General features: G+C 40.7%; 1 protein-coding gene across 17 annotated transcripts; it reads left to right on the forward strand.

Moving 5' to 3' along the window:
- Nucleotides 1–314,180: 314,180 nt before the first annotated feature.
- PCDH15 (protocadherin related 15) lies at nucleotides 314,181–964,069 on the forward strand. 17 transcript variants are annotated; one of them, XM_081861749.1, is made up of 42 exons: nucleotides 314,181–314,881; nucleotides 380,309–380,533; nucleotides 473,906–473,984; nucleotides 502,765–502,901; nucleotides 528,800–528,833; nucleotides 540,038–540,102; nucleotides 646,577–646,695; nucleotides 674,989–675,003; nucleotides 675,993–676,058; nucleotides 703,432–703,592; nucleotides 706,883–707,038; nucleotides 726,914–727,033; nucleotides 730,503–730,613; nucleotides 733,907–734,077; nucleotides 751,244–751,352; nucleotides 766,828–766,940; nucleotides 782,539–782,745; nucleotides 790,509–790,643; nucleotides 792,230–792,379; nucleotides 803,471–803,664; nucleotides 806,836–806,968; nucleotides 808,896–808,975; nucleotides 813,582–813,675; nucleotides 817,948–818,076; nucleotides 829,073–829,378; nucleotides 830,829–831,053; nucleotides 844,729–844,845; nucleotides 857,001–857,141; nucleotides 859,688–859,800; nucleotides 868,902–869,011; nucleotides 869,124–869,264; nucleotides 883,033–883,160; nucleotides 903,103–903,318; nucleotides 911,149–911,237; nucleotides 921,645–921,821; nucleotides 928,883–929,101; nucleotides 935,084–935,194; nucleotides 950,624–950,645; nucleotides 952,159–952,197; nucleotides 955,125–955,198; nucleotides 956,814–956,949; nucleotides 963,249–964,069. In XM_081861749.1, exons 7-42 carry the CDS (start codon nucleotides 646,605–646,607, stop codon nucleotides 963,798–963,800), a joined length of 5,151 nt encoding a protein of 1,716 aa, XP_081717875.1. In that variant the 5' UTR covers nucleotides 314,181–314,881; nucleotides 380,309–380,533; nucleotides 473,906–473,984; nucleotides 502,765–502,901; nucleotides 528,800–528,833; nucleotides 540,038–540,102; nucleotides 646,577–646,604; the 3' UTR covers nucleotides 963,801–964,069. The 17 variants fall into 17 exon arrangements, with proteins under 17 accessions (XP_081717875.1, XP_081717882.1, XP_081717880.1 ...); XM_081861756.1 differs by having other exon boundaries at nucleotides 956,838–956,949; XM_081861754.1 differs by having other exon boundaries at nucleotides 952,165–952,197.
- The last annotated feature ends 18,476 nt before the right edge of the window (nucleotides 964,070–982,545 follow it).

The following is a 982,545-nucleotide window of genomic DNA, read 5'->3' on the forward strand; positions in this document are numbered from 1 at the left end:
TGTTTAAACTTAAATAAAATATTTAAAGTACCTAATAATAATACTCCCCACCGCCAAGTTTAAAGAGCCTTTCTAGCTGCCATGGTAAACCACAGGGCTATTGTGGAAGTACACTCTCAGCCACCTCAGCCAGAATGCCTTGTTTTTACAAAGAAACTCTTTTGCCCTTCCAAGAACAAGGCAGGAAGGAGGCAGAGGTGGAGGAAAGCTGGCACTGCTAATGTGGTGGCAAAAGACAAAAAGTGGGCAATGAGGTAGAGCCAGAGGAGGACGAAGAGGATGTGTAGAGTTGATGGTGATTCAGGTGGTGCATTCTCCTGTGCTGGCGCTGATGTTAACTTCCCCCCAGTTTAAGAAATTCACCATTACAAAATGCCAGTATTTTGGGGACTGGAATTTGAATTTGGGAATGGATTGGAATTAGTTGGAATTAGCAAGCACTCCCTTCCTGCATCTCTGCTGCAGAACATGGAAGCAGGGTGTGCAATGCTCAGCACAGAAAGGCTTCTGTTTCGTCTGGCAAGACTTGTTGGATTATGCAGTAGGGGAGCAGATTTTTGCAGGAGGGAGGTGCAAGAGGGTAGAGGCTTAACAGCCTGCTTGTTGTTTACCCACAACAAACTGATGGGCCCATGGCATTGTTTTGCATCTGGCATTTTGCAGGAATTCCAACTGTATGAAGTCGTTGGTTGAACTACTTCTTGCCAAATGCCATCTTCAGGCATTTTATATCAGGCAGGTCACAATTGGATTTAACATCCTCAAAGGATGTCTGAGAAATTAGCCAAATTAACATTCATGTACAAACAAAGGGCAGTGTTCTAGCACCCTGAAGTTGGCCTTGAAACTAGCTTCTCATCTTACATGTGCCACAACTCGTGATAAATTAGTGAGTGAATTTGGCTCTTCAAAAAATGAATGTTTTATTTGTAATTTAAAACATAGTGTACATTTTTCTGACCTTCCTGCTAGCAAATATCTTACTTGACCATTAGCTAGTACAGCTAGTTCGCTTGGCCAACTCTTTAGTTATTCAAAGTACCAATCTCTCAACAAAAGAATGGGACTCTGCAAAAATTCCCTCCTTAATAAAAGAAGCTGGTTTAATCATGTTTTGCCATAGACCAGCAAAATCCTACTTTTGCATTAAGCACAAGACAAAGAGGACAAATATTTTGACTACATGTAGGACGGTAAGTAGACCCCAACTGTTTCAGATCAATAAAGTACTTCATTTTTTTTTTAAAAAAAATATCCATCCTTTTCATTAATAGAATTATGAGGATATGTACATAATTCTGTACACATGGATCTGTACACTTGTAAAATCAACCCAAGTGTTTTGATTTCTTCTCATCCTTTCTTAATGCCTCCCTCCAATGGAGCCAAGAAAGTTGGAACAAGGAACAACCCTTCTATTATCCTTCTGGTTCTGACACTGGGTAGCCATACAGCTTGCTTGAGAATCTAATTGAGGGCCATCAAACAAACTCTGTTCTTCAGAGGAAACACTTCCCATCACCCTTTGAGCTGCTGTTTACATGGATATTTATGCATATCCAAGATAAGGTGTGAATAATGAACTCCTGCTTTCACTGGAGATTTGAGTGTTTTCAGTTTGAAGTATAAATGTGAATATTAACTCTGGCCTTGAGTTTATTTCCGGGTCTTCCCTGTGTTCCCAGGCTCCTTGGCTGTTTGAGCCATGTGCCTGCTTGCTCGCTGATGCATTCCTCATGCCCTGAGGTAGTCTTGCACTTGGCTTCCATAATAACAATCGGTCGGAATCATTTCCTTCTCTCGATGTAAGAAGTAACAAATGAATCTGGGCACTCCATGTCTCCCCCCCTCCACTACTGCAGGCTGAGAAAATAAGTAGCTCATGCAGTAAATTTGAAAATATTTGCAATGATCAGTTAGCATAGTTTCAGAGAAAGAATTTATACTTGGAGAGCTTTTACAGAAACAAATAATCCTCTGCAGTCTTTGGTGCTGTTTGACTTGGATAAAGTCCATGTTCTGTTTCTTTTGGTTTTTTAAATCTTTTCTAATATGTACCGTACATAGGATTTTAAAAGCCTTTCCTTTTCAGTCTTATGGTATCTTTCCAGTTTACAGGTTATCTCCCATTTTGATGCATTCTCTTTTAGCCACTTTTGGGTATAAAGTAGTCTACCTAAAATGTTGGTGGGCCCTCATGTCAAATTTATTGTTTACCTCATAAAACAGTCTCTACAGAGGCTGAAAGCAATAACATTTGAGCTTAAGCTCGTGACAGCTATAGGTAGTAAGTATAGCCTCCTTCCTTAGCATTTTTCTCTGTACGATCAATATTACCTATATTGACTTCCAGGAATTCTCTTCTTCCCTCCTCCACCCCAAGTGTTCTTTATTTATCATCTCTGATTCATTAGGTACATAAAATCCCCCTTCTCTTCTCTCTCTGATTCTTTGATGCTCGCATTCTCAGCAGGTACCCATCTGAATGGTTTTCAGACCAGTAGGTTGTATCATTATCTTGAGCAGAATGGGATTTTAGCTCTGTGCAAGAATAGATGCTCTCCCTCAGCTGCCAGGTTTAAGCTAGTGAGGCATAAGGCTCAGCACTTCCTCCTGAGCTCAGCCAGTAGGTCTAACAGACAGCACAGCAACAGCTTTGAATGCATAACCCCAAAGGGCCTTGCACTCTGCATTCCCTTTCAAGTGCAGCAATCTTTTGTAACACAAATTATAAGGTCACACCAGCTTTACCTCTAATGTTGTCATTTCAGGCTAGCTTTGCTAGGATTTATTTTTTCTTCTTCAACACCGTATGCTTGTTCCAGCCTAGAAGTAGTTAACAAATAAGCCATTTGTACCTGAAGCAGAAAAACAGGCACAATGCCAGGCATTCATTTGACTTTGGAGGCATATTTTTCTCTTGCAAGGGGTGCAACAGTTTCAAAGATAGCTCAGAACCCTTCCAGGTGGAAAGCAGGGGGTCCGCTTGTTCAGCGCCATGCAATAACGTGGCTGGTGATTGGCTAACAGCATGCAGTGCAGGCTGTGATGTCAGTGGCCATAGTGGCCAATCAGGAGCTGTGTCTTTGCATCAGGCTGACCTAGCAGCCCCTGCATCCTTGCTTCCACTTCAGAATATCTAACAGAAAATGTTGTGATTCTCCCTTAGTTGATGCTCAGGGGTGGCAGCCTCACAGTTCTCAGTTCACCACCTCACCGCCCAATGCAGAGCAGTCATTGCTAATCACTTAAAGCAAATGAAAGGAGGCAACATGTTAGAAGGGTATAAAATGAAACACGGCAAGGAGAAAGTGCAGAGAGGAAAGTTTCGTAACATTAAAACTCATGGACCTCTAGTGAAGCTGAATGTTGGAGAATTTAGGACAGACAAAAGAAAGTACTCCTTCATGAAGTGCATAGTTCAACTATGGGAGTCCCTCCTACATGAGACAGTGCTGGCCATCAACTGGGGTGGTTTTGAAAGAGGATTAGACAAATTCATGGAGCTAAATGCTACTAGTGGCTACTAGTCACAGTGACAATGTTCTGTCTCCCTGACCAGAGGAAATATGTGTCTGTATATCAGTTGATGGAAACCATAAGAGGGGATAGTGCTCTTGTGCTTGGGTCTTGCTTGCAGGTTGCCCATGTGGTTGCCCATTGTGTGAATAGGATGCAGGACTGAATGGACCAAATATATTTGCAAAGTGCTGTTTTTCTAGAAAAAGAAGAGCCAGAACTCACCATGAACGCCTCCTTTGTTCTCTTATAATGGCAATGGTGCCCACCTGAGAGGTGCCAGAAGTGGGTTCCGGATAGCTCCAGCTGAAAAAGAAAAAGAAAAAAGCCCTGTATTTCCACTGGAAAATACAGAATGAGAATAAATTGAGGGAAAATCCTCTGTACCTTTAACCTTAACACTTATTTCTGTTTCTTATTTGTCTGTTCCTTATTTATGCTCTTTTTAAACCATGGTTTATGCTGTGGATCATTTTAATTACTTCTTTTTGGTCATTTTACTATTTTAAATTGTATTTGTATGTTACCTCGGAGGCTATTTCTTAGCAGAAATGTGGCACAGAAGTATTTCAAATAAATAAATACCTTGCATTGTATTAAAAAAGAGAGAGAATTCCTACGCATTTAAAAAAATAGCATGTCAGGAAGAACATTTTGCTGGAACATTCTCTATGCCATGGCAAGTTTTCTAGTTGTCGGAACCTTTTACTGTGGGCAAAAATTCAATCATACAGTTCCCTACCCAAAGTCTGAAATGGTCTGAACTCTGTCTCATGAATTGTCTCCAATGAAGCCAATGTATAACTGGAATGAGTTTTGCTCATGCAATAGCATTTTCCCTCCCTCTCACCCCCCCAGGCCCTGCACAAGTCTGCTTTTTTGGGGGGGGGGAGTCCCCCAATTCTCCAGAGAAATTGCGGTTGTGGGGGATGTGTAGGGAGAAGGAGGAGGGAAAGTTGAGTTGTATGAATTGGAAGTTGTTTCACTCGCATAGTGACTTCATTGGGTTCATCTCCATGTGATTTAACTGCATGTGTAAATTGGCTTCTGGTCTCAATTTGTGTATTTAACTACACCATGCTGACTCAATTCCCAGCTCAATTTCAGGATCAAGTGAAATGTCTATGGAACATGGAATGAATATATCATACAATTTTTCTTCTTCTTCTTCAGAAAAGGGCACTTCTGTGCTCTGTAATGAATTGGCAATAATGTGTGATTTTGGGGTAGTAGGTTTCAAAGATGTGAAGGTTAATGTAGTTCACAAAACATCCGAAGCACATTTTCCTCCTGGCAAACTGCGGGATCATTTAGGGGATTGTTTGTATTTGAGGCCGCGGACTTTCGGAATCATGCTCCTTAAGCTCTGTCCTCTGCAAGAGACAGGATAGGCAGCTAAAGCTGTTGGGGCTTTACCAACTGCTCACTGAAAAGCTCCAGAGCTTGAAAAACATATTCTTCACCTAATTTATTTAACACCTTGGGAAATAGATATGTACGTTTTGGCTTAGCAGAAATGTATTCCTGAACTCTTTGATTAGGTACAAAATTGCAGGTTGGTTTCTAAAATAAACAGGATGCTGGAAGGTTGAGGACGGTTGTTTTTTTCTGTGCATGGTGGAATTCTTCATTAGTCAGGAACTTGGCTGGTGTAGCTCTAGCTGGCCACTTGCTGTGTTAATGAGAAGGTTTGGATTGTATATATTCCCGTGTGCAACTGCTCTCTTTCCAACTTCCTCTTCGAAACAGAACAACGAGCCTGTTTCTGCTTTACTTTTGAGAAATCAAAAGGCATTAATAAAGGCAGTTTATTGAGGTATAGTGATACACTGCCCCCCTCAACCCCAACTCCCCAAACTGGCTATTTTGAAAGGGAATTATATAGATGGAAGAGAGGCAGAAGGGATCTGTTAGCTGAACTTGGGGTCATTTGCTATAGATTGGCAAGGTTTCTGACTCAAGGTAACAGCTTGAGATTGGTAAATAAATTCCAGACACACACACACACACACACACACACACACACATGCCTTGGGTGGCCTTGTGCTAATTACTAATATCTCAGTCTGAACTTCCCACACCTGTAAAGTATGAGTATTAATTGGTTGCCTCTGGTTGCCCTAACATCTTTGCGTGGATCACTGATCACATAGCGTTTAACTCTGTGCACAGATTGTCAAATATTTGACGTAATGCCCGAAATAGCTTTGCATAAATCAGGGGCATTGCTAGGTACATAAAAGACTTGGAGGACAGGCTCATGACACAGATGTGAGAAAACTTGCATATGCTAATTTATATATACAGATGCAGACTTAGGACTCTGAACAAATTAAGGTGGTGGGTAGCTAGAATCTCACTGGCAACTGTTATTTGCAGCATGTTCAGCAGTCAGGTATGCAAAGTATTAATTTATTATTTAATTAAAATGGGGGGAAAGGGAGGAGGCTTGGACTACCCCCTAACAGTGCCCTAGTGTACATTTTTGGTTGTGTCCTTGTGGTTTTTAATAAACAGCTTCAACAGTTGTTAGAAGCAGAACTGAAAGATAGTGGTTGAATGACATTTAAAAAGTATGTCATGTGTGAGAATCCCCTTTTTAATCTTGCTTTCCTCAGATGATGCTCTGCTGGCAGAGACAAAGCCCTAGTGACATTGCCTCCATAGTGAGTGCCCCCTTCATCATTTTTAGAATGAGCTTTTGTACCCTTTTGTATCCATGAAGAAGAATCCCTGGAAAAGAACAATATATTTTTTACCTTTTTCTTTTTCTATTATCACTACTACTACTACTACTATACTTTTTCAAGCAGTTTCCCTATATGTAAGTGCAAATTTCAAAAGATGGCTTTGTTTCAGTTCACATATTGTTTGGGGAAGCGCAAATTAGGTAGGTTTGTGAACTAAACTGAATTTATCTCTCATCCCTAATAACAACACTATCTACGGCCTACCAGTACATGTCATAGTGAGATGGCATAATCCTTGAGTGTGGATTGTTGTCTTGAGAGGCAGTGGAGTGAAAACTAAAATACTGTCAAGAATGTATAACTTGCTGTTAAAATGGAATACACAGGATGAAACGGTCAAATCAGCTATGATTAAATGGGCGCAGGACATTGGTCATAACATTATGTTTGCTGACTGGGAACAGTTGTGGACCACCAGTATGAAATTTACGGCATGTAATGCCCTAAGAGAGAATATTATGAAAATGATTTATAGGTGGTACGTGACCCCGGTCAAGCTTGCAAAAATTTATCATTTGCCTGATAATAAATGTTGGAAATGTAAAGAAACTGAGGGAACATTCTTTCACCTTTGGTGGACGTGCCCAAAGGTTAAGGCTTTCTGAGAAATGATCTATAATGAACTGAAAAAGGTATTTAAATATACCTTCCTTAAGAAACCAGAGGCCTTTCTCCTGGGCATTGTCGGCCAACTGGTGCCAAAGAAAGACAGAACATTCTTTATGTATGCAACAACTGCAGCAAGAATACTCATCGCAAAATATTGGAAGACACAAGATTTGCCCACCCTGGAAGAATGGCAGATGCAAGTGATAGACTACATGGAGATGGCAGAAATGACTGGCAGAATCCGAGACCTGGGAGAAGAGTCGGTGGAAGAGGACTGGAAGAAGTTTAAAGACTATTTGCACAAATATTGTAAAACGTTTGAATGTTAAAAAGATGTTGGATATAAAGACAATATGGCATTAGTGACATAGTCAAAAGGAGTATGCAAAAAAGTGTGAAAAAGAAAGGGGGATAAGACCAGAGTAATGTTATGTCAAATGTATATTAAGTGGTATAAGGGACTAAGTTACAAAGATTAGGTAAAAAATGATGTGGAAAGAGAAGAAAAACTGGAGACATAATAGGTTGAAACATATAATTATAAACGAGGTTTGAAAGAGGGTCAGAATTTGCTGAACTTGATTGTGTAAAGGGGAACACATAAAAGGGAGATGTGAGGAAGTCAAGAAAGAGGGTTATAGAACTATGAAGTTAAAAATTGGATTTCTTCTTTGTTTCTTTTAAATGTTTTTATTGTCTTTTTTTCTTTTTCTTTTTTGATATATCTGTTTTTGTTGTATGTCTGTCTTACTTATGTTTCTGTTTTGTAAAATCTCAATAAATATCTATTTAAAAAAAAATTGAGAGGCAGTGGAGTGATAGAACAATTAGAGACAGTGCTGTGTTGTGACAGTGTTAGAAAAGCTATGCATATTATTCCACTCATGAGAAATAGTTGTGCCTTATCATGGGACAGGGAAAAGAAGGAACTTCTGTTGCAGCAAGAAATATTAGTTTCAGGACATTTTAGAACAACCTTTCTTTGGGGAAACATTTTGCATAGCTGTTTCTTTCAAGTGCCCAAACTTATTTAGTAAGTCCTATGGCTTTCCTTCTTCCCCCCACCAGTTGTGCTTTTCCTGGCTTTGAGGTATTTTGTCTTCCTCATTGTGGGATTAGAAAAAGGGGTGACAGGGTTGTGGTTGTGGCTTGAAGCCACCTGTCAGTGGATGAGAAGTACTTAATGATAAACAATCAGCACAAGGGATTTAGATCACGGCCACAGCATCTGAGTGCCTCCTGTTACAAATGTTCCCTTCCCATATAGTTTGGCAATGCCTTCTGGTGATTCCTGCTGGTAGAGTGCCTTTGAGTGGAATGTAGCAAAATATTTCTTTCAGCACAAGGACAGCACCACCGCCGTGGAGTGCAATTCAAAGCAAATATGTAAAATGCAACCCGAACCCTGCAGGAAATAACCAAATAGAAAATAGAAAACCCAAGAAAGAACAGGGATTCTCCCCACACACACCACTGTGTGGTACACGGGGTTACTTAGTTTGTTTCTTCAAGAGGATATTTGAAGCAGTGGGCCTTATCCAATTTTCTACATTTGGCACAACAGGTAAGAAATAAACATTGAGGGCTATTAACACTATAGGCAATTTCCATTAGGATAGATGGGGAATTAGCCATATAACTCTCATTAATTTGAAAATGGAGTTGCACTGATGATCTTCATGTATTTAGCACAGGTGTTTATGTAATTGTCTTCTGCTCAAAGACAAAATTAGGCTGCTACATGCAGGAGGGGGGAATGGGAGAAGCCAGCAGTAAGGGCACTCCGTGAAAACTTTAGGAAGTTCATCTCAGGTTTGCTAGCAACAAAACAAATACCAAAGTTTTCGGTGAGGCTGATTTCTTTCGGCTGTGAACAATGAGCTAAAGTGGACCTTAAGCTTAGGCTTTTCGTGAATATCATAGTCCTGTTCAAAAGACTCAGGGCACAACACAAATTCCCTTTGCACTGGGGTGCTTGAATTGGGCAGAGATGGTCCTCCAGCTTCTGCCAGTCTCTACTTACACAGGTAGAGGTAAAACTAGATTGGCAGGAGCTGGGACAGAGCAACAGGCACTCACCCCATCGCGGGGATTCGAACCGCCAACCTTCCGACCGGTAAGCCCAAGAGCCCCAGTGGTTTAGACCACAGCCCCACCCGCATCCCTATTACACAAAATTACACAGGGATGCCAGCATCACTCCACTTGGAGCTCCCATTTCCACTGACCAAGCATGTGAGTAGAAATGGGAAGACTTGCCAGTCGCAGCCAATGGAAAGTTCTGGAACAGGTTGTCCTGTGGGTGGGGAGGGGCTGAGCTGGCTCAGGGTCCTGTGGGTTTTGATTCAGCCCCACTTCCATTACATGACAGCATCAGGCCCTGATGTCTGCCTTGGCTGGCATGTGAGCAAGGCTGCGTATGTAGTGGTACCCCTACCACTTCATTAAACCCCACAAGGCAGTAGCCAGAATTTGGATTGTGGCCATATCTGCTTTCAGTAAGACGTAGTGTGAGAAGGCTCAACCTCCACAGGTTCAGAGAAGCCTGCGTACGGCTCCCTCCATGCAGTCTGATGTCTGGAATCTCCAAGGCCCAGAACACATAAAGAGAGCCTCACCGTGCAATTCATATTAGGCTCTGCATTCAGATTCAATTAACCACGTTGAGGCTGAAGAACAAGCGCATAGGTCATGTGTAAGTTCACTGATTGTAAAAATATCTCCTGAGCAGGGTTTTCGCTATTACATTTAATGGTTTAGTTTTCACTTAGGTCATCAAAAAAATGTTTGCACTTAGAAAATGCCCATTCTTTAAGAACATTGTCTTAAATAGAGATAAGTATGATATAGCTACACATATAAAATTGTGTATAGAGAAGTAATTCCAATAGGATGCTTCCATTATAACAAGGGAGATTATTCATTTCAAATGAGCAACCCTGAACTGTATTTCTCTGTTGCAATAGTTTTTAAAGGGCCCCCTTTCTTGCTAAAACCTGCTAATTCAGTGCCTCCCTTGTTTCACCACAAAGCCCAGGTTATTTTAATGTTGCCAAATCCTGAAGTTTCACAGACTTTTGCCTAAGGAATTGTCTTTTGCTTCTAATATTTAGGCTATTTTGTTTTTAGGCAACCAGACCTTTTAGGTTGAAAAACAAATTTTTGGATTGAGGGGTATTCTGATTTGCAATCTTTCATTGATTGATTCAGCAATTAAATTCCAATAATACTTAGCTTTCAGGCAAACTGTACATAGTTTTCTAAAGAAGATGGGGTGTGAGGGGGAGAGAATTAAGCCTGAAGTGATTATCTATTTTTGCATATTTCAATGCCAGAAAATCAGCTTTGGGACCTGTAATGTTTTGCCTCTAAATCTACTCTGCTGAAGCTCTGTTGAGCTGTTTCTTTTCATTGCTTACTGAAGCTTGGTGTTATTGGACTCCCATCAGCCACAACCAACAAGGCTAGCATTCAGGGATGATAGGACTTGGAGTCAAAAAACATCTGGAGGCCCACAGTCTCCTCACTCATGGGCTAGAGGCACAGTGTTCAATGCTTCCACTTATCTGAAGAATGAGAAGTCATGAGGCATAGCCAAGAGAATACTTGAGACATATATATATATATATATATATATATATATATATATATATATATGGAATATTTTATCTACAGATATGCAGGCAGATTTTACTGGAATCAAGCAAATGTCTTTAAAAAGGCAGCAAACCTGCTGATCTTACATCAGATTCCAGAGTGTTACTGTTTTGGTCTCCCAATCTCCAGCCTAGCTTTCCTTAAATTCAGCCCTCTGCCAGCTAAATCTAGATTGCACCATTGGCTACACACTACGTGTCTGGGCCCTTTTGATATAATGCTACACCTTGATTTGGCATTGTGTGTATGAGCTTGCACAACCTTTTGGCTCCCTCTTTCCCCCTGCTCTCTTCATGTCTGGCACAGATGTAAGAAGGAAGCATCCACTCCCACTTTTTCACTAGGCCTAAACCTAAGTTAACTCTGGTAAGTTAATCAGCTATTTCAAATCACATTTTATTGTCCTGGTTTGTTCACTATCCATAGTTTAAAATAGCCACAGTTTACTGATTTCAAATGGTAGTGCTTCTTTGTAATATTGATTGCATTCCTAATTAAAAACTGAAAATGAATTTATTTATTAGGGGTATGCATTGGCTGTGTGTACTTTTCAAGTTAATGTTTTCACACACATATAATGAATACAGAGAAGTATGGAAAATTATGCCTTCTTACTTCCCTACTTACTGGATACCCATTCATAGTATTCAAGTATTCTCATGACAAGTGTTATTTCAGGGAGCTGAAGGCAGCCTTACAGAGCTATTCTTGCCCATTGTGTGCAAACTCCTCTCATTATCATCTCAGGACTAAGAGCCTTGGCAGTTCTTTGCAGTGCTTCAAGAAACTACTTCACCAGAGATGGCAGCCCTGTTTAAGGAAGCTTTTAATGTTTGACGCATTACTGTATTTTAATATTTTGGTGGAAGCTGCCCAGAGTGGCTGGGTAAGCCCAGCCAGATGGGTGGGGTATAAATAATAAATTATTATTACTATATATTATTATTATTATTATTATTATTATTATTATTATTATTATTATTATTACAGAAGAATGTATACATCACAGGCAACAATTCCTTTATCACCAACTTTACATTTCTTAAAAATACTGTCCGGCACAAGTGACAAAAGCTTTTTGTGAAATGCTAGCATGCACACAAACAGCTGTGGTGCTTTATAACTGAGATCTGGGGTCTGGATGTAAAATATTGTGTATTATTACTATTTTTCCTGGAAAATTTTCTCCCATGCTAGTTGAAGCAAATGGTGTAGTTATCTACCTCCTCACTAAAGTGGTACCCCTTCCCCAAAGTACCCAAATCTATTGATCCATGAATACTTTTTACGTACTAATTATACAATATATTTTCTTGGCTGTTGCATAGATTAACCATGTTAAATTCATCTACAGTTTATGTTCAGCACAGATAAATTGCAATAAAAGCCAGTGCATGTGGGACCTCTATACACTATCAGGATAAATTAGAAACAAAATTGTTCATATCCACCTACAGAGATTGGGTTTATAGTTTGTTCTAGGAGATATCCAAGTTGAACTGAGCAAATGGAAGTTTGCTAGCACATGTTGCTATTGGCTGCCTGAGATATGCAAAATTAAACATAAAATATACAAATTCAAAACTACCCCATTTTATTTTGTTGTCAAAGCAGAGGAAACTGACCAGCATGTCTTTAAATTGCAAAACAACTGCGTAGCACATTGCCCACAGCTTTAAATCTGCTCAACAGAAGTAATGGCCAAATAAAAACCTTTATACTGCCTTGCGCCATACAGAGCATTTGGCATTACTCGGTAATAAAGTTCTGGAAAGGTAGCGTAAACTGCCTAATAGGTGACAGCTGGTACCACCCATTGGGATTAAGAGAACAGCCATAACGGAAACAGACATAACAGGCAATGGAAATGAAGGCTTGCCTTATATAGCCCTCTCATAACAATAGATTGCTGCTGATAAGGTGACTTCTGGTCCAAGTGAGTTTCTAGAGTCAAAAAAGTGGGCAGCACCCAAAACCCATTAAGTCCAACCTCCTGTCTTGATGCAGAGCCATATATGTATTAGCCCCTCCATGATCTGCCCCCTGCAGTCAGTGATGCTGTGGCTGTCAGGAATGAGCCAGCTCTGAGTGAAGGTTTGCAGCAAACTGCAGAAAACAGCCTCTCTGTTCCTGGCTGCTCTGATCTTAGTCAGACAGAGGAAAGCTGGCAGCTGCATAGTTTGGCTCTTCCTGAACTTGAAGTACAAGCTGATAAGATAGTGGAGCACAGGCTAGAATGCAGTCAAAGCTCGCTGGAAGCACAAACAGGCGGGAAAGAGTTTAGAGACAGCTTCTCTGAGAATGGGGAAGAGGTGTGAGCTGACCCCCTCAGTCCGAGGCACCGGTGAATGGGAGGACTTCAAGATAGGAAGGAAACCCAACAATGTAAGATTCGTAGGTTCAATTACTTCTGGTCATGCCCGAAGTAGGCATCAGAAAAGTCTTCTTGATTAATGGAGCTGGAGGCTGTGTTAGGCCCGTCCGGAGCTATCTGTTTGTTTTTGCAATAAATCCAGCTTTTTAATTAGCTACGCTTACTCTGTTATCAAGCTGGGAACCTGGACTCTTGACAGTGGCCCAGAGAGCAGATGCATCACAGAAGGGCACCTTCTGTAAGAAAACTTCAAGAGTTTCAAGTGATTAAGGTAAGACAAGCCACCAGTCGCAGGCAAAAGTAATGCAGAATAAAATATCCATTGGCATCAATTAAAACGTAGCAGCTGCTCAGAGCCATAAGAGAGCCACATAAATTGCTACAATTGGGAAATTTCTTAGTCCGCCCCCCCCTTCAGGGTTTAACCATGTACATGTTGAAATCTGAAATGAACTCCCATCCTCAGCTCATTTTGGACAATAGTATAACCAACCAATTTATTGTGCAATTTATTTATTATACACATAACCAAACAATTTATTTGCTTTGAAGAGGTCAATGAGTACAGGTGTATTCAAACAGGTTTAAATACAATGGATTATTATTATTATTTATTATTACCGTATTTTTCGCCCTATAGGACGCACCGTCCTATGAGGCGCACCTAGTTTTTTTGGGGGGGGGAATAAAGGGGAAAAAAATATTTCCCCCCCAGGCGCGGGGCTGGGGCGGGGGAAGCCTGAGCTTCCCCCGACCCCAGCCCCCAGAACAGGCAACTCTCTGCAAGCCGTGGGAGCCCAGCGCCGGGCTCCCGCACCTTGCAGAGAGCTGCGCGAAGTCTGGGCGTGCTGAGCTCAGCGCGCCCAGGCTTCAGCATGCAGGCAACTCTGTGCACTGACCCCTCTCGCTCTCCAGGCTTCAGCGAAAGCCTGCATTCGCCCCATAGGACACACACATATTTCCCCTTCATTTTTGGAGGGGAAAAAGTGCGTCCTATAGGGCGAAAAATACGGTATTATTATTATTATAATTATTATTATTATTATTATTAAAAAGCAGTTCTTCTACAGAATTCTTGACAGAAGACAAACAAAATGTTCCTAAATGGAGAGCAAAAGAGAACAGCCCAACTTTAGCAATGCCTCCTGAGGTGGGTCTCTATTTTCATTCTTCAAGCATTCTTTTCCCCTTTTCTTTGTGAGCTTATTTATCATTCTAGATTATAAAAAAAATTTCGGGGGGGGGGGTTAAGTACATTCTATGTTTTAGTATCCTGAGGTGGGTTTTTTAAGGTGCTTAAGAAATAATCAATATTGTTATTTATGCCCTTAAATTGCAGGCTCTTATATATTTTCCTGCACATGCTGCATTTGCACTAACAGAGAATTCACATTAATCTTTTAACAAAGACCTCAGTTAAGACCCATTTGGGATTGCAGTACCTTCTGCCTAATAGCAACCTGTACAAGTCAGATCCATCTGTGGGGATTACCAGACCGATGCACTTGGGAAGTATTCTAAAAATGGCTTCATTGTGCACACAGTTTTGACCACAAATCTTAAGAGTTATGCATTTTTTAAAAAATGAATTTGGTTTTGCAGAAATGTTTGAGAGGGTCAGACATTTGGACTGAATTGGACTGAACATGCAATTTGAACTAGGCTCTCTGAAATTCCCCAAATGTGTCTCTGCAGACAGAGGGCTGTACTTTTATCCAAAGATGTCTCTCCAATCCATCAGGGTGTAGGAGATCGTTTTTGACAATTCTGCTTCTCTCTGAAGCCCTGCCCCATGCCTACCTCTCATGTTGTTATGTTGGGTTCCAAAACCATCTGAAGCAGATTTGTGGTGGTGTGAAGTAAAACTGATGAAAATCGGCCTCCTTCCTTTTCTTCTGATGAAAGCCTCTGGTGATCAAAGTGCTCTTGAATCAATGGAAGGGCACCACTGTATATTTGATCATTGTTTAGGACTGACCAGGTCAGTTTTCCTTTTTTTCAGGAAGACTTGCCTTAGATCCAGGACAAAGCGCTGTTGAAATCCTGGAAAACCCAGACATATGGCAGCCCTAGAGCTAGTGAAAGATCAGGAACGATAGCTGTTTCCTCCATTTTCATTTGTTTGCCTGGGCTTTTTGATTCTCACTCAGATCGAACTTGACAGTTCTGCTTAATGCTTAATGCTGAGCAATAGCTCTACTTGCCTCCTGGCTTTGCCCCATTGTTCTGTCCTTTGTTCATTGATTCTCCATCTCGCCTTCTCCATTGCTATTTGCCTTCTCCTCCCCCTGTTCTGACTTTATGAATTCTGCTGCCTGTTGTAAACCTCTTTTATTCATCTATGAGTGACATGCCAGTGGAAAATCCACCCACGTGGGCTGTTTCACCCACCTCCTTCCCCTTTTACCTTGAGTGGGAGTTTCTCTACTAAACCAGAAACTGAATATTGCGAAATGTATCTGTACACTTGTTGGATTAGAATAGTTTTGACTGCAGCATAGGTTTTATTCAGTAGCAACCACTGGTAAGCACATTCCGCTGCTTTGCTGTGACATATCCTCTATTTTCATAGGCCAAACTGAGCCTAGGAAATCGAGTGAGGTTACATCAACAAATATAAAGTGACATTTTCCCAGACATATTGAATTTTCTGTGTTTCGGCTCTCCACTTGTTTGTATTCTCCACTGAGGGCTCACATTTCTTGTGAATGTTTTGTTTTTACTTCAGCAGATGCCCCCTGGAAATGTTTAATCTAAAAAGAGCAAGCGGGTGTCCCATTTAATTTCCCTTTAATTAAAAATTATGTAAAATTAGTTTGGCCTACAGAATTCTTGTGCCTAAGGAATGCTTTAATGATTTGCCCCAATAGTGAAGCTAACATGGACTATGGGAATGTTTTCGCTTTAGAGCCCCTAGCCACTGTAATTACAGTTAACACCACTTAATAACCTCACAGTGCAATCATCTACATCACTACATAGCAGAAAGTTCTATGGGGCTTTTCCCCAGCTAAGTGGATATAAAATAGCTGTGTGTGTGTGTGTGTGTGTGTGTGTGTGTGTGTAATATTGTTATCATATATCTCATGAACACTCATTCTGCCTCTTGTCAGGCAGTTCTACAACAACCAAAGCTTACCTGGAAAAGTGATAAGCCTTGGCAATCACAAAACTGTTTGATTACAAGGGGCTTTCAAAGAGCCCTGCACTCTGTACTGAAGTCCTGACAACTGGGGCTTCAAAGCACAGCATCACCTGACATGACTATGTCAGGTTGAGATTCCTGCATTGCAGGGGGTTGAATTTGATTACCCTTGAGGTCTCTTCCAACTCTACAATTCCGTTATTCTATTACTATTGCACCATGTGATTGACAGGTGAGCAGCACCACTAACCTATCAAATTTGGTCTACCAGGGGTGGAAGAGATAAAGATTTGGCCCTCCAGCCAGAAAATGTTCCCCACCCATGATTAAATATTTTGTAGCTGACTTGATTACATGAACTAATTTGCATAGATTTTGGTAAGATGAGGTAGAAATGCTTTCTGAAATCCCCTTTCCCTCAGTACGTTGTTCCTCATTGTAAATTGCATTCCACATCTCATAGTTTTTTTCTTTAAAAAGAAAAAAGAAAATAAACTTGCTCTGAATCTCTTCACTGGCTTTGTAAAGTTCCACCGCCTTGTATCTCTTGTTGCTGAGGGCTGATTCAGACATGCATATTCATCATTCAGATAGTTCATCTTCAAGTGATGATTTGCATGCAAATTTGCTGCAGCTTCTACTTTTCTGACACCACACAATGCTTTGCAACGGAAATATTTCACACATTCAGGGCTGGTCTGCAAAGTACATTGTTTGCACCCTGGTCACTTAGTTGTGGGGATGACCGTCCACTTCCCCTTCTGTTATGTCTAGTAACAGTCACCATGTGATGGCTCTCCATCATGTGGACATTCTCTGCCACTGGAATTTTCCAACACTAGATACCCAAGGGATACCTAAGGGAAAGAGTGGAATTGGTGAGGAACGTCTCCTTGCAATAGGAAATTGTTATGTATTTACTGATATAGCAAGGATCACCATAAGGAAAAGACAGGCCTATTTAGAGGTACCCAGGTGTCAAACAAGTCAGGTAGGCAGCCATGGACCACTACAGCTGAAATCTGATAGCCCTGGCTGTCAGGGGCATGGGGCATCCAGAAGCTAGGAGAGTCAGGGATCAGGTGGAAAACCCCATGAAAAGACTGAAATCTGACATACATCCTAATTAAGCATGAGCCTGTCCCTTGAACTAATTCAAGACTGGTTCCAGAGCCAAATGAGTGGTCCTCAGGTTGGCTCAGAGTCGTTTAACCTGATTGGGGACTTCTGGATTGGAGCCACAAGGTAGCCCTAATCATAATTCATCATAATGATGTGGTCTGAGAATGGAAAAATGGAACATGTCACCCAGCTGTTGGCAATGTATCATGACGTAATAAGTGAAACATCCATGTTTGAGCAGGGGTTGTCAACACAGTGTCCTCCAGATGTTATGTACTAGAACTCCCGTCCACCCCAGCCAGCATGGCCAATGACAAGGGACAATGAGAGTTACAGTCCATAACATCTGAAGTGTGTTTTGTTGGCTACCCCCCTTTTTGTAGAATAGGTAGATTGGTCTATAGTTTATATCCTTTAAACTGCAAGCTGCAGTTTAATGCTTCTTTCCCCCCAGAAATGGGAGATGTAACCAAAGTTTAGAAAAGGATGCTCATAATAACAAACTCAAGGTCTTGTCTCCTGACCTCATTATGAAGCAAGCTATCATTATTGCAAGAGATCTTCTGTTAAGTGTTTTGCCTTTTGATGCTGGATTGGGCTTTCCCTACCTTTGGACTTAAATGTCTGGGGAAACAGTTGAAATTTTCAACTCTTGTTCATGATCAACAGAGAAAGCATAACCAATGAAAAGAAAGTAATCCATTCTAGACCAGAGGATGCCCTCCTGATTGTGTCCTCATGTTTCATTGCCCTCAACTCATCTGATGTAACTTATATTACAATACTGATAGTTTGAAATTTGATGATGTGAAGGTTTCAAAGGTGGTGATAAGTTTGTTATGCCATTCTGAATACTGCAACAAGTCCTTTAAAACCTGCATTCAGAGCCAATGTAGTTGTTGCTACAATGACTAGCAAGTGGATGGTTTCCATTGTTGGTTTTCCCTACTCTCCGTTTACCTTTATTATGGAGTTCTTCTCTTCAGTAGATTCAGGTAGGTAGCCATGTTGGTCTGACGCAGTAGAAATCTATATATATCCAGTAGCACCTTAGAGGCCAACTAAGTTTGTTCTTGGTATGAGCTTTCGTGTGCATGCACACTTATTCTGGACATTTTTTTAAATTATTATTTCTCTTCAGTAGGATACTGACCAAGGGCAAATCCTGATATGCCCTCTGTGCATGTAGACAGCCTAAAAGTTATATATATATTATATATTGACTTTCCATAAGTGATAACTTTGTCCTGCAGCCACTAACTGTGCTATTTTACAGATATGGACATAAGCAACTTCCTATTAAAGAAAGAATATTTACTCTTGTGTTAGATGTTTTTTATATAGGACAGTCTTCTAATATAAAATCAGGGACAGTGATGTCTCATGGCAATCAGCCTCTCATAAATGTGTATAATATTTAGCATTTTAGGGAAGGAAGGTTGTGAGTTGATTCTAACAGGAAACATCTAAGAGTCACCTGTATACTTTGTGGCTTTAAGTTCACACAGCTTTGTATATTTTACTCTTAGCAGACTCTCAGTTGTATAATTTGCATAATGATAGTTTATTCACAAAACAAATACCAAAAGCATAATGCCACTAAGTATTGAAGGCACTTCCTGAAAACATCTGGCCCTACAATTACAAGTACAACTAATGAGAGATCCAACATCACTGCAGGAAAATTATTGACGTATAATTATGAGAAGGCACTCATGGTGCCAGATGGCATTACTTAGAAGGTGTTCTCTTAGTGGCATGGAGCTACAGACAGAAGCCATTAAATGTGATTAAATGCATATAGGTGTCAGCAAGTTTTGCAGAGTGGCATGGGTCTTTTGGCTGGTGGTTTTACTCAACAGGGTCCCTTGCATTTGTGATAGAAGCTAGCACAATGGACAAGGTGCAACAGAGGTCCAGGCAATAAGGTGGTGGTGGTGTTTTTTCCCCAATGGAAACTAAGATGGTTTGGGGGTCAAGGACATTTAGGAAGTACATATGAAGAACATCCATGTGCAGATTCCACCCAGCTCTGTCTTTCTGCTTCATTTGCACTGGGAGAGGTTGCTGAGGTGTAAGAGCAATGCTTAGAGGTGGTGATAGGCTGGATGTGGGCCAATAAATTGAGGTTGAATTCTGAAATGACAGGGGTATTGTGTGTCCTGAGTTCTCAGTCCAGGAAATGGGGTGACATCCTGTCCTGGATGGGGTGAATACACTCCCCTATAAGGAGCGTGGAGGTGCTCCTTGGTGTAAAACTGTCACTGGAGAGTCATGGCCATGGTGACTAGGATTGCCTTTTTCCAGCTCCAGCCAGTTCGCCAACTAAAGTTCATCTAAAGTTATATATGCCTGGAATGTATTTCTAAGGAAGCTGCCTACAGTCAGGTGATCTTGTGAGCACACCATTCTGAAGTGGTACAGTTTAGAAAGAGGACTATCTCCTCAATGAGAATTTGTCAAGATTGTCATAATTAACTGTATGACAGCTTCTCCCAGGAATGCAATGTGAAAATAAGAAATAGGAGAAGAGTACTGGGAGAAAAACGTGGTCTGGGCCCACACCATACCTTTAAACAGTGCTTTTTCTGGGGGTATGCATACCCCTAAACATTTTTTGAATCTCAATTTGGCCTCATTGTGGGGCAGTAGGAAAATGAGAGTACCCCATAAGGCACATTCAAAGCACACACACACACACACTCACAAAGAGAGAGAGAGAGAGAGAATTCTGAGAACTGTGGTTTGCCTAGGGTGCTGGGAATTGTAGTTCTGTGAGGCATAAGTTGCAGTTCTTGGTGGGTGTGCTTTGTAGGTGCTTTAAACGTATGGTGTGTACACAGCTGTGGTTGATAACTGGGCCATTCACATTGATGGTGCCTGTACTTCTTGGCCTGTTGTTTAGATCCTCATAAGAACATAAGAAGAGCCTGCTGGATCAGGATCAGGCCAATGGGCCATCCCTAGATGTGGCCACTGCCTGTGGGAAACCCACAACCAGGACCCCCAAGCACAAGAGCGCTCTCCTCTCCTGTTTTCGCCCCAGCAACTGGTAGCACTGCTGAAGAATCAGCCTGGAGATTAGCATTATCCTTGTGTGTTAGACACTATGCCCAACATCCCAGAAACTCTGTCATGAAGCCTGTAAAGTCAAACTACATTAAGAATGCTTCAGGAAGTTGATCTTTGTGAATTCCGATGTGAAGCTACGTGAGCTGCACCTCCCAGAGCAATGTACAGATCAGTTATCCACTGACACCTGCAATTTCAAAATGTTCCAGTTCTGTTCTCAGCTGGAAAATGTATATCAGAATCTATTTGAATAGGCATATTTTGAGAGAACATATATTTAACGTGGTATCCGGTTAGTATCGGTAGGCATCTGTCAGTAGAACAGAGTGGGAGGTATTTTTCAGTGAATGCTTTCCTTCCTCTGCACTTCGACCCCCAAACTCTGACCTTGAGGATACCCATATCCTTTGAAGCAGATTTCAGAGGGCAGGGCTGCAAGGGGAGATGAAATAGCTGGAAGCTGCCTCCTTCCTTGTTCCACTGATGCATCCTTTCCATCAACAGAGGGACACAAATGGGCTCTATATATAGACACATGTGTTTTGAGAGGAAACAAATTTGTCTTTTCAGAGAAAACAATTTTAAAAAAAATATTTGGATGTGAATTTTAATTATGTCTTTTAAAATAATGATTTCAGATTAATGTGGAGGTGGAACAGAACAGGCTTATGAGTGAACATATGCAAAAGTGAGATAGACTCCAAATAGGGTGAGTTTTGCATCTCCAAGATACCCACACAGTCAACACATAAGCTGTGAACTAGAGTTGCTGCTGCATCTTAGAATTTGTTCAGTTCAAATGGACTGCCTTGATCCGTTCCATAAATGAAGCAAATATAACTTCTACCAGAGTCACCAGTGCGCTTCTTTTCTAGGTGCACCTGAAACAGTAATTCTTCACATATTCCTTTAGAGATACTTTTAAATATCCTGTGGTTCCAGCAGCTTTGTATATGAACAGCAGCCCCCAGGGATAAGCTCTGTCAGTTCAGAGGCTGGACTGATCAAGAGACTGATCCAAAATGCATTAGTTTCTGGGTGGGCTTGACCTGTGGAACAAAACACCACAGCTTGAATTCGCCACGGCATCAAACACTACCCCATGTTTAGAACATTTGGACGTATAATTTATCATATTGATTATGGCTGTTCTAATGTAGAAGAGCGTAAATAACTGAAAAGTCAAGAGAGAAGTGTTGAGCAATTTCTCATGTGTTTCACAGAGCGGCGACAGCTGAATTTAGAATGAAGTGTTGGCTGCTTATTATACTGATAGATATGGAGATAACCTCTGTTGGTGGCTCAGAAAAAGGTGTTTTAGACATGCATCCTTTACTGCATCATGGGAAAATCCCTAGGAGGATATGTACAATAGGACAGTCCCTTTCGGTGAGGCAGAAATGTGAACTGTATTGCAGCAGAAAATATACTTGGATATTTTTTTGCAAGCCATTTTCTCTGATATAATACATGTTCCTTTCACTAGTATATGCACTTGTATGTTTACATTACCTTAATACATGTATCTTGTACACATCACCTAGCTGGAGAACAACACTAGAGAATCTGTTTTCTGTGTTGGACAAATAATTTTATTTTCCTGCTCAATGTTACTAGATCACAGAATTGCAGTATGAATAGTTCACCAACTTGTTGCTCTTTGCTTTATATGCTCCTTTTAAAAATGCAATTGAATGAATATTTCCCTTCTGATTCGGAAGACATAGTGCGATTGTTGAAAATTCTGAGCCCATCAAAGTTTTTAAATCCCACAATTAAAATGAAAAGGTTCAAATCCAAAGTAAAATATGTAAGCTTGGGTGCATATTGCTGTGTGTGTGTGCGTCCCTTCATGTTAAAGTGGCAAAATCCATTATACGTACTTGGGTTTTTAGAGCTTAAAGGTCTTAATATAGACTACAGAAGAAAGAGCTTAGTGAAAATCCTCTCTAAGTTTATGAGCATAGCGAGAACATAATTAAAGTTAACCATGAGAATAAAAGGTAGGAGAAACCAGTACAAAAATACTATACAATCCACCACTGAGTTATCTTGAGATAAATCCAAATGAAGATTGGCTTTTAACATTATTTTATTTAGAGCTGCATCTGCACCATATTATTAAACATCACCAATGATCCTTCCAAACTTCAATTGTTTTTAATGTTAACCCCATAAAATATTTAAATGGTGAGCAACTTCCAGCATGAGTTGTCCCCCCAGTTTGAGCCAGCGGTGCTCCTCAGTAATGCCTCAGAAATTCCAACCAGTTTTGTCACACACAATCTAATACTCTTTAAAGAAACATCAGAAGCTGCCTTATATTGAGCCAGACCCTTAGTCAGTCTTGGTAAAGGTAAAGGAACCCTGGACAATTAAGTCCTGTCAAAGGCGACTATGGAGTTGCCACGCTCATCTCGCTTTCAGGCCGAGGGAGCTGGTGTTTGTCCACAGACAGCTGTGGACAGGATAACTGTTGCCAGGATAACTAAACTGCTTCTGGTGCAACAGGACACCGTGACGAGTGCCAGAGCACACGGAAACTCCATTTACCTTTCCACCGCAGTGGTACCTATTTATCTATTTGCACTGGCATGCTTTTGAACTGCTAGGTTAGCAGGAGCTGGAATGGAGCAACGGAAGCTCACCCCGTGGCGGGGATTCAAACCACTGACCTTCTGATTGGCAAGCCCAAGAGGCTCAGTGGTTTAGACCACATAGCCACCCACGTCCGTAGCTCAATACTGCAGGCTGACTGGCAGAAACTCTCCAGGATTTCTTCCATTATTTAGCTGTGTTTCTAGGGGAGCCAGGCCACAGAGGAGTCATAAAGACACCTGGGCGTAATGTCTAGTTTGGACCCAAGAAGCTGACCTTAGGCTTATGGATAGGACAACAATCTGTATTACAATCAAGTCAAATGACAACTGTTATTTGCCACACTCCCACCTTAAGACTCCTCTTTTACACAATATTTTATAGTTCATTACATTTGCTTATATAGCTAGGTTTAGTAATATGCACATTTATTGGCGGTATTAAAAGCCATGTTTAACAACTAACTCCCCCCCCCCCATCTTAAAATAATTTGATAGAACCACAAACTCCATATGCTAATAGCAGCCAAAGGAAGGGTTTTCCTTGCTGGAGTTGTCTTGTAAAGTTTGCAGATGATACTAGCACTACTCCTGAGTTCCTTTGATGCTAAAAATGGCTAGGTAATTTACTTTTCCTGTTGTCAACTCTGAAGAAATTAGATTAGGCATTCCCAGAATGAATGATGTGCATTTAAGACTTGCACAGCCAAGTCTTGGTGGCGTAAAATATGCTATGCCCAATATCTTTCTTAAAAAGCTTCCCAAACCTCAAGATTTCACATTGCACATCTGCACTCAGTAATGTAGTGAAGCTAAAGACCATGCATAATGTATCAATCTCATGGGGCTAGATGAGCAATGATATCTATTTGAACAAGTGTATGTACTCCAGAAGCATCCTTCAACACATTGGCTGGGTATGAGAAGATCTGAAAGTTATTGTGGGGGAATGTCTCATTGCCTGGAGGCTAATATTTATCTGCATTGAAAAAAGAAGAGGAATGCTCCTGTGTTCTATCAGAGGAATAGAATATTAGAAGGAAGCAACAATGTGTCGGCACAGCAGAGAATTCAGCCACCAGAAGCAAACCGAATGGGGAGGCAGTCCATATAAAAGCAGTGTTGTTGTTTTAAGAAGCTGAAGCTGTCTGATACTTTTGTCTCTGTCTAACGCAATTGCCAATTAAAACCCAGAGTTAATATGAAACTCAGAGTTAATATGTGGCACTGAAGAGGCTTAGACTGTGAAGGGGGGGGGGGGGAGATAAGAAAAGGCATTCATTACATTACATTACATTACATTAGAAACAAAACAACATCTAAGCAGATGTTGCTGTTATTATCATTACCATCATTGCCATTTATTTCATTTATTAATCGCATCCTACAAAGTACCTCAAAGCGATTTTACAACAGAGTACAATCATACAGTGGGTTTGCTTGCTTGGTTGGTTTTGTGGTTAAAAATTAGGTAGCACAAAAGGGAGAGAGGTGACGGTACAAATATATATAGAAGCATAGAATTATAGAGTTGGAAGGGACCACGTGGGTCATCTAGTCCAACCCCCGAAAATGCAGGAATCTTTTTGCCCAAAATGGGGCTTGAACCCACAACCCTGAGATTAAGAGTCATGCTCTGCCAGCTGAGCCATTCCTTATAAGTAATCTCATGTATGTACATTGGTACACTTATTAAATCACATTGACTTCGGTGGAATTTGCATTAAAATACTGTATCCATTTACCTGGGGGCATGTTCTATTTCACTCAATGGAACTAACTTCTTTCAGCAGACATGTCTAGGGATTGCATTCCCAGGCTCCCTGTGTTCAGGACTGTAGTCTTTGCAACTCTCTTGCAATTGCATTGATTGAGAGCAGGCATGTCCAACTTTCAAGAGACTGAGATCTACTCCCACTGTTAAAAATAAATGGCAGTGATCTACTGCCCGTGATCTACCACAGTTGTTGAGCTTTTTTTAGGAAGCCAAAGGGGGTGGTCCTGAGATCTACCGCGATCTACCACGGGGACACACACACTCCCATGATCTACCAGTAGATCGTGCTTTGTTTTCACTTGGTGCATGCCCCATTGTTACCAGTAGATCGCAATCTACCTGTTAGACATCCCTGGTCTAGAGAAGGTAGTTACTCATGATCCAACTTTTAGTACTGATTGTGCCTGCAGAGGTTTTGGGGTGATCGTGCTTTGTTTTCACTTGGTGCATGCCCCATTGTTTCCTGCCGAAATCTTGTGATTTTTTATATCACAAATGTTCTGGATGGGCATCAAACTTGTTATCCCTTATTTATTATATGAGAAATATGGAGCTTGAGATACTTAACCTGCTACATGTCCTCACCTGCTTCTTTTAACATGAACAACAAAGGTGATGCTGTTGATTTTCCAGCTTAGTTTATCGTGTATTCTTCACTTTGTTTGAAAATCACACGGGGATTGTTTCTGTGCCAGCTTGGACTTTGCTTTTCCTATCTCAGGGACAATATTTGGCAAGGCTCAGTCTGAAACATCTGGGTCATTCAGCTGACCAGAATTTATCCTTCTTTTGAGTATATTGAAAAGATCATTATATATGCATGCACTCTTTATTTTATCAGGTACGAATTGACGTATTCAGCACCTCTTAGGCCAATGTTCATGTTGCAACAAAGCTATCCTTTGGCTTTCCAGCACTTACTAAAGACTTATTATTATTCCTACAGGCATTTTAACTGAATTATGTTATTATAGTTTTAACTGATTTTCCTTTCGTTTATTTACTGTACACAGTTGTGATTAAGTGGTATCTAAGTTCTCAAAATAAATACAATAAAATTCACACAAGTTCATACTTTGTGCATCAAAAATGTACCCAAAATATGTCTAAAAATACATATAGAAATGCATACTTTCTGAGAAAATGGTTGATAGCCAATGTAAGTCATTATCAGGGTACTTTCAGCAGATGTTCTCTGAGTATTATTTGGTTGTATATCACTCAATATAGGTTTTAAAACATGTATTTAAAGGCATATCTAAATATTTCGTGGCAGGTTTTTTTTTAAAAAAAGAACGCATCCAAAACCAACATGGACCAGAAAGAAACAGATCCTTACATCTCTATGCAGATTCTTTTAATGTGTTGGAGGCAGCATTGCACCAGCAACTGGAGTCACTATGAGGTGTTTCCAATGCTAGTCCTACTCAGAGTAGACCTATTGAGGTTAATATACACAACTAAATTAAATTCATTAATTTCCATGGGCTTACTTTGCACAGAGCTCAGCTGGATACAACTTTAATGGGAATTTACACTTTTTTTCTTCTAGAAGGAATATGGAAAATATTCTTTGAACATTAGTTCATTTGGCAACTTCTCTAGGTTTAAAGTTGTTCTTTATGTGCCAAATTAGCAGACCTTAAAATACTGTCATTTAAAAAATGATTGAATGTGTCATTTAGATAATGTATTATTCAGCTTTTCCTCCCCACACAATTTATATATATATATATATAAAACTTTATAAAGTTGAAAATGTTTAAAGAAGGATTTTGGTTTTGTTTGTGATTCTGCCAGGCTGGACCATCTGTCATTCTTCTCAGCTATCTCTCCATAGGGATAAGCAGATGAAAATGTCTACAGTGTTGGAAAAATTAGATTTTTTAAAAAAAGTTTGTCAATTTCCAAACAAATTGATAGGGCTGGGTGATGCAAATATATTCTAACACCATTAACATATTGCATTTTTCTTCTTTAATGTGTAAGGGATCAGTGGAGATTGGATGTGCATGCACCTTTAAAATGTTTATTTACCTAAAAATGTATCTCCTGCTTTTTGACAAGCTCTGGAGAATACTAGGAGAACTGCCTAGAAGTATAGTATAGTCCCTAAGCCTAGACCAGGCTTCCTCAACCTTGGCCCTCCAGATGTTTTTGGCCTACAACTCCCATGATCCCTAGCTAGCAGGACCAGTGGTCAGGGATGATGGGAATAGTAGTCTCAAAACATCTGGAGGGCCGAGGTTGAGGAAGTCTGGCCTAGACTAACTAATCAAGAGAGGACGAACATTAAGAAGCAATACTTATGGTAGTCTTCCTCAGATACTCCTTCTGATGCCTGATTGTTCTGGGGAAAGATACAAAGACATAGGTGCATATATCAGAATAGAGTGAATTGCGCCTCTGGATAAAAAATATAATTGAGTCATGGGTACCAAGGTCTGGGAAATACAGGCTGAGAATATTTTAGTCTATGTTAAAACAACTAGGACACTGTTTGTGCCAAATAAATATTAAAGAGCAAAAGAGAGCCTAGTCTGACTATTAGATGCTGCAAAATCACTCAGAGTTATCCAACCTTTACCTGACAGCACATAAGCCTCATGGCTTAGTAAGTTTATGGAACTGGGTTGATTAATGCATTAATGCAGGAATGTCATATAATATTTAGGAAACTTCTCCTCCTCCTTTGTAAACTGTGAGTATCAATGTTTTCAGACTCACTATGGTGCCTGAAAATATAATAATGAAACAAAAATTATTCAACACTCAGAGGCCGCGGAAGCTGGAAATACATATTGTATAAAGTGACATAATTTTCGATATGTTATAATGCAGAAAGTGATTTGTATTAGGATTAAAGAACAGAATTGCTCATTGATGAATGCTAAGTACCATCTTTTTCTCCTCATTTCCTCCCTGCATTTTTCTTATAATCTCCCCATGCAGTCTGAACTATCAATTCAAATGGCACTTTAAAAGACATTACAACCCAGATGTAAACACAGAAATAAATTAGTTGTAGGGCTGTGCTTTGGTTAATCATTTATTCACAAAGTTGTACCTAGAGTGATTGACGGGCGAGGTATGCATTATAAATTTATCTGGAGGAGACTGAGGGGGAAAGTGCCCATTTTCTGTGACCTCAATACTCATTTGCAACTGTAAATCCCTAATTTATAATTTCTTCTGAAGCAAATGAAAATCCATCTGTTTTTCCCTTCTGCCTGCCAACACTGATGGGCAGTTCAGATGCTATCTGGTGCGACTTTGAGCAGATGCAGCAGGTGCAAAGCTTCATTTCTGCCAGAGTTTACCAGAGTTTCATCCGGGAATGTATGCTCAATAGAAGGCTGGTCCCTGGAATTAAAGAATGTATGGTTTTTAATAGCCTCTGGATACAAGATAATGCCATTCCCACATATTTAGGTTTCCGGTGAAGAAATTCCAGGCATACTATCCAAACAGTCTCTCCTTGGAAATCATACACTGAAGGCTCAGCCCTTCAATATCCCTGTGGTACCTCTGTGCACTTTGGGAAAGTCGGAGGTCAGAGAAATTACCATGGCAAAGCTATAGTTAACATGTTAGACATGGCAGCCCAAAATATTTGGAGGAGTGAAAAAGGACAAAGTAGGTTGGGGAGGCAAAAGATAGTGAAGAACGCACCTTCGTTGGTTAATGAACTCCTGGTTCTTAAACTGTATTCACAGTATGTGAACATTTTTTACAACCAGCCTTTTTCTCCTCTGAAACAGAATGACGTGGCTTAAGGCACAGAATGGATATAGCAGGGTGTTATCAGATATGCAGCAAACACTGCCGTTAGTCTGTCTTTATGCTCCTGAACATGACAGGCATTAGCAGAAAACCACTTGCAGCAGTCCAGATCAGATCACTTGGGAATAATTAAGCAGGAGCAGTATTGCAAGCTTCAATGCTGTATCCAATTAGGTGGAAGGTAACTCCATTGAATGCAATAGGATTTACTTCTGAGTAGACATCAAAGGGTTTGTACAGGCTCTAGGGATGGGCAAATTTGTCAGTTTGGTTGCTCTTGATTTCTCATTTTTCAAGCCGTAAGTGCATTTCTCCACATTTCTGCAGCAGTTTGCATTTTTAAAAAAAGACTTCATGAAAATTCATCAGTATTTTAGTGCAAATATTTCCTAATATTCACATACTTTTGTGCAATTTTGATTGATGTGTACATTTTTGCAAGCAAACATCCTTAACATGTTTGGTTGGGAAACTGCATCACAACATCCACATATGTCCAAATTTCAAAACAGAACTGTGAAATCAGTGAACTCAAGTTACTTAGAATCATAAAATTGTAGAGTTACTTGTGTAAATGGATTTCAGTGGGTCTACGCTGAGTATGACTAAGCTGGATACCACCCTTCATCAATTAATCTGCAATTCTAACTGCAGTTACCAGAGGTTGTAAGCTCCACTGAATACAATATCACGCACTTCTGAGCACACATGACTGGGCTTGTAATGTAAGACACTCATACGTTCTGTGGCAGGTGTCACTGAGATGGTTGGGATGCCGCCATATGCAACTGTTGAGTCACCATTTTTGATACTATAAAATCCAGCAGTTATATAGACATCTCCATCCTTAAGCAAAACAAACAGGTTCCTTGTGGTGGAGAGGAGCAAGTTTAAGTCTGCCCTGTCTGAAAGTGACTTATCCCCCTTCCTTGTATTTGACCAACATTTAAAATCTCTAGAGAATCCCCTGGCATTCTGAATGCCTTTACTGCCATGTGCTGCTAGGCTAGCTTTGTATTAGCACTGCTTGACTGAGGGGATGCAGCTTTAAATGTTTTTAGAGTGTCTGTCATGTTGAGAGGTAGGGTGTAGCAGAAGTGGAGCACCGTAAAATGCTAAACCTTTCAAAGACTTCTCATTTCCAGGTACCACATGTGGAGCCTTTGTCCTTCAAGGATGAAAACGGCACCCCTGGGGACCGAAAAGCTGCTAGCGTGTGAGAAAAGAAAAAGTGTGCAACCAAGGTGAGAGGATACCAGAAAGATGACGATATATGAAAAGGGAAAGGGAAACAAGTCACATTTAGAAGAAGGGAAAACGCCACAGGTTGGTGGAAAAGTATGTGGAAATGTTCTCAGTCTTCAAATGCTGAAAAGTAAAGAGGCTATTCAAGTTGTGCTTCTGAGCAGAATATATCCTAAGATGAGATTAGTTCAGCTTGCCTGGTTCCTCACGGTTTTCTCACCCCACTCCACTTCAGAACAAAGGGGATTTATTGAAAAGGAAGGTCCTCCTTATGGTTGAACATAGTTTCAACCCTGTTGATTTGAACTGTCCACTTCCCTCAGGGGAGCAAAGCCTGTCATTCAAATACAGCCATTTATCCCTTTAGGGCAAGGCAGCTGTACCAGGCAACCTTCATTGTTAACATAGGGAACATGTGAGAAATGTCTCATCTCTCACACAGGCTGTAAAGTTGCCATCCTAGCCATGTCTTCTCAGAAGTAAGTCCTGTTAACTTCAGTGGGACTTACTCTCACATAGGGATGGAGGGTTGTTATTAGGTTGTTCTTATTTTTATTTAGATTATATTCTGTGTTTTTATATTGTGATTTTATCCTGTGAAATGCCCTGAGACCAGCAGGAACATGGCGGTATACAAATTTTAATAATAATAATAATAATAATAATAATAGGCAAATCTGTAATGAATTTCTGCCCCAATGCCTACTCCCAGGTAAGTGGGGTTAGGGTTGCAATTTAACATATGTTTTTAGTGATATTGTTCAATTGAACCATCCAGGTGTATTTCTAAGCTGGGGCTTTGATAACTGTAAAAGTTCCCCCATGCACATAGGAAAGGATGATTGTGCTTTACTCATTTATTTATTAAAAGAGAACTCTTGAGTTGAGGACACTGCTGCTTTTTAGCTGATAAGTTTGGTCCTATGGGAGATGGGGTGTTTGTAAGCTGCCCTCCAGCATGAGCAAAGGGAGCAAACTCTGCTGGAATAAAATAGGTATCAAACATTGAAATTTAGCCCAGGAGACTCACAGGTGCGGCATATGCAGGCACCTTCCTCAATATATTGGGGTAACTTCAAAGACTGGTGGCTAAAGTGTGGCTTGTATTGTCAAAATCCCTGTGAAATACGATTAGATTATCCACTAAGTATTTCAGCCTGAACTTTGGTCCTGCTTTGAGAAAGCCCTTTAGCAACAGAAGGAACCTCTGTTTCAAGGGGAAATGTAAACATTTACAAGTTTTTTTTGTTAAAAAAGAATGCAAAATAGAAACTGTTAACTGCCTGAAGAAAATCACATTAAGGTGTGCCTGTGCATGTATATGCCTGAAAATATATTTACAGGAACAATAACAGCACCCTCCTTTTCCTTGGTCGCACTCATGTGAATTGTGTTTTTGTAATTTGTTTCTGCTACCACAGAGATGGCATGAGCTATACATCAGCAAGGGGTGGACTCTTTGCAGATGGTTTACCCCAATACATCATCCCAGCGGTGGCATGTTGATAATATAGGACGTGATCTCTCACATCAGCAGAGCACTATAGCACTAAAGAGATGCCACCTTTAATTATTTATCACCCCCGTTTATCATCCCTGTGTGTTGTCACCTGATTTGTGCAAACATGGCCCACTTGGACACAAGGCATTGCACAGTACTTTGTACAGAACAGTGATGTGGACCTGCATGCTCATTATATACCTGGTGGCATGACACGCCACAGCTCCATAGTCCAGTCTCTCTTCTGGTGGTGAGCATGCAGGCTGTTAGGGATTAATCAGGATATATTGCCCTTACTCTAAACTGGGGGTGCTAGCCTTTGACTTTTCAGGTGTTGCTGAGCTACAACTCCCTTCATCCCTGATGGTCAGGGACTCTGAGCCTTGGCCATACTGCCTGGGACTGATGAGAGATATTGTTCAACAACATCTGGAGGGCTGCAGGTTGAACATCCCTGGCTCTATAAAATATAGCTATGGCTGTTAATACTATGTTCTCTAGCAGGCACATCCAACTTCCAAGAGACTGCGGTCTACTCCCACGATAAATAAACTGGCAGTGATCTAACCATTGGATTGACCAGAGTTGTTGACCTTTTTGCGGGGAGGATGAGCCATGGTTGTTCAGCTTTTTTTTTGTTCTTCAGGATACTGCGATTGACCATGATCGACCACAGACATGCCTGGTCTATATGAATACATTCTTTCTATGTATTGTCTCTTGGGCACTTGGGACAGATTGGGAATTTTACTGGTGTACCACCCACATCAGTGTCTATCCGTTTTCCCTGCTAAGCTAATGAAGATAGGCTACATATGGTGTTGATGACTCTCAGGATTATTGCCCAAGGCTAGTTATGATGTCCTATATAAGTGGCTCAGCACTGTAGTGGACTGCATGAGGACCAATAAACCCCAAGAAGATGAAGGTACTGTAAGCTGGTGGTTCTTTTGCCTAGCTGAATGGTGTCCAGTCTATTCTGGAAGGGTCGTATTTGCCTTAAGGATTCATAGTGTGGACAATGGTTTTGGAGCTAGCATTGTCACTGGAGCCGCAGGCACCTTTTACCATTTATACATATGGCCCTACCAGGACAGAGATAGTCTACCTACCATTATCCAGACTCTTACAATCTCCCATCTAGATTGCTGCAGTGCATTCTATATAGGGCTGCCTTTGAAAACGGTCCAGACACTTTATCTGATCCCAAAATAGAGCACCAAGACTGTTAACTGCAATTGGCCAATATGATAATATCACAACATAACGTTGCCATCTGCACTACCTGTCAGCCCATGTCTTTAAAATCCTAAATGTCTTTCACATGTATGGGTTATTTTATATTTGCGATTTTAGAATGTTTATTGTACACTGCCCAGAAGACTTACACTATTAAGTGATATAGAAATGCAAGGAATACACACATACAGCTGCTAACATGCAACTAAAATAAGGCTATAGCCTTCTGTCTCTAAATATCTAGATGTGATGGTCTCTGCACATACAAGGTATACTGAGTCAGATCATTGGTTCATCTAGGCTTTCTTGTTGTTTAGTCGTTTAGTTGTGTCCAACTCTTCGTGACCCCAGAGCACGCCAGGCACCCCTGTCTTCCATTGCTTCCCGCAGTTTGGTCAAACTCATGCTGGTAGCTTCGAGAACACTGTCCAACCATCTTGTCCTCTGTCGTCCCCTTCTCCTTGTGCCCTCCATCTTTCCCAACATCAGGGTCTTTTCCAGGGAGTCTTTTCTTCTCATGAGGTGGCCTCATCTAGGCTAGTACTAGGTAATTGGCAGAAGGCAGAGGCCTTACCTAGCCTTGGTAACTGAGATCTTCTGAGCAAGATATCAGGGAATGACCCTACTTTGTACCTCTAGTGCTATATATTTCAGAGAATACATCCCTGGCAAATGCTATTCAGTATCTCTGAACATTAATATTATTTATTTAGGTTGTGAAACATCCCCCTCATTATATGTAAGCAGCACAGAACACAGTGCTGCACTGGAGGTCCCTGTTCAAACAGTGATCTACTCTAGCGTCTTTGATAAAGTGACAAATTGTGATCTATTTGCATTTGTATTTCCCTCTGAATTTATTTCCGTTTCAGTCTTCATAAATCCGAACAATGCCTTCTAAAGTCTTGTTTCTCAGCAGGCATGATTGACACTTATTTAGTGCAGACTTCTAAAACAAGCATGACTCAGAGCCCCTGGGCGCATAGCGCATGGAGACATTGTTCTTTGCACAGTTGAAATACAGAAGAAGGAGGATGGCGTAGAATAAACAAAGCCATTTCTCAATTTGTTTGGGTTAAGCCTAATGGATTGGTTTAAAGTACATTCAAATGCAGTGAGGCACAGTCAAAACAAAAGAAAAACCCACCAGAAGCCAATTAGAGCTGTTTCATGCCATCACTGGAAATGTGCTACCAGAAGTAAATTCTAGCTAAAGAGCTGCCACCCACATTTTCACTAAAGTGATACCCAGTGCCAAATTTGAGGTTTTCCCTTTGAGGAAAGCTTCAAGAATTTTAATAAGACTGGTGGAAATTCTGGCTATAAGCACGATATTTTGGCCCATGCAGAATTCAAAACCAAGGTGGAGGTTCTCTTTTGCTTCTTCATTGCTGTCTAACAAATGAGATTAGTACATGCAGAAACCCAGAAGTGAACTCAAGGAGCAGCAAATTGCATGTGTGCGATTGCAGTTAAGTGCAACCCTCATGTCTTCCTTGTGAAACATTTTCAGAATTTCAAGGTTTTTGCTTTTCCAATAACGCTAGCATGTTTTCTGGGAACCCTATTTGTTTACATAAATGTAGACCCACTGAATCAGGGATGGATAGACCCATCGATTCAGGTCCATCCGGGACTGGGACTGATGGATAGAGTAGTTCAAAACATGCAAGTCCCCTACAGTGGACAAATTCAAAGAGTCCAAAAGACTTGGATGTCACCATGGGAGTTAGCAGTAGTTCTGCTTGTCATTTTTAAAGCTCTTAACTCTCACACCCCCAGAGTAATCTGGTTGCCTATGTGAGCCAAACTGGAGTTGTGCAGCAAGAGACTCAAACCCACAAAGTAGACAACCATTCTTAAACACACACACACACACACACACACACACACACACCAGAAAAGCAAACTGAACCAAGCTCAGCCCACCAAATCAAACACAACCCACCAAGCAACCACAACAATAGCCCATCTCCTTCTTTTCTCTTTCTCTTTCTTACCAAAATTAGAGGGACACACCAAAGGGGTTGTCTGAGGGTGGCACAGTGCCCACAGGCAGCATGTTGGGGACCCCAGCTCTAAGTACAGACTTACACATGAAAACGATTGTGCCCCACCAATTTGAGGACAATGGGCCACATGGCAAGTAATTCCAACAAGTCAAAGCTCTCCCAGTGGCAGCAGGGAGATTCCTTGAAATCTTTAGTAAAGTTTGCTAAAAATCCAGCTACCTTAGGACATCGAATAGATTCACTGGAAAATGGATATGAGATATTATACATATTTATGCCATAACAGAATGCACTCTCCTGGCTGATTTGCAGATGATGTGACCTCCATTCTGTTTTGTTGTGTTCCCTTTTAAACATTTCTCTACTGAGATTTTTCAGCGCTCATGACACTGAATTGCTTGCCAGGTGTGGATAATTACTGGCACCCTGATGAGATGAGGGAGCACCAGCTGTTCAGTGTTAAGAGCTCCAGCATCTTCTCCGAGAACAGTGGCTGAGCCCTCTAATAGTTTTCAGTGTTTACTCATCTTTCAGTTTCTTAAGACAGAGAGCCAACAATTGATTAACTCAGTTACTGATACTGTTGTAGAGGCACCAGGCAATGTTTGCTTGACTAAGTAAGCAGTAATGTACAACAGCAAGAGCAAAAACACTTCATAGTCTGTCTTTGACCTTGTAATTTCCATTTGATGGCTGCAGTGACACATCAGTTTGTTCCATTTTCCTGACGTTTCCCCTAACTGTTAATTTCTGCATTGTATTTGAGGCTTCTCACAAAGTAAAAGACACTTCTGGGAAACTAATGGACTATAGTGCATGTTTAGAACTCATTTCCCTGTTATTTGATTCCAGAAAAAAATCCATTTGCAGCCCCCTTAACTTGGAAAATTGTGGTATATAGTGACAAAATCCGGGGCAGTATTCTGGCAAGAGATGCCATCTTCAGAAGCACATTGAGGGGGCCCAACACAACATCCTGATGTTGCTCCATGTTGAGCTCCAACAATAAGAGGGCGGCTCCCTCAAAAAATTAAAACTGACAGATTCATCCATCCTTTCTACTCATGATAGATCCTCCAACTCTTACCCCAAAAAGCCCCTTCATTGTTCCAGAAATTACTACAGTGTCATTGTGCACAAGGCAGATTTAGGGCATCGTGATTGGTTCTGCTGCACTGGGCACTGAGCCTCAAGGATGCTGCAAGGTGTCAAAACTATGACATAGTGAATTGAGCAGAACAGAAGGCAAGAGGGAAGGGGCAATGAATTTTGGCCTCACACAGGGTGCTGCTGAAATTTGAAATTCCAAAGTCCACTCCAGTTGTGCATGTGTGGGGGATGTAAGAGCAATGCACAGCCACCTGGGACTTGCTTCTACCTTGGAGCTAAGGTCCTACCCTACTCTACACAGTGGATGGCACCATGTATCCCACCCCACATTAAGCAATTATGCAGCTTCAACTCTCAGTCCCTATGGATTTGTACATCTAAATGCTTGCTGGTCCATTAGGGTAAAGAGGGGCACTGCCCCTACCCACCTTGATTCCTCCAAGCCACCAGCTTTCTTACTTCTGACCAGTCCAGGGGGTGGCCCTGGCTTTCAGCTTCCTTCTTCTTAATCTCAGCTTTGTCATTAGAGAACTCAGCAGGCAGGAGGATGAGGACCAAAAGCAGAACCACATGGTTCCACTTGTCATTGGCTGAAGCTCCATCTATTCTTGGTCTGCCCACCTGATGCCTTAATGAGCACCAAACACCACTCATTTCTTATATTTGGGCACAGGGCTGAACAGAAGTGTATTTAGAGGAGCACAACCAGTTCAGTTGCACTGGATGCAGAGCCTCAGGGCACTGCAAGGGGCATCACAACTATGAAGTAGACTAGAAGATAAGATGTGGCAGGGCAATGAATGTTGGCATCACACAGAGAGTCACTGAAATTTGAGACCCCAAGGTCTGCCACTGGCTTCAGCCCTTAAGCCAACACACATACAAAGACGCCAATGGCTACACTTGATTTATATTCATTACTTCCTCTCTTTACATAAAGAATGCAATGTCAGAAAGCAGGGTGGGATGTCTAATGTATTTTGCATTTTCACAGTCCAACAGCTGCCCAGCTATTTGAGTTCATCTTCACCTGCCCCCAGAGTTAAATAGCTTTTGTTAGATTATTAGCTTTACAGAGTCACAAAGCCCCAGGTGTAATTATGCTACAGGTAAGGTGTTAAAGCTGATTTTTAAAAAAGCACACTGCCCATGTGGCATTCCTCTCCCCAGAATTTTATAGAACAAATACAGCATTCGTCACAATTCATTTGTAATATTTTTATTGCACTGTACAGGGGTTTGTTTTCTCCCCTTTAAATACCTATTACTGTCACTCCATGGCTGTTGATGGTTCCGTTTTACATCTTGCTGCTTTGTTAATGGTGATGATTGGGGAACATTTGCAGCCCTTTATATTTCATTGCATTGTTAATCGATTCTGCTCAGATGGTTAACAGCTCTGTCACAGTAAAATGATGATATTCCTAAAATCCGATCTGGGACTAAATAGGATTGATCACAGACATAACAAAATGTAAATTCCTATTTGCATTCTGTAACAGGGAGTGCTGGGCTTGACCACAATGAATGGAACTAAGGCTTCCTTTAAAAACTTCCCTATTTTTAGGCAGTGTACCCCAAATTAGCCTCTTCTAAACATGGACGTGCCAGCTGTCCTGAAACCATTCTGATACAGACTGGGATAGGCAGCTTTTGTTGTCTTTGTTAACTATGCAACAAGCGGACGATCGAGTGGCTAAGTTTTGTTTTGTTTTTGTTTGTTTTTTTGCAGCATTGTGCTGTGGGGAGAAGCATCATCTGTTGTGTTTCTGTTTGTGGTAAAAACTTTGGCTACTCTAGCTATTTTCCTGACCATCTCTAGATAGCAATTTAGGCTGTAGTCCTTTACAAGGAAGTGATTCGAAACAGGCATACATAGGATTGCACAGTTCAAAGAGGCTGTCATCCTAGGCGTCTCTGTATAAAAATAGAAGAAGTAGGAGCAGCCCAGGTTTTACAAAGATTGGCAGCTGTAGCTGTTTAAAGACTTGCTTCTGCTTTCAGTGTGCACTGCAAGTATGTGTGGATGTAGAAAATAGATCTGGTGTCATATTTTTTCTCTCAAAGCTATTGTCCTTTTATTTGTTATTCAGAGGGAGGTTGCCTGTTATTTTAGCAAAGATGGCCTTTTTATTCTTTTCAGTGGGAATTTCTGCAGCTTTATTCTTACCAAGGAGCCTAAAGAAATCTTCTTATCCCCAGTGGAGCGCATAGGTTGTGGGCTTCAAGGTATCTTTTTATATTTTGGGGGCACTTTCCTACTCACAATATATGGTTAAAAGCCCTCTTCCCCTCAAGCCTACTTCAGATGCTTTGAAGAAGGTGGAATTGGATTTGACTTAAGCGTCTAATGCTGTGTTTAATAAGCAGTGACAGTCAATTGACCCTGAGCCAGGAATTGTGAGAGAGCTTATTATTTTGGTAATTTTCCAATAATGCAGGAGGAACATTAGGCGTGACTTGGTGATCAGTATTTCCAATGAGAACCTTTCAGTGGTGGAGTGCTATAATTTTTCTTTTTATCCTAACAGAGTGTGAGGAGTGGATTAATCTCCTCTACCAAGGTCTTCACTTAGTGAGCAGGTATGTGGCCAGAATTTCTTCTGGGTGAAGCAACAAGATGATTGTGAAAATATGGCTTCTTGCCTCTTAATAAGGATCCTACGCAATATGTGCTAATTGTTTTGAGATTAATTCTGGTCACCCAGATATGGAAACATTTTAATTTAAAAACACATTGTGAAAGCGATGCTCTGTTGGGGGATGCGTTATAAGGTGCTTGGGGAGAAATTACTTATTTAAGAGTTGGTTGGGGACTAAGAGAACTGGCTGATTATAGTGACTGTAGCTGAAATCCTATCCTCAATACTTGGGTTAAGTTTCATTGTGCTTAATGGAACTTACTTCTTGAATAGGATTGAGTTATAAATCAGGAACGGGGAACCTGTGGCCCTCCAGATGTTGTTCGGTTCCAACTCTCATCAGCTCCAGCTAGCCTGGTCAATGGATAAGGATGAAGGATGCTGAAGGACAGCAATGACTGTAAGGCCATAGGTCCCGTCTCCCTCCTTGGTAAGAGTGGTTTGTCATGATCTCAGCCCTAAACATAGCTACCCATGAGGAGGGATAGACAAAGCTGTTAATCTCTCGGTTTTACATTTTGCCTTCAGTTTGTCACATTTCTGCTGCAATATGTGGATTTTTTAATAAAAGCGCCTTACGAAAATTCACCAGCATTTTAGCATTTAGTGAAAATTTCTCCTAATGTGCACATCTGCAAAAAGAATCAGGGAAAGTTTACTGAATGGCTGGGTCAATAGTTTGATCCCATTTGTTTCCAGGATAGATGAATCTGCCCATTTCTGATCTGCATCACTTCTACTCATCTTCACCAACATGTGTGTTCTGCACCATTTCTGTATGAATCTGAAGTAGTAGTAGCAGCAGTAGTTGTTGTTGTTTGTTGTTTTAAAGAAAAACCAACCCCATAATTCACAATTATATACCTATTTAAGTATTTGAAACATATTTCTATCCCACCTTTCATTGCCAAAAAGGAATCTGAGAGCCCCTTACAGTCATAAAACATTCAGACTTGGTAAAAACTGAACAAAATAAGCAGCCAGAAGAACAATAAAGCCTTTCAAAGGACAAGATGGAGAGCCTGTGCACCGCCCATCACCTCTGGCCAATGGAGGTAACTACACAGAATACTCTTAGAAGAATACACCAATCAGATCAGGTGGTATTACCTGGCCTGTTCACTGGTATGAGCAACCTGAAAACCTGTTCTCGCTCACCTCAGATCACTTTTGTTTCCCTCCCTCTCAACTCTGATTCACTACCTTCCACTGCAGAGAAGCCATGTTTTATAGTTGTCCATGCTCCACAATCTTCTCTGTAAGTCTTCCTTTGTATTGGAAAACTAGTTTCCATAGAATCAAAAGGAGAGGGTGTACATGTGGAAACAAACAGCTGCACCATGCCACTAGGACTGTTTCCAAGATCATGTGACTTCATCATCCTGCTCCCCAATGTTTAAGATGCAGCTCCAATGGAAGCCTATACTCATATAGGCCTATGTGCACAGACTTCTGCCTCTCAGATCTTCAAGCTTATTGTGTGGATGTTGGGAGTGAGACTAGTAGCAGCACAAGTCCACTGACTACATATGGGGCCCCATTCATGTGATGAATAGGGCTGATGTCTCAGTTCCATAGCAAGCTTTCATTCTGAGAGATCTTAAGACAATGTGCAGCTATGGCCATCCGCTCAGATTAACTCCAACCGTATACAAGAGTTGCTACAGTATTATGTAGACAAATGATGACGCATACAGGATCACATACTGAACATAGTTCACTCTATATAGGCAGGGATTTCAGTTCAGGTGCTGCTTATCACTATTGCCTGTAGAGGGAAACCAAACCCTATGGTCAATTTCTCTAGGAAAAAATACTTTGCTAATGTGGTTTAAAATATTTAGACAGGTTAAGCCCATGCTAGGTATTAGTATACAATGATAGATCCCAAGGGCTTGTGGAGATTAAAGGTTTGTTTCATGTAGAAGAGTCAGAATACTAATGCAACACAATGAAAACACACTCAGCTCTCCAAAGGATTACAGAGACTTTCAAAAGATTTCAATCTACAATGGGTTCCTAATTATTATTATAATGACTTTCTAGAAATACATCTTTCAAGTTCAGTGAGCTTTCTCCCCCTTTTAAAGCAAATATCTTTTGTTCAGAAAAATAAGATAAAGTGTCAAGAATTGTATCTTAAGATAATGATTTTAATTAACCTATGACTGATCTCATGGCCTGTAATTCACCTGAGGCACAATAGGGGTGACATTAGCTACATTAGTGATTGTTGTAAAAGCAGTTTTGTGCGTTGATAAGCAGGCAGGGGGCGGGTATCACTTTGCTTGCGATGGAAAGATTTTAAGCAAAGGAGGGACTTTTAGCTACCCCACTCCACATTGCTGTACTTGTTTTTGCTCCTATTCAGTAGAGGACGCCTGAAGTTTAACTGTGGTGCACCCCTACTGATTATGTTAATTACAACTAAAAAGTGAAATTTGAGGAAACACAAAAACTATTTTGCTCTCACTTAAAATCCAATATAATGTAACTGTATCCAAAGAAAGAGATTTCAGTACAGACTGGTGAAAAAAGAAATAAACAACTTTCTCACTTACTTTTTAGCATCTTTAATGCAGAGGAACCCTCATGCATGCCACATGGAGAGCTTAGGGGGTGCTGCATGATCATAAAGTAAGCCATGCTTCTTTTCTCTTAGTTCTTTCTTTAAAATCATTTTGGTTATAGGTCTGGGCAGGCTGGGACTTTAGAAGTATCCCTGAATCACTTGAACCCCAAATATTTATAATCTGAAGTAGAAATTCCTAAGCCCCCACCCCATGTGACAAGGGAAAAAAATGTAATTAGTTGCCTTGAGGTACATTTTCTTATTTTTCTGTCCCTTGCTAGCAGATACATCTTAGAACACATCTGTATGCTTCTGCAGCATTGGACAATTAATTATCTGCTTCTTATGCGGCCTGGCAAACTTTTGTTTGGCCACAAATGAAATCTGAGTATATAACAGATCATGAGATGGTTTGTACTTTCGTTCATCCTTCTGATGTAAATTTTTTTTTTTTAAAAAAATATTTATTAAGATTTTAAATACAAATGCAAAAACAATGAACAATGTAACATGTATCATAACATAGTTTCATAACTTCTTTGGACTCCCTCACGTCTCCCGTTCCCACTTACATCATTATAGATTTTTACCAGCAATTTATCATCTTGTTTGCATTCTTATATCCCGCTCATTTAAATATAATCTAATAATTCTCCAAAAAAATTATATTTTCCTCAATCTCACTTGTCATCCTAATTCCATCTAATTTAGTGGTGCTCAATTATTTATGATCTGGCATCCTTCTTAACATTCAACCAAATTACAGTATTTTTGTAAATAAATCTTGAATTTCTTCCAGTCTTCTTCAACCTTCTCCTCTCCCAGGTCTCGGATTCTGCCGGTCATCTCAGCCAGTTCCATATAGTCTATCAGTTGCATCTGCCATTCTTCCAGTGTGGGTAGATCTTGAGTTTTCCAATGCTTGGCGATGAGTATCCTTGCTGCCGTTGTTGCATACAGGAAAAGAGTTCTGTCCTTCTTTATCACCCTCTGGTCGACAATACCCAGGAGGAAGGCCTCTGGTTTCTTAGGGAAGGTATACTTAAATACCTTTTTCAACTCATTATATATCATTTCCCAGAAAGCCTTCACTCTAGGGCACGTCCACCAGAGGTGAAAGAATGTTCCTTCATTTCCTTTACATTTCCAGCATTTGTTGTCAGACAAATGGTATATTTTAGCAAGTTTAACTGGGGTCATGTACCATCTACATATCATTTTCATTACATTTTCCTTCAAGGCATTACATGCAGTGAAGTTCAACCCAGTGGTCCACAACCTTTCCCAGTCCTCAAACATGATATTATACCCAATATCCTGTGCCCACTTTATCATAGCCGATTTAACCATTTCATCTTGTGTATTCCATTTTAACAGCAAGTTATACATTCTTGAAAGTACCTTAGTCTTAGGTTCTAACAGTTCTGTTTCCAATTTCGATTTCTCCACCTGGAACCCTAACTTTCTATCATTTTTAAAAACTTCTTTAATCTGAGCGTAGTGTAACCAGTCTCGCACTTTATCCTTCATTTTCTCCAAACTCTGCAATTTCCAATTGTCTCCATCTTTTTCTAGTATTTCCCAATATTTTGGCCATTTGGCCTCCATATTGGGTCTTTTTCGGGCCTTAGCTTCCAGAGGTGAAAGCCACCTTGGAGTTTTGTTTTCCAATAAGTCTTTATATTTTGTCCAGACATTAAACACTGCTTTTCTGACAATATGGTTCTTAAAGGCCTTATTGATCTTAACCTTGTCATACCATAAGTATGCATGCCAACCAAAAGCATTGTTAAAGCCTTCCAGATCCAGTACATCAGTGTCTTCGAGAAGTAGCCAATCTTTTAGCCAGCAGAAAGCTGCGGCCTCATAGTACAACTTTAGGTCTGGCAGGGCAAAGTCCCCTCTTGCTTTCGCATCAGTTAATATCTTAGATTTAAGTCTGGGCTTTTTGCCCTGCCAGACAAATTTAGAGATGTCTCTCTGCCACTTCCGGAAGCACTCCATCTTGTCCACAATCTGTAGTGTTTGAAACAAAAACAACATGTAAATTTAAAAACAAATAATTGTACATTTGTTTGTTTTCTTAGAATCTTCCTAAAGTCTGAAATAGATTTTAAGTATGTATGACTATTTGTGTTGTTTTGGGGAGCACTGGATTTCTTGTTACTGCTTCTTTGCCTGCTTTTATATATACCAGGTGTTTTTATTTTTGTATCCTTGCTCATTTGGAAAATGCTGAGCGTTCCAAATGTTTTCCCAGCGTGGTTGGTGGAAGTTGTCCAGGAACATCTGGAGGGAAGCAGGTTGGAGGGAAACCTGTCCAACTACTTCTGTCCCTTGAAACTCACTTCTTTGCATCAAGAAGGCATATTCTGAATTCATATATAAAGTGGAACCTGAAGCATAGAATTTGTTTCATAGATCATGAAGAAAGGTTGTACATCACACTTACAAGTCTGTAGCATGTGCAGTTCAGCTTCATGTATCCTCTAAATCAAGTATGTGTAATAATCAGGGTGGGGTTTTTTGTAGCTGAAATTCTCCGGAATTTATTCTGGCACCTTTCAGGTGGGTTCCAGCACCTCTTTTTCTAGAAAAATAGCACTGGTAATAATAGAAGTAACAACAACAACAGCAACAACATTGGTAAGAAACCTAACATTGTTTCAACATAACTGCTGGCAGATGCATTATTCTGCATATGATCTATTTGTAAGTGGTTATCCATTCTGCAGAGATGCAGACTTATTGATTCTGATGCTTTGTTCACAGGTATGGAAATCATTTTTTTTTAAAGGCACAGTAAAAGCTCTAGCACAAACTTATGGCCTTGGCATAAGTAAACACTTTTCAATTTGAAACATGCTTTTTGGGAAAGACTCTAATGTACTTTATTAATTTGCATGTCATTAACAGCCTTGTTTTTCGTTTGGAAATTAGTGCTGCTTATTCAGAATTACAATATGTCATTATTGCTATATTTTAAGCACACACAGGAAGCTTCTCTAACAACCTCCAGCAGAACAAGTCATAATATCCAGTAAGTGGCAACTGCCACGAATGCAAAGAATGCACAAGTGTTAATGGCTTGTTAATGTCAAGGCTAAAACATATCAGGAGCAATTATGATGCAAATTTCTATGTGCAGCTGAAACCCATTTTGCGCATCTTTCTAAAAGACAAGCTCGCCATTTGATCTCTTAATGTATCTCTTCACAACCTGCTCAGACAAATCAGTAATTCCTAATAGACTTTTGTAACACTACTATTTATGATTCAGCAGTAGCTGGTTCTTTATACAGATGTAGTTAAGCATAATACTGAACACTTTGCTGATAATGCTTAGTCCCAGAAACTCCCAACCCACAAAAGGGAAGGAATTAGGAGTGCCATCATCCTGAATATTTGAATGTATACACTTTGATTTTAATGACACTTTCCTTGTGCTTTTGAGATATTTTCCCCTGCCTTGTGCTTTGAGCTCAGAGCTCTGCCTGTGTTCTGAAGAGTTTACAACTTATTAACTCCTGCTATTGACATTTTAAGTATTCTTAAGGTATACAAAACTACCTGTTCTGCAGTTCTCAGATAAATGTATGAATTGGAAGCCCCGTTCCATGCCCAATAAACACAGGGTGACTTTGTCTAGCGGCACTCTGGCACATAGATTGCAGCAAAATACTGGGCAAGGTTTTGCCCACTATCTTCTCTGTGTAATGGGCTCATGTGAAAAGGCTGTCCCATGAGCCCTTGCTGAAGAGGGAAGGGAAAAGCCTATATAACGGAGCTCACAGCCATTTTGCTTTGAGAGCTTTTCTCTCTCAACCTGATTGGAACTTGGTTGGGATTTTATTCGCCTTTCCCTCAGTGAAATTATGGCTTTCCTTTGTTCGGCGGAAGAACATTGTTTGTATGAAGGTGGAAATGGCATTGGGGAGCATCAAAATAGTATAAGGGGCCCCCAAAAGGGGCCTGAGGGGAGGATTTACCGCAGCAAACCCAAGCGGGGGTTCAGTATCTGCCTGGCTAGAATCTGCACCCTGGTCCCCCAGTGAGACTTTGCTTGCTTGACTTGCACCACAGCACTGTTTGACACTGGCCAACTTCCGTCATACAGATTTGGAGCAATCCAAACCCAGTGGATCCATTCCATCAACATGGCGTTGTGGAATGATGAACTGATTTTGGGACCCAATGCCATGCCAATCCTTGCCCCCACCTGCTGCTGTCAATAAAGATTTGGCCTGGTTTTATCCCATCGCCATTGTACAGTCTGGTTATTGTGCTGCTATAATAGGTCACATAATTGCCTGGGCAGCTTCCAAGATTTCACACTTTGATTTAAGTTATTTATCTAACAGGATTTATACACCATTTACAGGCACAATAACTCCCCAACAGTTTGATTTCATCCCCAAAGGCACAGTCTTCCATTGTTTCCCAAGAAAGACAGATGCCAACCAATGTATGTGGTTTACATAACATATTAAATATGCTGTAAAATTATTTTTTAAAATAGGTGTGAAGAAGTCAGGCAAAAACACAAACAAATAACCCCCCTCCCATCCATGTCCCCTCCTTTTGATCTTGTTTTTATTATGTATTTTGTGTTTTTACCTTGTATTTTTATGTTGTGAACTGCCCTGAGATCTACAGATGAAGGGCGATATATAAATTTAATAAATAATAATAGTAATGATAAATAAATAATAAAGTTACATATTAAAACAAACAAACAAACAAACAAGAACATTTCCAGCAGTACAGGGATGGTGCCTGTCTAAAATCAATGGTCAGGGAGTTCCGAAGTGTATGTTCCTTGCAAGGGCAGAATGAAGGATATGTAGTCGGGGGAAAACATTATGTATAAAAGTGCCAGTTCTGCAGATTGAAGAGGTCAAGTGGGCCTGTATGTCATAAGGGGGCATATGTTTCAGCACAGTTCTTGGCAGCTTATAACATGTCAAAGCACATGTTAAAATGTTTATTTTTCTGGGGAAACAAATGCATTCAGATACATATTTTGAGGGGGAAATGCACTATGGCAGAGCAACCCCATGGGAGTGGGAGAGGAAGAAGCTGTAGTGCTAGACTCTGCCTCATCTTGAGCCCTGTTGGGGGTAAGGTGGTGTGTGGCTCATCAGGTGAGCAGGAACTGGGTCACTACTGTGTATCAAGAGAGCTAAAATAGTCTTTACGAAACCTAAGATGTGAGAGGAAAAATAAAATCCAAAACAACCTTGGAGGGCAGGGGGACAGCTTCTTGTAAGATCCCACCTAATTTGCAAACATGTATGAGTAAAGGGGAAATGCCTTTGTCATTTTGATGACTATTTATGTTACGCTAATGCTTCTTGTTTTTTTTTAAAGGCACACTATTAATTGAGGATGATGCTTTAGTCAATGCAGCTAATAAATTGATCAAATGCTGCAGGCAGCCCTAGAAACAATATGCTCAATTTACTATCCTATTCTTTCTCATTCCTTGCCACCTAAAAAAGCCCCTGGGTGGGAGAGGGACTCCCAGACTCCCAGGCCCCACCTGTGGCATATCTCTTAGGGGTTCCAAAGTTGCAGGACAATTGTGTTCTGCTTGTCCTGGCAGCCTCAACTTGCTGTGTCCACCTCTGGGCTTCACAAGATCTCAGAGAAAGAGGAGACTCTGTTGTTGTCCCTAGCAGTTTTGAGGTTTTAAGTCCAGGCTAATAAACCCTCAGAGACTTCTACACAGGAAGAGGCCTTATTTTAAAGGGGCTGAAGTGTGGAAGAATGGTTACATCCTGGCAGGTCTCATTTCCCTTTTTCAGACTCACCAAGCTCACCCCCAGGACCATGAATGGAAATGCAGAAGCTGGCAGACATCCTGAAGAAAACACTCCCTGAGCCCTAGTCATGAGGAAGTTTCCCTATTCTATGTGCTCAAATTCAACTGCAACACATGGCTAAGGGACCCCTGACTACGGATAGGTAGCCGTGTTGGTCTGCCATAGTCAAAACAAAACAAATTCCTTCCAGTAGCACCTGGTATCTGAAGAAGTGTGCATGCACACGAAAGCTCATACCAAGAACTGACTTAGTTGGTCTTTAAGGTGCTACTGGAAGGACCCCTGACTGTTAGGTCCAGTCGCAGAAGACTCTGGGGTTGCGGCACTCATCTCGCTTTACTGGGTGAGGGAGCTGGCGTACAGCTTCCAGGTCATGTGGCCAGCATGACTAAGCCACTTCTGGCGAACCAGAGCAGCACACAGAAATGCCGTTTACCTTCCCACCAGAGCGATACCTATTTATATACTTGCACTTTTTGTGTTTTTGTGCTTTTGAACTAGCAGTTGGCAGGAGCTGGGACCAAGCAATGGGAGCTCACCCCGTCACGGGGATTCAAACTGCCGACCTTCTGATCGGCAAGCCCAAGAGACTCGGTGGTTTAGACCACAGCACCAACCGCATCCCAAAACACATGGCTAGTAAGTATTATTAATGTATTATTAATGATTAGATCATAATCCAAAATTTACAAATCATAAACATCCACCTATAATGTATGTATAAGTCTATAAACAAGAAACAGCAAACATAATAAATTGCTATCAGGGAAACTCCACAATGAAGGCAGGATGCCTTTCAATAGATAATGTCCAACAATATTGTAGTGGTGGGTGCTCTATTCTGTAAGTGGTCTGGGCTGAGGGCCCGGACGATAAGCTAGGCAGAGATGGAGCAGTAACACTAACTTTGAAGCTCCTCAACTGAAGCCTGGCCAGTGCCGAAACAACATCTAATCTAACAGTGCTCCCTGCTGGATGGCTTCCCCGCTATCCCAGGCTCCTGGTTTTTACTTGGGAGATAGCTTCTGGTAAGGCCGGTTATGTTGAGCTGCATGGCAGCAACACACGGATGAGACACAGACACTTGAGGAGATGCACTCACATTAACAACATGATGTGTGCCTTGGTGTATCCATAGATACTGCTGCAGCCTCCTAGCAGTGAATCCAGCAATTGTGTCAGCATATTTTGAAACCACTGTGATCATTGGAATTGCCTCCAGGTAGCTGTGGTTGTATCCATGGATACACTGGGTTGCACATTATTTTTCTCCATGGGAATGTGTTCCTAGGGATAGCTGTGAGTGTCATATGGAGAAGATATTTAGCCCCAAGATACTGACAGTAGCTGTGAAAGTATGTTATTAAAGGATGGTTGGATGAATAAATCACTCAAATGAATGAATGTGGGGAAATGCCTTCTTTTGTCCAGGCGCAGGGCATCTGTGCTCTGCTTTCCTCATTCATCTAAAGTGTATGTCAAGTTTTTTTATTTATTACAAAAATCTTATTCTCTTCTGTATTAGCATTTTTTTTTCTTTTTTAAAACTTAAAGGCCTCACCATTTTAATGAAAAGGCTCCCAGCAGAATTCTCCCATGCCCTAAATTCATTGTTTTGAAAAGATTTTACCATGTAGTTGACAAGCCAATTAAACCCAATAAATTTCCAAAGTCTGCTGAAATCCATGATGCTTTTTTCTTATCCTGCAGATCTTCAGAATTGTATTGCAGCTCAGACTCCCCGACAGTTATGAGTCGGCATTCTATGGCATTGTCATTTCAGAATCACCACTTTATTCTCCTGCACATCATTTCTTCAATTCCCTACATACTTCAATAGGCTGACTCACTTCCAGTTGTCACTTAAATGACGTCTCGACTGGCATTTCACTAAGCCCCTAATAAACTCTCCGCATTCCTGCTTCTGCCAAAGCCACATTCTCCCTTTGCAGTAAGACTCTGCTTGGACAGTTATTAAATTTGCTTCTTTGTGTTGTTTTATACTCCTCCTCTAGCTTGTTGCTTTTGGGTGTTCATCAAGAACTGGCCAGCAAAATAGTCTTGATGATGTTTCTTAAAAGGTAAAGGTAAAGGACCCCTGACAGTTAAGTCCAGTCGCGAACGACTCTGGGGTTGCGGCGCTTATCTCGCTTTGCAGGCCGAGGGAGCCGGTGTTTATCCGCAGACAGTTTTTCTGAGTCATGTGGCCAGCATGACTAAGCCACTTATGGCAAACCAGAGCAGTGCATGGAAATGCTGTTTGCCTTCCCCCGGAGTGGTACCTATTTATCTACTTGCACTTGATGTGCTTTCAAACTACTAGATTGGCAGGAGCTGGGACCGAGCAACGGGAACTCACCCTGTCACGGGGATTTGAACTGCCAACCTTCTGATCGGCAAGCCCTAGGCTCAGTAGTTTAGACCACAGCGCCCCCCATTGTAGCACCCTGCTTGTGGTTATCGCTTAGCTGGAATGAAATATTCAACGCAGCAATAGAGAAATTAAAATAATAATTTATTTCTCAGATAAATAAATGATAGGCACAGTGGTATATGGTTACCAAAGCTCTGCCTGCCCTCCAGCCCTGATAGCCAGCACTTATATTTCCTCAACCCAGCCCCCTTGCTCCTCCTTTGGCTGCCTCTGTCCAATCAGCCTGGTTGAAATTCCTATTGGCTGTTTGCTAGAACCAATCATAAAAGATACACCCATTTCCTATTACCTTTTATGGGAGACAAAGAGCTATATTTCCTTCTATCCATAAATGGCAGATAAGTAGCCATATATCTTACATTTGCCTCGACAAGGCACCTTGATTACCAGATCACCTTTTGCCCCTGTTGCCCCTGCATTCCAAAACAAATGGCTAAAACAAATGGCTCGTGGTATTAAGTTCTATCTAAACAGAGATCTTACTATTTACCAACTCTTAATTAGTGTTTTTGCAGCTTGATTGTATTCTGTAATATGTAGGGTCAGTGTAACCTTTGCTCCCAGCCTGTATTTCCCTTTTTACAACTTTGAGAAACTTGTCTCCTGCTTCTGCTATAAATCAGGGGGGCCCTTGTCCAGGAGGATAAACAACTGCCAAAGTACTTAGCCAGCTGCTTTTCTGCCTGGCATGAAACATTTGCAAATCTTTAATCTCATTTTAAAATACAGGCCTTGATCAGATGCCTCACCATATCCCTGATATTTCTTACCGAGCAAGAATTCAGAGGAATGTGGGGTGGGAGCTGTTGATTTACAGAGCAATCCTGTAGATTTGGAAGTCACTCCCACTGAGTTCAAATGAGACCTACTCCCAAGGAAGTAGATATAGGAATGCAGCATTGATAAGCCTGGTAATTCACGTTGTTCATGGTATATGCTTTGAGATTTTAATACTTCACTCACATTTTAACATTTATTTTAACAGTTGTATCATCAGCTGCCTGTGGAGCTACTAGTCATACAGCAGCATGTAACTGTAGGTTATGAATAAAACAAAATGGTGTGGCTTGACAATGGAGGGCAGCACAGTGCACGAACATGGCAGGAGAACTAGATTGGCTCTGCTGGTGCACTGCACCACACTGACTTCCCTGCCACCTTGCCCCTCTGTCTCTCGGTAGGCAATAGTGATCTACTTACCTGGAAGCTAGCATAATGGCTTCACCCTAGACAGTGAGCCGCTTATGGACCAACAGCCAAAGATGTTGGGAGTTGTGGTTCAATCAACACCTAGAAGATGCCACATTGCAATAGGCTGACACAGGGGTAGCCAATCTGCAGTTTTCTGAGTAAAACTCCATTATATTCCAAGATCCGAGATGTGGCAAAAAATAAAGCTCTAATCAAACTAGTTGGGGAAGTTGGGATTAATTCTGCCACCTGCCCGAGGGGGGAGGGGGAGGACAGAATGCTGTGCCAGGTTATGACTGCTCATATTTTACATATTTGTTAAGGAAAGCTATTTCCCACACAGTTTACTCATGTCAAGTAATCATGGTGCTCAGAAAGACTTACAGGAAGCTAAAAATCATTACAGAAAAAGTAGTACAGTTTATTGTATGTACTGTAGAATAAAATGACAGACAACTGCAGCAGACGAAAATAACTTTTAGAAACATGGATCAGTTCACTAATCCCCCCCCCCAAAAAAAACAAACAAAAGTCCTCATCAGTCCAGAGGTCAAATGCCTCCTGAAACAAAAATGTCTTAGCCAGGCGACAGACAGGCCATTACAGAGGGGAACAAATGAACTTCTCTTGGCAGGGAGCACAAGCCACAGAGAAGACTTTTCTCCCTTGCATCCCAATGAATTGTGCATCTCCTACTGCTGAGATGTGAAGAAGATCCTCCCGTCCAGATCTTAAAAGAGCTGTCAGGCATCTATGGAGGGAGATGGTCCTTTCCATTGAAATTAGTGGGTGTAACGCTTAAGCATGTTGAAGTCCCTCCACAAAATTGCATTGAATGTCTTCAATGCAGTCATTCAAGAGCAGCATCAGCACCTGAATCCCAGTTCTCAGGCGCCTGCCCTGAGCCGGCCTATTCTGACTTGGCACAGGGATGGGGAACCTCAGGACTGGGAACTAAATAAAGCATTTTGTCTGGCCTTTGGGACTCTACATAGGTCACACCCTGCACAGGTGCATTGCCTGCCTGCAATGTCTTTCAGTCGTGAGAGTTACACACACTTGCCAGGACAGAGGATGGAGAGATGGGTTCTTGTGCAGAAATGTGTCACTGTGTGTGACCAGAATCTAACCTACTGTACAAATGCCTGAGAAAATCCCTATTTCAACTCAGGTGCATTGTGGGAAAGTAAAAGAGTGGCTAGACTGAGCTGCCCGTTGTTGGTTGCTATGCTGCTGCTACTGTTCCCTGCCATTGCCAGGTGTGATGAAGGCTGGCATTAAACCTATACAGTGGTACCTCAGGTTACATATGCTTCAGGTTACATATGCTTCAGGTTGCAGACTCCACTAACCCAGAAATAATACCTTGGGTTAAGAACTTTTCTTCAGGATGAGAACAGAAATCACGTGGCAGCAGCGCAGCAGCAGCAGGAGGCCCCATTAGCTAAAGTGGTGCTTCAGGTTAAGAACAGTTTCAGGTTAAGAATGGACCTCCAGAATAAATTAAGTACGTAACCAGAGGTACTACTGTAGCTAAAGAATGGTAAATCCGGGGTTGGCTTAAGACAGACATGGCCAAACTTGGCCCTCCAGATGTTTTGGGACTACAACTCCCATCATCCCTAGCTAACAGGACCAGTGGTCAGGGATGATGGGAATTGTAGTCTCAAAACATCTGGAGGGCCAAGTTTAGCCATGCCTGGCTTAAGACCTCTAGTGTCCACCTCTTCCCTCTCCTCCTTTCTATTTTTGAGCATTCTTTCTCTAGGTAACATTACAAAAAGTTTGCTTGCCCTTCTGCCACGTGTTAGCTCTTCTGATTTAAGAAGTTTGCTTTAAACAATTCAACAATTTTGCAGGTTAAAGTAAGTGAATCTAAGAGTATCCAATTAATTACTTTGAGTGTAAGTTAATCTTTAAGAACAGTTTATGCAAATTGTTTCTACAACTTTCATTATATAACGGCAGATCATTGAAGCAGAAGTCATTTTATTCACAAGTTACATTTACATAAGTGTCCAATCCCTCAGCTGTTAATGCTTGGCTTGCAATCAATATGTTGAAATTCTTTCTACATGTAATCCATTAATTTTTAACTTCACCACCTCAGGCTACCGTTGCCTTGAGGTGCCATTGCTACTTTGCCTATAATTGCAAAAACTTTTCTTTTCTTTTCTTGATGGCAAATCCTAAAGCTGCAGGATGCCTAGATCTGCTACAGCAAACTTCCGATAATTAAATACAGTGAAATATTAATGATTTTAGTTTTGCATTCACCCCTACTGCATCAAATGAAAGCATAATAAATTTTAATTGTTCAATAAACAATCCTGTTAAGCACATAAAAACCACAAAACAAACAATACCTTTTGGCATATTTGCTAAATTTTTGCATCTGGATATCATCTCATGTATTAATTACACATCTCACTATGAAATGTGTGATCGTTATTTCCAGTAATGCTATTAATTGTTAACTATACTTCCAGGGCTTGCTTGATTCGGCATGATTTCATTCTTCCATTTCTAAACAGGTTTGTCCTGTAGCACAGTTTTGATTTTGACACAGCAATCCATGCAGCTTCTCCTGACCTGCCTGGGCCTCTTTTCTTTCGTTGCTAAGCTACATCTCTGGTCCCCAAATGAGTCATAACTCATCAGAGGAACATAAGAGTCAAGGGTGGTTTAAGAGATGACATCAGTCAACACTGGAGTACAGCCAGGGCAGCATGAAAGGCTAACCAGATACATAAGAGTAAAATAAGGCAGGCAGCTAATAGTTTTGCACAGAACTAGAGTTTATTCATTGACTACAGGACTGGCGCTGGCAGGGATAGGGGACAACCAAGTGGCACACTGTCCCATGGCCCAAATTGTCAGAGGCACTCAATGGCCACCCTCTTCTCCATTACCACAACCAACTTCTTTGGGCAGGCAAACAAGTGCTGCTGCTGCTGCAGTGGCAAAGCCCAGCAATTCGGAAGGAAGTGATACAGCTGTCTGGTTGACTGCAGTGGGGTAATGCAGTTGCCTGATTAGATGCACTTAGGATAAGGGCCTCTTCACCCTTCTCCGTGTTGGTGCAGTGGTGAGGTGACTGTTCTCTCTTCACTGAAGCAATAAAAGAGGAGCTTCACAGTTCAGCTGAGGAAATCTGGTGGAATCTGCTCTTCTCTCCCCCACTCCATGGTGGGTTCAATTTCTCCCATCCTAAGACAGTCCCCCCCCCCCCTCTCTCTCTCTCTCTCTCTCTCTCTCTCACACACACACACACACACACACACACACACACACACTATATATATATAATGATGCTAACTGGAAGAAAGTGTGATTCCTGGCTGTTCTCTCAAAGGATGGACCAACATTTTAGATTTTAAAAATCCAAAATGTTCCTGTTATAAAAATACTTTCTGTCTCGTCAAAAGTTGTGCGCCTAACCTTTATATGATGATTTAGCCTTTTCAGACACAATCCAGTTTTGTCTCTTCCCATCTTTCTCCCCCAAGAACTTTATTCTGTTGTGTGTTTTTTTGAAAACTATTTAGTACTGTTCCAGTTATAAAAATATTTGCTGTCTTGCTGAAAGTAGTGCGCCTAACCTTTATATGATGATTTAGCCTTTTCAGACACAATCCAGTTTTGTCTCTTCCCATCCCCCGCCACCGCCACCCAAGAATCGTAAAAAGTTCACTGGAGCTTACCTTTCTTTTCTGTTCAGTCAATGAATGAACTTTACAAATTCCAGAAAGACCCTTCTAATGATACCAAGTGCTTGGAAAACTGCAGTACATGGTTCCTGTTGTTGCTCTCGCAATCAACACAATGTGCAGTGTCACTGCACAAATCTCTGGAACTGATTCTCTGTTGATTCCTGGATCAGTGCAGGTCATGCTGGTAAAAAGAGAAGACTGTTGTAGTCTTTAGAAATGTTGCAATACTCAAAAACGAAACAGATTAGGGTTTATTTATTTATTTTAATGGGTGGGATACATACATAATGTAAGAACATAACATGAGCTTGCTAGATCAGTGGCCAATGAGATGCCTGTAGGAAACTCACAAGAAGGACAACAACATGTCCTCCTATGATTCCCATTAACTGATATTCAGAGGCATACTGCCTCTTGACAGTGGAGGTAGAAATAGCCACCATGACTAGTAGTCATTGATAGCCTCATCACCCATGAATTTGTCCAATTCTCTTTTAAAGCAATTCAAGTTGGTAGCCATCACTGCCTCCTTTGGGTTGGGGGGAGTTCCATTATTTAAATATGTGTTGAATGAAGAAGCTCTTTATTTTATCTGGCTTATTAATTGCTTTTGCAAAACAAGGCTAAATAATCAGTCACCCTGATTTAGTGGCTCCTTGAAGGTGCAGGAGATCTGATGTGCACGTGGTGCTCCCCTGTTCACAACACCTTCCCCATTTACTTCAGAGATGGGTATCTATCAATATGTGCAGATTCTTAGAACAGTGTTTCCCAACTTTGGGCCTCCAGCTGTTTTTGAACTACAATTCCCATCATCCCTGACCACTGGTCTTGCTAGCTAGGGATGATGGGAGTTGTAGGCCAAAAACATCTGGAGGCCGAAGGTTGGGAAACACTGTCTTAGAAGAAGAAAATGCATTGCCTGTGATCTTTAATCAGGCCATTGAATTCATATATATGCTCCTTTAAAGATAGCCAGCTCTCTATAGGCCAAATCACCAACTTCAGCTTATTATAACAGGTAAACAACACACATCTATCATCTTTTTTTGGCAGAACTGTCCTAGTATGTGCAAAACCAGTCATAGTGGAAGGAACACTTTTTGTCAGTATTTCTTCATTATTATTATAGATCACCTGTCACTTAGATCTTGTGCTCAATAACACTGTGATTGCTGAACTTGACACCAGAGAAAAATCTGCCTGCGCAGTGGACTTCATAATAGGAAATGAACTCCTTTTTCTATTCTGAGATCATGCTCCTGATCTTTCCCGTTATTTACCCTGACATTTTATAAGCTAGTAGATACAAGATTCTGGCTGAAACCAGCCCTTTAAGAATAAACTCACCAACTGTATCCTTACTCCTCTTGGTGGTAAAAGGTAAACGGACCCCTGACCATTAGGTCCAGTCGTGACTCTGGGGTTGCGGCGCTCATCTCGCTTTATTGGCCGAGGGAGCCGGCGTACAGCTTCCGGGTCATGTGGCCAGCATGACTAAGCAGCTTCTGGCAAACCAGAGCAGTGCACGGAAACACTGTTTACCTTCCCGCCAGAGCAGTACCTATTTATCTACTTGCATTTTGACATGCTTTCGAACTGCTAGGTTGGCAGGAGCAGGGACCGAGCAACGGGAGCTCACCCTGTCACGGGCATTTGAACTGCCGACCTTCTGATCGGCAAGTCCTAGGCTCTGTGGTTTAACCCACAGCGCCACTCACGTCCCCCTCTTGGTGGTAGTGCTAGGAAAAGTTGCTTGGAACAGGGCTGAGGACCTATGAGCTCTCTGGATGTTTTTGGACTTCCACACCTATCATCCACATTCAGCACAGGGACAATGGGAGTGTAATAAAACAATATATCTGGAGGACCAAAGGTTTTCTACCACTTTCTTTCTACGATTTGTCTGAATGTGTTGAACTGAAAAAAGAAAAAAGTACAAGTGACACCAAAGGGATATTCCTACTAAGTAAACATATTAGAGAATGGGGTGATAGGAACATGATAAGCTCATACCATCTCTGAATTAAACAACTGGCATTTAATAACATAAGTTGCATGGAAGAAAGTCAGCGCTGGCTCTATGCAGGGATTTTTATACATTTGACATTCTGCAGTTACCCCTGATTGTGGCATGCCCAATTTGAGAGATTTGCATGTTGCCTTATTATCTACACTGGCAGAAGAACTTTGGTCATTTGCATCATTTGCATTTTGGCATTCCAAGCACTGTCAAATCCTGTACTTGGATTCAGCCAGTGCCTGTACCGCAGCCGTGCTCTCATTACACTTGACAGCACGAAAGACTTTTGACAGATGCACAAACGCTGTGAAAAATATGTCCCCGGGTCAATAGTGTATAGATATCAGTCCCCTTCCATTTCTCTAACAGTATTCAATTTTGGCAAAGAAAGGAAGTCAAAGTAATTTCTGCTAATAATCTCCATAGTTACAAAGCTACTAGAGGCCTCAATTTGCTTCCTCCAACATAGTGGTGAACTTCCTTCAGTGAGGGACTCAGCCTTATTGGAGAACTGAAGATGAAGATCACAACCCTCTCAACTCTTAACTAGTTGGATTTCCCTTGCTTCGTGCCTAAGAAAAATCTGATGCCTCAGCCTGGGTAGTACTACCGTATAGTTAAGAACATAAGAAAAGTCCTGGTGGATCAGACCAAATGCCCTTCTAGTGCCACAACCCATTTTCCACAGTGGCCAATCACATGCCTCTGGGAAACCCAGAAGCAGGACATGAGGATATTAGCTGTCTCCTACTCATGTACTCCCACAACTGGTAAATTCAGGAGCATGCAGTCTCTGAACCTGGAGGTAGGAAATGCCCTCTGAGCAGGGGTGGATATCACAGATACAACCCATTGGATTTTGAGGATAGCTCAGTAATGTTCAGTTGGACAGAGTCCTGTGTGATAAACAACAGAATGCTTATGGGTCTACTTTGACCCATACTAACATTAGTATTAAACTGTTTACTGGCTCATTCATAAAACCATTGCTGAGGTTGAAAAAACATGTAGGGTGGTATTCAGCTAATGTATCTCATTAGCACAAGGATTTACATTTGTGCAATGGGATTTCTCCCTTTCTTACCGCCATGTATGGTCTAACCCCCCCCCCACCCCATTGGAATCTAGAAGGTAGGGAGAACAGAACAAATTTAGAGGGTGGGGGTGAAGGGAAGTACAAATCCATGCATTGACAGGATGCGTTCCTTTACATTACATTGGATACAACCCATATTCTTAATACAAGTTTCTTTACCTTTTTTCTGAAAGCAAGTGTTTTCCTAGGAGAAGACAGCATTTTAAAGAGAAATGCTTCCCACAGCAGCATCCCATCTTCACCGTCTCTAGAGCAGAAACCAAAATACCACAGAAGTGAAATCTGCAAAGAGCTCTGCGTCCAGCATCGGTCCCTTGCTTTCCTAGGACCTTAGAGTGTACACACACTTCCCAGGTGTTTGCCCAGCCACACAAATGAAGAAAGGCAAACTTTTGCAAAGGTTAAAGTAAATGCCTTGCGTGCATTCCACATTTCACTGAAACCAATGGCAAGCCCTTCTTTGATTTGAATGGTTCCGGATTACACCTATTGGATTTAATATGCATCAACAATAGCAGAGTTGATAGGATTAGAGTTATTCAATAAAAGGGGATCAACAGGAGCGGGTCTGAAAGGATTAAAGCGGTTCAGTTATTATTATTATTTTTTAAAAAACCATACACACACAACCCACAAACATTTACAGCAGAGCCTCTGCTAATTGGCAGGCTTGATGAAGCCAATAACTTGTCAGGCAACAGGCTTTCAAATGAACAGGTGTTTAGTACTGAAAGGCGATTAGTTCTGACCATATTAAGTAGCAGAACTTACCCCAAAGAGCTAATTTGAACAGCTGATTCACACTGTGTCCTATTAAGTGCCAGACCATCTGATTTGCACCGAGCAGCTGAATGAGGGCAGCATGTATCTCCAGGTGATTATTCAGGCTGCAATCCTATGCACACCTACCTGGCAGTAAGTCCCATAGAACTTAATAGGGCTTAATTTTTGCGTAGGATTGCACTGTCAGTTTCATTCTCCTAAACCAGGGTTCTGCAACGTATATTTTATTACATTTCCCAATAAACTACTAAAGTTAGCGGAGCAGGTACGTTAATATTTATATTCCATGCCACTTTGTTGTCTAATAATTTTGCTGCATCAAATTAGATTATAGTTCTGCCTCCATGACTCCCAGTGGGAAAAGGAATTGTCAGTGCCACTGTGAAAGAAGCATCTTTGCCAGTCCTACTCCCATCTATGAATGATGTCTTAGGTGATACCCTACCCCTGGTAGGCAAGGTAAATTTTGACTATTTCAGATATCAGATGCAACAAAGGGGCAAAATCAAGCAGATGGCCCACTGCAACCAGCGCTAATTCAGCCTCAATAATTCAAGCAGGGATGTTCATCTAGGTTCCTGCACAACTGGGATGGAGTTAGAATTGGAGACAGCCAGTGCTTTTTTTTTCTGGGGGGACACAAGGGTACACATAACCCTAAACATTTTGTGAATCTAAGTTTGGCCTCATTGAGGGGCAGTATTTCAATATTAGTAGGAAAATGAGAGTACCCCTAAACATTTGGGGGGGGGCACTGGAGACAGCTATTTGCTATTGTGCATCTAACAAGTAAATGAAGAACTCTCCAGTCACTGGTTTTGCGCATCTAACAAGTAAATGAAGAACTCTCCAGTCACTGGTTTTTTTAAATAAATAGATAGATAGATGATAGATAGATGATAGATAGATGATAGATGATAGATAGATGATAGATAGGTGATAGATAGATAGATAGATAGATAGATAGATAGATAGATATAGATAGGCAATGCCTTCAATAGGGGACATTGGGCATCATTCCTTACAGTGTTAGTTCCATAATTGAATGGTTAGCATTATCCCATTATTCCATTCAATTTTATTCCATGAGCACTTGGCTTTTATGGACCCACTGAACTGAAGCTGTGTCCTGCTACACATGTTGGCACGTTGGTTCATTGTGATATGATTGTGTGTGGTATGGTGCTACATATTTCCACCTGATGTGTAAGTGAGCAAGAGAGAGAAATGAGCTGCTATGAATTTGCTTGTTCTCCACTTGGCTTCCTTCCACTCAGAGGCAGAGATAGCTGCTCCGGCTCCAGGAGCGGCACACATGCTGTGCACCCCGGGGCAGGGCCATGGGGGCGGGGTGAGTGTCCCAGGAAGGTTCTGCCTGCAGCAAGCGTCCCAGAGGGTGAGCCGCCCGGGGGGTGGAGTGAGCAGCCCATGGCGGGCTGCTTCCTGGGGGGGGGAGGGGGGAGGGAGCAGCACTTCTTTGCCATCAGCCTTCCTCCCTTCCCTCTTCCTTTTGACAGCTTGAGGGAGGCTTCCCCCTCCCCCAGGAAGCAGCCCGGGAGTAGGGGGCAATGGCGCACTGCCCACACGCGACTCCCAAGCCTCCCCAGTGCTGTCAAAACTAAGGGGGAAGGGGGGAAGACAGCTTCACCCCTTCCCCCTGATGGCTCCGGGTAGGCTTGGGAGTCATGGGTGGGTGGCGTGCCAAATGTCACTCCCTCAGTATTGACACCTGGGGCAACCCACCCCCACTGCCCCCTTCCTCTGCTCCAGCTTCCACTCATGAGCAGCTCACCATATCTTTTGATATCTTGGCTATGCTCACTTGATTTGCAGATGGTGATAACAATGACGGCATTCCAGGGTCACTGTAAGCCTCTCTGTTTGAATGTGGTGGGCATATGCAACTACCGACACTTGTGTAACACTCATATAACACCATAACTTATTTCTTGTGCACCATTCAGACAATTATATCATCAACACTTTCTTAAAGCAACTTCACATGGTGTGAGGTTTTGTTTTTGTTTTTAAACCCAACCTGAGACTTTGTCAGCTGTGATGTCTCATTATACACTATAAAGAATCAATAAAACTGTCATGCTCTGAAGTTTCCCTACTGTTATTGTTAATAAAGACTATCAGAAACAATGACAGCTACTTGCGTCCTTTTCCATCTCAAGTGTGAAGACAATGGTGACAAGCCTGGCAAGGAAGCAGGGCAATAACATTCATTTTGGGTGCCACCCTCATTCTTTCCTTCTTTATTGCCCTAAGCTGAAGCGTGTGGGGAGGGGGAAATGAGTGACTGCTAAAGTTATTGTGCAAGGGAGAATGGAACCTTCAATTTCGAATTGCTGAACTTTCTCATGCAGTTATTGAAACATGTAATGCAACTGAATGAAATATATACCATCTTGTGTTCAGAAAGCTGGAGGAGTTGCCTAAAATATCTAAGCTTTGGGTGATGCTATGAAAGGTTCCAAACACTTGGGATGATTCAGAATATGGTAGAAAAGGAGACGTGTTAGCTAATAGCTCTTCTCATTCTGTCAATCAGAATAAATGGAAGCAATATACCGTACTTCATAAAATGCTTTAATGGTGCATAGCTACTCAAAAGAAAATCACATTGATTTCAATTATCTTTACTCTCAGATAGGAGTAGGTGAAGCTGTCGATTTTTTGTGTTTCAGTTTCTCACATTTCCACTCTCAATTTCAGCTCTCTACATTTCCTCATCTTTTGTTTTTTTTAATCAAATGGTCTTCATGAAAATTACATTTTGGTATGCTTCCCCCCCCATATATGTACATTTTTGCCATTGCCCTTTTGCCGCAGATGATCTGACAGCAGAGGAAGAACAAATGCAGCATGGGATGCGGATACTGCAGATCAGAGGAGGCTTTGAACCTGCTAGATCCAAGGCGATCATTCTATAAACATCAACAGGGTCAGAGGGTAGCAAAATGCACCCAATTCTGGGGTTGGCAAATGTCCTTTCCTTCTAACCAGCCCTCCCCTTCTGGCCTAGTGAGTGTGTAGGGATTTGGATCTGGTGACTCTACCACCACCGATTTTCTCTGCCACCCTACCGCCGTGGGATTGTTCTCTTAGCCTTTTGGGCACACAGTCAACCGTTTTAGAAAGACGTGTGGAAATTTGTAAAACTGTGACCTAGCCATTCATCCATCAGCTCGAGTTAAATCAGAATAAGAAATTTAATTAAATCTGCTTGCAGTGACACTTGTAATTAAATAGATGGAATTCTGCATGTAGTCAACCCCCAAGAGCTTTTGCCACACATTTCTTAAGACCTATTCAATGGATTTTAACCCAAAGAGAGAGCAGCGTTGCCCACACCCCTCCTCCCATGTCTCTCCTCACCTGCTAACAGTTGACTACTCACATAAAGAATGTTAGCTAAATGTGAGTTGTTATCGCCACAAATAATAAGAGTTGGAATAGACACTCCTTGATGTATGCTACCAAGGCTTTATGATACACTTTTCACATCCCTCTTTTGAAATAGCCCTAATGCTTTGTAGCTGAGAGATTTAAAAATGAAAATTGTTGTTGTGGCATTGTGAAGATCAGCTTGCATCAGGCAAAGGGAGAGAGGGCTGGTGGGAGATGTAGGAGGTGCCATCAGACATCTTATTTCCCTTACCCTCACCCCCGCTGGGCCCATAAGATGTTTGCAAACATACATGACTGGACATGAATGTGAACAATCTTCACTGCCTATAGCCAAATGCCACAGTAGTCCAGAATTAAAATAATTCTCAGTGTCAACGGTGCCCACCACTTGGGGACATGGAAACATGATTTTACATGTTATGATGTAAGAACTTACTGTGAGAATGCAGATTCCTGTAGCGAATATAAAGCCCTCCCCACAGCTTCAATGAATTGCTTTGAAAACAATACAATTTTACAAGGCCACATTTCCTTTCTGAGTTTAAGAAATTGCATCTAATTAGCTCTACCAACATCTAATAAGGAGGTAGAGCTTTGTGTTAAATTATATAGAAAAACGCTGTTCCTAAGTCATTCTGACTTCTTTATAGTGTAAACTCATTAATATTAAACTCCCAATGTTCTCACAATTTTGGAGTGAATAATCACTGTCTTAATGACGTTCCCGCTTGCTTCCCAGCAGTATATTCCATTATTTCAAACTGATGGTAAAATTAACTCTCCCCCCACCCATTTGATCAAAAGAATGAAAACATTATTGAACCCTAGTGATGGAGCATTACAGGACTGTAAAACACACACAAGTCTACAAGAGCTCTGAAAACATTTGTAATTTTCAATGAAAAATCATAGTGGTGCTGATGAGCATTGTAGGCTGCAAACCAAAATGTAGGCTGCAAACCAAAACTCTTTGCATATGAAAAAATGAAGAGAGAAAAATAGTAAACAATCTGAACTATGCCCAAACTGAAATGGCTGACCCAAGTCACCATCCCTATTCACCAGTAGTGAATTGGAGGCAGCTGTTTCATTAAAACACAGATCTTCTTCCACCCCTGGTTGAATTACTGGGTCTACTTTTGAAGAGTGTTTGGAAACATCACTTGGTTCAGAATGTAGCAGCAAGGATGCTAGTAGACGTTTGCCTACTAACATGAAGCAGGGGTGAGGACCCCTTTTGACTCCACCAGCCAGGTCTTTTTCAAGTTCTGCCTCATGGACCAAATTTGATGGAGGGTGGTGCTGGTGGCACTAAGATTCTTTTCTTCAAATACAACCTTTTCCACCCCTGCCCATGGAAAAGATGTCTGAGGTAAACGTTTCCAAGAAATCACCTCTGTTCATGCTCATTGCATGAGAGTTACGTATCACCTCATTTCCAGAGACTATCAATAACACTTTAATCTGTGTTTTTTTGGGGGGGGGTTGCATTGCTTAAGCAGGATGCTTTGACTCAAGTAGTTCCCCTCTGGAACACCTCTTAAGTAAAAGAAATCAATATGTTCATTAAAACAAAACAGGTTGAAATACTGCTTTGTTGTTTCCCATTCAGACTCTTCTCTTCAAGATAAGTCAACACCCAGAATTCTGAGACATTTCTGGTGAAATGTTCCACAGACTATTTCCTACTTTCATTCAAAGCACAACTTCTTGCTGAAATATTTCCTTTTTATGGTTCAGTTCGCTTCTCACGCACCTGCTGGCACAAGGGCAGGGCAGGTATTTTTAAGATTTGAACCACTAAGACTGCACTAACAGTAGCTGATGGTTCAAGGCCCACAACAAAATGTTGCAGTGTATCTTCCTGGTGTCCCCCCCCACAACATTCCCCCGCCCCAAACTGGCACTCAAACAGTCTGTGGCAACTGAGCATGCTCAATCTTCTTGAGCTGTGGAAGACGATAGTGGTTGGGAGGGGGCTGCTGCCTTTTAATTTTTCTGGAAAGTCGACAAACCTTGGCATTTCCCTCAGGATGCTGACACCTCCCCCTTTGTTTCTCAGCAGTTCCATTTCTATCAGCGCTCGACACCTGTGTTTGCTGTTAGCAGGAATGGCAATAGCTATGCGCAAGAAGTGCTGAATTTTCTGCATTAATCCTTAAACTGCCCTCTTCCCACTTCTTCCTTGGAACATCATCCTCTCCATGTCCTTGAGAGCCCTTGTCCCTTGTAACCTGTATCATGGTAGGTTCTGAAAAGAATGCAACATTTTCCATGGCCTTTTCCTATTTCCATGACCTTTAAAGGATTTACTGTCCTTTAACCTTATGAAAGTGTGAGGATATCAGGCAGTTAAAATGTTTGTGTTGCCGTATATGTTTAAAGGGCTTATGTCTTCTTCTTTTTCGGCATTTGAGACGGATAAAGTGCTTAGGCTGCCTTCAGGCATTTGATTTTAACAAATAGAGGCTTCAGTCTTGAAAGGAAGCTCAACATTGCCACAGGGGGCTGCCTGTTTACAGTTTATTACAGGATCACAGGGTAGGAATTGAAATGCAAAGCCCATGTTAATGCAGTATTAAAAAATGAAACCATAAGGAACTGCCAACAATTTCATTCAGGAAACGCAAAAGAAAAAAGTATTGTAGCTACCGTCCTAATTTTGTAAGATTGCCCATTGCTAAGACACTGGGAAGATTTTATATTCACCGTTAAAACATCTTAAAATGTGAAGCCGTAATTGAATGCTGTGCAGAAAATGGAGTTTGCTGTAGAAAGTGAACTTCAGTTGTGCTCTAAGTCATCCCAGAGGACTCAGCAGTTAGTTTTGCTTCCTCATATATTCTTTTCTTACTAAGGGTTCTGAGAATTAAGCATAGATGGGGTTAAGGGACGAAGAGTTAGAAATATAGGGCCTGCTTCAACTAATGAGTTCCGAAGAGGAAGGGGAAGTGCCTGGCACTCACTAAAGAGATCTCGTTTCCTCCCTGGCAGTTTTCTTATAAGGAAAGCTTGGGGAGAAATGTTTCCATTTTCCCCCAGACACTGTCTGCAGCATTTCTTCAACACCTGAACCCCTGGGGGCCCAAAGCCCTTTGGAGGTTTCCACATTAATTCGGGGTGCAAATGCTGAATTTATCCAAAACAACTTTGGGGTTATTGATGTAGGATTCATCAAAATATTTGCTTATCCCCGGCCATAAATAATTGAAAAACATATTAGCTGTCCTTCATTGACCCTCATGATGTCTGTCCAGACATGCTGAGGGGCATCCCTTTAAAGCTTCAGCGCCTGCAATCACATATACCTGTTTTTAAATCTAGCTGGGAGGGAATGAAGTCACTTTTTAATGGACAAGCTAGAGCCTCTTCCTGAAACGACATTTACACCCGAATCCAATGCATGCTAATTATCTATCTATCTATCTACTGCTATTGATAAAAAACCCAAAGCAGTTTACAATCATACATATATACAGTGGTACCTCAGGTTAAGTACTTAATTTGTTCCGGAGGTCTGTTCTTAACCTGAAACTGTTCTTAACCTGAAGCACCACTTTAGCTAATGGGGCCTCCTGCTGTCGCCGTGCTGCCGGAGCATGATTTCTGTTCTCATCCTGAAGCAAAGTTCTTAACCTGAAGCACTATTTCTGGGTTAGCGGAGTCTGTAACCTGAAGCGTATGTAACCTGAGGTACCACTGTCAAATGAAAGCTTACATATATACAATGAAACAACAGTTAGCTTTTCCACTAACTATTACAGAAGTATATTTTCTTAAGTGCCTGCATAAGATTGGCAGTATATAAAAGTTTTCAGCAGACATTTAAAGGGTCTTTTTTAAAAAGGCACCACCTGAATTTCTGTTGGCACAACATTCCACACTACTGGGCTGATGGCTTGGTTTCTTGTTTCTGTCCAAGGAGCCTTGCCAAGTTGGAGGATAACCAGTGATTTTCCTGCAGATGATCTCAGTGACGGAGCTAGGATATACAGGTTCAGGTGGACCAATGAGAAAATAAATCCTGTTAGATTCAATAGGAGTCATTTTCAAATAGGTCTGACTAGGACTGAAGTGTTTGGTACTTGTGTCCAGTTGACTGCAGATCCAGCTTGCCAAGGCCAGCGGTGGATTACAGTATCTGAGGGCATTCATTTGTAACCAGGAGTCCTAGCTGGACATTTGAACTAGCATATTTGACTCTCATTGTTCCTCTGTGATCTGTGCATATGTTTCCACAAACCTGACAAAAGCATCCAGAGACAAACTGAAGCAAAGCAAAAAGGAATGAACTTTGCTGAACAATGCTGAGTACACCGGTGGAAAATCATTCTGCACTAACAAAATGAGTCCAGATTTGGGTCTATTGAAGAGCAACAAATGAGCCCAGCACAAGCTATCTGTACCAAGAATTTGAAAAGAATACAAAGGCCTGCTGCTGAAGTGTTGTCAGGAGTTTTTTGTTTGTTTGTTTGTTTTACAGACGCCGTGTTTTGCAGACAGATGTGCAAACAGTTTAGATTACATTAACATGGTGCTCTGCTAGGTTTCTGCATTTGATTTATGACGTTCAGGCCTTTGGACTAGATTGGAGTTGCTCTGTGCATTCGCAGGGCCCAAAGTAATCTTAAAACAGATTCACTTCTGGGAAATGTAAAGGATCCAGTAAGAAGGAACCCCAAAATATCTGTGGGAAGGTTCAGGTCACATGCTATTCTTACAGCTGATTCAGCAACACATCGCAAAGCATAAGAACGAAGAAGAGAATCAATACACAAACCTTTGAATATAACATATGGAAATGTAGTGAAGTAAATAAATCAATAATGCAACTAATCTGAATAAACTGATTTTTTTCAAAGAGAGTCCTTGATATAGCTGATCACATGCTGCTGTGTGTATAAGTTAATGGGGCAAATGGTTGAATAGCGTGCTTTACGCTGGTTGCAATTTGACATTGTGCTGCCTTGTAATGCTCTCTGGCTTTATATTGATATTATGTTTATGGATATGGATAGTTTGTTTATGTATTTGTGGGTTGTTTGTTTTGTACGTCAATCCTTTCACGTTGTTTTTATTGCACTTATTGTGTTTCTGTATTTATGCATTTTTATGTATCACAGGCTGCTTTGAGATCTCCAGATCTCAGTAGCCTGTAAATGAAATCTATAAAGTTCAATGGGGCTTTGTTGTTGTATAGTCATGTCCGACTCTTCGTGACCCCATGGACCAGAGCACGCCAGGCACTCCTGTCTTCCACTGCCTCCCGCAGTTTGGTCAGACTCATGTTTGTAGATTCGAGCACACTGTCCAACCATCTGTCCACTGTCCAACTGTCCTCTGTCGTCCCCTTCTCCTTGTGCCCTCCATCTTTCCCAACATCAGGGTCTTTTCCAGGGAGTCAATGGGGCTTACTTTCAGGGAAATGAGTAAAGGAGTGCAGACTTAGGATGGATTAAGAATTTAAGAACATAAAGCTGGTACTGGAGGGATCAGGCCAAGGGCTCTTCTCATCTAGCATCCTGTTCTCACAGGGCTGGTCAGATGTCTGTGGGAAGCTTGAAAGGACCTTCACACACCATCATTCTTCCTACTTGTGATTCCTAGCAACTGGAATTCCGAGGGATGATGCCTCTGATTCATCTGGATGCGTTCGGAAAGGGTGGAATGTAGTACAGAAACTCTTCCCTCCAAGTGGTTGAAATCAATTGTTTTCCCTCTTTGCCTGGATGACTACTGTCTCACGTTTCACAGAATGGTTACATGTGACCATTATTACTGTTGTTTTGTGGTTTGTATTCTGTTTCCTGGCTTTTGCTATGTGCTACAGCTTTTGTTTTTCAAATTTCAGTAAACCGTTGGGTGCCTTGCCAGTGACACAAAACAAGGACATGGTATTGGAAAGTATGAGCTTTTCCCCCTCCCCAGTTCCTTACTGTTTTTTGTGGCTGCAGCCACCTGGCCTGGAGGTTCTATTCCCAGTGCTGGGTTGTTGATGGTTTATTTTTTATTTTTTTAAGGAAGGCTGGAATCAAGCACAGTAGACTCTCTGGAACACATGGAATCCGGCATTTCCTCCTCTAAGGCTGGATGCTTACATGGGCCCTGTGTTAACAGAAAGGTGATCCTGACAATATGGTGGCATGTGTCCCATTCCTTGGTTGACTGAAAATACAAAGATTCTTCTGCATTATAAGCTGATAATTGAGAATTAATTTTTTTGGCTAAGAAGACAAACAAATGAAAAATCTCAGCAATCACATTCATGGACCCAGGAGAGAGAAAATTGTTAAAATATTCAAATCAGTGTTCACAGAAACCATTTTTGAAAATGTATGTTGCTTTGTTTGCATTCCCTCAAGTACATGCTTATTGCGCAAATTACATTTTCCTCTCCCCGCTATGTTTGTACCAAATAACAATTCAGCATCTTCCTACTGTGAAAAATCAGGTTGATTTAATACAAAACAATAGCACGTCTTTGTACATTAAGGCCTGTGGTTTCATTTCTGAAGATATAATTATCAGGCACCTTTTTGGGACATACTGTTGCTCGTGAGGGGGGGGACCCTCTTTCAAGTAGGCATTTGTCAAATCAAACAGTTACCACTGACAAAACAAGACTCAATCCTTTAGGTGCAGAATCCAGGATTTGTCTTTCATTAACACATCCATGGTACATGTGTTACTTTGTTGAACAAATCAATTGCATGACATGGAAATTTGATCCTGTGGGTCTCTATCAACTCCAGCAGCATAAGGAAGAGGTTACAAAATATTTAAAGGCAGTGTAAGTAAAACTGCATTATAAGCTCATTAGCACAATAAGACATTCACCCCACAACATGTGCAATTCTTTGAAAAGTACACAAAGCACCCTACCCCCAATGCACCAGTAGAAAAATTAGGCAGAGAGCACCATTGTGGTCCATCAAAAAGCTAGGGGGAAAGGTAGGTTTTTACTTGGCACTGAAAGGTTATCCACAAAAAAATCTGTTTCCCAGTTCCAGAATTCAAGAAATCATTTTGTCCTTAATATGGCAGTAACACTTAGTAACACCAGTTATGTTAAGGTTAGGTCTTTACACTATCAAGGCTTATGGTTTACCAAGGTGCTGCTGCTGATGGTGCTGCTGCTTATTTAAAGTTTTTGGACTTTTCCTTAATGTTTCCTGAATGTTCATGCTAGCTGTGATCTACTAAGCATAATACAAAATCCCAAGGTAATAGTAGACGAGGTGGCACCTTCCATATGTTGTTGGACTACATCTCTTATCATCAGCTATGCACAAGATTTTGGTCCCACTGCTCATCCATTAGAAAAAAACCCCACCTGGAATGTAAACATAGTTAGGCAGTTCCAAGGGGGGGGGTGTTAGCATTTCAAAATTCAACACTTGAATTCAATTGTTTGATATATTGGTCAGAGTTATGTTGTAGCCTCAAACCTGTTGGCCAAGTTAGACTGAGGCCAAGAGTGTTTTCCCAATGGGAGCTCTGATGTGATGAAAGAAATCCACAATGAAGAGATTACCTCCAAGATACTAAAGATGCTGTGTGATATCCAACTTTACTCATACCCATTGAAATCAATGGACTTCAGTAAATTGTCTGATTTCAATGGAACTACAGTGGTGCCTCGCAAGACGAAATTAATCCGTTCCGTGAGGCTCTTCGTATAGCAGTTTTTTCGTCTTGCGAAGCAAGCCCATTGACAGCTTAGCGGATTAGCGCTATTAGCGGTTTAGCGGCTTTTAGCAGATCAGCTGATAAGCAGCTTATCAACGGATCAGCTGATAAGCGGCTTAGGGCTTAGGAAAAGGGGGGGGGGAAACCCCGCAGGAACTCGCAAGACATTTTCGTCTTGCGAAGCAAGCCCATAGGGAAATTCATTTTGCGAAGCGCCTCCAAAACGGAAAACCCTTTCGTCTAGCGGGTTTTCCGTCTTGCGAGGCGTTCGTCTTGCGGGGCACCACTGTATTCTGATGTGACTTTGTTGAACATCATGACTTATGTCTGAGGAATTGTTAGTATTAGGCTAAATAAAAACATATGCTTAGTGGCTTTTTGTTTATTAGAGTTAAAGAAGAAGGTTATAATTCTTCCCATTTAACTTACCCAACAGCAGTTCTGGTGTATTTTTTAAAGTCTAAAAATAATAATTGCTGCATGTATCCCCCCCCCCATGGTCATTTTTCCTGTTTCATTTACCCTATTCTGTATTTGCCCAAATATCTTCCAATTACGAGTTGGTTCGTATACAGAAAGTAACTAATGGCCTGTTCCTACCACTAAAATATACTGCCACTTATGTGGCCACACAATTAAAATAAAAGCTATAGCTCAGGCTTAAAATCTATGCAAATCTTTATGAACCTATTAAAGGAGAACTACATCATGGGACAAGCCAGAAGACTTAATAGGGAACAGTTTTTGGATGATAAAGCAGTTCAACATCCTTTAAAAATTACACTGGGTCCTTAAAGGGGAAGGGAAAGAGAAGCTTCCACTAGTGCGGTGTATGATAATAGGGAGAAGAGTGGGGGTTTGTTGTTGTTCTGTTTTTCATTTATTTTAAAAATGCATAGACTACTTAATCAGCAAAATAGCTAAGTGGTGTACATATTAAAATAATTATCAATAAAACACAGAATAAATCAGCAACTTATTAGAAATAAATATACAGAAAATAAATTAAAACATCAGTTCAGCAAAACATTTAAAATTTATCAATATACCACAGATACAATCAGCAAAATGTTTTAAATGAATATACAGAATCTGTTGAGGCCTGCTGAAATAAATAAAAAAGATTTGTGTGTGAGAGAGTTCTCAGAAACAAGTGCTATTTTCAGCAAGCATGTTATGTTTATTCCTCTTTTTCAGGCTGTATCTCTATTTGCATATGATTTAATAGGACTCTTGTTAAAATACACACACAGCTCATGAATGGATAAGGGATTTCTTTGCACAGAGGAGGATAAACTCGTGAAGGAGCTGTCTTTCTCCAGCCAAGAACTACCATTTTGATAAATGGACAACATTAATTTAATGTTTGCCCTTTATTTGTACTAGCACATTGCAACTTCCAGAATTAATTGTGGCCTCTCCACCAAGTAGCAGCGACCAGACCATTACTGCAGTTTCTTGGACTACAAGGAGTGAGAGTAAAGAGTCACACAAACAGCCCTTACCAACTGGTTTGGTGTTTTTGAGCATTGCCATCACAAGATAGCAAGAGGCCATGGTGAAGCAGTGGTGGTAATGGTCTGTGAGAGCCGCTTTTAACTGGGATATGATATTCACCTCAGTGAATTCCCCAAACAAGCTGAGCAGAAGTTAAGCTACTCAGGGGCAAGCAACAAGCTAAGTGTTACCTTGAAGAAGATAGCTGAGGAAAAATTTGCATTATGATATATTCCGCATCGGATGTCTTGTTTGTTTACAATGCTTGCAAAAATTGATGTTACAAAATCAACAGAGGGAAAGCGTGCCAAACTGCCTGTAAATAATTCAAGCAGCTGGCAGAGTGCAGTTACATGGGGACTGTGAGCACTTAACATTTTGTTCCATTTTCTGTCATCTGCTTTAATATGGTTGTAGAGTCTCGGCGCCTTTTAAAATATGGATCTCCCAGGGTTGCCAATTCGTATTCTTCTTTATCACACATTTTATTTATCCTACAGTGAGGGAAGAGCTGGAGGGTCATTTCAAAGCAGGTTCTCACGTAGGACAAATAATGGTAGGGGTGTGAGTGTGGGTGTGTAGAACTGCGCAGCCAAACTTTATCCATGTTTTCAGTGGGAACTAGCACCCACAGGCTTTCTGCCAATTTGGCTTGCAGGCCTAAAGGCACATATGGGATAAAAAGAAAGGAAGGCACATGAGGTCATTATCCAAGAAGTCCACAAGGGACCAATGTGTCCTGTAGAACATCTGACTGCTCTTGGCTATTTCCATCATATGGGTTGGGCAGAGGCGATACGAGCTCGGTGACAAATTGTTTTAGCTGGTTTCACTTGGCTTCTTCTCAGGTGGCTTCAGGATGCTCATCAAATCGTCCAGACAGTTCCAGTTCTGGAAACAGGACGTCTGACTCAAGTTGTGCTCCAAGCAACACTTCCATTAATGAAAGGAAGCCAAAACTTGAAGTTGTGCCCATAAATCAATGGCTGAATTTGCTGCTGTTGCTTCTGCTGCTGCTCAGGATAATTTACCAAATTGATAGATAAAGTGATCAGGTGTGTTGTGCTAGCCCATTCATTTTTCAACATTTCATTTCTCTTGCTGAAGTCCAGGTTCTGTGCCATGGTAGCTTAGGCATCCCAAAGCAGTTGCGGACAAGTGATTGTGCCCAAACCCACCAAGCAGATTTGTTAGATGAAACATTGGGATAAGGGTTATATTTCTTAATATAACCAAATTGGAGGATCTGCAAACTTAACTAACCAAATTGACCAAATTCAACAATCAAGGGTAGGTGAGGATTTTGACTAATCCTGCTAGGAAGGAACCCCTCCAGACCCCTGGGCATCTGATACAGCTTTGTTTTAAACAGAAAAGCAGAGGACTAAAAATAGTGAAGTAGAGAGAACACAGAGCAACTCAGAAACAGAATCGTAAAAGGCACACAGATGCAAGTACAGTATAAGGCAAATACTGTGTGCCATGCACACCCCTATATGTACACAAACATGCACACATACCTATATCTAGTATACTGTATATCTTATTGATGCAATCTATTTCACATGTAACTTGATCTATTTCTCCACACTAACGATATTGATGATATGCTTCATAGCATCAAAGGAAGACTTAAGAAAATAGCACTTCCTTAAAAAAGCAACATTTGCTTACAATCACTTTGCTCCCTTACAGCTTTAATGTTTAATTATAAACCCTTAAATGCAGTATCTTCATTTTTATGTGCATTTCCATTAAGAGACTCAAAATCAGAAAGACTCATGAAGGTGAAATTCCAAAAATGCAGTAGACACACACATCAAGAAGTTTTAGCCAGCCACAGTTTCCTGGGGCAAGTTCCCACATTTAAGAATTTGTTTGCCCTTAACACTTATACATTTTTACTGAGAGAACCACTGGTGTAAAAGCAGCAAATGTGAAAGGGCTGTAGTTTAGTGTTGGAGCACATGCTTTGTATGCAGAAGTTCCCAGGTACCTCTAGCAAGAGCTGGGGAAGATTCCTGTCTGAGATCCCTTACCAGTCAGTGTGTCCCAGGCATGGGGAATCCATTGTCCTCCAATGCTTTCAGACTCCAGATCCCATCAGCCTCATCCAACATGTCCACAGGTCAGATTCCTCATCCTTCATGTAGGCAGTTGCTGAGAAAGATGGAACTATAGTTTGATTCATTATACAGCAGTTCCATATGCTCAACTGCAGTATAAAGTGTGACAAAGCTATTAGGACAGCCCCACATTTCACACAATAATTGTGTTTGGTGTCAGTACTGGAACACCAGGAAATACTGGTCTAACAGTGGCATACCTGCGACAGCCAAGTAGCTAAATAGGTACCACAGCAGCTGTAGGATAACAGCATTTCCATGTGCTCTGGCTTTGGTCACGATGTTCCGTTGTGCCAGAAGCAGTTTAGTCATGCTGGCCACATGACCCGGAACGTTGTCTGTGGACAGACACCAGCTCCCTCAGCCTGAAAGCGAGATGAGTGCAGCAACCCCATAATCATCTTTAACTAGACTTAATCATCCAGGGTCCTTTACATATTTTTTTTACATTACACCTGCGGCATCCACAATTGTCACAGAGTGGAGCCACTCTGAGTTGAGAACCTAGCATCTTGAGTTACAGTGTGCGTAAGAGAGTTTCCAACCTGAGATCAAACTCCCTTGACGTGCTAAGGGCTTGTTGACAACACATTATCTACCTGACGTGATGGAAACATTTGCCTTGTAAATGAACCTGTCTGCCATGTAAGCTTAGCTTTAAGCTACTTTAATTCACTGAACCTTTCATTTTCCCCCACCTTATTTCTGCCTGAAGAAAAGACCAAGAGCTTTGCATTCTATTTCATCAGCTGGCAGTTCCAGTCTTCCAAGGTAGTTATTATTATAAGCTTACTAATGACAAAATGAGGGATTTGCAAACATATTGACAGATCTGTGGAAAACAGAAGCGGTGGCAAGCAGCACCATGTGGTGGAGATAGCACAGGTGAATGTTTACCAGATTGATATTCATATGGCAGGGACTTGCAAAAGGGCCTTCTATTTATTGCTGCTGTTGCATTTCAATCATACCAATTTCAAGTTTTTTTCTTTGTAGAAAGACAGCTTATAGAGGCAAGAATGTTATCTTCATCGTGGAGATGCAGAGCCATCCAGCAAAACATTTTTCATCATTGCTAGAGCTCTACGAACAGTTGAGGCTTTTCACAAAATGTTTCTTTCTTGGGAAGGGAAACACAATTTCCACATGGGGGATTCACAAATATACCCAAGCTTTAATTTCTCTTCCCCTTGCATCTCTCCTCTCCCATAAATCTCTTCAGATGTTTTTGTCATCTTCTCCTTTTCCTTCTGAAACCTTGACATAATTTTTTTGGGGGAAAGTCTGCAACAATCAAAGCAGGATGTTTATAGATTCCATGTTTTCTTTATGGTACAAATCAATCATATTGATATGTTTGCATATACAGCTTCCACCTTGAATAAATTAATCCACATACCCTGCAATAAGAAGCAACAACATGCAAATGTGCATTGCGATTCATATTTTCATGAGAAAATTGTTACCATGGCAAATGCTTTGTGTGTGAAATGCTGCAAATTCAACAGAGATGCCCAGAGAAGCATAATGTTGTCGAATGTCTGATTCTCAAATATAGGGTTTCCTATTGAATTTATTGCTATAGCTTTCAGGATGAAATGTAAATGGCATTTTAAATTCTGAAAAGAATTATTATGCAAGCAGTCACTTTAAAAAAAGAGAAGAAGTTTCCAATCATTCTAGGCTTAGGCTGGAAAAAGTGAGATTTTTGTCATGTTAAAATGAGCAATTTTATGGTGTGTAAAGATTAAAAAGTAATAAGATTGGTTTTAATTCTGAGGGTTTTGGTTTCTGATTTGTTTAAATGAGGTCTATTCATTCTTTCCCACTCCACTTTTCCAGTTCATGTGACAACTTAGGCCCATCTCCATATCTGACCTTACAAGTATACAGATTGTCATACTTAAAGTAGACCCATTGAAATTAAGTTAATCGTGTCCACTTATTTCAATGGGTCTACATGAGTATGACTCATATTAGATCTAACCCAGACACTCTGGCATGAGACTCTTCATCTCAAGGTTGTGGATTTGAGCCTCATGTTGCGTGAAAGATTCCTGCATTGCAGAGAGTTGGGCTAGATGACCCTCATGGTCCCTTCCAACTCTACCATTTTATTATTCTCTGATTTTATGTGTTTCCATGCATATAGACATGCAATTCTATATAGATGATCTTGTATGGTGATGAATGCAAATTTGTATGTTCTCCAAACACTTGCCCCTAAATCCACTTGAATAGCTTTGCTATACCCAATCCTAGGGCTTGCCAAACAGAAGGTTGGTGGTTCGAATCCCCACGATGGGGTGAGCTCCCGTTGCTCGGTCCCAGCTCCTGCCCACCTAGCAGTTCGAAAGCACGTCAAAGTGCAAGCAGATAAATAGGTACCACTCCAGAGGGAAGGTAAACCGCGTTTCTGCGTGCTGCTCTGGTTCGCCAGAAAGCAGCTTAGTCATGCTGGCCACATGACCCGGAAGCAGTACGCTGGCTCCCTCGGCCAGTAAAGTGAGATGAGCGCCACAACCCCAGAGTCGTCCGCGACTGGACATAATGGTCAGGGGTCCCTTTACCTTTACCTTTACCCAGTCTTAGAAGTGAAAAGTCCTGATTGCTTCCTTGCACTTCAGTGCTATAAACTCACACAATTCAGACCAAACTTGATTAAAAATCCACACACTTTCTTAGCATAATGATGACTTTTTTGGGACTTCACCAGCCAAAACCTCTGGGAATGAAAAGTTGCTGATCCTCCAAGATACATTGAAGTTGCATCTTGTCTTTTAACTAGGAGAGAGAAAGCAGAGGAAGAAACTACAAACACAGATCAAAAGGTTGATATCAGCATTTTTTAATGACCTAGTTCCTGTACCATAGCCAATAGTTTTATATGAGGAATGATCAGCTGAAACAGTTCCGCTGGAAACAAAAATGGATTCCATCATTTTATTCTGCCTGAAGCATTATGAATACAAGTGTTGGGTACTGTGTTGCACAACAGGAGTTGTGTAAACTGGTGCATAGTCCTTTGGTCTAGTCATTTGTTCATAAATGTGATTTGGGGCTATATTTTTTTAAATTAAGTTACCTGTAGATATTGGCCGGGGTGTGGGTGTATCAACACCTTTCAGATTTTGGTCCAATATGTGCTATTATTCTTTTAGCCTTCAGATCTGATTTGAATAACTTTGAATTATTTTTTTAAAAATGTTAAGAACATTTTAAAAAACAAAAGAACTCCATCAGATTAAGTCCACACCGCTTTTAATCCCCGGGAAGTGGGGTGGGTTACACTATTAAAATTCACTGATTGTAAACAAAGGATTGTGTCCCCCCCTCCTGATCTTCTGTTTGCAATCAGATTATGATAGACCCATTATTGTTTATGCACATTTTCTTTTGCAGCATGTGTGCAAACATAAATGAATTGCTACGTGAGCTATGTGCTATGTTTAATTGGATCTGTAGCAGCCATTACACAGAAAAGTGTCTGGGAGAATGTGTGATGCAAAAGGGTTAAACTATCACAAGAATGTAGATATGAGAAGAGAATGGGAAAACAGAACATCTGTTGATTACAGTACATCAATGGATGTAAAACATGAAAACATTTTCCTCGTTTCTTCGTGGATAAATATCAGGCAAATTTACAAAAAGTTTAGTGGCTTCAGTAAACTTTCCATATTTATTTCTGGCCAATACTGGAAACTAGCGGGATGGTAACATTCAAGTCAGAATTGTGCTTTTGGCAAATTTCTGTCAAACAGCTAATACAATTCATTTTACAGATAAACTCATAGTCTTACTATAGTAAATATGTGGGCTTTTTTAACACCAAGTGCTCTCAGATACTCACTTTTACATCAAGTGAGTTGCAGCCCAGCATGGCAAAGCGCAAAGACGGTGTCAGGTAGACATCTAATATAATAATAATAATAATAATAATAATAATAATAATAATAATAATAATAATTTATTATTTATACCCCGCCCATCTGGCTGGGTTTCCCCAGCCACTCTGGGCGGCTTCCAACAAAATGTTAAAATACAGTGGTCTGTTAAACATTAAAAGCTTCCCTAAACAGGGCTGCCTTCAGATGTCTTCTAAAAGTCTGGTAGTTGTTCTTCTCTTTGACATCTGTATTGGACTGTGTATGCACCATACATTTAAATCACTTTTAAAGAACATTGCTGCCCCAAAGGAATCATGAGAAGTGCCATTTGTTAAATGTGCTAGGAATTGGTCTCTGTGATGGGTAAACTACAGTTCCCAGGATTCTTGCGGGGGGGGGAGAGAGTAATGTGCTCAAAATGTATGTGGTGTGTAGAGCCTTACTCTATTTTATCCTATTGGTCATAGTTGACATAGATCCCCCCCCCCCCCCCCGTGCAGGAATAGCTAGAAAGACAGTATGATTCTCCATATTTTCAGAGTCTTTTTTGGTCTTCAGAGAGGCGAGGATTTCACTGAAGGGGTAAGTCTTTGAGCTTGGAGTTTCTGACAGCCAATATCTGAGTAGTGAATTAGAGTGATGCGTGGCAAAACAGCATTATCATAGCTGCATTTTCAAAAATAGCAAGTCACTTAGCATTCTATCAAGGGGGATGATTTTGGGTTTTCCCCCTCCTAACTGCAGCTTTCTGTATCACCAAGGCTGTCTTCTTGACATTATCCTGGAGAAAGATGTCATTGCAGAAATATCATCTTTTATTGGTTTAGCATCAGATTACAAACAAGGTCTTTATTCTTCTGAAGGTATCATTGGCTGACATCTGTCTGAAAGGCAAATTAGGCACAGGCTTGTGACAGAGGGAGACTCATTAATTGTAGCAGCCATTTTAGCCATGATTCATGGCATTAATGAGGGGGTGATAGCGGCTGCTCTAGAAAAGTTTATGAAGGGGCTGTGTCTCCCTTCATCTTCCTATCAATAGGGGCTTTCCTCTCCACATTCATTCACTTCAGTTAACACATACATAATGGGGAGAAAAAGCAGGAGGGCTCCTAGAGACAAATGTTATTTTTAGAGCTTAGTACTGGGGGGGGGGGGGGGAGAGAGAATCAAACTGAAGAGCAAATCAGTCTACATTATGCAAAGCTTTGAACTATTCATTTTAGAGCCAGCAGCCTTCTCCTCCATTACAATAATTCAACATGTAAACAAATCTAGCACACTTTTTAAAATCTTTTTTTAACCCAATATCATTTTTACATACGGTGCACTAAGTAGCTATTACTTAATTAATCTTGAATGTTATTAGCAAGTAGTTTACATTTGTTTTCAACCAACTTGTATTATTATTATTAACCCAACAGGAAGAAGAGCTTGAATGTCCAAATTTGCATTTTATACCATACCATCATTTAGGATCCTGTTCATTGTGTCTGAAGCAAGGCAATTGATGAAAGTGTGTGGAAAGGGGAATATACATGTGAGGGGCTAGCCAGCTTCTGTTTTACTTTTATTTTGATCAAGAAATGGTGGCATGCAATAAACATGAGTTGCCTAATGTGTACACATTAAATGGTGGTTCTGCCTGTTCACCAAAGTACAATATTGCTGATTCATCCAATGTTAGTTGACTAGATTGATTACTAAACCAGACCAACATGTCAAACATTAATGCATAAAAATTTATTCACAGCTGACCTAGTTGTCTTTTTCAATAAATTCTAAATGTTCTGTATAGCAGACACATTCTCCCCACCTCAGAAAGTTAAGGAACACAGTTAATGGGTTAATTCCATTCGTGAGGAAAGACCTACCTCATTCCTGAGATACATCTGTCTGAATCTGGTGACTTCCTCATCAGGTTACTGGGTAGATTACTAGGCACACAACTTTGTGTTATAAAAGGGCTCAGATTACATGGGCCATGAGTTGTGATCAGGAAGGAGTGGGTTGCTGCTGGACTGTGGAGTTATCAGAACACTTTGAGGGGAGCTCGACTGAAAAGAAGACTTGGAGAAGTGACAGAAAACAGAGAACTATAAGCTGCTGCACAACTCTGTGCAAATTGACTTAGAAGTTGTGTGTGGCCTTTGTTCAGCAAGGTCTTGGAGTACAGAAACCCCCTCTGGGACCAGAGGGAGAAAAGCCTTTATGTAACCAGTATATGGTGTGTAAATATAGTGGTTTTTTTGCGTGTGCTAAGTAAAACAACTCGGCTGAAAACAACAACTGTTTCTTGTTAGTGAGCTTAACTGCTTTCCTAAAGCTTCCACATTGCACACATAGAGATAAAAATTTATAGGTTGAGGATAAACACAAACCCCAACAAATAATAACAATTTTAAGGCTACAATCCTATACATGCTTGCTTGAGAGTATGTCCAACCGAACTCCGTAGAGCTTACTTCTGATTGGACATGTATCAGATTGCACTATTCTAACCAAATCCATTTACAGTGGTACCTCAGGTTACAGGTGCTTCAGGTTACAGACTCCCCTAACCCAGAAATAGTACCTCGGGTTAAGAACTTTACTTCAGGATGAGAACAGAAATCGCGCAGCAGTGGCAGCGGGAGGCCCCATTAGCTAAAGTGGTACCTCAGGTTAAGAACAGTTTCAGGTTAAGAAGGGACTCCAGAACGAATTAAGTTCTTAACCTGAGGTACCACTGCTCCTCCAATGAAGTATCCTTAGGAATGCAGTCTGTTCTTATTTACTGGTTCCTGTTAAAAAGTCTCCTATTTCTTAAAATACGAATGCAATGAATACGAATGCAATGAAAAATTCCAAGTGACAGCACATTTCCAAATACATTTATACATTAACTTATTGCCAAAGATCACAAAAAGATGTGATGCCAACGTATGATAACTGGAACTGTTGTTATTTGCTAATCCTCCAAAACAACCTTCATATTTTATAGGCTTTAAAAGGCCTTTATTGCAGTCATACAATTTAAAGATAATAATAATCAGTGATGTTTGTTTCCTGGACCATTAGTTTTGTTTCTTGGACTGTTGACTGTTGGTTTAGCTCATGGTATATAATAGAGTCTGTATAGTTAAAGCTATGGTTTTCCCAGTAGTGATGTATGGAAGTGAGAGCTGGACCATAAAAAAGGCTGATCGCCGAAGAATTGATGCTTTTGAATTATGGTGCTGGAGGAGACTCTTGAAAGTCCCATGGACTGCAAGAAGATCAAACCTCTCCATTCTTAAGGAAATCAGCCCTGAGTGCTCACTGGAAGGACAGATCGTGAAGCTGAGGCTCCAATACTTTGGCCACCTCATGATAAGAGAAGACTCCCTGGAAAAGACCCTGATGTTGGGAAAGATGGAGGGCACAAGGAGAAAGGGACGACAGAGGACAAGATGGTTGGACAGTGTTCTCGAAGCTACCAGCATGAGTTTGACCAAACTGCGGGAGGCAGTGGAGGACAGGAGTGCCTAGTGTGCTCTGGTCCATGGGCTCACGAAGAGTCGTACACGACTAAACGACTAAACAACAACAATATAATAGAGTCTACACGCAAACTGGTACAGTGTTTATCTTTCCTCAGTATTTTCTAGACATGTATGTGTCTACATTTATCATAACCCCATCTCCGTATTGCTAAGGCTTTAAGTGGCTTTGTAGCAGTTTCCCTGGCATCATTTTCTTTTCATATAAATGTCATGTTCATCATTTGTTATCTCTGTGAAAAACCTCTGCACTCCTCAAGGAAAGGGAATGGACAGCAGCTGAAGAGGGACTCGAAGGACAATGTGAACCATTTGCCCTGTCAGAAATTTTGAGTCTTGAGCATAAGCTATTCACTGTCACTTCCATATCTACTCCTCCCTAATCTTTCTGTCTTAGAAACCCTCTTGCTCTCTCCATAATTTGTAAGCATCGCCAGTCACAAATGCCCTGCAGCAAACTCTTTCCCCTCACCCATTTCTTAAGTCTGAAGTGTGCCCCCAAGAAACAGGCAAGAGTTGAGCTAACAAGTGCAACTTCTCAACATGCCATTGACCTTCCTAATCAACTCTATTATAGCCAAGATTTGACAGAATCATTTAACTTCCTGGGAACTGGCCTGATTCCATGCGGATGTCCTGCTGCTCTCCCTCAAGCAGGAATCAATATGAGAAAGACACATTAATAATGAAAAATATTATTGGCATGGTGTTGTTTTGAGAAACTAACCTCCAGGCTGAACTCAGGTCATATATTAGTTAGAATATGCAAGAAATTTCTGAAACTCAGAGGGGCAGGAGGAAGAAATGGGGATTGTTGATGGTTTCTTTCAGGCATGGAGGTCATCCTGCACACATGTCACAAGTTAATTGAAATTTCTTGCTGAAGTGACGACTGCTCGCTTCTGTATTGCTGCAGGCATGAGTTTCAGTCAGTAGAGGAAGACTGCACAATTCTGGTGTAATGAAAGGTTCTGGTGAGGTAGAAGAGTCCAGCTATTGGCTCCCTGGAGAGAAAACCCTATTAAGAGGAGCCTTAACAGACCGTGGTGCCTTTGACTCCCCCTTCAGCTATTGCCCTTAAGTCCTGCTTTGTGAACCAAATGAGTAAAGCGGGCAAGGAAACTTCATTTCATCTGCCTCTCTCTCTCACTCACTCACCCTTCAGTACTCATGTATTCATTCCTGCAGTACATTCTCTTTTAAAAAAAATTATTGGACAACAGAACAAAAATAAAAATAAAACATTGAACAACAAAAATTTATTGAACAACGGAAACAGACAATACGTACAAAGAGAAAAACAAACAATCACAGCCAAATAATACAAGCTCAGCACAAGCAGTTATCTCTTTCACTGTACAAGTTGTCTTTTCATACCCCCCTTTGTAATTTTATAATTGCATTCATTGCACTCACTCTTAATTCTTGATTTTCCTTTTGACCTAATTATCAAAAGCTCCAACATATATTCTGACTGTTAATCATTGTTGCTATCCTACTTGGATTGCTTCTCTAGAGTTTTCTAGCTGCTACACCAGTGTCTTATTCCCTGCCCCCCACCCTTTCTCCTGCCTCCACCCTGCAGATATGCAATGGATGGTATTAAACTAAGTTGTCCTCAGTGTAGACCCACTCAGATCATTGACCATTACCAAGTTAGGGCCATTCATTCCAATAGGTCTACTCTGAGTAAAACTTAGTTAACTACCACCCTAAATGTAGCAGCCTTCATTCCTTTTAGAATTATCCTTCCTTTCTTCTGATCTCTTTTTATGATCCCCCTCCCCCCGTTCTTCCCTATGAACTATTATAGATCATATTTAAGGGCTCAGGGGACAACCATACTATGCCCCAGGAAACAATATTTCATGATATCATAGGAGCATATTCAGGGACATCCTTCTGGTTCCCCATCTTTAGGATGGGTTTCACACGCACACACAAGTTTGGAAAACACCAAACATTCCACAGGAGGGATGTTCGGATGAGCCCTAGTTCTAATATTGTCCAAATATCCTAGCCATCATGTCCATTTCTTTGCATGTCCTCATGTTTTCCTTTCTCTGTTCCCAATACTGCCAACTTCATCTATCACAGAGTGCAGTCAAACTTTATCTATTGTCTATTTTATTCTTGTAAGCTGCTTTGAGACCTACGTGGTAAAAAAAAGAGTGATATTAAAGAAAAAAATTAGAATAACAAAATAGCAAGCAAGGATAAGGAATAACTGTTCTGGGTGGTGTGGCTTGACAGTGCCTATTCATATTCTGCAGTACTTTCTCAGTTCCTCTCTCCCCACTTTTCCACCCTGCCTCTGCTGCTTTCCTTATGTCAAAACCAAATATGGGTTTTAGTAGACATTTGGGGCTTAAAGCTTGAAACTTCAGAAACATCTCTTCATACATGTTACCCCAATGGGACAGTGTTCCAGGTAACCAGGATGTTCTACCCAGAGCTTCAGAACTTAACATTTGACTGTAAGGGTAGTTTTATGTAGCATAAATAAGAGGATTAAGATATAGTTTCAAATAACCACTGTCCATGTCTCTGGCTACAGACATTCTTTTAGGATAGGCCCTACCTACCGTCATGGTTGGGTCACCTCAGGAAACCATTTTGTCACATTTCTCCACTTTATGAGTGGTGAAGTCCTCTTCCTTCTAGTTACCTCGGTTGACAGACCAGGCTATGTTGACTCTATGTTGATTTTGGACCCATTGCTAAAGCTAATTGGATGTGTGGATTCATTCTGATTTATTTCATTGGTTGAACATTAGTAGACATGTTGGATCAGACAAGGACCTAACAAATTCAGCGTTCTGTTCTTACATGACTAACCAAATTGATGCCTGTAGGAAGCAAGACCTGTGCACAACAACACCATCTTGCTTGGGATTCTCAGCAACTTTAGTATTCAGATGGTGCCTCAGAAGTAATACAACCATCAGTGAACTTTAGTAACATTTAACTCTCAATAGTATCGTTTTTTTGAATGTGAGTAAAGCTTTTGTCCTGAAAATGAGCGTAAATGCCGGTAAATGGCTTTAAGCTTGTATTATATTTCTGTAATTGGTCTCAGTTTAAATGCTTGTTTTCTCCCAGAAATGTGTTCATTGTTCTCATAATGATGTGGTCATCTCCATTTTATTCAACATAAGCGGGTTATTCCCCAGCCCCATCTTTCCACTGATTGTAAATCCACTGGTAAAGACAGCTAATTCCCAGGAGAAGGGAAAGCCCTGGTGGTAGCAATGAAATGCTTATCATGTTCATTACTACCTGTGGTTTCACTGCTTAGACAAGAAAATATATCTAATCCTATAGGGATCTGGTTAAATTCCCATCCAGCTGCCACATCTGAAAGTGTGAAAATGCCTTTGCTGGCAGAAAAAAAATAACAGCAGGAAGACTAAGAATTCATCTCCCTAGACATATAAAAATATTGCCAGTTATCTGATTGGTCAAATGGGTGTTCTCTTGATGGAGAGTAAATTATATTATTTCTTGATTAAACATTGCATTTATTCTCCATTTATTCCCTCTTTGTAAGGCCTGAAGACTGCAGTGAGTCCAGAAGCTGAGATTTCAGAGAAGTTGGGCAGGAAACCGTCCAGATCAGGAAGTCTGTTAATAACATTTGGCCTGATGGGTCAAGTGGCATTCTGGGAAGTGTGGTAGGACTGCTCTGTTTTAACCCTGTGATGTAAGTTAGGCAGAAAAGGATAGGCTGCCCACAGTTATTCCAACTAGGCATGGTTCAAATGCTTTCATATTGCTTTGTGATTTGTTATCATACTTAACTAGCAAAGTTCTACATTAGGGGAACCTGTAGCCCTCTAGCTGTTACTGGTCTCTATCTTCCATCATCCCTGTCCATTGGTCATGCTTGCTGGGACTTATGGGAATCAGAATCTAACAACATCCAGAGGGCCACAAGTTCCCTACTGTCCTGTGCTGGTCTGGAGGGCAAACTCTGTGGTGATCCCTAAGCTGTAGAACTATCTTCTCACAGAAGGGAGTCTGGAAACTTCATTGTACTGCAGCTTTTACTGAATGCTGAAGACACACTTACTTTTTTGACACAGTTTCATGACCCATCTTATTTCTCTAATTTTAAGTTGTTTTAAACTGTTTTTAATATTGTGTTTTAATTGTTGCAACCAGCCCTTGGACCCTGAGGTAAATTTACCTTGGGGCAAATTGCAGGGGTGACTACTTGAATAAAAATATTGTGGGGGCCCAGGTAAGTCCCCCCCCTGCATAATTGATCACATGACACAGTGCAATCACGCTATTTGAATGGGAATGCCTATCAACTTTGTGGGGGCCCGGCCCCCTCAAATATTTTATTGTGGGGGTCGAAGCCCCCACGGCCCCTAGGAGTTGGCTCCTATGGTAAACAGTAAGAATTGTAGTAAGAATAATGGTGGTGTTGGTGGTCAATCATCCTGTAATAAATAAACTAGCACACACAAGACTTTTTCTTTTTGTTATGAAAATACCAATAAGACATGAAAAATGATCAGGTTTTTCTTTGAACTAAGGTGGGGGAATCAATTTCATGTTCCTCCTTCTTGAATGTGCCACACTGAGCTTCTCGGTTGTTTGCATGAGGAAAGGGAGGAATTGATTTGATTTTGAAGAAACCTTGACATTCCTTTCATACTGAGATGGATGTCTAAGGGACTCATCTTGCCTCACAGAACTTACCCAGCTAGGTGCAGATAGAATGTTACAGTTCAAGTGTAAATTGAGAAGCATTTTGTGGATTTTATGGAAACAGTAACAGCATCATTGCTAGTGACCGTTGTAATGGAAAAGCTGCCTTGCTGCTTGAGAGAGACTTTCGTGTGTTTAATTTTTTCCAATTTTCAAAGGTGATCATATTGTTAATTCCAACACAATATAAAAAGTCACACTGAATCTGAGACAGAAAAGCATTCAGCCCAGTTTAAGAAATCATATTTGGTTCCACTTCAATTTCTGGAGGGAAACTAGAAGGTGACATCGAGATTGCAGGATACCACAAAATGGGAGAGAGCAATTGTGGAATCCTATTCCTCTGGAGTGCCATTCTGCAGTTTGACTGCATTCCGCACAGAGAGAATATATGATAAGGGGAATGTAAATTGAACATTTAATATGCATCAGAACTGACCATTGTGCATATTCAACATGCCTCATGGAGAATATGAAAATAATCCTTCAATGTAGAGAAATTTGAACACATTTCCCAGTTAATACACATAACCTCAAACAGGCTTTGGGGAATGTCTATACATCAACTGAAAACAGTCTTTCAGGAATGTGTGTGAATTTTTGTTGAATTTTGTACATTATCTGGCTATTATGCAGTTCCCAACAGACCTTGGGGAATGTGCATATCTTGACGACATTTTGTATATCCTTTGCACATATGCGCATTCTCTGGTCAGTATGCACAGTATCCATGAAATATATCCCTTTAAAAAAACAAATACTGTTCCGAAGTGTGCAATCTCCACTACCTAGATTGATATTGGTGCGTAACATACCTTCCTACTGATCAGCCAAGGAGGAAATTGGGGTGCTTCAGATAAAAACTATGCAGTCCCCTTTGTTGTTGTTGTTTTTAGGAGGGTACATTCAGACACTCATGCTTCTCACTTATATCCCAGATATCACCTTGATTCTGCTGATTTGTAAAACTGGTCCTCAGCACTACTGAGTGGTGGTAGGGAAGTTATTGAAGTGGGACAACAGGCCTTCAACAAATATCATTTGTATATATCCAGAAATGGAATATTTGGCTAGGATTTTCATTGAAAATTGAGGTTGGATGTCTCCCAGTCCCCAGCCTTAGCCAGCTTGGTTTATTAGCCCTTTCTTTCAAACATGGAGGCAGTCATCAAAATGTATACAAAGAAAGATCTCCATTGTGAGAGAATAGCCACAGGGAAACAGGTGTGGGCTTTCATTCCAAGGAGATTGACTTGCCTTTTTATGTTTAAGACAAGTTTCAGCTGCTTTATCCTTTAACAGCCTTGCCTGCCTCATACACAACAGCAGATTCCCTATTTTGTTTTCATCACACTCTCTGACAACAGACAAGTTTCTTTAGGGTCACTAGATAAAAGCTTCCAATCTCCTGCTGTTTCTTGGAAATAGAAGTGCCTCCCCCATACCTGATCATTGAAGCAGCTCTGCAGGAGCATCTCTGGGCAAAATATACCAGACCTCTCTTTCAGTTTACCACTGTAACCTTGAGGAGACAACTTAACAATGAAGTACTCAAATAAGGGCTGAGTCCTACAGCCTCCACTGATAGGTTAACTGCTGGGCACATGTGGCAGGAGCTGATGCAGTTATGTGCCTGTCAGTGCCATTGATGGTGAATGGAGATGGCTGCATAGATTGCCTTTCTGTTTCTGTAAACAACTGCAAGGGCTTAGAAAGCTATTCATGATGGTCAAAGCCAAGAATTTGTATACAATATTTCTTGCAATGTAGAACACATTCCTCTTACACTGTGATGAACTGCAATAACTGCATGCACTTCTGTTGAAAGTGTTTTGCATATATAATCTCAGTAACCCTTCAAAACAATCTATTCAACACATGGATGAGTGTTACTACATATCAGGGTTGGGGGATGAGGAGGTCGAAAAGACTCAGAGGATGCAGAATGATGTAAAATATCATTCATGTGCTGATTTACAGGTATTGATGCAAATTTAGGGGAAAACGACTATAATTTAAATAAAAACACAATACAGCTCTGCATAGTGGGGAAGACTGATGTTTTATAGATAATAATAGTTTTATTTATTATATAAAACAAGGGCCTTGAAGTTGCCCATCAACAGTTAGCACCTGATGGAAGACAGACCAGGCACACAGATTATGAAGCCCAGTTTTCAAATTACACCAGAGGGAGTTCACTCATAAATAATTTTAGGAGGCTGTTGTGGTGCTAGTTTATTAAAACATATGCTAGAGTTAAGATGGGCACCAACACAGATATTGTCACATTGCATTGAACATGTTTTCCTTCCACAAAACTGTACCAGCTTCCATGTAGGAAAAAAGTAATGACCATTGGCTTGAAACGCAAGGCTAGTCTAAGGTCATCTCCAACATTCCTTTATTTGCTTACACATGGGTATATTCAGGATTGCTTCAGCTGACACATTTCACTTGCATCTCAGCTCTCGGATAATAATTGGAGAAAAACCTATTGACAAGCTGGGCAAGTTCATCAGATCCAAACAAGAACCAATTGGGTTGAACTTGGATTGTCACCAGTCAAATAATGGAATATTTCAAAAAATGCATGGATTTTGCTACCAAACATGCACTAACACACACACACACAATTGTGCCTGCACAAGTTGAACACGAACAGGTTAATGCAAAATTAATTGTATGATTTAAAGGCATTAATTGCAAACAAGATGTTCAAACAACATTGGCCAAACATCTGCATTTATTTTTTTTATCTAGTTTAAAAATACACAGAACAATAACTTGGTAAAATCCTGTCACTTAAAGTTTCCCCGTCAAACTTAGGAATTTGCATTAGATCAATGAATCTTTGAAAAAAGAGACCTGCCATCTGGTACATTTGCTAAAAGAGAGAAGGATAATTAAAACTCATCCTTACCAAATGTGACATGGGCCCCTAAACTCCTATTTTCATACAAATTTGCAAAACAGATGAGGAAAAATGTTGAGTCTTTTGATACATAGGTGCTGCCGAATGCAACTTCAAAGCAAGTTTTTCTGACAAGAAGGTGTTGGGGAAAAAATCATACACAGAAAATGGCTCTAAGTTGATTCTCCTTGTAGAATAAACCAAAGGCTCATTATCTTACAAACTCTTGTGCATACAATGTTCCAATCTGAAATATGGTAATTAGATCAAAACCATTTTTAAAAGGACTAGCACCAATTAGTTTTATTACTGGTATCAGTGAATCAAAACATAGCCCTATTCTCTCTGACAGCTCAGTAGAGTTGTCTGGGGATGCATAATAGGGGAAGCTCTTCCACAAAGGTTTTTCAGCATCCCACTATTATGACCATACCTGCACTTTATATTTAACTCTGTATCATACCAGTTTAAATAGCTAAAAGTAGAAAATTGCCCAGCTTTACTCTGTTGTGGTCCCCTTCAGGACAGACATGTGCGTCTGAGACAAATGATGCCAAGAGACAGGGAACAGCAGTGATGTGGAGTAGAGGAGCAAAGCTGTATGTGCAGTGTGCTCTGCCCTCTCCTAAACTAGCCTGCAGACCTCAGGTACAAGTGTATGCTTTCCCATCCTCAGTGTTTAAGTAAGATTCCAGTCTGGCTGGCTTTTGTACACAGAAAGGAAAGAGAGACCATATTGCCCTTTGCTCGGCCAGCAAAATGTTTTTGAACAAATAGAAAGAAAACATGCCAGGGAGAAGGGTGGTATTAGATCTTTGCCCTGACTTCTAGTTTTCTGTGCAAGCATTTTGTGTGTGGAATGAGAAATATAATTTACCATAGATTTCCCTCACAAGGTAGAAGAAATCTGCTCTCACCAAGAGAAGATGCATTCAAACATATTATTCACCTTGTGAAATTAACATAGTGGGAAAATTGCTTCCATACATCATCTTGAAAATCAGTCCATAGCAAGCATGTGTGTGTGTGTGTGTGTGTGGAAGTGAGAAGAGTTATTCTATTTTTCTTCTTTTTTATTATAAAGGAAAAAAACCCAGCCAATCATATTGATTCACTATTTCAAAAAGTGTTCAATTGCACAGTTTAGAACACACACATTACTTTACTTCTTGTTCCATGCACCAGATGAAATAAGGTGTCGTTTTCTTAAAGAAACATAGAAAATTAATAGGGAGAACTGTTCTAAATACTATCGAAATAACATTAAATTGACACAATGGAAAAGAAAACAAAACACAAATATTCCCCCTGAGCAGATGGCATTTAAGAAGTGGGTGTAGGGTCAGGAAGAATTTTTTTAAATGTGTGGGATGTTGGGAAGTTAATATATTGTTCTTCACAAGTATATCTCCCAAATTTTTAATCTATTGACTTTTTATGTGAAATACTATTGATGTAATTCAGTCCCACTTCCCAAGCCTCCCCACCAAAAGAGCTGATGGGCAGGATTTAAATGCTGGGAATTTAAACCGTCCCCACACCCCTTTTGTTTTGTGTGAAGTCTTGCCTGAAGAAGGGTTCTAGAGCACTCAAAAGCTTGCCACTCTTTTGTTCCATTTTGGTTGGTCCGTAGAAAGGTATTGCCCGATTGCCAATTTTGGGGCCCCCCCCACCCTTTGTGGACCAACACAGCTATCTTTGTTTTTGTAACATCCTAATATTGCTTCGAATCCCCGTGATGGGGTGAGCTCCCGTTGCTCAGTCCCTGCTTCTGCCAACCTAGCAGCTCGAAAGCATGAAGTACAAATAGATAAATAGGTACCGCTCCAGCGGGAAAGTAAACAGTGTTTCCGTGCGCTGCTCTGGTTCATTAGAAGTGGCTTAGTCATGCTGGCCACATGACCCAGAAGCTGTACGCTGGCTCCCTCGGCCAATAAAGCGAGATGAGCGCCGCAACCCCAGAGTCGGCCACGACTGGACCTAATGGTCAGGGGTCCTTTTACCTTTAATATTGCTTCAGATATCCCAGACAAATTTCTTTCTCCATTTCTCAGCTTACCGTTAGTTACTAAAAGCTTAACAGCTTTAAAAAAACAAAACACCTTTCAGTAGTTTTCAAAGATATTTAGGCTTTGATGTGTCTTTGAGGGAGAGAATTCTGTAGGAGCATCTCCTGAAAAGGCCACATGCCATTTAGAGGGGTTGCACATTATTGGTAAGAAGGCATTCTCTGGCAATCTTCACAGGTGCAATAGTTCAGAGAGAAGGAAGTGAACTCTTGTCAGGGGCGAAACTGTCTGACTGTCAATTTACTGCTGGGTATGGGAGAGGCACAACAAAAGGCTTGTGGGGTTGTGAAGTTGACTGTACTGAAAAATGCTATTGGCCCATTTAGCCTAGTACTGTCTCCTCTGAGTGACAACAATTTTCCACATTCTCTCACAGAGTTCTTTACCAGCTCTGCTTACCCAGTTCAGGGAGGGGAAATATCAGGCCAGTGGGGAGACTGTATACCCCTCAACCATCCCGTTTTAAGCGGGACATCCCAGAATTACAGAAGCCATCCTGGCTTCTGATTGGATCCTGAAATCTCTCTCTCTTTTTTGTTCCTGCATTCTGGCACATGTCAGCTGGCTCGCGCCAGAGCACCAGACTAAAAGGCGCTCTTTTTTGATCTCATGATCAACTGGCTCACACGAGAGCTCGGGACCAAAAAATGAACATCCTGATTTTGATCCATGGGATGTTGGAGGGTATGAGAATGAAGCGCTCTAGGTCTGTCTGCCAGGCCCTCAAGATTTTCCCTAGGCCACAATCCCTCCCCATGTCACTCCCTTTATAGAACTTCTTCACACCCTACTTGAGTATTTTTGCCTTGAACTGTAAGGGTGCCTCTTGACTTCCTGGCCAGAGGACAGGGGGGGGGGGTGGGCTGTAGAAATTAGCCAGCTAGACAAAGGTAAAGCTCATAATATGCACTGCCCCCACCAACTTCTTCCTGTGGTCTCTCCTATCGGCATATGGCTCCCTCGTCCACAATGGGAATACAGTTCATTGGCTGAGAAAGGTTCTCTAGCCTTGTGTCAGGGGCTGAAATACACACGTTCTTCATGCAAAGCCTATGTTCTAATGGTTCACCACCATCTGTATTTTAAAGCTATTTTGAATGTAGAATATGCATGACATAACAGCCGAATTGCTCAGCTGTACCAAGTACATATTGAGACATTTCTTGCCAATTCCCTAATTTTTCTTTAAATTAATCTGAGCAATTATCTGAGCAATTGTCTATTTTTTCTTTGAATTGCATATGAACTTTCCTCTATTGGTGACATCAATTAACTAGATTATCTGGATTTCTAAAATGCAATTTCTCTTTATGAATCAGTGATTACATATTTGATGATATTCCATTGTTCGTTTAAACTTCAACATCTGTAGTAGAAAGATTCTACTTCAAAGGCATTCTTCCACTGAGTTTTGTCTTAATTCTGACTGACTCGTTTTCCTGTACTCAGGCTACTGATACTTTGTCTTATCAAGTTGGAGTTAATTGTACTTTGTGTTACCAAAGTCACTTAAATATATCAAATGAAGTCCAGTGAGAAAAGTCCTAATAACAGTTTACTGAGCAAACTGAAGAAAAACTGTGCATCATTTGAAGGGAATGGAACAGAGAACGTTTGTCATTCTTAGTTCAATATATGACAGGGAGACATTTATCCAAACATACAAAGAAAGTTCTCACAAAACAACAGAACCAATCAGAGCACATGTGCAGCTCATACCACTTTTCCTGGTTGCCAAGCAACCCCCCCCCCCCCGCTCTTGGCTACTTGTCTTTAACACTAACAGAATTAACCCTTAACTTAAAACCTGCATGATCTTGCCTGTTGCAATTCCAGCACTTTGTACTCCACGCTTACTCCAACGAATTCGGTACAGTCACTTGTAGACTGCAGAGCCATCCTAAATATGCTTACTCAAGAGTGGACCTCTCTAGTTCAGTGGGACTAGCTCCCTAATAAGTGGTGCAACCTTACCCTTACAGCAACTACAGAAGTTGGTTCAAACAGAATAATTTGTCTATGGCTGAGCTTCATGGGAATTTGAACCAGGATTTCCTACTTACAAACTTAACACTAAGTACATCACCACTATCCAATAATCAGAGCCCTAACCTGAGACTGGGGAAGGGTTTACAAATGGGAAAACACTCTGTGAAACTTTGACTGTGGCTGTTTGGCCTCAGTCCAAAGCTTTTATCATCCCCACAGTCTTATTCTTGAAATGCATTGATAAAACAAAGAGCAAGAGGTCCAGGAGGTTGAAAAATCACCCAGATTAAATATGAGACTAAGCCTCTGTTTATTACTGCCCCACTTCTCGGAATTTCATGGAACTTCAGGATCCCTAACCTGTATGAGAGTTAATAAAGAAATGAGATAATGACAGCTACAATTGTTGAGGACCAGAATTAAATATGTGATGATCCAAGTCTCCGTCGTAAATGTTAATATGTCCCTTGAAAGCAATGTTGACAGCTAGATGCATTCAGAGTATTCTGTAGCCTATGATACTTCCCAATGTAGCACAGAGGTCTTCTACCTGCCCTGACTCCAATTACGCATTTCAGAAACAATAAAGGATGTTTCTGTGTTTCTAGGCAACCATCCACCTGGTTCTCCACATTTCCTTCTGTCCCTTTCATGTGACAAGCTTCATGGTCACATAAAGCCAATCGTAATGTTACAACAGCAATGGTAGAATCAGCAGGAGTTCAAGGAAATAGCTTGGGCTTTGACGCAACCAAACTTCAAGTTCACCAAGGCAGGTGACATTCCTCAGAGCTATGGGGAGAACACGTGGAAAGGGGGAACAAAGACCTCCACCTCCTCCCTCATTTATGTCTCTGCAGAGAATATAAAACCTGAAAAATAAATGTGGAGAAGGCTGAAATAAAATACTATATGATTCCTTTAGGGACAAACATGGATGGTGAGATGTCCAGTCATTGTTAAATCATAGAATCATAGAATCATAGAGTTGGAAGAGACCACAAGGGCCATCGAGTCCAACCCCCTGCCAAGCAGGAAACACCATCAGAGCACTCCTGACATATGGTTGTCAAGCCTCTGCTTAAAGACCTCCAAAGAAGGAGACTCCACCACACTCCTTGGCAGCAAATTCCACTGTCGAACAGCTCTTACTGTCAGGAAGTTCTTCCTAATGTTTAGGTGGAATCTTCTTTCTTGTAGTTTGGAACCATTGCTCCGTGTCCGCTTCTCTGGAGCAGCAGAAAACAACCTTTCTCCCTCCTCTATGTGACATCCTTTTATATATTTGAACATGGCTATCATATCACCCCTTAACCTCCTCTTCTCTAGGCTAAACATGCCCAGCTGCCTTAGCCGTTCTTCATAAGGCATCGTTTCCAGGCCTTTGACCATTTTGGTTGCCCTCCTCTGGACACGTTCCAGTTTGTCTGTGTCCTTCTTGAACTGTGCTGCCCAGAACTGGACACAGTACTCCAGGTGGGGTCTGACCAGAGCAGAATACAGTGGCACTATTACTTCCCTTGATCTAGATGCAATACTCCTATTGATGCAGCCCAGAATTGCATTGGCTTTTTTAGCTGCCGCGTCATTATATAGCTTCTGCAGCATGCAGAAACAGCTAAATATGCTCCCTTGATCTGGATTTAGGGGCAAGAGTGAAGATTGTTGCCCACTGTTTTGGAGCATGAGTTTATAATAGGTACTAATACTGGGATCTGAAGCTGGAGCTTTTGGGACACTTGGACAGTTGTATATTTGGCTTTCTTTGATAAACATGTAGCTGGATAATTGAGCAGTGATCCTTCAGAATAAGAATACTTCCTGCCCCCAAGCCCAGCAAGTGAGGTTGGGGGAGCAATTCCAGCCATTCCTGGATAGAGGAAAAACTGCACAGTAATGTGTATGTGATGCTGGTTAGTGGGGACAGAACTAGCAGGACTGAAAAAGCCTGAGTGGTTGGCTGGTTCTTGTCTCAGCCCGATTGGCCCTGGTTGGTAGAGTCACCTACTCTACACTGCTCCTGAAGGGCAATGAGTGGTGGTATAACTAACTAAATCAGCCTCACAAGTGCAGAACAATGCAGTGAGGCACCTTTACAAGGAAGGGAGACTCCTGAATGGACTGTGAGACCCAGGAGTGGGGAAAGGATCCATTTTGAGGCTCACCTGGAACACACATCCAAAGTCATGGGGCTTGGGTGTGGATAGTGAATTGGAAGGAGCTCCATCAACCAAGAGGTGAAACCCAGGCAGGTTGTGCCCAGGCTTTCCAAACTTAAACATACAGAGGAGGCGGAGGAGGAGGAGGAGGTAGCAGCTGATTCTCACACAAATGGTCAGTTTTTTGCCCTGCAGATCTTTGCTCACTTAATAAAGGTATGACCCTCATTTATCTTGGGATTTGCCTCTTAATTCTGAATAGTGAGCACAATTAAAATGATTCCATAACAGGCCTTCCAGGAAAGGTATCAACGGTTTGCCTGTTTCTCTATTTTTGTCACCCTAATACCAGATTAGAGGTAAATGTGTTTTCTGGTCTTTCAGAGGCAAATCAAAGTGAGCAATTTATAGGTTTTGGTGAGGTTTTGGTTTGAAGTGTTTTGGAAAAACATTCCGAAGGGTTTCTACACCCCTGCCAATCATACATCATAAGTTGTTTCAAGTTGTCAACTAGAATGCAAACATCACTACTGCAATCAAGAGCACTTTAAGAGATGGCCATTGTAAAACCCCATTATGGGATTTCCCCTCAGTCATTATCTTTTTTTTAAAGGCTTCTGGGCTACCATGTTTCTTTGAGGGATAATTTCCATCAGTCAGCCACATAATACAAAGCATACCAGCAAAAATGTCAGACCGAATGAAGCTGGATAGAAGTTGGCTGAGAAGATTGCATACATTGTGAAGATAGAAGAGACTTCATATTGTGACAAACTAAGTTATATATAAAAACAAATTCCTTCCAGTAGCACCTTAAAGACCAACTAAGTCAGTTCTTGGTATGAGCTTTTGTGTGCATGCACACTTCTTCAGATACACAGTGTGTATCTGAAGAAGTGTGCATGCACACGAAAGCTCATACCAAGAACTGACTTAGTTGGTCTTTAAGGTGCTACTGGAAGGAATTTGTTTTGTTTTGACTATGGCAGACCAACACGGCTCCATATCTGTAAGTTATATATGCTATGGCTGACAGGGGACCATGACAGATATCTGTCCTAGCACTGCAGCTTGTTGATATCTCTCAAAGACAGTGTGGGATAGTGAATGGAGTGTCCCTTACAGGCAGGTTTAAATCCTTACTCAGCTCACGGCAATATTACACAGAACTGCTGTGAAGCCATAATGGAGTAATCCCATCTATGCCTCTTGGGAGGTCCTTGATAATAGGTGGGATGTGCATATGACAGACAGATAAATCACAGTTGCTGGGTATTTAATACATTATAAAGTATTATCAAAATTCCATTCACATGCCCCATGGCAGTTTAAAATACTAAAACTGACCAACGGTCCAAAATTAGAAACAGCAAAACACTCTCAGGCTGATGACTGCTCCCTGGCTTGGGCTTCTTCACTTCTGCCTTTTCTCAGGGCACCGCTGGTTGCAGGGGACTGGCCACAGGGAAGGGATGGGCCAATCAGGGTTCTAACTGCAGTGCTCTAATATTGCTTCAGTCTTAGGCAGAGCCTTATACAGGAGCAGTGCTTCTATCTCAGTTGTCTATTTCTTCAGTTAAAGGAGCCAAAAGAGTGTAGGAATATCTGGTTGTACTGGGGCTTTTGTAATGGAGTCCTCCAAGCCAGAGGATGGCAGTGCAATGTTCTCAGGCTGGAGGGGGCCTTTTTCAGGCATGTTTCTGGGTGTGGCCCCTGTGTGTAATTCCCCTTCTGATTCAGAGTCCTTGATCTCACCCCTAAAGAAGGGGATTCTGATCCCAGGGTGACAGCACTTATGCCACCTACACCCTAGCCTCCACCCCTCTTGTTTCATCACTTGGTGCTCACCTATGTACCAGGGGACCATGAGAGAGAGGAGCAACTATGCCTAAGGTCTCTCTTATCTCACTGTTCCACGGTAAGACTAGGGCTTCAACAGGAGAGCCAGAGCATTTGAGAATCCTTCAGGTTGCACAAGTCTCTTGGGAGGCAGACCTTCTTAATCACCCGCCCCACTCCCAAGCCTACAGCGAGCTGAGGGAAGAGCGAGAGCTGCAGCAGCTGCTTTGCTGTGGCTCGTCTGAGACCCAGCCAGAGAGGGAAGGGGGAGAGGAGCTGCCAATTGGTGCAGCAGCACCATCTGCCCACCTGCCGGGGCTGCCAATTGGCATGGCCGCCCGCCCATTGGGAGTGCCGATTGCAAGGGGGTGGGGGTGTCGGTGCTTGCCGGTGCTTTGCCGCTCGGCTTGCAAGTCATTAGTTTGGGAATCACGGGGGGGGGGGCTGAGAAGAGAGGAGTGGGCTGCCCCAGAGCGGGGAAGGGAGCGTGCCCTAATTCTCCTTCCCAGACACTCAGGCTGTGGTACCCTCCAAAATCTGGGGCCCTGGTGCCCCACCTAACGTCTACGGCTAAGACATAGTGAGAGTTAGGCCGGGCGTTGGATGTGACAGACCAACTTCCTTCAGTTCTCTTCGCTCACCACACCTTATAATATCAGCCTCCCTTAAACACTGCTTGTTTGGGCCATTACATCTATAAAGTCCAGTTGAAGCACTATAGAGGGATATTACTACTACTACTACTACAGAACAGAATCAAAAGAATTCCTTTTGTCCTTCCTGAATCCAGGGGTGCTTCTACACTCCTACCCAATCCTTGCCATGTTCTTCAGAAGGCCAAGGCGGTTGCTTTAATTTTAATCTTCAATCACTTTTCAAGCAGCGTGTGCAATACTTGAAATGCGAACATCATTCTAAGCTGTTCTGATAGATTCTTGGCAAGCAGATGTGTGGGGAGAAAAAGATCAAAACAGAATTCATAATGTGTTAAATTAACAGCATTGTTTGCTCCATTGTTTAGCACTGGTGGGGAACTTGGGAGGCCCTAGGAAGAACACCACAAGTCAGTCATGCAGATTGGCTCCCCTCCCCTCCATGTAGCAGCCTTTCCCAATTTGCTGCTTTCCAGATGATTTGGACTATATCTCACATGAAACCCAGCAAGCGGAGGTGCAATGGCTGAGACTGGTGGGAACTGTAGTCAAAAACATTTGGAGGGTACCAAGTTAGGGAACACACACACACACACACACACACACAACACAAACACAATACAGTCATACCTCTTATTACGTTCGGTTCAGGTTACGTCTTTTCAGGTTGCGTCCTGCGGTGACCCGGAAGTACTGGAAAGGGTTACTTCTGGGTTTCGCCGCTCACACATGCGCAGATGCTCAAAATGACATCATGTGCATGCGCAGAAGCGGCAAATCGTGACCCGTGCATGTGCAGACGTGCAGGCGTGGGTTGCCTTCTGCTCATGTTGCGAATGGGGCTTGGGAACTGATCCCATTCACAACCAGAGGTACATTGTACACACACACACACACACACACACACACACACACACACACTATTACATTTATTGAGACCTGCATATACCAGGGTAGGTAATATGATAACATTCCAAATGTCATGGGACTCCAGTTCCCATCACCCTCAACCAGCATGGCCATTGGCCAATGGTTGGGGGTGATGTGAGGAACAGCTAAAGGACACCACATTGCCCATCCCTGCCATATGATATGAAACAAACTTTCCATAATAACACTCTTAGGCCTGCAGTTCAGTCACTTGGAGACCTCTTTGTATAAAGCGATTGACAAATGCAATACAAATAAATGGTGTGGAGTTTATAAATATATATAGAATTATTTCTAAATTTGCATCTGTACATATCAGTTAGGCTATGCCATTAAAAAAAATAACCACCTGTTTTGATTATGCATTTTTTCTCTTTTTTGGGTGTGGGTGTGGGTGGGTGTGCGCGCGCGCACAAGTAGCCACCCTACAAAGCCTCCATTTCTTCGCTTACTAACTTTGCTTACTAGCTGAACAGAACTATAAGGAAGAGATGAGCAGGGCGACTTAACGATACAGATTAGGCAAGAAACAGAGCTGAGCTTTCCAAGGATTTTGAGAGGGAAAGCAAAGTAGAGCAAAGCAAGTTGGGAAGGGATTTGCACATGTATCCCCCTGATATTTGCCACTAGCAGCCCATGGCTGCTCAGGGACCTCAATCTAAAATATTTTGGACTCGATTGATTGAAAGATCTACCCAACTATAAACCCCTCAAGTTTCAACTAGATATTTATATGTATAGGAAGATGTTGGCTTTGGATGCTTTATTCCCCAAATGTCTTTTTTTGTTGCGGCTGCTGCTGCTGAAAGATATTCAGTTGCTAGATGGAAACAAAATAAAACAGACCTCATGGAGCTTCTGTTGAGGAAAAGTTACTAGAAGATTTTAGTCTCCTGCTGCTTCTAAGGAGTTGTAGCTTCCTTCCTATATATGGCCACTGATTGAGGATGCTCTTGCAGAATGCAGAACTTTAAAAGCAGCTTGTGGTCTTTGAAGGGAGCTTTCTTTAGGCTCATTACATATCCTTTAAATGAATGCATAACCAGTGAACATGGTAAAGAAGCAAACGGATACGGTGACGTCGACTTAGGAAACAAAACTCCTAGACTTTCCTTGTGTTCTTGTTTTTTGCTTTCCTTCCTGTTACAAGCCACCAGATTACTTCAGTTGTGCTTTGCTGAATAGCTACTTTCACCTGTAATTTAGCTCTCAGTAAAATTACCTGTGAATATGTTGCCCCATTGAAATCAATGCAGCACAAGCAGCAGTGCAATCCAGTTTGGTTAAACTGAGAAGCAAGCCCCACTGAGCTCAATGGGATTTACTCCCAGAATAAGTGTGTATAGGATTGCACTCTGTGTTTAGCCATAGTCACTATCAAAGGAGAATATATACTACCAAAAACCAAAAGCAGTTATATCTTTAATAAGGGCAGTAGTAAAGTTTGTGTCAAGCAGCCCTTCTACTCAGAGATGAATTAATTAAATATCTTAGAGGCCTATCCTGAATCATATTCTAGAGCCTCAATTCCTTCCCGTCTATAAACCACTTTTTCTTCTCTGCCACTTCTCTTTTCCTAAGATGCATTACTAATTGCATCTTCCTCCATCATGCAAGCCCAAAGTACCTTTCACACACCTATCTGCCTCATTCCATTTTATCTTTAAGATACTCTGCTGCCATCAGCATTTAATTCACCAATGTATCCATTAAATTAGACACCAAATTTCTCATTCCCGGGGCTTACTCTGTGTTTTAAAATGCATCACAGTAATACCAGTTAAAATTCCCAATAAAGAAATTAAATCTAAAGACTGATTAAATTGTGTCCTATCTGCTTTAACCTAGCCAAATTAAAAAATGGCATTGCAGTGTTTCCAAAAACATACCAGCTCAAAGGCTAGTTTTGGATCAACTGACCAATTAAAAGAATGCAATCTGGTCATTTATCAAGGACATTTGGTTAATCTTGAATGTTACCAGTAAATGTCAGAATCCTTAGAATTGAGAGAAATAGCAAAATCCACTGTCAGTCATTTCCTGTATTATCTTTCTTGCTATGACTAGTGGCTAATGCAAACAAAGTATGTATGTATGTAGGCATGCATGTATTATCTCTCTGTGTACATAGTGTTACATACTTCTCAGCATTCTTAAGCCAGAGAAGCCAGTAAGTTAGTCACAAGACAGCTGTGAGTTTTTTTAGGTAACAATGTTCTTGTTGCTTTCAGTGACAGCTTTCCCCCCAACAAACATCAAGAAACATGCAAAGCTTTCCTTTGCATAAACTCAGCCAAGTTCACTTGGAATGGGTTCCCTCATGCAAAGGATGTGAAGGTTTTTTCTTTCTATGGAAAGGAAGAGAAAAATATTATTTTCTCTACAGTAGGAAAATACAGAGGAAAATCTTCATAAACCGACATACTGAAATCCTCCACTACCCTGTATTTCTAGTCCATATCCCTTCCAAATATAGAACACATAATCAAGCACCTCAGTGTTTTCTCACATGTGTGTCTAAATTTCCTTTCTTAAACACACCAACTATTTTTTAATAAAGACTAGTTAGAAGGAGCCATAAATTTAATTCAGTGTTGAGAGACAGAGAGAGTCTGAATGCAATGGCTTGATGTGTAGGGTAGACCACTCATTTTTCAACAATCTTGTCATCAGAAGGGGCCTTAAAAAAATAATCTCATATTTTTGCCCATGTGTATGTCTTACTCTTCAAACAGCATCTACCCTGTCAAGAAAGAGTATACTTACAAAATGGGAATTTTAGAGTTTGATGCCACTTCTGTGGACCAGTAGGGGGAGATCACAGTCTGCTATTACATTTAATTGCTCCCAACTCTGGTGGGCTAATTTTCTATCACTGGTGGTAGTATGGTAGCTATAAAATCTAAATATACACTTAATATATCTCTTAACCAATCTACAGTTTGTCTCAGTGCCAGAATTATTGTATTAAAGATCACTTAAAATGGATTTATCTATCTCGCTTGGAAGGAAGGTTATATGTTGTCCAACCCAATTTTCTCACTTGGCACAGATCGTTTTTGGCTATGCTGATCTCAGGGAATAAGAGATACATTGACTATCCCCTTCTGTTGAAGAAAAATATGCACCAGCTTCGTAGAAGTAGAGCAAACCTTTGGCATATTCAGGCTATAAAAGCCATATGGTTCCAAGCCATCCACAAATTGTATCTCTCTACATCACAATGAAACGTGTGGTGTGTAGGCCTGTGACATCAAGGCCTCCTTGGGCAGCATGACTTCACAAGTATACAGGTTCTCAGTACTAAGAAAGATATGTTCTCATTGGTAAAGGTCACAGCCAGCTCAAGGTTTTTGTGGGCCCTGGACAACAAGTTTATCAGCAAACCCACTTTGGTACATTTTAACAGCTACCCCTTCTTCCTCTAACCACACTACATCCTTCTTTGACACTCCTACCATTTGATTCCTCCTCTTTATTGAACCACGGTCCTTCCCTCTTTAGCCCTGCCCATTTGGCCTTTCTCCTTTTCAGATACAAATCTTGAATAAAATGACCCTGCTTTAAAAATTAATATGGTACAAACTTCTGAACTTCACTGGCTGACCATTCTTTCGTAAAAGCAACAACCGCGAAACTTCGCCCCATAAGACGCACCAGACCACAAGACGCACCTAGTTTTTGAAGGAGGAAAACAAGAAAAAAATATTCTGAATCCCAGAAGCCAGAACAGCAAAAGCGATCACTGCACAGTGAAAGCAGCAATCCCTCTTGCTGTTCTGGCTTCTGGGATAGCTGCGCAGCCTGCATTCGCTCCATAACACACACACACATTTTCCCTTACTTTTTAGGAGGAAAAAAGTGAGTCTTATAGAGCAAAAAATACAGTAGATATTTACCTATAAGCAGAAAACATAACATCAATAACACAAAGCCAGAATAAATTAAATCTCTCTCTCTCTCTCTCTCTCTCTCTCTCTCTCTCCACACACACAAACACACACACACACAAATACACTTAGAACTCCAGTTTCATATCACTGCACTGCAACAAACCTCCCTCCTGCAATCCTGTGCCCATTTACTCAGAGTAAGCCCCACTGAACTCAATCAATTATGCAATTCTATTCTCACTTTTGTAGGCATATGCACAATCGAACACAAAAGTATTTGCTTCTAAGTAGAAATGCATAAGGTTACATTGTCAGGATTCCATACCGACATTTCTCAAATGAAAATAGGCAAGTCCCATTCTATAATGATAATTTTACTATTTATACCCCACACATTTTAGTACTAGGTTGCCCCAGCCACTCTGGGCAGCTTCCAACAAATATAAAAACATAATAAAACATTAAACATTAAAAAAAACTTATTTATACACAATTGCCTCCAGACAGCTCAGGAATCGAATAACTCGAATAACTCCTAAGGAAAAGCGGGACACTGTGGGATCAAATCGGAAACTGGGATGGCTTCTCTAAATCAGGAACATCCCTGGCAAATAAGGACACTTGGAGGGGCTGGGATTCAGCTAGGCCTCCTTTCTGACATGCTATACTTCTAAGTGTGAGGAAGTTGCTCCTTTTTATTTGTATTGGAACTTCAAGGTAAAGTTGGAGTAGAGACTTTTGGAAAGCAGATTGGAAATAATAAAGGTGTTTTCTGTGAGCCCCAAACAACTCCACCCCACCTCTTGGTAACTTTAAACTTTCTACAAAGCTGGGTTGATAGGATCAAAAGTCATCAAACTTTCACAAAAATGAAAGATCACAGCAACTGGATAATTTTAATGAGAAAAGCCATATGAGCATAATCTTCATCTTATTGCCACTCCAAAACTTTCAAATTATAACAATTTTTTAAATGTTCCACTGGAGCCAGACTTTAAATTTTATTCTTACTATTGTATGATGAAGGAATCAATAAAACCATGGAAGAACAAGCTATATGTCATTCAGCTTTCTACATCATTAAAACAACTGGTAGTTAATGTCTTGATCAATAAACTGTAATGATGTGGTGGTCAATGGTTTTTCAGATAATAGGGGCTTACTTGGAAGTGAATGCCATTGAACAAAGTGGGACATCCTTCTGAATAAATAGGCATAGGATTCTGCTACATGTTTAATTTACTGTGCCATTCATTTTAATAATGAAATAAGAAGAAGAAGAAGAAGAAGAAGAAGCAGCAGCAGCAGCAGCAGCAGCAGCAGCAGCAGCAGCAGCAAATTGGTGTTACAAGGATAGAGTGGGTAAACACTCTTATTAGTCAGCAAACAGGAAAAGGTAGTCCATACTGATTAAATATAACATTATTTCTCAATGTATGTAACCCATGTATGCTGAGCTTCTTAAAATACAACACTTTACCACAACGTAAAGCTACAACAGTGACCATGATATTGCTGATCAGGTGCCAAAAGGAGGTCAAAGGCTAAGAAAGGCCACATTCACTGCACACATTTAAAGCAGAATCATACCATTTTCAACAGCCATGGCTTCACCCAGAGAATTTTGGGAGCTGTGGTTTGTTAAGGGTGCTCAGAGACAGTGTGGTGTAGTGGTTAAGAGCTGTAGACTCATAATAAGGTGAACCGGGTTCGCGTCTCCGCTCCTCCACATGCAGCTGCTTGGTGACCTTGGGCCAGTCACACTTCTCTGAAGTCTCTCAGCCTCACTCACCTCACAGAGTGTTTGTCGTGGGGGAGGAAGGGAAAGGAGAATGTGAGCCGCTTTGAGATTCCTTCGGGTAGTGATAAAGCGGGATATCAAATCCAAACTCTTATTCGCTTCTTAGGAGACCCCTATTTCCCTTGCCAGAGCTATAATTCTCAGAGCAGTTCAACAATCAATCCTTCTTCACATGAAATTTTGGGAATTGCAGCTATGTGGGAGAAATTGGGGGGGGGCTCTTCTAACAGCTCTCAACACCCTTAATAAACTGCAGACTTGCCAGGACTGTTTGAAATGGTGTCATAGTGCTTTAAACAAATTGTGTGAACATGGCTTGAGAGATAAAACATTAAGAGCAGAAAAGCAATGCAGGTCTTTGTTGTTGTTTTTCACCAGATGTTTGCAACTTAGCGACAGAGAGAGGGAACTGGGTTTTTTTTTATTACTGCTATTTAAAGTGGTCTCTGTTGCCTTTTCAAGAGCAAGAAGCGTTGTGGCAGCGGAAGACGAAGAGCTTCTTTGAAACCCAAAAGTTATGGCTTACCAAATACTAACATTCCCTTAACAGCTCCTCCGCTTGCCATCTTCAGAGCTTTCAGGAATAAGCCAGGGAAAAACACTGGGGAAACACATTGTTGTTTTGCTGCATTGGGGCACACTGCGAAAGGTATGCACAGCTGGCCCACTGGCTTGAACAGACATAGCTGCAGCAGTCGAAAACTTCCATGAGGTTCAGAGCTAACAGCTGGAAGATAAAAATTGATAACTGAAATTAAGATGGGGGTGAGGTGAGAAACTAACAACAACAACAACAACAACAACAACAACAACAACAACAACAACAACAACTCATACCTGACCTTTACCATAAGTGCCCAGAGGAAGTTAAAACAATGTAGAACTACAATACTAAATTTGTTTAAAACAATTTATGGTCAGAAGAATAGGGTTAGTCCTAAAATGCGCCTCTCTCTCTCTCTCTCTCTCTCTCTCTCTCTCTCTCTGTGTGTGTGTGTGTGTATAACACACATACATATATCAGGTGAGGGTAAAGAGGTGCATCTTCAGTTTCAACTTTGTGTAGCTTCTACCTGTTTTGGAGAGGAAATTCCACAGCTTAAGGGCTGCCACAGAGAATGCCCTCTCTCCAAGGCTACCATCCCCTAAACATCCAAAGGCAGTAAATTTAGCAACTGAGACCCACCCCACCACAGATCTTAAAAACCCAGAAAAGGTCTTTAGGAAAGGAAGTAGTGTTCCAGACATTTTGGGTGAAAGTATTTTACAGTTTGGACAGAACTGACAGATCCATTCCTAGACTGCGTTAGAGAAATGAACAGGTAAGAGAAAACTCAAGTGCCTCAAATTTCCTGCTTCTGCACATCTCCACAACATCTAAATATCAGACTTGAATTAGGTCTGAATAATTATCCATATGTTTCAGATGAAGAACTGAGAGGAGAATGCCTTGCCTAAGGCTGCCTACTAAGTTTATGGATAGAGTGGAATTTGAAACACGGTCTTTCTTGGCTCATAGCTCATAGCTTTAGCCACTCCTCAAGTTTTGTCAAATAAGGAAAGAGGGTAAATGGTGAGGTTTTGCAGAAGAGGTTTCTGGTGCTTCTCTGTGTTTTTTTCAACCTCGGTGAATAGTGTGAAGGTATGAAAATGGTGAGAGAACTTTGGTTTACATCCAACAAAATTGTTGCAGCTGTGGCACTCCTTTTGCTTATGCAATGGAACTTCCCGCTGTGCTCCACCCCTGATTGCCACAAAATGTTCTGGAACATTTGAGAAGCCACCACCCACCACAAACCCAAGCAGATTTAGGAGACTGCAGAAATTGGGGAAGTTCCATTGTGTGAGTGGAAGTCATTCCGCAAGCACAATGACTTTATTGGATATGACACATAATCTCTGTTATGGGACACATATTTTTTAAAAAGTTGAAAGAGCTTACCCAAAGTTGGATTTTTATACACTAGGAGGGGAGTGGGTACAAAAGAATAAAATAAAAGTCAATAGATAAATATAAGGCATTACACATAGGCAAGCACAAGCAAGAACTAGACGAGATTGTGTTTTTTAAAGAATCTATTGCAAAAGGATAAATAGCTTTAGTGCCAATATTTTTGTGTGAGGCAAACACGGGAAAACTGCAAGTTCTACTTCTAAGCTAATAAAGACAGGATTTTGCTAGTCTCTGAGGCAGCTAGGCAGGAGATTGCAGACAAATACAGAAAGAAAGAAGCCTGCCAGAGTCAGACTTAAGACATCTGTCTTTTAAAATGCTGTTGTTAAAGCATTTAACTACAGTTCATTTTATGTGCTAGCTAAGCATAACTGTCGAAAACTCTGGTTCTCTCCGCCTGCTGCTTTCCCTTTCAAAAGGCCAGGAGAATGTTTGAAACACTAACTCTTCAGAACAGCCTCAGTAGCTACTGTTACCGCAAAATCCTGCTTATTCTGTTGATTTATAACAAACGACGAAAAATACAGGGCAGGATTTGCCTAACAAACCCTGGTAGTGGAAGCTCTGCACAAGAGCTTCTGCTTGTGCAACAGAACTCCCCTCCCTCTTTCCTCTGCCCCCCTGAAATTGGTTCAGGGGGAATCAAGAGAACCTCAAGAACGGTGTGCATGGGAGGCTGGGGGGCGGGTAGTTCAAGCAGATATGACTCTACATTCACCCACATGCTGAATCAAAGGGCCAAACATACATCCAACTATCTATCAGTGTGTGGAGGGGGACAGTTTTGGGAGTCACAGCACAGAGGAAGGAGAGCTTTATTCCTTCTCTTCCCAACCGCCACTTCTGAAAACCCCTACCATGTGGGCAAGAGGTTTAAACTGGGGGCAGGCGGGGGGGGGGAACACTCCCATTAGAATCAGTAGGGGCCCTTTTGAATTCTTCTGTAGACTGTTTGAAAATTTCATGTATTAAGTGACCTATAAGTAAGTCACATAAATAATAAACACAATCTTTTAGCTGTGCACAAGAAGGGGGTAATTTTCCTGGGGAACCTGGAGAGAGAAGGGATATATCTCCCCTTTCTGTGTGCTGGGATCCTAATAAAAATCTTCCCCCCACTCCGCGCTGCACTTGAAATCAAAGAAAGTTTGCAATAAGCATAACTCAGTTATGTTTTGCTCTTCAGACTCCAGAGACAGACAGACAGACAGACAGACAGACAGACAGACAAATAAATAAATAAATAAATAAATAAATAAATAAATAAATAAATAAATAAATAAATAAATAAAATTTTTATTTATGTCCTGCCCTTCCCAGTTCAGAAAACCAGGCTCAGGGCAGCTAACAACAAATTTAAAACCCTTAATTGTAGAAGCAGCATAAAATACAGTATAAAAACATAAATAAAAATAAAATTCAAAGTTCAGAAATCAATTTGGGGGAAATTCATCCAATAAACATTAGATAGTCACCAGGGCTAGCTGGCTGAATTAGTCCTACTTGGGCCAGTGAGGAGGCCAGGGGAGAATTAGCTGTGGGGTCTCAGAGTAGGTAATCATCATAATAGGGGAGGGGGAGGGAAGGGAAGGGAAATAAAAGATTAGGCTTGTTTTAATAGGCCTTGGTTTAATCATTCAAGGCAGTTCTTGTGTTCTTATGAAAAGCTATGGTGTGATAGAGGCTCTACCCAGGATTAGGTAAGGCGAATCCCTTGCATTAGGCCACACCTGCCATCCCAGCTTCCTCTCTGAGCCCTAGTTATTCGCCATCTCCTGAGAAAACCTCTGTTTTTCTCTTGCTGCTGGAGATGTCTGGCAAGAGAAATCATGGAAGCTTTTGCATATTAAAGAAACGGTTCTTGCCTAAGGGCTTCTCAGTCTCATTGGATTGGGTAGAGAGAGTGCGGAGCTCTGTGTTTGAACAGGCTATTGGACTAGCATAAAGCCTGTCATTTAATGGTATATGGTTGGGTATGAAATGCTAATGGTCAGCCATCCTGAGACTATGAATATGCATTCGAACTTTCCAAGGTTATTTGCACTGATCATCCAGTGGAGATGAAAAAGCACAGCAAGGGCTCCTTGCTGTTGCTGGTAGCTTTCTTTCTCCTCCTCTCTTTTGCCACAGTCACACCCTACGTTGAAACTACTACAATACCATTTTAAACACTTCTGGCATCCCACAAAGGATTCTGGGAGCTGCAGAGTTAGGAAACCTTTATCCCCCTCCCGGAGTTACAGTTCCCAGAGTTCCCTGTGAAAGGGGATTGACCGTTAAACCACTCAGAGAATTGTAACACTGTGAAGTTGTCTCCCTGTCCCCCACCCCTGCCCCCTGCCAGCTGTGGTATTCAAGAAAGATTTAAAAACCCACTCATTCCAATGGCTTTTAGTGAGGGTTTTTTTTTTTACTAGACATGTCACTATTTTTATTACTGTTTCATAATGATGGCTTTGGAAATGGCTTTCTACAATGTAATTTATAAATTACATCGAGGTGGGGTTCTTTTTTCTTTCTTTTTGAATTTGCACAGTTTTTATTATAATGTTGCATTGTTGTATTTATGTTGTTTGCTTATAAATATTTGAAAAAGACAAAGAAATATTTCGAGGTGAAACACATAGGGCAAATCTCATTCAGATCTTATTGAACCTAATTGATGGGTCTCTTGATGAGGTCAGAAGTGCACATCTCTGCCTTGAAGCACTAATCCTTTTTAACAGGCAAGACCAAAACTGGATCTGGGCTAGAGACATTAACTTTGTGTACTTTAATATTTTCTTATCTTATTTCATTATTCAGAACTTGTGGTTCATCATAAATCAGTGAGCCCTGAAACTTTATACTCCTTGATAAGAATGATATGTAGAACCTCTCTGGTTTCTTAGTGGGATCTGTTATCATGGATTGCAATGGAGATGTGAGTACAATACTGTTACGCATTTGTGAAGTGGGTCCCCTTAAACATGTCATGGGTTTGTGCCAGATCCTCCCCATAATTCTTGGATTTAGTAAAAGTTAGAATTATGCAAAGTTTAAACTTTGCCAAACACAGAAACCCCTGGATTTAGTTGTGCTAATGAGCCAAGTCAGCTCGGCAGAACTAACCGAATGGGCCATTAGCAGGAGACAAAGGCTGTCTTTTGAATCCAATGCTGTCCTTAAGTGGGAAGCCAGACCCTCATAGGATGTGAATGTTCTACAATCCCTGCATCTAAGTTGTATATACAGTGGTATCTCGGGTTACATACGCTTCAGGTTACAGACTCTGCTAACCCAGAAATAGTACCTCGGGTTAAGAACTTCAGGATGAGAACAGAAATCGTGCTCCGGCGGCATGATGGCAGCTGGAGGCCCCATTAGCTAAAGTGGTGCTTCAGGTTAAGAACAGTTTCAGGTTAAGAACAGACCTCCAGAACAAATTAAGTACTTAACCCGAGGTACCACTGTATGTGTAAATAAAAGCATATATCATAAAGACAGCACAGTCTCTTTTGTGCCTCATTTTCCCAAAAGGGAATGTGTGCCTGTGGCCCCTTGAATCTTGCACTACTCATGGAGACTGGGGTGGCACCTAATACTACACTGGCAGAAGGTAATGCGCTTCTATTATTTGCTACCTTGCTAATCTGCTCTGGAGGAACAGCCACCACTTTCCCCTGCCTCGATGGCTCCAAAACTCAGAGCCTTCTCCCACAACCAGTACTATGATTAAGCATGAGTGGCTCACCCAGTGGGGTGCTGCCGCCTCCATGGTGTCTTGGCAGTAGAGTGCCTGCCACTTACCTAGAGAGAGAGAGAGAAGGGTGGGGGTGGGACAAGGTGGTAGTGAGGTCGAGGCTGCATGGATGCACCTTCAGAGCCAATTTGGCACTTCCATCGGCTCCCTCCTCCCCACTCTCTCACAGTAAGATGTTGCAACCAAGGGGCTATTGCTGTGACTGCACTGCTCTTGGCAAGCCAGTGTAATGAGTGTGAGGCATTCACATCAGGTGGTAGATGCTGGGGGTGGGGGTGATGAGCAGCAGAACGACGTTGAAAGGAAAGAGTTCTGTGGAACACACAGCTGGCCATTTGGCCTCCTAAGCCAGCCTGTTATCTTCAAAGCCGTAGAAGTTGCTGTCCCTCTTCCAGTGCTGAAAAACAATTCAGTCTGGTTAGTTTCTATAGATCAGGGATGTCCAACAGGTTGATCGTATTCAACTGGTCAATCCCCACAAGGTTCTGGTCGATCGCGGGCTCCTTTTCCTTTGTGATGGCATAATAGCATCCGGTGGCGCACCCTCACCCTGTCCTCCATTTTTGCATGATCGCTGAAATGGAAGATGGAGTTTTCACTGTGAGGCAGATAGTTTCCTTAGCGATCCGTTGTTGAGTTCCCTTTCCTCAATTTTGACATTTACCTCTCCATAATGGGACATTCCTCCCTAAAAAAAGCTCCACAACTTTGACCTGAACAGCCCCCCCCCCCAGGACTTTCCTCCCTAAAAAAAGCTCAACACCTTTGGTCTGAACCCACCTTCCTGCTCCCCAAAAAAGAGGGTTAGATCACTGCTAGGTTTTTTTCTGTGAGTAGATTGCTGTCTCTTGGGAGTTGGACGTCCCTGCTATAGATAATGTGGTAGCTAATGTGGAATGGGGGGGGCACCACTTTAACCTGCACCAATGTCTTGGATACGATGCAGGATGAATCCATTTCCCACAAGGGTTTATGGAACATAGGAACCTGCCTTATACTGAATCAGTTCATTGATCCACCTTGCTCAGTATTGTCAATTTTGACTTGCGATGGCTCTCCAGAGTTTCAGACAGAGATCTTTCCCTGCCCAATCTGCAGATGCTGCCAACTGAACTTGGGATCTTTTTTATGTCAGGCAGACGCTCTACCCTGAGCTGATCTTCATCCCATTCCTAGACTCTGTCAGGGACTGGATGTGCCGACAACAGTATCTACTACCTCAGCAAGTTGGAAAAAAGCAAAACCTCAATATAAGCACTAATGCAGCCAGATCTAAGAACTGGAAAGCAGAGTTGTGGGGAAGTGTGGCACGCAAACAAAGTGATTTGCACAATTTAAGAGAAATGCCCAGTGGCACAGCTAAGATTGCCAAGCACAGAAGGCTTGCCTGAGACACACCACACACCCAGTGTGCAAATTTTATCAGTATTTAACACTGAGAACTGCCCTCTTCTCCCAGATAGAAAAGGTCATTGACTACATTGCATATATTAATTCATTACAAATTTGAAAATGTTAATTGTCCCACTCATTAAGGAAAAGTGTAAGGGTGGAAATCCAAATGTCAATGAAAAAGCATTCAGGCCCATTCTAAATCTAGTGGAAATTCTCAATTCTATGAAAACTCTCTAACTCTCTCTTTTCCAAACTCCAGGACACATTTCACTTTCCAGCTTCCCCCAAGCTTTTGTTCTTGGACAAATGTTGGAAATACAATGGAAAGCATACAAAAGGTTATAGCACTCACCAATCAACCAGATACTGTCCATTTAGCTGGACACCCACAGAAGCCATTTTCCCTTTCATACCTTTCAGATGTCATAAAAAAATCCACAATACCCCATTTGCCACTAAAGTGCACTTTACTGTCGTTTTGAATTAGCCACGTTAGCAGCAAAGTAGGGAGTGGGGGGGGGAATAGAAAGATTTAAAAGTGATGTTCAGAAGCAGCACCTCTGGATAATTGGCCAAGGCACTTAAGGCACACTGGTGAAATTGGTGTCCTAAAGAGCTTGTTAAACTACCTTCTACCAATAAGTCAGAGCAATGTCAGAATATTCATTGCCATTGTGTCACTCTGCCGTTTTCATCCAGCAAACTAAATAGCCCCACAGCTTTGCCCTGCAGTTTCTTTGACAGGACTTTGTTTGCCAAGGTACATGGGGAGCATCACATTTCAGGCAACTGGTCCTGTAAAGAACAAGTTCCTTTGCTTAGATGGAGTGGGTGCCCCAGTCCTGAATTCACATGTCCCTTTTATGCATGCAAGACTAAGTGTATCAGGCCTTCGCTACAGCCAACTGAGCACTTTGCAGGATCTTTTCCATGTATCAGAAGCTGAGGACAGATTATTTGTGGCTCAATAATTTGAACATGTGGAGTGCACATCACCCTGACCAGAGTGTTATCTTGTCTCCCTAGTTTTGCTCATGGAAGACATCAGAGACAGCCAGCTCTATAGTACTACAGTCCCTCCATGGATTAGCTTCAGACTAACTGGAATGACCCAGGAAGCTGTCATAAGTCATAGGCAGGGCTTTTTTCAATCTGGAACTCACTGGAACTCAGTTCTGGTACCCTTCGGGTGGGTGCCATTGTCATTATAAGAGAACAAGGGAGGTGTTCATGGTGAGTTCTGGCACCTCTTCTTCTAGATAAATAGCACTAGTCATAAGAGTATTACTAGTGAAGAGGAGGAGGAGGAGGAGGAGGAGGAGGAGGAGGAGGAGGAGGAGGAGGCAGCTATAAGTGTGGAATCAAGAAGGGTGCAGTCAAAATAGCTCAGTCAGTAGAGCATGAGAGACTTAATCTCAGAGTCATGGGTTTGAGTCCCATGCTGGGCAAAAGATTCCTGCATTGCAGGGGATTGCACTAAATGACCCTCATGATAGAGAAAGCATTGACCCCCTGCTGGTGAGGCTTGCTGACCTCCCGGTAAAGCAAAAATTCAATCTTTTGTTAGGCAAAGACCACAAAACGACCCGGATTATCACCAGATTCTGCGCACAGACCTGTAGGCGCAGACTATCCCCCAATTAAATCTAGTTTGTTAAGAAAATTCCCAGTGAGAGATTTTACTTTCTTGGGCTCCATGATCACTGCAGATGGTGACAGCAGTCACGAAATTAAAAGGTGCCTGCTTCTTGGGAGAAAAGCAATGACAAACCTAGACAGCATCTTAAAAAGCAGAGACATCACCTTACCAACAAAGGTCCGTATAGTTAAAGTTATGGTTTTCCCAGTAGTGATGTATGGAAGTGAGAGCTGGACCATAAAGAAGGCTGACTGCCGAAGAATTGATGCTTTTGAATTATGGTGCTGGAGGAGACTCTTGAGAGTCCCATGGACTGCAAAAAGATCAAATCAATCCATTCTTAAGGAAATCAGCCCTGAGTGCTCACTGGAAGGACAGATCGTGAAGCTGAGGCTCCAGTACTTTGGCCACCTCATGAGAAGAGAAGACTCCCTGGAAAAGACCCTGATGTTGGGAAAGATGGAGGGCACAAGGAGAAGGGGACAACAGAGGACAAGATGGTTGGACAGTGTTCTTGAAGCTACCAGCATGAGTTTGATCAAACTGTGGGAGGCAGTGGAAGACAGGAGTGCCTGGCAGGCTCTGGTCCATGGAGTCACAAAGAGTCAGACACAACTAAATGACTAAACAACAAAAAGTCTATCTTAAAGTTTTTATGTGTTTATATGCTTATCACATTTTAAATCTTAAAATCCATTGTTGTATATTGTTTTAAATGTTTGTTTTGCTATTGGGATTGTGGTTCCATTTGTGTTTCTCAAGCTGGTCTCTGACCATAATAAATTTCATGCCATGACCCTCATGGACCTTCAAACTCCATATTCTAGGATTCTATGAAAACACACACACACTCTAAATCAATGATTCAATTAGGCCATCCCTAGATTTAACAGTTTTTGTAAGGGGGTGATCTCTCTAGATCAGGCATCCCCAAACTCGACCCTCCAGATGTTTTGGGACTACAATTCCCATCATCCCTGACCACTGGTCCTGTTAGCTAGGGATGATGGGAGTTGTAGTCCCAAAACAGCTGGATGACCAAGTTGGGGGTGTCTGCTCTAGATGGTGTATATTGCTTCAAAATGTGCAAGTCTGTACTGCTGCACTTGTGAGCCTTCTTGCCTCTTCTGCTGAGTTGGGGCCCTGAATTTCTTTCCCCAAAGTCCTGCCTGGTGGTACCATTCCATTATGATGCTGATGCGAACACACTCTTTAAATATTTCAAACTGTGAATGGTTTTAACAAAAAGAGGATTTTTGCTTGTCCAAATCAAACCTATGAAATATAAATTATATATATATATATGATTTACTTTGAAAATGCTTAGTTCTTCCTGCTGTCTGTATAAGAGGAGAGATGCTTTTGAGAGGCAGCTCATCCTGAATGTCATTACAATACATCCTGCCTTGCTGCAATGCATCAAAAACTGAGAAACATCTTTAATAAAAATTGCTACTTTTGGACAGCAGGATGAAGAACATCTAGGAGTTGTTTATTCTTTGAATCTGTGTTCATGAAACATGAAAGAAGAGGTTGATTAACAAAACAGAATTTCAGATGAAGTAATTAACACCTTTCTTTGCAAAGTCTAAATAAGAATAGGGATGGGGGGAAGATCCTTGAGGACTACAATATGAAGAACAGGGAAATAAGTTAAGGGAGTACAATGAGTACAAGTACCAACTGCAATCCTCATCAAATAAATGTTTGATCAATTTGAGGATCAAAGCTTATGTTAAAATAAAAAGAAAATAATAATATTGTCCCATTTTTTAAAAAAAAAATATGATTGACATCCTTAAGAATCCAGCCTTTTTGTTGTTGTTTAATGTCATTTTACCTTGGGGAAGGATTTTTAGCTCTGAGAACAAATTGATGCACTTTTCCCCTTTAATGCTGCTGTATTTATTTGCTGCATATAAACTATTTTAGGGAAGTGCTACATCAATGAAAAATGTGTCTTCATGACCACAAACTAGGTTCTGCAGATAGATCTTGCGTTTGCTTTGGTATATCCTGAAGTATACAAACTCCGCACCTGGTTCAGCTGTACCAGGTTCTGAACGTTTATTACAAATATTTCGGGGGGCGGGGGCAGGGAAAGCAAAACTGCATTGATTTCAGTGGATATAGGACCCTCAGGTATATATGCTGTCTAACTGTACCTATTTGGCATGACACATTAGTGTCCCTTGTGTGAGACTAGTGGCACAGCAGCAGTAACATGGAGTTGCCATTATCAGTACCTGCTGCCCTCCAGATATTTTGGATTACAACTCTAATAATAATAATTTATTACTTATACCCCACCCATCTGAGCAGCTTCCAACAGAATATAAGAAACAAAATGAACCATCAGACATAAAAACTACCCTAAACAGCCTTCAGATGTCTTCTAAGATAGTGGTTTATATCCTTGACATCTGATGGGAGGGCGTTCCACAGGGTGGGCGCCACAACTGAGAAGGCCCTCTGCCTGGTTCCCTGTAACTTCTTGCAATGAGGGAACCACTAGAAGGTTCTTGGATGGACCTCAGTGTCCGGGCTGAACAATGAGGGTGGAGACGCTCCTTCAGGTATACAGGACCAAAGCCATTTAGGGCTATAAAGCTCAGCACCACTAGTCACTGATCATGCAAGACATCTGGGTGGCACTATGTTAGGGAAGCCTGATTTACATTATTTCCTAATTCATTCGCTTAAATATTTATATGCCACCTATCTTTGGTCTAATGCAAAGCAGCTCACTAGTCAAGCAATATATAAAAACACAACACTGGAAGAAACGTTCATGAAAGCCTGCCTTCTCATAAAATCAAAACTAACAACAGAAGTTGGTAGTAGCTTTAACATAGAGAAAAACAACTCAGACAGCTGGCATCAATGTGACACGCTATCCATTAACAGTCCTGGGGAATAAAAAGGCTTACACTTGTCACCTAAATGAAGCAAATGCTGACACCTCCCTACTTGTCAGAGATGTGATCACAGGTGGCTCTTTTTCAAGCTGTTGCAATCAGTGATAACTCAAATTGCGGTGGCTGCATCAACAGCCTCTGTGTTGCAGTTCCATTTACTCACAAACAGTCCCTTTCCAGAACTGTAGCAAATCGGAACTGAGCCGAAGTCTGCGGCATCAGAATTCTTAACCTTACCTGTCTCTTTGACAGCCTCTCACGGCTTAAGGGCCCATACATTATGTGCATATTGATGGGCTAGTTCCTATTATTTAAAATACTCTGTGCAGAAAGCCCCTATGGACACAGCCACAGAGAGGAAGCAACATCTGTTTTGGCGTGATCAGAATTACGATCAGCAACAGTGCTAGGAAGCTCCAGTGGTCAACATGTTTGCACTGATTTGAATGTCATGTGGCTGTGTTCATAGACACCCTGTGTGCAAGGTTGCAGAGCCTCTGAATTGGTTCAGTCTCTTTTAGGTACCTAATTCTGTTACTGCACACACTAAAAGTCAATTTTTCACCTTTATGCATTATACTTTTACAGACCCTCTAAGTGTCCCTATTTTCCAGGGATGTCCCTGATTTAGAGAAGCCATCCTGGATTCTGATTTGATCCTGGAATGTCCCACTTTTCCTTAGGATGTCCCTATTTCTATTGGAAAAATGTTGGAGGATATGGCTGTTCACTCTGCTTCTACTATATGTGACAATATAAATAAATAAGAAATTAGGGAAATAGTGTTCATAAACACCAGAGAGCACTTGCATAGCAGTTTATAGGGAAGGGAAGTTGATGAAATTTTCCATGATGCTGAAGAGAACAGAGGATGGAACCTGCTTGAAGAAAAGTCATTCCTTGAACAACAAAAATTGGGATCAGTTTCTCACCTTACTCTGTTGGCAGAAGGAAGGAAGGAAGGAAGGAAGGAAGGAAGGAAGGAAGGAAGCCAAGATCCATGTTTGGGGCAAGTACTGTTCAGTGAGAGAACCCCAGCAGAGATTTAAAGTCACAAAATATGCTGTAAAGTAAAGTGTGTAAATATAGGCTGTTAGACATCTAAAATATGCTCCTCCAAGTAAGTTCCAAAATGTACCCTTCAAAAGTTTCTTTCCAAAGTTTCACTTTTCCCATAGCATAGAAAAAGACCATATGTTGGGTAAGTTAAAAAAATTGTTTCCTTACAAACTCTTAATAGGTCAGGTTTCTGTGCTTCAGAATTAAGCATGGCTTAATTACAAAGTGGTGAAGTTCCTAGATTATTAATATAGGAACTCAAGAGAGGCTGGTGAAAGCCATGTGGTCTGAGCTGGAGCCTGAAATTCTCAGGTAGACTGAAGGAGAACAAGGTCTTGATTACCAAGGTGAGTGGAAATGGATATAAGTAAGCCCTTATGTATGAATTAGACTTAAGCATGTTGGTTATATGAAGCTGTTTATCCCATACACTTTACAAGGTGGAACTGTGTTCTCCTCTCTCCACCTTAGTTACACATAGTGCGTGCATCAGCTTTCCTGCTATTAAGTGCCAATCTAGCAGCCACAATACTCTCTATTGAGACATGTGGGGATAAATAAATGAATGGTGATCATTCCAACTCCAGCATGATTAACACAGCATAGCTTGGTTTTCCTGTGTCTAAGGGAATGAGTCATGTTTTTAAGACAGGGATGGCAAACTATAAAATATCTGAAATCCATTCTCTTCTCCAGGCAAAGTATATTTTACCAAACAATCTGACCCGCCTCAGAATAAAGAGATGAGGCACTTGACACTGGGGTAACTAGGCCACAGCCTTAGTCATAGTGGAGTTTCTGAGGTAAAACATCACTGGATTATGAGGAGAATCCAAAGGAAAGATGCAAGAAGACTAGTATAAATTCTCCAATGTGGCAGGTAGAAAGGAACCCTAATTTTAATACTTTGCCTGCCCTTTTCTAAGCCTAACTCTCCATATTCGTGTGCCCTGAACAAAACATCTTGTCACACTCTACAAATAGCCTGGCATTCAACACATCCCAGTCATTTTTGTTGTTGCTTCAATCGGCTCTTTGTTACATCTCTCTAATACTGAATAATGCAGCAGTCTCATGAGAAGAGCTCAGTGCACAGGTGATTTTCTTGAAAACGCTGTACTTCCTAGTTTTGAAATACACAATACCTCTGTTACCATAGTTATTTCATGCTGACTGTCTCTCAGTCAAGTTGCTCCTGGTACATGACATTGCAGGAGTTCATCCTGGAAATGAAATCATTAGGTGTTCCGGTTTCTCTCCCCAACTATCCATAGGCCATCCATTTTCATCACTGTTTTTGTACTGAGAACTGATTGATTCACACTGTGCCATACTCTGTTCTTGTTAAAATCCTTGGAACAAGAGCGACACACAAGCGTGCACTCACGCACACACACATCCATCCGTGCTTTGTATAGTGGGAGAGAGACAATAGCCAGGTAGATCATTTTGAATTGTAACCATCCATATATTCTTTTTGCTGGCCATTCCTATCTTTCTTCCCTATGCTGCCGAGATTACAAAAGGAAGAATAAAAATGACCATTCTGTGAAATTATAGAACATTGAAAAGATTAAAGTAGCACAGTTTACTGTTATCTTTCAAAGAATATAGGAGGCTATAAAATCCTGCAACTTCATTCCAGCAAGAAAGATTGTAACAAGGACAGAAAAATAGCACAGCATAAATCCAATCTTGCAGCTATGATTGTAACAAGAGCGAGATATGGACGGGACAAATGTAATCCACTTTTGTGGCAGCTTGGAGATTGTAATCGTATGGTTAACATCTATAAAATTTTGGGTGGGATTCGTTTTTTCCAAGTCCATACACAGGGCATAAACATGGAGGTGTGGAATAGAAGGGCTTATACTGCATGACTGAAGGCAACAGTGTGCAAGAGCACTGAATTTGTTTTCAGGTGTCTATACCTTGTGTTGCAGCAGTCAGAAATTCTAGGAAGTCTTTGGCACTACTGTTTCAGCCTCCTATCTGCAAAATGGGGATAATGACATTCGATTGATATGTCTTTCATTTATTTATAATATTTACATGCCGATGCTAGCCTTAATCAAAATAGATTGCAGCACACTTTGCAAATACACACAAACACAAAGTAAATAAGTCACAAGTATAAGATGAGCCAGCAAAAAAGAAAAGAACAGTTCAGCAAAACAAGTACATGAAGAGATCCGGAACACAGGCAACCTGATATTTTCTACCAGCACTGTCATAGGCAGTATGCCTCAGAATACCAGTTGCTAGGAATTACAAAGTGCTGTTGCACCTCTGTCCAGCTTGCAGGCTTGCCACAAGCATCTTGTTAGCCACTGTGAAGCATATCTGGGTCCCAAGCCATTTTGGGCTTCGACGGTAAACACCAGTCCTTTGAATTGGCATATTGATGCTTAGCATTGTTGTCTGCCAGTCCCTGTGTCCTTCCATTCCCTTTCTCATTCTTTGTTCATATATTAATTGTACAAAGTCTTGCAAGTTCAACAGTCCTAAATCTGGAGAACACCACATTGGCTACCCATAGTCTACTGCAAGAGTCAATTACATGCATGCACACCAATTCTTAGTTAAAGACTCTTAATACCGCTGGTCATGAAGAAGGATAGGAGAAGGAGATTCCAAACAGTTGATCAGTGTTGGTCTGTAACTGGACTGTAAGCTGTACATATGTACAGCCCTAAGTGGTAGATCAGGTTAGAGAACTTCCCTCTAAGGAGATTTTTGCATGCAAAATTCCTTATCACTTATCATCAAGGAAAACATGTATGGGATTTGCTTCCATGCATCTATCGTCTCCGGTTGGATCAAGATGAACAGATCTTCTGTCCAAGCGTTTGATAACCTGTTGAGATTTAGATTGGTCATGTGTCCTACTTTACAGAGGGCAGTCCGTTATTTGAGGGCTATCAGAGGGAAGTTCTCTATGTGAACGTCTCCATTACTCAAAGCGCTGTCTGGTTCAAGTCTGGTTTAATGATTAATAACCATAAGAAGTTAGAGCAAAGGCCTTGAAGGCACCTGTCAACAGTAAGCACCTACATAGCAGGCTGAGCAGGCACACATCACCTGATCACAGGCTTCTCTATTGTGGCCAGACATATGCTATTTCTATTTAAATTAAAGTAATAATTTATAAATATGCATCTGCACATATCAATTAGTTTATGCGACTTTCATGCAGATCTGTGTGCAAGATTACTCACTGCCTTCCCTCTGGTACAAGAGTTTTGTTTAGGCTCAGCATTCCCTCAGAGCCCCAGAAACCTCTGTCTTTTACTGAGGGGTCCAAGATTCTTCTCCTCATAGGGCACCCACATGTAGCAAGTGCTGTGTTTGTCTGCCCCATTCTCATTACAGAGCCCTTCTCAGAATTCTGCCCTGTATTTATGGTGCTAACTTCACACTTCATATCAGTAACTTTCTGGCCTAGATTCTAATCAGTTCTCTATTCAAAGTTAATTTATGGGTCTGGTATTCTACAGCATCCCCCTGCTTTTTGCCTTCTAAGTCAGTTGCTCTCAGTCTAGGTTGAGCCTAGGTTTCTCCATCCTTCCCCCAGCCTCACCCTTCCCTTATATATTGACAGGTGATTACAGGGCATGTGCACATAATCTGTCCTTTTCTTCTTCTTTTCTTTTTGAAATGCCTCAGCAGCCACACTCAATAGCCATTAAAGTCACAATCCAGAAAATGAACATGAATGAGAACTTTAGAGATTTACTTCTGGGAGATTATGTAAAGGAGACAATATTAAAATAGGGTATTCACTCAGTCAGCACATGAAAAGTCTTTGCTGAATCGGCCCTATTAAAATGGAATGATATGTAAGTAAAGCTTACAGGATTTTAACATATAACTTTATTAAAAGTATACTATCTTTTAAAAAAATGTATGTAGACAATAACCCAGGAAAATATTTTTACTGTTGCAAGACAAAAATAGTTTATTTCTCTCATTTATAATTTGTTTTCAGAAATAAAACTACATTAGGTTAGATTCAGAATATAATAAAGGATACTTTGTCATATGCTTAGCTGTGTATAATTATATTAGCAACTTCACTCTGTATGCTTGATTCAACAGTTTTCAAGAGCTTGTTAACCTTTCTGATTAGATTTGTGCTATCAATTATACTTAACAAGGAACTTTTTATCCCTCCTTTTTATTTTCCTTTCATTAATTCTATAATTTATTTTAGGTGCACTTGTAATGTTATGACCCTGGGCATGTATATAACACCCTGGAGGGATTTCAGCATGGCTGGTTTTGTTCTTGTAAAGAAAGCATTTTGGTTCTTCTATAACAACAATGAATTTCATGGACAATGCTACCATTTGTGATGTTCACGTTTAAATAATTCATTTGTTTTTAAAATTATGATGCATTGGATAGTATCCAGCAACATCATACTCAAAGCAGACCCATTGAAATGAATGGATTTCAAGGGGTCTACTCTCAGAATAACAATCATCCATTGTTATAATGGGTAAGTGTGTGTGGAAGGAAGGCTTTTAAATTGCAAAGTTTGCTGAGCAAGGGCTTTTATCACCTCTCTGCATGATCCCTGTAGGTGACCACCATTACAGTTTAATTTTTGAAAACAAAAAACAAATCAGCAATACGTTTGTGGGGGTTTTTTTGGCCAAGAGCAGGTTTTTCATCTACAGTGGTACCTCAGGTTACATACGCTTCAGGTTACACACTCCGCTAACCCAGAAATGGTGCTTCAGGTTAAGAACTTTGCTTCAGGATAAGAACAGAAATCAGGCTCCGGCGGCACGGCAGCAGCAGGAGGCCCCATTAGCTAAAGTGCTTCAGGTTAAGAACAGTTTCAGGTTAAGAACGGACCTCCGGAACAAATTAAGTACTTAACCCGAGGTACCACTGTACTACAATGGTGCTGAAGTGCAGCAATGTTAACAATACTTCTGCAGAGCTTTTTCAAGTGTCCATGTGAAATGATTTGTTGTAAATCTTATAACAGCCAGATAAGGTAAGTCAGTAACATCAGCCCCCATATTGTAGGGGGAGGGCAGTGATGAGAGATCATGGCATGCCTAAAGCCTGGGTACATCTCAATCACTGTTCACTGTACCTTTTGCTGGAACAATGCTTGCAATATGATATATCAGTAAACAGCAATACAACTGTATCATTTTAATTTCTCACGCATGTGTGAATTTTACATATTAGGTCTGATCTTAACTAAACTCCCTGCAGCTATAAGCTAATAAACTGGAACAAAGCTCGTTTTCAAATATTCCTGGTGTAAGAAATCCAGATAATCATATGCACTAGGATATCTGTAGCACAAAAAGAGCTGCATTATCCAGTCTGAGTACAAACAGATTTCCTCTGCCGTAGTTAGATAACCAGTCAAAGGAGAGATTGGAAGAAGATTGCTATGCTGCCGGCAGGCTGCTCTTTAGCAACAGCTGCTGCTTAGAAATTTGTGCAAAGAACTGCCCCACAGCAACTCTGAGTAAACTGACAGAGTTACTCAGAGCAATTCTGAGTAAACGTGGTACACAGGGTGGTTTAAAAGGCGAGGTCTTTGTTCTAATGCTTGTGAAAAGTGTTGGGAACAGGACAAGCATTAACTGTGCATGATGTGCTATAATAATACTTTGCAAAGATCCACCCCCCCAATGCAACAAAACTTCTATTATGGATAAAGTCACACATATGCAGTAGCTCTGATACATACATAGTTAGGATAAACACACAGTTCTGGTTAGAGCTAGGTATTGTCCTAGCTCTAGGGATTGTCCGCTGAGTTTGGATTACTTCTGGACTCCCTTGCTCACCTCCCCCAGCCAAAGTTCATTGACCCCAAGTCAAGGCCCAGACCACCAATATTTGCTGATAAATGATATCATCAACCCACATCAGTGCACCCAGCAAGGAATGGAACTGCTAAGTTTTACTGCTAAGCTCTTGATTGAAAATTATTACGAGTTTTGAACCTGAAGGCAGATCCTTACCTGTGCTCCATCCTGGTATATTGGATGTCTGACTGACACCACCACAATGAACTTAATTCATTCTGGAGGTGCGTTCTTAACCTGAAACTGTTCTTAACCTGAGGTACCACTTTAGCTAATAGGGCTCCCTGCTTCTGCCATCGCTGCACGATTTCTGTTCTCATCCTGAAGCAAAGTTCTGAACCCAAGATACTATTTCTGGGCTAGCAGAGTCTGTAACCTGAAGCATCTGTAACCCGAGGTACCACTGTACCTTGAAGACTGCAGGTTCCTCATCTCTTCTCAACATGTTATTTATTATTTCACCTCAGTGCTACTATTTAACGATCCCTGTGATTTCTCCCCTTTATTTTTCTTAGACATGCAAATTGTTATTGGATATAGGATTTGAGAGTGAATGAATAAATATGGGGGGGGGGAGATGGGGGGGGAAAGCCCAGATATCTCCAAATTTCAGTCCTTTGTCCAACCTAAGTTCAGATCAAATATGTTTTAGAACAAATCTTCAGGTCATGGAGTGTTTCCCTCCCCAAAGTCTTCTGCTTGCCTCCATAAGTATTGACTTTATGTTAGGAACTATGACTCATGTCTCCCTTATCTGCTCCTTCTCTGGCCAAGGCCAACTGCTCTCATGGAAGTGGATCATGAAAATGAATAGTGGGATCTAAATGAAGGACATGCATTTAGATAAATGGGCAAATTAGATAAAAGCTTTTAAAATGGGCTTCAACAGTTGCAAAATTAAACTACTATTATTCACTTCTAGCACTATCCCACCATAAACCTTTAAACCCTTTGCCTAAGCCTGGAATGAAATCTGCATTTTGTGATGAAGAGGCCCTGATGCAAAAATCAACGGCTTAGCCATTGATTATGTTCTTTTCTGAGCTGAAGTTCGTTTCCCAGCATCTATTTCTAGAAAAGTCATGGATCTTTCCTTTTGCCAGTCAGCTATCTTGATATTCCAGTAAACCTCTTCAGACATTCTGATTTATCTCCTGAATATATTATTTTTTGTTAATTAAGTGCCAGCTCCTCTAGGAAATCATGCCCCCTTTGCAGTACATGCTCTTTTCACAAGCAAAGATTTTGGATAGAAATATGTTAAAAAGAATCAAAAGAACACTGGCATTAATAATAACAAAATTTGTGTGTGTGTATGTTTATCTCCTAAGGATGGGGCAGATGCAAATCAGTTCACATTTAAAGATGGACCAAACTAACAATTTTGGAACAATATGCTACGTAAAGCACAAGCACTCTTCCAAATTCACACTTCTCCAGATTTTGCAGTGCTGTTTTCTGACCAAGTAAAGACAACAACAGTGCATATACTGCATAATTTCTGCATAATATACTGCATAATTTCATAATAATGTAGCAAAACAAAAATATAAATACAAAACCCCCATATTTCATGCCTATAAATATATCAAGATTACTTAAACAACAATAGCAAAAATAACAAGGGAGCTTCACAGTTGCACTTTCATCCTCGAAACTGCCCTTCCATGATGGTGATCACCTGAAGTGGGAAGTCTACATGTCAAAAGCCCTAATTTTAAACACAAATGCCCCCTTTGGTTCTAAACCATAGCCAACAATCTCTTCTCCCTTGAGCTCCCTCATAACCCGCCTCAGCTGTCGAATTCTCTGAACCAGCTCCCCCCCCAACAGGACTCCAAAAGGGTTTTTCCTCACTTAGATCAGAGGAAATTCCCCTGTCAATCATGGAAGATTCAGAATGACCTCAAACAACACATCAGTAGAGTCAATCATGCCACAATGCACAATCCCACAACACACAGATCATCTACATAACAGTAATATAATACTGCCTCCCAATATACAAATTTAAAATCCAATCCCATATAATTTTGCCACAATACTGAACCAAGCAATTATAAGCTTCAGTGGCATAACTAATATGGTATCTGATAGCAAAGCTTAAACAGCGTGGTTTGAATTTTCAGCTGGGCTGTCAAAAAGAGATGAGTGGTTTCCTGGCAAACAGAAATATCACATTCCCCATATAGTTGGATATCTGAACCGCTTTTTAAAAAATGAAGCAAAAAAATAATAGTGGCTAGAACTGGGGGGGGGGAATTAATTCTCATTTGAACCCTTCACTTTTACTCAGTCTAAACTAACCAAACATGACAGTGGCCACAAAATGAATAGGGAGAAAAGGCTGGTGACATTCCATGAGTAACTTCCTTTATTATTAATGGCTGTGATTGTAGGATTTATCAAGAGATAATTGACCTTGTCAGTGTTAAGTCATTTCTGTTTTGCTTCAGGATGCTCTGACTCCTAAGATGATCAATTATTTCCCAGTTAAGCCAAAAAGACAGGCTTTTGGCTCAGTCGTAGAATGCTAAACACAAATAATCAAAACTCCGTGTGTGTCTCAGGTGGAAAGTCATTTTGAATAGCAAGTTGACTCTAGCAATGTAACTTCTGGATCTTTGACATAATCTCTTGTGTCACGGCAGCCCAGCAACAGCGGCTTCAAAATAGCTGTGTTGTAAGCGACCTCAACAGCTCTTAAATTCTTAGTTGGTGTGGGGGAAGAGGGATTGTTGTTTAGGATTATTTGGAATCCCACTGCAAAACATTGCTAGGCTTTCTCAGAATGCCTTATGCTTCTTTTGAATTTTATCAGCTACAGTGGTACCTCGAGTTAAGAACTTAATTCATTCTGGAGGTCCGTCCTTAACCTGAAACTGTTCTTAACCTGAGGTACCACTTTAGCTAATGGGGCCTCCTGCTGCCGCCACACCGCCGCCACACAATTTCTGTTCTCATCCTGAAGCAAAGTTCTTAACCCGAGGTACTATTTCTGGGTTAGCGGAGTCTGTAACCTGAAGCATCTGTAACCTGAAGCGTCTGTAACCCGAAGTACCACTGTATTTCTTCTAAGCATTTCTTCTTGAAATTTCAACAAAAGTGAACTTTGTTGGCAACTCTATCCCTGAGGTTTCAGCAACTTTGTTGAAATAATGAAAGGAAAAGATAGCTTGACCATAATGAAGCCTACAAGCTTCTCTCTCTCTCATTCTCTCTCTCTCTCTCTCTCTCTCTCTCTCTCTCTCTCACACACACACACACACAATTAATTATCCATTGGGAAGTCTTTCAGGTAATTTGGTCCCAAGTTGTTCAGGGCTTTATATGTTCGTAACAATACCTTGAACATGGCCCAGTAGCTGGTCCACAGCCAATGCAGTTCCCTCAGGACAGGTGTAATATATGCTCCACTCAACAACCTGCCTGCAGCATTCTGCACCAGCTGCAGTTTATGGACCAATCCCAAGGAATGCCTCACAGGGAACACATTGCAGTAGTCCAGCTGCAAGGTTACTATAGCATTAATCACAGTGCCCAAGCAATGGGGGAGGGAGGTAAGCCCACGTTCCTATGAAATATAAACGCAATTAACAACTTACTCTCCAGTCCTGAATTCCAAACCCAACAGCCAGTTCTGCTGAGGGGCAATGACAGCAGAGCTTGACCAGCAATCTGCATTAATATTTTCTGTGGGGCCTGATATAGATCAGTATATATAGGTATGCCTTGGATGGGAGAGGCCTTATACTTACTTTTTTTTTTTTTTACTGCAGTTCATATTAAACAAGCAGGTTTATATCCATGCATCCATTACCAGATCAGAAATTGCATAAGCAAAAGTGTGTTCTGCATGCGGCTTTAATGGCTGATTCATTGCGCCAGACACTGAAAGATGCACAGTTCCAAAACTGAACTGTGTTTCCTTTCGCTTCATTACGAGAAGAATCTGGAGTTTTCTAGCCTCCGAGCATGTGATCAGTGTTGCCAATGCTGATAGTGCCATCTGTTGGATGGCTAGACAGTTATAGATGAATGTACTCAGCAGTGCATAGGAAGCACATTGCCACTTACATGTATCTCAGGATTTGGGTCTCTACATTCTCATTGCTGAAAACCAAGCACTGCTCTGACAGCAAACATATACCACATAAAATACGCCTTAAATTATGCACAGATGTCAGATTCAGCTAGGAAGAGTGTAGGCTGGAGAGAGAGAGAGAAAGAGAGGATAATATCCAGGTTTACAGATGTGTAAAATGTACTAGGGATTAAAATGCTCATCATGTGTTCCTGCAACCAGTGACTGTTGACATTAAGCACTGAGTGTGTGTTTTTAAAAAATTAACTTTTGGACACTGCTATGAGAGAACTACCATCTTTTCAGTGATCGGAATGCAAACAAGTTCCCTCCCTCCCATCCTTGCGACAGAGCATGGATTTTTCATTTTGATTGAGCTCTGGCAGATATGCAGAAGTTTCAGAGCTGGGTGGGAGAATTATATCAAGTGACAAATGCCAGTGTCAAAAAAATCTAACAAGCTGAGCCATGAAATAGACATTGATTGAATCTTTATCCTCTTCTTCCTAATATAAAAACGTAACATAAACAGAGATTACAATTCTGAATCTTTTACAGATTAAAGCAATTTGGGTGGTATGTTCTGCAATATCCAACACCCTGAATGTGAAATCAGAGGAGCTGGTGATATTTACATTCTAAAGACACCATCAACCTGAGGGAACCTGATTTCCAATATGCATGAGCCAGTGACAAGAGACCATGATGAAAATATTGTTTTCCCAGTTAGCATAGTGATAATCGATGACACAGTCCATGAAAGCTGTAAGGAAGAGAGAGAACATGCACAAAGTACTCTTCCTTTGCTCTTCCCTTCTTTTAATCTGTAAATTGTTGACATGCAGAACTTAACCTATTTAAAATGAAAATTTATACGATCCATGCTAGAATAATAGTTAGCATTTGTATAGTGTTTAAAGTAATTCACATACTATTTTTTTGTAATCTTCACAACAGAATTGTAAGATAGGTCAGCGCTATGATTATTATCATGTTGGACATGGAGAGATGGTGCTGAGGGGAGAGTGTTTTGCCCCTCTTGAGCTCATAAACTGATATCCTGGTTTGTTTTTGATTCATAGGTTGCTCTCTTAGCTGCTACAGCACACCAGCTCTCAGCATATCTATCCTGAATTAACCTGGATTTCTGTGCTACTTAACGCTGTGATATTTTGCCAGAAGGACATAAGGGTGTTAAAACTCTAATTAATGTTCTCTGCTATTGCTCTCCCTAATGAAGCTTCCCTCTTAACTAAAATATGTAATATATCATGATAGTTGCATATTCTGTGTTTGTTTAGGAGTATCAAAGCACAAATCAGTTCACTGCTAGATTAGAGGAAGGATCCACACGGACTTAATTTCAGACAAGAGGAAGGAAAACTAGGCAGGTGTAATGAGGGGCAGAGATCAGAGGTGCTAATAGTTTCCCAGGGGAAAATTACGAGTGGGAAACTTCCCAGTGAAGTAGGCTTATGTATCAGTGGTTGAGTCATAGGATTCTGCAGGACCAGGAAGAAATTTAAGAAGCCTTATAGTGGCAGTTGAGTCTTTCTTGAGCAACAAGGGCTTCTAGGTGTGCTTCTGTATCCTTGATGGTGGCTTGGTCCCAACTACTAGTTTGCTCCTCACTCCTGTCCCCTGGTTTGCATTTAGGTTATTTCCAGAGCTAAATGTACCAAAAAGTATAATTTATCCCCAGGCTTCATCATGAAGCCAACTAGAAAAAGTGATGTTTCCTGTCTTCTCTCTCAGAACCATAAGAAAATAGTGTCTTTCTCTAATCCATTGCTTTGCGTTCCATTCTGTGATCATCACATACAGCACTGTTTCTCTTCCACCACAGTTCATCTTCTGCCAAAACTGATGTTATTTGTCCCACTGTCGGCTGTGGCAAAATCATGTAACTTAACATAATTTACACAATTAATTGAATAAATTACATTGCCATAGCAATTCCACCCGATACTTTACAGTACAAAGAAAACACAGTGGTGGTAGTGGGGACATAAGCAATCATGTATCATTGTGGACTGAAAAGAACAGCAGCAGCAAAGACTGATCAAGTTCACTAGATGGGTTTACACGGGATGAATAAGCAAAGAGGGACAATTTCCACTCCCGTTTCCATTTTTGTCTGGATTCTCTGACATCCCTACCTGCCAGCTATTGGGACTTTTGGTCATTCCATGATTGACAGTTGTATCCTCACACCCACCCTGTATCTGCACCAAAACACCACCCTCAACTTCAGAGCATCTGGAAAGGACAGGAAAACTGAGGAAGACAACTTGAGTTACCCCGATGCTAGACATTGAATAAACTGGGATTCACCCCAGCTTGCATTCTGGGTTACCCCCTCCATCCCACACAACTCTTATCTGAATCATAGAATCATAGAATCATAGAATCATAGAATCATAGAATCATAGAATCATAGAATCATAGAATCATAGAATCATAGAGTTGGAAGAGACCACAAGGGCCATCGAGTCCAAACCCCTGCCAAGCAGGAAACACCATCAGAGCACTCCTGACATATGGTTGTCAAGCCTCTGCTTAAAGACCTCCAAAGAAGGAGACTCCATCACACTCCTTGGCAGCAAATTCCACTGTCGAACAGCTCTTACTGTCAGGAAGTTCTTCCTAATGTTTAGGTGGAATCTTCTTTCTTGTAGTTTGGAACCATTGCTCCGTGTCCGCTTCTCTGGAGCAGCAGAAAACAACCTTTCTCCCTCCTCTATGTGACATCCTTTTATATATTTGAACATGGCTATCATATCATATTATATATTTGAACATGGCTATCATATCATATCATATGAATGTAGAAGTGGACATAAATTTAATAGCTCTCCATTGGGTTTTCAAGTGTACAGTAGTTAGAATCCATTCAATAGCTGTGTTTTAAACATGCAGAGATTGATGCTCTGTTGTCTGTAACCTATGGTGTGTGGTGACACAGACATGCATGGGCTCTGTAGCCAAGGATGACTGTTCTACAAAAGAGCTTTAGGTCACGAGCAGTGAATGCATTGTTCAGCCATCAAAGCTTAACAAAAAGTACCCTACAGGCTTTTCAGTGCTCAGTGGCCCTTCTGACAGCTGATCCTTTTGGTCCTCACATTTTGCCACCACATGACATAATTTTTCCTGCAATCCAGCCTGCCATGATGTTACTAATTAATGGGAGTCGGACTTCCCTAATAAGCAGTGAAGAATCTTCACATTTTAAAGTTATTTCTGCAATGACTAATTGCTAGGTTTTGCCAAAAGAAGGGGGGGAAACATGTAAACCTAGTATTTATTAGTGTCAGGTTAAGGGTTAGCTGTGACCACAATGCATCAGCTTCCAACGATACGCAAGTAGCTATCAAATACACACACACACACACACACACACACACACAGAAGCCACCCTTTGGTCTGTGGGACAAACTAGATGTGACATTAAGTTCATGGATGTATATAACATTTCTGGATCTGGACCACAGTGGATGAAGTAAGGGGATTTAACCACAGTCCCTGTAGAAACCACCTCTTCAAAGATGCTGTTCACTCTGGGAGGTGAACTGGCACTGATACCAAAGGGAGCACCTCCTCCACCACCACCACCACCCAGTGAATACATGACATTTTTTCCAGGGTTTCTGTGCAGAGGAAAGGGTTAACCTCCCCTTTCCACGTGCCACAATTGTAGCCCATTGAGACCCACTTTTCCACCATGTGAACCACCCTGTTCACTGAGATCTACCCCAGAGGCCTTTAGTGAAGCTGGGTCTTTTTCCAGGCTTTGGAACTTCCTCCAAACATCACTTGAACCATTTTATTTCAAAAAAAAGTGTATTTGGAGGCTTCTGAGCTGTTGCTTTGAGATCTTGAGATTTTCTAAACTGGTCTGGATCCTGTGATGTGTATTTATTTATTCATTTAATGTCTTAAACATTTTTGCTACCTGACTGTGAACACGATGAGGTGTTTCAATATGAGATGGTAGGATTGAGAGGGCTTACACAAAGGAATCCATGTGAAGGTTAGTACTGTAAAAGAAATCATCACAAACTCTACAGTGAATAATTCTGAAGAAAACACGTACTCACACGGGTGCTAGGAAGATGGATTAATCCAAATATAGCATGCAGTAAGGTGCTGAATAACAGGATTGAATACAACAGCCATGAATCAGGGGGTGGGGGTGGGGGTGGGGGAAAATGCCTTTTAAAATTAAAATAAAAAGCTCTGCTAGATACATGTGCACAAGTTGTTGTTCTATTTTATTTTTATTTTGAAAGCAAGCCAAGTCAGAAAGCACCACATTTCTCAAAGATTCAGGTTTCAGGTAGTCTTAATTTTTGCATTTTCCAGAGTAGTAGAGCATGTCATAAAGGTGAGCCAGTAGGATTTTGAGTGGTGCACCTCAATTCTGGTTTCTGCTGGCTTCACCAATCTGCCGACTGCCAACTTCAGAGATGCCCATATGCCTTGATGCCTCAGCAAGATAGTTTATCAAGGCATCAGAGAGCGGCACAAGCTGAGATAAGAGATGGCATGGCAGAGGAACAGTAGAAACGAAACATTCAACGTGGAAAGCAAATATTAAACAAGGGTGTTTCATTGTTCGTTCATTTAATGTATTTGTACCGCTCTCTTCTGGCAAAAATAAATCCCAGAGCACCTTAAAGAGTAGACTAGGGTGAGGGGAAGGAATGACTACCTGGCTTCAGGGTTACAATCTAAAAAGACAAGGCACAGCAGGGAAATGGATTGGGGGGCAGGAGGGGAATCAACACCCCCAGGTGCAATTTCTTAGTTACAAGTTCTTACAATTTCTTGTGGGCTTCCTGGAGGCAACTGATTAGCCACTGTGGTAAACAGGACTAGATTGGCCTTTGGTGTGATCCAGTAGTAAGGCTTTCCTTACAAACGTATGAAGAAGAAGAAGAGGAGTTTGGATTTGATATCCCGCTTTATCACTACCCTAAGGAGTCTCAAAGTGGCTAACAATCTCCTTTCCCTTCCTCCCCCACAACAAACATTCTGTGAGGTGAGTGGGGCTGAGAGACTTCAGAGAAGTGTGACTAGCCTAAGGTCACCCAGCAGCTGCATGTGGAGGAGCGGGGAATCTATATATATATAAATGAGAGAAACCAATGTATAGTGCAGGTGTGGCCTTGGTTATGGTAAATGCTGTTTCAGAGTCTTATATTGTAAAACAACAACAATTGTCTCCTAGTCAAAAATTACAATTTCTGTTAAATTTTTCACCTAGAACTTCCTCCTTGACAAACCTGCTTCTTAGTTTGCAAGTTTCCCCATCTCACATAATAAGCTTTGTACTGTGTGTCTTCTTCTCTATAACTGATTCATTGTCCATAGTTACATCAATATAAAGAACAAGGATGGCAGTTCAATTCATATTTGAAGCATTTACTCAAGTTCAGGTTTGCTTTTTGAAAGAAGTGGCACTGAGAATTTTCTCATAGAGAAACATCCTCCAGCATTCATGTACAGTGTACAGAGGTCATGGCTAAGTATGGAGAGAATTAGATGCTGAACTACTTAATTGAGGTGCTACACAGAAGGTCAACTAATCGTATTTTTACAGGTAGCAATTACTCCTTTTCTTTACAATGCAAGGAAACTGTAATTGCCAATTCCTTTCATAGATGCGTGGTAATGAAAGCTGAAATCCTACACATTCTGCCACTTTGTAAATCTCCTTGAACCCAGCGGGACTTACTTCTGAGTAGACATACATAGGATTGTCCTGTGAAACAGCTCTCTTTTCAAGCACATGCTTAGAATTAAACTGTGGTTTCAAATTTCATAAAATAAACTGGCCTTGTTGCTTTAGTCCAGAGTTCAGTAGATCAACTTCATGAGCTGACTAACAACAACAACAACAACAACAACAACAACAACAACAACAATTTATTATTTATACCCCGCACATCTGGCTGGGTTTCCCCAGCCACTCTGCGTGGCTCCCAACAGAATATTAAAAACACGATAAAACATAAAACATTAAAAACTTCCCTAAACAGGGCTGCCTTCAGATGTCTTCTAAAAGTCAGATAGTTGTTTATTTCCTTGACATCTGATGGGAGGGCCTTCCACACGGCAGACGCCACTACCAAGAAGGCCCTCTGCCTGGTTCCCCGTAACCTCATTTCTCACAGTGAAGGAACCTCCAGAAGGCCCTCAGAGCTGGACCTCAGTGTCCATGCTGAATGATAGGAGTATCCTTCAGGTATACTGGGCCAAGGCAGTTTAAGACTGTAAAGGTCAGCACCAACACTTTGAATTGTGCTTGGAAACATACTGGGAGCCAATGTACTGAGTGCAGCACTTACCTTGCATATATCTTGGGGAGCTTCCATGTAGATAGGAAAGCCATTACAGAGAGCAGAGCCCTATATTGATATATGGAAACTTAGGGTTTCCCTAGTACCTCAGACCCAGTTTAACCACTTCCATTGCTTGGGAGCTGCAGAGTCATGGAAGTCTTCCTGTTGTCATCTGCTGCCACCCCCCCCCCATGGACCCCACCTGAAAATTGCTAAGTGGACAACATGATGATTCCTCTGCCTGTTGTAGCAATTGTCATGCACTGTGCTAGATGCTGTATGATTTTTATTTTTACAAACACACTGTGGGCCACCTGAATGAAGTTCACAAACCACCGGTGGTCCACAAATCACAGTTTGGAGACACCAGACCTATTTCAAGCATTGCACCAGAGCTCTTCAATTCACAAAGGGGGGAAAGTAGTTCTCTGTCCCTCTGAGCCTCTCCCTGACCAGATCTGTGACCCCTGCTCTTCAGAGGCTGTTTATATTTTGAGCAATCCTTACTGAGGGTAGTGGGCTAACAAGAAGGCTCAGGTGTCCTAAGCACCCTTTTGTTCTTTAACTTATTTCAACACAGAGCACAACTCAACCCAGCATGCAAACGAGTGTAGCATACTGGATTCAGATTTTGTCTGTACTTCCTGCCCGCCCCCCAAACCTGGTGGAGCATATTTGTTGCTCTGTAGCTTTACTCAGTACCAGCTGTTGGATCACAGAAAGAAATACACAGGTCCCATGTGTTGATATAGTTTATCATCCAGCTAGAGAAACAAATGCAGAAGCTTACTTCTATGTAGGTCTAGCCATTTGCTGGATTAGATTTTTATTATTATTTTTTACTTACAGTGGTACCTTGGATTACATACGCTTCAGGTTACATACGCTTCAGGTTACATACACTTCAGGTTACAGACTCCGCTAAAGAAATAGTGCTTCAGGGTGAGAAGAGAAATCATGCTCCGGCGGCGTGGCAGCAGCAGGAGGCCCCATTAGATAAAATGGTGCTTCAGGTTAAGAACAGTTTCAGGTTAAGTATGGACCTCTGGAATGAATTTAGTACTTAACCTGAGGTACCACTGTACTAGCATACCACAATAATACAAATATAAATAATCTCTAATTTCTGAAATTACAAAAAGAGAGAGAGAGAGAGAGAGAGAGAGAGAAGAGAGCAATGCAAATGTAATAATTAAGAACAAAGATAAGGGTATCAAAAGCTACAAAAACCAAGAAACAGTGTACAAAAGTGCTTAAGCTGTAAAACATGATAAAAAAGCAACCCTGAAATAAATAAATAAATAAATAAATAAATAAATAAGAAATAAATAAATAAATAAATAAATAAATAGAAAATAAGATAAAATGTTCTGCATGTGTTCCATCGTAATAAAATTTCAGTAGGTAGAAAATAGCAATGGTTTAATGAGAAAGAACCAATGCACATATAACCTGTTGACTGCTACACATAACTGGTCACACAAATTGTCACTCACACAGGCGGTGAAACAGTGAATTCATGTGAACTCACCCTTTCCCATTAAATTACAAGCTAAGTCTCACTAGTTCAGGCATAGGCAAACTCAGCCCTCCAGATGTTTTGGGACTACAACTCCCATCATCCCTAGCTAACAGGACCAGTGGTCAGGGATGATGGGAACTGTAGTCCCAAAACATCTGGAGGGCTGAGTTTGCCTATGCCTGCATTAGTTCATACTTGAGACTTAGCGTCAGTGCTTTTTTTCTATTAAAAAAAAAAAGTTTAGGGGCACTCTCATTTTGACTCAATAAAATCACCATTTTATAGTTCAAATTGGGGGAAATAAATACAGTAAATGGACAAAAGTACAAAGATTCACAAAATGTTTAGGGGTATGCGTACTCCTGTGTACCCCCCAGAAAAAAGCACTGCTTAACATACCTTAAAATGTTCTGCAAACTTTCACAAGGGCTGGAAATTTCTAAAATAAAATAGTGTATCATCCTAATATATACTGATATACAGGACCTTACATCCTCCTTAGCACTTCTTTTTCTTCATCTTATCTACCTCTAGAGAAAGGAGCACATACATTAGCCTTTAATATTCTCCTCCACAATGCATGTGTAAGAAGCGTCATTCATGCTGTCACATTCAGTGGCCCAGCATAAAGATTTTTCAATGACCTGACACTAATGTATCAGCCTGCAGTAGCCCACAGTAAAGAGAAGTCGTGTTTACCTTAGAGCATATTTCCAAAGGTTTGACTCGGTGAATGTGTTTAAATCCGTAAAGGAACAAAATGTCCTCCAGTGAGTTTCCTCGTCTTTCTTGGCATATATAACAACCCTCACAGACACACACAAAAGCAAGCAACACAAATGATGTCTGTCTAGAAAATATTTCTTTTCGTCTTGAAAGTAGACTCCCCTAGGAATGTGGAAATGAGTGACAAAGCACAACTATGACTTTAGGATGCTTCTTATTGTATGTATAATAATAAGCCTAAACAAATAGCTTTAAAATACTCCTTTTAAATCACATATGATGTTTACATTTTACAAGGTTTTATATGATCCACCCTGTTATCAGATGGTGATAGATAGATACTGCCTTGGGACCAGATGGTCAAGAGCAGATTTCACCAAATGTATTTGCCAAAACAAGTGTTCATCGGAGGGGGGAATCAAGTTCAGAGCTGCATTTTAACATAGATGATCCCCAGCGTAGTGGACACTTATTTGTCTGATCTGTTGGGTTGCTAGAGCAAACATAAGAACTGTTTATGTGATATATTAATCCCCTTCAACCAGTAAATAACAAATTTTCCTTTTACTATTTAGAAAAGGAAACTGTCTAAAGAATCTTTTTCAAAACCTATCCCTAGGGGACTTATAGAAGACAGAATATAATACACAGTGAACAATATCTTCCGCCTCTCTCTGGCCACAGATGCATAAACAGCAATTTACAGGTATTCCATCATTTCTCCCTTCTAAATACTCTGTGGGCATAGTTTGGGATCTCAGGCAGTTAACACTTTCTTCATCATACCAGCAGATAATTCAAAAACATAATCTGGAAGACCATGATAAGATTTAACATAATAATGAAATGATGAAAACAACATAGCTTGAAGATGTCATCTAATTAACAAAAGGCTTATTCCTGAATTTTGTTTTCAATACACTGTTTTGAAGCTATACAAGTAGCAACCTCAAAGATGTCAGGCTTCTATTCATACCGAACTATAAGAGTTTCACATTTATTCACCCAGCTTTGTACAGGCCTATTAGAAATTTGCTCCAACTGTATTTTTGGAGCAACCTTGTACCTGGTATATGCTGTAATTTAAACAAGTACAGTGCTACCTCTGGTTATGAACTTAATTCGTTCTGGAGGTCTGTTCTTAACCTGAAACTGTTCTTAACCTGAAGCACCACTTTAGCTAATGGGGCCTCCCACTGCCGCAAAATTTCTGTTCTCATCCTGAAGCAAAGTTCTGAACCTGAGGTACTACTTCTGGGTTAGCAGAGTCTGTAACCTGAAGAGTCTGTAACCTGAAACATCTGTAACCAGAGGTACCACTGTACAAAAGCAAGACAGTATGGACTCTGAACAATATTGAAGAAAACCCAACCTCAAATGTCATTATGGCATGGGTGCCATGTGGTAGGCTCAAGAATGACCTCAGAAAGTTTCCAATTTGGCAACATTTGCCCAGCCCAGCAGTTCTGCACCACATACCACTTGATGGGTTTATTTTCCAAAAAAGATATTAAGTGCAGAGGGTACTAAATTCCTGCCTTGAGTGTGAGCAAAATTTATTATGCCCATAGTTAACTTACAGTTCCACGTCTTGTTGTTGCTTAGTTGTTTAGTCGTGTCCGACTCTTTGTGACCCCATGGACCAGAGCACACCAGGCACTCCTGTCTTCCACTGCCTCCCGCAGTTTGGTCAAACTCATGCTGGTAGCTTCGAGAACAGTATCCAACCATCTCGTCCTCTGTTGTCTTTTTGAGGGAGTCTTCTCCTCTCATGAGGTGGCCAAAGTATTGGAGCCTCAGCTTCACGATCTGTCCTTCCAGTGAGCACTCAGGGCTGATTTCTTTCAGAATGGATAAGTTTGATCTTCTTGCAGTCCATGGGACTCTCAAGAGTCTCCTCCAGCACCGTAATTCAAAAGCATCAATTCTTCGGTGATCAGCCTTCTTTATGGTCCAGCTCTCACTTCCATATATCACTACTGGGAAAACCATAGCTTTTACTATACGGACCTTTGTTGGCAAGGTGATGTCTCTACTTTTTAAGATGCTGTCTAGGTTTGTCATTGCTTTTCTCCCAAGAAGCAGACGTCTTTTAATTTCATGGCTGCTGTCACCATCTGCAGTGATCATGACAGATTCCAAATATGATTTTTATTTAACTGAAATCCCAGGTACTTAAAATCATCAACTTGTTCTATATCAATATTATCTACTTGTGCATTTATGTGACCTGGCAAACAAGTAAACTGAGTTTTGGCATAGTTCAGAGTAAGAAATTCATTTTTACAAAGTGATCCAAGGTCTCTAAGAATATGCTTCATACCTATAACAGTACAGGATACAAGGACTATGTCATCTGTATGAAGCAGCGCACACATGTCTCTCTGCATTCACCCACATGCAGGCAAGCTACCCTTGTCCCTTCAGCATCAGAATTAAGACACAACAGTAAATGACTTGAATGAAGGGGTGCAACTTTATTAATAATTTACATCTGATATGCAACATTCTGAACTAACTTAGGTCAACCTCTCCAAGCAGATCTGTTAACCTTAGAACATATACACCTGATAACAAGGTGAGAGCTGAAAGCATCTCATTCCTGTGTGTCTTGTTTTTTTTTATTGGAAAGAAAACCCCAGGACAAATGAAACTAGTTCTTCAGCCCAACCCATGTCACAGTGCAGGATGAGGGGAAAGAAAAGTCACATTTCAGCAGACAATTTAGGAACTGGTACTCAAAAATTTCCTTACTGTTTCAGTCAGAATAAGAATAGCAGGTTTACAGAGTGATCCTATGTATGTCACCTCAGAAGGAAGTCCCACTGAGTTCAAGGGGGCTTGCCCCAAATATGGTTGTATGCGATTGAAACCTAAGAATAGCAAATTCTCTGCAGCTGGCTGGGCTGAAATTCTTTGGAGAAGAGATGTGCCTCATTGACTGAGGCTTTGCCTTTTAAGGATGGAAATGTTGTTGAGATTTGGAAACCGTAGCTTATAGACTGGGAAGAAAAGAGATTACAAAGACTTTAATGGCCTTTAAAAAAAAGTTGAGTAAACACCATATGCAATTACTCTGTGGGGAAATGCAGCTTAATTAAAATAGAAAGTAATTCTATTAGCATATACACCTGCTGCTCATATGGTTCATTTCTTCCAAAAATAACTGAATTACTGAATAGAGATTGTTCTGTAGTTCACCTACTTAGAATGGCTGCTTCAGCATTTTGTCCTCTCCTCCCAGAGGTGATGCATTGTTCACTTAAAAATAGTTATACAACATGCAGATAGAGATCTGTTCTGACTTGGCCATCAACTGAGAGGCCACAGTTTATCTTTACTGTTTAAGACCAAAGCCCAAAATCCACAGCTTCATCGGTGGAAAAAAGCAATGCATACAAATTGCACTTTATATTCAGCACTGAAGCTAAACCACTAGACTCCTAGGCTCTTCCATCAGCAGATTCACAATGTGTGTGGTGTGGGGAGGGTCTGGGATCACAGCATCTTGGGAGTAGTTATCAAAAGGAACCTCTCTAAAAACCAAAGGTAATTAAAAGCCTTTTAAGAGACTGAGCTAAATTAATGACTGAATACCCATAAACACTCTCAGCTCTTTGCCCACAGGGATTGGCATATTCTTCTAAGACTTTCCTGTTGAGTGCTACACCATGGATTCTCTACAACAGCCTCTCCAACCTGCCACTCTCCAGATGTTTGGGGCTACATCAGTCCTAACTAGCATGACTAGGGCTCAACATTAATGGGAGTTGTAGCAACTTCTGGAAGCACCAGTTTGAGGATGGCTACAATACATGTTTCCAGATCTATGTAAAAAGAAGATGCTTCCACAGGGTGACTCTTCTTGCTTTGTTTCAATGTGTTGTTTGAGTTGCTCTTCCCACCAAGGTAAGGAATTTCCACATCAAGTGAAAGTTACCTCTGATAATATCTAGTGCAAATATGATATGTGATTGAGAGGATCCACATGGCACCTTGTGATAGATTACAGCTTGCTTATCTGTTGATGGATGGTGTTTATTACATGCCCTTCAGCTGTTGGTTCCAAAGCAGGTCACAAAAGCCAATGCAGTGGTACCTCAGGTTACATACGCTTCAGGTTACATACGCTTCAGGTTACAGACTCCGCTAACCCAGAAATAGTGCTTCAGGTTAAGAACTTTGCTTCAGGATATGAACAGAAATCGGGCTCCGGTGGCGCTGCAGCAGCAGGAGGCCCCATTAGCTAAAGTGGTGCTTCAGGTTAAGAACAGCTTCAGGTTAAGTACGGACCTCTGGAACATATTAAGTACTTAACCCGAGGTACCACTGTACATAACTATGGTTATTTATATTTTAATGTTTTAATGAAAATCTTGATGTGTGTTTTATTTACTGTGTATTTTAACAATGTGTAATTAGGTTTTATATTGCATAAACCACTTAAAACCATCATCATCACAGTTTGAAGCACCAGACTCATCAATCCAGTAGGAAGAAGTGATGACACTTCTATCTAAACATCACCTTCCAAAGGCCTACGAAAAAGGTCATGTCTCGACCTGCTGACAAAAGGCACACAGTTTTAGGGAGAGCATCCCACAGATTTGAGAAGATCATAGCAAAGGTCCACTCACCTACCCCCACCACCCTGGAATACACTGGATAGTGACACAATGATCAGGGCCTTCCCACCTGATCATAACACTTAGGCCAATCTGGAAGGAAGCAATCTTTCAGATATTTGGAGCCCAAGTCCCTCAGGACTTTATACATCAGCGAAAACACCTTAAATTGGGCCTGGGTGAAGTTGGCAACCGGTGCAGATTGACCCCGCCAAGTGGGAACAGTGGAAGTCCATGGAAATGGCCTCCTGCATAGACATCAGATAAACAAATTCTAAATTACATCAAAACTATAAGGATTGTTTTGCCTCAGTATTTATGCTGTGGAGTAATCAATTTTTAAAAATTGAGGTCCTAAGGAAAAGCGGGGCATTCTAGGATCAAATCAGAAACCAGGACAGCTTCTGTAAATCTGGGACTGTCCCTGGAAAATAGGGACCTCTGAAGAGTCAAACTACAATAAACGTATATCCATCTACTGGGTTGCATCTGTGTGGTAATCCGAAGTTTTTTTTCCTTTTTCTGAGGAGTGGCCTAAACATTGTTTAAATAAGTATGTATATAAATGAGGGCTAGAAAACAGGATGCTACACTTCCTTGCAGTCACAAAATACTTTCAGCTTCATACTAGCACAGAAAGCATCAAATTACAGTTAATCAAACTGAGACAGCTACATAGAGACTGCGTGCAGCCAATGCATTGTACTCCAAGAGCCTTTGCCAACCATGCTGGCTGGGGCTGATAGGAATTGTAGTCCAAAAATGTCTGGAGGACACCAGGTTACCAAAGGCTATGTACTGCAGGAATACATAACAAGACTGCATTTGAGAAGCACTCTGAGGAACGGAATATGGAATTTGGTAGGAAGTATGAAAAAGCTGTTCAGCCTGCCCTTTCTTCCTACGGAGTGTAATTTAGGCCACATCTGGTGGCCTGATTAGTGGCACAGCATTGAAAGCACCCGGGATGTATCTACACTGTGCTCTCACATTATTGATGAGTCTCATCACAAACTCGGAGGCCTCCCGTTGTTCAGCAAGAGTGAAGAACAGATGTACGTAAGTGTCTCTTTCCCTTGCTAGCACCTCATTGTTGAAGCTGCCACGTGTAGATAATGCCGGCATTAAGCACATTGGCGCGTTGCCCACTGCTGCCAACAAATCTGAACATGTCTGGATGGCAGTCATTGTGGCATCTGTGCCATTGCTAAGTAGCCCAGATCACTGTTTTTGCAGTCGGGGAGGGGAGGCAGAGGAATTGAGTGTTTAAAATGTTGAATACTGTACCTATCTCCCCCCCCCCTTCATAATATAATAGGGAGATTCTTTTTGCATTTTCCCTAAATATAGAATCATACAATTCCCACAAGCAGGGTCCTTGTCATCAGGTGCACACTAAAAATGCTTGGTTTTTCATGGATGACCTCCAAACAGCAGACAGAATGTTTTGGTGCTTATACAGTGGTATAAGCTTATACAAGTTAAGAACTTAATTCGTTCTGGAGGTCCGTTCTTAACCTGAAACTGTTCTTAACCTGAGGTACCACTTTAGCTAATGGGGCCTCCCGCTGCCACTGCGCCGCTGCCGCACAATTTCTGTTCTCATCCTGAAGCAAAGTTCTTAACCTGAGGTACTATTTCTGGGTTAGCAGAGTATGTAACTGAAGCGTCTGTAACCTGAAGCTTCTTTAACCTGAGGTACCACTGTCCCGTATAATAACAAATAATATCACAAATATATTTTTCCCCTCGGGTGTCATCCTTGAACCCCATATTCTAAAACTCCATTCATCCATCCGTTAGATATATCACTACCAGGTTTCACTGAGATCTTTCATCACAGTGCCATCACAGCCACCGCTTGTTCCAGCAGTGAGTTCAACTTAGAATGTAAAAAGCACAGGGATTGTGATGTGATTTCTTAATATTCCACAGGAGGCTCCACTTATTTGCGTACCTGTGTTGAAGATCATATATTATATTAAGTATCCTGACAAGATACTTGCATGCCTGTAAGGTGCTCTGTGCCTTTTGGTTGTAATTTGGGAAGCGGCTCTGGCTTTTACAAGCATACAAACCTAACCTGCAGATCTACAACATGCTTTTGTAAAGTGGGCTGAGAATTTTTTTGCAGTACTTTACCATTTACAAAGCAATCAAAAAGTAATCACAACTCTCTTCCACCCCCATAAAGAATTATTAGCAACATGTGCTGGATGCAGAAATAAGGGGTATGAGAGAGGGACTGGGGAGAAATTCACATAGAATATAGGAGCCAAATGTACCGGTAGCTATCTTTGAAACCTGCACTTCTCTGAATTCTGTTGTGCAATATTCGAACCTCTCCAAACAATAAAGAAAAAGAAAAAAACTGCATAGAAAAATGTGTATATTAGGGGAAAGTGTGCATATATGAGTGAAAATAATGTAAAAATGCATTAATGGTGATAAATTTATTGCAAAAATACATGTATAAGGCAAAAGTGTATACAAAAAGTGGCATTATTTGGACAAATGTTCCCCCCAAAACATACAAGTTTTTGTGTGGACTTTCTCGTGTATTTATCTATATAGATATAAATAGATATAGATATTAGATACTGATGTAGAAATGGTGTGAACTGAACTTAAAAATAATAAATTAATATGGACATATTCAGACAATCTAGGAGAACTATAATAATAATAATAATAATAATAATTTATTATTTATACCCCGCCCATCTGGCTGGGCCTCCCCAGCCACTCTGGGCGGCTTCCAAAAGAATATTAAAATACTATGATACATCAAACATTAAAAGCATCCCTAAACAGGGCTGCCTTCAGATGTCTTCTAAAAGTCTGGTAGTTGTTGTTCTCTTTGACATCTGGTGGGAGGGCATTCCACAGGGAGGGCGCCACTACCGAGAAGGCCCTCTGCCTGGTTCCCTGTAACTTGACTTCTCGCAGTGAGGGAACCGCCAGAAGGCCCTCGGTGCTGGACCTCAGTGTCCGGGTAGAATGATGGGGGTGGAGACGCTCCTTCAGGTATACTGGACCGAGGCCGTTTAGGGCTTTAAAGGTCAGCACCAACACTTTGAATTGTGCTCGGAAACGTACTGGGAGCCAATGTAGGTCTTTCAAGACCGGTGTTATATGGTCTCGGCGGCCGCTCCCTGTCACCAGTCTGGCTGCTGCGTTCTGGATTAGTTGTAGTTTCCGGGTCACCTTCAAAGGTAGCCCCACGTAGAGTGCATTGCAGTAGTCCAAGCGGGAGATAACCAGAGCATGCACCACTCTGGCGAGGCAGTCCACAGGCAGATAGGGTCTCAGCCTGCGTACCAGATGGAGCTGGTACACAGCTGCCCTGGACACGGATTTAACTTGTGCCTCCATGGACAGCTGTGAGTCCAAAATGACTCCCAGGCTGCACACCTGGTCCTTCAGGGGCACAGGTACCCCATTCAGGACCAGGGAGTCCTCCACACCTGCCCGCCTCCTGTCCCCCAGAAACAGTACTTCTGTCTTGTCAGGATTCAATCTCAATCTATCTTCACAAAAACTTGGATGCATATGATTCAGTACAAACAGTTCTAAGACATTCTGAACGGTGGTTCCCCCAGCTCTTCAGGTGATTATTTATCAACCACATGATTGTTTATCAAGAGCTCGTGCTATTTTTTTACTATTGTTACAAACATTTAAAATGCCCATCTTATGCATGTTCCCTCAGAAGTAAATCACATGGTAAGTATGCATACAATTAGAGGTTGAATATATTTTATACTAGATATGGATGACAAGCACACCAGTAAGAAGAACAAATATTCTTAAAATGTCCTTTGCTTGCTTGTTTGTTTACTATTTATTCTTAAACTGGCCTTTAAATCTTACCAATAATCTTCCACACTCCTGAAGTCTGAATTAGCATTATAGCACTCTATGGTGGCTGAGGGCAGAAGGGCTGGCTTTTATATATCCTGTGTTTCAGAGCTATACTTAAGGTCACTAACACCTTTTAAGAGATTATTTTACTTGGAAATGACAAATAACAGGTAACAAATAACATATTATGGCCTTAAGGAAACAGCAAAAAATAGTGTCAGATAATTTCCATATAACCTAGATGAGCACAAGCGGTGTCCTACTGGACACCTTCTAGAACATTCTTCTGTTTTGCACAACTGTATAACTGTTAGTTATACAGTTTGTATAACCAACAAGCAAGCCACAAATTGCTTATGTGAGAAAGAACATAGGCCAGTGTTTTTCCTTTTTCGTTCCCACCTCCTGTACACACAAAGGTTAATTATATCTTTGGTTGTAATGCAGTTGCTTTGCACAAAGGCAGTCCTGCACAAAATAGCTGTTAAAATAAAAATAAAGGTACTGTGAACATCCCTTCAGCAACAACTGGCGGAAAAGGGAATGCGGCAACTTTTCCTTTGAGCTGACGGAAACAAAAGGTCCTTTAGCTGTGCTCAGGCGATGATGAGATGGAAGTGGAGCAATGGATGGTACCCAGGAAAAGATCACCCCAAAAAATACCTGCCACTGCAAAAAACAAAAAACCACTTGTGAACACAAGGTGCTTCAGACTTGGTTAACAAGCCATCTCATGTTAGATAATTTCTTTTTACTGCATTAGCCATGGCTCAAATACGTCTATATTAAATTGTGGCAGGTAAATGTTTCCTATTGTCCTGGCATTCCAGAATGGAGAAGCAGGCAGCAAAGGCCAGCAAGCATTTGCAGAGGGATGGCAATATGAGAATAGAATATATTGTCATCCCTCGTAGCACTCCCAGGTGAGAGCTACAAGACCAGATAGGTTTATCTTGGTGGGACAGGCAAGCCCGTTTGAAATACGTGTTGCCCATCCAAGTCCTATTGAAATAAATGAAACTTGCACCAGCGGAGTGCTTGACAATATCATCCGCAGGAATCTTTGTCCCTATCACAGATTACAGGCATCTGTCTATTGATATTCCTTCCCATGTGCTGTTATGTGTACTCTTGGCAATATAAATGATGCACGGAGCTCAGACTAGTGAGACAGATTACCACCCTGGGCTGGCTAGCTCCAGTCTGAATGCTTCTGGAGAGCAGGAGAGCATCCCAGCAAGTCTTTGCTTCCTAAAATGCTCATCCAGATTTTTTAATACTTTCTGTTGCTGTTGCCAGACACGAAGCAGGTGGTACATTATAATCCTTTATGTACAGAACAGAATACAGCACACACACACACACACACACACAAACACAAACACAAACACAAACACAAACAGCACATAGAAATACTTGCTGTATTTTTAGTGTACAATGGTGGCAAACTGCTCTTACTATATTTGGATTTAATTCCTGGTGGCACAAAAAGAAAGAAGTGAATTCCACTCTAGCTTTGGCATTCTGACAGCTGGGAGATACTATGCCAGCGTGTCCCCTTGTGGCTTCCCATGTAGAAAGAAATTACTGGTGGAGTTTTGCATTGAAGAAGAGGGATGGCATTTGTTGCATCCAACAATGGCAAGAAAGCTCACCTGGAAGAATTGTTTTAGCGGCAGAGGCAATTTTTGTTTTATTTATTTTGCCAAAGTAATAAATGAGTGTGAGTTTTGTTTGTTTGTTGTAATTTATTTTTATTGGATAGGCATTATTTTGTACTATTTTTAAAATTGTATTTTTAGCATTTATTTATTTTTTTGAGCTATTCAGAGAACTCTGTTGTTGGGTGGCCAATATAAATCCTGGGGATTGTATCAAACATTCTCTGTCCTCTAGTGCAAGGTCTCTTTTAATGTTGCACAGCAAAGGAATCCAGTGCAACAGTTTTTTTAAAAATTGTTATTTATTAAATTTCTTTACTGCCCTTCATCAGAGGATCACAGGGCGGTTTACAACAGAAAAGCACAAAAAACCATACCATAGTAACACACAAAAACAGTGACCTACCCACCCACCAAATTAATATTTGGGAATTGTTTTATATATGGTGCTACAAAGTTACCAGCAAACTGCTTATGCATTCTCTTGCCCAACACATTCTGCTGAAGCAAAACATTTCACCAGCAGAATAATTAAATGATGTTAGCTTAGTGCTATACTGGATACAACCTTGTAATAATTATTCTCTTCTACTATTTGAAGAGATGCAACAGCTCATTCATTTATGTGTTAGGTTCTTTGTACAGTACAAGTAGCCTTTTAAAATACAGTGGTGCCCCGCAAGACGAATGCCTCGCAAGACGGAAAACCCGCAAGACGAAAGGGTTTTCCATTTTTCGAGGCGCTTCGCAAGACGAATTTCCCTATGGGCTTGCTTCGCAAGAAGAAAGCCCATAGGGAAATCTCCGGGGACCTCTTTTAAATGCTGGTGGTGGGGAGCAAAGCCTTCCCCCCCCCTCCGGCCTTCAGAAGAGGTCCAGGAAGGCCGGCGGGGGCCGAAAGGCTTTGCTCCCCACCGCCAGCATTTTAAAAGCGGTCCGGGATAGCAGGGAAGCGCTTCCCGCTATCCCGGACGGCTTTTGAAGGCAGGCGGGGGGGGGAGCAAAGACTTTCGCCCCCCGCCAGCCTTCAGAAGAGGTCTGCCTTCCCGGGGGCTTTAAAATCGCCCCGGGACAGCGGAGAAGTCCGCTGTCCGGGGCGATCTTAAAATGCTGGCGGGCGGCAGCGAAGCCTTCGCTGCCGCCCGCCAGCATTTTTAAAAACCCCGGGACAGCGGAGAAGTCCTCTGCTGTCCCGGGGTTTTTTAAAATGCTGGGGGTGGGAAGAAAAGCCCTTGTCCCCCCCCAGCCTTCAGAAGAGGTCGGGGGACAGACTGTCCCCGGACCTGGTCTGAAGGCGGTTTCCATAGGAACGCATTGATTGATTTTCAATGCATTCCTATGGGAAACCGTGCTTCGCAAGACGAAAAACTCGCAAGACGAAAAAACTTGCAGAACGAATTAATTTCGTCTTGCGAGGCACCACTGTAATTGGTGGCTAGTCTCAAGCAACAAGGTTCCAATTCCCCCCATGTTTATTGGTGCCATTGCCATATCATGTATGATTGCCCAAACTCAACTAAGGGATACTTGAAGAATTTAGTCTTTGTGAATCCTAATATAAACTGGCCTTTCAGACTAATATGTGGACCAGAGCTTACTGAACCATAGGGTTTCACACTTCCCAAAAGTTGTGGCACAGTTCTTGGTTCAAAAAAACACATACCGAAGATGAAAATTTTGAGGGGGAAAATATTTTGAAACTACATATTAAGACAATGTATTTAAATGCAACATTTCATGTAGATTTTAAATTGCAGATTGATGCAGAAAGAGGATGGAATAGATTTAAGTTTAGGCACATGAAAATGGCATGGAATGAGCACAAATACACTCAGTTGTCCATTCCTACCAAGCTGTGGTCATGCCTTCAGGCTTACCCTTTTCTTCTGGGCTATAGACCAGTGATAGGGAACCGGTGACTGGACCACATCTCCCATCATGCCTTGCCATTGGTTATGCTGGTTGAGGCTGATGGGAGCTGGAAACCAACAACACCTCAAAGGGCACAGTTCTCCCAATCCTGCTCCAGTCCATTTTCTTACAATACTCCTCCTCACAAGAACTCCAAGTGTAGCAGGCAAACACCCACAAAAACTAAAACCATATTTCTTGCTTCCTTCATACTCTTTCATGGAAGATATATTTAAAAAGCAATCATTTTACAGAATAATAAGCAATTACTCTGTCATACCTTGATTATAATTTGTTATGATGTCCAGAGGTCACATAAAATTGTTTAAGAGGCTGGATTTTGTCCTGACTACAGGCCGCCACCACTTAGCTGTCTACAATATAAGTGAATTTAACCTCATTGCTTCAGCGCAATAGTACTTAGAAATGAAAGAAATGAAATGTGAGGTCGCCAAAGAGGCACTTTAAATTATATCCTGTTATGGTCACCTCTGTGGACTGGGCCATATATCTGCAATTACTCTGTCTGTAGGTAAAAACACACACTCCCTCCTTGACACCCAAAGCTGACTGTTGTTGAAACTTTAGGGATTTGTTGCTGATTAGTAATCAGGGGGACAAATTAGCAGCTACACACAATGGGGGGAAAGCATAGGGACTAGGGAGAAAGGAAATGCTTCTTGCTTTAGCACACAATACAAAGTAGAAGGGTTATCGTCCTGTCTTTCTTGATCAGCTGTTTATTATTGTTGGGCTAGTGCATGTGGAAAAAATTGCTACAAAATGCTAATTTGTGTTTAAAGAAGTCAGACATCCTAAAGGCTTGATTTTTAGTAGCTTCATGAAGCTGCATTACTGGCTGTCACTAACCTGTGTGCTGACAGGATGTTTCTCCGTGAGGCAGGCAGCCACAACAGGGGGCCATCGAATGTGGCCTTCATGTCATGCCTGAGTTTTGTGTCTTGGCCCACAGTTTATGCTTTGCTATTTTCCAGTCAACACACAGTTATCTCAACGAAGTTACATTATTAGTTCAAACTATCCTTAAATGGTCACGACAGTCTAAATATTGTGGGTTCTGCTACAGGTATGTTATCCCCTGCACCCAAGGATTTCCTAGGATCTCTTCAAATTAAAAGGAACCCCAAAATAAAATATTTTGCAATTTTAATGTTTGTTATTGTGCAAATTGGTACATACCATGCACAAATTCTCTTTCTTTGTGTTTAATAATAATAATAATAATAATAATAATAATATCACACTAGAGCAAACAATGCCTAAACATCTGATGAAGGCCTGATCCCATCAAACCTTCAGCTTGTACTGTGAAGAATTTGATCAGACTGTGGCCTTGGGCATACTGACTCCTCTAAAGTAATTTTAAAGCTCTAGAGTGTGAGGAAACTTTTTCAGCCTGACAGCCACATTGTGTTCTGAGCAACCCTCTATGGACCATCTGTTAGTGGAGCCAGATGTAAAAGTTGGTAGAACAATTAATGTAAAATTTACTTTTGCCCAATGGGTTAGCTTTTACGCACCCTGTCTATCCTCCATTTAGGGAATAAAGAGGTATTATCAGTGTTCAAGGGCATACTCCAGCCCAGCAAAAATACTCAAGGAGGATGGGAAACAAGGTCTGACCCTGGTGGAACTTGAAGGCTGGCAGGTTTGGCTCCCAGGCTTGAGGTTTCCCACCCCTGCTTTAAATGCTGTGATATATATTTAACGATAAAATTGTTTATTTTATTCATCCTTCTTTATGTGACATACTATTATTCTAATGTATGATGGATCAAATTCCTTAGCCACGGTTCCGTAGCCACGGTTTCAAAAAAGAACACAAAACCACCCCATTTCATTAGAAGATTACCTTGTTAGTTTCTTTCTTGGAAGGGTCTGCACGTTCTGAAATGCAGTTTTGTATATGCTAGCAAAGGACTTAATGGTGCAAATGCTGCAGCTGAAACAACAAACCAAATGTCATTGATCTACCTTTATGGTAGCACCATAGGTTATGCATAACCCTCGGTGTCTGCTAATAGACATCCATTTTTGACAGCATAAACCTTAAAAGCAGATTTTATCATACAAGCTGCCAACTTCCTGCACTATGCGAAGCACAGCCTGACATAATATAAATAACACTGTGTGGTGACCCTATGATAAAAATAACATTTGTAAAGGAAGAGGCATGCATTCAGCCCCTGGATTTCACCAGCAACAAAACGTTGCAACGCCCATAGCTTTCTTACTGGCAGAATATAATACAGACCACAGTGAATCCTTTCCGTGTGGCAAATTAAATGCAGTCTGGTATAAATTATTTACATTTAAATCAGTTTTTAAATATTAAATGTCAGAAGACTCATAATATTTTCTCTGGAGAGCTAACAGTTTTTAGAGCTTGACAGAGGCAAATAGTCCCAAAAAACTGGCAATCCAATTTTTTTGCATTTAAGCTGATTTTAATACTGAGTTCAGGATGGAGTTTAGCTTCCATTCAGGTGATCTTAGGGCTTTTCCTATTCATCAGAGCCATCGTTGTGAAATAGACCTTTCAAGTCCTGCTTCAAAGGAAATAGCCCAATCATCCACAATGCATACATTAAAGGAGGAAGTCATATTCCTCCTCTGCTTTTAAGCAACCTGCCTTTAAATCTAGAAGCACCTCCAAATACCTATGTTCCTTCCAGGTGAGAATAAAGTAAATAAAGAATAAAGTAAAAGGCAGTTATTTTCATTCTGAACTGTATTCATCACAATCAGGACTGTTTCTGACCTGCTGCAGCTCAGTTTCCATCAAATACTGGTTTGTTTGTTTTTTTGTCTCACTGTCAGCTATTTAATGTAGGTTACGTAACTTCAGTGACTAGTTACATAACTCACATAACTCAGACTCATTTCAAGGCAAAGCAAATGCCATAACACTATTTTAAGGAGCCATTAGTTACATATAATTTGTGGACTTAAAATAACAAAAATTGATAGTATTCAATTGACAGATTTCCATTCCTGAGTGCAGACAACCATGTGAACGGCAGCAATTTTATAGATTTCCTCTACTTTCCAGGGAAGCGTATCCTCAACCAGAACAGGTTACCTTCCCACCTCTTGGACTTGAGACCTCAGAATGTAGAACACAACTGTGTTTTCAATATCAGCTTCAGCTTCAATTTATTGATCAATATGCAGCCCATTACCACAGGGTGATGGAGGTTGGTAAGGGGATGGAGATCAATGCACAAGAACTAGAGCAGCAGGACCCATCAGAGCCAGAGGGTCCAATCCCCACAAACAAAGTGAGCTCTGGTGCATAGGGAACAGTGGGAGAGGCACTTTAGGAGGCTGAGGCAGGCAAGGCCTCACAGCCTAGCTCGTTAGCTAGCCAGATGGGTCTCATTAGCTCTGGCAGCAGGTGAGAGATTTCTCAGTTGGAGTAGGCTTGGAACAGGTGAGGGTCACTTGCCTCGTCAAGCCCAGATGCAAAGTCCAAAGGGAAGCAGAGCTGAGGTGCTGTGTCTGCTCCACTGCCCATGTTGCTGGACTTTGGCTTAGATGCTCTTTGACGTCTACAGGACTGTTCTTCAGGCTTGACTCTGGACTGTATTCTGACTGCTGGGCTTCAGACATGTCTACTTGGATTAACCCTGGACTACATTTCCTGTCCTTTGGCCTTTGGACTTCGTTTGTGTGGCTTGACCCTGGACTTCAGACATTGGCATACTGACTCACTGCAAGGTAGGCCAGAGGTTCAGGAGAAAGCCTGACCGAAATCGCATGTTGTTCTCTATCCTTTCAAATCACTGTCCCATGCTAAATGGGGAAGCTGTGAACCTCTTGGTGTGTTGTTGCACTGCAATTCCCACCAGCCCCAGCCAGCACAACTTATTACTAGGGGTGACAAGAGATGTACAGTGGTATCTCAGGTTAAGAACTTAATTCGTTCCGGAGGCCCGTACTTAACCTGAAACTGTTCTTAACCTGAAGCACCACTTTAGCTAATGGGGCCTCCTGCTGCCGCTGCGCCGCCGGAGCACAATTTCTGTTCTCATCCTGAAGCAAAGTTCTTAACCTGAAGCACTATTTCTGGGTTAGCGGAGTCTGTAACCTGAAGCGTATGTAACCTGAAGCGTATGTAACCTGAGGTACCACTGTACTTCAAAGACATCTGGAGGTCAGGGGTTCCCCATGCCTTTCTTATACAATCTGCTGGAAAAGACACCGCCTTCTGTTTGCATAGGTTGTATTATGAAGCAGAAACTGATGTTAGAGGGGCAAAAGTCTATCCACCTGCAGTAGACCTTCATACCTCAAGGTTGAGCTCTGGAGGGTGGAGTGTTAAGCTTAGCCATAGTTTACCCACCAGCCCTCCTTCACCATTCTTGCTGTGTCCTGATTTGCACATTGACAATGTTTGTGGGTTTGCTGTATCAAACATACCTGGAACCTGACATTTATTTGTAAGTGGTTCTGGGATAGATGTACTATTTGATCAAGATAATATAGTATCCCTTTTATTCCCTAGCAGCAAGAAAATGAAGCATAGATTTTTAACAATCTGAGCCATAATCCCTTTCCCGAAGCAATGCTTTTCTTTTATAAATATTTAATAATTGCAATGTATATTACTCTAAACATTACACCACTGTAAGGGTAAGCTTGCAATACAAAAACATCTTATTTGCCTGTAACAAGCCATTTATTTATCTTGGCTTTGCTGTTTTGCTCTTCTCCAACTCTCTTCTCAGTCTTAGGAAAAATCTTGTGATTACTGTTTCACAGTGAGAAATATCAGGAGCTCCAACTGAGCAGCTCTTGGTTTTTTCCCAGGCAGCCAGTAAAATCCCTGCATTATGCAAAATGTCTGCGGCAGGTAAGCTTACAATTACACAAGAATTCATGAGGTAAAATCTAGCCTTCCCAGGAACCACCACCAGCAGTAGAAACTTTTCCACAAAAGGGCCACTTCACTTGCTGAGTTCAATCCAGAAAAAGTTCAGTGTGCATTAAGCCACACCAAGGAAAATGGAATGGGAGCAATCCTAACTTACACACACAGCCCAGCTGGGTTTACCAAAGCCCTACTGCACACCGGGGGGTGAAGGTGGGGATAGATGGAGAGACAAGCAGATGGCTGCACCAGCTTCGAGCTCGTTCCACGATTAGGCCAACACTGGGCCTGGTACTATCACACAGTGGCAGCAGGGCCAGAGCAGGATTCAGTGGGTTGAAGGCCAGCTTTCTCTCTCATACACACTACCCAGAAAGCCCCATTTTGGGACTTGTTTTCTGTCTGCCTCTATCAGGGATCTCGCCAAAGATACTCCCACCCACCTGCATGTTCAGCAGCTAGCAGGGGGCTGGTAGAGGCCAGCAGGATTGGTTACATAGGTCTCTGCCAACCAGCTCAGCACAAAAGGGGGTTGTACTGCTCTACCCATCAGTACATTCAGTTTAGAGAATCAGGTTTTTATTGTTTGTAGCCAGTGGCAATTGCTGCGATTTGATTTAGTTTGTGGCCATTGAAGTTGTTGGATAGCAGTCTAGAAATGTAAAATGTGAATGTGACAAACATGTATGCGGATCTGTATCTAAGCTCACTTGTTGGGGAACCACAATTGGCCACAGCAGCCCCTTGTGCTATGTGATGGCATACAGCACCAGAGGCGGTAGACATGATTCATCACAGGATGCAGGACAACATTTCTGCTCAAAGTGGTACAGCTGTGCCATGCTATATGCAGATAAAGTTGCCCTCATCTCCTTTATCCAGGTAAGGCTCCAACTCCTATTAAAAATATGTGAGCCTCCCGCAAGGAGGAAAATCTAAAAGTAAATTATAAGAAAACCAAAGTTATAGGTTTTGGCAAGAGGACATAGATCAAGTCCACAGTTTCTAATATTCAAAGATCCATTTAAATAAATGTCTGTGTGGGAAAGGGCACAAATTAGCAATAAAACTTGCTACCTTTCAGTTAGTCCAGGTTGTTCCAAATTTCTCTAAGGGCAGGGGAGAAAGCTACACGACTTTAATATTCAGATCTGTGTTGGCAAGCTTATTGCTAGAAGTCTGTGTGGTGCAGAACTGTGGAGTTTGGATGATGTTAGCACTTTGGAGATAATACCAAATCAGTTGCTTAAGGTTCTTCTGGGTCTTCCAAATGGTTTGCCAGCATGGGCATCTGGAGACAGCAGCAACCAGAAAGTAATGCCACTCCAGGTCTGTGGTACCACCCCGCCTTGTATCTGCAAGGTCACAGGTTACCCAGCACTGCTCTAACCTTCTTTTTATCTACTGTTAGTTCTGCTTTCCTAAATGTTGTGCATTGCTATGCCTTCATGTGTTGTCTTTAAAACACTGAAAGGCGTAAGGAGGACAGTTTCGCACAAAACAAATGAGCAGAATTGTGCCTGCCCATTTTGCCTCATTTCATGGGTTCTACAAAGGCCAGAGCTCTAATGAAAAAGAAAAAAAAGAAAAACTATGGATAAAAGATCTGACTCTGGAGCTTATTATGGTTTATCTGGGGGACATAACTGCCTCCCCTCCCACATAGGCATCCATATATGCTGGCAGCTGCATTGTTACAGACAACAGTAGAAACGGACCTTTCTTCCACCAAGGCATAAAGAGTTCATTCTGCGTTCTAGGCCACAAACAAATGAGGCAAACCACTACCACCTTCTTGTTAGTTTTTATTAAATATTTTTTTGTGCTACAAAACAAATAAATAAGCAAGGAAAAGTACATATAGGATCTCTATTTTCAAGCCAGAGTGTTTTTCACAGTTTGCTTCCCTTTGGTATGAGACGCTATTATTATAGACATTGACTGGGAGAGAGGAGAGGGGAGAGAGATGGAGGGATAATGATCTTTTCTTTGTGCAGGGATTTTTGTGTCAGTGTTGTGTGGGTGGGTCCTTTATTTATATGGGTTTTTATTTATTTATTTTGATTGGCAGTGTGAGAGACTGGAAAGCCCAGAGTTTGGTTGGTTGCAGTATGGTTTGTTATATGTGGGGAGGGGGGGGTGCAGTTGTTGGGTCAGATTAGCCATATTGATTTGTATGCTGTTGGGAGGGGTGTGTGAAGTCTAATCCTTTTGGATATCAGTACTGCAGGAAATTGTTGTTAGCCGCCCTGAGCCCGGCTTCGGCTGGGGAGGGCGGGATATAAATAAAATTTATTATTATTATTATTATTATTAAATCTCCAAAATATCAAAACAGGTAGTGGAAGCAACTCCAGAACTAGCCCTATTAAATATCTTCCAGGGCAGCAACGGAGCAATGTCAAGGAATTTATAAATCATTTAATCTCAGCAGCTAGAAATATCATAACTAGACGCTGGAAGGATCTATCAGGAGTGTACATAGACCACTAGTACCAATATGTATGGGAAACAGCCCTAATGGAAATATTAAGAAAGTTAAACTAGCACAGGGACAAATGGCTAGTGAAACAGGTTTTTGCCATGAAGAACCCGGCTCAGCAGTGTAAAAGCCTGGTGCTAAAATAGTCTATCTGCAAATGTGTCAGACTCCAGGATAGCGAAAGGGTGTACTCTGAAAGAGAGTACAGGGTAGACCCCATAAATGGAATGATGGAAATCATTCAACGTATTGTTGCTTCTTGTGCTGGCTCTGCTTTATCAAGATGGAGCATGTACAACAAAGGTTATTTCAGGAATTTATTTACACCTTGCTTATTGAGGAAAGCTTCTTATACTCAATGAAATGAATCTGTTAGTGCCATCTGTTGAAAGGAATAGACCGCAGTGCAAATGTTTCATTTGCCATAGTCTTTGAAGTGTAATTTGTTACAGTTTTTAATAAAAAATATTTTTTGCAAATGCCATACAAATGATAAATGGGAAGTTGTTTTCTTTCCCCTATATAGAAACCTTTTAGAAATTTTGTTAGGTCTGTGCCCTTGTTCTCTGCATTCCAATTAATAAAAAGAGAAACGTCTCTTATTACGCTCCATGCCCCATGCCTTAGGTCTTGGGGCGTTCTAATTCCCTAGGAAAGGTATGAGAAATATTGCTTCAGATTGTATCAGGTGCACAAGCAAATGAGACACTTTAGATTCAACCTGGCTAGTGTTTCCAGCACTCATATATACACTTGCTGCAAGTCAAAGGTACTCAGCCATGTCTTTTATTTGGAATGTGGTGAATTTATCAGCAGTCAGCACACTATTCTTCACAGGGTTCCCCCCGCCCTCCCCCAGGAATAAGTACAGCAGTTAGGGAAGGAGAAGCACAATGAAAGCCCAACCAGATAGAATGACACTATTAGATAATGCTCCACAATTGTACCTAGGCGCAGACTGTTCAGTCTGTGGAATTGTACAAATAATAATAACCAAGGACCTTTATCATTATATAACTGTCATAAATATAAAATACACCCAGGAAATTGACGCCGGTCACTCAAGGGCCAATCAAATGATTGGACTGAGGTTAAAATCAAACGTAATGTCTCATAGTTACTAACACATGGATGGTACAAACAAGTGCTGTTAAGAACCATCTCACCCTATTCTGCCCATCCCCTGCAGTCCATTGGTAAGCAGCCTCTGCATTTCCCACTTCCTGCTCATGTCTAGATAGTGGAAACCATCTGGGTTCTCTGAAATGGAATTCTGAGTCCCATGTAAGTTGCCTTAGATTCCACAGCTGATTGCATACTTTTTGTTTGCCTTGCCTTATTTTTGGTATCTTCCAGTTATACTGGTTTTGCTCCATTGTGCTTTCATTTTATTAATATTTCATAATGAGATGTTGTTGTTTTTGGTACCGACTCTGCTTTGAGTGCTCTGTGAGTGCTAAGGCGGGGAAACCACTGAAAATATTATTACTATTAATATTGACTGGTAATGAATCCCACAACATCTTAAATCCAAACTGAGTCACTCTTTGAATATATCTGATCTGCAGACATAAACGAGTTGGATTCATAAGTGAATGCCCCTCTCCAGTTCTATGAGAGGCTAGAAAACCCAGGAGGTGTGGGGAGATAGACATATATAAAAAGAGAACTCCCAGTGGAACCATCAGCCACAGTGATTGCTCAGGAGTTGCCATCCCTCCTGGCCTTGCAATTAATAGGACATATGTGCATATCGCAAACCTGAATGCTAGTTCAGCCAGCCTTAGAAAAGCCCATCAGGCCAAAACCTATGTAGTTCAGTATCCTCTTCACACAGTGACTTACCAGATGCCTCTGGGAAGCCTGCAAGCAAGACCTGAGGGTAACTACTCACATGTGATACCAAGCAACTGATTAGCAGAAGAATACAGTCTCTTACGGTGGAGACTGAACACAGGCATCATCGCTAGTAGCTACTGATAACTTTCTCCTCCATGACTGTGTCTCATCCTTCTTTAAAGCTATCCAAGTTTGTGCACATCATGACACCTTGGGGGAGCTGTTTTATCCATTTCCCCCCCCCTTTTTTAAAGTAAACACTAGAAATATTTGAGTTAATACAATAGGAGTAAGTCCCATTAAGTTCATTGAGGCTTACTTCTGAGTAAATATGCTTAGGATTGTGTAGCAAGGGTGTCTCAGCCATAAAAAAAGAGGCCAAAATATGAAGAGATGCAAGCATATTGTAAAGACAATCGATAGGATGAATTATATATACAGGAGCTGGGCAGAATGGCACTCTAGTTAGAATGCAGCTCCCAAAGTACTATAAAACATGTATCAGTCTAAGATCATTGGACATGTTCCAGCCAAAGTTATTCCCTTTAAAGTGCCATTGACTTCAAACTGGAGAGTTTTACGCATTAGTTTAAGAAAACTGCTTAACTTTGGCCATGCCATGCCAATTATTTAGAAAAGTTGAGATGTTTCAGAACTCATTAATATCCGTTCTTAAGCCTCTTCAACCAGGCATCCCACTGAGTTCAGTGGATCCTCAGTTTGCACAGGGACTCCGTCTTAGTAATTTAATATCATTGCATTTGAAGAAAAAAAAAAATGGCAAATGTCTTAAAAGTCTGATCTGACCCAAAATGACCCAGACACTAAAATAGCCCAGTGAAATTGATCTATATTGCCCACATGGGTTTTGTTTTGTTTGTTTTAATGACACCCTTTATTTGTGTAAACATTTGGTGTTTAAGTTTGCTGTGCTATAGCAAGGCCTATCACGGTACAAGGATACAGACACAATCACAGCTATTCTGTGTATCTCCCACTACCCTAGTGTCTGAGATGCAGTGGACATAACGGGACCTTATCTGTAATGGAACTCCCTAACAGCATAAGAAATGTCATGCTGGATTAGTCCAAAGGCCCATCTAATCTATTATTGTCTTCTCATAGAGGCCAGTCAAATGCCTATGGGAAGTCTACATGCAGGACCTGAGTGCAACAGCACTCAATGGCCTCCTAAGGGGACCTGGCTGACTTCATAGAATCACAGAATTGTAGAGTTGGGAGGGATCCCAAGGGTCATCTAGCCCAACCCCATGCAATGCAGAAATTTCAGTTGCATGTTCAGACCCAGAGACCTCCCCCCTAAATACACACACACACACACACACACACACACACACACTTGACTCGAATTTTAGTTTGGTTTTTGGCAGAATTTAAGCCACAACTTTATTGATTACAGAAGGTAAGTGGTTGCCTAGGCTCTGGATCGACTAGTTCCCTTGCAGGCAGCGCTGACCCAGGGCACCAGCATAGGTCATCCAAGGGTGAACACCTGGGGAGGTGAAAAGCCAGGAACAGACTATGTTCACCACCCAGATGCGCCCCTGGACTCAGGTACAGGCACAACCCCCTCTCAGGGGTTGACCAAACCACTTGAGTCCCTGGATTCTTTAATAGAATACACTTCACATAGGGATGGCAAGAGTGTTCTCCCATGACTATCACCTGAACCAGAGCCTGTCCACAACCTTACAAGTTGTGACGATTTGCTACGCAGCAGGCGAAACCCAAATGGCAACAGCCAATCAGCCAAGTGGGGAAACTCCTGCCGTGCCCCTGTCCCAACGACAGACAACACATGATGGCATAACAAGGTCAAGCGCACAGCCCTAAATATAGGGATAGGTGGGCGGGTGTTCCAAATGAACAAGCCAAAATAGGAAGCTCTGGGTCACGTGCATGGGTATAAATAGATCCTTCGATCTGTTTGGACTGCGCCCCATTGGTCAGATTGAACCCAACATCGAGGGACCTACCAGTCGAGTGTTGTGGCTAACAAATCAAACCCACCCACAACACAGGGGTTCAGTCTCCAGGTCTCACCGCAACACGTGCCCTCTTTTAGGGAGGACACAATCTACAGCTTCATTATTGCTCTCTTTACTTCCCAATGCTCCAGCACTGTTCAGGAAAGAGCTGTTTCTCAGTGGTAGAGCATCTGCCGTGCATTCAGAAGATCCCAGATTCAATCCCCAGCATCTCCAAGTGGAACTGGAACTGTCCCCTGTCTAAAACCACTAAGAGCCTCTGCCAGCCAGTGTAAACAAAACTGAGCTAGATGAATCAATGCTCTGGTTCAGAGTAATGCAGCTGCCTATATTCCTCAACTTCTGGCAGGCAGCAAAATCTTGATTACTTCAGAAGACTTTTGATGAAAACACTGGCTGAGTGATTTATTGTTGCCCATACAACTCTGTTCTCCTATTCATTTGTTTTACTTTGTGTGTTTTTGTTTTGTTTGGCAGCTGCTTTTTGAGGGTTTTAGGTAGGATATGTCCGTGTATATAACACTGAATATTAAAACCTTGTGATTTCAGATCCTAATTAGGTTTGTAGTTTATAATTTACTTTTGTTATTAAAAATATCCACCAAGCCATGCCTTAGTCATCGTTGGCCCTGCATTTGCTTTGTTGATATTGATATTATTGTCTGTGCTGTAGATTTAGTTTCCTTCTGATTTTAAGTATAGGTATACTTCCTTTTTAGGGACGCGGGCGGCGCTGTGTGGGTTAAACCACAGATAGGGCTAGGGCCTGCCGATCGGAAGGTCGGTGGTTTGAATCCCCGCGACGGAGTGAGCTCCCGTTGCTCGGTCTCTGCTCCTGCCCACCTAGCAGTTTGAAAGCACGTCATAGTGCAAGTAGATAAATAGGTACAGCTCTGGCGGGGAAGTAAACGGTGTTTCCGTGTGCTGCTCTGGTTCGCCAGAAGCAGCTTAGTCATGCTGGCCACATGACCCGGAAGCTGTACGCTGGTTCCCTTGGCCAATAAAGCGAGATGAGTGCCATAACCCCAGAGTTGGTCACGACTGGACCTAATGGTCAGGGGTCCCTTTACCTTTAACCTTATACTTCCTTTTACCGATACTACTGTCCACGTTTATGCTCTGTTATTTGTCCAGTGGTGGGAATTGTTTTCAAAAATTATTTACAAATGAAAAGCTTAAAACTAAACAAACAAAAAAATATAGAAATTTTTGAGAGTTCATCACACAATGTTGGCTAAAAACACTCAGAGGGGTCTTTCTGTAGCAGCCATTTTTAGTGACTTGTCAGTCCCTTTTCTTTATACCAGGACTGGGCAACTCTTTTGCATCTAATGGCTGCATTCAACAATTGATGGGTGGTCAGAGATTGCATGCCAGTGGGCATGACTAAAGCTGCCCTCCCCTCTCTCATGTCTAAGCTTGGGAGGGGAATTAAAATCAGTTCAAATTTAAAAGCAAACTTATGTAATTCAGTTTCTGAAACTGAAACAAATTTTGCAATGGAGTTCTCCAGCCAGTTAGTGTGTTCAAAAATGCATATACTGGGGCAAAGTGTGCACGTCAATGAATATATTAGTGGAATTAACATACAAAAATCTTTATATTAGAGGAAATTATTTTGCAAAATATGTATACAGGGGGAAATTGCATCCAAAAATGTGTATAGTAGGAGAAATTTTAACAAAGGGGCCAATGAATTTTCAGAAGGAATACACAAACACACACACACACACCCTGATCAAGAAATGTGAATAATTCAAGATTGGAAAAATGAACAAATGAAATAAACCAAAATTGGCATGCTTACCCATCCCTGTTCTTGTGTAATTTAAATGGGGAGGGTGGCACATGAGAGTATCCCTCCCTGTGTGACACCTTCCATATCAGAATCACCCATGTGTGGCCTATTTTGCCACCCTTACGCCATATTTTGCATTTAAGGTGGATATATAATACTAATCCAGATTCATGTATGACATCATGTACTTTCAGTTCGTTCAGAAATGTACACACGACTCCACGGAGTGGTATAACCACTCCGTGGAAACAGATATGAGAAGCTGATTACATGAATAAAGAATTTGCTTGGTGTGACCCTAGATACAGCCATGTCCTACAAATTATTCACTTGAGTACAATGACACATTTTTCATCCACCACATTTACATTAATCACAGCTGATAAATGCTGCTGGTATCGAGGGATGCACCACATCAGATGTTGCTTCCTCCACATCGGTTCAACCTTGGAGATGGCTGGGCCGCTCAGCATGGAGCAATTTGTAAATGTCTAAGCTAGCTGCATGTTTCCAAACAGTTACAGTGTGTGTGTGTGTGTGTGTGTGTTCTTTGGTTAGTGGAGATGGATTGCTAAATCAGAGCTCCAGCAAGCACACAGGAATTTCTTGAATTAAGACATAAACAGCCACAGTTTTGAAATACAGATAAATGCACTCATCTTATTCTTTGAATAATTTCCCTCAAGGTTACCAGCTAGCACTCTGCAATTTTCATGATTCTGGTTTGCAAGCTGTTCATGTGGATGATTTATTTGTGTTTTTTTATTATTAAAAAATAGTTTATTCTTTGAGACTTGCCCCCAGGGGCTAGGAGTTGAATAAACACAGACACACAGAATATTAGAGCAAATATATATATATCTAAATCTGTGAAGTTCCATGTGGTCTTTTTGATCTAAAGTTTGGTTACAGTCTCAATAATCAGTATGTCCCTCATGGCCGAAGAACCAGAAACCTCACTACACCGTAACCCAGGACCTGTTGTATTAAGGGTTGGCTAGACAATAGGATGGAGAGATAATAATAAATGAGATATAAAGTCATTTTGGAGATGTCTAACAGAAACTCCTAACTTAGAAGTAATTGAAAGTAAATCACTAGAAGTTACATTACTAGATAGTAAGAATGGTCTTATTCAATGGATTAAGGTCCATCTACCCCAGCTTTCTATTTGACTGTCAGGCCAGTGTGCAACCTTTGGTTGTCAAGATGTTGTTGAACCACTTGCGTCAGCCCCAGCAAGCATGGCCAATGGCCAGAGATGATGGGAGTTGTAGTTTAGCAGCATTTGGGGAGCCAAAGGTCCCTCATACATACTCTTGGACCAAAAATATTACGTGTGAAAGTGCCATTCAATGTTACTTACTCACAGAATTAAGGGAGGGTGTCTTCTTCTGTAGCACACAGTTTGGTTGACTTGCTTGAGTAATTTGGAGCTGTTTCCATTATGAGCATCTTCCCACAATCTACAGAAAGTGTACCTTAAAATGTGAGCAGCAGATGAATGGATTGTCTTCCCTTTTTGATGGATGGTGGGGCCTTTCCATTCTTTCTAGATCTCTGCCCATGGGAAACACAAGGGAACATATTTCTTAGTATATGTGCATAGGACTGGAATATTCCTCCCTCTGTTTCACACATAATATACGGGCAAAGCTGCGTTTTCAATTGAGTGCATTCTCAAAAAGGAACTGAAGTCAAAAGCTGTTGTAATGCTATGCCAAAGACTTAGCTCCATTGGTTGCTTCCTAGCAAATATGTTATATGTATTTAAATTGACATCCTAGAAGGCCTCTCAAGAAACATCTGAGTTTAGGCCTGCGTGTGTCCTTAAGTTGATCTTGATATGGTTCACCTCAAAAGTTTATGGTTTCAAATTTCAAATTACCCAAAGTGACTGTGTGGTCCATGAATCGCTGCCTGCAAAAGCTTTAATATGCATTCACTGTTTGTAAATTGAAAACCCTTGAAGTTGATCTTTTCGCCATCAAATGCAGGGAATGAAGCATTCAGTGAAACAATGGCAATTTTAAAATGTGGAGCCCTTTGAAGGTTTAAACCTGATAATATTTACATAAATAGCTATGCAAATACAACACTGCAGAGATTGCAGCTCTTACATTATTCAGATTATCAGCTCTCAAAAGGCATTATCTCTGCAAATCCCTGCAATCAGAAAGAATACAAATGACATCCCAAGCAAAGAGCCTGAGAGTGGTCAGGGGATCGTGGCAGAGGATTGCAATATTTACAAGATCTTTCCCACAAACATTAAGATAGCACTAGACATTATCCCAAGTACTGGGTTGCTAATGAAATCAGTGGCCCCATGTCTACTTTCTCCATTGTCTTCCATACTGTGCAGTGTTGCCATGTGTGACATATCGAGGCCTTTTTGTGCATTTTTCCATCTCTGCCGCCTATATATGAGGGCAGGGAAACACAAAGTGGGTGGTATAATATTATCACGCTTGCTTGGAATATGTCTCTCTATACATTCAATATTACTTTTTGCATGATCATGAATAGTTCGTGGGAGGGACAGAGATTTAGGTTGAATGTGCCAGAGAAATTATTTCCTACTGTGACCCTGGTTCTGTTATTTTCCTTTGGAGGACAGGCTGCTGTCTCTCTGGTAGAGCTGACCCAGAAATGAGCTCATTCATGAAAATCCAAAGGGGTGCAGCATGTACCCTTGTAAGATATTTAGGAAGCCAGAGAGGAGTGAACAGAGGTTTTCTAGAAACTGAGTTTAATCAAGAAAATATAGCGAAAAGGCAACTTAGCAATTAGCTACTTAAGGCTGGCCCAGAAATGAGAGGGTGAAGGGTTAGGATTGCCAAGGAAGCTGTAAGGCAATTGCTTTGGCTTCTGGGGGGAAAGGCAAAGGCTGACAAAATAGATATAGGGCGATGCCATTCTTTCATTATGGTCTGTCCTGGGGTAAAAACAACAACTTGGGAATGGGGCCAAATGTAGTCCTCCAAGCTTCTCTGTCTGATCCCCTGCTCTTTCCTCAGATGACAACCTCTTCCCAGCCACACCCAAATTCCCCAGGTTACGCCCCTCACCAGGCCTGCTTTGCATCTTCCTTGAGTGTTCTTGACTGGGTGGAACGTGTCCTTGGAAACTCACAATGTACCTCACCTGCCTGGATGTTTATCACAGAGACTGTATAAGCAAGTGCATGCCACATTTGTTGCTCTACCCACTTTCACCTCTGGCCCCACCCACTGCTGACACATGGGCCACATTCAGAAAGGAAGGTGCATGTGGAATGTGGCTTTTAAAAAAGATGCTCATCACTCCTGATCAGCCCAATACACAATTGGGGGAGCAGGGGTCCTTAGCATTAACAGAAATCCCTCCTCCACCAAAGGACAAAAGGTATTTCCTCTGGTTGCAGAAAGACTGTATGGGGCAGCGTCCAGTGGAATTGCAGCACTCAAAGCAAGGATTTCACACCAAGCCAGACTGTTTTTTTTGGGGGGTTTTTTTTTAATAAATATTTTTTATTAAATTTTCAAATACATAATACAATACACCAAAAAATCAAAACAAGTACACGAAGAAATCATATAGAAAGAAAGAAATAAAAAATAAAATAAAAAAAAGAAAAATATAACCAACCATTCAGTGTAACTTTTCTTATATAACTAACTGGACTTCCTCACATCTCCTTACCCTGCATTATTTATAATCAGAATGTCAGCAAATTATTACCTTGTTTCATACCTTATTTTGTACTTTCCAAATGTTATACTTCTAAATTTAAAATATTTTTTATCGATTGCTCATACCTTAAAATTAAACATAGTGTTGCCTTAAATTTCGACCTTTTCTTACTTATAACTTAATTTTCTATTTTACAAAGCCTATTTGTTGGAGCTGGTATTTTCTAAATCGTGCAAATACTTAACATTCATACAACTTATAATATTTTTGTAGAAAGCCAGACTGTTTTTCTTGAATCGCCTGGCATTCCGCAACTCAAAGATGCAAGGATGAGTTCCCAGACAGGAACTCCGAAAGCAGAATGTCTTCTGGCATCACATTCAGAGCGGCAGACTAACTCCATCCAAGGATCCAAAGCCATTTATGAATTTGGCTGAAAAAGAACACACACAAAAGTAGAGTGATACAAAAGTATGGGATAAGACACACAGACCTTTCTGCATTTGTCATTGTTTAGTCATTTAGTCGTGCCCGATTCTTCATGACCCCATGGACCAGAGCATGCCAGGCACTCCTGTCTTCCACTGCCTCCCACAGTTTCGTCAAACTCATGCTGGTAGCTTCGAGAACACTGTCCAGCCATCTCATCCTCTGTCGTCCCCTTCTCCTTGTGCCCTCCATCTTTCCCAACATCAGGGTCTTTTCCAGGGAGTCTTCTCTTCTCATGAGGTGGCCAAAGTATTGGAGCCTCAGCTTCACGATCTGTCCTTCCAGTGAGCACCCAGGGCTGATTTCCTTAAGACTGGATAGGTTTGATCTTCTTGCAGTCCATAGGATTCTCAAGAGTCTCCTCTAGCACCATAATTCAAAACCTTTCTGCATACAAAACCCAATCAGATTGGCATTCGACTCTTACTTCAGCACTGACAAAAGGACAGCGTCCTCCAACACACTGAAGGTAGGGAGGGAAGTGCAGGGAAAACGGTGGAGAATTTGCTTCCACCCCACTGCATAACATTCACTGCCTGGGATAGCTGCCTTACTCTCCCTAGTGGTAGCGCTGACCTGAAAAAAAAGTGAAAATTAATGAGAAGTACTTGAAAGTCCTATAGAAATGTCGCAGATGATGTGTAAACACATGAAATGGACTGGATGGAAAGAGAGCAGAGGTGGGGAACAGCCATGAATTCTCCAAAACTAGCATATTTTGAATAAATCAGTCATGGCCCCAGTAGTCTTGGATACGTAAAGCTTCAGCACTGATGTATCAATGCTGTTATATGTGATAAACTAGATTAAGACAAACATCCTTTATGATGAACAGTGAGTCACTGGCCCAGTGGTCCATTGCTCTCAAGTGGGGAGAGCTATATTGAGCTTTGAGCCTTTAGCAATTTAATGTAATGGAAATACTTGCTCAGCCTCTTGCGATCGACGCTCCCTTGGCATTTTAAGACTCCTAACTACTTCATTTGTGCACTCCAACACTGTTTGCAAAGCAGAGGTTTGGATAGTTCGGCCTTAAATTCTTCAGTTAGTAAAACCCACAGAGGACTGCGGAAGGCACTAGTTGAATTTTAAAATTTTGGCAGCTGCAATTCAACTGGCATCAATTTAACGGTCATGCAGATTGGCAAGAACAATCTAAATCTCTCATGTGCCGCAGGGCTTTGAACTTGAATGATACTTTAAGGGGGGAAAATGTTCAACCAAGCTTAGGAATAACTCAAAGCACAGAACAGGTTTGTATTTGTTTTTTTAAAAAGCAAATCAGCTGTGATTTTTTTTGTGTGTGTTAGAGAAAATTCAAGATCAAAGCACAGATGTTGTGCCAAATGCACTGCAGAACCCATATGATATTTGTAATGCTTGCTCATGACTGGTCACCTTGCTATGAGAAACGGGTGGTATTAGAAGCTGTGCTGCGGTTTACATATAAATTGAGCAGGTCAGTGGAACCTGTGGCCCTCCAAATATTGTTGGATGATGACACCCATCATCCCTGGCAATTGACCATGCCATCTGGGGATGATGAGAGTGGGACTCCAACCGTATCTGGAAAGCCCAGGTCACCTGTCCCTAACAAGGTAGGGAGCTAGAAGGAACTGAGAATTCCAAAGAAAAGTTCAGTATCAAGAAAGGCAGTTGTAAGCAGAACACTCTTGCACTGCCATTTTGTGTGTCCCATCATGTGCACGTAAACTCAAAAGGCTAACTTTTCTTGGGGAGGGTGAGCTGGTAAAGATCTATCAGACTAGGGTCCTAAAATGTACAAGGAACTTCTATGAATAAATGAGATTCAAATCTCTGCTCTCAAATTTGTGTTGAGCTGTAAACTGGATTACAATGTTGCACCAGAAGGAGTAGGGCTTGGCAGCACACCCCTGATTCCTCTAACTTGTTTGCTTTCATGTGAATATTATATGCACCCAAATAGGTGGTATACCTCTGAATTTGGATGCTGGGAATCGCGAGCAAGAAGGGTGCTTTTGCCCTTGGGTCCTGCATGCAGACTTCTGTATGTAGTTGGTTGGCCACTGTAAGAACAGGATGCTGGACTAGATGGGCCTTGGGCTGGTTACATTAGGACTCATTATAAATACATGAAAACCACCCTTCCAGGACTACCCTATTCTTTTTTGAGTCTTTGTAATTAAAGGCTATCAGTGCCTTGGAATCCCTCAACTGGATGAGTCACACGAGTTCTTCACCAACTTCTTGTGTGTACTTCATGAGTTTTTCCGGCAGACACTCCTGCCTTGGGGATGGCCTCCTGCTGTTAACCTCTAAATTTCCATTTCTGCTTTCTCTCTTAATAAAATTTTGTTTATGGAAGTTGTGCGATTTTGTCTCTGTCATAATAGGACAACTCAGTACCTTGACTAAACAAACTGAAGTTTCTCATGCTGTACTTCTTTGTAATTCAGTAAGCATGCTAGTAACTGGCCCTCTCTACTAGGGAGAGACCTGCCTGCCCACTTGAAGAACAGTTCCCGGGTCCCGAGGGGAAATGTTTCCCTAGCACACGAGCTAAATCTCACCTTCACCAGTAATTTATTCCTTGTCTATGCAGGTGTATATAGAGACACGTGTCCTAAGCAATTGTGCTAACACACACGATAGGATCTAAATAATGATTTCTAGTTATATTGGGTCTGGCTATTCAACTTGAACTTAACGCACATTTATATAAAAATACAGGAGTGAAATTTAATTAAATATTGTAGCTTTGATTGCTCTTTGAAACATGTTTCTCATGAGGTTCTCTACATTTCTGATATGTAATACAATTTATTAATATATTTCATTGTGTTTCATTAGAGTCTAAATTGTATGAAGCCATAACTATTATGCAAATGCACATTTTAAAACTTTGTTCTCTTTGTATGATTTTCCCTTGGAAAGGATGTATTATCTTTATAGTGCCAATAAATTCAGCAAACCATTACATACTGTAGTACTACAAAGAAATATGTCCTTTTGTTTAACTAAATGTCAGTTTCTTACTAGAAATCTTTTAAAGAGGAGACTGAGCAATGTATAAAGGAATGGCAACATGGAAAAGGGATAGTTGGAGTTGTAATGTTCTAAGAAAGTAAATTAAGCATCATATTTTCAGTTCATAAAAGAATTCTATGCACCTTAGCTATTCAAGTACATTGAGCATTAATGGGCCATTAATTTGCTCTGAAGAGTTTCCATCAAAACATATGGAGTAAATTTTCATTCACCTTAACTTCCAGCATCCACACCTCTTGGTGTACTCCATATTTTAATCTCCCTGCTTTTTAAGAACAATATTGCTTGTGTCTGCCCTATGGAATTGGATTGGGAACAGATGTTGAATGGCTTTAAAAGAGCCTGTATAAAAACAAATATATGAGTATGGATTAATAGATCTATTAGATAAAAGACAGATGTGTCTGATTATTGTTTAGATTGACCATTCTCTTTCTAAAAGTGTAGGTATGTTTTCCAGGCTTTAATGTGTTTATTTGTACTTTCCAGCTACTTCACTTGGACTGTGTATCTTATGAGTAAGAATTGGGAAGAAATTTCATTCATTTCTCACTGAAAGGTGAACTTACCTAATTTGCTGTTCCTCCAAACTATAGGTGTCCTTCAAAATCCACACATCTCTGAATCAATGTGTGCAAAAAATGTATACATGAAGGGTTTTTTTTTTAAAATGAAACAAACAAACCAAATTAATATGGTGAACTTAAGATGGGGGAAATGAGAAACTGAGTGAAACCCAGCCCATCCTTGGTACCGTGACTCTGAGCCCTATTTTACACTCAGTTTTACAAATATTTTTAGCTTGCAGCAGCACTAACAATCCTTAATCATCTAGGTTACATTTACCTGACAAGTTCAGCAAGAGATTCATTACAAAATACATCAGTTTTGATTGTCTGGCTTTCAGAAGCTGTAGGCTATGTCACCTTGTATGTTGAGCTAACTCTTTGCAGCATCAGTAAAGAGTCAATCAGCTCTTCCACATGCTTGCATATTGTGCATTCAATGTGAGCTTTCAGAGTTCAGAATTTGCTAATTTTTCTATAGCCCTATTTTTTTCCAACACATACATCAATTTTCATGTTAGAATAAGTCTCAAACCAGCAGCTCTCTGTGGTTCACAGTTCAGAATTTGCTAATTTTTCTATAGCCTTATTTTTTTTCCAACACATACATCAATTTTCATGTTAGAATAAGTCTCAAACCAGCAGCTCTCTGTGGTTCACAGTTCAGAATTTGCTAATTTTTCTATAGCCTTATTTTTTTTCCAACACATGCATCAATTTTCATGTTAGAATAAGTCTCAAACCAGCAGCGCTCTGTGGTTCAATTGCATAAGGATGGTGGTGTGTGTGCACCCTGGGCTTTCCCACACAATCGGCAGCCTTATACCCACCTAGTCCAGCATCCTGTTTGCATAGTGGTCCACCAGATCCTGTGAGAAACCCATAAACAGCACCTGAGCTCAGGAGCATTCTCCCCTCCTGTGGTTTCCAGGAACTCATATTCAGAAGTATTACTGCTTGCAGCTGTAGAGGTAAAATTCACATTCATTGCTTTCTCCACTTATGCCTCTTGCCCAACCTCCAATGACATGTGGCTTCCAGAAAGTTGCTCAGAAGAGAATGTGGTCCTCAGGTTCAAAAATTTTGTCCAATCTTGCATTAGAATATATGCTGTAACAAGAGCTCTTCCCCCAGCCTTTATTTATTTTGCATATTGTATTTTAGATGCAAATCTACTCCAGACTTTATTAAGGACACAGGAAATATAGATTTCCCACACCCATAAGATTTAATGGTAATGTGGTCATTTCAAGACTTTGGACAAGCATTTCCATCACAGTTGGGCAGGATGAGAGGGCTCAGTGTACTTCAGAAGCCACATGTGAGTGACAGAATGCCATTAAAATAAAATGATACATTTTTCACTACCACCATTTCCGATCAAGAGCTCTCTATTCTGTTTATGGATTCGTATAAAAGGATGATGAAAGAAATGTGGAAAAATCACTTGGCATCTGCCATAGATGCTGTGCTGTTTCGGCCCACTAAGCATTGGGAGCATTTAACAATCTGGTGACTGCAGTATACCTGTACTCTGAGGTGGAGCAATCTGTCAAATTGTGCAGGAAAATTTGGGGGGGGGGGAATTGACACAGCTGTGTTTGGGATCCATGCCACAATTTCAGTCAGCATCAAGACAACATAAGGTTAAAGCCTCGTTTCCTATAGATAAAATTGTCCATCACAATCTGTTTATGTGCTCAACTTTGTACTCCACAGCTCTACTTTAGACAAAGAAAAAGAACACAGCTTTATTTACACCCAGGGAACCATACCAATAGCTCATTTACTCATTTACACACAGATATAATCTGATCGCAGTCATTCCAAGGAAGAACATTTATGTCCTCAGCTTGTTGGGAAATGTGGGCATGGTCCTGCCAGTACCTAGAACGGTTGCTTTTGCTTTCTTTTCATTTCCATGACAAATTGGTCATTATCCTCTCAGTTGTGGGGACGCCTGGCAGTCTGCCTGAGCCATCCTTTCTACACCATGGCAGAATTCAGGCACAGCATTAGTAGCCCATGTGTTTAATGTTGAATATTTGCCTAAGTATTTGGCATAAATAGCTGTGCAGCTCCTATAATGTGATTCCGTCCACAGCTGCCTAGGCAAAGCTGGTCTCCCTTATTCTCCCTGGACATTCTAACATCATTTATAGGAGCTATTCCAATAGTAATATTTAACATTTCCATTCATAAAGGATGCTTACATGGTCAAATATTCTTTTCTTACCAAGGATATCCTTGCTCCTCATCTAACAAGATTGCCTTAATTTTAGCCTTGTAAATGTGTACTGTCAGAATGCATTTCATCTCCCTGGGATGCTGCTGCTAGCTCTGTTTCTATCTTCTCCTGCACCTGCATAAATCCTTCTTCTTCTTTGATCTGTGCCCTCCTAAGTAAAAATTGCTCAGAGGCCAGCTCACAAAATCTGGTGTCAGATTAAATGTTAAGGTCACAGCATTCTATTTGAAAGCCATTTGTATTGATTTTATTGTTCTGTTGCTCAGTTTTAAGACACCGCATGACCTTTCCTCCTGTCGCCTTGGCTTCTATCTGTGTGAGCTTCATGTCCATGCCATCCCATTTGAAACAAATGATACCTGCTGTTCAGATGCCATCCCTTTTGTACCTCAGCTCCCATTTTTAAAAAAATGAAATTGCTCTCTTTAATGTCATCTATATTTCCCAATGGTTGTTGTACTATATTCTCCCAGCGGATTCACATGAATTGATCACAATTATCACTTTAGAACGGGGCAGGGAACCTCTTCCAGCCCAAAGTTGAATTCCATCGTTGACAGTGTGCTAGGCTGGGTGGCAACATATACAAAAGTATAGTAGGTGGCATTCTAGCTGTGCTATATATAAAAACATGTACATGAATGAGCACACACGCAAACTCAGGCATAGGCATAGGCAAACTTGGCCCTCCAGATGTTTTGGGACAACAGTTCCCACCATTCCTGACCACTGCTCCTGTTAGCTGGGGATGATGGGAGTTGTAGTCCCAAAACATCTGGAGGGCCGAGTTTACCTATGCCTGCAGAAACCCAACAACAACAGGGAGGAATTTAACTTCCTGCTAAGATTATCATTCTATCAGGGAAAGCAAGATGGAACAATTTCCTATCTCCTCCCATGTTGCCATTCTACATCTCCAACACATGCAGTCCCTCCTGCCACAGAAGAAAGAGGTCTTTCAAGTTTAGAATTTATAGGCACCTGGGGCATGAACTGGAGCGAGACGTGTATGTGAAAGAGTGATGTGCGCAACTAGTAGGGCATGGCAGTAAAGCTCATACAATGGTCAGCGAGTCACAGACACCAAATTCAAATTCACATTGTCATGCACGCATGCATCTAGAGCGGCTGGAAAGCGGCTCTCCAAAGCCACCCTAAAACCTTCACACATGGCTACTTTTTCAGTGAAAAATACTTATCCCAGGAAATGAGAAAATAACGAGGAAAGAAATCAAAACTGACAAATGTTCAGCTCAGATCTAATTTATACTAATTTATATTCTACGGTGGGAGTTAACAGCATTTTTTTAAAACTAGCACATAAAAATATACCATACAAAGCAGATACAAACCAAGTCGTGGTTGCTTATCTCAACTAGCATTTTCTCGGAAATGCATCAATTCCTATTCTATAGCTTCCATCACTTTATCTGTTCTTCCTTCCATATATGCATGTGGACTTGGTTGCCATACATATAAAGTACCGGGAGCCTTAACCAGGTACTCTGAAAGCATGACCCAGGCACCTTATATTCTGTGCCACAGAGCTAGTCTGCTGAAGAAAGGCAGTTGCTGACCTAGTCTCTGCTCTGTCTCAGCATCAGAGTAGACCAGAGGTTGGTAGTGTATCTACCAGATCAGCTGAGGGAAGGACCCAAAGTGTCAACAGTGCTCCACCCAGCAGAGGTGGATTTAGGGGAGCATGACTGGTTCGCCCGCATTGTGTGCCGAGCCAAGAGAATGCCACAGAGGGAACTGCAAAAATGACAAGGCAAGAGGCAGGAAGGCACTGAACGTTGGCATGACATAAGGCACCAATGAAATTTAACAGCCCAGAGTCCGATACTGCACCCAGTCCTATGAGACCTATGACTCTGACCCAGCTTTGCAATCTGAGCTGTTTTCAGACTCTCTGTCCCTGTTTATCCATATGCTTGTGTACTTCCCAACTCAACAACTTGCCAAGTAGGTACTTGCTAGCCAACAGATTGCTGAACCAGGCGATCTCGGAAAGAACCACAGCAGCCAGAATTAGGTTTCTCATCCAGGGGTCAGCAAACTTTTCCAGCAGGGGGCTGGTCCACTGCCCCTCAGACCTTGTGGGGGACCAAACTATATTTTTTTGGGGGGGGGAATGAATGAATTCATATGCCCCACAAATAACCCAAAGGTGCATTTTAAATAAAAGGACACATTCTACTCATGTAAAAGCATGATGATTCCCGGACCATCCGCGGGCCAGATTTAGAAGGTGATTGGGCCGTATCCGGCCCCCGGTCCTTAGTTTGCCTACCCATGTCATAGTCCCTAGGTACACAGGGGTGTGGGGAAGGGGCCAGTACTGGTATTGCAAGCCATCAAAATAGGTCCTATTCTGTTAGGGATGGGCAAATCTGTCCATTTTGATTTCTTTCCATTTCTCATTTGTTCCAACCTTACCTTCAATTCACCACATTTCTGCATTTTCCTCCCTTAGAGGTCTGATGTAAAATTGGCAACATTTTAGTGTGTAATTCTAATATACACATGTTGGTATGCAATTATATTTAATTTAAAAAAAACAACAACTCTCCCTAATATAATGTAGTTCCCTATGACATTTTCACCAATGCATGCAGTTGTGTACACATTTTTGCTGTGCAAAATTTGGAAAAGTGTGAATTTCAAAGGATAGGTATAATAAGTTCGTTATTACTAATAATAATTAGTTTGTTTATTGTTTCAGGAAGTGTGAATCGGGTAGGTTTACAGTAAAAGTGAACTAAACTGAATTTCTGTCACATCATATCCTATCATGATTTCTCTCATAGTAAATATTCTGATAATAACAAAGGATATATTTCTGCAGTGTGGCCATTATTTTATTGCTCAGTACAATCCACCATCAAACTAATTAAGTCCCCCACCCTCTTGTCGGCTTTCATAATAAGTTGCCTAAACTTCACTTCTTATTTTCTATTAATGCATATATTTAGAAGGCCCAAAAATAAAATAAAGGTCAATGACTGATGTCAGATTCTGGAATAAAAATAATACTGCACCACCCATTATCATGGGGACTATTGAGGACTTTGTAATTCATGGAGCAAAATCAAAGGCAAATTAATCAGACCCATTCATAATGAAGTAGTAATTAGAGCTTGAGACATTTCATACTGATACAATGAATAAAGAAAGAACAACATGCATTCGTTTCCGTGTTCAGAACAGTGCTTGTTTAAGGGTGCCAGAACTCTGGCAGCAAGACCCAGGGGGTAGAGATGGGTGAGAAGCAGACTTCTTTTCTGGAAAATCAGCTTGGCACCCTGAGCAGGCACTTTTCAGCCCTTGAAAACCCCCGAGGGATTTCCAAGCATTGAAAGTGCCCACTCAAATGTGCCCAATTCCCTATGCTGACTTCTTAGTTGACTCTCACTTCTGCGAGAATAAATGCTGAGCAAAGCAGAGGGCTTCTTCAAAGAGGGGGTATTTAAACTTCTGTAAAAGATGTTGCCTGCATCCTTTTTGACTGGGTTTAATCCCCATGATCCCCAGCAGAAAACAACAACATCTGGAGGTACTATTATGCAGGCAGCATCTTCACAACTTTCAAGAGGGGAGGTCCAAGACGTCTCCCCGGTCATCAAGGGAGCCTTCAAGAAGTGGCTCACCAGGGTGGAACTATGATGTTAGCTTCTTGGTATATGGGTCCCTGTTGCTTACTGAAAAGGAGACAGGGAGGGGTGAAGCCATGGGAGGTCATCATGGTGCAAACACGTCAAAGGAGCCAATCTGGCCCTCCTGCCAGTGCATTTGCACTGCACCAACTTCCCTGCCTTGTGGGAAGCAGTTAATGTCCCAGTAACAATATACTGGGATTGATCAGAACTGAGATGTCTGCTGAAGGTGGAATTTGTTCACCTAGATTATGCCCATTAACATTTGAACAATGGTGCTCACCTAGTCAGATGTCCCTACTTTGAACGTTTGCCCCATCCCTGATGCCGTTCTATCTCTCTCTCCTGAAAAATGGGAGAGCTCATCAGAAGTTAACAGTATAGTCATCATCAGAGGTAGATAGTACTGCAGCCACCAATTTAGCATGGAATCAGGTACAAAAGGGCTTTTGCCTTACACTACCAAGCCGTTAATTCTGACTTGGCTTCGAAGTGTGAGTTTTCAGATAGGTCATCCTGGCCACCCAGCTTGCTGCTGCACTTCTAGCCTTACAGTCTGTAACATAAACACTTTGTTTTTATGTATATAGGTCAGTCTCCAACTAGCTTAAGGGTATCCTGTATTTTGAAAAAACAAAAATAAAAAACAGATGCCTTGGCTTTTAAAATGGAATCTAACAGTTTCACAATACTCATGCTCAAATTAATTTCCTCCCCCCACCACCCCTGCCTCCATCTTCCAGCTTATTAGGGCTGGTGAGGAAAATCACTATTTAACTGCATTTAAAATGTTGACAATTAAATCACTTCTCATTCATAAAAAGCACATCTTGACCCAGAAACATTTTTTTACAGTCTTTCCCTTTCATACCAATATAACTCATTATGCATTTCATCTTTCCCAGAGAGGATAAAACATTCTTATGGGCAGTATTGTTTATATGGGGAAATAAAATTTTCAAATATATTTTTTATCAAGGGTAGTGTCAGCAATGAGAAAAATATCTCCTTCACTCACACACGAAGACTTATTTTGAATCTATGGTGTTTGTTTTAATGGAGTCTTTAGTTGCGGCTCTCTGGTTTTATGTATACTTCAGGGCCTGTTTTCTGTAGAGAGGATTTACCATTTTCTCAGACAGCAGATGTGACGTACTTTAGGGCTGATCTATTCAGTTATAGGAATTGTATGACGCAGCCTTACTGGGGCAGCACCACTTAGAATACAACTGGGAAATTATGTGTTTGAACATTTCCCTTTGTAAACATCTCCTGGCATGCAGAGATGTAGCTTGTCAAGAAGGCTATGAACAAACCCTTCTCCCAGATATTACTTTCTTTCATGTCATAAGTTTTCTAAAGAGGGGAGCACTCAGATATTTGTTGTTGTTTAGTGGTGTCTGATTCTTCATGACCCCATGGACCAGAGCACGCCAGGCACTTCTGTCCTCCACTGCCTCCCGCAGTTTGGTCAAACTCATGCTGGTAGCTTCGAGAACACTGTCCAACCATCTCGTCCTCTGTCGTCCCCTTCTCCTTGTGCCCTCCATCTTTCCCAACATCAGGGTCTTTTCCAGGGAGTACTGGAGCCTCAGCTTCACAATCTGTCCTTCCAGTGAGCACTCAGGGCTGATTTCCTTAAGACTGGATAGGTTTGATCTTCTTGCAGTCCATGGGACTTTCAAGAGTCTCCTCCAGCACCATAATTCAAAAGCATCAATTCTTCGGCGATCAGCCTTCTTTATAGTCCAGCTCTCACTTCCATGCATCACTACTGGAAAAACCATAGCTTCAACTATACAGACCTTTGTTGGCAAGGTGATGTCTCTATTTCTTAAGATGCTGTCTAGGTTTCTCATTGCTTTTCTCCCAAGAAGCAGGCGTCTTTTAATTTTATGATTGCTGTCACCATCTGCAGTGATCATGGAGCCTCCATTTCTTCCCCTTCTATTTGCCAGGAGGTGATGGGCCCAGTGGCCATGATCTTAGTTTTTTTTATGTTGCTGTCTGAAAGTACTATGTGGTTGCATTAAATACATTAATTGGTGTAAATATATGGCAATATTTTGGCGTTTCCATGTGCTGCTCTGGTTCACCAGAAGCGGCTTTGTCATGCTGGCCACATGACCTGGAAGCTGTACGCCGGCTCCCTTGGCCAGTAAAGCGAGATGAGCACCGCAACCCCAGAGTCGTCCACGACTGGACCTAATTGTCAGGGGTCCCTTTACCTTTACCTTTATGGCAATGTTTACTTTTACAAAACATATAAGATTGCAAAAAGAAGCTGCAATCAGCAACACAGAAAGGGCATCTAGTGTAGGGGTACTTAGGCCTTTCTCTCCCAGCAATTTTCCCCTGTCAAAATCCTTTGTCCAATAAAATTTTCTCCCTGCAATTGAAAAGATATAGGGACATGATTCTCTTAGCCCAGAAATCAAGAAACACGCAAACAGCTGTGATCTACATAGGGTGCTTAACAGGAGCACTCTGAAGAATGCTCTGTAGCCACAGCTTTGGACATGAGAGGGAGGGACTGAATAGTAACATGACAACACATCTTGCTATTCCTAAAATATGGGGGCAAATACGTTGATGCGTTGAATCCGTTGTTGACAGAGTGAATGTGGCTGCCAAATCAGGGCTCACGAGATTCATAATATCGCCCCTATTTAAAATTAGTTACTTACAATCGAAATATTCATGGAAATATTTTCATAATGTTCCTCTTTTGAAGATAAATATTATAGTAAAAAGGTGATACTTTCAATTCAATTTTACTGCAATTCTAAGGGCTAAAATAGATGTTACACCAAGCAAGATCCAGCCTGCTGGGCTTTTTATGAAAAGTAGCCATGGAAAGCTCTTCGCAGAGTTGTAGAATGACAGAGGCTGCTTGATCCTTTCCCTTCTGGTTATTTTCCTACTCCCCATATCTTTTTCCCCCCATATATTCTACCCTGTTCTTCCATCAGACATAGTCTTCTGTGATTCAGGTACACTTCTAAATCAATGGTTTATTCGTTCATAATTATTCACACAATCAGAAGGTTTCTCCCTCTTGCTTTTGAACCAACAAGGCCATAACATTGCATCTAATAATGCTTACTTTGGAGTGCCAAGTGCCAAGTTCTGAATGGCTTTTTATGCAAATTTGCACCACATCCTTTTTTTTTATTAAGGGAAGATAACTGGATTTACCTTTTCCATTTATCCTCCCATTCTGGGGTTTTTAAAAATTTATTTATTTACAACAGAGGGAACAGAAATGGAAATGCATTGTGAAACTTTCAAAGGAGAAGACATTTGTATGCGGTATGCCTAATACAATTTCATGTGATGACCTTCACAAAGAAAAGGAAACTGACGGGAGCCAGTAAACATGGAAATTCAGTGTTGCAGAAGCACTTTGATCAGTAGAATAAAGAGACTTCCTCCCCCCTCCCTTTTAAGCTCCCCAGAATAATTTTAGGAACATGCTATAAATAGGGTGTTGCATAGCATAATGGCAAAGTTTGTAATTTGTTGACACTTCCTTGGTGTTAAGGTCTTGGCAATATGAAGACTTACCATGGAGTCACATGACCTGGACAGCTCCTTAAGCAGACATAGGCAAACTCAGTCCTCCAGATGTTTTGGGACTACAACTCCCATGATCCCTAGCTAACAGGACCAGTGGTCAGGGATGATGGGAGTTGTAGTCCCAAAACATCTGGAGGGCCGAGTTTGCTTATGCCTGTCCTTAAGCATTTAGTTTCAGTTCTAGCAGAAGGTCTTAGACTTGGAGGTTCCTGTGACTAAAGGTCTTTCTCTTAAACTATTCCTCATTTCTCCAGAGTTGCCTGCATGTCCATAGGGGATAATTTGCCAATTGTCTCTTGTAAAGTATGCCATCATATGCACCCTTCTCCCAACTAAGAGGTTGTCTGCCCATCACAAAAAAAGGATAATGATACAATCCCTTCTCGCTGTTACAAAGAAAATATTATCACGTTTGACTGTAGCCACGACATGATGTTTGAGTTTCATCAGAACAAATATTATGGTGGATTATTATATTTGACCTTTTAACTTCTCATTCAACTTCCTCTTCTTTTGTAACCCATGAAAATTCAAAGCTGACAAATTACTGCTCGGTTTTAATAACAATTCACTTAAATGCCTATCACTCCTTCTATACTGGCTTTCAAGGGGGAAATATATAATTTGTGTGCACTGCCATGAATTTAGAATGTAGAAGTGTGAATGTTCAGAAAGCAAATATTTAAGTGCTCGTGCAAGTGAGCTGTTTCCAGTGGAAAAAGTGAGACAAATTTAGCTGCTGTGGTACATGACCCTCTAATTAATTATACTTTCCTTATACAAGGATCTGTTTCCCAGAATTCAGGTGAGGTTTCAAGCTGAATATTTCATTTCCAAGGGTGTGCATACAGCAGAGTGAAGGATTGCTCTTCCTTCAGAAGGACTAATATCCTGGGGAACATATAGCCTGTGCAATGGAGAGGTGAAAAATGACTCTTTCCTTTCTTAGAAGAATTCAGTAGCTAGAATTCTGTGGTGGGTTCTGCTGCCCAAGGAGACACTTTGAGCTTATGCTTATTGAACAGCAGCTGAGCCTCACCGAAACCCATGGTCAAAGGTCAAATCACACTTTTTTAAAGTGTTGCCAGGATTCATCCTGGAACCTTTGTTCATTTATTTGGGTCAGATATTGCTGCCATGGTACCTCCTGCATCATTTTCCTGGGTCCTATTTCTCATCTTCCTCTGTTGATGAAAGAAGCTGTTTCATTTGGCCTTTCAGTAGATGGTGAAGAAGAAGCTGAGGACCAGAAAGAATGGGATGGAGGATGCAATTGTGGTCACCTATCCACATTCCATATGCATTGTTGAAGGTAAAGATGAGGTCTCTGGGTTGCAACCTGACAATTTATTGGTATATGAATATCAGGTTTCTACTGAGATAGGGAGATTCATTGTTGAGGGATTCTTTTGTAAAACTACATTTTAAAAATGCCATCCATTATCATTAGGACCAAAATCACAGCTGAGGAACGAACCATGCCAATCTGTATACATGCATGTTTAATTTATTTTCTGACTCGGAGTATAGTGGAAGATAGATGAAGCCTCCTTCCTCTCTTACACCCTGCTAGATAAGAGTGGTCTTGCTGCCTTTAGCTTTAAGGAATCACACTAAAGGTATTTCTCTATTTTCTGTCAGACTAGTCTGTTGTAATTGCTATGCCTCTTGCAATTATTTCATGAATTTGCATGAATTATGAAACCCCTGTTAGCAGAAACTCCCCATCACTGGTTTTCACATCCCCTGCCTCTTTGCAATATTGAATGGTACTGCTCCCTGGGTTCAGCAAAAATCCTTTGTCAATTGTGATACTTTTCACTATTAAACAGTGGCTGTTGTTCCAGGAAGTTATTTGTTCTCACTTCCTATTGGCTACCAAAAGGGTATTTGTGGCTGCAGCTGTATCCCTGCAGAGCTAGCCATCCAAAGAAATACGTGCTCAGTAATATAGGATTCAATGAACTGGTGTGCCTAGTTTTCAAAAATATTTTGGCTGAAGATGAAGGACAGATTACAAATTTATAAAATAATAGGTTTAATCCCTCTTAGCTTCTTGTCTGTAAATTCCTTATAACCTAATGAAGCTATTTGCCACTTCTTTCTTCTAAGGAATTCTTCTAAAACATCTTGGATTTTGGCCTATTGGTCAAATGGTATCTTTTCAATGTACTTCATGGGTGAACTGGGCATTGAATCTGGGTATCTCATGCTCAAACCCTAACCCTAATCACTCTACCACCCTAGGCCTCCACCGATATTGTCATAACCTTTCTTTTCCTCTTTTTCCCCTTATGGTTAAGCTACATTATTAATTGTAGTGTTGTAAAGTTGATAAAGTCAGTTCCCTTCTCGGTGCATTTGCGTCCTGTTTAGCTTGCTCAGTAAACGGTCAATTAATGATCCATCGCTTTCCTGAAAGAATGGATTGAAGAAGGATGCTCAATATTGCAATCTCGGCAGACTACCTATTGCTGTTGCATTATGCACTCTATCAGAACCTTGTCTTCAATCCCTTAGTCTTAAACCATGGAAATGGGCAGAAAAGTGCTATATATTCACGTCTTTGGAATCGTCTCAGACTTGAAATTGAGGTCCGTAGATGGCAGGAAAAAAATAGCCTTGTTTTGAGAGATGATGATGATATAATAATAATAATAATAATAATAATAATAATAATAATACCCCATCCATCTGGCTGGGTTTCCCCAGCCACTCTGGGCAGCTTCCAACAGAATATTAAAAACATGATAAAACATCAAACATTAGAAACTTCCCTAAACAGAGTTGCCTTCAGATGTCTTCTAAAAGTCAGCTAGTTGTTTATTTCCTTGACATCTGATGGGAGGGCCTTCTACAGGGCGGGTTCCACTACCGAGAAGGCCCTCTTCTCAAGGTACATCATGTGGAGAACTAGACTGGACAAATGGCCACAGTTCAGTGGGTGGGTATAGCCAATGGAGGCTGGGCCATTAGAGCAAGTGTGCCACTGTCAGGCTGCTTTCGGTCAACCCCTACAACCAAGGGGTGGAACTGCCTGTCAGTTTCTTTCCCCCTAGTTCAGCATTGCCTTGTAGACCTCAACGGGGAGGAGGGTGGGCATAAAGCTATAATTAATTGTCTGTGTCTATCATTGGTTCTGTTGCTGCCTATCTGGCTCTCCTTATTGTCTGGTTCCCTGCCTTCTATCTATCATTCCACACATGATTGCATGCAAAAGGTCTCTCTTGCAATCTAGAAATGCTTCATTATGAGGCATCTCACATTTAGAATGTCATATACCAAGGCAAGCCTGTGTTTCATGCTAAAAGCTAAGAGATGATCCAAGGACAACGGGACCAGTAGCTGCAGAGAGTGCCAGTTTGCAGCCTTAAATAGCATGCTGGTTTGCCCCCTCTCCTTGGACCCTCAGACCCACATGGCTTCAGACCCCCTTTGAGAGGAAGAGATTGCCTTGAGCCTCTTTCTGTGGAAGGAGGGCTTTTGAGGCAAATCAGCCCCTGCCGAAAGCAGGGATGTAATTTTTTAGAACAAGCATTTTTCTTTTTCAAAATTAAGTGCAGACTTATTTGAAATGAAATCAATAAGAAGAGGTGAACAATAGATTTTTAAGTGAGTTAAATAAAGTAAAGATACAACCTTTGAAGACAATGCAGAAGAGTGATTGGAAGGGGAAAGCATGCAGCATTGTGGCTGTGCTGGTATTTTTTCAACTCTCTAAAGAGTTGCTGCTATTCTTACACTTGGTTTAGTAACTAATGCTGCAGCAGAACAGTCTAGTGTTAATGTAGAGCAGCCTTCTCCAACATGGTACTTTCCAGATGTTTTGGACTCCCATTATCCCTGACCATTGCCCATGCTGACTAGGAATGATGGGAGTTTCAGTCCAAAACATCAGGGCATCCGGCTGGGGAAAGGCTATGTATAGGATAGCTGACAGAGCCCAAAGCTTTGCTTTAACTCACTGCTAGAAATCTCTGCTTTCATTTCAAGCAGGCTTACAGCAAGAACTACTTTGGCCACAAACCTGTGTACACTTTCTTGGGAGTAAGTCACACTAAACACAGTGGGGCTATGCGTAGACATGCATAGGATTGCACTATTAACATACATTGCTTTTAAAATGTGGCTCCATTAACTCATTTTAGTGCCTGGGATTACCTGGTGGTTTGAGACGCTTGCCACAGGGCCTAGCCAGAAACTCTGATTGTGTCTAACAACACATGTAAGCTTGTAGTTCATCATACATCCATTCAGACAACAAGTTCTCTCTGGGTAAAGTCACACTCTTTTGATAGAAAAATGCAGCTGGGCTTGAAAAAGCTCATCACAACTAATACATGTGAATTGGCTGGATTTTCTAACATTATTACAGGGGAATGATCAGTAATGAAATTAAAACAGAAGGGGTGGAATTTGACTATGTTTTACTCAGAGAAGACCCAATGATGGTCCTGATTTAGTCATGTTCACTAATTTTAATGGGTCTGCGCTGGGTAAAGCTTTGTTACATACCACCTCATGATTAGTGTCAGGGACGGGTGCCAGAAGCAGGTCAGTAATAACTTACACAGTGTCAATGTGAAGTCAACCCTTTATTCAAAAAACAAACAAACAGCTCAGGTAGATCTTGCCCCAACGAGGCAGTTGTTAGGACTGAAGGTCTCTGCCTTCTCATAGTTGCCTAAGCTTCCTCCTCTCCAGAGTCCTTCCCAAGCAATCGTAAACTGCATTGTCTTACCTTTCTTTGTTCTGCCTTCTTCATACCTCTTCTGGTCCTGTGAGACCAGGGTGGAGGGGAGCTGGTCACAACAGGAGAGGGAGACCTCTCCCCCCCTGGCTTCTTCAGCTGCCTGCCTGATCTCTGTTTTTTGGCCACCTCCTCCCCAGGCTCTGAGTCTGAACTGCCCTCTGCCATACCCTCTTCCTGCTCACTAAACCCTGTTATACCTCTTCCAACACCACCTCCTCCCAGTCCGCTCCCTCTGACCACTCATCATCATTTCATGACCAATCCCCTGGCTGTGAGCCTTCTTTCCATGGGAGTCCCCCAACCGGTGCCTTACACCGCTCCTCTGCACCCAACCAGTGTGTGACAACTAGCAAGAACTGTAAAAAGAAGGTCACTGAAATATACTCGGAGTCGAGTGTGAATTTCATACTCTTTATTCAGCTCATAGTAGCAATGAATGAAACTTTCCCCAAAACTTCTAGCTATATATACATTATTTACACAATGGGCCATGCGTGATTGGCTAATTCCGGGCTGCTCCTGCAGGCCAATTAGGTCACTGATTCACTTCCACCTGGAGCTGGATTGGATGGCTCCTGCGGACCAATCAGACTGCTGCATTCTGGATCCTATTGTTCTAGGATTCAGCTCAGTACATAAGTCACATTCATAATACTGGAAGTGCCTGATTTCCAAGACCAGACCCATCCTTTTATTTCCAGGGCTGAGTCACAATCTCCTCAATGTTTGAAAGATAGGCATCTTCTCTTCACACTGCATATATCTGTTGCAGCAAGCATCAATGAATACCACAGTACATGTTGATAGATTCTTCTTGGGTTGTTCACATCTAAAGCTCTTTCAGAACAAGGAATTTGTACCATGCTGCTTTGTAGCTTGGAACCTGCTGCATCCAGTTAAAACAGTATGGAAATGCTGTTTGCAGAATAGGAATGTTAGCCTGGAAAAAGGCTTAGTGACAGCACCTAGCCCATTTAAAAATAAAGAAACAGTTTCACACAATAGGGAAGGCAAGATGTTCTTTCTAGTATAGCGTCAGAAATGGTGGAAGAGAGAGTGCATACATTAGTGGGAATCTATGAAATTAAATTAGACACTGAAGTAATGGTGTCAACAGTCAGGTCAACTGTGGCGCATAATTTCTGAAAGACGGTGCGTGGGGATGAAAGGTCTTCCCACAATAGTATTACAAAACATACTTCAGTGCATGCATTTGTCTACAAGAACTGCAAGTCGAGAGACAACCAAGCCTTTACTGCTGTGTGATAGTTAACTTACACAATATATACAGACATGGGGCTCTTTTAAGTACCACACAAAGTAAGTGATCCTTATATCTATCAAAATATATAAACTCTCTCCAAGAAACTGATATGGCCTACCTCGAAATAGAGGTTAAAAGTGTTGCTTTTCATGCTTTCCCATCTCATTTACAAGAGAAGGTTGAAAGGAAAGGAAAGAGATGTCAATGCAACAAACCACCTTATCAGGGAAAATGTGTGTAGCTAAAGACTGAATTATCGGAGTAAAAGATCTGGCCATTGTGACACATACCTTTGTTACCTCTTGGTTAGATTACCATAACATGCTCCACATGGGGCTGCCTTTGAAAAGTGTTACGAAACCACAGCTGATTCACAATGCTTCAGCAGGGCTATGGAGCAGGACTAGGTCTTCAGAGAATCCGCAACTCCCTTACTACGACTCAACTACATTAGTAAAAACAAAACTTTATAAATGTCTTGTAATACTGAGACCCCAGATGCCGCTGTAGAGCTGAAATCAGAACTCCGTGAAATTTTTCATTGTGAGCTTTAAAACAGGTTTTTCCCAGGGCATTTTCAGAGTGTTTTTATAACTGTGTAGAAGCTGCCCAGCTTCACTGACTTCCCCTGCTGGGCACAAATCAAAGTGGTGGTTATCACCTTTAAAGCCCTAAACAGCTTGGGACTTGGGCATTAAGGTATTTGGGCTTGGTCAGCTTCTATATTGCAAATATATCAGAGGTACATCTTGCGCATATGTGACAGATACTTCTCTGGCTGCACCCAGGCTCTGAAAGTTGCTTCCTAGGAAGGCCCCTCTTGATACAGCTTTGATGCTCTTCCACTAATCTCAGAAAATGTTTTTCTGGTTTTGTTTGTTTTTAGGTTAGCCATATTTATCCATTCATGCCTTTATCTGCTCATCTGACATGTTCTGATGTGCTGTGCAGAAAAGTGGGTCATAACCCACTGAACGAAGTAGGACTTGCTTCAAAATAAGCATGCATTGGGTTGGGCTGCACAGCTCACAGAGATGATAGATTGAATAAAAGTGTATTATCAAGTAAGACTGGAAAGCTCTGTAGACCAAACAGACTAGAAAAAGAAGCTGACACTGAAAAGTGTTGTCCATTACATTTTTAGTGCTGTAACCTAGAGGACACTTTTGTATTTTTACAAAATGGCTGTGTCCTGCACCAACGATCTATAAGATTATAAATCTCCCAAAGGAAGGATGCCCTTGCCTTCTGAGGTTAGGTGAGTGTCTAACAAAGAAGGAACTTTTCCTGTGGTTGTACTCTGTCTAACTCCTTCTCGAGGGAGATGTGCCTGGCATCTTCTTTCCTAGCTTCTAGACACAAGGAACTATTCACCCAGGATTTTGGAGCAAAATTGCCTGGGTTTTGTTCCTCACTATAGCCAACAGCTTGCCATGGTGCATCAGCAGCTGGACTTACTTAGTGGCATATTTTTTTTGAATTATTTATTTGAAATATTTATTCTATATACAGTCTCCTTTTTCATATCTTTTTATTATATTTTATTAGAATCATGGGGAACATGTAGGCAATCATTTGATGTGGGATAGATTAGTTGTCCAATGTTTGCTTGAAGTCCTGTGTCTTCACAGGACTTCACAAGTCCACCATCCCTTTAGGCAACTAGGTCCAGTCTTGTTATAAAAAGACATTGTGTTCATAAGGCTGAGAAGCCTGTGGTCCTAGATGTATTATTAGGCTCTGACACCCATCAGTCTCAACCAGAATTGCCAATAGTCAGGAATTATAGAATTATAGTCCAGAAACATCAGGGGGGGGGTATGAGGGGGAGGCTGCAGGTTCCCAGCCTTAGTATACATAGTGTTCCCTCTCTTACTGTTCAGAAAACCCGCTGTGTATGAAGCAACTCACAGAAGTAAACCAACAAATTCAATATTCCATACAGTTGTACCTCAGTTTAAGAACTTAATTTGTTCTGGAGGTCCGTTCTTAACCTAAAACTGTTCTTAACCTGAGATACCACTTTAGCTAATGGAGCCTCCCGCTGCCGCTGCTGCGCAATTTCTGTTCTCATCCTGAAGCAAAGTTCTTAACCCAAGGTACTATTTCTGGGTTAGCGGAGTCTGTAACCTGAAGCGTATGTAACCCGAGGTACCACTGTATCTGTGACTGTCATATTTCCTGCATGTTACCTAAATATACTCAAATTCGTAAGCATTCCCAAATGCAACTAATTTCAGACACGATATTTGACATTTTGTCATTTCATTGCTGGAGGGCAGGATGACCAAACGCCTTGAAGATCCTCTGGACGTTTTCATTAGTGCCACTTGTAGCATGTGCATTGGCGCAAAGGCTTGCTGCTTTTGTTTGTTGTGGGAGTCATAAAGCCAAGGCAGAGGCTTGTAAAAACTGCAGGGTGCCCCCTGACATTCCTCTGGGCAATGATTACCTTATATGGTAAAGGGGCCATAAAAGCTTGACCGGCTGAGGTAACATGAGATTGGCAAACGGCCATGCGGCTGGACAGAACAAAGGACAATAAAAAGTGACCGGAGAGGAGAAGAAGTCTGAACGAGCTGCTCTCTCTTATTATGGAAATATTACTGGCTTTCTGCGTCTTTATTTTACCCTAAAGAAGTGCCACTTGTAACGGCAGGCTCCGACAGTTTGTTGCCTGTTTCATTTTCCTTGTCATGTGTGACTATTGCTGATTCAGGAGAGAATTCAGAAGAAAGAAAATTAAATATTCACTGCTCAAGCCAGTGCATATGTTACATATGCATTTGGAACCCACTGACGGCAGAGTAGATGTAAACTTCTGGATCCTGACAGCAGTCTGTTAGCACAAGTGAAGAAGGTTAAGGCCAATCTCAGTGGAGGTGCCATGGCCCCACAATGCTATCAAAATACCTCATACCTCAGCCTGAAGAGACAACTGCTGTGAGAAGTGTGAATCAGTGCTGTTTAACAGCACAATGTCAATGTGTGCAGCTGAGTACACTTTCCCCTTCTGGGCACTCTAAAGTGGGTGAACTGGCCACAGTTTCCTGAATATATTTACAAAGCTCCAAACCCTTAGCCTCAAAGAATGCCTCTAGGCGCTCCCCACCAAAAAGCACAGAAAGTGGAGATATGTGACATGTGTGTCTGCTTCTCTTGTTTGCGCAAAGTGAGATTCACAGATCTCACCCTGCCGGGGTCCTCTGAAGCTTGCAGTTTTTGCCATGGGTGAGAAGCATGAACCTCATTCTGAACATTTAGAGCACAACTGGAAGAGCAAGTCAACAGGTGAATTGCTGCTGACTCTGCCACAGCTATGCAAGCAAAGACTAATAGTGATTATGCACTCTGCATGATTCCTGGGAATTCCTCTAAGAGGGTGTCAGGAAAGGAGGCGGGAGATGACCAGGTAGGAACGTTTGTTTCCTGTTATTAAATCCATATTCTGGACATAAAAATTAATCCTGTTACAGCAGATCAGCCCCTTTGAGGAGGACATGTTCATGCTGACTGTTCTCTCCAGTGAAAACAGATGGCTCCTTCACAAATAGATTTTTTTGTTTTATTTAAGTCAATTGCCGTATAATTTGGGTAGCTTATTAGCATTTTCCCACACAGTGGGAATTCTCCCCGCCCAGAATTTGCTACACAACAAGTACAATTCATTGTTCCTCATTTGTTACACATTGTCCTCACCTATTTCCTCAGTGTTTCATTTACACCACATGGGTATCAAATTATCTGAGCTCCAAAAATATATATGGCACAATGCATCCCCGGTGCAGCATGTTGAAGTCCCATTGATTTCTCTTGGGAGATTTAAGTGCTGTAATGGCAGTGGCGTAGCGTGGGTTGTCAGCACCCGGGGCAAGGCAAGTAATTTGCGCCCCCTAACCCATGGATTTGCGCCCCCTAACCAGTGGATTTGCGCCCCCTAACCCTAACCCCCAGATGTTGCGCCCGGTGCGGCCGGCCCCCCCTGCGCCCCCATGCTACGCCACTGTGTAATGGTCTCCCATTGAAATCAATGTAGGCATAAACATGCTTAAGCTTTTGCTGGAACCTGTTTATAATGGTCTATGTCATCTAAAAGGTGGCACTTTTTCATAAAGAGCATCCACTGGCATTGTAACTTTAGAAAGTTATAGGTATTGGTTATTGGTACTTATTGATTGCTTTTTTAAAAATAAAAGGAAAACAAAACAACATCCTTCCCCTCCTCCCCAACAATTTTCTGAGTCTGCTTCATTTTGAATATTTTAGTTATTAATTTAGAAACTGGGCTCTGACACATTTTACTGTTGAATGGTTTCTTTAAATGTAAAGGTTCATCATTGTTTCACCCGATGTTTATGTCTTTAAGGGGCCAGAGCAAAATAACGAGACCCAGCTTTACAGCTGTGAAACATAGCAGGTGCTGCTGAGTTGTATTGATTAAGCTGTGTCAGCAATTGGGTGTAGTATATAAGGAGCAGCACCTAGCTCTCCCATTACCCTGGGGGATGGGTTGGTGGTTGGGTCTGGTTTGTTGTTGATGTATTTAGTGTATAAGGAGTTTTTGTTTTTCTTATTAAAACCTTGTTTAAGTTATTTTTGAGTCCCTTTTTAATGCATAGTCTCCCCAGCAAGCTCCCTGCAGCACTACCATACTGCAAATAGCCAACATCTTTAGCTAATGCCAAGAATAGTGATCTGTTGCTTGATAACAAAAAACACAACAAGAAAACTTAAGCAAAATGTAAGGATTTGGGAGTTTCACTGATTTCAAAGGCAACTTCCATTGAGGTCAATGAGGTTTTAAGTTGCTGGATTTCAGCTGGATTCAGGCGTTTTTGCTTCATTTTTCTTGTTCCAGTTTTGGTACAAGCAGATAAGCATCCAGATTTCTTTTTTTTAATGGGAGGGGATTCAGACTATTACACCAATGTTCCTCAAACTCTGGGCCCGATTTCAAACTAACTATGCCCTCTGGGTTCCTTCCACAAGCATCACCAACGATTTCTTTTTTGGGGGAGGGGGATAACAGATGAAAACATGTTTTCACTTATGTGCAGTGATATCCCCACCTTACAATTTTCTTACAAAGACACACAGCTCTTAGCCCCTCTCCTGTTCTCCCACAACTTCAGCTAAAGATTGAACTGCAAACAGCATTTAATGTGCATATGCATTTCACATTGTTGTTTCTTAACTGACTGTGTAAAAAGTAAGGGGAATGGGGAACACTATGTGTGAGGGCACGGCTTTCCCCCCATGCACCATAGTCCTGCCAAAAATCACTCCCTCTATGAAATGGCTTTTGATCCCAGGAGGGGCACTCAAGCTAATAGTATTAGGCGGGGGAAAGAGCAGCATGCAACTAAAGGCATAACTACCTGCTGGCTGTAGATTACGATCCTGATCATGTTCAGCCCTTCCCCTCTGGCTGCTATGGAAGGGACAAAAACTGTTCTTGTTATAATCTCACACCCATTTAACAAGCAGACTTGATGCAGCATGTATGTAAGACCAGAAGCAATGTCTCTCTCTGTGTGTGTACACAAATATCTGCCAGTGTTTAAGGGTGTGCACATGAAAACTGCAGGAAGCACAGCTGTACCCACAGCATACACAAATGCCATGCAAAGTGTGGAGCTGCACTTATTCATTGCTGAAGTGATGCATTTTGCAGAAATTTATTGAATCTGCGGCAAGACCTGTGCGACTAGGAGCAGCAGCAAGTGGGATGTAATTGATTCTCTAAACTCTTGACTCTCACAGCTGATCCATCAGAGTCAAGAATTACAGTAAGATTAAGTGTTTGGTGGGAGAACAAGACTCCATCCTGAGATAACCGAAGCTCATTAAATATTATAGCAAACAGATGTGGAGTCGTTGATTTCACAGAGAGTTAAGAAAAGAGATAATCATTTTTATGTTCTTGAGTATTCCTCAGGAGTGTTTTGCCTCTCGTAATTTAGGAAACTATCTGGTGTGCTTTGCTGATTTCCTTCCTTTCCTGCTCCTTTTATCGCTCTGAGAACTTAAATGAAACTAACTAGGTCAAATCTAGCCTCATCTCTTTTAGCCTCACTTTTCCAGCATTTAATTGGCCAGCGAGTATTATTTTCAGTGTGTTGGGGAAAGTAGAATCTACTGTCTGCAGAAGATTCTGCTTCTCTCCACTTCACACAGCTTTAAAAGCATAGAAGTTGACGCGCTTTTAACTGTCAACATTTGCTTTTCGCGCAGTCCATAATGTGTTCTGCTACCATCCCAATTCTTGGCATAGGGCCTCTGAAGCCGTTATTTTAAGAATCTCTCCGTGGACTTGGAATTAAATAATTGAGACATGAGGCTGAGTTACTCAATGGACTCAATGTTCAAAGAGCATAAAATCTGGCTTTGCAAAATTATCTAGCTTAACCTAGAAAAGAAGATGCAAGATTCGTCAGTTTTACTTAGCACTTTTTAAAGTGCATGTCACATTTTTGTAAAGGATGAAACAGTACAGATTTATTTTTGGTCATTGGAAGAAATATAAACCAGCAAGGGCAAAAATATGCCCAGAAACCCAACTCCTTATGAAAATTTTGTCAAATATAACGCATTATCAACATAGGTGAATACACATCAGTTCTGGTTTCGTCTTGACTCCCTAGCAAAACATCACAATCACATTTAGAACACAGAATTGGGATAGATTAGATCCAAACAACGTGTTGCGTTAGTCACACTTATTTTAGAAGCTTTGTCAAAGCTGGCTTCTTTTGTTTTGAAGGAAAATAAGCTGTATGGACCTTCCAACTGGAATGTGCTTCAGTCTGGATCAGGGGCCTTAGCCAGCTTCCCACTGAGAGGAAGTCCTGGTCCTGGTCCACAGCTATTATTTGCCCCCTGCAAGGGCTGCTTACTGCAAATAGCAACAACTCTGCCAATCAAATTCCAAACATCCTTTTGTCTCATGCACACCTATTATTATTAAAGTTTGAAAGAGAATGTAATTTAAGATCCAGTATCTTTTTATCAAAGATAATAAAACTAATCTAAATTAAAAACAGAAACCAAAAGGGAGAAAAAAAGAGAGAAGAGAGAAAGGAAGAAAAAATAAAAAGAAAGAACTTCTGATTCTTCATCTGTCTGCTATATATAGAAAATTATTCAAAACACGCCCTGATATTATTATCAAAGGACACATATAGTTTTTTAAAAACAAATACATAAAGACATTTTGAATATTACTTTATCCCCAGTGTGTGATATCTTTACAGAATAACTTTCTAGGATTTCTCCATCCCGATGGCTTTCAAAAGCTCCAAGCACCACACTTGTATTATTTCCTAGCAATGCAATAGCGTGGCGACAGGAGTCATGCTGAGATTGCTCTGATACTGAACAGTTCACATTGCTTGAAGCTAGGAAAGAAGACTTTGGCTCTGCCTTTTTCACACTTCCCATGGGTTTCTTAACTGGCTCTTTATGCCTGATTCCTGGCCAGACAGAAAGGGCTGGAGCTTTAGCTACTACACAGAGGCAATGTTGCCTTTGTTCCTTCTAACAAGGTATTTTCAGGTCCTTATAGGTGGTTAACGAAAAGGAGCCTTTGTTTCTCGCTTGTTATTTTAAGCACTGGGGCTATCTCCTTTTTTGTATTCAAAAGAAGAAAAATACAATTGACATAATGTCAGTGAAGGTACTGTGTATGCACATTTAGAGTGTGACAGCTCATCTATTCAACTCAAATTAGATTTCTCCTCTGATTGTTTCAGTAAAGACAAAATGTAAAGCAATTCTGCTGGTTAAAATGGAGAGTGCTATTTTTAAAAGGTCAGATTAACTTTATTTTAGTGTTTGGAGCAGCCAAAACCATTTCTTATTCCACTCACAGTAAGATCATATTCATAAGTCCTTTTTTTAAGGGGAATAGTTCATAAGTGAATTGTGGTTAGAAAAGGGTAAGTTACAACTTCAGGAAATCTTGTTTAGAGGTCAGTGTTTCGAAAGAGTGATCGTGTGAACTCACTATGTTGTAATGAGGTTTATGCCATGAACATTGAAATGCAGAACTCAAAAATGGTAGCAAAATTGAGTTCTGGGTTCTGACTGTATTGTGCTTACACAAGCAATGGCGTAAATAGAAACATGAAGTTATTTCTCTTCTTAATACCATAGAATTGGGTTCAAAGCTTCTGCTACTGAATAGGTAAAAACAAAAAAACTTGATAGGGGCTGGGGATGGGAGGGGAGGTTGATTCAGTTTGCATTTAAACATGAATTTGCCAAAATCACACTTTTAAAAACAATATATGAACGAAAATATAGCCTTACCAAAAAAACAAAAAACAAACGTACTTCTCTGAATTTTGCAATGCAGTTCTCCAGCCAAGTAATGTGTACAGAAGCATGTGTATTTGGGTAAATGCATGCATAAAATACAAAATACCTAATGTACAAATTGCATTATTTTAGTGAAAATTGCTTACAAAATGTGCATATTAGTGAAAATTGCATACAAAAATATGTTTATTGGGATAAATTCATACTGTAATGCTGATGAAATTCTAGGGAATGGAAAAATAAGAAATTTGTAGAACCAAAATTAAGAGATTTGTCCATTCCAGGTTGAAACTCACTACTTAGCACCATATGTGTAATATTAGTAAGGTTCCTGAATGGCTCTCATGATGTGGTGATATTTTGGAAGAAGCAGGATTTGAGGTGGCCTAAGTTGGCACAGTCACTGAATTTATTTTACTGGTTGAGGGAGTATGAAGAAGTGGTATTACTTTGAAATAAACAAAGAAACCTGTACAGTGGTACCTCGGGTTACATACATTTCAGGTTACAGACGCTTCAGGTTACAGACACCGCTAACCCAGAAATAGTACCTTGAGTTAAGAACTTTGCTTCAGGATGAGAACAGAAATCGTGTTCTGGCAGCGCGGTGGTAGTGGGAGGCCCCATTAGCTAAAGTGGTGCTTCAGGTTAAGAACAGTTTCAGGTTAAGAACGGACCTCCGGAATGAATTAAGCACTTAACCCGAGGTACCACTGTATATCGTTTGGTTTGGCAATTATGTGGTTAATTTGCTTCCTGGAGCCAACCTTGTCTGTCAGGTAAACACTTCAGGAGATGAAGGTAAAATATGGATTGAGGGTGGTCTGGTCAGTAGAGTGGATTAAGGCAAAAGTGAACCTTTTGTTGTCTGGTATGTTCATGGATTGAAGTGTAGCTCAGGGAGATAGATAGGGAGCTGCTTGCAGGAGATCAGAAGGACACACAGGAAGATCAGAAGAACTCAAGCTTGGTGCAGGAGGAAGGAAAGTGGGCTGCTAACTGACATAATATCATAAGAACTCTAACTGAGAGAATCTTGCTTAGCAGAATTTCACCAAGTAAGAAACAGTTAGATGGGAAGAGCCGTGTTTAATTTGCTTTTTCCCATCAGTATTTTGCTCTTGGGGATTGATTGGTGTGCAGGTAACAATTCAGATGCTAAACCTGTTTTCCTAAGAATAATCTCTCTCTCTTTTTAAAGTAAACTTTTATATTAGGTTCACAAAGCCTATGGTCTCTTTTTTGGTGGTTTTGCCTACCTGCTGCTTAAGAGCCAAACTTCAATGTGGTCTTGAGGAGAGCTAGAGGGGAGCTTAGGTTGTTTGGAGGAGCCAGCCAGGGAGAATAAAAAATTCCATTTGGTGGCAACAAAGAGGTCAAGGGGAAGAGAAGCACAAAGGAGAGTGGGCACCCATAGGAAGGTAAAAGGAAAGGATTCAATGGTGTCAATTGTGCTTAGGATAGGGCACAAAATGGAAGAATGAAGGAGGTAAGATATTCTACTTTACTTAAAGCTCTGGTTTTCCTAATTAAGGAGGAACCCCACCCAGGAAGAGATGGAAGGTGAACTCAGAACATTTTATACCTTTTTGAAAGTCTGACAGTTACTAGAACAGCTCTCTGACTTTCAATGTGTCATTGAAAAGCAAAAGCAAAAAGCATTGGGAATACAAATGTCAAAATGTCAATGAAAATGTTGTTCTCTTTCAGTTCCTTTTCCTTGAGAACAAGGGAAGTTTATATCGAAGCATCCTGTCTTAGGATAATCTTCCACTAAGGCCTTTCATTAACAGATCTGTTATGGAAGATAGGTTTGAAGCCTTTGCAAAATTTCTGGTAGTTGTCATATCCTCACAGTACACAAGGTTCCCCACAGAGTGTGATTCAGCCCCAATGGGGATTGCCCTGGAAAATGTGGCGTAGTTGCTTCTGAAGCTACACAGGTTCTTCAGTGTTATCAACCTATCACATCATTTATGATGTTTTCTGCTGAAATTAATCAAAAGAACTCGTGGGGAGTCTCAGTCTGTTTGCAAGGGTTTGTGTTGAAACTGTCTTGATGTGTAGAAGTTGGCGGGAAGAGGGAAGAATGTCAAGTAATATCTTAGTGGATGATTACCCACAGAAGAGAAAACAAATTATAAGAAATGCTGAATGGTTGAACTACATCACACAGTCAGGCCACCATCCTTTACTAGGGACTTGTCTCCAAAGGAACTCAGTAGGACACCTTTCCAAGTAAATATATATGAGAGCAGAATGTAAAAATTCAAAAATCACCATCATCATTAGCATGTGTATACATGTGTACACCTATGACTTGTTTGGTGTATCTTCTATATATACAACTTGGTTTAAATAGCATCCTTACTCTTTTGTTGTGTGTGTTGTGTTTAATGCTATCCATGTTTAATTGTTTTATGACTTCCCCCCTATGCTTTCAGCTTCTCTTATTTTTATATGTAAGCCACCTTGGGGGGGGGGGGCAAAATGGGACATAAATAAAAATAGAATAAAAATAATTATGATTATGATTTTTATATTCTAAGAAAGCATAATTTGGGGAGTATATACTTCTGATGAAATACTATTTCACTTATTAGATACTATCATTTAGATATATTAATTTTAAAGTGCTAATCACCCTACTTGTCTGGAATCAGTAAGGAATATTAATTGATAATATTAATCAACCACACAGGGTACTTGTTGGTTAGCAAAATACCTTTAGACACCATATTGTTCAGTATGGGGACTTAACGTTTTGCTTTAGGGTATGGGTAGCCCAGTTCCCATGATCAGCAGGAGCTTCAGGGAAAACCACAAACAACTTACATCCCATCACCACAGCTGGACAGTACAAGCCCCTCAGGGTAATGTTCTCATTTCCAGGATGTCCTCACCTCTCATGAATGAATGAGGATAGCCCTCCCTGACCTGGTGTTCTCCTGAGGTTTTGGACACCAATTCACATCAGTCCCAGCCAGGGCAGCCAATAGTCAGGGATGTAGGGAGCAATACTACAAAATATCTGGAGAGCACCAGATGAAAGCAGAGCTACCATATCTCATGGTTCAAGAGGCCTTGCTTCAGAAAAGCATAGCTGAATATCTGCCCCAACTCAGTCTTACAATTGCAGAACACTGTCATCTATTTACAATATTCTTTCTTTTCTTTTACTAACATCGCCTTTTGCCCTTCCTTGTTCAAAGAATTCTATAGTCTTGTGCAAAAATGCTTCTTACATAATTAGAAACCATGTGAGAGGAGAACTTGGGTGGCTCCACCTCCTCTCAGTTGCCCAGTCCCATGGTGAACTGCATGTTGGAGGGCATAGGTCTATAGTGGCAGGTGGGGAGACAGTTTCCTTGACCCATGGTGGCTCACCAGACAGTTTAGAACTCTGTGGAGGGTCCTGAATTTTGGGCACCTCCACAACTACAGCAGAACTACTGTGGACATTTCTCCTCCAAAATGTGGAGGAATGCAGGGCCGGTCTTGGGAATGCAACTGATGAGCAGTGCAGACTAAGATGTCCCTTGCCTGTGGACTTAACACATGAGGAGGAGGAGAACTGAACAGAGCTTTTTCACACAGCACAAAGTTAAAATGTGGGATTTGCTATCAGAAGAAGTAGTGATAGTCGGCGACATGGCTCGGCGAAGAGAACTGGACTAATTCATTCTGGATAACTCTATCAGCTGCTATGAACTCTAGTGGCTGTGTTTTCCACCTCCACAGTTGGAGGCAGCATGCTTCTGAATAGCAACCACTGGAAGCTGCAGGAAGGCCAAGTGTTGCTTGTACTCAGGTCCTGCTTGCAGAGTTTGCCACAGGCAGCTTGTTGGCCATTGCAAGAACAGCATCCTGGACCAGAAGAGCCACTGGCCTGAACCAGCAAGCTCTCTTTATGTACTTACATGCTTCTGAAATGTGCATAAGATGGCACTCAAGAAAGTCAGAATGACAAATCTACTGTTGCTATTCTTCTCTGCCCTGCAGGAAATGCAGGTGGTGGCCACTGACTGTTCTGCTGCCAGCATGAGGATCTGAAGTGGGAAGGTAAGAGGAGGGTTATATTTAGAATTATTGTTTTCTTTCTTCTCCCCATTGTTTCTTTTAAAGGCAAAAGTAGGAAATTGCTGACTAGACTATTTAAAAGTATTCATATGTATATTTGTATGTGAGTACAGAAGTGTGTTTTTAAAAAACTAGGTATGTCTTAAGTAAAGTTCTTTTTTCAAATATTGATAAAACAGCTTCTCTCAGCACAGCTTTTCATTCAGTTGACAGGCCTCTGCCAGGCACCTGAGATTTCCAGAATATCCATAATGAGATAACAGAAAAGGAAGAAATATCTACAAACCAGGTCTTCTTAGAACAGGAAGCCACTTGTATTGGCAAACTGACAGGCAACTCTATTCAGTTTACCTTCAAGTTTCCGGAGTGTGGTTTTTTTTTTTTTTTTAAAAAAAAAAAAAAAACTCCTGCTATTTTCTTTTCAGTGTGAAATCTCTAGTATTTTCAGGGTATGTAACAGGGTTGTGTGTTCCCATTTGCACCAGGCCTGAACAGTCCTTAAAAGGGGCCATATAAACTTTACATGCCAAGATTATATCATGACATACCAATTAAATTGGGATTTTGTTTTTTTAAAACCTTTTTCCTTTTTTGTAGCATTTTACATCTTTAAATAAAAAGGGGGGAAAGGAAAAATATTAAATCATGGCATACCAAATATTTTGAACACCTGGAACTGGGCTGGAAACTTTTTCTTAATATGCTGCTCAATCTATTATTTCAGCTGTAGCCATGCTATAGAGCCTCATTCCAATTTCCAGTCCTCCAGTTGTTAGACTCCATCAGGGGTGTGTGGTCACACAATATCTAGAAGGCCTCAGGTTTGCACCCCCTATATTACAGCCACCAAACACATTCTATTTCTGTATGCCATGGAATAGGGTTTCTCATAACATGAGATGGATGGCAACATTGTTTCTGTGGTAGACACACTGCAAATGGTGCTTGATCCATGTATTGCGATTCTTGGTCATATTATGCTCCTTACTCTCATATAACTCTTCTTCCCTAGTCCTAAGACAGTAAGTTTAATAAGTAGTATAGTGGCCCTCCTAGCTTCCCATATCAGGAACTACCTGAGTACACACTATAACTTTAAAGCACATTTCCCCCTCAAATATTTCTGGACACTCTGGTTTGCTCCTCACGGAGCACAATCCCAGCAGTTCTTAACAAACTACAGCACCCAGAATTCTTTGATGGTGGCAGGGTGTGTGTGCTTTGAATGTGCTTTACAAGCACACAGCCACATGTGTTTTTTTTCACTTCAGTCCTGCATTTTTCCATGTAGCAGCCTTAATTATAAGGGACACAGGTGGCGCTGTGGTCTAAACCACAGAGCCTAGGGCTTGCCGATCAGAAGGCCGGCTGTTCGAATCCCCGCAACGGGGTGAGCTCCCATTGCTCAATCCCAGCTCCTGCCAACCTAGCAGTTCGTAAGCACATCAAAGTGCAAGTAGATAAATAGGTACCACTCCAGCGGGAAGGTAAATGGTGTTTCTGTGTGCTGCTCTGGTTCGCCAGAAGCAGCTTAGTCATCCTGGCCACATGACCCGGAAGCTGTATGCTGGCTCCCTCAGCCAATAAAGCGAGATGAGCGCCGCAACCCCAGAGTCGGCCACGACTGGACCTAATGGTCAGAGGTCTCTTTACCTTTACCTAAATGACATATAAATGGTTGAAATGAAATACTGAAATAAAATACCAGAGAACTGGTTCTGGTAAGCTGCACAGGTATACTTTTCCTTGGGGAAGTGGAAGTGGAAACATACCTGAGGAGTGAACTAAAATACAAGTACTATTCTCAGTATGCTAAAGACTATAGTTATAGTGTGTGCATGGGTGGGTGGGTGGAGAGATACAGATACAGAGCAAAGCATCCTTTGAAAAACAATTACACAGCTGAAAGCAAAAAAATGTAAGTTTTAGAACACTTAAATCCAATCCGTTCACCTTCACTATATCTCAACGTTTAAAAGGACTGTATCATTCTTTTTATAACAGCCTTTTATTTCTTTGTGAAAGTAAGCCCCAAATTACTTTGTGAGTATTGATCTTACGGTACATAGAAGGGAGCATTTAATTTTATATTTAATTTGTTTCTTCATTGTAACCAACACAGTCTACTTCCATTGGATGATTGATTTAAACACTCAGGCTAAAAGGCTGTGTTCCATAATACTACTTATTTTATTGCAAAGAAAACATGTCTTTAGCTGTGTATTATCGTAGTATAACACGTCTCTTTCCTTGTATTTAAGAACAGCTTTGCACACACACAAAAGTGCAGAGAAACATGCTTAAAAACAGACTTGTGCTGTAATGACAGGACCCAAGGCATGCTTCATTAGAATCAATTCCCACTGGTTTCAGCGGCCTTACTTCTCGCAAAGTGTGCATAGAATTGCAGTCTAGCAGTACATTCTTTACATGTTGACTCAGAAAGAAATTTCACTGCATTCAGTGGAATTTACTCCCTACCACAACCCCAGAGTTGTTCATGACTGGACCTAACAGTCAGGGGTCCCTTTACCTTTACCATTAAGAATGTTTAAGGTGTGGGGAAAGTCACTGGCTTGGTAGCCCCCAAACTCGTGGCGCAGGGCTGCCCACAACAGAAGAGCATGCCACAGCGCTCCAACCGATGGGCAGCCTCTTCCCCGGACTCAACTCTCAGGCCCCAGACTCCCGGCCTGGCGCCCCTGAGAGCCTGGCGTCCAGGTGCCCCGCACACCTAGAGTCTATGGGTGAGATGGTCCTGGGGACTGGCATGGTTCTGAGGAAGAGAACTGGCATTCACAAGTACACAAAATTGTCCCCCTTTCACCTAAAATGTTAGATGGCATGTGTATAATTTGTGTTACTGTCCAGGTCCACAACACTATTTTCAAATCTTAGAAATTAGAAACATTTTTATTTTCTTGTGGGAAGAGCAGGCTATGCTATGGTAGATCCCATCAGGAAAGAATCTGGAATTTTGCTGGACACGTATCTCATTCATCTGGAAGTTTGAGGCCTGGGCAACTTCCTCATTCTCCTTGCCTGGTTCAGATCTAGGTTTGGTGTTCCACATGGTTCAGAACTATTGTTTATCTACATTTCTGTACCATGCTTCAGAGGTGTAGGTGCTCTGAGGCCTGTTACCACCACCTCCACTGCTTCCACACAAGGAAGATAGTAAAGCAAATCCTTTCCTCCTCTATTTGATCAGGGGTAAGCAGTGATCAGGGCCAGTGCAGCCATTAGATGGGGTGAGGCCTCTGCCACAGGCAGTGGAAGGCCCTAAGGGGGCACCTCTGTGGGTTCCTTTCCTGCCCTGAGGCACCAGCATCGGTGCCAATTCCAGGTGAGATCTTGCTGAAATTGCTCAAAATCCTTGCAGAGCATTTGGGATATCACCTGAAATCAGCACTGATACCGTCAGTGGAGGCAGTGGGGCAGGTGGTACAGTTGGTGGCAGCGGTGGCAGGGCAAGGCAGCATTTCCCATTTTGCCGCAAGCGGCAAAATAGGATGTGTTGCCCCTTGGTGGTGATAGCAACAGTGCACTGTGTCTTACCAAGCCTGGTGAAGTCCTGCTTGTCAACAAGTGACTTTACTGTACTAAACCCAAGCTTAGCAAGGAGCATCTGTTGACACCATAGCCACTCTGAGGTAAGGCTGCCATATGTCTGGAGTTTCCTGGACATTACCAGGATTTCAAAGGTGGAATCGACGTCTGGGGGGGGTGTGTGGATTTTTGAACAGTGGTGCTTTGTCCTGGATCTTTGACAAGCCATTAGGAAAACTGCAGGGCTTTGGGTGTTTTTGAAGGGCCAGCGGGAGCTCAACAACTATCAAGGTATGGCAACTCTACTCTGAGGAGAAGAATAGTGCAACAGGAGTGATAGCACAACAGCTATTGTTAAGTAGAGGCCCAGACCTGGAATTCAGATGCAGTTTGATTATTATTATCATTATTAGCCTATGTGTGCCAGACTTCAGTGCAAGTATATAGTAAAGAGCAATTGCAAAATAGGACCCTCTGAAAAATTCAGTAAATAAGACAGGGCAAGTGCAAACAAAAGTATTGCCCAGAGTTGTGTGCCTATTACTGAGCAGTTCTTTTTAAAACAGAAAAAGGCCCACAGCATATTCAAGTGAGCTCTTTCCAGTCCCCAAATCTAGGTCCTTCTAGAACCCACTAAAACTAGCAGAGATGCCAAATGCAAATTTTGGTTTCCTTTGCTCTGCCTGCAGCATCAGTAGTGCTGGTGAGTAGGTCTGTATTTTGGAAAAAAGAACAGCTTGCTAGTAGGAAGTTGGCTTGGCACCAGAAGACTCTCTTCCTGATTCTTTTCTCTCAGAAAATATTATTGAAAGGGGAGAAATCAATGGTAGTGTTAAGGAAAAATTTAAAGTGTTGTTTTCTCAAGCTTAAAGCAAAAAATTAAAAAAAAATATTTCTTATATTTTTCCCAGGTTCCCCCTGCATCTGTAAATTGGTGACTGCCATTTGCTGTGGGCTCTATTAAATGGGGAAAGACCCTCTACTATGGTATTTTTCTCTGCTCTGCCCCAATTTTTGCCTTCTGCAGAGACATTAGGTAGGGTTGCCATGTTTCAAAATGTAACATTCATGAGTTGTTGAGCTTTCTTTAGGAACACCTCAAAATTGTTGAGCTTTCTTACAGAAACCTCCCCCCAAAATAGTGATTTTAAGCTTCTGGAGCTGTTTCCGCTGCTTTTTCCAGCGTGTTGCCAACACCTTTTTTTCACCCCAAAACCAGGACATCTAGAGGCCTACATTAGGTCTCTAATAGTTAAAGCTGCAGTCCTAGATGTATTTACATGGGGGTTAACTTCTGAGTAGGCATTATTGGATTGCACTTTAAATATTTGGTTTCAGAGCAGTCCACATAGCTATACATGCACACACATGCCATTGCTCTTCTGCTTTTGTAACCACCCCAGCACAATTCACTGTTTTGACTAATCCTGTCCCAGCATTTAATGAATATGTATTGCAGAAGCAGGGAGATGATCAGAGTTGCACCCTTCCCATCCTCAGCTTCCATGCACACTCAGCAGCCTTAAACGTATGGAAGTCAGTGATAGGGCCAGCAGGAGTGATCTACATGCTCATAATGGACTAGATGAATGAATAGGGCTGTAGGAAATAGGATAGCTCCGCTAGACTTCTAATGCTAATATGATATACACTACATTGCCCCACAAATCCCTAATATGCAGCAGCAGCAGAATGTGTGGACACAGAATTGCATGCAAGAATCTTTGCATACTGCAGAAGAGCGGCACTGAACTGAGGAACCCCAGAAGGCATCATAAATTTAGAGAGGGTGGGATTCAGAAGATTGGAACTGTTGCTTTAACAAACAGTGGGAACCCTCAAGGAAACAAAGAGCAACTGCTGCAGAGAAACAGAGTCAAAACCCAATCTTTTGGATGAGATTTCTGTTGTAATCTCAAGCCTTGTCAGAGGAATTTGCCACTCTCCAGGCACCCGGCTTGGATTACTTGTTGACCTCCCTGTCTGCGACTCCCGGCAGGAGACAGGCGAGGTCTCTATCGGCGATCCTCCTCAAACGTGAGAAGAACACACCACTCTTCCCTCCTCCCTGTCTTCCCCAGGAGGGGGAAAGAGACAGACAGAAATGTATTTACATGCCTTTATTTCTGTCTATGCAGCAGTACAGAGAAACACATCTGCACTCTCCAAACACCAACAGCAGAGAGAGAGACTCCACCCCTGTACTTCCAGTACAGATCAGATGACACTCTGAGCTAACATCCGGTGCTCAGTACAGTGAATAGACTGTCCCTTCATTCCCACGGTACAGTCCCAAACATCAACATCCTGTTTGGCTTTCCAGCCAGCTGCAGCTCGCTGCTGCATTGCTCCTTTTTCGTAACAATTTCCAGGGTAATCTATGCATCAGAAGTAGGTTTCACAAGGCATCCCAGATATATGCAGCTTTGAACTTCGGTGCCTACCACTGTCACTTGCCCTCCCTATTTGGAACTGATGCAAACAACAACAACCTTAACTATCACTTCCTGTGCTGCTAATCTAGATCCTTGCATATTTTAACCAGGTGATTTATCTGGCCCAGCCTGGAGATAATCCAAGTATAGATGGCCAGCCTCTCTTGATTTGGAAGGCTAACTTCTTCTTTACACAGTAGTCTGTGGCCTAGCTGGGGGTCAGCTTTGTAGTACGTTTGGCACCGTTGGAGATCAGAAAGAGATTCAATATTTGCACTCAGGCATGCCATGACATATGGTGGACTGGGCAGGAAACTACAAAGCACATCTGCCTGGTGAGCACTTCCCTTTGCTGCCACTGCCATTGAGGAGAAATAGAGCCAAGAGCCATGGCAATTGGACATTAGCCCAGGTTTATCTGACACCATGTACTGCACCTGACATTCAGATGATAGATAGCTTAGAGAAGAGGCTTGCTTCTCTTGCCTGAGGAATACTCTCAGACCAAATTGATAACATTATTCAGAAATAATTTTTTCCCTGTGCCAGGTTGTTCTTTACAGGATCTGTCAGTGTGAGGCCCATATCATCAACTTATAAATCTGATTTATTTGTTTATTATGAGCCACTTTGAGAACAATTATGGTTGAGAAGAGGTATATAAATTTTGTAATAAATATAAATATGCACATTGACATTTACATTCACTCACAGAGAGCTTCCCTGGATCCCACCCCTCCTCCTGACGAAATTACACTGGAAATAAGTCATTCTGTCATAGTCAGTGTAATCGTTTGTGGACCATGCTTGGTTGTGGTGAGTGTGCAGTGTCCGTGACAGTTTCCCGTTAGCAAACATGCCCATGCACTCAAAAATCAGGTTAGGGGGTGCCTGATTTGCATCCTAGTTTCAAGTGGAAAACACAGGTGCAGCATTCTAGGATGGGATATATGTTTCTTACATCATGAATGCAATTTTCATAGGACCATCCAGGAGAAGAAAAATGTGCGTAGGGACATCTGGCTAATAATTAAACCCTTAGAGGTTTAATTCTTTCCCCGCCCCCACCCAATGCAGATAATCTTCTTGATAAAGGATTCATTCCTTAGGGGAATGAATTATTCTTTCTTTTTATTTAGTTCATTTGGCTAGCATTCACAGAAACAGCTCTGTCTTCTATTGCGTGTGTTGTTCCATCTCTTCAGTGATATTCATTGAAATCTCATTTCACCAGAACCACCAGTGTTCTGTTCAGACCAAAAAGCTAAATTGATAGTAAACAATGTGGTGACGGAGGAACTCAATATTGAAAAAGGGACACGACAAGGGTGCCCTCTATCCCCATTATTGTTTATCTCGGTCCTGGAGGTGCTTTTGAATATGATTAGAAGGGACCGGTCAGTTCGGGGCATTGAGGTCGGAGTGAAACAATATAAACTGAAAGCATTTGCAGATGATTTGGTACTAACATTACAGGAGCCAGTTTCTAGCACAAAAAGAGTTTTGGATTTAATATCTGAATATGGTCGGGTGGCGGGATTTAAGTTGAACAAGCAAAAGACTAAGGTCTTAGCTAAGAACCTAACGTCTACAGAAACAGATGAGTTTTTGAAAGAGACAGGATTAAATGTGGTTAAAAAGGTAAAATATTTAGGGGTGTTCTTGACTTCTAAAAACTTGAATTTGTTTAAGGACAACTATGAGAAATGTTGGTCAGAAATCAAAAGGGATTTGGAAACTTGGACAAGACTAAAACTTTCCTTGTTAGGCCGAATAGCAGCTATAAAGATGAATGTTTTGCCGAAAATGTTATTTTTGTTTCAGACCCTGCAGATTGTGGACAAAGTGGTATGCTTCGAAAAGTGGCAGAGGGATATTTCTAAGTTTGTTTGGCAGGGCAAAAAGCCCCGAATTAAGTTTAAAATACTAACAGATGCGAAAGAAAGGGGGGGATTTGCCCTGCCAGACTTGAGGTTATATTATGAATCTGCAGCCTTCTGCTGGTTGAAAGACTGGTTTTTGTTAGAGAACACCGATGTCCTAGATCTGGAAGGGTTTGATAACGCTTTTGGGTGGCATGCGTATTTGTGGTATGACAAGGTTAAAGTTCATAAAATGTTCAAAAACCATATTGTTAGAAGAGCAATTTTTATGGTCTGGACAAAATATAAAGACTCATTGGAGAGTAAAACACCAAGGTGGCTTTCACCGGCGGAGGCCAAGGCACGTAAGAGACTTAACATGGAGGCCTACTGGCCAAAATATTGGGAACTAATTGAAAAAGATGGTGACAATTGGAAGCTGCAGAGTTTTGAAAATGTAAAAAGTAAGGTGCGAGACTGGTTGCATTATGCTCAAATTCGGGAAATTTTCAAAACAGACAAAAAGGTTGGGTTCCAGGTGGAAAAATCGAAATTAGAGACAGAATTGTTAGAACCTAAAGACAAATTACTTTCAAGAATGTATAACTTGCTGCTTAAATGGAATACACAGGATGAGACAGTCAAATCCGCCATGATAAAGTGGGCACAGGATATTGGACATAACATTATGTTTGAGGACTGGGAAAGGTTATGGACCACCGGATTGAAATTCACGGCATGTAGTGCCCTGAAAGAGAAAATATTATGAAAATGATATACCGGTGGTACATGACCCCAGTCAAGCTTGCTAAGATATATCACCTGTCTGATAATAAATGCTGGAAGTGTAAAGAGGCGGAAGGGACGTTCTTTCATCTCTGGTGGACATGTCCGAAAGTGAAGGCCTTTTGGGAAATGATCTATAATGAGTTAAAAAAGGTATTTAGATATACCTTGCCTAAGAAACCGGAGGCCTTCCTTCTGGGCATTGTAGACCAGAATGTGTTAAAGAAGGATAGAACTTTTTTTATGTATGCTACAACAGCAGCAAGAATTCTCATCGCAAAGTGCTGGAAGACACAAGATTTACCCACACTGGAGGAATGGCAGACGCAGTTGATGGACTATATGGAACTGGCGGAAATGACTGGCAGAATCCGAGACTTGGGAGAAGAAAAAATGGAAGAGGACTGGAAAAAATTTAAGGACTATTTACAAAAATATTATAAGCTGTATGAATGTTAAGAAAATGCACTTTTTAGGAAATATTAGCCCCAGCAATGGTAATTAGGTGAAATTAAAATTAAGGCACAAGAAAAGAGAGGTGAAATTAAGAAAAATCTTTATTGCATTACGTTTTAATCACAATATATAAGATCATGGTCACAATAACTTTGACTTTGGTAACATGAAATTGAAAGATACAATAATGATCTGAAAGATACAATAAGTAATGAAATAAGATAATAAATAGCTGAAGATTTTGTATTATGAACATTGGGTTATAAATATATTGAAAAGGGTAACATGACAAAATGAAAGATACAATAAGTGATGAAATAAGATAACAAAATGCTGAAATTGGTATTATAAATAATGCAGATTCGGGAAGATGTGGGGAAGTCCAAAAGATTCTGTAAAAGAAATATGATTTATGAAACTTTTGTATTTTATTCTTTGTTCTTTTTTATTCTGTAAAATTAATAAAAATATTTAAAAAAAAAAAAATAAAGTGATGGTGTGTGTGTGTGTGTGTGTGTGTGTGTGTGTGTGTGTGTGTTGTAAGGAACCAAGTCCTTAAAAAAAAGCGCGTGCGCACACACCCACACACCCACACACCCACACACACCTTTCTCTGTTGTGCTAGCAACAGAGTTTAAATCAAGCAATTTATTCTTCTCTTCCTAACACCAGCCATATTTTTAACAATGACAATAATTTCTTGGATGGCTAGGAGGAAATGATCAAAGGTTCAGCAGCTCTTTTAAAAGTATCAAACCCACAGTTGGTGATGCAGTTGTACCCCCCAGCCCCCAATTTGGGTTACCAGTATGGACCAATGCCAGGAATGAGCCATGAAGAAAGCAGTGGGTGGCCTTAAGCAAGTCACTCTTTCTCAAACTAACCTACCTAAAAATGAGATAAAATGGGAAGCACAGCCCTATTGGGCTTTAAACTGTTGCCTGTTCTTCCCAAGCCACTTAATTGAAAGGGAAAGCTGCAGCTCATCAATGACTTAGAAGTGATGGTGCCCTTTGAAAAATGTTTCCTTTTGTTTAGTATCCAATCTGAGTCCTGTGCAAATCACAAGTCTGGAGTTGGTACCACATGGTGAATCTCAGTTGGTTTCTAATAAAGGTAAAAAGCTTCAAAAGCAATCACTCAGTTCTTATCTATCTTTCCCCACAAACCATTTTGAACTTCTGCAATGTACAGCTATGGACCTTAACCTTTCCCAGGGACCGATCTGTTATATAGTCTTGAACACACCTAATGATACTTGGAATATTTCATCAGATTACTCAAAGGCTATTTTCCCCTGCACAATTTATCATGTTTACTATGAAATGTGTATTGTGCCAGATACACCATTACACAATCTCTCTGGTGTAATATACGCACTATTCCAGTCAACATCACTCATGAAAAGCAGTTTTATTTTTATTTATTTTTTCCTCTGGTAGCTCTTAACAGCTTTAGGAACAGAGAAACTTAAAGCAGCTTCTCAGCAGGGATGTCTATATGAATGAAGAAGAAGAAAAATCTCCAGGGAAATGATGGCGAAGGCTTCATTGACTGAATAATGTAATACTAGGCAAAACACCAGAAAATATGCTGCACAAATTGGAAACTACCCCAGGTAATCAAATGATAAGAGGAAAGCCTGCATCCCATCATTCATTCTGGTTAATAAGATATATTCCCCGCCCCCTGCACAAGATGATAGCATTTAAAATCCAGCTTAAAAATAGAACTTCCAGAGCAATTATGTCATTAGTTTAATGAAATTACTGTAGCTATTTCTCACTGTTGAGCAACCACAAGCAGAGCAGGTTAGCATTGTGAAGTCCTGATTAGTCTATTTTTTCATCTTTGGAGAGAATTCCATTGATTTCCATGGGCAACTCTCACTTCCATCCCTGGTGGCATTTAAAAATAGCTTCTCAGCATGAACCGCAGAAGTGACCTAACCAGAAAGTAAGATGGTTGAACTGTTTTACACGTTTTTAGATGCCCTCAATGTTTTTAAACACCTGTAGAGGTTTTTACTTGTTTCTCAAATGTTAACAATAAGTTTTGTTTTTCATAGTGTGGCTTTGTTTTTAATAGTATTGTCTTATCGCTTTAGTGCTTGCCACTCTGAGATAGAAATTTAATAAATATATAAAATAAAATTATATCCTGCAGCTCCAGTCCCTCTATTCTATTTCCCCTCCCACCCAATTGTCAGAATACTTTCTCAGTATTCCATTTCTCCCTCCCTTCCAGTCAACGAAGACTCCACCCCTTCTCAGTCATTCAACACCACTGAGATGATGCTATTTTTTGTGTTCTTCCTAAGTTCTCCCCCCCCCCCCGATTTTTTATTGTTTCCATTTGTGCATACATTGGAGTTAACTCCTGGTCTAGCAATACATGCCTCTTGTTTAGTTTTGGCTTCACAAAATTGTATGACTATATAGATTATGGTGGGGATGAATCTAAAACAGCACATCTTAAAGTGTAGGGCACAGCATTGCATCAGATGGGCTGTTCTGTCCCTGGCCACCTTTATGTCCCTCAATTCACAGTGTCTTGACACATGCTGGCTAGTTTCTCCTCATTTTTCATGGAGTGAGGTGCGGGGAGAAAACGAAGAGACTGAGCTTTAAGGGGGAAGAACAAACATAGGAAGTTGCCTTATATCAGATCACTGGTCCATCTAGCTCAGTAATCTCGATACTGAGTTGCAGTGTTTGTTCAGGGTTTCAGTCAGGGACCATTTCAAGTTCTACCTAGAGATCCTAGGGATTAAATCTGGGATGTTTCTGCTTGTAATACAGCAACTCTGCCACTCAGCCACCCCGTTTCCTGCCATTTTATACATGTCTTCATCTCACACAACTTGTTTGTGTGGGAATGTTCTGGGGTGCAGGAGAGGATATATTGACTAATTATATCCTTATCCAACTTGTGCTAACAAGTTCCCAAAATATCAGCAGAGTTTATAGACATTCCCCTTTAAGTTCGCAATGGTAACGCTTGCACAGGTTCGCTAGAACCTCTATAATAATTACTCTGGTAATTTCCCCTTTGTTCCCTCTTAAAATACAAGACACGACACAGTCTTTATAAAAGTATAAAAGAGTTTACTCACGTTCTGTTCACAATATGATCCCAGAAGGTAGGCAGGCTTAAAAAGGTTACATGCAGTTAGAATCTATCTTGTAGCAAGATAGTACTGTCCTCTCTTGGCTGGGAGCCAAGAGGGCATGTTGCTCCTTCAGAAGATGAAGATGGCAGAGAGGCAAGAGGCAAGAGAGAGAGTGGCTGCCTGCCCTGTGCTTTTATCATTACCTGCACAGGTGAGGCCACACCCACCTCTGGTCACATGCGGAGGAAGTCCGTCCCCAGGAAGTTTACCTGCTTGCTGGACAGACATCCCTCCCCATGTTCTAACATGTACACTCTAGGAATGTTGTCATTGACTGCTCCTGTGTTTACATCCCACATACCCCTTCTCAGGCAATACAACATTATACAAAACATAAACAACTTTATTCAACCACCCAGAGTCCCAGCTTGACACGTAGATTCTGGAAACTCTCTCTTGGTAGGGGTTTCGTCAGGATGTCAGCAGTCATCTCTTGGGTGCTGCAGTAGGGTAGTTCCACAAGTCCATCCTGGATCATCTGGCGTATGTAGTGGTATTTAACCCCAATGTGTTTTGTTCTGGCCAGGAACTTCTCACTCTGCGTCAGCTTCAGGCAACTTTGATTGTCCTCTAGCAAGCTGACAGGCCCTTTTCTCACCAACCCAAAGTCCTTTATGAGTTGATCAAGCCAGGCGATCTCTCTGCAGGCTTCTGTTGCTGCAACGTATTCTGATTCTGTGGAAGATAATGCTACACAGCTCTGTTTATAACTGCCCCATGAAACAGGTCCATCACCAAACATGAAAACATGACCACTTGTTGATTTATAATCAGCATTATCCCCAGCCCAATCCGCATCAGTATACCCAACCAACTTAGGGTCTCTGACGGCTGGTAACCTTAATTTACAATTCATGGTACCCTTCAAATATCGCACCACCCTCTTTACACCTGCCCAATCATGCTCAGTGGGAGAATTCACTTTTCTGCTAAGAATCCCCACAGCATTTGCTAAGTCAGGTCTACATGTGGTAACTAAATACAAAAGTTTACCAATCGCCGACCTGTAGTCATTGTTGTCTGGCAACTGCTTCGAATCCTGCTGATTCTTCAGGAAGTCAGTAGCCATCGGTGTAGCAACTGGATGTGCGTCTTGCATCTGCATGTGCTCAATCAGCTCGTGGATCTTCTGTCTTTGGCTGAGAAGAAATGAGCCGTCCTCTTCTCTTTCCACCTGGATCCCGAGGTAGTACTGGACATCTCCTAGCTCCTTGACCTCCACCTCTTTGCTAAGGTGTTTTACTATCTGTGTATAGTCTTTCTCACTTGCTGTGGCAATAATCAGGTCATCAACAAAAGCTAAGATATATGAGAATTGTCCATTATTTGACTTACTGTACAAGCACTTATCAGCGTCGCCTTGCTTGTACCCAAGTTGCATCAGCATTTTATGCAACTTCTGGTTCCAGGCTCTAGCAGCCTGTTTAAGTCCGTAAAGTCCTTTCTGGAGTTTGCACACTAAATGTGCCTCATGTGGTTTTACAAAACCTTTGGGCTGTTTCATATAAATTTCTTCAGAAATCTGCCCATGTAGAAAAGCGGTAGCAATGTCTATGTGTTTCACTCTCATTTTCTTGGAGGCTGCAATGCTTAGAAGCATTCTTACGCTGCTGTACCTCACAGTTGGTGCAAAAACTTCATCATAGTCTTCACCAAAACGCTGTGAAAATCCCTGTGCTACAAGTCTAGCTTTGTAGCGCTGCACTTCTCCTTCTGACCCCTTCTTAACCTTGAAAACCCATTTACTGCCAATGGCCTTCTTACCGGGAGGCAGCTCAGTGAGTGTCCAGGTCTTGTTCTGATGCAGTGCATCCATCTCCTCCTGCGCGGCCTTCCTCCAGAGACTGGCTTCTGCAGCTGGCATCTCCTGTATCTCTTCCCAAGTGGAAGGTTCTTGTGGAAACGCCGACCCTGCAAAGTAGGACAACCGTAATGGTGGGACACCTTTGTTGGTTCTGGACGAGCGCCTGACCTCTGGTTCTGCGACCGCATCAGCTTCCTCATCCTCCTCCAACGCAGGCATGTCCCCATCTGAGTCCTCATCTTCGTCTCTGGTGCCGCCAGGGTTCTGGTCCTCTGCGTCTTCTGGTGTGTCGCCTGTAGGGGGCGCTGTAACACTTGAAGGCAGATTATTACTTTGTGGGGTCTCAAAAGGGAAATATACAAATTCTTGAGTCCTTTCTGACTCATCTGAAGAATCCACAACAGTGTTCTTAGTGTCTACCTTTCCATATTCATCAACATAAACCGCATGGTATGCATTTGTCTTACCAGTTTGTAAGTCCATAATTCTGTATCCTTTGCCTCCAGAGGCGTATCCCACAAGGATACCTGCTTTTGCCCTGGAGTCAAGCTTGTGTCTGTGTTCCTTGGGCACGTGGAAGTAACACGGACTTCCAAACACACGTATGTGTGACAGATTGGGAGCTTTCCCATGCCAAAGTTCAAATGGTGTGCGCTCTGCACCTTTAGTTGGCAGTCTATTCTGCAAATAGACCGACGTGTACACTCCTTCGGCCCACAGCTTCTGTGGCAAACATGCATCCTTTAGCATGCACCTTGTCATGTCCATAATGGACCTAAACTTTCTCTCAGCTATGGCATTCTGCTGTGGTGTGTAAGGAATTGTGGTTACATGTGCAATTCCTTCCTTGGCCAGGAGAGCCTGCATTTCATTTGAGCAGTACTCACCTCCATTGTCGCTCATTAGCACAGCTGGAGCTCTTTGGAATTTATTCTTGACCATGGCAATGTATTCCTGGAGCTTGTCCACTGTCTCACTCTTCTCTTTGAGGAAATACACAACACAAAATCTTGAAAAGTCATCCAGAAATATTAAAATATATCTATTCTTTCCCAGTGAGGGAACACTGATGGGTCCACATATGTCAGTGTGCACTATGTCAAGCACTTTGTTGCTTCTTTGTTCTGCACAACGTGGAAATGAAGGTTTTACAGCCTTCTCAGTAATACAGCTTATGCACTTTGCTGGAGCTTTGTTGCTCTGCTTTACCTGCAAACCTCTTACAAGATCTCTTTTCTGTAGATCCAGAATGACGTTGGTGTCTCTATGTCCAAGCCTTCTGTGCCACAGGTCCAGATCTGCTTCATCCTTCTGGCTGGAATGTGCCACTTTTGCAGACTGATTCTCTGAAAGATCAAGCTCATATACACCATTGATTAGCTCTGCTTGAGCAAACACTTTGCCATTTCTAGTCACCTTGCATTCTCCATTTCCAAATGTGATCTGGAAACCTTTCTTGTCCAGTGTGGACACGCTGATTAAATTGCAGCTCAGCTCTGGTACATACAAAACTCTAGAGATTGTGTTCTCAATGCATTCATTGTTTATATTGCATTTCAGACTCATGGAACCTGCACCTTTTGCTTTAACAATGTTCCCATCTGCAATTTCAATTTCAGATCCTTCTTCATCATTTATCTCATTAAAATAGTCCTTTTTATATGAAAAATGCGAGCTGGCACCTGAATCAATTATCCATTTATTACGTCTATTTTCACGATTCTGGACAGTTAAATTCCTTTCTTGCAGTAGCCATGTGCATTCACATTTCCCTTTCTTTTCTCCTTTTGGCTGAAAGGGGTGGGGTTTCTTGGCTTTAGGAGCCCTGCAATTCTTTGCAATGTGTCCTTCTTTGTTACAGTTGAAACAAATCACTTTCTTAGGCATCTCTTTGGACTTTGTACATTGCCTAGATGCATAACTGCTGTCCTTGCTTCTAGCATTTCTCACTGGAGATTCAGCTCTATCTTTGCATTCTTCTTTTAAATAACCAATCAAGTCTTTAAAAGTCAGACCTTGTCTATGATCCATCAAACTTACAAATGCGCTAAAGCGTGGTCCAAGTGATGACAACAAAAATGCTATCTTTGTATCTTCATCAAAAGCTTTGGGAGTCAAATCAATTCTCTGAATAATCTCAGTGAACTTGTTGATGTGCTCTGTGAATTCCTCTTTTGAATTCATCCTCACTCTGGTTAATTTACAAACCAAGTTTCTGAAGCAGTTTATGCTAGATTCTCCATACACGCGCTCAATATCTCTTAAGATTTGAGATGCATCATCTGTACTATTTATTAATGATAGCTGCTCATCACGAAGTCCACTCAAAATTATGTGTCTAGCTTCGCTGTTCATGCGTTTCCAAGCACTTATCTTGGCTAAAGCTTCCTCAGACGATCCCGTAGGTTGAGGGTTTAAAGCTTCCAAAATGTGCTTATAATCTAAACATGCTATCAAGCGCTGCTTCCAGTGTATGAAATTGTGTTCATTCAGCACAGGCATTCCTAGCTTTGCATCACTATCAAAAGCTGCTCTAGCCATCTTAAAATCCAAAAATTTGAAAATTCTTCAAAATTTCAAAATTTCTCAAAATTTTAAAATCAAAATCTCAAAAATCTCAAAATACAAAACAATTCTTCACTGCCTTGGGTCACTGTGAACTCTGAGGGAAGGGGGGGGTTGCTTAATCCCCACTGCACAATGGAACAAAGGACCATGTGCTTACCAGGAAGTTAACTCAGAAAAATACTACTCAACTCAAAATCACAATCCAATGCAATCCTTCAAAAATACGCAGAAATATGCAATACTGGGCCCATAACCCTTTGTGGGAATGTTCTGGGGTGCAGGAGAGGATATATTGACTAATTATATCCTTATCCAACTTGTGCTAACAAGTTCCCAAAATATCAGCAGAGTTTATAGACATTCCCCTTTAAGTTCGCAATGGTAACGCTTGCACAGGTTCGCTAGAACCTCTATAATAATTACTCTGGTAATTTCCCCTTTGTTCCCTCTTAAAATACAAGACACGACACAGTCTTTATAAAAGTATAAAAGAGTTTACTCACGTTCTGTTCACAATATGATCCCAGAAGGTAGGCAGGCTTAAAAAGGTTACATGCAGTTAGAATCTATCTTGTAGCAAGATAGTACTGTCCTCTCTTGGCTGGGAGCCAAGAGGGCATGTTGCTCCTTCAGAAGATGAAGATGGCAGAGAGGCAAGAGGCAAGAGAGAGAGTGGCTGCCTGCCCTGTGCTTTTATCATTACCTGCACAGGTGAGGCCACACCCACCTCTGGTCACATGCGGAGGAAGTCCGTCCCCAGGAAGTTTACCTGCTTGCTGGACAGACATCCCTCCCCATGTACTAACATGTACACTCTAGGAATGTTGTCATTGACTGCTCCTGTGTTTACATCCCACAGTTTGTGGCTGTCCTTGCCTGTCCTGGTGCCATTGCGACTTTGTGACTGGTTCTACCCCGTCCCACCACTATTTTGTGACCTGCTTTGCCCCTTGCCTCTGTTTTTAGTCATTTTTAGCCCTGTCAGGAAGGCTACTTGAGAACTTCTGGGCTAAAAGCTTCCTACAATGCAATTCTGCACAACAGGATTGATGTAGGTCTGCCACTGCTTTCTTTACGGAGGGTTTTCTCATTGAAAAGCTGCACAACAGGCAAATAATTCAACATTTGTTTAAAATAAGGACTTGTTACATTACTGTGGACCATCTGGATTTTTTGGAGCAGGCCATCTTTGTCAGGAAAATGTTGGCAATGCTAACCATAAAGAAGAGAGTCATAGTCTCATGCAACATCTCTTAAATGCACTTTGAAGTGTAACATATATTATGGTTTGCATGCTTTGTTCAAGTTAATTCAAAGTTGACCCAAGAGGACTTAAGTTTCCCTCAGGCAGTAGAGAAAAATACACACACACAAACAAAATCATGTACCCCTCATAAGAATTCACTTTCTGTAAACTCATACTTTTATTTAACTTGTTTTCCTCTGGTTTTTTCCACTGCCCCAGGGGCTATGTTTTGGGTTGTTTTGAAAGCCGTCAGATAATCTTTTCTTTCCCCCTCAGAGTATTCTGAACTGCATGCTTCTCTCCAGGTCTTCTTACCATTGCTTGGTGATTTGAGGACAGGTTTTTGTATAAACAGTGGGGCTGGCTGGTGTCCAGTCATTCCATTTCTAAGTTTTCACTGTGAAGTAGATGTAGACATAAGCAGGTAAACATTCAATTCCTTACTGATATTGTCATTTACTGTCTCCTCATGACTGAATGTTGCCAACTCCACCTGGTATGCAGGCTGAGACCCTACCTGCCCGCGGACTGTCTCGCCAGAGTGGTGCATGCTCTAGTTATCTCCCGCTTGGACTACTGCAATGCGCTCTACGTGGGGCTACCTTTGAAGGTGACTCGGAAACTACAACTATTTTTTTTTTTTTTATAAATATTTATTAAGGTTTTTTTTTTTAAAATATAAATGCACACATAAAACAATCTTACTTTTATAACAACAAATTCTTCACTTCTTTGGACTCCCTCACGTCCCCCTCTCCCATTTACATCATTAAAAAAAAAAAAAATTTTTCCAAACAAATTATCAACTTGTTTACAATCTCATGTCCACACATTCCAATATGATTTAACACTTTTTCCAATAAAATTTTTATATTTTCTTTAGTCTCACTTATCATCAAATTTAAATCTAGTTTAGTGGTGGCCAGTTTTTTATAATCTAGCATCCTTCTTAACATTCAAACAAATTACAATGTTTTTGTAGATACATCTTGAATTTCTCCCAGTCTTCCTCCATCTTTTCTTCTCCCAGGTCTCGGATTCTGTCAGTCATCTCGGCCAGTTGCATATAGTCCATCAGCTGCATCTGCCACTCTTCCAGTGTGGGTAAATCTTGAGTTTTCCAATTTTTTGCGATGAGAATCCTTGCTGCCGTTGTTGCATACATGAAAAATGTTCGATCCTTCTTTAACACCTTCTGGCCGACAATACCCAGAAGGAAGGCCTCTGGTTTCTTAGTGAAGGTATACTTAAATACCTTTTTCAGCTCATTGTATATCATTTCCCAGAAGGCCTTCACCTTAGGGCATGTCCACCAGAGGTGGAAGAATGTTCCTTCATTTTCTTTACATTTCCAACATTTATTGTCAGACGAATGGTATATTTTGGCAAGTTTAACTGGGGTCATGTACCATCTATATATCATTTTCATAACATTTTCCTTCAGAGCATTACATGCAGTGAAGTTCAACCCATTGGTCCACAACCTTTCCCAGTCCTCGAACATAATGTTATGCCCAATATCCTGTGCCCATTTTATCATAGCCGATTTAACCATTTCGTCTTGTGTGTTCCATTTTAGCAGCAAGTTATACATTCTAGATAGTACCTTGGTTTTGGGTTCTAACAATTCTGTTTCTAACTTCGATTTCTCCACCTGGAACCCTAACTTTTTGTCATTTTTAAAAACTTCTTTAATCTGAGCATAATGTAACCAGTCTCGCACCTTATCCTTCATTTTCTCCAAACTCTGCAATTTCCAATTGTCTCCATCTTTTTCTAATAATTCCCAATATTTTGGCCATTTGGCCTCCATATTGGGTCTTTTTCGGGCCTTAGCCTCCAGAGGTGAGAGCCACCTTGGAGTTTTGTTTTCCAATAAGTCTTTATATTTCGTCCAGACATTGAACAGTGCTTTCCTGACAATATGGTTCTTAAAGGCCTTATTGATCTTAACTTTGTCATACCATAAGTATGCATGCCAACCAAAAGCATTGTTAAAACCTTCCAAGTCCAGCACGTCAGTGTCTTCGAGAAGTAGCCAATCTTTTAGCCAGCAGAAAGCTGCGGCTTCATAGTACAACTTTAAGTCTGGCAGGGCAAAGCCACCTCTTTCTTTCGCATCTGTTAATATCTTAAACTTAATTCTGGGCTTTTTGCCCTGCCAGACAAATTTAGATATATCTTTCTGCCACTTCCGGAAGCACTCCGTTTTGTCCACAATCTGTAATGTTTGAAACAAAAACAACATTTTTGGCAATACATTCATCTTAATAGCAGCAATTCGGCCTAACAAAGAAAGCTTCAATTTTGTCCAACTATCCAAGTCTCTCTTAATTTCAGACCAACATTTTTCATAATTGTCCTTAAATAGACTCAGGTTTTTTGCTGTTATGTTTACCCCTAGGTATTTTACTTTTTTAACCATAGTTAGTTCTGTTTCTCTCTGAAACCTTTCCGACTCTGTATCTGTCAAATTTTTTCCCAACACTTTAGTTTTCTGTTTATTTAATTTAAATCCTGCCACCCGACCAAAATCCTGTATCAGTTGTAATACTCTTTTCGTACTAGATTCTGGCTCCTGCAGAGTCAAAACTAGGTCATCTGCAAAAGCTTTCAATTTGTATTGTTTCGCTCCGACCTGAATCCCTTCCACCAACCGGTCCCCTCTGATCAAGTTCAAGAGCACCTCCAGAACCGAAATGAATAACAAAGGGGAAATCGGGCAGCCTTGTCGTGTTCCTTTTTCAATTTTGAACTCTTCTGTAACCACATTGTTAACTATCAGTTTGGCCTTTTGTTCTGAATATATTGCGTCAATCCCATTCTCAAACCCCCGTCCCACTCCCATTTCATTCAAATTTCCCTTCATAAATTTCCAAGAAATATTGTCAAAGGCCTTCTCCGCATCTATGAAAATTAACACTGCTTTTGTATTTATGTCTGTTTGCAAAAGTTCCAAAACGTCAATAATGTTCCTAGTATTTGCAAACATATGTCTACCTGGGAGAAAGCCTGCCTGGTCTTTATGAATTACTTCATTAAGCACTCTTTTGAATCTACTTGCCAAAATGTCTGCAAATATTTTGTAATCCACATTCAAAAGGGAGATGGGACGATAGTTTTTGAGTTGTGTCTTTTCAGCTTCAGATTTTGGTATCAATGTGATAAAGGCTTCCTTCCACGATTCCGGCGCCTTCTTCCCTTCCATAATTTCATTACAGACCTCCATCATTGGTTGGGTCAGATAGTCTTTTAATGTCTTGTAATACTTGGAGGTCAAACCGTCTGGCCCTGGAGATTTGCCCAGTTGCATGTTCTGAATAGCTTGTTCAATCTCTTGTTGTGTTATTTTGTTGTTCAGGATTAATCTGTTTTTTTGTGACAACTTTGTTAATCCATTTCTTTCCAGAAATTGTTTAATCTCAACCTCATCTTGCGGCCCTTGAGTGTATAATTTTTTAAAGTATCTCTGGAAGCACTTTCTAATTTCCATGGGGTTCTGGATATTTCTTCCTTCAATTTCTAGGTTTGTAACTATATTTAATTTCTGTCTCTTCTTCAACTGCCAAGCTAGCAGTTTTCCACATTTATTTGCCGATTCAAAAGTTTTTTGTTTCATTAATTTAATCTTCCATTCTATTTCTTGGTTTATCAATTTAGAATATTGGGCTTGATATAGTTTGATTTCTCTCAGAATCGGCTGTGACTTCGGGTTTGATCTTAATTTCTTCTCCAATTCTTTAATTTTCTGCAAAATCTTATCTTTCCTTTCATTTTGTGTTCTTTTCTTTACAGTGTTCTGTTGTATCAAGAACCCCCTCATCACAGCTTTGCTTGCGTCCCAGATAGTTCTTTTTTCCACCGTAGTGTTCATATTTATTTCAAAATAATCCTTCAAGGTTTTTTGGGCCTTCTTGACAATCTCCTGATCTCTAAACAAGCTATCATTCATCTTCCATCTAAAGGAACCGGTTGGCAATAGTGTCATATCCATCTTCAGCGCATTATGGTCGGAGCAGGTCTTTGGGCAGATTTCCACTTTTCTGACCTTGGGTGCCAGACCTCTAGATATCCATATTTGGTCGATTCTTGTCCAAGTCAGTTGGGCTTCAGAGAAGAATGTTCCCTCTCTTCCCAGGGGGTTCTTAGTTCTCCAAATATCAATCCAGTCCATATTGTCAGCCATTTCAAAAAAGGTCTTTGGTAGTCTGCCGTCTTTTGTAACGTTTTGATTTTGTGACTTATCCATGTTTATCGATACGACCCCATTCATATCTCCCATCATAATGATGTTGTTGTAGTCCAGATAGTCCAGCATAGTCTCATGCAACTTCTTGTAAAATTCCGATTTCCCGTCATTTGGTGCATAAATTCCTAATATCAGAATCTTTTCTCCTTGGTGTTGTATCTCAATTCCTAATATTCTTCCATGTTCATCTTTGAATAAGAATTTAGGTGACAGGCTCTCTTTTGCATATATCACCACTCCTCGCTTCTTTACTCTATCCGAAGATATAAATTCTTGGCCAAGTCTTTTGTTTATTAACACCTTTCTATGGAGCCTAGTCACGTGTGTTTCTTGTAAGCAGATAATATCCAATTGTTCTTTTTTTAGTATATGAAAAATTTTCCTCCTTTTTTCCGGGATATTGCAGCCATTAATGTTCCAACTCAAAAGTTGCAGAGACATCCTGAATAAATCTGGTTATTTTTCAAGGGGTGGTATCTTGTTCAGAGAATCTTCAGAGTCCAAGGGTGCAGATGCCTCTGGTGTTTCAGGCCCTGGAAGTTGATCAATTCCTTTGTGAAGGTCCTCTCCGTATACGTTCAGAAATTTATCTCTGTCTTCCGATGTTCTGATTTTGATCTTCTTCCCTCTAAAGGTAAAAGATAGTCCTTGAGGAAATTCCCACCTAAAGATGATTGAATTCTTCCTTAGTAGTCTTGTCAACTCCAAATAGTCAGATCTAAGATCTAGCAGTTGTTTAGGAATATCCTTGTAGATCTCAATTCTTTTGTCCAAAATGTCCAGTGACTTTCCGTAGTGTAGGCCCAAAATCTTATCCCTTTCCTCCTTTGACCTCAATATTATCAAACAGTCTCTGGGCTTCTCTTTCTTTAGAAGTCTTCCGAGCCTAAAAGCTGAAACAATTTTAAAGTCCTTTTCCTCTAAACTCCAAAATTTGGAGAATTCTTTAGTCAGAAACTCAGCTGGGTTGCCTTCTTCCACTTCTGGTATTGCTCTTATCCTTAAATTGCTCTCCCTGTTCCGCAGTTCAAGCATGGACAAATAGGTCTGATGTTCGCCTACTTGCTTGCAGAGTGGTCTTACCTCTTGTTCTAAATTTTCAAGTTTTTGGCTGGTATCTTCAGCCAATTTCCGATTTTCCCCTGCAGCCTCCTTCAATTCTCCGATTGCTTGAGTATTCTGTGCGACTTGTCCAGATAATTTATTTAAACATTCTATGTTCTGCTCAATTTTATATGTTTGCTCATCAGCTTTCTTGTCCAAAGATTCTACTTTCTTATCCAAAGATTCTAATTTTTCAAAAATTTTCTCTAAAATAGTAGTGCTTGCCCCTGAGGCCATATCTTCCAGTTGTAATTCCTCAGTTTCTCCCTCCCCTGCCCGTGGCAGAGAAACAGTTTCGACCTCAGAGGGCAAAGTAGGCACAGATGATCTACGTGCCTGTGAGGCTGCGGTTAAAGTTGTCAAAGTTGTTTGTTTAGTTCTTCCTCTCCTTCTTGTACCACTCATTCCAAAGTTATCTAAAATTCAAGGTCAAGCTGAGTTGTTCCCATGAGAAAGCCCCGGCACAGATGGTCACAGTCAATAAGGGGCCGGGAAAAAGAAAGTAAAGTAAAAGTCACTGTTATAAGTCCCAAATCCTCTAGGGGGAGTTTAAAATATTTCAGGGAAGAAATCAATTTCAGTTAAAATAAAGTCAAATTTCTAAGTCCAAGAACCTTCAATAAAAAGATTTTTCAGCAGAGTTAAGGTTTAGTGCAACAACAGTATTTCTGATGGTGTAAGCTGGTAATCCAAATGCTTCAAAGTAACAAGTTCAGACTCTCTCAGATTGTTTCAAAGTTCAGATTCAAAGTATCCAAGCTGCAAACTGCAAGCTGACAGCTCAGTTTCTCAGGCAGTTCCAGCGCCTGGGGTTTTTAGTTAAAATGTAGCTCCAAAGGGAGAAAGATTAAAATATAACTAAAATTCATAAGAGTCCAGCACATGAGGTTATTTATTCCACTTAAAATAAAGTTCAATGGGTGCTCAGATCAAATAGTTTAAAAGGTCTCTCTTTGCCTCCACTCTTCCACGCTCTTTGCGTTCAAGTTCAATGGGAGCGGAAGACGGACTTCCTGTTTTTCGTCAATCCGCTTTCAGCCAAATTTAATATTTTAAAGTCCCGAATTACATACAGTCCGTTGTTTACTCACGGGTTGTTGTTTTTAAAGCATAAATTTCAGGAAGAAAGGTCAGCGCTCACTGGCAACAGCTACGCGGCTTCACTCCGCCGATTGCGGAACGACCCACAGCGCCGCAGCCTCCTCCGCGATCCGGAGCCCCTTACGAGGCTCCCTCAACGTTTCGGTGGCCGCTTCTGGCGCCCGCCGGGTCCCGGGACCGCAGGCTTCTGCTACCTGCGGTTTTCCGTTTTTGGGTCTCCGCTGCGCCGTAGCGGACGACCCTTTCTCGTGCGGAGCTTCCCTTCCCGTTAGGAAAGGGCAGCCATTACCCTTCGCGCCGCCTCCGGAAGTCCCGGAAACTACAACTAATCCAGAATGCGGCAGCTAGACTGGTGACTGGGGGCGGCCGCCGAGACCACATAACACCGGTCTTGAAAGACCTACATTGGCTCCCAGTACGTTTCCGAGCACAATTCAAAGTGCTGGTGTTGACCTTTAAAGCCCTAAACGGCCTCGGCCCAGTATACCTGAAGGAGCGTCTCCACCCCCATCGTTCTGCCCGGACACTGAGGTCCAGCGCCGAGGGCCTTCTGGCGGTTCCCTCATTACGAGAAGCAAAGCTACAGGGAACCAGGCAGAGGGCCTTCTCGGTAGTGGCACCCGCCCTGTGGAACGCCCTCCCATCAGATGTCAAAGTGATAAATAACTACCTGACATTCAGAAGACATCTTAAGGCAGCCCTGTTCAGGGAAGTTTTAAATCTGTGATATTTTGGTGTATTTCTGGTTTTTATGGAAGCCGCCCAGAGTGGCTGGGGAAACCCAGCCAGATGGGCGGGGTACAAATTATAATTATTATTATTATTATTATTATTATTATTACTTTTGACAGTCATGGAGAATCCTGGGAAATGCAGTTTGTTAAGAGTGCTGGGAATCATGGTTCTGTGGGGATCCTTAACAAACCATGGTTTCCAGGACCCTTTAGCGGAAGCCATGACTACTGAAGTGGTATAAGAGTGCTTTAAATGTATGACGTGGATGTGCCCTCAGAATTCATCATCTGGTTAGTGAATTTGAATAACATTTTTTTGCAGAGATGGTGTGGTGAAGGACTATCGTTGGATTATTCATATTAAATCAGTCAGTTAATCAGTCATTCAAGTGCTTGTTGAAATGTGAGGGTGGAGGTGAATCCAGGAATGTTACAGAATTTTAATTACACGGCCAAACTACCATAGTCAGACCAGTTGAGTTTCAGTGTTCAGGAAGGAAGGAAGGAAAGAAGGAAGGAAGGAAGGAAGGAAAAGGATCCTGGGCTGCATCATCACTCCTTCTAATAGTGAACTCAAACAATGAGTTCCAATAGCTGTGTTGGCAATGCAGGTCCATTGGAAAGCAATGAAGAGGATGAGGAACTTGAAGAATTGCAAAATAGCAGCAAACATTTAAAAACAATCCTAAGTAGGGGGATCTTTCAGAGTGATCATGCGCAGTAGCTATAGGATATTGACTATCAACAAGGAAATGGAGAACAGGGAGTTGGCTGGTCTTCTTGGAGGAACAGTTGATTAGAACCCTGTACAGGAGACAGGGCATATTGCAACATTGTGCTTCAGGTCCCACTTGCTCAGTGATACAGGAGTAAATGGAAACTCTCAGCTGCACTTAGTCACCAGAAAGCTTTCACCATTCCTTTAGCTGCACTGAAGAAGATCCAACTACCGCCCCATAGCTCACACTATGCTGCTTAAGTGAATTGCAAATATTGTAGAGAGACTCTATCTTTCCATATGTCTGTTGAAGGTTCATAGCACTACTAGCACAAAGACAAAGAAGATAAACGGGCTCTGAATGAATGCACACCTAGAGTTTCATCAAAAATCAGTTAATAATTATGCATTATGAGAATGGAGATAAAGAGGTGTAAATTAAATTGAAATGAAGAAGTCTCGCTTGAGATCTCACCTAATACGCAAAGCTTGCAGAACCTCTGGCCTACTTTACCAGTTCTTTTTCAAAAGTAGCAGTCTTAATACACTGTGTTTTGGTTGTTAGCAAGTATCTGTGTTTATAGTACTGGAATTATTTGTCAGCAATATTGGTTTGAGTGGCACCAAGACTGTTCTGGCAACTCTTATCTCAACATTTTCATACCACAGTACATTCTAAATACAGTATATATATATAATATTTCAGAACTTGAAGAATGGGATGTGATACGAAGATGGGGGGAAATGTGCAGATGTGTGACACCTAAATGTGAAAAGTACTTTCCAAGAGATAGGAAAATATATATTGTGACATTCAGGTTTTCAGAAATCATTTTATCAGCTCTGACATCAAACTCCATTGAAGTGGCTAATTCATTTGGGTTCCTCATTGTTATACCATGCTGAATGCTTTGTTCATTTAATATCAACATGTGTACAGCATTTTACTATCAGATGATGTAGGATATGAGTATTCAGGATCTTTAAAAAAACCAGATTTCTGTTTCTTCACATTGGCCTTTTTGAAACAATATGTTTCCTCACTTATTTATTTATTTATTTAATCTCTATACCGCCCTTCACTCAAGGATCACAAGGCAGTTTATAATATAAAAACACAAAAATGCATAGCATAGTAACAAACAAAAACAATACCCTCAACCCCCCTTTTTTTAATTAACCAAAAGCCTGAAACACAAAGATATGTAATGAAGGAGCCAGGTGAGCTTCCCTGGGGAGAGCATTCCACAAACGGGGAGCCATGGCAGAGAAGGCCTGTTCTCATGTTGCTTCCCTCTGGACCTCTCATGGAGGAGGCACATGAATAAGGGCATCAAATGATGATTGCAGAGTCTGAGTCAGTTCATATGTGGAGACATGGTCCTTGAGGTAGCTTTGCTTGATCTCTGGAGCTTTTCTTTCATATTTTTGATGGCTCCCACTTTTGGAGGAGGAGGAGGAGGAGGAGGAGGAGGAGGAGGAGGAGGAGGAGGAAGAAGAAGAGAAGAAGAAGAAGAAGAAGAAGAAGAAGAAGAAGAAGAAGAAGAAGCAGCAGAAGAAGCAGCAGAAGAAGAAGAAGAAGAAGAAATAATTGTGTTTATTTAACCTACAGTCATTCCTTTAAGTGATTTGCACCAAAAGGCAACAGCAAGTTACCAAACAAAAACAAAAAACAAAAGTCAGATCATAATAATTGGAGGCCAGATTAACCCTGCACTGACCAGAAAGCAGAGAGAGTATCTGTTTCCTGTGCAACCAGAAGTTCTTGGCATTATTTTTGATCATTCTCCAGTGGTTGGCTGGTCTATATGACACAGGGGCAGGGACAATAATATAGGCTATTTCCACCCCTCTGAGGTCAGAAAAGGCCATGATTCACCAGTCCCCTTCCTTTCACATTCAGAAGATCTCTCCACCTAGGAGCAAGGAACTGTTAATGACACTGGGATAGGCACATTTTTTACTCTGGCATCTCAGGAGAAAAAGATGGTGTGAAAGAGTCCCATCCTTCCAATATAAACAAATTAACTGCCAGCTGTATGGGGGGGGTAGCCCACAGTTCCAGCCATGGCTTCCCTTTTTTCTCTGACCAGTTGGCCATCAACCCCACACAGCCAGACTGCTCACTGTAACTCACAAAAAGCATCTTTTGCTAGATGCAAAAGAGTATAGGGGTCCTACACCTTTAATAATTGTGCAAAATAGAGAATGTCTATAGATGTAGCTTGTCGTGCAACTATTCAAGGTGCAGGAGCCCTGACTTCCTTTCTTCTGACCACCCTGCTTCTCACATGCCGTTAAAAGCCCATCTGCAAAAGCCCATATTTATCATAAAATATAGCTTATTTCCTACAGAACTTACCAGTGCTTGCAGGTGGCTGAATTTCTCTTAATATTTTATTTAGCAGTTCAAACTTTTTCAACACATGCTCTTTAAATATGTGAAGGTAAGGACCCAGCTGCATATACAAAAATGCTTTAATTCCACTGTGTTTTCTATAAGCAGGCCAACTGGTCTGAGCCTTGTATATCATCAACCACCTGGTATGAGCCATGTATCTGATTTCTTTAATTGCACTGAAATCATTTATACCAACTAATGCCACATTATAGCAGTGTAATTTAATTTGGAGCTGCTCATTATACTTCTATTACCTTCCAGAATTGGGCCTCTTCCAGAGAGTGACCCAGGAGTAGCTGGTTACACATTTCCTGGAGTGATAAATATGCACCTCCACACAGTGTAATGCCAGCTTTTTTGAAGAAGAGACCTCTGGCATAATTATATTTCTTGGCTACTGCCTGTGTTGGGTTCAAAATAATAATTGTTTCTTCTTAGGCTTTTCAACCCTAGATCCTAACTTCTGCTTTAATCTTAATTAATAACACAGCACTGATTATGTTATGTTCTTCCAACAGGAAGAATATTTAAGTGGAAGCCCATCCAAATTTATAAAGTACAAATACTACAAGCAAAAAGAAAAAAGAAAGTCAAGGTGATTTATAAACATTCCCCTGTGACAGTAATTTTTTTAAAAAACAGCACAGTCCTTTATTTTTGCAAAATGGCGTGCTTCCCCCCACCCCAAACAATATTTTGTTTGTTCTTGCAAAAATCCATTCTGTCATTGCCCTAGAACTATTTATTGCAAGGTTTTGCAATTAATCAACAGTAGGCATTGTAAAAAAAATAAATAAAAGTATTTATAGCTGAAATTATAAATGTCAAGCATTCTGTTATGCAAACTTTGTCTAGGCTTCTTTCCCAGGAACATTAAAGTGATTAGGGTAAAGGATGTTTATTAAAAACTCAGCAGGTTGTCTTTGCCTTTTAATGTTATTTATAGAAATCATTAGGTCATGTATGATGCCAGGAGGTGCAGACAACATAATTAGGAACAAGGAATGGCCACAATCCAGTGAACATCCAGCACTTCGAAGTCAATAGAACATTAAGCACATACAGAATTCTTCTACTGAAAGCGGCGTGTGTGACTTAAAACTGTTTCACTTTGGCAAGATCGTGCCCATTTCCTATAGAATTCATCCTGGTAGTCCTCAACCTTTTATTACTTTATTTATAACATTTTTAGCCCACCTCATATAATGCAGTTTTCTGGGGAACTTATGGTAATATATCTGTAGAGTGGAAATTATGCTTCTGCTTGGCTCCTTTTCAACCTGCCTCTGTAGCTGTGCCTTTAGCAGAAGGTCGATGAGCAACTTACTGGAAAATTCCACTTGTTCATTTATACACAGTGCCTTGTTATTAAGGCAGAAGGGTGGGGCAATTTTGGCCATTTTGGCAACCCTAGGCTTTTAATTTTCTAACACACATCAGTCTGTCTATCTATCACCACGGTCTCTCATGAGAAGATGCAAATGAGGGCACATATCCTGCACCTCTAATAAGTGTGCAGAAGTACAGTTGGTTGTGCAGGCTTGAGATAAGCTTAAACTCCTAGGAGTCTCTGTTCCACACAGCCCATGAAGAAAAAGAGCTTCATCCTCCTTTATTAGTAGATCACTGTCTGCCTTGGTTCAGCCATGACTTGGTACTACAGTGTTTCCTGGGTTTAAGAACAGCTTGGATTAAGAATGCTGCAAACCCAGAAGAATGTGTTTTGGTTTGTGAACTTTGCCTTGGAAGCAGAACATGTTCCGCTTCCTGTTGAGCATAAATTGAGGTCCCCACTGCTATGGGAAAGCACGCCTTGCTTTAAGAACACTTTGGTTTGTATGATCAGGTTGCAGGACATTAGATATCTCCTAGAAGACAACTTTATCTGGGGTAAAAAAAGGAAGCTTTTTATCCCTCCTATTCAAATTATCCTTATGACTCTCCATCCCTCTCTGTTGCCTCCACCCCATTCTTGCCATACACATTGCCTGTGCTGGCAGTTGGTTGGGATGGGTGGGAATATGAGGCCCCCTGGTTTAAGGGGATCAAGTTCTTCAGAGGATGCTGATTCTGGAGGTCCCAATTCAGGGTCTGTGGTTCAAGAGGCTGCTGGTTCTGCTTCAGGCTCATGAGACCCGGACCTGGGTTCAGCATAATTAGCCTTCCACATTAGCTGGCTATTTGTCCCCTTTTGTTCCACCAGGGTTACATGATCCTGTGCTGCTGCTGCTTCTCTTCTCCCTCCTGCCTTCATTAAGCTCTCTTTTAAATTAAATAACTTCTCCTTAGCAGAAAACATAGATTGCTGCTGCATAAAAACTGGAAATCAATGGTTTGTGCTTATCTTCCAAACTGTGGCTGCAAACCACAGTTTGAAGCTGGTGTGCAATCCTGATTGGGAAGAAGCACAACAATTACTGTGGTTTAATGGCTCTGATATAACAGCAAATTACTGCTTGCATTAAGGATGAAGTAACTAATCAAAGCGTGAAAGGAGTAGGGGATGCAACTGAGCACAATACTTGTTTGCAGTTCACCATTGGTGTGACGCAACTCTCTGTCTTTCATTGAAAGATGTGGTCATGATCTCACTACTGGAACACACTTTAGTTCAGAATATGAATCACTTTGGGTTGCTGAAACTCCCCACCAGGATCACACTTCTGTTGTGATAAATGGTATGCACTTAAGACCCATTCATTTCCTTTCAATGGAACAATCATATACTGGATTGGCTTACTGGATCTCTTTTTTCAGCATTATTAAATAATATTTAAATTTTAAAAGATAATCCTCTTAACAATAGAGATTATTCTTTTTTTTAAAAAAAAAGATATTTATTTATTACATTTCTTTTGCATCTGATGAACTAGAATTTGCCTATCAGAGATCACCCCACTGTAAATTCTAAGATACCATACCCGCTAGAGCCTTACTTGCCTACCCTTTTGGAATAGGTTTCATTTGAAAAGGGGATAAGATAGTTGGGTGCTAAGCACTCTTGAGATAGAGTGCCTAAAGTCGGTCAGGTAGTTTGAAAATGTGGAACTTTAATTTACAGATTTTGTTACAGTTAGTTTGCTCCTACAATCTGTTCTCAGTTCCCAGGAGGTTGTCTAGACATAACCTTCCTAAGCTTTCTATTCTGGTAAACTGACGCACGCAGTGGGTTGCCACTGTTGGAAGCAGGATAGATACCAAGAGTGAGCTCTCTCAATATGTTTATGGTAACTGGACGTGATGGAAGCTGGTGCTCTATCATTAAATGACTCAGCAGTCCTTACAAGTGCCTTAGCAGGATGTGGCAAAAATAATAATAAACTGCAAAAAAGCAGTACCCTACCAAAAGCACTCGGCATGCACTAACAATTTCAGTCATTGAGATCTGAATGCCATTTATGTTGCTCTTTCGCCATAATCTGTGATAGCCACTCAAGCATATGCAATCATATCCTGTGCTGCCAAAAAATTAGATAACTCCTCCCAAGTGCCCACTATTATCTAAATTGCTCCAGAGTGCTCTAGGAGGAATCTGTATTCACAGAAGGGGGCAGCTGAAGTGTTGATAAGTGCTCAGTAGGATGAATGCTTTCACACCTTCTGCTGTGAGAAGCTGCACCAACAAGAGTAACATTTTTACCAGGTTCAGTTTCTGGTTCTTGGAGGCTGTACTTTAGACCTATGCACACACAAACATGGCAATAAGACCCACAGAACTCAGTGGTCTTGGGACTGCACGAAAGGAAAATTGTTTCTGTCTCAAGTTGGTCAAATTATTTTCACGGCACTTTTTTGCTTGTTTTTTAGAAGGCGCAACATCCACATTGCCAGGTAGGAATTTAACAGGGCATTACAAGATCTATGACATTTCTTGTGAAAAGAGGCACATTTTTATAAGGCAAATGATGCAATGACTTGAATGCGTGCCAGGAGGAAAAGCCACTTTTAAAAGCTGGTGAAAAGCGCTGTTAACAAATGCATCTGGGTGGCCTACTCAACTTTTGGTTTTTCAAGAGTCTCAGGTCCTTGAGTCTTTATGCAAGGTTTCTTCTAAGGGAAGTGATATCATGTCTTCTTACAACATCCACATTATATGGGTTAAAAGGTAACAATGCTACTGAGATTCCTTGCTACTTTGAAACCATCATGAACAACTATTTGATTGCTAGAAGACTATCTACATGTGATTTTCTTTGTTTCAGCAGAAAATCACAGCAGTTTATTCACACACTACTACTAGTAGTGATTTTGTTGTTGTTGTTTAGTTGTTTAGTCGTGTCCGACTCTTTGTGACCCCATGGACCAGAGCACGCCAGGCACTCCTGTCTTCCACTGCCTCCCGCATTTTGGTCAAACACATGTTGGTAGCTTTGAGAACACTGTCCAACCATCTCGTCCTCTGCCGTCCCCTTCTCCTTGTGCCCTCAATCTTTCCCAACATCAGGGTCTATTCCAGGGAATCTTCCCTTCCCATGAGGTGGTCAAAGTATTAATAATAACTACTAGTAATAATAATAATAATTTTATTATTTGTACCCCAACCACACTCTGGGTGGCTTCCAATGTATATAAAAACATAATAAAACACTATACATTAAAAAGGTTCCCTAAATAATAATAGTGTTTTTATTATTATAGCATATTTAACTCTGTGGGTGGTATTTAACCAACTCCAGAATTTTTATTGATTGAAAAAGTAATGAATACTTTAGCTTCCTGAAAATAAATCTTGAAAGCTTCACTGATTACATGCTTCCTACTTTAATTGCTTTTATCTCTGAAGCTAAGAATACTGTAAGTTAAATATGCTGAAACTTATTGACCAACCAAGTCTCCCCAAAAGCTATCAATTGGGTGACCAGTTTTGTTTATGTAATGCTAATCTCTGGTTACACTTCAAATATGACTTATTCTGACAATGCCCATGAGGATGGTAACATACAGAAAATCAATCAATATTCACACAATTAACAATGCAATGAACCATAATGGGCAATTTAAAATTGGCCATTTTCCTTATCACATTCAGGTAAAGTAACCCCTTCATGGTGGCTTAAATCTGCCAACTTTCAGGCAGAGCCATACATAGGCTTTTGTCTTCGGAACCTTTAATGTAATGTAACTATGGCTGTTATATTTCCTGCCAGAACTGAATACAAACTGCAGGCCTAGTCACTCTTTCAGAGGGGATGAAGCCTGCAAAATTTCAGAACAGGACAAAATTTCAGAAAGGACAGACTTTACTATTCTGGGTTTGGAAAATAGGAATAATGTTCCCTCCCCTAGTTTTTTTGTGGTTCGGAAATAGAAAAGGGGCCCCTGAGTAATAAACAAATAGGTTGGGTGGCTATCACACTAGGGGATTTTAACTTGGTTATATAAACTGGGGGAATCACAGCTTTTCTTACTTTGTGGAAGTATCTTCCATGAAGCAGAGAGGAAGAGAGCTATGATTTTTAATTGTTTGTCAAGGTATCAAGAGATCAATTGCAAAAGAAGCAGGCCACCACAATAGTCAGTAGTCTATCTCCACCTTTTGCATGCTTTCACAGCCAAAACCTGGGGAATGACAACCCATGTGAAGAACAGCTCTGTTTATTTACGTCAACATCACTGCCACACATCATCCTGATTGAAGTGGCCTTTAAAAATAATTCACTGGGTTTAAGAGTAATCACTGTGATTGGAGTGGCCTCAGGAAATAATTCCCCTGTTCACCATCCCATCACCTCCCCTTCTGAGCTGAGGGTGTTTCCCTGAGTCAACTAAGTTTTGTTTCTCAGAAAATAAAAGGGGAAGAAGGATTTAACATTTTGGAAAAAGTGAAGCCACAGAGTGGCTGAGGTGCAAAGGAGGTCCTTGATACACAACGGGGTGCTTTGTTTAACAGTGCGATCCCAGTTGGGAACATGAGTTTATGAATTACCGTATATTTCGCCCTATAGGACGCACCGGCCCATAGGACGCACCTAGTTTTTTGGGGTGGAAATAAAGAAAAAAAATATTATCCCCCCCCCCAGCCGCGGGGCTGGGGTGGGGGAAGCCCAAGCTTTTAAAAACACACCTACCGTAGTTTTTAGAGGAGAAAAACAAGTAAAAAATATTCTGAATCAAATGTTGTATAAACTACTGCATTTAATAAACAACCAGTATATCAGAATCATATTACAGCCATGTAAAGTGAACAGCAGTCAACAGTGGCATTAAGAACCATCATCACTGTCATTAACAAATGAAGAGAGACTTTAAGGTTTGAGTACTCTTCTAGTCTTCTGTGAACCCCAAGAACTCATCACTGCTAGAGTCAGAATTTAGGAAGCTCAGTTGCTCACAATCACTGACATCACTTTCTTCGCTATCTTCATGTAAAATATCATCTTCGTTTCCATCCAAAGCATTGCTAATGCCATATTTTTTGAATGACCGGACAACGATTTCCTCCTTCACCGAGTGCCATGATGTTTTCACCCATTCACAAACTTGAGTGATAGTGGGCCTCTTCATTCGTCCAGTGGGTGTTAGATCATGATTACCAGCAGCCATCCATTTGTTCCACTCTTCTCGCATAAAGATCTTAAATGGCTTGTTGATGGAAACGTCAAGAGGTTGCAACTGGCTGGTAAGACCTCCAGGAATTACACCTAGATGAGTCTTCACTTCTTTAAAGCGCTTTTTTGTAGTTTTGCTAATATGTGCTCTAAACTGGTCAAGTACTAATAAGGCAGGTTTTTTCAAAAGCCCTCCAGGACGTTTGGACCACACTTTTTCAACCCATACTCTCGTTCCATTTTCGTCCATCCATCCTTTCTCATGAACATGTACAACAACTCCTCGTGGAATCACTTCTTTTGGAAATGTTTTCCTTTTGAAAATTAACATGGGTGGCAATTTGGTGCCATCTGCACAGCAAGACAACACAACAGTGTAATGGGTTTTCTCATGTCCGGAGGTTTTCACGGCGATAGTTTTGGCACCTTTCCGATCAACAGTCCTATTTGATGGCACATCAAAGGTTAGAGGGACTTCATCCATATTCCCAATCTGGCCAATTTCAAATCCATTTCTCTTCCTAGCATCAATTACAAAGTTATGAAAAGACATAATCTTAGATTCATATTCTTCTGGCATTTTTTGTGCGGTTCTAGTTTTGGTGCGCATAGCAAGGCCACATCGCTTCATAAATCTGTAGCACCATGATGGTGAGCCAGTAAAATCATGAATGCCTTTCTCTAAAGCAATCTGTTTGGCTTCATATATTATCATTTTTGTAGAGACTGCGAAGCCATTTTTCCGGTGACTTGTGATCCATTCTTTCATGGCAATGTCCATCTGTGGCCACTTTGCAGCACATCCACGAAAAGTGTGTTTACTTTTATCTGCTTTTTGCAGCTGATCCTCCTGTTTCCTCCACTCTCTTATCATTTTTTAAGTTGGAGGTGACCCAAAATGTCTCTCTGCTGCTCTATTTCCATGCTCCCTAGCATATTTTACTACTTCTAGTTTAAAAGGAATCTTATATGCTAGTCTTTTCTGCTTTATCATCCTTATCAGAATGGGGGAGGTTTTCTGCAAGAAATTACAGTGGTAAGGAACTGTCAGTAATGTACAGGACAGTATCTCCAACGTTTATCATTGAGCGCTTAACTGCCCCCCCCCCCCAATATTTTTAAGTTGGAAGAGGGAGGGAGGGAGGGAAGGAAGGGAAAGGGAGAGGTCAACCTGTGGGTTCCCAGATGTTGTTGGGCTATAACTCCTATCATTCCTCAACACCCATCTTCCCTGAGCTCTGGCCTTGCTACCTGGAGCGATGGGAGTTGTAGTTCAGCAACATCTAGGGACCCACAGTTTGAGAAAGGCTGAATTGTCTGTGAGGTGGTGCTTAACTGCCCCCCCCCCCCATATTTTTAAGTTGGAAGAGGGAGGGAGGGAAAGAAGAGCGAGGGAGATCTTACATTTCTGGGTGTCTGTGGAGGGCAGCTGCCTTGCATCCTGCAACCAGAGCAAAAGGAGGAAGTGGCGGGAGTTTCCCGGCACAATAAGCTGGGGGAGGGGCGGAAGGGGCAGTCCCGATCCTTCCGGCACACTGTTAATCTAGCAGAGTGTAAGCAGCTTTCAATTTGCTTGAATTACAGCCCCGGGAAGCAGCCAGCCCCGGCTGAGCTTGTCGGCCAGTGTCAGGGCTGAAGGGGGAAGCCAGGGGTTTCCCCATAAAGCCCCAGCAAGTGGCTCAGGAAACAGCCTAGACAGCCCTGCGGGACCTCCTGCGGGGCTGCCCAGGCTGCGGATGCGCTCCCGAAGTGCCGGGCGCTCTGCTTTCAGGACGCCCGACGCTCCGGGAAGCAGGCTGCTATCCGCAGCCTAGGCAGCCCTGCCGGACCTCCTGCAGGGCTGCCTAGGCTGCGGATGTCTTCCTGAAGCCTGGAGAGCGAGAGGGGTCGGTGCGCACCGACCCCTCTCGCTCTCCAAGCTTCAGAGAAAGCCTGCATTCACCCCATAGGACACACCCAGATTTCCCCTTCATTTTTGGAGGGGAAAAAGTGCGTCCTATGGGGCGAAAAATACGGTACTCCAATTCACCTTGTTATTTGGAGTATACATAGTGCTGATGCATACCCATAGCCTATAAGCCACCACAAATATCTAGGAATTCCCACCAATGCACTCTTCATTTGTTATTTGCATGAAAGCGCATCATGCAGTTATTGGAGAGCTGGGCCCCACTCCTGCCCCTTGCATCAAGCATGTTGTCTACCTTTGCTTCTAGCTAGCTACACAATTCTAGTTCTCCCTCCTAATTATATGCACTAACTGCATTGAAGAAAGCATACTTACAGCAAACATTTTAAAGGCAAATTTACATATTTCCACAGCAAGTTTACCTTCAATAAATCAGCTAATTAATTGAATTTTTCAGTTATCACAAATGACAATAGACTGACATGAATTGTTGATTTAGTCAAGGTTGTAAAAATTAACTACAAGAATCTTGGTTAGTCATGTATTCACAGGTTACAGTGAGAAGTTAATAAGTGCACAGATATATAATCAATTCTTTATTTTTAATCATCATAAAATGTTTAAAATGTGAAATATTACCTAGTCTAAAGCCTTCCTAATGAGACTTTGCAATCAACAGTGGATTGACAGTGGCCTGATCTATGAGATCTTCCATAAATAGTGTTAGCTCTATGGAATCCCTAGTTAAAACTTCTCAGGTTAGTATAGCAGGGAAGAAGGACCTCTGTTGGAGAGCTTTGAGAGAAGTTTAGACTGATGGCTTCAGTTGAATCCAAAACTGAATCCTAACCTTCACAGAGATGCAGAAAAGTTAGGTTAACACAGAGACCCTATAAGTCAAGGCTGTTCGGATTTTTCTTTTCATGAAATTTATGGGACTCTTACTTTCTTCACATGTGTTTTTGCCCCATTATTATTAAAGGAACTCACACTGAGCCTCTCACATTTTATTTATTGATCCTGATGTCTAATGCATAAAGTAAGTCACCTCTGGGCACACACTGCCTTTTTCATCAATTAAAAATGCCACGTGTGTTGCCCAAAGCTGCCAAACCATCTCTGCTGAGAGCACCCACTCTATTATTCTATGAAGACAGAGATTTCCATCTCTTTAGAATTAGGCCATCCATATTTCAATTTAAATTCATCTAAGTTTGTTTTTAGGTTTCCAAGCCACATTTTCCTGATAGTTTAATTCTTTTACCCTATCATCACCATCATCATCATCATCAGGTGCAGTTTATACAGGGAAATGTCTCTGAACTATGAAAAAACATTTAGGAACCAATTTACACAGTGTCCCCCACATTGTTTGTTCTATATGTAGAAGGGTGTCTAAAACTTGTGTTACACTACATGTTTGTACAATTAGTTGTTAAATGTGTCTGTTTTTGCACTAAGCAGTATATGTAGCAGCAGCAGCAACAAAAACAACACATGCCCAATTTATAGGTCATCCACTCCTGTAATACATGACCCAATGGCCCATTCATAACAGAAGGTATGATAATGATTCAGAAAGCAATTTCTTCAAGGCACTTTTAAAACACATGAGAATCTTTCTGCAGGACAGCTAGATCAACCAAAAATAGCTAATTGTACAAGCCAATTAGGTTGGATTTGGCTTATATTCTTACCTTTCCTTTGTGTATTTGTGATGTGTGCGTTTTTATCATAATAGAATAGGTGGAACAGAAACTGAAATACCTTTATTTTTAAACTATATGAATTCATTCTGATCATTCAGTGATCCTTGCCACAGCTCTGATGCCTAAGGTCACCTGGACTAATCCTTGCTCCTCTTCTGTTGCTGAGTTTGCCCTGTCAGTCGGCTGGAATGAAGCTTGGCTTCTTAACTCGCAAGAAAGAGCCCCTGTCATTCTTCCTGGGTAGGAGCAGCACAAAAATCCCGTCCATTGCTGCTTCTCATGGCCACCAACATAGGGCAGACCACCCGCCTCCATCCCTAATGCACAGAGGGACCATTGACCCAGCAGGAGATGAAATCCAACTTGTGCCATTTTCTTTTCTCTCTGGTGCTCTCTTTATTTTCCTGCTGCTTGGCTCGCCCTGCCTGTTCACTTTGACAGTATGCAATCACCAGCTGAAGCACAGCAGGGGCCAAACTCCACTGAATGAATCACTCAGGGATCAGAGGCTTTCAGCAGCAGCACCATCCTGCTTTGAGATCTCTCTCTCTCCCTTCATCACTTCCTGAGTTTTTAGTAGGAAATGATAGGGTGGAGAAGCTGAAACTGTTGGTACATCAGGAGAAAGAACAGCAAAAGAGGATAAGAGGGACAGAGCAGGCAACCCAATTGCTGAGGTCAACTTTCTACAAAGAGCACTGATTGGCTGTTGTCACACAGTTCAGGTTTTAATTCCTGCAGCACACCTTGTTTGGGGCTGCTCAGAAACTGCAGCTTATGCAGAATGCCACAGCAAAAGTACTGGTCCAAGCTCTCCCCCTTGCATGCAATTAATCTGAGGGATTTCAACCGGCCAGTTTTCAACTGTGTAAGGTTGAAATAGGTAAAGGTAAAGGGACCCCTGACCATTAGGTCCAGTCGTGACCGACTCTGGGGTTGCGGCACTCATCTCGCTTTATTGGCCGAGGGAGCCAGCCTACAGCTTCCGGGTCATGTGGCCAGCATGACTAAGCCGCTTTTGGCGAACCAGAGCAGCACATGGAAATGCCGTTTACCTTCCCGCTGGAGTGGTACCTATTTATCTACTTGCACTTTCACGTGCTTTCAAACTGCTAGGTGGGCAGGAGCTGGGTCCAAGCAACGGGAGCTCACCCCGTCGTGGGAATTCAAACTGCCGACCTTCTGACTGGCAAGTCCTAGACTCTGTGGTTTAACCCACAGCAGTTGAAATAGCACAAGTTACCGGTAATTGTGTGCAGGATGCAGTCCTACTGTTCAACACTTCCCTCTTGCGCCTCTGACTGCCTCCATGCTGCACACACTTCTCTTTGTGAGATGTTAAATGAGAGATGTGTACATGTTGCATCCCAGTATACATGTGATTTCCTTGTTTCTTGGCATTATTTTCCTACCAGGGCTGTCCCTTCTGTTAAAAACCTACTCCTGTTGTATCCAAGATTCCTGGGGCTTTTGTCTTGACTAATGGTATCAATGGAAAGATCTGCCATTTTTCTAAGACTTTTACTTCTAGCCTCTGTTGCAGCAGCAGCTTATGCAGTCCCGACAGCCTTTTCTAGAGTAAGATCACAGTCTTCCAGGAGCCTTTTTAAAAGTCTGCCATGAACCATCTCTAACACCCAACACTATCTGATCTCTAATTAATTACCAGTGTGGTGTAGTGGTTAAGAGCCGTAGTCTCGTAATCTGGGGAACCGGGTTCGCGTCTCCGCTCCTCCACATGCAGCTGCTGGGTGACCTTGGGCCAGCCACACTTTTTGAAGTCTCTCAGCCCAACTCACCTCACAGAGTGTTTGTTGTGGGGGAGGAAGGGAAAGGAGAATGTTAGCCGCTTTGAGACTCCTTAAAGGGAGTGAAAGGTGGGATATCAAATCCAAACTCCTCTTCTTCTTCTACCCCAAAGGTGCATGTCTGATTTGCCAGTTTAAGGTCAATAAGGAATTCTTCTGCTGATTTCACTTCACTCTGAGGTGAAACTAATAACTTTCGTGTCATTGATCTTGGGTATGCAATACTCTTCAAATAACTACTGTTCTTGTATGGCATGGAAGATGTCTACTGCCTCATGCTATATGCAAAGATGGCTACATTTTGAGGACCTTCTTTTTCATCCAGTCCTGTCAAAGATGATGAAGTCTTGTTTAAACCCGTTCCAAGATTCTGCTGCATTGCCACTGAGTTTTGAATCCCTTGAGGCCTTGAGCTATTCCATCTTTTAGTATCGATTTTCTGCCCCTTACTTTTCTTGTTGATCCCACTCCTGGTACCATGTAATGTTCTCTGTTTGATGATGAGCAGATCAAAGGAGCAGAACAAGAAATAGTTTTATTAAAGAGCTAGGTATAGCAAGTCTTCTCTTCTTCAACTACTTTCCAGCTCTGCCGCTAGCTTGGGACTAACCTCCTAAACTAGTTATGGTAGGTGCCCTTAAAGCTATAGTCACATTTATCCTAACACACCCTTTTTGAGAAGAAAAGTGGCATGTAAATTTTAATATGAATATAAATAAAAAGTGGGTACATGAATAGACTCACATTGTATCTTCCTGATCAAAAGAAACAAAAACCATGAAGGGTAGCTGAATAAAATGGGAGACAGAACAAGCCTAGTAACGTTAGGCTTGTTCGCACATTATACTAAAAACCGATTAAAGTCCATTCGGCACATGTACAAGTGTTTGTGTGAAAGACCATACACTTGTTGATTTGTTCAGCTCAACTGTGGTATACATAGGTACACAGACTGCATGCCTGTTGAACATTACAGCTCAACTATTTGTATTTATTAATTAAATTTGCATACCGCCCTCCATCTGAAGATTGTGGTGGTTTACAAAATACATAACAGAAATGCAAACCAGTAACTCACAAACTCATTTAAAAGGCCATGGTGTTATATCTTTATTAAACTTGTATACAGACTGTACACTCATTGAGAGTAACATGTGAACACACTTCTCATTGGATCTAATCGTTAAAATCTTTTTGTATGAGTGGGACAAGATATATGAAACTCATTGATTTCTGACTACCATGGTTGAACCTCTAATTGTTAATATTAGGTGAATGGAGGGAAGCTTAGGGAAGCTTTGCCATCACATCACATGCTTAAGTCCCATTGAGTACAATAGAATTTACTTATGAGTAAAAATGCATAGCATTGTGCTGCATGGTTATTACTTTAAGCATGCTGCTGCTTTGTAACCGAGTCTGACACACCACTGCACAGATTTGCATATTACGTGTATTTTGTCCAAACACTAGTACCGAAACGTGTCGTAAGCCATTTGCAGTCTTTTCCGATGGATTCTGAGGATGCATTTTGTTCATATGCCTGCTCCAGGAAGCTTCCTGCTGTTATGAATAAGCTGTCAACACATGGTCTGAACAAGTCACTAGGTCTACAGAATGAGTGTGGTTTAAATTAGGTAGCATTGTAATTGCACATCTCTTCGTTTTTGATATTGTGATAAAGTATGATGATCAAGCTTTGAGATGGTATTTGCCTAGAGGAAAAAAGTGAGTGTGTTGGCTTTCATTTTGTAAATAATTTGTATTTGGAAGGCTCTGTTTGTTTGTACATAAATATGTTAATGTTGGCTAAATTATCATTTTTATGATATTTCCTCTGCCAATTAGTCTTAAGGAGGGGAGCTTAATTTTGTAAAAGTTATATAATTATTCAAGTATGGGTTATCGTTGCCTTATATTAGGAAAAGTGATTTGTATATATTACCTGGAACGTTATCTAAATAGAGAAAATACTGTTGCTTTTTTTGGAAATATCATTGTTTATGCTTCAAGTTCTGTCATGCAGGCCTGGCATCAGCACCCGGGAAACCGCACCAGGCAGCTGAATCTAGCCTCCATATTAATTTCCCACAGTGTTGAAGGGGTAGAGAACCTTTCAAAATGTCAATGCTGAACATATTGGGATGGCAAGGAGAGAAAGAGGTCATCACCACTAATCCTGACCTCCACAGCTACTATGCATTCACAGAATTGTAGGGCTCTGTCGAGATTGCCTGCTGAAAGTGCAAATATTGCAAGTGGGGACAACAGACCGAATCCACCGGTCCCTCAACACCCTCCAAAGCCTAGGCATTGGAGTGCAGAGAACATGTGTTCAAATTATTTCCACCTACTTTAGAAAAGCAGATCAGTATTCACTAAACCCAAGTCCCTTGCTCAGGCAAGCTGCATCCCTTCCCATAGATATAAGAGAGGTGATGACTGAGGAGCTACTTAGCTCAGTGGGTTAGCGCACACAACTTAACCCTTTCTCAGAAGGATTAATTCCTGCTAAGTGATGCCATATGTATCTAAGGCTGTCTGCCAGGGTTTTTCCAGAAACTTCATGAATATTGTAGAAGCGCCTTTAACCTCCGTGATTAAAGGCCAAAACGGGGAGGGGTGGGTACCAAGTTATAGCACAGGCAGTGCAAATGGAGGCTGAAAAGAGCAAGAATCCAGTACTGCATTCTAATCTTCCCAACAGAGAAGCTTCTTGTTCCTCCATCATTTGCTTCAAGTTTCTTCTCAAATGTTTAACATTACTTAATTAGTGTTTTTCTTCCCCTGTCCACTGGGTCATGCTAATATCAAGAACGTGTTATATTATAACATCGCTTTTGTGTTTTGTACAGTACTACTATATTTTCACAGCTTTATTAGGTTATTCCTATTTCATCTTCAATCTTGCACATGTTAATTAACTCTCAGCCCAGTCTCAAGCTGAAGTGTAAGGATATACTTCAAATCCTGTAGCTAGGAAATGCTTTAATCAGTAGGTTAATCAACTAATGCTTTAGCTGCTCAAGTGGCGGGGCCAATTCTTCTTTCTTTCTTTACAAAGTTGTTATTGTACTTCACCAAATCTTAACGTATTACAGTATTTGTAGGAATGGATTCCAAATATCATTGAATTTGTCCATGGCAAGTCTGCATATATATGCAAATTGTTCATATGTTTCAAGTTTGTATAAGTCTTCAATCCAATCGTAGAAGGGAGCTGCATTTTTATTTTTCAAATTCATCAGTATCAGTCTTTTTGCTGTGATAGGGGCACGGAGAGTCCACTCGTACTGTCCTTTTGTAAGGTTCCATGTGCTGGGCATATAATTCAAAAGGATATTTTGCTCTGTAAATGTAAAGTTCCTCCATACAGTTTTGTTGATAATTTCAATTACCTTCTGTCAAAGATCTTTCAATATAGGACAATGGAAAAACATATGTTTTAGAGAAGCATTATCCCTATTGCATCTCCAACAGTTAGATACCTCAAATAGTCCTTTTTTAAACAAACGTAATGGGGTCCAATATATTCTAAATATTATTTTTTGTTGTATGAGCCAAAATTTAAGGTCCAGAGACATCCTTGTTATAGCACTTAAAACAGTTTCCCACTGTGTGGTCAAAATTGAGATCTCCAATTCTTTATACCAATCCTCCCTCAGTACTTGTATATAAAATTGCTTTGCTAGTAACAAAGATTTATATATGCTGATTGCCGGGTTTTTTGTTGCGTAAGAATCAGTCAACTGCTTCAATATCTCTGGGGTCTCTGAGGCTGTAAAAGTTGCTGGTCTGTAGATGGTAGTTAGCAAGTGTTTTATCTGGAGATATTGCCACTGAGCATTTGTAGGTAATTTGTAGTTGTCTCTTCAAATGGAATATGTATAAAATTCATCCTCTTCATTTATCAGCTGTTCTAATGTTAATAGACTCAAATTGATGGGGCCAATTTTAATCAGTTTGTTCGGTTAGCTAACTTACTTACTTCTTTCTTCTGGGTGCATAGAAGTGCACTGTGCAATTTTTGTGTTGGTAGTTTCAACAGTCATGATTTGAAGTAAAGAATCATAGAAGGGCCTCCATGTTGACTGAATAAGATGAATATAATCATAATCATAATCATTTATTATTTATACCCTGTCCATCTGACTGAGTTTCCCCAGCCACTCTGGGCGGCTTCCAATAAAGCATTAAAATACAATAATTCATCAGATATTAAAAGCTTCCCTAAAAAAGGCTGCCTTCAGATGTCTTTTAAAAGTAGGATAGTTGCTTATTTCCTTGACATCTGATGGGAGGGTGTTCCACAGGGCAAGCGCCACTACTGAGGAGGCCCTCTGCCTGGTTCCCTGCAACCTCACTTCAGTCAGTGAGGGAACCACTAGAAGGCCCCCGGAGCTGGACCTCAGTGTCCAGGCTGAACGATGGGGGTAGAGACGCTTCTTCAGGTATATGAAAGCCTCCTTATGGATCCAAACATGGCATATAAATCAGATATTAGGAATGAATGCTTACTGCTGAAGGAGAGCAGCTGTTGCAATCTGGCATGGCTGCAGCAGTGGGGTGGTCTTTGGTGCAGCTGGGGGGGGGTCACTTCCTCCTCCACTGGCCACATTGGCTGCCGGGGCTCACCTGCAGTTGCAGCTAATTGTGGGCGAACTAGGGGGCATGGTTTAGGAAGTGGACCAGAAGAGAAACGTCTTCCTCTGGTCTGCTCCTTGGCTATAAAAGCGACCCACCCTGGGTGACATCTGTAATGACCGCTCCCCGCTTAAAACGGGGGCACCCTTTGCGTGGACGCGCGCAGCCCTAGATCTGGAGCGGCCCCATCAGCATAGGCTTGGATTTGCCTTCCCTCAGGTGGGATACCTGGAGGTCCCCGCCTACCTCAGTCAGTTGTCCAATTCCACCTGGGGGAAGCGTTGCCAAGGAGACCAGGCCAGGTAGGGGGAGGGATTACCTGCCCACACAATAGAGGGAGGATCTTACCTGGGAATCCTCACTTGGCTCCAGAGCTTCTCCCACCCTACCCACCCTCAGTTAATGTCTTCCTTTGCAGGTTAACTTTTCTTCACAGGTATGCGGGCGCTGCTACGTTAAGGTCGCTGTTAAAGGGCTGGAAAGGAATTTCCCTGCATTGGCAGGTTTCGCCTTTCCCGTAGCAAAACATCACAACTTTGGCGGTATCAGGCCTTGGGCAGAATCCTTTAGTCCATCTTCCTCTTTGCGGCGGCAATACCAGGGTTCCCCGTTAAAGGGGTTTCTGAAGGGAGGCCTTGACCGTACGCCGAAAGGTCATCATTGCACTCCCCTGTGGCGGTGGCGTAACAGGGGCGGCTATCTCTGCTTGAACATATGTTCTACAGAGCCAGCCCATCCCCCCCACACACACTGGATAACCCTGAAGCTCCCTAGGTCCCCGGCTGGGGACTGGGGAGGGAGAACGCCCAATGCCTGAGCCAAGGTCTACCCACATTTGAAATTTAATAAAGTTGTGGCCAATTTAATTCCTTAGCACGTTGTCTTGAGTCGTTATTCCACATGACGGGGGGGACCGCTCGGGATCTGGGGACTCCGCCTGTCCACGCAATCAAGAAAGTTGTGGCCTGTTTAAATCCCAAATGGTTATCCTACTTCACCATGCCTTGGCCCATGGCTTCACTGCTTCTGCTTCTGCAACCTACAAACTCCAACTCCATGATCTCTCACCATTGGCCATGTTTACTGGGTTGGCGCTGTTGGTTGGTGCAGCATATGACATTCCACAGGTTCCCCACACCTGATAGTGAACTTTAGCTAGCTCACTTTGCTGTCTGGGATGAAGCAGCAAATGTACATCCCTGTAAGTCAAAATGTATACTTAAGGGCCAGTCAAATTGTTTTGGCACATAAGGCAGAAAATCTCACAAGCGCCTCTCTCCCTCCCTGTCAGTAAAACTACAATAATAATACATTAGATAACGAACAATTTTCCATCCTTTTATTACACCCCAAATCAGTTGCCTTAGGCAGCCAAATCACTCTGACTAACGCTAGAGGAGGCTCTGTAAGGTTTTAATAAGCTCCCTTTATCACCTACAGATAACACTAAATTTGTTGTACTTTTGCAGGGGAGTGGACTGTACAAAACTCTTCCTTTTGAAGCAATTGCACAAGGAGGAGGAGAACAGAGTGAGAGCTGGTAAAGACATATAAAATATTATAAATCCAGTGAATGGCAAAGTAACTTTGCTAACCCATAACCTTATTTCCTTTCTGTTGGGCATAAAAATAAGGAAGAGTTCTCATTTCATTTTCGGTTGTCTGAAAGTGAAACAAATTCTGTTTCTCTCCCCCCCCCATCCCCTCTCTACCTCCCCTCCAGTCAGATTTAGCTCTGCATTTCTATAATATATTTCCACAGTAGTCCCTGAGGTTTATTTTATTAAATAGAATTTCCCCAATGTTTGACCTTGAATTCAGGACTTGCGTTTTCAAAATAGCATTGGTCTGGTAATCCTATTCCATACAAAATGCAGTCAAAATAAATCCACAATCTCTCTGAATGACAAAATAAAGGAAGAAATGCACACCACAGGAGGCATGACTTAAGAACCAAAATACACTTTAGACATTTTGCATGCATAACAAGATGTAGTGCCCAAATCAAGCTGCTAGCTGTCAAATTATTATTAATCCATTATACACAGACAGCACATTTGATTCTATGTGAAAAAGAAAGGAAAGGAAAGTCTCCATCCCAAGGTGTTTACAAGTTAAGTCTGTCAATAGAAGTCTATTTAGGGTTCTGTGCTGCCATACTACTTAGCCCTTGGGGAACACTGCTTACATGCCTCCGAAGGGCAAGGTGGATATTGCATTTATATCAATGCAAGTGGAATTTTCAGCAAAATATTGGCGTGTGTCCTAACCTGCTTATAGGAGTCTCCTGTTCATGATTCTTCAAGCAGGACATTCTACTGCCCTCCCCCCTCACAGTTTTCTGTTTTTCTTTTCCGATGGACACCCATCATTTCATTGCTACTGAGCATGTTCAGTCCTCATTGGGCTATATTTTCAGGGGATGATTTTTTAAAGGTTTACAGAGCCTAGGGCTTGCTGATCAGAAGGTCGGCGGTTTGAATCCCCATGACAGGGTGATCTCCTGTTGCTCGGTCCCTGCGCCTGCCAACCTAGCAGTTCGAAAGCACATCACATCAAAGTGCAAGTAGATAAATAGGTACCGCTCCGGAGGAAGCTAAACAGCATTTCCGTGCATTGCTCTGGTTTGCCAGAAGTGGCTTAGTCATGCTGGCCACATGACCCTCAGCCAGTAAAGCGAGATGAGTGCCGCAACCCCAGAGTCGTCCGCAACTGGACCTAATGGTCAGGGGTCCCTTTACCCTTTATTACTATTACTGTTATTGCTGTTGCTATTATTACTTCTGCATCCCTTGAGGTTCCCCTACACACACTGGTAAATCCCCATTGTTTCTCAGTGTGTCTGTCCTGCTGGCACTCACAACCTTATAGAGGGAAGAGGTTAAAGATTGATTGACTAGACAGAGACCCCAGGACTAGTTAAATCATCTCTGTGGAGTATTCTTCCCAATGGAACTATGGCCCTCTTAAAGATATTCAAGCTGTTTTTCTGAGACGTATTATTCCATCATTAGACTCACAGCTTGTGGGTTGTTTGGAGGCTTCAAGCAGTGAAAGCAGAGGATTCTCGCAAGCATCCTCTGGATGTGCCAAATTACCTTTACTCTGGGCTTTCACATGGAACATTAGATGAAGGTGCTGTCCAAATAGCTTTTGAAGTAGCTACTCACTACTTCCACCTCGCCTGTATACATAGAGGCAGATGGAAAGAGGTAGGTGGTTCTGAATGTGGCCAGAAAGAGCAGAGAGATGTTTTGTAGCAGGGTGGAAATAAAAGGCCTTGGGTGGAGAGGAGGGATTAATGCTGCTCTGAAAACTAATACTACCAGTAAGGAATGCTTGAGAAATTTGATACCTGTGTATTCTGACGCAAGCAAACAGATCTACAGCTCCTACCCTGATGTGCAGATTAAAATGTATTATCATTTGGATTTTGTACTTCTCTGAATTTTATGATATAGTTTTCAGCTTTAAAATGCATTGCACATATATTTTAGGATCAAATGTATTATTTATTATTGGGCTATTAATTTTATTTTTTACCCATCCTTCACCAGAAGATAGATCCCAAGATGGGCTGCAACAATATAAAAATACAATATTAAAATCTCTCTAAAGCACACAGAGAGAGGGACACTGCTGTCATTATCTCTCTCCATACCCTATTTATATGTATTTAAATGTGAATTTTCATGCATTTTTTAAATTTAAAAAAAAATCACAGATTTTTGTGGACAGGACAGAAAGGACATATGAATGAGTACATGTAGACATGCATCAGAAATAGATGGGTTGGTTAATCCATAGTATCAATCTCGGTGATTGGTTCCCCTCACCCCTACATTTATTAACCATAACAGAGCAATACTAACTACAGGAAGCCAGCATAACTTGCACTGACATAATGTAGGTTGGTGTAATTTATCCCTGTTCCAGACTCCATTCAGGTGCCTCTTGGCGGGGCTTTCGATGGCTGAGTCAGCAGGTGAAAATAGACCTGAGTTTTAAGGATTAGGCCCTAGGTCACATGACCAAGCTAACAGGTTTTAGAATAGGTGTAAGTTTCTCCAAGTCCCATCCTACCCCCACCACTGCCTCAGAACAACAATTTTTAAAGATTTTTAAGGTAGCTTAAGGTCTACCAGGCTGAGCCAAAACAAATTCAGTCTGACAGATCATGGGTTGGATTGTGCTGCAAGTCTTTCCTTAAAATTTACTCCCTCTTGTGAATGGCTGACCTTCTGGAAATGTCTGGAAGCAAGAAACAATATCCTTAGTCAGGGATTCCAGAGGAGAGAAGATTTTGTCTTGACCGCTGCAACTCTGGTTATGACTTTTTGACTTTTTGACCTTCATGAAGCCAGCTACACAAGTTCTCTCCTTGGTATTTAATAGCAGCCTGTTTTTAAATTCAAATGATAGAGTTACATATCAGACCTACCTTCCCATCATGCACAGAATGGCATTGTACAAATTTATAACATCAGGGGAAAGAATGGTATGCACATTTCTTTTTTATGACAGAGTGAAAATATTTGTTTATAACTAAATTTTCATTAGCATACTTAAATATATATATATCATCAGAGAGGCAAGAGTTGAAATGAAAAATCCACCTTAAAGTTTTCCTGCACATGGGCCACTGAAATAGGTTTAAAGTAGATAGTGTGTACACAGGTCTCCATAGTGGAAGAATTTTGATACAGATAAACCTCAAGCATCAATCAAAACTTTCTCTCTTACACACACAGGCTGCATTGGCCTATTGTTCTCCCTTCTGGGATGATGCAGAACCCAGCCAGTTGAAGTGAGAAAAGGTCCATCCATCTGTCTCTATGGCAACAGGGCACCTAGACAAGTACATGGCTAACTAAGGTGATTATCTTCCAATGAAAGTGGTCTGACAGATCTCATACATACTCTAACTTCACATACAATGGGTCTGAAGGGGACCCATTGGAATCATCCAGATTGACTCCCAAACCTATAGTAAAATAGGTCATTTGAGCTCATCTGACAAGCCTAATAGTTTTGTCTGCTTCTAGTAGATTACATCCATTCTAGACTGGAGCTCTTTCTTAGTGCTCTACCAAAGAAAGTGCTCTTTCTTAGGTAGACCCACCAGAACTTGCATTTTAACAGCCATCATCTGTGATCCCGGTTGGTTGACAAGATGTCGCCAGTGTGAATTTAACCTTAGGGGTTCTCTTCATACACTGCCAATTTTATACTACAGTGATATTATAATTTTATATTCACTATGGCTATTGTGCTGCTGTTGTACTGAAACTGTTTATTTTTCTGTTAACTGCTTTGAGCACAGTGTTTTTGTGGTATATAAATAAACTGACTATGACTAAATAAAGGTGCCAAGCAGAAAGCTACCAATCCTGGGGGATGAAATACATTTTACCATCCAAGGAATGGAATGTTATAAGAGCATCATAGGGCAGGCATTCTCAAACCGAGGTTCATGAGCTGGACTCAGCTGGTGTGTCTGCGAAGAACAGTGGGAGCAGTGGCTGTGAATTTTCCACCATTCTAGCCCACCAGGGAGGGGAGCTCAGGGAAGACCAAAAGTGACAGGGGAGGAGGCACTTGAAAGAAGTGGAGAGGATAAGGAGTCAGAAAGACATACCGAGAGGCACGTCCATTGCATTAAACATTTGCACTGATTTCTAACTGTTACTGCTTCTTTTGCTTCATAGATATGGTACCTATGGAATTCAGACTGTAATACCATAAAATACATACAAAGTGTAAGAAATAAAAGAAGCACAAAAGATAAAATTTAAAAGCATACAGCATCTAGCACAGCACATTTCAATTGCTACAACAGACAGAAAAATCATTGTCATCCATGAAGACCTTCAGCAAGTTTCAAGTGGTTGGGGGGAGGGGATACAGGAACCATTGGCATAGAGCATTTTTTGTTGGTTGTGCCCTCACAGGATATATATTTTCTTTTCGCAGGGGTGGGAGGTAAACACAGAGAAGAAGGTGTGCAGGGAGGAAGAGTATTCAGAGCAATGTCTTAATCACAGCAATGGCAATAATACCTGGAATTGACTTCTGGACATTTGAATCCAATATACATAATAAAAATATATTCCAAAGGTCATAGGATGTCATTTATTATATAAGACTGTCCTGTGGGCATTTAAAATAATCTGTTTTCTTCGATTTCTATCTTAAACGTTAATGGCCATTGCATTTTTGTTTCGATAATGTCATCATTATACCATGGCCAGTAAGTGCTCCACGCTTCAGTATCTCAGCTCCCTTACAGTTTAAGCCAGAATGATTATCCCCATATTGCTGATGGGAAATTGAGGCTGTGAAAAATCTTGCTAGGGAATTCAAAGCACCCATGCTTAGCCTGTGTTCTGTCCTAGCTCTACATATCCATCTTGCAAAAGCATGTTGTAGCTTGGCATGCGAAGAATAAAGGGCCTGTGTTCCTTTTAAGATCAAATAAAATATTATGATACTAGTATTCCTTAATAAGCTGTCCAAATATGAGCCCAGAAATTAATCTCAAGAGAGCAAAAAAAGAAACAACTCTGGCCTCTGCTTCCATGTCAAAGTAGTTACTGTTGTGTGCTTTGTAGTTCTTTAATTCCCACAAAAGATGACAAAACTACAGGCTTGTTAACATGTAACATTCTGGAGGTGACAGCAGCTCCCGGCCCCCTCAAACAGAATCACAGCTTGCCCTAGGCTTAGGAATGGCAGCAGCTCCAGCCCGTCTTGCCGTAATGGACTCTTGGGGCTGGCTAGAGAGCTATGAAGTTTCTCATTTTGGAGGAGAAATCTGTTATATAATAGCACCACTGGCCAGATGTAACAAAAGTGATAAGTTCTGACTGAGTTGTTTATATCTAAGGGCTATTCACAAGACGAAGCTGAGATGTGGACTCAGTGGCTCAGCTGAGCACTGAAACTCTTTATTTTACAATGTGGTCACATGCCCTCCTCCTTGAAGCCTATCCCATAAGGAATTGTACTACTACAAAGCTTTGAAGACTGGTGAGCAATGGATGAAGCGCGAGTTCAGTTGTGAGTCCAACACAGGCCAAAACGGTTGTGCAACTGCTCAAGCATATATGCTATTAAAACATACACACATTTTGCCCTCTGACACTGGTCAGTCGGTTTGCTAATTTTGTCTCTCAGAAAGAGCTTATACTACAGTTGTCAGTTTTTACGGTTCCATAAACAGCATCAGAATTTAAGTACTCTTCCCAGGATCCAAAGGAATGAAGTAAAATCTCAGCATGTGGAGCCAGAATCATGGCAAAAACTATTGTTTTCTTTACTTGAGAGTATTTCTTATGTGCTCAACTCTTAGCATGTTTAGCATGCTCCAGAATTTAAGTACTGGAGAAAACTTACTTCTTCCACTGATCTGCCATACTCTGAGCCTCAGAAAACCTGGCAAATGAATGCTTGAACTGGCTATGAGTATAGATGTATCCCACATGTCTGCTGATCATAGGGCTGCTTTTGTGGCGTGAATGGGCTATACTGTACATGTGTGGATATAGTGGATTTCTATTAGAACCCACTTGAAAATAATATTTCAGTGTTGGCAACAGCATAGCTACATACAGCAGGTTCAAAATGATCACACCATATGATCCACATTATCTTTGTAGGTACTGAAAGCTGGCAATGCACATGTCTCTCTACGCAGGACTGCTGCCACCAACACATGGCGCCAGCATCTTCCTTTCACATAAAACTGAATCTCACTTGACCATTAGTATTGGCTAGCACTGGTACTTAAAAACAACAACAACCCGCCTTAAAAGAAAACTCATTATCCAGCAATTTATGAGAAAAGGCATTTGAAAATTATGAATGGGGTAAATGGGATCCAGGATTTTGTTGTACAGTGGTACCTCGGGTTAAGTACCTAATTCGTTCCGGAGGTCCGTTCTTAACCTGAAACTGTTCGTAACCTGAAGCACCACTTTAGCTAATGGGGCCTCCTGCTGCTGCCGCGCCACCGGAGCCCGATTTCTGTTCTTATCCTGAAGCAAAGTTCTTAACCCAGAAGCACTATTTCTGGGTTAGCGGAGTCTGTAACCTGAAGCGTATGTAACCCGAGGTACCACTGTACATACCTTACTTTGAAGATAACCAAAGGAGTGTTTTTGAGTGTCCTTTCTTTCATTCTACAAATCATCTCTCGAATCATCTGCACTCTGAAGCCTTCCTAGGTGCTTCTTTCCTGAAACCCCCACGATGTCCCCAACTGAGTTTTATAGTAAGCATGGGGAGATGGCAGGCCTACTGCTGCAACTTGACAACTGTTTATTGGCTTTTTGCGAGTAAAAAAGGGGCTAGACTTCTTTTTAAAAACCAGTACAAAAGGTTTTTCTTAAGATATGAATAAGAACCTAACTTTGAAACAAAATTAGTAGCTGCAACAAATCTCATACATTCAGTAGCCTTCCCCTCTAGCTTCCCATGTTTCAGTTAAAAGTTCAGGCAAAGATGTCATGAGGTAACTACTTCCATAAGGCTTTCTCAGGTCAGAAAGTACAGGCACCTGAGGAGACTACAGAGCACTGGAGAAAAGGTTAATGAGGGGGAAAAACCATACACAACACCCACAGGCACCTCACAATGATAAAGTATGTGTTAAAAACCTCCACCCACCAACATTATAAAGAAATTCTTAAGTACCCTGAAAAAGCAACAGAAAAAAAATGGAAGCCCCTTTCACAGGGAAAGTAAACATTTAAGATGGGAGGAGAGTTTTTGGCACAGCAGTTAACAGCACACATTTTTGAATAACCAGTGAGAAAATGTGATATTTCTATCACTTTTGTTGCAGCTGGCTTACCACCATTTCATGGCAAGTCTTATGTTGTGCTCTGGGTGTGGCACTCAGGAGGAGCAATCTGATCCATCCATTGGGCATCATTTTTGTGCCAGAGCTTGATCTAGCTTGTGTCCTAAGAGCCAATCAGTGGGCTTGGCAGTCTCCCAGGGGGTGGGCTTCCCTGTAGCAAGAGTGCAGGTTTGATTCAAGTTAGGTTTTAGAACGGACACAACATCTTGGTTGGACAAGATCCATGGCTTGTGAGGGGAATCTCATAGGAGTGGTGGCAGTTGAAGGCTTCAGCCCTAGCTTGGGGGGGCAGGACCTGTCACTATGATCCTAAGTTTCAGGCTGGACCCACAGAAGGGGCTGGGATCCACTCCTGGTTGCCCAGCATGTGGACTGGGAGCAGGGCATCAGAAAACAGATGGGCTTCCCCATCATTGGATCCTTGCACTGTGCCACACCAAAACATTGACACAGTGTGACACATGAAGTTGTGGCCGTGTTTAGCCCACACTCCTGCTGTGATGTGGCTTCACTGCTCCCAGAGGACATGCTTGATTGACACAATGCTGAGGCACCATGTTGAGAGAGTGGCTACTAGATTCATACCACTTGCAGAAAGCCTGTCTTGCTGCAATGGACTTGGCGTCGGAAGCTCTTGCACTAGCTGTGGCTGGTTCCTGTGCTGCAAAACTTAAAATAAAGTACCTATGTGAGAGTCTAGTGAAAGCTCATTGTTCCTGCTGGGGCATGTGGGGGGTTTCCACTTTGTCAAAGATGACCTCCAGGAATTAATTTAAAGGTCCAATGCTTCACAGTTAACTCACTGCCAGGGATGGAGTTGGGATCTGACTCATAATTCAGACGAAGAAGGGGTTTAAGTAGAATAATTCTGAAATAAAATTTCCTCATAAGCCCCAAACTGTGATGCTCTCATTATTAAGAATTTTGGAGGGGGGGAGTCTACAGTCAACAAATTGGATTAAGGCTATGTAGTCCTTGCCTGCATAGGTGAGGTAAATGAAAAAGAATCAAAGCAGCAGACTATAAATTTCTGGAGTGATAGTAATAAGAGTTCTTCAGACTTCGGAGGGATCCTGGAAGAGTGCACTTAAAGAGGAATTAAGCACTTCAGGAAGTGAGCAGATACATAAGAATTTTTTAAGAGGAAGCATTCCCCCACCCCGCTCTCCAAGACTTGCTGCTCTCATGTCACATAGAAGCCCCATATAAGTGGGATGCACTCAGTCTAGAATAAAGTTTTGCATTTTCCATAGGTGTGTGTTAAAGTAGGTTTCAGAGTTTATTATGGGAGAAATCTTGAGTTCCTCTGAATCTGACAAGAGACTCTTCAGTGAGAAGATCAGTGATGAAAGACATGCTTTCCTGATCTAAAACACAGATGAATAGGCCTGCAGTGTGTAGTCAGGGGTGAATGTTGAGTGTGTTCTGCAGCACATCCTTGGCACACACAGAGATTTGTTAAGGCAATCCAACAGGTCAGGCCTATGTGACCTGGTGTTGTATCATAGAATATGAACCCAGCAGACACTTCAGCATGGGAAAGTGAGTCGTCAAATTGGAAAAATCTGCAAAACATTGATCTCATATGTGTGGCTGGATGGCACCTCCTTCTGGCAAGTCCCGCACCAAGCTGGTCCAAACGTATTGCTCTGCTTTCCTTTGGACCACGTCAACAAGCGTGGGGGAAATGGCTTGTAGTCTGGGCAGCCCAGTATCTCCATATAAACTTCCCAGGCTTGCTCCCCAACAAGGTCACTTTGAGTTACAGATAGGTAGCCATGTTGGTCTGCCATGGTCAAAACAAAATAAAAAAATTCCTTCCAGTAGCACCTTAAAGACCAACTGAGTTAGTTCTAGGTATGAGCTTTCGTGTGCATGCACACTTCTTCAGATACACTGAAACAGAAGTCACCGGACCTTTCTATATAGTGAGAAGGTGGGGAGGGGTATTACTCAGAAGGGTGGTGGGAATGGGTGATTGGCAGATAGCTGCGATGAGCTGCGAAGGTCACTTTGGTGCTGCTCCCCTAGTGGTTTGACTTCACCCCCAGAGGGGCACTCCATTGACAGATGCAACAACATTCTATGCCTAAGAGCCTCATGTTCTCACAGTTGACGCCACATTAGTGACTTGCTGGGCATATGTAAGATTTTCCTTTTAAAGTGTTCTTGCATTGGAATTTTGGCCCACCACGCTGCTGCTGTTGTGTCTCTCTGTGCAGAAAGATCATCCAGTTTACTGGCAACTTTCTTAAGTTCAGAAAATGAGGTTGGCTTAATGGACTGCCAGCTAGACCCTAAGTCAGAGTGGTCCAATGTGCGGCCCTCGAATGTCCTTGTTGAAGTTTTGAAAAGCATCTAGCAGGGGTTCAAATATTTAAAAGGAGCACTGGAAGACCTAATTTACCCTTGCACTCTGCTGTGGTCCTAACATTCCCCTTTCCACACGACCAACCACCCCGCCTCACCTTGGGAGAGGAGGGTGCCCTTAGGGAAGTGGTGTTGACTGTCTCTCCTAGGTGTAAATATAACTTCACATCATTTATTGACTGTTTTTGCTCATTCACATCTTGTGCTGTAAATGTTACGCCTGAGCAGTTGTAGCTTTTTAAAGAGAAAATTAACACATATCAAGTCCCATCAAGTTCTCCAAACATTCACTCTGATAACGTCTTATCAAAATAATCATAATTGGAATAGGAATTTTGTTACAGAACCCCCTTAAACTCCTGCTGTGCTTCAGCGCTTGCTATTTCTGCACTGTTACAAATGCAAGGAAATATACTGTTATATAAGAATACGAAGACACACACACGCACACATACAACCTGATGAAGGAGTTCACAGCATTAACACTCTAAGAAGGTTTTGCTTCTCCCATAGCCACAGCCTTGGATCACAGCAGAGATCAGGTATGGCTCTGTCTCCTAGCTGCCCAGCCTGATTCTTTTCTTTTCTCTTCCATCTCCCTTAATGTCACTCTCAACTCTGGCCTTTTATTTTTGTCTTTCCAACTAACAGACAGTTGAGGGAAGAGGGCCACCCATTTGCCCTCTGGCACAAAGCCACTCCTTTTGTTACCTTAACAATCCATATTTAGTGGCCCATTACCAGCCTGGCTATTCCAAAAATTTGAATGGGAACCTACAGCTTCTCTCTCCCCCCCCCCCAAACTCATAACAATATCATGGTTGCTGCTGCTATTGTTGTTGTTGTTGTCATTCCTTTGCAATACAATATACTTTTGATTAATAGACCATGGTATATGCAAACTGTATAGAAAGTTAAAATGACGAATCAGAATTTGGAAGGTTGGAGCTATTACAAATCTGCACAGTGAATGACTTGGAACTATTTTCTGAATTGGCAATGAGATTGCATTGTTATTCCCTCTCCAGTGTGTTACAATCAAGAAGAAAAAAATCCTTGTTTCACCAGCCCAGTCCTTAAAGTGCTGCACACTGAGAATTTGTTCATGTGAGAAGACAATAGTTCTTTTCTGACCACTTTGAAGGACCTCTTATGGAAATGTTCACTTATTTTGTGGTTTTAGTTATATTTTAAAGTTATGTGGTTTATTTATTATTGTTGCTGTTCACTACTCTGTGCTCCAGATTGGATAATAGACAGGATATAAAAATATGAGAGAGAGAGAGATATTAAATTGCTCTTTCCTTCCCTCAGAAAGGAGTGTGTGTATAGTGTTATGAATTGGGGGGAGGGGTATGCTGTATGCCTGAGACCTTTCCAATTCCTGGATCCAAGATGGATTCAATTCCTGGAATAGCCAGGCTATCATGCTGGTGAGGTAATGTCCCTCTAAATATGGGCCATTATGGTAAGAAAGGAAGTGGTTGTGTGCCAATGCCAAGCGGGTGGGCCCCTTTCCCTCAACTCACTGGTAGTTAGAAAGACAAAGGCCAGAGCTGAGAGTTGAGTTTTGTGAGGTACTGTAGAAGCAAGCCTGAAGGCTGGGCAGCTGGGAGACAGAACCGTGCCAGTTTTCTGCTGGAATCCAAGGCTATGGGAGAAGCAAGATGCTCTTGGAGTGCTGATGCTGTGAGCTGCTTCACTGTAGGCTCAGGTTGTATATATGTGTATATAAACCATATACAGTGGTGCCTCGCAAGACAAAATTAATTCGTTCCGCGAGTCTCTTCGTCTTGCGGTTTTTTCGTCTTGCGAAGCACGGCTATTAGCGGATTAGCGGATTAGCGCTATTAGCGGTTTAGCGGCTTAGCGGCTATTAGCGGCTTAGCGGCTTAGAAAAAGGGGGGGGAGGGAAAAAACTCGCAAGAACTCGCCCGACGTTTCGTCTTGCAAAGCAAGCCCATAGGGAAATTCGTCTTGCGAAGCACCTCAAAAGACGGAAAACTCTTTCGTCTAGCGAGTTTTTTCTCTTGCGAGGCATTCGTCTTGCGGGGCACCACTGTATCCTAGAGACACCATAGTCTCCGCTGCCCCTCATAACAAGGAAACACAAATCCTGGGTAAGTGCCTGGATCCCCTGGAATCTGACCCTGCTTGGAGATTGGGATGGCATGCAACTATCTCTCTCTCAGTGTGTGTGTGTCATGCCCAACACATTTTGATGAAGACTTTCCTTAGGGGCAGGAGAATTCAGTTTCATCACTTTGCATCGGTATTGTGTCCTCTTTTTTTTTACTTGTTCAAGGACTTCACTCCCTTCATTGTTCAATTGGATACAACTTCCCAAACTGCTGGCAACTGATGTCGAATGGTGATAACAAGTGAGGGCATTCCTCTTTCCTACTTGTACTGTGGCATCTGGTGTTCTATTCTGTTCCTTCTGTGACTATAGCAGAAATTGTGATGGTATCATTCTTTAAAACAAGGAAAGTGACTTAACATTGTTCAGGACTAAGAGCTACATTGCCGGATATTGGTGTGATTGACTTAAACACCTAATGTAGAAAAGCTTTGCCACTCATGAATTACATCCAATACGTATTAATACTTCATTGCAATTAAGATGGCAAACTGCAGCCGCTAATATAACTGAAGCAAAAGACTAAGAGCATTTCGATCTTCTAAAGTAGCATTACAACTGACATTGTGAATTTTCAAGATTTATACAGTGGACGAAAAAGCCACATACATCAGAATGCACATTTGAATTAAAAATGTTCTGTTCTACTATCTAGAATCTAGAGGCATGTTGACACTATGAACCTGAATCAGTTTAACTTTTAAATATCCTGGGAATTTTAGTTCAGTGAGGGCACAGAGAATGGTCCATCAGAGATTCCTATGGCCACAGTGAGTTTTTCCTCATGGAGAGATGTAAGGAAAAAATGAGTTTAAATGTTCTTCCAACCCCCTTAACAGTCCCATTTTTCTGCTTCTGATCAAAGATATCAACTTGACCTCAGAATCTTTCTCTGCATGCACAGAGTGAACCAGGATAAATAAGTCTTAGTCTAAATAGGGATTCCTCCCCCTCCCTAATAGTCAAATTTCAATATCAGACACATGATTACATTCAATAACATGCTGAACAGTGAAACAAGAAGCATTGCTTTAACAGCAGTGCTCAAAAGGCACTGCTGTTTTGAAGTTTGATCTTGAATACATCCAATCCAACTGTACTCTGTGCATCTGGCTCCTCATCCCCTCTCTCCTAAAACTGAAATGTGTAAATGGCAGTCCTCCAATCTTTCTGTCCATAAACAGGTTGGAAAACTGTGAGGTGTCTTGTTTTGCATGCGGCTCTAATAAAATGTTCACATGTTGATGATATGTCTCTCATCTGATAAAATAAGGTAATAAAATGTACTTGTTTAGGAATTAATTGTTGGTATGGCTTTAATAGGGATATTGGAGAATTCCAACACAAACAGCTACGGGATTGGATATAGCTACTGTTTGCTTATTCATCCCATGTCCAGAATTGAAATCATTCCAGCAAATACAATTGATTATTTGTTGCTTCAGCTGTTGTTGTCACTTCAAAAATGGTACATATTATCCACCTCACTTCCATTTTCATTGCAATGCATGGAATAATGGAATGACAATGTAATTTCCATAATTTAAGAAATGTACGTAATTGATCACATACATTACATACGTTACATGGTTTCTCTACAGTGAATAGCAAAACAAATAGAACTGCAGCTGAACAGAAACACTGCTGCATTTAATAAATACAGGGCACAATGGGAAATGAAACACGAATCACCATTTAATTATTTAGAATGTTTCATAGAACAGCTGAATGAAACAATCATTTCAATCAGTGGCATGTATAATCCATGGGCATTTCTACCTTACACAAAATTGGTTTCACATATGCTTTTCATTGCTAGTGATGTTACTGTTCTGCCATTGGGCATAATTATGTGGAAAAACCTGAATCTACTTAAAACCACTTAAATAATCAGAGCTGCACAATGCATTTGTGCCCTGGCTTATTAAACAGACTCTCTTACTGCAATTCTTCAAAAGCTCTATATTCAAAATTCCTCTCAGAAAAGCACTTTGTTCTCATGTAGCATCACAAGTGGACAGAGACTGAATTAATCATTTACAGAATGCATATATTTATTTTAGGTAAATAACCATTATTAATGTTACACAATTGCTCTTATCCATGATTTATTTTCTTATGTAGCAGGATCCCTTTGGCTCAGAATAGCTAAATATGATGGCCACAGTACTATTATTATTATTATTTATTTCTGACACTTTTCTGACTTAGTACAGGACTAATGAATGCAGTACAAGCAAATTGAACGCAGACAGGATAATGCATATATTGTAATTTTGTAAAGAAAATCTGCGCAGTTAGTGGGAAGAGATATATATTGCATACTGTCAGTATAGATTGCCCAAATGTGAAATAGAAACAAACTACATGATTTTTTTTTTTTTAAAAAAAGAAAGCATTTCAGTTTGTAACAGATGTCAAGCTTCTAGGCCACACATCATATTCTTTAGGCCTTGTGGAAACCATTTTTCCTAATCATAGGATTTATTTTCCACCTTTAGGATTAACAATGCCTCACTCTTGCAGAAACACATGATGATGATGATGATGATGATGATGATGATGATGATAGTTTTTAACTCTTCTTTTATCCACTGGACTACAGAGTGGATAAAGGCACCTAAAAACATTGCAAAGACAAAACAAAATTTGCTGCTCAAACTCTATTCCTCATTTCTAATGACAGGCATTTCATATTCTGAAATATTGCTTATTATTTCATTTGAAATCTTGGAAACAAGGAACTTACCCATATGGTGACTTAAAATATTAATAGTGAAGAAGATCTGTAAGTCTGCCAATTCTCTCTTTGAGTATCAATTTTCTTCTTGACATGTGAAGGCTGCAGGTCTTCTGTAGCTGTCTAATATTGCTACAAAGACTTTCTGTCCTACATATCAATAAATTAGTATTTCCTCCATTCCCAAGAAAGAGTCATCTTTTTGGACAAAGTCCACGGGATGGATCATGCATCCTTTTCTGCTTCCAGTCAGCGGTAGCCATTTTAAGTCTGTAGCAGCAAAAACAAGAAAGAGACTTGTGGTCCCTAAAAGATTATGCACACACAGACGTCATATTTACTTCGATTGGACTTACTTCCAGGTAAGTGTGTATAGGACTACAACCTTATTGTGACATAAGCATTCATGGACCACAGCGGGGGTGGGGAACCTCTTGGCCCATGGGCCAATCTTCACTCACCAGGAATTACAGTTTGGCCTACAAGACCCTTTCCCCTCCAAAAAACCACACCCATCCATCAATCAGCTAACATCACCCCAATGCATTAAAGACCAAGGGATTTGGTTTTATCTCATCAGGCACATGAGTTGTTATTCCATACCCTTCAACGTGTTCACTTCCCATATTGATGCACATGTTTTCCCGGCCGTGCTCCTGCACAAGTCAAGTGACCTACATGAGATCATGGAATCCCAAAAGAAGTGTTTTGGGGAGGATGAGATCTTGACACAAAATTTTGCAAGATCACAGCATCCAAAATGGCCTACGTGTTCTCACGGGGGGAAAAGGGATGTCCCAGTTTTTCCAGGACACGTGCATGATACATTATCCTAATCCTAATCAGGAAATTAATTTGTTATGCTTATTTGGATGAGGATCTGTCTTCTTTCCCATGGTTTGCCTTGGACTTAAATAGCAGAATATATTTGCTAGTTGCTTCTCCAGTCGACTTGCTGTTTGACCTGATCCAACCGCATGTGCTTTGTTATGTTCTTACCTTGTGCCTGTAGACCATAATCTTGAAATGAAATGTTAATGAACCCCATTGTGCATCACCATGTGGTTTAGGCCCTGTGTTTTAGGAGGCATCTTGACACTTTTCTCACCATGCCGGTTGCAGAAATAGCTATACAAAGGGCAGCGGATAAATTATGGTTGTTTGGAACCTTCGCACGATTACAGGTGCTGCCTGCTTCTGAAAATGCATTCTTGACACTTTCAACTTTCACTGACAGGTTTATCAAAATGATGTTATGGGAGATTATAGAGAATCCATTTTGTGGGTAGTAATTAATTAAAAAGACTCTCTGGTAGCTTTTACTTTTTGTATTTAGCAGTACAAAAGCATTGCATGCCTTTAATAAATGCTTTCCTTAACAGATGTTCTTAGTACCACAATAGGTTGCTTAAATATTCTCTGTCATCAAGCAAATAACTTTTGTATAGATGTCTTCCATTAACAGATGCATTAGCATATCAAACACTTACATTCTGGAATTTGTTGTAAACGAGTCTACACTAAACAACTCATTAGTTACACAGACACTTAATTGTGCTGGGTATTTAAAAAAGTATAAGTTTGCAATCCTTCATGAGTAGGTGGGCAAACAGACGCTAAGGGCATCTAATTATACTTTGAGTATGAGGAGAGTGATTGTGTAATTTTATACAAATATACAGTCTCATCTTGTCATGGAAATTTTGGAGAACACACTGGTCAGGAAGCTAGAAAAGAACTTTATTGTGCCAGTTAAGAGAAGATCAGAGCAGCAACATCAAACTCTCATCTCTACCAAGATTTAGGATCAGTTACAGATAGGTAGCCGTGTTGGTCTGCCATGGTCAAAACAAAATAAAAAAATTCCTTCCAGTAGCACCTTAAAGACCAACTGAGTTAGTTCTAGGTATGAGCTTTCGTGTGCATGCACACTTCTTCAGATACACTGTGTATCTGAAGAAGTGTGCATGCACACGAAAGCTCATACCTAGAACTAACTCAGTTGGTCTTTAAGGTGCTACTGGAAGGAAGATTTAGGATGACAAGATCCAAAAACGGACAAGTTGCTGGCGTTTTAGCAGGTGAAACTTGGCCACCTTAACCCAGATACAAATAAGTGCCACCAAGTGTTTTAACTACAGGTAACTCACAACTTAAGCACATTTAACTTGTGTGCATTAAGCTATACACAATTGGCAAAAATAAAAAGAACAATAACAATTAAAAGGGAGCAAAAAGGTGGTGGGTATCCAGGAAAATAGAATCTGGCAGTCCCACCAGCTACTGAACCCAATGTGTTTTGATTATACTTTATTTTGGTTTTACATGCTATCCCTGAAATGTAATCCCCTCTTAAACTGAGAACTACCTATATAATATTATCCACAGATGGCACAGTCTAGCAAGAGAGATCTGTGTATGGATGAAAGGCTCCAGACATGTTGCTGACATGGATGGAGAAGCTCATCTTGATACAAATCACACACACATTGTTCATCCAGACCCAGATGGTTAGATACAACTTTTGAAGCAGGTAGGGCTTTGTTTCCACAACTTTGTTGTTAGCATCTTTCTGTCTCAAGAGACAATGGAGTGCACCTCTAGGGGTGAAGTCAAACCACTGCATTAGCAGCACTGAAGTGAACTCCCCAGGGCAGTGTGTATGGGGGTCCTGGGCTGCCCAGATGACAAGACCTCCCCCCTGGCTCAGTGATATGGTCAAAGGAAAATCAGGGCAATATGTTGGGCACTGGCTTGGCTGCAGGAGTTGCTGGAAGGAGGCATACAAAATGCCATCCAACCATATTAGGGACTCCACTTTATGGAGGGCTTACTTAGCTTTTTTTCTCCCAAATATATTTTGCAAGGCAGGAGAGATTCAGGACCAGAGTTCTCCTAGATGGGCTACCTTCCCAGGTTGACAAGCCCCATCTGCCCCTTGCTTCCCTCTATAACATGTTCAGAAACAGCTTTCTTGACTCCATAAAGTGAGCCAAGGTGGTCTTCTTCTTCTTCTTCTTCTTCTTCTTCTTCTTCTTCTTCTTCTTCTTCTTCTTCCTGAAGTACAAGTTCTGAAATGAATTGTTTTTGCCTGAATGAGAGTGGAAGGGGAGGATGTGCACTGGAGAGGATGTTTTCCCCATTCACATTTTTCACTGCTGCCACTGCGTGTTCAGTTCTCACTGCCGCTGCTGTCTGTCATATGTTCTTCTTTCAATTCCTTCCTCAATAGACAAGAAGCATTTATTCTAACCCTCACTTCCAATGGTGTATGTCCTGATGTCGTCAGAGTGAGGACATGAGTGGGAATAAATGCTTTCCATCACTACTCTCCCTTACATTCAGCGTCAGGATGGAACCCATTGGAGCGGGGGAAGAAGAAGGAGGAACATTTTTAGTCTGGTGATGAATGAAAGACAGTTGGGGTGGGAGGGGGGGACAGAGTTCAGCATTAGTGGAGAGAGTGAACGATGCTAGAACAATCTTCACCCCTGTTCACCCTTTCACCCTCCCCCCATAAAACACTAAAATAGCTCCCCAGCTTCACAGTCTGCATATTAGGTGGCAAACCTGGGGAGGGGAATGCTGTGGACTGTCACCTAAGGTCTATTTTCCTAAGGGGAAAAAAATATTAAGCATGTTTAGCACTACAGAATCCACTGATATTCTCGTTCTTCTGCTAGAGAACCATATCCTCCTTGAAGTGTTTACAATTTATAGCAAACAGAGCATTGATCTGCAAAAGCCAATTACAGTTCCTGAATTAGCAAAAGTGCACATATCAAAGGAGCGCATATTCTGTTTAGTGACTTTCCATTGTTCATCTGTGGACCTTGCTCTTACTTCCGTTACAGGCTGTTAGTACCAAACATTCATTACAGTCGCAGAGTCCTTTGGCAGCTAATTCCTAGCTCCGTCGAAAGGCACTAAGTTCACATCAGGTCTGCTTCTGTATACCTCAGTGAAGCAGAGAATGAACTCAAAATTAATTGCTACCCGAGCCATCAAATTTTATGATATCTATACTTGAACACAGAGGTGAGACTGCTTCAGGCTCCAAAGCTCTATTTTAGGCCATTACAGAAATTGAGGTGTATACACATATAATTTTTAAAAATGGCTCTATGAAAGGTTTATTTCTTTATAAACATATGATTTTTATACATCACAAAGGTCTTAAGATAACTGGGTGCTTCATAAGCAGAAAGCAATTGAGGCAATCCCTGGTCCATTTTTTTAAGAATTCTAAATTAAAATATTGGGCAAGCCAATTCAAAGACTTCTGATTTCTGCCTATTTCTGCCCCTTCCATATCTAGGAGTCAGAAGTCTTTGAATGCACTTGCATCACAGCATTTTAATTTAGAATTTCTCCATTAAAATTCATTTAGGATTTGGGCCAGGGATCTCTATGAGTACTTTCATTCTATTAAGAATCCAGTTCTTAATTTGCATCATGTTTTGGCTGCATTTAGGCTCTGAGCAGATGAGGGAATCCTTCATTGCAGTTTGAGAGCAGTTTCAGTATAACACTGCATCATAGGGAAAATAATTCTTTACCTTTAGGAATAAATCTTGGAAACTGCTTTCTGCAAGTTTTATTAATTTCTCTGCTTGGGATGCAGCGGAAAGCATGTATTTAGGCTGCTTGCCTATTCCATTTGACTCATTCGCCTTGTGTCAAATTTGTATTGACTTTTTCTGTATTGACTGTTTAGCGGTGGTGGTGGTGAGAACCAAACACAAATTGCTGCATCGTTATCATCAGAGAAGAGAGCTGAACTGAAATGTTATTAGCAAGGTAACCAATCCTGTCTGGGTAAAATGCCCCCTTTGACACCTATCCAATAATAAACATTATCTAATAGCTGCACTTGCAGGAAATACAGACCCTGTGTACACAGAAGAAAAGGTGCAGCAGAATGTCATTCTAGTTGGTGCAGAAAACAGTTTCATAAGAAATAACCCATAGATCTGAAGGCTCTCCCTTAGATATTCCCACAGAATATCTCAAAGCAATTTCACAGTAATAAAATCAACAATAAAAAGGATTCAAAACAAGTTATTTCATACAAACAGTTAAAAATCTGGAGCAGGAACAATCCCAGAAGATGGCTGACCAGCCTCTGCTTGGAGACCTCCAGAAAAGGAGAGACCACCACTTCTTCAGGAAATTGGCTTCGTTCTCAAACTGCTCACACTGTCAAAACATTTCACCTAACGTTCAACTGAAGTGATGCCTTCTTGTAACTTAAACCCATCTCTTCTAGTCCTGTCCACTGTGTCATGTGGCCATAAGGGTGCTTCCAGATGTGGGACGAGTGCTCTTCAGGTGCGCAAGGCATCTGCATGACTTTGCTGTCATCAAAATGCCAGCCCATATTTCCCAACCAATTTACTGTAATCTGGAAGGGACACCGAGGATCATCTACTCCAGCCCCCTGCAATGCAGGAATATGCAGCTGTCCCATATGGGGACTGAACCTGCAACCTTGGCTTTATCAGCACCACCCTCTAACCAACTGAGCTATCATGTCCCACCCCACCCCCTTCTCTAAACATATCCTGTTCTTTCAACCTTTCCTCATGGAACTGAGACCTGCGGGTATAGGGAGGTGTATGTGTGTGTGTGTGTGTGTGTGTGTGTGTGTGTGTATTCAATTAATAATAATAATTAATTAATTAATTTACTCAGCACTGACCACCTTTATCATCCCCTACACACACACACACACACACACACACACACACACACACACACCAGGCTGTATTTCCTAAGTCCTGCACCCTGCCTTAAACTCCTTGGTTGAAAGGCTAGTTAAAAGAGAACTATACTCTCAGCAGAAGTGCTATATATATTCATATCTATATGTGTGAAGAGCTGCATTTTTAAAAGCAGCATTTGACCCAGTCAGCTTTGACCAGAAGTTCTCCATACAACTGATTGGTGCTGTCTCCAATTGACAGGGAAGAAGCATGAATTCTCTATTTCTTTTTAAACACAAACTGCAAGTGCTCGTTTACCAAGATCAGTTCTTAAAAGACTATTTGTATTTTTTTTAGAATCAACTGAAAATATTCTGGTCCTAGATAACGTTTCATTTGATCTATACACATTACAGAATTAGTTCGGATTCGGGGGGTGTGCAGATATTCTGAACTGTACATTTTAGAGGAAAAACTGCCTTAAAAATTCACCAGTAGCAGCAGAGAGAAGAAAAGAAAGTCAGCGCTCTGTGCAATGGCTTTTCTCCTGTCACAATCCTTTGAAAAGCTCAACAATAATTAGTAGTTTGTCCAATTGCAGCTGCTTTGGAACCTTCTCTTGGTTTGTCAGATCTGTTATTTGGGCACCATCCAAACTGCTGGATTGTGGGGATTGCTTGACAGATGAATTTTCCCCCCTGTCAAAGAATAGCATGCAAGCCAAGTTTTGAAACAAAAACAAAACAAAACAAGAAACAAAAACCCACACCCAATAATTGACAAGAAAATAATCATAGTGTGCAGACATTGCGATTGCAAAGACTTGTCACTCTGGATAACCTATTCTGGTTAAGGAAGCCTTAGGAGAGGTACAACAAGGGCAAAACCTTTGGAATTCAAATAATAACTCTATGGGATTGTTGTCATTTTTGCTCTAGACTTCTGAAATTTCTCATATAAATTGTACATCCTGTGTTTAGCACAATTTGGAAAGTATGTGCAGCTGTCGTATGCCACTTAAGCAGTCTAATATTATGCAGTGAAATTCAGAGATGGTTAGGCAGGACCAGAATGCAATGCAATTCCTTGGAGTACATGGTTGCATCCTTAAATCCCACCGATTACAAAGGGGCTTATGTTTCATCTGAATTTTGCCATTTTGTTGCTAAAGGAATTGTATGGAGAGTGATCTTGTTAGAATGTCCTTATTCGTAATTCCCTGTCTGTTGGGAATAGCTTAATTACCTGTTTATCATACGATACCCCTAGCTTAGTGAACACTGCGAGAAGCGAAGTTACAGGGAACCAGGCAGAAAGCCTTCTCGGTAGTGGCGCCCTCCCTGTGGAATACCCTCCCATTAGATGTCAAGGAAATAAACAACTATCTGACTTTTAGAAGACATCTGAAGGCAGCCCTGTTTAGGGAAGTTTTTAATGTCTGATGTTTTATTGTATTTTTAATATTCTGTTGGAAGCCAGATGGGCAGGGTGTGTGTGTGTGTGTGATTACTGACCCACTAACAAGCAGCAGAGGGTGGGGGGAAACCAAGCACAACCCAGTCTCAAGGCCAGTTTTCAATAAAGATTAACATTCTTGCTCGGTCCTGAAGCAAACAGCTGGTCTTGCCCTGCAGAATGGAGGCTATGATTTTAGGCTTCTGGTCCTAGCTATTATAGCCTACTTTCTCACTGACCATCTGACATCAGGAATCACAAGACAGAGAAACCAGTAGGAGAACACTTCAATCTCCCAGGACATTCTATACAAGATCTCAAAGTAGCTGTCATATTACAAAAGAATTTCAGAAATAGACCAGAAAGAAAAGTTGCTGTTTTACTACCAAACTTAAAACCATGGAGAGACCTGCTCTGAATAGAGACAATGGATTCTTATCTCATTATACATGATAAAGCTATTTTTGGCCATCTCATCCCTTGCTTTTTCCTGTAAGACCAATTGCAGTCATTAACAGTCGTCAACAGGTCTACCATACCTATCAGCCAATCACCCATTCCCACCACCCTTCTAGGGAATACCCCTCCCCACCCTCTTCTGAAGAATACCCCTCTCCACCCTCTCACTATATATATATATATAGGTCTGGTGACTTCTGTTTCAGTGTATCTGAAGAAGTGTGCATGCACACGAAACCTCATACCAAGAACAAACTTAGTTGGTCTCTAAGATGCTACTGGACATTTTTTAAAAAAAATCTCACTGACCAGGGAGCAAAAGGCTTCTGTAGCCAGCTGTTGATACTGCTCTTGTCTTCTCCCTCCTCAATACAAGCATGATCTATGAAAATGCCAGTGCTAACTGCTAATAACAAGGCCAGTGGAAGTGATGATATTCCAGCTGAACTATTTAAAATTTTAAACAATGATGCTGTTAAGGTGCTACACTCAATATGCCAGCAAATTTGGAAAACTCAGCAGTGGCCAGAGGATTGGAGAAGATCAGTCTACATCCCAATCCCAAAGAAGGGCAGTGCCAAAGAATGCTCCAACTACCGCACAATTGCACTCATTTCACACGCTAGCAAGGTTATGCTTAAAATTCTACAAAGCAGGCTTAAGCAGTATGTGGACTGAGAACTCCCAAAAGTGCAAGCTGGATTTCAAAGGGGCAGAGGAACCAAAGACCAAATTACAAACATGCGCTGGATTATAGAGAAAGCTAGAGAGTTCCAGAAACACATCTACTTCTGCTTCATTGACTATGCAAAAGCCTTTGACTGTGTCAACCACAGCAAACTATGGCAAGTTCTTAAAGAAATGGGAGTGCCTGATCACCTCATCTGTCTCCTGAGAAATCTCTATGTGGGACAAGAAGCTACAGTTATAACTGGATATGGAACAACTGATTGGTTCAAAATTGGGAAAGGCTGTATATTGTCTCCCTGCTTATTTAACTTATATGCAGAATTCATCATGCAAAAGGCTGGGCTGGATGAATCCCAAGCCGGAATTAAGATCGCCGGAAGAAACATCAACAACCTCAGATATGCAGATGACACAACCTTGATGGCAGAAAGTGAGGAGGAATTAAAGAACCTTTTAATGAGGGTGAAAGAGGAGAGCGCAAAATATGGTCTGAAGCTCAACATCAAAAAAACGAAGATCATGGTCACTGGGCCCATCACCTCCTGGCAAATAGAAGGGGAAGAAATGGAGGCAGTGAGAGATTTTACTTTCTTGGGCTCCATGATTACTGCAGATGGTGACAGTAGTCACGAAATTAAAAGACTCCTGCTCCTTGGGAGAAAGGCGATGGCAAACCTAGACAGCATCTTAAAAAGCAGAGACATCACCTTGCCAACAAAGGTCCGTATAGTTAAAGCCATGGTTTCCCCCGTAGTGATGTATGGAAGTGAGAGCTGGACCATAAAGAAGGCTGATCGCCGAAGAATTGATGCTTTTGAATTATGGTGCTGGAGGAGACTCTTGAGAGTCCCATGGACTGCAAGAAGATCAAACGCATCCATTCTTAAGGAAATTAGCCCTGAGTGCTCACTGGAAGGACAGATCGTGAAGCTGAGGCTCCAATACTTTGGCCACCTCATGAGAAGAGAAGACTCCCTGGAAAAGACCCTGATGTTGGGAAAGATAGAGGGCACAAGGAGAAGGGGACAACAGAGGACAAGATGGTTGGACAGTGTCATCGAAGCTACAAACATGAATCTGACAAAACTGCGGGAGGCAGTAGAAGACAGGAGTGCCTGGCGTGCTCTGGTCCATGGGGTCGCGAAGAGTCGGACACGACTAAACGACTAAACAACAACAACAAAACTGAGGACCAGCAAAAATAAGGTGGAGGCATTGCCTTGGAGGACCAGAGGGGTGCCATATTAACAATGCAATTCTATGCACGTCTATTCAGAAGGAAATCTGATTGAATAAGGTGTGCATAGTAACAACAGTTTCGTTGATGTGCAGTTCTCTTTATTACAAAAACATGTAGTTGTGCGCAAGGCCACAAAGTATATTGCAAAATGTCTATTAGCAGAAATGCCAGATTTTGTTAAAAAATAAAAATACATGCTTGAAATAGGTATTATTTATATTATTACTAATATTATGAATATTAGTATTAATTAATCTGCTTCCACGCATATGTCTCAAGGCAATATGCAACCAGCTAAAAACACAGTTTAGAACAACACAGAAAACAGCAGATATATTTAAAGAATACTAAGTGGACACCCACGGCAGTGACCCATCAGAGCAAGAATGTCTTCTTTTATATATATATATATATATATATATATATATATATATATATATATATGCTTTCGTAGATTTTCACGGGTACAGGAATGCAGGTTTTGGTGTCCTCGGGTGTCTTCCCGTGTAAAAGTTGGGGTGTCTAGGCGACGTTTCGACGAGGTCTCACTCGTCATCTTCAGGCTGGTGCTTTCGGCTTCTTGTTACTGGAACAGAGCAGGATCTCAGTGTTTGAGTTCCTATAAATACTGTAGAGGGGGTGTGGTGTATAGCCTCCAATGTTCTGGGCAGAGAGGAAGTTCCCAGGCTAGTGTGCCTTTTCTTCTTTTGTTCCTTAATTACTTGAGAGATATCTTGAGTGATTTCTTGAGTGATATCCTGAGTACCACTTAGGTGGGTCATTAGGTGTGGATTAGTTGTTAAAGTCTTTGTGTCTTGACCTCTTGAACTTTGTGAAGAGTTTTCCTGAGAAGATGGCTGTACTGTACTTAGTTGTGCTCTGGCTTGGCTTCGTGTATAGGGGCGAGCTGTGGTTTTGTGGCTTGTGTCAGCCAGATCTGTGTAGGGATTGCAGGGTGGTGCAGCATCCGGAGGTGCCACCATGGATTGGCTACTGGATGGTGTCTGTAATTCATCTGTGGAGAGGGTCTGGGTTTGGGTCTGGTGTGGTTGATTGGTGTTGGCGTTCTGTGTGCCTCTGGATCTGGTGTCAGTTTTTGTGGGGAGGGCTAATTTCCAGATGTCTGGCAAGCGGGATGTGTCGTCACGCTTGTTCATGTTGTGAGGGTGTTTCTCTATCTCGATGGCTTCCATGATTATTCTCTTGTGGTGATGTTCCGTGTTAAAGAGCAATTTGGAATCTGCAAAATTAATTTCGTGTCCTGTTTCTTTCATGTGTTGGAAAAGAGAGGAAGTTTTTTCTTCTTTTTTGACGGCATTCTTGTGTTCTGCGATACGTGCATTTATTCGTCTGTTTGTTTGTCCAATGTACGTGGCTGGGCAGACTTTGCAGGGTATTTCATAGATCCCTTGGTTTTCCAACTGGATTTTATCCTTGGGGTTTCTGAGGATATTGGCTATTTTTTGGTTGGTGCAAAAGGCTGTTTTGATATTGTGTTTATGGAGGATTTTGCTAATTTTATCTGTAGTGCCCTTGATATAAGGAAGGAGGGCCATGCCATTGTTTTCTTCTGTGTCTTGGTTTTTGGGGGGTGTTTCCTTTTGGATTAGTTTGAATCTCTCAAACGTGTTAATTGCCAATGGATACCAGCAAAACAGGATTACGAAGCTAATCCAAAAGGAAACACCCCCCAAAAACCAAGACATATATATATATAAATATATATATATATATATATATATTTTTATATATATATAAAATTTTACAAAAAAAAAGAAAGAATTTCAAAACCACAAAGCCAATCACAAACATACATCAGAACAAAAAAAAAACAAATTAAAAATAAAAATTTCAATTTTTAAATTCATGTTTACATAGCAATCTTTCTTGACTTCCTCCCGCCTCCCTTTTCTGTGTTCCTCTTTGTCCCATCAGATACAGCAAATCCTTACCCTCTTTCAAAACTCATTTCTAATTATTAAAATCACATCTATTATGTCTCCGATCTTTCCTCCTTATGTTTGAACACCTTTAACATATTGTTTACTTTTGACATAATATAACTTTAATCTTTCACCCTTTTTCTATTACATTTTTGCATACTTTTTAACACTGTACCACCAATGCCATATTATTTTTATATCCAACATCATTTTAGCATTCATAAACTTTGCAATATTTCTGAAAATAAGTCTTAAACTTCTTCCAGTCCTCCTCCACCACTTCTTCTCCCAGGTCTCGGATTCTGCCAGTCATTTCTGCCAATTCCATATAGTCCATTACTTGCATCTGCCATTCTTCCAAGGCGGGCAAATCTTGTGTCTTCCAGTACTTTGCGATAAGTATTCTTGCTGCTGTTGTTGCATACATAAAAAACATTCTATCTTTCTTTAGCACCAATTGGCCGACTATGCCCAAGAGAAAGGCCTCTGGTTTCTTAGGGAAGGTATATTTAAATACCTTTTTCAGTTCATTATATATCATCTCCCAGAAAGCCTTGATCTTCGGGCACATCCACCAAAGGTGAAAGAATGTACCTTCAGTTTCTTTACATTTCCAACATTTGTTATCAGGCAAATGGTAAATTTTAGCAAGCTTGACTGGGGTCATGTACCACCTATAGATCATTTTCATAATATTCTCTCTTAAGGCATTACATGCCGTAAATTTCATACCGGTGGTCCACAACTTTTCCCAGTCAGCAAACATAATGTTATGACCTATGTCCTGTGCCCATTTAATCATAGCTGATTTAACTGTTTCATCCTGAGTATTCCATTTCAACAGCAAGTTATACATTCTTGAAAGAATCTTAGTTTTAGGTTCTAACAGTTCTGTTTCCAATTTCGATATTTCCACCTGGAAGCCCAATTTTTTGTCCAAATTATAGGCCTCTCTTATTTGATAATAATGAAGCCAATCTCGCACTTTATCTTTTAGTTTCTTGAAACTCTGCAATTTCAATGTATATCCTTCTTGTTCTAGTATCTCCCAATATTTCGGCCACTTGGCCTCCATATTGAGTCTTTTCAGAGCCTTAGCTTCCAAAGGTGACAACCACCTTGGGGTCTTACTTTCCAATACAGAGCAAGAATGTTTTCAATTGTTTCCAGAAAGTGCAGTTTGTGGGCACCTGCCATAACTCAGTAGGAATGCCATGCTGATAGTCCTGCTCCGAGTTACTGTGGAGCAGGTTGTTGAGATTTTTGGAACTTGCCAGAGAAACTGTCCCAAAGCCTGCAGTGACCTCCTGGTTATATAAGGGATAAAGTAGTTGCTCAAGTAAGGTATGGCTGAGTTTTAAATCTCTTCCAAGAAGCATAGCTGCAGGATTCAAGCCAGCTGTGATTAAGAGTTTAAGAATGTAAACTGCTGTGAGTGTGAAAAACAGCTGTGACTAAATGTCAAAAGATCTTAGTCTAATCCTGATGTGAAGACAGCCCATCTATCCATTTTGGCTCTCCCGTAATCATGGGAGAGCTCATCTCCAGCGGTTAGCAGCTGAACAGCCAAGTGATAAAATATAGCTTGCATAATTAGCTGACATACATCAGTTTCATCAACTGAGTGGCAGTGATAAAACATGTTTGGTTTTAAAGTGATCCTTATGTCAGCCACACAGTTTGAGTACCATGTAGATATGGCAAAATTATTATTTTAAAAATGGTGCAAATTGGCAATAAATGTACCTTTTAAATTTAATTTATACCATTTTTTATTTTGTTTAATAAAACATTGTTTTAGGAAAATCAAAATCCTTGGTTTGTTTAATTCCATGTGGTTAGTTTGCACATAGTGACTGGGTTAATGTGCCCATTTAATTTTTTTAAATGCAGTATGCAATCTTATTTATTTTCAATAATGAGCACTCTTGCTGAGTTTCATAGACCTCCAAACATGAGGGATGGTGTTAGAGAAACATAAATATCCTCTGTGCCATTTCCTGCCATGCTGTGCATTCCTAACAGCCACTCTTTCTCTCAGTACTTTTCAGAAATAAGTTAGATGTGGGAAAGATTTATATTCACCACAGCTGACATCTGGAAAGTACAACTTGGGAATATCTAGTCAAATATGATATGTTGCTATTGACATTATACTAGCACTCCAAAGTTCTAATTAGGGCTAAGCTCCAGAAAAGCTTGTTCTTGCCCAGAAGCTTTCATTTTAACAATAGGTGATATCCAACTGAGGTGTCCCAATTGGGCAGCAGACTTCCACTTCTGCAAATGGGACTTGCCCTTCTTTCTCTCTATCCTGCAGCCCCCATACACCCAAAATCTTCTATAGAGGGTTGTGAGACCCTCAAGAGCAGATTGAGGGGCATGGGGGAGTGGAGAGACTGCTGGAGGAAGGGGAATCCTGGAACAACTGCAGGCAGGATGTTGTTGTTGTTGTTTAGCCGTTTAGTCGTGTCCGACTCTTCATGAACCCATGGACCAGAGAACGCCAGGCACTCCTGTCTTCCACTTCCTCCCACAGTTTAGTCAAACTCATGCTGGTAGCTTTGAGAACACTATCCAACCATCTCATCCTCTGTCGTCCCCTTCTCCTTGTGCCCTCCATCTTTCCCTTCTCCTTGTGCCCTCCATCTTTCCCAACATCAGGGTCTTTTCCAGGGAGCCTTCTCTTCTCATGAGGTGGCCAAAGTATTGGAGTCTCAGCTTCAGGATCTGTCCTTCCAGTGAGCACTCAGGGCTGATTTCCTTAAGAATGGATAGGTTTGTTCTTCTTGCAGTCCATGGGACTCTCAAGAGTCTCCTCCAGCACCATAATTCAAAAGCATCACTTCTTTGGCGATCAGCCTTCTTTATGGTCCAGCTCTCAATTCCATACATTCCATAGAAGGGGAAGAAATGGAGGCAGTGAGAGATTTTACTTTCTTGGGCTCCATGATCACTGCAGATGGTGACAGCAGCCACAAAATTAAAAGACGCCTGCTTCTTGGGAGAAAAGCAATGACAAACCTAGACAGCATCTTAAAAAGTAGAGACATCACCTTGCCAACAAAGGTCCGTATAGTTAAAGCCATGGTTTTCCCTGTAGTGATGTATGGAATGTATGTATGCAGACAGGATGTTAGCTATTGCCAAAATAAATTTATCTACTTTGACTAAAACTATGGGGTTGTTTTTTTAAAAAAAGAGTGTGCATCATTTCATAAAGTACACAGTTGAGGGGAGGGGGGGAACTAATGGACATTTTGTCATTTTATTTTCAAAAAAGTAAAGTAAACCTCCTTGAAATCTACGCTGGCCTTTCTGTACCATTCAGGAGGAAACTGGAAATGATTCCTTTTGTTACACCATCCAAGTGTAACCATTAGATTACAATCCAAAGATTCTAAGACAATGTTGTTTTCTCTTTATTGACTTTTCCTGAACGAATTCACTTGTCTGCCATTTACAATTCTCTCTTTTTTTCAGCATTTGTAACAGGGGCTTATTATTAAAACATTTCTGTCATGGTACACCCCCCTCTCCTGCAAATATATTGGTTCTAGCTATTTTTGTCTTGGGACATTTACCCCTCCGCCCATGAAATATATTGTTTCCAGCTATTTTAATATTATATGCTTCAACTGGACAGTCTAAAGCACACCCACAGCTCACTGAGGCTGCAAATGGGAAAGCCAAGTCCATTACTAGGAGGGTGAGGCCTTCAAAATGCAAAATATCTGAAAAGGTCAGAATAATTCTATGCATCACTGTAATTCAGCAAGCACTGGGGACATTAGTATTCTACCACCTTACACCAAGGTAAAATTCAAAGGAAGCGAGAATCCAGTGCTACTTTCTCAAACTTTAAAATAGAATAAAGAAGATGGGGGGGGGAGCAGTAATTTTATCTTATCTATAGCTAGCAGAAGAACACAGGAAGCTGAGCTTTATTTGACATAGTATTACGTCAGTAAGTAAATGTATTTGTTTGATGTATTGGGCATATAGTAAAGATCACAGTCAAATGACCAACACTGAACAAAAACATGGTGGGGGGGGGGATACAATTACAATTCCAGGGCAAGATGTGTCCTCACATGAGATGCACCACCTTTGGGTAGAGGGATCTCCATAAGGCAAAATAACACCCTGTTTTACCTTCTCCTACCTTGGCAAGCTCAGAGGTAGCATGTGGAATCATAGGGCATCATAGGGAATGTGAGGTCTCTGCATCCCTCACATAAGTCCTTCCCCCCACTCTCTTCCTGCATCTTGTTACAAGAATTCTGGAATAGACATACGGAAACCAGGCATAAATATTTTTGTTGTAATCATGTCCTCGCATGTACACTGAAGTGTGGAGAGAAATACGCCCGCATTGACCCCTCTGTAGATCCTTCCACACAGAGCTACTGCAGCCTCATATGGGGAAAGATTATGCCATCCTGTTTCAACTGAAAACTTAATATTGAAAGTAAAACAAACTAATAAAGCCATTTTGATTTGAAAAGATTAGCCATTGCTATAGCTGCCAAGTCAGGAGCATCCCAGACCCTGAAATTCCAGGCTTCGCCTTGGGGAGTGGGGGTCAGGGATGTCACTAAGCAAGACACATGAAGCATTAGCCACAGTCTCTGAGAGCATGCCATTCAAATGAAAAACACAAAGTCTAAAAATGAGAATACCTGGAGACTACAGGCCGGCCCTGTGGGGTTGGCAACCCTAGTCAGTACTGATCATCTTAGAACATCCTGTTCAGGAATAAATAAGATTTGCAAAGCTGATAATAACTAAAGACAGACTGAGGTGACAGGACCACTGCCTAGGCCAGGCATAGGCAAACTCTGGCTCTCCAGATGTTTGGGACTACAATTCCCATCATCCCTAGCTAACAGGACCAGTGGTCAGGAATGGTGGGAATTGTAGTCCCAAACATCTGGAGGGCCAGAGTTTGCCTATGCCTGGCCTAGGCCAATGGGAAAGTATTAATGTGAAAACCTACCACCACCACCGAAAATTCTTTCACCGTTGGATATAAATGGCCTACTTCCACTAAGGAAGGGACTTAGGAAAGAGCCTTGATCAAAGATCTTAAGAGGGTTAGGGAAAGGCTTCAGAGGTGTGGATGAAAAACTATGGAAAGAAAGAACAAATTATTCCTTATAAGATAGGAATAATAATTTAATAAAAGAGTTCAAGCATTGCTCACAAAGTTTTTCCTTGACAAATTAGAGGCACTGCAGTAGACTTTGGAAGGTACCTCTTGCAGTTGACTGCTCCTATAATTATCAGCAAGGCAGGGCACTTATGCTCAGAAGATATGCCTCTAGCGAGGAGGGTTTGAAAAGCAAGGCTGTTTATTGGTCCCATTCATTTTCAATTTCTACATTAATAGTACTGTAGAACAATTAAATGATCCAGCTTTATTCCATCATGAAGCATAAAACATCTGGGGGTTTTTTTGAGAGGAGGCTGATCTTTTTGGTTGCCGGAGTGGGGCATGCTAGCCTAGGTTTGAAACTTTAGGTATTTTGGTTAATGGCCAACTATGCTTGAAAAATCATATATCGAACGTAAAGTTAATAGATGCCTGAGTGACATAGACTGTGGAGACTGTCTTAAAGCAGCAAAGTATGGCCCATGGACTAGAGGTTCTTAACCTCTGATCTACACTGACTGCCAGTAGCTCTCCAAATTTTCAGAGAAAGGTCTTTCCTTGTCTTACCTGAAGATGCCAGGGACTGAATCTGGGACCTTCTGAATACCACTGAGTTACGGCCTATTTCCATTTTAATTATTCACATCCCTTGAGATCTTACCAAACCAATTTCTTAAAACTCTGGTTTGTCTCCTGTATTGTACACCAGTTGCAATATATGAGGTACATGTTCCTTCCTTGAAGGAAATAATTAAAAATGTTAATTCTTTATGGTGACAACTGCAAAATCATCTGTGGAATCAATATAATGTACTTTTTCCCCCCCAGAACAGCTACTCATGACTGGGCCTTGTAGTCCAAGAAGTTAATGTTGCGGTATAATTTATCACCAGGTCTTGCTAGATCAATAGACAAGAGCCAGAGCAAAAAAAGAGAATCAAAGATAAGATCTTTAAGATCTTTAAATTTGCTGCCATTTAGATCTGGCAAAAATTCAAAATACAGGTTTCTTGTGATGGTACTATCATTACAAGATTGATCGTTTCCCACAATGGTATTAATTTGAACTCACGCGCATCCATCCTTGAGAAAATCTTTCACCAGATTAAGTTTCCAAACTGTGCCCTCAGCATTCTTAAATTGGATATATAGGAACACAGCCAATGAGTTTATTTGTATCTCTAGAGAAAATGATGTAGTAGAGCTTGCTCATCATCCATTTCACTGCCCACTGTGCCGACGACAGAGAGGAAGAAGTGTGTGATTTCACTACCAAATTAGAAGAGTTGGACAACAGTCTCGTCGTTTCTCAAGCACAGAGGGGGTAGGCAAAATGCAAGATTTTGTGTATTATAGTTGCCAATTCCCATGAGACTGAAGAGCTGAAGGACAGAACACTCTGGTCCTTGCAATCAACCATGGGACCTAGGGCTACTGGGAAGCTCCTCTCAGTGACGCCTAGAATGAACCTGATGGCAAGGGGGTATGGGCGGATCAAGGCATGTGGACGCCAAAAGCAATGCTAAGTTTAAGAGGCCCCCTGTAGCATTGCCAAAATACATGTCTTTTTCTAGCAGAAAAGACAGTGAAAATAGAAAAGCTAAAGTTTCACATAGGGGAAGATGAAACTAAAATCCACCAATCTAACCGAAGCATGTACATTGCAGTAAACCTATGTGTTTATTTTTAACCAATTATGTAAAACTTGTAATTTGTTTTGTTGTTGCTGCTGTTGTTCAGGGGCCCCTCACAATCTGAGGCCCCAAACTGTAGCTTACTTAGCTTGTGCATGAATTCAGCACTGCAAGGGGGAGACCAATCTGGCTCCAATCATTGTCTAAAGAAGGAGCAGCTGAAGGGCAAGTTATTCCCCACCTTGCTGGAAGGAACACTCTGCTCCAGTTGCCAGAAGCCTGGGGACTACAGAAGCAAGGGAAAGCATTTCTCTGGCTCATTCCATCAGCCAAAGCAAGGAACAAGAGCTACCAACTGACATTCAAGCAAGAACACCAGCAAGAGAAGATCAGCAAGGACCAATTGGAATATAAATGCTTATGGCTCAGCACTTTGTTCTGGCCTTAAAGAGCTGATCTCCCTTCTCTTTCTCTTCCTTCCACTCTCATTCCCTTCTTTTGTGTTTTCCTGCCTTTTTTAGTTGTAAGCTCAGTGGCATAGATTATTATTATTAATAATAATAATAATAATATGAGAAGTAACTGTCTGTAAAGCAAGATAAAATTATAGTAAACAACCAATTACCTGGTCTTCTATAACTTACTTATTTTGCTTATCTGCTCATGGAAGGAAACATGTATTTCATTTGCAGGAGGGTGCCTAAGGCAGCTGAGAATCTTAGAACCAAAATGGTGGGAGAGATGGTTGTTTCCTGCTTCGGTGATAAATGCACATAACTGGTAGTTTTAAAAGTATTTTACTTCTGTGCATAAGCATCTCATCCCAGAATGAATTGTGATGCAATAGACTGGCAAAACATCTTTGTATCCATTTTCAACAGAACAGACAGCTGTAAGTGAAATGAGTGCTTAGAACAGATTCTTTGGTCCCGACAACAACAAGAGTTCCCAGTGGATAGTAAGCAGTGTATTTAAGTTGGATGGTTTAAATTGTTTATTTTTAACATATTGTATGAGAGGCTTGGGAAAGAGGAATTAGGAAGATGCCTGGCAGATGTAAAGAAGGAAAAAAGAAGACTGCCTTCTCTTATATCTGCTTCAATATTTTAATCTGGGAAGCTAATTCCTGTAAACCAGAGTCTGAAATGGCTAGTTATGGTATGTAACTGTTTGTGGCATGCATAGTAGGTTTCTAAAGCATTTGCACAGGCTGGTATCTTGTGTGGCATGCCTAATTTCTTTGACAAGACAGGTCTCGGCTCACACATTTTTCTCTACTGAGATTGGAGAGGTATTTTCATAGCACTCATGTAATTCTAAGTGCAAAGGTCTTCTGCTACCATTTTGTGAACACTGCTGTAACGTTATAGTTGTACCATTCCCCAGAGCTGAAGCATATAGTGGTATATTCTATATTTTTGAAAGAGCAGCCAATGGAATCCCCCTGCAACAAATCTATCCCTCCCCTTTCAAGTAAGGACTATAGCTCACTGTCAAATCATCGGCTCTGCATGCAATTGCAGATTCAATTCCTGGCATTTCCATAGGGATAGGACAGGGAATGCCAGTTTCTGGGAATCACAAATGGGAAGATTGCTGTTGCTCAGGTTCTGTTTTCAGGTTTGCCACAGGTGTCTTGTTGGCCATTGTGAGAACAGGATGCTGGACTGGACTGGACTTTCTTTTGTTCCTCCCTCTACAACCTTGGAGCTTCTGACAGTCAGTGCAGACAATACTGAGCTAGTTGGACCAATGGTCTATCTTGGTATAAGGCACTTTCCTTTGTTTCGAAATACAATTACCTCACTCCTTCCCTGTTAATTGCAGACAAATATAGTGTTGTTCTCTGTGGGACTCTGAAGAATTATCTCACAATAATCTCTGTGGGACTCTGAAGAATTATCTCACAAGAACAATGGTTGGTTCTTGCTTCTAGGTTAGACTCGTGGAGGGCTACACTTTAATTTTGTCGTTAAAACTTTTCTATCTTTGCTGTATCTCATTGAAACAATACAGGAACTCTCAGTTGATTGTATGGGACTGATAGCATGAAATATATTACTGACTGTGTTTGGCTTGTTTTAATTAAAGATTTAGTATGGTGGTAGCTCACAGTTTTCACAATATAGGACATAACTAGTATGAATGAATTTTTTTTCTTGTCTTGTCTTGTTAACATGAAAATGTTATTTTAGAAAATGCAGACCCTCCAAGTGTCCCTATTTTCCAGGGATGTCCCTGATTTAGAGAAGCTGTCCTGGTTTCTGATTTAATCCCAGAATGCCCCACTTTTCCTTAGGATGTCCCCTATTTTCATTAGAGAAATATTGAAATGTATGGAGTTATCCAACCCCCAAGTTATCTGAAGGCAATCTTGTATAGGGATTTTAAAAAGATATATTTAATGTTATATTATTATATATGTTGGAAGCTGCCCAGAGTGGCTGGGGCAACCCAGTAAGATGTGTGGGGTATAAATAGTAAAAGTGTCATTATGGAATGGGGCATCCCTATTTTCATCGGAGAAACGTTGGAGGGTATGAAAACATTATTAAGGTGCCTTCTTTTTTAGATAATTGAAAAATAAATGCCTTCATTTAATGGCAACAAAATGCTCCTTTCACTAGAATTCCTCAATATTTCCATAGTACTGTAACAAAGAATGTTTAAATAATTTAATTCTTAGCTTACTCACTGCGCTGATACGTGATGAGGAGCAGTTAAGGTGGCTTATCCGAAGGAACAGAGTTAACAGGATTTGTCCTGCAAATTGCATCGTGTTTTTAGTTCAAAGAGACAAGTCACATATATTTACTTCGATAATGTTTCTAGGAAGGTTTAAACAACATTAACTTTATAGGAAATCTATAAAAGTCAGTCATTTGTTTTTATTTATTTATTGCATGGGCCTCCCAGGTCATCTTCCGTCCAAGCTGTGAGCCAGGTAAAAACCTGCTTAGCTTTAACAAACATCCTCAAAGATGCTGGGTTCATCTGGCTATTTTCTGGAGCCAAAGCAAACAAAACATAGCTGATATTTAGGACGGAATGGATTCCGTCTATGGCAATGCACTGTGAGACCTGCATTTCCCCAGTCTGAAAAGGCTTATCAAGGAACCGGGCATGTGAACCCACATTCATACTGACAGCAACTGTGTTGGTAAATTGTACAGGAGAGGGAACATTTGCCTGTACATGAGTGGAAAGTGAAGGGTGGATTTACATATCCCTTCATGTCAAGGTTTTCCCCCACTGTAACATTATCCTCAAGGAAATAGATTTACCTTTCCCTGTCTAAGATCTGGCAGAAAAGCATATGGGTGGAAACACAGTTGGCTGTGAAGAGCGAGGACTTCTTGCATGCAAATTTCTGCAGTTCATTCTTATTCTAAATAATAAATAAGAAGAAACTGCAGTCATTCACATATATGAATGAAAACAAAGTGATGCACTGATTTGAGAGCACTATTGGGATGGGACTGCGTCTTCCCCTGGTGACATCTGCCCTTGCAAATGAAACCTTCTTCACTCCCTGTAGCCTCCACCTCAGCCCTGTTATTGGTCTTGCTCCTATGTGGCAGGATATTGTGGCTAGGACTGATTCTGCATGTGACCCTCCACTGCATCATGTGTCATTCACTTCATATCAAGAAGAAGGGCAGTTCTGGACAGATGCCTGGAAGCTATTTGGGGATTGGCTAAAAAAGCCAATGCAATTCTGGGCTGCATCAATAGGAGTATAGCATCTAGATCAAGGGAAGTAATAGTGCCACTGTATTCTGCTCTGCTCTGGTCAGACCTCACCTGGAGTACTGTGTCCAGTTCTGGGCAGCACAGTTCAAGAAGGACACTGACAAACTGGAACGTGTCCAGAGGAGGGCAACCAAAATGGTCAAAGGCCTGGAAACGATGCCTTATGAGGAACGGCTAAGGGAGCTGGGCATGTTTAGCCTGGAGAAGAGGAGGTTAAGGGGTGATATGATAGCCATGTTCAAATATATAAAAGGATGTCACATAGAAGAGGGAGAAAGGTTGTTTTCTGCTGCTCCAGAGAAGCGGACACGGAGCAATGGTTCCAAACTACAAGAAAGAAGATTCCACCTAAACATTAGGAAGAACTTCCTGACAGTAAGAGCTGTTTGACAGTGGAATTTGCTGCCAAGGAGTGTGGTGGAGTCTCCTTCTTTGGATGTCTTTAAGCAGAGGCTTGACAACCATATGTCAGGAGTGCTCTGATGGTGTTTCCTGCTTGGCAGGGGGTTGGACTCGATGGCCCTTGTGGTCTCTTCCAACTCTATGATTCTATGATTCTATGAATGAAGGAAAACCAGTTGAAGTCAATGTCTGTTACAATGGAAGATCTATGCACCAGGAAATCCATTCATTCAAGGCCATCTTGCTCTGGAGGGCATTGCACTCCCCTGGAAGAGTCAAGAACATAGTCTTGGAGTCCACCTGGGCTCAATGCTGTTGATGGATGTGTGGGTGGCATCAGCGGCCAGGAGTGTTCTTTACAAGTTTCAGTAGTTTGTCAGCTGCATCCCTATACCTATACCCTGACTAAAGTAGTGTAATACACTCTGTGTGGGGCTGCCTGTGTGGGGGTTCAGAAATTTTCATTGGTGATGAATACAACAGGAAGAATGTAGGAGCCCAAATGCTAAAAAGGTATTACATCTAGCCTGCACTGCTGGCTGCTGATTTGTTTCTGAGCTCTATTTCAAGTGCTTGGCTTGGAGTTTGAAGCCCTAAGCGCTTTGGGATGCAGTTAGCTGAAGGACTACCTGCATTTGTATGAGCCTATCTGAGTGATAATATCAGCACTACCCTTGCTGGTACCTTTCCCAGGAAAATCAGAGGCTCACTATGTCAGGTTCCTACTGGAAGACCGGACAAATGCTAGAACATTAGTAGTGGCAAAGTTTTATCGGTGGTTGCAAGAACAAATGATCCCTATATTCTGAACAAAATGCTTGTTTAACCTGGAGGTAGGTTGTATGAATTGTGTATTGCTTTGTAATGATTTGTTGGGTCTCTGGACCGTAATAAAGATTGATGATGATGATGATGATGATGATGATGATATCAGCTTGTTGTCCATTGTTAAGAACGGCTAAGCTGATGGGTACCGGGGGCAAGTTCTTTTCAGTGGTGGCTCCATATTTATGGAACTTGATCCCTATGAAGTATGCATGGTTCCGTCATTAGTGACTTTTAAAAGAACCCTTAAGATTTTTTAAACACTTTTTATTAATTACTGCTCAATTCAAAGGAATGCAATTGTGCATTTTAAACGGTTGTATTTATATGTTTTATTACTATTTTCTATCAGCCACTTTGTGAGGGTGCTTATCCTGCACCTTTTAGTACAGAAAATGACTGGATAGCTTAGTGCTGATGTTTCAACTGGCAAAGCCTATGTCTGTAGACCTTGACTACAGGAGATGGGAAACTGCCAAACCAGAATTAATTTCTTAGCTGTGTGTTCACATTGTGGGGACAAGTGTGTGGTGATCCAGATTAGAGGAGGGGTCAGGTAACCATGTGACCTCAGGGACATGACCCTACTGCCCATTTAATCATGTGAAGTCTATTCACACATTTAGGTGCCATATCAGGTGTGGCTAATATTTTCTTATCTGAGAGCCACATTCACCTTTGGCCAACCCCTTGGGGGCCACATGCTAGTGGTGATGAGTGCAGCCAACTATAATTGTGGCCACCTTCACTCTTGCACACACATCCAGGACACACATGTAGGCACGTAGCCCCACCATCTCAAGCTGATCTGTGCAGAAAGCTGAGAAAAAATATTGTCTCTGCACAGTGGATGATAAACCTGGGAAGGGGAAAAATTGTAGGCCCATCAGGTTGCTGTGTTAGATGGAGAGATTTAAGCCTTTCCATGTGCCCCAGTGCTGTGGCAACTTTCTTTTTTATTTCTTTTTGCCAGCCACCGAAACGGAATTGGGCTTGGAATGCTGGGAAAAGTGCACTTGAGGGGACTGGATGTTAACCAACCATGTATGTTTTAAATCAGTAGCATAGATATGATAAAAGCAGTTCTCAGAACATAAGCATTCTTGTGATAATGTATTTAAAAGGAACAAGTCTCACCCACCCCACATAAAGGATAAGCACACCAAATGCCACTGACATATCTAATTACCCTCCCAATTAAAATCCATAAGCCTGGGTGAATAGGAATGTTTTTGCCTGGTGCCTAAAATTGTACAGTGGTGACACCAGAACATGTAAAAGCTCCATTCTTTTTTTCACTCACCCAGCAAAATTTCACATCAATGCTTTCATTACAGTGTTTCTTTAGGAATGGTACGTAAGGTTCTAAATTTATTAGGTCGATACTGATTACCTTGTTCCTGCCTTTGATTTCTGAGAAGTGAAATGTGTGAAAAACTGGATTAGCCAGGTTATCCTCCCTCCTTTCTTTGAAAATTGGTTCATTTTGCCTCTTCATCTGCAACTGAATCAAGATGAAAAGTTCATTTCCTTAAATGGGACATAGTCTCAGAATACAAAATTCTGAGACCATTCAGTCAATAGACATGTTCCCATTCACAATTTTCTTCTTGTGTGCTGAAGCAATTTATTTTCCTTTCATAAGTTTTAGCTGTTTCATACATTATGTGGAGCTGCAGATGGGCATGGCTTGAAAAGGCTTCATTATTTTATGCAAATACAATTGTCATAATGGCTCGATACTAAACAACATACAAAAGATAAGTTAGAACTCTAAAGATTTGTGCTCTTTGAGACATTCTTTTAACAGTGACATTTGTTGTACTGGAGATGATCTTAGAAGCAGGGGTGGAAGCTGCCTTATTATTCAAGCAAAGTACTCTAGGAAGGAACAGTCTAAACAAAACACTTGAAGGAAGCTAACCTGCAATCATTAAAATGTGCTTCTGCATTAATACAAATAAAATACATTATTATTAAAAGTAGTTCTATCATGCTCTCCAGACAAAGGCTTTCAGAGCGGCTTACAGATCATTAAAAGGGAGGGGAGGAGACAATTTCCAAGTTCAAGCTTAAAGACATGACACAAAAGGCAAATGGATTGAGAGGGAAGAAGAGAAAAACTCAGGTATAGGTCTTTAGTTCCCTTGTCACTATGTAACTTGGATTTTTGTTTTGGGTTTTTTGGATAGTGGTATTTTTTTTCTATCATAAGTTCTATGCCCATTAAGAACTGCACAATTGTCAGAGAAAGCAGCAGTAAGAGTCATGCCAAAGGGGTTAAAAATGAAGAAAGCAGATTGGCTATGAATGCTGATTCTCACTCAGACCCAAGAGAAGGTGAACTGGGAGTAAGAAATATTGAGCTTTTTTTTCTGGCAGTGTTGCCAGCTGCACTACATGACATGTGTGTGCCTGTGTGAACATAATATTTTTACTACTGTGTCTGCATTGTTCCAAACGTTTATGTAAAAAAACATATTTACTTTGCTAACTCCCCACTGCAATCTCATTAACAACACACACACAAACACTACATAAAAAGCTTCTAATTGTCTTCTGGGGTGTTTCCTCTTGTGCCACTTCAAACCTGCAGTTTCTGCTGAAGGGGGGAAATTGAGCTGGGATCAACATTTATGATGGAAATTGGACTGAACGGCTGTATGTTGTCTCTCTGGCCCAGCTCTGCCTGAAGCTACTGTTCTTCACATCCACTGTTCACTAATTGCATAACACCTGGGCCTTGTTAATAATATTAAGAGGTTGATTCTATAGACTCTTCAAAGAGTATAGGACTCCGCATTACCATCGCTAGCATTGTCTCAGGAGACAATGGAAGAGTGCCCCATCGGTGATAAAGTCAAACCACTGGAGAGTTGCCAGTTGTGGCTGTAGAGGCCAATAGGGGAGAGTCATGCGTTATTGCAGGTAGGGCAGTTGAAGGCATCCAGTTTAGATGCTACAGGTGCATCATGGTGTTTCTTTTCTCAGTGCTCCTCCCAGCGGTCATATCTCCTGTGGTCACTGCTGTGGATACAAGACCTGACTGTCTGTCTCCAGGCACTGTGATAGTCTGCAAGAGATCCCCATCTTGCCATCCTTCATGTCACATTTGCAGACATCGTCATGACGCTGAGTTGGTTTGCCAACAGGCCTAGTGTCTAAAGCCAGTTCCCTATAGAGCACGTCCTTGGAGACCCTGCCTTCTTCCATTCTGTGGACATGGCTAAACCAGCGTAGATGCCACAATTATCTCCATGCCATGAAAAGAGAGTGTTGCAGTTGTTTGCCACAGCTGCAATAACCTTTTTTAAAAAGGTGGGGAGAGGAGGACAAGCTTCTGAAACACAAGTCCCTTGAGCCTGACATACATGATTATTTTCTCCTGCCCTTGAAAAGTATTATTTTTCTTCCCCTCCAGCTCCCAAATGTCTCCAAAAAAGTTTCGAATTGGGGTTTTCAGCACAGCTCCAAGTCATACCTTCCAAAATAAAAGTGACAGTTCTCCAAGAAAAGGGGACTGCTTTTAAAATTCTCAGAACCTTCCAAATCAGCAAATTCTGTGGGTCAATACACTTCCAAACATAGAGTCACTAGTTACTGTAGTTGTTCGGCTCTCCTGCTTATACATTTTAACAAGATTAGCAGTGGAAGCGAATTCTTTTGAAAGAGATGAAAGATAGCAGATAGACAAAGTATCTGGGAGAAGTCACCTACCATATGAAATCGGTGTTCACACAGCTTTTACTAGCTGATCAAAGGCTTGATTTCCATTATGACCTACAGCTCATCTCAGCCTCAAGGGTCTTTCAGACTTCATCTGCCTTTAAGGCAAAACCCAAAAACGTCAGAGATTTGGTGGCCTGATTCGTACCTGCCAGCAGATACATATTTAGCAAAGAGCTGCTCTACATTTCCCCCACTTGAGCACTGCAGACAAATGCTTTGAAATCCCTGAAAAGTGCAACATTTTCATTGTCAAATATTTATGAAGAGATTAAGGTTTACATGCATCTTTCCCTAAAACGTTTCTTATTAACATAATATCCGGTTTCTTTCAGCAAACCAACAGCAGCTGTTCTTGTAAATTTACGCTCTAACAGTCCAAATGTTGTTCTTAGATCCATTTCACTCTCAGACACCATCAAGTGTAGAAAGTCGAAGTCAGGTTCGAAGGTCTTCTCCATTCTTTCCTGGGATCTAAATCTTGCTGAATGTGGATTTGCTAATCGCAGTACATGTGTTTCAGTTCTCGGTTCTCAGTGCTCTTAAACCTTCATAAAACACAGCTATCATAAAACATAAGATTTCAGATGCTTTCAGATTACAAGTTGTTTTGTATCTGAGATGCAGGCAGATCATTTTTGCCCTTGTACACAACAGCCTTAACTCTTAAACATGACCCTATCTTTACCCTTGTTAACAAGCCTCTATCAATGCAATTTCAATGCAATTTGTGAGTGTTTTGGAGTGAGCAGCCACAGTCGTTGCAATGCAAGCTCAAGTGTTTGGTTGCCACTCTTTTTGTTTGGGGCTTGCAACTGTTGTTGTGGGAATTAAAAATGGGACAAAGGATAATTCTGGCAAAAAGGTGGAGCTCTTGGCATGGAAGAGGCAGATGCAGCCCCCAGAGCATATAGAGGCGAAATAAAAAAATTAACACTCAAAAAGGTTTATTTTTCTCCTCCCCTCAAAAAAAGGTTTTGTCACCCCTAGCCCCCCCCCCCAAAATCTGTCATTTTCAATAATAATAATAATAATAACTTTTCTTTCTTTCTTTTTTTAAAGATCACTTCAGGGAGTACCCCACAATGATCCCATGATGTTGAAAGTCTTTTATCTGTCCCCTAAGCAACATCCCATTTTTTTCTCTTATTTAAACTAACAGTCTGCTCCTGTATGGGATTTTGTGCCCCCACTCCACCCAAGACAGAGGAGGCCCTATTTTAATATATATATAGTTCATATTTTAAAAATGAAATTACAGGACCCACTTTTTGCACTTTGGCCACACACAGGCTTTGAACTCTTGGTTCAAAAAACGTTAGCCACCCCAGTTTATGGATGGATTAAGCCATATTCTACACATACTTTACATCTGAAAGCAGGGGGGTTTAGGGGATTGGTGGTTGGTGGAGATAGCTTAGTATTAAGTCTTTTGATATGAGCACACAGTATTCTGATCAAAGAGAAAAAGAATATTTCCGATGTTTGGGTAATTCAGTTGGTCATTAGATTTGTCTCGGGAAACAAGGTAGGTCTAGCTGTTGAATTTTGATCCACAAAGCATAGGAACTTGAATAATAGTCAATCAACTTTTACTCAGAACAGACCCACTGAAATGAATAGATCTAAATTAGTCATGGTCATAAATTTCAATGTGTCTGCTCCAAGTAAAGGTTAGTTGAATACAACCTCGGGATGTAGAATCCATCTTGACAAGAACTATCAATACCGAATTTCAGAGCATGAGATGATCAGCAAGGACTTGATGGTTGCTGAGGCCACTAAATGTTTGTTTCTGAAGGATGGGATAACTGGGCTGGAAATGAGGTCCAGTTGTATACAGTGGTACCTCGGGTTACATACGCTTCAGGTTACAGACTCCGCTAACCCAGAAATAGTATCTCGGGTTAAGAACTTTGCTTCAGGACGAGAACAGAAATTGTGCTCCAGCGGTGTGGCAGCAGCAGGAGGCCCCATTAGCTAAAGTGGTGCTTCAGGTTAAGAACAGTTTCAGGTTAAGTACGGATCTCCGGAACGAATTAAGTACTTAACCCGAGGTACCACTGTATTGGATGTGGTTGTGAGACCCTGCAAGTAGAAGAAGAAGAAGAGTTTGGATTTGATATCCCACCTTTCACTCCCCTTCAGGAGTCTCAAAGCGGCTAACATTCTCCTTTCCCTTCCTCCCCCACAACAAACACTCTGTGAGTGAGTGGGGCTGAGAGACTTCAAAGAAGTGTGACTGGCCCAAGGTCACCCAGCAGCTGCATGTGGAGGAGCGGAGACGCGAACCTGGTTCCCCAGATTACGAGGCTATCACTCTTGGATCAAACCATCAGCAGGGTTATTGTTAATCAGCTGGGCACAGTAAGAGTTTTTATGAAGTACTATCTAGAGCAGTGTTTCCCAACCTTTGGTCTCCAGCTGTTTTTGGACTACAATTCCCATCATCCCTGACCACTGGTCTTGCTAGCTAGGGATGATGGGAGTTGTAGTCCAAAAACAGCTGGAGACCAAAGGTTGGGAAACACTGATCTAGAGCACAGCTTTCCAAACTATGTGTTGCGACATGCTCATGTGTAGGTGTGTCGTGCGAACATTCCCTGTGCTCCTCCTAGGGCTGAAACGGATTAGTTTAACCTCCGGTTTGCTAGTAAAACCAAATTATTGTGTCATGAAATGCTGCATGTCTATAAATTGTGTCACCCAAAGGAAAAGTTTAGAAAGCTCTGATCAATGAAGCACTATTTGTTTAGGTATAAATATATTCCTTTATACAAGGAATATGGTAGCTGGGATGTGGTCAGGAAGAATTCAGTTAGGCTTGGCTGATACCTTCCTATAGCAGAAGGACCGGTGTGGGCATGGAAAAAAACATGTACAGTGGTACCTCTGGTTACGTACTTAATTTGTTCTGGAGGTCCGTTCTTCACCCAAAACTGTTCTTAACCTGAAGCACCACTTCAGCTAATGGGGCTTCCCGCCGCTGCCATGTGATTTCTGTTCTCATCCTGAAGAACAGAAGTCTGTAACCTGAAGCGTCTGTAACCTGAAGCGTATGTAACCCGAGGTACCACTGTAGTTGTTAAGAATATTGGAATATCCAATAGACAAGCTACCTCACACTTCCAAGTGGAATAGATGCCTTTATCAAGTTTGCTTTCAAAATTTGCTAAATTATGCTGGTGCAACATTACAGCTCACTGCCCATGCTAATCTTCCTTATCATCTCAGTATGAAAGCCTACAACCAACCTCATCCACACAGGTATTAAGAGCTAGCATCTTCTGCTGTGTTCCTTTAATGAAGTCCTGCCCTATTTTAATCCCAGCTATTAGTGACTGTCTCTAATAGAGTTCCTTTCCTTTGAGAAGGTTACATTTACACTTCTAAGAACATGAGAAGAGCCCTGCTAGATCAAACCTAAGGCCTATCTAATCCAGCTTTCTGTTCCCACAGTGGCCAGCCAGAAGCCTATGCAAAACTTGCAAGCAGGACATATAGCCTTCTATCACTCATGCCCCTAGGAACTGGAATTCAGAGGCGTGCTGCCTGTGATTCTGGAGTTCTGTTTTTATTAATAGTATAGGCTTTTGTAGACAGACAAGGGCTTGGAAATTCAGATTTATATCTTCACCTACCAGTATGCAACATCATTCTGGGGGCATAAAAAGGCACTTTTGACAATATTTTGATAACTGCCTGTCAAGTTAAGGGTCTTTGGAGAGAAAGGACTCAGAAAAGCAACAGAGACCAAACTCTGTGTTTCCAAATAAAAGATACAAGCACTTTGCAGCCTTATCTGTGGGAGGCCTGGAAAGACCTCAGGGTTGTTATACAAAAGTGTGGTTGTTTTGTTTATTTATATGCAGCCCTTTCGGGGCTATTCCCCCAAACATAATAATATATAATCAAAAACAATAAATGCAGTTTGAAAGCAATCCTAAATTAGCAAAGGTGGCAGCGGTAATAGTTAGAAAGGTCGTGAAAAACAATGAAAGAAGAGCTATATTTTGCAACATTATAAACTCTTCTTTAGCAGAAGAGTTAAAGGAGAGCTGCATTTTGCAACATAGTTCTTTATTGAAAATCTGCATTACAGAGGTCATGCACATCTCTGAGGAGAGAGAGTTCCCCTGTCAGGCAGTTATACATGCTGCTCAGTGAATAGCTATACCATAAAGGGCTGCTTGTCTCTTTTGACTTCATACTTAGTATTTTATTAAACTTAGCAGAACTAATGCCATAACCATAATCATAACTCAGTCCTAGGGCAGGATGCTGATAGAGACAGGGAAGAGGAGAGAGAGAACTATGAAAAGACTCCAATCTCATGAAAAATTACTTGGGAGAAAGTTCCGCATCTTAAATGAATATCATGGTCTTGGAGCAATTATGCATAAGATCAAGTTGTGTGACAAAAAGGTATTTATTTGTCCACTACCAAGCTAAGTATTGAGTCAGATATACCGTATTTTTTGCTCTATAAGACTCACTTTCCCCCTCCTAAAAAGTAAGGGGAAATGTGTGTGCGTCTTATGGAACGAATGCAGGCTGCGCAGCTATCCCAGAAACCAGAACAGCAAGAGGGATTGCTGCTTTCACTGCGCAACGATTCCTCTTACTGTTCTGGCTTCTGAGATTCAGAATATTTTTTTTCTTGTTTTCCTCCTCCAAAAACTAGGTGCGTCTTGTGGTCTGGTGTGTCTTATAGAACGAAAAATACGTAACTAATTTCCATGGTCTACTGCAAAACATATTTTTTTTAAGTGTAAGCCCGAACAATATGCTAAAACCCCTCTGGGGATTTTAAGGTGTTTGACAGGAATGTTCAAATTGCCCCTCTATTTCCAGGGAAGGAGACGTAACTCTCTTGAATACCCGTTACTGGAAACTGCAGGAGGGGAGAGTGTTCTTATGCTTGGGTCCTGCTTGTGCCCAGCCAGTTTTCTAGACTGGAAATCAACCAGCTCAATTATATTAGCCCTAACATTTTGACCACCTGCACCTTTTTTAAAAAAGGGCATTTAAAATGTTACGCTCATGACAATTAAAATTAGATACAGCAATAAAAAAAGACCCAAAGAACATAAACACATACCTCCTTGTGGATTAAATCAAACTGGATTGTGCCTTCCATTTTGCAAACACATAACTGCAGTCCCCATTTTGACAGAAAACATTGCCACATATACACACACGACTATGGAGTTAGGTATTCTGCATAGCATTTTGAAGGAGCTAGAATGGAACAATCTGTTGTTTGAGGTTAAGGGTTTATTAAGGCCCCCAATGCACTCTTCATACCATGCAAAAGAAAGATGTGTTTCTTGTTGCTTTTAGGGTTATGTGTATGCAGCCCTAGATGCTGCAATTGTGCATTGTTGGATCAGGGCTGATTGTGTGTGTGTGTGTGTGTGTGTGTGTGTGTGTGTGTGTGATGGGAGGACATTCAACATACCGTTGGATAGTAAACAGCAAACACATATTTGGTACAAGGAAAAATGCAGGGCTGGTCTCAGGGAAATTCTATCCAGGCATTTCACATTTTTTAAAATCAAGGTATGGTAAAAGTTTGCCAACAATTCCATTCCTATAGGCAGGGGATAGTCTCCAAGCTGTAAGAAATAGGGACATTCCATACTTCAATATAACATCTCTATTATTAATTTTAAGCCCATTGTGGGTTACTATATAAAGCATCTCAAAGTCAGATGCTTGCTGCCTGCTAGATTCAGAACTTGGATTCAGCTCAAGCTGTCAGGCTTCTAGTGATCAGGAGAGAGTGTGTTATGTAGAGAGGCCGCCAAATTCTTATCCCCCCCCCCAATAGCTGTGCCTCTTGCATGTTTTTATACCCCACTCCTAAGCAAATTTATCTGGACCTTTTTATTTATTTTATATTATAAAAACACCATTGAAATCAGTAGAATTACTTTCAGGTAAACCTGTGTGAGATGTTCATAAGGCTAGAACAAAAAATAAAAATAGTGCATTCAGTGATTCTGTTGAGTCAGAGTGATTGGAACAATCTTCCACGCTCTGCTTCAGATAGGAGATAGTACAAGAATACTTGGCTAGTCTAGATGTATTCAAGTCTCCAGGGCCAGATGAACTGCATCCAAGAGTATTAAAAGAACTGGCAGATGTGATCTCAGAACCACTGGCAGTCATCTTTGAGAATTCCTGGAGAACAGGCGAAGTCCCGGCAGACTGGAGGAGGGCAAATGTTGTCCCTATTTTCAAAAAGGGGAAAAGAGAGGACCCAAATAATTACCGCCCAGTCAGTCTGACATCAATACCAGGGAAGATTCTGGAGCAGATCATTAAGCAAACAGTCTGTGAGCACCTAGAAAGGAATACTGTGATCACCAATAGTCAGCATGGATTTCTGAAAAATAAGTCATGTCAGACTAACCTGATCTCATTTTTTGACAGAATTACAAGCCTGGTAGATGAAGGGAACGCAGTGGATGTAGCCTACCTTGATTTCAGCAAGGCATTTGACAAGGTGCCCCATGATATTCTTGTAAAGAAGCTGGTAAAATGCGGACTTGACTATGCTACCACTCAGTGGATTGGTAACTGGCTGACTGACCGAACCCAAAGGGTGCTCATCAATGGTTCCTCTTCATCCTGGAGAAGAGTGACTAGTGGGGTGCCACAGGGTTCTATCTCGGGCCCGGTCTTATTCAACATCTTTATCAACGACTTGGATGATGGACTCAAGGGCATCCTGATCAAATTTGCAGATGACACCAAACCGGGAGGGGTGGCTAACACCCCAGAGGACAGGATCACACTTCAAAACGACCTTGACAGATTAGAGAACTGGGCCCAAACAAACAAGATGAATTTTAACAGGGAGAAATGTAAAGTATTGCACTTGGGCAAAAAAAATGAGAGGCACAAATACAAGATGGGTGACACTTGGCTTGAGAGCAGTACATGTGAAAAGGATCTAGGAGTCCTGGTTGACCACAAACTTGACATGAGCCAGCAGTGTGATGCGGCAGCTAAAAAAGCCAATGCAATTCTGGGCTGCATCAATAGGAGTATAGCATCTAGATCAAGGGAAGTAATAGTGCCACTGTATTCTGCTCTGGTCAGACCCCACCTGGAGTACTGTGTCCAGTTCTGGGCACCACAGTTCAAGAAGGACACAGACAAACTGGAACGTGTCCAGAGGAGGGCAACCAAAATGGTCAAAGGCCTGGAAACGATGCCTTATGAAGAACGGCTAAGGCAGCTGGGCATGTTTAGCCTGGAGAAGAGGAGGTTAAGGGGTGATATGATAGCCATGTTCAAATATATAAAAGGATGTCACATAGAGGAGGGAGAAAGGTTGTTTTCTGCTGCTCCAGAGAAGTGGACACGGAGCAATGGTCCCAAACTACAAGAAAGAAGATTCCACCTAAACATTAGGAAGAACTTCCTGACAGTAAGAGCTGTTCGACAGTGGAATTTGCTGCCAAGGAGTGTGGTGGAGTCTCCTTCTTTGGAGGTCTTTAAGCAGAGGCTTGACAACCATATGTCAGGAGTGCTCTGATGGTGTTTCCTGCTTGGCAGGGGGTTGGACTCGATGGCCCTTGTGGTCTCTTCCAATTCTATGATTCTATGCTTCAACCTGCATGCCGCCTGGAGGCTGGTAGTGTATATCTTTGTACAGTCCCCCTGTTTCTACAACTACAGTGGTACCTCGGGTTACATACTCTTCAGCTTACATACGCTTCAGCTTACATACGCTTCAGGCTACAGACTCTGCTAACCCAGAAATAGTACCTCGGGTTAAGAACTTTGCTTCAGGATGAGAACAGAAATCGTGCTCCAGCGGCGTGGCGGCAGCAGGAGGCCCCATTAGCTAAAGTGATGCTTCAGGTTAAGAACAGTTTCAGGTTAAGTACGGACCTCCGGAACGAATTAAGTACTTAACCTGAGGTACCACTGTATATTGTTTTGAATGGAGACTGTGTGCTAGATATGCATGCCAAAAGCTTCATAAAAAGGCACAACCCTACACAGGTCTGCTCAGAAATAAGCTCCATTTTGTACCTATACCCCAAGTAGGTGAGTTTAGGGTTGCAGCATCATTTATTCACATTGGCTGATATTCAACTAGGTTTTCTAAAGATTTGACCAACTGAAATTAATGGACTTTACAATAAAAAATAACATTTGGAGAAAAAATGTCTTCTTAAGTTTTATAGTAGTACCACATCCACAGCTAAGGAAAAGTTCCTAAATTTGGCAAAATGTTTAGTTGATACTTTTGCACGTCTAGTTATACTGGGTCCCCTCATTACCAACTTCAAATAAAAAGGTAAAGGGGACCCCTGGCCATTAGGTCCAGTCGTGGCCGACTCTGGGGTTGCAGCACTCATCTCGCTTTATTGGCCAAGGGAGCCGGCGTATAGCTTCCGGGTCATGTGGCCAGCATGACTAAGCCGCTTCTGGCAAACCAGAGCAGCACACGGAAACGCCGTTTATCTTCCCGCCGGAGCGGTACCTATTTATCTACTTGCACTTTGACGTGCTTTCGAACTGCTAGGTTGGCAGGAGCAGGGACTGAGCAACGGGAGCTCACCCCGTTGCGGGGATTCGAACCACCAACCTTCTGATCGGCAAGTCCTAGGCTCTGTGGTTTAACCCACAGCGCCACTACAAAAATGAACATTCCATATCTTTCCAACACTTCAGTATCTCAGAATGTATTCAATATGGATAAATTGCATTCCCAAAGCATACTTCAGGTCATATCAACTTTTTGCAAAAGAAAAAAAAAGAAAGAAAAAGAAAGAAAAAGAAAAGGGAGGGGAAAAAAGAAAAGAATAATTAAAACATCTGTGCTCCTTGAAACCAGAAAGCCTGACATGCATTTGGATTACCATTATGAGAGGCATTTTCCCCAAGGTCTTCCTTTATAGTCAAGTTCAGCTCAGCTCCATGTGAGCCAAATGATTTCATTTGGGCTTTCAGCACCCAGTTCAACTATCCTCACATCCAAATAAGAAAAAATGAGAGGAACAGTGTAAGTGTACATAAGGCTTTTATATGATTACTGTTGCTAAGGAAACTAGTCCCTTGTCATCCATGTGGTAAATGCAGCTATCATTTTAGCATGAAAAAAAGACAGAGAAGCTGTGTTATTGGTGACAACTGTAACAATGTTGAAAAATATATTTGAGCAGATCATGAAACTCATCAGCAGATGCTCTCTCTTTTTAATTTGGAGCATACACAGTCTCAGCTTACTCTGAAGTGTGTCTCTCTAGAACCATTTAAAACCCAATTAAAATGTTTCAAGGAGGCATGTGCAGCACTTTGTACAGGACTGTACCACCTAGGGACAGATGTAGGGAATAACATATTTGAAGGGGAAACCTTGGCTAGACCAGAGGACGATTGCCACAGCTGATTCCTGTATGCTGAAGGAAAGAAGCTGTCGGGGAACGGAATGACTGCTCATTGCAGAAGAGCTTGTAACCCTATCTGAACCTGATAGTGGTAGAAACAAAGAAGGACATTAGGAGGGGGTGCAGGAAAAGTGAGGGAAGAGGGTGGTCTAATAGAGCGCCAGAAAAAGTGTGTTAATCTAGGAAGTGGGGTGCGAATAAAATCTCATTCAGGGGCATCCATCACTCCACAGACAGAATTCATTGAGGAAGAATTAAAAAATACATATTTTCCTTGAAAAGTTTAAGGTCTTTACTTGATCTTTACCAGATCATTGCCATTCAAAAGTGGGCAAATTTTTGTGATTTCTACACCTGACACATATTTACCCAAAGGAAACAACTTCTCAAATGGGATGAAAGTGGATGCTAACCAAATGTTTTAAAATGCAGGAGCCAACTCCTGGGGGCTGAGGTCCCTTTGCCCCCCCCCCATAAAAATATTTGAAGGTTCACCCACCCAAAGTTAATAGGCATTGCCATTCAAGTGCTGTGCATGTGCCGCATCTTGTGGTCGATTATACAGGGCAGGGCTTACCTGTCCCACCCCCATACAGTGGTACCTCTGGTTAAGTACTTAATTCATTCTGGAGGTCTGTTCTTAACCTGAAACTGTTCTTAACCTGAAGCACCACTTTAGCTAATGGGGCCTCCTGCTGCCGCCGTGCCGCCGGAGCATGATTTCTGTTCTCATCCTGAATCAAAATTTTTAACCTGAAGCAATATTTCTGGGTTAGCAGAGTCTGTAACCTGAAGCATATGTAACCTGAGGTACCACTGTATTTTATTCAGGTTGATACCCCAGTGCAGGGCATATCAATTGGCTCTCAGGAAGAAGCAAAGAGGTGGAAAGTATGAAACTATAATGAGAATTTTATGAATTCTGAAAGTCCCCAAACACTAGTGTAATTTCTCCCGAAGAAGAGGACTATTGAAGGCTGCTAGGAAGGATGTCAATGCTCTGCCTCCACCACTGGAAGCAATATTGCTCCTGAATACCAGTTGCTGAAAACCACTGGGTGGGCCATGCTCTGGTGCACCAATAATTATTGCAGGTTTCTCGCAGACATCTGATTGACCACTGTGAGAACAAAATGCTGGATTAGATGGGCCATTGGCCTGATCCAACTGGCTTTTCTTATATGTGTGAATGGAAACTGAGAGCCCCCAATATTTCACAAAGCAAAAACTGGCAATGCAAAGATGAAACATTTTGTTGAAGCACTACTAGCATGGATGGTATTTTCTACAGTCGACTTCATGTACTGTTTGTTACCTGTGGGTAAGCCCCATTGCATTTAATGGGGCTTACATCTGAGCAGAAAAGCATAGGAATGTGCTGGTAATGTATCAGTCTATAACCTTCATATCTTATTCTTCTTTCATTGAGTCTTATACCATGAAGCTTGAAGTGGAAAGCAATTCAATCTTTGGTCTTGGTTAATATTTTGTGCTTTTGATATATATATATATTAAAAGAGGGAAAGGATTTCCTGAAATAGATAATAGACCTAGAATACAAAAAAGGGAGGTGTGAGGAGGTCAAGGAAATAAGCTAATGAAAGAATGGTAATGAGGAGATCTGATGCATTTTCTTTTTTGCGTTTTTGTTTTTGTTTAATGGGTTTTATTTTTCTGTTTTGTTTTTCCCCCCTCTTTTTTATATTGTGGTGTGTTGTTTTGTTTTTGTTTAATGTGATATGTTTATTTTTTCTTTCTGTAATTGTTGAAACTTTAATAAATATTATTATTTTTTTTTAAAAAAAAAGAACTTTGCTTCAGGATGAGAACAGAAATCGTGCTCCAGCGGCGTGGCGGCAGCAGGAGGCCCCATTAGCTAAAGTGGTGCTTCAGGTTAAGAACAGTTTCAGGTTAAGTACGGACCTCCGGAATGAATTAAGTACTTAACCTGAGGTACCACTGTATATTGTTTTGAATGGAGACTGTGTGCTAGATATGCATGCCAAAAGCTTCATAAAAAGGCACAACCCTATACAGGTCTGCTCAGAAATAAGCTCCATTTTGTACCTATACCCCAAGTAGGTGAGTTTAGGGTTGCAGCATCATTTATTCACATTGGCTGATATTCAACTAGGTTTTATAGATAGTTGTAGATAGTTCAGGTCAGAAATATAGATAGTTCAGGTCAGAAATAAAATATGAAATATATGTTTGCTGCTTCTTTCGACAACCCCTTGAATGTCTTCATTGATTAGTTGCAAGACAAAGAATTGTGATGTCACACAAGAATCTGAATGATGCAATAATTTAAGTTAGGGCATTGGACAGTTACCATATTTACTGGAGAACCTGGAGGCTCAGATCTCACCTATTCTGTAAGTGCACTCCCTCTGCACATACCCTCTTGTGTCTGAGGTGACCAGGAGGGGATCAGATGAAATGTATTTTGCTCTATAGCTGCCACTTGCTGAGTGAAAAAAACACACCTAGAGAATGTATTCCCTGACCATTCAATAGAGATGAAAGTATAAATCAAGTCAAGGTACTAAATGAGCATTGATTTGACAGTATACACAGTGTCTGTTTTTCAGTGTTGTGAGGTCACATATGACTATTTGGTTATTATTGTATATTCTATAGGCAACAAATTAAACTTTGTAAGGTTTTAAAACACTTTAATATCTATGCTATAAAAATATGTGTTCATTTAGTACTTTGACTTTATTTTTTGCCATTTGCTGAGTCCAGCTTAATCTGCAATAAATGTATTAGTTGAATTTGCCACAAGATTCTTGGTTTTTTCTAGTTATTTAGCTTGTTGCTTGTTTAGTCTATAGAATTATGAATAAAAAAATTCCCTTATTTATTAAAGGTTGCTGAGATGATCACCAGCACAAAGTTTAAGCTAGCAACAGTTGAGGCATAAGTTGTTAAAGAATAATTATAAATAATTTATTGCAGATCAAAATAGAAATACAATTTGCTAAGCTACATATCTTTCAGTTCTAGAGAGGTTACTTGGTGGAATTCATCCAGAGCAGAGAGATGCTAACATTACCTGTACAGAAGCACACACTTTTAAATAGTTTTGAAACCAGCATCAGGGCTAATGTGACTTTTCAAAAGTATCCCATGGTGAGTTAGGTGTAAATATAACAATGGAATGTTCCTGAATGTGCTTAAAAATGAGCTCCTGCTAGTGACCTGCTGTTATTGATTTGTCAAATGGAAAAGAGGGGAGTGGAAAGATATATTTTTCTGTGTCAATCTGCTCTGAAAGTTCTTATAGTCTAAACAGCTGCTAAATATGTACTGTCATCTTCAAATACACCTTCCTATCAAAGCCAGGTGAAGCCACACTACATGGCATACAGATTGGCATAAAGTTCTCAAGATTGAACGAAATTGATAAATGTTCCAGAAATGATAGGCACATCCAGCACTCTAAAACGCACAACCTTAACAAAAGGAATTGAAATTTTACAGGGCACAATCTGCCATGGCCTTTTTCTGTGTGAAGACTTTTTAAAGGAATTGGGAAAGTGTCAGATGGGTTGTTTACCACCCTAGATCTTAGTAACTGTCAGCTGTAAAATCCTTGAGCCTTGCTGGCAGTTTTCTCTACCTTACCCTCAACCTTTCAGAATAGTATGTGTGAAAATCTTCATTCTCGTCAATGCAGGAAGGAAGAAATAGGTGGTTTGTGCCTTTAGAAGGCTTCTACAGAGGGTAATTTGAGGGACAGCTAGTGCTTATGGCAAGATGCTCAGTAATACAGTAATACAGTATCATGGCAGATGAAGAGTTCCAAGAACCGTATTGACATACGGTAATAACAAGATTGTGGGATTAAGCCCCAAGACATCAAAAGGGCCATAGCTCATCAGCAGAGTGTAAGCTTTGTAGAAGTTACAAAGTTCTATCCCTGGCATCTCAGATAACAGAACTGGGGAAATACTTTTGCTGGATACCTTGAAGAGATATTGCAAGTTAGAACAGACAGTGCAGAGCAAGACACAGAATAAGGCTGCTTCATAATTCTGACAAAGAATAAACCTGCTCCATATGTTTATCATAGGAGCATACTCCTCAAGGCATCAATACAGCCTTTTATCAAGAATTAGCCTGCCATCCTAAGGTAGGGGTGGCAAGGGAGGAACCAAAGGCAGTTCAACAACCTTAACCTATGCCCTGCCAGGCTCTGACCAGCAGGTTGTAAGGGAGTGTTCTCTGGCCTTTTGGAGTGGGGAGGGTTGGGGAATCCCTTGTTGAAAACAAGGGGGAAATGATACAAGGAAGAGATCTGCACCAGATTTGGAACTAACATAAACTTCTCCCATGTTTAGGGGCATGTAGGTGGCACTGTGGGTTAAACCACAGAGCCTAGGACTTGCCGATTAGAAGGTCAGTGGTTCGAATCCCCATGACGGGGTGAGCTCCCGTTGCTTGGTCCAGCTCCTGCCAACCTAGCAGTTGGAAAGCACCTCAAAGTGCAAGTGGATAAATAGGTACCACTCCGGCGGGAAGATAAACGGCGTTTCCGTGCACTGCTCTGGTTCGCCAGAAGTGGCTTAGTCATGCCGGCCACATGACCCGGAAACTGTACGCCGGCTCCCTCGGCCAATAAAGCTAGATAAGCGCCGCAACCCCAGAGTTGGTCACGACTGGACCTAATGGTCAGGGGTCCCTTTACCTTTACTAAGAGATGAATAAAGCATGGATCCTTCAGATCCAAGCTCTCACCCATTTCATCCCAGCATGACACCAACATGTCTCATTTTTGCCCAACCAGTGTCCGATCTCTTTCAGATGCTTTTGTGGTACAGAGAAGGCATCCAGCCTCTGGTCCTTCTCTCTGGTGTCAAGAGTGCTCTCTTTGAGTTTGGAGGGGGAAATCTGACTAATCCCATGGCCCTTGGGATACCTTTCCCAGGGCCAAACAACTGCAGTCTTAGAATGGCTTTTTCCAGTTAGCATATTATTTTTCCAAAAACAAAACTTTCTATACATATAGTTGTTTTAAATAAACTTTGTGTTGGTCCTTGCATGCGTGCACATGCAGCCACACACACAGAGAGAGAACTGGGCTTTTATTTATTTTGTTTAAGTGTTGTGTTTTCCCACAGCTAATATGTAACACATGCCATGGTAAAGCTGCAATCCACAAACTACCTTGTAATTATTTGTAACAAACATGCTTATTAGGGAAATAAAACTGCATGTCAAAGACTACGGTGACTGTTGTAAACACTGGAGATGTGGGAAAAAAATATCCATTTAAAATATATCATAGTTAGGAAGAAAAGCTGCTATATCATGCTAAGTTAAATCACGTATCCAAAACAGATAAAAACTAGCTTGAATATATAATTGGTAAGTGCTAGAGAGAACATGAATTAAAGTATAGCAATCTAAATTCCCATCTAAAATGATAACAGTTTGTGATTAATATCTTGTTTCCTTAAGGTCAAACAGAGAATAAATATCTGTTCTTGGGATAAAACATGTACCACTTACAAAAGAAGTCTAAATCCATAGTTCTGTCTAATCTGATTTATTAGGTAAAGCTGAGCTCTTTAACGAACTTTTAAAACAGTAATTTAACAAAGTGCTTATGGGCAAGGTTAAAGCGGCATGTTGTTTTATGAATACCAGCTTCCCATATTTGGATTTTACTCATGTTTACTTAAACAGACCTTTCAGTTTTTAAAATATATTTTTCAAAAATCACCCAGCTCAAAGGTCTAAACAAACAGTGCAGCATATAGCAGATCAGAGTATTTAGTCTCAGAAAATGAAAGAAATATTAGAAGAAGAGGAGGAGGAGGAGGAGGAGGAGGAGGAGGAGGAGGAGTTTGGATTTGATATCCCACTTTATCACTACCTGAAGGAGTCTCAAAGATTTATTTCAGCTCCACATCAAATCCCCCCACCACACAATCATCATATCACCACTAACTCATTAAGAAGACTCACATACACAACCTATTGAGTGGTGGCCGTTTTGTATTTTCACCTAGCAAGACTTTCTCAAAAAATTAGGAGAATTGCCATGGCCTAACAATGATCACAAAACAGATGCCAGACTTTTGTCCCTCAAAACATTTTGATGAAATCCTGTTACTTTGCCTCTACTAATGGCTTGCCTGAGGATATCTGGCAGGGAGGAGTGTTGCAGAATAATTGGGGCCCCCCAGCACCAGTTTTGCTGCTACTTACCAATAAGATGTAGAGGTGAGGCAGTGCAGGTGTAGAGGTGAGTGGGAGCACTGGATTGGTTCTGCCAGTGCACCTGCACCATCCTGACCTTGCTGCTGCCTTGCCCTGCCCCGCCCCACCCCAACCCAGTATGCAACAGTGGCAGTGACCTCTCCTCGATGGTCACTCCTGTTATCTAGTGAGCTTGTGGTTGACAACTGAGGACTTTCCCGCATATACCTGTTGCTACTATTGCAGGGATAAAGAACCTCAGGACCTCCAGATGTTGTTAGACCACAGCTCCCATCAGTTTAGCATGGTCAATAGTTAGGCATAATTAGAAATGTAGTTCAACAACAACTGGAAGGCCACATGTTTCCCATCCCTCTAACCATACTTTGCACAAAAAAGTTCAGACATGTTCTTGGAAAGATAATATCTTTATTTCACATAACAGCAGATTTTGTTTTGCTACATTTTTGCTGTTTTTCTTTCATTTTTAATCTTAAAAGAGTCTTTACAATTCAAATGGAAGTGGAGAACGGAACAGGCCTTACTTAAATGTTATGTGCAACTAATTTCTGAAAGGGTTTGTATCCATGAGCTTAAAAGCTTTACAGTCTGTAACTAAATCAATGCTGCTCATTCACAATCTAGATGTTGATAACACATTTTTTCCTAATGTGGATTGCTAGCAACATATGACTCTACCAGTCTGTTAGAGATTCTTGTAACATACAAAAGCTTATGAAATTTCCAAAGCTATCAGTCAGTCCAATATCAGGTGTTGTTTCTTCTGTGCTTAACATTAATCCATAAAACATCCTTTTCACTCTATGGGTTTCAGTGTCTGGGAAGTGATGTAGCTTCTCTGCCTGCTCTGCAAAAGTCTCCTGAACTCTGACCTTTTGGCTGTATCCTCATAAAACGTTCTCAAAGCCATGATTGACCTGCAGCTGAAAATGCGAAAAACAATATTCTGTAAAAGCTGCTTCCCTGGCACATTTTTGCGGCCATCTCTTAAAACCAGGCACCAATAAATGTAGGCTGGAGTTTACAGGCTCATTAAGGAGTCAGCAATGGAGCGAGTGCTTTTATATCAACCTATATTTTTATGCCTGGAGCCATGGTATAATTGTGAAGGTTTTCTTTTGGCTACAAGAAATTTTCATGAGAACACATCCCTTAGAATTCACCAGGGGTCATCATACACCAGGCAAAAGTACTCTCAGGACATTGCAGCCTACTCTTACTAACATAGGATTGCCAAAATGTGACCTTTATTTCATTGTACTCATTCATTAGCATGGCACTTGACACCATTACATTATTGTACAGAGTTTATATTCAAATAGAACAGCATTTGTATTGGTGGTTTTTTTTTCTTGTCAGCAGTATTTCTAGTGTGTCTACTCAGAGGTTTTTTTACAAAAAATGTTCAGATGAACTATAGGTTTTTTGGGTGGGTGGGTGCAAATAGACCTCTTCTATGCTTTAATCAACAACTGTAGTATCTGCCCTAAATGGCTCCTGTGTACAATTAACTGAATTTGGAAGGAGAATATAGAAAGCCTGCCTCCAAATCATGGTACGTTTTCCTTGGTTTTCTACTATCCATGGTGCTGAAGCTTTAATTCTGAAACCTCCCAATTACTCTGTATTACAGAATGTTAATGGAAACACAGAATGCAATTTGATATTGTGAAATACAGCAGCATATAAGAATTAGCTTTGTTATTTTCAGAATAATAACAGTCTTTTGTGAAGTTTTTGTGTATTTTCAGAATAATAAAATGCATTTTATAAAAGTCAAGCTAGATTCCACTTCTAAAAGAAGCTAGTCTACATTAACTACATTCTTCATCCAAGTTCCGAATAACTTCTTTAGCAATGAAATTATATATAATTTTTTTACACGTAGGTGTTACAGCAGTTAGGAACTACAGCTATTTCATTATGATGTTTCAACTTCAAAGGCTTTCGCTACCATTGACCATGGTATCCTTTTCGAGCAGCTGTACTCTGGTAACCTCTAGGTTAGATTACTGCAACACATTATACATCAGACTGCTTCTGAAGACACTTTGGAAACTTCAGCTAGCGCAGAATTCAGTGGCCAGGTTGCTCACCAGGGCAAAACAGTTTAAGTATATTACATTGATCCTGGTCTGACTGCATTGGCTATCAATTAGTTTTCGGGCCCAATTCAAAATGCTGGTTTTGACCTATACGCCTTAAACAGCTCAGGACCACAATACCTCAAGAACTGCCTCCCTCCATTTGAACACACCCAGACCCTGAGATCATTCTCTGGGGGCCTTCTGTGTGTGATTCCTCGACAAGAGGTTTGGAGTGTGGCAACATGAGAACGGGTCTTTTCTACAGTGGCTCCCCATTTGTGGAATGCTCTCCCCAGGGAAGCTAACCTGGCACATTTCTTACGAATCTTTAGACACTAGGTGAAAACATTGCTCTTTAACCAGGCCTTTCGCTGATTGACATCTAATGACCTTTTAAATGTGTTGTGGAAGAGAGGACTATTGTGTTGTCTTTGTTGTTATTTTTATTATGTATTTTGTAATTTCATGTTGTGAACCACCCTGAGATCTATGGGTGTAAGGTAAAGGTAAAGGGACCCCTGACCATTAGGTCCAGTCGTGGCCGACTCTGGGGTTGTGGCGCTCATCTCGCTTTATTGGCCAAGGGAGCCGGCGTACAGCTTCCGGGTCATGTGGCCAGCATGACTAAGCTGCTTCTGGTGAACCAGAGTAGTGCACGGAAACGCCATTTACCTTCCCGCCGGAGTGGTACCTATTTATCTACTTGCACTTTGATGTGTTTTTGAACTGCTAGGTTGGCAGGAGCTAGGGCCGAGCAACGGGAGCTGACCCTGTTACAGGGATTTGAACCGCCGACCTTCTGATTGGCAAGTCCTAGGCTCTGTGGTTTAACCCACAACACCACCCGGTCCCCAGTTCTATGGGTGTAGGGCAGCATATAAATAACAACAACAATGAATCCAGTCACATCATCATTATTATTATTATTATTATTATTATTATTATTATTATCAGGCCCCTTATCATTTCATTGAAATCCATTGGCACATTTTATGTGAGCTTGTGTTTGAGTCTCACATTGTATGTGTGGGGTGGAGTGGGGGCTTTGACACAGATTAGCTGAGCAGGTGTGATAGCTCAGAATGTTCAGTGGCTCAGAGAACATTGCAGTTTGCATTCAAGCTTCTGTGAGGGAAGGAAAAGTTGCCAGCTGGCTGAGATTGAATGTTGATACACACAGGGATTGGTGGAAGACTAGCAAGGAGTGTAAGGCAGATGGGAAAATAATGGAGGACACCAGAGGATGAAATCTGAAGGAAAGATCGGTAGATCATGGGGAGGGGGAGGGATGAGACTGGCAAATTTACAATCAGAGAAATTTAGAGTGCTTAAGCTCAGAGGGCTATAGATGGGGAAGTAGAAGCAAAATAAAAGGTCCAGGGAGGCTGGACAAAAGATGGAAAAGTTAAAGGCAGTGGAAGGAATTAAGTTGTGGCCTGTTTATGCCAAAGATATGTTACCCTACAAAGGGGATCTGGAAATACATCGGTCCTCTTTAGCTAAATAAAGACAGCAACGCCATGGAAGGAGTTCACATGTATTTCAGACTGCAGTAAGAATAAATGACCCGGAGGAATTCTCCAAATTCTGGACCCCGAATACAAAATTCAAGACACTTTTATAACATTTTCTTTACATGCTTAGCTCGTGAACAATCCCTTTCAGCAACATGATTGGATAATAGAACATGTGGACAGCTTGTGGTCTCCTCAAGTTCACTTCTAATTGGTTTACAAAAAAGCACGCTCCTGTCCACTGGCTGTACCATGGAAATAGATATAGTTCTGAACAAAGTTTATAAATTCACTCCTCTTCTGTCTTGTTCAAAATGTTGCATTTTTGGTCGTCTGTTACATGAAGTGATCATTTTGGAGCTTCTAGTCTCTTCAAGGCCACTTCACATTTCTGGCATGTGAAGCTGATAAGCGAGCCCCTGCTTATTAGCAAAAAGACAGGTTGAGGTGCATGAAAAATCTCTGCTTAGCTAGTTATATACTTTTATGCAGGACAATGGCACAGATACATTGTGGTTGTGACTGGGAACATGTTTATGCAGGCGCAACACTTAGCAGGCTGTATGCTCAGAAATGCCTGCCTGCTGTGTTGACCCCAGTGGCTCTCAGGTCATGACATTCACCTGTGTCCCAGGTAATGACACTCAGGTATCAGATATGGGAAGGGAAAAGGCAGTTTGCAATCAGACAGGGAAATAAGGAGGCAGCCATTTATTTGTCAATGATTTTAATGTTCTCAGGTTTCTATAACACTTTTGAGAGCTTCCTTCCCATAAAAGGTAAGCCTAGTATTGAAATATTTCCAATGCAGGCTTTCACTTTAGTTTTTTTGTTACACACTATAAATCACAATTATGGAAAATGCATGCTATTATTTTCCCACAGATAAGGGGTGGGGTTCGTTGGAATGCAAGCAACAGGTGTGAGTTTGGTTTGTTGTGGGCCAGTTTTTGGGGAAAAACCAAATGAAACAAAATTTTGTGCAGAAGGTTTTTGGGATAACTTAGCAGGCTATTGTGTGGTATACTGCAAAGTAATATTTTATGCATGGTCTTTGAAGCTGAAAACACAGGCTTTCATTGCACAAAGTTATTGTAGAAAATCCTGCCCAATGTTGCTGCATTGCCACTGTCTGTTCAATGTGTGTCGACCAAAAGAATGGGGTTTCTATTGATACTGCACTGTTGCTAAGCATGATCACTATACAATAATTTACTATTACCATTTGCACTTTGGTTGTCATTGTTGTTGCTGTATTCATGCCAGGATACCTGTACTTGAATAATTGCATAAAAGACAGATATTCCAATAGGCAATATGATTTTAGCACCCTTTACATATCTGGTGTGTACATATAAAAACAAGTTTTCTAACAGAAGACATGTCATGAAGTGCTCTTGTTATCTGATGATCTTGTAATTACTTTCATCATATAATAATAAAATACTAAACAGAGCTTTAAGACATTAACTAAATAAATTGCAGCATTCAAAAACCAAAAGTAATAATTTACCCTAAATTTTATGACATAAGACAGTAATTTAAATATTTCAGTGCATTCAAATGTTCAATTAATAATGCTCTTCAGCTTTATTTTGCAGTTCTACTCGCTGAGCTGATTTAATATCACCGAACAATCTGTTGCAGGAGGAAATTAATATTTGAGCAATTAAACCATTACCTTTCAGATAGCAATGAGTGCTAAAAAATAATAATAATTCTATGTTAGTGGTGAAGTTTTCTGAATTCTTAATACATGAAGAGCTATGATAAGTCATTCTAATGGTTCACAGAAACTCAACAAACTCCAGTTTTTTGGATTTTTTTAGAATGAGGTCTATTTGGGATATTCTTCAAACATAGCTGAGTCACTGCCACATAAGAGCCATTTTGTGTGTGAGATGTGATGCCACAGACAATGCAGTGAATTGGACAACCAGCCCTCTCCTTTCAAGCAGGGAACACCAAGTGCAAGAGCACTCTTCTTCTTTTCTGTGATTTCCAGCAACGGGTAGTCAGAAGCATACAGCCTCTGACCACAAAGAGCATCAAGGCTAGTAATTACCAATAGCCTTTACCAACCCAGCGGCATCACAGCTTGACACAAGAAAGCCATCTGCTTAATTGATTTTGCAGTTTATAAACACAAATTTTCAACAAACCCATGATCATGGTTTATGATTTATTAAATTCCTATATCACCCTTCATCCAAAGATCACAGGGCAGTTTACAATATAAAAATGCATACAATAATAACAAACAAAACCAATATCCCCACCACAGGTTAAAAGACCATAGATTGTTTAATGAGCCAAATACCTGAAAGAAGAAGAATGTTTCTGCTCAGTGCCTAAAGATATGTAACAAAGATGCCAAGCAAGCCTCCCTATTGAACTATGTGCAAAAGGTGCATACAACTCATTACTGGACCATCAGCTATCTAGGTCCACCTTAACCCATTGATTTTTTCTTTATCCTTTTGCAGTGTCTCACATCCATCTTTGGAGACACATCTCTTCAACCTCTCTCCATCACTCTCCCTTGTTTGCTCCTTATATCCACATAAGCCCGACTGTTAGTTTTAGATTGTCTACCCATCGCATAGGTGGTTGTCTTTTAAAAATAAAGCATACTGACATTTCTTTGTTTCATTGCCCTGAATCCCTTCTTGCCACATGTCCTGCATGTGTCCATTTTAACTTCATAGCCCTTTCCAGTACATCCATAACTTTCAATCTCTGTCATATTCAATTATTAGTTTTTCTGCATCTTAATGATATTCCCAACATTGTGCATTCCATGACTTCTTGTTATTCTTAAGCTGCTTGGGTTTTTCTGTGTCATGCTCTCTGCTCCATATCACAAATAATATGCACATATTGAACACTGTAACATTCAAGCCTATGGAAATATTTTTATTTTTCATTATAGAGTTTTCCAAAGGCTGCCCACAGTTGTTTTATTCTCTTCTTCATTTCCGTTCTTTGATTTTCTATTCCTAGCATGATTTTTTTTGGTCATAAATATTTGTCTACTTATTTTATTGCTTTATTTTCTAATTGTATTTAATTCTTTTCTTTAAAAACTACCTTTGTCTTGGCTATATTCATCTTCAGTCCTACCAACATTTCTTGTAGTTCTTATTGACTTCTGACTTTTACTATATCATCTGCATTTCATTGATTTAGATATCTTCTGTTGACATTGATTCCTTTTTCTGACCATTCCAGCTTTTTATACACATTTTCCAAGGTAAGTATAAGTAGCTTAGGTGATAAGCGATCTCCTTGCTGTATGCCTCTAAGGGTTTTAGATTTGTCTTTACATGGAGATATGTTGCTGTTGCCTCATTTGCCATTCTTGCAGTAGATGGTTGTATCAGCTGTCAATTCTACAGTTTTGTAATGCCCATTGTACAGCCCAAGTTTCAATACTGTCAAAGGTTTCTTTCATAATTGAGTAATCCAGTGTATATAGGAATTTTATGTTCATTACATTTTTCTATCAGTATTTTCATAGGTAAAGGATCTCCTATGGAATATCCTTTTCTAAACCCTGCCTGTTCGCTAGCTTGATATTCTATCCAGTTTCTTAGTTAAGCACTTAGTAAATATTTTGGTTAGGAGTTTGTACATATGCAACAAGAGGTTTATTGGTCATTAATTCTCATGGGGTTTTTTTTCTTATCACCTTCTTTGAATAATAGTACCATCCATTGGTTTGCTGACTGCAAATTCAGGTGCTTGGGGTGGAGTGTAGGGTGGGATGAATACTTAGGAAAAGATGGTCAGAGCTGTCTCTGTGTCATTGGTAAGGTTGAAGGGCAATTCCAACAAGCCCTTGTTGTGAGGACTCTCTAAGTTCAAGTCAGCAGTCTATAAGAACTTTGTGGTAGAGGAGATGTGATCTTCTGACCCAGATCATTAGCTACTCTGATCTGGATCAGTTTGTGCAGGGGGCAGGGGGTGCTGGCTGCCCTACTGTTGGTGCCAAGAGAGCAAGAACCTGAGCAGACATCAATTATGGAATGACAGAATATGTTCCTTTGTTTCAAAGTAAAAAAATTATAACATAAGAGGAAGCCTGCTGAATCAGATCAAAGGCCCATTTAGCCCAGCATCCTATTTTCATAGGTGCCTATGGAAAGCTGCGCTAGCAGGGAATGAGTGTACTGGCCTCACTTCTTAGTAGACATGCATAGGGCTGTGTTGTTATTCCTTTAAAATATTGTTCCAGAAATAGTTACAATGACACTTGAAAAGAACAGGCAGAGATCCAAAGAGATGTTCTAAAAGTGGTCAAGTACTTGTGCATGCCTTGTGGGACTTTAGAACTTTCCCCCCCTTTAACTACAGATCCCCTGTGCCCATTCAAACTGCTTCTGAAACTCATCCCATTTTCAAAAACAGACCACCATATGGCATATAGCACCACTGTTTGGGAAACAAACCCAAAGCCGGCTGGCTTTTGGATCTTGGCCACAATGTCTATTAGATTTTGATGTGTGCTACAGAGGTTCATTTTTATTTGTAGGATAGGGTTGTCAACTTTAATCAGCTCCTGATTCGTTAAAAGTTGAACAGCAGTTTGATCTGCAGGTTCTAACAGGTGAAATTGTTTATCTCTATACCATGAATAAGCTTAATTTTCTGATTTCTGTAGATCAAACTGCTGCTAAAGGCACCAGAGCACACTTTTTTCCTGGTCAGTTGTCAACCCGATTTGTAAATATTCATCTTAAGCTTTACCAAAACATTCAAACTACAGGAGCACCTTGAATCTCATAGGAAATAATTACAACAGGGTATATACAATGTTATTGATGTATTCAATATGCCCCCCCCACTGCTGCATAATATATTCTACAGCACAGGATTTCTTCCTCATGTTTCCCAAAGAAAAAAACCAAAACCCACCAATTTATTGCAAATAAATCACAGAGCATGTGCAAAGTAATTTCAGTGTATTGGTTTCTATCAATTAAACTTAATGCTTAAATCTATTACAGTATAGATTCTGTTAAGAATTCTCATTACTGCACTGAATCTGATAGAAATTAAACAATTCGCTCATTACCTTGACAGTGGCTTATGATATAATTACTGCATTAAGGAGAAAATTGTGAATAATTCAACAAGGAAAGAGCAGGTAATTTATTTGCTAGGGAAACTTTTTATGCTTCTTGTCTTGTGAGCTTGGCCCCCAAGGAACATCTGCTTAATTCAATTCATGTGTGCAACAATTGGGAGAGGTGTCATGCAGATAAAGCGGCTACCAAGAACGGAAGAAGGGGCCTATCAGAATTGGCAGCTGTTTTGTAAATATACTTTCATACACCACAATCACAATGATCCTGGCTCAGACAAAGATTGAAAGTGATTTTAAACCAGGTAGTGAGGGTAGCAGGGCTAACATGAATGCATCCATATATCCACTCTAATTTCAAATCATAGCCCACATGAAAGCTAAATGGGGAAGGTCTTTATAATTACCGTACTTTTCTGTCTATAAAATGACCCCATGTATAGGATGACCCCTATTTGGGGAGACTCAAATTTAAGAAAATGGGGGGAGATGGTTGAGCTTTTTTGGGGGGGGGGATTGCCCAGAGTTATTGAGCTTTTTTTAGGGGGATTGCCAAAAATCACACACCCACACGCATCGCTAAATCCAGCTCCCGTCTGTTCCATCACCGGCAGAAGCTGCCAATCGCCTGCCCAACTGCCAGAGCATCAGCCAATCAACACCACCCATTGACACAGCAACCAATAACATGCACAATAGCCATTGACAGCCTTGACAGCAACCAATCAAATGTCCAACCTATGCACTACCCATGTATAAGACGACTCCAACTTTTTAGCATGACTTTGAAGGGATAAAACATAGTCTTATACATGGAAAAGTACGATAGTGTATTTTTGGTTGTTTTTTTTAAAAGTCAGGCTTAACCAAGATTATGGGCAGCTCCTCTGGAGTCCAATGGGACTATCTCTAAGCTAAGTAGGATTTTTGTTGCCGACAAGCCTGCTATTTCAGTTTAATATATTTTAGCATATTAATGCATAGATAAGCATGCCTTTGACAAGCAAATTACTCAATTGAATATTATATATATATAGCAGTAACACTTCTAAGTACCAGTTGGGCTCTACCTTTTGCTTGTCAAAATCCTGGATCTTTAAGAAAAGTACATTAGGTCAAGAAATCGGGGGTGGGGACTTCCCCTGGTAATTGTAGGTGTGCAAATGCTCAACCTGTTGGATTCCACCCTATTTTGCAGCTTCTGGGGGGGGGGGAGGCCTGCCAGAAAAAAAGACAGCACCTAAAATACAATATGCCGGTACTGAAGGAATGTATGAAAATATCCATGTGCACATTTGATTTTCAACACGCAAGCAAACAGCTGAGAGAACCTGGAACATCAGAGAGGCAGAAACCACCCAGGATAGTGATTTTAATGAAAGCAGCAACAAAAAGTCTTATCAAGGTGTTAAAAGTGCAGGTTGGTTTTTGTTGGCTGGTTTGTTTGGCTAAAGGTGAAGGCTAATATATAAAACAGAGCTATCGCTTTCTCCGTGTGGTCTTTTGAAAAGCTTCATTCTGTTAATGGCTTTTATAAGTGGGAATAAGAGCTGGAAGCAGACTCTCCGGTTTCAGCTGCAGTACAACAAACATCCAAACAGAGAAGGGGGCACAATCTCCCTGCACTTGACAACATAGATTTTATTTCATATAGCTGGCAGCTGCAAACCAAAAGGAACTAGGCAGGGACTGTAAAAAAAAATCCTCTATCCCACCTCCAGTTCTCTCCTTTCCAAATTGGTAATTGGGTGTGGAATAGTGAGTTACTGGATATTACAGTAGTAGAATATGTTGTGAAAGGACAATTAATGTAAAAGACAAGTGGCTGTAGGAATTGGGCAAGTTCCTGCATTTTGTTACTGAGCACATTCTTTGTGATTATGTACAAGTTGAATGGATATGTGGAGGCAGCTCCTGTGTGATCAGGCACATATAAAGTATTGAAGAAGAAAAAAAGTTTTTTAAAACAACAACAACAACAATGAAACCAAGAGAACTGGGTAGACATATACTTAATACTGGAGATGTTGCTCCTTTGCCTTCAACTGCAGCCTGAAACATAACAATTCAGGAGGCTAGAATTTCCCTTTCCCTTATTTTTATTTATTTAAAAGCCTGCCCTTCATCACTGCAGTTACCACGTGCAGTTACACAGCTGCAAATAAATGTGTTATAAAGTGCAATATACAAATGTGACACTAGATGGCAACAGCGAGCTATGCAAAATTCAATGTATTTTTCAAAACTTTTTTTTAAAAAAAGCATTTTCATAGTGTTTTTAATATGTGTGTAGATTCCACCCTAGTTAACAATGAAGTATAAACTGAATAACTAATGCTACTCATTGTAGGGGACATACCCAAACATTTATGTTACCTGTTCCAGAAATATTAAGGCTATAACCCTCTGCTCTTTCATTTGGAAGTAACTCTGACTGGATGTAGAAGAACTTAATTCTGAATAAATATATTTATTGTCAGGTTATATAGATAAAATGGGTATTGAAGCCATAGCTTCGAAGGCTGATTAGTAACTCATCCAAGTAAGTCTCAGGACTGGTTCAGAAGCTGGCAACCAGAAACATGGATACAATCCTGCAAACCTACTTGAAAATAAAGCTGCTTCCTCTTGGCCTTTCAAATGTGTGTGGGGGGGTATTGCTTTTTATTATTAGGTTATACATGTTGTGTTTTTTGTTGTAAATTACCCTGTCATCTTCAGATAAAGGATGGTTCATAAATTTAATAAATAATAAGAACTTGGTGATAAAGATTTTCATATGCCTATGTTTACTTTTTCTGTAAATATGCATAGGAACAAGATACACAGAAAGGAAGTTACAACCATCTAGAAATAATATGAAGGCAAGGAGAAAATATGCACGTCTAACAGCCACTACGCCATCTCCAGGATCACTTTGTAATTGCTGGACAAACTACTGCCATGGAGAAGACTTACCCACAGCATTATTTATGAAGGCAAGTCCTAACAGAAACTTAGCCAAGAGAGAAGACTCATGCAGACAAACTGGAGGTAAGTCAGGCATCATCAATTGTTCAGTTCCATTATCTACTTAATATGCACTTCTGCACTCCTGCTTGACCGGTTGGTGTTTTGCTGAACAATTTTGTATTATTCTGTTGCTTTTTGGAATGTAATAGCTCACTACTGCTTTTGAATAAATGCAGATGTCTTTTAGTTTTTATGTATGTGACCATGTTGCTTAATAGTGGAACATGGGGATTGAATCTGAGACATTCTGGATGCAAAAGAGGTGCTTTTCCATTCTGCTGTAGGTCTTTCCTCGGTATTGTTGTGTTGTGTTGTTTGTTTTTGAAGAACGAATGGCATATAATATAAATAAATAAACAAACTGCAGCTGACTGAAACTTAGTCTCTAATTCCCAAGGTAACCTAACAGGATATGATGTTAGAAATACATTCATGAGAAAGGCAGATTGATGTGTAAAAACGAAATAATCAAAGGTGGTAGTGCATGCTAATACAAATGGGAAAAATGAACCCAGAAAGACAAGTATGCAGGGGGAGAGAGAGAGAGAGAGAGAGAGAGAAGTGTCCTTGGGAGAGAACAAATCTAATCAAGGGAGATGGTGAAAGAATTCAAAAACAGGGAACAAAGTGATCAATCACACTGACATGCAGGGAAGCTGACTTTAAGTACTCAAAGAAATATATTTAAAAATAAAGCTAATGTTTGTAAGCAATTCCATTGGGCATGCATTTTAATAGCATTCCTTCAAAACAGAGTCTTTTGAGATTGGCATGTACCCAGGATATGCTATCCTTTCCAATGCCAAGCTTGGATTCTAGTGGTAAGTGACAGCAACACAGATGGTAATAAGTCATGCAAACTTTTCACAGTAAATCTATTTCTAATGCCTGGCCAGTGGCTATGATAGATGGTGGGGTTTTTGCTAGATGCTTTCCCTTCAGACACCCCACCTTGTATTTTACAATCAAACAAGGGCAGGGGTAGGGGACCTGCCACCCTCCAGATGTTGTGGCTACAACTCCCATCATCTCTGACAATAGGCTAGGCAGGCTGGGGCTGATTGGAATTGGAAGGATCGCAGGTTGCCCACCCCTGGACAAATGTGACCAGGTGCAAAGAAGAACAGAGTTCCTGTGTCCCTAGCCTCCATTGCATGTGGTTAGCCTAAATACAGCTGTATAAAACAGGTGAAGAAGAGGTGGGATGAAAGGGCTAGACCTGATATTTGTTTTATTTCATAAAAATTTATACACCACTTGACTGTAAAAAAACAAAAAAACAAACAAACTCAGGGTGGTTTAAAAGCCTCAAAGCAGTTATGGAGAAAATGGGCATGGGTTTAGTGCAATTCCATGTTTATTCATTCATGCTATTTCTGGGCACTCTGTAACAGACATTTTCTTGGTAAGCAGATAGGTTAGCAGGTTAAGAACTCTACCTTTTTGTGTAAAATGTTTACTGTACTTCTCCAGTATCTTCAGTTTCTCAGTTTAGCAGGTGAACTTTCCCCCAGAACCTGGCATAAAGATATGATTCTACCAGGTAAATTCTTTGTTCCAGGTACATGCATTGCAACTTTTTTTTCATAGACACCATTGAAGACACAAGCTGGTGCCTTAATGGCAAACATAGTATGAGATGAGGTTCTCCAAAATTTTCAATATAAGCCCAGGGTGCTTGAAAGGTACTGCTAGCCAATACACTATGTGTATTATATAATGCATCTAAAGCTAAAATGTGTGGGACAACTTGCAATGTGACAAACTTAGGTTTAATCCTACTGGCTGCTTAACCTGTATAGCAAATTTCTATCTATCTATCTATCTATCTATCTATCTATCTATCTGTCAGGGAAGTGCCATCAGGTCAGAGGCGAGAGGGGGAAGGGCAGTTGTGTTATAGGGAACCACGGTCCTCCTCTGGAGAGGAGGAAAGCCCCAACTCCAGTGGAGAGGAGGTGGTGGGAACAGGGGGTGCAAGGGAGAGCCTCAACACCGAGGCGGAGCAAGCCGGAGAGGAGGGAAGGACCCCTTTGCCAGCGCCCAGTCTGCGCAGTAGGTTTCGGCGCAAGGAAGGGAGAAGGCTGGGGGTCACGCGACTGTTATGCTAGGGGAGGTACAAGGACCGCCCACTCTCAGATTCTACGAGCGAGTGAGCCAGACATGAACTTGCGACGCTCTTCACTGTAAATAGTTTGCACTAATAATAAAGCCTGGAAAAGACAGGTTGGAGTCTTGCCTGTTTGCTCTCGAGCAACCACACCACACCTGACATTATCGATCTATCTACCTATCTGTAAAACTTCTTAGTACCAGTTGCCAAAAACCACAGGAGGGAAAAGTGCTCTTGTGCTTGAATCCTATTGTGGGTTTCCCACAGGCCTTTGGTTGACCATTGTGGTAGCAGAATGCCAGACCAGATTGGCCATTGGCCTGATCCAGTAGGCTCTTCTTATGTCACTATGTTCCAAATAATCTAAATTTGAAGTGAAGTAGAAAGGTAACGGTCAGAGTAAAGGAAAGGGTAGCAGAAGGAGATGTTCAAAATGCAGAAAGGGAATCTAGAGATGTAATCCTTTCTCAGTTCTGGGCAAGTATCCACTAATAGGATGGAGACTAAATTGAAAGTGGTGTGATAGTGTTCTTTAGCAAGGACATTCATCCCACTGTCATATCTGGACAAGCAGGCTTTGTACAAATTGAAAGTGCTAAAAGCAAAACAAAACAAAACAAGAGACAACTGTGGACAAAAATAAATGAACATCATCCTTCACAACCTAGTGCTCTTCAGCTATTTTGGATTACAACTCCCATCAGTCCCAACCAGTATGGCTAAAGGTCAGGGATGATGGGTGTTGCAGCCCAAAGCATCTGGAAGGTGCCAGGTTGGGGAAGACAGATGCATACCATGGAAAACAATGGGTCTATCGTGCTACCTCCAGATCTTAAACTATATGTAGTCTCTATAAGTACCCGTCTGCCTAGCTGGGACAATTACTTTCACAAGTGAGGACCTGAAGGGTGCTATGACCCTTCTGACAGCTTGGCTGTGAAATATCTTTGGTATTTCAGCTTTTCAGTCTCCTTCCCTTTGGGCTTTCTATTTTGGAAGGATGAAAAAGTGGGGAACACTGGGAAGAAGTATCAGTTGTCCACTCCATGTGAAGCCAGAGTTTCCAAGATGGAGGAAAGGCTGAGCCTGGGCCAACCACTTCACTCCAGAGCACTCTTCTCTTGACTACTCCTCTTCCTCTAGTAACTTCTGGTGATGCTACAAACTGAAAAACTCTTGGAATGCCCAGGAGCAGCACCCTTCCTATAGCACCTGCCATAGGTTCACTTCCCTGAGCAGCCATTCTTTGGAAACTTCCTGGTTTCTGAGGTCCATTTCATGGAGCCATCGCCTGGGACTAGAATCTCCGAAGAGGATATCATATGAGCCGATGACAGCTCTCTCCCTTCGCTGTTCTTGGCATGAGGTCGGCGTACTCGCGAGCCAGTTTTTTTTTTGGGGGGGGGGAGTGCCATCAGCAGCCCACGCCAAAGCAAGAGCCCCATACCAAGCGAGGCACCCCTGCGCCCTTGCATCAGAGCACGTGTGCGAGGCGTACGCGTGCGAGAGAATCTGAAAAAGAGCCCGCCTTGCCGCTCGTGGCCACACTGCCGCTTGGCCAAGGCTTCGCCTCTCCTTCCGAGGCAGCGCCGGCCACGTCCGTCGCACTCCGGGGAGCGTGAAACAGCCGAGGAGGACGGCGTGTCCAAAGCCCTCTTGACAGCGCGCCATGAATCTTCTCCGAGCTTCCCTGCCCACCTGATCTGAAGCCGACCGGCCATCCCTCACTCCCGAGGAACGACGCGGCCGTCGTCTTGCCGCCTTCCTCCTCCGCCTGCGCCAGCGAGAGGGAGCCAGCCCAGAGCCCTGCCGCCGCCGCCGCCGCGCGTTCGGCTGAAGAAGGGCTGCTGCAACCTGCTGCCTCCTCGCGGCTTTCTCCAGTTCTCCCTCCCTCCGCGCTCTTCTCTTTCCTCTGCTGCTGCTGCTGCTGCAGGAGGAGAGCGAAAACTGACCCCCAGCCACCCCCTCGATTTCCCGTGTCGAGGCGACCCCACGCTTCCCTCAGGATTTGGCAGGCGCCTCCTTCGTCGCTCGTCCTCGCTCCTCGCTCCGCGAAGCTCCCTTTGCCCTGGATGGTGGGAGGGGACACCTTTCCCCTCGCCGGGAGGCTCGGCCAAGAAGCGCCTCTGCGCGCGGAGCACTCGCGGCGCTTCCTCGAGCGCGCCGGGCGCGTGCTCAGTCTCTCCCCCGACATCCCGCCCTCTCTGCCTTAAACGTTACGTCCTCACCCCCCCTTTTTTTTACCTCAAAGTTTTTATTATTATTATTATTATTATTACCTCCCGCTACTCTTCTTCCCCCACCTCGCTCTCCCTTCTCAAAGACTCCTGTTTCCGGGCAGAAGCAGAGCGAGCCTGCAGCCCGGGCGAAGCGTCGTCGTCGTCGCCCTCTTTCTGTGGAGAGATGCCCGCGGACTGACTGAGGGAAGGAGCGCGGGGGGCAAAGCGGCTTCCCTCAGCCCAGGTGCGCCCAAGCCAGGCGGGCGGGCGGGCGGAGGGAGAAGCGCGAGGACGGAGGGCGTCGCGGAAGAAGACGTCGCTTCGCCTCGCCTTGGCAGCGAGAGGAGCAGCTTCTGAGGGGAAGCGCCGCCGCCGCCGGCCGCCCGCGCGGGCAGGGGATTATCCGCCGGCTGTGCTGAGGTGGCTTCTGCTGAGGTAAGAACAACCCCGCTCCGCGCGTCCAGGTGGAGGCAGAAGACGGCCGCGTCTCCTTGAAGCGCTCCTTTGGGGCTTGCTCTCGCGTTGCTGCAGTGTCCGTTGGCGATGCCGGAAAGTTGCCGTCGGTGGGCTTCGGTGAGGATGGGATGGGAGGGTGGGCGGGGGGGGGTAGGATCCAAGTTGCCTTTCCCTCTCGCTTCCCTCGCGTGCCGAAGAAGCCGAGCCAGGCCCGGCGCTGCCAAGGCAACTGTTGTCACTGAGCCGAGAAAGGGGGGGGTGCCTGAAGGTCATCCAGCCCAACCCCTCGACGAAGCCACGCAGGCAGAAATCGCCCCGTGTCGTGCAATGAAATGAGGACAGCATTTTTCAGGATGGGTAGTGTGTGACGTGAGGCGCAGGGTGCCAGATATGGGTGCGAAAGGGTTGGTAGCTGGAATGCTCTCCCTCCCCTCCCCCCCTCCCCCCATTTCAAGCTGTTGCAACAGCATCTTCTGCTAGGAAAAGTTTTCCCTTCCTTTCTGCATGCAGCACGGCGACGTGTCTCCTTCGGCGAGAAGATGGGAGCTTTGCCCGTGGCGAGAGCTTTTTGCCCACCATGCCTTCCATTCCTCACGCCAACATTTAACCTTTTAACATGTAAGATGTGAGATACGTAGCTCAGTCGGTAGGGCGTGAGACTCTTCATCTCAGGGTGGTGGGCTGGAGAGATTCCTGCGTTGCAGGGGGTTGGGCTAGATGACCCTGGTGATCCCCTTCCAGCTCATGATTCCCTGATTCCTTAGTGGAGGAGGGAGCAAAATGTAATGAAAGGCAAATCTCACTCCCCCCCTCCCCCAGTTTATTCTGAGGCGATCGTCCTCAAATAAAAACCCTTAAAGTTACTCAAGATGCTTACTAGGCATCTTCAGTGGAGTGGAGTAAGTTCTGAGTAGGTAAAGAAGCAAAGAGCCCTGATGAAATTAGAGAGAGGCGTGACTTTCCCTCTTTCTGGGGTTGATGGGCATTGAGAGTTGAGGGAGAGCGAGCACCGTTCTCGCGCTGTTCTTCCTGAATCTGTGACGAAACACCATTTCTGCTAAAGCAAATACTAGGGGAGAGAAAGAAGCATTGCCCTGGCGTGGGGATCGTCGCCTGTTTCCCAAGCAAAAAGTTGCGCCGGGTAGGATGTGAAGGCGAAGGGAGCTGCTCCTGCTGCGCCTGTGTGCTTTGCTTATCTGCATATGGTAATAATCGGTCAGAGAGAGAGAGAAATGAACCCGTTAGTATTCTGTTCTTGTAAGACTTGGCGCGGGAGACATAGGCTGCTGTTACATTTCATTTCCGATCTCGTTGGTGGGAGTGGAATAATGCTGGCCGCCTTCTCTGCTGTCTCCCCCTCAGATTCGGTGTAAAGGCAGAGACAGAGAGAGAGAGAGAGAGAGAGAGAGCGCACCCCACCCCGTTTTGGCTCCGCTCCTGTTTGCCTATGGACCAGTAAGCAGTGAATGGAAGCAAGCCTTTCTCGGGGATGGGAGGCAGCATGTATTCTGCCAGAACTACAGAAGCACCAGCAGCCTGCTTGTTCTGTAGCTGGAAGTCCCGGCAGATGACCCCACACTCTCCAGGATATTTGCAGAACGCACACTGTTTACTCCCCCCCCCCTTCCCCTGTTAGAACTGTGTGGTTTTGGCACTACAGGTGATGTTTCTAGCTGGCGAGATCCATCATTTAGATTTTCCCAGAGCAGCAGAGCTTTTTTGTCTTGGTGGATGTTTAATAGCAAAGCGGAGGGATTGAGCGCAGCACTTTAAAGATGGGGTGGATCAGCACATAATATATCAGTAAAGCAATTTTGCTCTGAAATGGGAGACGGCTCCTCAACTGGGTCAGAGGTTTAATGAGATCTGTTGCGTTAACTATAGCAAAGGGTTTCATATTTATGCAGCCCAACTGTGTGCATGTTTACTCAGAAGTAAGTCCCAGTGAAATCTATGGGACTAGTACCCAAATAAGTGTGCATAAGGTTACTGCTGCTAGTGTTTGAATGCTGGAGATTCATTATTTGTTTTATTTTGTAACATTTCCACTCCACTCTTCTACTAGGAAGCTCAGTGCCATGTTGCTAATGAACAAAGTTTATTGATTTTTAAAGTGCAAAACTCAGGCCAGGAACTCAAATAGATGTTGATTTATTAAAAATGTCATTTAATAATTGGAGGTATATGAAGAAATCCATTCCTTATTATTCTGCTGAGGTGCTCATTTCCACTTGGAATAAAAACATAATCTGACAGTTTTTATTCTGCATTTTGATATTTCCATGGAGGACATGCCATGTTGAATAACAACTTTGACAAAAACATGGCCAGTCTGATGGGACAGATGATTAATGTTTCTTTTAACTCAGACAAGAAGATTGTAACAAAATTATCATGTTATAAAGATCTAGTATCAAATTTTGTATTGGTTAATCAAGCAACTTGACTAGATATTTAGTTAACTCAGCCTCTTCTGTCAACAAATGTACTGAAAGAGGAAAATGCTGTGAGAATGGTTCTCTTAAATTTGCATACTGTGTAGCTTTCCTAGCTGCAGCAATAGCTTGCAGTATATTAGAAAGAAGAATCACTGGCAACAACAGAGTAAAATAGGATGGAATGGCAAGTCTCCCAACAATGCTTGGTTGGTGTTCACACTGTCAGGGTCTGTGATTTGTGCATGTAATTCCACATGTTGAATGCAGTTTTTAAACTTTCTTTATATTTTGAACTTATAGATAAAATTCTCCACAATGTGAGATTCCAAAATAGAAACAAACAAATGAATGAATGGGGGAGAATGTGGTTTAAAAGATTGCATGGTGTATTATATAAATACGGAAACTGGACTTTAGTTAGCAGATATTATCGCTTGTATCTTATGTTTGTGTTGGAAGCCCCACTTATGCCACCCTCTGGAAGACATGGTGACTAACTCCCAATTTATTTGAATAAAGTACCTAACCTTGCAAGTACTTAAAATATTGAAATGGCATGATATCTGAAGTGGTTCCTGCAAATGTGATTTTTTTTGCATAGCACAAATTACTTCTCCCTCTCTTTTTGCTTAGGGTTATGCCATTGTCAGTAAGGTTTTCCGTTCTACTTTAATGTACTTTCAAGTGGCACATCTTTCCTAGTAGTAACAGTATTCAAGGAGGGTGGGGAGTCTCTTGACAGTGCAAATAATTATATGTGCAATGAGATTCAAAAGCATGTTTGCAGCTGTTTGTAGTATATGAGTACTTACAAGTAATGCATTTGCTTTCTTTAATAGAAATAGCTCCTCAGAGCTATTTATCTTCTCATGCTCTTACTTTCCCTTTCCCAACATTGTTAACTGCTATAAAAAGAAATGGAGTTGTGTCACTTAAAGCATTATTGATATGGAAAGTTAACAGGTACATCATGGCAGTACAACATAATCTAGTGTTCCACTTGTCTTTTTTGCTGATAGCGCTGCTTTAGTTCTGTTTTGCTTCCTGTGTGGATCAAGGGGAAGCATCTTGCTAGTTTCTCTGAGTGTGGTAGGAAGAATGCCTGTCTGTGGAGAGAGAAGGGATGTGTGCTATTGGTTTTCAGCAGCAGTAGATGGCCTTGTTTCTTCCCTGCCTTTGCTTACACTGGGTGTTTGCTTGCCATATTATTCTCCTTAAGTTGTTTATTTTCAGGACTGTCTTGATGGAAGAGGTAATGGTTGCAGAAATGCTATACACTTCCAAGAGAGATGGTTGTTTATGAATCTGTCTTCATTCCATGTTTGATCTTGCTCTCTAGCTGTGTCCCTGCATAAAAATGAGAACTGAACCAACAATGCTAATGACTGACCAAAGGTACTTGTACCTGTGCTTCTCATTCTTTACCCCAGTGCTTGACTGCACTGAGTTACTAACTTACAAGTTAGCTCCTTGTTGAAGCCTTTGTCACCCTACTGAAATGGCAGTAAGTTTGTGGGCTGCCAGGTTAGAAGCATTTATTGGTTGAAGAAATGGCTGGTGGTAACTCCGGGGTGTAAGCTTCTCCTTCTCTAGACTTTCATTGATGGTCCCTTAGTCCATTGTGCTAGAGCATTGAGCACAATATAACAAGGTTATGAAAGATAATGCCAAGGTTGCAGGTTCGATCCCCATATGCGACAGGTGCGTATTCCTGCTTTGCATGGGTTTGAGCTAGATGATCCTCAGAGTCCCTTCCAACCCTGAAATTCTATAGGTCTATGCAGGATCATAGTCTATTTAGGCTGAGAGACCTAGTCTGAATTTTTTGATAATGGCGTGTATGTGCTTATTCCACACTTTTTTCATGCAGATAAATTTGCTTGGCAGGTGTTAAGGGCACCTGGACCTCTAGCCAGCAGGGTGCTTCATCATATGCAGGCCCCTTTGCTTAAGTTCTCTTTTACATTGAAATACATGTCTGCCCAAAAACTTGGAGTGAGCAGCATCTTATCTAATTTTCCCTCGGATACCACATCTCTCCAAGAGCATTTTTCACATGCCAGATGACTTGGGGAACTGCAGTAGGTTGGTGGCTGGCAGCAACAAATCAAGGGATGGCTAAGACAGCACTTAGAATGTGGCAGTTGAAACATCTGAATGAAGACATGTTGGGGTGGGGCAAATGAACACTCTTGCTCGCTGGTGCCTCTTGTTTCTGGCACCAGAGGTTGAGAAAGATGATTAGCTACAGCCCAGTAAGGAGCTCCTAGTTTATGAGGGACATGTGTCTGTGTGCTGCTACAGCCATTTCCAGTCTGGGATTTATTTCCTCTGGGATCCACCATGGTCCAGTGATTCAGCAGTTCAAACAACTGAAAACAGCGGAAACCGGTATACATTTTTGCTCTTCCCAAGTAACTCTTGTCTGTTTTATTATATTATATAACTATTATAAGGCTGTCTTGAGAACTTGTGTTAGTAGTCAGTGTTAAAATGCCCTCGTTGACAAACAAACAAGTGGATCCCTACATTCACATATCTGTTTTGGGTGTATTGATAAGCTTGCCTACTTCTTAAATGCTTATTATTCAAAGACTTGTAATCAAAATTTCCTAATCAGATGCTCAAAAGCCAATTTAAAACCATTCCTCAAAGGTGTACATAACTTGCTAGCATTGCAGTTTTATATGTGATATGTTAATCTGCCGGGGGCGGAGGGAGCCCTGAATGGTACAGAGCTTCTAAGATGACAACACAGTTGAGTTTAGAGAAATTTCTTTCTGTATTTCAGATAAGTGTAAGTGAATAATGTAGCACAATTTCCTTCTCACATTGTGGTCTGTGCTGCTACATTGGTGTGTAGCAGCTGGTGGGTGTCATCGGAATCGGAAGCACATGCTGGCACAAGTAGTAAAATAGGTCTGAAAGACTACAATCTTCTAATCCAAGTGCTCTATTGAATGTTAATATGCCTTCATGAACTCTCCACTATAGTAGCAATAAGTTGGTGGTGATATAATTAAAAGTTTGTCAAACTGGAACAGGAATGTGATGTGCAGGTTTGTTTGAAGCTGTTTATCACAGACTGACCATTCATATATTTCAATATGCTCTAAAATTCTCCGTACTTGGCAGTAAGCCAATATGATGGACAAATCTATAAAATGCTTTGGCAATGGCATGAGAACTACAGGTGAAACTCAGAAAATTAGAATATCGTGGAAAAGTTCATTTATTTCAGTAATTCAACTTGAAAGGTGAAACTAATATATGAGATAGACTCATGACATGCAACGTGAGATATGTCAAGCCTTTATTTGTTATAATTGTGATGATCATGGCATACAGCTGATGAAAACCCCAAATTAACAATCTCAGAAAATTAGAATATTAAATAAAATCAGCAAAACAAGGACTGCAAACAGAGCAACATTGGACCTCTGAGAAGTAGAAGCATGCATATGTACTCAGTACTTGACACTGCTGTGGTATTATGGTACTTGGCACTGCTAAGGTGTTATGGAAGACCAGGAAGCTTCAATAGCAGCCTTCAGCTCTTCTGCATTGCTCAGTCTCGTGTCTCTCACCTTTCTCTTGGCAATGCCCCATAGATTCTCTATGGGATTCAGGTCAGGCAAGTTTGCTGGCCAATCAAGCACATTAATCCCATGGGCATTGAACCAGGTTTTGGTACTTTTGGCAGTGTGGGCAGGTGCCAAAGTCCTGCTGGAAAATGAAGTCAGCATCCCCATAAAGCTCGTCTGTGGAAGGAAGCATGAAGTGCTCCAAAAATTCCTGGTAGATGGCTGCGTTGACCCTGGAGTTAATGAAGCACAGTGGACCAACATCAGCTGATGACATGGCTCCCCAAATCAACACAGACTGTGGAAACGTCACACTGGACTTAAAGCATCTGACATTGTGTGCCTCCCCATTCTTCCTCCAGACTCTGGGTCCTTGGTTTCCAAATGAGATGCAAAAGCTACTCTCATCAGAAAAGAGATTTGGGGAGCCATATCTCATATATTAGTTTCACCTTTTAAGTTGAATTACTGAAATAAATGAACGTGTCCACGATATTCTAATTTTCCGAGTTTCACCTGTAGTCCTGCAAAACCACAACACTCAACACATAGAATGATGTGAATCAGCCCTGATTGAAACTTGGGAAAGCATATAAAAATGCTTTCTTAGCAAGAAAAGAGGTGGGCTCTCTACTGATACTGTATCAATCATGTTGCTATGTTGATCTTTAAAAGAAAAAAACAACAACACACTGAACAGTTTATTATTTGTGAGGAAGCTCATGGTTATAGATGAAGGAAGGTGACTATCAAGTTTGGACTGTACTAAGCAATAAGAGTATTTTTAGCACCCTTTACCACCAGTATGACACACATCTGGAATTTAGAGGCAGGGCTTCCTACTGAGAAGGTATAGTCTTAACATGAAGGCATTGCCTCTATTTTATTCAGAGCCAGGCTATATGGTAGAAACACTGTCACCCTGAAAAAGCCGTTGAGCATTCTGGTGGCTATACTGACTGAGTTGTGGTCTAGACTAGAACATCCAGAGGGCACTAAGTTGAGGGATGCTGCTGTAAGCAGAAGCTACTATGGAACATGTTCCGTAACTCCTATGGAAAATTAGCAAGAGAGAGAAAAGCAGAGATAAACAACAGGTGCAGAAAGACAGTTTGTTCCCTTCAGGCATGATCCCCTTCAGTTTCCTCTGGCAGTAGGGGCTGTAATTGTCAACAAAGAGAGCCAGGTTGCACTTGCATCTTGGATATAATGTAACTTGGCCTCCGGAGAGCATTGATGATGGGCGAGCAGTGCTGGAATAATAGAGTCTTTGCCTAACATAATATGAAGATGCACAGATCTTTTACTGTAACTTTATAGTTGGCTAGCTTTTTCTCAAGCAACACAGGTATGGTTTGTATTTGGTAAAGCATGAAAGCATTTCAGAATGCAGTGACTCAAGAAGGAATAAGGGCCTTTCAAAGATCAGGTCATATCTCACCTATCTATAGATATCCCAAAGAAAGGCCATCAAAATTCACAAATAAAAACATTCAATAAAAAGGGATTTTATGCATAAATCATACTTTCCCCTCATTAGTTGTGGTGTATGTGTATCAAGAGAGGGTAATTTTTTTATTAACAGACAAAAATTAATTGCATAGCATAAGTTTTTATTTTTTAATAAAAAGCCCTGAACTCATCAGATGTTTCATTATTGAGTTTTAATGGGAAAGAAAGTCCATAATGATTTTGTTCTTTCTCTGAACACTGGGACCTTTAGAAATAAGACACTATGGCTTGAAGCATTACAATGTAAAATTTGCCCATCTTCTAGCCATAAGGCTTTTTTTTTTTTTTAAGTGATGCTCAAACAGATTTTGCATTTCCCACATCTATAATTTAGATTGCTGTTGTCTAGAATACACATCTGGTTTGAGAATGTCTATCTTCCTCTTTCTATTCTGCATTGCCATGCATGTATAACAGGTGTCAGATCTCAAAATAAAAGGAATTTTTAGTGTCACCTGAAAATGACCCAAGTTTTGATCATGAAAACATCTTGCATGCATGTGCACACTCAGTCACTTGAGTTAAATGCAAGTATTCATTCTGTCTGCCTCAAGCAGATAACATTTCAGTATCTCTTGCTGCCAGCTCAGAAAATGCTTTCAGATTAACATGTTTTGGGGGTTGGTGGGAAGTCTATTCTACTGCAGTAGTTTGAACTCAGACACTACAGTGCTGCAGTGGCACATGATCCAATTGGATGGATAGGAAATAGTCTGAGAAAACTCAGAAAACTTCTTCAGAAGTTGCTGCCCACTTGCACTTGGTTGCCTGTATCATTTGACTCTGAGGGCAGATGAGTGCATTTAGTAAATTTTCTCCAAGTGATTCCATAGGAGAAGCCTGGGAGAGAAAGCATTAGTTGAGCCCTTAAACTTGTGACAAAAGCCCCAGCATTCTATATTTTATGGGAATTAAAGTCAGATGTACCAGAATTTTATAAATATACTATAACACACCCTTCTTCTGGGCACTGCTTGTCTTCATATTTCATTTTATCTCTTTGCAGTTGGAAAGCATGTTGTATCAGAAGATACATGTTTAAGAAAAGATCCACCTACCAATAATAAAGCCACGAAATAAATGTAATTGAATATATCTGACTCAGGTTTATTTACTGGCACATCTAAAAATGTGAATAAACATACTATGCTAGACATCAAACCTAAGTACAGGAAAATTATATTATGACAGCTTAAGTGTCATCTGCCTGACAAGGAAAAGCAAAATGCTTTACTGTGTTCATTGTGCACAAGGAGAGAAAAGCACTGTGTTTATAAACTAAAATTTTTAAAAACAAATACAGTATTTTTTCTAGAAGAGTTTGCAGCTGTGTTGGAGACAATGTATTCTAAAAGTAATACACCATGGATTTGCAAATGTAGACCTCTGTCTGTCTGTCTGTCTGTCTCTCTCTCACACACACACCCACACCCACACCAACCTGAGTACATTAAATGCATGGTGATTAGTACTCTCCTTGCCTTGTTCCTCCACAAACTCATCACAATAGTGATATGTTATGATTTATTGATGCACACATGGGTTTCATCATATCTGAATTGTGTGAGCTTTAGCTTTCAAGATCAAATAGTAAAGGTCACAAATAAAAAAAGTTAGCATTTACGCTTACTTCTGTAACATGTAGGTTTTGTGATAACAAAACCATTGCAATGGCATGATTTTGGCAAGAAAAGATATGTGGATGACCCAAGGCTGCATAAATTAGCAAAGCTTCATCTACATCAATATACTAATAGGAAAGTTGCCCGGGTTAGTAATTTACTTGGGAGGGATATTTTTCATATGGGCAAATCTGAGTTCCCCGCTAACTTTGCAATCATCAGCCCCCTGACAACTATCTATATATGATACATGTTGCTGCATCCTAGCTAAGCAGAAGTTAAACAGATCAGTGCCTGAATAGAATACAACCTGGAAACAATGTATCTTTCAGAATATTGTTCTACAGTTGCGAAAGTGATACAACTGAGCAAATAAACACATGCTACTGTGTGGCTTTCTAAAATATTTAAACATTTCTTTCCCTTTTTTGGTACAGTATACTGTTTTGCTCTACTGTGACACCATAGCAGTAGCAATTAAATGTGGAGCATTTTAAACTAGAGCAAGAAGTTATACAACAGCTCAAACTTTTCTGGGGACTATTATACCACGAGACATGTGCAAACAAATCTAACATAGGACTGTGCACAGTAGTAATTGCTGCAGTAACTACAGCAATAATAGCCTGTGCAAATGCATTATGACTTCCATACAGATCAAAATTGGTATGGCAAACTTCTTGTGTATCAGTAAACAAGAATTGTTTTCAGGCCACTTATATAGAAGCTTAACTTTATTTTCTTTCAGTATAAGTGCTTTGAGGGGAAGAGGTAGAAGCAAGAATAGAATCATAGAATTGTAGAGCTGAGATTTAAGAAACCACTTCTAGTTCTAAGCACTGCCAAGAATCCTTGGGCCCCATTCTGTTTCCCCAAGTTTTTTAACATCTACATAAAATGTACATTTACATAAAATGGGAGAGATGTTCTGGGATTTGGAGTACAATTTCACCAGTATGTAAAAAACACCCCACATTATGTTTCCTTTCTGTCATATTTTGGGAAAGCTGTTGAGGTTCTGAGCCCGTGCTTGAGGTTAGTAATGGATTGACAACCCAACAGGAGTCCATGTTGGGTGTAATAGCACATCCATTAATCATTCAGGTTGGCAGTCTGGGTGTGCTTCCTGTGACAAGGAACTGTTTTGTCCAGCTTAGGTGGGTATGCCATCTGTTTCCATTCCTAAAGAAGTCAGATTTGGCTGTTGTGTTACATGCCTTTAGTTATATTGTGGTTAGACTACTGCAGTCCTCTCAACACTTTTGAAAAGTGTCTGAAAGCTCCAGCTTGCCCAGGATCCAGTCAGTGGTCAGATAGATGACTGGTGCTGATGATCAGGTGCATATAACTCTTATATCAACAGCTTTATTGGTTTCAGATTCATTTTCAGGACCAATTCATAGTTCTTGCTATGATCTTTAAAGCCCTAAATGGTTTGGGGTGAGGTTTCCTTAAGAACCATCCTCTCATATGAGCCTGTCTGCTCATCTGAGATACCATCCACCACATTCCTCCAACATCCAAGTTGTATTTGCTTGGAGTATAATAGGGCCTTCTCTGTTACTGTGTCTTAGCTTTATAATTCCATATCTAGGGAGGAATGTGTCACCCCTCTTTGATACCCTTCTGCTGCTGTTCAAGAAATCTGAACAGCTGGTCTTCAGTTTTTATTCTCCCTGGCATATTATTCTGAATCAAGTTTATTTAGCATTTTCATCTTTGTTGGTATTTTTTTAATCTCATGTTGATGTTGTACGATATATTGATTATTTCTAATACGAAAGCATGCTAAAATACATCCAGGAATGTGATTTATGTTGCTGCAAGATTATGATTAAATGTTTCCAGTAGAAAACTTGCATACAGAAAGCTCTGCACTTGTCTCTAAAACAGCTATACTGGAATTGCAGAAAACTTTGAGACAAGTGCAAAGGACTAGATTCTTTTTTGATTTTAATTTCCTACTGCTACCTCTCAGTGAGGAGCCCCGTTGCTTTGGTCTAATGAGGAATAAACCTAATTCCCTGTGCTATAATATTGATTTATTGATTTTTTTTTTGCCTTAGTGTTGCTTTCATTACACTTTCCTTCACCTCTTGTTTCAAGTGGTGTGTTTGCTGCCAATGCATCAAAATGGACTAAACAAGAGATACTGGAAATGTAATGGGTTATCCTCTCAGGAGCTGTTATTCAAGATGATGTGCTTCCCCTTTGTTTCTCTCATGTATACCAAATCTTGGTACCATGTGTCTTCAGAGAGCTGCTGCAGTCATCCTGGCAACAAGCATATTTGAGGCAAGTTCATTACCCCACAACTCAAAGATGTACAAGCTCGCCCCATGTCATACAGAGATGGAGAAATAATTATGTTATTATTCTTGCACACATGCATTATGCCACACACACACACACACACACACACACACACACACACTGCAGTGGAAAAATTGGTGGTTTTAAGCACTGATAAACAATATGAATTTCAAAATATGTATATATCTATGTAAGTGAAAGAGTGACTGTCTATCCCCTTGTGCTCAGACTGAGTATTTAATAGCCCCCCTATTGCTTCTACAAAATGTGCATTTGCACTTGATACTCTCTACGTTGCATTTTGTATTTATGGAGCTAGAATTTCTTATGTGAAGGCCCAGCTAGTTTCATTTAGGAGTTTGTAGTGTTGTCATTCAGTTGTTAAACTCCAGATGATGTTGGACTACATCATTGTGCATTTGTCAGGGTTGATGGTAATTGTAGTCCAAAAACATCTAGAGGGCACTAGATTGATAAAGGCCATGATATATTATCAGTAGACTTTACTGGCTGCTTTGAATGCATCCTTGTTGCCTAACATGCATATATCTTCTGTGCTTATTGTATTCTCATAATATATACATTGCTTTGCATATAATTATTATTCTTAATTAAAAAGCTCTTGGGCACCTTTCTGGAATATTAAGTCAAAGAGAGAGTGACATTCTGAAGGCAGAAGTACCGGAAAAGAATTCAGATCAGAAAAATGCAGCACAGTGACAAAGAATTTAAGCACAGTTTCAAGACGTCAAATATCTTGTTAGGTCTGGCTGATAATCAATAAGCACTTTCAGAAATGGTGCTATAGACTGCTCTCTTTCAAGAAATTTGCTGTCTTAAAAATAAATTACTCTCACAGAGTGGAAATTAATTTTATACCGACTCTTCAAGGTATACAAAGTAGAAGTCAAATTTGCCTTTTTAACTTTCTCATTAACTGCAGTGGGGCTTGCTTGGGGGGGATTGGCCCTTAGAGAGTATCCATGGCTGACCGTAGATTACAGAAGCTGCCACTGTAATTGATCTGTGCTTAGGTTACATTTGATAAGTGCTTGCTTCTGAAGTGCTCAATCAGGTAACTGGAGACTTAAAAAACACACACAACTTTTTAGAACAGGAAAGTCAGCAAATAGTGCAGGCTACTTTTTGCTAACCTGCTGTTCTTCTGCTGAAATATGTCTGGTTCCAGTAGCATTGTCTTTCCCTTGGATGTATTAATTGCTTTTCTATTATGCATAGTCTTTCTGTCTTTACAGGGCTGTGGTATAGAAACATTATTACCTAAATGAGGTGGAAACTTGAAGACTTGATGCTTACAGCATTTCAGGACTGTCATAGACTCACATGAATCCATAAATGATTAGGAGGCCCTCTCATCTACAGAGACGGGCATTCCCTTGTCACTCAGGGCTATCTTATCTATTAGCGACCAGAGGACATGGGGTTGCTTGGCTAGCACATAAAATGGTTTCAATAGGTGACCTCAGCAATTCAGAACTCATTGCCTGTTCTTATACCTACAAACCCAGGTGTGCTCCAACCATGTGATGTTATCTTCATTTCCTGGAGTTTAGTGTCAAATGAGTTACATTAATTTTAATTTTTAAAAAGATTTTGTATTATATTGTATCATATTCTTATGAGAACAAGATGTTGGACTAAGAAAGATGTGCCTTTCCCTTACATTCTGAATTTCAGGGTAGATGTGTGGTAGCTGACTTTTTTTTTCTTCTCAGAGCACTTCTCTGCAACAATGGAAAAGCCTTCCATTGTGGGAAACTGCTACACGCATTCACCCCCTATGCCAGTCCACCCCACATATGATCCCCAATACATTTTTTCAATGAATAATGAAACCTTTTGCATGGAGACAAGTGCATGCTGTCCTAAGTGTACACCTTATCAAAGCTGTACACCCAAGAAACACTCTCACAAGAAACACTCCCACTACTGGCTGCTGCTTTTTAGGATCTGCTAACTGTTGGAGAAACGTGGGTTGAAATGTGGAAGAGAATATGAAAATAAATAAAAAAGTTTTATTTTATTCTTCCACTAATGAGAATATGCTGCAGTTCAACACACCATGGATGGTTATTTCCCCAGTACCAACCTCAGATTTTCAGTCCTCGCTTTCACAAAGGCCCAGATTGTGCTTAGAACTTTGCAGCATTGGAAGTGAATATATTTTGAATTGTTTTGGGATTGTGTGAAACTGCCTTAGTAATGTGGCTGAGTATACTTTGTGTCGTTATTCAATATCCTCAGAACACTGAAAAGAGAATATTTGTCACAAGAATTACAGAGGTTAATAAAATAAACATGGATATTAATTATGTAGTCATGCATTGAAGATTTGTGCTACAAATCTCCATAAAATCGGATATGAGAAAGGGAGACATGAGTTAAAAATACACTTGATTTTCTGTCTCCAGAGTTATTGCAATGGAAATCATGTACTGCAAGGCTGCTTTAGTGCTGCTGACATGATCTTCATTTGGATAGATTTGTATCCCATTTAAGTGTTTTTCTCATGGGAAATGGTGATCTAAAATGTCAAGAGTTTGTTTGAGCAGTATATTTTTATAGTGTGTTGAGTATGTCTTCTGCATATATTCCAGGTATCAGAAATACATATTGAGGTTAGTAACAAGACAAGCTGTTTCCTTATCATATTACTGCTATCAGGGAACTATATTGATTTTCCTAATTTGTAATTATCTTCCTTAAAATATATAATGTCTCCACTGAACTGAATTTGCTGTTTGAATAAGAAAATATAATAATGGTGCTGTAGTTTTGGCTTGATAAAGCTGGTTAAAATTGAAGGCAGATTGTATAAAAGTCTGCAAGTAAAAGTTGTGAATGATAGCCTGCAAATACACGAATGGCCTTTGCACAGGCTTATGTTAGTAAGGTTCGTGTTAGTTAGGTAAATATTAATGTTTTAGAGTTTGAAAGCCTAGCCCAAAGCACCTTTAATTTCCAACCTCAGTTTGGACCAGCTCAGACCTGTAAATATGCATTTACCTGATCACCTGTGGTGCCTAAAAAAATATTCCATGCAACTGGGCACAGAATCTTAGTCTCTTGTCTCTTTTGGGGCACTGCTAATGTGACACATCTAATGAACACTGGTACGTGTTGGCTTTCAGCCATTTATGTTGAGTTTTTGGTTGTAAAACTGTAGCTTTTTGTTTTAAAGGCTTTCAGGCATAGGCAGATCAAAAGTTCACAGGAAGGTTAAAAGTACAAGGGGATGTTTTGCTCAGGATATCGTGTGCAGAACAGACAAACATACATCTTGGGAACCTAGCAACTGAAGGGAAATGGAAACTTAACCAAGACTCTCCTTTCCTCCTGACTGGCTTAAAAGTTGGGAGGAGAAGTGAAAATATTGAATATGAGTCCAGCTAGAAAATGGGTTAGGTCGTTAGAAATTTGTGATGTCAATAAACATGAAGAGCTGTGTGTAGAATTGCCTCCCCTTATATGTGGATAATCAAGCTTCCATTTACCACTGCTGATTCACCAAGTGTATGTGTGTGTTCCTGTTTAACTTCCATTCCAACCATCATACTAATAATTCAAAATACTCTAACTGATGGGATCATATATCCATACAATGTTGTTTACCAACACTTTAAATGATATCCTAGCTGCTGTGGAAATTTAGAAGTGATATAGAGCCAGTCACAAACACTTTATAAATTTATTAACTATAAAGCTTTTCTTATATGCAACACACTCATCTTATTTTTATGATGGATCTTGCTATATATATGTGTGTTTGTTTGTGTGTGTGTACTATAACTGTAATTAAAGGTTCTCCCCTTAGACACACCAAAATAATACATATTGCATTATGTAACTGTTCTTGTGATTCTAAAAAAAACTATATTTATAACATGCAAAAAAGGTAAAATTTAAAGTTGAGTTGAAAGCATTCCCTCAAATAGCCACATGTAATATACTGACCCAAAAGCATCTTTGCAGAAATATTATGGAAAACTGCAGCACATTTTTGTAGGAAAACAGTTCTACAGGCTTCTACAGCACTCACTCCTATGCAGCCCCAAGATACTGGTTTTCTTGTTGCTGCCACTATTTGTTTTAAGCTGCTTTTATTAAAATGCGCAAATATGTGTGGGGAGACAGTCCAAAAGCACTTAACAAAATCTTAAGAACCTTGGAATGCTAGTTTGCCTAATTGGACTGAAATGTAATGAGAATTCATTTGGGAATTTTGGTTAATTCCATGACAAGAATACCTCTTGATACTTCATAATTTTTAATTAGGGCAACAGGGGATTTCAAAAAGAATGTTTTGAATTTCACACACTGGGTAAAATATATTGTGTGTCAAATGTAAAATACTTCTGAAAGCAAGATATTTCGTCAAGTTTATTGTTTCTGTTCATTGCTGTTTTACTCTTTTAAAAAAGAGTACCAGTTAATAATATATGCAGGGTTATGATATGTAAGTCAATGAGAATACTTATGAATTATTTGGATACATCTGTTTCCCTACATTTTTAAGGTCTTACTAAAGCCAATTTACAAAACAGTACAGTATTGCTATTTTCATCTGTAATGTAAAATTATCCATTTGTTTATGGAAGTTTCCTAGGCAATTATATTTGCAAATAGAGTAAAAGGGTTCTGAAATATGTTACCTGTTCCAAAAGCAGAGCTGTTTGGCAAATCTCTTATCCTTGGCAGCAAATTTAATTCACATAAATTAAATAGTTTTTTTAAAAAATTGCAACTTGTTAGAACTTGCACACAGAGCAGAACGAAAGGGTTTTATAACTTTAAGGCAAAATGTATATTCATTAAAAAAAAAAAAACTTCTAACACACAGGAACATGATCTGATTGTATCAACTTTTTAAACTTAACCTACTTTGTGGGAGCAGCTCTCAGAGTGAGTCAGGGTGTGGAGACTCTTCCACTTCCTGCATTTTGTAACATTTCCAGATATAACTATAATGCTCACTGTTGGGAAGCCTGTTAACTAGTGCAGGCATAGGTAAACTCGGCCCTCCAGATGTTTTGGGACTACAACTCCCATGATCCCTAGCTAACAAGACCAGTGGTCAGGGATGACCACTAGTGTAATTGTGGATTGTTTTGTTGGGTTCAGGCTAGCGAAAAACAATTAATGTATGCTTGTGCTGTAGGGTGGATACCTGCCAGCTATTTAAAATAAAAATGAAAAAGATATGGATTCCTTTTTCTGACCTAGCTTAAAAGCCTCTGTTACTACTTCTTGACCTCTTGTGAAAGCAGCAGGGTGGATTGATTTACCGTACATCTCATTTCCCTCTTGTATTTCTTAAACAATGGTGCAAATTGGATCATGAAGCATGTCACTTCCAGCAAAACAGAGTATTATTTACATGGTGGGGAACCTGCAGCCCGCCTGATGTTTTTGAGCTTCAACTCCCGTCAGGCACCAGCATGGACATTGGCCAGGATTTATGAGAGTTGTAGTCCAGTGATACATGGAAGGACCACAGGTTCACCATCCGTGATGTACACACACAAACACACACACACACAACCCTTTAGAACACATTCAGAACACATTCTTTCTCTTAAAGAAGTCTCTGACATCGCAGTTCACCCCTCACAGAATTATAATTCCCAGCAACTCATAACAAACTACAGAGCCCAGAATTTTTTGAGAGAAAGAATGTGTTTTTAATGTGATTCAAAGCTATAGTGTATACAACAACCTATGTTTCATTCTTGCAGCCGCCCCGACACTGAGGTCCAGCTCTGAGGGCCTTCTGGTGGTTCCCTCACTGTGGGAAGAGAGATTACAGGGAACCAGGCAGAGGGCCTTCTCTGCAGTGGTGCCTGCCCTGTGGAACGCCCTCCCATCAGATGTCAAGGAAATAAACAACTATCTGACTTTTAGAAGACATCTAAAGGCAGCCCTGTTTAGAGTAGTTTTCAGTGTTTGATGTTTTATCATGTTTTTAATATTCTGTTGGGAGCCGCCCAGAGTTGGCTGGGGAATCCCAGCCAGATGGGCGGGGTAATCTTCATCATCATCATCATCATCATCATCATCATCATCTTGAATCTCTTTGCTGCACTGTATACATTTTACATTTCTTTCCCTTTTATTTAACCTACAAGGGGAATTTATTTAAAATATTTCCAAATAGGTTCTTTGTTAGGACTAAGCACCCATAACAATTTGTTAGGTCAACATCTAAATCTAGTTTCGAGTTGGAAGACTCTTATTAACTTCTATGCAGCTTACTCCCTGTCAAGTGGGTGTAGGATTTCAGCCCAGATAAGGGAACATGGGAATAGGCATAATGGACAACTGTTGCATTCTCTTCTTCCTAGGGTTGCTTCTTCATGCTTCACACTTTCCCTGAACCAGTCCTCCCCACACAAAAACAGCAAACAAATGTAGAAAGGCTATGGTTTAAAGTTTTTTACATCCTTTTTAAAACAAAAACATCTGGGTGTATTATTTTTGTAAGAAATAATCATGTTTTATCTACTCTGAAAAGTGGATACAAAAAAAAGCAAGCAAACAGATGTCTGACTATTAGTCTTAATTCAAGTTTCATTTTGATTGATGGAGCAGAAGCATTTAAGGGGTTTCATATTGCTTTGAAGAGTGGATTCGATAGGAAACATACAGTACTGGGTATCTGTTGTTTATTCAACTGTTAAGTAGCAAATTGAAAAGTTTAAACCTAGGGGGTTTTAAATTCTGCTTGTGAGACCTTAGAAAAGAGCTGTCTATCACCTTGTGTGTGTTTCTTTTTTAATTTGCAGGCCAGCTGTGAAACTTACAGAAATTGCAGTGTAGCTGACCAAAACAAAACAAAAAACACAACACATTGTGCAATATACCTTAAGTTACACATACAGAGACCCTGTATTCACCAATGTGGGTGCATTGTAGATGTAAGATTGGTGATAGTTCTGAGTTTTGAGCAGACTAGTGACTGTTGCAGTACCACTGGGTATGATATATTTTTGTTTGTTTCTGTCATTGTTGCTAGGTAAAGATTTGACATTAGTCTCTGTATACTGCTTTGAATTAGACTTGGACTATTATGCATTCACTTGATGTTTTACTTTCTGCCATTAAATAGATGGATTTATAAAGGCAAAGTTAGAATGAAATGGTATTTTCTTCTTCAAAACCTTAGCACTAGAGAGAGAGAGAGAGCAATCCCAGTGAAAGACAATCTGTTTCTCAGTCGAGGCACCTATCTCCTCTCTCCCCCTCTTTTTATGCCTTTTTGTAATTCAGCTCTGGTTTTTCTGCTTTGCTACGCTCAAGGAGGAAAAAACAGAGACAAGAGGAAACGTGCATTGGTCAGGTACCGAAATTAGGTTTGGTAGAATGGATGAGGATAAAAGAGATTTCAAATCTACAGTTAGAGGGCAGAATGTAAAAACTAGCAGTTGTGATAACATGCAGGTTGCACGTCTATAAATTTTAATAGTCTGATTTTATTATTAGTTGTAGCTATAAATTATTTATACAACTATTTTTTCTGATTGATTATTTAAGAAATCAAGATGATATTTTAAAATATTAGTCTACCTAAGCAACTTAAGGTAGCAAGAAGGAATAAAATCCTAAAGTCATATAGCCATAGCAGCAATTTATATTTATTGCTCTATAATAAATGTTGAGTTTTCAATCAATTATGATACTCATTTTTGAAGTGAATATCTCATTTAAATACTTTTTTTTTAAAAAACGGTGCCTGATTCCCAGAGTTCACTAATACAGACCATAGTTTACAATGTAAAGAACTTTCACTTCTATTCCATCCCCTTCTTTTTTCTTTATTTCGTGTCAAATCCAACCCGCCACCTTTTTTTGGCTTCTACTGTGTAACAGTAACAGTGTACTGGAAACCCTAAAATAAACCTGAATGTAGAATGTGATTAATCAAGTAAATTCAACAGAGCAGTCTTGACTCCCTCTTTTGGATATGATCGGAAACAAAGCTCTATTAGATTTCTCATGTCCACATGTCACCTTCCTGTGCAAAAAGTACCATATCTACATAGGCTGCAGTTCTTTGCATGGTAGCATGGGTGCTACAAGCTTTAATTGTATCTTATTTTGCAGGAACCTAGAAGACATGCCATGATCCCCCAGATATACGTAGTTTTTAAGTGTGCGAGGAACATTACATAGTTTCTAAAAAGAGAGGTGCTGGGACTAAAGATTCCCAGTAACATTTTGCTGGTTAGAATATCCCATCTTGCCAATCAAACGTGTAGGAGCAGCTTCTAAAAACAAAGTAGTGAGGAAGATGCACTCTGTGCATGCTTAGATACACTCCAATTTACTAAATGACTTGCACTTAGGGGTGCATTCATGTGGAAAACCAATCTGGGCCCTGATGAGCCTTTGTTCATATTGATGAGTGGGAAGAAGCAAGCAGAAAGGACTCAAAAGTGTAAACATCTGGGTTACCCTTGTCAGGGGAGCTAGGCTAGGATTAGAGTTGGCTTGGGTTAGAACTCCCTGACCACTGTAACTATATGTGGAGAGAGCAACTAGGAATGCAAAAATGCCAATCTGATCTCTTTTTTTAATGTGTATTAGGTCTGGGTAACCTTTGGCCTTCCAGATGTTACTGAACTATAACTCCCATCAATCCCAGCAAGCACAGCCAATGGCTAGGAAGGATGGGAGCTGTAGTTCACCAGCATATGGTGGGCCAAAGGTTCCCCACACCAGGTAGACATGCATTGTTTTGCATCAAATAATAATGTAAGGTTTATTGATTGGCATATTACAACTGTGAAAGTATGAGGTATGCTGGGAAACCACAATTCAATGCTGACAATTCAAGATATGAATGCAGGAAAATCGATTTATTTTTTCCCCCCATTTCCTGAGCACTGCTAAGTGCAGACATATAGGTGTTCATGTGTTTTGGTGTGTTTGGACTTTCATAATATTTGAATGAGACCTGCAGCATTGCTATGCGACTGCTGAAGTAAATTGCAGGCGTTCACTGTAACATGCTCACTTAGTGGGTTTCTATTTAATCAGGGGATAGTAATTAAAATGGTAGGGGAATAAAGCACCCACTATCTTAAGGGTAGTGTACTTCATTTTGTCTATCCTTTGTACATGTTGTGAATTCTAACTGAACATTTATTGATTTCTGTTTTGTTTAGGGTACTTGCTGCAATGAAAATAACTTCTATCGGTATAGCTAACTGTTCTGCAGGAGTCTGAATGTTGGAAGAAATGTGTTTTCTTCACATTCTGTAAGTTTGGTGCTTCACCCCCTTCTTCTTTGAACAGTAATGTACAATCACCTTTCACAATAGGAATCAAAACAATCTACAAACGTTATTATTATTATTATTAGTCTCAACACTTTCAACTGAAATAATAATAATAAAGAAGTTTGCAGGTTATTTTGATTCCTGTCGTGCAAGGTGATTGTGCATTACTGTTCATTTTGTTTAAAGCTGTTTTTTATAACTGTTCTATTACACAGGCTCAAAGTGCCCTGCTTATTTGTCACCATAGCTTCAAATGAATTGGACTGCTTTTGACTGTTTATAAAGTGACTATGAGAAAATTTAATAGGGTGGATGATTGAATTCTGAAATACGTGAATTATGTTATAATAATCTACAACATTTAGTCTAGATTAGCTACAGAGAATCTTGTCGAAATGACTGGGAAAAAATGATTTTTGTGCAGTAGCTCTGTCAGATAGTCTGTTTTAAATAGTCTTAATAAAACAACGCCAAACAGGTTTTGAATGCTATTTTTCTGATTCAAAATATTTTGTGGCTTAACTTTCCATTTCAGATTTTACATCTCAAGATGCTGTTTCTCTTGTATCCATTCTTCCACAGATTATTTGGAGTTGTGTTTTTCGCTTACATTTCAATCTTTGGGGCTACTTTTATTCCAGTTTCTATGGGATTTATTTTTATGGCAACATCAATTGTTTGCATGGTGATCAGCACCAGGGGTGAGGAAAAACGCAGTTGATGATTGCTCCAAAGAGTTTACAAATGTAAAATTCAAAATGGGAGGAGGGAGGCAATGGATGATGACGAAGCCAGTGTAGGTTTTAAGTAGTGTGACACAACATTTGTATGTTGAGAGTAGACAGAGCTGAGAGGACTGAAGCCAGGGAGGGGAAGGTTGTTGTAGTCCAGGTGGGGCATGACCAAACGATGAGAGGAAAGGGCATATTTTTACAGTGTTTTATCAGAAGACACAACAGTGGCTTAGTTATGAGCTGATTATGTAGTGTAAAAGAGAGTGAGAAAACTAATTCAAAGCCAGGGTTTCTTACCTGATCCTAGTGGGGATAGTGACCTTTCAATGGATATGAAGAGAGTACAAGTGAGCGGAAGACTTGGGGTGAAATATAAGAAGTTCCATTTTGAAGAAGAGAACATTGTAAATGGGAATGTTCTTAACAGAAGTATCTGATAGGCAGCTGGAGACCAATGCTTGCACAAGGAGAAACAGAGCTTCATGCTATCAGCATATAGGTGGTTCTGAAAATGATTTGATTTGATGTCACCTAGGACCAGCGTAGAGAGAGTATGGCAGAGGACTGGGTACAGATTCCTTGGGAAACCTCAACAAAGAGAAGGAAAGTAGGGGAAGTGCTCCCCATTGGAAAATGTTAAATTAGTTATTTCAACAGTGAAAGTCCCAAAAGATTGTCTCACCCGGTTCATATACCCAGTTGATCCCTGAGCTCTGCAAGTGAGGGCATTCTGCATAGACTACCTTATCAGAAGGTCCATTCTGTACATTATAGGAAATGGGCCTTTAGGGTTGTGGCACCTACCCTTTGAAATTCCTTCCCCTTATATATTAGGCAGGTGTCATCTTAGTTCTCTTTTCAGCACATACTGATGACTTTCCTCTTCCAACAAGGCTTTTGGAATTGTACTGGCATTATTTCAAAGTTTTTTTAAAGATACTTAAAATATATTTTATTGTTTTATCAGTTGACATCAGCTGCCCTGGGCTCCTTTAGGAGGGTGGGTGTTGTATAGCATGCATGCATAGATGAATAAATAAATAAATAAATAAATAAATAAATAAATAGCAGTGGCAAGTCGCAAGATATTGATGAAGGAGCTAAGTACAATCACTCTGAGGAATATTTTTCTTGTTTACCTGCATGTACATTGTTCAGGTACTATATCAGTAATGTAAAATGCACCAATATCTTCAGTGGAATTATAAACCTTTTGGAGATGGTCCTCAAGTCACACAGGATGCCTTCATGTGAGAATTAAAAGACCTGTGGTTTACTCAGTGTCATCTTTACGGGAAAAGATATTTGCTTTAGGTGTTTCTTCTTCTTCTTCTCCCCCCCCCCCTTTTTGTATCTCTGGTTCAAAAAGAGAATTGAAGATTAATTCCTTCTGCTACTTCAGAAGAATATATTAAGAGTATTATTGATAGCATCTTTGATTTATAAAGCATAGTGAGATGGTTCATCTTATACACATGGAGAGAAGATACGAATTAATAAATAGATGGCATACACACATATATCAGCTTGTAATGGCACTTCAGATTAATTTCAACCTGAATTAATATTTCAGATTTATCTCCAGTTCTTTGATGGCATTGCCTAAGTTTATTGGACACTAACATGTTGCATTCATTGGTATCAAAAATAAGAGGTATGTATCACTTATTTAATGTAATGTATTTAGCATGGCACAGAATGAGAGATCTATTCTTCCTATGGCAGTATCCCAGGCACTAGGGGTGCTGGGAAATGTCATTTATCTGAGTACCCCTAGTACTAGGGAGCGAGAGTTCAAGGCGGAGGAGGACTTTTTCTTCTAGAGTAGCAGTAGACATTATAGAAGATATATGGACCTTGTCCCAATTATTTTGTGTTCCACCCAGTAATGTTGGATAGTCATGGAAACACTGCGGAGTGTTTCAGATACAGAGTTTCCAAGTTCCTTATACTCCACACCAGGCTTCCTCAAACTCTGCCCTACAGATGTTTTTGGCCTACAACTCCCATCATCCCTACCTAGCAGGACCAGTGGTCAGGGATGATGGGAACTGTAGTCTCAAAACATCTGGAGGGTCGAGTTAGAGGAAGCCTGCTCCACACCATACACTCTTCCCACATTTTTTATGTTCTCTTTTTATTACTTATTCCCAGCTAAATCGGGGGCATCCTACTAGTGTAGATCAAAATAATGTGAAACAATGTGTTGTACATGGAATACCTGCATGTACATTTCAGCATACATGAAGGTTTTTACATCAATTGGGGGGAGGGGATAGGTTTTATTTTATGGTTTAGAATTGCTGGGGGGAAAACATATGGGGGGGCACCAGAATCTTTTCAGTGCTTAGACCTCTAAAGGACTTATCTGGCCCTGTGTGAAATGGATATGATGGAACAAATGGCACATCAACTGAGTGATAAACTCATTGAGTAATGCACATGCATGTACTATTTTGCTAATGGTCAATTGACTAACTTTTGTAACTACTCTTTAGTTTACTTTTTTAGTTCATGTCTTCATTTGCTCGAGACTGGTTGTTTTCGGAAGTCAAACCTATCACAACTATAGTACTTGCACACTAGATTTTACTTCTCTTGTAGGCTCTGTCAGCTTCTACTATTGCTGAGTTGTTCTGTTTCATGAAGTGCACTGCTTGGCTTTCAGCTTAATTCTGTGACTTGCAATGCAGGAATTATTGCTTTTCCATGTACAAACAAAACTGCAAAGCATTCTAAATAGCCTGCTACTGCTCAGACTTTATAGTAGACATTTGCTTGTGGTTTAGAGGTGGACTGTAAAATGTGGACAGGTCAGTGCAGGTTTTTGTCCAATGGGATCCTGATGCTTGCATTTCTGGTGCCAGTTTTGATTGTTTTTGTTATATCGTTTTTAAAACCTGTGGATTGTTAGTTGCCACAGATTGACTTTTACAGAAATGGTGGAATAGACTGTTTAAGATAACAGCTTCTTTCCAGGAAAAAAATACTCCTGAATCTAAGACATAGAAATCTGTTCAAAAACTTCTCCAAGTCACACTTTTTCTTTTTTTCAGAAATGCTTGATGGTTAGTTGACATTTGTGTCCCCCCCCCCCCTCTCTATTGTTTGGTTTGTTTTCAACAACCACTCCTCAGTTATATAGTCAAATGCACCAATCCTTGGGTCCCAACTAACTGGGAATTCCCATTTGTACCATTGCTTGGAAGCACACAGAGGGAGGGAGCCCAGTCTTGTACAGCACACAGTTGGTGGCTTTCTGGGCCCAGGTGCTGTCCAGCTGTGCTGGGGTCAGATTTTATACTGTGAGCCAGGCAGTTGCAGTTAGGACAAGAGAATAAACCCAAGAAAGAAATTTCTACACCTGGATTGTTGGGAGCTGGAGTCAGGAGTAGGTCAGCAATAAAAAATATATACTGATGTCAGTGAAGTTAACTCTTTATTCAAAGAAACCAAAACAGTGCAGGCCTAGTGATCACAGCAACTCTTTCCAGTAGTTCTTGCCCCAGTGAGGCAGTTGTGAGGACTCCCTGGATTCTTCAGCAGCATTCCTCATCTTTGTCTCCTCCCCACCATCCTCTCCAACCTCTGATTCTAGACTGCTCTCTGCCCCAGCCTCTTCCTGCTCACTAAACGCTGTTGCCTCTTCAGCTTCTGACACTTCCTCCCAGTCTGCTTCCTCTTCTCCCTCTGACAACTCATCATCATCCCATCACCAATCCCAGGCTCTGACCCTTCTTCCCTTTGGGGTTCCCCAGCTGGTGCCTTCCACCACTCCTATGCGTCTAGCCAGTCCATTACTGTGAATGGGAGGACCTACCTGTGGCTTCAGCACTGCTGTTACTGACTTCATCACACACCCTCTATCCTTTATCATGTGGTAACATTGCTATGGACAAAGGATAGCTGCTGGTTGACAGGGCTGTGGAATTCACTCCCCTGGAAGTCAAATTACTACAATGCTTGTGAGTTTCTGTTGCCTCATCAAAACATATCTGTTCTTCCATGCCTTTGCATGAGCTGGTTTTGCTTAGTTTTAGCGGGTAGGTTTTGCTGTGATTTACTGCTCTCTTTTTTTAATTGAGAAGGTTTAACTTTGTTTTATTATATTAGTATTTTATTTATGACATGCATACTGTATTTGTATTTAGATATTCTTTGGGTAAATGCCCTGGGATTGCAATATGATGAGGACAATTTAGAAATCTGATAAATAAATATTTTTTCAAACATCCTAGTAGGCTATTTCCCCCACTCAACTCAGCCCCCCCCCCCAAATACCCCATATAGCTGAAGATTCACACTTTGGTTTGTGTGTCCATTCTGGTCTTAATAATTAAAAATTGTGAAAGAAGCCAACAGGCTTAGTCTTCCCTTATATAGTAATTGTCCATATTATTCAATGGGAATTGCTTTATAAATAAGTAGTATAGCAAGGATCAAAGAAGTGTTTTTGCTTTGTGCTTAGAAAGAAATTACTTCTGACAAGCAAAATGACACATTCTCATCTTCCTATGCTGCTGAGTAAAATCTAAAGATATCCTCAAGTGTGCTGGAGAGCTCTTTTAAAGAGAAAAAAAGAATTGCAATTTTGCCTACCCCTGAATCCTTGTTTCCCTGTAAAAGGTAATGTTACTGTCAGCTTGTTAGACTCCCTGGATTCCAGACAAATGTGCTCCACAGTTTGTGTATGTCAGCATGTTGTCAGCCAGCAGCTGTGAATTGAATTTACACAGCCTCGCTTGCATATCACCTTTCAGTGTGAATTCATGCAAGAATAGACATTTAAAAGTCCTTCCTCCATTGTAACGTTATGGCTTTCCTTTGTCAGGAGAGCCAGCTTGCTTAGAGTTTGGCAGGTAACACAAAGCTTTTGTGTGCTTTGTTTTGTTGGTGTTGTGAAGCAAGATGCTACTGATAAAGCACACTAACAAGATCAGAAGAAATTTTCAGATCTTACTGTTAACTTTAATAAACACTTTTTTCCTCCAGCTGTGATTTCTGTACTGTAGATAACTCTCTGATGGAATTAATCTATCAACTTCGTGAATAGCTTGGAGAAAGGGACTGAGGAACTTTGTGTGGTTCACTTAAACCTTACATGATGCCTAACACATTTGAAACAAATATGCAAACACATTCTTAAAGAACATTGTCTATATAGGTCCACATCAAGCATTTGCAATAATGACTGGAGTTTAAGAGTTTGTAACATTATGCACGGCATGGGAAAGTGGATAAAGAAACATTTTGCTCTCCCTCTCAGAACCCTAGTACCAGTGGATTCCCAATGAAGCTGAATGCTGAAGGATTTAGATGAAAGAAAGTGCTTCTTCATGAAGTGCCCAAACTGTGGAACTTGCACCCACAGGAGGCCATGGTGAACATCAACCTAAATGGCTTTAAAAGAGGATTGGACAAATTCATGGCAGAGAGGGATGTCAATAGCTATTGCTGGCTACTAGCCATGATAGCTACACTCTGCCTTCTGAATACCAGTTGTTGGAAACCAAAGGATGGGAGAGGGCTCTTGCACTTGAATCCTACTTGTGGGTTTCCCACAGGCATCTGGTTGGACACTGTGAGAATAGGATGCTGGACTAGTTATGCTATTGGCCTCATCCAGCAGGATCTTCTTATATTCTGTACCCCCCCCCCTTAAAAACAAAACAAAACACACACATATTGAGGAAAAAGGCAAAAGTTTTTCTGTTTCATTTTCTCCCCAAGGTATTCACATCTCTTAATTATCCTCTCCCAAACCACTCTCTTTTCTTTGTGTTCAGAACATGAAGTGTACAGAGGGACAGTAGTAGCATGAATGGTTTATTACACTCTCAGACCAATAGTAGTGGTAATTTTCAACTTCCAGTGGTACTGTTTAGAAAAGTGAAGAACCGCAGCCTTCGAAAATTGGATGAACCAGAGTAGCTAAAGCATGTGTTTATTTTACAAGATTGTTTAAACTCAGTAGAGCAGGGATTCGGTTGTTTTGTTTAGCATCATTCTCCATGAACAAAGCAAAGTTACATTTGTCTCAGGTGTTGGAATCATTTGGCAGCCTCCTTGGACATGACAATAGTCCTTTCCTCCCAAAAGGTGGGGGCAGCAGACACAAGGATTATTTTGGTTATTCATATGTCGCTGTACTTACCGAGGTGTTTTTGTGTTTGTTTGTTTTTGCAACATTGCCCTTTTGTGAACTTCAGATTACTTTGTAATACACATAGGTGTCTCCACCCCCAGTTTCTTTAAGGGGTCATCCACACTTCCACTTGTCCTGTGCCTAAAAAACATGGGTCTGTGTAGTTTTCCATTTGCAGCACTGCTTTTCCCAGGAAGGTCTGCTCTTTACTGGAACAAACATCAATCCAAAACCCACTGATGTTTGCTCTGATTCAGTGGTAAATATCGGGTTTCCCCAAGGGGGAAGCAGCAAGACAAGCTGAAGTGTGGACAAACCTGAAGTCTGTAAAATGACTATAGTTTTCAGGAAAATTGTGATCATGCCTTAACAGTTATTGCATTCTGAGAACATACCTTGAGTAGAATCTGATACATCATTCATCCCAATAATTCATATTCAAACTTAGAACGATCTATGTTCTGCCTTAAGGATGAAGTGCTTGTCAAATCACAACCAAGATACAAAGGCTCTGCAATCTCTGCTGTTCTTGTAGGAAGTTTCCCAAGGACTCGGGAAAAAGGATCAGCTTCCTTTCAGGCTGTGAGTACCATTGTGTACTTCAGAGCTCCCTCCACAACAACATTAGAGGCTCCACATGCAAACTTGGGCTTCAGAGTGGAATGATTATGTTTTTCAAATCATCTCATACTAGATAATTTCTTAAGCATAGGTTAGACAACTTCATTTCAAACTATATTTTGCTGTAAAACTGACATGTTCCATAATTAGCCAAGCGGGAACTGATTGCTTCAGTGACTATTTATACCCCAACAGAAAAGAAAAGTAAGGCCCTTTTTTATTGACATGATTGAGAAGCCAACGAAGTGGAGCAAGGGGGAAAATGGGTGGGGAAGATGGCCATATTATGCTATCCTGTGTCGTTTAAGCTGTAATAGAACAAGTATGTCAGTGTGTCAGTTTGAAATAGCAAATAAACTATAATAATGGGTTTGTTGTGGACATGTAACATAGGATAGATGTGGCCTTTCTGTGTTGTAATTAACCATATGATGGCTTCATATTATAAAGCACCCATCAAAATAGACCTTGAACAAACTGACCATTAGTTTGAGAAGTGTAAGAAGTCCCATTGGCTGAATGTGACACTAAACTGCAGTACCTTCTTACCTCAAACGTGTGTACTTTCTCATACTTCTGGTTTTAATTTAACTATAGTTTCCCACTGTTTCCTGACTTGAAGTCACAGAGAAAAGGCCACATGGAGGAAATAAACAGCAAGTCCTTTAGTATAAAATAGTTTATTAAGGGAACAAAGCAAACAGCAGGTTGCCATTATAATGCAGCACTGAACCTAAACTGCTCACTTCATGAGACCTGATTCAGCAGTTCCTGGTATGGCAAGCCAGAAGAGACAACACACTACACCGTGTTTAGTTTAAGCTATGGTTGATGAAAAATCCAGGATCATAAATCGTTGGTTGATCCTAGCTTCTTTTAGCTAAACATAATTTGACCTAACCAGAGTTTTACAAGCTAGGGCACAACTGGGAAATATAGTTTAAAAGCAGAAACAAAATATCAGCTTTCACAGTGACACACACTACAGACTTTCTCTTGGATTTTGGTTGGAGAGAAGTAAATAATGAGAACAACTTTGCTTTTTCCTGGTCCAACAAATGGAGGAATGTGGCAGGTGTAATTTGAGCAGCATGTGGCAGCATTCTGCTCATTAGTGGTAAGCCATAGCTTCCACCCTCCCTAACTATGGCTTACTGTGATGCGCTAACCAGGTTACTATATGTATCATTGATATCATTTCAAATGTTGCATTTTCAGCTATATTTAATATTTAATATGGTCAATTGGATTTTTTAAAGCCACCTACAGGCTTTTGTCAAGTATAAAATCCTATTTCTTATGCACCACATAAATGTATCATTGGCTGTTTGATCTGAAACTACTTACATTCTAATCCTGAATTCATTATGTAGAACAATGTTTTGTTAGTCAATGGGTGTTACTTCCTAGCCTCCATATGAACATGGTGTCAGTGCCTTAATAACTGAGCTATTTTTATTCTGTAATAATCAGTCGTTGATAATGAAAAGCCAAGCAGTTCTCACATTTGAATAATTAACTTTTAATGAAATTATGTGATAAGCTTTTAAAATAAAACTGTTGGTCTTAGACTTTGATAGAGAATTAATCAGTTGACAAAATAAATCCCTCAATTAATTTTTTTTTGGTAATTGCTGGCCATTAGTTATCCTGAAACATTACCTAATTTGTACTACTGATAAAGTAGTGTTGTTACACCATTTCCTTGTTCTTGCTTAGGCAGTCTTCGTCTTGCTGATCTCTTTGGTAGGGGAGTAGAATATTGTGAGGAAACGAAATAGCTAACAAAAGATGAATCCAAATTGCAATTGCATATCAGCATACCATTTTCTTCCCCATTATTCTAAGAATGGCATATCTATGGTGCAAATTTAAATCTGTTTGGTACTGCATTAAGAAGCTTAATTCATTTTCTTATCAAGTTCTGAGCCAATTTCATGCCAAAGCACAAATTTAGAGATTAACCTCAGTGGTGCCTGGAGTTCTCTTGATAAGAGTACTGATTTCAGTGTTTGACTCTTAACTTAGTGTGGGATAAAGCCACCTTACCTAGTGAGGCTTAGGTTAGTATCTCAAAGTTCAGTTCATAGGATAGAACTTAGTGCACACACTAGCATGGGTCTCAAAGTGACTTAAATGTTTTTGTCTTATAGTAGCTTCAATCCAACCTGTATGGTATTTTTATTTTTATTTTAAGAAGCTATCAATGGTTTTGGTCCAGATTTTAAAACATTTATTAACTTGTTTGAGCTGTGGAAAGGCAGCTTAGAATACCCATTAAAACAGATTCAATATCAACTGTTCACCTTCATCCAGACCAATGTTGCTTCCAGGCATTGATTCAGAAGTTAAATGGCCTCCTTGGTATGAGAAGATGGAACAGAGAGATAGAGCTGAGTATATTCGACATGCAATACTTATGACACTTCAACACAAATCTCTGGGTTATTTCTGCCAGTGGTTTAATGAAGATATTAAGAAGAACATAACCCTGTTGAAACACATAGGCCAGGCATAGGCAAACTCGGCCCTCCAGATGTTTTGGAACTACAAGTCCCACCATCCCTGACCATTGGGCCTGTTAGCTAGGGATGATGGGAGTTGTAGTCCCAAAACATCTGGAGGGCCGAGTTTGCCTATGCCTGACATAGGCCATTCACCAAGATGCTCAGAACATTTCGAGACCAATTATCAAGAAAATGGAGCCATTGCCATTCCATGCCTCTTAAGCTCAGTCCACACAACTGATTCAAAAGAATACCATACTTGATATGAGATTCAGAATGCTTCCTTTTAATTAAAGTCCAATAGAATAAACCCATTCTTATATTCTTCCTTGAACTTCATTGTAGATGTTAAAAAAGATCAAGATGCAGACATAACTTTTTAAAAAAGCAACTTTGGGACTGTCTCAAACCCTACAGAAGTTACCTGAATTCTGTTTGTGTTTTGTCTTTTTTTCCATAATTTGATAACAGCTCTTGCCAGTACCATCACATAAACACATTTTACAGAATGATCTATGACTGCTTGCTATGAAGTTTATCTTAGCTAAATGATTGCTGGCATATACTGACGACTAATCCTTTAAAATTTTGATAGCTTCCTGAACCCATCTCAGCTTAATTACGGTAGGTAGCTTGACTCTACTGTGCTTCAAACACAGCCATGATAACTTCAGTAACATTGAAGTGCTTGTTCAAAATATGTCTTGTAATGAATGTTCTGTTATGTATCTAAGTATACAAGAGAAGCAATTTATTGCCTTGATTTCCTTCACTGCGCATGTAATGAGCATTTGCTTTTTTTTTTTTATTTTTTTAGTTAGGGCAAGGTTTAAGTGAGTTCTATTTGAATCAATTTCAGATATTGCAGATTATCATAAACACTTGAAGTTGCCTTAGTATATTAACAATGATAAATACCTCATAAAAATCAGCTACAGACCATCTTGGTAACTCTAATTGCCACAGCCCAGTTTAATGTCTTTGTTCATTTACACATAATTGTGATTGGGTAGGAGGATTCTTAGTATGACTTACATGAGATTTAAAGCAAATGCAAAAGTTGTTGTCAGCATCATATATGATGGTTGAATCTGGCGATTCCTTCATGTTGAAAACATGAGGCTCCAGGAGCTTAATGACTTTGTTATATGTTGATAATGGGCTTGGGGTGGATCTGCATGCAGGAAAAAAGCACTATCAATAAGTCAGAAACTAAATCATTGTAACAAAAGAAAAGAAAAAGCGCTATGGAAAATCGCTTAGAATTTTTTCTTACTCTCTGGTATTGTATTGCATGTTTATAGCACATTCAAAATGGTGTTTCCTTACTAATGGTACTGAGTCCATCGTCTGGATTACCATCTAATCACCTTTACTGAGTGTTAAATTTATCTTAAAGTTAGGCCTGGTTTCCAGTGGTGTCTTAAAAAAAGAAACATAGATATTTTCAATAACAGTTACACATTCTCCTAAGGGAGGGGGGAGTCAAATTCAATTAATTCATTTAAGGTTCTAGAATACAGAATTACAAAAAAATAATAATTGACTTTTTAGTTGTTCTCTCTAACAGAAGAGCCGTATCATTCATCTAAAGCATATCCATGAAAGCAAATGGATTCCTCCAAGAAACCCTGGGAACTGTAGTTCCTCACTTATTGAGCTACAGTCTTCACCACCTTTAACAAACAACAGTTGCCAGGATTCTTTGCAGGGAGGCATGCACTTTCAATGTATGGTGTGGTTCGGCCCTCAGTATGGAAGTTCTGTTTGATCCACATACTGAAAAATTGGGCCCATACTATGGCATAGTATGTTTCAGGCTTCACATGGGCCAAAACAATCTACACTTGATGGACAGTTTTACCCATTAATAAATTAATGGTCCCGATGCTGCCTACACCAATGGTTCAAGAAAATTTTGTTAGGATGGTGGCCTATAGATCCATAAAAATAAAAAAGGCTTGAGATTAAGCCTAATAATAATATAATAATAATATAATAATAATAATTTATTTATACCCCGCCCCTCTGGCTGGGTTTAAAAGTATTAAAAGCTTCCCTAAACAGGGCTGCCTTCTGATGTCTTCTAAAAGTCAGATAGTTGTTTATTTCATTGACATCTGAGGGGAGTGCGTTCCACAGGGCGGACACCAAGAAGGCCCTTTGCCTGGTTCCCTGTAACTTCTCTTCTCACAGTGAGGGAACCGCCAGAAGGCCTTTGGCACTGGACCTCAGTGTCCGGGCAGAATGATGGGGGTGGAGGCACTCCTTCAGGTATACTGGGCCGATATTGCCATTACCACTGAAAAGGCTTTATGTGGGATAGACTTAAGATCTTTTGGGGAAATGTCTAGAATCTAAAGTATTGGGGTTTGAGGAATAGTCATAATGTTACTTTTTGAAAAGATGTTGCTTTCGTAGAGGCATTTTGAGATAACAACCTTGAAATGTTTACCGAATGCAACATTTATTTGAGGCTGTACTCAAAACCTTTTGTGACTTGACTGGAATTAAGTGATAGTACAAAAGAACTATAAGTTAGAATCCATCATTTTCTCATGGAATTTGGGGGGGGGGGGGCAAACCCACTTATCCCAAAGGAACTTATCCACTGACATTCCTAACTCCACTTATTTCATTACACTTTATTTCATTTATGAATCTCCTTCTGTGAAACATCTTGAAGTGATTAACAACAAAAACAGAAATCCAATAAAGATAAGACTCTCTACTAAAAGGGCTAGCTGAAAAAGAAATGTCTTGCAAAGGTTCTGAAAAGATAATGGAAATGGTGCTTATATAATACATAATAGTAGACAGTTCCAGGGAGTAGGTGCCTTCACACTAAAGACTTGATTCCTACATCATATGGAATGGACCTCTTCATGAGATTGCATCTACAGGAGATCCTCTTCTGAAGAGTTCAGTGATTGGTTGGCTATACAATGGCTAAGATTATCTTTTAGGGGGCATCTAAGAGAAACCGGGGGGAGGGCATATTGTCAGGAAAGCACTGTTTAATGTTTGGATAAGGTATAAGGACTTGCTTGAAAGCAAAACGCCAAGGTGGTTGTCACCAATGGAAGCTAAGGCTCTGAAAAAACTCAATATGGAGGCAAATTGACCGAAATATTGGGAAATTTTGGAGCAAGAAGGAGACAGATTAAAACTGCAGAGTTTTGACAAACTAAAAAATAAAGTACGAGATTTGCTTCATTATTATCAAATAATGGAGGCTTATAATTTGGACAAGAAAATTGGCTTTCAGGTGGAAAAATCAAAATTGGAAACAGAATTGTTAGATCCTAAAACTAAGAATTTGTCAAGAATGTATAACTTGCTGCTGAAATGGAATACTCAGGATGAAACGGTGAAATCTGCTATGATTAAATGGCCACAAGATGTTGGACATAACATTATGATGGCTGACTGGGAACAGTTATGGACCACAGGTATGAAGTTTACGGCATGTAATGCCTTAAGAGAGAATATAATGAAAATGATATACAGGTGGTACATGACACTAGTCAAGCTTGCAAAAATCTATCATTTGCCCGATAATAAATGTTGGAAATGTAAAGAGACCGAAGGCACTTTCTTTCACCTTTGGTGGACATGCCCAAAGATTAAGACCTTTTGGGAGATGATCTATAATGAAATGAAAAAGGTATTTAAATATACCTTCCAGAAGAAACCAGAGGCCTTTCTCTTGGGCATGGTCGGCCAATTGGTGCGAAAGGAGGATAGAATTTTTTTTATGTATGCCACAACAGCAGCAAGAATACTCATCGCAAAGTATTGGAAAACACAAGATCTACCCACCCGGGAAGAATGGCAGATGAAGGTGATGGAGTGCATGGAACTGGCTGAGATGACTGGCAGAATCCGGGACCAAGGAGAAGAGTCGGTGGAAGAAGATTGGAAAAAATTTAAAGTTTATCTTCAAAAATATTGTAAAATTAAGGATTGCTAGAAAGATGTTGGGAAAAGGAAATTATGTGGTTTTAGTGGAAATGACATAAAGGATTAAGTAAAAATGAGTTGGTGAAAGAGAGAATGTAAAATTATAGTATATTAAGATAAATTATTAAGATAAAAATAAGGTTGGAAGGATATGCTGAAATAACAAATTGAATTAGAATACAAAAATGGGAGGTGTGAGGAGGTCAAGGAAATAAGTGAATGTAAGCAAGTGATGTTTGATTTGTTTTTTGTTTCTCTTTTTCTGTTTTCTGGTTTTTGATGATGGTTTTTTTTAAAGTATTGTTTTTTCGTTTTTTCTTTGATTGTTATTATTTTCTCTTTTTTTCTGTAATCTTTAAAATCTTAATAAAAATTTATTTTTTTTTAAAAAAAGAAACCGGGGGGGGGGGGCACATTAGACCCCCAGCTCTGAGGCTTCCCGTTCTTGCAGTAGATGTATAAAATTATTTTCTTGGGTGGCTGAACTTTACAAAACACAAGGAATCTATACCCACCTCAGTTCAGGAATGTTCTGGACTTCTATGCATGGCCTATGCATATGATATAAATTTGTTCACATATGCTACAGATAACATATATAACCAGTCAAGTACTTTCATTGTTCAAAGTGAAGTATCACCTTATCTGGTTTTTGTGATGTGAAACTTGTGACTATCTTGCCAAAATAACTGAGCAAATGTATCATTTGAAGCCTTTCTATAAACTAATTTGTTCCATACTATTAATTAGAATAGAAAGGAATGCCATGTGCAGAAAAACAGATTGTGATTAATGTGATTGCTTATGCTTCATTTTCAAATGCTAGTTTGAGTGGCAGGTTTTACTCTTCTCATTCTGCAAGCAATGCAAACATAGGTTTCAGAAAACTGGTTCAAGAGAGGGTAAAAAATTAATATTACCCTTGACTGGATTTTAGTGTGTCAAAACTTTGTTATGCATATGATTTATAGTAAGTGGATTTACACAGAACGCAAAAGGGGGAAAAAGATGTTGCCAATCTACTACTTTCATATTAATAAGTTTCTAGTAAGATCTTTGAGAAGAACAATGTGACATTTTCATTCAGAAATATGAATAAATTACTTCCTTTTTTATTTCCTATGTAGGCATTTTCCAGTGCCATAAATGGATATTTTTCAAGGTAGTTTTATTGATGTTTCAGTATGTGGCTTGTATAATCTTCTGAAAAGGGTTCTGTTTGAGCATATGTCTAAAGGACAGCATGAATGTTAAGTTTTGGATATCATCTTCCAGAAATACCATATCACTATACCATATAATTAATCATTTCTCAGCCCACAACATGGCGCCTTCAGATGTTGTTGGACTACAACTCCCATCAGCCCCAACAAAGATGGCTAATGGGCAGGGATAATAGGAATTATGGCACAACAACATCTGGAGCATACATTGGTACCTCAGGTTACATACGCTTCAGGTTACAGACGCTTCAGGTTACAGACTCTGCTAACCCAGAAATATTACCTCGGGTTAAGAACTTTGCTTCAGGATGAGAACAGAAATCGTGCAGCAGTGGCGCAGCGGCAGTGGGAGGCCCCATTAGCTAAAGTGGTGCTTCAGGTTAAGAACAGTTTCAGGTTAATAACAGACCTCAAGAACGAATTAAGTTCTTAACCCGAGGTACCTCTGTACTATGTTGGCTACCTGTGACCTAAGGGGAATTTATTTATTTGTTTTCATTATTTTAAAAGCTTATATCCTCTCAAGGCAGCCAGCAAGTCATAGTACCAAAACAATACTTTCATTGTGAGATCTTTTGAAATATAAATCAAATAAATAAATGAAAATTTGAAACAATTCACATTCTAAACCTAGTAATAAAACTCGCAAATATTAAACAACAACAACAACAACAAAGACCCAAAATAATCATTCTAAGGTCTTTTTGAGAATTGGCACATACAGTACATTAATTCTCGAAGTTTGCTCAGAAACTTGTATGCCAAACAGAATATATTAGAACTTGTCGGGATAACTGCTTTGAAAAACATTTTTAAAAGTATGTAGGTAGGTAGGGTGGGTGGTGGCAAATTAAGCTAGTTGTTCTTCTGATTGTTCATTTTTCTTTAATCTGTTGAAGGAACCTTTTTAAAAGAAGCATTCCAGATTCTTTACAATACAAAAGTATTAATAAATATGCAGCATATAAAAATAAAAGAATACTAACTTGCAATAATTTCCCAGAGGCATATTCAGGAATCCATGCAAACATTTAATGAATATAATAAAGATTTAGCATCCTTCTGCATACTTCAGCATCTTTAAAGCTACATAAAGCCAATACTAATCCAATCTACTTCATCATCTCCATCCTAGAAATGTGATACTCCCCGAGTCAAAGTCTTGAAATAGTAATTTGTCCTGCAACAGCTGAAGTATGAAATAAGAAATCCTGAACAAGTTAGACCACAGAACCATTTGGCTTTTAGAGCTGCATGCATAGTCACCAGCATATTTGCATATAATCTTTTTCACATTCATCAGCTAATTACTGAATTTGTGCACTGACATATAGATAATCTAATGAAGGTTCCAATTCACACAGATCCAGCCCAGCCTGGCTCAATGTCTCACTGTCAATCTCTGGAGCTCCCTGGCTCTGTGGGTGCTCCTGGCTTGCTCTTACCTGCCCTCTCTGAGCATGTGAGCATGGACAAGAATTTGGGCACAGAGGGCAATTCAATTGGGCAATGGTGAGGAATGAGGAAGAGGCAGAACAAGTCACTATGTGGGTCAGGGGCGCGTCCCTTTGAAGGTGTCTTGCCCAGCTTCTGCCTCCCCCATGAAACCACCACTAAATGATGGTATTGCATACTCAGGAACAGATGACTCTTCACACTCTTGCAACTCAGTTGTAAGAATGCCATTTAACAGTATGAAAACACAGGATAATCCGTGCCTCCAGTGAGCAATTCAGTTGCTGTATAATTTTGCAAAATAGGATAAAGCATTTAATTTTTAAAGAAAATTCAGTGTCAGTAACTGCAGCTTCTAATAAAATTGTTATTAGCTATAGCTTTACTGCAACAAAGGCTAGGATATGCAGCTAAATCCCAGTTCAGTGTAATACAGATTAATGGGTTAGATTTGAGGATGACATTTTACAAAGCAAAGAAATCAAGGCACAATTATAGTTCATCAAATAGTCTTCTATGCTCTTCAATGAAGGCCTAATCCTATGGGCATTTGTGTGTGTGTGTGTGTGTGTGTGTGTGTGTGTGTGTAAAAACAGTTGCTCCAAGTAGATATTTTGTAATTTAAATAGTCATGAAAGTTATTTCAATAAGGTTGACAAGCCACTGATTAGTAATATTAAACACATAACTGTAGGGTTTTTTAAAAGTAGTATCATATTTCACTATTGATCATAGTCCATAGCATTTGTCATTTTAAACTCATTCACAATAGTGCAGGCAGAAATGCCAAATAATAACCTTTTTTATCACACATATTTAATGTATGGCCTTTCAGTAATGTCAAGAAATGGCAGCTTATAGTTTCCTGCATTTTGTGGAAACACTAGAGGTAATTGATATTACTTTGAGCAACGGGGAAAAGTATAATTCAGGACTCAGCTACATTAGTAAAGAAACAATGATTTGAATGCACTATAAACATGCAACTCCAGATGGCCCAGAGAGCAGGAAAAATTTATACACATTGTTCCATAGTTGTTGTTTTTTTTATAACGATCTAATTTCTGACTTATTTATAGTGGGGTCTCTCCCCCCCCCCCGTGTGTAGATCCACCCTTAGTTTACCAGGTGAACAATGTCACTGTAACTGTCTAGTAAGTTGGTGGGTATTGGTTCTAAACATACAGTAAATGTTAAATAATGTTACAATGATACCAACTGGTAAAGTATCATAACAATAATTTAAGTGTGCAGAGTATAGCAACCATGCTAATTAGCCATTCTTCCTACTTTGAATGGTCTTCTTGAATGGTGTTATGGGTCATAGAGTCATAGAATTGTAGAGGTTTTTTAAAGAAAATTCCCAAAGTTATTGAAAAGTTGGGGAAAAAATGAAATGATTTTCTGGATATTTTGCTGACTAAATCTAGGACAAACTGCTGCTTTTCAGAAATCCCCCCTGGACATCTCTTTTTCCATTGAAATAATGTCCAAGAAAACCCGGATGTATAGCAACCCTACCCTGAGGATCATCTAGTCCAACCCCCTGCAATGCAGGAATATGCAACTGCCCATACAGGGATTGAACCTGCAACCTTGGCATTAGCAGCACCATGCTGTAACCAACTGAGTTATCAATCTTATTTCACTGGACCATTCCCAGATCCTTGCCAATATTAAATAATGTCCTGTGTAACAGCAGGATATTCCATGCCAGGTTGAATGATGAAATGGAATGACAGGGCAGTTTGGGATGAAGAATTTGGAAGTTGTTTGGATAGGATGGCATCTGCAGCTTTTCCTTTACTGTATTAGTGTGCTTTCAAATTCATTTGCTTGGCTTCTTGAGAAACACATTCCTTAATTGTAGATTTAATTCCAGACACCTGTCTGTATTCTTTCATCAGCTGATACACTGCTAAGGCAAGTAAGTAATCTATAATATATTAGGTACTATCACATAAGGCTCCATACAGCTTAGGGCCAGGTTACTTGAGAGACTGCCTTATCGCTTATATATCCATTAGGGAACTGTGATCAACAGGAGAGCTTTTCACACAAGTTCCAAAGATTGCTCCACAGTAGCTTGCAGAAGAGCTTTTAGTGTGGTCAACATTTGCTCCATCAATAGATATAGAAAAAGCTTCTAGCTGCTATAATTTTCCTTTTTAAGTAGTAGTTTAAAGTTTGCAGTCCTAAAGAGGCCTGGAAATACCCTCTTTTCAGCCCACATGATTACGACATCATGCTTTTCCTTCCCCAGCTACTACTGACATGGGCTGCATCTTTTTCATTTTATACAATCCCATTTCTAGAGCCCCTGGAAGTACCAGGAGGGTGGGCGTCGAATGGTGGCAGGGAACAATATCCAAGAACTACTAGATATGACAAAAGCAGATAACATGGTATCACCTGCCTGATGATACCTCTCCACAGTTTTTAAACAGATCAATTGCTCTATTCCAAGATCCCATCTTCTTTGTTCCCAAACCCAGAGGGTCCACCCCATGCATCCCGCACATTGACTGAGACATCAGAGTACATACCTTCAGTGGCGCTTCAGCTGCAGTGCTCCTTGCAACACACATGTTTTTGTAGCATGGGTGACCCATATAGAAAGTCTGTCTATTCCTATCAGTTGATGGTGACTTCAAGCCTGCTGGGATCTGCTACAGGGCTTAAAGTAAGCAATGATTAGCTAAGCCAATGGCCTTCCAGTACAAATCCTGCTCTACATTTACTGTGCAAACTATAATGATGATCATTTTGCTAGCATAATAAAAGTGAGCACGCTTAGCTGGAATACTGTGTATTGTATCGTGTATTGTGTTGGGAAGACAAATATTATCCACGAGGCTTGAAGGTGCATGGATACAAAAAAGGAACCTTTAGTTTTTGTGAGAGTGAAGACAATAGTGGAAAATGGCAATAGATCCCATTGTGTTACAGAGCATAATGATTTGCCAGGTTCCTGAAGTCTGCCCTTGTCACTAATGGAACAAAAAAAGCTGAACCTGTTGAAAGGAATAATTCTCACACCATCTCTGGAACATCTGAGCTGTGTGGGATAAAAAGATGAGAAGGGATGACTGCCTGCTAACCTGAGCAATCTTCTGTTGCCTATGAAAACTGTTGCCAGCACAAACACGAACAAAGCATTTTGGCTGGCAACGCACATGGAGACTGATTTTATTTTTCTGCCAGATGCCAGTGACTGAGACAGTGTGAACGGTGCTTTGATTTCCACAATGAATAGTAGGGTGTATTTGGGGTTGGCAAGTACAAATCTGAGGGAAATCTGCCCAAAAGAGAAAGCACTTGCACTTGGAACCATGAATTTTGTAAAAAAAAAATAATGAAAGAAAGAGGAAAAAAATAAGGTGACAGTCATGTGAAGATTGCAGACAGTTGATGCTTATTTTTGCCAAACCCTTTATACTAAAAAGCACTGCAAATGCATGCTATATTTAAGTGGCGTCCGCCCCCGCCACTTAATGGATCCAATTGGCTTCCAGAGAGTGGTAGGGGATGCTTTATCCCAAGTTGATGGCCTTTCAGCTGATTCCCTGGTGGCCCGCTGGAATGCGGAGTTAACCAGGGCTATTGACTTTTTGGCTCCGAAGCGCCCTCTCCGATTGCATGGAGCCCGGACAGCCCCGTGGTTTTCCCCGGAGCTGAGGGTGATGAAACAATCGTTGAGACGGCTAGAGCGCCAGTGGCGGAAAACTCATTCTGAATCAGACCGGACACGGGTTAGAGCTCAACGTCAAGCCTACCAAGTGGCAATGGCGACGGCGAAGAGGGCCTTCTTCACCGCCTCCATTGCATCTGCAGAAAACAGCAGCAGGAGACTTTTTCAGGTGGTTCGCAATCTATCAGAACCACCTGTACCACCGGGGCCTGGTAGGGACCCCAAGATCTCCTGCAATGATTTTGCAAAGTTTTTTGCAGATAAAATCGCTCAGATTCAGAAGGAGGTAGACTCCACCGTGGGAGCAGGGCCAGGGCGGGAGAGTGCTAGAGTTCTGTCTGGTCCTGTTACATGGGATCAATTCCAATCTGTTACCTCCGAGGATGTGGACAGGCTGCTTGGACGAGTGAAACCGACCACCTGTCTCTTTGATCCTTGCCCATCCTGGCTGATAAAAGCGAGCCGGGAAGGGCTGGGCGATGGGATCTGCAGGGTGGTGAATGCTTCCCTCTGTGAGGGAGCCTTCCCAGACCCGCTGAAAGAGGCGGTCATTAAACCGCTTCTTAAAAAAACATCTTTAGACCCGGCCAATTTGGCCAACTATCGCCCAGTCTCAAATCTGCCATTCTTGGGCAAGGTGATTGAGCGGGTGGTTGCTGAACAACTCCAAGCACGCCTGGAGGAAACGGACCATTTGGATCCCTTCCAATCGGGATTCAGGCCTCACCATGGGACTGAAACTGCCTTGGTCGCGCTGGTTGATGATCTCCGGCGGGCTAGGGACAAAGGTGAGAGCTGTTTCCTAGTTCTGCTGGATCTCTCAGCGGCCTTTGACACCATCGACCATAACATCCTTCTGGACCGTCTAGAGGGGCTGGGAGCTGGGGGCACTGTTATACAGTGGTTCCGCTCCTTCCTCCTGGGCCGTGTCCAGAAGGTGGTGGTGGGGGGTGAGTGTTCAGACCCCTGGGCTCTCACTTGTGGGGTGCCTCAGGGTTCTGTCCTCTCCCCCATGCTTTTTAATATCTATATGAAGCCGCTGGGAGAGATCATCAGGGGGTTTGGACTGGGTGTTCATCAGTATGCAGATGACACCCAGCTCTACCTCTCCTTTAAATCAGAACCAGTGAAGGCGGTGAAGGTCCTGTGTGAGTGCCTGGAGGCGGTTGGAGGTTGGATGGCGGCTAACAGATTGAGGTTGAATCCTGACAAGACAGAAGTACTGTTTTTGGGGGACAGGAGGCGGGCAGGTGTGGAGGATTCCCTGGTCCTGAATGGGGTAACTGTGCCCCTGAAGGACCAGGTGCGCAGCCTGGGAGTCATTTTGGACTCACAGCTGTCCATGGAGGCGCAGATTAACTCTGTGTCCAGGGCAGCTGTCTACCAGCTCCACCTGGTACGCAGGCTAAGACCCTACCTCCCCGCGGACTGTCTCGCCAGAGTGGTGCATGCTCTAGTTATCTCACGCTTGGACTACTGCAATGCGCTCTACGTGGGGCTACCTTTGAAGGTGACCCGGAAACTGCAATTAATCCAGAATGCGGCAGCTAGACTGGTGACTGGGAGTGGCCGCCGGGACCACATAACACCGGTTCTGAGAGATCTGCATTGGCTCCCAGTACGTTTCTGAGCACGATTCAAAGTGTTGGTGCTGACCTTTAAAGCCCTAAATGGCCTCGGTCCAGTATACCTGAAGGAGCGTCTCCACCCCCATCGTTCAGCCCGGACACTGAGATCCAGCGCCGAGGGCCTTCTGGCGGTTCCCTCATTGCGAGAAGTGAGGCTACAGGGAACCAGACAGAGGGCCTTCTCGGTAGTGGCGCCCGCCCTGTGGAACGCCCTCCCAGCCAGATGTCAAAGAGATAAAGAATTACCTGACGTTCAGAAGACATCTTAAGGCAGCCCTGTTCAGGGATGTTTTTAATATGTAATGCTGTATTGTTTTTAATACTGATTGGGAGCCGCCCAGAGTGGCTGGGGAAACTCAGCCAGATGGGCGGGGTATAAATAATAAATTATTATTATTATTATTATTATTATTATTATTATTATTATTATTATTATTATATTTTACATAGGACAAGCCTAAATTCTTTCAACAGGATGGCGCTGAAAATGCCCATAGGGTAGTATGTAAGACTTGAAGGGGAAAGATATCCACCTCTCCACCTGCTGTATGCCCTCTGGAGACATACCCCAACGAGCAGGAGAGAAGGTAGGCTCAATTCTGAAAGAATGAGTCCCTAACCCAGCTAAAACCCTCCAGTTTACCACCTCAAATTGATACGTAGTCAGCGGTGACCCACTTGCATGAAAAATTCTTCCGGCCAGAACCCCTAAGTGCCACATGGGCTCTTAATGCAGGAACTGGGCATATTTCAGAAGAAACCATTCACCTAACCATCTTTCCTTTCCTTCTCTGATCTGTATTGGACCAACAAAATAGTAATAACCACCCTTCTTCCACAAAAGAAAGGTCCTCCTTCCTCCACCATCTTCAAGCAGAAGTGGCTTTTTAACCCACTTCCGCTTCTTCCCCAAATGTGCTTTTGCCTGGACCGCTTTGGCTGCAGGATGGTAGGAGGAATATTTTGCTCAGAGACCTCTCAAACCTGGAACTAGCTCTTGCCATTAAATGGCCCGACTCTGTACATCTTCATATTATACAATATGCTTTTAAATTGGTTATTTTAACATGCATTATCTGTTGCTGAAGTCTAAGTATTTAAGGAATACTGAAATAAGCAGCTATTTAGTAACAGTAATAATAATAATATTCCTTATGATTTTGGCAGTATATATATTGTGTTATAATTTCACTAATTTAAATAGTAATGATGAAATCATGTTTCATTAGCTTGAGGTTTTACCTCCCTCTACTGGTTAATATCAGCAGCTCTAGACAGTGTTAGGTAAAATAAATAAGGATGGCATATGCATAAAAAGGAGATATCTAGGTTTGCAGTTACTTTTAGACAATCTCAGTTCTCTCTCTCTCTCTCTCTCTCTCTCTCACACACACACGGATGAGATGGAAGGAGGAACCTCTTAAGCTATTCAGAAAGTGTCCCTTAACATTCACAATTGGTCCATAGGATACATTGTGAAGGAAAAGAGAAAAAGTATACCTTTGCAAGTACATGGCATGAGTGTGTGCTGCTGAATTGTACCACCAGGCACTGCCAGCTACCAAAATATTCAATACTCAGAACTGTGCGTTTAGATGCTTTTAAAACTACATAAATAAAACCATCTCGTTCCTGATCTTACATTGATTTTAGTTCAAAGAAAGGTGTAAAGAGATAAAAATCGCTTCATATTGACCAGTCACCTTGCCAAGCTTGTATTTACACCCACAACAGCTACACATTCTTCAAGCTGAAATTACCATACAATTATCATCTGTCCTGAGGCCAATCACAATTGCCTCAAGGCTTAAGTATGTTGCACATTTTGTCTAGCAGCTGAACTGATCTTCATGCAGGCTTTCAAAATTGCACAGTTGTCACTGTGACAGCAGATATCCTAGCACAGATATTTGCATGCAGGCAGAGCAGTGCAGATCAGCTCACGTTCTTTACAAGTGCTTTAAATTGGCACTAATCTATGGTAAAAGCCTAATGCATATAAGCCAAGGACTCGCTGTTATGCTTAAGAAAACAGTTGTACCTCCTTTTAGCAATATTTCTCCCCATATAGAGTAAATATTGTTGGCTAAAAGCATACTCTGGATATTTAGCTTGAAAGTACAATTTCTCATGTTTTAGCTGGAGGTGATTACATTTCAAGTGAGTGAAAATTTCTTAACTGGAGCCCTACAAACAGGAATTGGAAAGACAGAATGTGAAATAATTTGGCAACTGTTGCTTTCTCTTATTTACAGGTATATATATCAGACACTGGGTAGTAATTAGCCTTAGATTGAAATCCTAGGCATGTCTACTCAGAAGTAAGGCCTTTGGCTTACTCCCAAGTAACTGGGTATTAGATTATAGCCTTATGTTTTAAAAGTAAATTGTTGCTTGGGGGACATATATTTGGTTCAAAATTTTGTTGGCTTTTTAACATCCTTGCTGCTTCATAATTGTCATATATTTAATTCTTCACTGATGAGAAAACCCACCTGCTTGCTTTCAAAGGCAATTTAAAAAATTGGAACGATTGGAGGGGGAAACCATTTTAAGAAGGCACTGATGATCAGAAGTCATGTCAAAGCCTTTTACAATTTAAATAGTCCTTTCTAAAAACTCAAGAGTAGGTGCAAAAATCAAACAATGCAAGGCAAGAGCAACAAAAATGAAATGAACAGTGCATTTCACTAAGACGTCAAGATAATTTAACTATGTTCTAATTTAAGTCTGGGAAATCTGTGGCCCCTCAGATGTTGGGGTCCAGCTCTTATCAGGCCCATCCAGCTAATGGTCAGGGTGTTGTGATTTGTGTAGTCCAGAAACTTCTGGAGGGTAACAGATTTCCTACACCTACTATAGTATGTCTAAAGGTCTGCAGGTATGATTTGGTTGGTTATTTCAAAGCATCACTGGTGATCTTAGGGAATTTAAAAATTTCTAGACTTCATAGTTTTTTGCATCACATTTATTACTTATTTCAGAATGTGGTAAGCACCAGCAGTGCAAATCACTTCAGCCTTCCATGCAAGTGTACCTCCTGACCATGTCTACACCTCTCTCAGCAAATTATCTCCTGGGTTTTTCTTTCCCTACACGATACATCCTTCTGGCTGGCTTTTCATCACCTGCTTTCTCCTCCTCCATTCCATTTTCCAGTTCTCCTTTCCCAAGCCCAGCTTTTTAAAAATTATTTGTTGGCATCCATCTGTCTCGGGAGACGATGGAGGAGAGTGCCTTTGGGGATGAGGTCAAACTGTTGGAATGTTGCAGCACCTGCTGTGGCTGTAGAGACTGATGTGAGAGAGATATGTTTTGTTGCAGCTAGGGCAGATGAATGTGCTGCTGCAGCAGATGCACCATGGGGTTTCTTCCCTCTGTGCTCCACCCAGTGATCATTTCTCTTCTGGTCACTGCTATAGATACACGACATGACTGTTTCCAGGCACTGCAGTCATCCGTAGATGTCAGGGTCGTTAACAGCACAAAAATACAAGCTAAAAACACAAAATACATAATAAAAACAAGAACGAGAGCAAACCAAACCAATACCCCCCGCTCACAAACAAATGTTTTCAGATTGATTTCATCATCATGAGTTCTTCCCCACCCCTGCTGCTCCATAAGATGCAAGCAATAGTAAACAGATTATTCAAATTGAAATGATGTGAATCATGCACAAGCTTCTGAGAAAAGAGGAAGCTTTCAACCACTTCTCGATTGAAAGTTGGATTGACAATTGGAGTCAGTGACTCATGCATCCGCTTCAGATTCTTACCAATCAGTGCACAAGTAGCCTGGGGCCAGTGCTCGAATTAAAGGACACCTGGATTCCTTCCAAGAAATCATGACCCATTTCTACCGTACTATTCTTAAGAGAGGCTCATCAATCTCCCTCTCCATAATTCACAAACTGAGTATTCCCACCCTCTGTGTATACCCCTCTGGCATAAAGAGCTTTCCAGAGAGTGGTATGTCATTCTATAGGAAGCAGATACTAGGTGTCTTCGATGAGTATTTAGTGCAAAGCAGCAGTAATATGCGTTAAAAACTCTAAATAATCAAAGGGACATTACTCTCAGCATTGGTTTAGCTTAGCCAATCTTACATCATAGAATCAATAAGAATACTCTGCCACAACCAGGCAGCATTAATTTCATGAAATCTGGTGATTTCAATCTTACAGCCTTTAGTTCTGTCCACAAGTATTGTTCTTATGTAACTTTCCCTGGAATTATTTGGGATTCTGGAGAACTAGAATTCTGTATCCATTTACAGTTGAATAATAACTCCTGTCTTTATATTTTATTTTAACTTTACAACTGGAATGGGAGACCAGGAGCTGAAAATGGCAAGCTTGAAAAGTGCATTGCCCAAATCTTGTTTACTTCCAAGAGAGAAGGAACCATAGAAGCAACTTCTGAAACTTCTGATCAGATTAAAATTATGCCACTGTTCACACCAGCTGGATAAAAATAGATGCAACCTGTTTTTTATTATTATTATTCCGTTATTGCACTTATATTGGATCTGGAGTTTCAATGTGTCAGCCCCTGAGCCTTTTCAAACCTCAGAAAAAGATTTATGTGACATTTCTTTCCACCTGCTGTGTGCAACTACTTGGTTTATAATCTGATTGTTTAAAAAAGAAAAGAAAAGAAAAAGAAAACCTGTTTCCTCCCTCCCTTTAAAGGGGAACAAGAAATTTCACTGCAGCCCCCCCCCATATAATACCTGACATAACAATGACAACAACTTCATTCAGTTTAAATATCTTTGAAGAGGGTCAAGGGTGGTGAAATGTGATACTTGCCACGCTTCTTAAGAGCAGGTTCTAAGCTGGAAAGAAGTACAGGGCTGAATATTCCTCCTGCAACTTTTGCACTTTATGTAATTGAACACAAAAATATTATTCCACTTTCAAGGAGTGAACTAAATCCTCTGAAAGTCTATTTTGCGAGGTTGGCTTATCTCAGTTTAGACAAGGTATTCAAGGTATTTTTTGCATTAAAAACTTTTTGCCTCCACTCCACTGGCTTTGGTGTATTGTGGCCTGGTCATAGCTGTCAACTTTTCCCTTTTCTTGTGAGGAATCCTATTCGGAATAAGGGAATTTCCCTTAAAAAAAGGAAAACGTTGACAGCTATGGGGCTGGTATCCTTGAGATTAGATTACTGCAATGTGTTGAATGTTGGGCTGCCTCTGAAGACAGTTCAGAAACTGCAGCTAGAACAAAATGTGACAGGACTTACTAATCTGAACATTCAACCTACACTTGCTGCCATTTTGTTTCTTAGCCAATTCAAATTGCTGGTTTGACTGTTAAAACCTTATATATCTTAGAACTCCAATACCTTATGTGATGTCTCTCCCCATACCAACCTACCTGGTCTGTGAGATCAACAACTGAGCCCTTCTCTGTCTGCCCCATCTGAGATATTCAGAGGATAGTTACAAGAGAACAGGCCTCTTTAGTGGTAGCCCCTTCAGGGAAGCTCACTGGGCACTAATTTGCCATCTTTCTGATGCTAGATGAAAACTTTTTTTATTCTCCTGGGCATTTGTACAGCGTTGGTGGTTGGGATTTAAATGACTAGAGGTGTCTGTCCTGTGTGTAGGGAGACACAGTTTTGTGCTATTTTATATTACCCTTTCCTCCTTTGGATGAAGACCTAGCAATGTATATTGTAAAACACTTTAGGATGCCTCCAGATATGTAAAGCAATAAACCAGTTAACTTAATAAGGAGATAAATTGCATGCTTTTGGTATTTTTAGAACCTATTGTGCCAGTGTTTAGGGCCCCCACTCTGTTTATGAGCCCCTTAACTTTTTAAAAACTAGTGAAGTGCTTTTGTTTATTAAAAAACAGAAGGAATAAGTTTCCATAAAGCTAGTGAGTCAATAAAAATACTCCTTTAACACTGCAAAAATGAACAGTGATGGAAGGTTTCTAGTATAGTTGGAGATTGTATACTAATAAAAAATATTTGTAAGATAAAATATACCTAGATGGTTTATGTGCCAGTAATTTCAGAAACAAAAGAGCCATACAATCAGATACTTGTAATAGAACAATTTATAGAAAACAGAGTATGAACTGGCATGTGGGTATTTGCCCACTTACTTTCCCACTTCTGGAAATTAAGGTGCTTGCTCAACTCAAGGTGGTTAACTTACAAATTCTGGTTTTCCCAATTTTTTATTAACCGACCAATCACATCAAATCAAACCAAATTACATAAATTCCAAATTACACAGCCAAATTTTAAATTTTTGTTGGGGGTACCCATATTTCAAGTTCTGAAGGGGATCCAATCAACTTCTTGCTTCTTACTGCTGTTTTAATGTCCACAAATCTAACCTTATGATGTTCACAGTACTATCCAGTCCTTTCTTCTTGTTTTTCCACATCTCTTGTTATTTTCATATATTTTTCCTTTCTCTTTGTGACCTCTGATAGTCTCCACAAGCTGGTTAGACAGTTTGTAATCCTGCGTGGATATTTTTTTTTTATCCAGTAGCCATATCCAGACGTTTTCCATGTAACATCACTTCCATACATCCAAACAGTCTTAGCGTCATTAATCTTCACCCATCTGCCTCCTTTCTCAAAACCTCTGAGGAGATTCACCAGGAATGCAGTCTGAAAACAAGTCCGTTCCTTCTCTTGGCTATAAATCCTTTGGCAAGATGGCGACTCCGAATTAATTGCTGCGCCATTCCAAAAGCTCTTATTGCTTCTCGATCTCCATAAAGCATACTTTTGGTTAAAGTTTATCTCCACACAGACCTTAATCATCCTGCTTGGGTCAGTTCAACCGACGATTCTAATGAGGAGGGGTTCTTGTAAATCACATAGAAGGAAAGTAAAAAAGGTTCCCCCCCCCATTAAGTCCCGTTGTCAACATACCCAGTCTTTGGTGTATCTTCATTGTAAAATATTCCTGTTTCTCCAACCCGTCGTCTTCTTTCGCAGAGGTCACTTAAATTAGCAGACTTCACTCCCCTTCTTTACTTGAAATATGTGCATTTGCTTCTTTTGTAATTAATTATTCCAAATTGCTGCAACTAGTGCGCGATCAGAGACAGTGTCCAGAAGAGCCGAGGTCCACATGGGGGCATTCTGCCTAGGGCCCTCACCCCCTTCTTTCGAATTAGGGGGTGATTTATGGGCACAGCAGGCAAGGGCAGTGTTCCCCATTTCCTTGGGGCAACAAGGGAGGCTGCCTACTCCCATAACAGCCTCTTAATTACCCCGTGTGGGTCGGAGAGATGGTATTGTTGGCCATCTTCCAATGCGCCCCCTAGTGGCCCCCCTCCACTAGGAGTGGAGGAGTGTGGGGGGAGCGCACTGCCCCGGCAGCGTGATCCCAGTGGGGTGCCATCATGGCTGTCCCGTCCCCCCCGCACTGGGCGCCACACCCCTGGGACGCGTGCCAGCCCTGCCCCCGCCTGCTCTCTGCCCCCCCCCCCCGGTGCTGGAGCATGAAGCTCCGCCACTGCAAATGCTGACTGTATTCTATTGGTTCGTTACACTTCTGTGGTAGACTTTGCTAGTGGCATGAATGAATGTTCCCACTTTGTTTTATCCCTTTACTCTTGATTAGCACCTTCCTTCCTATACATTATGTGGGTACTTCGGTATGCGCCCTAGGATAAAAGCTTTAAAAAGTGTGTCTCCTTTGGAGGTAGCTTTTTAAAAAATAAAATAAAATGGAGAATTGCATTTTATACAAACATTCAAGGTACAGTCAACATTCAGAAAATGCCATCCTCCATAATAGAGCTCCGTGCTGACAGTGTTGTTCATCATAACCAGTGATAGTAACTCAGTTTACGCCATACAGAGGAGCAAATTTTGGTCACATGAAAATGTCAGGGGGCAAAATACTTCGACAAGCTGCTGTCCATTCAGTCATGGGTTATGAAGACTGCACATGAGATGTAAAATTAATGCAATGGAGATAAAAGGCTATTGATAGTATTTCTAATTAAATGGTTAATGCATGCTATTTCTCTGTCAGTTTTATATTGCAATATTATCTTTTTTGATTTGTCCTTAATTAGGGTTGTGAAACAAAGGGAGACGTTCAATAAACCATTTGACTGCCTTTCTAAAACAATTATTGGATAGATAGAGATGGGATTTCAGCGTTCACACAATACATTTAAAATTATACAGTGTAAAAGAGTGAAAGAGAAACAGCTCTGTTGGTTTTAGCTGTGGTTGACTACCATTGTCTATTGTCTGTTATCCTTGGGGAAAATGCTGCTGTGTAGTACCTTACCACTGCTGAAAGCATGCTGGTACAAAGGGCTAAAATTGTGACTTCTTTGCTCTTACCCTGCTACTTCTGGTTCTGTGCTATGTTGAGCTAAGCCTTAGAACATTCCGGTTTCAGTAAACTATACAACTGACTAAGTTACTCAAGGAAAGCCTGGCCCTCTCTGTAACTCCTCTAAAGAGGTAAAGAAACTGTTTACCTCACCTCAGTCATATCAACTGCTTGTTGTGTGTCTATGTGCTCTAGCAGTAAGCTTTTCCTCAGCAAGCATTTAATTGAAGTTGTACCCATATTTAGCCCCAGGTTCGCTCACTTTTAATCTCTGAATGCTGCAAAGTTTGTCAGACAGTCTGCCAAAATCATGGCAGTCATGCCTTGGCAGTCCCTGGAAATGCCATAACAATGAAATTGCCCCATTGTTCCCTGTCCTATGAAGAGTAATAATATTATTTTGTAACTGAATAAAATGCCATTTTTCATCTAGATGCCAATAGAGTTTGTCCTGCTTTGATGTGCTCTTATTGGTCTAGTGCTATGGTGGAATTTCATTGTTACGCAAGACGAGTTTCTCAGCTTTTGAAATATATGTTCCATTTTGATACGTTAAACTGTGTAGCTACCACCTTTCAATTGTAATGGAAATCAGTTCCCAATGTGTGTTAGTGTTGCTGAGTAGCCTGAACTCTCTGGTATAAATGTGCTATGAAATCTGCCTTCTTAGGGCAGTGCAGGCAGTCCCCACCCCCACCCCTGACAGGGCGCTGAGCCAAGGGAGTGCAAAATAGTGCACTTGAGAGCATGTGCAGAATGGTAGATGATGCGGGGAAGGTACTATAACAAGCTGTGTTCCAAAAGGAATAGTAAAATAAGGAAATAAATATTTTGGGGTCAATTTTGTCCTCACTCAGGGCACCATATTCCCAAAGTCTGCCCCCGGTGTTTATTCACATATTATTTTCTGGTTTGCTAGACTTCTGTAAAATATATCTTATTCACCATTACAGTGGTGCCTCGCAAGACGAAATTAATTCGTTCCGCGAGTTTTTTCGTCTAGCGAATTTTTCGTCTTGCGAAGCAAGCCCATAGGGAAATTCGTCTTGCGAAGCAACTCGAAAATGGAAAACTCTTTCATCTAGCGAGTTTTTTTGTCTTGCAAGGCATTCGTCTTGCGGGGCACCACTGTACTATTTAGTATTGACTGTTTATATACCTGGCTTTTGCATGCATGTCCTAATAAAGTACTTGTAATATAACTGCTACAGATTTACAGAATTTTTGCAACAGCGCCCTCAAAAAGACAATAAAAGGGGAAAAAAGAGTTTTTTAAAAACTCTTCTTTGGTAATAATTTAGTTTCTTTGCGTTGTAAAGCCACCACAAATCTTTTAAAACAGAGAGAAATAACAAACTTTAAGTGACCCCTGGAACATTCCATAGTACAGTTGACTACCTATAGCTTATGCCCCACATCATTCCGGTATGTTCATTATCTCCCACCAATATTTGTCTTTTGGTATCAGTATAATGCAAAAAGTAGGATAGTATTAAGGTTGCCTCTTATAACTTCTGCTTGTGAACCATGGCATGACTCTATTGCTTTCCTTGTTTTCCCTGAAAATCCATGGCTCTTATTTGTGTTGATAAAATGCCCCTGCTGTGAACAAAGCTGGCGATAGCATTTCATGGTCTTGTGTCTCTACAGCAGCTTCCTGGGCTTCAAACACTGAAAACAAACAGTAGAATTATTGCTGCCTAGTGTCCCACGGTTTTATTTATTACAGCCTGTTGTTCCTTGTGAATAGAACCTACAATATTACCACAGGATCTCTTTGCAGTGGTTGGGGGTAGTTCAATATTTTCTTGCACTGTGTATTTTAAGTTTTTAAAAACAACATCTAAAGCTCTTGCCCAAAATAAGTAGTTGAGCACCAGCTATAAATTGATCTCTTATATATTTAAAAATATTTAAAATATATAAAATATATAAAATATATAAAATATATAAATATATATTTTTATATAAAAATATATAAAATATAAAAATATATTTAAAAATATATTTAAAAAGCAGAACCATTGCCTGGGAAGGGTTCTTTAAACCCACATCTTTGATCAATTCATACTTCTGGTGTTTACAGCTTTGCTGATGGCTAAGAGAATATTTTTTTTTTAAGGCCATGGAATGTGAGTAATTACTGTGTGTGTTTTTAGGTACAGTGCTTGGATTAATACTATCTAGAACAAATAGATCATATATACAAATCACACACACACGAGGCTAAGATAGAAAATGCTCCCAAGTAAAAATAGGTATCAAAATCTACAATTCTGACCCCCATGCTTTTGGGAGTAAGCCCCATTGAATTCAGTAGGACTTTTGAGTAGACATGGGTCTCAGTCACCCTTCCACTTGTACCATGCCTAGAAAGAACAGTTTTCCACTTGACCCAATCTTTCCTTCACTCCACTCCTTTCCCAGGGAAAACACATTCTTTAGGTTTAAATCGGAACAAATAGTAATCCATAGAAAACCTGAATGTGCTCCAGTTGAGTGATAAAAAACGTGTTGGTTTTTTTTCTGGGGGAAAAGCAGCAGTAAAAGAGGAAGTGTGGGTAAGCCCCATGATTTGTGTATCCTTAATGTATCATTTACTGTCTCCTTTAAATCTGCAACCTGGATAGCAGACCCATTGCTGTGTGGCCCTTGCCCTGGGGTTGAAGCATACAAGCACTTGTCATACATCACTACTTTGAGAGTTCCCACAAACAGTTATAGTTGCAACTAGGCTCTATGGTGTACTGAGCTGAGAGAATCATGCCCTCACAGCTGCTCAGATAACTGAAGAAGAGTGGGGTGTGTATTAACACTGGTAATGCTGGAAAGCTGCGACCATGTGTAGTGAGTATTTATAGCATTTTATATTATCTCCCTTTTCTTCCAAGTAATTTAACACAAGATATTATCTGATTTTTATCTCTCTTCTATCCCTAGAGGGATTGCACTGTTGACTGATGGTGACATTTACCCCCTTTAACATATCAAGATCCTTAGTTGTTAAGAGTGCAAGAGAGATAGACTGCCTGTGTAGGGGGGGGGGGAATGTTGATAAGAGAAATAGTTTTTTGTACTTGATACTGCTGCACTCAACTTAGTTCCTCTTTCCTTCTGCATCATCGGTTCCTTTCAGGGGCAGGCAGATCTGTCAATTTTGATTTCTCATATATTTCTAAACTTAAATTCATTTCCCCACATTTCTACATCTGTTTGTATTGGGTTTTTTAAAAGTTTCCCTGTTTCAGCCCAGGTTTGTGTGCAGTGGTACCTTGGGTTACAGATGCTTCACGTTACAGATGCTTCAGATTACAGACTCCCCTAACCCAGAAATAGTACCTCGGGTTAAGAACTTTGCTTCAGGATGAGAACAGGAATCGTGCGGCGGCAGCGGGAGGCCCCATTAGCTAAAGTGGTACCTCAGGTTAAGAACAGTTTTGAGTTAAGAACAGACCTCCAGAACCAATTAAGTTCTTAACCCAAGGTACCACTGTACTGAGACTGTTGACTCCTGATCAAAACTGTAAAGCCAAAACAGCAAGCCCAACAGCCTGTATCCTCCATAATAATTGGCACCTTCTCTGTCATGTGAAAGGTTTCAGTGGTTGTAACGCGGGTGAGAATATAAACTCAGCTCAACTCTCATTGTGCAGTGACCAAGTTTGCCAGTTGGTGGTATCTGGAAAAGAACTAAATATATTGCAAGGACAACATTTCCCAATGTTTAGTCCACTGACTCCCCCTCCCCACTTGATTTCTGTGCAATCATTTTTTCACAAGCAGTTAACTACCAGGAAAGCACTTGCTGATTCTGACCCCTCTCTCCCATCTGCTTCTTCCACTTTTGGAAGGGAAGGGAATCTGGACACCTGAGCCCACGAGAAAGAGGGGCAACCTTCCTTTGCTGAACTGTTTTGGACTTTCCTTTCCATTTTGCCCTCCATGTGTTACAAATCAAAAAACATTACCGGTGAGAGGGCAAGCCATGATACGACATTTTAGTAAAGGCTCCGTGTTTCCTATAAAATCTAACTCTGTCAATTGGCTCTAAAAGGTTGAGTGAAGTGACCTTAGCAATTTATTTTAAATAACAAAATTCTATTATGTGAAATCAGATCTGTTTTTGTTCTTTTTGTAAGTGAACAAGTGTGAGTAATTTAAAAACCAATCTGCTCAGTACAGTACATGCTGTTTAATAGTCTTTCCTCCTTGTCAGCTGTTTTTGTATTAATGATTCACATCTGTTCTTTGTAAATTAGTTATTATGTGAATGCCTCAGTGTCTGCCTTGGTTATTTTAACAGAGTAAAATGCATAGATTAAAATGATGGGGCAGATTTATTAAAATTTTAACAGACCAAACTGGTGTGTCTTATGAAAAGCAAGTAATAGTATTGGCACCTTAATTTCTGTAGGCTAAAAATAACCTCTGAGTTAGATTACTGGAATACATTATAGCTGGCACTGCCTTTGAAGACAGTTTGGAAACTGCAGTTGGTGTAGCAGTGGTAATATGATCAGAACACATCCAATTTTGGCACAGTTGCATTGGCTACTGATTAGGGTTGCTATACGTCCAGATTTCCCCAGACATTACTGGGATTTCAAAGGCGGAATTGATGCCTGAGGGGAATTTCCAAAAGGCAGTGCTTTGTCCTGGATCTTAGGCAGTCAACTGAAAAATTGTGGCTTAAGACACAATACCTCAAAGACCGTCTCTTTCACATGAACTAACCTGGACACCAGCTGAGGCTCTTCTCTACATGCCCCCTCTAAGGGAGATGAAGAAGGTGGTGACACAAGAACTGGCCTTCACAGTGGTGGCACTCCGTTTGTGGAATTCTCTCCTTAGGTCCCCATTTGTAGAATTCTCTCCATAGGCAGTAGCAGACTTTGGGCTCTCAAATTTCAGTGCCAACCTGTGCAATGGCAAAATTCAGCTAGCCCCTCCTTTTGCACTCTGTTCTACAGCATTATTGTGGGGGCCCCTGCAGCCCGGTACCCAGTGTAGCCACCCTGGTCGTGTTGCCCTAAAACCACCTCTGCCTTAGGAAGGCACGGCTGGTGCCATCACTATCTGTTTTGCAGGCCAGTTAAAAACATTTCTGTTCAACCAGGCCGTTGGAGCTTAGCTGTCTGCGTATTTTTGGTGAAGTGGGGTCCAGTTGGACTTGCTGCTTTATGCATATTGTTGTATTTTAGGTTGTTTTCTTAGCCTTGTTTTTATATCTGTTTTTAGTATTCATAAGTTGCTTTGAGTTCTTTTTTTTCTTTTTCTTTTCCTTTTCCTTTTCTTTTTCTTTTGCCAGGGTGGGTAGCAAATAATAATAATAACTGAATTGTAAATACAGAGAAGCACCATGTATAATATTGTTCTGAATTATTTTTCATAAAGGATATATGTTCTGTAACTGGAAAAAAAGACACTTTTCTTGCTCTGATGCTCAATCCTTAGATACCTTTTCTCTAGGTCTGATGATTTATGAAGAATACTAGGGCCAAGCTATAGCCTCACTATGGGTAATTTCCTTAAATGTCTCCTTGTTGCTACTACAGTTCTTCTTCATTTTGATCCACATAGGATTGAGTTTTCTCATTAGCTGTTTTTAGCTATTTCCATTTCTGAGTCTTCCATCATGCTATGCTGCCAAGTCTTTCCCAGACTAACTTCAATATATCATTGCACAAATGCTTTCATGAAAACAACCCATGCATACTCTCTCTCTCTCTCTGTGTGTGTGTGTGTGTGTGTGTGTGTGGCCTCAATTATGTCCCATGAAATAGAATGTGGTTTTTTTATGTTTTATGCTTATATTTCAACAAGCAACACTATCAGTGTTTTTCTGTTCTGAGTTTTCTTTTAACCTGACCTGACATTAGGATTTGAAAAATTCAGTTGCTGTTTCTCAGTTTCCTTTGAGACCAGTCCCTGGAATCCCATCTGAAGCATAGTGATGTTTTCCACAAGAATAGCAGATATTATAAACCCACTGGATGTTTTGTGGGTCCTCCTTAGTAAAAAATATTTGCAAATGGAGACCTCAGCAACATGCTGTCAGTTGTTTCTTTATTGAAACTGTACAAGCCTGATTGTACAGTTTGTTTGTTTTACAGGTTTTTTTAATAAACTAAGATTATTTTTGCATTTTAAAATTTATATCCAGTTGCACTCTGCACCAGTATAGGGGTTCCCCAAACAATGTGTGTATTTTCAGCAGCCAAGTACAGTGGTACCTCAGGTTAGATAGATAGATAGATAGATTCTTTATTGTCATTACACAAGTGCAACATTGCACAAGTGCAACGAAATTGGATGCCATCCCTTAAAAACAACAAAAGCAAAACAACAACAACAACCAAACAAACCACATTCCAGCCACACCCACACCCACACCCATCAAACTCCCAGGTCACACTATCGAGTTACTGCATTTAAGAAGGCCACAGCTCTTGGATAGAAACTATTTTTCAGTCTATTTGTCCTTGACTTGATGTTTCTGTATCTCCTGCCAGAAGGCAGTAGTACAAACAGACCGTGTCCTGGGTGAGATGCATCCTGCAGGATATTGTTTGCTTTCCTAAGACAACGGGAACCGTACAGTTCTTCCAAAGATGGGAGGGGATGACCAATAATCCTTTGGGCTGTGGTTATGACCTTCTGGAGCACCTTCCTCTTCCTAGCTGTACAGCTGGAGAACCAGGCACAAATACAGTATGTGAGAATGCTCTCTATGGAGCCTCGGTAGAAGGACACCAGCAGTCTCTCACTCAGATTGTTCTTCTTTAAAAGTCTGAGGAAATAAATTCTCTGCTGGGCCTTCTTCACCAGAGCAGTGGTATTTGCGCTCCAAGTCATGCCCTGATCGATAGTCACTCCCAAAAACCTGAATTCCGCCACCCTCTCCACCCGTTCCCCGTTGATATACAAGGGCTGAATGTCCGCCTTTTTTTTCCTGTAATCCACCACCAATTCCTTGGTCTTAGCCGTATTAAGAGCCAGATTGTTCTCTCCACACCAAGCACAAAGCTGCTCCACCTCGTCCCGATAGGCGGACTCATCCCCTCCTGAAATGAGCCCCACCACCGTAGTGTCATCAGCAAACTTGATGATTTTGTTGCTGGAATAAATGGCTGTACAATCATACGTATAGAGAGTATAGAGCAGGGGACTCAACACACAACCCTGTGGTGAGCCGGTGTTAAGGCTAAGGGCTGTGGACATATGTGACCCTACTCTAACCCTCTGAGAACGTTCTGACAAAAAGTCCAAAACCCAGAGACAGGTGGAGTTGGAGAGTCCAATCGCCTCTAGCTTGGACACCATTCTATGGGGGAGGATAGTGTTAAAAGCAGAGCTAAAATCCACAAACAGCAGCCTCACATAACTCCCCGGCTGCTCCAGATGGAACAGAGCAGCATGGAGAGTGGTAGTGATAGCGTCTTCCGTGGATCTATTTGCCCTGTATGCAAACTGGTAGTTGTCAAAAGTTGATGGAAGACAGGAAATAATGTGACGGCGCACCAGTTTCTCAAAACACTTCATGATGATTGGAGTCAGTGCAACTGGTCTGTAGTCGTTCAGACTACTGATTGTGGATTTTTTAGGCAGAGGAACAATAGTTGACGACTTCAGGCAGGGTGGGACAATAGACTGGTGTAAGGACTTGTTGAAGATCTTAGTAAAGACCCTCGCCAGCTGATCCGCACAGCCCTTCAACACCTTTCCCGTGATGCCATCAGGTCCAGCAGCCTTCCTCGGATTCACCATCCTCAATACCTGTCTCACCTCATGCTCCTCTACAGTGAATGAGGGGCCCCTATGGGCTGGTGGCTGTAATACCGGCGTCTCAGGTGGCTCCTTCTCGAAGCGAGCAAAGAAGAAGTTAAGCTCCTCCGCCAGCAAAGGGTCACCGTCGACAGCACCAAGGTTAGGTTTGTAGTTGGTAATATGCTGAATCCCCTGCCACATCTGTCTTGTGTTGTTACTCCTTAAATTATCCTCAATCCTCTGCCTATAGACCAGTTTTGCCAGGTTAAGAACTTAATTCGTTATGGAGGTCCGTTCTTAATCTGAAACTGTTCTTAACCTGAGGTACCACTTTAGCTAATGGGGCCTTCCACTGCCGCTGTGCCGCCAGAGCACAATTTCTGAAGCAAAGTTCTTAACCCGAGGTACTATTTCTGGGTCAGTGGAGTCTGTAACCTGAAGCGTCTGTAACCCAAGGTGCCACTGTAATGTATTTAAGCCAATTATCTGCCATATCATTGACAGAAATATTTTGGAGTTTATTCACAGTATAATATCTTTGGAGACAGAGAAACATTTAAGTGTCATCTGGTAGTTCCTAAAGTTGAAGAGGGAAGATGGTGTTTCTTAGCGTGTTTTCTGTTGAGGTCAGGAAAGGTATACAGAGGTTACACATTTAACCAATGTTCCTGCCTCACATCAATCAAGTTCCTTTTTATAAAATTATGATTGCTGTAGTAACTTAGACTTTTGAAGTGCTGCAGCGAAAAACACACATGTTTGTCCTCAAGTGCTAAAACATAAGCTCATAAGTAGATCCATACATGCAACTGGCTGGGATGACACTGATAAGCTGGAAGTTTTCATGATCTATTATTTTTCTCTCACCTATAGCTCCTGTTTCTTAAACAATATTGTGATTCGACCCTGTGTAACACATTGTGTATGAATGAGCATACATTTTTATACATAATAAATCATACATAACAAATACACTTTTAATATTCACTGTAATACTAAATCCATCTCCAGTTAGATTCTCAGAACCCTTGTGTTTATATATGTCTATCAAATGCACAATGACAAATGGAAATGAGTGCAGAAACAGTGGATCTCCAGTAATTTTACATTTTTAGACTGCTTCTATGCCAATGCTGTTAAAGCATTTCATAATCTAAATTGCATACAATCTAACAGAAACAATACAGAAGGAAAGGAGGATATTGATGGAGGAGGAAAACAAGGAACTGCATCAGGTGCCTGTTCTTACATAAGTTGCATAATGATTATAACGGCCAGGTGGGTTGTATAGACAGGATGAGAGTCTTAGAAGGAGAGAAGCCCAGTGGTACTTGGTCTTTTCTGTGCCAATGCTGTATCAGCTTTCAACATTGTCCCATCATTAAAGAAGTATGCAATATGGAAAGTAAAATGTAAATATGAAGATTGTTGGTTTTGTTCTTTTAAAAAAACCCATTAATATCAAACATATGGAATTGTTTGATTTATAGTTATGTGGTTCAGTAGAAGCCTTGGAGTTACATGTGTGTTGGGGGAATGTTTCATTTTTAAAACAGGTGTTCATATATTGGCACAATGCACACATGTAGGCTAAAAAGTGCGGAACGGGTCTGTTGTCAAGAAAGAGAAGGGTAAGTGATGTTGTCAACATTAGTTTCAAGCTGCTGTGTCAAGCTTAATGGTCAGATGGGATGTTCTTGCAAGGCTCAGCTGATTTTGGTATCTCAACCATGTCCAGCTTAGTTGTTTCCCTTTTCTCTTTTTGGCAGCCCCACTCTGCTTTGCTAATGCTTGTGTTACAAAAATAGAATACAATATTGGGAGCAAAGTCGGGGAAAATATTTTAAATCCTTGTCTTGATTTTTGGCTTTCGTTTTTCAAAGTCAATTATTACTGATGAATATAGAAGGGCATTGCTTAATGCCCTTAATATATATATACATCTTTGCATTTGGCTATTCCTGGTAGCAGGAGAGGTTACCAGATGGTCCATGCCTTTTAAAAACAGGGAAATTTTGACATGAGGATATTTTGCCAATATTATTCTTAACTCTCTATAAACCATTTGTGATTGGCAATAAGGAGAAGAACAATGTTCCTGTATAATGGAGACAACTTTATTTAAATCTACAGATGGTACTAACTTGGCTTTCCATGCCAAAATTGCCCTCCGGTCACCAGTTCATTCGTGAGCACCCTGACTAATAAAAAGCCATGTGCAAGTCCCCATGATTCTCCAAAGGCAGGCCCTAACCTTGCAATTGCTCCAGTTTTGCTGGGTGAACCCAGCCTAGGTGACCCTGTTTTCAACTGCCTCCCCTTCTTTGGGTAGACCCTGCCCTAATGCCCCATGTTACGCACCTTAGGGCAGGCACTTCCTTTCATCCAGTATGGATGGTAACATTTCCACCTCCCACACAATTCTACCTGCCATATAATTGCAGCAAGTTATCTGTGCAGAGCATAGGTGACCACTTTATCCTGCTAAGACTGATACCATGCAGGTCCCTCCCAAACTAATCTGGATGATACAAAAGATATCATTCCTGGACCTAAAAGAGCAACCCATTGTATCCTTGAGTGACCCTAAATAGAAGGGATGGGTGAGTTGCACTGTCCATCTGGCCGAACAGAACTGAAGCCAATCCTTGTGTTCAGGACATTATATAGGGCCCTCCAAAATCTCACCACCAAATCCTGTGAAATCTAAAAATCCTGGATCTCACCCTATTTTGGTTCAGTGGGCTCTCACAATGATGCAGAGCCCTCCAACCATTTTGAGAGACCTTTTGGGTGCATCATCTATGGGCAGCACATAACCCTATTGCAGTGGTACCTCTGGTTACGTACTTAATTCATTCTGGAGGTCTGTTCTTAACCTGAAACTGTTCTTAACTTGAAGCACCACTTTAGCTAATGGGGCCTCCAACTGCTGCTGCACCGCTGCACGATTTCTGTTCTCTTCCTGAAGCAAAGTTCTTAACCCGAGGTACTATTTCTGGGTTAGTGGAGTCTGTAACCTGAAGCGTATGTAACCTGAAGTGTATGTAACCCGAGGTACCACTGTATATGAAATCAACGATTGAAAGCTGCAGACTTAAGAACCTTGCCGGGCTTGTGTAAAAGCCAGGGTTTAGTCCCACAGTTGTAAAGGTAACTTCATCTCCTGACAACTAAGACTAGGTTTTTGCACGGCTTGCTTAATGTTCTGAATTGTTATGCAAGTTGCTATTTATGGATGCATAAATAAATTATATTTATTATAATTATTTATTATAATTATGCATATATGTGCAAATGTGAGGAGGGCATTTCTTTTGTATTGTTGTGATGATTATTCAGGTTTGAGAAACAGACGTTTTAAGAGGCAAATAACCCCCAAGTTGCAGTTGTTTAAACAGTATTTTCCTCATAGCTATGTTCACTTGCTACACTGAGATTTGCCATCTTGACAAGCCTGCTTTTGGAAGAAATCGTAAAAGAAAAATACACAAATGCCGCTCAATTTACACACACAAATCTGAGGAAAAAATGGCAAAATGCTAAGTTACAGATCCCAAACATTTACAACTGTTCTTTCAGTTACCAGGATTTTTCAATTTGTACTATGGCCTGCTTGTGACAATTATTTTTTTCTGATTTTTAATAGACACTTCAGATTTAAGCTGTATATATTGAATTTCTAGTCAGCTACTGCGTCAGGTTGCCATTAATATTGGAACGATCCACCTCTAGATATCAAAATCCTGTCATCTGTACAATGGTACATCTTTGATCGTTGTGACAACTGTCTGGGACTGCGTGAGGCAAGACTGCCTGGTATGTGTACACGTGTACTGGTGGCTGCTTCTGTGGGTGTGGCCACAGGCCTTACAGGACTTGGTTCCCGTGTTTCAGTGTATTCTGTTGATGAAGGCTGGTGTGGTAAGGCAGCTACAACTTATAAAACAGCTATCAGGTTACCTTCCTTATTCATCCTAACAACAATGCTTCTGTCAAGAAGTTTATCAACCTGCCTTTGCTCTGCCAGAATAGCACTGCTATCTGTCGTACATTCTTTAAGTGGAAATGGTTCAATAGCTGAACCTGCTGCTTCTTTAGGATGACTTTTCACTTCTCAGGTAATTGGATTCACTTAGAAACATTTTGATGTTCAGCTGATATGTTCTTCTGATCAATTTTAGACCATAATTGGAGAGACACATCTTTCAACAGCACTAATAATTCCTGGGGCTGAGTTTTTCTAGCTAGTTTTTTAAAATTATTATTATATCTTAAGAGTGGAGTTCTGATGTACAAGCACATTGTAGATATACTTGAAATGTACTGGGTGTGCCAGCTATTAGTGGAGTTTGCTTATTGGTTAATCTTAAATTTGTTTACATAGGCACTATACTTATTTCTTTAATCATGTTTTACGACTGTGCTATCCTGTATGACATCAAAGCAATTCAGTATGTCTGGCTGTGCACACTCGGAGTATACTCTATAAGAAACATCATCATCATCATCATTATTATTCCTATTTTTATTATGGCTATCTACATGTGTAAGTTGCACATCCTTTGCTTTTCCTCGGGGGTGTTGGTATAAAGTTGGAAACTCCTGAATAAAAACCACAGTCAAAGTAAAGCTTACAAACATCAGAAAAGCATGGATCCAAGATTTATGGGCCTTCATGATTCCCCCCCCCATAGTTTTAAAACAGGATGGCCATAAAAAATCAACCAACATATCACATAACATATCTATGGGCATAAATGTTAACTGCCCTGTAGTTTTCAGGGGGGTCTCCCTGAAAAATTATGAGAATGTATGCCTTGGATCCATGTTTCTGCACTACGGCAGCACTGAAAAGTAGCAGATGGCAATGGTGACAGTAAATATGTGTGAAGTGGTAGGAGACTTAGAGATGTCATGGGCACTGGGAGGAGCTTTCAAGGGTAGCATTGCACTTATAAAGTTCCATGTTCTGAACTCTGGGAGAAGTTTTCAATATAGTTCTTTAACCTTGTTGGTCACTCCCCCCCCCCCTCAAAGGTTTACACAATTTTAAACATTTCTCTGCAAATGTGAAAGTTTTCAAATATCTGTTTTGTCTCATAATTTGAGAGCAGCAGTGATTTTGAGAAATTCTTCTTTGCATCTTGTTGCCCTCACTTTTTTTTTGTTTTCTTGTTAGAGGACCACTTGGAAAGGGCAGTCCAGCAACTCATCTGTGTTAGGAGATAAATTCAATGATTACTCTTTTTCATTTAATAATAATAATAATAATAATAATAATAATAATAATAATAATAATAATTTTATTTATATCCCGCCCTTCCGCGGCTAACAACAGTAAAATAATAGATACTACTTTCTTCCTTGTATAGCCTCTTTCTTTCTTTCTTTCTTTTACACTACGATGTAACTGTAATATTTATTCTTGTTCACCTTTGCCTTTCTTGGTCATATTTATGGAATGGTGCCAGAGTACTTGGAAGAAGGTTATTTCAATGGCAATGTAGCTAGGAATTAGTTTTTAAAACATTTTTATAGTTTTAAAAGCATTTTTAAAATAGCTTTAGACTTTCTTTTTTGCCACTGCTATATCTGTAAGACCTCTGAAGGTTGTGTGTAATCACAATCCATTTTGTTTCCACTTATCTCACATTTGCAATACAGCTTTCCTAACACTTAACTATGTGGACCATCCTAGGTAATGGGAATGCTCTGATTACACTGTTTTATACACATGTACTTGTTAACAGAAAGCCTGGGAATGTTCTTCACAAGAATGACATTTTTTTTATTTTAAAAAATGAAGAATTGCATGCATTTAGGGATGTAATAGACCCCAGAGAATACTAGTACTAGTACCAAAATTGGATGCTTCTGTGGATGGTGTCAGTATATTGTTTAGTTTAGCTGGCCATTACACACACACACACACACACACACACACACACACACACCCAAAAAGGGCAAATGCAATGCATACAAATAAAATAAATAAATATAGCCACAAAGTAGCACAGGACTTAGTTGTATCGGGATGGAGTCAGAAAATTCTTTCAGCTGTCTTGTTTAAAACTCCAATTTTTGGACATAGAGAGACAGAAGACTGTCCAATATTTTATAGTGTGGTGTAATTACCACATCTGAGTGATGTATGAAAATTGTGTGATGTGCAAAGGAAGACTGTGGATATCTATTGGAGGTGTATCTCCTAAATGAACCAAAACCTCCCGATTCCTAACTTTGAGAGGTGGGGGTGGGAATTAGTCTGCTGCAATTGTAGAATCTGAAATAGGAGGCAAAATGTGCAGGTACCTATTCTTTTCTTTGTGTGAGAGAAGCTAGCCTGCACCACTCCCCCCCTCCACTCCCCAGCCCCATGTAAAGAATATTGCAAGACAAGTATGGTTATAGTACTGGCCCAAATTAGGCATCTTCCTGACTTGAAGCAATCACCAGCTGATACGCTGCTTAAAATCTTGCATTAGTAAAGCAATCTCATCTTATGCATTGAGGTTTCCTTTATCCTGTTGCTTTTTGGCTGAAATGGATTCTTCTTTTCACAGGCACTATCCTTTGTTGGTTTGCTCTAAATGTGTTTGCTGCTGTCAAGTGACAGGAGATATGCTATGAAGACGGGGCTCTAAGAAGCAAGCAGAAGTCTTTTTAGTAGTTCACATATACGAAGGTGATAAAATAAAGAATTAGCAACCCAGGATACAACATATTTTCCTCATAGGAAACTCTTGTACAAAGAAGGAAATATAGCTGTCACCACCTAAGAGTAAAACGTGAGTTTTTGGATTTTTAGTTGCCTTTTAAGCATTGATTAATTGCAGTTTTATATGTATGAAATATATCTGGGGGTTTCTACTTGCTGAAATTTTAATGAATGTGTGAATCTTCTTTACCTTCCTACTTTTGCCAAATCTCTTTCTCTCTCTCTCTCTTTCTCTTTTGGTACAAATAATATAAGGTTATTTGTAATGCTTTACAATCGGGGTCCACAATTCTTGGCTGGTCTGGCTGCAGGAATGGGGGTTGGCAGGGCAGGCCCAAGACTTTTTGCACCTCAGGCACACCACAAAATGGTGCAGGCCTCCCCACCAGGGAAGAAGCGGTCCGTGAAAATCTACACCAGGAACACAAGTGGGAAGACAAAAGCAGTGCCTCCTATTGGCCAAGAGGGCACATTAGAGGCAGCATTGGGGGTAGGGCTCCAATCAGGTCTCCAAGGAATGCATCACAGCTGTTGCTTCCAACTCTGCAGTGGGCACTGCATTCCATAGAAGCCAGATCTGCTGCCTCTGTGGATCCTGCTGTCTGAGGCAGTTGCTTCATCTTGCCTCATGGATGGGCCAGCCCTGGGGGTTGCGGTACTTGCTGATTTAGCTACTCAATAGCTAAGGTGTTCTGGGTACTTCTCAATGCAGTGGCTATGTGTACCTGCTTAGATAATCCCTACCCACCTCTGTGGTTCCAAACATGGGTTGCAAGGCTCATGTCTTGTCACTTTTGCCAAAGTGGATGCTATGATGCCTGTTTTAAAACTCATGTAACTCTCATGTGCATATCTGCAAGCAGAGCTATAACCTAAAGCACTTGCTGGTGTGTGTAAAATAGACACCGTACATCAAACCCTTATAGAAATGATAATAATTTCATATTGGTTCACATGTTCAGCTGCAAATTTTTGAGCACCGGATGATCAGCTTTTGGGACAATGGGCTGAATCAAGGGTGGGGAACCTTCCTCAGTCTGAGGGAAGAATTCCCTTCTGGGTAATCTGGGGTTACATGTCAGTGGTGGTGGTGGGTGCAAAATTAGGCAGAGAAGTCATGTGACTCTTACCATTGTACGAAAGGCTACATTCCAGCCATGCAGAAGTCAGACTGGTATGCAAGAGGCTTGGTCACAGCTCCATGAGCACAGCGAAATGCAAAAGCAGTCTGGGAGGGGGTGGAGCAGGGCCTGTCAGAGGTTTGTCATCTGGAGGCAGTCCGAAGAGTTAGATAGGGAGTCCTGAAGTTCCCCACCTCAGACAGGCACCTAATGATGAGGAACATCCATCTCAAATATGTTTCCAGTCCTTGTTCAATGATAACATGGAAATAATGAGCTTTGAGGTGTATTGCTGTGATAATATGTGCCCTGGTGCAAGGCAACTGAGAGTAGTTTTGTTCCCAGCTCCATTCAGCTACAAACAGCTTTATTCCGCAGTACCTAGAAATTTGCTCAATTGCAATCAAATATAAGACAGGGCACTTCCAGGAAAGCAGGAGAAATATGCAGAATCTGAAGAATAAATAACTGAGGTATGAACATTGTTTACTAGCTTCTAGCTTTAAGAATGATAGTAAAAAGAGTGGAGCATATCAAAAGCACAGATTGAAGAGAAATGAGTGGTCCAGCACAGGATCTCTGTGAAAAGGAATTATTACCTTTCTTCCTCACTTCTCATCCACACAACATTTTCTTGCTCTTCAAAACACTATATGTGTATTAATGTGTTTAATTGCAGTGAGCAAACTCGGGTGGAATCTACACACATATAAACACTGTTCTGAAAGTGCTTTTTTAAAAAAGTGTTTTTAAAAATGCGTTGAATTTTCCATAGGGTTCACCATCTCCATCTAGTGTCACATTGTATATTGAACTTAAAACACACTTAAATATAGCTGAATCCTAGCTTCCTGTGGATTAAATATGAACTATAGTTGATGGTCATAGAAGCTTTCCAGAATCTGAGACAGTTTGATGTAGATGTATGAATTTTAATTTGGTAAAAGAATTAAATTAAGTAATTGTCCCTTTGGTTTTCTCAGTAGTACCTAGTATTGAACTTTTAATGCTACCATAAAACTTAGTGCAATTATTTTTAACACAGCAGATTGCCATATTGACATGAATTTTCCTTTTCGTTCTGACCTCATGTACATTCTGACCTGTCTGCTTTTCACCTTCTTTGGCAAGAGCTAATATGTAATGGAGACCATAAAAAGAATTCAGATTGGCAATTTCTTGTCACAGAATAAATTGATAAAATTAATTTTAAGAAAGCCAATTTTTGAATATATTTCTTATTCTAGTTAGTCTTTGCAATTGCGTCTTCTCTCTGTCATAGAAAAGAAGCATGAGGAGATTAGAGAATGGGCAAAGCACTTTTTAAAATGTGCTGTATGCTTTAATAAAATCATAGCAAACTGAATGTTGACTTTAATGACAATGGTATGGTAGCACTCTTTCACTGCTCCCCTTGCCCTTGGTATTTAAATATAAAATTATGAAGCGGTTTACAATGAGTAGTTTGGTCATGAATTTGATTAGTATTATTCAGCTACAGACTGTTGAGAAAACTTAAGTATGCTTATGGTAGTATTCAACTCAGGCATGCCTCTGCTATATTAGCCCACGGATCTGTGAACAATAGAGCTGAAATCATGAAGCCCAGTTAGTTCTAATCACTGGTATGTGGACAAGAAGCTTATCACTGCCCTTGGTGTTGTGAATTGATGGGTTTGTGGCATGTTTTCAAGGTAAGGATGAACAATAATAATAATAGGGAATGAGTCACCTCTCTGAAGTGAGTCCAAAGGGACGTTTCTCATCTCTAGATACTACTTTTACTTTAGTGTTTTCAAATGAATGTTTTTTTCATTTGGAGTCTAGGTAGGCAACTGCATTCATGATCCTACATGACATCTTCAAAGCAGATAGACATGAACAATTAATTACAGGATTGCCATTCTTACGTAAATGGCAATTCCTTTGGGTATTGGTAGGACAGGCACATTAAGCTGCTCTAGATACAAAGGTCAGGGAGGCATAAGACCAAAAGACGTGTGTGGGTTAAAACAGCAAGGTAGGCAGGGCTGGCTTGGCACTGTGGCATGGATCTGTTTTCCACTTTGAACTTCCAGTGTCCTGTTCAAACAAAACCCGTCCTAGAATGTTTGATGAGGAATGCCCATGGGAGTTCGACCGCTTTTCACTGAGAGAAAGACAAAAACCCTCACAACCACAACCAATAAGTCATTGAGAGTAAAATTTATTTCTGGCCCTAAAAACCAGAAGCCACCTAAAGCTGAGGGAGGATGGGGTGAGGAAGCTGGATGAGGGAAAGTCTGATTTTGGCGTATGGCAAAGGCTTTCAAATGGCTTTTGCTTCACCCCTCTCCCTCTGATCTTGCAAGGCCTCATGAAAGCAGGTGAGGTATTGCAAGATTCAAGGGAAGATCGGGTCTCCCTCCATGTTGTAGCGCCTCAACACAAATTGGTCCCCGGTATGCAGGAGTGCACAGAACCATAAGTGGTTGGGATTTTTCTGCCTTTAACCTGTTACAACATAGATTTGCTTTTAGTATTATTGGATAGAGCTCTTTTGATAGCTGATTAAAAGGAATTACTTGCCATTTACATAAGTGGCAGGACTATCTTGGCTGACCATTCAATATTATGTAGGCTTTCCCTTGCAGACTGTCATTGGACAAATCTTATTTTTAAGTTGTGACAAATATAAGAAGTGACAACTGTGGTTTTACATTCAAACAGGATAAATATAATAAAGTTGAATCATACAGATTTCTCTTCTTAAATTGCCTTGATTATCTGAATATTTCAGATGTCTCATAAGATCATGTGACTTATTAAGGTCATTCTTCATTGGATAGGAATATATATATATCTTGTATTTTCTATGGGCATATTAACACTCACAAACTAGTACCGTAGTTATGAAATAAAAGTAGTCATTTTTGTTTTTGTTTAGAGATTCATATCCTGCCATTCAACATGTTGCTAGTAGCACCAGAAAGAACTAGAGTAATCTTACAAAACAATATTAGATCCAAGAAGAATTTGGGGAATTATTTATTTATTTGTTCCCCAACACCTGCCTGATGAAAGGATCTGGGCAACTTGGAAGAGTGTCACAATTTGTCTCTTTTTTTAATTGGTCCTAAATAGGGCATATATATTTGGATAGGAAACAGGGTTTGAATTGTTTTTTAATTTTAAATCCTATTCTCATAAGAAAAGGAATAACTATGTCTTCTCACAATGATCATTTTATATTATTTATTGGTAAAATTAGTGTATCTGGAAATTGAATAATACTTCCTTGCCTTCTGTTATTTCCTCTCTCTGTTGAGAAGTAAGCTGTTATACCTTTCTTCTATGGAAGTTTACTGTATGTGGAACAAGATGTCAGGCATAATTAGACAAAATGACATTGTGCAGCCCAGTAGAGAATATCCATCTTTCAGAAACTTCAGAACTGGTCTTCTCTTTTAGACAGCTCAACATTATCACTTGTTCTCCAGACCACAGCTGACAGACTTTGCTCATATCACAGAAAGTTCAGACCTCATTGGCTCGCTGTCTTTGTGCTGCAAGAACAAGAGTTTTATATCACATGAGCAACGACATTTTGGCTTCTGTGGATTTTTTCTCTCCCACCCACTCATTTTTAATATATCTTTTTATTGTAAGCATATGAATGAGTCAATCTGATGGCAATCTCATCTCGTCCAAGTAAATTTATCGTAATCAAAAGGGAATATTTTAAATCTTTATGTGGTTATTTTAGTAATGAATTTAATTGCCACGTTGCATATAAATTTGTGAATTTAGAACACTCTAAATTAATCTCTATTGCATAAATCATCAAATGTAATTTCTAATTGTTACAGTAATGCTCCTGCATTAATTTGTTTTCTTGCATTGAAAACATTATGTGGTTCTCCTAGCATTGAGAAATAAGGATGGTGTTCAGTATGCCGGTTGTGATAACTTTTTCTTTCTTGTGACAATCACTGTAATGCGGATTGTAAGTAGGTTTCCCCCTTCACAGGAAACACAGTAATCAAAGAAGGAAAGATGGGGGAATGTAAAAGCATCAGGAGCAGGGGGCGTTTTCAGTTGGAACTCACCAAACACTGCTGAATTAAAACCAGGGTTCCTTTTCAATCAGGAATATTACAATGGAGGATTGGGGGGGGGAGTCAATATGGCATGCATTCTTTCACATAGGTGTCACATGAGGTTATGAGTCAAGCATTAGCTTGATTACACAGCCCACATTCTGATGTTTGGGGGAAGGGGCTGTTTTTTAAAAAGTCTCAGTGCGAGACTCACGCTTCTACTTCTATGGAACCCATAGGTGTTACTTTATACACAATATGCCTGCATTGTGCCTTCATTACTTTTAACATTTTTGTCTGAAGAGATTTAACAGGTATCAGCATGTGGGACTGACTGAGAAATAAGCAAATGAATAACTTTTAATTTATTTATTTTTTGTTAAATGCATTCATAATCCACCTTTTAGGATAAAACTTCCCAAGGTGGCTTTGAACACTATATGGATAATATATAATACATACTAGACTGTAAACCAACAATGAACACTAAAACACTCTGATCAGTAATTAATTGTGCTCAGTTGCTATTGCAAGACACCCATGCAGGTAAGCGGTGATTAAGCTGTTTTGAAACCACAAACAAAAGGTGATATAGAGAGAACTACACAGGACGAGCTGTTGCTTACCTTCAAGTTATGTTCTGTCTCTTCTGTTACTTATATCTCTTATACAAGAAGATGCTATTAGTGCTGTCATGTGGATCATACTGGAGAGGATATCTTACCTGTGTCCCCCCCCCCCCCCCGCTTATAGTCTTGCATACACCCATTACTGAGAAAATCATGTTGTAATTCAAACAGCAAAGTAATCTTAAATTAGTTCTCTATTTTGTTTCTTCCTTGGCGTTGTTGTTATCCACCATTATCCATCAACATACCTACTTTTCTGTTATGTCAGTTATACTTCTTATACAAGGAAGTGCCATTAGCTCTGCTGCATGCATCATCCTGTATACAATGTGTCTCAATGTTTTCCCACTCTTTGTATTGCACAAGCCTATTACCAAGGAAGGTAAGATATACTTCAAAGGAGCAAAGTAGTCCTAGCAATGTCAGGGAATAATGAAATACACAGCTTATTTTATTATCTGTCATCAAGAGGGCTGCAAGATATATCCGTACACCATAACCATAGCGTTGTCCCCCCTCTCCAAAAAAGCCCTTAGTTTAGTACACACATCACTCAGTTGTGGGAATTCATTTACAATTCCTTTGCATTGATTTTCGCCTTAGTATTGACATTGGACTCTTAAGTTTATGGTGTTATCCTCTGTGGGCCACATATAACTCTGACAGCTCAAACACACACACACAGAGATACAACTAGAGTTGGCTGGAAGCTATTTGGTGTCTGTTATATATTCTTACATATGTGTGTGTGCTTGTGTTTAGTAACTTTCGGTTTGAGGTCTTTGATTTCCTTCTTCTGTAGACATGTCCGCAGAGCCAGAATGAGATGTTTTATAAAGGCTTGAAAAGCATATTATTTACCAGCTATTATTTGCCTATCCATGCACTACTTCTGTCTAGAACCAGACAGAAAGCATTCATTATTTACAGGAAGAGAAAACCAAAAAGTAGAAAATTAAACCTTTAAAGGAAGGGGGTTGTAGCTTAAGCTCAAATGTGAGATATGCTGAGAAGCAAAATGATGTGTGTGTGTTTAGTGTGTACACATACACATGCCTGTCTTCCCCATGCTATTGCCAGAGTTCAAACTCATACATTTCAGATACCTACATTGCTATGTAGCACATTAAATCCCCGAGATTATTCTCACCCACTCTTCCTTTCTCCTATGAAGCAATATTCACTCAGTGGGTTAAATTTGTGATTTGTAGTTACTGAAAACCCTAGTTAATGAAAAGCATTCACAACATCGGCTTTTGGAGTGCTGAGGATAATGTGTCCCCTGGAAGGCAGCTTTTTAAAGCCTTTCAATAAAGAATTAAAATTTGGCCAATGGTACAGTATGGGGAAGCAAACACCACAACATATTGACCAGCTGTTTGAATGGGAAACTATAAGGGAATGGGAAAACTAGAGCATGTGGGGCAGTCATATATGTTAAGCGTGTATTTGCATCAGTCATATGTACAAAGGCTTACTCTTACACAGAATGGAACGTATTGACCGACCTTTCCTTGCTCGGTTGCCTTAAGCAGTAACCCTCCCCCCACTCTAGCTCCAGTACTGGAAATGAGCTGTGGTAGAAACAAACTGCTATAGAATGCAGTTATGTTTCAGGTGAAGGATGCAGGTTTCCCCTCCCCGCAAAACACACAAAACCATGCACTTTTTGTTTGTTTGTTCAGAGAGTACAGTCCATTACTGCGTTATATGTGGAGGGGACAAACTGATGGCATATATTAAGCACTTATTAAATATACAGAAAGTCGGACCATTCACCATTTAGAACAGTACAGTGGTACCTTGGGTTACATACGCTTCAGGTTATATATGCTTCAGGTTACAGACTATGCTAACCCAGGGTGCTTCAGGTTAAGAACTTTGCTTCAGGATAAGAACAGAATTCGTGCTCTGACAGCGCGTGGCGGCAGCAGGAGGCCCCATTAGCTAAAGTGGTGCTTCAGCTTAAGAACAGTTTCAGGTTAAGAACGGACCTCCGGAAAGAATTAAGTACTTAACCCGAGGTACCACTGTATTGTCTACTCTTCTTGGCAGGGACTCTAAACTGGCCAACCCCCCTGCAATAGGTTACCTTGCCTCAGGTGACCTTGCCCCTTCCCTGTGGGAAATTCCTATCAGAGTCTCTTTCAGGTCATGGAGGGTTAGAGCAAGCTCACCCCTGCTAATGGCAGAAGTGCTACTTGACACATCCACGCCCCAGTAAATTTCCCTGATAGAAGCTTTGACATAGGCAATGTGAAGTTTTCATTTTTCCATGCTCTGCTTCAACTGATTTGGTTTCATTATCCTGTTCTTAGGTAATCAAAATTTTATATCCATTCTGATGATTGTATCTTCTGAAGTGATTTTCCAGATTTTCTCATCAGGATGAAGTAGTGCCTGTCCTGTCTTATGATAGCCTTTATAGCCTGTCAAGTGTTCTACAAGGCATGCTAGTGGAGATGTACATATGTAGTGGTGATGGTATGCATGACTATGCAAGCCACTGTTTGAAGTCAAACCATTGCACTGGGTTGTTATGCATCTTGCACAATGTGATAACAAACTAAATTAATCAAATCTGTTGCAAATCTTACTTTTTTATTTTTCTTTTAAAAAGGATCCACAGTGATTAGGGCACAGGTGACATACAGCTTTTAATTCCTCTCTGAAACTGTAGGTGAAAGGTGAAGGAAAGCTGGAAAGTTAAACCATCTGATGATAACTTTAAGTGCTGAATTATTGTATTATTTGTTACAAAGCATTGATTACTGTAGTATGTTTGTAGATCCAATGGCCAAGATCTGAAGCACTATTTAAGGCTCAGCAAAGCTATTATTTTATTTTTGTTTATTTGAAGAGGTGGCACAATTCCAGATCACAATCCATTTTTGAAACTTGCCAAAGAGCGTTTTGACATATGCCATGCCTGCTGATGCTGCCTATAGGAAATTGAAGTTGTGCAGTTCATTGGATCCTAACTAATGCATTAATTGCTGCAGCATGTTCTCTGTATATTCAAGTGGAAGTTCTGTTGTTATTTTGCAGGGAGGGCTTTCTTGTAATTTGAATCCATTTGGTTTGTGTCCCATCCTTTGGCGCATCAGAAAGCAAGCTTGCTCTGCCTTCTGTGTGAGAGTCCTTCAGATATTTGAAGATAGCTATCATACCACCTTTCAGTCTTCTCTTTGCCAGGCTAAAATACCCAATTCCCAGCTTATATTGTATTAGTCATATTTGTTCATGTTTGTGATTCTTATGATAAACTTGCAATATGATGTGTTTCTGATGTGGTGTTTTCTTTTTGCAATGTTCTTCTTAACATTAGTGTTATAGACCATGAGGTGATAATGAAAAACCTATAGTCATCAATTATATTGGGATAATTTATTGTAAAGAAAGTAAGATCCATAGACTTGGATCTGAATATCTACTTGAATGATCAGAAGCACTTTTACTTGTACACAGGGTAGTCTAGCACCAATTTCCCTCTTGACTACTTGCTACCTGGAAAGCACAGGAGATGCAGCCTGTGGAGAATTGGTGATAATCGCCCTGCAGCAGGAATGTCACTTCTACTGGGTTTGTTAATAGATGAATAACTTACTGATAATGTTGATCCGCACTTCTCTCCACCCCCCCCCAATGCTGCAAGTAGGTCTCCTAAAGCTTGTGGGAGCTTGTGAAAATAAAATATGTTTTGAATAATAATTTCAAAATACTGTACACAAGCATCAAACATGATGCATTTCCTGCCTCAAAGCTCCACCCGCAAGAGCTCCTTCAATTGTAATAACATCTCTAAAGGAGCTTGAAATGTAAGTTGCCTAGCGACAGATTTCACAAAAGAACAGTTTGCAGTTTTGTTTGTAAGGAAAAACAGTAAACAAATCTTCAAGACCCACAATTTGTTCAAAAATTATTATAGTGAAAGTCCAGAATCGAGGAAGAGAAGATAACCTCTAAAGATTTCACCTGCCTGGAAATACTCCATATCTACTGGGGTTGGGTGGGTGAGACATCATATTTTATTTCTCCTAAAGCTGTCCTGCTTCAGCTGGATTAATAGCCATTATTTCCAAAGCCCTATCATCCAACCCTCCTGGTTTTAAAATAGTGTATGCATTTTGTTTTTGTTTCTTGCATTCTATGTAGGTGCATTGGTAGCTGACTTATCCCAATTAGACCATTGACCATTTAGCTAAGTATTCGCTATCATTTCTGGTTGTTGTTGTTTAGTCATTTAGTTGTGTCCGACTCTTCGTGACCCCATGGACCAGAGCACGCCAAGCACTCCTGTCTTCCACAGCCTCCCGCAGTTTGGTCAGACTCATGTTTGTAGCTTTGAGAACACTGTCCAACCATCGCGTCCTCTGTCGTCCCCTTCTCCTTGTGCCCTCCATCTTTCCCAACATTAGGGTCTTTTCCAGGGAGTCTTCTCTTCTCATGAGGTGGCCAAAGTATTGGAGCCTCAGCTTCACGATCTGTCCTTCCAGTGAGCACTCATGGCTGATTTCCTTCAGAATGGATAGGTTTCATCTTCTTGCAGTCCATGGGAGTCTCAAGAGTCTCATCCAGCACCATAATTCAAAAGCATCAATTCTTCGGCGATCAGCCTTCTTGATGGTCCAGCTCTCACTTCCATACATCACTACTGGGAAAACCATACAATTTCTGGTAGTGGTTCTCTAAAGTTTTAGACTTCCAGTCCTGCCTAGAGAAGCTATGATTGAATCTGAGGTCTTAAGCATCCAAAGCATGCGCTCTGTCACTGAGTTGCAGCTCTCTGCTTATGCCAGCTAAAGCTCAAGTCCAGAGTGCAGGTATCTGGAAGGAATACCAAAGATTCACAATATTAACATACATATTTTATAGGGTTGCCATAATTTTTTTTCTTTTGCTCAAAGTTGTTGTTCAGCAACGTTGTGGTTCAAGGAAATTTGCCAAAATCTACACTTTTGACATAAGTTGCCATTTCCCCGGACATTACAGCAATTTCCACCCAGACACTGTTTCCAACAGCCTAATCCTGTCTATGTCCAGGAAATTTCGGACGTATGGCAACCCTAATATACAGTGGTACCTTGGGTAACATACGCTTCAGGTTACAGACTCCGCTAACCCAGAAATATTACCTCAGGTTAAGAACTTTGCTTCAGGATGAGAACAGAAATCGTGCAGTGGCGGTGTGGTAGCAGCAGGAGGTCCCATTAGCTAAAGTGGTGCTTCAGGTTAAGAACAGTTTCAGGTTAAGTACGGACTTCTGGAATGAATTAAGTACTTAACCTGAGGTACCACTGTACTTTATCTTATGGCGATTCCAAAATTTACCTTAGTTTATCACATAAGGCAAACACAGAAATGGGCATAGTTTATTCTTTCAGGTATAATAACGACAGGAAGGCAATACTCAGTTTAATTTGATACAAAATGCTTTACAAGTCCTAGATTCTTACCTATATGGATCATTTCATGTTCCAGCCCTAGTAATAGATAAAGAAGTTAAAAGAGTCACCTTGGTGACAACCTCTCTGCTAACCAATTCTATGATAAATCTCTAGAATGGCTATGTAGCTTTACAGGTACAGACAACTGGAGTTCCTCATTTATGTAGGGATTTTGTTCTGAGGCACCATGCGCATCAGCCCTCCCTACCCCCTTCCATAGCCGAAAACAGGGTTTGCATCAGTCGTTGCATGGCACTCAAACACGTGCAAATGGGGAGTTGCGTGTACATAACAGACTCAGCACATGCTGAAGTCATTTGCAGGCAGATGGGATGAAGGAGCTGCCATCTGTGAGGTTCAGTGGTAAATGTAACTTTAGGTCTGGCCTGGCTCCAGCTAAGGCCCGCACGGCGACAAGTCTATTATGGGGTTGCAGAGCAACTATTCACAGAGAAATTGGATGTTGAACTATACAGACACTTCAGAAAAGTTGAGAGTTACCATTCAGAACATTGTATGCAGCATATAATAGCTCTCAGATTTAACTAGCTCTAATGGCTTTAATGATGAACAGCCTTTTTTCAACAAGCCATGATGTGTTGGCCAAAAAGATCAGTGAAGATGTACTAAGATGAAGCTGTTGCTGCTGCTTAAATGTACTCTAATGAACATCTTATGAGGTGGAAGCTCATCAGTAAACCAGACCTGGAGACTACTATGACATCTGTGACCTTACCTAATTATGCTTTTAATGCTGCAAGGTAATCTCAATGGAATTTATATGTAAAGGCTAATATAGGGAGAAATAATTACAGTTCTTAAGCTGTGGCTATTAAAGTGAACAACTGTAAATAATGCAGCCCAGATAGCAGGCCTCAGATTTATGTTTTAACCTGCTTTTGAAGTTTATAGTATTCTGCAAAAAATTTTTTTTAAAAAAAATCTTTATATATATATAAAGCAGAGAGATAAAATTATGGCACATTATTCCTATTTAGTAATTTTCACATGAATGGTACATCCTTTGCTGCACTGGGTATGGAAGATCTGTCAAGCTAGTTCTCAGTCCGGAATAAAACAAAAAGAAAGGATTGCACTTAGGTCCTGTCCTACCCTACCCTACCCTACCCTACCCTACCCTACCCTACCCTAACCTACCAGGTATCTTATTTATTATAAGAAATATTAGATAGCAATCCCAATCAGGATAGAGACAATGACATTTGGCAGTGGCTGGGATAGGGGGAGATTTTAGCTTTTTATCTCTAAGCTGTGGTCCCATTGAAATCCATTCTGCAAAGCATCCACTTGGGTTTACAGAGGGATATCTGTACCATAGTGGGGTGGGGAGTTTACCGCTTTCACACACACACAGTCCCATTTCTGGCCCCCCCCAGTCCACAATGCTTTTTTAAAAAAAAAAAAATGTGAAGAACCAAACTACAAATTTAACATGATGTGTAGCTTGGCCTTAGTTGCTTCAGCTAAGTGCTGTATTGCAAAACTCTGATAAAATATCAGTTTGCTTCACCTTTTAGTAAGAGTACTATGCTTTGAAAATCAACCTAATGCTGTAAAATCTGTTGCATTCCTTTACAAAGCGTTTGCATAAAATATCAGTACATCATTTTAATGTCTACAAGCTGTAAGGTGAAATACATATTTTCCCTATAATGCACTTGCTTCAGTTTTTTTGTGTTCATGTGAAAAGATTGGGGTGGTGGGGGTGGGATTCTATACCCCATAGTGCTGTGAAGTGCAAAAACAGATGTGGCGGGGGGTGGGGGTGGGATTAGCCTTGGCATCTCTTGGTACATCACTTTCTTCTTTGAATCTTCACCAAGAATGCTTAGTCACCAAGCACCTTAACAATTAAAAGAGCAAATTAAGAAACTGCGTAAAAGCCAAAAATCTAACTATATCTATATTCTGTCCCCAGACCTCTCTAGAAAATGATCTTTGAGTACTAAGTACCTAATCAAAACACTCTGAATGCAAGATGCCATCGTTTACAGAACATCCTCAGACTGAGCTTTGATAGTTAGTGAACTGAGCATATCTCATCTAAATATTTGATTCAGGCAGTGAAATTGCATCCATGGTCACTTTTTAAATTGTTGTAATCATTAACTTAGTTTCATTGTGCCTGTGGACTTGATTTCATCGTTCTGTTTCACAGCTGCAGCGCATTACTCCGATGTGTTATTTCCATCTAAAAACTCAGCAAAGGATGGTGTCCTTGAGGAGCTACTTGATTTCCACGGAGGATAAGTTGTGGTATGTGCTGAATAAATACTATCCCAAATTTAATTGGAAATGTTTGTGATTTTGTTCCACATCTGAGCCATATTGTGCTATTTTGGGAGTTAGTGCACTGTTTAGATTCCCTATGACAATGTGCTTGGTTGGGATTCAAATGACTGTGCATTTGAAAAGCATGGTGGCTTTTCCTGCTGACTTACTGCTGCAGTCTCCATTACCCTCCCCACAAAGAAACCCCAGACCCACTTCTGAAGGTAAGAGTACTCTTTAGAATGGTGTGTAATGCAGCTGGGAGGGTGTGTTGTCCATAAAGTGTCTTCTACTTGTACACTGGGCTGTTTTGATCCTGGCCAATAATCTTTGAAGGTACTTTTTGCATCATTTTAATAGCTACCATTTTTAAAACTTGTTCAACAACTGGAGATTTAACTTATTGAAGTGTACTTTTAAATACATTTTCTCAATCAAAGCAGTAACTGAAATGTATTTGAGAAATCTCTTGCTTCACAAATTGACGAGAACTAATATATCAGTGGGTTTCAAATTATTTTAAAGGGATATTTCACTAGTAATCTGGCCATCAACTATATTGAATCATGCCTAGTACACAGTTAAGGATGTTGATCAGTTTCTAGTATGTAACTGAGGATCAGTGAGATAGTTTTTATATGTCTGCAGAACTGTAGTATTGCAGACCTTTCAGTCTACTTTTCTGGTCTGCCAAAATTTTTAATATGAATTTGAAAGTAGTCTTGAATTCTTGACTCTGTTGGGCATTGCACTATAAAATTCTGCATGGATACGCTCTTTTTTAGCTGAAGCATAAAAATCAGAAGTATAGTACTTTTCAAAACTAAAGTTTAAGGTCTCTTTCTGCAAGAGTTTGATCAAGTACTGGCATAATAGTTTGAGACATTTTATGATGGGCTAGAATCTAATTTTAGATCTTTTGTGTATAACAATTTCAGTCCCCGTCTTGTGTGCTTCAAGGCTCATTCTAGCTAAACTAGCTGAGAAAAACCTGTGCAAAAATCCAGTAATTGTAGGGTATTTCCTGGTCTATATAAAACAACAATACTGCAGGAATAGCCCTCTGCACTGTGAAACTAATCTTGCTTCATTATTCAGCATAAAGTGCAGCACCGGGGCATAAGCCAGAGGGGACAATGCCCCAAATCTTTTCTGCACTTTGCTGGATGTCTGATGGATGCCTCCTGCTGCTGCCACCCATCAACTGCTGTCTATCCTGCTGCTGAACCTGTGAGAGTGGAAAGTGATTCACTGTCATAGTCAGCTGCTGAGTAGAGCCAGGCAAAAGTACTTAAAGACACCTATCAGCTGTGCAGTGGCTGGGAAGCCAGGAAGCTTGGAGCCACCTGCCAGCCCAGCACGTTGTACTGAGAAATGTCTATTCAATGGGCAGCCATTTCTTCTATACCACTCATGCCCCTTGAAACAGAAATTTGTTTTCAAGGGGTGGGGCATTTGATGTTTCAATTTGCAGCATGCATTAGCTTGTGTCACCTATAAAGAAGAAACAAATAGGCCACCACTTGCCAGTCGCCTTGTTTCATAGTAAGGATGTGTCAGTAGCATACATTTCCTTTGCCAGTATAATTCTGGGGTGTATATTTCTCTGTATCTCATTCTGTGTCCCTGCGTTAGTTAGGTGTGTGTGTTGTTGGGGGATCGGTTTGCATGGTCCTGCATAAGGGTTAATAGATATCAATAGGTTGATAGAGGAATCTCTGCAGGGAGGTGGGACCAATTCGGATGGTCCGCCCCCGCCACTTAATGGATCCAAATGGTTTCCAGAGAGTGGTAGGGGATGCTTTATCCCATGTTGATGGCCTTTCAGCCGATTCCCTGGTGGCCCGCTGGAATGCGGAGTTAACCAGGGCTATTGACTTTTTGGCTCCGAAGCGCCCTCTCCGATTGCATGGACCCCGGACAGCCCCGTGGTTTTCCACGGATCTGAGGGCAATGAAACAATCGTTGAGACGGCTAGAGCGCCAGTGGCGGATAACTCATTCCGAATCTGACTGGACACAGGTTAGAGCTCAACGTCAAGCCTACCAAGTGGCAATAGCGACGGCGAAGAAGAATTTCTTCACCGCCTCTATTGCATCTGCAGAAAACAGCAGCAGGAGACTTTTTCAGGTGGTTCACAATTTAGCGGAACCACCTGCAACATCAGGGCCCAGTACGGGCCACATGTTCTCCTGCAATGATTTTGCAAAGTTTTTTGCAGATAAAATCGCTCAGATTCGGGAAGAAGTAGACTCCACCGTGGGAGCAGGGCCGGGGCGGGAGAGTGCTAGAGTTCTGTCTAGTCAAGTTGAGTGGGATCAATTCCAATCTGTTACCTCCGAGGATGTGGACAGGCTGCTTGGACGAGTGAAACCAACCACCTGTCTCCTGGATCCTTGCCCATCCTGGCTTATAAAAGCTAGCCGGGAAGGACTGGGCGATGGGCTTCGTGGGGTGGTGAATGCTTCCCTCCGTGAGGGAGCCTTCCCAGACCCGCTGAAAGAGGCGGTTATTAAACCGCTTCTTAAAAAACCATCTTTAGATGCGGCCACAATGGCCAACTATCGCCCAGTCTCAAATCTTCCATTCTTAGGCAAGGTGATTGAGCGAGTGGTTGCCGAACAACTCCAGGCACGCCTGGAAGAAGCGGACCATTTGGATCCCTTCCAGTCGGGATTCAGGCCTCATCATGGGACTGAAACTGCCTTGGTCGCACTGGTTGATGATCTCCGGCGGGCTAGGGACAAAGGTGAGAGCTGTTTCCTAGTTCTGCTGGATCTCTCAGCGGCGTTTGATACCATCGACCATAACATCCTTCTGGACCGTCTTGAGGGGCTGGGAGCTGGGGGCACTGTCATACAGTGGTTCCGCTCCTTCCTCCTGGGCCGTGTTCAGAAAGTGGTGGTGGGGGATGAGTGTTCAGACCCCTGGGCTCTCACTTGTGGGGTGCCTCAGGGTTCTGTCCTCTCCCCCATGCTTTTCAACATTTACATGCAGCCGCTGGGAGAGATCATCAGGAGATTTGGGCTGGGTGTTCATCAGTATGTGGATGATACCCAGCTCTACCTCTCTTTTAAATCAGAACCAGTGAAGGCGGTGAAGGTCCTGTGTGAGTGTCTGGAGGCGGTTGGGGGATGGATGGCGGCCAACAGATTGAGGTTGAATCCTGACAAGACAGAAGTACTGTTTTTGGGGGACAGGAGGCGGGCAGGTGTGGAGGATTCCCTGGTCCTGAATGGGGTAACTGTGCCCCTGAAGGACCAGGTGCGCAGCCTGGGAGTCATTTTGGACTCACAGCTGTCCATGGAGGCACAGGTCAAATCTGTGTCCAGGGCAGCTGTTTACCAGCTCCATCTGGTACGTAGGCTGAGACCCTATCTGCCTGCGGACTGTCTCGCCAGAGTGGTGCATGCTCTGGTTATCTCCCGCTTGGACTACTGCAATGCACTCTACCTGGGGCTACCTTTGAAGGTGACTCGGAAACTACAACTAATCCAGAACGCGGCAGCTAGACTGGTGACTGGGAGCGGCCACCGAGACCACATAACACCGGTCTTGAAAAACCTACATTGGCTCCCAGTACGTTTCCGAGCACAATTCAAAGTGTTGGTGCTGACCTAAACGGCCTCGGTCCAGTATACCTGAAGGAGCGTCTCCACCCCCATCATTCTGCCCGGACGCTGAGGTCCAGCGCCGAGGGCCTTCTGGCGGTTCCCTCATTGCGAGAAGCAAAGCTACAGGGAACCAGGCAGAGGGCCTTCTCGGTAGTGGCGCCCGCCCTGTGGAACGTCCTTCCAGCAGATGTCAAAGCGATAAACAACTACCTGACATTCAGAAGACATCTTAAGGCAGCCCTGTTTAGGGAAGTTTTTAACGTGTGATATTTTACTGTATTTTTGGTTTTTATGGAAGCCACCCAGAGTGGCTGGGGAGGCCCAGCCAGATGGGCAGGGTATAAATAAATAAATAAATAAATTATTATTATTATTATTATTATTATTATTATTATTATTATTATTATTATCTCTTGCTGAACTATGCATAGCTTTCGCTGGGCACCTTCATTAGCAATAACCAAAGAAGTTGCCCTGTGCCATAGATCAGATGGGTGGGCCTTTCCCGCTTTTCTCTTTCTATGCTCTCTCCATCTCTTCCACACTGCCCAGTCCTTGTTCCAAACATCCCCTCCCTCCTGATTTCCAACCCCCAAACCTTTGTCTTTCTCCATGCCCTTTCGCCTTCCTCCTTCATAATCTTCCTCTACTTAATCTTCTTCCTTGTCCCCTTCCCTCTACCTCCTCTATTACACTCTCAGCCCTCCCATCTCCTGCCCAGCATTTTGACACTCCTCCCAAACAGAATTATGCACCATTTTTAAAATGTAATTTATGATGGGTGATTGATGGGTGTAATTAACTGAATAGCAGCTGATTCAATTTTGGAGCAGAATCCAGGTGGGAATTTAATTGAGGGTTGTTTCCTGAGACAATACTGGCTTGCTTTTGGATTAGTGTCCTTTCCATTTTTGTGCATTTTTCACACCTCTTCACAGCTATAGTAAATTAATTGTAACAGAAGTAGAACTATTGGTCTTGGGTGACCCAAGAGTGGGAGGCAAATGCATTGACAAATTTTATTTGGGATAAATTAGATGGAGAAATTAATTGGCTAGCCTTGCCATGTGCGAAATGGGTGTGATTTTTAAAGTCACTAGTAATGCTCATGGGAAGTACTGTGCGCCAGCATACTTTGTAGTATGTCCCAAGAAACTGTAGATTAGAACAATGTGCATTGGAGCTAAAAACTGCATCTTAATTGATTCCAGAAGAGTAGCTTTGTGTTTAGTCTACTGCAAGGAGAACAACAAATAGTCCTGTTACAATGAACTTCTAAACATTTATTGTAACACGAGCTTTTGTAGGAAATGCAATATTTGCAAGTTGACCTGGTTCATCTAGGACACATGGCCCAGTTGAGAGCTATGTTCCGTCACAGCTAAAAAGGCACAGGGTACTTGCTGGAATTGGGTGAAGCCATTCAACATTTCTCCAATGAAAACAGGGGTGTCCTATTTCATTATTATTATTATTATTATTATTATTATTATTATTATTATTATCACTATTCTTAATAATACCCCACCCATCTGACTGGGTTGCCCCAGCCACTCTGGGTGGCTTCCAGCATATATAAAAACACAACAAAACATTACACATTAAGACAAACCTTGCCTTGAGATGTCTTCTAATGGTTGCAGAGTTACTTCTCTCCTTGGCTCAGGGGATTGCATAACTCCATATGCTCCAACATTTCTCTGATGAAAATAGGGACGTCCTACAGAAAAGTGGGACATTCTGGGATCAAATCAGAAGCTGGAATGGTTTCTGTAAATCCAGAACTGTCGCTGGAAAATGGGGACACTTGGAGAATCTGAGCTTATAGTAAACAGAATCAAAGACCATCCTGATTCAGTTCTTACCTGGCTACCTAGGTTTAAGCAAGTCTGCTCAAAAAAAGATGCACTAGGTTTTTTTGGTTTATTTATATGCTGCTTTTCCAGACAAAAACTGTACAAAGTGGCTTACAAACAATAAAAAAACCTGCAAGGATAAGGAAATAAATATTATTAAAAATGAAAATAAAACAGAATCATGAAGTTAAAAACAAAATTGAAATGCCAGTAGCATAATAGAATTCCAGCTTCCATCCACCAAGAGGGACAAAAAATTACTCTAGGGAACGGCATTCAAAACTAGTAAGAGATTTGGGCCTTCGGAAAAGCTTGGAGTGGACACATCAAGAGGGTTGAGATCTCAGTGTGCAGTGAAGATTGTATGAGTTCAGACAGTCTAGATTTGATGGAGTTAGGCTAATAAGTATTAATGTGGGCAATAGTATGCAGAGGTTTGTTTATGTATTCTTAGTACAATAGACCAATACAGGTGCTATTCTGGAAAGCAAGAGGAAGTAATTTCTTTCTGACTTTTAAGTGTACTGTATACTCACAGGGACACGGGTGGCACTGTGGGTTAAACCACAGAGCCTAGGACTTGCCAATCAGAAGGTTAGCGGTTCGAATCCCGGCGACGCAGTGAGCTCTCATTGCTCGGTCCCTGCTCCTGCCCACCTAGCAGTTCAAAAGCACGTCAAAGTGCAAGTAGATAAATAGGTATCGCTCTGGCGGGAAGGTAAACGGCGTTTCCGTGCACTGCTCTGGTTCACCAGAAGTGGGTTGGTCATGCTGGCCACATGACCTGGAAGCTGTACGCCGGCTCCCTGGGCCAATAAAGCGAGATGAGCACCACAACCCCAAAGTCGGCCATGACTGGGCCTAATGGTCAGGGGTCACTTTACCTTTTTATACTCATAGGAGAAGCCTACCAATTTGTTCTGTGTCAGCTGTGGAGAAAAATACCCAGGATAAAAGTGCTGTTTTAGAAAAAATATTTTTTATCAAGTAAAGAGTTGTCACTTCTGCTTGTTTTGAAACTGCATAGAAAGAGGGAGGGAAGCACCTTCAAAAGCAAGAAAGAAAATAAGGATGAATGAACAGAAAGAAATGAACCCTGATAAGATTGGGAAATCAGGTGGCTTCAGTAAGCATTGCTGTGAGTGCACAAAATGAGGTTGGAGATCACAGGATGCACACCTGTAGACTTTTTCTTGTGGCACATTTTTAATCTGGATTGTGTTGCCAGTACCTTCTGACCACTGGGTTCTGCCTCTCTGTTTCTGGACCCCCCCCAACCAGTTGCAGATTTACAGCAGAGCCCCTATTCTTATCTGTTAAAATGTTGGGCAACATGTTATTCTAATATATTCACAATATTTTGTATGCAGTGGGTTCCCCGCCCCCCCCTTCAACAAAGGCTTTAGCTTTTTGTTTGTCTTTTATCTATTGTGATCACTGGGGGAAATAAGAGTTTTCATTTTGTATTGGGGTTAATGAAGGGTGTTGTGATGAAATATGCATTCTTTTGTACTTTGGTTTATTTACATTTGTTCTGTGGGCATTACACTATTTATGATCATCTTCATTATAGACTTCCTTCCCCCAGGTTTTTGTGAAATGGCTTCATAGGGAAGTACATTGATAGCATCCCTTTAGTCATTTTTTCCCCTGTTCTGCTTGCTTTTGGAATATCTAATGCAGTATGAAAAACATACTTATAGGGAAGATAAATGAGTTAAAGGAAGAGGAGGTGAGATAGCCAAAGGTTCATAATAAATTCATTTATCATACATCTGTCATCTTTGTGTAATGGCATAGCCAAAGGTTGGCAATGTTCTGTTTTCTTTGGGGTCACTCTGTTTTCCAGATAGTAGTTTGAAGTCCAGAACAGTGTGTTACCACACACAATTTCGCCTCCTCACAAGTTGTCAGTCATAATCTTACAATAAAAGCTTCACATTTATGGAACACGTTTCTTTAGGCATAGCCTTAACCCCACATACAGAATAAATAGCAGAGATGTAACATTCAACATCTCCTTTATGAAAACATGTATTATTAATTTATTTCAAGTATTTCTAATGCTGGCAGGTACATAGTGGCAGAGCTTTTTCAGTGGTGGCTCCACATCATCATCTGTGCAGGTCCATCCTACTGCAGGGCATTAAGAATAAGGACCCAGATTATGAACTGTGTTGTTGGAAATGGGGAATTAGCCAGTGGATCTCTTATGCACTGTGTCAAGTATTGGTATGGCTGGACTACTCACACGGGAAAACACTTAATCTTATCTTTGTATAAATGAACAGCTGTGGGCAAGCCCAGAATGAGAGGTCAGCATTTTTAAACATAACTGAAAGCACCTAAACGAAGTGTGAACAAATCAGTGCTTCTCTTCTCACATTCTCTGTGAGGCTATGCACTGCAGAGTGCTTTCTTGCAAAGCAAAGTTTCATGGACATGAATAAGAATAAGAATGTGGATAAACACAAAAGGGTCAACCACCATCACCCTTTGTAAGTTGAGGCATAAAATAAGCTATTTTATACACACACTGTAAGAGACTTCCCTATTCTCTATGATTGGAGTATAGTTTTGAACATCTTCTTTGTGCTTCTTTCTGTAAGTGAACTCATTTTCAAGGACTCCTGCAGCCCTATTAGATGTTTAGAACAGATGATCCACAAGTTGAAAAGCAATAGGGAAGTCCCTGATAAAAATACTGAATTGACCAAAACTCAATAGGCAGCCTTCTCCAAGCCACTATTATTTAAGTTTGACCACTGCAGGCAATTGCACACAAGAACACAAACACAATATATGGTAGTAATAGTGCTAATCCACTTTACAGGTAAATTTTAAATGCTCCTGAAAACATATATGTGAAGAGCTTTAATAACTTTTTAAATGTGCCATTTGAAACACTACTCCCCCCCCCTTTTCAGTTACTAATGCTGTTCTCTAAAGTGTGTTCATTTGAATAATCCAGTGAATACTCCTCCATAACTCTGCACATCAAAACATATTGCTTTGTCAACAGATATATAATTATTATAATTATAATTATAATATAATAATAACGCCTTTGATATTGGGGTCTACAGTAGTGTTTTCAGGGTGGAGGGGCAAGTAGTATCTTGAAAACTGCTAAATTGCATGAAGAAGGAGGAGGAGGAGGAGGAGGAGAGTTTGGACTTGATATCCCACCTTTCACTCCCCTTAAGGAGTCTCAAAGTGGCTAACAATCTCCTTTCCCTTCCTCTCCCTCAACAAACGCTGTGTGAGGTGAGTGAGGCTGAGAGACTTCAGAGAAGTGTGACTAGCCCAAGGTCACCCAGCAGCTGCACATGGAGGAGCGGGGCATCAAACCCGGTTCACCAGATTGCGAGTCCACTGCTCTTAACCACTACACCATGCTGGCATGATACTGCTGGATGCAATTGTTTTCTGATGCTGTTGCTTCCGCAGCATTCCCCCCCCCCTTATAATTACTGTCACTTTTCTCATGAAAGAGTTATGTTGAGTGATCTCAGTCAAGTGAACTAGGATGCATATCACAACACTATGCCACTAAGCAGGTCTGGTCACATGACAGTGCCACATTAGTTAGGGTTCCTCAAGGCAATTCAGAATGAAGGCAGTGGTTTCTAGATTGGTTAACCCTTTTACAGCAGTCTTAAGAGTGGGGTGGGGGGAAACAACAAGGGAAGTGTTTTTCAACAGCTTTGAAATTGCTCACTAATGCCACCCCAGATTTAGCTCAGCTCTGCTTTAACATTGCTTTAAATTCTTTGCTGCTGAAACATCAAGTGTTGTCTGAAGATGGTTTATCCCCTTATATTTCAGTATACACAGCTTGGAAAGCTTTGTTGGGGGAAAAAGTTCACAATCTCACATTGCTTTTTGAATTATGTCTCATAAGAGCCATTACTGCCAGAGATAAAATGAAAGGAATATGTTGGGGAGTGGGGGGGGGGGGTCTGCAGCATACCAGAGGCATGAGAAAGATGACTGAACACCTATTATTAAGTGTCTCCACCTGAGACAGGCATTACAAAAGTTGTTAAAACAGGGTTGCCATATTTCAAAAACTGAAATTCCAGACAGAAAAGTTGTTGAGGTTTCTTTTGCAAAATCACATGGAAATTAGCAACCCACTATGCAATCAACTTTCATAAAGTTACCACAGGATATTTTATTTTAGCTTCTTCACTATCCCCTACCTGTTTTTCGTTCATATCTGTGCTTTCTAACCCTAATGGAATGGCAGGAAAAGGCTAAACGATAAGGCTCTTTAATCAGCATCTTATGCCTGTATTATACTTCAAATAGTGTTCGAGAACAACATACTGATCTAAACTGCTAAAATTGGGAAAATAATTTGAATGAAATAACTGAAACAACCCATCCAGATAACAGTTTTGCCACTTTATCTTTAATACGGAAAAACAGCAACATTGTTTTATTGACTTTGGATGCACAAAGTGAATGTGCTCATTGTGAACACAGATTTCTCTGCCTGAAGATCCTGGTAGAGTAGGTCTTTTTTGTATACAACTCTATTGAGTCTCATAAAATCCAATGTTTTGTTTCTTTTCCCGTCTCCTATCATCGGCTGTAACCCTGAAAGAGGCTGTAATAGAGTTATTCTTTCTCCAAAGGCATGGGTAAAATAATCCTGTATGACAAGACTAAATGCATGTTTATAGTATGTTTAATGAAACAGAGTTGCCTTAAGTAGAACTTTGGGCCTAACTCATATATGCACACTTAGAATACCATATTTTGTTATAAATATAAAGCTAGCCATGCAGAGCACCGCTGAGAAAATTCACCTTGCAGTGATTTCTCTCTCTTTTTGCTACTTTTAACTGTATGTATTAAAGGGATTTATTAGGTGTTTCTGAGGGATATCCCAAAGCAATATTTTTGTTTACTTGGCACAAACTAGGAACAAATAGAAATAAACTTTGTACAAGTCTCGGAAATATGGCTATTACCCAAAGGGGACAAATGTCAAGGCAGGTAGTTGTTTATACTTGTTCAAAATTGTAAACATGCTTGGCTTACACTTAAGTTGGTATGACCTAAAATAACAAATGCATACTTGATGTAGAGCAGGCGTAGCAGGGTGGGCAGCACTACGACTAGGCCCACAACAACTTTATAATATTGGCCAAAGGCTTTGAGGAACTGTATCCTATTATGAGAAGCTCAAAGGCTTCCCTTCAGAGATCACTTGCAGGCTGAAACTTGTAAGAAACCAGAGTTTGCCAGAGATGGCTTTTTTCTCCAGTTCTTGCTGCAAAAGTATGAAAAGCCACTTAGCAAAGGTAAAGGGGCCCCTGACTGTTAAGTCCAGTCGTGGCTGACTCTGGGGTTGCAGTACTCATCTCACTTTATTGGCCGAGGGAGCCAGCGTATAGCTTCCAGGTCATGTGGCCAGCATGACTAAGCCGCTTCTGGTGAACCAGAGCAGCGCACGGAAATGCCATTTAGCTTCCCGCTGGAGCGGTACCTATTTATCTACTTGCACTTTGATGTGCTTTCGAACTGCTAGGTTGGCAGGAGCAGGGACCGAGCAACAGGAGCTCACCCTGTCACACGGATTCGAACCGCTGACCTTCTGATTGGCAAGCCCTAGGCTCTCTGGTTTAACCTACAGCACCACTCGTGTCCCAACTCCACTTAGCAAACAAAGATGTAAAACGTACAGAGAGGTGAGATGTGTGCGGGTGTTCATGCCATCAGGTGATACTTTCATGCAGTTTCACTGCCCACTGTTGGAGACAGTATGCCTCTGAATGCCAGTTGCTCAGAGAGTTGTTATACTCCTGCTTTTGGGCTTCTGATAAACATCTGGTTGGTTACTGTGAGAACAGGAAGCTGGAACTGATGGGCAATTGGCCTGATCCAGCAGGTTCTTCTTACATTTTTATGTATCATGCACGGTGTAGATCAGGCTTCCTCAACCTCAGCCCTCCAGATGTTTTGAGACTACAATTCCCAGCATCCCTGACCACTGGTCCTGCTAGCTAGGGATCATGGGAGTTGTAAGCCAAAAAACATCTGGAGGGCCGAGGTTGAAGAAGCCTGGTGTAGATTTACTCCCATGAGTATGAACTAAGTAATAATACTTAAAAAACAAAACACATTGCTTTTTGAAGTTTCATAATAATGACCGCTCCCCGCCTAAAACGGGGGGCGCCCTTTGCGTGGACGCGTGCAGCCCCTAGATCTGGAGCGGCTCCAACAGCAAAGGCTTGGCTTTGCCTTCCCTTAGGTGGGATACCTGGAGGTCTCCGCCTACCTCAGTCAGTTGTCCAATCCCACCTGGGGGAAGCGTTGCCAAGGAGACCAGGCCAGGTAGGGGATGGATTACCTGCCCACACAATAGAGGGAGGATCTTACCTGGGAATTCTCACTTGGTTTCCCCAGGAAGGCACCATTGGCCCACTCCATCTTAGGAACACTACCCAAACTTGGATTGGAAACCATATCCACAAAAAAGAAGTGCGCAACGGAATGTTGCATGCACAGTTCCCTCAATGGCAGGCTTTGTAAAACAAAGATAATATTTTAGTGATCGGTCTTCCAGGAAGGAAAATGGTGGGTTGGCTACCCCTTTCCCAGCATGGCAGGTAATTGGTGGGATCTAAAAATATTAAGTAAGAGGTTTTTGTGAGTGTAACTACATACACACACACACACACACACACACACACTGCATACTCCATTGGACTGTACTGTAATTTGTCTTGAATGTGGCGTTGTCTTTTTAAAATAAAAACCAGCCACAGCATCCCACAGAAAATAATAAACCATTTCAATTTTCTCTAGCAGATGCAACGAATTCAGAAACAGAGGTGCACATTGAAATTTTGTCTTTTTTATCTACTTCTTAATTTAACACACTCAAATGATCTTAAAGAGACTTGCTTCTAAAATTGAATGCATTATAGCATCCATCTCTACCTTAATTAAGGTTAGAGTGAGCTGGTTTCATAATACCTGGGTTGCAACTCTTTTATTTTTCACCAGTGGAGTAGTTAATAGAGCTATTCAGGGTCCATAGCCTTACAGACATAACAGACTAATATACTGTATCTGAGAAATTCTAGGATGTTGGTGCAGTGCGAGTAAGCTTACATGCAGGAACACCTCATAAAAACCATGTACTTAATTGTAAGTTCAAATATATACTGTGACTTTATACATTCAGAAAAGCTGTCTTAAAAAAAAATAATTGCAGTCTTTTTAAAATGAAGAAAGATTAAAAAACTTTAGGATTAAAATAAAACGGGGGTTCATTTTTTCATTTTCAGACAGCAGGCAAAAAACCCCTATGATTTCTTTCTGTATAATGGATTTTCTGTGTAAAACTCTGTTATGCAGATGATATGCTGCCAAATTTTCATAAAGCAAAGATAATTGGGTTTGGATGGATAGTTTCATGATTAATTTAATTCCTTTGTAGTAGGATGTGAGGACTGTGTGGCCAGCATGATGACATGAGATGTAAGGGCTTAGTTTTGCTCCCCAAATAAAGGAAACTCATTTTGATAGCTTCTTCATCTATTAATCCAAAATGGAAATAGGTAGTTTATAAGTAAATTCTTCTAAAGTTTAAGTGAAGAATTGCCATCAACTTCCTTTATGTTTTATATTTAATACTGGTGCTTTTATAAACAGGATTTGCTTTAGCAGGAAATTTGGCACATTCAGCATGTTTGTCTACTGATTGCTCTGCTAATAAATGCAAATTCCTTTAATCAAAAAAACCAAGTGGCCAGTGCCAATTTGCCAAATGGAAAAAACTCCTACCAGGCCCCCTAGGCAACCAGGGCGACCAACCATAGGTCCATAGCAAGGTCAGGTGCAGAAAGCATGACTAAAGGGAGGGTGGGAGGGTGACCCGATGGAGATCCTGGCAGCGCATTGAGGGAAGGGGCTGCCGCGGCCGTGTTTAAACAGCTAAAACCCCTCCCCCAAGCCAGCCGCCGATAGGCAGGCTTACTGGGGCGTGTCGTGTCAGCGGTGACGTGGAGCAGGGGCCGGAACACCCCCTGCTCGGCGTGGGAACGGTTCCTGATCACAACGTCTCTCCTCCGTGAGGAGGAGAGGATTATTTAGCTAAAAAAATTCCATATATTTTTATAGAGGTGTAAATTAATTTTTTTAACAACTTCCTCAGATCATTATAAATATGAACCTATATATAGGAAACATTTCACTTCTGTATCAACAAAATATTGTTATAAAATATAATAACATCAGTATACTTAAACCATTTAAAACAAACAAACCACCCCCTGTTTGGAATGTAGAAGAAACAAGATGTATCTCATGACCTTACAAGCAGAAATGTGTTGGAGGAAGTGAGGAGTTTGCTCTCAAGGAAGGTGAATCTTAGAGAACACCAATAGACAATTCACATAAGAGTCTCTCACCCGTTGGGCCATCCCCATTGTGTAAGATACAATTAAGCTTCTTACAGTATAAGAAACAGCAAAGGTCTCTGAGTGGGTGGAAATGTTTCAAGCACCTCTCTTTGAAAGCAGGAAAATATAAAGTTCCAGTTAAAGTCACCTAGAGAATAACCTTGTTCAGAGAATGAGTCCCATCAAGTCTTGGGCTCTCATGCTTTTCCTTCCTCCTCAAGTGTCGTGGGAAGAAGAACTCTGAAAGCTTTCGCTTTTTAGATTAATCACAAACTTCTTGTGTTGTCCAAACCAAGAAGACTCTGGTTAATTTGAAGTGCAGTGTCAGCTTCAAATAGGGACATTGGAGAATTCTGCCAAAAACGGAAGTGGGAGCAAATGATGTTTGCTTATTTGCCCCATGCCAGAATGAAAATCAATCCAGCAAATACTATCAGTGTTGTTTTCAGTCTACAAATGATATGTACGGTGTGGGTAAAGGACTCCTGGATGGTTAAATCCAGTCAAAGGTGACTATGGGGTGTGGCGCTTATCTCACTTTTCAGGCCGAGGGAGCTGGTATTTGTCCACAGAAAGCTTTCCGGGTCATGCGGGCAGCATGACTAAACCACTTCTGGTGCAACGGGACACCGTGATGAGCACCAGAGCACATGGAAATGCCATTTACCTTCCCACCATAGCGGCACCTATTATCTACTTGCTCTGGTATGCTTTCAAACTACTAGGCAGAAGCTGGGACAGAGCAACGGGAGCTCACCCCATCGCAAGGATTCGAACCACCAACCTTCCAGTTGGCAAGCCCAAGAGGCTCAGTGGTTTAGACCCCAGTGCCGCCCACTGTGATATGTAACAATGCACAATTGATGTTGGTAGTTTTCCCCCAATTTGCATTGTGCTATGTTTAGATTGTGATGAAAAGCATAACAATAACATAAATAACTATGTAATTAATTACATAACATTTTGCCACAGTGGGCAGTGAGACAAATAACACAGTTTTGGTTGGACGCTGAACTGCAGCAGAGTGGAAACAGAAAGAGTAGAATGGAAATGGATGCCTTCTTACATATTTAGCTTCAAACCATAGCTTATGAAGCTGCTATAGCAATTTTTGATTAAGCTGGCATGCTAAAATGTGGCCAATCTAAAACAGAAGTAAAAGTTTTGATCTCCTTGATGCTGGACTGGAGGAAGAGCTGGGAAGAGAAGAACATGAGTCCAAGGCTCAGGTTAAGAATGCTGATAAACCATAATTTAGCATTAGATCTGAATACAGCTACTTAGTGTCTTGTTTGGTATATGGAATGAAGAGAGAATGGCATTCTTTTTTGAATATAGAGAAGTAGGCTGAATGGGAGCGTAGTGTAAAGCAAAACCTTTATTTTTCCATGTCATACTTGCTACAGCCAGTCAAGCTTTTGTTTGAAGAATATATGGAACAGAATTTGGCACCTTGTTCAAATATTTCAGTACTCAGAATAACGGGGCACAAATCAAGAGCAGACCATCATTGTTCGTGTTCTAATTATGAATATCATGATTTGTTGTCATATGATGGACACCAGACAACATATAGCAGACAGTTTGTTCTTACAAGGTGACAATCATGCAGTTCTAAAGCTATGACCAGATGGCAGCTTCTTCTTTCTGTAGTATTAAATTAGAAGCAAGGGAGAAGGGTTACCTCAAGGAGATGCCCCGACTGCTGAACATATCTTGAGCTATAGTCATTTTCCAGGATTCCATCATCAAGAAGCAAATGGGCACAATCCATGTCTGGTTTGTGAGTGTTATGTGTATTGATTCAGTTTGATTGACGCCCACAAAACTCTTAAAATATTTTGCACATAATAAAATCTACAAAGGTAAAAAAAAAAAAGGACCCCTGGACAGGTGACTATGGGGTTGCAGCGCTCATCTCGCTTTCAGGCCTATACAATCTACCACTGAATTAAGCTGAGATAAATCCAAATAAAGACTGGCTTTTAACATTCTTTTATTTAGAGGTGCATCTACACCATATTACCAGTGATCCTTCCAAACTTCAATTGCTTTTAATGTTAACCCCATAAAATATTTAAATGGTGAGCAACTTCCAGCATGAGTTTGAACCAGCGGAGCTCATCAGTAATGCCTCAGTAACTCCAACCAGTTTTGTCATACACAATCTGATACTCTTTAAAGAAACATCAGAAGCTGCCTTATATTGAGCCAGACCCTTAGTCAGTTTCAGTAAAGGTAAAGGTAAAGGAACCCTGGACAGTTAGGTTAAAGGCGACCACACTCATCTCGATTTCAGGCTGAGGGAGCTGGTGTTTGTCCACAGACAGCTTTCCTGTGGCCAGGATAACTAAACTGCGTCTGGTGCAACGGAACACCATGACGCGTGCCAGAGCGCACAGAAATTCTGTTTACCTTCCCACCGCAGCGCTACCTATTTATCTACTTGCACTGGCATGCTTTCAAACTGCTAGTCTGGCAGAAGCTGAGACAGAGCAACAGAAGCTCACTCCATCGTGGGGATTTGAACCGCCAACCTTCCGATTGGCAAGCCCAAGAGGCTCAGCAGTTTAGAGAATACAAAAATAAAATCCAAGCAACAGCATAAAATTGTACATCTTTTCCAAAACTAAATGTTTCCCAGTAACAACCTCTAAATAAGACCATCGCCATCCCAGACTAGACAGGATGGGCCACAGAAGCAGGGACCCAATTCATGCAGGTCACCCCACCCCCATGTTCTGTGCTTTGTATCCTATCAGTATCTGAGGTTCTGTTGCATTTTATGCCACTGACTGAGATGTGCTGAACATGTCCAAGAAAATCATGATGCCAACAATCTGGAATGCCTTATTTAGGGAAGCTTGCCCAGCCCAATGATTTTTCACTGTGTGATAAAGTTCTTCTGGGAAGCTTTAGTGGTGGCTGATTCTGGGTAGGATATTTTGCAGCTGCACATATGAAGTTCTGCAGATTGAACCCCCCCCTTATTTTGTTTTTTGGTTTTGCTGCTTTTCTGATTGATGTACCCTGAGGCATAGTTCAGTTGGTAGAGCATGAAACTCTTAATCTCAAGGTTGTCCCACCTTGGGTGAAATATTCCTGCATTGCAGGGGGGTTGGACTAAATCAGGCATAGACAAACTCCGGCCTCCAGATGTTTAGGACTACAATTCCCATCATCCCTGACCACTGGTCCTGTTAGCTAGGGATGATGGGAATTGTAGTCCCAAACATCTGGAGGGCTTGAGTTTTCCAATGCCTGGACTAGATGATCGTCATAGTCCCTTCCAACTCTGATGATCCAAGCTTCAAGCTTCAGTATTGGTAGCCTATCAAGAAGGTGAAAGAGAGTCATGATTTCTCAAAAAGTAAATAAATGGCCCCGTCCTGTGCAATGATTTCATATTTTGAGGCATGATACTGAAATGTGCAATGAATTGATACTGCAAGGAATCTAGCTGCTCCCTCTCAGGTATTGCTTGCTTGTCTAATCTCGCTCTACTTCTCCAGTACATTATTACATACCAGCAACTGGTATTCAGTGTGCTCTGAAATCCAATTACCTGGACCACAAGCAGAAGAGTGCTTACACACTTGTCCTGCTTGTAGTCTTCTCATATGATCTGTTTGGCTCTTATGTTCTTATATACAGTTGATTGTATAGCTGCTGCAACAATAGAATACTAGGAGTGATGCTGCTGTTGCTGTGAAACAAAAAAAGATGATAATGGAAGATGTTGCAGCCTAAACCTGTATTCTTCTTATGAAGGGGCACTGAAACAGTAGAAAATGATTATTTGTAAGCCTAGTTTAGTATTGTGAATAGTAAATAATGGGGTGCGGGTGTGAGTGTCAAATAGTTCACCTACCTGTATGAATATTCAAGGTTAAGATGCGAGCATGCAAAATAATACACATAATTCATTCACATGTCAGCGCCAGAAGCTGATAAAGTTTGAATGTCAGTTGATGGTAGTGTCACTGGTATTTTCCCAATATAATGCTATGGCAGCAATGAAAATGTACAAGTAATGAGGCTATATTTTTCTGTTAATAGAGCCTGCTACTGGTCAATGTGATGTCAAATTAAGTAAGGGACATCAGACAGACCCACGCCATACATTTAAAGCATATTCAGTACACATTTAAGCCACATGACTTCCCCCAAAGAATCATGGGCATTGTGGTTTGATAAGGGTGTTTGAAATTTTAACTCTGTGATGGGTAAAGCCCGGTTTCCACGATTCTTCGGCGAAAGTAATGTGCTTTAAATGTACAGTGTGTATGTAGCCTTACTTTGTTAGAGCCCACTGGCCATAGCTGGCATTGATTTTATTTTGCAGGGACAGCCAGAAAGACAGTATTATTTTCCATATTTTCAGAGTCTCTCTTGGTCTTCAGAAAACTGAGGAGAGGATTTCACTGAAGGGCTAAGTCTTTGAGCTAGGAGTTTCTGCCAGCCAAAATCTGAGCAGTGAGTTAAAGTACTGTAATGCCTGGCACAGCAGCATTATCATAGCTGCATTTTCAAAAATAGCAGGTCACTTAGCATTCCATGTAAGTGGATGGTTTCAGGGTGTTGTTTCCAAAAAGGAGAAAACTACAGTTCCCATAATTCTTTGAGGAAGTCATGGGCTTTAACTATGTGCTGAATGTGCTTTTAAAAAAACATGATCTCTGAGAATAACGTGTTCAATATGTTTACATTATAGTTTTTTTGTTTCCTCAATGGTGAATGGAGAAAGAGCTGGATGGGTACTGGAAAGCTACCCATGGATCTCGCAGTCCCTATATTGGCCTCTTGCACTATATTCTCTTATGCCCACATGCCCATGCAGGCTGAGGGAAGGGAGAAAAAGGAATTCACTGTGTGTGTTCAGTGCATCCCTGTTTGGGAACTTAGAGGAGTTTTGTGACTTCTCTTTCTTCCCCAGCTAAGTTGTTTTGCTTTTTTAAAAGCATAGAGAAAGGATGGTTGAGTACGTGAGAAGGAAACAGAGAAAAGATGCAGAACAGTTCTTGCCAAAACAGCAGTGGGACAGCTGGTGGTTGATGAGAGCAGAGCCAGGCTGTTCAGTGTGGAGAGGAAGGAGTTTATTTCTGAATGTGCATTGTGAACTAGGCATTGATTTCTGAACATTGTCCCATACACTGTTGCTGCCTCAATGCAACACTCATACATTGCCTCAAGGCCATGCCAGCAACAGGGACTGGGGCAAAGTATGCCACATCCACTCTGTTTGTCTTGCTGTATTTTTCAGTGCAAGGTTGGAGCCATAGCAGGTTAGTGCTGGAGGGTGGATGAAATTAGCCTGTGAGGCAGGGGTTCCCCATTCCAACTTTAGGTTCATTCAAAGACAAATAAATGTGTGACAGTGGGTGGATGTGGTCTTTGAAGACTTTCCATGTGGTAACCCAAGAATTTCAGTGTGAAGGTTCCTTTACCATGAGAGTAATGCCTCTGGTTGTTAGTGATCCGTTAATGGTGTACAGATGCATTCCTACTGAATGGGAGGGCTGTACCTGGCTTGAGAGCAGTACATGTGAAAAGGATCTAGGAGTCTTGGTTGACCACAAACTTGACATGAGCCAACAGTGTGACGCGGCAGCTAAAAAAGCCAATGCAATTCTGGGCTGCATCAATAGGAGTATTGCATCTAGATCAAGGGAAGTAATAGTGCCACTGTATTCTGCTCTGGTCAGACCTCACCTGGAGTACTGTGTCCAGTTCTGGGCACCACAGTTCAAGAAGGACACTGACAAACTGGAACGTGTCCAGAGGAGGGCAACCAAAATGGTCAAAGGCCTGGAAACGATGCCTTATGAAGAACGGCTAAGGGAGCTGGGCATGTTTAGCCTGGAGAAGAGGAGGTTAAGGGGTGATATGATAGCCATGTTCAAATATATAAAAGGATGTCACATAGAGGAGGGAGAAAGGTTGTTTTCTGCTGCTCCAGAGAAGCGGACACGGAGCAATGGATCCAAACTACAAGAAAGAAGATTCCACCTAAACATTAGGAAGAACTTCCTGACAGTAAGAGCTGTTCGACAGTGGAATTTGCTGCCAAGGAGTGTGGTGGAGTCTCCTTCTTTGGAGGTCTTTAAGCAGAGGCTTGACAACCATATGTCAGGAGTGCTCTGATGGTGTTTCCTGCTTGGCAGGGGGTTGGACTCGATGGCCCTTGTGGTCTCTTCCAACTCTATGATTCTATGATTCTATACTGCTAGCTTTTTACAGAGTGTGTCACACAGAGTGACCACGTAGCCTCTGCAGAGGAGAGGGGAAGGGGGCAACAAGGACAGGGGAAGGGGGACACACAATAAAACCCATTAGACATTGTTTCTAATTGAGATAATAAAAATCATTTGAGTAATTGTGGGAGCAATTCATGAAATAACAAGCAACTCTTTTTAGGGAGACAACACTTTCCCCTCTCCTCAAGCTGACCTAAGATAACATTCTCTCTCCCCTCCCAATACATATACCCCTACTATTTTTCTTCTAAAACCCATTTATAATCTCATTCTTCGTCCTTGTAACTCCTCACTGGTCTCAAAGTGATAATGAAGTCTTTTCTCAGCTTAGAATTACAGTAACTAACAAAGAAAATATGATTCATCATCTCCATCCATTATTTAATGGCATGTCAGGATGTATTTGCTAGCAAAATCACACAAGAGGTCATCTAGAATGATAACCAAAAACCCAGATTCTTAGCATCTGCCCACTGCAGCTGCTAGTGTGTGATATAGTTTGTGAGCACAGCAATTTTCTATGAATACTTAAAATCTAGGAGGAAAGCAGTGAAGGCAGTTTCATTAACCATGACTATGGAGTGAAAATCTGATGCCAAACTTGCTGTCAAAATGATGTAAATGAGCCAATTTATTTTTCATTACCTAATTACAGTACTCTGGCCAAAGAAAAAGGAGAGATTTGGAGTTAAAGTATAACGAGCAAGAAGGGAATGAGAAGCAACCAGGCTGGGATGTTTTTGTTTAGTTTCTTACCATGCAGTAAGTGTTGGTTGATGTATAATCTATAATTTCAAAATATGTGGTTTTCAATTACTAGATTGGGTTCTTGGACAAAGCACTACAATGCACATGCTAATTATAAAAAAAACAGGTGTTCTCTTTTTTTTGTGAGGCACTAGTGAGTCCCCCCATTAATATGAGACTTCAACATGTAATGCAAATTATATATTTCACTGTTGTGCTTTAAAGTTAGTTGAAGCAGGTAAAATGCTGTTGTCCCTTTGCCAACATAGAGATTATTGTTTAAGCTGAACTGCCACAAATCAAACGTAACTGCAGTACTCACTAAATACAAATTAAGGACTAGTGGGTGGAGGACAGTAGAAAAACTGCCATTAGTCACAGCTCATATTTTGAAACATTATGCCTAGTGTAATCATGCACTTTTCTCCCCAAAGTGTGCCTTGAATTGCTGCACAATTCGGAAATCAGAGGTGGAGCAAGGCATTCTGGGGCCTGAGGCAGAAAGCTAAATTGCCCCCCATGTTGTTTCTGTGTGTGTTCACACACGCATGCATACAGTACATACCGTATAATTGATAAAATGCTGCTCTTTCAAGGTACTCCAGACGTCCTCATTTCTCTGTCGGCAGGGACATGGCTGATGGAAATTAATAAGTGGATGTCATAGGACGTACACCGTTCTGCTGAATGCTGCAGAGCAACAAATGGTTCAGTCTTCTCTGGGAAACCATTGGAAGACATCACCCAGGACAAAGAGGCAAAATCTTGCTATCTTAATTAAACTTTTGGCAGTTGCTGAACTGCTTTGCCAGGCTACCCAAAAAGATAGCTTCAGGCATTCATGGCTTAAGCCATACATGGGAAGCACTGGTGTGCTAAAGCTCAGGCATATAAAGGTACAAAAATTCTGGAAAACATTACCCCATTTTTTTCTTGTACAAAATGTAATTTAAGCTGATGTAAAAATATGGCAAAATTGCAGTGCAGCTCTAGTTTTAATACAGCAAATTATTTTTGGCATGCAATGCTTGTGTGGTTTATTTTGAGTTCCCATAATGCTGCAGCTATTTTTTGATGTATATTGTTTGTCCAGAATTTGGTAACAACAAATGTCAAGAGAAGATGATCTGTTGCAGGAGGTGGAACAATATAAAACACTTCTGAATAGTTTTCCTTAAATAATTGATGGTTTGTTTCTATCTATTTTGATGAAATTGGACTGGATGTATGAAATAATCAGGAATTTTAAAAATGTTGAATGTGCTATAAAGAGTGCAAGTCCCTTCCCTCTGTAAAACAAATGAAGAAACAAAAAACCAACCCTCTTTAATACAAAGAAAACAACTGCAGTTTTCTTGGTACATATTAAAAGTTGTTTTTCCTGTTTCAGATACGTTAATCACCTACTAATAGCAAACATGTGATTGAATGTCTCGCAGTTAGAATCCGGAAAAGGGCCATAAAAATAATGTACTGGTTTCTACATATTTGCAGGTGTGTGTGTGTGTGTACACAAATAGACTGACATGTGCATGCAAACCTCCAAGATCTGTGGAATTTTGATGTCAATTCAGCACCACAGAGAGATAAAATTGTCACCACATTGGATATGGAATTTCTAAGCTCACATTAAACACAGGAACTCCTGTCATTACTGCTGTTTGGGTCCAGATGATCTGCTCCCTTCGAGTTTGCCTGAAATTAGAACGCCAACACTCTCTCAAACACCTTGCTCAAAAGGGGGCTATTGGTGCCTTGGCAATAGTTCATCACTTCTTGCTCCAGGGAAGTCCTCTTGAGAAAGAGATGCACTTTCCTTAAGTACCAGTAGCAACTCCTCCCCCACAACAAGGCAACCACCATACCCATGACTCAGTATGGTATAGGGTGCAGGGAACTGCTGGAGGGGGGAGGGAGAGAGAGGCTGTGAAACTTTCTTTCCAAAATCTTTCTTAAATTATTTCGGTCTGATTATATACTTCTTTCAGTAGATGCCATGCACTAAGTGGATGAGATATCACTGATGTTTCAATGCAGTTGTAGTGTTATGTTGGCTTTGGCAGACTGTGTTACTTAACTCTTCCACATTAGATATTCGGGGAAGGTATGTGTATCTTTTGAAGTACCGCCCTGAGCATTGGGAACAGGGAGACTAAGGGACAGCCCTTGGCAAGTCTGTGTGCAGTGTTCTTCAGCCTAGAGCAAGTTGCCCATGTGCACCTTTAACATGATTCAGCATAGTAGGAAGTACTGGGTGTGCATTAAAATGAATCTTGCTGCCCGTGCTGGCAGCCAGTGTTCAGCTTTTCATTGACTGGGAGATGCCATGCCATTTCTCCTGTGGTTGCCACTTAATTGGAAGTCTGTGTAACTAGGTCCAAATGCTTCAGGTGCTGAATAGTTCTTAAAATGAGCCCTGTCATATTTGTGTGCGTTCCTTTTATTTTGAATTAGAGGACATATATATTCCATTGCTGCTGTGCTTAAATTTTAAACTCTGCTATAATCCAGGATGTTCATTGGAGGACTGACAATTTCTTTTCTTTTTAAACTGTGTCAAACTATTGAGCTCTTTCCTTACTTTCTCATCCTTCTGCCAATTATTACTGGAGAGATTATGCATTAAGTTAATAAAATAATAATAATAATAATAATAATAATAATAATAATAATATATTATTTATACCCCGCCCATCTGGCTGGGCCTCCCCAGCCACTCTGGGTGGCTTCCAAAAAAATATTAAAATACTGTAATACATCAAACATTAAAAGCTTCCCTAAACAGGGCTGCCTTCAGATGTCTTCTAAAAGTCTGGTAGTTGTTGTTCTCTTTGACATCTGGTGGGAGAAGAAGAAGAAGAAGAAGAAGAAGAAGAAGAAGAAGAAGAAGAAGAAGAAATTAAGACAGTAGAATTGGACAGAAAATCCATCAGAATATATGCAGCATATCTTGGTGATTTATGTCTTGCTAAACAAACCTTGAATAGCAGGTGGTCAAACAAGAACAGGGAAGGAAGTAGTTTATTTCAACCATAGGCAAAGTTGTACATGTCAGTGCTTTAAAGAAACTGGGAAATTGGGGCAGGGATATTGCCTTTCTAATATGATAGATTGGCAAATTAGTAGTCTCCTCATTAAACTACCACAGTGGCTACTCAATTGGTCTTGTGTGATTTTAAAAAATGTGACAATAGTACTCCAGACTGATTCCTCTTAGCTGAGAGCAGCTTGTATTTGATGAATCAGTAAATACTGCTTGTTTTCTGATGCTGCAACATGAAAGAAAATAATGTAGTGGCCAGTAGCAGAATAAAAAAAGATTAAAAGCACCAAATTAGGGTCTGAAATAGGTTTGGGTTTGTTTTTTTAAAAAAATGGGGGAAAAATTCTCTGTAAAAGCTCTACGTAGTGCTTTAGTCAGTGTAGCTATATTCTACAGTTGTAAGTTTTCAAGGGAGATATCTGTGCTAGGAACTAGGAGCAATGCTTGTGGACATGTTTGTGGATGTGTATACTTAGATGTATGCAGAACTGCATGTACAGCTAGGTTCTGCTCTCTGATGTTTCATCCTATAACCAGGGCTGCATTCACAAGCCCATTCCGTCAAAAAGCAAAACAGCCCTGCAGTTGTCTGCTTGGTTCTAGAACCAAGGGCCTGAAGGAATAGTTCTAAATCATGCATTTTTAATGAAGACACCCCCATCCCTACTGGGACATTTAGACTAATAATAATAATAATAATAATAATAATAATAATAATAATAATAATTTATTTATACCCCGCCCATCTGACTGGGTTTCCTGAGTCACTCTGGGCAGCTTCCAACAAAATATTAAAATATAATAGTCTATTAAACATTAAAAGCTTCCCTAAACAGGGCTGCCTTCAGATGTCTTCTAGAAGTCTGGTAGTTGTTTTTCTCTTTGACATCTGATAGGAGGGCATTCCACAGGGTGGGTGCCACTATCAAGAAGGCCCTCTGCCTGGTTCCCTGTAACTTGGCTTCTCGCAGTGAGGGAGCCACCAGAAGGCCCTCGGCAGTGGACCTCAGTGTCCGGGTAGAACGATGGGCATGGAGACGCTCCTTCAGGTATACTGGACCAAGGCCGTTTAGGGCTTTAAAGGTCAGCACCAACACTTTGAATTGTGCTCAGAAGTGTACTGGGAGCCAATGTAGGTCTTTCAAGACCAGTGTTATGTGGTTTTGGTGGCCGCTCCCAGTCACCAGTCTAGATGCCGCGTTCTGGATTAGTTGTAGTTTCTGGGTCACCTTCAAAGGTAGCCCCACGTAGAGCGCATTGCATTAGTCCAAGCGAGAGATAAGCAGAGCACGCACCACTCTGGTGAGACAGTCTGCAGGCAGATAGGGTCTCAGCCTGCGTACCAGATGGAGTTGATAAAATCTGCCCTGGACACAGAATTGACCTGTGCCTCCATGGACAGCTGTGAGTCCAAAATGACTTCCAGGCTGCACACCTGGTGTGCAGGGGCACAGTTACCCCATTCAGGACCAGGGAGACTTCCACACCTGCCCACCTCCTGTGCCCCAAAACCAGTACTTCTGTCTTGTCAGGATTCACCCTCGATCTGTTAGCCACCATCCATCCTCCAACCGCCTCCAAACACATGCCTCCAGTATAGAGTAGGCATCTGGCTAGTTGTAGAGAATAATGCTAAAATGTGCATTTTGAATAGCTGCTTATAAACGTTCCAGAGCAATTGTTTTCCAGAAAGCTTGATTTCTGTAGTTTTTCAGTCATCTGTGTCTTTGCAAACAGATAGCATGGATGTACTTTGGTCTTGAGATGTCCCAGAATTAAGATTCAGTTCAGCACCTGTCCACTTACTTCCCCAGGTGCCTTTCCATTCAAAATGCCTTTTTTATCAATAGGTACTAAATATATTAGTTGTGAATAACCTTTTTTAAAAAAATTGAAAGATCCATCCTTCATTATCATCTGGGACTTCAATTTATGGCATTATTAGTCTAAACTTAAATTAAATTTCCTCATCCACTTCTGGAAAAAAATTAGTGCAGGTCAGAGCAATTCCCTTGAAAGACACACTGTGATAAAGCATCCATATTTTAACAAGTTTCCTAGTTAGCTTGATGCTTTACATCTAAAAATTCACAAAATATATGCTTTTTGAAATCATTAACACTAAACTCTAAATATTTTAAACAAGACATAATACTTTTCTCTAGTAATTACATCGTGCTTCATGAAGAAATATATAGTCAAATGGATGGATGACAATCTACCACATTTCAGCTTCCTTCAATAACTGCATTGAAGATTTTCCTGTTTTCAGGTAGCAGTATTAAAGGGATCCTAAGAGACATTTGATTGATGTTTCAGGGTCAAGCAATAATAAGCAGGGATGTTGCCCAATTTTGCGAGTACCTGTTTCAGAATATGGATTTCTGTAACTTGCAATATAAACTGCTGTTTTCCCCAGAAGTCACTGTGCTGCTCAGAAAATAAAACTTTTAAGTGTTGCGAAGGTGCAGACTGTAAATCCTGGACACTAAGTGCAGTTCAGGCAGAGCTAATTAAATGCAGATTTGCATCTGACAATATGGAGGGTCTTGAGAGAAAACGTGTCTCTTGGTCACACCATAATCAGAAATAGTTAATAAAATATACACTAGAGATAATGCATAAGGAACCTTGCAGGGGGAACTATACACGATGTGTAGCCCTTGTAGTCCAACTCAGACGCTGTTGGACTCTAGAACCCATCATCCCCGGCCAGAATGGCCAATAGTCAGGGATGTTGGGTGCTGTACTATCTGGAAGATACCACATTGGCTATTCTTGCATAGGTTGTTTTTAGATTGAAACATTTCCAAATGTTTAGGCAAGCAAGTGAAGAAACCAAACAGTTCCTTTGTCACAAGGCATCATTGCTTCTTGGTTGTTCTCACAGTTCCCTGGAGTCTTTTAAAGTTCCCTTTGTAGCTCAGCACTCTCTGAGCTGTAATTAGCATCCATGTCTTGAACAACAACAACAAAAAGTAGATTAAAGTTTAAGGCAATATGCTACACTGAAACCAGGCATTAGAATTGGTGCAGAACATTGTGTGTGGTGGGGATTATTATTCAACAAAAGGTGTATGGACATAAGAAAAGCCTGCTGGATCAGTCCAGTGTGGAGCCAGTGTGGTGTAGTGGTTAAGAGCGGTGGACTCGTAATCTGGTGAACTGGGTTCACTTCCCTGCTACTCCACATGCAGCTGCTGGGTGACCTTGGGCTAGTCACACTTCTCTGAAGTCTCTCAGCCCCACTCACCTCACAGAGTGTTTGTTGTGGGGGAGGAAGGGAAAGGAGACTGTTAGCCGCTTTGAGACTCCTTAGGGTAGTGATAAAGTGGGATATCAAATCCAAACGCCACTGCTGCTGCTGCTGCTGCTTCTTCTTCTTCTTCTTCTTCTTCTTCTTCTTCTTCTTCTTCTTCTTCTTCTTCTTCTTCTGTGACTGATCTAGTCCAGCATCCTGTTCTCACAACCAGATGCCAGTGGAAGATGTAGGATCAAAGCACAAGAGCACTCTCCCCTGTGGTTTCCATCTGCTTACTGCCTCCAGCTGTTGCCTCTCCTCTATTAATTAACCCTCTTTTAATTCTCTTTAAATCATTAGCTATCACTGCCTCCTGTGGGAGCAAGTTCCATAGTTTAACGATGTGCAGTGTGAAGTACTTTATTTGATATGTCCTGAATGGCTGCTTACCCTTTTTCGGAGTGGTGGTGGTGGCCACTTGTGAGACTGCTGCCATCCCCTGGAGCACAGGTCTCATGAGGTCAGCTGTCTATTAAAATCCAACCTGGCTGGCCACATTGCAAGGTGGGATTGTCCACCAAAAGCACCAGCCAATCAGGAGTCCCCCTAGCAGGCAGAGTCTTGCTGGCGGACCTTGAGTTGGAAGTTTCCACTCCTCCCCACTGGTATGCTACCCTTTCTATATGGCTCCAATGCCCCAGCTGCAACAATACATGTCTTTCCTGCAGCAGTCTCTACAGCCACAGTAGGCGCTGCAACCTTCCAGCAGTTTGACCTCACCCCCAAAGGTATACCCCTTTATTGTCTCCCGAGACAGACAGATGCCAAGACACAAAGCCATTGAGAGTAGTCATTGGGCATTTGGAGTAAAGTGTATTTAATATGCTGGTGACACACAGCTCTGTAACATCTGAATCAGGAGTGTTTCTGGACCTTGGCAAGATGGAGACCCTGTGGGTGAGTGGTTCCTGTGCATATAAGATAAACCAGTTACCTTTTCTGGATGGGGTTGCACTCCCTCTGAAGGAACAGGTACATGATCCATGGATGCTCATAGATGCTCATAGATCCAGGTTTGTCACTTTGTCAGTGGCTAGGAGTGCCTTTTACCTGCTTGCATTGATGTCACCATTCTTGTACTGAAACAGCTTGGCCACTGTGGTCCTGGCATTGATTACTGCAATACACTCTATGTGGGTTTCCCTTGGGCTTAACCTGGAAACTTCAGCTAGTGTAGATTGTAGCAGCTAGATTGTGGGTGGAGGGATTCCAATGACACCATGTAATACTTCTGCTGAGGAAGCTGCACTGGCTGTGCAGCTACTGGAAGCAATTCAAGGTTTTCCTTTTAGCATTAAAAGTCCTAAGCAACTTTGGAACAGGTTGCCCAAGGAACTGCCTTGCCAAATATACCCCTACCCTACCCAGCAACTGCGTTCGTCAGATGGGTACCGCATTCCACAGAGGTGCATTTAGTTCATAGTAGAAACCAGGATTTCAGTGTTGCTGAAATCAGTTGGCACTGAAATTAGATAGGAGCCTAGCATCTTGATGTTTAGAGGGCTAATGAAGACATTATTGTGGCTTTCCCTGAGGTATGTGTGACCCAGGCATTTCATACAATATTAAACACACAGTTGTTTCCAGAATTTGAATTTTATCTTGCTGCTAACCTCTGCAATAGATTTGGTTGTGAAGCACTTTATAAATCTGTAAAATAAACAGGCATAACAAACAGCAGTGGGAAACAGACGTATGTTGACAGGTTGGAATAATTTATTCCAGCCAATAGCAACAAAACCTCTGGCATCCATAGCAAGCCAAAAAAGTTTATTAGGACAGAAAAGAACAGTTGGTTAGGATAATGGTATACAGCAAAGTAGCACAACAAATTAAATATAATTGCAGTTTCTTGCCAAACTATATTTTAAGGATCTGGTGATTACTTGCGAGTATTCATAATTCCTTATTGTGTTAGTATTAATTTTAAAAGACTAAATTATGATTTCCCCTGCCTTTCATAAGCTGGTTTCTAGCCTAACTGGACTGGTGGGACAGCTTACCAGCCAGGAAAAAAGACTAATCTAGTCATCTGAGAAATAGATTAATTCCTGGCTTATTGATTAGTGGACATAATTTGAGAGCCTAAATTACAACACTATCACAATTTATTTCACCTGTTATTCCATCACTACAAGTAATTACAGGTTATGTCAGAAATCTGAAGCAAGGGACATTCAAGTCAAGTTTAATTTTATTGCGGCAAAAGCCAGTGACACAGAACACCACAAGATCATACAAAAGGAAATCAACAACAGCATCAAGAAGAAGAAGAAAAAAAAAAATTATTACGCAAGGGAGCTTCGCAGTGTGCCGTTCAACAAAAGAGATTTACGCTTCCTGATTGCTAAAGTGCAAAATTTGGCCACCTCATATGATATTGAGCTTGAGGAATCTTCCAGAAGGTATTTTCGTAGAATTTCGGGGGAGGATTCCAAATAATGTTGAAGGGGTATAAATTTTGATAGAAGCGGCAAAATAAGTTGAGCTCGTTCTTCACTATAGAATTCGCAAAATAGAAGGATGTGAGTGACAGATTCTACCTTATTAGACATACAGGGGCAGAGACGCGCATGCATTGGTACCCCCGTAAATTTGCCGTACAGCACTGCTGAGGGCATTGTCTCAAAGCGGGCTCTGGAGAAAGCCCATCTATAAGCTTTGTTAGTGATGTTAGTTAAGTAAGGGGCAGCTGAAAAATTAGACCAAGCTTTTAAAGATCTATACGTCTCCGGGAGTAGGGCGTCTTCTTGTTGTAATTCGACATCGTAGAGTCTCTGAGTGATAATTACTTTAGCCAGCAAGGGACATTATAGAAAGCCATTTCCCTTTCCCATAACCTTGCCCCATGCACAGGGGACATGGCTAGCCCCCCGTGTCATAGGTAGACCCCTGCCGTGTCACTCCTTAGGCCAACCAACCCGGTTGGCCAGGGGGTGTGGCTTGCTCCATTTAAGCAGCCCACAGTCAGGAACTCTCCCCTTTTCTGGTTCCCAGCCAATACCACTCACATTCTGTAACCAATAAAGTTGTGGCCTTTTTTAGCCCATTAACCTAAATACTGGTGTTGGGTGTCTTTATTCCAACAATGGGGGAGGGTTCGGGACCTTACCACGTGACAGCAACATAAACAACAGCACAGTTGACATTAAAACTGTCAGAAACCACACAGCACATTTGGCAGAAGGAGGAGGAGGAGAAAACTTAACAGGTCACCCAATTCATCCAAACATAGCCATCCTAACCCGTTGGTTACTATTTATTCAGTAACTGGATAAGACTGATTCAGAAGAGAGTAGAATAATTCACAGTGATTCACTGAGATAAGTTACAGATAGGTAGCCGTGTTGGTCTGTCATGGTCAAAACAAAATAAAAAAATTCCTTCCAGTAGCACCTTAAAGACCAACTGAGTTAGTTCTAGGTATGAGCTTTCGTGTGCATGCACACTTCTTCAGATACATCTGAAGAATCTGAAGTATACACAGATACATCTGTGTATCTGAAGAAGTGTGCATGCACACGAAAGCTCATACCTAGAACTAACTCAGTTGGTCTTTAAGGTGCTACTGGAAGGAATTTTTTTATTTTGTTTTCACTGAGATAAGCCATACTGTATATCATCATTATTTTTCTATCAGTAACACAGGGACATTCATGGGTGACCTCTTTCAGATTATCTTGCATTCAGTCTTTAAAAAGAGGGGCTAATGGTTAATTTTGATGAAACTGTTCTCATGAATAAGTGAAAATAATCAAAGAGTAAAGGTCATAGGATAGGTTACAGTAGATTAACTATAGATTGCTGTGTACAAGATTGGACTGGAGTAGATTGTGATGATACTGGGGCATACTGGGGCCAGGGGAAGCAAGTTTTTAAAACTGTATTAAAAACCTAGAGCCAACTAAAACTAACATTTGTTCCTCCATGTGTACATATGATGTCCACATCTACACAGCAGTTTTCTATAAATTTTTACTGTTTAAAGTACTGCCTTGATAGAAACAGCAAAGCAGATTGCATAATCAGTAATCTTTCATCTGTGATCTTTTTGGTTGCAATTTTTCCTGATACTCTCCCCCTGCAACAAGATACAGTAAGGGACAAATGTCATGTGAATGGAATGGATAAAGCAACCTTGTTTGGTAACATACATTTCACCAAACCATTAAGTAAGAAACTGGTACATTCTTCTGATATACTGTATATCTTAAGACTCAACAATACAATCTGTGTATGAATTGTAAGTGACTCACAGGAATCAGCTGTAAAATCAGCATGGAAATCATGAACTCAGCCCAAAGGTCTTTGGAATATAAAGGTCAATTTTAGCTAGCCTCTTAAATGATAAGATCAGACAGGCTTAGTGGACATCTATAATTTTTATTATTAAAGTTGCTTCAAGTATTTCAGAGTGTCTAAAGTATATTTTAGCCTATCTTGTCTTTGACAGTGGCTTCAGTTTAACATAGCAAAAATAACCCTGTGAGTTTGTTCTGAACGTTTCCCTCTCTTGGTCAATCTGTCTTCTCTACTACTGCATAAAAATAGCCAAGTGCTTGGAATATTTGCTCCAGAGTCATAGAAAACACCATTTATTTGTATAGGGTAGCCACATTTCAACCTAGAAATTTGCTGTCCTAAAACCTCAGAGAAAGTGGAAGATGAAGCAGCTCCAGTTTTGCCTGCCTTTTCCTTCTCCAGTCCTTTTGACTGTCCCATTCCCTGGGCTGTTTTTCAAGGCACCTAGGGAAATATGGGACATAGTGAACAGCGAAAGCATTGCTTTCCACTTCTGTAGTTTTCAAAGGGAAGGGTGGATCCTAGGTAACAGAACTGTAGAGTTGGAAAGGACCACAAGGGTCAACCCCAGTCCAACCCCCTGCGATGCAATAATTTTTGGCCCAACATGGGGCTCAAACCCACGACCAGCAGCTATTCATGCAGGTTACAATCTACTAATGCTGTGTGAAGCCATGTTTATTATTACTGGAAGTTGAAGAAGACTTTTGACTCTCTCTCTTTTTAGCAGCCATCTTTATTTTTTATTTTTTTAATGCTATGTAATCATAACATCATAGTGATCAAAAATAATACTTGTTTCTTTCTCCTAAATGTGGAGCTTTGTGTAGTTCGTGTACTGTGAAGTCAACTTTCTGTAAAATTAGAGGAAATTCAGATAATTCTAAAACGTATAAAGAGAATGCTTTATCTTTTCATTTCGGCAATAAATATAACGTGGAACATTTTATTCAGCATGGAATACAGGAGACATATTAACTGAAGACTGTTCAGTCATAATCAGGAAATTAAAAGATCCCTTGTAAAGATTTGACATCCCCTTTCACTTGTTCTTATTTTTATAAAGAGAAACTGATACATGAAGGATGAGGGGGGGGGGACTTAATATCAAATATGAATCTTATCTCAGCCGCAGCTATTTATGTAGCCAAATTGTGCCCGAATAAAGTTTCATGGCTTGTAGTAATTTTGTTGCTATGATATTTCTTTTTGAAGTTCACACTGAGTAATACAACTGAATAGAATTTAAATTATTTCTTTCTAAAGTTTTCTGCTCTGCAGACTTTTGCTTGGTTGTGTGTTTGTGTAAATGAACTATGAACCAACATAGTAAATTATGTTTCAAACAGGGCTAAAGAGTTGAAAGTAAATGATCAGCTCAGTTGACCAGAGCGTGGTGCTGATAACACCAAGGTTGCGGGTTCGATCCCTGCATGGGACAGCTGCATATTCCTGCATTGCAGGGGGTTGGACTAGGTGATCCTCAGAGTCCCTTCCAACTCTACAATTCTATGATTCATTGTCACTTAGAAGTAGGAAAGAATTTTGAAGTCAAATAACATTTAAAGAGACAAATACAAAAGAGATGAGTGTCTTTCAAAAATAATATTAATTTTTTTTTAATGCGATACAAAAAGAAGCCAGCCAAATATATAAAGAAAGAAATAGCTGCATGGGAGACAAGAAATGGAACAAAGAGTGTGCATTTAAAAAGAGAGTGTTTGCTGAACAAAGAGACCCACAAATAGAATAGAGTGGTAAATAAATAAATAAATAAATAAATAAAAGAAGTTTAAACTTAATTCTAAGCAATATTAAGGAAGCATAAAAGAGGGGTAGCATGGGTAAAATGTAATACAGTGGTACCTCAGTTTACAAACTTAATCCATTCCGGAAGTCTGTTCTTAAACCGAAACTGTTCTTAAACCAAGGCACACTTTCCATAATGAGACCTCCCGCCACCGGTGCCCTTCCACTGTTTGGATTCCGTTCTTAGACCAAGGTAAAGTTCACAAATTGGGACACTACTTCCAAATCCTTTGTAAACAAATCCTTCGTAAACAGGGTTGTTCTTAAATCAAGGTTCCACTGTAATAGAAAAATAAAAAATGAAATGAATGGAGGGTTGAGAATAGACTCACACATTTAAGCTGGGAGACAGAAAGGCTGGTGAAGAAAATAGTCAAAGTAAAAGAGAATGAAAGCAGTCAGTAGATAACAGACTATTTTTTTCCTGTGCTCAATTAGTGTACAGATGAATAGGTGAGGTGGGGAGTTGGGCTCATGCTTACTGGCCCTGTTCTTGTCATTAATGTGTTTCAGGCCCCATCTGGTTTTGCTCTCACCTTTAGTTTTTGTCCTTGCCACCTCTTTAAATTCTCCTATTCAGTATCATAAAATGTTGCTCCATTAGATTGAGTACGGGCAGATTGAAACAGGCTGCAGAATGGGCATAAAGGTGGCGCACTCCATCCATCACAGAAGACCCTTGTGCTCCAAGTGACATTTTTGGAGGTAGTCTTCCTTCTTCCCACAAGCAGTTTTGCCCCTGCAGCCTGTTTCTCTGATACTTCCCCTGCTCCTCACTTAACAGCCAGTGATCTGGAAGGCTTGCAAGCAGTCTCTGATTGTCAAATGCAGGCTAGGTTTGTCTAAATTCAGTTTTGCTTAGAAATAAACTGAGCAATTTGCTGATTGTTGGAGCTGGGGGGGGGGGGTGTTGAAGAGAGAAATGAAAGATCAGCTTATTTCTGAGTTATCTGATTCAAGCTACACGTAATTCTCTCTAAGATTGGAGCCCTCCCCTTCCTCTGGTATAAGTGTTCTCAACAAAAAGAGAGGAGAGAGAACTTGATGCAATAGAGATTTCAGATAACTTTAGAGACCTAGATAGATAGTATAGTTGGAACTTGAGTGGGCGCCCAAAGTTACAAAACTCTGAGATATGTTTATGTGGCTGTCACATATTGGCCCAAAGTCTAAAGTGATTCTTGAGGGGGGAAAGTTGCAGCTGATCATACTCAAGGTCTGTGTGCTTTGGGAATGGCCCAAGATAGATGTCAGACTAAAAAGTTGTGTACCAGACACCAACAAACAAAATGTGTTGTTGTTCATCCTACTTGTGTAGCATTGTTTTGTCGTTCTTTAGTTGTCTTAGTCATGTTCCACTCTCCGTGACCTCATGAACCAGAGCATGCCTTGGAAACTCTCACTTTCTTCTCAAAGCTTCTCCTTTTTTATGTCCATGGAGTTTTCTTGGCAAAATACTGGAGTGGTTTACCAGTTCCTTTTCCAGGTGGATCACATTTAGTCTAAACCTTCGGCTATGACCTGTCCGTCTTAGGTGGCCCTTCACGGCAGTGCTCATAGCTTCTTGGAGTTATTCAAGTCCCTTCGCCATGACAAGGTAGTCATCCATGAAGGGGTTGTGTAGCATGCATACCTTATAAAAACAATATATCCAGAAGAGGAAATCTTAATACTGCCTTTTGTAAATATTTCAGAAGTGTTATACAGAATTTCGCACTGTGCAAGTCTTTTAAGAATTGGGAGTGGGGTGTAGAACACAGTTTAAACAATTGCATCTGTGATGGCTGTGACTGCATGAAGTGGTACTTTGAAAATGCCTGCTCTTGAATAATGCTCAATGTGATTTGATGAAGCTATCATTATGTGCCTTCATAGGGAATGTTCAGCAGCTAGCTTTTACAATGACTTGTAAGAAGAACTTGTTAAAACAAAATTTATCTCCCCCCCTCTTTTCACACAGTGTCAAATTACATGAAATAATACTTCTGAATATAAATATTGATGTACAGTACAATTGCTACTACAGAATTATTATATCTTCAAATCCATGTGCCCATGATGATGTTCTGATTGTTTGCTTATGCTTTGTTTAATGTATGGGATTAGGCACATCCTAAGGAAAAGTGGAACACCTTGTGGGACTTAGTCATTTAGTGTTCCTGCTTTTTTATCATGTCCCTGTGATTTAAATCCTTCTTGTTTCTTCCACCCACAGTCCTTTGGTTCTGGAGCAGACAAGTCCAGTCCGTTTCTCTAGCTCCTAAATGAGTTTTCTTTAGCTTTCTTTTGTATATCACCTAACTTAGTCCTGTGCCTTTGTATCTGTAGTTTGGCTGACAGCTCATCCCAAGGTGCTAAGACTTTTGCTGCTGTCTGCCTCTCTCCCTCTCTGTCAGTTTAAAGCTGGGGTTTTTTAAAGCCCATTCCTTACAGGGAGAAAAAATTGTTGTCCTATTTCTCCATTCTTCAGTTCATCTTCATCTTGATTACAGTGAGCTGCTGTTTCCCCTCTATTTCAGGACCTCTGAGAACTCTCTGTTCAACTTTGTTTTGTGCTGACAAGAGTTTGCTCTGCATTCTGCTGTCTGTGGAGCAAAAACAGTCTTTGATCCTGTCTCTAGGATTGAACAGGACAGTGGCAATCTATGCAGGGGTTAACTAAGGAGTTTCTTATTTATTTAGTGTTCATTTTTGCTATTAAGGAGGCCTTTTCATGTGTGCTCAGGAAAAACTGCAGCCGCTATTTTTTGTAGCTCTTATGCTGTTAATCATACATTGTGGGTTGTGTGTCCTTTTCTGCATGCTGAGTATCTTCATGGAGCAAAGCCACCATAGCTTTAATCTATTGCTAAAATTTCTGTGATTCTTCAAAGACTGAAGGCCTTTCCAGTTTGGACCTATTTGTATAGAGACAACGTTGATTCAACAAATGCTCTCAATACAGTGCAGCTCCTATAATGCATTAGAGGAGACAGAATCCTGGTTTTCATTCTTTTCTTCCTGGCAACATTTTGTTGTGGAAGATTGCTGTACACAGCAGCAATGTGATGCCAGTAGAATGGATTTCCTGCATAATAAGGCATGATAGACATGGGGAAACAGTTTTGCGAATAAAGACTTTAAAAAAACACCAAAAACCAAGAAACCAGGATTGAAAAGGCAACGAAGATAAAATCCTCTGAGTGGGAAATAATACTTGTTTATCATCTTCCCAGGGGTAACTGTTCATTACAGGCTAATGGGATTAAATGTCACAAGTACTGCTGCATTTGTCATCTACAGCGTAAGATGTTCTTTGGCATATCTGACAGACACATAGCAGGTTTTAGGACACCCTAGCACAGGTGGGCTGCTATTACTGCCATAAAGAGACTGTCAGGAGCAGAAGCATAAACAGATGAAGACATATTTCCTAAGCTCAGTGATTTCATTTCGTGTGACTTTTATCGACACCAGCCAACAATGGCTAGAGCAGATAGTGCTATTTCGGTTTCTATAGTCCAGGGGTGGCCAACTCTCAAGAGACTGCGAACTACTTTCAGAATTAAAAACTGGCAATGATCTACCTCCATTTGGGGGGGGGGGGTTGAGCTTTTTTTTAGGGAGGAGAAAGGCCCCACTTTTTGGGGGGTTACAAAAAAGGCTTTGGGGGGAAGTTACATTTTTTGGGGGGGGGTTAAATGCAAGGGACAAAGGGGTAAAGTCACTCACAAAAAGATCGCTATGGATCAAAACAGCAGCACAGAGAAAGCTCAATCTTCCAGAGATCATACAACAATGAAAGGAGGGGCGAGGGGGCGGGGCAGGAGTCAGGGATCGACCGTGATCTACCAAAACCTCACAATGATCTACCAGTAGATTGTGAATGACCTGTTGGACATCCCTGCTATAGTCCTTTTAAGTTGGATAGTTATGTTTCAAATTGTCTTGGACATTTGGTAAATGAAAAAATGAAAAGGTGAGGTAAAATGATTGGTATAGATTCCCCCCCCCCCCAGTTTAAATGTATAGTGGGATTATATGTATATATGTGTCACATTTTGAATGTAATAATAATAATACAATATGGTTTTTCCTGTCCGCTTTAATGTGTCAGTGTTAGCTGCTTCTCCCCAGACTTTGGTAAGACTGTCAAAGTATGTGGCTTCAGATAAAACACAGGGCAAGCTATTTTGGCAAAAGGTGGACATATTGGTAGCTGTCCAATAATAATAATAAAAATAAAGAACTGGACAAGCCAGGAAGCAGATGGTGTAAGGAGGCCAGCAGCGCAGCCTAGTAGATGAAGAGAATTCAATAATGAACAGCAGCAGACTGGAAATTCTTTTAATTCTAAGTGTGCCTCTTTTGCAATGGATTCCATTTGTTGGATCTCAGGGTTCCGGTTCCTTCCCTGATCTACTTTGATTTAGAAGACATCTGAAGGCAGCCCTGTTTAGGGAAGTTTTAAATGTTTGATGTTTTATCGCGTTTTTAATATTCTGTTGGGAACTACCCAGAGTGGCTGGGGAAACCCAGCCAGATGAGCAGGGTATAAATAATAAGTTGTTGTTGTTGTTGTTGTTGTTGTTGTTGTTGTGACTCTTCAGGATATCAGAGAGCGTTCTTTCCTATTATCTCTAGAGATGCTGGGTACTAAAGCCTCATGCAAACCATGTGCTCTAACATTAAGCTGCTGACAGGTAAGCTTGCCAGGGGATATGTTGCCTTTATACTGACTGCCCATTGCCAAATGCGCCTTAGCAAGAGGGAATTATTTGGGGAGGCTGATAATCACCTTAGGATTCAGCATTGAAGCTTGTCAACTCCTGTGTTCATGTGCAATACTGTTCATTGGGGCAGAGAAACATGGCATTTCCCGACTTGGTTAAATGCAACACTTTGTATGTAAGTGAAAGGAAAATAGGTCTCCTGGTGGAATTATACAGCGCTTTTTTCATGGGGTACTCAAGGGTATGCAGTACCTACACCTCTTTTTTGTTGTTGTTAAAAAGTGTAGAACTCACTTCATGGTGAATACCAGCACCTATTTTTCTAGAAGAAAAAAGCACTGTTTATACATATGTTTGAATGTATTCCTGACTTCCTACGCATCCAGAAATTGCCATCCACCTGAAACATAAAACACTCGTTTGTTTTATTGGGTTATAACAAACATTAAATGTGCTTTCTGCTTGCATACTAAGCTATATTTCAATTGCCTTATTTGTGTGGAATTTGCAAGTTTGCTATTGGTAATATAAGCAAATGATACAACCCAGGATTGTGTTTGGAGTTCTCCCACCTGCTGGTTTACGAACATGGAGGCTGTTACATGAAGTGTATATGAGGCTATGGTGTGAATTGTTAGTTATAAATCACCTCAGTACTCCTTGTGAATTGCTCCAGTGAATGAATGTAAGTTTTACCCTTCCAGACTTACTATAATTAATCTCAAATATGGGTTTGTTCTGAAAGAAAATTAAACGCATCCACACTGCACTTGAAGTAAGGACCTTGATGTACTGTTAATCAATAACAGTGCCTCTTCCATGACGATGGGGGCGTAATTCACCAGATGATACAGTAAAAGCAGCTTGTCACTTTAGTGACTGACAAAGAGAAGGCGATAAATAGGGTAAGTTTCACTGGTTGGAAGAATGCCTCTTGTGAAGAATCCTCCTTTTTAAGTGTTACAAATAATTATTTATTTTGAGGTTACTTACAAAAAATGGGTAGTGTCTTGCATGAACACTAGATCCTAACGTGGTGACTAAATTTTAAGTGAAGCTGTATCTTCAACTGAATAAGGGCTGAGCGGGCAATAATAATTGGGCACACCCACAAGCCAAGATGTAGGGACTTTTTCACCAGCTGCATTGCCTGAGAAGCTTTGGGAGAGCTTTGTCTTTCAATACCACACAGTTGCTTACTAACATTTCACTGGCTGTGTGTGTGCATGCAGAGTGAGAAGCTGAAGAGAAAGTAGCTAAGGACAAGATCAGGAAATGGAGGATAAATAGGCCTGTATCTCAGCTTGGGAGAAAGTGACTGAGAAGCATAATAAAGTATGTCATAAAGCTTACCTTTTGGATTGGGTGGGTGGGTGAAGTCGCATGTGGATGTGGATGATTTGGCACCTGGACTCCCAGTTGCCTATCCAAGTGCCTTTATATGGAACCTGCAGTTCAGGGTATGTCATACATGACAGAAGAAAAATAAGAGAGTGAAATAATGAAGTATTGGGTTTTTAAAAATAGATGTCAATCTCCCAGAGATGAAAAATGCCAACAGTGTTTCTCCTCTCATACATTTACAACTATCCATGGTTCTTCTCTCCAGGTGAGATTTATTATTCTTCATTGATTGCCTCATTCTGTTGAAGGACATTTCTGGCAATAAAGTAGTAGATCTGCTGCACCTATCATGATGTGTCAAAGATCTGTCAGGTTGATGACTTTTTGAACTTTGCTGTTTCAGAAAACCTTTCTGACCATTACAAGCAGAATTCGACATTTTCAAGATGAAAATCAATCTTTATAACATGAAGTTTCAGAAACCAGTCTTTTATAGTGATTTCAAAAACCACACATATAGAGTTAAGTTTGGAAAGGGATGTGAAATGAAAACCTTTTGAGTATTTTTTTTGTGTTTTTAAGCTTAGAAAATTAAAGTTTACTGCTGCTATGACTACAAAGATTATTCTTATCCCTGTATTGTCTGAAAACCTAGTACATTTTTATACTGTACTGTCTCCAGCATAATTTTAGAGTTGCATTTCTGCTCCTCCTTTTCAGCATACTTTTAAGGCAAATAGCACTGTGTTAATGTTTAAGCTTGGAAGTCTGAAGGACTGAGTCCTCCCTTTTTCAACCTGACCTTATGCGGTGCTTGTCATGGAAGTCTTTGTCAATGGAGATACTAGTGTGGGTAACTAAGTGCCTAAGATCAAGTCCACAACTGATGGAAAATACATATTTCAGAACTTAAGGAAAGGTATCATACACTGCATTTGTACTGAATGTGCAATCTCAAAAGTCTGAATGAAGCCTAAAATAAATATCCAGATAGAGCTTTGTTTCTTAACTTCAGTGTCAAGTTGTGAACAATAGTAAGCATTAACTCTTTTTTAAAAATGGTTTGCTTCTACATATGCTAACAGAAATGAAATAGCATATTTGTGGACAAGCTTGCATTGGGTTATTGATAATGAGAGATTTGAGCTCTATTTCTTACATTTTGGACTCAGCTATACAGCTGCAAATATAACGTTTTAAGTGCGTTTTAAATGTGTTTTAAGTGCATTATACAAATGTGACATTAGATGGCTATGGTGAACTAATGGCAAATTCCACATATTCTTCAAAACATTTTAAAAAGCATTTTCACAGCGTTATTTTATATTTGTGTAGATTCCACCTATATTGATAAAGCCCCACATAGCCTGAACCCAACATTGTATACGGAATGTTTTATTTCATAGTAATGTTGCTCCCATGCTGATACAGATTCCATTTCACCCAGTAGCAAATCAGCAACCAGTATAGGTCTTTGAGCCAGGTGTTAGATGCAGGCTGTAGTCCTAAGCAGTCTGGAAAAGGCTGATCTAGAACATACCAATGGGCTTACCCACACTGGAATAAAAAGTTAGTGTCATTCTGTGGCTGTCAGTTAAATCTATGTATCTTCTGTGGTTCTTAAAAAAAGAAGGAGATAATATTACCTTGAAGTACTGTCTCCAATGAGGGACACGGGTGGCGCTGTGGGTTAAACCACAGAGCCTAGGGCTTGCCGATCAGAAGGTCGGCGGTTCAAATCCCCGCGACGGGGTGAGCTCCCGTTGCTCAGTCCCTGCTCCTGCCAACCTAGCAGTTTGAAAGCACGTCAAAGTGCAAGTAGAGAAATAGGTACCACTCTGGCGGGAAGGTAAACGGCGTTTCCGTGCACTGCTCTGGTTCACCAGAAGCAGCTTAGTCATGCTGGCCACATGACCTGGAAGCTGTACGCCGGCTCCCTCGGCCGAAAAAGTGAGATGAGCGCCGCAACCCCAGAGTCGGTCACGACTGGACCTAATGGTCAGGGGTCCCTTTACCTTTTTACTGTCTCCAGTCTATCTTTTGGAGTTGAAGGGAAGATGTTTCGATGAAGTAAACAATTTAGGAACATTACTTGTATTGTTTTAACCTGTGTAGAGAGAAGTAAGTAAAGAGCACTCCATTTGCACATTTGTTGTTTGCACTTGTCTCAGCATGTAGTGGCATTACTAATGTTAGCAAAACAAAGAAACCATCTGAAGCTGCAAGAACAAAGGTCTTAACAGAGAACGGTTCCACGTAAAGATCAGCGTTTTCTGCATGATGGGACAAACAAAATTAAGATCAAGAATAATATTATTTTGCCGCAGAAAATACGGTGTTCAAACAGAACTCATTTTATAATTCCACTCCAGTTTTCAAGCACATCTTTTAAAAACAAATATTTGTTTTGGAATGTCACAGTGGCAGTGCTTAATGGGCTGAACACAATATGTGTTAATGGAGTGTACCTTGAAATGGATTTCTTGATTGAGGTGTCTTGAGAATGGAAAGAGTTAGGCTGCATTTGCTGCGGCATGCTTTATTTTATTGTGGCAAAGGAAGTTGTCGGTCCCACTTAAATGGAAATGTAGGGCTTTTAGCAAAGGGTAGGGACAGGACAGTTCTTTGTTTTGTTCAAATCTTTATGATGGCACAATTAGTTTATGGCTGATTTCTTTCAAATTTCATATATGGAAAGCTGCCACATTTAGTTCCTTTCTCCCAGGTCAAAACTGCAGCGTATATATTTGGCACAGTGGCAAATGGTAGCCGTCATGAATCCCATGGAGGTGTCAGGAGTTCAGCCTACACTCGAGTAGGACCCTGGCAGAGACACATGCCCAACTGGCATGTTCTCTCCCTCCTGGTCGTTCGGGAGCTTAAAAAAGCTTTCTTCTGCCCAAACATCACAGCGACTGATGCCAACTGACACCGGCACACTTAGGGATCCGCAGAGTCTTTGCAACTTTGACAGACCTCAGCATCTCAGCATTTTGGCTAATCTACTATACTTACATATAAACACACACGGAGCACTGCAACATGGCTCACACAGACATGCCAGATTGGCTAGAGCTGGCCAGCCTTCCTGGCACTTCGGACCATTGGGGGACATATATTCAAACTTGCCAATCCACGGCATTGCTGGGGGCAGGGCCTGGTGAGCGGACCGAGGAGGAGTAGAAAACATTCACTCTAAACTGCTGATGAATTATCCAAATCACCTACTTCTTAGGAGGAGTGGCCAGAGAAAGTATTGGACGTTGCATTGTCAGAACACCTGACATATAAATGGAGATTCCTTAATGGTTCATCGGAAATGGACCCTTTTTACTTTCTATGGTATACATTTCTCTCCTATGCTAACTCAACTGAACAGCCCACCAAACCCCTTGATCTACAGACAAGTATGTGGAGAGGTTTTACTGAGAACTGAATTGACCCATCTTTTTATTCTCATATGCAACAATTAAACGTGGCACTATATTTTCAGTAGTTTATTGGAGGTTTTTAACCCCTCCTCTGTATCTGTGTTTTATTTTTCTACTTTTACATCTATTTTTATTTGCCATATCCATCATTTTTATTGTATTCTGTATGTGTTTATGCCAATAAGCTTTTAATTAATTTTAAAATGAATTAACCTAATAACTTTTTAAAAAAGAAACTGGTGTGAAGAACTGAACCTAAGACTCGAAAAATGAGAATCTGTGAAATCCGAACTGACAGATTTACCTATCCCTAACTTGCTCCGTATTTAAGGTGAAAGTGTCAAGTGGCCAAGGCTTCTTCTCTTTAGAACCAAGGAATTATGAGCTTTGGCAAGATGACTCAGAATTCATTATTGCTGTTATACTAAAAACCAAGCATGCCCTAGGGCATAAAACCATCCAGGGTGGGGACCCGCATACATATATCCCCATCAACAGGCAAGTGAAACTATCAGCTTTTGCTTTACAGCAGCCCTTGATTTATGACTTGCAGAATTAAAGTCGCTATAGTGCCCACTCTAAATAGAAGCACAGCTAATAACCCTAAGGATAATTGCATACTTCTGTAACAGCCAAAAATACTGATTTGAAAGAAAGAGCAGTAACATGTAGGCTAAAAGAAACACCACAATCTAGAAAAGCACAAGGAAAATTGCAAAACGTTCTTGGTGACTGCATTTTCAATGAAGGAAATAATCCATTTTATTACTATGTATTATGCCCATTGAAATAAAAGAATAAAGACACCTGCAAGCAAATGCAACTTTTTTAACCCCCCCCCCCTGCAAGGGCAAGGGAAATCGGGGAATGGTTAACTAAATAATGTTAATGGGAGGGAAGTTTTCCACTAGCTGCGCCCTCCAAAGCCTCTACAGAAGGTTAAGGATTGTCCTGCATCTTGAACAATTTGAGGTGGTGCACAGGTGACTGCTGAGTGTCATGGTGGGAATCATCCCAAATTGGGCATGGATCCTAAGCAGTTATCTTAAGAAAGTTCACTGAATGAAAGTTTCCCATCCCTTCCTCCTCCACATTGTGCCCCTATCCGACATTGTTTAACAGGGTCTCCTGATCTTCCCATAGGCTTTTTAGTGGCTGTATTGCATGTGACTTCAAGGGAGGTAACCTACCTTAAATTCAAAGTCTGTATTTGTATTAATGGGGTAGTTCTAAATTAATCAGTTGGGTTTATGTATATTATACAGGCTTTTTATTTCCGTATAGAGCATATGCTTGGGGTTGCCCTTCCTTTCACGCTGAAAAGCACACTCTCCTGGTGTTTGCACATACTACCTAAACATCTTTAGGGAGCAGTCATCCATACAGTTATGCAGTGGTACTTTGGTTTATGAACTAAGCTGTTCTTAAACCAAGGTTTTTGTTTAGTTGTCTTAGTCGTGTTCGACTCTCCATGACCCCATGAACCAGAGCATGCCTTGGAAACTCTCACTTTCTTCTCAGAGCTTCTCCTTTTTTATGTCCATGGAGTTTTCATGGCAAAATACTGGAGTGGTTTGCCAGTTCCTTCTCCAGGTGGATCACATTTAGTCTAAACTCTTGGCTATGACCTGTCCGTCTTAGGTGGCCCTTCACGGCATAGCTCATAGCTTCTCTGAGTTATTCAAGCCCCTTCTCCATGACAAGGCAGTGATCCATGAAGGGGTAAACCAAGGTACCACTGTACATAAAAAGGATTCCACAAGAGTTGGAAACCTGCAAGATTGGGGGTCCCATGGAAGCCTTTGCACATACAGCTGTATGTCTGAAGAACCCTTCCAACAGATGTGTACATCATGCTAGTAGAGGGACTTTGATTGTATGGGGCTACTCAGCATGGTTTTGCTCTCATATGGCTCTGCCCAGGAACTAAAATGCTCAGTTAGTGCTCTAGCTGTTTATGAATGATTGTTGCAGTCTGTTGAGATATTCTAACTGGTTTCACTAAGGCAGGTAATTCATATAATGTTTAGTTTATCTTTGTGTCTGTATCTGTGTTTTTTGTTTTATATACATTTCTTGTTATTGGTAGTGATGAGTCTTGACTATCTGTAATAAAACCTGCTATTTTTAAAATTTGTGCTTCTAAATTGACCTCCTTTGCGCTATTTTACTGATAAGGCTACAGCCACATTCCTTCTTCAGTCTTTCTTCATTTTCCCCATGTAGGGTTTTGGATTTCCATCTTTCAGTTATTCCTTTTATCAGTGCTGAGACTGGTTGGCATAATTCTTCACTGATCAGCCTTGATCACTGCTTGGAGAATTGGATAGTCCATTGTCCTGAAGTAGTTTCAGCATTCTGCTAGCAGATTTTTGGAAAGTTCACATATGCATGTGTATTGTCTACTTCCTTCAGAGCTTTAGATGTATAGCCCTTCCAATATGGCATTTGGATGATGCATTCTGAACTTTGTCATGATTGTGCAGGTTAATCCATCAAGCACATTGAAACCAGCATCAGACCACTTAATTAAATCCACTGAGTGTAATCCACAGGACTGCCTAGGTGTAAAATGCATTAATTTTATTCTTGGCTGTAAGCTCAGCTTTCAGTACTATAAGGAGTCTCTGACTGTGCATACTTGGCATTCTATTCTAAAATCAGTGGAGACTGAGTACTTGTTCTTTTCTCAGTTGTCTATGCAGAGGGTGAGATTCACCTAAGGAGTCATGTCAGCTGAGCTCTATGCAAGGACTTCCACTTCCACAGTGGGGGTTTCCTCACCTCTCCTCACCAGACACACATGGTTGACTTTAATGAGCAGAGGCGTATCTAGGACCCCTTGGACCCATGGCAAGCAGTTGTATCAGCATCCCCTCATAGGAAAAAAACACTTTACCACATACCTTTGTTTCAAAGTGCAGGAAGGATGATAAATGTTTTAGATACTGAACAATACTTCTAGGTTTTGTGTGTACTTTTTAAAAAAACATTTCTACTAGCAATACTGAATTTTATCCCTTCCATCTGCTTTCTTATTTTGTGCCTTTTGATTGACGTACTGATGTCTTCTGATATATCTTTTATTACAATTTCACTGATACTACTACTTCTAGTGGCTATGATAGAAAGCTATGCAGTATTTTCATTAAGCCTTTAGACCAGATCTCTCTCTTGTAGGGTTTTATTTCTTCTTCTTTTCTTGTGGATTCTTTGGTTGTATATTTGTTACTTTCTTCACATATATACACAAGGTATCACCTTTATGTTAGCAAACTTGAATTCATTGACAATACTAAAGGATTACAGCAATCATAAATGATTTTCTGAAATATTCAGAGATGTTTTGGAGTGGGGGACAGGATGTTGACACACTGGAGTAAAACTCTCCACGGTTTCACTTTTATTTGCTGGATTTCCATTCCAGAGTGGCCAGTGACATTTGTAGGGCATCATATTCACTACTGATGCCAACCAGACATACAAGAGGTCCAAAGAGTAGTCTCCCAAAGCTATCTTCTGGTACCAACCCTATATATAGGAGTGAAACTATTATTGTGCTCCTGATACACAGTTTGAATCAACTTAATCAAAGATACAAACACTGCAAACTTTATGTTATGAGATGCCAAAATGGAGTCCCACCTTATTCTTTCTAAGAAAACAAATAGTTTTAGTCCTTTCCCCCCAGTATTCCCAATTGTTATATTTCCAGTGGTGCACTTTTTCTGCTATGCCTTTTGTAGCTACTTTTTAATGATTGCAAAATTTTCAGTCTGTTGCAGTCTCATACTATTTACCTAACAATGATAAAATGCATAGATATATATTTAAAACATTGCTGCAAACTTGACTGCAGCTTCTATTCCACTTTCATATCCATGTGATGCACAAAACCATCTGCTGGGATTTTCCAGATCAATATTTACTTTTTGAGGAGGTGACTTGTAGTCCAGGAAACATTTTGTGCAGCCATACAATCCTTCATATTATTGCCAGCAGAGTTAAAAAGTGTAAAAATGTCAATGTTACACTTCATTTGGGGCTTCTGAAACTAGATTTACTTACTTACTTACTTACTTACTTACTTACTTACAGTATTTGTATACTCCCCACTAACTGATGTTCTCTGAAATTCTAAATGCTGGTTTTTGCACTCCCAACCCAGTGGGTGTTACTAGATTATTAAATGTAATTTAGTATGAGGAAAAGCAATAGCTGTTTTACAGTCTGGATCTTTAATGTGTAATTCATATTTTTAAATTCCTACTTTTAATCAGCTGCTCACTTAAGAAAAAAAAATCTCTGAAATTTGGAAAGCCTGTACACTTGTAGTCAAACTGAGCAATCTGCAAATCTTTACATATATGTTCATCTTGCAATATGAATTTTGATTAGTTCCATGATTAGTTTCATGACTTCAATCAACTTCATGCACATTAAAATGAAAATTGTATCTTACCAAACTATTAAGTCTTTTGCGCAACATTTTGTTTATATAAATGCCGAGTTCTATTTTAATAGCACATAATCAAAATTCAGTTTTTAAATCTGTTATGAATTCACTGTGTGTAAGTTTTCATTAATTTGTGATGGGGAGAAAACCCTAAATTACTCTCATAGAAAGTGTTTAAAGGACAAAATTATATTTGAATATTTTTTCATGCATCTGATTAAGGTTATGATTCTAATTTTGTAATATTATAAGGTTAAAGAAAAACTTTTACAGGTCATTGCTTCTCTGGCATTGTTATCATGGAATGCAAAAACCTATTTCCTCATGCAGTGCTGAAATAGATAGTGTTTATAATATTTCTAATGAAATAAAATGGTTAGCCAATTTAATCCTTGGTTTCCCTCCCCCGCTACCCCCAACACCATTGATTGAAAATGCTATTACTCCATTATGGAAATCTAGCTCAGCATCCTCAAAATAGCATTTCAGTGTGTGGATAAACTTGTAAATTATTCATACTCTTTCTTTAGGCCAGATTCCATGGCCTTTAATTGATTAAAATGTACTCTGCCTTCAAATAAATAAATAAGAAATACCCGATGCTATTCAAATTTCACAAAACAATTTGCATTTGTGTGACTTATTGATTCATCATTTTATAAATTGCAAGCATCATTGATTCTACCCTTGGGCTTAATGGAGAGCAATGTGGAAGGGAAATAGCTCCTCTCTACAACTTTGTTCAGCAATTGAGGTATCTGGTCTCATACCACAAGATTTTTAACTTCCTGTTCTTGGATCACCATTGTTTTTTGCTTAAATGTACCGGTACTTTAGTTGACCAGACATATAGTGCTAGCAGTGATATGGAGACAATCAAAGGCATTTCACATACCTCACATGAACTTGAGAGAATTTTACAGCTAACTCACATCAGAGCATCAGGGAATTTGTGGGAACTGTAGCACCATTCACCAGTAAAATCAATGGGAGTTTAGAATACGCACCTGATGTTAAAATATTTTAACCTGATGTTAAAATATGGCGTTGATTCCCATACGAATTAATTGGAAGGGGGGAAAGTCTATTACCTGCAGTATGAATCTTGGTTATATTATTTATAATTTAATTGTATGTTCTTAAGACAGTGGTAAAGGGATGCCGGTGGATCTGTGGTCTAAACCACAGAGCCTAAGGCTTGCCAATCAGAAGGTTGGCAGTTCGAATCCCCACGACGGGGTGAGCTCCCATTGTTCAGTCCCAGCTCCTGCCCACCTAGCAGTTCAAAAGCATGTCAAGTGCAAGTAGATAAATAGGTACCACTCTGGAGGGAAGGTAAATGGTGTTTTCGTGCACTGCTCTGGTTCACCAGAAGTGGCTTAGTCATGCTGGCCACATGACCCGGAAGCTGTCTGCAGACAAACGCCGGCTCCCTTGGCCTATAGAGCAAGATGAGCACACAACCCCAGAGTCGTCCGCAACTGGACCTAACACTCAGGGGTACCTTTACCTTTACCATTAAGAAAGTGGTAGACTAGATTTAATCTTCAACAGATTTTGTAAGCACATTTCAGGAGGTTTATTAATGCCAACAGTAAACTAATGCATTTTGTTTGATCCAGTCCCTAATTAGGTTTTGTTTCTACCTGAGCAGCTCAGATTATATTTTTAAGCTAAGTGTCAAACAGAATGGCACTTAATTTTATTTTGTGATGCTATGTTTACATTCAATTACTTCTATACAATACGTTTCAAACACAGTTATTGTTTCAAAAAAATAACAAAATGTTTTGCCCTTATATATAATTTCCAAATGAGTGCAATTGAGCAAACATCCCAGTAAGAATCTACTTTCCATTCAATTGCTTAAAACAAGAAAGAAGGAAAGTTATTCTACTCTTAGTCAGAGTTACTACAATACTGCACCTTTCAGTGGTTATTTTCAGAGCTGAAGAAGCAGAAACAGTTTTATTCCACTCTTCAGAGCATGGACAACTGATACTGGACTATCCTGGTTCAGTAATGGCTATAGCTAGCCTAAACAGGGCAAAAGACACCTGTGTTGTAAGGAAGTAGTCTGAGGATTCACTTTTAACCCTTTTTTAACACAGTGAAGACTTGCATACTCACCAGAACTTCATCATTGCCCTGAATACTGAGTGCCAAGTTGCAATATATGAAATTAATCCTGCTCTGTACCTAACAGCAAGCTTTTTGTTAGGCTCCATTAAAATGCAGATCTCAAAAACCATACTTAATAATAATAGCAAAGAGGCACTTATCAATACATACTTGTAAAATCATAGCCAGCATGAACGTAATAGTACAAGACATTTTCAGAACATAGAAATACAAACCTATAATGTTAGAATGGATCAATCATGCAAGATTTAGCTCTGCAATAATTTAATTTAAAGCCAGTATGGTTTTTATTAACTTGTGCCTAAAAACCAAGGACAAAATAGAAAATATTCCCTAAGTAATAATGAGAGTTCTGTAGCTTTAACATTTTGAAGGATGTACCTCAGCATGTTATCAGTCAAGACCTCTGCTAAAAAGTCAGCACTTTTCACAGAAAGGGTGAAGTGTGTGTGTAGAAGCAGCAAATAGATAAAATTTACTGTTCCTACTCTTCCTAGAGTGGTGGAGAGATCAAGATAGCAACAGTGGCATATACCAGAGTCATCTTACCAAACTGCCACAATTTTCTCAACTTTTCTCATCTCCAACTAATCATTATCTTGTGGCTTCCAGTTCTTTTACTCTTGGGTGAACTGTTGGAGGGAGACGGAATAAGTAGCAAGGAGAGGAGATAGCTTCTATCAATATAACCAAATGCCTAAAAAGTGTGGCAGTACAAAGACATGGGCGGCGCTGTGGGTTAAACCACAGAGCCTAAGACTTTCCGATCAGAAGGTCAGCGGTTTGAATCCCCGCAACGGGGTGAGCTCCCGTTGCTCAGTCCCTGCTCCTGCCAACCTAGCAGTTTGAAAGCACGTCAAAGTGTAAGTAGATAAATAGGTACCACTCCGGCGGGAAGGTAAACGGTGTTTCCGTGCACTGCTCTTGTGGCTTAGTCATGCTGGCCACATGACCTGGAAGCTGTACACCGGCTCCCTCGGCCAATAAAGCGAGATGAGCGCTGCAACTCCAGAGTCGGCCATGACTGGACCTAATGGTCAGGGGTCCCTTTACCTTTTACAAAGACAAGGCGAAAGGTCAATGTGTGCAGGATCAAAGAGTGCAGTGGAACTGAAACTCAGCATCTGAAAGGAATCCCTCCCACTGCCATCTCTATCTCAGCTGTGCTTTCCTTGGTTCTTGTTCATCCTTCCACCCAGCACAAGCACATCTCTTTTTTGAAAAGCCAAGATAGAAAAAAGATTTGTGCATGGACTTTTCTTGTTATAATTTTTGTCAATAATGGGGAAATAGTGTCCTCCTTGCAAACCTGATGGCATTCTAGAACTACTAAAACACAAGTAGGCTTCCGTTTATTGTACATTGTACCACAAAGCAGAATGCACCCTAAATATCTATCATCTGAACACATTTTGCCCTCCAAAGTAAACTCATTTTAATGCCCCTACACTGAATGACCTTTTTGTAGCATAAATGAAGTCATAAAAGTAATGTGACCTTTTGGAAGTTATTAGATTATAATGAAGCACTTGTGTTATAGAAATGTCCCTGGGCTGCTGCTTCATTTTGCAATAAAAATATGGTATAGAAGTAATATAATCTGCATTCTTAGTGCACTTCAATTTGTTGCATTTTTTTACAGCATTGTTTATTTTATTAGACTATAAACAGCCCATTTTCTGTTGTGAGGTTAAAAACTTTGGGTGCAATTTTATGGATATATTCATTTAGTCATTTACCATCAGAGGTCAATTTGGCAACAGTTCCAACTCTATAAAATGAAAGGATTTTTATTTTATTTTTTTACAAGCATTTTTGAGGGCAGAAATCTGGAAGAAGCTTAGTGGTTTGTCCACGAGTTGAAGATAAGGTCAGTTATATATGCATAGGACATGGTCATTTGTACAGACAATTCTTTATAGATGGTCTTCTAAATACCGATAGTTGCTCATCCGTGACAAGTAAGAATTTCTTCCATGTTACCAAGTAAATAAACGTTTTATAGAGAAAGCTAGATTCCTCCCCAAACACATACATCACTCATTTAAGGCTGTCAGGATGGAACTGACATAAATACAAGAGAGTTTTCTGTATGGGGTGTTTAAATCTATTTGCACAGATATAGACACATACAACAGAAGAGGTGACATACATGGTGCAGATTAAAAATATAAGAACACAACAAAAGGCTGCTGGATCTGACCAATGTTCCATATAGTTCAGCACCTTGCTCTTGTAGTGGGCAACCAGATACAACCAGATTCAGGTGGGAAACCTGCAAGCAGGACTTGAACAAAAGAGGACTCTCCCCTCCTGTGGTTTCCAGCAACTGGTATTCAGAAACATTACTGCTTCCGACCTCCTTTGACATTCTAAAAAAAATTTCACACCATGAACGCCTCTGCAGCCAGATTCTGGTGGCTGGTCCAGAAACTCCTCAGAGTTAGAGTTAAGATTAGGAGAACACTGAGGAGGAACTTCTTACCACTGGGAGTTCTGTTGCCATGAAGGAGCCCTTTAACTGGCCAGGAGGCAGACCTCAGGGTGTGGGGCCTCCAGTGGCTAGCCAGCCCTGTCGTAAAACTCAGGCAGTCGCTCCAAGACCTTGAGGAGACAACTTGGATGGTTGACCTCAGCAGCTATCTATGGTATTAAACCCACACCTGGGTTTTCTTCCAAGGTGCCTGCCCTGACTGGGAAACTAGGAACTTCTATACTTCCCTTGCTTGAGCCATCTCTTCTCCTCACTGGCAAGAATTCCCACGGAACATGACATAATCCTTGCTGTTCTTCTAAATATTGGGAGGAGAGCATGAAGGATGGGTTAAGTTTTGCATTGGATCTGGGGTTCAGTTCAATGGTTTCTTCAAATGCTATCTGGGGTACTGGTGGTGGAAGAGGAGTGCACCACCCCCGGCAGCACGATCCCGGTGGGGTGCCACCGTGGCTGCCCCCCGCCCGCACTGGGCGTCAGGTCCCCCCAGGCAGTGCACCACGCCCCTGGGACACACACCAGCCACACCCCCACCTGCTCTCCTCCCCCCGGTGCTGCAGCGTGAAGCTCCGCCACTGATCTGGGGTCTTTGGCCATTGTCTGATCTTTTCATGTGGCAAAGTCTTTCCTAGCCACTACTAAAGTGGAACAATGACTTCACTGACTTTCTGGAGAAATTATTGGATTATGAAATAGAACTCATTTGGTCAGGTTTCCCCCCCCCTCCAAACTTAACTTTAATTTTCATGTAATGATTGCTTTCAGTTTTGTTAATAGTTAGCAATGTTAAAACTTAAATAAAATTTTAAAATAAAACTTATTCAATGAAAAATAAAAATGGAGAAAGCCTCATGTGGATTGTTAATAGTTAATAGTAACACTTCTAAGTGTTTTTCCATTTTATGCAAATGTTTCTAAGCTGAAGACAAAATAATGTTTTTGTTTGTTATTGTTGCAATATCAGAACCACTAGGGAAAACAAAAACTCGTGAGGAATGTAAATATTTCACCCTTTCTAAATGACACTACATTATAAATACGTAATTGTCAAACATAATATCTTCATGGTGTAGTTTTAGAAGCTGATTACGTGCTCGCGCGCGCACACACACTCTATATTATATAGACAAGTTAGAAAAACTAGGACAGAATTTTATCTCAGCTGAGACCAGGAAGAAGAAAGGGACACTTAAATCATCGTTGTCAATTATTTGAAAAGCGAGATGAAGCAGATTGGGTAATGGAAAATGTCTTAAGACATAAGAGACATTCAATCTCTAGTGGCTAATTTCTTATAATCTGTGATTTTATAAGGTGATTTTCCAAAGTATGAGTGTCTTTGAGAAAACTGAATGTTAATCATTTTAGCTTAGAATTTTACTGTGCTCCCACTCACAGGGCTTCAAGACATCCATATTAAAGTGCTTGACATTCAGCAAAGCTTTTCGACGTAAAGGTCTAAACTGTGTTTGTGTTCAGTGTTGCAAGAGCTTGCTGAGTTAAAGAATGCATAAGTTAAAAGAATTCATTCTTTCACCTTCATTGGCAGGGAGACCTTCTAAATTCAAGATAGGAAAGGATGTTGGGCTAAAATCTATCTTGCCCCCCAGTTTCCCAAAAATACTATTGCTCTGCAAAACCCTGCACACTGGTTTTTTGTGGCTTTCTTAGAGGTGGGAGAGAAATTTGTTGCATTTTTTTTAGAGGAGGTTGCCACTTATGTTAGTGGGTTACACCAAGAAGTGTGGCAGTGCAAAGTTGTTCAAAGAGCAACATTTCACTTTTACTGGCAATGCTATCCAGAATGCTTACTCCATTGTTTCCCGAAACAGATAGATGCAAACAACATTTGTGTTGTACCCACCCAATGAATAGCTGAAATAAGGGGGGGGCATAGTTGGAGCCATGATTACCATTTCATGTAAGTCATGTGCCCCTCTGGCCCAAATCAGGATTTCTTTCATCACCACATATTATATTCCATGGCTGAGAGCTGCTCAATTTAAGCCATGCTGTGATAACTGCATATCAGCTAGCTGTGGGAGTCCTTCCATCCTCTTTAACCAGACATACCTGCCCCAGGAGGCACCACCTAACTTGCTTGATGGGTTCCAAACACTAGGAGAAAGAGCAAAAATGTAATCAGAACCCTAGAGTCTGTGGCACAATCCGTTTTGAGTTAAATGACTGTAAAAGTTCACATATTCTTTAATGCTTGAGAGAGCTGCTTAGATGATATTATTAAAACACAAAGCAGTTTCCTCAAGAGGTCAGCCTTGTCAGCCCTTGCTGTTTACTCACATGACTAGAAATGGCCAGCAAGTAAAGAAATGTCACATGAGTCAAGCCCTTAATCACTGGAGAAACTGAAAGAGCAGATTATGTATTCACTGAAGTGCTTTCATTTTAATGGAGTGTTAGAGTTATTTGTGGATTTGTTTGCCCTAAGTTACTAGATGTCAATTTTAGAAGCAAGGAGGTGGAATCTATCCTGAAGGATATTTTTGGTGGTTTTTGCAATGAATCTAGGCAGTGGTGTTTTGGTAGAAAATATTATGCCAGTTCTCATATCTTTATAAAATTGTCATGTGTGATAGTACAAAATGGCTGCCATGGGCAGCAAAGAAAAAGGGTAACAACAGTCTGCACCGTTAAGTTCTCTCTCTCTCTCTCTCTCTCTCTCTCTCTCTCTCTCACACACACACACACACACACACAGAGAGAGAGAGAGAGAGAGAGAGCACACTGAGTCTGTGGCTGTTGGGAATTGTAGTTCAAAACTTCTGTAGGGTACCAAGTTGGGGAGGGGGACATAGAGAAACAAGAAGATAACCATTTGAATCTGTTCTCTGAACCAAAAGTAATACATAGATAGATAGATAGATAGAGAGAGAGAGAGAGAGAGTGTATACATATATACATATACGTCTGTGTGTGTGTGTGTGTGTGTGCGCGCGCGCGCAAAGATGCAAAGCCCTGTGCCCTGCAACTTTTCTGTTTCAATTGTTAAGAACAGCTGAGTAAAAACAAAATGAGAGAACAGCTTAGCATACTACAGAATTGCTAGCCTCAGTTTAGAAGAAATTATTTTCTTGAAGTACAAGTACAAGTTCTCATTCTTATCTAATGAGATTTTGCACTGTTGCTTGTCTAATATAACTTTTCACCTATGCATCTTAGTACAAAATATGGGAATCCATGTTTTAAGCAGCATATTTGGAAGCAAAGTGGGGGGGGGGAATTAATTGTTATATAACACACAAATGTTACATAAGAATATATCAGGAATAGCTTTCACTTTTTGTAGGATTCAAAAGTGTTTCAAGAATCTTCCAGTCTAATGTGAAAATTTCACCCTCAGCTTTAATGATAGCTCTCATGATTAGGAGACACTTGCTAGAGCTGTGATAAGGATATTCCTAAATTAAAGAGGTTATTTGAAAATTGTGGTGTCACTGTGATGAGACAGTCTCTTTGTGTAGCTTTATGAGCTACATCTTATCTATTTTAAGAAGGACTGAAGACAACACCACTAAGCTGTGTTTCCCCTATCCTGATACTTCCTGTGTTGCAGCAGAGCACATCTGTCTCCCAAAGATAAATATTTTCTGTTATATTTGCTTTTTTATTTTTCCTGATGATTTGTGAATGCAAGGCATGTGTCCCAAAATGCTGGTTTGGTCTGTTTAAGATTTCACAGTATCTCAGCACAGTTAGTGGTAGCTTTTAGAACTGCTCCATATGAATCTGTACTGAATATTCTCCAATTTTGAATTTGGGATAGAAACTCTTATTTTGGTGAGATAGATTTCTCTCTCTCTCTCTCTCTCTCTCTCTCTCTCTCTCTCTCCTGCCCGCCTTTTAAAAGATAGCTTGGTTTTACTGTCTCCCTGCCCCAGCCGCTGCCTTTCACCTGCTTCTTCAGTTCCTCCCATACCAACCATCTTACCTGCTACTTCCACCCTTCTGCATGGATAAAATGCCTTGTGTGGTGTTGGGGGTGAAGTAGTGAGCTCTCTTGACCCGCCTGGTGTTTCTAAAGGAAGATGAGGAGGTTCCTCTTAGTGGCAAAGTGGAGCACAGCCCTGCCAAGATTCTGAACCTCCCCCAAACCTCCAAAGCCATGATCCAGTCTTTGCCCTGAAACCCACAATAATATTAATTTCCAGTGACTAGGAGACTTCTGTCTAGCTTTATGCTGCATTTAAATCACAACATATTTCTGTGTCCAAAATACATAGAGCATGGGCCAAGTAGTCTGATAATTTTCCACTGTGTAAGAGGTTGGGGAGGTTCACATTTTTTTAAAAAAAACACCCTGTTCCTTATTTATTCAACCCTGTTAACTCTAATGAACCATGCAGCCCAGATTCCTTGTTAATGTTCTGCATCCTCCTTCTACTGCGGTTTAAAATTATGAATGATAATATACAAAAGTCAATACTCATAGTTTCGTTCTTTACTCAGGGTGATAATTGATAAATTTCTCAGGTAGGCTCTATGCAATTGAAGTTTTGATTTTCTGTAGTTTCTGGAAGTGATTACAGACTCAGATAGTAAAAACTGGGCTTGTGGCCAGATTTTTTAAAAAGTTCTTATTAAGTGTTAACTGCTTCCTGTTTGTTTATGTCTGAGAAGTACAAAGAGGGAATTTACCTTTGTACTTTCAGTAGAAGCTTTTGGTTGAAAAGAGCAGTAGCTTCCTTCTCTTTTTCAACAGCCGTGTGAAATTTCATTTTGAATTTCAGTTTACAGACATTTCTCAAGTGTTGACTATACAAATACATATCACGCAAATTTTTATTTTTTAAAAATTTTGTTTACATAATTACACCTGCTTAGACCAAAGAGAGTATTGTGAAATTTGTGGGTTACTGTTGTACAAGGACACTGGAAATAGATTCACCCCTCCTGTATCTTTATTTATTTTACACATTAAGTATGCAGTGTTTTGATTCCAAAATCCCCCAGAATGGTTTACAACAAGTTAAAGAAGAAAAACAATGCAATAGTGCTAAGGCCAGAGCAGAGAATGATCACAGCATTAAAACTGCCAATATTATAATGTCATTGCAGGCTTAGTCGCAGTGCTGCCCAACCTGAGCCAGTGTGGTGTAGTGGTTAAGAGCGGTAGTCTCATAATCTGGGGAACCGGGTTCGCGTCTCCGCTCCTCCACATGCAGCTGCTGGGTGACCTTGGGCCAGTCACACTTCTTTGAAGTCTCTCAGCCCCACTCACCTCACAGAGTGTTTGTTGTGGGGGAGGAAGGGAAAGGAGAATGTTAGCCGCTTTGAGACTCCTTAAAGGGAGTGAAAGGCGGGATATCAAATCCAAACTCTTCTTCTTCTTCTATGTGTAATGTATGATTAATTAACTCAGGCAGACATCGATCTGGATTTAAAATGGCCACAACTTTATTGCTTACAGATGCAGGTGGAATTTTGGCTCAGGCATATCCATTCCAGCTTCCTGCTGGAGGACTGGAATCGCTGCGGGAATGTGCCAGGATTATGGCCTCCCCAAGACATCAGTCTACTGAGTTGCGCTCCAAGGCCCCGAAGCCCATCCCCAAGTAAATAACTTCACACTGACACATAATTTTAGTTTAAGTTTTTGGGCAAAATTTAGGCCAGAACTTTATTGATTACAGCAAAGCAAGTGGTATTGGTTTAGGCATTGGCAACCGACTATAACTGACTCCTGCCTCTCTGGCAGGTAGTCTGGAAGGGTAAACACCAAATGAGGGAGCAACATAGATGAAAACCAACCAAAACTCACCTTGGGGTTCCTGTAGTCCTGGCATGGCCCTAGCCCCTCAGATGGACTTCGGACGAGATCCAGGGCCCACAGATTCCTTTAGCGGAATACCCTTATTTATGGAGGGGCATGATGGCCACAGCTCCCCTCCCACAACCTCACTAAGCCAATGCCTAACCGCCAAACCTTACAAAGTTGTGACGATTGCTAAGGGGGTAGGTGAAAACCAAGTGGCCAGTGCCAATTTGCCAAATGGGAAACATTCCTACACTGCCCCTGTTCCAAAACAGGCGACCAACCAATATCTGAAGCAAGGCCACAGTAGCAACACCAACAAATAGGGACAGGAGGGTGGGTGTTTGGCAGTGTGAAGCAAGTGCCTCAGCCATGTCGCGCTGCCGCTTTAAAGGGCCCCCCAATCATGCCACCTGCATCGGATTGGCTCAAACGGCCTGGTGTGATTGTGGGGCCCCACAGACAAGGCCTGGGGCACGCCCTACCCCTACAACCCAGTGGGGGGGTGTCTCAGGGGCCCATGCACAACCAGGACCCTCATTAAGGAGAATCCCATTTAGCTGTCGTAAGGCCGCTGCTGAAAGCCCTATGGCCTGACTGCACTGAGGCGTGACAGTGCCACCAGCTTTTATGCCTCACTGGCTACGAGGAGAAGCATGCAGCCAATGCCCTTTTAGCCTGTGAGGCACACCCTGCAGGGGTGACTGTTGATTGGCCCATTTGAGATGCAGCAGGTGGCAGGAACTCGAGCCAGATGTCCAGGCAGCCTGGGGGAATTCCTCTAACAACTGCTTGACAGTGTGTACTCTGCTCTCACTTCCCAGGAATGGCAGCCGAGCATGAGAGGCCGCAACAGGTGCCCACCCAGGAAGGGGTAAGCGTTCATTATACAACTCTGTGGTGTGACCACACTTTGAATATTGTGTACAATTCTGGTCTCAAAAAACAGGCATTGTAGACTTGTGAAAGGTTCAGAAAAGGACAAACAAAATTATGAAGGGTATGGTGGCTTTTTAGTTAGTAAATGTGAGTAAGAAGAGGTGACTTGATAGAAGTGTATACATTTATGCATAGCATGGAGAAAATGCATAGAGAATGGTTTTCTCTCATGCACATAACACTAAAACCTGTGGACAGCCAATGAAGTTGGACGTTGTGGGATTCAGGACAAACAAAAAAAAGCATTTCTTCACCCGGCACAGTTCCACCAGAGGCATTGATGGCTGCCAACTTGAATGGCTTTAGAAAAAGATTATACAGATTCATTGAGGTAAAAGCTATTAATGGCTACTCACCCTGACGACTGTTGCTCTTCATTCACGGTCATTGGCTGTATTCTTCAGGATGCTGGTGGCTGGAAGCTGCAGGGCTTGGGCTCTGCATGAAGGCTTCCCATATTCATATGTTTGGCCAGTGTGAGAAACAGATGTTGGACTAGATGGGCCACTGGCCTGACACAGCATGCTTTTACATTGCTAGGAACATTGTTTGCATTAATTTTCATAGACATGAAGTTTTGTGGTGTGTGCGTAATCAGGTGTCTTCAGTAATAGAGGTTCAAATAATGGGTTATGAAGATGATATAGTAAGTAGATAATGCTGTTCAGTTGTTGATGGTAATCCACTAGGTCATCAAAATAAGTGTATTAATGAAATGCATCACTTTCTGTGAGTTGAATCAGTGAAACAGCATGAACATTTTGATTCGGTTAAGCATGAATTATAACTCATTTTCCATTATGTATGTGGAAATAACCTAGAATAACTGTTGGGTTACATGATCAACATGTTCATATGGCATAATGGGTGTGACGATTTAATGTTCAAATGCACTACTCAGTTTTTTAATAAAACAACTACAAAAATAGAGAGATGGTTCTAGCCTAACTTATTTCTGATATACAAAGAAATTATGTATTTCCGTGTAGTGTTTATTTCATAGGGGAGCATTCAAATATTCAATACTACCTCTACCAAATTACCAAACGCATCTAGTATGTCAGCAGTGTTGCTAAAAGTGGAACTCATTTAGCAATTATTAGCAAAAGATGAAGTCTCTTGCTATGAGGCACTGCTTTTCATACAAAAATCAAAAGCATCAGACAACTCCACTGGGATGCTTACACATTTCTCTTTAAAGAACCCGACATTTTAAAAATAAGAAATAAGAAATGCCACTGATTGTCTTTCTGTTGCTATTTTTTTTTTTTTATTGGTACTATTGGGTCCTTTCGACGCTTTGAGAGAAATGAAACAAAATCCAATTGAATGGCAATTTTTAACAGATTTCCTAAGAGACCCACACAATAAGCATACTGGCTGTAGTCAAATTATTTGTAATTAGGTTACCCTAGGGAAGGAGACAATTGTAGCTTTCTTACAGCTCCCTGAGCAACTTGAAAAGATATTGAAGCATTTAATGGTTTATTAGTCATAAAGAAAGGAAACTTGTTTTACTTTTGACTACTGAGTGTTTTTTTCTATAAAGGTTATTAAAGTTGTCTTAATGCATTATTGCAAAAAGAAGCAAGGACAAAATCCAGCTGGAACACTAGAATAAGAATGGCTTTATGAATGACTGAATTGCAGGCGCTGATCTTTCACATTTTTCAATAATGCTGTCTCTGGACACTTCTGTCATTAAGCCTGCTATAAAAGGAGCTGGTAAACAAGTTGTGCTTGTTAACCTCAAGTTGATGAGATTTCTATTGCCAAGTGCCCCAGACTCACGCCCATTAAAAAGTGCAAGAGGTATGTCTTTGACCACTTGCCCTTTTCTACCCTGAATATAGGCACTACTTAGATATCTGCAAGCAGCTTGGGTTAATTAGAAGTGCTAACTACAAAAGCCATCAGGATTGAGAACGGACCTCTGTTCCTCTCTGCTTCTCTTCTCTTCTCTTCTTTTCATTTTATCTTTACATTGTGTTTTTCTTATTTCTCTTTTTCTATTTCTCCAGGCTTGCCCCTTTACTTCCTGTTAATTTTTCCACTCAGCTTTACTTCCTATTAATTTTTTCCACTCGTAAGTCCAGTTGAACTCAGTGGAGCTTGTATCTGAGTAGACACTCACAGAATTCTGTTGTCAGTCAACCAAACACACTGGACAACAAATTGGGAGAGAGATGTAATCAAAAAATAAGGCGGTTGTATTATGAAAACTTAGGAACGCAGCTACTTTCAAAAGACATCATTAAAAATATGTACTGATTTATATGAAAATTTACAAATGTTGAGCTACAGTTTAAAATTCAGTGCTGAAAAAGAAGTGCCAAATTCTGTGCATCATGATGTTGACAACTCGACATAATAATTTCCACTCTCCTGTAACAATGGAAAGCATACATCAAAGTGATTTGTCTTTCTGTGCCAGGTAGTAGGTGTCTTGTATTTATTTATTTATGTAGAGTTGTCTGTGGTTGTTGTTACTTTTTTTTCCAACAGCTTGATTTACATCAAAGATACTAAAAGAATACAGTGCAGATGCTGAGTATAATGTGCTTCTGGCACTCATCAGAAGGCAGACTATTGCCTTTGTTTTGTGGGACCCACCTCTTTTCTCAAACTTGGGTCTCTAGCTGTTGTTGGACTACAACTCTCATCATCCCTGACTAATGGTCCTGCTTGCTAGGGAAGATGGGAGCTGTAGTCCAACAACTGGCAACCCATGTTTGAGAAACACTGCCTTCTCCTTTAAGGCTCTTGGCTCCTCAGCTGGTGAGCATGTGTAGTCAGAAGTTGAGACTCTGTTGGAACAAGTGATCAACTTCAGCTGACCTATCCAGGGTCTTGAAAGCTCTGCATCTGACTACTCTTGCTTGTTAATTATTTTCTGGCCTTTCTGACTCTGGCATTTTGGGCATTCATGCACTGTGTCTTGGATCTGTATCACACATTGGAGCTTACCAGTTCCTGCTTGACTCATCTGCTGAAGAGTGCTAGCTTTACCATCTGTGTGTTCCAGTATTTTGGAACATAGCAGCTTGGGCTTGTTTGGGAGAAAACATGACTGACTTGAAGTTTTGTGCAGGCAATAAACGTAAGTATGACAAAGTGCATCTCTGGCATTCCATCAGTAAAAAGACAACAACAACACATATGTATATTTCTTGATTAAGATTCTCTGCATTGTCAAGATTTTGATAGTTATTTCTTTTCATAGAAGCAGTTTTTCCATCTTTGCTTTCCGTAATATAGTCTCTTTGTGTAGATTTGCAGTCATCTTCCCTCCACACCCCGTATTGACCCCAGCCACTCAAGTAAGAGCCAAGAAAGAAGGCAATGCTTTCCCCAGCAAGCAAGTGTCCCCTTGCTCACAACCCAACTTAGCAAAGCAAAGATGTACCACTGCATAAATGGACTGGTCCACGCCAGAAAAAAACAATGGTTTTATCTTCTTGCTTCCTCAACCAAGGGACCATTTGAAGAGTTCCTCCCCTGTTCTCTGCCTCACTGTTAAACATCAAAATAAAATGAATGTTTCACTCCCTCTGCCTCCACATCTCTGCAAACTGGGGAGGAAATTGCCTTCACAGTCCCTGAAAGAGCTGCACTCCTATGAAGAATGCATGGTTCTGATTTGCTTAGGGTGGGTGATCATAGTGATTTTTATGACTGGCAAAAGAGATGAGATGGAAATGTATCAATATGGCTATGGGTTACAGAACTGGACAATGGCTTTGGAAGTTTTGAGGGCGCGTGTCAGAATCTTGGCAGGGCTATGCCACACTTTCCCTATAAGAGGGGCCTCCCCTGCCATACCGTAGTTCAACTGTGTGCTGTATGAAGAAGTCTGTCTTTTTGTCTGTCCTGAATGTTACAACATTCAGTTTCTTTGGATGGCCCTCAGTTCTAAGCACTTTGAGAAGCGGAGATAATCGTCTCTCTAAAGTCTTGCATTTTCAACTTGTACCAGCCACTGTTAGCTGAATTTGGAAGAGAAAGGTGAAGACAAGTCGCCTTGCATTTTCTCACTGCATAGTACAGTAGCTAGCATCCTAATCTTTTCATCTGACAAGTATAAAACAACAAACTGGAGAAAAGCTTTATACAGAACAGAAAAAAACATGGCTAAGTTTATACAAATATTTGACAAGTCATTTTGCGCTATCTCAATAGGGTTATATGCTGGAAATCTTTTAAATTGGTAAGAATCAGAAAATTGTTTACTGGCACTGATACTTTGTGGCTGTCAGAATTTGGAAAGCATGAGCCCAATAAAATATAATAAAAAGCCCCAAGAAAATATATTATGAAAGCATGCCAGGCATTCCTGTGTTTATTCATAGCTTCTTCTCTTGTATCTTTGAGCTTTTGGGGGGCACTATTCTTGTGCTGTTCTTCAGGAATAGAATTAATTTCAATATTGGCAGAGATTATTCAATTCTCGAGTCTAATTTTATTCTTCTTAAATTTGTAGGCAACAGTTTAAACATACTTCAGTGCTTCATAAATTCAGTTCCATATATCATTAGTCTGGAAAAACACAGGGCATTTTCATTTTGAAATTTCAGGAATGTTGTCATCAGGAGGCAAATGAGTTTATGTAGTAAACAAGTCTATAGTGTGTATGCCTATCAAAACCTTAAGACCTTCTTCTGGTGCCCTGGTATGAGTGTCCCTGCCAAATGAAGTGATGTGGGTGGATACTAGGGAGAGGGTCTTCTTGGCAGTGTAACATTCGCTTCTCCAGAGGGAATAGCTTCTGCAGAGAAGCTCATTTGGCACCTTCTCTGATTTCTTGATTTTTTAAAATGCTGTAATTGACCCCACCTGAATAATTTTTTATTCACTCAGATTTTTAATTATAATTTAAATCCAAGCTGGTTTGTGCTATTTTTTTTCCTACGCCAAATATATTTTGAGTTTTGTGTGTGGGTGTGTGGGTGTGGGTGGGTGTGTCTTGTATTGTTCTTTGTATATTTTAATTATATTTTGTAGAAATATTTATTGGTTTGTAAGCCACTCGGGGAATAATTATCCGTTGATGGCTATATAAATATGTTCTTGTGGTTGTTTACCTGTGTCCCTGTTTGGATATTAGTTTCCCCACCACTTTAGGAATCTCTCCACAAATTACTAGAAGAGCCACTGAGCGGGAGAAGAGCCACTGAGTGGGGAGGAGAGAGGGGCAGAGAGCCTGCTTCTTTAAAGGAGCAAAGCGGGAGAGGAGAGGAGCCGCTTACACAAGTGTAAGCGGTTCCTGTCCGGTTGGTTCCTTTAAAGCAAGCAGGCTCTCTGTCCCTCTCTCCTCCCCACTCAGCTTGCTACATAGCAGCAAAGTTTTTCAGCTCACTAAGCCGGGGATGAGTGGGGAGGAGGGAGAAAAGCAGAGCCTGCTTGCTTTAAAGGAGCAAAGCGGGAGAGGAGAGGAGCCTTCTCCCCTTATACCCCTCTTCTTCATTATTAGCAGCATCCTTCTCCACCCACCCCACGTATGCTCCTTGTCCCTTGAGTGCTTTTCCTTCCCTCCCCACTTAAAACGTGGTTACAAAGGATCCTCGGGATTTTTGCATTGGGCTACTCCAAACTCACTGTCAGATCACATGTCTGTGGCCACAGCATGAACCACAAAAATCATACATCCACTGTTTCATTTAGAATATTTTTTTTCTTGTTTTCCTCCTCTAAAAACTATGTGCATGTTATGGTCAGGTGCATGTCATAAAGCGAAAAATACAGTAGATCCTATCAATTGTTAAATGACCATAATGTCAAATAACATAGCTCAACAATTCACCTCTCTGTTAGCCTGGAGAGAAAAGAAAGGTGTATGTGTACTGGTGCAAACCCAAAAAAATTGCTACTGATCTCTGCTTGGTAAAAATCCTGAAGCAGGAAGAACAGAAGGAGAAACAGTAGCAGTAAGAGCCATTAACATTTTGTCACAGTGAGCTTTTCTGTTACTAAAACAAAACGAAGATTCTCAGTTTATAAAAGAGAGAGAGAACGTATGTCACAAAGGAAGAGGCAAAGGGGGGAGGGATATAAATAGATTGGCAGAAGGTGCACCGTAATTAGAATTATAAAATCGTAGAGTTTGAAGGGACCAAAAGAGTAATCTGGTTCAACCCCCTGCAGTGTATGGATCTTTTGCCCAACTTGGGCAACATCTGTAAATCTGCCACCTGATATAATCAATGAATATGCAAGGTGGACTGTGCAAGAAGTATATGATTAGAGAGAGAACATATGCCATTGTAGAACCTGCCAATTACACAGCCAAATAGGATTTATGGAGTATAATTACTATGCCATCCTGTTTACAATACCATCACTGATTGACTAGGATCACAAAGTGACTATCCTCGGTCTCAGATGCCTTAATTTGCCCTCAGTCACCAGTAAAGTTAGCAAAAATGTATCAAGTGAGTAATAAATGTTGGAAATGTAAAGAAAAAGAGGGAACATTTTATCATATGTGGTGGGAGTGTAAAAAGGTGAAAGGCTACTGGGAGATGATATATAATGAATTGAAAAAAAATGTTGAAATATACATTTGTAAAGAAACCAGAAGCATTTCTGCTAGGTATTGTGGGAAATGAAATAAATAAAAAGGAATGTAAGCTCTTTTTATATGCGGTAACAGCAGCAAGGATATTATTGGCCCAAAAATGGAAACAGGAAGAATTACCAACGATGGAAGAATGGAGAATGAAATTAATGGACTATGGGGAATTTGATAAATTAACAGGAAGAATCCGAAACCGGTGGGACCAAAAGTTCACCAAGGACTGGAGTAAATTTGTAGATTATCTGAAAAGTATATGCGATGATCAAACAACGTTTGTTGGTTTGCAAGAAGCTCTGTGAAGAATTAATATTAGAAATATTGTGGAAAAGGAGAGAGGAGAGGTTAACATAAGGCAATATAAAATTAAGAAATGCGTAAGAAATGATCAAAACGGAGGATTATCAGAAGAGCTGGGGGAAGTCCAAAAAAGAATGTATCTGTGAGAAAGTGTGTGTTATGTTCTTATAAATTTGTATTGTAAAATTTAATAAAAATATTTATAAAAAAATAATAATTTGCCCTCAGTCACACTGATCATAGCAAAACATGGTAACATAGCACCATGATATCATCTTATTCACTAGGTGATTTTATTCAGGGCAATTAAAGTAAAGCATTGTCCTTACTGTATGAGGCCAAGTGCTCTTGATTCTTTTTAAAGCAGTAAGTGAAAAGGGAGTAGTGCTTTTTACTGTGAATACCTTTTCACTTTGGCTGTAGCATTGGGGTGTATTTGACCTAGTTTTCTGTGTGTGGTTTAACATGTTGTGGACTATAAAACATAAAGCACCTGCTGTGACAAGCACTTCCAAACTTATTGCAGTAGAGTTGAAGGTTTGTCAGGTTTCAAGTGCCAATGGGAGAAACTTGTGTCATGTACTGTAGGTATACTACCTCTGGTTGTCATTTCAAGGTATTTAGAATATGGTTTGAAATGCCAGAATTAGGTCTAGGTAAAAGGGATTCATTGATTCTTTGAGTTACAGTTGCCAACATGCATGATTTATAATTGCTTGATTATAACTTTATTTGAGGGCCATGACTACCAGGTATGTCAGTTTGGAAGGGCAGTTTATTCATACTGCAATACATTATCCCATAGTAGCCTGCTTTTTGGGTGGCCCATCTGGGGTTGCCGTTATCAAGCTGAACAGGGTAATTTGCTTCCAAACCTTCCTAACAGTGTACACCTTACCAGAAGTAGCTCCCACTAAGTTCAATGAGACTTACTGTCAGGTAAGGAAGCATAAGATGGCCACTTAAGTGTTCAGAAACTGCAGTTCTCCATAATAGAATGCCAGGGAGCAGTCCTTTTTCTGTGAGGAAAGCAATTATTTGGTCTTTGGAGTTAAAGTCCTGTTGTAAAGGGGGAAGGGTGTCTCATAGTTGAAGGCAAAATGAACTGTTGGTTGTGGAGAACAATGCACAGGACCAAAGAACAGGAGAGACTGTGTGCTATAGGCACAAAGCAGAGATGGAGTCGGGAGACAAGGGCCAGTTGGCCAAGAGTCGGGTGATACAGAATAGGCAGAGAGATGCAGAGCAGGACGTCGAGAAACAATGGGTGGTATTTGGAAGGAAATGATAAAAGAAGGGATCAAGGAGAAAGAGGCTGTTAGAAACCCTGTGCTGTTTATTTTATTTTTATTTCACTTAGCAAAATGTGTATACCGCTTATGTGTAAACGAAACCTATAACAAATAATATAAAAGGGGGGGGGGGAGTCAATCGAATTAATGTTAAAAGCAAGTTTTTTCCATAAGTAAAATGAATAAAGCAAACCATTGCAATTCTAAGCTAAAATTACAGATTAAAATATGCACCAGCTTTACATGCCTGGGTAGGCTTTCCTAAACAGAAAAGATTTATGCATCTGCCAAAAAATAATACAGCAAAGCTGCCTTCCTAATGAGCAAGGAGTTCTAGAGTGAAGGAGTTTTACAAGTGAGAAATGAACATTATGTGGCCCTTGTATAAGGGCCAGTACCACAGACCAAAATACATGGTCCTTCCATTGCTGGGGAGAGCAGAGACTGTAAGACAGTGTGATGGGGATGCAAGGAGACATAGGTTTGTCAAGTTTATGCCCCCAAAAGGTTTTTATGCCTTTAAGAGTCTAATAAATGGAAGAGCTATTCCAGGTGCCAGCAAAGAGACCCACTAACCCTAAATTTGTAGTAAAGACCAATATATGCAGCCAGGGCATATATTGATCTGAAGCAGCCAGGGAATATTTGGCTGCAAGCTTCTAGTTCATATTCTAATGCTATAAAAGATGCATATTTAAAGCTAACCCACTTAGCATCATGGATCTGTTGCACTTGGACACTCAGGGGGATGAAAATCCTGTGGCTTAAACCTTCCAATTAATGTTGGCTCTTCTTTTCACATTATGCATTGTTTATGTTTTGGGTTTGCATAGAAACAGTATCTCAGCAGCAAGTGCTGAGAATGACGATAGAATTATTAAATATCAATATGTTGCTCTTCCTCTGCAGAACAGTATTGAAACCGCACATTGAGAAGGAGGACTTAACTGGATGAAGTCAAAATCCTTTGATACTTAAAAATAAATAAATCCATAGATGCTGAGAGAGTTTCTTTCCACTGACTGTTCGGAGTGGACATTAGCACTGTCAGATACTGCTCTTAACAAATAACAAGCACTGAGCCTGCAGAATGAAGTTTTAACTTTAATGAAATCTGGCATCTCATTCTAGAGCATATAGAATCAGCAAAAAAAGTGTTAATTAAGAATAGATGTGAATAACCTAGTGCCCTCCAAATGTTGATCTACAACACCCATCAGCCCCAACCAGCATGACCAACAGTGATGGATGATGGGAAGTGTAGTCCAGTAACATCTGGAGGATGACAGATTCCCCATCCCTAATTTAGAAGGGATGTATACATGGAAAGTATACATGGCATCCTGTATACATAGAAAGGACCTGAGTGGTTATCATCCCTGCCTGTTTCATTTCCTACCTTATTAATGTAAAAATGTAAATGTGAAAATCTCTGGAGTTTTGTCCCGTCTCCCCAATAGATTTTTAACTGTAATAGATTAATACAAGCAAAAATACAACCACAAGTACAAAAAGGAAATTAATAATAAAAATGGCAGTTTTAAGTAAAATGATTATACTTCTCAGGGCAACTTATTAGTACTACTACTATATTAGTATCCCGCCTTGTTCTCAGACTGGGACTCAAGGGAGTTCATGTAGATTCAACAACAAGCATACAATATGGAAGGCTAAAAGCATATAATATTTTAAAAAGTAATTAAGCTTTGCCAGACATTTCTTCCTAAGCAAGCAAGTGAAACATAAACCTTCTTGCCCCCCAAGCCATGAGAGGGTATCACTAGTGGTGGTGACATGCTCACTAGGGCTTTGTTTCCAGTAAAAGCCTGAAAGCAAGTCTTTTCACTACCTCCTCCTCATCCGTAGTGGTGGAGCAACTCCCCGGGGAGGAAAGTTGCAACATTTCAGAGCTTTTTATTTGGGAAAAATTGTGAGAAAGGTGTATGTGGTAGAAGTATATGGAATTGTGCATGGTGTGAAGAAAGTGGATAGGATTTTTTTTTATCCCTCAGCCTTCTTTAAGTAAATAAAAATGAGCAATGCAGGCACTGTTCTTGTAAGCATATGAAAGTGATACATTTCTGACTTCAGTGTGCTCTCCATTCTGAACAAATACATGGCAGAAGCCTACATTTGGACTCAGGTTGCTGGGGGGGGGAGAGAAGAGTGGCTAAAAGTTTTAAGAACCCATCACTTTTTAATTTTTTTCCCAAATAAAGTATAAAGGTAAAGGGACCCCACACCATTAGGTCCAGTTGTGGACGACTCTGGTGTTGCGGCGCTCATCTCGCTTTATTGGCTGACGGAGCCGGTGTACAGCTTCCAGGTCATGTGGGCAGCATGACTAAGCCACTTCTGGCAAACCAGAGCAGAGCATTGAAACGCCGTTTACCTTCCCACCGGAATGGTACCTATTTATCTACTTGCACTTTGACATGCTTTTGAACTGCTAGGTTGGCAGGAGCAGGGACCAAGCAATGGGAGCTCACCCCATCGCGGGGATTTGAACCGCCGACCTTCTGATCAGCAAGCCCTAGGCTCTGTGGTTTAACCCAGTATATTCCCTTCCTATTGTTCAATCTAATACTACATAAGGGGGACAGGGACACGAAAGAAGTGAACCAGGAGGAAGGAACTCTGATGGGATGGGGAAATGGGGAGAGTTTTGGGAAATATTGGTGACTGCATAAAATGAGGTTGTAGCCCATGGGCTGCAGGATGTCCACCTGTGCATTTTAAGTTTGTTCTAGAACAAAGGAAATCAGACAGGGTAGTGACAGATCATCTTAGTGTACAATATTCCTAGCTGTAAGGTGCCACTCTGAAGCAGTTTCAAGTTGCCTCCATATGGTTAAAGTATCACATCCTTTGGTGTCCCTTAGCAAGATTTCTAGTCTGTTTCTTTGAAAGGCTGGACACTACATACATTCTTTGTCTGTTGTTGCTGTTGTTGTTGCTGCTGCTGCTGCTGCTACTGTTAAGTAGTATATTTTGCCTGCACATACCTGGAGTGAAGGACGCGGGTGGCGCTGTGGGTTAAACCACAGAGCCTAGGACTTGCCAATCAGAAGGTCGGCAGTTCGAATCCCTGCGACAGGGTGAGCTCCCGTTGCTCGGTCCCAGCTCCTGCCCACCTAGCAGTTCGAAAGCATGCCAAAGTGCAAGTAGATAAATAGGTATCGCTCTGGCGGGAAGGTAAACAGCGTTTCTGTGCTCTGCTCTGGTTCGCCAGAAGCGGCTTAGTCATGCTGGCCACATGACCCAGAAGCTGTACGCCGGCTCCCTCGGCCAATAAAGCGAGATGAGCGCCGCAACCCCAGAGTCGGCCATGACTGAACCTAATGGTCAGGGGTCCCTTTACCTTTACCTTTTACCTGGAGTGAAGATTCACAAGGTGTGTACTTTGTGTAATGTCCACAACTTTAATAAAGAAGGTTCAGGATCTGCATAAAGTCATAACAAATGACTGTGAGTTTGGAATTTGCACAGATAATTCTATTTGTGTTTACAGTTTATAAATAGTATGTCACACTAATGCAGCACTGCAAACGTATACAACCCAAATGTGTTCTGTGGTGCAAAATGCTATAGTTTACTAGTTTACATACTGTATTAGATGAGAGAATTTAACAGGAGGTGCTGCAGTGAAAATGTAGTGCCCCCTAGTGGACAAGCACTGCATCTGTAGTAATCCTGTTCTCTTGTAACATTTCTGTGTCAAGATTTGTGCCCCATCTGTAAGCGGAACTGATTTCAGAATAACTATGTTCTGTAATTAAAAATATGTATATCTAAAAAAAAAAAATGCATTCCAGTATTAGATCTTGACATTTTACTTTATGCAAACTAAGCCATTTATATACATAAATAGCAGAAATAAAATAGTTTTTTTTCTTTGGAATATGGAGTTTAGCTTCAAGTATGTATTTTATTTAATCGTTTAAGCTCTGCAAAGCTTGAACTATGCAGAATAATAAAGGCTTGATTTCACAAGATTAGATTCTTTAGCAAACATAAGCCACAGAACATTGCTCTAAATTGTGTTAACTTGCATCTTTCTCATTGAATTGAAAGCCCACTGCAGTGTGTTTTTTTATCCACAGAGGACCAACTTAACGAACTGACGAATGCATATGGTTAAAACAAAAGAAGAATCACAAGTGTTTCCAGACAGGAGTTTATTGTGGATTCAGTGCTGTTAATGCACACATTTCTTTTTTTGCCACATCCATAATGTTGTCATCAACATGCCAGTCTGGACCTTTTTCCATTTTTCATTTAATCTGAATTTCCCCTTATCAAGGAAAATTGAATAAGTAAATATAACGTGTTGTACATCTACCTGAATTGCTTTAAATGTGCATCTAAGCCTTGGCTCCCATTTGTCTGAGGCAGGCTTCCACAAACTCGGCCCTCCAGAGGTTTTTGGCCTTTAGCTCCCATGATCCCCAGCTAGCAGGACCAGTGGTTAGGGATGGTGGGAACTGTAGTCTCAAAACATCTGGAGGGCCGAGTCTGGGAAAGCCTGGTCTGAGGCTTCATTTGTCTGTTTAAGAAATATATATTCTTGATAAGGATTCTGCCAAGCACAGAATATATTAATAGCTGCTGCAGCCCCTTGAAGAGCTAATTAAGACATCAAACTGGACTATTTGTAAAAATTGGTTTTTTTCTGTTTGGCTATAATAATTTTTTCTGTGAATAAGATGGCAATCCTTTTTTTTTTACAACTGCAAAGAAATACTACATCCCAACATTGTGGGATATCCTCATGGCTGCATCTAAAATATGGCTTTCAGAGCATTTGACCTTTCTTAATCTCAGGGTAATACTTCACATTACTGAAGACATGCTGTGCCTACCAAAAATGCCATCCTTGTCAAGGTCTCCAAACTCTCATTCAGTAGCAGTGACAGATTCACAGAACATTATCCTATTGTGCACACCTCACCAGTGGTAGCTAGTGATCTGAAGCTTAGGAGGAAGGAGGCACATGATGGTACCCTGTCACAGAGTTAAATGGTTTACTACACCATGGAGATAAAAGGAAGAATCAACAGAGAAATGCTCTTTTTGATGACAGCTCTCTGTTTCTTACAGTGGGCAATTCTTGCTTCAGTAGACTTCAGACTTTGTTTGTGCAGTGTCACCAGCAAGATGATTAAGTTTGCTCTTTGGCTTTACTTTTTGCTTATGATCCCTTTTATGTTCCATTCCTAGTTAGATTGTAATAATACTTGAAAGGGGGGGGGATCAGAAGAAGGATACTAAAGTAATGTGCAGCAGTAATTGGAATATTAGTTTGTAAGTAATCTCAGGAAATCATGTAGAATCTGAATTAAGTGTGCTGTTGAGCAGGATAATCCTTTCTTAATCAGCACTCAAGAGGAATACATCGTTTCTAAACCTGTAAAATAAATTCCAGTAAGAACATTTTTTTTAAAAAAACACATGATTCTGGCTGAAGGCAGCCTATGGGATGAAATGAGTTATGATGAATACTATATCAAAGTAACATGAGGAAAATGTTAGGTGTCTTTCTAACCCCTACCCATTGCCCATGCAAACTTGGGGTGCCATCCAGTGATAGTCGCCCACTTACGCAATGGCATATTAGGTTTATCTTCCTCCTTCTCCAACCTCTGTACATACCTCAAATTTGTTCTGTTAGGGTTGGATTACCAGACTGGTAGCAAAAGAAGCAGGAAGCTGTGGGAAGAGGAAATGATGCAGATAAAAACGCTGTGTCCTCAAAAAACCACTATGGTCGTGGTGGGAACATTCACCCCTTAGAAGACAGCCTTGCCCTATGGGTTTTCTGCAGGGAAATATTTTACCACTGCCAGGGCTTTTTTGCAGAGCAGACTCTACATGGTGCCCTTGCAGCCATAATTGGGATTTTAAAAGAAGGGAAAGAGGAGGTTGGGGTAGGAGGCCATCTAGGGGCAATAGAATGGCTCCCGCAGATCTGGCTGAAGAAGATGAATCCTTTGAATTCATGCCAAAAACACAAAGCTACAAAAAGAATCTTAGGTTTTTGAAATCTTTATTGGTCCTGGCCAATCTCAGCAATGAGAAAACAATACAGAAAATAAGAGTGATATGAGTAGAAAATGCATACTTGTACCTGTAAATAGCTTTGCCTTGCTGTGATAGTAGTCTTTAATGTCCCTTTTTATTTCTGCACTGTGTTAAAAAATATATTTGTATGTGTTCAGGAATCTGTGCTGTAACCCTCTGCTTGCAGATTTGATCTACTGCTCTTTATTCACCTTCAGGCATGCCTCAAGGGTTCTTGTGCCATATGTATGTATTAAAACAATCAGACTTTAGTGGCTGACAAAATCTGGGTTGTTGAAATGTTGTCAGGTCATGTTTTAAACCCAAGCCCTTTCAAAGTCTCCTGGGGAAATAGGCATCATTTGCTCTTCCTCTCTTCCTCTCTCTCTCTTTAAACTGCTTTGGCTTCCCTCCCAGCCACTGTCAGTGGAAGAACCAACCAAATAAGCTTCATGCCTGCATGCTTCAGTAAAGTCAGATTAATGTTCTTCTAGATAGCATGGTCAAACCAACTGACCTTTGCCAGCTTGTTTGCATCAAGGTGAATTATTAATTACAAAGCTTGTTGAGGGATTTTCTATATGAACCTTTTGCTGTTGTTTGAGACAATCTATTCAAGCGGATAAATAGGTTGGTATGAAAATATTGAAATAAAGGGATGGCATGGAAATAGGTATCATCATCATTTTCTATTTCAAACAGATGCAAAACTTAAGATGTCACAACTGTAATATTTTTGTGGGTTGCTTGCCCTTCCATTCACTTCAACTTCCGGCCATTTTCCATTCACTTCAACTTCCGGCATTTTCATATTTGTGTGTCTATCTTAGCAAGTTCTCAAGACTCTTAGTTTCTGTCATTCTATAACACACTATAAACTGTTCCGCAGTAGTTTGCTGTTGAAACTCATTGGCACAGTTTAGCAATTTTAGGTTCTGCACCATCTTTAGATAGTATAGGGCATTACTTCACGTATTTGAAAATGTGGAAAGTCAGCCATACTACCTTGGTGGTCTTCTTACTCTGCTGAGTGGGACTTTGGACTTCTGTCCCATAGTGTTGCCCTGACTGTGAGAGATTTGCATTCAAGCCTAAGAATGCTATTTAGTATATGAAGGAGTTAAGGACAACAGAGTTCTAATTAGTAGAGTAGGATCAGTGAGGTCATGTCCTGTCTTCTCATAGGAGGAAGGAAGTAACACTTGCTTCCTGTCTCCCCCCCTCTCTTTCTCACTCATGCTACACGCAAAGGAGGCGGACATGCCTCAATTTAGCCTTTGCTGAACTTCAGCTAAGTATTTTACTTGCATTATCTTATTGCTGTTGCCATAAGGAAAATGCATGACTGTGAACTCAAGTAAGTAAGTAAATCATTTTTAAACTTACTTCAGAGTGTGGTCTGTTTCGCTGCATGAGGGTTGATGGGTTCAGCTGAAGAGGGGATGGGTTCAGCTGCTCCATGCAGCTGAATGGAAATACAAGAAGGTTTAATACCCTATTCCTATGCTTCATTAATCTGACTCAATGATCTGCTACTGGGACTCTTTGTGTGCTAGCCACATGACTTTTTTTATTAAAAACAAAAAACAAAACAGGTACCAGCCATTTTTTTGCTTTGTTCATTAACCCACACATGTAGGTCTGTGGAGGATTAAATATAATTAATATATCTTCCTACTAATTCACATCAAAAACTATAACTGGCTATTGTACCACTATATGCATTTTTTAAGTTACCTAGAAGACAATGTGTCAGTTTTCTGCTGCTGTTCCTATGAATCTGAAAAGAAAGGGAGTCTTAAGCAGTATGAGTTATTATGCCCTCTTGCAGAAGAAAGACCCTTTTGAAAGAAAGGGAGGATCCATCTGTTTTCATTTCTGTTTCAATATTAAGAAAAATTATGGCAGAAACCTTTATGCTCCCTTGCTTCTCATATGCGGTTATGGCACAGCCACTACATCTTATGTGCATGCACAAATACTGTGGGTTACCTGCTGGAGAAGGACTAACAACTCAGTTTCGTGATGAGGTAGAAGGTTCTGCCTCCCCTATATTGTTTATTAATAATTTTATTTTATTTCCCAAATGAATGAATGGCAAAGTATGGAAGAAAGTACCGGTAAATGGGTGCATTTGAGAACAAAAGTTCACTATCTGCCCATTTTTCTCTCTTCTCCCCTAGCTGCATAATGTCTCTGAAAACAGTGTCTCGTAGCGAATGCAAACAAACTGTGAAAAAAAGACTATGAATGGAGGTGGGGATCAGCATTTACTGTCAGAAAGTCTAATCAGAATCTACTTTCCTGTTACCTGAATCCAATGGTTTGGGTCCTGAAGAAGCAAAAAACAAGCTTGTTCCATCTTCCATGTGACAGCCTTTTAGATGACTATCATACCACCTTTCGGTCTTTTCTTTTCCAGGCTAAACATACTCAACTCCCTCAATTGTTCCTTGTAAACCTTGTTTCCAGATATCTTGGTCACCCTAATATGAACACCTTCCAGCTTTTCAATATCCTTCATAAACTGTGGCACCCAGAACTAGACCAATTGGTCTAACCAAGGCAGATTGGGACACTATACTTTTGTTAATGCAGCCTATAATTGCATTAGCTTTTTTTGCTGCTGCATCATACCATTGACTCATGTTCAGCTTGTGGTCTACTAACACCCCCCTAGATTGTACATGACTTTTCTATGGCCAACTATAAGTTAAGTGAAAAATGTGTCACTTCAATCATTTCAATAGAAATTAAGGGAAATACTGTCATGGAATAATCATGTGCTCAGCCTAATATTGGTTTTATGGATCTGAAGTATAAGCAATAAAGAATATTCATCAAAAGGAAAGGAGAATGGTTGCAGTCCTGTACCTACTGACTTGGGGCTAAGTCCCATTGAATTCAGTGAAACTTGCTTCTGAATAGATATGTGTAGGATTGTGCTATTAATTGCCTTAAGAGTGACAACTTTTGAGAAGTATTAAATATATTCAGAGAAGATAAGTTGACAAGTTAAGGCTATCCCTTGCCTATTCAATTCCTGAATGCATTTTTCAACCTTTGTGAAGTGAACCATCTTTTAGCATAATTATTTTTTCATCTACTATATAAAATAGCAAAGGCTTCCAATGCAAAGTGGGAAAGGTGATAGCTGTTGAATTACTGGAAAAAAACTTCAATTTTAAGCATTTGAAAAATACTAGATTTTTTTATTGTCAGATAGAGGCCTTGATATGGAAAGGGATTTCAGTGAATTAAGTACTGTAGAGGTTTTTAATCTGTTACAGTGAAATGTCACTTTTGCATAGCATGTACCCTACCTTTTATTTTATTTTATTTTATTTTATTTTATTTATTTTTTTAAAAATCCTTTGGTACTATATCATGATCACCTAGACGACTTCCAATCTGAAGAAACCTGGATTAATAGGATAGTTTGTATGAGGGGCTCATTTGTTTTGCTGTAGATAGTAATCAATAATGAGAACCCTGGGAGTATTTCTGGAATCATTTTATTGTAAGTGAAGCTGTGTTGAAAATTAATGAATGTAGGACACCTTGTTACTTTGGAATGCCCTGTTAAACTGGCTTTGCAACCAAGTGCTTACTGAGTCATGTTATTAACTCGTATAATTCCAGTTAAAATTGAGTTTTGTTGCATTTTGATTTTTTGAAGGATAAAAAAAGAAAATCTTCATAAAAATTATATTTACAAGTGGAGAATTATATTTGCATTTGTAAAAATTCCCTTCCCTCTTCCATCACCCAACCTTCTATGTTTTCCCATGCAACCATCTGTCTATATCACATATGCATACTCTCAGATATACCTTCTCTGAAGAACACAGGATCCCTCTCCTCCCTCCATTCTCCTAATCCCAATCCTTTCCTCAGCTCTCCCCTTTCACCTCCCCTTTCCCTTTTATCATTTGTGGACATTCAGCAGCAGGTAAGCAATCCACTGTGGGATCCCCAAGTGGCAAAACAATTGAGCCATGAATTCTCCTTATCTAGTGTCCATCTCTCCCAACAACACATATTTAAGTTCTGCCCTGGGGATATGGCTGAGCACTCAGCTAACACTTTGGTCCCTGGACCAATAACAGAGGTTGTGTTGGGCTAGCAGCAACAAGCACAGGCTGCATGACCACCCTCATGTCAGTTCTGGGTATAATCTCCTTCTGTGCACTTTGGGGGCAGAAATCACCTTAACACCCAGTGACAGGAGAGGGCTTGGCTCACTTGAGAAAAAAGTACTTTGGATGTTGTTTTTGGCAAGTATTTGGGTAATGGCAGCTAACAATAGCAGATAGCCTTCTGCCCTGTCTCTCTGAGTTTGGCGTAGTAGGTGTCCACAAAATCTGTATTCTATATCTCTTCAAGGCTTATTGTAGGAGAGATAAACCTTTGGAGTGATTCACTGACCAATACCGCTGATGATGCTTCATTGTATTCTGACTGTGCTGTGAGTTCCCTGCTCACTTTAATCCTCTAACTTGAACAGCTGTGGATTTTTTCAGATTTGTGGTGTTATTGTTGTTTTTTAATGGAGATGAAACCTGCAACACTGCTTTTTGCCTCAAGGCACTTCCTTGAAACTTACATAGTTGTATACCTGTAGTGTTTTGTCTATTTGTGCACCTAAGGGCCTTAAAATATTTCCTTTTCTATTATTCCTCTGTTCTTTTGCCCAACTATGGGAAAGTCCATGGGAAAGACTTAATTCTGTTTTGCTGGAGTTGGTACAGCCTCTTTTTATCTTGCTTAGAGCGCATTCAAGATTTTTCAGCCAGTGCCTTTTCCTCCTTCTGCATGAATGATGCACAAATACACCCTACTACTAATAAACCTCTGTGAAGAAACCAACCTTGGAGACCGTACGTCCATACATAAAGTTAACCTTTTAATGTCCTTCAGGGTGGGGTACAGAAGCCAAAGCTACATATTGACAGAAGTGAGTTAAAATGTTTCAGTTCACAAGATTTGACCCAGCACAGAGCAAAGATCTAGACACCAGACAGTCAAGTTGTATTGCCACCCAGCCTGCATGTGGGAAGAACATTACAAGCAGATTGAGGGCCCCTCGTAATGGGGTGGGGACATGGAGTTTATGAATCACAGTTTCGCTAGTGCTATAGACAGACAGACAGGAGAAGCTAATGGGGTGATTCACAGAGAGGTTTTTCAAGATGATATTGCTCAGTAATTGCCCATTCTGAGTCAATAAGAACAAATGTCATGGGCTGAACCTGTAGGTAATAAACTTTCATTTTAAGTTGCCAAGGACATATGTTGATCTTTATTTCTGAATCAGCATAACAGAATGAATCTTGAGCATTGGAAAGAACACTGCTTGTTAATACATCACTAAATTAAATTACCATGTGTGGAATCTCTATGTTAATTCCACAATGAACTGATTTCAGAGATGCAGCTCCTTAGGGTTATGTTATGTTGTTATGTTATAATTTCATTCTTCGTAATTAATTATATCCTACTTTTCAAATACTTTTTTCAGAGCATGTGGAAAGTAGTATATTTTAGTGGTATGGTTACAGAACCATTTCCTTCTCTTTTTTTAAATATTCTTCATTAGGTCTTAATATATTTAACTGACATTAAGGCTGGATGAATGCAACATTTTCTTATAGGATTGTGGAGACTGAGCATATATTTTTGCCCCTAAAAAGCACTTCTTGAGAAAGTGGTTTCATTCTGAAAATAAACACTCATTGCAGATATAACCTTAGTATTTGTGAGCTGCTTGGGTCTTCATTGGATAAATTTATTCAATAGCTGGTGGCACTGAATTTTAAGAAGAGCTCCTTAGAAGCACAAGTGCTCTTACCACACAAAAAGGAAAGTGTATTTGGCACATTTCACAGCTGATTAGCAGATTCTGCAGCAGACCTTGCTACGTGGTCTGAACCGCAGGTACACATAAGCACATTTCTCTTGTGGGGACATTTGACTTTAGATTCTTATATTGCTGAAATTATTGTCTGTAAATTTAAAATAAATGTTTTCAAGCAAATAATATTTTAGATACTGTGACCTGGTGTTTGGGTCTGCTAAATATTGAGCACATGTGCAGAATCTTGATTTACTTCTGGGGGAAATGAATTATTTGTGTTACATATGAGCTCCTTGTGTTTATGAATTATGGCAACATCACCGCTTGCAATATATAATGAAACAGGTCCTTTTATATTGGTGAAGAAAATCAGAATAGAGCTCTGCCTTGAGAGGCAACCACGTAAAGGCATCTTGCCACCCACTCAATAAGACAGTATGTGCAATTGGGCTATATACTGGCTAATTTGCGTGGACCCTAATGGACAAAATATGAATGACATTTGAACAATACCAAGGATGTTTAGGGCATATATCAAGTATTCCTATTTTACAAGTGCAAGAATCTGGACTTTACAGGGTTTTGTACAATATTCATGTAAATATTAACATTAAATATTAAATATTACTATAGTTTTATAAATAGCTTGGGGAGGGAAAGAAATCCACTTTTGGGTAGTCACTGAAGAATACTTAGCTGCTTCACATTTATCTTGGTGATCTTTTTTATTATATATATATTTTAAAGAACTAGAATAAAATACTGTTCCTACAGCTTCTTGGTTCAGTGTCTTACTTGAATAAAAAATCCAGAAAGGCTCCTATCAAAATTTTATTGTAATTACTTTAAATACTGGACACAAATATACATATGTTGTGGATAAAAGCACCATATTGTAACAGTAAAGTGAAATAAAGATATTAAATAACTCAACCATAAGAAAGAAGTGTTGTTGCTTTTGCGCCAGTCTCCAGTATGTAGACTCGGATTAGAAGGAGGCCCTCTTTTTATTACAGTTGGCAAGTGCCACAAAAATTATATACGATCAAATAAATTATCGTTAAGACTGTTCTGTGTTTGCTACTGCATGCATTTATAACATAACACCATTTTGCCACCATTTTTTTTTTTAATGATTTTTTTATCTACAGGTTTGCAACAATGGTGGACAAACTACAGAATGCCATATTGCAGTGAAGCTCAACCCAACATCATGACTCCAGAGTCTTGGTGAGGAAATGTTTCAGAAACTTGAATCTTTTTGTTTATTTAACGTCAGAGAGCATATGTTACATTTTGCACAAAGAGTTAAGTGAATATGTTTTTATTTATATTCATAATCCTTGCACTTACTGAGATGCAAATGGGATGTAATGTGGCAGCCACAGGTTATACACACATCTGTCCACTTCTTAAAATGGAAGGGTAGTTAGGGTTTTTTAAAAAACTTCTATATGGGTGACTTGAGACAAACCTTTCCACCCCTCTGTCTTACTCATTGCTCAAATGATGAACCACGTTTGTTTTCAGGCTGACTGATTTCTCGTAACTGAGCCAGGTTGGCAGAAACATGCTAAGTCACAGCATAAAACATATCATAAGTCAAAGGGAGCTCAGTTTCCTTCCCTCCAAGTCCATATGGATATATCAGTGTTAAATATTATTATAGTGGTCTCACCTGACCACTTCGATAGGAATTAGCAGGTACACTGGAACATGAGCAGCCAGTATGGCTGGTCCTTCTTGTGTCCAGTTTGTTCCTTGTCCCAGTCTATTATCAAACATTTTTTTTAAAAAAAGCGCCAAACAAACCCTGTCGATTAATCTTCTGGTGCTTAAACTGAGTGAACCTGCATACAGTGGTACCTCAGGTTACAGACACTTCAGGTTACAGACGCTTCAGGTTACAGACTCCGCTAACTCAGAAATAGTACCTCGGGTTAAGAACTTTGCTTCAGGATGAGAACAGAAATTGTGTAGTGGCAGCGGGAGGCCCCATTAGCTAAAGTGGTATCTCACGTTAAGAACGGACCTCCAGAATGAATTAAATTCTTAACCCGAGGTACCGCTGTATTTCCAAAACTTTAATATAGGCATAGAGAAAGGGATGACAGTGTTCTTTTTAATCTCAGCTGCTCTGAAGGCTGCTTCAAATGTTAAAAGTAAATGGGAAGAGGAGGCTCAAATTTTAGTCACACTTGTGCTAGCGGCTCAGAGGCAAAGGGGGAAATGATCATCATCATATCCCACTGTGTTTCATCAAGGAATCCAAAGCCATCACCCATCCAAGCATTGAGCAGCAGACCTAGAAGTGCTTAGCTTCAGCAAGGTAGTGCCTTCAGACCATGCCATGGGAGAACATGAATATTCCTCCAAGAGGAGATACACACTTGGTTCTTGTACTGGAAAATGCAAATCCTTCCCCTCCCTTTCCTTTGGCTTCAGATTAGACCCAGATGTAATTGATAGAAGACTCTCCTTCCTTGAAGCTTTGTAATCAGAGGTTAGATGGCCACCTGTCATGTATGATCTTTTTGAGATTTCTGCATTGCAAGGGCTTGTACTAGATGACTTTCGGGGTCCCTTCTAACTCTACAGTTCTATGATGCTATGATAAATATGAGTTACAATTGCTACCTCTATCGCTGATTCCTTTTGAACTAAACTGAATAGCTTCTATTGGGCTTTTGCTGCTTCTTGTGATTGCCTGTAGTGATTGAGATGAATGAAGGAACAGTTTTTCTTATCTTCCATTAAAGCTTTAGTTGATGGTATCCAAAATAGAATACTAAATTAATGGTAAAAACTCTCACACACCTCACCCGATATACACCAATCCAGTGTTTGTGGCTGGAGACAGGATCGTTTATTTGGTCCATGAAGATTTCTCAGCAGATATTTAATTATTCTCTAAAATGTAAAACAGTGCCAGAGCTTTGCTTGGCAAAATTATGCTATCAGGAACAATGAACATTTAGTCCATTGATGGATAAATCCTGGTATCAAAATATGACATATTTATTTCAGAAATTTGACAACCTACACAATTATTTTTCCCCCAAGGGGATATTGCTTCAAATCGTGTAGAAATTATGTGTTTATGCAGGAATATTTTGCATCTCTTTATACCTCCGGTATAAATATAAACCAGACCCAGGGGATTGCTTATTTAAAATTAGTACACTTTTGATGAAGGAACTCACTCTTGCTTGGTTGCAATTAATGCCTTCTACATTTCTTGATATTAGCAAAGATACCATACAGTCTAAGTTTCTACCACTGGTCAATAGGTCACAAAATAGGTTTCCTGTAAGGATATTAATACAGGCATCCTCACACTTACATATTTTTGGAGACAGTATTTTTTGCATGGATTGAAGAGAGAGCGGCAGAGAGGGTGTTTAAGGGGCATTTACAGAGTGCTCCCACTTTACATGATTTTTACAGGGTGCTCCCCACTTTATGCGTTTAGGGGTCCAGAACATAACTGTTATGTACTGAAGTTCTCACCCTGGGCCAGCAGGGGGATACTGTAGATAGTTATGCAAATGAAGGATCGAAAGTGACGTTCAGTGATTGGATAGTTTTAGAAAATGGCAACAGTTACATTGTTCTGGAGCTCTATATAAGCAGGCTGACTGAGCTCCCCAGTCATTTCTGTTCCAGCTTACAAATAAAGAGCTGCTTTGGAAGAATCGCTGTGTCGTCTGATATGTTCGCCCACAACTTAACAATAACACTCCATAAGTGGGAGCATATGTATATTTTGTATATTTAATTATGGACAGCAGTTACCTACAAAACTACAGCTAGAAACCAGTATGATGGAAATTTAAATCTAGTTAAATGACTGGCAGAACTAATTATGACATTTGAAGGGTCAGCTACCAGGTTTTAATTAGTTTGTTTTTATTTCTGCTTCATTTATTTATTTAAGCTTTGTTTTTCATACTATTTGCTGCATTGTGTCTATCCCTCTGTTTTATTGTTTTATATTGGGATTGTTACGGTTTTAAGCAATGCATATGAATTATTATTATTATTATATATATATATATATATATATATATGAGAAACGATTATGCATTGTAGCCCTAGCTTATATTTTAAAACGAGCTTTTTAGTTACACGTAAAATCTGCTTTGTACATTTTTGGAAGAAAACTGTCACATGTTAGAAAAAGGAATGTTTTGTTTGTTGTTAAGAAGGCTGCCGGAGGGCAATCTGGTAATCCTATAGGCACAACTGACAAGTGTGCTCAGTTGCTGGAAATTTGCACAGGAACTTTTCTTATTTGCCTAAATTACATTTTAGAGGGCAATTTATTACGTCTAGACCACTTGAATGCGTATTGATAAGTTCTGCTTAATATTGCACACTTGAGAGCCTTACTCTACCGGTAAGATGCAGGTCTACGTCATAAGTTACTTCCTGCTGTTACACTTAACTTAAGTCAAAGTTTTACTTAAGGATGAGGGTTGGGTGGCTGTTAGATTCTCTTGCTTTTAATAGCAGCTGACTATCATTTGAAACAACAACTCTATCCTTCATAGCTGATCTGTGCTAGATGTTTTACCCACCAAGTTGGCAAGTAATGGTTATAGTTTATCAAGAGACCATTTCCACCAGTTCATTCCACACTCCCAACATTTCATTGCACCCTGAGGTGGCCAAAAAACCAGAGCAAGCCCAGGTTGGAGTATTTATGAATTTTGCTGATTTTCTTAAGGGACAAATTAAATGGATTAACTGTGAGAGGACGCAAAAGGCTTGGCCCCTAACTTAATGGTGCCCCAAATACATATTTGGCTTTCTCCCACACAAGTGAATAGTTGCCATTCATTCTTATAAGGGACATAGTGTTGCAGTTGGGGACACAAAGCATAATTTAATCCAACCCTCTACGATGTAGGAATCTTTTGCCCAATTTAGGGCTTGAACCCAGGACCCAGAGATTAAGAGTATCACGCTGTACTGAGTGAGCTATCCACAATGCATATCCAGCGTATCCCTATGCGTGTGTGTTCATTCATTTGTGTACTTGTGCACATGCATGCACACCTACATGCAGACACACATGGCACCAGTGGTGGAGCTTCATGCTCTGCCATGGGGGGTGGAAAGCAGGTGGGGGCAGGGCTGGCACACATCGTGGGGGTGGGGGCAGCCGCGATGGCACCCTGCCGGGATCGCACTGCTGGGGGCGGTGCACTCCCCCTGCACTCCTCTTCCTCCGCCAGTGCATGACACACCAAAGCAGGTTGAATTAAGCACAATTGCAACAAACATTTCAGGAAGTGGAAGGAGTGTTTATTTCAACCTCTCTAGGGGCCATTATTTGCTTTGGAGGAATGTGGGGTGAGTGACAGGTTTGGCCCCTTCCTAAACTGATGGTGGATGGCAGGAGAAAAAGGAAAACACAATGGACCAAGGTTTTGCCCAGTTATCTTCTCTGTGTGATGGAATCATGGGAAAAAGCTGTCCCATGAGCCTTTGCTGCAAAGAGTAGGGGAAAGCCTATATAAGGCTGCTTTCCATGGAGCTCACAGCCATTTTGCTTTGAGAGCTTATCAGGTTAGAGCCTTCACTGAGCAATTTTGGGTCGCTGGGTGACAGGGCCGGAAAAGATTTTTTCCTCTCTCAACCTGATGGGCACTTGGTTGGGTCCCCCCCCCCCAACCTTTCCCTCAGTAAAATTATGGCTTTCCTTTGTTAGGTGGAAGAACATCGTATGAGGGTGGAAATGGCAGGATCAACATAGTATAGGGGGTCGCCATAAGGGGCCTGAGGGGAGGATTGAGAAACCCAAGCATGGGTTTGGTATCTGCCTAGTTGGAATCTGCACCCTGGTCCCCCAGTGAGACCTTGCTTGCTTGACTTGCACCACAGCACGGTTCGACACTGGCCAACTCCTGCTGTTCAGGTTTGGAGTGATCCAAACCCAGCGGATCCATTCCATCAACATGGGGAACTGATTTTGGGACCCAATGCCTTTCCAACCCTTGCCCCGCCTGCTGCTGTCAGTAAAGATTTGGCCTGATTTTATCCCATCACCGTTGTACAGTCTGGTTATTTTGCTGCTCTCATGGGTCACATAATGCGCTTGCCTGGGCAAGTGAATTCTTATTATATCTGTATACTTAGTGATACTAAATGAGTGACCTTCAAATATTAACACCAAAGTAAGCCTGTATCATAAATATCTGTAACAAAGATCAGTGTTGTCACTCTTTTCAAAAGCAGATAGTAGCTAGGTGCCAGTACCCTTTGTTTAAAATTCATCCCAGCATTTTGTTACATGGGTTTACTTCGTTGGGAGTCAACATAGCTCTGTTGAACTTTTAACATCTTAAAGTCAGGAAGTGTGTTCTTAATACTGGCAGTTTGTTTGATCAATGCCATGATATATAATGGGAGTTCTGTTTTTGTCACTTTAACAGAAAAATGTTTTAGGAGCTCCATCACTGGGTGCCAATTTAACACCAGGTTTCAGTAGTGCTCTAAAAGTGCCAATGTAATTTATAAGGTGACCTGCCTGTGTGGAAAGCAGTACTTAGACAAAGCTTCAAGCAGTTTGAGAAAATGTTTTAATCTTGTGCTTGTTCAACCGGAACAAAAGAAGTTTGAATGCCTGCCTGTTTCTGCACTGTATCTAACAACCTGGTCCTGTAGATTGGCTTTAGCTGAAATGATGCAAATAGTAGCTTGCTCTGTTGCAGCTGAAGTACAATCCCATGCACAGAATATCTGGATATTTTCTGATGTTTTCTTGATTAAATGTGAACAGGTTCGCACTACCTTCTGTGGTTCCTATGGGTTGCAGAAGACCTACAAGATAGAGCAGAATGAGATGATGATGATGGAAAGGGAAAGGGGACAGAAGGAACTCCCAACGGAACTAAAGTAGTCACGGTTGCTTGTGAAACAGAATCAGAAAAAACACATGATTTTACGTTAGCAGTGCTTCTGAGGTTAGATTCCAGAATCAAGCCAAGCTGTCGGTTGTACTTCAGCAGGTTTTCAAACAAAATAATATTCTTGTGCCCCCAAGGAAGATTTCATCTGCACTTTATTGGGCAATTAACATGTTTATTAACATTCCTTATTCCTTATTTCTGGCACTGTTTGTGTGACTAGCCTCTGTTTTTGTTACTGCACTGGCTGTGGTGCTTCCCTCTTCTCTCTCCTGCTTCAACAAACCATAGTTTGCTGGGCTGGGGGTGTTATATCTGAAACCCCTATTGATTCCCCCGCCTCTGCCCAGTGTTAGAGTCATGACACCTTTAGTATTAACAAACACATTACAGTGGTACCTCCGGTTGCGGACGGGATCCTACCAACGTGTTACTAATAAACTTTTCTCCTTCTTGTTGCATTTTATTTAAAAACAAGAAGCCTTGTTAGCGATTTTTAAAAGAGAAATACTTCCATACAGCTTAAGTTAAATTTCACACCTGAAAATTTCAACACAGAATCACAAATTTTAAGCCAATAAACTACTCATAAAATCAATAGTGAATCTTCCCAAACAGGGTTTTATTGGTATCAGGCAATAAATTAGTACCAGCAGTCAGGATTTTGGAGAATACTGGTAAAAATGGGAGCAGAAATTGCTGGTGTTCACTGCTTCACTGGATGTCAGAAAAATCCAGTGCATATGATTGGCATTAATTATGCAAATCATGTAACCTACATAATTATGTAACTTACATAATTTTGCCATTGAGACAAATAAAGCTTTTGGTGGAGGATGAACTGCTATGGAAAGAAAACCACACTGCATGAAACAAATATAGGATGGAATGGGAAGCAATGTTTTCTTACATCCCTAATCAGCATTCCTGGGAGTGACACATCCATTGGATACAGATATGTGTTGCAAAACCAGAAAAGTACATCCACTTGTACAACATACCCACTGAATTCCTCTGTTTTTCCTGCCCTGTAGTACCCTGTGCCGTAACCCATGCTTGTTCCAAAGGATTTGTTGACCCTTAATTATAATCTCGGGACACGGATGGCGCTGTGGGTTAAGCCACAGAGCCTAGGACTTGCCGATCAGAAGGTTGGCGGTTTGAATCCCCGCGACGGAGTGAGCTCCTGTTGCTCGGTCCCAGCTCCTGCCAACCTAGCAGTTCAAAAGGACAAAGTGCAAGTAGATAAATAGGGACCGCTCCAACGGGAAGGTAAACGGCGTTTCCGTGTGCTGCTCTGGTTCGCCAGAAGCGGCTTAGTCATGCTGGCCACATGACCCAGAAGCTATCTGTGGACAAACGCCGGCTCCCTCGGCCAATAAAGCGAGATGAGCGCTGCAACCCCAGAGCCGGTCACGACTGGACCTAATGGTCAGGGGTCCTTTACCTTTTTAATTATAAACTCAGATAGGCATGACCTGTAAAGTCAATCTCTGTGGCACAGAGCTATAGATTCCACAGGCAGTAACAACACTCTCCAACATGCTAAAGAGGAAAATCAGGATTCACATCTTTTGGTGCTGTGCTCCCATGGAAACTAGGTGACTCACAAGAGAGCACAGCCACCCAAAATGGGTGTCTTTTAAGGCCGCACTCTTGTGGGAGCCAGAACAGCACATCCTGGGATCCAATCAGAAACCAGGTTGGCTTTTGTAATTCTGGGATGTCCTACACAATTTGGGGCAGTTGATGGGTATACAGTAAGTGGCTGTGGCACACTTGACCAGGGAAGCAAGTGTTCATCTCCCGCTTGGACTACTGCAGTGCACTCTATGTGGGGCTACCTTTGAAGGTGACCTGGAAACTGCAACTAATCCAGAATGCGGCAGCTAGACTGGTGACTGGGAGTGGCCGCCGGGACCACATAACACTGGTCTTGAGAGATCTGCATTGTTCCCAGTATGTTTCCGAGCACAATTCAAAGTGTTGTTGCTGACCTTTAAAGCCCTAAACGGCCTCGGTCCTGTATACCTGAAGGAGCGTCTCCACCCCCATCATTCAGCCGGGACACTGAGATCCAGCGCCAAGGGCCTTCTTGCGGTTCCCTCATTGCAAGAAGTGAGGTTACAGGGAACCAGACAGAGGGCCTTCTCGGTAGTGGTGCCCGTCCTGTGGAACGCCCTCCCAGCAGATGTGAAGGAAATAAACAGCTATTTTAGCTTTAAAAGACATCTGAAGGCAGCCCTGTTTAGGTGGGGTATAAATAAATTATTATTATTATTATTATTATTATTATTATTATTATTCATGGGCATGACAGTGGCAGGGTCATTCCCATTGGGAATGGAGACTCAAAGTTCCATAATGAAAAATGATTGTATTCATCACAATTTATGAGGTTTGGGCTTGTGGTCCCAGGCCTTCCTTACAGGGATGGATTATCAAATGGGAGTCTTCATGGCCTTCCCTGCCACCACAGGAGAGCACGTGTTGCGGTGGGGTCTGCTGAGCCACCCCTCTGTTACCAGGCAGGGTCTCTAAAGATGGCCTGGGGCAGTGATTGGTTCACTGGGTTGCTGGGGTAAAAGTTATGTTGCAATTTTGGTGGGAGGGGTAAAATGTTTAAATACTCTGCACGCAGCCTGGAGCTTTCTCTTTGCTGCATGCAACGGATCACCCGCCCACCCGCCCTTGAGTAAGGAGTTGTTGCATTGACCTTGCTATGCCTGTCATGGGGTCGTCTGCCATTGGGGCAGGGGCTTGGTAGGAATTTTGTCCATCTGGCTGATTGGCTGGGCCATTTGGATTTTGCCTACTGCGTAGCAAATCGTCACAACTTGTAAGGTTGCGGTTAGGCATTGGTTATAAATTGGTGGAGGAGGGGTTAGGATAGGCTGGGCCTGCCCCTCCATGGTTGCTGCGGAAAGGGAATTCCGTTAAAGGAATCCTGGGGCTTGCCATCTTTTCGTCCAATCCCTGGAATGGGACTAGGGCCGGCAAGCCTTCAGGGAGCATGCGGATGAGAATTGAGGGTCTGTGACTCAGCTCCATTTCTCCCCAACTTGCTTTCCCCCGCACTGTCTTTCGGTGGTGCCCGGAAGTCAGTTCTGTCCCCAGGCAGGGGGACAGATAGTCTTAACCAATGCCTAAACAACCACTCACGGTTTTGTATTGAAATAAAGTTGTGGCCAAAATTATGCCAAAAACCTTAAACAAAAATTAAGTGTGCGTTGTGAGTTATTTGGGGGGTGGCTTGGGGACCTCGCCACGCAAGGGAAGGAGGTAGCAGAATAGACACTATGGTGGCAGTTTATTGAGACTGTTCAGTGTATCCACAGAGTATTGAACAGAGTAGCCTGTAAAAGCAAACCCAAAGTTTCTTGCAGCATTCCTAAAACTTACATCAATTGGTAATTTTCATTGTAATAGTCCACTTCCTTGCTTTCTCTTCTGTATTAACATTGTACATTCAAATCAATGATGCAAGAGAGGTTCAAAAGACAATTTAAACCTCACTATGAAAATATCATTATTAAGTAGTTTCTACCTAGTCAATTAAATACACATCTGTTAATGTGAATATGGTCTTGGACACAATTGCCTGGATCAGCTTCTGGAAGGTTTTGCTCAAGCGTGCCTTGAAATTAAACAGCTGTCAGTCTACAGATCTGCACATTTTTCAACTTATTTGAAAGAAAGTAGTGTGAGAATCAATTTTTGCTGTGCTCACTCTCTTGAAGAATTTCCCCCTTCATTTTTCAGTACATTTCACAGGTACAAATATATATGCTTCCATAAATTGCTTCCTTACATTGGTTCAGGCAGTACACCCAGTAAGTAGCTATCTTTGAAAACACACAACACCTCCCCTCCCACCCCAAATTATGGAATTCAGGAGTGCTTCTACATTTCAGCCTTGCAAAAATAACTCTTCAAAATCCTAAAATGATATATTTCCATGGGATGGAGTAGTCCACCCAGTTTATTGTGTACGGTGACAGCATTGCAACCATATATTTGAAAGTGCTGTGCGGTTTCGATTTTTCAAGGAAACAAATATCAGTTCCTCTGACATGTTTTCATTGGAAAGCTGAGTCAGTTACTTCTTAAGATTTGCCCTATCTGTCTTACTACTGATAATGTTGTATCATGTTACATTGAGTTTACTCAAGATATTACACAGAGACAAAAAAATCAAACAGGAGAATGGTTGTCCTTGAAAGATGATTTCTAACTGTTTAAGAACTCTCATCTGAAAAGCTTGAAAAGTTGCATGATCCAGTTAAGGATAAGGTACAGGCCCTTTGCTTCTTCCTTAAGATGTTTTATAGACTATTATAACTGTACAGGATTCAATCTTTATTGCTAAGCTAAGCATTAGCAACACACCAGAAATAAATAGCAGTGAAATAATGTGATTTGAAAACCTAGGTTTTCTAGGTATTTGGTGGTTTTGCTTTTTAAAGAAACAACCATGGTTGGTTTTTTGCTTTAACAGCTGATAGCCTTAACTGTTGCTATTTCAGCCACTTTGGCAAATGTTGCATTAATACCTGGCAACATGGATTTTACCTGTTTCCTGACACTGAAGCTCAAAAGTTGACATTTTAGGTGTGTGGCAAGCACATGTTTTGCTTAAAGGTAAAGGTAAAGGGACCCCTGACCATTAGGTCCAGTCATGGCTGACTCTGGGATTGCGGCGCTCATCTCGCTTTATTGGCCGAGGGAGCCAGCGTACAGCTTTCGGGTCATGTATGCAGCATGACTAAGCCGCTTCTGGCGAACCAGAGCAGCGCACCGAAACACCGTTTACCTTCCCGCTGGAGCGGTACCTTTTTATCTACTTGTACTTTGACGGGCTTTCGAACTGCTAGGTGGGCAGGAGCTGGTACCGAGCAATGGGAGCTCTGTCTGTTGCGGGGATTTGAACCACCAACCTTCTGATCAGTAAACCCTGAGCTCTGTGGTTTAGACCACAGCACCACCTGTGTCCCTTATTCAACAAATTTACATAAATTTAATTTAATATTTATATATTTTTTGGTGTGGGGGATGTTTGTCATTTCAATGAACAAGTTTAGATACTTGTCACCATTTTCATCTGCCCATTTTCTAGCCAGCTCTGGCTGCTGAGCACTTGTTTCCCTGTTCTCTTCCTTTCACAGAGATAATGACTTCTGCACTTCTGCTCCTTTCTACCACCTCTTCTCTTGTTCACTAACCTGTTTGCTTTCAAGATAAGCAAGTAGGCGGTAGCAACTGGAATGGCTATAGACTCACTCTAGAGAAGACCCAATGAGAGCACCTTGTCCAAGCCCCTTCTTCTCAAACAGTGAATCAGTTTGAAAATAAGCAGACCTGCAATTTATTGTGTAGGCTACTTCATTTCAAGACATAAATAGCCTCTTGTTTTCTAGTCAGACATGGCTGATGTTATTTTTTTCACCCTTCTCTTTTAGGATTTAGTTTACATCAATGAGATTTCCATTTGATCTTATTTTTTTCTTCTGTCCCAGAGGCTAATCAGTTAATATTTTATTGTGACTCAGTCCACTCGGAATAAATTTAGCTGTCCTTTGCTGTACTTCTAAGAATTGTTGTAACATTGTTTTGATCTTTGCAGTTTTATCCAGTAGACAGTTTCATTATTTAACTGATCACATTCTCATCTGAAAGAAGATATCAGCAGTTCAGATGGTAGTTCAAATGGTTTGGGAAATCTTGAGTAATATGCATCTTAAATATGGAATAGGTATTTTATTTTAGTTTTAGTTTTTCCTCTACTTTCTCAGGGGGAGGGTGTGGAATTAGTTTCCTTCCCAGATGCCTGTGAGCAGCAATAACACAGACTCTTACTAGTTTTGAAGCAAAGATAAAAATTAGAGCAAAGCTAAGATGTCAGCTGTTTGGCTTCCCTGTTACTACAGTGGTGCCTCGGGTTACATGCGCTTCAGGTAACATACACTTCAGATTACAGACTCCGCTAACCCAGAAATAGTACTTTGGGTTAAGAACTTTACTTCAGGATGAGAACACAAATCGTGCTCCGGCGGTGCGGTGGCAGGAGGAGGCCCCATTAGCTAATGTGGTGCTTCAGGTTAAGAACAGTTTCAGGTTAAGAACGGACCTCTGGAACGAATTAAGTACTTAACCCGAGGTACCATTGTATATGCCAAGAGGTGGGCATTTCGATGACTAGGGAAGATTTTTTTTTTTTTTAAGGAGTGAACTTATCTTTTTCGTTTCCCCAAATGTCCCAGAATTATGTTGTGCTCTAATGTGAGAAATGGTCATTTCCCACCTCCATGGCTTGCCTAAAACAGCCTGGAAGGCCAAACAGGGAGGATTGATGGGACAGATTAGGTCAATGGCCAGACTGTTCCCACCAATTCTTTGGAGCAATACAACACCTGGGGCACTCTGGGAAGAAAAGGGTGGCTGTCAGCCACTGGCATCAAAGAGTTCTGCCACCCTGACAGTTCAAGAGGCAGCAAGGGCAAAAGAGAGGGAGAGAGAAGCAGTTTCCTGGCACCTATCAGGAAGTCCCCTTGACTTTGTTCCAGTTTTGCCCCACCTTCTAGTTTTGTCTTCTTCAACTAGGACATGTCTGAAACCCTTCAGAGCATCTGTCAGCCATGATACACAGTATTGAGCTAAGTGGACCAATTGCTTGTCTCAGTATAAGGTAACTTCATAGTGATTCACATTACACAAAGTTCGTTGTAAAGGTGGCTTTTTCTTTTCTTTTTAGCCTCTTGGAATTAAAATTACCGTATATTGTTCTGACAAATCCATCCAAGCCACTCTGAGCCCCTATCCATCAGAGAGTCTTGGCTATTTAAAACTGTCTATTTATGTTTTCATTGTGTTAATAAAACCGATAGCTCTAGTAGCATTAATATACGATGAAAACATTTAAAAATCCAAGAAAATTATTTCAGCCTGAGGGATCAGAACAATTTATGTCGAACTTGTCAGGCTACTGGAGCAAACTAAATGAGTCATCAGGAAATAATTTAGGTTTGTTTCATATAGCACTGAAGTATTTTTATGAACATTTAATCATGTATTCCAAGAAGCAGTGGCAAAGGCCTTTCCTTTATAATAATTAATTGAGGGTGGTGTAACACACATATCCAAATGATCTGTTGTGTATTCATTCTGGACTAGGTAGCATAAGTAGATATATCTTCCAATAGATCAGAGGAGGGAAACTTCTGGCCCAAGGGACAGATTAGACCCGGGAGGAGTAATTTGATACTCAAGACCGTTCTCTCCAGAACATGCTCACTAGCCACTCACATGATATTATATGCGATAACAGATGTGGGGCAGTTAAATTTATAGCTAGAAAGCAACAATAAGGAGCATTAAAGGTGCACTCCCAATTGCATTCCTTCCAATGTGACATGATCCAAATCCAAGACACCATTTTCCAGGTTTGAAATCCCACGCAAGATCACAGACCTGGGGAAAGTGTTTTTTTTTTAATAATATTTTTATTTATAGAATTTTCAAAAACAAAAAGAAAAATATTCCATCTGAGATTTACATCCAAATCTAGTCTCTATACTTTTTAGACTTCCCTCAGCTTGTCTGGCAATTTTTCATATTATCACTATTATTCACATTTCTTCAATCTATATTGCACTTTAACAAACTTATTCATATCAAATTTTATCAAACAATATTTCTATCAATTATTATCACAGAACTTCTTGAAAACCTACAAACGTTAATTGTTCTTCACATATATTTTTAATATACTCTGTAAATTTGTTCCAGTCCTCGGTAAATCTCTGGTCTCGTCGGTTCCGAATTCTCCCAGTTAATTTGTCCATTTCTGCGTATCCCATCAACTTCATTCTCCATTCTTCTTTCGTCGGGATTTCTTCCTGTTTCCATTTCTGGGCCACCCAAATTCTAGCTGCTGTTACTGCATATAAAAATAACTTCTCATCCTTCTTCTTAATATCATTCCTTGGCATTCCTAACAAGAAAGTTTCTGGCTTCTTAACAAAAGTATATTTCAACATTTTTTTCAATTCATTATAAATCATTCCCAGAAACATTTCATTTTTTTACATTCCCACCACATATGGTAAAATGTTCTTTCTTTCTCTTGGCATTTCCAACATTTATTACTAACTTTATACATCTTCCCAAGTTTTACTGGTGTTACATACCATCTATATATCATTTTCATAACATTTTCTTTTATTGTAGTACATGCAGTAAATTTCATTCCTTCTTTCCACAATCTTATCCAATCATCAAATTGTATATTATAACCAAAATCTTTGGCCCACTGAATCATAGCAACTTTAACTTCTTCATCCTTTGTATGCCTGGGAAAAGTGGTTTTTCAGACATGGTGCCCAAAAACCTGGAGAACCCAAAAACACTTTATTGGGGGTGAGATCTTGGCACAAAACTTTGTGAGAACAAGTAGTCGCTGTACTCTCACAGAACCCCCCCCCCCCAGGATATCCTTTTCAAAGCCGTTGACAGGTATGCAATTGCTCCTTATCAAGCGAGGCTTGCTGTTGGTGCAGATAAACTGATCCACAGCGAGCATTGATGAGAACAAGCCTTGCAAAGGATTGGCTGCACTAGAGAGTTCCCAGTTTAGAACAGTGCAGCCAATTCCTTCCCGGTGTAGAGCTTGCTGTAAGCTCAAATCAGCAGCCCAGTGTTTACAAAAGGCCACATGAGGAAATGCTTGTGCCAGCATAGGTAACAGCATTTGCATTTCTTTTCAAAATGAAATATGATATATACATTCTTTTCATTCAATAATAATAAAAAGCCACCTCATTACGTGGGATGGGCAGATGGCAGCACCTAAGCCATTACACAATAACTTTGTTGTTCACCTCCCAGGAGTCCCAGTACTAGAATAGGAAGGCACAATCATGTTTTCCAGCAATATTGGAGACAGCCATCTCATTCGCAATATGGCAGGAAGCTTCCACTGCATTTTAGATGGGCACCTGGGGAGCTGTTGTTGGAATCTGGATATTGGACTATGTGGACCCTTCATTTGATTTTGTATTCATATGAGCCTTGAAGCTCAAACCCATTTTCAGAAAATAAACCGTCATATGACATTTGATCAAAACATTGATCAAAGATGGGGGGGGTATCACTTTATCATTGTCAGGTTTGAATAAACAAACTATTAAAACAAATTCCTCTTTTCTGTTCTTTTAAGAAAATAATAAACTAAGATTACAATCGTTTGAATAAAAAAAGTTTGATCCAGGCAAACTTTAGTATGTTCAAGGCTTATTGAATTCAATAGGTTAGTGGGCTGTAAAGTTTTTCCAAGTAAAGATAATTCTAAAATTATATTTGAAATGGCATTTGAAATTGCTTAACTTTGGGTGCATTTTGCGGAAAGGATCCAGCTATTGGTTGAGACTATCCAAATAAAGACTGATATGAAACCATGCAACACGTGTGGTCTTAACAATCATGCCCATTTAGGAGCTACTAATGATATATGTTTTTATGTACATGTTTAAAATATTAAAATGCATCACCTTTTTATTTTATCTAGTCACATGCTAGGATATTATAAAGAATAAAGAGAAAAAAGGCATATACAGAACTGTTCTAAATACTGTACCTTTGGATTATGGACAAGAACATCCCACCCAAAGGCTTGGGGCAGGTAGCAGTATTTAAAAGTACTGTATTCTGAATTAAGAATATAAATCACAGCTACCGCTCCCGTTAAAAAGAGGAAATGTGTACAGTTGGGGTGAACTGTAAAGAACCATCTAGGTAGTGTGAATTCCAAAAGTTTTTAATACAATTATTAACACTTCCAGTCACGTTCTCCTTTGGGAATACTCTCAAGGAAACAGGTTGTGGGGGAACCCATGTTTAAAGGAGAATGAAACACTCAAGAAGATATCTCAGTAGCCAAGGCCAAGCTAGAAGAGTTTGAAATCAAGCTGTTGCAGTCTATAAGGATTGTTTGAACTGATGACTTCTCAAGCACATGGCACCTTAATGGCAAATGCTATGAAATAAATATTTACTGGAATGTAAAGGACAATATATTATGTGGGCAAATAAAGTAGTTTGTTAACAAAAGTGGATTTATCAAAACTAGATTCTGCACCAGAAAAGAAATTATTTCTTAGTTAAAATGATATATAGCCACCTGCTACCTTTCAGAGGATTTACTCTTTGGTTATGAACAAAACTGTTTTGTGTCCTATTGCTAAATATATTTTCTCTCTTTGCAAACGAATATTTAAGAAAATAGTATCAGTCTGAGTCTAAAGTTTTAAAGCCTGTAAATCAATATATGTGGCAAATTGGAGATCCAAGAAAAGCCCTGGGCCTAAATAAATCCATCATATATTGTGGGAGATTATATTTTAGTGTACACACATATACTGTGTCCTGGAATACCCAGACTGACCAAGAAAAAAAAGCTTTGGAAGGGTTAGTCAGTCACATCTTGATTTATTGGGCAACAAAATTGGCCATAAAACTACCTTTTACAGTGCTCAAGAGACCAAAGCATATAGATGTCATATTGAGTAATAACATCAGGATAATACCAAGGTCTTCAGTTGGTTTGCAGTTTTCATATGGATAAAACCAGATACAAGACACTTAATACCAAAAAACCCCAGGACATATTCTTCAAGTATTAAAGCACCTTGAAAGATTAATGTTCTTCCAAATAAGGCCCCAGTTATATGATACAGCGGATTTGAGAGCAACCAAAATACCATTTACCCATATTTTTCACTCTATAAGACGCACCAGACCACAAGACGCACCTAGTTTTTGGAGGAGGAAAACAAACAAAAAAATATTCTGAATCTCAGAAGCCAGAACAGCAAGAGGGATCGCTGCGCAGTGAAAGCAGCAATCCCTCTTGCTGTTCTGGCTTCTGTGATAGCTGTGTAGCCTGCATTCGCTCCATAAGACGCACACACATTTCCCCTTACTTTTCAGGAGGGAAAAAGTGAGTCTTATAGAGCAAAAAATACGGTATTTTTTTCTTTTCCAATGCAGCAATGTGCATTTGTTTCATCATGCAAATATTGTCAGGAAACTTAATTCAGGAGTATTTCTGTCATGTTCCTGTTTGTATGATGGATGATACCTAACAATTCCCAAGAAGGAAATTCTATTGTTAACTCTCACGTGTGCCAGAAACCCAGGGCTGCCCATCTGACAACTGCAGAGAGGGCTACAAGTTTCATAAGAAGCGAGATTCTTAAACTGGCTTTAAACCATGAGCTACTTCCACCTACCTTGCACCATCCTCCTGATCACATGCCATGGCAAGCCAGAGTATGGCTTACTAGCATCCTGGATGACAGCTGTCAGGTTGGCTCAGCATGTCCTCCAAACACGGGATCAAAGTTAAGGTCTCTTTTCCTCAACCATGAGCTGTAGCTATGGGATAAAGCTTCACTAGCAACCCTGGTTAAGCTAGAGAACCATATCCCCAGTTCAGGCATACTGAGCCAAAACATTAGCTTAGTGTTGTGGCTTGGTCCTGGCCAGGACTCCCGATTGTAGCCTGCCTGCACATTGGCCAGTTGCAGGCAGGCTCCTGTGCAGTGCCAAACCTTTCACATTTGTAACCAACACAGTTGTGGCCTAATTGACACAATGTATATACTCTTTGTCCTGTCTGGTTATTTCATTGCAATGAAGTCACAGGGCCATGGCATGCAATGGGATGTTCTATGGTATATTTGATGGGTTGCATGCATAGCTTGCTTGATACTGAAGAATGGGAGTGGGTATATATATATATATATATGCAGGTTTTGGTGTCCTCGGGTGTCTTCCCGTGTAAAAGTTGGGGTGTCTAGGCGACGTTTCGACGAGGTCTCACTCGTCATCTTCAGGCTGGTGCTTTCGGCTTCTTGTTACTGGAACAGAGCAGGATCTCAGTGTTTGAGTTCCTATAAATACTGTAGAGGGGGTGTGGTGTATAGCCTCCAATGTTCTGGGCAGAGAGGAAGTTCCCAGGCTAGTGTGCCTTTTCTTCTTTTGTTCCTTAATTACTTGAGAGATATCTTGAGTGATTTCTTGAGTGATATCCTGAGTACCACTTAGGTGGGTCATTAGGTGTGGATTAGTTGCTAAAGTCTTTGTGTCTTGACCTCTTGAACTTTGTGAAGAGTTTTCATGAGAAGATGGCTGTACTGTACTTAGTTGTGCTCTGGCTTGGCTTCGTGTATGGGGGCGAGCTGTGGTTTTGTGGCTTGTGTCAGCCAGATCTGTGTAGGGATTGCAGGGGGGTGCAGCATCCGGAGGTGCCACCATGGATTGGCTACTGGATGGTGTCTGTAATTCATCTGTGGAGAGGGTCTGGGTTTGGGTCTGGTGTGGTTGATTGGTGTTGGCGTTCTGTGTGCCTCTGGATCTGGTGTCAGTTTTTGTGGGGAGGGCTAATTTCCAGATGTCTGGCAAGCGGGATGTGTCGTCACGCTTGTTCATGTTGTGAGGGTGTTTCTCTATCTCGATGGCTTCCATGATTATTCTCTTGTGGTGATGTTCCGTGTTAAAGAGCAATTTGGAATCTGCAAAATTAATTTCGTGTCCTGTTTCTTTCATGTGTTGGAAAAGAGAGGAAGTTTTTTCTTCTTTTTTGACGGCATTCTTGTGTTCTGCGATACGTGCATTTATTCGTCTGTTTGTTTGTCCAATGTACGTGGCTGGGCAGACTTTGCAGGGTATTTCATAGATCCCTTGGTTTTCCAACTGGATTTTATCCTTGGGGTTTCTGAGGATATTGGCTATTTTTTGGTTGGTGCAAAAGGCTGTTTTGATATTGTGTTTATGGAGGATTTTGCTAATTTTATCTGTAGTGCCCTTGATATAAGGAAGGAGGGCCATGCCATTGTTTTCTTCTGTGTCTTGGTTTTTGGGGGGTGTTTCCTTTTGGATTAGCTTCGTAATCCTGTTTTGCTGGTATCCATTGGCAATTAACATGTTTGAGAGATTCTGTAACTCAGTTGTCAAGTGGTCTTTGTCAGCCAGGCGTTTGGTTCTGGAGATGAGAGTCTTGGCTACGGAGTTTATTTGTGCAGGGTGGTGGTGTGATTGTGCATGTAAGTAGCGGTTGGTGTGTGTTTTTTTTCCGGTAGATAGTGTGTCCTAGGGAGCCATCAGGTTTTTTGTAGATTAGGACGTCAAGGAAGGGAAGTTGGTTGTTGGCTTCTATTTCCATAGTGAATTGTATTTTGGGGTGTAAGTTGTTGAGATGTGTGAGGAAGCTATCCAGTTTTTCCTTCCCGTGTGGCCAAATTACAAAGGTGTCGTCAACATATCTGAGCCAAAGTTTGGGTTTGTGTTCTGACTTGTCTAAAGCATTGGTTTCAAAGTGTTCCATGTACAGGTTTGCGATGACCGGTGAGAGGGGTGAAGCCAAGCCAGAGCACAACTAAGTACAGTACAGCCATCTTCTCATGAAAACTCTTCACAAAGTTCAAGAGGTCAAGACACAAAGACTTTAGCAACTAATCCACACCTAATGACCCACCTAAGTGGTACTCAGGATATCACTCAAGAAATCACTCAAGATATCTCTCAAGTAATTAAGGAACAAAAGAAGAAAAGGCACACTAGCCTGGGAACTTCCTCTCTGCCCAGAACATTGGAGGCTATACACCACACCCCCTCTACAGTATTTATAGGAACTCAAACACTGAGATCCTGCTCTGTTCCAGTAACAAGAAGCCGAAAGCACCAGCCTGAAGATGACGAGTGAGACCTCGTCGAAACGTCGCCTAGACACCCCAACTTTTACACGGGAAGACACCCGAGGACACCAAAACCTGCATTCCTGTACCCGTGAAAATCTACGAAAGCATATATATATATATATATATATATATATATATATATATATATATATATATGCACCAAAAGCCATGCTAGCAAAATCAGTAAGTAAAATCCTCCTTCAGATTAAATATAATATTGAATCAGGTATTATTCCTGGTTACCACTAGCAAAAAAGTCCATCCTATTTAATTGACTTTGCACTGTTGTATAAATAATACACCACAGCAGTTTTAGGAATGCTTTGGGGCATTTTGTGGTGCTTTCTGTTGATAATGTGTATAGCTGTAAATCAAGTTCCTCTTCCGAAGCAAGAAACTCATTTACAAATATTTAGTGTTTATTTTTCTACTGCTTAGTTGAATAGTAATTACTTGCGACTTGTATAATAGAAACATTTAATTTGTATACTCTGACTTATGGCACATACTTATTAAGGTGAGAGACAGCTTGGAGGATAACATCTTGTGACTTGGCTCTTATATTTCATATTCAATTGACAGTTCTTTCCACATTTATGTGTCTGCAATAAATAAATCATAACAATTTTTTTCTCAGTGGAATCTTGGTGCAAAGTCAATCATCCAAAGAGAAGTGGAAAAACAAGTGCATCATCCACAGAGACGACCATCAATGGAAGCGCTAATAGAATTGCATGGCTTTTGATAGAATTCCAGCCTGATATTGACAGGTGATCCCGTACATGGGGGCATATATAGCTCCAGGCTTCTGTTATCATTATGTAAAGTTCTTGTTCTTTACACTCTTTGTGCTATTTCCTTGGAGACATGGTTTCAGATACAAAGTATTTTGTCAGAGTCTTATAATTATGAATTGAGCAGACTGAATCTCCCAGCTGTTGCAACTAACAGCAGCATTTAATTTGACAGTGAAGTCAGGGGTATTTTCTGCTTCTTGAATCTCAGCCAGCATTCATTATTAATTAGTATGAAATTTGAGAAGCATGTTGTTAATACACTCCTGCAACCGGTACAGTTTTAAGGGTACAGTCTGGGTGTGACACTGACTTGTTTAAGTAGTTTAAGTACTTCATCTCTCTGTGTCCCTGAAAGTTCACTTGCACAGGGTGCCCTGGCCCAATGTTCTGCAGATCCTTCTGTTATCCTGTTCCACTGCAGCCCTGTGCACCACATTCAACATTGTTTAAACCCTCTGATTTTTATTTTTATTTTGGTGGAAGGGATGTAGGGGGTTAAGTGGATGGAGTTCAGCAATTGCCAAGAAATGATAAAACAATATATATCCCCAAAAAACTTTAATATATTTATGTTCCTTAGTAATACCAATGGATGATGCAAACTTTCTTGTTTCAAGACTATTATTCGTGATTGCACAAAGTACATAGGCCACTCAGATAGACATGGGGACGTTACAACATATAATCACTCCCTATGCTTATCTGTTTCCATATACTATACCTGTTGTAGAATACATCAATGTGTGTTGAGAGTTGTACCCTTCATGGAAAAATGAATGCCTCTGCTTTGGATTGCACACACTGTAGTCCAGTATAAAGGCTGCAACCATCAAGTGGAAATTCGGAAGCTCTCATTAGCTGGGCAGGGTTCCATTCACGCTATTCTGGTTCCAGGCATGAGTGTTCAAACACACAGAGACATTATTCTGCAGCATCAGGTGGCGGGTTGCATGTGTGAATGAGCTATAACAGGACATGAGAAACTAACATCACTTCAAAACCACCCCATTAAAAAAAATAAAAAAAAAATGGAAGAGATTAAAAGAATGAGTTCTACACTGCAAGCTATTTTAGGAAAATTTTAAAACAATGTGAAGACTATAACATTGGCTGCTTTTGTTGAGCTATTTCTTTTCTTCCTTTTCAATCTGATATGGAGTACTGTGATATCTCACTCTCTTTTTGCTGGGTAGAGGTGCACATTTTTCCTTTTTCTCTTTTACAAAAATGGATAAGAGAACATTTACTATATCATATGAACATCTCTGAATTTTTAAGAAAGTTCAAGTGAGTGGCTATATTGCTGCATGTCCTGCACATGGATGTCCTTGAGCTTATCCTTATTTCAACCTAAATCAGACTTGTTAACATTTTCAGCAGTTACTAGGGGTGTGAATTGGCTCTGTGTAAGGGTTGGATAAAGAGGCAAACTGAGGTGATTTGGGGATCTGCCCCTCTCTAAATGTTGAAGCATGATGTCAGTTACACACACCTAAGACAGGGACCTCCAGAAAGCCTTGTTTTACTTTGCTTCTATGTTCTATGTGCCATATAGCTCAACCTTACGTTTTCCTATATATATGTTTTCCTATGTTTCTCTATGTCCAAAGTGAGGCTGTGCAAAATGTCACCTGCAGAGCATTGAAGAAATATGGATGATTCTTTGTTAAGGTGCAGCAATGGATTACTTTTTTAAAGAAGTTAAAAGCTTCAATTGGCTTTTTAAAAACCCCGTGTTTTTCTGCTTTAACCAAAGCAACAACAATCAGAGCACTTCAGAACTCAATAGACAGCCATTCTAGACAGCTTCACATTGTACACTTGGTTGGATACCTTTAATGGTGTATCAGGAAGCCTGTAAATGTGTAAATGCCTAGATCTGTAAGGGCTAACAGAGGAAACAAACAGCTACCAAAAGGAAACTCCACATCTTACTTAATATTTGCTTTGTTTACAGATATGCAGACAGGAAGTCTTGCAGTAGGTATTGAATTCTCAAAGAGCATTTTGCAAAGCCTTCTACCTTTCTGTTTTTGGACTGTTTGGTTCATCCAACAAAACAGACAAAGAGACATTGTAGAGCACTGATCTGATATGTTCCCTTGCCAGTCAATTGCCATTGGTTAAAAAGCCACAACTGTTAAAGGATCTACAGATCCCCTGATCTCTAGATCCAATTGTGTGCCACAGGCAAAACCACAATGATAAACCTAGTCACAGTAATAAGATGGTCAAACTTTCAACAGCATAATCGGCCACAGGCTGTCTTCTCTTATATTAACATTTAATTAAATATGTCTGTAATATGGATGAAACTGAAATTGGAAACCAGGAAAAGTGTAGTTTCTTATTACCTGTTCCTTTTCATCCTGCACTTTGCTTTCCTGATGTTGTCTGGCAGGGTATCACATTTACACTCACTTTCCCCTTCTGAATGGGATTTATTCTCTGTATATTTGTATGAAGCATCTCACAAATACACAGAACTGTTACCTCTTTTTATTATTAAGAGAATGTTGTTTAGAGGGCAGAGCACAATGACCAGTTGGGTATGCAAGACGTAAGACAATCTTTTAGGCATCCTGGCCCCAAGCTGTATAAGGTTTCGGAAACCAGGACCAGCATCTTGACCTTAGCTTAGTAGCTAATTGGAGGCCAGGGCAAGTCTTACATTTTCTGCACAAAAAAAAGTTGGTTTATGCTAGTGGAACAGGGGAATAATGAAAAACCTCATAAAGTGAGGTTAAAACAGAGCAAATGGATCTGCACAAGTATATGTGACTGGTAGCTTCAACATCAGCTTCCTTAGGCAAGCACACTGAAGTATCACTGAAGAAAGGCAAAATTTAACACAATTATTTCTGTCCATCTTGCCTCCCTGTCCTCCATTATCACTTATCTGATTTCATTGGTTTTATAATCAGTGTTCTTGAAGCTACAAACATGAGTCTGACCAAACTGCGGGAGGCAGTGGAAGACAGAAGTGCCTGGCGTGCTCTGGTCCATGGGGTCACGAAGAGTCGGACACGACTAAATGACTAAACAACAACATAATCTAATCCTGGTTCCTGTGCAAAAGAGAGAAAAGGAGAGTGGAAATCGTAAAGAGACTCCCAACTCCTCTGTTGCACCGAGTATAATTTTCCCCCTTATATTGCCCTGCTTGCAACTTGAGAATTCATAAAAGCAGAGTGACTCAACTGAAGAAGAAAGGATAGCAGGAAAATCTAGGAACAGTGCATAGTAAAGATACATTAATGCAATAAAATACATTAAGGGCCACCATCTTTGTCATTCTTTGTCCTCATCACAGCCATTTTATGCATTTCTGGCTCCCTAGCAGTTTGTCATTTTCATAAGTTATCCATTTAAGTATCATTAAGTGATTATTAGAGATTTCACTGAATTTTGCAATGACTTGGCTTAGAGCCCAACCCCCAATAACTCATAATGGTAAGCTTTAAATGGAGGCAAACATTAAAGGCACCAAAATTCTTCTCCAGGTTAAAATTGACTCTGAGTTGAAGAATTCTTCCTTTTCTCCCATGCACACACTTAGGTCACTGATAAATTGGTAGAAGTGTCTCCTTCCCATCTTTCTCAGGTTTTCTGGCACTTGGCCCATTATTGCAGCTATATTCTAGTAACTAGAGGATATATTCTAGTAACATGCTGTCACCACAAAAAGCAGCAACTGATATGTAAGGGTGCTTGAGAGCTCGTGAAGGTTGGAAATTCACAGGGAGCTGCAGGTGCAAGATCACATCTCCATTGTGAATGAGTGACATGCTTCAAAACATCAACTTCAGACAGCAGAAACAAAGAAATATCTGAAATTAATAAATATTTTGTAACATTAATTGCCCAACACAAAAGGCATCGTAAAAAAACCAAACACCTTGAAGCCCACAAAACTGCAAGCCAGCAAAAAAATCATTTTAACTATATGACATTTGGAATAGAAGAAGGCCAGAACTGATGAATCCAGCTGCAACTCTTTTGGAAGGGAATTCCATTTAAGGAATTTGGTTTGGATCGTAACTGTACTCAGTAATTATCAAGCTGTGTCCTGACTATTTAAGGAGGATATTGGATTTACAGAATCTAGTTCAAATCTCTCCCCCTCCCGACTCATCACTACTTAGTATACCTTATCATACTTGTATGATAATTTGAAATTTACCAATAGACATTTGTTCTTGCACAGTTCCTCTGAGATCCTGTTAACTGGGGTCCACTTTGCCCAAAACATACTTGGCTTATTGCTTTGAGAAAATTTGTTTTAAGACTTTGCTTCTTTCTGTAGAAATGAAAGTTGAAAATACCATCTGACCATTTGTGTATTTCATTCTAGACACTAATAACTTTTTGACAGAAACAAAACAAAATAAAAAAAATTAAAGAATTCCTTCCAGTAGCACCTTAGAGACCAACTAAGTTAGTTATTGGTATGAGCTTTTGTGTGCATGCACACTTCTTCAAATACACTAAAACAGAAGTCACCAGACCCTTCTATATAGTGAGAGAGGCTGGGGAGGGGTATTACTCAGAAGGGTGGTGGGAATGGGTGATTGGCTGATAGGTGTGGTAAACCTGTTGACGACTGTTAATGACTGCAATTGGTTTTACAGGAAAAAGCAAGGGGTGAGATGGCTAAAAATAGCTTTATCATGTTTAATGAGATAAGAATCCAATGTCTCTATTCAGACCAGGTCTCTCCATGGTTTTAAGTTTGATAATAAGTTGCAATTCAGCAACTTCTCTTTCCAGTCTATTTCTGAAGTTCTTTTGTAATAAGACAGCTACTTTGAGATCTTGTATAGAATGTCCTGGGAGACTGAAGTGTTCTCCTACTGGTTTCTCTGTCTTGTGATTCCTGATATCAGATTTATGTCCATTTATCCTTTGGCATAGGATTTGGCCTGTTTGTCCAATATAGAGAGCTGAAGGGCACTGTTGGCATTTGATGGCATACACAATGTTAGAAGATGAGCAATTAAATAGTCCTGAGATGGTATGTTTGGTGTTGTTGGGGCCAGTAATGGTGTTGTCTGGGTGTATGTGGCAGCAAAGTTGGCATCTGGGTTTATTGCAGGCTCTGGTACCGGTGTCCATGTTAAGTCTGTTTGTTGTATTATTGTGGGTGAGGAGTTGTTTAAGATTGGGTGGCTGTCTGTAGGCAATGAAAGGTCTTCCTCTCAAAGCTTGAGAAAGAGAACTGTCATTGTCTAGGAGAGGTTGTAGATCTCTGATGATGTGTTGAACTGTTTTAACTTGGGAGCTGTATGTGATTACTAGTGGTGTTCTGTTATTTTCTTTTTGGGGTGTGTCTTGCAGCAATTTTTTGGACAGAAGTTGAAGAGACAATGTGTGTGGAATCCTTACGGAATAACACATTCTCTGAATTTCTAAAGATAGCTGTGGCAAGTCCGACTTGTCAAGACTGGCATATTCAGACACTTACGGAGGCATTCCTAAAAGCTCGTGAAGAACCCAGTTCACTTAAGCCTGCTGCCTGCCTGTGAGAGTAACAACAGCTACCTGCACGTCTGAGGGACAGATAGATCATCACATTGAAGGCATGCTAAGGAAGACTAGCAAAGTTTTGTACCATCCCCTTCATGGATGATTAATAATCCTTGTATTGCAGGATGTGAGCAGGCATGGGATAAAATGAGGTGTTCTATTGGTGTTTTCTTAGTTTTGGCAGGGGTTCCGCGTTTGTTTTTTTTAGAGGAGGAGGAAGATGGTGCCCTATTTCTATGAGAACGAAGAGAACTCTATTTGGCTCTTATTTTGCATATGTGAGGGACATATGTGAGCCCAGAAGATGGAATAGTAATGCCCAGTTTAACTAGAAATGAGAGGAGGCAGTCTCATTTGGTTCCATCCACTTGTACCCTTGTTTCTGATAATTCTTTATAGGTTATCATATCAAAAGCTCAGCCGGTTAGAGCATTGCACTGATAACATCAAGGATTGCATGTTTGATCTCTGTATGGGACAGCTGCATATTCCTGCATTGTAGGGGGTTGGATCAGACGATCCTCAGGGTACCTTCTATCGGACCAGTGGTGGACTTTGAGCTCTCAAATTTCAGCGGTGCTAAAATTTGGCACCCTCCCACATCTCTCTCGTTACATTGTCCACAGAATTTTCATGGTGCAGCTGTACCAGTCAGCAACCTTAAAACCTTCTATGACAGGACATCCATTTATACTTTATATATAGGGGGCACTACATCTGCATATGTATTTCAAAATAAAGTTTGTAGCACCTACTTTTGTTCTTGCAAATTATAACCACAGGGTATTATGCTTTAAATGGATAAGTTATCTCCTAATTACACATTATTACCAACATCTTATCCTAAATCATGATAATCTACATCATTAACATTGTTAAATAATAACCCCATTAATGGTCTTAGGAGACTAATTGCATCCAGTTGTTGGTGATGATGCCTTTATGCTTAAGTATGAATACTTTTAGATATAAGATACTCATTAGCGTTGATTAAACAATGCTGATGCAAATAACTGCCAGAACTATATAAGCCCCAAAGCAGCATTTGTTGTTTTCAAACAGTGTTCAGCAAGACCTAACTAAAATGTTAATGAAAGCAGATTACATCTTAAGGGGAAGGGGGGAAACTTGTATGAATGAGTTGTTTTTTCCTTATCTTTTCCCAGCATATGGTTTACCTTCTGTACTGGAGAGGCGGCTAATTTATAAATGGGAGTCAAATGGGTCTGGTGGGCTACCATTGTACTTGGAGGGTAGTAGTTCTGGGACCGAAATTAATAGGGATGATACAGGAGTTGTACTGGACCATAAATACATTAATAAATATACATTTTTATTGTCACATCAATTAACATTGTAATTACAAGCCAAATGTCCATATAATTTAGTTTCCCATCTGAGCATCACATCCTTTTGGTGACATGCTAGCACTGCAAGAGGAACCATTATATTTAGCTGTGATCGTCAACATCTTTGCACATTTCCTGTATGTTGAGAATGCCATATAATTTTGTAAAGATTTGGAGTGGGGACATTTTTCTACAAATTGTGAGGGAAAGTTTGTAAAAGAGACCTTTCCAAATGTTAGCAGAAGAGAAAAGTGTCTTTTGTTTAGTCTCCAAAAGGCAACCATCTGACTTAGCCTGGGACTCGAGACCCAGAAAAATATAGGAAAACAGATGATAGTGTAGGACTGGTTTGTGACTGCTTTCCTGCCTTTGGAGTGATGGCCAGCAAACTCAGGTTGATGAGCTGCTTGTGTGAGGAGGCCAAAGAAAACTACACCAGGAACACTCATTCTGCATTTTCTGATGGCATATATGAGTCATCATTTGATGCCGTAGTCACTGAATGAGCATACATGTGAAAACCCTTAGTGTGGAATAGTCTAGTATTAAAAGAGTGCAGTTTTTAACTTCAATGAAATGTTTCAGTGAAAGATGCTCTGAAATGCTATGTGTATGAGAGAGGGAGAAGGAAGGAAGGAAGGAAGGAATCATTGCTAGTATAAAAACAGTTGCCCCCACCATTCCTCAAAACAGTATTTTTCGTTAATCCAAACATAGCTATTCTCTGCCTCCATAGTCAGAGGCAGTGATGCTTCTGAATACCAGTAGCTAATAATCACAGGTCCTCCTTATGGATTTCCCACAAAAATATGATTGGCCACAGTGCGAACAGGATGCTGGACCACGTGGGCCATTGGCTTGATCCAGCAGAGTCTTCTTATGTTCTCAGATTTTTTATATCTGCATTTTCCCAATAACTATTTTTTAATAAACCATGTAGCATACTTTTCTTTCAGTCCATGTTTTTCACAAGCAGGGCTTTTTTCAGCCATAACTCTCCCTAACTCAGTTCTGGCACCTTTCAGTGGGCGCCATTACCATTATAAGAGAACAAGGGAGGCATTCATGGTGAGTTCCGGCACCTCTTTTTTCTATAAAAATAGCACTGTTCATTAGATTTCTGCATTGCAAGATGTTGAACTATGTGGCTCTCAGGTTCTTTGCAACTCTACAGTTCTATGATTCCGTGATAACATTCTGTTCCTTCATGTGTCCACATGTGTCAGTGATTGCATGCTTACAGGAGAAGCACATGTTTTCTTCTTGAATCAAGAGGACAGCTAGAATGAGAGAGTGGGAAATCCCACTGGACTTTAGATGTGTCTTTCTTTAATTTCCATTTACTGTAGTTCTCTGTAGTGATATTATTTGTTGTTATCTGTATCTGTATCTTCTTCAGTTGTTCCCAAATTTATTTCCCCTTCAATTTGCAGTTGTACCCAAGCCCATGTACTTATGAACTATCTTTTAAAGTCCCTTAAATGATCTTCATGAGATTTTTAGTTTGTATGGCTTGCAATTTGTTGCGCAAAGGTCTTCTGTTGTCAGAATAATGAACTTCATGTAGGGCAAGCTCAGTACTTTTTCAGACAACACTTCGTGTTATTGTTCCATTACTTTATTCCATCAACCAGTTTCTCTACGAATAATACAGTGTTTTATCATTCCAGGAACTGTGCCTTCAGAGGATTAAGCAGCTTTTGGGCCTCTTCAACAGAAATGGACCTAAGGCTTATTCACGATCTCACCAAGTTATCTTCTTATATTGACAACTGCACCAACATTGAAAAATGGGCGTGAACTAAGGGTAATTTTAATTGTCATTTTTAATGCCTTAGTTGTAAGGCTGCATGCTGTTTCCAAAGTGAACTAATGCAATGACACATGTCACAAATGCTATATATATATGTGTGTGTGTGTGTGTGTGTGTGTGTGTGTGTATATATATATATATATATATATGTGTGTGTGTGTGTGTGTGTGTGTGTGTATATATATATATATATATATATATATATATATATATATATGGCCTTGGTGGCTAAGAGTACCTCTTTCCCGCTATGGTTGGTTCAAATCACCAACTGGGATGTCCAAATCACTAAGGTGATTTGGAAACTTCAGTTGGCAATCGCCTGATTACTGAGTGGGAATCCATTTCGATTATACACAACTTTTTCATTTCATTTCACTTTTAATATGTATACTGTCTTTCTATAATACTATACACAAGGCACAAAATATACAACAAAGAACACACACCATATAAGAATCTTACCCACCCAATACAAAACATAACTTTAAAATAGAATGACATATCAAATAAAGTAATATTCAGTAATCTATTAGAATATAAGAGTACAATACAATTAACACTCAAATAATAAATAAACAAATTCAATCTTCACAATTACAATAAATAATTGCTAAACTATGATCCATAAAGGTAACTGCAAGTCACAACACAAATCACAATGAATAAAATACCACAATACATACAAAAACATGTAAAAGGATCAAATTGAGAAACAAAGACCAACAATTTATATAATTAAAAAAAAAATGAAAATCCCTGAATTCCACTTCTCCCTTCTAAATGAACAACAATGACAAAAAGCACTTCCCACCACCCTGGTGAAGTTTATTCTATTTTCTCATGTCCAGAAATAATTTCATGGAGAATAAGACTATGAGTATCTAGTGTCCAGTCTCCACTGCCGGAAGTACTGTGCCTCTGAAGACCATTTGCTGGGAATCACAAGTGGGGATTGTACTGTTGCCCTCATGTTCTGGTTGCAGACATAGGGCTGGCTTCTGTGAGAACAGGATGCTGGACTAGATGAGCATATGGTTTGATCCAGCAGAGCCCTTTTTATGATTTTACAATAGTATACAAATATGTTATATTAAATGTTATTGTTTGTGCAGTAGAGATGCATGATTCTACATATTCTTTCTTAGAAAGTTGTGAACATAAGATTCTGTTATCTTTCATTCCCCTGTGTGTCCCACCCATTTTTTTTCTAGTCTAAACTTTGCAAGAACGTTTTCACTTGTCCTCATATATTACTTTAATGATACTTCCCTCTTGATTGCAGGATTTGTCAATGACAAAACATTGACTGACAAATAGTTTTGTATATTTATGCAGACATAGTAAGGCAGTATCTAATAACAGCAAACATCTATACATGTAGTGCTTATCAAAGATGTGATTTAGGATATTGATTGGATGGAAATTTCATTTCCCTCTAATGATTATGATTTATTAGTTAAAGGCATCAGGTTTTTTCCTAGCCCTAAAACATTTGCTATTTAAAGAGAAATTGCTCTTTAAGGTTTTGTAAAGCTCTCAAATGGGTTGTGTCCACTGAGTCCAATGGAACAATGAATTTTTTATAGTTACTACTTACTGCCTTAGTGGCTGGCAGGTAATTACATATCATCAAGGAGGAGGTTGCTCAAGGTTCATGTATCCTATAATTCTTCACTATCTTTCCCATGCAGACATTTGCCCTAGAGGATATCAAAAATTTTATGGTGTTTCCTCTGTAAAGATTCAACCACTGCAAGTGAGTTATGTGCTCATTTCTGCAAAGCAGAATGAACAACACTAATGTGATTTTAGACGGCAGATTCATTTTCAGAATGATGATGATGTGTCCTTATCTTTTAGAAGTTCCTTCTGTGCAAATCTGAGGCAGATGAGAAATCATTCAAATTGCATTTCAGAATTTAACTTTGAAACAAATGTCATCTGTAGTATATCTGCGTTTTAAAGAAGACTGCAATGGGCATCTCTTATTACAGCTTAGATGCTCCACAGTTTCATGGCATGCGGTGCTGAGTATAGCTTGGAGTGTAGAAGTGGCCTCCTTGTAGACCCCACCTTGCTTCAAGGCATGCAAAACTTTAACTTGACTGAATCAACCTACATCACAGTTGATGTTCAGGTTGTCTTTGCAACATCCCCAGGGGAAGATATAACTGAGGTTAAAAAAGGTAAAGGTACCCCTGACCGTAAGGTCCAGTCGCGGATGACTCTGGGGTGTGTGCTCATCTTGTTCTATAGGCCGAGAGAGCCAGCGTCTGTCCGTAGACAGCTTCTGGGTCATGTGGCCAGCATGACCAAGCTGCTTCTGGCGAACCAGAGCAGTGCACAGAAACACAGTTTACATTCCTGCCGGAGCGGTACCTATTTATCTACTTGCACTTTGACATGCTTTTGAGCTGCTAGGTGGGCAGGAGCAGGGACCGAGCAACGGGAGCTCACCCCGTCGCGGGGATTTGAACCACGAACCTTCTGATCGGCAAGCCCTAGGCTCTGTGGTTTAGACCACAATGCCACCTGCATCCCCCTATAACTGAGGTTAGTGAAGCCATATTTATGAAGCAAGGGCAAGGTCTTAGATACAGCAAAACTTTCCATCTAGCAGGTCTGGAAAAGGGTACAAGGACAATAATTGAAAAGCTGGATTTGTTTTTCTCATTGACGGGGGTCCTTCCTTACCCAAATTTTTAGAAAGCTATGAAAATAAGTAACAATAGCATCCAAGAAGGGTTCTTATTAAGAATGGTAGTCACTGTTAGCTCAGTTTGAGTTGAACTGTCCTCATTCCTGTCACTGGGAAAGCCACAATAACTCTCTTAGATGCAGTGTTGTGCAGTTGGCAGGAGATGACCTGCTCATGTGCTTCCAGTAGGCATCTTGTTGGTTCTTCTGTGAGCAGAACACTGGATTAGATTTTCATATCTCCTGGGGGGGGGCAGGATTTACCTAGTTCTTGTAGATAGATGATAGATAGATAGATGATAGATAGATAGATAGATAGATAGATAACAAGCATCATGTACTTTGCTGGTACAGTATAGTCATTTTAACAATTATTAATTAATTAAAATTATACCATGCTCTTCCCCCACAGAGGAGTCTAAGGCAGCAAACAATAAGTGATGAAACAAGAAACATATATTTTCTTTTTAAAAAATTTCAATACAAATGCAGATTTGGAAACATCTCAGATTAAAAAGCTTGTTGAGAGAGGAAGATCTTCAGCAGGTGCTGAAGTGACAACAGGGACAGTCTTAGTGAGTTCAAACAATTAGGAATACTGTTTGGGTAAGCACAACTGAGACAGTGATTGTCCTACTGTGTGAGAGAGTATTCATATCATTATTTTATGATGATATTTTATTATCATTGTGTGAGTAAAGTTTGGCCAATTTAGGCATTCTGAAATATGAAATGCTTTGAAGATTCCATTACATATAAATTCATTATATGAATAGTTTTAAAAACTGACCTACTTTTCTCTTTGTTTTCAATCTGAATGGAGGGAAATGCAATTGAAGTGAAAGCTTACTGGAGATTGCTGGTTTTGATTTTATATCTTAAATGGTGATATAATTTTGATAAATTATGTATCCTCTCTTCGGCAGTAATCTAGGACAGGAAGTGGCAAACTATGCCAGGTATTAAAGCCCATGAGGAATGTGCACAAACTGGGTACAAAGCTTTCTGTAGCATGAACCATTAAAAATAATGAAGTGAGGCATTTTGGGACTATAAACAAGCTCACATAGGATTTCAAAGGTCATTCAGAGGGTCATCTGATTTGTCTGAACAAGACTACCCCAAAAATACAAAGTATTGATAACAGTATATCGGCTTCTCCACCCTCATCCCTGTTATCCACATGTTGTTCTTTGACAGAATTGTTGATTAGGAAATGCATACAATACATTTGAATTTAATTACCCATAACTTGATTGATTGGTCTTATGGAAAGTAATGGGCACAATGGAGAAGTGTGACCTCCCAGCTTGCTCCTTCCTTTTGCTTTGGTTAGAAGGTGTGAAACTGGGCTTATCCTGTTGTGCCTCTGGCCCTTTCAAACTCCATCTCGGGCAAATCAGATTGTTCCAATCCTTATACTTCTTTCCATATAACATGACAATTTCATCTGCTGAGGCATTTTATCAACATGTGATGACTGTGCTAGTCTTTGTGTATATAAACTGATGCATTAAAAAATAAACTGTGAAGACTTTTGGAAAGCTTTATTTTGTTTCATTTTAGGTGCCATCTCAAGGTACCATTTCAAACACTTTGTTGATTAGAAGAGTGACAAAAACAGCATAAAAAGTAGTAAAATTAATTAACATTACTCCCAATATTCTTGTGTGAATTTTGACTCCCTATTACCATAAACCCCCTTCATGGATCACTGCCTTGCCGTGGCGAAGGGGCTTGAATAACTCAGAGAAGATATGAGCTATGCCGTGCAGGGCCACCCAAGATGGACAGGTCATAATGGAGAGTTTTGACCAAACGTGATCCACCTGGAGCAGGAACCGGCAAGCCACTCCAGTATCCCTGCCAAAAAAACTCCATGGACAAAGACAACAGGCATATAAAAGTTATGACGCTGGAAGATGAGCCCCTCAGGTCAGAAGGTGTCCAACATGCTACTGAGGAAGAGCGGAGGACAAGTACAAGCAGATTCAGAGCTGATGAAGCAGCTGGGCCAAAGCCGAAAGGTGGCTCAGTTGCGGATATGCCTGGAAGCGAAAGGAAAGTCCAATGCTATAAAGAAAAAATATTGCATAGGAACCTGGAATGTAAGAACCATGAACCTGGGTAAGTTGGATGTGGTAAAAAATGAGATGGCAAGAATAAATATTGACATCCTGGACATCAGTGAACTAAAATGGACGGAAATGGACGAATTCAGTTCGGATGACCATCATATCTACTACTGTGGGCAAGAATTCCGTAAAAGAAATGGAGTAGCCCTCATAGTCAAGAAAAGAGTGGTGAAAGCTGTACTGGGATGCAATCTCAAAAATGATAGAATCATCTTGATACAAATTCAAGGCAGACCTTTTAATACCACAGTAATCCAATTTTATGCACCAACTACTGGTGCTGAAGAAACTGAAACTGACCAATTCTATGAAGACTTACAACACATTATAGAAATGACACCAAAGAAGGATGTTCTTCTCATTGTAGGGGATTGGAATGCTAAAGTAGGGAATCAAGAGATAAATGAGATAAAACAAGCTGATCATCACAAACTCTTTCCCAACAACACAAGAGACGATTCTACACATGGACATCACCAGATGGGCAGCATCAAAATCAGATTGATGATATTCTCTGCAGCCAAAGATGGAGAAGCTCTATACAGTCAGCAAAAACAAGACCTGGAGCTGACTGGAGTTCCAGAAAGACATTTACTTCTGCTTCATTGACTATGCAAAAGCCTTTGACTGTGTCGACCACAGCAAACACCCCAGAGGACAGGATCACACTCCAAAACGACCTTCACAGATTAGAGAACTGGGCCAAAACAAACAAGATGAATTTTAACAGGGAGAAATGTAAAGTATTGCACTTGGGCAAAAAAGGCTTGAGAGCAGTACATGTGAAAAGGTTCTAGGAGTCTTGGTTGACCACAAACTTGACATGAGCCAACAGTGTGACGCGGCAGCTAAAAAAGCCAATGCAATTCTGGGCTGCATCAACAGGAGTATAGCATCTAGATCAAGGGAAGTAATAGTGCCACTGTATTCTGCTCTGGTCAGACCTCACCTGGAGTACTGTGTCCAGTTCTGGGCACCACAGTTCAAGAAGGACACTGACAAACTGGAACGTGTCCAGAGGAGGGCAACCAAAATGGTCAAAGGCCTGGAAACGATGCCTTATGAGGAACGGCTAAGGGAGCTGGGCATGTTTAGCCTGGAGAAGAGGAGGTTAAGGGGTGATATGATAGCCATGTTCAAATATATAAAAGGAGGTCACATAGAGGAGGGAGAAAGGTGGTTTTCTGCTGCTGCAGAGAAGCGGACACAGAGCAATGGATCCAAACTACAAGAAAGAAGATTCCACCTAAACATTAGGAAGAACTTCCGGACAGTAAGAGCTGTTCGACAGTGGAATTTGCTGCCAAGGAGTGTGGTGGAGTCTCCTTCTTTGGAGGTCTTTAAGCAGAGGCTTGACAACCATATGTCAGGAGTGCTCTGATGGTGTTTCCTGCTTGGCAGGGGGTTGGACTCGATGGCCCTTGTGGCCTCTTCCAACTCTATGATTCTATGATTCTATGATTCAATCCTTTTATATATTTGAACATGGCTATTATATCACCCCTTAACCTTCTCTTCTCCAGGCTAAACATGCCCAGCTCCCTTAGCCGTTCCTCATAAGGCATCGTTTCCAGGCCTTTGACCATTTTGGTTGCCCTCCTCTGGACACGTTCCAGTTTGTCAGTGTCCTTCTTGAACTGTGGTGCCCAAAACTGGACACAGTACTCCAGGTGAGGTCTGACCAGAGCAGAATACAGTGTCACTGTTACTTCCCTTGATCTAGATGCTATACTCCTATTGATGCAGCCCAGAATTGCATTGGCCTGGAGTGCTTTGGTCCATGGGGTCACAAAGAGTCGGACACGACTAAACGACTAAACAACAACAACAACAACAACATTACCATAAACTGAGATGAAACATAGGTGCCATAGCAGTTCATGTTCCAAAACCACATTCCATTTTACAAAGTTCCCATTGACTTCACTGACTGTGTCATACAGAAAAGATAGATGCTTTTTCCTAAATATATTGCCGGTGTACGATGAGGTCATCAGATTTGACCTCACAATGCCTTTTAAGTTGTAAACGTTAGCAGAAAATACATAATTCAGGCATCTACAACTGTCTGACGGTGTTCTACTACATTATTTATATAAAGATCTAATGCCCATTAATCCTTATCGTGCACAATGACTGTACATCTATCTCCTTAGTGCAAAGTTGTGTTCAGCACTTCCACAGTGAAGTAATCGGTTTAGAATGTATATTTACAGGCTGAATATGCCAATTAAGAAGCAGGAAACTTAACATTTATATGCTTTTACATCTCATTCTTCTTGAAGGGCATTCTGATTTAAGCTAATGAAGATAAAGTACTTCCCTCTCTCATCTGATTCACAATCAGTTTTGTTTGTTAAAGCAGAAATTGGAAGTTAGAAAAAGTGTAAAGGATTAAAGTTTATTGCTTTAGCTTCAATGAGAATGTTATCAGAGCATAAAATAGGCAGATAATATTGTCTTCCCCCCACAGTTTCAATAAAGCAAATTTAGTTTTTTAAGTTAAGAGTTTTTTAACTTCGAAGGTCCTTATTTCACAGAGTTGACCAAAATTAGAGTACCATGTTGAGCTATTACAGACAAAAAAAGAAAAAAATTCCAGGGTTAGTAAAATAATCCGGTAAAATAAGTGTTTACAGTGCAGGTTTTGAGATTTCAAATTACACAGTAATATCCTATGACTGGACAGGTAAAACCAGTTTTTAAAAGGAAAAAATGTGGGGTTTTGTGGGGGGGGGTTTACAGAAGCATGGTACTATGTCACATTTGTCTCTGTCTGCAGATTGCTTCAATCATAAGGGAGTGGAGAAAGCAATTGCAAACTTAATTAGGTTCAAGCTTTGCTGTATGAAAGTGTATTGAAATACTTAGACATGCTAGAATGAAGAAGCAATGGGCTTTATTCCATCTTAACAGATAATGACTGTGATTTCTAAGACTTTGACTCAGTGCAGACAGAAAACTGGATCCCTAAAACTGAAGTTTATAAAATGGGCCCCAGCTTCCAGAATATCCTTCCCTCCTCATCAGTCCTCCCCTCTCTGTACAAATTCCCCTTCCCCTTCCTTTGTTAGCCTTAACCATGGTGTCTCATTGTGCTTGAACCAGTCCTAATAATGATTAAGGCTAAACAAAATCAAGGATTGTAAGCTCACACCAAACCCTTGCCTTCTTTCCTGGCTAAATGGATGCAATTCTTGCTAAGCCTTATCCATCGTTAGCCTTGGTGCACATACAACACTGGGCAATGGCTAATGCACACAAGGCAATGATGGAATTTGCACAAGATTGAAGAAGAGACGGGAGAAGGATCTTTGCTTTATTGAGACAATTTAAAATGACTGGTTTGCAGGGAACCAGCACTATGTTTGCATGGGACACATACTTCCAGTCCCGGTAGTCTTCAGCATCATTGCTCCACTCCAGATACATAATCTGAGACCTGCTCTACAAGAGATATCTGAAAAGCTTTGAGCATTCATTAATTTCATTGTCATTTAAAGGTAAGAGTTAGTGGTGGGCATGTTCTCAGAAGCTCCTCTTGGATTAATCTGGAAATTACCCAAGATCTTCACGTCAAAATAATTAAAAAAAATCAGGTTTGAGAAGCCAAGCAAGCAGCAACAATTGGAGGAGTGCCTTGGCTTCCACTGTGTTTGGCACTGTGTTCCTGTGCACCAGTTTCCCATGGCATGGGGGAAAGCCAATTGGCAACACTTGGAGGAGTACCAGAGCATGACAGGCCAGGCCAGAAGCCGACTATTCCCCTTTGGACAGGGGTGAAAATAATGGAACAGGCCTTGCCTGCCTTTTCATAAGTCGGTGTGAGTGGTTGGAGGTCTAACATTAAAATCACTTTGATTTATATCATTGATATGTCAAAATGATCATGTTTTGTTTGGCCTCCAACAACCATTCGGTGTTAAATTCTTGGAAAGAACCATATCTCAGACTGTTTCTTACCATCCCATGAAAGATAGACCATTGGGGTCTTTCTGTGGGAGGCAAGCTCTAAACAGGCAGCAGTGAACAGCATGGCAGTTAAGCCCTTATGTCTAAACGGAGAGTCTGGATTGTCATCTAGTGAAAGAAGGGCCAGAGCAGGGTTTGGGTTCAGTGGTTAATCAATAACATTAGAAACTATTAAAAATGCTTTGCCCAAGCCCACTAAGCTCCCACAATAAATGTATGAGGTCCCCTCCTATTGCCACCATCATTGGTATGTTGCAGAGGTGACACAAGAGAGCTTGACTGGATTCCAGTGGCAGTGAAACACTACCTTCATAAGAGGTTTAACCCATACTTTAAACAGGCATGTTCATCTGTTGTTATGCCTAGGTCATTTACCCATGCCTGGTGCAAGCCATTTGCATTTCCTACCTTGTAGTCTAACATCAATTTACACTGATTCTGACCAGTGGCTCTTCAGCATTTCTGAAAGTGGACTTTCCTGGTGGGACATTCCTATTCCTAACTGCAGATGCTGGGGCTTGAACATGGGACATTTTGCATGCAAAGCAGATGCTATGTCACTGAGCTACAGCTTGGGGTTGTTGGTTTTCCTTTCTGAGGACCAATAAGGGATAAGCCCATCTCCTACCTACACCTTGAATTCAGCCCTTGAATGGGGCTAAAGGTGCTTCCGTAGGGAGAAAAAAAAATGGAAGGGTTCACTCTAAGGAAACTTTTCTTCTATGCAATGTAAGAGTGCTCGGTCCCTCCATTTCATTGCATAGGAAAAATAGGCAATTGATCACCCACTATGATTTTAATATGAGCTGGAAAATAATTCAGGTGTTTCTAAGCCTCACCTCTCTTCAGAAGCAGGCTTTAACGAGTTCCCAAAGTTCTTTTCCAAATGTGGCTTGGGAGAACTTCTCTGGCAAACTCAGTAAGAATATTTGGGGCCTAAAGGATATTTTCTGCAGAGGTTTCTTTTCTTTTCTTTTTTTTAAGGCTGGTCTGACATTACAGCAAACCATTTACCTCAGAAGCATTTGCAGAAGGCAAAGTGCCATACTTGGTTTTAAAATTGCACTTTAGTTTGTTCCAGCCAAGCTAAATACACCTTCACCATGACATTATGGGCAAGCTGTGCATTTCAAGTAGGGAACCAAGTATATCGTAGATAAAAAATAAATAAATCCATGTAATGGCCATTCATTTTTTCCATTATTCTTTCCACACCTGTCCTACTTCTTACATCCAATGACAGTCAGAATCTGAGAAATATTAAGGTGAATATATTATAACGCAAGAAATATGCATTATTACAGGGGCGAATTTATGGCAGTGCCAGTTTGCCAGCACAGGCATCAAACAGAGTGGAGAAAAGGGGAGTGGTGAGATCGGTTCCCTCACACAGTAGGTGGACTGAGAGGCAGGACTATCCCCATCCCATGTCCCTCTCTTATGCATGGTAACAGTAAGGCAGGTAGTGAGACTGGGAGCCAATGGTGAATGGTTTGCGTTAGGAGTCAACAGCTTTCTCTCTTTTTTGGAGAAAAGAGGAGGCAATTTCTAAACTTTGAATTTTTCTTAATGCTTGAGAAAGATGGCTAGAAAATCCAAAGAGCTCCCTCCGACTTTCTTTGTGAGATTTTTTTTTTCCCTGGGAGGGAGAATCAAGCTGGGGAAAAGAAGAGGAAAAATGGAGAGGAGAGGATAGGACAGGAGAAGACATGGGGAGAAGAAGAGAGTGCTAGCCTCCTGTTGCACCATCTGGGGGAAGGGCATAAAATTTTGGCTTCGCAAGGGATGCCATATTACCAAATTCCACCCCTGCTTATTATAATCTTCCTGTGACTAAATGTAAATAATGCTGACCAGATCATAGCTCTCAGATTCTTAAGGAAGAATTTGTTCTATGCAGAATTTGTTGGTTTTCTGCAATTTAAGAGATTAAGAAGGGAAAACGTATTGTTACAGCAAAATGTTCTCCGTAGGGGTTGTTTAGCAGATTATTTCTGAGTACCAACACTATAGATTTCAGCTACAAAAGCCATCAAAACACAACTGTAAAAACCTGCCTGAAGGGCAGCTTTCTATAGTTACCACAGGGGGGGAAAGAATTGCTTTACGTAGATCAATTTAGTGTCTTCTAAACACTGTATGTTGAATGTTGGGTCTCTTCTGATGATTCCAGTTACAGAGTCTAGAGTATAATTGTGCCTGAGGTCTAGTCATCATTGAGATGGTAGTCCATTTTCTGGGTTCCTGAGAATGCTGGGAGATACTCATGTGATTGAATGCTAGTTTGTACAAAAATTACCTCTAGCATTCTCCCTCACATTTGGTTTTCTGTCTGCAGGGATTTAGATGAACCAATTGGCTGTCTCGATTTAAAGCAGCTTCATGTATTGGTTCTAATGAGTAGATCTGGCAAGAGTAAGAAGAAGAAAACATTGACTTGGGATAGATGGGATTGGTGTCATATGACAATTGGAAAAAAACTTCCTACAAATGTAATTTTCTTTGCGGTGCTATATCATATGATCAGGCTTTACTAATGCAGATTACATCAACTGGCACAGCAGGATCTTTCCTTTTGTTTCTTTCTTTGTTTGAACATCTGGCACACTCAGGTTCTTGCAACCAGCAATTTATACATAGTTCAAAATAGGTTAAATACATAATACATTTACAGATGTTTTCTTCTTCAGAGACTCTGGAATTTCATGAAATGTAGTAACATTATTTCACTGGCACATTGTGTTGTGGCATATTTGAGAAATGTCCTCATAATAATGAACCAGGAAGTGGTGAAAAATTACAGAGATCCTGAAGAAACAAGTAAAGAAAATAAGTCAGCAATTTGATGCATGCTTGCTTGAGAATACGTCCCAATGCACACAGTATGACTTATTTCTAAGGAAACATTCATTGGACTTGGCTGTACAAATGTTATGCCAGAGCAAGCCTTATTTAAATCATTAAAGCAAAACTGGACAGTTTGGAGTCAATGAAAATTGTATTCTTGAATAACTAGAAAACATAATATGATTATAATTAAAATAGTCTTTCAGAGAAAGTTTGTGAAAATGCTAGCTGATGAATGCCTTTTGTTGTGCATAATATTAACTACAACAGGTATGCAGGGAAATAGAAGGGTGTTACAATCATTGACAGACATAAGACCAATCAGCAAAACCTGTTCCATTTCAAACAGTGGAATAAAGAATTAGAGATGCGGAACAAATCTGACAGTACAGGATGATATATGAGATTGTGCTCCGTAGAAAACTTAATTTGTTTTATCTCTTTTTATCTTTTCTTACTTTTTTTGCATAGTGTAAATATTGTAAAAAATAATGAAATTTTAGTTTTACTAATGAGTTTTTTCCTGACCACTTCACAGGTAAATTATCCAGAGTGACGAGCAGCACATGAAATACAGAGCTATAACAATATATTCCAAGATTTTTGGCTTAAGAAAAGGCCCTTAGAAACACATTCATACACCAAAGAGCATGAAAATTGTACATTAAGGCCCCTGTCTTAACTTCTAGGCTATGTAATATGTATAGATCTTAAATAGCTTCATATATTATGATCATTCGCAGCTTAGATTCCATGTGTTAGGAAACATTTTGCTGTCCTCTTCCAATCCCTGTCTGTTCCTGTTAAATAGTGAGCTATAATGCAACGAAATCAAGCATGGCTCTGTCTCTCTTGTTGCTGCCTGCTTCTAGCCCAGCTCTCTCACATGACTCTGGCTATTGCCCTTCTCACTACCAGCCATGTGATGAAGGGGGCCTATCCATTTCCCCTCTGGCACAGAGAAACTTCCTTTAATATACTAATGACTTTACTTGTGCTGGTACTTAGGTGGCAAGTAGACCCTTCCCTGGCTAATTCAACAATGGGATCCTCCATTAGAATTTAACACTTGCTGTTTCCAGGGAATTAGAAGGAACTGGCCCCTGCTCCCAAACTCACAACAATATATTCTTTTTCTTCTAGATGGATGACTGTAAAAGTAGTGCCATCTCCTCCTTAACATAGCTGTCAACTGTCCCTTATTTGGCAGGAAAGTCCCTTATCCCAGCACTGTCCCTTATTGATGATGTCCCTTAAATTTTCTGGGTTTCAAAGGAAGCAGCTCCTCTCCCTCCCTCCTTGCCAGCCAGGGAGGAGGGAGGAGGGAGCTCCAACTGTGTTGCTTGGCTATGTTGCTCACCCAATAAGGAATCTAAGAACGACTGGGGGGTGGAGCTTGCATGCCTTGTGCCAATCAAATCGGCCGTGTTGCCTGGGGACTCGCCTTTGCTCAGCGCTTCCCAGCAGAGAGGTGATGGTGGTTTTCCTTGCTGCATCCCCTTTTGCCAGGTTGCTGTGCTGTGGGAACCACTGCTTGAGGCTTCGTTTGGCTGCTGGCTGGGCTTTCTGCCTTTGGCTTGGAGGGGCTCAGAGGTTGAACATACCTGTGCTGGGAAAATCCCTTATTTTGGCTGCTGATCCCTTATTTTTGAGGCTGCTGGTCCCTTATTTTCAAATCTGTAAGTTGACAGCTATGCTCCTTAATAGCCTGCCTACTCTTTTAAAATTAACAGGTGAGGCTCTTCTCTGCATCCTGACAGTGGTGAAGGTGTGACTGGCTGGGATGCAGAATCAAGCCTTCTCTGTGACCATGGCTAAATTTAAAACTCTCTGCCTCATGCTTTCAACTGCCTAGTCAATACAAGTTCTGGCAAGTATATGGCATGCAGCGTTGGTGCATCTTTAGCAGACTGACCTCTTGTTTTAGGTTGTTTTTATATATAGCTCCTGCCTCTAGCAATTAATGGTTTGCTGTCTTGCTAATGTTTTGTGAATGGATTTTTGTAGTTGTCTTTTGCGTTGTTTGCTACCCTGAGAATCGTGAGAAGGGCAGGATATAAATCTGCTGAATTATATTGATAAACAACCATTGCATTTCCGGGCTTGAGGGGTTAGTAGAAATGAGATTTAATCCCCTGAATCTAAGACTGTAAACACATTTACTGGTTTAAAGCACAGCAAGGTTATTCTTCTCAATTCAGATCAAAGCTGATTTGGGATAAATGTATCAAAATGCAGTATTTTTTAAGATAGGCAGGATAGGTCCAGGATAGATATGAGTTGTGGCTAATATGGGTGGATCATTTCCCAAGTCAGTGGTGGGAGTTCACTGGATGCAGAGTGAACAGGAATCTGCACACAGCCCAAGACACTGTCAATCAACTTAAATTTTGCTTTCTGTCCTGCTAATGAAGCGCCACTCTGTTTTGAATTATTTAGCTGAGAGAGTGATAGATTTGTCGGTTTTAGTATACCAGATATGCCGGTTTGGATCTTGAAGTCATCTTCTCCAGGGGATTGAATCTCATTCCCTGAAGGGATCTGAAGGGATCTTGATGCCCTTCTCCAGATGTCTACATCAAATTAGGTATGATGAGTAGTTGTAAGAAAGAAGAACTTTTATGTTTGTGTAAAGTCTCCCTAGAGAAGCTAGCCTGATACCCATGTTATGAACCATTAAGCAAAAGTTGGAGACCTTGGCATTTCTCAGAGTTTTCAATATTAAACCCTTTGAGTAGTTTTCATATCGTTTGGATATTCTTGTACTTTTAAAATCCATGACAATTAGGTGCTGCTCTGAGCTCTGTTAAATTGGTTTTATTTTCTTCTACTAGTTTTCTGCTGTATTAGTTTTGATGGTTTTATAGTCTTGTTTTAATTTTTATTGGATACGCGGGTGGCGCTGTGGGTTAAAGCCTCAGCGCCTAGGACTTGCCGATCGAAAGGTCGGCGGTTCGAATCCCCGCGGCGGGGTTCGCTCCCGTCGCTCGGTCCCAGCGCCTGCCAACCTAGCAGTTCGAAAGCACCCTCGGGTGCAAGTAGATAAATAGGGACCGCTTACTAGCGGGAAGGTAAACGGCGTTCCATGTGCTGCACTGGCTCGCCAGGTGCAGCATGTCACGCTGGCCACGTGACCCGGAAGTGTCTCCGGACAGCGCTGGCTCCCGGCCTATAGAGTGAGATGAGCGCACAACCCTAGAGTCTGGCAAGACTGGCCCGTATGGGCAGGGGTACCTTTACCTTTACTTTACCTTTACCCAGAAAACCTATGTTGTCATAATATCATTGAAAGATAGAAAGACAGATAAATATGCTCAATAAAAACGTATTTTAATTTACCATTTGCTATCTACAAATACACCTGAGCTATTCCCACCTTTCCTTCATAAAATTTATATATCAGTTGATTGTAGAAAAAAAACTTCAAAGCTGGGTAAACATTTTCAGTTGGGATGGTATTTGGACTTTTATGAAACACATTCTGATAGGTTTCACAACTTTTTCCTTGAGTAGCTCCATTACATAAGTTGGGTTGTTTTTTTGCTTGAATGGCCATAAAGTTGCATTACTGATCTAATTTCATTCTACCATGTAATTGTTTTACTGAGTGATGTTCTGGGGTTACTTTAGAGTTCAGTTACTAAATTAAATCTATTTAGTTATTAATTACCATTATAATAGAATACAATTAATATAAAAATAAATGTTTTAAACTGTTACTACAATGAAGAACTACAAAATTTAATGGAGTAATATTAAGTCACAGAATAATGAGAACCAGCACTAATGGGAATGATTACAAATGTGAAGAACAGTTATGTCTCAACTAATCATAGAAGCTAGAATATATGATATTCTTTTGCTGAGTTTCTTTTGCAGAGTCTTGAATACTAAAAATTCCCATAACTTACATAATTGATCAAGATTCCCCCACCCCTATTTGCATTTTGTTTCCTTTGCAATGAAGTGAATGTGTTAGAATAACATAATGACAGTGTAATTTATGTAATTAATTATGTAAGTTACGTAAATTATGTAATTTAGCTACAGAAAGATAAATAGTGTAGTTGTTGGCAGTAGAGAGACTGTTGTGAAATTGACACATTGCTGCATGTAACAAACACAGGGTGAAATGCAAACAGTGCTTTCTTACATCCCTAAAAGTAACATATATAATTCTAAAACTATCAGCTCTGTCCGTGCAAGATCATTTATCCCTGCAACAAAAGTATAAAATAACATTTTCTCTCTTTTAGGAGGTGGGATACTTTAAGTGCAATACACAAAACTCAATTTAAATACACCCCCCAATCCTGTGAACCAATTTTAGCTTAAATGTTTGTTTCTGCAGTATGGACACTTTCAGAGTCTGCTATTGTTAATCAGAGTGTCACAACTGTGATTGGATGCATATTGAACCTAGAAAGTAGGAGAGTCTCTAAGGTAATAGATTTTTAAAGGTAAAGGTAAAGGGACCCCTGACCATTAGGTCCAGTTGTGACCGACTCTGGAGTTGCGGCGCTCATCTCACTTTATTAGCCAAGGGAGCCAGCGTACAGCTTCCGGGTCATGTGGCCAGCATGACTAAGCCGCTTCTGGCGAACCAGAGCAGCGCACAGAAACACTGTTTACCTTCCCGCTGGAGTGATACCTATTTATCTACTTGCACTTTGACGTGCTTTCGAACCGCCGACCTTCTGATCGGCAAGTCCTAGGCTCTGTGGTTTAACCCAGAGCGCCACCCACGTCCAATAGATCTTTAGACACATGCAAAACTAGGGAACCCGTCAAAATTCACCCATACATCCAAGACTGAATATTGCACAGACACAGGCAGAATGAATTATGCCAGGGGTTGAGCAGCAGTTAGGTGTAAATAATGGCTTTTCAGACTGGAGAGCTGAAAAACCAGCTGTGGGTCTAGAGATTAGCTGATTCAGCCCTTTGCAATAGCTGGGAAACTGCAGTATAGTTTTTATTTATCATGTTCCTTAGTGGATAATAAATTGGCATGGGGGTGGGAATTGTTTTGGTGCTTATTGTGATCAAATAATTATCTTAATACTTTTGGACCTTTGGTCAAGAAGCTTATCTTTCTCACCCATCATTCCATTGCAGTTTTTACGCTCAGCTATTGTGTTATGTAAAAATATATCCATGTAATACTGCTACTATGGAAACTTTATTATTATTATTATTATTATTATTATTATTATTATTATTATTAATTCATAAGGTTTATAGATGGACAAACGTTAGATAATATCATTGCAATATACAACAATAAAAATGAAATTATAAAGACAGATGAAAACAGTTTCCAAAAGAATATGATTCTGCCCATGAGTCAACTCATCCTTTTGGGAAAGCCTGTGGGTTTGTTTGTTTGTTTGTTTGTTTGTTTGTTTGTTTGTTTGTTTGTATCTAATGAAATGTGTTTTATGTTGGAGCCTGGAACTTCAGTGGGTAGTGTGATCCCCAAGGCAAGTGCCATGAAATGCTCAAAGAACACATGTCAGGAAGCTAGACAAGAAGTTCATTATATAACCAACACAAGAAACTCCTGGCTCCACCCAAATACAGTGAGGTCCATTGCTACCTAGTGACTAAACTAGATGACACTGCCTCTGCAGTAGAGTTCCAATCAGCCACATTGTTTGATTAAAAACCTTTGATTAACTAAAAAGTTGGCTTTTTGTTGAGCATTCACCACATGTATATGATTACTCACCAAGCGTTATTTAATTGGGTGGCAGCTCAAGTAAAATGAAATAGTAAAAGTGCTTTGCTTTAGGATTTTGGAACTTATGCCACAGTTTTATGGTTACAGGAATATATTTCAGTGGAGAGGGACAAAGAACACCTGGTTTCTTCTTAATCCTTCCTTTGAGCATGTAATTATCTGCTGCTGTTTACAGCATAGGGAAAGAAATGGTTAATTTCATGTCATATAGCAAAATACAGTGTCAGTTCATTCAAAATAGTTGTTTCTGTTTTTAAAGCAGAAAATTAGTCTGTCAATTTAACAAGCTGCAATCAGTTTTAATCTAGCAAAATCAAAGGCACAATCAAGAAAATTTACGCACTAATCTAGGGCAAAACACTTTTGGCTAGGAACTCGTTGTTTACTTCAGTTGAAAATAATGTATAAATAAATATTTTGATGACTTAGACAAAATTATTCATCTTATTTTCAAAACTATCAAAAATCTAGAACATTTGTTGATGTTGAAATAGCTATATTTGCTGGGCTGAATATATCCTGACATCTATATCTACAAACACTTAAGTAAAGGTTTAGAAGAAGGCTAAACTCAGATATGGTGTGTATAATTTCAGATTAGTCTATAAAATCCAAATGTAGAAATATATCCAATAAGCAGTAAATTTTAATGTGCTTCGACAGTTCCTATTTTGTAATTTAATATTGATTGGTCATTAAATGAATGCTTAGGAAAAAAAATTACGGTAATAGGCATGTAAGATATTAATGTACTTGTCAGCTACCATGGTTAATTCAATATTTCTTCAGTGATATATACATCATCTAGAGTCATAATGAGACATCAGTTTTGTTAGAGGTTTTTGGTCAGTTGCTACTGAACAGTTTTACAGTATATCAGCTGAGACATTTGCTGTGTTAAATGTATTATACATCGCTATCTAACAGAGCCATCCAAGCTCCTTTTGACATACCTGGTGAGGTGGATTGGGTGAAAGAATCCCCCTGTCCAGATCTGATGTACCTCCAGCTGCAGAGTGAGAGACCCATGTAACAACTGTAGTGTAGAGCTTTCTTTTCCACCTGCTGAAAATGTAGGTGGTGATGCCACAAGTGGGATCACCATCACTAGGAGCCAGCAGAAATTGACTTTTCTAGGGCTGATTGTATCAGGCTCAGTAGGGCAGATGACTACATTGGACCCCAAAAGAAAGCTGATCCAGTTTCAGTCTTGCACAGCAATCTGCCTGCTTCCACTTTCTATCCCAGTTGCCATGCACTCCATTAAAACCCACTGGGCTTGCAGGCGGGTTGAGAGTAGGATTGCTCCCTAAAATTCCTACCCTTTGATAATGCACTACTCTCTTTTTCACATGACATAATACAATTTGTTGTTGTTGTTGTTGTTGTTTAGTCGTTTAGTTGTGTCCGACTTTTCGTGACCCCATGGACCAGAGCACTCCTGTTTTTCACTGCCTCCCGCAGTTTGGTCAAACTCATGCTGGTAGCTTCGAGAACACTATCCAACCATCTCATCCTCTGTCGTCCCCTTCTCCTTGTGCCCTCCATCTTTCCCAACATCAGGGTCTTTTCCAGGGAGTCTTCTCTTATCATGAGGTGGCCAAAGTATTGGAGTCTCAGCCTCAGGATCTGTCCTTCCAGTGAGCACTCAGGGCTGATTTCCTTAAGAATGGATAGGTTTGTTCTTCTTGCAGTCCATGGGACTCTCAAGAGTCTCCTCCAGCACCATAATTCAAAAGCATCAATTCTTCAGGGATCAGCCTTCTTTATGGTCCAGCTCTCACTTCCATACATCACTACTGGGAAAACCATAGCTTTAACTATACGGACCTTTGTTGGCAAAGTGATGTCTCTGTTTTTTAAGATGCTGTCTAGGTTTGTCATTGCTTTTCTCCCAAGAATCAGGCGTCTTTTAATTTTGTGGCTGCTGTCACCATCTGCAGTGATCATGGAGCCCAAGAAAGTAAAATCTCTCACTGCCTCCATTTCTTGCCCTTCTATTTGCCAGGAGGTGATGGGACCAGTGGCCATGATCTTCGGTTTTTTGATGTTGAGCTTCAAACCGTATTTTGCGCTCTCCTCTTTCACCCTCATTAAAAGGTTCTTTAATTCCAATCTGATATATGTAACTTGACCAGTTATTTACTCATTTAGATGTTTTCTGCTTGACCTGCAAGCCAAAGTCCTTGGATAAAAATGGAATCAAGCAAGTGCAATGAGGGCAGAGGTGGACTTTGGGCTCTCAAGGTTTGGCAGTACCCTGTGTGACGCTAAAAGTCGGCATCCCCTGTCTCTTACACTCTCTTCTACAGCATTGTTGTGGCACCCAATGTGGCCAAACCAGTCGCACTTCTCTAATGCCACCTCTGACACAGGGTTCAGCTTGCAGCTTGCATCTACTAAGAGAGCAAAATGCTCTATCATGGGAAGAACAATCTGCAACCATCACCCATGCCTGCTATTCTAAACTTAATCAAAATCTTCCACTTTGATGGACTTGTGGGTTGGGGCTGTGTGACTAAACTCTACATCATGTACTTTCAGACAAGATGAGCCTCCACTGTGCCCTGCTGCCCGGGCTTGATAAAGCTCCTTAGAAATGAAGAATGTGCAGCAAGTTACATGGTTTTACAAGTTTTACATGCACAAATATTCAGTTAAAAAAGTTTAAACCTAGCCACACTTGAAAAATGCAGGCTTTTCACAGGCTTTCCCATCGTTCAAAACAAAAGCATCTCAGAGGCATTGATGTTAAATTTCTTTAATAAAAGCAGGTTACATGCTGTCTTCAAAATTAAAACAAAGGCAAAAATACTGCCGCGTTTTCCCACTTTTTTTGGTCTGTTTTATATTTCCTTGTCTTTGTCTCCTGAAACATGGTGTGCTTCACTTATGTGAATACATTTTATAGTTGGAGAGAGAACTTATATTACAGGGTTGTCAGTTCAAATTCTGAAAAATATATCAGGGGTAACAAATATAAGCATGCATGACTTTAGGGAAGAGAGTTTTTCCACAGTTTCTTTTTTCCATAGGGTGCCTTTCATTATAATGAAACTAATATTTTTATTACATCTCCTGTCTCTAGTATTGATGATACTAGAGTTAAACCTAAAAGGACTCTGAAGACGAATAGCTTGCTCCTGTGATATTGCACTCTACAACTGGAGCACATGGCATAGGGCTTCATGCTTCCAAACTCTATAGACCAATGCTTAAAAATAGGCAAGCAATGCACACTAGAGACTCTAGTCTCAGAGTGATTCAGGAGAGGGCTCCCAGTAGCCAGTGTGGAGAGCTATTTAAACCTGCTATAGCTTACTCTTCCTTCCTATGGGTCCTTTCCCTAACACCCTGCGCATAGCATGAAAGCCATTATCCATAAGAGTCCTGCTGGATAGGAACAAAGGTCCATTTAGGCCAGTATCTTATTCCCAGAGTGACAAATAATGTGCCCGAGGGAAGCTTGTAAGTAGACCCTGAGAACCACAGCAATCTCCCTAGCAATTGTGCTCCCTCTGAAACTGGAGGTGGTACACAGATACCCCTTTTCTTTGAATTGAGCATCATATTGCAGTTGGGATAATTACCCAGTTATCTTTAATAGTACTGCTCTACTGAATGTTTGGTTTTAGGTTAAGCAACAACTTTTGCCTAATTTAGGGATATAATTCATTTGGACCCTTTCACTCACAAAGGGCTATTCATTCAGTGGATGCATCCAAGAACTGGAGAGTAGGAGGTGATTTTTTTTACTGATGTCACCTTCTACTCCATTCTGTAGGGAGCCTCAAGTCTCTGGAGCTGATCTTCATGGTGTGCTGGGGAGACAGAGAACTGGCAAAAATGGCATCCCCTTCTCTGATCTGCTGGATCAGAAGCCCTCCTGTGAGGACAAGGGCACCCATTGCATTTCAACCAATATTTATAATGTATCTTGTGCTTTTCAACGTGTTAAGTGTTTGCCAGCTTTAGGTGTCTTGGAAGAAAAAGGCTACTGTGGATTATCATTGTTAACTGGTTAAATTTCAAGCCCCACACCATCAGAAATGCATGCTCAGAAATTGACATTTACTTCAATTGTCTTGTTTTGACAATGCTGAAATTTGCTTAATTAGATTGACTTCACTTAATTCATTTAGCTAGTTTTCTGGAGTCAATGCAGCCTAAACAAATTAAGCAAAGTCTGATTAAACTATCTGAACCTAGATTCTTTTTTGTTCAACGTCTTCAGTATGTTTGTTGTTTTTGTTTGCTTCTGTTTTGTATTTTGCTGATTGCAGCTTGTTGCCGCACATGGCAGCAAGGAGAACCTGGCAACATACCAAATGTAAGAATATGCACAAATTGTTTGAGAAATCCAAACATATTGACTAGAAATAGCATATATTCAATGCAAACTGTCAAAATAATGAGAACATGTTCAAGAACAATTTGCCAGACTTAAGAAGTACTCCTTTATATCTCTAGTTAAAAATTCATAATTTTTGGATTTGGGCATTCCGGTTTGGGGAAATGTAACGTTTGTTTGTTTGTTTACTTATTCATATTCCACTGGTAGTAAATATGGCCTACTCTGAAATAGAAAATTTCCTCCCGTCTCTGAGTGTGTTTTCCTCCATAGCTTGCTGAGAACAAGCTGGAACCTTAGTTTTGTTTGTGTAACAAGTCCTAGCTGCTATGCTGAGCTGTTGTTCTGTTGTTCACCAACAAATACAACTGTTGAAGTTATCCTCACTCCTGCTGCTTCCTGGTATTAGAGCAGGCTTTCCCTACACAGTGAGCATTCTTTCCAAACCCATGGGTTACCACACTACCCTTTCCTAAAGGAGCTCAGTGCAGTGTGCAAGGTTCTCTCTCCACCCTATTTTATATTCACACAAAAACCCCTGAGGTAAATTATGCTGAGTTTCACAGCAGAGTGGGGATTTTGACCTGGGCTAAACATTCCAAGTATTAAGGACTTTTGCTTGCTATTGTTAAGAGTGAAGATACATTTTATATATTTTGATTTTCGACTGTGGGATAAAATATTTGGGAGAAAAATGTAAGTGAAATATTCAGTAGAACCAAAGCTAGGATGAAGTCTTATATAGTCCATTTTAGTAAAACTGAATTAACAATTGCATCCAAAGTGTATTCTATGGAGCCGTTCTGGGGTGTGTGTGTGTGTGTGTGTGTGTGTGTGTGTGTGTATCTCAATATATATCAGCATTTAAGAAAAATAAATACCGCATTTTTTGCCCTATAGGACGCACTTTTTCCCCTCCAAAAATGAAGGGGAAATGTGTGTGCATCCTATGGGGCGAATGCAGGCTTTCGCTGAAGCCTGGAGAGCGAGAGGCGTTGGTGCACACCGACCCCTCTCGCTCTACAGGCTTCAGGAAGCTATCCGCAAGCCTTGCGCGCCCGGCGGGAGTTCCCCCGGGCGCGCAAGGCTTGCGGGTGGGAGCCCTCCGGAGGACGCCCTGTGCTTCGCGCAGGTGTCCGCAAGCCTCGCACGCCTGGGGGAACTCCCCCTGGGCGCGCAAGGCTTGTGGCGGCAGCCTGCAGCTCAAAGCACGGGGCGCGCTGCGGAGCACGCCCCGTGCTTCGGGCAGATGTCCGCAAGCCTCGCGCGCCTGGCGGGAAGTCCTGCCGGGCTCGCAAGGCTTGCAGGCAGCAGCCTGTTCTGGGGGCTGGGGTCGGGGGAAGCTCAGGCTTCCCCCGCGCCAGCCCCGCGCCTGGGGGGGAAATATTTTTTTTTCTTTATTTCCCCCCCCCCAAAAAAAATCTAGGTGCGTCCTATGGGGCGGTGCGTCCTATGGGGCGAAAAATACGGTACATTTTTCCCCTTGGTGCCTGTAACAGCTGAGTTGTTTGCTTTGGATTTTTTATCTTTCAAACTGATTGCCAGAAATGTCAACATCCTTCAGGAACAAAAACAGTTATTTCCCACAATTCATTTCCTGAGAGCTGGTCTACCATTTGGGAAGAGCCACTCAAGTAATCATACATTAGTAAGACTGATCACTTTGTTAGTCTATTTTGTTCTATATCTGTGTTTTGTCCATTTTTGTTTTTTGAAAAACGCAACTTATTTTATTGGTGTGGGCCTTGTTGCATCATTCTAGGTGAACAATCTGACAATGGGGGGCATAGGTTAAACCCAATCACAACGTCCTCCAGCTTACTCATTTCATGGTGTTAATAAGATATTGTATTTACGGTACTTATTTTAAGTAATTCTAAATCACCCTTAATTCAGGCTTGTGAACCACCCTGTGATCTAAAAAGTTCAAAAACTGAGTACAGTGCCTGCAAATATAGCTCATTTGAAAATGAATTTATACCTGAGCACAAAACCACACTGAACACAGTGTAAACAGAAAATCTGGAGTCTCCTGAGTGTCAGAGTTGACACTGCCATAAAAAGTAGTTTTAGTTGAAATGGCTGGTTAACCAATTATCACTAAGTGATTCTGTAGAGCAGTTTTCTCTTTGTTGCAATCGATGTGAAAGAATCTATATGATATTGTACCTGTAGCTTAATGACAGTAATGTTTGACTGAATGGATTGCATAATGCAATAAATGACTCCAGCGACTCCAATTAAAAGCCACGACTGTGACGGCCTTGTCATTTTGTTGGCAAGATAGGAGTAACAAATCAATTCATACCTACCTCACATGAGCATCAGAATTATTCAATTAATTTCAATGCACAAGCACTGAAAAGAATTGTGCAAAATCAGTCCAATCAGGACAGAACATTATCAAAATAAAGTCTCTGTTGCAATAACCTTCAAACCTCCCAGACCTGGGAACCAACTTTAACTGAAACAAGCACTGGGGACCCATTTCTCACATTATTTTAATCAAATGTTTAATCAAATCAAATGTTGTAGTTGAAGCGCACACTAGATCAGACCATGACCCATTAGGGGGTTGTGACCCACCAGGTGAAGACAAATGAGTTACCTTCTAAACAGCAAGAGGGGTACTAAGGTGGTATCTTGACATCATTGAATAGCTCTGTTTAGTGTTGTTCACTCTCATGTGACAACAGAACAAGAGGCAAAAAATTGGACAGTCAGTAGCAAGTGTGTCTGGAACTCTGTATGGTAGCATATATGTGCACATAGACTTCCTATGTGCTAAAAACAATTATTAATTGTGTGTACATTTGTTCTGTTGAGATCTTCTGCAAATGTGTGGCAGGAGAGCTGCATTCAATGAGCACATGTTGCAAGCGGGAATGCCTTTATTCTTTAAGAGTCATTTGAAAATGCTGCAGTGGTTCCATCCTTCCAGCATCCCAAGAATTTGTCAATTATGTAAATACTGTTAATTTGTTTGGAGGGATTGTAATGTTTCTAATCATATTCTGTGGTAGTGTAAGAAGATTCCTGCTGGATCAGACCAAAGGCCCATCTAGTACCTCTGCTTATGTTCACCTCCAGTTACGTATCCTTCGGGATATGGACGCAGCAAACCTGGAAGTATTTTTCCAGGTTTCACCCCATGCGCATGTGCAGAAACAATAAACCATGCTGTGCGCATGCACCTAAATGGCACATCCAAATACACCCACCTCGGGATCCGAATGGAGCTCCGGAATGGATCCTTTGCGCAACCGGAGGCACCACTGTATAGAATTTTGTTCAGTCAGGATTCTCTTACCACGTTTTGAAGTTAGTGATCATATAAAAGGCCACCCTTCTCATAAGGTCCAGAGTCTAAAATACCCAACATGAACACTGTGGCCTTTGTGACGTCCTGGTAGAATGATGAAAACAGCTATTGCAGAGCACACATCGCAAGCAGAATTCTTGCATCACTTCAGACACAATACTTTTCAGCGGAGATATTTCATACATGTGCATGCAAATGTGAATTAGTCTTGAATGCTATCAGGAATTAGCTGTATTATTGGCATACTCCAGGGTGTTTTTTGTAATGGGATGAAGGAAGAGACAAATTCAATCTGGATGTAAATTCTCTTTTTTAATATGACTAAACAATATTGAAGAAATGCAAATGTATGAACTGCAGATGTGAATACATTTTGTCCTAAGAGATTTGTAAGGAAGTAAAAGCCCTGAAGGGCTAAAACTGCTTCTGAGTTTTATGCATGTTGTGTATATCTTTGTGTCTGATGCATTAATCTTGCATTAGTTGTCTGGATCCTTAATTGACAAATGCTTGCTTAGAATATGCAGACTGTCTGAAGGAATGCCTCGAGCATCATCTCCATATTATTTATCTTATTAAAGCATCCACTCTGTGGGTGTAAAATATCTTCCAAGACTTACTTACTTACTTACTTACTTTATTTAGTTATTTATTTATTTATTTATTTATTTAGCAAACCAATTCTGGCCCTAGGAGACAGAGTAAAACTTTACTGTAATAAACTGTAAACAGCGATAGTAATAAGCAGATTTATATATATTTTAGCTAGTACATAAAAATGTAAACAAAAGACTTAAAAACACATGTATTTCTTGTTTTCAGGCCATCAGAGCTCTGGTGAAGAAATGCAAATAAGGTACAGTTTATTTTCTTTTAATATAGAAATGCTATAGGCAAAGTTAAATTTTACAATATGTTTTCTCAATTCCCCAAAATTAATCATTTTATGGGGTTTTTAATGGCACAGTGTAGAAATAACTATTGTATGCTCATTGTACCGCATTTTCTTGGCTGATTCCTGCACTGTCCCTAATGGTCTATTTTCTATACATGTTTGACCTTTATATGTCACATTTTTATTTAAGTTGCATGTATGTAGATTCAAGGGATTTGTAAGGATTGTGGTACAGATGAATGCTGAATATGAATCTTTAGATGAATGATAAAACCTGCATTATTTAAACACACAGCTTTTCATTGCAGTGGAGTGCAGGGAAGTTCAGGTCCTGAAAGGTTTTTAAAAATTCAGTGAGTGAAATGGATATGGACACCTCAAGGGGAACTTCAGTTCAGTGTTCTTAATTCTACCTGTTTAGTTACTTTGGCTGTGTCTACACATAACACTAAGCCAAATCATGACTTAGTATGAATGTGTGCACCCCCGGGCCCAAGGATATCCAGAGCTAAGAAGGAAGAGCTGGTGAAAGAGCCATTTTTGTGAAAGAGTATTTTTCTGTAATATTTAGTTAGTTAGTTAGTTAGTTTTACTGTCCTTCATCCAAAGATATCAGAGCGGTTCACAGCATAAAAATACAAAATAAAAACTCAAAATACATAATAAAACAAGAACAAACAAAACCAGTAATCCCCTCTCCCATAATTTATGTTGATGAACAAGAAAGCAAATCTGTGAGAGAACTTAGGCATTTTGCACCACACAAACATCAGTGTTAGACACAGTTTACACTAAAGAAAAGCAGTGCCTTTTACTAGCCTTGTCAGATTCGCCACTGTAGTCCACGCTTTGATAACTCCAAGGCTGGATTACTGCAGTGTGAGACTGCCTTTGGGCCTGGTTCAGAAACTCCAGCCCATGCAGAATATGGCAGCCAGACTGCTGATCGCCGACAATATTTGACACCGTTATTAAAACATCTGTACTGGCTTTCCATTTACTACTGAGCCATGTTCAAGGTCCTATTTTAATTTACAAAGCCCCGAAGAAGTTAGGTCCAGGGTGTCTTAGGTTGCCTAAAGCCTTGTATCCCAGCTTGATCACTGAGATTGTCTGCAGGCGTGTTGTTAGTCATTTTCTCAGTTGGTTAGGCTCATTTATCCGCAACAAGACAACAAGTCTTTAGTGACATTGGCATGTCTTGTGGAATTCTCTGCCAATAAAGAATCAGCAGGTGCCTCCTGTTTCAACCTTTAAACACCTGCTGAAAATGCTTCCAATCCATCAGGTTTATACAAGCAATTAAGAATACACCAAATTAAGAATACATGTTTTTAACTGAGCTCTGATTTTAAATATTTGGATGTTTTTTTTTATCATATGTATAACTGTTGTAAACCACTCTTTCCTTTGGATGAAGTGATTGCTGGATACTTTGTAATATTTGAGTTTATTTACAAGCATACAAATTGGCCACAGATTGAAGCAGACAGCTTAACCAAGGCAGTCCAACTTTTCATACTAAGTGGGCCACAATAATACTTTGACATGGAACCTGCAGGCCACACACTTGTTGTGTTGGAGCAGGGAAGAAGGCAAAAACTTGATGCCCCTTACCCCCTGCCCAAAGCCAGCTAAGTGAAGGACCAGGCTTGGGAAGGAGGCATGAAGCTCTGGCAGGGTCCTAGAGTCCTTCCACTTCCTTCCCTAAGCTGGGAAAGCACCAACTAGGCTCTGGGAACGAGGAAGGAGGCCTCTAGGACCCTGTCAGAGCCCTCACACTTCCTTCCCAAAGCCCAGCACCACATTTGGGGAAGGAAGCACAAGGGCTGCTGTGGGTGGTCAGATGTTGATGAGGGCCGCCAAAAAGGCACCAAGGGCTGCATGTGGCCCTCGGGCTGTGTGCTGAACTGGCTTAAACACACCAATAGCAAAATCCACTACCCCAGATCTGATTTCCAGAGAGTCAGCTGCAAAGACACAGGTTGTGTGTCCTACTTCCAACAGAATGACACAGTTAAGATTGTGCTGTTGTGCAGTCTTGCCTTTTGCTCAATCAGTCCGTTATATTATCCTTTCCCCATTCAGTCAGAAAGCTCGTGCTTTCTGGGCAATGGTAACGCTAGGATTCTCTGAGCCTCTCTCTTGTTGTAAAGGCTGCATAAGGGAATCACACTGTTTGCTTCCGCCCTTAAGATGTCATCACTGATCATACAATGGCAAGGGGGGCAGTGTCAATGCTACAAGTGGTCTCTGCACAGAGTGATGGATGCACTCAGCATGGTTATTAAATTTCTCTTAATGACCCATTATTTGGAAATCACTGTTTGGAATGGGCTTGGATGTAGGAAATCTCAGCTCACTTCTCCAGTTCACTAGGAAGCATATTGGATGGCCTTGAGCTAGTCACTATCCCTTAGCTTAACCAGCTCACAGAATGGGTAGGAGACTAAGATGTTACTCTGACTTCACTGAAGGATAAATGGACTTTGAATGCAAGAAATAAAAAAGGTTGAAGGAAGAGATAAAAAGAGGCAGCTAAAGCCAATACCAAATGCTGTGTCCTTTAAAGATTAGCACTTTTAAACAACACTTTCTAAAAATCAATTTAACAACAACACAGACAATGCATTATTCAAACCCATAAACAAACACACTTATAAGTCCATTGCATTTGGCAGGGAAGCCTTTATGTAAACTTTACTAAGTGGGAATTAAAGTAATCCAGTCTGTAGGGAATTTTAAAGTTTAGTGCCATGACTTCAGTAAATGCTTTACCCTTTGGTTCTCATACCTCTTTAAGAAATGACTTGTTCTATTCTGCTTTAATTTGAACAATTGTTTCCTTTCCCATTTTTAATTTTATTCTCACTGTAGAATGCAGCGGACGTCAGAGACTTATCTCTCCTTCATAAATGGTCATAGCTCAAACTATTAGTGCAGGAGAAAAGTGTGGAATTATATAAAAAAAATCCACTTTAAGACAAAAAAAAGATTAATCCCATAAGCTGTTCAATCAAGTATTAATGAAATATTTCCATTATTTCCAAATGAGTTAATTTTAACCACATATTTCAGGGGTTCTTGGCAATCTCTTGCCTTGTTCTGTTGGTTTAATGCCAACATTGCTGACATAGGGATGCCAGAAAGAAGACAGAAAAACTGGATGTGATAATGACATAATGCACCCTTTCCTGACATAGAATCATAAAATTGTAGAGTGGGAAGAGACCACAAGAGTCATCTAGTCCAACCCCTTGCAGTACAGGAATCATTTTGCTCAATGTGGGGCTTGAACCCTTGACCCTGAGATTAAGAGTCTCATGCTCTACCAACTGAGCTATCAGTCCAAGTCCTAGATGTTGTCTGCTCAGCATATGAAACGTACATATATTCACATACTTCACTATTATTTCACTGGAAGGATCTAATTTGCAGGCACCTCTATTTGACTGCTCCCACATGTAAAAAATATTGTGCTTGCTTAAATACCAACAAGCATACAAAACACTTGTGCATCAAGAGCTATGCTAGGCTAGATCCCACTGAGTTAAAGAAAGAGGTGAAACAACACAGCCTACCAAACAACCTATCAGAAGAACAATTTATTTTGCAATCACTTTTTAAAATAAAATAACAATTTATGTACTAATAGAAAACTCAAATGCTATATAGTGAAAGGGGGGGGGGTACTGTGAAACAAGAGGGAGGTACCAGCATGTACCACAAAAAAAATCCAATGAAGACTTTGCATTCTCAGTAGCCACAAAATGAAGGATTCCTTAGATAGGGATTGCTTATTAGTTCAACCTGCACAGATTGTGCATTGTTTATATTAGCAATCTTCATGAACCCTCTATATGCCATTACTTTCTGCCATTGTTTTCACTCATCCTTAGATAACTTCTAGTGTTTTTTTTTATTTCATAGAAAGAGTGATTTGTTCCTACAAGTTACATTGCTTTGATGCCGACTTTTAATTTAGCAGACTTCAAATTTCATTTAAGAAAACGTAGAAGAGGCAGTGACACACTGCTTCGCAAATGTGTTAGGAAGACATAATATTTTAGAATGATCAGAGCACTGTTTATTTTGAGACCTCTTTGCTCTCTTAAACAGGTTGTTTAAGGAATGTTACTGTGCATTTATTTGTGTTACTCCAGGGACAAGGAAGCTATAATAGGTGTTAAGATGAAGCCAATATGCTGTATTAAAAAACAGAGAGAGAAATCAGCTCACATCTGGGCAGTGTGAAATTATTTGCTGCTTTGGCTTCCTATTACAGAGTCATAGAATTAGAAGGGACCTTGAAAGTCATTTAGTCCAGCACCCTACAATGCAGGAATCTCAACCAAAGCATCCCTAACAGATGGCCATCCAACCTCTGCTTAAAAACCTCCAAGGAAGGAGACACCACCACATTCCAAGGGAGTCCATTCCACTGTCTAACAGCTCTTCCCATCAGAAAGTTCTTACTGAAATTTAGTTGGAATCTCCTTTCATGGAACTTGAATCCATTGATTCTGGTCTTAGCCTCAGGAGCAGGAGAAAACAAGCTTGCTCCATCTTCCATGTGACAGCCTTTTAGATATTCAAAGATGGCTATCCAATCTCCTCTCAGTTTTCTCTTTACCAGGCTAAACATACCCATTTCCCTCAACCATTCCTCATACATCCTGGTTTCCAAAACCTTGATCATCTCGGTCGTCTTCCTGTGCACATGTTCCAGCTTGTTAATATCCTTCTTCAATTGTGGTGCCCAGAAGTGGGCACAGTACTCCAGGTCTGAACTGACCAAGGTAGAATAAAATATTACTTTCCATGAACCGAACACTACAGTGGTACCTCGGGTTACAAACTTACCGTATTTTTTGCTCCATAAGACACACTTTTTTCCTCCTAAAAAGTAAGGGAAAATTTCGGTGCGTCTTGTGGAGCGAATGCCTACAGATGGCGGGGGGATTCTGCCTCAGTTGGGAGCAGAGGATCCATGGTTCCCCTTCCTTCCCTCCTCCGTGGCTCGCTTTGAAGCAGCAAAGCAGGAGAGGAGCGGCTTACATGGGTGTAAGCGGCTCCTGTCCGGTTGGCTGCATTAAAGGAACTGTGCTCTCTTTCCCTCCTTCCTCCCCGCTCAGCTTGCTGAAAAGCAGCAAAGCTTTTCAGTGAGCTGAGCTGGGGAGGAGGGAGAGAGGGAGAGCCTGCTCACTTTAAAGGAGCAAAGCGGGAGAGGAGAGGAGCTGCTTACACGGGTGTAAGTGGCTCCTGTCCAGTTGGCTGCTTTAAAGTGAGCGTGCTCTCTTTCCTTTCCTCCTCCCCAGATCAGCTTGGTGAAAAGCTCCTTCTCCACACACCCCAGATGTGCTCCTTGTCCCTTCAGTGTTTTGCCTTCCTTCCCCACTTAAAATGTGGTTACAAAGCACGGATCCACATGGATCCTCAGGATTTTTGCATTGAGCTACCCCAAACTCACCGTCAAATCACATGTCTGTGGCCACAGCATGAACCACAAAAATTATACATCCACTGTTTTGTTCAGAATATTTTTTTCTTGTTTTCCTCCTCTAAAAACTAGGTGCGTCTTGTGGAGTGAAAAATAGGGTGATTTGTTCCGGAGGTCCGTTCTTAACCCAAAACCATTCTTAACCTGAGGCATGCTTTCACTAAAGGGGGCCTCCTGATGCCACTGTGCCACCTGCGCACAATTTTCGTTCTCATCCTGGGGCAAAGTTCACAACCTGAGGTACTACTTCCGGGTTAGCGGAGTTTGTAACCCGAAGTGTTTGTAACCCAAGGTACCACTGTACCTTTGATGCAGCCTAGAATAGCATTAGCTTTTTTTGTTTTGTTAAACTGCTGCATCACACTGTTGACTCATGTTAAGCTTGTGGTCTATTAAGACCCCTAGATCCTTTTCACATCTACCACTGGCAAGGGTTTCTTACATCTATCACATTTTAGTCCAAATAGCATTTTTATATTAACATCAATCAGGCTAATGCACAGTCGTACCTTGGATCCTGAGCACCATGGTACTTGAATGGTTGGCACCCAAATGCCATAAACCCAGAAGTAAGTGTTCCAGTTTGTGAACATTCTATGGAACCTGAACGTCCAATGGGGCTTCCGTGGCTTCTGATAGGCTGCAGGAGCTTCCTGCAGCCAATCAGAAGTCATGCTTTGGTTTCTGAATGTTTTGGAAGTCGAACGGACTTCCGGAATGGATTCCGTTCGACTTCCAGGGTACGGCTATACATCCATTAAGATCATCTCAAGAGAGACAAAGCTGATGCAACTGTACACAACCAGGAGCCTTCCTGTATGGGGGCAAGGAATAGGAAAATATTGTCTATTGTGGAGCTTGTTTAGGGAGGAAATTATGGTGTAGAAGGCAGTCCTATTATTTGAGTTCTTTCATCAAATCATGTTTTCCAAATGCCAACTTTCCTTAAAATGGCATATTATCCAGATAATTATATTGATTCTGGAACAACTGAGATCATTACAGGCTCTGAGGTTTAGCAGATTTACATCAAGGAAGAATAATGTCAGAATAGGAATTTGTTTTGATCATTTTGTTTTAAAGTGAGAATAATTAAAAAAGCAAGTCATGCTCTAATTCCCTTGTCTTAAATTGCACTCTCTGAAATTGTTTAATTTTTTTATATGAGCATAGCTGCTCCTTGTCTATTCTTGATCACCGTTGTTAATGAGAATAAAAGATCAAGAGCATGAACTGTGTATTGTTTCACGTGAGCATTTTCCCAAACAAGCTGGCTTAAATATGTTTGAGTGTTCTCATTAGCTTCCTGATAATGATGGTAGCCTTATGGATACTTCCAGAGTGCTGGTGATTGCACATCATTTTTTAAAACTCTATGTTGATCTTGTGACTTTCACCCAGCATGGGGAAAACAAAATAAAAATTCAACTGCTGGAGCCGTTCTTCCTGCTGTGATTATTTTAGGAGGAAGAACTGAATCCACATTGAACTTTACATTTTCATGGCTTTAATATTACTTCATCTGAATGTTGCAACCTCAAACTCTTTGAGTATTGTTGGCTATTCAAGTGGTTCAATGTGCTATTTGAATATAAACAAACTTGATGATAATGATGATGGGAAGCACTTACAATTTATTTCAGTGGGATTTGCTTCCAAGTTTTAAAAAAAGAATTACTGTGTAATATTTGGAGAATAGCTCCAGTTTCAAAATGTAGGGTGCAAGGTGTTCTCATTAACCAACATTTAGCACCTTTGACAATTCCTTAGGTTTTGTTCTGTGTGGAATGCATGTGACAACAGGGAATATTTGACAACGAAGAATTTCACATTGTACAAATCAGTTTAATAATACTGCTTTCTGGGATTTCATACCAGAGTACTTCCCAGCCCTACCTGAAGATTCCAGGGATTGAACCTGAGATCCTTTTACTCAGTAGGCCCTGGGGCAGAACATTATACAGTTGGGGTGCCATGATAATAAATGCCATATGTCACATCCACTTCATTGCTAAGATGGAGAAGGAACTCTGATGAAGAGTTAATTCCTGGAAAGATTCATATTGGAACACGTGGTAGAGTAGCATCGTTTACCGACTGGGCAGATCACAAACTTCTGCTCCAGTTTCTCTTTTTGATACAGCTCCAGAATCTTTTCCTTTCAGAACTCTGCATGCAACAAAGATACATTTAACATGCAATGAGTGTAAGGAGGGGAAGAGTTCTTCACACTCTGCACAATTAGCCTATAAAAAAAATATTTTCACAGAGTAGCATCTAATGTGCCAGGTGCCTGGGACTGGATTCCTTTTTTTTCAGGGGGTGAGAATAAGGACTCTGAATAAGAAAGGACATTGCATGCAGCTCCGCACCCAGAAGCATGTCCCCAAGAGAAGCCCAATGGTTACTAGGGCACTTCTGCCCCAGATATGTTGCACTGTCATCTTGTGACTTGGAATGCAATAAGGGACTCCCTTGCTGTGGTGGAGTAAAAGATTGCTGGAGCAGCTACACTTTACAAGTAATTGGAGACACTTTCTTCCCCCCTTAGTAAAGGCAGACCTTACAACTGAGCTAGAACTACTGATTCCAAATGAGGCTCACCCTAAAGCTGACTGTTGCTGAAGCATTTTCCTGCTGAGCCCTACGTAGGGACTTGCCTCATAAGGGCCAGCCCTGCCATGATCTGAGGCTAGCCTGTTGGCTCAGACACCAGATTGGTGGGGTGATGAATTGTGCCCCCTCCCCACCTGCTCACTGCTGCCTCCACTGAATATTTGCCCTGAAACCATTTGCCACTTGTGTTCATCTCCTGGCTACTTACCTACCCAATACTGCAGGCTGCCCTAGCTACAAGGATGCTGGCTCCCTATGGAGCAATGTGAACAAAACCTGTGTTATCCAGGTACACATGAAAGGATTGGTGTTGTCATCTTAGGAATTGCCCTGGGCATCTGGTTAGTCATGGTTAGATAAAAAAAAAAGTTGAGCTCCATGTACTATTGGTCTAATGTGGCATGACATTACTCATGTTCCCTTTAAGACATTAGAAATGCCTAAGGGTTTAGGATTAAAAAGTGGATTCCCCCACCACCCACCTTATAAATTTTGAAACTCCTCACAGTTTCAGAATGTAATTGCCATGGTGTCTTGGAAGCTGTTGTATGATAAATACAAGACCTTGTGGAGTGAGTTAGTTGTTTTTAAGATCTAGGCCATGGTAGATAAAATCATTTGTTAGCATTTTGCAGCCTCCCTATATAATTTGCATTCATTATGGTCCCTAAAGAATTGCAGATTCTCAAAAAAGGATACCTTTCAAAAGTAATGTGTTGATGTTTACATAGGCCATGTATATAACATTTCACAAAGTAACATAAATACAGAAGACAGCTTCCCCCTCCCTGCAAGAGATGGAAGCCTGCAATATAATAATGATTGGGGGTGGGGGTGGCATTTATGTGCAAATGCAGTTAGATACCCTTAGGCTATGTTTTGTTTGGGGGGTGTTTCAAATTTCCAAAGAGGAAAATAACTTAGATGTCATTGAGTGTCTTCAATAATTTCCATACAGATGCTTCTTTTAAAATTGGTTTCTGCATCCATAAGAGTATGGAACATATGATATTGATGTGGTGCAAGAAAAGATTGGGGAGAAATCAAATTAGAAATGATACACATACCATTGGGAAATATGCAATCAATAAAGCTTTGCACGTAAAACTATGATGTAATATTTTATTTGCATCTGCACTCAGAATGAATGAAAGTGTCTTTTTATGTTCTATTCTGTCTTAAAGAATAAAAAAGAACTTTTTCCCACTAGTTTCAGGATGATTTGCCTCAGAGTATGTGAAATGACTCCCAAAGAAGAAAAATTAAAGCAGCACACACACATTTGTTTTCTTCATTTTATAATAAATTTTGTGTTTTTTCCAGTGAAAACTATAATAGGCCATATTCTTTGTAATCAAATTATCCTTTCTCTGAAATACAGCCCAATTCTATTTATGCCTACTCAGAAATAGGTAACAGTGATGTTCTCTTGAGTGAGCCTTGACAGGAACTTTGAGGATTCATTAAAGCCTGCCGCAAAGAAAGAAAGACAAGTTTCAAATGCCCCCTAATTTTTCTCCAACATAGACTGAAACCTTATCTAGAGAGGAATCCATAGTTTTGCACCTGTAGAATTTCCCCTATAACCCATACAGGTTTAATGTAGTTCAGTAGTTCTAATAGTCTGCCCTCAGCAGGGATAGTCAAAGACACCCTGTAGGACTTCATGGAGGAGGATGACCTCCTCCCCACTCTAGGCTTTCGGCTGTAAAGCATCCTTTTCATAGGGATTTATGAAGCCTCAGATTGGTTGGGGAATATTATCTAATCTTTTCCAATTCTTTTTTTTTGGGGGGGGGGGAAGAACTCAACTCAAGTTATTTCCAGGTTAAGTTGAGGGTTCCTTTTTTTTTTAATATATTTTATTAAGGGTTTTCTTGTTTTACAGTGTAAGTGTAATGCCTCGTGTATTTTTTTCCCCCGTGTAACATTTTTACAAATCCATTTCATTTGTTGAGGCATTAGGGGGAGAAGAAAAAAGAAAAGAAAAAAAAAAGAAGAAGAAGAAAGGAGGGTGGAAGGAGGGGAGATGGATGGGGGTGGGGTGGGGTAGCGGTGTTTCTATTATGCTTAATGTATGTAGTTTGGTGTCAGCGTGCTTGTGTTGTTCACTTGTGTTCCTTTGGTGGTGAGAGAGGTTGGGGTTGGCCTAGGATGTGATTGTTTGTTTGTGATTGGCTGTGGTGATCTTTGTTTTCGTGTGTGAGTGAGGTGGGTGGGTGTTTTGGATCAAGTTAGCCATATTGATTTGTATGCTGTTGGTGGATTATTGTCATTGTCCTGTTGGGCTGTGTATGTGATAAAGGGGAGCCATACCGGGGTGAAGGTGTCTTCTTCTGTTTGTCCCCGTGTCAGTTTCAGTTTGTTAGTTAATTTTTCTAGTAGGGCTGTTTCCCATACTATTTGGTACCATTGGTCCATGCTTACTCCTGACAGGTCTCTCCAGTGTCTGGTTATGGTGTTTCTGGCTGCTGTTGAGGGTTCCTTTTGAAGCTTAACCATCTGTACTCAGAAGTGTTCCTTTAATTTAATAGGATTATTTATTCCTAAATAACTGACGCTGGTGTTGGGAAAGATTGAGGGCACAAGGAGAAGGGGATGACAGAGGACAAGATGGTTGGACAGTGTTCTCGAAGCTACCAACATGAGTTTGACTAAACTGCGGGAGGCAGTGGAAGACAGGAGTGCCTGGCGTGCTCTGGTCCATGGGGTCACGAAGAGTCGGACACGACTAAACAACAAAACAACAACAACTGTGCATAGTATTGCAGCCTTAATCTACCCAAAAGGGGAATGATGTTACTCACATGGAAGCCTTCATCTACAGCATGTATTGTTATTAGATAACGAACTTATCTTATTAGTGCAACTAGAAAGTATGTGCCTAAGTAATATTGTAACCAGTTCAGACTAGGATTTAATGATCAGCAAAGATTAACTTGGGGGGGGGGGGATGCAGCCTAATCCTTTGCAGAAATATTTCACTATCTGTTGATGGGAATAATTTTTGTATAGTTTCATTTATCTCTTTTTGCTTTTTTCCCTCCAGAATGCATCCAGTTGCAATGAAACAACATACTCTTCTGGGAAATGAAGTGACCCTAAAGAGTTCAGGTACATTTCTTTTCTTATCAAAAACACATAATTAAAAAACAACAACCAATGTTTGCTACATAAAACATAACCTGAAATGCAGATATCATACAATTTGTTTACTTGTTTTTAAATATTTATATTTTATTGAAAATTTTCAGTATAGAAATGCAGTGAAGGGAATGAAAAGGAAATCCAAAAACAAAATCATTGCTTAAAACTATAATACAATATATATTATTATAAGGCAATATATGTATATTGGGTATATAAGTAATACAGATATTTAGACGAGAGTATTCTGGTTTCTCTTCATATTGTATAAATCTTTCACATTTTATGATTTACTTATTTTTTAAAAGAAAACAAGAAATATAAAGCCAGTTTGAATATTTGAATAAAATGAAATATTTTACATGCTAGGGCTGTAATCCTGTGCACACTCACAGTGGTGAAAATCCCACTGAACGCAGTGGGACTTGTGAGTAAACATTCACAATATTGCATTGTTAATTTGCAATATTGCAAATTATGCAATATTGCATATCGGTTCAAGGGCAGTATTCATCCTATAGAAGCAGTAAAAATGTGTGTGTGCCTGTAAGTAAGTTAATGATGTGATTGATTGTGTGCCCAGGTGCCATGAGCCCACCACCCCACACTGTGTATGAGATTGAATGACCACTTGTGACAAAATCCCTTTTGGTTCAAATTGGTCATCTCAGTACCTGAGGTTCGTTTTGATAATGCCAGATTGGTGAATGCATGATTGCTCACTATATCTTTTGTTCTGGATTTTCTGTTATACCGCAAAGTGTCCTTTCTGATATCCACAGCATGGAGTTAGTCTTGTGCAACTATTTTTGAAGTAGTGAAATGGCTATTTCTAGTATTAAATTAAGGGCTAACTATACATTACTGTAAACATGTCACTTAAAGCAACATCAGGGATTTTTGTAAAAAAATATTAAAAACAAGTTTAGGAAGCAACTGGGTTTTGGGGGGGGGGTTGTTTTCAAATTTCAATTTTCCATGCAGAATAGCTCTTTCCCCCCTCCCTTTCAGGATTGTAGTGGAAAGGGGTAAATCCCCTCTTCCTGCCCCTCTTCAGGAGACCTGAACTTGGTTGACTCTAATCACACATTTAAAGTAAGGTTAAGTTATAGCCTTAGGGGTTTTTTTGCATGTGACACTTAAAACATCACATGGAACCATGCTTGAGGTTTTTTTTTTTTAATTCACAGCCAATCTAGGGCTGATATTTGAATTACAGACTAGCAAATTCAAAAACCAGTTTAAATCTTCTATGGATGTTTTAAGCAACACACGTTGCTGCTAAATAAAATAAAATAGCTTTTTCCCATTCTCAAACAAATCTGCCAGTCCATCTTCCTTCTTTTTACTAAGCTTTCACTTGTCCCTCCCCCTGAAAAAATGCATATGAGGAATATCTCATTCTAACTTAAATGTTCAAATAAGCTGTAACAAGCTTATTCATTATTAGCACTGACAAACTTCAGCTGGTTTCAAAGAGGATAAAATACTATTTAAATGCAGCCAGTCAGTCACCAACATCTCTTTGCATCAGGTTGCTGACAGGTCCCTGCGTTATACTTCAAATTTAGTTGGGAGGAAACAGGTTGAAGGGAAAGCAAAGCCAAAGATATTATGATGAGTAATCCACTGTAGTTTCATATATATAGTAGTCTTAATTTCCTTTGGGACAAGGACAAAAGGGGCTATAGGGCGAAGAAGCAAAATAATAAAACATGTTAACATGAGAAATGCAGGCTAGCTTTTGGATGTGAGGTTGTTCACTGTGTATTAAAACTGCACTGTGATTTGTGTTCCCTGGCTGGCTTCTTGGTGCTCTATTTTCTTTTATTCACTGCCCTCTAGAGGTACTAACAATATAACAACAACTGCCAGCTGCCATTTGCTATTATTTAGCAGGTAGATCTTTGCTCTATGCACCTCCCCACCACCCCCAAAAATGAACTTTTCTGTCATTTTAATCCCTCTCCCTCCTTTCAGATAAATTCACAATTCCCGGATAAAATGGATACCATCCATTTTAAACAGCCGTGTGCACTAAAGTGCTTATTCCTATAACTGTGTGTTCATAAGCAATTTATGTGCTGGCTTTGCTGAAAAGGTCCATTACTCATCACACTTGAGGGATGTAAAAATGTTGGAGTTATCAGCTTCTCTCAGCCCCACTCCCCGCTCCCCCTTGCCATTTAAACCCAGCTATTATGTCTCCATACCATTGTGATTTGACTCATTTGCAGAGTGTAGAAAAAGAGGTCAAACTCTCAGTGTCGTCTTTCTAGAGAGAACTGAGTAGGAAGCAGCATGCAGTTTCCCCCCACTCTTTTTCTTTAATTTCCTTCTGTGCTTCAGTTAACTCTCGACATCATCTAACTCTGCCAGATAATGCTGTATGACTATCAGTCTCTCAGCTTCTCTGCTGCTCCTTTCTCTGACCCCGGAAAAGTGTCAAAGGATGGGGGTTCACCCCTTGAATTCTGGCTCTGGTTTCCAGCACTTGCTGAAAGCATGTGTATGCACAGCCTTTCAGCTTTCCTTACCTGACACAACCTGGGGGGGGAAAGGCTTCTCTGATGGCATTTCCCCAGAAATAAGCAGCCTGGTGTTGAAACCACAATGTATGCTCTGCATACTTACTAGGGGATTCCAGTGTTTTCCCCTCACCTACATGTGCAGCATGAAGTGTGTATTATCCTTGGGTGAGATAGCAAGTTTTTAAAAATAATAAGAATAATAAGAATAATAAGAATTCAAGAAGCCTATCCTTGTCAGAATATGTGCCATATTTTCTAGTCAAATGGTGCAAACAATTCTGCTTGAACAGTAAATTTCTCAGTGGTAATCACATAATGTTCCATATCAGTATATTTTAGCTACAGCATACTCCTTGAAATGTTGCTTTATAGCTTTCAACATCATTTTTCGTTTTGGCCATGGCTGTTAACACAAGAAGGGTCATTGCATGCTGCTGCTTCTGCTACCCAAGCAGGATAAAAATCAGGGCACTCTTCACATAATGGGTTTCTGTTATAGGTATGGACATTGGGGATTTGCGTCCTCTTTCCAACTATATGTTAATTTAGCACAGCCTAAGCTGATCTTATGGGGCCAGAGGGGAGATTGTAGTGCCAGTAAACGGTGTTTCCTTGCGCTCTGGCTTCTGTCATGGTGTCCTGTTGCGCCAGAAGCGGTTTAGTCATGCTGGCCACATGACCTGCAAAGCTGTCTGTGGACAAATGCCTGAAAGCGAGATGAGTACCGCAACCCCATAGTCGCCTTTGACTGGACTTAACCATCCAGGGTGCTTTACCTTTTTTTTACCTGTAGTACCAGACTGACAGCTATCAAAGTTCAGTCCCTTCAGAACCTAAACTGTTTTCTGCCACCCAGCTCCAAACTCTGGCTGCTCAGCAATCCTTTAGCATATTCAGAGCCTGTTTAGTATTTCAAAGATTAAACTTCATCACATTAAGACTGTGGTGGGCTGGAAGGGGGGATACATTTAACATGTTGGTACTTCACATAGTATTAATACTTGTGAAAAGTCTGGCATTAATCAGATTGCCAAGTAGGTGTCATGGACTGGCTGAATATAGAGGAATGGTAGGCGGAACCAGCCGGGAAACCCCCATAGGAACCCCCAGGGGGAGAAGGCTCAGAGTCAGGAGATTGGTAGTGGGAGAACAATGAGTGACCAGAGGGAGAAGACTGGGGGGAGGAGGTGTGGAGGAGGTGCCAGAATCTGGAGGCGCAACATGGTTTAGTGAGCAGGAAGAGTCTATGGCAGAGTGCAGAGTTGCAACCAGCTCAACTCCCCCTCTTGGTCTCTGAGAATAAAAAGAGCAGAACAGAGAGTAGTTGTGCACAGACACAGTTTGAGACTATGTAGGAAAAATTAAAACTGGATTTACAACTGAGCCCAAAATTAATGGTTGGCAATATGGGGGGGGGGGCAATTTTGCAAATTATTTTCTGGGAAAAGACTAAAATTCTGAGATATTATAAAGGAACTCAAAAAGAAAGAGAAAAGCTTCAAACATTTGTCAGTAAATTATTTTCTGTGAAATTTCAACAGCACTATTTTGTTGTCAAGTTATTTGGGTGTGATCCTTATTTGACATCTGATACTGTTTCTAGGAAATGACCACCCACTATGTTTGTAGGAAAACCGATAATTCCCAAGGAATGACAAGGCTTTAGATCCTTAAATACCAATGAACTGGTATCTCCTGGGTCCATTGACTCTTTCTTGTCAAGAACAAAAGTGAATAGTACTGAAATAGATATACTCCTCAGGATCAGTTAGAGAACCCCTTCTCTACAGGAACAGATGTTACACACATATAAGTAGAAATTAAATTGTTGGCCCTTATGGGAGAGATCAGCAAATCCACTTGCATGTCTTTCCTAGCAGCCATACTGACCTTGAGGCCCATAAGTTTCCTCAGGACTGAGAAAGGAAGAGAAATACCAGCTATGGCTTATTGCCACCCACTTTTTCTGTTGTATATGTATTTTGCTCTGTTGCTAGTGTGGTAGTCTTTGTTCTCTTCTCTGGAATTGAACACATTCAATGAAGAGCAGGCTATAAATCTTCTTCTTCTTCTACTACTACTACTTATTATTTCTATTTCTACAATGGAATAAGCCTTTGATTTTCAGAACAAGTCACATGCAAAAATTACTATTTGTAATTTGTTGGTGTGTTAGTTCTGTGAAGGACATGGTGTGCAGTGATCAATTCATACAGAAAAATTTGAGGAGCTCAGTTTTTGCACCTGTAAAACACAAAATAACAGGTGAAAGCAAAGGTTCCTCAGACACTTTTACTGGAAAACATTTCCTCTGGTGACTCTGGGGGCAGTCTGCAAGGTCATCCAGTTTTGAAACTATATAGTCTTTTTATGTTGTTGTTTTTAGCTCTGTTTCAGTAGATTTTATTTCTTCATCCTGGGGAGAGAGAAATATATTTCACAGAATGCTTTGCACCTAATGATAATCTGTGCAGGCAAATCTATATAACATACCATCCGCTTTTATTACTGAGCTCTGCATGCTTTCCCAGGATATGTCAAAGAAAGTTTAGGTCAAGAGGTATCATTTTAAAAACTGCCAAATCCATTAAACATTGCTGTGCATTTTTTATCTGTTTAGTGACTTCAAATACTTACATGGCTTTTGCAATATTGTTTTGATATATTTTGGGAAAGGAAAAAAATCAATAAATTGTCATGGGCACTCTTTTTGCTTTATTGGTTTAAACACAGCCCACCTGGCTCACTTTTCATGCAAACAAACTAAGTAATATTCTGTGGTGAAAATATGTACCATGAGGGGTAGCTACCACCTTTTTCCACTGTTGTCATGACAACTGAAGCTAATCTCTAAACGTTTAAGGGCAAGGTGAAGAAATTGGTTGGAAGATGCAAGAGATCTTCAACTGAGTATTCGGAATCTGTCTAATCAGCAAGCTTTTTTCTCTGAAACAATTGTGTGGATACAATTTCCAAAGGCCTCTCTAACTGTTCACATGTCCAAAACCAGTAAGCATTCATTCAACATGGGGTTGTTCTCAATGTGGAAACATCATTTAGCTATAATGAATTGTTGCTGTTGATTAAGATATTCTCAGTGAATTTGTCTAGTTACCCCTTTAAAGCCATGTGTGCTAGTAACTAGGGGCTTATTTGGGCATCCTGGCTTCCATAAGGTTTGCAGAGTGCAATAAAATGCTTAGAAATCAGTGTCCATTTTTGTTGTTGCTGGGGTCAGGAACTTAAATCCACTTAAAATGTGCCATAGACAGCTATGGCAGTGAAGTCTGGCTGCATGGCTATCACCAAGACCATTATACTGGACCCTACTAGCTGCTGTGATTTATAAAGACCCATCAGACTTTCCAGTAATCAAAGTCGTAATACTTATGTTTGACTATGCAATCTACACCAAATTAAAGAGATACTTCAAATTACTGTGCATGGAGAGCTGAAGGTGTAAAGGGCTCATTAAAAATATTTCTTTTCCCATTGGAAATAATCTTTACAGAAAATTTGCAATTGCAAGGACGGTGCTGGAGTTGAAGGCAGTGAAGATGGAGGTTACACAATGAAATGGGGATGGAAAATATGCAGAGATTATAAGACTAAAGTTACTGGCTGATAAATATTTACTCAAATTAATAACATGTAAATTTAAAAGGAGGCATTTAAAGAGAACAAGAGCATAGCAGCAGCGACATGCACATTTTTATTGTTTGAAATTGTTATCGCCTGCAATTTCATAAAAATATATCAAGGTGGTATGCAACATAAGCATCAACAGAAACATCAACAAATACTGATTGGTTAAAAGGGGGAGAATGTCTTAAAGGCCTGTCTAAATGGTTCAGTTTTCAGAAGATGTCTGAATGAAGGCAAAGGTTCCTGCCAAACCTTTACTGGTAAGGGTCAATTGAACTTGATTGGTGTGTGGGACAACCACTCATCACAGGACCTTAGTGATGAAGGTGGAGCAAAATGGACCAGGCAGTCCTTAGGCCCAAGTTGTTTGGGGCTTTGTGAAACAGCAGAAACTTGGCCCAGGAGCAGGTATGCAACCAGTGAAGCTCTATCAGCAATGGGGTAACATGTTGCCAGTAACTTGGTGCTATGAAGTATCTGGCTGCTGCATTCTGCAATAGATGCAGCTAGTTATAGCTTTTACTAAACTAGTGTACCAGAAGGTTTGCAGTAGAATTTTTATAAAAGCGAACTGAATAAATGAGACCCTCACACATAAGTGCACCCTTTTCCTCTATCCTCTGGCACTGCCACAAGGAGGAAATTCTCAACTTTTACTTCCATTTTCTTCCTAAAGGTAACTTTAAACAGCTTTAAACTTTAAACAGCTTTGATATCAAAACTCCATCTCTCCTCCACCCCAGCCTCCATTGCAGCCTGAGGCTGTGTGTTCCTGGAAAGCTTCGTGTAAATCCTTACTCCCACAGAGCCCAGGAGCAAAGACTAAAGGCAGCTCCCTTTCTAAATTGAGATTTGTAACCAAATACCTTTGTCACATGATCTAAGGTTAAACACTCATGTGTTAGCTAGCAGAAAACAACAATAGGTACTTATCAACCCACGAGTTCAGTTGCTACTTTAGGGTTGCCATATTATGAAGAGCAAAAAAGAGGACACATTTGCTGACTTTTACTTTTAACTATGGATCGCTTTGATGACTCATTTTGCATACCCATGAAAAAGAAGGCGTGTCCTGGAAAAAGAGGACATATGGCAGCTCTACTCTGGTGGAATTTCTCCATGCTAAAGCCTGCAGTAATACACATTTCAGCATTCCCCATTTCAGTGTCAATTAAACAATTATACTAATAGGCTGGAACAGCTAGACTTCTAAGTAAGATGTGGGGAGTCTGTCTTACTTACAATGGAGGCTTGACCCTCAGTCCCCTGCCAGAGACTGTCTTTAGGCTGCTCTCCTAAATCCCAATGGGTGGGGTCAAAGAGAAAATACCTACATTCTAGGTTTACCCAGCCATCTTTCTCCAAAGTAAAGCATAGGTATCCTGAAATAAAGCCACACTTTCTGCAGACCAGGTGTAAGTCAGCGATTTCTTCAACCCTTTACTCAGACATGGGCCCATGGAAGATATGAAACACCCCTCTTTTGATGTGCTCCTTCCCCTGGGCATTCCAGGGGGTCACTACAGAAACTTTGTAACTAACAACAGGTGCACTTTGATGCAGCTACAGCATGCTGCCACTGCTGGTTTTTAAGCCGGGTTCACATGACATTAGCCACGATCTGCCTGTACCCTGTAGAGAAATATTCCTCTTCAATGCTCTTTTTCTCAAGCCAGCTTCCGTGCTATGTAAAAACAGAAGCTATGGTTCCATTGTGGTGTGAACAATTCCGGTGGCTTTTGCCCATGCATATAGATGGCATGTGTGCACACAGATGAGAGCTTCACTGAATTGGAGTTTTGATGCAGGGAAAGAAATCATTGGATCAAGACATCCCTGCCCCTGCTTTGATGTGAACAGCAGTGGAAGAAAGTGCCTTGGAAAGATAGTTGGGGGAAACAACCTCACAACTTTTCAAGCTGCTTTTCAGTGGATTTCAGTTTGTATGAATACTCTCCCAAAGTGATATCTAATCTATTTGTGGTGTTGTGGTGTGCTAATGAACTATTGAATTGGTAAAGGTAAAGGTAAAAGTAAAGGTAAAGGTACCCCTGACCGTTAGGTCCAGTCGTGGATGACTCTGGGGTTGCACGCTCATCTCGCTTTACTGGCCGAGGGAGCCGGCGTTTGTCGTCAGACAGCTTCCGGGTCATGTGGCCAGCATGACTAAGCCACTTCTGGCGAACCAGAGCAGAGCACGGAAACACCATTCACCTTCCCGCTGGAGCGGTACCTATTTATCTACCTGCACCTTGACGTGCTTTAAAACTGCTAGGTTGGCAGGAACTGGGACCAGACAACGGGAGCTCACCCCATCACGGGGATTCGAACCGCTGACCTTCCGATCGGCAAGCCTTAGGCTCTGTGGTTTAGACCAGTGTTTCCCAACCTTGGGCCTCCAGCTGTTTTTGGACTACAACTCCCATCATCCCTAGCTAGCAAGACCAGTTGTCAGGGATGATGGGAATTGTAGTTCAAAAACAGCTGGAGGCCCAAGGTTGGAAAACACTGGTTTAGACCACAGCGCCACCTTCGTGAATTGGTATTCGACAGCAAATATGTTTTTTTGTAACAGTTGTTAGTTTCACACATAGTTTTTTGATGGTTTTTTATTTCTTTACTCAATATTAAATTCAGAGGAAATGTGGCAAAAATTCCTCTTCCACAGAAGCAAAAAGATTGACAACCAGAGCATCCTTGGATAGACTGTCAGATCTATTTGCTCTGCAGTTGGAGTGAAATAATAAAAATGCAAGGGATTCAGCATTCATTTAAAATCTAATTCAGGCATATGTAGAAATGTAATTTTTCTAGTGTTAACAGACTTATTTTTGTGGCTTGCAGCATTTTTAAATGACAAAATTATTCACCTCACTGATCTGGGTTTCCTCTTTCTTTGAAATCCCCGCAACAGTAAATCAGGTAGATTAACTAGGGATAAACCACAAAGAACATCTTCCCAATATATAGGTGCATACAATGTTTGAAGAAGCCTGAAAAGATGTTCAGAAATCTTTAATCAACCTCAGAAAGTTTACTGTAGCAACAACAAAAAACAACACTATGCTTTTCCTTACTTTAGTGCTCAGTAGTTGTGTGATAAAATAGACTTGAAAATGATTGAAATGTTACTGGTGGTATTAGCATTTTTAAAATGTTTTACTGTGTTCTTGTGGATATGCTCAATGAGGAAGCAACTGCAAAGGAATCAATAAGCAAAGTACTGTAATAAAACACACACCTGCTAATTCTCAATTACCAATATGACTTCTGTATATAGACAGGGATCTTTCCATTCATTAAAGGATTCTGGTCCAACAGAAAATCCTGCTAGTGGGAGGAGGGAGGCAGTTTTCCTGATTTGTCCTCCAGTCTCCCGCCCAACACTATTCCAGAAGGTGATTTAACATTCCAGAACAGATTCTGTGGGAATGACCCAAGAGGGAAGGGGAAATAAGTGAAAGTTACCTTCCTGCTTCCACCAGTAGGAGTGTTCCATGGCCAGAATTTTGCTTGCTAATTTATTTGTTTAATGCTTGTATACCACCCTTTCATTAAAAAAGACCACACTGGTGTACAACAGATACATGTACAGTGAGAACCACATAAAAATCTAAACTGCAGCCCACTAACCAACTATAACATAATTTAAAAATTATTATTTAATTGTCTGGATCAGGCTAGCAGCATAGAAAAGAACACTGGGCTTGAGTCTCATGTTGGGCGAAAGATTCCTGCATGTCAGAGGGTTGGCCTAGAAGACCCTTGTGGTCACTTCCGACACTCTAAGAGCATGCATTTTCTCAGAGAAAGATAGATACATAGATGATCGATAGATGATCGATTGATGATCGATAGATAGCTAATAGTATTGTTATGCAGTGCCAGTTCAAGATATTTTGCTGCCTGAGGCTCAGTGTAAGTGGTGCCTTCCATTTCTAAGGCCAACACATTAAAAAGCATTGCTGCATCATTGGAAAGGGAATTCTCACCTTCATCTGTCCCCATTCATGGTTTGCCTAAAGCAAGAACCAATTACTAACAACCACCACCAGTGGGGTGGCATGCAGTAGATCCATCGAAATTAATGAATGTGACTCAGGTCCATTAATTTCAGTGGTTCTACTCTGAATACTTGGTGGAATAGCAACTCATGTCTCTTGCTTTCCTTCCCTCTAATATGTGTGATGCTTGTTAGAATCCAATACTAAAAATTTATCAAAAATGTATAACTTGCTGTTGAAATGGAATACGCAGGATGAAACAGTTAAATCAGCTATGATTAAGTGGGCGCAAGATATTGGTCATAACATTATGTTTGCTGACTGGGAAAGGTTGTGGACCACCGGCATGAAATTTACGGCGTGTAACGCCTTGAGAGAAAACATTATGAAAATGATCTATAGGTGGTACATGACCCCAGTCAAGCTTGCAAAAATTTACCACTTGTCAGATAACAAATGTTGGAAGTGTAAAGAAAATGAAGGCTCATTCTTTCACCTCTGGTGGACATGCCCAAGGATTAAGGCTTTCTGGGAAATGATATATAATGAAATGAAAAAGATGTTTAAATACACTTTCCAGAAGAAACCAGAGGCCTTTCTCCTGGGTATGGTAAGCCATGTGGTGTTAAAGAAGGACAGAACTTTGTTTTTGTATGCCACAACAGCAGCAAGGATCCTTATTGCAAAGTATTGGAAGACATCAGATCTACCCACTCTGGAAGAATGGCAGATGAAGATGACAGACTACATGGGACTCGCAGAGATGACGGGCAGAATCCGAGACCAGGAGAAAGAGACAGTGGAAGAAGATTGGAAGAAATTTAAGAACTATCTTAATAAATATTACAAGATTAAAGAATGTTAGATTGACATGGACTTAAAAATATTGGTTTTCAGAGACATTAGAGTAAGAAAAGGAATGGAATTAGTAAAAAACTTTTGGGAAATAAGGGAATGGAGTTGCTGATAGGATAATGAAACTAGAATACAAAACGGTGAGGTATGAGGAAGTCGGGGAAATAAGGTTGAGAAAATAAGTTTTGAAATTATACTTGTTGTTTTTTGTTTGTGTTTGTTTTCATTGTAGTTGTTTTGTATTTGTATGTTCTTATTGGAAAATTTAATAAATATTATTAAAAAAAAATATGTGTGATGCTGTGCTGGTTTTGGAATTTCTTGCTGTTTAAGGAAGATGGGAGCACACGACAACACTGCACATTTATAACCCACAGACTCTAAGCACCTAGTACTTACCAAGGAAACTCACGGCAGCACATATTAGATTACGAAGCAGTTTCATTCCCATCCATTTTGTAGCTCAGCCCAGACCTTCTTAGCTACAGACTGCCATCAGACACTGCCTTCTCTGGATCTAATCTCATTCTTTTAGTCTTCACAAAACACAAATCAAGTATTCTCACCGCATTGTGGGCTGTGGAAACGTCAGTCCAATGTATTTCAGTTCTGTCCTCCCCAGTTTTTGCCCTGGGGGCCGTTTGCAGGGGACCTGGAAAGAGGAAGCTAGTGTCAGTGGCAGAGATGAAGGGTGATGATCAATCCATGTAAAGTAAAAGCAGACTTTTTGCCAGGGAGGGGCAGAAGGCATGGTCTGTTTTATTAGCAAAGCCCTGCTAAATGTGCAGATTGTGGAAGCATGTACCTTGTTATTGGCTCACTAAGTATGTTGTCTGCTTCTCTTTCCCACTGCTGTTTTCGAGCACCTCTGACCCTGGCACTGCCAGGCCCCATCAAAAATAATGAAGCTTGACAAATGCAGCTTTAAATCTTATGGCTTTTCTCCTCCAGCCTACTATGCTGCTCCTGCTTGCCTGTTGTTGTCATCATTAGGCGTCTGATACAAACTAAAGTGGTGGTTAGATTTGATTTACAAAATGGAAAAAAAAAATCAGTTTAATTATCAGTTTAATTATCAGTTTAATTATCAGTATATAAATTTGTAATATGGCATTGAGGCTTCCCCCCCAAAAAACAACAACACACACACACACACACAACCCAACACATTCACTGGCTGGGGATGAGGTTGTGCTCTTATCTAGAAGTAATCAGACATAATACAAAAAAAGAGCAGAGATGTGAATTCATTTTTTTTTAATGCTATGCTTGCCATCAATGGGAAGGTCAGATATTTATCCAGCTATATGCATGACTGGTGCCAGAAATATTGATGCTAACTCAAAACTTATTTATTTATTTATTTATTTGATTCTGCTTATTTGTTTAAATTGTTTTTCAAGCTCTAAACAAGAGAGTCCTTAGCAGATGCTCTCTGAGAGCTGGATATGTATTTTAAGGCAGAATCTAGCTTCGCACTATTCAAAACATTTTGTTATCCTAAAAAAAAAATTGGTAAATTGCTAAGTGAACTACCTACTGTACTCTTGTGCTACTGAGAAAGGATTCCAGAGTAGAATCAAACACTCATTGTATCTGAAAGATCTCCTTTTGCATCTGAATGTGAGACAACAGGACATTTTTTGCTCAGTCTTACTATGTCTGAAAAAGAAACTATCTGCTTATCATAGAATTGTTTAAATAAGCAAATGTTGTGTGGTAGGAGAAATAAATGAAGTTTTATTTGGGTCACTATAGATTAAAGGTAAGGTGAACATTTGCTTTAAGCTCTTTCTAAGTTTATGGGACTATTTAAGACCTGGCGGAATAAGATTATCCACTGTTCAGGTAAGCATTCATCACACCCCATAATCCTTTTAATTAGTGCCTTAAAATTTCAGACCTCCATACAAAATGCAGCTGTTATTTTTCCCTATGTTTAAGCTTTGTTTGTTTAAAAAACCTTATTTTTACAACTAAACAACCAGGGATACTGCAGTAATCCACGAGTTTTCATTTCTGACATTGATGTTGTAGATCCACTGAGTGAGCAAGTATCTGTTTAGTTTAGTTTTCATAAAGGTGATAAAAACAATTATTTAGAAGTTTTCTGGATGCATAAACTCATGTCCACACTCCTCGGAGAAACCAATTATTTGTGCCTGGATGCTTTGCACAAACTGGCAGATTTGTGTGCAAGGGACACAAAGAACAGATATCACTGATGCCGAGAAGCCTTACTCTAACTCTATAGTATGATTATAAAAAGTTATTTCACCATGGAAATGGATTCCACTTCAAGCTTGTCAGTTTCTTTGGTGTTGTTTGCAGCTTTTGCAACAGGTCTTGATAGTACATAGTGTGTTCTGTGTTACATCTTGCATTTCTTTGGAGAGTTGTACATGGAGGGGGCAGAGAGCACAGTCACTGCCAACATTCCCCCCCCCTCACCTCTCCACCAAGGCTATATATATATATTTCTTCAGAGTAGAACTTAAATAGAGGTTCGAGGCTTTGGGGTGGAGGCAGTTTGTCTGTTTCCACAGGGGGTTGAGTAAATAAATCAATAACAATGGGTTTTCCAGGGCATAGAGGATGAAGAGACTTTTTTAATTGAGAGAGAGAAAACGCATTTCCTTTTTTTTTTTTTTTTTTTTGGAGGGGAAATAAAGGCATGTGTAAAACTTGTTCAGAAACCTCAAAATTCTGTGGTGTTTCCTGGAATATCTGGCACTGTTAGTGGAATTTCAAGCACCGCACCATCAGCTCAGCTGAGAGACAAGCTCCTTCTGACCTGTCCTTCTCCAAATCTGTTTTCATCTCAAATGATCTTTGTACCTTTAAGAACTGGTGTCTGTTTGCTTCCCACCCACCCCTATCCTTTTTATTTTATGTTAAAGTTTTTTTTTTTTTTGCTTTGTTTTTTTAGATTGTAAGTATAAGGACTCCCTTCTAAGCTGAAGAGGGAGTAGAATGTTATAAATAAATGAATGAATGAATGAATGAATGAATGAATGAGTTTCTGTACAGATCTGATACTATATCTGGGATGATAAGGGCAGCCTGCTGCACAGTGACCTTGAAGGTGAGACACCACATGGAATTTCCCCTCCCATGTCTCGCTTCTAAGACACCATTGGGGGTTATGGAAATGGCAGATAGATGATATCAGAATACTCAGTGAGAAGCAGGGAAGAGCTTGCTGAATGAAAGACGGGGAGAGGAAAGGAAAGCTCCCAGGTGAGAGCTAGGAGGCTCTGTCATTTTGTGTGTGTGGTTTGGATTAAAAACTACTTTCAGCAGAGAGAAGATTCAGTAACGGTGCAACTGTTGTTGTTGTTTTTGTATTTTGGGGACCCTGGTACCAATTTTCTCCTCCCTTATCTCCTATGTTGTTGCTCTTACAATAATATGTATTTTCTGAGAATCTGTATTCAATTATGTCTTTCTTATTATTATAATTGTGTTTCTATAACTGTTTCCCCCCATAAGCAGTTATGGAAGCTGTTTCCTTAATGCAATAAGATAAAAGAAACAAATCTAAATAAAATCAAAAACAGAAAAAGGGAGCTCTTAACTCTTGTCACCCACAGAAAGTGTGGAGCCTCCCAGCTCTCATCTGGGAGCTTTCCTTTCTTCTCCCAGTCTCTCACCTTGGAAGATCTTTACTTCCCTGCTTCTCACTCGACATAGTGCTTATATATAACTTGTTTTTATTTTTATATTGTATAGATATTATGTCATTTATTGACATTTGTGTTGTGTTGTGTCGCAAACTGCCCTGTGGTTTTTTGATGAAGGGTGGCATATAATTTCTTTTTTTTTTAGTATCAATAATAATAATAATAATAAAATAATTATAATTATAATAAATAAAGTAAAACAAGTTTTACACATCTTCAAACAACTCTCAATTAGATAATCTAGACATGAATTTAAACACTTCATATCACTGGCTTTACAGACATTTTAATGGATAGCTACCATTGCACAAAACATTGGAAAAGTTTGGCAATTCATTTGCATTTAAATTAGCATGTGGAATCGAAATCATGAAGAAAAATTCTGTGTCACACAAATAACAACAACAAAAAGTGGGGAGGTGATTGAATTCCTTCCTAAAACGATTGGAATGTAGGTTGGGCCAGTTAAGAACTAAGAGAAGAATAGATATTCAGCTCTTGCCCATATTAGGAAATGCATCCTTGATATCAGTTTCACCATTGTGTCAGTAAGAGTTCTGCTACGAAAATAAACACCAGTGACTTCTGCATGTGATGAAATACATTTGCAAGTGTTTATCCATTGCATCCCTTTTAGTAGTCTATGAAAACATCCCCAAGAGATTACCATTCATTTCTCACTGCACTTAAATGTGGTACTGAGTCATATTGTTGGAAATGGAAGTCATTTGCTCACATGAACATCTTTTTTCATGGGCTCTCTAGAACTGGAAGCCTTCAGAAATGTTTGGATGGGTTATTCATAAGCCTCCCCTGTTTCCTCAGTGGGAGTCTTCCTTCTGCTATATCAGAGAGCCTGTTAACCACCTCTTTTTTCTGTGGGGTGGAATGAAGTAGAGAATACCTTAATTCTGCCCAGAGGCAAGCAGAACTCTAAAAGCTGATGGTAGCATCGGGGGTCCGGCCAAGACGGATCACAAATTTAATGAAAAGCTTAATAAAACATGTGAACAGAAAAGGCAGTAGGAAAAAGTTTGTCAGCATAGTCTATACATATTAAGTGGCCTATAACATTGAAATAAACTGTAGGAAGGAAGGCAGACCTGAAAGATGCTTAAGTTAGGTTTCAAGGGACTTCAGCAAGTTACATCAAGTGAACAAAAATGATGAGAAGGACAAAACTAAAAAGGGCTATGTTGATTGTAATGGAAATTAGATATTACAAGTTTGATTTGGAATTTATGAATTTTAACACAGAAGAAAATAAGAGATAAATGGGAGTTATTAAACAGCAGTTAAATGGAAAGAGTTAAAAAAATATCCACAGTATCATTATGGGTATACCTTGGGGAAGAGGCATATCTCAGTGGGACAGCATATGCCCCCAAGTCCGTCCCTGGAAACTTGAGGTGGGACTGGGAAAAACTCCTGTAGGAAACCCTAGAGTGTCATTGGCAGTAGAGAATTCTGAACTCGATGGACCAAAGGGCTGACTTAGTATAAGGCACCTTTCTATGGAAAGATAAATTATACCTTAGAACTTGAGGTGGGTATCTTACAAACTGAACTGTGGATCCATAAGTCATATCAGTACATAATGAGCACCGTATTTTTCGCTCTATAAGACGCACTTTTTCCCCTTCAAAAATTAAGGGGAAATGTGTGTGCGTCTTAGGGAGCGAATGCAGGCTCCTTGGCTTCAGCGATAGCAATGCGAAGTGTCCGAAGCACAGAGGGAGAGCTCCCCCCGCGCTCCGGAGGCTTCGCGTTGCTTTCGCTGAAGCCGCCTGAAGCCCCCAGAGTGCAGTGGGAACTTGGTGATGTACATGCAAATATAGACTGAGCAGAATATCACACAGCTTGATCGAGTCAGGTTCGAGCTGCATTTATTCTAGGAAAATGGGTTTAGAAGTAAAATATTGTGTAAACATTCAGCATAAAACTGTATCATCACCCCACGCATCATCAACATGCAATTTTTGGTGCTCTGTTGTGAAAAATGATCATATTGGACTGGAATAAGGCTGGGCCTACCCAAATTGTGAGCCAACAAGAGAAATGCAAACCATCAGCAACCTCCAGGCTGGCTAGATGCCAGTGTAAAATTACCCTTCAGATAGGTACCAACTGTACTTTCTTCTTTCCTTCATAGCACAAAGACAGCACTGAAAGTTGTCAAATGCTTTACTGGGGGATGAATGTTCCTGCAACTCTCTCTCTCTCTCTCTCTCTCTGTGTGTGTGTGTGTGTGTGTGTGTGCGTGTGCGTGTGTTATGTAGCCTAGCTTTTGCCTCCACACCAACCTGCTGGTTCACCACTGTCATCTTTGAAGTTCTCCTCCGGGTGCCTTTGCCGTCTAAACTGTAATAGATGGCAATCAGGGAGAGAAGGACTTTTCTCTGTTTTTAGCTGTTCTTATTTTTTATCTGTAAGCCACCTTGAGTAAGGGAAAAAGTCGGGTATAAAAAAATATATAACGTAAAGGGTGTTTCCTCTGCTTCTTTCCCCAGGGTTTTAGCCTGAATCCAGTGTTGATGCCGTATAGGCACCAGGTGTATTTACTTTCTGGTCTAAACCACTGAGCCTCTTGGGCTTGCCGATTGGAAGGTCGGCAGTTCAAATCCCCACAATTGAGTGAGCTCCCATTCCTCTGTCCAGCTCCTGTCAACCTAGCAGTTTGAAAGCACACCAGTGCAAGTAGATAAACAGGTACTGCTGTGGCAGGAAGCTAAATGGTGTTTCGGTGCACTATGGTTTCCGTCACAGTGTCCCGTTGTGCCAGAAGCAGTTTAGTCATGCTGGCCACATGACCCAGAAAGCTGTCTGTGTACAAACGCCAGCTCCCTTAGCCTGAAAGCGAGATCAGCGCCACAACCCCAGAGTCACCTTTGACTGGACTTAACCATCCAGGGGTCCTTTACCTCTTACCTTTACTATCTGGTGGGTTTTCACTTTGTGTTGCAATCCTTTTTATCATTAAAATATGTTTTTTATTAACTGTAGTTCCTCTATTGTATGTTAAGATCTTGTTGTAAATGTTCTGGATCTTTTTAAAAATAAATAAATGAAGAAATAAGTTTTAAACAAACAGATGCTCAAAAAGAATTCTTACAGAACGTAGATTGGGATAAATAGCTAAGTGATATCATGAAGACGGCATGGAGTGAGCAGTATTTTTGGCATGCTGATCAGTAGTTCAACATATGCTCTGGCATATCGCAAACATGTGGTGAGGGTTTAACTCTCTGTCTTGTAGCCTAATCCAGATTTCATAGGTTTAAGCTCAAATGCAGTAAAGTGCAAACTCCTGGCATGCGTACTGCACATTCACATGACACTTTACAGTAATCAGAAAAATAATAATTCTTCAGTGGTTTCAGCATCCAAGGTTGGGTGTTTCATTGCACCATTCTGAGCTCTTCATCTAAATCTATGCAAAATCAAACCACTTCAATTTTGCCTTGTCTTGATATCTATTTGAAGCCTTTTTATTGCCTCTGGTGTTTTTAATTTGTTGCTAGTTTTAGTCTGTTTGATCTTTGTTACATGTTCTGTGTTACTGTTTTTTTGCAAGAATCTCTGAATCTGTTTTTAAAGTATTTTGTAAATCGCTCTAAGAATTCCATTACAATAATTGGAAATGCAATTAAATGAGCAATTAGATATTATAGGTATTCTACAGTCACACAGGTTTTGAAATAAGTGGAAACAATTCTTTCAGTGGGTTTTTGTTTTGTGTGAGCCCCAAAGATGTGGGAGGTTAGAAATTGAAATAAATAAACATTACTCATCTAAAGCATATCAGATCACTTTGAACCGCCAAGCATAAAATTTAGTGGTAAGTGAAAATCATTTCCCCCTATACCACCCTTAAGTAATAATGCACACATTTTGCCATAATAAACACAGCAGTTGGCATTCAGCACCAAATGCTTATGTTTGAAAATAAATGGTAATAGTCTGGCCTGCAGGTCTGATGGCAACAGATTGATTTGATTGTTAGACTTATTCATTAATATATGCTGTACTAGTGTTTGTCACACAATCCGTGTACCTTAAAGTCTGATGCCAATTATTTTCACTGCCAAGTTGTCAGTTGGCAGCCTGCTTTTACTTGTGCAATTTTCCCTGAAGACTATGAAACCAAATGATGCACAACGAACGGAAGACATGTTTTATTTAGAATGATTATTTCAGGTGTTTCTCTCTGAAAATGATTCTCTGTGAAGCTGTACTGTAGGCATGACAGTTGTGTATATGTGAATGGAAGTTGGTTCTCTTGTTTCATTCTGATGAAAGGTTCTGTTCTAGAGTCGGTTGGTGTATTTGTCATATAACTTTTCTCCCCAGAATGCTGTTGCTCTAGAGAGGATCTCCAGAAATTGCCTGCCACTGGTATAAGGCCTTGCAATGGATAACAATTGCAACTCCACTGATTACTTGTTTTCACATTAATATTTATTTAATTTGAATTGCCTCTCTTCAATGTTGAAGTCTACTTCCAATAAAGAAAAAATAAAAGACGATTTCATCCCCACCCTAACAAAATCACAAAGAGTAATCGGATATAAATGGTGAACTCCCGGCAGCAGTACGCTTTACATCTTCCCTGAAGAGCAATACAGGTTTGAACTCATTTGATGAGACTGTTTGATAACTTGGAAGCAGTTGCGTGTCGAGGTCCCCAATACACCCAAAAGGAAAACACAATTGACACTTAATTTTTGTTTATTTTTTTGGCATAATTTTGGCCACAACTTTATTCAAATACAGCAATGTGAGTGGTTGCTTAGGCATTGGTAGCACTAACTGCCCCTGCATGGGGACAGCTCTGACATTCGCACCCCCCACGAAGTCAGGAAGGGTAAGTCACCTGGGGAGAGAGACGGGACTGGGAACCACGCCTCACCTCTCCCCAGCATGCTCCCAGGGGCTTGCGTGGCCCTAGCCCCTTGCCAGGGGGTTTCAGACAAAAGCATGGGGGAGCCCCTGGGTTCCTTTAACGGTAAAACCCTTCAGCAGCAGCAGCATTTTGGAGGGGCAGGCACAGCCGAATCCATACCCCTCCACCAGCAGCAGCATTTGGGGGGGCAGGCACAGCCGAATCCATACCCCCCCCAGCAACCAATTCCAGACCAATGCCTAACCGCAAACCTTACAAGTTGTGACGATTTGCTACGCGGTAGGCGAAAACCAAGTGGCACACACTAATCAGCCAAATGGCAAAATTCCTACCGGACCCCTGCCCCAAAGCAGACGACCCCATGACAGGCAATAGCAAGGTCAAGCAAACAGCCTAACATTAGGGAAGGGAGGGCGGGTGATCCGAAGCACACAGCGAAAGAGGACGTCCGTTGCTGCGTGCCTTGTATTTAACAAATAGGGCTGTCAATCACTAAATGGCAACATGTAATTTTCCCCAGTAACAACCCGCCCCTGCTTACGAGTTGGCCAAACCATCTGCCCAGAAACAGCAAGGTGTCTTGGAATCCCCAACCGCAACACGTGCTCTCCGTGATGGAGAACACGCTTTCTGGGGAACACCCTGCACTTTGCCACTGATGTCCACCTCTTACATAGTGTAGACACATAAAGCAGGTCCTGCTGTTGTTATTATTATTATTATTACAGTCATACCTTGGAAGTCAAAGGGAATCCATTCCGGAAGTCCATACGACTTCCAACACGTTCAGAAACCAAAGTGTGGCTTCTGATTGGCTGTGGAAACCCTGTTGGACATTTGGCTTCCAAAAATAGTTCGCAAACTGAAACAGTCACTTCCCGGTTTTGCGGTGTTTGGGAGCCAAAAGGTTTGAGAACTAAGCTGTCCTAAAACCAAGGTACGACTGTATTTATTAAATTTGTATACCGTCCTCCTTCCATAGATCTCAGAGCGGTTCACAATGTAAAATTCAATATAGAAACACAAAATGCATGATGGAACAAAATCACACACATGAATAAACCTTCCAATCCCCTCCCATAAACACATTTAAATGGGGTATAAAATATTTATCAGCCAAAGGACAGACAGACAGTAACAACTTACAGCAAAAGTAACAAAGGGTCTTTCCAGCAATGTGTCCTCCTTGCACCATTCCAACATAGATTAGGTTCTAGCCAAGGAACAGGGACCAAGGCAAACTTGCTACAAACACCAGAGTATTTAAACTTTATATTGTGTTGAGTCACTCTCTGACTGATTCACTCACATGTTTGCTGGCTCACACTTAACCAGCTGCCAGTGTTAGACAAGCACACCTATGTTAAACCTTTCTTGTCCTTTTTGTCTGCATGCCTAACATGCACTAACATAAAAGTCCTCTTATTTCCCCCATATTGTCATTGCCCTAAATTCATTGTCTCAGTGGATACAGAAAGTGTAAGCACTTGCAATAAGAATGCCAAGTCTTATAATTTATTGAATTGAACAGCATGCATTTGTTTATGGAGAGAGAGAACCAAGTTTTCTGCCAAGAATAAATTAGTTTTATGTTGAAACTATAGCCCTCTGCTGAACTATAGGAATTGTTTATACAAAAGTTCCTGATCTCCATATAATTAATTATTTTATTGATTTCTATGGTTCTCCTTAATTTACTTCAAAGAGGATAATAACTGTATTACCCTAATCCACATCAGCAAGAAATCAAAAGTTAAGAGCAGTTTCATTTGTGATCATGTTGCAGGAGGAGGATTGAACTAAATGAATTTATTTCAAAAGTTGCTTTTTTCATGGTAGCAGTCATAAAATTCAAACTAATTTGTATTTTTTGTATGCAGTAGATTCTTTTTTTAAAAAAAAAAATCAACTTACAAAGAAATAAAAAGAATTGATGAAATTATAGCACACCATATTAGGAATTATATAAGCCACAGTATATAACACGATACAATGAATTTTTTTTATTCTGATTCATTTGTAATGGAACATAAATACTGAAATACAAATCAAATTTGCTCTGTAACTTGTGTGAATAACTAAAAGAATGAATTTGTAGTTTCTGTTGACTATGTCTGGACCAATTTCGTAAGCTGATGGCACAAATGAAAAAGACAAATATCACTCCTGTCAAACTGCATGAGCTGTATACTTCACAGCACAGCACAATTTAACCTATTCTTTTGGCAAATAACCTGACCAAAAGGTTTACTTTTCACACTGCAAAAACTGAAACTCCTGAATGTCACTGGCAAAGGACAGGAAGCTTCATAAATAGGAGCAAACAGAAAGAATGGCTGGTTTCAAGAGAGCTCCTCTGTGCAAAAAAACTCACTTCCATCCCTCATACATATCAATATTCATTTTCCTCTCTCTCATCTCTTTTTCAGAGAATTTGAACTGCTGAAAAAAAAATCCCTTGCAAATAAAGGTGACTTTCCCCCCCTTTAATATACCCTGCTACTAACATTCACCCAAGCAGGTGGTTATCCTCCAAAGCAAAATATAAAGTGCAAACCAGCCCTATATCAGTGTTTTGTCTTCAACTGTAGGCAGCAGTGTGCATGGAAATCTCCATTAACATGTATGGAAAAAGGGGGGAACATAGTTATATGTAAAGCATAGAAATTATCGAGTAGAGAAATCACTCTTCCATACAAATTCAATCTGTTCTGCAACTACAGTGGTACCTCGCAAGACGAAATTAATCCGTTCCGCGAGTCTCTTCGTCTAGAGGTTTTTCGTCTTGCGAAGCAAGCCCATTGACGGCTTAGCGGATTAGTGCTATTAGCGGCTTAGCAGCTTTTAGCAGCTTATCGGCTTAGCGGATCAGCTGATAAGCGGCTTAGCGGCTTAGAAAGGGGGGGGGAGAAAAAAACCTGCAGGAACTCGCAAGACATTTTCGTCTTGCGAAGCAAGCCCATAGGGAAATTCGTTTTGCGAAGCACCTCCAAAACGGAAAACCCTTTCGTCTAGCAGGTTTTCCGTCTTGCGAGGCATTCATCTTGCGGGGCACCACTGTACTGATAATACCAGAGTACTGTCTCCTTTCTTTCAGGTCATCCTAGTCAGAGTGCACTAAAGCAAACCCATAGTCATGTCCATGTAGATTTGTAACACTCTTCTATTTACCACTCTATCTGACATGCAGTTAGCTGACCCCATTGATGATTATCTAGTCTAACTTCATGTTTTCCAAAGTGACAGACAGATGCTTCCAGGAAGCCCACCATCAGAATGTGAAAACAACAGTGGTCTCCAGCTGTAGCTATACTACAGGGCTGGTCAATACGGTGCACTCCAGATGTTGTTGGCTGTAAGTCCTGGAAGACCTGCTCCCTGCCTTGCAGGCCCTTTCCACCCAGCCTGGGAGGGCACTGCCTAGACTGACTCCAGCTACAAAAGCTGAGACTTCTGAACAGATTCTTGGGCTGGTGTATTGTTTTGTGAGGGATTGTTGGCAGGGGTTATTGCTGTTGCTGCTGGGTTTTATTTTTGGGGTGTCTTTATTTTAGAACTTCTTGTGATTTATATGAAAATTGTTCAGTTTGAATGTGTATTTTTTAATGCTTTATTAATTGTTTATGACTACTTTTGTTATGTTGCAGTTGTGTATTCTTTCCATGTTGTAAGTGGCCTTGAGCATGGTTTGAGCTATGGAAAGGTGGCATACAAGTAAAATTATGCATCAACCCCCAAACAGCACGGCCTATAACCAGGGCTGATGGAAGCTCAAGTCCGGAACAACTGGAAGACATAAGAGTTGTGGAAGGCTGCTCTAACATATGTGGTTGAAAGTGCTGCTCCCTGTTAGTTCCCCTATTGTGGAATGCCCACCCCTGTGAGGAACATCTGGTGCCAAATTTATTTTTTATTTCAGTGCCAGACTAAGACCTGGTTGCTCTCTCAGGCATTTATTATGTAGCTGAATATTTCATTCCGAGAGAACAAGTCATTCTATTGTTGTAAGGGGTTGTGTGTGTGTGTGTGCGCGCCACGCACCCACGCATGCGCTTTCATCTCTTCTGATTGCTAATGAAATCATTGTTACTAATTGATTTTTTGTGTACTCTGCCTTGAGTTCAATATGATATACAGTGGTACCTCGGGTTAAGAACTTAATTTGTACCAGAGGTCTGTTCTTAACCCGAGGTACCACTATAGATAGATAGATGATAGATAGATAGATAGATAGATAGATAGATAGATAGATAGATGACTACCCAGCACATTTTTGGGGGTCATATGCGTGATCTCTTGCTATGTCTGACTTTATTGCATATTGGCTTTGGTAGATTTATTTTTCCATCAGCATCATTGTACTTCATAGAAAAGAAACTGTCATATCCTCAAAGGGAAGAGAAAAGCCCAACAACAAACCTATTTTCCAATAGGAGGAAGTCAACGTTCATTCTTTCTACATCACCATTGAATCTTTGATTTGTGTACACAGTCGTCCATAAAATAGCATTATAGAAGGAAATGCGATGGGTTCCAAGAAGTGAATAGCAAAGCTATATGCAAAGGTAATCAGCAGTAAGTAATATATTCTTTGCCATCAAAACACCAGTCACAGAAGCTTCTGCTTATGCAAGCAGGAACTTATCTCTCTGATGGCAATGGTGATTGCCTTCCCAAAGGAAGGTGCAAGATATTACAGAATGAAAGTTAACATATTTTATGGATAGTAAGCGTTGCAAGATGAGTTCAATTGAGCAGTTACCCTTCAGACTTAGGAAAACAAAGATTATTGAAACATTTCAGTGTTAAATTGTGATTCCAAAATGAAGTTATTAGAGAGCAAATGAGCTGTATTTGTGGCATGTGGATTTTGATTAAAATTCTTAAACTATATTAATTAAATACTGTGATGACATAACTGAAAAGCCTTGCCTTGGCAGAAGAGACACCAGGCCTCAATGCAGAAAAACTGGTGGTTACAGGATTAAAAATAGCTCTTGACGTTGGTAAAATCAAATCAGATATCTGTTATAGTACCAAACCAGCATGATGTAAATGAAAAATCAATTGAAAACATTAAATCATTATTATTTTTTTCCAAATTTTACTCACATTGCATTTACATTATTATTTTTTAAAGCCCCAATCGGCTATTTGTGATTTGCAGAAATAAGACATCCTGTTCAATAATTCAAGGATTTCCTTAAATCTAACATCAATTTTGATCTAATTTCTGCATGACGGACTCTGTACAATAAGACATGTGTGACAGACTCAACTTCTCTAGTCTCACAAGGATTGAAGAAGAGAAGAAGAGTTTGGATTTGATATCCCGCCTTTCACTCCCCTTCAGGAGTCTCAAAGCGGCTAACATTCTCCTTTCCCTTCCTCCCCCACAACAAACACTCTGTGAGGTGAGTGGGGCTGAGAGACTTCCAAGAAGTGTGACTAGCCCAAGGTCACCCAGCAGCTGCATGTGGAGGAGCGAAGACTTGAACCCGGTTCCCCAGATTACAAGACTACTGCTCTTAACCACTACACCACACTGGCTCTCACCATTGAATTCTTCCTTGCAATACTACAGAAGATAAAACCTTGAACTTCTGTCATAATGTTAAGTCTCTAAAGGCTTGCCCACATTTTCCTTTTGCCTTGCATCTTCTAGGCACAGGTCCGCATTTTTCCGTTCTGTGCCTGATTGCTTCCCACCCCCACCCCCGCCACTTTCTCCAGGAAAATCTGATCTTTATGGCTGAATTGGAGCAAATTACAATTTAGATTTGCAGGAGATTTCCATTTGCTCTGATTCAGTGGTAAAGAATGGGTTTTCTTGGGGAAAGCGGCAGAGCAAAGAGAAAGAAAAACTGCTCAAACAGGGAGCTTTAAAACACAGACCTGTGGCTTGAAATACGGAGCAAAGGTAAGCACTTATGAATCCTAACAAGAAATATCTCAATCTCAAACCTTTATTGGCATATAGACAAAATTCTGAAAGGTTCAGTACAATAAAATCACTCAGCAAAATAGGCAGCAAGGAATATTTCATATTTCTACATATATATTTTTTCATTTTCATTTCTTAATTGGTATTCATATCTATAAATAAATATATTACTTCCTAGAGACTGCATGCTTTAAAGTCTACATCCATAGCTCTCTGAATGATTTTTTTCTGTTTATCTGCTTAGCCCTCATCATTGGGACCGGGGGCAGGGAGGCAGATCTAGTATATATCTTAGGCCTAAACAATTTCATCCATGCAGAAACATATATATATATATATATTTTACATAGGTGACCAAAGAACCCTGTGATCTGAAAACAATATAGCCAAATCCAAAAGTTCAAGGCACTCAGACAGAATCTTTCTATAAATCACTTTGAGTTACTTTTGTGAAAACAAATAATAATTAGTACTACTGTATAATGAATAATAATAATATACTACCAAGGTCACTACAAAATGAATAAAAGCAGAGGTATTTCATACCCTTTACACACTACTCTCGTGGTTAAAATTGAATCACAAAAGTGTCGCGCTTGTCTGCCTGCATTTCAGCTTGGCTATAAAAATTCCAGATTGAAAACAGAAGTCTGCTATCAATGACCAATGTCTCCAACCCTGCCCATAACATATTCATTTCAAAAAGCCTTTGGATTTGAGTGCTTTCTGCAAGATGGGACAAGTGGAAACCATGATCTATGGCTGATTGGCCTGATCTAATGCCAATTTGTTCATCTTCCAGAATGTTTACTTCATCCATTCCAAAACTTGATTCCATAAAAGCCTAGCATAATTTTTGCCAGTTACAGAAATAAGACTAATTGAACATAACAGGATATGCTGACCCATTGGATCAGATTGATCATTGAAAATCTTGTTAATTACTGTCAAGGTCATGGCACCAAGGGAATTGGCATCTCAATAGTGAGTTCTACACAGAGACACATATGCAAGCACACCATATTTACTGTTCAGAAGTGGGGTGGGGTACCTGTGGACATCCAAATATTGTTGGCTTTTAACTCCAGTAAACCCCAGGGGCTAATGGTAAGGGATTATGGGAACTGTAGTCCAGCATTGTCTAGAATGTCAAAGGTTTTCCATCATTGTTTCAGATTGACTCACAATATAAGTTAGATAGAAGTTGGTGCTGTTGTATCTTAAGTTTCTGTGTCATTGATTTAAGTTGTAGGTAGACACAATCTTTATTAGTTGTCCTTCATATACAGCTTGTGTATGTGTAGCAGACATAACATCTAGACTTGCTGTAAAGTAAGGTAGAGTTAGAAGGTACCAAACTGCAAATTTGAAACACATTAGAGAAATAGTCCCACTCTATTCTGTCTTGGCTAGTCCACACCTGGAATACTGTGTCCAGTTCTGGGCACCACAATTTAAGAAGGATCTTGACAAGCTGGAATGTGTTCAGGAGAGTGAGACCAAGATGATAAAGGGTGTGGAAACAATATCTTACAAGGAACAGTGAAGGGAGTTGGGTATGTTTAGCCTGGTGAAGAGGAGACTGAGAGGAGATGCCCCTCAGAATCCCTCTCACCTTTACAATTCAGAAAACAAGTGTTCTACCACTAAACTAGAGTCCCTCCCCTATCTTCTGGATGCCTGGCAGTATTTTTCTGGCATGCTTAAAATAGGGGTGTGCATGGCCCCCTAAATCCACCTTGTATCCATAGCTGTCGTTTTTGAAAAATGTCCTCAGTCTACTTTAATTTGTGATTCAGGTAACAAGCTGTACTCTATAAAATAAAGCTCTGTATTCCCCTTAAGGGAAATCTAAAATCTAAAAAATGCTGTAACCCTTTTCCCTTAAGGCAGAAGCTGGTGAAATTTGCAGGCACATGAAAGCTATAATGCACAGGAGAAAATGGAAAGTGAAGAATATAAAACAGACAGTGAAGCATAAGCCTTTGTGTATGTTTCCATCTGATTTGTGGCACATAGTTGACATCACAACTCTTGAAAACAAGGGATTTGTTCCCAGTACAAGGCAGTTGAAAATTTATAGTTAAAAACAGCCATGTCTTAAAAGAGCTCTTATCACACAAACAGCTTCTCCAAATAGATGTTTTGTAATAAAATATTATTAATTACTGCAGCATAGAAATATTTCCTTTGCATCTTGTTAATAAATTACTATCCAATTTGAACTGATAGTGAAAGGATGTGGAAATATCTTAAATAAACCTCAGTAATTCCCAATGTATAAGTTTCATACCACATTTTTGCAGAGTACTATAAGTTAAGTATACATCATGTAAATTGCATATTGCTCAGCTGATGTTTTGGGGAGCCTGCTTTTTCAGGTTCCTATTGTTATTCATTTTGATGTGCAATATCAGTGGCCTTGATTTCATTGCATTTCATTGCATTTTGCTGATTTTGTTTATCTGTAGATTAATAAGACTAAAGACATCAGCTCATTGTCCATTTCATCAATTGAGAGCTTCATTGGCAAGAGTGTCTAATAAACATTGACTTAACTCATCCAGATTCCACACCTTTCCAGTCACTGCTTTCCTGATGATAGACATTCCACTTCAGCAGGCATTTTTTTCAGTGTCCATGACATTAACTTATTAATACTGATAAACATTTTAATTTATGTAGTGGACTACTTTCAGCCAGATGTTGAAGCAGTTTTACTAAAGCAGAGTTTTAGCTACCTTCCAAAACTCAGTGAAGAGAGAAACTGAGACCTATTGAGACTCAAATAGATCAACTGTTTATAGGTGTAATTAAATGAGAGTTTATTTTCCCTACATTCATTCTTCAATTCGTCAAGGACAGTTTGAAGAATTGGCCTATTTATTATTTTTATACCATCTAGGATCTTAGAGTGGCATACATTATCCCATTTTATTAGAGTGGCATACATTATCCCAATAAGTTGAGAGATAAGTGACTAGCCCAAGGTCACACAGTGAGCTTCTTAGTGGATGAGTGCAGATATGTATGTGTTCAAAGACCAACATTCACTGTACCTTACTGTCTTCCTCCTGTACATCTAAATTTTGATTAAAAAGGTTGGCAGAAAATGTCCCTAAGAATGTCTCATTAGTGTTGCCTAAATTCCCTTTCCTTCCCTCAGAATTGCGTAGGTGTATCTCCCATGTAGGAATGTCCAAATTTACCATGAATAGTCACTTTTGTGAAAATTCAGTAGCAACACTAGTTCCAGATTATATCAGCTTTGCCCAGTGCACAGTGGGTTTGTTCATGTAGTGTTGACAAGAATCAGCCACCACACACAGAATTGTCCTGCACTGGTGTCTTTGTGGGTCCTATTAGGAATGCATGAAATTTTGCTCATCTTAAATTTTCGCTTCTCCCCAAATTTCCAGGATATTTTCCTTATCCAGGAACCTTCAAATGCACTTTGAAGTATTGGGAAGCAGATGACTCTTACAGGATATGTTTTATTTCAGTCCGATGGCCTATTTGTCCTAAGCATTATATATGCCTCTCTTTTTACCTCCAACAGTTCGTTTCAGTGCATTTGTGCACCTCAAGAGAGAGGTAAAAGGAACGTAGGATAAAAGAGTATCTGATTAACATACACTCTTCAGGGAAATCTTGGACCATCCTAACATAGCTCTCATGCCTAACTTATCTGTATGACATAAAAGGCAGCGTGACGGAGGGGACTCCTTCCTCTCTCTGCCTTTTTTTTTTAATGAATCATTTTTGTTTTAATTTTAGTACCCACTGGACTTGAATTGACATGAAAAAAATGAAATTGGGGGAACTTAAAAGTCTTCAAAGAGGGTTTTTGTGGATATTTTTGGTTTCCATTAACTTTCAGTCTATCTTCCTACATTGTTTCTCCTGAGGCATGACAGCTTCTTGACTCTTTACCAAACCTTCATGTAACAGTGCATGTTTTGTTATTTTTTAAAAAAGAAAAAGTGTTTAGTTTAGCAAGAGAATAAGCAAAAAGTATTAAGCAAAATACAGGAAACTTGCTTATTTAACAAATGCACTTGAACCTTTAGGCACGTTGCCCAAAAAATAAATATAAATAATTAAGAATTATGCAAAAATGAGAGACACTTGGGGGGAGGATAAGGAAATGGTGTGAAAATAGCATGCGTGGGGGGAAACGGGGAAGAGGCAGTTCGAGACAGTGATTGGAAAAGGCCTGAGAGTTTTGCAGAGGGATTTGGAGAGCCAACAGATGGGGTTGGAATGCAGAGGTGGTGGTTGACAGAGCTTCAGACGGAAGAATGACCCTAAAATGCAGGGCATGATGATGATCATCATCATCAGCTACTGAGAAACCAAAAAAGTGGAGGGTGATTACCACGCTGGAAGTTGACTGTCCTGGACTGCTTGAGATGTGGTATGTCTGTGTGCTGTGGCATACAGATTTGGCTGGAACAAGCGCAACATCTGTGTCATCAAGGTTTTTGAGAAGGAGAACTGTGGGGCTGTGGTAGCAAGTGCCCCACTAACAGCATGTGACCAGCCAGGAGTGGGATAAGGCTTAGGTGGAGACAGAAAAGGCACTGAACTTGTGGCAGGGAGACATGAACTGGAAGTGTGTTCCTGTGGATGGCAGCATCTTGCACGAAAAGGCTCTGAGCCTCCATGACCACTTCAGACCTTCCAACACAGATGAGGACCAGCCTGCCAAGGAATTTAAAACCAGCCCAGCTTGGCTTAACAGCTTTAAGACCTGCTTCAACCTGAAGAACGTCTGGACAGCAGGGGAGGCTGTATCTGCCGACAAAGAGGCTGCAAAAATGTATCCTGTGCAATTAAAGTGGCTGCTGGATGACAAGGCGTATCTTCATGAACAAATCGCCAGTGCAGACGAGACATGGTTTTTCTGGAAGAAAATGCCTAAGTGGACTTAAATTGACACAGATGAAAAGCAAGCCCCTGGCTTCAAAGCTGCAAAGGACTGAGTGACTGTGCTGCTCTGCAGCAATGCGGTTAGAGAGTTGCAAGCCAGACTTGCTGTCCAGGTCTCAAAATCCCTGTGGCCCAAAAGGCAATGACAAGAATCTGCATCATGTGTTTTTGCACAAAGGCCTGGGTGACTTCTTTATCGTTTCTGGTCTGGTTCTACAACTGCTTCATTCCAAAGGTGAGGCATTACCTCAAGGAGAAACAACTGAAGTTTAAAGTGATGCTGCTTGTGGACAATGCTCATGAGCATTCTGAGGGACTCCACTTTGCATGCAGTGAGGTAGAGGCTATCTTCCTCCCTCTGCCCCCACAATATGACCTTCCTCATCCAGCCTTTGGATCAAGGTGTGGTTTGCTACTTTAAGTCTGTTTAAACGAAGCTCACTGTGCTGGTCCCGGGGGGCTACCGTGCGGCGTGGGCTGAGGCTGTCCGTCAAGGCTGAAGCGGGGTCCAAGGCAAGGAGTCGGGTGTGTTCAGGAACTCTGGCAGAAGAGCAGGACAGGGTGCCGGCAGGAACAGGTTACCAACAATGTTGCTCTCGCAACCTGGGACTGGGCTGGCTGGCTTTTATCTGCCCTGAGGCATAGGGCAGTCCTGGTCCACAGGTGACTCGCCTCTCCTGGCCTGGAGGCGAGCACTCCTCCTGCGAGAACTTAGTTCCCTCCGCCTCTCTGCCCTGAGCCTCTGCAGCTCAGGAGAGGCTGGAGGGTTACTGGACCCAGAGGCAACCTCACCTTCCCCTGACGGGGCTGAGAGTGGAGCACCTGCAGGCAATGGGTCCTTGGTCACCTCCGGAGCCAGAGCAGATTGAGCTGGTGTCTGCTCCTGAGGATCCGGCACAGGTGAGGGCCCTTCAGGTTCAAGCCCCAGCCCCGGCTCAGCTGGTTCTGGAGGCAGGGACTCCTGTGCAGGCTGGGATTCCTCAGGTTCAACCTCTGAATCCGATTCCCAGGCCATCACACTCACTTTATCCTGGATGATCAACGCAATGGATGCTGATACAGGTCTTGACCTCACAGCATGCTGGAAATCTTTCAACATTGCCCAGTGCGTCACTTCCAGTGGATGCAATCAAGCGTGGAGCAGTGAATGAACACTGTTGGAACTTGTGGAAGGAATGTGTGCACAATTTCAAGGGATTCCCAAGCATTGCCATTGAGATGAAGGACATTGTGCAGATGACTAGGCAAGTGGGTAGTGATGGCTTTGTTGACCTCATCCAGAAAGAAGTGGAAGAGCTAATTGAGGGCCAGCAGGTATTGACTGTTGGAGAGCTGGAGGAAGTGGTCAGATCAAGTTGAGAATGAGAAGATGAGGATGGTGAGCATGAGCCAGCAAGCCATAAAATATGCAAATGATCTGATTGCAGAGCTTGATTGCTCCATGGACCGCCGCATCAAGACTATCCGTGGGATTACAGACACTCTGAAACTCTTAAATGTTTGACGAGCTCAAAAGGCAACAGTAGCAGTTGTGAATCACCATGTTCATCAGAAAGAAAGAAATAATAATAATAATAATAATAATAATAATAATAATAATAATAATAATTTTTATTTATACCCCACCCTCCCCAGCCAAGGCCGGGCTCAGAGCAGTTTACAAGCAATAATAAAAACAAGTTGAATGATTACAACTTAGAAACAAAATTAAAATACAACATTAAAATATTGAAACATTAAAATATTAAAATGTAGCCTCATTGCAGGAGGAGAAGGAAAGGAAAAAAGAAAGGGAGGGAGGGAGGGAATCAAATTGGCTTCAAGCCAAAGGCCAGGTGGAACAACTCTGTCTTACAGGCCCTGCGGAAAGAAATCAGATCCTGCAGGGCCCTGGTCTCATGAGGCAGAGCGTTCCACCAGGCCGGAGCCAGAGTTGAAAAGGCCCTGGCTCTGGTTGAAGCCAATCTAACATCCTTAGGGCCCTGGACCACTAGGGTGTTGCTATTTATGGACCTTGAGGCTCTCCGTGGGGCATACCGGGAGAGGCGGTCCTGTAGGTACCAGCAGATGATGTGCCCATGCAGCCCACCTCTGGATCTGAACCACAGCCAAGCACTTCTTCTGGCTACTGGTCAATTCCCCTGGTCCTCATATCATAGAATCATGGAGCTGTAGAGTTGGAATGGATCCCAATGGTCATCCTATAATGCAGGAATCCTGCCCACAGCCATTCCGGGGTGGGCTGAAACCACCAACCTTCTGTTTAACAGGCAGATGCACTGAAGCATCATCCAGTGAGGGGGACATAGTGTGTGGAATCATAGAACTGTAGAGTTGGAAGGGACCACAAGGGTCATCTAGCCCAACCCCTGCAATGCTGGAATCCTTTGCCCAACATGGGGCCCGAACCCACAACCCTGAGATTAAGAGTCTCACACTCTACCAACTGAGCTAGGAAGACTGAGAGCTGCTGTTGTCCCTCACTGTGTTTTAAACTTTTCTAGTCCCCCACCCAGTTTTCTAGGGGGTGCTCTGGTGTTACATGATTTTGCTCATATGTGTGATGACCAGGACCATAACCCCTGTGTAAGTGAGCTGCATGCACACACTCAAGCTTTATTTATTTTAACCACACTTTCACATTAAACGTTAAGGGATATATCTATCACCCAATGCACAAGGCGTCACATTTACAAGCTATGCAACCACAACCCCTCACCCCAACAAAATATTTTTATCATTGTTTGCATTGTCATATTTGTTTGTCTTGTCAGTGAACATGGTAAAGGGAATAAAAGGTTTATTTTTTAAAAAATAAGAGTGTTGCTTAAGGTGCTTGGAGTGGGAATTCAAGCTTCTTTGCTGACTTGCAAGCTAAGGTGTGAGTGAGCAGAATAATGCAGTGTGCCTTTTTTAACCTCATGGTAATCTTCTTCAGTCACATGCAGATTTAAACCCTTCAGGGATAGGAAGATTTGTACTGCTTCAAGTATAGATCTTTTCCTGGTGGGGGGAAAATGCTAAAAGTCATTTTCAGTTGTGAAGTGAGGTCTTTTTGTTTTTTGTTTTTTTTAGCTGCCCCATATGATAAAACTGTAATTACAGTATTTTCAAAGGTACAAATGCTTAGGCCTGGAAGACTGCTCCCCCACAAACAAACAAAACCAAAGAACAATCAGAGCATGGGCGCAATTTTACAAATATATCCTCCATCCAAAAAAGAGGAAACACATCAAATAAGGGGACACCAGATTTGCATAAAACGTGCCCATGCTAACTTATATGCATAGATGCAAAGTTAGAAATTTTCACAGTAATGTAAATAGCAATTTAATACATCTCACCATGGATGGAAGTTGTGCCTTCTGTCAGGTGCTAACTGCTGATGGACAGCTTCAAGGCCCTGATCTTCCTTCTTATGGCCGTTTATCTGTCCTGTCTTCTGTAAATTAGGACTTATGCCCACCATAATTTTATGCCAAACACCCAGATCAAAAAGTCTGGAAAGTTGTTGTTGTTGTTGTTTTAATAATATTTATTGAACATTTTCAAATATAACAGAAAAAATAAAAAATAAAAATAAAACATCCATTTTATAACCTTATTTTTATTGATATCCTTTCAGGACTTCCCCGCCCCACCCCCTTTTGTATTCCAATTCCTTCAAATAGATTCAACAAGTTCTTACCCCAAATTTTAAACTTATTATGATTAACCCAATGTTAAAAATGTTTTTCCATCCCCTAAAATCGACCCTGCTCCCTTCCACGAGTCCCCCTCTTTAATATGCAGAACAGGTTAAAATAAAAAAAGATAGAAAAAGAAATAAAATATAGTTTAACACCCTTTGGATTCCAATATCCCCCTCCCCTTTCCCGGTTGCGTTCCCCAGTGTCCATCCCTGCTGTCATCCTGGAGATCCCACATCTAGGCCGAAATCCTTCACAAGTCCACTTTGCCGTCTTTTTAAAAGTCTTTGCCACCTTTTTGGTCATCTTTAATTTTGAACGTCCAATCTTGGAAAAACTCTATCTCAAAAAGGCCCATTTTTTCCATCCAAATCTCTGTATTCAAGAGCAAAAACTCCAATTTTGTTTCTTTAGACCTTTCAAATCTGGATGTCCCAAATGTTCCCACTTCCAACTTCATCCAATTCTTATTGTTCATGTTGTTCTTGTTATTATCTCTCCTCGCTTTCCTCTAGTTTCATTTCCTGCTCCCCTGCAAAAATGTTCTAATTCCAAAAGCTTCTAAATCCTCTACAGAGGCTTTGTTATTCAGGAACAAAACTTTACGTCAAGTCCCTTCCATTCTTCAATAGATAAATCCATTGTCTCCTTTAGTGTAGAGACCTCTGTAGACAAAATAGTATTCCATTTCTGCAGTTTCCCAGGAGATAAAAAGTCCTATTCAAATTCCATACCAGCTATACTTGTAGTGTCCCACATCCCCTCTAGAGGGATTATAGTAACTCAGTTTCCTTCCAGATCACACCCAACAGTCAAAGTAACTTGTTATTCCTTATTTTAAATAGTTAATATCCAATTTGTAACGAATATAACCGGCAAAGTCCTCGTAACAAAGTTCTCTTTTTATTCTTCAACTTTGACAGCTCCTTTGACAGCTGTCAAAGCCTCTGTTGCTCCTCTCCTGGCGCTCTCGCGGATCGCTCCCGGTTCACGGGGGGGTTGCCTTTTAGCTCACATTTTACTTTTCTCCTCCAGCCCAATCTTATAGTTTTCCATCGTGAAATTAGTAACTTTATCAAAATAAGGTAGCACTCGATCTTAGTTGTCAAATCCTTTGCTTTAATTCCTCTACAACTGGGGGGAGACTGACTTCATTTTTGCACCTCCCCACTCGCTCCGAATTTAAATCCCCCCCCCCTTTTTAAGTCCAGTTTCCAATTACTCACGGGTTGTTCTCTTTGATCCAAATTTTCAATGGAAGAAGTCAGTGCTCTCCGCCGAATGGCATGCGGCTTCGCTCGGCAGGTGAAGCGGAGGACTCATAGCACCACACACCCCCGGCACCCGCTCCGCAGCCTTTAAAAAGGCTCCTTCGCGGGTCGGGGGGCGCAAACGGTGCCCGCCGAGTCACCATGCCCATGGGTTTCAGCGCCCATGGTTTTTGAGGGTCCCCGCGTTGCCGGCGCGGTAGGACCCAGCCCCTGCCGAGCCGGCTCCCTCCGGAGCTCGGAGGGAGTTGGCCATTCGGCGATGGCGCCAACCCGGAAGTCTGGAAAGTTTCCCCAGAGACTGTTCAGTCATTTTAGGCCTCCCTAATGGTCATTAATCTGGAAGCATGCTCAAGAATGGGAGCCACTTGGCCACCCACAAAGGTGCAATCCACCACTATTAAAATCTATAGCAGTTGTATCATCAATATATAGTGGAGATGATGTGTTCTATTCATGTAGTGTCTAAGACTACATGCTTAGGCTTTTGTAGGATGTTAGCAATAGTGTCCCGCTACGTGCATTTAAAGAGGTGGGCATGACTCCATAGTTTTCACTTCTGTAATTTTTAAAGATGTGCTGTGATTCTTAACTGCTCTTTTAATTGTCTTGGAATTGATTGCCTTTTAATTGCATTGTGCCCAGCTCTAAAATAATATGATAAGCAGTGGTTCAAAATATGCTTATTAATTAAGTAATGTGCAAGCTTGTTGCTGCATGAGATTCATACTGGGTAACTCAAATTGTTTCAACACCCAGATTCTGTCTTTTATGTAATGCAGAATCCTAAAGGCTAAAAACTTTGAGGAGTGTTCACTTTATCTAATAATAATAATAATAGAAATGCTTTGCTTAGGCAATGATAGAATGAAATGTAATTCCCCAGCCCGGTGAGATATGCAGTTACTCCAACATCATCTGATTTTGCTTTGCTTTCTAATTGTATTAAATAGCACAGTGAGTGCTTCTTTAAGAAGTTGGGCTTTAGGACCCAGCACTGCTTAGAGAGTTCCTCTTTTAATCTTGTGTGATTTGCCTTTGAAGAGGGAAGTGGCTAAGAGACAGTGGGCTTTAAGTTCTTCTTACCATACCTATGTGTGAACAACAGGACTATCAAATTCATGCCTTCTTTATCCAGAGTGGAGTTCATGTGAGGATCCACTCAGTGCCAATGCTTCAGCCAAGACTGTCATTGTTTCACTGTGGAAATTAATCCAGGTTAGAAATAACTTCAGTTGAGTTTTCTTTTATATGTTTGAGATCTCAGCTTATTGTTTTTTTCTTCTTCTTCTTCTTCTCATGTTAGTCCAGCAAAAGTAGAATGAATTAAAACTTTATTTGACTTCTGGATTAATTTTACTCCTAGCTGTAATAATTTCCCAAGTACTTTTGCTGCTCTGTCCTATTAAACTTGAGGATAGTATTGACGTTGGCTTCTCAGAAGTTCATTTCTAATGGTTCAAAAACTTCCGAGAAAATAAAATTCATTATAGTACAGTAGTGTATTATGCAAAACTCTGGAATATATTTGAAAGTCCAACAGTTAATTTATGAATAATAATCAGGCATCTGAATGGTTTAAAATAGTGGGTAAACATAAAGATTATTTTAAAAACAGTTTTAACATATTATCCATTTCTCCCCTTTCCTCCCATTGCTTCCTTTTACCAATAAATACTCAGTAGGGTCTTTCTTCATAAGAGTTTTATTAAAAGAGTCTTGGGATTCAAAGGTCTTGAAACAGCATATGCATGTAGGCTTTTGCAATTTGACCTCAAGTTCAAATTCAGATTAAGGATGAGAGGAATAAAAGCTTACTTTCATAAATGTGCTTTCATTCCAGGTGGATGTTTACTATGGTATAACTATCCATAAACTCAGTTGCTGTTGGTATTCATAATAATAATATTAGCATAGCAACAGCAGTGTGTATGACATTTTACAGAATACAAGAGGGCAGGTCCCTGCCCCAAGAAGCTTACAATCTAAAATTCAACACAGAACAAGCAACAAAGGAAGAGAAAAAGTGGAGACAGGAATCTGTTATTGTTTCAGGGGGTTGTGCCAAAAACTTAATAAAAGCAGGTGAGTTTTGAGGAGGGATCCAAAAGAAGTAAAAATGGATAGAATCTCAACACACATTCTGGAAGGTAGTTCCAAACATACATGGCAGCAAGCGTGAAAATGAAGGGTCTTTCAAGGAAGCAGCAGATCTTTGGAAGAAGGTGGAACTGGAGGAGTAAAGGTCATAGAAGGGGATGTGTCAGGAGATAAGCTGGGCAGGGAAGTGGAGGGCTTTGAAGGTAAGGCCAAGGAAAGCTCCTGGATCCAGAATCCAGAGCAGATTGACAGGAGCAGTGAATGATGTTGGTATCCGACGGTTCATCCAGATTTCCCTTTGTGCCACACTTGACAGGCGCAGGTCTGTATACAAGCATTTTTGTTTCTGTTTTGTCCCTCTCCTTTCCCTGGGAAAACCTGCTGTTAACTGCAGAATTGGAACTTGGTTCTTGGGTTTTCTGCAGACTGCTGTTTGTTCCCATTCAGCAGTAAACATTGGGTTTCCCTGGGGAAAGTGGTGGGACAAAAAATAAAAATAAAAATAGCCCTGCTCAGACATGGACCTGAAAAGCATGGGAAGCGTGGTGCAAAAGGAAATCTGGATGAGCCCATAAAGGGTCCAGTCTGAGACAATGGAAGAAAAGAGAAAAGGCAATACCAATAGCCTAGGTGATAGTTTTCGGTAAAGGAGGAGACATGTCAGCATCTTGCTTGAGATTGTGTGTTTCACTGGCCTTTGAATCTTCTTGCGTACATTGTTGCCTTTCTGTTTCCAAACTTGCCAGATCTGAACTGATTCAGCTTTGTCTCTTGTCCTGCTATTGCAACGCCTTCTACCCAGAACAGATCCTGAAAAGGCTCTGAGCCATATTCCAGAAGTGCACTATAATCAGATAGCGCAGGGTGCAGCAGCTTTTATATTTTCCATATCTAAAGCAGCTCCAAGAGACTCACAGACTCTGGCAACATTATATGATATTGTTGGAGTAAAGATAGCAAACATATTGTATGTCTATGTAAACGTATGTCCCTTAATATTGCATCTCCGTAAATATTGAGTGGTGATCTGAGATCAGTCCATTTCCCCCCCATATTTCTTCCATATTTCCATTCCTGCTATAGATCATTTTCCTATACCACTTGTAGGTTTTTCTGCCTAGCATAATTAAATGTCTTGTAGTAGGGATAGGGTACAATATCATAGTGATCATGATCAGTGGTGTCTTTATCACATACTGAAATAAGCATTGTAATGGGAATGATACTTTTTTTATATATGTAGAAATGAACCTGTCAGCTTAGGAGCACCAAAAAAGGTTGCTGACACTTTAGTAGCCCAAACTAGAGCCAGGGCCAGATGAACTGGAACAGAAACAGCCCACCAACAGCAGCACCAATTACAGAAAACTAATGATTTGGCACTTGACCAAACTGCTGTTTACTGTTAGTATAAGACATAAGGTTTAGATTATATGGAATGCCTCCATGCATGTTTCCACAGGCAGTAGCTGGTTCCAAAAGCAGACCAGCAAAAATAACTTTAGAGTCTCTGGCCAGAGTTTCTCACTCATATGGTCCCAGCACAGATGAATTGGGTTGAACATAAACAGCTTTTATAATCTTCTTCACAGCTGTATGTAAAATGTAGATGATTGTTCATATCAATTTAGAGCACTATAACTTTATAAGGCATGGGAGCGATGTGTTCTATAAAAAGCAATTTGTCCATACCAATGCAATTAGTTGTCATTGTATTTCAGCAACAAAGATGTATTCTAATAAAATGCTGGTGTTCAAAGCACCAGTTTAACAAAGCAGTTTTTCCCCCTGTAGGTATACTGAAACTCTTAAAAGCACTGAAAGGGAGAGAAAAAAACAGCTACAGTATTTATGTTGGGGAAACCAACCTGTGCTGGCAAAATGCTAACATGAAATTGCAAATGCAACAGAAACTTCCATTTGTTTAATAGTCAATTACTACTGTCCCTGGATTTGTGAATATGGGATTTAGATTAAGACCTCATGGTGAACAGATGGACTGATTGCAGGGCTCTGAACAATATGTCCTACTACTTCCCCGCTCCTTGTGTTCTGAGTTATAATCAAGTTTCCTTACACCCTGCCACTCAGCAACAATAACAGTGGAAGTAATGCTAGCAGAGTCCCTTCAGATATGCATCTTTTCTGCAATGCCCTTATGTAGATAGAGCTTATTTTTCCAATCCCCCGCCCCATGCTGTTCTTAGAATCATACCACATGGAGCTGATTGTAACAGGGCAATTGCGGTTCCTGGTATCTGTATACCCACTGGAATGTTGTAGCCTTTTTACGAATCCCCAGGGATTACCGTAATAAGTCTGTCAGCATTTTCTAACACATCCCACTTTCAGAGATTTATAACTGCATCTCAGGCTCACAGCACCTTAACTCCATGAACATAATATGAACTTCTAACCAATTTAAACCAACCTAGAATAAAACTCAGCACAAACTGAACCCTAAATAAGTCTAGCAACAGCAATTAAATGTTCACCGTACTGCAGGAAAAGTCAGAAAAGTCAGGAAGTATTTAACAATACTCCATGGAAAGGTATTTTCCCTTCCCCAATACATTTCTATCCCCAGCAGTGCTTATATCAACATTGGGGGTGGGGAGCAAATAGTGTGTAATTATACAGATCTGGTGGTTGTCAGTTTTTAAAGCAAGAACAAATGGGATTTCAATTAACAGGTGAATTGTGCTATTTATAGAAGAAGGAGGCTGTTGTTGTTAGGAGGAATTCAGCATTGCATGAAGGCATCAGTAGCCCATTTAACTCACCCCTGGCTTGGAGGCCACTTTCCAACTCTCATCCATCTCCCCAATAAGGGAGTAGCTGGCAGCCAGCCGGTGTGAGACACCTTCTCTCTCTCCTGAATAGCAATTATTCCAACTTCCCAGGTAGAACTTCTCCTGTAGGTTCTCCCAACTTCCCCAGAGCCAATTGTGGGGAATGCACAGCGGGGGGGGGGGGGGGAGTCCCATTGTGCAAGTGGATGACTTGCTGGCATGACTTAATAATTGTGATGATGATGGTGATGATGATGATTGCTGTTAGTATATTGAGGGACGCAGACTCCATAGTTGCGCTAAATATATTTTGAAAGTTTCCAACTCCCTACATCATCCTTTGGCAAAGGGGTTGTTAGAACAGCCACAGATGATTCAGTCACAACTTTACAGGGAAAAATAGCTCGCAATGAGAATGGTTTTTTTGGTAACCTTGCTTTTTCCTCTAATATTTCTCCAACCTTCCTTTGTGCTTTTAACCCCAGACAGTGTTTTTAAAACAATAAGGGAGAATTAGAGACTCTTTAATATTGCCATATCTGGCATCTTTATTGTAGCATTTTATAAACGCTTTGCAGATACCGGTTTTAGATTTAGGACTGACATATACAATTCTATGATTCTGAGTGCCTGTCCAGGAAAAAAAATGATTTAAAACTAATATACAAAGTGGCCTTAAATTTGAAAAAAAAAAAATGATATGATTTGATACATGTTTAAGGAGTAAACATCAAACAACTAAACAGAATAGCTACGAAGTTCACAAAAGTAAATTCACTTGCATTCGCAAATTTATTTAGAACTGTGGCTATAATATGGGGCTTACAGAGATATTCATCAGAAGCAGGTCTAGCAGAAAAGTAAGTCAACCGTGATTTTGCAAGCCTGGTCTCTTGTAACATGCAAATTGACTTAAGATGGCAGGGGCAAATGCTTCTGTTCTGCCACCAATTTTGTTCTACAGTGCAACCACTTTTTGTTATCTACTCTAATGCCCTTCATCATCTGTTATGTCCTCCAGTAGGATTCTGTCACGGGTTTGTTTCATTTCGTTATTTGTGGGAGACTAAAACAAATAACAGGCCAACCCAGTTTGTATTCTCTCCATTATGAACAGATTGTTGTTGGAGCCAGGGTGCTTCCAGACACTCAATATTTTGTGGGAGGAATTCAAGAGCATACCAGAAATTTAGGTAACCCAAGTGGTGGGGTGGGGAACTCATAGGCCAATCTCGGGCCAAAATACCATTAAGAAAAATTAAACTTGCCAAATGGAAGGAGGTGACATCAGCTGATAGGCACAGTGCCAGAGATTGGTTCTGCTTTAGCTGCATTATCTCATCAGCAGGGGTTAAATCCTGCTCAGTTGGTTGTTCCCTGCTGAGAACAGGGACATGTAGCCAAAGCTCAGTGCTTTGTCTTAATATCCGGCTGCAAACAGCCCCATGCTGCTCTTTAAACCTGCAGTTTTGGATGTTACAAAAGCAGCTTGGTGCTGCTTGCAAATGGGTTTTAAAACAGCCTCTGAAAGCGGTCCAGTGATGCACTTTGAAGTCCTGACATCAGGTGATTTTTCTGGCCTGCTAGCCAGAAGAAGCTACCTTAGTTCAATAAATACAAAATACAAATACTTATTATAACAAATCCACTTAAAACAACAACATACCTTTAGCAGTTAGGAAAGTGATGGGCAAATGCACTGAAAAGTGTGGGATGAAGGAATGATTGGGGAGAAGATATATAAATGCCCCACAAGCAAATCATGATGAATGTTTCTTGTCACACAACTACCCTGAAAATGAATCAAATGAATGTTCAATAAAGACTGAGCATAGTCTATCCTTTGTATAAGCAAGTCAGAATGAATTATTAATAAACAGGTCATCTGGCGAAGCCCCCTTTTTCAGGCGCATATACCATGGGGTACATGTAATGTTGTAAATAGTAATAGTGCACATAGCCATCATGTCCCACCATGCATTGAGAATTACCATTTTGGTGAGTGTGTAAACTGTTCCACTGACTTGAAGTTTAAAGTGGTATGGGAGCAGCTCTGGAATGGATAAAAAAGCTTTACAGAGAATAATTAAAATTGCCCAGAATGTTATTGGGCTCCAACTACCAACCCTGGATGAGATCTTCACGTCTCGCAGCTTGAAGAAGTCACACAATATCCTGAGAGATCCCACCCATCCTGCTCACAACCTCTTTGAACTGTTGCCTTCGGGCAGAAGATACAGGACAATGAAAACACGAACCACACGCCTTCTGAATAGTTTCTATCCAAGAGCTCTGATTGCACTAAATAATGATCTCAGGGCCAGTTGTAAGAAATAGCAAGCAGTGAGTAGTAAGGAATGAGATAGGTTTTAGGTTATGCTATGCTTCTAATAGGTTGTGTTATATTCTGGATTATGTATGTTTTAATAGATTATGTCTGAATAGGATGAGAGTGTTGGAGATACGTGCAAATGTGTATGTGAATCCGGTCTTGGGTGTTTGATTTTCGTTGTTGTGTATACTGTGTATATACGGACAATGACAATAAATTTATCTAATCTAATCTAATCTAAAGTCCAATACATATGCTATAGAGAGGGCCCCTGTCTTTCTCATCCATCATAAAGTCTGGGGGAGGCACCAGGCAATTACTTAGGGAGCTCTGCAATACTTGCTAGCAGCATGGAATAAATTCAACACAAACTGGACACCATGTTAGGGAAAAGGTCAGTTCCATTAAAATAGAATTGCATATTCAAAATTGGAGTTATTTGGTTACTGCTTACTTACCAAGAGTCAAATCAGCAGGCTATAGTTAAAGGATCAATTTTATTTTGAAAGTACATGAAAACATACAGCCTTCCTCATTATTTTGACATCATTTCCCAAGTTGCATTCTCTAAGAGCTGGTGAAAGTATGATTTGTAGTTTGCATTCAATAGTAGCATTATAACTGTATATCTATTCAAAATGTGTGTGAGAGAGTGAGTGGCTATTCCCTCTTCTATTCTACTCAGTCTAATCTTAATAAACTTACTTGGCTTTTATGAAGTTGCATGAAATCATACTGAATGGGGGACACAGCCTGGAGTTTTGTCCTGATCTGTTGGCCCAAGTAGTTTGGTGCAGGGGTACCAAAGGAAGATGTCGAAAATGATAGAATGGCCAGTTCCAGTGCTTTATTAAAGAAAGGTGTAAACTTACAACACAGCCTTCAGAGCCCTGCTGCCTTTATAGACTTGGGACAGATACTGAAGCAGCAAGCAGTCGTCATGACTTGTCCGAACCCAGGAAACAAATAGCAGTTACTTATATGGAAGCAAACTGTGTAAGCTGGCATCAGTAGCCCATTTCATTCACCCCTGGCTTGGAGGCCACTTTCCAACTCTCATCCATCACCCCAATAAGGAAGTAGCTGGCAGCCAACCAGTGTGAGACACCTTCTCTCTCCTGTCCAGCTGAGCCTCCCAAGCCCACAGATAAACATAGCATCAAAGGAAGCCAATCAACATATATCAAAGCAGGTGAATAAACATATGTGAGTTCATTCTTGCAGTAGCTAACCATTAGTCCCGGGGTTATATTGACTGTCAAGATACAGGCCTTCTGGAACATTTTCACCATTTGGTTCTACACAAGTATGTTAAGATGTGCACTAAGACTTGTGGGGTTCCAAATTATACAGTATATCATTCCTATATCCCTACTTTCCCAACAAAATAAGAAACTGCTATATGCTCCAAGGACTAGAGGCAGATTACAGTTATTTCAGAGAGTTGAAGAAGGATGTTAGAGAATGGACATTTGTTGACTGTGGCATGTAGACTTCAAAACCCTGGAAACCTGTTTCTCCACGCACAGCAATGGGACAAAAGAAATGAGTGTGCGTACCATTGGTGATGTTGCCTCTGTTGTTCCAATTTCTGTGCTCTCTGAAGACTGACTCCAGTCTTGTTCACAGGAAAGGCAAGGGGATGTGATGTTATTAGTCTTAAATATATATTGGGAAATGGTCTAATCACAAATAGTACAATTACATTTGCTGAACACTGCAGTCCTTTAGCCACTTACCCAAGTACAAGCCTCACTGAACTTGGACTTACTCTGAGTAGACTATGTATGCACTGTATACAGCTTTATTTTAGCTGTATTGCGCTGAAAATGAATGTGAGGGCATGGCAGAAACGTAGGATCACTGTGAGGTGGTGTTAGTATCGTATCTGTGTGTTTTAAGTCAGTTGTCCAAACTTAGCTTCAATAATAATATGACAAAGTGGCATTAAGCAAACCAAGGTGCTCCTAAGAATCCATTAATCTCAGAGATACAGTAACATAGATTAGCATGAGGTGACTGCATAACAGGAGAAAGAAGAAGGCATGGAAATGGGGGTGATCTGTGCGCAAGGTAGAGTTGAGAAAAGTAAAGAGGAAGGTGGAGGGGAAAAGGGAGTGGAGGTGAAAATGGACGTGGCCAAGGGGACTTTGGGAATGAAAAGAGGCATGAAAAGGTCTAAATAATAGGAGAGGACAGTGGCTCCATAACTGGGCAGAAGGTGAAAGGGGTGCTGCTTGGTTGCATTGTGTGGGTCTGTAAAGATGCAAATGGTTATTGTGGTTTGTGCCCAAGGGAGTGACAGAAGGCATGGGGGAAAAGGTGGAAATGGGGGTGCAGGATAGAAGAAAGAAGTCTGGTTGGGGAGATGAACAGTGAGCTTAGTAGTTGCATGGGGTGTGAAGAGAAGCTCAAGTAGCTCATTTGTGTGGGCTAGGAGGGGCTGGTGAGTAGAGTAAGCAGGGATGCAGCCCCTAGTATGTTTACTAGATATTCTCTCTCTCTCTCTCTCTCTCTCTCTCTCTCTCTCTCTCTCTCTCTCTCTCTCTCTCTCCAATTAAAATTTCATACTCCCTTCCCAAGGATCAAGGATTCCTGGTGGCTTTGGGAGGCAGCAGAAAGTGAAGCCAACTCAATTTTTCTCTCAAATAGGCATAGGGAAGCAATTAGGGAATGTGTAATCTAGTCTAGCCACTGTATGATCTTATAACCACACAATGCTGAAGAGTATTACAGGAAGGTTCCTTAAATCGAAAATGGATGTGTGTTCTGGATGCATATACAGTGGTACCTCAGGTTAAGAACTTAATTCATTCTGGAGGTCCGTTCTTAACCTGAAACTGTTCTCAACCTGAGGTACCACTTTAGCTAATAGGGCCTCCTGCTGCCGCTGCGCCGCTGGGGTGCAATTTCTGTTCTCATCCTGAAGCAAAGTTCTTAACCCGAGATACTATTTCTGGGTTCGCGCAGTCTGTAACCTGAAGTGTCTTTAACCTGAAGTACCACTGTACTGTATATAAAATGCATTGATGAAAATTACTAATTAAGATTTTTAGGCAAAATTTTTTTCATTGCTAGTTTAGAAAAAGCAAAAAGAGCAATATCTTTTACTCCTCTTTATTTGTTTACCTAATAGATTAAACAAAAGGTGGACTTAAGTATCCACTCCTCTAGTGCTGAGAGGCTTTAAACAGATTATTCCTTTCTGGTCAAATGATACATTGTAAATGTACGTAAGCTGCTGTACTCCTTTGTTGCTAATGAAGTGGGAAAAGCAAACAAAGAGCCCCTGGCAAAGGTTGATTGGACACACAGTATATTCAAGGAGCTAGCCCTGATTATCAGTGGGATATCAATTTGTCTTAGGGCTACAGCACCTGCTACTAATTGCTGGTGAGAGCTCAGTGGTCACTGTATAGTTTACCCCGCTCATATCTCTCTCTCTCTCTCTCTCTCTCTCTCTCTCTCTCTCTCTCTCTCTCTCTCTCTCTGTCTCTGTGTGTGTGTGTGTGTGTGTGTGTGTCTGCCTGCCTGCCTGTCTGCCTGCCTGTCTCTTCAGTAGCTGCTGAGAGCAGGACAGCTAATAGCTATTGCTTTAATGCCAGTGAATCAGTGTGCTGAGCTAATAGCTGCAGATAGAGGGCACACTAATTCCTGCTTGGAGTGTATGGCTAGTTACTTGTGATGACTAAAGCGGCTGGAGTGCATAGCAGAACGTGGAAAATGTTTTTTGTGGCTTTCTGATATGAGAAGGTATTTTTTTTTTTCCAAAAAAATTTTCGCTGTTGTTCAGGCTATGATTGTGATGAATGTTTCTCATGCAAAGAGATTGCTGCGGTCCTGCACTTCACCTTGTTTACCTTGAAAAGAGAAAAAGGAAACCTCGTTCTTATGTGCGAGACACTCACTGTAAACAGGCTTAGCAGGAAAAGAAACTTAATGCACAACCCAGCGTTGGCTAAGCATGAAACTTTCAGCTATTCAGTAAGTTGTTTTTCCCCACTTTAAACTGGCATTGATGGTAAACTACCTGAAGAGTGGAGATTCTCTCAAAGAGCGAAGTAATGTATCTAGCGTATGAATCATCTGCTTTGAGGTTTATAGCTGGAAGCCGGCAGTAATGAAGTGGTACTACTAACCATTTATTTTAGATGTTCAGTAGCTTCTCTCACCCTAGAAACTGTCTTCTGCATATTAACTTCTGTAGCATGCCTGCTTTTACTTGTTGTGTTTTGCTTCTTAAAATTCTTGTCTGTTCACAATTGCAGTGTAAGTCAGTATATGCTTGCAATTTTCTAGTGTGGTGTTGAAAGCAAGTTACCTTAATTATGGATTTGACTGTTCTGTGTTTTGTTTTTTGTCTGATTGAAATAGTTGAGAGGGCTGTTATCCAGAAAGAAGGGGCTGCATTTTACTTGTTGTCTAATGAGGCACCATTTGATCCATATATTAAGTTAATTGGAAAGCTGTTCAGAGAAAATATATGAGGTTGGTTTATTCATTGCAGCAATAAGCCCTTTGCATGAATACAAAATAGCTGAAGCAATAACTTCTTTGCAGAGTTCGTGTGTTTTACTTGTGGAACGTCAGTATACAATTTCCTAAACATGTGCACAGTTTTACTTTATATACACCCCAAAATGTGTCCAGCTATGGTGTGAAATTCAGTGTGCTTAACAGATATCCACATTATTCTGACAATCACTGTTGTTATTTTTGTTTATTATTATTAAGAGATATAACACTCGGCTAATTGGGTCATTCTTAGAAGATAGATCTTGCAAGTTTAAGTCTGCACCCATACTTTTCTGATTCTCACAGACAGTTAATTGTTAGAGCTGGTGAACGAATTTGGCAGGAGGTGAAGTTGATGCTTCTTCTGATAACAAAATAACAATTAATTTACACACTAGGGAGCTTTTTCAGCATTAACTGTGGCTAGCCTAACAGTATAGGGGAAAACCCCAACTTTCTATGTTACTTCCAGTTACTCAGGTCCAGTTATGGGTTCTCTCTCTCTCTCTCATGTTTGAAAGGGTTGTCTTATAGCTGATAAAGTGTTATTTGATGCTTCTATCCGGTTGGGGTGTTACTCTTGTTTCAGCAATATAATCTACCTAGGTTGGAGTCAGAGCCCTATGAAATAAGAGTGCAGATTAGACAGCGTACTGTTCAGCTTAAAGACAAAGCACCTCTCTCTTTGCTGATGCAGTGATGTGCTTAGGCTGGAATGTTAGCTTCAATCACTTTGCCTCACCAGTTATTCTTGAATGGTAAGCGTGCAGGCTGTAGCAAACTCTGGAATTTCCTCTGTGCTTTATAGTTATCTACTTGTCTTAAATCACTGGTTGGAATAATTGCATTGTCATCTCATGTCATCTTAGCTCAGGTGCAATAGCTTTGCCAGGGGAGCAGTCGCCTGTAAAAATAGTGGCACTGAAGTTCTTAATAATCTTTGAAAAGTGTTTTTTTTTATATTGGATTATTGATTTACCCATGTGTGTCTCTGGTATGTTTGTTGAAAATATTAGGTAGTGTTCAGTGCTGAATTAGTAGTCAGGATCAAGAAATAAGTTTATGAACTATACAATAAAAGATACCTTGATCTGTCAGTTAGAAGTGTTAGAGCCAAGTGCCAACAGGTGAGCAGATCCGACCATGTGAGAAGAGTTTAGGAGCAAACTCTAGATCAGGCATCCCCAAACTCAGGAATTGTAGTCCCAAAACAGCTGGAGGGCTGAGTTTGGGGATGCCTGCTCTAGATGGATAGCCATGTTAGTTTGTTGCAGCAAAAGTTACAAAGATTCCTGTGGCAGCTTAAAAACAATTTTATTGTGGAACAAATGTATCCATAGTTTAGGAAGGAATATGTATGAGTACTTAAAGTTTAGTATGTTACCAGTAGTCCAGTGCATTTATTATTTCACACTTTCTGCAATATCACAATACAGATTCAAGCTGTCCTAGACCTAATTTGCCCATCTGTGCCTAAAGAGGCAGTTGCAGTTGCAGAACTAGCAGTTTTTATTCACAATTAACTAATCATGAACAAATGCTACCTCTTGATTCTGTAACCCGAATCACTAATAGATTAGAATCCCCTTACAATACTTAAAGACACATTCTCAAGATCATATAACAAAGGCTAGTGTATACACTTTAACCTAGCTCTCACTTCTCCCACTTCTATAACAAAACAGATTCAAACTCAGCAAAACATGATTTTTCTAATTATTTCACTGCACATTTATATCCTCAACATTACGTTAAACTCTGATCCAGTTTAAATTTAAGTGTTTAGTGCATTATTACATTTATATCCCACTTTTCAACCAATAGTTTTCACAACTAAAATGGAAAAAAACTTCATTATAATTATTTAAAAACCTATAACTAAAAGTTATCACTTCTGCCTCCCAAACCTGTCGTACATGTGTCCTATACGCCAGTTTCACTACCAAGATACTGTGAGAAAATTATTTTCCATGAATGCTCTTTCCTTTCTAACCCTTCTGAAGTGATCTTGTGAATTCAAGTAGAAAAAGGAGAGCAAAACTGGAATTGAGGTCTCCACCATGCAAGATGAGACCTCACATCCTGCATTGTTAAAATAAGATATTCACACTTCACTGAATTATTTCTGCCAATGCTGTATTTCCTTGCAATGCATAACAATGAAGGGGGGGTGAAGAATGCATTTGCTTTGGTGCATTCTTGTGTTCGTTTTGTGCTAGTTTCTTCTTGCCATCCAAATTGTGATCAAAAGTCAAGATACATTATGCCTCCCTGTGGAAATCAAGTTCACTATGCAGAAGTAAAGTTACATTTTTAGGTGATCCCCTTGTATCATCCTGTCCAAATGGCAGGAACTTCCATGACTCTTCTGTTCCTCCAGAGGCAAATATAAGTTCAGAGATTACAGTTCCCTTGCTCCCAAGGACCAGAAACTTATGTACTATGAACTAGTTCAGGGCATGCACCCCAGGGCTTTTTTTAAAAAAGGCAGGCTGTGTGGGGAGGGGGCTTTCTATACTTCCTTTCCATGTTCAGGATTTAAAAACCACAAAATGTTAATATAAAAAATTGGAAATGATTTGGGGCATTAAAAAAATTGGAAATGCTTTTCAATAATTATTAGCCCAGTGTATATACTGTGATTAGTTTCCTAAGCAATCTCTACATGTATGGTGGGAGGCTCTAAAGAGAACAGCTGCTCCTAACTTGGTTGTTGAAACTTAAACATGCCTTCAGCATGTGGCAATTGATGGAAATCAGGATGCTCATCTGATTTGGACTGCCAGAAATAAAATGGCTATGTTGTACTCAGGTACTGCAAAAAGGGAATTCAGGGTGTGACATTAGAGGCCACAACTGAAATTTCACCATACATGTTACAAATTGTCAGCAAAAAATGGCAGCATGCTAGCAAGCTTCCATATCGCTAGTGGCTGCAGATGTATAATGGATTTATTTATTTTTTTACTTATGGAATTTTCTGCAGTAATTAATTTTTTTTTATTAAAGTGTAGGCTGACATTTTGATAAGGTGAGGTTGTGTGGACACAATATGTATTTAAAAAATCTTCAATGCATGAGCAATGCTAGTTTCACAATAAAATCCAGACTTTGAGAATCCTAAGGATAGATTCTTACAGTGATGTGAATTCTGCTACACAATTTTCCTTTGAGCTGAAAATTTCAGAAAGTTTGCAATAATTCCCCTCTGAGGAGTCTATTCATGTGTTAAATGTTACTAACACTTTTATACATTTATCTTCTCAATGAATGGATCTACTTGCAAGAGTTGTGTAATATCAGACAAAGGAACCTATCTACTTCTGTGTGCCCAGAGTACTCCTTACTGAGAAATCTTTTTTGAGGAAGTTGAATTGTAAGATTCCTACATTGCTCAGCTAAGTAGCACAACTTAATGTGCAACAGAGTGGCAAAGCTAATATATGAACTGGCTCTTTAAAAGTTACAAAAACTCCACTGTGAATTGGTTTATTGTGTTTAGCAAGCTGTAGAAATTCTTCATGTGTCAAAATTTTATAAAACTAAACTTTAATCTTAAAATAACTTGATGTATGAACATTTGCTTTTAAAAGACCTCATTATCTAATAATATTATCTAGAGAAAACTAATGCCTTAGTGTCTACAGGCAGTATCATTTATCGATTTCCATCTGTTCATAGTTATTCAAGTATATGATTGTTCCAGCGGGTTTTAAATTAACATAAATCATTTAGCCAGTGCTGTAACAACTTTACTAGCTTGGCTGATCTAATTATTTTATTATCCATTTGCATTGTGGCTGTGTTTAGTAAGTTCGGAAACAAATTGTTCCCTATTTGAAGTTTGCTCCAGTTCATAACTTGTATATTGTTAATCTTGGCTACTGATTGCACAAGATAATGATGTTTTTAATTATCTCAGCCTTCTGTGGGCAAATGATCCCTTGGCCACAATCCAGAGCCCTCTTGGGCTCCAGTGCTCACATAATGCTCAGCACAAGCACAGACTGCCCTCCTCACTGGATTCCCTTGCTTGTACAGAGGTTCAAGACCTGCTGAAGTTGCATTTAGCAGTAGAGCCAGTGTGGTGTATAGAGCATTGGACTGGTATGAATGAGAGCTGCTTTCAAATCCCTACTCCATCATGAAGCTCACTAGCTGATCTTGCACTGGCCACTGTCTGTCAACCTAGCCCTACATCTCATAGTTGTTTTAAGAGCAGGGAAGAACTATGTGTGGCAATCTCAGCTCCTTGGTGGAAGGCCAGGATCGAAAAGAATACATAAACAAACAAGATAGTGTGAATGTAAGCAGTCCATGATGAATGGCAAACTTGCATCTATAAGGGGCTTTAGCCTGTGATGCTTAGGAGGGCTTCAAGCAGCTTCATTGTGAGACATTTGTATGTGTTTGCTGGTTAGTGGAAGATTCTGATTTATTTACTTATAGAATCATAGAGTTGGAAGAGACCACAAGGGCCATTGATTCCAACCCCCTGCCACAGGAAACACCATCAGAGCACTCCTGACATATGGTTGTCAAGCCTCTGCTTAAAGACCTCCAAAGAAGGAGACTCCACCACACTCCTTGGCAGCAAATTCCACTGTCGAACAGCTCTTACTGTCAGGAAGTTCTTCCTAATGTTTAGGTGGAATCTTCTTTCTTGTAGTTTGGAACCATTGCTCCGTGTCCGCTTCTCTGGAGCAGCAGAAAACAACCTTTCTCCCTCCTCTATGTGACATCCTTTTATATATTTGAACATGGCTATCATATCACCCCTTAACCTCCTCTTCTCCAGGCTAAACATGCCCAGCTCCCTTAGCCGTTCCTCATAAGGCATCGTTTCCAGGCCTTTGACCATTTTGGTTGCCCTCCTCTGGACACGTTCCAGTTTGTCAGTGTCCTTCTTGAACTGTGGTGCCCAGAACTGGACACAGTACTCCAGGTGAGGTCTGACCAGAGCAGAATACAGTGGCACTATTACTTCCCTTGATCTAGATGCTATACTCCTATTGATGCAGCCCAGAATTGCATTGGCATTTTTAGCTGCCGCGACACACTGTTGGCTCATGTCAAGTTTGTGGTCAACCAAGACTCCTAGATCCTTTTCACATGTACTGCTCTCAAGCCAGGTGTCACCCATCTTGTATTTGTGCCTCTCATTTTTTTTGCCCAAGTGCAATACTTTACATTTCTCCCTGTTAAAATTCATCTTGTTTGTTTTGGCCCAGTTCTCTAATCTGTCAAGGTCGTTTGGAAGTGTGATCCTGTCCTCTGGGGTGTTAGCCACCCTTCCAATTTGGTGTCATCTGCAAATTTGATCAGGATGCCCTTGAGTCCACCATCCAAGTCGTTGATAAAGATGTTGAATAAGACCGGGCCCAAGACAGAACCCTGTGGCACCCTTCTCCAGGATGAAGAGGAACCATTGATGAGCACCCTTTGGGTTCGGTCAGTCAGCCAGTTACAAATCCACTGAGTGGTAGCATAGTCAAGTCAATGTGCTTATTGCATGGCACATTGAATGGTGCTTTTTGAGCATTTGTAGTTACAACCCAAAACCCAAATTCTGTGTGGATGTTGCCATAGCTATTCCCTCAGTGTTGAAAAGGGCAGCATGCACAGGCCTTTTATATGGCTACCCACACTTAAAGAAGTTGTATGACTTGGCCTCAGTAGTATATAACCCCTTTGTTGTATACTTCATTTGTTATTGAAACTGCATTTCCCTGAGTTCCATTTTATTCACTAACACCAATGTATCATGTAGGAAACATAATCATTCAGCAAATGTAGTAAGAAAAGACACCTAGAGATAAATTTAATGGAAAACCCACTGCAATGGCCTTTTGCTGATGACTGCAGTTCATTTGAACGTTATGGCTTCCATGTTCTTCCTTCGTGGCATGAAAAATACATCCTATAACTTGCCATTCTAGCACATTCTAAAATAAATTTGCTTCTTGTCTTCTGAACGAATCCTTCTGGCAGTCTTTTGAGTTGTTGAAAGGATAATCTCTTAAATTAAGGTGGTGAGTAGGGTTAGGCAGAATAGTGTTTGCTCAGGATGAAAGAAACACACTCAGAATTGAATTGTCAATTAGAAGTGACTTCCCACTGGATATGAATGTTCTATTGCCGAGAGATGTGTGATTTCTATTATTTAGAAGTTTCTTTCATTTCTGTATTCAGTGAAAGGAAAGCTTGAGCATGGCCAGTAGAATTAATAACAGCTTCCTGTGTAAAGGAAGACAGCCATGTACTTAATGAAGTGCATCATTCTAATAGCAAGTCGTCCTAATGAATGCTTTCCCTGTTGTTTTAGAAAGGAGCCAGAGTGACACTTCTCTGATTCTGGATCACTGAATCCGTATGGAAGTGCAATTTGTTTGTCTGAGAAGAGTCTCCTTTAATTTTATTTTAACATTCAGGATGCAAGTCTATTACTTACTTTACATTTCACATTTGGTGTTCTAGTGTGGGGTGTCACATTTTTAGCCATATAATTATTTGCTATTACAGTCAAAACTTGATGAGATCATATCAACTAAGAGCTCAATGGAAGAAAAACATAACCCTCACTAAAGATGCCTGGAATAATGATAAAAGCATCAAGATCTGATACATTTGTTTTTCAGTGTTTATTTCCTGTGTATTTTTTTTTAACAAAAAACATTTATGATAACAGCTGATATAAGTATGTTAATGGCTACAGAATAATATCTTCTTGAAATACAAACAGATGAGTTTCAAATGAAGTGCAAAATGATATGCACTCACATAGTCCACATGATGTACTCTGAAGCAGCTGAAATTGCCAGGAAAACAAATCTTGGGGTTGGTAGTAGAAAAGGTAAATTCACTCTTAGGAAAGGTTTTGTAAATAATACATGGGTAAATTAATTCAAATATTATTTTATGACTTTTTAAAAAATTCAAGCTTTTTCAGAAGATAAAAAATCTTATCTAAATAAAACACAAAAACAGAGAAAGAAAAGAAAAAAATACAGATTCCTCTCTCAACTCTTGTCTCACATAGAAGGTGGTGGACCCTCCCAGCTCTTACCTGGGAGCTTTCCTTTCTTCTCCCAGTCTCTCACCCTGAGAGGTCTTTCCTTCCCTGTGTCTCACTCAAGGTCCTTCCACCAACCATCCACCACCTTCATGTGGTTGTAATCCTTTGACCCCAAAATGGACCAGAGCAGAGGACACAAAGGAAGACAAAAAATATACAGAAAAAAGCAGAATATCCGTCTGTTACATAGAGAAATAATTTACTGTAGAATGACATCCAGATGATCTACTTTCTGTTAGGCAATATTTCCCCAATCTTGCAACCCGAATGTTTCAGATTAATTCATTTTTCTTTTCAGTCCAAAAGGGGTTCTCTAATTATTGTTATTAGCTCAACCATTTCACCCACCTGTTCTGGCAATCATTTATCAATATTATTCTCCGAAGTCTCTTCATCCTCTTTGATCCCACTTTCCATTTCATTCTTCTCTGGTCTGCTTTCATTCTCCATTTCATCAATCTTAGATCTAATCAGTTTTATTTGCTCATCAAACATTTGCCGAAGGGTGCCAACAGTCAGTGGAATGCCCAGCAATCTACTTGTCTTTCTGAATGTTCTTGATCTTATTAACAATTCCGTCTCCCTTTATCACCCATCTCCACTTTAAGATCTTCACATCATCCTCTTTTCAAATCACATTCCTTTCCTATGGAGGAAAAATGAAGTGGCAAAGTTACTTTCAATTTCCAAGCAACACTTTTATTGGGAAAACAGAGAATTAAAAATGAAGAAGATAAAAATTCTTAGCACTCAGAACTCCCAACAGGGCTCTTATGCGGCTTTTGGGCAAAATGTAGATGCATCTGCTCATGCGTCATTCACCCACATCAGCTTCTCAATCTTCAGATGTAGAAAATGGCTTTTTCAGAGCATCAGAGGTTAATTCTCTGTTCACTCTTCTCTCCAGAGTGATTTTGATAGCCAAGATCAGGCATAGGCAAACTCGGTCCTCCAGATGTTTTAGGACTACAACTCCCATCCTCCCTAGCTAACAGGACCAGTGGTCAGGGATGGTGGGAGTTGTAGTCCCAAAATATTTGGAGGGCCGAGTTTGCCTATGCCTAGCCAAGATTTATGCCTGGGTATCATCAGTCTCCACATCATTATCTCTATCAGCAGCCTGACGACAAAAGACATTCAGTCTACCATGTTCCTCCCCTGAAAGCCTGTGATTTTATAAGACTTAAAGGGTGGGATGTGCTGGGTTTTACAGTATTCTTAGATCTGGAGTTTGTGATGTTAAAAAACCTCCACATATTTTGTCTTATGAAGATTGTAAAAAAAAAAGGGAACAAAGTGTAAGTCACATGGTGTTTATCAGATGAAATATCACCATTACACAAATCAGTCCTGTATTGAATTTGAATGCTCACTTAATTTTACATTTACTTAGTGACCTATAGTTTTAACTTTTAGTAGACTTTGCTAATAACACATTTATTTTTATTATCTTTTGATGTTGAAGAAGTGCTGAAGATTAGAATCCCTTTTTGGGCTTATATTCAGACAGTCAGCTAGCTGTTGCACTTACTAAGATTCTTCTTAGTGGCCTTCTAAGTTAATCACTTTTATTCACTTACTTATTGGATGAACAGCATCTAATCAAAGAGACAAGATCTTCTAAAGGCTGAAAAAGAAGCATAGTGGCTTCAGCTTACCCATTGGTTAGGGCCTGTTAAGTTTACTGTATACTGGGAAATACACTGGGAAACTGATACATACATTGATTTCCACATATTGAACTAGAATGAAATGGACATCTATTTCCCACCTTATACATTCTGGTCATGCATTTCCCTATACAAAGAAGCTAATATATAGCAAACATAAGTCTGGGAATCCCTGCCACCATTTCACCACTGTAAAGTGATGAATGATAGAGAGAGGCAGTTTGGAGGAAAGAAGTGGCAAGGTATGATATGCTTAATCCTTTTTATACCACTATATTACTGAAATGCTACTGATAGTAATTTTTCTTTTATATGTAGTTTCCAGGTGATTTGACTGCATCAAATGGAGAAAAGCAATTAGCGACTTCTCTGCTATTTCTCAAGTCTTGCCACTTTGGCTTGGTTCTGTACCTGTTTGCCACTAGACCAGGGATGGCTTTTTTTTTTTAGGCTGAAGACCGCACTGATCTATGGCTGACCTTTAACCAGGGTTGGGGAGAATGTAAAAGTAGATGTGGTCAATATGTAAAAGTGGGTGTGGTGAGAACTGCAGTTCACAATGTTGCCTTCCCAAATGCAACCCCTGGGACCAGTCTTTAAATTTAATAATTATCCCCTTTTGAATTAGTAAATGGACAAATGTGTAGGTGCTTGGGGGACCACCAATTTCTTTTTAGACATAATGGACCCATGTAAGCAGTCAATTAAAGTAATGAGAGGGGTTGCAATAAAGCCACAATAAACCCTTGAGGGGCTGGATAAAGCCTTCAGGTTCCCCTACTCAACTAGTTCCATTTTGTCATCTTGAAGAATCATATACAGTAGTCAACTTTCATGCATTTCATGTAAGTGAACGTAGCAAAATCAGGGTGTTGGAATTTACTTTTAGATGTGAGTTAGTGCTGCATCTAAGCATACTTGCAGTTTGTGGAAATTGGGTCACTTTATGGCTTTATAGGTTGGCTGATGATTACTTTCTCGGTTTTGTTTTTGTTTTTGTTTTTAAAGTGGATTATGTTGCTTTCCTCCAGACATCAGTTCTGGGACCTGGGTGAAAGAATTCCTGTGTGTGTTGCCATGGGCATCCTTCCTGATTAGCTGCAGGTAATATAGGTGCAAAGGATGCTGGATAGCACATTACCCACTACAACAGTAAAAGAAAATGGGGGGGAAAGAACTCTTGGCCACCTCAAAAAACCATAAGGAAAGTTTTGTAGGAAATACCTTTGTTTTTAACATTACATTTGTTAATAATGGCGGCACTTAAGATGATCTTAAAATGATGTACTTAATATACCTAGCTAGGCATATGTGTGTGCGCGCACACACACAGGCACACACACACACACACACACACACACACACACACACACACACACCATATGTCATAGACATTAATCTATTGGGTTTTAATTGGATTTTCTCCCTAAAGTCTGGTCACATCATCTTCACAATGGGGAGGTTGTACTTTTCGCATTTATAAAAACCCACTCCACTGTGATTTGTATGGCTTACTCATGGCAAGATTATATTTAAAATGATTGTGCTCAGTTGTCACATGCTTTGAGCCATACTTCTCATTATTGGCAGTTTTCGTCCTTCCCTCGCAAATTTTAAAGTCCACTGTGAGCGTTTCAACAGCTCATTTGGTGTAGTTCTATGAGAGGTGGTGCTCTTCAAATGGATTTGCAATTCTTCTGTACATGTACATGGCATATGGAGGGAAATGTAAGGACTCGACAATCCCCTGCATGGCATACCATCACTGCCACTCTGGTCATCTGCCAACCTGCTGGCTGCTACTGGTGTCTGTCTAGCTGGAAGGAAGCCAGGCAGCACTTCTGAGCTGCCACTGTGGGTGAGACTGGCACCACATGGAGGTGTTGTTCCAAGCCCTGTTTGGACAGGCTGAGAAAGGCAGGCAGACAAACCCTCAAAGTCTTTTAATTTAAACACATACACACATGTCCTACATACATAGCCATGCATGTACCTCATGTTCAGTTATTATAAAACCACAGGTGCAGCACTCCGTTGTTGGCTACCCTGATCAGGAGGGACTGGATTCCGTTGTTTTTGCTTGACTGCAAGGAATGGATGAATCTTGTCAATTTCAGTTTTTCTGAGTTGTTTCTTAGTTCTCCACATTTTTCAGCAATTTGTGATTTTTGTATTTTTTTAAAAAAAAATCCTCACAAGTGTTTGTTAGTATTTTAGTGAGAATTTCTCCTAATAGACACACACATATATATATATATTTGCAAGCTGTCTTTCCTAATATAATGCATCTTGGTATTTTATTAATTTCTGCAAACTTTATTCTGATATGAGCACTTTTGTACATATTGTTTGACTGGAAAATTTGGAGAAGTGCAGATTTTGAAGAGTACTTGATTTTCAGTTCAGAAAGAGTGCAAATTGGGGACTTTCCCATTACAGCGCAAACAAAGTGGATTCCCACAGTCTCCATCCCCATTGACTATTCACTACTACTTCCCACTTCTACTCCTTTTCTCCATGGGGGGGGGGCATTCTTCAATGTTCTCTCTCCTTCCTCCACCAGCCTTTTCATCAGGGGTCTCTGTAGCCTGCTTGACCAACCTCTCCAGGTGCCTCTGTCCCATATCTGCCATATGACAGAAGAACAGGGCCAAGAGTATAGTCTTTATTCACTTTCCCTTTTCATGGGAGAAACATATAAAGTGTGCTTTAGCTGCATCTCATTTCAGCTACTGTAACATGTTCTACAAAAGGCTTCATTTTGTATATCAAAAGTTTGTACAGCATGTGCTTTCTTATAGCTATACCCTGGTTAGCAGTCTGGCTGCAGAATTCTGAACCAGTGAAATTTCCATACCCCCTTCGAGGAGCATAATGGCCCTGGCTATGGCCTATAAATCCCTAAACATCTTGGGGACAGACTACCTAAAATATAGCCACTTTCTATTCAAGTTTCCCTGGGCTTTTATGTCTGTGGGAGAGGCTCTCTGTGGTGTTCAACAAACATCAGAGGAACATTTGATGGGATCTGAAGATCTGGAACTCCTTGCCAGGGGAAGTCTGGTTTGCCCCTTTTCTGGTGACCTTCTGTTGACAACAAAACACCTGAGCTGTATGCAGTATGTTCCAGGTTCAATCCCTGGCATCTCCAGGTAGGGCTGGGAGAGATTCCCACCTGACGCCCTGGAGACCCACTCTGAGTCAATGTAGACAGTACTGAGCCTGATGGACCTATGGTGTAATTAAGTAGAAGACAGCTTCCTATGTTACTGAGACAGGTGTTTGGCCTTCCAGGTTGACTTGTTTTATTGCCACAGTGAGTGTAGTAATCTATTTTAATAGACTGGGATTTTATTGGATGTGTCTTATGTGCTCTATTTTTATGATGCTGTTGGTTATTGTTTTGTATTGATCCCTGTTAGCTGCCTTGGACACCATCCGATGGAAAGGTGTTGTTTAAATTAAACTAAATGACCTAAATATAACTATATATTTAATTCAATGAAATAAAAGGCTGTAACTCAGTGTTTACCTGATTTACATGACTGTTGACATATTTTTTGGTGCTTAAGGCAGAAGAGAAAATGGTGCCCACCACCACTCCGGTTGTACATAAGACTGGCCAACTGTAGACAGAAACTCCCATGAGTGCTTCTCCCTGGGAGTAGAAATACAATCAGTGTAAATAAGATAGCAATCAGTTGTCATTTCATGAAGCTGCCTAAAGCCCAGGTCTTGAAATTCTATATGGAATGAATAATACCACAATGTAAATAGCATTTCGCTTGTGTTAGTTAAGTCTCTCTGATTTGTGTTTATGTATAGCGTGAATCACTGGCACATTATGTTGCAATTAATATATCCTCTCCTGCCCTTTAACACACATATAAAGGCTAAACAGGCCACAGTGATCAGAGAAAAATATGTTTGAAAGATTGTGCAACTGTTCAATTTATGAGGGGTGAGTCAAAACACAGCTCACATGAGGACAGCCTCAGATGGGCCTCTTTCTTGGTTGGTAGGCCCATCTGTTGGGAAGAAGCAAGGGGGCAACAGTGATTTCCCAAGCATTGGGAAAATAAAGAACCTGGATTTTTTTTAGTAGTCCCTCCCCCCACTGCATCTGTCTTTTTTCTTTCTAATTTGTAAGCACTTGTGTCAAAAAACCTTTCACTGATGGTCAGAGATGTGTGTGGAGAAATTACTAGTAAGGATAAGTTGCTGCCTCTGTTCATTTACAACATTTTAACCGTTTTCTGTATGAATGTGGTTGAAACTCTCATGCCCTCCCTTTCAATGATACATTGAATGTATCCATTCTTCTTTATCCTCTCTGACTTGATGCGGCTATTAGAGTTAGGCTGACCGATTCTACTAAGGTTCAAAGGTCTGGCTCAATCTTGCTTTTCAAGCAGTAGAAGTGGGAAAGCTTAGATTAGATCAAGGTTAGCATGGCTGAGTGACACTTGGATTTAAAAGAATTTTTTTTGACTGTTACAGAAAGCTTAAAAACCAAAGACTGTTTCAGATATTCCCGGGAAAAAAGTAATTTATTTTGAGTTTGTGGCATTTCAAAGATCACAGATTTGTTATTCACTGGCACATGCAGCTGAAGCTACACAAGAGGAGCAAGAAAGGAGCTCTTTGATCTCATAGTACTCTGAGTTTATTTGGCTTGCTTGTTTTTATAGTTTATGGGGCAGAACTGCCTCTTCTTTTTTGCCCTGAAAAACCATGGTTTCTTCTCCAAATCTGTCTTGAATCAGTTGCCCATTAATTACAGAACTCAGTAATTTTCGGAGGGTAGGATAATTCTTGTGTTTCACTGTGTACAAAGAATGCAAAAGATAATATCATGCAATTTCATCATGGTTTCTAGGTGAGAAGGCAGGTACATTTTCATTTTCAGGGCATTTCCAGCCTCGGTTCCAATAACAACCATCATGATAAGTTAAGGCTAGCTTAGAAGACCACCCATGAAAGTGCCCTGTGGTTAGGTTCCATACAAATGTCTACCCACCAGGTCATTCTCTAGGCTTCCTGGCTGCTTTCCACCCCCCTGTAATTTTCCTGCAGTGCTCTACAATTTCTGGATGTTCTGGGGCATTGCGGAAATATTCAAAATGATGAGTGGCTTCTTAGCTGCTGCCACCATAATCCCACAACCAAGAGACCAAGCAGGTGGGAGAGCCAAACAGCAGCACTAGTGGGCTCTGCCTGAACGTGTGGTCTTTGGCAGCTGGCTGAGGGTGCTGGATGCTGTTGCCAGCCCTCTTAAGAAACTTTAGTGACTGAACAGAATAGACCATGGAGATGTTTGAGAAGAGACTCTACTCTCCATGATATTGGACAACTATATCCCCTCTGTTGTCTGTAGCTACTCCTATACTCAGGCTTCTGACTGTGGTTCTACTTTTGACAAATCACAAACAAGCTTCTGAATTCACAGCTGGACACAATCCAGTGGGCATTGGGTAAAGAGCTACCCAGCAGTCCAGATCTCTGGAAGAAGATTAGTTGGATTAGAACATGGAAATATTTGTGTTGGTTTTTTGTAATAGATTTTATTAAAGTTTTAAAGGTTACAAAAAGAACAGTAAAAAAAGTTAAACAAACAAAGCACAAAAACAAACAAAAAGAGAAAAAAACAAAAAAACAAAAAACAAAAAACCAACACAAATCCAACCTTTACATAACTTTCTTTCCTTTGCTTATTTCCTTGACCTCCTCACACCTCCCTTTTTTGTATTCTAGTTCAATTAGATATTTCAGCAAATCCTTTCCATCTTTGTTTTTATCCTAAAAAATTATCTTAATATACTGTAATTTTGCATTCTCCTCTTTCACTAATTACCAATCCATTTTTACTTAATCTTTTATAACATTTCTGCTAAAACCACATAACTTCATTCCAACATCCTTCTAACATTCCTTAATTTTACAATGTTTCTGTAGATAAACTTTAAATTTTTTCCAATCTTCTTCCACCGACTCTTCTCCCTGGTCTCGGATTCTGCCAGTCATCTCAGCCAGTTCCATGCACTCCATCACCCTTATCTGCCATTCTTCCCGGGTGGGTAAATCTTGTGTCTTCCAATACTTTGCAATAAGTATTCTTGCTGCTGTTGTGGCATACATAAAGAAAGTTCTATCCTTCTTTAACACCAATTGGCCGACCATGCCCAGGAGAAAGGCCTCTGGTTTCTTCAGAAAGGTATATTTAAATACCTTTTTCATTTCATTATAGATCATCTCCCAGAAAGTCTTAATCCTTGGGCATGTCCACCAAAGGTGAAAGAATGTACCTTCGGTCTCTTTACATTTCCAACATTTATTATCGGGCAAATGATAGATTTTTGCAAGCTTGACTGGTGTCATGTACCACCTGTATATCATTTTCATTATATTCTCTCTTAAGGCATTACATGCCGTGAATTTCATACCTGTGGTCCATAACTGTTCCCAGTCAGCCATCATAATATTATGTCCAACGTCTTGTGCCCATTTAATCATAACAGATTTCACCGTTTCATCCTGAGTATTCCATTTCAACAGCAAGTTATACATTCTTGACAAGTTCTTAGTTTTGGGATCTAACAATTCTATTTCTAATTTTGATTTTTCCACCTGGAAGCCAATTTTCTTGTCCAAATTGTAAGCCTCCATTATTTGTAATAATGAAGCCAATCTTGCACTTTATTTTTTAGTTTTTCAAAACTCTGCAGTTTTAATCTATCTCCCTCTTGTTCCAGAATTTCCCAATATTTCAGCCATTTGGCCTCCATATTGAGCTTTTTCTGAGCCTTCGCTTCCATTGATACAAATCCTTGTATCTTATCCAGACATTAAACAGTGCTTTCCTGACAATATGGTTTTTAAACGCTTTATGTGCTTTGACCTTGTCATACCACAAATATGCATGCCACCCAAAAACATTATTAAAACATGGAAATATTTGATCAGAATTGTCTTCTCTTCGGAAATCTGTTTCTCTGCCTGTTCCTTTCTCCTTCTCTGCCTTGCACTGTGGCTACAACCTTGTTTCAATCCCTCTTATTGTGGTGCATTTAGAATTATTTTTGAGCAGGCAATAGGAAGTCAACAAGCTGTAATCCATCATAAGAGGTTAACATTAATTGAGATAAATATAAGAACCTATTTGCTTTTGAGTCACTGTAGTTGTAGAATGGTATATAATGAGTGGCTATACAGTTGTTCCCTCTGTGTGTTTGTTGATCTAATTAGAATAGGACATTCCGTTGACTTGAACTTCCAAAGTGAGACTTCATTTATGTGTGTTGTGTATGCTCCCAGTTTGTTCAGGATGAATTTGTGAGATGAGGAAAGACATTTTCCAGAAGTGCAGTCATGTTTCTCTCTTGTAGCAAACACAACAAACAGCCTTTGCAGCATGCTGAAGGCATCAGTTTTTGTGGACCACAATCCACTGCATAAGAGGCATGAATTCTAATCCTAAATGACAAGCATGTGCACTCAGTGGGGATGTAGAGGAGTGAGGTCAGAGGGAAATGAAATGCAAACTGAGCAGAAAGTGACAATTACCTGAAACCAATTAACAAGGCAGTGATCAACTGATAAGACAGTTGTTTAAAAGGTAAACAAAACTTAGTTTCTGTTTTAGCTACAGGTAATAACTGAAATACATGAACATAAAATTTGTCCACAAGCATTTGTGCACCTGCTTAATTCTTTGAATGGAGAAGTTGACTGTTTCTCAGTCCCCAGAGGGTGGGAAGACATGCAAATGTTGGCACTTGCACTGGGGTTGTGAGTAGGAGTTTCCAAACAGACCCTATGGAAGTTCTTGCACCAGTGCCAGTCAGATTAAAACCGAGAGCTAATACTAGAGCTGGCTACTGCACTCCTTCTTGGCTTAGAGCTAGGTCCATGTGCTGGTACTGGTTTTCCCCTCCTAAGTCAATTCATAGTGCTAGTAATGACCTTTGTTGTACTAAGTGGTTTGCAGCCAGGCAGTGGCGTAGCGTGGTGTGTGTGTGCAGGGGGGGCCGGCCACACCGGGTGCAACATCTGGGGGTTAGGGTTAGGGGGTGCAAATCCACGGGTTAGCGGGCGCAAATTACTTGCCTTGCCCTGGGTGCTGACAACCCACGCTACGCCACTGCAGCCAGGTTACCTGAAGGACTGTCTACACCCACGAAACCCACCCAGCCTTTGAGATTGGCACTGGAGGGTAGATCACTGGTCTGCAAGTGACAGTTGTTACATTGACAAGTATCAGGGAAATGATATTGTCTGTGGTGACCCTCATCTTTGGAATACCTTCCCTGGGAAAATATCTGTGTATGTTTGCCCAATATGTGTCTTCCTTTGTTGGCCTAAAGTCTGTAATGCCTTAGGTAATGTCAATAACTTGTTTGGACTCTTTATAAGTAACTTTTTAATCTGCTGCAATTGTTCATGTTTTATTCTAGGTTTTTTTATTCATATATATGAAAATATATGTGTCAAATAGGTGTGAGTTCATCACTAGAAAAAAACAAAATTGTTCTAACACTGGCTGTGTTTGGACACCATACAAAACTATGGTTTAGTGAGGCATAAACAAACCTAGCCCCCCTCTCTGATTTACATGCTCCCCTCCCTCTCTCCCCTTCTCCAGTTTAAGCACAATGGTTTGATTTGCCACAGATTGGCATATTATCCAAACTGTGGTAAATATTCACTATGATAGTTTCAAACCAACCAACTACAAACTGTAGCAAGTTCGTTTAAACTAACTATAGCTAAGGTTAGCCATAATTATGAATTTGAATGTCACATCAAGTTTTGATTAAGCAGAAGCAGAAGTTTATCAACTCCTCCTGACTATAGGGAGACACATATGAATCTGAGAGTAGAGTAGGCTCATTCACTTTCAGCAAGTCATAGTCTGGCATAACATCTGAATGCAGCCAGTATCTCCATGAATGTGATGGATATTAAGCCCTTTTCCTTAATTTGCTGAATCAACTGAAATTACTAGTTCTCTAAAGTATTATGACATTTACTGATAAAGGACAAATAGCCTCTTTGCAAATAAAATTCATGCTTCGAGATGGTGGTACTTGCTGAAAATTTCTTTTTCCCTGGTGTCTTTTTTCTGCTTGAAGTGAATATGCAACATTAAGGCATTCTCTGCTTAGATGTGTGTATAATGTGCTATGTGTTAGATATTGATTTATAATGCCAGTTGTGATTAAATTATTCTAGTTAATCTTGTTATTCTACAGAGTCAGAATATTAGCATTGCACACAAAATGGTGAATAGCACAGTGGTTGCATTTTAACTTCTTGACTGCAATTCACTCACTGTTGGCTGAAACCATTATTCTCCATATGTGCTCCAACCATATGCTGGTTTTCAGAATATATCCAAACAGATTGCTAGATAATACATCTGCTGTGCTAATATAAACTATTTTGATGACTTGCTGAAGTGTGAGAATTTTACAGGGTGATAGATGATAAAGTACTGATGCTTTTGGTCTCATTTTAGAAGCGTGTCCAACTGAAACATGAACTTAAATAAGGCATGTTTCAGATTGTAGTTGTTTCAGACTTGGTGCTCATAATTTGGTGCTCTAATATTATAAAGCTTGCTCAAGAGACAAATGAGAATTGGCTGCAGCTTTTTAAATGAATGGATTAAATTTTTTGGGCATTAAAGATAGATATGAGTAACAGTACAATCCTAGGTACAGTATGTCTATTCAGAAATAAGCCACACTTGGTCCAATAGGGCTTACTCCTAGATAAGGGAATACAGGAGTGCAACCCAAGAGGAGCTATAGCTGTCCTCCTCTGTGGAACTTTTTCCTTTACATATCTAACACCAAACTTCCCCATTGTGTTTAATCTCTGTTTCCATCCTGATTGATGATAGCAATACATAAATTTTGGCTATCAGATTTACTCCAGAGATAAAAGTGAGCTGGGGATAAACCTCTGATTCTTTGAAAAAAGCCGGTTTCTATGCTGGGAGACAGAAACTGTCAGCTCCTAAGGGTGAGCAACGTATGAGTGGAGGAATCAGCATTGTGCCCCAAAGTCACATAAGGCCCCTGATGAACGCAGGGTCTGCAAAAGCCTCCCTTTCTTGGTTATTTCTGATATACCGGTAGCTGTAATTTACAACTGAGAAAGGTTTCTCTGTCTGTCAGTGGGATTTTTGCATTCAGTGTATGAGCTACTTTCAGATTTTAAGAGGAAGGGAAAGGAATTTTATCATTAAAGAGCTGAAGGAAGAACAAAAAGTATGTTCTTTGTTTGAGCCAAGAAAGTTTTAAATGAAGTAGGGAGTTAGTTCTGAGTGCTAAGGATTTTTATTTTCTTTATTTTTAATTCTCTATTTTATCAATGTAAATGTTGCCTTTAAATTTAAAGTAACTTTGCCCCTTCATACTTCCTTCATGGGAAAGAAATGTGTTGTGATAAGAGAACACTGTGGAGATCTTAAGGTGGAGATGGGAGATATAATGAGACTGAATTGTTAATAAGGTAAAGAACATTCAGAATGACAAATATATTGTTGGGCATTCCATTGACTATTGGCACCCTTCAGCAAATGTTTGATGAGGAAATAAAATTGATTAGATCTAAGATTGATGAAATGGAGAATGAAAACGGACCAGAGAAGAATGAAATGGAAATCAAAATCAAAGAGGACACAGAGACCTTGGAGAATAATATGAATAAACTATTGTCAGAACAGGAGGGTGAAATGGTAGCATTAGAGGCAACAGATGGTGAAATGGGAAAGTCCTTCGCACAGGTGTTTAGAAGAATGTAACAGCAAAATGGTGAAATTGTGATATTGGAGAAGAGTAATGAAGCCAAGAATGGAGAGATTAAGAGACATCCTGAGCTAGCAGAGATAGTGCTGAGAGAGAAAGGACTCTGTGTACAACTTGGAGTGACTTCAGAGGAAAAAGCTATCAAACCTTTGGCGCTTTTCAAGGAAGAAGCATAAATGGAACTAATCCATTTCTTTAATCAGGTTGGAAAACCATGGCAAATACAACAGGAAATGGGGATGGAAGAATGGGAATGGATGCAAATTAATGAATACATAACAAATGAACTATGAAATATTATTTTAATATATGGTCACTGCGGAGATTCTCTTGTATGGAGAAAGATGGAAAGATTCATTATTTTTTAATATGGCGGAATGGTTGTTGAGGTTATTAGAGACAAAGTTGATTCGTTTGATTAGAGAAAAACCATTGCGACATTTTTTAATAACAATAATTAGAGAGTGCCTTTTGGACTTTTTGTGGAAAAAGGAAAAGGAACTAATCTGAGACATTCCAGTTGAGAGATTGGGAAAATATTACCTAACAGAAAGTAGAGCAGATGGATGTCATTCTAGACTGAATGTTTGGAATAATTTATTTATGTAACTGTCAGGAAATCAGAAGTCCTTTGAATCTTTCTTTCTTTCTTTCTTTCTTTCTTTCTTTCTTTCTTTCTTTCTTTCTTTCTTTGGTGTTTTCTTCTCTTAGCTGGTTTTGGGGTCCAGGATTACACACACATGTAGGTAATGGTTAGTTGGTTGAAGGACCCTGAGTGAGAGGCAAGGAAGGCCTTCCAAGGTAAGAGACTGGGAAAAGAAAGGAAAACTCTCATGTGACAGGTGGGAGGGTCCACTACTTTCTGTGTGAGACAAGGGTTAAGAGCTGCCTTTGAGAGAGGACTCTTGTGTTTTCTTTCCCCCTCTGTTATCTGAGAAATGCCACCATTGTTGCATTCAAGAAGTTACTAGCATCTCCAATGGACTCCTGGGTGGAAGGATAACCCCAGCTCTATGGAGACATTTAACTCAGAAATGGTGTGTGTCTGCCTGCTTATAGTAGAAAGGATTGAATTCCTGGTCATTAGAGAGAGATTAACATCCGTATAAAGTTACGCCCATGCTACCATATATTATCATTAACTGAATTGTATGTGCAGTAGCTAGACTGTGTTATCAACCTCACAAGAAACACAAGCTAAGAGATCCCAGCAGCTAACAGTAGGAACAGATTAGAAAATGCCAGCTGGGAGTGTGGGGAAGTAGTTATAAAAACTGAACCATGAAAGGTGGTTTAATACAGCCCATATATTTACATATAAATGTTGAGGTTTACCAAGTGGTACCAACTCTATTCTATGGAGGATCAAACAGATAAGATGTAATAGTCCTTCGTGAAGAGCACAAAGATGAATATAATAAATTGGCAGGTGCCTTTTCAGACCCATTTCATGGGTGGGTGGGGGAATTTCTTATGTGTGGGCTGCATTTTAAAGTTAAGGACCTGCAGATTCCATAGACAACTTTATCATGTCTTTAGACACACTGGCAAAGTCTTGCAAGTATGTTATCCTCAAAGATGACCTTCTCAGGGTCTGTCTTGTAGTAGGTCTTTATTATGATAAGCTGTCACAGAGATTACAAGTGCTTCAGAAAGCTATTACACAAACTTGTCATTCTGAGTTGGTCAAGCATCAGCACAGTGAAACTATAAGTGTTCTCAAGTATACTTGGAGATAACTGATTTATATGCTATATGCATATTGCAGAGAGAAGGGGACAGAAAGCAAATGATAGCCTGTATATAATAAAGAGCAAGTGGTCTTAACAACATTACTTTCAACAACGTAAATTAAAAATCAGTTTAGGAGATCTACTAAAAATACAGGACATTAACATGCTGCTTGCCTTGCCAGAGAAGATAAAGGTAAAGGTACTCCTGACTGTTAGGTCAAGTCGCGAACGACTCAGGGGTTGCGTGCTCATCTCACTCTATAGGCCGAGGGAGCCGGCGTTTGTCCGCAGACAGCTTCCGGGTCATGTGGTCAGCATGACTAAGCCGCTTCTGGCGAACCAGAGCAGTGCACGGAAACACTGTTTACCTTCCCGCTGGAGCAATACCTATTTATCTACTTGCACTTTGACGTGCTTTCGAACTGCTAGGTGGGCAGGAGCTGGGACCGAGCAACGGGAGCTCACCCCATCGCGTGGATGTGAACCACTGACCTTCTGATCGGCAAGCCCTAGGCTCTGTGGTTTAGATCACAGCACCGCCTGCATCCCCTTGTCAGAGAAACAGGGTGCCAAAAATATAAGAAATGAACATCAAGGCTGAGCCATAGGAAGTTGTCAGAATATGACTCAGGACACTGGAGGGTCAAGAATAGAAAGAACAAATCAGAATTGATGAATGAGTACATCCTGGAACTAAAGTTTTGAACCTGGACCCAAAGTTTTCCCAACAATTTCCCATGAATGAATATGAAAAGAAATTGCACTCAAAAATTATAAAAGTGGAGTGATAATTATGGTGAAATTCTCATAGGCCAAGTGGATGGATTTAGTTGCGTACACCTTATTTTGAGGTAGCTGAGGAATGTTTGCGAATGCCCTTCCTTTCGTTCGGCAATTCATCTGAGCAGTGGTGAACTCTGCAGTCTTCTTGGGTGCCCACATTTCAATTAAAGCCTTTGAGGAGGGAGCCACAAGGAAACAGATACCAGAGTAATCGAGAGGGCTAATCACTAGTGCAGGCAAAGTTCAGCCAGTCTAAACCTGAAGGCTTTATAGCTGTTACTGCCCAGAGTGGGGTTATGGCCATCTTGGCTGAGTGGGACCAGCCCAGGCCTAAGAATATTCTACTGTGCAGGAAGGTGCTCCAAACCACACTTCTAATGGGCTACCACATGGGGAGCTGACTGCAGAGCTGAGGGATGTTACCTGTAGTCCCAGTGGCTCCTGGCAGTAGATTACTTATGAAATAAATGTAAGTTGGTGGAGAAGTTGAATTGGTAGAACAAGTCATAGCCTCCTTCTGATCTAATCAACAGATGCTCAATTACTTTTTTAAAAAAGCAGTCTGGGAACAGCAGCTACAGCTGTGAATTTACACTGCAAGTGACTTAGAAGTCAGATTCCTTCAATGAAAAGGCTGTGCAGCCAGATGACCATGCTGTCAAGATTTTGCAACCTTTTAAAGCAAAAATGACTTTCGGCTTATCACAAGCAATCTATACTGTCTGCAGTGATTGTGAAGCAGAATGAGCATCTCAGACCTACTAAAAAAATGATGATGTGCACACAGCCCTCGAGTATCGGTAAAATCCAACAGAACTGCTGTCAGTGGATCTTTGCAGCATTGGAAACTCTTGCTGCTAATTTGACTCTAAAGCTTCTGGACAAACAATAATTTAGCTGGAGAGAGAAACTGATAAAAGGTAACCAAGCAATCAAGACAAGCAAGCATTCCAGATGCTAAAGTACAAAGAACTGTTTAAGCTTGTGCAGACCACTCTTGCCTGAATGGAGCAAGAACATCTATGTCATATTCCTCTACAGGCACCTCCAGTTATGCAGGAAGAGTTCAAGAGCATACCAGAACTTTAGGTTTTTGCAATTAAAGTACTCTTCTTGCCCTGCCACAACAAATCCACAAGACTTGTTGCAGTTAATAAAGAGATGGGGAAATGCATTGAAAAGTGTGGGATGGAGGGATAACGAACAGAAAGAACATATAAACACCATTTAAGCAAATCAGGATGAAAGCAGGAGAAGTGCTTGTTGTTTTATAAGCCCTCTTTAAAGAAATCAGAACACATGCTCAATAAAGACAGGATGTAATCTAGCATCCCTGGAAACTTTCTGCAAGCAAACCAGGATGAATGCTCAATAAACAGGTGATCTGGAGATGTCCTCCTTGGGACATGCTTCAATTTATCCAGAGATATTTGTTTGGATACCATCATCTAAAGGGGGAAAGCATTTCTTTTTGCCAGACAGAATAAATCTCCCCTCTCCTCCTGTGTGATGTTCTAGTGCATTTTTTGACATCTCCAAGCCAATTTGGGGAGGGGGGGCATGGGAAGGAAGGAGAGGAGGGAAAGTCCTATTTCACAAGCAGAAGTCATGCACAGGGCTTCAGCTCACAGAGTTCATTTGTTGAGTCCTTCTCATTATTATATCCCACCTTTCTTCTAATGAGTGAGATAGGGCTAAGGATCAGGGAGCAGTGGCATAGCGTGGGGGTGCAGGGGGGGGCGGCCGCACCGGGCGCAACATCTGGGGGTTAGGGTTAGGGGGCGCAAATCCACAGGTTAGGGGGCGCAAATTACTTGCCTTGCCCCGGGTGCTGACAACCCATGCTACGCCACTGTCAGGGAGAGCACAGATGGGTCTGATGGAGGGGAATTCTGTTCCAGATTGGATTATATATTTAGAGTTGGAGAAGAATTTGCATCCATAATCATTGCTTCTTATCTGACATAAGCATTATAAGCTCTGGGACTTGTACTTCCTACCTTGGAAATATGAGTCTCGCTGACATCACTACTTAATAGAGCCAGACCTGTCTCAGCTCAGTTAATAATACCATAAGTAAAGCAAGAACGGAGTGCTCTTCTGTGCCAGCTCTGAAATACTAGCTCTCAGCCTTTTGCTCTGGAACTACAGCAGATTAAGCTGTTAGATGTAAGTATAGTTTGACAATAGTAAGTTCATTCCCCTCCTCACTCTCCATTTCAGGTTGTTTTGCTTCCCTGCCTTTCTCTCTTAAGACCTCTGTCCTGGTTTGCTTCTAGCTTGCAATCAGAAAATTGGTCTTCATTTTTATATCTGGAGTTCAGAGCAAAAAATTGGCAGGATCTTTTTGAATATAGACTTTGAAGCTTCCCCTTTTGATCAAGTAATACTTGCTTTGTGTTGATTTTTAGCAGGTACGTTATAGAAATATTGCTGTAAATGATGCAAGGAGAAGTAAGCCTAAGAAGAAAGAAAGAAGGGAAAATAGTAATAAAGAGGGACAGGAAATAAAATGGTCTGACAGCCATGAGTGTGCATGCATACACACACAGAGAGAGTGTGTACACACACACACACAGAGATGCCTCAGGGCATATAGGAAGAAGAAAAGATGAAGAAGGAAACCAGCGGGACACTAGAAAATTATAGAGAAGAAAACATAAAAGAAAACACAGTCAAGGTTCTGTAAGGAGAAATGTGACACACAGACAAAATATTTTACTTGGAAACTTCTACAGATCTAGGCATTCCAGAAGTAGCATGGTTGCTGTATTAAAGAGATGCAAATACTTTTGATCTTTGAAATCTTCTGATATAAAATAAGAAGTTATAGAAATTATTTATATGACTGAGTTATGTGAATACAGAAGGAATACTTAGCATTTATTATTGTTCACTCCCTTCCCCCTCTCTTTCTCTTTTATTTCCAAGTGCTTCTACAACAACCGTGTGAAGCAGCCCAGTATCATCATGATCATCACCATCCATACATTGCTGGGAAGGGGCTGAGTGTATTCAGGAATTCTCATCACACAGCTTTACACTCTTAGTCAACAACCCCAGCTCTTCATAATCTTGTTCCTTCTAGACCTCTCTGCTATAATTAAATGCCTTATCCAATGATACGGGAAATCAGAATCCGAGTAAAGGTTAGGACTACATCCTTTCCTAGGGTGGCCACTTACGCATCGCCTCAAAAGAGAAAACATATCACCAAAAAGGAGAGCAAAACAGAAAATAGATTTACATTAAATTTGCATGTGCTAATGTATAGATGCAAAATTTACAATAACTGCTATAATTTAAATAGAAAAACAACAAATCTCAGCATAGTGGGGAAGGCTGTGGTTAAGTGACCTGAGTGCGGGCTCAGCATGCTATCCATCTGCTAATTGATAATGGGCAATTTCAATGTTTTCCCCTCCTTAGGGTTCTTCATCTTTAAAGTGTACTTAGACCAGATACTCTTTCAAACAGAGTATTGTCTACTTCTACTGTATGTTAGCTAGAACACGTGACTGCCTCATATTGGTGCTTTGCAGCTATAATTCACCAGGGCCCCATATGCTTCTAAGCTGACTTTAGAAAGCATTTCCATTGGAATCACTAAACTATTATTTTTGTTTGTGCACATTTTAAAATCTCTCATTATTTCTAGTGTTTTACAGTTACTGGGTATTCTTGGTGCATCCCAAGAAGGTTTCCACTTTCTCATTCATTTCTACAAGCAGAATTCATGGTGAATTGAAGCTAACAGGGCAAATGAATGGGAATGATTCCACTGTGTTGCAATAGAGACCTAACACAAGAATTATTCACAGGTAATTTTGTTAGTGCCACCATTAGTTTGATTAAAAAGAACAAAATAATTCTGGTTAGTCATGTAGGCTTGACTCTTCTCTCTTGGGCTACATAATATGGCTATTGAGCCAACTTATATAGTGTACTTATTTATTCATCTTGCTTATGATGCATTGGGGTATCACACTTTACAGTGGCCCAGTTGATACTTCCTCATTATGGATTCTACTATCCTCCTTCACTAATCATGTTAATGAAGTAAACACCTTCCAGGAAAAGAAATCAATATAATTCAATGAAGAAATTATTTAGATTTCCTGTTACTTAGCCCTCCATTTGTCTTTTATATTATTGCTTTGAATCACTTGATGCCTAAGAAAATACACTTGGCTCTTTAGCTAGGAGTTTCTTATTGCCTATGCCAGTATACTTAATAAAACGCAGTGTTTTTTATTGATCAAAAGTGTAAATAGGTTATTGCTTTGTTGAAAAGAGATGGCCAGTGTGACTGCACTGCAAACGTATTAACTTGCTGCACATTTGTGAGTTTTTGCTCAGTTGGTTAGAGCATGTGCTGATAATGCCAAGGTTGCTCGTTCAATCCCCATATGGGACAGCTGAATATTCCTGCATTGCAGGGGGTTGGATTAAATGATCCTCAGGGTCTCTTTCAACTCTATAACTCTTTGACACCCGCCCTGTGGAATGCCCTCCCACCAGATGTCAAAGAAATAAACAGCTATCTGACTTTTAGAAGACATCCGAAGGCAGCCCTGTTTAGAGAAGCTTTTAATATTTGAGGAATTATTGTATTTTAATATTTTGCTGAAAACTGCTCAGAGTGGCTAGGGAAACCCAGCCATACGGGCAGGGTATAAATAATAAATTATTATTATTATTATTGATTCTTTGACTCTTTTGCTCTTCAGAAAGGAAGCAGCTCAATTTGGACAGAGGGTAAGATTATGGGCTGAGGAGATGAGGGTTCATGCTTGACCATGAATCTCAATGAGTGTCTCTCAGTCTAACACTCTAGTGCTATTGTGAAGATAAAATGAAATCTCCCTATGTACTCTACCCCAGCCTAGAACTAAGTTATATCAAACCATGATAAGCAATTTCAAGACGTTCGAGCAGATGTGGCCCCTATTCCACAGAGGGGAAAGATTATATTCACTACATCCCTGTTATACCTCTCTCTTATTCTCAGTTTCATCTACTTTCTCTAACTACAAACAGCTGAAATGGTGGCACTTTTTTGTTCTTGAGATGGTGACTCTTTCTTTGAATGCTCTGAGGTGTCACTTACATGTTACATTGCAGGTGACCATCTATTGAAAAATAAAATCAAGGCTGGGTTGAACCAGCTGGGTGGTGAGTAATGATTCTGCCATGTGCCAGAACATTTTAATGTTAGCCAACACACCATGGCTTTACCATCTTGGCTTAATATCTGAACATACCTTATGTTCATTGGAAATTCTTTCCCTCCCTTTGTCCTCAAGATAATGTTTAATTGGGATGTGGCTGGGACCACCAGGGTCCCAGAATCAAGAGCCTTTGGCTCTGTGTGCTGCTGCCCCTGAGCTACTGGGTGGAGTATATTGTAGGATAGTGATATATTCCTGGGCTCTGTACTAACCCTGTCCAGTTAGCTGGCCACAGTCCTAGACTAGGCCCACAGTTATCTCAACATTTCTGCCCAATATGATCTAGTACTGTCTTTTGACATTCCAATCACTTCTGGGCTAGCATAGATTAGATCCTGCAGGGAGTGGGTAGTGCTGTGGTCTAAACCACTGAGCCTCTTGGGCTTGCCAATCGGAAGGTCAGCAGTTCGAATCTGTGTGACAGTGGTGAGCTCTCGTTGGTCTGCCACAGCTTCTGCCAACCTAGCAGTTCAAAAGCACACCAGTGCAAGCAGATAAATAGGTACCGCTGTGGTGGGAAGGTAAATAATGTTTCCGTGCACTCTGGCTTCCATCTCAGTGTCCCGTTGTGCCAGAAGCGGTTTAATCATGCTGGCCACATGACCCGGAAAGCTGTCTGTGGACAAACACTGGCTCCCTTGACCTGAAGCGAGATGAGCACCACACCCCATAGTCGCCTTTGACTGGACTTAACTGTCCAGGGGTCATTTTTACCTTTAGATTAGTTCCATGTAAAATGTCTCCTTCTCAATTCATCTGGATCTGGAGGAGAATATTTACTATGTGAGATGACCTTCCAACTTGCTTTCCCCAAAGCCAAGAAGCAGCAAGTGTCAAGGGGCAGGGTAACTTCAAGAACCTTCTGTATTCAAAAACAGCAGACACTAACCTGCTTATTTTATTGATCTAGAAATTTTATCAACCGCTTGATCAAAATGATACCAAAATGTTTGGGTTTACAGAGAGACTAACATACCCTAACTGGTTCTAGCTGTAAATATACACCCACTTTATTACAGTCCAGGTCTTTCCCCAAAGAGATAGATCATACATGCTACATACCATGAACACCCTCAACCGGTCCCATTTTCCAACAGTATTCTCACTATTGAAATCCATTCATTCTCTACAGTAGCATTTTCAGCTTTTAACGCTGCCCTTCCATGTTGTATCTCTGGTCTCTTACAAACAGGTTGACACAGTCTTGTTTTTGCTATTACTACTACTATTATTCAGCCTTCCGGTACTTTGGTTTCAACAGTGTGGTGTGTGAACTCTCATTGCCCTTTCTGGTAGCCTGGGAGGATAGATTTTTGGCTTTTTCTATATAGTACACCCATTGTTTTGATAGAAATACTTACATTGTCCTCTGCTTACTCTGCCTACAGAGACACATTGTTTGTTTGTGTGCATGCACACACACACACACACACACACACGTGTACACACTGCTTAAAATCCCTGTTAGTGAATACTGGGTTGCCCAGGTGTACATTTGCCCTCACTGAAAGTGCATTCCTAAATGCAGCCCTCTATAGTGAATTGCAATCTGAATTTGAGCACCAAACCATTATTCTTTAAACTACATAGCTTATGTTTCTTGGTTATGTCACAATGTGATGTAATTTGGAGTGTGATGTATTATAAAAGGCTTTTTGTTTTTGTTTTTTTGCTTTTGCAAGTTCACAGTTGTCTATGTGCACTACTAATTTGGATATAATGTGATTTTTTTGTTTGTTTAAAAAGTGTGTTCCAGTCACATCCTTGTGTGAGTTTGTAAACATAAGTTCTTGAAAGCTGAACTTTCTGTTCATATATTTCCCACCCACTCCTGGCATTGGTCCAAAAGCCTAATTAGTTTGTGTGAGGAACTACATAATTGGCCCGAAGGCATCTTTAAATACTTTACTTCATTTAGTGATTTCTCAGCATCAGAGGGATATATTAGGACACCCACTTAGTATGTAGCATTAAACTATTGCAGAATAACTACCTGAATCTTATATCTGGGATGTAACCAAAGGTTCAGGTTGCTGTTGTTGTAAAAAGCAATAATAGAGTTATGAATTAATGTATTCATTATGGTGGTATTGGGACAATGATTGAACACACATTTAAAAACATATATCTAGTTAAAATAAAGATATAAATATTTCCTGTCCAAGAAAAGGATAACAGAGTTATGTAGCACACTATATACCACTGTTGGTACGTGCGTGGTGCTGTGATCTAAACCACTGAGCCTAGGGCTTGCCAATCGGAAGGTCAGTGGTTCGAATCCCTACGACAGGGTGAGCTCCTGTTGCTTGGTCCCAGCTCCTGCCAACCTAGCAGTTCAAAAGCACCTTAAAGTGCAAGTAGATAAATAGGTACCGCTCCGGCGGGAAGGTAAAAGGCATTTCCATGCGCTGCTCTGGTTTTGCCAGAAGTGGCTTATTCATGCTGGCCACATGACCTGGAAAAACTCTCTCTGGACAAACATCGGCTCCCTCGGCCCGTAAAGCGAGATGAACGCCGCAACCCCAGAGTAGTTCACAACTGGACTTAAATGTCAGGGGTCCTTTACCTTTATAAACCACTGTCACACAAAATTAATCATTCCTAACCTTTTCTCTTAAAGAGACTTTTCATTTTAGGAAATATGCAGTGAAGGTTAAGGTTAGGAAAGAAAAGGATGGGGGGGGGTGCTTTGGGGGCTGATGGGACCAGAAAATGAACTATTTATATATTTTCTGGGAACAACTCGGTTCATTCCTGGGTCATTCCAACACACACCCAGAGAATTTCGTTTATATATTGATCTGATATGTGATAGTAGATTTTCTGCCATTTAGGAGTGCCTGTTGGTTTTCACTTGACTCCATTTTCTGTTGGATCTGCTTATATATTTGTTTATAAGGTAGATATTACAAAGGCACCTTGAGTCATTGGAGCTCTCTCATCTAAAGGAAGCAAGACACAGTGCTGCTGCTGCATGAACATTTCAACACTTGGGGGAAATTCCCAAGCAGTTCAAGATGAGCTTGAAAGAGAAAATTTATTATGAAATTGTTTTCCTAGAAATTTCATTCCAGCTCCAAAAGAGGCAGGATACTTTGATTTGCATAGTGTTTGTTTATATGCGGTTTAATGGCAAAATAAGTAGTTTACTAGTAAAAAAGGAAACACACAAGCATTAAAATACAAACGCCCACAATTAAAATGCACAATAAAGCAATCTCATTAAGCTATAAAAATCCACAATAAAACAATCCCATTAATTAAAACTGAGTTGGGTGAAGAGACCAATGACATGCCTACATAACCAGGCGCCACTTCAGAGTTAATTGACACACCAGGGTACCTCAGAAATAAGTATGCCCTTTGTTGAATATTAGTAATAAGCTGTCATTTAGTTTCCCTTGCGAAGTAATACATTTTATCAATCAATAAAATAGCCCCACTTCCCCATTAAACCAACTACAAGTGGTTTAGGCATTTATTATTGTGACCAAGTGACACAGTATTAATAAGAAATAATGTGTTCATTTTTCTTTGCGTTCAGAGGCTGATGTTGCTATATTCCCTTTCTTTATGCTGCCATATAGTACGGATGTTTTCCTACAACATCAAACAGTTACATATGTCTGATGATGAAAGTGTTGAGTGGCAATTAAAGCAGAAACCTGTAAGTTTGAATTTATCAGTTCTTGCATTGACTCTTGATGTTTTGCCACCAGATCTCTGGCAAATCACTTTCTGGTTTCCTTTTTAGAAAAATGCAAAGCAGTGTACACATAATTAGCTGTCTGATGAAGAAACAGGCGGTGTTATGAAAATGAACCACCTTGTAGGAGGAATTTATATTAGTCAAAGATACTGATCTCTTGAAATGAAATAGGCCATAAAATAACAAAGAACAAATAAGGTTGGCACTATGCTTTCTAGAATATTTTGAAGTTTTCAGTGCCCAAAACAAATCAGTTTCTTGATATGAAAACAAATTCGAACAAGTGTCTATTCAGCATAGCTTGTTTGGGTGGGGAGAAAGAAACAAGAGGTGGGGAACCAGATGGCAGTAACAAATGAAGAGAGTAGTTTGCAGTAAACAGGTGTGAACATCTGCTGAGATCTTTTAATGTTTATCTCTGTCAGTCTTGAAGACTGAAAATCTGAATTAAAAGCATTTTAAAATAATTTTGTCAGCTATCATCTACTTCTGATCATCCCAACATCTGTTTTCTTTTTAATGAGGTGCTTGCCTACTGTTCCATGTGGCTGACAGGCAGCAGAAGAAAACAAATAGCTCCTTGGGTGGATCCTTCACATCTTCCTCTACCATGCCCCTGCCCCATTCCTAAAACTCATCTATTGCCAGAGCAACTGCCCACTGTTTGCTTCATGAGGCCTAGAGGTCAGGAAAGCAAAGAAGAGGCACATGGGCTCTGGCACTTCTTCTCCCTGATTTTCCAAAACCCCTCCAGCAGAAGAAAAAAAACACCCTTCTGCCCTCCCCACTTCCCCATTTTTAAAAATGCACCCTTCCATGGCCAGCAAAGGGAAGGGAAGGCAAGCAGGCCACAACACTTCTTAGTTTCTCCCCCACCCCCACATTTTCAAAAAATTATTCCATGGGAAGCCAAAGTACAGGACCATGAAAGTCATTCAAACACCCAAAGGGGTGGCAACTATCCTGCCTCTCCCTCCATTTTTGTCCCACCACAACTGCCCTGGCCAATACTTGCCTCCAGAAGGGGAGGAGTTAACATCATAGCCAATTGGAGTTGAAAGTGGGTGGGCCCTTCCAACTAAAGCAAATGTCCTGTGCAACAGAGCCAGAAGCAGCATTTTACTAGTGTCTCTGCTTGTGTTCGCGTTGCAACCCCCAGCTTAAAAGGTTGCCTGCACATTATGTTTTATAACTTTCTTTGTAGAATAGCTACAGACATTCTTTTACAAAATGAAAGCCTCAAGCTTCTGCTAGCATGGGCCGTGGTGCAGTTACTCCAGTTGCACCATTATAAATTTGTTCCTGTTAGGATCCTAGGCCAGGCAAAGCAAACTGCGGTCCTCCAGATGTTTTGGAACTACAATTCCCATCATCCCTAGCTAACAGGACCAGTGGTCCGGGATTATGGGAATTGTAGTCTCAAAACATCTGGCGGGCCGAAGTTTGCCTATGCCTACCCTGGGCATAAGGATTCCTATTGCCTGGTGCTAAAATAACTCTCTTATTAATCACAGGTGTGACTTCACTCAACGGCCAAAAAGACTGACAGGTGGGAGGAACCAGACTAGCTCATTTAGCAGAAATTGCTTAAAAGGGTATCTGCATACTATGCTTCATAACTTACTTTCTAGAAGTTCTAGAGAGTTTATTTTAAAACAAAAAGGGGGGGAAAGTAACAGAGTCTGGTGCCCCTGTTTAGATTTACAAATGAAGGTGACTCCCAACTTAGTGGACCAGCTTCCATTGACTTTCACTGGGGATTAGGAGGAATGAAGAGTGGGAATAATACAACAAACTAAAATACTAAAATTCAACAATGGCAACTCATTCTTCATAGTCATATTTCAAATATATCATCTCAGTTAACAAAGTATATTAATAACTTGGGATCCCTTGGCCACAGGAGGTCCTAATTCTGCACACACTGCATATCTCCCCCCCCCCCACCCAGATCCAGGCAGAGTCATGTATCTCAGCGCTTTTTAGTTGTCCTTTCTGTGAGGTGAAGTAGGTTAGGCTGAGAAATGGTGACTAGGCTGAGATCATGCAGAGAGCTTCCAGGGGTAGTCTGACGCTCTAACTCAATCTTCACCAAGCTGGTATCCACCAAGCATTTTGGACTACAACTCCTATCAACCCCAGTCTGTATGGCCAGTAGCTGGAGATGATGGGAATTGTATTCCAAAACCTTTGAAGGATACCAGGAAGGTGATGGCTGCTCTAACCCCCTACACTGCTTGGATCGATTTTAAGGTGATTTCTTAGCATACAGCATTAAAATACTGAAAAGCTTACAACAGTTTATGCTGTTTTTAAGGGCATTTATCAAGGAATTCAGCTTTGCTCCTAAATCAAAATCAGACTGGCAAAGGGCTGTTTGGGGATTTACTCGAGCTTTGCCATTTTTATTATTCTAACTTATTAGTTTTGGGGCTGGTTGAAGACACTTTTGTACCTGAGGCAAAAAATCGAAATTATATTTGCCCCCCCCAAAGCAATAAAGGCATTAAATAACTGACATTTTAAAAACAAAAACTTCATTTCTAGCCATGTCAGAAATCTACAACCTGAGGTGGTGCCTCATGTAGAGACATCTCTGTATGTTTATTGATTGCCTAAGAAATATATCATCTTGGACAGTATTTGCATATTTTCTCAAGTCTTGAGGCTGTCATATATGACAGACTATAGCTGTGCAACCATTTGTTTCCCTGCTGCCTTCATTAAAAATAAATGTTTTCTTTGTTCAAGTTTACAATGAATATAACATGTCAGTTCTGATCTGGGCAGGTGGGGTGTGGGGAGTTCATCTTATGAGCATGGCTAATCGGGACCTTTTGCATTGCTCTTTGATGATCACTTACTGTGGTATTATTGCAGTCCTAAAAGTGCCCAGGGCAGAAAGAGCTTTGGAGCTACCATGCTAAGTAAACTGCCTCATTTCTTCTTCTTTTTTATTGCTATCTTTTGATTCGAAGGATTTGCTTAATTCATTTATTCATACAGATATTTTTTTTATTCTGCGTACTACCTTACTCTTGAGGCAGTGTACAATAATTTAAACAACAACAGTATTAAAATCACCACACAGAATAAAATACTGCACTGCTGATAAGTCGGGTACAGTTTAAGTAAGGGGAAAAAAAAAAAACCCGAAATTAAGCACCAGCAAAGTACTGGAACATAGTAGACATCAATATGTGAGCCTGCCTAAGCTGAGAAGGGAGATGATGTTCCACAATATGGGTGCCATCTCATAGAAAGCTCTCCCTCTGGTTGCTACCAGATGAGCTTCCAGATATTGCAATGCAGTCAAGGGGTCATCATCAGTTGATTATAACCATCATTCAAAGCAGTAAGGGGAAAGTTGCTACTTTGAGCACCCTGGCCCCAAGTCGTTTATGGCTTTATAGGTGAATTCCAAAAATGTTAAACCTGGACCTTTAAGAATGGTAGAATACACACTCAATAGGAGACCCTATAAAGTGCTCCAGCTGCTGTGTTTTGCACTTCCTTCAGCTTCTGGACCAACCATACATAGAGCACACCAAACACATTGGGTGGTATTTAGCTATGTTTTTTACTCAGAGTAGACCCATTAAAATGAATGAACCTAATTCGGCATGTACTCCAGTTTCAGCGAGTCTGCTCTGAATAAAACCTTGTTGAACGCTGCTCATTATAGTAGCCCAGTCTTGAAGTTGCACTGGATAAGGCACAGTAGCATGACTATTTTTGTTCAGAATTGGGCACAGTTGATTTACAGTGGTGCCTCGCAAGACGAAATTAATCCGTTCCGCGATTCTCTTCGTCTAGCGGTTTTTTCGTCTTGCGAAGCAAGCCCATTGACAGCTTAGCGGATTAGCGCTATTAGCGGTCTAGCGGCTTTTAGCGATCAGCTGAGAGGCGGCTTATCAGCGGAACAGCTGATAAGCGGCTTAGCGGCTTAGGAAAGGGGGGGGGAGCGAAAAAACCCGCGGGAACTCGCAAGACTTTTTCGCCTTGCGAAGCAACCCCATAGAGAAATTCGTTTAGCGAAGCGCCTCCAAAACAGAAAACCCTTTCGTCTAGCGGGTTTTCCGTCTTGCGAGGCGTTCGTCTTGCGGGGCACCACTGTACTCAGCAAAGCTGGTAAAAGGCACTCTTAGTCACTGCAGCTGTTTGACCTTCTTGTGACAATGGTTGCTTACCCAGTCTCTGGGTGGGAGTGGTTGTGGCCTCTCGCAGAAGGGCCTCAGCTCCACAGAGTAAGAGGCTTCTATTGTGGGCTGGTCTGTTGGGGAATTTTGCAGCTGGCTGCAAGGGAGGGCAGGATAGCCTGCCATTCACAAACTTCAAATTAGCCAATCATTGGCCAGAGGGGGTGGTGCTTTGGTTACCCTAGTTAGGCAATGGGTGGAATCCTTTAGTCTAATATACACATGCAGTGATGTATTGGGGGATAATGAAGAAGTGCAGGTCCAGATTTGTTTTTACATATCATGCCAGGATAATTGATGGGCTCTCCTTGTTCTGGCAAGTGAATGAGTTGAACCTTTATGTTCCTTTGAGATAGAGTAGCATAGGGGAAATAAGAAAACGTGGAAAATAATTAATCAGGGGCTAAATACTACAGGGATGCGGGTGGCGCTGTGGGTTAAACCACAGAGCCCGATCAGAAGGCCGGCAGTTCGAATCCCCGAAACGGGGTGACCTCCCGTTGTTCGGTCCCAGCTCCTGCCCACCTAGCAGTTCGAAAGCACATCAAAGTGCAAGTAGATAAATAGGTACCGCTCCGGTGGGAAGGTAAATGGCGTTTCCGTGCGTTGCTCTGGTTCGCCAAAAGCGGCTTAGTCATGCTGGCCACATGACCCGGAAGCTGTACGCCGGCTCCCTTGGCCAATAAAGCGAGATGAGCACCGCAACCCCAGAGTCGTCCGCGACTGGACCTAATGGTCAGGGGTCCCTTTACCTTTACCTAAATACTACTTTCCTTTTCTTTGATAGTGTTCCCATTTCACACTGGCTGTTTGAACGATAGCACTTCATCACAGTACGCTTTGTATTTCTCATAAAAAGTTTTTTTTTTTTTCTTTTAGCTGGCTGAACATGCTTGCTTTAGCAAACATCCATGTTTGCTGAATGCAGATGCAGACATGATTAAACTGGTTAAAAGGGTGAGGGTGCATCTAAGCGATAAGCATTGTAAAAGGCTTTCCCTATGAATTTTTCAGGACCCGTGCCTTCCTCCCTCTCTTTTCTCTGAGGGTGTGGGTGGCAGTTCAGACTTTTGCCACCTATTACAAAATTTGTTGATCTGGCACTGGATGAGGTATAGGGAGGCAATAGAAACTGGTCAATTTGGAAGTCTAGAATGTGGAGGTGGAATTGCTCAAGAGCATATTTTGATTCAATTATTTATAAAGCAACTCGTGTACATAACATGCTGGACTAGGTTAATTTTCTCAAGTGAAAATGTGTTTGCACAGTTTTCAAATAGCTATGCATTTTACAGAAATAACTAGTGGACTGTTCTGAGATATTGTGCAATAAGCATTTGGAATTCAAACTATCCACAATAAAATCTGCATGAAAAGAACTGTTATTCTATACACAAACCATTAAATTGTGGTCAAAACAAAATAAAAAAATTCCTTCCAGTAGCACCTTAAAGACCAACTGAGTGTGTTCATTTGTTTTCCACATGTAATGTTAGTTTTATATATTCAGATCAATTGGAATTGCACACTATATGCCGCATTTAATCTCATCTACCACAGAAAATGTTATCATGTGCTGCTCTTGGAAAAACTAGGCTCACTTGGTAGTCAGGCCCAATAGCAGCTATTGATGACAGTCGTTGCAATCATAGGCCTTGACCATTTATATCGCTAAACTTATGTTTTTGGCAAATGGACAGGCCAAAGTGATGTTTGGCCTTGTCTATTATCTTGCCTCAGGCTGATGTTTGAACACAGAAAGGAACACTGAAATATTTACATTGAATGCTACAAGGGGTTTATTTTCGCTTTCCTTACTGTTCTCAACTAGAATAAATTCATTTATTTATTTCAGCACATGAAAGTGGGAGGGGGGGATGTGGTCCTAGGCAAACTAGATTGGGCATAAAGGTAAAGGGACCCCTGACCATTAGGTCCAGTCGTGGACGACTCTGGGTTTGTGGCGCTCATCTCGCTTTATTGGCCAAGGGAGCCAGCGTATAGCTTCCAGGTCACGTGGCCAGCATGACTAAGCCACTTCTGGTGAACCAGAGCAGATCACAGAAACGCCGTAGGAAGAAGCTTAGCACTGGCATTTGTTGGTGGCCCCTGGCCCCTCTACTGATCAACTCTGCTTGGTGCCTGGTGTGCACCTAATCAAGGTGCAATCTAAAAATGTGCAATTTTGCCTGTTAGTAAGGGTAATGAGTACAGAACAGATATCCCAGGAAGCATCTGGTTGGTCACTATGAAAAACATTGTGTTGGGATAGAAAGACCTTTGGTTTGTCCAAATGGGCTCTTCCATAGGAGCCGGTTCCTAGGGGCCGAGGGATCTTCTGCATGGCCCCTCCCCCACTCAAATATTTTTTGGTCTGAAGGGTGGAAACACGAGAATGGGCCTTCTCTACAGTGGCTCCCCATCTGTGGAATGCTCACCCCAGGGAAGTTCGCTTTCATTATACACCATTAGGCACCAGGCAATAATGTTCCTTTTTAACCAGGCCTTTGGTTTGCTTTGATTGACATCCTATGCCCTCTTAAAATGTGGGGTATTTTTTGGTGTGTGGGGGGGAGTTATTGGGATGTTGTTATTGTTTTCATATGTTTTATTTTGTTCTGTGAACCGCCCTGAGACCTCCAGGTATAAGGCGGTATATAAATTCAATAAATTGTTGTTGCTGTTGTTAGAGGGCCCCCGGGCCCCCCAAAGTTGATTGATATTGCCATTCAAATGAAGTATGTGTGTTGCATCATGTGACCAATTGTGCAGGGTGGGGCTTACCTGCCTCCCCCCATATTTTTTCAAGTTGGCACCCCAGTGGGCTCTTTGTATGTTCTTGCCTGACTCATGTGTGTGTAGCTGAGGCTTTATTTTTCAAGATCTACTGCGTCACATGAGTTGCCCTAGACTTTTGGACATTAGTACAAGGAACAGGACATGTATGGGTTAGGATTGTAAATATCGTATTGGTGCACCTGTTATCTTAAACCTCTTCTTAACATGGTTTCGGATTCACACAGTTGAGAGGAATGGGGAAGGGGAGAAAAATATAAGTGTGAAAAAGTTGGTATGCAGAATTAAGTTTTTTAAGAAAATGTTTTTCCTTAATGCTGGTATATTAGAATGCTGGTATATCACTCTGTGTCTTCTTCAACTACCACTTGGGAAATTCCTTTCCCCCCATCTTGAACCACAAACAGCTTTTTTCAGCTTACATTAAAAGCCAAGTACTTCAGACTTGCCTCAAGTTGTTGAAAATGTTCCAGTACATTATTGTCCTTTAGTTTTTATAGTTTTTTTAAAAAAATAAAAATAAAATTATTGGACTGGATAATGACAATGTTAATCAATAATTATTAATTATTAATTACCCTAATTAATTGTACCAATGATGAGCAAGGCATGCACTTCATCAGTTCTCTGTGAAACCGTAGAAGCAAATCATAACATTTTTGTGAAGGACACAAAACCTAGTGGTGTTTTAATGCCTAGGCTTTTATGTAATAGAAGATGCTGGGCTCCATCAGACTTCTAGCTTTATGCCCAGCAGCAAGTTGGGTAATGAAGCACTAATAACATTGTAATGTATCATTGAAGAGCCACACAACTGTGGACAGAGAGCAATTCCTCCCCTACCACTTTTACACATTCATAAAGTGAAATCATACTTTTTGTTATTAAATTAAACCAGATCATTAAGCCTCTAATTAAGGTATCAATTGCACCATCACTTTCTTGCCCACATTTATTGATTTTCCCTCCTGTGAAATTCCAGGCTTCACTGGTTATGCTGGATATTACCAATGTAACAGATGTTTAATTTTTGCTTTAAAAAAAAAAAAAAAAAAAAAAACCAGCCTCCAGTATTGAAGATATAAAATGTAGTGGCCCAAGCAATTGACCAGAAATTGAAATTCCAAGGCAGGAACCATTAGTAGCAACTAAGGATTTGGTTAAACTGTGTTTCAGCCAAGGTACAATCTTTCATCAGCACTGTAGTTTTCTCTTTATGTGCCATATGTCTTGCTTTGCAAATGTGGCTCTGTTTAAAATGCAGTTGCAAAGAACACCTGTGGGGTGGGATGTGTTTCTGTCATATGTTCATATGCAGAAATCTAGATGAGTGAAAGAACGATATAATTCAAGGACTGCATGTTGCCCTATTCATAGCCTTCAGCTGGAATACCAGGAATTAGGTGTAGGAGAATCTAAACCATTCATAAAAAATGGCCACATAATGTAAATTACATACAGCCAAAGTATACACATTAGCTCAGGTCTGGTTAATGATATATTAACAGGGTGCTCCACTGTACTTAATGAATTGCTACTTCTGCATGGATAATTACGAATAAATTAATGATTCTTCTTCAGACATATCAGAAATGGTTCTCACAAGAACCCTAAAAATGCTCCCATGTGGTCAGAAGCCTCTGGCTAGTTATACCAGCTATTGGCGCTTGTAATTAAAAGTGTTACAGTTGACCAGAGAGACACTCATTACACCTTCCTCGCTGTGATGATGCTCATCTGCTGTTTCCCTCACCTTCTGGTGGCATGGAGATTTTTATATCATCAAAAGGCATAAAAAGAGCCCTGCTTCTTCTGGTGCTGCAAGAAAAACCCTCTGGGCACGAGGCTGTCATCTGGGCATGTGGGAGGTTTTCTCTTTTCTAGGCATTCTGTACGAACCAGCCAGGCCACAATCTCCCCTGTTCTTCTTGACTTCTTGATTTGTTGTTTCCTCTGTAATTGTTAGAGTTAATTACACTAATTACACTTTTCAGGAGTTAGGAATCTCCTGAATTAAGCCGCTTAGTCTCCCATGTGCTCTGTTCAGCCAGCACCTAAGGCTGAGCTTCATAATGCATGGCTGTAAATCAGGGGTCAGCAAACTTTTTCAGCAGGGGGTCAGTCCACTGTCCCTCAGACCTTGTGGGGGGCCAGACTATATTGGGGGGGGGGGGGGGAAATGAATGAATTCCTATGCCCCACAAACTCAGAGATGCATCTTAAATAAAAGGACACATTCTACTTGTGTAAAAACACGCTGATTCCCAGACCGTCTGTGGGCTGGATTTAGAAGGCGATTGGGCCAGATGTGGCCCCTGGACCTTAGTTTGCCTACCCATGCTGTAAATCAAGTCGATGTAGGAGAATTCTCTGCTGCTGCTGCTGAATCCAAATGCTCCCCCCCCCCTTTTACTGATAGCAGGCTTTTCGAGCCAGTGGGGATGCTGTCAGTGGAATGGAGAGAAGGGCTATTTTTTTGCTTATTCTTCTCCCCTTCCCCTGCAGCTTCCCCCACCCATATGTCCACACTCTTCTGAAATGTCCCCCAACCCTTTGGAGGAGAGGTTTTTTGGGGGGGAGAGGGGTGGGTGTTGGTCTAAAGTAAAGTTTATGAATTTCCAAAAAATATATAAAAAAAAATCCTTCACTGTTCCACTGACAGAAGCCCCTGCTGGATCACAGAGTTTTTCTTCATCTGAGGAACACCACTGGATACAAACCACTGCATCTGAAATAATTTAAGCGGTTTTTGTTACTGAGTTTGTTATAGTTGTGTGTAAATGATTTCAGGACCACCAGGTTTTCCATTTGGATCTTGTGGAGCCTGTATGGGTTTGAAGGACTAGGTGAGTGAGTACATTCAAAAGTAAGGATACTTGGTGTTCTGCAAGTGAAACTTACTAGCCTGTTCAAAAAGGCACATGTCTGTATCCTTAGGCTACAGTGTTACACATATTTCGGAGTAAGCACCATCAAACACAGTGGGTTTTCCTTCTGATTGAACATGTTTAGGAATGGGCCATTTATCTGATGCAGAATTGACCCATTTCAGCTCTTAAAAGACATGCAGGAGTATTAGGGGAAAGATAGAGAATTCCTGTTAGAGCGTGACCTGTGGATCACATGTGACGTGTTCAACTGTTTACCTACCTGATGGAAACAAAGATATTTTACAGGTGACTTAAAAGAAGCTGTGGTATTCACATCATGGCTGCTATTGTCAGATGATATCCTGTTTGACTAAAGTGTTGAGCATGAGGTGGTGGTGATTCTTCTTGAGATAACCTTTTCAGCATATGCTGGTAAGGTAATATAAATGGTCACCCTAATGGTTCCTAGTGAATCCATTTATTGACAAGCATTATGTGGTGCATTGGAGGCTGAGGCAGCTGTGAATATGTTGTTTTTCTGATAGACGGTGGAAATGTATCCAAGTCTGTCTAACAAGAAAACACGTATAGAGACACATTTGCATGATAACATAGAGCACTTTTGTTTTCACTCACAGGAACTGTCCATTCTTATTTCCATCTTTATACATGGCCTGGCAACTTACAGATGTTAGTAGCTTCCATGTTCTCCAAATCATATTTCAGAGTGTAAAAGCTCAGGGAAATGGTTGTGTTACATGCAATGTTCAGAATGACTTAAAGCATCCTCGTGCTATTTGTAGTTAATTTAAGCTAAGAAGCAGCAGCAGGAGAAATATATGTTCTTGCATATGTATCACACCTGGAGGAAATGCAGGCAAACAATCTTATGCATGTTTACTCAGAAATAAGTTCAGTGGGGCTTATTCCCAGGAATTTATGCATAGGATTGCAGCCTTAAGCATCATTTTGAAACTAATATAAAACATAAATAATTCTAGTTCATACTTTATGTTCTCCAAGTTCCTGTGACTGGTAAAAGCTTCTCCAACATATTAAACATATCAATTCTAAATGCATATGGGATTTATTGTGACTCTGGGGGTTTTTTCATCTCTGTTTTTTTTAAATATGCTATTTTTTAATTCTTAAGACCTCACATAACTTTTAAAATGTGCACCGTAATGTAGGTTTTCATTTAGGCTTGCAATTTAAATAAATATATGTAGAGAAGCAACAGAATCCCAAAGTGTGCCCTACCTTAGCAAATCATAACGTGGGTGTTCTTGACAAGTTTGTCTGGATCTTTATCAGCAAAAAAAAAAAAAAAAAAAACACAAACAAAAATAAACAAAAATAAATAATTCGCTTATGTCCTGTAATACCTGCTGGCAAAAGATATCATATGCTGGTTTTTTAATGGTGTTTGTTCCCCTAAAATAGGTTAAACCTGGAGTGGTGTTAGCACAATGGCAACAGGAAATTAATGAAATTCCTAATCTGCTTTATGCACCTTAAATATCCCCTTCCCATTCATCATAAATATATAGGGTACTTGCTGTGGGCATACCGCTGCCTTGTTTCCCCTGCAGCACAGACTGGATTGCACAGTAACAAATTGGGAGATTAGGTTTTTATATATATAAAGACTTTTGCTGTTTTGCTGTTTCTTGATAAGAACTGCATGCAATAAAATCCTTCCAAAACATGCATCTTATCAACACTGATCTCATTAGCTTGGATGTAAACTTGATTCCTGTCATCTAGGATTCTGCGTCTCCCCTCCCCACGGAGGAAAGCATGTTTTTTGAATTAGTAACTGCAACAGGCTGCTCTATAGGCTTCGGTGGTGGGATCAGGAAAAACAGAGCTTAAAACAAGGCAATATCTGCTTCACTTTTATTGAACTCACCACCTTCCCTTTCTACACACATATCAATATCAAGAGAATAAAAATACTGACTTCCTAAATGGACATAGTATGAACAGGTTTTTTTTGAGATTATTTACAAACAGCAACAAGGTCTAGTGTATCTTTCCTTTTAAATGGGGCACTTGCTGTTAGCTCAAACGGAAGCTTGTTTAGTAGTCAGAACACCTGGCAACAATTGCATTTATATTGAGAAATGTATTTTTTGAGTTTGGGGAAGTAAGCTGTAGGCCAAGACCCTCCTAATACATAACCCCCCCCTCTAATTCCTGAATCTAGCACAGATTCAATTGCTGGACTAGCCAGGCCAGCTTGGTAATGGCCCACTATGCATTGGCTGAAGGTGAGAAGGGGTGTGGCTCTGGGCTGGAGAACACTTGAGTACCCCCCCACACACACACCTCAACTGTTTGTTAGAAAGAAAAAAAGTCTAGAATACAGTGGTACCTCGGGTTAAGAACTTAATTCGTTCTGGAGGTCTGTTCTTAACCTGAAACTGTTCTTAACCTGAGGTACCACTTTAGCTAATGGGGCCTCCTGCTGCCGCCACGCCACTGTAGAGAGTGGAGTGATGTGAGCCAGAAGCGTCAGTCTGGAAAGGCAGAGAGAGTGCCATGTTTGATTTCTGTTTTAATCCAATGCTGCAGCTATGGGGGAGGAATACCATTTTCGGGATGTTAATTCTGTGAACCCCTCCATCATAGGCTCAGGTTGTATGTAAGTGTAAATAAACCATATACAATGGTAGCTCGGGTTACATACACTTCAGGTTACATACTGTCAGGGGCTCAGGAGCAGAGGCACAGGGAAGAGAGGAAATGGAGAGCGAAGGGGAAGAACCCGAGGGGAGCGTAGGAGAAGAGGACAGTGGCCCGAGGGATTCCATGAGCCTCTCCAGCGAATCGGAAGATTCACAGAAGGGGGCGCCAGTGGCCAGGGGTAGGGGGTTCCCAAGGGGAACGCCCCAGGAGCAAGGGGGCAGCAGGGACTCCCAGAGCAGTAGTTGGAAATCAGGACCAGCTTCCCCACCAGAGCAGAGTGGGGAGGAAGAGTCCCAAGTATCGGGGCCAGTACATTCCCCACCAGGGAGAGAAGACGAGGCAGGGCTGACCACGCCTCCATCGGAGAGTCGGACAACGGAGGGGAGGTCAGATCCGGCCAGTATCCCGGAAGAGGGAAGCAGTGACAGAAGTAGTGTAACGGTTAGGAGAAAGGTCACGGGGTTGGCGCGAGAGGCAAGTTCAAATGTACAGGAGCGCGGGACAGCAGAGAATGAGGATTGGGAACGGGGTCCTAAAGCCCGCCGGAGGCAGGGGGAGGAGCTAAGCGACTCAGCGTTGGAAGAGTCCAGAAAGGGCAATGCCCCAGCGGGCAGGAGGACCCAGAGGAGGAGAGAGCAGCGGAAAAGGTGGAGCAGGGCTAGGATCTTAAACTGGTGTCAGAGGGGAGGAGACTCAGACGGGACTTCGCCGATCTAGGGTTTAAGACGTAGGGCTGCACGCTGCGGCTTTGAAATGGAAACTGAACTTCAATAAAGACTTTTGTACATTAAGACAGCCTAGCGTTGGTCCTCTGTGAGCTGGGACCTAGAGGCAGCTCTGACACATACGCTTCAGGTTACAGACTCCGCTAACCCAGAAATATTACCTCAGGTTAAGAACTTTGTGGTGGCGCAGCAGCAGCAGGAGGCCCCATTAGCTAAAGTGGTGCTTCAGGTTAAGAACAGTTTCAGGTTAAGAACGGACCTCGAGAACGAATTAAGTTTTTAACCTGAGGTACCACTGTATCATAAAGACTCTGCTGTGCCTCATCTTCAAAAGGAAACATGAACACCGAGAAAGCACCTAGAACCCCTGGAATCTCACACTGCTCGGAGATTGGGGTGGCGTACAACAGTTTTTATGGTGTTGTTTAAAATAGTCTCTGTTAGTAATTTCTGGTGAAGATTTTAAGAGACACATATAAAAAGATACATTTAGAGACAGATTCTCCAGTTCAAAGCTGCACATAGGCTTTAAAAGTCAAAACTTTGGTTGCCATGATGGCCATAAAGTTCTGACCAGCCCCTTGCAAGGTGGTTTCAGCAAAAACTACCAGGTCGACACCAGATTTCTTCTATGTTGGCTTTGTTTGTTTTTTTATAAATATTTATTAAAGTTTTTGAATACAATACATAAATAATAAACAACATTACTTATATCATGACATAGTTTCATCACTTCTTTGGACTCCCTCACGTCTCCCGCTCCCACTTACATCGTTATAAAAATTTTTCAAGCAAATTATCATCTTGTTTAGAACCTTATATCCGCTCATTTGAATAAAATCTAGCAGTTCTCCAAAAAATTTATATTTTCCTTAATCTCACTTATTGTCAAAATCAAATCTAATTCAGTGGTGGACAATTATTTATGATCTAGCATCCTTCTTAACATTCAACCAAATTACAATATTTTTGTAGATAAATCTTAAATTTCTTCCAGTCTTCTTCAACCCTCTCTTCTCCCAGGTCTCGGATTCTGCCAGTCATCTCGGCCAATTGCATATAGTCCATCAGCTGCATCTGCCACTCTTCCAGTGTGGGTAGATCTTGAGTTTTCCAGTTCTTAGCGATGAGTATCCTTGCTGCCGTTGTGGCATACATAAAAAATGTTCGGTCCTTCTTTAACACCTTCTGGCCGACCATACCCAGAAGGAAGGCTTCTGGTTTCTTAGGGAAGGTATACTTAAATACCTTTTTCAACTCATTATAAATCATTTCCCAGAAGGCCTTCACTTTAGGGCAGGTCCACCAAAGGTGAAAGAATGTTCCTTCATTTTCTTTACATTTCCAACATTTATTATCAGACAAATGGTATATTTTTGCAAGTTTAACTGGGGTCATGTACTATCTGTATATTATTTTCATTACATTTTCCTTCAGAGCATTACATGCAGTAAAGTTCAGCCCAGTGGTCCACAACCTTTCCCAGTCCTCAAACATAATGTTATGCCCAATGTCCTGTGCCCACTTTATCATAGCCGATTTAACCATTTCGTCTTGTGTATTCCATTTTAACAGCAAGTTATACATTCTTGATAATACCTTAGTCTTTGGTTCTAACAATTCTGTTTCCAACTTCGATTTCTCCACCTGGAACCCTAACTTTTTGTCATTTTTAAAAACTTCTTTAATCTGAGCGTAATGTAACCAGTCTCGCACTTTATCCTTCATTTTCTCCAAACTCTGCAATTTCCAATTGTCTCCATCTTTTTCTAATATTTCCCAATATTTTGGCCATTTGGCCTCCATACTGGGTCTTTTTCGGGCCTTAGCTTCCAGAGGAGAAAGCCACCTTGGAGTTTTGTTTTCCAATAAGTCTTTATATTTTGTCCAGACATTAAACACTGCTTTTCTGACAATATGGTTCTTAAAGGCCTTGTTGATCTTAACTTTGTCGTACCATAGGTATGCATGCCAACCAAAAGCATTATTAAAACCTTCCAAATCCAGTACATCAGTGTCTTCAAGAAGTAGCCAATCTTTTAGCCAGCAGAAAGCTGCGGCCTCATAATACAACTTTAAGTCTGGCAGGGCAAAGCCCCCTCTTTCTTTCGCATCAGTTAATATCTTAAACTTAATTCTGGGCTTTTTGCCCTGCCAGACAAACTTAGAAATATCTCTCTGCCACTTCCGGAAGCACTCCGTCTTGTCCACAATCTGTAGTGTTTGAAACAAAAACAACATTTTTGGCAATACATTCATCTTAATAGCAGCAATTCGGCCTAACAAAGAAAGTTTCAATTTTGTCCAACTGTCTAAGTCTCTCTTAATTTCTGACCAACATTTTTCATAGTTATCCTTAAATAGGCTCAGATTTTTTGCTGTTATATTTACCCCTAGGTACTTTACTTTTTTAACCACATTCAATTCTGTCTCTCTCTGAAACCGTTCTGACTCCGTATCTGTCAAGTTTTTTTCCAACACCTTGGTTTTCTGTTTGTTTAATTTAAATCCCGCCACCCGACCAAAGTCCTGAATCAATTGTAAAACTCTTTTCGTACTAGATTCTGGCTCCTGCAGAGTCAAAACTAGGTCATCTGCAAAAGCTTTAAGTTTATATTGTTTCGCTCCGACCTGAATTCCTTCCACCAACCGGTCCCCTCTAATATGTTGGCTTTGTTTATTCCATTCTATTTTCTTCTTCAAACAGCTCAGGGTGTTCTGCAGGAATTCCTGATTTTATTTCCACAACAACCCCATGAAGCAGGGTATGCTGAAGCATAGTGGCTTGTCCAAAACTGTGAATTATCCACCAGGCCACAAGATTATTTCCATACATCTTGCAGTTTCAGCTATCATTGATTGCAGGATGCTCCCTTGCAAAAGTCAGTGAAAAAGTTCAAGCACTTAAGCTTTTTTATAAGTTTTTTACATTTGCAGACAATGATTCATTAGAGCCTATAGGACATAGTATTTTCTGTAATTACCCTTTACAACCCTTGAACAAAACTATATTGGTTTACTTGCCTCTAAGAAAAACCCCTCCCTTTCTACAGTTGTCACTGAAATTATATTCTATTCTGTCTCTAGGGTGACATTTCCAATTTTCTCTCTTTGGGAAGAACCCCTATGTGATAGTTTGTGTGAGCTGCTTCCAGGGAAAGGTGGTTGCTTGTCACTGCAATCATTTATCTGTCTTGTGAGTAAAACACCCAACTTAACCAAATAAATAATGTCACTGAAGAGGAAATCCCTCCTCAAAAAATCTTTGTATCTTATTTGGAATGCAGTTCTGTGTGGTGTTTCTGAATTGGTAATACAGTTATGCTTATGAGTTCTTTATTATCCAGGGCATGGGTAGGCAAACTAAGGCCTGGGGGCCAGATACGGCCCAATCGCCTTCTAAATCCTGCCTGCGGACAGTCCGGGAATCAGCATGTTTTTACATGAGTAGAATGTGTGCTTTTATTTAAAATGCATCTCTGGGTTATTTGTGGGGCATAGGAATTCTTTCATTTTTTTCTTCAAAATATAGTCCGCGTCTGCCCCCCAAGGTCTGAGGGATAGTGGACCGGCCCCCTGCTGAAAAAGTTTGCTGGTCCCTGATTCAGGGTGTCACCCACTACATTTCTCCCCAATTTACTTGCATACAGAGGACAGAAGAAGGAGAGTAAGCATTTGGGTGGGTTTCCATAGACCAGATTATGCTGCAGCTCCTCTCTGAAAGCTTATCCTAAAGTCTGTTTAGCAATTTTGGGGAAGCATTGCTACTAAGATGTTGTCAGCGACTAGGTTTTGGTCTGGAGGCTAGGGCAGAATTGAGACTGGTGCTGCTCAGGCCCTCAAGGCATCCATGCCTTTGAGAGATGGATGGTAGTAGACAAAGAGAGACTTACAGGATGTTGCTCCTTTTAGAAAGAGAACTGTATGAGTGCAATCTTTTTTTATAATAGCAACAAAACCACCCTGAAGACTAAGGACAGGTGGAAACTTCATCAGTTTAGTACAGCATGTGTCCTCAAGATAGGGTGACATTGTGCTCCCTGTGGATAAGAGAAACTACACAGTGTGAAGCCTGAACTACTGCCCTAGAGGAAGATATACATCACTGCTTTCAGATGACTTATGCCTGCAAGGCAGCTCTTTCCCAATGCTTGTGTCTCAGGCCTTGCTTCTCTGTAATTTCCCATTATCCTTTGATAATAGAACTCTGATTCTCTCAAGCTTTTTTCTAGTTACGTTACTCTGCCAATTGCATGGATGTAACCCAAAGAGCCACCCCGATTCTCACATTTAGCACTGCTGTAACTTTCAATTAAAATGTGTGCTATTAAGCTCTTAAGGTTCATTAAGGAGAAACTGAATTAAATTTTACATCTTATTGACACTACTGCTGCTATCACCTTGAATTGAAAGGCCTAGCAAAATGGCAGCCTTCTGTTCATTTTGCCTGCATAATGGAAAATTGCAATGATTATGTTGAACTTGGCAATTAATATAGTGGATTTTGATTTATCATCTAGTACATTATCTTGAGGAAATGAAGTCAGATATTGTAGGCCTCCACTTCTATCCACTTATAACTTATGAAAATGAATTTTAAGGCTGCAAGTCTTTCTCCAACTTTCTTGTGAGTAAACCCCTTTAAATGCAATAAAACTTAACAGTAATCCTATACATGTCTCCTCAGAAGTCCAGTGAACCTTACTCCTAGGTAAGTTGATAGGGGATTGCACCCACAAGTTTGACTAGACATCTATAGGATTGTGCAGTTACAATGGTTTTACAGAATGATAGAGGGTGAATATAGCCAAATAAATGCGGGGGGTGGGGTGGACACTGAAACTACTTTCATAAAATCTATTCAAGTTATCTCCCTTTTAGTATGCCTCATTTGTATGGTACTAAAGATTACCAAGTGGGAGTATTAATAGAGCTAATATGGAGGCATTTGTATCCTGTAGGGCAGATGATTCTTGTCAGCCTGGGAAGGTAGCCTGGGAGAAAGAAAACTCTGATCCTAAGCCTCTTCTGCCTTGTGGCTGTATTCGTTCATGAGAAAGCCTTCGGGAGTAAACCCATTGCCTTGTGGGCCATCTTCAGGAGATGCTTATTACACTTTACATCCATGTAGTGCTAAACCATGGTTTACTTTTACAACTGAACACGGCCATTGTAATCAAAAGGCAGTGTTTAACAGCACTGTTGCAAATGGGCTTAGCTTGATGCACTCAGGATAAAGCCCTGAATTGTTACTGCAGAGCGTCATTCTCAAACCATAAAGTGAACCATCCTAGAAAGGGGCCCTCAATTACTTGAAGAAGCTACAATATTTTCCTTACCAATTCCAGTGTGTGTCTTCCTTGATTTAAGAGTTAAAGTGAAATCCCATTCCTTTCCAATCAGGAAAATATAGAAGAAAATGTGTCTTACAGTTTGGGTTCACTTTCAGAGTGGAAAGGAAGGCAGATCAGTCTGCAATGCCAAATACACTTACTAGGGGACTTGCTTCTAAGTAAATGTGCATAGGATTGTGTGCCAATCACTTGCTAAAAGTAAGATTTTCTGTACAAGCAAGTATGTATTTGGGAAACACTTTTTGAGTGGTATAATTAGTTTGCACGTGAAAATTGCATGTATCTGGTTTTATTTGTTAATGTGTGTGAGGAAAAGTTGAATTTCACATATAAGAATACACCAGGTTTAATTGTTCGCTTGCCCACATTCAAGGAGATTTGGAAGTTTAAATCTCATCAGTTGTTCACATAGCTAACTTCTGAGAAAGTTTACTGTTTGTAATTGGGTGTGTTTTGAGAGTGTTAATGGAAGGGAAAGTACAGCACCAGGATACAATCTGATCCTTCTGTTAGCCTAAAATGGCATATCTTTTGATACAGCTGAGCTTTGTTATCATATCATTATAGGATTGGGAGGTACCAAGGGTTATCTAGTCCATCCCTCTGCAGTGCAGGAATCTCAGCTAAATAATCCCTGACAGATGGCAACCCAACATCTGTTTAAAAACCTCCAGTGAAGGAGAGTTCACCACCTTCCAAGGTAGTCCTTTGCATTGCCAAACAGCTCTTACTGTGAGCTGTCATCCTTAAGTTGGTTCTGAAATTATTTCCCATTCCTTTCTGTGTGCAAAATGGGTGGAGGACTTGATTACAGAGATCCAGCTCCAGGATCAATAAATCTTGGCTACAAGTCAAACCAATAATTTACTTGCATGGATAATCATTCGTCTGGTTCTCACTAAGGTGGCAAAACATAGGCTGTGACATTTCAAAAATCAGGTAGAAATTAACACATGACTGAATGCTTCCACGGGTTAGAACAAAAATTTAAAAACAGAATAACTTTTCAAATAGGAAACTAGTATGTCACTAAGACTACTAGGCTAGAACATTCCCCTGACACCTATGGTAGTTTTCTATATGCAGGGAGCTGCTGTATTTGCATGGAGTAGAATGTGATAATGCAATTTAGTCTGTGCAGCTTGTCTTTAGGTATAGTCTGAAGTGAGAAAGCCCAGACTTCCGGGTTGGCGCCATCGCCGAATGGCGGACTCCCTCCGAGCTCCGGAGGGAGTCTGCTCGGCAGGGGCTGGGTCCTACCGCACCGGCGATGCGGGGACCCTTAAAAACCACGGCCAGAGGAGGCCATGGACATGGAGACTCGGCTGGCACCGTTAGCGCCCTCCCGACTCGTGAAGGAGCCTTTTTAAAGGCTCCGGATCGGGTGCCGGGGAGAAGCGTGGTGCTTGAGTTCTCTGCTATCCCTGCCGAGCGCAGCCGCATGCCATCCGGCGGAGAGCGCTGACTTCTTCTATTGAAAATTTGGATCTAAAAGAAGAACCCGTGAGTAATTGGAATATGGACTAAAAAAAGGGGACAAATTTTTAAAATTTGGAGCGAACGGGGGAGGTGGAAAAAAGGAAGTCAGCCCCCCCCCCGAAATTGTAGAAGAGCCAAAACAAAGGAATGGATAACTAAGATCGAGAGTAACCTTATTTTACCGAATTAGCAACTTCGCGAGGGAAATTTATAAGATTGAGCCGGAGGAGAAAAGTGGAATTTGTATTAAAAAGCAACCCCCCCCCCGGAATCCCTGGAGCGATTCGTGAAAATGCCTGGAGAAGAGTAACGGAGGTTTTGACAGGTTTTGACAGCTGTCAAGGAGCTGTCAAAACGGAAGAATGTAACAGAGACTTGGTTATGGACTTTGCCGGTTACATTTGATATAAGTTGGGTATAAATTGTTTCAAATTGTTCAAATAAGGATAAACAAGCTATTTGGACTGGTGGATGGGCTTTGGAAGGGAACTTTGTTACGGGAATCCATCTAGAGGAGCTGAGGGATATTGCATGTGTTTTTGACAGGAAACTTGTGCAGTGGAATAGAACTTTTAATCTCCTGGGAAACTGCAGAAATGGAACACTATTTTGTCTACAGAGGTCTACACACTACAGGAAACAATGGAACTATCTGTTGGAAAATGAAAGGATCATGATGTAATGTTTTGTTCCTGAACAACAAGCCTCTGCAGGGATATTAGAAACTTTTGGAGAAAGAACATTTCTGTGGGAGAACAGAGAAACAAAAAGGAGGAGAATGGCCGACAAGAATAAGGAAATAACAAGAACTGGACAGAAATGGGAAAGGGGATATTTGGGATATCCAGATTTGACAAGCTTATGGATTTAAAATTGGAGTTTCTACTCCTGGATATAAAAATCTGGATAGAAGAAATGGACCCTCTTCTCGTTAGACTTCTTTTAGGATTGGACATTCGTAATTTAATGATTGGACATTCGCAATTAATAAGACTGGCAAAGAATCAGAGGGATGTGGGTTTAACGCAAGGTGGGAACTCCAGGAAGATATTAGAGATGGAGGGCTAGGAGGAACGTAACAGGGAAAAAGGGGAGGGAAAGTTGGAATCCAAAGGTTGTAAAATTATTATTTAATTCTATGTTGTTGTTGTTGTTGTTTTTTGTATTATGTTTGAAAGGGGGAAACTCGTGGAAGGGAATAGATCGATCTTAGGGGGATGGGAATTACGCTAAACTGGGTAATGGAGGATGATTGCAATTTGGGGATAAGAATTTGTTGAACCTAATTGTTTATTTGGAAGATTTGGAATACATGAGGGGGTGGGGAGGGGAAGTCCTAGTTATTGGAAAAAGTTTATAAATTGGATTTAATTTGTTTTAATTTGGAAAACCTTAATAAAAATTATTAAAAAAAAAAAAAATGAAGTGAGAAAGCCCAGGCATAAGTTTTCACCTTAGTGAGAACTTGTAATAATTACAGCTGCAATCATGAAAATTGCATCTGGGGAACTGTGGTTATATCCATGGATCCTCTCATACACACAGAGAGAGAGAGGGTGGGAGAGACATATATGTATGTATGAATGAATGATTGTGCAAGAACCAGACAAATTAGACTTTCAGTGTTCTGGTCTCAACTCAGCATGCTGACTTAGTATCAAAGATGTGTATTTCCAGTGACTGATTTTGGCTCTTAAAATTTCAGTTGGTGCCCTGTGTGGTGCTTAAATCCCCCCCCTCCCGTTGTTCATCATTGTTGCAAGGCCCCTGCAACACCCTCTCGATTCGGCACCAAGTGCATGTAAACCAACCATTCTCCCCTAAATCTGCCTGTGTTTTTGAAGTATTTAGGGGGGTACCCTTAAACAAAAGCTGCCTACTCAGTTGAAAGTGATGCTTCTCAAACATCATGTAGAAATTCGTATGTGATCAGCAGCACATATAAATATATTGATGTAGAATTCTGAAACCATTTCAAATTATTTGTATTCCTTAAAAATGAAATTTCAAAATAAAACAGGAAAGGAAAACAAATCACTACGTTTATTGTATTATGCAAAAAAAATGTGTTCTCACAATGGATTAAAGAGAATAAGTATATAACAGTTGGGAAGTGAAATGGGGAGGTTTCTATTTGAAAACATTATTAAGAAGAAGGTCAAACCAACAGAAAGCCCTCTTTTTAATTAGCAACATCTCGCATTGTCTTCATTGCCCTGTTATATGTCTTCCCGTGGGCGACGTGTTTTTATCAGCCCTTGAATAACTGCTTTCAGCTTTTAACACATTTGGCAATATGTACAACAGGTGATCATTTTTAGAATGTGAGCTGAGTTTGAGGACGTTTTATTCATGGACTCAATAGTATTCAGAATGCATCATAGAACACAGATCCAAACATACTTGAGCATATTTATGATTCATCGCTACTTTCAATTAAAATGCCATGAATTAATTGTTCTAAGAATCACATCTTTTACAAGCCTTGTGGGGGATGAAATCAACCATTCCAAATTAATTTTATCAACTCAACAAAGCACAATTGACTGTTTAAACTTTACTTAAATACAGTCCCTTGTTCAAAATAAACAATTCAGACTAAGGCTGGAATTCGATATCCACTACTTTGGAGTACACCCTGTTAACTTTAATGGGACTTACTTCTGAGTAATGCATAGGATTGCATTGTTAATCTCTAAAAATAGCATATGCATGTGTATGTAAAATGATTTGCTAGTGCATTTTAAATGGCATAAGCCTTGAGTCATACCTTCAGAAAAAGTATATGGTATAGTCATTACTATATATGATATTTTTCAGTTGTTTTATATGAAAGAAAACATCTCAAAGCAATTTAACAAGTACAGGCAGGCAGGTTTCAACCTAGGTACATGTGAAAAAGGCTGAAGGAAGCCCTTCCTTCTTGATGAGATATTGTCCTATTCCAAAGTGGTTCGGTCTTAAGGAGGACTAAACCATGCTCTTTGAATCTACTCCTAAATAGCCTACCTTTCCTAGCAGAATTCATTTATTCATTCATTTACTTACATTGATAATGAGAGTTCTCTGGGTGGCTCACAAAACAAAACACCATTCCCAACTATTCCTATGGAATTAGGATTTCTCTGTCCAGAAGAATGGCCTTAGTTCAGATCAGGTATCCTCTTTGTAATGCTGACAGCAACAAATACACAGGCACACATTCTGAAAATCACTTCAACAAACTACTGTGATCCTTTGGGGAATTAATTTATTCCTAGGCTTGTGAAACTGTTGACCCATTTCTAGAGGCATCAGAGGGAATATGGGATATTGCATACTGTCTCATCTGCCGAACCTGTTCACAACATAGCCAATTAATCCCCCTTCTGCTGAAATAAATAAATTAGAATGCCTTATTGTTAGAAGTAGCTGTTTCTCTCCCCAGCCCCAAGCATAGTTGGCCTTTAATGCTGTAGTTTATCTGAGAACAAGACAAGATGGCCAAACTGTGTCTCAAGGTCAAGAAACCGAGAATAGGAAGAGAAATAAATGAAGCATGCACGCCAAGGGGAAACACACTTGGACTCAAGGAGAGGAAGGTGGCAATAATGCAGTCCGTGGTGTCCAAAACATAGATTCCCCAGCATCTTCACCTGGGCTGAAGGATGGAAGGGTGAATTGACAGTGGAATTGAGAAGGCAGCAAGAAGACACTTACAGATAGAGAGAAACTACATTGTGAGTGGATATGTAAGGAGGGTGTTTAACACTTCACCAACAACTTTCCCCAATCAGATTTTCTCCATTTGATGCAGCACATTACTTTCATTGAGACCTGAGCACCCTAAATCCCTTCTAGGAGTTCCCTCCAATCCTCTGGTGCAGGTTTGGGAAATGTGAGGATCACCCAGTCTTGGGGAAAAGTGGAGACGAGAGAAAAGTTTCATAGTGTGTAATGGTTGTAAGGGGTTACTTGTGCGTAAGTTGCCTCCAATTTCGGTTAGATTGCCTGGCACACCATGCCTTGGCTGACAGCCCACACTCCGTGGCCGGTCAGTCGCTTGCAGAATCCGTCAGTGGGTGTTTCTTGAACCTCTTCCAGCATAAGAGCTGTTTGACGCCAAGATTCCTTCTACTTTCCCTGCGCGGAACTCGTCTGCGCAAGTAAGGGGAAGGCAGAGGCGTGTCAGCGCTCTCTCCACTAGTCTCTGGTGAAGGGTCTTGGAGCCCTGTCTCCAAATCCTCCATCTCCTTCTCTTCTCTACTGGTGTTACGCTGAATTCCTTCCCCCCTGCTGGTCCCCTCTCCTGCATCGTTTTGGAGCCTTGCCTCCACCTCTCTCTCCGATGTCAGTTCCCTGACATAGTGCAAGCATAAATCCTTGCACTAAAGAATAAACACATTAAATACCTCCCGTAGAATTGAAGGAGGACTTGTAAGCCACCCAGTCCATCGCCTATTCATTGTATGAAAACTAGGGCTAAGCATCTCTAACTGATGGCTGACTTGACTCTGCACCAAGAGTTTCAAGGAGGGAGAACCCACCAGTTTAGATAATTGATCACACAAGCTGCTTTTACTGTCAAGAGGTTTCCCCCAAATGTTTAACCAAAATCTACTCTCCTGTCATTTTCACCCATTGCATCTATTCCTCTGTCCCTCTGGGACAGCAGCAAATATTTTCTCTTTTCTATGTCAAAGTCCTTCGGGTATTTGTAGAGCGCTATCACGTCAAACCCTCTGTCTTCTCTTCCCCAGGCTCAGTATACCCAATTCCTTCAACCTTTCATCACCGATTTTGTTTTATCTGTATACTTTTTCTGAGGTGTTTTTCTTTTTCTTCAAAGCTTTCCATTTTTTTGCATTGAAATGTTTTTTCCTTGAAAACAATGTTGTGTTACTGTCTTGCCCACTTTTCACCTCCTTGCATTATCCTCTGTCTCTCCCCACTCTGTGTGTCGTCCTCTCTCTCTCTCTCTCTCTCTCCCTCACACACACAATCCCCAAGCATCTGATGTGCCACTTTAGGAGTTCTTGGAATGTATTTTTTTTATTATTTATTTATTTCCTTGCACACACTTTTTGGGACAATGTACAGAAAGTAATAAAAGCAACTAAATAACAGCTTAAAACACTACAAAAAATAGGAGCAGATAAAAACCAATGCCAAGTAGACACCCATGGCAAAGACCTATCCATTCATTCTAGTAAGTGCTATGGCATTCAAAAGCCCCTTGATTATTTTTTTTGAAAGGTGGTTGGTTATATGTGTATTAAAAAAACAAGAATAGTTGATAAATTTTGTATTCGTGAATGAGGGTGGACTGTGGTTTTCCATACAATAAAGTGACGTATCAGGGTATTGGTTCCGACAACCAGTTTTGTCAGCCCTTTATTCATTATTCTGCAACTATCTTTGAAAAGAATTCCAGCTTTTACTTCAAATATATCATATTTGTTGGCTTCCCTTCTAACGGATGTCATATATCTATTTGCTGAATTTGCTCAAAACATATAGTCAATTGAAACGACTGCTTTCTCTCCCCGAATACCATACAAATCATAAGTTGAGAAATCAAGAGCAATTCCTCAGTACCTCAAGTTTTGATAGATGTGCTTGCCTGTTCCTACTTTTCGTGAAAATGCCACCTACCCCCCGTTAAAGGCAAGCCTATTTTCTCTTGACTGCAATGAATATAAAGAGGTGATGAAAGATGCAGAGAGGAGCTTTAATGTCTTGACATGATACCATTGTTTGTGATGTAAATAACTGCCAGAGACGACACTGCAAGTGCACAGATAAGAAAAGTTGACTTCTGGAAGTAAAATGATAGCAGTGACTTTAATGATTTGAGAATGAAGGCAGAACAGATTGTTTTGATGTTGAGCTGAGGGTAGGAAAGGGGGAATCTGACTCAGAAAGCAGTTTGTGTGTGTGTGTGTGTGCGCGCGCGGGGGGGGGGGGAATGTTGCTTATGTGACCATAATACAAAATATAATCATGGAACAGTGACAATGAGTAAATACACTAAATTTGGCAGTTTAAAGAGTTAACCCTGTATTGTTTCACACTTCTATAAATAATGCATCAAACTTACTTTAATATGGGCCTTTATCATGTTATTCATTTTGTGTCCTTGCTACTGTTTTATTCCTGCATGCTTAAAAAAGAGACTCTTGTCAGCATCCTTTGGCATTTTCTTCTGGTTCCTAATTTAAATGCTCTATTAAATGTGGTGGGTATTGCTGATTAGTTCATTCATCCTCTTCCTACAATTAGCTATTTCATAGATGCTGCCATTATAAGAAAAATACTCGATACTTAGCATTTATAACATGCTTAATATACATTATCCCAATTTCCAGAGGGGTAGATGCACTAGCCTCTTGCAGCAAAACCAACAAAAAGTTGTGTGGCACCATACACACCAATATATGTATTATAGCACTATTTATACAAACTATGTTGCATTTATATGTTTAACAACCATTCAATTTTACAGCTAAGTACGGTAACACAGAGGCAAATCAATAAATGACTGGCTCAAGATCAGTCAGTCAATCAATCCATGGCACAGATTTCTTAAGCAGAAGTAACAGCTAGTTATAAAAGGTCTCTTTAATATTAAGGGGAAGGTGGGAGAGATAGAAGTGCATGTGTGTTGGTTTCCTAAAAATCCAGATGATTAGAGTGTTGGGTTTTTCACAGGACAGGGATTTAAAAGTGTGGCATCCCTGGCTAAGATGGTACAGTCATAGGTCATGTTTGTCTGAGTTTGCAGTTTAGCTCCCCTGCACAAGCTATGAGACATAAGCCATAATACAATCCTTGGTTACAGCTCATGGTTAGGAGAGAGCTAAACCACAAGCCTGGGTTTGGATAACATGCTATGCCAAACCATGGCTTAACCCAATACAGAGCAGGATCAAATCACCAGGGAGAAGTGAAGCACCCACAATCTCCTTTCTGGCAGCCCAAATGTTCATGTGTTTTCACTGAGCCATTTGGACTAACAACTGGGAAGGAAGAAAGAGAAAAAAAAGATTTTGTATTGAACAGTGTGTTCCTAATTTATCTCAAAAACAGAGTTATTCTGCGGGAATTTAAAAGTTAATCCTTTTATTATTTTTTTAATGGAAGCATATAAAGAACATAGGTAAAGGGTAAAGGGACCCCTGACCATTAGGTCCAGTCGTGGCCGACTCTGGGGTTGCGGCGCTCATCTCGCTTTATTGGCTGAGGGAGCCGGCGTACAGCTTCCGGGTCGTGTGGCCATCATGACTAAGCCGCTTCTGGCAAACCAGAGCAGTGCACGGAAACACAGTTTACCTTCCCGCCGGAGCGGTACCTATTTATCTACTTGCACTTAATGTGCTTTCAAACTGCTAGGTTGGCAGGAGCAGGGACCGAACAACGGGAGCTCACCCCGTCACGGGGATTCGAATGGCCGACCTTCTGATCGGCAAGTCATAGGCTCTGTGGTTTAACCCACAGCGCCACCCGTGTCCACATAAATAACATAAAATAAAACATAAATAAAGGTGGAGTTTCAACGAAATAGTCGCATTAGCAGGAGTCAGTACAGTGAGCCCCACTATGGGGCTTCCTCCCTTCCCCTATGCCCCGCCCATGGCCCTGTGGGATTGGGAACTTCACCTGGGATTTGAGGAGTGGAATGATTGTAATAGCAGGATATTGGATTATACCCAAACTCCTGAACGTAACAAATAAAACTCACTTCTAGAGACTAAAAGGCACAACAAAAATCATACAGTAATTACTTTCTACAAAGTACAATAGAGATATGACAAATGTCACTATTATTCCTAATGTTACTGTAGCAAAAATAAACAACTATGAGTTCCACAAAGTAGTATGCTGAGATGGCAGCATAACATCATTCATTTCCTTATTCACATGCATTGCAAAAACAAACCACTCAGATCTAAAACTATCCCTCTTTTTTACTCCTCTTAGCCTATTTTATTTTGTCTATTTTGAGCCAAAGTAGTATCCCGAAACATAGAAGATATATGATGGTGTTCATGTGAATCTTTCAAACAAGCAGTTTTTTTCAGCTGAATTTACACAAACAGGTTTTAAAATCGATTTTTCTTCTTCTTTTACTTCCTTCCAGATCTGCCTTGATTGAAGTGTGACATAAAATGTTACAGCGGCTTTGCTTCTCAAAATGGTTAGCAATAGGGATTGCAGTTTCTGCTGTCTTCATGGATTCTTTGGCCCAGAATGATGATGGTAAGTGTTTTTCTGTGTGCTGCATAATTCTGATAAAAAACAAAACCCTATACTTGATTTTATAAATATATAATTCATAAAGCAAGTTCTCCCACATCTTCAAAGAACCACCCTATGTCTGCTTTGGCTAAAGTGCTGGGTAAAAGATAGAGCCCAAAAAATTCTGTGAATATATGATAATCTCAGACCTCCTAGAATTACGGCTGCAGACTGTAAAATCATTACAGAGCAATTAACAAACCCTCAGCTTTGTACACCCCATAGTTTTTTGGTTGGGTCACCAGTGTAGACAGAAGGATGAATTAAGATGGCATGTTTTGGCATATGGTGAACATATGGTTTGAAAGTTTTGATTTTCAGTAGCAATTGTGATGCCAAGTTGGAATGAACCTATACAGTTACAGACAATTCTGCATGCAACTCTTCATGCTATTCAAGACTGTTATTTCTTCCCCTTGGCTGGACATTTATTTGTTATCGGATTTGCCTACTTACATCAAAATGGTGTGATATAGCAAGGTGGCACCAACATGAGAAAATCCCAAATGGTATAAACCAAAATGTGGGGAGTCAGCATATGTTTTGCATCAAAACAATGTTTTGCATTGCACTCAGAACCAATGATTCTGTTTGTTGGAAAGTTTGTGGAAGCTGATTCAGACTAAACATTAGGAGAATGTCCTACTGATAAGAACTGTTTGACAGGCTAGTACATAAAGTAGTGGGCTGCCCTTTACTAGAGATAGGTAAGCTGAGTCTGGATGGCCATCAGTAAGGGATGCTGCAGTTTCAGACTGCATTGAGCAGTAGGTCATCCTACCTGACCTGCAAGGTTCAGCTCTATGAGTCAGAGAAAAAATTTTCCCCTCCAGAAAGACCAATCAGCTCTGTGGGCATGTGTATATTCTTTTTTTAAAAACATTCTAAGATCATTTCCAGTTTTCAGATAAAAATAGCCAACATTAGCATGTGAACATTATTTATGATGTTATTTAACTGAAAGAAAATTAGCTCAATAAAAATAAAACACAGAGCCTACAATCCATATATTATTCTATAGATCATGATTAGCATGCACACAACTGTGTTTTACTGAACTAACTATAATACACCATATCTTGGATGTGAGTTTTAATAAGTGTCTAGATGTTTTCATCTGATATTCTGTCAAAATTTCTTGTCAGCGCCTTTTCTTAATTTTTCTGTTGGTCGAATTGTAGAGCAGTGGTTCTAGGAAAGTGCAGTGAAACTGCAATAGCAACCACATTACCTGTTTAATATTATGAATTTTCCTGGGATTTTGGTCACCTTGTTACATAGTTACAGAATATTTGCACCTCCCCCATTTCAGGATTGATATGGAAATAAACATATATTGTGGGATATGGGTAATTTTCTACTTAAAAGGTTGTGCTGGAAGCATTTCATGTGATACCTAAGTTTTGATGAGTTGTTCGTTTTCATAGTATTTGGAACAGGTTATGTAATGAGTTGAATGAGTCCTTCAAAGGTCACAGATTCTTGTTTAGCATTTGATTGTGAAAGACCAAATACTGATAAATTCACTCATAATGGAACTGTTTGTGAACAAATAGAAATATCAGAAGATTAATTTTAAAAGTATTCTACATTTCAAATAGATGCCACTTAGAAACTGAATGCTGGTTAATATTAACCATTTAGTTTGATTTGCTAACTTGCAGATGTTCCAGTCTCTGTCTAGTAGCCTAGAACATTAAGTTATACAGGAATCTATAGCCTGATATTATTGAGATCTTGAGCAAATGTCTAAATATTCAGAGCCAACAGTATTCAGGAGGGACACACTCAAAACTTCTAATTTCTTCAGCCTGCCTTCCGTACCCAGAAGGCACCAATATAACCCAGAAATTAAGTTCCTCTCCAGTACAAACTGACAAGTAGTTGTGGCTCACAAAATATATCCCCCAGCATATGGTAAACTTTGCTGCTGCTTTTGCTTAAATCACTAGGAGGTAGAGAAAGTTGGTTTTAGGAGGCTCCTCTTTAGTCGGCAGTGCTAGAACGGTTTCAAGTGCCCCAGGTTCATATTTAGCCTGTTGCTTTGCATTGTATCACTTTGCTATGGGAAAGTGTGTTTTTCGTTTTTGTTTTTTAAATTATTTTAGCTGGGTTGGTAGTTGGAGGGGGTTATGCTGTTATTTGCTATGGATCATTATTACTTTGTTATATGCAATGGTGGTTTGAAAAGTAACCACTATTAGTTGTTCATGCTGTGCATCAAAGGACTGCTGCTACTTTCCACAACACTCTTGTATGTTTATACAACTATATTTAGACCAGCCCTTCCTTATAAGCAGCAACTGTCATCTGTCTTGTCTGTTTTCATCAGCAGAGCTGAAAAGCTCAGAAGCTGCTGAACCAAATTGTTTTCAACCACTATGGTGGGAGGTACTTAGGGTATTTAGCTTTGCAACAGTTCCTCAAGATCCGTGGAAATCTAATTCCTGACCCTACTGTTTGATCTGCCCTGATGTCCCAGACCATCTTAACTATCACCTGCCTGGTTTAATACTGATAGTCAGCTGCTGAGGCTATCTGTGTCATCAGAACAGCTAGTTTCAGTGGAGCCAAAAGGGACATACGTAAAGTAGAGCCAGGCTGAAAATCTTTTTCAACTACTGATTGGGTGACAGGACCGGAAACACGACACTTGCGAAAAGTCATGGGGAAGTGAGAAGTTTCTCTGGATTTTTCAGGGTGGCGTTGCTGCTTACCTTACTAAACGAAGGGTTTTGCTTTCTTTTCTTGCTTTCTTAACTAAAAATGTCCCATGCCACTCAAAGTAGTACAAGGCTTTTTCTGCAACTTCCTGCTGGCCACAAGTCGAGTGATGCCTTGGGAGCAACACCACAGCACATCACATCATTTCCAATGCATTATCAGCAGTGTGGTCAGTGTGTAACAGTAGGAGCTTCCTGCTGGGTGCACTTCTTGGCAGTAATGTAAGCGGCATAAACATCCTGAAAATTGCTCCCTCCACCCTCCAAGAAAGCCACAGAAAACTGGCTGCTGTTTTTGGAGGGGGAATATACTTGTCAGAAATGGGGTGTGTGTGATTTCAACTCAGGCTTATGGTAAGACCTCCTGTAGCATCAAAATGGGCAAATGGGCAGAAAGAAGAAATGTTAAGGAGAGCATCTTTTGAGAGAACAAATATACAGTAAATCATACTGAAACTAGGATGGATGGGATTGCTTCACTCACTGAAACTGTTAAGATACTTTGGAAATAGATACAGTGCTGAGTTGGAGCCAGGCATTTCCTTCCATTGATGGAAAATATCTTTTCGTTTGATTCAGTGGAAAGGGAATTTTTGCTGATTCTCCTCTCACCCTGTAGCCTGATGCACTACCCCACAAATGTGTTGCCAGCTGACCGAAACAGTGTGAAAGCTGGTGCTGGACATTGAAGAGGAGGGACGAGTCAGCAAAAGTTCCTTCCAGCAGCAGCAGTAGCAGTGTCCCCTGAACAGAACTCAAGAGTGTCCCTTTGAAAGAACTCTGCTCTGGGGATTCTCAAACAGTGGATAGTGTAATGGATGAGGCTGGGATTTAAGAGTTAAGGTGGCCCTTAAGGTATCCTGGAACAAAAAAATGTTCAAGAGTTTGTATGCACAAGAGCCTTGAAACTGACCCTGAAGCATATGGGCAGCCAGTACATATGATTTAGCAGAGATCCTCTGTGCTTTCAGCCGTCACCTGCTTTCATCAGTGAGCAATTCAGTCACTGCATTCTGCATTAGCTGAAGCTTCTAAATCAGGACCAAGGACAGCCCCTACACCAAGTGTATTGCAGTAATACAGTCTTGAGGGTTCCAATGCATGGACTGCAGTGACCAGGCTATCCACATGTGATCATAGATGACAAAATAGGCTATGGATATGCCCAGGAAGCTCTGCAAACCTGCTCCTTTCCAGAACAGGTGATTGCCTTATCTTCCAGACACAACAACCACCTATGGACAAGAGCCTCTTATCTTCCCAACAGTCAAACTCAGTTTATTGGTCCTCTTCTGATCCACCACTGCATTCAGGCGCTGATCAGCCATTACAGAGAAACTGAACTGTTGTCATCAATGTCCTGGTGACACCAAGCTCCAAAACTAATGACTTCTGTCAGGAGCTTAATATAGATTCTGGGAACATAATAGTGCCAGGTCAAAATAACGTTTCCCCAGTGCTACTCTCTGGAGTTGCCCACACAAGTAGAAATGGAGCCACTGTAGTACAGTGCCTCTGAATCTCATGCCATGGTATCCAGGATAATACCATGATCAATGGTATCAAAGGCCACTGAGAGATTATGTGTAACAGAGTTGCACTCCCTCTGTTTCTCTGTCAATAAAGGTAATCCATTGTGCAACTAAATCCACGTCCAATTTGAAAATGAATCTCAATTATTGTTTATCTGCATTTGGAAAGTGCAAGATGTATTTATTAGTCTAATGGATACTAAAAGATACTCAATTCATTCATCTTTTATATGGTAACTAATTATTCTTAGCAATATGATCTCTGAATCACTTTCTCTCGCCTCCATCCCCCCAACCTGTGGGCAGGATGACATCTGTTGCAAGAGATAATATCTCGGTTTAAATTGTCTGTCTTCCAATTTGGAGAGGCTTTGTGGTTTGCTATGTTTGCAATTGAATTTCCTTGTAGGCGAAAGTTGTTTTAATCTGAAAAGTCATTGGTAGGAGTTTATACACATAGGAACAACTATTCTAGTCTGTGATGAGTGCTCTACTTTTATCTGTTTTAGTATAGAAGTTCTGAAACTCTGTTATGCATATTTCCCTCTCTATTTTGTTTAAATATAAGCCTTGTCCAGTACAAATGAGAAAATGCATTTTCTGAGATCCATATTAATTGTTTTCTGAGATCTACATCAATCCGAATAGTCAATGCACATAATCTTCACAGTGCAAAAATCCCCTAAACTGGCCAGTTAAATTATGACTTTTTAAAGTCAGCAAAATCTTCTGCTTCTAGTCTAGAAAACCATGTGAGCTTTTGGAACTCAAGAGAATAGCAAAAGTTTGCTGTTCAGAATACAAGGCTTGATGTGCACACAGCACAAACTGTTGACCTGGAAGAATCTCTGGACCACAGTCTAAAAGCCTAAATGATGGAAGTCTGCATGTAGAATGGGCTTCTAGATGCCTTCTGTTTTCTGGAAGCAGCCTTCTCACTAGACATGCAGTAGTCCAGCTCCAATGCATTAAAAGTAAAATTCCTCTGTCTTTGTCTTTTATTGGAGTAGTTTGATGCCTTAGTGTTCAATGACCATGATGTGTTATTTGCTGTGTAGGCTAAAGCACGTGAAATGTTGGAATGGTAACATTTGTGTTACTGTTGCTGTTTCTGAAAACAAAGGTCTCAGCTTGTTACTTTTATAAGCCTAATTAAAACCCCCCTTTTTGTTGTATTGCTGTTTGCATTTCCTTGCATAGTCTTCTCTCTGTTGATTAAAAAAAAGTAGATTTGACCAGCACTACTGATCTAATCAGGTTGGCAGGCTCTGAATTTCACAAAGCTCCCTTATTTGCAAACCAAAACTTGTTTCTGTACTCTTACCTACACAGCTGGTCTAATAAAATCTCTCATCTGCTTTTCATTGGGACCATCAAAGCAAACCCTCTTGTAACTTCTTTCTCTGTACCAGCAGAGGAATTAAACAAATGGCCAGCTCTGTTGTTCAGCTGGTTATATGCACAACAAGGCACTAAAGATCAAGAGAGAAACACACAAAATTACAGATTTGCTACAGGCATAAAATCAGGGTAAGCTCCATACAAAGTAACAGATGGCCAAGGTTTATATGTTTGACACATCCGATTGCCTTATGCTACTCTTGTTTAATCAGGGGTATTTAGGACCAGCATTGAAGGCACTGGAAAGTGTAGTTTGCCATGTCTAGAAGTGTAATAGCACTGCTGTTTTCCTTGCTGTGTATCCTTTACAAGGTCATATTTTCTGTCGGTCAGTATAACAAGCCAGCGCGTTAAACTCTGCATTAATGAAATAAAAGAGAGAAAAGACATCCCTTTAGCAGATACTAAAAACAGCCATACCAGCTGGCAGCGACAGGGTCATCCAAATATTATGAAGAAAAATATCAGGCTGCACAGAGTTACTTAAGGCAGAGTTCTTTGTCATATTCAAAAGTCCAATTTAGATAACATACGATTAGTGAGAATCCTATAATTATGTTATACCATTGCAGTTAGTTCCTCAACCCCAAGGGGGGGCTTTGGGTTTTCAAACACCACCTATGAGTGCATGGCATACCATAGTGTTACAGGTTTGCAGGGGGGCAAGGAACCCTTAAAAATTCTGGGTGCCAGGTTCAACCCATAATTTATGAAATTGATCAATGGATTTATGAAGCCCTAAAAATTAAGTCAAGCCAACTTCTTCAGGAGATATTCTTCAGGATGATAAAGGTGACATCAAATAACAAAACAGGTGACGTCAGACATTACTCTGACATTCAGTGTCAGACAAGAAAGGGAGTGGAGTGTGTGTAAGTTAGCAAAAGACAATAGAGTTGGAAGGCTGGGTTACAGGAGGTGTGATGCCACCATGGGAAAACAAGTCTCCTTTTTCTGTGTGAGTCTCGGGTTGTGGTTAAGCAATGGTTTTTGGGAAGAAGAAGGGTGCAGCCAGATGCCATGCAGACTGAGAGATAGACAAGTTGTGTAGGAGACACAGAGGTGGCCTTTGAATGCAATACTGTGCTGCTGTGGGGAGCAGGCCCCTCTTCAGATGTGATGCTCAGAACCCTCTCTCCATCCAGACTCAGGTTTAAATATATTTAAATAAGCCATATTTTACAAAGACACAACAATCTCTACTTTGCTTCATTTGCCGCAAAGAAAGCACAAACCCTGGTTAAGTGTCAAGGCCCCTGGAATCATGCACCACTCAGAAGAGACTGGGGTGGCCAGAAACAATATTGTCCCTTGTGCAGTAGTGGATGGTGGCTCAGGAGCTGCTGGCAGGCAGTATGTGGAGCCACCAGGTAGAGGACATGGGTGGGACATGGGTTCCCCCCACAGCTCTCTTACACACACTATCTCCAATGCAGAGACTCACTTCCCCCACCCCTCATTTCTCCATGTTAGAATGGGGAGATCTCATTGCACACCTCCCCACTCCCAGTTGCCCAGCTGATTCAAACCAAAAACAGCTGAGGAGAGCTAGAACTCTCCTTAGCTATTCCTAGTCGCAATAAACTGGGGAGCCTGAGATCATATTACCATTCATATTATGTGCCTCCCCCCTTTGCCTAGTTAATTGGTGGTGGGAAGAGCTAAGGAGTTTCTCAGTTGTTGCTATAATCAGCTGCCTGGGCAGCAAAGCAGTAAGAATCAACTGGCATTGGGGAGTGGGGCTATGGCAAACACTGAATTTAGCTAAGGGCTGCATGTGGTCCATGAGCCATGGTTTGTGGCATGAGAAAACATTAAAAATGATTGCTATAATAGGGACCAGGGGACTACAGTTTAGGAGGGAGAACATGTCAAAACTGTGCTTATATATGATTTCTTTTATAAAAGCAATCGGTGTCAGAGAATCAGAGAATGTAGTTTGTTTTTATGTTGTTGCGGGGTGAGTGGGTGGGACATCTTGTGACAACTTCTGCTATTTCCAAGTTCATTCATTTGAATTTGGTTTGAATTTGGACATAAGGTTATCTAGGTTGAAATATCTGCTTGGCTGCTATTCGTTTATTTTTCTTTCATGTGGTAGATTTTTATCTCACTTCTCAGACACACATATCCCAAAGCAGTTCACATCAATCAAAAATTCAGAACGGTGCTGCTGGTATGCAGTGCCCATAAATGAATATGAGAACAGGCCCTGCTTTCAGGCTTACAGGCTAAAAAGACAAAACATACAAAGGAAGTGGAATGAAGAGAAAAGGTTTAGGGGAGGGACAGCGCCAGACTGGAGTGTTGGATTGTAAACAGGCATTTATACATTTATATTTATGAATTATTTATCCAAGGGGGGCCCATGGGATGCCGTTCATCTCTTAAGTCCAGCTGATTTGATTAAACATTCTTCCACCTAGTTTGCAAGATAATGAATGGAACTGTAGCAGTCATATAAAGCAAATACTGTTGCCCTGCATTCACAAAGAGGTCATATTTTTGCATGTTAACAGGTGGCTAATTCTTTGAAAAATACAGAGACCAAGAATTAAAGAGGTCCTTTGTAATACATTTTCCTTTGAGGTGGACATATCAGCATATGGTTCCATGCCACCCCACTGAAACCGTGAGATTCCAGCAGTCCCAGATGCTTACCCAGGGCTTATGTCAGACCCTCCAAGTTTCTCTATTTTCCAGGGATGTCCCTGATTTAGAGAAGCCGTCCCAGTTTCTGATTTGATCCTGGAATGCCCCACTTTTCCTTAGGATGTCCCTATTTTCATTGGGGAAATGTTGGAGGGTATGGAGTTATTCAATCCCTGAGCCATCTGAAGCTAATCCTGTATAGGGAAGGTTTCAAAATGTTTTACTATGTTTTTATATATGTTGGAAATTGCCCAGAGTGGCTGAGGCAACCCAGTAAGATGTGTAAGATATAAATAGTAAAATTATCATTATGGAGTGGGATGTCCCTGTTTTCATCAGAGAAATGTTGGAGGGTATGTCATGTTTCCTTTTCAAAATGAGGATCAACGGAGATTGGAGGGTCTTTAGGATATAAAGGTGGTGGTTTGCTTACAAAAGCATACAACCTGAGCCTTTGATGGAGGAGTTTACAGCATCAACATCCCCAAAGGAGTTGTTCCTCCCAAAGCTGTAGCCTTGGATTCAAACAGACATTGAACATTACTCTCTGTCTCTCTCTCTCTCCAGCTTGCTGTTTTACTTCCCTGTCACATCAGTGCAAAACTCCACTCTCAGCTCTAAACTTTGTCCTTTTGTCCTTTTTGCTATCTGTGAGTTGAGGAAGGGGCCCCACCCATTTGCTGTCTCCCACAAAAGTCCCTTGATTCCCTTTCATGGCTCATCCCCCAGGCTACCACCTCATGAGGAAGCTAGCTTGACTTGATTAGATTGTAACACTTGCCAGATCCGGGGACTAGAGGGGTCAGGCACCCAGCTTACCACTCCAAACTCATCACAATATACACATGGTGCTGCTTATACGCTGTTTATGAAACATTACATTTTCATATGTTAATAATTCCTAGGACTCACCATCAAACAAATATATAACTATATATAGATATAGATATAAATAAATTGTTGTGAGTTTGTGGGATTTCTTGGGGAAATGAGAGAGCATGAGAAAGGAAGTTGCTTTGTACCAGAGACCATCATAATGGGAGTTTTTTGGAAGCTGAAATTTAATTCCTTTTATAAAAAATAAATTGCAGAACTCTCTTACACTCCCAAGGCATCCCTTATTCCCTGGACCATTCCTGGCGAGCGGGCAGGCGGTGGGGGTGGGGTTGATGTCTGTCTCCACTGAACCGCAGGGAGCAGCCATATTTCCCCCCAGGTATGCCCTTGGAAAGAATGTTTTTTGTTTCAACGGGTATTCTTTTCCAAAATGTCATGGTGCAACAGCTTAGCTTGTTTAAAGTTAAAGAAAGCGGGGGGTGGGGAAGATAGGAATGCCAGCTTAAACAATAGTAAGTACGCCAAGTGAAAGGCCTGCAATTTTTGCCCCACCCCAAAATCCCCAATATTCTCCCACCCCCAGAGGTACTGCAGAACTACCCCCCCCCCATTTGTCATGGAGAGCAAACATCATGTGAACTGGGCAGTAGGGAGATTTATATATGCATTGTTTTGCACTTATGGCTCTCAAAAGTGGCTTCATGAAACAGACGCAGATACGATATCCCAGAGCAAACAAGTTGATAATAAAAAATGAGTAAATAATCCAAACGAAGAATCACAGAACAAACCATTTCAATAATAAATGGAATATTCAAGCCCTAACAATTCATTATATGAGAATAAACACTGTAACACATTAAATAAGATGTCACAGTTCAGAGATGGGCTGCTGGCAGGTTGATCAACAGCCGTTGCTTAGGATGCCTTGAACCTCCTTGGTGATTTGTTTTGTTCCACTTGGCCTTTTTATGTCTGCTTTCTCTCTAGGATCCTGTCCTAGCTGTCTTCCTCTTCCCTCTCTATTTGCCCTCATTTGGTTTTTCACTGACCAACTATGCCACCCATGGTCCTCAGACAGAATTAGAATTCCTATCTTCCAAATATGACGTTCTCTATCTATACTTCCTCTTTTGTGTTTGATTAGCCAGAAAGCTATAAACAAACACCCCCATGATATGTTAGCAGAACTTGCTCAAGCAAAATAGCAGCTCCCCCCTTTGTTTAAGTCTTAAGCATTTAAAAATAAATAAATAAAATGCTGGGCCCCTGGAGGTGTACAATTACTGCTCTATGCCTCTATGCACACTGGTGCCATTAGCTTAACAGATAAAATTGTAGATTGAAGGAGCAGTTTAGTTCTGCAGCATCCCTAAGGCAAGCTCCCATATCTCACTGATTAGCTTCATTCAATTATGTTTTCTTAATTGTTCATGTGCTAAAGCTCATTAAATGGGGGAAAATATTGCTTACATGCAGGTTGTGCTCTTGATCGCAGGGGGAAAAAAAGCCCCCAAACCTATGGACTTAGGAACGCTGGAGGATTTTCATTGCTGCATTATTGACTGATTGCAAATTCCTCCATATACTGATCTACACATTTCAGACTAGTATGAGGATTGGAACATTGCTGTCCTCCAGAATTCACAATTGAAATATACTCAGAGTCGCAAAGTGATTTCATGTTCTTTATTCAGCTCATAGTGGTGAGGAGGAATGAATGAAAGTCCCCTCAAAGTATCTGCTTTATATACATTACTTACACAATGGGCTGCACATGATTGGCTAATTCCGGAATTCTGCTGTAAGCCAATCAGGTTGTGGATTCACTTCTATCTGGAGCATGATTGGGTAGTTCCTGCCAACCAATCATACTGCTGCATTGTTCTAGGACCAATCAGACTGCTGCATTCTGAATCCTATTGTTCTAGGACCAATCAGACTGCTGCCTTTTGGATCCTATTGTTCTAGGACCAATCAGACTGCTGCAGTTTGGATCCTATTCAACTCAGTACATAACAACAATGTTTTATAATGCTTGTAGCACAGCTCTCAGCAGTTTAAATGTATCAAAATACACATTGAAAACATGAATTTGGGGGGTGGGGGTGGGACACACACATTTAAATATGTGTTAAAACATATTTTGGGCTTGTATTTTTTTTAAAGGCAGATGAATGTCAAAATGTTTGGACTATTAATGTTTGATTAATGTTTGGTCTATTCGTTTTGAACAGGTTATTTCATAATTCGTATGAAATACACAGGATTGAGATAAAGAAGTAGTCCCAAGCACAGCATGGGCAATGGGCAATGGCTTAAGACAGTGCTTTTCGGTGGCTCCCTTGACCAACCACATTCTTTATGCAGCTCCCCAGGCAATTGTTAACCAGACAATTCCTTAGCAGTACAGCTCTGGTGCAGCTCTCTAATCTAGATGTGACCTCATTTCCTTAGCAGTACAAGCTTTACTTTCAGAGCCGCCCTTAAAAATCATATAATTTGTAAGCTTTGGTAGTTCAATGAAGAATAATATGTAAACAAAATCTCCCATCTATCAACAAAACCCATTAAAGATAATAAAATAAACCATATTTGACTGATTAATGTCCATTACTGGTGGTGGTGGTGGGGAATCAAGCTGTTAAGATACAAGGAATATATAGCTGTCTTGGTTACATTTGCTAAATAAATAATTTGCCACATGATGCTGCTAGCTAAAGATTGCATGCAAATTTCATTTAATATTTAAGTGGAAGAAGCATTAACCTCAGGGAGATAATGAGTTAAGCATCTTAGCAATTAAACAATATATTGTTGCACGCCACCCCAATCTCTGAGTAGTGTGAGGCTGCACGGGTTCCAGCTGCTTTCGGTTTCCTTGGAATAAGGGAGAGCGGAGACTGTGGTGTCTTTATGATACATGGTTCACCTACACATATATACAACCTGAGCTTATGGTGGAGGGACTCACAGAATCAAAACTCCAGAAGATTTTGTTTCTCCCGTAACCACAGCCTTGGATTCAAACATAAATCAAGCATGTCTCTCACTTTCTGGCTTCTGCCAGCAGCCTGATTGGAGCCCAGCTTGTGGGCCCCCTCCCTACCAGGAAGTACATTTTAGCTTCCAGAAGAACTCCCATTTTGTTGGTCTCAGGAGCTCAACAGGCAATCTCCTTGTCTGCTTGCACTTAATGAAAGATCTTGGGAGAATGTCAGAGCATGAGCAGGATATGAGGCCAGGCCTGAGGAGCACCTGAGTCCAGTGCATGGCTGGGGGTCTTGTTGAAGCTATATAGGACCAGAGCTGGATTGTTTTAAACAACACTCTTTAAGCAAACCACACTCCTTTGGCCCCTTCATAGCATTATGAAGGCTTAAGGTAAGAGTCTCCTGAATTTCCCATCCCTCCCCCCCCCCCATTTTGAGGACAATTTATTTTCATCCCTACTTTCTCGTGGAAGGTCATGTTGCAAAGGGGAGAAAATATCAACATAGCACTAGTGTGCACTGGTTCAATTGGGAGGGTGGTGGAACTGTTCAAACCTCTGGCAGAGTTATTTTGCATGTAGTCAGTTATATCTGTGGGTACATACTGATTTGTTTGCTTTGTTTTGAGAGGTCAGTGTGCATTTTTCTGCTCCAGCCTGACAGCCTGACTGGTTTCCTAGCCAGTGTGGCACATCTACTTGCTCTCCATTGTAAGATCTCATGCCATTCACACATTCTGTCCCATACCAGTCAGTTGGATGCTGGAGCTGCATGTTTCTCTTGCACCAAAGAAGCCTTTCAAATATGCTCAGAGATATGTTTTACTAAGGAAATGAGGAATAATGAATCCCTGAGTGTATGAGTAATGTTTGCTGTTATTGCCTAAGCTTTCAATCTTCAGGTGGGTGATTTCCCCCCCGCCTCTGAATCCTCATGGAATGTAAGCTTCTCCACAAATGCATAATTTATATACGTTTACCTTTATATACCTCCATATATTCCTCCATTAGGGACGTGGGTGGCGCTGTGGGTTAAACCACAGAGCCTAGGACTTGCCGATCAGAAGGGTGGTGGTTTGAATCCCTGCGACTCGGTGAGCTCCCATTGCTCGGTCCCTGCTCCTGCCAACCTAGCAGTTTGAAAGCACATCAAAGTGCAAGTAGATAAATAAGTACCACTCTGGCGGGAAAGTAAACGCCGTTTCCGTGCTCTGCTCTGGTTCGCCAAAAGCGGCTTAGTCATGCTGGCCACATGACCCGGAAGCTGTACGCCGGCTCCCTCGGCCAATAAAGCGAGATGAGCACCGCAACCCCAGAGTCGGTCACGATTGGACCTAATGGTCAGGGCTCCCTTTACCTTTACCTTATTCCTCTATTATTCTTTGCACCTATATTAAGGATAAGAGTACATTCACACCATGCCAGTCACACATAAGTTAGTACAGTGTGGAGGAGTGGGGGCTTTGTGTTTCCAAAAATCCAAGAGAAGCAAATAAAGTAATAAATGGACACCACCAATACACTCAAATAATATGAGGTACTTTTATATGAAAAGATGGCTCCTGATATCCCACTGGCTTACTGTTCCAGGATAAGATAGCACCTGAGGTTCTTCCACTGCAACACGTACTGATAGATACAAAATTCATAAGCACCTTCACTCATGCCAGATGGGAATGTGTGCTGTATCTGATGGATTATCTCTGTGTCAGGTGTTCTGCATATTAACTAGCTCATGGAAGAAATTAAGAAGATGGGGCACCATAGCAATGCAGCATTTTGGCAAAAATGATAACTAATTAGCAAGATTTTCATGGTGAATGCACAAAAGTAGAGTTGCAAGTAATTGCTTTGTAAAGAAGGTCACGGTCCAAATGGCCCATTGGCAAGCAAATAGTAAAGTTTGCTTTGTTTGTTTTGTAATAATGGCACTAGCTCATTTTATGTGTTTGCCTGAGCAAAGTTTTTAAAAGAATTTTTTTAAAACAGCTTTATAAATGTAGGTTCAGGTAATTATTGCCAACTGTCTTGCTCCACTCACACCTGAGTTCCCATTATGTTGTCCCACTCCTCGTTCTTTTGGAGCTGAACTTCTCCCCATGATGTTTTTCACTGTTTACTCCATGTGCCTTCTCCTCACCTTACTACCAAACTGTTCATCCAACACCCTGTGGGTACCAGGAGAAAGCAAAATATGGGACAAACAGCCATAATTAGCACTATGCTGTGTCACATTGCTGGAGACTGTGTGGGGATAGTTCTTCCTGCCTGCCTTAGAGCTCATAGCTGCAATTCCTGTATTCCTGTAAATCAGCAGATACAAATTTGTGATGTCTCCCCCACACTTGTAGTACGTCTCTTTTTGAATGACCTCCCTTACTTAAGAGGTGGTTGGTGTGTGTGGATGTTTATGAACACTTATCTTGTCCTCATTTGCAGAGTTCAACCACTAATGTTATTGGATTGCATCACAGTTTCTTGTAAAGGGGGGAGGGGAGAACCACTATTTGTAATTAACTCAGGAAAATAATTGTCCAGAATGACTTGATTAAGAAAAAAGCCATTTGCTTGTGTGTGATGGACTGAAAAACCCTAAGTCTATGCCAGATACTAAAGCAAACACCCCAGAAAAGCTTCAGGGAGAAGAAGCTTTACGTGTTGACTCTGTAGGATTGTTTTTCGTGCCCCTTCCTTCCTCAGGCAAAGTGTGTGCTGAATGGTAGAGAGCACTGCAAATTTACTTGCAAATATGCTTAGAACACCGAAGAGACAGCAATCAATAGCAGATTTTGTTAAAGTAGAATTTGCCACCACAGTAGAGTGATGGGGTGGAGTGTTCATTAAATTCAGATGCAGTTTGTGGGGGGGGGGGTATGAACAGGTTGATTTGCAAAGGTTTTGTCAACTGATGAAGAAGCAATGTGGATTTATACTGACATTATGTTGTTTTCGGTTAAACTTTTGTTTCTCATCTACTCACTGCTGAACATTAAAGATTCCTCCTAAAGACAAGGAATCTGCACCCCAGGTCCCCGAGGGCCAACAAGAAATGCTTTACTGCCTGCATTCTTGTCTCTAGAAATGTCTAACACTGCTACTCCCAGTGAGCCTGATCCTATTAATCAGCAGGGAAGCTGTATCTATTCTTTTGAATCTTGCAGAATACAGTTTGGGGACATAATCATTGCAAGCTGCACATACCCCTCATTTAAGGGGCTTCAAAGGACTGTATCCCTACCATCCTTTGGGGTCATCATCTTTGCAGCTGGATGCTCTACAGATCCTGGCTATTTTTGAAATTAAAACATCACTACTAGTATATGGTGGGTTTTCCTCTCAGTTTTTGCAAGACAAGATAATTTTGTGGGAATGGTCTCACATGGTCATGTGAAATGTTATCAATACCAGACCATATTGTCACTTGTGGTTTAGCATGAGATCTCTTTCTCCAGACTACTTTGCCACATAATATTGAGAGGGTGGAAAGGTTTTGTTATAAACATTGTCACCATTAATTGATTAATCAAATTGAGGCAGTGTACGATAAAAGCAGCAAAGCAGCACTCATGGCAGCTGGGGAAACCTGTCAGAACAAAAATGTCTTTGATTGCTTCCAGACACCATCTGTAACAGGAATGCTATTCCACAAAACAATGGCAGTCACACTAAAAGCCCTACTCTGAGTTAACTGTGGAGTAGACTTCTGAGATCCTTGGAACTTGCAAGAGAAACATTTCCACAAACTGCAGCAATCTACTGACAGACAAGGCAGTCTCTCAAGTAACCTAAGTACTGAGCTATATTGAGCCTTGAACTTGGCCTGGTAGCACATTGGCAGCCAGTGCAAATCTCAGATGAAGGGTGTTACATGCTGGAGCAAATTTGCCCCCATAAGCAGCCTAGCCACCATGTTCTGCACCAACTGCAGCCTCACATAGAGCACATTGCAGTCATCCAACCAATGCACGGACAAGTGTGGTCAGGCTATCAAGATCCAGGAATGGCTGTAATTGTCTTGCCGACCAAAGCTGAATCACTGCTTTCCTAAGACTGCAGTCCTGCATACAGTTGGTATAGAACTCAGTAAGGCTTTCTTTTGCATTGACGTGCATAGAATCTCTTGACGTGCATAGAATTTCACCATGGGTTATAACCAGTAAGATAATGTTTATAAGACAAATGAAGTAGTTTATTATAAGAAATATTTGCTATTAACCTCTTGTGTCTTAAAAATTACAGTACTTGTGGATCCCTAATGAGAGTACTTAATTTCACTTACTTTAAGGGTATCTGTCATTTAAAAATGAGCCCCTTTTCCAAATTATGGTATACTTAATTTAATTGGTGAATACAGTAGCTCTTAGTTTATGAGGCTATTCTCACATTAAATTTTAGAATGCCTGTCAAGGTAACATGATGGCATATACCAATAAAACTTCCATGAATAAATTACTTGAAAAAATAAGCATTTTATTTCCTTTACATTTAATGTGGAAGGTATGCCCTTTGGGCTGTGTTTAGTAATTACAGCTACACAGATTTTCAAACGACATTTTAGTATTATACAGTGTTTATATTAGTAAACAAGTGACAGTGTTTCCTCTTGAAATGAGTGCTAATTTCAAAGTTTCTTTAATCCCATTGCTGTGAATGGCAGCTATTCACTTACGTTGGAGGAAACATAAAGATGGTGTTCAAGATTTCTGTTGGGGAAGGGGGTAATCCTGCCCCTGGCACCCAAAATACCTTGTGTGCCAGCTTTGCTTCTTGACAACATCCAGTTGCAGATAAGAATCCATTGCCATTTGTAGAGCCTTGTCCCTCTATCAACAGAGCCATATCCTGCATTCCGCTGCCTGGTTATGTTGGAATGCAACACAGATGTAGGACATTTCAGATGATCCATCATGTGTGTTGAATGTGAATGGGGCTGTGTGGACTGGCACTGCTGTGAGCATGTCCAGCAGCCACAAACCCAGCATCTGCATGCTTGGATGTCACACAGAGCTTCTTCAAATGAGGATGGGCCCCAGTCGAATCAAGGTTTCCCTTCCACTGTGAGTAGCTCTGCTTGCATACATAGCTACACATGTGAATCTTCTTCACCTGCTGGCTGAACATGTGGATATCCATTAGAATGACTAGCATGTTCCCTGACACCCCCTTACATGTTCTTTTAATGCATAGGGGCATTTGATGCCCCATTCCTGCATATATATAAAAATAGTTGTATGTTGTTTTTTTACCAGTTAAATGAAAAAGGGATATTCAGTGACAATGACTACTTTCAGGAGGTGATTTACTGGCCTCTCCCCTTGGTACTTAGCTTGTTCAAACCACTTAAGGAGAATTATAATTCTTTCGAACAAAACTGTTTTGCTTCATTCAGATGATTCTCAAGGAATGAGCTTCCATTTGCTAATGGTTACTGAAAGAAGAGGTCACACACTTCACATTTGTTTCCTTTATTTGTTTCTCTAGAACACAGCAAGCCGAGGGTTTAGCCTTTGCTTTGTTAAGAAAGAAAAGCAACATTGTCGTCAGAGTCAACAATTAGCATTTGGCCAACTTTTCGCAAGAACCTTTTATTCCATGCCATCGCTCCTTCTGAATCTTTGAGCTACAGTTTTCCAAATGCTGCTTAATTAGCCGCCTAATTTACAGTCTGAACCATAGCCCAGAAACCAAGTGTAGTTTACAAGTATACTATAAGGGTGCTTGATGAATACAGTTTAAAGTTCACTGTCATTCCTTCCAGGGACTTTACAATTGAATCTCTCTGCAGGAAGAGCTGGAAATAGACTGAAAGCCCCTCTTATGCTATTTTCAATACAGATGAATTATACTACAATTTAGCTAATGTAAAGAGCTATGGCAAGCTTATCCTAATTTGCACAGCTGTAGTTCTGAATTCACTTACACAGGAAACGAAACAGGGCAATTTCCCCTTAACACTGGGTTGCTTAGATACTCAAATGACTTAGATGTATGCCTCTTTGCAGCTCTTTATTAGGAACTTGTACTGCAGCTTGTCAGGTTTTTTAAAAAGTGTTTTAAAGGGGAGTGGGGTGAAATGTTTAACCTAGTTTTTTTCAGACAATTTGGAATTATGTTCTGCCCTTGAGGTTATATAATCCATTGTAAAGCCATTTATTTGCTTTTTAAAAAAATAAAGAAGAAAAATCATGGACTTTTTTTTCTTTCTTTTTCTATTTCCAACAAGCAAAGACTATTTATTTATTTATTTATTTATTTATTTATTTATTTATTTATTTTGTATATCACCCTTAATCCATAGATCTGCAGCTAATAGCATAAAAATACAAGATAATGCCCCGATATGCCCCACGGAGGAACTTAAGGTCCATAAATAGCAACACCCTAGAGGTCCCGGGCCCTAAGGAAGTCAGATTAGCCTCAACCAGAGCCACGGCCTTTTCAACACTGGCTCCGGCCTGGTGGAACGCTCTGTCTCATGAGACCAGGGCCCTGCAGGATCTAATTTTTTTCCTCAGGGCCTCTAAGGCAGAGTTGTTCCGCCTGGCCTTTGGCTTGTAATCAATTTGATTCCCTCCCCCTCTTTCTTTTTTCCTTTCTCCTTCTGTGTTGGAACTCCTATTTGGGGACTTCCCTGGCTTTTTTCTGGCCCATGTAGAACCAGTCTGGATAGTTAGCCTTGGTTAGACTTGACATTTTCATCCCCCCCCCAGGTTTTTCATTGAGTTTCCACTGAAATGAGGCTGTAGTTTAATGTTTTAATGTTGTATTTTAATCTTGTTTTTTAAGCTGTATTTCAATCAATTGTTTTTATATTTGGTGTTAGAGCCGCACTGAGCCCGAACTTGGCTGGGGAGGGCAGGGTATAAATAATTTATTATTATTATTATTAAACACATAATAAAAACAATAATATGACATTGGCATGTGATTATTGTGCAATTGGTTCAATGGGGGAGCAAATTCATAATAGTTGACATTTAAGTGTCTTCCAATGTAAACCCAGTGCAAGTTTTTTTAGTCTTACATGAGATACTTGCATAGCTTTCTGTTCCCAAACAAGATTTTTCCTTGTTTACATGGAGGCAAAACATATCAGCCACAAGATGATACACTTTCTGTTAGTGCTAAATATTGTGTGATACTGCACACTTGAAACAGTTAGAGCAATAGAACCCAAAACCCAGAAGAGCTCACCATAGAGACATTTCTCTTCCTTCCAGTTATGAAGGAGAAAGATCATGTTACTCTAACTGGGTAGAGCTTGGCCCTATGAGATCTGTAGTACATCATTTGGAATGAAACACTCCATGCTTGCAGAACGCCTCTGGCCTCCTTACCTTATTTCTGGCTTCACTGCAGTGGCTATAGTTCCATCTGCCAGCTATAAGAGCAAACATCAGTCATTGCCAAGGGTAGAATTGATTCAAGTACAGTCTCTCTTCCTAGCTTTCCTTGGAGTTGTGTTGCTAAGAGCCAGTAGGCTATAATGTTTTTGGAATGCTTGTTTATTGACACATGATTTCCAGTTTGATTAATGCTGGGGGAAATGGCATGAGATCACGATGCCACAGAGAACTGTAGCCCAGATTTTCATTTTTAAGAATGATGTTCATTGTGTGTCTGTTATATAAGACAATTGATCACAAGGAATAATTAGGACAATAAAATGTGTGTGTGTGTGTTTAAAAATGCAACATATGTCTAACATTTTATTCATTGTCCGCAATTTAAATTGCAGGAATACCTTAAAAGGAAGTGAAATGTTTCCCCTCCTGCTCAAAAAATGCAAGAGAATACTTGCTTTTTGTATTGTACATAGGGTCATTTCCTTTATTACTTCTACAGCATTTGGCAAAATGTTTTGCTTTATCTGCATTGTTACCCTGTGGCTATAAAATCTAGAATCACAATGGATTTGGCATATTTTACTTATCAGTAAACTGGAAAAATAAACTGTGTGTCCTGTCATACACATCACACATCAAGGAAAATGAGAAAAAGAAGAAGAATAGGAGGAGGAGGAGGAGGAGGAGGAGGAGGAGTTTGGATTTGATATCCCGCCTTTCACTCCCCTTCAGGAGTCTCAAAGCGGCTAACATTCTCCTTTCCCTTCCTCCCCCACAACAAACACTCTGTGAGGTGAGTTGGGCTGAGAGACTTCAAAGAAGTGTGACTGGCCCAAGGTCACCCAGCAGCTGCATGTGGAGGAGCGGAGACGCGAACCCAGTTCCCCAGATTACGAGACTACTGCTCTTAACCACTACACCACACTGCTGTATTGCTTTAACTGGTGTGTGTGTGTGTGTGTGTGTGTGTGTGTGTTTTTACATTAGACTCTACTCCAACATTCCCCAACCTGGTGACCTTCAGATGTTTTAAACTACAGCTGCCTTCTTCCCTGTTCCATTGGCTATGCTGCCTGGAACTGATAGACGTTGTAGTCCAACAACATCTGGAGGGCACCAGCTTGGGGAAAGCTGGTCTGTTTGGATATTGGGTGTTCTCTGCTAGTTTCTGTCTTCCCAGGCTCATGTGTTTTTAATTCGCTGAAATTTCAGATGATGTTGTGATGTTGTCTTCACACTTGCATTCACTTGCATTCTAGAACATTTAATTTAAAGTGTTAACAGCAACTGAAAATATAGTCATGGGTTATTTCATTTAATTAATACAATTTTTTTCAAAGAGTGAGAATTTTTGAATGTTAATGGCAGGCACACATTTCAGTGTTGCTGATTATGTCAACAAGTTCAAATGCCTTTTATTTGTTTGTTTATATTATCCCCTAACTTAAAGTTTCCTATGTGCTTTTTGCAAGCATGTCATTGCACCTTGTTTTAAAATAGTGTTCTCTGCTGAGTTGCCAGGTCCCAGGACTGAACTCTAGGGGCTTAGGATCCAGCCTGCCACCCTTCTCTGGTCCTGCCCCCAGAATGCCCTTCAACTGAAACCAGGTTGAGCAAGTTACGCCAGTCTATCTTTGGCTGTGCTGGGGTCGTGGAATTAACACTGGCTGAGTGAGTTATCTGTTGCATCCTAAACTATGCATCCCAGAGCCATAAGATTGCAATCTAAGAAAGTGCAGAGTAAAGGTCAGGTCTGGCATAACTTCTAGCATTAGAGAATTCTTGATCCATCTGAGGCATCAGAATGCTATGAGCTGGCAGGACACCAAGGAAGGGGAAGGGGATTCCAGCAAGGGATGTAGCCATGATTGGTACACACTGGGGCAAGCTGAAGATGGTGAAGGGGAGGTTGGGGACAACGGATGCACTCAATGGACATGAGAGGATGTTGAAGGGGCAGCCAAAAGTACATGGGAGCCAGGGGAAGTGGACACATCACCAGAAATGGAAATCCCCCTTCTCTGGAACACAACAGGCTCTGTGGTGTTGTGAACAGTGGGAAGTGCACTTTAAGAGACTGAGACAGGCAAGAGAACACAGTCCAGCTTACTAGTTGATCAGGTGAAGATAATGGGACTCATTAGGTCCAGGAGGAGGTTTGTTTTCACTCAGCTTGATTGAGCTCAGGGCAGGTGATGGCCATATGCTTCATTAAGGGTCCTGGAACCTGGCAACTCAGCAGAGCAACAGCCACACAGCTGAAGCAAGTTTTGGTGTGTTAAATAAGATTGGGAGGGGGAAAGAGAGAAGCAAGGCAGAGTCTCTTTGTCTGCTCGACCGCCTATCAAAAGGCAGAGGTAAGCAAACTGGCTATACTTCAGTTCTTTTATACAAGGGGAGGCCATTATGTTCCATCAGCCACTAGGGTATTTAATACAACATCTGTCTCTCAGCTCCTCTACACCTCAAACGTCTTGTTCAATGGCTCATTCTCCATGTTTGATGAGTTGCAGGCAAAGTTTCTCTGGTCCCTTTTATAGGTTTCAAATTGTGTTCCAAATGCAATTCTATTTTTAGAGACAGGTGAATGCCCTCTCTCAACAAAAGCATGGCGGGCTGCCCTGAAATACTGGTTTAAGATCTCAGTCTTTGCCCTAGGGAAGGGGTTACATCCACACCTAAACAACGAGGAGTTTATCAGTTCATGGATGAACTTTGTCTGCTCAGTCTTCACCGTTGGTGGGTCATGGCTTGACTATTTTGGGAATGCCACCAGACTGTTTCGGGAATGCAATATTGGGACTGACCCTAGGACTCCAACTCTGGATCTTTGTCAGAGATGAGAACCTGGCTTTACAGTTTGACTTTGAACCTTTCTCATTGCATTCGACATGAACCTGTATTTGATAATAGGATTGCCTGACTCTTCTCTAACGTTGCCTTTGAGACTGTGGTCAGTACAACTTTTAGCTTAGTGCACATGGCAAGTGGCAAGCAGCATAGTCTATCAAGATTTACCTCAGAGTATGCCAGGCTTCAGGACACAGAGGTTAATTATGCTAATCTGCTAAACCACTGTCTTTAGTGCAAAAAGGTAAATAAAGAAATTTATGAATTTTTTGTGCTTAAGATGGCTTTTCAGAATTGGTGTTGATTTTAAAGTATCCAAGATGGAGATGGCACTTCATGCCAAATCAGGAGGCACAAAAAAAAAAAAATATGGAGGTATCGCTGAATTTCCTTCCTAGGGCCACCCCTACAGTAGAAGCTAGAGTAACATGTTGGCATTTGCTGGGCTGCAGTATTGAGAAGTGGGATGGCTGGGATATTAAGTGGCTGCTGATTAGATAGCTGCAGCTTAATTTTTGCTTTCTGAGTCCCATCTTGTGAAGATGGAGATGCCCCCCCTGGGGGGGGGGAGGCAGAGGATCAAGCTACAAACAAGATCAGACTGTATTGAAGGAAAACGCAACTAGCACAAATGAATTGAGGGAGGATTGGCATTTGGAAATAATAGAGAAAAATTAATGTTTGGAAGAACTTGTTTTTGAGAGGATGGGAACATATTTTGTTCTACTGAGTCTGTCTATTTCAATATCGTTATGCTAGAATGGTAGAATCATAGAGTTGGAGTGGACCCCATGAATCATCTAGTTCATTTTCCTTCAATGCAGGAATGGGCAGCCATATGGGGATTAAACCAGTGACCCTGGTATTATCAGTGCCACGTTGTAACCAACTCAGTGTGTGTCTGTGTGTTCATGTATAAGAGGTCACTTTCACATAAATATACATGAGTGTTAAACTAGGATTTGGCAGGCACATTTACGGTAAATATTTTACACCTCTGATGAAATATATTTGAGGATGTGTTTGAGCATAATCGTAATCTGCTGTCTTTCTTGGGTCAAGTAATTGGCAGTATGCCAATTACTTTAATTGTGCTACTTCTTTGACACTTAAAATTGACGCTTTCTGTTGAGCCACAGTTCACTTTTTATTAACAACATAAAAATGGAAACAATGAGGAACAGTAAGAAAATGTATACATTCCCAAGTGTAGAGTTGTTTGTTATGGCATGCATAATTACTGAAAATCCAATTGAATGAGTTGAAGTCCCCTACAGACCATTTGTGCACAACATGAGGAAGGTTGGCAGGGCGTGTTCCCTGCCCCCCCCTCTATTAATAGAGCATTTGCATGTTCTGGCAAACATCTGAACACACATATATACTGTTCTAGGAATGTGTCTCTTTTTAAAACTATACAATTCAGTGCCTCTTGTCACTTTCAATAAGATCTCCTAGGAGAATGGAACGGAAATAATGGTAACAAATGGTGGGGGGGGGGGAGAGATAGTTTTCATTCACTTCTCCCATTCATTTATCTATTTTCATTTGTTTCTCGTATAAATTAATTGGAAACTAACAGAACTGCCTTTGCTTAAATTTTCTTTAGTTTCAGAAATGCAATAGGCATGCCTTGGAGATTACAATGAAATAAATATAGTAAGCAGAAGGAGACATCTAGGGCACGTCCAACGTCAGTCCTCAGAAACCTCAGGTTGTTATCAAGGCCCACTGGTGCTGATGCCTGTTGTGGATTTGGCCCATACGTATATCCCAGCTCATTTTTTTTATTATTATTACTTTCTGTAGGGCCACCACTTTAAGTACCCCTCCCCAATGCTCTGCAAGAATGCTGCACCAGAGCATTATTGCAGGAAATTTACATGATTGGTGGCTACAGCTGCCTACTGCAGACTGTGGTTCTTCTACCACTACCAGTCTGGCCCCTGTGACTGCACAGTCTTTCCTATTATCATTCACTTGTAGGGTTGTGGTTTTTGGCTTTGTTTGTTTGGTTTTTTTGCATCAATGATCCTTCATTCTAGAAAATTTAACATCAACATGTTGTGAGGAAGATCTAGGCTGGTGTCACTGAACAGGTATTGGGTTTAGATATGGAAACCTCAGGTTGTAATTCTTACTTGGTCACACAGTTAGGTAGGCATGGTCACATTACTCTTTCTCAGATGGTGAAAGTGAAGTTAAAACATGCACTTCACTTTGAGGTCCTTGGTGATGGGATAGAAAATCTTTAAAATAGCATTTATTCGTCTTTGTTTTTATTTCTTAAACAGGAAATGAAATTATAGAGTGGGAAGAAAATATGCATCTTTTTTCACATAGAGGCATCACAAGACTAAGGTGGTAGCTGTGCTTTCAAAATGTGTGTGGGTTTTTTTTATTATTATTCCTGACACTCTTTTCAGCACAAGCAGAGAAAGCGTGCGTTAGAAAGAGATACTATATCAGTATATATGTCCAGTGTTCACTGACTTGAAAAAATCTAATTTTTAAAAAGCCCAGTTCTTGAACATGGAGTGCATCTTGTTGAACTAAAGGATGTAGCAACAAATATATATCAAAAACTGCTTTGTAAATAGATATCCTTGAATTCTCCAAGGTATGAAAATAAAAGCTGTGATATGCAAGCAGCATAAGTGCAACGCATGAGCTGAATTGTCTCAGTATTTTAAGCAGCATCACAGATATAAAGATAGAAATGCTTCTTGAGGATTGCTACTGTTCATGTATGATGTGCATTTTAATTAAGAAGATGCATGTCGTCTGCAATTTGTCATCTATATTGATTTTTTTCCTGCCTGGCAATATTTGCAAGCTCATGTAAATTCAGTATTTTTTCATCATTGTTTTGTGACTCCCTTCTTGCACTCCTTTTACCGCCTTCTTGTCCAAGGTTTCCAGCTTGAGCAAAGAATCTCATTAGTAACAAAGATTTAATGCCGGAGATAGTTAAAATCTAATGTTTGTGCAGAATCCTTCTGTGTGTTGGTCTCAGTGTAAACATGCCCCTAGTGACATGTACCGTATTTTTCGCACCATAGGACACACTTTTTCCCTCCTAAAAAGCAAGGGAAAATGTGTGTGCGTCCTATCGAGCGAATGCAGGGGGGGAGGCAGGCGGGAAAAGCCCGCAAGAGCCGCACACAAGCTCCGTGCGCTCTTGTGGGCTTTTCCACAGGAGGGAGAAAGGACTGACTGGCCAGGAGAAGCCACGATCTCTTTAAAGGGGTTGCACGGCTTCTGCGGGCTTCTGCGAGAGGTGAGGGAATCCCCTCACCTCCCAGGAAAGCCAGGAGAAGCCGTGCAGCCCTTTTAAAGAGCGCAGGGCTTCTGCGGGCTCCTGCGGGAGGTGGGGGAATTCCCCCACCTCCTGCAAAAGCAGGTAGAAGGTCTGGGAGAATCGCACAGACTGCCTGCAGCCTGTTCACTGCTCCCAGAGCTGGGGGGGGGGGGAATCATATTTTTTTCCTTGATTTCCCCCTCTGAAAACTAGGTGCGCCCTGTGGTCAGGTGCGCCCTATGGTGCGAAAAATACGGCAATTGTAAAAGAGAACTATAGTTTAACCTGGATATCTGGGATTTCTAATATTAGCAGGCAGGGACATCTATTTTCATTTGGCGTCACTTTTGCACAAATTGATTCATAAGTCCATTCATTCCCATTTCCACGTCATTCTGCAGTAACTGATGAAGACCTGCAATCCTGATTATATTTTTTCACCAAAATAAACATTTCTGTATGCATTTGAAACTAAAATATGTACATTTTGGTTTGATTTGCTTGTCTTCTTAAGCCGATTACTGTATATTCAAAGTTACAGATAGGTAGGTAACCATCTCGGGACTATTTAATTGCTCATCGTCTAACATTGTGTATGCCATCAAATGCCAACAGTGTCCTTCAGCTCTCTATATTGGACAAACAGGCCAAACCTTATGCCAAAGAATAAACGGACATAAATCTGACATCAGGAATCACAAGACAGAGAAACCAGTAGGAGAACACTTCAATCTCCCAGGACATTCTATACAAGATCTCAAAGTAGCTGTTCTATTACAAAGGAATTTCAGAAATAGACTGGAAAGAGAAGCTGCTGAATTACAACTTATCACCAAACTTAAAACCATGGAGAGACCTGGTCTGAACAAAGACATTGGATTCTTATCTCATTATGCATGACAAAGCCATTTTTCACCTTCTCACCCCTTGCTTTTTCCTGTAAGACCTATTGCAGTCATTAAGAGTCGTCAACAGGCTCATCACAGCTATCTGCCAATCACCCAATCCCACCACCCTTCTGAGTAATACCCCTCCCCACCTTCTCACTATATAGAAGGGTCTGGTGACTTCTGTTTCAGTGTATCTGAAGAAGTGTGCATGCACACGAAAGCTCATACCAAGAACTAACTTAGTTGGTCTTTAAGGTGCTACTGGAAGGAATTTTTTTATTTTGTTTTGTATATTCAAAGGTGTGTGAAAATCAAAGAATGTTATATTAACCTTGGAAGGGCAAATCGGGTTGGTTGCTTTATAAAATGGACTGACTGAAGGAAATCCTAAGAGGTCCCTAATACTCAATCTATGATGGAAAATTTGAATAGAAGTGAATTTTACTTCTGCAAACTATGTAGTTAGAAAAATGGGTTTGGTGTGTAAGGAAATTAGCAGACATATTCATGGAATAGGGCTTTTCTCTTTCCTTCTTCCTGTGACTTTGAAGAGTCTGCTAGTCCTGCCTTTCACTAAGCTAATCTTGTCCAACCTGTTGCCCTCTGGATGCTTCTGACTACAACTCCCTTGGGCTCAAGCCAGTATGGTCAAAGCTGGCTGTGTTTGATGGGATTTGTTGTTTGAACAGCTGATGGGCACCAGGTTGGGATGGGTTGCACTGACTGGGTCAATAGGGATTTGACCAAGCAGTGTCAAGATGGAGTGACTTCCTCCTGTCACTTGTAGTATTATTTTATCCTTTCGTCAAATGGAAATTAAATGGGCATTTCCATTTTGTCAGTTTCGAAATAATGTAGAGTTCAGATATTAAAGTCTGGATAAACCTTAATAGATGATGTGAAGTTTCATATTCTTCATTAACTTGGTTAATGCTTGCATAGTTTTAATTCTGTTAATGTTTAATTGTTTTTTAATGATTCCCCCTATCTTTATAGCTGTTCTTATTTTATCTGTAAGCTGTGCTGAACCCCGTCAGGGAAAAATGTGGGGTATAAATTTACAATAACTATATATCTTCACTTCCTTACAATTCTATGATTCTTTAAAGTTGTAAGGGTCCCTGGTGGTCATCTACTCCAGTCCCTTACAATGCAGGAATCTCAGCTGAATCATACAGATCATGAGATGGTCACCCATCCCCTCTCTTTAAAAGAACAAATTAGATTTTCCTTCTGCTGCCCATTGCTCTGAAAACATCCAACACTTTTACTTGTTCTTTTATGAATATCAGGTTACCTCTTGCCCTCTTCAGTGTAGAGGTTTGCAGATTCTCTCACACAGAGCCTCGAGCTCAGCAAATACTCTTCACTTCAGTTGGGAGGGGAACTCTACCGCAGTTGCCTGTCCACAGAGTTGAATGGAGAAGGCTTTGCATGAATGCAAGAAGCTGCTGAATCAGAATGAATGATTATTTCATCTATTGTAGGCTGTGGATGGTTTCTGTATGAAATATTACACACTGCAATTACCGTGTTTGTTAAGATTGTCCTGGGCTCTTAACAGCAACTTTTCTGCTACACTGCGGTGAATAATATACATATATTTCCTCAAACCTCTTGTACTGATTTATGTGTCTTTAAAACTTTCTCTACAAACCACAGCAAAATCTTACTTATTTTCTTTCATTATTCTGCTCTGCTTCCACTGATGACTCTTAACTTCCTTCCAGACTGGCAATATGAGGGTAAGATAGCAAACAGTAACTTCCTGAAAATTGCTTGTCTGTTTTTACTCTGTTTAGAACTTTATTGAAATTCTGTTCAGTCACTCTAATTAGAGACTTGTGTTGCAATTAAATTTCAATTATGTTTGTTTCTGTTGTGAAGCTTTAATTATAATTTATTCCTTTTAATCATTCTTTTGTGTTATTCTTTTGGGTTAAATTACCATCACATTATCACTGTCCTGATTTCTGTTTAGCACAAGGACTTCTTTTTAGCACAACACACAATTTTAAAAGTAGCAAGTGAAAGGTACTGTTTTGTGATGTGACAAAGACTTGGTGTTTGTGTACATGACATAATTTTTTAGCAAGTAGATGCTAGCATCCTAGTAAAACAATACAGATGATGGCCTGGTTTGCATGTAAGGTGAAGCCATGGTTTATAAACTATGGATTGTATGCAACAAAGTCATTATTTGAGTGGAACAACTTATTCTTGTGCAACAGAACTTCTACTCCCTCTCCCCTGGAAACCCCCCCCCCATATCTACTCTGGGGTTCCTTGCAGCCTCTGGAGCAGATTTGGGGTTTTTTGGGGGGGGGCATGGGGACAGGAGAGAGAGGGGAAATTCTGTTGTTCTGTTTATGCAATGACTCCATGGATTAATTTGGTCATCTGAACCCAGCCCAGCACCTTAACCTTGAACAAACCACTAAAAACCCCAATCCATTGTTGTTTTGCAAATCTTGGTTTATGTTAACCATTGCATAGTGTTACATGTAAACCCAGTCCTCGTCTGAAAGCTGTTAAAGTCAGGTACAAGAGGCTATGCTAAAACCTTGCTAAGAAAAACCATTATGTTACGAGGAGTTCACTTAATTAAGAGCTAGGTAAAATCTGGGTAAGTACTTTGGAAACTGGTCGTTCCCATTGCAGATTTATGACAAAGATTTTTCCACCATCATCATACTCTGCGATTTGATGTAACTTTTTATTTTCATATTTGTAGACTGCAAGTTGGCCAGGGCAGGTCCTCCAGCAACAATAGTTCCAATTGATGAAGAGAGTCGGAATGGTGAGTACGCATCAGATGCTAATAATGGGTGGAAATCAATGTCATGCAAATATGATTGTTCCCCTCTTCCCTCAAATGCTGTTGTGGGAGTTCCCTGAACCTTCCAGAGTAGATGTGGAGGAGACACAGGGGGGAGTAGAGGGACTTTCCACTAGTGCACCAGGTTAGCTGAATACAGCCTCATGCAGTTCGTTTTATTTTTCAGTCTTCAGTGAGCACTATTTTAAAAGTTGGTGATAACAATTCACATCAACTTTTCACTGCAAAAATATTGTTGTTTTTTTCTGGTTCAAATAATTAATATCTTTCTCCAATATAAATTATTTTTGTGGTGCATCCAGTAAGTTTCCAGGGGTCAGTTTTGACCAGAAATATCTCTCCCTTAGAGAATCCAGGGTAAAAACTAAAAAATCTCAGGGGTAAGGGGCCAGAATCAATTGAAAAGCTATTTTGTGAATACCTTGAGAGGTTTTGCCATTTGCTCTGTTGTCCCACCACCACAACCATCAGATTCCATACTATAGACAGGTGTGTCTTTACTTGACTGGCCAAGGCATATCTCTGCATAGTCAGTTCTCACAAGGCTCCATCCCTGATCTATCTAGCACTACCTCCTAACTCCAAGTCTATATATCAGGCTTCCTCAACCTTAGCCCTCCAGATGTTTTTGGCCTACAACTCCCATGATCCCTAGCTAGCAGTACCAGTGGTCAGGGATGATGGGAATTGTAGTCTCAAAACATTTGGAGGGCTGAGGTTGAGGAAACCTGCTATATATCCTATGGTCTGGAGGGAGAGGATGATGATAATGATGATGATAATTACCATCATTTCCCACACCTGGAATTTTATTTTATTTTATTTTTGAAGAAGGAGGAGGTATGAAGCCTACTTCTTCCTGAAACAAGTGTTCAAATTTCCCCACCCTTGCAAATTAACTGAAGTGGCCTTTTCCACCAACTTTCCTCTGAAGGGTGGTGAAACAAGCAGCATACGCCACTGCCTTTTAAACAACATTCTGAACTCCATTACCTTGTAGCAATATGAGTAGTGAGGAGTGGGGACTACTGAAAGATTTATTGTGATGCTTAGTAAGTTGTGGGTCTATGTATATGCTAATATTTACGATTAACTCACTCCTTGTGGTGGCATCCTGGAAGTGATACAACATGATGCAGTGTGTTCATTTGTACCAAACTTTGAAAGCCAATTATTTGGCTTCAGATTGCCTGGCCAGGCTATGGAGTCCCTAATAGCTAAAAGAGCTAGAAGTTTAATCTCATTTTGCCCCAAGGAGTTTAAGATCCAGTGCTGTTTGATGCTTCTGTGTGGTGTGAACTATTGCTAAAGCCTCTGGCGGCATGGCTTTTAACAATACACCGTTCTTTCTTCCTGTCTCTATCTTCTTGTGCACTTGTCCACGAAAGTCATGAAAGGCTAGATGAGAAGGAAATGAAATTGCACAGATAGCTTTGCCTTGACTGACAACAGCTGCACCAGAAAGCCACAGCTCTCTCTCTCTCACACATATATCCATACACTTTTTTAAAAGCATATTGTACTACAAAATGAGAGTTGGCACAAAAAGCAACAAGAGTGCATCTGTTATTAAATAAGCACCATTGTGTTTGCTAACCAAACTAAAATATAATTTGCTGCTGCTTGCTTCAAGTCAAATTTATGATTTCATCTCTCATATTCATTAATGCTGTAGTAAAGGTATTTGCCATAAGCATTTTCCATCTGGTGAATGCAAATACACTAAATGTTAATGAAGATATTTCTGTCTGAATGGTGTTCCTTTCACCCAGAGTGTAGTTGATTTTTTCTTTCCTTATTGCTGCCAAAAAGCAGTCATTTATTGCAATTATCTCTTTTTGCTTAAGGATCATGCCAGTGTGTTGTCAGTTACTGGCACATAAGAAGGGCTGTGTAGGTTTGTAATGCTGTTTTTTATATTAAAAAAAGGTCCCCATGTTTTGTTTAAAGAAGATACAAAAGAAAATAGACATTTGCAAATACTTTGGATGTAAAATAAATGCTGAAATGTACTTGCATTTCTTATCTGAATGAATCATAGCCGTCTGCTTCCCTAATGAGATAGAATGCTGTTTTAAAAGTGCTCGATATGTCTCAGAAACAAACTCCAGGTGAAATACACATACCTGCAGTGTGCCACTTGAAACTGCATCCATGGTTATTATGTGATAGTCCCATTTATTCTAATGGAATTTTTTTCATATGTTTTGTTACAGATACTGATGGGTGAGGTTCATATTTTATATTTAGAATCTACACATTTGGAGTGCCCACACACCAACTCTGTGCAGAAATTTTGATAAATGCAGAGAACGTGGAGGCAGGGCTAGTAGCCATCAGCCTAATTTCCCCCACCCAGCTTGTCTACAGCAGGGAGATAATTGGATATGGGCAGCTTAAGCCTTATTGAAGTACTTGTTCTTTTGTTGTTGTTGTTTAGTCGTTTAGTCGTGTCCGACACTTCGTGACCCCATGGACCAGAGCACGCCAGGCACTCCTGTCTTCTAGAATGGGTGGTGGTGGCTGGGAAGCTCCAAATCTAGCCAGGGGTCACTGCCAGCCACCACCAACACTCCTACTGAAGCAAATAAATACTTAAAACAGGGGCCCTAAGTTTCAACAGAGTAGCAATACAAAGAAGGCACATTAAAGAAGAAAAGTCTAATGTCACGTAATATGCATTCCTGGAAATGAATGGTGCTTCTGAGCTTTCTCAGAAATGTACCTTGGTGCTGCAAAGGGTAGGATTAATAATTATCTAAATGCTCAGGAAACAGAAAAACAGAAATTGTGTGGTCTGTAGTCAACATTTGCAGCTGGAGAGCAAAGTTTGGGATCACCTTCCTTTCCCCTTTAAAATTCCAAATTTTTTATTAAAAGTCATGAACTGATTATGAGAATAGGAAGGTGCATTGCAGATATCACAAGCATTAGCTGTATTGACCCAACTTTAACTCAGAACAGACACATTGAAATAAATGGGCCTTAGTTAGTCCTGACTATTTCCCCCTCCCCCAGTGGTTTGAGTAACAGTTAGCTGACTACAACCCTGTGTTTCCTTCCGTCCCCATCCCCCCCCCACATTCATGCTGAACTACCTTAAGTCTCCACAGAAGCTCTGGAGGAAAGTGGAAAGCCTCAGGCTGGGAGCGGTGAATATAGCCATTCAGACCTATCTATTTGGCCTCAGGACTCTCCTTCAGCCATCCCACCATCTCCCACCACACCCTTCACTGGCCTGGCTGAGTGCTTTAGCCTGGCCAGAACGTGATAATGCTTCCTGTCTTCTGCATGGTGAAGTGTGCATGGAAACCACTGACATCCACATAACTGGAATAAGTGTACAAAGGAAAAAGTCACATACACTATTCTCACCACTTTTGTCTCTGCCCCATTCACTACTGGAATGCTAACCCCAGAAGACTACCCATCAGGTTGAAAAAAATTCCCCAGTCCAACTCTAGAGGGGAAAATGTAAATTTCTTTGGCGAGTCATAGCATAACTATCAACTTAAAATAGTATGTTTATCTTCACCCTGAAACAATCAGATAAACATTTCGAAATGCAGTCTCTTCAGCTACTTTAAAGTGGCATTTATGTCAATTCTTTTTCTATAAGATAAAATAAACTTGGCAAATGCTTTTCTCACTTAAGTTACTTGAGCAAAAACATATAAGCAAGAAAAAATGGACAAACTGCTAAAATGGTTTTGTTGGTTTAATTTCATTGGGTTGCCATATTTCGAAAAGTAAAAACCAGGACAACCCGAAAGTTGTTGAGTTCTTCCCGCCTTTGGAACTCAGGTAATGTCTGGGAAAATCCAGACGTATGACAGCCTTAAATTTCAATCAGTTGACATAATCATGTGAACAATTTATCCTACTTCCCTACAACTGTTAAGTCTTCCTACAGTGTATTCAACATACAGTATGGGAAATTAATTACGTGTTTCTAATTCCCCCCCCCCTTTACTCCTCCCCTTAAAAAAATTAATTAATTAAGGTACCTTACATCCAAACTGGGGAACTGTGACTTAAGGTCTAAGTACAAATTGGGATGTAAAAGCAGGTTCAAGCATGTACATTTAAATAGCTGATGTTACAGCATAAGGTTTCCATATGTTGCAGGCTCTCTATGGAATGAAACCCCCAAAGCAAGGTGATAGCAAATGGCCAAACTGTGTTTCCTGATCTTACACTGTCAAAGAGGATAAAATATTGGTTCAGAAATTAATGTACTTTCCATACTGTGAGCAGGTGCCAGGGGCTCTTCTTAATGTTCTACCTGAGGCACCTGAAGAGTTTGTGATTCCCTGATTGCTACCATATTGCAGGGGAGCCAGAAGGGCAGTGCCAGCCATTCTACCTGAGGCTGCATAAGCAAATCAGTGTTAATTCATGTTAACTAACATAAGACAACCATGTGCCTTTTGCAGTACCTTGTTGTAAATCACTTTGCTGTGCTTGTTGTTTATTAATTCATTCAATCACTTGGACTAAGGTTACCAAATGTCCCCGTTTCCCGGAGACAGTCCCCGGATTTACAAATCAGTCCCCATACAAAATCCATTGAAGTTGAAAAGTGCCCCCCCCCCCCGGATTCATTGAAAAAAATCTGGTAACCTTAACTTGGACTGCAAGTCTGGGAGCAAGGAAGCCTAATAGGAATGAGATGGAATGGGATACCTAATTGGAATGATTGCTAACTGGCTATTTGATATTCAACAAAAATGTTCTAGCTTCAATGATCACAACTTAAGTCTCAGGAGCAATGTCTCAACTGGCTGAAGGCTGAATTTGGAAGGTCCTCTTAAAGCATCATTTTCTTACCACAAACATTAGGGGAGTGGAGAGGATTTAAAGCTAAATTAAGTAGTAGGGTGATACTTGTGATCTAGTCAGCTCAGATGGATAAGATTACTCATACAATTCTGCCAAGACCTCAAGTATCTAGTAAAAAAAAAATGAAAAACTTTGTCCCATTATGGTTTAGGGGTTGAATGGCATAACACTGGAGCAGCTTTCAAGCATGCCTTTAAAAATATTGGAACAGAATCCAAACAACCTGAACATCTTATCTGTAAACTCATACAAGCTACTTCTTGTTTTGCATTAGAAAACATTTATGAGCTTCAAAGCATGTTCCTTACTTTCTCTTGAAGGCAATAGACACAAATGCATTATTCATAAATAAGTCAGTAAAGACTTCAACTATTTATATGATAATTGATGGTAGCAGTAAGAATATGAGAATATAAATAGTCCTCAGCACAAATAAATGCCTTTTCTGCAGGTGTGCTACCAGACTTATTGTTTATGTCAGAGATATTTCAGGATTGTGATACTTTTGGGAAGGAGGAGGTAGCGTGATATTTCAACTTTACTGTGTGCTAGTCAGTCAAAGTAGGCCAAATGAAATGTAATACATTGAGATATATCCCTATACAGATTTATAAATATATCACTTTTTGAAACAGGTGTTTTTATATACATACTTCTGAAGTTTTGTCATGTACTAGGGAAATTAATTCTCTATCTTTACAAACTTTTTTCCTTTAGCAAGATCATACATTAGACAGCATTTAGAATACCTTTGTTTTGCTCAAAGTAGATGAGTGTGCAAAGTAATTTATATGATGGTTTTCTGTAGTAAGGTTCCAGATGTCCGACTTTATAGAAGAGCAATTGTCAGGAAACTATGAGGGATGGGAAGATAATTGATTCTTTCTGGGGAACCTATGTCCTTTCATCTGAAAGAGAGACATCAAATTGCCAACTGCCCTTGGAAACAGTAAGAAAGTAACAGTAAGAAACAACAGTAAGAAAATGACTACCTAAAAGATATTGAGACAGCAGCAGCAAGTAGAGCAACTAACCAATCAGCTCCTCTGTCCATTCACCTGTCTGTATGCTGAGAGGTTCCTAGCTTTATATACTAATTGAGAAGGGCAGCGGAAGGATTAGCAGAAGGATAAGCTTCTGACTGACAGGAAGCTTAAAATACAGAGATTCTGCCCCCAAAAAGAATGATGATAGAGTGTATGCAAAGGGAAAGAATGGTAGGGGAAAAAAATTGGCTGGCATTAATCCACACCATCACCTGCAGCTCTTCCTGATGGACATATTCCACTACATAGTCCCAGCATTTGGTTGACATCTTCCTAAGATGTCCATGGTAATGGGATGTAGCTGAACATGTGGAATGAAAAGATGGGGACACAGGGCTGAGGTAAGGGAGGAGAAGTGGCCAAGTGAAAGAAGGAGGGTGCCATCTGGAAAAAGGAAGCTAGAAGGACTAACTCATCCATTAATCAATGGCCCCTCTTTATAATCACTGTAACATACATATTCCCACCATTTGGTGGACATCTGCCAGTGTTTATGACAATGTCAGACTTTACTTAATTTTTAGTTGGATTATACTATTGACCCAATTAAGAGAAAACTGTTACATATTAAAAATTGCAATCATTGTATATATGCTATTATATTGTAAATAGTTTTGGGATGCTTTATGGGAAGCAATTCACAAATGAAAATAAATAAATAACAGCAACAAGCAGTGTACAAGGAAGAAGTAGAATTCCCTTGATACCAATATGACTGTGTTATACAGCAATGTATAATTGGCAGTGGTACTGCTGTTTCAAAACTGGCGCAATCTGTGAAACTGGATGCCAGATGCCAGATACTTGCTAAATAAATGTAGTATACATACTCCCCATACATACTCGCCCACAATATTTTCCAACCCTACAACTATCACCACACCACCCAGCCACAAGAATTAGCTGGCCATCCTTGGGTACGCAGTGTGTCAAGCTTGTATATCTGTATATATATCTTATGCTGAATAGCAAGATGTAATTTTGCATTGCTTGTGTGTATTGCAAATCCTTTGTTATAACTTCAAAAAGCCCTATAATAATTCAGAATATAAAATGTTTTGCTGTTTGCACTACCAGAGGTTAACTTGATTTTCTTTTAATAGCCTTGATACAAAAAATAGAAGAATTTACAAACTCTAAATAAATTGTTTCCTTTTATCAATCTTTTGCTCCCCCTACACACAAAACCACCTGCTAGTCGTTAGCTGTAACTAACATAAGACTCTAGCTTTTGGCAGGCATCCTTGAGTTCTTTTAGTTATGATGAAGAAGTGAACTGTCTGTTGGCTAAAAAGAACAACCCTTTGATTTGATTAGGAATGTTGGGTAACTGGCACAGCTGCCTTTGGTGTCTACAACTTGAATGGAAAGTAGGCAAAGGGGTGCCAGTAACCATTTAATAGGTGCTTTTTCTTTCCAATATTATATCTTCTAAAATAAGGGCTCTGTTCTTCAATAGTTCATCAGTTTGCTTTATTAACTCCATATCTCCTTTTACACTTCTTTGAAATATCCAGATAATACAACTGTTTCCTCCTGCTGTAATTAGTGCCTCTGATGGTTTCTCTATATTTTAAAATAAGAAAGGTGCCCACTATCGTTCATCATATCTTCTTTAACTCCTAATAATTTTTCCTACTTTGTATCACCACATGCACCGGATATGTATTTAATACAAAAGACCTGAAGAAACAGAAGAAATTATCTACCAGGCAGACAATAGCTTACTCTTTCTTTCCAATTATTTTACTTCCCTGCACCCCTCAAGATATGTCAAACTCAGTATTCTCAATTGTGAACTGATTTATTCTCCCAAGTATTCCTCTTCTTAATTTCACTTGCAATATAACATTACCTTCCACCCTGTTGAACAGACAGGAATCCTCGGCTTTAATCTTTCATGCTTTCCTCTTCTTTGCTCCCCAGTCACCAAAGCTGTCCCCCTTTCTCCATCCCATCAACTTTTTACTCAGGATCTTGCTCTAGGGATCTCCTGTCTTAACTGCTATAACCTTTTGACTTCTTTTGCCTCCTCTCAGTAATCTCAGCTCTGTCTAGAACTTGGCTACCAAACCCATCCACAAATTCCTACTAGGGATAGGGGAGAAAATCCATTTCAGTTCACATTTAAAGGCAAACCTACTTAATACTCTCTCTCTCTCTCCAAAAAATGTGCAAATTGAAATGAAGCCATCCTTTGAAATCCACACTTCTCTGAATTTTGTAATGTGGCCCTCCACATTATGTACAAAAATTAATATACTATGGTAAATTGTGCATATAAAAGGATATATTAATGCAAATAACATGAAAACCCATTATTTGCAAAATAGATATTACAGATGTGTGTTTTAGGAGAAATTTGTACTAACCACTGATGAATTTTCATGCGAACTTTTTAATTATTATTTAAATCACAAACTGATGTGGAAATGTGGAGAAACTCAAATTAAGATTGGGGAAGAAATGAGAAAAACAGAAACTAAAATTGATAGAATGGCCCATCTTCAATCCCTGCACAAATGAAGGAATTTCCATTCTTACACAAATGTAGAATTGGAAGGGATCCAAGTGACCATAGCTATCCTTCCCCATCTCATCTTGCTGTCATCATAATGTACCTCTGTCCCTAACCTTTACCCTCCAGTTCTGTGACTCTGAATCCCATGAAGGTCTCTGTCTTAGAATGGCATCTTTTCTTCCTTTTAGTAGAAGAACATCTATGTGGTGCCACATCACCCTTCTAGCAAACCCCTTTCTAGTAACCCATCTCTCTCATCAAGGTTTTCTGGCTTAAACCCTAAGTCCTCATCCTTACCTCAAATGAAGCCTAAACACATTTAACTGCCACTTTCTAGGTTCATTTCTGGTTGCCCTTGTCTCTCCTGAGGGAAGCAATGCGCTCCCCAAGGCATCAGTGCACCCGCGACAGGGTGAGCTCCCATTACTCGGTCCCAGCTCCTGCCAACCTAGCAGTTCAAAAGCACGTCAAAGTGCAAGTAGATAAATAGGTACTGCTCCGGCAGGAAGGCAAACAGCGTTTCCGTGCACTGCTCTGGTTTCACCAGAAGCGGCTTAGTCATACTGGCCTCATGACCCGGAAAAACTGTCTGTGGACAAACGTTGGCTCCCTCGGCCTATAGAGCGAGATGAGTGCCACAACCCCAGATTTGTTCGCAACTGGACTTAACTGTCAGGGGCCCTTTACCCTTTTTTAAAGGCTCTGTATAAAGGTGTCAGGAATGAGCCAGCTCAAAGCGAAGGTTTGCAGCCAACTGCAGAAAGCAGCCAAGAACAGGGAGGCTTTGATGTTAGTCAGGCAGGAGAGAGCCAGCAGCTGCAGACTTTGGCTCTTCCTGACCTTGATGAGCCGGCTGATAAGGCAGTAGCTGAGAGCAGGCTGGAACACAGCCAAAGCTCTCCGGAAACACAATCAGGTGTGAACAAACTCCTCTCAGACCCGGAAGAGGTTGGAGATGATTCAATAAGACCGCAGAGTCGGCGAATGTAGGCATTGTTAGATCGGAAGCAAAACAAGAGACATCAGGGTCGTAAGTTCAATATCTGCGGTGACACCAGAAGAACTCTTCAGAAGGGTTAGCTTGAGTGTTGGTGCCGGAGGCCTTGTTAGAGCCGTCCTGAGCTATCTGTTTTTGCAATAAATCCTCCTTTTTAATTATCTACGCTTACTGTGTTATCAAGCTGGGAACCTGACAAAAGGTCCCCCTCTCCCCATCACAACCTTCTGGTTTCTTTCTTTCTCTCACACATTGCAAAGCCTCACTGTGTGTTTGTGATATTTGTAACAGAAGGGTTATACGAGGAAACTTGAGAATTTAATCCTTTCTCTGCTAGTCATTTTCCTCTGAAAACTCCTTCCACAGATGGTCTTACTTCTACCAGTATTGCAGACTTGTAAACAGAGGCCTGGTATCACTCGAGGTTTTATGACATGCATTTGTAGCACACAATGTTAATCGCAGGATCAGCCTTACTGTGAGGTAATCTCCTCAGGTTGTAGATGCTGTGGGTTGCTGTCAGTGCTACCTGACTGACAAGGCACTGCAGCACTACTCTGTTGTCCTGTGAATGTATGGTGGGAGATTTAACTGGCAGTCCAGTCAGCTTCTGCACATGGAATGAGGGAGGGCAGCATCTTGTTCTTTGCCTCAGGCAGCAAAATGTCTTGGGCTGACCCTGGTTGTTTGTGCTTGGCAGTCACTGAGAATAGATAAGCAGCTGTGCAGCCACACATTTCTGTCCATGTCGTGCATTATACATGGACAAGTAAGTGGAGAGTGTTATTCCTGTCTGGCATGAAATATATTGTGTGTTAAAATATACTAGTCAGATCAAAGAGATTGCGGTTGCAGACACCAAAGGGAAACTCAGATTTGTGGTTTCTGTGATGGTTCCGCCACTCCAAAGAAAAAGAAAATTCTAAAAACACAAAGAACCCTCAGATAACTCTAAAGGAAAGGCAATTATTCCAGCATAACTTTCTCTTTTTCTATTTCATTTTAACTGATTTATAAAGAGATAACAAGGATTCTTAAATTTAAAACAACAAAATGTCACAGAATAGCTATATATCAAATAAGTTTTAAAGATAACAAAATGAATACAGAAAATAAAAAAATATGAAATGGTAAAAATAAGAGATTTTGAATAGGGGCAAATGTTCCACACCATTTTAGGATTTAGCAATAATGTGCAAGTGTTTACTCAAGTAATTGGGAGAATGGGGGAGGTTGTCTAGTTCCGTATTAATGTGATAATTATCATAGCAGCTGTTAGGATATATAGAATGAACATTTTATATGTACAATAATTTTGTAGTCTATTAAATTCAGCATCGGAGGCCCACTATTGCTGGCTGGAGACTTCCTGTTCAGTGTTTCAGCCATTCCTTTGAGGATACTTTACATATAGACCCTGAGCATGTTTAGACCTTACTGAGTTGGTTTTTTGGAGGGGGGGCAACTGGCTCCCTTAGGGGCCCTTCCAGGGCGGGTGGGTCTGGATCTACTTCTGCAGAGCTAATTCTTCCACCATGTTTATCAGGAACCCTGCTTTGGCCACATAGCTGTCATAACTCAGGACCTAAGTTAGCTATTAATATATTCACAGCAATAATGTGGAGTGTTTCTGTGTAGCCAGCCATGCTCTTCTTTCATGAGATTCCATTTCCTTTCCAGTCATTTGGCATTTCATGGCTGCTGAGCATGCTCATTGCAGGGGATTGGACTAGATGACCCTCGGGGTCCCTTCCAACTTTACAGTTCTATGTTTCTATGATTTGATGGGTTCACCTAGTGTTGTGCTGAAAAAATTGTCCTGATTTTGTTGTTGTTTCCGTCAATTAATAAGATAAATGACACTTAAAAATTATGAAAGGGAAGAGAAAATTTTGATGAAAGTCTCACAGGTGTGGTGCAAAGCTTTATGGTGGTCATCTTACTTTCAAAGAGGTGTCCTTTCTTTCACTCTACGAATCGTCTTTTTCCATGGTCTGCACTCTGCAGATGGCCATGCATAATCTCTAGGACTGCGAAGCATTCATATGAAATTGTCAGCATGTTAAAACAGTCCTCATTGCTAAAAGATTCCCAGCAGTCAGGTTTAATGCTGAGAATCAAAGATTATGAAATGATGCACCAAGAAACAGATATGCCATTAGATGTTAAATTAATTCCTAAGAGGAGAGTAGCACACTAATGAGCTAGATTCAAAAGCAAATCAGTTCTTCATATTAAAGTTCAATTCATTAATTAATATTTCTGTGTGTAAATAAAAATACCACTCATATTGGAGCTAAAAGGTAATGTATTAATGTGCCAATTTTTTTTAGTTGACTTGCTCATAATGAAAACCATTATATTAATTTTCATGGTCTTAATGCCTGCTGTGTAGTTATTGATGCCCTGTGATCCATGATTAGATTTAGCTGCTGCATCCATTATTTTTATTGGTTTATAATCTCTGTTTACAATTTTCATAAATTTGGCTGTTGCTGCTATCAGCGAAGAGCTTGATTGTTGTGCCCACAAACGGACTAAATGTGAATTCAATTGAAAAAGAGAATATTGTTGACCTTTTTTTATTTCTTTACCCATTTTATTACCTACCTTTTCCTTTTCCCAAGGAAAGAAAGCCTTTGGAAATATGAAAGTCATCAGTCATAAACCCATGTACATTTGTAAGAATGCCCCACAGTTTTCAGTTAGATCATCATGCAAAGATGTCTGTGGAGAGGGATATTAAACATCTTGAGATGCAGAGTGCTGTTCCTATGCCACATACACAAGTGCCTAACAACAGATCAGCAAAATCCATCATGACTCTTTGACTGCATACACAACATACATTTAAAGTACATGACTCCCTCTCAGAGAATCCTGGGAACTGTAGTTAATTAAGGGTGCTGGAAATTGTAACACCATAGGGGAAACTACAGTTTCCATTATTCTTTGGGGGGAAGCCATGTGCTTTCATAGAATCATAGAATCATAGAGTTGGAAGAGACCACAAGGGCCATCGAGTCCAACCCCCTGCCAAGCAGGAAACACCATCAGAGCACTCCTGACATATGGCTGTCAAGCCTCTGCTTAAAGACCTCCAAAGAAGGAGACTCCACCACACTCCTTGGCAGCAAATTCCACTGTCGAACAGCTCTTACTGTCAGGAAGTTCTTCCTAATGTTTAGGTGGAATCTTCTTTCTTGTAGTTTGGAACCATTGCTCCATGTCCGCTTCTCTGGAGCAGCAGAAAACAACCTTTCTCCCTCCTCTATGTGACATCCTTTTATATATTTGAACATGGCTATCATATCACCCCTTAACCTCCTCTTCTCCAGGCTAAACATGCCCAGCTCCCTTAGCCGTTCCTCATAAGGCATCGTTTCCAGGCCTTTGACCATTTTGGTTGCCCTCCTCTTGACACATTCCAGTTTGTCAGTGTCCTTCTTGAACTGTGGTGCCCAGAACTGGACACAGTACTCCAGGTGAGGTCTGACCAGAGCAGAATACAGTGGCACTATTACTTCCCTTGATCTAGATGCTATACTCCTATTGATGCAGCCCAGAATTACATTGGCTTTTTTAGCTGCCGCGTCACACTGTTGGCTCATGTCAAGTTTGTGGTCAACCAAGACTCCTAGATCCTTTTCACATGTACTGCTCTCAAGCCAGGTGTCACCCATCTTGTATTTGTGCCTCTCATTTTTTTTGCCCAAGTGCAATAGTTTACATTTCTCCCTGTTAAAATTAATCTTGTTTGTTTGGGCCCAATTCTCTAATCTGTCAAGGTCGTTTTGAAGTGTGATCCTGTCCTCTGGGGTGTTAGCCACCCCTCCCAGTTTGGTGTCATCTGCAAATTTGATCAGGATGCCCTTGGGTCCATCATCCAAGTCGTTGATAAAGATGTTGAATAGACCGGGCCCAAGACAGAACCCTGTGGCACCCCACTAGTCACTCTTCTCCAGGATGAAGAGGAACCATTGATGAGCACCCTTTGGGTTCAGTCACTCAGCCAGTTACCAATCCACTGAGTGGTAGCATAGTCAAGACCGCATTTTACCAGCTTCTTTACAAGAATATCATGGGGCACCTTGTCAAATGCCTTGCTGAAATCAAGGTAGGCTACATCCACTGCGTTCCCTTCATCTACCAGGGTTGTAATTTCAATGTATGTTGTATATGCAGCAGAGGATACCAGGACTGAGAGATCTAGAGCGAGGGCCCAACCCGACCCAGGCTGCAACTTCATTACCAGGAGGGGGGAAATGACCTAAATTCTAGATCAAAGCAAACAAAAAGAGTTGTTTTATATTCCATTTTCTGTGCTAAGATATCTAACAGAAGAGCCTGAGGAGCTGGAAGACACTTCTAAAAGTTCCCTGCAGGTCTTTTGGGCAATTTTCCTTGTGAAATATTCTATCTACAAAAACATATTCGAGTATACTTTGGGAGAGAACTCCCCTCACTTATCTTTCTAAATAATATTAAAAACAGCACCTGCAACCAATCTTCAGTGATGTGTGCACAGACCTTCAGATTTTGTATACAGTACCAATAACTCTGGCAGTAGCTGAAAGAAGTTTAAGCAAATTAGCACTCATTAGAAATTACATGGGGGGCAGCAACTAGTTAAGCCAATTGGTATTTTGAGTGTTGCATTACAACACTGTTTGGCATTTTGAGTGTTGCATTACAAGAGATATTGACTTGGAGGAGATAATGCGTGATTCTGCAATGAAAAAGGTCAGGAGAAAAAAAAATAAAGGTTCAAAGTTAACTACAAAATGTTTGCATCCTTATTGGTATACAAGAATGGAGAGGTGGCAACAAGAGGAGAGACATTTTCGGGATGGCTCTCTAATTGTGGAATGCTCTCCCCAGGTCTCCATCCAATATATATTTGGGTACCAGTTTTTCACCCAGGGGTTTAGCCCTTAGTTTGGATAGTATTATGTTGCTTATTTTTTACTGGGGTTTGGTTATACAAATGTTATGGATCTGTTTTTAGGATTTTTTCTTGTTCGGGTTCTTATATTTGTTTTGGGTAATTTTGTAAACCGCTTGGGATTATTTTGTAAAAGAAAGTGACTAATAAATTATGTTACTAATGGAAATGTCAAAACTTCAGCTTAGATACCTTGATCGGGACCCAAAACTCATTTTGCAGGCTGGATGTTATATTAGGAAAATTGCAAAGAAAAGGTAGATGTTTGGAGGCATTGTAGAGAAACCCCAGTGTGGACTATGTTATAATCTGAGGAATGTAGAAAATGTAATTTCAGAATTAAAATAAAAAAATTCTTTCGTCGCTCATGTTTGTGTGGAATCAGGTAGTGGGATTATTTGGGAAGGATCTCTGATCCCTCTCAGAGAAATTCAGAGAATGGTGACAAGGAAGAGATGGCCTTTTAGGTTGAAGAGCCCTGCTTATGGAATGTTACGCCCACATGGCAATAAGATTGCTATCTTTTTGGTGCCAGGATAATACTTCCATCTGCTTACTAGCATTTACTGGTATGTGATGGGCTTCGTATAATTATCAATTTCTAACAGGCTTTAGTTATTGTATGTATATTGTGATAACACTTTTTGTGTTAACAGGATGTGTTTTTCTATTATATGTATAAATTGTAGATGTTTTGTTTTAAATTTGATATAATTATATTTTTGTAAACTTATACTGAGTCTTTTTTGAGAGATGATGAAGATAATAGCAATACTTTACAATATTCATAGCGTTGGGCTCTGCTTTTAGCCAAAAAATTGTGTATTTATTTAATCTTCAGTTCTTTACCTAGCTGTTTCCTTTTATTTTTATGTTATTTAAAATACTTAAAGTGCCATATTTTACAAATATCAAAGCAGTGTACAACAATAAAAGCAAGCATATTAAAAATTCATAAAAATACAATAAAACAATAAAGGGTGAATCACTGGGTATATAACTATTTAGAAATCACTAATGAATTATAAATATAAATAACGTTGGAAAGCATGGAATGGGCTCCTTTAAGATTTTAAGAAATAATCATTACATTTTGGCCTGAAATTTCTCCGTTTTGTGTAATTGGCAGAGGGCCATATGATTGTTCCCAATTAACTTGGGGAAAATGAGATTAACATCACAATTTTAGCCATTTCTATTCCAGAGTTAATCCTATTGAATTCAGTGGGGCCTAATGCCACATAAATGGGGTTAGGGTGGGAACTGGGGTTACATTTTTTTATAGAATCGGGATGAGATATAGAGATGAAGCTCATTTGGACCCATTTTGTTCATTATTACTCATCCCAAACTTGCTTGAAATCCAATAGCTAGTCTTCTGAATAAGAGAACCAAAAGGTACAGATGTTCACTTATCTGGATAATGAAAGAAGAAATGGGAAAGCAATCATGATTTTCCAAGGGCATATTTTAAACTGAGTTTCAGTCTGAAATACAAGGTGGATCAGCTTAGTAATCTCTTTCTAAATTACCTATATAAACAATGTTCCTTGGTGAAACAGAACGAAGAGGAGGCTGTGGTCATTCTGACAAGCTACATAAAATATCCACTTATAAAATGTTATGTGCTTGTAGTCTGCTTTCCAAAACAGTTGTTCAGATACTGATTGTTCTCTGCCCACATCTTATTCTAGCTGCATTGAGCTGTTGTCTGTTTTGAAGGACTTGGATGTGTCTTTGAACAAATTTGTCTTACATTAAAGAGGACATGAGAAGATAAGGCCCCTTGAGATAAGGATTGCAAATCTGACTTTTATATAGTGTTACCTTGGAAAAGAATGTTTTGGGGATGCATGGGGGAAATGTTAATTCTTTCCAGGACGAAGTTACTTTTCTCAGCAATATTCTTCTAAGGCTGTCTCAGAGTTTCATCACTACTGAAATATTTACAAAACAAAACAAAAATAATTACATTTTTTTTTTGTTCTGCAAAAAAAAAAAAATCAACAAAGTTGAATTCCAGATGCATTTTTGATGGATTCAGCAAATGGATTTACAGATGATAGTTATTGTTACAAAAAAAATAATGATGCATACATTGCACAGAGCAATGTGCACTGGACTGTTTCTCATTTCCAGAATTTGCTATAGCAAAAAGAAAAAAAGAAAAAAAAGAAAAAAAACCCTAAAATCAACAAATTAAAGGGGGGGGTAGAATGATGGAAAAATAAGTAGGAAATTAAAAGTGTATCATATTAGCTTGCATCTAGGCAGGCTGCAATCTTAACCGCACTTAGAATTGTATTGCTATGCATGTTTAGAGTAGAATCATCCACATCAACAGCCCTATTGATTTCAGTGGGTCTACACTAAGCAAGACCAGGTCTGGCTCCAATCCCATCTATTCAGTGATGATTGACAATTTCAGTACAATATGGTCACTAAATCACCCTGTAAAATATTTGAGTATTGTGATACCATAATAAAAAGTAAATACAGTACATCAAATACAGTAAACTTTCTTGAAGCTGGATTTCTCTCTCCCTCTCTCTCTCTCTCTATCTCTCTCCAGAGGACCTTCGTGAAGAGAGATTTGTTAGGAATTATTAACCTGAACAGTACCAAAGTTCACTACAAACTGTTTACTATGCTTGTCACTGGAGTTTTGGCTAGTTGAATTCAGGAATAAAGTGTCACTGTCAGTATTTCCTGATGATAATGGACTATATTTCTCTCTCTCAGTATATATTTATTTCTGATCCAAGAGTTGAAATTCTTTCTATGCCTCCTTGTGCATGCTCTTGCCTCATCAGACCAAAAGTAAATTACTGAATAGACAAGAATGTAGAACAGAAGTGAAGAGTTCATTAAGAAGAAGCTTGGCATATATAAGATTTTGAGGTAACACAACTGTGAAAGTATACATCACTGAAACTGGGGTGGAATACATACAAAATAGTTATTCACACCAACCAGTCCACTTGCTTTCCTCTTCATGTTAACCTTTCTAATCCTAGGATTATGCTGGTTATCCAAATGCAGTTACAGTTTTTAAATGATGTAAAGCATCACCCTTAAAAAGAAAATAGGGATGCTGGTCTTTTGTTTTCAGACCATATTTTATTAAACTGCTAACTATTACTATTGAAATACAGCAAATTCCTATATCTTTCTGAACATCAACTGCAGCCCAAACAAGCCCCAAACATTCGTATATTTGCACCAGAAACTAGTGACCAAATTCAAAAGCACATACAGTGACAGAAACTATTTGCCTTTCCTCCTTGAGGAGAGAGTTGGAGGGTGAAATCAAAGGGAAATCTGTCAGGCAGAATACAAGATGCTACTCAGCTTCATGAATAAAACTGAGTTGGGCTTTCACGGCAATAGGACTGCAGTGTGCTGACAGCTGAGCATAAAAAGTTATTTGTACGATAGCTGAGCCAGTTTATTATCTCTCCCTCCGACCCAGTAAGATTTCGGATTGATCAAACTCTTCTCTTCTTCTTTTTTCCCCTTCCATATTGATATTTTTATATCATTTGGGTTTCAATGGTTGTGTTCTTCACTGAGATACAATTGGAGCTTCTAGAGAAACCAGAGAAACCATGGACAGGTGTTTGTTTCGTTGTTTGAGCAGGCAGTAACAAAGGATTTATGCCTGTTCTACTGAGGCAGCAGGACGCGAGTGGCGTTGTGGGTTAAACCACAGAGCCTAGGGCTTGCTAATCAGAAGGTTGGCGGTTCGAATCCCCACGACGGGGTGAGCTCCCATTGTTCGGTCCCAGCTCCTGCCCACCTAGCAGTTCGAAAGCACGTCAAAGTGCAAGTAGATAAATAGGTATCACTCCAGTGGGAAGCTAAACTGCGTTTCCGTGCACTACTCTGGTTTGCCAGAAGCGGTTTAGTCATGCTGCCCACATGACTCGGAAGCTGTATGCCGGTTCCCTCGGCCAATAAAGCGAGAAGAGCGCCGCAACCCCAGAGTTGGTCACAACTGGACCTAATGGTCAGGGGTCCTTTTACCTTTACATTTACTGAGGCAGTAGCAAGGCAGTAGAATGAATTCAATCAATTCAAGTTACAGATCACATTTGTCAGTATTGCCCTGTTTTGAAGCTTCCTACAAGTAGAAAACCAGCACAGCAAAGAACATGCCAGATCAGTTCATTTCCATTCATTTTGCTAGTCTGTGTTTCTTAAAACATATTTCCATTCAGGTGTTTGTTTTTATGTGAGGGAACATTAAAGAGGCACAATCCTATGCAGAAAATCCTATTGTGTGGAATGTTAGGAAACAAGTGTTCTCATTTCCCAGAGCATGTTCTGTGAGTGAGATCTGTACTCTAATAATATATTTGGTTTTTTGTTGCATATTCAAATATAAGCTAACAGTCAAAGAAAGCTACAGTTGTTGTTTTTTTTACTTTGAATTTGAACCACTTTTGTAAACCTAAAATCAAATAACAAGGTGCTTTTACAACAAAATGAGATAGGCACTTTTCTAACCTTTTCTCCATATGACTGTATTCTAGATGACAATCAAATCTGGCTGATGGAAGCAGCTGTCAAATAAGTGATTCTGTGGCTGGGGGATGTTGTACCAGCTTATGCACCAGCAGGGTGACACAGTCTGTTACTTTGCTGCTACTATAGAAATAAAAATGTAGCAATAGCTCTGTATGCTATGCTACTTCTGTTATGCATCAGTTACATGAGAACTGGGACATTTGCAGTTCATCCTTACCTAGGAGTTATATGGGCTATGAAGAGCCTCGGGAGGGGGATATAATCACATGAAATTTTGACAGCATCTGTCACTTTCCTTCTGTGTGATGTAGACAGGGAAGTCTTCTGAATTCTTCCCCCCATGTTTAGACTTAGCTGAACTGAGCTGATGGTTATAAGCAGTGCTTTTTTCTGGGGGGACGCAGGGGGACGCATACCCCTAAACATTTTGTGAATCTAAGTTTGGGCTCATTGAGGGGCAGTATTTCAGTATGGGTAGGAAAAAAGCACTGGTTATAAGAAAGAAAGAAAGTGTGTGTAAAATCTGGTGGTTTAAGGCAATCAGAATCAGTAAATGGGGCCCAGATAAGAGTCAAGTAAACTCAAATATTTCTGTAACACTTACGAGGCTTGATTTTTACTGATCTTACAGCTGAAGAATCATTACAAGACTTTCCCCCTATGCTGTTGCTACCTTAGAGACTTCTTCTGACTGTAGCAAATACAATGGTATTCTGTGTCTGTTTTTGGTATGAAAGAAAGAGCTGTCCATAGATGCTACTCTTATCTTTAAAATGTCACTTGACATAACAATGGCAAAGTCCATCAGCAGGCACAAAATTGGGCCTCAAAGCTTGGGGAATTGTCTAAGGACAGGTGAAAATCTTGAGTCTTCACAACGTTTAAAAGCACTTCTCCTTCTCTCCCCATTCAAATACTTTGTACACTGCACAGCAAATGTGTGCAGACTCCCTTGACACATCTCACTATTCTTATAGAAATAATTCAGGTGTTTGAATCAAGTAGGAATCACCAGGTTTGAAATGCTGCTTTAGGGATAAAGTATCTGGAGGCAGTGGCTGTATTTGGACAACATGATAAACTGTGTTGGGTGCAAGAGACACAGGCTTTCCTAGACTCATTCCCATCATAATGAACCAACTAAGGTTTCTCATGATGAAAACAAGTCTAGGCAGGCCTCGGACTCTTGCATGCTCCCTTCTCCTTCCCTGGCACAGCCATAAGCAGAAGTAGAGTCCTCTTCTTCTTCTTCTTCTTCTTCTTCTTCTTCTTCTTCTTCTTTATTAACTACAGACTAGGATTATGCAAGAACCCTAAAATGTGGTTAAACTTAACCATGGTCTGTTCTTACAAATGGTTTCATAATCCATGGATGGAAGCTGGCTCGTTTCAAACAAACCATTCATCAAAGCAGTTTTTAGCCAAGCTTAACCACGATTTGTCATGCTCAAATGACATAAGTAACAGTTAATAATAATAAAGTCATGATGAAGTGTTACAATAACCCTTGTGTTTTGGTGTGTGTTGATCTCATTTTAGTTTACTGCTGCTTTTTAAAATGTTTTAAATAACTTATTTTAACAATTTTATTGATAATTCCTCTTGTAAACTGATTCAAGGTTTTGTTAGGATCAAGTGATATTTAAATTCTCCTCTGCTCTTCCACAATGGCCCTGAGGAAGAGATTGGAAGCTTCTCCCAGGTTAATTGATTTAGCATGCCAGCTGAGCTGAAATCTAATCTGTGGTAAATCTTACTATGATTTGTTGAACAAGCCAGCTGAATCACTTACAGTTAGAAGTTGGCTTGTTTCAATAAGCCATCATTAAGATTAACCATAGTTTGTGCAAATTTGGATGTTGCAATCAGTTGCTATTAATCTAAAATAGAAATGAAAGCTTCAAAGCTCCTCCTTGTATTTGAACCAGAAGACTAGATGGAGCACAGAGGGCCCATATTTTGCTTAGGCTCATTCCTAACACGATAAAGTCATGATTTATCATGACTTCCATATGCAGTCAATGCACATTAGTGTGAAATTCTGCTGGGCAATTTAGTTCCTCTTTATGCTGACTCATTAGGATGCTACAATAGGGAAAGATGGTGCTAAATCAGAAGGCCATTTATTGAATCCTGTCATTTGCACTTATTGTCGTGGGGGTGTAGCTGGATGTCACTGGGGCTGATAGGAGTCCAACAGCATCTGAAGGCCAACAGGTTGCTCAGCCCTGTTCTAGATTCCCGTAGCAGCCTTCACAGGAACATCAAACCCATGTCACTTGAAAAATCACAAACTAGCTTAGTTAACTTAGCCATTTCCTCATTTAATAACTCCTAAATAAATTTGCACCTATAGCAGGCTAAATGGACAGGGCTCCAGTGTCAAAGTCTGTTTGTGATTAAGTACCACATTGTATAGCAAGTAACAATACAGGAACTATAACACTGGACTGAAAACCTATTCTTCCTATCACACCTATTTTTCCCCCATTCCCCAAAGGCCTGACATTTCTTGTGATGCTCATAAATCAGTTTGTCTAAAAATGTTTTTTTCCTTTGCCCTTTATATGAAAATAGAGACTTTGGGTAAAAAAGCAGAGAAGCTGTATTCTATGTGCAAATGCTGACTGAAAAACTCAGCAGTTGGTAGGTTGGGGAAACAACTGAGATAAGTTCTCCAATATTATTTAACCATAAATGCAGTGCTTGAGAGAATATGGTGTTCTCCTCTCATGGCAATCCAGAACCACAAAAAGCATAAATAGAACATGAATTAAAATGAATGTTTCCTGATTTGAAATTTAGAAATGATTGGTAAATAGCTTTCAGAGCCATGCACAAATTTAATCATATGGTACTAAGAAGATGCTTTAATTTCACTCAATTTCATCAGATCAGATTGCACAAAAATATCCTATTCATGAAGTTAACCCCAGTCACATCCAGCTTAATCTCTTTAAATATGTCAAGGAAAATCCATATGATTGAATTAAATAAACAGTATTCAGAAACCAAGAATCTGATTTCACATTCATTAGAGTTGTTTGCTTTAATAGGTAAAGTCTGGGTGCAATGAAGAAAGGGAAGATCTAAAATGATCACTCTGTGAAGGGAAAACTATCAAATCCCATAGTCCCTCTGATAAAGTTTTTATCAAATCTGGTTTCCTAAAATTCTCCTTTAAATGAACAAACCATCCTCCTTAGTCTCAGTTTGAGATATTCCCGTTATTCAAGAATAGCTCCATAAAAAATAATAAATGAAATAAGAAGGAAGGTCACGGCAATGTTGTGAAATTGGAGTGTGGCGATCACACAGGGTCTCCGGACGTTTAACAGTCTATTGATCCCTGTGCCACCACTGTGCTCACTTCCCTGCTGCCACCAACCAGTTAGGTAAAGGTAAAAGGACCCCTGACCATTAGGTCCAGTTGTGACTGACTCTGGGGTTGCAGCGCTCATCTCGCTTTATTGGCCGAGGGAGCTGCCGTTTGTCCGAGACAGCTTCCGGGTCATGTGGCCAGCATGACTAAACCACTTCTGGCCAATCAGAGCAGCGCACGGAAACGCCGTTTACCTTTCCACCGGAGCGGTACCTATTTATCTACTTGCACTTTGATGTGCTTTTGAACTGCTAGGATGGCAGAAGCTGGGATCAAGCAACGGGAGCTCACCCCGCCGCGGGGATTTGAACCGCCAACCTTCTGATCAGCAAACCCTAGGCTCTGTGGTTTAACCCACAGCGCCACCTGCATCCCGACCAACCAGTTACTCTCTGGTAAAACACTGAGTCCAGTTAGTTGTTAAAAGTAAACCAAAAAAACCAAGTTTATTTTACAAACATTAACAAGTTTATGGTTTCTCAGATAATACTCCTGTCAATATCTTAACTTTAGTTTCTTTACCAGCCCTATACCTTCCTAATACGTTCTGACTGATTATCTCAACTGTTTGACTGACTCCTCTTAACAAATTCTCTCACTCTCTCACACCAGACTAGCCCAACCCACAGACTTATCTTCTCTGTCTCATCTAACTCCAGACTGTCTTCTCAACCACTCTAACTCTCTCTCCTAAAAACCCTCTGTGCTTAAACCATATACAAAGTTAACTCTGCCCCCTGGGTTCCCATTGGTTAGTCATTTTACAATTAGTTAACCCTTTCCCTATGAACCCAGTATGATGTCACACACATAGGAGGGCAAACGCCACATGGAGTTCATATTTCTTTGAGTCTTTCAGGTAACCCCAAATCCTGTCTTAACATATAATGTCAAAGCAAGGTTGGAACCCCTCCTCTTCCTTCCTCCATCATGAGTGCCATTTCTTCCAGTTCATCAGAAAGCACATAGTTTGTCATTGCATCTAAACCAGCAAACCATGGTTGTGCTATTCTTCCAAATCAAAGCACATTCAGCAAAGTGCATTGACTAAATCATATACTGTATATGTAGGGATTGCAGACTCTCCCACTTTTTCCTGGGGGTGGAAAATAGAAAATCTTTTTAAATCCAGGCCTCAGCATTAGTACAGAGAGGGTGAATAGGGATAATATTAATTGCTTGACTTTTGTTTCTGCATGTATGTGGGGGGGGGGGGAGTTTTTCATGTCACACTGAAGCTCTGAACAGCAGGCTGTTTCAGATCCAAAAAGTCATAAAACAACAACTCTAAAACACTCTCAAGCTGGCTTTGCAGCCATTCCATGCTGAATAGCGCAGCCAGGTGTAGAAACCATATATGCAACCTTTGTACTATGTTCTCTACAGAAGGCAGTTGACCTTTTACGCTAAGTGGGAAATCATTTGTGAAATCCCAATTACTTGGTTCTAAGCTATTTCAGCAGGTGAATGCCACGTGTTAACCGTGCTTTAGAAAGGGAGCACATTACGTGTATAGGGAGAAATTGCTGTCCTTTTTTATACAAGAATCTTATTCCCCAAAGTAGAAAATTACAAAAGCAACTGGTGCAACACAGGTAAAATGAGAGATGCAACTTACTTTATCATAGCAGATCTTCAAAATGTTTCCTTTTTAAAACTGCTGTAAAGTTTTGGGGGATTTTGTTCAAGCATAAAGGACAATGGGCAATTGACTTTCCCAGAATCATATCAGAGAGCTCTGCATTGTGTGTGTGTGTGTGTGTGTGTGTGTGTGTGTGTGTGTGTGTGCGCGCGCGCTACCATCTGGATGCAAAGTTGCCAAGATTGTAGGGAGAATTCAGGTGTCTTGCAGGATTTTTGTTAGGATGCAAAACCAGGTTGGCCTTGAGCAAGTCTCTTTTCAGCTATCCTCAGTTGTTGAAATGGGAAAACAAGATCCCCAAAGCTTATCCTTTAGTCTCCTGTGGTTTGGTATGGAAACAGCTACTCCTTCTAAACCGTTCCTGCAGTACTTTGGTGAGACAGCCCCAGCAGGGATTTAAAATTACAAAACATGCATCAAAGCAAAGTGTGGAAATATAGGATGTTAGACCTTTAAACTATCCCCTTATATGCTGCTTCCAAAGTCCCCCCCCCTTCCCTTAACTTTTAGTAAGTTAAAAAATGTTTTATTTACAAATTATTCAAAGAGTAGATTAATGTGCTTTTCTATACAGCAGCAAGAAAAGACAGGTGGCATAACTTGGGTACCAAATTAGTAAGATGTTTCTAAATTATTTGCACAGAAACACAAAGAAGGCTTGCTTAAGCCATGCTGTCTAAGGTTGGAGCATCCAGCCTAGATCTCTTTACTGGTGGGGCTCACATGGCAGGACAGCTTACTCTATGGCCTTAACCCCTTCGTGCATTAATTAGAGTTAAGCATGTTGGTTATATGAGGCTGATTTATTCCACATATAGAGCCCTCTGCTTGTTTCCTGGCCTGTGTAGAATGGAATCAATAGGTGAAGCCAATGCTGTGGCCTTTCACCTCTTGACTGGTTCCAAGGATGGCTTCTATTAGAAATGAGTTGCCAACTAGGGATTCAGATGTATTGTAAAGAAGAATGCACACTGTGTATCTGAGAATATGTATCCTTCCACACAAGTGCACAGGCTGAAGTCAGTGTAGAAAATGTCATTCCATGCTGCATCAAAATCTTATCTGCTCCTTTCAGATGTATTGCCAGTAGGTTATCGAGTTGGCATTTTCGCCTAAGGACAAAAGCAGGCTCTTAGCACCTAAGAAGGAGGATCAGCTTTCTGAAGAAATAAAATAGGGTATTTAGCAAAAGCCAACATATGGATTTAAGTTCATAAGTATAATAAAACAGTCATTTGGATCAAGGACTGTTTCTAAAATGTATAATTAAGCTAGAAGAGTATAATATGATTGTCAGGGAACTGACATCAGAGAGAGAGGTGGAGGCAGGGCTCCAGAGCGATGCCGGAGAAGGGACCAGCAGGGGGGAAGGAATTCAGCGTAACACCAATAGAGAAGAGAGGGAGATGGAGGAATTGGTGACAGGGCTCCAAGACCCTTCACCCGAATCTAGTGGAGAGAGCGCTGGCACGCCCCTGCCTTCCCCTCACTTGTGCAGACGTGTTCCGCGCAGGGAACATAGGAGGAGACTTGGGGTCAAACAGCTTTTATGCTGGAAGAGGTTCAAGAAATGCCCACTGACGGATTCTGCAAGTGACTAACAGGTCACGGAGGGCGAGCTCTAACCCTAAACATGGTTGAGCAAACAAACTGATTGAAGGCAATTTACGCACAAGTAACCCCCTCACAACCATTACAATGATTAACTCCTGTGTATCATTAATAATAAAAAATGAAACCTACTATAATGAAAGACATCAAAGATTATAATCCTGCATGATAGTGTTAGAAGTCAGAACCAAATAGATGTGGCATTAAGCACATCATTAGAAAAATATAGCAAGGGTTTTTTTAGTTTGTTTTTTTAAGCATGCATCCCACCTCCAGGAACATTTTCAATACATTTTATCCCCACTCAAATATAGTAGTAGCTTTATCAGGATGACTTTTGTTAAGGTTACATGTGGAGAAGTAAGGTTTAAATGTCTCATCTCTTTGCATATGGTGGCCCTGATGAAATCCATATACCCTGCTCTTGCTTTCTAAATAAGTAAGTAAATCCTGATATGGTTTAATGCATTGAATGTCACATATATTTTGGTCCTCAGTGGTTAAGTTTGTACTTCAGCTGTAAATCATTTGCTCCACTAGATTAATAAGCTGCCTAGATGTTGCTGGAATGAAGAGAAAAGGTAGGGGACTTAATGAAATCCAAAAGCCCTGTAATGGGACTCCTTTCAATTTTAGCCCAATGGTGTTCCCTATTAGTCTTCTAAAAGCAGGTTTAAAGGTTTGTTGTCACAACAGATAAGGGAACCAAACACTTCCTTCTTCCCCTCCTCCTGTAATTCAAGCACTCAAAATACTAGGCTTTCTGGTACAGTGCTCTCTGTGTGTCTTATCAAAGCTCTGCCTGAGCTCTACTGAATCATCAATGGTTATAAAGTATTTATATCTGAGGTTTAATGGTTTGGAAACATCATTTCATGATTTAGTGTATTTTATATTGTTGTTTTATTTGGCCATTCATTATAAACTGCCCTGGGGTCCTAAGTACTGGGAAACAGTTTAGAAATGAAGGTTTCGGTAGAAATAATGGGCATGCTTCACTTGTTAAAAGCAATGGAAAACATGTGCAAGCCAAGAGACCAGATTTCATGGCTAGTGGTTCATGGTATTTGTGACTTTGGACCTATGTCTCAAAGCAATACCCCGGTGTATAGTGTGCGTGATGACAACATATGAGCAATCTTGCTGATGCTAAGTAAGTCTGAGTCTGGTCAGTGCCTGGATAGTTGATGACATGGGAACCACATGTATGATATCAGAGGTGCCAAGTTGCATGCAAGATTGAGGGGGCCTGTCGTGCATGTGACATCATCAGGAGGAGGCTGAGTGCGGAATCTGGCGCGGCTTCAATGGCCAGCAGGTCCTCTCTCATGCTGAGGAGGAGCCGGCCATGCTCTGCTCTAACCTCAGCCTCCTCTGACACTTCAACACTGAGGGGGTCTGGCCCCCTGCCAACAGATATGGAGGGGGCAAAGACAGCTTGGCTCCATAGAGTCGGCACTCCTATATGGCATATAAATGTAGGAAAATAAAAAGGAATAAATCTTATTCAGCCTAATGCCATAGTCATGAAATAAATAGTTCCCTCCCTCCCACCCTTCCATTCCTATCCAGTAAGAAAACTTAATTCTGATCAATGTAATATATGTGGTTCTGTTGTGGTTGTTCTTTTTCTCCCTTTGTTTGCTTATAGCTTTACGTAATGCATCTTACTTCTCAATATTTTGAACAGCTGTAGCCATAATTTGAGAATGTGGTGCATAGCAATTGTCTGACATATGAGGAAACTCGTTACTGCCTTTTGAAAACCTGCATTGCACTTATGTAACGCAAAACCTGTCATCACTGTTTGTGTTTCAGGCACAATATTGGTAGACAATATGTTGATCAAAGGTACAGCAAGAGGACCTGATCCCACCATTGAACTGACATTAAAGGACAACGTAGACTACTGGGTTATCTTAGATCCTATCAACCAGAGGCTTTATCTAAACAGTACTGGACGAATTCTCGACCGAGATGTAAGTTGGTGTCTCTTCTTCCCCCTCGCTCCAGTTTCTGTTTTGTATTAAAAACTGCTGATTTCAGTGGAAAAATAAGCATTTTCACAACTAATAAAGGTGGGAAATGTGAAATGTTTGTTTACTCAGTGTAAGTCTCATTCAGCCCAGCTCCATATGCTTCAGATTGCAGCCTAAGGATGTTTGTTAGTATATTTTATAGTTTTTGGATGTTCTATCCAAAATAGTGGCAGGGTTTTTTTTAAGGACATTTTGTATCTGTATGTTGATCTATATTCATACTGATGCAAGGCTGTGTGTATTTTTTTGTTCAAGCATACAAACCAGAGCAGTTTGAATAACAACCCTTGGCCCTCCATGTTGCTGAACCACAGCTCCTGTCACCCCTGTTTGATTGACTATGCTGGTAGGGGCTGATGGGAGTTGGAGTCCACAAACATCTGGAGAGCCACAGGCAGGCCATCCCTGATCTAAAGGCTGCACCAGGTAAACCAGAAGTGATGGAATTTCAAACAATAAATATGATATATGATTAACACTCCTTAATCCAGACCTACTGTGAGCCCCAAACTCAGCACAACTCATTAGACATATATTGAAGACCACAAGGAGTTTGATATGCCTCCTAGTCTTGCTCTCTACTGCAGACATAGAAAAGGGAACAGTCTGTTACTTGACAAACTAGGTAGTAGCTATGCTTGGCTTGCCCAAAATAAAATAAAATGATCTTGGTAGAATCAGCACAGCTGCGTTGGACTCCTAGAGCAGACAGTCAAACCCAATTTGTTTGCATGATGTATAACCCATGATGTGCAATGTTTGCTGCTTGTTTCTGGGAGGTTTCTGCGGAAATCTTTAATGCAACACCTTTTGCTATTTGAACATAGGATTACATTAAAACTTGTTCCACTTCAGTAATAACCTGGAAAAGACCCAGTTTCTTCCTTACAAATAGAACCAGTGTTAACTGCAGTAGATATTTGTCTTGGTGTTCTAGGAATGGGTTTACAGGATAGAGATAGATAGATAGATATGGATAATGTGTTCATATCAGCTTACCTATATGCACATTGATGCAGCCTAGAAATAAATAAAACTAGGCACTTATCCACAGCAGTGCTCTACGTCTTCAATAAATTTATCTTATTTTGTGGGTATGTGTGTTTTAAGGTTCCTTTAGCAGTTAAGGGATAAAAAAGAATCTGCTGGCAGTTCAGCCTAGTCGATTTCAGCACTCTACCATCTTGTTAGGGGAAATGGCTATAAATTAGAAGCTGGAGTGGGCATGCATTTTTCCCTACCAGCAGGCTGTCCTGCCCTCACCAATTATGATGTAAAATGAAGCCTCACACGTTTTCATGCTTCCTCCCTCTCCCCATCCATGCGATTCACAAAAGAGACAATCTTCCTGAATTATATAATGCTATTGTGAGATGAATATTTGTGAACTCCTCGTTTCTTTAGGCAAAAGAACTTATTTAGATTCAGAATGTATCTTTTTTAGTCTGCTGTGTGCTAGTAAGTGGGCAGATATATTCAGTTGATTTAGCCAGCTGACAACGTAGTCCATATAATTTGCTTTTCTGCAGAAGCAGCTATGATTTGAATGTGCACACCGTAGGCGGAGTGCCTACTGAGTAAGCCAAGAGGTTTTCTTCCCTCTGGCCAAGCCTGCAGCCTCTTTCTGCTGCCAATCACTTTCTTCATTTCTTTACACTTTCTTCAGATTTTGGGGCTCCAGGGCATACACCATATTCTTGGGTGCATCTGATCTGGTGAAGCCCTGAAGCAACTAAGTTTTGAAGTTAACAGCCAAACACCTGGTCCTTTCTTTTATTAACTTACTTTCAAAAGGTGGTTTTTAAAAGACAGGTTTATAAGGATTCCAGTGTTCATTTTCAATTCAGGAGCGAATTTGTGCATTTTTGTTTGATTTCAACAGATTGAGCTCCTTATTCAGAGAGAGAGAGCGCAAACATCTTCACTGTGTTTAAAGAAGCATTTGGGCAGGATTAAATGAAGTGGAATTAAGTGATCATACAAGAAGGAAATCTTCAGTCAATATGTAATGTTTTGCTTTAAAGAGTGGAATATAATAGGACGGGCCCTCTTACAAATTTGGTAACTGGTTAAATAATAGGAAGGTGAAAACAGGTGTAAATTGGTGGTTTTCACAAAACAGGAAAATAAGAAGCGGGGTCCCCCAATGATGCTATTGGGACCTGCACTATTTAATTTTCATAAAAGTTCTGGAGTCAAGGAAGAGCAGTAAGAGAGCCAATTTATGGATTACACCAAATTGTTTTGGGTGGTGCCCAAGCTGCAAAGGAGTTCTGAAAGGAGTGTCAGATTGGGATAATGGGAAAAAGCGGCTAATGAGATTCTTTATAAGCAATGACAGTGATCCACCAGACCCTAAATGCCAACTTCACTTCTCCACTTGTGGAATCTGAATTGACTGTGACTAAAGCCTTAGGAATGCTTAGCTCACATGTTCCGCAATGATGTGTTCAATGGGGAGTGGAACTGTTCTCTTTACCCCACCACTGACGTCTCATCAGCTTTCTTCAACAACTGTAGGTTGCATGAAGCTGCTTGTAAAGGAATTGCAGTGCATGGGACCCTGGCCCCATTGAAGAGTTTTGTGTGACCAGGTGTCCTGATCGCATGAGACCCTTACATGTGAGCAAGGGTTCCTTCACAGACGCTTACTTGAGACATGTGTTTGCTTAAGGAAGCTGGTGTGTTGTTGGGGCAGGGTTCAAAAGACTAAAAACAGGCGCAGAGGAAGCTGCCTTGTACTTATTTGAACCATTGGTCCATCTAACTCACTATAATCTACACCAGGGTTTTCCAAACTTGGGTCTCCAGCTGCTTTTGGACTACCATTCCCATCATTCCTGACCATGGGTCCTGCTAGCTTAGGGATGATGAGAGTTGTAGTACAAAATAGCTGGAGACCAAAGTTTGGGAAACCCTGATCTAGACCATGGTAAGCCAATGTGATGCCCTCAAGTTGTTATGGAACTGTAACTCTCAGGACCCCCAGCCATTGTGGCCAGTAGGTAAAGTCCAATAACACACGGACAACCCCAGGTTCTCTTTCCCCAACTTAGGCTTCAGTTCTGATACCAGTTACTTGGAGTTGAGTCCCGCTGAACTCAATAGGACTTAACTTCTGAGTAGATTTGATTAGGGTTGCACTTCTATTTTATATGAAACAGAAATCTCCACATATTCAGGTGCTTTGTAGAAGTAACTATGCATTTATTTTTCTCCCTTCTTTACAGCCACCAATGTCCATTCAGTCTATTGTGGTTCAAGTCCAGTGCATTAACCGAAAAGTAGGAACTGTCATCTATCACGAAGTTCGGATTGTAGTGAGGGACAGAAATGATAACTCTCCCCAGTTTCAGCAGCAGCAGTACTATGTAGCAGTCAATGAGGTCAGTTTTTAGTATTGGTATTGTTACCATTTTTTTTTCTAACTACTCATGTACTTTTTGATATCATCTCATCAGTGCTAGCTACAGTACTAAAGCACTTAATGTTATTTTGCTTTTGGGTTTTCCAGTTGATTTTGACCCTTTTGTGTGTTTATATTAAGAACTTGCCTTGAACTGAATCACTTGAGAGAAAATCATACTTGTATTAATTAAACAAACCCAACCCATTCAGGGTGGTATTACAAACAAGGGCTGGGTGCATATGAGTAAGCAAAGGAGACACAAACTATTTTAGCATACTGCCATAAGAAGTTCACACACACATTCCGAACATTCTTTCATAACAGAAATGGTATAATACTATGAAAAGGAATGACTAAGCACAACCTTAATTTTCAGTTTTAAAGAGTTATCTCTTGACAATATTCCTCACCCCTGGTCTTCTTTATTCCTCACTTCAATGGCAATTTTAGCACAATGATCTACTTTCTGGCAATTCCAATATTTGCATTTTCCATTCATTTAGTTTTATTCTGTATCAACCAGTTCCAAGTTAGGACCTTATTGCTGGATTAGTTTGCAGACAAGAAACAAAGGCAGACAATGATCTCTGGGTCTAATTTTAGTCATAGCCTTTTAAGTTAATAAGCTTTTATTGACTTAAAATTAGCTTTTGGCTCTGTATGTTTCCCGATTGTCTTTGGAGTAAACTAGAGCGGTACCATCTAGATAGAAAACCATTGGTTTTGATCTGTGTCCTATATGCTGAACTTGTAATAATTATGGTCATCTTTCTGTGGAGATTGTGTCTTCTCATACAGTTAGGCAAGGATGTGTCCTTGCCTTCATTATTTTGAATTTGTAACTGGTAAATTTCTCCTCATTTTTGGAAATAATATCTTCTCATCCTCCTAAGATATCTATTGCATGCAGATGATGCAGTTTTAATTTTGAAGACATAGTTGGGTAATAAATGTTTTCTTTTGGGGTTTAATTATTTTTTAATTGAAATTCTTAACCATTAACCATCCAAAATCCAGAATTATAATATTTTCTAAAAATATATTTCTTTGGGTCCCGCATAGTCATATGTTCAATCAAGTTGGTTTACAGAAATACCTTGAGCATTTGGTGTCTTGAATCTGCCAACTTGAGAACTCAGAGAAAAACTGAATGGCCCAAGGTGAAGCAGAATGTGAATACAGTTACTCAATTTTTCTCAACAAAGGGTGGAAAATTTGTTGCACTCTTGTGGACTCTGCTTCATTGGAGGTTTTTAAGCAGAGACTGGATGGCCACCTGTTGTGGATGCTTTAGCTGAGATTCCATACTGTAATTTCCCCATTTTATTTTTGCCACTTGAAAACAACAAATCCAACTGTGACTTTCCAGATATTTAACCTGTTCAGTCTCTTGAACTGTTGAATGTGTGTACACTGGGCTTATGGGTAAAGTTCATTCTGTTTAAAAGACTTTGGGACCAATCTAATAAAGGCTCCAAAGAGCAATGCCCCACCCTGCTCCAATTTATACCACCCCATAGGTAGAATCAAGCTGGAATTCAAAGGGCATTTGTCTTGGATCTCAGTCAGCTTGCAATAAATCCAACTCTAAAATTATTTTCTATTACTAGCTAGAATTGGATCCCACCAGTCCAAAATAATTTTATATAGATGTCAGGTGACATGAAATCCTCATCTGATCTTTTCTTGCTGCTCTTCTCCAGATCTTCCTGGAATACCATTTAGCCATGTCAGATAGGTCAACAATGATGGCAATTGTCGAAAATATGATCCAGTACAACAGAATAGTTCAATACTTTAGACCAATTTTATGCCAAATATATTGATTTCCTCCTTTAATAAGTTTCCAAAAATGAGCTGAATCTTCCCCTCCAGCTGCTCTATTAATTTCCTCCTGCACCTGTCTGATATATATCACCTGATATATACCAGTCTGATATATATCACTCCCTTTCTATATAGATTTCTTTTCATTCCTACATCGCTGAGCCCAAATCCAAAACAATTCAGAACATTTTTTTAGCACTGCTTGATTTTAAGAACTGTTATTTGAAAGCATTTAATGTTCATTATTCTGTACATAGGTTTATTGCCTTTTAAGTGGCACAAATTATGTAAACACCATTATTGTTGTTCCAAATTTCTTCTTAATGTAAGAGTTTATTGGCTCTTTTTGCGTCTTGAAGCTTTATAATTATTTGCTATTGTTTTGAGTTGAAATATTTTTGAGCTGTTTAGAGCACTGGGGTGGGTAGGTTTAAAATTCAAACAACTGCACAAACATTTCCCCCTATAATTGATTTTGTTAAGTGCATATAAGTTCGATATAATTATAGAATACATTTGTTGTGGTTTATTTACAGCAATTGTAATCCACAGTCCTCAGACTTTTGCATTTAGCAATGCTTTAAATTAGCTGAGATTCCATACTGTAATTTCCCCATTTTATTTTTGCCACTTGAAAACAACAAATCCAACTGTGACTTTCCAGATATTTAACCTGTTCAGTCTCTTGAACTGTTGAATGTGTGTACACTGGGCTTATGGGTAAAGTTCATTCTGTTTAAAAGACTTTGGGACCAATCTAATAAAGGCTCCAAAGAGCAATGCCCCACCCTGCTCCAATTTATACCACCCCATAGGTATAAAGGTGTAATCCACAGTCCTCAGACTTTTGCATTTAGCAATGCTTTAAATTAATATCAGGCATGATCAGTTCTCAGCTTTGTGTGTGTGTGTGTGTGTGTGTGTGTGTGTGTGTGTGTGTGTGTATTTTGCCCTGGTGACTTTCTTTAGTGTGAGAAAGGTTGCATCCACAGGAAGAATGTGCATGCTTTAATTTTTAATTTTTATAAAGGACCACCTTATACTGGGCTGTGTGGGTATGGACTGAGCGGAAGCATCCGTCCCTCTACTCAATTCTGCCAGCTTAGCCAACCTCTTGCAGGCTGCCACCAATGGAGTGAAACAAGACAGAGCTTCACCTCCATCAACACAGAGCTTCCCTTTTCACCCTCTTAATGGCAAACAGAAGGCCCTTCAGTGGTATCCCCCATTGCAGAGCCCAATGGAAATTCCCCCAAACAGGGTGTGTTAGATCACAAGCTGCTTGCAGAGCTGGCACTACTATTTGTATGGACTGTGGAGGCTTTTCAGGGTAACAGCTGGATTTTTGCACTGTTAAATGATGCGATAGAACCCAGTTCTTTCACATAAGACAATGCTCATGCCTTTGTATTCCTCCTTCAATTGGCCAAATGGTGATTAGCTTCCTCTGTTGACTTCTCCTCTGCAGGCATCTGTGGCTTGTGGCTGGTTCAGTATAAATCTTTCATAAGTTCTGTTACTTGATCAGGCGCGGCTATTAAGAGTGTCTTTGAGTTGCTGTTGAAAAGTCACACAAAATGGCAAGCAGCCTTGTGATAAATCAGTAGCATAATTAATTGTGTGGTTTAATTAGCTGAAATTAAGGATTGTAAAAACTAGCTTATGGTCTGCAGCAGTAAAAACTTTCAAACTGTCTCCTTCTGCTTGCTTGCTTGCTTGCTTGCTTGCACACCCACCCATCCCTCTTTTGGTATAGCCGTCTGTTGAAAGAAAAGATCTCTCAATAACATGCTCCATAGATTTGAGGAACACTTTATAGCCTTGGAGGAAATTAGGACAAGAAAATAAATTGGTGGTTTCAGTAAATGACCCCTTTCCTTGCTATTCAAGGTGCAGTTCTTACAAACTTTGGAGGTTTCAATATGTTACTGAATTTCGCAACTAACCCAAATCCTTGGAGGAGCTGCTGTTTGACTTGTACAGGGGTAGCTGCTGAGCTTAGGAATTCAGAGCTCTAGTGTTTTGGATAGGCTTAATTATAAGGCAGAGATTTGAAACTTGTGGTCTTCCATGTGTTGTTGGACTCCATCTTTCACCATTCCTAACCATTGACCATTACGCGTGTTGAATTCAATTTGCACAACAATGCTGTCCTGCCACCTCTTCTCCACTGCAGCCCCCTGTGCCTTCAGTAAGCCTCTGGTGTGCACCGGGGACCTGCAGGAAAGGACTGGGACATGGCATGCTGAGAGGCTGCAGTGAGGGGAGGGGAAAGATCAGATGCAGCCAGTTTCTGCAAATCAGAGCTATGCTAGCACAAGCTATCTCCGCCTCATTTTTACTTATTTCTTTGTCCCTCAGGCTTTCTGTGAGTGCAGAAGGCTACAGTGGGGAGGAAAGAGCCAGACAACCGATTTTGCCTCTAGCCTCACCCACTATTAGCATGTAGCCTCTGGAAGGTTACCCAGAAGAGGATTCAGTCCTTGGGCTGAAGAAAGTTCCCCACTCCTCAGCAATGATGCCATTGGCATAAACAGCCCGACAATATAGCCTTTCCCTGTCTGATCATTGACATTCCCAATGAGCAGTGTTGGAGAATATAATTTTAACTAAAAGCCTGTGATAACCACGATACCTGAAATTTAATCAGGCTACATACGTACCGAATATGAGCAAAGGTGTCTCTTCTTTTCTCATACCTCCAACCCATGGTTGCATCTTTATATATTAACTGGCATATTGCCATATGCCTATTTTATTACAGTATATGTTGTGTATTTCACATTGTTTTAACCTACACAGATCAATTGTATTTCCAATGTTATTATTAAACTCTTTCCTGTTCCTGTTTTGCTGAATTCCTTCTACTATTGCTTAGAAGATCTATTAGAAGATCTTTATTTAAGACAACAAAACCTTCTGTTTTCCAGACTCTATTTTTTCCTCACATGGTGTGAGATTCCTTACTTCTGCTCCTCTTACAAGAGCTTGAGTATTTGCAAATACTGAAAAAAGGCAAGTGAAGACTAGAATTTTTATTTATTTGCTTTCTTTTTTTAGTATATGAAATTATACCCCCTTGAGAGATGAAGTTTTAAAATCCCATATAGAATATTTTCTCCCATTTGTTTTGCACTTTGAAATTCTGTGCTATTGCGCAGTGGAGCTGAGAAGGATATTTTAGGTGCTAAAGGTTGCGTGTGCTATAGGATTTGAAGGCACATGAGAAGGCACCATCATGCTGAAACTAAGTAGCTCTGGCCAGTGCCTGGATAAGTGACAGCCTGGTAGCAACAAGTATCATGCCTAGGATTACCACATCTGCTCTTCCTGCTCGCCAACCCTGTCATACACCCATCTTCCCCAACACCTCACCAACTGCTCCTCCCTTTACACCTCACTTACTCCCTTGCCTATCGCATCACATCTCAGCTCAACCACTCCCCTCATAGCTCTCCTCAACTCCTTTCAAAGGAGGGGAAGGTGCTTCAGAAAGTTTCTAAAGTGCTTCCTCCCACCTTTAAACCTCACTGCACCTGTATGTAATGGAAGGAGAGATGCTTCACCACTCTCCCCCTCTTTTCAGCTATTCGTCTGGGATGTGTGCCACCCTGTTGTCATGCTTCAGGTCACGTGGCCTCCTGCTGGTAGCCATGTGAACTACAGTAGGATAACAACCTTACATTTCAATGTACATAGGAAGAAATGCTGGTTTCATTTTGCTGCACTTTCTCTCGCTCTTGTTTTCTAAGCCATATCCATTGTGTTGGTGAATAATCAGTCCCTGTTTGCTTCCCCACCCATGGTGGGGTACTTCTGAATGGTTGAAACTACAGCAACCTAATACTGTTGTTGCCTGGTAAAAGTTAATAATATTAGAGACTGATAATCTATCTCTACATTTGTCTTATTGTATTGCTTATGACTTTACTCTTTATAATATGGGCATTTCTTGTGAGTTTTATAATTCCATATAAACTTGATAATTTGTGACTGAGTTTTGTTCAGCAACTGCCATACCAGGTAGTGTAAGGAAAATAAATGGTATTGCATGCAGTACCTTCATATTATCATTGCAGCCATTCCCAGACATGATGTGTGTGTGGTGTGTGTGTGTGTGTGCGTGTGTGTGTGTGTGTGTAAAATGGAATCAAAATGCACATCGCTCACACTAGCAACTGAGATAAACCTAAACTGCAAACTTTCTGGGGACACAGAACAGTCACACCCAGTCTGAATGGGAAAGAGTTGAAGGAAAGCAATGGAAATGATAAATAGTTCAGAAGCATGCCACATGAGGAAAAGTCAAAGGCACTTGGTTTGTTTAGCTAAGAGAAAAAGAAGATTAAGGTGAGAGTGGATAGCAATAGCTTACATTGATATGCTTTAAATAGTCCATTGGTTCATTGGTTCTTTTGTAGTTGCAAGAATTTTATTATGATGAGGTAGCTCTGAAGGTCAATGAATCCATTACTGGCCTGTACAGTCATAAATCTTAGTATGCCTCAATGCCAACCTTAACAGACCATGGTGTGTTTTGGGGTAATAACTACTGGGAGAAATTACTGCAAAATTTACTGATCTTCCATTTTGAGAGAAACCATTTTGTTGATGTAGTATTTAGCTCTTACTCTAAGGGCAAGATTGGAGTCTTGTTTAAGAATATTCAGATCCAGTTATTCTGTTAGTTACAAGAGTTTAATGTGTTGGGTTTTTTGCCTTGCTTTGAGGATAGTAAGAAGATAGTAGCTGTCCTTTAGTTGGTTTTTTGGATAACATTTCCCCCCCTATTTTTGGAAGATAGTTCTTAGGTATAGTTTGACCCTTTTGTTGGAAGTATTGTCCGTAGTAAGATGTGAACTTGGAAATTATAGTTCAAAGTGAATTTCTTCCACTTCCAGTGTAATTATTCTCCCCACCCCACCTTGGAGTTTAAATCACTATCTCAGTTGGTATGTACAGCATCAGAAGCATATTGATGTGTGATAATTACCTGTAAATTGTATTTTGCTTCACTATGAAGGTCCTCAGTAACATCATATTATTATTATTATTATTATTATTATTATTATTATTATTATTATTGCCTTAATAAGGCTTAATAGGCCATGAAAGTAATGAATGCATCTCATGGAAATTAGATTAATTTAATACATAAATTACTGAAGTGGATTTCTGAAGCTTAAGTGTTCCATATGTAGATAAGGTTCTCTTTTATTTACAAAGCTTCCGCTTTTCCCAGGGATATAAGAATGTCTTGTTGTTAATTGGCAGCAATAAACTTTTGTAGTTTGTCTTCTAAAAAGAGCCACTTAGACAGTTTGCAGTAGTTTCTCTGGCTGTCCTCCCCCTTTTATTTGGGAACCTTCAGCTGACATAGATGAGAACAATGTAGATGCTTTTTATTGCAGGCTGTCATATTAAAAAGATGTCATGATAAAAAGATACCTGAAACTTACATACAGATTATTCTTCTTGTAAAGCTATACAAGCAACTTTCCTCTTACGACATCCTGAGAGCTGGCAAGTGGATACAGTCTGATGCTTGAATGATGAAGAATTGGAGGCACTGTGGGTTAAACCACAGAGGCTAGGACTTGCCAATCAGAAGGTCGGTGGTTCGAATCCCCTCGACGGGGTGCGCTCCCGTTGCTCGGTCCATGCTCCTGCCAACCTAGCAGTTCCAAAGCACGTAAAAGTGCAAGTAGATAAATAGGTACTACTCCAGCAGGAAGGTAAATGGTGTTTCCATGTGCTGCTCTGGTTCGCCAGAAGCAGCTTAGTCATGCTGGCCACATGACCCGGAAGCTGTACGGCGGCTCCCTCGGCCAATAAAGCGAGATGAGTGCCGCAACCACAGAGTCGGCCACGACTGGACCTAATGGTCAGGGGTCCCTTTACCTTTACCTTGAGAACTTTACCTTGGTCTAAGAATGGAATTTGAATGGTGGAAGGGCACTGGCAGCGGGAGGTTTATTTAGGGAAAGCGCCCCTCGGTCTAAGAATGGTTTTGGTTTAAGAACAGACTTCCGGAATGGATTAAGTTTGTAAACCGAGGTACCACTGTACAATATATAATACAATATTCCCCATAATAGAGTTTTCCACTTCACCACTTGGTTCCTCTGTGGATTCCAGTAAATTTGGATTAGAGGTTTTCAAACAAAAAGTTCCAGGTTCAATCCCAGGAATCTCCAGGCAAGTCTGAGAGTGATTTATGTCTAAAACCCTGAAGAAGAGTGGTCATCAGTCAGTGAAGACAGTACTGAACTAGATAGACTAACAGACTGACTCTGAATAAGACATGCCGTGGGTTTCTATTTTAAATGTGTACTGCCAAAATTTTCCAAGGTGTTCTAAATTTAATATATCTCAGATATAATGATGGAAAGTCCCTTATTGAGCACAATTAAAACAAATGCACCCAGTATTAAACACTCAGGCATCTGATGCAATGACATGGTGGAAGGTATCTCATTTTACTGTGCCCAGTTGGTTGATGTTCCATTCCCTCTCTTTCTAGATAATAGGAAAGTTTTTATTGTTTCGAATACTGGAATCTGTCCCTCGATGTGTTAATTTGGCTGACAAGTTTGGTTTGACCTTTTAAAATATTTGACTGAGTTGCAAACCATTCATTCATATTCACATTTCTTATTTTGCTCCCAGTGATGAGTAGAGGGGGACTCTAGGTTCTTCACACAAACGCACACAGAGGTGGAATTTGTTTTGTTATTTTGTTTTTACATAGCCTTGCTTAATATTCTTTACCCTGGGAAAGGGGCAATAGTTCACAAGGTATTTCACAGTATACTGTCAGAAGGAAATCGGCAGGAAGGCAATTTGGTGTGACAAAGGATGTCATAAGAACATTCCGTATATCTATAGCAGTATGTCAGTTATGTCATCTCAGAACTGAGTACCTAATCATGGAATTTGTTTATTATAGTGTACAGTAAGGCATGAAATAATTGATGCCACACAGCTACATGTTGCTTTAAAAATATTGGATGTTATACAATAGTCCCAGATGTGAATTACTGGCAGAACTAGTCTAATTTAGCTTCTAGTATATAGTGGATGTTAGAAGAGAGAGCCAGCATGGTGTAGTGGTTAAGAGCAGTGGACTCATAATCTGGCAAACCGAGTTCGCTTCCCCACTCCTCCACAAGCAGCTGCTGGGTGACCTTGGGCCAGTCACACTTCTCTGAAGTCTCTCAGCCTCACTCACCTCACAAGAGTGTTTGTTGTGGGGGAGGAAGGGAAAGGAGAATGTGAGCCGCTTTGAGACTCCTTAAGGGGAGTGAAAGGCGGGATATCAAATCCAAACTCCTCCTCCTCCTCCTCCTCTTCTTCCCATAACCACCTACAACTGAATCAGTTTGCTCTTCTATTCCCATGCTGCACCATTGCTCAGAAGTAAATTGCACCACTGCTCAGAAGTAAATTTTGTTTTCAATGGGACTTTCTTCCACATAGGTGTTCCTAGGATTGTCTCCCAAAGTGCTGAACTGTGTTTTTAAGTTGCTTTAACCATCTTAGCTATCCTTCATTTTCTCTGCACTGAACTTAAGGGTTCACAATTCTAATGAACTGTGTAGAAGTCTTGCTTCTGCATCTGCATACAGATAGTGCACAAGCTTGGGTGCATCAGTAATGAGGATTCTACATGCCTTATGTTGTAGTTGGATGTGGTCTCCCAGCCCATGCATTAGTCTTCTGCACTCTTGACTGGGAAGATTCGGCTACAGAAACCTGTTTCTGCAGACAAATTGTATTTGCTAAATCAGGATGGTAGTGTTGGCATTTTTAAAAAAGATCAGCATGTAATGCAGCTTTGAGTATGAATATAATTTATCCCCACCTTTCCACTGAAATAACTCAAGGCAGTAAAAACACATAAATAAAAATAATTAAAGCTCCGGAAGTTAAGACAAAACACTAAAGAGGCAAAATGGCAGCTAGTTAAAACATCAGAGTAGTATAAAATTACATGATATTTTTATTTTTTTAAAGGGCCTGCCTAAACAAAGCTGTCTTAACCAACTAATAACATCTAAAAAATGAAGGATCCAGATGAAGCCCCAGTGGTCAGCGGTGGCCCAGAAAGGCCCTCTAACACTTTGCAGCCACTCTTGCTTCATCCCATTTTGTCACACAGAGAAGGGCCTCTTCACTGGGTCTTAGGAAGCAGGTATTCCTTAAGATTTCCAGGATTTGGACCATGCAGGGCTTTATGGGTGGTGATCAGCCCTTTGAATCAGTCTCAGAAATGTTTTGCTAAACAAGAGCACCTGTTCTGAAATGTATGCAATATGCTTTCACCAGCATTTTAGACCAATGCAAGGTTCTGAAGGTTATTCAAAGGCAGCCCCATATACAGCCTTATGAAGTGAATGTGGCAGGATTTGCCCTTTCCAGCTTCATATATGACATCAAGCTCTCCCATGTTTCAGACAGGAACAAACTTGGGAACTCTTGCAAGAAAAGAAGTTGCTCATCCATGCATCCCATGCTTTCCCATTTTCATGTGGGCAGTCACACCAGCAGCTGCTGGCATGATTTGGGCTGTAGAGCTTCAAGAGATCTCCCTGTTCAAAGTTCTTTATTTGGTTTCACAGAAGGGCTATATAATTTCATGTGGGTTTTAGAAAAAGTCTAAGAAAATAGCTTAGCCTAAATGAGACAGCTACAGGGTAAAAGGCTTAAGGAATGTAGCCTTGATGCATATTTTCAGTCCCTGAAAACTCTACTACCGAAAATGAGGGGCATATGGGCTGAACTCTTTAAAAAACTTGTCTGACTAGTAAATCATTGCTTAGAGAAGGCAGTGCTAGCAATCATACCAGCACGCCAGTGTTATACTAGCATTTCAGGAAGGCATAATTGGTATACCCTTCAACATTTCTCCGGTGAAAATAGGGACACCCCATTCCATAATGAAAATATTACTATTTATAGCCCATGCATCTTACTGGGTTGCCCTGGCAGCTTCCAACATATATAAAAACATAATAAAACATTAAACATTAAACAAAACCCATCCCTGTATAGGATTGCCTTCAGACAGCTCGGGAGTTGGATAACTCCATACTCTCCAACATTTCAACTCCATACCCTCCAACATTTCTCCAATGAAAATAGGGATGTTCTAAGGAAAAGCGAGACATTCTGGAATCAAATCCTTAACCGGGATGGCTTCTCCAAATCAGGGACATGCCTGGGAAATAAGGACACTTGGAGGGTCTGCATCGGTACTAAGGTTTTGTTTTAACTGATATCTTTTTTTTTTTATAAATATTTATTAAGATTTTAAAATATAAATGCACACATAATAAACAATCTTATTTCTGTCATAACAATTTCATCACTTCTTTGGACTCCCTCACGTCTCCCGCTCCCATTTGCATTGTTAAAAATTTTTCCACACAAATTATCAACTTGTTTTCAATCTCATGTCCATTCATTCAAATATAATCTAGCACTTCTTCCCAAAAAATTTTATATTTTCTTTAGTCTCACTTATCATCAAATTTAGATCTAATTTAGTGGTGAGCAGTTTTTTATAATTCAGCATCCTTCTTAAGATTCAACCAAATTACAATGTTTTTGTAAATACATTTTGAATTTCTCCCAGTCTTCCTCCATCTTCTCTTCTCCCAGATCACGGATTCTGCCGGTCATCTCGGCCAGTTGCATATAGTCCATCAGCTGCATCTGCCACTCTTCCAGTGTGGGTAGATCTTGAGTTTTCCAGTTTTTTGCGATAAGAATCCTTGCTGCCGTTGTTGCATACATGAAAAATGTTCGATCCTTCTTTAACACCTTCTGGCCGACAATACCCAGGAGGAAGGCCTCTGGTTTCTTTGTGAAGGTATACTTAAATACCTTTTTCAGTTCATTATATATCATTTCCCAGAAGACCTTCACCTTAGGGCATGTCCACCAGAGGTGAAAGAATGTTCCTTCATTTTCTTTACATTTCCAACATTTATTATCAGACGAATGGTATATTTTAGCAAGTTTAACTGGGGTCATGTACATGACCCCTGTTTTAACTGATATCATTCAGTAATTTTTACGAATTAACAAGGTAACTAGGCTTCAGAAGAGCTGACATATTATATGGAAGATTCCAACAGACAAAATTTTGCTAACCTATAGCTGATGAGCAGTCTCTTCCTTGGATGCCTCTGGTGTAATTTCCCCCTCCCCTCATACTGATGATGTGATTTTCTAACATGCACTTAAAGAGAGTGCTATTGTACAACTTTAGTTTGTCCACCTAGCAATTTTCTTTTTCCCTTGGTGGTAGGTTTGCAGTTAAAGGCCTTCTCTGGTCCCTCAGAATATTATAGATGGGACTGGTAAATTACTTACTACTATCACACCTGACAGTTCCTGAAAGAATATTTAACCTTTCCAGTTCTGTCATCTTGATGGCACTAACTATATAACTCATTGCTACCAAGCCTTCTTGTGCATTTGTTCCAGAGAAAGAGGGAGGCGGCTTTTCTCATGTCCTAAAAGGCCATAAGAGGAAATGCCTACTTAATGCACACATAGGATGTGTTTTGTTGGGTTTTGGAAATGCAAACTTCCTACCCTTGACTCCAGCCTCTAAATTATTGTTTGAAGTATCTTTATCTACAGTTTGGGTCTCAACACTAATCCCTTGGCTGTGTGTTCCACAGGCTAGCTAGACGCACATTATCCATTTAAAGCACATGACTTTGCTCAAAGAATCCTAGGAAATGCAGTTTGTTAAGTATGCTGGGGTGAGGGGGCAAATCTGGGATTCTTTGGGGGAAGCAATGTGATTTAAAAGTGCTTTTAATTATTTTATTTCTCAGGGAGTTTCACAGGACTCAATCAAGCACACAGATTCACATAATGTAGATGTGCAGAAGGTATATTTTAATTGAGACTTGCCCATGTGAAAAGGAGGTGGGGGTTGAAAGCTATTCATGCTGTACATCTCCTGATACACACAATCAGACTTCTACAAAGATTGGCTGTGCTTGGTAGCCCACACTCTTTCTAGTAGCCAGCAGGGCTTTGCTTTCTTGCTTCCTGATCCACAGATCTTTTAAACAAGCATTGCCTGAAACACACTGGACTGCTTTGAGAATAAAATCTATATTTTTTCAGCATCTTGACATACGTTCTCTCTTGTCCTGGGGTTCATTTTGGATGCTTTCCGTTCACTGCATATCCTTTGCTGCTGGTTGCCATGATTAAATTTCTGATTGCACCAACACTCATATTTTTATAACCTTGAGGAGAGGTGTTTTTTTTTTTTAAAAAAAAAAAAGATGTTTTAAACATTTTGAATTAAGTAAGGGAAGACTGCTACCTCAAATCAGCATTCTGAAAATGCCACCTGTTATTGAGACATACTGTGATGACTTACCTTACACCATTCCTCATTGATCAAGCAATGACCTTCATGAATAAATGCACCATTGTTATAGCACTACCACAAACAGAATATTCATTATCACCGGATGTACTGTTAAGTCAAACACTATACTTTTCAATGGAGTGCTTTCATGGCATTTGGTTGAAGGTCAGCATATGCTGGTAACTGAATGACGAAAGATCACAAGCATGGGCATGAACGAGCTTACTGAATGTTTCAAACCACAATTGTAGGAAAGCCGTTTCATTGCATCTGCATCACATTCTTTAACAAAATCACAGTTCTATGGAGAGCTTTTTAAATGATGGGAATAAAAAGAATAGACTGTAGGTTCTGTATTGTTGGGGGTGATAGACATAGGCGTGACATGTGTAAAACTGTATTTTCCAAGAAAAACCAAATATTTTGTTTTGAGTGCTGGAAATCGAGCTTGCCCTGAAACTTGAAGTGCATCTTTGAGGGGGAAAATTAGTTGGATGCCCCCATAACTACTGAAACAGGTTCATTTTTTCTTTATTTTTGCAAGCATCACATCTGTGCTCTGCTGATTTTATCTGTCCATTTTCATCAAGCCATCCTAATTTTGCCATCTGTGCTTCTTTGGGGCTTGTGTGAGGACTTATCACCTCCAGGGTAGAAAGAGGCTGCTCCTCTTTAGAATGTCAGTCTTTTACATTTACAGTTTCCTCCCGGATGGCATAACTTTTTTTCAGTTCCTGGTGGAGGGATTGTATTCCAGCTATGGGTGAGCAAGAGCCAAAGTGAATGGCTGAAATGGTCTTGATCAGGCATGGGTCCCTTGAACACAAGTAGACTGGTGAATCTATTCCATCGCATGTCTGGGTGGATATTTTTAAAGAAAAAAATCATTTAAAACACTTTAGAAATCCACATGTTTTCAACAGGTTTGAAATGAACAGCTTTTGAATGAACATTTATGAGGTCCAAAAGAGGTTGCATCATATTTCTTTTCTTTTACATAAAAGAACCTGTTGAAAATGTCTGAGTAAATATGCCCTGGAAGTGGCAGTCCATTGTTGCATGTCCCCTCCCTTCCTTTCCCTTTCCTTCCCTTCCCTTCCCTGTACAGTATATGACTACCAGGGACTTTGTGGGTGGAGCTGAAAACTTGGAGCAAAAAGCTCCTGGACGCATTGGTACATTATGATATATTACACCTTCTCAGGTAATCATACAGAGAAAAAGACATTGCAAGCAGCTAGAAGGCAGGAAAGAAAGAAAGAAAGAAAGAAAGAAAGAAAGAAAGAAAGAAAGCCCACTTCATACAAATTTAATTCATAACTAGCTGCGTTCTGGAAAGGTCTGTAGACACATGATCCAATCCACATGTCTACATTCTGTTCTGGGCATGATATGTCAGATGCAGACTGGATAGGTTTGCTCCAAATTTTTCATTGTACTGAAATCCTTCCCTGTCTCCAGGTATGTCTACCATATTTGCATAGTTCAAGAACACAAAAAAACCTAGGGTTGCCGTATTTCAAAAAGTGAAAATCTGAACACAGAAGTTGTTGAGCTTCTTTTATAAGATCTCTTTTTAAAAATGCATTTTTGATCTATTTTTAAGGGAATTCGCCAAATCTACACTTTCATCATGGGTTGCCATATGTCTGGATTGCCCCAGATGTTTCAGCAAATTCCGCCCAGACACTTTTTGCAGTGACTGAATCCTGGCTATGTTTTCTAGGAAATTCCAGACGTATGGCAACCCTACAAAACCACCTAACTGATGTAAGCGATTCTAAGCTATTGACAAACTTACCTAAATTTGATTGTATTATTTGTATTGTATATACAGAGAATGCTTATTGGAGTAGCAATATAATGGTGATTGTTGGCTATATGCATTTTTAGAAACTGAAAAATAAAGTTAAGAAGGAAATGCAAACACACACACATGTACACCACCAGGCAAGAGGACTTCAGGTGTGTGTGGAGCAGGGCAAATGAGGGGTGTGGCGTAGTAAGAGTCCCAAGAACCAAATAGAGAAGCCTCTCCCCTGAATTTCAGATTCTCTAATCCCTGATCTACTCTTAGTAGCAAGTTTCTGCCATTCAGAAGGGCACTGTTTTGATACAAAAAACAAAATCCAAGTAGCATGGTTATCTATCTGGTAAGGAGCTGCTATCATTAGCCTTTTGGTACACCTTGTTCCAATATTTGACTGATTTCCATAGGATCCAGAACCTGCTTGAGATAGAGAATTCAGACTATATGGACCAATAGTCCTTAATAGTAAAATAATTATCCATTTTTGCAGATCTGGTATTTTTATCTTCAACTGACATCAGTATCTAAAATCCTTCTGAAACTCTCCTGCATCCAATATTTAAACCAAGGAGTTTTGTGTACTGATCATACAATATTTACTGCCATGGGGAGAAAATTATGAAAGCAATTATTTAGAAATGGGGAGAGACACAGTCAACTTGTCTCTCTGTGTTCTGTTTACCCAAAACAGATAGTGTGCGTTTTTTTCTTCTGCCAAAGGCCAGTGGCAAGCAAATAACATTCTCTAATAAAATATTCTCTAAGTGTAAGCAATGACTACTAGCTTCTTGAAAAATAAGCCACGCATCATATTCATATCTCTCCGAAAGGCTCTCTACAAGCAAACTGATTCTGTTATTAAGCTATATTTTTGTTTGTTCTGAAAATAGTGGTTGGGAGCATAACTTGTCCAAGGAACAATATCAGCTTTCAAAATCATAGCAGTATAGCATCCTCCATAAATATGGGAGGGGTTTTAGTGATTTTTGTGTGGGTGTTTTTAAACTGAGACAGAGTGTGACTGAGTTAAGTAATCCAATAAACTTCGTGGCCCAAACAAGCCAGCGTTTGAATCCAAGTCTTCCAAGTGCAAACAGCCTAAATCCTGGCTCTCATATGCAGGCAATTATTTCATAATTGTATCTGCCAGATACATTTTTTGTGGGGTGCGTGGTTGTTTAATCCCCTTTGAAACAAAATCAGTAAAAATACAAACTGCTTTAAAAAAAAAAATCCAAGAAGTGTGATAAATGGAAAAAAAGCATTTGAAAAATATGTGTACATGTTGCTGTGGGTTGTGTTCATCAGTTGTTGCAATCAGTTATATTTTTATAGTCTTCAGTGAGCAATTTATAATTTAAATAAAAATAAATCTAAGCCATGTATCTTTTCTCTCTACCCACGAATTTGATTAATTGCTGTATTGGCACACAACATGCTTTCCATATGGTAGAGTAATTTACTGTTTTTAACTAATACCATATTAATTAAAATTATTAACCCAGGTCACCCTGAAATCCATGGCAACAGAAGAGATACAATATAACTAAAATCTCTTGATTAACAGAGAGGCCATCCAGGAAAAACACTATGGTGCTCTTGTGCAGTCCCCGTTCATTTCATTGACACACAAGCAGTTCAGCATTTTGGTGAGTTGTGAACACTGGCACTTCCTTTCCCCTCAGCCAGGATCCAAGTGCCAACCCCGCCCTCCACCACCTGAGGGATGCTCCCATTGTTGCCAATGGGTAACAGGATGTCGGCAAGGTCTAAAGAGCTAAAGCCCTCCCTGCTCACTTTGGTCCTGGTCCTATTCATGTTTTTGTGGTACTTTTTATAAGGGCATTTATTGTTTAAATGCAAGCATGTAAAGTTTGACCCTCGGGGAGAACTGTACCCCAGTGGTAAAAAAAAACTCCCACTGTCTGAAATCCTGGAGAGCTGCTGCTGGGTAGTATTGGTGGTTGTGGTGGTAATTATTATTATTATTATTATTATTATTATTATTATTATTAACAGTAGTAAGCTGGATGGCCAATGGTCTGAATCAGTATAATGCATCTTCCTATATTCCAATGTTCATTGGACTTCTTCACCAAATGGTTCTGATTGATACTAAGCTTTGCCATTCATTTTCTGAGGAACATATTTCTAGAATATCAAGAGTTGTGCCGTAATGCTCTAGATAACTCCTGCAGTGCTACACTAGTGAAGAAAGAACCAGCAGTTGTTCCCATCAGAAGACAGGGTGTCATGTTTTGCTTCTGGGAGTTATAAAAACTATTCTCGCAAGTGTATGTTGTGTGACGGAGATGAAACAGATTTTTGATGTAGGAATGGCACCAACATTGAAGTGTGGGCTTGATATTTTATTAAGTTTGAAAAATTGCAGATTTTGAAAAATTGGAATGAGAGAGAGTATGGGCAATTGAATTTCAGTGGTAGAATTTTGAAATCATTTTTAGAATGTTTATATCTGGCAAATGCGTACAGAATGATGAAGTCTTGTTAACGTTCTAATGACATAGTTCTGAATAAGCATAGTGCTACATGCCACTCCAATCTCTGAGCGGTCTGAGATTCCAGGGGTACCAGGCATGCTTATCAGGATCTTTATTTCCTTTTGGAACAGTGAAGCACAGCAGAGTCTGTGGTGTCTTTATTGTATATGGTTTATTTACAAATATATGCAACCTGTGTCTAGATGGAGAGAGAGTGCAGAGTATTCCTATCCCAAGAGGGTCCTTTTCTTCCCATTGCTGCAGCCTTAGATTCCAAGAGACCCCACACATCATGTCTAACCTCTGAAGATTGCCCACCTTGTGTTCTTGCCTATCTTCCCCGGCTTGCATAAGTGACACATTTCCTGTTTGCTTACCTCATCATCTTTGGCCTTCTTAGGGGGTTAATCGGTGAGCCATTCCAGTGGGTATCTCTTGATGGTTCTTCTGCCAGGTGGTTTCCGGGACATGGAAGAACTGGTTTAAACTCCAACTCCTACTAGACCCAGGAATTTAGGGGTTTCCTTAGATTCTAATCCTTTACCGAATCCAGATATTTTGGGGGTCTTCCCCTCCCCCCAATTTATAATACAGTGGTACCTCTGGTTACGTACTTAATTCGTTCCGGAGGTCCGTTCTTAACCTGAAACTGTTATTAACCTGAAGCACCACTTTAGCTAATGGGGCCTCCCGCTGCTGCCGCTTCGCCAGAGCACGATTTCTGTTCTCATCCTGAAGCAAAGTTCTTAACCCGAGGTACTATTTCTGGGTTAGTGGAGTCTGTAATCTGAAGCGTATGTAACCCGAGATACCACTGTACTACATCTATATGGGAACTGATTGAATACTTGTGACTTGGTGGTTAAGTGATAAACCAAGACAATACTTGGAAAAGAAGGAGGAAAAGAAGATAGGCATAATCTTCTGCAGAATTGTATAGCATTGCTCCACGAGGTTCTGAAACCCATACACGTATAGTTTGAATAGCACAGGGATCAGCATGAGTAGCATTTACATGTGGATTCTGAAACTTAGAAGTGCCTAATAAGTCTTCCCCTCATCCTTGCAACTTGCAGTAACTTTAGTGTGGAAGCGACTAAAATTTTGGTAGGAAGTAGAGCTCCACAGTGCTAAAAATTATTCAGACAAACACCAAAACATCATATATTTCTCTCAAAATGATATATGGCATGTGAACAAGAGAAGTCGAAGGTAACAATGAGACTGCCTTTACAATCCTGTATGCACTTACCAGGGGGAGTGAGCCCCACTGAACACGGTGGTAGTTACTTTGATGTACATGTGGATGTGATTGTGTTGTGAAAGCCTGCAGTGTAATTTTTGCATTTCTCTGTTCCCTGAAATGGTATAAAGTGCCATGGTGTGCAATTTCCTCTTGCTCATCTGAGCCAGTATACCTCACGCTGGACAGTGCTCCTTGCCTCTGCTCCTCTCAACCAGTCAGTAGCGTTCTACAGCCTTATAATTGCCTCTCCTCATTTGTAACTAGCCTCACTCTCTCACATACCTGTATTTCTTTAATTTTAGAGTGCAAACCATTCATGGACTGCAGTGTGTGATTAAGCCTATTGACACTTCCAGACAGCCTGTTTATTGAGTATTCATCCTGATTTGCAGGGAGATGAGGTGGTGTTGGCTATTTAACATACATCCCATTTTATTGGTTTGTGGGGAGGTCAGATGATGTTGCATCCTTCAGGTTCCAGTGCATTTTCCTGTCACTTAATTGCAAAAAAGGTCAAAACTTTTGAGGAAGTTGGTTTGTTGCACAATAGCTCTCAGTCAACTAATTGCACAATGTGAATTTGCCAGTATGAGATTGAACCCTACCTAAAAATACCAGCACTCGACGTGCCCTTAGCCTCCCTATTTTCTCTTGAGGGATTTTTTTTTTTTTTTAAGGAACATTGAACTGGGATTAGGGATAATGGGTGGGATTAGCTGAATGAGCCCCATCAGTGGAAGCTCTGCGCAAGGACTTCCGCTTGCACAGTGCAGCTTTCTTCCCCTCTCCTCCCTTCTGTTTTCCCACTCCTCCAAAATTGGCTCTTTGGGGTCAGGAGAACCTCCAGAACACCATGCAGGAAAAGGAGAGGGAGAAGATTGTTCCATCTGGCAAGCTGAAATGCTTGGGCACACAATACATTCATCCAGTAACATTGTCCGACAGGGTAGCATTGCCAGCACATCATTGAACTACATTTTTACTTGAAACCATTACTTCGATTTCTTCTTCTTCTGCTGTCTTTCAAGGGTTCCTAAGTGTGCACATCATTTTTGTTGTTGCAGTTGACACCAGTTGGAACTACCATCTTTACAGGATTCTCTGGAAACAATGGTGCCACAGACATAGATGATGGTCCCAATGGACAGATAGAGTACGTCATCCAGTACAATCCCAGCGACCCAGTATGTGAAATTCTTATTTGTCATGGAGATAGCATCCTGGGGAGGGATGAACTGGACTTTGCTTTGCATGTGGGATTTGGGAAAGGGATTTGTATCACACATAGATTTATGAGCCCAAAAGCATTTCTTCAAGAAACCTGGCATTATTATTTTTTTAAGCTATTTGAGAGTGATTCTTTTTGATGGGGGCAGAGGGAGATGTTTTAATCATACACATGTAGAACAGATTATGCATACAAGTAAAACCTGACAAAAAATGTGTGGAAGTTCTTTAGAGAGAATGTGCCATTAAAAAACCAAAACTCTTCCTTGATTCTGCTGGTGGAGTTCTAGAATCCCATGTGCTGCTTCTTCCCACACTTATGCCCCTGCTGGATGTTCAAGAACCAGTCCTGAAGGTGTAAATACAACTGAATGCATAATGCTCAGCTCATATCAATTCCCTGGAAAAATAGGTCATGGCAACTGGAACTACTTGTGTAGGCAATTCTGTGTGTCGACCCAAGAAGGGCATATGAGTATAGAACTTTATCCTCCATTATGCCACATGTATAATGTACTTTTAGGATGACGTGGGAGGGCACCACATGTAGAATGCTTAGTGTGAACTAGAGTCATGAATGTTGGCCACTCATATGATCCATCCACTGTGAACAAGGGGTGGGATTCAGTGAGTGGGGCTCACTGATGTAGCCATTTTACATACTCAGGTCCCAACTCACTAAAGGATCTACTTGTGTAGGGGAGGACTGTGTGATCTCCCCAGTTCCACTGGTGATGATTGAACTTTTAACATGATCTGTGTGAACTGGTCCTAAGTGAGCCAAAGGTCAAGTATAGCATAGAGTTATGGTATTAATAAAATGGCACTTTCATTTGCAGCACTAAATACTTATCAGTGAGTAAATACTACTTATCAGTGCATTTTATATCACTCTTAAAACTGGGCTTTGCATTCTGTTCTTTTTTAACTTACAAAAATTTCAAACCAGTGAGTTTATGTAAGTTTAATTCAGATGCATTTAGTCGATAGGATTTTTAAAAAGGTTTCCTAGTGGGCAGATCGAAATAGTGTCATGATATTTTAGACTGCCCATTTTTGGAGGAAATATTTTACTGCAGAATTAAACACAATTTTATACACAAAAAAACTTTTTACCTGTGATATATCTCTAAAATACTTCATTTTAGACACCATGAGCTTTTTTTAAAACACACACACACACACACACACATTTGGATTATTATTGCTATGCAAAGGCTCTAAATTATCAGTGGCAGTAAGACTATAATAATAAAACTCAGATTAAAATAAGTACATTTTGATGAGAAGAGGAGGAATGATTGCTATCATTTGTAGGTTGCTTATTATTCCAAGGTAATAGTAGAGACTCCATTGTGATTGAGATCATACAAAAAGCTGAGATGTGAATGGTTTGTATTCTAGAAAGTTATAGAATCAGTGTTCAAGAAAATTTATCAGGAGAATGATTGGCACACCTTTTGTTGGATTAAAATAATTACACTCACTGTTACTGCACTATTAGGCAAAAGCATGGGAAAACAATGTGTTGTGTTGCTCCATGAAACTTTACCAAGGGTGTTGGGGGAGATGGAGAAAATACTGATATGCAAGGCTTAATATTCAGCAAAAGATGGACCTAGTTCTCACAAGCTGCGGATGATGTTGGTAAGCCCGTGTCTTGCTAAAGTATGCCATTTCAGACTGCCCATGCAGGCTCATGAGATGGAATGTTCCCCTTGCTACGTTTAAAAAGAGGTTATTATATGTAGACTATTAGTATGTCAAAGTGAAGGCTATGTGCATAGAATATATTTTAAAATGGAAGAGAATTAAATCAGCTGCAGGCAAACATAGGTTTACAAGTTGTTGCTTTTCAATATTTCTTCTATCTCCCGAACATCTTTGGTCTTTAGAAAAAAATGACATTAACTTCAGATGTTTATTCGTTGTTATAGGCTTGATATGGTGAAGAAGTGATATGGTCACATCTCCACAACAGGCAAATTATGGCACCGGCACTCTTTTTTGTCTTAGCTGTGAAGGAAGTAGCTTCAAACAGAGTAGCTTCCATATCTGTAGGTGGAGTGTCCACAACATACATTAGATCTGTAGCACTCTGTGCCCCCCCACACACACTTATGCTCCATCGTGTAAAGTCTCCCATCACTTGCAGATATCTGAATCAGTACATAGCAGTTCGATGAATTCTTGGCTATATAAATGATTCATTCTGGTTTAAATTTAACTGGTATCAGTGCTCAAAAGTAACTTGATCACAATTACCATACCTTGTAATGATTTTAGGTTGCACAACCTTTTAGGCAAATTACAAAGTAAAGTGCTGTGCTCCTGGTGAGCACTTTCAGCAGGGCAATGTGGTCATTTCACGGCTTCACCGAAAGTCAATTGAGCTTATACACTTGTCTGGTGTTTTTTTAAAAGCATAGAAATGTCACAGTGGGGTGAGAAATCATTCCTAAGATCCTCCCATGGTCACCTCTTTGTATAAATGCACCCCCATGAAGAAGAGTAAAGATAAAGCCATGGGAGAAGGCCTGTTGATTTGCCTAAAAGCTTGTGTTAATTCTTCAACAAAGGAAAGTCCAGAATTTTACCTCTACTTCATCAGACTGCAGTTTTATGCAAATTATGTAAAAGTGTGTGTGACAGGGTGTTGTGACACATGCTGGCCCCTCATTCAAGGACCCATCTGCATGGGGAGAAGTCCCCTCCCTGAGTCCATTTATGCAAGCTTCCAACCACAGGTGATTGTGGTTGTGAGGGCCACGTAACCACAGGAAATTTACAGCAAGAATAGTGCTGATTTTACAGTACTTCTGGGCCCATTAAGAAATCAGGCAACCCATTTGCCTTGGTTTCAACAGTCACCAGAAGCACACAAATGCAGCCTGGTCATGTGAACAGGTTCCAAATCTCCAAGATCCTCATGGTTGGTTGTGTCAGTTTTAGGTCCCATTTGCCACCACATCACTTGCTCTCCTTTGCTTCAACCAGAAACTGGGAGATATACGATGTCAGTTATATTCAGAGTAGACCCACCGGAATCAATGGACTTGTATTTACTAATTTCAGTGGGTCTACTCTTTGCATCATCCAGTTGGATATCATCATTTGTTCCTATCTAGCCTGAAATGTTTTAATTAGGCTTTTATTGTTGAAAGATATGTTCTTTTTCCTTAGTGGCATTTTTTTCTTTCTTTAATTGGAATAAATGTGACTCCACACTGTCATTATGCCAAGGGTCTTTCTTCTGTGGAAATTCATTAGGTCTATGGGGAAGGATGTGAGAGTAAAGTGAACTGATTGCTCATTGAAGAAAAGGAAGTGTTGTTGTCAGTTGCCACTGATGGATCTTCCTAATTTGATTACATCATTTTTTCCCCTGTGACCTATATTTCTCTTTTCTTCATTTAATTTTGGCAGACTTCAAATCGAACTTTTGATATTCCTCTTACACTGTCTGGAGCAGTAGTTTTGCGTGAGAGGCTAAATTACGAAGAAAAAACGCGCTATTTTGTCATTGTCCAAGCCAATGTGAGTATGACTGACTTGTAATTTTTGGTGTCCATTGCGAATATAACTGTTTTTAAGGGAGAATAGAAACTGTATCTTCATATTTTATCTGATGGGCATTTAAATTGTCATTATCAGCACATGACTTTTTTTAATTCAAGAGGGCATTCACCCCATGAATATCCATCATTTGATTCCTGCAGCATTGTATTTGAATGAACCATTGTAGATTAGATGCTTCAAGCAGACCTTGCATTTTACTGTAAGTCAGCAAATTATTTTGCAATCCTCAAGTGATCATCATCTGTTGATGAGATATCAAATGACTTGAATGCATGAGAATCAGCCCTATGTTTCTGCTGCCATGTAACACAATATTTCACATATTTACTGGTTATAAAGGTGTTGGTGTTCAGTTGCAAAATAGAGCCTTTTTAGTCTGGGAAGGTATAGAATGATGCATTGTAGTGTCAATGAGTTTTACTGTTCTGTTGCAGATAGCAATACTAATTTGCTGTGAAATTAATTTAATGGCTGCAGTTTAACTGCATCCTTCAGCTCTGAAATGCAGCCTTTTGAAGATGCTTTTTCTTTCACCTCAAGTTGTGTATATCAAATAGGGGTGTGTGTGAAGCATTTTCCTGACATGTTATGTAACAGATATTTCAAGCTGAGAAATAAAGTGATGCCTACATTGTACAGAGTATACCAGCTGGAAAGCTTTACTTGGAATCAGCTTTACTATTGATGTTGTCTTTGCAACCAGAGCTGGCAAAGTTTCCATTCATTGCAGAATTCTGCAAGTTACTTGCAGAATTTAAAATCCGCTTAAAAGGAGTTCTGAATTCCAGCCATTCTTGTGCCATATTTCATTGAGGGTGCTTCCAGACAACTCGTTTATTGAGCAGTCATCCTAAAAGGTTTGCTAGGAGGTTATAATGACATTTTGTCAAAGCAAGTGTGCCATGGACTAGCTGGATGCAGAGGGGTCGTGGGAGGTATTAGCCAGGTGACCTCCAAGGGAAGAAGACTCAGAGTCTGGGGAATGGTGGTGAGACAACAATGAATGGTTAGAGGTAAAGGGAGCAGACTGGGAGGAGGTGTCAGAAGCAGAATAGGTGACAGGGTTTTGGGAACAGGAAGAATCTGCAGCAGAGCACAGTTCAGACTCTGAGGCAGAAGCAGGGATACTTCTGAACCACTTCTGAGTTCTCGCCTAAACATCAGTGTAACTGCCCTTGTTATTGTTTCTTAATGTGCTCAACATTCAAGGAGTTCAAGCTAGGTAATTTTAGATCCTGGACTCCATAGCTTTTTGGGGGACCCCACTTTAGACTCCCATGTCTGTTCCTTCAGTTATTTCTCTTCTTCCTGCCAACACTGCCTTTCTGTGCTTTCTAATTGCTTTTACATTCCTGATACAGTAGAACAAAACGAAGAAACAAAAAAGTTTCCATCCCTGGTTTTGAAAAATGCTCCCCTCTGAGTATGTGAAGTTTTTTTTTTTTCATTTTAAACTTCCTTAAATCATAATGCCATAATGATTATTATAGGATTAAGATGATGTTTGCTTCTACTATTCTGATGCAAAACACATTCATTTGCGAATAAGCACTATTCCGTTGCAGAAAACAGTAATGTACTTTTAAAGTAAAGACAACAACAAAATGAGCACCTGTAACTATGTATAATCCCTGATGGCTACCAGCTGTCTTTTGAATATTTTCTCAAAAGATGAAGGCAAAGAAAAGAAGATGCTGGGGTGATCAAAGTGATGCTTCAGTGAGTCCAAGCATCCCTACGCCACCCTAGGTGCTGATGCTGGACCTGTTTGCTGCTTTCTCCATTATCAGTTACTCTCTGGGTAGCCATTTCAGGACTCCCTGGGTAGCGTGGTCATGGACTTCAGTCTCAAGTTCCAGTCTTAGCTGCATATTGCCCTTGTTGCAAAACTTCTCTTCTTCTTTACTTGCTTCCACCTGATTTCCTTCCTTCCTTTCAGATCTTGACACAACCTTGCCTCTTCTGGGTGCAATGTAATCTTGCCACCATTTTCTCCCCCTTCTTGCACAGTATCAGCCTTCTCTTTCCACCAAGCTCCTGGGTTTATCATCTAAGATTGCAAGTTCAAACTTTCCCCAAGACCACATCTCCAATATCAGTTTTTAATTTATTTTCCTGGAGACATTGCATTTTCTATTTAGTTGACCAGCTCAACAAATGTACATATAGTAATATAGTGGGTTGTATCCTGCTAAGCAGATTGCCTTGTCCTTAACAGTTTGCTAATGCCTTGCTTTTGGTAATCAATGTTCTACCCGAGACCCTCCATCATGAAATGGCTGAAAAGCAGGAATGGCATGCGAATACAAAATTAAAAATCTTTGTGATGTGATAATGTTGCTACAGTTTTGAATAAGAATAGTCTGACTTAATTCTTTTTCTACAGACTATTCCTACTAGAAAAGCAACAAAGAGAATTTATGAATTCTTCTGTCAGTAAGCAGAATATATAGAACACATACTGGTGTGCTGTGCTGATAAGTGATTCTATAATTAAAACCATACAACTTTCTCATTGGAGATAGAGGGGATTAAAATCCTTTGTTGTGATGTGTGGGAAAACAATGCTTATCAGTTCCAAATTTGCCAGAAAGAAGATTTTATCACATAATCTGTTTCCCCAAATATTGCTAGATGGGAGGGGGGCTTCCATTTGAATGTTTTCTCCCTCACACACATGGCTAATATCAGATTTCTTTGCTGATATTGGATAACTTGCTTTACTTCTGAGACAAGCCCCCTGACCCCAAAACAGCACAAAAGAAGTGTGATGATTTGGAGTCCAAGGAAGGAGGAAGGGTTTGAGGAAAATAATTTCTGTAGAAAAGAAAGATGTGTCATGGAATAGAGGTATATGGGGTTCTTGGGAGGAAGGGAAGAAGATACATAGAAAAGAACAGAGCAAGGAAAGAGAGGATGGTAGGGTACAAAATATGATACTAAGATATAAAATAGTGAAATCAAGGAAGTGGGAACAAGGCTACCTAAAGCATATTTGCCTCTTGAGATAAAAAAAAGGCTGATAAGCTCACTCACTCACTCACGCACTTACTCACTCTCACATACATAACCCCTCTTGGTTAGTAGTGGTCCCAAATTAGAGCTTTGTGGGGTCAGGGAGTGCAATGTTCACTTCCACCTGTCTTTGCAACATGTTTACAGCTTGCAGTTTCGAATTTCACATTATTATATGCAGTGATACCAAGACAAACAACTTTTATTGTCGGGTTAAATCCTTATTTTCTCCACAGGACCGAGCTCAAAACCTTATGGAAAGAAGAACAAGTACAACCACCCTTACTGTTGATGTCCTTGATGGGGATGACCTTGGACCAATGTTCCTTCCATGCGTATTAGTTGTTAACACTCGGGATTGTCGGCCACTCACTTACCAGGCTAGCTTGCCAGAGCTCACGGACCCTGTAAGTAGAAGAAGGGACTTTTTTTTTCCTCTCCCTTTCTTTTATTTTCATTCATTCATTCTCTGCCTATGTTCAGGTCAATCACTCTCTTGTATAGCATGATTCTGTGCCCAGCAAGCCAAACACAATCCAGCAAGCATATATTGTGGCCTGTCAGGTGCTTGAACATCCTTTTGTTCTTGCAGGTCCATGAAGATTGCAGAAACTGACACCCCATCCAAAAGTGCTACGGCACACTGCAGTTGGTCCTGAAAAAAGTCTTCTATTCAAGTTAACAAAATGGTTTATTTTCAAGTCTAACTTCAGCATGGGAACATTTTCAGTTTTTTGTTAACACATAGGGAATGGAAGATTAACCTGGCTCTAATAGAAGGCTTTTTTGAACCCTATGGACTACATTTGGCTCATGTGCTGGAAATTCTCCACCCCTGCTGTAGCAGAACATTGCTGGCAGAGTAGCAGAATCACTATTTTGTACCAGAGTTCAAGCAGAACAAGCACTCGTGCCACACCAAATGAGGGCTTGTTTTCATTTTACTTTTTGTACTTTGTATGTGTATATATCTGTATCTACACAGAGACACGTGCTTGAGCACAATATGTATTTATTCTCCATCAGGTATTACAAACTGCTGCGAGTACCATTTCTCTTTCAGAATAATCTCTGAAATGGCATTCCTTTCTTGACTAACATTTCAAGGGTATTTCTTCTTCTTAAGAGATGTCTGATTCCACATGTGCCTTCCCCCTAGACTCAGCAAACTATGGATGTGGTTTGTAATGAGATATGCGTGCTCAAGTCCAAAAACAAACAAACTAAGAATTGGTCATGAGTCACCGGATACCTCTGGGCTTGTCAACATATATATATCCAGTATTATCTTCATCATGAACAACGTATCCTGGTCTTTGGCTGATGCTTTTGTATTCAGAGCTATTGCCGGTTCATCTGGGCACAAGACTAGTCACCTTACCATTAACGCAGGCATGAATTGCTGATTATTTATTTACTATAGTAAACAGAGGTAGAAAAAGACTTAGTCAATTATTATCAGTGCTATTTTTCTAGAAAAAGAGGTGCTGCAACTCACCATGAATGCCTCCCTTGTTTTCTTATAATGGCAATGGTTCCCACTTGAGAGGTGCTGGAACTGAGTTACAGTGAGTTCTGGCTGAAAGAAGTCCTGATCTTTCTTTCTTTCTTTCTTTCTTTCTTTCTTTCTTTCTTTCTTTCTTTCTTTCTTTCTTTCCTTTCATCTGCCCTTCATCACTATTTCAGGTGGTTAGAGTGAGATAGAACACAAAATTATGTTGTAATCATTCACAATGTATTGACCTCCAAATACTGTATTGGTTCACTTTCCTGCAATACTTTCCCTTTTGGTTCTTACTTTATTCTACCTAGCAAAAGGGTGATGGTGGAGTTCAGCATTCCAAATGTCACATATTTATATTGTCACCTATACAGTAGCTTTTCCATTTATGGATGCTGGCAATTTTTAAACATGGGATGTCGCACCGAATTAACCAGAATATTGCATTTCTAAGTTTTAAATGTAGCATTTAAGAAGGTTTTTTTGGTCTGTGTCTGTAGCACAATATTTTCAGTCATTGTTGTTGTTTTTGGTTATGTTGTTGTTGTAGTTAACGCAGCCTGTGATGTAAAAAATAGAGAGAAAGAGATTACATCTGTAATGCAATTATTTCTTCTGGTAGCATTAAACAGCGTGATACATTGGAAACATACAAAGTCTCAACAAAGGAACATTTTTTTTATTTTACATGTGACTGAGGAGATTAAGGTGGCTGGCATAATTTAATGGACTCTGTTGAGGAGAACGCTATTTGTTTAAACATGTGCTTTATTCATGACTTCCAGGAGCCAGCTGTTAATAATGCCTCTGTGAGAAACCATTGTCTTCTGAACATTAGTTTTAGGCCTATACAATGTTTTGCTTTGATTTGTAATATTCCATGAAGCAGCTTTTGGGATTTGGCTGGCCTTTTTTATGGTCTAAATTGCCCCCAAACTGCCAGTTTTGTAAAGGAAGTTTTCCCAAGGGTGTTGAAGGAGCTATATTATTTGCTCCTTGTCAAGAATACAGATGTTAACACAAGCATTTATAACAGAAATAGCTACCCTGCGAGTCGAAAGGCTGGATGGTTAACAACTGGTTTTGGGATGCACAGGGGGCTAAAGGTGAAGCAGGTACTTGAGGAAGTCGTAATGGATGTTGCGGACTCTGTCATTTCGGCAACACCAATATTTTTGCCTCCCTACCCTGCTATAACACTGATGGTATAATGTGTACTTAAGGTTGTAAGAACATCAATATTAATGGTGTTGAACAGCTGTGATGTATTGTGACAGCTCAGTAATAGAACAGAAATCGGAGTGTTGCCTGCTTTTAGCCAACAAATGTGTAGTTTAAAGGGAAAATTCTAAGCATCTGAGCCAGCGTTTGATACGAGGCTATTATCCATCAAATCAATGTGCCCCTAAATGACAGCAAGCTTAAAACACAATTGCATAGTTTTAAAATCAGAAGGGCGGTGGATAGGTGTCTCGGAGACAGTAATTAAGATTTTCAGTTAATCGGTAAAGAAAGAGCACTTTCCCAGTGGACAGCAAAAAGTTTCATTTGTACCCCTCCTTTCATCCTTTCTCAAGTGAGTGTACATGAGAAAGGGCTGCAGATCTGTGGCAGAGTGCATGCTTTGGATGCAAAAGGTCCCAGGTTCTTTTATGTCACTCTGACACTTGCATACCTGCATTTTATTTTGTTTGTTTATGATTTCTCCCCCACTTGACTACATGTACATGTTGAACGTAACTTGCATTAGTAAGTGATACTGTTTCCCTAATGTAATAGTAACCTGAAAAGATTTCGGAACCTACTTCTTGGATGTGTCTGGAAACAAGACCAGAAGTGTGAGCCGTATGTGGTGTGGGTAACTCTACACCATTTATAAACAGCTCTCTATATGAAGCAGGGTTAATTGTGTTTCTTTTTGCTTTGCCCAAGCCTCCCTCCAGTCTTTGTGTAATTTCTTATTCCTTCTGTTTGATCTTCAAAGAGAATATTTTCATAGCAATTTCTATTCTGCATTACAGAAACAAATAACTGGTGTCCTTTTAAATATATATATATATTGTATGTATGTAGGTATTTATTTATTTTTCTATTTTTCCTTGAATAATGCGGTTCCATTTATGTACATAGACATATGCTGTAGAGAGCAGAAACTGGGTGTTTGGGTGGGACTGGAGATTTATGGTGTTTTGACAGATACTCAGTTATTCTCTTTTCTGACCAACTACCCAGTGTTTCAAGCTTATCAAAAGCTTATCAACAGCCCTTTAGGAGTGAACTCCCACCCCAACCCCCACCCACCCACCTACCCACCCACCCACAAATTAACAGCAGAACTAAAACACAGGATCAAAATCCATCCTACGCCATAGTCATAAGGTGTGTTCAAGCATGTTTCCCCGCCCCCGTCTTTCTCTCTCACACACACACTTGCTAGGGTGTGACCAACTTAGCCCAGAATGACAGAATGCACCATATTAATATGGCTGTCTGTTTTTGAATCATTGCCAAGTTCAAAGAGTTATTGTCATGCTAAAGTTCATTGGTTCCACTTAGCGGCATTGCTGCTGCTTTGTCCTTTACCATTCTTCATTTTGACTGCATGATTTGTTTTCAAAATGTTTTTAATCAGACATTTTCTGCAAGAAAAACGTCACAACCAACATTGTAGACAATGCATTTCAGGGCAATGTGTGATATCTATGTATGTCAGAACGGATGTATTCTTTGTATAAATCTCTCCCTTCTCACCAAACTGAAGGTCATGAAGCCGACACATACACAAGGGCTTGCCAGCAACTCATTGTTTGTTTTGGTACTTAGTATAAAGCAGGGTTTTTCCAAATGACTTCTGCAAATATTATCTTAGAGAAAACACAGTTCATCAAGGTTCTGCATGAACAAAGGAAAAGCTATTTTGTCTTGAAGTTCTAATGTCCTTCATGTGGCACATTTGATAAACCTGAGAAGCACCACACAGAAGACTGCATTTTGTAGCTAGGGAATGTGATGAATGCCAATATGATCAATGCCACCCAGGCCAGGAAACACTGGCTTGGGATTTTTAAAAAGTGATATTTCAAGGCTTTTCTCTCTCTCTCTCTCTTTTTTTGCAACTTACCGTTCTTCAGAGACAACTATGAAATTTCCACATGCTAAAACCAATGCATGCTACTGTGAATAATAAAACATACCTTGACTAATACTCAGGAGACAAATTTTAAGACTTAATTTCTTTCACATTTCTGTGTTTCTTGGAGAGATTCAACAACATTTCTTGCTTCCTACAGTCAATCCTCTTTTTGGTGGCACCAGCAGTGCTACTATTATCCTCCTAATCTCTTCTGCCATCACCTATTCTTCCTCCTGCTTCTCTCTCTCTTAGTCCAATTCTTAATGTATCCAATGTGCCTTTTGTACACAGAATATTATGTTTGTAGATGGAGCTGGTAGCTGTGAAAACAATGGTTATCCAGTCCTGTTTCCGTCTCTTTCACCACTGTGTGTGTGTGTGTGTGTGTGTGTGTGTGTGTGTGTGTGTATCCAAGGGCACTTGAGGCCTAAATCAACCCCTCTGCACCCTAATTGTGCCAATCCCAATGCCTATGATTACTTGCTTGCTTCTGGTTCCTATTACATGAGCCTAAAACTGTATTTCACACATGGAGGAGACAGGAGATAACAGTTTTTCTGAACTGATTGAGAGGTCTATAACAAACCTGGTTTCACATTTTGATAATGAAGAAACTATTCAAGATTCAAGTTTTAGAACAGGGTACACATTGTCACAAAGAAGAAGAAGAAGAAGAGTTTGGATTTGATATCCCACCTTTCACTCCCTTTAAGGAGTCTCAAAGCGGCTAACATTCTCCTTTCCCTTCCTCCCCCACAACAAACACTCTGTGAGGTGAGTGGGGCTGAGAGACTTCCAAGAAGTGTGACTAGCCCAAGGTCACCCAGCAGCTGCATGTGGAGGAGCAGAGACGCGAACCCGGTTCCCCAGGATTACGAGACTACCGCTCTTAACCACTACACCACTCTGAGTTATACTCAGAGTTAGACCCATTGAAATCAATGGACATATAAGAGTCAAGATCTACACTGTGGCTTAGTACAGGTGTGAAGAACCTTGGACCTCCAGGTGTTGCTAAACTACAGCTCCCATCATCCTGGGCCATTGGTCATGCTTGCTGGGGCTGATGTGAATTATAATTCAGCATCGTTTGGAGGACCAGAGGTTCAGCACTCCTGACTTAATTAGATACAACCCAGTGTTTCTTTTCTAAGGTTTTTAGGCTTCTGTTCCACCCCCACCCCTCTAATCTTTCTTGAAACCACTGGGCAGAAAGTACTTCTTAATGTTATTCTTGTGTGACAAATTCCATCCTTTCTCAATCATCTCCTAAAGTATTTTTCACATTGATGCTGCTTTGCTCTTAGAAACAAAACACATTAACGCTTTGGGGGGTGAAATAAAAACTTTTCTAAAACTGTACACTATTCTGAAAGCAAAATAAATCCCTGGAAAATAACATCTCCCCTGTGAAATCTCAGAAGTGACACTAACAATTTCAAGAGCACAAGGTCAAATAAAACCTTTGTTTTCTTGACAGTGGTGGTGAAATTGAAGTATTTGTTTTCATGATACAACTAGTTGACTGTGCAGCTATAGTAAAGGCCTTTCCTTAACTATATAGAGAATTCTCTATAGCCTAGCATATATAGAACAGAAAAGAAACCCCAAACTGTGCGAGGAACTTCAAAGAAAGCTTCAAAGTCATCTCTGCTCTCTAGTTATAGGTCTAGACTGCGTAGACCTCCACATCTTACAAAGCCTTTCACTGTTCCTTTGTAGCAGCAGTTCAAACTTCTTATAGTCCTTTCCCATTTATGAAGGCCTCTCTGGCAGAGCAAACAATAATTTATTTTCATTTCAAGATTTTATGGCAATGCTAGTTCCAGTTTAGAAACATTTAGACACCTTAGTTCAGGATGACCATGTTCCCTCCCTCAGACTGGCATCAGTGGGCACCTGCTGAAGCCCACATCATGAGGAAGCCCTTTGCTGACCTCTGGAGGCTCCCAGGGGAAGAATTGTGCTTTCTTCCACGCCTATGTGCCAGTTGTAATGAATAATAGTGAACTTCCTGGCATCTAAACTAGGTGCCTCCCTGGAGTACGGTGGGGTTAGTGAGTTGTTTAGCACAGTGAAAGTATAAGAAGCCTAGGCAGGCTATGTAATCTCCATTCATCCAACTGATGAGCAGAAATTAAAGATGGCAGTGAGATTGGCATGAGATTGGGTATTTAAATGGGAAGAAGGGGAAAGTCTTTGCAAGTCTCCTCCCTCTTCCTTCCTCAGCTTCCACTCTAAAGCAAAGTTAGAGTTGTGTTTGGTTTGCCATGTGACAGAGAAGGTAGAACGAGAGGAGGTTTTTTTTTCCAAGGAAAGGCAGAGCACTTTCAAGCAAAGGCAACTAACTACAAATGCTTGGCAAAAACACTCTCAGAAACAGCCTTCACTTCCTCCAAGGGCTGCTTTGCAAGTCTCCCTACATTCCTCTTTTAAACCCACATTGTGTTTAAAGGGGGATCACAGGAAGTTCTTCAAAGCAGGTGAAGCAATCTTGACAGCTGGTTGGCCCCGCCTACTTGGCAATCATGTGATATTGATGTCATGTGGTTGACAAGACAGTGCCCCCCATCCAGCAACTTCATCCCGAGAGGCTGGCCCTGAGGAGCATCCTGGCCCCTGAACCAAAATGTTTCCCCACCCCTGCTTTGCCAAATTTACTTTACCAAAAGAGATGGAAGAAAAATTGTGCAAATGGCATGTTCATGGGACCAGAATGCAATTGTTTGAAAGGATTTTTAAAGGTAAATAGCAGGTTCAGGGCATCTGATCCAGATCAGAAACCTGGCATAGGAAGGTATTGAGGGGGTAGAGGTAAGAAGCCTTAACCCCTTGTCCTCTTCTGTTATTCTAATCTAAATTGGTGGGTTCCACTCTTATTACCTGCACTTGAAGAAAAGCTTCCATTTATGCCACAATATATGAAATCAAAGAACATACTCCTTTGCTTTCTCCAAAAACCTTGACACTTCAAGACTGCCCCTGAATTGATGGTGTTAATTAGATTATAATCTCTCATCCTAAACAAGTTCTTGTCAGATAATAAATTTAAATGCTAATGGAGTTGATGCATGTGTGCTTACTATCTTTAAAAAGACATTTGGTAGGTGGTGAAATATTAGATACAATTTAGTCCTGTCACCTCATCTCAGCCACAATCAGAACTTTAGGGATGGAATTAGACTCTTAATATTATTATTCATGTTTGCTCACTTGCGGCCATTTAGAAACAGTCTATCTTCCCATTAGAAAGTTGTAACTGTTTTGTTGTCATTGGGCTGACTATGAACAATTTGTCAGTTTCGTGAGAGCCACTGATTTTTATTTTTATTTTACAATTTGTGGGCAAAAGCTGAAATCATTAGATGGGGTAGAGAAGAAAGCCAATTGCAGTTTCAGGTACTTACTCCTAAGGGTTTTATTTTGCTTTGTTTAATTGCAGCTGGGGATTTATTAACTATGGCATGTTTACGGTGTAGTGCTATGGATGTTTTCTCAGAAATTGTTCCACTCGACTAAGTGTTGCATCTTTAGTAGCTTTAGATGCGTGACAAACTGACATTCACCTTTTGGGTGGAAACTACTTCAACAGCTGTAAGAAGCTATTTCACTGAGGTATAAAGCCATCCTTGTAATTTAAATATTTTCTTATTTATTTTTCTTGACTCCCCCCCCCCCCGATATTTTAAAGATGGTTTCAGTTTACCACAACATGGGAACAGAGAGTCATCAGCAATATAAATACAAAGTGATTTATATACAAAGTGAAGGGGAATGTTAAGTCGTCAACAGATTTACAGCAAGACTTGCCAGGTACTAGATATTACAACTTAATGAAAACCGCCATTTCATATTAATGGCATTTAAATGGGATGCCTCTTTCAGCAGCATCAAAACAGAAAGGTTTGATGAGCTCCTGATTATGTGGTAGTTTAGGCTTAAGGCTTCATGCACTGTTTCAGAATGATTTCCCCCCTCTCTCATCCTTTTTTATTCTATTATTTTTATTTTTTACCTTTTGATGAATTGTCTGTCCTCCATGTGCAATCTCCTGATAAGTGGTGTTTTTCAGTAAATGTCACTGAAAACAAGTGAAGCGAAGGTTAAAAATTATGAAGATGTGAATTTACAGATAATTAATTTTTATCTGCATGGGGCTGCACAAAGAATGACAAGGCTAATTAAAAGAAATTGGCACTAATTTTAATATGGAAATACACGAAGCTTAGGAGTGGAGGGGTTTGTGATTCCCTCCTGGCAGATGTGCAAGCATTTATTTTACCTGCACAGTTTTCCGGCTGTGGAAGGGTCTGTTTTATATGTGTGCTTTGCAAACAGTTCAGTTTTTAACCTGAAATTACATTAAAATGGCTATTTTACATAATGAAGTCTAAGTGTATCTTCTAACATTTAAAATGTGATGGAGGTTAAATAACTTGAGACTTTCAAAAGCAATCATCTTCCCTTCAAAATTTCTTTCTAAAAAGAAAAAGTTGTATACTTCAAAAAAAAAGTTTATACCTTAAAACTTAAAACTTGGAAAATTTGTTGTATTAGTCCTCTGTTCTGGGGGAGAGGTGAGGGGGGGGAACCAATTGTTAATGTTACATTAACATTACATTATGTTTACATCCTGTTGTTTAAACCACTTAAAACTTATATGGCAGTCATAGAGGTGACATCATTGTCAGTGGTGAGGATGATCAGGAACTGAAGCTCACATATGTGAGGCATTTGGGGGCAGTAATGCAGGAAGCGACAAGACAAAGAGGGAGGGCAAGTAGGCCTGGCAGGACTGCTATACACATGTAGCCCCCCAGGGTGCAAGCCTGCTGGTTGCATGCGGAGTCTGCTTTACTATTCTGTTCTGTGCAGAGAACATACTGACTAGGCAGCCTACAGAAGTACTGAACCTTCCTGCTCTCGACATTGGGGGAGAGGGGCAACATAGCATTTCCTTCCCCTGCCCCCTCCTGATCATATAGGGTTTTAAAAACTTTTAAGTCACATTATCCCATCCCAGAAATTGATTTGGTGCTGGATCCTGATTGGGTATTCCCCAGGTCAGCTATTGCGGAGTAAAGGGGGCTATGCACAGCCCTAGAAACTAACAAATTATATTACCCACTTATAAATCTCAGTATGTAAATAGACCTCCTTTCTCCCACATACTGCTGCTCTTTCAGCCGAAATGATAGCTCTCCAGTATTTATCCATATAAGGACTCTGTACAATTTCCAGTATTGATTAAGCCCCTGTAGGTACCACTGATGATTGCTGCAATGGAATTCCTCTGCAAAATCTTTTCTGTGACAGATTTAGGCTTGCTAAAAAGTTGACATCAAATTCCCTTTTTTTGCAAAAAAAATCAAACTTATTAAAAAATCAGGAGAAGAGGAAATTATTTTCTTTAATTATTTTGATCTAGTGATATGCATTCATATACTTCCATCATTAAATGTCATTTTTCACCATATGGAGATTCTGAAATGACATTTAGATCAGGTAGTTTATGATGCCTTATCAACATGCTTCACTTCTAAAAGATTTCTCATCTTTGTCACAGTGCTGCCACTTGTGGAGGTAATCATCATTCTACTTGCCAAGCTATCCTGTTAGACTGCAAACTGATTGTTCATTAAAGGTTCAGGAAAAATGCTGTCTCACTGTATTATTGTCACAACATGAAGTGCTTGGTGTATGTTGGGGGTACAATTAACCACCCCCAAATCTGACCAGTGTTGGCTTTGCCTGAAGTAAGCGCTAAACACAAATGTATGGATCACACCAAAAGAAATTGCCACATTGGAACTATAAAACAGAAAACACAGAAATAGGGGAAAGCATGAATGCAGATTTCCATGTCATTACTAGCAGATATGAATAGATTAGCAGAAATATACATTTTTCCAACCAACTGATATCACACTTGTTCCAGTTTGATACAAAGGGAGAAAATCACATGTGCATTGTCTTCTACCATGAACTAAACAGATCCGAGTGAAAAATTTTATAGGTTTCCTTCCAGCCACCAAGGGCAGACCGGGGCTCTGAAAGGGAGCACCAGGAACCTAGCAAGGATCTATAAGTTAAAGGCTGCAGTTCTGTAAAGGAGATAGAAGATACAATCTATACTGCTGAGCACCAGGAAAGGTAGTAACCTATTACCCTCAGTTTATACCAAGCCTAACCTAGAGATTTTAAACTGCTTGCCAAAGCTAGGAACTGAATCAGCAGTTCCGAGAAAGTACATTGTAGCTTATTAGAAAGAGCTGTAACTATGAAATAAAATAATGTGCACAGTTATTTTTTATTGTAAATGCCTCTTGCAGTGGCCTCTGAGTGGGATCTTGACTGCATCAGTCAGGGAGGGGAATATGACCCTTCTCCCCCCCCCCCGAGATCCCTCTGGAAATCCCCACAAATTGCCATTTATATTGGGAGGGAAACTCCCATTGGTGTGAATGGAAATATCCTTCCTGGTACAAATAACAGATTTGGCAGGGGACAAGTGATTGATTTTTGCTGGGACCATTTCAAGAGAAAAGGGGGTCAATCCTTCCTCCCCATGCAACATAATTCTAATGCCACGGTAGCTATTTAAAATGTATAAACATCAACATAAGAAGAGCTCTGCTAGATCAAGCCAATGATTCATCTAGCCCCACTTTGGGGGTTGGACTTGATAGCCTTTGTGGTCCCTTCCAACTCTACAATTATTTGATCCTGTGATTCTGGTCCAGCACCCTATTTTCACTGTGCTGGCCAGCCAGATGCATATGCAAAGCCCACAAGCAGGAGCTGCGTGTAATAGTGTTCTGCACAATGGGGAGGCCTCAACTGGCATTCAGAGGCATAGCGTCTCTGACCATAGGCATAGTGACTTAATAGGCATTGTAAGCCATGATGGCTGTGTTTTCCTTCTACTGTCAGAGGCACCATGCCTCTGAATGCCCATTAATTGCTTTTACATAATGGACGTCACATGTAATTTGGCTCTAGTAATTTCTCTCTGTGTGATGTGGATAAGTTCAAAGGAATGGCATGTTTATTATCCTGTAGGATCATAGTGCTGCGTGTGGATCAAAGGCCCTAAGCATTTGGAGTGTGATGGGGAAGAAAAAGAGGATTTGAGGGTAAAGCTCGTCTGGTTTCAAGAGAGCAATATGCCATGCTTCACAGGCTTTAGTAGTAGCCTGTCAAGTAAATTATTTTGCATCCTCCTCAGAATTCCCCATTTACTTCCATCTTCAGAAAAGCCCATGTATGGCACTGCTATACCATGCACAGTCCTTGTGAAGGGCAGGAAGAATGTCAGGCAGGGGCAGATGTGTTTTCGCCACTTTGCATGCCAGGGTAAGGTAACCTGGGAAGTGCTGCCCACTGAGCCAAGCCAAACATTGCAACAAGAAGTGGATGGTAAGGGTTGTCTAAGGCAAAACAAATGAAGTTGCCATGGCTTTCATAGGCTTCTCAATGCCTGCCTTAGCTGCTACAACCTAAGCATGGGTGATGCAAAATCTCTTTCTTTTCTCATTTATTTATAGGCTTGTGTGTAGGCATTTGAACTCCTAATCATTAGCATAAATAATTAAAGTAAATCAGTTTCTTATAACCTACTTTATAATGTCAATGGCATTTCATGAGGTGAATTCTGAGCAAAGAGCTTGTCTGCATGCCTGCATTATTTATTGTTAGCTGAGGAATTAGCCTGCTGTCAGTTACAATGACAAGGGCATTACTGGGTATGGAAGTTTCTTTACAATTCAGCATTTGATCCATATACTAGGGTTCTCTCCCTCACTATTAAGCGCATAGGCTATAGTATTATCAGCATCCAAAAGAAGTTATAGCTTCTTGGCAACTACATCTCACTGAGAGGGGCATACAAGGGGTGAAAGTGTACCAGGTCCCATGTCATCAGGAACCCAGACTCTTAGCTTTCATTAAAAAAAAAAAAAGCTCTTCAGAAAGTTGTAAAACAAATTCTGGAGACTAATCCAAAGGCTTTGGCACTTCACAGACAGCCCCACTGCTAGGGACTCTTAATCACTTCATCACTGCTGCTAGGCAATCAGAAGAAGGAATGTTAACCACACCCTCCTGAGACTTGGGAGCGGGCCCTCCCAGAGGTGCAGAGAAATCAGGTGAACCTGGGTGCAGGAAGATACTGAGCTATGTTTGTTTAAACTCCTCATGTTCACATTACTTCATTCACTCCCCAAATGGGCTGCTTTTATGGGATAAAATACCATTGGGCAGCTTCGGTAGGTTTTCCAAATTGGTGGGCATTGCTGCCTCAAATGGGAGTTTATTGCATAGTTTATCTATGTGCTATGTGGTATATATTTATATCTTGCTTTTCCCGCCAAGAGCACAAGGTTGTATACATGTTTCTCCTCACTCTGCTTTTATATTTGCAACTAGATAAACTGGGGATGCAGGTGGCGCTGAGCCTTGGGCTTGCCGATCAAAAGGTTGGCGGTTCGAATCCCCACGATGGGGTGAGCTCCTGTTGCTCGGTCCCAGCTCCTGCCAACCTAGCAGTTCAAAAGCACATCAAAGTGCAAGTAGATTAATAGATACCGCTCTGTCTGGAATGTAAACGGTGTTTCCGTGTGCTGCTCTGGTGTTGGTGTTCCATTGTGCCGGAAGCGGCTTAGTCATGCTGGCCACATGACCCAGAAAAACTGTCTGCAGACTAACACTGGATCCCTCAGCCTATAAAGTGAGATGAGCGCCGCAACCCCAGAGTCGTTTGCGACTGGACTTGACTGTCAGGGGTACCTTTACCTTTTTAAACTGGGCTTAGTTAATATATGTACATAAGCAGTAGAAAAAGATAGAGGGGGTGGGGCAGTGTTAGCAGGATGGAGAGGGTCCCAATCCACATACAGTGTACTGGGCCCAGGAAATTCTCTTGGCATCTATGTCCTTGAATAACGGTCCTGCACCTAAACATAGCAATAGCATTTTAGACAGAGGTCAATAGGAATACTTTTTTTTAAAAAAGAAAGAAAAAGAAAAGGTAACATTGACTGACAGCAATATCGTGATTCCTTTTGTAATAGTGCAATAAACAAGCCTGTGCTTGTTTATTGGTGCAAAAATGATCTGATGTTAATTAACATACTTTCTTATGTTGAAACTTTTTGGACACAATCCAGCCAATGTTAAGCACTTCTAAATGTCATCAATTTAACTTGCTTAGATCTCTCATGCCTCTACCAATGCTGAAGTGCTTAACATTGTCTGGAATGTATCCTTCTGTTTGCAGTGATACAAATATACACACACAAACAAACACTTGTTCACTTTTAAAATGTTCATTTTAAAAAACAATGTAGCACATAGTAGTTTTTTTAAATGGCAAAGGGAAGTGGGATCATCTTTAAGGATGGTCCTGGTTGCGGGCAGGCCCCCAGGCCGGTTCCTCTCCCCCCCCCCCCCCGGCATGGATGGAGTAATGCCGTCATGCCAGGGTGGCACCACGATCACCCCGGCTTCTTGGCCAATCACTTTTGTGTGGGGTGATCATGGGGGGATATAAAAGTGGCAGCGTGACACATGTCAGGTACCTGCTTCACGCTGCTGAACTATTGCCCACCCATCCTTTATTTTAGATGTCCTCTGGCCTTGCTTTGGACTTTGGTTGGTCGCCTGTCTTGGGAATTTTTCCATTTGGCAGATTGGCAGTGGCCACTTGGTTTTAGCCTACCTCTTAGCAATCACAACTTCGTAAGGTTTGGCGGTTAGGCATTGGCTCATTGATTTGTGGGGGAAGGGAAGTTAGCCATTGCCTGCCCCTCCATTGACCAAGGGTATTCCGTTAAAGGAATCCAGGGCCTGGATCCTGTCCGAAGTTCGCTTGAGGGGCTAGGGCCATGCCAGGCCTCTGGGGACACCGAGGAGAGCTACAGGTGGGTTCCCCCGATGTGACTTCCTCTTTGGGTGGTTTACGCTTACTGACTTCCTGCAAAGGGGGCAGGAGTCCAATATAGTCCTTTGCCAATGCCTAAGCCAATACCGCTCACATTTCTGTAATCAATAAAGTTGTGGCCTAAAATTTTCCCAATAAGCTTAAACCAAAATTCTGTGTCAGTGTGAATTTTATTCTAACGAGGGGCTGGTTTGGGGGCCTTGCCACGCAAGTCAGCGAATGACTGATTTTTCACTGGTAGGACTTGGAATCATATCTCCAGTTCACAGGAAACTCACAAATCTTGACAGCTGCAACAGACTCCTTATGCACCAGAGGCCCTTGAAGCTGCTGCAGTTGAGATCCGTCTTATACACTGCATTATTCATACAAATGCAGATATCTGGGAGACTACCATAAATGTGTGAAAAGCAGCTTAATGCCATATATAAACAGGGCCAAACTGGAAAGCCTAGTGAAGAAATTTTTACTGCACAGTTGTTACTTGGCAAAATGCAATGTTACAAAGTGTGTAAAAACACAGAGTGGTGTAACAACACCAACAGCGTATTGTATTTAGTAGCTCCGTTCAGTGTTCCTATTTGGTTAACAAAAAAGGTTTTAATTAGTTTCAGCAGTAAATACCGCAAAGAACATGAAACCCACTGCACCAGCCATTTTTGTGGGCACAGGTTTTGTTTTGTTCTGTTTCCCCTATGCAAGTCGTTGGAGATAGCCGGGGGGGGGGGGTGATGCAAGAATTGCCTAGGGGCTCCATGCCCATAGCAGCGGGTACTTTGAAGGCCACATGGAGCCTTTGATAACTGCCCCAATGAATGTCACGAACACATTCAAACCAATGAAGACAAGTGACTAGATTTTTAATTCTTTATTAGTGAAGCACTCTGTTACATCAGCTCCTAACATTCAAATGATAGACAACACTTCCTGCTAACTAGCTGTCCAAGGAACCTATGACTGCAGACGTGTCCCCCATCTCAGACAGTTGGAGCAACAGTGTAGCCCTGCCACCCTGCCTTCTTAAACCCCCTTGTCTGACATGGTGCTCTTAAGCACCCAACAGCTCCAGCTTCTCCCACCACTTCAAGCCCCTCCTGGAGCAAGGAGACAGCAGAAGACTCCAAATACTCTTTCTGGGAGCACCACAGGCTCTCCAAACCCAGAGACCTCCTGAAGCTCTTCTCCTGCCGCCTCCTCCTCCGCTACCTCTAGCTGCCTGGTCTCTTCCTGCTGACTCCCCACTTCCAACACCAGCAGCAGCTGTTTCATGGGCAGTACAGAACCCCACAAATCACTGGTCCCTTGCCCTGAATCATTCTCCCCACCTGCCTCTGTTGCCCACAAATTCCCCCACTCCTTTGGGCTCCTGCCCATCCCTGGCATCAAAGCTCAGAAGCAGGTTCAAAGCTTCTAAAACACCTGCTTCACTTTGAACCACTTTGTGGAAGCCGCAGTTGGTTTGGGAGGACGTCTTTGTCAAAAGCGGGTGAATGCCGCTACTGTTCTGTTTTAGATTCCTACTAAATACTACATTTAAGGGGAAATCATGAATGATCTTTAATAAAAGATATCAAATCCTCCAGTAAAATTTAAATCTAACATTGTTGTGATAGGAAGTTGAAGTCTGCTAAGTTATAGCATATGTGTTCCAAAGTGGCACCTCTAAATAAGCACTTCGCTGTTTATCTTCCTGTCATATTATATGACAAGTATATAATGTCGAACTCAGAAACCTGCTATTTAAAATGGTTTGGTTTCCCCACATTCCATTTCTGAAATTTATGGCTCATTTTCCATACATGCTTTGAATCACACCAAGCTATTCTTGAAGGGGTACGTGTGCGCGCATAAAACCCATGGGTTTTAAATCTTTTTTAAGGCAGTTCCTTTATGCGGCTGTACTGCTGCATTTTGACAGTAGCCTATATGTATTGCAACAGTGGGATTATAGTTAAAATGACTTCAGATTTAAAGCCTCTTTTTTTTTAATCTCTCCAATGTACCACCTGTTAAAGTAGAATGGGAGAAGTTTAGCCATAAATCAATCACATGCGTAAAGAAAAGTCCTATCTGTCTGTAGGTGGCTCATGCCCCAGGCTATTTTTAATGTAGATTTAAGAACTGATGAAATATGTACAAGCAAATGATGGTGATGATCTGTATTCATACAGTTTTTTAAAGGTTGTCACTCTCAATGAAATCTGTTCTTATCTGTGCCGCCGTTCAGTGCAGTATTAAAACTGTTGTGGATACATTGAAGTTGGTTGAAAACTAGAAAATGGCATCAGTCTCTTTGATAAAATTGGAAGATTAGCCAATTTCTTACAGTCTAAAATACCTGCAGTCTAAAAATGGGTAAAACTTTCAAAAGTGAGGACAATGAAGTACGTAATGCCAGAGTTGTGGTACTAATCAGTTTTCTCAAATCAAATGGAAACCAATAGCCATGAAATTGCAGAAACTTCCCAGGAATGTGAAACCCATCAGAGTACTGGGGTGGAGGAGTAGATGGCATACCTTTGCACTCTCAGCTGATGTAAGCAAGATCTGTGTCCTTATTCCAAACTTCAGATGCCTCAAACACAGATCTTGCTAGTAGTGTCTCTCCTTCGAGAACTGATGTTGGGGCAAAAGACTTGCTATGTGAGAGTATTGAACTGCCTCCTCCTATACTCAATTTGCATGATTGTATATAAACTCTAACACTCCAGGAACACCTTAAGTCTCTTTACCAAAGTGAACAAAACCCAGATAAGTGGTGACTGCATATCCAATTGTGAACCAATAGAACATTTCCTGTTAGTTTCAATTGTTCTAGATTGTGCCTAAAATGTAGGTTTAAAAGTATTGCAAAATGATATGCTTGTGCAACTATATGCCATCTGTCTACCATAGGGCATTATTTTATAGGGATTCGATACACAAGTTAACCTTAGTTACTATTAAGTAGAACCCACTTTGTAAATATTCTGTTATAATGTGTTTAATTTTCATTCCAGGCACGTGTGAACCCAATCAATGTCACGCCAACTATACAAGCTATAGATCAGGACCGAAACATCCAGCCTCCTTCAGATCGGCCAGGGATCCTCTATTCCATCTTAGTTGGTTGGTATTTGATTACCTCACTATCTTTTACAATCAAACACTGTATTATCAGCAGGCAGGCAAAGATTAAGTGGGGCGCAGAAACCTAATAACAGATTCATGCTGTGTCTGGTGTGATAGCTGCTATTGTTCTAGGCAAGTGTTTTACTGTGCGGTTTCTTCTTGTGGTTGTTTATTCCAAATTGGATTGCTGCTGTTTGAAGATTTAGCTTTCTTTTGGAAGGGTTTTGTTTTTGCCTCAGAATAATGAAGCAATTGCATTAGATGAATCCAATGAAATGCTTGTCCATATACATACATTTTGCTGCTAGACTATGTTGGGCTGATAAAAGAAAAATAAGAGGCGTAACAACAACAAAAACCCCTTATGTTAGATTCTTTGGTTGCCATGATTGTTTTTTTGAGCATAGGAAAAGTAGCTCATGAATAGTTCATAGGGTTAAGGGAGTGATAGTAGCTCAGCCATAAAGCTCATACTCAGAAGTCCTAAGTTCACTCCCTGGAATTTCCAGTGAAAAGGGATGGTTAGAGATGATGGAGAAGACTTCAACTTGAGCCCCTGCAGAGCTGAGGTCAGTCACAGTAGGCAATATTGGGCTAGATCAGACATGGGAACCTGTCACCCTTCAAATGCTGTGGGACTCAGAGAGAAGCCCAGAGACTGTTTGATAATATTGAGGTCAAAGGAGGAAAGGGATAAGATTTTGGGCCTACACTACGGAAAGTCACTGGACATTTTGGACAAAAGAATTGAGATCTACAAGGATATTCCTAAACAACTGTTAGATCTTAGATCTGACTATTTGGAGTTGACAAGACTACTAAGGAAGAATTCAATCATCTTTAGGTGGGAATTTCCTCAAGGACTATCTTTTACCTTTAGAGGGAAGAAGATCAAAATCAGAACATCGGAAGACAGAGATAAATTTCTGAACGTATACGGAGAGGACCTTCACAAAGGAATTGATCAACTTCCAGGGCCTGAAACACCAGAGGCATCTGCACCCTTGGACTCTGAAGATTCTCTGAACAAGATACCACCCCTTGAAAAATAACCAGATTTATTCAGGATGTCTCTGCAACTTTTGAGTTGGAACATTAATGGCTGCAATATCCCGGAAAAAAGGAGGAAAATTTTTCATATACTAAAAAAAGAACAATTGGATATTATCTGCTTACAAGAAACACACGTGACTAGGCTCCATAGAAAGGTGTTAATAAACAAAAGACTTGGCCAAGAATTTATATCTTCGGACAGAGTAAAGAAGCGAGGAGTGGTGATATATGCAAAAGAGAGCCTGTCACCTAAATTCTTATTCAAAGATGAACATGGAAGAATATTAGGAATTGAGATACAACACCAAGGAGAAAAGATTCTGATATTAGGAATTTATGCACCAAATGACGGGAAATCGGAATTTTACAAGAAGTTGCATGAGACTATGCTGGACTATCTGGACTACAACAACATCATTATGATGGGAGATATGAATGGGCTCGTATCGACAAACATGGATAAGTCACAAAATCAAAACGTTACAAAAGACGGCAGACTACCAAAGACCTTTTTTGAAATGGCTGACAATATGGACTGGATTGATATTTGGAGAACTAAGAACCCCCTGGGAAGAGAGGGAACATTCTTCTCTGAAGCCCAACTGACTTGGACAAGAATCGACCAAATATGGATATCTAGAGGTCTGGCACCCAAGGTCAGAAAAGTGGAAATCTGCCCAAAGACCTGCTCCGACCATAATGCGCTGAAGATGGATATGACACTATTGCCAACCGGCTCCTTTAGATGGAAGATGAATGATAGCTTGTTTAGAGATCAGGAGATTGTCAAGAAGGCCCAAAAAACCTTGAAGGACTATTTTGAAATAAATATGAACACTACGGTGGAAAAAAGAACTATCTGGGACGCAAGCAAAGCTGTGATGAGGGGGTTCTTGATACAACAGAACACTGTAAAGAAAAGAACACAAAATGAAAGGAAAGATAAGATTTTGCAGAAAATTAAAGAATTGGAGAAGAAATTAAGATCAAACCCGAAGTCACAGCCGATTCTGAGAGAAATTAAACTATATCAAGCCCAATATTCTAAATTGATAAACCAAGAAATAGAATGGAAGATTAAATTAATGAAACAAAAAACTTTTGAATCGGCAAATAAATGTGGAAAACTGCTAGCTTGGCAGTTGAAGAAGAGACAGAAATTAAATATAGTTACAAACCTAGAAATTGAAGGAAGAAATATCCAGAACCCCATGGAAATTAGAAAGTGCTTCCAGAGATACTTTAAAAAATTATACACTCAAGGGCCGCAAGATGAGGCTGAGATTAAACAATTTCTGGAAAGAAATGGATTAACAAAGTTGTCACAAAAAAACAGATTAATCCTGAACAACAAAATAACACAACAAGAGATTGAACAAGCTATTCAGAACATGCAACTGGGCAAATCTCCAGGGCCAGACGGTTTGACCTCCAAGTATTACAAGATATTAAAAGACTATCTGACCCAACCAATGATGGAGGTCTGTAATGAAATTATGGAAGGGAAGAAGGCGCCGGAATCGTGGAAGGAAGCCTTTATCACATTGATACCAAAATCTGAAGCTGAAAAGACACAACTCAAAAACTATCGTCCCATCTCCCTTTTGAATGTGGATTACAAAATATTTGCAGACATTTTGGCAAGTAGATTCAAAAGAGTGCTTAATGAAGTAATTCATAAAGACCAGGCAGGCTTTCTCCCAGGTAGACATATGTTTGCAAATACTAGGAACATTATTGACGTTTTGGAACTTTTGCAAACAGACATAAATACAAAAGCAGTGTTAATTTTCATAGATGCGGAGAAGGCCTTTGACAATATTTCTTGGAAATTTATGAAGGGAAATTTGAATGAAATGGGAGTGGGACGGGGGTTTGAGAATGGGATTGACGCAATATATTCAGAACAAAAGGCCAAACTGATAGTTAACAATGTGGTTACAGAAGAGTTCAAAATTGAAAAAGGAACACGACAAGGCTGCCCGATTTCCCCTTTGTTATTCATTTCGGTTCTGGAGGTGCTCTTGAACTTGATCAGAGGGGACCGGTTGGTGGAAGGGATTCAGGTCGGAGCGAAACAATACAAATTGAAAGCTTTTGCAGATGACCTAGTTTTGACTCTGCAGGAGCCAGAATCTAGTACGAAAAGAGTATTACAACTGATACAGGATTTTGGTCGGGTGGCAGGATTTAAATTAAATAAACAGAAAACTAAAGTGTTGGGAAAAAATTTGACAGATACAGAGTCGGAAAGGTTTCAGAGAGAAACAGAACTAACTATGGTTAAAAAAGTAAAATACCTAGGGGTAAACATAACAGCAAAAAACCTGAGTCTATTTAAGGACAATTATGAAAAATGCTGGTCTGAAATTAAGAGAGACTTGGATAGTTGGACAAAATTGAAGCTTTCTTTGTTAGGCCGAATTGCTGCTATTAAGATGAATGTATTGCCAAAAATGTTGTTTTTGTTTCAAACATTACAGATTGTGGACAAAACGGAGTGCTTCCGGAAGTGGCAGAAAGACATATCTAAATTTGTCTGGCAGGGCAAAAAGCCCAGAATTAAGTTTAAGATATTAACAGATGCGAAAGAAAGAGGTGGCTTTGCCCTGCCAGACTTAAAGTTGTACTATGAAGCCGCAGCTTTCTGCTGGCTAAAAGATTGGCTACTTCTCGAAGACACTGACGTGCTGGACTTGGAAGGTTTTAACAATGCTTTTGGTTGGCATGCATACTTATGGTATGACAAAGTTAAGATCAATAAGGCCTTTAAGAACCATATTGTCAGGAAAGCACTGTTCAATGTCTGGACGAAATATAAAGACTTATTGGAAAACAAAACTCCAAGGTGGCTCTCACCTCTGGAGGCTAAGGCCCGAAAAAGACCCAATATGGAGGCCAAATGGCCAAAATATTGGGAATTATTAGAAAAAGATGGAGACAATTGGAAATTGCAGAGTTTGGAGAAAATGAAGGATAAGGTGCGAGACTGGTTACATTATGCTCAGATTAAAGAAGTTTTTAAAAATGACAAAAAGTTAGGGTTCCAGGTGGAGAAATCGAAGTTAGAAACAGAATTGTTAGAACCCAAAACCAAGGTACTATCTAGAATGTATAACTTGCTGCTAAAATGGAACACACAAGACGAAATGGTTAAATCGGCTATGATAAAATGGGCACAGGATATTGGGCATAACATTATGTTCGAGGACTGGGAAAGGTTGTGGACCACTGGGTTGAACTTCACTGCATGTAATGCTTTGAAGGAAAATGTTATGAAAATGATATATAGATGGTACATGACCCCAGTTAAACTTGCCAAAATATACCATTCGTCTGACAATAAATGTTGGAAATGTAAAGAAAATGAAGGAACATTCTTCCACCTCTGGTGGACATGCCCTAAGGTGAAGGCCTTCTGGGAAATGATATACAATGAGCTGAAAAAGGTATTTAAGTATACCTTCACTAAGAAACCAGAGGCCTTCCTTCTGGGTATTGTCGGTCAGAAGGTGTTAAAGAAGGATCGAACATTTTTCATGTATGCAACAACGGCAGCAAGGATTCTCATCGCAAAAAATTGGAAAACTCAAGATTTACCCACACTGGAAGAGTGGCAGATGCAGCTGATGGACTATATGCAACTGGCCGAGATGACTGGCAGAATCCGAGACCTGGGAGAAGAAAAGATGGAGGAAGACTGGGAGAAATTCAAGATGTATCTACAAAAACATTGTAATTTGTTTGAATGTTAAGAAGGATGCTAGATTATAAAAAACTGGCCACCACTAAACTAGATTTAAATTTGATGATAAGTGAGACTAAAGAAAATATAAAAATTTTATTGGAAAAAGTGTTAAATCATATTGGAATGTGTGGACATGAGATTGTAAACAAGTTGATAATTTGTTTGGAAAAATTTTTTTTTTTTAATGATGTAAATGGGAGAGGGGGACGTGAGGGAGTCCAAAGAAGTGAAGAATTTGTTGTTATAAAAGTAAGATTGTTTTATGTGTGCATTTATATTTTAAAAAAAAACCTTAATAAATATTTATAAAAAAAAAATCAAATGCTGTGGGACTCCAACTACCATCAGCCACAGCCAGTATGAGCAGTGTTTAGGACTTATGGGGTTTACAGCTCAAAAGCATCTGGAGAGCCACACATTCCCCAGCCCTGGGCTAGATGGAAAAATAGCCTGTGTCCTTGTATTCCTCAATTCCTCGTCCTCCATTTTAATCTTTTACCTGTTACTGTGGATAGCCAGTTACTGCTGTTTCTTCATCGGTACACTGCTGGAGGTACCACAATTTCAGTGGGTGGCGCTGTGGGTTAAAGCACAGAGCCTAGGGCTTGCCGATCAGAAGGTTGGCGGTTCAAATCCCCTCGACAGGGTGAGCTCCCATTGCTCAGTCCCTGCTCCTGCCAACCAATCAGTTCGAAAGCACGTCAAAGTGCAAGTAGATAAATAGGTACTGCTCCGGCATGAAGGTAAACAACATTTCCTTGTGCTGCTCTAGTTTGCCAGAAGCGGCTTAGTCATGCTGGCCACATGACCTGGAAGCTGTACACCGGCTCCCTCGGCCATGAAAGTGAGATGAGCGCTGCAACCCCAGAGTCGTTCACGACTGGACCTAACGGTCAGGGCTACCTTTACCTTTACCTGTACCTCAGATGTTCCATTGCAATGGAATAATTAGAGAAGCATCAGCATTTGCACTGATGCAAATTTAGCTGCTCAAGGGCATAAGTTGGTCATTCACAAGACCACCTGCAGCATTGAGCATCATGTCATGTGTGGATGTGAGGTTGCCTCAAAGACTTGATGCAGTAAGGAGAGATGGGAGGGCTAAGTTAAAGAGTGCTGCTTCAGCTTCTGTGGCAGAAGCCTCTGCAGCAGTGTAAAACTGGGCTGTCGGGTAAGTTTGAAACAAAGATAAACTACTAAATTGCATAGAGCTTATTCATGCTTGAACTGTCCAGTAACTGGGACATAGTGATTAACCTGAGGTATAATAGGATTCTGGTATGTGTGTAGGAGCTGAGACTATCACATATAAAGATATTCCATTTGGAATTAAAGGTGGGTCATTTAATTATAGCAAAGCAAGGATTCTAAAGCAGGGTGGAATAATTTGAATGAAGGCGGTTTAAATGAATAATAGAAATCAAGACTTAAATAACCGGGTTGGCGGTGGGGAACTGATTTGAATAATTGATTTAATTCAGGTTTTCCATGTTATACGCTGTCTGCTTTCTGAACAAACTGTCTATTTTCTGGACAAACATGAGTACTAATTAGTTCCAATTAAAGCATATTGGTTTGCAATTAAATAAAGGCTTTATGATACTGAGGAGTGTGAGATATTTATCATGCTATCCTATGTCTTTTGCACTATCTTTTGAGTGTATATGTGTTTGTGTGAGAGAGAGAGCCTTTGTGCACACGCACATAATTGCATGATGTCTTTTGGATGCTCTATGTTCACATCAAAGAACATTAAGCAAGACCAATTGCCTGATGTGCCAATCATCCTAGACTGGACATACGCTATTTGATTGGAAGAGTCATGAATCTTCATAATTTGGAAACTGAGCAGTTTACAGTGCTCAGGTAGTTAGAGGGCATAAAGCAGGGAAGATGAACCCGTGGACCTCCAGCTATTGCCCTCAACAATGGCTGTATTTGCTGGGACTCATGGAAGCTAGAGTCCCAAAACCTCTGGAGGGTGACAGGTCCCCCAAGTGTGGAATAAATATTACTCAGGTGGGTTCAGTAGTTACTCCTAATGAGTTACAGGACGGAGTATCCTGGAACTTAAGGCCTATGGTGTTTTTGGAGTTCCTTGCTTCCGGTAGGAAACCCATACTGATAAATACAAAAATACAGTATTTATTCCATCTCATTTATAATCCTTGATCTCAAAAAATGATATATATTTCCCCAGTGAACATGCAGGAACAAAACCAGTCTACAGTGGTACATACACTTCAGGTTACAGACTCCGCTAACCCAGAAATATTGCTTCAGGTTAAGAACTTTGCTTCAGGATGAGAACAGAAATTGTGCTCTGGCAGTGCAGCAGCAGGAGGCCCCATTAGCTAAAGTAGCTAAAGTAGTGCTTCAGGTTAAGAACAGTTTCAGGTTAAGTACGGACCTCCGGAATGAATTAAGTACTTAACCCAAGGTACCACTGTATTTGCTGTGTTTCATTTAAAAAAATAATAATACCAGATTCAGTTTTTGAAACTAAGTTTGTATTAAATTCAGATTTCAGCTTAAATAAGCTTTTTTATATAAAAAAGAGACTGTATCATGAATTTTTAAAGAATCCAATTTAAATTTTAAAAATCAAATTTGAAAGTCACCCTTTTCTTACCCTGTCCTAAAAACTCTTGCTGTAGAGATTTTTGCTTTTGCTTTGACTTTTCTTCTTTTTCCTGTCTGTAAGATTGGATGCTACCATCTACAACACAATAAACAGTACACCGAGACACATCGATACAGTTCACCCAAATATTTAATTCTTATTGGTTGTATTGTCCAAAGTTTTCAAAACAGGGTTTCCAAAATTATGCAGTAAAACTAGTATTATTAGGCAATCAGCTATATTAAGGCTGGATTCCTATGCAGGGTCTCTGCTGATGGGGCTTGATAGCTGAAGCTCTTTCCCTAGGGTTGAATCCTATTCAAAAGCAGACTTCCGGGTTGGCGCCATCATCGAATGGCAGAGTTTCTCCGACCGGAGGAACGGGCTCCGTGAAAATTGGGTCTTCCCACCGCGGCGAAGGTGGGGACCTGCTAGAAACCCCAGGCGGAGGAGCCTGGGGACGTGGGGTTCGGCGGAGCACCGAGAGCACCTCCCCTACTCGCCGGGAAACCCTTTTTTGGGGCACCGGAGTGAAGTGGGGTGAGCAGCATGGTGCAATCGAACCGACTGCTACTTTCACAGAGGGAAGCCGCATAGCCATCGACGGAGAGCACCAGCTTTTTCCTGATGACATTTGGACTCTAAACAAGTACCCATGAGTAAAAGCGGAGGATTGGATTAAGGAAAAAAAAATATTTTGAATTAGGTACGAAGCGGGAAGGTATAAAAAGGAAGTCTGCCTCCCGTTTTTGTAAACTGACTGAAGCAAAGAAACAAACTAATTAGCCTTGAATTTGATTCAAAGATTGAAATTTCCGGCACTTATGACCATTAAAACCCCCTTGACGGCAGGAGGAAAGGGGGTAAAAGAACTTTGACTATCTAATCCTGCAGATAGAAAGTAAAGGAATAAATTTCCATTGCCCCCAACCTGGGGACGGGATGTCAGGACAGATTCTTTGAAGGAAACGGATTTGGACAGATAGAAATAAAAGAAAAACAAATAGACTTTAATGTCGCTTTCTGCTTGTGCTTGTTGCAAGGAAACAAAGTATTGGAAAATTGAAAGTAAATTCTCCTTTGTTTGATACATTTTAAAGATGGAGGTTAACAGAAGTTTTGCCCTCTAGAGGGAGTTTGTTAGTTTCTTTGTTGCAGTTCTCAAAGAGACATAACAGCCGTGGAAATCAGCGTGAGACCAGATATCTGACCTTGACTAAAAATGAGCAGGAAGGAAGTTTTTCTTGCTGCCCTTCTTAAAGTGGATGCTATGCTGCAGCAGTTACAGGAAGATATGAACTTGGTAGATGAGAAACTGGATGCCATGACTGCTGTAGCTAGAAAGTATGGATTGACAGGAGAAGAAGAGAGTGAAACCTTACAACAATTGACCCAGGAAACTGACTTAAAGCAAACTCAAGGGCAGTGGGAGATGGAAGAGATTGCTATTATACCTCAAAAGTCGCAAAATGAGAGACCTAACATCGTTGAATCCAAAGGGTGTCTGCAAACTTCTGGAGTTAAGGGAACTCTTAGCTCTAGTGGGACTGTGAAACAAGAGAACAAGTACTTTTGGAGCAACTACTGTTTGGATTATAAATTTAACAATGGGGAGTGGAACTGGGGGGAATGGTACAACCTGATAAATGAAAATGGAGACTATGACTGTATCGAACTTCCCAGGGATCCACTCCTCAAGGAGAAGGGGAAGAAAGTACGAAAGACTTCAACAAGGGACAAGAAAGTGTCATATCACAACCAGGAGCAAGAAAATCTGCAGAGGTGGCATGGAAGTGACTTGAGTGCCTCAGACATTAGAACACCGGACTGAAAATTAAGATTAAAGGAAAGAAAGGATGGACGCAACCCGGAACCAGGAAGAAAGGGACGATGGACAAAACTAGAATTGAACTTTTTCTTTATATATTTGGCAATTTTTGAGTAACATTTGTGAAATAATAGACTGTGGCGGAAAGGAAATAATTGGCTTTAGTAGAAAGATTCGAAGATAATGAGTATAAATATAATTTAAAGTCTAAACTTAATGGTATATGGCTTTGAAAGTAAAGATAAAGTTAAAGGTAATATTGATAAATTTGAAATAGATTGTTAAGATAAATTATTCTTTCTTTTTTTGATAAATATGGGAAGAATTTGCTGAAACAATGATTAAATTGGAATACAAAAAGGGGAGGTATGAGGAGGTCTAAGACACAAGATAATGAAATGAAGTTACTTTGAATCTTGTTTACTTCTATCTCTTTTTTTCATTTTTCTTTTGCCTTTTTTCTGTTTTTGTTTGTTTATGCTTTAAATGTTTTTGTATCTTGAAAATTTGAATAAATATTATTTTTTAAAAAAGAATCCTATTCAAAAGCAGCAGCAACAGATTTCCACTTCTGCAGCACCCCCTCTGTTTCCTCTTCCCCACCCCTCCAAATATTCCCCAGAGGGTTCCCCCAACTCAACAGGGAGCTATAGGGGGAAGGAGAGGAAGGGAAATCTCCATCCTGCTACTGCAAGTCTCTCGTGCTGATGGAACAGGTGTGTTGGATACTGCCTATACCTACTAAAGAGCCAATGGGAATCATGGTCATGATCCTTTGATGCCCTCAGAGAACCAGTCCATTCTAGTGCAAGTCGAAAGGCAGCAGAAGTAGTAAAGAAGTGGAAGTAATAAACATGGTATGTTATGTTGTGAAAGTTAACTGAATGAAGGTAACCAAGGGTAATCAAGCACCATTTCACTGGTGACTTGGAAGAAATGTTTTATTAGGTTTCATTTCCTCGCCAGGTTGTGTGTCTGGTGAGGTAGGTTTCATATCTACCTGGCTGAATCAGGGTGCTTTGTTAAATACTGTATACAAAAATGCCTCTCCTCTCAACATCTAGCCAACCTGGGTACTTTGGGATGTTGTTGGACTCTAATTTCCATCAGCCTGACCTAGCATGGCCAATGGTGAGGAATGATGGGAGATGTAATCCAACATTATCAGTAGGGTACCTACCATATTGGCATTGCCTGAGCTAGCACTTGGTTTTGCAACTTTCAAGAACTGGTCAAGTGTTGATTCCTGTAACAGGGACTCATTGTGAGCTTAGGAGAAGCCCAGAAATCCCAATTTGAGGAATACTTTGGTTGTGAAAGTCTTTGGAAAGACATGGTTGTCTTGAATTGTTCAGAGGCCATGTCCCAATACTCCGGCCTCCAACTGAATACAGTGGTGCCTCGCAAGACGAAATTAATCCGTTCCGCGAGTCTCTTCGTCTTGCGTTTTCTTTTCGTCTTGCAAAGCACGGCTATTAGCGGCTTAGCGGCTATTAGCGGCTTAGCAGCATAGCGGCTATTAGCGGCTTAGCGGCTTTTAAAAAAAAGGAAGCAAGCCCATAGGGGAATTCGTCTTGCGGAACGACTCAAAAAATGGCAAACTCTTTCGTCTAGCGAGTTTTTCATCTTGCGAGGCATTCGTCTTGCGGGGCACCACTGTATAATGCCAGCCAGTAACTCTTTGCCATCTCCCACAGTGTGCTCTCTTCCAAAGCAAAAGAAAAAATGAATGCTGGTTTTAAAAAAAAATGTTGTTCTGTCAATGTGCTACAAACCATAAGCCTTCCAAGATTTGCTAGTAGGTGCTATGTCGTAGTCCCAAACTACTGTTTTTCATAGAGAGTTCTGTTTTTATCAGCTGAAGTGGCATTTCAGCAGCACTTCCTTTTATCAGAGTATTCCAATAGGTGTCTGAGCCCTAGGAGATGATCATTTAAAATGTGGAGAAGATTACAACCCCTCTTATCCTTACTGAGCAATTTACGTAATTGCACGCCTAAGCGATTCAAGTACATTTTTGTGATCTCTTTCATCTTCCTTGCCACATATCCAGTTGCCCTGTAAAAACTAACTTTCTTTCCTTCCTTCGTTCTTTCCTTCTTTCTTTCCTTCTTTCCTCATACATTTCTGCTTATTAGTTAAGCCCCTGTTGCTGTTCGGATGTCTCATATCCTGATTGCTATAATATCATAGTCTGTCATATTTTGCTAAGAATAACAAGAAAATGGAGATGAGCAGACAGTTCATTATGCCACAGCTGCATTTGTAGAGCAGGAACATTTCGGGCTTCTCAGTCCATTTGATGTACTAATTATGGTTGGCTTGGTGCGTGTTCGCATTTCATCTAGCGTACGGCTGGTTCAGAAACTGGAAAATCCCCCGTGCAGAGAATCCCCATGGAGGAAATAGCATCTGTGCCCAGCTGTGTCCATTGTTACAACTGCCACTTCTCCAGAGCAATTTGCATGGGTGCAGCGGCAAACGTTTCCGGCCATCACTCTTTTCTGTGTTGTCATTGGGAAATGGCACCAGTTGAGTTTGTGGTGTGTGTGTGTGTGTGTGTGTGTGTGTGTGTGTTTAAAGGATTTTTTAACATGAATAAATTATGGATGGAGCATGACAAAGCATTAAAGAAGATAAGGAAAAACAATTGTTTGTGGTGGAGGGGGAGAAGTATCAATTTTTCAAAAATATCAATAACAGATTCAAATAATTGTGATTAACATTAATAATAATAATAATAATAATAATAATAATAATAATAATAATTTATACCCTGGCTTTTCCAATGACAAGGCAGCTTGCAGATTAAAAATTAGAAAGCTAAAATATAGGGCAAAAACAATGATTGAAACACATTTAAATATTGATAGAATTAAAAGTGTAGAGATAAATCTATGAAAACCATACGAATAATTAAAATAAAAACCGCATGGCACCAGCCCTTTCATTAAAAGCAGTCCATTCCCCAAAGGCTGTTGGAACAAGAAAGTCTTCTCCTGCTGGTGGAAAGACAACAAGGGGAGTCTAACTTTTCTAGGGATGTTAGCTAGGGATGATGGGAGTTGTAGTCCCAAAATATCTGGAGGGCCAAGTTTGCCTATGCCTGCTCTAACCACTACTCCACACAGGCCACAACTACTAGCCCGCACCTTTTCCTTATGAAAAGAAAGATGCTCTCTTTGGGGCCCAAGTTTGGGAATCTCAGTCTCAAGGGACTCCTGACTGACAGACTCAGGCTTGGGCAAAGGGACTAGGTTCAGATTCAGCATCTCCACAGCTTACATGTTCTTCCCGATATAGCTGGTTCTTTCCCACTGTTTCAGAGTTCTTGGCTGCTCTCTGAGCTGAAAAATGGAAGAGTGGGCAAAACCAAGCAAAGGGAGGTTGCATGAGTAGAACTCCCAGTTAGCTCCTCTAACTCTGTATGCAATCTATTATTTGTTTCTGATTTAAATCTGTCTATCTCTCTTTCTGTCTGTAAATACTGGTGGAAATACTGGTACTCATAGACTGTTTAATTCCAGCAATTTGATTACAACGTACAGCTTCATCATTTATAAACTAATATTTTCTAATGATCAATCCCTTCTCTGTGCCATAACTTAACATTGCCAAGGTGACAAGCTAGATTGAAACTGTAGGGGGATATAGATTGAGCATTTTTCAAAACACAATTCTATAGTGAATAGTCAGCAATTAAATTAACCTTTATTTAAATTTTAAACGGTTAGACTTATCCATACAAAATGGAATAATTCAATCCCACCTTATCTAAGAAGTTAACTGTACCCAGAAATAGCCAGTACTTATGAAGGACTATTTCAGATGCTATTTCCTTTCCATGCTTGTATCCTTAGAACTGCTCTGCATAACAGATTTTTCTAGCATCGCAACAGTCGGCCTTATTCTTGTCTGAATTTTAGCCACCAGACATACAGAACAATTGACTTGCTGCTTTCGAGTATGCAATAGAATACAGCTGCTCTATTCCCTTTTCCATTTATTTAATTTTTACAATAGCTTGATAGTTTCCATTCACAGAAAGGCTTTCATGCCATATTCTGACAAAGACAATCAGGACTCGTTTTAGCATACAATGTGAATTTCTGTAGGCTCTTTTCAGGATTAGTCATCTCCACTGTCGGCAGTTCTGCAGAAAGAGAGAGAGGTATGGGGAGGGAGAGAGAGAAGATTGAGTGGCAAATTTCCTATGGGGTGAGAATTTCCTAACAGAGCCCACACTTCCTATAAGCTTTGGTGGATACAGTAGTGTTTTCCAGCTGAAAACACACAATTTACAATAACATCCATTTATTTCGCTTCTCATTATAGTAGCACTAACAAAGGCCAGCATTACCAATCATTGTATTATTCATACTTTCAGCATATACATCCATGCACCCCTCACTCCATTCTGTGCTAGCTTTGCATTCAGCTACAACCATGAGTTATTGGTTTATTAACATACCGCATCATGCACTTTTTCATAGGCTTTCATTCCCTATGTGCATAGTAAGAAGCACAATTCCAAAAGAAGTTTGAATGTACTGATGCTGCACAGAGACACTTTTCTGCCTGTTTTTCTTCCACGTGTTCAGACGAGAGCCCACAATAGGTCTTGAATGTGTGATGGGAGGGTTTCAGGCAAGGAGTTAACCTCTGACTACTACTCAGCTTTCACCCAAGAAATAAATTGCAGAGAAATCAGCTATACCAGCCAAGGAATCCATCTTACAATTATAAGCCCATGTAATTATAGGCCAACAGTTATTCTATTCACTGTTCCCTATAAGAGCTTCTACATAAGGCCTGCTGCAGCTCTGAACTACTAGGAGACCTGCTCTCCCTGACTACAGAATCAAGAGCTGGAACTGATGCTGTAGGTACATCATGTCAGAAGCACTGCTTTAGTATTCTTCCTTCTGGGGAGATCTAAAAGTCCATCTGGATAGAGCCTGTGCCTCTTCCAGGGGTGTTGTGAAGGAACAGAATGTATGTCTAGCTGAATTCAGGAGGGCTATTTGGTGTCCCTAAAACTAAGTGCACCCAAAAGCGTTTATCAGAATGGTGTTTCACTTACCAACCCTAGGAAATGTTTTGCAGTTTGATGCAGCCTGCAATACGTTTCATTACCGATCAAATCTCAGCAATCTATACTATCATTTCGCAACTAGAAAAGAAGATCCTCTTTCTGAAATGGAATCACTCTGTATGGAAGACCCTAAAGACAGCGATGAAGATAACTCACTCTTTCCCCCTCTCTTATTTTTGTGTGCAATGGATAGAGACATTCATCTGCTCTGTGCATGGGTGAGCTCTATACACAGATCTCCAGCACAGCAAGGGGTATAATTGTTAAAACGCCTAAGTGCGGATGCGCTGGGAGAGATGGGGTACGCTGCTGTAAAGTAATGCTTCTAAGAAATTGTTCTAGAAAATTGTTTCCTGCAGGAAAGAAGTAAGATTGTGTGAAAGTTCTCTCTCTTGTTACATTGCAAATAGATGTCATCTTTATTCTTGTTTGCATTCAGAGTTGTTATTCCATCCCTCCCCTTGAACAAAAAAAAAGTATGTATGCATGGAGTAATAACATTTTTCTGCACTTTTCTTGTGTGCGATTTTACAGCTTTTGGAAATGCCATACATATTCTATGTTGTAAGGAGTAAGAATGTTTCAGGAACGTTGGGAGGAATTACAGGGGGGAGGACTGTAGTGCAGTAAAGGAGCACATGTTTTGCATGCAGAAGTTCCCCAGATCAAGGCCCAGAATCTCCAAGTAGGACTGGGAAAGACTGCTGAAACCCTTGAAACCCACTGCCAGTTGCTGTAGACCTTACAAGTTGATGTGGAACAATGCCATGATTCCATATAATGGAGCTTCCGATGGCTTGATATAAAAGCTGCTGATCAAGTGTTCTCCACTTCAAATATTAGCATGCTGGCATTTCTACTCATCTCTCTTTTATGAAAAAATAAAGTCTCTTGAGGCACCCCAAACCTATTAAACATGGTGATCAAGGTCAAAAAGAAAGAAGGGTTTCTTATATGCAGCTCTATCAAATATTCACACTATGGTATTTCTTTTGTTTTGTTTTGTTTTTTTTAATTATTCCTTTATTGATTATTTGAGTTAATATATATTTAAAATAAAGTTGTGATTTTCCATGCTGATCCTTCTTCTCAATTATCTATTCAAACCTCGCTGTCTTTTTGCAGGGACTCCTGAGGATTATTCACAGTATTTCAGTATGAATGCGACAACTGCTGTACTCAGCCTCCTAAAGCCAATAAACAGGGATTTGCACCAGAAATTTGATTTGGTTATTAAGGTAATTTCAACTGAATTCTCATTTCCATGTGTTTGTACATTACTAAGTAGCAGTGTCCATGGAGAATGTGAGGATTCCTTATACAAAAAAGGGAAACGTCAACTTATAAACAAAGATTCTTCTAGCAGTAAGGTGTAAGTTTAATTCAATGCCATATTAGAAGTAACTGATCTATATCATTGTAATCGCTTTGACAATAATGTTGCATGGGAGAAAACACACTGAAATTGGCATCCAGCAAACATTTGCTGGCATTTAGTTTCACTTCATTACGTTCAGTGAACCTTCTGTCCCAGATCGGTCTTCTCCATTATGATGTTTGGGATTAAAATTCTCATGATTCCTGACCATTGGCCATGCTGGCTGGGAATGGAGTTGCAGTCCAAAATATTTGGATGGCACCAGGTTAGGGAAGTCTGCCCAATGTTTATGCATGTTAACTCAGAAGCAAGTCCCTCTGAGATCAATTTTACTTGTAGCCCAAGTAAATATGTACAGGATTGCCAAAATCAAAATGAACTTTTTGCTGGGTTGTGCCTGAAATATTTGCTACAAAATGTGATTTTTACAACTACCTTTATATATTGCAATAAATTTTACTGACCATAATTCAGTACAAAGTTAGACATTATTAAGCCATTCAAAGGACTTCTCCACACCTAACGTTAGTCTCTTGTGGCTACCATGTTTTGATTTTCTGTCTTGAGGAGCTGTGTTTTTCGGAGAAAATACAAACCCCAAGCTTTGTCTGAGACATGCCTGAATATATTTTTTCTTTGACATTTATAGATTTGATTTCATGTGGAAGACTGTGTGGGATTTAAAAACTCAATATTTTAAGTAACAAACTAGAAGTTTCATTCATTCATTCATTCCTCTGAGAGGCTTAGCTTGCAATTCTGTATATTCTTAGTTGGGAGTTAGTTACTCTGAATTCAATAAGACTTATTCTGAGTTGACATACATATGATTGCAGCTTCAGGCAGCCATTTCCCCCAGTAGATAGCACTTTTTCTGTTGCCATTTCACCATGGGCTCTGAGCGCTTGTCAGAGAATCCAGCATACCCTAGATATTCATGCTTTATGAAAAGACCCTGAAATCACACTTGCTGACAAAATGGAAGTTAAAAAGTTCATTGTAACTTGGGATTTCCCCCTGCAGACAGCCATGATGAATCTCATTCTGAATGTAGTGGGAACAGTTCTTACCTGTGTCTACTCTGAGGCTGCAGTCCTATGGTCCCTGGGAGGATATCCTAGAGGCCATGGGATGTTTTTATCTCCCTCACCAACACGAGGGAGAGGAGGGGGTACACCCTTTAAGAGGGATCTCCAACCTTGTGTGTGGTGGGATAGAGTGGGAGAAAGCTTGGCTCCAAATTATTCAGAGCATTCCTAGTCTTCCAGCACAATCCCCAAATGAGGCAATGGTCCTGAAGTTGCCATGTGTATTTCCCCTGTCAGTAGTAAAGGGAAGAAAGAGGGCAAGCACTTTTCCTCACTCCTTTATACACGGCCACTACACAACCAGCAGCATTTTGCCTTCATTGCCGCCTCCCCATAGATCCTACAGTAGGATTATTTTGTTTTTTTATCAGGTAGTTGTTCATCAGTATATTCTGTCAAACCCATATAAGCTTCAAGGGACACCAAGTATATACTGTCTGTATCAATGGTTTTATGCTGTTTAAGGTGATGATTACCACCTGAGTATGGTAAATATATGCACACTTTCTTTCTCTCTCTCTCTCTCTCTTCATGTGTATATACATATACAACCATATGCTGTACTAGTTTGCTTCCATATGAATATTTGTTAAGGAATGTGACAGCTATTGATGCCACTAATTATAGGGAATTTATTGAACAATTCATTTTCATGCCTTAGTTGTTAGACTACTTCTCTTATTTGAATGCTTCAGATGTGCATAGATGTTAGTTAAGACAAATGCTCAGACCCACATTCACAAATACCTGTTAGTTTTTACTGGAAAAAAATAACTGGGGATTGGTGCTAAGTAACTCTATAACAATCTTTAAAAGAAAAAAACCCCCACCAATTTCCCATGGCCACATTGTAGTACCTTAATAACTGGCTATATTATTAATGGAAATTTTTACAGGCATTATTAGATTCGAATTACCATGGTTGGTGAGTAGTTGAGTGGATAATAAGCAAGGGTATCAATCTGTAAGACTAATAATATGCCACATGCTTGAATAGTATCATTTAGCACAACAGTGTCGAAAGTTCCATTAAGCTGGCAAGATGTGGCAAATTTGCTTATCTGGGCTTGTGTTTTGTAGTGTGTAACTCAACAAAATATCTCTCTTTATATCTGAAGGCAAACCTATTCATAAAGCCAAGTAGCACCAGCATTAATAAGTTTTCTGTACAAATTTTAATGATACTGCCAAAAAATATTTTTCCCATCCATTTCCATCTTAAAGTCTTTGTCCTTATCTTGGGGAAAGCTTCTACCCTACTTCCATTACAAGTTGTTGCCTTGAATTTATACTTCATGTTATAAATTATTTTGGATTAATTTTCTGTTATATTTTTGTGAACCTCTGCTGTAGTATTCAGTGAATGAATAGTGCTATAATTGTGTTGAAAAGCAGATGTGTAAGCTCACTTTTCAATGTTTTCTATGTTGGGTATTATACATACTAACAGATATCTCAGTTAACTGAGTGCCAATCCTTATATAGGCCAAATAGTACCATAACTTGGTGGAAGAACAAAGGTTTGCAGAAGTGTGTGTGGGGGAGAGAGAGAGAGAGAGAGAGAGAGAGAGAGAGAGAGTGTTTGAGCATACCAAGAGGTCATGGAAAGCTGACTGATTGTTGGACAGGATAGAGGTAAGGAATAATGGAGTAGAGTATCCTGAAAGGAAGAAGGTGTCAACCAGCTAGTAATGACTTGAGTATACTGCAACATTTTGTTGCAGATCCCACTTGTATTATTCTTAAGATAGTATAGAATCATTCTGAGCCTTCTGTGAAGGATCAATTGACCATGTCAATGATTTTTTTTTTTGGGGGGGGGAGTATTATTCTCTGTGTACAAAACTTGGTGGCTCTAAGTTTGACTGGTTCCTTGCTTTGTCGGGTTGGTGACAGGTTAAATATCACCTGAACCCCTTAAGCACTTTTCTCTTCTAAAACCGCTTTCCTGAAAAAAATCTAGTAAAGGGGTGACACTTCACAGGACCAGCCCTGCCATTAGGCAAAGTGAGGTTGCTAACAGGCAGTTCATCTATTCTGGGGTATCATGAAAGGTTAGGAAATTGTTAGCTCCTTAATTTAGTTTATTTTTTTTACTCTTGGAGTAGTGCCTGTATGCTTCTCTGTCATATATACCAAAATAAACTGGCCAGCTTTGGGGACTGTGCACCTTGACTTGTTCTATCTCGGACAGGAAAATGCCTTGGGCCAGCCTGGGATGATGGATAGCCTGTGTGGAACACAGTGTGAAAGCTGCTCTATCACTGCAGCCCTGAGCCTAAGTAGGAGAAACATGTTACTTCAGCTGAATCAGCCCATGAATGCATGATGCCATGTACTAATCAGTGTGGGAGCATGACGAACTCCCAGGCTATTAGTGTTATGTAGTGAAGTTTCACCCTGGGCCAGCAGGGGGATACTGTATATAGTTTTCAATCAGGTCTGTAGATAGTTTTCCCTCAGGTCCGCGTCAGTTATTTTAGGCGGGAACTCTGGGCTGTTGTTGTTACAATGTTGACAGCCGGCTGCCTATAAAAGCAGGCCGGCTGAGCTGTTTGCAGTCAGTTCTATTCCAGCTTACGAAATAAAGAGCTACTTGGAGAAATCGCTGTGTCGTCTGCTATGTCAACCCACAACTTAACACTGGCGACGAGGATGGGATGGATGGACATCAGAGCACAGCCAGATGCGGCCAGCCTCTGAACTGAGCTGAATCACTGAGCTGAATCACAGAGCGAAATCACTGAGCGAAATCACTGGACAGAACCAATTCAGAGCTGACTGTTCTGGCTAGAGCACTGTGTTCCATCCATCGCCCTTCACGCCGGCATCGGAATCATGGCTTCACTTGTGCCTCTACCGCCGTTTGCGCCAGCCTCTGAATCATGGGATTCCTACCTCGCTCGGTTCGACTGCTACCTCCAAGCCAACGAGCTGACAGCAGTATCAAAGGATCGGAAGCGGGGCCTATTCCTCAGCCTCTGTGGGCCTGAGGTGTTTGAGACGGCCCGAGCATTGGTTGCGCCCGAAGCAGTCCAGGCAACACCATGGGACACGATCCAAGAGAAGCTCCGCAACCACTACGCACCAAAGCCGTCCAAGATTGCTGCCCGCCATGCGTTCTACCACCGGAACCAGGCAGAGGGGGAGTCAATCAACAACTACACCACCGCCCTGCGACAGGCTGCAATGCACTGTGAGTTCCGAGACTTAGACGATGCCCTGATGGATCGAATCGTCTGCGGGGTCCGGGACATCCATCTGCAACGGCATCTCCTCGCCAAGCCAGACCTCACGCTGCAGAAAGCCATTGAGGAGGCTGTGGCCTCAGAAGCTGCTGAACGCTCCGCCCAGGAGATCCGCAAGTGCAGCAGCCCGCGTCTTGCTAGGGAGCCAGTTCCGGTGCATCATGAAGAGGCCAGCAGTGATGAGGCATCCTCCAGTGAAGGCGATGACGTGCACCAGACAAAGCGGGAGCACAGGAAGTTCCAACAGAAGTCCAAGGGCCAACCGGAATGTGCCGGCTGCGGAGGCAACCATTCCCGTGCCAAGTGTCGATTCAGAGACGCCATCTGTAGGAAGTGTTCCAGAAGGGGCCACATCGCTAAGGTCTGCCGATCGGCTCCGTCTGACACCCCCCCTTCATCGACTCGCAAGTCCAAGCCTTCCCTCCAGTCTGCCAAGGAAAGTTGTTTCGCTCTCACCAACTGCCGCTGCCCGTCTGGAACCACGATTGGCCAAACCGACTCGCCTACGCGACGCAAGCTGAACGTCACGGTGCTCATTGAAGGAGCTCCATGTGACATGGAGATCGACACCGGGTCTGCCCTGTCCATCGTGTCGTGGAGCACCATCAAAAGACTGGTACCCAGAGTGTCCAAAAGGCAACTCGACTCTCACTGCGTACACCTGAGAGACTACAAGGGAAACGACATTCCCGTGGTAGGCGTTGGCCGGTTCCGGATTGCCTTCAAGGATTTTTCGGGCCTGCTCCGGTTGGTGGTGGTCGAAGGTCAGCGGCCAAGCCTCCTAGGGCTAGACTGGTTTGATGCCCTCGGCCTGGAAGTCACCGGCATCAACTGCATCTCTAACGCAGAGACTGAGGGTCTGGTCAAAGACTTTGCCGAGGTTTTTGACGGCACCTTGGGGCAATATACAGGTACGCCCATCTCCTTTAGCCTTGATCCACAAGTCGCCCCCATCAAGCTAAAGCCACGCCGGGTTCCCTTTGCTCTCAAGGCTAAGGTGGACGAACAACTGGACAAACTGATCGCCCAAGGAGTTTTGGAGCCGGTTGACCACGCCAAGTGGGAAACCCCCATCGTCACGCCTGTCAAGCCAGATGGGTCGGTGAGAATCTGCGCTGACTACAAGTGCACGATCAAGGCACTTCAGCAGCACGCTTATCCGGTTCCTGTTGTCCAACACCTGCTGCATTCCCTGGGTGAGGGTAAGGTCTTCGCTAAGCTGGACCTTGCCCAAGCCTATCAACAACTGCCAGTCGATGATGCCACTGCTGAAGCCCAGACGATCGTCACCCACCGGGGGGCATTCCGTTGCCGCCGGTTGCAGTTCGGGGTGAGTGTGGCTCCTGGCATCTTCCAAAGCCTTATGGAGCGTCTCCTGCAAGGGCTTCCGGGCGTGGTACCATATTTTGATGACGTCTTGGTGTCTGCAGACTCACACCAGCAGCTGTTCGAGCGCCTCCGTGCCGTGCTGACCAGGTTCCAAGAGGCCGGGCTCAAGGTAAAGAGGGAGAAGTGCCAGATCGCCGTTCCACAGGTAGAGTTCCTGGGCTATCTTATCGATGCCTCCGGCCTTCACCCGACCACATCCAAGATCCGCGCTATCCAGCAGGCCCCCACCCCAAAGAACAAGACGGAGTTGCAGGCATTCCTGGGGCTGCTGAACTTTTATAACATATTCCTGCCCCACAAAGCCACAGTGGCTGAGCCTCTTCACCGACTCCTTAGTACAAAGACGCCTTGGGCCTGGGGTCATCGGGAGACGGCGGCCTTCAACGCGGTTAAGGCTCTCCTTTCATCAGACAGTGTGCTGGTACAGTACAGTGAATCCAGGCCGCTGGTCCTTGCCTGCGACGCCTCACCTTTTGGCATCGGTGCTGTCCTTAGTCACCGTTTTCCAGATGGAAGAGAAGCACCACTCGCCTACTTTTCCAGGACACTATCTCTGACGGAACGGAATTACAGCCAGCTCGACAAGGAGGCATTGGCACTTGTGGCTGGAGTGAAGAGGTTCCATGAATACCTCTATGGCAGGACTTTTGACCTCATCACTGACCACAAGCCACTCCTGGGCCTCCTCGCCGGTGATCGTCCAACTCCACCGGTCCTCTCGCCACGCATGCTGCGATGGACTGTTTTCCTGGCTGCCTACCACTACCGGCTCATCCATCGCCCGGGGAAATCGATGGGCCATGCCGACGCCCTCAGCCGTTGCCCTCTTCCAGCATTTGTGGAAGACCCGGCTCCAGCTTCATCGCTCCTTCTGATTGAGGATCTTCCGGCAGCGCCTGTATCAGCTGCCACTGTGGCCTCCGCGTCTGCCCAGGATCGCACCATCAGCCGGGTGCTCAACTGGGTGTGGAGGGGGTGGCCACAAGGGCCTTTTGCATCAGAGTTCCAGCCCTTCGCAACCAGACAACATGAACTCTCAGCTCATCGCGGCTGTCTGCTGTGGGGAGACCGCGTCGTGATTCCCCAGGGACTCCGTCAGCGCGTCCTGGAGGCTCTGCACGTTGGCCACCCGGGAATTGTCAAAATGAAGGCGTTGGCTCGGTGTTATGTCTGGTGGCCTAATATGGACGATGCCATCACTGCCTGGGTGTCCGCCTGTCAAGCGTGCCAAGAGTCGAGGCCTGCACCACCGGCAGCTAAGGGACACACCTGGGAGACGCCAAAGACACCCTGGTCGAGGGTGCACATCGATCTGGCTGGCCCCTTTCACGGCCGGACCTTTATGGTAGTGGTGGACGCCTATTCCAAATGGCTGGAGGTCGCCCTGATGCCCTCCACCACTACCGAAGCTGTCATCCGGGTGCTGCGAGGCCTGTTTGCAACGCATGGGTGTCCTGATGTCCTTGTCTCTGACAACGGACCACAGTTCACGTCAGGCACGTTTGAGCGGTATCTTTTGGGACTGGGCATCCGCCATGCCCTAACGGCACCCTTTCATCCATCCAGCAACGGGCAAGCGGAAAGAATGGTGCGCTCGACAAAAGAGGCACTGGCGCGCCTGGACCGGGGAGACTGGCATGAGCGGGTCGCCGAATACTTGTTCGTGCAACACATCACCCCTCATGCGGCCACAGGGAGGAGTCCTGCTGAACTGCTTATGGGCCGCCGCCTCAGGTCACCACTCGACCGGCTACACCCGGACTTTGCCGTGGCTGAACCCCCAGGCTGTGCCAACGCGCCACGGTCATTTGTCCCAGGAAACCAGGTCTTTGCCCGGAACTATGTGGGGGACATTCCTTGGGTGCCAGCCACAGTAGTGGGAGTCACGGGACCTCGCTCGTACCAGGTGGCACTCGAAGACGGACGCTTGTGGCGACGGCACATAGACCAGCTTAGGCGCAGGGTTGGGGACTTGGACACTACCGAGGTGCCCCCAACTGCGCTTGCGGCTCCAGAAGAGACACGTACAGATGGCGAGGCCCCACCTACACCTCCCTCGCAAACTGCCAGCGTGGAGCCGAACCAAGCCGCTTCAGAGGGTCTGCCAGACTTACCACAGACTCAGACCACTCCACTTGCGGAGGCTCCACCCACAGCAGCGGATCCAGGGGAGTTGGTTCCAACGCCACCTAGGGTCGCACCACAGCCTCAGCAAGAACTGTGTGGCCCTCCGGACTTGGCTACCAGTCCCCGGCGGTCTGGCAGAGTTCCCAAGCGCCCAACTTATTTAAAGGACTATGTTGTTGGACATGTATCACTGTTGGTCTAAGTATGGGAAATGTAACCAATATGCTTTTGTGCCTAATTGAACCATTACGCGTAGTGCTGTATATAAGGAAACCATTACGATTGTAACTAACGCCTTATCTCGGTGGGGAGGGGTGTTATGTAGTGAAGTTTCACCCTGGGCCAGCAGGGGGATACTGTATATAGTTTTCAATCAGGTCTGTAGATAGTTTTCCCTCAGGTCCGCGTCAGTTATTTTAGGCGGGAACTCTGGGCTGTTGTTGTTACAATGTTGACAGCCGGCTGCCTATAAAAGCAGGCCGGCTGAGCTGTTTGCAGTCAGTTCTATTCCAGCTTACGAAATAAAGAGCTACTTGGAGAAATCGCTGTGTCGTCTGCTATGTCAACCCACAACTTAACAATTAGCATAGAGCAAAAACCACAACACAGAATGAAAAAGCCATACTGAACTAGCATCTTGTTTTATAATAAAGGCTTACATAGATTGGTGAAAATTTTGCTACTGTGTTGCAGCCAACAAATTTCAAAACACGATAAGAGTTTCCATTACAATTCTGATTAACAATGTGTGTGTGCTGTGTTTTGCTTTGCTTTGCTTTGCTTTGCTTTGCTTTGCTTTGCTTTGCTTTGCTTTGCTTTGCTTTGCTTTGCTTTGCTTTGCTTTGCTTTGCTTTGCTTTGATAATCCATGATTATTATGTGGGGCTGGGAAGGGAAAAGGCAGTGAATTGTTTTTAGCTCCTTTCCCTTTGCAGCTTTAGGTCTGTGAGGGACTCCTGAACTTTGTTAGTAACAATGACCCCTACTTAATTGCACTGGCTACCTAATTAAGGTTGGATTTGGTTGAGTGGCGAGTGAGGTAAACTGAAGGAACAGGTGCAAAGGATCGCTTTGCAAAGGAGGGCACCCTGCCTCATCATTGTGAAAGATACAAAGGCAGAATCATTAGATTGGAAAGGATACTTTGCTTTACATTGTCTCTATTGCTTGTGTTTTAAGGCTTCCAAATTTCCTTAATCAGATTGATTAATCTGACCTCTGCTTATTATTGTTAATTTGTACAGAGCCATTTCTGCGCAGAGTCCAAGAGAGCAACTCGCTGCCCAAAGGAGCTTACAGTATAGAGTTCAACACAGGGAAGATAACACAGGAAGGGTCAAGAACCGGAGGCAGCGATAAACTAGGCAAAAAGAATATGCATTTGACATATGCTCTTGCTTGATTGCAAGCTTAGTTTCAGTAAGACATGAGAACTAGTGGGGTTTGCCCAGCCCAAAGGCTTGACAGAAAAGTTGGGTTTTGAAGAGGGATTTGATGGAAGTAGGAGAGGTGTCCTCATGCAGAAGTTCTGGGAGGCACTTCTGAGCATGTTAGGCAGCAAAAGAGAGAGATGGTTTGAGCACATGCTAGCTTTTATATATCTGCAGTGAATTTGACTAATAATAATAATAATAATAATAATAATAATAATAATAATTACTTATATTCTGCCCATCTGGCTGGGTTTCCCCAGCCACTCTGGGCACTTCCAACAAGAGATTAAAAATACGTTAAAACATCAGTCATTAAAAACTTCCCTAAACAGGGCTGCCTTCAGATGTCTTCTAAATGTCAGGTAGATTAGCACTGTGGGTAAAAATATGTGCTAAGTACTTAGAATACTCAGAAATTGCCATAGTAGAACTATTGGCATATAGGCTGGCTTAGAGAGGAAAGGCCCCCTAATGAACAGTTCTTACATCTTGTCACCCTTAAATATGCTCAGGATATATATAGATATATTATATTCAGCATTAGTTGACCCTTCTGTCAGCATTTGATCTTATTAGTATAGGCAGAAAGGTATAAATTCAGCCAGATGAATATTGATTGGAGACTTTTTGTTTCTCATCAAAGCACAAAACTTCCTTCAAGGTCAGGCTTGAAGAGCAATAAAAGCATTCCACCCTGATCTCAGGAGGCATTTGGCAAGGATAACTTTTGGCCCAAATTTTATTTTCAAATTCTTTATAAATATTACATAGCTTCTGATTTGTTGAATAATCAGTTATTTCCTTTCACTTTCCTAGACAAGAAAATGTATCTTTTTGTTATGTGCAGTTCTGTGTTGATCTTCAGTAGGTCTGAACTGGTCATTAAAATGTTTCAGTGCATTCCTTAGTTGTGAACATTTAGTTTTTTAAAAAACCAAGCAGACACTTCTCTACTGTAGTGTCCTCCATTAACAACCTGGGTATTTACTGAGCGGCAATTTGATAGGAAATATTCAGTTAGCCAACAGATCAGAAATGAAATGGGTATTTTCAAACAAAACAATAAATAAATGCAGAATTCTGAGTACAGCTGATGCAATGTCTTCGTTTTGGAGAAGCAAAAGTAGATGTGGTTTTCCCAGCTCTCACTAACCTCAAAGCAAAGACTAAACTCAACTTCTTCAGACCATGTCTTTGGTTAGACTGGCCATGTCTCTTTCCTTACCAAAAGCAGCCATGGGCAGTCCCAGTCTCAGTTAAAGCAACACCATGGTGGGATCCCAAACAGGATTAGGACCACTGTTTTCCTACTGGAAATTGACACCCCCATCTCACATCTGCTACTTGTCCCCCTGAAATGTGCACCATCTCTCCTCCACTGCAGTTTTGGTGTTATATTACTCAACAAACATTAATCCTATGTTTTGGACTCTAAGCAGTGGTGTGTCCAGTCTTAAAGAAAACTTCATTAGATCCCTTAGACCAGGGGTGTCAAGCTCAAATTCATCGGGGGCCGCATCAGCAGTTTGGTCACCCTCAAAGGGCCGGTTGTATCTGTAGGACTTACAGTACAGGAAAGAAGGGTTCAGGCAGCCGTTGGATCTGTCACATCACAGGATGGCATGCGCTCAATATAAAAACAAGTGGAGGTTTCCTGAATGCATGTAAAGTGGAGATTTCCTGTGTAGAACAGCCGGCGCCGCTAGAGGGCAGACGTTCTCTGGCTTGTAGGCTGCCGCGCATGCGCTGAAGAGGCGGCTTTCTTGTGTAAAAAAAAAAAAAGCGAGAAGAAAAGGTGAAGGCTGGTGGCCGGCGGCGGCTACACGGGCCACATGACGAGGTCTGGCGGGCCGGATTCGGCCGGCGGGCCTTGTGTTTGACACCCGTGCCTTAGACCTATCCAATTACCACCCAGTTTCAAATCTTCCATACCTGGGTAAGGTAACTGAGAGAGCGGTTGCTGAACAGCTTGGTAGGTTTCTGGAGGAAACATCGGCATTAGATCCATTTCAGTCCGGTTTCTGTCCTGGGTTTGGGACGGAGACGGCTCTGGTTGCCCTAACAGATGATCTCCGAAGACAACTGGATCGAGGCAGGTCAGAACTGCTGGTCCTTTTAGATTTGTCAGCAGCCTTTGACATGGTCAATCATGATCTTCTGGACCACCGCCTCGCAGACATGGGGATACAGGGCATAGCCCGTAACTGGTTGTGCTCTTTTATCTCTGGTCGGGGACAGAGGGTGGCACTAGGGAGGGAAATGTCGTCGGCCCACTCCTTGGTGTGTGGAGTGCCGCAGGGCGCAATTCTCTCCCCGATGCTTTTTAACATCTTTATGCGCCCCCTTGCCCAGATTATCTGGAGCTTTGGGCTGGGCTGTCACCAATATGCTGATGACACTCAGCTCTATCTGCTGATGGATGGCCACACCGACTCGGCCCCGAACACACTGACCATATGCTTGGAAGCTGTGGCTGGATGGTTTCGTGGGAGCCGATTGAAACTAAATCCTTCAAAGACAGAGGTCCTATGGCTAGGTCGGGATGGCATGGGGATGAGGGACCAACTCCCTTCTCTTGCGGGGCCCCAATTAGTGCCATTGCCTTCCGTTAAGAGTTTGGGTGTAATCCTTGACGCCTCCCTTTCCATGGAGGCTCAAGTTACAGCAACAGCCAAGGCGACATTTTTCCACCTTCGCCGCATCAAGCAGTTGGTCCCTTACCTTTCCCGCCCTGACCTGGTCACAGTGATCCATGCAACGGTCATCTCCAGGCTTGACTACTGTAATTCGCTCTACGTGGGGCTGCCCTTGAAGCTGTCCCAGAAACTCCAGCAGGTACAGAATGCTGCAGCAAGGCTCCTCACGGGGTCTCTGTCATGGGAGCATATTCACCCAGTGCTTTTCAAGCTGCACTGGCTCCTGGTGAAGTACAGGGTCAGATTTAAGGTGCTGCTTTTGACCTTTAAAGCCCTTTACAGCCTAGGACCCTCGTACCTACGGGACCACCTCTCCTGGTATGCCCCACAGAGAGCCTCAAGGTCCATAAATAGCAACACCCTAGTGGTCCCGGGCCCTAAGGAAGTTAGATTGGCTTCAACCAGAGCCAGGGCCTTTTCAACTCTGGCTCCGGCCTGGTGGAACGCTCTGCCTCATGAGACCAGGGCCCTGCAGGATCTGATTTCTTTCCACTGGGCCTGTAAGACAGAGTTGTTCCACCTGGCCTTTGGCTTGGAGCCAATTTGATTCCCTCCCTCCCTCCCTCTCTTTCTTTTTTCTTTTCCTTCTCCTCCTGCGATGAGGCTACATTTTAATATTTTAATGTTCCATTATTTTAATGTTGTATTTTATTTTTGTTTTTAAGTTGTAATCATTCATCTTGTTTTTATTATTGCTTGTAAGCCGCTCTGAGCCCGGCCTTGGCTGGGGAGGGCGGGGTATAAATAAAAAATTATTATTATTATTATTAAATGTCCTTTTTGCTTTATAATTACTTGACAGTTACCTGTTCCTTGTGGCCATGCTGGTGTTTAAAATATTGGACAAATAAGGAGAGGTATAGAAGCACATCATTCTGTGTACAGTGGTACCTCAGGTTACATACGCTTCAGGTTACATGCGCTTCAGGTTACAGACTCTGCTAACCCAGAAATAGTGCTTCAGGTTAAGAACTTTGCTTCAGGATGAGAACAGAAATCGTGCTCCAGCGGCGCAGCGGCAGAAGGAGGCCCCATTAGCTAAAGTAGTGCTTCAGGTTAAAAACAGTTTCAGGTTAAGTACGGACCTCTGGAACAAATTAAGTACTTAACCTGAGGTACCACTGTATTGCATAATTTCTTGTCCTGATCTTGCACCTCTGTTGGCCAAAATGTCCAGGAACTTCAAACAAATCAAGGTTGGGGAATCTATGGCCCTCCAGATATTGTTGGACTCCCACTGCCATCTTCCCCAGGCAGCATTGGCAAAATTGAGGGTGATGAGAGTTAATTATATGGAAGCTTAAAGGCAAATACAACTAAAATGCTATACAGTTTCCTATTCCTGGCACTTTTATTGAAGGAGATCTCAGTTTACTTTTTTTTTAAGCAAAACAAAAAACCCATAAGCCTTTGCTGCTGTTGATGCAAGAGAACAACATGATTATGTCATTCCTGCCCTCTGTACGATAAGTCAGCCCTTAGTATTGTGTCCAGATAATTTTGCCCTCCTATAGCACAAGGAAAGGGAGATGTTTGGATCAGCACTGAATTTGGGCAGCAAGAAAAGAAAATAGATATTTAACATAGGTGTCTCTGTATGCATGTGTTTGTGTTTGTGCGCATACACGCACCCCCCCCCCATATTAAATACTTGCACAATCTCATCTCATGAAAGTGACAGATTCATTACACTGATTATTTGTGGTTAAATGATCTCTAGTAGTGGAGGAATTGAGTGTAATCAATTTTCCTCTAAGTATGTTTCTGATTGACACAGATTTTTTAAAACCTGGCCATCCTATCTGCCTCCCCAACCCCACCCTCCTTCTCTCTGTGTGTGCATAGATGTAGTGGTGAGGAAGTAGGAAGAGTTCAAAAATACCATATCAGCATTTTCTACCTATTTCTGACACAGCTGGTGTTTAATTGGAGTAGACTTTGATATTTAGAATTAATGGTTATCCTTTAAAATGAACGAGGTGGTGTTTTTTACTACATAATTTAGAATGTGCAGCAGTGATGCAGTCAGTAATTTTTTCCTTACTCGCCAAGGAGATATTTATTATTTGATGGGTGATGCTGAGATTTATAGTGATAGGATGGAATCCTAAATAGGCTATGAAGTTTCTGGCATCCATCCCAGCCCCCAAGATCCAATTAGGCCTGGTCTCAGTCTTTAATTGGACTCATTTTGACTTGCCCCTTCGACAGTGCTCGACACAAGACCCTCAGTGTTGCTGCCCTCTATTTCTCTAACGCACCAAGATAGGACAATATTGACCAAGGTTCAACTCAGGTGCTGCATTTAAGGTCTCCATTAGGCCCTAGATCCTGCCATGAGCTGGTTCAGAAGCTAGAACTGAAGAGAAGCCGAGCGGTTCAATCAAGAAATTGTGAAATGAACACAGTACTTCCAAGAGAAAAGTTTTCATGAAATGGAAATTTGGGAAATGTGGGTAAATTTTACCTTTGTACAATAGGTTAGTTTCTGCACACACTCGCACACTCCTTTTTCTCTGTAGACTTTTCCACTCGCTACCATGTCCACCAGGACAGTATGTCCTTAGCTCTTAAACGTAGTATTGGAGTGATAAATTGATCTGATCCAGCCATACATTCCTTAAACAATGTGATGCTGTTTTGTATCCCATTACCAATCTGTGTTACAGAAACAAACTTGTGCAGATTAACCCCCATTCTCCCATTCATACACCCCAAATATTCTTGGAGGCCCCTTCAACGCTCTAAAGCAGGGGTCAGCAACCTTTTTCAGACCATGTGGTGGGCCAGACTATACTTTGCGCGGGGGGAATGAACGAATTCCTATGCCCCACAAATAACCCAGAGATGCGTTTTAAATAAAAGCACACAACATTCTACTCAAGTAAAAACACTAGGCAGGCCCCACAAATAACCCAGAGATGCATTTTAAATAAAAGGACACGTTCAACTCATGTAAAAACACACTGATTCCCGGACCATCCGCGGGCGGGATTGAGAAGGCTATTGGGCCGCATTCGGCCACGGGCCTTAGTTTGCCTACCCCTGCTAGGGCTGGGGCCTGAAAGTGAAGGGGACCGGGAAAGGGTATAGAAGCCCTGTTCCACAAGCACACGCCTGATCACACTACATGGGATCTTTCTTGGGGCTTCAAAATGACAATGACCTCTGGAATGTGGTGTCTTATGCACAGTCCTTCCTTGAGTGCAATGCTTAATATTATTTGGTTATTTATTTATAAGAATAAATGATTTTGCCAGTTATGGTTATTTAACAATTTGTTATTACTGTGTGTGTGGTGGCTGGTTGGTTGGTTTTTAACATTTGTAATAATGTTTTTGGAAGCTGGCTTGCAAGGGCCTCCTAAAAGACATCTTACGAATGTTTTTAATTAATAAATAAATTCTGTTGGAGTTAATAGCCCTACTTGGATGGGGGCTAACTTTACCAGTAACAAACACACTTTTTGCTTTTGTAGGCAGAACAAGACAATGGTCATCCTCTTCCAGCATTTGCCAATCTACATATTGAAGTTCTAGATGAAAACAATCAGAAGCCTTACTTCACAGAAGCAGCGTACGAGGGCTTTATTTTAGAGTCCTCCCCTGTGGGTACAACGATCTCAGATAACCAGAACTTGACGTCTCCACTGCAGATCATAGCTTTGGATAACGATGTAGAAGAGGTTTGTGTTTTGCATTGTTAAAACATTCAAGTGTGCTCTGTGAAATGCCATATTTGTCCATAAACGCTGGATGATTTCATAAATAGATTTTTAATAACCCGATTGCACCAAGGTTTACCAGTGTAACTGCTGCATGTGACACACACAAAATGTGGGTTAAAATAAATATCAGAATTTTTGGAAACAGTCCTCAACAGATTACTTTCCCACAGTACAAAGACTGTTTCAGGCTAATCTCTTGTTTCTGTGATCCATTAAAAAGCAGTGAAATATTTTCTCTAGTGTTTTTTGCAACTGAAGTGATTCAATTCCAGGCTAGAATGACAATAATGTACTTGAAGGGGCTCTGATTCAGGGTTTTTTCTGATTAGTTCAGGCCATTAGACAAATTCAGGCAGGAATGGCGAACAAAGTTTAACAATAAGGCTTGATTGACCATTAGGGTGGTTAGCTAAGGAAGTTTTGAAATTCCATCCATAGTAGTAAAAAGATACGTTTTTGCCATTTAGGAGGAAACAAAACATTGTGTAGAAGGCAGATCGTAATATTCTTCATGATAAAGTCTAAAGTGATACTGTGGATAAACCTGGATGCTTTTTCACAGATACACTGTACTGTGGATGCAGCTTCACAGATTGTCACCACCCAATCATAGCATAGGCAGAATGGCTAGATGCAGAGGACAGGACAGGACCCCGGTACTTTCAAGAGTTCTACAGAGGGCATACACCTTATAATGTAGTTAGAAAAGCTACTCTCCTCATGTTTTACCCCATAGATTGGTCTCCACCAAGCCTCCACTCTTCTCTGTCTTGTGCAAGCCTCTTGAGGTCAGCATATGTCTCCTCCCCTTTCTCATATTTAGTTTATTTTATGCAGCCATAGCTAGATGCCTTCCTGTTCTACCAGTCCCCCTTCAATTATATCTTTGACAAGTTCCCCGTTTATTTATTTATCTATTTTAGAATGTGCTCTATTGTACTCGATTGCCTGCCTCTCAGTAGTGAAAAGCCACGCCTGCTGGATTCCCCTCTATCCTCCTTTACATCTAACTAGGCCAATCTAACACAAACTAGCATACATAAGGATCAATTCTGAAAATGTGTAAAATAACAGGTGGTTTATGAGTGACTTTTTTATATAAGCAAATTGCATAACCCATGCTGAAATGAAGCCTTATGAATTTTGGAAGGAGTGAAGAAAATGAGATGGTTATGCTTAGACTTTCATTTGGGATAAATGCATGATGAGATGTGTTTCAAAAGCAGCATGTGGTTCTTGTTAAGGAATGGGTTGCTATCCAGAAAGGCAGGAGAGATCATAGCACAAGAAGATATTTCATGACTTACTGAAGGGTTTTAATATAAAAATGTGATGAGCATGTTCCAGCCAAAAGTGGGCACTTTCAAGTCCAATAGATTTGAACGAGAGAATTAAAGATGAGTTTAAATTTTGCCCATTGACATGAGAATTTCTAGATACTTAAAAGATTCAGGGCACAAGTTCATGACACAAATTCGCACATAGTATATGCACATAGAGCAAATCATATTTATGATGCAAATGTAGACAGACTTTCAGAGGGAAAAACAAAAATCCAGCTTTAGTTTACTTTGAGCTGTGGGATGAAAACAGGATATTCTGGACCTAATACATTAATTTCCCACTGGGCAAATTAAGAGGTTAGGTGGGTGGAGTCTTACTGGAACTGTTCTTTTGCCACATCTCCCAGTGAGTAAATTGTTTTTCATGTTTAAAAAACAGAGTAGGGACAGGATCCACTTCAAAAGGCTTGGGGCTTAGGCCTAAGTGCCACCTGCTAACAGTGCTGTTCCTTGCGGAAATCTATAGGACCAGGATCATGCCTCATTTTTTATGGTGTTTTTCTTCATACCATCACAGTCTTCCAGAACCTTGAAAGTTGTTGCTGCAGTTCCTAAAAGTGCCTGGTGCATGATCTTCAAATACACATGCACACAGCATGTGGAGCAACTCTCTTGATGGATGCATTATTTACTAGCAGCTGGCATCTGATGACCATGCCGTACAATGTGGTCCTAAGGTGGAGACATGTGGGAATAGGCAGCTGGGATGACTTCCAAAATGCCTTGTTTCCTCTTGTCTGATTTTACCCAGGTTTCCAGCCTACTGCTCGTTTTGAAACTGGAAGGAGGTTTCATAGTTCAGCATAGCCTGTCAGCATATTGAATCTAGATAGTACTGAAGACACCAAATTTGGTAACCCATGTTGCCAGGATAAGTGGGTGGGGAGGAAGAGAGAGAAAAAACATGTTTCACTGATGGCATTAAGATGCCTAAGAACATAGGAGGCTGCCTAATACTGAGTCAGACCAATCGTCCATCCAGCTCAGTATTACCTAATTTGTAATGTTCTGTTCGAATGTTGTAACTTGCCCTGGGACCATAGAGTAAAGGGCAGGATGGTGGTGATAATGTTAATACATTGACTGGTTTTCAGAGCCTCTTCCAGTCCCACCTAATATGCCAGGAATTGAATTTGTGACCTTCTGCATGCAAAGTTCTGTCACTGAGCTACAGCACTTCCTCCTGGTTGCTCAAGTCTGGGATGTTGATAAATTTATAATTATTCCTGGAATTTTAGGTAGGGACCACTTCAGGAGTAAGAAGAGGCGGTGGCCAAGTTCTGTTAGCAGCTGCATCATCCTTGGAAAGAGAAGAAACCTCCTTCCCAACCTCACCAGCAATTCAGATGGCTGTCACTCGCTCCAGTATTTTAGAAGCCTGTGGCTATTGGATTCCTAGATTTTGCATCTCTGACTACCAGTTTCCAGAAGCAATACAGGAGCATTAGGACTCTGCAGAACTTGCATTAGCTTCTTGGACTTTTAGAAGGATTAAAAGAAAGTGGGGCTTTGGGGGCCATGAAGCTTTTAAATAGGTCATCAGACTATATAAATAAATGCTCGTATGTCAAAACAGGTATCTCTGTAACTAGATAGACTCAATGGCAGCACAGGGAAAAGGAAGGGGGAATAGAATTAGCTGCTTAAGTAATTTTTCAATAATATTTTCAGTCAAGTTTTTTAAAGAGTCAACTTTGTCAACTAACATCACTGTAATCTCATTTACATATTATCAAAAATATTTAATTCAAAATTAAAACATGGTAAATTTGTTTTCCTGCATTAAATCAAAAACAGAAATAAAGATTCAATGCTAATTTAACTCCCTGTAGACGAACCCCTGGGGTGTAACAATTTGATTTCTGCATGTGAGAACATGAGCATCGGAAGATTTGGTAAAATTAATGAACATGCATTTTCCCTCTTGAATCGAAAGACAGAAGTTAGTGTTAATAATCGTGTGGAGTTCACAAGCTCAGACATGGAATTAGTGTAGAACATTAAGTATTCATTTTAGCATGAGACTTCTGCATTAGCTTCAAGCTCAACATTAACTCTGTAGCAGAATGTCTGGATGAGGCCTGTGAAACTTGTGATCCACAAAGTGATTTATGCTCTTGAGCTATCTATGTTATCCTACCCAGAAGGCTGATCTACAATAGAAGGAAATTAAAAATGCAAACAACAACAGCTGGCATAATGCAGGCTCCAAAGTCAGTAAAGCAACATGGCATATTATGGTTTAAGACAGTGTGAAAGGGATTATAAACCTTGTTGTGTGACTCAGGAAAACTAACATAGACAGCTAGTCAGTATGGTCCCTGTGGCACAGTTCAACTGGCCTTGAAAAAATGCTCTGTCCCTTTCACAGGAAGAGAGAGATTTCCCATGGAAGCTGATTATAACCTCTATTGGTTGTACCTTACCCAGATAGTCCTTCTGGGCTATCATTTGCAATATTTTTCACAGTTGCCAATTGAACTGGGAAACCATTCTGGATTTGAAGTTTCTCAGCAGATTTCTGGCAAAAAAAACCACCCAAAATTCGTGATAGAGATGTTGAAATCCATTGCCAAGGTGATTCAGGAAAGAATCTTTTGAACTTTTGTTCACTAAACTGAAACTTATTGTTGTGTTTACATCCATTTAGTTCCCTGGAGGTTTGGTTGGTTCACATACAGCTCAGAGCAGAATACTACTCTTTAGCCTATATTCAGTCCCTTATGTATTCTCAAAGGTTACTGCAGACCTTAGAGCTCACCTCAACCCCTTTAGTTGAGTTTGCATCCACATCTAACTAGATGATATTCTAAGAAGACATTTCTGACCCACCCATAATTACTCCAAGATATGCACTATATGGATTTCCACAGCCCCCTTGTCATTAGGCATTAAACAAACTTCAGGGCAGAAGCTACAACCTCCTCAAACACCACAGAGCCAGGTGCCCATTCTGCATACCCTGTAGTATTGTTTCTCCCCACAAGGCAAGACTACACCTCCCTCCTAGTCTGTGGCAAGGGGCAGTGAGCATCCTCAGCTCCTTGTGCTGCTACTCTGCGGTGGTGCTTCTAAATGTATGGTGCAGCTCCCAATATGCAAAGTTATGAGCAGGGCCTCTTCCCAGGAGACAGAGTCACCCTGAGGACTAACAAGGCTTTCTGATGAAATACCCAGAGTCAATTCAGCTCTGTCTATGCTCCTTGCTTTGCCCTGGCTGGAGACAAAGGCAAGATGAATTTTGACTATACCCCTGCTTTTCTCCCACAGGTTGCAAGACCTTGGGTGAATCGGTATAGTGGGACTTTATCCAAGATCCAAATTCATAGCTCCTGCTGTTTAGTACAAATAACATCCTCATATTATAGGAAATGAACACAGTGGTGTCAGGTTCCTGTGGCCAACAACAAAATCCACCCTTAACCTCTACTTTTGTTCAAAAGCTTTATCTTCATAAACACAGTGTTTTCTGAGGAATAACCAACACTGGTTTTCCATAAGAGAAGATGTTGGAGAACCCCAGTGTACCTGTATAAATGTTATTTAGGAATTCTAATTTCCCCAGCTAACAACTTACCAGTCAGGTAGCTTTCTCTTTTTTTTTTACTTCTACTTCCTCCTTCTACCCTTTTAACCTTCATAAGAGATGGTGCAGAAATATTTCTTCTGTTTCCTGCAAATCACAACATGTGTGTGTGATCTAACAGTGCGAGCATTGTTAACCTCAGAAGAGAGAATGCACATGAGCTTGTGACTCCCCTTTCATGAATAGGGAAATATCAGTGAAATATCAATCTTATAAAAGGAAAGTGTTTTGAGTGTTAGATTCGGTCTAAATTTGTAATCTTTACAAAGGAAAGAAGATCTTGATAGTGCTTTTGTTTGGTGGTCCATTGCTTTTACATGTCTTATTTCAATAGCTTTTTTAAGTGGTTCCAGGCATTATATAAGTTTACTGCTTACACTTATTTTATTTTCTATTTGCTTCGTTTTGTTTTTTAGGTCCCACCAGGTGCCATCCCTGTAGGTATTTTTAGATGTTTGTGTGGGTGTGTTAACTCCTTCCTACTCATCGACTTTACTTTTTTTCACCTTTCTTCCTGTATATAAAAAAAAAATTACAAAAAAGTTGAGCTGTCTTTTGCTGAATATACTTTTTCAAAACACTAATTTTGGAAGAAAAGAAAAACCTATTTAATAGCAGCGTTCCTTTCTCTGTTTCCATACCTCATCTGAAGATCAGAACTGTGATTATCTCTTCTGAAGAAGTGGCAGCCACATCATGTTCAAAGCTACCATCTCACTTCCTTACCCCCTTTTCACCCATTGTGCACTGTCCTGTATTTCTCCTACTTCTTGTCTGCACACAGCAGTGCTACTGACATAAAACAGAATGCAGAACATGGGGGAAAGAGATGCATCACGTGTGAAAAAGATCCTTAGTACTTTCCCTGTTTCTCTGTTCCTATTCCTGTCAGTTGCAGTGATGCTGTTAACACTTGTTGGAACACGAGCGACCACCTGTAGAAACTTCCTTTTGAAATATCTTACAAGTCTTCGATATTTCAATTAGCTGGTAAAAGGAAAGTGTGTCACATTAATGGGTGCTTACAAGGTTTTTATAATACGTATTTGCTTAGCAAATAAATGTTATTCAAGTACTTGCAGAAAAATTATATGGAAACTTTTGAAAATGGGAAGTCCTGATGTTGTCTGAAAATTGGTGTGTGGAATGAGACCTTTATTACTCTTCTTGGCTGGCTTGCTGCCTAGGAGTCTGATGACTTTCAGTTATCACAGCATACTCCACAATAGCATCTCACAAATACTATTCACAACAGCATTGCAAAAATACAGTTTCATGGAATTTGACCTGGGGAGCACATTATTTGGCTGCCGTTGTGGCACATGGTGCTGCCTTGTTTATTCAGAAATGTAACATTTCCACTAATCCCAAAACTGTAACAAATTAGATGAAGGGAAAAACCCACCACCTCCTCACAGCTTGGGCCATGCTTATTTTTTTATATATTTTTTCATCTTCTGGGCTCTTTGGTCACAGTGTTCAAATATGTATTGCAGAGTACACTTTGCAGAGGAAAGTATTGTAGGTTGAGAGTATTTGTGGTGTGTTGGATCCATTCTTAAAGTTGACCCAGTAAGTTACATGACTCACTTGAGTCTCATTGATTTCAGTGGATCTCACTCTAAGCCTGGATCCAACCCAGCATTTTAAAACAGTTCCATAGAGGGACACCAGCTCCTGGGAGCTGAGCAGTTTTGGGCCCCCTCAATATCTTTTGGGAGGTGGCTAGGGCTGCCCAATGTTGAGGGGGTGGAGGAGGCTGAGGGCGGAACAGCTCCAGCAGCTCGCTCTTTCTCCTCCTGCTGCTTCAGAGGGGAAGAAGGGTGGAAGCAGGTGGAGGAGGCGCCACCAGCCATTGAAGCCATGTAGCCACTGTGTTCCGCTCTGCCCCCAGCTTCTCTCGACATCCTGATATCACATGTGTGATTTTGACCCTGCAATCGCCCTTGCAAGCTGGTGCCTCTGGTTCTATATGAATTAAAGCAAAGAGCTCCATCGCATTGAAAACTTAGCCATTTTTAATGCCTTCTACCATTTTTTAAACCAAGGGAATCCTCTTATTTCCCAGTGATGTGGGCCCTTTTTTCTGATACAGAAAACAAAAGATCCTTCACTCTGATTCTTTCTAAATGGCTTGCTTTGTGGCACAAATGGAGATCTTCAGCCCTTTGTTCTATGACATACAAGCAACAGCCTCACACCAGTTGCCAACATGTCAAAGCTATTGTGCTTCCCAATTACGTTAAGCATACTGGCAGCTTTCTCAAGACCTTCAATGGAAGCAGATGCTTTGAATCATAAATTATCATCTTCCCATTGGCGTGTTGAAATCTGCATTGTAAGAACGGCTGTTTTTAGCAAATATGTTATCAGCGAATTGTATAATGCTTTCGCTATGGACTGCGGTTTTGTTCATCTGGCAGGTGGCTGGAGTCTTCACCCTCCCACTGCTTTTTAAAAGTTTGATCTCGAAATAATTGCTAAAATGCCCAATTGCCAAAAGACGGTTATGATCAGAGCTCAAATTATTTGGGAAAAGGCTGATGGTTTTTCACTGGCACTTCTGGTTAAAAAGAAAACAGTGCAGTGGGGATAAGGACTGCCTCCCCCAGCACCTCCCTCCAATTCAAGAAGAGATTGTAATTCCAGCAATTTAGATAAACTGTATTGCATTTCCTCCCAAATGTCATTGTCTGTCTAGATACATAGTACTATAAATAAAACAGCCTGCATGCATATTGTTACTAGACCTTTGAGAATGTAATAACCATTCTCTTCATTTCTCTTTCAAGACAAAGGACCCCCTGCTCCATATTTTTCTAAACGACTACAACACATTTTTCACTGTGACTCAGACTGGCATAACTCGCTACCTCACCTTGCTTCAACCAGTTGACAGGGAGCTCCAACAGCTGTACACCTTTTCGGTAAGCAAAGTTCAGTTGCTGATTTATTGTTGGAGAACAAGTAGGATATTTTTGCCGGATATGTCAAATCGGCATAAATTTTAAGAAAGCTGTTTCACAAAATCAGAGAATTGGAAGAAGTTTTGTAGGCAGTGACGTTGAACCCTCCTGTTGAGTGCAGGAAATCCATAACAAGAGCAGCTGCCCCGCCTCTGCTTTAAGACCTGCAGCAATGGGGAGCCCACCCATCCACCCTACATAATTCAGTTCATTATTAAACTGCTTTTACAGCTACAAAGTTTCTCCTTCTGTTCAACCAATCTGCCCTCTGGTAACTTCAACCCATTGGATCAACTCCCAGTCTGTTGAGCAGCAGTGATCAAGTCTTTGCCCTCTTGAGTAGGATAGGCTTTCAGGTATTTGAGAGAGTCATTGTGTGTCCCACTCAGTCTTGTCTTCTCCAGGATAAACATACCAAGTTCTTTCAAACTTTCCTCTTTGGACTTGGCTTTCCGTACTGCTGACCATCTTTGTTGCATTCCTTGTTAAGCATATAGATACAAAGTTATATCCGGTGCCTTGTACTTTCACAAGAGGTACAGTGGTACCTCAGGTTACATATGCTTCAAGTTACATACGCTTTAGGTTACAGACTCCGCTAACCCAGAAATAATGCTTCAGGTTAAGAACTTTGCTTCAGGATGAGAACAGAAATCGTGCTCCAGTGGCACGGCAGCAGCAGGAGGCCCCATTAGCTAAAGTGGTGCTTCAGGTTAAGAACAGTTTCAGGTTAAGAACAGACCTCCGGAACGAATTAAGTACCTAACCTGAGGTACCACTGTAGGGTCTTTTCGTAGACTTCAAATCTCCTGTGAGACATGCTGCCTTCATGTGCACAGTGTGGTACATTAGTGTACAGTGTGGTGGTAGTGTGGGCATCACCTGACTCCCGACAACTGAGTCACTGCTTTGAGGAGGTCAGGTGAGCACCACTGTCCCATCACACATCTTCTGTGACTGTAGACTCTGCTGATTGGTTCTGCCTATAATGAGATCATTTGTTATAAGCAAATGAACGACGACTGTTACTGAAGGTGTTACAGGCTTGCAAGTCATAATTTGGAGCATGAAACCCAGATGATAGTTAATCATTTTAATAGCTTACTTATTCCTTTTGCTTCATCTTTACATTATTGTGAGCAATTTCACACATATTATGCAGGGCAAACCAAGTTTGCAAGTGAGTATTTGCTGACAGGGATCGGCAGTCATTCCTAGCTCCCTAAGCAACACCCTTCTTTTCAATTTACACCTTTAGATCTACAGCTTTAAAAAGGTAATGTGTGAATAGATCTAAAGGAGAATAAAAAGGAGGTAGCTCACCAATTAAAATAAAACATTATCCCCATGATTCTCTTGGATATAATTCTTCACCTAGAAAATGTTTTGAAATGGGATTTTAAAGTGATTTCAGGAACTGCTCTAATCAGTATACTGAGGTTGTGTGCATGATGTGCTAAAGCTCAGTTTCAGTTATACTTGAATTATTATGTTTATTTAATTGTATTTTTTCTCAAAGTTTTTCTCATGTCTGTTTGTTTTTGAAGATGATAGCTTCTGATGGTGTGCAAGAAAGCCCCCCAGTCACAGTCAATATTGTTGTGATTGACGCAAATGATAACTCTCCAACCTTCTCCAACATATCATATAATGTCAAGATTTACACAGACATGAGGCCTGGAGAAAGCGTTATCAAGGTACATTGGTTTTTTCAGCATGTTAGTGGAACATATTAAAGTGGAACATATTAAATGTAAATAAAAAATGTTCAGGAGGAAGGATCCCGATCTTCACCCGCAGAGCTACTGTTATAGGGCAGTATACAAAATAAATAGAGAGAGAGATGATGATAGATAGATAGACAGATAGATAGTAAAGTAAAATAAGCATGAGACAGAAATCCAGACAGTCTTTAATTTCAATCATTTCAACTTGCCTTGTGAAAGATGTGTTAGGAAGGAAAATCGGAAGAGTCAAAAATGTAAAGAATGCATTCTCATTTTTCAGTGTGAAAATAAGTAATACTCATTTTCCACAGAATCCGTAGTGGGAGGAAATATTTTCTTGCTATTGTTTCTGACACCACTGGTGGCCTCTGTAGAGGGAAAATCAGTACATAACACCTTTCAGAGGCTTGTATTGAATACTGTTTTAGACAATTGAGGACTTATTTGTTTTGGGGGTTTGTTTTTGTTTTGGCTTTGTGAGACTTTACCTTGAGATTTGGGCTTTGTATATAGCTTTAGTGCTATTCTTCAATTCAGCTCTTGCAGAAGTTGATCCTTAATACATTTTCTCCTGAGCTGTAGATTTTTTTAATCACTGCTTACTACAATTATATATTCATGTGAATAAAGAGATTCAGACTGGCAATTTTGTTGCATTGTAATTGGACAGCTAATTGTTTTAAGATACCAGTTCTGGTTTCTTCTTATGTGAATGTCATTATCTTCATTTACCATAGATTAGCTCTCTAATCCTGTTGATTATTTTCTTATTGCTGCCATTCAAATAAATGAAAATTAGCCATTGCTTCCAAATGAGTTTAATCCCAAAACCACCACATTTGCTTTGGGATGGCAATTAGATTGGCTAATAGGGTCACTCTAGTTGAAGCAATATACAGATTTTTTCCCCTCAATATTCCTAGAAAAGGTCAGAATGTGGCATGCAAAACGATGAGTTACAATGCTTGGGGCAGTTTAGGAAAATTATCAAATAAGACATGATAGAGGTGTGTATCTTATGTGTGATATGGAGAAAAATGCTAAAACTCAGGCTTCTCTAATGAAGCTGAATTAAACAGACAAAAATGAAAGACTACTTCACACATCACGTACTTAAAAGTATGGAATCCACTGCCATGAGATGTGGTGGTGACCACCAACTTACTGTAGAAGGCTTTAAAAGGTGAATAGACAAATTAATGGAGTGTGAGGCTATCAGTGATGGCTGTGTTCCAGCTCCTGTATCTAAGGTACCATGCTTCTAAATGCCAGTTGTTAAAGGAGAGTGAAATTGCCCTCACCCTGTTTACAAACTTTCCATAGCATCTGACTGGCCAATGTGAGAACAGTATGCTGGACTAGATAGGCCTTTGGTTTAATCCAGCAAGGCTCTGCTTATGTTCCAATGAGAGCCAGTGTGGTGTAGTGGTTAAGAGCGATAGACTCATAATCTGGGGAACCGGGTTCGCATCTCTGCTCCTCCACATGCAGCTGCTGGGTGACCTTGGGTGACCTTGGGCCACTCACCTCACAGAGTGTTTGTTGTGGGGGAGGAAGGGAAAGGAGAATGTTAGCCGCTTTGAGACTTCTTCGGGTAGTGATAAAGCGGGATATCAAATCCAAACTACTACGCTGCTTCTTCTTCTTCTTTATATGCACACACGTGTTGCAAACAGGACTCTTAAATTCTCTCTGCTTCTTTGTTACTTTATTCTGTACTACTGTTTCTTTAACTTTAGATTGCATGCTTCAGGAGCAACAGTATTAACTTTACCATCAGCGTTTTGTCAGCAGGATTCAGGAACCTTAGGCTGTGGACAGACAAAAAATTATTGTAATGATTAATAATGGAGTTATATATTAATAACTTTTCAGAGTGGAGAACCAGTGTGGTGTTGTTGGGTTAGAGGGTTGGACTAGGCCTGTGGAGAAGCATGTGCAAATCCCCACTCTGCCATGGGTAAACTTGACCCAGTTACTCTCTGTCTAACATAACTCACAGTGAGGTTGTGAGGATAAAATGGGCAAGAACTGTGTGTGCTGCCTTGAGATCCTTTGAGGAAAGACAGGATATAAATGTAATGTGCTGCAATTAATTCACTGCAGCAACAGAACTTGGCTGGAAATGGTATTATGAAGCCATCTTGGCCAATTGCGTACACATTCATTGTTGCTGTTCCACCATCGTCCCTTGCCAAAACTGATTTTGCAACATGTTTTTTAAGCATGTCAGCAATACCTGGGAAAAGCAGAGACTAACTCGCATTGATCAGCACTGCTGCAATATATGTATGCATATTTATCTATCATATGCAGCTTATTTACCACAACACAGAAGGTGATGAATAAAGCACAATGTGCCCATAGCAGTTTTTAAAATATGGCAAATTACATTTGCATATTGATTGTTTATATCAATATCAGTGTAGCCTCACATAGGGCTTACTTCTCAATAATCCCACAACTTTGTCAAGAATGCATTACTGTTTTTTAAAACTCATTTTTCTTTGAATGGTGTGCACTCCCCGTATCTACCACCTATGTGTATCTTAAATATAACAGCAAACCAAATTGCTCCCTTGACAAAAGCTGTGGGCTCCCTTGATGTTGGCATGGGGAGTAACCACATGATCTGGATGACCCACAATATCAGAAGGGTGTGTTCAACTTTAAAAATGCATGAGTGGAACAACTTCCCCTGGAGCATATACCACAGATCAGGAGGTACCTTGGGGGTCAAGAGGACCCCAGCATGGTTAACAAGTAGACTCAAAGCAGCTATTAGAGGTGAGAAGGCTTCCTTTAAAGATGGTGGTGACAGACCAGAAAGAAGTTATTGGGGTCATAGTAGATGGCTTGATGAAAATGTCAACCCAGTGTGCAGTAGCTGTGAAAAGAAGCAAATTCAATGCTAGCGATCCTTAGGAAAGGAATTAAAAATAAAGCTATCAATATCATAAAGCTGTTATACAAGTCTATGGTGCGACCGCATTTGGAATACTATGTACAGTGCTTATCGTCTCACCACAAAAATAATATTTTAGAGTTGGAAAAGCTCAGTCCAGATAAGAATGAGGCATTGTTAGTGGGTAGTTCCCTAGACCAGGTGGCTGGGAGGCTACACTCTCTGTGAAGGAACAGGTAAACAGCTTGAAGGTACTTCTGGATCCCTTACTGTCGCTTTAGGCTCAGGTGGCCTCAGTAGCATGGAGGGCACTTAGAGTGTTTGTAGTAAGATTCTAGCCATGAACTTTCTGATTCATATTTCAGTTGCTTAGCTACTCGTTTTACATCTAGATGGTGTCCAACTGAATAATTTTCTTACCTTAATTTATTTATAAATATATACACTCTTGACTCATATAAAACATCAAGGTGATATGGAACAATATCTGCAAGTACAACCAAACATGAAATACACAAAAAGTATGTTGTGGCTTGATGCACTATGAACTTTTTATGAAGAGTCACAATTGGCCATAGAGGGAGTTGCCTAGCAACTACTCATGATTCTTTGCTATTCTGTCCCATTTCATGATGAATATCCCCAACTTTAGCCAGCATGTAGCCACTTATAATGTAACGATAGAGACCGTAGCTTTTGCTTCAGATTAAAGGGCATGGTAGAATAGCAGCTTCTCCCCCACAACTCTGATCCCCTGGTGAGCCGACTTGCAACACCAGAATTCACTCAAAGAAGCACCTGGAAACCATGAGGAAGGCAAGGGAAGCTTCCTGGAGTAAGGAGTCACCTGGGGATCTTCCATAGGCCAGGTAACTCAACAATACATATTTTATTACACTTTGCATTAAATGAATTTGTTTCTATATAAGGCACACATACGCAAATGCCACTGTGTATGCACCAGAGTGAACAAATCAAAAAGTGAAATCATTTTGAGTACCCACTGTGATCTCATATCAAGCATGTACTTGTGCCACAATTGATTCATTCTGTTCATGGGGTATTTGATCTCATAAATGAGGAGAGACCAAATCATTCCCTCATCAGGATGTATCACCTTTGGAGGTTTTCATTATTAGCAGCTGAAAATTGTGGTTGACTTTTATTAGAGTACTGTGAATGTGTCTGAGATAAAAGTCAAGGGCCACTGTGTCTTTTTAGTTGCCTCCTCTTAAACTGAAGAGGGAGAGGCCATGTGGTGAGTAAGGTGGAGTTAAGTACCTCCTCTACAGAAATAATTTTCAGTTTTCTGAGCTGATCAGTTGTCAAGAGGTCAGAAGTGCAGATTGTTCAGCTGACTGACCCAATGGAAGAGAAAGGGGTGACTTTGCCATGAGAATATTGAGGAAAGGGATTCACTTGTGAGGTCTGACTGTGAATGAAAAGCAAAGGCTTTTGTATAAAATGCAAATACATAGAGCTATACTGTCAGCAACAACAGTAATCTGAGAAAAAAGGTGTGTGTTCACAGCTGGCACTGAAATGAAGGGATTGCTCTGATTTTACCATTTGGTTTTGACCATGAAACTTGTCATAGATAGGTAGACAGAAGGGCTGGTGTCAGTGTCCTCTGTTATTGATGATGACACAGGCTGAAAGGTGGAAGGGCCATAGCTCTGCCGTAGATCATGTGCCTTGCATGCAGAAGGTGTCAGCTTCAATCCCTGGCATCTCCAGGTAAAACTGGGAGTGACTGTTCTCTGAAGCCCTAGAGAACCACTGTCAATCTGTGTAGACGATACTGAGCTAGATGGACCAGTACACTGACTCAATGTAAGGCAGCTTCCTATGTTCCTAGGTGATTTGCCTAAGGCTATGATCACTGAGTCCTCAGCTGAGCTGAGAATTAAACCACATGTTCTTTACTGCTTAACTATATCTCATCTCACCTCTTCTCAGCTTATAACCATCCTGTACAGGTGATGACAATCCCCTTCCTCTCTTCTTTAGATTTTAGCTTTCTCATTTGCCATACCTTTACCTTGCTGTTTTCCCCAAACTGAGCACGTTTGCACATACTCTCTGCTGCCAAACCCATTGAGTCTCCAAGGAATCTGTGTGGACCACTTGGAAAAGTGATGAAACCATCCCAGCAGTGAATGCTGGGCTCAGGGTGTGGCAGCAGACTCTTGGAGAAAAGAGCTGCATGTTCACCCCTGAAAATAGCCTATTGAATGACCTCAGGAGTGAAGGAGTATGCTGTCCCACTGTCAGAAATGCAGTAAGATTAAAGTGTTCTTTGTGGAATAGGGATGCAAAGGTGGAGGATATGAAGTGGCGGTCCTGCCAGTGTAACTTCATGGCCACAGCTTCACTGCTACTGCCACTGCCACCACCCCAAGCCCTATCCAGGAAGGCAGCTCTGCCCTACCACACGCATCACTTACTTCTCAGTAAAATATATCTGGCCAGCCCTGAAAATGTACTTATAGCATTGATGACTGCAGTGAGCTTAAATATCCTGTTTTTATATTTTCAAAAGTTTGTAGTTCTGCTATCTGGATTGAATTTCAAAATATGCATTCCCATTACAGTTAGAGTATAAATCTGCTTTGGGCTTTTGGACTGCTATAAAGAGTAGTTGATTCAGGTAAGAAATTATTAATTTGATATGTGTTAAACGCACTTGTTTTGGCAGATCTCCATTTACCTCAAATTAAAACATTCTTCAAGGACGAATGACATTTAGGATTGCAATGCTTATAACCTACCTGGCAAGATAACGCACATGAAACCTTTAATCTAGGCTATATTCACACCATTTGTCTAAAGCACACATTAACAGAATCTGGAGAGCTATAGTTTGTTAATGGTTCTGCGAATTGTAGCTCTGAGATCTGCTGCTTAGCAAACTACAGTTCCCAGGATTCTTTGGGGGGGGTACCATGGCTGTTAAAGTGGCACAAGAGTACTTTAAATGTATGGTGTGGATGTCATCCTAGTATTTAAATACTAATTCTTTTTAAACTGTTGGTTTCTTGAGTTTGGGGGCTTGATGGTGGAAGGATTTTGGATCAGATGAGATGTCTGATTTTATTGTATATGAAATTGTAAGATTTAGGAATTTGGCTACTATCCCAAAACACTGACTCCAAGCACAGAGGAACATGCCTCCAAATAAACATATAAAGGATTGGGCTTCACATCTCTTAATTAAGAAACATACAATTTTAATTGGAGGGTTGTATATCAGTCATAATCACACAGATCTTAATATACATCCTTGGAAATTGTGCAGTTCTACTCTGTTGATTTGCCTCCTAATTGCTGTATAATCTTATAAGGACCCTTGCCTCCTTCGAGTGATAATCAGCTGCGATAGCTTCAAAAGGAAAATGGCCCAGGTCAGTCATGATTAGACTGTGAAACCAGATACTCCAATAAAAAGAAGTAGGTTAGAAAAAGAGCCCTGACCTCAGTGCGTTTGTGCAGTTAGACAATAATTCATGATGAAAGGCTCCTTCTATTTGCTAATTGAGTTGCATTACTGAGATAGTAAAACATTTAATTTGAGTGGCATATAGTTGTCTTACAAAAATGACAGTTCCTATTCCAGTATGCTATCTGGCGTGTGTATAATTTGTCAGATGCATTGGCCTTAAAGCTTTTTAAGATAAATGTTTGGAAAACATTAGGGTTGGATTAATCAATGGCATTTGCCATGTGCAGAGCTGGCTACAGGATTTTAAGGATCATTGGACAATGCACCAGTGTCCTACTTTATCTGGAAGAAGTGGTATGTGCAAACTGACTTTTCCTTTACACTTCCTCTGTCCATCTTTGGTGCTCCATGGAAAGTCAGGGTGTTGGGACTGTTGGCGTGGTGGGCCTTTTGCCTGTCTTGAAGCCACCACAGATGTTTCTCCTTTTGCCCAAATGACTACCCAATGAGGTACATCCTCAACATCTCTCTCCATTTGTTTACATTTTGAATAACTTATTGAATTTGGACCCATTTCATGAGTTTGTCATTTAGGGTTATTTTGCACACGTGGCTTTGCTCACAGTCCCACACACGGCTTGCTGACTGATTATGGATGCAAACCTTCCTGCAAATAATAACTATAAAAATTTAACACTCCACTGGCCGCACAGAGCCAGCTTTACAAGCGAAGGTGAACTTTTTTCAGTTTGATTTATCTCCAAAGTGGATTTCTGAGTAAACAGCCTGTGACAAGCACCTTCTGAACCTAGTGCCCCAAGCAGTCACTGGGTCTGCTAAACTCAGCCCTGCCTGACCTCAAAACCCCAATCACCCGCTTTCCCTCTTTGAAATTGTTGGCTCTTTCCCATGTGGAATGGAAGAACGAGTGCACACAATCAAGGACAGAGTTCAGGGAAGAAGTAGGTGGGTTTGATTTATTCATTGATTGGTTACAGCCAATTGAATCCTGGGTTCTTCCCTTTCTCCCTCTTACCTTAACAGTAACCTTTGCAACTGCAATTTTGAAACTTGTGCGGTTGAGTGCTTTCACAGTCCTCAGGATATGGAGATAATTATTTTCTCCTTATCCATCCCCTGTGCCTGACCTCTGTCTGGAGAAGGAGTTAAAATGGATTCATCTTTCTTGAAGTGAGAATGGATCCTGAGATCCTGTGTATTATGAGTACTTCCCTGCCACCTCATATGTCCTTGGATGTATCTGATTTTCTGCCACAACTCCTCTGACATTTCTACCCTTCTACCGCCTCACCTTGTTTCACACCACCTCCTTCTTTACTTCCATTTTTTATTTTTTTTAAAAAATGATTCTGTTCTTAGACCAAGGTAAAGTTCGCAAACTAGGACACTACTTCTGGTTTTGCAGAGTTCGTAAACCGAATAATTTGTAAACAGGACTGTTCTTAAACCAAGGTACCACTGTTAATTATAGGCTTCAGGTCTATGGTCAGCATGCAGTTGGAAATAAAATGAAATGGAAGACACCAAAACAATGTCAGGTAGAATTTGCCTTTCTCTTATGTACTTACATTTTCCGAAAGCAAATCTGTGAAGGAGATATGCAAAAGTCATACTAGAAGTTATTTTCCAAGTGTGGGGAAAGAGTTGCATCTGTGTATAACGTTCATTCAGGAATTGTTTTTGTAGTGCTTAAAGATCTCTCAGTGCTTTTTTTTAAAAAAAATGCTTTTGGGTAAGGATGATTATTCTTTATGAATCAAAGTTAGAAATGACTAGCTGGGAGGGAATAGGCTAAAAGCTGAATTATTATGCACGAATGTAGCTTTTTTCAAGATTTGGTTATAATTACTTGATGTGACTACCTGGTGACACACCTCCATGGAACTTTCAATGTCATTTCCCCAAATTTTCATATCCAGCTTTTTAAACTGTAGCTCTTGGTAAATGGATTACATTGCTGAGGCTGAGAACAAACAAAACTCCCATATTCAGTGGGCTGGCTGAGTTTTGCTTATTAATCCAGAGGTGTCAGCTGCAGTGCCACATGGTAATTTTCATAACACTGTAGGAGTAGCTGGAATAAATTTATGTTAATTGTGTATGACTTTGGGGAAGTGGGTTTGTTTGCCTGGAACACTTTTTCCATGTGTGGTGGTGGATGGAAGGCAAAGCCTTTTGGAACACGACAACTGCAGGTTTCAGTTTAGATCAGCAGGAAGTAATCACATTAGGCATTTGGGAGTCAGACCAATTTGCCTGAACTTTTAGTTCATGACAGACTGGAGTCAGAGTGTCTTATTAGCTTTTCCAAATATAGGTGGAAAACATCACTGGTTGAAAAGGGTTTTGTCCCACTAAACTAATCCTTGTTCAAAATGATTGCAACAGATCAGAACTGGCATCCCAATAAAGCAACATGGCATTGTTAAGGCACAATGCTATGAAGGTTTCTTATAGCTTCCTATTTGCATAATGAGAAACACGTCTTTGCCTCAGCATTAACAGAACATATTTATCATTGTCAGCTTGTGAGCACTGCACATTTTAAATGGAACAAAATTGCTGCTACTGCATGAAGAAGATATATAGGAAGAGCAGAATGGATCCCTTTTTCAGTCTCTTTTAGATGTTAATCCCCCCCATCCCAAAACACCTAAACTATGGAGTCTATCAGCCAAAACCACCTGCAATTTGAATTTCCAAAATCATAGAGTGCTGTGACAGTTCTTTGACTTTAATTCTCCCTTTCAGGCATCTTTTTGCCCCCAAAATGTTATTCAGATGACTTAGCATTTCAAAGCACCTTCATTTGTAAATTTAATTAACCTTGTTAATTTATGTATTTGTGTATTCTACCAGTTTCCCTTTTCGTGTTCTCGCACTAAAACTTGGCTGGGCTCCAAGTATGTAATTAAATGGTTAGGACTTGCATTTTGTGTGAAGCTCTTATTTATCTTTTCCCCAACCCCTTTACTGCTGATCTAGAGAAGGTTATTATAACACTTTTTAAAGCTGTCATCAACCTTTATTAGGGACATTTGTTTATGAGGTCAACAACTATGAGCAGTTTTGCAGGGAAATTTCTAAATGATTAAAGGAATATATGAATTGAGAGATTTCCTTTTCAGCAATAAAAATGAAACAAATAGTTGACTTCAGTGCTTTAACACTCTGCGGATCTATTCAAATGGTAAAAATCCGTTCTAATGGTGCGATACAATTATATAGTTAATTTGTGGGATTTTCTCCCACAATATGTGATGCCCATCAACTTGGATAGCTTTAAAGCAGCCAGTGTGGTGTAGTGTTTTAGAGTGCCTGTGAGACCAGGCATCAAATCACCATTCATCCATTAAGCCAACTGAGTGACTCTGAACCAGTCAACCAAACCTACCTCACAGGGTTGTTGTGGGGGGGGGGTTTACATTGTACTGCTTACATTCAGTGCACAAAGGGGGCTGTGTGTCTCTCCCTTCCTGTGTTATCTGCAAGGAAAAGGCGGCAGCTGCTGTTGCTCACACAGTGTGGGGCTCACTAAACCTTGTACACTTGGCCAGTATGTAGAAATACCTATCGGAGATCTAAGTAAATGAGATTATGTAATAGTTTTTCAAGAAGCTGGTTATGATAGGAACAGACAGACAGACAAATGTGAACTGTGAAGAGCCCAGTTTGGAACCAAACTCAACAAGTCGTGTCATACATACAGTCTTCTTACTCAAAGTGGGCTTAGGAGAAAGCCATCTTTATTATTTGAAAAGGAGGACTTATTGGCCAGCTCCTGTGTCAGTCATAAAGCCACCTACCCTTCTCACCAGGCCTGTGAATAATGCTAAAAATCATTGTATTAGTTATGGGGCCACCTCCTTTCCCTGTGCTTTGTTGAAGGAGTGTGTGTGTGTGTGTGTGTGTGTGTGTGTGTGTGTGTGTGTGTTTTAAGGGGGGTGTTTTAAAAAAGTGCCTTCCAAGCACATCTGTAATTTGATAATTATACCAGTTGCTTTGAAAATGAAATAAAAAGCAGACATCCTGCATGAAGCATGAGGAGTGTTCAGAAAGAAGCCGTCAGGAATAGATTGATATGCTGTATATATGTCTCAATTCAGGAATAAAGGCAGGTGAAAGCACAGCTCGCTGTCAGCAAACAGCCTTTCTATTTTCAAGTACATCAGTATGCAGCCTGATAGATCAGTATTTTTGTAGGTGTCATGTCTCTGTCTGGTTCAGAACTGAAATTAGGGAGGCTCAGGTGGAAGAGAAGGGTGAAACTGACTCCCTTCTGCACAGTTTTAGAGATAGGTGTACAACAATAATGGACTGTGTGGTGGGATGGAGGTTCTTTGATGACCTCCCAGCAAATGACCTCCCAGATGTTTACTGCGAGGGGAAAGGTCAGTGTGGCGCAAATGCACCCATGGAGCTAATCCACCCACCACACCAGCACCAAAAGATGCTCTGGAACATCTTGGGTTAAGTGATCTGCTGCTGCTGCTGCTGCTGCTGTTCATGCTTTCTATAATGTAGTTTCTGCTTCATCCTATATCACAGGGTGTCCATATTTGATTCATGATTGTTTGATGCCTCACACAGAAAATAATCTCTTTATTTTGACAGCAATTGAAATTGGGTTTCCTGTCATTCAAGCAGCAACCCTAAGGGGAAACAAAAATTAAATTCTAATTTTCAATTGCAGCTCACTGCCATGGATGCCGATGAAGGTTCAAATGGGCGGATCACATATGAAATCCTGGCCGGAGATCCAGGAGACTTTGTGATCAATGAGCAAACGGGCCTTATCACTATTGCTCCAGGAATTGAATTGGTGGTAGGACGTTCCTATGCCCTCACTGTCAAAGCATCTGACAGTGCTCCTCTTGCACAGAGAAGGTAATTAATATTATAATTAAATATTTTTCTCCATAGCTGAGAAATTAACCTTTCTGCACTATAATGAGTAGAAGGTGTAAAGGATCAGTCATCAAAGAAACATGACGCCTGTGATTTGGTTTCTTTAGAAAAGGCACTTCAGTTGGTTGTTTGCTAAGCATGCTATTCAAAAGAAGCCTTTATATCTGAACTGCTGAGGCTCATTCATGAAATTAGTATATATCCAGCACACAGATATATGCACCGTAATATGTTGATTGGGCATTAGTAGTAGTAGCATTAGTAGTAGCAGTAGCGTTATTATAGTAAATTCTAGTATGTTTAAGTTTGCTCCATCCATATTTGTAGTGTGTGCTTGTTTAAGAAACTGAGAATGAGAGAAAGGAGGAGAGAAAACCAAGCAATGAAGGCAAAAGTAGTTGTCTGTTCTGTAAATTGCCAACTATCATGCAAAGGTAGTATCTCCAAATGTCCTGGAATGAAAGGATCGCTGAGCTGGAGGTAACCTTTTATCCAGATGATACAATCTTATAGTGTGCCTCAGCTCAATTTGGAGCACAAATTGCAAGCTGTGCAAACACCGAACAAGCAATGAAATACACTCCATGGAAACCAACATTTGCACTAGCAAAGTCATTCAGTTTCTAATCTCCTACTTGTTAGATCTGGGAAGCGTAGAGTAGAAAGAGGCAATTTTCTCATACCAACTTGGCAGAAGCAAAACAAAACAAAGGTTGATTTTAACTCACAGAGCACTTCAGGTTTGAATAGAATAGCTGAGGGCCCTTAAGCCTGATTTGCATGTCATAATTTGCAGGTGTTTCCCCACTTTAAATGTGACAGTGTATATACCTGAGGGGAGACATTACACATAACAGAGCAATGTGTGTATTTTAAGTGAGGTCAGATCCATTTTGAAATTAAATGAAATTTCGTTGTTAGCCCAATCCATTCTGGAATGTGTATTACATGTTTCTGGGAATGTATATGCCAAGGCTACCACTGTGTTGGCAAAAAGATATAAATTGGCCATCTTAGCATCACAAAAGTTCAGAAAAGCAAAGCTGGAGAAACAAATAGAGACCAGTTAAGGAAGTGTGGCTACTCAGTTGTAAGACAAATAAAAAGAAAACACAGTTGTAAGACAAATAAAAAGAAAACACAACAGACTAAAACAGATACTCCTAAACCTTTCCATGCCCTGTTTGGGTGACACTTCGCTCTCGCCCTTCACTTCTCCATGCAGTGCGAGAGGCAGGAGAGGGACTTTCTCTCCTCCTGGTTTGAATGTTACCTTTCAGATTTAGGGAGAAGGATGGGGAAAAACCAGGTGAGACAAAGAACCATTCTAAATACCATCAGGCATAGAGGTGAAATATCACCAAAATAGCCCCTAAGTGGGCAAAACCAAGCTATTCACTCTATGGAGAACATCTTCACTCTTTAATTGCAACTGTAGGGATGTTTGGTCATTAGTCCTCCACATGTATGGCTTATGTGTGGAGGCAGGAGTAGAACTGTGGATGTCACCACCTTCAACAGCCACCAGAAAGGAGAGCCAAGATACGTAAGCCCTTGACCTGATTGGGTGGAGAACTGAGGCACGTACAAGTATATATACATAGGCTATCCTTTCTGATGGTCCACTGAATGTGTTAACGTTGGTGGCAGAGCCAGTGGACATAGGGAATGGGACTCACAAGTGCAGGCCCATCTCCCCATCCATGTGTTTAGTATATAGTATTTGCTAAAAGCTATCATCTGTTCAGACCTACAGTTGCATTTAAATGTGAAGAACTCTGCATTATCATTGGAAAATTGTGGTATATAGGCTCAAAATCCACAGGCATTTAAACTTTTAACTCTTAGCTTATTTTGATGTTGTTGCTGCTGCTGCTGTTCCCAGTCATTTAATATTGTTGCCATCACATTTTCTAATGTATCGTTGCAAATGCAAGGGCCAGAAGATTTAAATGAAAGTCATTGCCCTCCGGGTTCTATAATAAATTCATAGACTATGACAAATTCACTGAGTGTGGTACACACGTCCTTCAGGCTTTACTTTTCCATCCCTGCATTTATAAGACTATACTTTAGCTGTTTTGTTTTTTGTTGGTGCCATTTAAGAAGCAAATTTCAATATTCAGCACAGCACTCTAAGGCATTGTGTCACCCATACTATTCTTTTCTAGCCTTAAGAAAATATTCATGGTTTTCTTTAAAAACAAAACAAAAGTGTTTCTACCAAGTTGGTCAGATGAAAGGAATTTTCAAGTCACCTTTTTTCTCCCTATCACCCCAGAGATCTAAATAGCTTATTTATTTATTTATGCATAATTAATAGCTTCTTAATCCTTTAGATCTATAGGGACGCAGGTGGCACTGTGGCTGTGGTTAAACCACAGAGCCTAGGACTTGCCGATCAGAAGGTCGGCGGTTCGAATCCCCGTGATGGGGTGAGCTCCCATTGCTCAGTCCCTGCTCCTGCCAACCTAGCAGTTCGAAAGCACGTCAAAGTGCAAGTAGATAAATAGGTACCACTCCAGCGGGAAGGTAAACGGCATTTCCATGCACTGCTCTGGTTCACCAGAAGCAGCTTAGTCATGCTGGCCACATGACCTGGAAGCTGTACGCAGGCTCCCTCGGCCAATAAAGCGAGATGAGCGCCGCAACCCCAGAGTCGGTCACGACTGGACCTAATGGTCAGGGGTCCCTTTACCATTTTAATCCTTAGATCAGTTAGATGTTTATTCACCCCACCCAAAAGAAAAAATAAAAGAAAAACCATGAAGTGAAATCAACTAAAGTGGCCAGTATAAAAAGGAAATAATTTTTGAATATTCTTTATAATGATTATGATTAAAATTATTTTTATCCTTCCTTTTTGCTAGTCCAGGACTCAAGGTAGCTTACACAGATAAAGCAGAGCAAGCTAAAAACATAGAAAATACAATTATTAAAATGTAATTAAACACTCATCTTTCTGCCCTGTTAACACCTTGTGTCAGATGCATCAAATGCAAAGAATTGCAGGGATGCAACCCAAAGGTTCAGAAGAAATGTTGAGTGCTTATTACCAAAGTGTGCAGTGTGGTGTAAAGATTTTTCCAAGATGATGATGATGATGATGATGATTTTGACTGGGTTTTGTTTGTTCCATTGTCTTTGCAGGAGCTCCATCACTACTGTTTACATTGAGGTTCTTCCTCCAAATAATCAGAGCCCACCCCGCTTTCCCCAGCAGATGTACAGTCTTGAACTTAGTGAGGCCATGAGAATTGGTGCCATTTTGCTAAATTTGCAGGTACAGAATGCTTCAATGTAAGCATTTACAGAACTCTTTCTGCTTATGGATGTGATGGTCTTGATCCTAGCTACTTGCTGTTTTCAGGGTCTGTTCTGGACAAATACTACTTTATAGCGTGGGGGGGCGGCGTAAGGAATCTGTGGCCCTACAAGTGATGGTCTTCAACTCCCATCAGCCCCAGACAATGCAGCTAATGGTTAGGGTTGATGGGAGTTGTACTCCAACAATGGCTGCAGGGTCACAAGTTCCCCATCATTGCTTTGTAACATGGGTTTCCCAAACTTGGGTCTCCAGCTGTTTTTGGACTATGATTCCCATCACGCCTAGCTAGCAGGACCAGTGGTCAGGAATGATGGGAATTGTAGTCCAAAACAGCTGGAGACCGAGTTTGGGACCCTACTATATAGTATGGGTTTTCTGCTGCCATTTAACCCTTTTCTTATTGGTTTGCCTGCTGAGAAACCTCTGCATGTACATCTCAGGCACTTCTGAGGTGCATGTTCACTTCACGTAAAGTGTTGGTTGGGCTTCTTGGATCTCATTGTTTCCCATCATGGATTTGAAAGTGCCTCCTGGAACAGAGCCAGCAGTCTCCTTTGGCTCCATTTTGTAGCGGACAACAGTGATAGACTAGTGGACTTTTAGAGTAGCTTGCCCATCATTATAGATATTTTTCCATTGAGGAATCCGTGCTAAACTTCTGAAAATTGTTGCTCTAATTTGTCTTAAATGAAATTCATTCATTCAACATAACAGCTTTTGTCATACAGATGTTTAGGATCTTCATTTGCAGCTGTTTAAAGGTGTGAAATGTTAATATGTATGCAATAGTAGATAATGTTACACAGTGTTTTTAAGCTTCCAGCTCCATAAAAGTAATACGTATGAGGTGTACTTTTATAATTTTACAGAGATTTGACACCTGAAATTTAAAAATAAGTGTGGTCGTTTGGGGGGTGGGGAGAACCACTGTGTTCTTATTTATTTGTTGTTGTTTTTAAAAACTGTGGAACCAAAACATTTCTTTTTTATACTTAGAAATACAGCCAAAGTTAAGCACTGCTCTATCCCATTGATTTAAATGGGTGATAGTTAAGCACATGCTTAACTTCAGAACTGGATTGTGTATTATATTCTTAAATCAGATACAACTGCCCCCCCCTTCAGATAGCCTCTCTAAGAGGTATTGATGGTATTGAAAGATGCCAAGAGGTCAGGGAGGATTAACAGGGACGTATTGCTTCGTCTCTCTCCCAGCAGAGGTAATTATATAAGGCAACCAGGGCAGTTTCTGTGCCAAAGACAGGCCAAAACCCTAATTGAAATGGATCTAGAAAATCAGTCTTCAATACCACCTGGATCTGTTTTATTAATGTTATTGTCTAATAATCTCTTCATTCTTTTCAAACTGATTATTGTCCAGTATAATTTTTAATACTGCATATTTTAAGAAGGGCCCAAATAGGTGCAATATTTAAATGGAGCAATCCTATTTGGTTTAAGGAATGCAGTAATAAATAATCCCTACTGAGTTATTTTGAAAATTAGCTGGAGAATTTACTGCCCGCCGAAAACCTCTTTATTACCTCTCGTTCTGTCAGTCATTGTTGATTAAAGCTTAAGTATGCAAATACTCTAATTTCCTGAAATTCCAATAAGCAATTACCATGCTTATGAGAGCACACTCTCCATGAAGCCAAAATGCAGACACTCTCTAGAGGGGGACAAACACATACAATCAGTTGATCTAGAGTTAAAGCTGTCAAATGTTTAATTGTTGTGAATGAGTTGATTAGCATTTAAAATGTGTTGCCCATCACTACTCAGGATTTGTTCTTTGTTTTTGTTTTTAAAAAAATTCCTAATAAAAAAGAAGCCATTGCAATCTGTAACATGTCACTTTTTCTCTGTTGTTCTTCTGAAGGCAACTGATCGAGAGGGTGACCCCATAACATACGTCATACAGAATGGAGATCCTCAGCAAGTATTTAACCTTTCTCGAACGTAAGTAGAATAACCCTTATGGCTGAATTTTCAACTTCCCAGCCCAAATGAATATGCAGATTGTGTGCAAATAACACAGCTTCTAATCGGAGGTATTCAGCTGTTTGAAGTTGAGCTCTCAGACACTAATGGGAGCTCTGTGAATGGTACTGAACTTTGAAATTGTACACCCGAGACCATTTATTTATTTTAAATGTTTGACTAGGTAAAACCCACTGAGATGGAAACTTCCATTATATGAGTGACCTGGGATTAATTAGAAGCCTTTAGACTTGCCAGGTTTCTCCTAATGACAGTGACTTTTTTTTTTACTTACCATTTCTTGTCTGGAAAAATGAAATGTACTGTAATGAAAAGGAAGACCTTTTGGGCCCATTGTCTGAATTCAGCACCAGACATTCCAGGCATTCCTAACTGAGAAAGCTTTTAGCATTCTTCCTAAATGGATGCCACCTTAATTAGTGAAAAGAAAAGCCCTGGAACACTGAAAGCATATGTACCAGAAATAGTGAAAACCTTTCCTTTAAGGGCCTGTCATTTGCAAAGCTATTATTTGCTTGAATATTAATTGCAGTAAATGGAGAAAGAAGAATATATTGAGGGAAGGTTTCCCCCTCTCAGAAATTAGGAAAAGAGCAAGCAAGAGTCTTATCATTATGTTCTCAAAGCTCATGTACTAAGACATTTGTTCACCGGTGTGAATGCGGGTATAAGCAACATACTAAAAACAGAGGATGCTGCAATAATCTAGGAACTTTCCCACTCCTCAGGTTGATGGTATGCTTCTGCTACTGCAGATTATTATCCTGAACCTGTTTTCTGTTATTTCTATGCAATTTACTTTCCATTGTAGGGGAAAATATATACCGTATTTTTCGCCCTATAGGACGCACCGTCCCATAAGGTGCACCTAGTTTTTTGGGGGGGAATAAAGGGGGGAGAATTATTTTCCCCCAGGCTCGGGGCTGGGGCAAGGGAAGCCCGAGCTTCCCCCGACACCAGCCCCCAGAACAGGCAACTATCCGCAAGCCGTGGGAGCCCGGCGCTGGGCTCCCACGGCTTGCGGAGAGCTGTGCAAAGCTCGAAGCCTGAGCGTGCTGAGCTCAGCGCGCCCAGGCTTCAGCATGCAGGCAACTCTCCGCAAGCCATGGGAGCCCAGCGCTGGGCTCCTGCGCCTTGCGGAGAGCTGCGCGAAGCCTGGAGAGCGAGAGGGGTCGGTGTGCACCGACCCCTCTCACTCTCCAGGCGTCAGCAAAAGCCTGCATTCATGCCATAGGACGCACACACATTTCCCCTTCATTTTTGGAGGGAGAAAAATGCGTCCTATAGGGCGAAAAATATGGTATACATATTGGGGTCTGGCTGTGGAAACTGTTGCACCAGGTAGCTGGAGGTTTGCAAATGCATAAACCATCAAAAGTTGAGAGCAGCATCTACTTTTGAATGAGACTGGGCTGAAAATGCCTCTCACTTAACTGGCAAAAAAGATTTCTTTGAGAGATAAAGGAGCTGCTCTAAGCAGTAGAATCCTGACAGCATTTCTCATTGGCAAAATAGTCCAGTAGGAATTACCCAGGGGTATTTTGTTTTTGACTTCCTTTACAAAAGGAAAGATGTCTGCCTCCATGGCCAGCTTATTTTTTTTACTAGATATTTTTAAAATGAGTGACTGTAGCTTTCTGTCTCATATCTATCATGGGAAACTCTTTCACTGAAAAACGCTAGAAATTTCTCTCTCTGCAACTTCAGAAAATTTACCAAAATGCCACCCCCTCTCCACCCCTCCACTCCCGCCCCCCAAATGTCTGAGCCAACTAACTTCCAGCTAGCACTACTTTATAATATGCTTTTCTGTGTGCACTCATTAAAAGTTACAAAAGGCATTCATATTTCCAGGTTATTCCAATGAAAGTAATGGGCAATATTTGCATTTGAATACATACAGTAGTTATTCATGCAGTCCCTAGAAGCAAGTACAGCAGAGATGCTCTGTAGAGCATCCATGTTCAGAACATGCAGTATAATATTATGACAGGTTCTCTCTAGTGAGCTGTAAGAAAACAGAAGTACTCCATTTCTGCTATGAACCAACATAACTACTTAATCCATTTTATTTATTTAACAAAATCTCTAAACAGCTTGATTGTAATGAAACCTCTAAGTGTTTTGTTTATATTTTACATGAAATAATTTTAATGCCAATCAAAACAAGTCGTTAAAAACTTTAAAGAAATCAGTAAGGCAGTAAGGCATGAAGGGGCTTGACTGAACAAAAATGTTTGAAGCAGGTGCTGAAAAGCTACCAGAGAAGTGGCAGGGCTAAAATCAAGAACAGGAGCCAAACATCTAGGTCTTCCCTGATATCATGCTCAGCCCCTCCGATCCAGCTGCACCTTCCCCTGCCCACTACCACTGATATTGGGGGCACATCTTCACAACTTCCTGCTTCCTTGCCTACCTAGGCACATTGCAGCACCATCATATGGCATCACTACATGCAACTGGGAATTAAGTTAATGGATGATATACTAAGGCCTAGTAGTAGGAGCATCGTGCACTGTCAGGCCAAAGGTAATAACCACTATAACACTCTGTTTCCTCTGTCTCCCTCAGAAGAAAACCTACCAAACCAAACTTTGTGAGCGCACAATCTTTTACCTTGGATAGGGGTCACAGGCCTGTCTGTCACCCACAGTACCTGGCCTATGGGGTGGGGCAAGGGGAAATCATCAGTCAATATATGGGATCCCTTGATGTGGCCATTTCAAGGGTGACCTATGGCAGAGTCTATTATACTGAGGCAGGCTCTGGAGGCACACTCACACCCCAGCTCTATCTACTCAGCCAGGAATCAAACAATACCCCACACTGCAATCAGCCCGTTACCTGCAGGCAGGTATCTTACAGGACAAACAAACTGCTGTAGTAAAAAACCAAAAAAAACCCAACCCACCCACTCTTATTGGCTAGGAAAAGCAGACCAGGCAGGGGTAGGATAGTACCAAGCAGCTCTTCCCTGATTAGTCCTCCTGTAGGTCTAATATTGTAACTCTGGTACAGTGGTACCTCAGTTTACGAACTTAATCCATTCCGGAAATCCGTTCTTAAACCCAAACCATTCTTAAACTGAGGCACGCTTTCCCTAATGAGGCCTCCCGCTGCCAGTGCCCCTCCACTGTTCAGATTCCATTCTTAGCACAAGGTAAAGTTGTCAAATCTAGACACTTATTTCTGGTTTTGTGGAGTTTGTAAACCGAATCGTTCATAAACCAGACTGTTCTTAAACTGAGGTACCACTGTATTACTGATTAATTAACTAGCACCTAATTAACAGCAAAAAAATAGAAATAAAACATAAACACAGCACTGCTCTCCTCATTTCAAGGGTTTCTTCTGATTTCAGAATAAAAGAGTTTTAAAATGCCCTGTTGGTAATCTAGGGCCAGTGCTCCCTTTAGGAGTGGTAATGTCATAAGAGCCAGATCATGTTGTAGGAGCCCATATGGCATCTCCATTGTACTTTGATGTTCCTGGGACAGAAGGGCAGGTCTATGTTATGTATGCAAGCTTTTACAATTAGAAGAAATTTGGTGGTGAAATGGTGCTGCCGCATATACATGCCTTAGAACTAACTGATGTAGAGCAGTTTGTCTCTGCTTCCATTGAACTCAGATGACCCTAGGATAATGGGAGCCATTGAATACAGAACAGGAATGGAGAGAAACAAAATATTTAATTCTAGTATTTGGATGCCACAACCAATCACTTCTCGAATGATTAAGCAGATCGGAGAGGCTTGAAATACAATCCCATGTCCAGGGGCATCCTTTAAAAGCTAAAATGAAGTTGGAAGTAACTGGACGTGCTCTCCACCTCCAAAGGCCATTGTGGCATGGCACATCAGTGTCAGATAGCTCTTAAAGAACCAATTACCGTTTTCCCATGCTGTGCCAGTTTCTCATATCTTCTGCAGATAGGGGTTGAGCAAAATGGAAATATGGGAATAGGGAAACCCTTTCCCCACGTATAGCACCATGTGGAAATGTCTGCTAGCCAGTAATAGAAATAACTCAGGATGTAGCTGTACAGAGAAAGTGGATTGTTCACATCCATTGTCTGCTGTGAACCTTTTGCCTGAAGAGTTGGTCATGAATTCAGATTTCTGTTGTGACTGGTTGTGTGTGAAAGCCACAATTGTTTGCTGCTTATATTGCCAAATTAGGTAAGCTATAAGGAAAGAGTATAGTTTACTCACAATGGTATAAAAAAGATGTCCCTGAATTGAGACTTCTGATCTTCTGCATCAGCAGAAGTTAATGAAAAAAACATACTTGCCTTGTAACTTCCTCCGTGAGAATAGTTTTGGTCTATTCCTAGCACTTAGCGGTTTGTTTTATTTTTTAATGTGAAAACAAACTAGAAAGTATTTGTCTGCAGTTTTTACAAACTTTGATTTTTTTAAAAAAATCACTTTTTGCTTTGCTTTGGATCACAATGAGAAGTATTCACTAATGCAACCAGCCCAGTGGCATATAAATATATACAGTGCTTGTCAATTTTTAGGAGCCATATTTTGATGTAACATACATGTTTGTTTTATTGCTAGATCCGGACTTCTAGCCTTAGGAAAGCCTTTAGACAGAGAAAGCACCGATCGCTACATTTTGATTGTTACAGCCTCAGATGGCCGACCAGATGGGGTAAGTTTCTTGTAGAAATATAAAAACAAGTTTCTGAGACCTAAACAACAGGGCACTGAGAGCAGCACAGCCAAAACAGGGCAAGTCTTTGTTAAACTGTCTATAACCCTCAGTAATTCCCCTTTATGTTGGGAGGTTTTGTGTGAATGCCTCCAATGTGCTGTTTTGGAAATAGAGCTGCAACTGAAATGATTTGTGTCACATCCTCTGACCTCCCATTGTTTTTTTTATGGCCAGTACAGACACTGCACACTGCGAGGGACATCCCATGGGGGACATCTTATGGCTGTTCCAGCTCCCTGGGGCCAGGACACTGCCCAAGTCTCTCACATATCATTTTTGAACATTTTCCTTTGCACTCGTAACCTGAGATACTTGTTGTGCCATATAAAAACATTTTACCAGAATCTCTACAGAGACTTTGCACATGGCAGATATAGTTGGTTCAATTTCCCCCCTAGCACTGGGGAAATCATTTTGAAAATGTTGTGTGACAAATCATAAAGAAAACTGTATCAAATGTTTTCTTCCACTACCTATGGTATAGAGAACATTTTTTTACAAATTAGGTTAGCTCTTGAGATGTTAGGAGGTTTTGCTTTCTTACATTATTTGTTATCAATGATGAAGTAATTGACTGCTAGTGACAAGTGATCTTTCTTAATACTAAAAGGTAATCTTCCATTTACTGCCTAATACTACATTTCTCTTAAATGATGTCAACATATCCTGGATAGTAGTCTTTCTTTGGATCATGGTTCCACTTCTTCCACCTGAAATGTGATAGTAGTTCATACTTGCTACTGTAAATGAAGCATCGTTTTGGGGAATTGAACTGTTGCTTATAATGTAAGATTTCGGTAGTGTTTATAGTGCTAAAATTAAATAATGAAAGCATTTATGAGCAATGAGTTGCTAGTAAACCGATACTGTTCTCTTAACAGTGAAATTCATGTGCCTTGTTTAGATACAAGTGTCCATAAGGAGGCAAGCTTAGAGAGGAATTATATATTATGAATGACAGAGGACTGCCACAAAAAAATGGCAATGTTGTGTCTTGTTCTCCTCTTGAAAATCAAGGGATACTCAATACATGATATTATGTTTCCCTATCTCACAAAGCTGCAGCCAGTGGAGTGGACCCAGGGAGGATTACAGCATGATAATGTCACACAGTGCTGCTGTTTTGAAAGTACGCTTGTGTCTGCCATAACATTTCATTCTGCACTTTGGAGACTACAGGCTGGCTCACATGTGTAATATTGCAAAGGTTCTATGCCACCTCCAATCTCTGCTGAGAAGTAGCAAGATTCCAGGGGAGTTCTATGCACTCAACCAGGGTCATGCTTCTGTGGGGAATTAAGATGTGGCAGAGACTGTCTTTAAGACATATGGTTTATATTACACATATTTACACCGGAAGCTTTCAAGGGAGGGAATGCAGAGTTTGCAGCATTCACAATTCAGTGGGGTCTTGTTTCCCCAGCAGTACAGCACTGGCTTTCCAAGGCATCCTAAACTTAATCTCTGTGCCTCTGTCCCAGCCTGCCAAGATGGTTTTCTGACCTTCAGCCTCCACATGGAGTTCTACCTATTCCCTATTACTCCTTCTACCTATACTCTGTTACTGAATGCAATTGTGAGAAAATGTGAAAGCTCTTTCCATGCTGTAAGATCTGTGATGTCTTATCACACATTGAATTCATCACTTGGTAAAGGATGCCTGGGCAAACCAGCCTCAGGCAAAGCTTCTTGGCTGACAAATGGCACAATCCTTTACCTAAACCTTTCATCCTTAGCTTTGAAATGTTATTTTTTCTCCACTGGCTCTACGATATAGTCTGGGGGTCCCAATCTACCAAATCCCTGTTCTGTGCCTGTCTGTGGAAAGCCCATAAGGAAGATTATTTTGATGTCTTTTTTTCTCTCTATCTTTGGGAAGATACTCCCCAGGGTGGGAGTGGGGATTGGAATACCAAACAACTCAAGTAAGGATTTTGTCAAGTAAGCAATGAGCAAGAGGCTACATTCTGTCCTGTTGTTCGTTGAACTTTCCTGCAAAGTCCATGTAGATTTCACGTTTTTATTTCATTATTTTCTTGTGGATATTCTTGTGGAAAGGAAAATGCTACATGAGAAAAGCAAAAATAAACATATCATATATGCACCTTCCATCTAAGGACTTTGCATGCCTTCTCTGTTTAGTGCACAAAGTGTTTTCTCTAATGAAGATATAACTCAAGGGGTGGGGTGGGGAATCTGTCCAAGGTTCAACCTTCCGTACATTAGCACTTGGATTTTAGTACTTTTACCTTTATATCATTTTAAACAGAATGTCTGGTGAGCAGAAAAAAATATGCAAATTTCTAAGACTTGCAGTTGCATTTATAGGAGCATCAGCAAGACTGTAATGAGGTACAGAATGGGAGCTCCTGCTTCAGTTGCTTCATCCTGGCTAGTTAACTGTCACTGTGGTTACACCTTTTCATGGGAAAGGTCACATTTGCATCTTTGCTTCTAATTACTGCACTCTATTTTCAGCCTGTAGCTCCAATACATAAAGTAAAAGAGGAATGTATTGAGCTTTCCATCAGTAGGATGTAGCATCCAAGTGTGCAAGTTCAGGATATTCCCTTTCTTGAACCCCCTGGAATCTCATATCGCTTGGAGATTGGGGTAATGGTATAGTAGGAAAGTCTGTTGTTGTTGTTTAGTCGTTTAGTCGTGTCTGACTCTTCGTGACCCCATGGACCAGAGTACTCCAGGCACTCCTGTTTTCCATTGCCTCCCACAGTTTTGTCAAATTCATGTTGGTAGTTTCAAGAACACTGTCCAACCATCTCGTCCTCTGTCATCCCCTTCTCCTTGTGCCTCAATATTTCCCAACATCAGGGTCTTTTCCAGGGAGTCTTCTCTTCTCATGGGGTGGCCAAAGTATTGGAGCCTCAGCTTCACGATATGTCCTTCCAGTGAGCACTCAGGGCTGATTTCCTTAAGAATGGATAGGTTTGATCTTCTTGCAGTCCATGGGACTCTCAAGAGTCTCCTCCAGCACTATAATTCAAAGGCATCAATTCTTCGGCGATCACCCTTCTTTATGGTCCATCTCTCACTTCCATACATCACTACTTGGAAAACCATAGCTTTAACTATACAGACCTTTGTCGGCAAGGTGATGTCTCTGGTTTTTAAGATGCTGTCTAGGTTTGTCATCACTTTTCTCCCAAGAAGCAGGCGTCTTTTAATTAGCTAGTGGCTCTGAAAGGGAATGCAGATCCCCATCTTTACTTCAAAAGATGATCCAGTTCATTCAGTGGGGTCCAAATGAGCACTGTGGTGCAGATGTAGATACACATCCAAGTGTGCATGTTTGGAAACCTTATGCATGGCAGATCTCCCTTGCTTGATCAGGGTATCATTTATACAAGGCTATCAGTGTATGTAGACAAAGGTGCTATATATTCATAGCTTCTTTTATACTCTCATAGCTGAACATTTTAGGCTTTGCCTAAAATTTCCCCTCCCAGTTTTCAGGTAATTTCTTTTCTGTGACTCAGATGCTATTTAAATCCATACATTCGCTTAATATTCATTTTAATGGCACATAATTCTATCATTTTACATTTCAATAGCAGTGGCACATTGCAAAAGCATCCTGTTTATTGTCTTCTTCCCTTGGGAAAAAAAAAAGCTCATGTTCATCCAATTGCTCTGTTACTGGGATATTTTACTTGCACATGCACAATTACAGCCTTTGTTGAACTTTTAAATGATAACATAATTTATCCACAAAACAGTTTTTGAGTCTTGTCTTCTGCCACTGCAGTTGGGTAGGAGAGCTGGAAAAAAAATCTCATCTGGCAACCAACACGCCCCTTTGGTTTCCGATAGTACACGGGTAGACAAGTCTAAAAAGCCTGGGACACATGCGTCAACCAATGCACCCCTTTGGTCTCAGATTACTTTTGATACTGTCAAAAATAATCTACAGTGCACACTTTGTATGTGTGTGTGTATAAATGTATCAGCTCTCCTACCCTATTAACGCAGTTCACCAGGTATAATGTAATAGTGATAATCCAACTCTGTAGCATTCATTTGTGTAATGGTTTTAGATAGTTTAGTGTTTTGTATGGTTTCTAATTTGCTTATATTCTTATGGATGTTACCCTTATGGTGAATGGTGGAATACAAATTTCAATAATAAGCACTAAGTATCCTCCTGTAAGGTAAAAACATCTGCTTCATAATTTTATTTCATTTTTCTTGCAGACATCAACTGCTACAGTGAATGTGGTTGTAACAGATGTAAATGACAATGGGCCAGTCTTTGACCCTTTTCTGCCTAAGAACCTTACAGTACTAGAAGAGGAAGCCAATGCATTTGTTGGTCAAGTGAGGGTAAGTCTGTTGCTAGCAAAGGTGAACATACTGATTTGAAATTGTCTGTAAATGAATTAAAGCTGCCGGGTAGTCCAGTGGATGACGCCAATTTATGAAGTTGGTTTTAACTACATTTTCAGTAAAAAAAAAAAATGAACATAAGCATATCTCAGTAGATATAATTTGCAAATAACCCCTCCCTGCCTACCAACCCACCATGAGGCAAAATCCATGCATGAACTGTTGGGAATGTGAAATGCAGTGTTGCAAAAGGGACAACATGGATACTAAACCCTTCCTGTCCGCAGCTTTCCTTGGTATCTGGGCAACTGTTCCCCATGAAACCAACTTCAAACCTCTCCTGTATTGCTCTCATAGTACTTGGGTAGAAATGAAATATGTTACCCATATTTACAAACTTCCCTCTAAAATTCTTTTCTGGCCCACATTGTGATTAAGGCTGCAGTCCTAAACACTACAATGTAAGCCCTATTCAATGTAGTGGGATTTCCTTTGGAGTAAACATGTGATGTTAGAACCACTTCACTTTTTGCAGAAAAATAGGAGGTACCAGTTTGATGACATCTAAAATGGAGCCTTCGTTTCTCATCTGTGGAAAGATGCCTTCCACAAATGTGCAAATCCAATTTTGGAATATTAAGTAAGAAATGTGAAAACAGTGTTCATAAAATATTCCAGAACAAAACTTGAAGTGAGCTTACACTGTTTGAAACTGGGGTAAAATTTTGGCTGGTGGATTTTTTGACATTCTATAGGATATATTCATGTCATTTTAGAGTAGCAATAAGCATCTTTTTCAGTCTGTTTTGTGTTCTGTCAGGATGCTGTCAGTGTATCATTTCAAACAACAAAATGCAACTCATTCCTTAGCTTGGGTAGTAGAATAGAATATATCAGTCCTCCAACACATCTCTATCTTCTGTGTCATTGTAATTTTTAAATCATGCAAAGTACTCTCTTCACTGAAGCCAGAATTGTCATCTAGTAGTAAATATGGAAATAACAAGAAAAGTGTTGGCAAAACTTAACTCTTCTCTTCTCTTCTCTTCTCTTCTCTTCTCTTCTCTTCTCTTCTCTTCTCTTCTCTTCTCTTCTCTTCTCTTCTCTTTCTTTCAAGAAGCTTTAGAGTGGTTTGTTTCCCAGCCAGTTTAATTGAGCCATACACTTAGCTGCACACAAAGAAAAGATAAATAACAATGCAAATAAAAAACTGCCTTAATTTGAAAATGTTGGTTGCAATTTGAGTTTGATTCCTTCAGTTGCTTTGTAGATCTAACAAGCAAAGAGTAGACATCATGATTTGTAACTCATGTAGCATGAAAAGCTTTAACATTGTCAAAAGGAACTGAAGTCTATAGTCTTACTGAGAATTGGGTCCTCACCCACCCCAACCTCCACATGTCCAAGTGTTCTGTTGCAGACAGCTGAATATGCATAAGCTCCCCAGTGCAAGATGTGTCTCTTCCATGAAGGGATCTGTCCATACAGAAGACTATGCATGCTTGTATTTACATCCACAGGTTCTGTGCAAGCAGGACACTTGAAGGTAGGGTAGTGATGAATTACCCTTTAATTAGTGTTCAGTTCTCTGCAGGGCACGAGACTTTAATGACTGGCTCTATTAAAGAAAATTAAGAAAAAGGAACAAAAAGAATGCAGTAATTAAAACCAGCATGACTGGGGGCATAAATTATTAATTCCCCACTAATTGTTCAAATGAACTGAGCAGTTAAATGGAAATACATCATTTATCCACTAATGCTGAACAGGAAACAATAAAGGGAACGGCAAGGAGGAAGCTTTTAATTAAAGGCACAGTAGTCTTTTGTTCAGGAGCCTCAGCAGAGCTTTGCCTGTGCACACCTGACACTTTAAAACAACAACAGCAGCACACCACAAATCAGTCTGAAGAAACACAAGACAGCTCAGAAAACTGGAATGGAACTATTGTTAGCAGAGTGTTAAACAGGTCTTTCCCACCTGAATGTAGATATCCTTGCTTGAATTTTTCTTTTGAACATGCTGCTGAAACCGAAACAAGAGAATTTCCGACTGCATAGTTCCTTGGAAACTCCAAGCTACATCAATAAACCTCATTGCATATTCAGAGCCAATAGAAAGTGTTAATATCCTATGAAGTAAAAGAGCTCACAGCTGGTATCCTTGTAGGTGGTGGCATAGGAAAACCCCCTGCTGGGAATGGGGGAAGGCAAAGAAGATTAAAAGAAGAAAAACTAAAAAGGACGTCTCAAAGTGTTGTGGATGCATTTCATATCCTTTAAACTCCACACAGTACTTACTTGACTGTGGAAATTGGAGTTGTACCAGATTCCCCACTGTTCTTTTAATTTTATCATTGGGATCCCCCAAAGTCAATTTTTGAATGCAATTCCTTTTCTTCTTTTTAGAAGGCCACTGTGAAGCAGAAAGATTTGAGAGTTCAAATGCATGAAACTGACAGTGAAGTTCAACCATATCAAACCACTTTTCTTATAGCTATTGACTTATCTTCTGTAGAACATTAAAATATTTTGATCAAAAATTATATCCAAGATGTCTTGCGAGATCATATTTTAATATTTACAACTAATCCATTTTTAAGAAACATGAGTGTGGATCACACAATTCCCTGGGTTCTAAGCAACCATTTATATTGCTGGTGGGAAAGGGGACATAGTGATGCTGGAGAGGCCAAGTACATTTCAAAACTATGTTGAATTTGAGATTCTTAGGACTGGAAATAAGAAATACTATTATTTCAATTCCAGTTCCAGTTTACAGAGCTCTTTATTCTCAATCACGTTAACAATTTGTCCTAAGTCCATTCAGTAACAGCAGTGACTAGGCTGTGACCCACAAGACTCTGCTCTCAGTCTTGATGAGACCTTCTCTGAAGACAGGAGGGGGAGGATCCTGTGGTGGGCATTTGTGTGGGACCTGATACCCTGTGCCAAAACCAGAGCTGCTTCCCCAGAAAACGCCTTGTCCAAAGGAAGGGGCCGCAATACTGGGCTTCCTTACTTCCTGGTGGTGGTTTCCCATCTCAGCCCTGGACCATTCCCATCATCACAGAGATTTGAAGTAATGTGGCAATGGCTGGTCTGGGCTGATGCTTCATCTCCTCCTTCTTGGTCCTATTATTTATTCTTTGAATATGCATGATCTATTTTATGCTAACATTGTGTGGCTCTTGTCTGTCTTCTTTGGCCATATCCCATCTTCAGCTTAAATAATCTAAAACTAATGCTACTGGTCCACCATTCTTCTTCTTTGAGTCAAAGAACTCCAACATTTAAACCCAGATTCCTTTTTGTTTCAGATTGTTACCGTGTCTACATCAGTACAGGCAAGAACAGAAAGAAAAGATAGTCACCAACAGAATAATACAAGAAAATCTGTGGCTCATAATGTCTAAAAATTAGAATGATTGGAAATTGACCAGACTCCTCTATCTTCTTCCAGTTCACGATCCTTTCCTATTGTGATGTGAGAGAAATGACCACAGTCCTCCTCTATTCTTTATTCTGTATTGGGAAGGGAGAACCTTTGCCCAAATGCCAGATCCCCTTGTGGCTTACCTTCTGGAGACCACATGCCAGCAATGATGGGACTAACACAAAGTAGATAGGACTGTGCACTTCTCACACACATCATATACACACACCTTTTCATACATTCTCTCTCTGTTTTCAAGTCTTAATTGCTGGATATGGGTATGATCTTCATGGAGATCACGGTGCATAGACACTCTTTTGTTTCCAGCTGCAGTCCACAAAGATCCTCCCCGCCCCCCATTGTGACAATTAGGCTTAAAAACAGTGCACCATTAAGGCTGGCAGGAGCTTTTCTTTCCCCAAGACTAAGTACTGCATAGGGAGTGATTTTTGGTGGTGGCACCTGCAGTGCATGGGAGACTCAACCCTTCTCTTTTCAGCTGTGATCCCTTCCAGGAAAATGACACCCCATGGTTAATGGGAGCTTCCAGTTACAGCCAATTGAAGGCTTCCCTCACCAGCTTAATTGCTGCCTGGGAAAATTTGGAATGTGTGTGTTGTGGATGGCTAACCACTGTGGCAATTAAGCTTTAGAAACGTCCACTGGCACCAGTGTAAGCTGCTTCAGTTTTATTTTTAATCAATTCTGTTTGCTGTGTGGAGTGGGTGGGACAAAGTGGGGAGATGCTGGGGCCAACATTCAGTCCCTTGGCTGAGAATTCCCAACCACTTTCCATACAGTAACCTTGGGAAATCTACCAGGCTTGTCTGCTTACACTCTCCTTCCACACACCGCTTCCTAAGTTCTTTGGTTCTTTTATTATCCTGCAACAGTTTATCACATCATAAGGGCTGGGTAATAAATATATAATTGTAACCTGCAGGTGACCTTTCTATTTATGCCTTAATTCAATAATACTCTTTGACCACCTTTGGAGAGAGAAGCCTTAATTTCTGAACTGGGCATCAAACTCACAGAGGGATTAGGGGGGGTGATATTGTGTAAAGGGGGGGGAATAAAATAGCAGTATAGAGTACAGAGTACACTCTCTGGCTTTGAAATGTTGACCAAATAAACTGAATTTATAAGAAAATTACAGCATATTCCCTAATGTTCTATGAAATTGAACTATTACTTCCTAGGCAGGGATCATCCCGTTCCTTGGTTATTTTTCTTAATGTCACAGTGGGAGTCCTTGAAGGGGGAAGAGAGGAGAATAGATTATATCGGAATTAACTTCCTGAATTATTCATAATTACAAAGTTTGAAATATTTTCCATTTTTAAGAAGCTACTTCACACAACGGGGCACGGCATGTTACATATTCTGCTCTGACATGTGAAATGTAAAAATGCCTACATCCCTTTGCACTGAATCTCTTTCTCAATTAAGAATCCATTGGCAAGTTTAATCTTTGGGAAATAAATAGAAATGGCTAAGAGCTAAGTGCTCCCTTTTGGTATGTGTGTAACATTCCTAATCCTTCCCTAGCAGGGGGTTTTCAGAAAGGCACTCCAGAAAGAGGTACTGTAGGTGTCATGTAGACAAAGGACGCAATACCAAGTTAAAATGCATTTAAATCCCATTGAAACTATTGGGACTTAAAAGCACAATAAAGTTCTTACACTCTTCTGCTTAGGTACGTTAATGTGAAGGTTCTAAGAATCGGAATATACACCTTTACATGGATTTTGGAGGGTTCTTATGTTATTTTAGGTAGTTTAGTTTATCAAGCTACACCTTAAAATAACCACCTGTGATATCTTTTCAAAACTAATTTATGTGAGTGCTTTGCTGGGAAGTGCATATTTTTCTGAGTGACAATTTCCCTTGGGTGATGGAGGAAAAAATGTTTCTGTAGTGGAAGATCTAAGTTTCCCTCCACCCCCCAAAAACCCCTTATTTCTAAGATAATTCTCACTTTGCTGTGCTTAGTTATGCTGCATTCTGTGACATAGGGGTTAGAGTTTTGGACTAGGACCTGGGAGATCAAGGTTCAAATCCCTGTTTGGTCAAAAAGCTCACTGGGTGACCTTGAGCCAGTTACTCACTCTCAGCCTAACCTATCACACAGATATCTGTAACTATCACACAGAGTTGATGTAAGGGATAAAATAAGGAGGAGGAGAAGCATGTATGCCTTAGAGGAATGGTGGGATATAAATCTAACAAATAATAATTAAATTATTATCTTCCCATTCAGATGTGTTTTTTCCCACTAGTTGAAAGGTTTCATTAAATATTTAATTCCACATCACTGTTTAAAAATCTGCAGCTTTGATCAAATGGCTTTAAAAGAAAAGCTAATTAAACAGAAAACTGGATAAGTGCCGGATTCAATGAGTTCTCCTGTTGACACAGGGATTTATTCAAGGAAAGACCAGTTTAAGAAAACATCACCAGCACTTTAGAGAACATGATTTCTGTACAACGCACTAGTTTGCAGTTGGCCGTTACTCTGGATCCAGTCCTTTTTACAGCACCATGCCTCATCAGAATTTTGTGGGTGATTTATGTTAGCATGATGAAAATTGCCTGGTCCTTGCTACATGAGCGACATTGCAAAAAGATAAGTGCAGCAGTGGATGTGTAGCTTTCTGCACCTGCAGTTCTCTGGACTGGGCTTCTTGGTTTAACTGAGGCCTGCATATAGTTCCCCTGTGACGGAATGTAAGTGTTATTCTTGTAATTCCTGTGAATAGGTTTGAGTTCTATATTTTAAATTTTGTGGAAGAACTAAATGTCATTCCATTAGCCTTTAGGGCAAAACAGATATGTTTAGAATGGAGTCAGTTATTCCAATTAGGATAATGGAGAAAGTGCAGACTGTAGGACAGTGGCAATTTAATGTTAGTATTTGGTTATCAGCATCATGTAAATGACTAGTTGGCACACATTCAGGTTCCTGTTAAAATATGTGGTCACACACATGTCTGGTTTACAAGTATACAGTTGTACTTTGGAAGTCGAACGGAATCCATTCTGGAAGTCCATTCAATTCCAAAACGCGGCTTCTGATTGGCTTCAGGAAGCTCCAATCAGAAGCCACAGAAGCCCCGTCAGACATTCGAGTTCAGAAGAACATTCACAAACCGGAGCACTCACTTCCAGGTTTGCAGCGTTTGGGAGCCAAAATGTCTGAGTACCAAGGTGTTCAGGATCCAAGGTACGACTATAGAGATAGCAGATTTCAATCTATAATTCTAATTATATATTATTGCTATTTATTAAATTTCTATCCCGCCCTTCATCCAAGGATTACGACAAGATAAAAACACAAAAATATACCATAACAAAAAATAAAAACTATATACCCCATGCACCCACCCACAGTTTAAAAGTCCAGAGATCATTAAATTAGTCAAAGGTGTGGGAGAAAAGGAATGTTTTTGCCTGGCGTCTAAAGATATGTAATAAAGGAGCCAGGCGAGCCTCACCAAGGAGAGCATTCCACAAATGCTTTAAACTAATAAACCTGAAGATTTTTTCGGCATTCAAACTTCCTGGCACATTTTTGCTCCAAATGTTAAATTCCATATCTTTAAGAAAGGAGAACTTCAGTAAATTTTCAGAATCATACTGCTGCATCTCTCTAGGTATCTCTGTTTGCTTAGTATCTGCTTAGTGTAAGGTCATTTTATTTTAAATTTTTGTGCTTTGCTGCAGTTTGTTTTTCATGCTGTGAAAATTCCACATGCCTTGCCTCTGAATCCAAGGTATTACACTATGTACATTACAAAGAATGGTAGTCAAATAGATCAGGCAGTAGCAAATACTGTAGAAACTTCAAAAGAACTGGCTTGTTACAATTCTGATTGTGTATAATGAAAGTACAGCCCCAACAGCACATATCATCACCTTCTTCCTTTGTTACAGTCATTGACAAGATGCAGCTGTTGGCAGAGAATAAATTAAAGTTTTTGCTTCTAGAAAAAAGAGGGGAAGAACCCTAATTCATATTTATGCAGAGCTTCATTCTAAACAGGCAGTGTATTGATTCAGCATTGAATATAAACAAGCCCACCTCCAGACAGGAGTAGACAAATATTAGCAGCATTTATCTGTTCTCTTATGTGAGAATTCTGTGAATAGATATTAATTTAATGATACTGATCTGTAGCCATTATGGACAGTGGCCTGCGAAATCTGGCTGCATTGATGGTGTATGATCTCAATCTGTCTTTCATGCTCAATGTCATGGATCTCTTCTCATCTTCTACATATAATGCTGTTACTCCTCCCTTCCTGTTTAATCTACTCCTTTTGAATAGTTTATACCCTTCAATTTCTACATTCCATTCATGAGTCTCATCCCACTAGGTTTCAGTAATGTCTGTTAGGTCATATTTGTCTTCCTGTATTAAGAACTCAAATTCTTCTTGCTTGATTCCCATACACTGCACATTAATATAGAGACAACTTAAACCCTAAGGTATCCTTCCACACACAGCTGCCTCCGTCCCTCTCCAAAGGGAGTCACATACCACTACCATATGTCTCTTCCTTTTCTTGGGAGTGGCAGGAATTGTTCTGTGCACTGTATCTTCCTTCTATTGCCACCCCAGTGTGTTCTGAGAAACTACTGTTTCTTCCATGGCCGAGAATCAGTGTCCAAGGTGATGGCATGGAATCGATTTTACAGCGGCCTGCTTTTTCCCTAAAAAGCCTGCTTTTTTATGGTGTGTTCTTCCGGGGAGTCATCTCCTGCATTGTCAATCTCCCTTCCGCCTAGGGGCACCCCACCTGCATTCTGTTCCAGGACATCCCACTCTGGTCTACCAAGAATTTCCTCATCTTGCCCAATAGCGCCAGGTGTGGATAGGTGGGCCTCAAGTTGCTGTACCTTCTCTTCTCTTCTGGCAAGGCAAACAGTGAGCTAGACTTGATGGGTCCAGCAAGGCAATTGGGAATATAGGAAACAGACTTATCTGAAGTCAGTCAATTGGTCCATTTAGTTCAGTATTGTCTATACTGACTGATGGCGGCACTCCAGTGTTTCAGATGGGTCTCTCCCAGTCCTACCTAGAGATGCCAAGGATTGAACCTGGGAGCTTCTGCAGGTAAAACAGATGCTCTACCACTATGTCCATTTCCCAACTGTTATGTTCCTATATTTTTATCTCCTCCCTTGAGCATGAGTCTTGATTTTCTTTTTTCAGCTAATTCGGGATATGTAGTGTAGTAATAGGGTCATAGGCTTTTTCGAAACCTCCATTTACTTTTATAGGCTTCTCACAAAGGCTTATTGGAGCAAAAATTGCTCTGAACTTTTCAAGTGAAGAAAATGGCAATAATAATAATACTTTTGGTGGTGTTCTTTTAACAAATGAAAATTCTCTTGTTACTTCAGGGCATTTCCGCTTTCTGCTCCCCTGATAAATTAAGAGCTACATGTTTATACAACTTAACTTGGCTGTTGAATTTTAGACAGCAATAAATCTTTTTTAATTTACTATTGTCTTAATGGGTGTTGGTTGTAATCCAGTTAGCAGCTGTTTAATTGCTTTCATGTGGCCCTTGTTTAAAGCAAAACTATCTGAGCGCACACATTGGCTCCATGGATTAAGGCTTTGAAGATATAGTGTTCGGTCACTACTCCCTCAGCTAAAATCCCCACAATGCATTATGTCTTTAAAAAAGGGAAAAAAATCTTTTGCAACAAGGTTTTTAAAAAATGTTTTTAATTTGTACTCTCTATGACTAGCTACCGTTAGCAACTTTTATTGCAAAACTCCGGTGCAGCCAGTCTTGGGAAGCCTGGCCTAGATTTCCAATCGAACTGTGCATCACAAACATATTTACCCAGTAGCAGCTGGCAGGGCTGCATGGTTGGAACTGTGTTGCTCTCCCAGCATCCCAACACCGCACCTTGCTGCTGAATTATCAAGAGGGAGAGGCGCAAGGAAGGGAGCTTGACATAGGCAGCCACAGTGCTGAGATCATGAAATTCTCTCTGGCCCTGAGACTGCACTGAGCCAAATGGCCTTCCCCCCTCCTTCCCTGTCTTCCCCTTCAGAAATGGCAACAGCACGTGGTGTTCTGAAGCCAAGAGAACACATTTCCCCATCTGTGAAAGGGGAATAACAGAGATCCACCATATTATATACATTTTTATGACAAGAGCCTGCTTATATGTGTTGCTACCATATCCAAATACCTACTAGGATTGCTATTTTTTGCCCCTGATGACCAGTTACTCTTAAGACGGGCAGAAATCTGATAGATGTTGGATGGAGAAGCAGATAGTCTAGTAGTAAATGTTGCACCTGCTGAATGTGTGTCTAAAATGATTATCTTGGGGCACAGATCCTGTTCCTCTAGCAGCAGCCTATCAGGCAAAAATGTAACCTGTGCAGCATATGCTACTGTTGTACCTGAGCCCCCCATCCCAGTGAAAGCAGCTTCTTTCAACTCTCTAAACATTAACACTTATATTGCAGAAGCCACAGTAGGCACCACATAGGCACCTTTGATAAGGTGTTGTTTGCAAGGATGTGTTAACCTGAGACACAAATAAAGCTGAAACCACCAATGTTTATTGTGTTAATGTAGTACAAAAGAGAAACAAGTGTGTGATTTTTATTAACCATTTTAATTAACTTTTAATTGATTTCCATGAAGATAAATGGTTTCATTATTATGCCTCCCACTGAGCACCATGGCAGGATATTAAATGTCTTTGGAAAATTCCTGACAGTAGTGCTGATAACCAGGGACTTTTATGTTATGTAACAACTTGTGGGGTGTTATCTGCAGGCTCTTAGAAATGTGCACAAATGAAATTGCCTTACTCAACCAGGCCTTCCCTTCTCTTATGCAGCCAAGTTACTTATGCCTTGATTTATTTAAGGTAAAGAGAAGAGGTGTGGTGTCACATCTGCTGATATTCTGAGTTCTGTTCCTCTTCTATGGTTCTAATGGAGTAATGGAGCAGGGCTGGCTGTGGGTCCAAGTAGGACTGGCAGCAAGTGACCGAAGGAACAGAGTCGAGGATTTTATTCACCCTGGCAACTAGTAACACTCAGCAGAAAGTGGAAGCAGGCAGAGTTTCTTTCTTTACATTGTAGATATAATTCAAGAGATTTGGGGAAAAGTGTGGACTTTAAGGAAATGGGTCTGTATGGAGTATTGTACCGGCTACTGTTTATTTATCCTTACTGCTTAACTATTCGTTGCTGGTGTGGATTTCCTAGCCTTCTTCTTAATTCTTGGTCCCTACTTGAATTTAGCATCCCTGCATCCAGTTTTAGAGCAACCCCAGGCAGCTATGTAGGCTTATTTTTGCACCTTCCTACGACCTTCAGGGACCTTGATTTTTGGAAGCTGGATTTCTGTCAAGGAGGTTTGGATTAGTGGCCCTGGATGCCCATGCTTTCTTAGGGTTGTGGGGCTATGAATCTGATATCAAAGAATCTGAATTCCTTCCATTAGCCTGAAAAGGGTCTATTTGTGCTACAAACTCCTGATTTCATGTTTCTTCCCCTCCTTTATCTTTTAGGCTACTGACCCAGATGCTGGAGTAAATGGTCAAGTCCGTTACAGTTTGGCAAACTTCAACAATCTTTTCCGCATAACATCCAATGGCAGTATTTACACTTCAGTGAAGCTAAATAGAGAAAACAGGGACTATTATGAACTCATTGTTGAAGCAACAGATGGAGCTGTGGATGCCCGCCGTACAACGTTAACTCTGGGAATCAAAGTTCTGGATATTGATGACAACAGCCCTGTGTTCACGAATGCCTCATATACAGTGACTATTCCTGAAAACCTGCCCCCAGGCACCGTCTTTCTACGTTTAGAGGTAAGCGAGCCATAAGTTCCCTGAATATTTTCTGTGAAGAAGAATATATCTTAATCGTATTGCATCAAAATTAGTCCACCTAGTTGGCTATCTCTTAAAAGTAAAAAAAATAAATTAGTTGAGAGAGTAGGGAACAAAAAAATAAAACTTCTAATCATTTATTTCTGGGATTTATATTAAGTTTTTAACCTACAAAAGGCAGTCTATAACACTGGCAGTCTTCATAATAAATTAATTAAAAGAAAGATCATCAATATTTGAAATTAGATTAATACTAAAATATCTTGAGGCACCCTTAGATCTTCTTCCCCACCCCAAAATGGTACTTTAAAAAATTGAATTCCTGAATTATGACTCCTTATTAATCTCAGCATCTCTTTGAATTTAATAAAGTCTTCTTAATAGAATCTAACTCCTTTCTTATGGTACAGATACAGTAAACTACAGGAAAAGGGAACCTGTGGCCCTCCAAACACTGTTGGATTTCAACTTACCCACAGCCCCCAACAACATGTCTAATTCTTAGAATGACACAATCCAGAAACAGCAGGAGGTTCCCTACCTCTGAATGCACCTTGAAGACTTCTTGAAATTCAGCAACTTATTTTAGCTTACTTACTATTTTCATGATTGTAAAGCAAAACTTTTATACCAGCAAGAGAAAGCATATGCATTATAATTGCGGGGTCTGAAGGTACTCCTGGATTTGTTCAAGATGTGCGCAAACCCATTTGTCCAAAGGAGAAAGAAGATCTTGGTGTGCAAAGAAATTCACATGTGGTCATTAAATCGATGAGGAAGCTGTTGCAGCCAGTAGAGATCTATATGCATCTTCAGACTCTTGCAGTACAAACAGATTGCCTGTAATCCAGTGCAAGATGCTTCCTCCTACCTCCTACCCCATTTTGCATGCCAAGTCACAAAACTGAAAGGGGGGGGGATGCAGTGGCCTTATAAACACAGGGCAAAATAGCTGACCCCCTCCTATATAGCTGCACAGTGAACAATTGCAATATGGTTCAGTGGCATAGGAGTAATTTAATTCTCAGGTTCCTGGGGAGGGAAGAAAGCACTATATATGTAGGCATATCAGCCTCCTATTCCAGGTAAAGGACAATGCACACCAAGGTGTGTGGGGTAGAGAAAAGAGCTCCTTCTGTCTCTATGTCTGTCTCTGTGGGGCTGTGTTTTCATGGAGGTATTGTGCCTACAGTCTGGAGTTCAGAAAGACAGAAGTGCCTGTGTTAAGATTTATTAGATCCAATATATTGTGTTAATTGATTTTTTTATATTTTTTTAGGAAAAAACTATTTGGGGAAATGTAATTACTCAGATTAAATTAAGCAATAATCATTTTTGGCCTCCAAGGTGGTGGTGGTGGTGTTTTTAAATGAAATCTTTGTTTACTGCCTTTGCTGGAAGCCAAAATAATGTTCTTTATGTCTTCTAGGCTAAGGATATTGACCTTGGAGCCAATATTACCTATGGAATACGAACCCGGGAAGCGTTGCAGTATTTCTCATTGAACAGATTTAACGGGGACCTGTCACTTATAAAGTCCTTGGATTTTGAGTCATTTCCTGACCCAGATGCAGCATTCACTTTTTTAGTGGAAGCCTTCGATATTGGGGGAACAATGCCTCCAGGCCTTGCTACTGTCACTGTGAGAATAAGGGTAAGAGTTAAAAAATTCCTATCTTCTAACTTAATTAGCTGTATGGTACCATTAAACAGAGACCCAAATGTATTTTTGCAGAAGCAGAGGCACCCAAGAGAAAACCTCTTCTTTTCCCTACAGTTTTATAATGTTCATTCTCTTTCATTTGCATATATCTGCAGACGTTATAGCAGGAACTTGTTCACATTTAAAATGTACAGTACTAACAAATATAATTGCTTTGCAAATGTACATAATTACAGAGCTATGCCTTGGCTCCTAGATTTGTGAGTTACAAAATTAGATTGGTGAATCCTTTAAATTCCCCCAAAGATTGAAATAAACACTCAACAGAATTGTTTGCCAAAGTAGCAACATCTATATTTCAGTTTAAGTTCGCATAAACCCATAGTTTTATGAGCCTCGCTTATGGATCAACAGCTTGTACATGCTGCATTAGAATTTCAATTTCTGCTGTCACAAGCTCCAGCTTTCCAAAAGAAATGGCCGTGTGAAAGCTGCTTTTTCATTATAAATATTTCTTTGTTCATAATTTAGTGCGGGATCTTGTTACTTTATTCTTCCTGCTTTTTAAAGACATTAAATTATTAAGTGTACAATCAATACATTTTAAGTGTAATGGTAGCAATGTAAATTGTGAACATGACCCAAACACATGCTTGAAATGTATGCTCTTCGAGGGATTGTGATTGGCTGCTGTTCGTTGCTAAATGCACATTGGTGGCCCATTCCACATATTCTTGGAATGGGGAATGACCCAGTAGTGGCACACATGGGGCAACTGCAGATGTGCTTACTGGATGGCCTGCAGCAGGGCAGTGAAGATGTGTTTATCTGAAAGGGGCAGTCTTTTAGCATCTTTCATCTCTGCAGAAGATACAGTGGTACCTCGGGTTAAGAACTTAATTCGTTCTTGACCTGAAACTGTTCTTAACCTGAAGCACCACTTTAGCTAATGGGGCCTCCCGCTGCCACCACGCCACCAGAGCACGATTTCTGTTCTTATCCTGAAGCAAAGTTCTTAACCCGAGGTACTATTTCTGGGTTAGCGGAGTCTGTAACCTGAAGCATCTGTAACCCGAGGTACCACTGTACAAGCTTGACTTATTTCTTTTTCATTTGTTCAGTGGTTTTGATCTAAACTATTGGTAGCTGGGTTCAGTTTGTCAATCTTCTTGCTGTGGAATGTTTCAACTAAATGGTGGTAAACGCCTGAAGTAACCACAGAAGAGTGAATATTATCTCAGCCAGAATATTAACCTAGTCCGATGCCAGAGTATTTTACATACTCTGTACAATAGGAACATTAAACTGTTCCACATGTGAATAGTACCAGACATACGTCTCTCTCTCTCTCTCTCTCTCTCTCTCTCTCTCACACACACACACACACACACACACACACACACACACACTGTTTTCAGACATTCAAAAGAAAGCGTAAGGGCTCAAATGGCGTATGGCCCCCCAATATCACTATCTGTTCTTTTTTGTACAGTGAGCAGAAAACTCTGCGGCAAGAATCTAACTGCTATCAGCTGAACACAGTTAAAATTGCCCCTTCAGTTGGGAACACTGATTGTATAGGATTCCTGAGTTCAGGAAGGATTCTGACCACATTCAATGGGCCTTGGTGGGGAACATACAGATCTGAAGTAGAGCCAGGGTATTAGAGGCAGGGCTTGTTTGAACAAGACACACACCTTATTTTTATGCTTCTTATTTTTCATCATTTAGCACAGATTACTCTTCCTTTCCCGTATGTTCTGTTCACTGATCATTACCTCCTTTCCCATCGTCATTTTGGGCCATTTAATGGTCTTCTGAGCAGTGAGCTTTTTTTCCTATATCTTCTGTTGTACATGAGACACTGTTGCTGTTGGTTAGGGTTATGTTGCTATTAATGAATTATATCCTATTAGGTATCCAACTCAGAGTAGACTCATTGAAATCAACGTGGCATGCCTATTGACTTCTCTGGTTGTACTCTGACATAGTTATATACAGTGCAAAAAAAAAAAAAAAACCTCTCTAGTATCTGAGCTGAGACAATTTGTATTTTCATTTGTGGGTTTTTTAATTCTCTCTCTTTAATTTTTTTTTATTTTGAGCATCATTTGAATGCATACTATTGCTCTCACATATTTTCATGCGACCTCTATTAATGTACATATTGGTGTGTGCAAAAACCTATCTCTCAGGACCAGTAAGTGACTGAATTGTCTTAAAAAGAGTCCTTAACAATACATATCTGGACGTACATATCTCAGCTTATTAAGCCAAGACATGCACTAGCTTTGTGCAAGCAAGTTCTGCCTTCATGCCACCCCTTCTTGGCGTGCCATGATCGAAAACTTCCTGGGTTAAATAACCATGGTTTCCTGTAATATCTGAACAAAGAAACTACGGGGCAAACCAGGAATACAAACTGCAGTACCTTGTAAACATAGTATTCTGGTTACATAGTAACAGAAAACTATGCTTAGTTAAGTACAATTGTGCTGCATGAGGAGCAATGAGAGAGTCCTAGTGGGGCAAGGTTTGTGCATACAAACAAAGCCAATTTTTTTATCAAATGAAAACATTGGCTGTTAGCACCTTAGAGACACTGTAGATAAAAACGTTTCCCCAAAAAAGATTAAAGTAAAATATTGCTTGCTATTAAACTAAAACATTGCTTGCTATTAAAAGTAATATATTGCTTGCTATTAGCAGTTGTATTTAGTGTTTGTGGTCATAATTTGTCTTTGTAGTTGTACTAAGACAACAGGATGTGGTTGTTGGGAAAAGTTATTATGTAGCTTTCTTTAGAAATTATTGTTCTGACATTTGTGTACATGCCAGACCACTCTTGTCTGATTTTTACTTTGTAACGTTGTACAAATGAACATGGAAAAAACAAGTCTCACTGCCACATGTACTATGGGATAAACAGCAAGGGGGAAACTATGTCAGAATGCTCACATCCTTGTGCATGTATGAATGGAAGGTGTTCAGAGAAGGGCAACCAGGATGATCAAGGGCCTGGAAACAAAGCCTTGTGAGCAACGGTTGAAGTAGCTGGGTATGTTTAGCCTAGATATGAGGAAACTAAGAGGAGGTATGATAACCATCTTCAAATATCTCAAGGGCTATTACATGGAAGATGAGCAAGCTTGTTTTCTCCTGGTCCAGAAGGTGTGACCCGAACCAATGGAATCCAGCTACAAGAAAGGAGTTTCTGACTAAATATCAGGAAGAACTGTTTGATGGACTTCCTCAGAAGGTGGGAGTCTTCTTCCTTGGAGGTTTTAAAGCAGAGGTTGACTGGCCACCTGTCATGTATGATTTAGTTGAGATTCCTGCATTGCTGGAGGATGAACTAGATGACTCTCAGGATCCCTTACAACTCTACAATTCTATGTTTCTATAAAAGTCATTTTCGGGCATCTTTGCAGTAGTCAGAGTCTTGACATCAACTCGAACTAGAATCTAGTGCATATAGCATGACTGAACAGCTGAAAGCCATGTGGAGATGTTGTCGTGTGATGAACCACATGTAAGTTCATCTCAATGCACCAACTCCCCAAGTCCCCCCTCCCCAAGTCACTACATATCTGGATTAGAAAAAGCTACCTTGTCTGGATGATGATCCACTACACATGGACTTCTCATCACATGGTGGCAAAAGCCATATAGATTGACTTAAAGTAGTGGTATGGCAGTTGTGACATGGACCCTAAACAATATTTGTCAAGGCATGGCTTGCTAAACTTGTGAGGGATATGGAAAATATTATCTGATTGCTTCAACATGAGCACAGATCCTCTACTACTTTGTGCCAGCTCCTGAGGTGCATGAGGCAACTTCCAGATCATTCTCTTAAAGGAATGCACTGGCACACTGGACAGTATGTGTAATAAGAAGCTTGAACAGATACCAGACTCCTGAACTTCACTTCGGTGTTTAATTGTCTGCCTGCCTTTTATTACCTCATATACTTCATTGTGAACATTATCCCTTAATTTAAATAATTAGCTTCTTTAGGCTTGCAGAACATTAAATATGAAAAAGAGGCTGTTGTGCCATGTTAACAACATTACTGCAATTAGTTTAAGGTCTGTTTAGTTTAAAGAGAAAGAATAAGAGAAAAGTGGCCATTTTTGACTGTCATAAGAAAAGTAGCCAAGACTTGCGAGGAGAATCCCAAAAAGTTTTCTTAAAGGACAAGGCAAAGTCATCCACCCTCACAATACTCAGTCACTAACTTGCTATAGGTTTTCTGATTGCACTTATTACGCAGTCCAATGTACCACTGCTATTTAGACCGGAAATACTGCATGAAAATCTTGGGGAAGGGCCATAACTCAGTGGTAGAGCACATACTCTGCGTGCAGAAGTTCAGTCCCCAGCATCTCTAGATGGAACTGGGAAAATCTGCTGTTTGAAACCCTGGAGAGCCAGGGCCATCTAGTCAATGCAAAGCTAGATGGACCAAAGGTCTGACATGACATAGCAGCTGCTTCAGTTCAGCCCAGCAGACACTGTGTTTTGGTGGCAGTGAAAGGGTTACTGGAAGTTTCAAAATCGGAGGGAGGGGACACACGCACCCCTTTCTGCACCTGAACAAATGTGAGAGTAGTTCCTCAGGCTGCAGGCATGCAGGGAAAGGGAATAGGTTTGAACTCAGGCCATTGCAAACAGTGGTGAGGGAGTGGAGAATGACAGTGAGTCAGACAGACTGATAATATGTAATGGAATTATTTGGTCATCTGGTCATCAGTCATTACTCCAACAAAAAATAGGGCTGAGGTTAAAAAATATATCATTTTCCCAATGACGCCATTTGAAGAAAATCTGGGTTTCTCCTAGCAGTAGCATTGTTACACTTCTCCTAGCAAATCTCGGCTCTCATTGCAGTGGTCACTTGGCACTGTATTAGTGAATCCTGCCATGCTGACTTGAATCACTTTGCAATCAGTTCTTTGGTTCACTGTAAACTCTTCACTGCTTCATCTCCTTTATTTCTGATACGATTCTGCTGTAGACTCAGTATTACCAATAATTGTTGCAGACAGTTCCACTGACAACAAAATTATAAGTGGTGTTAACTGAAATGACTTAGCAGCAGCATCAGTGGCCCATGTTGCAGGGCAGAGACACTCTCCAGACACTGGCTGCACTTTTTTGGCATGGGGAAGGGCAGGAAGGCAGCAAGGTTTGGCTTCCTACCCCAACACGCCAAAACTCTGCGCAGGTAAGTTGTAGTGACACCAGTGTTGAGACAGTGGCTCCATTACACAATGGCGTATCTATATTCTGATTATCTTCTGTGTGAAAAATAAATACTCCCTTGCTGTACTTTGTCCTGAAAATGTGTATCATTAGAAAAGTATGCAAGACCTGAATCTTTGAAGCTGAATGTGTGCACTGTTCTCCTTTTCTAGAATAAAAATTCAGCAATGTTTGATGCAGCAGAAGTAATGTTTAGAATCTGACTTGACCGATGTGGGCCGAGAAATGACTCATTTCTTTGTTTTTCCAATGCCAGCTCCAGGTGGGCATGGCTGAGGACACTGAAGACTGGCCCTTTGGAAGATCTGTGGAGTTTTGGATCCCACATATTCAAAACTGCTGACCCCGCCCCCTTCACTAAACACATCTTTTCAGCTACTAACAGCAATAGCTCCCTTCCTTCCAAGGCTCTGCTTCCTCCTTCCTAACTAACAGAAATGTCATTGGAAAAGTACTATTGCTGCAGGCTAACTCCCTCCAGGCATCTATAGTGTGGGGTCAAGATCACACTTTTATTTATTTAAGGAATATTTGTGAAACATTTGTTGCCGTTTTTCATGGCCCATTATACAATAAAGTGTATATATTCCGATTATCTCATACATATATATGTGCCTATATTTTGTATGAGAAGCTTGTCTTTTTAAGGACATCCAAGAGAACTGAATCATTTAAGCTGAAGGTATACGCTGTTCTCCTTTTGTATAATAAAAACTTAGTACTGCCACTAAAATATTCAATACACCAGATGTCATGTTTTGAATCTGAATTGACAGGGACAATGTTGGCTGAGAAATAACTCCCAAATATTTGAAATGATTTCCCCATTCAATTATTTAGTGATCTGAAACACATATATATTTCTTATATTCATTTGTAAAGAAGTTCAGGGAAGTTTTTAATCTGTGATATTTTAGTGTATTTTTGGTTTTTATGGAAGCCGCCCAGAGTGGCTGGGGAAACCCAGCCAGATGGGCGGGGTACAAATAATAAATTATCATTATTATTATTATTATTATTATTATTATTATTATTACTTTGGCTTTATCATAGTTGATTGCCAACCATTCTACCTTATAACCTAAACATTTATTCATAAGTGTTTTAAGTTTGGCCCAGGATTGTGAGAGTAATGCAACAGCATATGCATATAATGAAAGTGAGATTCACATACTTGACTGGCTAGATAAACTGACTTCTGGAACATGTAATTTGGGAGAGGGAATCATTCTAATATCAGTTAAACAAAGGAGGGTCAGCTAACATTCCTATGCCTTCCTGCACATGTCGGAGCAGGCAGCAAAAAAAGAGGATTACATCAAGCTCTTGGGTTTTATCAAACTGTGCAGGTTTGACTGAAGAAAATATGAGTACGTTCTAGAACAGACATAGGCAAACTCGGACCTCCAGATGTTTGGGTCTACAATTCCCATCAACCCTGACCACTGGTCCTGTTAGCTAGGGATCATGGGAGTCGTAGTCCCAAAACATCTGGAGAGCCGAGTTTGCCTATGCCTGTTCTAGAATCAAGTTCAGCTAATTGATACAAAATAGAAATGAAAACAAGTTATGTGTTCCAGTAATGTGTAACTAGAAAATAGATCTTAGTTACAAATAGATCTTAATTGTATTAGTTCATTTATCATTCAGTTCCCTCAATCATTCCTTTTATCACTGATATCAACAGGAGATCCACACAGTCTTCTTTTATCTGTAGGTTCCATGTTTTCCTTCCAAACAGCATGAACTTTGCAGGCATTTCGCTATCTCCCAGGGCATCAGACCTGTCAAAATGTAAGCAGTTTGGGCAAAGCCTCCTCATAGGCCATCCTGTAACTTTCAATTCAAAAACCAGCTGCAAATCTCCTGATTGTAACTTCTCTACGTGTAATCCTATTGGCATGTTTCCACCCACTACTTCAATCCAGCCTAATTTCAGACAGATTGAGGAAAGGGAAATGGCATACATAGCCTAAATGCTATCATACCTAAATTTTGTGATTGTGTATACCGGTACTTTCACTGCTTCCCTCCCTTTATTTCCCATGCCCCAGTAATCTTTCTTTGACATCTCTTGGCTTGTTATTTTCACTGCTCTTTCTCAACTGCTTCTCACAGTGACATTTCTGTGAACAGCACACAGCATCCTGGCCCGTGTTATCAATGCAAAACACTGCCTTCAGTGCAAAGCAGTTAAAACAAGTTTTATTCATTCACATGTTTCTCCGTATGTGCTTTAGAAATGATTAACCAAATGGCAGTTCATTTCTTTATTTTTTCATTCATTTCTAAAACAAATGCAAACTAGAAATGTGAGCATAACAGGTGAAATGGGCTATGTTTTCATAATCTGGTTGATTTACAGGTTGAATTGTACATCATAATCTAATTTATCTTCATCTTGTATAACAGAACTTTAGCTTTCAGTGAGCCTCTTATTTGTCATTATTGGCTAGTGATTTTGTTATCTCTTCTAATTGCTTGCAGCCCCTCCAAGCACTATTTCCCTGCAGACCTCACTAAAATGAATGGAGGAAGCAAGAGACCAGGCTAAGCAGGCAGTAAAAAGTTGGCCAGTTTTCAGTACACTCGCATTCTTTCTCCATGTCTCTAGAATGCATGTCCCAGTGTGTCCTTCACTGACCTTGTGTTTGTTTGTTTACTATATTTGTTTCCTCTTTTGCAAAGTCAGTGTCAACTTCTTAGACTCTTAAATATAATAGAGCTGATTTGTCAGTTCACATCTTGATGGAAGGGTGTTGGCAGATCTTGCCAGAGCCAAGATGACAGGGATGGCTTCCGGAAATCTTGTCTATCAGTCTTTATTTTTACCGTGGCATAATTCCAAGGCTAGCAAGACAGAGTTCATAATGTGCAGTCAGAATTCATGGACGTTCCTCCTACATGGCAATCTTCACATATACTTAAGTATGAAAAGCATGCATTTTGTCTTCTGCTTTCGGGCTGTATCTACTGCAATATGAAACAACATTTGGATTTTAATCAACAGAAACAATATGCAGATCACTATTAATATTTTGCATGGCAAAATATTTTGTACTATGAACTAGCATCAGTCTGTTTAAATGATAGGGAAGTAGTAACCCCCTGAGAATGTTTACAACAGGTATATCTCTAGGGTTCTTCTGTGGGTAGTCATCCTAGTCAACGAAAGAGATAACTGAAAGCAATTATATTTAGGTAAAGATAAAGGTAAACAGACCCCTGACCATTAGGTGCAGTCGCAGATGACTCTGGAGTTGCGGCGCTCATCTCACTTTATTGACCGAGGGAGCCGGCGTACAGCTTCCGGGTCATGTGGCCAGCATGACAAAGCCACTTCTGGCGAACCAGAGCAATGGATGGAAACACCATTTACCTTCCTGCCAGAGCGGTACCTATTTATCTACTTGCACTTTGATGTGCTTTCGAACTGCTAGGTTGGCAGGAGCAGGGACCGAGCAACGGGAGCTCACCCCCTCGCGGGGATTCGAACCGCCGACCTTCTGATCGACAAGCCCAGAGATTCAGAGATAACTGAAAGAGATTATATTTACCTTAGGATAATACAGTGGCAAAACATGTGAAGAGAGGTTCCTACTGTAGCTCTCACTGACAACTCAAAAGATTGCAATATCTGATGCCTGGCAAAGATGTGCAACTTTTATTCCACAGAATTGTGGGTGATAAGTGACAACTGAAGTGTAAGTTGTGGGAAACCTGAGAGAAGTCCAAATAGATATGAGGTAGTATCTACTTCAGTGTCTCTTCCATCAGGCTGATAATGTCAAAGGACACTTGCTACCACCATTTTGCCTGTGCAGTTTCAGTAAGCAGAAGTTATGAGGGGCTTATCACATCTCAATTCTCAATGCAAAATCCTACAATATTGTTTCCCATGCTGTTTAACATACATATAATTCCCCCTAGTGAAATAATCCAGGGATTTGTGATGTGGTATAAGTCTCTGCTGTCTTCATAACTCTAAATCCTAATACAAATAATTAATTGAAACAAAACCCTTCTTGTTTAGGATACAGCATCAAACTGAATGTCATTTCCCTTTTTTCTACATTTTTGTCACATTTATAATAATGATATGTTGTATGGATGAGTAACACATAAACACAGTATTATTAAATATCTAAGATGAAATAATAAGGGAAATGGCAATCAGCTAAAATACGTAGTTAACACTCAAATGAAATTATTTCTGTCAGTGTTCTTGTAAGTCGAGTTGTTGTTTGAATCTGTTTGTTTTGGGGGGCAATGGAAGAGTGTGCTTTCAGGGGTAAAGTCAAACTGTTGGAGAGTTACAGCATCCGCTGTGGCTGTAGAGACCCATAAGGGAGAGACATGTTTTGTTGCAGCAGGACACATGAAGGCATCCAGTTGTGCTGATGCAGATGTACCATGGTGTTTCTTCTTTCTGTGTTCCTTCCTGCGGTCATTTCTCCTCTGGTAACTGCTGTGGATACACAACCTGACAGTCTCCAGGCACTACAGTCTGCAAGGGATTCCCACATGGTGAGGTTGATTTGGCCAGCCTTCATGTCACGTTTCCAGACATCTTTGTAACACAGAGTTGGTCTGCCAATGGGCCAGGTGCCTGAAGCCAGCTCCCCATAGAGCAAGTCCTTGGGGATCATACCAGCTTCCATTCTGTGGACATGACCAAGCCAATAGACATCACTGAGACAGGAGTGTGAACATGTTGGAAATGTGGGCTTGAGAGAGCACTTCTTTGTTTGAGACACAAACAAGTCCTACCACCTCATACCCAAAAACTTCCTGATGCGGCGCATATCGAAGGCATTGAGGTGTTGCTCCTAGTGAGTGTAAGTTGCCCACAATTCACTACCATAAAGCAGAGAGCTCAACGCACAAGCCTGGAAGAACTTCAGCTTGGTATTGGTCATTAGCATCACATTCTCCCATACCCTTTTGGAGAAGTAAATCTTTGCTATAGCTACATTACCAATGCAGCTCAGTGTCAATGGAGAGGTTGCTGGTTATAGTGGAGCCCAAGCAGACAAAATCATCTACTGCCTCAAGCATGTGGCCACCAATGCTGTTTCATGGAGCGCTGGTGATGTCCTCACCCAGAATGTTGGTCTTTGTCAGGCTGAAGGTGAGGCTGAACTACCTGCAGGCTTGGGCAAAACATCTGATGAATCTCTACAGAGTGTGCTGTCAAGGCCGTGTCACCTGCAAATGGCATCTCTCGCATAAGGACCCACCACACTTTTGTCTTGGTGTGGAGACACGCCAGGTTGAAGGCAAATGAGATAAAAAAGGCCCCAATTCCTAGCAATGGCAGATATTCTCCAACCGTAATGCATTCTTGTCCATGCAGTTGTGCATGAGTAACTTTACTTGAGGACATAAAAGCTGTATGACCAAATCTCCCTGCTACTTTTAAAATGTCTTAATTCTTTACAATGTATTTATATTGATTGATTCATCTGACATATTGATTCATCTGACATATGCAGGCTAGAGAGAATTTTTTTCTTCTCTTTTTCCTTTTGTGGGATAACAAAGCCTTCCTTTAAAAAAAAAAAATTGCAGGCTGGACACTCACAACTTTTCATTCATGGAAAATAGCTGCTCTTTTAAAACTATCATTTTACCTAATTTTGATTGTTCACGTATACTTTCAAAGGAAGTGTGCCCTTTCCCTCTAGCTAAATTACTATCATATCCAACTTGTCCACTCCCTTAATAGATTTCTCCAAATATTATTTCAGTAACTTTTTTTTACAAACAGTGAACTTTACAAGGGATTAAGAACAAAGCTTGTATATCAGCAAAATCATGGGGCAGAGTTCTCCTTGAACTTCACTACATAAAGCTAAAGGTTTAGAGATGAATTTTTGAATGTCTGTTGAAGAACATTCTATGTTGCTAATTGTGCAACTTTCACCTCACCAAATATTCATGTGTTGACTGACTCAGTAGAAAAAATGTTTTTTTAGGTCAAAAACTTCTTGTCTTTCAGCATTTTAGCTAGGGCTGCCATAAGTCCTGATTTTCCTGGAACCAGCCTTTGAAAATTGCATCCTGGATAATTTTTCAGAAATCAGCAACGGGGGTTAAATCATGTCAAAAATGCCTTTAAAAATGATTGTAGCTTTACTAAAAAAAAATCTCAAAAACTTTAGTTCCCCTACAAAGAAAACGTCAACAACTGTGTCCCGATTTTCACTTTTGCAGATATGGCGACCCTAATTTTAGGCAACTTTGCATTCATACTTTTATTTGCTCCTGATTTGTTTACCTTAGAAATATAAATAAGGCCTTCCAGTCATTTCCCATAGAAGAGGATGTTCTGAAACATTCTTATCAGAGGATGTTCTACATCATTTCTCTTTTTGGCATATCTATTTATAGTTGCTGATTTCCTAACACAAAGGACATAAGGACATGCAGAAGATGAACACAAATGTTTAGGCGTTCTGAATTTGTCATCTATTATCGGGAAACAGTACAGACACAATAAAGGGACATAGCAATATCTGACAGGGCTGAATATGATGTTTGCTTGAAATAATCCCTTGTTTTACATGTTCTTGAACAAATAGGAAAAAAACCCACATTTTTGGGGGGCGCGCGATCAGTGTACTGAAAAATATTGGGACTGTATTTCATACATTACGGTTAAGCAAGTATTTCCTACACAGATTATATCCATAAAGAGAAATGTTTGGTATGAAATAACTGCAATTTAAGCAATAGCCTACACACTATCTCCATCTTTTATCTTCAGTTCCTCCAACTTCTTGGGCTATTCAGATTGCACCTTTGTAGTGTAGAGGTAGGGTTCCCAAATTGTGGTCCATGGGTACTTCATTTAGGTGGCCTACAACATGACTATAAAAAGACAATTGAAAAATAATTCAGCAACTAGCACAGTATATTACAATTGCTACAAAAGGCAGAAAACTTGTTAGGTGGTCCACCAAGACCCTCATGTGGTCTGTCAGGGGTAGGGGAAATCTGGAGCCACTGGTGTAGAGGCCATCATGTGGATAAGCATATGAACCTTACTTGATCTGCAGAATATGTTTGTCAGCTGGAAAAAGCTTTTCTCCAGGCAACATCCAAACAGGCATGTGGTCTTTCCTTCATTTAGCATGTTGAACCTGACAAAAAAAAATATTCTCCCCCATCTACTTAATTTTCTAAGCTTGACCAGATTCAAACTTCGCCAATGATAAGTGGGAGAAAGTGGGTGATAGGCAAAACAAAAAGGGGGAAAAATGCATGGAGCTCTATCTGCTCCCTCCAAACAAACATGAACTAGAAATGCAGACACAGAGCGAGCGCGCGCACACACACACACAGAGAGAGAGAGAGAGAGAGAGAGAGAGAGAGAGAGAGAGAGAGCGCGCTTGGTGGCATTGGTGATTACTTGGACTGGTTGTTGCATTGATAGCTTTTCTTGTGCTGGATGAGCAGCACATCCAACCACAATAGCTCTATTCACATGCTGAGTGAATACATGGGGATCACACTCAGGAGTAGCTATACCTTCAGGGTTTATGTGAAAGGGCCCTGCCACACACATAGACGCACTATAACCAACCAAGAACTCTGGCCAATACGGGTTACAAATCCAGTGCAAGCAGATTCCCTTAAACTGGGTTGGTTGTTTTTTTCCTGGTTGATTGCTGCCTCTTCCTGCATGCATGGGAGAGTGGTAACGTTAGTTTCAACATGTGAGTGGAACCTACAAAAACTGGCACCATGGGAGCATGGTTAAAGTCCCCCCATAGGATACATAGGTCATGCATTAATGATGATCCTGAAAGTTAAGGTACCATATTTCGTATCAGAGTTTGTTATTGCCAGTGTATTTGATTGATCACAGTTTCTACAAAACCCTGGATTTGATCCAATTTATTTTGCATCACGTTTTGTTAAAAAGAAAAAGAGTCCCCCTCTCAAACCTGTTGGGTCACTCCAAACCTCTGAAACTAATTTCATAAGAGATCACAAGATGAAAGCAACCTATCAGTAGTTATTTTAAAAATAAAAAAGTGATATGCTTATTTCTCAAGATGCTACTCTAGAGTTTGCATTTTCACAGCCTACAATAATTTGCTCAGTCCCTGGAAATCTCATTTATTGAAATGACAATTGTTCTGATGAAGCAGATCTACTCAATGTCAATTCTTTACACATTTACATTGCATGGAAAATTTTGCATCCTCCTCTTGAGTACCAGTCTTGTGCGCAGATAAGTAACACAATTGAGGAGCCAGAAGACCTGACAGTAGTAAATGAATTGGATAAAGAGAAGAGGCTGAGCAGAGCCTAGTTTGAAAGAACTATTGTGAATGTGTCCATAATTTCATTTCAGCTTCAGCAGTAAATTCTTAATTATGTTTTGCAGGATATGAACGATTACTCCCCAGTATTTAGCAAACCTCTGTACAGGGGCATGGTTGCTCCTGATGCAATCAAGGGCACGGTTATAACAACAGTTGAAGCTGAGGATCTGGACCCTCCGGTAAGGAAAACAATTTTTTTTTCTTAATACCCTGCACCCAGGAGAGATTTCTTTAAAAGCCGCATAAGTGCCCTTAATCCTCTGAACAACATAAGTGATTACTATGATTTATTTTTATTTATTTTAACCCAGCAGTGGCTCCTATGCATTTTTATGCCAGCCTGTCCTCTGGCTTGAGCACTTCAATTATTGTTCTCAAGACGGATAAAGCCATAATGCAGAGTTCTTTTTTACTTCTCCCCAGCTCCCCAATGTCTCCTCCCTCCCTGCTCCGCTTTCTTTTCTTATGGAACAATTTATATGTGAAATCCTTATCAGGGTTTAGTGTGTTGATGATAAACAGGAAAACGCAAGGGGTGGGCCTGCATTTGGAACAGCTTTGTGGCTCCAACAGAAAACAAAGCAAAACTTTTGAAGGGCTGTTATTTCCTTGATTTGCTGTTATTGTAAGCCTCCAAGCATGAAAAGTGTTGTGTGTGTGTGTGTGTGAAGAAATAAAACACTGCATTAAAAAATCCTTTTGTTAATATAATGTAAGAATATAGCAGCGCAGATTTGTTGGAATCAGTTTTCCCAGCAGCATCTGGGTTTCAGTCTGGCATTCGATTGACAGAGTTATATCCCATGGGTAAACTCTGATTTGTTGGTCAAAGCACTGATCTTAGAATCATAGAATTGCAGAGCCAGAAGTGGTTATGAGGGTTATCTAGTCTGCAATGCAAGAATCTTTTTGCCCTGCGTAGGACTCAAACCAATGACCATGAGATCAAAAATCTCATGCTCTACCGACTCAGCTATCTCACATTATAGGGAGCTTAAAGGGAATAGCTCAGTAGTTGTCAGACTGGTCAACATTCACAGGGAATATGAATGTATTCCTAGTCTGTCACTAGTGGGAACATGACAGTCCCATGCAGTGCTTTTTTTTCCTAAAAGAAAAATGTTTTGAGGTACTCTCATTTTCCTACTCATATTGAAATACTGCCCCTCAATGAGGCCAAACTTAGATTCACAAAATGTTTAGGGGTATACATACTCCTGTGTCCCCCCCAGAAAAAAGCACTGGTCCAGTGTTATAGGTGCCTTGGGCAAATTTCATGTAGGAACAATCCCTGCCTCTGGGGGTGTGGGGGGAACTTTCTGCAAAATAGTTACTTTCCCCCACTGGTCAGAATCTAGTCGTTTTCTCCTAGTAGATTGTATCTCTGCAGTCTTCAGTAATCTCCTTCTAACTATGGACAGTGACCACAACATTATTCCAGGTTACGCAAATGGTTGAAAATGTTGGCAGAGGATGGGAAAGAGAGACTCCCCTCTACTCTCCCTAAACATCTTGTTACCAAAGCCAGCAGATAATGCTGTTTTTAAAAGGGATGAGTGTTTTGGGGTTTTGTAGCACTAGCCTTTTTTGGATTTAAGGGATTTCCTGAGATCTAATCCATAGAGGAATTGAAGTTTATCCCATCACAGGAGCCTGTTTGTAGAAGGGCTCTGCATGATCAACACCATGTTTAATGTAGGTATTAGGATACAGCAGTGATTTATCTTGACTAGCATTTCTGTACAGGGACCGCGAAAAGTGCTACTGTGGCAGTAAAGCAAAAGAAGCCACAAAACAGTCGTGAAAATGTTAATTTTCCTCTTTGCTATGAAATCCTAGCTTTTGGCAGAGGGTTGTGGACATCTTCAGCATTCCACTGAAGACTAAATCAAACATGTCTCTAAATGGGCTTTAGAGCTGGCAGTTGGAAGAAGCCATTTATGCTATCTAGTAATTTTTCCTTGGCAAAGTGCCTTGAGCTGACATTTGTCCCATCAGTTTGAGAATAAGTGAACTTGTCCATTATTATTGTGCTTGTCCCTCCTGTATCTTCTCTACCTCCCTTCACATTAAATTCTAGCATAGTCAGAGTGGCATTTTTTATTGTCTTTAGAGGAAGACGGGGGGGGGGGTTGGGCGGGGGAGTGCTTATTTACTGCAGAGAGCATAATGCCACTGAAGGACACCAAGTAATTGTAGCCAATCTTATCAAAACCTGCTAAGCTTCAAAATAGTCATTCAATAGCAGTCTATTAGCAGGGGGCGAAATAGAGCCATTAGGACAACCAAGGAGAGTGTGTATAATTTTCTAGCTTTATTTATAAGTAAATAAGCCTGGAGATGAGGTGTTAAGGGAGCCTCGTGGATACTTTATTTATACATTCCTGCTGGCAAAGCAGGAAAAATACTTTCCCTTTTCACTTTTTCATACCATATTGATGAGTACGATTTTGGAGTCTGCAGGGAAACACAAATGATAAAGATCAGATAGTTTCCTCAATTGTAGCTATAGAGCAAGGGTTAGGAACTTCTGGCCTATGAGCCTGGGATAGGTCCCAAGAAGGCCCACAAGGCCATTTCACACAAACCATAACCACTTCCCATGTTCCAGATATCAGGTGTGGGGCAGGTAATGATGTAGCTACAAAGGAAGAATTGGGAACTTAAAGTGAGCATCTGATTATTCCTTTCCTTGCTGTTAGCAGTAATGGCACCAGGATAATATTTGACAGGGACCACAGAAGGAGCAAAGCATATTTATAGGTGAGTGAGGAAGAAAACTAACAGCATATGTGAATGACAGGTGAACAGAAATGAGGGGCAGGTTGGTGGGACAAGCTCCTTGTTGGCACTTGCCCACCTGTCTATGTTTTCATCTGCTTCGCTATATCTGTTTTATTTTCTTCGAGAATTTTTGGTGGGTTGATTTTCATTATATATTGTATTTTTTATTTTTTTTCTATAATAATATTTAGTAAAGTTTCAACAATTACACGAAGAAAAAATGAACAAACCACGTTAAACAAAAACCAAACAACACACCACAATATAAAAAAGAAAAATAAAGAAAAATAAAACCCATTAAACAAAAACAAAATTAGAAAAAAGAAAACGCATCATATCTCCTTTCTATTCTTTCATTAGCTTGTTTCCTTGACCTCCTCACACCTCCCTTTTTTTGTATTCTAGATCAATTATCCATTTCAGCAAATTCTTTCCCTCTTTTCAAAATTTTAATCCTGTAATTTATCTTAATATAATATAACTTTACTTTTCCTCCTTTCACCAATTAACAATCAGTTATTACCAACTCCTTTATATCAATCCTGTTAAAATCATATAAGATCATTCCAACATCCTTTCAACCATTATTAGTTTTATAATGTTTCTGCTAAAAATTTGCTTTACTTTATTTAACCTTATCTTGCCGTAAAACACCTAGCGACTTAAAACTTAGTACTTATTTATACATAATTCCTAATATCATTTCTACTAAAGCCAAACAATTTCATTCCAACATTTCCCCCAATATTCATTAATTTTACACTAATTCCCCAAATTAAAAAAATTTCTTTATAGATTTTCCAATTTTCATCCAACGTCCCTTTTTCCTGGTCTCGGGTTATGTCAGTCTTTACTGTCCATTCCATCTTAGTCCATCAACCTGGTAGTCTTATGTCCAAGGCTCTTAAATCTCTTCCATACCCCTTCTGCAGATCTTCTTCTTGTTGTTTATACTCATTGAGGAGTAGGTCTCTGGGGGATTTCAACCCATAATTATGCCCATCTCCCCTCATCAAACCAACCCATTCCCCACAGTCCCACTCCCCACAATCATCAATATAATCCAAAAAATATTTAAGAGCATATTTCAAAGTCCCTCCAAGTTTAAGAGCCTCCTCAGCTCCAGACTCCTTCTGGCCCATTCCAAATTCAATCTTCCAAAACAACGGCTTATGCTCTTGCAGGGCCTCGGGTCTCTCCATTTGTATTGCTTGAGGTACAATCACTACCTCCTCCATTATCATCTGCCCTTGCATTTGCACCGTCAAACCAATTTCCTGAGTTGGTCCCTGTATAATTTCTGAGTCAATATTCCCTGTTTGTTCACATTCCCTGACTACAACAGTCATCAAATCCAACTTCTCATTCATCAAATCCATCTTCTTATGCAGCTGCTCCAGCAAAGCGCTCGTCTTGCAAAAAGCAAGCACCAGAGCTTCCTTCACACACATTTTTATTCAAGGTCGCAGTCTGTTTCCACGATCTTAATCTTGCAGCTGTGAAATCCTCAAGTAAACTGCAGCAACAATTTGACAAGCTCCCTCTAGAGGAGACAATTTCTATTTGTAACCGTCCAACAAAAGAAAGTTACTTTCGATTTTCAAATATTTTGTTTCTTTAGAATGCAAAAGGCAACATTGGAATCAATTTGTTTCTCTTTTTTGGCTATCTGTCAAAATGTTCCATTCACAGTCAATGGACGTCTCAGACAATTTCTGTCTCTGACCCCCGTTCCCAGGTTTGAGACGGTGGAAACTTATTTTTCTTTACTCCCTCTCCTACAGGCTTAAACAGTCAAGTTGGGGATTTTGGTGGTTATAAATGAAGGAAATTCCGACCTTTGCAAAACAATTTTCCAGGCTATTAGCTTACAAGATTTTTGCTTCAGTCTATTTACAAAAAGCGGAAGGCGGACTTCCTGTTTTGAGTCTTCCCGCTTCGATGCCAAATTAGGGTATTTCTTGATCCAATTTTCCGTTTCTATTCACGGGTACTTGTTTAGAGTCCAATTGTCAACAGGAAAAAGTCAGCGCTCTCCGGCAATGGCTATGCAGCTTCCCTCCGTGAAAGTAGCAGTCAGTTCGCAGCACCGCGCCGCTCACCCTACTTCACTCTGGAGCCCCAAAATGGGGTTCCCCACGAGTAGGGGAGGCACTCCTGGTGCTCTGCCGAACCCCACGTTCCCAGGCTTCCTCCACCTGGGATTTCTAGCGGGCCCCCGCCTTCGCCGCGGCGGGAGAACCCAGTTTCCAAGGAGCCCGTTCCTTCGGTCGGAGGAACTCCGCCATTCGCCGATGGCGCTAACCCGGAAGTCCTATATATTGTATTTTGAAACAATGTTTTGTCTGTAAACCATGCACGGAATAATTATTGATGGCTGGTTATATAATTTCCATTGTTAGACTTTTAAGAATGCAATATAAAAGTTAAGATTCCTAACTGCTCAAAATCCAGTATTACAATATAGGCCACGCTAAGAATTAAAAGTTAATGATCTCGTGAAAACTGCAATAAGAAGTGCAAAAGCCAAGTAATCAGAAACAAGCTTAAAATAAAGAAAGGAGGCTGACCAAATTCATTTATAATCTAGATAATTAAAACCAAAGTAGCAGGCAAAATACATTAACATGTAGGAATAAACTTTCGTAAGTGCTTGGTCATCTAGTGAGGCAGTTAGGAACATCTCAAGGCAAAGAGTTTCCAAACCTACACCACTCACCAAAAACAAATTTCATACTCTTTCCCAGTAAGAGAGAGAGAGAGACCACCCAGTCTAAAGGAGAGTCTGAAGTTATTCCCACATGTTTAAAATAGCCCTGGCCGTTGCCTTTGCTGGCCACCTAAAGCAGTGACACCCAAATGAAACTAAGACATTCACACTTCAGAGAGAAAGAGAAGCATGCATTTCTGATGTGGATTTCCAGTTTTTAGTTGTGGTTTGCAGGGAGCCTTCATCAGGAAGGCCCCTTCCCCAACATCCTCTTCTCTCATGTATGGATCTACCCTTCTCTTACATTGTTGCTGTCAACCATGGTTTGGAATACAGTGGTACCTCAGGTTAAGTACTTAATTCATTCTGTAGGTTCGTACTTAACCTGAAACTGTTCTTAACTTGAAGCACCACTTTAGCTAATGGGGCCTCCTGCTGCTGCCGCGCCGCTGGAGCCCGATTTCTGTTCTCATCCTGAAGCAAAGTTCTTAACCTGAAGCACTATTTCTGGGTTAGCGGAGTCTTTAACCTGAAGCTTATGTAACCTGAAGCGTATGTAACCTGAGGTACCACTGTACATTTGAACTGACACTAGACCCCTGAACCAATATTTGTGAACCCGCTTCAAACCCTTATTGTGGACTCTGTTTTTTTTTAGTGTTGCTTAGATTTGGCAAGGTACAGATGTAATGCTACTCTATGGTTTAAGTCTGATCAGTTCAGGGAAAGAACATTTTTGCAGTGTAGGTTCTTTGGGTCTATCCCTCATTTACAAACCAGTGCTTTGAACTGAGGTACCGCTCTGGCGGGAAGGTAAACAGCGTTTCAGTGCACTGCTCTGGTTAGCCAGAAGTGGCTTAATCATGCTGGTCACATGACCCGGAAGCCGTACGCCGGCTCCCTCGGCCAGTAAAGTGCGATGAGCGCCGCAACCCTCAGAGTCATCCGTGACTGGACCTAATGGTCAGGGGTCCCTTTACCTTTTACTATTATGTCTGTGCTGGGCTGCTCACTGTTCCATAGACACTATAGCTTGGGTGTAGGGGGGCGTGTATGGATACAATTCCTTTTGTGAGACACTAACCACATATTTTTATTGTAATACTTGTGGCATTTCCATTTTTAATGCTTTGGAAATTGAAGCTTTGAAGCCCTGATCTTTGGTGTTTATGCAAGGAAGTAAATCCTATGGAGTTCAATGGAGCCAATTGCCATTTAAGAACACATAACATCATGCTGTTAGTTAATATAAAGATTCTTAATCTGGCAGCACTCACCCCTTCAAAGCATTTGTGGAGGATGATAGCGGTAGCCTTTTTTATGTGCTAAAGCACATCAAGTCAATGCATAGCTTATGTCTTTTTCTTAGCATAGGATATAACACCTCTCCTGGTATAAATGTGCTCCAACCCAGGGTTCTAAAATGTTTGATGTTCACAACAGAAGCAAGCATGCTTTCTGAATGACTTGAAGCAACATAAACAGATAATGAATGTGACAGATAATGAAAGCAAGTTTATTAAAATAAAATAAAAAATCCATGTTAAATCTTCCTTTGATCTTTGTCAATCAATTGCAACTTTGCCAATAACTATAATATCCTGGTGTTGTTGTTTTCTAAAATGATGGAAGAAAAGTAGCTTCCTCGGAAATAATGATCTCATGCCAGCTTTATGAATTCAATAACTAATTACCTAATGTGCTGATGCTTAATGATAATTGTAGGTTTTAGTCATTGGAACAGAGTGTGATTGTTGCTATTCTGAACCACATTATCTGGGTTTGAGTAATTTCTTGCTAATTATATTTTGTAAAAACATTATTAAATCAGGTTTCCGCCTGACATTAAGAATATAATCGTCTTAGTGCCTTCTGATCTCATTGGACTACCTTATGTTTGAAAGGATATAAAAATTACCTATTCCAGTAATATATGATTTCTTAAATTCTGGTACATTAGAAGCCCTTTTTAGGTGTTCACAAAATGTACATGTGCTCACCCTACCCTCAGTATGCCTGTGTATTCGGGTTCCACCCCATCTCTCCTGACATGTAAAAGTATGCAGTAAAATGTTAACTGCTGAGGAAGAACCAGTGGTTGAGCACCCAGCATGCATGCAGTGGGTCCCAGGTTCAGTCCCTGGTATATCCAGTCAAAGCTGGGAGGGACCACTTCCTGAAACCCTGGATAGCTGTTGCCATTCAGTGTAGACAATTCTGAACTAGATGGGCCAGTGGTCTGACTCAAGGCAGCTTCCTACGTTTTCTCTCAGACCTTCATATTCAATGCACAAAGAGAAGAAGTACCAGCAGTAATAAACCAATGAGAGAACAAATGGCCTCTTTGGAATGCCCTGTAGGAAGCCGTCATGTGCCTTCTATTGAAATGTTGTATCATTTCTGCAAGCTGAGCCAGAGCCTGCAAAATGTCAATCAGACCCATCTTCCAAATACTTTTGGGGGTTGCAATTCAGCACAAGGAACTGATTAGAGTTCTGAAGGCTCGTCACATTAACTCTGGAATTGTTAGAAAAGAGAACAAGTTGCTTTCCATGTCTCCTGATCTGTCTCTTTTCTCTTCTATATATGCGGTAGAATTTCAATATATGGAATTACTGCCATTCTTTGAGTTGCCTTTCTCAATTTACACCCATGCGGAATGGAAAGTCATATATAGTTTGATTTCAGAGCCTCCCGTTAAGCAACATTGGATGGTAGTTCTCTTTCCCCTTCCTGGAAATGGCATGTTTAGGATGTAATTTATTCTCTTCTGAGGCTGCAGTATCACCGACAAGGTTTGATATAGTGAACTTTAACATGTAAGTCTAGAAAAAAACCATAGTGCAGTGATTTAGTTTACCTTGTCTGTGATACAGAATTCAGGCAGCTGATTTGCAGAAGGCTTATATGAATCAACCGTATAATAAGCAAACTTGCAGAAGCCAAGTCAAGTGGGAAGACTTGGTGAATAGTCATCATACCTCATTATGGCATGCAGGAGCCATCTCATGAAGCAGAATCTCTTCTCCATGAAAGAAAACAACACAGCTAAATTTGTACTCTCTGTGGCCAGTGTTCTTTTGATGTTTTTGTAAAAAAAGAAGAAAAGCTCAACAACAATAAACAAGGTCTCAAGAAGGAAATTGCTCAAGTAAAATTTATAGTAATTGATCTGCCTAGTATTGCCTCTGTCCACCACTGGCATAAGGTCCTCAGAACGTTGCCCAGAAGGTAAATGAGGTCCTATAGAATGACATAGAAAAGCCACACATAGAGGATGGAAACCACTGAAAAGCAAAACAACCACACACAAAGACAACACATATGTGTTGCATAGCTTGCATATACAGTTGCTTCAGCAGCTCCTGTCTCTAGGACATATTGTTTATGAACTTACAGTAATTAACACACATACCTAAAAATCCTTGTAATCAGTTTTGTATTCTGATTTACAGGAGATGGCATGAGGGGGACTCTGCAAAATTGTTAAACATTTGTCTTTCTATTAGCTCCTCTTGCTACTAATAATTTTAGTATGTTTTTGATGGTGTGTGCAGAATTAATCAAATCCCGGGGCTTTGCACTTCTGATGGGACAATAATTCCAATCTGCTTCTCTGAGGATTTCTTGATGACAGCAAAAAAATTCCCTGGTGGCTGCAGTTTCTGACTGACCTCGAAGCATCTGGCACCTCACATGGTGACAAGAGAATGCGATGTCAGGAATGGCATGTTATGTTTTAGTGAGGACAGGATATGACAGTGATGAGGTAGCACACGTTATAATAGCTATTCCTGTGAGGATTTTGTAAATAATAAGATGAAACACTAATTTTCCATATGGAATGTAAGCAGCATATGTGGGGCCCATAAGCGCCAGTGGTGCTAAACAAACAACTCTGAAACTGAAGCGTTTGTATAAAAATTTGGTTCTAGATGTGACTGAGGAGAAAGTGAGTTTCATGGAACCATTCATCACCCATGAACTTGTAGGGGCTTTCAGGGAGACTGTGAAAAGTTTCTAAACTTGCCGGGGGAGTACCATGTAGGTCAGGGGTTCCCAAACTGTGGTCTGCAAGTCTCATAAACCACATCTATGAGCTTCATACAGGTGGTCCACAAGATGTCTATAAAAATGCAATTAAGAATCATACAGTATCTCTAGCATCTACAATGGCTACAACAGGCCAAAAAAATCATTAAGTGGTCCACCAAGAACCTAGAGCACTTTTCAAGTGATCCGTGGGTTGGTGGGGGAGTTTGGGAACCACTGGTGGAGATACAATGCAAGAGAGTGTTCCTGTCATTCTTTTGGAAAAGGGTTTCTGCCTTTCATGCACAAGTGAACTTCTATAAGCAGGAGCAGCCTGGTGGCTTTCCACACTGAGGATAACCCAGTGGGAACAACACTGTGCCATGGCATAGCATTTTAAAAAAAAAAAAAGTTGCGTGTCCCAACTCAGCTGTGATTGTTCTACAAATATTGGATCTGCATATGACTTTTAAAACTTGTTCCAGGCCCTTCCAGTGTGCCAGCTTTATGATACCTATTCCCTATAGATCCCATATCTGGCTAAATGGTTGTGTATTCTCCAAATGTGTATTTCAGCATTCTCTGTTATGGCACGAAGGGGGCACATTCCTCTGACTGCTTGCAGCAAAATGGTTTGGACTTGGCCCTCCCAATCCCCTTTCTCTGTTTCACCTCCATGATGTGAATTAATGCCTGTGTTGTATTGGGGGGGATATAAAGCACCCTGAAATCAAAACAAGGATGAAGTGTCTGTGACCTTCCAGGTGTTGTTGGACTAGGTAAAGGTAAAGGGACCCCTGACCATTAGGTCCAGTCGTGGCCGACTCTGGGGTTGCGGCGCTCATCTCGCTTTATTAGCCGAGGGAGCCAGCGTACAGTTTCCAGGTCATGTGGCCAGCATGACTAAGCCGCTTCTGGAGAACCAGAGCAGCACACAGAAACGCTGTTTACCTTCCCGTCAGAGTGGTACCTATTTATCTACTTGCACTTTGAAGTGCTTTCGAACTGCTAGGTTGGCAGGAGCAGGGACCGAGCAACGGGAGCTCACCCCGTCATGGGGATTCGAACCGCCGACCTTCTGATTGGCAAGTCCTAGGCTCTGTGGTTTAACCCACAGCGCCACCTGTGTCCCTGATGTTGTTGGACTACAACCCCCATAATCCCTGGCCATGGGCAGTGTTGGCTTTGGCTGATGGAAGTCCAGCAGCATCTTGAGAACTATATGTTCTCCGTCCCTAAAATAAAGCAATAAATAAATCTGTGAATTGGCTGGTTGGTTGGTGGTCATGCTCTATATGATTCACTTCAAAATTCATGATCAGTTTTGCAAAAGAAACAAAAGGTTGTCTTATTACCTAAATGCAACCAGATTCCATTTAAATGTCTACATCTTTCTTAATAACACAAAACATCAAATACCAATTTTCACTGACATTTTCATTAACATGATTGGTTGCCACAAGCTGCGTTTACTAATATGATGCAAAATAGTTTTGTTGTTATTGATCGCATATTCATTGATGCTTGCCATCTCATAACCATCAATAAGTATAACAATGAATTTACTCACAGGGAAAACAGCACAGGGATAATAAAGATTGAAAACAACTAAACCAGTTGCTTACTTACAAAGGGAAAAGTAGAAAATTGCATTAGTAAAGATTTTGCTTCACAATCCAACTGACACCTCAGCTGAATAACATGAACGCCGGCCCTAGCCTGGTGGAACGCTCTGTCACAAGAGACCAGGGCCCTGCGGGATTTGACATCTTTCCACAGGGCCTGAAAGATGGAGCTGTTCCACCAGGCCTTTGGTTGGGGTTCAGTCTGACTCCCCTTTCCCCCATAAGAACTTGCATGAAAGTGGCCTCCCAACTTTTTCTCACAGGCTCATATAAGATCAGCATAAACAGTTGGGCCTGGTGAGCATTTAAGGTCCCCAACCCTAATCTGTGGCTTGCCATCTGATTGGATTTTACTCTGATCCTGATCTGATTTTAGGATGTATTTTAATTGATTGCCTGATTTTATGTTAATGTGTTAAACATTTTATGTTAGCTGCTCTTAGCCCGGTTTTTGCCAGGGAGGGCAGGGTATAAATAAAAATTATTATTATTATTATTATTATTATTATTATTATTATTAAACATATTAGTGATAGGCAAACCTTCCCAATGCATGGAATAGGCATTGTCATGGACTTCTAGTTTTCCTGCACAATGTGAGTTTTGTACTGATACCATTAGAGTCCAAAGGGAGTTAAATTTAATTCACCACTTGCCACTCTTTGTTTTAGAAAATACCTCTAGTATTTTCCTTATTATCTCAAGGCCCCCCCCCATAGCATACTGCAGACCACAGTATAACATTAGTACAAATGGTACCTTCAAGTTAAGAATTATGAATATAATGAGATACATTAACTAAAGGTGTTGCATAGTTTCAGACTTAAAAAGCTCTTTTGCTTGGACCAGAATATTTCAAAATGGACTGAAAGTGTAATTCAGTTCTAGTATCAGAAGCCTTGATAATTTTTGACGAGGTGACTTCCCCCATGATTTTTGTGTTGTAAATCGGTCTCTAAAGTAACATCCCTTTGTCGTGAGATCAGTAACCAATGTGGTAAATGTTTTTCCCCTCTGTGGCCCTGGCTCTTTCTTGTCAGTGGGCAGGTTGCTGTTGATCCTGTAGTTTTGACTTTTTTTTTCTTCAAATGTCAACATAATAATATAGGGTTGTATTTTAACATTTGATCTCCTTTTACTGCCCATGCTGTATACAATAACAAACCGTGTGTTTTTCTTATAGGGGACACCAGCAAGTTGGGTGAGGTATAAAGTGGATGTGGTCCAGTTCCCTTACAGTGCAAGTATCTTTGATGTTGAAGAAGATTCTGGACGTGTGGTTACTCGTGTGAACCTTAATGAAGAGCCCAGTACATTATTTAAGGTAATAACATCCACATATGCACTTTAATATATTTTCGCACTGGAGTGTCTACCTCCCAACCTGAGGGCTCCATCACACTACGTAGCATTTTTTTCTGGTCCTCCACAACCCCACTGAATGGCCCCAAAAAGAAAGAAAAAATAAATCATAGCCAGTGCTGGGTTTTCACTAGGGATGAGCAATCACAGATCTCCAAGCTGCTCAGTTTGAAACAATCTCCAATTAAATCAGAGGGATCTACACTCAGGCAAATATGTATAAAATGAGGAAGGGGGTGCTTGCAGTTCTTATTCTTATTCTTTTTTACTTTTCCTTGTTATCAAAGCTTTGTACTGACAGTTGCTGGTTGAGGAGATCCATTAAGTTAATTAATGTTTGCAACTCAGTTTGTATTTGTCTGTTAGGATTTCAGTTGACGCTGCAGCTTTAAAAGCTCAGATTATAATGCATCATTTTACAGAAAATCGAATTCAGTGTAATTTGGGGGATGAGTGTTCATTCATATATATATATATATATATATATATATATATATATATATATATATATTCCCTGAAGAAAATACTGGTTCAAGTTATGATAATTAATTATTCTTCTCTGATATGTTGGGTTAAAGCAGTTTCTTTTTAATCACACATTTTCTTAATTGAAAAACATGCCAGCAACCCCCAAAAAGGTATCTCAATGAGTCTGTGTACTTTAACCCACTCATCTGTCTTCTTGAAAAACACCATCTGCTTGCCATGGTTTTCTAGCTTATTTGCTTATATGTGTGTGTGAAACTATGACAGAAAGTGAAGTCGCTTCACTTTTTATAAGTAGAAGGAATGTATTTAATGGGTTTTAGGCATCTTGATACCTTTGCTTCAGGAAAATGTTGCCATGAATAATCCATTAAATTATTCTGGGACCATCAAAGATTGCAGACGTCTACCTTTCAATAATTTAAGTTCCAATCCTAAATATGCTTACTAGGGAGTAAATATCCACAGGATTGTATGCTTACTAGGAAGTAAATAGGCATAGGATTGTACTGCACATTAGTTCTAAAATAAAATTTTGAGAAGACAGAATGATACTAATGTTAAATCTCTTCATCATTTGCATCTATGTAAAAAACACTAGAAACCAAGTTTTGAGATACAATAATGCCAGTATAATTTACACTCATTATCTTGTTATCCTAGTATTTGCTATCTGCAGTGATTCAAATAATTGTGCTCAGGAAGTACTGAATGTAAAATTGAATGCTTTGCTTCAAAAATGTAATAGACTACAACAGATTTTTGCATAAGCTTTTTTACACAGAGCTTCCTTGCCCACAAGAGCTTCTCATTCCATGCCAATGAAGACTGCAGATCTGCTGCCTCCATTACAATGAACTGGGTAGCCTATATCAACTATAGTGTATATATGTATATTGTATATACCATGGTTTTATTCTGTATTTTATGCTACGAAACACCCTGAGGTCTTTGGATGAAGGGCAGTATACAAATTCAATGAATAAATAAATGAATGAATAATATGCAACAACAAAGCACACATATGGAATGGAGCAAAAGCTGTTGGTTTCTGGATTCTCTGTTTAGAAATTTATGAACTAGTATTTATTTATTTATTTATTTATTTATTTATTTATTTATTTATTTATTTCCCTGAGCTTTCTAGAGTTGTTTTGAGGTTCAAACACCTGTGGTGAAAGCTCCAAATAACTTTTAGGGAATTGAAAATCTTTTCAGTAAGACTAGCGAAACTTCCCAGGGGACTGCAGCACACCCCTAATTAAAGTCCTTCCACTTTTTCTTTTCTTTTTTGCATAATATGCTTTAATATTTCACTGTGGTTCAGAATATTTATAGGATTAAGCTTTAGGATTAAAGAGTTAGAATTACACTTTGGGTTCCAAACAGGCTTTTAAAAAAAGTTTGGTTTTGTTTGTTTGTTTTGCTACTCATTTTTTATTTCAATGTTATTTTTGCCTTTAAACAAAAGTGAGTAAGTTCATTAAAAAAATCAAATGCTGCAAATTTGACAGCAAAAGAAATTCAGAGTGCTTTGCAGTGATGCAGTCACCTGAGCACATCATCGTCACACCTAAAGTTGGCTAGTCCGTGCAGAAACAACAAAAGGAAATGGACTCACTGGCAGGATTTGAATAAACTTTCACAATTTTATTGAATTTAAACATAGAGGATGATAATGTAACAACATTCAATAGTATATGTACATGTAGAATACAACAAACAATGTAACAAACCAGAAGGGGAAGTTAAGGGAAGTCAGGTGGGGAGGGAGAGGATTGTAAATGTAATGGTAAGGTAGGATTGGATAATGGTATGTGATATTTGGAATTTGCAATTACAAAATCTCAATAAAAATATTAAAAATAATAATAAATTGGCTAGTCCGTGATGAAGGAATTAAGAGTTTTCTGGAGACCTGCAAAGCTTGTAGCTGTCTACTTCTACCAGAAGCCAAATGGCATGTAATATGATTGTGTGTAAGACTGGAATTGATCTTCACTATGTTTGTGTGCTTGATAGCTCGTGGTCATTGCCTATGATGATGGGGATCCTGTGAAGTTCAACACCACCACTGTAGAAATTTCAGTATTGCAACCCTCAGTAATTCCAAGGTTTACCCAGGATGAATACAGGTATAGTATGTGTTCCATTTCTACCATTACATGTGGGATAATGGTTAGAGTGTTGGACCATGACCTGGGAGAGGATGGAGCTCACTGGGTGATCTTGGGCCAGGCACCATCTCTTAGCCTAACCACAGGGTTGCTGTGACAATAAAATGGGGGGAGGAGAACCATGCATATCACCTTGAAATCCTTGGAAGATAAAGGTGGTATGTAAATGTAAGGAATAAATATTTAAAATATCATCAATATTACTAAAGGGAAATGTGAGGGGAGGAGAAAGAAACTATTATTTGAACTCTGTCATTATGTAGGCTGTGAAAAGTACAATGTAATCAGGAAGCAAAGTTAGCACCAAGAAATAAACAGCGATTTCCTTGTCAGGCTTGTGGATTGTATCCAACTATATAGCAGACCCATTGAAACAAATGAATTTAGCTAACTTAAACCCACTGGGTCTACTCTGCCTATGGCTTAGCTGGACACAGTCTTGTGTAGTTAAATGTTATATGTTAATGACAACTACCTGTGTCTCGTTCATCTGGCTGGTTTTATTTAATTGGTTGCATTCATTCTTCAGTTCACTGATGGGCAGTTACACAGATATGAAGGGCTTATAATTGGATTATGTACCCTTTTGTGGCTCCCCTTAATGTATAGAAAGGATCATAGGATTGTAGAGTTGGGAGGGACCTAGAGGATCATCTTGTCCAACCCCCTGCAGTGCAGGAATATGTAGCTCTCCCATATGGCAATCGAACCTGCAAACTTGGTGTTATCAGCACCATGCTGTAACCAGCTGAACTATCCAAACATTCCATGACATCAAAGGTCCAACGTCTGCTTATGTTGAGACTCCAGGTCCACCTCAGATCTCTTACCACAAAACTAGAGCTGCTAAACTGAAGTGATTGCATTGTTTTCTTATTTACCATGAAACCATTCAAAAATGTAATGGCATTATTTTCATAGCCACTTCATTTATATACCACTTTGCCATGTATGTTATGCTCAAAACATCTAGAACAAAGCAAAACCAGAACATTTATGCAACGAGAGGGACAGAATTCTGGGATAGTTAATAGGATGTGTCAGAGCAAGCAGAGAAATAAAATAACTTGTTGATTGAAGCTAAAGCATGTGAGGAGTAGAGTTGTTATGCTAGGTTGCAGGGAATTATAAGAAAGATCCCTATTGTGCTGTATTGTTAGTTCTGAATATAGCTGCTTTTCCATTGATCCATTTTTCATATACCTGCATGGCTTGTATGGCATTGGACACTTATTTGCCTGTGATTCTAGCTATGTGAATCACAGGCAAATAAGTTACACAATTTACACAGGAACTGGTAGGCATGGACACATCAGCAGGCTATGTACAGCATTTGGATAATTGGCTGCTTTAACAAAGAAGATGAGTTCATTAAATGATGTGCTCTGCTGCTTATGGATTCATTCAGAATTTGACAGTGGCATGTTTTTAGCATCGCTGTGACTGTAATCTGTACATGTGCAAAATTAATTTGAAGTTAAGAAAAAGGAATCTTTCTGGGGGAAAGGAATGCAGAAGTCCTTCTAACTCTTTCTAGCATTATAAAATGTGCAAAGGCCAGATGTGAAGTTAAACCTAAAGCAGAAATAGTTAAATTAATATCTGGTTGTGTGTGTGTGTTTAGAAATGGCATCCTCTTGTGATTAATTACCCTTTTTAAAAAAGTAAAAGATCAAAGGTACCTTGGATTTTTGTTAATTAATGCATATCTTGTCCTCTTACACAACTAGAAAGTCATAGTTAATAGCCATGGACTGCAATTGTAGGCAATAAATTGCTAGCTAAAGAGTGCAATCAATAGCTATTAAGTATTGCCTGTGGGCACATTTAACAGGTGTTCAAGCATTTTATGTCAAGTAAAGGAAAATAGTCACATCTTTCAAATGCATTGAAACAGCAAAGTAAACCCTAGGCTCCATTTTGGGAAATTGGTCTGTTGTTAAGGAACACTAACTTTCTGTTAAGGGCTTTATTTCTTGCAGAAAAAGTGAAATACCAAAGGTCACAGTGTTCAGTTGATGTTGTTGCAACATGACCTTTCTTTCTATAAGCATGATCCAGTGCACAGATTTCTAATTCACAAGAATGATCTTGACTGACCAGAATGTTCTCCTCTCTGCTCTGTTTCTATTTCCAGGCATGTGCCATATAGGGTAAGATAAAACTGTGACTGAGAAATTAGTTGTACATAACAGTTAAGGAGACAGTTTGAGTGAAGACAGATGTTAACCTTTCAAAAGGAGAGAAGCACTTTGCTTTTACTATCCTTAAAGTGTGTGTGTGTGTGTTCTGCTGTCAGTTTTGTCTGTGCAGTTTTGTAAACAGTTTGAAATCTTACTAAATTTCCTTCTGCAATGTGAAGTGTGAGTGTTTATACACAGAAACATGTATGTGCCTATTTAAACAATATTTTAAAGTTAATCAACCTACTTGGCACACAGTGGAGTGGACAAGATTGACTTCCTCAGCATGGGAAGCAAATTGTTATTTCACCATTCATCTTGCCTGCATGTACATCTGTGGTATAAACTATGAAGCTGTGTTCACACCACAGCTAAAAAAATGCAGTAAATATTGTCAGCTTGACTTTACATGGTGGCCAAAAATATGAAAAGTAATGGCTGGGAACTATTTTTCTGTAGCAGCCAGACAGCAATCCATGCTTTCTAAAGAAGATGGTTTTGTAAATACTAGACCCTTGTATTGCCTATGTATAAAGGTAGCCTTGATGTCAGTATCCTAAGAGAGCTCATGTATTTTTCTCTTGATGGTTAAGGTTTCCTCCGGATAAGCACCACGGTGGTTCAAGAAAAGCTAGTTTTGCATTAAACACTAATGTTATCTATTAACCCAACAGCTTAACTATGCTTTCTTATTTATTACCAAGAAACCATGATCCTTGTTTAACTGTGGATTGTGTTACGTTTGAACCCAGCACCCTTACTTAATCATCATTTGTATGGCCATCCCACCACAGACACAGCAGGGAAACAAACCAAAGTTTTGAGAAACAAACCATGGTTTGCTTGATTTATCTGTGACACAACTCATGGTTAACTCATAGTTCAACAAACCATGGCTTAGCATTGTGTGAGAACCAAGCCAATATCTTTCCAGCCATTTCATCTCTTTCCTGTTCATTTTCTGTGTGGGCCCCACTTGAGTATAATGATCCCAAGAACATCTTTTGCTCTCACAAACCAGAGCATTTTCACTAGCAGGACTTTCTCTTTAGAATGCTCAAAAAGGCACAACAAATCAAAGTATTCTTCCTTAGAGGATTCTGTACAATAATACTTCTTTTCTCCTCCTTCTTTCAAAGTCAAATAACTGAATCTCAGGACACCTCCCTAAGGGAGTTTAATACAGAAGACATGAGGCATGTAATCATAGCAAGATTCTGCATCAACTGCTACAGTAAAGGAAGACTTTCTTCTGACCTTCACAAAGAAGTTTTAAAAAAGTTTTTTCAGCTCTTACTATTATCAAAAGAAAGGAAAGGGCTGCTGAATAAATTCTTAATGGCAAAAATCCCCCAGCAAAATCATTTTTAACAAATACAGTCATACCTCGGGTTACAGCCACTTCAGGTTGCGTTTTTTCGGGTTATGGACCGCCACAATCCAGAAGTACCGGAACGGGTTACTTCCAGATTTCAGCGGTTGCGCATGCTCAGAAGCGCTAAATCGCCCTTTGCGCATGCTCAGACGCGCCAGATCGCAACACGTGCGTGCGCAGACGCATAGATGCGGGTTGCGAACACTGCGGGTTGCGAACGTGCATCCCACACGGATCACGTTTGCAACCCGAGCGTCCACTGTAATATAAATTTATCATAAAAATTTAAGAATTCATACACCTTCATTTTTCTTTCTTTCTTTTCTTATTTATTTATTTATTTAGCAGCACATCCCACCTTTTCACTGTCTTTCGGCGTACAGAATAACCTTTCCATATCTAATTCATCTTGGCAACTATGCTGTAATACTTGATTGTTAAAGAGCTATTTAAAGAGTGCAGTTTGAACCCCTATTCTTTTGATTCTGAAGAATTTCTGACAAAAATATTGACTTCTAGCTTTCATTTTGAATCCTTGCAAGGACTACACAAGGATGCATTGCACCTGATGACATTAAGTCCATCAGAATGAAGTTTGACATTTATCTTTAAGGATAATAGGCCATGTCAGTGGTTCATTGTAATAATACCTAAACTCCCTTGTCATCTTTTTTTTGAGGTAAATATCACCGAAAAGGTCAAAACTTCATGAACCAATATGACAAATGTAAGGAGGGGGCATAGGAAAAGACACACAATCCCACTGAACATACCTTGCAAATAATATTGCACAGAAGAAAAAGAAACAATTTAAATTGGCCTTCTGGAAGCAGTGAATGTTGGCAGCTCAGCCTATTGCAGATGTTTTACTGACGTGGTACAGCACACACAAGCACAAAGGCATGCAAAGGTGAAATGCTATAAATTAAAATATGTCAGCTAAACTTTACAGAGCTCTAAAACAGAATGATTTTATTCTCTGGTCTCAATGGAACAGAGAGTGAACATTAGGACCACTTTTCTTCTTAGATTCATGAATGGAAGTCACTTCAGTGTGGCTCTTTACCACACTAGGAAAGGAATATCCAAAGCCCCAGACCGCAGGAGAGAAGTCTGTTCCTCCTCTGTGCTTGTGGGTCCCCAATTTACAATCATCTGATAAGTGGAAAATGCTTGAAGTTACACATATCCTGTCTCCATTCCTGTGACCAGCAGATCACATGCATTCATTGCCAAATGCAACATCCAGCTTCAAATAGCACCCATCTCAGAGGAGTACACATTTGCACTCTTGACATTCCTGCAGAGTCTGTTATTTAAGAGCTTGATGGGCAGTGGAAACTGTTGGGACAACTTTGTTGTTTCCATCCAGGTCTGAACATCTTGGTTGATGCCTGAATTTCTGAATTGTGACTCCTGAACTGTGGCCGTTGCCAAGCCTATATATGCCTGGATAAAGATCTTCTGTTACACATAAGAGCCTCTGTTGGAATATGTTGGGCATGAGACATGACAGTGTGTTATAATGTACACATTCTTCATACTTAAGGGGGTTGGAATGGGACTATGACTGAAGGAGACAGATTACTACTACCACTTTTTTTTATAAAAAAGCAAATATATTCTTAAGAAGGCCAAGATATGTTTGTGAGTCGAGGCCCCGTCCCCCACTTTCTGATGAAATAAGACACATGGACACCAGTATTTTAGGTTAATGGGCTAAAAATGGCCACAACTTTATTGGTTACAGAATGTGAGTAGTATTGGCTTAGGGCCTAGACACTGGATCTGAACAGACTATACTTGACTCCTGCCCACCCTGCAGGAAGTCATACAAGGGTTAACAACCTGTAGGGGGAACATGTTGGTGGAAATCAACTCGAAACTCCCCTAGAGTCACCGGAGGGTCGTGCCATGGCCCTAGCCACCACCTGGGCTTCGGACAGGAACCATGACCACCGGATTCCTTTAATGGAATACCCTTCAAGGGGATGGGTAGGTGATGGCCACAACCTCCCCTCCAACACACAATGCATTTTCCAATGCCTAACCACCAAACCTTACAAAGTTGTGGCGATTTGCTACGAGGTAGGCAAAAAAAAAATTCTACCAGGCCCCTTCAACAGGTGACCAACCGAGGTCCATAGCAAGGTCAGGTGTTGAATGCATGAGAATAGAGGGAGGGAGGGAGGGAGGGAGGGAGATCCATGTGTGCAGGAAACAAACAGGCTGAACCACGGTCCTGTGTTTGCTTAAGAGCAGCAAACCACGCCCCCTAGCCAGCCGCATTGGCTGGCAGGAAGCAAGACCCACTCACAACCCCTCCCCTCGGCGATGCTGAGGAGCTGGGCAACCTTAGGAGCAGGGCCACCTGCACAGGCCCACTGTCCCTTTGTAGAAATGGAGCCCCTCTGTGCAATTAATGCAAGATTCTGGCTTAATAATTGACCTTTACAGAAACAGGAAAAGCACTTGAGGTAAAATACACAGGACAAACACAGTCACATATTAGCTTTTATCCTTTTTACCCATTCAGTTCCATATGTTTCGACAGAAGTTTCTTAAGGGACTAACAGTATGTTTTCACTGAAGTGATGTATTGTTCTTTGAACCTGATTGCATTAGTTAACTCAAGGAAGTTAAATCGATAAGGCACAATTACTATAAGGTTACAAAGAACATGAATTTTGGTGTTTCTCTATTCACTTCCTTCAAATTCTCCATATTGAATGCAAAAGCACCTTCCTAATTGATATTGATTTCTCAATCCATAGAATTCAGCAATGTCAGAACAGGAGTTACAGAGATGTTACTAAAAAAAGAAAGTGCTAAAAACAGGTTAGGATCAAAAGAAGGGTTTTTACACGCACTCCCCCAAAAATCCATTTTGAATTTTTAAAGACTTCATCTTAGAAAAGTGGACATGGAAGGAATCTAGCCTGCAGGTCTTGAAAATAAGAAGGTAGAAAATTGTTTGTACTGTATTTGAGTTTGTCAAATGTACCTTGCTCACCAGTTACATCAATAACGTATTGTTATCATTACTTGAATTTTGGTGTCATGCAGACCAATGCAGATGCCAGATAAATGAGAAAAGTTTAACTGAAAACCAGTTCAATCTGTTGGATTACAATTAAATTTATGATTCTTATCCTGTCATCCATAACTTCACTATAGTGTCTGCTATCAGATTTCAGTCTGCACCCAACTGCAGCCCAAATGCTTCTATATGGGAAAATCAGTCACAAAATAATTCTGTGGCTCTGCATTTCCAAATATCTTACTAAGCATTAAGTAGCAAACATTTCTGCTGTTCTTTAATGAAAAGCATGTCACTCCAACTTGGAATTCAAATGTGAAATTTTCACTTTTTAAATACTGTATTTTTTCGCTCTATAAGACGCACTTTTCCCCTCCTAAAAAGTAAGGGGAAATGTGTGTGCATCTTATGGAGTGAATGCAGGCTGTGCAGCTATCCCTGAAGCCAGGAGAGCAAGAGGAATCGGTGCGCACCGATCCCTCTTGCTCTCCTGGCTTCAGGGATAGCCGCGCAAAGCCTCTTCAGGGCAATGGGAAGAACGCTCCCCTTCCCCTGAAGAGGCTTGGCACAGCTATCCCTGAAGCCGTGGAGAGGCGCTGCGCAGAGAGGGAGAGAATATTTTTTTTCTTGTTCTCCTCCTCTAAAACTAGGTGCGTCTTATGGTTGGGTGCATCTTATGGAGCGAAAAATACGGTACCTTTTTTAGGTGCACTACTAGCAAAGGCTGTAGCTCTTTTCACACATTAATTGTGTGCATGGCAAGCAAGGATACAAAAGATAGAAAAGGGCAACCCAGTCAATCAATGGGGATAGAGCAAATACCCTATTAAAGGTTACAATGCAGGGTACTCACTTGACCTCTGTTTGCTTTGCATTCCTCCAGCTTACCAGGAGGTAAAGGGGGATTAGGCAGAGGCTAGCAAGGTGCAAACACACCAGCAGAAGCCCAATATTCAGAGGAAGGATGACTGAGTTGGTATTAACATGCTTACGGAAGCAGAATGGATCCCTGTATCCCTGTTGGAGGAGCACACTTTATCCTGGATATAATCACAAGGAGACTCTGCTCTTAAGAAAATAAAAGGCTGTGTTTATTGCAGGAAGTACATACTTGAAAGCAAAGATCCTAATTCTAACTAAGGTGGAGATTTGAAGAGCCATGCATGCTCTTTCATCTCAGCAAGAGACACACACAAAGTTGTCTCCTCTCCCAAGGAAAGGCTGAAGAAGGAAATGAGGCCAACAACTCTGAGAGTATTGGTCTAAGGGAAGATCAATAGGTTAAGTCTAGAAAGAAAGTCTAGGAAGGTTCCTCTCTATCTAGCCTTCCCGTGCAAGTATATCAGCGTACGGTGAAATTTCATCCCAACATACTGAAGCTGAGTTAGAGTACTGGAGTTATCTTAGAGCCAATTCTCTCTTTATATTTTGTATTTTGGTATGAATAGATAACTAAATACAGAAGATGTGGGTTTCCCTGTATATAGCCTGCATAGACACATACATGCAAAATTAGGTGTGTGTCTATTTTTAAAAATCCAGTCTTTCCCATAATTGTTTCTAATTTTATATTTGCATGCACACACCCTACATTCTGGATATGCATACATATTGTCATCAGATGTACGATCTGAGTATAAAAAGTAAAATGAAAATCGGTTCTAAGATGCATCGAACAAGAGCAATGGGATAATCCATCCATGCTTGCCATGGACATATACAGAATGATCATTGATTTCAGCATTTTCCTTTCCTTTCAAACTGATCTAACTGAATAATGGCTTCATGTTCAAAGGTGCAGGGAACAGCATTTTATTGCCAAGCACATTTATTTGTGACAGCTGCTTGACAGCAGAGACATTTTAGAGAGAAGCTTCTCAGGGCGTGCGTCTCCATTGCATGGCCCTTTTGCAAAGACAATAACTAGCAACTACATTATTCTTTCTAGCTCAGCCTTAGTCCTGAGCTTACTTCTTTCGGCAAGTTTATCCAGCCTCTTTTGTGCAGAAATCTTTTGTGCAGAGGACAGGAGTAATCATAGATGTGCTTAAAGCATTTAATCAATGGCATAGATTGCCCACCAACATTTTCTGCAATAAGGCTGGGGGGGATCTTATATGGCTGTGAGAATATTGGAATTCCTTCCACAAGCAATCAGGCAAACCCATGTGGGAAAGGGATTAAAATGTTTACATATTCACTTGTAGCAGCAAATTTAGGCAGCAATCATGCCACTGTTCTAATGTTTGATTCAAGCCATTATTGTTGCTTTATTCTGTATGCTTAATTTTTTCTTTATTTCATGTCAGGCAACCGCTGGAATTACATGATCCTAGTCATACATAGCTTCCAGTTTCTTCTTGTCTCCCAGACAAGGAGAAAAATCTTGTATATATTATTTCAGTAGAGAACTGAGAACGTGACAATAAGAAAGAACAATCTGTTTTGCCCAATTTTGCAGGCCCCCTCCTGTGAGTGAAGGTGCACTCAAAGGAACTCACGTTGTTGTTGTAACTGCTGCTGCTTTGAATCAGACGATTATCTATTCCATTGTTTCAGGAAATGAAGACGGTAAGTAATACTGTCCCAGGTGGTCTAGTACGATACATGAATAAAATGTACTTTTAAGGGAGAGGGGAGGGAACAAATGTCACTAATTTTTCTTTTCTTTGCTGCATTCCAGATGTGTTTGCTATTAATAACAGAACAGGTGTCATCTCCGTCAAAAACCCACTGGATTATGAAACTGTGAAAAGCTATTTACTTCGCGTGCAAGCAGACTCACTACAAGTGGTCCGCTCCAATTTACCTGTGCCATCCAAAAGCAAGTTACTTTCACCTTTTTTATTATTTCTTTGTGCATTTGGATATTTGAGCAAAAAGGTCATCTTGCTCTCCCCCTCACCACCTCCCCCACCACTGATGCTGCACACATTACCTTAAGAATTAATCTGCCACTTTTTTACATTGTTAGTTAATTCCCTCATGTGCTAAATTTGCCTAGCAGTTTCAGATATAGTAGTACAAAGAGAGCCTCAAGTCACTACAACTTAATTCTACGATATTCTAAGAATATCTAGGACTCTTACTTATTTGGCTCTTACTGTGTGCTAACGATATGCCGTGTGTTGTTTGAAAATGTCATGACTGAATACTGCTGTCCTGGTGCATCGCCAACAGCTCTCTGGATGGCTTGCTGGTTGTAGGATGTAGGGTGGCTTCTGCACTGCCAAACATTTCATCCCTGCCCAGCCTCCTCCACATGTCAGTCTTTCTGAAGATTCAACACAGTTTGGTAAGACCATCACTACTACCACCATCAGGGTGACACAGAATGCCTCTCTTCCATGGAGTTGTAGTAGCATATGGCTAATAAAAGGCTATGTAGCTGTATACATAAGCAGTGGTGACTGCTACCCATTGGGGTTGGTAGGTTGGAAGGCAGGGAGACTAACAGTAGGTGGAGCCAGAGCCCCCATCCTCTTCCCTGCTTGCGTTCTACAAGGCTAAAGCTGAGACTGACAGCTTCATCCTCTTGTCTGGTTGTAATTAAGAAGGTGGCTGGGGTGTGGCCGAGAGATGTAGTTGGTGGGGCAGTGTCCCATCCATACTAATGAACCAGTCTCCGCTGCTCAAAAAGGATGTGCTTACTTTTTAAAAAATGTAATATTGTGGTTTTCTCTGAGGAAAATCCTGCACAGTATATATGACCAAAGTAAGTGTGTGTGTGTGCGCGCGCGCGTGCGTGCGTAATATTCTGTTTCCTAGCTTTCATTTTAAAGGAAACACTTATGTGTTTCATACATTCTCCAGTACCAATTTACACGCAGCTTCTGAAACCTGAAGAAATCTTGAGTTAGCAACTTTTCTAAAAGTTTCTTAGTACAAGAAACAAGTATTTAAATGAAAAGTGTGAATCATAATTAAAACTGGAAGATTTGATCAAATAATATAGCAATAAGTTCTGCATGAATACTTTATGAAAGAGTGTCTCCTGGTATGCAGTCAGCAAAGAATGGAAGTCTTTGAAACTTTTCAATAAGCATAATTAAATGTTCATGAAGCTAAATAAGAACAATACATTAATTGGTATCTTAAATTGATTAAAATTTATGGCCATTTAATTTATGAATATCTACTTGCTTCATCCCAATTAATTAAAGTTAATGGATTTAAGTAATAGAACAAGGAGATCATCTTCAAGTTTTAATTTGGTTGGATGTGCTTACTCTGTTCTTCTACAGCAGTGGGGTGGAATGTGTAGCCCTCAATATATTACTGGACTCTAAACTCCAGTCGGCTACAATCAGCATGACCACTGGTCAGAGATGATGGCTGTTGTAGTCCAGCAACATCTGAAGGGTCATAGGTTAGCCATCCATTTAGACAGAGGAAAAAATGCACATTTCTGCTTTTCTGAAAACATTTACCTCTCTGCAGGCACAGTTTTCTGTGTGGTTTTTCTTCTTCTTTTGGTGTATTTTAAATACAAGTCTAAGTTATGATATGAAATGTTTTGTAATGCCACATCTGCCTTCCAGACTACAGAAGTGAACTGTAATCAAATCTTGGAATTATACATTTACTATGGCAGAATGGGATAGCTATTGACATAGTGGACTATTGCTCCATTATAAGGACGTCATGCAATTAACTGAAGGGGCCACAGTTCACTAGGAGAGGACACATTTTCTATGCGAAAGGTCCCAGGTTCAATCCCTGACATTTTTAAGTAGGGCTGGAGAAGACCTTTGGCTGAAGCTCTGGACAGTTGCTGCCAGTAGATAATGCTGAGGTAGATGGGGACTGGTGTCATGGCGACATGCCTCAGTACATGGCAGTTTCGTAGGTCCCTGAAAAGTGGCAAAAAAGATTGCTCCGTTTCAGAGCAATGATGTTTCCATCATAAGATATGCTGCTAATTGGATAGGGATGTAGGGGGAAACTTTAAGGGGCACAGCATGTCTCATAAGCAATTGTTTGAATTAATCCAGCCTTCCCATTTGTCTCTGAGTCATAATAACCATGAACCAAAATACTGGGAGTCACGGCAACATGTCTTCTGAGAACATCAAAACACTTGGCTAATCAGACTTCCAAATAATAATGAATTGCAGGGCAATTAAAATAAATTTTGTGATGAAGACAACTTGAATGTTATTGATTCCATTTTATGTTTTTGCTTCAGGGCATATCCTTGTAATGTTTCTCATTTTCATAGGCAGTATGCCAGAAATGAACCCAAAGACTGATGTGAGTGAGTGCACCTCTTATTAAAATTAGCATTCACAGAAAATATCACTCATCGCACACAGCTGCTAGCTCTTCCATAGCAAAGAAAGTCTGTGTTATTTCCTTGGGTGTCCCTGAAAGGCCCCAGTGGTTAAATAGCTTAAGATTCCTCCAACCCACAGAGCTGAGTTTAGAAAATGGAAGGCCATTTTTTAATATATAAAAAATCTCTATTATCAAAAACATATTTTAATTAAGTAAAGCACTATTTTGAAGTATTTTTTCCTTATTCAGCCACTTTTAGAAAGTAAAACAATAACAGTTTTCTTTCAGTCAGTGGCTATCTGCCAAAACAGCCTCAGCTCTGCACTTTTAGTAGGGAAAAATCTCTCAGCTTTCTTTCTTTTCCTTTTCCATTTTAATTCCAATACCTATTTATCAGTAAAATGATAACAGCACCATCTATATGCATTTTATGGTTCTATTTTTTTTTTGTTTTATAGTTTCCATTGTTCTGCTACCTTTTGTTTTCCAGTACTATTTCAGATTGTGAACATGGCTTTTTGAGGCTATTTATTTCCAGAGGCTCAATGTTAAAAATCAGTACATATTGATTATAAAGTATGGCTCCCTTAAACAAACACTTGTTAGGTCCATGGGGTGTTTGTCACTTTCATTTCTTCATTCACCAGAGTCAAGATGAATGCAATATTATTGACAACTATGAAGCATGTAAATACTTTAAAGTTGGTGTGGTTTGTGAACCGTCCACCAGCCCTATTTCACTTTCTTGCATTTTCCCACATTTCTGCACATTTTCCCACATTTCTGCACATTTTCATATATGGTGTGTTGAATGATCTGCAGAGTTTATCATCATATGAGCCCAGTTCCATTCTTGATGTCTTTCTTACAGAAGCTGTCAAAAGTCTATGACACAAGAGTTCTCCTTATCATATATAAATAGCTGCTTCTTTCATTCATATATATATAGGTACATCCATTTTATATATATATATATATATATATATATATATATATATATATATATATATATGAACAAACTTTAGGTGCTAGAAATATGGTTCATTCCAGGCCTGCCATGTTTTGGGGTGAAATCCATCTTCAAGGGCATGTTTCTACCAGCAGTTGCAATGGATGGATTCTACAGTCACTGCAGTAACCCTTGCATTTGAGAATTCCTGCTGGACACATGCCCCTGAGGAAGGATGGGAAGAAGACTCTTGAAACCTTTCACTTCTACAGAAGTTGACCACAAACATCTTACCCCACTTAAAATGTTGAGCCCACAAATGAAAAGAATTTGAGGCAGAAAGCAAAAATCAATAATTTTGAAGGGAAAAAGTTAGAAGTCCACCTTAAAACAATGGTGGTAGGCCACTGTGAGTAGTGGGCAGGGCCAAAGACACTACTCATCTTCTCTCCATTAAGTTCCTCACCACCCAGCACTGCTTCCTTCTCTTTTTAATAAGAGAGAAGCTGTGTGGCATGGAGCTAGAGTGAAGCATCTTTCTCACACACACTGCAGAAGATATCCATCCATGCAACACACCAAAAATGGGGTGCCTTATGGAAGTGTGGATACAGTTGGATCTGTGCTTTGAAAGCGCAGTGCTAGATACTACAACATGTGAGTGTCACTTTAAGAGAATGCACCTGGCACTTACTCATAATAAATAATATAAGACACACTAACCTGAGGGGAAAGAAAGAGCATTGCAGTGAAGTGGAAGGGAGAATTTCAGGAAACCAAAGCAATGTGAGAAGGAGAAGCTTGGAAAGCTAAAGAAGAACAAAGAGATCTAAGAGAATAGGAGAAAAGTGTGACAAGATGATATATTTTTGTAAGCATTATACCATACTAAAGCCATGGCATGTGGGAATTATTATTATTACAGTCACAGTCAGGTGTTTTCATTCCGAAGAGGCCTGACAGAGAATCTAGTACCTTACAGCTTAGTAATGCAATCTGATTCACACCAGTGGGGCTGTATCCTACTAGTAGATCACAGTGTTGTCCCATATTCTAGAGAGTCGAAACTGAGGGGTTTTGTCGCATATTTTCTCATATTTAATTCTTACAGTACCCAAAAAATAAGGTGGCTGTTTATATTTCAACTCAGTTCTCATGACCCCTCAGGTATAATGCTTGACGGTTGCTTATTGTACAACTGCTGACAGTAGTTGTCACAGTTTATTATCTTTTCTTGAATTATCACTCCTGTTACATATGACACCCAACTTTAGCAGTCTTTGGCAGAGATTCAGTGGAAGAAGCCTCCAGGCTGTTCTAGTGTCACTCTGAAAATGGTCATGGATACAAATAGATAGCTGAAAAATAAGTCCTCAAAGATAAAGGTGTTGCCAGTTGGCAGATGATGCCTAGTGGAAACTTCATCTTCGGTAAATGTTACGTTTGATCACTATCTTCTTTTTGCTGTTGTGTCAGCTGTAGACTACGAGGTTGTTTATAGCTATAGGATGTTTACAGAGAGAATGCATCTTCTCTTCTGTTTTATCACCTCAAAGAGCAATTGCCATGCTCAAGAACTAAGCAATAGAGGTGATGAGTATTTCTCAGGTGGATAATCATATTGCGAAAAAAGGTGTTTAGTTTCCCTACCACCACTTTTAAGTTGAAATGAGGCAGCTTTACTGTTTAGTACCTTTTAAGAAATGTGTGCTGTTTTAAAGTTTCTATTTTGTGTGTGTGTGTGTGTGTGTGTGTGTGTGTGTGCTGTTTCAAAGTTTCTATTTCATAGATAGATAGATAGATGATAGATGATAGATAGATAGATAGATAGATAGATAGATAGATAGATAGATGATAGATAGATAGATTAGATAGATTTATGTTGGGTACAGGTAAAGGTAAAAGATAAAGGACTCCTGGATGGTTAAGTCCAGTCAAATTCGACTATGGGGTGCGACACTCATCTGCACTTTCAGGCCGAGGGAGCCGACATTTGTTGGCAGACAGCTTTCTGGGTCATATGGCCAGCATGACTAAACCGCTTCTGGCACAATGGAACACCATAACGGAAGCCAGAGTGCATGGAAAAGCTGTTTACCTTCCCACCACAGCAGAAGCTATTTATCTACTTGTGCCAGTATGGGGAACCTGTAATCCTGCCATCAGTGTTGTTAGATTACAGCTCCCATCATCCCTGACTGTTGGCCGTGCCAATTAGGGCTGATGGGAGTTGTAGTCTAAAAACATGGGGCACACTTTCCCCACCCTCCCCACTTTAAATGAAGAGATGTTATGAAAAAGCTATGCTACTTTCTAAGATTATGTGTAGCAATTTGCATTATTTCCAGGACATCTGGAATACTTTATTCATGTGTATGAGAACTAAATATATCACCCCACTAAGCAGCAGCAGGGCTCAATAGCAGGAGTTCACCATACAACATTAGTGGAAGCCAGTTTATAATTCCTTCTTGGTACCTGTTCTGCATTAAAAACACCCCACTCACACAAGCATCTTTCTGCCTGCTGCTCTGTGGAGTCCGTGGGCAGCTGGACCTTGTGAAAGAAGTGGAGAGGGAAAAGTAGAAGGCAGTATCCTTCCTTGGGCCCTCCATCTTCTCACAGACACAGAAAGCCTTGGGGTTAGTTTAAAAGGGGCACAATACAGAGAATAAAGTCTTTATTCTCTACCACACTTGCTTTTAGAGCTGAGGAGCCTGCTCTTATTCAGAGCAGATGCTTCAGGGACAAAACAGTTCAGCTAATAATGAGGTAGAATTCAACTCCACTCTATTCAGAGGCTTACTGTCCCCAGCACTGGAGGCAGAGCATAGACATTGTGACTAGTATCCACTAGTAGCCCTACCCTCCATTAATTTGCCTAATCCTCTTTTCAAGATATCCAAGTTAGTGGCCTTCGCTACTTTAACTAAATATCATCAGAAGAAGTAGGAATAAGACATAGGTTGGCAGCAGCCACATGTTTTAAGGTAGTATGTAGTTTTCCAACAGTATCAGAAGTAAAAATGAAAAGAAGGAGTGGGTGATTTCAAACAGTACCATTCTGCTTGTGCAACACATTTTTTGGGGAAACCCTTCAGAGCAGATTTGGGGAGAGGGAATGCAGGGGTTGTAGGGAGGGAGAGAGAAGGTGGCCTGCCTTTTGCTGCTTCTGGCAAGACATTCAATATCACCCGTTAACATGTTGTAGCTCTTGTTTATTAAATTGTACTACATTGTAATTATTTTGCACTCCCTTTATTATGTCAAAACGGTCCGTGTATTGAAGTTTAGTTATAGACAAACGTATTTACATTTACCAGATTAAACTAGTGATTGAATGTTTAAAAGGCAGGCAACTGATGAACTGAAATAACAGGTAAGATTTGTCATTAAATTACTGTGATCTACGTGGCTGAAGCCAAGTTTTTAAGCCAGAAATTGAGCTTAGCAATGGATGAGTTTATTTTACCTGCCAATATGCAAGAACATCCTGGCAGATCATTAAGGGCAGAACTGCATAAATTATTACTGATGCCCATCCAATTTATATTGCTCACCCACAGTTTAATTAAAGCGGCCTTTGTAATAGAAATAACTGTCTACTTTTAACCTACTGTGGAAAAGAACAGGTGCTCCATTCTTTTTCTGCTGAGCATTCCTCTGAGGGAGGAGAAACCAAAAGTAGTGTTCACCTAATGCCATGGAGCTTGGTAAATATTTCAGTTCAACTGCATATAAATGTCAGACTGAGGGCTTGGGCAGGACAGTAGGCTAATGAGCCCACAGTGACTGCAAATGTTATTTAATGGTCGGTGGCCAAGTGGCCAATCACTTGATTCCTGTCTGTGGGTACCGGTAATTTCTGAATAGCTAGGAAATATCTGGGTGGTCCTGAAAGGGGACATGCCTCCCCTTTCTCCACCTCTAGCTAAGCATGGATGTATTCTAGGTCTCTCTGTGAAAATAAACAACAGAATTGCAGATTGAGTCATAGAATGAGTCCAACTAGGAGAGATCTGGGGAGAGAGAGCTTTAGAGGCTCTGTAATCTAGTAGCATTTTGGGGTGCTCACTGCCTCCTTCTGGAAATCTGATGTTGGCAGTAAATCTGGAGTTTTGGTGTGTATCCACCTTTCCTTCACTCAGCTGTTACAAGATACCATAGGCCTCCAGTAGGGATGGAGGAGATAATTTATTCAGTTTGCATTCAAATATGCATGTACCAAACTCTCTGTTTCCTTAACAATGCGCAAGCTGAAACACAGCCACCTTTCAAAACATTTCTCCAAATTTTGCAATGCTGTTCTCCAGCCAAGTAATGTGTGCATAAATGCATATACTAGGATAAAGTGTGCATAAAATGCACACGTTAGTTAAAATAACATACCAAGGAAATTTGTTTTGCAAAAATGTGCATATTAGGCAAAATTACCTACAAAAAAATGTCTACTTTAGGAAAAATTTGCCCTAAAATGCTGATCAATTTTCATGAGGATTTTTAAAGCACAGAAATGTGCAGAACTGAGTTTAAGATTGGAAAAAATGAGAAACTGGAATTGACAGATTTGTCTGTCTGTCATCTCCAGTCACTTCCCTTCTCAGGGAAACCAAATATAGGTAGGCACTGCACCCCTGAAATTTATCACCATGAAGAGAAATGAGGTGTGAATAATGAAGTATAAAACTATTCTTGATATATTACAATATTGCCTGTTTAAAACCTATCATTGTCCTTTCTGAGCCTCACCTTTATCTAGTGCAAAATCTTGGAAGCATTCACCATGCTTTTTGTTTTAAAAAAGAGAAAAAGATCAGATATAGTGAAGAAGGAATATGCTGTGGGTAAAGCAAGTCAAGAGCTAGTGGAGCAGAGTGTCTAAGATTCTGAGTTGGGAAATCTCTGGTTGTAATCTCACCTCAGTGAGTTTAGGCAAGCTACAATTCTCTCAAGTCTTCTCTCAGTCTCCACTTCTCTGCAGGATAATAGTACCAGCATGTATTTCAAGCTGTTAGAGTGAGTTCTGAGATGAGATAATATATGTAAAGTACTTTGAATATTTTGAAGTCCTAAATAAAAGTTAAATATTTATTATTGCTTTTGCCATTACATGGGATGGATCTAAGGAACTGTGAGCAGAAGGAGAAAATATATTACTGCCGTTATGTGAACTCTTGAATAAATGCTACTCTCACAGTGATGAGAAATATAGTGGAGAAAGAAAATTCATGGGATAGCAAATAAACTTCAGTGGACCATTAAAAAACACCTCATGAAAAGAGTTTTGTGAGTGGAAGAAATCTAGGTTTGGCCTCACTTTACTCACACAGCATGTTTCCACTTCATCAGAAACAGCTCTTACTGAAGAGGAAGACATTTTCCACTAGCAAAATAGCACTCTTGGTTTTAAGCCAATGTTTCTAGAGTAGCCGGTAAAATAATGCAGGATTGTAGAGGGCAATAAGGGAGAGTTTGCAGTTTCTTCCTTTGTAGGGGTTGCATAGTTCCTATATTGAAAAGAAAGCCCAATATTTAAAATGTAAACGGCCATTCAGGTGTTCCCCCTCACATGAATAATGATTGCAGTGAGGGTATAAAGATGGACCTCAAGCACTGATCCCACACTGATCCCAAGCTGTTGTCTATCAGCTTCACCTCTCTGCTATTCATGTGTTGAGAGATGTATCTATAGGGGAGAGACTCCTATTCACAGGTAGACTCCCACCAAGATGTAGAACCCTGAAGTGAGTCTCGCATTCAGCTTCCACACAATGATTGCTTGAGGGATAACTCATGGAGGGGGCTAAATTTTCCATGCTGGAAAACAAAACACACAAAAAAAATCCTGGGGAAGTGGGGCAGGATTATGCTAGCTTACTTTCCTCCATATACAGTGGTACCTTGGGTTACAGACGCTTCTGGTTACAGACTCCGCTAACCCAGAAATAGTACCTCAGGTTAAGAACTTTGCTTCAGGATAAGAACAGAAATCGTGCAGCAGCAGCACAGCAGTAGTGGGAGGCCCCATTAGCTAAAGTGGTACCTCAGGTTAAGAAGAGTTTCAGGTTAAGAACAGACCTCCAAAATGAATTAAGTTCTTAACCCGAGGTACCACTGTATCTCAATAACTATAGAATAGCACCTGCTCCTACGTGCATACATTGTACCCTTCGCTTCCCTAACCTCATGCTGGATTCCATTTCATAGTTGAGAGTGACACAAAAGTCTGTTGTAAATTAGACTTGATGGATAGATTAGATGTGTTTATGCCACACATGGTGTTTTTGCAGTTGCCTCCACGATCAAAACAAATACATTCCTCTTGCATATATCTGCTTGTGTGAAGAATGAGATCTGGGATTCTAACATCTGTTAGCCCAGACTGGAAGACAAACCAATGGCTATATTTTGACATATTAATTCTTCCATTATAGTCAGCTGCTGGTTGCTTGGGAGCTTCTTAGCAGGAAAGAGTTAAATAATGAGTGACTCACAGATGCTGTGCTCTCAAGCTGCCAAACCAATGAAATATATGCCCTGTATAAAAATGAACTGATGAGTTGAAATTAAGGTGTTAATGAAATTAAATGTCATCGAAGTTAAAGCTGGAAGGTGGATTGATTTATGTAGATAAATAACTATATGGACTAAAGGCTTTAATAGTTTAATGTCAGAAATTAGAAGACACAGAAATAACAGAATAATTTTAATTATGCAGAGGAAGGGATTACTTGACATTTGAATAAATATATTGAGCTAAGTAGACTAGTAGTGTTGAAAACACCTCTTGTATGCTCCAGTTTCAACTTTCTTTCTATGACCTGGAAGTACTGAAAGCTACCAAACCAAGGTCTGCCACTTGCCTTTCACAGTAACATTTTAGCTAGCTTAGCTTAAAAAGAAGAAGTTGTTGAAAGTGAATTTAATTCTCTCTCAACTTTTAACAGAAAACATAAATAGAAGTTATAATGCAGTTCACTTATTATTTCCTGTTGCAGAACATGACATAAATGTTCAGCGACGTGACCTAATCGGCCATTCATATTTGACTTGGGTCATGTCTGGCTAAGTCTTGAAAGGGTTTCTTAGTCTTTTGGCTAAGGTGAAATGCTGTTTCTCAGTCGGTTGAGCATGAGACTCTTAATCTCAGAGTCATGGGTTCAAGCCCCACAATGGGTGAAAGATTCTTGCATTGCAGGGGGTTGAAATAGATGATATTTATGATCCCTTCATTTCAACTCTACAATTCTGTGATTCTAGCAGAGCCCCTTTTGTGATGGTACTTACTGTTCCAAAGTACCATCACTCCTGTTTTTCCCTGCCTGTGGGAGCCATTATGTGCTAGCAGCCCACAGTACGTTTATCAAAAAATGAATCCAGCCACCTTTTACCAAAAAAGGCACTGATTCTAGCAATACATAGTGCACCAGGCAGGGAAGGCGGAGATGCTCTAAACATTTATTTTGTAATGTGGGTTCTACTCACAGAAATATCACACTTTATTTTCTTTTAAGAAACCCTTTTCCTACTGCCCTTTCCCCCTCCTATTCTTTCTAGTAAGCCTCTAGAACACAAACAACAGAGTTGTGGTAATACTGCTCTCCCTTGATCGATAGTTACAAGGATTACTGAGTATGTGGCAAGTCATTAGAAAACCTCTAAAACAATATATATATGGTTTGTTGTTATAGTTAAAATAAAAATTGACCTTTATACCTTGTTTAAAAATTGGAAGCATCTTGGTGATTATGCAAATATCAGTGGGGAGCACATCTGCAAATAGGGCTTTTTTAAAAAATACATTTATCCCATTTTTCTTCAAAGGAACTCAAGGCACCATCTTCAATTTACATTCACAAGAACCTTGTGAGGTAGGTTAGAGTGAGTAACAGGCTCAAGGTTACCCAGTAAGTTCCATTACGCCACACTGGTTCTTGTGAAAGTGCAGAGGTGTGCTCTGTTTGTTGTGCCACAATCTCCCCCCTCCCCTTCCCCATTTACTGTCAAATCAAGAACAGCAAGCATTATTGAATAAATCTTTAATTTACATTTTAAATATATTATGCAAAATTGTGCTGTCCAGCAAACATGGAACTTAAATTAATCTTTCCTCCTGGAGTAGTATGCCAATAACTAGCAATTTACAAGCTCTGCAAATCTGGAACATTTTTATAGATTATAATTGTGCACTCAGGAGTTAACGGAAGTAAAGGAACTGCTGAGAACAATTCACTGCCATAGTTCTAAACTTGCAGAGCAATTTTAGCCACTGCTGAAGGCTGGGAGATGCCCATAGAAAGATTCATAGGTGTAGATTTATGACTGGCAGTAGTAGCTGAAATAGCATGTGTCTGAAGCAGCCTTGGATGCTCTGAATCCAAAGTCCATTCATTCCTGCAGTATGCCTACAAAACAGACCCCCAAACTAGTCCAGCCTAGAGCTACCAAAGGTGTTTTCCATTACAATGGTACCTTGGGTTACATATGCTTCAGGTTACAGACTCCGCTAACCCAGAAATAGTGCTTCAGGTTAAGAACTTTGCTTCAGGATGAGAACAGAAATCGGGCTCCGGTGGTGCAGCAGCAGAAGGAGGCCCTATTAACTAAAGTGGTGCTTCAGGTTAAGAACAGTTTCAGGTTAAAAACGGACCTCCGGAACGAATTAAGTACTTAACCTGAGGTACCACTGTACATTGGTGTCAATAGGTAGGGAAACAGTCACAAAGAAATAAATTGCAGGGAGGGAAGGGTGCAACTGTCTGCAACAGAAAATTCCAGAAGCATCACCTTGTGGTGATTTAAAACAAGACCTGTAGACATCAACAAAGAAATTGAATAACTGTATATTCTGCTGAGGTATCACCAGTTCCATGTTTATCTTCTCATGCATATAAAGCATGAGATTCCATTTTCTTATGAAGTTACATTTCCCCCAATCTTTGGACTTCAAAAGATGTCATATTGTTGACACCTTGGCCAATATAGGAAGTGGTTTCTGTTCTAGATACAGCTATGGAACTCTTTTAAATAAGGTACTCAAAAAGAAAAGAGACCAAAATAATCAGGGTGACGGATATGAAGAAAACATGCCCCATATATAGCAGTATAAAACAGCCATAACTTGCCATCATGGAAAAGAATCAACTCTGAAAGGAAATCATTTCTCACTGGCAAATGGGATTTCTTTCAGCAAACTGACTTTTCACTTTTTTCGACAATGTGTCAACTTCTTTGATTATGGAGTCTGAAAATGATGTGGGGGTTTTTGTGTGTGCGTGGGGTTTTTTTTAGATTACTATGTACTTTTCATATTGATGTTCAGGCTTAGTGCTCTTGTGGCCCAAGGTTACCAGAAAGAAAGTTCTTTCAAATCTAAGATCTATTATTTGTCTGCGGTGAGTTTGCTATCCATTTTATTAGTACGATTACTCATATTCAGTTCACGCTGGGAACCAAATTGTAGTTACAAATACAAGGCTAGATTTCATTTGATTAGATGCCTCAGTCTATGCATTGATGATGATAGAGTTCGTAGCCATATCGTTCAACCTGCTACCTTGCTATATTATGAGGCAAAATTTCCCATTCCTAAGAGATGCCTCCCAAAACTTTCATATGACAGAGAGTCATAAATACATGCTGTGACTAGTCCCACATCAATCTCTTTGCTTTGTCTCACTAAACACACCCCCCACAAATCCTACCTCCTTGTTTCTTCTTCCACTCAATAATTGCTTCACCTTTACCACTTTGCTACCCTGCCCTCACTCCTTGTTGTGAAATGGTCTCTGTGTGATTAACAACCCAGCCATGTGAAATTCTAGTCTGTTTTCAGAATGAACTGCAGTTACTGCAATATCAGTGCCCTGTCATGACTGCTGGCTCATTTTGGAGGAAAGGTGGGGTATACATTTAATAAATAATCACGTGCAAAAATATTGTGGCCCTTGAAGTATGGATCTGTGCAATTGCAGCAGGGAATAACTACCATGACCATGCTCATATGCGGGCAGTGATACCACCCAAAGTCATTCTGGAGCTAAAGAAAAGGACAAAGGAACACTTCACCTAAATGCCATTGTGGGTATCATAGCAGCTACAACTTCAAAACTCCATGCTGTTGAGGAACCATTATATAATAGAGTTGCATAGGCCAGCAAGTCTCACACAGAATACCATTTTAGCAACGTCGGCAGCAAGCCACTCTATGCAATGTGCACAGTGTACCTCTGCAGGCCTTTAAGATCAGGGCATTAATGCTACAAATTAATTTCCTTCCATTATGTGTCTCTTTTCAGAAATGCTGATAACGTAAAAGCACTCAGTGTGTAGCCAAATTCTTCTAATTCCTTGTGTTTTATTTTAGGTAATACTGCCAAGGTGTTCATTGAAGTACAGGATGAAAATGACCATGCTCCTGTCTTCACAAGAAAGCAATACATAGGAGGCGTGTCTGAAGATGCTAGAATGTTTGCTTCTGTGATGAAAGTGAAGGTGAGAATTAAACAAGCACATGGCTGAGGTCCAGAGTCCTGTATCTTGGATGTCTAAATATTATATGTTCATTTGGATGTCCTCAAAAGGTGCAACTATGTAAAGCAAATCCACCTGCCTATTCTAACACTTAGCTTCGAGTCTATCAGAATGCGAAGATGCCATTTGGTATGTATACAAATATTTTGTTATTTATGGGTTTTAAGGTTTGCTTGTGAAAAGAAATTTCAGAACTGATTCAATATATAATTATTTATAATTCCTAAATAATGAGTTATAGCTATTCATTTATACTTACTATAATAATACATTATTATAGTATTATTATAGTATAGTATAATTAATACCATAATAATACTTTTTAAAGGCATGCTTATGTGTCACTCCTGATAGTCCATGCATATGCGCAGAGAGGAGGTGCTAGGATTTTGGTACTGGCATGAGATTCTAACTGGTGGGCATGGGCTAGCCCATGGGAAATTGCAGCTCCAATGCAGCAGCGGCTGCCACTACTGTTACATTGACTTGTCCTTTCTTATAGTTCCACATAGAAGCACTGGCCCTGGTGTCTTTCATGGCAGCGGTGAGATAGGCACCAGAGGCATGGCAAAGAGTTTGAACAGCTGTCCCCAGTCTAGGAGCTTTTCTTTCCACCATCTTGTGATCCCTGAAGGAAAAGCACTTTTCAGATACCAATACTGAATCATGAAATTAAAATTAAAATAAGGCTTTAATCCAAGCATCCATACTTGCATGTTAACACCATCAAAATCAGTAAGAGTTGCTTCAGAGAAGATGGCATGGATCTCAAGAACCATGAATGCAGTTAATTTCATGGAAAGGGATTTTCTTATCCCTGACTCCCCTCCTTCTCCCTCTACAGCCATCTTTACCCTTGAAAAGCCTCTCCAGAGAGTTGAGAATATTACAGGGGATATTGCGGAAGGGGGTGGGTCCGAATTGGTCCTTTCCACTAAGGCTGTTATCTAAAAATATTTTTTGACTATTTTTCTATACCTACAAAAGCATAAAATTGCCCTAAAATCAGATTCACTACTTGATATTTGTATACATTTTAAAAACTTGTATACCAGGGTGTTGCATTTGAAGGGAGTAGGGGGAAAGATAATGGGGAAAGTACCATATAAGCAAGTATGTTTATGAAGAGATTACATGTGACTAGAATACACTTATGTGTGTCCTTTTCTATCTTCCTCATCTTGCATTTTGTGCAGTCAACATGGGGAACAATCTAAATTGCTGACAGGTTTGTTGAAAAGTGTCCATGGATGCCTGGCCTACCAAGAATTCTCTTATTTGGACCTGATTTAGGGAGCTAGAAATCTAATGGAGAATGACAGCAGTTTATTAAAGAGGCCCATTATTTTCCCTCAAGGTAGTTCTTCATAATGTTAACTCAGAGGTATTATGGTTAGGTTAAGATTTAGAGGAGGGGAAGAAGTAAGCTCTCATCATTCATATTTTCTCACTGTCTCTGACAGTAGCAGCAGGAGACAGGAGGCCTATTGGGAGAAAATCTACATCCAGGAAAGCAAACCCTGAAATCAGAAAGGCTAAGCAGGAATCATTATAGCTTAAGAAGTGGGCAGAGGATATTAGGAGTACTTGATTATCCATAAATGTGCTATAGAAATGTACAATCACTGGATTGACTATAGCACTGGGCAACAATTTTTTACTTTTTGAATGTTGTCTAGATTTCTACAACTGATTTAGGGTATTTTTGCACTGCTGAATCAGGAAATGGCATCCGTTTCTCTCCATCAGGTCAGGTTTACTGTAAACTGAATGGTGGGCATTGATAAAGGTAAGTACACGTAAATTGCATGTTGCGTCACCATTTTTCAAACTTCAGGGCTTGAACTTCCGTTTCTTGGAACTCCTGGAATGCTCAGTGGCAGGGAGGTCTCTCTTCAGAGTCCAACAGTAGTCAGCAATCATGACTGCGTCCCAGCGACCCTGATACCTGGTCTCCATCTCTTTCATGTCCTGATGGAATCTCTCCCCCTGCTCGTCACTCATTGAACCCAGGTTCTCAGGAAACCAGTCCATATGTGAAAATAGGTAGTGCATCTTGACGCTCCTGTTGCAGCCCAGGTTTCTGAAAGCAGTCAGCATGTTGTTGACAAGTTCTGCATGGTTTCTGGCCTTATTGTTGCCAAGAAAGTTCCTCACTACCAGAACAAATGCCTTCCATGCTTCCAGTTCCACTTCGTTCATTGAGTTTCCAAACTCTGGATCTCTGATTAGCTGACGGATCTGAGGACCGTCAAAGATGCCAGCTTTCAACTTCTCCATGGTCAATCCTGGAAAAGCCTGGCACAAGTAAGTGAAGCAGTCACCATCCTTGTCCAGAGCCTTGGTGAACTGCTTGATTAAGCCGAGCTTGATGTGCAGTGGTGGGAAGAGTATTCTGTCTCTGTCCACCAGAGGGTCATTGATGATGTTCCTTTTTTTGCAAGGCACCAATTCCTCCCGCACAAGCCAGTCCTTCTTCATGTAATGCTGAGTACGGTCCCTACTATCCCACATGCACAGAAAACATGGGTACTTGGTGAAGCCAGACTGTTGTCCCAACAAAAAGTTCACCATCTTCAGGTCAACACAAATAAACCACTTATGCTGATCATAACCAATTTTCTCCAGCACATACTTCACCACTTCATAGTTCTCCTTCAGTGTACTCGAGTGAGCCAGGGGTATAGAGGCAAACTGGTTGCCGTTGTATAGCAGAACACATTTCAGTGATCGCTTGCTGCTGTCAGTGAACAGTCTCCAATCTTTGGGTTCGTACTGTGGCACTCCAAGCTTGAGCAGAAGCTGCGCAATATCTGCACAGTACACCAAGTCCTTCTCTTCCGAGAAAAAACGGAGGTACTCTTGATGCCCGTTGCAGAAGAAGCTGATGCGAGCACTGTCAGAGAGGAGGTTTTTTTCCTTCAATCTGGATGCCAACAGTTCGGCAGAGTCCTTTGACAAGCTGAGGTCGCGAACTAGATCATTCAACTCCTTTTGGGAAAATGGATGTGGAGCATCATCTTCAAGAACCTCTTCTTCTTCTTCGTGTCCTTCAACACTGGAGGCATCTTCGTCACTAATGTCAGGAAGTTCTCCGAAGATAGGCACCCGAATTTCATCACAATGAGCTACAGGACGACGTGCTGATTGAAGATCAGGATACTTCGTGGGTCGGCTGCCCCATTAACTTAGTTTTGATCCCCCAACTTTATGCATTGCCACACCAATTTATGGAAGATTTCGAGGTTTTATGACTTCAAACTGATCCCTTTTCGACATAATCACCCAGAACTATCGGACCTGAATACTTCTTGTCATTAAAATAATCATTTCCAATCAAAACAATTATTCGACATGGCATTTTACCCCCACCAACTTCTTTAAAAATGCTCCACACAAGTGTACATGTGAACAAAAACGTAAAAAAAAGACATGTGGCCATAGCTCAAAAACTTGACCTGATTGAGCAAAACCAATGTGATTTTTGGATTCAGCGCATCAGATTCATCCTAAATCAACTAAAAAAAACGCAGACAACAAATTTGTTGTTGACCAGTGTAGTCAGAAGAATAAAAGTGCTCGTATCACAGAGAATTAAACTACTGTTGTAATTTCTATTTACAGCCAGTGTGTAGTTATAATTAGTTGCCATAAAGAAACCCATCAGTTCCATCCTCTTGCTCACCAATATAAAAAGAATGAAGGCATTTCTTATCCACAGAAATGTGTTCCATTAACAAGAGATGGTTGAGCCAAATTTGGCTGAATTCGATTGCAGCCCTATACATGATTCAGTTCAGTGGAACTTACATCTGAGTAGACATGCATAGAATTGCACTGTTCATTAGTAAAAGCCCAGCTATCATCTCATACGTCACAAATGTGGGCATCTTACTATAGTGGGTTTTGTTTCTTTGTTTGTTTTATTTTAGATTTATGACTGCTTCTTTCTGTATCTAACTGTCACCCAACTTTCTTTTTAACCCTAAAATAATGACATTGATTATGACCACGTCATGCCTCTGATGTTGGCCACTGTATCATCTACTGCTTTATACCATTTAATACCAGTTGCTGAGTACCACAAGTGAGGAGAGCACTATTACACACAGGTCCTACTTGTGGGATACCCATAGGCATTTAGTTGGCCATTGTGAGTACAAAATGCTGGATTAGGTGAGCCTCTTATGTTCTGTCTAATTTTTGACCTCTTACATCTGACCTTCCACATTTTGCCTTATAGACTTTTACAGAATTTAGCACTCTAATCCTAAATTTGTTTACCAAAGGAATAAACCCTTCTGAGCTCAGTAAGACTCACTTTTCAATAACCATTCTTAAAATTGCAAGTAAATAATCCAAAATATAGGTTGACTTTATTCCATCCCAGAAGCCATTATAGTAAAAAGAGAGAAAGATTTTGACTCAACCATTGAAGCAGCAATCACAAAACAACCTTAACTGTACATATATTCCATGTTTATACAAAAAATCATCATACACATCCATTATGTAGGGAAAAGAAGATCAATTTACTTGATCCATGAAGTGCATTTTCCAAGTTGATTGACTTTTACCCCTTCCAAACAGTAAGTCTTTTAGAATGAATGTAAATGAAAGTTGTATCTGTACCTTTTCCAAAGAATTGTCTCTCTAGATAGGCAGCAAGAAAGTACAGAACAACTAAATCTGCAGGTTACATAAAATCATGAAATGAATAACAACCCTGCAGTTTATTTCTCCTTCACTATTGCATAACATTACAAGGCAGCAAATGAAAAGAAAGCAAAAAGTACCTATAAAATACCCTGCCATGTTTATGTGTCTAGACATAAGTTAAGTTTTATGTAACTAGACTACAAAAATAGTGTTCTCAGAAATGGAAAAGGGCACTTCTGGCTTAAAATTTCTTTAAAGTTCTACATTGTAATTTAGGATTCTGAAGTTCATAATTGTCCTCATTAAACTGGAGAAAGCAGTATGCTTAAAATCAAGTCAAGCCTTCTCAACCAATGTCACTTTGACCCTGAAGTTTAAAAATTGCATTAATACCAGTATCAAAGAAATTCATTGCATACTTATAGTTAGTTTTGAAGATGCTTGCATTTGAATGTAAAAGCAAGTCATGCCATTGTAAATTTAACAGCAAAGATCATTAAATGTGCACTCTTTAAAATAAGATGTAAGGGGAAAGGTACTTGATCTTTTAATGCGCAAGAGGGATGCTCCAAAACTTTGCTGACGTATGGATGTTTCCTTCTTATTGCTATTACTAGGAGTTTCTCAGCAGTAAAACAGCAGGTCATTGACAATGATAAATCTAAGCAAAAAAACAAATACAACCAATTAGGAAATATAGGCATTGCCACAAATTTGTGGGGAGTTTTAACTCTTCCAAAGCTTGCATATAGTGCATTCTGAATAGAGCTGTTAACCCTCAGTTGGGATATATATTCATTTAGGAAAAAGAAATGATAAAATACAGTTAGTCTAGAAGTGCCTTCTGTTGAATTTCTGCAGATGAATTTTATTTAATTGATGAAAGTTAGATCACAAATCTTGAAGTAATTATTTGTACTGATTAAGATTTGCCTTCCATAATTATTATTTTTTAAATCATACTTCACAACAGGTAAAACATCTCTGCATTCAAACATAGAAACATAGCAAGTAAAAGTATTCACAGATACTGCAATCATCACTAGTATTTTATCAGGGTAACGGAGGCACAGGAGCCACTTTTACAGTATTGTTAGCCTGGGAAATGAGACTCGGTGTAGCACTGGATATTCAGATCTGTAGGAATTTAGCATACTGAGTTAAATGCCTATTTCCAAAATGCCTGTCTCTTGTTGCATGGCTATTTTACTTCAAGTTAAAAAGTTGCAAGAACTTTATTCTTGCAGTAGGCAGTATTATGATGAATGCACAAGGGAGATCTGCTGAGTAAGAAGGTTTCATTTTTACATTGTCTGTTTTCTAGTAGATTTGTACTTTGGAGACTCGCGAAAGTATATATAAAAAAAGCCAAACTGAGATCAAGAAACCCAGAATTAAAGGGGACTGGGAAGGAACAATACAGAGCGAGGTGACACACTGAAGAAGTAAAACCATTAATAATGAAGGGCGGTACGAAAGACAAATGGAGGCTGTAGCTGCCTTACCTGAGAAAAGGAATGAGGGTGCATTGTGTGATTCATGACCCTTGCTGGGAATTTTAGGGGCAAAAGATGGATTGGGTTTAAGAAAAATGTCCAGTATATAGAGTGGCAACTGGCAAAAAAAAAAAAAAAAAAAAAAAAGCAGGGGAAAAAGAATGCTTGGAGACAAAAAATATTCTGGAAGAAATTGTAGCAGCTTGGAACAAAAGCAGCTGAGCATGTGGGACAAGTATCCAGCAAGTGATAGAATTCCTATGCAGACAAGCCAAAGCTCAAACAGGACACAGCAGTAGAGACTATTGCCATTGGTAAAAGACAAAAGGTCAGGTTTCTGCCAGCCATGAATTAGTCAACCTGGACACTTCTTACTGCGTTCCTGTAAAGCCCCAAGTCACCAGACCAGATACCATCATCAGCTCTACAGTTCCAGCTCACAAACCCAAATTCCAGAGGGGAAATCACCAAGACACAAGGCTCCTCCAAACCACCTTTCTGTTGAGCATCTATGATTAGTCCTCATGATGCTTTTCAGATAAAGGTAAAGGGACCCCTGACCATTAGGTCCAGTCATGACCGACTCTGGGGTTGCAGCGCTCATCTCGCTTTATTGGCTGAGGGAGCCGGCGTACAGCTTCCGGGTCATGTGGCCAGCATGACTAAGCTGCTTCTGGCGAACCAGAGCAGTGCACAGAAACGCTGTTTACTTTCCCACCGGAGCGGTACCTATTTATCTACTTGCACTTTGATGTGCTTTCAAACTGCTAGATTGTCAGGAGCAGGGACCGAGCAACAGGAGCTCACCTCATCGTGGGGATTCGAACCGTTGACCTTCTGATCAACAAGTCCTAGGCTCTGTGGTTTAACCCACAGCGCCACCCGTGTCCCTGCTTTTCAGGTAGTCATATGCAATTCTGCTTTCAAGGGGAGGAAGAGAAAACTGTGTTGCAAACAAAGCTACAATATTGGAAACAGCCCTGAATTCTGAATAAACACACTTAAAAATGTCCAGTAAGTCATTGAATAAAAAGTTCCGAATCAATTTCTTGCATTTTTCTTTTGTATTTAGTTACCCCTCTATCACTCAACTTGGAGTAAAAAGTTTGGGCCTTATTGGTATGGAATGCATTTCAAGTTTTAAAGTGTGTAATTTATACAAAGTTAAACAGACAAGCTCTTTAGGCTTGTGCACACTTCAAGTCAGTATAAACAATTTTCACTATAATTAGTGTCACTTTAATCGTCCTGGATGATTTAGTTATTGTAGTTATTAAGTTTTCGGGTAGCAATTTATGTGCATCATATCAAATGTGCCACAGCTGCATGCTTGTAAATTGATCTTCACTTGCCACAGATGTGTGTGTGTCTGTTTTGTCACAAATTCGTGAAAAATGACTTCAGTCTGATGAGCAATAATCTAAGTAGAAATTAATCCCTGAAGTTTTTAATTCTAAAAATTGTTATATAGCCTTAATGTCTGTGCAATAATTGTAGGCTCCTATTTGTCACATATAAATATAATAACGAACCAGAAATACAGCTCTTTGTATGGCATTATTTAATCTCTCCAGCTAAATATTATTTAAACTAAGCAAAGAAACAAAAATAATCAACAAGTGCAATTAAATTAAAATGGAACAAAAATAAAACAGGGGGGTTGTTATGTTTGAATATAAAATGAAAGTAGATTTGTTATGTCCTTGCTGTGTCTTTTAGTGGCACAGATTTGACCACATGTCTAATACTGATTATTCAGTTTATTTTTTGATAAAGAAATCAAAGGGAAGAAGTGAAAGCAATGCCTTAGGAAAATGTTCTTTGTACAAAATAAAAATAAAAATGGGAAGGCTCATAGGAGCCAACTCCTGGGGGCTGTGGGGGCTGGGCTCCCCCAAAGGTGACGGACATTTCCACTCAAATAGTGTGTGTGCACTGCGTCATGTGATCAGTTATGTGGGGCAGGGCTTACCTGGGCCCCCACAATATTCTATTCAAGTTGGCACCCCTTGGAAGGCTACAGAAACTACCTTGTTCAAAATTCTTTTTTTTTATAATTTCTTTTCATTAAGCTCTTTTTTAAAGGGAGGGGGGAAACAGACAAGAAAAAACATAAAAAAACAAAACCAACAACATGTCAACAAAAACATGTAAACATACAACAACAACAACAACAACAACAACAACAACAACAACAACAAAAGAAAACACATCAATTTACAACATAACATTAATTGACTTCCCTCCATCACGGCTTGAGCTATATCCCCGCATTATCTTCCTGTGGTATCTTTTTACAACCTTTATCTATACATCTCAGGCTTTATGTTACACCTACTGTAATTTTAATATTTCCTAAATTTGTTTCTATGTATGTAATAAACTTGCTCCAATCATTAATACATTTTACGTTTTTCTGATGCCTGATCTTCTGTGTCATCCTTGCTAGTTCTATATACTCAAATAACTTAGATTGCCATTCTCTGATAGTTGGGATATTAGGGGTTTTCCAGTTTTGCGCTAGCAGTATCCTGGCAGCTACCGTTGCGTATTGGAACATAGTTTGGTCTTCTTGCCTAATGTCTTCTCCGACCATTCCTAAAAGGAAGGCTTCAGGTTTTTTAGGGAAGGTATATTTCAAAAAAAAATTTAGTTCATCATAGATAAGTCCCCAAAACCTTTTCACTTCTTCGCAAGCCCACCACATATGATGGAAATCACCCTCTTTTGATTTGCATTTCCAGCAAGTTTTGTCCCCGGTCTTATACATTTTTTCCAATTTCACAGGGGTGATGTACCACCTGTACATCATTTTTTGCAAATTTTCTCGGAGTCCAACACATGCTGTGAATTTCATGTCCTTGTTCCAAAGTTTCACCCACCTGTCGTAATCTAAATTATATCCAAGGTCCATGGCCCATTTAATCATGACCTCCTTTATCTCTTCATCCTTGGTATCCCAATCTAATAGTTGATTATACATTTTGGATAGAAGTTTGGAGTTTCCTTCTATTATCTCCACCTGATACCTGGACTTTTTCTCACTCATCCCTGTTTTTTTATGCTCATTCCATAAAGCATTAATTTGGTAGAACTGTAGCCAAGTCGTTTATTTGTCCTTTAGATCTTCATAAGGTCTGAGTTTCCATCCTTTATCTGATCTTACCAGTAGGTCTTCATAGGTCCATCTTTTACTTTCCATGTTTGATTTTTTGATTGTTAGGATGTCAATTGGTGATAACCACCAGGGGGTGTCTTTTTCTATAAGTCTCTGATTTCTGTTCCATACCTCAAGTAACGCTCCTCTGATAATATGGTTGGAGAATCCTTTATAGACCCTCTCCTTATCGTGCCATAGATACGCATGCCAACCAAATCTGGCGTCAAATCCCTCCAGATCCAACAAATCTGTATTTTTCAAAACAACCCAATCCTTGATCCAACACAAACACGAGGCCTCGTAGTATAATTTCAGGTTCGGAACGGCGAACCCTCCCCTATCTCTACGATCTGTAAGTAGTTTAAATTTGATTCTTGCTCTTTTGCCCTGCCAAATAAATCTGGACAGGGTTTTCTGCCAATCTTTAAACATTGTCGTGCCCCTAATCACCGGGATGTTCTGAAATAAAAACAGCAGCCTTGGAAGAATGCTCATCTTAATTGCTGCCATTCTACCCGACCAGGAGAGTTTTATCCTACTCCAGGTGTCCAGATCTTTTTTAATCTCTCTCCAGGTCCTTGTATAGTTATCTTCTACTAGATTTATATTTTTCGTGGAGACCCAAATGCCCAAATATTTCACCTTTTTCACCACCTTGATTCCTGTTTGCAGCTCTAACTGATTTCTTAAATCTTCAGTCAAATTCTTTGTTAACATCTTGGTTTTAAAACAAAACAAATTCTTTCCAGTAGCACCTTAAAGACCAACTAAGTCAGTTCTTGGTATGAGCTTTCGTGTGCATGCACACTTCTTCAGATACACTGAAACAGAAGTTTCCAGACCCTTCTATATAGTGAGAAGGTGGGGAGGGGTATTACTCAGAAGGGTGGTGGGAATGGGTGATTGGCAGATAGCTGTGATGAGCCTGTTGACGACAGTAATACCCCTCTGAGTAATACCCCTCCCCACCTTCTCACTATATAGAAGGGTCTGGAAACTTCTGTTTCAGTGTATCTGAAGAAGTGTGCATGCACACGAAAGCTCATACCAAGAACTGACTTAGTTGGTCTTTAAGGTGCTACTGGAAAGAATTTGTTTTGTTTTGACTATGGCAGACCAACACGGCTACCTATCTGTAACTGAATCTTGGTTTTAACTTTGTTTAGTCTAAAGCCGGACAGTTTTCCAAATTCTTCAAATAACTCTATAACTTTACCGATACCCTCTACTGGTTCTTCTAGCGATATTACCAAATCATCGGCGTAAGCCTTTAATTTATATTCTTTTGCTCCTATTCTGATTCCTTTTATTTCCGAAGTTTCCCTTATTTTATTTGTAATTACTTCCAACACCATAATAAATAGGAGAGGGGATAGAGGGCATCCCTGTCTTGTACCCTTCGAAATCTCAAACGAATTAGTTAAATTATTGTTAATAATCAGTTTAGCCCTTTGGCTTAAATAAATCGCTCTTATACCTTCCATGAAAGGCCCCTCTATCCCTACCCTCTCCATACATTTTAGTAAAAACCGCCATGATACGTTATCGAATGCCTTTTCAGCATCAATGAAAATTAGTGCCGTGGGATATCGTTCTTAAATTCCAAATATTCGATAATATTTATTATGTGCCTTACGTTGTCTTTTAGATGCCTATTAGGGAGGAATCCGACTTGATCTTTATGAATAGATTTTGCTAAATATTTTTTGAGCCTCTTTGCCATTATTTCTGCAAAGATTTTATAATCATTATTAAGTAGTGATATCGGTCTATAATTTCTTATGTCCAGTTTGTCAGAGTCTGATTTAGGGATTAACGTGATGTGTGCCTCTTTCCAGGAATCAGGTATCCTTCCTCCTTGTAAAATATTATTCATTACATCGCATAAGACCGGGGCCAGATATTCCTCTAAAACTTTGTAGTACTTTTGTGACAAACCATCTGGACCTGGTGCTTTCCCTGGTTTCATCTTCTTAATTGCCTCCTTGACCTCGTCTGCTGTTATTAGTTTGTTTAGATGGGTTTTTTCTTCATCCGTCAGCTGTTCTCCTCTATTCCTTTCCAGATATTTTTCTATTTCTACTAAGTCCTCATCTTCCTTTTTATACAAATTTTCATAGAATTGAAGGAAATTTTCCTCTATTTTACCAGGGTCTTCTAATATTTGCTCTTCTATTTTAATTTTGTTAATCACATTTTGTTTTTTTCCTTTTTCTTAGTTGACACGCCAATAGTCTCCCCGTTTTATTTGCGGAGTCAAAGTATTTTTGCTTCATTGATTTAATTCTCCATTCTACTTCTTGGCTTATTAATGTCGAGTATTGTGCCTGCACCATTTTAGAGATTTGTTTAGTCCTTTCATCCCTAGGATTTACTATTAATTTTTTCTCACAATCTCTTAATTGCTTAACTATTTCTTCTTTCTTTGATTCTCTTAGTTTCCTTCTATAATTATTCTGTTGGATTAAAAAACCTCTTAAAACCGCCTTACTGGCGTCCCAAACTATATAAATTTTTGTTTCTTTATTCAGGTTTATATCAAAGTATTCTTTCAGGGTGGTTTTAAAATTCTTAAAATTAAAATTCAGGGTGGTTTTAAAATTCTTAAAATTCTAAAGTTCAAAATTCTTAAAATAATTTCACAAGCAGTATAAATAGTTGTGAAATATATTTTGCCTTCGTAATCTGAATCTGAAATTATCTGTAATTATTGGGGAGAGGGTGAATTTGTAAGAAACTCTGCAGGCAGTTGTCTTCTTCATCACAAGCAATATTATGGCTTCTTGGATAGCATAAAGGTATTGGAGACCCCATACCCCTCAGAGAGGTACAGTTTCCAGAGTGGTTTAACAATCAATCCCTCTTCCTAGAGAACTCTGAGAATTGTAACTCTCCCGTGGGGGAATATAATATCTTGATCAGGAGAGAGAGAGGGGAACATTTTCCGGCCAGAAGGCCAGATCTTAATCTCCCCACCCCTGGCAGGCCAAATCTGATTGTCAGGATTGGAAGCACAGTGCTGGGGCTGTTTGAAAGCCCTTTTGCAAACAGCTCTGCAATCCAGAGGTTCAAAGCGCAGATTTTAGCATTAGTTTCAAATGGAAACTGTTTGCCAGTCCTGGAGCAAAGTATACTTCCAGCACCCATCAGCACCTTGCTTCAGCAAAGAAAAAATTGGGATGTCACCTTAAGCTCCTGATAGCTCCTTTGAAGTCCTGTTGTTGCCTGCCTCATGCCTGGTATCCTGTGTGATGGCAAGAGTAGGACCCATGGGTGTGACTTACCCAGATACAGACTTGCAGGCCAAGTGGGAGGCCTAGTGGCCAGGGTGCCCCACCCTCATATTGAGATAGAGATTTGCTATAAAAAGTCAGTCATCAACAGAACAAGTTGCTTTAGAATTGTATCTTTTCTTGACAACCTTTGTTATAATTCCATTTCTTTAGAAATTTCACATTAGAACAGCTGTTCCTTTTTTTACTATCATTCTAAGGCCAAATGTTACACCATGCATTTTTGTAGTGAATAAGTAAATTAAATATAAACCAGCAATAATTGCAGCTATTAATCTATGGGATTTGAAGCCTGAGATTTACCTAATATGATATGATTTTAGTGCTTTGCATATCAATTGTGTTTTCACATACCTTTTGTTTCCCTCCACATTATTTAGTCCTATCTCTTCACTCTTCTCAACGCCTTAATTTTGCTTTAAAAAGAATAATTAACACATGTTATCTTGTGGGTGATTAATTAAAGGAGTGAGCTTTCAGTTCAATACTGTTGTCATGCTGCTTCACTGCTTTCCTGAGTGTTAACATCTGGTTATAACATGGCATACCAGCATTGTTTAATTTTTGCCCAGTTTTTTTATATATCATTTCTCCTGACCTCACAAGGCATAACGGGAAACCAAAATATGTTTTTTATATTATTCCGTTATTACTTCGAAAAAAAGGCACTAGTTTTCTCAAACCTAGGGCTGCCATATTTCAAAAAGGGAAAATCTGGACACAAAAGTTATCAAGGTGTTGGGTTTGGGTTTTTTGCAAAATCTCAACAACAAAAAATGAAGCCCAGGGGCGCTGTTTCCAATGGATGGCAGCCCTAGTCAAACCGTATCCCTGGCAACTCTAAGGTTCCAATTTGAGACTCATCAGTAGCCTTGGGTTCATCTTATGTCCTTGCACAGGTGAGGAGCAGGCCTGATTGTAATAGGTTTGTGGTGGTAGCTTGCAAGTAGTGGTGTGTGGACAGTGGTTCAGCTGTGTCATTGCCAGGGAAGGCCACGCCCCAGGAGCCAGTCAGTGTCACCGGTGGGCTCAAAAGGCAGGGAGCACACCAGAGCGATAAATGGGTTTCCTTCTGCACCATAATTCTGATTCCGGGGCTTTGGGATTGCTGTCACCAGTCTCCCCACTCACCCTCCCTATATTAGATGGTTTTAATTATTGTTATGGACAGGTGTTGCCCATATGTATTACACAGAGAGAGAGAGAGAGACAGATGGAAAGTAAGCCATGGGACTAGCTGTCCATGAAAATGCAAAAGTGTACAGTCTCCCCAGTTTGGTATAATAAGCAAATCGCAGCAAAGGAATGGGTAGCAGGGCATAGATGTGACCAAATGTAGTCACGTGTATTTCCATTTTGTTATAATTTTGAGTGAGCAGTGGCTGAACAAAAAGGCAGTATTGTTTTAAAAGAGAGGAATTCCAGGATATAGTAGAAATACCGCATTTTGAACTTTGAGCTAGGCTTCTAAGACACTTTTAAGAAGCTATAGCTTCATGAAATTCTTTCTGATTTTGCAATAAAAATGATATCAAAAAGTTAAGGGGTGATACAGTTTGTCTATGTCACTTTAGTAATGCATTGCACAATTATTTTGCTTTTATTGAGTCTGTGAGAACTACTATACTGACCCATCACCTTACCTTCTCTGTGGACTCAGCAAAATGTTGCTCAGGGCCTGAAGACTGCTGAAAATTTATCATTTTATTAGCAGTGACGGCCATCAGTTGCTAACCATTTCTTTTTCTCCTTTTAAGAAAGCAAGCTTGAGTCAAACTAGCTACTTAAAGAAAGGAGGGGGACGGATAAACTCTCATCAGTCCTTTTGTGCATTGCAGCCTTCCTCACAGGGTCATTCTTAATTTTAGTTCTAATATACTGAAGGGGCTCATAAAACGAATAGGCTTTCCTAGTCAACATTAGCTCAACTAAAGCAGATGGCAAATTCAGATGTTTCCAATCACAGTTTCCGGCAAAATATAATAGCTTTTAAAACAAGATCACTTTTCTCCCTGCAGGAACTGACAGCTTGATGTATATTTTCAGTTTTAAAAGCTACATCTGCTGTCCCAGTATTTTTAACACTTTGACATTAGTGCCTTGTCTCACACATATAGTTGTGCGTAAATTTGTTCCCACATTTAGATGTTCTTTATACTCTTCTTTTTGCCTTGCTTTGACCCCAGTTAAAATACCACTTGTTTCCATCATTGTATTGTGACTATCTTGGTTGTCCTGATAGGTGGTTTTCCGGCTATAAATTCCTGATAACTTCTTCTTCTTTTGAGTAATCTTATTAATCCACAAGGATGACTCATCTACAAGTGTATGTCCTCCAAGAGCAAAAACTAAATACATCCTTATAAGCTTCCATGCTAATACAGTATATGTATTTTACAATAAGTGTCTGGATGGTATTTACTACTTTCAAATTCTGAGTTCCACATGCTCACCTTGTTTCAACGCTGCTGAGATTAGGTTTCACCCACCCCTGCATTATAAAGAGAACATTGGAACCTGCTGTATTTACAGGTTGAAAATAAGAGTAGTATTGGAGACGTGCTTTGTGTTCTTGGATGTTTGCTTCACTGAGACATGATTCAGGCAGCCACATAAAGGTTTCTGGCCATGTAGGATTGGGTAATGGCAACATGGGGCCCTAAAACATCAGTGGCTTAAAGCCCAAGTACATAGAGGCATTTCCACATTATCATATGTTTTATGTGCATTTATATTAGGGGTGTGCATGTCCAACGTTCAAGAGACTGCGATCTACTCCCACTATAAAGAAACTGGCAGTGATCTAGCTTTTTCGGGAGGGGGGAAGGGGTCAGGATCCCGCGGTCGACTGTGATCGACCAAGGACCCCCCCCCCAAGATCGACCTGTAGATCGCGATCAAACTGTTGGACATCCTAGAACTATAAGATTCAGTTCAGACCCCAATTTGGCATATCAGAAAACAGTCTAAAGCACTTGGGAGGTTGCCCAGTTCAACTTGAGGTCTAAGTCCTGATCTACTTTGGCAAAGCAAGCAAGCAAACAAGGCTTTGTCTCCCCTCTTCACCCACTGCAATTTACTATTGGGACATCTTTAAAAAGCTATAACTTTTCTCCCTTTTGGTATAAGTAGATGAATTTTGCAGGCATACTAGCCCCTCAGGAACAGATTAAGCCTGCCAAATAAGTCCAGGGGTATTACAGTGGATACATTGGAAGTTGTTGTGTGTTTTTTTAAATGAAATGTCTATAACTTTCCCCTCCCAGCAGAATTGCATAAAATTTGTAGGCATAGTAGTCCTTCCTTGTAAGATGAAGCCTGCCAAATTTCAAAAGTATAGCTGCTTTGTTTTTCTGACAAGGGCAGCATTCACTGTTTTGTGGTTGATGATTCTTTCCTAATCTAGTGTTTTGTGGGCAATTGGCCCTTCTCCCAGCCATGCTGTTTAATATACCTTAGTCTTTCCCTTATACAAAGGCTAGCATCGCTAGGTTCACTTTTATCAGACACTTGTCTGTAGTTGGGGAGAGGGGTCATATGGCTATGGGACGTTGACATTTTTAAACACAAACCAAGCCAATACCTATGTAACCTTCCCAATTCCTAAGCATGGCTGAAGAAGTGGGCCACAGGATCACATGCTCCTCTCCTCTGGCCTCTTCCCTTTCTGACATAAATTCACCTCACCCTCTCCCTTGCCACTGAAAACTTTGGATATCAGTTCCCACCTTAGCCATGCCTAATACTTACCAGGATTTGAAATTAACCAATAAAAAAAGATGGGGATCATTTCATCAGCACTAGCCCCCCTTTGTTAGCCTACACATGGCGTTGTTTGTTTCAGTTGACAACCCACACAGCCTGGTTGCACATATGGATTAGTTTTACAACAGTCTGTATTTTAGAAGATGCATCGCAGGGCAAAAAAACAGCAGAAACAGAAGCAAATTCCATCTATGCTTCGGTCCACTGCCACTTCTCTTTCATCTTGACAATTCAGTGATTAGGTCCTGATTGATTGCATCTCTATGCAAACAGTGTTAGTAGATCGGTTTTCATTATTTGGAACACTTGGTTAAAGATGCCATATCTTCAAGAGATAATTGCCGATGAATTGAGTTAATCTAACGACAGTGGCTGCAATCCAGAATGTTCCATTAGGCCATTTGTCAGCACTTCTGCACATGTGGTAAATGGGCACACTCCCCCCCCCAGTTGAAACTCTTCACGCTGTGTCAAAGGCTGTTCCTGAAGTTCATCCAAGTTTTGCAAGCAGTTTATTGAATGATGCGGAGTCTGGAAAGTTATCAAACATGCTTTAAAATGTCTGTATGGTGTGTTTTTTGAGCAGCTGGCCACTAAAGGTTGCTGGAAGGCATACCTCGGGAGGACGAAGTTCCGACCTGGGGTGTCACTACTGAAAAAGCCATCTCCTTTGTCATAAGAAACGCCACCTGTGATAGAGGTGGTGCTTCAAAAAGGTCATTGGTAAATGATTATTTGTATGTGGCAGGCTGATCTGGGATATTTTCCTTCAACTAACATGCTAGATGGGACTGATGGGACTTGTAGTCCAAATCTTGGAAAGGTCCTAGGTTGGTGAAAGCTGATTTATATTCTAGTTAGTGTACAAATCAGAATCTGAAATCCTGATTTGATACTGGTTTCTTCTTGCTATCTAGAGTTCAAACAAACCACAGTTCCCAGAGTTTAGATATAGTGGAGAAATATTGTTTGTTTGAGACTAGAAGTGGAAGCTTCCGATTTATTCTTCTCAACTACAAAAGAAGAGGAGAGAGGAGGCTTACCAGATCTCATTCACCTAATGAGAGACCATGGGCTGTACACAGCACCCCTGATCCACCCTATGGCTATAATCCAATGGTCTTCAATCAGGCTAGTTCACCCTGGGACAATCCAAGGACCGTCCAGCCCTCCACAGATACAGTTCAAAATTAATTTGGTGATGGGGCTAATGCTTAATTAAGGTTTTTAAAAAAACCAAGTAAACATACAACTGGCAGTTACTGATAGGTAGCCGTGTTGGTCTGCCATAGTCAAAACAAAACAAATTCCTTCCAGTAGCACCTTAAAGACCAACTAAGTCAGTTCTTGGTATGAGCTTTCGTGTGCTGAAGAAGTGTGCATGCACACGAAAGCTCATACCAAGAACTGACTTAGTTGGTCTTTAAGGTGCTACTGGAAGGATACAACTGGCAGTGGGCCAGAGAAAGGAGACATGTCTCCTCCCCATTATAGGAGGAGGGGAATCAATTCTGCAGGGTGTTCCATTACAAGAGGCTTCTTTCCCACCCCCACCCCCTTCTCACCCAAGCATTTCCCTTCATAGATGTGAACAAGAAGCCTATGATGAAGCTTTAGAAGGATTTGGTATTTTTAAGCACCTTTAAAACATGCCTCAGTTTGGCTATAAATTTGTGTCATGTGACAAAGACACATGAGAGCAGAAGCAGCAAAGCAGGCTAGGAAGTGCTGGGACTGCACAATCATTTGGGCCTACTAAGGTTATTCAGGCCTAACTGCTAACTGTTGAGTCACTCTGATATGTGACTTAGCAGCCAGTTTCTCTTTTGTGTTCTCTGTAAAATGTCAGTGAAAGCCTGTCTGCTTCAGCTATGAACAGAGTCTGTATGTAATCTCAGTCAAACTGTTTGGAACCCTGTTGTTTATGAAGAAGTTTATTTTAATTCAGCAAAGCTTTTATTCTTTGAAACTCTGTATTATTAATTTACGCTGCATGTCAATTTGCACCCGAAAGATAATGCTGCTCCTTATTTTGACAGTTGAGGTGAAGTCTGACACAGAGGACATATAATATTTCTCAACATTCATTCATAAAAGAATTGTGAAAACATCTGCGTATTTATGTCTGCCACATAAACAAAAGAAAATATATAATGCTATTAAGATCAACTGTATTCCTTTCTCTTTTCTGACAGGCATATCACTACCCTTGAGGTGTCATATATCTTCTCTTAATGAAGTGACAAAAATATTTACCTTCAGGACAAATTATAGGGCTAACAAGCTCCCTTCCCTTGTGTTAAAAAGGACTTGTGCTTGTTATGTCATTGGCTGAGCTTAGGGTTGCTCTGGTGGTCCCAAAACAGATAAACATTATTTATTTATTTTTACTAACGTTTAAAGATGTATTAGAAAACACATGAGAAAAACAAATTGCACACAAAACACATGATCATTTTTTAATAAATTGACTCTTTATTTGTGTTCATTATTTCTTTTACTAGAGTGGTCTTCATGTCAATCTTTTAAACAATTTTGAAACAAATGTTTCAAACAGATTTTATATCTGTATATGGTTTTAATTGTACCAGTGTTTAATTATTTTCACATAATTCCGCCGCCCCCCCCCCCCCCGCTGCCTGTATTTAGTGGTTCTTGTTTTTATCTGTAAGCTGCCTTGGGTCCCATCAGGGGGAAAGTGGGGTAATCATCATCATCATCATCATCATCATCATCATCATCATCTTCTAGCTTGCTAACATTAATAGACCATTCATTTCCCCCTCATAATGATAGCGTATGCAATAAAAGCATCAAACCTGTTTGTTTCCTTAATAGTGGTTACCATAACTTTTCTTAAAAAATCTGTGCGAGTCAAACGGATGCTCTAGCCAAAACCCTTCATATCCTATTAATTTAAATGGGAGGGATTTAAGTGCACTGAACAAAATACCCCACTGAATATTAAGCAGACCCATTGAAAGGAATAGACCGAAATTAATCAGGGCTGTTAATTTCAATGACTCTACCCTGAGTTCATTGAAGATGGCCCAAAAATTATTCTGCTTTCCCCCACATCCTTGATGCTACTTTTGTGAGTCTGAATGAGAGTCGGGGAACCTCAGGCCTTAGAAGTGTGATGATGCCTTTTCCTTGCCTGCATGGAAGATGAAGTGTGTGTTTGTGTGCTTGAAATATAGCCTACTACTCACATCCATTGTTCTGTCCACTTTTCCATCTGGCTCCAACCACCATTGAAATACATTCTCCAGAAGGTTGTCCACAAGGGAATGCAGCTCTTGGGCTGAAACAGGTTCTCCACCCCTAGCCTAAATTTTTCTGGAAGCTATGAAGCTACTAAAAATTAAATTCTGATATTACAAATGCAGAAAGCAGTCAAACTGATTATCATAATGCCCATGAGATTAGTTTCTGTATTGATTACAGAGGCCGCAGTGCTTCTCAGTATACATAATTGTCTCAGTAATTTCTCTTCCTTCTTTCTCCCCCTTCTTTTTTGAACCTATCAGGCAAATGATAAAGATACGGGCAACTACAGTGCAATGCAATACAGACTCATCATCCCTCCAATCAAGGATGGCAAGGAAGGTTTTGTGATCGAACCTTATACGGGGCTGATCAAAACTGCTATGCTCTTCAAAAACATGCGGCGATCGTATTTCAAGTTTCAGGTCATTGCTACAGACAACTATGGAAAGGGGCTGAGCAATAAATCAGATGTACTTGTAAGTATGCATTTGGGGGCTTATTCTTGCTGCAAAGTTTATTGTAGACGACGTTGTGCTACAGGCATCCACCCTCCTTGTAGTTTTTTTGTTATTATGATTGCATATGATGAGGATACAATAGCTGGTGTTGTCAGGCCTTCCTAAGTAGCCCATCAGTGGGTCTTTAAATATCCTGTTCCTGTTGCCTGCCTGGGACTGAAGGGGACTGACTTCCACAAATCTGCTTATCAGGTTGCCAAAGACTAGTGCCCTAGTGAATCCTATGTACAACACCCACTAGCATATTAGTTCCCTGTCCAAAGTTTGTTTGCGAGTTGCGGAGGATTGCATTCAACTTTGAAACATTTGACCTGAGGCCCTTCTCTCCCTGTTTCCCCAATTCTCTGTAAAGCATTGAGAAGTCTTGGGCAGTCTAGTAGGGTCTCTGTCCTCAAGCACAGAGGAAACATGTGCCCAGTCACTTCTTTCAACTTTCAAAGACAACTCGCCAACATTACCCACAAGGGGTTAGAGCAGAAGCAAGAATCATAGAGTGTGAAGGTCACTGCTTTGTGGTAGTTTCATTGTGCATCCAGCCATGGCAAAAGGGAGCAACTGAGTCATGCAAAGATGTCATTTCACTCATCTTCATTCCACTCACTGGCAAGCCGGATCCAGCCTTGAGATTTTGAAGCTGATATTTCACTGTCTGAGATGTGTCCAAGGATGAAGTTGGTGGCACAAAGTACTATGTTGGTCAGACTCAAATTGCAGCACTCAGAGGAAGCACTCAAGGAGGAAGGGGAGCGTAGCCCCTGCTACTTAGTTCAGAACTATTTTGCATCAGATAATCTCATATCACTTGGGCTTTCTGGCAGGCAGAAGCTCCTCTTGTTTTCTCCAAAGCTTCCACTTCTGCCAAAGAACATGAGATAACCAGCTTCCTCCCACACCAAGCTTTCTGCATCCCTATTCAGGAATAGGAAAAGGTGTAGTGGCTGTTGGGAAACACCAAGACCATCACCTCTCCCCCAGTGCAGCGCCGTCTGGGATGATTCATTACTCTTGTGTCCCTTCATGCTGATGTGACCCATATCCAAGTACATGAGTACACAACACTAGCAGAGTCCAAACAGAAGCTGAGCCTTGAGGTGTGACATCTAAGCCTGATTTATTATGTACAAAATCAAACATAACAGAACAAAGAAAACATGGCTCCCCTCTCTCTTTCTTCCATGGAGAGAAGGGAAAAAACAAAAGCAATACAGAACGGAACAGTGTATCTGAACTTCCGTTCCCCATGACATCCAACACTGTGGAATGTAAACACAGACGTGTAACAACAACAATCACACATCTGCAGCATGTAGGAATAAAATTCCCAACAGTGGCAACCATAAATAATCAAACCTTGTGGACCCCTGTTCCTTCAATTTTGCAGATCTACGCAGCATTTATTCCTTATTACAAACCTGCTGGTGCAAATGAGAGTATGTAGAGCGCAAGTGTTTATTATTTGCTTTAAAGAACAAATTGAAATAGAAGGCACGGTCATCCAGTGTTAAGAAAAGTCTTTAGGATTTATTCTTCAATACAGTAGATGATACTACTTCTAATTACCAAAGCCGCTACTATGGTTTCCATTATTGCACTATCTCAGTGGAGGGGTACCTGGCCACTGAATGGAAAGGTTGTATTCTTAAATCTATAAAGACTTAGATAATACCTGTTATTCTAAAGCAGCAATGCTGCAGCAAGCAAAGGCTCTAACAGCTCAAACAGCTGCTAGTGGCACCAAAGCCAGACAGGATGTGTGTGACTGTTGCCATGGAAACAAAGGGGCAGTCCATCCTTATTGAGCACAGGATATGAGCTCAGTGTGTGTCATATGACCTGTACAGGATGTACATGGGTGGAGTTTGGAGTTTCTCTCTGTTTGTTGAAGAGAGCAGACATCTTTTACTGTATGACTGCTAAAGACAGGAATAAAAGCAATGTAGATACGTTTCTGTCTGAGTCTGATTCCCCTCCCTGGGGATATGCAGGGAGGAGGAGAAGGAGGAGAAGCAGTTGGTGTGTTTTTCTCACAGCCTGAGGAAAATCGCCGGAACGGACCTCGTGTGTGCATTCCTGCCGGGAGTCGCCGAAGGGAGGTCAAAGGAATTCAGCCGGTGCCTGCAGATAGGCACATACCTCTGATCGAGCCTGAATTCCAACAGTTGGTAGCCAGAGCCAGATGGTTTCTTCGATCCATCGAAGTCTGCATCAAGGAGTGGCAGAGCTGCTGCTTCCATTGCTCCATGGAAGCCTGCAGTGAGAAAGCTGATTCTCTGCAGCCAGGAGCTGACCAGAAGAAGCTGAAAGCCAAGCTACGGAGCCCAGGTATGAGATTTTCGGGCTTAGAAGTGTGAATGCAGATTGATTCATTCTCTGCTTCGAGGGAGCAAGGTTTGGGAAAAACAGCTCCGAGAGAGGAGAACTCTGCATTCCAAACATTCCTGCGGTTTTTCCTGTCCAAGGAAAAGGAATGCAGTTGCTTAGCAACACAGGCCAGTTTCAAGATAAGGGCTGGAAGTCAGGCAAAAACAGTTCGTGTTTTGACTAGGCCCTTAGAAAGGAACTCTTGAAAGCGACTTTGCAAGCGGCCAGTGTTAAAGCTGCCAGGTGCACAGAGTGTAAACAAGCCAGCTATTGGATTTTAGAGGCTTGTGTTTGAGAGTCAATGCAAGGACTCAAAATGGATGCTAAGAAGGGGGGAGCCCTGCCTTCTCCGCCCCTTTTGACCAGTGACAATTATGCATCTTGGTCTATTAAGATGAAGGCCCTGCTGCAGAATCAGAGACTGTTTGGGGTGATTGAGAACCCCATCCCTCCAGCACCAACGCGTGCTTGGGAGTCACAGGATGTGAAGGCCAGAACTGCTATAATTCTGTGCGTGTCAGACTCTGAGCTTATCCATATACAAGATTTACAGCACGCGAGAGATGTTTGGGACACGCTGAGAAGGACACATCAGAGAGATGCAGGTTCTTCAGCGTTGCTGTATTTTGAGAAGCTGACCAACCTGAGGCTTGCGCCTGATGGAGATGTTCAAGCGCACCTGACGGAAATGAAATTTCTGCGTCAACAGATGGTGGAACGTAATTTGCGTCTGCAGGAGGAAGTGTTTTGCTTCATGGTCATCAACAGTCTGAATCGGACTTACAAAACAGTTGCCAGTCAGCTGGGGTCCCTCCCAGCAGCTGATCTAACGTCGGAAAGGGTCTTTGCCGTGGTTCTTAATGAACATGACAGACTTGCCGCCCTGGAAGTCAAGGACTGGGGGAGACAAGAACGGAGTTCTGACACCCCCACTGCTACAGCTACTGGAGAAAATGCCGTAGCTTTGAACGTTGTCCAATGCTACAATTGTGGACAGACTGGGCATCTTCAGCGGTACTGCAAGAAGCCACGTCAGAACAAGGGAGCCAAGGGAAGCTCCACGAAGTCTGAGGCGTCAGGCAGAGGTCATGCCAAGTCACAGACGAAGCCTGCAAAGGCTTTGATGTCGAAAGGAACCAAGCCAGAAGTGGAGAACACTTTTATCATAGACACTGGGTGCACATTTCACATGACCCATCGCAGGGATTTGTTTTCGTCGTTTAAGAAGCAAAGCTTCGTTGTACAACAAGCCAACGGTCAAGAGCTGGAAGCCACTGGAATTGGGACTGTGTATCTTAAAAGTCAGAACTTGACTATAAACAATGTTTATTTGGTTCCAGAGTTGAAGTACAATCTGCTCAGCGTTTCGCAGATTGCCAAGAAGGGACTAAAACTGTCCTATGATGATCAACACTGCGAGATCTACAAAGATGGAGAGTTGTATCTTTCTGCCGAAGAGAAAGATGGACTATATTTGTTGACTTTTGTTCAAAGTGATTACATGGAATGTAATTCTTGTGATTCTAACATGATTTCTTTTGCAGGTGTAGCCAAGAAGAACACCAAGCAGGTCACCTCGAGGGTCGACAAGGCATTTCAGCGAGTGTATGCTGATGTGATTGGTCCTTTAGCACCATCTAGAGGCAATGCAAAGTATTACCTAATATGTGTTGATTCTTTCACAGGTTTTGTCTGGATTTATCTTTTGGAGAGACCGAAAGAAGCCTTAGAAAGGTTTAAAGAGTTTTGTGACAAGGTTAAAAATATGCATGATGCTGACATAGGTTGTCTTTGCACAGATGAGAAGCCAATTTTTCTTTTACAGGATTTCCAGAGGTTCCTGAAGAAGAAAGGGATAAGACACAAAATTGCAGCTTCAGAAGAAGCTTGGAACAGATGTGTCTGTGTTAGGGTGAACAAAGAATTGCAAAAGGGAATGGAAGCGCAATTGCTTAGTTCACATCTGCCACATGAATACTGGGCTGAATCGCTAACGTCATTTTGTTATACGTGGTTGAGAAAGTTTTCAAAAGAGTTGGGAAGTTCTCCTTTTGAGAAACTGTTCCATAGAAAACCTTCTGTTGCCCATTTCAAGGTTTTTGGGTCTCATGTGAGGACAGGAGCTCCGGGTGGAGTAAAGAATGTCAGAGGCATTTTTGTGGGTTATGAGAAGGGTCTCTACAGAGTAATTTTGTCTGAATCTGGTAAGGTGATTCTCACAAAATTTCTAGAGAGTGCTCCTGAACAGGAGAGAGTGGTTGTTCACACATTTCCCACAGGTGATGATGATGATTCTGATGATGATGTTGATTTTGTTGAGTTCAGTAGTACTGATGACAGCGATAGCTCAGACAGCTCAGTTGTAACAGTCATTGAGAGGAAATCTCACGTAATGACTAGACCCTCAGAAGAGGAGGAAGACGAACCACTGTTTACAATTGGTACTGGTTCTCCAAAGAGTCCAAAGGCTGAACCAGAAAGCAAAGAAGAGCAGCACTTCTTACGTAGGTCTGAGCGAGCAACGAAGGGTGTACCACCCAAGAGGTATTCAAAGGAGTTTGCTAACCTAGCTGTTGCTATTGTAAACGACCAAGGTCAAATTGAAGCTGTGTCTGAGTCAGAGACAAAGGCACAACAGGGAGTTGTTAACCAAGGTAATGCAGAAGCACTCATTCCTTGGAAGTCACACAACCAGAGAGGTACATTGGTAAAACCAGTGGCGGGTAGTTCCAAGGGTGGAACTGAAACAACAGGGGAGTGTTATAAGTATAACAACTGTTTGTTTTCTTCTCTGGATGACGCTTTGCTCACAGCACGCATTGATACTTTAGGGGGAGTATGTTATTCTAAAGCAGCAATGCTGCAGCAAGCAAAGGCTCTAACAGCTCAAACAGCTGCTAGTGGCACCAAAGCCAGACAGGATGTGTGTGACTGTTGCCATGGAAACAAAGGGGCAGTCCATCCTTATTGAGCACAGGATATGAGCTCAGTGTGTGTCATATGACCTGTACAGGATGTACATGGGTGGAGTTTGGAGTTTCTCTCTGTTTGTTGAAGAGAGCAGACATCTTTTACTGTATGACTGCTAAAGACAGGAATAAAAGCAATGTAGATACGTTTCTGTCTGAGTCTGATTCCCCTCCCTGGGGATATGCAGGGAGGAGGAGAAGGAGGAGAAGCAGTTGGTGGTTTTTCTCACAGCCTGAGGAAAATCGCCGGAACGGACCTCGTGTGTGCATTCCTGCCGGGAGTCGCCGGAGGGAGGTCAAAGGAATTCAGCCGGTGCCTGCAGATAGGCACATACCTCTGATCGAGCCTGAATTTTAACAATACCATCTCTTAAAAACAAACAAACTAGAGTTGTCCTTTTTAAAACACTGCATGTTGAGAATGACTAATACACCAACACTTCACTGCTTTAGAGTTTCATTTAGTAGATTACACTGAAGTTTGCATTTGAGTTTAATAGCATTCGGATGATTTGCACATGTATCTGCATGTAATTATCTAGTACCTCTGCATATCATTTGCAGTATTACCTTTTTATCAAACTCTTGTGCCAGGTATGTGGAGTTGTCTCAATGTGCAGATGGGGAAGCAACTGATTTTCAAGCAAGGGCCACAGCTGAGTGGTAAAACTCATGATTAGAATGCAGAAGATTCCAGGTTTGATCCCCAGCATCTCCAAGTAGGGCTGTAAAGACATATGCCTGAAAACCTGAGGAGCAACTGTCTGTGTTGAATCATAGAGCTTGAAGGGGCCTTGTAAGCTAATCGGAGGCTAAGTGTAGGAAATCCAGAGCTAGAACATTATCAACAGTTCTTCTCCCAGCCTTCTCCCAGTGCATTTAGCATGAAGCTCTGAATGGGGATTCTAACCCCATCACTTTGAAGGGTAGAATCCTCCCCACATTCAGAAACACTGCAGGTTCCTTATCCAAGGGGGATTTTTTACTGAATTCAGCTAAAGTTTATTGCCCCTGTATCCCCATCACAGCTGAGCCACTGACTTTATTTTGCATGCCTGAAAGTTTATGGTTCCCTAAGATGTGCACATGTATGGTATGTATGTTTGCAAACACATTGTTTCTGCCCTTTACATGCTTATGTACATAACCATGACTGAAAGATGGAACTTCCTGTATTGTAGATTATATGCTTTGCACTATATTTGTATGCAAAACTGATTGATTTATCACTGAATGGACATTTGTTGGTAGTACTGTAGGCCCTTTATGATTTGTCTGCTGTGCCATTAATATTGTTTACCCTTAACTGACCTGGCTAGTTTGCGAACACTAGAGAAGAGAATTCTCTCATATTTCTTTTGTCAGTTCAGCAACTTGATTGCTTCCCTTTCACATACAGGCCAGCAGAGAAAAACAAGGCTCTGTGTGATAGAGGAAGAGAGAAGTTTGCCCTGCTTGCTTGGAGTTTTCTCTGCTTGTCCATTTGAAAAAATCATTCAAGCTGTTTTCCTTCCCTCCTGTCATCTTTGAAACCAACACTGTACCACTTTTGATAAGGAAAGAAAAAACTACACACAGCTTGATCGCTCTTTCAATGTACATGTGGCTAAACTCTCACTATGCTTGCTTTGTCTCACATATAGGGGACAAAATATGAACTGAGATTTCCTATCACTGTTTGCCTTGCTGTTAACAGATTGTCTTTGCTGTTCTGAGAAACAGAGCTCGAGGGGAGACAGTTACTAGTTTTGTCTCCAGAAAGAAAGAGAAAAGCACTATCTTTGATACCTTTGTGCTTCAGAACCTTTACGCACAGTTAGCTTCTCAGGTGTAATTTGGGGAATTAATTTACATATACAGTGGTACCTCGTGTTATGTACTTAATCCATTCCAGAGGTCCGTTCATAACCGGAAACTGCTCATAACATGAGGCGCGCTTTCTCTAATGGCACCTCCTGCTGCTGCTGTGCCGCTGGAGCGCGACTTCCGCTCGCATCCTGGGGCAAAGGTTGCAACAAGGGGCATCTACTTCCGTAACCCGCAGCATTTGTAAGGGGGATGGTATGTAACACGAGGTACCACTGTAAGTGGGCACAGTGTTGCAAATAGGATAGCCATGTGCCCTTCTTTATAAATGACAGTCCACGTTTTGTTGAAAGCGACCTTGCCCAGTCAACAGTCTTTCCCACTGTGGTGAGAGGTGTATTGTATTTCTATTCACATTATGGTAACTAAATTTGTAGCTATATGTATTAATTAGCATATGTATCCCCCCCCCCAATTCTGTTTCTTCTTAGCCTTTTCTTTAGTGATACATTTCCTCTCAGTGTTTCTCTATCCCTGCTCCACATCAAAGGTGCTTACTGGTGCAGGTGGAGAATCTCACCTTGCTCCCGTTCTCATTCTGAGATAATGTATGTTTTGCAAGCTCAAGTGTATCTTTCTTTTCTGTTTCCAGGTCTCTGTAGTCAACCAGTTGGACATGCAAGTCATTGTCTCCAATGTTCCTCCTACTCTTGTGGAACAAAGCAAGGATCAGCTTATAGGGTAATGAAATGTGTTCATTGTCTAAACGTCTTATAGAGTCAAACCCTGGAAAGTACCAGTGGTTAAAATGTTACTGTTCAATCTTTCCTGAAACATCAGTGCAATAGGCAATATAAAGCTTAGAAAGAAGGGGGAAACCGAGGGAGAAGATCTAAGGCACAACATTTTGAGTTTCACTTTTGCTATTTTTGGAAAGCACTTCCATTTGGGTGTGCTTTTGAATGCCTCGCTGACATTCATTTGTTTTGGTCCATCCATTTCAGCTTGCCAGGTGGAACAATCTCTCCTCTTTCCCCACCCCCACTGTTCTATGGGTTACCCCAATTCCCCATCCTCCAAGCCAATTCTGAACCTCCAGGGAGGGGTTCAAATATACCCCAGGGCGGTATATAAATTCAATAAATAAATAATAAATAAATAAAACACCGGGGGAGGAGAGAGGGCAGAAAGCCCCCCCCCCAGCATTAGCAGAAGACCATTCTACTAGCAGGACTCATAAGTTGAATCTGACCCTTGGTACAGATTTTGTTTTTAAATCACTGCCATTTAATGAGGAAACGGGATGAAATGGACTTAGGAATAAGCACGTGCAAAATTGACATGGATGAGAAATAGATTGAGGCATCCATCCCTACTTGGAAGGGAATCAGAAAAGGTAGCAAGTACACCAGGAAATTCCACATATATCCTCACCTTGCTGACCCTGTGAAAGAAATTCCACAATCCAGTCTTTTCAGTCAATTAATTACATTTATATAAATGTGGTTATTATCAAAATCTCTCAAGACATATTTTTTTTGGAAGCACTGAAGGCAATGTAAGATTACCATACTTAAAATTTTCTTCTTTAACAAAAAAAAAGCACTCCTTGTTAAAAACCATCTTCCATTTTTATTCCTTCCCTATTATAGTAGCACATCAGAACAAAATGAACCTCAAACAAATTAAAGAAATGTGCTCTTAACCCACAGTTCCCACGTATTAAAATTGATCCTCAGTGATAAATAAAGTGCAGGGTTTTTTATTAATGCACTGATTAAACCAACAACAACTTGTAGCTCTACTTAAAGGTATTAGGATTTTATGATTTATTTCTATGCCAAGAATTATTTTATTCATTCTTCAACAAAGCAACAATAAATTAGACCACAAGGAGAACAATTACTTCTGGTTAACATCTCTGATGAAATCAAGGAGACTACTCTTTAGCTTATTTACCATAAAAGCAATGGTGATCATTTCCCATTTCAATGCAGATATGTTGTTTTGGCTGTGAGACCAAAGATCATTTAATTTTAGAAAGCAAATCATTCTGGCTATTGTTCTGTTACTATAACAGGATGCATACAATAGTCCTTCCCTTCTTCTCCACAATCCATATTTTAACAGCTTATTATTTTAAAATGTTTATTCATTAAAAAAATTGAGTTGTGTGACAGTGCCATGCTTTCTAGGGGCCCCGCGACAATGGATCAAAATAATATTGTGTAATAAAATGGGATTATTAAAATTGTTGGTTGGTAAAATCAAAAGCGTATTATTAAACATGGGCGTAGCCAGTCATATGCAGAGATATCTGTGCTGCTTATCACGAACTGTGTCACAAGAGAGCCCACCTGTTTGGGACACTCACCTAGCACTCCAGGAAGAAAGCACAACAGCAACACAGGTGTGGTGTTAACAGCTTTAAGTGCTGTGCTTTCAGTACTCAGGAATTACCATGTCCCTCAGCAAGGGAAATGCAAAGGTGATTACATGAAGACTGTGTGTACAACAAATGAGGAGTAACAGAAATTCATTCATCTCTCACAAAACTGAAATGCCCGTGGTCTCAGCACAGTGGGCCTAATCCAAGCATACACAACTGAAATAGCAAGTTGTTAGCAGATTGACTTATGCTTAATTTACATGTGCACACATATCTTAGCATAAGTGTTTACAACGATGGGGATCTTTAATCTGGAGACAGTGGTTTCATTCTAGTGGTTATTTCACCATGTCACTGCTGCTTGAGAAATGTCAATACCTGCCTTGCCTGCTTGGAGGAGTTAGCAAGAGTCCATAAATATCTAATTACATGTGTTTAAATGCTTATGTACAAAAAATGGCAGATAATTAATAAAATGGCTTGCGGCTTGAGATGTCACTACAAAATTTGAAAACATCAAGATGTTATTTTAACTAAGAAAAGGGTGCATATTTATGCACACTTGCTCCTAAACTATGCATTTTTATACGTCACCTTCATGGTTGAAGAACTGTGTTGGAAAGTTAGGAGAAGTATTTTGCTACACATATTGTTTTGAGAACTGCAAATTAGGTAACCAAAATTAATTCCTCTCCATCCCAACCAAAGGGGTGAATTAGAAGTGGAGTACAAAATGGCTCAGTTACCCCACTTGGCTCAAAAGGTCACCAGAATTAAATTGACGTTTGCAGCTATGTTTGCAGAAGCCTGTAGATATGTTAGTGTCTTCATCTTGGCTGTTCAGGCTAATGTAAATATTGCTGGCAACTCAGAAATCCATTTTTGTGTTTGTGCCTGGGCATTTATAGGCAAGAAATATTTTCCCAATTATGGACTGACCTTCCTCCCCCTTCCCTCTGCATTACTTCTAAAGGTATGTTTATAACAAAAAAATGAAAATACACAATTTCAACATTTGGGAGTTAAAATTAGGTATTATGGCTGCCTGTGACTTTTACAATGAGCTACGGTGCTGTATCCTATGACATTTCATAAGGCTTTACAATATCTATTTTGGAATGAAGAATTAATATCTTCAAATCCTTATCTGACATACGTATGCTCAGCCTTTGATCCTCCACTGGGATTCCTGGATTCTAGACAGCATGGTGAAGATCTTGAAGCAAATCTCAATATACAGTGTTAGGGCTTTGTTGGGTCTATTATAATAATCTCTCTGTAAATTTCAGTTTTCAGTGCAGTGTGGGGGGGGGATCAGTATAATGAAACATTAATACTTCCATTTGTCTTTTCATTTTGGAAAAATGAATTAATAGCTGTAGCTCTGTTGGAGGAAGAGTCTGTACTTTTAACTGTATCGTTAAGATCAGGATCCTTGTGCCAAATTTTGTGGACCCCACATTCACATCCAATGGTGCAGCAGAATTCAGTGCATGAACTGAAATGACAGTACAGCACATATGTGCCAAATTTTTAAGGGGCTGGTGTCCCTTAGGCCTCCCCGCCCGCCTGGTAATTTTCTTATGGGGGCCCAGTCCCCTTAATATTTCCCCCCGTCTGCCTGTTTTTCCACCTCCCTCTCTCCTTCCCTCAGTTTGCTGCCTCTGTTTCTGGCTTGTCTCCAGGAGGAACAAGAGGGATGCAGCAGTAGCCATGGGCATAGGCAAGTTTATGGCATGTGCATGTCCTGGTTCCACATCCCTCTTTCTCCTGCTCACTCGTTTGCTCCATACCTGTGGCTTGGTATTGAGCAGCCCTGCAGGAGAGCATGGCCAGGCAGGTAAGCCAGTGGAGACGGCATCCTCCAATGGCAGGGATAGTGGCCCCTTTGGGGGACATCCCCCAAACTACTACAGCCTGAGCATTGATGAGCACACCTGGCCAGCGGGCAGCAGCATGCATTGGAAAGGTGGGAGCATGGTTGGGGGAAGACAGCTGACCGAGGGAAGGAGGGAGAAAGGAAGGCAGCCACCACCACCACCACCGCCTGTACTCACTGCACTGAACTGGGAGTGCGCCGACGTGACCCCTGGCTGAGAAGTAGTGCAGCACAATGAGGAGGCAGCAGCACGTTGCGAGGTGAGGTAGTGGGGGGCAGGGCAGGGCAAGATGGGCCTGCCCCCCAGCGTTTTGTTCAAGAAGGCCAATTTAACTGACAGAGCCATTTTTTTGCAACCTGTTGCTGCTACTCTGGCATACTGCATGGCCAGCCTCTCCCAACCTGTTAGTTGCAGGAAGAGTTAAAGCTGTTTGTGTTGTTGCTGGCAAATTCCACAAGGAAGAGTAGCAATAATGTGGGTTGTCGAATTAAAGGAGGAAGACGTTGAAGGAAGGAACCCTGTGGGGTGTAGAGAGGAAAGGGGGTGGCTAAGAAAATGAACTGGAGGTGAAAGAGAAAAAGAAAAATAGGTTTAACAGAATACAGGTGTTCAGTAGTTTTAAAGAAAGAGGACATGATATGTACTATAGGCAGAAAAAAGTGGTTAATCTATGCAAGTGAAGAGCGAAAAAGGAAGCTTGACAAATGACTGTTGAAAAGAAAGCAACAAGTTAAAATGGTAACAGAAATCACCTCCTGCAGTTAATGTAGCTACGTGGACCTCCTGAGGTAATAAAAATATGAAGATGGCACTCATAGTGATTTGAGTTGCGCACCCCTGCTTTAAAGTGTAGAACTGCATGCATGAGGAAGAGGATGTTTATGCACGGTGGAGGGAGAAACAGAATCTCCCTCCCCGGGGAGAAGCAGCCCCCTGAGGTTTGGTTAAGTATAAAGGAGGAGGGAGAGAGAAAGAAGCAAGCTGAGGGGAGAGAAATGTAGAGGGTGCCTTGCCTCTGAAAGCTGTTCTGCTAGCTGCAGAAATAAGAGATGTTGATACAAAAACAGAAGCAAAGGCAGCATGCAGAGCTGATCTCCTGGAAAGCATTGCTGTATAATTGTAATGCAAAAATGGAGGAAACAACTGAAGGAAAGGGCAATAAATAAGTACAACTTTATTCATTTTCCTACAAACGAATGCACGGCAAGGGTGGGCATTGAAAATCCATTGCATTCCAAAAGTTAGGTAAAGAAAAATAACAATGGCTGAGTGCCTGGTTTAGGTAACACAGAGAGTTAATTGGCTTTGCACTGTGTTCTCCACAAGTGGATTGGAAAAATGGGTAGAAGACAACAAATCATTCCTGTTTTTCAAGCCAGTGTAGCACCTATGAGCAAACATGAACTCATGGAAGTGGCCTTCTATGTAGGTGGGATGCTTTTAATGTAGTTCTTTTTCCTCCTCTTGTTTTTAATATATTTATGTGGCATTTATTGTATTTTTGTTTGGTTGCTCTGGGCAAGAGAAAGTGAGTATAATAATAATAATAATAATAATAATAATAATAATAATAATACTACAGTGGTGCCTTGTAAGATGAAAAGAATCCGTTCCGCAATTCTCTTCGTCTAGCGGTTTTTTCGTCTTGCGAAGCAAGCCCATTGACAGCTTAGCGGATTAGCGCTATTAGCGGTCTAGCGGCTTTTAGCGATCAGCTGTTAAGCGGCTTATCAGCGGATCAGCTGTTAAGCGGCTTAGCAGCTTAGGGAAAGGGGGGGAAAGTGGGGGGAAACCGCGGGAACTCGCAAGATTTTTTCTTCTTGCGAAGCAACCCCATAGAGAAATTCACTTTGTGAAGCGCCTCCAAAACGGAAAACCCTTTCGTCTAGCGGGTTTTCCGTCTTGCGAGGCGTTTGTCTTGTGGGGCACCACTGTAATAATAATAATAATAATAATAATAATAATAATAATAATAATAATAATGGCTTTCCCTGTCATTCTCTGTTTTGGAGGAAGAGTCACAGCTGGATAGGGAAGGGTTAACTAGCATGTCTCCAACTGTGGCCCCTACACACACACTTAAAATGTTCCCCTTGAGTGAGTTAGGCTTTAGAAAGGCTTTAGGGTGGATCTCTGTGGGTATTGCAGAAAACCTCTTTTTTTAAAGCCTAATATTTATAGGGATGTGATCTTTTTGAAAATTGCAGCTGGGGCATTAAAATCAACTCTTGCACTCTGAGAAAGATTATTATTCATTCAATTTTATCCTACCCTCCCTCCTAAGGAACCCCAGGAAAGTACCCCTTCCCCCACCCCCAAATAATAGTGTTGGAAAAAACCACTCGCAGGAGTGTGTGCATGTGTGTGGTTGTGATGCCTTGTGTGCATATGTGTGTTTGCCACGTGTGCACGATTGTGGCACATGTAGCAGTGTGTGTGTGCTGGTCTGGGTAACTGAGTGGGTTTGCCTTACATTTTAATTTGTTGGCCAGGGTGCTTGTGCGTTTTCCCCCTCCATTGTCCTTGAGAGCCTGGATAGCTCAGTTGGTTAGAGCATGGTGCTGATAATGCCAAGGTTGCAAGTTCGATCCCTGTATGGGACAGCTGAATATTTCTGCATTGCTGGGGTTGGACTAGATGATCCTCAGGGTTCCTTTTCCTGTTCCTCTCTAATTTTAAGTCGTGTGTGTGTGTGTGATTGCAGCGTGCGTTTGTGCCTGCCGTTTATTGATTTATTACTCTTCTAGCGTGGTTTTAATTTACCCTGCCATCCCTTCCATTGGTACCACTTAAATCGGGAGCCCCCTGTAAAATTTTAAAGGCTGCCAGGGCTTGGAATAGACTGTGCACTTAAACCTCAACCCTCTTGGTTTCTCTAAGCCACCCCCTCCCTCTTCGCTTGATGTTTGGGGGAAGAAATAAGGCAGGGCTTGGGGTGGACAATTCAGGGTTTCGGATCAGGGAACCATTCCTCAGCACTGCACGTTTATACGTTTAGAACCTTTGAAGGTGTGCCTTTGCCTGGTTCTTGTCATTGGCTTCACTTGCCAGTACAGGCTCCCTAAAGAAAACCGCTTTTAAACAACAACAACAAAAAAAGGTTACAGCTTATAGTACCTTACTGAAAAGTCCAGGTTAACCCACGGTTTATATTTCCACTTCATTTTGGCTCACTGTAAAGGACAGCTATTTTCCTTTTCTTCAAAAACTTTTTCCTTGTCCGGCATGTTCATTTTACTCCCTCCACCCCTCCTCCCTCCCAACTCCCCCCCCCCCACGCTTTTAAAGGAAAAAAATCATTAATATTCACCTTCCATCGCTATCACATTTCAGCAACTCCTAAATTGCTGAACAGAATAGCTGTTTGCTACATTATTACAATGTTTGAAGTTCATGCAGTCATTCCTGTAACTCCTGTAAATCCCCTTTTCATTAGATGCAGCATGTAGCAAATGCCCACAGAGATACTATTCTGAAATGTATATATGCCTTTGTCTATAATGAATATGAAAAGCACGGCTTTTGTTAGTAGTTTATTTCTGTCAGGTTAAGTTTCAGAGGAAACAGGACAGAGGCATACTGTTCATTGGATCAGTTTGAAAATAATTCATTGATCTGTATATTGAGATTTTCAGTAGTGAGGTTTGTACCCAAGTTGATTGTATGGTTAGAATAATCAGTGTCAAGACCTTTTAAAACAATAAATGAAATTCAGAGAATATTGTGAGGAACAGCACATATTGATCTGAACTGGATTAGTTTTCTGCCATTCCTAGTACTATGCTGCTGCAGTTTTGCTTATCTTGTCCTTAAAGTAGTTTATATATTTTGTCCTAGCAATTTTGGAGTACTAAAAGACACCTCTTTCCAGTGCAGAATGGATGCATGAACCATGAGGATTACCCTTCTCAGAGTTTCCAGATTAGAACTGAGAAAGGAAAGATGGGGCAGTTGCAGTCTTTAAGAGGTCCAAGAGAGATTCCTAGTGTTGCTTAAATTGTGGGCAAGGCTCTTACAGGTTTCTTGGACAAGAGAACCTGGGAATCCCATCTTAAAGTGGGGATATAAATACAATGGTTGTTCTTTGAAGTATCCCCAAGTAGGGATGTACAAAGGTACCTCAATCTGTTCATTCACACTTCGATCCAGTATTTTCTATTACTGGTTTATTTTACACAAGTCTTCTGTTACATCATTTGCTGATGCGGAAATACATTTATTTATTTATTTTACTACTATTGTAGCACACAGTAGACATGCATAGATCAGTCATCAGCATTTACAAACCAGTTAACTTCCCTATGGGTTCCCTTTCAAAGTTTAATGAATCTAATCCTAACCATATCTACTCAGACATACATCCCATTGAATTCAACTGGGCTTACTCCAGTATGAGGCAAGCTAGAACGGAAGGCTTGTGTCCTTGACTCAGCAGAAATTTATTCCTGTTTCATTTCCCTTGCTCAGATATAAGGGAAGGACAGTTTTGCATCCTGTTGATATTTTTTGCTCTTTGTGTTTTGGCTTGTGTGAATTACTGTGGACATAATAAATATTTTACAGGCATGTTCCTTTGGTCATTGTAATGCCACTTGTAAAAGTGTTTGTAATGCAACATTTTATTTCATAAATGAGTATTTTATGCAGAAAATGGTTGTGTGTATGCATTTGCTGAAACAATGCTCAAGCTAGTCTATGTTTTAAATATTTGTAGGAAACAGGGTTTTGTGTTTGACAGCTAGAAATCCTTAGATTTTAACTGAGGAGCACAGATAAAATCAACAGGGGACAACAGGTCACTTATTTCCATGTGAAAAGAACAATCATGAATGATGCACTCTATTTTTAAAAGGTTACAATCATTCAATGATACTTACTTCTGAATAGACATGGTTAGAATTGCATCCTTAGTGTCTATAGACTGCCTCTAGAAACAAACAACTTTGTTGCATATAAAATTAGCAAACAACACTTCAGGAAAAAGAAAAGCAATGAGGCCCCTGTTGGGACAGCACCAATTATACATCAATGAATATGTAAATAACATAAATTACAAGGCAATTTACATATCTCTTTACAATGCTGCATTAAAAACAACAACACCTTTCATCATATAAAAAAACCTGAGGTGAAAAACCTTCATAACAAGAGTCCATGTGATGATGGGGGTTGTGGATTGAATGGGTGAGTACAAGGAAATCTGCTTTGTAGGCCAAAAGATTCCTCTGACATCTCTATCTCAGAGAATCCAAAGACGAACATAGCAAAACGTTAAACAGTAACAAACCACTCAACTCCCAGACCTGTTAGTCAACTGTATAAAGGACAGAAAATGTATGTACCCTGTAGAAGGGGTGGCTAACTTTTTACCCTCCAGATATTGTTGGACTATAACAGGCATAGGCAAACTTGGCCCTCCAGATGTTTTGGGACTACAATTCCCATCATCCCCGACCACTGGTCCTGTTAGCTAGGGATCATGGGAGTTGTAGTCCCAAAACATCTGGAGGGCTGAGTTTGCCTATGCCTGGACTAGAACTCCCATCATCCCTGATTATTAGCCACCCTAGTCAGATGTTGGAGTCCACAACATATTGAGGGCCAAAAGCCAGCTACCCCTGCTCTTTGGACTCAAAAAAGGGATAAAGAAAAAAATGGTTGGAAAATAGTATCAAGAAGAAGAAGATGCACCTCTCATTAATGGTTCAGAATGCACTTAACCCCTTTCAGGCTGGCTTAAGCACTGAAAAAGGTCAGTATTTTATCAACATGAAATCCAGAATATAGGCATTGTTTTAGCCTCCCCCCCCCACCATATGAATCCTCCTGACTCTTGAGTTTGTCCCCTGAGACCCTTTTCTTTGTTCCTCTTCACATCTGAAGTACGGCAAGTCAGCACAAGGGTCTTTTTTGTGGTAGTCTTGTGTCAAAAGAATGCCCTGCTGAAGGAAATCTTGCCTTCCAATAAACAGCTAAAACCTACTTTTTTCAAGTTTTTCAGCTGCTACTTTTTCAATAATGACAAAATCCAGTTGTTGCTGTTTTTCTATTGACTTGATTTTTACTGTTTCGGTTTAATTTACAGTTCTTTGGAGTTTGTTATACTGTTTAAATTTTCCACTGCATTGTTGTTGTTTTTTGCTTTGAACCCTCTTTAAGAAGAGCATAGATGTGCATTTAGATATGTATCAGTGCAGAGGCCTGTGGATAGATCTCACCTGCTAGATTCAGGACAATTTTAAACTGTGTTTTCTATGTCCCTGATACAGTGTGTATTTGTGCAGCTACGTTGCTTAAGCTATCTTGCAACAGTTTTGTCAGTTTCTATACAATGCCTGTGGTTTAACTGCAGGCCTGGTTTTTGCTTGTTTGTTTTATCATCCTGTGGTAAACCTGTCAGCTCCATACCCTGATTGCAAAGCTTACTATATTTCTTGAGGAATACTAGATACACTGCTACCTGCTATGTTATGTCATCTTGTATGTATCAATGAAATATTCTACTGCAACTCATCGTGGGCATATTTTGTGAGAGAGAGAATTTATTAGCCTTCTATGAAGAGGTGAAACTGACTCCTATATAATGCTAACAGTTTTATTTGGAAAATACCATTGGAATTTCCCCAAAGCCATTTAAAACTCAAATGCTATCATAAATACACATTAGTAGTGTTATGGGCACAATGCTAGTGAGAGCTGCTTCTTTGTTGCTACAGTTTTCCTTAGGAGTTTTGCACTTAAAAATACCTGGGTTTTAGGGTCTATGTGTTTTTTACCATTGGGCTTCTCTCTCTGTCTCTGTCTCTGTCTCTCTCTGTCTCTCTGTAATGAACATGTCAGTTAGTCACAGAAGATGTTTCTATTGTATTCCGTTATCAGGATTTTGGAACGCTATATTCAAGACCAGATTCCTGGCGCAAGGGTTGTGGTAGAATCCATTGGTGCTCGCAGATACGGAGATGGCTATTCAGAAGAAGACTATTCAAAATCCGATCTTATGGTCTACGCAATTGACCCTCAAACAAACCGTGCTATAATGAGGAACGAGCTTTTCAAGTATGTATTCCATCATGTCATTGTAGCATTATCTCTGTGGTCAGCACTGTGAATATCTGGTTGGCAGAATGGTTATTTTAGTTACTGACTTGACCACATTGCTTAGCATTTAGATTTCATGCACACCATTATGTACCTATAAGCTGTTGATATATGTATACAATATTTATAGCCACGTTGCACATAAGGCTCATTGGAAAGTTTTGAGTACCCATGTAGTGCTGCTGTCTCATACAACACATTAGGATTTGAAACTAGATTTATCTTGACAGTGTCATTTCAAGGTTGCCCTTCCAGTGCAGATGTAGAAATATATATTTCCCATTCGCTACCTAGCTTTTGGGCAGGGGAAAGAATCATATATCTAGTTTTTCCCACCAGAAACAGAAAGGCTGCTCTGTTTGGTGTTTTTTCCAGATGGACTAGATGCCAGGGCTCAGAATGAGGAAGAACATAGGCTTAGTTCTCTCAAGCAGCTGAGCATTATTGAGGCTTCATGGGATTACAGTGCACAAAGGAGACTGAGTCATGCTTTCTGAACCTATCCTCCTCTCTCATGTCCTCACCACTCAACCTGTACACCTCTTACCTGTTATAAAGATAACTTCTGCAGCAGGAAGCATATCATAAGGAGATTGGCTCCATATGTGATTTAGAATCCTGGACAATATAAACCATGAGACAATGAGGACACAACAGAAGGAGAGAGACAGAAACTGCAATAGCACTCTCTTCTTTTTCATGACTATAATCACATGGGAGGGAACACTCAAACAGGACTCTGAAGGTGAACTAAACCTGTATCTGGATAACTGGTAGAGGCTCTCATGACAGAATGCTCTTCCATATAAAGCATTCTCTGTAACTAGAAAACTAGAAGTCAGGGAGAAAAGCTTAGCCTGGCCAGTGGGAAAGTCATTTTTTCTCCTCAATAATGCCCTAAATGAAGTACAATATTTTACTAATAAACTCGTTTCTGTCTGCAGTTTTGATCAACGTATTTTCTCCTAATATAATGCAGTTTGTATGCTATTTTCACTAATATATACTCATTTATTCACACATTACTTCTAATATTTGCATTTTTGTAAACATTGGTTGGAGAACTACATTGCAAAGGACAGAATGAATTTTGTTCTCAGTTTGCATATCATTTTGGAAAGTGTAAAATTGGCTTCAAATATGAACCGAATTGAATTTCTCTCCTCTCTACACCACGAATATTCCTATTCACAAACTTTGTCTGGGATCTTCAGCAGTTGTATGAATGATGCAGTCAGCAAGCTAAGGACATTTGCTGCAATGAGTGTGCATGTGTTGGTTCATTCATTTGTGTGTAGCCTTATTGGAGTTCACCGATTGGGTCTGCGTTGCTCCGGGACAGGAGGAAGGAAGTCAAAATGACACCGAGGTTGGTTCAAAGAAAGAGTTTATTCTGCTCTCCGGATAGCAGAAGGCACCTGCGTGGTGAGTCCACAGCAAGTACAATGAAATGACAGCTTCCATGCAGTTTATATATCCTCCAGGCACCCTCTCCCTCCTTCCAACCACGTCAGCCTATGTATGCAGGTTGACATCGCATATGTTCCTGCTCTGGTACTCTCAACCATAAAAGGGATTTCCTTCCTGCACTCCTGACCATAAAAGGATATTCCTGTTCCTACTCCTATCTTGGAGCAAAATGTCACTACTTCCAAGAACATGCTCTGGCGTTAGTCCCAGACTTGGGTCTCCCCGTCATTTGTGGTCAGAACATAAGATATGTCTGTGTCTGTTCTACTGGTAAAGTCAAGGCCAGTCTTGCCGTCAAACTGATAAGGGAGAGAGCTTTGTTCTTGTTTTGCATTTGCTCAATGGCTAAAGTTTATGCATTTTAGCTAAGGAGAAATGGGGATTTTGGTGCAGTTTAAAAATGCCTGCACAGTCAGTTTTGGGTTTGGGAAACCCATTCTTTCAGTGAAGACTGCTATTTTTCATCTCTATTCCAAAAACTTTTTCATCTGTTGCCTTGTATTTGTGGAAAGTGGGAGATCATTATTCTTTCTCCAAACCCCCTCTGGTGCCTGCTGCTTTGCATATATTTTATTGTACCTCTTCTCCCCGAAGGAGAGTCAGGTCACAGTGCTCCATGATGGAATGAGGCAATCTGTCAGTCATATGTCCATGAAGCAAATACCTATGGGCTGCCTTATGAATTGTGATTCGTTAGAGGAATCTTATTCTCCTGAGTCCCAAATCTTGTGTGGATAAATTATAGCACAAGTGAGATAGAAAAGCATGTGGCTGTTAAGAAGAGGTATAGTGAATAGGCTCATCATAGGTGGTGTGAGTTAGAAATAGTCACAGAAAAAGAGAGAAAATTAATTTATAGACTAATATTATATTAAGGTAAAGGTAAAGGTACCCCTGCCCTTACGGGCCAGTCTTGACAGACTCTAGGGTTGTGCGCTCATCTCACTCTAGAGGCCGGGAGCCAGCGTTGTCCACAGACACTTCCGGGTCACATGGCCAGCGTGACAAGCTGCATCTGGCAAGCCAGCGCAGCACACGGAACGCCGTTTACCTTCCCGCTAGTAAGCGGTCCCTATTTATCTACTTGCACCCGGGGGTGCTTTCGAACTGCTAGGTTGGCAGGCGCTGGGACCGAGCAGCGGGAGCGCACCCCGCCACGGGGATTCGAACCGCCGACCATGCAATCAGAAGTCCTAGGCGCTGAGGTTTTACCCACAGCGCCACCCGTGTCCCTAATATTATATTAACAGGTAGCAAATATGCAGCCTCACAGTGGTAAAGATTTGAACATACAGAACAAAACAAGAAAACATAATATTTATTCTGTAGTTTCAAACCTCTTGATTGGTTCCCCCTTTCACATGCAGATATACATACACACTCAGAAAAGAAGGGCTGGATTCAGTCATCAGTTGCATTCACACAGCTATCACTTAAGACAAGATAGTTATTTGCACTCATGGTGAGATGTCTTAATCTGCATTTTCTCAGTTTTGTGTTTGTATGCAGGAATATTATCCCTGTGCAAATTTGTCCCACGTTGTAGTATTTCAGTCTCTAGTCATTCTTTTATCCTGCTATGTCCTCTTTTTATGTCCTAAAAGTCATAGTTAATCATGCACTCAACAGGATATTTTATTAGAATCACTCTTTGGTTTCAATTTATTCAATGGAATGAAGACAATTTCTGAAATACGGGGTTTCAATGATCCTGTGAAGCTTGCCTAGAGATCTGCTAGTTTACAGATCTCACTGCCTTTCTAGTAAGCTATGTAACAAACAGCTCAGAATGGGTGTTTTGTTTTGTTTTGTTTTAAGCCCAGAGCCAGTGGTACTCTTCTCTGGCTCAAGACATTTTCCTTGACATGTGCACAAAGCCCACTCACATCATGCTTCTGTAGATGGGTCAGTCAGCTGATAGTCCTTTAGATCGGCTACCTACATGGCTGCAGAACAGTCTCCTGATTAATTCTTCCTCTCATAATATGGAGCCAGGAAAAGACCCTTAGTTTTTATTTCGTTTTTTGTAGTTTCTGGCATGTTGTTTCTGGCATGTTAGTTTGATAACTACTCTGCAAGGATGATCCACAAGATCACAACCACTACACAATTTCTGGTGCTCCAGAAAGCTTCACCAGTGCAGCTGCTCCTGTCACAATCTATACCTGGAAATGGAAACACCTTTGTTGCACTCATTACACAGTTGTTCTTTTAAGCTTCATATGCACAAATTGCATAAATCACTGGTGATACTTCAGCAGTTGGACCAACTCTTTTTTTAACACCTCCCGTCACTGGCTGGCAACTCTACTTTCCTTTTGGACTACGAGAGGCTATTCCATATGGCTTCTGTCAGTCTTCTGTGACTTCCTCTTCTTAGCTGCATAACTATAACTGAACAACTAAGAATAAACAAGCCAGGAACTAATAAACTGACTATACAGCTACATTTTCTTATTGTGAATCAAAACACCCAAAGAGCTGCAGCACCCAATAGCCTAGATGTTTTACTCTCAAGTAAATGTACACAGGATCACAGCACATATTAAAAAAAGAACTGTTTCTATACCATCAGCACTAACAGCAGCCTCAGCTTTGTGTAATTTTTAGAGATTTAGCATCTTGTGTTAATTGGTTGTTCTCTCCAACCCTCTACCCCCCTCCCCCAAGACAGGTCTGAGGAATCATCTTGTATCATTTTTCCTTCATTTAATATACAGACTTTGTACTAAAGAAGGTTAACATGAAAAAAGTGAAGAAAGTGTGTGGTTTCTTGTTTTGAACAGCTACCGATTAACACTGGCTTAGAAGCAACCTAATTAAACAATTTTCTTATGCTTGCACAGTCAGCCTTTTCCCCCTCTCTTCAAAAGCTTTATAAAATTTAAATCAGCAAAATCCTAGGGAATACTACCTTGGCTTTGGGGTAGAGGTGAATGAGTGTCAGCTTAGCAAAGTAAAGGGGGGAAATGAAGTGAGAGTTTCAATCTGAAGCATTAACATGTTTTAGCTTGTGGCTGGGAACCTCCAGAGGTTTGGTTCAGATAAACTCAGATTCTTATCCTAATCTCCAAAGCTACTCCAGCTGGTACTTTCCATCACCTAATCCTGCTGTAAGAAGCTTTGAAGGGGATTCTGTGACCTTTCTTACCCAGCAGATCCTGCAGGGGGATCTTAGAGATGGCTTTCATTGTCCTTTGGAAGAGTAAGCTGGGTTCTTCAGACACCTGTTTTTTCTTCTTTCCATGCCTCATGACCTGATTCAAGGAATGTCCTTCAGGGAATGGAGAACAGCAGAAAAAATGTGTTTTGGGGGCAAGAGAATGGAGAGAGGTAAATAAAGGACACAAGCCCTGGGTTGTATCTCTCTCCTCCCTTCATGGGCTCTTATATCCTCCCATATTTCCTGGTTCTCAGCAAAGCATAGTTTATGCAACCCACTTTTGTCTGCAGACCAGAACTGGAGATCACAATTTTTTAAAAAAATCTTGACTATGCAAACAATAGTTTGCCCACTGTGGACAAAATGTGGCTGTATGACAGTAAAGAGAAACTTAGATGTGACTATGCAGATGTCCTGTTCCTACCAAGAGAGGAGTGAGGGGGCTCAGTTTCATAATATACTTGGGGCAGGACAGCTGTCCAGGAAGACCAAAAAAACCCCCAATGCTTATTGCAACATTTCTGAAAAAAGCAAGAGAGCTGTCTAGTCACATCAGGAGGCTTCAGCTGGTCTGTTGTAGCAGTTAGGCAGCAAGTTTTAAATAGCCATAGTCAATATATTTGCATTTTTTTTTTACAAACATATATGTGCTTAAAGCAGTTCCATAATCCAGAGAACATATTCATGATTCTTCTTCTTCCCAAGCTGGGTTTAGGGATGGGACTCCTCAGGCTGACAGGTATACACTGTGTCTTCTGATCTGAATATTAGTTCATAAAGTTGGCTATGGTTCCCTATTTCAGTATATCAACAGTCTACAGTCACTGGATATTAGGTGATTGTTTCACTTCTCATTAATTGAAGTGCTCACACAGAATGAACCTGCATAATTTTATCTTGTATTCTTGGCTGCAATTCCACATACTTGGAAGGAAGTTCCATTGATTTCAGTGACATTTTCTTCCAGTTAAGTGTGCAAAGTCTTGTGATCAATTATATAATTGCAGTTTTGAACTGAGTGCTGACTTGAGAGTGTCCTGAAGATGCATATGAAGTTATTTGCCAGAGTAACTCTAGTTGTGTGCTACATTGCAATTCCATTACTAGTACTAGGAAAAGGTCACTGTTAGGTACCAAATATTAGGTGCCTGCATTATCTTCTACAAACACGAGAGACAGAGAAAATTTCTCAAGCAAACTGTCTTTGTGAAAATATGTGACATTAAAAAATAAAAAAGGTCCCCTGTCTCATTTTGTACAGTATGCCAGATTTCATCTGGAGTGGAATATGCACAGTTGAGCTATAAAAACCTTAAAATAGAGGTTTGTAGAGAAATTGCTTACAGAATTTTTAGGAGAGGCAGTGTTACATCTCCCAAAAGTATACTGCCAGCCAAGCAAAATTCTTTCATGTTCTTCATCAGTACAAATGACATCTAGCATACACGAGCATCATCTAGTGTGCAGTGAGAGGCTTTCTTCTTGCATTACACTTGAATGTGCAGCTAGTCTAATGGGGTTGTATTCAACTATGTCCTACTCAGAGTACACCCACTGAAATAAATGAACCTAAGTTAGTTATGTCCATTAACTTCAATGGGCCCATGGTATAGTTCAGAAAGAATGTTGGGAACACTGATTCTCCTGATGTTCTGCACATTTGCAGAACAGCAGCTACACCTTGCAATGCATTCTTGTTTTAATGTGGTCTTTTGGGCAATCACTATTATGATCATGTTTGCATTGCATTGGTGTTGTTCGATCCCCTTTGGTTCTTTTCGGGGGTCATTGTGTCTTGGCTCCATTTTACTCCTCCCCCTTTGCCCCCGATGCTGTTCAGCCCAATTAACAATGACAATGTAGGTTTGTTGTGATATCATGATGCTATGTCTGATGCAGTGTCATTGCAAATGTCACCCCTCTAAAGAGCAATCCGGTGGGTCACTACAGCTCAAGCAGTGAGCCAAGCAAGGCATCCCACCATGGCAGTGAGATCGCATGTGGTTCAGAGAAGGCAAAGAAGGAAGAAGAAACTCTCATCCCCATGCACAAAAATCATTATCAGGAAACAAAAGGGCACTGGGGGGGGGATCAGAATGTTCATATTTCCCCCCAATAAATACTTTTCTGTTTTCTTCCCAATAATCATTTATCTGTGTCTAATATGCTAATATTGGAGTAAATATTAAATAATGTCCAGTGCAGCCCTAAACAGGAATAGAATAGCCTTCTCAAGCATGGTGCCCTTGAGATGTTTTGGACTAAAACTCCCACTACAAAACATCTGGAGGAGGCATCAAGTTTGAAGAAGAGACATGGCAGCTTGATCTTGCCTGTTTTACTTGCTATTTTCTTTTCTTTTCTTTATTTTATTTTAATATTCAAGATTTCTGGATGGCAAACTCCTGGATATCAATAAAGAATTCCAGCCGTACCTTGGGCAAGGAGGACGTATTTTGGAGATCCGCACTCCAGATGTGGTGGCCAATGTCAAGAAGCAGGCCCAAGCCGTAGGCTACACAGAAGGGGCCTTGCTGGCTCTGGCTGTCATCATCATCCTTTGCTGCATGCCTGCTATTTTAATAGTTATGGTCAGCTACAAACAGTAAGTATGCCAGCACTCTGTATACATCAAAGATGAAGGACTGGGCTGTGCTTGGTGGCAGGTTTCATACTTTTGGTCACATTTCCAGCATGCACATTTGAGGAGCCCTTCCTATTTAGGCTCCAGGTTCCACTGTGTCTCTTCCTCACCAAGAGCATTTACAGAAAAACTCAAGGCTCTGCCCTCCTCAGAAACAGAGGCTCACCATTTGGGGGCAAGGCCCAGGACTAAAAGGTAGAAGATATACGTCACAAATAAGGTTCCAGGTTTGTTCCCAAGACTTTAGAAGAACTAACAATTCAGCCAAATGAGCTATGGGTTTCTATTCAGCATACATCAGCTGCCTGTAGGTACCAAACCTTCTCCTTTTCTTCTCACACAACCTGATCACCCTTTCATCATGTTCTGAAAAAGGCCACTTTCTGGTATGCTTCAAGGGATCATTAGTGCAGCAATCCAGTGTTTTTTTTTCCAGAAGCTGCAACATAGAATTTCTGCACCCCATCCATCTTTCAGATTACTTCCATCCTGTGAGTTCTAAACTTCTCTGTGTGATCCCTCCGAGGGAAGTGCAGGAGGTCAAAATGAGCCATTTCAGTGGTGGTTCCCTGCTTGTAGAATGCTCCTATGCCCTTTTAAAATGTGGGTTTTTGGGGGGAGAGGTTATTGGGTTGTTTTTATTTTGATTATATATTTTGTGGTTTTATATTTTGATTTTGTTCTGTGAACTTCCCTGAGACCTCCGGGTATAGAGTGGTATATGAATTCAATAAATAATAATAACAATTATTTTAGACACCAGGCAAAAAAATGTTTCCTTTCACCCAGGCTTTTGGCCCTTAATTTGGAGTGTTTTAGGTGTTTGTTGTTGTTAGTATTGTGGTTACTATTATTTATTAAATCTATATATCACCCTTCAACAGAGGATCATAGGAAGGTTTACAATATAAAAACACAAGAATACATACCATAGGTAAAGGGACCCCTGACCATTAGGTCCAGTCGTGACCGACTTTGGGGTTGCGGCGCTCATCTTGCTTTATTGGCCTAGGGAGTCGGCATACAGCTTCCGGGTCATGTGGCCAGCATGACTAAGCCGCTTCTGGCGAACCAGAGCAGCACACGGAAACGCCATTTACCTTCCCGCCAGAGCGGTACCTATTTATCTACTTGCACTTTAATGTGCTTTTGAACTGCTAGGTTGGCAGGAGCAGGGACCGGGCAACGGGAGCTCACCCCGTCATGGGGATTCAAACCGCCGACGTTCTGATCAGCAAGTCCTAGGCTCTGTGGTTTAACCAACAGTGCCACTCGTGTCCCTTAATACATACTGTTAGGGCTGCCTCTAGGTCCCAGCTCACAGAGGACCAACGCCAGGCTGATATTATGTACAAAAGTCTTCATTGAAGTATAGTTTCCATTTTAAAGCCAGAGCGTGCAACCCTACGTCTAGACTCTAGATCGGCGAAGTCCTATCTGAATCACTTCCCCTTCCGCACCAGTTTAAGATCCTAGCCCTGCTCCACCTTCTGCGCTGCTCTCTCCTCCTCTGGGTCCTCCTGCCCTCTGGGGCATTGCCCTTCCTGGACTCTTCCGACGCTGAGTCGCTTAGCTCCTCCCCTTGCCTCCGGCGTGCTTTAGGACCCGGTTCCCAATCCTCACTCTCTGCTGTCCCGCGCTCCTGTACATTTGAACTTGCTTCTCGCGCCAACCCAGTGACCTTTCTCCTAACCGTTACACTGCTTCTATCACTGCTTCCCTCTTCCGTGACACTGGCCGGATCTGACCTCCCCTCCGTTGTACGACTCTCCGAGGAAGGCGTGGTCAGCTCTGCCTCGTCTTCTCTCCCTGGTGGGGGAAGTACTGGTCCCGATGCCTGGGACCCTTCCCCCCCACTCTGCTCTGGTGGGGAAGCTGGTCCTGATCTCCAACTACTACTCTGGGAGTCCCTGCTCCCCCCTTGCTCCTGGGGTGTTCCCCTTGGGACCCCCCTACCCCTGGCCACTGGCGCTCCCTTCTGTGAATCTTCCGATTCGCTGGAGAGGCTTATGGAATCCCTCGGACCACTGTCTCCTCCTACACTGCCCTCTGATTCCTCGCCCTCGCTCTCCATTTCCCATCTTCCCTGTGCCTCTGCTCCTGAGCCCCTGACACATACCATAGTAACAACCAAAAGCAATAACTCTCTCCCACCACCAGCACATTTAAAAGGCCATAGATTGTTTAATTAGCCAGAGGCCTGGGGGGCAGGATATTAGGGATCCAGACATGCTTCCCTGGAAAAAGCATTCCACAACCAGGGAGCCACCGTGGAAAAGGCCCATTTTCGTATCGCCACCCTCCAGACCTCTTTTAATGGAGTAGAATGTGTTCAACCTGCTTTTTGCATGTGTAGATGCATTCTTAAGTTTTTGATTTATTTTGGCTTTTATACTTGGCTTTAATGTTTGTATTTTGAACTATTTTGTTGTATTACAAAGTTTGTCAGTTGCTTCATGCCTCTTTTGTGAAAGAGCAACTAATAAAATTTAATAAGATTAATAAGGATAAGGATAAGAATACCTTGATGGTTTTTAAAGCCATATTCAATAGTGCTCCTGTGTACCTGTCACCTGTGATCTGTACTAAAATAATAAGGAAATATGTATATTTTCCTCTTCTCCTAAGGTTTTGCTATGCTTTAATCACCAAATATCAAAGCTAGCAAAATAACTATTCAAGTTAATGCAAGAATTAAAGCCAAATGAACATAACTGTCATCACTGGTGCACATAAAATGGAAACATTAAGAATTGCTTTATATTAAAATTGTGTGTGTGTCATAGCTACATTTTTCAATACTTTCCAGCCCACTGATCAGCTTAATATTCAATGAATTAATTTTTGCAGATTGTAAAAAAGCACAGTAAAATTAAATGAATTTTACACTACTTGTTTTCCAGGGTGAATTAACAGTGTTGTAGCACTGCTCAGTGCCTCCTTTTATAGTTTGCAAATAACCCAAAAAATTATTGCTGCTCATTTCTATTAGGTGGCACCTCTGAAATTTCGGTATCCTGTACTGAAGAGGAAATCAGTGGTGAACCACAAATTATGAATTAATGAAAGTAGAGTGGCACATTTTAAATGGACCTCAAAATGGAGAACAGCCTTGCTATTATTTTTAATTTCCTGTATATTATATCTATAATTTGAATTCAGAAAGTAATTGTATGACTTATTTTTTTTGTCTCCTAACATTTTAAAGCAACAACTCTAGTTGGAATTGCTGTTTTAATCACTGGGGTTTTTTGTTTTTTAAAAAACAAAACAAAAAAAATACCAAACAATCAAAACATTCCAAATACCACACTGAGAGAGACAAAATACATAAGTGACCCACACGTCCCCATTACACACTGGAAATAAAATATCTAAAAATGCCAAACATATAGGATTGATTACAGCAACAGATTTGTGAAGTTAACCACAGCCATCTTTAAACCTTAGAGATGATCAGTGACATGATAGCTAAATGAAGAAAATCCAGAATATCAATATAAAGTTCAGAATAACATAACTCTACAAACCAAAATGTGAATGTGTTTTAGGTTCTTCTTGTGAGTAATTAATGACAGAAATTAAGATAGACCAGCTACAAAATGTATCACTGATAATGTTGACCCTAACTACTCTGCAATGTTGTGCTAGTTTGTTTACAGGCGCTGTCTTCCAAACCTATCATGCCAGTTTTGCATAGTAAACAAGTGATCACTTCTCCATAAGACTGCAATCTCCATCTGGGCTGCCATCAGGAAATTTATTATTAATGACTTAAACAAAACATTGGCTTTTGTAGACTTTAGCCTGTGGAATTATTCTTGCAAATCACATCATTACAATGATTTAAAAAAAAAAAAAAAAAAAACCATAAGTAATACCGTATTTTTCGCTCTATAAGATGCACCAGACCATAAGACGCACCTAGTTTTTGGAGGAGGAAAACAAGAAAAAAAATATTCTGAATCCCAGAAGCCAGAACAGCAAAAGGGATCGCTGCTCAGCGAAAGCAGCAATCCCTCTTGCTGTTCTGGCTTCTGGGATAGCTGCGCAGCGTGCAGTAGCTCCATAAGACGCACACACATTTCCCCTTACTTTTTAGGAGAGAAAAAGTGAGTCTTATAGAGCAAAAAATACGGTAAATTGACAACTGCAAACCATGACCCATTCCCTGCTGGAAATTTCCATAGGGCCACTTGAAGACCTTTGCATGCCTTCTTAGCCCTAAGCCACTGCACCAGTAAACTATTTGTTTGCACACCACAATAAATCGAACTATGGCTTCGTAGGACTACATGAACATAGAGGCTCCCAGAGAGGAGCTTGCAGCCACTTTGCTCTTCCACAATCCTTAGCTGAGTGCGCCATGGCAGTAAAGCCAAGGTTTTACTTAGTGTGTCATCTAAATCTACAGTTGGGGTTAAGCTCTTTCTTCCTTAACCATGAACAGTGGCCAATTTACATGTGATTGTTTTAAAGGAAAAAAGCTTGCTGTTTTATTTTAAAGAGGGGACATTTATATGACACACCAGCTGCTGTCTCAGAAGATACCGTACTTTAACTCCTATATGAGAATGGTGGTTCTTCTCTTAAGATGGTGTTTTGTCATGTGTGGTTTTCCTGGTTATAGTAAAGTGCTTAATTTAATTTGCATTGCCTGATCAGTGATGCCTGTTTAGTTTATTAATTGATTCCTTAAGAATGTAGTACTATACACATTTACTTGGGAGTAAATCCCATTGAACTCAACAGGGTCTACTTCTGAGCAGACCTTTATATGATTGCACTGTTAACTGACTAACCCATTAATGTTTTACCCCTCATGTGATTTGTACAGTTAAATTTAATGCCTTATGAAATTTATTAGATTTCACAATGTGAATTATTTTTACTAAGTGAAACTCACAACTTTTGTTCTCTGTTTTATCACTCTGCATAACAAAACAGATTTAAAGAGTAAGTATTTATTTTTGGCCTTGTTTCAAATGCATTACATAGGATAAATAAATATCACTGGGGATTGTGGCCTGAGGAGAGGGAGGGTGGCCGAGGAAAAATCCCAAGGGCCAGGTGGAAAGAACTTGAGGGATACATTCTGCCCCCAGATTTTCCACCCCTTGGCTATTGCATGTTGAAAGCAGAGATCATATTGAAATACAGGTCTCCATATGCCACTTTTAATATTGGCTGAAGTATTCCTACGGAAAGCAATAAAGTTAAACTATGAAAATGGCATATATCAGAGTATGCCTAGATTTTAAAAGAGACAGGATAATTATATAGCCTGTATAGTGTAAGATAAGAGTTATCAAGATAGATAGATAGATAAATAGATAGATGATAGATGTCGTGTTTCACTGCATGGTGAGTTTGTGTATGTAAAGGAAGTACACTTTCTTAAAAATTGCTGAATCTTGAACATGGCTAGGAATGACAGAGGAATGAATAGTATAATCGCCTTAAGAATAAATCCCGGTGTATTTTCCTAACACAGACTAATCAATACATGGATTGTTAGGTCAGCAGTAACACACTGAGATAATCTGGTTTTATCTGCTCTGTAACACAAATGCAGCATCTTTTCTTAAATTTACTTGGAAATAAGCTCCATTGAAAACATCATTCGCTTTCATGTTTAGGTATCTCAGGTATCCATTTCCAAGAGTGAGAAGTGATATTTAAAACTCTTTCAGAACTCTCACTAAAGGATATTTTATCATAACTTGAGTTGCATACAGTATGTCAGAAGCAAATAAAAATAAAGTCAGGAGCCAGATTTTATTCTGCCATGTGGTGCATTCAAATTCTCTTCTTAGTATTGTCACCAATCACGAGGTGAAAAACTGCAACAAATATCCCTTTGGGGGTTGTCGCGGCTGATGTGTTTTTGGTGGGAGACCATGTGTGACACGCTCCATTTCCTTTCCATGTGACTCACCAAAGGAGACAAGCAGAATGTGCAAAGACAGCTCGAATCCAGATGGCCTTACCAGCTGGCAAACCAGCAAGCACTCCTGCCCATAATCTCTATGAAGAACTCGGCGACAGCACCATGTAAGTCCTCGTGATGTTTGCAGTTTAAAATACTATCAATTCAAAGTATAATTCTGATGCTTCAGAGATTACAGTTGGCATTGCTGCGTAAATTCAAGAACAGGGAAGAACAGTGGCGTAGCGTGGGGGGTGCAGGGGGGCCGGCCGCACCGGGCGCAACATCTGGGGGTTAGGGAAATCCACGGGTTAGGGGGCGCAAATCCATGGGTTAGGGGGCGCAAATTACTTGCCTTGCCCCGGGTGCTGATAACCCACGCTACGCCACTGGGGAAGAATTAATAAGCCACTCATGGTGGCTTAAACATCAAGGTTATGATCTATGATGGGGAAATGTTTTAAGCCTGGGGGCCACATTCCGACACGATCAACCTTCCAGACAGCCAAATATTAGTGGTGGGCAGAGCCAAAGGCAAAAATGGCCAAACCAACAGATGTAACCCTTACCTTTGTACAGTGCTTTTTGTTTCTAGAAAAATAGGTGCCAGTACTCACCATGACATGGTTACTGTAAATGCCACACTTTTTAACAACAACAGCAACAATGTGATGCCGGTACTGTGTACACTCGAGTTCCCCCAAATGAAAGAAAAGGCACTGCTTTTGTACAATAGGCAACAGGCTAGCCATGTAAAAGACAGGTTTCTGTGTTCCTCACCCACACTTTTCTCCACCCAAGCAAACGAGATGTTATCGCAGTTTGTTAACACATCACAGAACAGGATCAATGAAAGACATATTATATATGAAAATGTGGTTTATAAATATTTAAACAAGAAATAAATGTGACCTGGGGAAGGTCCTGAGGGTGCATAGAGATCCATGGAGGGCCACATTCAGTCCCTGAAGTTGAGGTTGTAAAATGGCTTGGTCATGGCAATGTTGGTCAATTCAGCATTGATTGTTTCTGCAATGCATTTGAGGCCCAAGGTTACTCTGATTATACTGTCAACTGATGCTATTACATCAAACAATGCACATTTTTGCCCTTGTACATTTTTGCCTTGCACGTTTTTGCCCTTGTTATTCTGGTAAGTCTTATAATCTAGTCCATGTAAACATCTTTATGATGCCCCCCCCCTTTTTTTTACATAGGAAGAGTGTTTTCGTTTGCTCGTTTGTTTAAACACAAGGCAATTATGGGAAGGATAAGTTTGCTCAGGGTTACTGGTGCCAGTTGCATCCAGGGAAAATGTATCTCAAATAGCATCATATAATTTTCTCTAAAGCATTTTTTTTTAAAAAAAAAAAAAAACCACTTTAACAACATGTTTGACAACAGCGTATCATTTCAGAAATAGTTTACAGCTTTTAAATGCTGGGCGTGATCCAGCATTCACTATCATCAATAGAGAGTTGGCTGTAGAAGCCTCCATGTGTGGGCATACCTGGGCAGCAAGCCATGCCTTGGCAATATCATTTTTTGCTACTATACCTTTTTTCATGATCTGCAGCTTATTGGGTCTGGGCTACCCCTTCTGTGCAGATTATTCCTGCTTAGAGTATGTGGGCAAAGCCAAGCTATGGTGGGAAGATTGCCTAGGCAGATCCTGTGTCAAGAGGGGTTGTTGCACCAATTTCTAGGAGTCACCACATCCTCGGACAATTGGAATGAGGGGAGATTGATAGCCCATGAGCTTTGTGGGTCCTAGCATTTCTCACTGGTCACTGTATCCCAAGTGACGTGCCAGTTAAACTGACTTTCAGGTATCAGCAAGAGTCAAGGGTTGGTTGTCAAGACCCAGGGAAGTTGCCAGCCTAGGATAGAAAGATAAAAAGTGTGGTCAGAGCCAGGTCAAGTTCTAGGGAAGGGAGCTCAGGATCTGAGGGAGCAGAGCCAGTGATGTCATCAGAGTGGAGACAAAACAAGTTAAATCTGGAGGAAGCAAAATATGTCACAGCACCAGGATTCTGTACTGCTGCTTTCACTGACACGCTACTCACACTATGAAGCTGGTTCTGACACCAGGGTTTTATGGTGTAGAGTCAATCCACCATGGAGTCAGCTGTAAATGATGGAAGTGATATTCAAGCAGGCTGGTATTTCAACCAGAAAATTGCATTCTTGACATACAAAACTTGGAACGCCTAGCTTGCCCAGGAATTAGTGCATGGGTGATGCAGGAGGTAATCTTCCATTATTTAGTATGTGGCCGGATAAGTCCATGGCCCTGTAAGGGATGTGATGCCATCCACCTGTACCACAGCATAGGAAGCTCTCTCCTTCTAATGGGTTGTGATTGTAGCTATATACATCAGAACTTCCTGACCATCCCCGCACCTCATGCAGAAGTTCTGGATAGTGCTCAACAAAAAAATTAAGGAAAGTGTGCGGTCACCAGGCTCAGGGTGCACATGAATAGCACATGTGAATAAATTAATTTGTTGTTCTTTTTCAAGAGAGTGTGTGTATGTGTTTTATTAACTTCTGCATTAAAGTGGAAATTGTACGAAAGGTTATCATCACTATACTGTCACTTGCCCAGAAAATGTCATTACTTATGACATTTCATAACATTTCAGCCTGTTTAGTCCTTAAAAATTATTGAGTGCAAAATCCCAGTAATGAGGGAGGGAGAGTTTCAAGAGGGAGGACAAGGTTGTCACAGGGGGTGAGGAATATGGTATGCATGTACAGAAGTTCTAATGTCCAGATATAGATCGGATAGAGCTCAAAATCCAAAGAATCCAAAATCCAGCCCAGCACTCTATGCAGCACTGGGAGCCAATTATGAAGATGGCAGTGGGCTGAGGTTGTATTTAGAAATGGGACTTACTTCAGAAAACCTGCTGTGCCCAGAGAAGTTACTGAGAGACTTTGTGGATTAAGAACGCCTTGCTTTGCTTAACTGTGTTGTATTTAAACCTCATCGGTGAAATTGTTTTTGTGCAAAACAATAACTTGTATCACTTCAAAAAGTTCTTCAACATGAAATTGAAGTGCCAGTGCTTCTGTGATCTCTCCAAATTTAAATGATAGGTGCTCTGAAGAGGACATCTGCTTCTAATTGCTTTTCTGATTTTCCCCGTATCACTCATTCTACTTGTTTTCTCTTGTTTTCTCATTGTTGGCTTTGGATTTACTCATAATATACACAACTATATACATGAACTAACATTTCATTTCATGTCTCATTTCTTCCTTTTCCTCTGTCTTTGGACACATAGGCATCAGTAAGTAAACTCAAACCATTGCGGGTAATATTGTAGCAGATGGGGAAAGTAGTTGATTTTTGTTACTGAGAATTGCAATTATTTCCTAGTAATGTAGTACCTGGAAGACATTTATTTCTAAATCATTCAATGTACTACATTCCAAAGGGAAGTAGGGCTAAGGAACTGAAAGCACTGTCATTGCACTGCGTGTGAAGACATTTCTGGTGAGTAGATTCTATCCCCTTCAGCTTGTTGGCACCTCTAAAATTTAGAGGCTGCAACCTGAAAACGTGCATTTACTGGAAGGCTCATTAACGCCAATGGGACTGATCGCTATTGAGCAGCTTAAGCTTTGCAATCATCAAATCACCAAAGCGTAGCCTTTTCATTTCACCATGTCTGCAGTTAGGCTAAGCCAAAATGGATTTGAGTTATAGGGAGCATAGAGCATAGCCTGCCAACCACTGCTCCTGAAAGCGCCTTGTTAGTGAAGTGAGCAGAGCTTGCACAGGAGTATCGCTTAGTGGGTTGACTCATTTAAATACAATTTCCATTTGCTCTTGCAAGCAGACCACATGGCACAACTGCCATGCGGATGCCGCTGAGAAGTGACTCATCCCACACTAACCCTGTAATCTTACAACTACTCACCATATCAACAGAGCAATAGACTCCTGATCCCACTAGGAATATGGAGCATATGCACAGCATGTTACCATAAATCCATGATGTTTCAGAAAGAACAGGGATTAACAGCTGTTTTGGTGACCATAAGACTGTTCTAGCCCATTTGCAACGCAAACATCCCAGTCCAGACCCTTATGTTTACAATAATGTACAACCGAGTTCTTATTCATATAGGTTCCCCTATGCATATCGACTCAAAGGGCAGCTCTCAACATGAAGCTGTCTCCTCCATTCAGATGAATGGTAAAGCCCTTTCTGTGGCTGAGTCCATGTGTACTTCAGGTCTCTGAAGCCAAAAGAAAGCACTAGACTGGGAACTTCCCTCACAATCAATGTCCTGTCATTTTTATTTCTTTGATCCCCACTTACTATAAGCAAGAACCTAGACACCATGTGCACTCCTTGAAATAGATCTCATACACAATGCCTCTTTGTCATGGCTTTTGAGCTTTCAGGAGAAAATTCAAATTTATAAAAAAAAAAAGCATTAGCTTTTGAAAGGCATTTGTTTAAATTAAGAAGATCAAAGTTTACCTTATTTGCCTTCCCTTGGTAAGAGAAGTGAACCACTTCCCTTAGTAAATAAACAAATGTCTTGTGTTTGTAGCTTAATTACATATAGATTAATTACATGTAGCTCTAGATTCTTAGAAAACCTTAGAAAGCTTTAGACGTCACTGTTTTTTGTTCACAGCATTCAGATTATATTTTCTCATTCAAATCAATGTCCATGCATGCTTCCTTACCTGTGATTATTTTCTTTCTTTCAAGTCTTTTTCTTCTCTATCAATTTCAACAAAGCAGGGGAAAAAAGTCAGTCTTCGAAGAAGGGGACCGTCAGAGGGCTATAAGCAGCTTTGCCTCTCGTGCTATTGAGGCCCACAAGCAATCTAATATCAATGGAACATTGAACAATAACTTCCCCAAATCTGCAAGTAATGTTACGCTTTTGTCTGATGAGAACCCATTGACAACTCAGAACCCTCTGTACATGGAGGGTGCGACCCAGGGTTCTGCTTATTCTGGGGTCCTGCCAGAGAGAAAAGATTTCCTGTCCCCCGTTTCTCCCAGAAGGTTAGCCTTGAAAAATTCTCTGTTTGTATGGCCTTTGGGAAGCATTCAGCGGGCGTGGACTCTACCAACTCGTCTTCCCAGAAGACACCTCTCTGATGCTTTGAGTAGGGCAGTCATTATGGACCCAGTTCAGTGGGAGAAGGAGAGAATCAGGGCAGAGAAGGAAAGGGCAGGGATTCAGCACCGCAGAGCCGACGTTGGCAGCCCAGTCTTCAAAAAGATCATTGGCACAAAGATATCAGTCAAAGAGAAAGCAAGGCAGTTTGAACAACAGGCCCTGCAGGAAATGAAACAAGTGAGATCCCGAGATATGAAAAGTTTGCGTTCACCGACACATAGCAGCTGCACTCAGGATGGAGAGAGCTCACTTGAGTTGTCTACCGAAAGCCTCCTTCCATCTCCTGTCCATCTCTCACCTTCTTTTTCCTCCCTTAGTCCTCACTCTGAGGTTATTGAACTCGACACATCTACTATACCTTCTGTGATCATAACTCACCATGATGCTCCCGAACATTTGTCCCCTCCACCAACTCACAAGCCCATTCCTCCTTCCTTTAGGATCAAAATTCCAGCTCGCCAAAATCTTTTACCCTGTCAACCTACAGTGGAAGCAATGGAAATCATTCCTGATCCACCCAAAACCCCTCCACCGCCACCACCGCCTCCGTCTCCCCTCCCCCCACCACCAACTCCTCCCCCGTTGCCACTGCCATTTCCTTCCCCTCCTCCCAGCCTTTCCTTATCGTCGTCTTCTTCTACCCTAAGCACTCAGCTCCTCTCCCCTGCAAAACACACCAAGTCACCCTCCAAACAAGAAGTGGTCTGCATTCCTGATTTACCTGACCCTCCTCGCCGGGAGCTGAAGGGGATTCTTAAAAACATCCAGAACTTAGCAGATATTGAAAAATCTGTGGCCAATATGTATAGTCAAATAGACAAAAACCACATCTTACCTAAGCACATCGCCAAGCTGAGGCCAGTTGCAACGCCAGAAGCACCAAGTACACAAACGGTGATTGAGACTGAGCACAGCCAGCAGAATGGAAACTTGAGCTGCATAGTGGAGGAACTTGAAAAAAGATTCCCATCGCAGTCCACTGCATTATGACAACCCTGTGTATGTTGCCTGATGTATAGCCTGGTACCATTGCAAACCTGTTGCCCAGGACCCCAGGATCCACAGAACTGCTTTGTCATCGTCACTGAGAGTTTCTCTTCTCTTTCTCCGCTTTTTCTTCCTGACTTTGCAAACCTGCAAATCCATAATAACACCTTTCTTCAGCTGGTCCAGATGGTTTAATTTTATGATGCTTATTTCCCTATGGGAGTGCTGTCCTTATCTACTTTTTCAAAAAGTACTGCTTTTATTTCTTAGGGGGAGAAGGAAGAGGCATTCCAGAACTAAAATCAGCGGACTGGAAGCACATGTTAGCTCAGATGCAATGCTAAATGGGGATGTTTTTGTTTATCGGGGAGGGGGGCATCCTTCCGTCAAAAGCGTTTGTATCAGCAAGCAAAGCAACTACCCTGCAATGCAAAAAGGGGTTGTGGTGTCTTACTGCTTTCACGTTAAAATGTTCACCAGGGGAGAGGTCTTAACTTTTCACTGTAAGATGTTGGATGTCACTGGAAAGCAAGAGATAGCAAGCAAAACAGACTCAGCAAAAGAAAGGGGGGGGAGGAAAGCTGAAGTTATTACAATAACGTATCATCTTGTTCTGTAGATTGGAGAGGATGGCAGGCTTGTCATGTTGATAAAGGTTTTCTGATTTGTCGTTCCACCTTCTCTTCCTTCTTTCTGTAATCCACAGCATGCCTTTCATTACTTTTTCATATACTGACACTGCATATTCTAAGACTTCACGTTTGTAATTTATTTTGTGTAAAAAGCATTTTATAAAAAAAGAAAGAAAGAAAATATTCCTATTAAAACACAGAGTTTCCCCATTCTGCATGCTACATTGCTCAGCATATTTCTTTCAGAAAGTTCCCCTCCCCCAATTTCATCAAATCTAATAAAGTAATTTGAATCGTTATTACAAAAAGAGGGATTTATAAGTGTGCGGGTTTTTTGGTGGGGTAGATTTTGCAGGCATTTGGCTTGAAGTACTCCAAATGAAACCTATTTCTTAAATGATAATTTTATTAAATTGGGTAGCTGGCTCTCTGAATACATGACAAGCTAGAAGAATAAAAAAGGCTAAAGGCCAAAATAGATGGAGAAGCTATAGGCAAATATCTGCCATTCTGTGGTAAAAAGCAGAGGGAGGGGCAGGGAATTATTTGGATCATGGGAATAGCACTGGGGAGATGGAGATTGAACATTTCCCCTCAAAACTGCTTTTAGCCATAGAGTGGAGGGAAGAGAGGTGTCTATACTGCGCCAGACTAGCTTGCAGAGGAAAGTGGACTTCAGAAGCAGTTTTTCATAAAATGCAGAGGTCCGTCAACCTGAGCCAGGTGTAAAATAGTGATTGGCAGTGGAAGGGGGCAATTCTCTTAAAAATAAGGAACAAGGTACCTCTGATCATATTCACAGACCAGGGATTTGTTTTCAGTATCAAGAATGAGCTCACAGGTCTGCAATACACAAAATCCACTTGGTTTTCCCCCTCAGCTTTCTTCATTTCAGTAGCCTAGTTTTTTTAGAAGAAGAGGGGGGGCAATTTTAAAATTGTTGCTAGTCTTGAACAATTAGTGAGTCAGAAACCCTTGGTTATCTACTGAAACTCTCCAATGTCCTACCTTCTGTCCATCTAGGGCAGGGGTCAGCAACCTTTTTCAGCTGTGGGCCGGTCCACCGTCCCTCAGACCATGTGGTAGACCAGACTATATTTTGGAAAAAATAATGAACGAATTCCTATGCCCCACAAATAACCCAGAGATGCATTTTAAATAAAAGGACACATTCCACTCATGTAAAAACATGCTGATTCCTGGACCGTCGTCAGGCTGGATTGAGAAGGGGATTGGGGCGCCTCAGGCCCATGAGCCTTAGGTTGCCTACCACTGATCTAGGGCATAGGAAACAAGGTGACTTCCATCAGAGAAAGCATTGATTCCCCTCTTCAACACCATAGCAAAAGAGTCTCACTCTGGATATTATTTCCATGAAAGGAAATGACAGTGGGTGATTTAATCACAGATCTTTGCTGTTGTACCCTGATTAGGATGTGAGTTCATCTCATCACATCTTTCCTCTTGCCCCTTCAAATCAGAATAATTATATTAAAACTAATATTTAAGAGAAGTGTTAATGAACAGTGTCAAAAGAAAGCATGTATTGGGAGTGAACTTTAAAAGCTTAAAGCCAGTTTGTTGAGCTAATATTATCAGTCATGCACAGACAAGTAATTACAAGGGTACTTTAGTTAAAGGTCTAAAAATATGCTGCTTTTCTTCACCGTCTGGCTTTTTCTCCAGTGGCTCTTGGGACAAGTATGGATGGCTCAATCAAAAATTGCTGAAGGTAGATTCTATTTTGTCCCAGAGCCAAGCGCTGCAAACTTCATCACTTGAGTTCTGCTGACACATTAGAAAATGCTTTGTGCTTAATAAAGTCTCCTATTCAAGGTAGAGTTTATTTCAGGTCCAGCGTATGTCATCAGTAGCAATAATAGCCAGCTATGTAGTGAGTACAGTAATAAATTCATTTTCTTTTCTTGCTACAACAGAAGTTTAACATTTTTGAGCACTCTTGAGTATAGCACAACTTCAGGAACAGCAGGAACTCCTGAAATAAGAGGTTTCTAAATCTGTAAGTTTCAATTTGCTTCATTCTGTTATTTCGGAATGGCACTGAAATTGAACAAAATGCTGCAGTGCTGAATAACTAGCTAAATTTTCAAGCCTTATCAACATACTGTAACATGCGGCCATACAGTGTTCAAGTTCCTTTAAGTAATGGAAAGTTCAGGGCAGCCCTTAAAGCAGGGGTGAGAAACTTGTGGCCCCCCAAAAGACACATGAAAGCATAAGAGCCCCGCTGGCCCATTTAGTCCGGCATCCCGTTCCCACAGTAGCCAACCAGATGTGTAGGGGAAGCCACCAAGCAGGGCATGAGCAGCACAGAACTCTCCCACTTACGTTACCCATCAACTGGTATTCAGAAACATACTATCTCCTATACTTCTATACAAGACGGGGCCCTCTTGCTAGTTCCACCACCCTCCTAAAACTTTTGGTTAGGGGGAGTGGCCCAGGAGAGGGCATTATCTGTGGCATCCCCTAAGCTGTAGGACTCCATCCCCATAGAGATGCATCTGACAACTTCATTATACAGTGGTACCTTGGTTTCCGAATGTAATCCGTTCCGGAAGACCGTTTGACTTCCAAATCATTCGAAAACCAAGCCGCAAAGGGCGGACTGCAAATTCAATAGAGAAAATGGGGGGGGGGCTCAGCGGAAGCCGTTTGATTTCCGAGGCGCATTCAAAAATGGAAGCATTTACTTCTGGGTTTTCAGCGCTTGAAAACCAAAGCATTAGACTTCCGAGACGTTCAAAAACCAAGGTACCACTGTACAGTTTTTGGAAAATGCTGAAGACTCACCTCTTTACTCTGTCACAACCCACCCTGGGACTTTAGGGTGAAGGGTGGGGAATATATTAAAATAGTGGTGATGATATACTGAAGGGGTTTGCTGTCAGATTCCAGTTCACGTCACCCTCATGCTAGTCAGTAGCCAGGGAGGAACTGTTTCCAGAAGCATCTGTAGGGCTATGGGTTTCCCATTCCTGCTCCTCGTGATCAGTTTGCCTTGATGCGGTGCCTGCTGGGAAATTATCATGTTGCTGTATACCAGGGGTAGGGAACCTGGGGCCCTACAGATGTTATTGGACTACAACTCCCATAATTCCTGATCATTGTCCATGACAGTTGGAGCTGATGAGGCTTGGGAGCTCAACATCATTCACAGGTTCCTCACCTTGGCCGTGTACAAATTAACCTGTTATTAAGAGGGTGCATCAGCAATCACACAAGCAGAGTCCCTCCCATAGTCAAGTCCTTGTGCATAATTTAAAGCAAAAATCAAAATAATCTTCGTTTTTACTTTCCATGTTAGACCAGACATTTTTTCCAGCCCTTGTGAAAATGTGTGGATTATATGTACCTGTCTGTGAGCAAGTAAACTTCATGAAGTTCCAGCAGGCTTATTGTTGTTGTTTAGTCATTTATTCATGTCCGACTCTTCGTGACCCCATGGACCAGAGCACGCCAGGCTTACTCCAAGGCAAATGGATATAGGATTGCAGCCTCAATTACTGTTATTCAGGTTAAACCTGAAGATGGAGCCTTACATCATGTTGAGGTCCTTAAAAACAGTTTCCATGTGCTATGACGTCTGTAGTATGTTTAGATTCCATTACACTTCCTACTTTGAACAAAGCTAGTCATGTGGGTTTGAAGGGCTGATATGGGCAGACCAGAGAGGGCACGCGAAATCTATTACTGAAGAACATATTTTTCAAAGCACTAAATTATTCAGAACCAAATGGTCATTGCCTTTCAAAATTAGTTTCTAGTGGATCTCATCAAGAGGATAATGAATCTCTAATCATGTGTGACCTTCCATATGCAAGTGGGTCAGCCAGTACACAAAAAGCCTGTTTACAAAGGTTTCTTTAGTTCAGCCACAGTTTAGACTAATCTCCTGGGTGAAATGAATGCAGTCATTCTAAAGAATGCTTTTTAGGGCCATAAATGGTGTCTTTTTTCCAGCATAAATTATCATTTTGTTTGGGGTGGGATGCCATTTGCCTATGTTTCAGGTAGACCCGTAACCACCCCACTTCTTTTCAGGTAGACATAATTAAGGCCACATAGACACCATAAATTTAAAGAAATGTGATTCCATGAACAGTCATGAGTCCCCCCCCCCCCCAAGAATTCTGGAAACAGTTGTTTGTTTTGGGTTCTGAGAGTTGTTAGGAGACCCCTATTTTCCTCCCAGAATTACAGTTAGAACTCTAAGCACTCAAAAAAATAGCTGACAGAATTCTTCAGAGGAAGACCTGGTGCTTTAAATGTATGGTGTGGATGTGGCTTCTGGCTGGCCTACTCTTCTTTTCCGCATGTTTTGAAACCATCCTGGTTTTTTTCCTTCCCCATACTTCCTATTTTAGCATTTCCTGCCATTTGTAAAGGGCAAATATATGAACTTTTTTGGTGCCTCCAATGTCTTTTAAAACAGGAGTAAAAGAAATTGCACCACAAGGATATCTCCTACTGCACATATCTGCAGCATGTAACATAAACTGTCTGAAGCCACTGAGAAGACCAGTGTCCTCTGTGCTAGATATCTTGTTAGAAGTTGGCCATTTTTAGCCTTGAGGGCCATGCACACCTGAAGTTTGGCATTTTGAGGCCCCTTGAAAATTCAGTCCAGCTGACACTGCTCTGAGTGGCAAACCATTTTTGAAGCACTGTTTGATCAGAGACCAGAGAGGGACTCTGAAAAACTATATTCTGTTTACAGCAAGGATAGAATAGAACTGATTAAAGAGAAACAAGTGATCCTTCCATGAGCTATTTGAAAAGAGCCTGTGTATTTATCATTTACAGAGATAGGCAGTATCTTTGAAGCTTTAAATAGTAAAACCTTTATCTCAGGAGCCAAAAGTTGCAAGAAAGCATGTTCTAATTCTACATTCTGTTTACTGCCTTTGATTTGGATCTATCTTTTGGGTTTCATACAAGATAACAACTAAAATATGTTTAGAGTAAGGCAAATACACATAGGAATCTATCTATCCAGTAACTGGAGTTGACAAATTATAACTCCTTTAAATCTGTATCACCAAAAAATTGCAGGACAGTATGCAAACAATTGTGCAAATTATGTTTCTTGTATCCAGAAGTGGTGTATATTTACAGAAAGTGTTCTGACATCTGCTGATGTTTGGACATGATTATATATCATTATTTGTTTTTTGAGATTTAAGAGATTTTTGCTCAGCTACTAGTATTCATTGAATAGTAATCCAGAAATGTTGACAGTTTGCAGGAGATAGGTCTATGGTTTTCCTTCAAGCCACTAGAATTACAATGTAGCTTTCGCATTTAGCCAAAACCATAAATGCATTTTCAAGTTTTTTGTCTTCGTAACAATAATGATTAGAAATGTGCCTTACTTTTAAGAAAGAAAGATTGAAAACCAAAGTTGTCAGGAATTCAAATTATCTAAAAGATCATTGGTTGCACACATTGAGTGCAACTTAAGAGACTGGTAAAATGTGGTGGCAGGATTTCTAGTAACGACTGCATGGGTATAAGAAATATTATGTATATTGGTTCTTCTCCAGTTTTCCTTTAATACATAGGGCAATAGAATGGCAACCATTGCCAAAATATTTTGAGGTCTGTTTTATAAAAATAAGAGAGAGAGAAAAGTATTATTTTGGTTTTATTATGAACAGTTTGCAGGTTATTACATAACTATTATGTAATGTTTTGTTATGAACAGTTTTATTTGACACTATATCATTCAGTGCATATCAGTTCCCCGGCCTCTGATGTTGCTAAACTCCAGCTTCAATCAGGTCCAGCCAGCCTGCTCGGTGATCAGGGATGATGAGACTTGTAGTCCGTCTGGAGTCCTACAGGTTCCCCATCCCTGAATTAAAGCAATAGTGTTGCTTATTTTGCTTGCAATTGCCACTTGGGATCTGAGCCATCTTGGTTTTGGAGACTGTGGGTGGAGTTGCACATTCTATTGCTACCTTGTGCCTTAAAACCCGGACCACAACCTCACTTCTGCAAAGTTGCATTCACAGGGAATAACAATGAGGACAAGGAAGTGGGTGGCAAGGTCTTTTCTGCCCACCCAGTACTCCTCACATCTTGGGTTTCAGGTCCATATTGCCATTGTGAGGATATACTGTATCTGAAACCTTAACTGGTGGGTTTTCAGGAGGAAATCAGTAGGTGGGAGAAGGCTTAAGCTGCCCCCCTCCTGCCTGCTGTTTCTCCCTATAAATTATAGCCTCTCAAACAACTCCCCCCCCCCAACTTTCAGATCTATGTTTCTGTCAGTCAGGAACGCCAACTGGGGTGGGAGTGGTTGTGTGAAGGTGTGTCTGTGGAACAATGAACAAGGGAAAGTTAAGTTCCCCTGCTGCTCTCTGCCATTTTTGCTCTTCAGGTTTCCTCCTTTCAGTGCCACTTTGCTAAGAAGCAGCAGGCAGCCAGAGTTTTAACCATGAGGCAGCAATGGAACATGCCATACAAAATAATAAAGCAATACTGCTTAGGTAGACTTCGAAAAGTCATTGATAATCCTAGCGATAAATCTCCATTTTAGATGTTGATTACTTTCCTATCAAATGGACTACAGCAATAATTTACCTCTGATAATCCAATACACAAGCTGAATGCTAATAGAAAAGCTTTGCAGATGGTAATATTAAAAATTAAATGTGATCCTCCAGACTCTTCTTTATTTCCCCCCTAGGTGTCATTAAATTGTTTCCCTCATCTGCTGCCTCTCTACTAGTTTAGTCTTAATATAATTGTGAGCATGTCTGCTTCAAGATAAAAAAAATGTAAGTCCTAAACAGAACATGAAGAGATCAGTCCAGAGGAACTTAAGTGCTCTTAAAGCTGACTAAAACCAGTTGTCCATAAGCATGCAATTAAACGCCTAATCTGGCAATCAGTGCACAGTTACTGGGGGGCTGAGTCCCCTTGAATTTAGTGGTATATGTCGTGAGAAAATGTTAAGTCTTCAAAACTGCACCCTGGAAATGGATGGTCTCCCTTTGGCAGCTAGATCAAGCATACAACACAGCAGCTGCCCATTTCACCTTCTGCCCTTCGCCTGCCACATCCACTCTGCAGCACATTTTGAATCCGGATTTCTACAATGGGAAGCATGGGGTGGAACAAAGGTATCAGAAGAAATGGGTAGGGGAAGCCACAGCTACTTGCATTCCAGTTGGTAAATCCAATTGTGTTTGTTCCCAAGTAACTGTGTATGGGATCGTTGTCTGCCTACCAAGTCATTTAAAGATTCTGTCTGCATACACACAAAACATTTAAAGCACACACCGCACATCCTAGGAAATGTACTGTACCCCTCACAGATTTACAGTTTCCTGGAACCCTTAACAATACAGTTCCCCATTCAGTGGGTTGCAATGTTTCCCTTCTACTGATGGAAGGTGGAATGGGGAAGAAAAGGAATTCCCGATGAAAGACTTCTGTCAACAGAAGCATTGGATGCGACCCAATAGCCAGTGAAGCAACGTGACACTGTTGCTCTCCTGGCTTCTCAACATAGCAGCTGATTGGCACTTCCTAGGAAGGAGAGGGGGGGTGCTTGGTCCATGGTGGCAGAGCCAGTCTGCCACTCCTGCCACCACAAGGCCAGGTTCCTTGCACCTCACCCCCTCCACAGTAGCCCACTGTGTTGGGAAGCCAGGAGAGTGATGGTGTCCCACCTGTGCCACCTCAGCAGCCGCTACTGACCTGTAGCTCCACCATCCAAACTCCCAAGCTGCTTTGAAATTTCTCCTGGTTGGCTCCAGCTTGGAGTAGATCCATTGAAATCAGTGGGACATAATTTAGTCATGACTAACTTGTAGAGCCATTAATGTGCCTACTCTAAGAAAGCTAATTCTGGGTCCAACCCTCCATTGGCTTTAAGCTATTCAGTACTGTGATACATGAGATGCTACCAGGAAACATTTCTGAGGGGCAGATCCTGTTTTTCAGTATGTTCCATTCCAACCATAGTTCCGTCTGAACTATGGATTTGATGGAAGATCTTCCTAGATGTGTCTTGACTTTCTGAAGTGACCCTATGGAAGGTTCCAAGGGCAATAGATACAAGGAGAAGGCTTTTGAATATCTGACATGTGGCCAGCAGCTTTTAACTACAAATAGATGTTCCACCTTTGCTTCTATGCATTCTTAGGGGGGGGGGAGAGTTACGCATATCTCCTTGGGAGATCTAGGATTAGGATATGGTACCCAGCCCATGTCAAATGAACCTTGCCTTCCTTGGTCAATTTTGGGTTCTCATTTTTATTATTCTGTTGGCAGTAATAATCAAAAGAAACCCACAGTAACCCAGTACTTAAGAAATTTATGGCCTATTTTCGTACTGTTGCCATCATTATCTATTTCTTTGTATCTTGATCATTATTTCCAATGCATTTGCCCAAGAGCCACCCTCATGTTAATGCATTTGATGCCCTTTTTAAACAAAGGTGAAACAAAGAAAATGTGATTGCCTCCCACAGTCGTGGGACAAATTAAGTCTCAAGGACCTTCTAGACTGGGAACCTGAAGCACAGCAAGGAAAAGTCCTCATAAGGATGCAACATAATCTATATGCCATGTTATTTGTTTTAGGGTAGTTCTACAGAATTCAGTGGGATGTACTGTGAGGCCCATAATGTTCTATTGCAAAGTCTTTGCATTTTGAGGAAAATTATATTGGTAAAATGCATATTTATATTTACAACTTGAATTGCTGGATTAATGTCCTGTTTTTCTTGTGCTTAATTTCAGGCGTGGATATGCACAGCAAGAGGTAAGGCACACCCTATATTTTAGTAAGAAGTTACCATTTACATTTCTTTTCATCAGCATAGCTTGGATAATTTTTGCATTTTATATTATTTGACTCACTGAACATTTAAACTGCATTATCAATGAGAGTTGAGGATCTGCAGAGCTGCAAGTGGAGTCCACTCAGGGATTTCCAAATACAGCATACCTGGCATCTCCTCGGTACCTGTTTTGTGAAATGCCTTTCCAAATTCTGTAATTATATTTCAAAAAAGTAATTTTTGCATGAATGCTTGCCTAGTGTCTGAGCATTAGAAGTTGGAGTGTTTCATGAATAGGGCCTGCACAAGGCATTCTGCATAAGAATATATGAAACCCTCTCTCGCATTTGTTGTTCAAAACCCAGTTGGACTGGCAGTTGTGAGATAAATGGGCTCAGGGAGCTAGAACCAGAACTTGCCAGAACAATGTGCTGGCACCTCTCAGCTGGGCCCCGGAAGTGGGAGGAGAGACCTGACCAGCCTCAGCAAAGTCCCCCTGCACCTCTGGCTCACAAGGAGACCCTCCTGAGAGCACAAAGATGAAATCCCTTACAGACTCCAGAGCGGGTGTCCTCACAAGCTGGATGTGCATCTGGGCTTTACTGAGGCTCTTCAGCCCCCCCAGCTAACAGCTGATATATGGGAAATCCATATGATATGTGAGCTGGAGTGGCATGGGCAGGGGGCTTGTTAAGTTGCTCAGCTGAGGCATGGAAAGGCGCCCTTCGCCTCAGTTGAGCAGCCTCAACAAACCTCTGGCTGGTGAGAAGACCCTCTTTGGGCTCAGGTGGGTATTCTAAGGGAGGTACATTCTGGCACCTTTTTCGCTAGGAAAAAAGCACTGGCTAGAACTGCTACAATCAACATTTTCTACTTGAGAACAGATTTCCCAGATCAAAATACACATTTAGCTTCAGTTATATATATATAGATGACACCAAAGTATGTTAATTGTAACTTTTCCCTCCAGAAATAACTCTTCATGTGAGTTTTGAAAAGGAAATCTGTAAATTATACATGTGGCCCTGTCTGGTCTTTGACCACAATAAAGATTGATTGATTGATTGATTGTTACATGTGGTCACTCTTCAAAACTAACACAAGACAGGTGTTTCGGACTCAGGAATCTGTTCAGAATAAGTATAAATGTTTGGAAGAAGATGACAATATTGACAACTGTGGGAACCAGTTCCCTAGAGGCCAAGAACATCTATGGCCTGTTGGGACCGTTGCCAAATCACAGGGCAGTGAAGCTGAATTTAATACATGTGGATCTGAAGTGGCTTTGCCCTTTTGCCTTGAGAAAATCCATCATTAGAGTAGAACTAAATTAGCTCTGAGCAATATTTTGGCCATTAGAGTCATAAGCAAAACTACTGTTGTCGTGCTGGTTTAAAGGTTACCTCATAACCCTTCAACCTCAAAATAAATTACTTGCATTTTCTGTTGTATCTTTCTCATCAACCTGTTTCTGTTTCCAAATTTCTTTGTCAGCAACAGCAATTGCTGAGGCCGTCCCTTCTCAGACCAGAGGTACAATTTTCTCACTTTCTTCTAGAACTTTGGGAGCACTCATATAGAATACCTTCTGACACACAATTATACATTTGGCACTTCCTTATCATTAACACTGAAGGAGAAAACAAGTTTTTAAATCTGTTTTTCAGTGTATTTATCCTGACAAGTTATTTGGCAATACTGTGATATTTTCATGCACCTGAGCCTGCTGACTTCAGTTGTGTGATTTTAAAGTTGACATATTTCTATAGCTTCTCTGCTGTTACTCAAACTGTCCCAAGATCCTTTTTGTCCCAAATAACTCAATTAACTGCAGTGTTATAAGCTATACTCAAGAAGCTGAATGATAATTACAAGTACCCTTTATGCTCTAATAATCTTAAGAACTTTCATTAGCAGCATGAACAATACCCTCAATTCTTTGTAAAGTATGTTGATAAGTGATTGTGCTTTAGTTATGAAATGCAAGACTTGGTTTAGAGGTTCAGGCCATAGTATCCTCCTCCACGTGAGGAAAGCCAGAATTATATCTTGCATGAGGCAATGAAGTACACATAAAAGCAGAAGGAAGAAGGCAGCCCTCGATCTAGTAGTGATTTGCAGAAGACTGGCAAGGATTTTTGACTCTCAATTATTTAACAATGGCAAAAACAAAATGCCTTTCTCACTGCTGGAATAAATATATCCTGGGGATGAACCAGGAAGAAGATTTTTTTGTGTAGAAGGATTCTAGTAATCAAAAAAACTTTATGGCCTAAAATTCTTTAATTTTACATGTACGTCTTTTGCACCAAATTTTGGCTAGTAGACTTTGAGGTTCTAGTAAAAATGCCAACATAGATCCCTCAAGCTTGAAGTTTGCACATCTCGACATATGTGCACTAATGATTCTCACATGCTTGATCCTTCTTTGGGTTTCAAAAGGAGGAAGGACCATGTCTTGGAAGCAAGTGGTGCATGCATCATATGTATTTATGCCAACTCAACAATCCACATGGTGTCAGATTTGCACATCTTCAAGGCTTGATCCTGGGCTCCCCACCCATGAAAAAGATGTTACTTCAATACAGGCCCAACTGCTTTTGAGCAGAATGAACTAGGATACCAGCCATAGATATTGCCCAGCAGAGCACGTTGTAACAACTCATGGCTCTTATAGTGAAGCAATATGGATGTGATTCAGGAGATATTAATGTCATAAGCTATATCAGCCTTTTTTCCCCTGTTGGTATGTCCTTCGGTAATCCATGATGAATGCTTGTTGTTCTTGCTGCAACGTAAGCTGTGCATGATTGACCATAACATCCCTCCAAGCAAGTTTGATAGAGAGTTTTGTTACTGCCTCCCCATATTTAATGTCTCCAACTGTTAAAATTTGTTTCAAAGAAAAACAGTCTACTTCACACTGTTTTTATAAGTTTAGTTTCCAAGCAACTTGAAATATGTCTGCTTAGCTCAAGAGTGGGGGACTGGTGGCCCCCCTACCCCTCCAGATGTTGTTGGACTCGAACCCTCATTAGCTGCAGCCAGCATCATTGATGGTCAGGGAGTTATAGTCAAACAACTTCTGACTGCAGATTCTCTTACCCCTGCCTTAGATGCATGTAAAATAATTGCAGTGACTATTCATTACTAACGATCAATGTTAGGATATTTATCATCATAACTTAAAACAAACACTACAGTGAACAGGCACTGTGTTTTACATTGATCTAAGCTTTAGCATGGGACACAGGTGGCGCTGTGGGTAAAAGCCTCAGTGCCTAGGACTTGCTGATCGAAAGGTCGGCAGTTCGAATCCCCGCAGCGGGGTGCGCTCCCATTGCTCGGTCCCAGCGCCTGCCAACCTAGCAGTTCGAAAGCACCCCCGGGTGCAATTAGATAAATAGGGACCGCTTACTGGCGGGAAGGTAAACGGCATTTCCGTGTGCTGCGCTGGCTCGCCAGCTGCAGCTTTGTCATGCTGGCCATGTGACCCAGAAGTGTCTCCGGACAGCGCTGGCCCCCGGCCTCTTAAGTGAGATGGGCGCACAACCCTAGAGTCAGACACGACTGGCCCGTATGGGCAGGGGTACCTTTACCTTTACCTTTTTAAGCTTTAGCATAATTATCACCATGGCGTTTCATTTCATTTCTCTCAGACCTCACTGCTAACTTCCCCCTGCCCTCTTTACACTCCTACCAGAGAACACAGGAGAACACTTCATGCAACTGTTGAAGTGCACTCTGGTTCAGACAAATGCATGTATTCATGACTTACAATGGTTTATCCAAGTACACTATAGTGAATAAAAATAAAGAAATTGTACAATAATTATTTAACAACTGTATGGTAGTTGCGTAATTTATATCATGGGAATAAGAGTACTGAGAATGAATTCTCTCTCTTTGGCTCAAGAGTATGTTTTTAGCAATGATATAAAATGAAGTTGGGGGCAGGAAAGCAAAACTTGACATTTATTTTATTATTTTTTAGAAATATGATACCACATTCAGGATGATCCCATCATGTCAGAGAAAATAGTTTGTAAAGAAAGCACAATAACAAAATATTGTTCTTTCAGCTTTAGTCAGATTCTGTCAACTGGATCCTCTTGAAAGTTGAAATAGACGTAGGCATATTCCAAAAATGTGTCTGAAGTTCCCATTGCCCTTGCCTCAGCCCCACTGCTGGCTGAGAATTCTGAAGAGCACCACAGAATAACTTTTTATGTCTCCCACATCTGAGCACTGGCACTAGAGGGAGAAAAACCCCTGGGATTATTATTTGTATTACTATTCCAGTGCCAAAGGTTGAGGATAAAAAGGACCCAGCAACTTTTATCTTTTTGTCTGTGCTCATACCCTTCTCACACATGAACTCAGGGCTCTTTAAGATCTATGGGTTTGTGTATTCCTACTGAGCTTTCTTTTTCTCTTTTTCTTGCTATTGTGACAAACAGGAACTTTCTATGGAATCTGGAATTGATCCTGGCCAAGAGTACTATGGGCAAGATTACTACAGTTATGAACATGGGTATTATTCATTCTGCATTTTCTATACCACTTCACAACTTTACATGCCCACCAGAGCAAGAATCGAAAGGACTGCTTTAGGCATGGCCAAGCAGTTTTTACACTAGATTTCTTTGAACAGCAGAGCCCAGTACCATATCACAAACTGTGAAAGTCCCTTTGAATTAAAAATCACTTTGCTCATTCCCTTGGGCAGAGCCGGCCCACCCATGACGGCCTCAGGCGGTTGAAGTGCAAGAGGCGGTGCTCTGTTTGTCTCACCACTTCCAATGCTGAGAGGGAGGGGCTTCGGTGTGTGGCATTGCCACCTATCTTCCTCGCTCACGGGAAGAGAAGCCGAGTGAGAGGCAACACTTTGAGGAACTGAGTTTGTTGAGAGCTGGGGCACATCGGCTAAGGAAGTGGGCTGTGATGCAATTCCTGTTTGCTGTAGGCAGCAAGACAGGACAGGCCGTCCCTGCCCTTGGGCATGCCACATGTGATTATATTGTTGTGCCTTTCTGTTGTGTCTGTTAATCTTGTAAAACTTCACAACTTTACATGCCAACCAGAGCAAGAATTGTAAGAGGCTGCTTTAGGCATGGCCAAGCAGTTTTTACACTAGATTTCGTTACACTAGATTTATTTGTCGCTGCTTCCAGGGACAGGGCCAAGTGCAGCATAAAATAGTATTCTAGTCTCCCATTGTGACAAGAGATGGGGGAGAAATTTGATTCAGTTCACCTTTAAAGTCAAACCAACCTAAGCTGCATTTTCCAAAACAATACGCTTGGCTGAAACACAACAATTCTTTGAAATCGGCACTTCTCTGAATTTTGAAATGTCGTTCTCTGGATAATTAATATGTTCAGAAATGCATATGCAAGGCAAAGTATGCATAAAGATGCATATATTGGTGCAGATAATATAGAAAAACATGTTATATTAGTGGAAATTGCTTCGCAAAATGTATATTAGGCAAGATTGCCTACGACAATGTGTATATTAGGAGAAGTTTGCATTAAAGTTTGCCAGCCTGGGCTCCTTCAAGAGGAAGGGCAAAATATAAATTGAATGGATGGATGGATAGATAGATGATAGATAGCTGCTTAATTTTCACGAGAAGCTCTTTTTTAAAATAAAAAATTGCAAACTGATGTGAAAATGAAAAGAACTGAGCTTGTAAGTAGAAAAACAGGAAACCAAGAGAAACCAAAATTGACTGTTTCACCCATCCCTTGTTGTGACTGACTGCAGTAGTGTCAGAGTGATGGTTACATTACCTACACATGTGTATCTTCTGTGGGCTTCATAGCAGGTTTGTTGTGACCCCCCCCCCCGACATTTTTTCTCCAGTTCCTCAAAACAGCTGTACAAGAATAAGACTGAGGTAGGAAAACAAAAGGGCAATATTTATTTTATATATATCCCTCTTTCCTCACTGCCACCAAAACCAGGAAGATACCATATATAAGATATAGTTTACTAGGAGGCCCAAGGCATGTGACGAGTACTCACTTAAAAAAAAAAAGGAAGCAAGCAAGCTAAGGATGAGTGCTCTTGCATGTATTTGTGAGTATACACAACCAACATGGATACAAACATAGAGAATGTCTGTACCTGGCTTTTCCCCCCAGGTACGAATTGCCTCAATACGGAAGTCGTCGCCGATTGCTGTCTCCTTCTGGAATGTATGATGAATATGGCGAAGTGGTCGTGGAAAGCGATGGCGGCTACTATTATAGCCCACAGGGACCTACAGCAGAAGCAGACGTAGGTTTATTCGTTTATTTATTTTTTCCAATTCCAAATGTATTGACCTTTTGCAAATATATCAAAGCTCCTAACAGGACACGTGTACATTTGGTAAGCAATTTTTCGGTTCTGACAGGGTCAGCGTCGATTCTGAGGTAAGCGAATGGGAAGGACATTTGTGGAAGGAAAGCTTTGCATTCACTTCTTCTCCAAAGCCACTTGCCCTTCTAAAAAACTTATCTTAGGTGACTTCCTTATCACTGTGGCATGGAAGTGAGGCTGCTGAGGGAGGTGGCAGTTGCCCCAAGTCAAGCAGATTTCTTTCCAAACACAGCCAAGCAGTGTTCTCCACCCCAGACCGCATTGTGTTACCATCTTCAGTATTTGAATTTCTGTGAATCAAAAATTTGAGTTGTGGGAAAGAGTGATACAGGGTTTCCCAAATGTGGGTTTCCAGCTGTTTTGGACTACAACTCCCATCACCCCTAGCTAGCAAGACCAGTGGTCAGGGTAGATTGGAATTGTAGTCCCAAAACAGCTAGAGACCCAAGTTTGGGAATCCCTGCCATAGTAGATATGTTTTAAAATATATCTTACAATTATACGTGGCAGTCTATGCATGGATGCTGGCTCCTTGGGGCCAAGGCACTTGGGGGGGGGGGCATGTTTTTTGTGAAGGTGCTGGGACCCCTCAATGTTCAGATGGCATTCAGCTCCGCCCCCTGGCTCCTTGCAACATTGCATGATGTCACGCTTGTGACTTCAGGGCATCACGAGAAGTCACACGTGTGATGTCAGGACGTCACGTCAGCCCCCCTCAATCATCTTGAGAAGCTGGTGCTTATGAGAATAGAGTGAGTCAAGGGTCATATGTCTCTTATCTTTATCTTTCATATCCCACTTCTCAAGTGGATGACCTAGACCAGGGTGGGAAAAACCTGTGGATTGGTCATGCCATGACCATTGGCCATGCCAGCTGGGGCTGATGGGAGTTGGAATCCAACAGCATCTGGAAAGCTACATTTCCCTGGCCCTGATCTAGAGCTCCCTCTGCTGTCGCCTGCCTCTGGGATAGTAGACAGATGTAGAGCAGAGGTCAGCAACCTTTCTCAGCAGGGGGCCAGTCCACTGTCCCTCAGACCTTGTGGGGGTCGGACTATATTTGGGGGGGGGAATGAATTCCTATGCCCCACAAATAACCCAGAGATACATTTTAAATAAAAGCACACATTCTACTCATTGAAAAACACGCTGATTCCTGGACCATTCGTGGGCCAGATTTAGAAAGCGATTGGGCCGGATCTGGCCCCCAGGCCTTAGTTTGGCTACCCATGATAGAGGATTGAGAGGAAGGAAGTGTACTCTCTGCATCTTCAGAGACATTCCTCCTTGTGGGCACTATAAAACTGAGACCAATCTTGTAGCATGACCAAAGCCCTAATAATCTGTTATCAAGCCTAAATTGCTGCTGAAAAACAGCAACCTTGTCCTTGGACTCCACCCCACAGAAGTAAACTATGCAAACTATGCAAATGCTGGTCACCAAAATCATGTCAGCAAGAGCACGTGGTTATTTACTGTACTGCGGCTGGTATTGGTGAGTGGTTAGTAAACACACAATCTAGGCAACTCACACAATCTGTTGTGTACATTGCAGCTGCAATCTGATGACAAGCTGTACAGCATCTGTAATATATGCCTAGAACTGAACTGAAATATCTCAGAAGGCATTTTCCTGAGAAAATGCCTGAAATGTTTCTTTTTTGCAGTATTTTATTCGCACTATTCTTTGGTGGAAGCTGCCATCCTGGCCCCCAGGGGCCTCAGGAGAACTCTAGTTCTGGAGCATTGCAAGGATGCAAAAGAGTGGCCAGGAAAGAAAGAAAATACCTTAGGAAAAGAAGGGGGGTGTCTGTGCCTCTGCCAATAAATATGATAGAGAAATTCAAGAGGCCACTTGTTTAGGGCTCTAGATGGGTCTATATGGTGGAAGAAAGGGGGAAAGAGAGAGTTTTAAAACGATTTCTTTGACATCTATTCATTTTCAGCGCTGCAGCATCATCTAGTGGCTAAAGTGATACAGTGCATTTTATTACAATTGTGGTTTTAAATTATCACATAACTAGTGCATATCTAAATGCCTTTGGTACAGGCAACAATCAAAAAGGTCTGGTGTAAACATATGCAGAAGATTCAAGTTACTGTGTCATAGAATTGTCTCCTGCCTCCACTGCAAGCCATACGGAAATCTCTCCCCCCCCCCCCCAAAAAAAAAAGACTTGGCCTATGACTTTCACAACTACTTTAGTTTCATTGTTCCTTAGATATTACCAGTGGCGATGTTAAAAACAAGTCTAATCCATATACTTATTTTGCTTCTTCCCCTCTCCCTTGCAATTAACTCTTCATTTCTTCCTGCTGCAGAGTATTCTAGGGTGACATGTTTTCAAGCCAGCCAGCTTTCTAAAATTATAACTAAGCTCCATTTCTTATGATTTGCAGAGGACAAGTCCTGGTGCAGTTGTTCCCAGAAGAGCTGTAAGCCAGAGGCCAGGGCCTCCAGTAGCTATTAGTACAGTAGGTAAAGTGGCGGCTATAAAGGCAGGCCCCAGCCAGGGAAGGAAGAAACTCAAAGCAGTGATGCAGCTGAGCCGAATAGCAGTTAGTGCCCCCAAGCCAGGAACCACCACGGAGGCAGCACCATCTCCTTGGAAGAAGGCAAAGATCTTCCCAATGATGCTGCAGAAAGTGAAAGGGAAAGATGCAGATTACGCAGAGCTGGAGGTAGCAGCTCGCCAAGCAGAAGGAGAAGACAGCATGGTTATCAAGGGAAGCTATTTCCAGAAATCAGCCGGTGACGTGATATCGACAAAGAAGGTTGGCCGTGCCCTGAAGCGCACCTCCAAGAAACTCAGGGAGCGTGGTACATCAGAGGAAGTGAGTGAATCGGACTCAAAGTCAGGGATTTCAATCAGCGTCACGGCGGAAAGCGAGTCTGAAGTGAGCGACTACGGCAGGAAGAAAAGGAGAAAGACGTCGTCGTCGTCGTCAAGTGAGTCATCGTCATCCGCAAGTAGCACCTCTGCCTCTGATAAAGACTACTTGACAGTGACGCTGGACCAAGACGAAACCACTGAAAGCACAGTGGACTCTGATGAAGAGCGTTCAGATTCGTCCGGGTCCAGTTCAAGTAGCAGCAGCTCCGAAGACGAAACCTCCGATTCTCAGAGCAAAGCGTCCGAAGATACAGAGTCCAAGATGTCATCGTCGTTGCAGAGCTCCGTCAGCAGCGAAGTTACTGCCAGGACAAAGAAAAGCAGGAGCTCCAAGTCCAGTCTCAAGAACCGGTCATCTACAGGAGGAAGTGAATTAGATGACACCATAGAAGAACTATCAGAAGAAGAAGAGCCACCATCGGCTATAGAAGAGGAGGAATCAGATGACATTGAAACCTCTAGTAAACAGAGAGGGGGCAGTGAGGATGAAATTGACCCAGAGGAGGACAGTGAGGCAGAGAGAGGTACTATCAAGAGCTCAGCGACTCCAACAGATTCTGAAGATGTCCCCAAAAGGGAGAGGATTCGGAAGAAAGGGCCCACAAAGATCGCAGATACTGCTGAGTCAGAAAATCCCAGTGACTCTACATCTTTTTAGAACACAGGAGGTGGAACAAGAGGTAGACAGTGTGCAGTGAGGTGTGGTTTTGGTTTGCTGTGCTCTCTCTGTGTTGCTTCTTTAGGAGGGAGGGAGCATTATGCAAGTCTCGGACACAGTTTGGGAACCTGCCAGTAGCCAGCCTGCCACTCTCTTCCATTAAAAGAAATGTTTTGCAGAAGAGTTAAGGGCTCCTAGCTGAACAGCTTCATGAACTTGAATATACACTAATAGGATTGCACAGGGGCTAAAATAATAAGAATAATTAAAAACAGGGTGGCTTGTCCAGATTACAACAACTTTGACAACAAAACTTTTATTACTGATTGATTGATTGATTGATTGATCAGGTTGAGTCCAGACATGATTCTTGATTTCTCAGTGTTTCCTGATCCTTAGTAGAAGGCAAACTCCTGTGAATGGGGTTGTGTTTGAAGTGGTGTGAGCTGCTATGAACATTCTTCCTCTGGTGTTTGTGCTGTGAGATGGTTCATTCACTCAGAAAAGCTGAAGCTGCAGTAATCAAGCAAACAGCCAGCGTGTGTGAATTAGCGGTTTCTTTAAATATTGGGGGAGGGGGGCAGATATGTCTATTTCTACCTTCTACAGAGACATATGTCTCTGTGCCTTAGAAATCAAATTGCTTTATATATATATAAAAACCTTTTCACTGAAGAACTATTTGCATAAATTCTATGTCTACCCAAATTGCTTATAGCTAGGTTCGTTATTTAGCATGGAAAGTACTTATTAACTAGATAGATTATTTTTCATAAAATTTACATGGTTAGTGCTCAGATTGGGAGGCCAATTATGAAGATAATTAATAATTATATTGAATCTGTTGCAATTATATTTGGCTGGTTTATTCCAAAGTTTCGGTTTGTGTACTGTAATTCGATTAATGTAAACGAGCAAATCCTTACACGCATCGGGATTTCATGCTAGCGAGACATCATGTGGGGATAAGCATGGTTTCATGTGGTATATTCCCCATCCCCTTTAATTGCAACATCCACATGGTTACACTTGCTTCAGAAACTAAGATTGTCAAGCTGTAAAATACCACTGCTTTCGTGCAATGATCCCCTTGAAGCAGAAATGTCAAGTGCTCTTCATGAGCTGATATTACAATACAATATTTCAAGTGATTAATTCTAGGAGGAAGTGATAATGATTTTCCAAATATGTACCCTATTGGCATATTGTACATATCCTGTTGATCTCTAAGGCTAGTTCATCTATCTGCCTGTGTTTATGGTGTGAAAACTTTGGGAGTTTGGTTATGTCTGACAGAGACAGTTATCATGGATATAACTCTATGTAAGTTCAGTATCTGATCATGGAGGTAAGCATATCAAGAGATAAGATGTCATTTGTAATCCACTGCCTCAGCTGAATGTATTTCAGAGTGAGCTATGTAAACCTCAGGCTTTCAGAGAGAGTCCCAGGAAAAGTCACCCATATTTTCTGCAGCTTGGGCTCACTGGTTGGCTTATGGGGTCAAACGGATCAGCCTGAAGATGACATCACACCATTTCCTGGGAAAATACCTCAGTGTGTTTCATTTCCCAAGTTTTTCCAGTACAGTGGTACCTCGCAAGACGAAATTAATTCGTTCTGCGAGTTTTTTCGTCTTGCGATTTTTTCATCTTGCGAAGCACGAACTTTGGAAAAGCTTCAAAAATCACCAAAGTCTTCAAAAACCTCAAAAATTAAAAACAGGGTGGCTTGTCCAGATTACAACAACTTTGACACCGTGTGCTATGTGTTGCTCCTTGAAGTCAAGTCACAACTGTACCCCCTGAATGCACAGTTTTAAGAAAAAGGAAACAAACTTGCAAGACAAAGGAAACAAACTTGCAAGACGTTTTCGTCTTGCGAAGCAAGCCCATAGGGAAATTTGTCTTGCGAAGCAACTCAGAAAATGAAAAACTCTTTCGTCTTGCGAGTTTTTCGTCTTACGGGGCATTCGTCTTGCGAGGTACCACTGTATAGAGAATCCACTCCTGCCAACACTAATAGAAATGCAAAACCAAGCATGTTAACTTGAAAACACCTTCAGTTCATTATACAAATGGTGTCAGGGAACAGAGATTCTAGAGCAGGCTTCCCCAACTCCTAATCTTGTTGGACTGCAACTCCCATCAACCCCACCTAACACAGCCAATATTCAAGCATGATGAGAGTTGTAGTCCAATGACGTCTGGGGGGAACTAGACAAAGGCAATTCAGAAGTGCTTTGTAATCACTGGTCACCACAGAGATCAAAATCTAGATTCTACTTGCTTCCTCCCTTCCAGGTCATGAATAAAGTGTTTTCCTGCATGTGTCCAGTGAGAGATGAGAGATGTTTATGGGAATTGTTGCTTCACACATTCCTCCCCCCTCTGTTTTATTATAGATATTAATGTAAATAGCCTCTACTTCATTTCTGAAACAAAAATATCCATATTGAGGCATTCCTTGTTTTAATCTCAATACACAGTGGTTAACAAGTCATTCAACATATTTTAGTGCAGTTAAATTGATTTTTCTAAAGGAAATTGTTCACTTAAGCTAATTTTGTTTTCTAGTGGAAGCAACGGAGCTGCCCATGCTATGCATTAAAAAAACACACACTATAAAATAATTGATTTCTCTTTCTCTTTGTCATCACTCAGTGGGCGAGGAAAAAAAGGATCAAGCTGGTGGTTGATCCCGAGTATGAGACCAGCTCCACTGGAGAGGACAGTGCCCCAGAAAGCCAGAGGAATCGTCTCAGCAACCCCAACATTCAAACCAATATCAATGGGAACATCTACATTGCCCAAAATGGCTCGGTTATTCGAACCCGGCGCAGTTGCCTCTCAAACAATTTAAAGGTCACATCCCCTGTGAGGCTGGGGAAACATTTCAAGAAACTTGATAAGTTGGCAGTGACACATGAGGAGAACGTCCCACTCAACACGTTTTCAACGGGGGCATCATCTAGTGACAAACTGAACACAAGACCGTGTAGTGTTTCCTTTGCATCCTCCGCTATAGACGCTGATAACACAGGAACAAAGTCAGGGGGCAACAGGTTGAAAAGCACAGAAGAGCAGGAGTCCATTGTTGACAACGAGGATGTCAAGGAGCCTTTGGAATTACCCAGCGATCAGACGCAGTCAGACGACGACGAACTGTGGATGGGTCCGTGGAACAACCTTCACATACCAATGACAAAACTGTGACCTCTCTTTTTCATTTTAATTTTTACTCCCATTTATAACAAAAAGTAGGCTTTTTATCGTCACCGAGGAAAACCGTATGAACTTTGTTATCGTGCACATAAGTTGTATACTTTGAACAAAATGCTTTAAAGTAAAAAGCGGGTGGGGGTGGGGAGAAATCCAGAGAATTTGCACTCACATTTGTACCAATTAATTGTTCTTCCCAACAACTCTTTTTGACAGGCTCCGAATTCACTGAACAAATATCATTAAAATGGACTAGTCTTGTTGGCTCTGGAGTTATTGTTTAATAATCATCAAACCACTACTTAAATGCACAGAAATTGATTGATCAAGTTGATTGTAGCTGAGAAGGCAACCATCACACACTTGTTTGATGTGTCAGTAAAGCACATAGAAGCTTTAACCACCAGTCACTGCTGTTTCAGATTTTACCCTGCTGATAATCCTACACCCCTGATCTAAATTATTTTTAGGCTGTGAATTGGCCACTCATGGATGATAAATTCAGTGATTATACACTGCATAAAGGTGGCCTGTGTTGTGCGACCCCTTCTTGTGAAGGTTGAGCCTTTATTTGAATGAAACAAACTATGAAGAAAATCACTAGCTGCCTTGGGAAACAGGTTTTATTTTTATTTTATTTTTAAAAAAATGTGCCTTATTTCTAATAAGAATGTATCCAACAATGTAGCAATTTGCTCTCGCTATGTCTTCCTCAAAAAATTAGAAGAGCCATTGACCAGTATGCTCCCTCCCTCCAAATGACTTAAATCAAATATTGTTTGAAACTAGCATGTTGACTCTCTGAAGATCCTTTTCATGTCTTAGATAACTTATGCAGCTCATCTCTGTATCCCTTCTGATCTGTAACATCTTTTACACACTATGGGCAGCAGTATTAGATAATGTACATGTACTCGAAGTTCTTCCATTCATCATTGCAGGTGCGTTTCTCCACTTATTATCTCTATTGTTAATGCTAAAGATTGCACAGGAAGCTCCCGTTACAGGTCACTTCACATGACAGAGTTGGTGTGATGGGAATGAAGGTTGAGATTTGCTTCACACTGTCAACGCATAGTTCAATCTTACATTTGCAGGAGTCCTAAAAGGCTGAGCGGTGCCAAGCTAGCAATCAGTATGGGGAGCCTGAAAGCCAGTGAGCTCCAGAACCTTCCAGTCTCTTTGCATGATGCACCATTGGGCAGATCCACACCTTACACTTAAAAGCTCGTCCAACATATGTTTACTTCACACATGTTTCCCCAAAGAATCCTAGGAACTGCAGTTTCCCCCTCACTGAGTTATCATTCCCAGCCAACTTAACAAACTACAGTTCCCAGGATTCTTGGGGAAAACATGTGTGCAGTAAATGTATGTTGGATGTGCTTAAAATGGGTGATGTGGGTCAACGCTTACCTGTCTGTGTGTCTGACATGTCTGGTTCTGCCCTGGTCCCATTTCTCAGCTTCACCCGGGGGGGTCAATTTTTTTTTCCAAAAAAAATAAAAAGTTAACAAGCCTACTGACTGGTGGATGTACTCAATGTGACTTGACTTTTTTTTTTTTTAGCCGAGCAGATTCTTGAGCAATTTTATGATACCATCAGCACATACAAAAAAACCATGCACAGATCTATTCTACTTGCATTCTTGAAAGTGCCCACCCAGTTTAGATATGTGATGTGACCCTTAAGAAGCTACTTCTTCCTGAGGTCCCGCTTCCTCATCAGCATCATGCGTTGTTTCTAAATAGACCACTTTGCAAATGGGCATATGGAGACTTTAGCGTGTTAGAATTGGACCTAGTGCATCAAACTGATCACCATAATGCACTCTCTCATTTAACTGCTTTGGATACTGCAGGCTATAGCCAATGGTGTTGTTGCCTTAATGGAAAACTCTTCTGCTTGCACCTAATTGTCACTGTTCCCCCTCTACCTACTCCAGAATTCAACATATCCCTTTCTGTTCAAGAGAGCCTCCCCATCACACACACAAATCAAAACACACTCATCAGAGATCAGTTCTGGCACCTCTCAGGTGAGCACCATTGCCGTTATAAGAGAACAAGGGACATATTTATGGTGAGTTCCAGCACCTCTTTTTCCAGAAAAATAGCACTGAATAACACATTTATAAAGGGGGGGGGGAGTTAGAGAAAGTGGGGGAGACCCGTCAGCTCACATTAAAAAACACACAGCTTTAGCTCAGTCTTTAGGAACAGCTTTTCAGGGAGCAAAAGTTGTTGGAAATTAACTTGCAGAAGCAAAGCACCCATTGGATACAACCTATCACATTTACGGCACAACATGCTGCACAATACAGCTGGTGGACAGTTTTAAAAATATATCCCATTCACAAGAGCTGTTAAATATGCAAAGGGAACAATCCAGATCTCATGGCATTATAAATTAGAAACATTTCTAATTATTTCTAGGTTAAATCAGCATAACTTTGCTGAAGCAAATGGAGCTTTGTAAATTTACAACTGCTGGGGAGCTTCCATAATGGAATTCTTAAGCTATAAAACTGTTCTAAGTGAAACATGAATCAGGCCCCTGGTATCAGCAATATACTCATTATATAATGCAATAACCTTTGTAGATGCATAGAATGGAAGATTAAAGATGATGCAAAATCATTTACAGCAGGGATGTTTGTGATAATTAATCTTGGGAGGTTTTTTTTTTTAAAAAAATTCTATCTTCTCTGGTAAAGCTGTTTCCCCTCTCATGCATCCGTTTTTGTTTGTGTCTACAGCTTTTATGATTAATCAATAATTTCTTTACCTTATGGCAACAGCGGCCAGAATTAAAATGAGAATGACGCAGGCACTTGAATGATGTCAAGAGACACAAAAGGTAATCAGGCGATGAACTCAGATCCATTTATTTTCAGCTACAGCTTGTCTTTGGGCTAAAGAATGCAAGACAGATTCCAGGCCAAAAGGATTCCACCACGAATTCCACAAGGCCAATGAACACTGAACCTTTAATAAGCTTAGCTTACATAAAAATGACCTGTCAGGGACAAAAAGGTCTGGGCACATCAAAGAAATGTTTGTTTGCATAAAGTTAAACCATGATATATTACCCCGGGGGGGGGACTGGTTATAATGATATTTTGACATTTCCCTTGCAGCTCTGGCCTGCTTTGTTGGAGCCCAATCAAATGTGACTGCTATACAGAGCCAGTGATCCCCCTTTCACACTTTTAAGAAGCTATTTCTGTATACAACCCATATAATTAGATTGGCAGAAAAGGTCTGCAGATTCACTTGTGCTTGCATAACACGTTGCACATGTGGAAACGCTCATTTGAGTGATGCAACATCCTCCCAAACACATTATTACCCTCATCTTAATGCAGCAGCAGTAGCAGCATCAAGGCAGACCAGTAATTTTTTTGCTGGATTCCATCCAGCACCTGTGCAACCTAAGAAGGGGGAAAGCCTTTATCCTTGACCAGTCCTGTGACCATTTGTGTGAGTTTTAATCCAGGGCTTAATTTAAGCCCAGATCTACCAGAGCTTTGCTTTAAAATCTCCCTGAACAGGTGAAGCAATAATAAATGCCTTGCACAGGGTGAGGGGAAGAAGGCATTCAGGTGAGAGGGCATTCAAACAAGGGAAGAATCACCCTTCACTATTTCAGTTCCACTGCCCACTTCATGGCCAATATTTCATGTAAATTCCAAAACAAAAATAAGACATTTCATTAAGCAAACAAACAAACCCAAATACAGGTTCTACTTGTGTCCCATTAAATTGGCTAGGGAACTGAATCTGCCCCACAGCCAGAACTAGAACTGAGCCACCCTCCCTGAGCTACTATTAACAGCTGGGCAGGGACACCCACCTGAATCACCCACCAGGTGATTCAACTTGAATAATCAGGAGCACATTCTAAGTGCACTCCTCTTTCTTCCCTTGCAGCCCCAGCTTTAATTTAAGCAAGGGCTGCAAAGGACTGTATCAGGCTCCTGAATTCTAGTGGGACTTGCACCACAGCAGATACCATTTCTTCAGCCTCTTTCACCCAGCACCTCCACTGGACTTTATCTTCACCCCATGGCTCACAGATTTGGTAATGTACTCCTTCTCTGTTGTTTCTTGTCTGGCTTTGAATGTGCCTGCTCCATGATTTAGTCTTCTTTAGCAAAGGGTTCACAAATACATTTTCCAGGAGGCCACTGGTGATCTGTACCTCCCCACCCCCACCTTTAGTTGTAATAGCAATGAGTGACCAGCCTTCCCATCTGTGGAGGAAAGCAGAGGTTCATCCTCTCCAGCCCAGTTATGCAGTGTCTTGAGCTCAGTATAAGGGCTCATGATTCTGATGACTTCTTCTGAAGGCAGGACAGGGCCAAGGTGAAAACTGTTGGAAAATTCCATTCTGCCTTAAGGAGCAGACATGGGATTGTTACATGTCACATGTCTGTTTACATTCCAGCACAGCTTGCTGGGAACTTCGGTTGTGTGTATAGCTTTTGCTTCAGCCAGTTATGAAGGCCAGCCAAGATTGGTTGGCACTACCAGCACCTTGGTTCCATTTTGTCTTCTTCAACTCTTATCAAGAGAGATGTGCTTTTGATGTGGACATTATGTTCCTATGTTTCCGCAGGGGGGCTGTGTACCATCTTCTGATGAGAATGAAAATTGTGGGGAAAGGGAACCCATTTACAGCCCCTCCAACTGAGTTTTATTGGATGTCTGAAGTTATAATGATATCCATCGTAAACCCACTCTTAATATTACTGCCTCACTGTACATATTTTGACGGAGTACTGAAATTGGGATAAAGGATACAGATTGGAAAGAATTATATTTTGTATTCGGAGCATAGAATGGTAAAGGAATATGCACAGAACTGTGTGCCTCATGTGCATTTTAAAGCACAAAATAATGAAGCAGAAGCTTGTGGAGAGCTTTGGCAAAGATATATGAGGGCTGCTCCCACAAAGCAACAGTCTGTTAATTACTGATCAGTGTGATAAAGTGTGTTTGAGTTCTGTCCTGCAAACAGCACAGCATCCTTCTCTACAGGTGTAAGTTAATCTCATCCCTTAAGTATCATGAATTATGATTTATTGAATTTTTTTAAAAAACATTGCTAGTATTAGTGAATCTGAGGCATTATTGCATTTTAAAAAGTGTAGACATTTTGGAATCAGTATTTCTGAGAGGACATGATTTTAAAATGAGGTCTATGGTTTGTTGGCAGCATAAAAAATAGATGTTATTTGTTTTGGTTGCTGTTTTGATTGAGCAGTGGGCAGAGTTTTGCATGTATACACAAAACTTGCCTACTGGAAAAGCACACCAGCTTTTTTTGTTTCTCAGGAGGTGCCATACAGAACTCTGGCAGAAAGCACTTTCCCCATCTGTTCCAACTTCTTAACACCATCAGGAATCTTCTTCAGAGTGAGGGTAATGATTCCTGCCCTCTCTTTAATTTGTCTTTGTGATGCTGTGGTCAAGAATAGCCACATGATCATGTTTTCATGTCACCTCTGTGATCTCTGATTAGTTAAGATTGCCTCAGTATAATGCTATTGTTTTAAAAAAACGAACTGACATTTCCTCATTGGGGAGAGGAGCAGCTGCAAAGAGAGACAATGAAGTTTAGCCCCTTCTTCCCACCCCAGCTTCTGTGGATGAATTTTTTTTTTAACATCACTCTTTTGTAACACTTTCATCACAATAAGCCTGCAACTTACACACATTTAACTTGTGCATATTCAGCTTTGCATGCTTGTGAAAAAATAAAAAATTAAAAGAGGGTGGAAAGGGAGTGGACATACAAGAAAAAAGGATTTGGCAATCCCACCTGCCATTGAACCCAATATGTTTTCACTATACACAATTTTTGTTTTAGGCATGATCTTCAGAATGGAACTCCTGTGTAAGTTGCAGGCTTACAATGTTTGTTTAATTGTTTTTATTTAGTATTTTATTGGGTTGCAAAAGTACATACATCGTCTCTATTTTCAGATCATAAAGGTTGTATACAGTATAAGGTTGGGGGAGAAGAGTGATGGGGGGAGACAGGGTAGTAAACTCTCATTCTTTTAAATCGTGTGAGTACAAGGTTTTTGTGTCAGTGTCACATGGGTAGGTTCACTTTCTACTCATGTATTAGTTTCCATTGGTGGTGAGAGAGATTGGGGGGCCCAGGGCATTGTTGATTGCCTTCAGTTGACTGCAGTGAGTTTTGGTTGTATGTGAGAGGGGGAAGGGTTCTTGGTCAAGTTAGCCATATCAATTCATATGCTGTCGGTGCATTCTTGTTGTGCTGTGTGCGTAATAAAAGGGAGCCACACCAGAGTGAAGGCGTCCTCTTTTGTTTGTCCCTGTGCTAGTTTCAATCTGTTGGTTAGCATTTCTAGTAAGGCTGTTTCCCATACAGTTTGGTATCATTTTCACTCCTGACAGGTCCCTCCAGTGTCTAGCTATGGTGTTTCTGGCTGAAGAGATGAGCTCTTCATAGTGTGAGTGCACATTATTGTTTTGGAAAATATTCATTAGGGCCAGTTCTGGGGGTGGCTTCTAATACAGTCATACCTCGTGTTGCGTTTGCTTCATGATACGTTTTTTCAGGTTGCGTCCCGCGGCGACCTGGAAATACCGGAAAGGGTTATTTCTGGGTTTCGCCGATTGCGCATGTTCAGAGGCACAAAATGACATCGTGCGCAGAAGCGGCGAATCACGACCCGCACATGCACAGATGTGCAGACGCAGGTTGCATTCTGCTCATGTTGCGAATGGGCCTCCGGAACGGATCCCATTCGCAACCAGAGGTACCACTCTACCTGTTTAGTTATTTCTTGTTGGACTGATGTCCCAAATGGTTGGATTTGTGGGCAATCTCACCACAAGTGGAGGTATGTGCCTGCAGAGGAGCAACCTCTCCAGCGTTTCGCTGACTCGACTCTGTTGTTTGTTTGCAAAAAAAAATATCACTTTAATGGTTGTCAGTAGAATTAAATGTTGAAAGCGCTGCAGTAGGGGTGTCAATGGCACCACCCACCCATGTTACTTTGGCAGCATGGGAGCGACTACAGCTCAGCCCTGTCCCACGTGAGAAGCCCTGGTATGGCTTCTCCCCATGTCAGCATCACCCATCCTGGATATTGGCCTGTGCTGGCACAATACAGAGTCGTGTTGTGAGTTCTCCTTTTGTGATTCAAGAGCACAAATATATGCAGAATAGGATTCTGCCAGAGTCATCCCCCCCCCAATGAACCTAACATGAAAATGGTGTGCAGGTGGCAGCTGTGGTGATGACATAGTAACTATATTTTACCATAGGAAACAACATCTGAAATGGCAGGAGAGACTTTGATTGCCCTTCCCTCCTGTTCCTACCACACACTGTACAAGCTTTGCTGCCAAAGCCAATTACGCTCTGCTGGCTGCGCTTGTTTCTGTAGATTGATACATCCAAGACACCTGGACTCTTTTCTTACCTGTTAGTTGTGCTGGGTCCCATGGTGGAACTCTCGGGTTTTGTTATACAGGAACAGCTAATGTCTTGGCAGAGCTTCATGGCATGGGGCTCCCTTGTACATAAATAAATTGGGAGCTTCATAATTGAGAATTACTATGGCTTGCAGAACCTTTTCTCTCCCATTTTCCCAGAAAGCGCAACTCATTGTCACTGTGCATTGTTTCTTTGACCCTGGTAGCTTCAGAGAAATCCTTTTGTGCCATTTAAGTTTTAAGAATGAAACATACTCAGTGGAACTAATAGAATTATGGAGGGTTTGGAAGTGCAAACCTTTTAGGGATGGTGGTTATGAACTCTACCAGAGACGATGAATGACAGCTGCATCCATTTTCTTGCTCTGCAGAAGAGTGGCCAGATACACAGCTTTTGCAAATGAGCCCATGCATACATTAGTGGAAATAGCACACTGAATGCAACATATTAGGCAAAGCTGCATGCAAAAGCAAGTATATTAGATGTAATTAGATGAATTTTCATGAATTCTTTATTTTTTTAAAAAATGCAAACTCGTGGAAATGTGAATAGCTCAATTGAAGATTGGAAAAATCTTTAAAATGCACTTACTAATGTGTATGTGTGGCGCTCCCCCATGTGACCGGAGGAATCTTGACTCGAGCAGTCCCGAAGTCTATATATAAATATAAGTGTCTCTAAGCATGTATAGAGTGCACCATGATAATAGAAATTTAGAAAGTAATGTTACTTTTTGTAACTTTAAGAATTGATAACTGAACTTGTTTGCTTTCCTCTTCTCTCCTCATCCATTTTTCCTTTTGTGTTGTGTCTTTTGGATTGAAAACCTGGGGGCAGAGACCACTCCCTCTGGGAGTCTTGTTGGCCAAAGAGTGAAGTACCTGCAGTAGAGGGTAAATAACCTGCAGTAGAGGATAAATAACAACGGGCTTTATTCACACATTGGCAAGATAACTGTAAAGTCTGTTACAAAGTTAGAAAACATTATATGAAATAAGGCTCAAGTTAAAAAGAACATAAAGCTCCATCTTTAATGCTGCCTTTTGTTTCTGGTAGCCATGCTAATGTACAGACACAGCTTCACTAAAATCTAGGTTTGGTTTGGGTTTTTTTTTTTTATGGGAAGCTGTCATCACTTTTGTTCTGAAGGAGAAAGTGATACTTCAATTCATTATAGAGAATTACTGAACGGCAAGCAGAAACCCTTAGCTAAATGGAGCTATTTTAAAACCATGGCATAAAATACCATTACCTTACATTAAATGTTATAATCGGATTTATTGTCGCAGAAACCATAGAGCTGGAACAGCAAATACAATTTCAAGCATACATTTGGGGGAATCTTATAGAAAAGAGGCAATTCCCTTTTGATAACCCTCCATTTGTTCACCTCCTTTTTCAAAGCGTGAATTTGCGTAAGGTTACTATTCCAGCCATAATTAGCAATCGCTCTTAAAGATTTTAATCATACGTTTTTTAAAAAGGGTTTATGGCTATACGTAGAACAAAGCTGTCCTGTTATACATGGACTACATGCCCAAATTATAGGTCTAGGAAACCAATACATTTCATAAACACATAGGCCTGGGCATTACATTTTGAATAATTCAAAACAGTGAGCAGTCACCACAGATGGAAGATGGGCTTGGCTGGCATTCGTTAGCCACCAACCAATCAAAAGCATTGAGGGCCTAGAGGAGAGGCAGAGTACAGTCAGGTCTAGATCTGTGAGGGAACCTTCCATCAGGCCCTCAGCCAGCGCCCAACCTGACAGACCGCCAACACTGGGCCTGTGGCTACCTGTGAAAATGTTTACTAATACCAATGACCCTCTTTGAGATAAATGATTATGAAGGTTCCTTGGTTTTGAGGGCAAGTCTCCCTTGCCCTTAGTGGCTTCTGTTTCACAGCTTCGAATGACACTGAAATGTCATCACGAGTGGAGTATTCTAGGCTTGCTTACCTTCACATTAGAAAACAAAAGTGGTGATTCAGCAAAATGGCTCCTGAACTTTCCCATTGCTTGCTAATGAATCATTCACAACCCATTTTTCTTCTCTGTTTAGAGCTGACAGCTCCTTAAGGAGATGTGCTCTTCCACAGCCTTGGCACATGACACACACGCAAAAAGCTTCCCAGGTGATGCTGATGTTAAAATATAGACTCAGGGTAAAGCCTGATTGCTGGTGCTTGAAGGCTCAAAGAGTCTTTGCGGGGATTGGTACAAACTGTTGCATTGCACTAAAGCCGCCGCTCTAAATAGCTTTTCGAATCTGGACTTTTCACAGAGCTGCCTCGGGGATGCATTCATCTTATACTGTAAACATACAGCAAGGAAGAGGAAGCGGTTGTGAAACTGAGGGAATTAAGTCCCAAAATCCATATTAGGGCAATGCCTTTATTTCACAATTAGAATTATGATTTCTCACCTTAAACCTCTGTGAATGACACTCCGAAAGCCATTTCATATTTTGAAAAATGTTTTCATGTGATACAGAGCGGTATTCCAATTGGTTTTTTTTATCTGTTGTCCATTCCAGCTGATGAAAGCAACTAGAGACTACATCTGCAATTTTATGTCGCAATCTATTCCCATGTAAAATTGACCTCCATGAGACCTCTGATTGTATTTATCAATGAGAACTTTCACAGTTCTTATTCAACATCTCTCTGTTGAATTATTGCACATAGTGGATGGATGGATAAATGGAATGGATTATAAAAAAAATTAAAATAGATTTTGATGGATATTAATAGATTAAACTCTGGAGATTTGGGGCGGGGTGTTCATTGATATGCTATGCTGAGAACATTTAGCTCTCGCTCACTTGTTCTCTATTCCTTCTGAATCAGGAGTGGCTGAGCAGGTGCTTAGCCAATGCCTGGAGGCAGTGATGGGCTGGACCGAGGCCACATCCTGATAAAACAGAGGTGGTGTGAGTAGGTCTGGGACTTAGATGGGCAAATGTGGGTCCAGGGAGAAGGCCTGTTTGAAATGGAGTTTCATGCCTCCTGGGGGGAAAAACACCTGCATACCTTGGGGGTTCCCTTTGATTCAAAGGTGTCATTGAAAGTGTAGGTAGTCTAAGTGTTGTAGACTGCTGGTTCACTGCCTATAGACATGCAGTTTGGACTCTGATCTGCGCTTTAATAACTTCATAAGTGGATCACTGCAATGCACTCTGTGCGGGGCTACTTTTGAAGATGGTCCAGAAGCAGCAGCTAGTGCATGCCATGGTTGCCAAGCTGTGAAACAATGCAGCTATATAAGGCCATGTGACACTGGTCCTTGCAGTTCTGCACTGGCTACTGGACCCAGTTCAAGGTGTTGCCACCAGCAGGCAAAGCTCTAAATGGTTTAGGACCCAAGTACATAAATGAGAAGGGACGCAGGTGGCGCTGTGGGTTAAACCACAGAGCCTAGGGCTTGCCGATCAGAAGGTCGGCAGTTCAAATCCCTGCGACAGGGTGAACTCCCGTTGCTCGGTCCCTGCTCCTGCCAACCTAGCAGTTCGAAAGCACATCAAAGTACAAGCAGATAAATAGGTACCGCTCCGGTGGGAAGGTAAACGGCGTTTCCGTGCGCTGCTCTGGTTCGCCAAAGCGGCTTTGTCATGCTGGCCGCATGACCAGCTGTACACCGGCTCCCTCGGCTAATAAAGCGAGATGAGCGCCGCAACCCCAGAGTCGTCTGCGACTGGACTTAACGGTCAGGGGTCCCTTTACCTTTACTTTTACATAAATGAGTGCCTTCTTGTGCCTACTGGCCTGTGTTCTGACATCACCAGGAGAGGCCCTGCTTGCAAGCAGTTCGGTGGGCATGGTTTGTGGTAGCTCAGAAGGTGGTAGCTCAGACCAGAGAGAACAACCTTCTTGATGGCAGCACCCCACTAGTCGAATTCCCTCCCCAGGTAATTGCAGTTGACTCCCACATGCCACAGTGGAGATTTGAACCCAGGTCTCATGAGTCCTAGTTTGTCACTCTAACCCCTGTGGCACAGTGAATGAGGCACAGAGGCTGCAGCAGGCTGAAGGGAGCATTGCAGTCGTATGAACAGTCCTAAAATTCCCTGTGTCTCTGAAGGAACCTCCTTAATCCGCTCTCTGTTCCTCAGATTTCATGTTCTTATTTATTCATTCATACTTTTACTTTCTGTTTTATCCTTAGGAGTGAGTGGGATGGTGGGGTAGAGCCAGCTGAGAGAAAGGCGTTTGATGCGAGGGGGGGAGCAGGTGGGAAATCTGTTGCCTCTGTAAAAAAACAACAACTGTTGAAACGTCTATGAGCTTTATCAAAATTAAAACAAAAATGCCTTCCTAGAGTTGGCTGCAGTACATTTAGTTTCCAGTAGGGGTCACCACAGGACAAGGGACTAATGAAGTCAAGGCAAACCAGGAAAAGTTATTTGATAGGAATGTGGTGTTGATAGGAGGACAGTGACTGAGCTGCTTCTAATTTTAGATTTCTATTTAAGAGACTGTATATATTTATTATTAGTAAGAGATTAGAACCATTGTGCCTGCGGTCTAAGAGCTTGCCATAACAATGCAGATCGTCAGTTTCTGAGGCTGGTTTCATGGGCCGCCTTATAATAACAAACTGGCCTCTAAAACAGGTTTTATAACTGTTTTGTCAAAACAAAATTGAAGGGTAGTGTGTGTGTGTGTGTGTGTGTGTGTGTGTGTGTGTGTAGCCAGCGTGAGAAAAGCATCTCTTTTTGGCCATAAAAGGCCTTGCCAGCTGGTCATCTGTGAGGGATTCATTCAAAACAAACTTACTTTCTTTTTTTCTTTTTCCTTGCCTTACCAGAACTACGTTCCTTCCACCCTATGCTTCCTCCATCCCAGATTATATTTAAACAAGGGTTCACGTGTACTATAAAAAGATGAACAGTTGCTTTCGTATATCCATGAGCCAACCTGCTACATAAATGGATTTTGCGCCGTTTATTTTAATGGTGCTGGTGGAGTACATAATGGTCCTTGAGCTGTATCTTTAATGAAATGTGTTAAGTGTCTGCATGTGACTGAAAATACATATAATTCCCCCCCCCCATACGTGCCTTTTGTACAGTCTCTTTAATATGCTGTGGCCCAGACGCCTGTTCCAAAATTTCTGTCCTCCAGTTTCTATTATCATCTGGGCTTCAATCCAGTGCATAGTTATGCAAGCTTTTCCATCAATTCCAACAGGCCTGGAAACTATTTATAACTGAACTGGACTTTTATTATTGCACTTATTTAGATTTATAACCCCACCCTTCATCACTTTCCTGATCCCAAAGTGGGTAAGAGCTATTTATTCTGTTTTAGTTACAGATTTATAAGCTGTTTCGCAACTCAAAATAACAGAAACAGTGCATAGTCAAATATAAAATACAGTAGACCTGTAACTTGCTTACATTTAACTTGTGCTTAGCAAAAATAAATAAATAAATAAAAAAAAAAAATTGAAAGGGGGCAGGTGTCTGGGGAAAGGGGATTTTGGCAATCCTTCCCGCCATTGCATCCAAAATATTTTGACTATACTTGATTTTGGCTTTATGCACTATCCTCAGAAAGTAACCCTCCATGTAAGTTGCAGGTCTACTGCATAAAAGATTACAAACTCAGTAAACTAACAGCAATAAAGCCACTTCTACAGTTGTGCAATTATAACTCCATGAAGTGACTGGGTCGCACTTTAGGGAAAGCTTTCTTCTTTAAAAAGCTATTAACAAAATTAAAGCTATCTACAACAGAAACACAGTATAAAACAGCAGCCAACAATGGTCCAGGAATATGCAAACAAAGTCAACAATGGTGCTTGAAGCCTGTCTGGATCAGTCTCTTATTCCACACAAGGATACAGATAGGTAGCCGTGTTGGTCTGCCATGGTCAAAACAAAATAAAAAAATTCCTTCCAGTAGCACCTTAAAGACCAACTGAGTTAGTTCTAGGTATGAGCTTTCGTGTGCATGCACACTTCTTCAGATACACTGAAACAGAAGTCACCGGACCTTTCTATATAGTGAGAAGGTGGGGAGGGGTATTACTCAGAAGGGTGGTGGGAATGGGTGATTGGCAGATAGCTGTGATGAGCCTGTTGACGACTCTTAACGACTGCAATAGGTCTAACAGGAAAAAGCAAGGGGTGAGAAGGTGAAAAATGGCTTTGTCATGTATAATGAGATAAGAATCCAATGTCTTTGTTCAAACCAGGTCTCTCCATAGTTTTAAGTTTGGTGATAAGTTGCAATTCAGCAGCTTCTCTTTCCAAGAACCACAAGACAGAAAAACCAGTAGGAGAACACTTCAATCTCCCAGGACATTCTATACAAGATCTCAAAGTAGCTGTTCTATTACAAAGGAATTTCAGAAATAGACTGGAAAGAGAAGCTGCTGAATTGCAATTTATCACCAAACTTAAAACTATGGAGAGACCTGGTTTGAACAAAGACATTGGATTCTTATCTCATTATACATGACAAAGCCATTTTTCACCTTCTCACCCCTTGCTTTTTCCTGTTAGACCTATTGCAGTCGTTAAGAGTCGTCAACAGGCTCATCACAGCTATCTGCCAATCACCCATTCCCACCACCCTTCTGAGTAATACCCCTCCCCACCTTCTCACTATATAGAAAGGTCCGGTGACTTCTGTTTCAGTGTATCTGAAGAAGTGTGCATGCACACGAAAGCTCATACCTAGAACTAACTCAGTTGGTCTTTAAGGTGCTACTGGAAGGAATTTTTTTATTTTCCACACAAGGACTTTAAGATAAGGTCTCGCTCTCGTTTGACCACCTGCAAAGGCAAAAGTTAAGGAGTTAAGTTATCTTTGATTCTATTTCTTGATTAAAGATCATTGATAATTGTACTTGCAACATGAGATTTGCTAATCTTGAATGAGGACAGGGAACCTGGCTTACCTCCACCACAGGTATGTATACTGCAGTGTGTAGGGACATGAGCAGGTCCCGGGGCAGCTGTTTGTTCTTTGCCATTGATCTAATGTGCAAATGCTGTTGAAGAAGACTATTCCTAACTCCAATGAGGAGGAATATACCATCTTTTTTTGCCAGCTAAGTTCCCCGGGCTTGCTAGATCATGTGACTGAGCTGAAAGGGGTTTGGAATAGGTGCGAGTCCTTCCGTATCCCATCATGCCCCTGCCACACACCCTTTTAAAGACTTAGGCTGGCATAAGTTACACTGGCTTCAGTTCTGCCGGCTAAGCCCCAGTTGAGCTAGGATGAAGGATCTCCTGCCTGTAGGCATATTGCCGCCTGAACCAAGATGACTAGGAAAGCCCAAGATATGCCAAACCAAACTCTCTCATCCCAGAAGATCTTGGGTTTGGATTTCATTGCTGGTGCACTTAACCCTGCTATTATAAAACTAGCTTTTGCCCTGTTTGATAATGTCACACCACTGGGATGAATTTTTTGCATTTGCTTTAGTGGTGAATGGAGTTCCTCTTCTTCATGCTTTGTTACTGAGTAGTGTGTGGCTCTGCCTGTGGAAGCCTTCACAGAGCCATGCTAATAAAAGAAGCACCTCGTCCTTAACCTCCAATGAATTGCCAGGTTGCTTGCTGGAGAAATATACAAACTGCAAAAGCAGTCTACCACCACTGCAAGTTTATAGCTCCGGGCATTAGACATTAAACAGTGCAGCAATGACACATCAAGCAGCAAATAAACCAGTCAGAATATTTCAAGCTTGGAAGTTAATAAGGCACAGATACCAAGTCCTGGAACTTGTTTTCTCACCATTGGCAGCTGGGTGTTTACTTGCCTGGCTCCCATCTAAAGGCTGTGGCTTCTGTGGGATCTACTTGTGAGTCTGAGATGCCCAGGCAGCTTCAGCTAAGCTTCTTCCTCGAATCATATTTTACTCTGGTGGATGAAAACAGTGAGCCATTTACTGGAAATTGTATTTGACAAGAAGCTAGTGAGGTTTTTGTACCTCTTTGGCTGAAATGAAATTGATTTTATTGTCATGATATTGTTGTGAAGGGGGTTTTTTTGGTGGGGGTAGCCTGTATGCCTCGGTCCCTTCTAATTCCTGGATCCAATAAGATTTCAGTTGCTGGAATAGCAAGGCAAGGTTTTTTGAGGGTAATGGCTTAAGTACAGTTTAATAAGGTCACAAAGGGAGTGGGTCTGTGCTAGATAGGTAGGAGCCCCTCCCTCAACTGACTGTTAGCTAGAAAGACAAAAAATGGAGTTGAGGTGTGTGAGCTTGAAGCTAGAAGCAGGCTGGGCAGCTGAGAGACACAGCTAGGCCTGATTTCTGCTGGCATCCAAGGCTGTGGGAATGGGAGAAGCAAGACCCTCTTAGGGTGTTAATGCTGTGAGCCCCTCCGTCTTAGGTTCAGGTTGTATAAGGTAAAGGGTAAAGGGACCCCTGACCATTAGGTCCAGTCGTGACCGACTCTGGGGTTGCAGCGCTCATCTCGCTTTATTGGCCGAGGGAGCCGCTGTACAGCTTCCGGGTCATGTGGCCAGCATGACTAAGCCGCTTCTGGCGAACCAGAGCAGCACACGGAAATGCCGTTTACCTTCCCGTCGGAGCGGTACCTATTTATCTACTTGCACTTTGATGTGCTTTCGAACTGCTAGGTTGGCAGGTTGTATATGTGTCAATAAACCATATATCATAAAGACGCCACTTAATGAGCCCTTTTGGCCTGATCCAACAGGACTCTGCTTGTGTTATTCTCTACCTTATAACAATCAAAAATGGTAATTCAATATTTTTAGTCTAACCCCTTTCCCCGCCCCAGATGTGTATTAGAGAATAATTCCAGTAAGTTTCCCTCTACTGAGATGTACTGAGTTTTTCAGTGTCATAATTTGGCTGACTATTGTAGATGTATTTGCAGAATCGGCATCCGCTCTCATTTTCTGCCCAGTTTATTCATACTGGTGTTAAGCAGCTTCTGTCTTTTCATATTTGTTTACTGACTTGTGGTTTCTATCATCTGTTGATAATTGTCTTAAACGCAGTCCTCCTTTGCTTATTTGCATCCGATTTCAGTACTTTTTCTTCTGCTTCATTCCATTGTCTTATAAGCGTTCTTTTGGATTTTTGTTCTTTCCCTAATACTTGACTATCTCCTTCCGCTAGTTACTTCGGCTGCATTTTCTTTTACTGGTCTTCTCTTGTCCTCTGTTGTTTCATCCTGATAAACATACTGACAGGATTAGATTTCTTTATTGGTTTTAGGTCTTGGCTGTACCTCCCTTATTTTTTTTCTTTTTAAACTTTTTAAGTTTCCTCCTGTTGATCTTTTCTAACATGTTGATCTTTTTTGTCCTACTTTCCTTCATTGCCCTGTCTGGATTTACATTGGTATTTTTTTGCTTTTGTTGTCCTGCTGAAGCTTTTGGCTGCTGCTTTTGACACTGCTCTGTAGATTTTATGAATTGCATGTGTTTTTACTATAATAAGTTTTTACCTCCTGCTTATGCTTTTAAACATGTTGCAGGTTGTTTGGAGCTCTTTTTTGTATAGCAAGCAACTATATGAAACCACAAAGTTTTGGAGTATGTTGCCAGCAATACGCTGGTGAAACATAGCTCTGCTTCTCCTTTACATCTATAGCTGTGGCAGTGGATATTCCCACAGGGTCCAGTCTGCCCTCTTCTCCGTTTTTCCTTTTGCCAGGCAACTGTCAATTCCAGTCCCATGCAACTGCCTGGAGTCTCTGGCACAGCCATTTTAATTCTCCCACAATGCAGTGCCAGACAGTCAGCTAGCGATGTTGGCAGAAGAGTCCAAACTGTGCAGTTAAACCTTTTGGTTCTGCCATTTTAATTCCCCACCTCCCAAGAAAAATAGTACTACAGTGGTACCTCAGGTTAAGTACTTAATTCGTTCCGGAGGTCCGTTCTTAACCTGAAACTGTTCTTAACCTGAAGCACCACTTTAGCTAATGGGGCCTCCAGCTGCCACCACGCCACCAGAGCACGATTTCTGTTCTCATCCTGAAGCAAAGTTCTTAACCCAAGGTAATATTTCTGGGTTAGCGGAGTCTGTAACCTGAAGTGTATGTAACCCGAGGTACCACTGTATCTTCTTCTTCTTTGGCAATCACTCGTAGCCGAGTAAAATTGTCTTCCATAAACACGGTTTTAACAATGAGTCCGTAAGTGACTGTGGAGGCCAATTCTGGATCCACACGTCCTTCCACAGTGGGGACATTGGTTTCTGGGCGGGAGTTGATCACGGTGTGGATTTGCCAAGCGTGCCTTCCTCTTAGCACGTTTCTCCCTTGCATACTGAGTTCGAGTGTCTTCAAAGCCCATGACACCTTTGGTAAAGGCTGTTCTCCAACTGGAGTGCTCGCAGGCCAGTGTTTCCCAATTGTTGGTGTTTATACTACATTGTTTTAGATTTGCCTTGAGATAGTCTTTAAACCTCTTTTGTTGACCACCAGCATTACGCTTTCCATTTTTAAGTTCGGAATAGAGTAGTTGCTTTGGAAGGCGATCACCAGGCATCCGCACAACATGACCAGTCATACTATACTATACTATACTATACTATACTATACTATACTATACTATACTATAGCATTTTGCCCCTCCCCCCACCAATTTTCCAGCCGTCAATGTACCTGGAGCCAGCCCTGCCATTGGATATTTCACCCCTGGTGCTGTCTCATGCTGCTTGTGCTTTATGACTGCTTGGGCAACTTTTTCTAAGAAGATTCCTAGGTTCTTTGATCCAAAGCCAAGTCTGCTTATGCTGACATTGACTTTATCTCTGAGGCAAAACACCAGCTGATGAAGATCCCATGCACTTTACTCCTATCTCTTAGGCATGCTTCTCTGTTTAGTGCTTTTTTCCTGTCTTGCAGTAATGCCTGGGCGTTCAAGCCCTATTGCTTCAAAACCTTATCATCCTGGTTCTGCATCATCATCTTGTTTAGAGGAAATATTCTGAGTGCATGATTTATGATGGCCTGCTTCTGTGGCTGGCAGAATAATAGCGTGTTGCAGAAGAGACTGATGGAGCAGAACATAATGTGGTTTATGAGGAATCACAAGGGTATAAGCCGTGCCATTTTTCTTTTCCCCAAGAAACCTCTGTGATGGTAAGTTGGTAATTAGCACTCTTGGCTTACATTGCTACCTATTCGAAGAGCCCAGTGCCAGGATGATTTAAAAAACAACAACACAACATTAGGTTTGGCCAACTAACACTGAAGAACTTTTCATTTTAGCAAGGACAAGAATCATTGTCAGATGAATCTGACATTGTCAGATTCC

Source organism: Podarcis erhardii (assembly GCF_964252035.2).
Source record: "Podarcis erhardii genome assembly, chromosome: 5".
In the NCBI taxonomy this organism is placed as follows: Eukaryota; Metazoa; Chordata; class Lepidosauria; order Squamata; family Lacertidae; genus Podarcis; species Podarcis erhardii.

Bases quoted from the DNA above. Each gene is read 5' to 3' on its own strand.
- PCDH15 (XM_081861749.1), top strand. From the start codon at position 646,605: ATGTTACAGCGGCTTTGCTTCTCAAAATGGTTAGCAATAGGGATTGCA. The intron at 844,846-857,000 runs GTAAGGAAAACA...TTTTTCTTATAG, and splicing joins CTGAGGATCTGGACCCTCCG to GGGACACCAGCAAGTTGGGT. The intron at 869,012-869,123 runs GTAAGTAATACT...GCTGCATTCCAG, and splicing joins TGTTTCAGGAAATGAAGACG to ATGTGTTTGCTATTAATAAC.